Source organism: Anomalospiza imberbis, chromosome 11 (assembly GCF_031753505.1).
Source record: "Anomalospiza imberbis isolate Cuckoo-Finch-1a 21T00152 chromosome 11, ASM3175350v1, whole genome shotgun sequence".
In the NCBI taxonomy this organism is placed as follows: Eukaryota; Metazoa; Chordata; class Aves; order Passeriformes; family Viduidae; genus Anomalospiza; species Anomalospiza imberbis.
In genome coordinates, this window is record NC_089691.1 from 14354073 (window position 1) to 15466584 (window position 1112512).

Genomic DNA, 1112512 nt, shown 5'->3' on the forward strand with positions numbered 1-1112512 from the left:
GTGAGTGAGGAGCTGCTCTCCTCCCTCCATGTGTCAATACTGGGTGCATTGACCCTCAGGGAGTGGTGGGAAGCATTGGGACACCGGTGCCAAGAAAGTGGCTGCAGGACTGTCCCTCCCAGGATATGAAAGTTCAGCACTGGGAGGAGGTTTCAGCCAAAGATCCCTTGTTGGGCTCTGCAGTGCCCAGGAAACGCTGCTGTGCTCACTGGGATAAACTGATGACAAATTCTCTAAGGAAAGGTTTGGCTACTGATAAGCACGGTGGGTGCATGGTTTCAGATTGCTCCTGCCGAACCACTGCAGATGTTAAGTGTAGCTCCTGTGAAAGGAAACGAGCTGTACCTTCTGTGTTTGCCTTGTGTTGAACACCACCTGCGCTTCCCGCATGCCACATGCGAGGGTGAACGAGGGCGAGGTCTGTCCCGGCAGCCCACACCTCCCACCTGTGCTGCTGCCGGGGGTTATTCACCCTCCACTGAACAATCCCGCTCCTGTACTCACCTCTCCTCTCGCACTTTAGCCGGGGCCAGCAATCAGCACTGCCCCACTGGCCAAAGAGTGACCCACGCCAGCAAAGCGGTGACACATCCCGGAGGTTTCACGGGTGACGGAGCATCCGGCACAGCTGCCTCGTGCCGGATGGGGGGAATCGCGTGAGGACAGAGTTTTGATATGACGGTGTCGGGCAGAGAGGCGAGGCAGCAGTTCCGCGGGAGGCGGCGGCGCTCCTTGCCGGGAGGCTCCTGGGGGTGCTGTTGTGCAGCGCATCCCGCGGCCCGCGCCCGCCGGCTCTGCGGCTGCCGGGAGGAGGAAACGAGCGAGGGCACAGCCGCTGGCGCTGTTAAACGAGAAATTAGCTCGTGCCGTGCTAAGCCCCTGGTCTGCGGGCCCAGCACAGCCAATCTGCTTTTATTGTTTTGCAGGACTCCTCTGCAACCGAACGATGACAAATACCAGGAATTAGCGCAGTGTAATTACTCCATATTAGCTGAATTCACAGTATAGACACAGATCATAAACAGCCATTGATTATTCCTAATTTCACATTTTTACCATTCTGAATTGCAGCAATTATGCCTGTCTGAGGGAATTAGCTTCTCTTTCAACCCTGCAGGTTTCCAGTCACTGCCCTTCCTTTCAGAGACTTTTTTACTGCTGAAAAAAAGGACATTCAACACAAATCCCTCCCTACTTCTAAAATAAAATGTCCTCCCCTTCCTCCCTCTCCTCAGTCCCTAAATCCCTCTGACTTTGCAGCCCAAAGGTTGCTTCTTTTGCTGCCAGCTACCTCAAGATTCAGGTGGACGCTTGGTGTGTTCTGTGGCAGCTGGGCCACAGCTCATTTCACCCCGGGCTGCTGCAGGGACATCAGCAGCCTCGGCTCTTGGTGCAGGTGTTGCAAAGATGCCTGTGGGAAGGGGCCTGGGCACCCCGAGGCTCAACATCCATCTCCTGCTGCTGGTTGGTTCATGCAAGCAGTGCTCCTGTTTAAGCATTGTCTCCTTTTGGAAACAGGCCAGGACATGACTTCCAAAAGCGAATTTGAACCCCTGGTGAAATCGTGTTGGGGGCCTCCATCTCCAGCTGGGTAACACCTGCACCTTTCCCCGACAAGATCTGTGAGAGAGGCTGGTAGACCTCTGCACTTCCTTGCTACAGACTGCAAGCAGTATAAAAAAAAAAAAAAAAGAATGTAGATATAAATTATTAATATTTGCATGGGAAATTTCTAACCCTATTAGTATCATATTGTTGAATTTGTTTCTTGCGCACAGGCAGTGATTTCATTACAAAGGGTAGCAGAGCGTAATGCCAGCTCTGCTGTGCTGCCTTGGTCAATTAATGATGAGAGGGGGAAGAATCTGTTGTTTGTCGATGCCACAAGGCCTTTGGGACTTTTCCTTTTGCTTTGCCCCAGTATATACTGAGGGGTGGTGGGTGACTGCCACTGGGCACGTGCTGCACTCGCAGATGTGCTGGGGTGCTAAGCTGGAACTGGGGGGCTCAGCCCACAGGAAAGGAGACTCAGGGAGGTCCTCACTGCTCCCTACAACTCCCTGAAAGGAGGTTGTTGCCAGGTGGGGGTTGGTCTCTTCTCCCAAGTAATGAGTGACAGGACCAGAGGAAGTGAACTCAAGCTGCACCAGGGGAGTTCTAGATTGGATATTAGGAACAATTTCTTCACCAAAAGGGTTGTCAAGCATTGGAAGAGGCTGCCCAGGGAGGTGGATGAGTCACTGGAGGGATTTAAAAGATGTGTAGATGTGGGTCATGGGTCATGGTTTAGTGGTGAACTGGGCAGTGCTGGTGGAACAGTTCAACTCGATGATCTTAAGAGGTTTTTTTTGACCTAAACAACCTCATGATTATAAAGTTCTATAAAGGGATGCGGGTCTGAAAAGCCTCTGGTCCAAAGCCCTTCCCACTGCTGGCTTCAGACAGGGAGTTATTTATTCCAGGCAGTGGCTGTGGCCATTGAGCAGCAGCAGCAGTTTTTTATTGCATCCATTCTAGGACACTGAAGAAAGATTATGCATGCTTGCACCATGCCAGCTTTTTATTAGATTGCAGGCAGGGGTTAAACTGATCCTTGTCAGCACAAATATAATGCCCAGGGTGATGGGAGCAGCATAAATTGAGGACAAGAGGTGGCCGCTTTTACCACGGCTCTCAAGAATGCTCTGCTGTTTTACTGCATCGTTTGCTCTTTAATTGGGACATTTCCCTCTGGCCAGGGGATGTCTTTCCTTTTTTTTTCCCAATGAGGTGCAATAAATAAATGGGCTGAGACACAGACTCTGAGGGGAGGTGAAGTACAGAGGGTAGATGAGTGACTGTACCAGAGCCCTTTGAATGTCCCCAGTTTGCCACAGTGGCACCTGATCTGGTACATCTTTCCCAAGCTGGGCACTTGGGCAGGGGCTGTCTTGTGGTGGCAGGGGATCTGCAGTGGTGCAAATCACACAGGTGCTTCATCCATTTGTCACCTCCATTTTTTTCAGAGTACTGATGTCATCAGGTGATGGATCTCAGTGCTGGGTCAGTGAGGTGTTTGTTTGTAGTTCTGGTATGTCTGTGCCATTGAAAAGCAAATATTCAAAGGAGTGCATGACAGTCCTGCACATGGGGCCAGCCAGACCTGCTGGTTGGTTACAGCAGAGCGGGATATGGGGGTCTGGCACATGGCCACCCCAGCGTGGGGCTGCAGGGCATCTGGGGGGTAAATAAGGTCCTCATTCAGTTGTCCTGTTATTATTTATCTGCAGTAGTAAATTAATTCAACATCTTCCACCCCCCCTCCCCACCCTCCCTGTGCTGCCAGCAGAGGAAATCCTGCTTTTGTGCTGCTAATGGACCTCACAGATCCAATAAAACATTACAGTGCAGACAAAATGTCTCTTTAAAAGCGTAATAGAAATTCAAACTCTCCACTGAGAACAAAGCCAGTGGGGCTTTTTGCATCTCCTGTTTTTATAGTATTCTGTAACATTTGTAAAGTAGATCACTTTCATCGAGGGAGTCTATCTTCTCTCCCAAGCTGTAATTCCTAGACTTCTTAAAGAAGATTTCTGCTCACAAAGGAAATAAAAGATAGAAATATGATGCTCTCTGACATTTGAACACACTACTGAGAATCTGAATTAAAACGAACAAACTCAGAAAGTATCATTTATACAGCAATCAACTTTAAAAAGTCACCATCTGCTAAGAGTTACCACCCAGTGTAGCTGTGTCTTTACTGCCAGACAGAGAATAGGAAATAACTCAGGGAACTCTCCTGCACCTGCTGGGCTTTTCCTGGCGCCGTGCACACTCTGAGCTGCAGTGGCTGGGGAGCTGCAGGGTGCCTATTGCAACTCTCCTTCTACTCCAGCTCACTACAGAATATAATTCTGAATACAGCTGCCATTAGCAGGGATGATTTGGGGTTGTTCAAGTTACAGTTTAGTATCAGCTTTTCAAAAAGTCTAAAGGGCAAGAGAAATGACCACAGCTGGAACAAGGGACCGGGATGTAGTTTATATTTAGAAATCTGATGTTTTTTCCTTGCTTGCTGCTCACCTCCTTGCTGTCCCCCACCCCAGTGACATTTTCTGGTTTCTCAAAGCCATTTCTAGTTTTGTGTTCCTATTTCATCATAATTGATGATAAAATTACCAAATTCTTTGCCCTATGCAACCTGTCTAGTGCTCACCTTACAGTATTTTGCCTCATTTTGGATTTCCACTGCTCATCATCTCCTAGAAAGGTTGTGAACTTTTTGATATAAAAATTTCCTGTACAATTTTATGCCTTCCACCAAGACTACTCTGTGTTCAGGTGATTCTTAGCAAAATTTAATCCTCTGTGCTGCCACTGCTCAGTGTCATTCCCTCTTTCTTGGAAATCGTGATGGTTTCCCTCTGACCTCTCCATGCACAAGACTCAACTATGGCAACACAATTGCATGCACCACTTCAAGTCTTTGATTTTTTTGGGAGGAACTGGGAACTGAGCTGCATTCATAAGGTGTATTAGCTGAAAAAGTGTAGAAAGGCTTGTGCAAGTTATTTCTGCATTGTCTGCCTTGAGTTTCATACAACAGCACCAAGTGCTGGGAAGCTGTCATGGCTTTCCCCCACTGTTTCCCATCACAGTGTGACATTTATCACAGACTGCTTGGCTCAGATGCAAGGAAACGAGGCACAAGAAATGAATTAAGAAAAAAAAAAAAGTGTCCCAGCAAGTTTCCCTTGTGTCTGTGCCATCACTGAACCCCATCACTGCCAGGGCTGCTGAGGGGCATCATCATCATTTGAGCTGATGCAACAACACCTATCACGGCAGGCAATTGCATTCCTCTCCCCTTTTAGGACTGAAGCCTCTCACCCCATCCCTCAGGAGGCCACTGTGTCCTGTCTCCTTTCCAAGGTCTTGTCTTGTTGCACAGGATGAGTAAGGGATTATAGAGAGTCCTGTTACTTTGTGCCTGGGGAAAGATGCTTTTGTCCTCACCCTCAGTTATCCATTCCTCTGTGTGTTTGTAGCTTTGTGCTGGCTTTGGGAATGAGAGTGCCTGCAGTCCTTGTTGACTTGCTTTAAGGGTTTTAATTGCATTTAATCACAAAGGTCTAATTAAAGTTTGGAGGCTTTATTTGAGGGCAGTTAATAGATAAATTAGTTAAATTAATTGTGCTTTGTTGTATACAGAGATACCCTTGGTTTGGCAGAAGGGCAGCCAACACATCCTCTGCTGACAAATATTTCCAGCCTGACCTGTGGGTCTGGAGTGCCCAAACCGCTGGAGATTGATGGTTGGTGTTACAGGATTTGAGGCTGTGTCTTCTGCTGCTTTCTATCATCATCTTCATCATCACTCATATGACCTCATTTATTGCAAAATTAAATAACTCTTTAAAATCTGGATAGGAATCTTCTGTGAAGCACGTAAACACCCTGCACAGGGGCAATTGCCAAGTGCCAAAGTGGTCTGTTCAAGTTTAAATTTTACATTTTAAGCTTATTTTAGGTGGAGGATAAACCTCAGGAAGGTTCAGAAAGCAGGATGACACTGCCTTGAAGGACACCAAATAACACCTCTATTTTCCCCTGCAAATCAGTTGCCTTGGGAGCCCACACTCACATTTCATTGGTGACCTGCTTTGGATTTATCACCAGGAAAAATCAACATGTGCTGAATTGTCTATAATCCTTCCTCAGATGGAGGGGGTTGAAGGAACTGGGATTTTGTTGCTTTGTTGAGATGAAATGTAATTACCTTATGGGGCTTTGCATGGTGTGTTAAATTCTGCCAGTATTAAAGCATGATACAAGCTATAGAACCATACTGCTTGCTGAAGATTTATGGAATAAAAGGTATAATTTCACACTTCACTGCATTTTATTTTGAAGTTGGATGTTGATGTGCTTTTCAGTTGTTTAGATGTGTTTATTTAGCCTTTACTCTTGGTTGAGACAGGCAGGCCAAGGGATTTGATGAGTGGGAGGCTTGGAGGTGCCTTCCTCACTTTCCAAAGGAGATGCCTGAGAACCTGAAACCCCTGGAGCTGGAGCCCTGACCCAGTGTCCCTTACGGTGATAATGCACCAACAGCTCAAGCATTGTGGTTTTAGAGGGTGAAAAGTCTTTCTTCTGTCTGCTGTATTTCAATAGCTTATGTTTGCCTTTTCTGTACTCCAGAGGATGTTCAGCCACAATGCAGTTCACAGCCAGTTTGGCCCCAGAGCAAATGGCCGATGCTACCAAAGGAAATGGTAAAATTTGTGCAAAATTTGAAATGCTAAAAATTAATTTGAAATGGTAAAAAAGCGCAAATTCCTCCAGAGCTTTTCAAGCCAGAGTGGCCAAACATGAGGGGCATTTGTGTAACACATGTCACAGAGATTCCCTCATGACTGAGGGAGCGCATAATGCTGTTCTCACGTCAATGAATGGCACTTCCAGAGCATCCAAAACCTCACCATTGGTGAGAATTCTTATAGCTGGACTCCTGTGTTTGACTCAAGAGAACTGATAACAGAACTGATGATCCCCTTTAATGAACACACACACACACACACACACACACACACACACAGTGTGGCTGAGCCAAGCTGGGAGAAAACTCCTCTCACTTCTGTCTGTATTTCCTTGAAAACTTATGGCATTAATATCCATCAGCTTCTGTGTAGGGCAGCATGGCGACCAGTTCATTTTTAGGAATGATTCCACGTGCCATTTTGTACCACTGGCCAATTGCCTGAAAAACACTATAGAGCTCCATAAGAAGAATCCATCTATCCCCCCCTTTTGTTCCCAACTCCCACAGTCACTGAGAATCCATCCAGGAGCTGCATGGAGAGTGGTGCAGGTCCTGAGGTGAAGAGTCAGGGTGAAGGCAAGAGTCAAGGCCTTTGGGCTGCCCAGGGTCCTTCACCACAGCTCTGCCATCCTTGGAAGGGGAAATTGTAAATCCAGACTAAAGACACTCCTATTCAGCCTATGAAACCCCAAACCCTCACGCTGCCTGTGCTGAGCTGAGCTGCTGTTCTGAGTACCTTAGCAATTCCTTCCCAAATAGCCTAATTCTGCAGACTCTCCATCTGGTCAGTCAGTGGCTCTCCAGTCAATGGCTGCTGCCCTGGCACACCAGTGATGGGTGCTGGGGGGAGCTGCTGCTTGCCCCGACGCTGCCGGACACACGGCACGTGCAGCTCCAGCTTCACACCAAGCCCAGGGCTCTTTGTCCTTCCCGTGACTCTCCACATCTCACTCGTCCAGGAGGAACACCTCTTTCAGGAAAGACTTCCCTTTTGGTGAGGACTGACTAAAAATAGTCCAGATCCAAGCAGTTGTTGGTGAGCTTCCAGCGTGCCTCAGCTGTAAAGCTCCAACGGGAAGGAACCGTTCCTGGAAGAGCCGTCTCATAACGCGGCGCTGGAGGAGAGTTACAGGAAAGGGCCACCCTGCTCCTGGCTCTGTGTCCACAGCAGGTTTAGGTGACAGTTAAGCAGCTCCCTGGCCCTGCAAAAGCCTTTGCAGGGCATCTGGGGCTGTCAGCTGCCACCCGGCCACCAACACCTCCCTGGTGCTGCACATGTGGCCAAGCAGCTCCCAGGGCACTGCGCTCTCCCACCTGCACCCACACACCCCCAGCTGAAGAGACACATCTGGAGAGACTCTCCTGGTAGTGACTACTGGATCTGCTTCACAGGAGAAGGCTCTGAGTAAATCCAGCACTGAACTGAAGCTGCTTTGGAGTCAGGGGCTTCTTTGGAACAGGCACCGCAGCCATGGTGAGCCCTGTGCCTCTGTACTCCCTCATTAGGGTGTTTGCTGTCTTGCTACAGCTAATAAATGACTATTATTAATATAAATTTCATTTTTTCCCTAATAATTCCCCGAACTCATCAGCCTTTTCTGGTACTAAAACACCTCCCTTGTGCCCTGTTTTACCTGCTTTAATATTACTTCATGGGAGTTGTTATCTCCTAGAAACATTGCAGTTCACTGGAAAACTGTGGGATAGAGCTCTGTGGGGTATGTACAACACACAGCTCACACCCCCCTCCCAGCCAACCCTCGCACAATGTGCTGATGCTGTGCTTCACAGCAGCATCTTGATTTTAACTATTTAATAAAGGCTCAAAACTGCTTTCTTAGAGAGCCTGCATGTATAATTATTTTCTTCATGAAGTAATTTTGGTTTCACAGGTAAGCACCAATCTCAGCAATTTCCACTTTTAATACACAATTTGATTTAGGACTAAACATCCTCTGCCTGCTAAACAGGTATTTATTACAACCAAGCTGGCCTGACACCCTTCCTCACCACCCAGGTTTTCCCCTCTCCCCTACACAATAATTATGGTTCTAGGGGGAAAAATATGTTACAACACATGCCTGAGGGGGGCCTGAGCAGTTTAGCAAGGTTTAATTACAACATTAGAGTGGGTGAGGCATACAAGCAAACAAGCAATAAATCAGCTCATAAAAGGAGCCAAATAAGCCCCTTCCACCCACACAGACTGCAGATTGCACAGAACAAGTGGTGTCCTGGGTGTTTGGGATACACAGGAGGTTTGCAGATTTGGGTGCCATCGAGCTGGTTACAGCCACAAGTGTCCCCAAGCGCTGGGTGTCACCTCTTGTTCCCCCAGGACTGAGCCTTGTGGGGATGAGGTGCTCCTGCTCCCTTGTCCCACACAAGATTGGAACTTTTCCCAGGAGCTCCTTTCCCCAGGATCAGGGGCTCCTGCCTGCCTGGCTGTGGGCTATTCCACTCACCAGCCCACTGCAATGGTGTCATCTCTCCAGCTTGGTTTCCCTATGGAAGCAGGGGTGATCTGCAACATCTGGGCTGGTTTTTCAAGAGGAACTTCGGGAATTGCTGTGGGGATGTGGTAGCAGGTGTCACCCTGCCCTGCTCATCCAGAACCACTGTGGTCAATAAACCGTGAGTTAAGAAGGATTTACACGACACTGTGAGAGAACTCTTAAGAGCTGTTAGAGTGTGCTCAGTGATCCAGCTACACAAATGTGCCAATGTGCTTGATAAAAGATTTTAACTGCTTTAAAATATAGTTACAGGCTATTGCATAAAGGAGAAGAAGTGTCTTAACTATTCACAGGCATCGAATCTGCTTTACTTTATCATGTATTATGGCTATTTATGCAAGATATAAAAAACAATTGTTAAAAATGTGAAAGAAAAATTCAAAGCCAAAAGCACAGCCATTCGTTTTGATAAAATCTGGTAATGTGTTAATGCAGGGGGAGAGAAACGTCAGTGCTCCAAATGGAAAGGGACCATTCAGCAAACTAAACTCTTCACTGGGAAAAAATTTCCACAGAATAATAATTATCTGTTAGCTTTAAAATAAACTACAAGTTAATAGGTGTTTTCCTACCATATAACATGTTTTTCCAGGGAAAACAAATCTATCACTAAATGAATTTGTATTTCTAATGCTCTTTATTTTCATGATTGGGTCAAAACAATACCTTGTTGAAGACAGAAAGAAAAGGTGTCCTAGAAGAATGAAGGGTTATAATTCAGTCAAGGTTTCCTAATGGCACTGCATACCCACTGCAGTGGAAAGAGAGCCTTGAGACTGAATTAGTGCCTGAACACTTTGTGCAAAACCCTTCATTGTTACGGGGCCTTGCCAGTTCATATTTATGTGGTTTATAAGGTGCCACGTAGTTGTACATTTTAATCTCCTGGCACTGAGTTTATTGCTGAGAGGGCTGCAGAGCTGGAGCTGTTAGAGGACCAGGAAGGGAAAGCAAATTCATGAATTAGCACCCTTATCCTTATTTCACTGGGTTCTTTATGCAGAACCTTATAAATATGTGTCACCAAGATTTTCTGGGCTCAGGGTTCACATGGATGGGGTCTGAGCCAGCAGATCCCAAGGAGGAGAAAGGCATGTCCCAGGGAGTGAGGCTGGGGCAGCAGCTCCCCTGGGCCAGCAGCCACACCAGGGCTGGGTGCAGTTCCCTGCCACAGGCAATGGCAGCAGCACCGAGGTTCAGCACCAGGACTCTGCCTGGCACTCAGTGCTACAAGCCCAGCTGTAAATTTGACTACACATAGCTCATTCCCATTTAAACATCATTTACCTGCAACAGTGGCCAAGTGTTCCCACGATGACCTTCAAGGTGATGAGTGCACAAAATGATATCAAGCCCCCTGTTTCACTTGGAGGAAGGTGTAAATACCTTAAATACCTTCTATCTGTGTGTAGCTCTTAGGTGGCTCTGGAGGGGAAGTGGCAGCAGGAGATGGGATGATGGATCCATGTGAGCTGACACTCTTCTCCTGGGTGTCTCAGAACCTGCCATGTGTTGGTTTGCTTATGAGCTGGAAGTTAGCAAGAGATCTCAGTAAAAGATGAGTCCTTGGAGCACCTTACAGAGTGACCAGACACTTCCTTCTGTTGGCACGTGAGGCTTTACAGATCACATGAATGAGGTGCAATGCACAGCAAGGGCACTGAGACGTATCCCTGGCACGATGAGCTGCCAGGCCCTCAGCACCCCCAGCTCCACTGCCATGGCAGACACCCATGGCAGGATGAAGCTGTTTGAGACACTGGTGGAGGATTCTTCATGCTTTGCACTGGGCTGAATGTAGAGTCCCAGCCTGGCTCTAAGTGTGCAGAGGGGAAGGGTCTCTTTATGAAACACATCCCTCATAATAACATCTCTTGTTTGCTGCTCAGGACATGATGCCCTGGGCTCCTGTCGGGGGGTCTCACAGCAAGTGTTTAGCTCTGGCCTCTTTGGTATCACCCCAGAGAAGGCAGCACTGGCACTGGGCACCCTGGGACCCTTGGTGCACTGCGGGAGCTGTGTGGCACTGCAGAGGAGCAGCAGTTTGTTGAGGATGGCAGGAGCCCTTCATGGTGTCCAGACTCTCACACACAACCCCCGTCCATCCTTGTTTTCCTCTGCTCAATCCCTGCAGTGTGATGGGCAGCCCCATGCAAGGATGTGCCTGCACACAGTTGGAATGACTCGGTTTTACCCTACTAACATTTCAGAGCATTGACACAATGGTATTCCTCCTCAGAGTCTCCTCTCAAGCCCCGATGAGAAAACAGCAGCCTAATGTGCAGGAAGCTCTTGCATGGGATGTTTGCTGAGCTTTATGTATTCATTAGAAAATTCCTCAGTGCCGTAATAAATGCATCCAGAGCTTTGATATTTTGCACATCAGGTGGTAAAACAGTAGCTGTGAATAGATTGCCTGTATGAAGGTTTCTGCCTTGAGTGCTGCAGCAGCAGATGGTCTAATAAATATGCAGTGCTCTAAAACAACGTCAGTAATTTCTGTGACCTCGGGTTTTTCGGTCTCCCATGCAGATAAAATGCACAATCATCCAATAATAAACTTTTTCATCAAAAACCCCCCTAAGCAGTCTAATGTAAACATCTTTTGAAGTATACTAGGAGTTTGTACTGGGAGCCTCGCTGGGTTTCTTTATGAAAAGTATTTTACTGTTTCTTTATGGGTCAGAGAGCCCACTATTGGCATAGCCTGAACCTCTTGTCTGGCAGTGGCTGGGGATGAGAACTGGGATGAGGACACAGTGTTAGTCCCCAGGAGCACTCCAGTCACAATGCAAAAGTAAAATTGCATTTTATTTAATGGCTCTTGATAGCATTTTTCTTCTGCTGTTTTGTAACCTGTTTCTGTAATCTTTCAAACCTGTCTGTTCTTCAAAACTCCTGGTGAAAGAACATGATAACAAATTAAAACCCTGAGATCTGCTGAAGATGGCACAGCTGCAGGGATGGATCACCGAATGCTCTGGTTTAGCAGGATGTCCTGCCCCCTGCAGCCCACGCTGGACCATTGTGCCTGATGGCCAGGAGCCAAAAGCAGCTGTTCAGGTGTTGACATCTCCTTTCTCTTCCAGTGCTGAGGGGATTTCTGTGCAGAGTTCTTGAAGGACACCAGTGCAGGGGCTGTGTAAGCAGAGGGACCCATCTGGGCCACATTTTGACAGAACTAGAAAAACAGCCTTTGTTACAAGCATAATTCTGGTGCCCTTAGAACACAAGAAATGTGAAACTGCTGGGGAGCCGTGCTCAGCTGGGACACTTGGTGTTTGCATTGGCCTTGTACTCACCTCCAAAAATGTGTCTCAGCTCCTCAGCATCCCCAGCCCAAGCCCACTCTCATCTGCCATGCAGACTGGATGGCACATACTTGGAAAGGGATTAAGAGCATCACAAGGCTGTTGATTCACCACTGATTTACCACAGGAACTTTCATAATCACTCTTACCATGCAGTTTAATGCTCACAGATTATTTGTGTGCTTGAAAACTGTCAAACTTAGAAACAGAACTGCTTTAGAGTGGTGTGATAGGAGCAAAATCCTGCTCAGGTCTTTGCATCCTGGGCTGCTACATGTGAGCCCCTGGGAGCTCACAGCTGTTCCTGGGTTTCATCCAGGACTTCTGCATTTGTGCTGGTGACAATGCCTGCAGCAGGATCCCTGAACATCACAGTCAGAAATGCCTCTACAGCTGCTAATGAGCAAGTTAAACACCAAATAAGAAGAAATGACAAATATTGTTGTTACACTTACATATTCCCATGGGTATCATGAAGCCAAGCTTTCAGTTTATCAGGAAAATGAATTTAAATCGTTTTTTCAAGATGCCAAAAAAGGTGGCAGATAAGGATGCCAAGTTTCTATAGTAACCATGAGAAAAGCAGTGATTATCAGCAATATCACATAGGGAAGACTGGATTATCTTTCCATTTTACATGTAGCCCATTGCTTAAAAAAATTAAACCCTTTTTTGAAAAAAAAATAAATACACCATGGAAAAAAATGAATATGAAATGCATTATGCGAAATTATTTTCTAGGATTTTCCGGCCTGTGTATCCTTGGCACTTGACTCGGTGTTTAGAGGATGAGTCTCTGAACAGAATGCTTTATGGCAGAAGAATATGTGAATAATAAAGCAGGACTTTTAATATTTTCTCACCTAGTAACCCAGGCAGCAGAGGAGAAAAATCAATATTGATTTCTTACTGTAAGCTCCTTAGGACAGAGTGTGTTCTTTGTTTGGCATAATGAGGCTCAGGTACAGACAGCACTTGGGTACAGCACTGCAAGATTATGAAGTCTGAGAGCTGCTGGGAGGAGTCCTCGCGGTACCAGAAGGTACCAGGCTGTCAGTGATCTGCACCTCAGTGCTGCTGCTCTCCACAGACACCTGAAGCCCGAAACCTGATAATTTGGCTGGACTTTGGAGAAAACCATGGTAGATGGACATAAGACAAAAATAATGAGAGATGAGGAGAATCATTCCAGCAATATAGAAACACAGTGCTGCTCTGGGCTGCGTTTTAAAGCAATAAAATGTATTTTAAAGATTTCCACTTACTTCTGAACTATCTGAAAGCTGGTTGACTGTTTCTTAGCAAACAGAAAGAAAGCAAAGATATCAGTTACATCTGACATGTGTAAGGAACATAGAAAGGCCTGAGAGACCAGTTGGTTGACTTGTGATCTGCTGACTCCAGCAGCTCCACCAAGCTAACTTCCTCTATTTTTAATGCAGGCCCAAGGAACATTAATGAAGCCTTACTAAAATTTACTGCTTTTCAAAATTTCGGTTCCCAAAAATCATAACTGATGCCAGGTTTGTAGAAATAAATCCCTGCAGTTTCATTTATGAAACTTTATGCCCAGACACAGGTATTTTTACCTGTTGGAAAGCATGCTCTAGTGAAAACTGTGTGATTCTCATGGCCTCCAACACTGCACATGACTGCTAAGAGCAAATCTCTGTGTTCCTCATCACTTGCCATAACTGCTGGCTTTGACAAATTGGCTCAACAAAGCACCTGCTGTGTGTCACCAGTGCTTTAGTTTGAGGTTCACAGGACGATGATTAAGAAAAAGATTGTGAGCAGAACTCAGAGCCCTTGTGAGCCTCTCGTGCTGCTCAGGCCAGAGGTGTTGTTCACAGCATCATGACAATCAATCCCCATGGATGCTGCAGGCATAAAGCTGCTAACTAGAACACAAAGGGCAAGGATCCCAAACTGCTGATTTGAAAAGCAGGTTACAGCTGCTTACTTATAAAATACTACTGTGCTAATGACAAGAAAACAGGTTCTATTTGTACTTGACTGTGAGCTGGGAACTACAGACTCACCCTGAACCTACTGTCACTACTCACCTGACTCCTTAGCTCATTAACAATGGGGATGAGAGTGTGGATCTCCAAGGACTCCCTTTTGCCCAAGCTTTGGATGCCTACTGGTGCACTTGTGTGTGACAGGTCAGTGACTGCCTGCTGTGAAGCCAGGACAAGCACATCCTCCCAGACAGGCGCTGGCAGACAATCCCTCTGACACCAGTTTGCAGGCAGTATTTAGTTGGGCTCTTTTCTCCCAAGAGAGTGGCTGCCTCAGGTGCATCAGGGACCCAGTCTGGATTCACAGTGGTGCCCTGGAGCACCCAACCTCTCCTGTGAGACGTGGCTATGAAAGAAAATTAATAACGTATTTTAAATACCCTTGCCACACACAGAGGGAGCGTGGTCCTGATCACTAAATGATGCTAAAATGGCCATATATGCACAAGTATGTACATGCCAGCATCTGATTTTTGAAAGTCAAAATTATGATTTCATTGAACTTTTAAACTGATTATGGCATTAGCAAGAACGGGTACAAATCTTTCTGGCTAAGGCAGGGTAAGTAAATTATCTCAGTGCAGTATCTGTCTTCCTGTGGATTTCAGTGCTACTCTTCCTTGAATCAATTTGTGATGATATGTTTGTACCTGCCACAGAGCCAAATACACAATCTGATCTTATGCCAAGCCACTATTAACAACTGCATTTTCAATTGATTCTAGGATATTCATTAACTGGGATCTACAATTACATATAATTTACAGGCATATAATTTTAAATCACTTGCAGTGAGCTTACTAAGCTTGCTTTATGACATTCAAATACATTATTCTTAAAAATTCACTGAGTAGTCAGCTTGAAAATAATTACAGTGGGATAGCACTGGATATAATCAAGTAGAGACTTAGGACAAGAATCACCAGAAATGCCTATAGATCACTTTTGCCATGTGACTTTCACATTCCCTTCAGCTGTCTCCAGGAAAGTGTTATGTACTGAACTGCTGGACTCCAGAGCTCTTCCACTGACTCAACTCCATTAAAACAAAACTCCTTGGACTTCTTGTGTCACGGACAACTCCTAAGCAACACCTTTTCTCCTACACCTGGCAGCTGGTGTTTCAATGATTTATTTACCCTTTAGACAAGTGTCCTGTTGGTTGGGGGATGCTCTTGGCAAGCAGCACTGCACTTGCTCTGGGGCTGGGAATGTTAGGCACAGCTCGGGGCTGAGCAGCAGCCAGAAACATCAGGGTCAGGTTAACTGGATTTTAGATCAAAGAACACTACACAGTATCCATGCACAGTAATAAATCTATAAATAAATAAAACAAATAAAATTCATGCACAGTATTTGATTAAGTTTATATAGTGATTTCATTTTCAAATGCTTCATATGTTCTGCTCTTTATCTGTATTCTTTCTCTATGATCAGAAGAGTTATTTTACATACCATAAAAGCAAAATGCAGTGATGCAGGCAATTTAAAACTCCAAGCTGGAACTCAGGGCCCTGACTGAAAACTGCACTGAAACCCATTATTTTATTGCAAGGTGTAGTGGAGAACCTCATACAAACATGTTGGACCTGCCCTCCAAGCACAGCTTCCCACACGAACCACATACACACCTCCCTGCCTTACCTGAAACAAAACTCCAGTTTTGGAGTCTTGGCCAACCCCTCAGCAATCTTCAGCCCTGTGTTGTTACAGGAGGAAAGCTGACAGCAGCTGATACCCTCGACATCTCACAAAATACACAGTAAACAAGGAATTTTTTTTATTTGAGGAAAGCCATGATTTACACATAAACACCACCAACCTTCTTGATTCAGCTTCATTTGTTTTCATATGGAAGCTGTGAATATTGGAAATAAATTAGACTAGCAAATAACTGTCTTAGACACAAGGAACTTTTATGCTATGTGATCTTCCACTGCATCACAATTTAATACAAAGTTATAAAAATAAGACATGGTTTGCCAAATATATTAATTTGGTTGCAAAACTATTGTTTAATTTAAGTTATGTAATAAATTATGTGGCTCAGTCAGATTTTGCAAGAAGTCAGAAGATACTATGAATAGAAAACAATATCCTCTGATGTTGTGACTATGCCAATTCGTAGTATTTCCCAGAATTTGGGTCAAAGTAACAGTTCAGAAATGGATCATACTAGAGTCAAAACTTCCTCATCTTCTTCAGCACTGGGGTGATCTTCACCTGTGTGAAGTGGAGAAAGTAAGAATAAATCACTCTTCCCTCAAACAATAACATTGAAATATCTTTCTGTCAGATGTGAGATTTTTTCTTTCAAATGTATAATCTTCTGACTTCTGAATTGTTGCCTTCAAGATAACAGCAATTCATATTTTTATTTTATTTCTGAAGACTTGTACTTAACTGAGGTGAAATAAGGTCAGTTGGAGTTTGCTCAACAACTGGACTTTTCAAAGTTCAATGGAGCAGTTCACCAAAAGTACCTTTACTAATAGTGGATAAAAGTATTCTTCAGTGGTATTTTCCTCAATAACCTTCTTAATAATTTTTTAGCTTGAAGAAAGACAGCCAGTGCATACTTAAGGCCTGAAGGAATGAAAGAATTTGGATGTCTGGTATCCAATATGTCACCTAAATATCCAGGATAGGTAAATATGTGCAAAAGATCTTTCAATATCAGAGAGGTAAAAAGATTCTTCCAGACAATAAAAATTTTAAATTTAGCTTGTCTAAAGTTATATAAAATGGAAGAAAATTTTCAGGTAGCCGAAATTAATCTTTAGTCTAAAATACACAGCCCGACAGGCTTTTCCTACAGATGCTTTATATATTTTAGCTTCTTTTCTGAACCTATGTGTCTTTCATCTAAGCTAAATTTAAGGCATATGATCTACAGCTTTTTGATAGGAGATAATTCACAGCTGAATGCAATCTGTATCTTGAATTTCATCATAAATGTTCATCCCATCCTCAGCCTGCTAATATTGAGTGCTTTGCACACCCTAAAGCTCCATGACAAGTAATGGCCTGTTATGCAAACAGCAATGGTTGCACAACTCCCAGAGCCAATTTACAGCCAGGATCACACAGCAATATATAGGCTACATTATCTGGAGACCAGGAAGGAACTTGGTGCATTTGATGCATACAAAAGTGTGCACTTCATCTTTAGAAGAGATTTCAGTTTTGTTTCCTCAGTAGCATGTAACAAATACCATCAGAAAGAAGCTGTCCTTCACTCTAACCAAAGACAAGAAGGTAAAGCCAAATTGTTTCCCTCCCTGCTGTGGGTGCTTCATCAGGCCTAGGAAACTAAGTGAGGTCAACTGGGATATTTTCTTTGGACAGCTCTTGGGAAAAGTGATGCAGTGCAGAAAGAAGGGGAAGAACTGAATGTCTTTTTCTCCATTTCAGATCACAGTACACAAGCAAATGGTGTTCATGCCTCGCTCCCTCACAGCCTTACAATTTCACCTGAAACCATGCTGTTATTTCCACTGCATTCTTCCTTTTATTATTTTGCTTTCCAGTGCCTATGCTTCACTTTAAAATTATTCTCTTTTCTCCCCTAAGCTCAAATGTCCCTCCCTCTTTACCTTGGAACTGGCCACTCAATATACTCCCTGATTTGAGTTAGAAAAAGAAATTCTTCAGCCCCATCAGAGGTATACCTCTTTCCCTGTGTGCCTTGAATTCATACCAAATCAAAATCGTATTGCATCCAGGACTAGTTGGATTTATACCTTTATATCAATAATTCCCTGCATGTATTTTCATGTGACCAAAAGGAGAACTTTATTTTCTAGACCTATCTTGTTTTTAAAGTCAGGCTTCTTTCTTTTAGCAGCTCACAAGACCCCCAAATGCATTATAAGGCATTTCTAGGTGTTGCAACAAATTTCCAATGGCAGGATGGAGTATTCAGTTCTGAGCAGACATATGAAAATCTCATTGCTGTTTTTCCTAAATAGAAGTGCTACTTAAATTAAAGTATATTCTTCTAAAAGACTCCAATAGTATGTAATGACTGTGTTAGAAGGTTAGAAGGTCTTTCTTGTTTCAAGTGGTACATTCTGGGCAACCTGACCATATATAGGAAAGAAGTGCTTGTGGCCAAATTAACTGGTCAACAGGTCACTTTCAAAGAAAATTTCCATCGTTCATCTTGCCACCACCCACACTTTTGGGGTTGAAGCTGCTCAGAATTGCATGAAAAAACCTCTTTGGAGTTTAATTTGCATCTCATGGTGAAAGCAAAATCAAAGCTTTTGTTCTTAAATCACTAAAAATTAAATGGTATTTTAAGTGAGAAAATAATTTGATTTTAAATGAAAACTGAGGTCTGTGATATACGTTACAGAGGGATGAGTGGTTTTTGTTGAGCTGAAAGAAGACTGAAGGTAGCTAGTACCTGTAAATACCTGTTATATTAAATGAAATGCTGTCCCACTGAAATCAGGGGAGCTATTGTTTTTCTGCAAAAAGACTTGATCAAGATGTCTAAGTCCTGATGACAAAGAACAGGCAGGCATGTGGCAGCTTTTTCTGAACTCAGAAATGAATGTACAAATAACTGTGTTGTTATTTGCATTATGTCAACAGTGTTTACATAGCCACCACAGTCTGGAGAACTAAAATAAATAGTTTCCCTTTTCACAGAAGTATATTTTTATCATATTCTAGGTTTTAATATTACAAAACACTTTGTAGCAAATCTCACTTTAAGATACATGGATCATATTCTAACTCTGATGCAAGTCAAACACACTGGATCAGCTGTCAGCAGATGGTGTGGTGGAAAGAACACTGCTGATATTTTCTCCAAGGTGATCCTTGAACCACAGTGCTCAAATCTATCCTCTAATTATGTACTGCAGGGTTACCATATGAATAGTGTCAGCAGCTGTGGCCCAAAAAAGAAGTCTGTGTGGTTCCTAGAGTTTTTTATAACCTTATCCCTTGGTCTTAAGATCGAGATACCATAAAGTAAGTTCCAGAACATTTATAGCTGTGTCACGGTCACTTAATGTGGAGATTTTCTTGCTATGTCAAGATAAACAAAACTGTATATACCTCAGTGCCCAATAATGGAAAAATCTATGGAAATTTATCATATTTATGAGTCTAAATTTTCCTCTTATTGTATTGGGAAACCTGTTGGATAGAAGACTACTTCTCATTGCATCTTACCATTTAACTAATGGATGGAGCAAATGTTAAGAAAGGAACTACAGAGTGAAATCCTTTCTTAGAAAGGAATCACTTTTCCTCCCAAAGTTAAGCCTCAAATGAAAGATTTTTTTTAAATATAAGAATTGACCAATCTTTATTAACTTACTAATGCTATACTATTTTTCTTTAAGGATACTTTTAGATAAAATTCCTATCTGGAATACATTATGATTCATTGCAAATTTTCAGGGCTGATTATATGATTTTGTTATCTTGTGATACTTGGAACACTGGAAAACTGCGCAGACAGAGTAAATAATCTTGGGACACTTCCCAGCATGAGAATTAAGTAATTTTCTAATGTGATATTGAAAAATCAAAAAAAGGTGAGACTAAGCAGGGCAGCAGAATTTTCTGGAATGGATTTGAGCATTCAGTTTGTTGTTCAGGTCTGGTATATAACTGTCAGTGATAAACCAGCTCTTTTGCCACACAAATAACTGACCTTGAGTGAAGTGAATAAGGAAAAAAAAAATTCCCAAAGTCCTTGAGATATATCACAGGACACAATTTATTTAGCACCTCTTTCAGAAATGATACTCCAAACCATCTTGTTACCATGGTCCATCAGGATTTTTTTAACCAAGGTATCTAGGAAAATACCCAGATTCTAATGTTGGATGGGGATGATCTAATCTGACAGGCCTTTATCACACAGCACCGCAGCTTCTCTGCTACTTTCATAGACAGAGGTGTCCAGTAGTTCAGAAAAAATCCAAACTGTCCTGTTTGGGGAGGGAAGGTCATGGAATGGCTTTGTTGCTCTCTCTTATTTCTTGGAGAAATGATCGCTTCATTACAGCGGTTTTTTTTTGAGTATCTGGAGACAGAAAAGTTTCTGTATGAAGTTATCAAAATTACAAACATCCTACATATGCATGAGTCAGAATTTGACCGAATGAAGGTACAAAAATAAAAAGCTAAAATAAAAAGCTATGGTATATAGACAATTTCTCTTCTCCAAACGTGCAATCACAGGCAAGTGATGTAAAATATTTCAGCTTAAAGGAAAATGTGTTTAGGAACAATTCAGAAAGCAGTTTGGAAATTCTAGTGTGCATAACAGGAGAAATACAAATATACTTATTTCTAAAAGCTTTTTAAAGATAGTAACACAATTTAAAAAATTACAGAAATTATAGGTTTACTGCAACAAGCCTTAGATTTCATAATACTAATGAAAAATGTTCTCTGGGACCTTTCATGAATTTTTATCCAATGTGCCTATAGCTCAAGGATGACTGTTCAATTCTGTTTGGCTTATTTAGGACCCTTAACACATCCTATTACTAGATTCTTCAAAGCAAGGTCTTTTCCTGACAGAAAAATTGTATTTTGCTGTCACAAACAATTACAAGTCTACGTCTATGAAAATGTTCCAAATTTGAGTGGCATAATTTATTTTAGACAGTAAATCACTGAGACATCTTTACCCCTTGGACAGCCAGAATAGAGGGGTCAGATTTATGAGAGCTCCCAGTGAATTCCTGAGACCTGAAGAAAAATGCACATTGTCTATCCTGGAAGTGTCCAAGGCCAGGCTGGACGTGGCCTTGAGCAGCCTGCCTGAGGGGAAGGTGTCCCTGTCCATGGCAGGGGCGGCTGGATCTGGACTCCAAGGTCCCTTTCAGCCCAAACCATTTTATGATACTCTATGATGATGATCCTTCTACCCTGTTTCCTAAGATAACTGATAAGAAAAAGGGCATTTGAGGAAAACAAGGTATTTTCTTTATTCTGTTGTTGACTTTCCAGTTTCAGTTAAGGTCTTTACCATTCTCTAAGCAAGCACCATTAATAAGCAAAAGCCTGTAACTCTGGTGACAACTGTCCTCAGGAAATCACACTAAGATTTCATTTAAAGCTAAATCTGCAATTTTTCTTCATAAGAGAAGTATCTCTTATGCAAGTATAATCATGCCTCTGAATAAGAATGTTTAGTCTTTGTGTTCTTTCTTATGTAGGTTTGCCATCTCCATTAGCATAAATTCCTTATTTTTAACAAATAAGATGCATTTTTTATGAGTCTGTATAGAGCCAGAACACCAGGAAACAGCAACTGCATGTTATTCTTCTAGCAAAGGCAAATAATACTACATGGAAAACTCTGCTTCCTTGAGCTGAGATTCATAAACAAGGAAACTTGAAACCAAAAAGTAGTAGGATAGAAAATTATGAGAAGGCAGTACCAGCACTACAGAAAGAACATTTAGAAGTGTCTTTCTACCCAGGCTCTTTTCATTGTCTTCATAAATCCCTACCTGGAGTTCTCTGTTTTGATGAAGATTTAGTGTTCTCTTCTAGTTGTTGGCTTCCAGGAATGATAGGGGGACTGAACACATTTAAGCAGTCCCTGAAAAATATAAATCAAAATATCATTTATAAAAACCCAGTTTGTGTTCCTGTTTTTTTCTAATTCTTTTGATTATTAAAAAAAATGCCAAAAGAAATTGCAGGTTGCCAAGTGTTCTGAAACAAAATCAAGCTGGATTTTATTATTAGAAAAATAAACTTTACAGTTGATATAATTACTAAATGTTGAGGCTTTCTCCATTCAGACCTTTTCACCTCTTCTGTTCATATTAAAATCTCTGGTTTAAATCAGGTTTGCTTTTCAGATTTCAGCTGGTGTGGTTCTCTCAGCAGAGGGTGTACAAATAACACACACAGTTATCCTTTGAAAGCCTACAGGACCCATCAGAGTCTTTTTCTGAGGAATAAAGGCTTGGAATGAACAACCTGTGGGAGTCAATTTGATTAAAAATCCTTATCCCCTCTAAAGAAAGAGGCTCAAAGACAATCACAAGATGGGTTTGATTTGGTTACCACTGACTTGGCAGTGCTTGGTGCCCCTGCAGTGGGGTGACAGGCACAGAACATTCCCTGTCTGGATGGGTGGTGAGTTAGAGCTGAGCTTAGACAGAAATGGATGCTACTAACAGTTTTCTGAAGAGGAAACATTGGATTGAGTCTGAATGTTGTTGTTGATATGAGGGGAAAAAACATTCTCAGGCAAATACATTCTAAATAATTATTTCTATCCATTTCCTATTGCTATAAAATCTTGTACGTAATAGATAAAAATTTGCTATTGAACATAACATGATTCTACCTACTGGCAAGACAATATAGAGGACTTTTATCACAGGTGTCCTGTATCTATTTTACTTCTATAAAGAAAAAGATTTTGATGGGATCTTCATCACAGAGGAGAAAGTACTTTCTTCTATTCGTGGACAAATTATGTCTCTCCTGGACACTGGTGTCATGACTTCTAAAAGTTATTTCCATGCTATCATACATTCATGCAGAGGTCAATGTTGCTTTCACATACCCCACTTTATGAAACGCTGTCTTTGATTGTTGCAGCTCAGAGAAAGGAAAACAGAACAGCTGTTTTTATTGTTATTGTTGTCACATTTTTTTATTGCAAACTGCAGTGCAGTGACAAAGTCACTCTCATTATACTATCTATAAGAAAGATAGCCCTGGAAGGACACATCCATGTCACAAAGACATTCTTTGTTCAGGTGACCACATCTTGTAATTCTTTTCACATATGAAATTAATCTCTGCATACTGTGCATAGCTGATGGTTCCTTAAGATCCAATCTCTCTCCAGCAATAAAGAACTGTAACACATTAAAGCTTCCATATTATCATTAACTAGACTGAACAACTGCAAGTCAGCACTTGAGTACAGAATTTGAGGGACCTCAATGAATCACCTCATTTTGATAGAATCAGATCCAACATTTTTGACCTGTTTCACTGCAAGGCAAGAGGTATGGAAGGGGATAAATTCCCATATGTTTGCTTCATGCTGATGGGAGCAGTGCAGCTCTAAAGAGTAAATTAAACTTGGTTTGGGATTGATTTATCTTATGCCTGGCTGTTCCAACAGCTGGCACAGAAGCATTATGCATGTGAACTTGTGCTACAGGCTGGAGAGATTAGCCAGAGCTGTAGAGGTAACTTCAACATCCATGGCTTTTCCTAAAAGGGATAAATGTTTCTAAAGCTTGGCAGATTTCTTTATGTTCCAGACTGTAAATGTCTCAACTTGATTGTCCAACACCAAGGAAATAAGTAATACCCTTCTATTTTCTGAAAAGCCTTCATGATCTCATGTACAAGTTGCTTCTGTCAGAGAAATCTGGCAAGGCTCAGTCATCTGGTACAACTGCTAAAATATGCTGACTGCTTTGTTTTTTTTTTTAGTTTTTCTGCTACTTCTGGACTTGTTATTGATTCTACATCATCTCATGTTGGCATGTGTGCATAATCTGGGTTGAATCTGGGGACAATCACCTATCTGTTTGCAGTCAAAATGGAAAAAAACTAATTTTCCGCCTCAGGAAACAGAACTGTTGGTGTAGAAATCCAGCAAGTAGCGTGGCAGATTTAAAGGAAGAGAGATCGAATTTTCAATCATGTCTAAATCTAAAAAACATACTTTAAAATTTCCTTATAGCATCATATTATTGTCACATATATGGCCAGCTTCACAGCCAATCCTCCTCTTCTGCTGTTCAGCGGAGGCCACTGGGAGTTGGTACAAGCAACGCACACAGCCATGCGCTTGCCTAGACTTCTCCTTATTAGCTGTCTGCCATTGTCACCTGATCTGCATTCCTGAATGCAGCCAAAGGCTCTTTGTCTACACCAAAGCTTGAGAAGTTTTTAGGAATAACAGTTAAATGCAGGCTGATACCCTGTAGCATGGTAGAATGTATTTTCCATTGCTGTCTCTTGCATGTGTGGTTTGATCTGCCTGAAAATCAGCCCCAACATCACGAGACTCTGACCATCCTCACAGGACTGGGCTGACAGCACAAAGCAGCAGCACAAACTTGATTCTCTACAACTGCACTGAAACAAAGCCAGCAAAGGCAAAGGTGATCTCTCAGAGAAACTGCATCAAATTTGGGGAAGGTAAGGAGGTACTGTGAGTGCTAGATAACACCTCTGCTTCCCAAGCTACCTTTCCTTCCACAGTAACTACAGCTTTTGGAACAGGCAGAGATGTTTGAGATCCAGAGAAGAACTAGAATATTTCTGCTGGGGCAGCTGCTGATACAGAAGTGAAAGGAGACAGAAACACAGTGCTCACTTCTGAAGAGAATTATCTTAGTCAGACCAGCAAACAGAGTTACAAAATATAAAAGCTTTAGAGTACATATGCAGTTCTACCAGTCTGGCATAAACCAGAAGCATTTAAAGATTTGTGTTTTTTTCATATAAAACACGTATCAGGGAATTCCTAAAGAAAATAGGACCTGTAAAGCAGAGAGGATGTTAGCAAGAAGGAACGATAGTAAGGTGATTACCTCCAATGGAAAAGAAAAAGGCATTTAATTTAGAAAACAATGAGGGAACAAGGTAATAATATGCTGTTAAAATTAAATAAGATGTTGTTAATATTCAGTAACATGTTGTTAAAAACAGTATTTGTGCTATATTAATAGGTTTTATTACTCAGGAAATAGAAGAATTTTAGTTTGAAGTTTCATATCTGGAAGATCTGCAAGAAATATTAAGTCTGAGAAATCAGAGATGGAATGATTTTTTGAGTAGCCAGGTGATTTCATCTTTGATTTTGTCCTTCATTTATTGGACTCAAATATTATATTAAGGTGTTAAATTTAATATTCATATCTATTTTAATTTATCTGACTCAGTAGATGAATAACTACTTTTTCTAGGAGGTACAAGTATAAGATCTAATGCTTTTGATGGTTCTAGAAGGAGGCAAAGAAGTTTTTATCAATGACAGAAGCAACAGAGATGTTGGAAAGTTTATTTCCTATTAAGACAGTCTTGATTCAGTTCATGTTTTTTCTCTCAATGTCCAAGAAAAACAAATAGTTTTGCTATTCAACCGCTTCCCACCAAGACATGTAATCAAAACATGACAGTATTAGGGTTTCATTGTTGACTTAGTTTTACTTTGAAGGATAAAACATTTTACACAATACATATTAATAACTGGTTTACTACTTCTAGTAGGTAGGTTACTTACTAACTAACTAACTTTGTAAGTTAGCAAAGTCTAAATTAACCTCCTAAAAACTTGAAGACAAATTTAAAAAGAAAATCTCATGAGTGCTGAAATCTTCCTGGTTAAATTACGCTGAAGATTAAGTGCTGGCAGTTGATGGATAAACTTCTGAGGAGTGGCTTTACAGCAGGAATTCTGACAGATGCTGCAGCTGAGCAGTCACACCAAATTTTTTTTGCAGTAAAATCTGCAGCTGCTTTTAGGAAGCAACTAAACTGTGTGTGTGTGTGTGGGACAGAGGGTTTCAGTGAATTTTAAAAAAGCACCCTGGAAAATGTGTTAGACCTTGAGAAAAGTCAAGGACTAGCATGGAGGCAACTGGCAATATTCTGAGAAACACAGACTGTGCTCTGTGTTCCTGGTTATTGTGATTTTCTTCTGAGTGAATAGAGAATATATATTTTTTCTTAAAGAAGCTGGTTTATCTCATTAAAACAGAAAAGCTAATCACACATTCTGACTAATTAAACCCACTCTATTTATGCTATCAATGCCTCCAGCTGTAATCAATTCAATCAATGTGCAATAAACCATCTAGAGCTTCCTGATAACAGTGTGGAATGCCAAATATTGTCTTTTGACATTGTGAGCTGCATTGTAGGAAGACATAGAATAGGTTCCACACACACTCAACAGTATCATGTACCTTTAGAGCTTGCACTAAAATTCTCCATTATTCTGAAAGCTATTCTCCATACTAAAATACAATGCAAATGGTATATGATCTTGTTACATTTTTCTTAAAAAACTATTACTTAAAAATTCTTTAAAAATACTTTCAGATAATAGTGGTCATGTCAGTGAAATGGCACGTGACAGCTGAACTGTGATGGAAAGCAAAATAATCTTTTGGACTTATGAACAACATTTTCAGTTTTATGACAGTATGGTAAGTTTTGCAGAAAAAAGGCTTCCATCAGCAAAGTCTGTTGAGAAAATTAGTGATGCTTTATTAAGCAGCACTTAGCAATGACAATGTATTAAAATTACTACCATCAACAGAAATCCTTAGAATCAGAAGTTTTTCACTGAAATCTTAATGAATAGTTTTGATACTTTGATTTTTTCACAGATATTTTTGCAGATTGGGAGACTGAGAAAATGTCACATCACTTAATATAAAGATTTTTAATATTGCACTGTCTTGAGTTAGCATACTTTATTGCATTTCTTTTGGATCACGTTTAATTTGTATTACTTAAATCAATGGGATCATTTAATCCACTTTATTAAAAAAAAATGAAATGCTTCAAATTTTTAGTATGGTTTTGTCCAACAATCTATACCAAAATTAAAAGGAATATTTGTTCAGCCTTGTAGTATACTGCAAAAGTGCCATTATATCAAATCAGGGAACGAAAAACCAGCCTTAGATTTGTATCATTATGAACACATCAGATTGACAGTCTATTCAGCACCTGAAGGGTACAATCACTAAAACCACAAAAGAGCGTATTTAACTGCACCTACTTAGTGAATTTTTATGAACTTGAGAGGAGAATGGACTTGTGCCTGGGTGAAGTAAGAGGAGCACATTTGCTGAACTGTGTTTTTACAGTGGATTATTTGACTAACTGTGGAGGGCCAGAAAATGTCAATGCATGAATCAACTGTAAAAACATTTTAACAAAAAAAAAAAAAAAAAAAGGACCAATTCCTGACATCTTGTGTAGCTATCAACTTAAATCTCAGTGCATACTTCTGCTGTATTAGCAGTATTTAATATCATGTGGAGCAAATCCTGCTGCAAATGCTGAAAGTGCATAAGTGATACCTTACCATGATGCACTGAATGCAGAGTGCCAGCTCCTATCTAAAGTATGTTCCAGCTTTGCTAAGATAGAGACCTAATTTCCTCCTGTTTTCAATTTCAATTATATCTATTTGAGAAAATTTAGTAGAGATTACCTCAGTTCTTAGATAAATTAATAAAAAGTCACCTGGCTTTGTAATGCTCCTTGTAAGACCCCTCTTCTATTCCCTGATCCAACTTTTTTGGAGCATGACTTGCTGGTTAGGCTCCTCTTGATTAAAAGATGTGAATTTTCAATTATTTCCATATCTCATCAGCTTCAGGCACATGTGTAACTTTATTAACTTAAGGCAAATTACCTACACACATTGTTTTGTTTCTGCTTTGTCACATGTAAGTTCTGAATGCATAATGGGAGGTTTGGGTTTATTTTTTAAACAGGAGTACTTCCATAGAAATAAATTCTTCAATAATAGCTTCAGTAGTGAAGCAATTACTTTTGTAGGCTATTAATGATGAGATTTGTTTGATGTATGTACAAAATATAATTATTATTTGAAAATATGTTGAAACTAATTTCAGGTCCTGCCACTACATGTGACTGTAATAATTATGAAATCACCTGAGTTTTAAGTTGTCCATTATTGTATCTAAAATGCTTTAAACAATTCAAGTTCTTGAAAATTTGTAAGTTTTTTCCATAAAAATTCCATAAACAAATACAAATTCAGTATTAATTTCTACATCAATAAATGTTCAGTGCTACTCAATTCCAGGTGGGGAAACCAGTGTTTTTTTAAATGAAAAACTGAGTGAGTTCACAGAAGCAGAAGATATACAGAGAATACAGAGTATACTTATACATAAAAATCAAGGATTTTTGAATGCATATTTTAACAAAAATCTTGAAAAATAACATAAATATATATCTTCCTATGACTTTGCATGAATTGAAAGTCCTATTTTCAAAAGTATTTAAGGGCAATCTTGCAATACATTGATGATTAAAAAAAAAAAAAAAGCAAGCCATGAGTAAAATTGTGTTATTTTCCTGGAGTGCTACTGTAGTTTCAAGATATCATTAAATCAGCACAAAGCAACACTTATCATTTCCTGCACATTTTTCACAGTGAGCTGCATTCTGACTATGAGTAATCTGTTAATCTGTTCTCTGCCTCACAATCCGTCAAAGTGACAGATTCATTCCATCCCTAATACATAATATCTTCATTTACTGTATGCCTTACTGGAACTTTCTGTTTTTCCAAGCACTAAGATTGAGAAAATCACAAGCATATTTAGAAAATGCCTTTTTCCTTCCTCCAAACCACTTCAGCAAGTCCTTTTTGCCAAACACTGCACTTCTAATGGAGGCAAGGACTTCCTTAAAAGCCAAATAATTTAATTGTCCATGAGATCATAAAAAGTACAAGTGCAACTGTGCAGGGAACACTTGAATCTGCTCTTAAAGTCTTAAATCTAAATGAACTATCTTAGAGGTGCTAGATTGGATTCAAGGATAACAAAGGAGATGTGAATTTTACTTACTAAACAAGATATTTAGATAAAGTAAGGTGCTACTAAAGGTATCTACACTATAATCATGCTGACTGGTATTGGCTGAAAATCTCACCTGTTAATGTTTTCCAGTTTGTCTTTCATTATCAAAGTTGAAATAATAACTTTGTGCAGGTTATTAAAACCATACACAGTCATCTACCTCTAGAAATACAAATGACCTGAATCTGGAGGTTTAACGTCTTGGTTATTAATATATTTTGCTATTTGGTCTACGTATTATAGTTAAATACATGAAATTGCTATCATAGTTTCTGTTAAATGGAAGGAACATTTAATTTTACTTAAAGACTGAACCTTTAGATCATCACTATGTTAGCTTGCTGGCTAGATTATAGTCTGGATATTCACTAGCAATATAAATGACACTAGTAGAGAAAACCAGTGTTTTAACACCTGATATAAGTAAAGTACTAGCTCTTTCTGCCTTGCTATTTGTGATTCATTTATCAGAAGATCAGGTGTATAAATTTGAAGTAATGAATTTGCAAAGGTGTGTCAAAATTCCTTTGTGTTAATCTAACCGAAGCAAGTAAATTCTAGTAACTACATTAGATACTCATTGATCAGTGAATGCAATGGATTTGCACATTTAATGAAGTGTCTGTTAGGTAGGATGTACTTATTTTTTTGGCATACTTTTAACAATTAAATAAAATTTTTAAAAGAAATTATGTTTTACTCTTCTACCAGTTCAGGAAGCACCTGAATCTAGTGACTAAGAAGTCTTGTTGCAATCAAGGTAATTTCTTTTTCCATAACCAGCCACCAACAGCATCTGACTGTTCTGTGTAGTTCCCAGGGCTCAGAGTTTTCAGAAGATGGGCTATGACCTAAGGTGCTGACTTGTGGCTGGACCAAAGCAACCTGTCATCCATAAACATGGAGATGCATAACATCCATAAACATCCATAAACATGGAGATGCCCTGGGAAAAGCCACATGGGTAAAGGGCCACAGCAAGAGCTCAGCTGAGTGTGGAGAGACTCTGCCAGTCTGGGAGCAGGGAGCTTGTCCTTTCAATCTGACATGTCTGGAGGTAAAATCTTGTACTGCCTATTCTCCATCTTTACATATAAGCATGGCCTTTGTTTGAACGGCCCAAGAATACCCAGAAAAATGTGCAACCAATAAAATTATTCTTGGTATGTCCTGAAGCTAAAAAAATAAAATTAAAAAAAAAAAGAAGAAGAAGAAGAAGAAATAGACTATCTTACATTGACATGGATGTAACAGCATGTTAAAAAACATTTGCCATGTTTTACATTGAAATCCTCAGTGCATATGCTGTCATCTTTCCATGTTCTTAGATTCCTATACAAGGGAAAGCCATTTTTGGATTATTTTAACAAGCTTTAACATGTTAGCTACTTGGTTCTCCATAACCTTTCTGCAGCTAAGCTTTTTAGCATCATGATTAAAAAAATGTAACCTGTTCAATTAGATGGTTCCTGTGCCATTTACTTTTTTTGTCATGTTCTTTTTCATGCACATTATTGCCTGACAAATGCAGCAGAACTTTGCTAATTCAGATTAACGACTGGGAGATCTACTGCAAATTACTCTATTTTGTGGGTAAGTAACTGAACAAGTAAAATAAAAACCAAAGTACATTTTGTGATACATTGTTCTTGTTCACTTATTTTGACAACTGTTGTGTAATTTTATATTACTTCATAATGTAATATTGTCTGTTTTGCAGAAGTAATGGTGTTGTATGATCTTATAATGAATCATAAGAATAAATATGCTTCTTTGTTTGAAAAAATCAGTCTTTAAATGTGTTACTTAACTAAGTTATTCTGCTATTCAAACCTTTGCATGGAAATAAAAAGGGCTCTTGTACCTGAATTTCACACCCTGCATGAGGGAGAGGTTCTGGTGTAGTGCAAATAAATGTTATAGCTGCAATCCCTCTTTTACTGCACCATTTCATGGGTGAGTTTAATTTTACAGAATCTCTCAACGGTATAATAACACATGCACCAGCTATTGGAATGTTTAGTTTTCATCTGGGATGGATGAGAGTACTAGAATGGTAGTCTCAAAGCTGAAGATATTTTTAATATTTGAAAGTTTACAGCTGATGTGTTTTTTATGCTGGAATCACTGATATTATGCAAATTATGCAAATGTCAGCTACCATGATAATGGCAATATATATGGTAACCACAGGTTCTGAAAAGACTTCTCTAGAAGAAAATTTCAAAGAAAGAGAAAGAAATAATTTGTTCTCTAGAACCAATAGTGTTCAGAATGCACAGAAAGAGGTTTATTATATTTACAGATAATTTATATTTATAACTAACATACCTAAATTTTACCAGTCATCAAGTTTAAATATCATTAAAAGATACTTTTAGTTAAAGGTACATGTTTATGCATCTCATGATTCATTACCTGAAATGCTGTGCATGCATATCACTACAAAAATAAGAAAATTGCATTGTTGGATAAAGCAGCAACAGAGGATTTGGGTTCTTTTTTTTCTTAAGGTAAAACCAGCAACTTTTTTTTTTATAAGTTATTGTCCTTCTCAAACACACCACTGTCCATATCAGTGAAACATTTTGTGGTGACAAATCTCAAATCTATAACATTTACCATAAAAGGAATGAAAATGTTATTTACTTTTCTTTGGGTCGATTGCATTGTTTAGGTTTTTTGGTTTTTTTTGATTGTAGAGGGAAGAATAATGATGACATCCCAATCAGTCTAACTTAACAAATGTAGGTTACAATGACAAGACAACCTGCTTTAGTCAGCTCATACCAAGCTCACATGAAGGTAGGTCAATGGCTCTTAATCATTTGTCAGAGGCTGCAGAACTTATCAGCTAATTTTAGACAGAAGAAACTGAAATAGAAACATCTGGATAAAACCTAATTGAAAATTTAGCCATGCACATTTGGCACAAAATTATTTAAGTAAAATATACTTCTTGTGAAAGGATACTCAATTAAATGTTGAAATATTTGTGCCCTACTTTAGTGCAGTTTCTGTGGAACAACTGTTTGAACAAGAGGAATACATTTTATTTGTAGTTTGGAAGAATTGAGTGGGATGCCAAGACAAGATCTAGTGAGGCAAATGTTACTTATTTTCTAATAAGTTGAAACCTTTCTCTAAGGAAGAAAAATCATCTTTTATCAGAAATAAATTTTCTGGAGAGCATCTGTAGAAGTGTATAAAAGTCTAATAAATTAGGTTCAAGTCATTTTTTTCAGAGAGCAGCTCTGGAGATCACAGTTCAGTATGGCAGAAATTCTAGAACACTTACGATCTTCCAGGATTTCCTTTAGTGAAACTTCCAAACCTTCTATAACACACAAATAGTTTGGAGGAGAAAACCTTAGTAAGTAGATGCTGGTTATATAGCAAAATGTAGTCCTTGCACTGGAGGAAGAAGCAACACAGACGTTACAGCTCCCTGTTTGCAGAGAAGAAAGCAATTCCCGAGTTGTGCCAGCAGCACATGAGTTGTGGGAATTGCAGGGCCAGGGCCAAACACCCACGTCACCTCACTCTCCTGGCCCTGCAGCCTCTGCCCCCAGCTGTCTCCTTTCATTAACTGGTTCTCTGCCTTGCAGAGCAGCACCAGGTGGGCTGATTTCTATGGCAGGAGCAATATTCTTGGCAGACTTATGACCTTTACCCAGCGGAACCAATGGACAATGAGTCGAGCTGAGTCTTTTTATTGACTGAATTTCCATTACCTTCACAGGCTTTCTTTCCTGGCTTGTCCTTTTATCTTATTATGGACAGAACCTACATTTACTGGACAATAGCTTCCACATTGGTGTCTTTTCATTTCCCAGAAGATATCACTACTACACTTTTAAAAATTATTCTCAAGACCTGTTCTTTACCCCTCATTACAAAAAACTATTTGTTAATTCAGTAAATGCACCGTGTAACTGTCTTTATACCATAGCATTTACACCTACACACCTAAAGGGGCTCTATTTCAAATATTCCATGTGTTCCCTACAAAGCTACAGTAGGCTTACATAGTTTTAGACATTTTCTAGTTGTTTATACAGGATTTGTTAAAATTGCCTTTAGAAACAGTTTAGGAACTAAGTTGTAGAATTACCGTTAATTTTATTTCCTCCTTTTGTAGGTACACATCCTCTGTGAAAAACATTACAGTTTTCAATTATAAATGAACGGTAACGATGTGAATAATGGTATTCAAGTCACATCTCCAGTTTTTATATCATGATGCAAACTGATCTCATAATTTTGTCATCTTTTGTATTTACAGCCCAATAATGCTTTTTTGGCAGTTCACAAGGGTTGCTGAATTTATGAGGCACTTGCAAGTCAGGTATTTTATGAATACCACCTGCATTTCTTGAAAATGATTTCTAGGGAAATTGAAGTCTACTGTGTGTACTGGATTAAAATAGCATAAGAACAAAGAAATAAATTATACTATTTTGTTTTAAATTTTATTATATGGACATACAAGTTTTCATTGTTGAACATATTAACTTGATATGATGAAACACTTTATTTTTACAGATTATGGTGTTTATTTGTTTTTCCAGTATATAAAATGTACCAAGTACCAAATTGCTTTAGCACATGCATAAAAATAACTTAATAAAACATGACTTAACCAACGTATGGGCAAAAAGAAGACAAAAAAATGCAGCTTGCACTAAAATATAGGCAATTATAATGTCATCAGAACTATAAAATCAATTTTGGAATAAAGAGTCCACAGTTCTGTCTCAAGGTACCTCCTGTTGTACTCTGTGGACTGTAGTCAATTATCTCTGTCCACTTCATCCATTCAACAACTCATAAGGAGGTGGTTCCTTAGACAGCCATCACCCAAGGCAGAGAGGTCTTCTAGACAAACATAAGTACCTTGATTTACATGTGAAAGGGAACAGGAATCCAGGATTATTCTTTTAACTCCAGAAATATATTGGAAATATATGGCTGTGTCTTGCAATAACTGATGCATCTGGGTGAACTTGCACAGAAAGTTTCAGATTGTTCACTTCATAAAATCTAATCAGAAGATTCTGAATCCATAAAAATATGGATAGCAAGGGAGACAAGTGGCTGAAAACATCTGTGTGAGGAAAAACACATTATCCTGCACAACTGACTGACAGTGAGCTCTCAAAAAACATTTCAGACAGTTAGTAAAATATAAAAAAGTTGTAACTGAAATGTCCTCTCCTCCTATCCCTGCCCCCCAACACACATACATCATCCAGTTAAAACTTGGACAAGCAAAATCCACATTAATGACACCAAGTGAAAGTGAAATAGGACTGCTTTTAAAAATTAGTACACCTCTTGTTCAGGCAGTTAAAAAATTGGCAAAGTGATGTTCAGGTTTCCCAGGTACAAAGCAGGTCTGAAACTGGACAATTAATCTTGATTGTCTCAACAGTCTCAATGTGATTAATTTTCCTTAGCCACCTTCTCCCCTTGTCATCTCACCTTACATTGAATTCATGGGGATTTTGTTCCTGATTCCAAACAAAACAGATCAAGCTAAAAATCTGACACACAAAATATGTTGTAGACAGGATCCTTTTGCTCTGTCCCAGAGTGTTGTAACCCCCTCTCCTAACTGGGCTATCTACTGAAAAAAAAAAAACCCTTTCTTAATAAGTAGCATTAAAATCTTTTGGAACCAATTGATTCCCTGACACCTACAGTCACATACAGAATTCTAACTCTAAGCCTTCAAAGCAGAGAGGGAGAAAGAAATAGATGACAGTATATATATGTGAGATGAGGACGATTTGCTGAATCACACATCAAAGCAGATGTAGGAGCAAGGCCTGTGTCAGATACTTTAAATACACAGTGGTACATCCAAAACATGCAGAATTCAGTTCTGTGTTCCCAGACAGCTCAGACATACTGTAGACAATGACTAAAACGAGCAATAAAGCCCTCTGAGAGGAGGTTGCAATTGAAAAGAGATTGAAGATTAAATCAAAGAGTGTCACATTTAATATTCAGAACACTCTAACTGAATCCTTACTGCCTGGGCTATAAATGGAATCTTACCGTGGGCTGAAATGAGAAAGTGGGCTCATTTCTTTCTGATAGCGATGCTCCTGACTGACGGGCTGTGGAAAACAAAAATAATGGATTGTTTAGAAGTATGTCAGAGATCTGGTATGAGCATATACATTTGCAGCTTCTGATATTAGAATTTTACAGTCTTTTTTTCTTATAGGTGAAATTAAAAATGGATATTCTGATCTTAACTGTACAAAAGTACAACTTTAAAGATGATTTTTGTCTGGGTGGAAGTACATATGAATTAAGGAGGAGATCACACAGTTATTTCTCTGCTACCTGTGAGAGTGTTGGGACAGTCAGGAAATTTCAGAGATGGAGGGTGGTAAAGTCTTGTACGACAGAAGAGTCTGGATTGAACACATGTACAAAGCGAAGGAAGAGGAAGAAAATCTTGGTAGGATCTGTGCAGAACGAACCATTTTTAAGATTATAAAACACCAAGGGAGAGGTAAGAGGGCTAGAAGCAGCAATAACACTGATTTTAGTCCTAAATGAAGATTACTGAAGCACATATGATTCTCCATGGCACTGCAGCTTTGAAGCCTGGTTTAAGCTGTTCATGAATAGCTAACAGAGCTGTATGAATATTCATACAAAACATGATAATTTCCCAGTCAAATCTTACCTACCCATTGTAAGTACATGCCCCAAAAATTTCAAACTACATTTGGCTTATGGCATTAAAAAGAGGTATTTGCAAGAACAATCAATAAAGTGATTTAAAAAATTCAAGAATTCTAAAATCCACAAATACATTTTCTCCCAGAATATATTTGGTTATACCAGAAGAGACTCTCCCTGCCATTATTACACACCTCAAAAGCAGTTCTAAACAAATCACTGAAATAAATGCAAAAGTGAAAATGTAAGCATACATTAACAATACTTGCACAATTTAGTACATTAAATACTAAAATAATAAAAAGTGTTAAGAAATGAATTTTTAAAAACAAAATTAATATAAAAATGAGTATGTCCTCATGGTTTCAGAAAATGGAAAGGGATGTTGTAAAATATATGTTTGGGATGAATGACATCCTAATTACTACCAAATATGACTCACTGCCTGGTGGTGGATAGTGCAATTCCCAGATGATAGCTAGTGGAAGATGAGGACAAGACAGAGAATGAATTAATCAGTCTATGAACCAGAATATCTGTCTAAATAATTTTTAGTCTCATTTCATAGTAAAGAATACTCTTCCTCAGTTTTGCAATTTGACTTGATGTGAACAGATCCCTCCAGGGGTTGTCAAACTGAGCTCACAGTTGGCATAATTCTGGGTTTAAATAACACTCCTCTAGTCTGGCAGACTTCAGTTCTGCCAGACCATTTCTGTGTTAAGTGGCTTTCTTTTCTGAAGACTCACAAAGGAGGCCCAAAGACCTTCCACAAATTAGGTATGGCCTGGAAGAAATATTTCAAATATTTTTCAGATCAAGACTTATGTGACTGAATTGATATTTAGGAAGTTGCTTGTGGAACAAGTAATCTTTCTTCTCTGTGAGCACTCCTTACTTGAAAGACATGTCTTAGTGGTGGGCATAATTTGGATTCTGTTAACACAACATTATATCACTATTATACCACTACAAGCTTCCAGGATATATCAGTGAGCAATTAGGAGAATCATCTTTCTCCTCTGCATTTCTGATGAGAAACAGGGACCATATGTAAGTAAGGTATCCTGAATTCTCATATAGATCTTTTCCAGAATGTTTGTGTTGTGTCTGAATTGGTGTCTGAAGTGTGGTAACAGCTATCCAAGAAGCTGAATGGGCCAATTCTCTGACAGGGCAAGAAAGTCTTACAAGATCTCTAGAATAAAACAAGGCATTTAAACAGAAATGTTTTGTAAGCTTTGCAGATTTTCTTGGATAGTGTATATATGTGTGAGTATAAACTTCACATTACATTCTGCAGTATAGAGAACTGTGTCTTTCATAGTGTTGCAAATCTAGCATGGATTTTCACAGGTCTTAAGATTTAAGAAAACATTCAGGTAAGACATGGTCAAATAAAATATTTAAAAATATTTAGCTCTACATACACATATTATTGAATTGAAACTGTGCCCCACACACATTTTACAAGGGTTTACAATTCTCCTTCAAAGTAAACCCATTTTAAAGTAGAAGTTTTTAATATTTATAACTGAGGCTATACTAGCTAATGTATAATATTCAAAGTGATTTTATTCCTTTTTGGCTGTCATAGTTTACAGCAGCAGCTAAACCACTTACATATCAACATTTTCTCCTGACAGCATATATTCAGTTCTTGGTAGCCTATCATAGAATATAAATCCACAATTTCAGTATATCTGTTTTGTAGTTGTTAAGGACATCTGTTCTAACTGCAGCTCAATAATGTGATTGATCAATGTGCCTTTACATTCACAAGGGTTTCTCAGATTCATTAAAGTCAGTAACTTGACACTTTTCAATGATTCTGGAAATCAGGCTAAAAATGGTTAAGTGATGAAAAAAATTAAACTCACTTAGAATGTGGTTTATATATAGAATATTACTTTGATACATAAATTCACTATCTAACATGATTATACCCTGCCCTGCCTTGCAAAACATCAACATCAAAGATATTTCAAAATTAAAGATACACAAAAAGCTGCCTTCTGGTGGTGCTGTTGCCATATATTCCACCTAAATGACACAAAAGTATAAAATGAAGAAAAATTTGTAAAAAAATACTCCTTATTTATCTTTGAAAAACATAAGAGAAAGAAATTGATACTACTGATTTGAAGAATCAGAAAGATACGACCTGGAAACACATGTAAGCATGAAAGTTTAATCATGACAAGAATTTCAAGCTGTACTTAATTTCTCAAATTCCAATATAAGGATTATTTCTATTTCTTTTCTATATATTGCACTGCTAAAATAATTTACCTATGCAACTGGAAGATGGCTACAGATCTATATCTATATCTATATATATATCTATAAAGTTTTCTGCAGTTTGTACTTCTGATTGTGGAAGGATTGAGCATTTGAAAATTCTCTTAACTCAAATGATGAAAAGAGAAATAAAGATCAGAGACATAAAAACTTCTACACATATATTTTTTGCATAAGAAATATATATATAAGGAATAAATATATACATAAGAAACACTTCTTTATAAAAACTGGAAGCTGAGAAAATTAGGAGTTTACTAGTACTGGGGGATGAAGGGATTGAGAGCAGCTCTGTGGAGAAGGATTTGGGAGTATTGGGGGATGAAGAGCTAGACATGACCTGTCAGACCAGAATGCCAATTGTATCCTGGGCTGCATCCAAAGGAAGCACCGACAGCAGGTTCAGGGAGGGAATTCTGCCCCTCTGCTCTGCCTCTGTGAGACCCTACCTGGGGTACTGTGTCCAGCTCTGGGGTCCTCAGCACAGGAAAGACATGGACCTGCTGGAGTGAGTCCAGAGAGGGCTGCAAAAATTATCAGAGGACTGAAAGATGTCTCCTATGGAGACAGGCTGAGAGAGTTGGGGTTTTCAGCATGGAGAAAAGAAGGCTCTGGGAAGGCCTTACTGCAGCCATTCAGAACCTAAAGGAGGCTTTACAAGAAAGATGGGGACAGAGTTTTTAGTAGGGCCTGTTGTGGCAGGACAAAGGGCAAGGGTTTTAAACTAAAAGAGTGTAGCTTTAGTCCAGATGTTAGGAAGAATTTTTTTACAATGCAGGTGATGAGGCATTGGAAAGATTGCCCAGAGAAGCTGTGACTGCCCAGCCCTACAAATGTTCAAGGCCTGGTTGGATGGGGAACTGAGCAACTGGGTTTAGTGGAAACAGTCCTTGCCCAGTGGTAGGAGGGATGGACCTTTAAAGGTCCCTTCCAAACGAAAGTATTCTATAATTCCATTATTTTAGGTCTTACAGAAAGAGAATGTGTGACTAAAGTCTTTCATTTCAGCTAACCATTTGAATACTGGCACAGCATTGCTACTCCCAAGTCTTCTGAAATGTAGTAAGTATACACAATATACTGACATTTAACATCAGCATACCAACAATTCCCCCAACTACTCTTTTAAAAGCTTCTGTGTTAAAAGAATGTGGGGTGATTAAATAATCACCTCCATTAACAAATGTTGTTAACAGCCTTCTTAGATACCAAAGGTCTACAAAGTGATTTATCACCCTCACATAGATACTCTGCATTTTTGCAAATGCTGGAACAGAATTACATCGAGTAGTGTTAAACACACAAATCCATACTCAAAAAACTTCCATCATATCCATGAATAGCTGGTGCTCTGGCTGATATCTCAGCAAGAAAAATATGAAATGAAGCAGGAGATCCTGGGGATTGCTTAACCCTGTACTGGTACAGTGCCGCTCTCCATAAAGGCTGAGGAAAATGGGTATGGAAGACCTCAAAATCTGAATTTCTTTGTTTTCGTGAGGGACTAAGTGGTTAGTCTTTATCTGAGAAAGATTAGGTTTCTTTCCTAAGTTATCCCTCCTTGGAAATGAAGTTCTTGCCATTGTATCTTGAACCCTCAATGTCCACCTTGCAAAATGCAAGGAGAAACCTGACAAAGCTGGATGCGTAAGGCACACCAAACTCTTCAGTCAGCTGAATGAAATGTGAAGAACTCTCTCAAAGACAAAATCTTGTTTTTTATTCTTTAATTATGTTGAGAAAGATGGCCAAAAAGGGCTGTTATGAAAAACTACATTAAATTGCAAATTATATTACTAACCTCTTATATCTAAACACTATTTTAGATTGAAGCTACAGAAGTTGATCAAGGCAGTAAGATCAAAGTATATCAAAGTCTTTGCAATCACATTGTGCTTTACTGAATACCGCAGCAATACATTTTACTTTAAAAGTTCATTTTGTTTTAGTCATGTAATTTGTATTATCCAAACCTGACGTGTCTAAATATTCTTATCAATTTCATTATAATTAAACTGCTGAAAAAATAATGAGACTTCTATTCTCTATATTTAATTGAGTTCCATTTGTCTGGTCTTTCAGATTTGTACCATGTTTGAGCCGATTTAATGAGTACAGAAAAACACATTGGAAATATTAAATTAACAAAATGTGTAAATGGAGATGTATATCAAATAGTTAATATCAACTAATGTTTCTCTGATGTCCTGCAAAATATTCCTCTGTAAATCAAGTTCTTCTTTGTACAATTTCCCACTTACCAACACATTTCTTCTCATTTGAAACCTTAATTTAACAGGGTACTCCAAAATTCCAGCACTATGTTGATCATTCACTATGGAAAGTTGCTGCTACAGGCCTCTATTTGGACCCTGTAGAACCTTGAAGGTAATTTGAACCTTCCATTTTAGAACATTTACTCTGCAATAGTTTATATTGGACCAACACAACTGTGTTTAGTTTTCTAACACTGGATTTGCCTCAGAGCTGTGCTGTGTCCTTTATTTAAGCCACATTCATTGTTTATTATTGCCTCAACTGTAATAAAATAACAGCTATATTGCTGATATATATATGGAGTATGAGGTTATCTAGTTTTACAGCAGCTCCTGCTAGTACCTTTATATAGTTCCTGAAATGCTACTCTGTGCTTTCATACATTCAATACTTTTTGGTGGAATGCAACAAATACTCTGCTTCTTATAGCAGTACTGTCACATAGTGCAGCTGTGTGTGATTCTGTACCACTTTGTAGCAGGACAATAATGATCCAAGGTGTAAAATACATAATGATCACCAAGTGCCCAGAAGTACTGTAGCTTTATGCTGCTTTCTCCTGCTTCAGTTCTTTAAACATTTAGCTTTTCAGTAACGAGACTTTATCATTGTAAGAAGCAATTACTTTCCATTACTCACACTGTAATGTAGCTTCTGACTGGTATATCTGGGTTTCATTCATTTTGGAACTATTTTTAAGTACTATATCACACACCTGCAGGTTGTCAGCCACTATTGTGATGAACTGTACAGCCTACATGATTATTCAGGAATCTAGGAAGGAATATATATAATGGATTTGCTTTTTATCCATGGTGGTACTAGAGAACATGCTGGAAGCGCATGTGCCGTGGTTAAATGTTTTACTTGATAAGTTCTAAGAGCCTTTGGTAATGATACCTTAAATTTCAACTCTACTCAAAGAAAATTTAGTATTCAAGACCCCTGAGAAAATACTGTGGGTTTAGACTTACTGGTGGGAAACAAGAGTTCCAGGTTGCTGTATCATCATCATCACCCATATTTAGGTCGACATTACAGCAATCGATCTGTGCGGCGCTCAGCCCATGGGAGATCCCAGCATCCCATAATTCTTCATTTTGTTGTCTCTTCATGCTGGCCAGCATCTGTAGTTCAGATGAACTCAGTCTATTTGACTGGTACTTTTTCCTGTCATACTCCTGTGAAATAAAATGGAAAAGTCAACAATACAGACAGGATCACCGAAAAGAATAGATGAATGAAACCCAGAGAGACCTTGGAGAATCTTCCAGAGAATCTTCAAAAAGCTTCAATACTGAAGGAGAAACAAAATGTTTAATAGAAAAAATTAGTTAACAAATTTCTGTTCATCTATGAAGATCAAGCATATTTATAAACAATTACAGGAAGGAAGAACACCACAAGCACTGTAATGAACTGCAGTTTTGATCCAGGGTGTTTGGTCAAGTTGCTGTTCCACTGCAATTAAAAATAGAAGATAAAAACAGGCCTTAAGAAGTTCAGAAATCCGTCAGCTGTTAAATGCAAATCTTGAATTAAAGCCAATCCTGCAGTTATCACAGTATCATCAACACCATCAATGTAACATTTAGTTATTGGTCAAGCACAGCATAAAATTTCTCTGGAAAGCCATGCCAACACTAAATCTCAAAGGTTATTCTGGCAGTTTGCTAGTGTATGAATTTTCAAGTAAACTTCAATGTCTTTTCACTTTTCTTCAAATCCATTGGTGGAATTGTTAATATAACCCTTATTGTTATACCTAACTCGATCCACAGGCCAAAAGCTGCAAACACATACTAACCATTTTGCAGTTGGTACTTAGGCCTTGCTCAAAACCTTAAGATAAGTTAAAGGTATCCAGTCTGCTGTTGGCACTATCTTTGTTTAAAGAACACCTCCTTTAAGAAAAGCTTTCCCCTTTTTAAAGGGTCCACATAGATGACTCTTTCACAAAGGAACAAGTATAGTACTTGAGACATGTAGTTTTGGTTCTAAATGTAAGTACAAAGCATAGCTGCTTGAAAAGTGAATCCAGGCAGTGACCAGGACTTGAATGGATTTAGATCACTGGAATATTGGCCAGTGGGCTGTGACACACTATATAACAGTATTCCAGAGAGGTACAGAGCTTTCTAGCAAAGAGACTGGAGCTTTTAGAGCAGGAATGTATCATATTCCTGGCAGAAGGGAGGATCTCTCAGTCTCTTTTTCTGTGAGAAGGTGCTGGATAACTGAAGACCTCAAGAACACACACAGGTCAGCAGTAAAAGTGACATTAACACTGACAACTTTTCCTCCTATGAAATGTGGTGTGTAATGTTTTAGTGTATCTTTGAAGGGTACAGAAGTCACCTTACACCAGAATTTATAGTGAAATTATAACTCCTTTGCTTTCTTCCTATGTATATAAGACACAAAGTACAAGAATATGACGGAAGATACAGTTTGCAGTTACCATTCCATTTTTACAAACCTTGCTAATGAGGTCCAAGCTTAAATCCTGAATATTGTGATGACTACCAACATTTTAAATCCTAAGATAATATAAGATGTTTTCTCTAGACCCTTTCTGAATGCCTGTTACTAGCTCACTGACTATTAGTAATTTGTTCACCTCACCAAAAGCTCTTTGTTGTGCTTGGGGAGCCTGCTTTGCTCTAATGGATCAATATTCTACCAGATCCGCAGCTGCTGTAATTTTATTGATCTTATTGAACACGCTGATTTCCTGTTAATTTTCTATATGTAAACCTTCTGCAGTGATTTGATTATTATAAGAGAAGCTTTGGCTTATCTTTTTTCCTTCATATAATTGGTATGCAGTCATTAAACTGACAGAATGAAGTGGTGCTCTGCAGAATAAAAGCACTAACTATTGAAAGAACTTTTTTTCTCATTCTCTTTTTAATAAAAACACAAAAAATTGCCCAAACTTGCTCGTCTTTTCATTTACATCTACGAAGAAAGATGCATAGATTTTTGGAATTATTACAGCATAATTCTAAACATCTGCTGTTCCCCCTCCCCAGCTTATGTCAAACTGTCATTCTGTTTTCTTTTCCTGTAATGGTCTCACTCTGAAAATACCACAGTCAGGAAGGAGAAGAGATGCTATGACCATTTTCTGTATTAAACATCCCCCTAAAATAAACTAATGAAGGAGTAATAGTTTGGAATATTTATTCTTCATGTTTAGATGACTACTACCAAAAAGTCTCTTCAAAAATTTTATATTGTCTTTGTTGGTTTTCAAAGAGAGAATTTGAAAACTGAATTTGAAATTAAGTTAACTTCGTAATTTAGGAGAATCTTTTGATGTAAGAAGTAATTTTGCAATACTCATAAATTTGTCTAAAATTAATATTTCATTTAGTAATTAAAAGCTTATCTTGTATATTTGAATATCTTTCCCTTACAATAAAGTATTTTTATTAAGCACTTAAAACTTTTGCTATATTGATAAAACCTGTTGTTTAAAGGATTTTTTTTCATATATAATGACATCTGCGTTCTTCTAAGTTCAAATAATTTATTCAGAATTGTTTGAATGTAGTTATACGTGTGGAAAACTTTAATTACCAGCTATCTACATGCTTGCAATATTTCCCAGAGGGCTATACTTCTTTCTTAATTAAAAATATTTGAACTTAATAATAGAGAACTCTATTAAAACATGAATAAAACATTGCAAGAAACCAAGTCCTTAAAGCATATTAAGCAGCAGGCAAATCAATTGCAGAAGACTTGGTTAAGCACTTTTTTTCCTTTACTAGTCCCCTGTATGAGCACAACAAGAAGTGTAAAAGAACTCCAAGGAAGGGCTTCTGTAAAATTTTAAGACTTGATTAAGTGTAAGACCTAGATCTGCCAGATACTTTAATCTTATGTTTTGTAGCAGTAAAACAAAATCTGTAGCTAATGAGTTTCTATACATTAATAATAGGATTGATTTGTTCTTGAAAAAAAATACAAGCAGCAAATCACATGTGCAACATATTTACAGCTACAAGTGCAGTATGGTAATAACCTTATTGTCTAAATTAGTAATCAACTGTTGCAATCCACCCAGAGAGTCTACATTTAGCTGTGTTCTACAGGACAAAGTTGATGACTGCATTAAACACAGATAATATCTTTAAGGAAAGTAATACATGTATAATTTCATTTATTATGGCCAAATAGGTTACAGTTATGTTAAGTAATAAACATAATTGAACTGTAATTGGAACAATTTTCTAAAACTTGAAAGTATCAAGAAACAAGGAATACATTTAATTGCAAAAGTGTAAGTAGCTACTGGAAAAAAAGAAAAATTAAACTCCTATAAACTATAATAGGAGGGTAAGGGAATGAAAAATAAAAACAAATTTTATCATACACATTCACTGCATATAACCATCTCTAAGAAAAAGAGAATCAGATTATTGGTATCAACTGGGGCTTTTCCTATCACTGAAAATTACAGAAACATTATCTTCTTTCCAAATAGAAATGAACCCATGCATTGCTTTCTTCCACATTTTCTACATCACTGGTGGCAATTCTACTGTCTTTTCCAGATCATAAATGCATAGAACATATGCTGCTATTGAAAGGATTTTCTTTGCTTTTTAGTTTTTTTTTTCATGCTTTTTATAGTCTTTAAAATCACCAGCCACTGATACTTCTCATGATAATAAAATCTCAGCACTGTTTCTGATTTTCACTTGCACTGCTGTGTTTCATTCCCCTTGCTTCCCCCTAATCTACTTCCTTCCCAAAGGAAACCAGTCTTCACAGCCTTCATGGAAAAGATGTTCTGTTTTTATCAGGAAAAGTGCAGGGTCTTCACCAATCCAATAAACTACTTGCAGGATACAGGAAGAGATTTCCAGAATCCCCAGTATAAGACACAACCTCACAGCACTGAGAGACACATGAACCCCAGCCCCAGCACCAGTACTAAAAGAGACTCATTTCACAAAAATGAATCTGTGGCAGGGCAGTATGAGCATTTCCCCATCAAGGACGCACAGAAAAGCTGAACACGCTTCCCTAGACACTATTCTTTGATCTGGTGCCCAATTCAGCTTGCAGCTCCGTGCCTGGATTTCCATACCCACCCACGGCAGGGCTGTCCATCCTCAGCAGCCACAGCAGCCCCAGGCAGGAGGCAGAACCTTTCAGTGGGGTGGCTCTGCCCCAGCAGCAGCAGCAGCAGCCACGTCCCATGGAAGTCATCACTCCTGTTTCCCTCTCCACAGAGGCTGTCAAATCAGGTAACTAAAATTGCTGTATCAACAGGTCACAGAAATGCTACAGAGCAAAATCCCCCCAGCAGAATCACAGCACACTCCCTTTCCTACAGCAGATGAGACAAACCATAAGGACACAAAAATTATATATGTCCATTTCCTCCATGTAAATGAGATACAGGTCATATTCTAAGACAGGAAAGTAGAAACATTTTTCAAACAATGCATAACTACTTCATAGAGCCCCCCAAAAAGAGAAAAGTCTATTCTTTTGCTCGCCAGAGGTGTGCAATACCTGGGGACCAATGATAGTATAAGAAACTCAAGATATATCCAAGATATTAGAAAACAAACCCCATGCTTACAATAATGATCATGCAGTAGTTCAATTCAACATCCCTGGGTAAAAATATCAAAAAACAAATTCACAAAACAGCAATCCTGGGACTAAGTGCCATAAAACCTGTAAAAGAGACACCTGCTAGGGAATATGATACACAGCCATGAAGTAGGAAGTGGCACAGGTAAGAATATTAATTTGAAAAAATTAATTGTTTTTTTATTACAGAAGAATAAGAAAGCACCTGGAATGAGACAATGCATTAAAAAAAATGAAAATACATATTTTTCCCACAAATAGCAGTTAAAGTTTGAAATTCACTGTCACAAGGCAAAGGCCATATTGATGCAAAAAGCAAACACAAATCTGTGGAAAGAAACCTCCACCACCAGTTATTCACCACAGACACCATCTTTCCTGAAGAAATGGCTAAGCTAAGGACTGCTGGAAGGAAGCATGTAGGGCCCTGCTGCTGAGGTACCCCCAGATGCTTTCCCTGTCCTTGCCCTGTTGTTCTCTCCAGACATCTAGGGCTGACTGCTGGGCAGAAGCTGCCTGGCTGCTGGCTCTCAGTCACATAATTTATCACTGCTCAGGGCTGACATAGAGAGATCATGAAGTACCCAAATTAACACTTTTTCTGTGGTCATTCGTTAACACAGCAATTTAAAATCTGCCAATTTTCCTCTGTAACCTTTCAGCCCCAAACTATTTTCTAACTAATTTATTTCCAAAATGTGAGTTGCTCAATGACACATCTTTTTGTCTACAAACCATTTTGATTTCTGTTTTATTTGGAATATTATTTTGTGTGCCACAAACCCCTACAAAATCAACTTTCAACAGACTGGGCACAGTAAATGCAGTTATGATGAAGCCAGAATATATTTGAATGAAAGATGTACTATTAATCACTTCATGCAAATGGGTATATCTAATATAGCTCCTCTATACAATCTAGTAATTCAATTTCAAAGTAAAAATCACTTACACAAGTCTGTGCTGTCAGACATGAATTTCCATTTGAAACTTTCTTGAGAGATGTTTTACTGACAGATCTTTCAAATTGATCTGAAACTCCTTCATATCTTTCAGTTTCTTCAGATACATTTCTAATTACTCTAAAGGATTTGGATTTACTTTGAATTGGAGAAAGAGAAAGGATAGGCTTTAAAGTTCTCTGAAAGCTAATAGATTCTGTTTTTCTCGTGGTGGAACTCAGTAGATTTGATAAGACGGTTTCTTCAAAGTTATATTTGCTGTGTTCCTTATTCTTCGAGTATTCATTTCTCTGTGGCATCTTATTAAATAGGATCTCTTTAAAAACTGCTGAATCAGATGTTCCTTGTCTACTGTGGTTGTTCTCAATGTTCTCAGTACTCTGGAGGAGTTCACTATTGTCATCCTAAATTTAGGAAACAAAGCAAGAGTGGTTGGTTCCCTCTCATCATTGCACAATTCAGTTTTACATAACCTTAACACTTCAAAATCTCTCTTTAATCTCTGCTTCCTGTTTCTAAATTTACAAGGATTCTGAAAAACAGCTTCTTTTCCGGGCAAATACACTGACTATACCATAAACATATTCTACATCTGAAGCTGATTGCACATTTCAAAATGTCAGGTCAGATTTTGCATGCTGGTAACCTCGTAAACCTGTGTCTTACCTAACAATCATAATTTCAATAGCATTTATTACAGCTGTAAACCAAAGCTAAGCAATGTGTCCATGATGATGTCTTTACATTGAATTATTAATATTCCATATTTTCACATTGCATCTTCAACTTAAATGTAGAAGCAGTAACTCCTGCTGAGATCACTTTGCTCTGCTCTGGTAATCATATGGTACTGGATGTCATATTCATTACCATTTGAATACAATTTAAGAATTTTAGAGATTAGTTTATTAACCTTATAGCCATGCTTCTAACAAAGTCTCTGCAAAATATCCCATGAATCAAGCGTATGATGTTCACTCATACCCCATCTCAAAAGCAATCAGCAGGGCTGAACAGATGGAAAGAGAAATAATGCAGGAGTGCTTCTAGTGTTTGCTTCAGTGTTCTTATTCCCAAGAAAGAAAGGATGAGAGCAGCCTCATCCTCATCTCGTGATGCTGCTCCTCTGCCATATGTTCCCACAGAGGATGTAAGGCAGTATCACCTGCAGTGCCTCTCACAGCTGAGGTGCAATCCTGCTGCACATGAAAGTGATCCAAGATTGTTACTGACTTCAGTGAGTCCAGGATTACACAGCATGAAATGTATGTTCAAGAAGATAATCCCTCAGTTTTATTAATGGTACACATTTTGGAAAGTTATCGTTTGATTCCCTCAGTTATTTTGTAAAACAGTTAAATTCAGTCCATCTTGCTATTATGCAACTCAGTTACATTTTACTTCTCTACTGTGAGCTACAGATTCAAATGCTAAGAAACGGATTTTATAGTTAAAAGCGAAATATACTAGAATGTTCATAACAATAGGAACTTTAGCAGTTACTGTAATGACATAATGAAATTATTGCATACATTGACAATTCAGCAAATTTCTATATAGTATCAAATAATACTAGATAGATATACTAAAAAATTGTTCTCTTTCATTAATTTCATTGCTGGAAGATTTCCACATTGCAAAAGAATTAAAGTTGGTGATGCTCAGACAGGATATGCAGCAGAAATACCAATAATCAAGTGGCATTCAAAAGCTGGAATTTTGTAGTTCACCTTCAACAATGTCAATAAGCAAAACCAGTCACCATTTGCAGTTTTGAAAGACACAATGAAGTCTTATTTACTGAAGTCTTGAGCAACCATAAAGGACTTGGATCTCACTCAAATCTATGATGCAGGCATTCCTAAAATCTTTTTTGTAGTAATGATGCACAGTTCTGGCATCTCTCTGTCAGCATAGGGGCTGACAGAGTTAGGTTTCTTTTGTCAACTTGTTACACAGAGTACACCTGCACTGAGTCCTGTACCTGGTCAGACACAGCAACCTGGCAGAGACAAATCTACCTGTTGGTGTATGGGGAAAAGATGATTTATCCTCCCTGTCTGGCTTGAAGACAGAATCTCATCCTAGGAGTTTGAGGATGAGGACTGCTTTATCAAGAGATACATGTACAACGTGGCCTACCTCCTCACTGCTGTCAGTTCCTTCAAAGCTGTCTTCAGTTCTGGTTTGCTCATGTTCTCTGTTACTGTCTAGCTCCAATTCCAGTGGGAAAGCGTAACTTTCTGGTGATATATTCGGGGACTTTCCGTAAGGAGCTGATCGAGGTTTTGATGAAAATGTGAAAACCTCTTTCTTACTCCTTTGATGATCAGCTGTTTCCCTGCTGTGATGTTCAACAGAGGCATTGTGGGCTGAGGGTAAATTACAGCAGGCTGAACTTCCAGTAGCTCCCAAGTGCTCCTTCCTATCCAGCTGAATACTCTCAGTGAATCTCTCTGGAAACACCCATTTATCTGAAACATACAATTTCAATGCCAAATATGTAAATTGTGAGCTACTCTGATCATTCTCATTTTCTCAGAAAGTTGGGCAGCAAAGTAAGTTTTTCTAATACAGAAATATTTTGCCTATCAAAGAAGAATAAGAGTGATGAGGATGCAATGAAAAAGATCAGGTTGCTTTCAAAGTGCAGCAAGGTAATAAAAAAAATTCTAAACAGAGCTCAAAAAGTATACAGGCTTTGGTACGGGACATGCAAACCTGCCATTCGCAAACCTGAAACTGTTTAGCCATCAATATTTGAAACCCACAACTGAATTTTATTCTAGGAAAGCATGATTTTATTTATATGGCAATTTATCTTTTTCTATAGGCATTTTTTGCATCTGACATTTAAAAAATAATCACACATTGGTGAATAGTTCATAATATTGTGATCTGCTCCTTCTTTACTGCTGAAATTCCACACTTTTACATTCAGAACTTATAGTTTAAATCTCAAAATACTGTTCTCATAAAAAAGTGAGACATGAAAAATGTATAAAGATATCTGTTTCACCAGGTTTTCCTGAATATAGCCACAACTAATCTGACAATTTTAAAACAAACAATAAACTACAGAAATGGATTTAAAGATTAAGTGCACCAGATACACATGGAAAGACCATTTTTATGTTCTTATGGTTAATTTATATTTTACTGTTTTCGAATGATGGTATAGAAAAAAATGTCAATTTGATTGATTACAACCAATCTCAAATAACATCTAAGAAAAGGAGAATTGCTCAAGTATGCAATACTCCCTTATCTTCATTAAGGGTAGTGTGGTGTGGATTATTCACTAGATATTGAAACTTTCCAGCTCCATAAAACAAAGTTACCATCAACCATATTAACAAAACTCAATGAAAAAAATGTACTAAAAATGTAATAATAAAGTACCATTGCAATAATAAAATGCTTGCCACCACAGAAGATAGTAAGTTTAGTGTGGTATTTTGGGCTTTACTGTGAAATTTTACTTTTAGTTTTGTTAGAATTTCCACTTCAGGCACATTCAGCAGCTTGGGGGGAGTGGGAGGGTGGGAGGAAGTCTCAATCACCATAAATGAAGGCAAAAGAAAGAAGAATGAGATGCCAGGAGAAACAGCTGTCTTCTTACTGGGTTGCTGTGACTTTTTCCAGTTTACTGAAGAGAGCTAGTAAGGCTACCAAACTCCAGTTAATATTCAGGAACCAGTGGAAAGCCAAGACTTGATGTATCTTGTATGACCACAGCTTGCATCTTGTTCCAGAAAAGGCCATTTTTCAATCTCTTCATGAAGAACATCTTTAGTAAGAACCCCCAAGGCTTTTAAAAGAAACTCTTACTATATCAGAAAATCATTCTCATTTAAAACAATGTAGAAGATTGTACTTTTAATTATTATAAGCCTTGAAAGCTCAACATGCAAATGATTCCTTTATTTTATAAATATTTTGGACTAGTTCTTCCAAGATCATCAAGAAATGAGTGAGACCACTCAAAACTTTTAGGAAACACCCTTCAATGAGTAAACCAAATGAATTTTAGTTCTGATCTATAATTACAGGTTCTTCAAAGGAGGGTATTGGGGCAGAATTCTCCAGTCTACTATCATTCAAGATTGTGTCAGATTCCTCTGATAACATATTTTCCAAAGGCAATTGGAATTACGTGTGAAGGGCGGTACACAAATAAAACAACTGAAAGCATAAGTGAAAACACAGACATGAATATTTCTCAGATTTTATGCTTTTGGTATACTTTATATCTATATAAGCTACCTTTATTAAGCAGCCATTTCCCCTATAAAAATGAAATGAGAAGAGGGATATTTTAACAAGCTTTTCTAGTGAGGCTGAACACAGTATTTGGATGTTCAAGAACAAAGACTCAAGAACTGTTTTTTCCCCAACTGATTCTGTGATCTAACATGATTGAAAAACTCTGTCACACTTAATCAGTGAATAATAATAATAATTTTTAATTATTCAGTTATTTATCCTGTAGGAATCTGGCTCATCAAGACTGAGATTGTTTTGAAAGTCTTAGGACGTAGAGGTGCCTTGTTCACAATTCACTACACAGAAATGACACAAAAATATTACTTATCCCCAAACTTCAACTAGACAACTCTTCTGGATATGAAGAAACTTTTTCCCAGCTATTTTGGTTGCTAAGTCAAAAATTATGTTTACCCTTTTTCCTAAGGCAAAAATATTAAAATTTTTACTTGCTGCATTTTTCAAAACAAACAAACAAACAAAATCTTTATAAGTTACCTAGCTGAGAAACTTTTTGTATTTTTTCTTATCTCAGCACTTTGCAGTCTTCTTTCCAGTCTGGCACCCACCCTTCCAGTTTAATCTAGACACATTTTATTAGGTTTCCCTGTCAGTGTCGAGACTAACACAAAAATACGTAAGATACACTCTTTCAGTATTCAGGAGGTCTTTTCCCCATGATAAAATTAGATTTGACATGTCTCATGCTGCCTTTGTGGTTTACAAATATGCACTAATAGCTCAGACCACTGTGAAGAGCCCTCTGGGGTATGGTTATATACTTAGTGTACAACCTACTTCAGGAGAATTCACTAATTCTTCTGCACATAGAACTGGGAAAGAGTAGAGAGGAGTAGCTTAATTTTTTTGTCTACTGACTTAGTAACAACCCACATCCCACACAGCAATCTCACCCGTTCTATTCTCATTCCAGAATAACTTCCAATGCAGCTGCTGCTGTTTAATTTGTAAAGGGCATTACAGAAAAAATGGTGTAATGAATTCTGAAGGAAACAATGTGATGAATCACTTGCTTTTTAAGATTTTAAGTCAATTTTGAATGAAGTATCAAAACTTCATTCAAAAGTTTGGAAAAGAAATCCTAGAGCAACAGTTTTTATCAAGTGTTTAGAGAACATGTGGCAATTAGAACCTTAAACTCCTGACTTCTAATCCTGACTCTGCCTCAGACATGCAAAATGTTCTTACACTTCAGTCACCATTATAATGTCTTGCCCAGACCAAAAGGAATTCAGAAATATAAAGAATTACTTTAAAATTATTACTATCTATATAACATTAGCCTGAATATTCTACATTCATTTCTAGAGTTGTTGAATAGACTTGAGTTAGGAATAAGTCAAACCCAAACATTCATTTGCACAGAACAGTACTTATTCTTAATGAAATATCCAGGGGAAGACAAAAAAGTTTGTATTATTTGAATATGACATTTTATGCTGGTTGCAGAGTTCAGCAACTTCTGTAACCTGTAGTCTTTCAATAGTCCACAAGAGAAAGATACAGAGAGTTTTGGACTAAACAAAATCCCATTACTTCTCCAACAAAAACTCTACTAGAATTTCTTTTTAACTCATAATTTCCATGTCAGTTGTAATGAATAATTTGGAGTACATTCTGAGTAAAATATGCAAATTACTATGTAATCACAACATTGCAGAAAACAACATAAATGCAAGAATGATCACCTTAAAATCTAATTAGCTCTTCTACACAGTCAGACTTATGCTAAAGCTTTTAATCACAGCCTAACATTATAATGAAGGCTTCAGCATTGAGTAAATAAGATTGGCATAAACAGTGTTCACTCCTTTTATTTCTTCTCTCAGGTCAAGTTTATCCCCCTGTGGAAGAAATCCAGAACAAAGCCTAGAAGGGGACTTTCCTGATGAAGAAGTGTCTTATAGGAAGTTCTCCAGAAAAAATAAATCCAGTACTAATGGATAAAGAAATCATAAACTTAGATCACTTCAGAAACTGAAAAGAAACAGAAATCTGCAGACTGCGAGTGACAACAGTGACAAGCAATGAAAATACAGGAAAAAAAAATTGTAGAACTGTACCTTACAAACTCACATAATGCATTTATCTGCCTGTTCACACAACTAAGATTATAAAGAAACAGTTTTCATTCTTTCAAATTCAAACAGCAAAAGAACAGAGTTTACACATATCCTTCTTTCTCAGTTCTCTGCCTCTGAATTTATGAGAGGGCATTTAGACAGGCCAGCCTACTGCCCTAAAACTGTCTTTTCATATCACCCATATTTTCATAAAATAACAAGTGTTGATTAATTTTTTTTTTTTTTAATTCTGGCACTAGACAGAGGATTTGGTGTTCTAGATGAAAAAAAAAGTTAGGACAGTGATTCCTGCCCCAAAGTTCTCAAAATTCAGATAAATAGGAAGGAATTAAAAGATTCTCCAGAAGAATTCTCTATTTTCCTGAACATCTTGGATCTCTTTCATTCAAATTATGGAACCCGTAATAGCAATTGTGAATTACTGAAACTGCCAGAGTATATAATCACTTCTAAACATCCCCCAAGAATAAACACAATGGAAATCACTCACAATATGAAGGAAAATCTCATTGGTCAATTTTGAGCACATTTGAATAGTCCAACCACTTCTCAAATTGGTGACTATGCCTTCTAATAAAAAGTAACACTACTTTTTCATAGAGACAAGGGATACTTTTGCCACAATAACGCAATTCCCAGACTCTTGCAAAGGAAGTAGATAGACAATGTATGACAAAAAAAAATTTACACTTTTTGGCAGAGAGGCGAGAAGGGGAAAAAACCCAAAACGTAAGCTGAGGTGTCTTTCTGTGGATAACAAAAGAAATAAATCCCCACTGAACTCTATAAACAAAACAACCCTTTCTCCCTCCTTTCCCCTCTCCCCTTGTGATATATTACATAGGTACTCTAGTTAATATTCTAAACTCTTATCTAGGATAAGTAAAATTTCTTGTACATTTCATATTTGGAGTCTTCAGTGTTAAATGTATTAGGGATTTAAAGAATAAATTATTTTTAGTTCTTTTCCTTTAATCATGAGAGCATGGAATTTTTCTTTTGATATTCATTCACTGCTCTGGTACTCTGCTTAATCCTGCAAATCTTTATCAATGCTCTAAAGCAATTCTGTTGCAGGATGCTTGATTTCCATAATCCCCCACAACACATGGGGGATGTTTATTTTTTATATGAACTGCTTTTGGGTTCTTTGAAATTTACAACAGTCCCTCAGACCACATAGAACTGAAATGTAAAATAACATAAAATGAATACTATACCATCGGTTATCTCCCATGTGGGTTTGGCTGCATTTTTTAGAGATAATCTTATATAACTCTCCTTGTCTGGTGATGGTATTTGTGGTGAGGTGAGCTGAAATTCTGCTTCTCCACTTACAGATGTTTTCTGAGTCTGAATTTCAGGGTCTGAAAAGCAATGCAGAAATGAAATGCCTGTGAAGACTCATATTGTGTACATATGGGGCACTGTACTGGCAAACATCTTCTAACCAGCATGGGAATCTTGCAGGGCAGCAGGAACAGGGCAGCCACAAGGAAGGAAAAAATTAACACAAGGTATGGAAGAAGGGCAAACCATAGTAATTATAAAAAACAGGCTTGCAAAAGTCTGCAAAACAATCAAGAACCACTGCAGCAGCTCAGTTATTTTCACAGCATGAGGAAACAGAAGCATGTGTATAAATTGTAGCTACTCCCAGCAGGTGATGATCCCTGGCTCAATCACTCACAATACAAATAGCTGCAGAGAGAATGAGAATTTATTCACCCTCATACAGGAGAATAAATCATGATTTAATGAATGTCTTCAGTAATTAATTAAGTCGATAAAGGATTAGAAAAACAAAGAATTAAGCCCTAGATTCAAAGGCACAATCATGCAAAAATTTGGCAGTTTTTACATATTCTTTGCTTTATGCTCTTACCATTTTGATATTCATTTGCAGTTGTTTGGAGAGTACTTCTTTTGCCTCCTTGATCTAAAGTATCATTGCATGGCCAGAGTGGTAGCACCAATCTCTCAATTTCTGGTATAGTATCAGCTGGCATTCCTGAATTTTGAAGTTGGCATGATGTCGTGCTACCTAAGGTCTTTGTTACCTTGAAAGACATTATTTCTTGATGAAAGACAAAAATATAACAGCTTTCAAAATACTCAAAGGTAAAACACAGACCATGATTTACACTTTTTTTCAAATATATATTTCCAAATCTTTTTTTTAAAGACTATCTTTTCACAAAGCCTCCTGGTAGGCTCTATTCAGTGTGGTATCTTCAATCTTTACAGTCAAGTAGCAAGCAGAGATTTTTTTTCACTGAATGAATGGAACAACGTGAAGAAAAGGGAAAAAATTAGAATTCACTATCAGAAAACAAAGTCTAAAACTTGTAGTTATTCAGACCTCAAGAGTATTTTCTTCTTTGAAGAAAGGAATATCATTTTACATCCTGACTTTCAAGTGACTTCCTACACAAGAGTTGGCTGGATCCCTTATTCTCGGTGTTAAACTGAAAACTGTAGTCCTGATCAAATTCCAAAACCTGCATATTTGTTGCTGGCAGACTGGGGTCAGGTGTTTTCCCTGGCATTATAATTGACAGCATGACATGAACTACCGTAAGGCTGACTATCAGAGCATCCTGAAATGTAATTTCTGCTCTGCATTAGAGCTCTCATCTTAAGGAAAAATATTTACACACACAGAGAGAAATTTCAGCAGTCTAGAACAAAAAATTCAGAAAAGAATGATAAGAAATCACAGAGTAATTTTGGTAGAAAGAGGCATCTTAATGTTTAACGCTGAATCAGCCTGTTTCATTTAAGTTTTGATGTCTTCAGAAGTTTTGAAATTCTCCAATCTCTTGTGACTCAGTTGCAGTACTGAACCACTTGGTTGTATTTAGTCAGAGCTTCCCTGCAATTAGGGCCCGATGCCCTTGGCCTTTCAGGGCACCTTTCAGAAGAGGCCTGGCTTGTCTACAGCCCTGCATTCATTGAAAATAGCAACTAGATTTCCCCTTAGCCTTCTGTCCTTTGGGCTCAACAAACCTATGCCCTGTGCTGGAGGCACCCATGCATTTCCCTTGCCCTCCTCTGGATGTTACAGGATCTCTGGCACTGGAGGTCCATGACCTATCACAGTTCTCTGGAGGCAGTCTCTGGAATAAACCTTTAGTATAACTCCTCTGCTTATCAGTATCTTCCTTTGCAAAATGGCCAGTGGTGTTGTTGGAATTTAGCCCTTCTTACCTTTCCTGGTACCTTTGCATTGGTTCTTCTGTTTGAAGATGGAGGTGGCCCAAGGATTTTTGACCCAAATGCAATATGTGATACATCCTGAGTTTTACTGTTGCATATGTTGCCTCTATTACCAAAGATACCTAAGTTAAGAAAATCAAGAGTTAAAAAAAAATTACAGCACTTACAAACAATAAAAAGTAGCATTTTTTAGAATCAACTAAAAGAAAAGAATTATGTATACTAAACATATAAAAAGTTATGTTCCTTTAAAGTGCACTGCCTAGAAATATAGGAATAGCAAATGCACATTTTATAAAAGTGTGTCAACATATCAGCAAGAAACTTTTGGTCTATTATAGAGACCTAATTCTAATCTTCTTGCTTTAAAGATTTATTTAAAAGTGGGTTATTTATAAACAAAAAAAAAGGTTTGCAGGATTTCCTTAGAACTTCAATGAAAACCTAACTTCTGACAAGAAGAAAAAAGAACTCTAATTAATAAATAACAGAATAAATAAATAACTACAAAAAAAAAAACGAAGGCAAGACTATCAAGGTATCAGCCACAGCTCAGAGAACTATTTATATGTAACCTGCTTTTTGAAATTACTGAATCTACTGTATTACCAGGGCTGAGCCCTAATATTGCATATGCACTCTACTGCTGCTAAAATATTCTACGCTTTTCACTATTTATTTTTTTTACTGCATAAACTGTAGATTTATTTTTTATAAGTCTTTTAAAGCATGGAAATTGCCAACCAGTCTTCAAGACAAAAAGTAAATATGGAATGCAGGTGAATGTTCTCCAAAAAAATCTATAAAGGAAGGACAGTAAAATGGTTGCACATTAATTTTACCATCGAGGTTGTAGAGCTGCATGTACTATCTATTTTCCCTTTATAATTCTCCAATATTGTCAGTGAATTCTCCTTCCCAGAGCTGATAAAAATGGTATCTTCATGTTAATTTATATTTAATATTTACAATGTCCAAAGATATTTTCTTGCTACAAGTTGTATTAAATTGCTATCTCAGTTTAGAGATTTGACACCTTCATAAAGCAATAAAGTAGATACAAAATATTCTGCCTATTCCCCTGAACATTTTTCATAACCTTATTTCAAGATCAGCTTTATTTACAGTGGCATCAAGGTAATGAAAAACAGATCATACATTAGCCACCAATATCATCATTTACTGTACTAATAAGCACAGAAGCAGCTGCTTACTGCCATTACCTGACTCTTTTCCTGATGTGACATTTGATTGCTGTTAACAGCTGCCATTTCACAAGATCAGATGACCTGCCTTGGTTTAATATCAATTTCTTTTTTTCTGGCTACCTTGGGATGTTGTTAGCTCCAATTAGAAAAGCTGATTTGCATTAAAATCTCTCTTAATGACCATATTAATTGACTGCAATTAATTACCTACAGCTATACATAACAGTGTGTTGATGACATAATGAACTAATATGTAAAATGAAAAGTGGATGATACTAAAAATAATTTAGGCTTTTGATTATCAAATGAGCAAAAAGTTTAGTGGATTAAAAGAAGATTTTCCAATTAAAATGTACCTAAACATACCAAAGCTTCCAATTTCAAGCAGGCCAAATTCTGAAATTTAAAAAACATGTCTGGAAGGACACATGCTATGTTTATAATGTGGGATTAAAGACCACTACTGCTTATGAATAATTTTACAACTCCAGATTTCCAATAATGAACATAAATAATCTGTTTCTCTATACTGCTGTTTTTAAATGATGATCTATCTCTTTACAAAATTGTTTTAAAGAGATAATCAGTACTTTGAATGAAGACAATAGGACTGTAAATATATTTGCCTTGGTGAAATTCTGCTGTTGACTTTACTGCAGGTAGGAAGCAATACACAGTTTTAAAGCAAAATAGCACTTTACTAAAAAGCTCTCAATTGTCTGACCCAAGTCTATTTAAGCAATTTCACATCTTGGCATTTTATCTACAATTCAGTTTCTACTGATTCTTGGCTTACAGATCTTACTCAAGCAGACATGCCAACTTAAACATAAAAACACAGGAAATGCCAGTCTAGAACAGGCCAATAACCTCTCTAACATTCAGTTTCCAAAGGCCAAACTCAGTGCTTCAGAAATAGCACAAGATAATTCAGTATGGATTTTTGAAATCATCTGCATTCAACACAGCTCTTAGTGTAAGGTTGGAAAAACTTGGAAGTACAAAATTGAATTTTCACATTTTTACTGCTGCTAAATACATTACTGTTACTCATATAAATTGCCAACTGATTTTGGAATCATACCAGTTTCTTTACCAGCCTCTTTTAGCAGTAGATTCCACATTTTAATCATATTCTGTGTAACATGGCATTTTCTTTTATGAGTTTTTAATTTTCAACTGCATCACCACATCAAATGATGTCTTGTTGTTGTGCCATGAGATAAGAAAAACAGCTTTTATTGAACATCCTTTGTATCACTGGTTACTTTATACATGCCCTTATGTAAATTTTTAATGTTTTCAGCATATCTTATGTGAGAGATTATCATTCATGCTTCTTCTCCCTGAATCACTTCTTGGTCTGTAAGATATTTTCTGAGATGGTTTAACTGATAATGTACAAAGTATTTCAGATAATAATGCAAAAATGATTTAAAGGTTTGATACCTTTTTCATTTCCTATGAATTTGAATTTCCTGCTACTTAGTTTTTTAAAATCTGAAAGTTCTACTGAGCTGTATCTATGGTGATGATAACCGGCCTGCCTTGATTCATTTAATTTTGATCCTTTAAAGCTTAACTGTAGTTATCATTCCTCCCCAATGTAGAGCCCTGTGCATTTAGCAAAGCTAGATTTTATGTGATGTCATGTTCCACATTGACCCTGTACAATGGTCCCTAGACCATAATTTTTCAACACAGTGGCCACAAGACATAAAACCAGCAAACTGAAAACCTTGCTTTGAAATCTGTGGTATTTCCTGCATGTTAGCTGTTTTGTTTTTCAGGAAAAAGTAAATATGGGATTGCCCATCTCACAAGGTTAAAACTTTCTGAAGTCCCACTCTTTGTTTAAACCAGTATCTGTATCATAACAAAATTTTGCTCCCCTGTTATTTGCTTCTCTGTTGAGATTATTCATAACTATGATAAACAATACAGAGACTACAACAAAAACCTTTTAAGTCTCCTGTTGTTAGCCTTCAGCTGTAACAATAATTTTAAATTTAATCCTTTCTTTGCTTTCTCTTAGCTTTTATCCAAGTCAATAGCTTGTATAGTAGCACATGACTGCCCAGCTTCTTTAATAAATCTCTTCAATGCAAGGCTGCCAAACTCTAAATTATATGGTTTATTATTTTGTAGCATAAAGAAACATTCAAGTAAGACAAGACACCAATAAGATAAGATTTCCCTTTTCAGACTATAAGCTGAGGACACTACATGCTCATATTGCCAGCAAAGTTTCATTGATGTGAACATACTTTAAAAAGAAGTATAAAAACAATTCACTGCAAAATGCTTCAGTGTACATTCATATCACACCTCAAATATTGTTATAAATCTCATGCTTGCATTAGAACTGTTCTGGCTCCACACAGATCTCAAACTATAGAACAGACATGTGTCTATGTGCTTGTGGCACTACAGGTGTGCAGGAGTTGTCATGTTTCATTTTAAGACATTGGAACTCTTAACATGGACATTTATAAAATAATCAATTGTTTGTACACATACTCTATGGATTGTATTCACAGTATTTTAACACAACAGAATACCTGTTTCTTGCAGTGCATTTTCCCTACATTTTATTTTTGGCTTGTGAATTTCATTTAGATCCAGCACTTGTGTAACTTGTGGGACATCAGAATTGAGCTGGCAGGTTGGAGGAATATCATCTGAGGCCTCATATGGCCCAGGTGTAACAATGCATGTACCTAGAATTGAAAAACATGGGCTTTACTTCATGACACTATGGAATTCAATTTGACTTATATTATTTGGTAGATTACATATACTTTAGTTCATAAGGCTGTAAAAACAAAATAGATTATGGTAATTTGAAAAATTTGCTGCAATTGGTCACTTTTTATTGCAAATTTTAAAATTATATTGTGTATACCTTTAGGACAAAAAATTTGAATAGAGTTATAGAAATATACACTAATGGCTGGAATAGATATGGAAATTAAACTTCTTTGAAATGTCAAGGGAGCAAAAAAAACAATAATGAAATACATTTTGTTAATTTTTATTACAGCTCAGCTTTAATTGTAACACTGATACAGTGATTTTCAGATAAAATGAACAGCTAAATATGGTATTCATATCTATGAGACTGAAGTAGCAAAGAAGTCCCATATATGCAAATAAAGAATGTAACGAGCTTTCATTCCAAACTTTGGACTTCATTAGGCTTTCATGATAAACTAAAAAGCTGTCAACCTATATATTCTTGTGACACCAGGCACTAGCAGAATGTGAGCTGATTATCTCTGCTTTCCCTTTGACTTTCCCTTTGATAACCAATATAGACTGAGTTTATGAAAGCTGCTCTCTGCAACGAAAGGAATCCATGTCAGAACCATTCTTGATGTTACAACACAAATTCATTCCAAATTTTAGAAGACTTGAATATAATAAGCAAATGAATTAGCCTATTTTCCAAGGAAAAGAAGAGGAAAACACAACCTGAAACCCAAACATGAATAAGGGATCAAGTATTGAAATTCAAATAAAAAAATCAAGTGTCCCATGTTGTATTTCAGTACAGGATTTTTTTTTTTTTTTTTTTTTTTGCCAAGCCAGTACATTATTTATCATTGTTGGGCAATACTTAGTGATAAAAACCCACTCATAAATTCTGCATCGCTATGGAAACAAGAAACTAGGTATAGTTTATAGTTTATGCTTGTATGCTTCAGTGTCATGAGGCAGAAAAGATGAAATATTTCCCCTTCTATCTCAATGATCTCATACAGAAATAATTTCTTCATATATGTGGTTTCCCCTTTGCATTTACTATAATTTTAAAAATTCAAAACATACTGTATACTTGCTACTTGAAAAGAGTAACACACTCATTGCACCTTGAAATCAGTACTTCCACCACACCAAGGGGTCTGAAGCAAAGAACTCAACCCTTGTCCTGGTTTCTGCTGGGAAAGCTTTAATTTTCTTCCCAGTAGCTGGTAGAGGGCTGTGTTTTGGATCTGGCATGTGTCCAGTGCTGATGACATATTGGTGTGTCAGTTGTTGGTCAGCTCCCCAAGCTGCCCTGTCAGGGAGCAGATGGCAGGGGGGACACAGCCAGGACAGTTGACCCCAGCTGACCCCAGGGATATTCCAGACCACATGGCAGTGTGCTCACCATATCCACTAGAGGGAAAGCTGACTGGGGGGAGCTGCTGCTGGTAAACAAATTATGCAAATAAAAAACAATTGTTCTTCTTGGGTTTTATTTATATTTTTTTCCTTGGCATTACAGTTTAGCATTATTAATGTGTTATTATCTCAACACATACATTTTCCTACTTTTACCCTTCTGTTTCTTTCCCCCAACCCACTGAGGGGAGTGGCTGTGTGCTGCTCAGTTGCTGGCCACAACAACTCTCAATACAAGTTGCAATGTCACTGCATTCAGTGGAGCTCAACTAACTGGTCCAGTCATTCTGAGAGGGAAAAAGCTTTATTAAAGAACTATCATAACAAAAATTCTTACTATTGTTTTTCTTTAATTGGGTATGGAAGTATAGAATCATTTTAATTCAGCTAAACCTTCAGATGTAATGAAAATCTAAGAGGGGTCTAGAGAACAAGTTTAGAGGAGTAGCTGAGGGAACAGGGGTTGCTCAGCCTGGAGAAAAGGAGGCTGAAGTGAGACTTTGCAGAGAGGTAGGTGTTGCTGTCTTTTCTCAGGTAACAAGCAGCAGCACAAGAGGAAATAGCCCCAAGTTGTGCCAGAGGATGTTTAGATTGGATTCTAAGAACACTTTCTTCATCAAAAGGGTTGTCAAGCCCTGGAAGAGGCTGCCCAGGGTGGTGGTGGAGTCACCATTCCTGCTGGTATTTAAAAGCCATGTGGGTGGGGTTCTTAGGGACATGGGTTAGTGGTTGCCTTGGCAGTGCTGGCTTAACAGTTGGGTTTGGAAGATCTTGAAGGTCTTTTCCAACTTAAACAATTCTATGATTCTGATTCTATTTGCCTAGATAAGGAAATTCAAAAGCATACAGAAAGTACTAATGCCCACCAGCTGTGTAACAATCATAGCATTGATAATGAAGTAATTAAACGTGTAATATTTTATTACGCATACAGTTTATTAAAGCTGTTGACTCATTATGTTAGCTGCATTTTAGAATTTTGGAACTCATTTAGAATATTTAAGCACATTTCAGAAGCTGTTTAGAATGGAAGGGAAAAAACAGTGCACCAATGGAATTAAATTAAATGAATGCCAGTGAGAGCTTGAACTGCAGTTTCCTGCTGAGAATTTACCATATTCTCTCTGTAGACATTTTTTAATTAATATTTTTTCTAATCTTACCAACAGAAAATCAGAGGAGTAGTCACAAGGTTTGCCTACTCTCCCCTATTGGTTTAGTGTTTCCAAATGGAAGATACATTTTGCTACACTTACAATACTGTTAACTACCTCTCCATCCGAAAACAGAAGCGTTTTAAGGTATGTTCCTTAAAAGCCACAAAATGAAAATTTGAATGTAATAGAAGCTGAGTTATTCCTAGGGGTGCCTTTAAAATAGGAAAGTGCCAGCTGTGCATTTGGAATTTCTCCTATATTACTGCAAATGCCAGTGAGGGATGAAGTTCTCTCCTTGGAAAATGATGATTCAGGATTACGATGCAAGTCTGGAGACTGCTAAACTTGACCAGTATCCTGATCTATTATAAAAAAACCTGTCATTTTTCAGCTCACCCCCATTATTTTCCCAATAAACAAGGCCACATTAGGATAACTGGACATGATCTGAGGTATTTATTATAGTTTCATAGCTCTGTTTCACATAATGTTTTGTTACAATTTCGTCTGCATTATTTCAAAAAGAAATATTTCATCAGCTGCTAACATCCAAAATTAAGAAAGCAAACTGCAAATGCTGCCATATTCAGTACTTCTCTTTCCTCACAGATACTCTGTTCCTGGCCAAAATATGATTTCTATCAGCATAAGATACCCTTATTATAACAAGCTCTCTACTTGATAAATATTGCCAGAATTTTTTCAATAAAATACTTCTAAGGAATTCAGTGTTTAAAACAACAGGAGTACACACATATTTAATTAGTTGCCCTAAGTCCAACACTAGCAGACTTAATATGCTGTACTACCACTTGAATTTTTATGAAATCATGTAATCCTTCAAATTGCCAATCTGATGAATAAGAATCTTTTGATTTTATAACATGAACAGTTATGATTAAGGCTAGATAGTAATTGAAACACACCATCTTCCTCAGCCGTATCTTGAGGCTTGAATTTTAAAGTGAAGACCTTTCTTAGCTTACAGTTGGCTGAAATAATAATTCCATCCAAGGACCGGAAGAGAGCTCCTCTGAATATTTCATAGGTAAACGTTACCAAGTCAATACACATATTGCACCACTAGAAAAGAGAAACAATACTCTTTAGTAAAACCCATGAGCCCAGGCTAACACACCATCTATACAAATAAACAAGATGGCCTTGAGGAGAAATGCAGCAATTTTCATTTAATTCGCAGAACTGTAATATATTTTATATGATTACTCATGCATAAAATTTAGCTGATCAATGGTTGAAATTTTAAGGGAAAAGTAAGAACATAATGATTGTCCATGCCTAATTTCCTTATAAAGTCAAGGTAGAAATACTAGCTTCTAATTGACAAATAGCAAATATTTTTGAGAAAATATTTAGGTGCATACATTACTGTTCAGGTCTTAAATCTGAAATTTTGGAAGGATAATACTTGTTCTGAACACAAGCAATGGACTGAAAAAATCAGTATTTAATTATAACTGATACTTCTAGTCATGAGGTTGAAAAATAGAATAATTTGTAGGACTACAATACAGAAAGCTAGCATGTGAAAATGTAAACTATATTGTGCTGATGGAACGAACAATTTATTATATATCCTGATTCACAACCCCTCATGGTGATAATAACAATCAGCTTGTGTATGCAGTAAGCTGAACAATCAGAGCCATGTAAAAGATCTATTTAATCACTGAAAGCAGCATGCTCCCTCCTTTAAGAAAAAGCAATGATAAAAAGGCAGATAACCATTTAAGGGAGACAGATATTCAGATACACTAAGGAATACAGATCTACTCTTTAAGGTTGGTCAAGCATTAAGGTTATTAAAATATTTTGTCATTATAAATGAGCAGAGCATCTAGACATATCTGATTCAGTCTTTATTATCTAAATTAAAATTCATAACTGAAGTTCATCTTCTGCTTGAATTTAACTTGGTGTACGTTAATGAACACGTTAATCCTGAAATACCTGTACTAGACTGACACCAACTAACTGAAATTACACTGAAGAAAAAGAATTTAATTTCATTGCATTTTGAATTAACAGCAACTTCAGGGGTATGATGTGATAAGTATTCATTAAAAAAAATCCAAATACTTCTTCCCACAAAGCAGAAAACCTCTCAATTTTAAGTTACCACAGTTGCTATTACTTAACCTTTCTCAAAAAAGTTATAAATGCACAGGTGTTTTGTAAAATATTCTCTCTCATGTCTAGCATTTAATTTGCAACTGCTTAGTATACTGTTATCTAGCTCTCTTCATGCAGATATATATTTTAAAATATTTGAAATCTAACTATTCTCATATCAAGTTTATTTCCTAAAGCAGTATTTGAGACTCCAATCCTTATATGGTTATACAGTAACCATCAGGCTTTGTACCTGTCACTGTTGCCATATGTTGTGGCTGGGCATGGGAGAGGGGAACGACCAGAAGAAAATGGTTTTTGTTTTGTTCTCATCAGTTTGACACAGAGATTGTTCTATATATGCCAGAATTTGGAAGAACCTGAAGAATGTGAAAGCAGCCATCAGCTAGAGTCTACCCCCAGTGGATGTCATCAGAGGTCACTACAGGAGAAGGGACATGTGAGCAGGAGCACTGTCATGAAGAAGTATCAGGGACACAGAGAATTTTATAGAGGCTGGATCAACAGGAGAGGTGAAGAAACATCACAAACAGCAGTAATTTTGTAAAATGAGACTGAATTCCTAATATAAGAAGAAGGATAGAAGAGGGGCAGCACTAAGTGGATTTCTGCCATCTGGTAAAGGGGACATACACAAGTATCTTCAATCAGTAGGAGCTGAGTTCAAAACAATCAATAATTTCAAAAAGTTCATAATATACACAAAGTATTTCAGATTTTCATCCTCAGTCCAGGTAATACTCCCGAGGTACCTACTATTTTGCGCTTGATCATAAACAGAGGAATTTTTGCATGCAGAGGGGTAACAGACAACTCCTTGTAGACTGTTGACAAATACAATCTTCTTTTAATATTGTCAAAATCAGTTATCCTATAAAAGAAAAGTCAGGAGAGAATGGAACAGATCTTTGTCAATTCAATAATCTGGTATCTTTGGGAAATCACAAAAAACCTGTTCATGTGCAGAACCTTTATGTCAGTGACAGCAAATATGGAATTTAAAAATTCTTTTACAAGATGAGTAATGAGATTTCTTTCTCCAATTCAAACTCCATGGTTATATCCCTGTATATACAAAATCACTTTACATGCTAATTTCATTTCAACAGTCTACACTCTTTGCTAGATTTCCACAGCCCTTCAGAGTATGAAAGAATTCAATTTGTATGAACTAAGAACCCAGTAGCCTTTAATAATCACAAGTATTTTGGCCCCTTAAGCTTGTCTTATCTTGGGGCCTGATAACTAGAAAAACATTATTTGCTTTCTTTTCCTAAAAATGCCTCTGTCACTGCATATAGATTTTTTTCAGCTTTAAGGTAAACACAATACATTGTCTATGTGTTTTACTTCATGAGGACTTATCTTCAAAGGTGAATTATAATGCAGCAGCTTATTGCTCACTATTCAGGTCATCTCACAATGATACCAAGGACACTGAATTTCAACATTTCTAATAAATTCAGACTGCAGTCATAGTAAAAAAAAAAAGTTTCCTTTAAACTGATAAAGAGGGTCGTTTTTATGTTCTGTTTCCTTCTTGTTAGCAGCTGTACTGGTTTTGGCTGGGATCCAGTTAAATTTCTTCAGAGTAGCTTGGAGAGTGCTATGCTTTGGGTTTGTGCTGGAAGCAGTGTTGGTAACTCAGGGATGTTTTCATTGCTGCTGGGCACTGCTTACACAGAGCCAAGGCCTTTTCTGCTCCTCACCTCATCTCACCAGCCAGGAGGCTGGGAGGGGACACAGTCAGGACAGCTGATGCCTGCTGACCCAAGGGCTGTTTCAGACAACACAGTGCCATGCTCAGCAGAAAGAACTGTGGGGAAGGAGAAGGAATGGGGAAAGCTCAGAGCTACGTTGTTTTCCCATGCAGTCATTACACAGCATGAAGCCCCAAGCTCCTGGAGATGGCTGAACATCTGTAGGCCCATGGGAAGGAGTAATGCCTTGTTTAGATTCTGGTTCCATGTGCAGCTTTTTCTCCCCCTATTAAACTGTCTTTATCTCAATGCACAAGGTTTTCCAGTCTTACCCTTGTGTATTCTCTTCCCCAGGAGAGAGAGGGGCCACTGTGGCTCAGCTGCTTCCTGGGGTTAAACCACAACAGCAGCACAACCTTGACATTCCCCAACAGTCCTCCCTTAACACTCCAGAGCACAGGTATTACTTTAAACGCTGCAATCTGGGAGAATATGCTTAATGTATGGGGAAACAATGATTAATTTACCTACTATTTTGAACAAGCCTATTTCTAACAGATGGGTATTCCTCTGTAATTAGCAGCCCCTCTGAGAAGATGACAAGTACTTATAAAAAACAACTTTTTGTCACTACTTAGTGTTGCTAAAAGTAATTACTCATAATAATTCAAATGCTGGGTTTTACTTTAAAATGTGAGACTGCCCTGTAGACTTTTTTTTTTTAACTTATTACTAAAAACAATTTTTCATTAGCTAAGGACTACCTGCAGCTTAAATAATGAAATGTCATCACCCAAAATTTGCAGAATAACACCCTAAAACATTCATAGGTTTCCTTAGGGCAACTTAGGAGGGCATTAACTCTGGGGTAAATTACATACTTTAGTTATTTTTGCCAATTTGAGAGTTTAAGCAGGAACAGTACAAAATATACTGCATGTATGTAAATATAAGAAAATTCTACCAGTACAGGCAATAAAAATTCACAAGCACCTTCTCGTTCCCCCATAGTCATTAAGACTATCATCCAAAGCAAACTGTTCACCAGCTTACCAGAACTTGCTGATTCTTTCCTCTCCCTTGCACATAACCTGACCTTTAATCCATTCATCCTCATAACATTGGTGGGCAAATGAAACCAAAGTGGAAGACTCTGCTATCTGTTTCATTTTTAAAGACTGGCAGTTCCTTTTATAAATCACATGCACTTGAAAAGCAGAAATTCCAGTACCGTGCCAAGAAAAAAAGATTTAATCTCACTATTGCTATTGTTTATGAGAGATTCCAGAATCAGCTGTACATATTTTTATGAACGGACACATTATACCAAGTCCTTGAAAAGTGATTTCATCAGAACACCTCCAAGTGTCTTACAATGCTGATACCTTCATTTGATCTTACTTTTGAAGAAGTTTAAGCAAGATGTGAAATAATTCCATGAAGATCACCAACAAATGGGCCACACAGCTAAGCCTTTGATTAAGGCATAGTTCCACCCATCACTGTACTTCCCATATAGCCTTTGGTGAAAAATCTATTAATCTCATATCCAGAAGCTCTTCACTCTAAATCTTGGGTGTTCAGAAGTGCTAAAAAATTGGTGCACCAAAGAAGTCCAAAGCAATGCAGCAATGGTTGTATAAAGCTCCCTGGATTTCCTGGTTATGTGTAGAGCTGAGCAATTGTGCTGAGAAAGCAGGCAGTTGCAATAACCTGAGTACTGAGAAACAAAAATATTATCCCTGCTGAATATCAAACTGCATAATTCTCAATAGAGAATGTTGCTTTAAATGAGGCTATAACAGAGCACTAGGAGCCTAGAATTAAGTCATGCATACCTCCAAACAACTGTCAATAAAACCTAAGTTCACTCTATACTCTCAGTTCAATATGTTTAAATTTTACTACTTATTTCTTATATGAATAGGTTTATCTCTCTCCCTCGTGAAAAAAAATAAGAGCCTTGGTTATAGAAAGGCCACTGAAAGGTAAATGCACAAGTCAGTTACATTCCAAAATGTAACACTGAACACATTTGTTTAGATCAAAAGGCACATTTATATCAGACTCTGTCATATAAGTCAAAAATAAGACTTTTTATGATGATAGATGTGCCACAAAGAAGGGGCAAACCTGAGATGCATAGATATTATCACTCCTAAAGAAGTGTAATTTATTTCTGTAAATACATTTAAAATAATAAAAATACTTATATTCCACAGGCAAAAGTAGGTGAAACTGAAATTCAAACAGGCAAATTAAAAAAAAAGAAGATGGCCTTAAAATTACATGAAATAATTTATTTCCCAGGAGAAGGAAGATAATTATTTAAGGGTTAGTGTAACTTACACACTTTTCAATTACATTGCTTATTGGAAAATAAAAAAAAAGCAAAGGTCTGGGGAAACTCTTTTATGTAATAATTCTAACAATGGGAGCTAGAACATCAAATCTCTCAGTTGCAAAATGACTCCAGAGTACTTTTGGTGACACACAACTTTTTTTTCCTGCTATACAAAACCAGAACTTATGTTAAACCTACAATGGCAAGAAACATCTGCAGCACACACCTTGATTTTCAAAGATGAATTAAAAAAATCTATATGGGAGATAATGTATTTTTATTATGTCTGTACTTGAGTATTTATATCTAAGGGTCAGACATGATAGAAAAGTAATGAGACCATGTTGAGAAAAATGAGGTGGTCAACAAGAAAATCAACCTCATTTATAATAATATTCCTGTGATCAGCAGGTGCATAACTCTTCCAGCTATGGCCATTAACTGCATTCATTTCACACTTAACATCTACATTTGCAACCCATTTGAAAGTAAAATTACTTTCCAATTCAATTTTCAATTTTATTTTACATCTTCAAATTTGATTGACTATTTTCCTCACAATAGTAACTACAGTGAGATTGCAAGTGAATGGGAGCAACTACCCAAGAGCACAGATAGACTCATCTGCTCAGATTGCCTATTCACTTTGCTTCTGTATAGATAATTTATAACCATTTGTTAATGTTCAATTCAAGGCCAAAAATGAACTTAGGAAAAAACAATACTGAACTGTTGAAGGGATGCTTCATTTGTCAGGATCACGTGGTCTTCAAATGAAAGTGTTTTTCTCTTTACAAATGATGTAACCTGGAAGTTTACCAAACATGAAAGCAGGCATTTTATTGATGCTGCTAAGCTAAGAGCAACTCCCATGCAATTTAATACTAACAAAAATCTCTTTGTATCCTAGTCAAAATCCAGAGAGAATTCTCTGCTAATGATTCAGTATTGGTACATTAGTATATTAGTACTTAACAATTGCAGTGTCATTTTCTCCATAAAAGGCATGTGCTTCCTAAACATTAGACAGTAGCATCATTATCATCATCATCACCTCCATTTTAAAGACAGAAAACAATGGAATGCCAATTGTCAGCTGATTTGCCATGACTTCAGATTCTTAAATTTCCTTATTCAGGAGCACTCTGTACTTCACATACATTTTGTTTTATATGCTACTTGCTACTTACTATATGTAAACTGGTCTTGTAGGAGATACTACATTACTGAAGTAGCTGCTTGATGATCTGCAATCCAGAGCGATGTATCCTGCCCTCATAAAAACAGATGTAGTTACATTGAAAATAAATCAAATCTCTACAAAATAACAGATCTGGAAGGCTGATATGTCACCCAGACCTAGAGAACAAGTTGTATCATGTACTGGAATTTCGTACTGGAATTTCCTGTTCATAGTGTTTTTCTGGAGAGCGTTAAGGAAAAAATCCCACAAAGTACCCTTAACCAGGATCCATAAAGAGGGAGCAACACAAGTGGCAGGGACAAAACAAGAATCATCAAATCTGACTGTTAGAATGAAAATCTTTCAAAATATGAGAAGTTATGAAGAAATAGTGAATCCTGACCTCTGCCTACAAGACACTGACATATTTGCCATCAATTCTCCAAATTAAAAAAAAATGACCTGGTATTTTTCCTGATCAAGCATAACTTAGTGGGAAATGTTACAATTCCACATGTTTCACAAATCATTCTGGAAGTGCTCACTAATATTCATAACATATATTTTAGAAGCTTCTATCAATATTTTAATATCCTTGGTTTTGAAATAGCCTCATCTTTCTCTTATTTTCAAGTATTTAGTAAATTCCATTTCATGGCACAATGCTGTGCTCCTCTGAAGCATGGCTAACTTTGCCAAATCATTTATAAAACTATAATTCTAGAAAATAGTTTTTAATTTTTCAGTACAAAGTACTCTAATGAGTATCAATATGCGGAAAGTTTAGTGCTAACTTATTTTCCAAAATCTAAACAAAGTACCTCTATAATGCAGTTATTTATGCCTGCAGCAAATTATGTTGGCTTTTTAAGTTCATTGGCTGTAATTTTTTCTGCTTTGTTATTATTTCCATGAATTTTCTGTTCTAAAGAGACAATCCATCCTTTCATCCATCCTTTTGACACAAAGGGAAGGATGCTTGCACCTGCTAATGTAACAGTTCTCTAAAATACAGCCATATTTCTCATATTTAAACCATTTATACTAAGAATTCTAATTACTATGAAGTCTTCCCTGTAAAAAGACAAAATTAACTTTCTTGCTAACAGAATTTACTTCATTTGGCATATGAAAATCCTAACTAACAAACCCTACCAACCAAATATAAACAGGATTCAGTTTACCTCATGTTACTTACATTGATCAACTAATCAAAATATAAATAATTAGTACTTTAGTACTTATTTGTGCTTCCATCTGAAGTTCTAGAATATGTGATGACTGGGGGAGTTATTAAAAATGTTTCCTCTGTAAATTATGAAATTTAACACACCCTAATACTTCCAAGAATATTTCTGCATTTCACTCTGCTTCACCAAAAAATCAACAAACATGTCTCAGGCTACTAAATACCAGAATTTCAAATAATCTCTTAGCTAAATCTATTCAATAAAGTTTTACCTTCATTCTCTATCTAAAATCTTCCAATATTTTCAGATGTACATGATAGAATTAGCATCTATGTCCTGCTTTGAATTTTAAGAGGTTGGTCTAAGTTTTGCAAGACTAACCAAGATTCATATTGTTCTGTATCTGAAAACATGCTGGATGTTTTGGTTAACATGAATAATTTATGATATCTCATGTCAGCAAAGCTAAAATGATGACTGATTATGATAGCATCTAATTCACATAAATTCAAACTGTTACGGTATCTATGAATAAATTAGCTATGCCTGTAAAACCTATTATGTTGTGGTTATTAAAAATCTCAAAGTAATAAGCTTATATTTATAGAAACAACTGTTTGAAAACAGGAAATATGGTACCAAAATATATATTCCACTGTACCGTTCACAGGCCTTGCAATAAGATTTTTTATCAGCATGCACAACTACTTCAGGAATAAAGAGATGTTGACCCCTTTTTCCCCTACAGATTCCTTCACACATAACTAGCTTCAACAGAAAACTTATCAGGTATGTTACAGAGTTTGAGACACTCAGAGTTTGCATTAATTCAGAATATAAGAAGAGCTGATGCCTTCTGGAGCTGGCTAAGGCTAGTGGCAAGCAAAGCTAATTTGACTATGAAGAGTGGGACAGTCACTGAGCAAATCTGTTGATAAGCACTTTGCCAGCTGAGCAAAGGTTGAAAGGCTGAGGCTGGAACATCAAGAAGAATTAAGAAATTAAGAGACATAGGTAGCATTAGAGTGAATGAGCAATCATGTGAATCCTCAGCACATTTTGGCTGGAAAGATGGTCCATAAGGTACTGAGTGGTTCTAGGAAGTAGCAGCACAGCAGAGCCCCATGGCACATTAATACCAGCACCAAGTCTGGGCTTGGGGGCAGCAGCAGTTTTCACTGACAGTGGGCAGGCTTGCTCTGCAGGTTTTCATGTCAGAGGTGCAGAGATGACAGGATCTCATAAGAGAACTCAGACCTCCCCAGCTACAAGTTGTGCCACATGTGATTTACAGCTGTTTACCATGCTAAGATTTAAACAAGTTTGAAGCAGCATGAATTTACCATCACTGAGAGAGGCAGCATGACTCCAGAGCTGCAGCATTGGATGAATGAGTACCATGCCTGAACTGGGAAAAAAAACGTTGAGCAATACAAAGGGACTCACACAAGACCACAAAATGTTTCAGTACATAACCAGGAGTTGAGCATCTCATTCTTGTTCTTACACCAGATCAGTCTACTCTTTTTATTTTGTTTTTGTTTCCTTTTTCTTTTTTATGCTATGGTACAATTTCAAGGTCTGTTTCCTTACATCAACTGCTCTACTCATTTGCTGTAAAATTTTCCATTACAAGAAGTGCTAATTTCATATGATACCAAACATTGAGAAAAACTGTATCAGAAACAAAGTATGACCATGACCAGTATTACAGTTCTTTAAGAATAAATGTTTGAGTGCTTGTCAAAATGCCAAGCAGAAGTACTAACACCCACATGTCCATCTATTGAGAATTAAAGCAAATATGACAAAACAAGCCAGATGCTGTTTTCTTTTACATCCAAATATTTTCTCAAACACTGAGTTACCTTTGCTTTTTCAGAAAAGTAGCAAAATCCATAACACTGAAGATTTAACAACTGCCTACTGCATTTGCAGCAGACAGTTATATTCAGCATTACTAATAACTTTGCTATTATTTGCTCCAAAGAAGCTGCATAAATTACATGCTCTCTACCTTAGTTGTGATTTTATTATGCTTCATCAAATTTTTCATCCACAATCTGTTTTACACATTTTTATAGAGATCAATACATTGATTGTTAATGTGGTGGTATTCATCTAATCATGCCACATAAAAAAGTATTTAAAATTCTATTTAGATTTCCTCTGAAGAAAAGATAAAGCAGCTAATATATGGTTTGCACATTTCAGTATTTATGGCAGGAATCTCAAACGACTGTTTGACAGCAGCAAGTTAGAAAGTTTAGCTCTGCTGATGCCAGCAGTGATGGATGGTCTTAAAGAAATTCTTGTTTGCTGACCAAATCAATCACTGAACAGAATGCAAAAGAAGATGAATCTCAAACTAAATTCCTATTTCCATCTCTCTGCAGAATGGGAGAGTAAGAAATGTAACATAAAGCTTCATGCCCAGCTACTACAAAAATTGTCAGTGATTTTACATCAAGTAAATTTTGTAGCTTGGCATGCTATCAATTTTCCCTTGAAGCTGCTCAAAGATTCAGCACTAAGTAGTCAGGATGTGTAAGAAACCATCTTTGAACATTAAACTTCAGGAAGCAACAACACCATCAACATTTTGTCCGCAAACAAGCAAGATTTCTTTCAAAATATATGAAAAGAAGGGAACTGAACAGCAGTCACATGGCAAGAAGGACTTGTCTTTATTATTTAGTGGATTATCTTAAGTCTGCTAGGATAAAATAATACATTGTCTATTCTGCAACTCTTGAAGGACTTTATTGGTACAAGTAAGTTATTGTTGATTTCAAATACAAAACCCAGTATTAAAACTATTTGAAAAGAGTTTTTATTAACTTTTTCATACAGTTGCACTAAGTGGGGAACAACTGATATTGTACTTTTAAGACATAAACACCTTCATTCCAAGTAACTGGAGTTACAGAGAAAATATAGTTAATACAGTTTACATTATATGCATTAAATAGCAATATAGTATATGTTGCATATAATATATATATAGCAAATACAAAATACATGTATTTAAATCTATACAAGTACCTAAGAATACAGTAAGAACTTATATTTGCTTTTTTTAGAGAGACATAGTAAAGATGGGAACAGGAAGTAGAAAGAAAAGATGAAGAAATTGTAAAGTCTAAATGTGAGCTGGAGGACACAAGGCAAATAAGGGTGGGACAGATGATAGAAAATGTTTTTATGAGAAAAATATAAGAAAAATAAAATTAGTAGAAGTAGAAAAGAGTTTCTTGTTAAGAAGGTAGCTAATACCCAAAAGAATCAAACTGAAGATGACACTACAAAAAAAATCTGAATTCCTGCACCTATCATTAAATCTCTGCTCCTGCCTACAGAATGTCCATGAGAAGTAAGTCCTGGTTTTGAGTTGCTACTTGGTGTTTGGTCTATGTGTGCTGCATCACATATCCTGTTTGTTTTGTCCCTTTGTCCCTTTGAATGCAAACTTACGGAAGTCAAACAAAAATAAAATTCTTCTTTCACTTTACACAATTTAATTGCTAATTTCATTGATATCATTCAACCCATCTTTTCTTGCAGGGCTTCTAATGGCCCAATGTTTCTTTTGTAAATCCAATCTCAGATATTCTATGGGCTACAAAGCTGAGTGAGTTGTGCTGTTTATATAGAATATAAACAGATGGTGTCACTAGGGGAGAAATATTGTCCAAAGCCTGACAACTGCCAAAGTTTAAAACTCTATTAAAACATTTCACACCTAACTAATAAAATGTCTGTTTCTGCTGTATCTCTCTTTCTTCACAATGTGGAAATATACTAATCAAGCACTCCATTTGTTTTTCTAGCGTTTAGCTTTTGTTTGGTTGTGTTTTTCCCCTCCAGTTATTAGAATATGTATTTCTTTTTGCCCTGGACCAAAGGGCCCTCTCTTATGACTTATGAATAATTCTCTTATGAATTTTCAGGCAGTCCTCATGCATCGGTATTTTCATATGTTTGACAAATTTGTGCTCCATTTCTTTGGATTTTACATCATCTTCATTCAGGATTTTTTGGAGTTTGTTCTGTCTTCAAAGGAATGTCAGTATTTAAAACATCTAAGAAATAATGATCTCATTAGCTTAATTACTTTTTATTGACTTGACAAGTCACCATACTTTAATGCAAAATATGCCACCACAATTAATGACCGCAATCAAGAATTCACTTTAAGTAGTCAAAGAAATTTTATGCATCTTACAGTAACTCAGTGGAGAAGTCTTTTCCCAATGGCACAAAAATCTGAAGTGTCAGAAATTGCTGCACCAGTCCCACTAGAAACAGGAAAAAAAAAAAGTGCTGTGTGCATGCAGATGCACGTTTCACTATCCAGCATTTCGATTTTGTACCATATGCTATGCTCCTACAACACTATTTCCCAAGGTTCACACAACACATGAACACGAGAAAAACCTGAAGAAATCCAATTCAAACTGCAATAAAAGTATTGTTTTAAAAGTCCCATCTGTGGCTTTGGTGGAATTCTCATGAAAGCAAAAGGAACTTTTTTTTTTAGCTTACAATTTTTGCGCTCCAAGAGCATGAAGACAATAAATATCCCATAAGAATTATAAAATGAAGTAATACTGTCCTATCAAGATTATCTTATAGTCATGTTACATTTGCACTCATGTTAGTGACAATGTACATCTTGCTAAGCAACTTCAACAAAACTCTTGGGTAAGAATGCAATTCAGATCATGACAATGCTGCTCAGTGGAAGCTTCTGATTTTTAGAATAATAGCAAAAGAGTTTGACTGAGGGATGGAGCAAAAAAAATTCAGGTAGCTCCCTATCAAAGGAAAACAGTACAAAGCTGTCTGAATTGAACCATATGTTGTTTTCTTAGATATTCCATCAGGGACAATACAGGCTGCTTTTCATTGACTTCACAAGCCTGAACAGCAACATTGGCTTCTCCTTTAAAGAATGACAAATCAGAACTTTCTTCTTTTGAGGGCCAAATGACACCTTAAAACTTCAAATTAGATTTGCATATATAGTATTTTTTATTTTGCAAGAGTATGCGAAGTTCCAGTGCAACTGGGAGACGATATACTTGATTGATTAAATATTTGAGGTACACATACCTCAAGAGAAGAGACCAAGACAGAAGGAAACATAATGGTAACAGATGGAAATTTGACTGCAGTATTGCTGCACTAGGCAAAGTAAATGTAAAACCAAACTATTTTTAGCAGTGCTTGCCCACATGATAAATTCTTAATCCTCATTTTAATATTTAGCAACAGTTAGCAACTGTTTTTCTTTTAATTGTTTACTGTTTGCTATATTAGTTTATTATACCATTGAAAATAGATTAGTTTGGTTTCTCAAAAAAATACATTGCATTAATATTTATTTTAATGAAGATAACAGCCAATTTCTTTTATGAAAATCAGATTAAACTTCAAGGCCTTACATAGTCACTAGTCCAAATAATTTATTCTTTTTTTTTTTTTAGTGTTTATTGGAAAAAACTTATGTCTTACTATATACTCTGCATTAGAAGTACACTAGAAGATTCCCATTCCATTTGTTTAAAATCACTATCTCAATTTTTCTTCAAAAGCAAGCAGTTAATTCTAAGCCAGCCCAATTCACTCATACAAGCCTTATGAGGTACAGCACCCTGTAATGGAATTTAAAGAATATGATGACTGCTGTATTGCAGAGTGCTTGGATTCTGGATTATTGTGGTGCAACAGATATCCTGGGAAAACACTCCATAGTACCCTTAAATACTGATTACATAAACACAGCAAAATTTTGGGTATAAATTTCTTGTACTGCTAGCGCTTATTTGATACAAAAGTAAAAATTATTTAAAAACCCTAAGAAAGGGGACAGGAACCTAGTTCACATTCATTAATGCCAGTAGAATTACTGACTTCAGTAAGTGCTGAATGGAGTCAGAGGTTATTTATCAGACACTGGTCTGCAGCAGGATCAGGTACAGAAGTGAACTTGGCAGCACCAGACATGTTAGATCTTCCCTACAGCACTTACTCTAATATGGCATTTCTGTAAGTTTTACTTCTTTGTAACAGACCTGCTAAAAAGTTAATTAAAACATTTTCTATGCTGAATTATGCCTGAACTAAGGGAGAATAATGTTTAGCATTCCAATATAAGATTGATGTAATAATCAGAACAGCATCACAGACATTTAATTCTTTGATACTCACAAGTTTGTTTAGTTTCCCTTGGTAGCTTCATTTTGTTGATTAGACTGTTTCCTTCAAGTACAAAAACAAAGCCTTTTAGTTCTTTGTCATATTCCTACAGAAAGGAACAACAAACATAAGCATCTGGATAGAATTCTCCTCCTGAAAACCAACCATGCTACTAACATATCAGAAATGCGGATGGCACTGCAAGAATGACTGGTTCACATTTGATGGCAAAAATATAATCCACACAAACATATCCTTTACTTGCATGTTTTATGAACAAATATTGCTGACAAACAGGATTCACAATTCAGTGAGCAAAGCTCAATTCATTGATTACCAGAGTACCAAAATTACATTCTAAATATTTAAACTGTAAAATTACACTGTGATCAACTCAGTCTGCAAGCAGGCATATAGAAGTAATTTAAGTAGTCATTTAGTCTGCCATAATGACAGAACTACAAGTGACAACTCCACTGTCAGGTCAAAGCCCTCATTGCCTTCTAATTTTAAGCTTCATTCACATTTTTCTGGTTTATACTCTAGGTTTTATAGATTTCTTTAAAAACTTACTTTTGATATAGCTGATGGGTTGCCAAAAATCTTCCATTTTGCTCCTGGGTTCTTGCCTTGAGCACTGAATATTTCAACAAACTGGCCCCCCTATGATAAAATGGTTTAAGGATACATCATCCAGTCAAATGTTCAGCACTAAATCAAGAATCAAGATGAGAACCTAAGAATCCCTCTGTATCACACTGTTACCACAGTCAGTATTACTGATCAGTCAGACAGCAGAATATCAATAACAGCTTCTAGACTACTATAACATATCAACTCATGTAGTCAATATTTGGCTTTACTAGAGGATCAAAATTGAAGGAATACCATGAAGTATTTTAAATTATTTTATCTATTATGTCATTCTCTCAAAAGCAAAATTATTGTAGGTATTCAAAAAACCATGCAAGAGATGACTAATTTATATTTGGATAAGATTTATTTCTACAATTTGCCAAATGAAGTGAGTTTTAAAACATGCTGCTAAAAAATAAAAGGTGTTGCATATTGGATGTTTTGTCTGATTTTCAAAGGAAATGGAATTTACACCATTTGTCTACACATGTGAATGTTTCTGCCTACATATTTTTCAGTAACTTTACACTAGTTACCAAATTTCAACCTGATTTGACCAAACAAAAATTTACTAACTTTTCTGGGCCAACCTAAGCAGCCTGGGAGTAGATCTGTTCCAGTCAATATCACATTGAAAAGGGTAATGGCTACAAGCCTTCATGAGGAAACAGAGAATTAGTACTGGAAAAATATTATTATGGATGTCCCCGTCAGGTGAAAACTCCTAACACAGAGTATGTGCCCTACTGGACATCAAGGAATCCAAACACAGGCTCTTGGGAAGGTTGACTTCATCATTGCTGCTTAGGGAATTACTTGCTTCTAGATTTTCGCCATTTGATGTTGCATTTTTTGTGACATCTGATGCACTCAGCCTACAGTTTGGTAAGCATTTTTCAGCAGCATGGTTGACCTAATCAATCATTACAACTCTGCCATTCCCTTCTCATTTCTAGTTGCCTGCACTCTCCAATTCTCTTTATGCTCAGCTGCCCAAGCAATTGCCTGCAAGTCAGAATGAGCAAGAGGGGCAAGCAAAAAAAATGCTCCTCATATGAGTTTTTCAGAGAACATCAACTCTGCACTGTATATGAATTAGATATTTTCCTCTGCCCACACACACCTGGCAGCTCCAGCCATATGGCTGATCTAGTGACTGGACTTAGTAAGTTCTAAGGAAATTCAAAATGGCACTCCATAAACTGCATTCAAAATATTTTTTAAACTTTTACAGTGGATTAATTTTTTAATATGGTATACTATCAATTTCCAAGTTACCTGATTTATTTAAGGATTACAGCATCAAGCTTTCAAAAAGTTAAAAAATATTTTTAACTGCCAAGATGTATGTGCTTGCAGCAAATCTTGAACAAGTGGCTTTTTCTTCCATCTTTACAAATACATTTTGTTAATAGCACAGCCCTTGAGCCAGCCCTGATTTGAGGTTAAACTGAACAGGACACAAAAAAATGCCAGACATGACATGAGAAAATGTCAAACAAACAGTGATGCAACTTTTACTGACAAAAGTTACTTGGTGCTGTGGAGAATGGTTGGGTCTTACGAGGGGCCCCAGTGAAGTTGGGCAAGAAACTGGCAAACTCCCCTTTCAACTGGAGGGGAGTATGGGGCATCTATGGGGAGCACAATCCTGCAAAGCCAGTGGCAGCTAGGTATCAGAAATTCCATGAAAAGCTGAGACAGCCTAGGGAACAGCATCAGAAATATAAATTTTGGGTACAGAAGTAGCATGTCTGGGATCAGCAGGGAAAATGTATTTGGGGTGGGCTGTTCTCTTGGGATGGGAGTGGTGCAGAGAAAGGGAGGGCAAAGTGTGGTGCAAAGAGAGGCCAGGAAAGAGTAAAAGGGATAATGAATCTCCAAATAATGTGACTGCAGTTGTCACAAGTTTGTGCTAGACCAAGGGAATAAACCAACCCTCTTTTCTGACTACACCTTAGGAGCTGGAACTCCTTCCATGACTGCATGGAAGCAGATGTGCCTTCCCTGGTCCACAAGGGTAAAGAACAAAAGCCATGATGTGCAAATGGCAAACTCATGATGTGCCCATTATTCTAGACCTGACAGCATCAGCAGCTACCCACTATTTCAGAACACTTCTATAAAAATACTGACTTATGAAACACTCCAAAACACTCCTATAGCTGGACTTTTTGCATCTCAGGATAAGCTATTTTAATTGAGCTCTCTAAGAGATGAAATGAAAATGGCTAAAAATTAGAATTATTTCTGTTTTACCTGATAGTGGTTTCTGAACATTTTCCCAGATTTCACAGGCAGAAAATAATTTTAGCTTCTCAATCAGTAAAGACACTTGCAAGCTATGCTGAAAAACAAACAAACAACTTTATATAGGATTTGACATGAAAAAAATCCTATGACACTCGAGCCATATTTTAAAATATGTGAATACTATTATGAAGTACTTTTCTGAACAGAAATGTGTATCAACTGCATCAGAGTGCTACTGCAAAAGAATTAACACCAGAATAATATCAGTATTGACACTGTCTTGGAAAAAATTCTCTTTTTGCATCAAGTACCCAGGACTGCCTTTTCTTATACTCCAAGCAGAACTAGTAATTTTATGTCAGTCCTTATTTTTAATCAACAAAGACTTTCTCATTCTTTAAAAACACTTAAAAATCATATTTAACACATATTTTTTATTGTTCTTTGTTCTCAAGTGCCCACTGGAAAACATTAGAATCCATTAAAGAGGAGCTAAACATTCAATATAGAAAAAGAGAAACATGGAACAGCTGCCACAGAAATCTCTCCATCTAGAGGTATTTGGCAGAGACTTCTGAGACAAGTTATCTTCTTTCACATTCAGCACTCTTCTTTGAGGATGATTACTGTAAGACTCAAACCAAGCACTTCAGTTATCTGAGGGCTGCTCAAGTCACTGTGAATTAAGAGATATCTGCAGTTATAGAATTGGAACAGTGGAAGGGAAAGGGACTGGCACTGGCAGCTCCTCTTTGATCACAGTGAGTGTCTGGGGGTTCACCTGGCACCCACAGAAAGTGAAGAGACCCTGAACATAAAAGGAAGTTGTCACTCCAAAGACAGGGAGAAATCAGCCACAAGAGACAACAAGCACCTTCACTGAGAGCTGAAAGTGCTCCTCAACTCACAGAAGAAACCTTTCACAAGACTCTGCCTCACTTTTATTAACTGAACTTTGTTCTGTTCATGTTCAGTTTGGCTACAAACAACTTAAGAATGAAATTATTTTTAACTACTGGATATTTTTTCAGACTGCAACCAGTTTTTTAACAAATAGAAACAATATGCTGACCAGGTGATCATAAATACAGCTTCTCATAATGAACAGTTCAGCTCTCAAAACCAAAAAGTAACAAAGTTAAAAAAAATTATTAAAACATATATGACTACAAATGAACTAGAAATGCAGTGGCAAAATGCATGAGTTCATGAAGAATGAATCCATCTAAAGGATTAGGGCAGCGTTCTATTTGAAAAAGTAAATAATCATTCCTTTATGAAAACGTGATGCAATCTATTGATATTTATCCACATTTATTTTAATCAACAACAATTAAATCTTATAGTTGTCTGTAAATAAAATAAAACTGGAAAAACAATAAGACATTGTTAATTTATCCCACGCTGTTGCCAGAAATATTAGTTAATTTAATTTTTTTTTATTATAAGGAAAAGGAAATTTAAAAACCACAGCATTTGTAACAGGCCTATCAAAACTTGTAATTAGTATTTTGATCAAATTTAACTAATATGGTCACTGCACTTCTGAAACACCAGTCGCATTATCCTATGTTTTAGACCATTTTCTATACAGATTTTCCACTTGCTGGCATTTTTTAAAATTACTACTTTAATAGTTATATTGAGCTACTTAATTATGAATGAGACATTTTAGAAATACCTTTTGAAGAATGCACTTCTAAAGCAAGTGTATTAGACTTTTCCTTCTCTCTAAATATTCGCTTAACATAAAGATCACTTATTTCTGAAATCACTGTTCATATTTCTGTCTGCAGCCCTATCTTTGTTACTATCTACAGCCTTTAAACAAGCCAGAACTACTCAAAATTGTATGATTCATGTCTTAGAGGGAAGTAGTGGCACCATGAAACTCATTTCAGTGACCTACTGTTTTGATTCCCTTTGCCAGAGCAGAATGGGAAGGACCTGTAGTGAATGAGAGACAGGAGCCAAGCCCTCCTGATGAATGTATCCCTGTAACTCACACTCTGAGGCTTTTGTCATTCTAGGACTGAGGATTTTACCATCGCCCAGTTTTTATTTATTATTGATTTTAAGTGAAGGAGATGCAAAAGAATACACTGCTTTTTCTCGGGTCAAAACACTTTAACAAACTTTTGCTTTGAAGATCAGTTTCAGACTCACCAAGCATCATGCACCTAGCACAGCCCTCACATATTCTGCAGTTCTGTTATGTTTTATTACATCTCAGGAAAAATATTAGGACTAAATAAATGTGAGGAATTCTGATCTAAATAAATGTGAAGATTCTTATCTCACTGTATAGAAAGCTTTAAGTTCTGAGACTGAAAAAATAACTCCTCTCTTTCAGGAGCTACTACCAGTATTCTGGCTTAAAATTTGTCATCAGTGCAGTTGTGTTTTAAACTGATACTCATATGGACAAGGTAGCTAATCTCCTAATCTGCAGAACATATTCTGTGCAGACTCAGAAAACTGATGACTGTTATAGGTACCAAATTCATAACAAGATGACTCTTCCTAACTTCAGTGGAAGGTAAACTGACCCAAAGTTTACAGGCATTTGTGTTTGGACAAGTCATTCAACTACAAAGCTGATCATTGTAAATACCTCTGTGAAATCAGCGAAATGTCAGTTTGTTTTTCATTAAGGCAGGAAAAATACTGCAGGTGACATTGCAATACATCTTTGCTCCTATATTGCTTAATTATAACTTACCAAATTTCATTACTACAAATGAAGACTAGAAATTACCTTTGCTATTAAGATTGGTAGCCACTAAAACCATTAAGTGAATGACATATTTGTCACGTAATTACTGAGGTAACGTTAAAAAGTGCTTTCATTATGCATCAAGCATTATTGTCTTTAATTATAGTAAGCTATTCTTAAAGGAGAGAACAGTCTGGAAAATTGATAGTTGTGGTATTTATCCTCTTTTCACCTTTCCTCTTCCCAGTCCCTCCAGAAAGTCTAAAATCCAAGAGTACTTAAAATCCACAGGGACTATTTAAAAAAAAAAATCAACTGCAATCTGAAATGTAAGTCCTCAATTTTTTGCATAGTTATCAAATAAATAGGACTTTTATGACATCTTCGTAGAATGCCATATATTAGTAGCTTTCTCATTTTCAGTCACAGATCAAAATTATTTTTTATTGCCCTGAACCATGTACCATGAGCTATGTATATCTGTCCAACCGGAAACACAGGCCTAACGTATCAGTCAATGACAAATAATCAAGAATGTAATTTATAAAGTTAAGCAACAATGAAAGATATTTATCTTTTAATAGATTCCTATCTGAATTTACCTTGTGAAGTCTTGGTTTGTGCAGTGACTTTGACTACTAGTTTCACCATGCTTCTTACATCAACAATAAAGTAGCAGTATCCAAAGGGCCCCTTATTCCTTCCATTCACCCAAGCCACTCAGGACTCTGCAGAAATATCTCCATTCTATGACAGCTTCTTATGTGTATTTCAAAATATTTGGGGTTTATGTAGCCCCAGATTCCAACAATTGTTCCTTAGAAAGTAACAAGCAAAAAGAGTATTTCACAAACAGCAAATGCAAACAGACATTTATGCATTTTTAATCTAGTTAGTGCTAAGCACTGTTCTAAATCCAGGAGAGACAGGGATGGACAAACTCACACAGACCTAAACCCCTTCACAGTCATGGCTAGTCCCTTATCTTAAAAGGCACTATTTACATAAATATAAAAATACAAGCTTCTGATCAATATCCCAGTGTTGGAAAAGCTATGTTTAGATATTTTTATTCCAAACTCATATCTGTGAAGCAAAATAACGTGAATTTGCACATACGACTAATTTGCATTGAAAAATGACACGAATGCACTATTTTTGGCAGGGCACACAGGCTTAGCCCCAGGACTGTTCATACATATAACTCAGCATCATGGGCCCAAAGCCAGAGCTGATTTATGGTGGCTGGGACACGCCAGGGAAAGCACTTCATCACCGATGAAGGGTTTTAGTATCTCCCAGACAAATGAATTCCACACATTAAATATTTAAAGCTGAGTTTGTAACACCACTATATATTTTCTCAAAATACAAGTTACCATAATAAATGAGCAGAAAGACCATTAATAAGCTATTGCAAGACTACTGGTGCTCCAACGGGCGAAGCTTTTATGCACAACGTACAGAATTAAGGGGAAAAATAACTTAAAATCGAGGCTTTCGCTTTATAAAAACTGCACCGCAAAACGCTTTGACACAAAACCCGCGACCACCTGCGGCTCCCCCTTCCCTGCGCAGCCACGGCGGCCCCGCCCCGCGGCGGGAGCCGGGGCCGGGGTCGGGCCGGGGATCGCGGCCGGGCTCGGGGTACGGGCCGGGGATCGCGGCCGGGCTCGGGGTGCGGGCCGGGGCCGCCGCGCCCGGGGCGGTCCGTCCCCGCCGGGTCTCACCTGTGTGAGGGCGGCGGGGCCGTTGAAGATGGCGGCGCGGGCGGCGCGGCCCCTGAGGGTCGGTGCCAGCGCGGGGGAAGCGGCGGCGGCTCCTCGGGGCTGCGGGGTGCTGGTGGCCCGTGGGGGCTGCACTGCCCCGGCCCCGGCCCGAGCCACTCTCAAATGGCCGAGGCTGTCGCAGAGCCTGTGCTGGTCCCTCACAGGTGCCCCCAAGCGTGCGGGAAATGACGCCGTGTCACCCAGGGCCCGTGCAGGTGCCTCAAGTGCAAATGTCGTTGACATGTCTACTCATGAAACATATTTACCCTTTCCCCTTTAAGACTGAATTCTCAAAAATGTGAGGGTTTTTTTTTTTTTTGTTTGAATTTGTTTGTTTGTTTGTTTGTTTTTGTTTAGAGAGGGATGATGGGTGGGCTACAGCAGCCACATCACACTCCTTGGTTTGCTAGGAATTACAGTGGCCTCGGAGGTCTGGCATTTTTCCCTATGAGAGGGAAGTGAGGACAGCCCCATGCGTTTAACATCACTGGCAAGTACAAGCAAACACCTCCTCATGGCTTCAAAAACCTCTGGGAACAAGGTTATGAGGAAACAGTTTGCTCTGTGGTTTTATAATGAGATATTAGTCAAAGAAGATTGTCCCTTGAAGTGACTGCTTTTTTGATCACAGCATTTCTTAGTGAAACTTTGTAGCCTTTTCACAGAAAAGTACTGGAATACCGTTTTCTTCCTCAAAGCCTGTCTTAATGTTTCTTTGAAAAGCAATTATGAAGAACCTTGTAACCCATCACGGCATAATGAAACACATGAACTGGAAGGGCTGAGCCACCGAAGGGACCTGCTGTACTCAGCTCACCATTGCTCTGCTCACCTTCCTCGCTTTTTGTTCTGAAGGTACCATCCTGATTTTGCCAATGAAGGGAATGAGTTAAATCAGTTTTAGGATGTATTTAGCTTTCTCATTTTACCTTAGGATTTTCAAAGAAATCCAATGTTGTTTTATCATACACTGGATTACACTGATTAGAGTTCTTAGGTATTGGAGATAAGGAAAACAATAATACAAAAGCAGAGCTACAGGTTATTAAATAAAAACAGTTAATACAACAAGGACAGAAGAGAGGTGATGATAGGAAAAGAAAGGTTAAAAAACCATTGTGGAGTTCTGTAGCCAACGGAAACTACAGAGTTCATTACATACGGTTTAACCTGGAGTCATTCTGAAATTAATTACACATAGTACTGTATCTAAAAACCATGCACCCTTTCTAACAGGAGTTATGCTAAGGCCTGAGTAGTTTAGAAATTCCAGTTAAAAACTGAAATTTGGACTGAAGAACCGAAAGTCAAAATGGTATATGAAGCATCCATCTGTGAGTGTAAGGTGTAAAGAGCTACCTGCCTGCTGGGGGCAAAACTGGGCTGCCCACTTACCCTATGCCAGCTACCACTGGAAACTGGTTTTAGGCTTACTGTGAGGGGAATTTCTTTTCCCTGTCTTTTTCCAGTTTTACAGAAAAAAACCTCATATCTTGTGACCCAAAAATTGCAGGAAATGTAAGACTGGCAAGGAATCTTGTGTCATTAAATTTGGTCCATCCATAGCCTGAGCACATCATACTTCTGTGGTTTGTTTTGGAATTATGGTGATGTGGGAAACGCTGTTGAATTCCTTGAGATTGCACGTGTAGGTTGGCTGCAGTTGGTACCTGAGCTGCTGGGTTATGCACTTTTCTTTGGTTAAATATTTGAAGCCTCTTTGCAGTGTACATCTACTAAAGCCCTGGAAAGGCAGAGTGTTCAGCAAGTGCTTGGGTAATAATTTGGGGAAAACTGTGAGAACTCGTATACATTTGTCTTCACCCCTTACATGTTAGAACATATTTCAGTGAAGAGATTTCTATTGTGTCTTGGACTAGGAAAATTGAACACAGGAACATCCCTTTTTCTCATAAATAACCCAAGCATAAGGTGTGGTTAGGTCTCCTGTCTTAAATTAAAGTACTGAGAAGTTAGGAACATCATGCTGGGAAATGAATTGATTTAATTTAGGAGAGTATTCGATGTGCATTAGATATCTGATGTGTGATATTAAACCCAGCCATTTTTAAAGGACCCCCACTGACATAGCTTGGGTTTATATTCATAGGAATAGTTCTGTATTTTCCTTCATCCTTTCCTGACTTAGCCTTATTACATGTCATTGCTCCCACTTGGAGCAGCCTCCCCTCTGTGTAAAGCTCTATGTCAGCTCTAATGACCATTTGCCAGTCTGTTCAGTACAGTATTTTTCTGAATTGGTTTGGTTTGTGCTTTTTAAGACTGTCAGTACATGTAGTCTGGAGGTCTCTTGTCTTTCTAGTTCATACTGTATTTTTTAAAATGCTATGTTTTGTCTTGAGATCTATATATATAATAAATGCTATTTAAGCTAAAAAAAGAAGACACCCAGGCATGCTATGAAATTTTCTGTAGTTCCTTCTTGCCATTCTTGATGTGCAGGGAAGGGAGACATGATGTGAGCTGCTGCCTGCTTTGCCTTCACTTGGTAACAGCTACCATGGAGCGTGCTTGCCCCAGTGCCAGGCCACTCTGCATTTCCTCTGAACATTCCTGCTCAGCCAGTCACCTTCCTAGGAGCATGTTTGCCAAGATTACATCATGCAGGATAATTTAACTGCCTAGTCACCATTGTATCCACTACTATTTGTGGCTCTCTGAACAATTTCCAGCAGAATGCTTCTTCCTTCTTCAGCCATGTACATAACCTCTGAATTTTTTCTCATTTTTATTGTACCTTTGCCTTTTGATAGAAATACTGTTCAAATAAATAAAGAAGTGAAATTCATTAATTAGCATAACTGTCTGTTTGATCTTCTAGAACAAAATAAATTCTGTGAGAGATGCATATAATCTCTCCATCATCTTAAGGCTTTGCTTTGAGAAGGATGGAGTAACGCCTTTGATTCAGAAAATAGCAGTTTGCAGAAGACTCTTGGGTAAATATATTAAAATTGAAAATCAGTTCACAACCTATTTTCCAAAGCCACACATATATTTAATCATGGATATTCTGTAAGAATCCTTATTTGGGCATTGTGGATAGATATGACAAAACACAGTTGGGCCAATTTCTGTGGTGTGTACTTCCAAGAATAGACTTTCACAAAGTTTCCTCTTGCTGATGTGTAATCCTGATGTTCAAACATGGAAGGGGACTCTAGAAGGGTCATGGTCACAGGGACTGACAAGGGGGTAGACACAGCTGCAGCAGGGATGGAAAAGTTGTGGAGACATTCCCTCTGCATCTCTCTGTTCTTTACACCACACTGGACAGTGGTGAGTTGAGAGCAAAGACAACTCTCCATCACCAGAGTAATTCTGTTGACAAAGCATGGAAAAATCGTAGTCTTTCTGTAAAATAAATGGGTTGTGCCACTCCAGAAAGCATTGAGTCCTCACACAGTAATACTTGAAACTGGCTGCTTATGTATTGTCAGGCTTTATAGGAATCCACCCATGTGACCAGTTGGCCATATTTCAGTTCAGAGCAGGCAATTAAAACCTTAAATCACGAAGATATATTTAATGAGGATGCCTAACTAGTTAGCCAGCATTCATGGATGTAGAAAGACAATTAGCACAGGGTTAAAAAGATTATTAAAATATTCCTCCTTTATGTTTTGTTTGGTTTATTTTGAGACAACTGATATCTGTTTACAGATTAAAAAAATGTGGTATCATCTGAAGAAAGGCGGTGAATTTCTGTAACTGAAAGATCCATCAGCTTTATGCAGTGTATGTGCTAATCCCCTTCTTTCCTTCAGGATTGTTCATTAAAGCTATATGATAAGAAGGAAAGCATACAGGAAAAGTGAAAACCTGCCATGGTTTGCCTTAGTATTGAAGCAACCTGTGCTTAAGTTTGACAAGTTAGAGTGAAAAACATGCAGGTTCTCTTTGCACCTGCTACTGTGCTTTACAACAGTTACAGTCTTCACACACCCCAAACTATACCAGTCATTGGTTGTTTCATTTCAGCTTTGCAGTGCAGATGGATATTTTGTGTAATGCCTTTTGTAGTTTGGTCATGCTTCTTTGATTCAGAGAAGTTTTGAATAGGATTAAAGGAAAACAACCTCTGGATGACTGCTGGGAACTTCAAATAGCATAGCCACTCTTTTCTGTCCAGTAAATCCATTAAATGATAAACTATTGATTTTTATAACACAATTAAGGTGCCAATGATTTCTTAAGAAATCATTGTACATTTTCCGTATTATGCACTCAGCACATTATCTGTTGTAAATCGGAGGACAGCGTTCTCAGTCTGGAATGAAATGATCTTCAAGCTGTTCTCAGAATGAAACCATCTCCACACCAGTCCAGTGCTGCACAGAGTTTTGCCTCTGAAATGGACCAATGGTCTTTATGCCATTGACTGTAGTGTGTATATACAAAAAAAAAAAATGTAACCACTGTAATTTACTATTATTGGGACTTCTTAAGGCAGATAGTTTTTACTACCTAAAAAGTTTTAGTAACTTGCCCAGACAAGAATAAAAATTGGAATTTCAGGAGCAGTGTCATGATCCAGTGTTAAAATGGATGGCTGTGTGGACTCACAGAGGAATTTCTTCATCTCTCCATCACATAGTTTGTACAAAGAATGAGAATGCCATGGAGTATTTCCTTTGAAGCAGCATAAAATATTAGAAAGAAAGATATTGGTTGCAATGGGTCAAAATGGAATCTTCCATTCTGACATTTCCTGTGTTCTTTTGTGCTGAGATGGGATAAACACAGCCTTTATTTGTTCTGATAACTGTGGGGCTTATTTTCCTTTCTCTCCACCTTTGATTTTATTTTTACTGACAAGATAAAAAAAGAAGTCAATATATAGTTTGATGTTGCTCATCCAACTTGTCAGATTTTTGTTTAGTGTTTTGATACAGCTTTTTCATTCAATTATTGTTCACATTGTTACAGTTTAAGGTTTCTCATAGTAGGCACTTCATATAAATGCCTCTGTTGTGTTATCTTTTAAATTAATTTTTTAAATTAATTTTTCAGAAATACAAGCACTTTCAAATAAAATTCTTTACACATTTGGAATATAAATAAACATACAAACACAAATACAAATTTTGAGAAGTAAAGAGCATCTGCATTCTTCATTGAATTCCTTTGGACTGAGTCACTGGATTCCATGCAGCATTCTTCATTTTGGCTCTAACAAAATTGTTCTCTGAAAAAAAGTCTTCACAGAGACATATCATGCAGATTTGTGCCTGGAGTTCTCCTGTCTAACAACCTCAACTTCCTCTGTCTCTTGTAACTCCTTTAAGACAACAATCCCTCTTGTTTTTCCTCTTCTATAATATTTTCACTTTTCTACATTCCTAGTAATTTATCTTGTATCTTGACTAGTTTCCACTTTCCTAAAACTCTTCCTGCTGTGCAGAGTTCCCAGATGTCCAAACTCCTTTCTGTGTTTTTTTTTTTTTCTGCTCAGCAGCCAGAAAAAAAAGTCTGTGCTGTGGTGTGTCCAACAGGAGCTGTGCTGAGTGGACAGCCAGGGAGTGCATGTCAGCCTGGCTGCTGCCAAAGCAAATGAGTAGTGACTTCATTTCTTCCCACCTTTCACTAATGGCAGCATCAATAACATCTGTTCTGCATCCTGCTGTTGATTCTCATAAACCTTTCAGGAGCTTAATGTCTTAGGATATTCCATATGAAGTAAGACTAAAAAATGTCACCAATTTCGAGAGGAGGATTTGTAGTACTTGACCTAATGTCTTACATTTCTATGTAATACAGTGTATTCTGAAAGTTGATTGTCTTTGGTCTTTTGTTCATATCTTTGATCTGAAATGTAAATCAATATTTACAGTGTTTTGACTGAGTAGCTGGTTGTGAAAACCTCCAAAACTAGGGACAGTTAAAGCTGTGTTCCTCTTTCAGATACAGCCAGCTTTTATTTTCTGTTGTAAGCAGACTGAAAAGGAGGGGAATCATGCCTTAGATAATATTGTGGTAGGTTCATTTTAAACAACTTAAAACAAATGTTTCTGTATATTTCTTAGAGGGAGCTGACAAATTCTTCTGTCATGAGGGGAGCATGAACAACTTTAAACGTACCAAAATGAATGTGATATTCCTTTTATACATTTATATTCTTGCTTGCAAAGACTTGGTAGTAGGCAATGTGACATAAATACATTGCTCCCTTCCAAAGCATGAATTCTGTATGACTTTAACTGATTCCTCTTAAAGGATAAAATTTGAATTAATCTGACCTTCATTTTAAATTAATGAACCCAGGAGGTTGCCTGTGGAGCAGCAGCCACCCTCACAGAGGATAGTTTGTGGAGTGGTACATTTATTTACTTCTTACCAGGATGTATTGCTAAGGTGAAAGCACACGGTGCTTTTGTGTGCACTGATGATCCGACCTTTCACAGAACTCTGCTAATATTGTTTGAATGCTTTCATCATTAGATCTTATGAATAAAGCCAGATGCAAAGTAAGTGTGGACTAATAGGCTTTAAGGAATTGCTAAAATAGAAAAAGTTTTTCAATCTCTTCAATTTTTGTTATGTTACCCTCTGCTTCTGGAGAAGTTTGGGATGCAAATCAAACTGGCATAATTCAGGAGTCCCACACAGCAGTGCCATCATGATGATGTGAAACTGTGTTTATTGGCTCAGTTTTTCATGAATGTCATGAATCTGGGAGAAGAGATCACATTTTTGTCTTGTCCTTTCCCTGACCAAACTTTCTATTCTTTTTGGAGCTTACTGCTAGAGGTGTAACTTTCTACCACAGGCTACTGTAGACTATACTGCACCTTGATACAACATGAATCTAAAGACAGGGAAGGCTGGGGAGGTTCTGTGCCCTGGGATGGCTGCTGAGATGAATAGGGATACTCAGGTCCCAGGCATGATGGAATTTGGTTCAGCTTGCAGGGGCAAACATTGGCACTGGTGTCACATTAGCCACTAATAGAGGTTTGGGTTATGAGAAATGAAGGTGAACTATGCTGGATAAAATATACAGCACCTGGCACTTTCGCAAAAAATCTTTCAGTAACTTGTCCTTTTGGCCACTGCTCAGCACTGATTTGATGGAATACATTGAAGATAAATCTATAGGGACCTCGTTGATAAGATAACTCATTTTCTATGTAGGAAAATGCAATTGGACTTCTCTAGCTGGACTGTAGTTGTGTATGTGATCTGGCATTTCCTAGGGAAATTAGGGACAATGCTCATCAGAAAGAAAGTTGCAAAGCAAGTAAAGAATCATGTGAGGGTTTGGGAGCTACAGGAGACACTAGAAAATTTTAATTGAAGGACTAGGTTACAGTGCAATTTTTAAGCACTGGTCTTCTGACTAATTGGTATTTTCGTTCATATCATTTTCCCGAAAAGGAGATGTGCACATGTGAAATATACAGATGAAAGAACTCTCAATAGAAGAAGTCTGTCAACTAGGAAGAAGTGGATAAACTTAAGGCTTGGAGTAGTGAAAATCAGATGAAATTCACTGCTGTGTGGTACAAGGTCATGCATTTGGAGACTAATAAGTTGCAAGGTTGTGTATGGGAAATGACTGAGGAAGCAAAAGTGCTGAAGCTAAAGAGCAGTGTTGGCAAAAGGACAAATGAGCATAAAGCAATCATAAATACAATTAAATTTGGAAACTAGAAAGACATTTTTAGTTGTTGATGAAGTAAAATTCTGGAACAGTTTTTCCATGAGAGTTGTAGGGACAAAGAAAAATTAAAGAGAGGAGATTTAGATAATATGTTAGGAAGAAGTTCTTTGCTAAGAAGGTGGTGAGAAACTGGATCAGGTTACCCAGAGAAATTGTGGATACCCCATCCCTGGAAGTGTTCAAGACCAGGTTGGATGGAGATTTGAGCAACCTGATCTGGTAGAAGATGCCCCTGTGTCCCTGCCCCCATGGCAGGGGAGTTGGAACAAGAAAATTTTTAAGGTCCCTTCCAATCCAAACCATTCTATGATTCTGTGATACCAAGTTCTGCTTATTCCTCAAACCTTACACGTAGCTTCTCCTGATAATTCTTTATTTAATATAAGTAAAACAAACTACAGAACTTTTTTCACAAAGGCACCCTGAGACATGCAGTGACAAGTTTGTGGGACATCTGTTTGGACTGAGGAGGAGTTGGATATTTGAGAGTAATTGATTAATGGATTCACTGTGCTTCTTGTAGTTGTGCCACCACTGCAAAATGAGAGTGAAGGAGCAAAAAATGCTTTGCATCTGTCAAGGCCAGCGTGCCAATGTGTGGAGATCACAGCAGGGAGAACAGGACTAGCCAGTACAAAATGTTTCTTTGCTCTTGTATCCTTTTAAAAGATTCTTTTCATGTTTTAGTCCCATGCAAAGAGCCAGACCCTCATTTGTGGCTCCATATGAAGGTGACTTAATGTCCATCTTTTATGCCACAAGTACCCTGAAGCCTTCCAGCCTCTGCTGCACTTCTGGTGAAAGCTCTCCTCCTCTTATTTCTCTGCCAGTGTCTGTAGAGGCTGTGCTGACAGCTTGGGGCTGCAGCACATTCGGGGTGCTTTGGAAATGTTCTGTATCTTACTAGTGTGTGGCTAATGGGCTTTAGGGCTGCTTGAAGCCATTTAGAACAATGGATGGCAGCTGGCGAGCAAAGTGGGATCAGGCTCAGTGGGGAGAGGGAGCTTTTTATATAGCCTGGGGTGACTGAGAGGAGAATGAGGCCTCTGTCTCCTGTGGCTTCTGTGCGAGGTCCTGCAAATCCTGTCAGCATTTTCCCATAAGGATGAGTAGGAATGCTTTGGGGGAATACTCGGAGGTTCAGGCAACAAAGTCAACTGTCTTTCAGGCCATATTTTGGTTGTGTGGGGGGCATTGGCACTGACTTGAAATGTGAAAGAGGTCCCTGTAAAGAGCGACAGAAATGAGGCATTTTGCACTGGGTTTCCTGCTGTGATCCCTATACTCTGGCACTGCAGCCATGGCAGATGCATGGCACTGTTGTTCCCTCATTTTCACTCTGTGGCTGTGATATCCACTACATCAGACACTGAGTACCTATTATGCACACTCTCAAATCCAGTCAGTTCTTTCTCTCAGTAAGTATGTTGTACAGATTCTGGCTTCTTTGGGATATTTTTTTGTTGCTTGGTATATAAATTTATATTCAGGATATCTACCTTTTCATTGTTTAAATTACTGACAAGCTAATCCACAACTTGACACGTTTCTTTTATTCACTTCTGTGGTACATGTTATATGTTCCATGGTGTCCCCTGCAATCTGCTCATGGTGACTTTATCAGAGATCTGTGACCTTCTGGATGTGCTGGGGAGGATTCTTCACATTCTGGTCCACAACAGAGAAGGACTCAAAGTAAATGGGAGTTTGTGAAGGTCTGCCTACATCCTCTGTTACTAGCTCCTGATTTGCTCACCGTGCTTCCCAAATCCTGTGCTCTCAGCAACACTTACAAGCTACATCATTTTTTCAATATAGGCCCCTACTATTCTCCTAGAGCTCATGCCATAATATATTCATTGTGTATTGGTGTTTGTCTTCTAGAGTCTAAAACAACTAATTCTCTTCCTACTTATACATAATGATTTTAAATAAGCACACAAACACACACACAATAACAACAAAAAAAACCCCACCTTATCTTTTCTAAGCATAATTTACATTTTTGAATCTTAACTTGCAAAGGTAACAGGCATTGAAAATTTGGTGCTTAAACCACCCCCCCCCCCCCGCCCAGTCCACTATAAGAGGATTATTGCTAACACTTGTTTTGCAGATGTATGCTGATGATTTGCAGAAGCCTCTGTTTTCATGGCTGCTACATCTGACTGGCTATCAGTACATGAATTACACATTTTAGGTAGTAGCTATGTATTAATTTCACACTAGAATCTGTAAAGATATTATATTTACAGATAAAACATAATTTCTCACACTTCCAGAAATGAATATTAATTCTTTTCACTTCAAAAAGAATTTGAAAGGACTTGTTGCATTTCATAAGAAGAAATATAAATCTGGCTCCTATATTGAAGACCTAGTCCATTAACATACCAATATAGTTTTACAATTTTTTTCATGATTCTATATTAATATAGAGCTCTGCAATGTGATTTTTTTTCTCTACAGAAATATAGGATGTATTTACTTAAAGGAATTCCTGTCCCAGAGCTCTCTGCTGCTTCACATCATCCTATTAGATTGGGTTCTCCCAGGTGATAATAATTGCGTAAATGTAAAATATTCTGATATTTTATCATTTGTCTCAAGTTGGGGATGAACTGTAATTCATCTTGTTTGATGAGAAGCTTTATGAGAAGGATGCATTTACATAAATATACCATTGCCATTTTACTACATCCCACTAGGTTTTTCCTTTTCTTAGACAATGAGTTGGAGTGACAAAAGTGATACACATATTGAATTGCATTCTGTGATAGCACATGACACATTTCTGACACTTGAATCCTCTCTTATAAGCCACTCATCATATAATCTGAGTGTATGACTGAGTGCTGGTCAAATGGCTTCCCCAGTGCTCTGCATCTTTAAAGCTTTGAGATTTTGATTTCTGCTTTCAGGCAGCTCTTCTCTCCAGTGTAATAAGTAGTACTCATTGCCCTGTTTAGCTGGTATGGCTAATCAACTATTAACAAGAGTGATTTTAAGTTATTTTGGTAGAGTAGAAGCTTTAAATTTGATTTATATTAATTTTTTGGGGCATACAATTCCCAATGTGTGCTCTCTGCACAGCTCCCCGAAGTGTCTGAATCTTCACCTTATATCATGAATCTAAAAATATTAATTTAAGTACAAATTGAAAGCATCCAAATGTTCAGAATAGACCTGATGATTTGCTCTTTATCACTTTCTAACTTAAACAATCTGTTTAGGGATCAGAAGAGCAGTGATACCTTATGATTTAAGTGAGCAGTGACCCTCAGTGGATATCCACTAAAGGATTCCTGGAGTGGGAAAATTGCAATGATCTTGACAAAAGATAGATTTTTTTTTTTTTTTTGTTAAACTGGTAAGTATGGTAATGGGGGTTGGTTTGTCAAAGAAAACACTTTGTTCTCTTGGCCAAATTTATTTGTAAAAATATCTCCCTTGCAAACAGATAAATTAATCTCTGTCCTGGCTGGTTGTGGTACTCCATGGCAGAAAGCATCCATCATATCTTTGCTACAGCCAGCAGTGTGTGCTTCATTGAATGGTAGACTAAGCCCATTAGACCTTTATACTTTTCCTTTGGCTAATTTACCCAGCAAATTTCATTATCAAATATACATTGCAGTAGTACCTCCTGGAAACTATTACCTCCTTGTCGCTTGTTGACACATTTATAAGTGCATAAAGACCTTTCAGTAAGTCAGAATCTTTTCAGGGAAATGGAATTTATTTAATGTGATGGTTATACGAGCATGGAGATAGAGAGCTCCATGTATTAATCAGTTCATTGCTGCTGTTGCTTCAAAAATAATTAATCTGTCAGATGAATGTTTTCTACTTATGAAATCAAATGCTCCTTTTTTTTGTTTTTTTTTTTTTTTCCCTGAGGTGTCTGTCCCTAGTATAAACATAGATATCATTTTCTACAATACTTGACAAGGCAACCTTCATTCTTTTCATGCACCTCTGGTTTATCACTTATTAGGTATTTGCACTTGCTTTTTGGTTCAACGAAATCATACTCCTTAAACTTCATTTCTCTCAGCAAAAGCTTTAAGATAAAGCTCTATTCTATGCACATCTCTTACAAAGATGTCACACTTTGTGCAGAAAGCTGTTTCAAATGGAGAAACATTTTCTTGGTCCTGCTGAGTTCAATGTAATAGTGTGTGTCTTTCCACACCAGAAAAGATGACCATATGGGTTTCCAGAAGCTCTGGTGGTGATTCTATAGTTAGGGTCTGCACTTGGTTTAAATGAACACTTCAGCATGTATGTTACACAGAAAATGCAGTAAATCTTCTAGTGGGATAATTTATCTGCATACCCATTAAAATAAATCCATCATTATTTTTTGTTATTAATATGAAATGAAAATGGATTTTTAATAACATTTAGTGTCTTGTTTCAGACTTTTTTTTGCCAGGCAGAGTACTCTGAACTTCTCAAGCTACATAAAGTTAATGATTTTATACTTCTTGAATTTTTGTTTAGAATAAATGATGATTTTCCGCTTCTGGAAAAATGATTTGCACTTGTGCTTGTTGAAATGTAATGCTGAGGATATTGTTCTGTAATACCCTCTTCTCTAAGGAAGGTCCATCTTTCCTCATTGCTGGTGATCTACTGCTCTTGTTGGTATTAAAGTAAGAGGTGGCTCTATGCTGGTGTTCTGGAGAAGGAAGGGTCTACATGAAGAGTGATGATTGGAGGACAGGTGAGAAGGCATGGTTGTCCCTTAAATATAAGGGGAAAAAATCCAGATAAAAATAGTTTGTCTTTTGTAGACATGAGGTTTGGAGACCCTGGAAAAGTTGAGTGAAACTTCTCCAAACATGGTTCATTGAGTAGGTATGAAATACAGGACAAAGCAGAACTTTCTTCTCTTACTTTCATGTTTCTAATGACACAGAGTGTTCTGCTGGAGGTATCTCGCAGTAGGAACATACACTAGTCCCCATCAGAACAGGTAGTGCCTGAGTGAAGATATGCAGGTGCAGAAGTATGTTAAGGAAATGAAACTTATGTCTGCTGCTAAGGATTTTCATTTTCACTGGAGGGAATTAACATTGGGATATTGTGTAAAACATTCTCTATGTATGTGTTTAACTTGTGTAGATAAAAAAATCACTTATATGAAATGAAACAAAAAGAACTACATTTTTTTATGTCAAGAAATTTTCTCTGATCATGTACTTTAAAAACACCTATGACCTACAGCATATTTAATATTCAATACTGTCCTCATACTCACTGGCATTAATAATTCTATCACTACTCTGTGTAAAATAATGTTAGGGTTCTCATTTCATTTATATTAATAACACTAATTGTACTAGTATAAATGTATATATTAAAATGATTCATGAGTCTATGTTGAGATGAGTAGGTTTTTGTTGGATTAAGTTAAAAAGGGCTATAGAATTAATTTCATTGGAGTAAGGTCATGGCACTGTCGTTATAAAACTGCTTAAGAAAACTAATTGCTGGGTGATAACCTGGGTGAAGTTATGAACAGTTTTGAGGAAAATAGTGTCCTGGAAATCTCACTGAAGGTCCACAGTATTTACAGAACATAAGGCCTGTGAAAGAACAATGCCTCTGATAGTGGGCAAAGCTTTCTTCATATTTTAGACTGCTAAATTACACCTGCATTAATCAGCCCCCCAGCTCAGGAATGCTGTTGCACACAGTGTCCATGCAAGTTCTCTGTGGGCCCTTCTTTCTTCCCTGCACAAAGCTCTGTCCCTCTGAGGGAGTCTTGCCTCAACACATCTTGACTTTGACTCATAACAGCTGTTTTATGTAGCTAAAAATCCGGTTCCAGATATCGTTTATTCAGCTGCCTTGGCTTACTGGCCTGTTTTCCCTTCTTAAGTATTAAAAAGGTTTTATAGCTTTTGAGGGGAAGAGGAGGGAGCCTGACATAGCTGACAGCTTTGCTGGCTATGTGTGATAGGAATGGCAGTTGTCTGTGTCTGTGCCAGTCCTCCCTGGCATTGGCTCTTTGGTCATCACATTCTCATGGCTCTTTGTGGGCACTTAGTCAAACAGAACTTTGAGCAATTACTAAAATGAAGAATGCAAATGTTCTCTATAATTCAGGATCCAGTCTTGCTTCCATAGCTATCAGTAGGAAATTTCCTACTGAAATAAATATAGCTGATTGTGAAACATTTTCTGTACTCCAGAAATGCTAAGCTTTAATAAGAATTATTTTTTTTTAATCCTGGCCACATTTTTTCTATTGATTTCCAAGTTAAATAGATAGAAAATAGATATTTTTGCCCTACATAGTCCAAAGAGTATGAGTGTGTGGAGAATTATTCAAAAACACACTTTCCACCACTTTCATTTATCACTACCAGGGCTTTGTAATGGGATGTAATTTTACATTTGTATTCAAAGTATTTTTAATCTATATTTTTAAAATCTCGAAGTGAATACATAAATTAATCAGCTCCTGTAATCCATTCATGTGTAACTGCTATGTTCAGTGAAGGTCTCTGGCAAAATTGAATCACTTTATTCAACATTCAATCCTACATTAGATATTTGTAATTCCAGAATGTGTTACTCCCTTAAATTGTCCTCTTAGCAGGGTATGTTTGTCATTCTCATTCTTTTTGTGGTGTCACCAAAGCATGCACATCTACAATCCTATATTTGAAAATAATAGATGACATTAAATGTGTAAAGGATTGTTTCTGTCAGTCATTATTTCTGCAGATTGGGTTGCCTGTAATGGTTTGCAGAAGAACTTCATGATTCCACTGTATAATCTCCCTTTTATTACATGTGATCATTTGCAGATTGCTTTATCAGCAATCTTCCTGCCTGCTCCATTGCCTTCAGTTCATCCTCAAGCTGTTCCAGGCCTTTCTCTCTGAAAGGTGGAAAGCTGAAGTGAGTACAAGTGGGTCTGGCAGGAAGTCATGTCACATCTTGCTGGGGCAGGGCAAGTCTCATAAGAAAAAAATTGCATTTGGATGTTGGCTAATTGGCATATGCTACAGCTGCAGAGTGGTGGGGTCTACCTGGCTGTCAGGGAAAAGAAAAGAGCAGCTGACACCTCTAGAGCTTTATTCAAGCTGTCCACATATGCTGACAAGCAACAGTGACATATGCTTTTTTGCTGTCAAAAATCAGGCTTAGCTCTACAATTATAATGATAAAAAATCTCTATTATACACTCAGGTTCTGGATGCCAATTCTATGATTCAGTGTGACGAATGTGGGGTGAAGATCAATAAGAGTTTGACTTTTGTTTATTGTAATTTCTATAGGAGAAAATGATTTATTTAAATGTCAGAAGTTCAAATTTACACATGTCTTTAGAGATGAAAAATGGAACCAAACTACATGTCCTCTTTGCTCTACTGGAAATTAATGAAATAAAATTGCAAAATAGCCTTCATCACCAGCAGAGAAATTATTAATAACTGGTTAGGCCAAGAGCAGAGATGTGATTGGATGGCAAGGAGTTCAAATTTTGTTCTCGAGAGTTAATTCATTATGGTTGCATATTTTTACTGAAATTTGGGAGTTCTTACACTGCTAATGATTTAAATAGTTTTTTACTCATTACCACTGTAATTTTAATATACTTTCATTAACTGAATTGCTAAATGCAATGGTACTAATTCCTCATGACACCTGTTCTGCAGAAACTGAAATTAAAGTTAACATCAGAAAAGTGTGAGTAGGTTTAATTCTTACTAAAGTACCAGCCATAGAAACAGGGATGGATGGGGCTGAAAGAAGTGGGTGTAGATCTGGAACTAAAGGACAGTAACACAAGATGTCATTCTTAGTTCCTGTGGGGAGGCAAATGGTTCTGGCTGAAGACCTTCAAAAAGGGCATAAAGATATTCCTGCCACCCAGACCTCAGTGCTTACTTCACCAGACAACTGCTCTCAAGCAGCTGAGAAAATCTTACTGCACTGAAACTTTTCCTGTCTTTCTCTAGTAACAAGATCCGTGGTTACAATGCAGAGACAAAAAGTCTCGGTGCATTTCATCCAATTTAGTAACTGGGGTGGCCTTCTAGAGAACTTTACATGCCTCGTGGTAGCTGTAATCAGGAGGCATTGCAGCAGGACAGGCTGTTGTAGTACGTCTGTTTTCATAATAATAATTTTTGTGATTGTTAATGACAATGAATTCATAGTAATGCAACTAGGTTTGTGAGCCTGCAAAAGCAAATGCTGAATTGCTGTATGATGGCTATTCATCCTGCTTTGTTGTCCCCTACAGGGACAGTCAACAATCTGCTTGCAATCCAGCACATGACCTGTGTGGTCTACCATACCTTTGGAGAGGAGTTCTGGAGAAGAGAGAGCAGTAATTGGCTATTCACAGTTTTTGACATTTGACTTTCCCATTTTGTTTTTCCACACTAACCTGGATAGCTGCTTTGCTGCTTTGCTACAGCATCCAGGAGGCTCTTTGTGGAGTACTTTTGTACTGTGTGGTGTTGAGGAATACATTCCATGCAGGTAGCTCAGTGTGCAGCTGCAGGTTGAGCTCTGAGTGACAGGAACCCCAGGCAAGAGGCTGAGAAGTGCAATTGGACACTCAGAGACACGACAGGAGCTGATGGCCCCAGACTTTTGTGTGCTTAGACTTGTAAGAGTATAAAATCTATGGCTTCCTTTGTTCATGATATCTCCTTGGAGGCACCCAGCTTGAGCTTGAGGTGTTATTTTGTTGTTGCAGCATGATTAAATTATTTTAAAGATTGAGATATCTGAGGCTCTGCTATGGGAAAACTTGGGTTGAGCAGGAAAGGAAAACTTGTCTGACTATGTGACTGTAGGGTTTGTGGCTCTTAGGGGGCCTCAGTCCCAGCTCAGGTGGTGTGAGTGTGGCTGCCAGAGTGGCTCCAGGACTGACAGACAGGGAAGTTTTCTTCACGGTGGTTGAGCACCTGTCAGTCAGAAGCATATATTGATTCAAATCCTTCCAGTGCTCAGTGATCTACCTGCTGGTCTCTCATAGACAAAGTTGTAGATGCATGCAAGAAAACTTCAACTTTGTTACTGAGACATGGCTCTGATGATTTTTAATTTCATGCCTGATACACAAAGCAAAAAGAAAACTGTTTTGGCTGAAAATCACTTCTTCTGTGTCTGCTCTTCGTGCAAGGTCAGAGTGTTGTTCCATCTCATGAGTGCATTTACATCTCACAGATTAAGAATGTCAGAATTGGGGAATATGTAGGAAAAGTTGGTTGACATTGGGTCAGATGGTGATACAATTCCAGCCCTTTGATTTGCCTCACCAGAAAAAAAGGACTTGAAATAACAGAGACAAGATAAAGGAATGTGTGTAAGATACATAATGCAAGAAATAATTCTTTGGTGGTGAAATGTAAGTGCTGTGTTGACTACAATTAAACTAGCACCTACACAGATGCATACTGTATATAGCTATGTTTGCATATGTGTGTATCTATATACAGTAATAGAAGGAGAAAAATAATGTGGAACTTGCAAATGAGTAAATCTATGGGTGCGTGGATTTCAGCTTTTGGGTTTTAGGAAAGTACATAGAACACCTACTAGCAGAGAACTGGGAAAATCTAGGAGAGATTCTAGAGGATATAGGCAAGATTCTGTTGCTTTAATACAAATCTCCATCTGGCCAGTATTACTGTTTGCCTGAATACTTAATACTACCTATAAAAATTGTGAGTTCAGTTATTTTCTGGCTAGTTCTCTGTTCTCTTCCCTCTTTGGAATTTGGCAGAAGGTCCATATACATTAAACAGTCATTTGTGCCCCTGAAGACTGTGCATTTCTGTCAAAACTGCATATTCTGCGAAGCCAGCCTTGGCAATACCATGTTCCTTGGCCAAGCCCTTTGCCTTTGTTGGGTTAACCCTACACTGAGATCACACAGCTGTTTTCCTCAGCCAGCTGAGTTTCATTCACTGGTGCTACAGGGAACAGTGCTCTGGTCCTGGCACTTCTCTGCTTTGGGCAGCTGGTGTTCTTGTAGTGGTATTTGGATATTTGTGAGTAGCAACAAATATTGGAGAGGAGTTAAAAGTAGCAATAGTGCTCAACTCAGAAACCTTCTTTTGCTGTCATTAAGATGTAACTGTAACTTTTTGCTACAGTGCCTCCATCTGAGTGATAAAGATGGACAAATTTTGGGCACCAAAATTTCATTCCATTTTAGAGATGATTTGCAGAGTCCAATGCAGAAGCACTGAGTCATTAAAAATATCATTGAGAGGGTGTTCTAGTTTTGCATCAGCAGTGGGCTTCCGGGCTGTAACATTCAAGCTTGTCACTCTAGCTTCTAGAACCATTACTGATTGATCCCTGTATTGTTTTTCCCTGGAGTTTCTAATTCACTTTTTAGTTACAGAGGAGATTTTATTAAAGGCTGTTTTTCTTGCTGAGGAGTTTTTATTAAAGGTTGTTTTTCTTGCTCCCTCTAAAGGAAAGTCCTTCCAAAGACAGGATTGTTGGCACGTATGAATTGTCTAATGCTGAACTGATAGATGAGCTGTCATCAGAGTACAAACCTGCGACTGTTAGAACAAAGGTTGGCAAATTCAAATGGAAACTAAAGTATTTTTTTAAAAGCAAGGGAAATTAATAATTGAAACAACTCACCTATGGATCCAGTCAGGAACAGATGTCTTCCTAAAAGCTGTGCCCCAGTTCAACAAGATGTTATTGAGCTCCATGCAGTAATCCACTGGTGAAATTCTCTGGGCTACATTTGGCAAAGGTCAAGAGCAGAGGATTCAATGGTATCTGCTGAATCAATAAAGCAAGACCAAACTGCCTCCGAAGGAGCAGCAAACAGCTTTTCTCTGTAGATCAGGTGTTAAAGCAGAGAAATGTAGCATTTGACAAGTGTTCTGTATATAGTAATTAAATTGCTTCTATGCTTATTTACAACTTTCTACTTCCTCTTCTCAACTGCATTTTTTATCCCATGTTTTCTCCCTTAATTTTCTCTCCTCTTTTATCGCTTTCTATTCCAGAGCTTTCAAATTGGAGCTGAACTTTTGAACCATACATGGAGTTTATTTATCTTTAATCACCAACACACACTGTAGTGCTCCATCACATGACAATTTTAGAGCAGATGTCCCAAAATTACAATATAAGGAGGGAATGGACAACCTTTATGATTGAAACTGTTTAAAATATCATGGAAAAAGAAATTATGGCAACAAATTGTAAGGATTTAACTAATTTAGTAGCGGCAGTCAAGGGCATGTGTTAGCAATTACAGCATTTGTATCAAAGGAAGGTGGGCTGAGTTTGAACTACTGGCAGCAGTTCAAATGAATTTCACTTTGTGAGTGAGGTCCTCTCTTCCTGCAGGGAATGGGAAGGCTCCACCTTCTGCTGGAGCCTTTGTTTCTACTGACCAAAACACAATTCAGCCTGCACGAGTGTAGACTATTGCAGGTGCTCAAGCAGTAGGACCTCATTTACATGCTGCTATTTTCTGGTGTGAACTTAGTAACAAACTTGGGGGGTCTCTGCAGGGCATTCTGCTATGAGATTTATCCATTACCAGTGTGTGTTTTCTCCTGCTTGTTTGTATCCATTCTTCTGCTTTCTCATATGATAAACCAGTCTGTAAGCTGCTCACAGTAGGTACTGTCTTTTTGTTCTGTCTTTTTAATATACAGGACTTGTAATGCCTGACTGTGAGTCCTAAGTGTTATGATGGTAATTTCAATAACACTTCAGTTACTTTGGCAGTGATTAACTGTGCCAGGCTATTGATACTAAGTCAACCACATTCGCATCCTGAATCTTTCAAACAGCAAGTTGCAGCATAATGGCCTGAAATTTCCCTATCTAAAAATAATTTATCAGTATGAAATGTATTTTTTTAATTAAATGTGATAATTTCTTTCAGTCATTCAAAAGACTTCCAATTGCCCAGTTATTAACCTCGCTGCTCTATTTTTATGTATATCATAATTATTTATGAGATATTATTTGTAATAGGCTTATTTACTTTTTATGGCAGTCAGAGCACCATGGATCCCATCTTATTATACAGACCTTATTCCACTGGCATGGGAATGTGCATAGTTTTCAGTTGGAAACAGCCATTGCTGTCATCTAATCTGAGGCAATTACAAGTGACTTCTGTCTTTGAGTCTATCTCCAAATCCCTCCCATACTGTCCCACTTACTACACCTGCCTTCCCACATCAACACACCAGTAACACATTCCTTGGTCATCCCAAGAGGAATTACCAGCTTCTTTTTTTGCAGCATTCATATTCTTGTAGGATATACCTCTGGTCATCTGGCCCATTGCTAAGCACTATTTTGCCTGCCTACATTGAAGTCTCTCCAATGTTAAACATTGTTTCAGGGATAAATTCTTTTTCCACAATACCTAAGAGTACCTGGAAATATTAGAAGTCTCTGTCTGGCTCCTAATGCCCTGATACCATCATCTATCCCACCTGCATGTTCCCAACACTCACAATGGAAATGTCAGAACTTACCTGCAGCTCCACAAGAGCTGCTGCAAAGTCCGTGCTGGTTGCAATTCAGCAAAATCATGTAGGTACCCAACTCTGACATTAGCCTGGAGAGTCATTAGCCTCGAGATGCAGTTGGTGGGTGTAAGTGCTTTCTAAATGAAGTGTTCTTGGTATGGATGAGCAGGAGTCTCATAATCTGGCCGATGGCCAGGACCCAGAGACCAGGGAGCCAGAAGAGTTTGCCTCCAACATCTGTTTCCAGTGCATCTGCCTAACTCTCGATTTATCAACCCTTCACACTGTCAAATTAAAAAAATGCATAAAATAATTGGATTACATATTAAGACTCTTGAGAGAGATGCTTATTGACCTTCTTCTACTCCAGTGAATTTAGCTGTGAAAAATTGGGTAAAAAGCAAGGCTTTGCTGAAAGTGCGTTATTACATCTGAGCAGTGCATTCTTGGATAAGCAGAAATTACTGTGTAACTAACAAAATGTGAAGAAATAAGATCCAAATTTAAGTGTGGAAATTGTGGAGTGTAGAAGTGATTGCTTTTATAAATACTTTAAAATGCATATTTGCACTCTGAGTTTCACTATAAATTGTAATGAAGTGCCTTTAAATTCAGATGTGAATAAGGCCAAATGTTATTTGGGGGAAAAAACCAAACCCAAACCCTTTGAAAAAACAATCTTCCAAATAACTGTGTTTTACCTCCCTAAACATAGCAGGTTTGGTTCTGAATATCACAGAATAACACAGCTGTCTGATTCTTCTGCTAAGCATTTGCTTTAACCTTTTGGACCTTCCTTGTCATTCATGCTTGATATAAACTAAAGCTACACAAAAAATAGTGGATTTTAAAAATCTCATACATTCTGTCTGTAATTATCCTGGTGGCATGGTGTGACCTGCTGATTCAATTGTTATTGAGATGAATATGAGCTGTTAGTAGACCAAGGTTCAGTGAATACATTAAATCTTGAGGCCTCAATCAATTACCTGCTTCCTCATGGCAGTGTCTAGGATGCCTGGAAAATGAGAAGTATGAGAGATGATTAGAAAATACCTCCTTGGACGTAAAATGTCTCTCAAAAGTTGAATAGAATTACTTGTACTGGTGATTTATTAAGTTTAACTTGTTTTTCTCTATTACAAGAGACAGCAGAATGTTGCCCTCTTTTCCATGGTCAGTGTGCTAAGGAGGGACTGGCTAAGCTGTGACACTGATACAACCTGCTTTATTTGCTGTACTGGGTTACCAGCACACAGCAGCCTTGTCCAAATAGGAGCAGAACACCTCTTTTTTTCCCTGCCAGAATCCACTTTGTAAGTGGGGCCCAGGATGAGGTGAGGAAGCTGTCACTTCTCAGCAAGCAGCTTCAGAATAGAGAGCCAGAAAAGGAAGAGCAGTCACTTTGGTCTAAATTTAAAAGGCAATGCTTTAACCTTGCACAGAATTGGTCACCTCTTGTGCTATTTCCTCTCTCAGGAGTCTGACCCGATGGTAGAAAGGGATTTTTAAGTATGTAAATATGTTCCCACCATCTACATAGCAATCACCATCATAACTGATCCTTTTAGGGAGCAGAGGGGCACACTGCAGCCTATGGAGAGGTTATGCTTGTATTCTCCTTTTCTTGTTTCAGTCATTTGACTAATTTCTTTTCACATTAGCATCTTCCTGTGCACTTTTCTGTATATGTATAGTACATAAAGTCTTTCTCACTCACACCCACTTTTTCTTCTTTCCTGGTGGGAGCTGTTCTGCTAATGATACTATCAGGGAATACTGTGGAGGGACAAAGGGTGAAATTTGCATCATCTGCTGAGCCTGTTAAACTCTAAATGTTCCATTTCATTAATTCTGTATGGCTGTGCTGGAAGAGCAAAGGACTATTCCCATACCCAGGGACCTACTCACCTCCTAGTAAGGTCTTCATTTGGCATATAGTGGAAAATTTCTAGTTCTAATGTGGATGTCAGCCTACAAATGCACATGGAAGTAGACCAATTGGACTGAGAGTTGTGGGTTTTGTTTGTGAGAGTGTGTGTTTTGCTAACTGGAGTGTGTAATTATATCTAATTATTTGGGCAATTCACTAATTCTTTCACATTAGAACAAGTGCCAGGGTTCCTTTTATTTTTTGATCTCATTAGACTTCACAGGTTTTTATGTCTTGTAGACCTTAAAAGAAAGAAGTCACAGAAGTTTATTGCTATATTGTGAAGACCATTGTATTGTAACAGGACAAGTGTCTTGTCTGGGATCACTTGGCAGAACTGGGAACAGAATTTGCCTTCTGCCTTTCAGCAAAATCCTCCATCCATCACTGCCTCTGAAAGAACAGTCAACTGGATAGATGAGACCTGAATTCCTGCTTCTCAGGCCTATACCTCAGTGCACCTTCTCCTAATCTAATGGGAATTTGATGGTCAAATAATTATCTGCCTTTATAAGAAAAAAAAACCCAATGCAATAAGATAGGGGAAGCTACTCTTATATGCAATGATTTCATTAGAAATATTGACATTTTGGAAGTGGCTTCTTGTTCAGTTTTCAGTGTATAATTTACAAAGATGCAACTAGACTGCCATTCCTCTGGAAATCAGTTTATCGGGCTGTTCTACACTAATATGATCAGTCATATTCTACACATCTCTTTTCTTCCTGCATATAAATTATTCAGAACTATTATAGCTAAAGCTGTGAACAGATGATTTTATTTCTGTCTTCTGAAATGCTAGAAAGGATTTGATTTAAAAAGAAAGGGATGACATCCTTATGAGGTACTGGGAAAGCAGGAATCAATTGTGGCTGGCAGGCTTACTCCTGGAGAAATGGAAAAATTGGTTAAAAATATCTCTTTTAGTTAAAATATTAGCAGACTTCATAGAAAATATTTAAGCTTTTAGAAGTTCATATGAAATATAACAATGAGTACATCAAAGTTTATTAATGTTTTCCTAGGATAACTCTATCCCAACTCCCTTAACTGAATGCTGTTAATGTGGCTTTGTAAAAGAAATTTAACCTCTTGCACTGACCCAAAGATTTAGGTCTTTTCACCTGAAAACACTTGATTTAGTCTTCTATAATCAAGGGGTTACTGATTTCTCTTGCATACAAACACACGATTCTGTGAAATCACAGTCTGTAATTCCTTCAGATGCACAGGTTTAGTCATTGAACTGCCTTGAATTGCACTTCCCAGGAGCACTTGGGCTGTGGAGCAGATACCAACTGAATGCTTCCAGGTGTTTTGGGACTTGGGAGGAGGTGGGCTCTTTGTGCCTCGGGATGAAATTTGAAGCTCTCAGTGTTGGGATGCTTTGTGCAAGCTTTCCCTTTTGTTCCAGTGCAACACAAGGTTAAGGTAGGTTTAGCCTCTTATTTGTGTTTTCTTCTGAACCATCTATAGCAGGCTTTACCATCTTTAACATGGAAAAGCCAGTCGTTTTCTTAGTTTGTGCACCTTTAGCTCCTCTACAACACTTGCTTTCTGGGGCTCTTTGCCCACTGGATGAATACAGCTCTAGTTATGGCCCATTTTATCTTGATTCAGCCGCATGGCCTGGACTGCAAAATATGTAATTTTTTTTGTTTTAGTGATTCTGAGGAAGTAGAGTAACTGTAGAATGCTTCTGTGATTTCTGTTTTGAACCTCAGGCATAAGCTTTGTCCTCCATGGGGGGGTTATATGCTCTTAATGCAATCCATGCTGGTGTGGCCACCCAAATCCTACTCTAAATACCATATACCTAATGTTTTCTAAATAAATGATCTCTAAGATCCCTTTCAATCCAAACCATTCAATAGGTCTATGACAAGGTTTTGTGCTTTATGCCAAGTGGTTTTTAGGAAATGGTGGTGATACCGTCAGAAAGAAATGAGATGGGGACATTGTTTTGTAGTGATGATTTGAATGTCTCTGAGTGGGTATTTGGCAAGCCAGCAAGGAGCAGCCTATGAACTTTAGGAAGAGTGTTCAATAAAATCTAGTGGCTCAGGTTGATGGTCTGTGATACTGTAGGATGCCATCCTAACTAATGATGGTCCTGGTCATAAAGTTTTTGTTTGGATTCAGTACAGCCTGAACTTCAGAGATGCTTCATTTTCATGTGAATCCAAATATTTTTGACAACATGGGGCACTTGCAGAATCATGTATAGGTGTAGTTTTCAATTTCTTTTCTGTTCTTTTTCTTAAAAGTCTTAATCCAAATGTTTTTCTCTTTGCCTCATTTTTGTATGCACTTATGCTGAAAACAGAAGTGCTGCTTCTGGCAAAAATCACAAGTTTTTACAAAGTTGTATCTGTAAGAAGTTTCTTCCTGTTATTTTGTTTAGTGCAAAGAAAGAAATTAATTCCGTGGTGACATATAATTTGTCCTCATTAGCAGGAAACAGAATTTATATGACTCAAAAGCTATTTGTTAGTCTAACATACCAGCCTAAAATTTTAGCCACCACTGATTGTGCATTGTTGACTTGACAGCAGAAGTAACCATAAGTTAGACTTAATGAATGCTTTCATGCAGTATGCACAGTCCTCCAAGAGTCCTTATTTCATACTATTTAATGCTGTGCTGAACAGTTGAGTTTGATAAAGGCTGAAACAGTCAGAATTATGCTTCTATTTGAATTTTAATTTTTAAAGGGGGAAGGCAGATGGTATTGTTTTACAGAGAGAATAGCCCAGCGTGTTCTGCCATATTAAAAGTCTCTTTGAGCCCATCTGATACTGGTCTCTGAGTTTTTTCTCTGCTGGTTTCCTCAGCTTATGCATTGTCTTCAAATTGCATATATTAGTTTCCTATCAGAATAACTTGCAGGCATGGAAATTGGCCATGTCCTGTGAAGGTCACTGAAAAATTCATTCCCAAACAGGCAGCTTTTGTATGGCATTGATGTTCTTTTTGGTGCCAAAGCCTTAACTTTACAAATGGACATGAGTTCAAAGGCAAATGCTAATTCAAAGCAGCAGCATGTCTTTGGAAGTACAGTCTCCTTGTCTAGTATCCAGGAATAAATTATATTTAAATCATTCCTGCTCAAGGGATAACTTGTCTGACCAAAAGTTAAAGCATGTTTCCTAAGGCTATTGTCCAAATGCTCCTTAAACACTGACAGGCTTGGGGCATCAACCATCTCTCTTGGACACCTGTCCCAGTGTTTGACCACCATCTTGACAAAGAAAGAAGCATGCTCACAAGTAGAATAGAAAGATCTGATAATTTCCTTTCTTTTTTTACATCTTCCCCATTTTTTTCCCTATGTCATCTGCCAGTAAGGCTGCTTGCTTCAGAGTTTGTAATGGATACTAGTCTGCCTCTTATAGATCTTCTCTCCAGAGTCCTTTAGTCTTTCTAAGAAGATGCCATCTGACTCTTCCCACCTGTGGTTTCCTGGCTCAAACATCTGTTTTAAAAGCTGTTGTAATCTCAGTATAGATTTGCCTCAAAAGAGACTGAACTCCTCTCTCATAAATCTTTCCTGATGCTTCCACATCCTTGCTTTTTCCCAAAAGCTCAGGCAGCAATATCTGTTATTTGCTCAGCTCAACCTCCTAGATAAAAGTTCAAAGCTTTTGATGTTGGCACAAATCGGTTTAAACTATATGATTTAAAAAAAAACCCCAACAAACAAAAAACCCTCAAAAAATCACCAAGAAAAAAGCACTTGTTTCATGTTTGGTGAATTCCATGCAAGTAGAACACAACACTAGATCTGATTCAAAAGTGTTGGCTACCATCATTGGCTGTGCAGGAAAAGGCAGCAATTAAAAATCTCATTCCTTGCAATACTACCAAAGGTGATAAAGAATCAATTCTTTGAAACTGAAGTCCTATTTCAAAAACTTATTGTGAAGAGTTAATGGAAGTCAGAGGTAGACCCTGCTGTGTTGTGAGAAGTGGAGAGGGAGCAGGCCAGTAACTAATTCTGTCATGAGAGACAGTGGAAGTGGGTGAGTGAGGGACATCTAGGAAAACAAGTCTGGAGCCTAGAGAAAAGCTTTCTGCCATCAAGACAAATTCATAACTGCAGTGCACATGGCTGGGAGGTGCTTGGTGATTTTAAGGAGTAGACTAGAGAGTGATGGATGTGCCAAAACAGTAGCAAATTTGCCTAGCTGCTAGAAGGCTTCTGTATGTTTAACTGTTCCTTGGTGTGGAACTACAAGTAAGTGCCTCTCATCTGGGAGCTTCTAGTGGTGGGAATAGTTATGATAGAGGGCACCAAGCCAAGGACCTGGGCTGCAGTTAACCCAGAAAAAAAAAAGGCAGGAAAAGAGAGTGAAGTTGAAGTATTCTACCCAGATTTCTTCCTCTGGTAACCACAGTAGACCTGCTGGTGCTCACTTAGAGGGGAGGACCAATTTCAGTACAATAAAGTAACATTCAGTGTAAGAAAAAGTATTAGGTACTATTTTTTTTAATAACTGCCACTAAATATTGTGAGCATTTTCAATGTGAAGATTTTGCACCTCAGGAATTTTTCTGAATTGACTCCCTGTTGAAAGCACAGTAGTGTGGATGATGACTCTCTTCAAAGTGATGTGAAATTTATTTAAATGTTCAGCTGGTTCCTGAAAGAAAAATGGTCTCAAAGTTAAATGCATCATGCCTCCCAGCATTTCCAATGTACACCTTGACTTCTGTTTCAACGGCTGACTCCTGTGAGAGAGAGCCTCCTGCACTTTAGAAGACCTGTCCTTTTTTTTCCCCTGCTCCCCAGAAAGGAACTTCTCTGGAAAACCTAACAAAGACATAATCCATCTCCACCTCAAAAAGTATGTCTAGCCTGTAAAAGTGTTAAATTATGTGTAACAGTGCCACCTGCTGAATCCCAGCCTTACACCTTTCTTCTCAAAGGGAATGTGAGACTTAATGAAATGGTGTTGGTTTTGATTAAGGCACAGGCACATACCTGCCTGTTTCTTATGTAGAACACAGGGTACAACATGGTTTAAAAAATAAAATTAAATATTCATCTTCAGAGTGTAAGATTTGTTTCACTAAGTGTGTCATAAGGCAAAGCCCTTGGAAATTATCCCTCAAATGGGTTTGTCTGTTGTTAAATTGGCCTGATGCATTTTTCACAATTATTAGTACTGAAATATAAAAAAGAAATAAAATTTGAATTGCAGTGCTAGTAGTAACTTGTCTAGAAGATGCCAGTGTTCTCAAATTTCAGACAAAGAGAGATTCCCTGTTGAATTTCTCAATTTAGAAATATTTGATTCTACCAAGAACACTGTCAAATGAGTCTAAACTGACTGAGACAGGCAGTCATTTTTTGGAAGTAAGTGAATGCCTTCACTGCATTCAGCAGTTTGATAGAACGGTCCCCATGCTGCCTAGAACTACTCAACTTTTCTGAAGCCATTACAGGCTGAATTCAACCCACCTTGTTAATAATTAATATGTCTTTAAATGCTCCTGGTCCTTTTAATGGGAGGCTGATGCAGCAGGACAGTGCTGTTGAGTGTCTGTGTAGCTGAAATGAGCTTCTCCTCCTAAGGAGCATCCTGGGTTATGTCAGGTACTGCTGGGTTTGAGTAACCTCAATGACACCACCTGGTATATGCAGTCCAGCACCCCTAGTATGTTACCAGGCTCTTCTATTCATCATATCATGTTTGGAAAGACCTTTCTGGTGTGTTTAAATCCTACACATGCCCTTCCCTTACCCCTTTTTTACCTGGTGCAGTGTTAGCCTGGAGGGGCTGGTTTGTTTGATAACCATCCTCTGCTACGAGCACAGCTTTACAAATGCCAAGACCAGTGTCCACTCTTGTCACAAGTAAAGCTCTGACACCTTTGGGAACTAAATCCAACATGTAAAACTGTAACATACTGTGTACTTCTGGCAGTAGCTGGCAGAAAATGTTATGCCAAAGAGCTTGCTGTGAAGCTGTCGTAATTGGGAAAGTAGAAGAGAACATAATGTAGTGGACAGGACTCATGTATAAGCATCTAGCAGTAAAATGCAGGATGCATGCCTCCCCTTTTCCACATCCTTACAACAGTCCGAAGAACAAGCGAAAAAAAAAAAGCTCTCAGCACACAGCAAATATAGCTTTGTTTAGTTAGAAAACTAAACATGCATATTTTGAGCATCAAATTCAGGAATTTGAGACTTTACCTGGCTGTCATAGGTAAGATGTACAGTTATTTTTCTTCTTGCTGCCTCTGGCTGTTACATACAGCAGTGAGTGTATAAATAGAGAGATGCATTCTTGTATTTCCATTTCCAGTGTGAGCTCTGTGTTATTGGCCTGAGTGTTTCTAAGCAAGGAAAAAGGGATGTTAACAGCCATGTAAATGAAACTGGACATATGCTTAACAAAATGAGACAGCAAAGTAAAGCCACAGACTTTGTTCCATCAAAAGATACAAATTTCCCATACTCCAGCAGAACATTTAAAGTGCCAGCATTCTCAGAGCTGTTTTCACTCTGTGATGTGCTCTAACAGTCAATTTGTTTAAAGGGGAAGAAGGATGACATTGCAAATGCAGCAAATAAAATGTAGCAATGTTGCAGCATGAAATTCTAGCAGATATCCTACTGCTGCAGTTAGACTCCCAAAAAACCAGCCATTCATACTGGCTCTGGATGGCAGCAGTGGCACAGAACAGAGAACCTGTTTTCTTCCATCGTGGAGTGCAGATGGAGGTGGAAGCACTCTTGTATTTTGTCACCTGTGCTCAATACCTGTGTGCTGAAGTATCTGATAAAGGCTTCAGAGGCATCTTGAGAACTGTGTACCATGAAATGGATGCTGTTGGCTTCGGCTTGGGCTCAGCTCAAAATCCTAGATGAACACAAAGGATTTTTATATATTTGTTATAATAAAGATGGTCTCTAACAGCTCTGCATTCACAGCTGCAAGGAAGCCATAAGCTTCTGTGCATTTAATAGTGACACTGGAGTGTTAAAGTACTTTCTTAAACCCAGGCTGATTCTTGTGACTTTCTCAATCAAACCTTTTGCCTAAATGTCTCCCAAAAGGAGCTCTGGAGTCTGTACTGAGCAGTAGCTGTGTTAATCAAACTGCTGAAAGCAATACAAGAATCGTTGCTTATCTAAAGGACAGGGCAACACAGTTTCTGATCCCTTTTTTAGCCGGAGAGGGAATTGGAGAGTAGGACTAAGTAGCAGATTAGCACAGCACACTCCAGACTTAATTTTAAGGAGAAGAATTTTCTAGGGTTGCTCTGAGGTTATTCATGCTTGGGAGCATCTGCCTGTTTGCTGTGAGTGAGGATGAGGAATCACAGAATGGTTTGAGTTGAGAGATGCCTTAAAGATCTTTTAGTTCCAAGCCCCTGCCATGGGCAGGGCAGATCTTCCACTAGACAAGCTTGCTCAAAGCCCCATCCAACCTGGCCTTGAACACTGCCAGGGCTGGGATATCCACAGATTCTCTGGGCAGCCTGTGCCAGTGCCTTGGAGGGAGTGGTTCCCTTGACAGGAGAAATGAGTGGTGAGAAGGTCTTGGATAAAGCCTGAGAAATAACAAGACAAAGACCCAAGTGGTCTTGTTTGAAATATCAGTAAAACCACACTTTGGGACAAAGGTTAGCGCAAACATTTGTTAAGACATCCATGATCTGAGGTAGTAGACCTAAAGAAACTATTTACAGTGGCAAAACCAGTCCTCAACCTATGAGCAAAAGCATTGGATATGTTGCTTGGTGATTTCCATTGGAAGCAGGAAGAGCAGACCACTCCTGTTTGATGGATTTGAAATGTGTGTGGTGAAGAATGAGTGATGGAATTCATTGTAATCTTTCTGTAGTGCTGTCAGGAATCCAAATGCACAGGGCTCAGTGGGAGAATAAAACCCCTTAAAACTATTTAAAATCTCTTTTCTAGGCATACTTTTGTTGGGAACACTTAGGGAAGAAGGAAATGGTATGCTTTTCAAGTAAAAAGTTGAAATTCTTCCCTTCTTGCTGCCGAACATTTCCTTCTTCCATCTCTGCTCAGTCATTAGGTGTTGGGTCTTAAATTTATCCTGTCTCTTGAGAGGAAAAAATATCCATGTTCTGTAGAGAGAAGAACTTAGTTCTTTAAAAAGGGATAAGGGAGAGACTTGCAACAGATTTGAAGTGTTAAAAATAGCCATGGACAGTATGTAGGTGGTGTCAGTTATGTAGCTTTTCTTAATGCAAGTACAGAGCTGAGAGGGATAAGATAGCACAGGAGCAAGGTGCTGTGGAGGTGATCATGCAGCTGAGAGTGTGTTTTTTAGCCTCACCATTTGTTGAGCTGTTTGACATCTGGGTTGACCTTGAGTACTTTGCCTGCAAAGCTGATATCAGGTTTGGAATTGGACAATATTTTATGGACTTGGTAGGTGTACTTGGTAAAAAAGGAACTAATGGTGACAAAGACTTTGGAATTTGAAAATCCATCAGTGTTTATTGAAAGGATTCTTTTTTTTTTAGTGGGGAAAATAAAATGAAATTTTGTGTGGTTGTGAATATTTCTCTTACAATTAGTAAAATCTAATCTTTAATAAAATTGCCAAGAAAATTGGTGGGAAATTACTATTACCACAATGCAGAGTAAAATCCTCTCTTATGTCAAAAGCAATCACTGCTTGTTTTGATTTTGTTTCGATTCATTGCACAAGAATATGGAACACAGGTCCCATTTTAGCCCATGGCTCCTGGGATGGAGTGTTGGGGATGTGTGTGCTGGAAGACTGTTTCTTCCCAGGGGAACTCCTGATGATGCCAGCGTGGGTCTTTCAGCTGTGCAGACCTGGACAGAAGGGGCAGAGTTGTGGAACAGGCAAATACTTCAGAGGAACAGCTAGGCACGTTCCTGCCTTGGGACAGAGAATGGTTTTGATGAACCTGGAGCCTTTTCCTGCCTTTTCTTGTGTGATTTTTAGGCTGGGGCTTTCAGGGCTTCTGTAACACTGTCTGTAGATGGGGCTGAGATTTTCTGTTGGTTTGTTGGTCTCACGTTGTTTAGCGGTTCCTGGGATTTTCATAATTGGGAGGGAAGCTTTCTAAGGGCACCAGCAGTGCTGCCTGTGAGTTATTCTTGGCATTTTGCACACAGACTGATTTGTATTTGTTCTTTTTACAACCTATGGGAGTAACCCAGAGCAGCCACAGGGATGTGCTGGTCATTCACCTTTTTGATCTTTTGTCAAAATACATTTAGTGAGAACAGTGGGGTGTGAGGAGAACCTTAGGAGTCTTCCAGCAGGTCAGTGTCAAAGGGGAGAGAGACCATTTTTTGGCTCTATCATAGTCAGTGGAAAAGGGAGAAAGAACAGCCTACCAAGAAACTGTTGTGTTGGACCTCAAGAGATGAGCTCTGGGACTGCAAAATTCTCTAACTGAATTGATGAAATAGTAAATGAAAGGGGAAGCAAAATTTTATTGAAATTAACATGAAGTCCCTTTAATCATCAAGCTTAATCCTCAGTAGAAAAAGACTCCAAAATTGATTTAAAATCTCAGTACAACCATCCTCTCTAATGTGAAACAGAGATTCAAGTAAATGAATGATTTGCTTAAAAAATTCTGACTAATGTTGAGAACATTAAAATTAATATAAATGTGTGATCTCAAGTTCTATCCATTTTTGGATCCCATTTCAGTAAGTGCGTATAATTTGGAATGGGACCTAAGCCATTTTGTGTGTAAGTGTACAGGGAATGCACTCCAGTACCTTTAATCAGAATGTCAAAGAGAGATCACGTTTGCTGTTTCACATAAGGTAAGGAAATATCACCTGAGATGAGCTGGAATAGAAAGAAAGGATAATATAGAGTGGAAACACTGCAGTTTCCTTCAGGGTATGAGGTGATTTAAGCAGCTATTTCCATGGGGCAAACAACACATGTGAGGTTGTGAGAGCTCCTGGCTGTACGTGTTCATGTTGTAACACTTAACACACACTGCAAATGTGTCTGAAGCTCTATCAAGGACCACGCTGTGGATGCCAGGATCCACTGGGATAAGAGAGACCATCTCCCTATATCCTTGGCTTTGTGGAGGAATGTTTTCTGCCTTCCTCCCTCCAATGATTGGCTCTTTGGACAATTCATTGCTTCTGCTGAGGAATTTTGAGAAAGGCAATCTGATCCATAATCTTAGGTGCTATATATCATTCAAAGTTTAATTTATTTTATATTCTGTAAGAAAAAGTGTATTAATTACTCAGTTTAGGATGATGTGGTATTTCCTGCTGAACATCAAGAGGAATCAGCTATGTGTACTTAAGATACTATCATCATAGGGTTAAAGGTGACGTGAGGACACACTATCAGTTTAAATATTAAGTAAATTTTGTATAACAGAGATAATTACCTCTCACAGATGGCTCCACTGTTAACCCAGTGCTTTTAGTCAGACTGAAGTATTTAGCCTTTGGAAAAAGCAGATGTGTCACAGGCAGAAAAGTAGGGATATGCCTCCCCCCTGTGCCTGCAGCACCCAGGAACAAGTGGGTGCTCTGATGCTTTAGAACTCGAGGTGGAGAAACCTAAAGAACTCAAGTCCATCTGCTCAACTGGGAGGAAAACAAATTCTTTGTTAGCTCTGGGAGATTATCAGCCTCTGAAACGAAAGAGCTGATTACAATAATTTTTCAAAAGTTGAGCTGAATACTGAGGAAAATCAAGGGCTGCTGTTGCTTGCTGTGTCTTGTGCTAGAGGGCCTGCCCAGGGGCGTTCCTGGATTTGCTCCTGCTCTTCCCTTCTGTTTCCAGGCTGAGTAGAGGGTTCAAACCCTGTTCTTTAGTTAGACTTCTGGTGTTTTATGATGCCAGCAATGGTGACTTTATTGCTTCTCTGGATGCTGAAATTGTACCGGTCCTGCTGTGGCTTCTCCCCTCTGCCTTCATCCTGCCAGACTTCTGAGACCAGAACTTCCCTGTTTCCTACAAACTCATGTCACACCATGCAGACTTCCTGTAGCTGAGATTCTCCTGTGTATTTCTGTGCTTTGTAAGGTACATCAGAAGCACAGCAAATAAAGCAGGAAGCACTTCTTTTCACAGAATTAACTATTTATCTTTGCATTTGTACCTTTTCGAAAACAGCATACGTATTAAAATAAACTGCTGTCAGCTGAAGTGAAATCACTTACTGCAGCTTGTAAGGGATTTTACACATCCTTCTGCAAGCCCAAGAATTAGACATCTGCTAGAATGAGGGCTAGACAAAGTGATACTAAGTACTAAATTGCAGAATCTGGGGAAAGACTGAAAGATGATGTTGGGGACTTCTGAGTTCTGATGTTGCTCTTCTGAGGAGCACAGAGGGTATTTAAAATTGTTGTCTCTTTATCTGTCCAGGCTGCCAGATGTGGACAGATCTCACTGAAGAAGAAAATTGAGTGCTTCTCACAGACTTTTCGGTGGACACGGACTTTCAGTAGGCTGTGGAGAGTGTATATGTCATACTTGGAGAAGGTGCTAGGCCAACAGTCTGGGGGAATGGAATGTCCTTTCTTTGTTGCAGGGACACAGCAGGGCTGTTGCAATGCCAGCTTCCCTATAATACCCAGTGACCAATTATATTGCTGCTAAACCAAGCTACAGTAAAATCTGTGTCACGCTTAAATTGCTGTAACAAAAATGTGCGGTCAACTGTATCAGAACCCTTTGCTAGATCAATAAATAAGGCTCCATAAATGTGGACAATATCCAGAGAAATCATAGTATCATTCCCAATGCATACAGCTATACTGCAGTAGCTAGTCTGAGCATGGTCCTGCATCCAGAATGAACAGCAGTTGCTTAACTGGTGTATAAATCTCCTGCGAACACATGGCTGTGTGGGTGACACTTAAATGAAGAATGGCCAGGGTAGATGTGACCTTTTGTGTAATTTTGTGAACCTGGAGGATAACTGCTTGTCATGTAGCTTCTTTCTGATTCAGTCTGAGGGCAGAATTTGTGCTTTCATGACTGATCAGTTGCGGAGTGTGACTGCTGCATATGAAGGGTTCATCAGCAGCAGGTTCCTGTTTGTCAGAACCAACTCACCCATGCCAGAACAGCAAGATTTTTCCAGTATTGTTTCTTTCCTGAATTTTTACTTTCTGCCCCATAAATTACTTTCTCTAATACTTCAGATGGTTTTGACTCACTTTTATTGTAGAGATTGAAGTTAAATAATATTTTGCTGGTGTTGGCTGGGGTAGTGTTATTTTTCTTCCCAGTGACTGTGGGGTTGTTTTGGATTTGTGCTGAACACAGTGATGGGATAAGAGGTGCTTTTGTTGCTGCTGAGCAGGGCTTACATAGAGCTGAGGCCTTTTCTCCTTTCCATACTGCCATGCTGGCAAGGATGTTGGGGTGTATGAGAGGTTAAGAGGAGACACAGCCAGGACAGGTGACCTCAACTGACCAAAGGGATATTCCAGACTACATATATAGATATATAGCAGGATATTCCTGTCAATGTATAGAGTGGGGGGAAGAAGGAGGAAGAGGAGATGTGAGTTTGGAGTAATGGTGCTTGTCTTCCCAAGTCACTGATACACGTGATGGAGCCCTTCTCTCCTGGAGATGGATGAACTCCTGCCCGCCCACGGAAAGCAGTGAATTCATTCCTTTTGCTTTGCTTTGCTTTGCGCATGGTTTTTGCTCTCCCTTTTAAACTGTCTTTATCGCAACCCATGAATTTTCTGGCTTTTACCCTTCAAGTTCTCTCTCAATCCTACTGTTAGTGGAGTGAGTGGCTGTGTGGTGTTTGGCTGCTGGTTGGGGTTTTAAACCATGACAAAATGGCTAGAAGTCAGGCTGCACTGTTTATCAGACACATTTATAATCCTGTTTTCATGATGCTTTTTCATTACTGGGTAACTTTTGAGGGAGGGAGAGTTTAGTGATTAACCATTATTACGAAGAAATTAGAAGTAATGTGCAGCAGTTTTAATTCTGCCTTTGTAAAATCAGCTATGAGTGCCAGACTAAGATGGAATACTGCTGTAGGTAATGGCAGTTGCATATCCCCCACTGATTTTGTGAAGTTTGGGCTCTGCTGAAGGGATCTCATCTGGTATTTTCTGTGTTTGGGAACTTGCAGCAGTGTATTCCCTCCTTTTCCTCATCCCTGTGCCTGATTCACGCTGTACAGGCTTTGGTCACAACTGCAGTTAAAATGTGAATCCTCTCCATCAAAGTCTATGGATCTGTGTACCCTGATCTAATACTTTTGTTGGCCTGAATGGCATGCTGTTTATTGAGCTGGGCATTCTGGAATTCCCCATTCTGACTGTTGTATCCTCCTCAGGGTGTGTAAGTTCCTGGTCATTGCACACCTGGTATAAACTGCAGCTCTCTGGGCATTGTGAAATAACTAGGGTTATCGGTAAATTCCACAAAATACAAATGTCACATTATGTGAATTTTACACCGTCTGCCTTCTTAATGCTGAAACTTTCTACCTAATAATAGTTTGGATTTCTTTTTGCCTAATAATAATTTGGATTTGGGAGAAACAACATCTCACCTAGTGTGTTCCAACTCTAGAATTTGGAGCAAAGGCCAGACAGAGTCAAGATCAACAGCTGGAGCTGAGATTGTGCATGTGATATTTAACCTTCAAATGAGTGGCAAGGACTGGGGTATATGGTGACAGAAAATGGGTGAATGGTAAATCCAGTAAATGGATTTAGTATATACGTGGAAAATGTTTGTATGGGTGATTTAACGCTGCAGTTACCCAAATTTGTCCTGGCCAGGGGCTTGCCACTGAAGCAATTAATTGAATGAGATGGGCATGGTAACATGAGTTCTTACTGTTCTTAGCTAGGGCTGTGTATGTACATGTGACAAATAAATTGCTGGTGACTGGCAGGGATTGTAGTAAAAGGTGGCATGCCCCTTAGCCAGAGGCAGGCTTTGGAGGCAATTAATCAAATGAGTTGGGCAAAGATATGTGACACCTGTCCCAGATAGCACTGCAAATACACATGCAATTAATGATCTTGATGAAAGAGAGAAGAGATAATTTAAAGTAAAGTGTTCTCTAAAAAGCTAGAAACTCTTACTAGAAAATTTCTGCCTTAGCTACAAAGGAATCCCAGCACTTTCAAAGCATCTGGCTTCCAGGTAATTCAGTGTATGCACATATGAATAGGAAACACAAAGAATTTTCAGTGTCCTAAAATTCCCTCAGCTTGAAAGCTGCTTGCACAAACAATGTACATTGTGTTCAAGTACTGTAGCTCAACTCCCAAATTTAACATAAAGATAGCAGAAATTCCCAAACATTGTAGAGAGCTCTTATAAACATCTTTGCATCAGGTACTAGGTAATGTAACCTGAGAGTTTGCAAATGTACTTTGCTTTATTGACAGCAGGTATTTTAGAGCTTTTTAGGTCATGACACCTTTTTACAAGCTAAAGGAATATTGATCTAACCATAGTCTTCACCAAATTTATGCTGCATTGCACCTTTGCATGGCAAGCTTTAATTTCTAATGGTGATCTTGAGATTTAAAGAAAAAATTAAAAATGGTAGTAATATTTTTTTTTCCATGGAGATTTAGCTCATCAGCTGTTTTTAGCTCTTGTTTCTTCTTGTCCCCTGCCCTTTTCCTGCAGAAAATCACACTTATTCCACCCTGAAACTACTTCTCCATTATAAGAATATCCTTGAGTCACTACTGACTTAACCAAAAGTCTCCCAATGCAAACAGTTAACTATGAAGGCTGATTATGTGTTGAGTTTTGCCTGCAAATCCTAACACAAGGTCAGATCTCTGTCTTTTTAGGAGTTTCACCTACAAATGATGACCCTCATGCAGAACATTGACAGTCTTCACTTGTTACCAAAGTTTGTCTGCTTCTTCTTTGTACTGGAAAACTAGTCTGTTCCTCTTGTATATGCAGTGGATGTATAATTTGGGTTTTGATCCTACCTATAAAAATGAGTTATTTGGGAATGTTATACTTAGGTTTATCTGCTACTGCTGTTGCATCCCAGGCATTGCTCCCCAATGAGACTATGCCTGATGCAAACTTCTGGAGACTTCCTTAGCTCTTCTTTTGTAGCTAGATTTTGTGTGAAGTCTGCAGAGCTCTTTTCTGAAATATTCCTACCTTGCTGAAATGGACAGGAATTGATACTTGGCCTTTATTAACCCAAGCTTAACATGTCATCAATTATCTGAAGAAGTGTTTAAGATTTTTTTCCAGACTTGTCATGGCAACTCATGGACTTTCAAGATAAAGCAAAGAGATAGTGTTAGCTTAAATGATGGGCAAATTGGTTGACAAGCACAATGGGAGATGATCTTTAGTATGTACATTAACAGCTTGCTATTTCAGAGAACTCCTTTTAGCTGAATTGAGTGGCACTTTTGTTCTCTTTGCATTTTCATTCCCACAGCAGGGAGAATACAAGGAAAGGAAGAGCAGGACCCTACAGATGGCAGTCTGATCAGTTAATTTCAACAGCAACTGAAAAGGAATCTTTTCATCTCCTCATAAGCCTCTGTCCATTGCTTGCAGGGTCCTAAAGAAAGAAAGAGAGCACGAGAGCAGGGTACCCTGAGTGCCCCACCACTCCTACAAGGTCAAACTCATTACCTGCTCCATTGCCACTTCTAAACTGTACCTGTCAAGAAAAGATTAACAGAGTTCTTTAAATTTTCTTCTCCCTACCCTAAATGAAACATAAAAGCAGCAGTAGAAAAGTCTTAAGGAGAACCAAGATGATGATACAGAGATTCTTTAGCAGAGAAGAGAAACAATCTGTATTTAATGTGTTTAAAGACATAGAAATTATTTGCAGGCTGGTTATCAATCCTTCCAGTAGTCTGCTGGAACCTGGAGATATGAGGTAGCTGCTAGAGTTGTCAGTGTTTTCAGTTAAAGGAGAATGAATGCATTGCTGTCAAATGATCCTTCTCTATTTTTCTTTTTTTAACCCTGCTTTCTTATTAATGTGCAAGCAAAAGAAGAGGACAACTGGATGGGAATGAGAAATTAACTTAAAAAAAAAAATCTGGCTGAAACATAGAGGCTTACTCAATAGAGCTGGGTTGTCTTTTTCTGGAGAGCAGTTTGAAGAGAAGATTCAGGTTGGGATCACATTTCACATTTCTTGTTGGTTTCTCACCAAGCCTGTTCTGTATGTCTTTCAATATGCAGGTGTTAATGAAATCAGTTTAATTCCATTCATTCCATCTCTATTGGAATTGGTCCAATGTACTCTAATAACACTCAGCCTGCTAATTGTTTCCCAGTGAAAATAGAGATGGGTCAGTCTGAACCTATAGGACTTTATTATTGATTACCTGGAAGCTTGATTGATGGTCTTTGCTTAGTTCTTAATGAATTAATCTGCATTAGTGATGAGGAAAAGTAGAAATAGTTTTGATTTTAGTTCTACTGAAGCTGGGGACATGTCTTAAATTTCACAAACCAGCAATGGATAAATGAGAAGTCTCCAGCTCAGTAGAGTTAACCACAGGCTTCAGAATACTAATTTTGTTCTTTGTTTTGCTTTTTCTTAGAATGAAGCCTGAGTCTACAAGCAATTTTTCTTTCATCTCTAACCTTAAAATTGCTCAATATCGTTTTTGCAGCAAAGGACAAGTCAAAGCCGGAATTTGGGCTTCCCCCTTGTAAGCCATATTGAAGTTTGCTGTAAATCCGCTTGACTACTTGGTTAGCAATGAGGTAGGATTTTTGTGCCAACTTAATGTGCCCTGACAGAAAATAACATAAATAAAATAGAGTTCTCAGAGGAGTACCTTTAAGGCCAAAAAAATTCTCCCTAAAATTTAGAAATCCCCCTAATTCATCAATGTTGGGATTTTTTTCCTTTAAACAGGAACAATTCTTCTCAGCTTGTGCAATTCTGTACCAGTAATTATAGTACTAATCTTAAAAGAAATATAATGGAGTGGACATATATGTGCGCATGCACACACATGTATTTCTCTATGCAGCTAGATTTTGAATTTTGCTTCTATAGATCTATTGAAGTGACATGTGGTGTCACCTCCTGCTTTATAGGAGCCCTTAGTTAAAAAGATATGAGGGTAGTGATTGTAAAACCATCATGTTACAAACATTAGTTAATGCTTCTGTCAGTCAGTTCTCTCTGGTGTGCAGTAGTCTCACATCAGAAGGCATTAATCTTACACTGGCTGATAGACAGAAATGCAGCATTGCTCTTCTGTTAAATCAAAATGTGCCCAGTCCTTTGCAGAAATGTGTTCCACTCCTGCCAGTAAGAGGCCCTGCTCTTTTGGCACCATGCTGTGTTCTTGCCTTGTCATAAAAGATTCTGACTTTTCACTAATGTACATAAATCTTTGGCTTTCAACACTGGAAAATAGTGCAGGTCACTCTAGACCTAAAAGGACCCTAAATCTCCTATATTAGTTCCCCAAACCAAAAGGACTTGAGGGAATGCAGCTGTACTGAATAGTAAAAAGAAACAGTAAAAGCCACAATTTGGTACTGAAAGTCCAGTTCTATTCTTCTATTCCCTTTGCAGTCCTCAACTACAACCTCTGTGAGCTCACACCTCTGCTTCAGTTCCAGGAAGGTCTCATCCCTTTGTCTGTTTGTATATGTCAATATAGATATGTGTATGCATACCTGTATCTTCTTGTATGTTCTAGCTCTTGTCTTTAGGTCTCTTTTTTTGCAAGACCTTCTGAGAATGTTTCTTTGGGTTGCTCATTGTCAGTCTTGGTTGATTCCGTGGCTTCTCACTGCCAGACCCTTGTTTGGTTTCCAATTTTTGTCTGTCTTTGGACTGCTTTCCTTGTGGATTCTTTAGCATGTTTGCCATTAGGTTTTTATCTTCTTGAAATGTCAAATGCACTGCATCATATACTGTCTATTTTTTGATGCCTTTGAAGTGGAGGGTGATATTTATTTTGTTTACATGGTACCTTGTACAAGGTTACCAGCTTGATAGGCCTCTAAGCAGCATTATGTTCTCTGTTATATTTAATGTTAAAATATTATGTGTAAGTCATTGGCTTGCAAATTATCTTTTTGTCTTTAAAATATTGAAATTTTTTTCTGTTGTTTTTCCAGGATTGGTAAAGGTTTTGTCCAGCTATGAATCTATAGGTAAGAAGTAAGGTCAGTTGCTTCCTCCACAGTGCTGTTATCTATTTATTAATTGGGTCCTGTACAAAACCAGATTGCAACACAATTCACTTCTCCCTCTTTCCAAGTTGAACCCATCTATTGCTAATCACTGAACTTAGGTGCAGCACTGAGCTTGTTTCTTGTCTATGAATTGTGCCATCGTTGCTATACTTATTAATCTTTATATACTAGTGTTATACAGTATGGTCTAAAAAGCATTCCTGGACCTTTTATTTCCAGCAACTTGTATTTCTAGCTTGAGTCCCAACAGCTTTTCATTGCTGTACTCACAAAAGTTTTGCTGAACATAAAATCCCCTTTAAAAGTCTTCTTGGACCAGGCTATGCAGCCTGCCTGAATAGTCTTCTGTTCTTTGCCTTATCACCGAGTTTTGGATCTTTGCCTGTGCTACAGCTCTGTAGTTTTCTAGTTTGGCCCTGAAATCTGTTTTAAGTGTGGATGTGATGTAAGCTTTCCTCAAATGCTTAACCCTATTGAAAAATTGCAGTTTTCTAGGGCAGTGTACAATCCAGTGCTGTTAAGAATAGTGATGTTACAAAGGCTTTGAGCTGTAGAATGCTATGGGGTTTTTTTTTTCAGAGTTCTTTTCACTGAGGGTCCCACCCCAAGCTGAGCTTTCTGCAGTTCAGTGTGAGAGAAGAGCTCAGAGCTCTGTGATATTCAGAGGGATTTGAGCTACTGCTGGTTTTAAAAGAGAATGTACCAAAAAAGGGTGCAGTAGAAACTCTAAAGCATATAAAACCTCTTCCACAGTGTTTGTTGTCTTTTTTTTTTTTTTTTTTTCTCATCACTCCTTGCTTTACAGTTCAGGATACAGAATATCCTTTGTGACTTCTCTTGGACTGAATTCTTTTTTTGCCTGCTCTGATACTGTCCTCAGTTGCAAAAATAAGATATGTTGCCCCACTAGTAGAAGCATATTTTGTTCCTGTGCAGTTTTCTTTTCCTCCCTGCTGTTCATGAGGATAAAGGGATAAGTTTTTAACTCTTGCAGTACTAATAATGTCTCCTGATCAGTCTTCTTAAAACCTACAACCTTTCTCAAGGACAGTCCTGCCTCTGGGCAGACTCATACTGATGCTTCTGTGTTTGGACTGTTTTAAATCCTTGCACTCTTCAGACTTATCTGAGCCATCTCTTGGTATCTTGGGGAAGAAAAAAATCCCCCCACAAACTGTTTGTATTGCCCTTGCACATTTGGCATATGCCTTGTTGCTTTAGGTCTCCAGGATATGAAGTGTTCCAGTAGCTGAAAATGATGGACTTTAGGCCTTCTGTGGAAAGCTGATGTAGGAATGTGGAGCAGGGGAAATATTTTATTAAATTCTAACCAAATGTTAACTATCCCTCGTATTGATTTGATGCTGTTGGTGCTCTCTTTCCCTGCCGTGTTCTCTTGCTTCTTGTCCTCTGAGAGGTGGAATTTATCACCTTGCAGGCAGATGGGGCATTTGGCAGAAGCAGGATCCAGATGTAAAGCTTTGGAAAGTTCCCAATAGCAGCATCTGGGCTTGGCTCTGGCTTACTGCCTGAATTCTTTGTGAACTCGGAACAGCTGGCCATGAAACTGCCTCTGAGGTTATCTCGGGGGTGGTTGCTGCAGATCTGGCTGTGAAATCAGATTCTCCTGACGTACCTCTCCACTCGGAGGAAATGTACATATGCGTTTACATGCAGAAATCTTTTTGTAGCTCAAACTTCAAATGTACTGTATAAAATATGAGCATGTATCTTTTTGTACCCACAAGATGAGTGATCTGGAAACTGCATGAGGAATAAGCTTGTGTGTGTATGGATTCATGTCAATGCATTTCTGTGTGAGAATATGGATAATTGTTAGCAGATTCTGTACTACTATGACTGCTTTGACTCCAAGTGCATGGACATATGCCAGCAGATTATTTGGCTAAATATCTTTTCATTTCATGTAGCAGCAGAACACTGTAGGTTTTGGGCATGTTGCCTTCTGTCTATTTTATTTAAAACACAGCCTTGCGCAGTTGAATCATGTTGCCTTCATTATGTGAAACTTAGTTCTGTGCACAGGTCTGATAAAGACTAATTTTTCAGACTTAAATGGCTCCTAATTCAGTGTCAGACTCTCTTTGCAGTGGGGATATTCACTACTAGATAGATTTCAGTGCAGTCAAAACAGAACAAATGTGCATTGACTCAGTATTTCAAAATTTTCACCTCAGCTGTCTGCACCATGAATGGAGAACAGTCTGTCTTCTATTTATGATAAATCATTGATTAGAATACACTTGAAATATTGTGTTGAAAATACATATATGTTGTCTATGTAGATATATTTCAAATATTTATCCCTCTGTGTGTAGCGTGGAATATATTTATAATTAAATTATCAAACTTGTGGATTTTCGTGCTTCAGTATACAAAAAGAAATATATATTTTTGGTATTTTAAAAATAAAATTGTCAAACATTTATTTGGAATGATTTCCATTGGATTGACTACTTATTAATATGTAAGAAAGGGCTAATATTGAATTTGACTACTTCAATGTGTACCTTTGGGTGCATCCATGCTGTTTTATACATACTTTCATGGAAAAGTAGAAGAATAGGATAAGTTTAGGGTGAAAAGTGTTTGAAAATGGTAGCATTTTTACCACTGATTTCTACTAAGTCCTTGGCAGATGTTTTTCATTGCTATCTCTACTGAAAGTTTACTTAACTCAAGACTGGTTGAATCTTACAAGGTGAACTGGTTCATCTGACTCGCTGTGCCCTCATAACCCACTGAGAATTTAGTCACTGCTTTTCTTTATGATAAATTGAAATATACAAATGATAAAGGTAACAAAAGAAATTTTGGGTTCTGGCAAGATTTTCTTATTTCCTTGGATCAAATTTTTCAATACAAGAGCAATTTAATTTCTTGAGGTCATCTCTGCTAAAGCACCTCTTATGGTGTTTTAGTGCTGCAGGTGCTGGACAAGTGCTGTCCACGGAGACATTCTGTCTCTGACATCATAGGGGAAGTCTGTACGGTTGCTTGTAGTGCAGATTCCCTGCCATCATCTTCTTTCCACAGCTCAGCTGTTAGCAGAGACTTTTTGTAATTGGGGGAACACATCTGTTCTTCTCTCTCCTTTTAACATTGAAGATGCTGCTCTCACCAACTCTCACTGTTCTGGGGGAGTTTGGTGGGTAAAATCAGAGGCATCAGACAGTGCAGGAGTTGTACCTTGTGCATGACCTCTGCCAGTCAGGTCAGGTTAGCAATTGCTGCATCAGACACAGCAAGCACTGATTCCCCTGTTGTGACTTCCTCTCTTTGTAATTACTGAGATCCATCTCTTTCCATTAGCTAATATTGAAAGTGCAGTATGCATGGAAAGGTATTTCTATCATGTGGAACAGAGATAATGGGGAAATCATAAAGGAGAACAGTATTTTCTCTATTTCAGACTACTTTTCTGTGATTCTTATATTCCTTTAGATATAAAAAAAGTAATAGTATTTACTTTTTAAATTTCAGAACTGTAGCAGGTGGTGGGAGAAGACAGGATGATATAAAGCATTTCACTTCTCATGATGCAGTTTGGGGCCATGCTATGTTCACTGCTCTTAAGTTTTACATGATTTACTCCCACAGAACTACTGTCCCTGAAAAGGTGGTTGCTGCACTGATATACCTAAAGCTACAACTGCTTATTGTAGTTTAGGACAGGTCCTGAGTAGTAAGTCCTGCTGTTGTGCTAATCACCAATAACTTCCTAAAATGAGTTGGGAATATATGTTAACATTTTAAAAGCAGTAGTCTTACATGCATGTCTAAGTAGTCTTGGCTCATCACATACAAGGTCTAAGAAATACAGAGCAGAAATTGGTTAAATACATTTGAAAGCTAAAGTACTATCTGGACCAGTTTGGTTTCTCATTCTTTGTTTTCAGAAAAGTGGGTTTTCTGGCACCCTCTTGTGACATGTTCTGGAGAAAATGGTAGAAGCTATAGCAAAACCCTTTGCCTTTTTAGCTCAAGCAGTGAATCTGTTAGCAAGCATGATGTGTGAATTGCTGTGACTACAATGGAACTTAAGCTAAAAAGAATAATTTTCATATTATAATGACATTTAGTCTGTCACTTGCAATCTGCATTTTAAGACCAGTTCTAGGTCACTGACTTGTTCTTAACTTTCAATTTCAGAATTACCATGGGATTTTACCCAAAACCCTATTGAATAAGGCAAAAACTGCCTGTTCAGTTTCCTGAGTGCAGCAGGAACATATGATTACTAAAAAGATATTAAGAAAATGATAGAAAAAAAATCTTTCTCTCAGAGAATGTTGTAGTGCTTTTAAAAGGAACTTTTTCCTTTAACAGTCATTTGGTTTTGGTGTACTCTGAATAATAGAAATTCATTTTTCCAGTGTCCCAAATGACAGGGAAAACTGTTTAATCAACATTATATCTTCAGAACTGCATTTAGCAAATAAAAGTGTGGTGGACTTTAAATACAAATAAGACCCATCCCTTGCATCGTCTTTTAACTGCAAACCTTCAAAGATATTATATTTTTACTCCCAGCAAATTACCTAGGAGAAAAAAAAATGACAAGAGTAATCTATTTTTTCACAGCTGGTCGGTTGGCCAGAGTTTCTCATCAAGGAGTCCATGCTGTTTGCTCCCCAGATGGACAGGCTGTATGAGGAACAAATCCACAGAGCCTGGGACACAAGGTAGAAATTACACTGCCTGTGCTTTTAATCTTGCATAGCTCTGCTCACTGGTAATTTGCAGGTGGCCCATATCCAAATGAGACTCCATTGGGACCATATCCTATTTCTTGTCAAAATGAGTCCCATTAAAACCTCAACTGGAATTAGGCCAAAATACTGAAATAATTATGGGAGACTTATTTTTAAAAAGTTGAAGCCCCATAATGATGAAAATTAGACACTTAAGCACCATCCACTGTAACTGCAAGTTTTGTTTCTTCTACTTGGTTCGTTCTGTCTGTCTGGCTCTGTGCTACAGTGGGAGGTACTGAGCAAAAATACATGAGAATGCGACTGCGAACACTTGTTCTGGGGTGTCTGTAGTGCTGGAGCAGCAGTGCTTGAACAGTGCCTCGTGAATTCCCTGAGGCTAGGACAAGAAAGGCTGCCTGTACACTGGCACACAGATATTTGGGTCACATCTTGCTCATCTTGCTTTCCCTTTAATTTAAAGCATGTTTTCTGCTGTCCTTGTTCTGCCCAGGGGTACTCCTACTTTATCAGTCAAAAGGTATGGAGATTTCAGACCCTTTTTTGTGAGTCTTATTAGAAAGTCTGAATTACAAAGTGATTCCATACATAAGCCCTGAACTGTTTCCTTGGGGACACCAACCTCCCCCTCTCCTCATAAAGTCTAGATGTTTAAGACCTGCATTTTCTTCCTGTGCTTTTGAGATGCCATACCAGAGCTGAAACATCTCAAAGGTATACTAAAATGCTACTGGGCATGTTTGAAAGTGATATGTCTAATTTCTAAAGAAAGCCTCGAGGCAAAATGCTTTTCTCTTACTCTGATTTAATCCTGCTGACTCCTAAATCATTATGCTTTTAAATTAGGCATATAAACAGCAGAATCCAGACTCATTAGTGTAAAACTTGGAGGGCTGCTGTCTGGGATGTCATGGTAACTGGAGCTCTCTGCTTTCCCCACCATGTCATGAGTGCTGTGGGGCTGGAGAAGAGGCCAGTCCATTCTGGGGCTGATCTCCTGGGACAGCACTGTGAGAGTTCTGGGCTTTCAGCTTGGCTCAGTGTGTCTATTGAAAGCAGACGTGCTCTCTTGGTCCCTTGTTATAAAATCTCACATCTGCAAATCATGCTGGTGTGTAAACTTGGTGCTGACTGCATGGATTAGAAGTGAGATACTTCTGGGTGTTGTAGGTGACACCTCCTCAGACCTCTTTGTGTCTGCTCTCCCTTTCTGGCTGGTCTGGCCCTGATGTATATGTGGGGAAGATGTGTAGATATGGGTAGGAAAAGGTTAGATCTGGAAAAAATGTAATCAAATTAATTTATTTGAAGTCTTCTACTGAATGGAGGTATTGCAACGTGTCCCTGTTTTATCTGGTGTCTGGAAATCTGGTGTGGATTCCTGCTGGGCTCATGTAGTATCCTCAAGATACAGCTAGGACCAGAAGGAATCTCTCTGCACAGCCCTTTATTTTCCCTTGTAATGACCAAAGTTGAGTTCCTGCTGTGACATTACTTCAGGATCCCATGTCCACTCCTGCCCTCTTTGCTATCCTACAGAATTAAGCAAGCTAAGGTGGCTACAGCCCTTTTCCCCTGTGAATAACAGGCCATTGGCAGCATTCCTTGGTGGTATTTGGTAGAGCAGCTACACAGTACGTGAGTCCTGGGCTGTCAGACTGCAATCTGTCTCCGAACAGTTTTGCTGATATTTCCACAGCAGATGCGTGTGTGGGCTGATTTCTTGTAAGCCCCGTAGACTAGTTTATCTTCAGCAACCTCCTCAAACCTCAAGGTAATTTAGATAAAGCATTTGTGCCCTTGCTCAGCTTCATGATCAATATTTAACTGCTTTGCTATTATAAAGATACCTTGCTAACAAGCACACGGCATGCACCGTCTGCCGGAGTGCACATTTGTTGGTAATTTTTCTCCTCCCTAAGAAAGTAACATAAGCCTGTATGCAAACAGCAGCATCAATAAGCAGCATGTTTATATCAATGTGGGCAGAAAGGATAAATCTGAACAAGCTACAGATAAATATACAGTGTAGTTCTTGTGTAGCTGAAAAACTAGTGAAAGGTGGTTTGATTTTTTTTTTTGGTGCTGTTGTTTTTCTTTTTTTCCTTCCCCCCACCCCCTTTGGTGGGAGACAAGAAAAATCTTCCTAAACAAGTCATATTGCCTGAAATACTACACCTCTGCACCACAGGTGTTACACCTGTATGATTGAACTTTTAATCTGGAAAATAGTAGTTGAAGATTAACAACTTTTTGTTTGGTTTATGTCTGCTCTGTCCTGGTTTTGGCAGCAGCAAGTGTAAACGTTGTTAGTCCTCTAGAGTCTAGAATGGCAAGGCCACATGGAGTTCTGGAATGCCAGGTGATTCTTGTACTTCTGGTTTATCAAAAGGAAATGGAGAGCTTAGAATTTGGACAGTAACAATTCACGCTCCTTTATGCTGTAAGAAGGAGATGAGAAGAAGCCAAATAAAGTTTGCTGAAGGGACAGGTTTGTTACCGACCTCAGTGAGTGCAGAGTAAAGTATGTTCCAAAATAGGTAAACTGCTATTTTTGCTGTCATTCTTCTCAGTAGAGAAAAAAGCTCAGCTGAAGCCTGGAGAACTGTTTGTTGAACAGCAGCTCAATGCTCCCCATGGCTGTGCATGAATGGCTTTAGGAGTCTGTTTTTCTGTCTGCCAGAAAAACAACAAAAAAAAAAAGTATTTGGCCATTCTCTTCTTTCAGGCCAGTTTTGAAGTTTTGAGCAGTGGTTTTCCATGGTTGCTCCAGCAGCCCTGCATGCAGATCCACTCTCAGCATTAACCAGCCATCAGCTCCAAAGAAACTGTAAACTTTTCACAATAAACAGGTTTCAGAGCCTTCAACAGGATGTGACTCATGGGTTTGTGGCACCCACTCCACAGACTTCCTGATGAGCCTACAGCATGTCAACATTTCCCCATTGCTCAGAAATACATGCCAGCAAGTGCCCTGAGAGATTTCTTCTTCCACTGGGTCATTGCTTTTGTCATCCTGGGCTGCAGTAATCGGGTCAGACCAGGCTGAACTTTATGCATTTGCGTGAGAGAGAGAGAGGAACCTTTACTGCATCGTTTCAGTATTATTTCAGAGTTGATTTAATTAGCCCTTTTCATTTTTAGCTCATGCAGGAAGCATTCTTTTTTCTTACCCACTTAGCCAGAAACATCATGGGCAGCTTTATGGGCTTGCTACAAAAAATATCTGAGCAGCAGCTTTGAACATTCTATGGAAGCAGTGTCGGTGGCACTTCCGTGTGGTTACATCTGCCAAGGCAGCCCTCTGTGTCCCAGGAGAATTAGGGTCAACCATTGCCCCCTCTCATGATGAGCAAATAGGGGTTTTAATGTGAGCATATTTGGGCTGAGATATAAAACAAGGTAGCAAGCTGTTCATGTATTGGTTGTAGTGTATTCCAAAGGTGCGAGAAAAATAATTGCAGCTTAATTCATTGGGATGTTGATACACCTGGTGGGGATAGCAAACAGCAGAGAATTGTTGCTGGTGTGTAATCAGCCACACTAGAAGTCAAATGCTGGTAAAGGCTCAAGCAAAATGTGATGGAATCTAGAATTGCATCTTGGATCCCATGGTAAAGCCATGGACTGATCCAGAATTCAATGCCAAACTTCTTCTGGCTTCAAGAAAGTTGGACTCACAAGGCTGTAAATTAACAGAATATTTCATAAGGCTGGCCTTCAGTTTTCCATGAAAAATGCAGCATGAGGGAATTAGGAAGCTGATGAAAAGATGAATTGTGAAGAGCAAAACTTTGGTAGTACCTTGGCCATGGCAAAAATGTTTAAATCTGTGCATGAAATACACATGGAAATACACACTGAACTCATCTCCAAGACAGGAGTGCAATAGTAATTGCAACTTATTTATGTAAATGCTCTTACTCATAGGACAGTGGTGCATTTTATCATAAGTAAATCTTTCCTCTTCTAAGCCAGTTTTAGCAAAAGACAGCTTCAGCTGTCAAAAAGCTATAGGAAGAACATTTTCAGGACATGTCGGATTCCTTAGCACAATGCTTTTCTTTGCAGCTCAGTTTCTCCTGAGCTTAAGCTTGTATTTTCCTTTCAAGAGCCTCAGCTTCCTTGAAGGCTTGTTCCACCTGAGGAGAGATGTCCCTGTCTTGGTGTCAGCTTTGATTCAGAAGGTAATACCGCGTTGGTCCAGGAATCCGTGGCCTTTCCCACCAGCTGGCCATCTATCATTTCATTACAGTAAAGTTACCAAATTGATGTGTCCTGGCTAATTCTTCCAAAGCAGCTGTAGACCTGTCCAGTATCTCACCAGGCAATGGTGCACGCTGTCTCAGTTGATAATACTCTGTGATAGCATTAGCAGATGGCAGAACCTGGCCTACCCGTGAAATCTGACCCACAGGGATCTTCTAACAGTGCCTGTTTTCTCAGGGAATTTCTTGAGACATCCTCTTATCTTTCTGGTACAGCATGCAACTGTGTTTAATTTTTCATAGAAATAAAGGAAGGTAACCCACTGCTGGAATCTGGCCTTGTAACTGCTAGTGACTAGCTAAGGAATGAAGATTTGCTGTTACTATTAATTCCTAGCATTTCTTCAAATGAGGCTATAATGAAATTTGATATATAATTGTTTTAAGTACCGGCACAGGAGGTATTTTAGATTTAACAACTGCAGTATCTTTGCTTCTTATATTTTTCATTAATCTTGATGTGCTTAATTAGTTGCCATTCCTCGGTGGAAATGTTTGAGTAGAGTAGAATGAGACTAATGAAATCTCTTGGGTTGCTATTGCTGAAAGGACTAAGTGCTAGAAGGACACCAAGCCTGGCTAAATATAGTGTTTGTTCCTAGGTTAGCACTATGTGGCAATGTTTGCAGATATAAAAAAATAAAATAAAAATACTTGAAGATAAAAGCTCAGAGTAACATGCTTTCATACTTTTCTGGTGTCCCATTCCACAGGAAATGTTTTTTTAATTGTGACCCCTAGTTTGTAGGGCAGGTATAGGGAACCTATGTGCAGACTGGAAATCTGTGCATAAAAAGAGCTAATGGGACAAGTTAATCTCTGTTTTGAAAGCCCAGCACAGAGCTTTGCAAATACCAGTATACCAAGGCCAAAATGCATAAATCCCAACTCTAGGATAGGCAAAATAGGCTACAGTTTTGAAATTGGAAACAAAAAATATAGAATTATGTTTGAGATATAATTTCATAACTGGGTAAAGTCTGAACTCTGAGGAAAAAACCTTCTGTTCCTAGCAATGAGATCACCCATATTTGCAGAGAGATTTGAACTAGGTCCTGTGTTTCCTGACTTTTCCCTGAGAACAGTATTTAACATTTTTAATTTGCCTGTTCAAAAGTCTGCATCCATGGCTTTCTTCATTTTTAGCCAGAGTATGGCAGCTATCAGGGTACTGTATAAGGGCTTACACTGAATATTGGCTTATTTGAGACCTGATTCAATCTCTCTGTTCATTGTTTGGAAGCAAGAAATAGCATTTATCTTCTTCCCAGCATTCAGCATTAGTGGTCACTATTGCAGAACTCCCTCCATGCTGTGATCACAGTATAACAGATAGTATCATCTCTGTCTTCAGAAGAATAGGAAATAATGAGCCAGATTCGCTTCTGTTCCGGTTCCATTGAAGTTGGAGAAATTATATCAGCAGGAAGTTTGGCCTCCTGCATGTTAATTGAGCTCTTTTCAGTTCAGTTCTTTGTCTTAGTTTAATTTTTAAATTATAGCCATAAATTGTGCCTAACAATGCTATATCAAGACCTGCACTACTGCCAAGTGCAGCTTTTCAGATTTAGTCATTGCTGCAGCAGTGAGGTCGTGAGGCACTCTTGGACTGGTTTCTAAATAAAACATACCATTCTCAACCAGCAGTTACCTGCTGCCTGTGTGTGCCACCTTTCAGTGCCTGCTGAGACCTGTACCTCTGAAATTAAGAGTAATGTGGCAGAAGAACGGGGAGCATATGTCTGCCTAAGGAGGCCCAGGACTTGCCACAGAGTGAAGACTACGTGTCTTCAGGCAGGTGTCTTCAAGGGAGATTCATTGCCACAAGGGACCTGGTAAACAGATGCAAAGAGGTTTGGTTTGGATGGGTTTCTCCAGAGATGGCTGCCAACCTGGGCTGATCTGTCTATCTTAGTCTGTTTTCCTTTCCTCACGTGCAGGAAGAACAGCTGGGAAGGAAAAAGGGAGATGGCATTGCTAGAGGCTCCCAGGTACAGAGCAGCTGCTGTGAGATGTTGACAGTAATGGGGGAAAGTGGCTCACAGAATTAGATGTGAACTTTGGTGCCTGGCGTTCAACCCAATGCTCATGAAATATTCTGCAAATCCTGGACGAATAAGCCTCATTTCTTTTGTGTGTGTGTGTTTGAGAAAGTGTCTGTTTATCTAATTTATCTGGTTTTAATTATAGCTAACTTTATTTAATCAATCTTATATTACTGTATTTTCTTTCTGTAAATGATCTCTCTTTTACTAGATTGCTCATTCTTTTTTACTGCATGTACAGCCTGAAAGCTGAAATAGACAATACCACAGAAATAGTTTTTTAAATTTGTGAGAATTCATGAGCATTGCCCAGAAAGCAGATTTTGGATCGCCTTCAGGAGTGAACACATTAAAGCCAGGTACTTGTAAACTCTTTTACAACATATTAGCATAATAGCATCCTGTAAAATAAGCATCTTCTAATCTAAGAACATCTTAGGATGTTGATCCATTAACTGCCTTCCTCCTTGGCTCAAGCTGCCAGTGGTCTCCATATCCAGCCATCGTTTAGTGTCATAGTCAAGGAATTGCCTGCTGTTTTATAGAAGTGACCAAGTTTAAATAATGTGCTAGGGGTTTAGATTCTTTTCCTTTAAGAATACATTATGCCCCATGTCAATTGGAAATCACCTCGAGAAATGTTTCCTTATGCAAAAACCTAATAGAATTACATCTTGAAACCCTTAATTTTGTCATTAGCCATTGCTATTTCCTTTTACACCAAGTAATTAGTAGTACATGAGAAAAATACAATTCTTCCTTCATTTATTTATGGAAGTATCAAGGGTTACATTTGGAAATGGTATTATGGTACACATCTGTGTCTATTCAAATTAGGTAGGTTTTAATGATACCTCAAGAATTAGTAAAGCAATTGCTTAACTAAACTGAGGGAATTCCTACAAATGAGGGCTTTATGTTTATACAAGGTTTGTTTAATTGGTGAATTGTTGCATAATTAGTTACATTATGCAGAAAAAATTAGATATCCTTATTTCCAACTTTTTGTTGGTATGCTGTCATCAAGCTACAAAGAGCACTGACTTTCTAACTGCTTTTCATTGAATATCATAATTACTGTTTTGTAGGTAATGTCCTCCTCTGGCAATGTGTGAAATTACTGTCCTGAGATATTCTGAAAGCTTAAAAGTGCACATGTTAAAAAGTCCAGACCAAGTGTTCATTTAAAATACAGAGTTTTTGAGACTTCACTTTCCTACCCTATAGTTTTAATTACTGATACCGGAACCATTTTATGTATAATGTGGAGGGAGCAATCTGACAGTTCCTAACTGCTTTTTTTTTTTTTTTTTTTTTTTTTTTGTGTCTTGGTACAAACTTACCTTGTTGGCTTTACTATATGGAAATACAATCATTACCTTATGAAGACATGTTAGTTTCCCATATGGCTCATTTCCCTATACCTGGCAATTGGTGTTACATTCTAAGGCTATCATTACATTTGTTAAGAAGGGTGAAGGTTTCAGAAGGACTTCCTGTCTGCTTCAGTGGTGGTTCTTCCCTACATTAGCCAGCAATGCTAAAAGAGAAGACCACCACAGTTCATCCAACCTTCTTTGTTCTGGCATCTGCATACCAGAACTATGGTTCAGAAGAAGCTACGGCAAAAATTCATGTTTCCAAAGCTGTAAGTTGTGGGAAGTTAGAACATCAACCATCAAAATAAACTTATCCAGAACCATTGAAAAATCAACATTTCCACGCAGTATGAGGGTGAGCCCATGGGAGTTTCCTGGGTTTTAGATCTGCTGCTACGATTGGGTGCTAGTCCAGGATTTTGACAATGAAATAAAAGTGGTATACACATGTGGATCCATATTTTGGATTTTTAAACTGTCTTCCATCTCAAAGACAGCGGGGAGATGTTAGGAATGTTTTGGTTTTTTTGACACCTGTGTGCACCTTTTGGAAAAATGTTCGATCTCTAAAGTGCACAAAACTGTCCTGAGAATTTGTGATGAGGGAGTCCAGGAAATGTGATTGCTGGGCAGAGAGCTGATCTGCTGAGATGGCTGCTCACAAGAGACTGGTGCTTTTCAAGTATGTTGACATCAGTGAATGTCTGGGTTCTTGGCAATGTAGACTCTTCGCCTTTAAGTAAATGCATTTGAGAATAGATTAGTTTGCAAGCACTTGAATTGATTTAATATGTGTTTACTCTTCAGATATTCACTGTGGCTGTTTACCTCTGCAAGATAAATATTTAAAATTGCATTTGAACCTCACATTAACATTTATGTTAGTGTCATTATAGCTTCCTTTTGTGAATGAGATTTACCTATCAGTCTTAAAGCTGTAATAAGAATGAGTCTATTTTTGTAATTTTCAGTTTCTAACGATAATCTGCCATAGGGTTGAATTAATTTTGTGGTATGTTTACTGCTCATTCATCATCAGAGTCAAAGCAATGAAGCAGTCATCAGGGGGAGAAGTATTGTTATTTTGTGAGCAGTGCAGGATGACAAGCCTTGCAGTGGAAATCCACCTGCAGCACAGTGCAGCCACCTATTCCTAGGCAGTGAACATATATCAGGGGACTAAACGAAGTGTCTCCAGGGCCAAAGTCATGACAGCTGAACAAGAAACTGGTTACAGGCATTTATTTCATTCTGGAGCTTGTCACTAGAAGGGAAAGGATTCAGGTTATGGCCATAGTTTTCAGTCTCCAGTAACTCATTTGCCACGAGCAGAGTCAGAATTTCTCTGTTTCACCCATGGCTGCCCAAGGAGTGGCTTTGTCATGGCTCTTATGTGTACCAGGTTTGTGTCAGTGACTGAGGAGTGAAGGGGGGTTCTTTTGCCGTCTCTGTGTTTGCTTATGTCTGAAAATAGAGCCACTACCTAAATGGCTTCTCCCCAAGAAAGGATTATCCTCCAATTGCTGTTTTTTCAACTTTGCATTTTGTTCAGAAGTCCATCTGACAGGAGTTGGGGCACTGCAGAATTTAGTTTTTCCAGGTTCTCACTTACTGAAGAAATCTGATATTCCCTTGTGTCCAAACTCGATTTTTCTTTTTCCATTCTCTAAGGACTGATAGGAATTCATATTTGGTTGGACTTAGGAGCTTATGGTAAAATGATGAAGTATAATTTTGAATTTCTGTACTTTGTGCAGAGTTTTTGCAAGTGTTTCAGAACTTTTCCACTGCATAGGCAGTTAATAACATCATTATGAAAATTTTAGATTTCACAGTTCATCTAGTGCTAAATTCTATCAAGGGAGTAGCATCGTTGTGTAATGGCATATGTTTCATTAGTGGGAAGTCTGTGGTTACAGAAATATTGTACTGAAAGTCAAATACCAAGGTATGCAGTCAAGGCCCTTCTGGTTTTGTAAAGGATAAAGACTTTCTTCCTAATTTCCCATTTAATAATGGAAAATTATTTAATGGATAACTGCAAATACATTTTCCCCTTCCCCTAAGAATTAAGAATGTAATTATGTAGCTGAAAAAGTCTGAGCATATAAAGAAGCAGATTCCAGCTAGAGCACATTCCATGGCAGGCAGTGTCCTGGTGTGGCTGGAAATCTGTGCAGGATGTGGTCAGCTTCCAAATATTCCTCATTTGGGTTTGTGCACTTTGATACACAAACTAAATAATATTTTGTTTTCTGCAGCACAGAGTACTTCTCTGGTATCTTGTAAAGGATAGCAAGCAGTGATGGCAGAGATGTCTGTGCAAAACACTTTTGGTGTTGAGCTTTCTATTGCCTGTGTGATACAATCTAAATGTGCTGTTCTGCCTCTGCAACATGGATCAAACACTGTGTCTTGAGTCAGGACGGATAATTGGTGCTCCTTCTTGGGAGACAGAAGGTGGTTTAAGACTGGACTTTTGGCAACAGAGAGATTACTTATGTAACCAAGTTTTTTTTTTTTTGTGTTTTTTTTTTTTTTTTAATCACCTTTTTTCTGAAAGGCTATGGAAACGATACACCTTAATCAAAAAGCTAATTGCCCACAGGTCTTTTAGGTAGGAGATTAGCACTGATTTTGCTGAATGTTTCTTACTTCACAAAAGACATAAGGTATTCAGAACAGTACAGAAAGATGAATTTACAAGAAGAGATACTGTTTGGACCAAGTAATATGATCTTGTTTGTTCTTTATTTTGGAGTGTGAGATGAAACTCTTGCATGTGGATGGCTATTGCAGTACTGAGTGCAGGACAGAGCTGTCATAATTCCCCTTGCTGCTGCTTCTGGGGGAAGGGGCTGCTTGTATGAGGAGGAATTTGTCCATTTAGGTGGAGTTGGTAGGATCAGGCTGTGTGGCTGTCAGAAGTCTGGGTATTGTCCTGCCCATAATGTGCAGATGTCTCAGGTGACCCTCAGCTGACATTGCTAAGAAAGGGGTCTGGAGTTGGTCCATTAAATCTGTGCAAATGAATCTTAACAACTGGCATGATGACATTGCTCTGGAAAGCATCTGCACCCGAGTGACAAGTAAGTCCAGGATGAGAGCAGCGATAGGATCCAAGTTAAGCATGTGCTTCTGATATTACTGTGAGCAAAGCCAGAGCTGAACACTGCTGCACTGCTCTCCTGGGTTTGAACTAGAGGAAATAAACAGCAGGTGAAGTGTCAGCCACACTCCACTTCTGGATTTTTAGTGGGTCATTAAATCCTGCTTGCCCATGTTGTCCTGCTTTATGCATGCAATTGTACTGGTAGGATGGTAAGGAAAGGGAAAACAGAGATGTGAAGAGAGTTGTTACCTCCTGTAACTGGTTTACCTACTAGCTCAGGATGATGCTTCAGGGTAGATTGTGTGATATTTTGGTGATATTTGGAGAATGATGGGTAAAGTTTTGTAACCATAGAACTGGCCAGGAGCACTCTTGTCCTCCACAGATAAGAAATAATGCTGGACAGATCAAAATCAATTGCAGTAGATAAAAGCGTGGCAAAGATTACTATATCCATAACACTTGCACTAATGGGTATTGTGACTCACAAATTCTGAATTATTTTTAGTCCTCAGTTTCTTGAAAAACTAAAGAAAAGTTGGTAAGAAATTGCAATGTCTTGCAATAAATAAGCGCTGGAATTTAATTCTCTACTGAGAGTATTCATTAAAGGTTTCTGTAAGCCAAGTATTTTGTAAAACAATTTTTTTTTTCATTTTATTGATTTACTCCCTAGATAGATAACATTTTGACTGTCTCCAAAACTTGTTCAGAAGAAGTTACTGTGTCTGGATTTAACTGTCTTTATAGTCTTTGCTCATCTGTCTTGCAGCAAAATGCACATAAAATTAAATATTACAATAATACTATAATATTCACGGGGTTGCTGTAGGAACTTTGAATAATACAAACTATGCACACTATTCTGTTGCAGAATTGAAATATGGAAACTTCATGCAGAATATAAAAGTAACTTTGAATATTGATTTTAGCTACAAAGACCTGTAATGTGATAATATGGTAGGCTGTTGTGAAAATGAATATAAAATCTAGCCCAATTATTCAGATATACAGCACTGAAGAATCTGGCTAAAGGGCCAAAAGAACAAATGGTACCAATTGGAGTGTGCCAATATAAGGTTAAAGAAGATATCTGTGTCAAATGGAGATATGCACTGACAAAATATTTTCACGGTGCTGTGTATTGGAAAAGAATGCCAAATTCGATTGTGTTCTGACTCTACTGGTAATATATTTTATACTTTCTAGGCCTTTGATTCCCAGCTGAAATACCATGTTTAGTGAGATGCTTTTTGCACTGACCTTTCAACAAATACAATTCCACTCAAATTCACATTTTATGCAACAAAAGCATGAGTTTATTGGTAGTAATTCTTTAAAAAGTGTATAGAGATTGTGAAAAAAATCACTCTGGGTGGAATGAGAGAAATCATACAGACAAGGCTGGAGTGGTTGTTACTTTATGTCACAAGATTTATTGCACTGTTCTCAACAGTGTATGTTAAACAAAATTAGTATTAGTGAATCAGTGGTGGCAGGCAAATGTGGCATAATTATGAACTGCAAATGGTAGCACAGTCCTTTGTTACTTACGCAGTTAAGTCATTAATAATAAAAGTCATACACCGAGATGTGGGCGCTGAAAGTACTTCAGGAAATTATAGAACATAATTACATCTTCTCTGCTTTTGGCTACTTTTTTCCTGCCTGATATGAATGTTCTCTTAGTTTTAGCTCTACAGACCCTAAATATTTGTAGTGTTTTGATCCATAGCCAGCTCTTGTAAACTACAGTGGTCTAGATCCTCCATTCTTGACAACTAGAGCAACTTCAAGGATTTTTAGCATCTTTCCTATCCTACAGGACGGTAGGATAGGACTGTGTTGCTTTGTATGTGCTGAGTAACTGCCAGAAGGCTTGCCATTGAGCTGGAAAAAACACTGAACTTTGTGGGTTTTGTCATTTCTGTGGAGTCTGTGGTAGAAGTGACTGTATGGGAAACGTTAATGCTCTGGGGAAGACCCTGCAGGACAAGGGTTTGTCATTTTGCATTTTCATTCCTGAGCTGGAGATGGCAGAAGGTGACTCAGAGGGCTGCCTGGGGGAAGGTGTCCCTTGATGTAAGTCAACATGACAGGCTGGGGTTACTCAGGCATACTCTGCTTCCTGCCCTGGGATTTTTTGTTGGATTGTGTCCTTGCAGGGCAGGTAACAGCCTCCCATGGCACAGGCTCCCCTGCATTTCTTAGCCAGGTGACCATCCAACACGAGAGGAGTTTTGCACTGTAGAGTGGGGAAGGGACTCTCAGCTGTGTGTGAGAGGAAAGTGTGGTGCAGAGAGGAGACTGAGGGAATGGTGGATGTGCAAACATGGTGGCTGCCAGCTGTGGGAGCAGTGCTGCTGTGCCCTCTGTGCATTACTGGGGAAGCACAACTGATAAACAAACCTCCTGATACTGTCTGTGGCAGCTGAACCTAGAGGTAGAAAGGGAGTGAGGAGATGAATATAACCCCCACGATGAATATAGTAGATGAATATAACCCCCACGTTATGCTAAACGGTAACAAAACATATTACAAGGGCCAAAAGTTCTTGGATGAGATGGAGATTACATAAAGTAAGGACACCCAATAGATGTGTTTGTTGCTGAGTTGACGTGTGTCTCTGTGGGGAAGTTACCAAAGGGATGAACGTGAACAGTGTATGAGGAGGGGGAAGTTGCTGATCTGCTTGAACAAATGCTCTCTTGGGGCTGACTGCAGGGTCAGAATGACTTCTGACTGAAGGGCAATCTCCTCGCCTTAGTGAAGCCAGTGGCAAAACTCCAATTTTTTCCAGATGTCTCTCTAGATACCTAAACAACCAGAAAAAACAAACTTCAAGCTTCAGTTCTCTACTGCAGCCACAAGGTATTTTGTGAAGATCATCTGGCAGTGATGTTTTCTTCCTCTACCTGACATGCCCTCAGAGTCTATAAGCCTGCTAGAGAGAAGCTGCTTCAGGTGCTGGGCAAAGTTCAGCCAGTTTCAGGCTGGTGATGTGGAGCATAAGGACACAAGATGCCTTGATTTTTGGCTGAGTATTCCTGGCACATCTCTTTCATCCTCCTCATGCACAGTTGCACAACTGAAATGTGGCCTTAAGAGGAATGCAGTGAGGGACAGTTGCCATGTGAGAAAAACAGTAACACTAAGACCCACATGCTTTGTATTTTATTTTAATATATTTAAATTTTCGATGAAGAATTGTTAACAGCAATAACTTGAGACTCAATTCCATATAGCTCTTCTCCTTGGCTCCGTGAGCTTTTCAGTCTGAACAGCTTTGTCCAGTCTGCAAAGCAATTGTCTTTTCTTCTGAGTTCTACTTTAAGTAAAGTTTATTTTGTACTAATTAAACCCTTCCTTACTGATTAGTTGACACAATTTTATTCACTTACATTGAATAGGTTTTAAATGCAAATTGAATGGTTTAGCAAAATTACCAAACAATCAAATTATATCAGAATTAGGCTAGATAAATGAGGACAGTAAATGGATGCGAAAATCATTGCCTGCGAAATAATAAATTAACAGAGCGTCAAAACTCACTTTGATTGTTGTGTAACAATTAGATAATGGCAGCTTATCATTCAGGTAAAACCATTAGCTCATTCCAAAGTGCTTCTATATCTTCTCCAATATAGGATGTGAATTGCTAACACAGAGAGCTGAGGACAGCACATGAATCTGTCAGGATACAAACATGTGATAAAAAGTTAATTTGTGCACACAGAGATTCTTTACTCTTACCTGCTGTTGGTTTTGAAATGGGTTAATTTTCCAGGAGCTCTCAATTAGAACAGTGCCAAGAGTCTTTAAATCTTTAAACTGACCTTGGGAACTAGCACAAAATCCACTTGTCTAGGCCTTGATCCTGCTTTCATGTCTCTTTTTATTTGGATCACTCTCCAAGTATAGAGGTCACTTGAAACTACAGGTTCCTTGTGACTGTGAGGATTGGAACTAATATATCCCATCACAGGGCATAATTAGACATGAAAGGCTAATTTAACTATGTGGAGGTTAGTCTAGGTTAACAAATGTGGCTTAGGGAATGCTCAGTATAATGGGTGGATGCTAATGTCAAATAACATTTTTCAGATAACCTTAACACTGAAAAGTAATAAAAAAGTTTAACTGGTAGGTAGCTTTAAGGAAGACCACTGTAGTAGTGAGAAATATATACTGTGTGGTGTTGTCCCTCTGTGCAGAGAGATAAAACAACACAGGTATAGACTAGAGCCTGCACACAAATGGAAGTAGTGGTGCAACAATTTTCATTTGAAAATAATGTATTGGATATATACAAAAAGACCTCAACCTGCACTGAAGAAAGGTCTCTTACCTTCTAATGAAAGATAATAGAATAGAATGCTTTGAAGTACCAATAAAGTGAATAACTAAAAAACAAATCCTAAAGCCCCAGCATAGCTAGAAGTTATTTCTACTGATTGGGATGCCCACTGGATGGACTGCACAGGTTGAGGATTTAGCACAGTTATGTCCTGTTACAGTGATGGTACATACAGTGTATGTATGTGTAAGTATGTATAGATATAATATATATATTTATAAATATATGTATATGCAGATTTTTTCCATATTATGCTAGAAGGACAGATCTTTAGAACTCTGGAACTACTCTGGAAAGCTGAAGTGACCAAGACTTTTGAAAGCATTTGATCTGAGAACTTGTTGATGCTTAACACCTGAATCACCAGACTGGAAAAGAGAGTCCTCTCAGTAAGCTTTGGAGTTCAGAAAACTGGGGCAGTACTGATCTATTTGCAGACATAACAGGAGATACAGCAAGGACCGCTGTAAGGAAGCATAATGATGAGCTTAATATTTTGCCACACTTTACTTCATTTTAAAATACAGTATAATAAATGCTGCTCCCTGTGAAAGAAGAATGCAAATGAGATTGGAGTGCATTAGCACACTGCTTTGCATACTAGGGGTCTATAATATATATATGGATTGAATTTACCCCAAGATTTTTTTGAGTGTACATAGGAATTGAACTACAGCACAGCCCAATTAAATTGAGACCTAGGAGGGCAGTACCCCTGTTGGAAGATTACATTACTCTTCACTAAACCTCAAAGACCAAAACAAAGAAACCCTTCCAAAGATATGCTGGTCATAGGGATAAAGTGCTTAAGCAAGGCATCCAATGTGCAAGCTTGAGATTAGCAGGTCTTTATCTTTGTCTGAAATTATTTCATAAAGGGAATCCCAGCCCAGAGCGAGAGCTGGAAGTGCTGTGTGCCAGCCCTGGGGCAGGATTGTCATTAGCTGTGGTCCTTATCTGTGCTCTGCTGGTGGTGGCCAAGTACAGAGGTCAGCCTTTCCCTTGGAATTTAAAGATTCCACTTTAATTAGGTTTAATCTTTTGCTACTGTAGATCCAGCTATATAAATTATTTAAAAGGCAGAAGGTTTTTTTCTCAGTAATTAATGACAGGTTTGTTAGCTACCGTAACAGCCTGAGGCTTCACTTTCCTTGCGTAGTTCTGTAACTGTCTCATGATTACCTAATATAACAACCAGCCTCTATGGCATTATAAAATTATAACCGGTGGTTTGTACCAGCAGCACTTGAAGGGGTGATACAGCAGTAGTGCTGGATGTATTTGCTGTCACAGAGAAAACAGCCTGGGGAGGAGAAAGCAGCTGCCTGTTGAGATTTCACTGCTCAGGAAGTGGTGAGAGTTACGAAGATCATCAAGGCTAACCAATTTCATGTCCAGTATTAGTCAGTGTTTCACCACACCTGAGAGATCACAGAGATTGTTCGAGCAGACAGAACACCCAGGTAGTAGTGGTCATAATAGAGTCCTACACAAAAGCTTTCACCTTCTTTCTTCCTTTGTCTGCTTGGTAAGGGAATAGTGTTCCATTAAGTGTCCTCTGGATGTTCCTGTGGAGGACTTGCTGTCCTCCTAAATCATCATAATACCAGAGGTCACATCCTTAACTGAAGCCTCCCGCTCCATCAGGTGTTAGAGAGTCTCTCTTGCAGGGTCTAATCGAAGGATCTCGGGTTTCTGAAATGTTAGAGAAATGCAGTTCATCTGTCAAAGCTCAGCAGTGAAAGTTACACTGCTGCAGCCCAAGTGTCCTGGTACAATACATTGTACCAAGTATTTGATGTCTTTACACCTTGGTCTAAATTAGCTTTTTCAGTACAGCTAAACTGGAGCCTGCTTCCCTAGAGCTTGAAGCCTCTTCCTTCCACACTTGCTGGCAATACTAAAATGATGCCCAGACTTCTAGGAGTCTGTAATTAACAGCTTTTTGCCCATTTCAAAATAAATGATAATGAATTCTTGCCTTTTAATATCTTACTTTGAGTAGCAGAAAAATCAAAGTTCTTTTGTGCTTGTGTCCAAGCATACCATGATAGAAGCATCAGAAGGGCAATTTATGGCTATGTACTCTTGAGGTTTTCTGTAACCTCTTGCACTGAAGGATTTAGAGATTAAGATTATCTCAGTGCTTTCTGGGAATCCTAAGGCAGGGTAGGAGCTGACATCTATGGAGATCAAAGATGGAATATCAAGAAAGGAAGGGAAATAGGGCTGTCATCTCTCAAAGTTAATATAAAAAGCTCAGCCTGATTTGACATCAATAAATTTTGTGTGGGGTTTTTTGTAGTGTTTCTCCTCATTCCATGTTGCACAGGAAGCATTGGGAGGAAGCTGGGTAGGGCTTTGCCAAGACACTGCATTGTGTGGTGATGGAATCACACTTTCTGCTGGTCTTGTGAAGCCCTTGGCGATGACTTTACATTTGAAAGGAAAAAAGAAGAAAAATAATCTGCCAAGATATCTTCTATAAATAGATCCTTTAGGCCTGTTTTTTTTTTATCTTCTCACTGGCAGAATCTGATTTTATGTATGTTTGTAGAGGTTTCATAAATGTGAAAAGCAAGAAAAAGTTAAAAGTGAAACCCAGTGTTAATACTGTGACTCTGCAGCATGCCATGAGCATGTCTGAAGTGCCTTTGCCTGCACAGTTGTGAAATTTGGGTTTAGGGGTCTGGTTGTGGAGACTACCAAAACTGTCATGTAGTTTTCTGCTCTGTGTGGAGATCTGATGTATCAGCTCTATGTTGCAATGACATTGGAGAGTTAAAAAGGTATGGAATCCATAAAATATCGTGATCTGTTGGTTACAATGGCAGAAATTACTCTTTTGGCAGCCTGCTCTGTGACCCTGAGGCACCGAGGAATTGGTGTAGCTGCACATTGCATCATATCATTAAGGGAATTAGAGAGAAGATTTGAAAAGGTGAAAATCCTGAGCCTTGGGAGGCTTTGCCATCTGCATTTTCCTCCTGCCTCTGCTGAGAGCTGGGATGCAGGTACATGGGCACAGCCAGTGGCCTGACCTTCCTTTGCTCACGGGCGCTGGAAATGAATGCGAATGACTCAGTGTCTGTCTGAGAGAACAAATCCCACTCCCACGGTTTCAGCTGGAAGTTATGCTTTTAAAAACTTGATGGCCCTTAAAGAGCAACTCCTTTCACATTTAAATTTTGCCACCCCATGCATCTTACTTTCAGGATGATTCAGGCTGCTTTAGGAGTAAATGAGGGGTGCGTGAGAACAAGCCATAAGAATTATGTTATCCTGATCTTTTGCTCCTGACAACCTTGCTGATGTGCAGTGAAATATAAAGGCTTTAGAGCATAATTCACTGTTAGACGTTAAAGAGAAAAAGTTCAGCTATTCATAAATTAATATTAAATCTGTTTTCTGCAGCCAGTATAAGGCTGGTGATGACTCACTTGCCTGTACTTAGTAAAGAGCAATGCTCTCTAAAGAATCCCATCCCATCGTTTCTGCTGACAGCTATTAAGAAAAATATTTAAAATACCTCTTAAAATTGTATATGTAATTCTTGGTGAAGTGACATTACATTCTTTTTGTTCAGTCATCACCCTGTGCTAGGACTGGAGTTTGTGACACACTAATTAGCTCTGATTTAGCACAACCATTATTTTTGGAGTTAATGGTTAGCAAACGTTGTCTAATATTATTATATAACCATTAATATGACTAAGGTAAAAAATGAGTTAAGTAAAAATGGGAGGAAAGTTAACATGGCAGCTTGGAAATACAAATAGGATTTTGAGTTTCCCAGCACTAAGTCAAATAAAACAGCTGCATCATCCATCTTTAGAAAATAAAACATGAAGATGGACAATTTCTGATGTATTAAAAGGTTCAGTTCAGAGTGAAATTCATTCACCTGCAGATGGACAGCTCCAACTCTGTGCATGATGCCTGTTTCATATTGCCCTGGTCCTGAGTACTCTATAGGATGTAGGAGGGAGTTTTTTCCAAAGAGTTTGAAACCTGAAAGTCAATGCCTTCATGGAAGGGAGGATCTGCTCTGCCTCCTCTGAGGGGTCTGTTGTGCATTTTTCTATGTTAGGACAATTTAAACACTACTGCCTATCAACTGACCAGTATCTCCAGCCTCCACATTGGTGTGGAGAAGGGCTGCTGAGTCCTGCCAGGGCTCCTGGGTGAAACAAAGACCTGTTTGAAGTCATGACTTTGATTTTCTTTCTTTTTTCCTTTTGCTGCTCTGTGTTCCTGAGAGCTTCTGTGACAATGTTGTGGCTTATGCCCTTTTCCTTCCTGCCTGCCCCGCTCCTGGGACTGGAGCAAGGAGAGGCAGAGTAGATATTCTATGGACCCTGGATGACTATGGGCAGAACTGCCTATGGAGGCCAGAAGAAAAGGTTTGGACAGGGAGGTGCTAGGCAGGGAGGGAGTAGGGAAAATGCTAGCTCCAAAATTGGTACAAAAAATTGAGTCCAGATCCCCCAAAATAGTTTTGTCATTTTTCTTCATATGCAGAGAATTGTCTGAGACCTGAAGCCAGGACATGGAAAATTTCTCTTTCCTATGTCCTTCACCTATACTGCAACTTAAAGAGCAGAAAAAACAGGTAGCCTGAGTCAAATACCCCCTGTCCCTTTCAGATCACCACAGCAAAATAGAACAGCATGGCATAAAGGGGGCATTCCCAACAGAAAGATCCAATAATGCTTCGGGGGAAAAAAGGATTTAAAATGTTCTTTTAATAGTAAGTTTTGGTGAATGCTTTGTTGTCTATTTATGAAGGATATTTTGCCTGCAGGGAAGCTCTTTGCTTGTCTGAGTTTATCTAAGAAGATTAAACTCCAAAAGTTCATGACTAAAAAGCTCATCTGTGTTCATCTGTACTCCTCACCTTGAATATGTAATCTGATGAGTGGTTTTGATATAAATATAGAGATGGGCTTGACTTGGCTGAACTAAGCTCAAGACTTATCTCCAGCTAGCAGGAGGTGGAAACACTGCTGGGATGGTGTGTGTGTGTCAGCAGGAGCTGTAAACTGTTTGTGTGCCAGCACAGTGACCTTCTGTAGAGTTTGTCTCCCCAGACCATGCAGAGGAGGAGAACGATGCTCGTGTGGCAGGATCCACTCAGGAAACCTTTGGAGGGTACACTGGCAGTTCAGTTCAAGAGGAAGATGATGGCAAAGGGATTTCTGAGAGTCGCTGCCTCACATGCCTGATGTCAGTTCCCTGCCCCGCCACCGTTTTTGTGCTCTCTGGGCATGGAACAAGAGTTATTTGCAAGGAGACAGCTGCACTTGCTGGACTGGCAGTGCTCGTTGGGATGTGCCTCGGGCAGAGGCTGCAGGATTGTCCTTGTGGGTTGTCGGTCCAGCGCCAGTGCATCGCTCCTGGTGCAGGGGGTTAATCCAGGCTGGCACCTACCCCTGCCTGCTCAAGCTGCTTTCTTTTCCCTGTGGAATCCCTTGCTCCTGGTTTCTGAGTGCTCAGCTGTTACCTTTCCCTGTACCTGCCTTTTTGAGGACTCACAGAAATGAGCAAAGGGAAGAAGAGAGGAAGTACCTTACTTCTAAAATCTTACTTTACCACCATGCAGGTTCTTCACTGTGCAGTGGTACAGACCTGAAAACCTGTGAGGCACAATTAACTACGTTTAAAATGTTACCCAGCACCAGTTCCTAGGGGCTCTATGATCTAAAAGGAATATGTGCGTTTGGGGTTCCAGCAGTGATCTGATTTTCTGTGTAAATATTCAAACAGGTTTATTACAAAACATTTATCTCTAAAAATACTGGTAAAATTTTGATTCCTATGAAGCTTTACAAGGGATTTTGAGTTAACCACCCAAACTAATTAAGTGAAATTTTCCTAATTTGTTTATTATGTTAATGATCTGAATTAATTTATAGTAATTTAGCATGTATTACTAAAGATTTATTATGTTTCCCACCAAATGACTTAAGAGCTATAAATCCCATGGTTAACTGTAATTACTAGAGACATATTTATCGAAAGGGATAATTACATCTGATAAAAGTTCTTCAGTTAGGCTTAATTAAAACAGATTATTCCCCCATAAATGAAAAGTAAATATGGTAATTACTGGATAGATATTCATTGCAAAAATGAATATCTCAGCTTTTAATTTTCTAAAGGGGTGGGTAACTCAACTAAATAACTGATTGTTTCTCAATAAAGTGTAATTAACAAGCCCTAGGAAATGGATAAATGGATATTTTTATAGGAGTAAACATTTTGCTAGCTAATGACTAAAGAGTAGACATTACTCAGAAAAATCAACAAAAAATTAATTTTTTTTTTGAGTGGACTGTTGCTGATTTGAACTAATGAAGAGCATGCTAGGCAAATTGCATTTTCTTACAGTAAGACTGCTCCCAGTTTATCTAAGTAGCAGGACCGAGGAAAAACCACAACTTTTGCTGTTAATAATATGGATTATAGTTTCTTAGGCATACACCGAATTTACTGTGGTTTCTGATGTTAACAATTTATTTAATACACATCACTGCACATGAGGAGATTAGATTGTAAATCTGTTTTTTCATAATTTATTAGTACACTGTGTTAAAAGCACTTTCTTCAGAGCTGTCACTTGTAAATCAGATTCAAAAGAAGGGTGAGAGCTGAGAGTAGAAAAAATGTAAACATGCAAAACCAGATCCTTTTCTTGGCTGAAATTACTTCTTAAAAACACTTGGAGACATGGGGGAATAAGTGGGCTCTAACTCTTTGATTCACAGTTGCCCAGGTGTAAATGAGTGGAAACAGAGACATTTAAACTCAGATCATTGTCACAGAATGTGGCTTTCTACTGAAGAATTAAGACAGTGTTTTGGCTGGAGGAAGTGTTGGTTTTCCCCATAGTACTTAAATTATCCAACATTATTAATATGCAATGTGAATTGGCTGCAATTTGGTGTGTCAGTGAGAGCTGCTGCTGTGCCTCCAGGGATTTGTAATTGGGGTGGTGCACAGTGAAGGATATAAAATGTTGGGACTGTGTATATGAAGTATTTCCACTTGTAGCTCGTGAAAGGTTTTGTGGATGGAAATAGGTGGGTAAGCTCAGGCAGCTGAGGGCTGTGGTTGCCCAAATCCTCTGGGAGCACACCCCTAGCTTAGCAGGGAAGTGTCCCAGGAAAATGCTGATGGGCAGAGTGGCTGGGGAGGAGTGGGGTTCACTAGGGTGCAAAACTATGGAGTGAAAGCTTGTTGCAGGTGTAACTTGTCATGTGTCCAGAAGGTTTGGAAGGAGCTGATGCTATTTTGGTGAGGAGTGTGTATGCTGAGAAATGAAGATTTTGATGGTGTGATGCATGCCATTTACGAATTTAGATGGAGTTCTCTCAGTAACTCAAAATAAAACAGGAACAGAAACTTAGAATATGTCAAAGCTCTCTTTCACAGGTGGCTGAGATCCTCTCTCCTCCTGCAGGCACTGCCAAGCCCACAATGGGGACTCAGACCTGTCATGTGGCCCGAGCCTCACCCCACTGCAGCATCCTCAGGCACTCTTCCCCACAGTAATCAAATGAAACATCTCATTTCGGCATGGCACAGCCACACTGCATCAAGAAAAACTTTTCAACCCGTTGTTACAAAGAAGCATTTCTCATGAAAGAGTGTAACCTGAATTTCAAGGTTAAAAAAATTATAAATTAAATAATCCATCTAGTGAAGCTAGGATTATTTTCTTTTGTTCAAATGAAATGCTCTGGATCAATCCAAAATGAATTTTGCAGAAATCCCCCAACAAGTATTTCAGGTTGAGCAAGACAAGTCCCTTCCATCTCCTTAACATGTTTTTCATTGATCACTTCCAAACAGACAGCACAGGGTGAAAGTCAAGACTGGGGTCAAGAGGTGTACCTTGAAGTAAAGGAAGGAAGGAAACAAACAGGTTAAGATCCTTCATGGAAAGAAACTGATTTCTGCAGCTGCTATTTAAGAACAGATTTTGCTTTTTGCAAAAACAATCCCTGTACACAGGAGGAGGGTAGAAGTATTTGAAATCTCAGAGCAATAAAAGGTTGTTTTTTTTTTTTTCCCATTTTGAAATTAATTTAACTGAGGCAAAATATTAAATGAGACTAATATGCTGAATTCTTGGGAAATATAAATGCCCAGACCTTATGCTTATCTGGTTTTTTAGACAATTCATGATGTACATACCTGTAACAATTTGACACAAAGCTCACAGTCAGTGATAAACATAATTAATGGTAAAAAATGAAGAGATGCTTAATCCAAACCAAGTTAAAACTCCAGCATACATTCACTATTACTTGCCACTCGAATTAGGAGCATTTCAGCAAGTCTGTGTGATATAGCACAACTTGAACAGCTTGAAAACCCTGAAAGTGCAAATGGAAAGTTTTGTGCTTCTGCTTTTGCATCTAGAAAAGAGTAAAAGGAAGGGGTTTGCCTGGACTGTTCCTCATCTTTCCTAACTAGTGGGAAATTATTTAAGAGGATATTTTTCAGGTAATATATCTTGATTTTGCTATGGATTGCAGACCATTGCAAGGAACTCAGGACCTTTTGAAATGCTGATTTTGAAGTTCCCTTCAGCGGATTGAGCTAGGGCACTCACAACAGTACTTAAATTCCAGTGCTGTTGGAAAGGCTGTGATATGACTCTCAAGACTGAATTATGCTTGTGTACTCTAGGTTTGCTATGCAATTCGACCATTGTATTAGAGATCATAAAGATTAGCAGCTTTTCCAGCAGGGATGCCCTGTACCCCTGCTTCTCCACATCACTCCTGGTTCTTAGGAGCTCAGTAGACTTTTTTCTATGGTATTTGACTCCCTGCTCATGTAAGAGGGAATTACTCTGGAAGTGACTTGTACAAAGTAAAGGAAAAATCACAAGCTGAACACACCAAACGTGACTGTGTCTCTCAAACAAGCCTAGTGATGCATTACAAAACAGAGCCTGGGTTGAGACTGAAAAAGGCTGTACCATGGAGGTTGTGATTTTTCCAGAGCAAAGAGAGAGCTGGTGCTTGCTGCATGTAGCAGCTGAAGAACCTGATAATCACAGTTCAGTGTTGGTGGTTTCTTGGAGTTTAATTTTGACTAAACCATAGTAGGATCTGCTTCACTTTGACTTCTAAGGAAGAGTTTGTATCTTCATTTTGTCAGGCTGTTTTCCATGTTTTCTCTGCTGTGTGACCTGGATGATGAACACACACAAATTAATTTTATTTTCAAAATGGGAAGAATTTTGTGTATCATTCTTTTGTTTTTCCCGTACTGAATGGCAAAGACATTTCAGAATGGTGAGCTGGAGACAATCAATATGTGTATATAGATATGCTTGTGTTTTCTCTGAAAGACTTTCCCGTCTTGACATTAAGTTTCATCTGCCATTTTCTCACCCCACTGTTTTATGTGTGACATACTCAGAACCTAAATTGTCTGTGAGGTATCTGGAGCAGTTTTGTATGTTCATTAATATTGGTTGCTCAAGGATTCCCATCAGTTTTCCTGTCACTGTGATGCAGTGAGCAGATCCCACGGGACAGATGGCTCCTTCCTATGCTGAGTTTGCTGCCTCTGGCCCTGTTAGTGGGCTCAGAACATCACCACCTCTCATCACAGGACACCTGGAGCTCTTGAAGAGCTTTTCATGAGGAATATGACCCATATTCGGGTCAGCTTTTCTGAAGTGGAGGTAAAATCACCTAGGTCATTCCTCCAGTTTATTTGTGAGCCAAGATGTCTTTTAATAGCCACGTTGTTACATTCTCACAGCATTGTATTTATTTAAGTGCCTGCTAATTCTTTCCTTTGTTGCAGTTTTAGCCAACAAGTCAGATTTAATGGACCTAGCTCTTTCAGTCTTCTGAAAAGCCTGTTAAAAATTGCTGTCATTTTTTTTCATTTCTTCCTGTCTTTAATACTGAAGTGAACGTAAACGATAGGGTATGTGCCACAAGTAAGTGCTTTGGCAATTTCATATCCAGCTCTATGTTGGTGCTGCTAACTTGTTACTAGTAATTTTATTCATTTATTCTGAAATGTCTCTTACTGACATTTCAGTTTGACACAATTTCTCAGACATATTTCCTGTGCAGAAGAGGGAAAAAAAAGCCCTGACAAAACCCCACAAAAACCCACTCTGATATCAGAACATCCTTAATCTCTTCCATCAAGAAAGCTGATGCAAAAAATGCAATTATGGCTGGATTTTTCTCCCTCCTTAAAAAAAAAAATAGTTTTGCAATGGTTTTATCTTCTTTCAATCTTTCTTTACAGCTCAGTTTCTTATCAGCCCTGCAAATTCTTTGGTAGGATTCCTTTTTGCGTTGTGGATTGAAAAATTTTTTGCTATTTACTTTTTGTGTCTTTGGCATGTTGATTTGTCTTTGTTCATTTGATGCATTTTTGCCTACCTTTTAAAACTTCCTATCTAATGTTCCTGAGTTGAACTTTTAAACAAGGACCTCTTATTAGCCTGCTTTCTTTATTTTTTATCCTGTTTGACCACATCAGCAATTTATTTGATATTTTGAAAGAATAAGTAGTATTTCTTCTGAGCAGCTCCTATGGTTTACTAAATAGTTCCCATGGCTCCTGTAATGCCTTGCCTTTTTGTCTGCAATTTCTTATTTTCCTAATAGTAATAATTTCTAGGCAGCTCGTGTTTTTAGAGTTAAGCACTACTGCAGCTCTAATCTTCCTGATGGCATCACTCAGTTACTTTGTAAAGAATATTGCTGCTGATCCTGCTTCACATGTTCACCATTTCAGCTCAGAGGAATTTTCTAGAATAAATACTTTCAAGTATTTTTCTCAACTACATTGTTGGCTGTCTGCTCTCTCTTGTCTTGCATCTGGGATAAGCAGCTTTTCTGGGTCTCCAGTAGCCTCTTTGTAGGTTTAGTTTTGCCTTCTGGACTTCCCTCTTGTCCCTCTTGGTCTTGCTGACACCCCAGCTTGTCATCACTACCAACTCTTCTTCAAGAGCTGTGTGATGTTCCCACACCCAGCTGCAGGACATATTTATTACTATTTATTCATTTAGTATAGTGTGCTTATATCATTCACATTTTACCAAAGAGCTGGGAATGTTTGAAACATGTCTTGGAGAGGAGAGCCAAAGGTGTACTGGCTCTTCTTGTGTGGAGAAATCTGGGAGGTGTTTTATTTAGAATTCTATTTAAAAGCACACAAAGCTTGGGCTTTTATCTAAGAAAAGGAAAGAAGCTCCTCTTTTCCTGAGCAACTCTACTTGTAAGTGAAAAGAGCTTACCCTAATCCCTGCAGCAAGCAGTGATGAAAACCAAGAAATCCAACAAGAAAAGGCCTTTTTCTGCAGCAGCACAAGAATCTTTGGGCCATGCAAATATTCCTTTCTTCAGCAGCTTAAATTACAAAATCTCTTGAATATTCTTGACCTATAGTCAAGAGTAGGCACCTACTCATCCTCAGTATTACATTTCCTTATGGAATGCCCCATCCTCTGACAACAAAAGGGTCATTGTAAGAGAATTATGAGTGCCTGAGGGTTTAATAACCTCCAAGGGGAAAAACAGCTCGAAGACAATGATTGCTAAAAGCCAGAACATTTTCTTTGATATATTACAACAGGCAAGACTGGACTATGACTGTTACTGAGTTCCTACTATATAGGAAGTAGCAATGAATTGATCTTGTGAGTTTATCTTTCAGAAAATGTTTTAATTTCAGTATGTGTATTCCTTCCTGTTTGGTACAAAGAAAAGCTTTCTGAAACTTTCTTGGAAGTGTGAGCTAAAATACCATTTTAGACATTGAGGGGATGTTGGAACTTTTTATTTCTTTTGTGATGTGTCAGTAATAAATCATAATATGGCATACATAGTACTGTCTTACAAAATATGCTACTCTTTTTATTTGGGACTGTTTAATTCTTTAATTTCTCTGTGAGATATCAGAACTGATTTAATTTTGGGACATGCCTGATCAATGTGAATAATTCTCTCCTTTCAAGGCAATGCCTTCTGTTTGTGAGGTTGTTCTTTGCACACTTCATAAACTCTGCGAGCATGAAGTTTGAATAATGACTTTTGAACAGAGTGTTTTGGGTTGTAATGCCAACACTCAGAGCAACAATTTTTTTTTAATTTTTTTTTTCTTTTTTGGCATGTGATTGTGGAAGCCATGGGATTGCCTCACATTGTGTGTGCAACTTCATAAGTCACTTCTGGCAACCTTGCTCTTACTCAAGTTACACTAATCTGGCTTCAGGACAGAAATCAATCTAAATGCAAATCTGATTTCTTTAAGCAGTGTTTCCCTCATTAATTCCTTCTTTCCCTTGCTTTTTGCACACACACCTGCTCCTTTGCACACATGCAGGTGACAGTCTAGTACATGCAGCTAAAGAATAAGCCAATCAATCTCTGTGCCTGGAGGAAAATAGCGAGATTGTTTATTTCCATATATAATTGCTCCTTTAATAAGGAGCAACAGAACTTTTGACAGGACAAATTATTTTTTTGCGTAAATAATAAGAGAAAGTGACAGGCACACACAGGGAATGAGTGGGAACACAGCACAAACTCTTTAGTGAAGAGGATAGGTAGTTTTTGTGGGGATTTTTGTTTGTTTTTTTTTTTTTTTTCTACAGAGATATAGATGATACTGCCCATGTTCAAAGGATAGAAAAGGGATATAGCATAACCCCCTATAAGCAAGAAAACTCTTCCATGTCATGGTGATAATACCACGGGGAAATCCTGCATACCAAAATGAACAGAACAATCAGTTAATACCCACTCCAGGCTGGTATAGCCTGGAAAGCAGAAGGACATTCAAGCCTGTGGTTGATAGCACTGAGATGCTCCAAGCTGGACAGGATCAAAGACAAAGTGTATGTATTCACAGGAGTAGAAAGTCCTACTGTGAATAGGTAATGCTCTCCCTGGAAGGACAGGAGCTGAAATACTGAGTGGCTGAATACAGGGAAATTCGTTCACTGCTCAGCAGCTGTGAGCAGAGGGAGGAGGCTCTGTGTCTTTACCAAAAAACTGACCAACAGAACCAGGAGCTGAGCAAAGCATTCTTGTGTGTTCAGGTCATGCTCACTGAGCCATTCTCCACCTCTAACCCAGAGATCCAGTGGTGACATCCTGTTTTCTATGTAAGAAAATGACTAACCCAACTCTGCAGAAATTGCAGCTAGATGAATGAGGACTTGAAACAATGAACCACTTTCCCCTTCATTTTTCTAAGAACCAAGATGAGTGAAAATGTCAGTTCTGCTAAGGTGATTTAGGAGAAATCTTGAATTCTTTGTCTGACAAATAAGAAGCAAACTGAGATAAAGTCAGAGAGCGGGCAGGGAATGCGTAACAGAACGCATTACAGAAATGCAGGAACAAACAATGATTTACAGAGGGCTGTTACAACAAAGTGACTTACCAATTCATAAATTCAGTAAGCTTGCTTTTGTATTATCTCTGCTATCACCAGTCCTTAGGACTGATAAAGCACAGCACAAGCAATCTCCAGTCCTTTCAGTCTTTGTCACCTGAGTCACAGAGTTCCCTTCTTTATGCTCGCGCTTCACTTTTCCCCTTCTGCAGATGTTTGTTGCCTTTCTGTCCATCCTTGCAGCACTGAACTGAGCACAGGAGAAACAGGAAAGGCCTGAAGCTGCTCCAGTGTAGCTCCCAGCCCTTCTTTCCTCACCTGATGGCTCTGGCTGAGGGCAGCACCATGCACACAGCTGGGGACAGGCACATTTGCTCTCCAGATCATGCTGAAAGAGAAGTGCTGCTAAGACAACATCTTCCCTCTGATTTTACCTCTTAGGCCTTGCAAGCACTTCTGAGCCAAAAAGTGCAGTGTGAACTTCCTTTGCTGTTTCACACAACATCAATTTTTTAAAGCAGACCAATTACAGGAATGTTTACAGCGTTTCTCCACTGCAGCTAACATTAAACATTTAGGAACTCTCCTCATGAGCCAGACTGGAATCCAGTCCTATACATGCTGGGAGGGGTCACTGACACATGGCAAAGTGGTCCTTCAGGAATCGGTGTAGAGCAAGCAGTGGGAATGCAACTGGCTGGGAGCCCTGCCAGGAGCTACAGCCTGCTGAGCAAGGGAGCCTTGGCATGCCATGCCCAGGACTCCCTGAGGATGCAAAAGAGAGTGCAACAATTCATTAAGAACCCAAGCCATGTTCTGGCTTCCTCCATACTCTGCCTGGAATGACCTGTGGAGAGAGGCATGGGCAATTGCTCAGCACAATAGAATAGCAAGCAGCCTGCCACTGTGTGAACTGTCTTGTGGGGCTGGGAATGAATGTGTGATGTGCTGAGGACTTCTGTATCTTTTTTTATGTGTTGGTCATGACAGAGAGCGGCTGTAATATGAGGCTTAAAAGCAAAGTGTACTTGCTATATTATCTTGTGGGAAGGGGAGCAGTGCTGCTCAGTGTCCCTGTGACTGACTGGAATTGGATAGGAGCTGTACCCATCCAGCACCTATGACACCTTAGACCTTTCCTGGGTAAAGTTTAGCACCTGAAATGCTGAGTCACCAGAGAAGGAAGGAGTTAGGGCCAAAGGAATGAAAGTCACATCTGCTTTGCTGTCCCTGGTGTCACCATGAATCTGCAGGCTAATTTATCTTCAAGTTTGTTAACCCACTTGGAGAATACTCCCAGTGCAGCTGTACTGACCCAGGGCCAAGGAGAAGAGAGGCTGGGTAGGTGCTGTGTGCTTGTAGCCCCTGCTCAGCTCTGGGCTGCTGAGACAAGGATCAGAGTCAGAGCTCAGATCAAGGTATTTCGCTGATTCCCCTTGGACATCAGGAGTGAGGCTACATCTGGGGAGAATCATTACTGAGGCACAGTCTGGCTTTTTCTTGGTGGCAGACCTAAATCTGAGGAATGAGCACAGGACAGTGTTCAGCTCCTACCTATGTTAAGTGTTAAGCTGCTGTTGTTTCACAGACACTGAAATAGTTGCTGAAATTATAAATCAACCCTTTTATAGCACTAAGCTGATTATTTACACCATGCCAAGACAAGTCTTTCTCTTAAATTCTCATGCTGCTTTTGAATAAGATGAATCTTTCCTGCTGTTTGCATGAGATGGCAAAAGCAAAGACATCATCACCTTTAATTCAGAGCAGACAGGTTAAGTCATAGCTGAATTTTACACCAGTGCAATTTTATAAATTTCCATCCAATTACTGAAGATTTTTACTTACTGAAATGGAAAAATGCCTGCTTGGTGTGTAGATTAAGGCTTGGGAGCAGGGAGCACAGAAATGTGAAGCAGAAGCTGTTCCATGGGAAAGGAATAGAAATGAGAAAGAAGAAGAATTTTCCTGCTTTAACCTAATGTTGTTAATCTGTATTGCCCATTATAATCTCGAGTGTCCTGCTTAGTGAAGTATGCAATCTGTAGTGCTGGTTCCTGCACAAGCACTGTATCTAATATAAAGGACTGGCTCAACATCCATCATAATAATTACTGTGTCATAATTTTCTGCCCTTCCTACCTCTGTTGCAAAGAGATAGAAGAGGCCTTTCAAGTGTTTGAGAATTTTTTCTAAAAATTCCTCTTTTTTTTTTTTTAATATGGAAATCTGTATTTCTGCCCTATTTATTCTGCAGGTTTTACCTGAAATAATGAAATATACTTCACTGGGGGATGTAAAAACTTAATTTGAATATCTGAAACCGTGTCTATTTAATTTAGTATCTGAATTTGCTCTGCTGCACTGAATGGGAGCACTAGGCATATTAGAGGTTTATTTGAAAAGTGCTTCCCCCAAAAATTCCTTAATTCAATGATCCACAGGTTCAGAGACTGCTTGACTCTAAAATTATATATGAAGAGGTTACACATGATCATTGCAGTTCAGAGTAGTTAAAATTTGATCTCTCTTTAAATGTTTTGTATCAGAGGAGATGAAGCAATGAGCACTACCCCATCTGTGAGACAGACCTCTCAGAGCTGGTGTTTTGGGCCCAAACACGTGCCTGTGTGCTGGCACCACCTTCTTGGCTTCATATTTTAGTTGACATGGTTAATTCTCGTAGCTGTGAGGTAGAGCTTGGACGTGTGGTGTTCATGAAACCAGCCTGATCAACATGCCCAAGACCACAGCTGCCGGAGGGGCTGAGCAGCAGCTCCTGCCCAGCGCATGCCCCTGGTACAGGGCACCGGGCAAGGCGGGCAGCACCATGGCTGGGCAGGGCTGTCCCTGCTTCTGCAGGAGCAACTGATGCCCAGGGCTCTCTGCACTGACCCTCGGTGCATTGGTGCTTTGCTGTTTGTGTGTGTTTTTCTACAGCAGCCCCCAGGAGCAGTTTTAATGTCACTGATAAGTGACGTTAGTGACAAGTGATATTTGCTCTGGTTTCTTTGTTTAGGGGCATCATTGCAATCAACGAGTGTTGTTACAGGAAAGACGCTGCAGCCTGCAAAACAGTGACTTGTGTCTCTCTTTGGGGTGCCTTGGTGAAGCCCAAAATCAGCTGGTGGGACCTGAGCCAGGACACAGGACAATACATCAAAGGCTGTAAACTGTAGCAAAATTGGGTGATACCTGTTGGAGATTAAAAAGGCTTGCACTTTTACTTTAGTGCTTCAGTAAGGGAAGTCCACATAAAGGCTTTTATTACAGAAAAATATAATTCCATCACTGAAAAGCAATAAAGATTTCTTTGTAAATGTACTTTAGTAAGTGTTACTGAAGGAAATACGAAGTCTCAGTTCCACAAAGGGATCCACTTGACAGAAAATGTAATTGAGATCACGACCTGAAGTGACCTGTTCTGTACTTTAGTTGTGTGGTTGGCTTTGTTTATACATTTTGGTTTTATTTTTAATTATAGAAACATTTTCTGCCTCTAGGTGTTTTTAAAATTGCAGTTTTTTGATGTGTGGGTGCAGAAGAAACAAAGAATAGCTTTGGACTGTGCTTAGGAAACACAGCTAACACACTTAGCTGTTAAAAGAAAAAAAAATAGTTGAGAGTGGTGCAAGCACCAAATCTTTCCATTAAGTCTGTGCAGTTTACTGACAATTTCTTTGGTTTTAAGAATTGTCTTTTTTTTCCTCCATGTGCTGTTGTATGCAAGAGCTCTGGAAATGATGCCTGTGTACCCACCTTTGCACATGTGAGTTGTCTTACCAAGAGCTGAGTAGTCTCATTTTTCTCTTAACTCTTTAAATATTGGGTGGTTGTGCAGGGACTGTGTGCCTGCCCAGGCAGAATTCTGTCACTGCATAAAGTGTGGTTTCTGCAAAACACATAAAAATAGTATTATCTTTCATTTCTCTCAGCTACACTAACCTTAACAAGTAAAAATAAAAAAATCAAACAGGAATGTGATGTTTAAATTGATGACATCTCTCTTAAAGATATAAAAACTGGTAAGCCTGGATATGAGCCCTGAAGATCCCACTGTGGGGTGAGCTGCCATCCCCAATACCCTGGGAGAGGTTTTTCAATCACAGAGGAAAATTCAGCAACCTCTGTATCAAATGTTGAGCTCAGCTGCAGCTGTCATTAAGACTAAATTTTTGCACATCTGAATATTGAAAACCTTTTAAACTCACCTAATATTATTCTATTACTGGAACACATCTAACAGTAAATTGGAAAAAAAAATTGGTACCTTCTAAAAAATATGCCTTCCCCATCCATTTTCAGCTTCAGCATTATGTAAAGATGACAGTTATCAGCTATGTAGAAGAGCAGCTATATTAAATGTTAAATAACCTTTAACAGCACCAAATATTTAATCATAAAAATTAAATTGACAGTGGTGTGGTTCACCTAGTATCCCCTCAAAAGCCTGACAGCATCATTTCTCATATATATTGATAAGTACAAGACATCCATAAAATCGTAGGCTCAGTAGCTGCCTATTTATGAGAGGCTATCTAAAACTCATTCATTGCAGGTAATATCAGTAAGTCAATTCAGCTTAGTCTGATAGCTCATAACTTTTCAGACTGTTGTATTTACTGAGCCATGGACTATCCTTTCTTCAAGTGTACTTGAAAAAATGACTTGTACTATAAGACTGTTTCTTCTCAAAGTATAATTAAGTGCTTTAAAATGAACTCCAAAACTGCAAATTCAAAACAGTATTAGACTTAGGTAATAATATAAAAAATATTGCTTTAATAATGCTTTGAAAATTGCACTGAGTATTCTTCTATCTGTAGTAACCCACCCAGAAAATCATCAGTGGGAGCTTGGTGCCAGGCAGGTTTCACAGGGTGGCAGGAGTCCCTGTAACAGAGCTAATAAAGCTCCAGGTTTAAGTGGAAGATATTCCTCATAAGGTGATGTGCATGACTGTGGGTGGAGAATCAGCTTTACAGGGAGCAGCAGCAGGGACACACCACTCCATTTGGTCCATGTGAAAATGCCTGGCCAAATTCAGGCCCCCCAAGCAGTGAAAGCACATCTGTTGATGGTGTTGTCTGCCTGTCCCAGCTGCTGATTTTTGGTGTTTGTTGTAGAGTTTGGTCCTGGTCCTGTCAAAGTAGAAGGAATATGTTGTGGTTCTAGAGCAATCCCTTACTATGTCTGTGTTCTGTAAGCACAGCAGAGATGTACACAATAGAAGTTCTCAAGTAAAAATTTCCTGTAAATGTTCTGGTGGTGCTTTGTTGAAATTGGCTTGGATGGATTTTTTTTTATTTGCAATTAGGGAATAGAATTAAAAGCCCATAGGAAAACTCCCATTGACTTTAATAATCTTTTCACTTAGGCTAAGAGCTATATATAGAATTTACCAACAAATAAACAGAATTGACAGGAGACTTGTAAATATTAGCAATTATTAAAGTGAGTCAAAATCACAAATGCCCAGAAGTGAAGATTGAAATCAAGGCAGAATTTGGGCAATGAAGTTCCTAGCTGGGGGATCTTCCCTTTGCTCTCCTGTGTTGCTTTTTCCCCTTGTTCACCTGATTTTTCTGGTGGTGTCAGGGGCTGAAGGTAAAACTAGAGAGAGGCTTTATTTCCCTTTCTGGTAGCAGTGGTCAGATTCGCTCAGCAATCACTTCTGTCCCTAATTCAAGCGGTGAATTGCTGTTTTGGAGGACTTCAGGGTGGAGAATTGCGTTACCAAGCTGTTCCATTATTTTTAAATTTCTGTTTCACTGCTTTCTGCCTTCTGATGTTTAGACAGAATTACGTTTTAGTCGTGAAAACATTTCCCCTGGAGCCTGAGCTGCAAAGGAGAAGCTGCTTGCCCCTGCTTCATGTGCAGGGGGACGGGAAGCCTCCAGCTGTGGGGGCCAGACTCTATTTTGGGCTCTGTGAGTGAGAGGCAGAACCACTGGTGTCCCTGACACCTGAAGGGCTGCTGAATTCCCTGCTCCCAAGGGACTGAGACCTGGGGCTGGGGACAAAAGCTCTTTGCAAACATGGGCAAAGTAGCAGGAGGTAGGTTGAGGGAATAGAGAGAGAGAGATGGTGAAGATTATCAGAGAGAATAGTTGTCATTCTGCCCAGAGCAGGAAGGGTGTGCAGTCTGGAAGAGATGTGCAGTCTGGAAGAGGGGTACTAATTTGCCCGGGAAATTTTAAGTAATTCAGATGTGAGAGCAGCAATCAGAAGACAGTGCTTTTAGCCAGGAAACTACAGCCCAGGAGTCTCTTTCAGAGACCTGTTGGACTGCACAGCAATGACTCACTTCTCTTGCAAGAAGGAGAGGATTTGGAGTGTGGATGGCTTTTCAGGGTTTGGGTTTTTTTTTTTTTTTGGTGTTTTTTTTTTTTTTTTTTTTTTTTTTTTTTTTTTTTTTTTTTTTTGTCCCTGGCGTAGAGGTACTGGTGGCAGCAAAGTTATTCACAGAATTTCACAGATATGATCTGAGAGCAAAGGTATTTACAGGAGAACGTCAGTCTCGGCTGGCTCGGCGTGTCTGGGGCCACAGCCTTGCCCTGTCAGAACCAGCACCTGACAGAGAAGAACCAGCAGTGGCTGAGTGGCTGACCTGCCAGAGATTAGTGCTGGTGCTCAGCTGTAAGGCTCTGTCAGCCTGACAAGTACCAGGAATTAATGGTGTCATCATCATCCACGTGCCATAAAATTCTAGCAGGAGCAATTGCCACCCCAACAAGCAGGGGGAAAAAAAAATCCTGGACTTGAAGGTCAGAGGAAGGCAGACAAATTCATGAAGTTTGGATGCCCAGATATGTACAGGGGCTGTGGCAGCCTGGACCAGAGCAGATGAAAGGTATTTTGTACACTGGTTCCTCACTGGAAGTGGTCAAAGGGGAATATGAGGTTTTCTGCTGGGAAAGTTCAATGTGAATTGGCTTCAAGTCAGGCAAATTTGACAAAGATATTTGATATTATTCTGTCCATCACACCATGGGCTGTTACAGGCTCCCTCAGCTGGAGCCCCCATAGGTGTCCCTTTGCCCAGATAGGTTGTTTTTCCTGGAGGGAGCCAGAGGGACTTGCTGCTGTGTGGTTCAGGAATCCACAGGCAGAACCTGGGCAGTGGAGCCCAAGAGGGGAAAGGGATTCCCACATCTCATATATTGTTTTGTCTTGATTGAGTACAAAATTTGTGATTTCTGAAATTTTTCACAGCACCACTGCCTTCATTTGGAGTTAGAGTTGTGGCATAATAAAACTGCCACTGTGCAATAAACTTGAGTTCTCATATCATGCTCATCATTATCCCAAAAATGCTTTGCTGAAGAGGAAGGCTACTGATTCTATCCCCATTTTCTAGATGTAGAAATGATGACAAAGAGAGATGAATCGATTTAACCTGCAGATTTAGTGAGACTGAGTGAAAAATGGTCACAGTCCCATCATCTCTGCAAACTTGAAAGCACAATACACGGGAGGAGCAAGAGCCAGCTCTTCACCTAACACGTCCACCCAACACTTGATGTTTGTCTTTCTCTGGGGCAGGGATGTCACTTGCTGACACTGCTGGCAGCACACACAGGTGCCTCTGTGCTGAGCCCGTGGCAGCTTGTCCTGGGTATTGCTGAACAACAGCATCCCCTCCTCAGAGTCTGATGGCTCCTGTGCTTTGAATGCAGATTTTATCTTTCAGAGCAAGCTGCCTTTGCAGGTGCCCTGTGTAGAGTGTGGTGAGTGGTCAGCTCTCTGACAGCAGTGTGGAACTCGGCCAGGGCATGCTGCCTTTGCAGGCTGCCTGAGTGCAAAGTGCTTAGGGATCTCTCCTGGCCCCGGGGTTGAAATCTTGTTTATGCCCTCTGAAAGGGAGTAGCTGTGGCAGCACCAACATGCTTGGACAGGGTGAGCTCAGGCAGACCTATGTCATCCAAATTATCGCACTGAGACCTGTCTTCATCTCCACACAGAGAACAACTTTTTCTGTTAACAGGTCAGTGGAAGTGAGCAACACTTGGATTCAAAATGACTGAGTTTAGGAAAAAATACTGCTGTTGACAGCTGTAGATGTGTTAGAATGATAATGGGTAGCAGGAATGTGCTCAGTTCAGGGAGGGCTTCTCCAGGGAGAGGATGCTGGAGCTCCTGCTTGTAGCTGATTGTCTGGCAGGTGACTGTAACCCAAATATGTCACATTTTGTGTAAATATCCAAACTTTGGGAAGTCAAAATATCGGCAACAGTGCTGCACATGAGGTGAAGTATTTCCACACCCTGGAACTAATCTTTTTTATTTGAGTCCTTCTACATAGTTAACCTTGGTGCTGTTACTGGTTCTGCAGCATGCATGTTCCAAACAGTAATAGAATTAATTTTTTTCTAAGATGGTAGCACATCTCTTAACATATGCAGGAGGCAGCCAATAAATAACTAAAAGAAGCCTATGGAGCAGTGGCTTCTGCTGAGGATTTTACTGAGCACATAGAGAAATTGATTCCGTTAAACTTTGCTTGCTGAAATGGAAAGTTAAAGAAGGGAGAAAAAATGCTAAGAAATAGAGTAGTGCACAAGACTGTCATCTTCATTTTAGGATTCTCTCTATGAAATATGAACATCAGAGGCTTGGAAAGGCTTCCTAAGGAAAAGGAGTTTTGGTACAATGTCTCGGGGGCAGAGGGAACCACAGCACTTGACATGCTGTTTAAGAGGCTGAGGGAAATGCTTTTTAAAACATTGCTGCCTGTTCCAGGTTCTGGTTTAGGGTCCATGTGCAGTCTTTTCTCAGTTAACACTTCTGATGAAATCAGCAGGTTGCCAAATGGAAAATGAAATGTCTGTAGGCTGTGAAATTTGGCCCTTGCTAGATTGAGGCACTGATCTGGAGGCTGGCAGCGCTTGGGCAGATGGTTGTCCCCACAGACATCTCATCATCTCCAGCAGAGCTCTGGCAGTCTCTGGGAAAATCCCCTGACTTTTCACACAGGAGAATGAGTGAGAGGACCAAAATGGTCCTTAATGGCTTGCAAATCAATTAATCAAAGAACTAATCATTCAGTTGCTTATTTCCAAGGATGCTCCCTTCTCCTTTTCTAATCAGAGCTGTTATAAACAGGTTTGTATCCAATATGTAGTTCATGCTCTTCATGCACCTCTTGACTCTCCAAAGGGGAATCCTCCACAAGGCACAAGCTTTGATGTGTGGAATGTGTGCCAGAATCATGGCTGGGCATTTGCTGGTGTATTTTAAGGATTTTTACCAAATTAATCTCAACCTGAGCCATCCTAAATAGAGAGAAATATGTTGATGTTTATTTTTTTTCCTAGCGTGTTTTTAAAGTGGGCAATAATAGCAGTCATTCACAGCTATGATATGTTCCTGGAGCTGCCAGAAGGGCTTTTCTGCTAAAATGAAAAGCAGTGAATTGGAAGATCCCCTGCTGCAAACGTGTGCATAATTTGCTGTGCTCCAATGGCTGATCCCCTCGATTTCCTGGGCCCTGTTCCCAGCTGTGGGATGGAAGGAGCACCCTCTAAAGGTTCTCTCTTCCTCCTCTTATCTGAGGTACTGCCTTGTACTTAGTGTGCTTCATTTGTAGCTTATCAGATGAAGGATAGGAACAGTCACAGAACCACAGAATATGCTGAGTTGGAAGGGACCCATCAGGATCATCAAGTCCAACTCCTGGCCCTGCCCGGGTCTACCCCCAAAGATCCCCCCCGTGCCTGAGAGCATTGTCCAAATGCTCCTTGAACTCTGTCAAACTTGGAGCTGTGACCACCTCCCTGAGGAGCCTGCTCCAGTGCCCAGCCACCCTCTGGGTGAAGAACCTTTTTCTATTATCTAACCTAAACCTCCCCTGACACAAATTCAGGCAATTCCCTCAAGTCCTGATGATCTTGTGAATTAGCTACTCAGGCTTCAGTCTAGTTCACCCCTCCACTGCTAATGGCTGGGTGCCCTTGATCAGGGCACATCCCTAATCAGGATCCATGTTCTTGCAAACGTGTCCCCAGGGCTGGCTGCAGACAGACCTGTGCCCTCAGTCTGTCCCTGTCCCTGCAGATGTGTCCCCAGGGCTGGCTGCAGATAGACCTGTGCCCTCAGTCTGTCCCTGTCCCTGCAGATGTGTCCCCAGGGCTGGCTGCAGACAGACCTGTGCCCTCAGTCTGTCCCTGTCCCTGCAGATGTGTCCCCAGGGCTGGCTGCAGACAGACCTGTGCCCTCAGTCTGTCCCTGTCCCTGCAGATGTGTCCCCAGGGCTGGCTGCAGACAGACCTCTGCCCTCTGCTCCCTGGCTGGCTGCTCGAGAGGCAGCTCCTCCTGCCTGGGAGCCACTGGCACGATGCTGTGCCAGGGAAAAGGGCTCTGCTGGGCAGCTAAGCATGGCACAGCAGCCTGCTTGTGGCTTCCAGGCCCAAACAGATCCACATCCAGCCAGCACAGGCAGGGGAGCACGTGTCTGCCTGCACCTATCCATGTAGGTGAGACCCTTAATCTCCCCCTGTCTCAGTTCTGTCAAAGGGGTCTAATAGCCCACTGCATCATGGAGGTAGTATGGGATAAAAAGCTATTAATCACTGCACAGTGCTGAGACAGATGGGTTTCATTCCCAGAAGAAGTACATATATAGACCTTGATCACATCAAGCTAACATTAACACATTGGTATCTGGGATTTGCATAAACTGGTCCCTGAAACCACGGTTGGATGGTGGTTTCTGGGCTATTAAGTGTTTAATTTGGCAGATACAATTCAGTCATGAAATGATCTGCTCTCCTGAAGAGGCAAAATTGGAGGGTTTGCATTGCTTGGTGTGTAGTACAGGAACAGGAAGGGTTACTGCTAAAAATAAATGGGGTATCTGAGTGGAGAGGTGTATGGAAGGTCTCCTAAATGCGGAAAGCTTTGGCTGCTTTAATCTAAGACCTGGCTAATTTCTAGGAAAATCCTCCTCTTACTACAGAAGATACTGGAAAATTGTGTCTCACATTGTAAAGGAAGAGATTTATCTTGGAAAGGTATTAAAAGCTTCTGTTCCCCAGTTGTCATCTGGGAAGATACAGTATTGATTGACCCTGGAGTTGGGTTTGATAGGTTGCATTGGTGATTACAGTATTGATTTGTTTCACATGCTGTGTTTGCTGTGTGCACAGCTCTCTTGCAGCAAGAATTAGTCTGACTTGCCACTTGCTGCATGTTTTTCTGGAGGGGAATCAGGAAGGATTCATTTTTCACCAGGCAGTCTCACAGAGTAATTAACTGAAAGGAGGCTGGTGAGAATTCCTGAATTACCCAGGGAACACAGCAGTCAGAGTTTTTTTTTCAGGCATGTGTAAATAAAGAAATTTGTATTCTCCAAATATTTAAATCAAATACTGTATTTAAAGGGAAATGTGTAATTTTAAAAAGCACAGAAATATAATAACAGCTGCGAGCAGTTTCAAAGACTGTCTGCCACAGCTAAGGCAGAAGGGAAATCTGCAGAGTAGCTGCTGAGCTGCCCCTTGGAGCACAGTGAGGGAGGAAGAGGAGGTTGACTGTAACTTCCCATGTCAATTCACAGCCTGGCTTGAGAGTTGCGGGTGGCTTGTCTTGCCTTGTCTTGATCTGCCTTTAACAGTACTATTGCCTGGGGCATGAAGAACTGATGTTTGCTGCAGGGATGTGCAAAGGAGCTGGTCTGAGCCCAGAAGTCGTTTTTTTCAAGTTGTGCAATGAATTCAAGTTGCACACGAATGCAGAATCCAAGAGAAAGCTCCACTGCTGAGGACCATGAAAATGATCACAGGGCTGGAGCACCACTCCTGTGGAGACAGTTTGAGAGGGTTGGGAGTGTTCAGCATGGAGAAGAGAAGGCTTCAGGGAGACCTTATAGCACCTTCCAGTACCTAAAAGGGCTACAAGAGAGCCAGAGAGGAACTTTAAAAAACAATACGGAGTAATAGGACAAGGGGTAATGGCTTTAGTGGTTTAAATTAGATATTAGGAAGGAATAATTGTGAGGGTGATAGGGCTGGAAGAGTTGTGGGGTTGCCCAGGAAGGTTGTGGGTGCCCCATTCCTGGAACTGTTCAAGGCCAGGTTGGATGGAAGATCCTTGAGCAACCTGGTCTGTTGAATGGCATTCAACAGGGGGTTGGAACGGGATGATCTTCAGAAATCCTTTCTAACCCAAAGCATTCTATGACTTTATGATGATTCTGTGAAGGTTCTGAACATTGCAGAGTTGTTTCTGCAGTGACCATTTTTGTCCTGGAAGGATGACTGCTGTCCCATGAGTGGGGCGGGGCCTGTGTCACTAAATGACATCACAGGCTTCTGCAGAAGAGAAGTTTTGCACATGAATTTTAAACTCGGGCTCTTAGTCATCCCATCTGGTACGATGCTAATTAAAAAAGTGAGACATTTCTAGGCCTACATGTGTAATTTGGGAAGAAATAAACGTATGCAGAATGTGAGGCAGTGTCGCATGGTGTTGCTGTTGCACTGAACCAAATTTTCATTGGTAGAGGATACCACAATTAATTGCTATGCTAATTGTTACACTCCAGAGCACGTCTAGAGTCCTTGGGTTTTCTCCCGCTGTAGAACTAAAGGTGAAAATGACTTATCCTCACTTGCTTGACTTTTTCCTGCCTGGAAATAATTAAGAAGAAGAAATGAGACCCCCAGAGGTGAAAGTCTCACTTTGAACAATGCAATGTAGAAAGAGGTGAAGAGGGTAGTAAAAGCAAGCGCTGCTTTTCAAGGCTTAAAAATTGTATGGGGTGTGCATGTCTATGTAGGCATAATCTGGGGAGCTGGAAGACATTAAAAATGCCTAAAGTTTAGCAAAATGAAGGGAAAAAACCCTTCAGTTTTAAAGAACTTTCTCCCCTTTGACAGCTGACAAGATGAATAGCGCAGGGTAAAAATTCTGTTAACTTTCATCACAAATATTTTCTATCCCTAAATTAAAACAATTGTGCCTTTTGTGCTGGGATTAGTCTTAAATTTAACAAATAATTTATAATTATCTGTCCATTGCAATGTAAATTTTTTACTTCAGTGTTCAAAGTGTAATGCTTTCTGTGAATTTTTAAAGGAGTCATACTGTAAATCCATAATGAAGATTGTTAACATTAATAGACGGCTGCTTTCCTCTCTGTTTTGCTAATTCCAGTTAGAAGCAGAGTGGGATTAAGCAGTCCCCTAATGCTGAAGGTGTTGCTGGAGAGTCATGAGCTATTTGCTTCTGTACTAGATGGATCTGTACATGCTGGGAAATAGAACTCATTAGTGGTATCTAGTTTTTCCTATGGAAATATCTATTTTTTAAAATAAGAGATATTCTATACTTTGCTGAAACAGTAAAACTACAAATAGACAGCTGAAATCTGGAGGTGTTTATTTGTCTGCAAAGATTGAGTGTTCTCAGATCAGCTGGGGGAAAAAAATCCAAACCAAAAAAAACAGAGTTGTGATTGGATATCTGAAAAAAATAAAGACAAATTCATTTAAGAGGGAGGAACTATCACTGAGAATTTCAGTGTCAAAACCTTCCCTCTGAAAGAGATCTTGCTGAATGTCCTGAAATTCAGCATGTATGCTGAGACAGCAGCATTGTCTCATTGCAGGGAGCTCAGTACCTGGGTGAGGGCTGTCCTGGTGTCCAGTAGGGATGTGGATGTAGGTCATGCTCACTTTTCCAGAGGGATTCTGTACTTCCCAGTGTCATAAAAGAATCCTGCTCCCAAGATACAGATGCTCCCAGTGCAGGAGGTGTCTGTCTGCCTATACAGACCTATACAGATTGTTTTCCTGTAGAAAACTTGTATAGAAGAGGGGAAATGCCTCACAGTTTTTACATAAACCTATCTGCTACAGCATGGCCTTTAGGTACCTCAGTGCACCTCTGCTCTCAATATATTGACCATGAGCACAGTTAGGTGTTCAGTCACCCAGCTGCCAGGACAAATGCCCAATTTGTGGACAGACACAGGTATTGCACCTCGCTATCCATGACAACAGGCTTCATAGGAGAAAGCTTTTATTGTTCTGACAAAGGAACTGGATTTTAATGAAGGTCACCCCTATGCAAGGTGGAACTGCTGTGCAGCATCACTCCAACCTAGAAATCAATTCATACTGCTGCTTTCCAGGGCAGCGGCAACTTTGGCTTGAAATTCATTCTCCAAATCCTTCAGACTTTCCTGATCATTCTAATACATGGATATCTGCTGTGTCATGGCTGTGTGATCATTAAACTGGGGGAAAAACTGCTACTGCACATATGTTGACAAGCAATTTATTCATTGCAGAATAGTGAATTCTGTGTCAGTTGGAGGGTACTGTGCTATATTTGTTGCCATCATCATTATAAAGGTTACAAATGATCCACCTGGAGCTCAGCATATATCTTCTAGGAGGAAGTGTCAACACAAAGATAATGGGAGTGAATTTAGAGTACAGCTTTAGGTATGCTTGAGCTTTTCTCTGTAAGTCAATAAGTGTTGGTTGGAAACTGCATAAAAAGAAAGTAGTGGAAGCAAAGTCTGTGTCAGTAATCTCTCTTTGAGAATTTTTTTTTTGGAGGCTGATAGTTTGCCCTGCCCGATGCTGACAGCAGCTAAGTGCAGTAAAAGTGATTTTTTTTAATCCAATAATTTTTTTGGTCCAAATCATCTTTTTTGTTGTTGTCATGAAGAAGCACATGGAAGGAATAATCAGGAGACCAGATGGCATTTTCAATAGTAGGCCTATTCAGACATTTTCAAATCTCTAATTGGTCATTGGTTTTAAATGTTAATATGCTTCACTAGTAAATAATTTATATTCTCTTTTTTTATGTCTGCAAAGAATTCTGAAAGAATTAGATATATTACAAAGAACGGTATTAAAAAATCAGCATTTAAGCAATGATTCTGAGTAGTGACTGTAAGCTCCAGCAAATCTTAATAGAGTGATTGTCATTCCAACTGATTAAATAGTGACAGGCTGAAAAGAAATGCAGGGATGTATTTTGTGTTATAAACTGGCAAAACTATGGGTGAAACTATGCTGATTAGAACCAGCAGAGAATGCAGTTTGATATCTGTCATCAGATCCTTGCTTCGTATGGCATTGCTTGCTTGGAGCAGAACCCATCTGGAGTATACCCTGCAGCACAGCACAAGGGAACGTGGACAAAAGAGTTTGGGTCAAAATGAATACACCCGAACTTTCAAAAGACATGTGTGGTATTAGAAGGTAGATGAAATGCTGTGATTTTTTACTCACTGAACACGCTGAGCTCAGTAGGAAGGCGCAGTGAGAAGGCCAGTCAGGATATACTCCTAAGAGGTGCTCCCTCAGTGTGTTACCTGATTGTGTGGTGACAGCCATCTGGTTCATCCTCATCTAAAATGTTATAGGTGCTGGAGGAGGAGGTGGTGCCACAGAGCAAGGCACTGGCCTTGCTCAGATACATTTCTGCTAGAGAGAAAGTGGCAGACATGAAGCTGTGCTCCACTGGAAAGACAAAAGTGAGGAAGAAAAATAAGCCAGCCAAAGGATGACAAGGGAAATCAATCTGACGTCACTGAGGAAAATAGCTCAAAGTTGATGTTTCTTTCCAGGAATTTATTGGGGAACTTTTCGGTTAAATGCTGTCTCAGTACCATGCTGAAGATTTCTGTAAAGAAACATTCAGTAATGTTTCTGTCTATAGACATTACAAAACACAAAAGGAGGAATGAAAGAAACTGAGAGAAAAAAGGCCTTGTAGAAGGAACAAGGACAGATGCTACACCAAGGTGCAGAGTGCAGTAGGGTCTGCACGTAGCACTTTGTGCTATGGATTGGTTGCATGATAGTATTTGATCAAAGGTTGGAATTAATGATCGTGGAGCTCTTTTCCAGCCTTAATGATTCTATGATTCTGAGTCAAGTAAAATACCAAATGTCAAATTGGTGACTGAATGTTTAAAGTAGACACCCTCATCCACATTTGAATGTGGTGAGAAATCCCTGCAGTACCTCTGAGAAGGATGGTGGGTGCTGACATCGCCCTGGACAGAGCAGGTTAATGGAAATGGCATTAACACAGCTCTGAGGAGATGCAGCAGATCCAGGCTTAAGTTACAGTTTGCAGCTGAGGAAAAGTGAAGGTGGGGAAGACCAGATAGGAGTTTGTCAAACTTACCTTGCCTGGGCTCTGTCTTTGAGTCTGATACGTGTGTCCATCACTGAGGCCTCTGACTGCTGGCTATTGCAGATGTGTTTGGAAAGCAAGGCCCTCAGTGGACTTTAGAAAAGCTTTGGCACTTGGTAGGTGTACAAGGGGGCAGTGCCTGGGCTGGACTTTATTGGAGGGGTGTAAGTGGTGCATATGTAGTAAAGGGGAGATGGACAGCGAGGAGGTGCTACCTGCACAGCAAGGAAAATAAATCTTTGTGGGTACTTGCATTTTTCAGCTTCTTTTCTTCATCAAGAAATCCTTGTCTTGTGCTGGCCACAGCAACCTCCAGTCAGTCACTGCAAGGAGCACTTTGGTGTCCAGGTTGAACATTTCTACACATTTAAATGTTACTGAGTATGTGAGTCAACAATATAGTTGACTAAAGAAGCAGAAATATGTTGTATGCTCTTGTTAAAGCAGCTTGTTCAGAGACATTTGGATCCACAGGGGTTCTTTGCACTTTTCATGATGCGGTTGACAAAATAAGATCAAGCTATACTAAGAAACAGCACCAACTCTGAAAAAAACATCACCACTATATGTGAAGCACAGATGGTGCTTTTGGTACTTGGTATTATAGCTGTTTTTAAGTTTATTGGAGAAAAATATGGATTTTTAAATCTTACACCTGCATGCTGAGAGGAAGCATATGTAGAGACTCACTGAATCCCTTGGTGTATTCTGAGTGGATCGTTACATATTTGGAGATGAGTTTTCTGTTCTCCCTCACCATGAGCAGTATTTAATTCTGCAATGGTTCTGCTGAAGTCACGCACAGTGGAGGAAGAAAAGGGCATTTGGTTTCTGTCCTGTGTTAGTGGTCTGGTTGCAAAGATAAAAGGCATGTACAGGTTTTTTCTTTCACATGCTCTATGCATATCCTTGTGCATGCATACACGTACCTGCACCCAAGTGTGCATGGCTGTATTTGATGCATTTTCTGTACAGAGGTGTCAGCACAGTAAACAGAGCAGCTTACAGGGATTAGATCAGAAGGACTCCTAAGAACAGCTTCTTTGCAAGAGTAGCAGATCAAAGCTCGCTGGATGTTTAAATACAACTTCATGCAAATATCAGGGAGTTACTGTCCCATCACTGCCTCTGTGCCTGCTGTCAGTATTTTCTGTGCTGCTGAGCCAGACTGGTATCTCACCTCATTTTCTGCAGTCATGTATGTTTTCCTTTGATATATATTTCTAGGGAAGCTGTGCCCCTAGTTTGTTGCTGGTGTTCTCAGGCACTTTGGGACTGATAATGTTGCTTTTTTTCCTATACATTTTGTTGTATTTCTTTGCCTGTTTCTATGTTTCTTTCCAAACCTTGATGTGTTCTGGAATGCCCTTATGTTTCACAGAAGGGAAGCTCAGAGCTGTACTCTGTACCCCAAAAGTTTGATCTTCTTAGGCAGGGCCTCACTTTTTGCATGCAGAGAGGAGTGTGCTTTTGCACTGTAATTTAGGTGTGAAATTACCCCTTGGTCCCAGAGGCTGGATGGGTGTGTACACATAACTTTATCAGGGTTCTCTCTTCTCTCTCTCTACTCTTACCAGACTTCCTCTAGGATGCTTGGATAGCTAAGCTAACTCAGAGCTGGGGGCAGCTCTCTGATCCACCAAAATCTTCTTGGGACTCTCTCTGTCTTTGCTCGCAGCTGGAGAATAAGTCACTTCTCTAACTCCTTGGAGTGCTGCAAGAATAAACTCACTGAATCTCATGCCCCTCTGCTGGGGAGAGCCCTGTGAGTACAGCCATACAGGCAGGTTGCTCCCTGGAGTCCTGTCTGCATGGAAACTTCTTTCCTGGTCCTTGGAAACTTCTTTCCTGTTCCTTGCTGCAATCATGTCAGAGCCTGTGAAGAAAACCTGTGATTCTCTCTCACAGCTGGTCCTCCTCAGCCTTGCCTGCAATGTGAAAGCTGCATTTTGGAAATTGATTTTATTTTTCCTACATTAGGGAAAAAAATATTAATTCACAACAAATACTCTGGCTTCACCCACCACCAAGGTAATGTAAGAGAATGGAAGATTCTCCTTTCACCATCAGGTACCTGCTCCTTGTGAGATGTGTAGTTTTCAGTTTCCCTTTTCAAGAATATAGTGGGGGGACAGAGCAGATTTTTAGTTTCAGTTTTTTGCCTGTTTTGTGAGCTTAGATGTCTTTTTGACACCATGAACTAAAGGGCAGAAATATCAAATAGTAGCTCTTCTCCCTTGCTAGAATGTCACATTCTTTCCTCCTTGGGCTGTGAGATCTGCAGTCAGGGTGTTTGCCTAGCAAGTGCCATGTCAAGTCAAGGTTAAAACAGGATTATTTATTCCTTTTTCCAACGCAGGATCAAAGTACAGTGCACATTGTATGGAAATCACATTTGAAACAGCTGAGTTCAATTACCTTCTCAAATTGTCAGAAACATGCAGCTGCTTTTGAGGTGGAGGGTATTACAGTAAAACCTGACCTTGGATATACTCCCATGGCCCTCTGATTTCAATGCATGGCTCTTCAGACAGAATGTAAATCCTGCTGAGGGTCAAATCCAAGCTGCTGAGTAGCAGCATCAGTCAGTCACGGGCCAGATATTGCCAGTGAATCAGACAACATGCGCGGGGATCTCAGAAAAAAGGGCTTGTGCCAAGCATGCCTGAGTGAAGGTTGCTGCTGTATTTTGGCTTGTATGTGCTGGCCAGGATATATCCTGGGTATGGCAGTCCAGCTTTGCTGATTCCCAAGCCCAAACTCCTTGTGAGGGCAGTGAATATTTTCAAGCTTTGGGTGGTTCTGGCTGACATGGAGGGGAGCAGGCCTGTGGGAGCCCTGCTAGCACTGCTGGAGAGGCATTGCTGGTGCCTCTGGGTTTATATCTCAGTTCCAGAATTGCACTTCTCTATTTGTTCCTGCCAATGACAACTTTTAAACTTCCCTGATGCTAGTTCCAAGTGGGTGGAGAGGTGGCAAAAGAACCTGCTTTGATTTAAGTGAGTGAGGGGGCAGTGCTACACTGTCTGCCTGATTATTTATCTCCCTAGTTACACACAGCACTTGCTTTCTCTGGAGTGATTCAAGCATATCATAACCTCTTGCTTTAGCTCTTTTATCATGCTGGTTTGCTGCTACAGTGTAGTCAGAAATCTGTCTGGGCCTCTGCAGAGCAGAGGATGTCATCTCATTTTATTGCACTTTGATGTGCCTCCCCCATGTTTTTTTAAGTTTCCTGTTTATCAAGCAGAAGGTTCTAAGAACTGCTCTGGATGCTTTTGGGCTGGGCAGAACAGGCTCTGTCAGTAGGAAAAGCCTCCCACCAATGTCATGTGGAGACAAATGGGTATGAGGACAGGTGCTCAGCAGGGCTTGCTGTGTCCTGGAAAGTGCTGTCTCTGTGAAGGCAAAGAGCATCTCACTGTGCTCAGGGATCCTCAGAGAGGTTCTAACCAAAATACCCATGGATTTCAGCATGAAGAGTAGCACACTCCTGCTTTTTCTTCAGTCTCCTGCTAGGCAATGGATGCATTCACACATACAAATGCTAGAAGTGATGCATGTGAGATTTGAGCTCAGATTCTGGGCCAGTGGGAGTCCTGGAGTCAGTTGCAATGTGAATTTTACATTGTTAACAATGAAACTCATTTACTTCTCTCCTTCTCAGGCACAATTATATTTCCATACCTGGTATCTTATTACTCTCCAACACAATTTGACATGTGTAGGAGATTGCCTCACTACCTCCTCTGAGTACATTTGGAATTGCTTGAAGGAATGGGGAATTGTATCTCCTGGAAGGTGCTTTTTGGAGATGATGCCTAATGGGAGTGTATGGTGTACAAAGTAAAAGAAAGAACATGTGGATTAGGCTGTGGTTGAATTTTTGGGAATAAGCCAAGAACATAAAGAGGGGAGAGTGTCCGGTTAACAGGAATCGAGGCAGCATTTATGAGTGTGTGGAGAGGAGCAGCGAGCAGAAGTAGTAAGTGCTCACATGGTGTGGCAATTCCACCCAGGGACAATGTACCCAGAGCTGGACTTTCACTATAGCTCCTGAGCTGAGGGTTGAGAAGAGTTGTTTTCTCTTTTTTTGTGCATCTCAAACTTTGAGGAGAAGAATTGATTTGATTTCATCTCATCTGATCCTGATTAATGAAAAGTCATTTCTGCTAGTTGTGGGCAGAAAAAAATAATCTTTGACTATTTTGTAACTTTGCAGATATATGTAGGTGTGTGGCTGGAAATTCTATAATTCTAGAAATTATGACAAGGCATCCATAAAGATGAGGCTGAAACCCTATGAAGCAGCATTGTAGCTTAAAGGAGTGTTATTTAATACCTATTAATGGAACTGCTGAAGCATAAATACTTTCAGCTCAAACAGATTTTTTTAACTCCTTTGTGCTGGCAGCTTTGGAGTGGGATGGCAGGTGATTCACCAGTGTCTGGCAGGGTGGTTTTCCCTCCATTCAGTACCAGAATTGGTGTCCCAGGGGTGAGATCCAGACTGCCAGGAGGAGGAGGAATCGCAGGAGTGCATGGGCAGGCAGGAACCTTTTACAGGCTAAGTCCCGGTGTCCCTGGGGCTGCAGAGAAACTGCACTTGCAGCTGTGATTGCAACACAGATCTTCCCAGAACAGGCTTGGTTCATCATATTTTAGGGAAGGACTTCAGACTTCTAGTGAGCTGGGGCTGTGGGCACTGCAGTTCCTCCTTTGGCAGAGGGAGCAAAGCAGGATCACTCCTGTGCATGCACAGAGGCTGAATTTGTTCTGCTTAATGGCCAGCCTTTCACAGGGCACCCCTGGGCTTTTCAAGGACACTCTGGAGAGAGAGGTACCACCAAGGGGTGTTCCAGCATGGACGAGATCACAACCATCTTCTTGGGGTTCCTGAACCTTCTCAGGTGTTTTGAAGATTGTAGAGCTAACAGCTCGATCATCTGTCTCAGTTATGTTTCTCTGAAGTATTTTTATTCTACTTTCATTCTGTTTACTCACGGGTTCAAAGATCTGGAGTACAGTTCCTGCACAGCAGGGCCGGCATATAAATAACTGCTATTTAAAAGGAAGAACAATGCATACTGGATAATTTACATGCAAATTTTTAAGTAGTTTTGGGACACAAGGTTATCTTTTCAAGTCACCCTTTGAAACACAGGATTAGAAGAAATACGGAAGTTGAATTTCCTAGACAATAACACGACTCCAGAAGTTAAGACTTGGAGAACAATTGTTAACATGAAATTGATAATAAATGAGAGTGAGAAATTTCATAATCCATTTGCTTCTGGGTTATGCCTACACAAGGAAAGTAGTCAAATTTTTCTGGAGAATGATTTAATTAAAATTGGTACAAAATCCCTGGGTGGACTCTAAGATGGGTTAAGTTTGCATTTTGCTGTGAAATGTGATTCTTTGGTATGTATAGACAGGGCATAGATTGCTAATTATAATAAGTGATGAAGCTGCAGCAGATGAGATTTCTGCCATGCAGTGTTGATGCCCAAGCTCATAAGGCATGCACCAAAATCTGTGCTCTGTCCTCTGCTTCCAAACCAGCCACTTGAATGTAGGAGTCACACTTCAATGATCTTTAAGAATCACTGAAATAAAAACAGTGACAAAGAGCAGCTAAAATATGTTCATCATGGAATTAGGGCTTGCTGTAGGACCAGACCTTCAGCTTTGTCAGTGGCAGCTCAGCAGAGTTTTCACAGCACACTGCAGCCAAATAGGAACTTTGTTGATCTCTCACATCTGTTCATTCACACTTTTAATTAGTTACCAGCTCTCCTCACGGGGAGGAGCTGGTGCCTGATGTTACTGAGGTTCTTATTAGAGCATTCATGTTTAGGCACATGTGTTCTTTTTATATTGAATTTCAAGCAGTCACAAGTCATAGTAAGGAATTAAATGTCAGGTAAAGAAGAAATGTGACCCATTGATCAAGAGGTGCTGTCCCACCAGGCTAACCTGGCTCTGGGTCTGGGTCACAGACAGGTGAGGATGTACCCTGTTGTACTGAAAAATGAGTATTTAGCAAAGCCTCAATAAACAGAAGCACTCAGCAACTTCCTACCTGCTCCCTCACTGCAGCAGTGCTGCAGCTGGATCTGCCATCCTCCACACCCATGGCAGAGGACAGGGCAGGACCAAAGAATGACAAACAAATTTAAAATTCATCTTGATATAATCAAGGAATGTATTTTATCTGAAGACTCGAGACAAAGATAAGGAACAAGCAAGTCACAATTGATTTCCCCCTTTAAACTTGTCCAACACAAGGGAGCAGATCTTCCCATGATGTAAATCTGCACAGCTCCACTGACTGGAAAGAACAGTTGTAATTTATCCTGCCTGAAGGTCTGCACAGAAAAGGCTTGAAGTTTCTTACAATTCATTGGAAACTCGTGACATTGAGAGCAGGTGTTTGACTCCACTGTCCTCTGAAGCAAGTGGCAGCACAGGCGACTTTTAATTACAAATACTTGATAAATCTCCTTCAGAGAAACTGAGGAGCTTGTAAGATGTTTGAGTCAGTGGTGGCTGATTTCACTTCTTGTGAGAAAGCTGTATTGCTGCAATGTCAATCTCAGCACAAAGGCACCATGCAGCAACACTGTGGAAGAGGTTCCAGGGGTGCAGCCATGCATTCAAGGATCATCTCTACCTTGTGGAGATCAGTGGGTTCCTTTCCAGAGAGCACAAAAGCCTGAGAGAAACAAAAGGAACCTATTTCAAGCTTTTCTTGTGAAAACAGTATCTCTCCACAACACCTGACACCTCATGCAGCTGGTAAATACCATTCCCTATAAGCTACCTAATCTTTTTTTTATGGGTATTTGGCCACCTACACTTGACCACCAAACTTCCACTCTGTTTGCCTCTGCTGACATTTATATAACAAAGGGCTTCTAACTGTTCATTTGTCAGCACAAGAAAGTTGAGCACAGGAGGAGACAAATATGATGGGCACCACCGAGCAGCACTCAGAGCACTGCTGCTACCTGTATATCCAGAATCTGTAATAGTTATGTTGAGCCCTTGCTCAGAAAGAAATGCTGCCAGGTGCTTGGAATGATTTAACTCTCTTGTTCCTGGACAGAAGTGGATGCTGTTATGTACTAACTCCTTTGTCTGCTGGATGTCTCATTATTGTTAAAGATTTCATAGTTCTGTGATATAAAGGAAACACAGAGCTTTGGGCATGGTCTTTTTATGCAGCATATCTAGGGATCACTTGCATTCTCCTGGAATTAGCAACCAGGAATGGAGCTGACAGCCTCTTCTTTCTCATCTTTCTACCTCCAGTCCATGGGTAGGGATTTCTGAGCAGGAGAAATGAAGAGGAGAAGGTCCTGCCTGCAAAGCTCAGCATGTGAGTAGAGCTTTCTGGACTTTTCCCTGTTCATCTTTCTGCTCTGCAGAGTCTGAGTTTCCCAGGCAGCAGCTGTGCACATCCTGCTGGTTGCTGTGCTCCACTGGGAACGGTGTTTGATTGTGGTCTTCAGCTGTTCTGCTGACAGGTCTGGGTGAAGCCTTGCATTAACACTCACACAGACCTGGTCCTCCTGAGTGCCTGAGAGTCACTGAGGAAAAATGCTGTGCTAATTTCTCTCTTGATGACTCCTAGCACTGGAATGTGGCTTTTGGTTGGAGTTCCTGCCAGCTTCATGTAGCTAAAGAATTTAAAGTATTTGAACAAAGACTGCTGTCCCTTGGGAACAGAGCTGCCTGAAAGGCAGCTGACACTGGCTCTGACACTGAAGGATTCAATCTTGATTTCAATATCTGCAGAATGATGGTTCTTTCTGAGTTTCTAAATCTGGAAAGTGGTCAACAGGATCACCTTACCTTTTTCACTCGTGCTGGAGAGCAAGGTTTTATAATGATATGTCCATGCCTAGTTAGAGCTGATGTTTCTTAAAGATTAATATAATTTGGCTAAGAGGATTTTAGTGCAAAATGCATAAGAAAAAAATTACTGCAAACAATAACAAGGTCCCTGAACTGTCTTGAACTTGTACAATTGAGATTTTCAAGTACTGTCAAATCATCTCTGCATAAAGCTGAACAGATGACATTTGTTTAATTATAATGTATTTAGAAAATGGAGCAATATTCCTAATTGCTTGTGAGTGTTTGCATTACATCTTTTGTACAATATCTTTACCAATTTGAAGACATTTTCATTGAAACGGTGAGAAAATTATTTATTTTGCAACAACTGGACACAGAGATTGCATTGTGATTATGCCTTACATAGGATTTTGGAGTATTTGCTGCTCACCTTTATGTAGTAAAAAATGTTGCTGAGAAGAAGCTATTTTTCTGGTAAGAGAAGACCTGCAGAAACACACTGAAATTGTGGTTGAGCTAAGAAAATGCATTTCAGTAACCTCAAGGCTTCCCTCACTGTAGCAAATCAACTTATCCAGGCACTGATGTTTGAAGGTTGTGTTTGGATTTCCTGTATTGTTTTCAGGGTGTTTTTCTGGTTATCCATGATTAAAAATTTAGCAGACTTGTGCACAGACTTGCCTAGCTGTGGGTTAGTGAAGTATGAACTTCTTATACAGCTTTTTTAGAAGCTGAGGAGTACTAAAAAAAAAAATCTGTCTGGTTTCCCCGTGCTCCTGAAGCAGGAGCATGCAACAGAGGAAAGCCAGTCTTGTTTCAGAGTTTTTGGAGAATTCCAGTTTCCTAAGGGTGTGGCACAGTTTCTCATGTATGACAGGCAAAGTGAGACAGGTGTAAGTAAAGTGATTTCAGCACTGATCACTCTGCAAACCCTCAGGAAAGGTGAGGAACGGGGTGTGGAGTGTGCTGGTGAGTGAGTGGCAGAGTGTGGCTGTGCCTCTGTAGGAAACAAAGATCAGAACAAGCAGTGAAAGCTAATCCATAAGATGATTCATGCGATAAGAACTTACCAGGATGATGAAGTATGTGAGGTCTGTGTGGTCTGTTGCAATTAAGGCTCTCTGAATCAGCACAGCAGGTCACACATGTTGGTATTCACACCGTGCTCTGTGGCACACGTGCATCAGAACTACTGTCAGCCTGGAGATTTCAGCAATAATCAATAACTTCCAATTGGTTGCCCCTAAGCATTTGCACTTGGTGAGCCAGAATGCCTTCTGAATAATGAAAAGGATCTGAAAACAGGCATCCTAGAACCACAAGGTTTGTTCTTCAGGATCACGACGTTGTTACATGTCTGGATAGTTTATCAGGTTGTGGACACTGGATTTTACAAACTTGTACCCCCCTTCACATTCCCTACTGGGAAGTCTTGCACATTTTAAGACATTTGCCATCAGACTGGAGGGAACAAACCCAAGGCCATTTCAGGTAGACCTCTGAGATACTATAATTTGAAATTGCAGCCCAGACCTGGGAAAGAGCAAAGAGTTTTGCAGTAAAATATTGATTCTGCAGAGAATTCTAAAAGCAGGGTTTGGAAACTGCAGCAGCTAAAAGGTTTTTTTTTTTTTTCCCAAACAGCAATAAAGTACTTGGAGTATCTGTGTAACTTTTGTGAGGAAAATCTGTCCCTGGAAGCTGCTGCAGTTGTCTTTGAATGAGTTATTGTCTCTTAGCAAGCTTTAGGGTGTTGTTGAGATCCTTCCTTGCAAGGCTCGAGGGATGGAGACAACAGTTTTAAAGATTGCACTGCAATCATCCTTACAAGACCTGGCACTGGGGAACAGGAGGGCAGTGACAGCCAGTGTTTTTTTGGGTCCAGAACTGTTGTCCCTGTTTCCTATAATTTCAAACATAATGAGCATCTTAGAGTCAGGTAAGTTTTAAAAAGAGATGCACTATTAAAAACAAATAGTCACTGCCAGCAGGGATGCAAGCTGGGACTACTAAAAGATGATCTGATGAGGATAGTTAACTGCAAATGGGATGTGGATTTCACTCTAATAGTTTATCAACAGGAGCTTTCTGAAAAGCTCTTAAGTGTGCTGCCAAATCCAGCTTCCAAGGCAAGGAAAGTAATATAAGTCCAATGTTGTTAATGTCAGTGGTTTCTAATTAATTGTATGTTACATGCAAAAAATCACTAGAAAGTATAAAGCATTATTTAAGCCTTGCTTTGTGTCTGTCTATTCAGATGTTGCTTTGTTATAAATATATGTTCCTCCTCAAAGCCCTCAAGCTCTTGTAACAGACTATATGGGTTGCACTATTCTCTTCATACATCTAGGAGATACTTCTGCTGTTAAAAGAAAAATACAATTCCAAAAATGTGTACATGTGCCCGGGTTTGTACATCCTGAAAGAAGAGAAAAACCTATAAGGAAAACAATAATCTCTTATGGTGCTCAAGCAATTATTTTGTCTGCCTTCTATTTTATTTTGAACTCCTTTTTAAGCAGCCCTATAAGTTTTCTAGCACTGATGTCTACTCTTTGGTCATAATGTTTCCCTGCTGCCTAGTTAAAGTAAGGTGAAAAGAAGCCTCATGTTCCATATGTTTATTGAGGGAATTTTTTGTGTGTGCAGTTCACATAAAATTGCATCCATTTGGCTCAGGATCCATAGTGTAATTCCATTAACAAAGCAGCTCTCTACCTTTTGTGTATGCTGTTATCCTTAAAGCCCATTCCTGTCATTGTGTCTCCCATAAAAAGAGAAGTTTCGCAGGTGATTTAGTTCAGTTCATTTCCACTCTGTTCCATTTTCTTTCTTTGTAGACCAAATAACTTTTCAGAAAACATTTGATAGAATCATTTTCATTTTTCCATTCAAGATAAAACTTGTACTGAGTAAAGTAAAATGCATTTATTTGGTCAAAATTTTCCCTTATATAAAGCGTGAAGTTGGTTTTTTCTGCTTTATTTCGCTGTGTTCCTCCCTCCACCTCTGAGGGCTGAGATAACTTTTTCTGTAAAATGTGAAGAGCACATGTGGCATTGTATGCCATACAGCACTGAGGGCTCCCTGTGCATCTGAGGTACACAAAGCTCTTGATTCAGCCTGAAATTGTTTATTCTTCCAAAAGAGGAACAAAATATGACCTAGCTCAAAACTTCTCAGACAGGAGCACAGTTTTCCTCAGTGCCTCAGAATGAGCAGTTCTTCCAAAGCCAGCGGCTGCTGCTCCTGCCTGAGCTTGAGTTTAATGTAGTCACAATGTGTTGTTGCTTCACAAGGACATCCCTTAGGAACCCCTCCAAAATCTGGGATATCTAGAAATTACATGTTCAAAGTAAGTCATTCCTCCTTAGCAGAAGTACCCCAGCAAGACTCTTACAAGGGCACTTTACAGGACTGCTGAGGTTTAAAAAATAGGACTGAGTTCTCCAATTCAATGCCTTGACCAGAGACCCCAGAGTAAGGCAAGCTTGTTTGCCCTCTGGTTTACAAAAAGACAGTCAGGAGCAAGGCTGTTTATTGCCTGATGTACTGGTAAAAGTAGTTTTGTGGCTTCCACATATTCTCCAGCATTCTGCCCATAGTCCTCTGGCATCTCTCTGATGCCATTGTTTCTTCTTGTACTTTCTACAGCACCTCACACAGTGAGGTCTCAGGCCATGGAAAAGCAAGAGTATAAACAATAGCAGTAAGTGACCTCACTGAGCCTGCCTGCTTGTGCCTTCCATCATAAAGCTTGTGGTATTTTAGAGGCAGGGAAAAAAACTGGAGGGAAACAAAGGGAGATTAAAAAAAAAATAATTTACTACCCTGAAGTGTGGGCTGAGAATCTGCCTGAAATATGAAAATATATGCACATGTAGACATCTAAATGAGACTCTTTAGTGTGATGAAAACAGCTCATCAGCCCTCATGAATTGCACACACAATTGTTTTTTCGAGCGAAACTGGAAATGAGTGACTGCTTTTCCCCCTCCAAGTTAAACAGACTGCTGGGCTTGTGCTTCACTGCTGGCCCGGGAAGGTCATGGGAGACTTTCTTTGTTCACCCTTCCCATGTGCTGCTGTATTACTCACTCTGGCATGGTGGAGAGAGTGCCCCTTTTTAGAAACTGCATCACTGGACATTTGCTAAGGCATATTGCCAGATTTAATAATTGATGGGCAGAAGATCCTGTGTCCCTGTCTTCTGACCTCACGGAACATTGAAATATGGCAAATAACAATGCACACATGACCCCATGGAGGTGACCGGTGCCATATTCCATTTTCTCCCTCTCTCTTCCCCTTCTCCTCTTTCCCTAACCTTTCCATACCCATTTTTTCTGTTCAGGATGTTTGTGCATCTCTTCACCTGGCTTTTAGAGTATAATCTCAGTTTTAGCATATATTCATATTTCCAGGTACAAAATTAAGATACTGCTAAGTATCATCAAAGATAATGATATAATAGTGGATCCCTTTGTCTGAAATGTGCTTTTAGGTATTACCTTGGTCAGTAATTTAATTGAATTGGATAGTGACAACACACTGACATTGTTAAGGTTAATGACCCAATGATTTACAAGACAAGGCACATTTACCGGCAAATGGATTTTAGTAATTGTTCTACTGAACAATGAGTATAACAATTTGTACATTGATCCACAAAGTCCTACAGCAAAGCCTCTGTTCTTACTTTGCCAGTGCCCCTGTCCATAAATTCAGTGTTGCTCAGAGAATGTTTTCTTGGCCCTGCTGTATTTTAACTGCATTGATCTGGATATCAAATTATTTCCTTTAGTGTGATCCCCAGCTTTTGTTGTCTGTGTGGGGCAGTGCTGGGTGTGGAGGTGGTAAGAATGGGAGAATGTGACCTGCCCAGGCAGGGCAGGGTTTGTCTTGGCTGGGTTGGCCCAAAAGTTTCTCCAGTCAGTGGTTCCATCTCTTTGACATATGCTTAATGTCTCTTTCAGTAAATTTAGCCTGTTCTGTTTTCTCTTCCAAAATGCTGTGGAAGGCCATGCCAAATGTGGTAGGAGAAATCTAGTTTACTCAGAGTTATGATCTGTATTAAGTAACCCTGTAATCTTATGCAAAACAAAGCAAAAGTGTTTGTTCCTCTTGAACTTCTGCTTAGCGCTTGCTCAAAATAATTTCTATTAATTCTTTGTTATCTAAATTGCAGGGTTTTTTAATGTTTGTTTGGGGTTTTTTGTATAATTTGGTTTCTTGTGTTGAAACCAACAACCAATTCATTAATTTTGCTTAAATATTTTAAATACTATGACAAGAGTAACTTTGCTGGAGCCTGGAATTTTATGAATGTTTAAGACCAATTGAAAAAGTCATAAGAAGTCTTCAGCCAGAGGCTTTAAGCTCCTTGATTTTAATTGTCTGTACTGCTAATTAAAGATTATGATTGTAAGAGACAGCGTTTAGCATCTTTATTAATTGATTATTGCTTTATTGCTGGAAAATGCAGTATTTAATCATCATTGATCTGCTGTACAGCTCCATCACTGGCATTAGCTGAAACACAGAACTGAACACAGAACACAGAAATGTTTATTGAACATGGTTCTCTCTTACAGTATTATTGACAATGTTATCATTTCCATAGAGGTAATGGACCAGTAGCTGTTGGTTAGATACTCTTTGTTACAACGCAGTTTATAAACTTCATTTTATTGTCCTTAGTTTTATTGACCATTGATTTCTTCAGTTGTCCTTTTTCTTCCCTTATTAATTTTGTGTCATTGCTGGCTTCTAGTGCATTGCTGCCAAGTTTCTCTCTTTTGCACTTGACATTTATTGGCATTTCCTCCATTTTTAACTACTTTCACTCCCCCTTCATGTCACAATGAGATGGTTTGTTCAAGGTATTATTGCAATTATCAGCCATGCGTTCTTCAATGCACTGCATGTGGTACACCCCAAAAAGATTGTAAGGCTTCTGACCTTCAGCACAATATCCAGCAGTGCTTAGGTCGCAGGTGTCTCTCTGTTTGGTCTTAACAATGTTTTCAAATAAGTAAATACCTCTGGTTCTAGCGTCAATAGTAAAAAGAGAAAATGAAGAAGAAAATGTCACTTTTTCCCATGATAGCGTGAACTAAATGGAAGTAACTGGATTCTTTCTGTTTAAGGAACAATGTGCCTCTTACAGTTATCCAGCACAGTGACAGTGGTGCTATGGTGGTGAGTTTTTTGACAGGTCCATAGTTTATTTATTTCTCTCAGTAGGCCCACAGCCTGCAGTTCAGGAGATGGGAGGGTTGTAAAGGTTGGATGGGTATTATTTCCTTGTTTGCTAAACTGCTCTCTGTAATTTCAAACAGATCATAGAGACCTTTAGAGATACCCAAAGCAGTGGGAAGAATGCCACAGTGGAAAATACATTCTGTCCCTTGTCAAACTGATACTTTTGGGTATAGTCTCTAGTAAAAGAAAGAAACCAATAGTATGAAAGAACCACCTGTAGATATTAAGAGAGCAACAGAGTGATGAATAAGGACTTTGGCCTTTTAAAGAACCATAGAATGTCATAGAGAGGTCAATGAAGACTTTGAAAAAAAATTAAGATATTGAAACTGTGTTTACAAACTAGAAAAGGAAATGACACAAAAATGAGCTTAAGAAAAGAATAAACAGTGAAAAGAGAAGCTGGAAGGATATATTAACGTGTGTCAAGTGTTTGTCTTACTTTGCAATAAGAAGCTGCAGTGTATGAAAACTCCTACAGATTTCCTCATTCTCTGTGGCACAGGCAGGTGAAATATTCAATGAAGCCATCTATAACTTTTCTGATTGCATTTTAAACATTTATGTTTCTAGCCTCTATATCTAATAAACCTGAGACTTTAAATGGAGCATGGGTTATTAAATCATATCTTTTCCATCAGTCTCATCAGTGGAGGGTACTGATAATATTAACACTGAATGAGACCCAACCTGCTTTGCATTCCCTTTTGTGCTGAACTCTAGTCCTTCAGCCTTGATGGATGGTTATTTGGGATCTCCTGTTTCCAGTTGTTTTCATACAGAAATTATATGGTCATTAGTTTCCACTCCTGTTTTTCCAACAGTCTTACTGAAAACTGTGGGTTAAAGGCCTTACCCAGAGGTGCAAACAATAAGCTGTACATATGGTTATTGCTACAATTACCTGCCCAAACTATAATGAAAAGATCTGAACCTTAGATTGAACGGTATAGTGAGTGTTTTACAAAGCCTCGTTGCCAATCTAAAATAAAACAATTGGGAAAAAAAATTTAAATGCTATAAACTAAAGGAAAGAATGAAAGGTATATAATTTCATATAAATTTTCATAATTGATGGGCATTGAAGGAACACAGGTATAAGTACACAGAATCTTTTCAATTCAAAGTCTTCATACTAATTATCAGATCACTATAAGCAAATATTTGTCTTCACAGAATCACAGGGAAATGAAAACTGGGCTAAGTGTTATGGCAACAATGTAAAAGAGGAACTTAATCAATGACATTATTTACTTGCAGCTGCTTTGTTTACATTTCTGGCTTTCAAGCTATTTTAATGTAAAATTAGGCATAGCATAGAAGGTAAAGCAAGTTCAACTTGGTCCTAGGTCTGGATTGTGAGCAATCCTGCTCGTTTGCAGTGGCCCACCCTGGAGAGTCAAAGAAACTCAGCCCTTTTCTTCCTCTGAAACGCTGCATAAAATTTTTAGCCAATATGGACTGTCTCGTGAAGATTTGATACAAAACTACACATGGTATCATGTTTATGCTCAAACTGTATTCACATTCCTTTCTGGTTCAGTGACAGTGTGTTGCTTTTCTCCTCCCTGAAGCACTGGTGTCAGAGAGCACCACACAAGCCCAGGGATTGTTTTTAGCAGGTGGGATATGGCAGGTATGAGGCACTTGGATCTACATTTCTTTAAGCACTTTTTACCAAGTGTCAGGAAGGATGAAGTGACAAGGTCTCAACACAGCCTGGCCAGGATGTAGCAGGGGCTAATGGCTAAATAGAAAAGTAGAATATCTGTGCAGAAGGCAAATGCAAGCAAATAGCATCAGAGAAGCAGAATGCTTCAGGAAGCTGCAGATGGAGAACAAATCCCCAGGTTTGGTCAGCAGAGATTTCAGAGAGGGTGATTTCAGGGGAGTTTGTGTTTGGTTTGGACAAGGAGAGGAGGAAGATAAGGTCAAATCTGAGAGAGAGCACTGAGGCAGTCCCTGAAGGAGAAAGCAGAAAGGTTAGAAAGCAGCAGCACCATTGGCTCTGCTTAGCAGGAAATGATGTGCCCATGGGATAAACGAGGCAGAGGCACTGTGGGAAGGGTGAAAAGTGAGGGAAGAAATGGTTTTGACATTTTTTGCTTTATAGAAATTGGTCAGCAAGAACAGGTGACTGCATGCAGTGCATGGGCTGGAGCTTTGCTGCTGGTGGTCTGTTGAGCAAAATGATGCTCTTAATACAGCTGTGTGTGCTGGTGGGAAACAGGCTGGAGAAGGATGCAGAGCAGTTACAGCAGCTTTTGTGGACACAACCCTGCACTCAGGAGAGTGGAGCAGTCCTGGGTTTTGTGCAAGCCTTACAATACCTGAGTGCAATGGTGGGGGGCTGTTCTTGGAGTCTGCTGAGTTCTTCCTTCACAGACACAAACCAGGTTCATTCTTTCTGCTTGATAATATTCTCTCTTTGCCCCAGTGATCAGTTCACTGTTTCCATTGCTGCTTTCCTGATCTTGTCCGCAAGCAGTGCAAATCAAGGTCTGCACTAGGTCGATTTTGAATTAATGAGTTTGACAAATGTTTTCATTTGAGAAGACATGCTGCCTCATTGGGCTTGACTTATCAGGAAAACATTAGAGTGACAATGCTGGATTTAACTTTAGTTATCAACACTTTCAGCCTACATTGGTCTAAGTAATTGTCCTGTTCATACGCTGACAGGTTAAAATAATGTATTCTGGAATGAGACTGCTTCCACAGAAGATGAAAAGCAGCCTAAGAGGGTTATCAGCTGTTACTATCTGTGACAAGCAGGGTGAGCTAGATGTATGGATAAATTACTATTGCTCCAGAGGTAATTCCTATTATCAAGAGACATATAAGAACCTCTAACAAGGCATTAATACAGTACAGCTACTAAAAAAGCTCATCTGTCCTACTGAAGCTCTGAACTAATGGCACATTCTAGGGTTTTCTTGATGCTGCAGTGACAAGTGGTGATAGACCTTTAAATAAAATAAAAACCCTGCTAGGCTTTTGGAAAGTCAGGCAACTGTGAGGATTTAAAAGCTAATCTTTAGGAAAATAAATAAATAAACATCTTTATCTGAGATCTAAGCACCATTAGGAATGATGCTTCTGGAATCCTCTTTATTAAGAATCAAATAATGTCGTGCAGATGGGATCTTGGCAAAGTAAGCAACTGCTGATAAAATTTTCAGTCCAGAGAAAAGATGCTTGCTTTTTATTTTTTTCAGTAAGTATTCTTGGAATCAAATAGAGCAATTATTTAAATATGAATTGTTAAGTTTCTTTTCCATTTGGAAGGTGGTACTGAATTACTGAGAAATGGAACTCAATGGAACTTGAATTGAGCAGCTGCTGTGGGCTTGGTGCAAGGGGGCTTCCATAGGAAGATAGGAAGCCTCTTCCTCTTTGGACTCTTCATGCCATTCATTGGGTTACTTAACTTGTGTCAATGCAGTTTGCTAGGAAATTTTTAGGAGGGGTTGGCTCACTCATAGATTTGTTCATCTATAAAAGAGATGGAGTAGAAATGTCTTTTACAGCAGAAACTCCATGCCTCTCTGGAGTCATGCAGAGGAATTGTAATTTTATGTGTAATGTGCAGAAAAGATGGGAATTTTTTCTGTTATTTTCTAGGAGAAGTTATATAGGACTTTATTTACCTCATTGTGCTTGTTCCCCAACATCATAGGCATCGTTTTCAGCAGTGCTCAGTGGGAGCAAGCAAACAAGGGATGGGAGTGTGCATGCTCCATACCAGCTGCAATGGTGGAAGTTAAATATTGATGGGCTAATTTCAAATGGGAGTTGTGTGTGATAATAAGAGGGTTAAAGCTGAAGGAAGGATTGCTGCAGGCTGCTCAGTTGTTCCAGAGGGAACTGAGATTGAGAACTGAAAAGCTCTGCCAGGTAAAAGAGGGCAGCACTGTGTTAACAGCAGAAACACGAGCTGGGAACTTCATGAAGGCTCATAACAGGCACAGGAGGTTTGAGAAGGAAAGGGGAAAGAGGAGATTGTATAAATATGACAACAACTACCGCTCAAACAAAAGGGAAAACAGTCCTAGAATGGGGAATAATGCTGAATAGCCATATGAGTACAAAGTATGGAACTGCACCTTTTGAGAGCAGTGCTGTAGCTTTATCCAGTTGCTGAATCAGTCCCTTAATGTAAGGAAAAATCTCCACATCAGTTCATATACTGAAAAGAAAACCTATTTGGTTTGATTAATGCTGGAGTCCTACTTTGCAGCAATTAGAATACAAAGCTCTTTCCCTGCTGTAAACTGTCTGCCTTTCTGGCACCCTTTACAACAAAGGAACCTTATACTTGTGATTGTGTGATTATTTTGACATCTTTGCAAATGGCCTTGCTGTAGGTGAAGTCCTAGGGAAGAGAGGGGCTTTGGACACAAGCAGAGCTGATGCACCTCTTTCCCAGTGCATGAGGTAGTCCTAAACTGCACAAGAATAAAAATGGTAAATGGTGAAAATAACGTCAGTAGATATCATAATTTTGCTTTCTTCCTTTGTGCCTTCTTTTGAACTTGAAATAAAAATGTAGACGAGAGTGAGATTGTTGCTCTGCGGAGGAAGGGTTACTGCTGGCCAGGGCTGCTCAGCAGCTTTGCCTCATCTGGGAAGCTGAGCGGTGAAAAAAGAGCTGGAAAGCTGAGAGTGCTGGAGGTTTGAACCTATGTTCACCAAGACAGTGATGTGCTCAGGCAATGGTGGTTAGAGAGGTGCCTTCTCCTTCAAATTAGAGCCTCTACAGTGAAGAAATCAACCTGCAAAGACTGGGAGGAAAGAAGGATGCCACACCAATACTTGCTCACACTCTGAACTGGGAGCTGGCAGAGGTGGGATGCATTTACCAAGGCTTACAGACAACATGTTTGTTTTATTTGTGTATTTTTAATATGTGGCTTGGATTGTAACATTTTGCAATGCAAGGCTTGACCTTGTTTGTTACATACTGCCAAGATGGGTCTACTCAAGTATATTTTCTGGCAAACACAAAAAAATCTGGGTCAGGTGTCAGGATTGGTGTTGATTTTAAATGGCTGTCATGGGGAACCAGGCATTGGAGAGGGGAAGGAGTGTGAATAGGTAGCTACACCCTGCATTCTTCTTGGAAGCTGCTTGTTGTTAGCCTAGTGTTTATTCATGAGGAGACCAGCATTTCTAGGAGGCACAGGTTATAAATATTTAGCACTGTCAGTGGAGAAGGAAAATATTGTTGAAACAATGTCTTCATTTGTCAGAGGAGAAACAGGAACTAATTTTTTTGAGAGAGATCATAGTTAACTGCTCTCTGTGAACTGTTTCTCTAAAGATTTTGGACAGATGGATGTTCATGCAGCCAGAGGACTGAATGCAAATTGAGAGGAACATGCTTCCATTTATAAAGGCAGGGAAATCATTCTGTCAGGCAGGATATAGGTACACAAATTAGGCAGGTATCAAAATTATATCTTGTCTTCAATGGCAACTGACTCTCAAAAAGAGACTATGGACAGGAATAGCTGAAGATCTTACAGGCTGTAATTTAACTCTGACAGGAAGCTACAGTAGTAGTCACCTGCTAATAATAACGGCAGGCAGATTTGCCCTACTGCCCTTCAAATTCCCTTCTGTGCTGTCATTGAAAAATTCCAGCCTGCAATTCCTCTGCACAGAAACCTCCCACAGAATCCTTGAACTACCAGTGAGAAGACAGGGAAATGGCTGCAGGGCTCTGCCATGTGGAAGAGACTTCTTGGCCCACAAAAAAAAATTGCCTTATTTCAAAGTAAGTGCCAGGATGAACTCTTTGAAGTGAAGTCTGCAATTGCCAAAATAAATTTTTGTGCAGAGAAGAGCATATAACATAAATACTGCAGACAGATGAAGGCGGGGGATGGGAGGCAGTGGTGAACATGTGGTCATACTTGCTTTGGAGCAAATCCAGGAGGATGCTGCTCTTTGTCCCCAGCCTGATGCCTGCCTTGGTGCTCACCCAAGGGTGTCAGCCCTGAGCTACTGAGCCTCCTGCTTTGCTCTGAAGATTCCTACACCCTCTATAATCAAAAACATTGTGTTATTTCCAAAGGAAATGGGATTGGACTTAAAAGCATAATAAATGAAAAAAATCCTCAAAATATTTTGAAGTCAAAAGTTTGATATTGAGTAGTATCAAAAATTGTGACTGTAAGCATTTGCTTTCTTTCAAAATTCTTAGTTTCACAGTGGAAGATGAAAAGTCTGCTCAAAAACCATTTTGTACTTACTATTTATTCCTGGCCCTGGTTTTTAGCTTTTGACATTTGGAAGTAAAGTTGAAAGTCACTGATGAAAATTTAAGTTATTGCCCTCTAACTTTTGACAGCATTTTCCAAAGTCCCTGCTAAGCCCAAAGTATTTTCTACACAGCCTGTTCTTTGAAATTCAGTCACTTTTCTTTTTCCTCATAAACATGTATGAGTCTATGCCTGGCCTTTGGTAAAATAAGAGTAAGACATATTCCCAGCTTAAATCTTCCTAACATCCAAATTTCTTACTAAGCTTCTACTGCTGCTGAATTTAATCTACTGTGAATTATCAGAGTTCAGCTTCTAGTATAAAGTAGGTTTGACCTCTGGCTGTGCAGTTTTCTTTATTATCATTTTCATTTGTTTGTTCATGGATATTTTATTGTCCAAAAATTCTTGATGGCTGGATCAGGATCTCTCACCTTATAAGCAATGTTTGCTGGCAATTGAAAGACCTGAACAGCATATTACTTTTCAATTAAATAAGTTTCCTTTTAATCCTCAGTATTTTCTTTATGAAATTTTCATCTTTCTGGAAAATACTGGAGATGTAGGGAGCTTTCGAAATGGGTTGGAAGTTTGTGTTCTTGCATTGTCCTTTCTCTAACCTCTGCTGAACTGCTGTTTTGTAACTTTTAACAAGTACAGTAAATGACAAATGATATCCCTCGAGGTTTATTCATTCCTATTCTCATATACCACCATTTAACTTGGTGTCATTTCAGCACAGTCTGTAGCTCCTGGAAATGCTCCCCACCTGATTCCTCAAGGGGAAAAGCCACCCTGCAGGACTGCCACAGTTCACAAGACAGGCCCCATCAGCAGGGCTTCAGGCACGGCTTACGCAGGCAGTTGCCCAAGGTGGGGACCTGCCTGGGAAATAAAATGGGGATCAAATGGTGGCTGTGGATGGGCATCTTTATGCTCAGCTGGGTTTCTGTGTCTGTCCCTGCCTTCTCCCTGCTTGGTGAGTGCAGATCCCCCCTCTTGCAGCCCCTTTCTCAGATGCCTTCTTACTCTTTCCCCTCTGTAGCAGAACCATCCCTTTGAGGACGATTTCTTGTGGTGCAACTGTGGCAACACAGAGAATAGGAAATAATGGAGCTGGAGTTGGGTTTTCCATGGGAAAGGTGTAGAGTGGCACTATTCATGTGGCAGTTTTCCATCCTGACCAGGTCTCATCAGGTTCCCACACCCATGATACCCACTGCACTCCTGCAGGAAGTCCTCCCTTCTTGCATTTCCCCAGTTCCTGATAAGCAGCACAGGTCCCACTGCACCCCTGGAACTGCCTCTGGTTTATGACCATAGTGGTAAAATTGCCTGCAGGATGCACACAAAAAGATTGAGTTTGAAAGGAGTCCTTTTGTAGCTGCAGTGTCCTGGACCATAATAGGAGAATGTTTTATGGACATTGCTGATGTGGGTTATATGGCTGCAGGATGGGAATGGTGCTTTTTTAAGAGGGGTGAGCCTTGGATTTCCATCTTTTTATAGACTGCCATGCTGCTTTGAAGAAAGCCCTTGCATCTTCAGTAAGATACACAAAGTAAATGTGAATTTTTTATCTTAGAGTTATATTGTTCAGTAGACCCTCTGTGGTTTCTTGTTCTGTCACTCTTCAACCCCAGTGTTTGCAGTATTTCTGCAGTCAACCTGAGCATGCTCAGGGTTGATTTGAAGGGAACTGCTGCAGGGGTAATGTTTGCCTTGGAAGAAATGTGTGTTTTCCAAATAAGTTTCTCTCCCTGGTTTTAAGACTTCTAAATAATTATTTTCTTTCACACCTACCCACCCACACACCCTCCACTCCCTGTAGCATTCCTGCTTGAATTTATTTTCTGTGAAAGAGACTTTCCAGGTCCAAGAATATTGCCTTGGAAATTGGTACGTTTGCAGTTAGGACTAAAGAGATTGTTGTGGCTTTTCAATGCCTCATTCTCAGGAAAATTCTGTCCTTTGCAGAGATGGAGCTGCTATGGCTCATTGTGCCACTATTTCCCTCTGTAGGGAAGCCTTCAGCTTCTGGAACCCATCCAGCCTAACTGTTGAAGCTTGGATTTGAAGTGAAGGTCCCAGCATGAGGCTGATGCCTGTCTCCAGACAGATTTCAGCCCCTACTGTCTTTGCAGTAATCTGAGTTTCCCTGGTGTACTGTGGGTGTGATGCAGGAAATCTTCCAGCAGCAATGCCACAACCATCTCTCTGTTCCCTGCCTTTCTAAACATAAGTTGTTCTCTTTTCACACTAAGAGGGAAAGAATTTAAGAAGAGAGAGAGGAAACCAGAGGACAGATTCCTAGCAGGTGCCTCATCAGATAAATAAGCTGCAGTGAGGTCCCTTTTATGAAAGCTGGAAAACACATTGAAAATACTTTATCATCCAACTATTACCTCTGAACGCAGGGGTTGACATGGTGGAAGTTTGCCAAGAAGTGACTTTTCTTCACCATGTCTCACCCTGTATTCCTGAGAGGCAGCAGGCTACTGGATAATCCAAGTACTTGAAAGATTGTTGGGATGTTCCAAAGGCTTTGAAAAGCTGTGAAATGAGCAATGCCCTTCCATGCCCTCCTAAGAACATGAGAGATAAAATCTCATAATGTATTAAACTGTATTGAATTAGTGGAAACTGTGATCATTGCTTCAATGTTTGTTCTTTAAAAGATGTTCAGAGAGCAATTTAAAAAAAAGAATTTGTGCCTTACAAAAATTCACTTACCCGGTTAGTAAACTGAATCTTATTTCACAGCAGGGAATAGAAAAAGGTGTCAAAGTTTGCATTGGAAATAAGATTCATTTTTTTTAACTATGAGTGTAATTATTAATTGAAACACCTTGGAGGAAGACATGGCAGAGTTTCCTCCAGTGGGTTGTTCAAATCAATAGGAGATGTCTCCTAAAGACTCACAAAGTGAAATTCCAGTCCTTCTTCTGTTAGAAAGAAAATCAGAGAAAAAAAATTAAGTATCTCTTTTGTCCTTGATCCTCTATAAGGTCTGTAAACATCTGCTTCCTCAATCTGCATAAATTTGCAGAATAGTGTAAACTTCTACAAAACAAAATATTGTAAAATATTATAGTTCTGTGTTAACCCAAAGATTCCAGACTTTCAAAAGCATTTTCTTCAGTTTTCTGCATCTTCTCTACTTATGTATTTTTTCCCCTTACACAAAATTCTTTTTATAACTAAATCTTTTATATGTTCTTTTGTGCCCTTTCTACACTGTAATCATTTCTTCATCATCATTCTTTCGTTGCTATGTGATGTTCCATTTCCCATGTGTTTTTCTTTGCTGTAGCTGTTAGCATCATTTTAACTCTTCACTTTCTGCACTTGCCAGTACTTTTTCAGTAGATACATATCAGCGAAAATAGACTGGACTTTCTGAAATAACAAGAAGGATTCATTGGTAAATACTAAATGAATTGCAATTGCACTTAGAGCTGCAAAGAACAACTGAGGTCACAGGAACAATTTAATTTGGTTTAACTTAGCCATTCCCTCCTGAAACAGCTGCTTTCCTCTCAAATGGCTGCAATGCTCTGCTCCATCAGAATTAGAGAGGGAATTACTTGGGTCAGCTTAGACAAGGCTGGTGATGGCACACTGGCAGTAGGGCTTTGACTTTGCATTTCAAAATTCACTCTGTGAAATGCATTCAGCAAAATATGATGATATCAGAAGCTTATTACTTGGAAAAGCCAATGAAGTGGTACATTTTCAGCTGCATGGCTTGATCTGTGAGCTGCAACTGGGTTAAACCCCCTACTCCTGAGAAAGTTTTGGAGAAACTTAATTTGAATTTTCTAATCACTGAAAGATTTGCAGGGGAAGCAGCTCTCCTAGCAGGCTCTGGGTGGCTGCAGCTGTGGGGTGCTCACAGCCAGGACCTTTCACTGTACAGTCCTCAGCACATCTGGGATCACTGTTTCCCTGCAGGGGGTCAGGGACTTCCATCACATCCCTTGCCAGTCCCACTGCAGCTATCCAACCAAAGCTGATTGAACAGCCACAATGTACATTAGGTAGCTGGCACATATTCCTTCTCTATTTATCTCCTTGGAATAGCCTCATTGATTTCTACACCAGCTGGGAGCATGGAGCAGGCCACACTTGCTTGGAGCTCTGTGCTTGTCCCCTTCCTTGTTTGGAAAAGGATGCCACTCTGGTGCCTCACAGTTCTACCTCCTTCTCTACACTCCTGAGTACTCTCAAGTGTGTTCAATTTGCACAGGCCAGGTAGAGCTCTAGTATAAAATCAAACCTGCAGTCAAAGAAGCCTGCAAAGAAATATAATTCAAAATGTGGGGGCTACTTAAGATATAGTTGAATTCCTAAAGGAAAAATCAAAAGCCAGCATCAGCCTATGCATCTCTGAAAGCCTGCTCACCACGTGTCTTTTTGCAGTAGATTTCCCAGCTCAGAAAACTCTCTTGAGTTGCAATTGTGACAGACAAACTGCCTGTCTTTAAGAGCATCCTCCAAACTTCCACTGTATCAGCTTCACACTAATTGCTTTACTGATGTCCACTTAGGCTGATGAATGCTAAACACTGCAAAGCAGTGGGAAGATTGGTTTGAAAAACTGTGCCTTGGAAATCCACCTGCCTTGCCTGCAGGAACAGAGCACTGGCTGTGCTCAGGAGGTATCTGAGGCTTCTTGTGTCCTGCCAAGACACTGGAGGCACTGGAGAATTTTAGAAACCCTAAAACACTGGTGTCATCGCAATTCATTTGAGACAGCCTAGAAAAGGCAGTGCTGAGGACACGAAGAAAGTGGAGCACCTGGGACAATCCCAAAGGGACCTGCACTGACCAGCAATTCTGTGACCAGTTTGACAGCAAGGAAACATATGGTCTGTGATGCTGAGAGGCTTTTTATTATCTAATTATCAGCTGCTTATTTATCAGCTGTGTTTGGGGAAGGGCAGATCACACCCCATTCACCTATGGGAAACATTTAATTGTTATAAACAGCCCTGTCTTCAGCTCTTGCTGGGTCAGGAGGGGTCCTATTCAGAGTATTATCAGTTTCATTTAGTTGTTTAAAAGGGGACCTAAGCTCTTCTAACAGCATGGGTCATCCCTATTCAAACAGCACCTCTTTGACTTGCTACTCCTTTTTTAACTCTCTCCCTGCAGGGCTTCCTTTTTCTTGGAGTCTTTTCTCCTAGTTTGCTTTTTCCAGGGCTTGCTTTTTATATGTGGGAGAGCAGCCTAGCAGATGTTGTTTTATAACTGGCTGTGGTCTGTCTCTTCAGCTGGTGAGTACTGCTGAGCTTCATTCTTACTGTGACAGGGAGCAAATGCAAGCTTTGAGCAGTTGCTTTTGCTTGGAAAATAGAGAATACCGTGTTACTTTTACAAGCATAAGAGCACTTCAGTGTTCCTCTATAATCCCCTCATCTTGCAGCCTGTCTTCTGTGTACAAAGACTGCATGTTCCTTACCAGAGTGGGTGACCTCAGACCTGTGTGTCTGCTTCTGATAATGTACCTTCACTTTGCTTGCTTAGTGTGAATTACCAGGGAATAATTGCCCTGGTGATTGCTTGGCGGTGAAAGTGCCTGTTGTTGCAGGACTCCTTTAGCAAACTCTGACAGCACCAGAGCTGCAGTGCAGATCATTCCACAGCCACTGAATTTCTCCCTGCACGTGCAATGCGTGAACGCTCTGTGTTCTGCATTGCTCTGGTCTGTTAAAACAGCTGCAGATGCGTGCTCTGCCTTTGTGCATCTCTCCAAGTCCATTCTTTCCATGCATTCATTCACAGAGAGGCTTCTCAAAGTGCTGGATGTTAGACTCACAGGTCAGGCCATATGTCCCAGACAGCTGCTTCATGCTCACCTTACAAAGGTCACAGTAGTTCTGAGCACTTCTGAACAACTTAATCAGTGTACACATGAGCCTGTGTGGGAAGCATTTTGCATTTAATTGATGAGCAGGTTCTGCAAGTCACACGTGGCTCTTACTGTTATTTCTTTGTAAGTTAATTTTCTTTGTTTAAAAAATGATTTTAAATTTCAGGTTCCTGGAAATGTTTGTTTGCAGTAATTTCCCTCAAATACATATTGTCCTAGCCCCAGTTGTATTTCTTTTGTTCAGAAACATTGCTCAAAGTGAGGACGTGAACACGGAGATGGAGCAGGGCCGCACAGAGAGATGGCTGAGGCTAACAGAGGGTCCCAGTATATGGTCACAGGTAATGCACCAGAACAGGTCAAATTAGGCCTCCTTCTCTGTGTTTAAACACAACTTGCAATATTTCCCCAATATTTTAAGGCATTATTAGCACTTGCTGTAGAAAGTATTAAACAAGCGCTCTCCATTTATCCACATTAATGATTCAGTGCAAACTCCTGCCTTCCCATTAATATCCACTAACCTCATTCAGTGATAAAACTTGATTTAATCTCTAAATTACCTCAGCACAAAATTTCTTGGAGCAGCAATGCCTAATAGTTGAGGGCTACGTGAGCTGTTGTGATAGCCAAATAACAACAGTGGCAGCATCTTTTTTGAGACTCGGCGGAAAAAAGAATCAATCCAGAACATAAAGAGAGACACAAATAAATTGCTAAATGGTATAATCCAATGATACCATACATCTCAGAAATGAGTGCCTCAAAAATCAATAAAAACTGAAAAGGGAAGAATTGTGGTTGTCTAGATGCAGGTACATCAAAGAAGTTGCAGCTGAAGGTGCCAGCAAGGCAAGTGCCAGGCTCTGGGAATGGTGAGGGAGATTGGCTCTGGAAAAAAGGGGACACACTGCCAGGGCATAGTACAGCAAGGAAAAGGTGATACTATCTGCACTGGAGGGGGTTGTGGGTAGAACAGGAGAGGGAATTAAGTTCTCTGGGATTTGAGGGGCACCACTGGAGCACTGCTTTTGTATTTTGATGGCTTTCCTCCACTTGGACGCAGAGGAGGCCTGGGCTCTTGTCGGGGCTTTGCTTGGATGGGAGGGTTAGGTTGGGTTTGAGGCATCTCTAAGTACAAAAATTCATGTTGCTGTGCCTTGGCTCCATTCTGTGGATCCTTTGCCTCCAGAGATACTCCCTGGACACTGCTTCCACATGCCTGTGCTGGAGCTGGCGTGGGGCTGGCACTTGGTGTGAGCTTTAGATGACGTAGATGATGCTGGAGGTCGCTGCTTTATGGGCTTGTTGTGAAGAGCCTGACTTTCCTGCCTTGCACAATGCACTGACCCAGCTCCCCAAGGACAAGGTAATAGAATGTGCATTTTGTTTTTCTCCCTTGACTGCTCTTCCCTGGACTTGTGGGCTGGTGGGTGAAGGTTCTGGTGCTGTGACTGCTGAGTGGTGGGCGCCAGCGATCCATCAGACTTTAAATTTGTTCTGGTTGTGCATTTTTTGAAAAGCACCTTTAAATTCCCAGTCATTCTACAGAGCAGGAGCAGATCCAAGCTGCTCTGCTTGCTAGCTCAGATCTGCTTTCTACCCTGCATGCTCCTCTTATTGCTCCCTTTGGAGTCTGCTGGCTGCAGATCAAGCATGGCCTGTCCTCTTGGTCTGCAGCAGCCTGCTGTCTCCAAAGGTTTGTGAGAACAGTCGGGCCCTTGCCTCACTCTGGTAGCCATTGCTCTGTGTGTCCTGTTAGAGCTGCATGTATTTTAAAAGAATCATTTAAAAAAAAAAAAAAAAAAAAAAAAAAAAAAAAAAAAAAAAAAGACGAAAACAAAGAAAAAGGCAGAAATAAGCAGAAAAAGAGAGGCAAGGTAGACACACGACAGTCATTGGCAAGGGAAGGAAGAACCAAATAATCCAGGGAGTGACTTCAACAGTCTGAGCCCAGTGATCCTGCTGAATTGAGTCTGCTGTCTCCCAAATGGCATAATTTAAAATCATTTGCTGCAGTTTTAGGCAAGAATTATTAAATGAATATTAATCAGTCATTAAATTCTGTGAAACTGCTTCTTCATTCTGGGCTGAATGAGGCCATTTAGCTGAGGAGTATTCAGCATGTTAATGTCTCTGAGCAGGTTCCTTCCCCCAGAGCCAGTGCCGCTCTCAGCCCCGCTAACGGGGGCAGTTTCTTGCACCAGGTGGGTGCCTCTGGGGCTGGGCACTGGCTGTTTTCTCAATTCCTACAAGCAATGAATGACTGAATGAAACATCAGCCTTGTCTGAACTCCAAGTCTGTTCCTACCTGTACTGAAGCCAGTACATTCCCTTCTAATTAGGAAGGTTTGATTGAAATATTTTCCTTCTTCCCTTTCTGTATACCCCAATCCAGTGTATAACTCACCTTCCTCCTGGTGCATTCAGGTCCCAGTCCTGATTCCTGTGTCAGGAGAAAAATCTTTCCCAGCTACTGAGGGGAAAACTGCAGATATCTTAGTGGTGGCTGTATTTTTGCTGCCAAGACCCCAAAGCCATTGATCAAGAAGGAGCTGATGTTAACGGTGGTTTGGAAAATAAACCCTTTAGAAGAAGAACATTTCTCTGGCTTGACCTATGCCCCCTGCATTTGATCCACCCAGCACCATGTCTGCTCTCTCCTTTTGTAGAAGGCAGGAGGTCACATGTGAGTGGCACAGGGTGGGTAGTGCTGGCTGTGACCCCACATCAACTGAATGCCCACCTGAAGACCTGTGACTTTTCCCTTTGCAACTTCTGTTGTTTTCTTGGCTCTGGAGAAACACGAGAGGCCTGAGCTATTTAGAGGACAGCGCTGACTGAATGGTGACAACCAAATTCATCACCTTTCCAGAGTTGCTGAAATCCTCTAATTCTTATTTTTATATGCATAGCATCTCCTTTTCCCATATATGACACCAAAGTTGGGCAAAAAGGGAAACCTTGGATGAATTCTTCCAACCTTCATTCTCTCTCCTTGCTCTGGCAATTGTGGGTAAACAGTAAATACTAGTTAAAATGCAGCGAGGTGTGCAGATGTAGAACAAGCTGTGGAAGAGCCTGATTGGACAGATCATTACAGAACTCACCCAGTGCTCACTGGTTATCTTAGAAGCTGTCTGTTGGTGGTATTGGCTTGTTTTTTTTCTTGCTCTTTTATAATAAGCAGGAGAAGGAACAAGGCTCAGAACCTTCTAGCATATGTGTGCATGTGAATTTTATGGAAGTGTAGAGTGGTGAGTTTTCACTAGCCTAATATTCCTGGCTCTCCAGGAATCTCCAAGTGTTTTGCATGGAGAACTGTTGCCCTTGTAATTGTCTGCAGGTTATAAAAAGTAGACTGTTTATAGTATTTTTTTAAACTAAAGAAGTGTCTTTTTGGTATGTGTCACTGAGGGTTTTTTTTTCTTACCAGCCCTTGTTTTTAATGATACATAAGTGAATAAACCAGAAGGAAATCACTGAGCCCATGCAGGCAAAAATATTAACACATTCTCTTGCTCTCATATCTAAAAAATAATGAATAATTAAATCTTGAAGTCACATTGACATTACCAATTGGGTTTGGAATCAGCTTGGACCTAAGAAGCTATAGAAAGCCTGCCAAGTGACAAACGACTACTGATGGTGGTGTAAGAAATTGGAAACATCTATTAAACAGGTGCGGATTTCTATTTCCTAAAAGTTATTGGTTGGAGCAGTGCTTCCACTGCCTGGCACCTACTTCAGGGGCAATGGCTACAGGCAAAACCTACTTGACGGGAAACATCACAATCAAAGAAGCACCATGGTTTTTTGCTCCCCTTTTTTTGACCTTTATTTGGTTGCAGCAGCAGAAGGAATCGGCACAGCATCAATTCATCTTCTGGGTGGGGAAAGGGATACAGGTACCAGCTTTGAATGTGTGCTGAAGTTTGTGACAATGCTCAGCTTACTTCAGCTTGCACCAAGTGCTGCACAGGGCACTTACCAACCCTGTGGTCAGTACCTGGGCAAAGCAGACATTGTTTTTGTATTGTGATTTCCAGCCAAGAACAAGGAAGGGCTTATTTCCAATTTAGTCCTTGTTCTTGCCAAATTGCTGAGTACTAACATCTCTTAGGGGCTTTACTGAAGCTCAGCCTCTGATACAGGGGTGCCTCATTCATTGGAAGGGGTGCTCCAAGCCAAGGGAGGACTGTCATGTCTGTGTCTCTCATGCAGATGAGGTGGAGTTTTTACATGGCTTGAGTGTGCCTGTACTCTGGTGTGGTTTTTGCCTGGTGCTTGGTGCTGTTCAGTGCCATTGTGTGCTCTTCCCTGGGGCCCTTCAGCTGCGGGAGTGTCCCATGAGCAGGTTCAAGGACAGGTGGCCTCAGTGCCTGCCAGGCAGTTATCTCTGCATGGCTGTTGTGCTCCGTGGTGTAGTTTTAGGAAAATCAGCTGGAATCCTTCTGCTGGGTGAAGTGTTTGCATGAGATTCTGTGCATCACTTAAATCAGCAAAGTAGAACCACACTGGGGCTGGATCTGATGGAGGGTGACTTCATTGATGTGCTTGCCATGCTGCATCCCCTGGGATGGCCTGCCCACGTGTTAGCTCCTCCAGTGGGCTCATGAAATGTGCTGCTCTGCTGGCTGCAGCTATTATGGCCTCCTCATGGCAGCCAACAGCTCTTCATGTGAGATAGTCTAGCCTGACCTTCTCTTTTTGGAAGCTGATTGCCAGGTTAGTTGCCCTTTTCTGCCCATTTGAGAGGGTGATGTGAGAAATGAGAACTGACAGTGCATTTTAAGTGCAAGCCCTGACAGAAATTGGGTATTCACACATCTTTGTGGAACAGTTCCAGCTCAGAGCAGAAAGAGGAGCTCTGCTGTAATACTGACCTGGCTGTTGGGCTCTGCTTCTCAGAGGGAAATATACTGCACCAGAAAGTTAAGTCAGCAAAGCTTCTTATGACCCAAATTCTAAAGGGAAAACCTGAGGCAAATGATTGCTGGGAAAAGAGGTTCATCAAAGGCAGAGAAATACAATATTCTCTATAAGAAAGTCTATGTAAAATATAAAAGAGGAAACATTTTGCTGATTCTGATCCCTGGGCAGTGGAGCATTAGCTGCCAGGCTCCAGCTCATGAGCTCCTGCTGTGCTAGAAGAATGTTCCCTTGAGTAAAGCAATAAATGATCCCTTTTCAGAGGAGAGTGCTGTCTGGCCATATTCTGCTGGATCCTGGAACCCAGGTGCTGAAGCATGCTGAAAGGCATTAAAAATACATTAAATATGCTCCTTTACTCTTTTTCTCCATATAACTCCAATGGCTGTTGCAGAGATGCTATGTGATACTAAATGCACTAAGAAATAGGGGAGGGTACCTGTGTGTAACTTCTTTTTTTCTTCTGGAATTTCAAATTGACTCCAGTTTCAAAATGGATTGACTTGGAAAATATATGAGCAATACCCTCATAACTTATGAGCACAGGGTATAATATGTGCTCATAAGGTTTTAGGAAACATCTCTTGCTGTAAGGTCTTTGCTGAAGGCTGCTAGAACTCTTTTTTCACTGATCTAGATATGATTTCATTTGTTTTCTCCCCTGACCTCTCCTGGCTGGCAATCCAATAATTGATGACTGTTTTCCTTTCATTTTCACTGAGCTGGTTTGGCCTGGAGTGGAATGAATTTTCTTCACAGTAGCTAGTATGGGTTTGTGCTTTGGATCAGTGCTGGGAACTCAGGGATGGTTTTGTCACTGCTGGGCAGACCCTACACTGAGCTGAGGCCTTTTCTGCCCCTCACCCACCTGTGAGGAGGCTGAGGAGGGAGTGGCTGGGGTTAAACCTGACAAGCCCCAAGGCAGCATCAGACATGATAAGGTCCTGCTGGTTGGTTGCATCCTATTTAAGCTGTTTAAGTGCCATGTGTTTTTGTGCTCGTCCCAATGGCATTTTTCCCATCTGGTCCAACCTGTGACTTCAGATTTTTCTTCTTGCCCTTTTGCTGTGCTTGAGGACAGAAACAGGTGAATTATGGACTATGAGCTGTAGATACACTCAGTTGTGGGGAAATTTGAAGACATTAACATTCTTTTCATGAACATCCCCCCCCCCCCTTTAAATGAAAGCCAGTTTTTTTTCCCTAAAATATTTTTCTTTTTGGTGAAGCAATGTTGCTCAGAGAAATTGGACTTTTCTTATGTAAAACTTCTTGGTTAATGCCACCCATTGTGTTTGTGCAGTATTTGTGACTGACCACTGTGTTTTCTGAGGACATTCTCTTGAACTCCTTTATCACCTTTGCTTATGCTGCACTAAGACACACAGGAGGGTGAAGGGCAGAAGCATTTATCAGGTTTTTCTTTATAACTTTGCAAGATTTATTGATTTAATACAAAAATAGGTTCTGATCATTATCTTTCTAAAGAAATTGAATTTGTTTTATTCCAGCTTGGGAATATGGTTTAAATTTACTTGTCTTTCTCATATCATACACTGTGTGTCTTCTGGTGCATGCTTTCAAGTTTTAAATTTTGATTTATTGTAATTTATTACCTAGAAGGTGTTCTTAAATTACTGCTTCAATAATATAATCTACTAAAAACTCTGTGGTTTTATCACATCATACCTGTATTTGACAGCAAATTGATCTGACAGTATTATTACATGTTTTTGACAGGCTTATTTGAGATCCTTAAATCCCAGTTCCCTCTTTGTTTCATTGCCGTAACATCACTGGCATAGCCTTGTGATCAATTATCCACTTAGGAAGACCCAAACGTCTGCCAGTTTGGTTTCTAGAGAGGTATTCACTTAAACATCTGTTAAATATGTTCATTTTTTCACAGTTTAAAGGAAGATTTCCTGCCCTGTTCTTGCTGGTGAGTGTCACAGCAATGGTCTGACAAGCTTTTCCTGGGACTCACTCTGGGCAGGTCTGATGGCAGTGGGAACCCTGCAAGGGACACAGAGATCTCTCCTCATGGCAGAATATTACTTTTTTAAAATGGAAACTGCAGAAATGGCCACTACTCTGGCTTCTGGAGAAAGCAGCACAGGTTTGCTTGCATTTAGTTCTGATTATACTCAGTCTGGGAGAAGGACGTGGTCATCCTTGCAAACTGGGCACCATGGTGTGGCCAATGTCCCTGGAGGTGATGCCTGGAGAGGCTACCTAGAGCAGAGGCTAGACAGAGTCAGAGAATAAAGTGGGTATTATTAAAGGCCTTCAACAGATACACCTTGGGCAGTGCAAAGCCTTGCAGAGGCTGCACCCAAGATGGACAATGGTCATGAGTTTTTCAGACAGATATAAGTTTGGGCTATTTGCATATCAGGGGTTAATTCTCCAATTACAGCTTCAGGTAATGAAGTCATTCTCCCGGTTTGCTCCCTCCCAATTCACTTTTTTTAATACTGTTCAGGGCCTGAGGCAGAGGGTGTCCTTGGTTCTCAGGGCCAGAAGGATGGTTTTGTCTGGCCAAAATGTGAAGAGAGCCTACTAACACTGTATGGAGTTCAGAGTTATACACTAGTGCAGTACAGGAGCTGAAAAATATAGAAATTAAATATTTAAGGCATCAGAGGAAGGGGGTGCATTTTGTGGCAGTGAGATCTGTGTCTTAGGAATGAGGAGCCCCTGCAGCCACCTGCCGGGGTGCCCATGCCATGTTACCTGCCTGGCCAGGCTGGGGCTTGGTCTCTCCCTGCCTCTTGAGCTGCTGCCTGTCTACCTTCTGCCCAGCACTCACTGGGGCAGGAGCTTGGATTAAAACTGAAACATCTGGGATGCCTGTTCTGGTGAAGCACAGGTGTGGCTTCAGAGCCAAGCTCTGCCCTCTTGCAGTCAGTGTTACACCAGGCTGCAGCTCCTTGTGGTGTTGTCTCTCCACATGGATTACACAGGCAGGACTTTGTTGGCAAGGATGTGCTCATTGTTATTAATAATTCATTTTTAGGGCATGAAAAATGTAAATTTTTCACAAATAGCTATCCTACAAAAGGGATAATAAGCTATTTTATCACTGCTAGGTAGTCTCAGGGGCTATATAGCTATTTTGATAGTTGAACTTTTCTCCTGGTGTTTTTGCCTATGTCATTAATTTGCACAGATAGCTTGTGTAGAGGGTTATGCTCTTGTTCATGATGCTCACATTGCTGGATCATTATTATACACTTTTAATGTAATAAGGAAAAATCTTTCAGCCATAAAAGAAGAAAATCTTATGAAGTGAGTTGCCTTCCAGTGAGAAACATGCTGTTGGCAACATATTTAATGTAGCACCTAGAGAGTTTGATAATCGCTATGTGTCTGTGATATTAGCATTCACATTGCTTATGGCATTTGGATCAACAACTAAACTAAACTAAAAGTTTAAAAACTTAGAGTTTTACTTTAAACAATCAAATTGGGACCCTCTTGTTATGTTGCAGCATTCTCTGAGGTTTTTGAGCTCCATGTTGCCCTTTCAGCTCCTGAAGCAGCTTGTGTGACATGTATTTGGATTCATACCCCACAGATAAGCCTGGCAAATGGCCAGGTGGATTAACAAATGGAGGAGCAAAGCCTCCAGAGGAGGAGTGCAACCAGTGTATTCTGTAAAGAGGGGAGTGTTGTTTTTACAAACATGGGTGCTTCTCTACTGATGCAATGTTAGCACAGCCCATGGCTGTGAAGCCATCTAGAGATCAACTATATCCAGGGTAAGCTGCTTTAAATAAAATGAGGATTTGACCCAAGAAACATGGCATGTTTTTTACCAGCACTACTGTGCTGAATTAGGTTGGATTAGTCAGTATTCCTCCTAGGAGCTAGTATGGAGTTAGGTTTTAGATTTGTGCTAGAAAGAGTGTTGGTAATTTGGGGGTGTTTGCTGGGCAGTGCTTATACAGAGTCAAGACCTTTGCTGTTCCTCATTCCCTGGGGATGGATGAACACCTGCCTGACCACAGGAAGTGGGTAATGAATGCCTGGTTTTGCTTTGCTCTTGTGAAGCTTTTGTTTGACCCATTAAACTGTCTTTATTTCAACACAAGAATTTTCTTTCACCCTTCTGATTCTCTCCCTGTCCCACTAAGGAGGAGAGAGTGAGCAGCTGTGTGGGGCTGAGCTCCTGCCTGGTGTTAAACCATGATACCTGTTAAAGTGGAAGATGAAACATGTTTTCTTTTAGTTTGAAGCTACAGTCCAGCTTCAGATCCTTAAGGGTCCTTCCATCAGATTGCATTTGCCTGCAGAGCCTGACTTGAAGGTTCATGTGAAGAGAGTGGTGAGCCCCACACACCCAACAACTTGGTATAATGACATGCGACTTCAGCTTGTGCTTCTCTTTAGGGGATGACTAATGAGTCTTTGTCTCATAGAAGACATTAAAATACAATTACATTATGTTAGATCAGCTCTCACAACTGCTAAATTACAGAGTGGTAGGCAGTGGGTTTTCTGCAGTGCATTCCAGTCAAACTCCTCCTGACACAAATGTATGTGATAATTCACTGTGTGGACAGAAATGTATTCACTATTGTATTTTACAAGGAAGATTTTTCTTATGTTTTTACAGGTTTTTCTAGCTCTGGTAAGGTCTCTAATGAAATTCCAGTCTGGTAGTTGACTCATTAAACTTTCTCTCAATCCATCACTGTAAAACTGATTATCAAGATGTTGTCTTTTGGTGTTATCAATCTTGAGTGACTTTTTTGGAGATTGATGCATATCCGTTCTTATGACTGGCTCAGATGATATCTGCTATTTATCTTGATCTCCTTTTATTTAGTGTTTTAACTTAGAAGGTTATACTGCCTTTTTTGATTGAATTTTAATGATGAGGTCTTGACTACAAGACAGACCTTCCACAGCTTTCAGGCACATTTTACAAAATAGTGTCCTCAGGCTTTCCTTGCTGACACGTTTCCAGATTGTCTTTTTCATGCAATCCCAAATGGGGTTTGCTCCACTCTGTGTGTGCTTCTGCTCAGGTGGATGTGCTGTAGTAGTACAGGCAGCTTTAAAGAAAATTTGGGATATGGGGAATTGCTCCACAGTAAAAAACAATTATTTGCCAGCTTCCCTGTGGCTGTTAATGGGTCTGCAAGGGGCAAATTCAAGTTAAAAGGAAAGTATGGTTCTGTCAGCAATATAATTGTAAATAGACCAGCATGTCAGTGAAATGCCAGGTCAGCTGTGGCCAGTAAAGTCATGCTCTGGTTAAGCATAGACAAAACCAAGCAAAGAAAAATGAGGAGAAAGAGAATAAGGGAGGAAAAAAAGGCTTTGGAATGGTATAGGCAGCAGCATCAGACTCCAGTGATGGGATAGTTTAGGGCACAGCTGAAGCCAGACCAGCTGGGGAATGCTTTTTAGGATGGTCTCTGAAAACCTGTTGAGGGGCAAGACAGAAAACTTGGCATTAAGGGATGGAAGTGGCTCATCCCTTGGTGTGTTCTTGACCATATGTATCTGACCTGTTACACATCCCTTTCAAGTCCATTCATTTTTAGGACTGATACCTGTTGTATTTGAAAGGACTGTAATATAGCCTCTGTGTTACAGGACTTATGGACAGTTTTGTAATTAGAATAATTAAAACTTTAAATTGCACCTTGGGTAGCTTTTGTTAAGGATGGTGGTGTGGATTCCTGTCCTGGAATAAGTCTGCCAGTCTCTTTCGGGAGAAACCTACTGATGCAATCCTGGTGGCTGCCTGGTTCCTGCTAGTATGGGGTCAGACAGCTGCCTTCAGTGCAGGGGAGCTGTGTCTAGGATACAGCAATCGTGGGAGGTGATATTTTTGTGTGCATCATTTATTCTCTTGCTAGGGTTTCTTTTTCATCCCTAGGGAGTCAAACTGTTTCATGGAGGGCTTGGGAAGTGGTCACTTCTTGTTTGTGCTATAGGGCACCATAAGGGTTGTATCTTCATAAATGGACTCTTCCACATTCATTCAGGCTCATTGCAGAGCTCTTACAATGAGCAGAAAGTGAGGTGTGTTTAGGTCAGTAATCGACAAGCACTTGAAGCATGTGCCCATATTTGCCCTCCACTGGAGACAGTTACTCGTGCAGTCATTTGCTGTTTGCTTTCTTGGTGCTGTATTCAGAGCTTCTGCCTGTTCCCAGCTGTACTTCATACCCAACGGGGACTGTAAATCAGATGGTACATGTTAATGCAGTATAATAGATTTCTGGTGAAGAAAGAGCTTTCTTCTCTGTGCCTCCTTGGTGGAATTATTTGCATTTTTTTCACTGTGTCTGCATGTGCGCCAGTAGTTCTGGAGATTAACCTTAATCTCTGATTGAAAGCAAAGCAAAGTGACATTACCTTGTAAAATGGATTCTGTGAGAGATACATTTAATGATTTTCTTTTTTTTTCCTTCAGTAGTCAAAGGTAAACTGCTGCTAGCAATGTTATTGGACCTGGATTTCCTTCTTTTTTTCTTTTTTTTTTCCTCTTCCCTCTTAAAGGCTTTACCATTCAAAGACATGATGTTTTAGAGAGCTTTTGGCTCTAATTCACAGATGATGTGTAGTTCCCAAGTGCATCCTTTATGATAAGGAATCAGTTGTTTGAAAGTATTTTCTCAATAAGCAGGTTCAATTGATTCTCTGTGGCTGCTGCCTGAGCTGAGAAACTACTTTTTGGAGATGAGGATGAAGAAAACATGTAACAGAGAAGCTGGGTACTTAGTGACATCTGTTTGTTCAGAGATAGTAAGTTTCTTGGAAAGCCTCATATGTTGCCAGGTCACACAATTGTGTAGCTCTTTTGGGTGATCCATATGTTCTAAATGTGTCTTTAGCTCTCAAATAAAGAATCATATGATTTCTCCTACTTTTTTCTTCTTTCAATTGCTATGTGGGTAGATGTACAGCATCTTGCCCCCTGTTAGCCTCCCTCCTTGTGGATGACTCCATCAGACCTCTGGGACAAACTCCAATTGTGCTATATTGTTTCTTTCCAGAACATTAAAACCAGCCTCTGTATCACACAAACTGTGCTCTGTTCTCATGATGGTCATCCCTGCAGGGCAGCTGGAGCACCAGATCTCAGCTCCTGGTTTTGCAGTGCCATGAGAGGAGATCTAATGGGTCAAAGGGATCCCTTGCCAGATGCAAATGTACTCCAAAGCAGACCCTCAGGCAGTCACTCTGCAAGCTACTACTAAATGTTAATTCCAGTGGAAGTTAGTTTTTCATAACTCTGCTGAAGAAATAAAGCTGAAGGCAATGTTTAATCTGTCAAATACTTACTGGAGGACTGTTAGTTCATGTTTCTGTTATACTCTGGCAGTGCCCAGCTGCTGGCAAAAGGCATCTACTGGAGCCGAGGCAGGGAGGGGATGTTGTCACCAGGGCCTGTCCACTTTGGCTGTGTGTTACCAGACCACTAAAGGGGAGTGTTTGCAGGCTTTAGTGAAGAGGAAAGGCCCTACCAAATTGTCTTGGCAACAGGATTATCACTGACCAGCACGAAAATCCTTCTCCTTGGAGGTTATTGGCAATGGCTTGTCCCAAGATGCAGCTCAGCCATAAAGCTACTGAAACAATTTGAGGATAGCTGGTTTTAATTGCCTGATGATACTGACCCCATCACTGGGTAAATGCTTTAGGTGGCTGGAGTTGGTAGGACTGTGCTGTGTTTTTGTTCCCAGTGCTGGTCTTTCTGGGATGGTCCAGTTCTATTGACGTCTGCAGCTCAGACTGCAGTAAACACTGCTCCACTGGAGCTGTCCTCTTACACTCTGCTTTCCACAGCTTGCTTTTCCAGCTGTTTTTCAGAGGGCAACTGTTTCCTCCCTGGCTTGCAACAATGTTCAGAACATGCAGAAATTCCACCTTTGCATTTTGCAGACAGTCTGGTAGCTGTATTTTATAATTTCCTCTTTTTATTGTTGTCTACTTCTAAATGTCATTGGAAGCAGCCTTTAGTGCTTCTTTCCATAGCCTGTCCTTATAAAGATCTCCCATTAAATTTTGTGTCAGTTCAAGAGGAGGAAAGAACGTGGCCTTACCTTAGCCATGTGCAATAAACATTTGTTATGTGCCTGCTGCAGTTCACCTCCTTGGCCAGCCTGTGCTTTCCTTGGCTTTCTAGTTACTTAAATGAGTGTGGTTTGGGGACCTTGTGCTGCCCCATGCCTGTTACTGCCATGGTGAATTACACTGGCTGCTGGTACCCGCCCAGCCTCTGACAGCCATTGCAGGTACCATTTGTCAGAGGCTGTGCTGATGTGTCTCAGGAAAGGGCCTGGCACTTGACAGAGCAGTTGCTTCTCTCTCTTCCCCCAGCACAAATATGTGGGAGCCCCAGAGCTGCCTGTGCAGACTGTGGCAGTGCCAGCTCCTGCCAGGTTTTTGGGGATGTCTTCACTGCTGGAGTAAACATTTATTCATAGCATTCCTCGTAAGGATCTTCAACTTTTTAGGGCAAAGTCCTATTTTCTAAAGTTTTTTGAATGGTGAATTCACTGCTTTGGTTGTGTTACCCCACTGTTGCCTTCCATCCTGCCTTCCATCCTTCCTTTTAAAATTCTTTTTTCTCCTTCCTACCTGACCCCCCCCCCCCACCTCCCATTTAACTTAATTCTATCTAAATAAGTTCAGTGAAAATTTTGTATCAGCTGTTTAATATTGCTTACAAGCTGACAGCATTAGAAAGCTCCTTCTCCCCTGCTCACTCCAATACTTTCAGAAGCCCCTGCACCCATGGTGCAGTGTTGCCTCTGTGCTGCAGAGGAGGTGATTCAACCCTCACGAGCACAATCTTAGCTTCTTTCTGCTCAGCGTCTGGGTGCAGCAAGTACTGTGGTTTATTAGACACCATTATGTACAGAGAAACTTCAAGTGCTCCAACTTTCCCTAAACTCACAGTTTTGAGAGCATTCTTGAAACTTCCCATGTGGGTCAGTTTGATCTTGAAGGAGAGAGACGAATGCTGTTTGTCTGGGTTTGCTTCCCCTAACGAATGGTTCATTGATCCATGCTGGAAACTGTCAGCCTGGTTGACTGCAGGGAGCACAGCACAGATGGGAGCTGTGTTTCCCTTTCTCTGTAAGCCAAATGCCATTGATTGCCTTAGAACCAGAACATTTTCATTAGGCTCATTTTATTTCTCAGATTTTTGTCATTCACAATGTTTATGAAAGGAAGAAATTAATGGCCCTTGCTAAATAGTGCAGAGAATAACTGGGAAAGCTTCCCAGGGTTTTGGTCTGATCCTTACTTTCTTGCATTACGTCCTTGGGCTTTTGCATGGGTTGTTCTGGTAGCAAAGGCTGTGGACTGGTGTCACTCACAGAGCCTGGCTGCGGGGCTCCTGTGCTCCCCCTGTGTCACCTCCTCTGCTCCTGTGTGTGCTGGAGGTGGGGAAGGTCTTCAGGGGACAGAAATAATGAATTTTCCCCTTATAGGCACAGCCCATTCAGGGATATTTGGGCTGTTGACATGAGTGGTCCCAGAGGGGATCCCAAGGCAGTGCTGCCCTTCCCTGCTCTGATGCTGCTCTCTGCAATGCCTGAAGCTGCAAGGCTGAGATCAGAGGGTGCCTCTTCTCCCAGCAAGAGTGGAGAGGCTGCCTGGGTCCTGTCCTGTCCTGCATGGAGCTCTGTACTGTCTGAAGGGGCAGAAAACCCCCAAGTTGCAGAGAAAGCAGGGGCTGGCCAGCATCTGTCCATGGGATGTTTAATATCAAAGCCTGCTGGTGTTCCGGGATACCAGTGGTTGCACATATCCAAGTTCTGTCTGAGACCCCAACCCTGGTCAGGGACTTGTGAGGACTGAAAGCTGAGGAAAACAGAACAGACCCCAAGAAGGTAAAGCCTGTTGTCCATGGGCTGGGAACAGGAGGCCTGCCTGGCTGCTGCATGCTGTGTTCACGTGTGGCTGCTGCAGGGCCCTTGGTCCTACACCATGGGAATCCCTGCTTGCCTCAGTTTCTTTCCTATAGCATTTCACTCATCATCTGTCAGCAGCAGCTTTCCTCAGCAGCTCTTCTCCCTCCCACCTCTTGCACCCATCAGCCCCAGAGGGAAGCCAGCCCCTTGTATGGCACCTAGGGCATGGGGCTTGCTACCATGGGTGTGATGTCAGTGACCACTGCTTAGATCCATCCCCTCTGCCCTCGGGCTTTGCAGCCAAGCAGAGGCTTAAAGCAGAAAACAAAACAAACCTGTCAGAAACCCTGATATTTGTGTTGTTTCCCTGAAGGCAGAGTGCCATAGCAGGCAGCTGGGTAGCAGCAGTCACTTTGGAGAGCTGGATAGGGGCTGTTCCTCTTGTAGGGCTCAGGATTTTATCACGTGCTTCTTATTCTGCAGGTTTCCTAGTCTAGATGTATTTACTACATGGTCTCTTGGCTAATTATTTCTAGCATGGCACTGATTGAGCTGTTAATAAAGTGTGAAGGTGCCTCGCAGGCACTTTTTGAGTCTTAAAGAAATGATCTACATCTAAATTGCAAATAGTAAAATTTCCTTACCCACCAATATTAAGGTGATAGCACCTCCACTATTGTAAAATTAATCAAACTTCTCCTGGTGACAGAAATGTTAATTTAAATTTTTCGTCACAATTACAGAGAGAGTTATTGCAGCCTCTGACTTGTAATTAATTTCTCTTTCTTTTCATCACTGTGTTACAGCCCTTTGTAATAGTGATAAATGGAGTATCTACCTGACCTTTTTTTCTTATATAATATAAATTGGTTTTTGGTTTAAATAAAAACACTTCTGGTTAATTAGTGCTTTTCCATAAATAGGAGGATAGGAGAGAATAACTAGGGCTTGTTTCAAATAAGCAGTTAGTATGATATGCAGCCAGAAATGAGATTGGGAGTAGCAGGGACCAAATACAATGTTAGACACTGCCCCCATGTTATGTGTTGTCCCAGTGGAACCACATGTGCAGAAAACAGACAATGAGGAGAGGTTTGCTGCTGCTGAGGAAGGATTGAAAATAGGATTGGCAGAGGATAGGGGTGCATCAAACCACTGGCATGGGCAAGAACTGGGAGAGGATAAAGGGATTATTGTCACAAGAAGAAAATTAATGGGTCAATCAGTCAAATGTCATAAGTATGTCAGCACCAGGAATACAAAGGAGGAACTTCAGGTCTTGTGTGTAATCACTGTTATAATTTAAAAGCTGCAGCAGAGGCTTGGCAGAAAATGCCTATGGAGGGAGTCCTGACAGAAGAGTTACAACTCATTCAGAGAGGACTTGGCCATGGGGGAGCAGCTGAGACTCAGACTGAAGCTGTGGTGTGTCTGCTGCAAGGCTCCAGGTGTGGGAACAGGAATTCTGTCAGGGACAGTCAGCTGTGGACCACCAGAGAGGTGGGGCAAATGACACTGCTGCTGAGCATCTGGCAGATCAGTTCCCTGGTGGGCTGTGTGAGAGAAAGGAAGAGAGAAATAAGTGAACTATTGCCAAGTCCTGGTGTGGCTTGGAAAAGGGAGGTTGACTATTCAACTGGATTTGTTTGAGGCTCATCCAGGGATAGAGTACACTGTTTTAGTAAAATCACCTGGGTATCATATGTCACAAGTGGCTGTGAGTCCAGAAGTTGATAGCATTAATCCCTAATTACAGGCTATCTCATCTTAATTACTCTATGACATTCAGTGATCTGTGTTACGGGAGAGAAGAGAATAAATGATGCAAATACTGCCTCAGGCTGTACAACCTCATAGATCAGTAAATATCAAATTTTGTATATCTTTGATAAGCATCCACTTTTTTTAATGCTGGTTTGAAACATGTTTCTTTTATGGTTAACTTTCCCACCTGTAAAATTTGTGTGCCTGTGCTGCGGTCTCTGGGTTTCACCCAGGCAAGTCTTCTGTTAGAGGCATTTGGCCACCAACCAATTTGCCAGGCAAACTACATTTTTCACTCAAATGTAGTTAATGACCCAAACGAAATGAAATGCTTGTTACGGGTTGATTTAAACAATGTGGTCTAATGACAATGTTCTCTCCTTTCTGCCCACTCTCAATTACAATTCCACTTTATTTCAACTAGGCTAAAAGAAAACGAGCTTTTTAAACAAGGCTCAGGAACGTGTCTGTTGGCTGGAGGGAAGTGAGAAGGGGGGAACCATTTAGCTGGAGATTTTTACTTTCAAATTTCCTGACAAAAATTAATTAGAAGAATAATGTAATTACAATAAATGTATCTCATTGGTCCCTAGTGGCTTGTTTCTAAACACTGAAGGATTATTTAGGCATTTGTGACAGCAACAAAAAGTAACAAATAATTGTAATGGGTTCTTTTTATATACAATAAAAATGACATAGAGTAGCTGCATGTTTTACTAATTTTTGCTACAGGATCTTAAAGAGGTGGGATGTTGTGCAGTTGGTTTAATTTTTGCTGTGGGTGCAGAGGTTGGATTTGGGATGGGATGCTGACTGGTATTCCTACTGGTGTCCCACAAGTGGCTTGGGAAGATGGGTACCCCAGCACCCAGAAATGTGGATATCTCCACTTGCTGTGGTGCCCAAATTGCATGTTCCTCCCATGAGATGGAAGGAGTAAATATTCCCTGCAACTGAAGCTGAGATCAGTGGCTGTTGTGGCTTGATTTTCATCATGCCTGTGATGAACCCTCTGTTACTGGTGAAGATGGGCAAACCCTTCCTGGGGCACTTTTATCCCAAAGCTCAGCAAGGCAGGAGTAGTGCACCTGTGGAGTTGGAGAACACTGGGATAAATCCACCTCCACTGCTTTTCTCTGCTTGTTACAGGACTTGCGTCTGCAGAAACCTGAGAATTGTGATGTGATTTAGCCTTATAGATCCCTTGTGTTTGGGTCTTTTCAGTTATTCTTGTTTCACTGTGTTTCCAGGGTAAGTGAAACTTGAAGGAAAAATATCACTGTCATGCAAGTTGGATTTAACCAGTTATAAACATATAGATAAGGTGGACATATATCATCTTAATTCACCTCCTCTCCTTCTAAATTATTTTGCTTGCAGTGCAGAGGTCTCTCTAGTATGTCCTATCCTATCCTGCTGAACATCTACAGCTTTGTGAGGTAAGTATGTGCTTTATCCTGGCTTGGATTCATCAAGGAGATGGTAGAGTTATGTGGAAAGACCCGTGATCTGGACATGCCTGTTCTTTTTTCATTTTCTATAGAAAAACAGTCCTTACAGCAAAGCTGGCCTAGCTTTGGGATGTTGGTTAGGTGAGATGAATCCCAGCCTCTAACAGGGTTTGGATCTTAAAGGTTGTACATAAGAGCCATTGGTGGAGACATATGAACACTGTAAATCTTTTTACTGCATGTACCAACCATAAAGAGAAGTGATCTTCAAATGACATCATCAACACAAAGGGCACTAGGAGAAGTTCCAATTTATGACACAGTAAATCATCAAGCAGTCTAGTAATGAACATTGAGCCTGGACAGTTTTGCAAAGTGAGTTCCCATATAGAATGGTATTGTGCACTGAAATGTGGGCTCCAAACCTGCTTAGCTAGTACCACTTAAGCTGCTTTAGTGAGACCATTTTAGATTTCCACAGTCGACCAATCTTCCCAAATTGCTCAGTGTCTAATGTAATCCCAGATGTATTTACCATACTTCATTGTATTTATAGAGGTGACTAGGCCATGAAGACATGGCTTATTTCCAGGGACAAGAAGTCCAGGTTCTTCAGTGTATTTCCCTCTAAAAGCAATGCTGTGGCGCTCTTGGAGTGTGTGGTGAACACATTTGTCTTTGCTCAGTGACGATGGTTGATCATTAGCAAAATGTATTTGAGTATTTATGGTTACAGGCATATTGACCTTAATGCTCCACACAGCAGTGATGGGATCACTGCCAGCCACCATGGGGGAGGTGCCACGTTCCTGTGCACAGCTCTCCCTGAGCAGAGAAAATGCCTCCAAGCCATGGCAGCCGGGAAGGGCAGTATATGAGAGGAGCAAGTCCTTGGTTCAAGGGTGATAAACTGGCTGCTACAGCCCTGCTCTTTTCCTCTCCACTGGTTCTAGCCCTCACTGAGCACACAGGCTGTTAAAGCACATGCTCCTCTGGGGCTCTTCTGCAGAGCTGCCCTGCAGTAAAGGGATTACACTAATCGGTACCAGTGTGAGGATGTGGCCCGTGGACATGTCTGCTGGTGATGCTGCCAGAATTCGTGCTTGAGGGGTGTTCTGCTCCAGCAGAACAGTAGCTTTGTCATGTCACTACCAGTGGATGCACATCTGCATATTCCTTTATTCTTGGAAGTGCCTAAAGTCAAGTTATGTTTGCAAAATAAATATATAATGTCCTGAAGGATAATTTATATTTTGCTATAGGCTTAGGGTGATTCCTGGCTTGGCAAAAACCAGGCTTTTCTGTTGAGCAACATGACAGTCTTGTGACATAATGAATTACACACAGCTGTTTTTTCTCTGGCTTAGGAATTTTGTTTCATTATTACTGTATCAGTACGATTTTTCAGTATTATTGAATCTGGACTCTGCTTACAGGCATATCGAATTATTCATATGCTAGAGTGAAATATGATATGGAGAGGAGCATAGAATGTGCTTTATTTCTGTGTAACTGCATATGTAATGGTGTATAAAGACTCAGGAGCAGCTACTTAGATGCAATGTCTCTTCTGCTTTCTCATTCACCACAATCATTTGTAAGTTTCCTCTCCTAGCACTGATTCTCTTCTTCACCTCACTTTCCTGGAGTTCTTTCTAATCTAACAGCCTTTTAGACAGTTGACAGAAGTAATTAAATAAAATAGACTTCAAGGGGATGGCTGACATGCCTTGTGTTCAGCTGCAGTGTTAACAAGGCTGAGCCTTTGGGATTGGATCTACAACCTCCACAGGAGTTTGTGGGACATACTGAACTTCCACTGACTTTATAAGAAATTGAGAAGGTATTTAGTATAGGAAAGGGCTTTGGGGAGTGCTTTTCCAGGCCTGCTCTGGGATGAAAAGGAAGCTCTTGGAATGGAAATCTCAGATGACAGAATACCAGTATTTACTCCTCAAGCCAGCCAAGGACACAGGAGTTAGAGGCATACAGGGGGCAGATTTAAGAACTCACTCTATGCCTCAAATGTCACTGGTTTACTCCTAAGTAGGATGTTAGTCTTATGGAAAAAAGGCTGAGCTGAAAGTCTCACCTATGGCGAAGTAGGGATGGATGATATGAAATACCTTGTCAGAAAGTGCAAGTTGGTCAGTCACATTCCCTAACTGTATGTCCAATTGTATGAAATGTCAGTTTCCAATTGCCAATGCCCTTGAATTTTCCAAGTGTTATTTTGATGGTGCAAATACATTTTGCTTTACATTAATATTTTATTGCATCTTCAGCAGCAGGGATTAAAAACTCCCTTTTGTGTTTTGTTAGTGCTTCTGTCCATCTTCAGTGAAATGTGTCTTAATAAAATACTGCACAGTTTACTACCAAATCCAGTGTGCCTACAGGTTTCCATTTAGGTAACAGGGAATGCCCAGCTTGGCTGTGTACAGGTGGTACAAGGCCACTTGACTCTCTCTGTTACAGGCTCAGTCTGTGTCAGGTTTCTCTGGAGAGCAGTGTTGTGATTTAATAACTGGTCTGCAGGTCCATGAATTACATCTAGGGATGATAACACAAACGGGTTACTTGGGTTAACTCAAGCCACTCTCTTGAGCACACTGGATCAATTTCCTAATGGATCAAAGTGGGTGTGTTTTGGAAAACTGCTGGCACGTGTGTATGTACAGTCCCACACTGCATCACATAGACAAAACCAATTCTAAATTTTGTTCTATTTTAGTCTGTTCACATTTCATCTGTATTTGAGACTTTTGAAGTTGAATGAAGCACTGGAGATTGTGCTAAATGGAGTGACTTGGGACTGGTGAGTGAGTGGTCTAAATGTTCATTTCCTATCTCTTCAGTGTTGTGAAGTTTAAATAGTGGGGACAGGGAATATTGGTGAAACAGAGTCCATAGCTTGAATTGCAACATTTGCTGCCCTCTAGCCTGGTGATAATACCAAGCAAAGGAAATACCTGCAGTTAGATGTCTGGGTATTTATCCTAAGCCTTTCTTCTTTAGGATCCTTTTCGTCCACTTGATTTATCAAGCTGGAGAAAAGCCATAGCATAAATCCATAGTTTGCTATCAAATTAAGCTAAAGCAAAACCTCTCCTTACTGCATAAAATTTGGCAATTTTTTTCATGTCTTTACTAATGGGATTCATTCAATCCCTTTACTAAGTGCGTCTTGCTTGTGTAAGCTCAAACATGCAGCTGAGACCTGTGGACACCCTGCCATGTAGAAATGAAGCAGAGACAAAACCTGTGGAATGGCATTGGTTTTACATGTTTGTCCATTTAGGTACACAAGAATCTGGTTGGTGTTTTGTGCTCCAAAGAGATGTAAAATGTTGATATTATGGCACCTCGGTTAAAATTCTTTATGTTTGTGGCCAAAACTTACAGTTTTGTGTGTAAAGTGGTTTCTGAGAATGAGTGTGGGTCTTAGCCAACTATGCTGCTCCTCTGTCCAGATTTGGGTTGTTGTGCAGACCCCTCAGTCACTACTTGACATCAAAGAGAGGAGAAGCCTGGCTATTTTGGGAAGATAGCTCTCCAAGTCTGTTCCTCTCAAAAGCCAGGTATCAAAGGAAGTTGATAAAGTTGCTGGTGAACGCTTTCTAGTCTTTTAGTGTAATCACTGAAATGGGGGATACAAAGGAGGTGGCATATCAGGGGCACTTATGTTTCAAATGAAGTCTGGAGATGGAAGAGTGTCTTGGGTTGATTTCTGTGCAGCTTCAGTAGTGCTGAGTGAAACTGGCTTACACATTTGATATGGCATGCTACTCTTTTTTTCCTTATTATTTTTTTGCATAACTAGTTTCGTTGACAGTGGACTGGTTTTGCTCCTTTGATCTCTGCTCGGTTTGACTGTATTTTCAATAACTACTTAGTATAAAAATAAAATGTGCAGGCTGCATCAAATAAACTAATTAAAGATTAGAATGAAAAAGTGTCAAAATCCCTCGCCCTCGCTGAGGCAGATTAGTCACTGCATATGAGACACAATCAAATAACTAATGGGTTGCTGTAGTAACGGGGGAATCGATACCCCTTGGCCGGTCAGGGAGTTGACAGTAATTTCTGCTGGGTCATAGATTCTGGAAAATGAAGTGCCACCGACTACAGCACAAGTAATCTCTGTGGACTTTTTGACAACAGAGCATCCTACAAAGTTTATATCAAAGAAAATGTTAATCCCTCAAGTCTGCTTGTTTACCTCTGCAGGGCTTGTCTGATATTGCTACAGCCACAGACAATTAAGTTTAGCCTCTGGTGTGGGCTCTTGATGGGTTAGCTCTGCAAACAAGCTTTTGGTTTTGCTTCCTAAGTGATGGGTTCGTAGGACATGGCAGTACCAGGATGCTGGACTGTGGGAAGGGGAATGTGGAACAGTCCAGTCTGCTGCGCCAAATCAGCTCCTCTTACTTGAGGAAATCTCCTACTGAAGTCAAGAGAAGTTCAGCTTGAGTGCCGAGGAGGAATTGCACTTGGGTACTTATAGGGTGGTTTGTAACCCAACTGTAAAGTCAGGTTTGCTGTAAGCTGTGTGTATTTGTCCCTTGCAACCCAGAATTTCCAAGATATTCCCTTGTTTTCTCTGAATTGACTGCAAACCCTCTGGGCTGGGATCACTCATGTGTCTGGGCAGCACCTAGAGCCGTGTCAGCTGTGTATCCTGGCTGCTGATGGGTGGGAAATGGGACTCAGTGGTGGGACAGGCAGCACAGCTCTCCATCCAGGAGTGGGAGCTGCAACCTCCCAGTACAAGGACTTGAGAAGGAAACCAGCAAGTAGAGAGGACTCCAGCAGGATTTCCCAGCTGCAGACAGGGAGAGAGAGAGTCCTGTGAAGCACAAGGAGTTAATGCTAGCCAGTGAGCTACAGGGGGATAATAAGTCCTTCCAAACGTTTGGGGGGGCTGGTAGTGCTGGAGGGAAAGTAGGCCACTCCCTAATGAGGGGAGTGGTGGTGTTAATTACGTCTGGAAATGGCCTGAGCTCCTGAAATTCATCTTCAGCAAAAAACGATCATGAAAATAGGATCAGGCAATTAGGAAAGGGGGTAGGGGGGCGGAACAGTGTAAAAATAGCCGGGATAATTAAGAGCCCAGAAGGGACCATCTAAAGCACCGGCAAACGGTGCAAAGAGGGTCCTGCCTTTGCTGCGCTCCCCGGTCTCCGGCTGCGGGGCCGGAGCAGGCGCTGGCACGGAGGATGAGCAGGAGGCTCCCAGCTCCAGCGCTGCCCGTGCCGATGGCTCAGCTGTGCCACGGCTGCTGGGTGGCCGGGACGCTTGCCATGCCTCGAGCCTCGCTCATGACAGTGCCGCTGCCACCCCTGTGCTCCAGAATCCCTGGGAAATCGGCTGGGCTGGGGGTGCAAGAGGGGCACTGGATGGAGCGCTTACAGCCGCACGGGGAGGGGGCAGCAAGGGCAGCCCTGAGGCTTGCCGCTGGGCTGAGCTGTGGAAAGCAGAGCTGCTTTCGCTCCCTGCAGCCTCCTGCTGTGCTCTCAGGGTGCCTGTGTCCTGCTGGCACTGGGGAGCGCTCCCCCTTCACCCGTTCCCCAGCTGATGGGGCCAATGTGTAGTGGGGAAATGCCCAGCCTTACTTTGATGCTCAGCCACAGCTCTGCAGCTGCTGCTGGCGTCCGTGCTGGTTAGTACATAATGTTGGTGAATAATAATACCTGACCCAGTAGAACAAGAAGTCTTTTATCAAACACATTTAAAGAAAAATGACAGTCCGTGTAGCATGTAATAGAATGGATGATAAATCACAAAATGGGGAAAAACAATTGTTACTCTTGCTGGTACGAGTTCCCGTTCAGAAGGGCCATAAGTTATGTTTTTGATGACATAAATTTAATGAAGTTCTCTGGAAATGCTGACCAGAAGTCAATATACAACTCAGCCCTAAGAAGTTTCCTAATAATACCTCTGTTTGTTTTAGGTAATAGATCTGTTCACGTGTACCTCTCCTTTTAAGTGCTGTGATATGATACCATGATGAAGTTACAATATGGAGCTGGACTAAAACAGCATTATCAGAAATGTTACCCCCAAACAAATTAGCAGTTGTGATGTCTGCCCTCTGGTTACAAAACCTTGTTCCTTTTGTCTTTTGCTATAACTTGTAATAACAAAGCCTGTGATGTAAATGTCTTCAGGGTATGTTTCCAGTAGCAAAGTGTGAAACTTGTTTCAGTGGGGATATGGGGGGGAGCAGACTTCTTTAAAATTCAAGACAAAGGATTTTTTGCCTTGGGCATTCCAGTTGCAGCTGCTGTTGATACCCACATGTCTGGTTATGTAATCCACAATCTTTAAAATTGACAAACAAAACAAAAAAATACCCCCAGAAATGTAGTTACTAATTTCTCCGGAGATTGATTTATGGTAGAGAGGTTGCAGATTTCAAATGAGTGAGGCGTTTTTTGTATTTACAGCTGTAGAGCCTTGGATGAAGCAATAAAATGGAATGAGGGTTTGGATTTTTTTTTTAAACTGAAAATAGAAATTCACAGGTCTTACGCCAAAGTCAGCGCAAAGACCTCCATTGGGTCCTATGTTTTTTCTTCAACAGGGCATAGGAATAATTGCAAATTTTAAAAGAAATATAGAAAAAAAACCCCCAAAACCCAGGCCTCAAAGCTGTGGCTGATCTCAGCTCTGCTTGTGTTGTAACAGGTCAAGGGGGAGCTCCTGTCTCTGGCTCACCAAGGGAGGCAGATTCCTGAGACGCTGTCCCCAAACCTCTGCCAGTGACAGCAGGGCAGGCATCCTGTCACTCTAAACTCCACCTGGCTCCAGCCCTTTTTGGACTGCTCTGTGCAGGTGGGAGAAGATCCTGATGGGAAGTTCTCCTCCCTGTCCTTTGCCATTGGCAGCGTTCCCAAAGGAGTCAGTAAAGGGTCATGAGCCAGCCTGGGTGTGCAGGGTTTTGGGCAGGGACCTGTCTGCTGGGAGGTGCAGTGCAGGCAGGACACCAGAGGACATGAACCCTGGGCATCAGGAGTAGATGGGAAAAAGAGATGGTGGTTTGGGTGAGCGTGATGAGCCGTGATCAGCACATGCATGAGTTTGTGTGCATAGCTGTGCAAGCCAACTGTGTAGAAGGGTTTGGGTCTGGGCTTCTCTGCCATGGGGGTTTGTTTTCCCAAGCCAGCATGCTCATGGTTATTTATCGTTGCCATCACCCTTCCTGGGAATCAAAGAATGAGCTAACTTGTGCTCCTCAGGAGCAGTACCTGCCTTCATTTCAACAAAGGAAACAGAGACAGTATTTGGTTAGATATAGCTAAGTGTTGCTTTTTATTTTTAAGATGCCACAGAGAAAACTTAGAGTGTAGAAGCTTAATCCATAATGGTGACACTTCACTTATCCAGGCAACTGGGAAGTGCTTAAATAGTGGAGCCTGTGGCTTAATTATTTACCTGTGGCTTAATTGGGTGTAATTCTACTGAAGAGTCTGTTTATTTTCCTATGGAGAGGCTCTAAGATGCTTCTAAATGAAAATGTTACTGGTCTCTACCTGTGTACCCCTTGACTTCAGTAGCACAGAGCTCATTTAAACATGCAGAAACCTATAAAAAACATGTTTTCTCTGGTGCAATCAGCCTATGTTTTCCTCTGGTTCTGCAGCTGGGAATGCATATTAGGAGGTGAGAAAACCCCTCCCATATTTCTGTACACATTGCTCTGCTCAAACCTGGCACAAGAACTATTGCTTGCCAAGAGAGACTCCCTAGAGAGGAGAGAACATTGGGAACCCCCTGGAACTGTCTCTAGAGTGATCCTACACTGGCACCTTCATCTGACCCCAAAGGTCTTGTGAGCAAGAGTCTAGGTGGGCTTAGGGAGGCTCATGCTCTTCTCTTGTTGGTACTCCACATGCTTTTCATCCTCTGCAAATTCCATGTTGGTAATTTTTTCTGTCCTAGAGCTGGGAAGGATCCTTTTTGCAGGATCAGATACTCAAAAGTTTTTCTCCTATTAGTGTGTCTGTGGGTATTTGCTGTTTATATTCCAGGCACAGCTCCCTGGTGAATAGAGGCAGTCCAGGGGCTCTACCCTGGCCACTCATCCTTGTTTGGATGACCCTTTTGACTTCAGTGCGTTACTTCTGCATGCCTAAGAATAGTTTTACTTTGTGAGAGGTTAGAGGATTGAATACCAGGGCTTACCATTTGCATATCCTGGTTAGAGTCTAAACCTTTGCTTGCATCCAAGTGTGTGGAAAATCTCCCTCCTGTTCTGCCAATATAAAGTCCTAGGAAAAGATTTTTATCTTGAATATCCATTTAATTCAAACTAAATGCGCTCATATACATTCTAGCTGGGTTTTCAATTCAGAAGGCTGATTTTTCTTCTCCCCATTCCCCCTCCTTTACACAGAGGCTCATACCAGGATCTTCTTTTTGAATATCTGTAGGCAATTTCCTTGTAGTACTTGGACCTCCAAGCTTCCTTGGACTTCTACAACAACAGAAGCTTTATATCATTGGTTTTTCACCCCAAAATGCTTAGTTTCTATTAACAGCCTTACAAAAGGGCAGTGTATTACTACGTGGTGATCCCAATGATAAATGAAGCACATTATATGTGAAGTAAAGGCTCTATTTATCCTTGTGGTTTTTTTTCCAAAGTCCCAGCAGGTTTAATGTGAGTAGCTTTTGATGACCTTTGTAACAAATCAAGAGTAAACCTCAGTGCATTCTCACAAAGGTAGACAGCATTGCAGGCATTTTTTAAATTGAAATAGCAATAACAGCAACGAGCTCTATTAGTAGTATTTGATAATGCAAAAAAAGTTAATGTTCACTGAAAGCCAGGTGCCAGCACTGTTTGATTGTTTACCAACACAGTCATAAAGAAACAGAGTTATTAGAGGATCTGAAATCACTCAGTAATTCAGCTGCTGACGTTGATGGATGGAACTTGGCTGTTCCTCTTTGCTAAAGCTGCTGACTGGATAAATGTTTTATTCATGGAGCCCAGGGCAGGAAGGGATGCCAAAGGTTTAAGAATATTTTAAGAAACTCTTTGAGATGTCAAGCAAGTTAGCAGGTGTTGTTAAGCAAAGGAGCTGAAGTACTACATTTAAACATAACTGAGCTCTCAACATATACAACAACAATACATCAAAAGCCAGGATGCAATTCTTGTCTTGAGCAGTATATGGAATGATGAGTTGGGAATACAAGTCCTTTTATTTCCTGCACTTTTGTACCTTCAGTCATCTCACAGCCTTGTCTCTTTGAGCATTGTTATACCAAAGGGAATTTTCACACACCACACTGTGATTTTAGGCTTGGAAACAAATAAATATTTAGATACTAAACCCTACAAGGTCACATATTTATATCAAAGACAAAATAAATTATATTGTGACAATGTTCATGAAAATTGCAGCCAGGAACAAACAATTTGGGTCAGAATAATGGACTCTGCCTGACTGCTCAGTGGGAGAAGTTGTTCAAAATGGTGGTTATCAACAGGCTATTGTCAAAATACAGTATAATGAGGAATTTCCCTTTATCCTCTTCACCCTGCATGTGCCTTCTTTTTGTCCCAGTCTGCCAGCAGCAAGTCTAGAACTTCTCACCTTCTTGGGGGGGCTTTGCAGCAGTGAAGGACTGGCTTGTGATTTAAGTGATTCTTTTAAATGCCTTGATTTTGTTTTACAAGAATTCAGATCTGGATCCATTGTTGAATTTTAATGAAGACATCCTTACCCCCACAATCTCCTGCATGGGCAAGTGTTTGAATATTTCATAATCAATATTAATAACTTCTTTTAAGTTGCTGCAGTCTCATAAGAGCAGAACAGATGAGCTCTTGATGGAAGTGAACTGTCAGTCCGAACACTGTGACATTAGGAAATCGCTCCATTTCCAAGTCGAGCTGTGTGAAATGTCCTTTCTTGCCAAGGGAGCAGCAAAGTATAGTTTAAATGTGCCTTATTATGACATCTCATGAGTATAAAAATTGGGAAGGGTATTAAAAATGAGTAATTAAAACTGGAGACTGATAGATAATGGCAAATAAAAAGCAGGTAACTACTGCACTCCCACTGCCCTTTTGATTTGCAGAGATTCAGTGCTAAAGACCAAAAGCATATTTCTCATGGGCCCTAACTAAAATTCAAACCCAATAGACTGACAGTTAAAAATACTGTCCAAAAAAAAAGCTGTCAAGTTGTATCAAAATAAGTCATAATATTACCTCCCTTTATCTGTCAAAGGCATTGATTATTTTCAATAGAGGAGCCCTCTGACAGTCGTTGAAACTGAAAAATCCTGTGTTGGAACGTTTTGGTTGACACATGTCACTATTTCTTAAACAGATAAGTCAAATATGTTATTTTTGACTCTCTGTAGGAGCAAGTGTGTTTATGTAGTATTTTATGAAAGATAAATAATACAGAAGGAAAGGAATATGCATTAGCACTGCATTTTCTCAGCTATTTTTATCAGTGGATTTTTTGTTGCATCTTTCAAAAATGTTCTTTGCATAAAATAATGTATTCCTTTGGTGGCTGTGATACATTGCAGGGATTTTCTAAGGTACCCTGAAGTAATTCAGATAATCAGTGAACCATATTGACGCTATTCTTAGTTGCAGCTGTCAGTTCACTGTTGACTAGGCTGAACTTCTGTTTCCCACCAGCCACACGTCCGTAGCAGTGATTCAGACATTAATGCCCTGCCAAATGCCCGCTTGCATTGTGCATGGACAAACTGAGAAGGGCAAAATAAGGACTGCATCTGGGACTTGCTGCCAGTTTTTGGAGTGAAACTGGGGTTGAGTCTCTTCCCAAACTCTTTCTGTGCCTGTCAGTTTTCAAGTGGTGGATTTGGACAGCCCTGGTTTACAGGTGTTGGCTTTGCAGTCCTGCAGGGTGTGTTTAGCAGAAAAGAAAGTGTGTTTTCCAGCTCAATTCTTATGTTTGGAAATAGGGACAACTTTCCAGCTGAAACCTTAGCAAATGGAGAATGTTTCCAGTATGTCCCGTGAGAGAGAGCTGTTGAGTGGCAGAGCCATTGTGATTGCTAGCACCATCAAGACGGTGAGAACTGGCTGAGACAGCAGCCAGAGACAGGCTAATACCCTTGTAGACAGTCATTATTATTCATTAGCACATATTGTACTTCCTCCTAAATATAATTCAGGCTACACTTGCATCACATTAAAGTAACACTAAATCTTTCTGTAATTTGAAGGAAATACTACTCCCAGCTGTTGTTGCAGAAGTGAACTAAACAAAATCCGAAGAGGTGCTAAAGGAACAACCATAAAACTCCAACTGCATTTGGCACACATCTCCTTTGGTGCTGTTTATCACAGAAGTGGTTGGAAGCGAAACTCTACGCCTTTGAACACGATGATTTTGTGCTCCTGGCATCTCACACCTTGGGAATTACTCTGCCAAAATGAAGCAAGCTCTCAGACTCCTCAGGTACTTGAGCACTTTGCTGCTTGTGAGGGAGTGGGGTGACTGATGAACTGAGCAATTCAGTTCCTGGAGCAGGTTGTCGTGAGGGACACAACAGTCCAATAATTTGACTGCTGGTGGAAATGAGGTGCACAGGGGCTGAACTTCAAAGACATCTGGGTGCCTAATTCTGTCTCAGTGTAACAGAAGTGGGGCCCTAAGCTCCAGGGATGAGCTGGCCTGTGCAGCGTGGCTCTGCCTGCACCAGCTCAACCTGAATGAAGGCCAGCGTTTAAACAGCTTCTCTGTTGCAAGCTTGTCCTAAGAGCTGTAAGCTCTTGTCATTTCGGTTTGCATTTTTACAGCATTTAGTGGGATAAGGTCCTTACCCATGTGGCTGCTCAGGAGCTGTCAAGATGAATTACTATTAATGGTAACAATAATAGAAATAAACAAGTGTAAACAGGGATAGCGACAGGCTTAGAGTTCTGACAGACCTGGAAAGCTTTGATCTTGTTTTGGTAGAGATCAGGATGTGCTGCCTCCCCAGATGACAGGCTTGGGATGGAGGAAAGAAAAAAGAGCTGTAAATATTGCCTGTAAATTGTGCCTCCATCGTCCTCCTCAGACTCCCTTCCCCATTAGCTCTGATGATTTACTGAGAATGCGTGTTTAAGTACCAGCAAAAAAACAACTCTGAAATTAACCCCAGCAAACTTACAGTGGCACACCTGACCCCAGAAATGTGCAGTGCTGATCATCCAAGTGGTAATAGATGGCTCAGTGTAAAGCAGAAGAGAAGGAAGCAGGGACTGAGGAAGGGACTGAGCAGGAAGTGCCATTAAAAAGGAAGCAGGGACTGAGCTGCTGAGTGGTGACAGCCGTGGAAAGACACAAACCAGCATGGGGTTCTGGCAGTGTGTTGTGTTCAGAAGATAGAGAGGCAAAGAGAGGAAAAAGGGGTGTGTGTGCATATGGCCAAAAAGGAATTTTAGCATAAGCCAGAAATTCCAGTGTGTGGATGGGCTGCCTGTTGGGATGGAAGCACCAGCCTTTGGGGGCTGGCATTGGCCAAAAGGCTCCTGGAGAAAGGGAAAGTGCTGCAGGAATCTGACCGGCAGCAGGTGTACCCATTGTCCATGGAAATGAACTGAGGACAGGGAAGGAGCCTAATTTACAGGGAAGTGGCAGACTGTAATTTTTGTCTATGTGCAGATTTGGTTCTTTCAGACAGATTTAGCAGATCAAGCAGATTTATGCTTCTTTCAGACACTTTTGCTAATAAGCCAATGACTCAGAGCCTGCAGCAGATGGGATTCTTTAGCTGAGGTAGAAACAATTGCTTTTGTCCTAAAAAGAAAGTTGCTATTTTTCCTTTCTAGAAAACTGATCTCTGGAAAATGTGATTTTTCCTTCCCATCAGAAACACAGCTTCTTTAAATAACACCCAGCTATGCTTGTGGACTCTTATCTAATATGCAGAAATTCTCATTAGAAGAAAGTTACTTGTGACAACTTAGTATGTCATATGCTAGGGAAAATATTTTTAAAAATAAATTCCTGTAATTAATAATATCCCAGAAGCCACTGCCAACAGCCACAGCACTAACTGGTGATTTGTGGTGAGCTCTCCAGGTGTCTGAACAGCAAGATGCCTTCCTGCAGGAGGCTGCTGCCAAGAACGTGGGGCTATTCTGTGGTAAGAAGAGAACCGTATGTCTGCTTCCATGCCTTTGGTCACTGACTTGATACCCAAGTGGAGACCAGTGAGGGGTGGAATTCCTCGTAGGTTGGTGTTGAGAGCTCTTCTGTGCAATATTCCTGTTGGCTGTACCTCTCCTACAAAGGCAGTCTGAGAGAGCTGGAGTTGTTCAGCCTGGAGGAGAAAAGGCTTTGGGTACACAAAGGGTCTATGAGGGGGTGGAGGGGGGCTTGTTACAAGGATGTGTAGTGATGGGACAAGAGGAAATGCATTTAAACTGAGAGTAGGTTTATATTAGACATGAGGAAGAAGTTCTTACCGTGAGGGTGCTGAGGCATTGCATGAGTTGCTCAGAGAAACTCTGGATGCTCCATCCCTGGAAGTGTTCAAGACCAGACTGGATAGGTGAAAGGTGTCCCTGCACATGGCAGGGGGTCTGGAAGTAGGTGATCTTTAGGCTACCTTCCAACCCAAACCATTCTATGATGAAATCCTTGGACAGGGACATCCATCTAGATGAGAAACTGCTGAAGATTCCCTTCACTTCTCTTCTTCCCCCTGTAGATGTTCAAAAACTTGATTCCCTCTAAAGTAATTCAGCTTCTTTTTTTTTTTTTTTTCAGAAAAGCATTCACTCTATAGGAAGTTTGTGATGGATGGCAGCAAGCATGAATATATCATTATAAAAAGACATTCTGAATTCAAAAACCTTATGTAGTCTGAATTTCACTGAGGGGTATTTCTTTTCACAGACTATAGAAGTGTGTGGTACATGGGGTGGTGAAACCTTTCCTGACATTGTTTTGTTTAAATCCCTTTGAAGACTGTCATGTTCACTTTTCTTGAAAATTGTGTTACAGCAGCCAGAGGAGGAGGGTTTGTTTGGCTTGGTGATGTGCATATGAATGCACCCTGGGAAGTGACAGAGGCTTTACTACTTCCCTCTTTGTAGACTTGTGGTGCAGGTACAGAAAGTTGAGGTTTGAGATTTGAAAATGCTTTAAAAATAAATTAGTTTTGTATTTATGGTACGATACATGCATTCTTTGAAAATCATGTCTCTGTGGAGAGCTTCAGTAATTACATATACAGACATTTGTATGGCAGGCACCCCTTGAGCCTGTACTCAGTATTTTATGATCATCTGAAAAAGTAAGTAGCAAATTGCTGAAATTTGATGCTCCAAAATTTAATCAAATCTAAGTGTGACTAAGAATTTCCTTTGAATTTACCAAAGCTGTATTAATCAAAATACTGATAACAAAATGCAATGTGAGTAAAAGGAAGTTACTCTTAATTGTATGGAACAGTTGAATGTCTAATGGGGTGAGCTTCAAAACAAAAAAAAAAAATCTCAAAGAGCTCAATGGAAAACATCTGCTGAGGTCTGAGCAGTGATCAGGAAAGCATAAATATAAAATGGCATGACATTAATTTGTTGAATAGAGGACAGCACTGAAAATATGACAGTGTTGTTCTAGAGATGGTGATGTGGCCTCACCTTGGGAAGCATGCTTGGTTTGGTTACCCTAATTAAAAAATGATAGAGCAGGAAATAGAAGAGGTTCAGTGAAGGGCAGCAAACCTAATCAGAAGCATAAAAAATACTTTAGAGGGAAGATTTGCATGCAGCAGAGACTGCAAAGGTTAAGTCTGTTTATTTTAGGCAGAACAATACATAGGAAGTGCCACTGAGAGACAGGCTGTGATGGATATAAATAAAACACCAATACCATGGCTTTTTCCTCTCTTGGATAAGAAAGAGAGACATAAAATTAAATTTGAAGTCAATGCATGGAACAGCTTAGATAGGAAGCACTCTTAACCTAAGTTTTAATTAGCCTGTGGGGCTCATTGCCACAAGGTAGGATATTGAGACTGACAGATTGGCATTGTTTGTGTGATTAGCAGTATCACCTCCAGTGGGGTGGCATGCAGCTCCATCCCATGCACTTTGGGCTGTATGCTGCACACAGCTTATCCCCCAGGCATGCTGGTCTACGATTCTCCTTTATGGGATTTTACAGGGCCTTTTGAAGCAGCTGGCACATGTTGGTCTCTAGGCCATTGCTTGACTCCAGGACTATGAATTCTGTGTTAGTGACAAGGAGTGGGTAATAATTCCTGGATAAAAAAAAACAACTGCAGAAATTAGGATTGTTGTGGTTTCCCCTCATCCCACCTTTTGGACTTCCCTGTGAGTTGACTGAGTACATCAGCTTTGAGGAGAGATTTTGGCTTCCCATGGAAGGTATCCATTTGCCCATTCTGGATCGATTTATTTTGCTTTCTTTGTCCTCTTAATAGCTTGCATCCCTTACAGTCTTTAATTATTGCACATTTTGGACTTTTTCACTCCAAACCAGCTGCTATCAATAAACTGGTCCAGTAATTATTTCTCTGGCTTCAGAAAATGGCTGCCGTGAAGTCAGAGGCAGTAGGAACAGGTGGGCTGCACAATGCCTGTTTGATTTGGTAAACAGCATTAGAAAATTGGCACTGTGACTTCCTCCCTGTAACAGACCAGTTCTACAGCTTTTGTTGATCACATGCTGCATGCTTTCCAATGTCACAGCATACGTTCTTTGCCATTGCAAGACATTAATTGCTTTTTTTGTTTTCTTTTGAAAATGTAGACATTTAAAACGTATGAAATATCCATGGGATGGAAATCCTTCAAATGTGAATTGGTGTTTGGTTGGGGAGAGCCCTTTGGGAAAAGGGGAGGGTACAGATGGATTGACAAAGAGCAGGCTGAGCCTGGGGTGCAGCGCCGGCACAGATGCTCTGCTCTGTACCGTTCCAACTCTGTGCCCAAAAATTGTGCTCTGAGGCACTCTGTGCTTGTAGGACAATTTAGCCTAATGTAGAGCTGGTAACTTGGCACGCAGGAGTCCTGCAGTCTGTTCTTGGCTCTGCTCAGGCCCCCTGGGTGAGCTTAGGGAAGTCACTGCAGAAACCTCAGTTCTCTCCAGAATGGGGATTGGGAACCTCCAGTCCCACAAAAGGGCTCTGTGAGTTGCTGGGGAACAGTCAGACTAAATTTGGGGTGAGCTGGTGCCTGCTCCTTCTGAGGATGGGGCTGTGCATGGGGCCATGTCGGGGTGCAGTCACCCCCAGCAGCCCCCAGTGCTGTGAGCTGCCAGCTTTCCTGCCCCTCACAGCATCACAGTGCAGCTTCAGTAGCAAATAACACATCTGGGCTTCTCTGTTCATCTCTTCTTCCTGTCTCAGATTTTATCCCATGTAACCCTCAACAGTCACATTTGGAAGTGCTGTTTTCTGCCAAGGCTCTCTGTAACGAGGTCCTGCAGGAAGGGCTTTGTGAGACAGCTGATACTGAGGGGCTCAGAGGAGGCCATGGCTAATGAGAGAAACAGTCCTGTCCCTAAAAAAGATCTAGGGGACTTCAGTTCCCTTGCTATCCTCTCCACATTGCTTGGAGAGCAAACTTCATCCCTTTGGGAGAGGAGGCAGCAACTGCTCCTCCTGAGAGCACTGAGCAAAATTCATTCTCCACTGCAGGTCACAAAGGAGCCAGTAAATAGATTCCTCTATTATTCTCCCCCAGGAGTGGCTGAAAAATGGTGACAGTGGATTTCTTCCTCCTGCCACTGCTTAGCATTAGGGCACATATGTGGGAATCCTGTGCCATAAAGGATAAGGAAGGGGGAGACAAACTCTCGGGGGGCTCCCCCTGCCCCACAGATGAGAGATTTGCTTCTTCCTAGCACAGCAATACAGTGATTCTTCATCTTAAGGGCAAGCTGGATGACAAAAGTGGGCCAATATCAGATTTGTATGAAACCTGGTGGATTTTAAACAGAAGAGAGCTGTGTCCCTGCTCACATGGACATCTAAAAATCCTGGTTTTCTGCTTCCCATGCTAGCAGTGCAGCTGTTAAAGCTCTGGAACATTTTTGGACAAAAAGTACAATGTTCCTGTGAGACTTTAAAAATGAATTAATAGAACATTGATTTAACTTACTGGCTTTTTGCAATGCCTTTGTTTCCAGGCAGTAAAAGTCTACTTGCCAATTGTCCAGCCAGAAGCCAGTATCTATAAAAACCTGCCCCAGGCAGTTTGTGGAGGGCCTTAGTTAATTAAGATATGCATTATCATCTCTGCTTTGGGCTGCTTGTGAGAGAATGTAAAAAGCACAACTAGACAACTGTCTTTTCCTCCTGTTTTGAGACTCATTCTAGATCCCACTGTGATTGCCAGCAGCAGACAAGGAACAGAGCCAGAAGAGTGAAAATTAATAGTGGTGGCATCTGAAATCTCCATCCATGAGCTTAAAAGCACTCCTGCTTTAGATTGGGCCTTTATTTGCAGGGGCAACAGCTCATTCCCCTAGTATGAGTGCTGGAAAATTTAAAAATAGAGTGTGAAGACCCCTGCTGCCATTCTGCACAAGGCTTCAGACAGCACATGGAGTTCTTTGTGGCCAAAAGGGATATGTGCTGTTGTCTATGTTACTGTGTCTGTTCAGGCATATGCATTCTACAGAGTGGCTCTGTTCTTAATAGTCAAGGGTAAAATGGTATCCTGAGGAGTTTCTTCTCAAGTATTATAGGTGTTTGGTTCTTGAACACACAGTTTTAGTGAATGAGAAAGCAGCAGTGCTTTGTTCTCAGGCTCCATCTTCCCCTTTGCCACCTTTCTTCTCTCACAGGGACTCTGCTTCCCTCTCTCTGGCTGCCTTGCACTAGGGCATAAGCCATCCTTGTCCTTCCCATGGGGACTATCCCTGCCTGCACACCTTTTCTGCTGCCTGCCCAAAACCTCAGAGTTTTGGAGCCCCTGGAGTTTTTTCCAGCCCAGAAAAGCCCTGGTGTGCATGTTTCACATTCTTCATGGTGCAAAAGTGGTTGGGAGCCAGCTGGCCTGGGAATGCAGCAAGCTCCAAGCTTCAGCATATCAGGTGTACTCTTTGCTTTGGAGATGAATGTATCAGGAAAGGTCTGCTTGGGTATGGGCACGTGGTTCCAGTGAGATGCTCACTACCTCTTTCCTAGACCATCAAAACTTGTCTGGTTTCTTCAGCCTGCTATGGTTGAGTTGTTTGACCTAGAAAGGGGTTAGGGAGGGCTCTGAAGCCAGTCAGCAGCTTCCTGAGCCAACTATTCCCCAGGGAGGAAGGAAAGCTCCTAAGCCCTAGATAAAACACTCATCACTTAGACAAATGTGCAGAGATCCTCAAATCCTCCCTAGAAATAGGGGATTGCAATATTAAACATAATTATGAAATGTCTATAGAGCTGCAGCTACAGATGGAGCTTTATGAGTGGTTTGAAGTAATGCTGCACCAGCATCAATTATCCCCGGCAACTGCACAAAGATATTTTTAGGGTGATATTTTCATTTTAAAGCAGCAGTCGGTCACTTGCAGCCACCAGCCAGGTGCCACCTCACCATTTACACCCCAAGCATGCAGTGATCTCAGCAAAGCCTGGCCTGTCCTGTTCTCTTGTCTCAATAATCAACAGCTCAGATGAACATTTTCCATGATCTTGGCACCTCTGCTGTCAAAATTGCTGTGAATGAGGCAGCTTGCCTCTCTTTTCCTGCAGCTGTGAATATTAGCTACAGAGTAGCACTAAATTTTGTTTAAGCTACAGTAATTCCACCCAGTGATGAATGTCACTACCTGAATAATTTGGGTAATTTCCTGCAGCTCTAGTGTACTAGCAGAGAAATGAATGTTAATTTACTGCTAATTTAGTATACTAACCCTTAATTAGCAATGAGCAAGCCCTGAAATATTTGATTCTGAAAGCTCATCAAACTTTTACCAGAAAAAAAAAAATTCTCCCCTCCCAGCTGAACTCTTCACTCTATTTGAGGTTATTAGCAAAATGCTATGGGTGTGCCGTTCATTACCTCTCACGAGGATATATGTAGCTGGGAACACCCCCATTTTCCACTCTTGCCGCAGAAATCCATTTAGAAGATTCCTGCTCTTATGCAATATACTCAGCTGTTGTAGGGTATTGCTGTGTGCAGAGCTGCTGTAGCTTTACTGACAGGCAAGATTAATCATGGAATCATTTAGGCTGGAAAAGACCTTTAAGATCATTGAGTCCAACCGTAAGCCTTACACTAATTGCACAGATTATCAATGACTGGTGTCTAAAGAGGTGAGAGAAGGGCTGAGTGTATCTAATGGGCTGGGCTGGTGCTGCAGGAGGCAGCACATGGCTCTGTGGAAAATCTGGATGTGTCATGACAAGATCATTTCCCACTTTTTTCTCTAGGCTCTTTTGCTCTTTTTCAGACAGGTCTGGTGTATCCTACTCAGTAGTTCTATAGATTTTAATTTTATTTTTTTGTGTGATAATTTGCAGAATAAGGCAGAGCGCAGGCTGAACAGGCACCTGTGTGAGCAGAGTAGGGCATCACAAGCAGCCCTGCCTGTGAATGGAGTGTGTGCATGAAGGTGGTGGGTCAGGAGGAGAAGGGACTTGGGAAAGGAAATGAAAGAAAGATATGCATGTCAGCTGAACTGCTGAAGCCAAGCCAAGCACTAAGCTGGGCAATGGGCCAGCACATGACTTATCTCTGCCTCTGTGCTGGTACTGGAGGATTTTTGCAGAGGAAAGACCAAACTGTAAGGTGAATTTTGCTATTGCTGGAGATGAAGTCAAGCAAAGCCCCATAATGCTGGGGTGCTCTGCTAATTGTCCAGCAGAAGTTTCCCCTGCTGTGCAGGGTTATTGGTATGTCATCCAGCCCAAAAGCTCAGTGAAGAGTGGAAGAAATTTCAGTGGTGAAGAAAGACACTGTGTGCCTTTCCTGTCCCCAGCAAAGGTGGAACAGCCACAGAGGGGAGAGAGGGTGGGAACTGCTCATGGTGTGGTTTTATACCCTGACTGGGAGCAAGTTACCCAGCACCCATCACTGCAAGTTGATTTCCTATGCAAAAAATGAACTTTCCTGCTTCAATCTTTGCAGATTTACCCTTCCCAAGTGCACTCTTGGTGTGGGTTGCTTTAGTGTTTCTGCCTGGGACCCCAGTATTTACCTGACATTTGTCAGTCCCCCTTGTTCTACTTTCCCTCCTGCCTCTTAGGGTCCTTTCCTGGCCCCCCATTGGTCACCTGGTTGAGTGACAAGGACTGAATTTCTAGTGCTAGGGATTATCAAAAATATTCTCCATAATACAGGGTTCACTGAACAGCTTCAGTCAAATCTTTCACAAAGTTAATGGGAAGGTCTTCTCCTAGAAATGACCAGTGCTGGATATTCAGAGAAGTGGCCATGGCAGATAAGCTCCAGTTTATCTGCTGTGAGGTTGGGTGTGTGCAAATTGAAGCCTGTCCAGCTGGGCCAGGGCTGCTGCAGCTCTAGGTGGGCCAAAACCACCAAACTGCAGAGTTCCACAGCCTTGCCCAGTGCCTGGGCAGCCCCTGGCAGCACACAGCTCCCTGCCCTGCATCCATAATGCCGTGATCCAGATCTTCCCCACTGCCATGAGACTGGCTCCAGCTTAGGTTCCTCGAGAGGAATTCACAGTCAGACAGGTGCAAAAGAGCTGTGCTGAGAAAGGAGCTCTTTCTAAGGCGAGGGAAGCTGTTGGATGACAAACGGATTTAAAATGTTGGCCAACCCTCTACCGGCCATGTCCCTCTTCCCTTCTCTCCCTCTGTTTCCCAATGTGTCTGTTGCCCCTTCTCAGGTCTCACCAAATTTCTCTGCAGCTGATGAACAACACAACAGAAAATCCAACACTTTTCTTCCTTATGTAAATGCCCCCATTCAGTGCCAGAGGATACATTTCACCCCAAAGCTGACACTAGCACATGGCTGACTCTCTTACTCTCAGTCCTTCATAGAAGTGCATGTTCAGGGGCTGAGACATACACAGATTTATGCAAATTCTGCATCTTCCTCGCAGCAGATCTCACCACTTTCTTTGCAGCTCGTGTAGCTGTCTGGCAGGATAAACACCCAAAAGCCTGGTGTAATCCATCAGCATGGCAGGCACACCTCTTCCATGTCATTTTTCTGAGATGTTCTCTGTCTTTAGGAGATCAGCATTGCTCCATTAGTTGCTCCTCTGCTCCTGCCAGGAGGAGTGGGGAACTGTTTTATTTGCATATTAGGAAAAACAGCTGAAAAATGGCTGTGTGTGCCTTCCATTCAGCTTTCTCTGTTGAGCCTTTCCTTCACAGACTATAGTTTTCTCAAGGAAAATTTTGTCATTGCTAAATGAGCCATTCCACAAAATAGAGAAGAGAAATGTTGCTAGACTGATCTTCTCCTGCACCTCTAGGCAGGAAATGACTGTGATGTTCTTACACAGGTGAGAGGGATACATTCTCCACCCCACTTGGAGCTGCTGACCTTGTTGGAGAACCAAACAACCGTTTCTGTGTGCCTCTTCTTGGGAGGGGCAGATTCTACCCAGCTATTCTTTATAAGGTCTGAGCTGGGAGAACTCCTTACTTACTCTTGTCTAGTTAGAGGCGTATAAGAGCAGAATCTGACAACAAGATTAGCACTTAAAATACATAATTTAAAGAATTATGCAGTTCCATATTTAGGTAATGGGTGTTTTACTGCTGGAACACTAATAAGGGCACACATATTTTGCTTTTCTTATCTGCACTGTTTTATTTAGACTCAAAGGCTGAGAGTCACCTAACCTGATGTAGTTGTGTTTATCTTAGTTTGGACGTGTAGTTTCTACTACAGTCAGTGAGAGGAAGCTGGTACTTTAGAGATGTCATTTATCACCCAAAAATAGATGTGGAAGAGCAGAGAGATGAATCCTAAAAGCACCTTTTCCACTCTGTTGATCACAAAGGACATTTTGGGTTCTGGGCCTCGATGGGTCAAATCTGCAGTAAGGTGAATACTACCCCACACCAGACTCTTCTGCAGAACTCCAGGAAAGAAAGGGCCCTGGTGAAGTCAGGAAGAGAAAACTTGAGTCTAACATGTGTAAACTCTTGTGTGTGTGTGTGCTTTCTTAGTTGCTGTTTCATATAACAGATAGCTTTAGGATCTGTTTTACCACAGCCCAAGAGGGACCAGTAGTCAAGTTTATAGAGTGAGAATTGCTAACCCTGGAAACAGTGATTAAAACAAAATTTAGAGCACAAGTTAGATAAGCTGTGGGATGGGAGAAAGTCTAATGCAATGTTGTGGTCAGAAGTTACAGAGCAGATAATTGTGTATGTTAACAGGACTCTCAGTTAATTGGTGCTGCCCTAATATTGGTCACTGGGTGCAACTACGTCCTGAGCTTGAAAAGCATGATGAGATGGAATAGCCTCAGAGGACCATGAGGGAGCTCATGGCCTGTTTTCATTCCCATTTAATTGAGAAAGTCTGGAAGATCACAGCCCTAGTAATGAAAACTCACTCACCATCTGTAAGTTCTTGTACAGGGAGCAAGGGCTTGCCAAATTGCCCTTGATCCAGCAGAAGGGAAGGCCAGCAGTGGCTGGAGCATGGAACTGAACAAATCAGTGGTGGAAAAGAGCAGGGCTCTCAGTGGGAGTCCCTGGTGCAGCATACCCTGATGACGCTGGCTTCTGATTCTCTGCCAGTTTTGTAATCAGGATGGGGTGTTTTTCCAAAAGAGCTGCTGTAGTTCAAAGAGGAATTAATTCAGGAAAGTTTGTGCTGTGCAGCAGGTCAATATAGCTGATCACAACAGACTCTATGGGAAAAAGGACTTTGTCTCCATAAATCATGGCTGTGGTTTTGTCCAAATGGTTTGGAAGCAGGCTCTTGTTTACTAAGCTTTAAAATCTTTAGGCAGAAATTTAAATTTTCTTTCTGGAAGCTCTTTAAAATTGATTCCCACAGTAAACCCAGCTTCAGGAAATCCAGGACAATGCCAGTTAATTAATTAAGGCGATTAACAAGTAAACTGGTGCTTCCTTTGACTGTGGGTACGCAGTTGGTATTTTAGCAAACTTTTCCTCATAATAATAGTAATACTTGGGGCTGTCCCACTGTCCTCCCCCACCTCCACCCTTTCCCAATTATGATTCTCTTCTTTTGATCATGGAAATGTTTTTTTTTTTTAATTTTTTTTTTAAATCTAAAATATGCTGCTTGGAGATGACATTTTGTGAAATGTTCATTTTAATTATACAGGGATGGTTATCACTGCAGGGATGTTGGCACTGGCTTTCGATGCAAAATCCTTCTTTTCTGCTGATTATATTGAGAAAGCTCTGCGAGCCTTAGGCACCTGAAAATGGTAATGCATCATTGTTCACTCCTGAGAGCAGTAGGGAACAGAAATTAAAACTGAAGTGGGAGGGCAAAGTGGTGGCATTTAAATCAGAAGTCCATGAGGATGCTGGGGAAGCTGGCATGCAGGTGTGCTGCTCCTGGCCCCAGCAGGGGCCTGGGACTGTTCCATGTGCACACACCAAGGCACCAGGGTGATGGTAGTGCCCACCTGTAGAGGCCAGAGCCACGTGTCCCTCCTGCTCTGTTGGCTGCTAAAAGTGAGGGAGGAGTGGAGCCATGAAGGGTTTCCAGCTGGAGGAGCATGAACACTACCCAGTGCAATAACTGCCAGAGCTCATGGCTGTCCGTGGTTGTTTTGGCAGGGGTGTGGCCAAGCCTTGGGGTGTAGCACCGGTCCCCACACAGCTGCATAGCACACCCCTGTGCCCCAGATGTGTGTGAGGAGGGCAGGCCTCCATCCTCTGCTTGGTGCTGCCATCAGCCCCTCTGACACGCCCCAGCAGAGATTTGCCTTGCCAGCAGCAGGCTGGCACAGAGCTGATGCTGGGTAAGGAGTTGCCCTCTCAGGTGCAGCAATAGAGGTTTCCTCTTCAAAAGACACTCTTGTGGCCATGGTGTTTACTCTGGGCCAGCTTGCTCCTTCCTGCATATCCAATACTTCTTGAGGGACTAATATATCCAATACTCTGTGGGACTGCCTGAACAGCAAAGTGCTCCTTGACACAGGTAGGGGTGGTGTGTTCTAAGCACACAGCAGCAACTCCCCTCAGCTTACTGCTTTCATGAGGGGATATGAAAACAAATGAGTCTGGAGCAGTTTTTCATGTAGCATGCCCAGGGCAGACATGTGAGACCTGTCCTGGGACCCAGGCAGGCAGCTGTGGGTGTCACCCATCCCGCTGCATCCGAAACATGAACTGTGCTCATCCTAGGCATGACTTTAAAACAACATTACTGCAGCTCCGAGAGACCCCCCTGTCTTCAGGTAAACTTCCTTGGTGTCATTGCCTGGGTTTAAGTTTGGCCCAGGGTACCCACGTTAGCATTCCTGCTGTAGTGCACAGCCCAAGGGATCCCAGGGCCATAAGGAGTTCTCCTTACACACTGCAGTATAGGCTCACAGGGAACTGAGACCTGAACTTGATGCTGAACAAACATGTGCCTAATGGCAGGCCCTTCCCTAAGGACTTTATATTAAATAGATTCCTCTTCAGATTATGAAAACTTCTGGTTTGCTGCTCTAGGTGAAGATAGAGCTGAGTAAATCATGGACATTTTGGAACTGTAGTAAAAATGAAAAATTGGCGAGGTGGAATAAGCAGCCATAGTTGAATGGCCAGGAGAAAATACTCTGTACTCTGAAAAACTACTTAGTTTAGTTTTAGTGCTTTAATTTTTAAAACTGTCCTGTCTTTTAAAACCTAGCTCTATATTTAATTTTAAAATGGTATTTTAAAAATTAATGGTGCTGACAGTTTGTTTCCTTTTTGGGGCAAGACAAAAGGAAAAAGAGTGACAGAAACAACTCATTACAAGTCTTTTTTGTCCTTTCATTTCTGCTCTTCAACAAATTTCATATTCAGAAAAATTAATAGATCTCCACTGGAATAATAACATAAAATGAGGCCTGTCTGTCTAATGCCACCCCACTGTTTTACCACCATGGAAAAGAAATAATTAATTTCATTCATAAATGTAAAAAGTGACTGTAAGTATAAGCCATTGCTGTTGCATCAGGCAACACAGGCAAACTCACCTATTAACTGAGATAAAGCTGCACTAAAGGAAGGGATCATTAGAAGATCAGCTGAAACATCTTCATTATTAATGAAAACTACTTCTAAGTGTTAAAAGACTCCAAACATCTTTTAAAGAATGAAGCATATATCACTCGGAGAAGGAAGCTCAGAAGTGAAAAGGTAACTCTAAACCCTTTTTGTGTTAACACAAAACCCTCTCGATGTCTTGTGCAATAGGATGTTTTGCCTGACGGATAGATTAGAGCAGGAGAGGGGTGGGCAGCGAGGGAGCTGCCATCACGCTGCAGTTCCAGCTGGGCTTGCAGAAGAAACAGGTTTGCAGAAAGGCCCAGGATGGCAGAGTGCAGCTCCACAGGCTTGAGTGTGAAGGACAGTGGGAGGATGCTGCTGCCCTGAGCAGGGGATTACAGGGTCCTTTAGACTCTAGGGGAGCATAAGGGGCTGGTGGAGGAAGAAGAGCTGGTGCACTTCAGGGCCTCATCTCAAAGCCCGTGGTGTCAGTGGGAGCTGCAGAAGAAGGGCAGAGCTGCCTGACAGCCCTTTCCTCCTGCAGTGCCCTTTCCTGCAGCTCCACAGCTCCTACGACTCGGGTTTGTTATCAAATGGAAAAGAGCTATTAGCTAACTACCTGGAAAACTAATTAACCTACTGTAGCACAAATCCTGGCTTTAATGTTAATCTCATTCAAGGATTCCTTCTGTCCTGTTTGGCCTGGAGCTTAACACCGGGAGCAGCATGAGCTGGAAGTGTTCAGCACCTTTGAGAAAGAGACCACATGCAGGTAGCCTGCATTAAGGGATGCTGGAAAATAATCCCCTGGCACATTAGCTCATGGCTGTGTGTGTTGGCAGAGATCAAGCCAGCAGTTCATGCTGAGCGTCTGAATTCACAACAAAACCCAAATTCTGTAAAATAATGCTGGCTTTTTTTAATCCATATTTATTTCCTGCTTTCAGGCGCTTACGTAGCTATTGATCTGATCAATGCAAGTACCCTTTTGGACAAACAGGCTTCTTAAAATGCCTTAAAAGCTTCATTATTAGGATAATGGAACCAAAGTTAAAAACAAATCAAACAATGCACGTGTAAAAGGTTTCCCCCAGACAGCTTGAAAATAAATTGAAAACAAATTCAATTAAAATAACAATCAACCTTTTTGTTCCTTCAGTGGCATGATTTCTCTGAGGCAGGTATACAATGATAAGAGATTTCTTTGAAATGCTGAAGATAGCAAACCCATAGGCAAGCTATGACAGATCAAAGCAGTATTTGTGCTAAAGAACAGCCTGCTACTATTAAGTTTCAGGGCTGAAATGTTTCTCTTTTTATTCCTTCTAATTTTTTTTCCTTTTCAGTCCCAGATGCTTTTGCTTCTGTTACTGTTCTTTCCTCATGGCTTTTACTTCACTAAGCCAGGCCCTAGATCTTGACCCAAAGGAAATGTCTTATCAAAATTTCTTTTTACATGTAGCATTGTACTTTCTGTGTTCTATATGACCGGAAGTTTCCTTTTTCTCTGCTTACTTTGATACCCTTGACCTGGGATTTCTTTGTGCCATTAATCATTTACACCCCAGCTGTACTGGAAATGGGGCTGTGCTTGGAGCAGTGTTGGGAAGCAGTGTGGCCAGAGGCTGGGCTGAACAGCAGGGACTGGTCCTGCCTGGCCCAGGAGTGGTGTGCCAGCAGTGCCAGCAGCACTGGGGCACTGAAAACAGGCTGCCAGCTCCTGTCGTGGTCCCCTTGAGGAGGTTTTGCTGTTGCACATAGAATTACAAGTGGGCCGAGGTTTTTGCTTCTCTGTAATTTGGCATTGTGCATGTGACCCCACATTTGCAGCATTGTGTGCAAAGGTGAAAGTAATGAAGGCAGCTACTGATGAGCTGGTTTTTTTTTTTTTTTTTTGATTGTGCTGTATTGCTCAGAGCTGTAAGGACATCCAGTTATTTACTGTTTTGTATGTGCCACAAAGCACCTTGGCCTTGCAGCCATTCTGGAAAAAACACATTTTCTGTTTTAACCAAGACCTGGCGCTGCAAGAACCATCCTTGTATTATCCATTGATTAGGTGCCCCTTGGGGTTGCCAGTGTAGTGTGTTCCTGTGAAATAGGAGCCTCTCAGCCAGGCTAGTGATGCTTTGAGTAAATTACAGTGCTATCTACAGAGAGCACGTGATGCTGTTTGCAGGAGAAACTTGCTGGTTTTGTTCAAGCTTTTTGTTGCAAATTTGCTTGATGGCTACTCTTCTCTGCAAAGTACTTTTTAGTCTTGAAGAAGCTGATGGGCTTTCTGTTTTGAAGATCCACTAAAATGAGGTATGAAATACTCCTCTATTATCTAGTGTGTGTTGGGACATCGTGTTCCCAGTGCTGTAACCAGAATGGGTTTGGATTGGTACTCTGCATGAGGTGAGTGTTCAGTTCCCTGTATTGTCAGTGCACCGGTAGGCAGGTAAGGACCTATTGCACTCTTTTAGCAGAAGCAGAGGATTAGAGGGTTGAGAGCCATCTCTTCATCTCCTTGTTACTGCAGAAATATAGCCTGCTCCAAGAGCACCATGTTAGACACTGCAGGAAAGTACTAATTGGGACAGTCTTGGATATTAAAGGCAGAGCTCTGTAGTTTCTTGAAAGCCAGGCAAGGGGTTGGTTTTGCAGCACTGATTTCAGCAAGCATTTTTAATTCTTCAGGAAAGCTGTTTTGCCTGCTAGTTCTGTGCAGTGGCTGGGTTCAGCTTGAATGATGGCGTCACAGAAGCGTGGTTGGCCTCAAAGGAAGAGCCTGTCTTGTTCTGAATGCAAAGTATATTCCTTGTAATTGCAGGCACAGTCACTTCCATAATCACAGATTGTCTTTGGAGTCTTCAGAATTGATTTTTATGCCCACTAATTACTGCCATGTCTGTTCCTTGGAAACCATGGGCAGTGAAGGCACAGTTCATGGGCGTCGAACAAAGTACAGTTTATATTGAGATGAGTTAATATCTGGAAGAATATTTGATTTTAAATAGCTGAAAAGGTCTTGCAAGGTTGCTTGCTACTTTGAAAAATACTATGGCTGCAGTTACCGTTCTGCAACTTTGCTGTTTCTTTCTTCACTACATGATCCAATCAAACTGCAAATCAGCTGGCACCAAGTGCATATTACTCCAGCTCTGTGTTTTACTAGTTTTACTGGGGAATCCAAATAAAATGGGATTTTAAAGATAATTTTGGATGATGTTTCCTTTCTGTTGATTCTTATCAGCAGGCCCGCCAGAATAAAGATATTCATTTGGCCTGGTGATGGATTTAGAGCTGTACTTGGATATATCAAAGAAGAGCCAGAATATGGCACTAGTAGGGGTGAAAAAGGTCACTGTGCTGCATTCTTCTGTAAAAGTAGCCAAATCTGCAGGATATTCTAGAGTATCAGAATAAGTTCTGGTAATAGGAAGATCTTGGTAATTAAACTGGTTGTACTGGGTGAGAATCCAATGGGGGTATTATATGGATAAGATACATGGTGGAGATATCTGGTGGTGATATCTGTTTTATGGCTGCAAGACAAAGGGAAGAAAAACAGGTTATTAATTTTATTCTGCTTTCAAACAAATTTCATTTTTCCTAAGACTCTGTTTCCCCACCTTCTGGAACATTATGCTCCTTTCAGTGAATATCAAGCCTTTCTTTTTGAACATGCAGAACACAGATTTATACGAAATTGATGGGAGCACTTGTGATTAAGAGATAAACCCAGGCAAACCAGCTCTTACAGAGTCTTCTCTTTGGTTAACTCAAATCTTTGGACAAGTTTGAAATCTGAATCTGAATCTAAATTTCACTAATAACCTTTACTTTTCAAGTGGCTGAGCCAATGTTCCAGGTCCTGCAAGCACTGGCTCTGAATATCAAAGCTTGACGCCATCTACAATATGAAGAAGAATCAGTTTTTCCTTCTCTAGAGTGTAGCCATTCCTGGATGGAATGGCAGAAGGCTCTTTTTAACAGCATAAAGCACAATTTTATGTGGAGAGTAAATGATTTCACAGCCTACTCTGAAAGTAATTAACAGAAACAGGGTGTAAACACCGGCTTCTGTGCTCTCTGAAGTAAACAAAATAAGAATTTATGCTATTGACCTTGTTAAGTAACTAACATTTTTCCTCCTCTGCAGTAGTTTTTGCTTTCTCCCACAGTTCAACCCCCCCCCCCCCCCGAGCCTGAGGCCACTTGCTACACCAAAATGTTCAATCCCACATTTGAATAAACTGAATAAATCCAGCCATACTGCTAAACATATGGTAAGTAATAGCATCATTAACAATAGCATAGTGCACAGTTGACAACTGAGGGGATTTGGCTGCTTTGTGCCAGAGGAGTGACAGCAGAGGAGCAGTCCTGGCTGCTCCTGCCATCCTGTCCTGTCCCTCCCTCTGCCCCTACCTTGACCTGCTTGAAAATTTGAAAGGCTGCCCATCTTCTCACCAGTGCCTTGGGCTCTTATCTTACACTGTCAGCTGTGAGGCTCCATTTCTCCTTAAGTGTTGCTGTTTATTCTGCACAGGTGGAGATGAGAGTGTGGAGAGGAACAAATAAATGCTCCAAGCATCTGGTCAGGGCGATTGCTCCAGGGGATGCCTTGGCCCTGGCTGTCCATCCATGGCTGAGCACTTCTTGTGGCATTCAGACAGACTGACACACCAGGGAAGCCAGGAAGTACTGCAGCATGGCACATGGTGTGTTCTCACCTCTGAACTAAGGTACTGGCAGCCTGGGCCCTGTGGGGGGGATTGTTGGAGAGTTGTGTGTTAATTTTGAACCTGTTCAGGAAAAAGCACATCACTTCCTCCATACCCTCCCTGGTCTCTTCTGGAGGCACAGGGGCTCTTGTGACAGTGCAGCCCCAGAGGATTTGCACAATATCCTGCCTCTCCCCTGCCAGCAGTGCTCCTGGTGGCTCCTTGCTCACAGGTTTGTGGAGTGCTTTGGCCCCCATAACCTCAGGTGTCAGTGTGGGCTGGCAGCCACTCTTTGTTGGCTTGTTCCTGTTCTTGCTGCAGTCACTGGTAGCACCTCATAACCCCTGGCCCCTGCCTTCCCTGCTGCCCTTTCCTGCCCTGATCCATCTTTGCTTCTCCTCCAAGATGCCCTTGACTTGCTGTCTCTCATTTCTCCTTCTCTCCTTATCAGATTTGAAGTCCATAAATGCATCAATCCCAATCCCTGCCCATCTCAGAGCTGTAGACCCTAGGAATTACCTCAGTTTTTGTAGAAAGACCAGACTGCTGCCTTCTGCTCCTCCAAGGGCAGCTGACATTGGCAACTGTCACTGCCCATCACGCTGGGGCTTCAGCAGCAGGGTGCCTTGTGCATTTGTTTCAGAAGTGGTTTTATTTTGTACCTCCATGTTGTTGCTAGTCTCATGAAAATACCTCATGAAAATACCCGCAGCCATATAAAACTTCTCCTTTTTTGATAGCCAGCTTTGCTAATTCTTTTAGACTCCTACCACTGGAAACAGCAGATGGCTTCTGACCAAAAAGTCACTCCATCAATATAATGCTTAATGCTAGAGGATAAGACTGCTGCTTTACTCTGCTTTCTGGATGCATAAACCCAGTTCACTTCATCATCTCTGAGCTCCCTTCACTTGCCACCTGTTATCCTGCTCCTGTGGATCAGTGTGCTCCCAGAGAGTCTCTGTTTCCCAGTGGTGTGGTGGGCAGTGCTCACTGCTCACCTGCAGCCTGAACTGGCTGAAGGGGTGCAGCAGATTCTGCAAATGCTTCCTGCTGCAAGAGGTTCTTCCTAAAACTTTGTCTGGCAATATTCATATGCCAAACTTCTGAATTTAAAACCATCCCTGAGTGTTACAGATCGGTCACCAGGTCACTCAGTCCCTCTGTTTTGGTACTGTTCTCAAACTCTGCTGGCTGCTGAGGTAATAAAAACACCTCCAGAAATTACATTATTTTTTTATTTTCAGCAGAACATTTTTTTCTATAAATCAGCAGCATGTTACAGCATTTGCAATCCAGATGTTGGTGCTTTTTGTTAATGAAAAAGGACCCTGAAGTTAATTGACTGTAAGGTGATGATATGTTAAAAAGTAAAAACAAAACCAAGAAGTCAGTTCCTGTATTTTGCACTGACTGAGCTCTTAGAAATGCAGGAAGAGAATAAAGCAAAATAAAAAGAGAAGTTAAATGCAAATGTCTAATTTTTTTTTACTTGAATCACTGAATATGCTCTGAATAATAATCAAGACCAGGACATTTTTTTTTTTTAATAAGAGGTTTTAAACAGATTGTTTCAATGCAAAGCCATGCTATGTTGCAGGGGAAAGACACCATTTTATTCATCTAACTCACACTTATTTCTGAAGGAGTATGAGTGTGTAGGGGCAGAGTAAGATACTACCCACCTGCATTTGGGAGACCAAGCTCTGGAAGGTCTGTTTGGATGTGCCTCAGGTCTGTTTTGTCTGTGCAATTTACTGAGAGTATTTATAACAAACCAGAACAGAGAGCAGGTAGTGGAAAAGACTCCCTAGTAATAGTTGAGAACTATCGATGCTGTGGGCTGAAAATAAAAGCAAGATTTAAGTGCCACCAAGAAACAATCCTTTACCAAAGGGAGGTTGCTGCAGAGGGGTTGTGATTCGCAGCAAGGAATCTGGAATCTGTGGGAACCTGGAATGCACCTCGGGACCATCAGCAAAGGTGCGTGTGCTTACACGGGAGATCGTGTAGGGGCGGCTGGGGAGGATGAAGAGAGCCAGGAGGGTTTGTGCGCAGCCCCTTCTGCCGGAGCAGCCGTGCCGCGCGTCCCAGCGCTGCCCGAGGGACCGCGCCCCGCGCTCGCTGCGCTTTGCTTTGGCCGCCTCGAGGAATCGAGCGCCCTAACGCCGGTGTCATACGCCTCGGATTTGTCGCTGGCACTGGGTGTTCCTTCAGCCCTCCCCTGCCCTCGTCCTGGTGCGGGAGCCCAGCAGATGGAGCAGTGCTGCTGCTCTCAGGGATGCTGGGGGTGGATGTGCCTCCCTGCGGGGGAGCGGGGCCGCATCCGGAGCGGCGCCATGAAAAGCAATGGCTTGAGCCGATCGGCCCCTGCACATCTATAAAATACAGAATGAAGGCTTCAGTGTAAAAAAAATACATGTTAAATTCCCGTTTTCGGTGAGGGGAGTGCTCTGTGATATATATATATATATATATATGATTAACATAAGAGTTTGTATAGAAATACATTATTAATTTCCAAACTTCATATACTTTACTGTAGATTGTTTTCTACCTGAGCTCTAACTTACAGTTGAAACTTAGACAAGGGCATAACAGAATAATCCTTTTGATCACATTGGTATTTTATGATAACGATATACTTTATTATTTTAAATAAAACACTAGTAGCTGCTGTTAGCAGTATTCCCACAGCAGCAGCCATGAGTGCTGGCACAAACAAGAACACAGAACCCTTCTCCATCTCTTTTTTTCCTTAATAAATAATTGAAGGAGAAAACAAGAAAAATATAGTGTAGGATCCAAACAATAAACAAAAACCAGGGTCAGAAAGCAGGGCACATGCTTTCTTCTCCTTTAAACCTAACTACCCATATTTTTTTTCTTACTGTGACAGAGAAATGTACTCAGCTTTTTTTGTAGTGAATTGTATCTTCAAAAAATATTTTTATATATGGCAGTGCTGAGCGACATAACAGGTCTAATGGCATATTTTCATCTGTATTACCAAGACAGCTCACCTGCCACCCAAAGCACAGCCCTGCTCCAATTATGTACTCATGGCTGTGCCCGCCCTGAACTACCTGCTGCTCATCAGAATGGTTGTTGAACCCAGGTAAGTTTGGAATAAAAGAGGTCAGCATTCGGCCCCTGCAAGCTAATGGGAATCTGGCCCTTTGTAGATTTTCTCATCTCTCCCTCAATGTCACTGATGGGGCAATAACACCATTTTCCAGCTGCCTCTGGACACTATGCCTTGCTGTGTCTGTACACCTCCTTACTTCCCAGGCTTCCTTGTTCCAGTACATGTCCTTTGGACATTTCCTAATTTTCCTCTCTGAGATTGCACTGTTGAGATCTCCCTCTATAGTGCCTTGCTGTCAGTTTGTCTCTGGGTACAAGATACCCAGGGTTCAGTGTTAATTCTGCTGCATTTCAAAAGCATTAGAAGTTTTTATTTGCAAAGCAGACCTAACAGGAATGTAAATAGTTTCCTCTGAACATAAGTATTTTACATTAGCAAGGCATGTCTGTTTGGCAGGCTTCCCTCCATTTCAGGAGGGCTAAATTTGGCTTATTTTCAGCCATCCCACCTGGTTACACAAGGTAAGCAGTAGAACTTGAGCTTTGGATTGTTGTGTTAACCGTCCTGTATGCATTTGATTTGCCTGGTGTCTGTATTTCTATTTTGTGCCTGTAGCAGGAAAAAAAAAAACCCAAAAAAACCAGCAGTGGTCCCTATCACATAATTTCAACTCCCTTTAAAAACTAATGGGAACTGCTATAAATCTTAGCTAACAAATACATTTAAACTTCAGTTTGACCTCCTTAGCCAAGAAAAACAAAAGCTGAGAAGGGATTAGTTTTCTGTGAGCACATCAAAGGGCAAAAGCCCAAGCGGGTGGGGAAGAGCAGCTTCAGCTGAGGATAACACTAGCTGGAGAACAGAGGGCTAGATTTGTCCTGAATTAATTTAGGTTGCCAGAAGCTCCTTCAGGTCTGGTCAGGGCAATTCTAGGACAATGTCACAGTAGGAACATCAGGCAAAACCCAAAGCTGGCTTTTTAAAGGAGAATCCTCAGGGTGTGAAAGGGATTATGGGGGTGAGTCCTGCAGAAGCCCAGACTCACTGCCCAAGGAGTCCTTCACAGTCCACTCGTGTTTATTCCTGTGTTAAAACCATTTAATGCTCCATTTGGAATTACTCTGAGGTATAGAAAAAAGCATTTCTTGTGGCTGAATTGCTTGGGAAGATCTACTGCTGAGCTAGGACGAGTTACCAGCAACTCCCAGGCTCCCTGCCTACTGCTGTTTCAAGGCTCTTGGCAGATAGGTTGAGCTCATCTAGGTTTCAAATAGGTTTCTGCTGCATCTGGTTCAACCCACTGCCTGCTCTGAACTCTTTCTTGCCTTTCCATCAGGCCAATGCTTCTGACTTTGAAAACCACTCTGTACTCTGTCCTTGACTCCCTCTCTGGAAATCCTACCCTGTATCTTTCTACTACTCCAGCCCCTCAAACTCATGCACACCCCCAGCTGCCTGTGATCTTCCCAGGAGCCATGGTCTGTATCTGCCACATTCAGGGGTCTCATTTGGACCCGCAGCTCCATTCTTTAACAGCTGCTCCTCCTCTGAGTCTCCCCCAGTGCAAGCAAATGCTGCACACCTGGAATGCCTCGATTTTCTTCTTCCCCCTGTGCTCTGAGCCTGTCTCTGCATCTCCTGTCCCTGTGCTAGAATGTCTGATACCTGCTCTCAACAGGGTTTTGTGGACATTAGAGGCAAATTTCTGAATGAGCGTGGTGAACTGGAACATTTTGACATGGTGTATGCTTGGGTCAGTGTTGATGGCTTTGCTGAATGCAGCCCTAGCACTCAGTTTTGTTATTGAGTGCTCTGTTTGAAGTTGGGTACAGGGAAGGAACTTCAATTAATGGAGTTCTGGGTGTGATGGATGTATTTTCTGTGAGAGAAAGTCCAATTAGAGTATCAGATGTTTCTCTGAGTATGTCTTCGATATTTTATCAACCTTGCCAGCAGTTGGAAGCCATAAGAGCAGATGAGGCTTGGTTTAGAGCAGTTCTCTGTAGTCTGATATGGGCTTCTGTGAAAGTGATGCTTCTCCCTGGATTCGCAGGATTCTGCCAGTGTAGCTGTTGTGCCTGAATCTGCCTGTGAGAGTCTGTAGGTCAGCAGTAGCCTGGGACAGACCCATGGATCACCAGCCCATGGAGCAGTGGTGCCATTCTGCAGGGTGAAGGGGGACTGTTGTGCAGTCAGGCTCTGCAGCAATTCTGCATGCATGGCAGCAATGTATTCCAGCTTTGTACTGCTGAAATGGGGGGCCAATCTATCTGATCCATCTGCTGTCAAATTAATGTCCAAAGCTGCCTTTTGAATTCAAGTCTTTCACAAGGAGCAGCCTGAGTGACAGCTACGGGAAAGAATACAGAGACGTAAATTTCCTGCACTATAACTCTTGAAGACTAAAATAGTTGGTATTCATAGTTCAGCTTAGCTTTGGCAAGATGCTCTGAAATCATAAGTTACACAAAGGAGAAACCATGTGTGCTCACATACACTAGATCTTTTTTTATTGTTATTGTACTAACTCTTCATTTCTAAGTAGCTGCATGCCAGGTGCATGCCATTTCCCATCCCACTTTACAACAGAATTTTAAATTATGAAAACATTTTTCGTTTGAACTTTGGCTAAAGGACATCTAAAGCTCCATGAGTATTGCTGGTCTCCTAGAGAGAGTGTCAATAAACTTCTGGCACTTTACAAGTACCCCAAGGTAATATTTTACTTCATTATGAAGTTTGTGCACCTTGCATTAATAGTACTAATACCTCAGAGAAACAAAAGAACATTTTTAGCATTTCATTTGCATAAGGGCTGAGTTTTTTACCTGTTGAGTTGGTACCCTGGGGGTCCTTTGATTTGCTGTGGAACTCTGTATGGCATGGAAATAGCACAGGAATCAGTAGCATCAGTGGAGTTTGGGCACTTTCTGGCTTGTCAGTCTTGCCACTCAAACCCCATTAACTTGTCCCCTGCAGCTTAAGTGGCTTTGTGGTTTTTTTGTAGTGTTGCTGATTAGCCAAGCATTAAGTGCAGAGAGAAACCCCTGATTTCAAGGCAGGTTTCAAAGAAGGCTGTGGACAACAGCGCACTTGGGAGCAGGGTGCTGTGAGCCCTGGTGCCCTGGTGTGAGCCACAGACTGGATAGGCATTCAGCAGGTGAAAAAAGGTGTTTTGTGGGCCTGTCTTAGAGCAAATGAAGACCAGGGAGGGAGTTTCTCCATCATGCAAGGCAGCACAGTGAGCCCTGGAGCCAGGAGCCATTTAGCAGAGCAGCTCCCAGTGCAAGATCCCAGCCAGGATGATGATGATGATGATGGCCTGGACAAGTTCCTCAGCTCTCATGGGGCTGTCCAGTCTGACAGGGAGAGCTTTTGTTTGAGATATGAAGCTCAGAACACTATACTATTGCTCAGTGCATTAAGCTAATCACAAGCCCATCCTCACCCTACCATTTGCATTAACAGCTATTCCAGCATGGAAACAGTGGGCCCAATTTGTTCACCCACATGCAAAAAAAAGTTCCTATAAATTTATTCAAGATTCTTTGCTACATAAAGGAATGCAATATCTGAATAATTAATTTTTAGTATTACATGTATAGTTTGACACTTGCAAACCTAAAAGAAGAGGAATGTGATGTGGTGACATAAAGGGAAAGTAATGAAAATTAAGTAGATACATACATTTAAAGAGAGTTAGTTAAACTGCATTTAGCCTGAGTGTGAACAATCATTCAGAATTACCAAACTCTTCATTTGTTATAATTTACTTTGAAAGTGGTGAAGGTAAATTGAATTAAGGCCTCTTTAATTTTAAATAGATGCATCTACATCGTGATGCTATTAAACAAATGTGTTCTGAGGGTTGATTTGAATAGTAGATCCAGACCAATGAAAAGGGCTATGGGGCACTTTGAAGAATTCTATTAAGATGGGCATTGGAAAGTATTCCTGCAGACATGCAGGAAAATGTCCTTGGAACACGTTCACCCTGTTCTGAGCCACGTAAGGACTCTTGGACATCATCTGCAAAACCTTTCCAGGCAACTCGTGCCCCTCAAGCTGTGGATCCTCTGAGCTGTCTGAGCTGTTTGGCTCTGGGCTCCTTTCCTCAGTGAGGAGAATACAGCAGTGTCTGGTCACAGGGCTGTAACTTCAGAAGCAAATAGAAACTCAGGGAAGGTGGTTGGGAAGAGTTATTTCAAACTTTCACCAAATTTTGAATGGTTGAATATGTAGTGTTTGTTGTTATCCTTCTCTGGTTCCAGAGCAGAGAGTAAATGTTTGCTTCTTTTAGCCAAACTTTTCTCTGTATTGCAGAGAAGGAGCACACAGGTGCAGTGTCTATACTGCTCTAGACTGATAGATTATTTTTTTTCCCCCCCCAAAGACTACACTTGTCTTAATTTCCTCTCAATTACACTCAGGCATTAACTAATGCTGACTAACTATGGCCCAAAATAATTATTGCTATCTGTTCTCTTTGTAAATATAACTCCAGTGTTGAGCTAGAAGAATAATGGCATATTTACAGAAGGCAGCTAATTAAATTGAGTTTCAATTGCTTTCAGTTTGCCAGAAGGAGCCATTTTCACAGCAAAAAATGTGTGCAAGCCTGCATGCTTACCAGGAACAACTTGGTATAACATAATTCAGAGTTCCCAAGACAAAAATTCAGTTCAAGACAAATTTACACTGGCAATAAAAATCTCATTAAGGAAGATATGAAGATCTCTCTACTACACCACGACAGTTAAAAGAGGTTATCATTTTTTCAGTTTATTTAAGGAACAGTATATATTTCATTGTTCCAGAGCAGCTGTAATTGCAAGTGTCTTTCAAACACTGCTTCCAGTGATCCATTTGTCTTACGACTGTAACTTCAGAACCTGCCTGTTGATGCATCTTCATTAGGACAGGAGAAAGTGCTGAAGTTTCCAGATTCTCCAATGCTCTGGTTCAATTTTTCCCTATTTTCCAACCCTGAGTCCTGAAATATCTCTCTCCCTACTATTATTCAGACACCTGCAAAAACTTCCAGTGGTCACAACTTGTCTCCAAGTGTTTGCACTCTTTTTTGTTCCTTTGAGATGTTTAGTGAAAACCATTCATGATAATTACAAAGCAGCAGTCCTTTTGCAAATCAGAGTTTGAAAGAACCATTCTTGCTGAAGCCTGTTGTTACCAGTCTCCAGGGCCTTTTCTGTTCTGCAAAAACAAGGGGATTGTTTCAGAGTGGTTTTTTCCTCTTCAACAAAGAATGTGTTCCTCTTGTCTCAGTGTTCAGATGCAGAAGTCTGGCCCACTGATTGTTATTTACAGTTTTCCTTGCTATAGTTCACTGCATTGCTGGATGGAAAGCTAATTTTCTTCTTCTGTCTGCATATCATTCCTCAATTTGTTTTTATCTGTTGGAAATAACAATTTGGCAGACATCAGCACTTTTCCCATGTTTAATTAATTCATTTAATTTTGTGGCAAATGAGAATAATGGGGCTTAATTTTGCTATTTATGTATTGGTTGATAAGTATGGAGATCACAGGAGATTTGGCTTTACAAACCAAAATTAAGTGACCTCTCCATGAGGACAATTTGGCACATGTCCTTCACTCAGTGCATGGAAGTGGAGATGGCATAGAAGCAAATGTGGCTGTGTTCAGGTTACAGGAAGATGAAATGTGAAAATTTGTAATGTAAAACTTTATCATATGAATGGAAATTAGTACCAAGTGGGAAACACAAGTTGCTGGCCAAAGACTGCTGTGACCAGCTCCCCTTCTGATACAGCAGTGCTTTTCTTTAGTTAACATGAGATGGGCACTGATGTGCCTCAGAGAGCCAGGGAGCACTGGGAATCCAGAGAAATGGATTGTAGGGAGTGTCTGAGCTGAGAATAACTGGTTTTATGTTCTGTTTCTGTTTTTGAACCACAGAAGACTTCCGTGCAATGTAGCAAGTTCCGTGGGTTTTTTTTTTCCTGTTTGTAGTGTTGCATTCCTAATATTTTTGATCTACCTTGCCTAGTTTGAGTGTCAATTCTTTGTGAAAGGATTTGTCACTGAAAGGATGTAACAGAGGCAGTCCTGGCTTCCTTTGGAACTTTTGAAACAGAGCTGGAAAATAACACCATAAGACTTGCAGCAGCATTTGGTGGCTGGAGTTTGTCCCTGGTGATCCAGGACCTGGTGGGATGGAGATGTGGTAAGTGAGCCCTCACCATCCTGCCTCTGCTGGCGAGTTGGCTGGGAAGCAATGTGGAGTTTTGTTTGCACATTGAGCAAACACGGCTGAACTGCACCTTCCTCTCAGGGTGGCTGTGCTGGTGAGTTTGCAGTGCTGGTTTGATCTCCCTGGCTGCCGCTGCCGCTGGCCCCACACAGAGGGTCAGTTGGGCCAAGGCTCTGGGATGAGACACCGTGGGCTCAGAACCCAGCAACAGAGAAGAGCTTGTGTTACCCCCTGCCAGAAGCACTGCATGTATTGAGGGATTGGGAAAAGCTACACGAGTTTCTTTGAATTTAACCTCAAAATCTAATTTCAAAGGTAACCGCTTTCAAATTTCCAACTGTCTTTAAGTCTTAGTATTGAAAGCCCCTTGCATTCCCCCAGTGGCAATGCTCAGCAGCCCTTGAAATTATTTCCAGCATGTATTTTAAGTTTCCAAAGAAGAAAGCACAGGGTAAAAATAAAAAATCTAGATTCTCCTCAGTGATGTTGCATCAATACTTGGCTGATGTGTGTAATGCGAAGCACAGCAGAGCTGAGCTACCAGTGGCTCGCTAACGAGAGGATTAGATTTGCCTGCAGATGGGCTGCCATAACTTATGCAAGAGAGAAAACGTGGAGTGAAGTCAAACTTGGGCTCTGGGTGAAGGTGATACAGCTTTTTCTCCAAAGACCATCTGCTGCAAAAACAGCAGGCAGGAGAGCAAAGCAAAAGCAGTTGTTTGGCCAGGGCTTAAAGAGCATTCTGCACTAAATAAGTGCAGCTTTGCTTTATTTTTTTTTACTGCTGCTAATTGTATTTATGTTCCTGACCAGCCCAAGTACTCTGAGGTTTAGATGTGATAGTTAAATCCAATCAAAATATACTCAGTCTCTCAAGTAGGATCAGTTTAACAAAGAAGATCCTCTGAGGTGGGCTGGGGAACAGGGAAACCAAACTGACAGCAAAGAGGTTTTCAAAGCCAAGAGATAACATAGCAGTGCCTTTTCTCATTGGTCTGGGGAAGGGTAGGGATGAGACTCCAGCCTCTGGATGTAGAGGGAGTAAGTGCTATGGTCACCCTGCTGCTCAGTATGGAGGTGGTTCTGAATTTCTTGGAGTTTCTTTGAGGCTTCCTCATTGAATGCAGATGATTCAAAAAATAGGGCTGCTCCAGGGGGATCTTTGTCAATTATTTTGATAATCCGCAGAGCAAATTATTCAATCTCATACTTAAATGTTTATATTTAATATCTATTTAAAATATGTTACTGTTGAAATAGAAATTGTTGCCATGTCTGTGTAAAAGATGAACAAATTTTCCACCATTTTAAATACAGAACAGAAATGTTTGCAATTTATTTCTGTATTTCCTGCATCATGTCTGACAGTTTTTCCATCCTCATCTATTATGAAATTTGCAACCTGACTAGGGTTTAATATCACGCTATTATATTAAATTTCCATATTTTTATTATTCTACAAGTTTTAGAATTTACATTGATACCTTTAGGTTCCTTTTTCTTATTGTCTGCTCTTCCTTGCTGCTCATCTACGGCCCTTGAGATCATAGCCATGATTTCTCCATTTATAATTGCACTTGAAAGTATTTTTACAGGTTTCATTTTAATTGGGATTTTGCCTTTTTAAATAAACCTTCTTTCATGGTTGAAAGGGTTGTTTGTTTGTTTGTTTCTCTTGTCTCCTGCTTGTTATTCATTCAGTTTATTTGCCTGAAAAGCATTTTCAGTTTCTATTTTGCCTTGCTGGTTTTCTAGAGTACCAGCAGCCAGCATTAATGGTCAAGCATGTATCTGCAGAGCAGAATGAAATGTGGCCATGATTACCAGCAGTGAATCCATGATGAATACTGAGGTTGGTGATTCATTCTCTTCATCTGTTTTTTTTATCCAGGGAGATTCACTGCTGAACCACCTCAGTGCAATCACTGCATTTTTTTTTTCTGTTAGAAAGTTATCAGTTTCCTAAGTGTTTCCTGAAGCTGAGCCCCTGTGGTAATGTAACTTTTTCCTCATATCATGGTAGATGTATTTCATGTAGGTCTGGAGGGGTCTCAGAGGGACAGCTCTTAATGCACCATGGTAGCATCCTATACTAACTGGATCTTAAATTTAAAGAAATGCCTCTAATTCTGTTTTCTTTATGTTTAGGAAGGAAATACAGCTGTTTGAGTCTGGACAGAGTAGGAATTACAGCCATGGGTGATAAAGAGGTAAAAAGTGCAAATTCAGTAAAGGACCAATAATAGCTGTTGACTCAGGAAAGGCCAGTGGCTGAAATTAGCTGGATTACCCAGCTAAATAAATTATCTGGAAAATCCATCTGAATTAGCTCAAGTTGAGTCACTGTCTGATAAGTGGGCAAATCACCCTCACGGGCTGGCAGGTAGAAGATGGACATTTGAGAGACCATCAGCCCTCCTGGAGGAAGGAGCAGAGGCTGAAGCTTCAGGCACCCAAGGTCTCGTGCTGACACTGAGGACGGGGCTGTTGTGGGGTCAGGGTTTGGCTGTGGGGAGCAGAGCTGGCAGCTCAGTGCTGCTGCCTCCCTGCTCTGGGGACACTGAGGCTGTGACCCAAGGAGCTGCTCCATGGAGCTCTGCGGGCTGGGCCGAGCAGGGGAGGGCTCAGTCAGCTGTGAGAGCTGGTGGAGGTAGAAATGAGAGAGGAAATCATAATTGCAAATAGCAGGTGAAAGCAGCTGAAATTAATTAGCACTGCAGTGTGAGGTGTAGTTGCAGAAAGCTGTGTGCTGTGTGTAACTACCTGCTGATTACCACAATCTCTTTGTTTGTCCACAATCCCTCAAAGCAAATAGTAGCCCCTTCACTTGAGGAGTTGGAGGAACAACTGTATTTTGGTCTCAGAGAGAAATTCTTGTTGACTGGAGCAAGTAAAACATCCATGCTGCTTATTCTATGCTTTTCATGCGCTTTCTGGCTGTTAATCTGGCATTTTACAAGTGAAACTATGAAGAGATGACATTATTTTTTGTTTTCACCATTTTTTCTACACATTTATTCTTCATGTCTCTGCAGAAACCAAGTTTCCTCCCTATTGTTCTTGTTATTGACATTATACATAGATAAAGCAATTTCAGAAAGTATTTCTCCTAGTTAGGCAGAGCAGAGTTCCAATATACCACAGGCACATCTGTCAACATGATGCCCCTGCCTGTCTTTATTTTCTCAGTTTGCTTGTGGTCCATTTAAAATTAGATTACGACTGATTGGCTTCTGCATTCAAACTGCTTTGAACAACACTCCATCCATGGGCATATAAAGCAAAACTGAGGCGACTGGAAAGCCTGAGGGATCAATTCCAAATATCACTCTGTAATAAAAACTGTATTTCCTTAATTTTTTTATTGATTCAGCACTCATTCTCCTGTAATGTTGCCGTGGTAATATTAAAACTCAGTGACTGACATTGACATCCCATAGAAGTAATTTAAATAGCAGTACTAGGGAAGAAAGCAGGCTTTGCTTTTGCAACGATTTTGCACAAACTGGCACAAAAGAACTCCTTTGGATGGAGGGAATAGACTGGACAACTTTTTCCTTTGAAATATGTCTTCTGTATTTCTTGCAGCCCTGTACTGTGCCTGTGATGCTAACAGGATTCCTGCTGTTGGCACAGCTTGGTGCAGCCTTTGAAAGCAGGTATGAATTTTTGGGTTGTAGGTGGGAACAGGTTATTTGTGTAGGGCACAGAGCTGCTATCTGCTCAAACAAGCCCAAGCCTGTTCTTCACATAATTCATGATACAAAGCAAATGAAAAGAGCATTCTGTGAAACTGAAGACATTTGGCTAATTAATAGTCACAAAAGATGTTCATCTTACAGGTGGGAATTTCAAAGGACCTCATGAGGTTTGGATTCACAGAGCCAGTCAGTGAAGTGGGAGCTGGACATGAGTCCTTCAAAATGCCTGGAAGACCTTGCTTGCCCATGGAAAATAGGATGGAGATTTTGTTACATGCTGTGAACCTCCAAGTTCTGCAGCACTGCACTGGTGAGAGGTGTTTCTCAGTCTCTGTTGTCCACAAGGTGCTTGCTGGGGAAGGCAAGGTATTCCCAGCACTCCAGCTTGGGTTTCTGCTTCCTGTGGACACACACAGGTAAAGGACACTGCTAAAAATGAAATAAAACTTGAAAGTAGATATATGAGAGCTCCAGAGGGTGCTGGATGGTTTCTCTGTCAAGACAGGTTAGTTACCAATATGCTTTTGTAAGTGTCCCAGAACCATAAAAATGACATGTCTGGAGTCTGCTTCTGGACTGGGAAAATTTGAATGGAAATAGTCTCCTGTAGGAAGTCCCCAAGGTTTGGCAGAGACAATATTTCATGTTGGGTTAGGCATAAATCTCCAAGAGGCTTGTAGTCCACAACTTGGAAACAAAAAACAGGGAAAAGTTTGATCAAAACTGTCCAGTTGAGGTGTACTAATCAGAATGATTCACAGAAGCCAGACTGATTAATGGGTATGTTTGAAATAACCCAAACCCATTTGGTGGCAATTCATGAACAGGACTGTGACAAAGTGTTTGCTGGACTGGGTGCTAGGAGCAAAACCAAAGGCCTTTTCCCTTGGCTCAGCCTGATTAAAAAGCAAATCCTACCCACCCACCCCTGAGCAAACAAGGAGCTGAGGTCTGGTCCAAAATCAGAATCTCTGCCCACAAGAGGGGAACTAATGCTTGCTTTGACACTAAGTGGCTGTTCCATTGCTCTGCAAACTGTGCTTGTTGTTGATATCAGATGCCAATTAAGAGTGGAAAAAACACGGCTCAGACCTTGACTGAATGGCGTGAACATCCCCTTGAGCAGTGCAGGAACCTGGGCATCTTTGCCTTGGTGCAGGACAGGTGGCAGTGAGCAGTGCCACACGCTCAGCTGACGGAGGGGGACACATCCCAGTTCACCTTCTACCACACCAGGGAAGTCTCCCACCCTGGGCCCAGCGAGGGGGGAGTGCCCTGCCCCATCCCTGCTTCCCAAAGTGGAGGGCTGTTTCCTCTGGACTTGTTTGCTGTTGACTGAAGTCAGGTAGTGGTTTTGTTCTGGTGCAATGCTGAACGAATATTGAGTGTGCCTCTAAGATAAAGTCATTATTTAGGAACTCATTAAAGTACTGGCCTTGAAAAAATTTCCCACTGCTAATATCCTCTTCCATCACTGTGTCAGGGATTGGAGCTGTTTAGAGAAAGTGCTCTGTGCTCTGTGGCTGTCTCCTACCTCTTACCTGGGGGCCACCAGGACCAGGGCTGGGATAAAACTTTTTTAAGCCTAGAGCTAAGAAAAGTGTTAACATGAGCAGTAAATTGCTAAGTAACCCTGGCAAAACCCCTCAGCACCTTAATTTCCAGAAAAGATCCTGAGGCTGTTTTCTCTCTACTCCTCTCTTTAACGAGCTGGGGCACTGCTCTGTGCCGTGAAAGCACACTCCTCCCTCTTGCTTTTCTCCCCTACTCCCACTTTTCCTCCTCATGCTTCTGAAATTCACCTCTTGCCGTACCTGCAGGTTTTGCAATAGGAAGGCAGAAATCAGCCCTGCCATTCCCACACATTCCTGTCCTGTGTGCTGGCAGAGAGCTGGAGCCCCAGGGGACACCTCTGCCTGTGGGGCCACATCTGAGCCTGCATCTTGGGAAGCAGCCTGGGGCTGCCTCTGTCCAGAGCTTGAAGGTAACTTCAGAGAGGTCAAAAATGAGGTGCTGAACTTCACTGCCAAGAAATCCTCCCTTGTAGCCCCGGTGTGGTTTCCTAGGTGGACACTGGCAGCGTTATTGCTGTGTTGGCAGATCCCAACTCACTGCAGTGGGATTCAGGAGAACATCAAGTGTCCATGCTGGACAGCCTGTCCACAGCCCACCTTTCCTCCAGGCAGTGTGCAAAGGCCCACTGGAGCTTAAATAAATACTAATTTGCAGTAATGATATTTAATCTTTTTAAAACCATAATTTACAGTATCAGATTATTATCATAATATCTTATCTGCAGTTCCTAATGCTTTATTGTTATCCCATTACAGCGAGTTCTGCTGCCAGTGCATATTGTCTATTTCTCTTACAAATGTTCTACAGAAACCTTATTAATTATTAGTCTCATAAAACACCTGTTAATGTTACCATTTTAATAAATCTCCTCCTTAATTAAATTAGGTTGTTCTGATATAATCCTCTAATGTCCACTGCCTTTCTGTTCTCATCACAGTCTGATTGTAGAGTGGGAAGCAGCATTCAATTATAATTGATGCAGGTCATAATTCAGAACCAAATTATAACATATAAAGCCATATGATCATTGAGGAATATAATAGATCTCTATACTAAAGTGTCATTTGGATTGATTAGTGCTCTTTCTAGAGCCTTGTTAGAGGTGAGAAAAGGCTTAATTCAAAAGGATCTCTTTTTTTTTTTTTGCTTTTCTTTTTCTCTCTTTTTGTCTTGAATTTGTGTACTCTATTTCCTCCCTTGATAGACAGCATCTACTGCAGCTGCTCTGGGACAGTGCTCATGACTACTTTTCCACTCTTTCCCACTGGTGTTTCAGTTCTAAAGCTGAGCTTTTTTTATTATTTTGTAAAGGCAGACCACGTGACAATCTCATTTAATAATTTAATAAAACCTTTTCTCCTGAGATTAGATGCAAGAAATCTTGATGCTGATCTATTACTGCTGCTGCCCAAGCATGAAAGTACAGTTATATATGATGCAGCAATGCTAAAGATACAAGAAAATACTTAAAAGTATACCAGAATGAAGACCTTACCCTAGCTGTAAAGCTGGCACCAGGAAGGTTCCCCACACTGGCTCCAGCACAGTCCCTCTCTGCCAGGGAATGTCTCAGGGGAAACCTGTCCTGTTTGCATGGGAGGTCTGGGCACCTCTCAGCCAGGACTGCTTCTTTCCAGTTTTCTGAGCAGAGCTGTGGCATGTTCTGTGGGATTAGTGGTGATCTCTTATCTTGCAGGAAACCCTGGGACAAACAAGCAGAACTTTCACAGTCAGAACCTGACTCTCAGCTCTCCAGATCTTTCCTGCTCCTGGGGAAAAAAAACCCTTGTTTCAATTGCTTCACTGTCTGTTTCTCCTCCCATCATCCTCTTTTACCTTCCTCATGACAGCTACAGTCATTTATTGCCCAAGAAAGAAATGTAGCAAAATGTTATCTGTGGTTTTAATTGATTTTTATATAATTTAGAAGCTCAGGTCCTTTTTAGGGTTTTCCCCTTGCCCTGTGCACATCTGTTCCCTCCCTACCAGTCTGCCTGCCCTCCTGTGGGCTTCAGAATCCAGTCCCTGTGGATTTCACTGACTGCTGTGCTCAGTAGGATATTGGCTTCTTCTGGCCTCATTTCATGAGGTGGATCCCATCTCTCCCCAGTTATCCTCATTTTTCAAAGGGGATACCCATGGCTGCAATTTCTAAATCATTTTTGAATTAACCAAAAGATGTTGTAGCTACTTTGTATGTGATCTGATACTTAAAAAAACTCCCTTGCATTCTTCTGTTTAAAACTGAATTACACACCAAAAAGATTTTGGAGAGAAAAAGCTACAAAAGCTTCATTTGGATGATGCTGAAATGAAATATTTTTACTTTTTAAAATGAAACATGTGGGTGTGTTTGGATTATTTGCCTTGTGTTTTCCAACAATGGAAGTATTTTATGAATTTTTATTCCTCCTTTGCTTGTAGCTTGCTGTAATTGTGTTATTTTGATGCTTTCTGCAGTATTGGCTTTGGTTTCTCATTTGCTCTGCTCCAGATCAATCAGTTTTGAGGTTTCCATTCCTGCCCCATGTGTTATCCACAGTATTTAAGATATGGATGCAGAAGATGAGTACTGCAATCCCAAGTTATTGAAAACAAAAAATAAGTGGAAATCCATGGAAAGGAGCTGTGGAATTTGAACGATTAAGGCATAGGTGTAACACAAGTAACTTGCAAGTGATTGAAAAGCCCCAGGAGCAAACGAAAGTGTTGGTTTGGTACCTCTGACCAAATTACAACCATCCTCTGGCATTTTTCTGCAGCCTCAACTGCAGCCATTGCCTGCTGTAGGCCTGCAGGAATTTTTAAGAAGCAGATTCTGCAGCAGAGGCTTGCAGTGAGGCATTGGCTCCTGGAATCCATGGTGGATCTTCCTGCGGGAAAGAGATGGGGCCTCTTGCTCTGTCCCCTCCGGACACCGGGCGGAAGGGGCCTCATTCGCTCGTGCACAATGTGATAATTGAGAGGGAGTTTCCTGGAGCTGAATGCTGCCTGCCCGGGGTCAGCAGCTGCTCTTCCATCTTGCCTTCCTTTGACATCCCTTATGAACCCCCAGCATGGAGTTGGAAGGAGTCCTCCGGGCTGATGAGCCTCTTTGTTGCTAAGAGACAGCTTCTGGAAGAGCAACAGTCGTCAGCTGGTTGGGAGCGGATAACGAACTGAGGGTTAAGGTAGTTTGAAAATACTTCTACGCATTTTCGACAAACAGAGGGAAATTATCCTGAAATATGGGGTGTTCTGGTTGCTCTTGACCCATGGAGGTGTTTAAGCCATGCAGAGTGTGGCAGAGCCCAGCATCTGCTGGCTCCTGTCTCTGCTCCTCACCCGTCACAGAGACCATTAACAGGTCAATGTGGTGCTGCTCAGAAGCTGTGTGGGGCCCAGCCTCACTGAACTTTGGTAGATGAAGCGTGTCTGCTGAGTTACAGTCCTACGAGAGAGAGATTCATCGCTCCTGCTAGGAGATAATGCATTTCAGGGTATTTTTTGGAATGTCACACCTCTCTGCTGGGAGAGTGGAGGCAGGGCATGGAGTCACTCATCCCAAGCACACTGCACTTTGTGCCTCACCCTCCTCAATAATTCTTTGGTCAATTTAACATCAAAAAAGTCATGTCTGTGAACCCTTTGCAAGAAACAGCACCAGATTTGTGCCTTGTGAGGCCTCATCCTGCCCAGGAACACCTTCCTGGCTGGTAGGAAGCCCCTTTGCTCAGTGCAGCTTCTCTCTCCTTCACCCCCGTGGTGTTTTGGCAACTTGGGAGGGGAGGGACTGTCTCCAAATGACCAGTGGGGCAGCACTGGCATCCCTTCTGCTCTGACCCAGGGCAGCACAGAGCACAGCACTGGGAACAGCACAGGGCACAGGACAGAGCACAGGGCACAGGACAGAGCACAGGGCACAGAACACAGGGCACAGCAGAGGGCACGGCACTGGGAACAGCACAGGGCACAGGACAGAGCACAGGGCACAGGACAGAGCACAGGGCACAGAACACGGCACAGCAGAGGGCACGGCACTGGGAACAGCACAGGGCACAGGACAGAGCACAGGGCACAGAGCACAGGGCACAGCAGAGGGCACGGCACTGGGAACAGCAGGGCATGGAGCACAGGGCACAGCAGAGGGCACAGCACTGGGCACAGAGCACAGAGCACAGCAGAGGGCACGGCACTGGGAACAGAGCACAGGGCATGGCACAGAGCACAGCACACGGCACAGCACTGGGAACAGATCACAGGGCACAGCACAGGGCACAGCACAGGGCACAGATGTGCTTTGCAGTGAAGTGCCTCTCCCGTGTCCTGCACACTCACTTGCTGCACATTAGTGGGACGTGATGGAAAATTTATGTACGATTTCTCTGCCTTCAGATGGAACAGAAATACCATTCTGCCAGAGAAGTGGGCTTCCACAGAGCTGAATGGCTCAAAGAATGGTTCCTATCAAGGCTGATAATCTTCCCTGGCGATAACACAGTGGATTATACAACGATTGGATGTTGAGAGTAGCTGACCTTAATCTCCCTTAACTTTGGTTTTCTTTCCCATCTGATAATAATGGAGAAAGTACAACAAGTGCCACAGAAGATTACACACATCCTGCCATACTTTGCAGATGGCTGATACAAAAATCAGAGACAATGCTAAAATAATTAAAAAGCTCACAAAAAATGAAACAGTGCACTCAGCTCCTTTTGTGAGGCTGTGGCTAAGGAAACAGCCAGCCAGCCTGAAATGGACAATATAAATGTAAGTAGATCTTATTAAGATTCTGTGTGGCTGTTAAATCATCCTCAGCCGTTGCTTCCAGCTTAGCGCCACTGCTAATGGTGAAGAGAGGAAGAGATTAGTTTAGGCCACTTTGAGGCATCACAGATATACGTGGGAGGCATCCTCTGTTTCTTGAACTTGCATTTCACTGGCCTGCTATGTGACGAGTAGAGTGCCAAAAATACAGAAGGGCTGGCACATAAAATCCACGTCTGCTCTATCTGCTCTGTCAAGGCCAAAAAATAAAAAAGTCCTGAATGAGCCTTGGAGAGTCAACAAATCACTAAAATAGCAGCTAAAAGAGGAAGTTCAACATGAGTTCAAGTCATTAAAATTCCCTCTAATGTATGCTCTCGCAGACCAGTGGGCTGAGCTTGATCCCAGGGAGTGGAAGGATGTGTGTGAGCTTGTGTGCAAGGGGAAAATGGACAAGGCTGATGTTGCTGACCTTCAGTGTGTAAGCCTGATCACTTCTGTCGTTTGAGATGGTTATGTGGGAAGAAAAGGTCAGTGGGGCAGCTCTGAACTGAAATGGGGAGAAATGATCTTTTGCATGGCTTTCTTGAGCAAATCCCCACCTGTGTGCAGAGTGTGGCACATTTATGTCTTGGACTTTTGCTGGTACTTGCACGAGGTCTCAAGGGGAAGGCTTGGTAAGGGAATGGCTGTGGTGGAGTGTAAACATAGATTCTTCATTTAGGAAACACTCTTCCCTAATGGTAATATTTGGCTTAGGAGCAGACAAGGCCTATTAACTGTGAATGTGTTCTTTTTATGTTCTTCCACACAGGCAATGTGGGGAAAAAATGGAGACTTACACCTGGATTGTCCACTTTAGCCACATTTCTCATTGCCTCCAGAGGGACTTCTGTTCAGGAAATGCAAGGCGGGCCTGGTAAATATATTTCAATTTATTCCGTAGTTCTGAGATTAAAAACAATGGAGACGGGGCAAAAGAAATATCAGGGGTATCTCATACCCAAGTGTTGCTTCATTAAACATCTGAAAACGGCAATGAAAAAGCAGAGATTGCAGAATGAGATTACCAGGGAGCAGGATGATAGCATGAAAGCCTCTGTCCTCTGCTTGTACAATACACGGTGGTCAGAAAAATAAAGGCAGCAAACTATCTTACTATATAATAGACATGGATTTTCATAGCTGTTTTTGGGATGCATGGAAAGTGTAAAATGGCTTTACACCAGAGAGTCACTTGTTAGCTTTGGATATGTGATATGTGAGTGTATAACTGAGATAAAAAAATTATCTGGTTTCATCCTTCTTGTCAGGCAATATTTGCATTCAGAAGCTCCAGATGTAACATTGAGTAGCTAAGGAATATATGACAGAATATTGTAAAGCTAACTGACATTGTGCACAAGAAAATTAGTTTCCTTTTATTGGTAAAAGATTTGATCAGTCTTGGCCCTCTCAACAGGCAAAAAAAAGGTGACTGTACCACAAATGCTTGTGAAGCTGCCTCAAGTCATGACAGCTGCTGGAGGAAGGGTCCCTGAAGGTGTCTCTGCCACAGGAGAGCAATGTGTGACAGCAGCATCTTGGGACCACGCTCTAAGAACTGGGGTTTAAACCAGTTGCCCATCATCCTTGCCAGTCCAGTGCTGGCATCATCCCTGGAGCAGAAATCCCCTACCTGTGGCTCGCTCTTCCCCGCCCCTCGCTGCAAACTCCCGTGAACTCTGGAAGCTGCATCACCTCGAGAGCAGAGGCGGGAGCAAGAGTTGGACCTGCTGGGGAGACTGGGGTGAAGGGACCTGCCCAAGCCCTGCCTGTGTGTGGGTGACTTGTCCTTCAGCTCAGCTCAACCTCCCAGACCCAGCACTGCCCTGATGGTTCCTAAACCAGCTCTGCTGTGGTGGAGATTCTCCAAAAGCCTTTTCCAGCAAGGGAAAACTTGTAATGTAAATTCCTACTTGAGCACCAATTTTGGGTTTTTTTTTTTAGATTTGTTTTTCTGTAGGAACAAAGGGATATATGCTTTAGCTTGTACTTGTCTGTGTTAGGTCCTGAGGCAGCTGTAATGAAAGCTGTAATTCCAGCTGTGTGATCTGCTGCCATCCATCCACCTCACATCCCTGGCACCAAACCTCCTGAGACAAAGCGCCTCCTTAACCAAATTCAAACCCAGCTTTCCTCTGGGAAAGAGCTGCCCCTGACTTCCTGCCATCCTTTTGTGTCCCCTTGAGGGGCTGAGCTGCCAAACCAAAGGGGGCAGACAGGGCTGGAGGAGTCCAGCCAGCACTGGTAGGTCAGGTGTTTGGTCACCCAAGCGTCACCTGCTGCCCAGGTGGGCTGCTGCCAATGCTGGGGCTTGTCTGCATTAGCTCCCATGTGCTTTTCACTACATGTCATCAAGGGCTTTGCTTTGCCTTTTCATTTTGACTGTTTAAAGGGCCTTTTAAAATTGGGTTATTGATGCATTTGTGTCTGTACAGCATTTCACAAGTTATAGTGGTTTCCCTTTGGTTTTGTTGTATTTTTGTAATTACAGTGATGAGAGGGGTTCTCCAGGAGCTGCCAGCTTTGCCAGGTCTCCTTGCTGGTGGCATCAGACTGCGGGCTCTGGGCACATGGTGACACAGGGGATGAGAGCAGGAAGGTGAAGATGAATATCTCGATTCTTGCACTACAATCCAACCTAAAGGCAGGCTGGGAAGTAGCACATATCCCAGTGGCAGTGAAGCTGCAGCCTCTGGAGTCCAGATGCATTAGAGCCTGAAGTGAGCTGAGCTCCCTAATGGATGCACGCTGTGTTTTTGAGCATCCTGCATCTTCTGCTGATTGTCTGCTGTCGAGTCCTCGCTTCCAGCAGTGCTGGGCTTTCCACTGCACGCCAGCAGCAGTGCTTCCAAACTTCCTTGATTGTGTCTGTGCCTGTTGCTCGGCGCTTGAGTGATGAAATGGAAGGCAGCAAGAGTGACAAAGATTAAATGAGCAGCGAGAGGAACCTGAGCTGAATTTTGGGAGAGTAATTAGTGGTGCCAGTGGCTCCAAGCAGAATAAGGGGGTTTACTTTCTGCTGTTATCTGTGTGGCACTGGAGAAACACCAGGCAACTCCCTCCTGATTCTTCTCTAATTAAAAGGTTTTTATGTGGAAGGTCTGTAATATATGAGGAAGTGATAAATTAAACGTCATGAGTTCCCCACACCGTGCTCGTGCTGCAGCAGGAAATGGATTCTGCATCTCACAGCGAGGCCAGTGAAGAGACTGCTCCTTTCCCACTGCAAACAGGAGCTTGTGGCACTTCCAGCCTTGAGGCAACCTGCCAGGTTTGCTGTGCCTGGGGACAGTGGCCAGTGTGAGCCAACTGGCCATGAGGTATAGGAGCCACCTCTGGGGTAAAGGCAAAATAAATGCTCGGAGTGTGGTAGAGCTCTGCTGGCATGAGTCCAGGAGGGCAAAGCAAAGGAATCGCCTTCTTCCAGCAGAGAGAAAGCAACAGGAGAGTTGCTTCAAGCAGTTGCTGCAGCCCCTGGGCTGCACTGGCCTCTTTCCTAGGACACAGGGTGGAAAATGCAGCTTTTCTGCCCAACTGCAGCAGCTCTGGCTTCTTCCTGATGGCTTCTCCCACATGTCCCTTGTGGTGGGCTGGGGAGCTGGGACGAGACCAGCAGCCCAGAGGGATGGAGCAGGAAGAAATTGCATCCATCTGCCCCACAGGTATGACATCCCTGCTGGGACAGCTCCAGGAGACCATCCAGGGGCTATAGCCAGGAGACATCACCCTCTGCTCCCAGGTGTCCTCCTGAGCACTGGGAAAATAACCAGCGCAATGTCCTGGGGTGACTCCCAAATTTGTCTCAAGCCAGGTCATGGACTAAAGCAAAATGCACACAGAAAAAAGGGAAATGCTTCAAGATGATCCTAGAGGATTTTTTGGAAGTTTTCTCTGACACGTCAATGCTTTTTAAAATCTTTTGAAGGCTTGGTTAGATTGAAAGGGAAAAGGGAGGTTGTTTTCCTGTGGCTTGGAGTCAGTGTTTAAAAAATATAGCTGCAGGTGAATAATAATTGCAAAATAAAATTAAAATCTGCTACTCAATGCCAAAATGTAACTTTTTGGGTTTTAAGACCAGGTTTTAAGCCTGACCAAAACAACTCAAGAATTCAGTATCATGTTGAAATACTTGAGTGTATCCAAATCTGTGTGTTCTAGAGAAAAAAGCTTTCTTTCAAAAAAGTTCATTAAGCTCTCCATAAGCATCACCTCCTGGCTGGTTCTTGCAGTAGAAGGAATAGTTTGTTACTATGCTTTTGAAGGATTTTAAAAAAAATTTAATAGGTAAAACTCATGTACAGTGTAAACACACCAAAAGGCACACACCCTATTGAATTTTCAGAGACAGATATTTTAAATCTAGTATTTTTCAAAACTGCAGGCATGCATTTATTTACACCGGAGAATAATAATGTAACAAAGCTGTATTAGATTAAAATTGTTCCATAAAATATTATGATTATCATTTTTTGTAGCTTGACTTAAGGTGAACAATTTATACAAAAATATGAATTATTTTCTGTTACAAAAAAATTATTCAGTGTGGGCTCTGTGCATTACAGTTATTAATCTTTCTATTTAAATGCAAATTTTTCCTTTCAACTGAGAGCTAAAGATACTTTTTAGACAACTAATGAAACACAGCTCTGATCTTCTGATCCCTCATAAGGGAGATGGCTTTTCTGCTGTGTTTGGGATGTCTCTGCTGGAACATGGTGTTCCTTTACAGCAAGGATGCTCTCTTCATAAATACATTGGGAGTTCCCTGCTCAAAATGGAATTCTCATTTGTACAGCGAGGTGTGACTTGGACAATCCTCAGTTGTGTGGTTTTTGTAAAAAGAGAGAAGAGCTAAGAAGAGCAGTGACCTTTTGTGGCCATGTGCAGTGCCTGCAATCTGGGAGGGTCATTTATCCTTGGAAAATCTTGGTTTGCATGCGAGTGGGTTTGCTGCTATGAGAAACCTGAAACTGAGGTTTCTTTGAGAGGCTGGAGCCAGCTCAGGTGGGAGCTGGTCTGGTGACTCTGGCAGGGGAGTCAGGGGGGCTGGTCAGAAGTGTTTCATTCCCCTGTGGAGCAGTTGTTGGAGATCTGCCAGGCTTTACAATCACCTGTGCTTGTTTGTGCTGTTCAGAAACCCCAGAAAGCCTCATTTCACCCCCAGAATGCCAGATACCCTCAATACACCCCAAACTCCAGGGGCATGGGCACCATTTGCTCTGCATAAGTGTCAGAGATTCTGTCTGAACGGTTCCCATTTGCAGAAGGGAGTGGAAGTTGTCCTGCTGAACCAGGAGAAGACTTCCAGTGTCTGATCCCTGGGAGCTGCAATCAGCTGGGGTTTCTGCTTGCCACACGTGCCTGAATGTGACAAAGAGAGAGGTAACTCCTATCTGGCAGCTTGTGTCCTGAAGCAGAAATCAAAGTTGTTTATGTGATTTCATTTTCGGTAAGAATTTCAGGCTAATTTCTGCCAATTTTTCATCTGACAAAGTGCTTCTATTACCCTGAGCAAGTCCAAGGACAGTTTTCTTGATAATGTTAATATTGTTCAAATTTAGTTACCAGTATTAGCAAAGGAAGTCGAAAACAACTCTGCATCTCCATTTTTCATCCTTGCACGATCACAAACCTCCCTTTCCACCTCCCAAGAAATGCTGTTTCCTGCCAGTGGAAAGCTTTCTGATGGTTTTCCAGGTTCTGCATGGTCTGGCAGAGTGTGTTGTCCCCTGACCACCCCTTGGTCTCCCTTGTTAGTGGTGCTCTGACTCACCCTGGATGGGAGCTTGGCTGCTCCAGCTGCTGGAAACGCGGGTAATTGAAAAGGCTGAAGTAGTGAGTGCTGTTATAATTAACTGTCTGTATTAGGCATTTTACAGTTCTGACACCTCACAAGAGTGGAAGTTTAATGAGAATGGAGAGAGGCTCAAAAGCAATCCATTTTCCCAGTAAAGATTGTAATGAAGGTGTGAAATGATGCACAGCTAACTAAACCTGTCTGTAATAGCCTCTCTGTTATAATGTAGTGATCTGACACTTTGGAAAAACAATACAGTGCATATGTATAAATATATATTACATCTATATCTGTATCTTTATCTATATCTACATCTATATCTCTATCTTTCCTTGCAGTGTTAGTGTAATGTATCACTCAGCTTGACTGGGTGTGCCATGTGTAGGTCAGGTGCCAAAATCTGTAAAGAACCGATTGTTGACAAAAGCGCTCATTTGCTGTGTAAAGATGAATGCAGCCCAAGGAAAGTCCCAGCAAATGTCCCAGAGAGGACATTCAAATGGAGGACAAGGGGCTGTGAATGCCTGTGCCAGGGCCAGCTGGGACACAGCACAAAGGACTTCTGTGACCCATCTGCACCAGCACAGCCTCCTCACTACGCTCCTGTCATGAATTCCTTGGGATCTGCCCTGGAGGGGCAGGAAGAGCAAAGGTATTTGCTCACCATTGCTTCAGAAGAGGCTCGGTCTCTGACTATCAGTTAAAATTCCAGCTGCAGCAGCAGTAAACAGAGTGCACTTTCCACAGCAAACCCTGTAGTCTTCACTGTCATTGCATCTCTCTGTCTGCGTTTGCAAGGAATGCATCAGATTCGGGTGGGTGCTGCGGGAATGAGGATGGCACACACCACGTGGCTTCTGGTGGCACTTGGGAGTCAGTGGCCCTCTCAGGTTATTTTTGGAAATGGGTGCTTTCCTCTGGGAACTTGTGTCTCCAGATTTCATCTTCATAGGCTTTTATGTCCCACCCCTGCAGGGTTTCACTCTCAGCTGGCGAGGAGCTGAGCACCTGCTGAGCCCTGTGCCCTGCTGAAGCAGGTGCTCCTCTGCACACCCAGACAGTGGGGCATGGTCAGGAGGTCATTTCTGCCCACAAAGTGGCCCAAAGCTGTCCCCAGCATGGAGCACCGAGGGCTGCTGCAGATGTATTGCACTCACAGGCAGGTTTCCTTTGGAGTGGGTAAGTTTGTTTGTTTACCTGGGAGCCATTTGTCACCATTGTCACCTTTGCTCTCAGGCACCTCAGCATCCTCACCTGGTGGGAACACGGGTCTGCTGCCACCTCTGTATTTCCAGCCAGGCTGAGGGGGCTGAGGGCCAGATCTCTGGGAGCTCACAGGTCTGATATTTGCTATGCTGGACCCTAAATGCAGACAGGCATGAAGGGCTGCTTCCATTCTGTGCAGCTCTTGATCCACTTTGATCCTGAAAAGCTTTTCCTGGCTGACCTGAATTACCTTCTCCTTTTTAAAATATGTAATTTCTATGACTGATATAAATGTCAAGCACATAGATGAAGAACAAAAATAGAGATAAACACCTTGTTAATTGTAATCATTATGTAAATACCTGAGCCCATAAATTTCAATAATTAGTTTTACTTTCTTTTTTTTTTTTTTTTTCTCTCCTTGCATGAATATGGCTGAGCTTTCTCAAAGCTGCTTGTAGGATAGAGCCTTGATTGCTACACTACATGAGTTTTGTGTGTGGCATATGGTGAGGTCTCATGAAACATAATTGTGGAGCACTAATGTTCAGCTCTCCTGTGGGGAGTATCACATCCTGAAGGGTGACTCCTTTCAGTAACACCAAGATCCTATAGGAAAAGAGCTTCTTTTAAAGATCTCAGCCATATGATTTATGGTAAATAACACTTGTATTCACATATTATGTGTTTCTGCTCTTGAGGTTTGCCCTTGTTGGTGCTCAAATTTGTTTTTGTTTAGCATGTCACAGGACTTGGAGCAATACAGTTTTGCCAAAATGCGTGGGAAGGCTATGTAAACACCATCCAAGCTTTCTATATACTCTCTGCATCCTCTCCAGTATGTTTAAATGTTCCAGCTATGCAGCTAAAGTACACCCACTAATACAAGTTAATACAAAGACATGGTTATATAACGGAAGCACTTTAACTAGATTTTTATAAAGAGAACAAGAGGATCCCCTGAGATATTGTTGTACAAATAACAAAAGACAGAAGCTCAATTAGCGAAAGCATGGAAGTGAAAAGTGAGACAAAAATAATGTAGAGTAAAATTCAGTAGGTATATTAGTTTGCAAAGTATACTTTCTTATACATTAAAGGGCTGCATCGAGGAATGAATTACCTGCTTTCCCTGTGACAGGTTTCTAAACTGAGGTTGTCAGAATTTTTTTGCAGTGTTCTGACTCAAGATAGGAAAAGTCAATTCCTTAATTCTACTAGATGGAGGTGTCACTTTGATACTTCCATTTACTTTTTTCATTACAGGAGAGCAGAAGTTGTCCAGAATTTTTTTTTTTTTGCCAATTTGTGTTCCCCTGAGACTCCAACAATAACCAGTGATAGTTTTTTTGTCCATATTATTTTAGATTAATATTTTCTAAACAGCAATATATAGAAGCACGAGCCTAAACAGTTGGCCAGTAAGTAAAGCAAGAAAGGATTTGGTTTACAGAAATAAATCCAATCTTTATTATTTTTCCTTAGAAGCCAACAGTGTGTTTCCAGCAAGGTGAGACTACATAACAAAATGTTGCACTCTGGCCCCATGCCTCCAGAGTTCTTTGGTAATGGGACTTCTGAAGCCCTTTATGCCTTTCCTAGAACAAAGCTGTGGTTTCCTGTCTGATCTCCTAAGAGAGCCCAGGAGCCAGCAGGGCTGCCTGCAGCATGTGCAATATGCAGTTTGCACTGAGTTCAGACACTCCACAGCCTGATTTCATGCAGCTTCACATGCTTTAATGCTGCTCTCATGGTAGTTCTCTCTCTGGGACTGCCAAGTGTCCATACCAGCCACTGGTCTCATGGGGAAAGTCCATTTGTGCAGAATCTTGGGAATAACCCTTGTAAAATACAGCTGCTAAGAAAAAATGAAATTATCAGTCAAAAGTGTTTCCCAATTAGTTGGTTCAAAATGATTGGTTTTGGCAACCTTCTTCTGTCAATCACTGGTCCCGTGTATTTACATAGGGCTTAGTGATGAAACTACTTGGAAACGTGTGAAATTATGTATTTTGCGACTTAAATCACCCTTCAGCAGCTAAAAAGGAAATCCAAGGAGAATACTGACAGTGGGAGAAGCAGGGTTTGTAAAGGAACTTTTCTGGGGTGAAGCTGGAGCTGTCAGCACCAGCTCCTGGTCTGGGGAATGTGCAGGGCAATGAGATTCAATCCAGTTTTGTGGCATTTGGCTGCAGCCTCCACCTCTGTGTGCTGCTACCCTGGAAAGAGAAAAGACCTTTTCTCAGAGCAAAGGTTGTCTGTGTAAAGAACCTTGGAAGAATGTATGAATGTGTCTTTTTCTGAAATGGCAGTTTATTTCTATATTGCTTTTTTTTTTCTTTTTGTGTAGAATTAGAAATTATGCAATTCATTTGACTCCTTAAGTCCTTGTGTTATTAAATGTTTCAGAACTTGAGTTGCTACTTTGCCTGTCACCAAAAGTTGGCAGCTCATTGTCCCCACTACAAAGATGCTGTGAGCCAGGGCTTGGTATGGGCTAGTTTTGATTAGGGTCGATATCAAATTCTAGGGGTTTTATTTTGCCAATGGATTTGCCTGCATGAAAACACAGTCCTGTTCTGTTTCTGAGCAATGACAATGCTGGTTCCCTGTGCAAGAGACCCAGAAAACAGTCTTGAAATTTTCTTCCCAAAGGTGATGCACTGCCTGGCCGATGGCAGAAGTGAAGCAATATGAGCAGCATTGCTTGATTTAGGAGCATGAGATCCTCACAGTGTGTTTCAGTTTATAATATTCTGGGGATAAGAATCTTTAAATACTGAAGGAGCATACAGTGTACAAGCATTGTATTGACATTTTTCTATGCTATCATAACCACAGATTCATCTGCTTGTCCTTATGTTAGCAATTTAATTTTAATCCAGGGCAATAATGAGAAAGTGCATTACTGGGGAAAAACACACTCTTCATAGCCTGTGTTCCTGATATTTTTAAGGAATTGAATTTCATTTTCAGTTGACAATACTAGGCTATCTTTAGGCCTTCTGTGAACATCCATGAACAACAAAAATGTGTCTGCTAATGTATTGTCAGCCAGAGGAAAATAGACTATTTGTAGCTCTTGTATTGGGGGGCGGATCGGGAGCCCCATCTGTGCCCTGTGGCACTTTTACTCTGCAATTTCCTGTGAGGAACTGGAGCAGCTTCGGGGGTGGAGGGAGGCACTTCTGCATGTGCTGAGGCTGAGCTGGGAGCCTGCCCTGCTCTCGGGCTGTCCCTGCCAGCTCTGGATGGTGATGGAGCAGGGCTGGCCTGAGCTGCCCCAGGCTCGCAAGGACATGAGGGTCAGGGTTGAAGTGCTCAGGCAGGGGTGGCTGTTTCTGCTCAAAATTTGAGCAGAAAATCTGGGTTAAAATTCCCCACATCTCTGGGGAGTGATTTTAACTTACAACAGCAAGAGCCCATTCTGATGCTGAAATTTTTTTTTTTTTTTTTTTTTTTTTGGTGGTACAGGTCTGTGACAAACACTGGCTGTTTAGGCACAGGTTTTCCTTGCCACAACATAACCCTAGCCACAGATTTGTTAAAAACTGGGAGGAATCAATGCTCAAGAATGTTGTGTAATAAGAATAATTTGGATTCCATTTTTAAAATAATTTAATATATTTTTATATAGAGAAATAGAGGACTCAAAAATCCTACAAGAAGGAGCACAATATGAGATTTATTTCCCAAAGCTGTTTTTTTCTAAACTCTTGCCAAGAATCTTCTACTACAATTTTGAGCTTTATTAAAAAAATCCTAGGAGAAATGTGTACTATTCTTTATCAAACTACTTAGGACATATTCCTAAGAGTCACTCACACTCCCACACACACCTTTCCACAAGTGAGATAAATTGAGAATGTCACTATCTTTAATGTTAGAAGTATTTCCATCTTCCACTGCAAATATGCAGTGATGCATCCAGAATAGCACTGTCAGGGGAAGAAATCTTCACATGAACAGAATTTAGCTATTTGTGTTCTCTTTCTAGATGCACTTAGTGTTTCTTCTTCAGTGGGATCATACTGGCTGCAGGGAAATGGAGAAAGAAAACTATTTCTTTAGATGTGAGCCTGCTCTGAGTCCTGCCCCTCAGCCAGTCTCTGACAGCCTGCACCCAGTCCCGAGCCTTGCAAAGATGTGGGAGATGCTGACTGCAGGGCATTGCACTTGCTGACAGCAAGGTGGGTGCAGGGAAATTGGTTTGACACGTGCTGGTGGGGCTGAGCGTGGCCTTCACCTCCTGGGTCTGCACAAAACTGCTGGCTCCAGTGGGGAAGCAGATGGGCATGAAGACTTGAGAACTAATCTCCTGTCTGTGCTTCTGCCTCTGTGACTAATTGCTCTGAAATTTGCACATGTAATAGCTTTCGCTTTTCCTAATACCTCTTACCAGGTTAGCATTTTAAAAAGATGTATTTTCTTGTCATTAACAGCACTAGTTGCAAATGGGGAAGCAGAGCGAGATACATTGCTTATTAATTAAAATAGGAGCACAAATCCCGGGCAGTGCAGTCAGGCTCCAAGGAGTACCTGATGCCGTGTCCAAGGCAGGGTATGCAGCAAGAAATGCACCCCCTGCACCACTCCTCTGTGGGGACACACAAATTAGAAATTTCAAGGGCTGTTGAACACTGTGAATTTTCACTGGGGATCAGCACAAAGTCATTTGGCATGGGAGGTTCTGTAACTGTGATACATTGGGAAAGTTCACACTGTGCAATGGCCCTAAAACTCACCCATCCTCCTCTAGTATGCAGAGACCCAGTGCTCAGATGTGTTTAATATAAAGCAGGTAGGATATGAGCTGACTGGAGCAGTTTTTCTGTCTCTTGTTGCCTTTATATTATTCATCTTAGGATCATCTCCTGTGCTATTTATATTCCGCATAAATAATAATTAAACCAGGGGACAGAGGTATGGTGTGAATGTGAAGAAAAACTCCATGTCCCTGATATTGCAAAGTTGGAAAGTTAGCCAGGACTGGGGGAGGCCTTAGTCTGAGGAGAGGTGGTTTGTTGGAAATGCTTGCTTCCTACAGGAAAGCATTAACATGCAAACATTACTCTTAAGTGGCCAGAATGTAGTGATTAAAGTGCTCTTGCTGTGTGATCTTGGGCTTCTTGACCTTTCTGTTCCTTAATTAATTTCCTCTATCATTTATGTATTAATAAAAACAAATTACCTGCTTCATGGGAGGTGAGAGGTTTTATTCATTTATGTTTGCAAATAGTGTTGAGATCCAAGGAAGGAAGAAAGGAAGGAAGAGGCTGCAGAAATGAGACTGCTGTATTTAGTGCATGAATGATATATGACAAGGTTTTATTCCTTGGCAGTCTGATAATTTGACATAGCAGTCAGTCTTTTTCCTTTCTACTGTTTAACTTTCTTTTTCTGACATTGCTTGACTTTCTTTTTCTGACATTGTTCTGTAAGGCACTACTTTTGCCTCTAGTGTGATATGTACATGAGTGGATGTACGGACACTTTGCTTTTGGGTTGATCACTACCTTTGTTCCAACCTTCTTTCGTTCATGATCATTTATGGAGAAGGGCACTGCCCAGTGACTGTGGAGTCAGCTGCCAGCAGGTCATGTATTTGCAAACAATGTTGGGATTAAAAATTGTTTCCATGTCCCACTTTCACGGAATAAACATGGATTTATCTCCTGGAACAATGCTTTGTTTTTTGCTATTACTAATAGGGTAGCAGCTCTGGGGGTTCTCCTGCATGGGACAGAGGTGCACAGACAGGACAGTTCCAGCTAGATATGGAGAGCTGGTTCTTGTCTACTGACACAAATTGCTCTGCAACTCAGATTTTTAATTTCTTCCTCTGAAAATGAACTGGATCAAGCTCTTACAGTCTATATGCAACACGCACTAGCTCTGGCCAGATGCTGCCTGTGACAGTTTTTCTGCTGGAGTTCAGCAGAGGCTGATGCATGTCCATGAAAGAGAGAACTGTGCTATCAATGGGTGTTCCTGATACCTTCACTCCTGGTGAGTAATGCAAAAAAACACGTTTCTTCCTACCTGTGCAAACCAGTCTCAGGATGGAAGCAATATGAAAAGCCAGCATCTCTTCTCTTGTAATGCCTAATAGCAACATCTAATTCTGGATTTTCAAAGCTCTTGCCTTAAGGTGCTGCTGTGATATGGAGCGTGTTTGTGCCCAGGCAGTGCCGTGAGAGCAGCTCAGTGCAATTCCGTATGCAGAGAGCCCTGGGCTGGGCTCCCCTTGGAGCTCCTCAGCAGGCACTAAGGATGTGTCATCCTTTGAGTTATCTCTTACTTTTAACTCAGATTTCCTCCATGAAAGCTGTTTTGGTCTTGATTCCAAAGCACTACACAGAATACTGCATTTCACAGTGTGCTTTGCCACAGAGTTTTGCCAGGGCAGCAGTGAGGAGGGCGAGGAGATGAGAGCTGCCTTTGGGGCTGTGCCTGCCTTCCCCCCTCAAGTGTGTCGTGCCTTTTTCATCAGCAGTTTTCGTTGTGCCCCTCCCAAGTTTGCTTCTCTCGAAGATTTTAAGAAATGGCCACTGCCCTCTTGGACTGAGCTGTGTGGGAGAGGAAACTCAAGTTGCTCTTGGGTGTTTGCAGTTTGCCCCTTAAACCTCTCCTTGGAGGATGCTGCTTGCACCATCTCCCATCTTGCATTGACCTGAAGTGTCCTGTTACCTTTCCCCTCCTGCATGTGCAGGCTTTATGTTTCTTTTGTGCTTGTGACTAAGGTTCACCCTGGGGCAGAAACCTTTGTGGGGCAGGGAGAAATGGAACTCTATGTTTTGCAGTGTGAGACTGCCCCCAGCCCTCCCACAGCAGCCTCCCCTCATTTTTGGGGAAGATTTCCCAAAAATCAGGGTGGTCTCTCAGCCGCTGGCATTGAAACCCTCCTGGAGGCTCTGGCTGAGGTGCAGCCCAGCTCCCCAGAGGCAGCAGGAGTCCTGCACTCCTCTGCCAAGCTCTCAGGGCCAGGACCCTGGGCAGCCTGAAGTGGTGGGTTCCTGTCCCCCAGCCCTTCAGAGCTGAGTCCTGCTAATGATGTGTGTAAAGACCTCATGCTGCTGAGGCCATGGTGCTGCTCCAGAAATGCTGAGCTAATTGCATGAAAGGTGAAGCTCCAGTGCAGCAATGACTGATTCAGCCTCGGGCCCTACAGCAGAGAGCAGCTCATGGAAAGCAAAGACCAGGCATGTGATTGCAGACCCTTAATCCAGCTAAAATACCGTGATGCCTGACCTCATTAGAAAGAAGTCACAAAACACATCTCCCTGGATTGTTCCTTGCTGTGTCCAGTGAAACAGTGGGAGCTCAGCCAACCAGACAGGTATTCCTCCCTCTCCTGCAGAGTACTGTGTATTCCTCTCTGCCTGGGAAACTCTGGGAGATCCAGACTGAACTCCTAAAAGCTCATGGGTAGGAAAACTTATAACTCACTAATTAATACAAAGAAGTAAAGTGTTTGTGGCCACAATGCTAAAGCTAACACTGAATGTGTAGGGTGAGGGAGAGTAAGGCAAACAAGAATGTCACATACAGTGCCTTATCAGGGGCCAGGAGAATTTTTAAGGGTTAGGATTAGATTCTAATATAGTAGGGAAGTTAATGCACTGCCAGTGCACAGTGCAGGCTTCCAGCTCATAGTCTGGGATAGCCCCTGGCACAATTCTGCCTCCCCTAACAAACCTGGTGCACTTCAGAGCATAAGTTTGGGTTGCACTTAGAGTGGGATGGACTTTGCAGGTGGCAACGCTGTGCCTTTGCTTTCAGTGCCTATCAGCTCCACCAGCCCAGACAAGTCCCTGCTGCTAACAGCAGACAGCTCTTACTCCAGCCTGACTGTTTGGATGCTGAGGTCTCCTTGGATGCTGAGGTATTTGAAATTCATGCACGGGAAAGGGGGAGGAATACTGGCATTTCCATGCATGTAGCTTAGTTCTTTACACTGGTTTTCTGCAAGCCATGAATCATGGATGAAGTATTCCTACAAGGCAGCTTGGTCTCTACAGAGGTACCTCTGCAGTGGAGCAGGGTGCTGAGCACCAGCACTGAGGTTTTTTCTCTCTCAGTTCAGCACAGGGAGGAGGTCCTGGCAGTGCAGGGTAATCTTCCCTCTCACAGCTGCACTGCAGGCAGGGGATCGAGGGGCGAGGGATTTGGCTAGCATTTGTGGGCTAAGGATGACTAATGCTGCCCTGTCACTAGCACATCAGCGCTTGCATCAAGCAGGACCCTGGAGCAGCTCGGTGCAACCGGCCGAGCGTGGCGGGGATTTGTCGTGGTCATTAGCGCGGCGCGAGGCCACAGGCTCCTGCTGGGGTGTGGCACTGTGGGGTGCTGCCTGTAGGACCTGCTGACCCCTCAGGGACACCCCAGGCAGCAGCTCCCATCTGCAGTGCCCGCTGAATGTCAGCATGAGCCTGTTAGAGAGGCTGGGGGGAGCACGGACGGCGGCACAGCAGGCAGTGACGGATCATACACTGGAGAATGATTGATTTACTTATGTAGGGCTCAGTTCTGCAAAGATTTGGATCCGTGGGGCTTTGGGCTTAATAAGAGTTGGGGAGATGAGGCTATTACAGCAGCAGAAGAAGCCATCAGTGCTTCAGGCTTTTCACAGCATGGCAGTGAGGCATTTATTTAACCTGCTGCACAGCAGCGGGGCCAGCCCTGCTGCCAGCAGGAGCCCTTTGTCCTGCCACCAGGTTCAGCCACGGCCAGAGTTTCAGGTGCTGCATGGAGAGAAGTCTGGGAAGTTCAGGTTTGGAGGCTCTGGTCTCAACCCAAGCCTTACAGCAGCACTGCTGGGCAGATACAGACCCTCACTGCAGCAGCTTCTCACTTATGCTTCAACTTCTGCTTTCCTGCAATGCACTGAAGGAAGAAGAGTTGTGTCACGGGCTTCGTGAAAGAGGAGGACCATCCTGGGAGTAGTGTGGCCCTGGGGCCACCTTGTCAGTCACTCTAACCAACTGAGTAATTTGGAGACCTTGTGAAATGCCTGTTAGCATGCCCCAACACCAACTTGGACAGAGAGACTCAAGCTCAGTCACCCTGCAAACCTCTGGTGGGATTTGGGCCAAACTCCATGTCTAGACTCCAGGGGTCTTGTCTGTCCTGGTTCAATTTGGTAGGAATTGCCAAGCCTAATCAAACCTGTGACTCGGGCTCTGAGAGAGGGAGATGCCCTGCTGAGGGAGCTGTGGAAGGGCCCAGGCAAACAGCCAAATGAAATCCCTGGGGAGCTCTCACTTCCTGGCAGCAGTGTTTGCCTGGAGCATCAGCTTTGTCTCAAGCAAAAATACTGTAAAGCACAGTCATAAAGCACAGAAATTGTTATAAGGTCTTGAAAAATCTCCCCGTTTAAAGCACTACCTAAGGAGAGCAGCTGCTTTTCCTTTCAGCTGACTTTCCTGCAAGAAAGTTGGAGCCATCTCCCTCCTCCTCCAAACATGTCTTTGCCTGACAGCAGTGGCTTTGATGGGACTGCCTGGCTCTCCTGCATGTCTCTAGTCTGCCAGGACATCCTTTAGTTTAATTTTCTCCTCTGTGCCCATTTACCACCAAATTTTCTGAGACTATTTCTTGGCTGCAGCTGCCAATCTGAATATTCACCTGGAAAACCAAACCAAACCAAACCAAACCAAACCAAACCAAACCAAACCAAACCAAACCAAATCTCTATTAGAAGGAACCAAGTTGTTAATACAGACAGATGGGGTGGGGAGTGCATCACCTGAGGGCTCAGTAGGAGGAAGAACTTTGCTACTTAAGAGAGATATATAGAACTGTGGGGGTGAGCTGGAAGGCAGCTGCGGAAAAGAGACCTTCATCTGTAGGATGATCTATCTACCTGTGAAAGGTGTCTGCAGCTCTGCCTAGTCTGCTAATATCCCACTCATTGGGTGGGTAGGAGAATAGAAAAATGAGTGGGAATAAATCAGAAAAGCTGGAAATGTAGTGTGTTATCTGCAAAGTGCAGGTGGAAGAAATGTGTTCTCTCTTAAAGACTTCCCACAGATTTAATTCCCTTGTGTCTTTTCTTTTAATGTCAGTGCTTAAAAATAGGACTGAAGAAGGAATATAACATTTTTGCTAGTGTTAAGCTGGCAGCTAGTTAGTGCTGGCTACTTATTGTATAGGCCAAATTGCTCAGATGAGACCTGCTTTATGGAGGTGCAAAATGGCTGCTGTTCTCAGGAAGCAGGAAAATTGGGAATCTTTTATATCTTTTACTTCTTAGGAGGCACAGTGACCTGCAATGCCTTAGCTTAGAGTAATGAGTCTCTTGTATCTGTGCTTAGCCACCAGATAACAGCAGGTCAGTTGGGCTCCTGGTAGAGTTGGGGAGGCTTAAATAAGGACAAGCAATTCCTCTAATGATCTCTGCTGCCCTCCTGGGGGAGGCTCACCTAGCATAATGCCATCCCCTGCTGAGTGACCACTATCATCCTTTATTTCTAAATCTGCTTCTTGCACTCCTGTGGTTAAGAAGGATTTAAGACCATTAGCAGAAGACAGTGTGCTGTCTGGGAGAGGTTTGGCCCTGTGATGTGCTTCCTTCTTGGTGCTGGTCAGAGCTCTGTGCTCCTGAAATACCTAAACACATGTTTAGAACCTCTGTGGGGAAGGACTCTGCCTTTGGCAGCTGCTTGGTTTAGCTGCCTGCTGGAGCAGAGGCTGCTCATCACTTCTGAGGTGCTGGGCTGCGCTGGCTGGAGCCTGAACATGCTGTTTTTGCTGTGCATCTGATATTAAGCTCAAAAGTTACTGGTTTGGGGGAGTGGTGTGACTGACTGGGTGGTTTTGTGATGGACAAAGGGAGCAGGAGAGCAGCTGGGGTCCAGCAGTGGGTGTGCAGCAAGGCCAACCTGGGCTCAGACTCGCTGGCTGAGCTGAGTGACTTAAAGGCAGGGAAACTGGTGACATGATGGCAGGTGGGGAAAATGGGGACACTGTGTCTCTCAGGGGTTCCCACCCCTTCCTCCACCAGTGGGTGTATTGGGTAAAGTGGTTTACCCAATAAACTAAACTACCTTAACTAAACTGATTCTTCCAACCTGGAACCTTCTTTTGTGTGATGAGAACCCTGGACTGAACTGCTCCCCTGTGCAGGTGTGTTCTCTGCAGTGACTGGAGCTTGGTGACCCAAGGAGAGAGGTAACAGAGGAATAAATCCTCTATGGGTGGGCAGTGCCTCCCTGCAGGAACATACAGCTCCCTCCTGTCAAAACCTTTGGAGAATTGGTTTGATTTGAATTTAAAATGCACTCAGTGTGGCAAGATGGGATTCCTCTTTTCAGCTACCTGCAAACCAGCTCTTCTGTCACATCCTGCTCCTTTCCCATAGCCAGCATGTCAACACAGATATGCTGCAGAGCACAAATTCCAGAGGCAGACAGAGCTTGTCTACACAGCCCCTGCTCTCTGCACAGTCTCCTCAGGCCAGTTCTGGGCCAGCCAAGCAGCTCTTTTCACTGGTAGCATCAGGGTATGCCTTTGCCTCCTGCAGGCCAGGCACTGGCAACACCCCATTGGCACCAGCAGTTGCTGGCACTGCCAGTTCAGGGGTGCATAAAGTACATTTGTGGTGCCTCAAGAAAATCTCTCTCTCTTTCTGAAAACTATATGAGATGGAGCAGCACCTTCTGTTTATGCTGCCTCCTGCCAAGCTTTTTAGCATTATTTATTAGCAGCTGGAGAAGAGCTCATGAGCCAGCAGCACCTTCCCTTCGAGCCCTGGTCCATGCTGTCCCTCACCGTGGCAGGCTGCCCACTTGCCGAGTGTGTTTGTTTTGCTGTTCAGCTGTTTTAAGGCCCCGCTCACCAGCTAGGATTTGGAGAGATTAATAATGTCTCTTTTCTTTACAACATCCTTGACAAGCCAGAAATTCACCCATTTGCTGTTTTGAGCAATTAAAATGATGACATGGACATCCACCCCCATGCAACCAGTTGGCGAAAGCGCCCTGTGATGAAACTGCAGAGCTTGGTGAGTGAATCTGTGTGTAGCTTGGCACAGAGCAGCCCTGCTGACTTCCCTGACCCACACTGCTTTGTTACTCAAACACAAACATCTAAACCAGCACTGGCACTGCCAAGGCCAGCTGCTGCTGTTGGGTAATAAACCAGCACGTCGGGGTTTGCTGCTCTCAGGGTTTGGGCAGCTGGGAGCCCCTATGGATGGCAGGGCTTCTTTATTGATTGCCCTTCAGATCAGAAACTAGATGGGACCTCAGGGAGCTGGTAAGGGAGGAAAACCATTCTAAATGCACTGTAAGTGCCCCTTTGCAGGATTGGTGAGCAGGAAATGGTAATGTGTGTTTACAGGATGCACAGAAAAGCGAAAGCTGGTAAACTTGCTTGGGTTCCCCTTCCACAGAAGAAATTCTGCTTCAGCAGAGATGCGGAAATACGTGCTCTAATAAATGTTCCTTTATTGCTGGGGTCTTATAGCAGAAGAGAGTCTATATTCTTACACAGAAGTTTTGGGAAAATTGGCAAGTGTTTGAAAATATGAGGGGAAACAATAAACAAAAAAGGAAGTTGGGGAGTTGGAGTTGGCAGAAGTGGAGACCTTTCCTGTTGGCTACTTCTTCCCTCAGGGCTAGTTTGCAAAAGACATGAAATGAATGCTCTGCTCTTATTTCCTGCAGAGCTGGGAGGGATTCACAAAGCCAAATGGTGAAAGTGTCCAGCAGGGACAGGTTCCCCTCTCTGCAGCAGCCACAGCACCATGAAGCATCCCCCTGAGTCACCTCTCACTGTGCCACACGTTCCCATCCTCAGCAGCTGGTCTGGTTGGTGTGAGAGAGCAGGGTAGGTTGTGATCCCATTTATCACTTTGTCGAGTGCTTGGAACTTCACTCCAAGGTTTTGTGTGGCTCTGGTGTACTTTTGAAATGCCTGGGAGAGTGGCTGAGACACCGATGCACAGATGTGCAGTGAAAGTATAAAAGCCTGTGGTGTCGTTTTAGAAACGTGTGCTGTTCCCTTGGTTTGCCAAACTCTTACAATAATCATAACACCTGCAGCCTTCCTGCAATCCAGTCCTGGATGCTTTTTTCCTGCTTGCTCAGCTCGTTTCTAGCTGCCTGTCACCTGGGAGATGCCCTCTCCAGCACTGCGGTTATCGTTCCTGGAGCGGCTCCTGGGAGCACGGTGGGCAGCAGGGGGGGAGCTGGGATTATTCCCTGCTTCTCTGGTGCATTTCATGATCCTGGATGAAGGACAAAAGTGGCAGGCACAGCCAGGGATTAGTAGGTAGAAATCTTGAATTTTAGGAAAGCATAATATGTTTGTGACCCAACTCCTCATAAAATTGTGAGTGAAATATTAGGAATGTTAAGGAAACAAGAAAGATGCTGGAATTTTGCAGTGTAAGGAGCTAGTGTTGGAAGGGCAATAAACTCATCTGCAAAGCCTGTTTTGTTTTATGTGGTATCACCATCTGCTTGCTTCCCCTTTGCATTTGTCCACCTGACACATTGTCAGAAATAGCAGCAGCTTGGACAGGGGATGTTTTCCTTTGTGTTTGCAAAGCCTGGAGATCTTGGGCTTTGACATCCAGAAGAGCCTGGGTGGTCTGGTGGAGATAGAGCTGACCCTGAACTGAAAGATTATCCCTGAGCTTAGACCTCAGCAGCCTCAGACCTTTGCCATGCTGTGACTTTTAAGACAGGGTTGAAATCTCCCAGCATTTTCTGGGAGACCTCTTGGCCCACCCACACCTGGGTGTCTCCTGGGCCATCCACCTGGAGGCAGCTGCCCCAAATCCATCCTGTGCTCCGAGATGTGCTTTCAGGACATCTTGGCAGGCTTGAATACAAAGGGCTGGGCTGTCTCCACAGGGCTGGAATGCTCTGGTGAGGACATGACCACTTCAATGTGAGAGCCACCAGTTCAGCACTGCTCGAGGAACTGGCCTTGAGAGATCTCCACTCAGGCTTGGACCACCAACCACTTTTGCAAATGAGAGGGCTCAGTTTTTGTTGTCCAGTCCTTCTTTGTGGAACGTCAGTGATTTCTTATGCAGAGGTTTGTGATGCAAGTCTGCATTATCCACCCTACTTTGTTACAAATGAATCATAAAATAAACTTAATGTAACACAGCACACAAAAGTAGGGGGATATTTGGATTGGCTTGGCTTGATGTTTTCTTTCCTTTTTTCTTTCTTTCTTTTATATTTTCAGTTTGGCAAGTACTCTAAGGTTTTTATCCAGCTTTGTTCCCTTCATGTTATCCCTTTAGTTTTACATGGATCCCTCCAAAGTACAGAAGAATCATGTAAAACAAGAGAGAAACAGACAACACTGAGGTGAAAACAGACCAAGTATATCAGGGTGTGTTCTTCCAGCCAATGTCTTTTGGACTAATTTGGGGTTCTTCTTGACAAAGAAGTTTAATTTCTACAGTTGTGGGTTATTTTCAGGGGTTTCCCCTCTGCATAATGCTTTGTTTTGACTGAAGAAAATTGCCATGCAACACTTGTGTCTCCAGCTATGGAAGGCCCTGGCATGTGGGACCCTCCTAGGGCACCATCCAGAGCCTCTGATGCCTTCTGGTGGACCCAGATTTATATTTTTCTTGTTGAGAAGCCTCTCAAGGGGCCGAAAGAGGGGACTGTCTCACTGGGTGAAGAGAAACACAAATAAAAGCCACAAGAAAAAGGAATGGAGAATTGTTTTCAGGCCAAGTCTGCACTAGACAAAATATTTGTGTTCCCTTAAAAATCAAAACCACACTGGAATCAGTCCTCTGACAGGAGAGAGCCTGCTTTGGTGAGGCTTTCTTTCTGGTTACCCCAGCAGAACAAATATACTCAGGGTGTATCTCACTCCATGGACCAGGGTAACAAGCCAATGAAACCATTCAGCCCATTTCCAGGTGACTTTTGATGCTCTTAGCAGCAACCTGCCTGCCAGGAGCATCGCTGCTGCCCTGCTGAGAGCTGAAGTGCTGACTGCCTGGTGCAGGCACAGCTCAGCAGTGCTGTGGGGTGTCTGTCCTCTGGGCAGTGCAAAGGCTTGCAATCATGTAGTGATTCAGTTTGGCAGGGGTGCTGAGGGCTCTCAGCCTGCTTGAGCCCTCCGGAGGTCTTAGTCCCAATCCTAAGCACTTGGAAACCTGTGTGCTGCAGCTCACTGCCCTCGAAATGGGTGCCAAAGCCAGCACTGATTTCAGAAGACAAGTGTGGTTATGTTTGCTGCTGGCTTGGTTCCACCTGGGATCAGGTGATAAAGCCTGGCTCCAGCGCGTCCTAGGTGGCTACTTTGCAGGCAGAGCATTAGTCTGGTGAAACTAAACCTTGAGGGTCAAACCCTCAGCAGACAGGAGCAGATGCAGTTGTTAGTGCTTCTGGAAAAGCTGGGCCATTAATTATGAAAGGAGCATGTGTACTTCCTACTTCCAGGGGACACGGAGCATAAGGGCCTCTGCCTTTGTACAAGATGTGTACAGGCCCACAGTGAAATACAGCCACAGCTAAATGTTAATGCTCAGGATCTGATTTTTGGCTGTCTTCCTGCATTTCTGCTTGCAGATGTGAGGTTTTTTTTTTTTTTTTTTTTTTTTTTTTTTTGGTGTGTGTTTTTTTTTTTTTTAATTAGAAAAGAATTCCCAAAGAACAAAGAGCCTGAGAGCCCTCTGTGTAAGATCTGAAAGCTCTCCTAAGCAGAAAGGAGGGGGGAATCATTTAGAAGCCAGCCAAATAAAACTCAGGTGCCTATTACAAAGCAAACAACCTTCCAGTGACATTCAGAGTGGTCTCTTGCTTGCTGCAGAGACAGCAGCATCTGTGTGAACCTTCCAACACAGACATTTGAGAGTCACTTTTGTCAACATTGACCTAATGAGTATGCCATTGGATTTGTTATAATTATAATGGGACTTTGATTAGTCCTTCTCTGTGCATCATAGTGAAGTCATGAGACTTCTGGACAGCCTACAATGATTCTTGGCTGCAAAACTGTGATTATTGGATGGCTAATTGCACCCAAATACTACCCATTTAGAGTTGCTTAAAGAAAATTAAAGCCTGGGTAATCAGTGAAATAAGCCTTTTATGTACTCAGAGCAACGTAATGTTTGTTTTTCATTATTACCTAACAAGAAATACACCAAAACACATGGAAAATGTAAATTGTTCTTTTGCCCAGGCAGTTGTTGGACAATTTATGAAGCAGCACTGAGGTCACACAGTTCTGTTGTCTGCAGATGAGCAGTGGCAGAGAGCAAGAGCATATTCAACAGGTGCCTGTGGCCACAGGAGAGGGAGGCAGGGAAAAGCCCAGCTGGTGGAGAGGCTGCTGGAGCCCACCCAGGCTGAGTGTGACTGTGCTGCCCTGCAGAATCCCAGCCCAGAGCAGGGCTCCAGTGGGATCCAGTGGGATTTCGGTGCACGCTGTGAGTGGACAGTCATGGGGCTTTGGGATTTTCCAGCTGCTTTTGTGGAGATGGGAATCTGCCAGGCAGCCTCATTAACTGGGGATTAAGTAGGAAGTTACTTTTCCAGAGCTTGGTGTTCGTGGTTCTTTCGCCCCTTGTTTGGATGAGTCTGTGTGTGATGGATCTCTGAGGCAAAGGGGGATGTTGTGCTTGTCCAGCCAGGTTTTAATCCTCCCTGTCTGTGTGTATGTGATTTGCTCCTTTCTCTTTTGTTTGTTTGGGTTTTTAAATTGTTTTACTTAGTATTACTGAATTGATATATTTGTATAATTTTATAATCAGAAGTGTCTAATTACTAGAAAACCACATGAGAAAATTGGGGTTTTGTCCCAACATTCTTACGCTAATGTAGCAAAAATAATCATATTTAAACATCACTAACTCTAAAACACATTTAAATTAGGACCATTGAAATTCACCTTCTATTTGTGTCAAGGGCTCCAAAACATGTCTCTTCTAAAATACAAGAAGGAACATAAAAGCCTAAGGGTTCTAAAAAGTCATATCTTGAAAAATAATCTGGATTTCAGCTGGAGGTTGCTAGAGATGCAGTGAACCTTTCAGCAATGAGCTAAGCAGCCCTGAAAATTAGGTTTATAGTACTTGTATCAACAGATTTGCTATAGAAGTTCAACTTCATTATCATGGCAACATTTTACAAATAAGTGGTGGAGCTGTACAGGGAAGCTGTGGTTGTGCAGTCCCACAGATGAGCTGGAAGTCGCTGGTGAGCAGCCAGGATGTGAAACCCCAGCCCAGCATGACAGGCTGTGGTTTGGGCAGCTCACAGCCCCCAGTGGGAATGGCAGCATGGGGACACAGAGGGGCCATGCTCAGCCCCATCCATGGGCAGATGCTCTTCTGCTGCCCTGCTCCTTCCGAGCAGCAAAGGGGCAGAGAGCAGGACACAGCCCTGCACTGCAGGGCTCTGGGGACATCTGATGAGATGCAGGAGCCCCCAAGAGCCCACACTAACAATTTTTCCTGCAAGACTTCCCCTTGCCCCTCCAGTCTTCAAAATCCAGATGCTCAGGTGGAGTTCAGATGTTCCACAGAGGTCCAATCTAAAGAGCTGAAGTGACAGAGAATCTGTCTCATCCTCAGGTAAATTGTTCCACTGATTAATTAATTACCTTAGTTGTTCTGCACCAAGAACAATTTTATTTCTCTGTAGAAATGCCTTTGGTTTCCAGCCACTGGAGCTTGAGATGCCTTTGTCTGCCAGATTAAAGAGCCTCTTATTACTCCTCTCTCTGTGAAGGCATTTGCTGACCACTCTTGAACCACCTCTTAGCCTTCCCAGGGACTGACTAAATGGATTGAACATCTGTAGTTCCCCACCATAAGGAAGGTTTATCAGCCTCCTGTTCTTTTTGCTTTTGCCTGCAGAAACCCCTCCAATTTGTTCTTGTCCCCTTTTCCAGCTGGGTGCAGCAGGGGCTCGTGCAGCCATTCATGTCTTCTACCACAGCTGGAGAGCTTCTGGCCATCCACTGAGCCTTGCCCTGCTCTGTGCATGACAGGGTTGAGCTTGTCCTCAGCTGCTGCTGTGTCCAGAGGGAAGCTGAGCCCTTAATCCCTCTCTGGTGTCTGCAAGAAAAGGAGAGGGGCAGCATGGAGAGGCCAGTCCTCAGCTGGGTTTAAGTCTGTCATGGCCACAGGGTTTTCCTGCCTCTAACTTGGCATCTGCCCTGGCTCTGCAAGAAGGGAAGGGAAGTCCTGAGACAGGCAGCTGTGCTGGGCTGGGGAGGGGGGACAGGGGAGCTGGGGAGCTTGGCTGTGTTTAGAGTCTGCTCACACAGAAGTTCACCAGCTCCAAGTGAGTGTAATTGCAGAGACAAAGTAGGAGCAGCCTGAAAATCACAGGGATGGCAAAACATCCTGCCGAGGAGAAAAGGGCCTTTCCAAGGTCCTGATCCAGTGTCTGTGTGTGCTGTGCTGCCGTGTGATGTGTGAGCAGTCAGCCACTCTGCTGCCAGTTAGAAATGAGAAATTTCAAGGGCTATTGAGCACTCTGTGAATTTTCACAGTGGCTCAGCGCAAAGTTATTTAGCACAGGTGTTTTGGTAATTGTGATGCATTGGGAAAATTCACAGTGCTCAATGGCCCTCAAACTTCCACCTGCTTGGTGTGGTGGTTAAGTATTAGTGCAGTGGATTATAGGATAAAATATGCAGGAGATACTTGCTGGCTGCAGGACTTTCTCTAGTACTGGTTGTACTTATTCTACGGTGGGTTTGTTTATCTGATGTGTTTTAGAGGACAGAAAGTTGGCTTCAGTGGCTCTAAAAGTTGAATGTTTTACACCTGATGGATCTACATCTCCTCGTAGCCCAGGTGAGAGCTCTGGGCAGAGGAAACTGGCCTCTGTACCTCATCCCTGGGTGTGCTCAGCAGCACCTCTGGAGATCCATTCTGGGGCTGCATCACTTCTGAAAACACACAACCATGAGACCTGGGAAAGGGGAGAGGGAAGAAGAGGAGCCTCTGCCCACACTTTTCTGTGTGTGCAACTGTACAGGGGCTGCAAGTCACGGGTAAATTCTCTTTTAATTGTCACTTTCCAGGTCACCTCTGTGCTAGGAGGGGCCCTTTGGGAAGGATGCTCTATCTGTCCTTTCATGCACAAATGAATAGATGAGGGATTTTTGCAAGGATATGATATGGCCAAGTACAAAGCATCAGATGAAAACCTTAATTTTACTTCAGCCCTGAAACACTCAGACAAACACAAATGCTGAAATGAGGACACGGACCATTATTAAAAAGCATTTGAATACAGAAAATATTGTTTTCTGCTGTCTCCTAAGCTGAATTATTGGACTGATCCTGCAAGCTTTGCTGGTTTTTCTGTGCCATGGATAGGCAGCTAAACCAAAATGACCTGTAGCAATGTGGAATGGCTGAGACTGTTGGCTGCTGCCATTTGCACTGCAAACTTACTTTTCATCTTTTTTAGTTTTTGAATGGATATTAGCAATTTGATTTCCCTCCTCCCCCAGCTCTCCTCTCATACAAAAACACGGAGCTGACTGGCTTTGCTCCTCCCAATGCTCTCCATATATTCACCCCAAGCCCAGTTATCATGGGACTGTTCCTGCATACAACCATTCAGTTGAAGCTTTCAAAACCTTGTCACCTGCAAGATTTTCCAGAAAATGAAAAGCTGGTGTGCAACTGGAGACTCCAGACATAAAATACAAGTAGGCTTAATGGATGGATTTTATTTTGAGCTCATTGAAATATTTTAAAATTCCTATTTCTGACAAGGTTTCAAATGGAAGTCACTTTCCCACCTTCTCCTCAGTCTCCTCTCCAACGCCATGGTTTTTAGTGTTATTAACATGTAAATTAAGCTCATTTATATAAAGTAACATCTTGACAGGTTGACAAGTGTTCTATGTGGCATGAGTTTGGACTGAGAGGCGTTTCTGTTTCCACAATCTCTATTATTCCCTGGAATGGAAACACAGCTATGTGCAGTGCTGCCTTTTTCCCAGCCTGGAAATGGAACTCGAGTCAATTTTGGTCCACAAAAGCACCGCTCACCCCTTCCAGGGATGAGTACATCTTTATAGGTTTTAGGAAATTAGTATAATTATAAAAAGCACCAATTAGGAGGACAGTGGTTATGCAATTCCCCCTGAGGTCAAGCCTCTTCTCTGGAGCCTCCTCTCAGGACTGGCTGTACTTTGTCCATGAGATGTATCTCGAGGAGTTGTTCTCAGCCGTGGTTCCCAGGAAGAACCAAGACAGGATAGGGACCTTGTACCCCCCTGGGCTTGGAGCTCTGGAATTTGTTTTGTCTTTCTGCCTGGGGAAAGGCCATGGAAAAGCACTGGGAAAACCAGCCACTAGTACAATAGACTCCAGAGCTACAAATATATGTGGGAAGAATCCAGAGAACATAGGAAAGAAAAAAGGCGAAAACCAAATGCAGCAGCAGCAGTGGTTGGGTTGCTTATGCTGCCTTTTAGCCCCTGTTCCCTTGGCACTGAGCAGCTGGGACACTGTGCTGGGTGCAGCCAGCAGTGGCTGTGCAGGGTCACCCCAGGTGCTATAAAAGCCACCAGAGGATCTGCTCTGTTGCTGCTGCTGGAATCATGTTTGGACCTGTGTGTTGCATAGCAACCCTAAATTATGAGAAGAACCCTCAATAGGCTATTAATGCTACTTATGCATAAATACACTCTGTTTTGCTCATTTATTAATTGTTTTTACGCTGTTTCTCAACAAAGTGAAGGCTTTCATCTTCCTGAACAGTGAAACTCAATCTGTTTCCAGAAGGCTGGTGGCTCCTGCCCAGTGGCACAGCAGCTGTACCTGATCTTTTCTAGGGCAAATTCCTTGTGTTTCATTATCAGCAGGACTTTCACTTGTTGCATTCTCACTGCTGACCAGCCTTAACTCCCACTTGTGAAATGGGTTTCCTGGTAAGCATTAGGAGAGGCTGTGTTTCAGGTGTGGGAGTTTCCTGTGTGAATCCTCATTCCCAGAAAGAAAGCACTTACAGCTTGTCTGTCTTCACTTCTTCCAGGAAAAATCATCCCTGAAAGCAAGAGATGTATTTTGCCTTTTTCTCCTACACTTTGAAAACTGTCAGTACTAATTTAATTAGTTGATGCATAATCACAGGTTATAATTTCCAAGTCTAATGTATTATAATATTGTTTGTACTGATTTGATGATTAAAGGCCTTGTCAGAGACTTTGTTTCTTTTCAAAAAGAAAAGGTATTTATCAACCTTAAAAAAAAAAAACAAAACAAAGTCTTTGTTGTTATGCAAATGAGACATACCAGATTAGGGAGGTTTATTTTACCTGAACAGGTACTTATGATTATTTTCTGTATTCTTGCTGTCATTGTCTGCAGAGCCCTTGACTTGCTCTGCAAGATGAATTCTTGCCAGCCCAGCTCTGTCATGCAGCCTGTGGTTCTGCCCCGCCTTGCCCGTGCCCATGTCCACTCCCACCCTCTTCTGCTTTACCTGGAGCCCCATCCATCCCCAGGAGGGCTCTCCCTGGCTCAGTGGGGTCTCTCAGAGCTTCTGCAGCATGACCCCCTTTAGCACAGAGTGTTTCTGAGGGGTGCTCCCCATGCACTGGTCCAGCTGGGGGGTCCCAGTGTGCTCAGTGCAGGCACAGGGGACTGTGGGACACACCGCCCGTGGGTCAGCGTGTGCCTGGATGTAAATCAGTGTGTCCAGGGACAAAAGGCCAGTTTGGAGGCAGAGGGAGCCCCTTGATGATGCAGGAAGTGTTGGTGGGTGTGCCTGGCAGAGAGGTCCTGTCATGCCTGAGCTGATGGGCCCTCCCCAGCTGCCTTTCTCAGGGACCACAGCACCACCAGCCCCATTTTACCAAAGCCCACTGTATTTCTCCAATCTCCTAACAAGAAGGAACATCTTCACTTTGCATCATAGCTGGACTGAAGATCCAGCCATATGGAATGGGAGTAAGCAGCACAGAATAGGAGGCCTCTCTGCTCTAAGCAGGATACTGTGTAAACCCTTCTGTTTTGGGGGGATCTGTTTTATTTTACATATGGTGTTCTTCTCCAAGAGATGTCCATGGCTGCAGGCTGTGTGCCTGTTCCCTGAAAAAGCAATATTTTTCTCCACCTTCCTGCTGGAGCCTTCATTGTCAGTTTTCTGCCACTGGGTGAATGACCGTGTGTGTCTGTCACCAATTCCATAGTCTGTTATTTAAATTACAAAGCTCATTCTTTGCATCAGCTTATGCACAGCAAGTTAGCAATCTATGCATAAAGTCCCAGCAGGCAGTGATTTTCTCCTAAGGAAGGCAGAAGGAAAGGCAGCCCACTGGATTGACAGAAATATCACTGAACTCAGATTTGCTCCTGCAACAATTTGGTTTTCTTTCGAAGAAAGTTGGCATTAACACGGTTGCAACTGAGCATAGGTGAGCACGGTGTTGGAAATTAGGCTGCCAACACAATTACAATGTGGTGTAAAAAACCCCCAGTGTTGTCAGCTTGTTTATGACCTCAGTAAAGAGAAACTCCAGACCTGAAAAACTATGCTAATTCTGCTTTGATTTACAGCAATGATAACCAGCAATGTGCTGCCAGAGCTGCCTGATGCGTGTGCCCAAGGAACCTGCATGGGTCTCATGGGGCTTTCTGCAATGTTTTTCCTTAATGGTTCATTAAGATTTGGGTTCTAGTTATCATAACTCCCACTTTGGGTATCTCCCCCAGCCGTGGGTAGTGTGAGCTCACTGACTCATCAGTACTAGTGAATGTGGGTGTGATCCAGGGTAAGTTGGCAAAAAATTATTATTTTCTTTAACTGCAAGCCATAGCAGGGCTGTTCTCACCTTAGCTTGGGCAGTGGCCAGGCAGGGAGGCAGAGGAGATTGTTGTAGCCCATTTCTCCTCTGTGGTGTGGTTTCTGCAGGACACTGCCAGCAGACAAGTTTAGGCTGTGCTGGCCTTTCCTCAAAGCCTCGAGCTGCTCTGAGACCTGCCCCACCAACACGCCTGGGAGTGTGGTGGAGACACCAAGAGCACCTCCACTCCTCCAGAGGGGCTGAGCCTCCTGGATCTTGGAGCTTTCTGTGGATAGAAAGGCTCTTTCCAGAGCAATTGCTATTTACACTTTCAATTGTTAAAAAGGAGTTACAATTCAAAACTGACTGAGTCCTCCCAGACCTTTTCTAGGTGTCCTCCCAAGAGAGAGTTTTGAGGTGTGGCTGGTTAAGCTGTCTGGGACTGAGACATGTCTTTTATGTCTGTACATAAGCACACGAGTGCTGCATGGGCAGAGAGGTGCCCTGGAGGCCCTGAGCTGTCCCCGGGAGCTCCAGGGAAGGCAGCCCAGGGCTCCTGCACGGACTGGGCTGGGGTCCAGCGAGTCAGGCACCCCAGCAGTGTCACCTCCTCAGGGCACCCTGGCAAGCCTCCCCTGCATTCTTGCCCTGTGCTGAATTTGCAGTGCTGCCCTAACCACAGCTCATGGTCACTTGCCTCTCCAGGGTTCAGCTATGTTTGCTCTTGCTCAAATAAATCGGAGGAAGCAGCTCCTGGCCTGGAGATCCCCCAGTGCCCCCAGATGGGGAGCACTGTGCCCTGGCCAGGCTGGTGCAGCGGGGCCCACTCACCCCCTCCACACCCGGGGAGTTCTGAGCACGTGGACAAGACCCCCATAATATGTTGTGAGTAATTTCAACCCCTGGAACAGTTTCTGGACCCCTGGTAATGGTCTGTCTCCTTGCAGCAGAATGATTTGGGAAAGGCTGCCCTTCACTCTCAGGCTTTCAAATGACCTTTTTTTTCCTTCTGACAGAAGGATAAAATAACAGAAATTAGTGTGATAACTTTTGTTGTTTGGGGGTTTATGATGCAATATATATTGGCTGGTGTGAAATTTCCCCTTGCTGGGTGTAGCTCCTGTGTGCTTTGCCAAGCAGCCTCTGAGCCATGGTGTTACAAAGGCACATCTTAATCTAACGAGTTTAAGCACAAACAGTTATTATTTCTAAAGGAATACATGCTATTAAGTGCTATTAAACTTCTATAGATATTATTATAACATTGGATGAAAAGCACTGGAAAAGGCTGAACTCTCACCTGCAAAGAGGCACATAATGCAAATCAACAGAGCTGCATTTCTTTACCACTTCACTGGCTCACAAACATGCAGCTTGTAGGAGTCCTTCAGGATAGCCCCCCCTTGACAACCCTGTTTTATTTCCAAACACCACTAAAGGAACAGTTTTTTCCCTCAAGGTAACTGCATAACTTCCTTCTGTTTCACACTAAAAAGCACCATTCACATCAGTGGACTACAGAGCATGTTTAGATATCTCTTACCCTTCACTAATGATGTTCAGTAGATCAATCAGGGGGAGAGTAATTTATTTTTTTTCTTCCTTATAGAGGATCTTGATCTTTCTCTGAGGGGAATGACCTTGACTTGATAATGCAGCTAAACTGGGAAAGCTGTTTTGCTATTCAAACTGAATTTAGACTAGCTAAATAAATAGCAGGCAAAAGAACAAATCTTTTCCCTTAAATAAATGTAAGATATTAAGACCTGGCTTTGCAATGATTATAGTCTAATACACAGCTTGCTGAGAGGCGGTATTTTGCCCGTGTCTCTAACCCTGAATTTTCGATTCATCTCTGTGGAAATGCTTCCTTTTTACTATACATTTTGTGCATACAAAGAAGAATTTAAAACTTATATGGTGTGGTCAATCAGAGATACCTAACTGGCACTTTGGAAAACATGAATTGTGCTTTTTTTTTTTTGTTGTTAATACAAACACAAAACAAGTCAGTGGCACCACATTAATCATTCAAGCCGATTGGAAATTCTCCAAGCACCAGCTGAGTTAAAAAAAAAAACCCAACAACTAAACAAAAACCCCACACACTTTGATAAGAGCCAACTGGGAATGAGAATCTTTTTTCCCTCTAAGTTTCAAAAAGAACAACAACAAAAAAACAATTCGAAGAATTGGCAAGCAAACAAATTGAACTATCATGGCCGGTTGTAAGGGCCATGCTTTGGCTCTGGAGAAACAATTCATAAATATTCATTAGCCTGGGGAAACATGAAAAACAGGATTAGACTTGTTCGTGGGAGTTCATCTTTAGGGTCAATGCTAGGGTGAAAGAGCCAAGACAGGCAAATTGCAGTTTTATAACGTATTTCCCGGGACAGACAAGATCTGTAGTCTTCTCTCTTAAAAACAAAAGAAAAAAACAACCTCAAAAGACAGCAAAAAAGCCTTTCCACTTCCTTACACAGCAGAGCTGCTGGCTCAGCTCAGGCACACCCGGAGTGCTCCCCAAGCGCCGTGGGACAGCGCTGGCTCTGGCTCTGTGGCCCCGGGGGCTCTGTGTGGGCTGTCCCCACGTGCTGGCCTGTCCCCACCGGCCATGGCACTGCTGCCACGCTCTCTTTGACACTTGTGAGGTTGCCTTATCCCATATTCGTTGCTGGCATGAGAGATGCTCCCAGGGCTCAGTGCCTGCGGTGTGCTGTAGCTCTGTACAGAATTCAGGGTTTCACTGAAGGAAAATATCCCACGGTTCCGAAGCTGCCAGGGTCGCCCCTGAAGTCCTTCCACACGAAGTCAGTGCACAGCAGAGAGCTGACGAGCTCAAAAGGCAGATAGGATGGGAAGAGCCCACAGTGCTTCCAGGAGCCACCCCCAGCCTGCTGGGGGAATAGAAAGCTGTGACCTCTGGCAAGAGGGCCAGGAGCACGAAGATGTCCATATGCCACCTGTGCCAGCCAGAGGCTGAGATGAAGAGAAGCGAGTCTCAGGGAAATGCAGCCAGGTCCAGATGACCACCCCGTACTGCAGCACTTGGAGCCTCTGCCTTCCTCTGCTTCCAGGGAAAAGGCTGTTCTTCTGTTTGCTCCTGCATGCCTTGGTTGCCTGTTTGGAAGGTGACATTGGTATTGCCTGTTGCCAAATGTGTGTGTAATTCCTTAGCAATTGCTCTCCACTGCCAGGATGGATGGCTGTGTGCTGCCATGAGGCACACACTGGAATTAGTGGCACCCCTGTGGAATCTGAGTGAGCCCTTGTGCTCACAGGAAAGGAAAAATAAAGCATGACAAGAAACAATGAAAAATCAGCCCCTCCACTTTTCCCTCCATTGCAGCATGGAAAGTTAATTGTGTTTTAATGCCTCTAAAGTGAATGGGTACGGGATTTTAGAGACTTTATCCCTCATCTGTTCAGCAGAGAGACACAATTTGTGATTTCTACACTTAGAATCTTGCAATCCTGCAATCGTATCAGGTCTGCATGTCAGGGTTTTGGTAGCAGGGGGTACAAGGCTGGCTTCTGTGAGAAACAGCCAGAAGCTTCCCCAGTGTCTGATAGAGCCAAGTCAGATCTGCCACTGGCCAAGGCTGAGCCCATCAGTGGTGGTGAAGGGTGGCAGTGCCTCTGGGATAACAAGTTTAAAAAGGGCAGAAAACCCCAAACCCCTGCACTATTGCAGCTGGAGTGAGAGGGGAGCATCTGTGGGAGAAAGCTCTGCAGGCAGCAAGGCTGGGGAAGAAGGAGGGGGAGGAGATGCTCCAGGCACCAGAGCAGCGATTCCCAAGCTCCAGATACCCAGCCTAACAGCCACCAAGCACAACCCGAGGAAATTTCATCTTGTCCTGTTGGTTTTTACTTGAGAGAAGAAATGAACCCCTACCTGGTTACAGCCTTCTTTCAGAGAGGGATAAAATCTCCCCTAAGCCTCTTCTCATGGCTAAAAACCCCCAGTTCCCTCAGTTGCTCCTCATCAGACTTGTGCTCCAGACCCTTATATTGCACAGGAATATGATCCTTAAAACTGGTAGATGGGACAAGATGTTGGAGCAGTAGTTGGAATTGCAAAACACCTCACAAAGTGTGGCTGAGGAAGTACAGTCTAAGAGTCTTGCCAGAAATTGCACCAGTTGACAAATAGGGCAATAGGATGAAGCTGAATTTAGGAAAACAGTAGCTATTAATATTTTCTGCTTTGCTATAAGTAAAAAAACCATGGAAGTAAATTGCTTAGTCTGCAGGATCCAGCTGTTAAATAGCAGCTTTCCCAGTTCCAGTGGGAAATGCTTTGCCGTGTGGTACTTGGGATACTGTAATATTGCCTTGAATTTTTGTTCTCTTCTATATCTGCAGAGTCATTTCCTCCATCTTGCAGTTACTTCTGTCATCTCTTGTGCCTTTTAATATTCCACAGTAACTCTCAGCAGAAGCACCAGAGGCTGAGGGGAAATTGGGCATTCTCCACCAGAGCCTCTTTGTGCAGGGTTTTCTGTTTGCTGATTACTATCTTGAACAAGCAGAATCCTGACAAATAAAGGGGGGAAGGGGCTGCTCCCGTTGAGCTTTTGTACCTTTTCCAGGTTGTTTTCCTCTGCTTGCTGGGTTACAGAGATACAATCACAAAGCTTTAATACTCTTGCTTTGGGGTGAGGGATTTCTAGCTCTGCAAGGTGGATTTCACTGAGCTTGATGATGTGGGAAGGCAGAGGCTGCAGGACAGGCTGTGCAGGGCTGCAGCTCTTCCCCATTATGATTAGAGCTCATCACCTGCTGAGTGAGGATAACGCTGTAAGGAGTGACCAGCCACAGAATGGCAATGCAAAACAACCCACTGCACTTTTACTAGAGAGGATTTAAAAAGCTCCTCTGCAGTGGGTCATCCTGAGTCTGGGTTTTATCCCAGTCCAGGTGTCTCACAGGTGTTTGGGTACAGAAGTCAGGGAAACAGCATCCCAACCCAGCCTGATGGGAGCTGCTGGTTTTGAAGGGCGTACAGCTGCTGTTTTCCCTTCATGCATGGTCAGGCATTCCCAGTTACAAACAGGGAGTCTGAGCCTCATCCCTCCCTGCTCTGTGCTTGCTTTAGTCTCTTGCTGTTTTCTTTTTCTTGCCCTGCATTGATACTTCCTTCACACTTCTGCTGGTCCTCCATCACCAGCAGCCAGGGCATTGCAACTGTCTATATTTTAACTTAAAGTGAGTGGCATCTTTTCTCCTGGCAACAAGCTGCTTTGCTTTCTTTCCCTCTCCCTCAATAAAAAGTGACAAGTGCTCCTTCACAGAGCATTGCAATCAAAGGAGCTGTTCACAGAGAGCTGTCAGTAAGTTGTGCACTCTCTGCAAACTGTTTCACTGTGGGACTGCTCAAATGGAGTTCACATCCTTCCCATTTCTCTCCCTCGTGTGACAGTGCCTTGCACCCTTTCTGATGATATCAGAGCTTATCTCATCTTGGCTTATCTGAATAATCAGCTCTGGGTTTTTGAAAGCATCTCAGAGGGATTTTTTGTGGCTCTGCAAAGCTCTCCAATGTGGTAGATGCAGCTGAGAGCTGCACAGAGGGCTCTGCTCCCTCTTCTGACACCAGCAGCCTGCTAATTGCTGGGTCAATGTATAAGGACGTTTCAGATGCACTGATGTGCATCTTCAACAGTGGTTCAGGCAATCACAGACACTCTTTGGATGGAGGGTCTCATCTTGCTGAGTGCCAGCACTGCCTAGCAGCAAGGGAGCCTCTCACCAACGCTGCAAATCAATAATGTCTCTAGTTCTCCTCCAAATTCCCTGGAGCCTGGGAGTTTACCTCTCCCATCTTCATCTCCAGCAGTGTTCCTCACCACTGATGGGCATCTGTTACCCACTGTCTCAGTGCCAAGCTCTTGCCAGTGTGCATGGAAGGCATCTTGGTTGAAAATGCTGCTGTTCCTGGCCACAAGCTGCTGAGGATCTGTGTCACCCAGGGCAGCCCCAGTCTCAAAGGGAGAGTTTGTCAGGCTAATTTTGGGCTTTGCAGCGTAGCAGTGGATTCGGCAGAGACCATTGCTGGTGGATATGGCTGTGCCCCTTTGCTCACCACAGTGGATATGGGCAGGGCACAGGTGGGGCATAAGCTTGACATTAAATGCATGAGTGAATCCACTCAGGGTAAGCTGCCTTTTGAAACCTGGCCTTCAGTCAGGAAGGGGAAGGACTGCCACAACTGTGTGTGCTGGCACAAACCAATTCCTGGTGTGGAGATGTTGGCAGGGGAGTTTGGCACTACTGCTGATGGAGCAATGCAAGGACAGTTCAGGGAGAGTTCAGGGATGGCTTTTTGACTCATGCTTAAATCTGAGTCCAGCTAATTCCCACTAAATTTAATTTTAATTTGTTTGGACCAAGTGCATTTTAAGATGAGATTTAGAGTTCAAAGCTAGTCACAAAGACTCCCACCTTTATATGAGCAGCCATTTCATTTTGGTCTGTGTTCCTAGAGATGATCCAATACTTGCACTGGAATCCAGCATTCCTAGGAAGGCATTGCTCTCAATATTTCTTTGTTTTGTTTTGTTTTCTTATTGAAATAGTTTAATCCCAGTTGGCAACTAAGAACCACACAATCTCTAGTTCACTCCCTGCCCTCCCAAGTGCAATGGGGAGGAGACCTGGAAAAAAGGTGAAACTCATGTGTTGAGATAAGAACAGTTTAATAATGTAAATAACTTTAACGGCAATATCAACAATATTAACAAGAACAACATGATGATGTTGTTGTTGTTATGAAAATAGAGTGGAATAAAAACCAGGATGATTTTATTCCAAGTGATTCAAAGGACAATCTCTCACCACCCACAGATGGATGCTCAGCCTGTTCCCAAGCAGCAATCAGTGGCTCTCCCCAGTTAATACAGTGAGCATAGGGAACATCCCCTTGGCCAGGTCAGGACAGCTGTCCCAGGCATGCCCCTCCCAGCTCCTCAGGCAGCTGCTCAGTGCCAGGGCATGGGACACTGAAAAGTCCCTGACTCACAGTAAGCACTGCTTGGCCACAGTTAAACATTAGTGTGTTATTGGTGTTACTCTCCTCCAAAATCCAAACCACAGCCCCGTTCCAGCTACTGAGAAGAAAATTGACTTTATACCAGCTGAAACCAGGACAAATATGTTTCAGTGAGTTATTACCTTAATTGTTAGATTTTTAAAATATGCTAATTTAAATGAATATTGCTTTATCGAGCATAGATGTACATTGGTATGAGCAGTAGGAAGCTCAGAAAACTACTTTGCAAGGATTCTCCTTCTGCTGCTGTGCTAATGAAACTGAAACACTCTTCCTTGCAGTGGTCTGTGCAAGATAGCTGGACTTTTTACATTTTGTAATTAGTTTCTAGATGATTATCTATTAATATTTCATGCTTGATTCCATGCCAATGTCTGCTTTTGGCCAAGGTCTCTTTTGACCATCTTATTTTGCATATTAGTACTAAGCTTCTGAAGAAAACACTGCCCTTGCTGAAATCTGGGAGACTGCACTTGCTGAGCAGACTGGGGTAGCAATTTGGGAACTTCAATAATTACTCCTTCGTTCCCAAAAGTCTGCTTATACAGCACATAAATGTGAACTAACCTTTAGGAATCCTCTGCAGCTCTGACACCTAATATCAAACTTACACTTTGCAACAGGACAGAGAATGTATAATTTATGAGCTAGTGAAGTATCTTTAATTAAAACAGTATTTTCTAAATTTTGACTGAATTTAATTCTAATCTAACAGAAAGAAGCAATCCGAGTCCAGCTGAGGTTTCCCTTAAATACCACCCTTGTTATCTGGGAGACTTTGAATCAAGTAAGATAGATGGTTTTAATTTCCATGTTCTCAGTGTAACACTTGGGGTCAATGTTTGCATACTTATCATAGGCAGTTTACTACTGACAACCACTGTAATTGTTCAACTTTTCCTTGGTGAAGACCTGATTGACTATTATGCACTGTATTTATTTTGTCTCACACTAAAATATAGATGATTGATTATTCCATTATTCTATTGACCAAGGCTGTAACAAGGTGTGACAAATATGTGCCATTACAGTCCATAACCAGCTGTGGAAGGTGGTGCAGTCAGGTAGGAGAATTTTAATGCACACGAATCTCTGGAAAGCCTTAGAAAACTTTCAGGACACTGTATTTAAGAGATGTTACCTGAATTAATGGTCTTCATTTCTGCTAGGTACTTGCTAAGGATGAAAAAAGAAAATAAAAGGTCCTGATGTGAAAAGCTTAAAATATGATTCAGAGTCCATGGGAGTCAAGGGAAATTCTTCCAATGAGTTGCTGGGCTTTGGCAGGGTCCTGAGGGTAATCCTTCTGTTTACTTCACTGAGAGTTGTGTCAGCCCTGAAAAAAATCTCCATTTGTTAACGGCATTAAAATGTGCAGAGGAAGAAATGTCTTCTGTCACTGATGTAGCACATTAACGTGAATTATATGCACATATCAAGGGGAAAGAGAAAAATCCTGTATTTTAAAGCTCTTTATCTGCAATTTGGTATTTGAAATGCATAATTTAATTATCTTTGGACTTCTTTGTTCCCTCTTAAAATAAATAGTATTTAATTTTCCTTTTAAATATCATGCATTGATGGACACAGAACTGGGGATTGTGGCAACAAAATGGTGTTGAACCAGCCACTGGAAATTAGTACTAATAAACAATGCATTTGCTACCAGTCTGTCATATTAATTAGTCTTCAGAATGTGTCGGTGCTTTTAATTTGTATTTAACATTGCCTGAGCTTACTGCCAATTAAATACTATGTTGTTATCAACTCAACTCACACGTGATTACATTGGATTAATGTGGTTCTTTTCTTTGATCCACTATAATTAAAAATCAGAGTTGTGATTTTAAACAAGTGTAAAAATACAATTAGTTTGTATATGCAGCTGTCTTTTTATTCTAATATACTTTAACAGCATTCACCTCCAATTAACAGCTGTGGAAACCCTGGGCCTTGTTTAGCACTCAGAGGAGACTGTAGCCTTTTGGAAGTGCTGGAAGAAGCCCCACGAGTGTCCCTATCCTCACCCTCTGTCCAGATGTTTTGGATGATATTTTGGAGTGAGACCTGTGACTCTTCAGCCCCCCAAATCCTCCATGAGAACTTGTCAGATGCAAGCTGAAAGAAAATACTGTCTTAAAATTGCATACTGTTTCCCTTGAAGGCTGATGGCTGCTCCATGCCTAAACCCTGGGGAGGCTCTCATGGCTGGGAGCACCGCAGGGGGATGTGCTGTGCATCCTCCTTGTCCTGTCCCCCAGCAGCTACAGAGCCCAGGGGCTCTGTAGACATAGGCTGGTGTAAAATGGGCCACTGTGACTGTTGAGAGCATGTGAACACCTGTGTGACAGCCCCAGAATAACCAGTCGACCCAGTCTTGACTTTGGAGGCTCCGGTGTTTCACTGAGCTCGATTTTGGGACCTGCCACCCAGCAGGGGTAAGGAACAGACAAAATGCCACCACTCAAAGCAGAAGGATGCTGTTTCCCATCACTTCCCACTTCTCTGCTGCTGACAGACAGGGCTCACCCAGCGGAAAGGCTGGAGGAGGCTGCTCTTCTGCTGGAGCAGATAGAAGTAATTAGTCAAATCACTGCGGCGCAGAGAGGGAAGCTGGCCCATCTCGTCTGCGCCACAAATGGCTCATTGCATAACAACTTCAGCAGAGGGGTATTATTTTCCCTCTTCTACTTCAAGCAGGGAAACAGAGAGATGAGCTTTCCAAAAGGCCATCAAGGCTTTTGTTTGAGAGATTTGCCTTCCAGGTCTCCTAGGACCACTGAGAAAGTCATGACCTGAATAAATGTCATCAGCAATCTCTCTGGGAGGCACAGAGACCAAGAGCATTTCTGCCCTCTGAAGGAGCGTAGCCATGACCTGGTGAGCAGCTGGCAGATAGCTGGTGACTTGTTATCCACCAGACTGATAGACCCATTTATACCACTACACCCCAGTGGTGCTGGATCCTGTGGGAATAAGGCAGCCACCCCCTTGTCCATACCACCAGTGTGGGGAGTGCACAGCAAGGGCATGCAGCCCTGCAAAAGCACTGCTGGCTGGAAGAACATTTTCCCAGCAAGCAGAGACAAAGAGAGACTTGCTCTCTTGCTTTTTGCCTCACTTCCCAGGCAGTGGAGAGCAGTCAGTGCTGTGCCTGCTGAAACTTGCTCAGTTCAGCTGTCTTGCCCCATGCTGTGGTCCATCAGCTGCCACTGCAAAGGGCAGAGTCCTGCAAGAGTTTGCCTGTCCTGCCATTCTCAAAGCTCCCCCCGTGCCCTCCCTCACCTATTCTCAAAGCAGAGGAGCAGTAACTAAGCCAAGAATAAAGGCTGAGTAAGTGGAAGGTAGTGAAACATGAGCCACGCCTTGCTGGCCCCTCGGTAAGTAACGCAGTGTTATGCTGAGGTAGTGCTCTTTGTGCACATATTGTGTAGTGTTCCAGTGAGATGAAACCTCAAGCTCCTGATTCAGCTGATATTTCTGGCAAATTGTTGACCTATTGCAGTTTATTCAGGATTTTTCTTGTCCTGGTAGAGTGGCTCTAACAGTGACGGATTTGTCATTCTGTTTCTAACAAATATGCAGCTTTTATGACTCTGAAATTTGTACCTTGAAGCATCCTGGATTATAATTGCTTCTGTGCTCCACAGTAACACTCTGTGTTTATAGGCAAGGAAAATAATTAATTTAACATTAATTAATAAGATTTAATATACCCAGTGCTAGCGTGTGTCATAGAATAACTCATAGGGACAATTTTAATTTCACCTGACGTTGATATTGATGGTTTCTCTCCTGGGCTGGAACCAGAGGATGGTGTGGCTGCACTCTGGGCAGTGAGAAGGGCAGCTCTGCTAACAAGAAGTGGCTGTGGGGAAAGGATTCAGGAGAGCCACTTGTCACCTGGAAAATTTTAAAGAAAGCAGCAAAATGGCCCTTCTTTCAGTTCACCTTGGGAAGGAACAACTGCAGAAGCAGTCTCCTTGCCTGGGTGTGATGCAGTGGGCTTGATGGATTAAATGCTGCTCTTTTGGAATTTTTCCTGCTTTATTGTAGCATAAGCAAAAGGACATTTCTTATGTCACTTCAAAGAGAAGATGTGTCAAATCATAGAGCACCAGGCTGGAAGTGACCTCAAGTATCACCTGGTCCAACATTTCTCGGCATCAGTAGTGTCAGACAAGATGGTCCACCACTCTGTCCTGCTGAATCTTAGAAGTGTCCAATGTCAAGGAATCCACCACTTCCCTGGGGAGATTATTCCACTTGCTGATTGCTCCTACTGTGAAAATTTTTCTTGTGTCTAGTTGGAATCTTCCCAGAAGTAATTTGTAGCCATTATCCCTCCCTTTTCCCTGTGACTCCTGTGAAAAGGGAGTCTCTGTCTTCTTTGTAGCCACCCTCTAAATAGTGGAGCATGGCTATAACGGCCTTCCCTAAGGCTTGTTTGCTCAAGGCTGAGCAGACCCAGCTCTCTCAGCCTCTCCTCACATGGCAGCCCTTCCCAGTCCTTGGCTCACCTTTGCAGCCTTTCTCTGGTCTCTCTGTGCCTGTTCACATCCTTTTTATGTCACAGGCCCAGAATTGAGCACGGTATTCCAGGTGTGGGCCAGCTAGTGCTGGGTAAAGTGGGGCAATGACTGCTTTATCTCTGCTGCTGATGGCCTTGGTGATGCCACCCAGCACACTGCAGTGTCCCTTTGCTGCAGCCATGCACTGTTCACTCACACTGAGCTCGTAATGCAGTGACAAACCAAATGCTGCCTTGCGCTTTGCCACCTGTTAAACCCAGCAAGAGGCTCTGCTCAAACCCCTTCTCTGAGAGCTGCTAAAAGGCTTTTATTAGCAGTGAGATGCAGCCTGCGGGGACCTGTCACAGTGATGTTTCCCTGACAGAGGTCAGAGATCAAACAAACTTCCTCAGTGATCTACATCCAAGTTGTCTTTCATATCCTTTCAATATCCTTTGGCCCCACATTTCATATCACATTAAGGTTTTTCCAAAATACTCTTTAAGATGAAACTCAGGCTGGAGCTTGTACCAGCCTAGAGGTGTGCCCTGGCAGGTGCACACTATTTTGGGGTGTTTTCCCAGAAGTCAGGCAGCGCATCCTTGGCTGCCATGGGCTGGATCTCCAGTGCAGCTCAGCCTGCATGAGTGAGGATGCTGCAGACAGCTGAGGTCTTGGGAACTGCTGATGAAACCAACTGCTCTGCCAGCAAACTATCCTGGGTCCCCCACTGGCTGTGTAATTAAAATGGGGACTGTATGGGTGTGAAGTTAATGCTGTATACATAATGTATCTGTCCCAAGGTAAATCTTCACATCTGTTCTCTGTAAAAGTGTAAGTGCAGGATATAATTGAGTGAGTGAGAAATAGTTTGAGTGGAAAGCAGTGCTGTCCACCAGCAGTTCAACCAGACCTCTCTGCAGAAAGCAGTGAGTCTAATCAGCCAGAGCTAGAGCTGGCATTAAACCAGGCTGGAGGCACTCCTGGTTAAAAACATTCATGGCTTAGTTTTTAAATTTCTTCCACTTTATTTTGTCATTGAGGACAAAGAGAAACTTCAGCCTGTAAATGCCACTGGTTCCTCATTTCACACTGATGTTCCCAGGGACAGCAGAACTGCCTGTAAAGTGTCTGTCACCAAATGAAAACTGGGAAAAAAAATCTTCCAGGTTTCTGCACGCCCCTGTCACTCCTAAATAAATTGTTACTTAACCCTTGCCTGCCCACCTCCCTCTGCTGCTGGAGCTGAAGATGGTGACAAACTTTCCTCAACAACCGCTGCTCTTCTGGGTGTGGGAGAGCTGCTGCAGCTCAGGGAGAGCTGCTAAAGACAGTGAAAAGAGGGGGAAATACCTGTCCTGGCATTTTAAGGCTGGAAGTGTCTGCAAGTGCATTTGTGGAGTCAGGAAGACTCACCCAAAAGATTTTCAGCTGTAGACAAAATCTGAACTACCGACCCAGGCTTTTCTTCACACTTCACCTACCTTTTTTTTTTTTTTTCCTAAATGTCAGTTTGCTTGTCAGCCTCTAGCTGGGGTTTTCATGTTATTCCATCACTTATTTCAGTAGGATCCCTTTGCTAGAGGAGAGAAATGTCACGGCATGACAGCTCCTCTGTCCCAGCTGCACGTGGGAGTGGACGCCTCTGGCAGTGGCCAGCACACGGCACCTGGACAGACAGACAGACAGCACAGCTCCTGATGGGGGCAGCAGGAACAGAGACGTGTAAGGGCACCTGTCACACCCAAAGGCAGCAGCCCGTGGATTTAAAAGTAAGATGTGCAAATTTGGTGGCTGCACCTGGGTGGTTTCTCCTGGCACAAAGTGGGAGGACACCAGATGCATCCTGGCCTCTTTTTCTCCCCCTCCATCACACCCCAGCACTGACTCCTCAATACTTTGAGATGCGTGGAAATATTAGGTAATTTAATGGTTTATAGTATATGTATATCTAATCATATTTATTGCTTATAATAATTTAATGTAGTATATTTATATATGCATATAAATATATATATCCACATATAGCCCTCTAAAAGACCTTTGTATGCTTATGTTTATATGAAACACTTAATACATATATAAATAATATAATATAATATAATATAATATAATATAATATAATATAATATAATAAATATATATGTGTATACATATATTTAGAAAGATGTTATACATGCATATGCATGTGTATATCTATAAAGACCTTTTAAAATGTCTTTTTATGTATATATACAACCACTATATATATATGCACATAAATATACATTTATGTACACATTTTAAACATTAAAAAAATGGAGTTTAGAAATGTAAATATCTTTGTATATAAATGCCTGAAAACATTTTATATCTATATATCATCTATATCTAGTGAATATAAGCATTTTGCAGAGGCTGTGGCTCTGGTACTTGGCTCAGCTGAGCTCAGCAGTGCCCATCTCACCTGCCCAGAAGGTCTGGGGGAAGTTCCCATCTCTGTGAGCTGCTGCTGCTGCTGCCCACCCTGTTCAGGGAACTGTCACTAAGTGTCCAAAAGAGCCTTGGCTGAGCTTGTGCCTGAGCATTTGTATTTGTTTCTCTGTCCCTCGATGCCACTCTATAAACAATGAGATTTCAACTCCCCCTCAGAGCATTTCCTGGCATCTGTCTGTGTTTAGACCTGACAAACAGGGAGTATGCTGCAGTCTGTCCTGTGGGAGGTGCACAGGTGTGCACACACCCAGGGCTTGCTGTCTTGCCACTGTTAATTTTCCCTCTTGTTTTCCTGACAGTCAGTGTCCCAGCCTTGTCCAAAAGTGACTCTGGAGAGTGGCTGAGGACAGGGCAGGGCCAGCAGAGGTGGCTGGGCCTTTGGGGAGGAGACCCAGAGGTAAAAAGGGATGTTTTTCTTCTCAGCTGCTGGATTTGACTAGAAATCTTGTGTTTAGTGTCTGTAGCACAGATACTGATGGTTTGTTTATCATCTGCAGCCTGGTTTACCTCAGGAGAGGCTTGGATTCAGTGTTCCCTTCTGGTTACAAGACCCGGGGGCTTGCAAGTGCTGCAGGAGTAGACTGAGGATGGGGCAGTACCTGGAAAACACAGCTGGGGCACACACACCTGGGCAGCTCAAGGCAGTGCAACATTCTTGCCTACATGCAGCCAGCCAAAGCTGTTGATTTTATGCTCCCTGGAAAGACTTTTATTTTGGCCATTTTTTTGTTTATCTCTGGCTCAAAACTTATAAAGTGCTTGGCCACCCAAGGAGCTTTGCAACTCCATCTGCATTGTCACACAGCAGGCAGGTCCAGATCAGTTTAAAAGGAAAAATCTTCTAGGAAGGAACTGGAATCAGAATTGGATGAAAAATATGTTATTAAAAAGAACAAGAATTAGCAGAATCTAAGTGGAATAATGAAAGAAGCTTTGGCAATAAAGCAAGCTGTGTGAATAGGTCAGGAAGGGAATGATGAAGGGACGCTCGCTGAGATTTAGGCCTTGGAAAGACTAATTCAATTCAAAGACTATTCAAATGCACAACTTCTACAAACACAGGGCATGAGAAAGACCAGGGAGAGCAGACTGGAGGGAGAGCAGCTGGCTCAAAGCACAGGGCAGGAGTATATGAGCAGGCTATGCGGCCTCTTCCTCAAAGCGGGAAAAATACCTGGCTTTTGGGTGAGGAGGAAGATTTGGAGCACGGGCTAAAGGCAGCATGGGAAAGGGACTGAATGGAAAATTGGAGGTTAAGAAAGATGTGCAGAAATGAGATCCCAGACACATGAGCCCAACCTGAGCTAGGTTTTATAGATTCTGATCAACCAGCAGGAACTTGCAACAGGACATTTTTGGGGTACTTTATGTAAATAAAATATTTGCTAGGTTTATTGGGCACTTAAGGTGCAGGCTTGGGTTCCCAACAGCAGAGAGTGGGCAGTCTTTCTCCTGCAGTTTTCAAGGTGGGTGCTTGACGATCTTATAAGCTCAGGGGTGGGATTGTGTACAAGGAGCGTGTCCAATGTTGTGCAGGTATTTAAGAAGGGCTTGCCGAATGATCAGGGTCCAGTACTCAGAGCTTGGTCACATTTTTCTGAGAGAAAGACCATTTACAGAGACATGAAGGCAAATGGGATAAAATGAACATGATTTATCAAGCAAGATTAACCTGAAATCCCTAACTGATCTTGTAGATAAAGGAAATCCAACAGTTCCCCTCCTTCAGGATTTCAGTGAATCCCCTGCTTTTGTGCTCTGAATATCTAACAGTGTAAGTTGTGCTGGAGAAGATGGGGATTAATTAAATAACTCAGAAATAGGTGAGGAATTGGCTAATAGGGCCCAGTAGTGGTTAGAGAGCTTTTTCAAGGACTGGGCTGCAGCTGACATTGATCATTCTCTATCTGCATTAGAGGCCTCAGCAGAGGAACAGGGGCATTTGCTGAGGGAATCTGGTGGAGCCGATGGCAAACACTCAAGGAGCTTTGGGATATTTCAGTGAAAGGACCTGGAAGACCATGAACACACTGGAGGTCAAAACCAACTGGTACAACATGGTAAGAGGCACTCTACTGTCCCCCAAAGCCCCATGGCAAGAGGGAGCACGCTCAGTTTATCTCACGTGGTGCACCAAGGCTCTGAATTTCCTTGTGCCCTGCTCCATACCTGTGCCTGGAGTCTTTTGCAACTGTGTGTTGGATGCTGTCAGATGCAGAAAGTTGTGACATAATCAAGCAATGCTGGTGGTATCACTCCTGGTTCAGCACCCCCTTGTTCACAGCTACCAGGGAAACCTGTCACAACCACGCTCTGGTTTTCTTGCTGTACTTCTCCCTGCTGTCACCCATCTCTCTGCATGCCTGATTTCTGACTGATGTAAATACACACCCCCTTCTTTGGCATAATTGAATACTAATTCCTTAATATCTGTTATTTTCCACTGTATCTCCGTTTACCTGCTATCTGTCTTAAGAGTGCCAACAATTGCTATCCCTGTTTGACTGCTGTGTGTATATAATTAGAACAGTTGGCTCAGGTAATTTCTTTTTTCTTCCTTCAGTTCCATCTCTGTTTTCCTCTAGTCTGCCTTTTGGGGTTTTTCTTCATTTCTGGCTTTTTGGAGGAAGTTTTCAAAGCAGGGTGTGTGGCTTTTAACTCTTCCACCCATTGGATTAGAGGCCACCAGCTGCTAAACCCTCTAAAACCTCTGAGTTTGTTAAACTCTCCTGAGCAGCCAACTCCTCTCCTTCTCCATTTTTTGTCCCCAAGGCTCTAAGTGGAACTTTGTAAATGATGTTTCTGCAAGTGAATTGCCTGGTTGAAGAAATTGCCTGGCTGGTTTTATTCCCCCACAGTTGTCAAGCATCTGCTGGTGTCCTGCTCACCCCCAGTGTGCCCAGGGAAAGGACATGCCAGGACCTGAATCTGGCCAGCCCATCACCTCCAAGCCATGCTTGCATCAACAACAGGGAAAGGAAAACACTCAGTGGCTGAGAGATTCATGTGGAGACACAAAGCAAACCCACACTGGAGAAATTCCCATTCTCTTCTCTCCCCATGTCAGAATTTGTCTTGAAAGATTTTCTTTCACAGGGAAGTACCTGTTTAATTACAGCTATTGCAAAGACAGTTAATAGCTGATGAACACAGCAGTATATTTTAATTGAATATATTGAGCACGCTGAACAAAAAGCACAGCTCTTGACCTTTCTCATGAGTGAAATGTTAGAACAAGCTTCTCTACATTCTGAGCCCATGGAGAGCATGGAGGGGACCACCCACTGCTGTTAATGGAGCCACCCATGTAAATCCCTTTATGACAGCTCAACAATGGGCTGCTGAACGTGCAATTAGTTTCATTTGATACAGTTATTGTTCATGCTGGAGGGTAAAAAAGAGGGAGGGATGCTCTGGTTAAAGCAGAATGACCCAGGTTGCTGGCTCTGGCCACTCCAGCCTCAGCCATCCCATAATAACACTTTTGTTAATGTCTGGAAGACTTTGGGTGATTTAATGCTGGTGGCTACAGTTTGTCATTGCAACGGGACAGATCTGTGAACTAACCACCCTCTCCTGCCCTCCAGGATCAGGACAAGTCAAAGCCAGATTTATTAAGGATGCCAGGATGCCAGGAGCTGTTGCCCCAGCGCCCAGCTGGGTGCAGGAGCTGCAGAGATATGGGACCCACACCCCTCCCTGTCCCCTCACCCCAGCCAGCTTCCGTTTTTATTGATTTCTAAGCTTGTGATTAAAGTGTGCTCGTGCTGTACTTTCCTGAATTGGCACTTGGGTCCTTACTCCAGCAAAAACTGGCATTGATCCGTGCTGGAGCACAGGCTGAGTAAGCCCTCAGGGACAAGCTGTATATTTGCAGCGTGGTGCTCTTCAGACACATGACAATTTCAGAACAATTTAGTAACATTAAAACAGCATTACCAGTGTGTCTTTAACTTGACATAAATAGAAACCTTGACTTGTCTACAGTGGTTTGATATTCCAAGCTAGACAAGAAAATTTAGTCCTGGCTTGCAAGCCATTTTATCACCAAAAAGAAATTTTGTAGGTTAGGTAAGTCAAGAGCTTATTCTTGCAAAACTTCAGCCTGTGTCTGTGAGCTGCAGTGAAACTGCATCTAATATTCAAGTGCAGGAAAAAAAGGAAAGGCTCTTTTTAAGGCTCATTAGTGATGGCAAAAAGATACAAAAAGACCAACGCCATTTTACACTTGTAAAAATACCCCTTAGTGGATTCATATTTTTTAATCTTCAGTACAAAAGCTCCATAACTAAGGCATAAGTTTGCAATGACTAGCTAACCTTTTTTTTTTCTATAGCCTCTGGCATTAAAACTCTCAGTAAAAAGACACTTTACAGCTAGTTCGGGCAGTTCATTTTCTGTCAGTCAATTCTTAGGCTGGAAGTATAAAGGCAGCAATATGACAAGATTTCTATTTTAATATCTTTACTCTTGATAAGATAATCCTAGAGGAATGGTGGTGATCAAATATTTACAGGCAGTGCTCACTGACACAGTCTATTGTAAAATTAAATACATAAAATTATGTGGGGATAATGTTAATGTTGTGATAGAAGGACAAAAGGCAGCGTGCTCAAAATGAAGGTTGACTCTTCTTAATATATCCTCTGAGGCAGGACCGGTGCTGCTGGCACAGGGAACAGAAGAGCTGCTTTCATTTCACATTTTGTGACCTTTCTCCGCTTTTCAGGAGCTTGTTTGCTATTTAAACACATTTGCTTACTTAATGATCTTGATTTTTAAGTATGTATTTGTGTGTGTGTGCTAGGTGTCTCTCTGAGATGCACTGCATGGTTAATGAGGCCTGGCAGAGAGCAGATTTTGCACTGAGCCACCCCCTTGGGAGCCCAGGTTTGGTCCCAGCCCAGGTTTGGGCTGTTCTGCAAGGGGCTGTGCAGAGCAGAGGGCACAGACTGGGGGCACAGTGGGGTCTTTGCCCACTCACTACATCAGTCAGGGCGAGCAGGTACCTCTGGGGAGCTCTTCCTATTGCCCTGCAGACAGGCACCTGCCCCAGGACAGGTGGAAGTGCCCAAATTCCTGCTTTTATTGACCATGAGACTGAGCAAATGCACTCAGGGAGAAACCTTTGCAAATACATTTTTTTTAATCTTCCCCTTCTCTCTCTGCATTCTTGGTGGGACATGAGGTGACCTGAAGACCCCGTCCCTGACTCAGCTGTCCCTGAGGAACACTGGCAGCACAACACACCAAGGCCCTCTGCCACCACTCCTTAATGATGCTCTAGTGATGCTCAGCCAGAGCACAGGGAAAATGAAGTGCTGATTTAGGCTGAAAAGCCAGTGCTAGCTAATATGGGAAATTACTCCAGCAATCATCACTCTTTTCCTGTCACTATGGTGACAAAAGTAATGACAAAAGCCTGAGCAGAAAGATATGGTGACACAAGTAGAGAGGGACGGAGCAAATGCTTGGCAGCTGCAGCCAGGTCAAGGCAGATCCAGGAGGGCACAGGCAGTACAGGAAACCTGTGCTGGAGCCATTGCTCACTGATGGATGCAGGTGTGTCCCACAAGGGGTTTGCAGTGTGACACAAGTACTAAACCCATGTTGCACCTAGTCACAGTCAATGCAGCTACCACAGACCTAAAAGATATAATAATCTCAGTCATACAAGGCTTTCATGCCACAGCTTTAATCCCAATGCACTAACCATTGATTTTTGCACCACCCTCCTCTGCAGGACTTGTTTGCCACCTGCCCTAAGGGGGTCCGTAGCCTCCTCCCCACAGTGTCAGCAGCTGAGCATCATCAGGGGACAAAGAGGAACTCTGCTCTTCCCAGCCAAAACAATGTTCACCTGGGACTTGGAAACAGGTGTCTAAGGTGAATGGGAAAGCACAGGGGGGCATGCCTGGAGGCAGCCCAGGCTGTGAGGAGAGCTGGAGGGATTCTGGCTGCTCAGCCCCTGGTCTCTGCAGCACTGCTGGTCAGGTTTCCCTGAGGCCCTTCCAGCATTCCCCATCTCACCATGCACAGAGACAAGGTACCAGCTCCCAGATGCCCAAGCAGCAGGCTGCTATGCTGCTCAAGGAGAGAAGTCTATCTCAAGAATATCTTCTCAAGAAACTCCAAAGAAGAAACTGGGCAGTTGCAGCAAATTTGCAGGTCTAAGGATGACTTGCTCAGAATCTCTGGTGGAGAAGGTGCCAGTGCATTGGTGCCCATCCTGCAGTGACAGTCCAAGCCCTGGGGGCCAGGAGGAGTCACCAGCAGATCAGACAGCATCCAATATCTGTGCCATGTTAAGCTGAATTTTTATTTTCTTGGAGTCAAAGGAGGAAAAATGGTCAGGTAAAATGGGGGAGAAGAGGGTTCTGGAGAGAGAAGTGGGGAAAATCTTCATCCTGAAACACACCCTCTGCCCCACCTCATCTTTTTTCTTTCTTTTTTTTTCAGGAGGGAAGACTGTATTTTCCAGCCAGCTCTACTCATGAGTGATTGTGCAGAGCTGTGCTAATGGGCTCTGCCAAGCTGTGGTCACCCTATGGAGCTATTGGCAGGAGAGGTGGCAAGTTGGAAAGGACTACAAGGGAACTCTGCATGATATTTTTTGATGAGCTGATTATTCAGAAATTTCACAAGAGCTGAAATATATCACTCTGTTCTGAAACTCACAGCCCTGCCAACACACAGGACAGCTTACATGAGCAGCAGCATTTTCTCCTTCACAGAGTTGCTGGCCTGCACGTCAGGATGCGGGAATTGGACAAGGCTTTTCAGCAGCCATCGACCACAGTGACAGTGAGAGGTGGGGAGTGGATAGGAGGACACAGGAAGCTGGCGTAGAAATTATTTTGGTACTTTCATGGCAGTCACTATGTGTGTATTTAGGCTTGAGAGTTTTTCATTAGCTCTGTTGGTACTGGGGCATTAAGATTTTTATTGCTTTATGACTGGGTATGAGATCACCCTGGATTCCACATGGGTTCAGGTATTTTTATTTCAGGAGTGCTTAGTCCCTGGCCACATTTCAGGGCACTGTCACATGCCAGGAGCTGACCATGACTTCCCCCATTGCAGCCAGGACCTGCTGTCTTGGCATCAGCCTGAGTCTGCAGCCCAGTCAGGCTCCCACAGGGACCAGCAGAACATTTTCCCTTCTCTCCAACATTAACTAAAACCAAAACACTGGCTTATTTGAGCACAGAATGAAAAGAGAGCCTGATACCTGTGGGGTGGGTGAATGTGTGCTGGGGGAGGTTAGAAGCAGCATAGACTTCTGAATTAACACACAAAGTCTTCAGGGAGCTGACATGGCCCATCCCCAGCCCATTGATCTGTCAGCACATAACCATTTTGAGCTGCCTGGGGTGGCATCAGCTGTCCCATGGAGAACCTGGAGCTGGTACATCTGCATCTGAAGCAAGAACAATGCTGAACTGCTGAAAGACAAATAACAAACGTCCCCATGCTGCACTCAGAGCCTTTGCTGAAAGCACTTGAGCTGCCTGGCATGGCAGTGGATGCATGGGCTGATGTGTCCCCATCAGACTGAGCTCCCAATAACCTGTCTGCTCTCCTGTGCGTGTCCTGAGTCACCTCTGCAAGTTCCAGGGCAGTCAGGGGACACATGGAGCTCCCAGGCTGCTCCTACAAGTCTGAGGAGAACTGTGGCTGAACCATACCTGGTTTACTCATGGAAAAAGGGGCACACAGGCACAGCCCTTGCAGCCCTACAGAGGAACTGCTGCTTCAGGAAAAACCCTTAGGAATTGAAAAAATCTAGGTAATTTTCTTCTGTGTAAGGACAGGGAATAACGGTCTGAGCTCTGTTCTGTTATGAAAACACCCCATTGGGACCACTCCTCTTGTGCCACGTCCATCTGAGCCCCTGCACAGGTGATTTTTCCCATGTCTCCTGCTTTGGGTGAGGGAGCTCAGCACTGTGGCATTCCCCAGCCCATAGGCAAACCCCCAGGCACGACCCCCATGAGGGCGAGAGATGAAGGCTGAAAAGGACAAAGATGGTTACAAAGTTCATCAGTGTCTTCAGCATGGCATCACTTCCAGCAATGGCACCCCTGCATACAGCTCCTTGCCCTTGGAAAATTAAGTCTGTAAGAAGCATATAAATGATCCACACAGCATCTTCAAGGTCCATATCTTAAAAAAACCACGAGGGGTTACTCCACATACTGCTGCAGGATGTCATGTACTTCATGATCTACCTTTTCTAATCTCTCCTTATCTCTCACTCCAATCCTTTCTCATGTCCCTCATCTATTGCAAATTCCCTTTTTAAGCTGGAGCGAAGCACATAAATATTTTCATGCTGCATAAATAGGTTGTTTTGTGCATAATGTCACAGGAGGCCTTTTTTAAAACCAGGACCTTTAGTGCTGTGATAACGGCCTCCTCATTTACACAAATGAAATCTTCCATGGAGCTCAGCACTCATCTGCTCTGCAGCCCCCATGCAAAATGGTTGGCACAGCGCCTGCTCATCACAGGCTGTGGAATTAATACAGAATATTCCATCATAAATAGGAAGCCATTGAGCAGCAGGTTTGAAAATGCCTTGCAAATGTAACTGATGCTGAGGTTTTTCTTTCTGTTCCCCAGCAGCACAACCATTGTCTTCCTTCTATGTGAAATCACAGCAACTTGAAATGCTAAAGTGCAAAAGGACAACCATTTATGTTGGCCCATTTGCCAGCATCTTTGACCATTCTGTCTGCTCACCTTACCTTCTCTGTCGCTTCTTGCTCCCTGACCTTCATTTCCTGTTTATTCAGCCCTTGCTCAGGGTCTAAAAAGTGCAGACACCATCAAAATGGACTTCATTTACTCTGCACAGAAAAAGAAATAGTGTTACAATCTGTACGTTTTTTAAAAGGGCTAATGGAAGATACTGGGGGCCACACTGGGTCATGGTAAGTCTTTGAATCAAAGTGGTTTTCAGGAGCAATATTTAAATAGCATGACAGTAAAAACTGGAATCAAACATCTGTGATTTTGCTCTAGTATTTCTATTTCTATTTGACATGCATAAAGACTTAAAGGCTCTGCAGTACAGAGCAGAGAGAGACTTGGTGAACATTATGAGAGCTCATCCATTGTGCATTTTCATACTTCTCAGGTCAGGCTGTAACCCTCCAGGACAGGCTATCCCGGAGCAGTTGAATTTGTTCTGAACATGCTCACACTGTGCTGCCAGGCAGGCAAAGCTCTGCCAGGCTCTGGTTTGGAACTGGTCCTGACCTCCTCAAGCCCTCAGGTAGCCTCTGCACCCTATGGCCTCCCTCAGCATGACTCTTATTGAAAGACTTGGGGGCATTTTGCTTTTCATCCTGAGTTTGGGGGACACAGAACGCTTTGATTGTTTGCTTTCCTGCAGTTCCAGAGGAGGATTATGGGTCCTTTTTCCATGCAAATCTTACAGACTCATTTCTTCTCTCTTCCATCTGTTTTTTGACTTCTTTTCCTGCATTATGTGTTAGCAATCAACAACTAACCCATGGTGGGTTTCTTCCTGTGCAGGGTTCTGAACACAGCATTTCTTGCCCAGAGATTATTCCATGTGGGAGGCTCTCACTCGTTGTTTGCGGCTGGGAGCAGCCATTCTTGCCAGCCTAACCCTAACGTGATTATTATCCCATGAGCAACTTCCCATATTATTTGTTTTACAGAATTGTTTTGTATCACTTAAAACTGCAGAAGCCTTTTCATAATGCATTAAAAGAAGAGAGAAAAGAAAGATCTCAGGAAGCTTAATATTTCTTTCTATAGAATGCACCTGAATAAAAAGTTTATCTTGGCTGGTCTGTAACAAAGTCTTGGTTTGTATGAATTGTCACACTGCTAAAAGATCTGATTTTTCTATGATAAAATAGCCTACATACAATAACTGAATCAAAGAGCACAACAAGGAGTAAACACTTTATAATGTACCTAAACACAGTAGTTACCTGATTTTCCTGGCACTTTATTTCTATTTAGACCAAGGGACAATTTAAAAAGATTCATTCCCAAGTACACAATTCAGAAAAATATGAGTTACAATTCACAGCAATATTTTCAACCAGTGCTGTTTAGTTGTCTTAGCTGGAATTCAACCTTGATGATATCCAAAGGTCCAATAAAATTTTTCATGGAATAATCCCATACTTGTAGAACATAATAAAATTGTCGAGCTGCAGCTGCAGGGCCACTGAGAACTGGAGAATGAGGTCATTCTTTCTGGGGACTTTCTGGTGTCATGGGATGTGTTCCAACACTTTGTTACCTGAGAAGTATCAAACACAACAGATCATTACATATAATAGCAGCTTTGATCTTTGTTAGTAAGACAAAATGTGAGGCTGTTTATTACTAATGACTTAGGTGCTCATTAGTGTGTTCTGACAGGAGTCACTGACAGCAATAGGCAAAAAGAAATGTTCAGTGTTAAACCCCCACACAGCACATTGCAGTTCCTATTACAGCCCATGCAACAGAGAAGGAGAAAAGCCTTGCGCACAACTATTTTAAAATTTACCAGAGCAAGAAAGAGATTTGTCCAATTTATTATCTGCTTTTTCAATAAACTGCACTTACAAATAATACTAATGCCTGCCTTTCACATCATGCTTTTCATTCCTAACTCACAAAGCACCCTTGGACAGAGGTCAGGATCATTTTACAAAAACCAAACATGAAGTGAGGCCACCCCTCTGATGTCCCTGAGTAAGGCAGCACAGTCCCCAGCTCTGTTGACCGCTCCTCATAGGAACAAAGGATTAGAAAGGGCATCTTGTGTCATCAAATCCAGCTTCTTACTCTTCAAATCTATTTTTCTATAATAACCTCATGCAAGACTCTTTGGGGCTCATGATCTCTTATATAAGCTCCTACAAATAATCTTTCAAGACTATAATCTCTTGTTTATCCTCATCCATCCTGACCATGTGGTGGGACTCTGCCTAATGCCAAGGAATTACACACCAGTGATTTGGGACCATCACCCAGAAAATGCCCTCAGCTTCACATGCTGGAGAATAAATGGGGCATTTCTTGCCATGTCTGCTCCAATTTTATGCATCTCTTGGTGGTCCATCCTAGTAAAAGACCTGTAATAGATGCCATGACAGATGTGGAAGGTGTTCTTAAAGCAGAGAAATAGAAATGCTGAGAGCCTGAAGCTGTGGAAGCTGTCTGTGAAATCCCTGCACAAACTCACAGCACAGTTGCTACTGCAGTGGTAGCTGGAGGCTTGCAGCAACCCCAGGTGCTGACACAAGTGGGGCATTTGAGTTTATCCCTGCAATACCTCTGCTTTTGTGTAGAGACTTACATCCTGGCAAACAACAGAGCCTCAAGCACGTTCAGTCCAGCATCCATCACCCCCTTCCTTTCTCAAATAACTACTTACTGGAGGAGTTATTAATGCCTTTCCACCTACACAGCCTAGACAGCGACACTCACACAAAGGCAGTGTTGAAGCTTTGAGGTCAGGTTCGAGTTGCTGGTTCCAATGTCTCTCTGGGCAGGTCTATTATGCAGCAGCTACAGCAACAGGATACCACGATACAAACCTTTGCTAATAATTGAGCATGAAATAGGCTTTTGGCTTGGTATCTTCAGTTTTGTACCTTCACTTCAGAACATGTTTAGAGCTGGGAAAATTATCTCAGTTTATTAAACACAAAGCTGTTACCCAAGTGTTAGATGAGGGCACGGCCCCCGAACTCGCTCCCCGGGGCTGCGCGCGAGGCTTGGATCTTGCTGCTGCTGTGGCTGCAATTCCCCAGCCACCCACTTCTTTGTTTGATTGTCTCTCTCACTGAAACATATGTTTCCCATTCCCACGGCATTTTGAGCAACAGTTTCCATTGTAAGCCCCTCCTGACTGACAGTTCGATGGCAGCCTGTGAATCACTTGGCACAGATTTTGTGAATCTGCTTCAAGGAGGGTCTGGCTGCTCGTGAAGAGCATCCTCTGGCAGCTTTGGGGGCAAGAGATTAGCACCATTTTAGCACAGGTTTGGGTGTAAAAATACCTAGTCACAGTTGATATCATCCTTATATGAAGCTCATCATTGTCCTGCACCTCAGCTCTTTTACCCCAGGTCCTGAGATAAATGTCCACCACTTATGCTCAGCTTTCCCCATTTTCCTCCCATACAATGTGACACACAAAGCACACGATGAATCAAGAACTGATCCCACTGACAATATTTGATTTTGACAGGAAGCCCAGGTAGGCATTCAGCCTGCTGGATGTGCAGGTTAAGAGAACATTTGGCTGTCATCTTTCTTCACCAACAGTAGCGCATTTGCTGCTTTGCATTTATGCTGTACAATCATGTCTGTGTCTCTGGCCCTGACGTTTCTACTGTGGCCATAATTACATGATCCAAGCACTGCTGCATGGAATTCATGTATTGGACAGCTGAGTTTAATGGCCACCTATAGGGAAATGAAATTACTTTGTATAATCATGTATAACTTTCAGGACAGTACTACTTCCAGCCTCAAAACAGAGACCTGGAATGGGTGTGAGAAGGACATCATTGCTTCCCACAAGAGGATGACATTTCATTTATAATTCTAGCTAGCTCTCCTGTAGCTCTGTTTTCATAAGAAATAATCACATGCTTCAACCAGAAAAATAATCAACCTCAACACTGAGGCTGCTGTGCATTAGCACACCACATTTATTTGGGGAAGCCTTTTGCCCTGAGCTCTCTGAGTGTCACTGCTGTACAGTCACTGCACCACTTCTGGCTGTTTACACTTGAAGAGGTAATGTAATTCCTGTGTATATACCTTCTCCCTGCTGCAGAGTTGGAGTCTGGATATTTTACACTTTAAAAAATACCAGCAAGGGCCAGATTATGTTCATTGGATTTGTGTTGATAATTAACTTTCCTTGCATCCCATTGAAATGACAAAAACATTACTTTATATGTACTTACTGCAGAAAAAAAGAGAATTTTGGGTGGAAAAGCACAGACCCCGTGATCTGATCCATCTTCTCTTTGCTATTTCCAACTACTTAAAGCAAAATGTCACACTGAAATGCACACTTGGAGTGCTGCATTCTCTTCTGACAGATTTTTATGATATTTTTCAAGGTGACCTTCATAAAATGTGTTTCTTTTGAAGCTTATACTTCATTCTCAGGTCATAATAGTTTCACACAGGCAAACAAACTGCCAGCTCCTGCTTTTTAATTAATACTTCTTGGATGCTTCTGAGTGGGGGATATAATTAATAGCACTTAAGTCTGGAATGCAGAGAAATCTATAGGAGATTACTAGGATGTGTGTTTACTGCAGGATTACACACAAACAGCTCCTAGACCATGCTCTCTGGGAATTGCCCAGGCCCTGGCACCACCTGACTCTAAGTCCAGTGTAAGCACTCTAAAGGTTGCCCTGCTTTATCAAGTGAGGCTCTGAAACTATTGAGGGTCTCAGCTTGCTGCAGCCCTTGTCCCTGCTCCCATTTCCCATAACACAGCATGCTGTGCTTTTCAGAACTGCCTGGTCACTCTGCTTTGCCAACAGGCAGCACCAAATGCAGAAAATACCTGCACTGTGCCTGTGGTGTCCACCCAGGGGACAGCCTGCTCTGTGGCCCACAGTGCATCTTCTGGGGCAGACTGTGTCCTCACTGCATCCCAGATCCACCCTGTGGATCACAGACATAGCCATTGCTTTGTGGGTTTATGCAGTTTAAAGTACCAGAAATGACAGGAGTGTTTTTCTTACAGTAAAACAAACAAACATGGGTGTTGCAAGTCATTTTGTCATACTTGCCTAAATTTAAGGAAAGTGATGGGATAGCTTTGGTGCTCACTTTCATGCATGCAGCATGGATTGTCACACTCCAGAGGTGCTGGAGCAAAATCAGATGCAAGTCAAATTGCCAGTTTAAATTCCCCCTAGCCTGCTGCTGCTATCAGTGGTAATTTCCCTGCTGAAGTCAATAGAACAGCATTTTTTCACACATGCCGAGATCTTGGTGCAGAACAGGCAGCTGCGAGGCAGGATGAGTGCTCTCAAAGAATGAGTGGGGGAAAAAAAAGAGTAGAATTTATACTCTCTGGAAAAGCTGGAAAGACTATCCAGAAACATTGCCAGACTGGGGACAAGGGGGAGAACTGACATCAGAAATCCTGCAAGACTGTGCAGGACACATTATTTGAAGGGATTTCTACAAGAATTTGTCATGTTGCAGGACACAAAATATTCAGGTGGTAAAGCAATTAAAAGCTGTTGAATGTTTGTAACTCCAAGCATTTGGCAACAGAATATCACTGTCAACTTCTTTATGCAAAGGGACATTTTGACATTATACTTAAGACTGACTACTTTTCTAATGGCATGAAAGTATTACTTCAGTTATGCACAAAATAGGAAAACTACTGAAACTTGTGCAGCCTGGTTCTTTCTTCAGAAATAACAACACAGAGTGAAGCTACCTTTGAAGAGAAACATTTTTCACATACTATCTGAAGGTTAAAGTCTTTTAATCTTTAGCCTTTTTGCTGGCATGTGCAATTTAAAATGCTCAAAACAGACTATCAAAACACCCAGCTATACATAGCTATAAAATTCAAATGGCGCATCTGAAAATAGGCTTGGAAATTAGGGTGCTGCATCAAATCCTGCTCTTTGAGTAAGGACCTTTTCCCTGTGGATCCACCTCAAAAAGCATCCAAGTTACCAAACACGCCTGACCAGAGGACAACCAACACAGAATGAGAAACAGCTTCCAAAGAGGCTCTAAAGAGGTCAAATCTTGGTGCTACTAACAAGAGAGTGACTAACTGGGGAAATTCTGTATTAAATATCCACCCCACAGAATGATTTTCTTTCCTTTTCTTTCTCACTTCTAGAGTCAAATGAAGTTTTCCTGAGCTTCAGCTCTGCAGACACAGTTCTGTGAGCAGAAGGAACAAGTCCTTCTAATGAGGTGGGATACTGTGCCTTGGGGACACCCAGGGGAAGACCAGAAACACATGCAAAGCACAAATTCACTCACTGATATTGCACACACAGATAAAATATTTAAAGATATGCATTTTCTCAAGGGTGGAAACTTAGCAAGGCTAAATGTGTTCATTTCCTGAAGCAAGTGGGTGGATATTTTGGGTCATCTGGGGACTGATGTAGAAGCACTTAACTTTAGTTAGTCAGCCAAGAGGAATCAGCACCAGCAAATTAAGTAGAGAGAGAACTTAGAGCTTCTTGCTTAACTCAAGTATTTATTAGGCAAAAGTTGCTTGCAAGTCCTTCTTGATTAGATAGTCTCTAAATACAGGTAAAAGATGCTACTGGACCTTGTCTAGTCATACAGGAGTTGTGGCAGGTGGTGAAGGACTTGTGATAAACGTAAGGGTAGCTGGAAAAGCCCTAAAACACAGCTCGGTCTGCCCAGGCTAAGCTAGCTAAGCTGGGCTTCTTTAAACAAAACAACAAAGTACAAAAATAATGCATGAGGCCTTAAAAACACTATTTATTGGCTGCACAACACCCACATTCAGCTCTTTCTGACTTTCCCTATGCTGCATGAAAAAACCTCAAGTCAAGTGTCATTCAGGTAAATCCACAAATGGCAAAATAAATCCTTTGTAGGTGAAATACAAAAATAGCCTCAAAGAAGGATGCATATAACCTTGTTAATTTGCCAAAAGTTTTCAGTCTTCATCACTTTAGAAGCAAGGTTAAGAGAGAAGACAAAGGCTGAGAAATGCAGAAGGTGCATAGATATACCTTTATCTCAGGTTCAGAGCCTTAAACCTCAATATTAGGGAGAAGAAATTGACAGTGATGCCTAATGTTGGGAATCAAGGGTTGGAAGGACTGCCTGCATTAGGCACTCTCATGATAATGATGCCAGGAAGATTTAATTTACCAGTTTGTTCTAGGAAAGGTAATGACCTTAGTATCACGGGAAACGTATCAAGAGGTCATCCATGCAGACACACGCTGACTCATTTTCATAATAAATGGAAATATATGTCCAGCCACACAAATTTGCTTGCAGGAAAGGATTTATACCATCTATCCAGCTTTGTGTTTAGTATCAGAAAAGATAAATAACATTTTATTGATATGTGGAGATTTAATTCCAACCCCTTTGAAAATCTCTAGGAAAAAATGCATTTCCAATTCATTTCTGAAGAGAACAAAAAAAATCCCCCCCAAAACCTACCAAATCAATAAAGGGAAAAGATATCACACTAGAATAGGGATGGGCCATTCCCCCTAAGTACTATTCATTGGTTGCTGGGCCATAGATGAAGCACCACATAAAGCCTCTGTTAGAGAAGAGTGCTTACACATGCATTACCAAGGATATGCTCTTCCTGGCTGAGTAATTCACTTTTGAGCAGCATATTTCTGAGAAGGTGAAAAGTGGGTGTCTAAATACAACTCCAGCAGCCACTGCTGAAATGTGACTGTGCAGCCCAAACCCTGGAGGTCCCAGCTGCTGGGGAGAAGTTTCCTTCACAGATGGGAATTACATGTGTTACATGGCTTTTTCTGTGCCCATCCACAGAAGGGTTGGCACAGCTACTTTGGCTGGAGAAGACAAGAGCATGGTCACGATGTGAGAAAAAAAAAGGAAGGGGAAGTCTGATGAACTCCAAATGGAGTCATCCAAAATGCCATCCAAATGGCAGAATGGCACAGGAGATGAGAGCTGCCACGTAAGTGTGCCACCCATACAATGCACAGTTTAGCTCACGATTTCTTAAGCTGGGCTGCAAGCAGTGAGTCACACAGAGAGAGGAGGGTTATTTCTGGGATTTTGGTTCTTCAGAGGAAAAACATGAAACAGTCAGAAATGACAGAGAAGTGAGAGTGCTGGATGATGGCAAACAGCATATGGGGAGCAAGGGAGAGGGAGATTTGGCATCCTTGCTGCGGTATTACATCCCAGCCTAATTCACATTGATCTCCAGGGGCCAGTTCATTTCTGCTGGAAGAATCTGGCTTTTGGGACTCCAGGTACAAAATGAAAAACTCAATTTCTAGAGCACCAATGTTAGTGTTTGCCAAGTGTTTTCTCTTTTCTTTTCCTCCCTGCAAATCTTTCTTTTTCTCTTAAGGTCAGTGGAAAAGTTAGCAGAACAGGCAGTTTTCCAGCAGGCTTAGTTTTGGAAGCTGAACTGATCAAATCATTTAATACTTAATAAAGTATAGCTGAGGTTAGTATTTGCTTATGCACTCTATAGTCTGAATTCTCATGCAATTTTGTATGTATAGGTGCATATGCATATGTGGCTGTACACAGACACACCAGTTTTAGCTCTGTGTAGAGGTACCAGGGCTATTCTCTATCCTAAAACCAGAGTGAGGATATGTTAGGTTGAAGACTCCTCTTAAGTAAATGCTGATGATTCTCATTTCTAGATACACCATTATTTTTGCTGTCTGGAAACAAAATGCTCCAGGATGGTGCTGATTTGTTCAAGAAGGAGCATGTTATTTCAGCCACTGATGGAGTGCTGTGATTTTTTGGAAACAACACAAAACTAAGAGCTTTGTTTTCTTTTCTTTCATTCTAGGTATTTGCCCTGTTGTCCTCAAGAAGACTCTGGAGGCTTGAGCAAAGGTTTGGGTGCTGCAGGAGTAAGTCAAAGTTCAGATCATTACCTCTAACTTTCCTGGAAATACTTCTTCAGAATTTCTGCTTCAGCTGCCATTTCTTCTTCTGTCCTCCACTTGTCAGGGGAATCATCTTTGTCGTGTCGCTGCAACTTTTTGAGGGAGAAAAGAAAAAAAAGTCAGTTCATTATTTTTTTCAGTTTTAATGTCAAATTTAGGGCAATCAATCTGACTATTCCATGTGTCTTCAGGATGCATGGACCTGGTGATGAAGAGAGGAAGGGTGAAGGTTGCTGGCTTAGAGTGGTGACAGTGGCTACGTTTACAAGGACAGCACCAGGTGCCAGGGTGAGTGACAGGCAGGGACAGGCTCAGCTTTGTGGGCTGATGGTCAGACACCTTGTGAGTCATTGATGCAAAGCTGGCAGGTAAAACAACAGGAAAACACTTAGGTCCTTTGAAGCACCCACCACACCAGTGGAGTGAGCTGGACGCCTTGTCACTATCTACTGTAAATTTTTCTCTCTGTCTTTTCCTCTGCCCATGGGATCACCTTTCCAATCAAAGACCTATTGTGATAACAAGGCCCTGTTGCAGCTGTTTTCCACCAGCAGTTTATATTAATATTTTTTTCATTCCTTCTCTGCACGCAAGTTATTCATCCTTCCCTGCCATTGCTGAAAGCAAGACACATCCCTGGTCTAGAAACAAAGCCTGTTATTTTAAGCATAATTATATTTCATTGATTTCTTGGGAAAAAAAAGTATAAGAAACATATAATTTTTGTGTCCAACTTGCACACTATGCACACAAAAATTTGATCTATCCTATATGCAGTAACTGTTACATGACATTGTCTCAGACACGATAATTTCTTCCTTTGCCACTCAAGAAGAAGGGAGAAGCTGACAGCTTTGCTGCTTTCCTGAAGAGGGGAGCTCCACATTAGGGTAAATACTGGCACTTGAGGGACTATTTGTGCACATGTCCATTCAAAGAACGCCTGACACTTGTCAAATGAAGGCAGCATTTACACCAGGCAGCAGAAACATTTACTTAACAGATCAAGTATTGAGATTCCAGTGGTTATCTAGGTTTAGAGCACAGCACAGACTGCATTAACACCACCAGTGCTTCTAAGGAACTTCATAATACCAACTTCCTGTTAATGTCACAAATAAATTTTGAAAACTAATGAATTTACACCTCTAATTCCAGGAAAAAAATGATAGTATAGAAGATGAAGCAGCGAAAAGATGAAGCCATCATGAGCCTCCAAGCAAAGTGCATTACTGTATATGGGATGTTTAGCAATAAACTAAGATTGTTAGCATACCTCCAACTCACAAATACTTTTATTTGTGCTATGTTTCTCCTACTCTGAATTTTGCTGCCAGCTAGAGTCCCATGTAGTTTTACATTCTGTAGCACAGATTTCCCCCTGCTCAGCAGATGAAGCTGCATTAGAAAGCCATTTCCTTTCATACCAATACAATGCAGTAGCTGTAGGCAAATTAAAGTGTATTACTCTTAGACTCAAAGAAGACTAATCTTCATTGTTACATTAGTACTAAGTATGTTATAAATCCATCTTGTAATAATGCCACAGAATTAGAGAGAAAGATTTAAAAGGCAGGGACTGGTACAGTGTACACACTATCAGCACATGCCTGGGTCCAAGTGTCTGCTGTCACCCTCTGCACATACCCATGAAGTGTGTAGGTACCTCAGCTGACCTGGCAATGAGTTATTGGAAAGAGTATCCATCATCCTGTACTTTCTATGGACTGGGAATGCTCACACCTCACAAGGGAATGCACCAGGACAAGGCAAGTGGTGGTAAATCTGACTGAGGTGTGAGATGTTTTCTGAAAAAAAACAGTGTTTTGGTCATTCAGTATGGTAATGCTGGTAGGAGGTACAGCAGGCAAAAGCTGGAAGGCAAGAGAGAGCTGCCCCTGTTCCTCAAGGTCTCCTTGTTTAACCCAGAAGAATTGCTTTTGTGACATGATTTGGCTGCTGCTCTCCCTTGCTGTCTTGCTTCTGCACAATCCAGGTGAGAGCTGGCTCCATGCGCAGACTGAAGTGGGGATGTGACTGGTAGGTGACGATTTTTTTTTCCCTGTTCAAAAAAACTGAAGTGAGTAGTAATAAGGAAGGTTAACCTGCAATGGCTGTTGTTGTTGTCTAAATTAAAACTGTGCAGTTACAGACCACAGTGACTTCTCAAAGCTGGCAAAGGCGAGGGTTTCTTCTGCTACATAACAGCTAACCTTTAAAAATAATCAATCTTTGAGGTTAAAACAGATGTATGGCGAGCAGCAATGAATCCTGAAACTTGCCTGGAAGCCCAGCAGCTCTGGCTGCCAGTGCACAGCCCCCAGGACACAGAGCAGCCCAGCCTGGGTGGGAGCTCAGCGCAGGTGTCTCGAGCCTCTCACTGAAAAGGTGCTTCAACATTTCGTGGCCACACTGAGAATGTCAAACCACAGCCTGAGGTGTTAAACCACTGCCACAGCCAAGGTATTCATTGTTAACTGATTTAGAGATGAGTATTATTTCTGTATAAAGTGGCTGCATCTATCCCCAGACAGGATCCCAGGACCACTCTGTGCTCAGAGGTCTTACTGTGCCAGTCATTTCTGAGGTGCAATCCACAATTATCACCCCAGAGCCACTTAGTTTGTGATATTACCAAACTAACACTGGAGGTATTGGGAAAACCACCTCTGGCGGCTTCTTACCCTCCTCTGACACCACAATCCTGCAGCTCCAGTACAAGCCAAACCATAGAGAGAGCCACTTTGATGCAAAATAGTTAAATTATGGATAACGTTGCTAGAGGAGGAGTCTGGAGGAGGCCAAGAAGTTGATAAGAGGACAGGACCACCTTCTCTATGAACACAGGCTGAGAAAATTGGGGCTGTTCAGCCTGAAGAAGAGCAGATTGCATGGAGACCTCACAGCACCTTTCAGTATTTGAACGGGGCCCACAGGGAAGGGAGAGGGACTCTCCATTGGGAATTGTAGTGATAGAACAAGGAGTAATGGGTACAAATTGAAATAGAGGAAATTTGGGTTGGATATTAGGAAGATCATTTTACTGTGAGGGTGGTGAGATGCTGGCACACGTTGCCCAGGGAAATTGTGGATGCCCCAACCTTGGCAGTGCTCAAAGCCACACTAGATAATGCCTTGATCAGCCTGATAAGGTCCAGTGGGAGGTGTCCCTGTCCATGACAGAAACAGTCTGGGACTAGGTGATCTTTGCAGTCTGTTCCAACCCCACAACATTCCATGGTGCTCTGGATGATAAACACTTGGCAGGTTCAAGATCAAAAGTACCAACAAACAACAAAATAAAGGTTGTTGATCAAGCTCTAGCTCAGGGATTGCACATACTACAAATCCATGGAAACTGAAAAGCACAGTGCAAGTACACCTGTGCACCTTCCTGGTTCTTCAAATCTCCAGGATCTGCTAGGGATCCCTAATGGTGACAAGGGAATATGATCATGGATGGGTTTGGTCTCACCTGGTTATTTAATGTGTTCTTAAGTAAAGTATATTTCAGCTGGGTTCAGTTCTCCCCATGAGGGCCTCTGTAAGCTAAAGCTACTTTTAACTTTTTTTTTACTTTATGTAAAATTTTACTTTATGTAAAATGTTTTTGTTTTTTTTAATTAAGAGAGATTAAGACAGTGTCTGTAGTATTTTGGCTACGTTGTAAAGCTACTTTCAGGAGAGCATAGATACTTCAGGTTATAAATTGTACTGATTTAGAATTCAGGTGGGGAACAAATATAACAGTTGATACTTGTTTCTTAGGGACTTCTGTGCCTTGGAGTGTGTTCATATTCACACACACATCCAAGTCCCAGCTGTGAATCTTTGTAAACATCTGACTTGTATTGAAAGTTTGGATTAAACTGAGGAAGCAACACTCTCTTGCACCTCAAGAACACTCCCGAGGTTCTGCTCAAGCTAAAGGGCAAAAAAGTGCCTCTATTTGCCAGATATCCATTAATAAAAAATAGTGATTTATCCATCTTTCCTACCCCTGTCAGACTGTAAAAGCTGGGTAAGTTGAGCTGACATCTTTATTCAGATATATCCAAACACAGACTAGCTTGAAGATTGTGATACTTTCTGTACAACAATTCTACTTCTGCAAACTCAGTGCACACCAAGGCAAAGTGAGTCTATAAAACCTTTTCTGTAAGGCTCCAAATTAGTTACCATTTCAAAGCAGCTGGTACTTGGCGTGTTTTCATAAGAGGAAGGTGATGCAAAAGCATTGCACCAGGTGGACAAAATGTTTTACTGAAAAACCCTGGAAGCCCCAAATTCTCTGAAACCAAACCTGTTTGTAGACACTCACTACAGGACTGTCTTGAGCATCAACGGGAAGGTGAGCAGCGCCCTCAGCATAGCTTGGATAACTCCAAAAGGAGGGAACAGGATGAGAGAGCATGAGCAGCTCTTTTAGACAATCTCTATTATGCTAAATTTTTCTTTTAATATTCTGAACAAGCACCGGGACACACATTAGTCAGTTCTCTAATCGCAGTTGCCCAGCAAATTGCACACTGTATCTGCTCAACATTCTTCAAGCACCAAGATTCGTGTTTATAACTCCAAACAGCTTCTTGCCTTGCAGTACAAATAAATGCACCATTTCTAAGATATGCCCTTCTTCAAGCAGATCATTACTGATGTCTGACTTCTTGGGCTTCCTGATAAATTATCCTCTTCTTTCACCTCAAGCAGAAAATGCTCCTCCACCGATAATCTATGACAGTCAGTCTTGATTACATGTAAACAGTGGAGCTCTTTGAATATTTCTGCTTGTGAAAAGTGTTCATTTTCTCACTCATGTCTCCCAGTGTGAGATGCTGGCAGACCTGACAGCTGTGCTTTATGCTATTTTATTAAAGTTGCTAGTGCTACAGAATGGTCTATGTTTTTATCACTGCAATTCTTAAGGGAAACACAATATTGTTTTATAGCACATTCACATCGGGGGACCTCTCCTGCTTGCCCTCCGTGGAGGAGCCCAGAATTCTCAGCACAGCAGACTATAGGGGACCTGGGTCTATGACTGGCTGTTGCTTGAAGTGATATGTATATTGTTGGTTTGTATTTTTTTTTCCACTTATGCCATACACCATCAGAAAAGCAACCTGTGTAAATACAGAGCACTAGCCAAAATTATTGGGAAAAAGCTTTTATGGTAGTTAGAACTATTCTCACTCCCCATGAATATTTATAGTTGATAGTTAAGAGTTTATAACCTCCAATGCATTCAACTAAAAGAAAAATTATAGTGATGGAGAGTAATTACACAAAACTGCAGCAACATAACAAAACTCAGCTGCTTCAGCAATTATAAAATATAGTATTATCAAAACCAGCAGCTACCAAAAAAATAAAAAGAATGAATTTTTGCCAGTGGCTTGAATCAGAGATTAGGCATTACCCAGCTGCTGGTGTTCATTATTACTAACACACCTTGGGGTATCCAGGCATCTTTTCTATAGTTAAATCCTACACTGTGGTGAAATATTCAGAGTGATATCTCAACATCAGATTAACACATGAACCATGAGGAGGCTGAAAATCTAATTTCTTCTCACCAGTAGCAACCCTTTTCCAGGGGCTGGAGATAAACTTTATCCCAGGGCTGCTGCTACACCTTGCTTCCCCCAACTCCCTTATGGCAGCAGAGTCGTGTGACCAATACACTTCAGAGCACACTCCTGCTCCTCTTCTTGCACTGCACCTGCGGGGGAGCATCCACCTCATGGGAGAAAAATTCCTGGGCTGAGCTGGCTGTGGCTCCTCAGCCCTCTGGTGATAGTGGGAGCCTCCTGGTCCTGGTGATGGCTTCCAGCCATCTAAGCCTCCTCTGCTACTGCTTTTACAACTTAACTCCTGAATTGTTTCCTTTCCCCTGTTCCCCCTGGTCTTGACCTCCTTGCTCTTTTCCCCCAGTGCTTTCTTTCCTTTCACTTCTCTTTGTATTTCACTTATAACCTCAGAGTAAGACTTCATTTCCACCCCACCGCACAATGTGATTAAATGCAGCATTTACTGCTATTATCTGTACCTCCTGCTATGCTCCAGCCTTTCCTCTCTGCTGTCTTGCTGAAAGAAGAGTGATCTTTTTTGGTAGGTGCCCTCCTCTGCCAGTCTGAGCCTCCTGCCTCCATCCCATTTGCCTTCAGCTGTGCCTCAAGTCTCGACTTGACTTGCAATGCAAAATGAAAGAATAATGGATGAAACACAGCAGTTTCACAAAGCAGCTTCTCAGGGATGCTGGAATCACATGGCCTGGAATCACACATCCTGTTCTACCTACCTGGGAAAAACCTTTGTGGGGGAATCACTGCAGCAGCTCCCAGCCCTGGGCTTGTCTCCCAGCTGAGCATCGCCCCTGCTCTGCTCAGGGCCCAGGAAAGGCAAGAACAAGGCAGAGAACAAGCCCAGCAGGCTCCGCCTTGACCACACAGAAAACCCACCAGACTCTGTGTTAATACAGTGCTCGAGGCCTCTTTGCCCCCACCAGCTGCTGTGGGATCAGGACCCCTTTCCAAGCCCCTTTCCCAGTGCTCCCCCTCCCAGCCTGAGCAGCTCAGGCAGTTCAGTGCTTTCCGCATCTCTGGGCCCGTTTCCATATTTAATTACAGCTACAAAACTGCTGTAATTTAATTGCTCTAATTTACAGTGAACACGGCAGAAAATATCCACATCCTATAATTTTCTCATCTGCTGACTTTGCTTATGATTCTATGTCATACAGATATCTGCGTTTGCATGAATCAGAAATCCCTGATTTTGGGGTAGGTTTTACATGCTGCATTAAATCTGAATTATTTAAGGAGATGGGAAAAAAGCCTAAATTATCTGCATTTTATATGAGACAATTTTAAAAGTATCTACTGGAAAATCCTTCTCCAATTGTTTTACTGCTTCTGCATGAAATATGCTGCAACCTCACAGCTGCTGATACTGCTGCAAAGCATGTATTCCATTGGAAAACTCAGTTTATCAAAAGTGTGTTTTAGAGAGTGGTGGTTCTTTACCCTCCTGTCGACTCTTTGTCATAGTGACTGCAAATATTTTTTCAGTTTTATTGTTGTGCTTTGAGGAAAGACTTGAACCCCACACTTCACATATGAATAACTGCACCCTATTTAGCACTTAGATGAAGAGAATTTTGTGAAAACACATAAAGGTTAAGTAAAACCCTTAAGCTTACATGTTTAAGTGCTTTGCTAAAATAAACTCTGCAAACCATTGCTTCTAACAATTTTTATAAGGAAAAAAGACTAAATATAAAAGGAATCTTAAGAAATTTGCTTTTGAACATATAAAAGACAAGTAAGCCCACAAGCAGAATGACAGTTGCATAGAAAACATGTTTGCCATTCGGTGAAATATGTAGATTGCACTCTGAAGAGCTCAGATCTTGACAGAATTCCAGTTTGGCTCCAAATGAGATAAAATTCTTGGAAAGTGAGCACATTATAAAGAAGACACTTGAAGGAATATCCACTGGGGTAAGAAGTCTTGCCAAAGACTTGGGGAACTGCTATTTACAACCTGGTTTGAATCCAGGCAAGAATCTATAAAAGTGTTTAGATACATTTTCACCATGCCCATTATCCTCCTAGTTAGCAGATAATGTTAGAAACACTCTGTAGTCTTCCTCGCCTGGAAAGAGAAGGTGGATTTTTGTGGGGAGCTTCCTAATGGCCTTGGCTACAGAGGGCTGTCTACACATGAGAAATTGTCACACAGACACCTGGCTAAGAAATGGCAATGTCATCAGTGTGATAATGTTGGAGGAAACCTTATCCTGCGTGCACAGCCTGCCATGCAACATTACTCATTTGGAAAAAGGCTATTTTTAATCAAGGAAAAGCACTTTAATCAAGGATAGAGTCAGTGATTCAAAAATTTCATGCAGGTGCATGCATTACTTGACTGAAAGCCTCTTCCCAAGAGGTCAGAGCTGCAGAGAGATGTGCATGTCCCACTCCAAGAGCAGAGATAACCTAGAGGTGCCTAAATCAGGGTGATGTATTCTGGTTCCTGCTGCAGTGAGTTTCAAAGTCAAAACTTCCCTCAGTAATCTTCTTAACTTTAGACAAATATTTGCCATACTCTCAATAAGATTCATGACATGCCAAGGAAAACACATGTGTGTTAAGGAGGTTGATTTGGTTTATTTGCTTTCTTTGTCTTTTTCTGACAGCACAAAGGGTATCAGCTGCAGGTCCTGTGGCATTGGCACAGAGCCAGTTCACCACGAAGGCGAATAGGAGCATGCCCTCATCTCCGGGGGGGAGTTCCACTTCTCTCACCACATCTCTGGGATGTGCAGGAAGAGCCCATAGTGGTCAGAGTGTATTTCTTCTTCTCTGGGGAATTAGCTAATTCTTACTAAAAAAAAATCCTCACTCTTAGCAACACTTTGTGAAATGAAGATGAAAACATTCCACCAATGTGTTCTGGAGTAACTCATACTCTGAGTCACTCCCTCTACTGCCTGTAGGAGGATTTCAAGGAGACTTCAGTGTCTGAAATGACACATACCACATATCTGAGGTGAGCCTCGGGGGCTTCACAGCCTGATTTTGTGTGTGCTTCTCAGGGCACTCCTCACCCACCAACAGACCTTCCTAGGATGATCCTGCCTGCTCTGCTTTCCCCACAGTGCTCAGGATCACAGCATTCCTGGATAAAGCTACATCCCTGGGACAGCCTTTTCCCCCAGGCACCCCTCAAGTACTTCTTTGGCTTTCAGCCTTGCATGTGCAAGGCTACTTCACCACCTAGATTGCATCCCTGGGATTTAGGCAGCCAATACCCTCTAGTAAGTAGGTAGTAAAATAGGCTGAGGAGTAAATTGCTCTCATTTAACATTCATTCAAAAAAATATGGCTGGATTTATTATGCAGCATATTGTTTTATATACTGTTTTGTTATAATAAGTCATGTTTAAAATGTCATGACATTTAAATCAACAGCAGTAAGAGGGAAATGCTGAAAAAGAGCAAGATGATCAAAAAGCATCTGAAAAATCCTAGTGAGTCATTATGGGCCAAACACTCTCATTACAGTAAAAACAGTCACAAAAGAGCTTAAAACTCACCTGTGAGAAACCCACTGTAGAGAAACCCTCCCTGCCCAGGTCTCTGTGTCCTTGTGGTGTCCCCAGGTCTGTGACAGCTGAGTGGTGGCAGCTGGCTGTGGCCAAGGGACTTGGGCACCTGTTGCCAAGTCCTCCTGGTGCTCTGCATCCCCTTGCAGGTTCATCCTTTCTCTGTGCTGCCCTTTGCCACCGAGCCACTGCAGCACTCTGGAGAGCTCTGCTGCACACACACCCTCGGAACTTGTTAATGCCATTTGGCTCAGCGAGGAGCTGGGCTTCAATGTCTGTGCTGTCATATAAATGAACTTTGCAAAAAGACTACTTTATTGTGGCTTCATAGCCTTTGAGGAGGCACAGAGCCTACCACATCTACAACTGATGAGCCACATGCATAATGGCAGATTTTCACCAGAAGGACTTTTAATGTTAAAAAAGAAGAGTGTGGATAAAAGGAGCTACTCTGCTCTTGCAGATTCACTGCTCCTCTCTTCCATCAGGTCTGGATTCATATGCCATCATCCCTCACTGCTGCCTCCATGCTCCCTCACCCCCCTCCAAGAGAAAAAACAACAACAACAACTGCAACAACAAAACAGATGGCAATGCAATGAAACATTAAACCCGAGCCCAATACCTGAGCTGTCCCATGAATATTTCACTGAGGCTGGGGTAGAAAAGACAACAAAATGACCTTTTATACCACCTAAAGGGATATCTAACCTTGTAATTGCTACAGACACATTGAGGAAACAAGAGAGAGACAAAGACTATTTGAAAGAAGTTGTGTATATTTTTAAAAACTACTGTCTAGACTATTTGAAAGAAGTTGTGTATATTTTTAAAAACTACTGTCTCAATGTTCCCATTACAACCTGCCAATATGAATGACATTTACTTTTGCTCTGAGAAATGGAAGAGACTCTTAAAGACAGACTGCATTAAGAATCTATTGATATTCCACTGACCTAGTGGGACAAGAATCAAACAAATTTTATCAAGAGCAAATGCCCCAGAGTTTGTAAATTCATTTCTTAAAGTAGCAGCAGTAAAAGGGAAAAAAAATCTTCAATATCTAGAACAGTTTTTAGACCCAGTGGAGGCTCACACATCTCAATGATCCAGTGGTAGTGGATAGTACCAGACCCATATGGGAACAGAAGTGGAGATTTCAGATGGTCAATCCCCTCTTCCAGTTTATCCAGCCCATTAATATTGCTGTAAAACTTATACAGGAAGTTGTCTTATTAAGGCACATCGCAGGAGGTTTTGCCCATGTAATTTTTCCCTATTGTACAAATGTCACAAAGATGTATTTGTGTTGCAGTGTTGGCCTTCTGTTGAAATTCTTCTTCTGGGGAGTAAATTGTACCCACATAATGCCCATGCAGAAAAATAAGGCTGGCAAAATAGCCATGAAATAGAATATTCAGAAATTAATTTGAGTGAAGGAACTGTGAATTTGGGAAGAATTATTTTAGCTGGATAGACTGGCAGTTAATTAAAGCTGATAGCTTCTACTTGTATAAAGGTGCTTTTGATGAAAATATATTGAATATATTATTAAACTGCCTAGGAAAAAACATTTGCTATTGCCCATGCTAAAACCTCCCAGACATCCCATGTTTCTATGTAGAAACCATAAACTGATAGCATTTGCATAACAATTATTATTTAATATGTAGACTTCAGTATCATTGCTTTTGGACAGAATGAATATTAAAACCTTTGAGCATTTTAAAAATACTCATCTGAAAAGTCACAGGAACTTTTTTAGTTTGCAATATTTTAGCAAGTTCTGTTCTGGTGATGATACCCTGGCAGCAGATCACCACCTTCTCTTTGCATAATCCACAGGACATGCTCCAGAGCTACAGAAAATCCCACACTGCTTGGAGCAGGGGGGGAGCACATGACCATGCAGGATGGAAGGTAGGAAAGGTACAAAGACCACCTAAAGCAACCCAAACACTCCCAATTTTCAGAGACAAAAAGTAATTTTGTATGCTTTCAGCTCAATCAGTTTGTTCATGCCTTAGGAAACAATGAGATCAACAGAAATGAAAGCAATTTCCAGCAGATATGAATAAAACACATGGCTCTGCTGAGAAGAACTCGTACGTTATTCCAGAAGCGCAATCAAAAACTTGTGGATTAAATGCTTGGAGAATGGATCACGCATGGACTTGCTTCGTCTGAATTTACCAGACATGGGGTTTGCAGGTTTCTCACTCCTCCTTCAGGAGGGAGTTGATTGGGGAATCAGTTGTACAGTCACACACTTCGTGGAGAACTTGCAAAATAATTTTATTTATTTAGACACATTTTGAAGTTGCAATCAGAACTTCTTTCACAGGTCTGTTGCTACATTTCATTCCTTTCTTTAGGTCTTTTTTCTTTAAATTATCTTCTTCAAACAAAACTTTCTTCAAGCAAAAGTTAAAAAAACCCCAAATACGTTCTCAGCATGTTTCAGGGTTTTCCTGTGCATATACTCTGTGGTACAAAGGCACACAAGCTCTTCCCATTCATCCTGACCCATAATCATTATTAAACTTAATTGCAGAAGACACTGTCTTCACAGCTTTATTTCTCATATGACATCCTGTGAATTGCTTTTAAGAAAAGCCATTTACACAACTTCTATATATATGTAAACTAGTACTCTAATGTCACATTCTTGTTTGCACATTCCCTTGTATTCGTGTCAGCTAGCCCTAATGCAAAAGCAAGTGGCCCTTCATGTATTTCAGTTAGGAAACAGTAGCATGGATTTTCATAAAACAAAAGTTTGACTGATACTATGCAAAATCTGTTCCACTGAAAAATTGGCATCTTGCCCATCATCTTCCACAAAGTTCAGTATCTTTGTCGGCGCTCATCTACTTGACTTCTTAATTGTCTGTGTTCACTGGCTGTATCAAATGGAGTTTTCTTTTTGCTTTTGCTCACTGCATATTACATCTTTTAATCGGGGTATATAATTACTTACCACAATCTGCCATGCCAGATTTTCTAAGCATTAGTCTAATTAACTTAAGCTTGATAATTATGTTTCAGATATCATAACAGCACGCACAGAACTTGCAGATTATGCTGTTGGTTTAGCTGTTTCTGATAACACTTTTCTCCTATTCTTACTTTTTCCTTTTGTTTTTTCTCTTTCTGTACAGGGTGGGAGCACAAGCAGAAAGAGGGACTGTTTTTCTCTTTAAATGACTCCAAGGTTCTCCAAAAGCAAAAGCTGTCTGTTTTAAATAGGAAGCCATCAAAAGTAAGTCAGCACAAATGAGAATAGATCCATAATGCAAGGATTTCCTCTTTTTATAAGAATAAAAGATAAACATGTCATAGAAGAAAGAGCCTAGCGGAAATTGTAGAGGATTCTAGCAAAAACCTACAGCATTTATGGGCTAATTATGAAAGTACTCAGACTTTCCACAGGTCTCCAGCCTGAGCCATTCTAATTATCCGCCTGTTGGCGACAGCCTGTCGCCAGGGAGGCAATAAATAAGAGATAACATGCATGGGACCTGGCACAGGCACCTCTCCAGCACAGAGAGATCATCCTTCACAGAGTGATGCAGCCCATCTGGGCAAATGAAATATGCAAGCCTGGGACCCCAGGTAAGAGTAAATAGATGCAGAGGACACTTATGTCACAGTCATAAATAAAGGAAAGAAAAAAGAAAATCTGTGACAGGCTATGGGTTTGGATTTGGCCTTCTGGTATAAATCAGCATTTCTCTGCATTCCTGACAGCTCACCTTGGTGTTCTGTGGAGAATATATCCTGCATTATTTGATTTGTCTTACTCCTGGCTGAGGGCATGGACACTGTGTCCCACCACACTGTATGGCCTCTGCCAGTGGGACAGAGCCAGGAAGACCAGACCTCCTCTCCCTGCTTCCAGACACCGTGGATCTGTCCTGCTGACGGGAGTGCAACAAGTCCTGTTAGATCCCAAAGGCACCCAGACCACACTTGGGTACTCAGGCTGCAAACCCACTCATGTCTATGCCAAGAGACTATTTGTTGGAATTTTGGCTGCAATGGTGCATAAAAGGTGCCAAGCCCACACAGAGAACCACACCAAAGGCATTGCATTGGCTCTGGAGGTATTGGTGAGGATTTAATCAGCTGTGAAACACTGAAAGACTGCTCAGCTGCTCCGGTGTTTTGAAAGACTTCATGGATAGGGACAGGACAGGCAGATCTTGCTGAAACTTCCCTCATTCAAGCCCTTATTTTCAGATGATTGAAGGGCTGTCACCCTTGACAGAAAATATTATCAGCAGTCAAGGAAGTAATAGGGGTGGTAAGTACATAAATAAGCATAGCATAAATCTGAATATTGGTAATTAGCATTTCATTCAATCAGATTAAAAGTGTTAGACCGCTGTAGCAGCAATTCCTTATAGAAAACTATTTAACATTCCAATTATCTCTAATGAATTAACCTCAAAGTATGGCTGAGGTGCAACACCCTAAGAATCCCTTTGCTCATCTACAGTCCACTTGCAACTAATTTCCCTTCACAAGCCTACCTCAATTAACATTTTTCTGTATTTCACACATCAGTAACTGCAGTACTGAAATACGCACTCCTTTCCCAAATTTAATAGCTCAGATACTTTCATTTTTTTTGATTCTACAAATGAAGGAAAATCATTTCCTGCTACTATCTCAAACCAATTAAAATTCTTTTAATATTGGCTTTGCATCTCTTCAATACACATATGAACCAAAAAGCCCTACATTTTTCACATAATAATTACTTGGAATTGATCTGCTATGCAGCAATCCAAAGACAAAGGGATTTACAATTAGCAAATTTTAAAGTTTAGTTTGCATTTTTCATCTCTAGAGCTTTTAAAGAATGCTTTTTGGTTGAAGGTTTTATATTAGGAAAGAAAGCTCAATTGGGATAACTAAATTATTTTAATTTTAATTTTAAAAGAAAAAATGGAAAAATACAGATTTATTGATACGTCTGAAAGGAGAACACGCTGCCTTTTAGGCCAGTGTGGCACTACAATTACACAAAAAGCTATTGCAAAATAAATAAAACTTTTGTATAGTACACCCTGTTCATGGTGTGGCACTGGTAGAAGGACAGGTCTCTAACAGAGATCTCACAGTTATCAAATGCCGCTGAGCCAGGGCAGCTGCTGACCAGTGTCAACAGAAGGGCAGCTGCTGGTCCTCATGGCTCTTCCCTTCTACTTTCTTGGTTTTTCCTGGTGAATTTTATAAAAAGAAAATGTCATTTAATATCATTCCCACTTTAATGGGGAAGCATGGTGAGGAAACTCTTGCTCTGCATCACGGTCGTGGTAAAAGGAGCAGCATTTGTGAACAGATTATAAATCTGACGTTATTTTCCTTTTCACTCCATGTTTGCAGCATTATTTTAGAATTAAGAAAAATGAACACACATGTAAGATAACAGCATCCACGCAGCAATATGGCAGAGCTGTTATTCCTCTTACAGTCATCCAATTTAAATTTATCATCAAATACCACACAGCACCAATTCCTATGTTCTATTCTGTACTGATTTTAACCTCAGTGTAGAGCTAAACATTTTGTGCTGTGCATATCATCTAGAGCTCCCTGTGAAGAGAAGCACTACCAGCAGAGAGACATGTGGGGGATACAGTACAGGGCTCCTTCTCATATCGGGAATGTTGAATTTTCCTTCCCAGCTGAAGTACCCACATGATGCCACAGAGCTTCACTGCCATTCCTTCTCTGAGCTGCTGAGCACTGCTATAATTAAGTTATGCAGATAGGACACAGGCATAATATAGCTTGCCCATATAGATACATAGAGTTTGGTTTGTATATTAATTTTTATAATAAATAGGGGCATGCATGGCCTATTTGGTTACATGAGCAAATCCGTGCCCTGAAAGATGATGCTCTCATTAAGAGAAGCTGCAAGCCCAAATCTTATCTGAAGTGCTGTTTACTTTGCTGCCAGAACAGCCAGCACGCTGCAGTCTATATCTTTCACTATGCCACTCAAAGTGAGAGCATTCCATAAGAAATTCTGAAAGCTTAAAAAAAAAAAAAAAGCCAGTAAGAGGAGAACATACATTAAAAATAATAACTGCTTAATTTAGCTAACGTTATAAACTAATCTTTTTAGATGGAGTATTTTTTTTCTTACCACATTACCACAATCCCATTCTTTGGTATTTTATCTACTCTCAGAGAATACTGAATATTTTAACATTCTGCCCTTACCTGAATTTTTACCAGCCCTTGGTTTTTATCACATACAACACTTTGGAAAGTCTAAATAGTAGTTAAAAATAAACTCTCTGCTAACATTCTATTTCCACTTCATCCATTTATAACCAACACCACACTGCATTTATGCATGAATCTGTTCTTATGTCAAAACCTGTTCCAAGCCTGATTTTACTCATACTCTTTGTCAAGTGTTTCTGGGCTCCTGGAGTGGCTCTGACCCCCTCAGCCAAAGGGGATCTTTCTCCCTCTGGGAAGAAATTCTTTACATGAAATGGGCACTTTTATCCCTGAGCAAGTGTTCAGGACCAAACCTCTGTGTGGTGCTCCACCTGAGCAAATGCACCCCCCAGACTCCTTCCCACAATTTCTCCTGGCTTTGGTGCCCAGCCAGGGCCATCCTGCCTCCAGAAAAGCACAGGCAGGACTCTCAGCTGCCTTAGAGCCAGAGAGAGCCCACAGGGTAGCAATTCAGTGCCTCCTATCACAGCTTACTGGCACCATCTGAGCTGGTAATTTCATATTTATTTCCTTAAGATTTTGCTGCAGATGACAGTGCCCAGAATATGGAGAGATTTCAGGAGGTAGCTTTGAGAACATTAGGAAAGCTGTAAATTCTCTCCCAGGGATTATTTCACTGGCACAGGTCAAGTCAAGAGTTTTGAACCTTTCAACTAATTTCTGGGGTTTTGGAACATCCATAACAATTTTGATAAATCTGCTACTGGAAAAAAAAAATCCCAGTTCACATCTAAAGAGCCTCCTGAAAATTAACATTGAGAAGCATCTGATATTCATTCTGCAATAAAGGGAGTGGGAAAGGCTGACAATAAGCTAAAGAAAGCAAAATAGTGTGCATCAATTTACAGTTTGTAAGGTGAAGACAGAGCTTGTGCTGATTTTGGCACCAGTAGGAAAAGGAAAATCTCCAACTCCTGTAATAAGATCCTAGGTAGGAAGGACATTGTCTCTAGACAAATTTGCCAGTAAATCTGAAGCTGATTCATGTCCCCATTCAGCAGGACATTTAAGTTTTCTTTCAATGCTTAAGAGCTGTTTGAACTCACTTAAGCTGATCACTTGCTTAAATGCTAAAATGACATTGCACTGAATGCCAGTAGACACATCTATAATTAAAAAAAAAAACCCTTCTGAGCCTAACAAGCATAGCTGGCTGTGTTACTCATTGTCCACATATGAGAGTAAGGACTCCTGCTTTAATTAAAGTGATCAAGTGAAGACATCTGAATGCTCACAGAGAAAGAAATTAAGTCATCATGTGAGTCAGAAAATTGCATGTAGGGCTGGATTAACACTAGGGAAAAAATATGTGACATTAGATGAAATTCTTAATGAAAATATTATTTGCTAGTTCAAACCCAAACATTGTGACAAATTTTAGGAAAACAACATTTCCTTCATTGTTAATGTTTCTTCTCTTGCATCTTCAGAAGTTTCTCTCATTATCACACTTCACCACTGTCATATTTTAGTTGTTGCTAATGCACATTTGATCTTTTTTATAAAAATATAGGAAATATGCATGGTGCTTAAGAGGTAAAAAGAACCCCAGCAAGGAATGATCACATCCTGCAGTGTTTACTCATAAGCATTTCAATAGCATGCCCTTTGACCTGTAGTGATAATTGGGGTCTGCAGGTCTTCCATAATTGTTTCCCTCAGCACTGGGAAATGCAAGGTTTAACACAACAATCTGTAAAACTGTACCAATCACTGCTAATAAAAACAGCACAGAAAGGGAAGAGCCTCCATTCATCCAAACAAGACAGTTTTGTATATAAACTCAATATTGTGATTAATACAGGATAAATTAGTGGATCATAATTGGCACAATTTACATTAATTACACAATTTCATACATTTTGTGAAAATTAAGGTGAATAATACGGACTAGTATTTCCATCTCACTTTGGAGCCTCAGAAAGGCAGCATGAGAACAAAAGGGGTGAAGCAGGCTCCAGAGGAAATGAGGAGAGTGCTCCTTTCTGCTCCAGATATTCAGTGTCAGCCACAATTACACTGAGGCCAGCATATTGTCAGACTATAACTGCAGTTCTTGAGGGAGATCCACCACCATCCTGGCCATCCTTCCCTTCCTTTGTCTATTTTCCCATCCTCCATGATGATTTTCTCTCACTTTCAGTTTCATCTGAAAGCAGATGCTGTGCAGCACCCAGCACAAGGTTCCAGCAATGAGGAGAGGAGAACTGTGAGGGGGTATAGGATTTTCAATGCAGGAAGCAAGAACTGAGAACCACCAATTCCCAATCAAGTTATGGTGTCCATAGCATTGTTTCTTCTTCTTTCAGAAAGCATGTTCAAGTTAAACCCCATACTTCATTTACCACTGATGTCAGAATGACATGTGGAGCTAATTCTATGTATCTGTCTGGGAGAAAAGGTGTATTGCTTCCATTTCTATCTGCCACTGTAAAGCTGCCCTGCAAACTGAGGTGAAAAATTCCTGCTGCTTCTGCATGCCTACAAAGCCCAGTCTCCACAGCTCTTTTCTTAAAGGACACATTTTTAGCACGGGTGGAATGAAAGAAATGACACGTTTGTGTATTTCCCCCAGCAAGCATTAGATCAGCCTTTGGCTGCCTTGGCAAGGAGTGAAATCATAATGGGGCTGAGAGAAAGCAAGCACAGCCCATCCTGCCAGGCAGCTCCCCCTGCTCACGTCGGAGCCGCCGCCAACACGAGGCCAGGGCATGTCTTGCTGTTGGTTATTCTGCATTATCCAGGATAAGCCCTGGAGCCAGCATGGGAACTCTGGATTTGCAGAGCTGTAATGGGGCTCTGACCTAATGTCACAGAAGAGCCAGGCCCCATCGGCAGCAGAATTTGACCCAAGCAGGGTCTGCTGCCTTCTGCAGCATCCATTGGCTTCACTGGAAGCTCGTTCAGGGCTTCAGCACCAGCAGGGAAACAAAGCTCAAAAGGTCATGCAGAGAAAACATAAAGAGGAAATTGTTTCAAGGCACAAGGAGCTGCTTCAATTTTTTTTTGTTCAAGCTGGTCTATCAGTTTGATTTTCAGCACAGTTCTGTGCTTTACCACACAGGCTCCCCTAACTAACCAGGCAGAAGTAGGATTGGTTTTAAAGAAAATCATGGGTTTGTCTGCAGACAACTCAATATTTCACTGCATCAGGCCCTGTTCTCATACTATTTCTTATTGATCAGAATACCTCAGGCTATTACCTTTATTAATTAAATGATTTTTTTTTTTTCCTAGTGAGTATACAAGGAGATAAATGTCTTACAAATAAACTCAGAGCTTGCAGGCTGAGCCATGTGGTGATTTAGAAGTCATTTATCTTTTTCTCTCCCCCTCAGCAAAAAGTAATCATTGTCACAATACTCTGCAAGGCTAATGTGGCTGTGAAATGTGCAACATAAAGAGATATTTTTCATTTGCAGCACAATTATACCAAGCTTTTATGCTGTACTAATTTGTAATTGCAATGCTAACAAGAGGATATGGATGGCTGCTAATCCATTTAAGCACAAACTACCACCCTGGTGAAGCAGGGATGGATTTGACCCCATTGGCTGAAGCCAACCTCTGTGGAGGCTGAATTTAGATTCAAGTGTCTCTGTTCTTCAAAAAAACCCCTGTTTGTATATGCCTGCATTTTCACTGCTATCTTGAGAAAGGCCTGAGGTTGTCACTATGCTCTAAAGATGAGACACAGCAGCTCCCTGAAGAGCCTTCCCCCAGTGTTTTTCCCTGGCTGATTCACTGCAGAGCCCTTTGATGGGAAACAAGTACCTTTTACCCCACCAGCTGCCCCAGAGCAAGCGGAAAAGTTGATCAGGTGCCTGCTAAGCATGAAGTTATCATATTTCTTGGATCAAAGCCCTAAGCAAACTGTGGCTGTCCACTGACACCAAATACAAGGGTCAAGTAAGAGCAGAAACTCGGAAAGCAATGAAAATCAATGATTTTTGCACTTTTTGTTCCAAAAATTGAAGCTTTCTGTCTATGCTAGAATATGTTAGGATATTCTTAGAAAGTGATATGTATTGCACAACACAGAAAGGGACACAGCAGAACAAAAGAAATGGGGAAAAAAATGTAAACTCTTAAGTAAAAGTCAGACTCTAGACTGGATCTTTTTTCCCCAGGCCTTTTTTCTCTTATATGGTTTTGCCCAAGTAAAGACAAACTAAAAAGTCTTCAAGATTTGGCCCATACATTTGAAAACAAAATACTGAAGATTAGTTTATTTTCCTTAGGATTTACTAATCTCTTCAAATCACAGCTTTACTTCCCGTTGATGGTACCCATGGTTTTGGGCAAGCAGAACTAGTTTGGTCTAAGATAGTTTTGAATGAGACATTGCAAATCAGCCTAACACCAGAAGAGCCACATTCTCCCATGTTTGCAGTGTTGCTCTACCAGTTTGAAAGGGTGCTTTGCAGAAAGAGACAACGGCAATGATAACAGAAACATACTTTAAAATAAATGGCACATCAGTAACAGGGAAAGCCTCTGATTTTTCATCCTGCAAGCAAGCAGCTGCCCAAGCACCAGCCCACAGGTGGTTAAGGTACATCTGCAGCTCCTTGGGGAGGAAAGTGGCTGTTCTTCCAATAACAGTAAGCCCCAGAGACCCTACTGACATTTTCCAGCTGGAAAGCAGGGCACGGTGCTGGCAGCATGCACATGTGCACCACATACAAGTCCTTTGGCCTGGAGCACAGAGACCACATTCTCCACAAATCTGTCACACAGCTCAGGCTGCTCCGTGCACTCTGAACCAGGCTGCTTCCATGGAAGCACCTCAGGGGAACTCCTGCAACATCCCATCCCGCTCTCCAGAGCTGTTTACTTACTGTTCCAAGTGAACATCTGATACAGATTAAAAGAATCATAAAGCATTTAAAGAAATCAAGATCATGCATGTCCTGTGACAGCTTCACTGAGAAGCAGTGATGCTGCACTGAGTGCTAGTTTGTCAACCTTTGCTACTACACAATTCACAGCCAATTTAATTAAAAATATAACAGATCTGAAAGCTGCTAAGATGCTTGCAATTACTATCAGTCATTTGATAATGGTATGAAAGAGCCATTAGAAGTGAACTGTAAGCAAACTTTTTCAAGATTGAATAACAAGGGCATTACAGTTCCAGCCATTAATGTCACGCTTTAAAAAAATTAGCTGTCCATCTTGCCCTAAAAACGAAGCATTTTTATCTCCCACACATTTACAATCAAAATATGCTTATAAAAGGTACAGTAAATTTCATCGTTATGAGCTGCACATTTTGCATTCTGAACACTGAAACAGGCTCCACTGACTCACTTCATCATTTAGTTGATTTAATACAAAAGCTGTTTCCTCCCCTTTTCTGCTTGTTGCTAAGATGAATACTCGGTGTTCATTAGTAATCAAATACAATGGCAAATGTAATATTGTTCCACAGATGAACTCTTTTTATTACCAACACTCTCATGTTTAAATTATTTTCTTTAAATAGTTGTCTCTTGTTATTCTAGTTCAGCTTATGAAGTTCAGACAAACAGCAGTTTGGACAAAGGATGCAAAATTAATTAAGTGAAGAAAAAACTTCAGAATCAACATATATTGGTTACATCATTAAAACAGTAATGTTTAGTCATAGCCACAAGCCTTTGGGATTTCAGGATAGTACTGACATGATCAGGAACAGGATTCTCTGAGCACAAACCATGCTCATCTGCTTTTGTCCCCTGACCACTTAAATACTGATTGCCTTTACACTGGGGCATGGATTAGTCCCAGCAATCTTGCTCAGCCCTGCAGGGCCTTCTGCCAGTAGAGGGGACTCACTAAATCAAAGTCCAGCATCCACAAGCTGTGCAATCCTGAGGGTGTTGGAAAACCCCAGAGCTTTCAGAGGTTTGCAGGGGTGGAGACTTTCATCCCCAGGAATGCACTACTGGGAGGACAGAACAGCATTAGTGCTGTTATTTGACTGATGAGATTTCTGAAAATCAAATTTTGAACTTAATTCTCACTTGGACAAACAAAGCCACAGGAATTTGTTTTATGAGGTACATTTCTCAAATCTGTCTTCTAACATGAGGAATTCAGATTACCTGCAAAGAGAGGCAAGCAGGTTCAGAGTAGCTCAGGTGTTGTGCCAACAGCAAACTCTAGCACAGAAGTGCAGATCTAAAAGGCAGCCTGCACTCCTGGGAGCCAGGACAGTCAGATGCAGAGCTCCCCTGGTGAAAGCTTCAATTTCCAAAATTGTCAAAAAGATGAACCAAAGGAAAAGAGAAGAAAGCAATGGCTTCCTTTCATCCCAGAGCTCCAAGAACAGAGATTTTTAACAATACTGCATTATATAAAAATTATACATGTACACACTAACACATGTACAAATATACATTGAAATATATTATATATAAATACATGTTAGAACATATATATATATGAAAAACAGAAGTTAACAAACCTTGTTTGTTGTTGACCCCTATTCTTAAAGGTCTCAAGTTCTGTTTAGAAAGTCATTGTATACATCTTATCACTTAATAATTTTTCTGCTTAAAACTAGCCCAAATTATTTGCTTTGCTGAAGTATTGCAAAGTTAGAGTAATTATATGTATAGCAGCAGATGCTGCTGTCTCTCTCACAATATAATACAACTTTACAACTTATACTGCCTTTCATACCAACTGCATTCCCAGATGGACAGCATTAAATGCAAGGAAGAAGTGAATTCAGGCGATGCACAGTAGATGTGTGTATTGTGATACAGTGATGTAAAGTGCTGTCAAGACACTGTTTGATGAATAAATTAAGGCACTGAGCATCAAGGCCAATAAAAGAGTGAGGAAAAAAAATGAAAACACAGGCATACACAGATGAGAAAATCTACTTAAGATAAAAAGATAAAAGTTGAAAAGATGAGGAGTTGATGAGGCAGAAAGATACACAGAGGCTGCTCCAGATGGTAGAAACAACAGCAAAGGCTCCTAAGCTGGAGTGGCAAGACTATGTACAAAGGAGCATGGCGTGGTTACAGAGCCTGCAAAAAGACAAGCAAAGGCTGCACGCATTGCTGAGATGAATCACTGCTTTTGGAAATGAGGGGCACTGAAAACACTGCAGCTTTTGTTCTCAGCATGGTCAGATTGCTTAAAGGCTCCTGATACTGCGGCTGTAAAAGGGTCCTTGAGCTCTGGGGCCTGAGGAGCCTCTATTTCCCTGTTCAGGGAAGGGAACATGCAATTACACAGTCTGCCAACCACTGATTAACAGCTGGCACACACAGAAATCTCCATGAACCACTCAAGGGGTACACATGCACACAAGGAATCACTTATCTACCACACAAGCTCTGCATCAAAAGTTTGCCCAAATGCAGAGCTGACCTGACCTCTCAGCAGTACACGCTAATATGTATGTCAGGTTTGCCTTATGGGCTCCCTGTATTTTACATACAGTGTAGAGAAGTCAATCCCTAAAAATACCTTCCTACCTGAGGAGTTTTTAGAATAGACTGAAATGATGCATGAGTATCACCATATTGTTTTATATTTTGAAAAGTCAAACATAACTGCGCTATGCTACACTGTTTAAAAAATATTAATAAACAAACACTAAACAATCTCAAATTTAGCTCTTAGGCCTGAAGCTATGATACATGAATGGCAAAGTAGCATAGATGTGTTGGCCAGAAATTACCCAGTTCTAACTAAGTGGCAAGAGTGCTACTTGAAATCACCAAGCATACGCATCCATGGATCCCTTTCACTCTCAAGTTGTCAGTGTGAGAACAGTGCTGAAAATAAACATCCCTCCCTTGACCTCCACGAACAAGTCTCCACAACCTTTAGGCTTTCAGACTAGCAAGGTCTAGTGCTCACACATAGCTTCCACAGTGGCATTTTCAAGCAGAGAACGACAGCAGTGACACATTTAAGCCTTGTTCTTTTCCATATTCAGCTTTGTTTCCTCGCCCATCATCTGTAGTCTGTGCCAGCCCACTTCCAAGAAGATCCCGGTGTATCAAAACAGGATTTAGCTACAGTGCTTGTACATGTAGTCTTGCTCACCTCAGAACACACAAATGTAAAAATGCTGTGCTTAACATTCATCAGACAGATCCAAAAAAGCTGTAAATGAAAAGAAATTGAAGCCACTTTGTGCCCAGGAATAAAGCTAAATTAAGTAGCAAATGTTTAAGAGATCAAGACCTAAACCACAAGCTCCTGCAACATGGAATCAGTCACTGTGGCACATCTGGGCATTCAGTGGCCAGAAATGAGCTTGGTTCTTATGCAGAAACCCAGTAAATAACCTACAGGTAATTTAAAAGCCCTCAAGAGGACACTCAGGAAAAGCCCAAGTCACTTACTGAATTACTGGTGGGACTCTGCACGGTGGCTAAGCATCCATCTCTCTGGTGTCAGCTGTGGAAGGCAGGAATGTAATCTGTCCAGTGTACCCAAACAAAACTGCATGCAAAGAATTGGTAGCAATATAGATTCACTTTTCTAGTAACTCTTGTTTTATGCTCAGATTTGAGGATGATGGGTCATTACAAAGGACTTGCATTACACAAATAATCTATGATGTGCTACTGGCTCATACTCATATGAACATGACAGTTCAGAATATGAAATTCAATGTAGATGGATTCACTGAAAAACAGCAAATCAAGCGTAAATCATCAGGCTTCATGTTGAAGATAAGACAGTGTTATTTTATAAGAAATAGCCCTTGGAAAAAAGTTACATTGTTCATGTATAACCTACCTAACACAGACTTTAAATAAGCTTCAGTGAACTATTAAGTCAGACATCATTAATCTGTTTTGCTTTTACATTTCAAGTAAAATTCTCATTAGTGGACCACTGGATTGACTAATTAACGGCACAGTGCTTTAAAAAGCATGCAAATGTCATGTGTGTCCAATGCCTGTGCCAGAGAAATACAGAACGTCCCCAGGACCAGAAGAATTGTATGTTTTCATAATGAATTTAGGATACTGTCAGTCATGATCCTTTGCTTGGAATACCATGCTGAGATGCCAGCTGAGATCCCCAGACTGAGCAGGGGCTTGGGCTGTCAGAGCAGACCAGATCTGAACTCTTGGAAAAGGATTAGGTCCTCCTCAGAGTCATGGGCAGGAACTCAGTGCAACCCCTGCAGAAACCAGAGCAGTCTCTGTCCAAGACTACAGAAAAAAACCAATTCTGTCAAAAATAGAAGCAAGATGCAAACAACCATGGCTAAAGTTCATGCACAATTTGGAATAAAGAAATCAGCCACCACTGTAAGTAACCTAGGTGCATTTATTCAGTCTGATTGAGCAGAAAGAACATTATTAAAATAATTAACACATCCCGTCCTGAGATTTATTTGTATGGAACCAGCTTGTGGGTGAGATCATGTAAGAATTGATTTTTCTGCCTGACTTAAAAAATAAGGTTATGGAGAGATGAAAAATCATTACCTGAGGTGTCCAGAAAATCTTAAGAAAAACTAAATCATACCTAAAATTCCTCCAGTGCATGTATATGTGTTATCAAGGGGTGGTAAAAGTTGCTGTAATGGATAAATTATTAAATATTTTTTTAACTTTATTTTTTAAAGTATATCACATATTTTGAAGACACTGGGACTAAAATTAATGCATTTATTAACTACGTCAATAAAAATTGCTGTAGCCAAGAGCTCTATTAAAAGTCCATAATGTTATCTTAATGGAGGAAAACTAATAGAGTTCTTTGGAAGTTTTCCATAAAATTAATATTGTAGAATTTCAGTGGATGTCTTAAATAGTTTAAATAGGCATTTTTATTAACAGACTTAATAACAGAATTAAAACAAATTAAAATCATGACTTTCTCTAAGAGGAAGTATTTACATTTCAAGCATCTTAATGAAATTTATTCTTGAAAGAATGTAGAAACAATGCTCATTATTCAACATTGTGAAGTGGGAATTGGCTATTTGGCATCCACACATACAAGATCTGCCAATTTGCAACTACTGTAGCACTTAGTGGGAGCCTCTCTGTCTAAACAACTTTGCATGGCAGCAATCCAGGATCTCGACCTGCAATACATTCCACCTCCTTTTCAGGAGCCTTTCTTGTTGGAAAGTGTTAAACTCACCTGGCAACCAAGCAACAAAAAAATAGTAATTAAAAAAAAAAACCAAAACTGAACAACCTGAAACCTGAGTAATACACAAGGCAAATAACTGAGAAAGTTATTGTATCAATTCTCTGGTCATACCCTATTTCTCTGGGCTTTTCACCACTTACAATTATCCCTTTGGTTTATCTCAGGTTATCCCGTGTTCCTTATTTCTGTGGCTACCTGCTTATAGAAGGTCTGTGCACATTTTCAGCTGAACGAAATCTTCCTCTTTCAATTGCACTTTCTACATGCTAATAGGGTTAAAACACCCACCAGGCAATGCAGATGAGCTGTGTGAGCCTTGAAGGGCTGTTGAGGTTGAAGGGCAGCATCCACAGTGCTGGAAATGACACATCCCACAAAAGCAAGCACAGCACTGGAGGCAAGTTTTTGGTAAAGGGAGGATGCAGGAAGTGCTGTGCAGCTGGAGGAAGCCCAGAGTCAGGGGCAAATTTGATCTTGTCACCATTCTTAACTCCTGGTGGTGAGCAGAAAGCATTTATTATGATATAGCTAACATGGCTAAAAGCAGCCATGCAGCCTATGCCTGGAGCTCAAACCCACAGAACCACAGAAAAATTTTGCTTTGAACTCATGCAGCTATTTCTCAGGGAGTTCATGGAGAAAAGGGAAGCCGTGACCTGACAGAAGGGTACTGAAGCAAGTTTACCTTCCTACTGAACTCATTAGATTTCCAGTTCTGTTCCTAAATGAACAAACTCATGAATTTCTGATGAAATCACTGCATTTAATATCCAAGTACTGCAGAAAGGCAATCAATACTAATGCATTTGGAGTTCCAGTCACCTATGAACATTGTCACTGGTCGTGGGTTAGAAGAGTCCATTTTCCTGACATGCCAGATTTGATTATAAAAGGTATCATCAGCACCAGTTTTGGACAGCGGGTTAGCACATACACACACCTTCCAAAGTGATCAAACATTCATGTCCCACCCATGCCTTCCTCACCTTCCCATCAGTCAGGGGCGAGGGGGAGGTGACCATGAGAGCACAGAAAGCACAGCCTGCACGAGAACCAGCACAGCCCCCAGGCTGGGCACCTTCAGTGGGAATTTTTAACAAGAGCACGTATCCTTTGTGCAAGTTGTGTCATCTGAGTGCTGACTTACTGTCATGAAAACAGGGCATTGTGCAGAAGTTATTTGTCACTGTGTAATCAGTAGAGATAACCAGACTTTGCTTCTTGTTATGGATGTTAGTCTGGAACAGATATGGGTAGGAGGTGTAATATTGCATTGTAATTGCTCCTAACACTGGAACATTCTCCCCCCACCCCGAAATGACTTGCCAGAGAGTTAAAACCCTTCCACAGAAATTGGCAGCATTGTGACATTCAGAGAACAGGCCAGAACACTGAAGCTATTTCAACCATTACCTTACCAGACACATTAAAGGACCAGATCCAAAGGCCATAAAAGTTCCAGGAAACTTTTTGTAGTCTATAATGAGGTTTGTATCAGGCTCCAGGTCCCAATCAGCCTTCCCTAGTTTTGGTATTCATGTTTGCTAAAATTACAAAATGTCCTTTCATTCCAGAGAATCTTATCAGAAAATTGATCTCTTTATATATAAAGTCTTCAGCCAAGGTAAAGTCCTTTCAGGAGTTTTATGGTTTCCTATCATTCTTTTCAAAACCCTCTGGAAACTGGAAAATATGCTGATACTGTTTCCATGTTTAAAAAAATGGTTAAATAAAATAGAAATGTAGTTCTCAAGTGTTTGCAAATATCCGGTGTTTTGTAATCTCATTGGCAAAAATGGCAAAGGTTAACAGAAAACAGGTTAAAAAAAATTTTAGAATTAATTCAGAATGACACAATTATTTACAGAAGTACCTATCTGAAGATTATCTCATTATCTTACTTATAAGACCTACAACTGTGCTCTATGTATTTAAATTAAATTATCTAATGCAAATGTTATATATGAAGAGCTCAGCAAGACACTGTATTGTATCAACACACCGTATTCTGCGTTAAAGCAGATTGCCAGTTCTGGGACTGTAAACATGTCAGATAATCATTTTATTGCTTTGCAGGTAGCAGAACCCCCTGTGTTCTTGTTCCCAAATGGTGACTGAGTGATAGCTTTTAATATTGTCTAATGATCACAAACATGTGGAGTCTTGTGTTAACATCTGGTTTATGGGAAAAGTCGCACACAAAACTACTCACAAAATGAATAACCCCCTGCCCTCCGAAAGGTAGAATTAATAGAACAAGAACATGTTCTTTTATTGCTGAAGAAGAAGTAGCAGGGCATGCTGCAAACATTTATAGGTATGGTTTATGTAGTGCAACTAACTGAACAAATCACTTTGTTCAAAAAATTCTTAGAAGTCACAAGCTCTAAGGAGGGGAAAACAGTTTGTCAGGAACATTGGAGAAAGAAATAACCACAGAACCAAATCTCATAATTCTGAGCATGGCAAAGCTTTCACTGAAGACAAGGAGAGCTTTGCCTAAGGGCAGCCTTAGCCAGTAACATGTGATGTCCAGGCGCGCTCAAGAACTTCTGAAGGTAAAAATAAAAGCCCCATGTCAGTTGTTCCATCCTTATGGCCCATTTTTTTATCAGTGAGCATCACATAACAAATAAAGCCTCAAGGACTATTAGAAATCACCCTACTTGGTCACAGCTACAACAATTTTAGTTACAGATCTTCTACAAAAGTGTATTAAACAGGCTCCACCGTGGACTTCCCAGTCTTATCACATGTATTTCAATATCTCAGATATTGAAACCACCACTACCATACATTTTTCCCTTTAATGGTTTACTTTGTTCTAGCCCAATTCTTTTGTCTGGGTGGACTTTTTCCTAGGTACCTTGATCTTTCCAGATGTTAGTTCACAGCCCAGAGCCCCATCGTGGTATGGCTCCCATAGAAGTCACTTTGCCTCCAAGGCCGCTGCTCAGGGCTAGGAGTGCATGTGAACAAGCCTCTCACACCTCCTTTCACAAACCTTAGGCCAACTTGCACCTCTTGCTGGGCTCTCTTGGAGGGGACAGGAAAGAGCCCTGGAGGAGCAGAAACTGCTGCACTGCAGAGATGCAGAGGACGTAGAGGAATTTGCTGTGATTGTTTAAGGACTTTGTGGCCATTTTGCAAACATTTATATGGAACCATCTTGTGTTCAGAAGGCTTGGGAAATCCAGCCTGCAAATCTACTCTCTTAGTATTGAGATGCAGAGAATTAAATCCCCTGAGCAGAGAGTGTACACAAGGGCTGTTCACTGCACACCCTCCCTTGCACCAGAGGTCTCGCCTCAGTAACACTCTCACACTTGGGCCACAGGTGCATTGCAAGGATCCAGCAAAGCCAGTTTGAGCACCAGTGCAGACTTGGCTACACACTGCAGGAAGGTACAGGTTCTCCCAGTCCTCAAAACACCTCTTTCAGACAAGTTTCAGAAGGAAAGAAAAAAAAAAAAAAGGCATGAAGAATGCTCTGGGTAACACAGAGAACCATCTTCAGCATCAGTGAGTCACCACCCAGCCTGTTACCTGGAACAGCAGGGCACAAGTGCTCTGCCACCCCAGCAGCAAACAGCCCTTACTGTGCACTGTGCTCTATGGAGGGTGACTTTTTCAAAATCCAAAAATTCCATAGCTGAGATTTGGATGAGACTCAGAATCTCTGTCCCCTAGACCCTAACATATGCATACATTCCCTTTCACGCTCTCACCCCTACAATTAATTGAAGAGTCATATATTTTAACAAACCGGTTAATTGAACATAGCTAAGTTGCAAAATTTAAGAAATTTGCCACATTTACATACATAGTAATGAGATCAATTACTTTCAGCTCATGTAGACATATTGAGAACTAATGAGGTACTTAAAACGTGTATGGAGAAAGTCTACTTTCTATTTCCATGCTGTAACTTAGAGCTTGTTAGGGATTTAGCTCTTTATCAGTTTGAGCTATGGCACTTACACTGATAGAAGGCCTGTTAGCTGTGGCTCCCGACTGCATTAAAAAATCCTTTAATGCAGTTTTGTAGTGGCATACATCTCATTACAGTGCAAAAATGGGCAAACACTGAAGACCACATTGTTGGAAAATACTTTGTCTGAGAACACAGCAAGCAGAAAGCTTATCCTTTGAAGGATAACATCCACCTCACTCATAATTTAGATAAGTAATTCAGAGACCTTTATAATAAGAAATCCTTTATCATCATTTAAATCTATTGAAAAAGACCCAAGAAGGTAAAGTGCCAAATTCTGGAACTGTTATCTTTATGGGTCACTTATAACAACAAAACACTCTTTCTCCCAACACAAAACACAGTGGTAATTTATTTCTTCAAAGAAATTGCACTGAGAGAACATCTACAACACAGTACACTTCATACACTGAGCTCTGGGTTATTACACAGGAAGCCAATTTTCAGGCAGTGGTTTCAACATCTGAGCACAGCCCTGGACACGGCTCCAGGCACATCTGAGGTTTCTCATTAAGTTAGACATGCAATGAAAATGTTGGAAGTTGTTTAAGGGTGAGGAGAAAATGGACACCAATATTATAAAAGTACAAGAAAAACAGAAACAAGCAGAGAAACCTTTGACTCTGGCATGGAGAGTTACAGGTGAAGTCAGCCCAGGAGAGTCTCAGCAGGTCCCTGTGGCTGCCTCCTGCGCAAGTGTGCTGGCCAGCCTACTGCAAAGCTTTAACTCTTGCCACCTAGCAGATAGAACCAGCTGCTTTTTAACCATAGTTCTGACCATTTCTTCTGCCTATCAAACCCTCTAGACATTTTATTTCCCTGGCCCAGATATTAAATGACACCCTATGTGTGCAATTGCCCTCAGCCATTAGGCTGAGGTCAGTCCAGGCCTTTCCTCAGTGGACAGGGGCTCCTTACCCACAGGGGGAATACCACTGTACACATATCTCAGCCTGGCTCCCTGGGGTCACTCAGGTTATTAGGGACACCTCTGCAGCGTGACTGTGAGCTTCAGCTTTCCAAGAGATGCACAGAACAGCTTTTTACAGCTTTATCAATCTGAAGTCTCCCTTTGCCTCTTTCGGTTAAAATGTCTCAACAACTTAATTTTCCGCCTGCATTTGTTCTCATTGGAAATGCCCATTTACAATGTGACGACTTCCACCTGGACAGTACCCCTTCAAATGCCAACTGAATCCTGGGTGTGAGGCTGAGGGCAGGAGCAACAGGGATCACCTGCACTTGGAGCAATTTTCAGATCCAGCCTTCAGCTGCTGAGGGAGGGCGAGAAACCACTTACCCTGCCATGGCCGAGTGAGACAACCCCTCTACAGAAGGAGAGCAGCAGCAGAACCGAAAGCTGCCAAAGGAGTCAATCAGCTGTCTCAGCATGCAGCTGTGATCCCATGGGGGTCACCTGCCTCCAGCACAAAGTCCATCACCCAGCCTGAGTGGAAACGTGACCCTCCGGCAGCAGGTCTGCTGTCGTGAGGCAGAAAGCAGCTTATCCCCTGATTCACTCCAGCTCTGGATGTGTCCAGGGCTGGTGCTCCCCAGCTGTGCCACAACTGCCCCTGGCTTGCAGCACTCACCTCTGCCCCTACCAGGCCAAATCAGCTCTGTGGGATTTTGTGGGCTGAGAGCTGGGCATCAGGCCTGGCTCCCAGTTCACAGTGAGAACTGGGAGCAGGTGCAGGGCTCTATCAACTCCTGCTCCCCACGGGAGATGAGAACCTGCAGAATGGAGGAGGACACAGCCGCGGGCTACCCCTGGTTTGCATTTCTTACACTCAGAATGCACGTGCTCATGAGCATTATGTTCAGCCTGAATATACTGCTTTCTGTGCCACTGATCATACATTTGCTTGTCATTACAGTGCCTATAAGTAAATACAGAGAAATAAATAAGAATACTTAGCACTTTAAGCCCATTAAAGCATTGGCAAAGTTTCACATGAGATGGTCTTTAAAGTTTGATGTATGACAATAAAATTAGTTCAGAAAGAGACAGCTGCATAAAAACAATGTATGCCTCCACATAAAACTGTGAAAAATATTTTGACTGGCACAGATTTTAAGGTAGGTTTATTTATTGGAGCTGTGCTTCAGTAATTTAGAAAATACAGAATGGGAACAAAAGGAGCATGGGATGCTCACAGAGGGACAGTTCCAATGACAGTTCCAATGCACTCATTGCAGCTGATGAGTCTGAAATCACACCAGGCTGATATCGAAGATTTGTACCCAGTGTTGGGCAATGATCACACTTTACAGAAAACTAAGAGCTAATGAAGTAAAATTAAAAATAAGTGGAGTGGTGGGTTGAAAATATTATCTAAAAATGTAATATGAAAGGAATATCTGAAAACTAAAGAGTAATTATGTTTTAAAAAAATCTGGGAGCATCAGGTTTGAATTAAAACTAATACATTTTTTTTTAAAATTGTGCTTCTGGGCTACATGTGTCAGAAAAAGCCCCATCAAATCAGTGCCTTTGATCCAGTTACCAGTAATAAAAAAACATTTTCCCAGAGAGATACAAAAGAAAAACAGATTCATGAGAGCCTGTACTTCTTATTTATAGCTTTATGCAATTTTTATCGCATATCCTTCTTCCTGTCCTTTAATTGAAAAGCAAAATTTATACCTAAGAGCAACAGTGCAATGAGAGATGGTGCCTGCAGATTGGATTTGAGTCTCTAAAGTGAACTGAGTCACATGAATGATGCAGTGTTCTAGTTTTGGTGTGCTCTTTGCTATCTGTTAATGATATCGTGAGACAAAGACACAGGACCAGCAGGAGGCTTAGGTAGCTCTTTCTTAGCCTGTTTTAAAGTGAGGACTGTGGTGGACTTAATTCACACAGGCCAAGGAAAAATAGGACATTTGGAAAATGTAAAATGAGACAGAAAATTCCTATTTTTAAACAAATATTAAAGGTTTATTTCTTTTGACAAGAACTTGGGCTTAGGAAAATAGATTGCTTTGCCTTTTCATATCAGATAAAAAGTTTCAAATAGTCAATGACAATTTGTTCTGGTTCTCCACTTATGCCTGGACTACCACCGAGCCTGTCTCGCATGAGCAAGGTCCTATTCATGTATTCTCTTAGTTGTCATACAATGAATTCTCATTACCAGTTGAAGCCTGTGCAGCCACATTAAAGTCCATTTATGTTCTGATATGTACATAGGCATTAATTCAGATTATATCCCTCTAATTGCACAAATTAATTGCTCTCTGATGAATTTTACAACACCTCATTTCTAAGGGTTTCTCCTGAAAGTAGAGTGAAAAGGTCAACAACACGATCAAACACTACCCTGTTCAACACGCTTTGAAGATTATAATTATATCCAATTAGAAGTTTCTGCAATTATCAAATATTGTAAGTTTTACATTCTAAGAAATAAGATCCTTTTGTATTTATTTACCCTGCCAAATATGTGTGCACACACCACCCAAGTACAATTTTTGATGGGTTGTTTCAGCTCAGTGGGGACAATGGCATGTCACAGTTATTTGCTATTTTTCTCAAAGATCTTCTGCCTGGAAGGTTACCCCCAGTGCCTGCAGCCTGACCAGGACTCTTGGGACAGAAGAAGAATACAAATGAGCTGATATTTAATGTCACAAGTATTAGTAGTACTTTATGCCTGTGTGCAATTTTTTCAGGGAAACATGCTAATGTAAGGAGAAACTCCCCAGGTATTGGGTTCTCCTCAGTGACCACTGTACACAGCCTCCAAGCAAAGGAGAGGCACCAAACCAATGCATTTCCCAGTCTGCCAGAAGGCACATTTTTGTCATTCAGAAGGGTACAGATAACAGATTAGTATTCCAGGTACTAGCTGATTTTCAGCTCTTCTCGGAAAGCTACATATGCACTTGTACCCCAGAGAGCAATATAAGAGCAAGACTGTCAAACTTTATCTTTGCTGCAGACTAATTACAAAACCTAGGAGCCTAGTTTGCAAAACTGGGTTTCCTTTGCTGCCTCTCTGTGCTATTTTATGTAACTTAACAGTATGGGGTTGTTTTATTATGGTAACAGATATGCTCAGTTTCGGGGTCTCTTCAAAACAGCAAAACAGGCCAGTGCCAGCAGCACCATCAGGAGGAAAAGATGGCATGTGCTAAGCTTTCCTCAAATTAATTACCTGCTGAAATCACAGCAACAATTAGTTTGGTAATTTGAATTTTACCCACAATACAAACACAGAAAGAAAAAAAGATTAAAAAAGCAAAAAGCAGTAATGGTGAAATGGAGGTTTGGTTGTCATCTCCTGAGACAGGATCTCCCGCTAACGCTCCAACACAAACACACATGGCTGTGATTGAAACCCCATTGCTCTCAGGAAGATTTGATTACTTTCCAAACACAAGAAGGAAGCATCATTCCTCAAAAACCTGTCTTCTACAGTATACCTGGGGCTTTCACATCACCATTAATTTAGGGTAGCAACTCTCAACACTGCCTGTCCCATGGCAGCTTCATATCCAACTTCATTTAGAGAATGGCTTGTCTCTGCTGGCTGAGGCTGTCCCAAACCTCCCAGAGAGCTAATAACTAATTTAATGAACAGATTTTAATATTCCTGAGCTGCCACCACATCAACCTTTTTGCTGGACTGGATTAATACATTTCCTACAGAGCCATTTCTATATCTACTTGTACACACTCAGGCACGTTCTGTGCCAATTTGCTCACTGTCTTGGTTGTAATATCTCTTTGGAGCACAAAGACCTCATTATACATATCAATAACAATAAAAAGCCTTTTATCTCTCAAGGCAAATTTTTTTTGAACCTACATACAATTAGCATGTGTGTGGGTTCCATATTTCAGCTTGAAGAATTACAAATGTATTTACTGAGTGTTGGCAAAACTCTTCACATTGGTTTATATTCTTAACATGCACATCCAAAATAATGAAATCTCCTTTTGTGGAATCTATCTTCCTCACCAGCAAGGGAATGATGAGTCACGTCTCTCATCAGAATTGTTTCATTAAATCCTTCCTTTTTCTCCCAGAAAATTCAGGAAAAATGAAATTTCATCCATTGCTCTGCTTCAACTAACTGTGACAGAGCTTCTAATTGACCTTGATATTTGAGAACTTCACAAGTTGGCAAATTAGTAAAAGAACCTATAAGTCAGGCAGGTTAAGAGAAGTCGAATAGTGAATAGCAAGAAGAGCAACAGATCCAACAGTATGTAAATTAGGAATTGTATTTAAGCCAACATATTGCATTATGCATGAAAAGGTGAGTAATAGCAAATAGTTTAAGACATCTGTCTACAATTAATGAATCCTAAATAGCTTTATAAATGTAGGTCAAATCCCTTCTTCTTGTGGGAATTTGACATTTACTAATATGCCTCTCTGAATTATTCAAAGATATATTTCATAAATATATAAAATTGTATTGAGTATGCTCTTCACAAAAGCTGCAATATATTTGTATTAAAAAATCTATTGGGACTACTTAATTTCTAATCCAGTAATCATTAAATAAATAATATTTAAATCACACTCTAATATATCTAAATCCAAATATTATACAGAAGTCTGCAAAATATTGTTTTATTTGTAGCCCATAGCAGAATGTCATCACCCATCACATAGCAGGTATTCAAATTGTGATTTTTGTTCTTGTAAAACATAAACCTAGTATCAATTCCCATTGTGAAGAAAAACTGTGATTAGTAATTAAATTACAGTGCACTAAATTTACTTAACTTAAGTTCACCAGCTGGGAAAATTCTATGCCTCTGGGTTTAACAATAACTCCTAATCTCGCTGTTGCCTGTATTTTTAACTTGTATTATAATTTTCTTTATTGGAATTTCATTAAAAATGGTAATATCATTACTCCTGTTAATGCTCAAAACCAACACCATAATCCTGAATTTTAATTAGTAATTATAATTAATCATTATTCATTAATGAAATGTTTAGTTGCTAATTGTCTTTGAGCACCCCAGTCCCTAGGCTTATATGCATTTTACAACACATTTAATTTCTCACAGCTTCTGTTTAAGTGGAAGCATCAACCTGACTCCTCTTTAACACTTTCGTGGGGTGCAGTACTTCAGATCTTTTATCCCCTGCTCACAGGGTACAAATGGATGGCTCAGAGTCCTGATTGGTGTTCCATTAGGGAGAAGGCTCTGACCACAGATCCCTCCAGCCCAGACCCTGTCTCCATGAGAGAGAGGTATTGGATCCCAAGAAAAGCATAAAAGAGCAGGCTGAGCATATGTTGGTACTTCCCCAAACTCTTCTCCTACCCAGAATTTCCTGCATCAGGCTGCTATTCTAAGTTACTCACAAAAACCTAGAAATGGTTAATAGTTGTTGCATGTAGAGACATGAATATAATGCATTAGACATGGTCCTAAATACAACAAAAGAAAGCCTTAGAGATGATGGTGATAATTATTTTTTGAAGCGGTGGGGCTGTATAACAACTGGCTCCCTGATGAACAGATATATCAATGCTAACACTAATATATTAACCTTTAATTTATAAATGGAACTCCGTATGGAGTGCAGCCAGTTTGATCTGGAAAAGGGGCTGTGAATCTTACAGGGAATGACTGATGTTCTGTGTCACCATTTCCTGAGTTAAGGTTCACAGATTACTGACAGCCTGTGCAGCCCTTGCTGGAAACCTGATCTGGCCCACAGAGACATAACACCCTTTGGGTATTTTAAATTTAGTGCTCCTTGATGAGTCTGCATGCTATCCCTAAGAAATTATGGGCACTGACAAATGGATGCTGGCCCAAAAGGCTGGAAAGCCAGAGTTGTGGGTTTATGCTGGCATTGAAGAGTATGCTCAGCCAACATTCAACTCCTTGGAAAATCAAAATCAGAATTAATCTGAAGTTTTGGTGAAAATCTGATACTTTTATTTCTGCACAGATCTTATTCCAGGAGAAGTTCAACAACAGAAATAAATACTTAACATTTTTAAACCCATGTATTTTACAACAATAAAATAGCATTCCCTTAACTGAAACAAGTTAAATATCTGCTTGTCTTGTGAATCCACACAGACACACACAGAGCATTCTTGATGGGAGCATATTTCTGTAATTTATTTTTTGCTTATTTTACCCTAACTTCTTAATCATTTGCAGCCCGTTACAATGAAGTACAAATGACATATTTTCTCCTTTTCAGAACATGATTTTAGATGTTTGATGGCTACTCATGAGAGGGTCAGCAAAAGTGTCTAGAAATATGGAGGGATTTACATATAAAGAGGTGCTGGATTTTGAAAGAGACACATTGTGCTCAGGGAGGCACCTCGCTCAGCTGGTCTTCAATACCACTGGCACAAGTTGGAGTTGGAGCATTTGTCTTAGGGATGAAGGTTTAGAACCGAAATCTCAGCCCCTTTTCACTCAGGGACAAGAACTTTATGAAGTACAGTAACAAAAACTAGACTTCCTACTGGTTCACCATCTGGATATTATCTAATTATTAATTAGGAGGAAGAGGACACGAAGGAAACTCACTGTCTGCAAGCTGTGGTCTCCCCCCATGAATATCTGACAATACTTCCAAACCCATGATGATAGCAGACAAGGGCATCTACTTGAGATTTACACCATATTTTCTTGGCTACACAGAAAATAAACCTGCAGAAAGCCAAGAGCGTGTTTCTGCGCTCTGGTGGCTGAAGGATGACAGAAGAACATCTCTACTTGCTGCACCTCTAACAGCAACTGGGAAGCTGTGCCCTGTATAATGTTATGTTACTAATGTAGTACTTGATTCAGTGAGAGAAATTCTTAAAAGATAATTGTGAGGCAGATGGGGGATCAATAGTTTCCTGTACAGTCTGTACTCTCTATAGACCAAATAGTATTCATACATCTGAAGTTTAGCAGATGGTGTTTTTGCATTAATTTTCCAAACTACCAACTGTAGGATACTCTGTTTTCAGAAAACCAGTTGCCTTAAGGCTTGAATTTTTTAAAGTATTTCAAATGTTTTCATGTGTTGTAGGCACACCTCTTTCTCAGGTTCTTTCTCCCAAAGGTGCCGTTCTGATTTTGGATTTCAAACAACCGAATTGGCAACAGGCTCAGCAGGTTCACACCATGTTTGTAACAAACCATGGAATATGACAGCAGCATCTCACTGCAGGCCATTTGCTCCTCTCTGTCTGGACACAAAGCCATCCCCTCTGCCATCGCAGCACTTTGCTACCTACAAGGAAGGAAACCACACTGGTGGGTGGAAAGTACAATAAAACCATTCAACATTCTCACTAGATGCCAAGGACCATTTGCTTCTGTTTCAAATCAGTCCCCAGTGCCCACTCCACACTTGGAGCACCTGTTTTCATCTATCTGCATTTCTTTCCTGATTTAAATTATTTATGTAAACAAAGAAACAAAAAAATTGAGGAATTATGAGAAGGCGTAGTGCCTTTGAATATTTTAAGGAGATTGAATTCTTTTTTTGGCCAGCTGTTGCAAGCAACACTGTTGAAAATTTGACTAGAGATGTACATATATCAGGGCAGAAAAAGTTGCTTAGAAGTCACCATGTCATGGATTTTGAGTTCCCAAAGAACCCCCCAAAACTGAGATGCCTTTGATCCACTCCAAAGGAGGAGTGAAAGAAAACTTCAAAGAAGAATGAAAATCCTGCTACTTTGCACCTGCTTTAGCTGCAGCCAGTGTGTATTATTTATTATCCTCACCTCACTTACTGCATTGCTCTAAGCATGCTGAAGTCATTCAATTTAACTTTCCAGTTTGGCCAACCTGCCAGGAAGGAGTAATCTTGCCTTCACCTTCCCCCAGCCCTCTTCTGAACGCAAATATAGTGTGACTGCTAATTTGTTGATTTATACAAGGTTTAATCCACTAGAGTCATAAAATATTAAAGGAATCTTTCTTCAGTAAATTTACAGCTAAATAAAACTGTAGCTTTCAAGTCTTGCTAGAAACAAGAGTGGCATTTTATTTGCTTGAAATCCATTTTCTGATTCACTGAGGTGGACTGACATGGGCAGCCTGCTTATTTAAACCACAGCATGTTGCAGGATGCTTGGGTGGAGTCTTTCTGAGAAAGGAAATGTGTTTTCTCTATTTCACAAAATAATGCAGCTAATGCATTCATCTAATCTTTTATTGTTACTACTAAATAAGTGTAATGAAAGACCAGCTACTTTCTGCTACAATTGATGCAAAATAATTAAGGGAAAACCCTGCATTAGTGCAAGATGGAAGCTTGCCTGACATTGGTTGAAAATACATCCCCGATCAGTCTGGAAAAGCTTGAAATAAGATCTCTCCCTTCTCCTCCCAATTAAGAACTAATGTAGTCAGTATCCATCTTAACTCCAAAGTGAAAACAATGATGGAAATACCCAAAAGACCAGATAAAGGTGATGAAGTTTCCTAGAGTGCATCTTCAAACACTATTTCTATCAGTGTATAATTTTGCAACCAGAAGCAATCTGGGCAGCACATCATGAAGCCAAAAAACCCAAAAATTTACCCCCAGGATATTTCAGATTGAAGGGATGTCAGAAAAGGCATATGAAAAATAATTTTATTTTACAACCATCAATTTAATCTCAAGTGTTACCCTGCCCATTTTTATTTCCATGTTTTTAGGCTATTCCATTTTGCTTTCCTGAGTATGTTACAGGAGGTCAGAGAATTTTCATCCGCTAGCACCTAACACTGGAATTCCATTACACAGGGTTATACACAGCCCTGTTTAAAGGGAAAGAAAATCAATATGAGGTTACATTTTCTTTTTTGACTAACAGAGAATGAGGAAATGCCCTCTGGATTTTAACTTCCCAATAAGGAGTTGGACCATGGGATGTCACTTGTGAACTTCAGAAAGTCCCCTATATAGGTGCTCTGCGTATTTTTTACAATTTTTCTCCTGGAAATCTGCTTAGGCACTTGTTATGAGTTCTTTAAGGCAAAAAAATTTCAGGGTAATAGGCATTTGTGGAGATACAGTCTCTTACTTAAATGCCTAAAAATAAGATTAAAGAACAAGTCAAGTACCAATATTAGATTTGTTACAACAGATTACTCAAGAGTATCAGAAAAATATTAGAGAATGAACATTTAAATATGCAGTTTATCAATGGGAAAATGAACAGCTTCCATTTGAAAATATATTTATTCAACAATCAAAGTGTAAAAATTATTATTTTTAATAAAATATAATATTCATATTAGAATAAAGTATTTTTGCAGCAATTATGTTTTAGTTCAAAATCAGAATTGATGCTTAGCATGCTTTGGAGGCCCTTATATCAAAGTTACAAAATAATTAAACATTTAAATCTCTATGTGTGATCATGTGGCTTTGCTGATTTTCAGCCTACAAGGCAGAATACCTGGAACACTCAATTAACAAGCACTCCCCAAATTTTCTATGCAATTTTCAGAATCTGTCAGCTTCTGAATCCCCAAACTTTGCAGCAGTATTGGGGCAGATCTATTCGAAGTAAATCCTTTTTTGCTCAAGATAATCTCTTTGATATAACAATACCAGAGCAGAAAACAAACAAAAAAAAAAAAAAGGTCTGCTTTCTCTGAAGTTTTTTTGGAAAGGGGATTAAAAAATTACCATCTTTAGCTGCTCTTCTAATAGCAAGCCTGCATCAGAAGGAATAATCTCCCTTGCCTCTCCATCACAGAAACAAGAGTGTCTCCTTAAGGATACAGTGCTGTGGGTATAATCTGATTTACAGAGGAGATCACTCCAAACTTTACTCTAAGCTTTCAGAACTTGCTGCAGGTGCAGGTAAAGTGCATTTCCACATTTCTGGCACGGGAAGCCCCAGCCCTGTCCCTGTAGAGCTCAGCTGCAGCATTCCTGGGGTGTCCCCAAGCCCTGCTGAGCACACGCTTGGCCGCACACGGATCCTGCCCAGAGCGTCGGGCACTAGGAAATATTTCAGCACTCTCTCATCTCTGAGGCAAACTTGGCATGGTCTAATGAAAATCCACCCCATTTCACACCCGATATTTATCTTTTCAAATTTTTATTTCATCTTATTATTGACCTTGGAGATCATCCAGTCCACCTTCTGCCATGGGCAGAGACACCTTGCACTAGCCCAGGCTGCTCAGAGCCCCATCCTACCTGGCCTGGAACACTTCCAGGGGTGGGACATCCACAGCTTCTCTGGGAAACCCATTCCAATGTCTCATCACCCTCAGACCAAATAATTTCTCCTTATTATCTAACTGGATTCCTCTTGTAGTTTAAGGCTGATTCCCCTTGTCCTATCACTCCAAGCCCTTATAAGAAGTCCATCTGCAGCTGTCTTGTGGCCCCTTTAGGTACTGAGAGGCTGCTTGAAGATCTCCTCAGAGCCTTCTCCAGGTGTACCAGATATCTGGGGTTTATACAAATGTTTACATACAGTATTTAAAACTCCTTGTTTCCTTCCATCTTGAGATTTTTCTGTTCTCTCCCTGTATTATGATGCTCCTGTAGACATTGCATGAGGAGAAGTGCATCAGCTGGTATGTCAGCTGCAGCAGGTCCTAAAACTGAGTTTCTCACTGCATTTTCTTCTGGTTTATCTTTAAAAATCTCACCATTTTAGTGGTCATCCTCCTGCAGGTCTACATGCAGGCAGCTCCACTGCCCTTCTTACCGGGTTCAGTTTCACCATTAAATTCCCTCTCAGACCTTGCCTCTTTCCAGACAAATGTACCCATAATCTCTATTGTTTCATTCTCCTAAACCTGCACAGGAACTTGCCATAGCTTCTGCAAACCTCAGCATGACATTAGGCGTAGCTTTGAATTCAGCTGATGTCTAAACTCTGCCTTTTAGAGCCAAAAGCCCTGGGCCCGTGCCCCTCTGCCCTGGCACTGATGAATCATTGCAGCCAGCTGCAGCTCCAAGTAACCCCAATCCACCCCTACAGGATCCCATTCTCCTCCCAAATTTAAGTCTTTCACTACCCCTAAACTCATCTTCAGTGACCATAATGCTGGCTCCCCCCTGAGAGACTCCGGCCCCAGCTCTGCATGCAGGGGATGATGTCTTGTTCCATCAGACACTGCAGCTCTCCCCACAGGTCTGCCACGTAGCAAAGAATTGCCAGTAAATATTTTCAGCACTGCTTAGCTGCTAAGGATCCTGAAACTCCTTAAAAATTTCAAGAATTCATTTGTCAATTGACATGTCCTCTAAGCACTGCTTCTGCTATCAGTGTTTTCATTGTGCTTTTCATTCAAACTGGGATTTATTTTTTCTCTCGGAGCCTTCCTCTGTTACTACTGGAGTCACAGCTTGGTCTGACACCATTTCCATCATGCTGCCCATCACCTATTCACAAACAATAGTGCAGCAAAGACTGTTGGAACATCCAGCATTTGGGTGTTCTTGCAACAGAATTTTTCCACCAAGAGAAAAACTTGATTTATATGTTGCAGACTTTACACCTTCCATTCTGTTTTGGCATTGGCTTCATACATTTAATATTAATTCCCTTCATTCTTATCCTGGCAGCTGTAGAGTTTATAAATCCTAATCTGTCTCTCTGAGATGGTGAGGTTATATTCCACCTTGTGTGATTCTCTGTCTCTCTCAAGATTTGTACCTTTTCTTAACTATTTGCAAAACCATGAGATTGGAGAAAAGCTTTAGTGCAAGGCCACAGATTAATCATGGTTATCAAAGCTCATTTTTAAAATGGATAGCAACACAGCATATACACAGGGACTGCACTTAAAATTGAAACTGCATCACAAAATTCCTTTTTCCATTTATATATAAATTATGCATCTAAACATAAGTGTTAATAATTTATTAAGTTGCTCAGCTAAATTCAGATCTTAATTAGTCTTTAGAATATCTGCAAAGTAAAAATATGTTGATTAGAACATCTAAATTTATTATTTGCCTTTTCAGCTCTTAGCATCAAGTGAAAATTTGGGGTGGTTTTTTGGGGGGAATTCAGGTACCCCATTCACCATGCATACTTGATATTTTGTTGCTATTTTCACTTACAGGCAGCAAACAGGAAAGAACAAAAATATTTGAATAAATTCAGAATTTTATGGGTTTTGGACATGCTTGGGACTTCCACTGTAAAACATACTCTGAGTGAATAAAGATTTACTGCTATGGAACTGGCTGCAAGGAAATAGTCTGGGGTAAAACAATACAGCTGTATGAGAAGGACCCCAGGTTCAACAACACTGGGGAAATAATGATGTTGGAAAAAAAGGCACTGAGCTAAAAACTGGAAAAGTATTTTGAAAGTTACTTCCTTTGCCTTCACAAACACAGTTAACCCAACAGTCCCATGCTCCTTTGCTTTCTGACCAAGAGATGCCCTGGTTGCAGTGAACTTTCTTTTATTTACATATCCCATTTTTCTTACAGGTCCTTTTTCAGCTTTGAGTTTTATTTGAGGGTGGGGAGGGCAAATTTAAATCCAAATGCACAGATGTTATGCTTTGAAAGAACCCAGGCATGGCTCAATAAGGAAAGTTGAGAGCAAGCCTGCTCTTAGGATTAAAAAGTTGAGCACGGGGCTAATAACCAAGCACAGAGGCACTGACCGTGTGCCACTGCAATGCCACATCCTGGGAGCTCCAGCCACACTCTGCAGGATGGTGATGTGGCATCCAAAGAGACCAGCAGGTCTGGGGACACCTGAGGATGGTGGAGCACCCCAGCAGCGCTGTGGATGGGCACACCTGGCCCTGCCACCCTTGGGAAGGTCAGCAGCTGCTGGCAATGAATGCCTAAGCTGTGACAATGGTGACACTGTCCCTAATATTAATGGCTCAGCCAGGAGAGGCACTGGAGCCTGCTCCTGCATCCCAGCAGGCACAGTCTAGTCCTGGATTCAATTTGCATTTTCATTTCATCTCAGCTGGACCAGGCTCTTTGTGCTCCCCCTCCAAGTGGGATTGTGGCTCTGGAGCCTCAAGTCCATTTTCTGTTTTCCTCTTTGCAGTCAGTGCTGCAAGTCTTCCCCCCTTGGAAGCAGCTTCTCCCACAGCATCCAGAAATACATGAGGGGTTTTGTTTTGTTTTTTTAACTTTGTACATCTAAGACATTCTGTGGACTTGTGAGCCGTGTTCTTCAGTACAAAGAAAGTCCTTCTTGGTGAACTGTAAGAGCTTTTGTCTCCCAGCCCTGCTTCACCCACTACTGGTACTGCTGCACTTTCAGAGATTAATTTTTCATCCTCTGCTGCCAGTAGTTTTTTCCCCACAAGTTTCGAAAAGACATAACTATGGAAAGTTTCTGGATACTGCTCTGCCAGTTTAAAGGCATATTTAATCTCTTTAGTGCCTTTCTTCCCAAAATGTAAAAATTATAGAAACACCCCCCACATCCCTCAATAACCAACTGCGTCTACACACAGGAATACATCTGGAGGTGAGGAATGAGCTGTACTCATAGTGTGTGAGGATGGAGTTTTTGAAACTAAATTCTCTTTGACAGAAGTTGTCATGCTTCAGAGAAAAAAATGTAACAGTAACTGTTAACACAAAGCTGTCAGGATTTTCATGCAGATTATGAAAGAGGAAGAGCAACCATTAGCATCCAAATGAGAGAAAACTGCCACTCCATCACCTAGAGACAAACTTCTAAATTTGAAGATTTTGCTAGGAAGTTTCCAAACAACAAGTACATCCCTTTGCCATCTACCTTTTTTCATAATGTCTAGCTTCATGAATAAACATTCTGAAGCCATGAGATACCAATCATCCAGTGAGCAGAGTCCTGTGACTTTGCTGAGCTCCCACATTACAGTGAAATTCAGATGCAGTCTAACACTAGAGGACCTCAGCCCTCAGCAAGAGAAAAAAGGTATGTATCTTCTCCTAGATTACAGGAAAGATAGGATATCTGCCTCATCAAACAGCACAGAGATCCTAGAGGCTGAGTTATTGCAGTTAATGAGGCAGTCTCAGAGCAAGTACCCTAACCTAAGAGGTCAGAAATTGAAAATGTGCCTGTAATTTGCAAAGTTTTTAATTTAATGTTTCAATTAAAACCCTCCCTTGCCAGTCAGGGCACTTTGATCCCCTCAGAGGACAAACACGTGGCACCTCATGCTGTACATGAGGTCCCTCGTGTGGCACTGGCTGTGCCAGCCTGGCAGGGGAAAGCTGGACCTGGGAGAAACTCCACTGCAGACACACTCCTGCAAAACCCAGGGACTGTCCTTGCCAGGGGTGACAAATGTGTGACTGAAAAGTTCCCTCGGGAGGCTGCTTTGCTTCTTCTCCCAGCCTTAAGGGAGGTTATTAACAAAAAAGTGCTTTTTCTGTGGATTTTGTCCCCAGATTTAACCCTTTGCTTCCCTGACAGCCCTCATTATCCAAGGGTCAGGGACTTCCCCCAAGTCCAGTCACAAAGTCTGTGCCACAGAACAATCCTAAACAGCATTTTGGGAATCAGTCTGTAGTCTGGGGGGCTCGTTTTCTCGCTCTCTGACGCTGAAGGAGAGTGAGGCCCCAGCATGGCCATCCCCAGCACTCTGCCAAAGCTGCTCAGCTCCTCAGGGTGACAAGTGTGAGCCCTCACCACCATGGGAGTCACAGCCATGCACCTGCCACTTGCAGAGCCAGGAGATCCAGCACATCTCCAAAACTGCTCCTGCCCTTCCACAGCTCAAGAATGCATCACCTAATTGTAGAACTTTTATAAATATACTGCTTCAGAATTCCACCACATGTCCCGTTCTTCTGTCCTTTCTTCAGAGGAATAGTGGATAACCCTCTCCTACTCACCCTCTCCATGCTGTCCTGTGATTTTTAGAGATATGTTTATTTCTTTTGCTCTTTTCCAGCCAGAGGACCTTAACCTGTTCAGTCTGCCTTCCCAGGGAAGTCCTGCAGATTCTCCTGAAGCTGTCTGGTTTAACGGATTTCACTGAAATTTCCCTAAATTAAAAAAAATTCAGTGCTGTACTGAGCCCAAATATAATAAATACCATATGCCCAAGAGGAAATTCTGTTCACAGAAAACTGTGAGTTCTGGGAAGAAAAGGGAAAGAAGATTACAATGGATGCTGAATTTCAGTATATCAAAAATGTCTCTGGTTTATTCTGCAACTTCCCATCTTTGTTGTGCGTCCCAACCACAGCACAGTAATTCCAGTTTTTCTACAGTTCAAATTAATTTCCTGACCAGCCTTTTTAATTAATAAGAATATTTTTTTCAAAAACTATTACATTGTACAAGGTTACAGTGAACTTTGCACTTGTGCAACTATCATCTCACCAAAATAAATGCTCTGGTCACAAATTATGCTTTAGCTAAAGACAGAATCTCATTTGTAATCCTGGTTTGGGACACAGCAGTTATATTTTAAAACACTTCTGAATAAAAATTCTTTCTAGATTTAGATTATGAAAAAAATAATACATTTTTAAAATTAATTTGGAGGGATGGAACAGCTAAGATTAAAATTCAGGGTTAGGCACATACCTATGACTGATTATAATTTACATCTCCAAATCGTTTTAATAAATATGTAATGCTAAAAGAGGGATACTGTTGCTGGTCATTTATTTTTTATATATATTGAATAAGTTATTTAAATTATTTACTAATTTTTTTAGCAGCTCAGCTATATCTTGTTCACACATTCTTTCAAATCCTAATCTTTTATAAGGAAAACTGGCTCTAAAGATTCTGGAGGTATCCACAGGAAATTTAGGAACAGGAGGAGGTTTGAGGACAGCAAGTCTGATTTTAGGCATCTAATTCAAGTGACACATCCCAGCACCCCTTCCCCTGCCATCAGGACAAGCTGAGGTCTCTGTAACAAATATAACACATCACTGAGCCCCATGAAACACTCAGAGACAAATGAGAAACAAGTCTAAGGATGAAACTGAGCCCCTTGCTTATTTGGTCCCTCATTTTGTTAATTAATCTTTTGCTTTGGCAGCCGTGCCAACTCTTCCTTCCCACAGGAAGCTTGGAGTGAGCACATCCCATCCAGGAGTGAGCCAACCTTGGAGCCAGCTCCTCCAGGCAGTACCCTTGGCCACTGCCACAGGAGTTGCTGGACCTTCAAAATTATTTCAGAAGTGCATTAAGAGAGCTAATTTCACCTTGGAGCACTATTAGAAGGTTACAATGCCGTTGGCTTCGTTTGCTGGGGAGAGTGGATTAATTGCCTTTGTTACCACTACTGGGGAATAAAAATTACTCACTGGACGTATTTCCCCCAGGCACCACCAAGTTATCTTACAATCTCTTAATTTATTCATTTACTGATAGAAACATCATCATTTTCCCTAATTTATATACACCCATAGATACTTTATATACTTTTTTATATATATATATATATTCCAGACCTGTGACAAGTATCTTGTCCAACATCTTGCAGCCCATCAGGGTTAGTAACAGGAGCTTTAAGCCACGGAAAACTACAAATCTCATTTTCACAGTAAAATATGGCTTTATTTCTAGCCTTGAAAGGCCATGAAATGATAGGCTATAAATTGCACGTTTTAATATCTATTTATAGGCACTTCTGTGGCACACATCTATGTATAAAAAAACTTTCTGATTTCTAAAGTTCTAAAATATATTACTGTCCTCTACTTTCAAGGTCTTTTTTGAGGAAGTCTCAGATTAAAGAAGCCATGGTTTGCAAATGGCAGGGATCCATACACCATGGATAAATTAATGCCAAAGTACCAAACTGCTGCCCCTGGACACTACATTCTGTTACAGACATTATCCACACCAGCATCATTTTCAGAGTAATTATCCCATGAATATCCAAGGAAGCATTTCCTGGCAGGCCGTGTCTCTGCATCTCCAGCAAACACTGTTTGCTCCAGCTTTGTACACACAGCAGAGACCCGTGCTAAGGAGAGCTCTAGATAGCAACCAAAACACTGAGCGAATTTTCTTCCTGAAATAAATATTTGTGCTATGTCTTAGGAGTTTCTCTTGGACTGGGAATCATGCAAGGCAGAGTGGAGCTGGAGAAGCAGAAATTGTGTGGGCGTTGTCAGGGTTGTGAGGAGCAGGCAGCTCCTTCAAGCTCCTTGCAATCCTGGTGTCCTGCTGCCCATGAAGAGCTTTCCCTGACTCCCAAGGCTGGAGCACCTGCGATAAGCAATGTGGAACCCTCCAGAGATGGAGCATCAGGCCAGCTGGGCTGCATGTTCCCACCTCCGTTCCCTGGGGCAGCACCACCAGAAGCAACAGAAACCAGAGAGAATTCCCAGAGAGCATTCCCCAGCTTCAGGGGCCACGTCAGCCTTTGCAGGAAGCACAAAGCCATCAGAAATGAGGCTGGCTCTAATGCCAGCTAATGAGAGCTGGGGACTGGGCTCATCCCTCTTTGCCTCTCCAGGGAAATTGCTCCAGACCTGTGGCTGTGACCAAAGCAAGGGGCAGTGGCTGTGCCGAGCAGGATTAGGCACACAAGACAATAGATACAGAGTAGATAGCAGAACTTCAGATGACATCTTTTCCCCCATTTTTTTTTATGTTGACACAGGCCTGAGGAGAATGCTAATGCTGGAACACACAGCTACCAGAGCAGAAGATTTATGATTATTTTCATAACATAGGCCTTGTCAGGGTTTTTTGATTTGATTTTAGTTGGATTATCTATTGCAATGCCAATAACGTTTCACAGTTTTTTAGGATGCAATGCAGTCAAGGCTGGTGGAAAGCAGGGACAGACCCACTTAAATGCAATTTGTTAGCATGCTCGATTCTAGGAGCTGCTCCCCAGGGGCAGCAAAGTTTGAAATGCTCTACAAAGGAATTTCTTCATATTTTTTTTCATAGACAACTACTTCCATTAGTTATTTGAATAAGATTTAAGTGAGATGAAAGGCTGTGCTCTGCCTTTGATGTGAACACATAACTATCATTAACATTTCATTATTAATGGGAGCTGGGCACACACAGTGGGAAGAATAGATCCCCTCTTATTTTAAGCTAAAGCTTTGCCTCTTTTCTCCACTGATTCTTTCACCTCTAATAACTAACCCAAGGTTGGAACAGCTGGACAGATGTCTGTGGTGACAGCCACATCACACCCTTGCAGTGGTGGGAAGCATTTGCCAGCCCCTAGCACAGAGGTGGCAGAGTGACTCCAATGAAGTTTCAGCTCTTGAGCAGCATTCCCATGTTGTGGGGATCTCATTTTGTCCTGCTGACCCCTGCCACACTGTATACCCCTTGCTGGAAAGTTTAGGTATTCATTTGGCTGTTATTTTTGCATTTTAGAATAAAACAAACAAACAAACAAACAAACAAAACAAAACAAAACAAAACAAACCCAGGCTTTTTCCCCTGGAGATCTCTTTGTTAAAGTCATCTGAACGTTAGGAAGCATTTATCCCCTGTGAAAACCTTACCCACAGGAGGATATTGGACTATGAACATGACAGGGAAATTTTCTGCAGGAGAAAGCAACTTCAGGAAAAATGTTTAGTCTAGAAAAAGATACATTGCAGTGGTATAACTATGGCAATGCAAGTATTTTACTACACTACTGCTGACAGACCTAGAGGTGTGGACAGGCTTTGGATCTGAGACATCAGAAGGTTTTAGGGAAAAATTAAAGGGTATAAGCACTGGAAAAATGATACTAACTGCATAAGTAGGGCTGTCAACTCAGGAGTTTGGTCAAGCCTTAAGCAAGATCCAGCTTCCTCCTAACAAAAATACATTTTCTCATTCCATATCTATTCTTCTGCTTTAGATAAGGAGATTGTGCTTCTTTCACTGAAATATCATGTGAGCAAATTAATGAAGCTCCCAGAAAGTTAACTTTTTCATTTCCAGACTATATCATTTTAACTGTCCTGATTTTATGGTGCATTAATGTTGTTGTTGGCATTTATATGGCACATTAATTACATTCATTCAGTTATTTTCTGTGCTAAGCTTAAAAGGTCATATCCTTTGTGTATACTTTTCCATATGGAAATTTGATTTCTTTAGCACACCAAATAGAAACTAAATCAAGGAAATAATGTATTTTCTATGAAACGAGTAAATAGTATTCTGTGAAAGGACAGTTAATCTACAGGCTTGTTGTGAATGTGTGAGCAATGGAATAAATGTTTTATTCTATTTCCTGTAGGAGAGGAGCTGTGCAGCTCCTGTACACCACACACATTCTGCCAGTGCCAAGAATGCTTATTCCTGAAAGAGAAAAAAAAAATGAGGGCGTTTATACAGCCTTCTATGTGCATAGTTTAATGCACAGAATAGAAATACTTTCCCCAAGAAGATGGCAGCATAGAAGACATCTGATATACTACAGGCTATTAAGTTGTCACTACATCTACCCCGTATATCTTCCCTCGAGTACAATTCTTGGATGTTTACCTTAAAAAAAAAAAAAAAGGTTGTATTTTACCCCCAAAAAATTTCCTGCAAAAATGAAGATCAATGGGGTGAATGGAGAAGTGTAAATATCATCTAGTGGAAAAAGCAGTCAATGCATAAAAGTTTTTGACAACAGCTTGGGCAATACAATGATTTTGCTCAGAGATGAGGCCATTTCATCATGAAAAGTTTTTATACCAGGAAAATATTCATTCTGCTAGGAACCTGCTATCTAGTATTCCTCACACATTTCCTTTGTCCCACAAGCTGACATGTAGGGCACTACTATGAATTGCAATGATAATATGCTTTTTGATTCTTAAATTTCAGAAGATGCATGATCAACAGTGCTCTGCTCCTGTGCTTGGGTTTATGTAGGCAGCTCTGCAGAGCAGAGGCCCTGGGGTCTGGGTACTAGGTCCTGGGAGGAATGACCCCCTGAAATCCACAGAAATGGTGTCTGAGGGAAGCAGGATGCTGGCAGCTCCTACGGGGTGTCAGAGCTGTGAGCACAGGCACTCTGCCCAGCTCAGGGGACGTGTGTGTGCCCCCCTTCCTCCAGCTACAGAAACTGCTCTCGTCTACACAGGGAGGCATTGCATCTCAGCCACCAAATGTTCAAGAACATGAGAGAAATGCACAGGAGAGCAGCAGCACGGCCAGGGGACAGCGTGCAGAGCCGTGATGGGACAGTGCCAGCACCTCCTGCAGAGCCAGGCTGCCCCAGCCTCCCTGCCCTTCATACAGGGCTGACATTCTCAGCCCCTCCAGGACCCGGGAGCTGCTCTACCACAAACAAACAATTCTGCACCATAAACTGGTTACATCACAGTGCAATAACAGTGCTGATGCTCTAGTGGAAGCTGAGCCTAAGAGTTAAGTAAGTTACTCAGAGACCTGATTCACCAACTGCAACAAGACTTTGCACTATTCAGTTGTCTGACTTGTGACAACATCTGAAACACATTTCTTCTGTCTTTTCAGTGGCTGAATTTCTACCAGCCATTAAATATGACACTAGTGCCTGGTGCTCTGCCAAAGGCACTATGCAGCTGCCACTTACAGCTATTCCTGCTACTGCAGTGGGGCACTGCTCAGTGCAGCTGCTGGGTCTCACTGGGACATGCTCAATACAAAAGCCATGGAGAGGGGCCCCAGAGCTGTTTGTTGGGTGGCCTTCCCCACCACACACTATTTTTCAGGCAGTTTCAGTGCTCAGCACTGTCACATTATCAGGGGTAGGTACTCATGGAGGGGTGTCTAAGGCTGGTGAATTTAGGTCTTTAAGTTTTCCCTTTTTTTTAGCACTCATCCTGCAAGGAAGCAAATAGCATCTTTGCACCCCAAAGATGGGGAAGTCAGGAGGGAAAGATTAATACCACAAACTTAGGTTTCCTTGCATCTGGCTTCCTTCTTATGACAGGCTGAGTGATTTTTTTTTTCTATTTCTGCTAAAATAAAGAGACATTTAAGGCTGCAATTAAACCCCAATTATAAATTAGAAAAGGAAACCGAAAATAATAACATATATACCAAATATATATGATATTTACTAAAACTTTGGCAAGCACACTGAACTACAGCATTCCTTCAGCACCTTGGCTTTTTAAATATATATCCTTCAGAGGGGGTGGTTCCATACTATCACAACAAATATTTTGAAGGGCAGGGAACTGCCAGCAGTGGCAATAGCAATATATGAAATTGCTTCTCAATTCTTCATATCTCCAGTATGCCAGCAACTGTAAATCTAGCAATGTAAGAGCAGCCTGAACCTGCTGGGCTCTAGTTGTGTTTATTGTAGTGTGGAATGGCCAGAAACCAGAAGTGAATATATAACCTAGTGACCATGCTTGTGGCAGGCTCTTCCACTTAAGTAACTGGGGCTCGCAGAAAAATTTGGGCAAAACATGATTGCCTGTAATGGATCCGTTTGCTCCTTTTCATTCATTCTGCACTAGGGATTTAAGTTTTGTTATGAGGCCAGCTGTTCCTCCATGATGCAGGGATAGGGAAGGAGAGGTCTAAAGCCTTCTGTTGCTTGAACTAGTGTGTGTGAAGGGAATTTTCAGGAGGCAGGACTCCCTCTGGGAAAATGCACCTCGTGCTGCTGGGTTGACCCTGCTTTTACCCCATGTTTTGGCCATGGGGCAGCAACATGAGGACTGTCACATCCACTGGCTGTGTGGAAGCAGCCACCAGAAGCATCTCCCATTCTTTTCCAATTCATCCAGTCCTCATGCATTCTCCAAGGATGCTCCAGAGGATTAATACATTATTCCTTCCAGCTGAGGAAGGGGAGAAGCAGATGGCAGAAGATGACAGGAAGAGAACAGCTTTCTCCTGGCTGCTAAAACAGGGCTGTGATGAAGATGGAAGGGGAGATGGAAGACAGGAAGGGGGTGAGCTCTCCCAGCCCACAGTGCTCTGTCCCTCCCCTGGGTGCAGCCCATGCTTCAGGGGCTGTGATCTCCACTGGGGATGTGCACCCTGTCCTGCCTGCAGCAGGTGCAGCTGAGCTCTAAATGCACAGGCACCAGGTCAGCAAGGCACATGCTCGTGCTCACACACATTAGCAACAGGCTGGAGCCCTGTTGGATGCAATGAGACTTAAGCACAAGAGCTCAAATCTGCATCAGCAAAGAACAGCAGGCTCCGGGTCTTGCCCAGGCACTCACTCTGTCCCCAGGCAGCTCTGTCCAGAGCCATCACACACACCAGTCCCTGCCCTGAACACAGCCAGCCAGCCCCACATTGCAGCCTTCCAGGATTTCAACTTCCTCAAAGAAATAAAGAAGAGATTATGAAATTAGAAAGGGCATTTCTCGTCACACTTCTGGTGGCTTATCATCATTAGAAACTTAAAACAAATTAATAACACTAGATTTGTATTACAATGGAAAAAAATTAATTCAATCTTCATTAAAAAAAAAAAATCCTTTTATGCTGTTGGTGTCACTGTGATATGAACAGTGCTGAAGCATAAATCCTACCCTCCATGAAGCCAGCATAATTGCATGCTGTGTGCTAGCTATTCTATCCACATTAGAAATGCATCCTTAAAACATTTCAGCTTAAGCCTTGTCAGTACTAATCCTAATGCCTGATGCTGAGATGTGTATTTTATTACTGTGTATAAATGAAAATGGAAAACCTTCATGGAGGATTACAGGGAGTAATAATGACCTCCACAGCATTACTACATTTAGATGTTCCCAGACACCAAATGGGATTCTGGGATAAAAGTGACATGTGTCTATATAACCTTGGCACAACTCCTACTACACATGTACCTACCAGCTGTGGGACTGTGAACATATGTCCTCTCTAGTGAACTGAATTTTCATTGATAAGGAGGCTAAAAGCAAGGAGCGAGCACGGGATGTGGATTTTGGCTGAGGCAGCTAATGGGCTCCAGCTTCCCCCCAGTGAGGGAAAAGACTGCTGCTGTTCCATGCTGTCATGAGAGTGTGGAATGAGGCATGGCAGAGAATGCAAGAAGAAATGGCAGGAGAATGAAAAAAGCAGAAGAGAATAAAGCTGGAGTGGTAGGGGAGAGGAGGGGCAAAGAAAGTAAAGGAGGATGAATGAGGAGGAGACGAAGCAGGAAAACACTGGGAATGGGGGATGCACCTCCCTGCTTTCATGTCCCACCTTTCCAAGGGGACAGTCCCTCCTGTGCATTTTAAGGATGCCTTGGAGAGGAGCTGTGGCTGATCCAGCCTGTTCTGGGTCACTCCAGTGCAGTGACTGCTGTGCCTGGGATTGCTCCAAAAGAAGAGGAGGAAGCACATGTGGGGAAATGGAGACGGAAGCATGGAAAGAGGCAAGGCTTCTGGCATCTGTGCTTCCTAAAAACAGCCTTTACTGCCTTTTCCAACTGCAGTGAAATGGAAGTGAGATGCTTTGAAACCTCATTTTATTTGGCCCAGTTTTACTCTAATCTACCCTGGGGCCAGAAACACAGCTTTTCAATCTGCCAGAAAGTTGTTCTGCTGACCCTGAAATGTCAAACTGTTATAGGGGGCTGAATCCAAAATTGATTACTTCAGAGATCAGACAATAGCCAATTTTAGAGTGATTTTTTTTTTAAGTCTTTCCTATGAACTTAAAAAAAAAAAAAAAAAGACACTTTTGAAATAAGAGCAAGTAGCCACCAGCTTTGTGAGACCCCAGCAGAGGAGGGTTCTTTGCAGAGGAGGGGAGGAAGCACAGACCAACCCAACATCTGCTGCCACGGGGCAGGAACAGGATCCCAGGGATACAGCACACAGGGCAGGTGTTTAACCCAGCCCTGGTACACAGACCCTGCTCAGGGGTGGATGGATGCCTTGGTTGACCTGCCAGCCTGTTTCCATCATGAGCTCAGCCCTTGCAGACTTGCTGAGAGACGTGTGCCTTTTCCCTCCAGCCCACAGCAATTCCCAGCACTTCGGGACCCGTCCTGTGAGATCCACTGCTGCAGCAGCCACTGCTGAGCTGCTGGGGAGAGCCCCATCCCTCTGCCAGTGCCCCTTATTCCAGCTCCCCTTGAGCAAGGAGAAATGCCCTGAGGAAGCATTTTGATTCCTGTCTCCAGCTATTAGCCCATCACAAACACCGTAATCTCTGTGTTTATACTGTAGTAAACAAGTGCTCTTGCTAAATCTCAGCAATTATAAGTGCTTCATCCTTTTCTTTAGCCAGACAGCAATAGAAATACATTTAATTAGTTAACACCCCCTGCCAATTACAACATCTGAGGAAAGTATTGCTGAGATCGTTGGTCCTAATTATTTTAATATTCAGGAGAACCACTTTAACATAACAAGATAATTACTCATGGATAAGAGTTTATGAGAGCTGCAATCCTTTTCTTTATTTTCTACAATGCATGTCTGGGCCTAGTTAAATTTCTTGACACATTTTCAGTTTAAGATTAAAAATTGCAATTTGTGAGAAATCATCAAAGCGCCTCATGCTGGAAGAAAAATAACTATATGCAATCTCAATAATATTAACACTATAGTAAAATAGATACACCGTGTATTACATGCAATTAATAGTGGAATCTGAGGGAATTGGTTTGTTTCTGTTTAAAAAGATCTTTTCACATGTGCTGAATTGATCAGCCACACAGTTAGGAGAAAACCCCTGACTGTTCCTCATTTTAGACAAAATGTGAGTTGCCCTTTACTAATCCAGCCTGCATCCTTTTGTAGCCATATGAATCCTCCTGCCTGCTCACAGTCAGTGGGAAAGCTGAGCTCTACTGCACATCTGAGAAACCCTTGGCTCACATTTCTGTTGTTTGCAGTGTCGCCATCAATGGAGGAATTTTTCAGTTGAGAAAACGTTGGACTTGGTACCTGTTATATTTTAACACTATATCATGTCCAAAGAGATATCCCACAAGGGTTTTTCACGTGCCAAATCCCAGAAATATATGCATGTATTCATCAAAAAAGAGTTTGGCAGGGGCTGTTGAACAATAAACTGTGTGCTGTTCCTTTCATGAACATTCAGAAAAAAGCCTTTCTTCCACGTCCCTAAAGACAGCTCCAATATATAGGCAGTGAAAGATTTCAGCGTTTCTGGTTCTGTGTTTGTACTCATGGAAGTACAGCCTGTTCACAGTGGAAGCCCATTTTCAAAGGAAATTTTCCTTTAAGAAAGTAATTTGCCCACAATTCCCATATTATGTATTTGCTTGGTCCCTTTACAATGCACTGGTGGGGAAAATGGGAAGATAAGAGATGAGCACCACCATTAAATATCTCCATTTGCTCTGTGCATAAAGAAAGCACCTGATGGCACAGCTCTTGCTTATGAGGACAGGCTGCACTGGCTTTTAGGTTATGCCTACCCAACCATTTAAAAATACACTCAAGAGATTAATAGCCAGGCACCAACTAAAAATACAAGCTAATCATGAGTTCTGCTCCTTTCACTAACGCCACCACCAAACTTTAGAGCTAACCTTAGGTGAAAGAAGTTGGCTGCTAATTAGGTGTTTAAATCTTAAGAAATATTTTAGAATTTGACAAAAAGAAAAATAAATGCCAGCACTACCCATTAATTTTATTCTATAATCAAAGTAATTTGAATTTATTTACTAGAATATTTTCTAATTTTACAGCCAACTACGAGAGCACACACAGAAAAAAACCCTGTCCAAATAAATATGTAGTAACAGAGAGGGAAAAGAAATCCACCTGATTTACTGAAGCAAACTTTGCCTTTAGCCCAACAAGTGTGCTTTAATTCAGTTGTAAGGATTATAAAAACAATGCATATCTAAACAGAGGTGATAAATTAGTGGAATTAATCCAAATAATAGGCAAATGTTAGGAGCAACATATGTAGAATGACTGCAAAGTTAGATTAATTTAAAATAAAACCCTGGAGTTATGTAAGCAATTACAAGAATTGCATTTAGCAGTAAAAGAGCAATTAAAACAAGCAAAAAGAATGCCCTAACCCCAGACATTATGTGCTGGGGACAGGACGGGGCTCATAGAGAACTTTGAGATGAGCTGGAAAAGCAATTGAACAGAAAGTTTGTCTGATTTTACTCTGTTATGGAATCAATGTGCTTGGATATGGCCTCATAATACACAGATGAAAGGCTCATTTGTCCCCAGATGGGGCTCAGTAATCAGATATAGAAACAGCTATTTTTAATGAAGACCTGCAAAATCATAAAGGCTTAGATGTTGCTGGCTGGAGCAAAGCAATGGGAGGCAGACAAGGCAATTCACTAATCTGCCTGGTGGCACAAAACCAAGCCTGATCAACACATTTTTCATAGCAAATCACATTCCTTCAGTAAGGCTGGCCCAGAAAGGCAGCCATGCCAAGCCAGAGGGGAGCCTGGTGCCAACTGGCACACACGTCCCTCAGGTGGGAGAGCCCAACTGCATCACACAGCCTTGTACATTAAACGACAGAAAATACCTGCTGTATTTTTCAGTCCATCATCCTGACAAAACGCTCCCATCGGTTCAACTCTTTTCTGCTTTTCCCATGAATCCAGCCCAGTCTATTTAAAATCTTTCCAAGTGGGGGTATTCATTGGGTATGCAGGCAGCCATCCCAGTAATTGCAGCAAAAGTGAGCATCTCTGACTTAACCCCTTATTTTCCATGTACACACTTCATATCCTTTGAATGCAACATGCTCTGATATGCAAAGCCCTCGATGCTTTTTCAAATTGAGTACTATCTCCTAGTGGTAAATATTTTGAAAAACGGTGGCAAAGAAGATTGACTTCTCTTTGCAGCACACTAGAATGCCAACCAAGGGCCACCACACCAAAGAAATAAGCACCGAATTCCTAATAAAAATCTTAATGGAGTAAACACAGTCTCAAAAAAAAATCAAATAAATAATTTCAAATGTGAAAAATTTGTGTATTTCCACATTAAGCAAGCCCTGATTAAGTTAGTCAAACCAAGGTTGAAGTTTTGCATGATCTACAGGACCTGCAGGTTCTCTGTGGCACCGACAGACACAATTTATGCACTGGGCACCTGAGATGCACCAGTGTTCCCCACCTGCTGTTAAAACACTTTGATAACAACACTGCAATATAGAAGTGCTGTCAGATTTCTGGCAAAACAAAGTCAGGCTGGCCCTGCCAGGATAGAAATGAAAACAGGAGATCCTGGCAAGGCAAAGATAAAAGTAGAACTCCTATTCTGTGGAAAAAAAACAAAAACAAAAACACCAACAAACCAAAATCCAGAAAAAACCCTGAAAAAAGTACCCCCCAAAATTAAAGACAAACAAACAAAAACCCAAAGCCTGAAGCAAAAGGAATTATTGACATAATTCTTGGCAATGAAAGTATATTCTGGGGGTTTGATTTCCTGACAAGACAATCTGGGCATTTGCAGACAAATAATACCACACAGACAAGGGCAGCCACTCAGCTCATGCGACTGAGTTGCCAGCCCATCACAAAGGAAAAAAGCAAACATAAACCCCACAGTAGCTCCACAAAGCCCTTTGTAGTTCTTTGTGAATCCTACCTAAGTAGGGTTGTTGTGGGCCTCTCATGTGGGCCTCTAAGTCCATCTCTCCCAATGGAAGGTTTGCTCGGCACTGGAAAATTGGAGGTGGAGGCAGGAATCCATTACATCCTCATTTCAGCAGGGCCATGAGTGTAATATTCCCGTAATAAAAAAATTAAGAAACACAACTAAGTTTCATAGAAATGTTAAGCACTATTAGCAAGAAGTCAGTGGATGGGCTTCTCAGCCGAAGTGACCTCAGATCCATTAAAAACTAAACTCATGGCTGTGAGGGACACAGGACATTACAGCACGTCCATTAGCAAGGGCCAGTGAACTGTGCTAAGTGGGCTGTCGAGCTTGCAATGAGCAAAACTCAATAGCTGTCTATAACCTCATTTGAGTTCAGAGTTCTCCTGAACCCCTTGGGTAAAAGTTTGGCTTTTGGAGACCCTGTTCAGGCTTTTTGTGCTTCAGATTAAAACCCGCCTACTGATACTGGATGCCAGAAATAAAATTTTAAAAACCTGCATACAAAAACATTGTTTTGATGATGGCCTATCTTACTGTTGGCAAGATGTACTGTTTTAACATCTGCTGCTGCTTCCTTGTCAGGTATCTATGAATAAGGCTGAGGATGTGTGAAGGAGGAGAAATCACAGAAATCCTGCTTCTTACAGCTTTGTACTGAAATGATATTTACCTTTCAACTCCTGGTAAAACAAATAAAATAAAAACGAGGTCATTCTAGTCCTAGAATACTGATGATTAAATGAAACTGTGAAATTTATTTCACAGCCTTTACTGTGAAGTAAATGTTGGAATAGCAGAAGCAGGGAGGGAGTGCTGTCAGCCAGGGACCCCAGCAAACTGAGCTGAAGTCAAAGAACTGTGTTGTGGCTGATCTCACTTTGCTGCTTGGAAATGCCAGCAGGGCTTCCCTGCCAGACCCCCAGCTCCATTTCCCTTTTATCTTGTACACACCCTCAAGGTGCAAGGGTGAGGAGAAACCCCAGCACAGCAGACATGGAATTAAACTGAGAAACTGAGAGGCACCCAACTGGATTTATCATGACAGCAGTGTTTAATCTAAAGAAAACTCCCCGCAAATGCCAGCAGGGAGGAGCCTCCTTCCTGGTTGTCTTCAGGTTCTGAGATTTTGATCTCTGTTTCCCAGGTTGGGCTGTGGTTCAGCTTTATGCATATCAAGACTGCCAGGCATTGCAACTGCAATTTTGGGTCATCACAGGATGGAGCCCTCACTCTAAGTCTGTAGCCAGGTTTTCCAGGCACCAAAAAGCAGTCATCCAAAGCCATCAAAAGCCACAGATGTTTACTAAACAACACCTTCTTTCTTGCTGCATCAGTGGTGCTGGTTTACTTTGGTTTGGGTTTTGTTTGCATGGTAGTGAAATGAAATGCAAGAGTAATGAAATTTGCCTTAATGCAAATTAGAGGACAAACATGTTTGTTCTTTGTAAACCCAAACAAGTTGGGCTGACTGAAAAATTCTATTTTAAAACCAGGTAAAACCTAAATGACTCAACAAAACTCCTAAGAGAGTCACAAGTTGCAATTTGCCAGCTCATGAAACACAGTCTGAGAAAACACTCTTCTGCCAAGATCCAGCAGACCCCCATGACCTGATAAAATACAATCCTCAGGCCCAGGAAATTCTTCTGTGTCACTGACAGCAAAAGAGAAATGCCAACAGCCTGAGAGTAGGAGTCCTGCCACTTAGGTGAAGAGGAAAGAGAGGGTTCTGCTGTGTTATATGTATTCAATGGAGAATTTTTAATTCAAAAGCCCAGCCTAATGCTAAGCAAGCTTAATAGATCTTCACACTGGTTTAAATAGGAATGGGATTGGATTCCAAGTAGCCTGTGGGAGCACATGTGCTCACAACCACAGAGCAGGAGCTGGTGGTCTGCATTCCCACTATCAGGCACTGAACACTCCCATATGCTATCCCCACCAAGAGTGCTAAGCACCTTCAGAGTTCAACATTAACTCCTGATACAGCTATAAATGAGTTCCCAGCAATAATCTGCTCTTCTTATTTTTTTTTTAATCTTGCTCTAATTATTAAGGAGCAAAACACTGATTAACAACACTGATTGCATATTCTAAAAAAAAAAAAAAAGTACCACCCTCCAGCTGCTCTGCTGGTGAATCCCTTTCTTGCTGCTTGTTGGGATTTACTTTCAGCCCTTTGCATCTGAAGCTAATTGTTGCAACACCATCCTCAACATTAATTCCCTTCTCCTCTCTGGAATCGGAAGCAATATGGTACATTCAAAGATATTTTTTCATTTCTCTTCCTAAAGGAAGGATCTCAGCTGTTCAATGAAGATAATGGTAAATGAGTCACCAATTTCAGAAGGTGAAACTTTCTGACATCCTTTTATCAGAAACCATTGTCTGAAATTTCAGCTGGTGATTTAGGAAACTTTTTTATATGAATGTCACCAAGACCTAGTGAAATCTGTCAGCTTTCTGTGTGATCCTAAAGACAAATTGCAGCAATATCTTGTCAACCAGCTCTGTTAAACTTACTTTGCTGTGTATTCTCCTTGCTCCTGTTTCACTGTTAGCTTTTCTCTCAGAAAATGTTTTGCCCAAGTTTCCTCAGAAATACTTGCAGGAATTTTCATATTTTTCTTAATTTTTAATGCCAGCCCTTTGTTTTCAGTGAGAAGAAGCACTTACTAAGTGACCAGAGTTTTCAAGAAGTTGCAATTAAGTGCTGGAGTGTTAAATAGAAAGATTGTGCCATCAGGTCCAATGTGTCTGTGAGATGCCCTGTCAGAGTTGGTTTCAAGAAGTAAAGCCAACCCTTACCCCTCTCCAGAGCTTACTCCTGTCTCCTATCACCTCATCATCTCCATTCCTCTGTTTGGTCTCTGCAGTTTGGTGCAGATGCACCTTTGATGCACCTCAATGTCTCCCTGCTAAAAGTTGCAACTCAAAATTCAGCCAACAGCTGCTGCCCACCTGCTCCCCTGGGCCAGGCACCTGAGGAGTGGCTTTGTTAGAGGCACAGTCCAAGAGATACTGCAACAGAAAATGTGTACTTGTACATTTTCTGCTCTTCAGTGAGATGTTGAAAATAAAAGGAAATGAAAAATCTGTAACTCATTCAATTCAACAAGCCAATGCAACTTTGACCTTCCACATAGACTTCCCTATGCTAAATATTAATCGTAACAATTAGACTTTCTAGAAGATGACATTGTGCTTTCTCAAACTGAAGCAGAACACTAAGACTCGTTCCTCGAGTTCTCTGATGCCTGAACTATTCATTGCTATGCATAACATCAGAAGAATTAAACAATTCCAACCGACACTGTTATGACCAAAATGACACAGCTGAAGCAGTGCTCAGCTTCTGTGTGTGCTCTCTGAATACAATCTGAGCCTTTGTTCACAGCATTACAACCTGACAATACACTATAAAGAAAGTTAGAAAAGCAGCAACAAGATAAAACCAAACCCAGCTGAGGATCAGACCTCCCAAGTCATTTAGTGAAGATGAGAATGAAAAGCTGTATCATTTCAATTAAACTCTCATCTAAGTACTCTCAAGATCTACCTAGTCTGTATTTTTTAATCTATCCGAAATGAAGAACCATTTGACCCCTGGTTTTTTTTCATTATGTTGACAGAGAGCTTACATTTGGCACTGGCCATTTGAAATAATGCAGCCAAGTTTTCACTGGATAAAAGTGAAAAAAACAATGGAATGAAATAAACTTTCATGCAAGTCATGAAATAAGGGCTATTTATGTAGGGTTTATTCTGGTTTGGTCCTGAACTGAAGCTTGAGTCAAACACACATCCTCTGTCCAGGCTTATTTAGATTGGATATTAAGAAAAATTTCTCCACTGAAAGCATTGTCAAACACTGAGCAGGCTGCCCAGGGAAGTGGTTGAGTCACCATCCCTGGAGGTTTGTAAAAGACGTGTAGAGGTGGCACTCAGGGACATGGTTTAGTGGTGGCTTGCGAATGCTGGATTCATGGTTGGATTTGATGATCTTAGAAATATTTTCCAACCTAAATGATTCTTTGATTCTATGACTTTGTTTCAGTGCTGACACGTTCATTCCCTTGCATGGATAAGCCCTTATTAACGCCATGCACAGAGATAGCAAACAACTCTAAATCTCCAAAGGCAACATCCCACTCTTCTTCTTGTCCTCTTCTCCATGTTTGTGGGCTTTCAGGTGAGCCAGTGGCTCTTTGAGGTGACTCTATTTCATTAGGGGCTGTATTTCCCGGTGTAGCTCACTTGTGTTGTGAGCACAGTTTTCATGCTCACGCTTTGGAATAGGAGAACTGCAGAGCCGACAGCCCAGCTGAGAAAAAGCTTTGTGAGTGAGGATTAGAAGAAATTTGCAACATTGTGTTTGTAGTATTTTGTACTCCATTGTTCCCAGAGATACTGCCTTCCCTTTTACTTGCAAGATCTTTGTGTTCCTCACTATAATCAAGGAGAGGAAATCTGACTGTAAACCTCTTTGTTCTATAGTATCATTTCATGTTGGTTTGGTGTGTTAATCAATGTGTCAGTAATGCCTGAAAAGAGAACTCATTCAATCCTCAAATGAAGAGAAATCTGAGCTTTCTAACACTGGCACATTTTCTAGTGGATAAGCTTTTTCACAGAGTAATTATTTCATTTTCCAGAAAGATTACTGATTACATCACATTGGAAAAAACTAAGAGAGGGGCCCTTTATCTTCCCCATGTTTTTGCAATTCTTGTACAAACTTATACTTGTTACCAGGAAAAATGACAAATTTGCCATCTGATCAAAATGTTAACAAGGTAAGTGTCAGTGAGATGGATCACTGACTGTCACTGCAAGCCAGAACATGAGGATACATTGATATTTCTCAATATATTCACTGCTTCCCCGATGTTCGCTAACAACATTTCTACTGCGAGTGTAATAAATCACACAGAAATAACAAGCTGCACAGGATCTCTAGGATATGATAGATTTGTCGTAATAGCAGCATTTGCAAGGTAGAAAACAATTGGTAATGATCTATAGAAAGACCTAATCAACTGTCATTTGCTATAATGTGGCAGACGAAGCAAAGATATGAAATCCATAACACTTCTTTAGCCACTGCCCTCCCCATACACATACACATGTGTCAATTGGGGAATAGTAAAAAGAATTAATGAGCTTTGAGGTCGCAGAAGTAGAAAAGAAAGTTAATAGCATGCCCTGGATGCAATCATTAAATTATACACTGCCGAACAAGGCAAGGGATAATCACAGAAGCTGCACAGTCCTGTGACAGCAGTAAAGGCTTTTAGCAAGCCTGCGCCTCCTCTTTTGCTTTATTTCTTTTACATCTATTTCATTATTTTAAAAAGTACTTTATGTCAAAGTGGGGCTGGATAAGCAAAGGAAAAGCACTGTCTAAGTTCACAGAGGACTGAAGTCTGTATGTGCCAAGGCTCCTGCAGCACAGGAGACCAAAATCAAATGTCTGTTTTGCACTGGGCTGTGCCAGGTCCCAGAGTGGTTGCTGAGGCTTTAGTGTTCCTTTGCCTGCTTCCATGGGGGAGGGAAACACCCACCTTCCAGTACACACATGCAAGATGTGCAGCTTCAGTTTTCTGAAACGAAATTCTAACAGAACTGCCTTCCTGGGAGCTTAAGTGCTGCCTAGGGTTAAAGCCTAAAGTCATGAATTTTAGATACTGAAATATCCTCTCTGCATCACATCCTCCATTGCCACCTGCCTACAATAACTTTCAGGTGAAGAACCAACACTCACCTAGAAACCCAGAAGCTTCCAAGGTTACACAAACTGTTCTGTGAAGACTTTTCTTGCTAGCCCCACCAGAAAAGGCTCTCTGGAAAACAAGGCAGTATAAAGTATGCAAGGGGAATCTTGGATCTGAAATTTCAAAAGTGAAATTCACTCAATTTTTATAAGGTTATAATCAATATTTTCCTTTTATTTTATTTTTTTTTAGTCTTGTTCTGTTGTGTTGGTTTTTTACGTATTTTATTCCCCATAAAGATTGATAGAAGAATAATGGCTGCTTTGTGCTACTTTGCTTACAAACCACATTTTGCTAAGTGAATGCATTTCTGAGAACACAGGAATTGCCGTGCTGCCTCAGCACAGCAGTGCTCTGCCCCAGCATCCTGCCTGGCAGCTGCTGCAGGAGAATGTGCAGAAAACCTCCTAGTGGGCAATTATGGGAAAACCTGTTCAGATCCAAAATTTTCTTCCAGCCCCTCTATCAGTCAAAAAAATTGGCATATCTTGAAACATGGAGGTTTTTCTCTTTGCAAGCATTTGTTTCAAGTCCTTCCCAATATTTGGAACTTAGTGTTTTTCCACATCAGAGAGCTTGCTAAAATCTACATTTTCAAAAGTCCTTATCTTTCAGCCTGGCATCAAACAAAGCTGGACAGATTTTGGAAAGGACTCAGCTCCTTGGTGAAATGGAACTGCTGAGCTCTTTTGCAAATCTGTCCTTAAAGGGTCACAACAGGAGCTGCTCTGTGTACAGCAGTTTGAAAATATTTCCTCACTGGGAGGTACAAAGACTTCAGAAAGCTGGTGCTCAACACTTTTGATAATCTGGCCCCAAGTTAAGTATCAGGGGCCAAATTAAGTGATTTAGAGGCAGAAATACCCTACTGACTGCAGTGGAAATTTCCACTTGCCAATGAATGGCTCAATAGGATTCTGGAATAATAGAGCCATGAAAAGTGGATAATACAACAAACAAACATCAAAGGGTAAGACTTTCCTTTTCAATCATGTCTGCCTGTGCTCTGCATAAAAGGACTGAAATATTCTGACATGAAAGAGGGAGAAGGAATAGTTAACTGTACAGCCATGAATTTCCTTCTGAGATGAACACACAGAATTTCTTAGGAACAGTGATTTCTTAATATTCACATGACATAGTTGGTAACAATGATACCTGCCTTACATGATATATAAGACACTAGTAGTACATGAACAAATCTCCTGGACTAGTTTCCTCTTCCTGTCATAAAATCATAGAATGGTTTGAGTTGGAAAGGACCTTAAAAATCATCTAGTCCAACTCCTCTGTCATGGGCAAGAGCATCTTCCACTAGATGAGTTTGTTCCAGGCCTCATCTAATGTGGCTCTCAACAATTCCAGGATGGCGACATGCACCAAAGAGAAAACAGCCTTACATTTCTCCAGTTCTTTTCCACTCTGGGAGTGAAACTCTGCCAGTCATGCTACCTTGCTTAGGAACAAATTACTTCCCTCTCTGTCCTTTAGATATTTTCAACATTCAGCCACTTCCATGGTTTCATCCATGATTTTGATAAAAATTGAAGTTTGCACACAACTATTTTATAAGTGCTTGTGGCATTTTTGACAAAGAATTTTAGGGAAACTTACTGGTATCTTAAATGAACTTGGCCACCACCAGGCTTGAACCTCAGGCAATTTCCCCACATTCCCATGGCAATTTTGGCCATCCTTACTAGCATGATTAAGACTTTTGTCCTTCAGCTCTGATGGAATACCCCATTAATGAAGGTTTCCTGTATATTCAGAGGAGAGGGCTTGAGCATGAAGCTAAGGAGGGTAATTATGTTGTGGGCTGGATGGAAGTTCATAATGTTTCCTTCATGGCTTCAGGTCTCTTCCAAAACCCTGGACAGAACCCTGGACAGAATACTAGTATTTACAGCTGCCTCTAACACACCTGCAGGGCACACAGGATTTTTGGGGCCATAGGAACAGCTTGTTCAGAGAAGCTGAAGACCTCACGTTAGGAGGACATCAGGAAGGTATCAGGGTAGCTCATCAAGGAAGAAAATTGGGCACCAGACTGATTATAAGAACAAGGTTATTTAGCAACTGTTAATGTCAGCTTTCTGTTGCAGAAATTATTTGTCTTGGTGAAGCCATGTGGTAACAAAGAAGAGACTGAGACATGAAAGATACTGAACACTCCTTCCCCCAAGGGAGAGAGCAAGGCAGAGGATGAACATTTCATTTCACCAGAGGAAATTTGACTATCAAGATGTAATCTGTTAATAAATGCTGTTCCATGTAATTAAAAGGGAAAAAAAAAACCAAAAAAAGTGCCACAAAATGACTGTGGACCAGCAGGAAACAAGAAACTCTCCACGGAAAGTGGCAATTCAGAGAATACCCACCATGTGGCCCACCTTCCCTATTCCCCCTCTAGAAACAGACCCATTTTACACATGGTGATTAAGGCACTAAAGCAAAAAGTATTAACATGATTCACATGTAGAAAACAAGGTTATTAGAAGTAGGGATCATTTCAGCATATTGTTCTCCCTAATAAGCATAGCAATGAGTAATTGAGTTTCAGGCAATCTCCAAGGTGGTGCTTTGTAGAGAAAACGGAACTTGGCATGATGTCTGCTTTTCCTTTAATTACATTGCCCTAATGAGCAACTTTCTTTACTCTCAGCAAATTTATTTCTTGAGAAGAAGCAACAGTAATAAACATGTTAAAAGGATCACCAGGTAGCACCTGAGAAGAAACATCAGCAGCTTAAAATGACAAGAGGTTGCTAAAAGTGGTGGAAAAACACCAGATTGTTCTCAGCTTCATTATGCTTATCACTCTTAAAAACAAAGTAAAGGATGTCAGTGGAGCACCTTATCTAACCTGGGAAGTGTCCTTGTTCTACTGTTATTTCCCTTCTGCACATGTTCCCGAGAACAACCCAGAAACACGAAGTGCTGATACATCAATCCACAACTCCTCTGCTCACACAGCAACAGAGGGCAATTCTGCCTCATGCCCTTGTGCAAGATGAAAAGAGAAAATCACATGCCAATAACATCCTACTGAGTGTCAATATTGCCATTGCAACCTGATATAGAGGATAAAGGGCTGGCTTTTCCAAAGTCTTTAAGGCATTTAGACATCTGACTCTTGTTGAAAGTCAGTGGCTGTTTTTCTTATCTGTTTTTAGAAAACCACCTGATAATCCACTTATGGCAAAGGACTCCCTGAATCTGCCTTTCTGGAGACAAAAACATTTCATATATATGTTCGTTCTTCTAATTTTTTCCCTAAGCTTTTCCCTCCTGGTGTCCCAGGAGACACCATACCAGTGAAGATAGACGCCCTTTTCTACAGTTGAGTGAACATGTCACCTCTTGTTAAAATACCTGAGGTGTTCACCTTCTGAGAGCAGCAATTGCTGCTGCTCGAAAGGCCTTGGTTGAATGAAGCCAGGGCACTACCAGATGACAATCTGAATTTTTAAATGCCAGTAGTATTATTCTTCAGGGGAAAAAACCCCAACAAAATCAAAAACAAAACAAAACAAAAAATAAACCCAAAAATGGAAGCAAAGTTCTTCAGAGTCATTCCAGTTTTCAATGTTGCTCAATGCTGGGGAGCACATCCTGGAATCCTGGAATATCTACCAGCTGTCTTCGCACCACACATTCCTACAGGGAAGTAAGGGCTTCATATGTTGTATTACTCCATGTAACTGTAAGATGGGTGATCAATCCACCTTTTGCTTGTTCAGGGATTCATGGATGTATCTGCACTCACCAGTTTTGCCCTGACTCACTCCAGAACTTCACAAGGTCCCTTCACCTCTCTGCATCAAACCTGCAAGTACTGTTACTTAATGTACTCAAAGAGGCAGGAGAAAACTTCATTTATATACATTTAAAAATATATTCTGAGGTCTTCAAAAACAGGCTCTTCAGATGTGAAAGTGTGAAATGAAATTATCTTAAAATAGAAAATCTGAAAGTTCCAATAGCAGCAGACACTGAAGACCTTGTGTTTATGCAGCTTTATGTATTGTTATTTCTTCAGTAAGCCTGCCACGGAAATGGCAGGGGTATGGGAAGAACGTATGTTAGCACTTATAGTCTACTCATAAATGCATTAAATGCAATTATTTTACTGAGAAAAAAGCCAGGAAGAGAGCAGAGGCCCCTCTCCTAGGGAGCTAATCTCAATTACTGCTCCCAATCATGCTTCAGCTGAAGAGAACCCTGCATAGAGCCCATGCTGTACATGGCCTTGCAGTTGTGTGCATTTGCCCCTTCAAAGACACTCAAGTAATGAATAGGAATAGATTTTTCCTTTCAAAATAAGAAAGAAAAAGGTCATTGTTCAAAGAAAAGAGAAATTCTAAAACAGGCCTTCCATTAAAACTCTATTTATTGCAATACCTTCCCACTTCCACAGAGATTACAATCCCTAGAAGCAAGATACCAGTACACTGAAGTAATTTACATGGCAAAAGGGAGTTTAGCTGGATAAATGTTTAGCTGGATTTGCTTGTGTGTTTACCACAAACCTATGATCAATTTCTGCAATTAAATGCAGGAGGGGATTCTTTGGCAACCTCATACACAATGCTCCAGCTATCTGGGCAAAGTGAGACAAAGGCTACCTTACTTCCCTGTTTCTCTGTTTTTTTGGAATACCTGTGCTTGGATAGCTATAATTGGATTGTAACTCAGCCAAGCAGGATTTTGAAGCTTTCTTTTCCTTGGAGTAGTAAATGCCACTGCTTGATGTGGGCACAGTTGTCACATTCTCCAATTTGCAGGGCACAAATGCTGAAATGGGAAAAATGCTGCACTGTGGTACTTGAAACCCTTCCAGGGGCTCCTTGCAGCACAGGGAGGCACAGGCAGCCAGAAGAAGTTGTAAGCTCACTTTGCTAACTGCAACTCTTAGTTGTCAAGAAGATAAAAGTTTCCTGCACATGCAAAATAGCAGCATGAGCTGTTTTTGAAAACAGATCATACGTCTCTGGTAATTAATTGAATTTTGGAGATGTTTCATTTCTGGCCCCCAAGGAAATGCTGTTAGCTCCTCTCTCCTGAGCATCCTGTGTGTTTTAAAACACACACTTAATTCCACAGAGAATATTCCATCGGGGATATCAGTATGTTAAAACTCTCTGAGGAGACATCACCCAGTGTGCAGTCACAGTTCTTTACTCCCCCAGCCCCCACAGGTACCTGTGCTTCAAAGCTGGGCATTTGGTCACTGTGGTCTGCTCATGGCACTGCTGGTCCCCACCTGCCCCTACGGCACCACAGAAACACTGAGCAGGGCTACAAACAATATCTAATAAATTTGAGGGCTGGAGAACAGTAGGAGAGAGGGGAGCAGATTCTCACATCATCAGGAGGGAAATAGGCTTTTAAAAAGCTAGTTGTGTCTGTGCACAACAATGAAGCTTTATGTCTATATAAACTGACAAGTCAGATTGTCCTCCTGGGCCCAATTCTCAACATCAGTGCCATTTGAGGCGATCGCTGCCTCCTGCCTCTGCAGCCAAATGGCTCTGTCTGCCAGCAAGGGCAGGCAAGATGATTAAAATAAGCATTAACAGAATGGTTGCTGATTAGCTTCTCCCGCTCTCTTTTTTTTCTCTTTGCTTTCCCTTTTTTTTTTTTTTTGCATATAGTTTGGGCCCACCAAAGATTGCTAAAGCCTGTTCTTCATTAGCAGCGTACTTAACAAGTGTAAATTTAAAGTATTAATTTTCTTAAGGCTAAGGATTAAAGCAATTAAGGAAAACTGCTGCAACCTAGCACCAAAGTCAATCCTTAACATGGAAAAGAAACAATGGTGCTTAATGTATTTAAATAAAACCAAATTGTGCACAATTATGCTAACACTCTGTTAAACTAAATTCTCACTCTGCTGCAATGTATTATTAAAATTTCCTTTCTGAAACTGAAATAACACTTTCTTTGCCCCCAGGATGGCAACAGGTCTGTGGTTGCTTTGCATTGCTTTCCTGGCAAAAACACTGCAACAAAAGATAATATCCATTCTCATTCTATCCTCATTTTATCATCAGCTTCTCTTCTCTTCTCTTCTCTTCTGGCCTTAATCCCTTGCCAGGTCTGCACTGGATTTCGGTGTGATTTGGTTTGTGCTTACCAACTACCTGCTTCAATATCCTGAGCCTTAAAGGGAACAGGGGAGGATTTCATTTGAAGTTTAAGGCAGCACTTTTATTTGGCAAAGAAAAATCTCTCTAGAAAATCACAGCTTCCCTGATAGGTTTGTTTGCTTTCCATATCATCAACTCCAAAAAGGTGAATACCTAGGATACCAATGGGGCATGTTCTCCCCACCAGAATGAGTTCAACCTACACTGCCTCAAAGGATAAGCAGAGATCTGAAGACAATTTTACCTCAGGGCTGGGAATACACAGAAGCCCCTGAGCAAGTCTAAGCACTGACAGCATGAACAGGCCTCAGAGACCATGTTCACTTTAATCTTCTTACCAGCAAGTTGTCCTTGGTTGGAGGTTTTTTGTCACAAAGTCGCTTGCCAATGAAATACCATCAAGGACACAGAAGAGCAGATACTCCATGAGCTAAACCCAATAAACATCCTACACAAGGAGCCAAGAGATCCTTTGCAATGGTCACAAAAATTTGCATCTGCTATATTATAGATGAAATGTAAGTGGTTCCTGGCAGCCAATATCTTTTAACCTGGGAGGACAATAATTGTAAAATCCCTGAGGCAGGAAAGGGCAAGAAGCATCAAGAGCAGTGATGGAATGCAGAGAGACAGCCAGAGTAGAGGGCAATGAGGCTGATCCATGCTATGTAAAATGCCAAATGTACATTTCCTTCCAGACAAAGCCTAGGTGTAAAGGGCACGTGTGTGATCATGAGGGATGGCTGCCTTAGTGGCAAACCTTCAACCACTTCTAATTCCTTTCTTTGCTGAGCAAAGAAACAGCTGAGCTGTTTCCATTTCTCTAGAGCCTATGGAAGATATCACAATGGATGAAATGGCTCTTAATCAGATCAGATTATGATATACTGCTATCTTAAAGTAAGTGCAGCAACACAGACAGCATAGAGGAAGGTCTCAGAGATGTCAGGTGTCAAATTAAGAAATACCTGACAGGGTTGGAAAGAGCACAAAATACCAAAAACAGTGGGGTTTTCACCTAGGAAGATAAATGTGACCATAGGATGTCTCCCAGTATTGATACTGGGCCCTACTGACAAATTTGTCAATTTTGCCTCATGTAGGTTGAGGACATGGAATAGATTTGCAGGGCATGCCAACATTATCCAAGGGATTTCCAATCCTAATCAGGCAAAATATTATGGTCCAGAAAATAAATTATCCTGCTTAAAACAAAAAGGAAATTCATTTGATGGCAAAAAACATAGTTTCAGGTTAACAAAAAATGATTTTTTTGTCCATCCAGCTACAAGATCAAAACCATAATTATTGGCACAGTTCTAGGTTCTATTGCAATACTCCCAGCTGGAAATATTCACACACAGTTCATCTGCCCTGCCCTGCTGGAGTATTAAAATAACACAAGACTCAGGAATCAACTGGGAAAGGCTCATGCTCCTTGGCTAGGAGAACCTCCTCTGATACTTGCAGTCAGAAAAAGCAGCATTGGCAAGACCAGGGTAAAATCTGAAGCCTACTAGAAATAATTTATTTGCTGCTACATCAGGACATTAGGAAATAAACTTGTACCTGGGAAAACCAGAGCTTTAAAAGATCACCCCACAAAACTACTTAGGTTCTGCGCTGCTTCTGTCCTTTTCCATGGGTTTAACCATGCAGGGTTCAGAGAGAGCAGGGTCTGGCCCCAAGGGAGTTCAGACACAGCAGACTGATCTCCCAGCAGGCTACAATATGTTCCCAGAAGGTACAATATCATTCCGAGGCCAAGGAACAGCCTATTAGCTCTGCATGCCATTAATTTTCATGAATAGTTCAATCTGATGCTCACAGGAGCTGTTGGGCATCTTTCCATTTTGTCTCGCAGGACCTGGATGAGGGCTTATTTAGCTTTTTGCTTCATACCTTACCTTCAAGCCCTTAAAGCAGCTCAGTGCAGCTGTGCAGGTTTCCACACCTGTGCCAGGCTCAGTGCCCAGCAGCAGGCAGGATGCTGTCTGCAGCTCAGAGTGATGGCATGTCACAGTCAAAGCCATTCAGGAAGAATTAAACTTCAGGCTTGTTTGACTAAACTTCTGAATTCACCACAGTTCCCCTGTTTTGCCAGCCTGAAGAAACAGCCCAGCAGGTTCTTGACTCATATGCCAAAATGCCTCTTTCATCCTTCCTAGAACTGGAAATGATTACTAATAGGTATTCTTGCTGAAATGATTTAGCATAACGTGCTGAATGAGATCACTAAGTCAAAGTATCTTTTCCTAAGTGAGTCTCTCACTGCCTGCCTGAATGCCAGAGGGGAAGGAGGATAGCATGAAGCAGATTCTTTTGCTGGCTTTTTACAAAATTTCATAAATTACTGAAGAACTCACAGTAGGAAGTTTCACTCAGGTTCACTAGAAGAGATCCATGATGCAGATCTGGCAGGCAGAGGAGGACGGAGACACAGGAGTTTGGGTTAACCTCCCTCTTTCACACTTTCCCCCTTTCCAGTGCTCTCCAGTCTAGGCTGGGAGCTGCAGACAGGCAGTGAGACGAGGAGGGCACGAGAGCAAGGCTGGAGAGGGGCTGGGCACTCTGTGCCCTGTGTGCGCAGCCCTGGATGTGCATTGCTGTGGCAGCTGCACCTGTTACAGGAGGCTGCAGGCATCAAGTGAAACACAGAATCTGGGGAGGAACAGGGCTGTGCATCACAAAACTCACTGCAGCATGCCAGGGATGGTCAGGGTTTCACTGAGAGGCCAGGATGCCCTTGCCCATCCGAGTCTGTCAGCCTCAAAATTAACTTATTGAGGTCAGCACTCATAACAGGAGTGCAGAGTTTTGATTGAGTCTTCCTTTCTGAGAGATGCCCATTGTTTCTGGCCCAGTACAGCTATTACCTGCCAGCCTAAAGGATGATGAATGTTATTTATATTGCAGTAATGGCTAACCACTCAGTGGAGACCAGGGACAGGCTGTGCTATGGACTTTTCAAACACCCACTGAATGAGGTCTGCCCACAAATGCCTGAAGTGCCAAGACTTTTCAGGATAATGTTCTTGAACGTCTTGGACACGATGACCTCCAACAACTGCAGTACTTGTGTTGACTGTAACATGGGGCTGTTCTACAGTAAAGATGTTCTTTCATACCAAATTCTTATCAGTCACTGTGACATGCCCTTATAATAGCAAAGAACTCTTCTACTTCGAAGCAAGCAACTACTTCATAAGAGGCTTTTAAGTTCCTTGATTAATTAATGTGAAATATAATCTCTTTCAAACCAAACAGAAAATACAGAGGTATAAAGAGTTGTTCTAATGGAAGGTTTTCCTAATATTTAGCTGCTATTGTTCTGCTGTCCAAGAAAAAAAGAATCAATGAATAAGAACTACTCAAGATGAAGATGAGAAAAGTAATCTAGCAATAGTAAAAGATGAAGGGCCTGATCCTATAAAAAATCCAAGACCAATTTAACTTTGGCAGGCGTACACTTGCAGGATTAGGCTTCAAATAATTGCAGAGAAATGTAATAACCGATAAACTATAGCTTTAGCTTTCCACTACAGTGAGCCCAGAGAGTGGATAACTAACACTTCCCAGGAAATACCCTTCCAAGAAATAGCCCTGCAAAGATGCAAAGGAAATACACATAAAATATTAAATGCAGATGGTTTTTTACTATTAGTGATTCTCTTTGTATCTTGGAAAAATCACACAGTGACTTCTTTCATATGCACTGAGGTAAAAAAATCCTAAAATATTAAGTGACACATTCTACCAAGGAATACCTTAGAGAAGGTGCTGTGAAATAAGTGTCAGACCCTGTTTTAGTCCTTCTACAATTAATTTTCCACTAACACAGTTCTAAAAATATATCAAGATATCAGCAGACCTTCAGATAGCTGATTAAAATACAAGTGCTAAGAAACACCTTACCTTTAATTATACTCTTTACACTTAAGAACTGCTTTAGACAGGGCTGTGTCAGAGCTTCAGAGCCAAAAGCCTGAAGATCTCAGAGCCCAGTAAACAGACTAAGCAGGGAACAACCTGATATGCTTTCTTCTGCCTTTTCCATCAGATGAGTGGTCACTCCAAAACTGAATGGGAAAAATTAAGCACACAGTGAGAGACTGCAAGCACTTTCTAGTTGTCTCAATTCTAGAAGTCTCCTAAGAGGAGTGATGTCTCAGCATCTGGGCATTCCTTTCACTGTCAGACACTAAGAGCAGTGGGATTTATCAGCAATCTGCTGAGCATATACAGATGACAACTGCAGAGCTTGGAGAGCTCAGAGGCACTTACAGATAGGAAGGGGTTTGCAAAAGACATGTTGAGCCAGAGCTGAGACCTGGAGCCTGTGGAAACTGCTCCCAGTTGCAGTTAAACCTTTAGCTGTGGTAGCTAAACCAGGCACTGCAATATGCACAATTTCTCCTCGGTGTGCTTTACAATTGCACAGACTGTTTGAGGGAGGCTGATCAGCCTCCATGTCACATTTTACAAGGAAAAGGCTGTTGGGATGATTTTGGAAGGTGGTCTTTGCTGCCTAAACTACAACTCCATCTATCACTCAAATACATGGAAATGAAGTGTCTTTTACGAACAGGTTTTGGATTTTTAAAGTACAAATTTCATGAAAAATAGATTTAAAGCTCTTTCCAGCACCCACATCTCACCTAATGGTACTTTATCCCTTGTTGATTTCCAGCCTGTTGCCCCACCATGATCTACATATCTTCCTAAATCTTTTAAAGCATCATATTGTCAAAAGGAGATGACTTGCTGACATCACACAGAGATGCATCATATCAAAATGTTTTTGCTGTACTGACATAAGCTCCAAATTATTTCCAAAGTCAGCTGTATTTTCAATAATTTGTCCCTTTTTCATTTTTCAAAATAGCTTTATTCACCTGTGATAGCAAATTTCTTAACTCCCTCCATCCTCAATCCAGACAGTGATAGAATTCGGCACCAAACTTTTTATAGCAGCAAATGTGTTTTTATTTCCCTGGCATCCAAAAAAAAAAAAAAAATCTTTCTTCAGCTACAGTCTGTACAAAAGCATGTTAGCTCTGTGGTGCTCAAGAACAGCTAGTTAGACTCTGAGGCTGTACATTATTCTGCTAAAAGATACATTATCACATCTATGTCTAAATATTTATGCTTCCTGTTTGCTAAAAGCAACACCTACAATTGCTGTAATTGGAAATGACAAAATAAAAAAGAAATTCTCCAATTTGCTACCCTTTTGCATCTGACAACACTAAATATACAGCCTAGTTCATTAGAGTTTTAGCCTGTTTCTGTTTAGCTATAGCAAGGGAGAAATAATCGTGCTAAAGAAGAAGTAAATGGCATTGTAAATATGACAGAAACGGAAAGAGATTTGATGGGTTGATGCAGCATCTGAAACCCCTTAAGACGTGTGAAAAGGAAAAGATCATAGAACCATACAATCATTTAGGTGGAAAACACCTGTAAGATCACTGAATCCAACCATCAACCCAGCACTGCCAAGCCCACCAGTAGCACACACCCCTGAGAGCCCCATCTACACATCTTTTAAATACCTCCAGGGATGGTGACTCCACCACTGCCCTGAACAGCCTCTTCCAGTGCCTGACAACCCTTTTGGTGTTAACTTTTGTCTTATTCAGTTGCTTTTAACCACCACACCAGCAAAGATTGCCATCATTTACTTCCATTGGATCTCTTTGCTCAGCAGTCTCATTAAGGTTTTATCCTTACTAGTGGAGCTTTCAGGCACTACACTTCATATAACTTGTCAGTAATATGCTTTCTTCCCCATTTTTGCATATTTAAGTAATTGAAAAACTTTAAAACACTCCACCATTTTTTTTTTGTGAGTGGGGACTTGTCATCATGTAGATATCACAAAGGAAAAAATACAAAAGCAGAAAATGTCACGATGTCTCTTTCAAGCAGATGGTGTTGCAGTAGCAATGAACAAGTTTATATTAATTACTTTCAGAAAGAGAAGGAGATGTCATATTTCAGATAGAGGATCCTACCAAACCCACAAAGAACAAGATGTAAAATTAACAATAGTGAGATTTTTTCATAGAATCATTATGACAGCTGTCAAACTGGGGAAAAACTTTTTGTTAATGCCAGTACAATTGTTCATTTAAACAAAAGCCAGTGATTCAGTCACACTGGAACAGCTCATGAGCTGAGCTCTGCTGCACAATCTGTACACATGCAGATATTCCATCTATATGCAGAGTTGCTCTTTAATTTCCAACTTTGGGGCTACAATGTGATTTGTCCAGAGCTGAGCAGAGCCCTACAAAAATGAGGCCAGAAGGCAATTTGTGATTGAGCTGTAACAAGCTGCCTGTGTTTTCTCTGGTTGGAAGGGGGAGGTTTGGCACCCCAGGCGAGCAGCCGGCACAGGACACCCTCCCTGCATGCCAGGCTGACCATGCGGTCACCTTTTTGCCTGTGCCCTCAAAATAAGAGAACACAATTATTTGTAGAGATGCACCCTGTGTGCAGTGACAGACTGAAGTACCAACATTTCAACTGTGTCCTCTCTCAGAGAGGGAGCTCACAAGGAAATCCCAGTATAGATCTTGGTGCTGTCACAGGATCTTTGCAAGAAATAAAAATGCAGAGATCCCATCCCTCCACCCATGGGAGGGCTGGAACCATTAAAGCAATTTACTAAAAGTAAAACCAGCTCTGAAGAAGAAACGGAGTGCAACTCTTACCTCCTCATAGACATCATCATTCCTGCTGAAGTCTCCAGCCCTCCTTGGCAGCACATGGACATGAACATGCTGAAAACGTGAAACAAAATAATGGTGATTATCAAGTTCATGACTCTCTTTTCTGAACTGTCAGCATTATTCTCAACACACACAAGTAACTGTGCACAGGCTCCCACAGCATTATATTCAGAGGAAAATACATTAACCTGCTCCATAACTGTATCTCAACTCTTTGGAGAATATAAAAGATGAAAAACATGAGAGAGCAGCCCTGGTGTATTATATGAGCTTCAGAGTGAAATGCCTGGAAGTTTAGGGGCTCTGTGGAATTATTCATAGTTGTCAGTCAGAGACATATTTAGCCACAGCTTTGAAATAACAATGTCCCTTGGAGCTGAGTGTTGTGGCTTTGGAATAGATGGGAATAAGAAGGTGCTGGAGATGGGATGCAGTGGAGAGCTCGTGTGGGCAGCCTGGGTTCAGGGCTCCCTGTCTGGGGACAGAGGAGCTGCTGCCACACCACGGACAGCATGTGGGCAGAAGGGCTGGCAGAAGAGGACAATGCCTCTCACGAGGTTAAAAAGGCTTTAATGCTTCCTTTCCTCCCTGGAGGCTGTAGCCCAAATACAACAAATTGAAGCCTGTGGGGTACAAGAATCATGCTGGGGACACACCTGCAGGCACAGAGTGCCAGGTGGCCCAAAACCTGTGAGGCACAAGGATTATGAGCCCAGTTTGGCAGGGCCTGAAGTGTGTCCCTCTCCTGGCACAGGGCCATTGCCCACGGGATAGCAGAGCTGAGGACTGAGCTGCACAGGCAGATTTAGGTTACCCAGTCTGGGAAGGAGGTGAATAGTGATGTGTTTTTGTCAAAAGTGCTGATGAGATCTGGGGAAAACAAACAATAGAACACAAATATATGACTTGGCACCTTAGTGTTCTGTTATTACTATTACCTTTTTTTTTTTTTCTTTTTTTCTGACACTCTGTTCATACCATAAAGGAAGGATAATGCAAGGTGCTCAAGACCCAGACTCTACTGGGAAAAATACTTTTCTGCAGTAAGTTCAGCTACTAACAACATTGCAATGAATTCTTTTCTCTTTTTCCTTTTGTCTTTCACTCTTGAGTAAAGAAAAACAACAAGTGAGAATAATTCTTCAGGGAAAAGAAAACCCAAAACCTAAGTGGGGAGAGGCAGCAAATAATCTCAGTGATAGATCACATTTATGCATCTTCAGATCTTTTTAGATGGTGCCTAAATATTTTTTAAAATACTGACTGCATCAGAAACAGCACCAAATGGTTTGCATAGAATTTAGATAGCTTGCACCTGATTCAATTTGATGAGGTAGAAATCAGCTGAAACTCCTGCACCTCATGGAACATTCTCAAAATATGGCTTAAGTCTATAATGAAATATGAAATCAAAAAATGTTTGCTTAGGCTATTTGTAAGAAAATTCAAACACGCCTATATTGTGTTAGTTTCTATTCATAATAACATTTGCTCAGTGAATAAAAACACAAGGATGTTTCAGTTAATGAAATATTCCAAATACCACACTATTTTTTTTCCGCAGCTTTACCCTAGAGAAACCAAATATGTGATTTCTTATTCTTATCATTATCCACAGCTTTCAGTGTATTCAGACTAGAGATGAGGGTGAATCTGGAGGGTCAGAAACTGTGTTTTTGAGTAATATATCAGTGATAGTGTTCTGATAGTGTATTATACTAATATATCATAAGAGCGAAAGTGCTCCTGTGATGTATTAGTGCAATGTATCATCTGAACATCACTGCTTGTATGATGTATTGCTCAAAATCACAAAGCAACTTTATAGATGGTCTTCAGTAGCCCTAGGCCTGAAATTTCGCTTTTGGACAGACATTCAAGAAAAATAAAAGCGTAGATTAAAGTTTGCAGGGATACTGTAAAATTTCACTACTGTCTCACCCCTGTTGTTCTCATTAGATTTTAAATTTATTCATAAGAAGAGAGTCAGTTCATCTGCCAGTAAGTTTCCTTCTTTTCTGCTACAAGAAATGATAGTTTTACTACAAGTATCAATTTGCAGGACTTTCTCTTGACGATATAAATATAAAACGTAACATCAGCTATCAACAACCATATTCCCCAGAAGTTTAGCCACCTTTAAGCATAATTTTTATCTCTGGTGCAGAATGCTCCAGGACACACACAGTAGAAGATCTGTGTATACCCGTGACAGACGATTTGGAATATCAGAAAACACACAGGGATGAGCCCAAAGCTCAGTGCAGAGATGCTGCACTGCAGACGCACAGACCAGCACAGCAGGTAATGAATGAGCCTAATGTGATCTTCTACCCAAAATGGGCTCTTATGATCAGCATGAAAAAAAAAAAAAAAGAATAAAGAGTGTTTATGACAGCATATGGGCCACTTGGCATTGGTGGGGATGTTGTCAGGGGTTAGTCACCTTCTCTACATGCATTATGTTCTCAGACACTGCCAGGCTGCATAGCAGAATCCATCAACTGTATCACGAAACCAATGAATATTCCCAAGGTTTGAGGTAAAAACAATTTAAAGGAGAGTAATTTTTTCCAGTCATCCATTTTTGGTTTGTTTGTTTGGTTTCTTTAAATTCTGTGTATGGAAAATAAATAAATATCTGGATTCTCCCCACTGTTTGTATAACAGAAACAAACAGGATCAGCAGCAGTGTCTCACGTATTTCCCTTCTCTTCAGTTTTACCAAGAAATACAAGCAGAGCAGAGCTGTGGCTACCACACAGTCAGAAACACTGAGCAGGGAGATTTCACACCTTCTCTAGTCTGCCTTTCAGCTTCTGCCCTTCTCAACTCAGAGTGGCTGATATTTTGATTCATTAGAAAATCTTTAATTGATGATTTTTTCTCCTTAGTACTATTTGTAACTGCTAAAGCCTCAATCCACCGAGGCACTTAAGCACCAGCTTCATTTCCAGCCTGTGAATTGGTTCAGTGGGAATATTCACATCCCAGATGTTTTGTTTATGTCTCGGTGTTTTGCATCCACTGCTGGCTACAGAGCGGTCTCCCTAAATGGCAGTAGCAGAAATAACTTCAAGGTGCCCACAAATTAAAGTTGTTTCCTTTTGTTTGTTTTCTAAGCAAAACAAAAACTCGCACATCCAAAAAAACCATTTGCAATTGACTGAAATATGTCAGATGCAAACAAAACACTGGGATGCTTTTTTTCTTTTAACCAAACAAATAGATTTAAGCAAATCTTCCATCAAGACACTGCTTCAACAGAAAACATCTAAACGTTGACCAAAATTGTCAAAATAAAGCATTATAATTTTTTTTCCCCTGTTATTGTAGGAATCCTCATGCCTGGTGGGTGGTAGACTGTCCCATCACATTCCAGCAGGCTGTAATCAGCCACTGTTGATGGTATTTCATTTTTTTCCTAAAAATTGCTTTCCCCTCCTTTTGCATGATTTTGATTAACAAGCAAGGAAAGCAACACACAACAGCCAAGACATTTACATTAATGGACCAATCAATATCACCCACATCAGGGCAGAAAAATGCAGGCACATGCTTGCATTGCTTAGGTCCATCCCCAACTCATCCACCCAAGGCACTAATGGAGGAAGCAGGACACTGCCTCCCTTGGTGTGACAATGGTGACAATGTGAGGATGCAGCAGAAATCCCCAGCCAGGGGGCACTGTGTGAGTTAAAGATGCCTGAGCCTCGCTGGTTGCTTCTGAAACTGGGGGCAAAATTTCCAGTCAGGGATGTTTAGAACAGCAGTAGCTGGAAGGAGGCTGTGGGAGATGGATTTTATAGGAGCTTCAAAATTAAAATTATTAGACTGACAGTTTTCTAGGGTAGGGACTGCAGCTTCCCCTGCTTTGCAATGTAAATAAAATCTCAGTTTGAGAAACTTCTAATGGTGAGAATTATCAGGTGATGCAAAATCACTCATAAGAGAAGGTTTTTTCAAGACCTTTATACGCAGAATAACAAGGGCATTAGAAAATTTACTGCAAGGAACAAGTCTGTAATGCCAGAGGGAACTAAGGAGCGAGAGCCAGGGTGTGATGCCTCTGGCCTCCCACTGCAGCAAGAGGATGTTCTGGTGAGCTCCATGGCATTCCAATCAGGACTGTGGGAGCACAGGGCTGCTCGTGGGCACGCTGGAGCACGCTCATCCCACCACTGCCAAAATCTGGCCGCATCATAGGCATTTGTGGGATTACAGAACTAAAGCTGCTCTCCAGTGAACCAGGGCTCCAAAATGCCCAGAAAGTCTCAGCCAAAAGACCTGGAGCTTGTGTTGTTGGAGAAACAAGCATTCAGGTCAGGTGAATTTTACTTCAGCACTCAAGGCCGTGCAGAAAGCAACGTTCCTGCTTACAGCTGGTTTTATATACTGAATTATGGTCAAATAACCAATGTGTCACCACTGCACTGGATTTAAAGTGAAAATACCAGACAAAAACAGACACTGAAAGAGATTTCCCAGGTAGAACAGACTAGTGAAGAGCAGATGACCCTGCCACACACCACTGGGGAGGACATGGGCGTTGCCTGCAATAATTCATGGACATTATGTTGTGTTCACTCAGCTGCTGTGCTGGTTTGCAGAGCAACAAAGCTCAGCTTCCAGTTGAAAGGGAGATAATAGTCTGTACATGAGCTGCTCAGCACCCAGGGTCTATTAGCAATAAAAGTTCTTACAGCATTAATACAAAAAAGCTGGCAAAAGGTCATGCAACCCTGAGGACAGGGGGGCTGCCACAGCATTGGCAGAGGAAGGGCTGTTCCTCCCACATCTGCAAAAGCAGAACACGCCTGACCTGTGCCTTCATGCAGCAAAACCAGAGGACTTTCAGCAGCTTAATCCTTCCCCTTGCTACTTTTCATTTTTTCTACAGCAAAGCTTGGCAGTTGTGGGTTTCCATGGTCTCATGGTGCAGCAGGACAGGAAAAGCTGTGACCTGCTCTGGTTGTGGCCAGGCCGGAGGAAGGGCAGGAAGGGAATCAGCAGCTCCAGGCAGCAAGACCAGCTGGCCAGGAGACACTCACCAGCCAGTTCACTGGGAAAAGGGATGGTGGTTCTCAGAGAAGTCCTCACTTGCTGCAAAGTACCCTGTCCATTACAGAGACAGGGGCTTCCTATGGGAGGTTGTGATAATGCTTCTTCTAAACTACCAGATTAACTGTAGAAATTCCAAACTAATAACCATTCTCCAAGTAAGACTGTTAGTGGGCGATAAAGAAAATCAACCATAATACAGAGATAGCCACATGAAAAATAGGGCAATTTTGTCCTCTCTGTAAACTGGGCTTCCATGGAGCCCTTGTTTGCTATTCTTGATTAACTGCTCAATTGTCCCTGTTGCAAAGTTATTCCATGGAAAGCCCTGCCTGTATATCCAGAGCTCATTAGCAGGAAGCTCTCCCTCTGCTGCCCCTGAAATTTCAGCATGTCACCAGCCACAGGCATACCTGGTACAACTGCTCTTTCTAGGCACTGAAAGCCCACTTCCAGGGCCCTTGACCTGCAAGTCCTGGCAGAGACACCTTTGTGGGAAAACAGTTTCTATTCAGTGAGTATTTATGTATTCTTCATGTTTTTCCAAGTCCTAAATTGATTTGAGATGGAGAAACAAATTTAATTTTTCTTAAAGTCCAATCCATCATTAGGAAAAGAGTTTTGGACAATTAAAACACTCAGTTTTCACAGCCTTCAAAATTATTGCCTGCATTAGTCATGTTTTTTTTTCCTCATTTCAGGAGTTCTAAACTAGTCAAAGACAGACCACTTTAAAGGAGCTAATTTTTATAAAATAAAACATGACAGGAAACTGCTTGAAACCATTCCTTTCCTACAAAACTGTCCCATTTCTAGGAACCAATGCTTTCTTTTCCAGCTTTACTAAAGCCTTGTGCACGAGGCTGCACAGATGCAGGCCCTGGGCATCTCCTCCCCAGCTGGCAGCTCTGCCGTGCTGGGGGTGAGGATTTCTCCAGATCCAGAGAGGCTGCATGGCCTGACACACCCCTGTAGCACCTCTGGCTCTATCTTATTTAAACCCAAAACTGAGGTTTGCTTTTCTGCTGTTGTGAGGAGCATAAGGACATGGTACAGATGGAAAGAGTGGCACAGACTGCCAGGCTCGAGAGCAGGATGTGCAGGGGAACAGATTGATGCTTGGGAAGGGAAGGACAGGGAAATCCATTCCTGTCTCAGAAAGCCCAAGGCAGCAGCAGGGGAAACAGCAGAGACAGATGTGAGGATGGACTAGAAGAGCCACTGGAAAACAGGGAGGGTTGAAACTGTTGATAGAACAAAGGCGGTGCTCAAAATTTTGTGAATCAAAAATGTTGCGCAGAAAGAGACTGCAAAGAAAGAAAACAAGAAACTGGAACAAGTCTTGGGAGAGAAGGTCACACAGGCTGTCCACATGCTACCAAGCTGGAGTGTGAGCGCCCTTTGACACTTGTGTAAATCTACATCACACTGTGAACACTGTACATGCACCCTTAGGAGGAAAATAAAGCTTTTCAATGATCCCTACCAACACTTATGCCATGGATTTGCCTCTGGAAGAGTAATTATCAAGATACTTGCTCAACACAGAAAACAGTTACTTTGGAAAGCAGCAAAATTAAGAGAATTTGCAAATGTATCAGAAGTCAAACCAAGTGGGGGACTTGCAGCAGAGTACATCTTTAAAGTTGTAGGTTGAGAAATGTGCAGATTCAGCATTCTCAATAAATAATGCATATGTCAACTGCTATGAAGTTTAAAGAAATGAGCTGTGGGTGAGCTAGAAAAGGGATGTAGACCTCATGAAAACAAGCACAGAACGATTTTTTTTAATCCACTTGATATCTGTAGTTATAAATTCCACGGCTGTAGGCAAATTTAGCATTTGCAAGAGAAGTGCCAAGCCCTCCCCTTCAGCCCCAAACCCAAGACAACTGGCACAATAATGAGGGTAATAAACCTGTTGGAATTGGTGATCCAAATGTACATCTCTTTGAATGTCTCTTAAGAGATCCTCTGAAAGACAGCAAATTAATAAACTAATTGGAAAAAAAAGGTTGATTGATTCTTTGAACTTGCATTTCCTGACCTCCAAGCTGATCTGCAAGTCTAGGAATGAGGGTCCATGCATGGTGGCAGGAAGGTCAGGCCAAGGACTATCACCTGCCATTATCCATTGTCCATCCCCTCGACAGCACTCACAGGGAAGGATGGGCAGACCTGCAGGAGCAGCAACCACTACTCTGCAGAAATAACACAAAACCCTGCCAGTCCCCAGCCTTTTTTAGAGATGGGAATGGCAGTGAAGGTGCCTCTGAAGTTACTTTGGAAGGTGGCACATGCTCAGGGATAGCTGGAGAGCACCTGCCTTGAGGCCCTGTGCCTTTGCCTTCCCTCAGGGGCACTTTGCACAGGTATTTTTGTGCAAATTTGGTGTTTCTGAGATGAAAATGAAAGCACAACTGCATTTCCCCTCACCTCTGATCTTTAGTTAAGTTTTGATAAATGCATATTGTTTGAATACTTGTGATATGTATAATTAGGGTTCTTTAATTTATGTTTCAATAAAATGTTCTATAATAAACATTTACTGCTCTGTGAATAAACATTTAAATGAAGCTCCTAATGGGGGTTACATGTTTCGAAGCAGTTCATGGCTTTGCTGAAGTCTCTGCCTATATTTAATGAGAGTCATTTCCATAATCTGTGCATTATTGCTTAAGCCTCCCTTTAGGAATATTTTACAAAGTAAAATTGTGTGAAATATTATCAGCCAAAAGAGAAAATGCTAAGAGGATTATCAAATTGTCCTGTTAAAGGGACAGCACAAACTTTCATTTCCCCCCTGAGATGCCAACACTGTAATTATATAAAATGTGCTTACTAATCACCACACCGGTGTGTTTTTACTGTGTTTTTCCCTCAGAGACCCAGGCTAAATTAAAAGGATAGGAGACCCCTGAAAGGTCTGATATGGAGGGTTACATAAAGCTAATTTACTTTCTGATATTAATAAGAGGAAGGACCAAATTCCCCAGGCAAATCTTGTCAAGGAACATAGGGCTGGGTCAGACTGGGCTGAGTTCTGTACAAAGCTGGGCACAGCTGCTCCCACCATGGGGCCCTGCAGCCCCACAATCAACACCCAGGGTCTCATCCCCACTTTGCTGAGACTTCCACCCATTTTCTCTCTGACTCCAGTAATGGCAGGACTCGGTCTCCCACATGAGATATAAAGCACACTAGGTCAAGGGGAAGATTATTGTTGGAATACAGAGGGTTTTCAATTCTCTGGAGTCTCTGCAAGAATACAAACACCTGTAAGATATTTCTTCCATATGTCTGAGTACATTTGAAGAGAGCATAAAACTGAAATATATCTTCTCTGCTCGAGCAGGGAATAAGAGCATTATAGCAGCAATGGCCAACTCCCCCTTTATGCAGGGAGTAGGGGAGAGGGAGAGATGATAAATCAGGAATGTATGTGATGGGGGAAGACAAACCTTACATACCAGTTATTCTGAGAGGGAAATCATTATTTCTAATTTTTGTGGCTATTTTGTGGTCCTTTTAGACAACTGCTGCAATTTCTTCTAGGATGATTACAAGGTTCCTGCAGAATGAAAATACTGCCTTTGTCTCCTCTTTCATTATTTAAAGATGTGTATTGGGTTTTTGTGGCCAGGTTTTGGTAGCAGGGGGCCACAGGGGTGGCTTCTGCGAGAAGCTGCCGGAAACTTCCCCCACGTCCAGTGGAGTCAATGCCAGTGGCTCCAGGATGGATCCTCCACTGGCCAAAGCTGAGCCCATCAACAGCAGGGGTGGGACCTCCGGGAAAACAGATTTAAGAGAGGGGAGAAAAGCCCTGTGCAAAAGCAACTACAGCCAGAGAGAGAAGTGAGATGTGAGAGAAACAGCCCTGCCGACACCAAGGTCAGAGCAGGAGGGGCAGAGGCTGATTTTACCACAGCTCCCATTCCCCATCCTCCTGTGCCACTGGAAGGGAGAAGGGAGGGAACACAGGAGTGCAGTCAAGCCTGAGAAGGGAGGGGTAGAGGGAAGGTGGGTTTAAGATTTGGTTTTATTTTTCATTACGCTACCCTGATTTGATTGGTAATAAATTAAATTAATTTCCTCAAGTCAGGTCTGTTTTGCTGGTGACAGTAATTGGTGATTGAGCTCTCCCTATCCTTATCTCTACCTACAAGCCTTTTGATGTATTTTCTCCCCCCTGTCCAGTTGAGGAAGGGGATTGATAGAGTGACTTTGGTGGGTACCTGGTGTCCAGCCAAGGTCAGCCCACCACAAGATGGAAGAGAGCTGCTACTGCACTGAGAAAGAAATGGTTTCTGATGATGGCAATGCGACCAAGTTCATAAGTTTCTGTGGAGGATGAAGTGCATTCAAGCCGAGCTGCTTCTCAAAACAGAATCCATCAGTGCTAAAGGAGATTTCCAAGGCTCTGTGTCAGTACTATATACCTTTAAGAATACATTCCCCAGGAACTAGCAAATATCTCAGTGCATACCTGTAGCACTCACTAGACTGTATTTAGTTCTTTATAATATTAAAATTATATATAGCAGCTACGGGTTCCAAAACGTGGGCTATTTCCCTGTTTTATTGCCAAATGTGCACATTCATCACTAAGGTTTAGCTGCTTCAGTTAAACCTTTTAAATGTAAATTATTTTCTGTTATAAAAAGCTGATTGTGGGAGTTTTAGTATTTCAAAGATGGTAATTTATGTGACTGGAACAAAATAAAACATTCAACAGAAACAGAATTTTACTTGATCAGAAACACTTTTATGTTTCAGTATAGTTTTCTTTTCATATTTTTTCTCCTGCAGCAGTGGCCCCTGTCTTTCAATTAGCTTGAAATATAAGATCTTACATAAAACCATAATTTAATGCTATTTGCATATGTGTAGTTTCACAACTTCTTTGCCTCTCATTTTAAGTATTTTTAAGATGTCACGAACCATTGCCTGAAATCCCTTGTGCAACCACCCAGGTGTTCACCCCTCAACAGTCCACAGAAGCCTCTGGGACAATGGGGAATGGAGCAGTTCCCAAAAACCCCTCAGCATTAAGTCTCCTCCCTTGTCACCTCAAACCATTTCAATGACATATCAGTGAGGGAGCTGAAAATGAAGAAAGCAGATTTTCAGCCTGTAGCATATGACTGCAGGTCAATCCCACTTTTCTTTGACTTACTTCCCCCACTCAGTGTTGAATTTGGGATACAAAAATGCCTCCTTGAAAATCAGACTTCTTAGGGCACCTACAACATCACTCAAAGGGGACTGAAATCCCTGCAACAACTCCTTGGTTCCAGCAGCTGTTGGATCAGGCTTTGCAGAACACTCTGGTAGCAGCACTGACACCTTTGAAGATTCTGACAACAGCCTTTACAGAGCAACATCTTCCCCCAGGCTAGCAGTGCAAAATACTGTCATTCTTGACTTCCCAAATAACTAGGATTTTTCTCACCATCGTTCATAATATCCAGCCCTGCTTCAGTTCTCTTTGTGCTCAAGCCAGTGGCAACACACTTATTAACTCCAGCTGAAGTCCTTCCTGGTTTGACTACATCTGGCAAACAGATGGGCTAGTAATGGCAAAGGATGTATAATAGTATGTCCACAGACTTAACCAAACTTCACCAACAGAATGCAAAGAAAATGCACTCCATTGCCTTCATTCACTGTGTGATATTTTCAAGTTAGCTTAGAAATTGTACCAATATCCCTCTCTCAAACATTTTATTAACTTCCTAGAGTACTTTTGCAAGCCCTTGTGTGGCAGGCAACATTTGCACAGCTCCCACCTAAGTGTGGTGAATGGCTGCAAGGCCAACACTGATAAACACACAGAAATGCATCTTCCATTGACCGCCTGCTAAAACAAGAACTCAATCATTTTAACTTACCACTTTAATTAGAGAAATGTATTATTGATTCAATCTTTCTTCATATTCATGAGCTGGCTAGAGAGAAGAGTGAACTGTTCTGCTTTAGTATACTTTCACCTTGATAAACATGAATTACCTTAATTGGGAAAGAAGTTATTTCAAAATTGTTTAAATCCACAGATTCCTTTCAACAGGGAACTTTGGTGGATTTGTAACACACACTGGCATTTGCCAGGAAGCCAGCTGAAACCACCAGACTTGCTGTCCTGGAGACCTTTCAACAGACACTTTGTCCAAATGGACTTTGACTGTGATGAGCAGGGCCATATGGGCAGGGGGGAGCAGAGGTGAACAGTCTGTGATTACGTCCCTAAGTCATTTAACCTTCAGAATTACGATTCCACACACTCTGCCACCCAACAGGAGGCTGTACAAGCAGGTAAAAAGATAGATGTCTATTCTTAATGACTGTTTAGGAGACTGCTGAGCTCTGGTCTGTGCCCATGTTGGTTCAGTTCATTAATGTAATTAACCAACAATCAATCTTTTTAAATTAGTTACACAAAAACAGCTACAGCCAGATCAGCTGGCATGAAAGTTAGGTCACGGTCCATTTCTGCACAATTTAGCATCCACACTGGAACAGAAGACACGGCATGGAAGCATCAGAAACTGGAGCCAAATTCCTCTGAAGCCCCACAACTTAATTAAAGTGTGTAAAACTTGTGCATCTGCCTTGGTCTTGTTTGCATGGCATTCTGTGCTTGCAGCTCAACACCTTGATGATATAGAAAGTGCTCAGGAAACAAAAGGGAGAGGAGGGAAGGAAGGAGGGAGGGAAGGAAGGAAGGAGGGAAGGAAGGAGGGAAGGAGGGAAGGAGGGAAGGAGGGAAGGAGGGAAGGAAGGAAGGAAGGAAGGAAGGAAGGAAGGAAGGAAGGAAGGAAGGAAGGAAGGAAGGAAGGAAGGAAGGAAGGAAGGAAGGAAGGAAATATTTAGTAATGAAGGAATTTAAATAAATTTAAACAGCGTAACTTTGTGCAGAACTTGAAACTACTTTGACAGCAGTCTTATGATTGTTCACTGTTCTGTGAACAGTGGCTGTTCACAGAATAAAACGAAAACAGAAGGAACTGCAGTCATTATTATCTGTTCCCTTTCCATGGACTAGGAAAAGACTAGCAGAGCAACCTGGATTTTCACTGAACACAAAGGTCACCCGTGAGGGGTTACAGCACAGTTCCACCACCAGCCTTCAATGCTGATCTGCTGCCCTGGGATCAGAGCTGCGAGCAGCCTGTAACGGGCTCACAACCTGACCCCCTTCCCTTTTCTCTGGGGGCTGGGAAGGTATTTGGATGGCCTAAAGCTGGTGCAATTCCCCAGAAGCGATGGCCGGAGGTTGCCGAGGTGACCGAGTCCTGCCCCTGCCGCGCTCCCAGCCCGGCGCTGGCGGGCTGAGGCGCAAGCAGCAGCACTGCAGAGTTTGCCTCGTCCTGCAGAGACCTGACACTGCACACACCTGCCCTGCCTGCTCTGTCTGAGGGCTGGGCTCGGGAGATGCTGCCCAGGACCCCCGGGTTGTGGCTGCCAGGCCGAGGAGCTGCGGGGCAGCGCCGGCCCCAGTCCCCGGCCGGGTAACGGAGGCTCTGCCGGGCGGCTCCGGAGCATCTGCGAGCTCGGTGTGGGTGCGCTGTCAGCCTGCTTTGACACTAATAGACAATTTCTTTCCCAACTCTTTAAGCTGAACCTGAACTAAACTGCTTTCAATTTCCCCAAAAGGCCAAGTTTGCAACTTCGCCGTATGTCTGTCCATTAAGAGAGCATCTGGCTTCTTTTAATCCCTTGCACTAACGGAGTTGATCCGATTGCCGCCTCCGGAGACACGGCAGCACAGGCACTGCTGCTGAGTGACTGCCATGAAACCGCGATCTTCCTCCTAAATCCACCGTGAAACGGGTGGGCAAGAGGCTCCCTGCGATGCTGGAGTGCACAGCACCGCCTGGGCTGGGAGCCTGCAAATGGCTGAGCACATTGCTCAGCTCCTTCCCCGGGCTTTGCCAGAACAGCTATGGAAGGTGGCAGGATCAGACCCACAGCCTCCCCTCGGGTGAAGTGTGAAACACTCACCCGGTTTCCACTTCTGTGAAATCAGGCAACTCGGCTGGTGCAGCAGAAAAGGACTGGGAATTGGGGCAGATGGGGAAGGATGCCTGCTCAAGTTTCATTAGGAAAGCTGTGCGTAAATTAGCGTGACTGGAGGGGAAAGAAAAGGCAATTCTAGGAGACCAAGGAGGAATATGCAACCTGTCACTTAAAACTCCCCACCCTCTGCTGTGTTTCTGCCAGCAAACCACCAGAGCAGGTGCCTCCGGAAATGAAACTGAAGGAGACATAAGTGAATTTAAAACTAATAACGGCAAGAAACTTTAATGAAACTCTCTCTGACTAGCTAGAGCTGCTTTTCTCATATAAGATTTTCTGGAGCTTTCATAACTCTGCACTCAAAAACCATTCTCAAAAGTTGCAGGCAGCATATTATCACTTTGTGCCTCTGTGAACACAGATGCACCTTTTCTGCAGCACATGTGTAACAGCAAAATGTCAGGATCCCATCGTGGCAAACTCTTGATTCATTACCAGAGTGATCTCTATTTTCTTGGATATATGCAGTTCTCTGTCATTGCTCTAAGATATAAATGCTGCTAATTTTAATTGGGCTGCTTCTGTAGCTGGAGGAGGAGTTTGCAGGAGCTGGGGGAGTGGAGATCTTGCCCCAGTAAAGCTCCCAGTTTGGTCTGGGTCTGCCTCATCCCACATGCTGAGCAGGCAGCCTGAGCTGTCCATGGTTTTTAGTATCCAACATTGCTGCCAGAGTCAAAAGCAAGCTGCAATGCACAAGGAATACAAAACAGGGACCTAGAGGGCAGGCAAAACTTTCATAAATTCAGTTCATCTACCAACATCGAAAGAATTAGTAATCAGAGAAAGAAAGCTACAGAAGTGTTAACATTAATTCTACTCTGCTACAAGCCACGTGGTTAACACCATGACAACTTACCATTTACTGAGGGAGAGCTATTTATTTATGTAACCTATAGCTCACATTTAAATAATTAGTCTGCCTGATAAATTTTAGAACTTGCAATCTGTATGCCACGTTTGCATACGCACAGCATATTTAATGCAGGTACAATTGTTTAACACCTCCAGCATCACATTAAAGAGTTTCATATAATTAGCAGAGTTGGGCACTCCAACTTTCAGGCCGGTTACACACTGAAAAAAAAAAAGGTGCTAGTTGTACAGTGTGAAGCTGTTGCTCCAGAAATGAAGTCTGCACTCCTAACAAGGGATGTTCAGAGAGCAATATGTGCTGCCTGGGAATAAGCAAATCAGGTCAGCTAAGACTGGACTCGATCCAAAGCTCCCCTCAAACCTTCTGTTATCTCTGAGAGTCTGAAGCTCCCCAGATCAGTCTGCAGTCTTTGGTTTTCTTTCAGCTCACCAGGAGCAAAGGCCTGAATTTTAGAGGTGCCAACTACTTGTTCCCCCCTCCAGCATCAGCAGCTCAATGCTTCCCTACAGCCAGGTGCCAGAACAGCACCTGCAGACAAGCATTTTTACATGAGGGCACATTTCTAGAAGGTGAAGGGTAATGCTCCTGGAGTGCTGTTCTTGATGCAGCAGTTCTGACTCGCTAATAAGCAACAGCAGCTACAGAGGGATACTCCTAAGGAGCTCTATGTACACTTCCAGGAGGTGCATCAGGGATGGGCTTGGTCTTTATTGCTATTATTTTGGTATAGTCAAAGTAAGCAAAACCCCAGTTGTGTGAATCATATCATGGCAGTCTCTTGGCATCTCAGCAGATTAAGAATGCAATAAATGCAAAACCTCGTAGTTCAGGTTGTAAACAAAAATAAAACTGAATTTTAGCTTCAAAATTAAACAGTGGAGGAAGCTGAAGTGAAAGCCGTGCTCACAGAGAGTGGATGCCATTGGCATTCCTGCTACATAGGAATCTGCTAAACAACATGAACAGAGCTAGCCTCTGTGGTAGAAGTCAGAGCGTGCAAAGTGACAACTAGCAAGCAAAGTGATATTCTGAAACTCAAATCACAAATCAAGAAATTAGAAATGCTCATTTAAGAGCTTTCCTTTGGGCATCTGACCTGAAAACAAAGCAAAAATAAGTCGGTTTATTTGCTTCTTAGGTAGCCATTGCTCTTAAGCCAGATCATCAAACATCCAGATTTAAAGCCAAATTTCTAAACTCACTCAGCAATGAGCAGCAACTGACATCAACATGTCTTGTCAGATTTTCAAAGCACTTCAACATTCAGCACACTTCAAAGAAATTAGCCACCTGCATTATTGCCAATCAGTTCTGGATACCCTGTTTCATCTGTGTTAAGCTCTCATGAAAACTTCTACCTATATGCTTTTTTCCAAATGGTGTTTAGGCACTTCAGAAGCTATTCTTTGAATATTTTAGAGACACGTCAAGGCCCTTTTCACAGGGAATTATTTTCTACTTCAATCTATCCAAAATTGTAAAGAAACTGGGATCAATCCCACTGTGTCTATTTATCTGAAATCTTCTATCATCACAGGACCTTCATCTCAGATAAGTAAAATCAAGAAAAGCTTCAAGTTAAAAATAGCACTACACAGACTCCTCTGCTGGTAACTCAGCTGCTGGGAGCATTTACCTCTATGTTGCTCCAAATTGAGTTGAGCAAATAAACCTCCTCTTGCTACTGCTGGAGAGAGGGAGTAGGACCAGTATATATTAAGAGAATCTTGATAACTCTGGGAAAAGAAGTTCTTCCTGGGTGATAAGAATATATTTTCCAAGGAGAACGGCCACAAGCAACTCTTAACAGGAGGTATGGGAAAGCAGCACATGGTATATTCAGGGACAGAAAATACTCTTATATTGGCAGAAGGAGAGCATAAGATGAAGAGAGGATGAAGTATTCCATATTCTTAGGCATGAGAAAGGAAAAAGTCCATATTTGCAAGTCCAAGAAAAGAAGGTGCCTTTGGGGAAGCACCACACAAAATATGGCTGGGGAAAAAAAAAGATCCTCCTCCACAAAGAAAATAAAAACTGCAATGAATTAAGTTATACCAAAATCCTCATCTAGCAAGAATTTTAAGGGAATGTTTTTTTCCCCATATTTTAATGGGAAAAAACAGTTTAACAACTTGAAAATAACTGAAAGAAATTCCCTCCCCCATTTCTGTGAGGAAACAAACTCTCAATTTTGTACTTCTCCAAGCATGGAACCAGATCCTTGCCCCCTCCACAAGAGGGAAAAGCTGGGAAGATACAGGACAGACAGGAGAGACAAATCTCTTCTTTGCCTCTTTCGAGAGGTTTTTCACCCAGAGAAGCAGGGACTGCCCTGCCAAGGAAGGAGGACATGGAGCAAGGGACTGGTGCTGGGATGGCAGCAGGATGATGAGCAAGGCTGAGACCATCCAAGCAGGGCCAGTGAAACTGTGTGAGGTCCAGCAAGGAGGAGCACCTCAATGCCACGAATCCTTCTCATGTTGAATCAAAGCAAGAATAAATATAATGGAGTAGGCTGGGAAATCATCCTTTGTAATCTGCAGCTTACAAAAACCACCATCCAAGGGGGCATTCCAAAGCAGCTCCTGAAGCTGTTTGACAAAACTTCTCCATTTCTGAAATGCTAATCAGGGCAGAATTAGCTGATCAGGGAACTGCCACAATGGGTGAGGACAGGAGGCCAGCAGCAGATTACAGGTTTAAATAGACTTGTTAACATCTGCTTAGGGTAAACTATAATTAAGAAATCTCCTTTCCTTGTTTGGGGGTTTGAGAGTTTTGTTTGTTTGGGCTTTTGTCTCTGCTAGTTTTTTGCCTTTCCAGTTCTGACAATGAATTTCCTATCAGGGCCCTGGGGAAGCAGAACAGACTTTCAGCATTCACAATCAGCAGAAGTAGAAGATCATGGCAATGGAAAGGCATTTTAGTCCCAGAGTTATTACATTCTTTCATAAGATTTTCACCTTATGAATACAAATCCCTAAAAAACTCTCTTTACTTCTTCGGGCAGTTGCATCACTACACACCTAAATTTCCACAAGCAAACTGTTGCCCAGGTGTCCATACTCCTTCTGCCACTTCACTCAGTTAAAAAAATCAGTTAAAGAAATCAATTTCTTCCATGTGTATAGTTAGAAGCAGGTGTCCAAACTACACAACCCTCATTGATCACTTTTTCCTTTCAAAAGTATGGAGTAAATCAAAACTTATGAGTAGGATACAAGTTTTCATAGTGCCCAAATACAATTCAAAGGGAAGATTTAGAAAGACAGATTTTTTTTTTTTTTGGACCATCCTGACCAGAGGGCATGCATTATTGATAGCCAGAAAGCACATCTTGGAGGGATAGTGGCTGATGACAGCAAAATAGGCCACAAGTTCACCCAGACAATGTGAACTAATATTTGGTTTTGGTAGGTTAATGCAGACCTTTCTAAGCAAATTTTGGGGCCTGCTTTGGCTTTAGACTGTTGAACCCAATAGGTGTTTTTAGCACAAGGAGTGGGATGGAGCTTTTCACAGGGAGCTGCTTGCTGGGATAGTCAGGAAGACATTATAACATGAATATCTAAACATAAATTCCAGCCTTTTCCCGCCACGGAAAGGAAAACAGAACTCTAAAGGGTAGAGGAAAAACATATGATCCAGAGTAATACTATAGAACTCAGTGATTAAACTGGGCTGGCCAAAGCAAGGTATCTGCATCTAAATTTAGCTCCCTAAATGCTCTGGTTTGATTTTCCAAGGTGATGAATGCCTCCGGCTCCCGTGGACTTCAGGTGCCCACATTTGAAATGTTTGGCCTTTAGTCTTCAACTCGAACTAATTGAAGGATTTAACATTTCAAAGCTAAGGGGTTTTATCCAATCCAAAGTGCCATAAAGCTGCAGTTCCCAGGCATGAGAGATATGACACATGAACAACTCAAAGGCAAAGCAGGAGAGGAAAGATGATTATTCCCCAAAGTGCATACACTTGAAAGACAGGCTAATGAGTTCTTAAATGACATCATTTAATCCCAATGCTTCTCAAATACAATGCTGGAGTTTTCCCAACCTCAGTCATTACAGGCTGCAGAAGGAAATTTTGACTGTGCTTCCCCTGCCTGTTGAAGTACTGCAAAAATGTGTTGCTCAGTTAAGTTCCCCCTGAGCTGCATAAGAGATCAAATTAGCCGAAACCAGCCCTGCATCACAGCTAGGCAGGAAAGCAAGCCAAAAGGATCCTGTCCTCCCAAAGAGCAGAGACACATTTTCACAGAGATGCAGGGCCCACCAACGCTGGAACAAAAACCTGTGCAAGAGCATTTCCAGGGGTCACAACATGTTTAGAGACACCTCCAGAGAGGGGAAACTGGTACAGGTGAGCCTACAGAGTATTAGGTCCTCAAGGTGCTCACACCAGGGATGAGCAGAATTGCAAGAAAGCCTTGTGAGCCATTTAGCATCCAGTTCAACAGCTGCAGTGCAGAGGTTTTCATAACAGGGCTGTTCCAAGGAGACTCTGTCTACCAGGATCCACACTGGCTTTGAACAAGCTTCACATTGGAAATTAAATTTTCATCAGTCTATATGATGATAAGCAATATATTTCAGATGCTTAATTATCGGTTAAAACAATTCATCAAAAGCAAGAACAATGAAAATACTGTTTAAAGAAAGGTGTGGGTATCAGGCAAAGTTCAAGAGAGAGTTCCAAGAGCAGACTGAGGCTTCCTGTGATATGGTCCTCGCTCTATCTGGTAGAGACATTTCAGAAAGTACAGCAAATTGTGTATAAGGCTGCTTTATTTAAGGACAAATCCATGGATAAGGCAATCAGACAGCACATTATAGAAGTGAGCCTAACCTTTTCTCTGCCACAATTTTGCACCACTTGGAAAGTCACCTCAGCCAGAACATCTCACAGTTGGTCACCTTCTGGGCATCCACATGAAGCACACTGGACTGGTCTGCAGAAATCCTGAGCAATGACAAGTTTAACTGTAGTCTCGGAGCCATGAGCTGAATCTGTCATTTAGGTTGCTAAGTATCCAAAAGAAATCAAGCTCTAAAGCTAAGTTGTCACCCAAAGAGAATGAGCATTACTTAAAGTATAAAATATGTGTATTAATGCTTCAGAGACATTCAGATACTCTGCTGAGAGGCTCTGTGTGAAAGCTCAGAGGACATTAATAACCTTGTATTCAGGGCAGAGTTTGGATGGCATCTGGAACTTCACACTGAACGATGCAGATAAAAATAAACACTTGATCTTGTCCACCCTGCGCACAGAATAAAGTAGCAGCTTGTGGTCGAGTCTTTAAGAGTGTATCACATTCATCTTCCAAATTAAAGCTACACAGACAGCCTTAATTCTGCCTTTTCCTAATCCTTCAGAGTTTAATTTTACAGTTCTAACTTTCTTTAAACATAGTAGTTTTTGCACATCAGTAATTCACCCATCTCTGGCAAGAATGATTTACATCCAGTATACTAGCACAGCAAATCCTAATGGAATGATCCCATGAATCATAACATAGCATTACATTTAATTGCTATATTCATTAAATAGAACATTGGATCTTTTTAAAATTAGAAATTTTGAGGTGCTATCAAGTAAGATTAAACTAACGAGATAAGATTTAATAGAATATGTAAGTTGTGTAAATAAGATTTTATGCTGTGCTCGATTCTAGCTCAATTTTAATTTGATTTAGGACACCAACATCAAACTTTCAGCCTTCAGATTTGTTTCAGTTAATCTCATGCTAGCTTTAAGAAGTTTAGTCTAATAACGATTGCATTGATATTATATTGATTTCTTTTCCCGTTACACATTTTCTGAGCAACACTACTACTCCAAAGGAAACAGAAATGGTGAGCAGGATTTGTTTAGTTGCTTATGATGAAGGGCTTATATGTAGAGCACAGGATTAACTTTGCAGAGATGTTTCTGAGGCATGTAATTGCAATTCTCACCTGTGTGCAAAGCTGCTCTAGATGGAGGCTCCTCTGGTGACAGCAAGAGTAGAGATAAGGTGGCTGCTGGTGCACATTTGTACAGAACAACCTCTATGTTTCTTACCTCTCTAAAACAGTGCTAATAAACTTGTGCAATTAGTGAGGGGAACTCCAACAAGCAGCATTTCAACAGCTCTGACAAGCTCTTGCCTCTCTTTTCTGAAAGTTCAACAGCTGTCCACCCTTTGTGAAAAACTGTTTAAAGAAAATGACCAGAAATGAGAACACAGAAGCAGGGTGTTTCCATTATTTAGGGAGTTCTAAAAGGCATCTGCAGGCTGTTGAAATTAGAGTTGAGTTACATGGACAAACAGTGTAACAGGACCAACTGAGCAGCATGAAATCAAGCACTGTAAGCTGAGCAACCCATTTGGGCAAGATACAGAAAAACAGAGGGTCCCTGGAAAAGGGACTTGGAATAAGCCAAGTGGGAGCAATCTTTGACTGAATTCCTTCTGTGGTTGCAGGCAGAGACATTTGACACAGAACATCAGAGGCATTAAACAAATGTTATCTCCAAGTCTGATGCACCAAGAATGCATCAAACAGCAGCAAGAATCACAACTGAAAACGCTCTCAATATCCTCACCAGCACAATGGGAGCAGAGCAGTGCCATAAAGAGAAATAAACAGACAGTTTTGTAACTGAAATCAAAGCTGTATAGTTTGTTTTATGCTGATTTAGATTTTTGTAATTCATGTCAGAGAAAGGATGTGGCTTTTAGTAATGCTGAGCAATTGAAAGCAAGCTCAAGGACATATTCCTACTAAACCTCACTTGTTTATACACTCCTTGAAGGCACAGACTGAACAGCAGCATCCATCGTCGGGCCTACTATCTTTGTAATGCAAAATTTACTATAGCACTTCCTGAGCTTTTTCACAGTGTTGAAATTGCACACTCAGATACAGACATTTGTAATTTCAGTAGATCCATCTGCACTTCTTAAAGACTATTACCCAGTGCTCTCCACTTTTGATCTAACTATGCCATCTGTAAAGAGAAACAATCAAACAAACCAACAAAACCCTAATAATTTTCAAATTTCTGGCCTATTTATGTATCTTCAAAACATGAATGTGAAATCTGGACAAATCCAAGGATTCTAATACTGTTTCTTCCCCTGCATTCCTGGAACAGTACTGACAGGGAGGTAGAGGGTATTGGAGGAAATCCGAATGCTGATTAAGGTTTCCTCTCTTGCCTAATATATGTAGAACCATAGCACCTCGTTAACATACACCTTGTTACCATAGCTTATCAACCCACTTTCAGAAAATCAGCCTTAGACAGTGCTTCTAGATTAGAAAGGGGAAAATACCTCCTGTGAATCAGGACAAATCATAGTCTCATTCACTAGAAAACCCCTCATGCTCCAGCTTTGGGTCTGTTTACAGCCTTTGGAAGACAAACAGGAGCTCACTGTTTGTCTGTCCAGACAGTGGGATGCAGGCCAGGGTGGATCCAAGCACCAGGACCACAATTCAGAGAGAACCTGGCCCAGGTTTCCAGGTTCACTAACTGGTGTGCACCACAGGGCTAACACAGCCTCAGGCCTTCTGGACAAGTGCTGCCTTGCATCCCCCTGAGCTGCATCTCAGGCAGAGTCCCAGGTATTTTTTTTTTTCATTGGAAGAAGCTCCTAATAAAATGGAAACTCTTATTGCACTTACACATAACTCACCTATTATGTGAAGCTCCTCTAGATAACAGCATGTGGAGAACACAGACAAGATTGTTTGGCAGCCTCTCTGCCATACAGAGTTATCTTGTCATGGAAGAGATGCACATGCTTCTGATAAGAGTACCCAGAAGGTCATATTGATATTGAAGGTTTGGTAACTCCCACACTGCAGAGGTGCCACTTGGTAGCACCATAAAACAGACCCATTTTTGTCTGCCAAACAAAAATTTACTTCTGTGAGACATTTCAATAGAGCTCATGGCCACAGGATTCCCTTACTGTTGGTGACACTGATTACTGCATGAGAAGAAGCTATTAACTGATGAGAAGATCTTCCTTTCATCTTTGGGGAAAAAAAAATGATCACATTCCAAGTACTTCAGCATTGCTCAGTTCATTATTTCTGGTTGAAGCTGTCGTGTGTTTTGCTGAGATTTCTAAGAAAGCCCAGGATAAACACTTTAGTTGTATAAGAAATGAACCATTAAACAAAACTAAAAAAGTTTATCTTAATTTTTTCATGGACTTAACATTTATCCTTCTTGTCTGCATTCCAGATAAGAATATTATCTTGTTTGCTCTCTATTGTCATTATTGTGTTTGTGCAGATCTTCAAGGGCTGTATTTGCATAACATACACTGAAGTAGCAGGAATACTTGATCTGTTTTGTGCAATATGAAAACATTTACATTTACAAATTTTCCATGTATTTTTTTTTAATACTGCTGGGTATTTCACACTTTTTCATAGAAATCTCTGTGGTAGTAAGTTCTACCTCACCAACATTCAGTTTAGTCTACTCTCCCAGCTTATGAATAGGATTAATTTAAACAGAAATTTTTACTTAAAGGAGCCCAAACTGCTGTTCATCCAGGCCACTCTAAAACTGAATACTACCTAACTCTAAAACAGGACAATTTGTGGAATAAAGCAGCACTCACTGGAACTGTGGTAGGGTGAAATCCAGACCTTTATACTGCAGGTTTAAAATGTGACTATTTATGATCAATCCAAGCAAAATGAAAATATAAGTGCTTCATTTTCTGCAAAGTAAAACCACCTTCACCAAAATCACTACTCAAATAATTTGCCACTTGGTACTTTCCATTCAGGTGTAGGTAAAAAGAACAAAATTACTCAGTCAAAGGGGGCAAAATTCAGTGCAGATTAATAACTGTAAAAGTAAAGGAGGAAGATAATTACAATCTTTCCAGCACAGAACTATTCTGTGTACAGAACAGCTTTACCTACTTTCAATCCACATATATTTTCATTTAAATACAGTCCTTTGCTAATTCTACCACTCTCTAAAGTTTACTGCAGGGAGCATGAAAAAGATGGTCTTTATGAACAGATGGTCTTTTCAAGGAAATGTAGTTACACTTAAATACAGACAAATGCACTGCAGACTAATGGTCCTGTTAGAATACAAGTTCTGGAAAGGGAAAATATGGGACCACATGATATGCTAGCCCTTAATTACGGTTGTTTCTTTCCCCTTCTGAAGACAAACTAATCACTAATGAAGCTTAATTAGCAGTAAACAGGTACCAGTGTACAGTCATTCATGTACCAACAGATGTCTATTGATTGTATTCGACTGAATACAAATGTGAGTAGCTGTTGTTTAGGTATTATTAGTATAGGATGGGAAATTGTAACACAACAGCTCCCTCCTCTATGACAAGTGGACAAATTCAGTCTGTCAAGCACAGCTGCATTCCTACCTGAAAGGATCAGTTTATACCTCAACACCTGGCAGCAACCTCTTGTGTCCAGCATGCTTTCCACTGAGCCTGGTTATACCTGACAGCAGAACTGGAGAGATTTTACCAAGCCACAGCCCAAATGAGCAATATGGGTTTTTTTATACTCTTCTGAGACATCTCCTAATATTTGTTGTTTTCTGCATTTTGGCAGAGATCCTGCAATTTTGTGAATGCTGCCTGGCCCAGCTGTAATGCTGAGTGCAGCACAGGAACAACTGGGACAGAAAAGTCTTTTGGTTTTTTGGTTTTGTTTGTTTGGGATTTTTTTTTTTTTTTTTGTTAAGAAGCTTCTCTTCTCTCTTTCATATTTAACAGGGTTTATTTACCAAGTTCATCAGACCTAAATCTATGCAAGGCCCCTCAACTTCAGGGGGCTGCATGACTTTAGGAGTAGAGTATTTGGGGAATAAACACTGTTAGCTGGGAAACACAATAATATCAGGGCAAAGATACAAAGAAACCTTGAAATTGAGAAGAAATCCTAACCTTTAAACTTTATTGCTCTTTGTGTATGAATGGGTTTGTTTTTTTGGAAGGCTCATTGAGCTCCCTGTCTGAAGTTTAGGGCAATGCCTTTCAATTTTCAACAGCCAGAATTCACTTCCAAGTCTACAAATACAGTAAGATAAAATTATGGAAGATAAGGGCACGCTGAATTCTTATTTCTACTGACAATTTCCTGTTAAGTATAACTTTTTCTGAAAACCATTTGAGCCAAAATAGCACACTTTTCCTTTTTTCACTCTAATGAGAATGGTGAACCTTTCACCTTCAAGAGAAAAACCCTAAGGCCTTCCCTATGGGTCTGTGGAAAAGAGCAATGCGAATATTAATGCCATCTTTCCCTCCCTCTCTGCACTGGGAGCAGTGGCACAAATGAAATTCCACACTTGGTGGTGCTGCCTTGTGCAGGACTCCAGTTCACCCAGAGGAAAAGTGGGCACAGCTTGGAGCTGCAGCCCTGCCCAGGGAGCCAGAGCTTTGTTTGCAATGGCACAGACACAGCAGGGGCTGACTGAGGGCAGTGAGATCTCTCTGGTGTGAAAGAACAGGGACAGGTACCTGGAGCTGCCCCCAGCCCTGCAGTTGTCCCTCAGCCAGGAGGCTCTGGCAGGCACCTGGAGACACCTGAAGAGCTGCACAAGCCCTCGGGATAGGACTTGGCAACACATGTTGGGTTTTTGCAAGTGCAAGAGGCATTGATACAGGAAAGGATGACAAGATGTGCATAGTGCTGGACCAGGCCTTGGGGATATCAATTTATTTCAAGTCCTATCTCAGAATCACAGAATAATGGTGTTGGAAGAGACCTCTAAGATCATCAAGTCCAACCTGTGCCTAACACCTCAGCTAGACTACAGCACCAAGTGCCATGTCCAGTCTTTTTTTAAACCTATCCAGAGATGGTGATTCCACCACCTCCCTGGGAAGACAATTCCAGTACTTTATTATTCTTTTGGTGGAATTTTTTTTCCTAATATCCAAGCTGTACCTTCCCTGACATAGCTTGAGACTGTGTCCTCTTGTTCTGTCAGTGCTGCCCGGTGGAAGGGACCGACCCCACCTGTCTACAGCCTCCCTTCAGGAAGCTGTAGAGAGCAATAAAGTCACCTCTAAGCCTCCTCTTCTCAGGCTCCTTCTTTAAATTTCAGCATGTCCCTTCTCTCCCACTGTCCCTCCATAAAGCAACAAAGCAGTGCCTCCTTTGTCTAAGCTCAGTTATACCAAAATTGCCTATTTCATCAAAGTGCTTCCTGACACAGGAGTGGAGCTTTCAAGAGAACTGAGGCTGTGTCTGTATAGCACATACAGTGATTTCAAATTTTTCTGCAATATTAATATAAAAATATCATTAATTTAATGACAAAGCAAATAGTATTTGAAGATGCTAACAAAAAATTTAATACTGATCAGGTTTCCACTTATTATTTTTATCATAATGGAAAGTGAAGTATTAAAGTTACTTGGTGTTGATGATTGAAAAAAATTGGTGATTAATATATTGATTAAAGAAATAAAGAGCATAAGGAATATAGTGACAGATAATGTCACAGATGAGAGGAAGCAGCTCCCAAAAGTAAATATTCTATAATATCACAATATCTTATTTCTCTTTGAAGTATAGAGACTCAGCTGAAGAACAGCAATTCTGCATTCTCTTCAAAATTAGATGGTGAATATGCTCAAAACTGTCTTTCTCTTCCCTTGGGCAACAAGATGACATGGCTAACCTTAAACTGGGATTTGGCAAAATAAAACGTGAAAGCTGTAACTAGAGGAATGCCAAATCCATTAAAATGAAAACAAAGGAACTGTAATGTGTATTATACAATAGGGAGGCTTATTTGATTCCAGCTGAAACACTCATTCTACCTTTTTTGCTATGGTCAGTATTTCAGTTGAAATCCAAAGTGACTGACCCAGAATTTGATCTTGCCTCTTGGGTACTGAAAATCCAGAATAATTCCACAAAGGAACAGAATTACCCAGGCCTTACTCTGGTGTTTTTCAGCATACACTGGCACCAGTTGTTCCTTTCTCTTTTAGTTTCAGCATTTAGTTTTAAACATGACAGAAAGGGCTTCTCACAGTAGAGCTCTATGCTCACACCACAGATGCTCCGAATGCCTCACAATCTTATTTCTCTCCCTCAAAAAAGCAACTTGCATCAGACAAGTTGGACCAAAACCATGCAGATACCACATCAGAGTTCCTGTCTTGAGATGAAGTGGTGAACCAGTGTCTCATCCACAGCCATTTGGGACTCTGGTATTAATTTCACACCGCTCCACTCAGCTTCTCCCAAGCCTGAGTCAGGTGTGTTTGGCAGACATGGGTGTATCCAGCCTCCATTTCTGATCCCCACCCTCATTTATTTAATGTGCCTGATACATCAAAATGCTTATAGAAAAGTTAAATATACATATATATCTATAGAAAATAATGTCTATCCATTTGATGGCTTTGATTACATACTTGTGAAAGTAGAAAGAAGCCTCTTTAAAATGGTGAACTGCATGCCTGTCTACCACCCAGAATGGTTTCTGTCTATGCTTCAAGGAACATCCCCAAACAAATAACATTACTGCTTTGCTGAGCATGCCCTTCATGTCCCTCTGCCTTGTTTCAACTATAACATGAAAGGTCCTTCTTGCAATAATGATATTTTTCTTTGTATCACAAATATGCTCAGTAACAACAAAATGAATTTTCCGAGGAAAGAATTAATCTGGAAAGTCTGTTTCAACTACTTCATCCTGCTGTAGTGCTAAGTAACCCCCATGCTTCTATAACTATGAAAAGTTTTCTGAAAATATTTATTTTTCCTGGCTTTATTTGTGTAAATACAATACCCTGAGCACATAATCCTTCACGTTTTACTTCTGTGGCTGATCAGGTATGAAATTTCCACTTGGCTCATTAGCATTAGTGTAGGATGAAAATAGTAAAATACTGACTTATTTGAAGTCATCAAATGGGTCTCTGGCAGTTATTTCTGTGGAGAAAAGAATTAACTCTATGGCAGCTTTTAAGGAAATCAGCATTGGATTAATTCAGCCTGTGCTGTAAATGCTGGAAGTTTAATTGCAGAAGTCAGACAAGGGGAGATAGGATGATGATAAACACTCAAAAAAAATATCATTTTACAAAAAAGATACAATAACATCACTTTGACCACTGCCATAAGAGGAACTTAGTTTTCTCTCCTACTTTAGCAAGTAAACACTTAGTTGACAATGTCTTTAGAATTTTCTTATTTCTAGCTAAAGAAACAGAACAGGACAAACTGATAGAGATTATTTAAGAATCTCTAGTAACTTTCCATACGTTTCCCCTCGGATTTGACTTTGATTCACAAATACCATCATTTGCACTGTTCCTGAAATAAGTGACACGTAGTAGTCCTGCACAATTTGAGGTTTACAGATTCGAGACACATTTGTAACTGGTCCTGTAGCAGAGCCTCAGATCAAAGTGATGATTAAAATCTAAGTTCTGGTGGGAGTTCAATCACTTCAAAGCCTATAGATAGCAACATTAGCATCCAGCCATGCATAGTTTTAGTGTGTGGCTGGGATCAGAAGTCCCAGAGGGAAATGAGGCAGCCTTTCTGTGGAAGCAGATAACACTCACAATACCCAAAGGTTTAAATCTCAGCTACTGTCAAACCCTCCTTGATGGTGAGGAGTCCTTTTGTGTTTATCTCAAGAAGACCAGCATCTTAAATTTTTTTCCACTCCTGAAATAGTAACAACAGAATTTCCATATATGAGATTAAAAGCACTGCTGTTACCACAGAAGTACAGTGCAATCTTTGCATCAGTTGCAAGCAGACATCTGTTCTGTAAGTTCCACCCCCACCCTTATTTAAAGATCATAATTTTCTACTGCAATACTTAGGAATGTTACCACTGTATTCTTCTGTTGTCTCATTCAATAATACCTCTGCACATAAATGGTACTAACACAAGCAGTTTACCTCTGCTATTATTTATTATTCATGCTGTGGGAGCACATAGAAACCCCAGCCATGGGGCCTTGATCTTATTTGTACTTGCTGAACAAACACTTCCTAAGAGACAAGTTACTGTCCTGAAGAAACATTTTCTTTTCAGCCTAAACAGAGAAGACAGTCAAAGGGTGGGAGAGGAAATAATGAGGTGGAATGGCTTGCCCACAGTCACACCACTGACTTATTGAGGACAAGCAGCAAGCCACTGTGGAGTCCAGGAAAAGAGCCCTGGTCCATGGGAATGCTGCAGAGAGTGGCACTGCCCTGCCTGCAGCCAGAGCTTTGATTCCATCACCCTTTCACAGACAGAGCCCTTACCTGGCACTCACACAACCCCTCACACCTCAAAGGCTTTTGCACTGGAGCCTTGCAGAGAAGTTCAGGATTCAGGAGCTCCATGGAGCCTGTGCTGGCACAGCTGTGGATCAGCAGCACAAGCTCACCCTGAGAGATGCTCAGTTCCTCCAGCTGTCCTGCATGTCACACAATAACCACATGGGATCCCCTCTTGGGATCCCCCACAGAGTTACTGCTGCAAGTTTGCCTGAACAGTGCCAAAAATCCATTTATTCATGCCTATCTCGGTGGCATAAGGAGCAATTACTGCTTATGGGGATTGAATGAGGAAGCCTGCAGTGATTAAAAAACAGAGCATGGAGAACAGCTCGATCACCTTCACCACTCCTGAAACACTCAGGCTCATTAGGCTCATCTGTTCATGCAGAACAATGTTAATTCACCCAAAAAAGGATTGCAGGGAAGGTGAAAGGTTGCTACATGTCCCCAGAGCTTACATATGGCACTGATAAGCTACAAGAGACAAAACCCCCCAAACTGGAAATGAGTGGAAAAGGGCTTTGGATTGCAGTGTAGCTGGAGGTAAAACATCTGTCATATCCAGCTTTCTACAGAAGCAGAAAGCTCATTTATTAACCAACTCTCCACCCAGAGATTTCCATGAGCAAAAATATCAACTAGGTGAATGATGTGAAACTGAATAGTTGCAGGAAAAAAGGCAGAGAGGCAAACCCTCACCAAAACTACAAGGCTGAAATGCTGTCTCCTGCTCTTCCCAGATTAGATCCCAGCCCTCTGTTCTATATGAACACACAGGTTGGCAGCAACATCCTGGGCACATTACAAGTGAAGGAGAAATTTACACCCCACTCTCCCACCTTTTAACCAGCCATCAGATTTTTCTTATGACCTTTCTATGTGCTGCTTTTAAATGATAGCAGTGTATTTTTCCAAAGATGTGGCTCTGTTTTCTGACAGATGGAATAATTTTAATATACCATTTTACCTGCCTCACCAGGGAGCTCTGCAGCGTAATTAAAACACGGGACAGATGAAAAGGTTTATAGCACAGCTACATCACTGCAACATAATGTTCACTTGAGCATCACTTACACCCTGCTGCTTCCCAGGGATGCAGCAGAGAATGCAGCGCTTGCTGGATGCCAGGCTCCTTGGGCTGGGACTGACTGGAGGGCAGAACAAATGCAGTAATTCTGCCCTGGAGCTGCTTGGCACCAGCTCAGCACCTAAACCTCTGTTGGACACTGCTAACCCAAAATAACACCCACATCAGATAGAGCAGTTCTAGAAAAGCAGATAAATCAGGTGACAGGACCTCACAGTGGAGACTTTGCCTCATCCCCACAGCACTGACAAAGCAGCTTCACAACATGGGAAAGACAAGCATAGCATGGCAATTTTTTTTTTTTTTTTTGGCTGAACAAAGAAAACAATAGAAAATTTGTAGCATCCTAATTTTTTGACATTATTTTAGAACAGAAATTCAGTAAAAAAGCTTTGGTGAAGTCAGCAAATCACCAGAAACCAGATATGTGGATAAAGCACGTGTGAAATGAGTGATTCAAATGGGCATTAAGTAGATGATATTAACTTAAAAATCCTTAAAGTAAAAAAATAATGGAACACACAAAGGCTTTACAGAGGGATGCTGTTACTGAGGACAAAACCCACTTTGCCCATGTAGATAACTCATCAGGACCATAGATATCTGTTCAAGAGTGTGAACTAACTGCAGGATCAGCAAAAGTAGAAAAAGTTATTGATTATTATTAAAAATCAGTGGACGTGAAGTCCTCTGAGAACAAACAGCACTTAGGACCAGAGATATACTCAAGGCTGATCCTTTTAGTGGCAAGATGAAACAATAAATTCACTATTCAGACAAATCTCTCTTCTCATATTTGCCTTGGAAATATCAATATTCTGTAAGACTATAAAGGAATATCTTTTGTTGGAGAACATTCAGAATATAATTTATTCTGTTCAAATTTTAAATTTCAGCATTGTCATTATAAAAATAAAAATGTCTGCAAAGTTCTGACATAGTATTATAACAAAGGGGCAATGTCAAAAATAAATAAATAAATAAATAAATAAATAACCTTTTTGTAAGGCAATATCCAGAGGAAGCAGAGTGAAAGTCTGGATTATTTCTGTATGTTAGCAAATGAAGTTAACTACATTGTCAAATAAGTTTTCTACTATGGTTTTATTTTTAAATAATTCATGCTCTTTTTTACTTCCTTCTTTTGCTAAAAGGTTTATGGTTTCTGGTTTTATGTTTAGCAAAAACAAAAAGTGTATTTTCTCCTGTAAAACTAAAAACATTCTGGTGTGGTTGGTTTTCTGACATGTATCATGACAGTTCCTCTACAAAAAGCCTTTGAGACACTAGGGGAAAAATGCAACATTCAGGGACAGATTTCTGTTCAGCTGTCTGCAAATATCAGATCTCAGCAAACCTACATAGCAACAGGGTTTCTAATAAGCCCTTTTGGCCATAAACATAGTTTATTGTAACATAAATATGATAATGTGAGGAGTTCTTGGCTGTTGTATTTCCAGCTGTCTTTTCTTAATGAACTCTCCTCTAAATCCTGCCCTTCTCTTGCCAGTAAAAGTCAGTCTTCTCTTGGGTCACTTTCTACTTTTCGATTTTCTCTCAGTATATCTTTAGAAAATCCTTCATTTTCCTTGTCATTCCTTCTCCACGGCTCTGCTGGCACCTTGGCTCCCTCCCTTTCCCGGGGAATCCCCCCATGCAGACCCTGTCCCCATGCAGACCCTGTCCCACTGTCCCCAGGACAGACTGCAGGCAGCCACATCCCTGCCCAGCCCACTGCCACTGCCTGCCCCACCGGGCAGGGCATTGCCTGAGATCACAGCAAATTTCACCTCCACGTACACCTACCCCCAAAATCCTGTAAATATCTTCCCTTTGCCTTTTATTTTTAACATCCCGCCTCTCTCTTTTCATCCCTGTCTCCTCTTGATTACACCAAATACTAAAGTTTTTTCTCTTGTGAGAGACATCTCTATCACTTCCCTACTGCATTCTCTTCTGCTGTCAAATATTTTATTTTAAGATAAAGACAACATTTGTATAATTGCAAGCATGATTATAAGACTTCTGCTATGACAGAGGCAATGCCTGGCAATAATTTTGTTTTGCTTTTTAAGTAAAGGAAATGGATGTACTTATGCTTTTTAGTAAAGAATTAATTTCTGCCAACATTTTCAAACAGACAAAATTACATGAGCCAGGCACATAGAGAGTTCTGATAGGCAGAAGCTGAAATATCATCCATCTTCATCCACTGAATTTGTCTTATGGAATATACTTATTCTGTGCTTAGAGGGTAACTCTGCATTATTTCCTTTACATGTGACAGATGTTCATTCCTCATTCTTGTTTTAGAGTAGAAATTACTGAAAAATACCACACATTTCACTGAACGGCAGAATTTAACCCCAGATTTTGCCCTCGAAAAGGACAGTGTGGCTTTTATCCTCATTTGTTCTAAAAATACAGTAATCCACTGCTCTCTAGCAGTTGAGCAGTGTGGGAACAGGCAATCTGTTGCAGCCAGTTCTGTGTCAGACTTGCTGGGTGGTAACAGAGCTGTCACCTGGGAGCAGCTGCAACATGAGCAAAACCACTCATCTCTTTACACTCAGCTGCTGTGTAGGGGAAAAAAATGGCAACACTGCTCTGGTACTGCCTGATGCTGACCAGATATTATTTTGGCATTTATCACTAAATTTGTTGGTGCAAAACCTGATGCTCTCCTGTCAAGCTCTCTCCCTACCACACTGCAGAGGAGATTGCAGAGTAGTCAACTCAGCAGCTGGAACTGTGCAGTTGCATGAAAAACCTGAATGCCTGAAAGTGTGGTGGAGTGATGCTGGCTGGATGGCAGGTGCCCACCAAAGTCACTTATCACTAACTTTTCACAGCTGGAAAGGCTTGTGGGTCAAGATAAGGATGGGGGGAAATCAATCACCAATTATTGTTACAGGCAAAACAGACCTGACTTGGAGAAACTGATTTAATTTATTGCCAGTGAAATCAGAATAGAGTAACGTGTCTCTCAGAGACAATACCCCTGGTGCTGATGGCCTCAGCTTTGGAGGGTCCCTCTTGGAAATGCTGGCATTGGCTCCATCAGACACAGGGAAAGTTTCTGGAAGCTTCTGTTGGGAGCCAGCCCCATAGCACCCCCACCCTGCCACCAAAATCTCACCACCAAATCCAGCCCTATTAACCAAGCCCCTGTGTGATTTGTGAGAGATACAAGACAAACAGAACCAGCAGCGTGTCATGATAAGGATTCTGCCTTTGATCAAACAGCTTCCCCTTTTTATCTGAGATACAGCAAAAAGGCAGCTCTGACTCCTCTCACCTTGAACACTTCTGGGCCTACAGGAGAAAGCTGAGGAGCATCAGTTAAACACTGCAAGCCACACCACGCCCCAGCTAAATCATTTTTATGGAGATGAGCACGTGCAAATTCAGCAGAGGCTTTGCCTTGCAGGGTGAGTTGGGCTCTGGACTGTAGACAGCCCTAATTGAATTTTGCTGGGAGTTTGTGCGAGCTCTCTCTGCGTACCCCTCGCTTGGGGTGCTGAACGTCAGCATCATTAAATTGACATAAATGCAATAGACTTCAAATAGGAAGATAAGCATTAGGCCTAGGAAAAAATTCTGAAGCTATCTTGTCTGGACCCCTGCCCCTGCAGGACTGCTTCCTGTGGTATGCACTGAAATGCTGTTTTATCTGCTCCTGGGGTACCTTTTTTCACTCCTGTATAACATCACCTTGTTAGCATTCAAACAAAACAATATCCAAGGCCAATACTGAGTGCATTAGCAGCACCCTGTCCCAAGACACCACCCTGTTTGGAGACATCTGTAAACCTAAACTTTGGTATTCCATTTTTAATTAACAAAGAAAGCTTAAAATGCAATTTTTTTTCATCCATCTGGCACTAAAGTTGCTGAGTTGCTTTGTTGCATTTTCAGGAAGAGTTTGGGACTATTAGAAGAAAATTACAATATATTTCTCTCTCTGTGGTTCACCTGTCTGTTTCAAATGCAAAGTATGTTTGGAATTGAGAAAATAAGTGCTAGAGAAGATATTACCTATACAGATATTTCTATGCATTCTTTCTACTAGTAGCATAAAGGCCTTTTTTTCCTTTCCATATGTTTTCTCTGTTCTGTATCAGGTCTTTGCATTTCCCCCAATCAGATCTTAACAAAGAAGAGGACAAAAACCAAACAACAGCTATTAATGCCTTGTCCATAGTTTGACACAGGCCCAACTCCTCTGCTCCAATTTAAAAACCCTCTTGTGGTGAGATAACTTAAAAGTAGAATATTTTTATGTTGCAATCTAGCACTTGTTCTCCTCAGTGATTCCTTTATCCTTTTGGGGGTATCTTCAGGGTTTGTGCATTGAGTTTTTAAATTAAACTATCTGAGTTTTTTCCTTCTGTTACTTTTAAACTTGCTGCTGAAGGAAATGTTTTTGAGCTTTGCAGAGACTTCTATAGTACTTCTTGCTTGTTAAAGCTACATCAAGTACCACATTAAAAAGAAATTCAAAGAAACTAGAAACAACTTTGTTTCTAACTGAAAGCAGAGATGGAAGAACATATAAGGAGCATGTTAGGAACTGCTCTTTTTCTGACTTAGTTTCATTAGATATCCTGGTGGAAATATAATATGGAACATATGTTCGTAAATAAAGTGAACATCTGATTAATTCTGTTTCTATGCTTTTAATTGATCCATTTCTCAATACATAATGCACAAATTACCATATCTATGTTGCACAAATGAAGGAAAGCCCACATGAAACCCTAGAATATGCAGTGGAAGAGACTTCTGGATTTTCTGGCACAAGGTAAGTTTTAACTAAGTTCAGACCCCTTCTTGCTCCCTTCTGAAAGGCCTCCAGCAGATCCCATTTTAACACCAGCCCCCTGAAAGGCTGGTGACACCCTGTGACACCCTTCACACCAAAAGTGCCACCACCCACCCCAGCCAGCCAAGCAATCCATCAGGGCCAATCTCTTGCTGTGGGACTGGCAATTGCCAGATGCTGCAGCAGAAGCCCAATATCTCTTAACAGCACATCTAATTATCTATATTATCCAGGGGAGGAAAGAAGAGCTCTTTATATCTCCACATGGCAATCAATAGCTGCAGAACTTGGAGATATAATCCTTGACTTAACTATAATTTGTAACCTGTGCTTCAAACAGAAGCTGCCCAACATTAGATCCACATTTCTGAGTTCATTACTGCAGCCACTGACAATAGCAGCAGGGTTTTCCTTCCCTGGTGATAAAGGGTGTGTCTACACAGCTATCAGAGGCTGAGTGCTAATTGTCTTCCCTCCACAGCCATTACTGCAGGACCAGATAGCTCCTTCTCTAAAAGAAATCAGAGAAAGAAGGAAAAGAGGATTTCAGCTCAAGGAGGTTTTGGTTTTCTAGATACATGTTCTTTCATGAAAATTGCTGTGCAAAAGAGCAAACCCACAAAACTATGGACTCCAAAGCTGTCAATAAAACTCCAAGATTTCTAGGATGCCTTGGAGTGTCAGGGAAATTTCCCCAAAAAACAATTTCTAATTTCTCTTAGGTGAATTTTCTTGTTTATGTTGGCACCCGACACACCATGATTATTTAAGTAACCCAGGATTAATTATTTCAGTCATTTACAAACCAGATCAGTAAGCTGTGAAAGAATGTGAAAGCAAGAATCTTTGTCTTTTAGCCTAAAAAAGCTAAAAGAGAAAAGGCTGCATATCTAGGCCCACTCCAGAGTTTGCTGTGACCTAATAAAAAAGGACACAAACTGATACAGCTTATTCCCCTGGAAACAGGAATTTAAATTTACATTCATTTAATTTGAACACTTCAAAAGGAACATCTTAGAGCAGAATGATATTCTCCAGTTCATATGGCAATTACTACAGGGTCATATTGTCCATTACTGTGGCTCTTCTCCTGCACTGTGTTTTCATTGCTTACTAATTACAGGAATGCAGAATCAATTAAGAGAAAATAATGAAAGGGAATATATAATTTCCATAAATAAAAAGAGCCACTTTCTTTAGAAACATTACATAAGCAAATGAAGGAAATCAGCTTTAATTTAACAGATGGCAATCCATTTGAGGACACTGCTCACCACTAACACACACTTCCTAATTAAAGAATTCTGTCACTGTGAACCTTTATGTATGGCTGTGTTATGATCTCTCCTGCCTAATCTGCTTTGAAGGGCTAATTAATACTAACCCACACTAGCCAATACAGATAGACTAAAGTGAAAAGAGAATTAGATATACATTATCTGGAAATAATGCTCACTCTCTGAAAAACAGCTAAAGAACTTTATTGACCTAACTTATTTAACAAATCACACTTAAGTAATTCACTGACAAGGCAGAACAATGGCAGAACTAAAAGCCTATTAAATAATTTTTTCTAACAGACATCACACTGCATTGGCTGTAAATTTCTGGTGTAATTAATTAATTAAGACTTAAATATTTCAGTGATTAATTTCTATTAAAAATTCATAAAACATAATGACACTTAGGGAAAGAGATTATGGTTACCAGCATTTATTGACTGAGCTATAAAAAAAACCCAATCTATTTAGAAAAAGAACTCTCCCAGTTCAGCCTCAGAACACCAAAAGCATTTATTGCAAACACTGTGAAAACAAAGTGCTGATATTGCTCATACCTTTGGTGCATTTTCATTTTTCATTTGAGGATCGCTTTTAGCAGATGTTATTTAGGGACACTAATACAACTCAAGAGATGCACACAGAATTTCCAAGTGGTCTGATCCCAAACCTACAAGGATTTGGCTTAAAGTGGTGGTGCACCTTGCCCAAATATCTCAGTGTTTCCTGCTGAGCTCATGCCACATCCAACCCAACCTGCAGACAAGATCTTGCCACCCTTTCCCACCTAATCTCAGCTCTGTGCCCCTCTGCATTGCTCTTGAGCATCCTCCCTTCCCATCCCAGCCTCGTACACTTCAGGTACTCCTGCCAGTACAAACTAAATTCTGTCTGCAACAAATGGTAGAGCCCCTTTTTTTAATTTTTAATTTTTTTTTTGTGTGTGTGTGGGTTTTGCTTGTTTTTGTGTTTGTTTTTTTTGTTTTTTTTGTTTTTTTTTTTTTTTTTTTGGTTTTTTTTTTTTGTTTTGTTTTGTTTTGTTTTGTTTTGTTTTACCACCTTGGAGCAAACTACTCAGCTCAGCCTTCCCATAAAAACAAAGATGATTTGTTTTTATCCCTTTTCCTCACTAAAGCCCCAGTCACACCCAGAGGGACCTGGATACCAGTGCACAGAAGCAGCAAAGCCACACAAGGCACACAGTGCCTACACAGACAACATTTCCCTCCCATCTGCAGGAGATACTCACAGTTTTTAAAACCAGCAGGGGACACCAGATTACCCACACTGACCTCTGTTTTACAGCACATTAGATTCCTCCCAATTACCATTCCACTGAGATCTGCAGGTTTAGACCAACCAGCTGACTTGGCAAGAACAGGGCTAACCTGTTCCATCCCACAGGAAGTTATAACAAGAAAAAGAAACTTGAGGAGAATCGAAAGAAAATAATTTCCTGCATTCCAGCCTTAGCTGTTATCAATGCATATTGCATTTCACTTTGTCTTCTACATAACTCCTAGCATATTCAGCACCTCTGATGGAAATCAGCATGGTAGAATGACAACAAACATACCCAGGACTCTTCAACCCTCTTGGCTGTATCATTTCTATTTATCTGTTGTCTGCGTAAATCCCTTTATTATAAACTCTTTCTTGAGGCTAAACATTAATGGGAGATATTGCAAACTCAAAGCTCAAGTTTTCTGCAAGCTCAATAGAATTTATAATAATTGCAAATGCTTTTTTATATAAAAAGCTAATATTTTTAATCTTTTTTTTTCTTTTTTGAATTAAAAGCCTCTTTCATATTTGATGTATTAACTGTATTAGCATTTGTTCTCTATGAATATCAAATATTGGTGATAATTATTTGCATGTTAATGCTTATTAGTACATCCAACTGGATGTGAACAATAAATAGAAAAAAGTTTAAAGCGCAAAGCACTTCACATTCTATATTTCTGGAAAGGATGGGAAGCTGTAATTACCAATGATTGCAGCCAAGCCTGTAATAATCAGAGTTAAATCTAAGGTGAAACTAATATGAGAACTGCAAAGCAGATAACATAAGGTAGAGGGTTAAATTAGTTTATTAAAATTGTCTAGAAAACAGAATAAATTTTGTTTCTTTACATTTTCTCAGGTACAGCATTTTGAGTAATGTAAGCAGTTAAATAACCTTGTCCCTATAGCCCTCCTTAATTCTTTCAATAAAATTCTCCTGGTTTTATGTTTGGATGGCTTTGCTTGTTTGTTTTAAAAGGAAAAAGATTGTTTGGGGTCGAATTAGAGACCTGGTAAATACAGGAGAATCTTGCTTGGCTGGTTTTTATGGGGTCACTGTCCCCCCCTGTCCTTTCCTGAGTTTTGCTCTGCAGGGATGTTCTCTCTCTGCTCTCACAGGTCACTGCAGGGTTTCTCCTCCTCCTTCAAGCCCAGGACCTTGTGCCCATTGCCTGGCAGGCTGCTGGCCCAAGGAGGGAGAGATGCCAAAGGGCCTCCCAGCAGCAGGAGGGGTAGGATCCAGCAGAGCTCTCACCACCATGTCCCCTCCCACTTACAGGGGAATTACCAGTCCTTTGGGACGAAACCTGTGCCTTGGTGCCCAGGCTCAGACAAGGAGCCTGGCTCTGGATCCCACAGAGCTTTGGGGAGCAGCTGTGCAGGGGACAGATCGCCCCACAGAGACATCCCAGCTGCAGGTGTTTGTTCTCCCTGGGAAAGGGGAATCTCTGCTGAGGAAAAAGGGCATTTATCCCCTGCTGGTTGCTTAAACAAAAGCTGCTATGAGACAGGGAACACTTGGGCTGTGCCCAGTGGGATTTGGGCTCCAGTTCTTGAGGGCATTTAAGAGTCTCTGAGCAGAGTCCCAGCCAAACCCAGCTCCTCAGTCTGAGGCAGGACCTGACCCTACAGTGGCCTTGGCCCCAAGGCAGGGGTGACGGCCAAGCAGGGACACCAACACCTACACTGTGACAAGATAACCTCTTCTTTCTGTGTGAAAGCCGAGTCTAATTGCAGTTTCATTCAAGATAATGACCTACATAATTTTCAATAATTGGATACAATTTATCTTTTCTTAATTAAAAAAATGGAAATTAGCAAAGGGAAGGGATACTGGAAAATGCTTCATTTGAAAACTCTTCATTAATTATCACGATGTCTAAACACCATTTTGAGAACTGCACTAACAGAACCAGAATGCAACTAATAATTTTTCCATTAACCTGTTGCGTTTACTGTAATTCTCCAATTTAAAAATAGCACCTATTTCTAGGAGATATCTGTTTTATTTGGGTACTGTTGGCTTCACTGCTAAAATGAGTGATAAATCCACATATACATTCTTGAACAGGTAGCACAACCACCAGTATAAATGTCAATATACACTCTGAACTCATTAAATGAAGATGCTTAGAACTTACTGACAGTCTTATAAATTGCTTGGATCTTCCCAGAATTTTTAGTGGCTTTGTATCAACCACAGAATTCTTGAAATCTTTATTTTAAAATTAATTACTATAATTCACATCATGTTTTTTATCTGGCATCAGCATCTGATGGATGAAACAAAGCGAGCCAGACTTGCAGACGTTGGGTATCCCTGTTATGTGGTTGCATATGACAAGGGTTTATAAACTCAGTGTAACACACTATATTTACCAAGTCTCATTTTACATTTGTGGAGTTACTAAATTACTTTGACATATCCCCAGTTTATGTTCTATTACTGAAGAATAACTACACAACAGATGGCAGTGTGTTTGCATAACAATTTTTTTGGGCAGGTCAATCTACAAGGTAGTTATAGGGATTGATATATATTGGTGAACATGGGGATTATTTTTTTGCACTATCAATCAGACAGTCAGTCAACAGAGTAATTTCTATATTGCAAAGGAGAGGTTTAGCAAATATATATCATTATGGACAAGTCTTTAAAGAGCAAAAACATAGTACCAAGAGTAGAGCCAGTAGATGGAAAATGATGCTTCTAGATAGAATCCTTTTCCTGAGGGACTTCCAACCTCTGAATAATAAAAATAATATTAACAAAGAATGACTATGAAATCATACTGGGATTCATTTGGTGTATGAATAAATATCTATAGCTGTATCTACTGCACTCCTTGGCATTCAACAACAGAATTATGGACTATGTCATGTCAACTGAACACAGTATCTTGCAAATAAAGTAATAATTATAAAGGAAAGTTATGCTGCTCTGAGAGCCGTGTTATCTATTAAAAACCAAAAAAGCAAATCCTAACTAAAACTCAAAATCCTTGATTCCTGTAATACAGCCAAAGATATTTGAATCAAAGGTTGCATTTTCTCCTTACTTAGTTGAAGGGGAATGAATTTGGTTGTCTTATGTCAGCCACCACCCTGCAATGCTACATAACCTGATGGCACTGATTAATTCATTGGGACTCCTAGATCCTGTGTTAAGATGGAATGATGGGAGAGAGGAGGTAGAAGATTAGTCAACCTGCACCTCAGGATGTCTGGTTTCAATTTCCAGTCCTATCCTGGTGCTGTTGTCAGGATTCAACTATTTTCATGTCAACAATTAGGACAGTGATTCATTCTCTCTAAGAATATAAAGCCTTATATCAAAGTGAGGAACGGTTGTCACTTATAGTTGATACACATTTTAAGTGGATATACATTGTAAGTGCTTCTTTCTATTTTGTCTGCCTGTAAGAACTGAGTGACATTCCAACTAATGTTCATCCAAGGAGACAGCTAATATTGATGACTTTGTGTCAAAGCAGTGAAACAAAATAACGAAAGAGTTAACGAAGCACTGCTAGTGTGTGTTCTTTCAGGGAACAACACCTAGTTCTTATTAATTAGTGCATATTTTAAAAAAGAACATTTCTTTTGGAATCCTACTGCAATGTCTGACTGCCACTGGGGAGGGCAGGGAACAGCTGTTTTCCATGAGAAATCCTAGCTCGTCTCTGTGGGTGAGTATTCCTATTTGTATGTACCCTGCTTAGTGCCAGACCACTAACTTTTAGTAATGCGTGCTCTGTCTTTGAGGCACAAAAAGGGTGAGGTGGTGTAATAATTTGGAGGCTGAAAATTCACTGCTTGATGCCTCCTGTAGTAAATTTGACCCTGGAATATTAAGGGGTGTTAAATAAATTGGACAAAGAGGTGTTTGGGGAGTAAAAGTGCCAGACACACTGCCATGAATGAGCAATTAGATGTTGAGGAACCAGCTTATCGCAAATTACATGCCTACAATATCTATTACTGTAATGACCTTGAGAGTTGCCTCATATTCTCCCTTAACCTAATGAGCATGCTGTGTATAATCAATTACGTCTGCAATTAAAATTATAATTTGTCTAACAAACTCTTCTTCACTTTCTGACAATTTTTAACTAAGTCTGTTACATACTGGTAAAAGATAAATATTAATTTTATGTTGTGCTCTATTTTTTTTTCCTGTGGCTAATTTATTAAATCATATTACCTCTCTCCATTATTTTTTAAGTTTTCAGCAGAATTTATTTAAGTTTCAGTCCTGAATGTCATGGGATAATTACAACATTTAACAGCAATTTATCATTTCCCAATACGGTTTGCAACCTGTCTTTGCTTACTGAAATTTGTTTGCATGTTTCACTCAACAGTTACTCCAAATATTCTGCCTTTCACTTCTGCACAGATATTCCCTATTTTAATGGAGTGACCAGAAGATATTCAACTGAACAGAGCTGACATCTGTTTGCCAGCCCAGACCTCCTGAGGTCAAGTCAACCCAACAAAAGCAAAACACAGCCCTGGCCATTAAGGAACAGGATATCTATCATTCATTGCAATCTGCTGCTAATTATAGAGTCACCCAGGCAGGCTACTACAGAACAACTTTTTTTTGCTTGTGCATCCAGGTGTTCAACAAATAGAAAGATTCATATAGAAATTGAATATGCTAATCATAAGAAAATGGAAAGACAAGGAAGAGGGGTTTTAAAAACGGGTCCCTGCATTTTATGTACTGAAGAAGCAAAGCAAACCCTTCCAGCTCTCAAGGAAGGACAACATTGGCTTTTCCCAAACCCAGCTTGTTCAAAGGGCCCCGAATCCCCCTGCTGAGCCCCGAGAGTTCGGAGGGAATCGCTGTGTCCCGAAGCCATCCCTCCTCTCTCCGGGCCCATCACCACGGGCAGAGCCAGGGTCCTGCCCCTGCAGCACAGGCCAGCATGGGACACAGCCAGCCAAAGTCTCCAGGGCATGACACAAATAAAGGCCAGCTGGAACAGCTCTGCCCAAACCTTTGGGCTCTCCTAAGCCCTTCCCCGAGCCCAGCTTTGGGAGCCAGCCCGGGACAGCACAGCGGTGATGAAAGCACCCGGGGCCGCACGGGTGTGCGGAGTCCTAGAGCAGAACAAGATCTTGTCTGCCCACCCCCGTCTGCTGCCGGGCAAGCCCGGCAAAGCCGAGCGAAAGGCGGCTCTAGAGGCGATGGATGAGCTGCGGGGTCTGCCCTGGACTGCGCTGTGAATTACGGAGCCGGGCGGGCGGGCAGCCCCGAGCGCCGGGGCACAGCGGGGCACAGCGGGGCCCAGGAGCCGCGGCCCAGGAGCCGCGGCCCAGGAGCCGCGGCCCAGGAGCCGCGGCCCAGGAGCCGCGGCCCAGGAGCCGCGGCCCAGGAGCCGCGGCCCAGGAGCCGCGGCCGGACAGCTCTGCTCTGGCGCCCAGCATCCTTTATGCAGAAAGGAATTAGCTGAAAGGCTCATTTCCTGCTCCCACGATCGGCTCTTAAAGCGCCAAATTAAGTGAAAGTATGTCAAACTGAAGAGCTTTGTTCGGTTACTTTCCTGCTCTAGTGCAGCGTTTCCCTGGACTCACACGTGGTTAGTGCTGTGAAATACTGCTATCCATCCAGAAGTGAGAAGCGATGACGCTGTTAGTTGTACAAAGTGAATTAAGGTTCCCAGAGAAATGAGTTTTGTATCCTCTTGATTTTGTGCCTTTGGAATGTGCTGTACCTGGATGGGCTCTGAAGGATGAGTGACTGGACAGCTAAAAGCAGAGGAAATGGGGGGATAAAACCCTTAAGGTACAGAAATACCCATGAGCCACTTCTCTCACTATGCAACAGATAATGAACAAACTACCCTGTATTTTGTATTTATTTTTGTCAACAAAATCTAATCAAAGTTAATTTTTTTTAGAAACTCAATAGTTACATTAAATTAGATTACATAGAAAATTAAATCATAAATCCATGTAACTAGACCCTGCCTCTGTCTTGGTTGCTCCAAAACACAACTTTGCTCTCTTGAGCACCTCATTTAATTCTGTGAGGCTGAGCTTCCAAACTAGTTATGGATTTGATCATTTAATAACATGAAACAAGTAATTGTGTGGGGGAAAATTTATTATTTAATTAGGCCTTACTGGTAATCAATAGCAATGTATTAATTCATTCATTTGCATATCCCTTGTTTTTATGTGTGGCCACAAATTCTGTTAGCGCTTTTTTTTTTTAATTTATGAGCTTTTTACCTTCACTATGCTAAAGGAGGTGCTCAAATTGTTTGTATTAAGCAAACAACTGAGCAGTGGGAATGCCTGTCTGCCCTGTGGAACTGACTGCAGGACAAGATTTAGTACTGAAAACAAAGAAGAGAAATAAAACAACAGGGCCTAGTCTCCCCAGGATCCATGCATAAGTCTCATTAATGCTAATGAGAGATACTAAATGGATATGCACTGAGGGAAGTTTATTAGAACTTAATAAATACTGGTATTTTCCTTTTTTTTTTTTTTTACTTTATAGTTATTAAAACTGAACTTCTCCAGGTGAAGTGCTTTATAGTTATTAAAACTGAACTTCTCCAGGTGAAGTGAAACATATTTAAAGAAAAAATAAAAAATGTTATATTGAATTATGCCTCATAGCTTATTTTCTCAAAATGCTATTTTTTCATTCAGAATTATTAGATTTAGACACATCACTAATAACTGTAGGCTTAAATGATACACTATATGAAAACAAAATATTACAATTGTAGGATCAAAAATGTTTGTAAAGAAATGGAAAAAGCCCCATTGATTTATTTCACATGTTTTCACAAGTGAGATGAACCATTTATACCAGAGAAAAATCTTGCCCCAGACACCAAGGCTGTGCTACTTACTTCAGGCTCAGACAATTGAAGACAGGTTATAAATTCATATTCTGTTGGATCATAATTCTGAATTTAACTCAGTGTGGCCTCACCAAAAGGCACAATTGAAAGAATGGCTTTTGCTGAGCTCAGACATGACTTATTTGCAGGAAAAAAATGATTGATTAAATGCAGTGTGAGCTGATCCACTCCTCAATCTGGGCAGACAGACCACTCCCTAAAGATAAATCCCCTCCACCTGAGGTGCTAGAAGGCCAGGTGAGGAAATATCACAGTGATTACCTCTTCTATACCTTCTCAGTGGAGAATTAATAAAGCTCATTCACAGATTCATTAAAAAATGTTACCTCTGGGCATTATCTTTACTTCAAATACTAAAAATTATAATTGAAATTGGAGAAATTCAACATTCATGAAATCAGATAGAGAAATTATTCATCATTAGAGATTTAACATCTTTACAAATAAGATCAAGACAATCATTCACATGAGCACTTTCCATCTGGTCTAGTTTATTTTCTTTCTAGTTTATTTTCTTTCAGCCTCTCACAGAGAGAATTCTGATCACTGATGCCAGGCAGATGATGTGAAATGAAGATTTTATGGTAGCAATGAAGGTGGTAACTCACAAAAAGTATAAGTCTCCTCACATTTTCTGTAATCTCAGTTAAGGAGACAGTGTAATTGTTGACAGATTAGTTTTGGTTTTCCCCAATTTATGTCAATTGTGGCATCATTACTAAAATACCCAGAGATGCTTTTAATTTACAGAACTCTCTATGCAGAAGTTTCAATGATAATTTTTCTTTCCTTCAAAAGCAAGGGACTGATCAGTGGTTATGTATTGAAAGAAAATCCTGAGCAGCAGCAGCACCTGACTCAGACACAGAATAATGTATTTTAAAAATCCTAATCCTGAACTGACAAGTTATCTACCAGGAATTTCTCTCCAGAAAAAGCCAGGCAGCTGTGCTGAACTGCAGCCATAGAGGTTGTTTTCTTTTATGTGATCCAAAGCTGAGAAGAGGCCAAACATCTCAACCTGATTTTAGCAGGTAGCTGCCTACATTTACAGAAGAATCTGGCTATGTTTTGTAACTGCTCTCTCTTTTTAAAGGCACATTCCTAACATTTGGTACGTGCATGTGTGCACAATCCACCCGGACACAGATTTCTGCAAAAGAGAAGGTTTGGGTGTTTCTCCCTGCAGGGAGTGCTGCACCTCCCTTGCCTGGAAAAGCAGCACAGCACAAGCAACACAGGATTTCTCAGCAGCTGTCACTGAAACTGCAAACCAGGCAGGCAGAGGGGAGTCCAGAGCTCCAAAACCCACCCTGGCTGAGACTCTGCCCTGGGGAGTCCCCAGCTGAGCTGCACTGCACAAGTGCAGGGTTTTACCCCATCCCTGCACGCAAGGGAAAGGTCAGTGTAAAATGTGAGCACATGAGCTGAGGATAAAGCTCCCTGAGACTGGATTTTAAGGGCATATTTCAAATTCTTTCAAAGGACAGATTGGCTTTAGGGAGTGAGCAGAAACCTAGCATACGAGGGCCTTGCCAGAGGGCACCAAGGCAGCTTTCAGGAGAGATGGGGCAAATGAGGCTTGAGAGAAGGGTTTTGCTGTTTTGCAGGAAGCTCTTGGCTTGTCCAGTGTGAGCATGGACTGAAACACGCTGCAGTATCCTGAATTATTGGCTTTTTTATTTTTTAAACAGTAAAAATATTACCTACTTTTCACCCTGTCATCCTGTCTGTAGCTTGCTGAGCAAGTTTTATTCTATTATTTTAACCTTAGTTTTCCATTTCTAAATCACTTCAAGAAGAGACTTTTCATTCTAAGAAAGTCCTGCAAGGGCTAAGATGGTGCTGCCAGAACAGACTAAAATGGACTAGGTCAGATATCCCTGTGTTTCAGATGTGCTTTCCACAGATTGCAGGGCAGTGTAACCACTGGCTCTTTCATGTGGCACAGGAACACAGGGCTAGGAAAGGCCTTTATTCCCTTGATATGATATGTAAAAATGTTACATACACTCTTTCTTAGTTGACATTTTTAAGAAGCAAACTCGTCCAAGATGTGCAGGCTCTTTGGGGATCTGCAGGGGCCGCTTTAAGTACACACTTCTTTCCTTTTCAGAAGAGGAGGTGACTTTCAAGGGAAAAAACATGGAGCCAACTTTTTCTTTCTTGTTGCACTGATAAGGCTTCCAGGGCTCTAGTGGGTGGGCTGCCTTTATCTGGCCAAAACTGGGTCACCACCACGGGCAAAGAACCGGGACCCTGCCCCGTCACAGCATCCAGCCAGACAGCTGGGGCACCAAAGTTTAACATAGAGCAGCCAACTGAAAATGCCCTTGGGCAAGAACACCCCAAAAACCCAACCACCAAACAGTTTCAGTGTGGGTTAATGCCTGCTTAGCATTGGCATGAAGCAGAGAAGCCTGTTTTGCACAGGACCTTTAAACAAGCATTTGAACTCCTAATCTGTGGTCAGCACAGGAATAATTTTCTGTGGACCTTGGGAAAAACAGTACCTGGTAGGTAAGAATATAAAGACAAATGTGCAAAAACATGTGAGATCAGAGCACGGACACATCATGTTTCATTTTAAAGCATTATATTAATTTTAACAAAGAGTTTGTCAGTAACCCATTTAACTGAAATCTAGCTTTGCAACACTTGCTTAATAACAATTTTCACCTACTACAAAACACAGAAAAACATCAAGTTACACATCTGAATTAAACAGGAATAATTTTGCACATTTCTTGGTGAGTTACATTTTAGTTGAAAACAATGTTTTTTAACAAAATTGAAAAAAAAAAGAAACAAAACAAGCCCAAGCATTCTCTCTTAGATGAAGAGTTTTATAAGATACGAGACTGACAAAGAGAAGTATTATAGATGAGATGGAGCTTGAAAAGAAATTCATACACTAACCACACAAAAATTAATCAGACAGTCTTGACTGTGCTATTAATGATTTTAGACCTGATGCATGGGATTTCAAAAGGTTTTACATTTCAAGTACAATACAGTATTTGTAGGACCTGTACTCAAGAGTGGCATTTGATTGATTGTACATACTCTGAGACAGGGAATGCTTTAAATGCAAAACATATTGCTGTAACATGGGAACAAAGAAGTGAAAGATACTTTCTAATTAAAACAGAGAATTTTTGATACTAATCTCAGTGATTGAGGGGTAAATAAAGAGCAGCATGTCATGGATTTCTCAATACCCCTCCCTCTATTGTTTTTTTTTGGTCAAATCATGTCAATTCAATAAAACAACATTTCCAAAGGAAGTTTTGTTTTCACAAAGAAAAAGTTTTTGTTGTCAAATACTCAGTTATAACATTTTCAGAGGAAAAATTTTCTACCCTTTCTCTAGAAACACTTTTTTATTGTGAAATGTAACCCTCTTTATTGAAGAAAAAAAAAAAAAGACTGATTTGTTCAAGATTCTTCTGTCACGAAATTTGCAAATATATGAACATATACCAGGAAAAAAAAAATAAAAAAGGATATTTAAAAATCTTCTGTCAAAGCAGGAGCAGGCTGTCCTGAGCTGCAGAGGGGCAGAATGTGGAGAGCCCTGGCAATGTCTAACCCTTCCCTGTGGGAATTAGGCAGGTCACAAGGGATGACTGCTGGGTTCCACTTGGGCCAGCTGCTGGCACAGCCACCAACTCCCTGGGCTCTGGTGAGCCACAAAGGGGATGCTGGGACTGGGACAGGCACATCACCCTCCCAGGGACACTCCTGGCACTCCTCACTCCCTTCCTGTCTCACAGAGCCACAGATTCCATGATCCAGCTCCCACCCACCAGACTTTGGGAGAGGAAAACCCCAGTGGCAGCTCCGGGGCTCAACGGGACATGCCCAGCCAGGAGGGAGCTGGATGTGGCCAGCAGAGCTGTAGGACTTTTAATATCTGCATGCCAAAGCAATTTCAACAAGCATTTGAACCCACTTACTTGCTTATTATGGTTTAATTTAGACAGTGTCAATATCTGTGACTAGCTCTGGGGATATTTTTGGAATTAAACTACCTAAAGAGAACATTCATCTAAGAAATCCATATGGCAGGAAAGAAGGGTAGAACTGCTAGCATGGAATAGTAAAATGTTCATTTTCAGCACCATTATTCAACTTAAATCTCTGGAAATTTCATTTACTATCCTCATTTATACTGGCCTATTTTTAACAATGTTTTGTTTGGGGTTTTTTTTTGGTGTTTTGGTTTTTTTAGTTAGGTTTTTTATATTTATAGTCTATACAGACTATTCTGTGTTTGTACAGAGACAGAGGATTATATTGCTTTACAAGTCAGAGGTACAGCATGCTGTGACATTCACTACTGGAAATTCAAAATAATCTAGATTCAGAACAATCATAATTCACTGCTAAAGAGAATATTTCAAAAATTTCAGTCCCCATCCCTTCAGGGAACTTCATAACCCAGTATTTCTAGATCAGACTTCATTATCCAGGTCATCATTTCAATTTATCAGTGCCTTGGGGCCTTTGGCATTCACAGCTCGGATGGTGTTATGTCCATCAATCACTAGGCTGTTTCCACAGTCCCACTTTTTCATCTTCTTCGGCCTTCAAAACAATCTCTAAAACTTTCCATGGGTATATACTGGACACAGACAACTCTTACTCTGTCAGCTGTTACATGTTTGAAGTACAGAAACTGATCTGTACAAATTATGGGGGCCAAAAGAACTGTTTTCATTCTGGACCCTGTATATTATTGTTTGTTTTAGGGAAGGGTTTACAGATTTTCCAGTGCCTCTTAAATCTATAAGCCTGGCAAACAAAACAGCAATATGTTTTTTGTCTGGAAAGCTTATTGTTCAGTCAAAAACTAAATGTTACATGTTAGGAACTGAAGTAAGGACCTGACAAAGCAAAGACTTATTAAGACTTATTTTGCATCATAGAAAACACAGGTCTGGCCAAAGGACTGAAAGGAGATTTAGACCAACACAAGGCAGATTTAGAAAAAATCCCTGAAGGAAAGAATACAAATTATTATTTAGAGTGAATAGAAACCATAAAACTAGCAAAAGACTTCAAGGAAAGTGGGGAGAAACTATCTGGATGCTCCTGCTGCTTCTCTGTCTCTGTAAGGGGCAGTATAATCCTAGCTTTGAAAATATACATCACTCACCCCAAACTACCCCAAACTAAATATAGTGCTGAAATAGAAAGAAAATACTGAGCTCAAAACAGACATAGCAGCCCTGAGATTACTGAATTTGCCGTACCAATTACCTGTCCACAATATTACATAGTCTCCAACCAAATACTATTAGTGTGGTTCTCAGAGCAATTCAAAGACACTGCTGCACATCCTCAAATCATTTTTGGACATCTCACAAGCTTCCAAGAGAATTATCATTTTTAAGGGTAAAGCACAGGAGATTATTTGTTCATGTTTCAGTACAATCTGGTTTTCAAAAATTTGTTGCTTCCTTGTCTTTTTGTATCTGAATTTTTAGATTTGTTTAAAGGTAAGAAAAATCTTCGGATTTCTCAAACACCAGCTTTTTTTGTTCTTCCAAGAGAGGAAAAGAGGATTTCTAGTACTTCACTAAACCAGGACTCATGTCTGTTGGTCTGCAGGGAAAGAAGGCTGAGGCATCAAAAGCATTGCAGTAAGTGAATTTAATCCATCCGATGCCATTATTCTGCAATATGATCTGATTAAATTTAAAGATTCAAACCTCAAGTCCAGTACTTCAGGTCAAGACATAAATAGACAAAGAGGATGAAAGAGAAGGCTGCTGTGGGCTTAAATGAGCCCTGGGATCCACAGCCCAGATTTCTGAGGAATGCAAGCCAGGTGGATTGATTTAACACAGCATTAAAAAACATCTGGAAAAGAAAAATATGTACATCAAAAAATAATCATGAGACAATCTTCTCAGTGTAAAATAACTAGTGCAATGTGTGACATATAAAATAAGTTTCTGCACACATACCCACACTGCCACCATCAGCTTTGCTTTCTCATTTATTTAGGGGAACCTGTAATTGGCAAACGGGCCCTTCCTTTCTCATGGATAACAGAGGAGGTGCTGAGCTGCTGGAGACTTCAACACTGCTGCAAAATAGAGGATGTGTTCATACGTGTTTGTGCAATGGACACTTGCTGTGCAATATTATCTTGTCTCTACAGATAAATTAGTTGCTTCATGCTCCTGCCAGCTTGATTTGTTTAGCCTTTACAGAGTACAGAATCCACGGAGTTTCTTGTGATTGAATCTCACGTAAAAGGTAAACCTGAGAGCTTATTCTACACTAAGCTATACATCCACCCAGGCAGCCAGAGCATTTGCTGACTTGATGATGAAAAGAAGGCTATAAAACATACCAGGGAAATCTTGAAACGTCGCTCACTTGACATAGCAATAAGAGCCCTGCATTAAGATGCAGAGCTGATTTCCCTGATCCATGAAATTGCCTGGATATTTAAGGCATTCTCAAACAGAACCAGCATGAAACTCACCCTCCATTCCTGGCACAAGGACACCGTGGGTTTTGTGTTCTCCGATAAAAAAAGAGCTCAAAATTGCAGAGATTAATAGTCCTTAAGGGAGGACCTAAACACAATTTCCTCCCTTTCTCAAATAATAAGAAATAAGTATTCGAAATCTCTTGAATGCTAAAAGATGGCTTTGCTTGATGACACACTGTTCAGGTGCCAGAGATGCTCAATTTCTCTGTTGTGAGTGGTTCAAGAACCTCTCACAATAAAACAGTGTGCAATTCTGTGACCATCTTTGGAGAAGGACAAGTGTTTCTCTCATAAACAGGTGACTAGGCTGGAATAGGTACAATAGGTGGAAAGCAATGAAAAATATTATGAAGCAATACATGGCATTATTTTACAGTCTGAGACTTGGGACAGGGTTCAGAATTCTTTACCATGTGTATATTTCCAGCTGCTAAAGGGTGGGGAAAGACCCATCTATACTTACAAATATTGGTGAACTGAGGGTCAGGTATAATTACTTCCAAGGACCCATCCAGTGAAAACCCAGAGTAAAGAGGGAATTTGCAAGGGCCATAAGCTGCCCTAGAACATCGACCTGCAGGCTCTGCTACCTTAGATGCAAAGGAGGAACACAGTACAGCAGTAATGAAACTACAATTAGATCATGAACAGCTTCCCATCAGGTACCTAGAAAGGCTTTAACACAAAATGCACACACCAGCAGCTTTCACACCACCAAAAGGGATATGTAACACTGGCAGACAATCTTATCACTGATTTCTAGCCAAAGTCACACACAAAAGGTCATCTTCCAACCTGTTGCATACATTGCACATATAATTTTCAGCATCTCCATCGCAAAGAAAGACCTGAGACCTGTATTCAGGTTCAAGATTTTTCTTGTACATGGATTACCATTTCTTCTTGTGGACAAAGAAGAAGACTTCCTTAATCTTTTTCAGACTAAATTTCTCAGTTTTTATCTTCAGCTAGGCTGATAGCTCTTCCCATTTTGTAGTAAAATTTTGTACTGAGCAATTGAAAAGTCAATACTCTTCTCCTCCTTCCTGAATTTCTCCTTCTCCATGGCACATACAATAGCCTATATTTACACAGGCATACAGAATTATACAAAATACAACTGGAAAAGACTCTTGAAACAATCTGGTAGGTAACCCCCTTCAAAGCAAAATCAGCTACACCTAATTAGCTCCTGAGATACGCTTGCCTACCCTACTTAAACAGTCTCCACAAACTCCCTTGGATATTTATTGTGATGTTTTGCTTTTTTTACTTTTAGAATGTGTTTCTAATGTTTGGTCTGTTCCAGAAATTTTAATTAAAAGCTCCCTCAGAGGAGACTGGATTATTGTGGATTCTCATACATGAAAAAACCCAAATAAATCCACATCCAGAAACAAGACACATTGAATTTAAGGTTCATAAATTATTTGTAGGTCACACAGGTGTTTTTTCAAGCTTTGTGATTCAGAAAAGTTTAAATGAAACCAGCTATTTATGTATCCACCCTATTGTTCACTTAAAAGAACAATAATCACAGTAATTTCTTTCCTGATTGAAGTTTTGAAAGCTCTAAATTCTCTGAAGAAAATAGTTGTTGGCATTTTTGGATGATAAACATCCCAAAGTGATGATGATAAATTGCAGTGTTGCCCAATGATGCAGAAAAGTAGAGAAATGTAAACTGATAACCTCTGATTTATGAATACACACTCATTATTGCAAAGTCTAGGGGTTCACAGTTGTAAGAACAGGTCATTTTCATCTCTATTAAAAGTGTGAGAAGGAGGCATGAAGGGTGGCTGCCATTTTGCAATAAACAGTTAATGCTCTTTGTTTCCAGAACAAACCCAAAGCAATACAGAACTTCCTGCTTTTTTAAGGCCTACATAAGCATTTGTTACCATTCACAATCACAGAAGATGGGAATTGTTACCTCTTCCTTTGCTCGCTCATATAAATTATTCTTCTCACATATAACCATTCCTAAACACCTTTTCTTACCAGAGAGAAAAACACTTGTCCAATTTATTAAAATAAATCCTCAGATTTTCTTTGTAAATCATAATGGTGATAATAACAAAATTTACTTCTAAAGTATTTTAACTTATTATTTCTCCTATCAACAGACACTGCCAGTGAAACCCACCCAATGCACTCGAAGTCATGACTCAAGGAATCTGTTTTGTCATAGTACAGAAATAAATCATGTTACATTCCTTCATCACATCCCAGGTTTGATGATATTCTAATTTCTTCTTCTCTGTCCCTATTACCTCTCTGTTAAATATTCAAAGCAGGCAGCAAAAGGCAGAAGGAAAAATAAGGTCAATTCAGCAAATTAAAAAAAAAAGTAAAATGTTCCTATCCACCAGCATTTGGTTGTCACAGCTATCTTAATCAACTCAAACAGGTTCTCTGAGACATCTAATTTGATTTTACAAAGTGCTAACCCATAGCCATATTTGACTTTCCTCTGATTCCAAATGTAAAAGTAGTCTTTATCTCTTGTTGAGACATATCATCTAACTACACATGCAATTGCATTTGCATTATGAGGCGGTGAAACATGGCTGGAGAGATCTTGGATGTTATCTGTGTTATTACTCAAGTGGAGAATATAATCATAAATCCTTCTCTTCCCTTCCACCCTCCCACCTTTTATTTTTGGAAGTACACTTAAAATCTGGTTTTTAGCTTCACTGGGCCCATTACATTTGAACTTCAGTAACAAGAATGTGATATGAATACACTGAGAGAAAGCATAGACAAAAGGTATATTTTCATAATGTGGTTCAGTTTAACTGTTCCTACAATTAGCTACAACTCATTAGGCAATAAACAGAAAAACAAAGAGATCATGAATGGAAGGGCAATATTTTCTCCATAAAACAAACAAAAAACTAAACCAGATGCCTGTTTCATGAGGCTTTCCTTGCATAAATACACACAGCAGCTTAGAAAAGATATTTTCTTGATTGAAAATTTTTGTCCAGGAAGAAAACGTGTAAACATTATCTTATGCAATTTCAATAAAAAGTATTTACTGCTATTGTACACCTGGGACTTCTTGATCTCAAGGATAAAGTAACAATACAGCAATGCACTGCAGATGACAAGCTTTGATCTTTTATTAGTTCTTATAATTGTGTCTTAATTTGGATTCTGAATAATAAGCACTCACCTTCACTGTTTGTCCAGCTTCAGGGCCATCCTGTAAGCAAAGGGAAAAGTCTCAGGTTAGAGGATCTAACAAGGATCATACAGGAATTCAGAAATCTTAATAATCATTTACATCAATTACACTGTCTGTTAAATTACCATATTTTTCCTGAGGACCATTCAACACTAAATTTTTGGACAAAGCTCCTTTCCATATCAGACCCCAGCAAAGAGGGAAACTATCTCACATCACAAAAACAACAGTTTATATTTTTCATTTTTTCAAATTATATTTTTCAATAGCTAGCAATAGATTTCTGATCCTTGTGAACATAAAGTCACATGTGGAAGTAGGAATTTAATCAAACTATGCTTAAATTCTGATTCTAATGAATGGGCTTAGTCTCCTGGTTTGCTTTAAACAGAGCTCATTTTTGGTATAAAAACACCCAGCACAAACAACTGAAAGGTCAGAATTTATAATGTATTTACATGGCTACAGCTCTCTGCCTGCATATAAATAGCTGTGAGGAGGGATCACTTATCTCAAGTATATGCAGTGGGTTAACCGTGGAACAGGGGCTGTGGCTGCCTTCTCGAGAGGTCAACCCTGCAAACACTTTGAAGGAAGAATATTTCCTGAAATACTCACAAACAAGCACAGCATTTGAGAGTGTTGGCTGGTTTTATCCAAGGTTTTGCACTTATTAATTAACCACGCTTTCCCACTGGTTTCCTCTTTAGATTTCTCAATGGCAAATCTAGAAGACTGCAATGCAGTTATTTGGCTTCTTGTTTGTTATTATGTTATTTTGCATTTATTGCCCCTTGAAGTTCCAATGTCCTTTTGTGATTGGACAAGGGGAAAAGGGTGAAAGACTGATAAAACAAACCATTAAACCTTTCTTAGCTGACTGGTTTACAAACCTGGATGGAAAAGGTGAGCGAGGTGCCACAGAAATGTTTCTCCACCACATTCCCGACCCTTTGCGCCGTACGAAACAAATCAGCCACTTCCTCGGGACACAGGTCACGGAAACGCTCCACCGGCCGCAGGGGACAAACAAGGACATCTGAAGGTGGCAGTGTCAAGGCACAAACACAAATCTGAGTGCTCCAGAACATTCTCAATCCCCAGCCTGTGCCCTGGTTCTGATTGCCCTTGAATCGCCTGAGCTCTTCCTCTCTGGTGAAACAGCAAGAGCACCAAAAACATAGGGCTAATTACAGGGAATCAGATGATGGTTTGTTCAGAATTCTTTTCCTCAAACCCCTCAGATATGGGCAAAATTACTAAGGCTCTTGTGCTATACTGAGACATTTAAGGGAAAGAAAATTTTTCACAGACTCAAATTTACTGTCCCAATGGACAGATGCTGGTATTTATCTCCAGGGAAAGTCAGAGACATTTTCTTTTGTGATTAACAATGGGGGAAGGCCAGAGAAATTTAAGAGGGCTTTGGATGTGTTGTCTGAGACAGCAGTTTACAATGCTTTTCCCCATATGTGATATATATTTTTGAAAATCTTCATCTTACACCTCTAATTTTAGGCACTTAAATAGGACAAGCTGGCACTATGCTGATCATAGCATATCACTTATTTCTATACATTATTTACAATCCACAAGGAATGCTCACCTGCTGTAACTATAATGTGTTTTTAAAAATACCTTAAGATAATTAAGACTATTTCCTTTTAAGCACAGTGTTCACAACCCTGTAAATATACTTAGATTTAATTCTGCCTTGGTGACTGCGATTTGAGAGTCAGTGAAATGAATCTGTAAAGTAAATAATGGAAGTACACAGATGCTGCTTACAGTGATCTGCTGTGTTCTCAGTAATTAATAATTGCTATGATTCCTCACTTGAAAGTCAATTATGCAACATTATTAATATGGTCCAGAATTCTTAGCAGAGCCTCAGTTGTGTAGATCCAACAAGCAAGTACTTGATTCTCATTTCAATTCCCTGCAGACAGGATTCTTTGCCGACTTACAGAATAGAATTTGCAGAATGAAGACCTTAAAGTAACCTTTAACACCACTTGAACTTTCATGACCAAAGGCTACGAAAATTATTTTTTCCAGTATTAAAATAAGTGTTCTAAGGACTATTTGAAGAAAATTAAGTTCCATGCCATTGTATTACAGTCATCTTTCTTTTTACTGCATCTTGAAGCCTGCAGGTGTTCAGGAATATTCTCTATAATCCAGGAAAGGTAACTAGGAGCTGCTCTGCAGTTAACAGGTTCACAAAAAGGTTACATCAACCTGATTGTCAAGAAGCATGTGAGACATTTGAAATAAGGAGAGATTAATACATGTGAAAGATCAACTATTTCCATAAGCACAGAGACAACATGTTTACATAAACCAAGATTATATTATAGGAATCACACTTATCATTCTGATAGGACAGAAAACCAGACATTTTCTCAAAGTAAGGATGTAGTGGCAGGTTTTGATCATTTGTCTAAATCCAGATGAGAACAGACAAGTCTGTAATGGATATTTGCTATAGTGGGAGCAGAATTGAGCAAGCTCTACCTGTAGCAGCTCCCAAGAGAACAGGAGAAGACTGGTCCCAGCTGTGGGTGCTAATCTGCTTTGAAAATCTGTCTCTCAGGGGTTTTTTGTACAGAATCAGTTATGCCACCACTATTCTCCTTTTTGCTTGTTGCAGCTTATGTTATTAACATTTAAGAAAGGAGAAAAATATATTTAGAAACAGGTGCTTGGAAAAAAAACAATCCTGGATGGAGACAAAACCCCTAGTTTTGTGGGGGTTCAGTTCTGCAATACTGTGTCCCTTGGTAAATTACTGGGCATAGTAAACCCCTTGTAATTAATTTGTGCCTTCCTAGTGCACTGTACAGAGCACATCCATAAATGATGCTATTGGCTAAACTTGGAGCCCAAGGGAAGAGCTGCAAAGTTGATTGGCAGACCTGACTTCCACACCAGGAATAAAGGAATAGAAAAACTAATTAATTTTACTCATAAAAAGGAAATCCACGTCAACACTAAAACAGGAAAAAGGACATTTGTTTAATCTGAGTTCATTTTTCCAAAGGAGAGAAGGGAAGCTTGTACCCTTAGGGCATCTGATACTTAAGTAGATAATTATCCTTCTTCTGCAGCACTGCTTTATTATCATGGCTCAATGAACCATTTATAAATGAAGAATTTCCCCTCACTTACCTCTAGCAAAACTGCTGCTTACATTAAGACAAGTTTCCTTTTCTCCTTTTGAATTTTCCCCAGCAGCATCTCACCCTCTCAGACTTGCACATGTCCCACCAGCAATTGTTTGTTCTCCACCTAGCTCAGAGCCACAGCTACAATTTTTGCATTAATGATGGCTTCTACAATCTGAAGTTAGCACTGTACTGTTTGTCACTGCAATGAGTTGTGGAAATGTGAGTAAAACAGCTCTTGGGAAAGCTTTTGTTTCCAGGGCAGATTGCAGAGGGAGTGAGGGCTGGTTCTGACCAAGACAGGACAGGTTTTCTCTTCATTTCGTCACTAACCTGCACTGTCATTTTGCAACTTCTCTGTATCTCTCTTTGTCTCTCCTCTTCCACACATCATCTGTCTTATCTGCTTAGACACCATTTGCCAGCTGGTGCAGCGGAGGTTTCTTATTAACCATGGACCTCCCTGCTCATGTGGGGCCACCAGTGCTCCTGCAGTACCTGATGCTGCACCCGTGGCATTCTGCAAAAAGAACTTGCACTTCCTCCTTACAAAACTCATTTACAACTCAAACTAGATTTTAGCTATATTTCTGTCTTTGAATTTGATAAATAATTCAAAGGCACAATCACAGAATGGAGCATCTTTTCTGAACTTTCCATCATTTCAAAATAATTCTACAAAGAATAATGATAGAAATTCTGAATCAGAGCTAAATTAACATGAGAATGTAATTAGGACAACATTCAAGTTATATTTAACTATGAATATATTAAAAGGAAAATGCTAGAGTGAATTCATGAATTTGAGGTCATTAGGAAAACAACCATCCACTGCAACTTTAAATAATAGTTTTTAACTAAAATTTTTGATGCTAGGGTAGTTTTTAATTGTATATCTGGTTGGATTTTAAGCTTTACACCTGCTCTATTCACCTCAGAATTCTTACTAAGTTTAAAATTAGATAAACCGTTCATTACTTTCTACAACAACCTACTGCAAACCCTGCTATGAAACCACTTCAGGTGATTATGTATTAAAAATGTGAGTGAAAGTGAGTTTGTACTTATGTTTATGTGCAAGCACTCCTTAGACTGAAGCATCCATTACCATCTGAGATGCCTCAGGGCATCCAGCTGCCACTCCAGAAGGGCAGGAGTGTCCCATATGCCCTACACCATAACTGCCAGTCAGGTGGGAAGCCTGCATCAACTTGGGGTATCTGAAATGGCCGTAGGTGCCTGTGTTTGGACAAGAGCCCCACTTTAACAGAGTGGCTCAGCAGGACAAGGGGCTGCTACCCAGCACAGACGTGCTGCAGCACTGCTGACAGCATTCTGCCTTCAGAAAGTTTGAACTTTATCTTTCCTATCCCCAAACACTATAATTAATAATTTTTTTTTGATTTCTTCATTCATTCTGAGCTGCTACTGACTGATGAAATTTCTATTTTTAAGCTTTGAAGTGCACAGCTGTTATTTCCTTCAAATTCTCTTGAGTCAGTCCACATCACTAGAGCACATGCAATTTAATATGTCAGCTTCTCCATTTTAGGGAGTGAAGAACCTTTACACCTTATTATAATCTGTAACAACACGTTTCTCTCTCTAAATCTTGCAGACGTCTCTCAACAGCTTTACTTCTCTCTCTAACACCTAAATATGCATACACAAATCAGTCTGTGCTGGAAAAATCCCCCTTGGATTTGTGGATTGAAGGATGTGCTCACCCTGGGGATTTTGGGGCATGGCTGAAAAGTGGGCACCTGCTAGCTGCACACTGGCTTTGAGCTGATCAGAGAGAGAAGAACCAGATTCTACAAGAAAATCAAAACTCCTGGCCAACATCTGCATGGTGACCACTTCAAATGTAATTTTCCTTCTACTAACACATACAGAGTGAAGGCTGAAATTCAAAGGCTCAGCAGTAATTTTTATTTGCTTTATATGGATTTTGACTTAGAAGCCTAAATTATTGTAATTGTGTATTTAAGGCCTAGGCCAAGCTCTCTGTTCACTTCAATGGAACTCCACTCAACCCCACAAAGTGCCTATTATAAATTTTCACACATAACTATCAAGGTACACACATTCTGTAGTTCTGAAATGTTGGAAAAATGGCCTTTGGGGGGGGGGTCAAAAAAAAGAAAGAAAACCAAAAAAAAGAAACCCCAAAAAGGTTAAAATTCCTTTTATGTGACAAGCTTTAGAGCTGAACACAGCTTTTTCCTGGTTAAGTCCATTAATTTGCTATATAGAAACATACTTTCAGTTTTGACTCTTGTTTTATTCCTGAATTTGAACTTCAAACAGAACAATTCAAAGCTTTAAAAAGGAAAAAATTAAAGGCTCTCCAGGTACTGACACTCTAACAATAGGAATAAAGTTCTTTTATTTCTCTTTGCCTTTCTGAGGAGCCACTTAAAAACATTGACAGGTTTTCTTAATATGTGAGACTTTAAAAGCACAAAATACAAGGGGAAAAAGGCAAAATATCTAAAAGTGAAAGGGTAATTGCTACTGTATGAAGCTCCTGGGTTCCACCAATATTTTTAGCTTTCTATACAATTTGTTATAAAATTTTTTAACTTAGGAAAATTATTTATTTTCACACAGTCAGGAATTCATAGCTCAAATTAGAATAGAAACATTTCCTGTTTCTTTAAACAGTCTTCCCTCTCACAAGAGGGAGTGCAAGAGTCAACATCTAAAAAAGCAACAACAAATCCAAAACCCCCCACAAAAAAAACCAAAGACATACTTTAATGACGAAGAGTAGCAGTTAATAAAATCTCCAAAAGTTTAAAAAGTTTTAAATATCTATTTTTAGCATTCTAGTTTTTTTACATAAAAAGTACTTTAGTTAATAGCAAAAATTTTCCTTAATGATTTAATTTTGGGAAACACCTCAAAAACTGCTTTTTCATTAATATTTTGGTTTCAGCTAATTGGTTTTCATTAAAACACTGTCCCAAACTATAGAGACAGTACAGAGATTTAATATTCCTGCATGCATTTCATAAGCTTAGGTAAGTAATTTAAAGGACAACAGCCTCACAGAGCAGCCCCCAACAGGGACTCCTGCCTTGGAAACGGGGGCTGTGCTCATTTTAGGATTAATGCAGATTAGATACTGCCACCATCTCCTGGTACCAGCGGGAAGGACTTGATGGACATGGGAGATGTCCATCAGGAGGCTGCTCAGGAGCCAGCCCAGCCCTCACTGAGCAGGGAGGACAGTGCCTTGGGGTGGGTGCTGGGAGCTCAGGGGCCAGAAGAACCAGCTGCAGAAAACTGTAATAAATGATTATTTCCAACTATTTCATGTGTCTGTATGAAAGAACCCTTCTGCACAGCCATAAACTGATGGGAATGCAGAAATAATGTGCCGTGGGGGGCAGCAGGAGGGATTATTCTTTTCTTACACTGTTTTACATGAATTTGCATCAAGTGCCCCAAGCAGAGAGAATCACACAGACAAAGCTTCAGGTATTAAAACTCACCACAATGTCCCCAGATTCAGCTGAGGAGTGTGGGCAGGGGTATTAAATTCATCATTGCATCTAAGCAGAAGTTTTCTTTGTTCAAAAGCTCTAATTGCTAAGAGAAAGAAGTCCCAGAGCTCTGAAAAAACACAGGAGAATGCATGACTAATAAAATTAATATAACTGAAAAACAACTGCCAGTCATTTATCTTTTTTCTGCCCTTGAACAATTCTTCAAATTTTGAAGGCTATGGGAGCAATTTCTCTATGTGAGGAAAACAATAATGGTTTTGCAGATGCTGTCTGTAGGAGTTAAGAAGGAAGAGAACACTGAAACAGCACACACATGTACACACAGAGGGCATCAAAAAAGCCTTTAAAAATTAATCAAATGCATATTTTGCTTCATTACAACAATATGTCAAGGCACCAGTAAATCCAAAGAATTAGGACATCCATAAACCTGTAGCAATGCAAAACCTGACATTTCCCCCAGCCCAGAACAAGCTTTATTCAGTCAGATGGAGTGACTGACTTTAGGGAGGAAATCTGTAGAGGTGTTTGGATTAAGAGTAAGTATCTCATAATAGGAAAAGGTGAAGGAGGACTCTTTAATGGATTTTACATGTAGAACTGTATTTAAATATATGTTAGAGGAGTGCCTTGGTACAATATGGGAAATAGTAGTAGATCACAGTGTTTGCTAGTTTGGAAAAAAACATAGCTCTGAACAATAACAATGATTAAGAACTGATGCAAATGCAATAAAGTTACAATAAAAACTTAAAAATTGCTTCAGACTATTAAACCCACATGTTTTAATATATTGCTCTGCCACATATTAGCATTAATAAAAAAAAGCCATTAAGATAAGACAAATTATCTAAATAATTTGATCCTGATAAGGCAGCTCAGTACATGTTTACACTAATGCAGAAGATCAGATTTATGCAATACATCAGAAAACTAGTGGTTCCACTAGAACAAAGAGCAATCACTGCAAATCTTTGACATGGATCTCTCCACACTATGATAAGTACACTCTTTGAAGACCACATTGCAGCTTTTATACAGAGGGGTTTTTATTCTACTTGATCTTCTCACCCCACTGAAATGACTTAAAATAACTTTGCATGTCAGTGAAACATGCAATAGTTCCAAGAAATGAACAATAAACATTATTTTACTTTTAAAAGTCAATAAATCTAATTTAAATATGGATATGGCTTATAGTCTGAATCTTGCTAGATAGCATAGCAAAGTACAAAGTCCTGCTACACAAAGTAGAGTGACTCCACAAGACACAGGGCCACAGCGGGGAAATGCGAGATTCAGAACTGTTCACTTTTCATTTAAACAAGTCTTTCATATGTTTGATATTCCCTTTAAATGCCTTTAGGGTATGTCAAGTAGGTCAACTAAAAGCTCAGTTCCTCATAGCAAGTGGTATTTTACTGCAGGATTTGTCCGTTTCTGCTGGCTCCTGGCCTCGGGGACAGCCTCGGGCAGTGGCAGGTACCTAAGTGGAACCACAGCGAGAGCAGCTGTGGGAGAGTTTGTGGCTCAGAAACCACCTCTGATCCAAGTCCCATTTGGTGGAAATTTACTCAAGATCTAAACTTACATTTGTAACAGGAATCATGACCACATTCCCAGAGTCACACCAAGCTTCGGATCTTAGAAGGCCGAAAAGCAATAAATAACCAGTGACCAACACAGAAATGCAGAAGTCCCAATATAGAAGGATGTCATCTGTAGCTGCTCTGATACTCTGAGATCCTGTAAAGAAATCCTGCTGTACAGCAACCCATTCCAGCTAAGAACTATATCTTTATTGCTCCAGTTGATATATCCTTTTTCCAAATGGATGACAAAACTGGTCACAATCACATGAAGCTATCAATACCCCTATAGCAATTATAAATGTACAAGATAACTGAAATAAACAGCCACACCCAAAGTTGGCAGCAGAGACCAAACAAAATTTGGGGTGCAACAGTCAAAAAGCAGGTTTTGGCCTAAATATTGGAGCAATGGCTTTTGTCATAGCAACTGGTATGTTCATGCAAAGCTGCTCAACAGCTACAAGTCTTGTCCAAATGACCTGCACCACCAGAAAAATTCAATTTACCAAAATAACCCTGCTGGAATTGCAACATGCCATTGTAAAATGGCATTGCAAAGCCTCATTTTAAACAGAGAAAGCCACATTTTAAACCTGAGAATAATGTGAGAAAATGCCTCAGCATTTGGTCTTAATTAAGGCTGCAGCACCATCATATTCAAAAACTAATGTGATCATTATGAAGCTATATTCTAGCTCATGATTCAGGACCTATAATGAGAGAATAAGTAATTACTAAGTATTAGTTATGAAAAATTTACTTTCTTGAAATTTATTAGATGCCATATACCAGACAATAAGTTTTCCTGGAAATAAGATTTTACCTGGTAGAAAGATAGCACAGAATGTGGGAATTAAGGTTATGTACAAACCAGAGGCATTATTGACATTTTTATCTATGGCACAATCTTTTTTCTGTTTTGGGCATCTATTGTGGATGACAGTAGTAAATTAATCAGATTAATAAATGGTGAACATGCATGGGATTTCTTTTCACCTAATTTTGACGGCAAATTTGTTTTACCAGAGTAAATCAGTGGATCTGGAACTGTGAAAAGCCAGATCTTTATTGGCAGTGTTGAAGTCCTTTGCTGCTTAGGAAGTTTCATTTCATCCTCTTCTGTTTTCTCCAGAGTTAAGTCAAGGAAGGTCCTGTCAGACCTGCTGCTGGAGCAGTTGGTAACAGCTCTACTTTCTCCAAATACCTATCAATGCAGATGATTAAGAGCTTTCCATGTAGAGCTACTCTTTGTAGCTCTGCACCAACTTTATGCTGAGCAGAACAGAGAAAGACAAACCTGTAGTAGCACGTGGCAGATCAACTGTGCCTTCATTCCGTAACCAGAGAAGCATCAGCTGGAGCAATGCAGTGCAAGATCAATTACCAGAGTGTCACAGGAGACAACAAATATGTCTGGATAACCAAGGTTTCAGGTAATTAAGGTAATTTTGAATGTAATTTATAGATAATGAGAAACATGAATAACAGGGAGTTTTGGAAAACTGAATTTGGATAATTCAGGCTATCTTACACTAAGTGTATTCCTCAAAGAATATTGTGATGTACATTGGGATTTTCAAAGTTTTTAAATAGACTAAACCACCTGATTCCCAGTAATTTCTACGATTGGTTTTCTGCCTGGTTCTGTTAGGGCAATCAGAAAACTGCTCCAATGAAAGTCAATGCAGAGCTGTGTTTGCCTGAAACTGGAAGTGCTCATGGCATATTTTGCACAATTAGTTACTGAAATTGCATCTAAAGCAACAGGATAGGCTATGCTGTTCCAGGGAACTATTCCATGAGAGTAGGAGGAGCCTAAATTACTACACCACTTGAAGGTATGGCTTAGCCCTCTGTTGGTGATGCCCATCAGCATCTTTAGGGACAGTCCAAAAGGTGAGAGAATCTTCTGTCTCCCTTGTGAAAGGGCCCCTCACCACACATGCATGACAGAGAGGCAAACTATAATATCTCCGCCCTGTAATATCACATCTTTGATGTGATAAATGTCCCAGTGTATTTTCATCAGTTCCTTTGAATGCTTAAAATTGCAAAGTCCATGATAATGGATGTGTATCTCTACTGCACTGGCCAATGCACTGTTGAAGTGGATGTAGAAGAGAAATGGCTTTCCAAGTAAGAGACTTGGTTACTGGTTTTGTAAATGTAAATTTTTGCTGTTTAGCAGGACTACTGAAACAGCCCTGTTAACACCCAAAGGAGCTCCGCAGCACTCACCAGAGAAGCCCAGGTGCACACACCCCTCTGTGTGTCAGGAGACCCTTACAAACATCAATAGCTGGATGACAAGGACACTGAAAGGTTAAACCAGGGAAAGGCAAGTGGGGGCTGACAGAGGTACTTCAGAAGGAAAAGGGATAGAGCAATAGTCTCTTCTGTAGTTTATGTCTCTGGGGATTAAAACCATGAGTGCAGCTAAGCAGGGAATCAGCCCTTACTCAGCTGCAGCAGAGATAAAGGTGGAGTGGAAATATCAAAGACCCTGTGTAGCATTTAAGCAGAGACTAAGAGGTAGCTCAACATGAAAAGAAATTATTTTAAGCCATTATTCTTTAGCTCCTTAATTCTGACAACTTATTTCATACCTTCTTTAACATAAAAAGCTTGGTGTTGATGAGAAGATTCACAGAGAGGGTGTGTGTCAGGACAAAATGCTCCCAAAGGTGCATTTTTCTTCACCTGCCAGGGGAGTCAGTTTTGAGAAAGTCATACGTAAGAGCTGAGAAAATGTAAAACAGATGTGGAGTACACCTTCAACATGAAACTATCCGTAAAAAGCACTCCTTTTAATACAAAATAAAACTCAAGCAGAGATGGTAAAACACAGCTTACAAAGCACCCGAGACAATGAAAGCTATAAAGGAGGAGGGAATCAGAAAGTAGGTCTCCCTGTTTTTCACTTGCATAATAAGCTCTCTTGGATAAGGACAACAGGGCCCTGTGTCATGATTGCCTCTGTAGATGCTCTTCTAATGCTATTATTGTCATTAATGCGCATTGTTCCCAGCTCGGCTGCATCGTTCCGCGATGCGCGGTACATCAATTCATACTCATCCAGAACTCCTGCAGTATTCAAGAACACGGGAATGAAGAAGACAAACTAGCAGCTTAACTGAATAACCTTATTTTGTGTGAGTGTCATCTGAAACCATTACTTTAATGTGATTATCTGTTTCTATTATTTCCTTTCTGAGGACTTGGAATAAAGACACAACTGAGACTCTCTTAGACACGGTCATTGGCATCATTACAGTCTTTCTACTGTCAGCAGCAGAGATCTGATCTGTAAATCAAGTCAGACTGTAAGGGCTACCGAAAAGCAAGCACTCTTTATCATCCTATTACATACCCAAGCTACTGCTTCCTCTGGCTCACTGAGAAAAACAGACTGTTTTAGTTCCTTTACATAACCAGAGGAGCTCTTAATGCACAGATTATTGATTTAGTAGAGTTTTATCATGTCCCAGTGTACCAGGGGATTTTTAATCCAGGACTTCTTTACATGATCTATTTTCATGGCTCTTTTTATTGTCACAGTCTGTCATTATAATGATTTGCAAATCCAGAACAGTGTATGTTTAGCTCTTTAACAGGTGCTTATGGAAGAGATGGGGGGGAGGGCATCTCACCCCTCTCCTCTGCCCTCTGTAAGGGCCAAACCCCATCACATGCAGCAAAAAATCCCTTCGGGGCTGTGTGCAGCAGGAGCTGGCGTGGCTTTCTGCTCACAGAGCATTTCCACTCCCAGCACTTCCATTAGACTGTCACCTCCACTGGGTGCAGATCCTCCTGTTCCAGTCTCAGCAGCAGCCAGCCTTTGTGGAGAGGCACAGAAATGCATACATTCTTGAGGAGCTAAGTCTAAAACTGGTCTCCTGCATGACATCAGTTTCTTGTAAAAGCCACTGATGTTTTCTTCCTTTGTTGATACTATTGAAAGTAGCCAAGGATGTTCATGCCTAGTACAGGGCCACTTCTGAAGAAAAACAAAGGCACCAACACACAAGTAGCAAGGGGAGACCCTGAATGTCTTGTAGGTGCGAGATCAACACAAAAATCAACCATACAAGGGATATGAAAGGATGTTTGCAGAGGTGAAATATTCTGTGTTTATGACTGCGGTTTCTGCTCTGCAGAGACTCAAAGCTGCTATCCTCCCTTCCACTCCCTTCTCCACTTTATTGCAAAATTCCAGATGGAAACACCCATATGAACCTCAATACCTGCATGTATTATAGGGTAGTTCCCTGTAAGTGCTGTATAGTGTGAGGTTTTCAGATACTTTAGGCTGATGTCCATTAAGGGAAGCATCTGATTTTATGGTCCTTCAACCCTCTACATTCTACCTCACCCTCAATAGTAGATATTTCCCTTTCCACTGCTGGACCCAGTGCAAGATCCCTGTGCACTCCAAATTAATCCCAGACCTAAAAGTCTCACTGGAGCAAGATCTGAGTAGCTGTTAGACTCCACAGCATGTCTACATATCCCCAAAGATTTGGGCTGTGATCTTTGGTTTGGAACTCTCTGTGTTACCATAAAATGAGCTGATAACAACAATATGTCACTGCACTTATTTCCAGTAGACAGTTCCCCAGAGGGAAGAAAAAAAATGGTTTAAATCTGACATGCTATCAGTGTTAAAAGAGAAAGTAAATATATGCCAAAAATAAACAATCAAAAAAAAAAAATCCAACAAAGAAAGATGACAGTATTCCAACTGCATCCTGGATGGGAGGGAGAAAATTGATGTGTAATTTGGTATCTGCAAATGAATTTACAGATCTCTGTGTTTCTTCCTAAAATTACAAGCACACATCATATCTTGGGGGTTTATGATAACCATCAAAGCCATCTTGCTGAGAAATGTGAATTTCTTTCTCTTTCTGAAGGTCACAAAGTAGATATCCCATATCTAGGGGCTGAAAGAGCAGGACCATTTGGTATTCCTCCAAATGAAAGCATCTCCACTGTCATTGTTCAGCTTCCCCTTGCTAAGCTGCTGGATGTGAATCACTCAGCGAGCTCCCAACATGTCAGTGATGGCTGTGAGCCGTTGGAGAGCTCAGTCTTGCAAAAGTGATGTGCAGACTTGCTGCTCTGGAAATTAAACATGTTCTCTGCAGAGTCCCCTTGAATGTGGTGTCTGCATTTCACATGCAGCCCCATGCTGATCCTTACCACTGGTGTGAAAAACACTTGAGAATCATTTTTCCCTGGGCTTTACATTACTATCTTAGGATTCTTATCAGGCCACTCAAAAACTGGTGGCACAGTCACTCCTGGCTGCATGTCACTGATAGAGAATGAAGACACTAGAGATGCCTAAGCATAAGCAAGCAAACTGCAGTATAACTAAAAAAGGCAGAAAACACTGCTTTTTTTTTTGGTTATTTATAGGAACTTCAAAGTTCTCCTCAGTTATAAATCATTCTGAGCTACCAGTCTGCCTAAGGATGGCTGTGCTTTTGAAGGTGAAAGCTGGAAGATCAGACCTTGTGTGATAAAAAGAATGTTGGTTCCACTACAGACAAATTCGATTGCAGAGGAGATAAAATGGTGCCCAAGAATACGATAGATTAGGCTGAGATGTTTTTACCATGTAACCAGTCATCAAGTGATAAAAGAGCTTCTACAGGGTAGATTTTCAGTAGGAGAGAATTAAACTCTCTTAAACCATATTTCCCATCAGAAAGAGTAAATAAAATTTCCATTTGACTGCCACTTTCTTAGGACAGTTGATTAGAATGGAAAGTTAATGAATAAAACCCCAGCCTTTTAAACCAAACTTGAAAAAAATGTTAAACCAATAGAGAAAAATTTTAAAAACCCCTTGCAGCCATGAGGCCAGATCCAATTATATTTCTACTACTAACTTATATGTGCAAGATAAGCAAAGTTATGAATGGAGATGAGAAGCCAAAGAATTGTAAGAGGCAAGGGAAATTTTTCTATAGCAAAACATGCTTAGGCTATCCTCAAAAGAGGAACCAACAAGCAATTTAATGTTGTTTCAGTGTCTTCTGTTCCAGAAGCAGCTCATCAGGCTGTGTATGAAAGAAAAAAAAGGACTGTCTCATAAAACTTTCAGACAAACTATGTATAGAAAGCATTAAAAAAACAACAGCAGCAACAAAAAAAATCAGCATTTTTCTGGAAGAAAAGGATTTGTATGCAAATTCACCCCAACATTTGTCACCAAAATGAAAGGATTTTGAAGCGAGAGAAGGATTTTTTTGAATATAGTTTATCACTACTTTGATGAAATGAGATGCCAGCTGCAAGGTTGCTGCTGTCTCCTTAAATAGCAATTAGGAGGCTGGGAGATGGAGCTGTAGCTTGTGCTCACAGGCAGAGCTGACACCACATATGTAGCACAATTCTGACACCTAAACCTCCAGTGGCAGCAGCCAAGACATCAAGAGCCCCACACTTGGGAGTAAAACATTGCACTTACTGGCAACCTCTATGACCTGAGGTACTACAAAATGCACAAAACACTCAGTATCACTTATAATAATTTAAGGTTTTCCAGTGGGAGGAGGAATGGGGAACCAATGTTTGAATAAAGCTAAAAGCAAACTCTGCTGCTGAGAAAGAATGGTCGGACTCGTTTTGCTTTACACGCTTTCATTTTCTTTCAGTTTGCTCAGAAGAGTGTGTTTGCCCTTGGGCATCTTGGGCAGTTTCACCTAGGCCTTCCAAGCAGCAAGGACTGAGCCAGAAAGAAGCACCAGGAATTACACTTGGTAGCCATGCCTCCCTCCTCAAGGCCCAGGGAAGGGATGAGCCCTCCAGCACACTTTAAAGGTCAACAGGAGCAGACAGAGATCAAAGCCATGGGGGCCACTTAGAGAATGCCTTGAGAGCAACTCTGTCTTACAGATTTTAGATTTGGAAACATTTGGTGACCAATTACACCTCTGCATTTTCATCTGCACTTACAGAAATCCTAAAATAATGAAATTCTGCAATTACTCAAGCTTCCTCCTTGAGTAATTTTACCCTCAAAAAGTACTGGAACATTCAAAAGCCTTGCTCAGACTTAGAAAATTATCCCCACTTCCAGATGCTATCGCCATTGCTCTGCAATAGTCAATTGCTAATTGATTTCCTTTAAACTTGTGTAAGCTATAGATATATAGATGTGTACGTGCATTGAAACTCATAGCGTGTTTCCTTGTTCAGAACTCCAATATCAAAACATCTCCAATCTCCCCAAGTGTGCTCTAGGACAACATACAGGACAAAAAGAAATCAGTTTTAACAAAGCAGGAGAGATTCCTAGGGTAATGAACATCTTAAAATACAATTTTAAAATTACTTTCTTGCCTTAACTCACATAGGCACACAATTGTGTTTTGGAGGATGACATTTCTGACACTGCCACTGATCTATCACAAAACTTCCAAAACCTACCAACAAATAAAACTCTCTCTTGGAGGTTTAGCTTATGTGCCTGCACGTTCACACCTGCTTCCTCTGTTTGCATGCTATAAACATTTTCCAGAAATAAAAATCCTAATAGGTGAAAGCTAAAGTCATTAAACATAATTTTGAATACATCAGAGCACAAAATGTTCCCACTCTGGCAAGTGCTATGCAATAGAATAGATCTGCACATAATGGCAAGCAAAACATTGTGGAAGCAGATGTCAGGAAAATTATTTACCTTGATTCAGATTCTTCAAGGAGAAAGACTTAAAAATATTTTACTGAAACATGGCTTGGCACTTATGGAGAAGAGGCTGGGCTGAACAGCCAGGGCATTTGCAGCCCTATTCTCCCATTACACCTGTGTGGGTGGGAGTGCATTGGGACCTCTTTCCCTGCCCTGGGCACAGCAAGGGAAACCCCAGGCTGGGCTGGATGTGCTGCTGGCACACAGGAGACCAAGCCCAGGGAGCAGAGCCAAGGGCAGGAGGGTGCAGCACGGTGGGACACAGCCCTCACCTCAGGTGTCTCACCTTGGGCATCCTCCTGGTGCTCAGGAGCTCACAGCACAAATCCAGCCTGCAGAAAAACCCACCTGAAATAGCTAGCATTCTACATTACGTGGCTTTCACCACAAAAATAGCTGCATGCACAGCACAAGCACCTCCAGAGCTGTCAAACAAGATTTGAAACCAAGTTCCTCTGGCATGGGATGCACAAATCTTCTGCAACAGCTATAGGAGATCTTGACTGACAGCAGGAGCAGCAAGCTGATATTGTTTGTTGTGCACTCAAAACCACACAAAGCAGAAACAGTTTGGGGACTTCAGCTTTACAAAACAGTTTTACTGTTCAGTAATGCTAACCCTTGAGATACTAAAAAAAAAAAAAGAAAAAAAAAAAAACCAAAAGCAAAAAAGTTTTCCAAGGTAACAACTTTTTTGGCAACAATAATGCTTTAAAGCTCCCAAAAAAGTAAAGAAAGGAGCCTGGGATTCATACATCCTGCTGCACATAATCCCCAAACAGACTATGTGCAATAAGAAAAATATTATTACTTAATATTTTTGCTGTACATAATTCAGTACAGCACTGGATGTTGCTAAACCTTTTAACCCCTCATTTTTTTCCCACTATCAATTTCCACAAAAACTGGCGACTTTTCTCTAAGGAAGTAAGATATACAAGTTAATAAGTTGAGTTGCATTTCATCCTCACATGATAAAAATTCATTAAAAATTATTAAAACCACGCCCTCGGATGAATTCCAAACAGAAGAAAATCAGTAGTGCTAGAGCTTCCATAGAGGGCAACAGAGATAGCCTCACTTGGAACACAGCCCTTCACTCAAAAGAAAAATCAAGGGTATCTATTGCATCTTGTACAAATGCACCTTGGAAGCCACAAAAAAAAGTAATTGTAACACTATGTCAGGCAATGTAAATATGCAGGTAGGTGTCCAATTACTTCAGCTTTAAAGATCAGTATAGTCTTTCTCTTTATAAGCGAGAGGGTGCACACAGGTTTTGATACACACTCTTGATGTATTACCTTTGAAATCTGGCACTGCTGGGGACTGTTGTTGTTCAACCAAAGTGTATGTATGCAAAAGCTGGATCATTTTCATCATGCTGTGTGGTGTATAGCTGTGCTTTTCAGAGTAAATATCTATACTGCTGAAGAAAATGCCCTTTTTCTTTTGAAGTAGCAGAGTACAAACCTCAAAGGTTCATTTCTTTGCAAAGACTAAGGCCCTAATGATCATAAGCAACACACGATTACAGCAGCTCCAGAGTAACAGAGAATATATCCCTGGCAGGTCCTTGTCAATACAGCTCACAGCACATTGCAGAGAATAAAGTTGGTATAAACTATTCATTCATATGTTACTTCATATTGAAAGATATATTGGTGACCTTCTCCAGCTTGACTGTTATAATAGTAATAAAACTGAATCCTGGAAGATTGCACTTGTGGTCAAAGTAGTAAAATATGACCTTATGCTATTCAACATTGACATTTATTATATCAATTCAAACACAAAAACTGCATTAAAATGATGTTAAGTGTCTGGCTTTCAAGCACAACAGCTAAGAAATTTGATCTGCCAGTAAGATTTCTTCACCAGCTTACCTATTCACTTTTCACCATTTCAACACCTGGGACACATAATTTACCAAATCTGGTAGTTTAGGCTCTTTAAATAAAAATCTGCTTGTATCTCAGCCACAGGAATCATGGCAGAGGTGACACCATGTAGTGAATCTGCAGTGTTCATACAAGGCAGCCTCAATATAAAAACAAAAGTAAAATAAATCCCTGGAATCAGGAGTTCATCCTTGCTCTTCAAGTGGAAACACAAAGGGCTGAATGCAAAACGCTGACCACCTGGTTGCAGCAAGAATGAAATTTTTCACAGTCATTTTTAATATCACAGCAGCACATCCATTTCAAACACAGAAAGAAAACCTAGTCTAAGGTCAGCAAGGATTCTGCAGTCCCATATACTCTGAGCTCCTACTGGTTTCCCTAAAAATACAGGACAGAGAGCAGCATATTGGAGCAGAGACGTGCACTGCAGATCTCAGAGCAGAATGAGGTCTAGAGCTATTTTGGGATACAGTAAAAGTTGAAGAATAGAGCTATCTGGCATTCTTTTTTATTTTTCTGATGCAGTTAGTGTTGGTTCACAAGCAAATGCTTTTCAGGGTTACAAAACAATTACTAGTTAAAAATAAAAGAAAAATTAAAACATTCCTAAGACTCTAAGTGATCTCAGATCAGTCAAAAATATGGGCATTTGAGCATTTATTTGGAGCCTGGTAATTCTGCACAGAGACCTGTCTCCTGCTATGAGTATCCTGACTGTTCTGTGCTGCGTTACACACTCATGGTGATTTTTAATGAGAAATTCAACAGCCATTTCAGCAACAACAGACAGAAGCACATCAACCATTTTTTCTCAGAACAGAGCTCTTACTTTTAGCCAGCCTAAATTTGAAAATATGCTTAATTCTCAGAATTAAATGAGAACACTAATGCCTCCCACCATGCTGGCAAGTTGCAAATTTTCAGACAGAAAGAGAAAAACATTGGATTTTTATAATCCAAGTTGCATAATATGTCAAGAACAATGATTTGCGTCTGGCAAATGCTGATATGCATTTTTAGTAGAGCTAAGCAACATCAGCTCAGAGAGGAGAGCAAAATCCCCCTGCCTTTGGGCCAGGCACTGCAAAATGAAGCTTAAAAAAAGGAGAAAATAAAGGAGAAGTGGGCTTGTCATCAGGGTGGCAGACAATGACAGCTATTTCATTTCAGCTCCCTGGAATACAAACATTCTGTGTTCAGGCTGTGGCTGACAGAGCTGCAGCTCCCCTGTAGTAAGGGTGACATCTCATTTCAACAGCAGCTTCACCCCAAGACATCCTCTAGGGTAGGCACACGAGGCATACTCTCTTCCCAGAACCTCCAGCTTTGCTGGAGCATCTCAACGGCACATTTGTGCAGGAGGTCTCCTGCTCTGCCTTGGCAGAAGCTGCTCCTGTGGTGCTCAGCATCTACACAGATCCTTTTATTTGGTTCCCTTCCTCTCTAAGGGGTGCAACTGGGTCAGGCTCCTTCTTTTTTAAAAACTCCTTTTGGACACATTTCAGCAGGTTTCTCCTCATCCACCCATAGTCCTGCCTCCTCTTCACACAGCGTGCTCTTTTAGCACAGTGTGATGCACAGCAGGCCCTCACACCTGGATATAAAAGCCTTCTTTCTTTGCTCTGTACCTCTTCTCCTACATTATTTGCATCCAACTACGATTCATTTCCTCTTATTTAAGAGGACAGAAATGTGACTAGTAAGGCATGTTATGAAGTAGAGTATTTCACAAAAAAATCTGCCAGGCCCTCCACGGCCAAACTAATTATAACTGTACTCTCTGAGGCTTGATGCAGCTAAATGGAGATCTACAAACTGCTTCAGTAAATAAAAAAACATGCAAGTGAAAAACATTCATTTGGAGAAATATGCATCCAGCATTGAGGCTTCAGGAGCAGCAGTTTATAGACCCAGTTACCACTACATGCATTTTAAAATTGAATGCCTCCTCAGTATTCATGAAGTGTACCACAGTTCAATAGTTGTTTTCATGAGTTGTGCCTTCATTAGGTGAACAACATTAAACACCTGGGATACTGTTCAAACTAGTCCTAAGGGGCAAATTTTCATGACAAATGAGCTGAGATAAATTTTACAACTGAAAAAAAAAATCTCATTTTTGCAATGGTAAATTTACTTCTTGTTTCAAAGAAATAAAATAAAGCAACAAAGACACAAAGTTAATATTAATATTACTTCTACAAAATCCCACAGAAAATATTTCAGGTTGCTCTGCACATAAGAACACTTTCAAATACCAGAAGGAGAGTAAACATTTATTGACACATGCTTTTGTTTCCCCTTTCAAGTTAATGGGGTTAATTCCCCACTATCTTTGCAACCTTCTGTATGTTCATTATCAGGATGACTTCTTATGCCTTTATGGCATAAGTATCTTACAGATTTTGTTCAAGTCTGTTCCTTTCTTTCCTAAGGCCTGTAGCATACTTGTTTCAATCCTTACTTGGACAATGTACTGTTGGGGAAGATGAAATAGGAAAACCTTATAAATATGATTGCCTGGCAAAAGATTTGGAAAATACAGACATTGAGATGAGAACTAGATTTGAAATAACAAACCTTGACTACTGAATAACTAGAAAACAATAGTATAGCCAGGCTGAAAGCAATCCCCCCTTCTGATTAAACAATGCCCTTTACCTGCAGATAGGTCCAAAGGTCAAATGGAATGCTCTGTCTCACCCCCAATGTATGGTTCATCCCACACCTGTGACCCTCCCTTGAAGTATCAGGTATCTGTGACCCCATTGGCCCAAGTCCTGCTCCAGCCCACCTTGAAGCCCCCTGATAAGGTGTGCCCGAGGGACCGGACGCTCTCTTGGACCTTCCCCTGGGACCCTCACCTGGAACTCTCGCTCTCTCTCTCTCTCTCTCTCTCTCCCTCTCTCCCTGGGCCTGCCACGAGTTGTGCCTGGCAACTCCAAGCAGGGCCTTTCCCCCTTTTAATAAACCACATTTTCTAAGACCTGACTTCAGAGATCTCTCATCCGTCCAAACCGTCCTGGAGTCCTGCGCTCTCTACAATGTACCACTGGAGATGTTAAATTTGCATTTCTGTGTTCCCTCTCCCTCGCTTGTTCAGAACCGAGCAAGCAGTGCCTCAGTGCACACACACAGCAGTCTGGCTCTCCCACCCAGAAGATCTGGGGATGCTCAAGTAGAGCTAATTGCAAGGAAGTCCTCTTGCCCTGCAGGCCTGCCATGACTTCCCACAGTCCTGGCCATCCCCACCGCACATGTGGGAATGCTGGATTCCCCTCTGGCACTGCTCTCAGGAGTGAGGAACAGTTTGTGTTTGGGGTTTGCTTCTCTCTACTCATAGCTGTGCCTGTCCCTTGACAGCTTACTGGACTGGAAAAGACTTGAAACGACTCAGACTGGGGTCTGACACCTCAGCGCTTGGTATCAGTCTGATATCAGTGCCGTGGAGTCCGGCTGGGTCAGAGCATGGCCAGCTGTGCTGGGTGCCTGCAGGCCAGCCTGCTTCAGGCAGCAGGGCACCCTCAGTCCCATGCCCTGCAGAGAAACACTGACATTGTCACCTACGTCCCCAGCTGGCACTTAGGCCAGAGGCAATAAGGACACGGAGATGCATTTACAGCTACATTTTGTTCAGACACCAGGGTCAGAGAGAAGACATGGAAAGGAAGAAAGGACAGGGAGAACCATCCTTCCACTCCTACAGCAGCTGGAATCCTGCACAGGAAGATTCACCCTGTGGTCCTTGCATTTTGTGTCTTCTTGCAAGCACTACAATAGCTGCAAATAGGGAAAACCAGCTGCATTTTCAGATAATTCTAACAACAGTTATTATTTCCATAATCCTTTATTCTAGCTTCTTAAGTCACAATTTCCTCCCACATCAATGACACCATCACAGGAAGGTAATATGGTCCAGCTGAGTAATTTGTATAGATACACAAACACCCCTAGCACAATAGAAGCTCTCGGAACATTCTCTTCTCTGCCTCTTTTTACTGTCTTTCTGGTTTATTTTACCCTAAAAAATCCCTCTCTCAGGAGACCTTCCAGCTATCTTACAAGCAGGCACTGAGCCTTTCATACTTTAATACAACATAAAAATTAAAGCAATGAATATTAGAAATATCCATCTTACTCAATTAGATGCTCCATAGTGGACTGTAAACCTTTGAATGTGGTTGGCTAATCCCATTAGCTGGTCAAGCAATTTTCTCTACTGCTTCCAGGAGCACAGAGCTCACTAGAAAATACATTTAGAACATGCCCACCCTTTAGATTGGATTAAACTGCCTATAGAAGTCCAAAGTGTTTCCCTAAGGTTTAAGACCTATATATTAATCCCTGTATTTTTCACAATTCACTGGGTATGCACTGCTCCTAAAAATTACTACAGGCTTGGTTTCACTTTATGTTGACTTTCCTCCAAAGTACTAGATATTGTGGAATTACAGGCCAAGGGAACAAGGACTTTCTTTAAAGATTGCTAAAATTATATTTTTCCTCATAGTGACAAAGAATTCCTCCAAATTTGCTTTTTTAACAAATTCAAGGAGGGCTTAAAAAGGAGCAGTCTGGCTTTGGATTGCATTTCAAAGACTCCTGGCCCTTGCTGTGCAGGAGGTTGCAAACTGACCCAAGTCTCCTCTCTGCTGGTTCCCATTTATAAGGGCCTGTGCTTTATTGCTGTCAGTTCACACTTCCAGCCCTTCCTGAGAGATCAAGGGAGATGAGAAAGGATACTCAGAGCAAGGTACCTCCTACATCCAAACATCTCACATGGTCACCAGGGAACCTCTGAACATATTCCCCTTCCTTTCCCTTTTCCCTTCCCTTCTCCCTTCCCACCACTGAAGACCACTTCCCTCTCAAAGCTGGTCAATGGGCTCAAAGTTCCAGGGAATGCTTGGATCTGAATCCATTTTTTCTCTTGGTTTGAAGGCAGACAAGGCAGATGGCTCATTATCTACATCAGTTTGTTGGGTTTTTTTTTTTTAATCTGCACTATAAAATCCCTTCAGGCCCCAAAAGCTAAACCCAAGGCAAGGTGTGAAGTCCTGCACAGATGAAGTAAGAAATAGTCCCTGCTCAGAAACCATGCAGGAGAGACGGGGGACAGGAACACAGAAGGAGAAGAAATAAAGCACATGTTCAAAACAGAGATCTGCAGCACAAGAATATCAATGCCATTCCCTAAGGGAAACTGTGCTAAACATCTTCCATAATCTACCTCAGCAGAACAGTGCTGCAGGTCACTAAAGAACCTGGCAGTGTTTGCAATGTGAACCCTTCTATTCATGTGGACTCATTTTAAGACAGCATAAAAGCAAATCAGTACCAAAGTTTAGTTACCTCCATCAGATAAAAATGCCAAAAACATACTATGTCACTTTGTATTTTATGTCAAACAAAGTAGGCTAGACAAGCAGAAGGAAGATATTTGAAATCAATAACTAGAAAGGCAAATTATTTTAATTTTAAAATGGTGGCATCTTGAAGAGTGTTTGAATGAAGGTTCATAAATTGGCTGGAATTAAAGTGGAGTTTAGCTCAGAATATTCTTCATAGTTGAATTATTCAAACAACATGCGGCTACTGAGAAAACATGTCTGAGCTAAACCCTAATTATAACAGTGCAAAACAAACCACTTTAACTAATAGAGCACATCTTTCAGTGATGTCTGTTCTGAAAAATGCTACTTTTGGTAACATGTCTGAACTCTAAATTTTTCAGGAAGCAGTAGACTAATAGTAAATATTTGGTTGGCACAGCTTCAGCACACAGATCACATACCTGAGATTTGAGAGCTCTCAGAGAAGAAAATGCTTCAGTGAATACTTAAGTTTGAATAGTTACATATCAGCTGCCTTTGGCCACAGTTACTCCCCACAAGCCCCCTGCATGACAGCACAACCCAACAGACTCTGCTCCAGCTAAATTAAAAGCAGAGAGTGATGGAAATCATGAATACTGGCAATTTCTGCCCTAAACAAGGATTTAAAGGCCCTTATTTTCATAAATGAAACATTCTCATGACTGATACACAAGTGAGGATTCGTGCAGAAAAAGGATGGACTGCAGAAAATATGCCACAACATATGAAAATCAACTGCACCATTTGCCCGAGAAAGGAAACAATCATGGATAAATTTTAATAATCCCCATGTGGTTTTTTAGCAGGAAATGCACTTAGAAACATGTTGGTCTCCTTTGAATAAGGCCCACGTTCTTATGAAGTCAGGCACAGCAAGCAGAGCGCACAGACAGGGTCACAGCACTCACAGTGCCACGGCTGCTGTGACAGCCGCAGCCCCAGCCCAGCCTGGGCAGTGCCAGGGAAGCCAGAGCTGCCAAGGCAGGGGGTTCTGTCTCCAAAGGCAGCTGCTGAGCATGGGCCTTGTCCTGCCATCCCCACAACCAGACAGCACCACAGCCTGGAGCCATGCTCCCTAAAACATGGGTCACTTCTGGCCCTCAAAGAGTCCAGCTGAGCTCTGGCACCACTGAGGGTCCAGATCATGATAGATCCTGGCTGGAATGAAATGGATGGATGGAGCTGGCATGAGAAATGCTGGACATGGAGAGAACAGAGTCCATAAGCCAGGCAGAACATGGCAGCCACACCTTTTATCTGCTTAGCAGAGTTTGACATGTTAAGGGAGCCAGCACACGTAGAAGAGAGAATGCATTTCAGTCGGTGACATTTTCACTACAATACTCTGAGTTAAAAATGCATTAGCAGTAACTTTCCATCTATCAAAACCATGAGGCAGGAAGCAACACTTGCCTGGCAAAGCCTAAGAAAGCTATTAAATGTTCTGGAGGCCAGACTCTGTCCTTTTTTATGATCCATTTGCATAAGTAGGGCATTTTCACATAAGTCTATGTGGCTTTAGGGCAGCATAACTTAGCACCTCTCTACCTGACTGCTACTTGCCTGACTACCAAGCATCAAGAGCTGACTAAACGTGGTTTTTACAAAACGTTTATATCCTGACCCATACAGTGTTTGCTCATTACCCGAGTTTTTATAATATCTAAACAACAAATAATTGCAAAACTGCCAGGGACACAAAGCTACCACACATCAGCTGAATCACAGTAGCCATACAAGCACATTCTGGCAGCCCTCCATTAATAGAAAGGACTTAGCTTGTACTCAAGGAAAGAATATTCCTTTGTAGCTATGCGGTCCAGAAAGCCCTTACATGCTGCTGTGTGTCCACCTCACCACAGTCTTGTCTTTGTTTTGCAAACCCATGAAGAGCCCCGTCCCCCCTGCTCTTTTCCTGTTACACAAAGTGCAGATCACTTGCTTTACCACAAGAGCAGCTCACACTCGCAGCTCCCCACCGGAGCAAGCAATGCTCACGTGAGACCAGCAGAGAGCTGTGGATGAAGGGATATAAAATACCACTCCATGTGCCATCTTGTATGGACTCTGCCCTGTGCAGAGAGGCTGTGAAGATTGCCACAAAATGCCAACAGTCAAAAGTACCCCAAAGTTACACCATCAAACATGGCCCAGTGCTGCCCATAAGAGTGGCTGGGGCTTTTCTGGTTTGGCTGCCAGTGCTCCACATAAATTAGCTGCTACTTTCCAGGGGCTTCTGTGTTTATGGAATAAACACCAAAGTCCAGTATGCTGTGGTACGCAGTGCACTCAGTTAACTTCCATCTGCATATTTAGCTCTCTACAGAAGACTTGTGCAAGAGACTTTCAAAGAAACTTCTTTGAAGAGGTGTAAGGTAGCAGCCAGCCACAGGCACGTTTGCTCCTGCTCTCTGTGGGAGGAAAGGAGGAGGACAGGCAAATACCCTCAGTGTCACTTTCTCTCTGCTGTTCTAATGAACGCTCCTCACAGCCACCTTTCTGACAGAAAGCCTGCAGTTTCTTTATATAATGACTACAGAATAAATTGCATGGGGATCAGAACAGAGGGAAAATTATAACTTGCAAGTACAGTTCCCCATCAAAGGCTTCTTAGTTACTCCCTTATTTGCATCATTCTCACCATGCTCCTGATGATACACAAACGTGTGCAGTGCCTTTACCACACCTGGGGGTTACTCTGGAGTAAAGCCACGTTTGTGTGGGCAGCATTTCAAGTAGCCAGGTGCCTAACTGTGAATAGAATAAAAACAGGTGTCCCTGCCATTTCCTCAGGGTCCCAAGAGTTAATCCTAAAGCCTGTTCCTTGACACTGAATTTTAGACACTCCTTGAAAGCAACTCTCAACTTCAGGAGTAGGTAAACTAGCTTTTATTTCTTCTTTAGGCGTCCCTGTTGAGTGATAATCTCTAGGAATTGTTATGGGCTCCTAAGGATCTGGGCAAAGTAGGTTCTTCCCAGAAAATGTTGTTCTTGCAGTCAGTGAGACAGTCAAGAGCTGCTGCAAGTGTTGCCCAGTAGCACTTGGAATGGCAAAGATATTTCTGTTACTGAGGGAAGGGGAAGGGCCTGAGAACAGCAGTTTAGAAACATTTCTAGCCCAGGCAGCTTCCTGCTGGTTCTCAAGATGCTAAGAAAGAAAAATTTCTGTTCTTGAATCCAATAGATGCTGCGGGGTGAACCGAGGGAAAATTCTCATTGGGTCCTAAATACAAAAATATGAAAGTCTTAAACTTGCCCACTCATTTCATGCTACGCCTTTTGCTCATTTCACCTAACTTTAGCCATCTAAATATTAGGATAGTTTAAATCTGTGTAAATCTAGTTTATAGCCATCCCTCAGGGGGAAAAGCAAGATTTCTCTAGAATGCAATTTTCCTGTCCTATGGCAGCTATCTCAGGCAACCAGGATAAATTGACTGCTGGAATCATCTGATTCTTTTCAGCCTAGATAGCTGCCAGAGACCAGTGCTGACCCGTGTGAAGGGAAGGGCTGGGTACTATAGGGTGTGAGTGTGTGAGGGGATATTGTGCCCAGCAAACAAATGGAGATTTCAGCTTGCCCCAGGAGGAGCAAAGTTATGAGGGGACTCTGGCTCATGGCTTTATCCTAGGACTGCTTTTTGATCAAGGAAGAAAAGGCTGCCCCTGGCTCCTAAAGATCAATAGTCCCAGACCTGACAGACTCCAGGCAAATGAGAAAGTCATCAATTCCTGTCTTCCACAAACTGTAGCAGGGCAAGCACTGACAAAAGAAAGCAGAAATGGTGGTAGTGTCATGAACTTGTGCTGAATTACAGCCAAGTGTATCAGGACAGCAGCCAGGCAGGCAATGTGTGCTACAAAGGCACCAAAAAATCTGGGAGTAGGTCCTGATTTCTAACACTTAAAACTGTGTCCAGGTGTGTTCAGTGTTAGCAAGTCATTCTCTTTGTTATTTGTCTCACCCTGGTTTGTGTACTCTGCAAAACTGAATAGTGAGAGTCCAGTGCCCTCATGCCTGCTACTGACAGAAATACTAGAAGTGACAAGTGAAGCCAAGTTGAAGGATACATGGAAATCTTACAGCAGTACCATCAGCTTTATCAGCCTGAAATCAAATTTAAGTCTGCCCAGCCAGTCCCATAAGAACCATTTGCTCCAAATGTACAGTGATAAGCATCATCTTTTCATTTCATCGGCATTATTAATTAAAACTTACATCAATCTCTCTGTTATTTTGTTATAAAAGTGAAGCTTACAACTTTCAAATAGTACCACAACATTAGATTTGCTCTACTCTTCTGGAAATCAAAGCCTTCTGAGCCTTAATAACCGTCAGCATTAATGGTCAACTCTTAAAAAGCTTAAGAATGTAAGCTACATATTAAATGTAACAACTGAAAACAAAGAAAGAAAATTATGCCAGACTTTTCCCCGACTACCAAATTATTTGCAATATTTCAAGTTCCTAAGTGGTAATTCCTGTTCAATCAGTACCATGTAGAAGTGGACGAATAATACTACCAGGAAAACCTTATCCTTCCCACATCACATTTCTACCAGTCTGAGCCCTGATTTACAACAAAATATTGAGAATTTAAAGTCCCCTGAAACTTTGAAACAGTTCTGATTTTTCCTATTTAATTTGTCACATATTGTAAATTAAAGTTTAGAAAATAATTAAATTTAAAGCTTCCCCCCATATTAAAGTTACAAAATTGCCATAGACACCTAGCTATGTTTTTAATCACTGGGATATAAAGCTTCAGGGAGAGAGAGCAGAAGCAAGGAAGCAGAATGGCAGATATATTTGCAGGAACCACATCCATGTCTAAACTGATAAATCTATCTGCCTGCATAGGCATTTATCTAACAAAAAGAAATGGAGATAAGAGGTGCAAAGAGAAACAGTAATTGTAAATAACAGTCTCTCTTGCTCTCATTTCTTCCTAAAATTAGTCAATTTGATTTCTGAGGTCTTGATCTACATTTTCTATTGTGGGCAATTTATTCCAAGCACAAGAAGTCAAAGTATCTACAAAACTTCAGTCTATTAACCTTGGGACTGGCAGCTTATTAAAAGTCATAGGTTGAGTATTCCAATTATCAGCCAAGGAGATAGAAAGAAACAAATTAAACATTGTGGCAAACAACAAGGGTCTTGTGGCCCACTGCAAGCAGTAAGATCTTGTTTTTTCTAGTGCCTATTGTTTTGGAACACAGTTCTCAAAGGGCTGGAGATTGAGAATATTGTGCTCTTATTCAGAGATTCTTGTATGTTTGTCTCTGTTATGTAAATCCCAGCACACACCAGGGATGAAAGCTACTAATAGAGATCACAATGACTGAGAAAATAGCATATTTCTCTTCCTTTACTACTTTAGACTTTGATTTTCTAACCCTAATGCACATTAAAAAAAAAAAAAAACCAACCACAAACTTGCAATACCTTAAACATGCAGGTGTCTGTGCCAAGATGTAGGCTGTATTTCCTACCTTACAAAGTTAGGAAGGAAAACAAAGTTGGTTTTTTTTCATTTCTAACTTCAGACCTCTATACCATAGCATGGAAATTCTTGCTCTGGAAACCTGTCAGTTCCACAGGCCACGTGTCAGACCACACCCTATTTCATCAGCTGGATAAATTGCAAATATTAGCTATTTAATGCCACATAAAGATCACAGTTGTTAGATTATATGATGTCTGTTGTGGGGAAAAAAAATAAGTGTGCTCGAATATGTAAGAGAAAACTTCCAGGAGTTCTGTATTTTACAGCATCCTGAGTGCCTTTTTTATTACTTCCTATTCAAATCATCTATGCAATTTTGTACCCACAATCATGCATTTATGCATGATTTGCTTTCCTGTATCCAAACAGCTTACTGGTGGGACCACAAATGAAGCTTCTTCTGCTGAAAAACCAAGTGGCATGAAGAAACTGGAGCTCTTGCTTCCTCTTGTGCCAGCCTTTGGCCCTTCACAGTGAATTTGTTAAGCTGATGCACTGTGGAAAGGGTGGCATTTTCCTTTCCATGGAAGGAAATAATATCTCAGACTAAATATTTTTTTATTCACCAGAGCTACTCAGAATTGCAGTGTGGTTTTTTTTTTCCTACCCAGCATTAAATAGCAAGTTTGTTGGAAATGGCACTACTACAAATAAGGATAAGATGCACTACAGAGAAAAATCTGAGGTGTGTTTATCTCCCTTAAGATCTGAACAAAAAATCTAAATCAGTCACCCACCTATTAGCTACATTTTGTACTGATTTACAGTGTGCTATATTTCAGAAGCATTTATCCAAATTTCTGCTCAGGTATATGGTGGGTAACCACAGTGCCAGATTGAGAAGAAATAAATAGCCTTCAAATGAAACGGAAAATAGAATTTTCTGCAGGAAAACAACTACTTTTACTTATTGGAAGTCAGAAATTACATCATACCAGTGTAGAGAGGCAGTTTTTGTTTCCCACTTGGAATAGAAACCCCACCAAGTTAGGGAAAATTGTTACACTGCATACAAATGAGCTGTGGAAAACATTTGTATTCCTCATGAAGTGTCACAATTAAAATGTAGGAGGGTATAAAAACATATGAAGATTGTTATAAATGCATAGTTCATCCGCACTTTCAAGAATTTTTTTTCTTTATATATCTCTTAGTACCATTCCTGATCTTCAATTCTGGTATTAACTTCTTATAGCCAATCATATTGCTTAGTGACTCTGGGAGAAATCATGCATAGTTCTTAAAATAGTCAAAAATCCAAGAAAGCACAAATTTTCTTGCCTTACCACACCCTAAAAATATGAAAAAAGCTGAAAAAGGATTGTTCTGCAAAACAAATGGAGAAGAAGCCCCCTAATGTGGAACAGACACAGAGCACAACAGTAACAAAAGGAGTAATAAGATCTGAATGTCATCTCATAATATGATTCTCTACAGAAACAAAATACTTTATGAATAATAGAACATTCCCATTCAGAATTACAGTCTCATTCTTTTGTATTTTTAACCTCTCTTCTTATGTGATAAGGAAGGTACCCTTGACTGCTTTGTACTTCTATCCTCTTGAAGCTGAAATGCACTGGCACATCCTCTGTGAGGCACAGAAGAGACTTCATTAGCAATTCCAGATCCAGGATGCTATGAACTGACATCTCTAGTGTGCATCTCCTTGTCACTTTACCCTGCCTTAGCACAAAAAGAAAAAAATTCCTGTCAAACACTCTTCTAGACACATGAGTCTCTAGATGGAAGAGAGTCTTTTAAAACAGAATCCTCTACCCAGAAAAGGCGATGAGAAATGTGGTGAGTGATGCACAGTTCCAATACTCCACATTGATTATGAATCTTCAAGCCCAGTGGCATTACTGTGAAGGTTTCCCCTCTTCCATACAAATACTTAAAGTAGCTGCTTAAGTATAAAGAAATCTATCTACAGAGTAAAAAGGGTATTTATGAACAAATAAAACTTTGTGCAAAGACTCAAGAGCAGAATTACACATCGGAGATGTCCATAACACCCAGGAAATCCATCACAATGGCCATTGAATAAGCTTCCAGTTCCCTAATTCTTTGTGTACAAAAATAAGCAGTTATTTGTTTATTGAATATCCTTCACTCTCGTACAAAGACAACTTACGTTGCCCAATCAATTCTTTTGGCTTTAAAATATATAATGGCCAGAACATTAACAAGAACCTGCTTCCTGCACCAGCTGGGCTTCTTTCCACGATGAGCAATGTTGAGAGTGGCCCACCTTGCCTCTTGGAAAACAATCCCCATGGACCTGCTCTGCCTACATGAACAGACAAACGTCAGTCACAGGAAGACAGGACAGTGCTGGCATTAAAATTATTTAAATATTTTAAAGAATTGGAAAATTAAATTCTCTTTTAAGGGAAAATTCTGGGAGTTCACCATTTGTTTTCACTTTCAATAGACAAAAAATGAAAGCTTCCCCCAAAAAGCATTGAGATTTTTACACTGAATGGGATAAGTTTTGCATTTTAAAATAAATATACAAACTTGATGGAAAGCCTGAAACACATAATCAAGCCAGATGTTACATGATTGGAACCCCATTTTTAAACATAAATTATTTGCAGTATGACATGGGAGAAAGATCTGTGCTTTTTAAATACCTTGGTCTTAAGACAAATCTATATATAGTCAAGTTTTTTGAATTAAAATGTTTAGATAAGGTCTAATACTAAACTTGTAACAGAATCTTTGCTATTCAGGTTTATATATTGCTTCTAACAGTTTCATCTAGAAGATAGATGGCACTTTGCATTCACAAAATACCATGCAAAGCATTAATCACATAATCTTCACTGTCTGCTCTGTAATAGATATCAGAAAAAAACATTTCACAAAGAGAGAAACTGAGCAGCCAGACAGCTCGACCACAAGAAAAGCTGCCATTTATGCTTAAGACTTTCTAATTCCACTCTTGACCCAGCTTGATGCCCCTCCTGCACTGCCTGTACTGTGCACAGCCTTCTCAGTAACACATCTCCAACTTCTCAGTACTTACAGGCTCATTTCCAGGTAGTTTTGCTTATTCCAGAATAAAATACTTGAGAGCAGAAACTCAGCTAAGCAAAGCTGCCAGAAGGGTGCTCTGCCCAGCCCAGGAGCAGCATAGCACTCACCTGAACAGTAGCTAAACTACCCAGGGATTTATTTCTGAAAAATTACAGCCTATGGCCAGGTTTCAAATACTTGTAGCCCAAGGACTAGTTTGGAGCAGCATTGCTGGGTGACCTTCCTCAAACTTTACTGAGAAAATTGTTGCTTCAACTGGAATAGAGAATGTGACCTAAAGCCATGCAAAATAAGGACAAAAAGATCAAAGTGCAATTGTTGACTTGATGATAATTAGCCACGCAAACAGAAGTATTGAAAATATATAAAACTATAAGAAATAAGAATGAAAAAAGCAAAAGAATGACCTCAGCAAGACTGAGGACCAGCCTCTTTGAAGAGAAAACAGAGGTCAACACTTCCCTCCTGCCCAGCCCCAGAAACTCTGTTATCTCCTTGGTGGTGATGAGCATACCGTTATAGTGTTAGCATAATGCTAAATACATGATGTCCACATAAATACCTGTGTAACTTCATGAGGTGTTGAAAGACTTTTGGCTTGAGGTGAGAGAGCAAAGCAAGATATTTCAGTAATGGATTTGAGCAGGTACAAAGAATTTACAAAGAATTCTACTTGGTAAGGCATTGAGACTGCCATAGCAATAGAAGTCTGCAGCACAATACCTAAAGCCAGAGGGATCTCAATCTCTTCAAATCCAGCTGTGATTTTAAATGAAATTTATTTCATTACTGTTCTCCTTGGCATAGTAGTGCGTACCTTTTGTGCCAAGACTCTGGATCCAGAATTAAACAGGATGGTCTTCCAGTCAAGAACAAGTGACACATTTTATTTTACACTTAGATGTGGGTTTCTCAAGACAACACACCAATTATCTAAACATTTTTAAATTCTCTTTTCAAAAGCCAGAATGCAAACTTATAACACATGACACAGATTTGAACTCAAATCCTAAAATTATGAATTTCTAGGACCAATCTCAGTGACATTTAATTTCACTCCACATTTTGGGACTCTCAGCTATTTAAGCTATTAATCCATAGATTACTACACTTCCCTGGTAGCAATATTGGGTCCCAAGGCTGACTTCAAAGAGCTAGGGAATGACTACACAAAAATGGGAAGAAGGCCAAAAAGCAATTAATTTTTGTTCTACCATTTCATTATATTTACACATACATGGAAATACACAGCCAAATATCATTCCAAGGTTCCTTTAATCAGGCTAAACAAGCAATGCTCAGCAGATGTCTAGTGGGCAGCAGTCAATGAAAAGTCATGTTTTGGACTGAGGCTTTCCTGACTGCCCCAGATAATTTGATTTCTTTTGCCACACTAGTATTCCCAAAGTGGAATCCCTGCACACCTACATAAGTCCAGGTGTCTTAACAACTGCTGGATTCTGATAGCCCAGACTGAGCTTTCTATTTAGAGCCTGACTACAGGTTTGGGTTTGGTTTGCTGGGGTTTGGGTTGTTTGTTTTGGTTTTTTTTTTTTCAAATTAGGGTACTTTCCACCATTTTTACAATTTTTTGAGAGTTCTCCAAAGTCACTGGAAAGGTTTTCAGTGAATTGCCTGAGGTTCAGGCCAGGTCCTATAGAGCTTTTTTGACTAAACTATAGCACAGCTCCAAGCAACAGATGAAGAACAGGCAGTGATAGATCTTCTCTAGGGAATTGTACCTAGTGATTTTAGGGGCAGGGGAGAGAATATATTAAATAGTTCCTGAAATTGTGTTACTTTATATGATCAAGCAGATATTGTGTCACAAAATGGGAGTATAAATAATATGCATATAACAAACAACAACTCAGCTGTTCATAATATCTCCCTGAAGCAAGACAGTGAAATCTGAATAACAAAGTTGTGCATATCATGTAAAATATAAATGAGACAAACTATTTTTAAAAATTACACTTCATATTTCAAAGGTTTATCTAAGTAACCTATTTCCTAGTATGTACCTAATACTTCACTAACTGTAATAGCAGCAACATAAACTAGACAGGTTACACTTACAGGAGAGATGTTTCCAAGAAAAATTCCATCCAGTTTGGGTGCCAGCAGCTGACTATTTCAATTGACTAAATAAGAAAAATTCCAACTTTTTTTTTTAAATATTACAGAAGTCAAATTTTAAAGAGATTCAAACTATATTTCTGAAAGTAGGAACTATGAAATACAGGTTTTTGTGGGGTTTTTTTGTTTTTTTTTTTTGTTTTTTTTTTTTTGTATATGTGTTTTAGGTTTTTTTTTTTTTTTTGATTGCCACTTCTAAGGACCAAAAAAGAATAAATAATTAATTCAGCTGTACTCACTATTAACTTATGGTATTTGGCAACTCACTTTTAGGAATTAAAACAATTGGCTTCAGCAAACTTGACTATAGAAGCATTGTGAGGCAAAATTACACCATGAAAGCTATTTTAAAAAACACTTATGTAACTTATGTGGCTCATTTCAAGACATGTCAGACTTCCACATTTTGTAAAGTGCTCTGCCTAAGTTTTCTGGAAGTCAGTGTCTAACCTTTCTTCTTCCAGGTTTCCCCAAATTTAATCAGTTGTGGTTTAATCTGAGACAGTATTTTTTTCCATTATAAAACTCACTTTGATTATTCCACCTCTTGGGGTCCTACACTTTTGTGGCTTTAAAGTGATTCATTCTTACTTAATTGCTTTCAGGCAGACTTTAGAAAGAACTCAGAACAATCTCTCACTGATGGAAAACCTCTGCTCTGTTAAAAGGCCACCAAAAATGCACCTTTTTCCTTTTGCACCCAACTAATCAGCACATAGAAACTCTGTTTAAGGAATTCACATTCTTAGGAACATCCTTTTTGATGTTAGCTTCCCACTGGCATCTCCTGAGTGATAATTCATAGCTCAAGATATACTTCACAATACTGTCCTAAATAGTGTTAAATTGGTATTCTCTGCTCCACTGGGCAATCTATCCAGATGTGTAAAGAAGAATCAAGACAGTCACAATTATTTATGGTTGACAGACACTGACAACATGAAATTGCACAATAACCCTTGGAAAGCTCTATACCTTGTTTGAACAATAAAAAGATGAAGTTTCACAGCAAATTGGTTATTATGATTAGAAGGAAATAATAACCACCCCAAGCCAAACAAGTATCTCAGCAGTCAAGTGTCACTTAAATTGCTTGAATCATTTGACATATCTTTAATGTGTAATACATATTAATAAAACAAATGAGGAATACCACTGAGATTTCAGAGGACAGCACTACAGTACAGCTGGAGAAAAATCAACTTAAAATGAATTTAGATCATGGAATCAATATCTAAGGATTTACTAAGGATCACTGAATCCTTCATTATTGATCCATGAAAATACCATCCTTATATTATGCAGGACACAATTACCAGCTATTTTCACAAATTCACACAATACAAATCAACAAACTGTGTACTGATTAAAATTCAGTGCTGAATATATTACATAGGGAATTAAAGTCATCTCAAAAATGAGAGCTTGTTACAAAATTCATAGGCTTCATGCTCTTAACTGGAGATATAAAATGCATGCTTGCTTCCTTGTCATTTCAGTCTTTCCGTGAGCTTGATGCTAATTGGACCTCTACATCTTTTCCTAACATAAAAGGAGAATTTAAAATGAAAATTACTCAAACTCTCCCAAAAAAAATCACTATATTTTTCTACTTTATAAAGACAACTGGCTTGTCTGTTTTCTGCTAAAACCTCATAAACAGACTACACTGTATTTGTGTAGTTCAATCTCTTATTTTATCAGTGACTCACTGCACTACATACAAAGAACACTGCCACTCAAATTGCATTGCTAATACATTATATCATGCTAGAATATTTTTTATTATATCATGCTAGAATATGTCTTTTCTCTCAATTTTGTACCTCATTCTCAGAAAATATTAAAGGGGGTACAAGAGGGACATGAGAAGATTTTTTTTTTTTTTTACAATAGCATTAAACAAATGTTGTCCCCCATCAATAATCTTTATCTCCACAGAGCAACTTTCCAGTGCCAAAAAACAAGTTCTGGTCTTGCTTTCAGGTCTCCAATGCCCTGGCTGAAAAAACCAGGGCATAGTTGAGATAAATCCACCTAAAACCTTTCAAATCATGGAGGCTGCAAAAATTAGCCACACTTTCAGAAAAATAGAATAAAAGACATTAATCTAAAAATCTACAACACATACAGAAATAACAAGTGCCTTATAAGGACATAACCAACAGGTTTTAAACAGGAATCTCTCAGAATATCTAAACTATTTGTTATCTGTCTCTGAAATAATAATTATTGGCATTTTCTTCATATCAGAATCCCACAGGGATGTTTTAGTTGCCCATTTTTTGTAACAGTGAGACCAGTGCACTGTGCTACAAGTTATAGTTAGCACAATAGAACCAGAACCAGAAATAGAGCACACTTTTAATGTCTATTTTATATTTGTCTGTTTTCAAAAAGACTAAAAGAAATCTGTTGATATGTAGCAAATTTCAGACAAAATTGCATTGAGACCCATTACCGTGAAGTTTGTACAAACAAAAATATTAGCACCAGAAGTCCCCAGTGAAAAGAAAACCCAAACAACACAGGAATGTTTACCCCATAATATTCTTAGCACAGTCATATATATGGGGTTTTGGTTTATAAATAGATGCAATTCGAGAGCATGCAGTCAAACAACAGAATGTGCCAGAAGAAATGAGAAAAAAGGGAAACCTAAAAAAACAATCAAACAACAACAACAAAACTTAAAAAAGAGAGAGAGAGGGAGAAAACAAAGTCCAAGAAGTCAGAACAAGTTTTGGATAGTGAAATGTTCTCACACACTATTTGTTAGAGTAAAAAGAATTAGGAACATTTCAAGTGTGCAGAATAATGTCATCCCACAACATGGAAATCACATAAAATGAAAGTGCTTTATAGCTAATTATAAAAAATGGTAAATTAAATTAGGCAGTTAGAAGAGGCAAATACTCCCACTATTCTGCTAAATTATCATGCAGAAATCAGCCTTATATGCAGAAATCAGCCTCCAGTGCTTCTCAAATCTCACCTTGAAAGGCTCAGTTCCCAAAGGATGCCTCTAAATACAGCCCTGCTTTACAGCTTTTTACTCAAATAAAAGAGCTGTTGCATTGCAAGTAAATTAAATTTCTAAAATTTCATTCCCTAGCACAATCCCTCTCTCTTTTAAACTTTGAAAGAAAGACAAAGAAAAAATAAATCATTTTGCGGAGGCAGTAAAACAATATAGTTTATAATTTTCCTTTTCCTGACCTTTGAATGTGTGCAGTTCTCTCTGAACTTACTCCAGCGAGCTGTGCAGTGGTTGGCATTTTTCAATTTGAAGCAGTAATGAAGGAGAGTAACTATGACTAATGTGCTGCACTTGCTTTGCTCTGTTCTGTCATTTCCTTCCATCCTGAACAGGGAGATCTCCCCTGCACCTGAGCAGAGCACACGGAGGCCTTTCCGCACGCCCTGTTCCTCCGTGCCACCCATTGCAGCCCGCTGTAAACAGCCTGCCCCGACGTTCACCCAGGGAAATGGGCTGTGCTGCACTGAGAGAGGAGAGGAGCAAACACAGGCACACCACAGGGACAGGCCACAAGAGTTAACTTCACCTATTTTTCTTCAGTATTGCTTTTCCATTTTTTATCCATAATGCATCTTTAATGTTTCACAAAAGGTGAACATTTTCCAATCAATTTTCTGGGGAGGCGAAGGGCTGAATCCTTAACCGAGTGAAAATGCAGAAACTTGGAAACCTGTGCCAGTGTATTCCAACAGAAGGTCCTCTTCAATATCTGAATTATCGCTGTAATCTATACTTCTTTACTACAGAAGGCGAATGTAGCAAATCACAGCACATAAGTTATTTCTGTTGGGTTCCTTCTGGAGATTTCTCCATATTGGTGCCAGCAGGGTATAGTGGGAAAAATTGATAAATTTAATCATACATTATCATGCCAAATGAGACCTCTTCATAAAGGGTGGGCTAAAGGAAGTGAAATTACAGCAATATTTGAGTTTCTTTTACCAGAGAAGAGCCTCTTAACTAAGAACAATTTTCCCCCACACAGTTGGAAAGCAATCCCTAGTTTAGGACTACTTTGTATGTTAGCTCCATATTCTCACTGAAATCAACTGAGAATGTATCTTACTAAATAAATATTTCTTAAATTTCAGGTTATTAAATACACTGTCTTTCAAGGCAGACCAAAAGCACTTTCATAACGATCTTGCCATTGAAATGTTTGCTTTCCAAACACCGACCTTAAATCCTGTTAAACTCCAAAACAACAAAAGCCAAGATTTTTCTCTATATGATTACAAAGATGAATTCCCTTTAAATTATTAATGAAGAAATATGATTAAATTGTTAATGCTCTTAAAATACCGTGGAAATGTTTTAAGGAAGAATTGAATTCCAAAGGAAAAATCCTCACTGTCTCCTCCACCTTGGGTAGTGTGACATTTACCACTTCCAACAAAATAAACTGGGAAAACTCTAACAGATGTCTAGAAATCATGCATTGCTTACTAATAAGTGAAACATTTTTTTTTCCTGAGAAGTTTTGAGGAAGAGTTGAACACTGCCTGTTAGTATTAAAAGGCTCTCAAGAGAAATATGAATGAAATCTTGCATCTCATTAGAATTGCATCCTTTTCCCAAAGTATTTGGTCCATTTCTTTTGCCTGATAGTAAAGAAAAAGAACAAGGTCCTTCCCTCAGACTTCAAGTCTTATCTGAATTTTCTATGTGATCTAACTGCTAAGTGTGTGCTTTGGAGGAGCTGTAGTCTCCTGATCTCCTCAGAGGAAGAAGCCCAGGCAATAAACCTGCTCTCTGTCCCTTGAAGAGGGCACCAGCCTCTCTTCCCCACATTTCCCATCCCCAAATGTCTTGACCTTCAGCAGTGGGGTCGGATACACCTCAGCAAGGAACACTCTCAACATAAAAATTCACAGATATTTCACAGCAATTGGCAGGAGGAGAAGGGAGTGTTGGAGATAACATCACAGTGAGAGAGAGGCTGGGGACAGCAGCAGCCACAGCCTCTGAGAGCTGCTGGGGCTGCTTGGCACATTTGGAATGTCAGAGATGTAGGACAGGATGTGTGCTCCATGTATTATTCCATTTATGATCAGACCACTGCTCTGAGAAGTTTGCAGTTTAGGTTTCAGACTGCAAACAGGTGTAGGGGGAGATATAAAATGTGGATCAGAAAAGGACCTTTCTAAACTCCCCCATCACACAAGTTCTGGTTTTGGGAGAAGCCAATAAAAGTGCCTTGAGGGCTATAACTAACCTGGAGAGTCTGAAGATCTACAAAGAAATACTCAACACTCCTGGAGAATGGGAACATTCAGACTTTCTGAGAAAACAGGTGTGTGAGTAGGCAAAGTGCTGCAATAGTCCTCTTCTGAGAAAGGGATACATCTTCCCCCAAGCACTCAAAGCAACAGTAGCTCCCTAATTAGGACCATTAGAAAAGGAACAGACCACTCTCATTCCCTCTATGATTTCCCTTGAAATGTCACATAACTGAAAGAAATTTCTGAAACTGAAACCATCACCCCCATTAGGCAGGGCATGCAGGGTAAAGCAAACTGCTGCCTGTTTGCTGCTTGTTTCGATGGTGCTTTACAAAGGTGACAATATTTGCATGGCTCTTGAAACCTCGTTTTATCACAACTGGATTTCACACAGCACTACATCTCCTACCCTCCTGCACACTGCTAAAAGAGAGCAGCCTGCATTTTGCAGCAATATTGAATAAATATGTCTGAGCAGGGCAGACATTCTCTGGCCTCTGTGGTCAGAGCAGCTCACCCAGCCACATCAGCTCTTCAACCCACAACAGCTGGGAACAGGAAAACTGTTTTATTTCAGCAGGGAGGATATTACAGTCTCTAATACTATTACCCAAAAGAGGTTTACTAGTGGGAATCAACATCTTGTCGTATTTGCAGAGGCTTTTCTCATTCCCTATCTCATTTCTCTCTGGGGTCCCATTAAATTAATATATTAACTCAACGTTGTGTCAGTGGTACTGGAAATAACCTGTGAGCCCAACCTATTAATGCTACGGTGAATTGCAGGGAACCTTGCTGAGAGTGATGGCCATAACAGCTGCCCTTCATTTGGGATAGTTGTTGGGGATCACTGAGCTCACTTACAGACTCACGAGGAAAAAAACTGCAGCAGGTTCCAGCCCTGGGACACAGCTATGCCTCCACACAAGCAAAAATAAGTTTTCTGAATATAATTTGACTTACGTATGTGGTCACACATTTGAAAGACAGAAAGGTCAGAAACAGATTAAATAAAAAGCACAACCCAACACAGCTTCAGTGATCCTGAGACAAAAACTTAGGGGTAATGGTGCCAGGAGCAGTACATTTTTTTAGCCGATTACTTCAGTGCTGGATTGGATTTTTTTTTTTTCCTCTGAATAATCTGCAATGGATCAATGGACCCAGTGGATCAAGCACCAAACTTAGCTTCTAACTGAGATAACCCCTGGAGATCCTAAATTTAGAAAAAAAAAGTTTGTCTTAAGTTTACAAAACTGCTTTGCTTATACGCTCCATTTATATAGCAACTCCAGAGCACTGCATTTATTAGTAGAATTTTCATATTGGCAGAAGTAACTGGCAAAAAAAAACCTTTAAATTTTGCTTTGGATGATGCAGATTGTGGAAGTTCCAGAGTCTCCAATAATATTTTTAATTGCTTTTACTCCATAGAAAGTCAAGATGCTTCCAGGCTATTACCTTCTTTTTATATATATAGCTTGTTAATAATTGTCCAACCTTAGTGAAAGAGCAGCATGGGACAGGCAGAGGGAAAAGAGAAGGTGTCTTGGTTCAAGTGCTGAGCAGAGGCACTGGAGAGCACATCACACCATCTCCTCATCCTTCAGCCTCCCTTGGGCTCTATGGGCAATTGCCAGCTCCATAGGGATGGTGCAACAGGACCTTCAATAATAACTGGGAACTGCAGAGGTCCTGCACTAGTTTAGACAAAGTTTCCTCTCCATTTCAGCCAGGGCTTTATATCAAACCTAAGGGTCCACACAGCATCTTACTTATCAATACTTTTATGATACATCTCCTCTGAGTGTCTGCCTAACAGGCAGAAGGATATAGTTTACCACACTTTCTGAGCAGCAAAGCATGCTGTTTGTTCTCAGACTAAAATCCTTTATTATAATTTTTCCAACATTCTGAGTAGCCTTCCAGGAGATATTTAAAAGAATAATAAATCTTACTGGTGCCAGGGATGTGGGAGAAGGGCTCAGGACTAATGTAAAGATCTGTTTTATGAGTGTCATCTGTTCCTGTTCTGCCAAAGGAAGAATGGCATATTGAAATTACTCTGCTGTAGGCAAAACCAGCAAGGACAGCACATTATCCTCTGCTGGTACCCAGGGAGAAAAAAAAAAAAAAGAGAGAAAAAGAAAAGCATGAAAAACACATTGATGCCATTGATGCCAGTACTGGGAAATATAGCAGATAATGAGGTGCAAGTTAAAATATTAAGATACTCAGTCACTAAAGCAGCAAAAATTCCAGGGAGTTGCATACTGTCAGGAGTGTCCATACTGAGCCTGCTGTTCCTGCCTTTTTTATTTTTCTTCTTGTGGTAGGAAATATTTTCAGTAGCATTACAGCAAGTAAGCACGATATTATGTAAGCAGGAGAGTGGCAGGCACACGCTAATAAAACCAAAATGCCTCTCAACTCGATGTCTGCTAATGCAGGCACAGGATCCTGGCACTGCTGAAGCAACCAACACATATCAGCTGTCCACAGGAGGACATAATGAGCTTGGAGAGAATTATTGCAAAACTAAAGAGATCTTGTACATCTTGGCAAAGAAATCACGATGAGGGCAGCTATTTCTTTCATGCTATATGTAAGAACATCTAGAAGATGTGAGCGTTTAAACCTGTAATGGGAAGAACAGAATCAAGTTGAGAACAGAGGAATTTTACTACTTCTGTTTATCAGGTTTTGGTCAGCATGTACAACACCTCTATTAGCGATGTTCATTTACAACAAGCAGTCACACATCAGTGACCACTGAACTCTTGAAAATTTCCTCTGCCTAAAGGGAGGATGCTGAAGGCTTTAGATAAAAATCTTAAATGACATCACTGGTAATGGGCTAGAGGAACCTAAGGAAGGAAATATGTGAACATAACAGTCTTGAGGTATATATAGATCTCTTGCAAAGAGGAAACACTGTTCTTGGTGTGTCTGGCCAGAAAAAATAATGAACTTAAACTGTAGCACAAAGGGACCAGTAGAGAAAAGAAAATGTTTCTTTTGAAGGCTACCAAGTAAGGCTCAAGGACAGATGTTTCCAAAGAGACTGAGGGATCTTGCACTGGTGATAAAAGCATAGGTGACAAGTCCTGGGAAAGAGAACAGATTAAACAATACCTGAAGTGTCTTTGGAAAGTTTTTTATATAATTCTGGCAGATATGGCATTCATCATGATGGGGAAGCTGTAAGATTTGAAAGAGCCCTAGCAAATGTGTCCCATGCCAAGGTGAGGAATGCTTGAGTTCTAGATAACAGCAGATGGTACAGAGCAGAACTTGAAAGATGTTCCATTTTCCATTGAACAATTAAAACAATTTAGAGTCACTGGCTACAAAACAGACGTTTGATACAACGAGGTAAAATTGGTCTCATCACTGGGCACATTGTGCATGCAATGCTGCCAAGACAGCCAATAAAGTTATGCCAAGTACAGAGGATAAACTAGAGACTGGCACTCCTGAGACTTCCCCATGATTTTATCTAGGATTTCAGTCTTCTATTTTTTTTCCCCACAGAGACCCAGAAAGGCTGAAAGGAACAGACTGTTTTCTTCCAACTGCAAGATTTAGTACACATATTGACATGTTTTCCCAACTTCAAAAAGGCATCATTTCAGTCTGTAGGACAGGGTTGGCTGGTTCTTAGGACAACCACATCAAGTGACCCATTAAAAGCAGAAACTCCTTTTCAAAGACATAGCTTTCAGCATGGCTTTCATCTTCCAAGGAGGAGAAGAAAGAGTTGTCTTTATTTAAAGATCTTAAACACAGTGCCAATTACTTCTAAGATTCATCCAGAAAGAATCTCTTCCAGCAGAAGCATGGACACACAACAAGTAATATTTCAAGTGAAAATGTATCCTGTTTTTCTCAAGAAACCCTGAAAATTGGACAGCTCCATATGTTAATATATTCCAGAGTGTGAAACCCCCCAGATTCACAGGCCACTTTTCCCTGCTCCAATGCTCCATGCTCACCACCATCCAGCTGCTTTTTTGTGAACCACAGAAACAGCACTGCAAATGCTCCTCATACAAGCTCATTCAGAAAACAAAACAAAACAAAAAAAGCTTGAAATACCAAGGCTTACCTGTAATAAAATAAGAAAAGGAAACAGCAAAGCATAGACAGGTGTCAGAAAGTTGCAGTCTTAAAACAAAAAAACTCTATTTTTTAGCATGACAAGTAAGTGATGCTTTCACAGTTCGAAATGGGATCAAATCCTCAGGCAATGCACTGTAGAAAACAGGCACCCTCACTGAAGCATTCTCATTAAAACACCCTCCCTCTGCCAATGTAACATTAGAGGTTTTTTAAAAAGGAAAAGAAAAATCAGCTTTCATTTTCAAGTGACCTTTTTAAAAAATCCTTCCTAAAAAATATTAAAAGCATTGGTGAATACAACAACTCCAATTTCTGTGCTGATAGAACCACGGGTTGATTATAAACCTTTGTGTTTCTTCCTGTATTAAGGCAGCATTGTACAATCATTGCTAACCTGGGATGAAAAGAAACAAAACAAAAACATACAGGCATAAACTCACAGCTATCATTATCCATGCAGGCTCACCAGGCAGAGGCTTGGATATTAGCTGGAATTGTGGAAGGATGAGAGAGGAAGGGACTGTGATAGATAAGGAGATAATATCACACAATGTCACCCAGCAAATGGTGAGCACTCTGCAGCCCAGCAGCCACGCTGATCTCCAGCAGCAACATAATTATATTTCAAATTAGTTTTTTGCAATGCAAAATGGGAAATAAGAAAGATCATCTGATGTGATCATGATACAGAAAGAGACCTGAGTAATATATTAGGGTTTCTGACCCATTATTATACACAGAAAATGAGGCTGTACAATCCCAGTTCATTTCTGAAGGTTCAAGGTCATCTTATTAGGAACAACATATTTACTGTGAGCCTGAAGAACCAATATTGATTTGGATATAAGTGCCTATGCTTGGTTTTAGGATCCCTCTTTTCCTGTGTTGTCCTAAAGAGCCATGAAAGGAACCTCAGCTAAATCAGAAATGCCCAACCATGGCTGGAATAGACCTTCTACCTGTGCTATTCTTTTGACACCAGTAACATGGACCGATCAAATTTCCAGCTCAATGGTTTTCAGGAAGTATTGGAAACCAGCAAGAGGATATAGGAACACCAGGATTGATATGCTGTAGGGAAAAGCTTAACAGGAGGCACAATCCAGACCTGCCATATCCATGTAATTAGAGGACCATCCAGTTTTTGTGCTTTGTCTCATCTTCTTCTGCATTGTCCAAAGATGTATAAAAGGTGGCAGCATAAGTTTTGCCAAACCTGGAGTTTGGGGCTAGTTCAAAGACGCATCGGGGAAAAGGAGGGTATAAAAGAGCAATATCTGCACCAACACAGACATGAATCCCAAACCCCATGCTAAGATGACAAAGGGAGGCTTCTCAGTGGCAGAAATAATGTCCAACCAACCAGTGTATCTCCACAATGGTTCTGTTTTCCGGAATTCATTACAAAAGAAGAACAATTTAGAGGATTCTTTTTAGGTAACACACTTTGAAATAGTAATTTTTACATTCCTTTTTATTCGAATGGATTTCCTGCTTCTTTGATGTTTTGGTAAGAAGAAAATTGTCACTATTGAGTAAGAAAGGACACAGACTCACCAGAAGGCTGGTTTGCACAGCATCTCGCTTTACTTCAAAATTCTCTCTTTTATAGACTGTTCTGACACACACAGACCAGATTGGTCAATTAATCAATACATTTCACCTGATTGGCTAATTAACAAAATGCCTTTCTTATAAACAATCTTTGAGAAAAACAGGAAAACAGAGAGTAGGAAAACAACACCTGCAGGTTGTTCATAATAATGTGCTATAATTGTTTATCTTCTACTCCCTAAAGTCTCACAAGCCGATTCTGGGAAAACTTATCTGGTTTTCTCACTCTCTGACCAGGCTGTCACATCCACAGAAAATGCCTGCCCTACAAAAGAAACTTAGAAACTGAGTGAACAAGTGTCTTGGGTTATAACGTAAGATGTAACCAAATCTATTCTATTACCATCTTCATAAACTGTGGGGCAGTATTCTTTATCTCTTTCACGATACATCCCTGATAACTCCCTCTGGGGATATCTCCATTAATGAGCCACCAAGTCCCACTGCATGACTCATAAAATTACATCATCCCGTTGTGAGATGCTCTTCCCAGGGGGAGGAACCAAGCATTCCTACCTGGATATAATCTGAAATTTGGAACAGCATGAGCAGGACTACTTACTGGATTCCCAGAGGACAAGAGCTACATAACCACCACTGGACCTGCAGAGGAAGACCAGACCCTTCTCCAGGATCAGCACTTCAACAGAAACACATCTATCCCTTCAACAGGACTGCAGCCTCCATTTAATCAGACTGCTACCACCACCCTGACCAACAGGGTGTCAGGTTGTATCCTGACTCTGTCAGTTCAAGTCAGTGCTTTCTGCCTTTATTTTAATTTTCCTATTAAATTGTAGTTCTCACTTGGAATCTCTCACTGGTTTTCTTTCAAACTAGTACAACAGGCCACTATTACAGTCTTAAGCTCTGCCAGGGGAAGTGTAAGTTATGCATCAGGAAAAAAAGTCTTCACTGAAAGAGTGGCTGGGTAATGGAATCATGTGCCCAGGGAGGTGGTGGAGTCACCATCCCTGGAGGTGTTCAAAAAAAGACTGGATGTGGCACTCAGTGCGATGCTTTAGTTGATGAGGAGGTGTTAGCTCATAGGTTGGACTTGATGATTTCGACCAAGACTTCCAACCTAGTTGATTCTGTGATTATGGGTGAGATCCCAAGCAAAGGCATTCAGTAGCTCCATTTCATTTGGACTAAATGTAGGAAGCAGTTATAAAGTAGAACAGCTGAAGCAGTACTGATTCATCCACCCAAACAGAAACCTTGGGGAAAGCTAGGAATCAGCCTATATGGACAGGAATGTTTTGCTAGATAATAATGTATGCATGTAGAAAGCAGAAAGAACAGAAACACCTTAAAGCTTTTAAGTGCTAACATCCCATTAGCTATGCACTAAGAACAGAACAGGTAATTTGCCCTGTGAGACCAGAAACAGAGTCTTTGACTAAAGTCCTAACCAAAAAAGGCTTGGCTTCACAGAGAAGCAGTCTTGTTATCTGCTGTGGAATGTGTCTGGAGAAATGGGTCACAGGGTGCTTTTTTTGTGAATAAACTTGATGGCTGCAAAGAAATCCAGTCTGGCTCATTAGCTTCCCCTCCTTGAGGAAATAGTCTGCTAGACTCCAGGTGCTGGCTACCTTCTCAGAACTTCTACTGATTTATGCCTCTAGCTAATTTTAAGCCCAGGCATTGTGCTTAAGTACCTCATTAATGACAACTGCATGAGATAAAGGAGAAAAGATATTTTTACAAGTAATTTCCTTGTGTTTTTGTAGCAAGTTGTTATGGATGCTAGTGCAGAAATGTGCACAAATGCAAGCTACAAGGTGATGGTGTCTTTTAAAATGTAGGGGTTTTATCTACCAGGACCAGGCAAGCACTGGCAAACCACTGAGCTCACTGGCAAATCTGCTGCTTCCTGTATGCCCTGGTCAGACCTGTGCTCATGAATCCCATCACACAAACAAGCTTTGCAAAATAACAACACAAGGCTGGCAGCTCAGGGGCACCATGAGGCCAATGGGGGCAGAAGGCTTTATTTCATTTCATTTCTGAAGACAGCATCCTGTCTCCTTCTTTCTGCTTCCATTTTTTTCTATTTGCCCAGAGCCTTTCTGTCCATTTATTCTGCATTCCTCCCCATCTATTTCTCTGCTGTCATCTGTCAATATTTTCTTGTCCCACCCTCTCATTTTTCTGTCTTTTCTTTTAAAGAAGCAGTAATTCAAGGGTAAAAAAGACAATAAAGAAAAAAGGAAAAGTCATGGCAAAAAGCTGAAGATTGCTCCCACTGCAGTTTACAACTAATTTCTATGGCTCTCCCTGAACCCTGCAACATTTTCTAGCCACCAAGGAGTCACATTAAAATACAACCCCTGATTATGGTGTGAGAAAAGCAAGTGGCACACAAAACTTTGTAATTCTCATCTAAGGGCTGCAACTACCTATTGGCAGCAGGACTGCAGTGACAGAGTCTGTGATTTAGGGTCCTTACCAGAATCTACACTGATTTTAAACCAACTAATAAAGAGTTGCAACAGAGATGTGCTAATTATATTTTTCCACTTGAGTGTGTACTGAACATTGTAAATTATCATTTAGTGTCATAATTTTAATGATATATTATATTGATAATACAATCTGGGTTAATTCCCAAAAGCGAAATCCAGGAGAAAAAACTTCTCTGATATTTTTAAAATGCAATTTATCTTTAACCTTAAACAAGAAACTACTATAGACCCAGCTCCAGGGAAAGCATTAATTTTCCATAAGGGTAGCAACTATAATTATTATGGAAATGGTTGTCACAAACTAACTGTCATCCCTCTTATTTTAGTAGGGGAAAAAACCCCAAAAGATAAAATCAGAATTTTATATAGTAAGGCCCATAATTAAATGCCTTCTATTAACGGATGTCCCATCTTTTGCTGAGAGAGAGCAAACAGTCAGCAGTGTATTCAGCACTGGACAGAAGGAGAAAATAGACGTATGCCTGTCCCAAAGGTATGAGGTTATCAAAGTGTAACAAAGTGAAAACAAAACACATAATTCTAATCATTCATGCTCCCCATCATTTTAAGCAGTATAAATCACTCCATTCTTTAAACAGCATTTTTCACCCCTGGCCTATTAGCCTGCAATTAGCAATAATCATTATCTCTGAAATTCCACCTGAATCAAGAGGCAGGTCTTTTCTTACATATTTAGGCAATGATTCCAACCCAACTCTGGGTGTGAAGGACAGCTCACACAGGTATTTGTTTACTATTTTATACCTCATTGTCAGGTATCCCTGGATGACTGCAGAAGCAAGGAGCCATTGGTGGCCTCCCTGACCATCAAGTATTTCATCAATTGTCCAAGGACAAGATGAAGTGTTTCTTAGCCTGACTATCAGAAACACATTTTCTTCAGACAAGTCCTTGGTCTTAGGTATTTCTGGTTAATATCCTCATATCTCTCTAAAAGAAGTTTAAAGATTGTATGTAAGATATAAGCTTTTAACATGCTTGAAAGTCACTACAAAAAACCAACCAAACAAATAAACCTGTTAAAAGTAAATGTGTTTGGATGGTCCTCTAGACCTATATATAATGCCAAGAGCCTGACATTTTATTCCCTAACACTCATCACATCAGAAAAGACCACCCTGAGTAACAGAGGGATCTGCTAGTACAGAAATGAATGAAGTCTGAGATCTTTGGCATCTTCCTCTGCTTCCTGCAGAGGCAGCTGTGGGAGCACTGATCTGCTGCAGACTGGCAGAATAATCTCTCTGCTGAACCCCACACACCTTTTGTGCCAACTACTTGTTCACAGAGCCCAAACAGATTCATTCAGTGTTTATCAAACCACGGAAAAACAATGGTTTTCCCAAGAGAGAGGCAGAAGATTTCAAAAGGATCACAAAGCACTGACATTAACCATGGCTGGCAGAGCTCTCAGGGACAGAGAATGAGCCTTTGCTGCTGAAGCCACTAATCAATGGGTGCAGGTTCTTGTCCCCAGCCCTGGAGGAACAGCTGCTCCCAGCAGTCACAGACAGCCAAAACAGTTTGAAAAACGATGGATTTTAGAAATTCAATACATTGGAGAGTGATTAAGGCACTTTGCCATTGCATCAAAGGCGGGGTTTGATTCTCACTTTGGACTGTCATGAGCTGACCCTTTGGTCAAAAATAGAACCTCATCAAGGAGAGAGGCAATCCAAATCCCTTTGATTTATCCTCTGCTGTCCTATTTTTACCCAAAATCTACCCTAGCAAGGGAAGATGTGAGAACTTGCAGGTTACACAACCCTGTGTTTTCACAGTGCTGTTGGGTGCTGTGATGGCTGTAATTGTGATACACAGAGAATGTTTGCAGCCTCCTGCAGATCTCACCCTCACACTTCTGCCCAACTGGTGTGATGTGCCTGTGTTATAACAGTCCAACATGTTGTAACCAAAAGCTGTCGAGAATGCTGGTTCAAATGATTTCTCTCCAAACACTGTCCTTTGTTTAGGTCTTTACATCTAGCAGTGAGTAGGGGATGGACACTTTGTGCTATTCACAGCCTGATTCCCTGTTGTGACACTGGGAAAACCATCTCATCTGTGTCTCAGCATCCTTGGTTGTCAGTCTGATACACAATGCCCTGCTCACAAGGGCGAGTGATCATAAGGCTTTGGAAGTGAAGGACCACCTTCATTAGAAAGGGTATCACCTTTCTACAGATAAATTAACTCTGTAAATCAGGTGGAGATTTATGACAGATTAGGTATTCCAGGAAACCTAACAGTCTTGGTGATCCTGGTCATAGTGCAGAGCACTCAGCTGTATTTTCCATCAATTACTAATGCAAGAATAAAAAGAAAATGTTTCCCAGCAGCTGCACTCAGACAGAACAGCAAACATTTCTAGTAGTTTGGACACTACATCCTGACTGTAGTGTCCAAACCATGCTGAGTCTGGAGAGGAACTAACAACAAATGAAATCTCTCAAAGTGAGCCATTCGTTTTCCAGCTCAAAACACTGTGGGACTCACATGTGTTGCCTGGGGGATGAAGCAGGGGGATTTGTTTGAAATTCTCTTGATTTGTCTGAATTTTTTCTCCCCTCAGACTCTTTTACCTCTTGGGAACTTCTGCTCTGTCAGTTATGTAATCAAGTCCAAGGGGAAATCAAATGGGCTCGCTTATACAGTCATTAGTGGTCCCTAAAAAGCTCAAGGGGCTCATGCTTTCTGACACTTGTAAGATGAATTGGGAAAGGGTTATAAAATAAAGGAAAGAGAGACTGAAGAGATGTTGGAAGACTTGATTGGAAAGGCCTACTGAAGGCACCCCACTTTTCGCAGCAAACCTAGCAGTCTGCTGAGATTTGTTGTAAGACAAGAGCCATGGAATGTGAATCATTAGTCCTTTGCAAAGTTTTTCCAATCTGCACCACATGTATCACCTCAATGTTCCAGCTGCAGACAAGTCAGTGTCATTTTCTCACAAAACAGTTTCCCTGCAAAGCGCCAGAACAGGCATAACCTATTAGAAAGGGCTGAAAATAAATCCCTTATCTTTATTAAGATTCAAATCTTGCTCCACCCCACACTTATCAAATCTATTGATTCCAAAGTAAACAAAACCCTCTGTATAGATTGGCTGTACGTGAATCTTGAATTTGATCTAAGTGTGTAGGTACCATGATTTAAGCAAGAGAAAATTGAACCATCATAACAGGCTAAGAAATCACATAGAAGAATTTGCATTCAATCAAAATGTATGCTATGTATGTTATTTGCTATATTGTGTCCTTATACTTTTAACCCCTCATGAATCACACAACTAAAGAACTGTGATACATTTGCACATGAAAATCTACAAAAAATAATAATGATGAGTTGATTCATGATTTGTTTTGGGAAAAAATTGTTATCCACTTGAGGCCATCATTGGAGAAATTGCTTTTCAAATCTATTACATCTCAGGCATACTAAGTATACGCTAATGAGTTCAAAAATTTGTAATGACACTGCTAATTCAATGGTTAGCTTCAAATCAAGACTTTTTCTTTTCTTCAAAGGAAAATAGGATTATTAAGTGCACTAGGAGAATTTCCTTAACATGATTGATAGGAAGAAAGAGTAATCACCTTTGAAGTGCCACTACGTATAATACCTCTCTAGTGTTCTCTTTCTCCTCCTGACATCCGTGAGTAATTGAAAGTAAAGAAGCTGCTTAGTGTGATCAATGAAGCCCAGATGACAGCCTGTTCTACAGCACCTACCAGCACTGCAGGGTGACAACAGCGTCATCTTTGATACTTTAGGGTTGACACAGGGCAGCACATTTTTGAAGTGCCAGACTCCAGTTTGGCAGGAATTGCAGTGCCACAATCACTAATGACTTGTATTAGGGGCTCCTCTGTCAGCACCGAGGGCCCCTCACTCTGCAGGAAATGATGCTGGAAGTCAGGCTGGAAACTGGGGCTGGACTCAGTCGCATAAAAACAGGATTCTGCTGCAGAGAAGCCTCAGGAGCCCAGGTTTGTGGTTGCCAGTGCCCCTGCCTGCAGCACATCAGGGACATCACCTGCTCCACACAGGGGAGCAGCTCTGGCAGTGCCACAGGGCAGGGCAGACCAGCAGGGAGTACTGCCACAGCCCCCAGCATGTCACAAACAGACCAAGAGGCATTTTTCTGTTAGTCACAAATTCCGGGAATTGGAGAATTACACAAAATTGCTGCACCCAAGTCGACTGCGGTTGACTCACCGCAGGTTTCTGAGGGAATAAATTATCTAAAATATACCTGTATGGATTGTTTCACATTTATCCATGTAACACTCTTTTGGTGTTAACAGCTTAGATATTTATAATGAATCCATTTACAATTATATAAGGAAGTAGCAAGCAATTGTCTCTATTTTACTGAGTTCTTTGCAAAACATCAGGCTGGTCTGAGCTGACTTCTCTGAGAAAAATTCCCATAAAAGATAACTTAAAAATCACCAAAATGCATACAAATTTGGTTTCTATCCTGAGCACCAGGATAAAAAAAAATCTGCAACATACAGAGCATCTTTAAAAATATTAAATGCAATTTTATTGATGTTTCAACAGCTCAGATGAGTTCTATTGTTTCACAGTCCTAGGCATTGAAATTGGTGGTGGTACACCAAGGTTAAATCACAGTAGTGACAGTTTCTTCTGTCAGACACCTGTCAAATTGTAATAAGAAATCTGTGAAAAGAAATAAGATGCCAAAAGCACATCACAACAGGGTTTTTCATTTTCATACTTCATGATTCATAAGTCACAGAAACTGCATACCTATGAAAAGAAGGTGGCAGCTATACACCAACACTTCTGTTTGGCAGAAAATTAGACTGGGTCAAACTGCAAAGACAGGTCCTGCCCAGCCATGCTTAAGAAAGGCTGTGTAATCCCCCCCGGAATAATTTACACAATTAAGTGTAAATGGGAGTGGGAAGGGGACAATTTGTGCTTCACCTGGTATGCCTGGCAGAGGAGCAGAGATGGCTGGAGTGTGGCCAAATCAACACCCCAATTCAGCACCCCATACCTGCAGTGCCTGCAGATTCTCCATGGGGTCTCCCTCACACCTATTTTCCATGGGCACACACCAGAAACCTAAGCTTCCTTTTCTTTACAAAAAACCCAGTGAGTGTCAGACACACTGACACCAAACAATGAAATCACTTCAGAAAAATCAAAGCCATCAAAACTGAGCCACACCAACATGCTCAAAAAATATCTTTAGTTAATGCATTTTATAGGAGACCTATCACAGGGACTGAGGAAAATGGAGCAATCACAAAGATGGACAGTTTCAAATCTGCACATGGGCCCATGACCACAGGAAGGAAATAGGTGCACAGGTGTAGCACTGGCTCCTTTTTGCAAAAAGGGGTTTTTAAATACCTATTCTTGGAAATTAAAGGGAAGACTTTCACACAGATGGGCTGTCTCAGTGTTATTTGTGTTGTCAAATGATGCAGTCACAGAATAACTTAGGAGAATAACTTAGGTACCATGTACACCTCTGAGCTTGCAAGCCTGCTTAATCGAGTTCTAGCTGTACAGTAATAAGCAGTAAATTTCAGTAAATCCCCTCTTCCCTCCTACATTGCCTTTACTTACTTGAGAAAACTAATGGAAACAATGACCAAAACTATGCATACATTAAGGAGAGGCAATATTCACCTCCATGTAAAGATGTCTACTTGCAGAGTCTGGGCAGCTTCTTCTGGTTGGTTTTTTAAATAGCCCTACTCTGCAAAATAAGCCAGTGCTGCATTTGCTTGAAAGCTGATTTCTTTAAAACTGTGAATGATAGAGTCTGTTCTGAACTACCTATGCAGAGCTTTGACAGTAACACTCCTACTGGCAGGAAGGGGAGTTCAGAGCTGCAGCTTTGCAAGAAACAAATAACATTTTCCTGTGACTATTGATTGCCATCTATTTTTATGACACATCTCGACTTTCAGTGACTTACACAAGTGTTCTGCATTAATAATATATCTGCTCCAGATACTTATATATTTACTTGATAAATTAAAAAAATACATACTAATAAAACAAGTGTAAGGTTCTCCAGAGAGGAAAATATTAAATGACTGCTTTTATATGAAAGGCCACAGAGCAATACCCACCGAGAGACCAATTTATTTTTTGTATGCACATACGCGGGCATGTCACATATATCAGTGTATATACATATCCCCTGCCTTTTCCTCCCTCCCCTTTAGGTGGTTCAGTCACCTGCACCCCCTCCCTTGCCAGAAGGGCCAGCAGCTGGGCTCAGCCCCACCTGTCCCTTCAGGGGCCCCAGAAGATGAGATTCTGGGCCCTAGGCCTGACCTTTACCACAAGCAATGTGAAAGGGACAAAGTTAGCAACAGTGGTCATTTCCCTGAAGCTCTTCATGCCTGTGATATTAGCAGGACTAGACAGACCTGCCACAGAATAAATATTGCTATTTACTTTCTATTTTCCTGGCAATTTCTAACCATCTCAAAAAAATATTAAAAAAAAAATCACTCAGCTGCATGTGCACACACAAAGTCTATGACTCTCCAAAGCTGTGCCGTGCTGCTTCTCTAATGGCAGCTGCAACAGACAGAAATATCCTTTAATCAGAGTTATCTTAAAATCATCTTCCCATGCTCTGCACTTTGTAATTATACATACTAGCCAGAAGGAAATGTTAGATTAACTAGTGCCCACAACATCTTTGAGCTGAGATTTATAGAGAAAAAGTAATTTTAACCTCAAAGATATTCCAATCCATTCTCAAGAGTCCTGCAGAACATGAGTGGAAGTGTAAAGAGAATAGCCAGAGCTAGTCATACAGACTGCTAATGTTAAAGTTGATGAAAATACAAAGTTGTGTATTCCAGTTTTAGAGGAAGAAAGATTCTGCCTCAGCCTGACAGCTAACCCTGGGAAAAAAATCCTCTATCTGCACCTCCCATTGCAGAGAGATTCCTTATCCCCCCGTATCTGCTCACGTGGATTCCTTTTTTAAAAAAGTACTTTAAAATCTCCTGGCTGTTTTGAGCCTGTCTTTGTGAGGCTGGGGATCCACAGAAAGGGTTGTAATCTGCCAGGAAAGTCCCTTGATCCAGGTCACCATGCTGTGCCACCACAGCACAATGGGTGGCATGCAGTGCAGAGCAGGAACCAGGGCAACATCAAGGACAGAAACCATTAAGCTGTGACTAAATGTGAAACCACAGCCCAGTTGAAATAAATGGGGCATATTTCCTGTAAAACCATGAAGCAAAGGAGTTCAGCAGCCCAGCTGCCAAGAGGAAAGAGCAGGAGTCAAAGGCACTGTAGCATTATATGTGTATCTGAGTTGGTTTATATGCCTGTAAAACTGCCCACTTCTTTTCACCTCTAAAATCAGTCTCTTAACAGAAGCCTCCTCATACTGGGTGACCTCAATAGTCTATTGGGAAATGCTTTCATCCTGTGGAAAGGCCCTTGTGTACCCACTGGCCATGGAAAAAGCACTCTGGACTGAGGTGCTTTAACTCCATGCCTGCTGTCAAACCAGATGAACCCTGAGCCTAAACATCCCCTTCCATATTCAGAGAGGTGTTTCTGGTGATGCTATGGAAACCAGTGCTTTCCTCTACAGTGACTCAAAGCTGCATTAAATATGTTCTTTTACCAACTTTCCTCCTTTCAGTGTTCAGACCATCAGAAAATGGATGCTGGCAGACTTTGCTCTTGACCTCAGTTCAAGCTCCCTGTGTTTTTCTATTAATCCCAAACAAAGAGGTAAATTCTAAGGGTGTCTTACAAAACACAAAGGTCTGGGAAAAGGGTGAGGAAAAATGCTTATATTATCACACTGCACTCCAGTTAATAGATGCTACACTTAGCATGTTATAAATCTGGAAGTTTCAGTTTTAAATTCCAAGGCAAATGCTGTTCATCCAACCCTTCCCTTACCAGCCTTTAACAACTGCACCTCATCCTTAGTCCTTGAAAACATGCAGCTATGCAAAACCAGCAGCTGCTGAAACTCAGTCATTGAGTCCTGTCTCAAAAAACAGGTATTTAATTCAGGACACTTCAAAGATGTACAACAGCAAAAGGAGCAGGTGTCAGTACTCCTTAGGTCCTTCAGTTTTAGCTTCTGGTTTTGAAATACATCTGCCTTTCTAATTGGATAAGGGCCTGCTGTTATTTTCTTAATTGTTTTGCATTTATCTATTCACTCCAAACAGAGTAAGATGAGAAAATGGATCACACACCTACAACTTCTGAAGAGACAGTACCTACCCGAATATTATTTGCATGCATGCCATGCTGCACTGAAACCAAATGCATGTTCCATGGCATGTAAACTAAATCACTACAACAGAAGAAAAAAAGGAGCTAATTAAAACACAAAGGTGAAAGACAAAATAAACAGAACAAGCAATGAGCCAGATGACAGCATTCCTTAGGTCATTACAAGGAGGCAGCTCCTCCGTAGTGCTTGGTAGAAGCAAGAATCTCTCTCAAACAGAGAGATTTCTGTTGTTCTCTGTAAAGGCTTTTGCTTTTATTGGCATTAATGTCACTTTTCAAATGGACAATACATGGGGCAAATCCATTTTGGACCACTCATATAGCTTGTCTCAGTGAATGTTACAGGCAGAATAGTCTCACGCTTCATCTTCCACGAGCGCTGCTCACTGTTGCAACAGTTGGATTTTCTCTTTTGTTGCTGGGATAAATTGCTTTTGAATATTCCTGCTTTTACTGAAAACACAAATCTTATTTTTTAATCTTCCAGATTGATAAGAAAAGCCTGAATATGTATCTCATTGTGCCTAAAATATTCAGAAACTGAAACACAAACAATACTAAGACCAAGGTTAGTCTTTCTCTTTCCTCTGAATCTCCTTATTAAGACAATTTTAGAATTTTCAAAGGCAAACCCATGCTTCCTACAACCTGAAGGTTGTCATTCCCACTATTAAGCCCATTTCATAATGGTTTAAGGGAAGGTCCCATTTTGCAAAGGGATTTTCATGTTTAAGCTAAGGATGTTCTGTGACCAAGACAAGACATTTCCCTACTTAACTTAGGCCCCAGACAACTTCAATATACTCCATGTTCTTTCTTATCTCTAGGGTTCTGCTCAGGAATTACAAGCTGACTGCACAGGTAGGTGCCTCCAGAGCCTGGTACCTGTTTTCTCTTTTCCACAGGGTCACTGCAGCAGCCCCGTCCCAGCCCACAGCTGTCTGGCTCTGAGCACATGGAGCCAAAACCCCAGCTGGGGTCTGTAGGGTGGGCACTGAGCTCAGCCAGCCCCCAGCCCACTCCCTTCCACACCAGCTGGGGGAAGCTCAGGCTTTTTGCCTGTGCAGATGACTCACAGCCATCACTGCACGACAAAACCTCAGAGTTAAAAACATGGAGTTCATCTTCCCTTGTGTTACCCATACGCCTGCAGCCAAACAGAGAGACTAAAGATAGTTTGTCTCTCAGCTCTTAAATATTTGATCCACACCTTCTACATTATATTCTATCTTCTAGATACAATCCTGTAAATCACTGAACATCTGTAAGAAGTTATACTGTTCTAGATTTCTTATATTTCCTTCTGTGGCACATCCACACACGATCTGAGGGCTGATTAAGTTGTGCCTTTACATACTCTGACAAAGTCTTCCAACAGTGCTTAAGAATATTTTAGACAAGAGAAAAAGAAGTACTGAAACACAGAAATCTGCCAATTCTCACCCTTGCAGATAATCTACCTCAAGTCCATCCTAAATGCTAAATCCTTCAGAAGAAAAGATGCAGGACGTACAAGAGAGGTATAGATAAGAAAGAAAAAAAAAGGGGTTTTTTATCCCTGCCAAAAATTTTTGCTTCTCTACAAATACATAATTGAAATTAAGTGTCTTTTCAAAAGAAATGCCCATTATACTAATAAATTAAGTAAAATGCTAAAGGACCTTACCCCAGGAAACCTGAGTCATCGCTGGTGATGTCTTCTACCAGGACATTGCTGTGTCATTTTGTAAAAAACATTTTTTGTCACTGCATTTCACCACAGCTGAATAATAAGGGATTTATGAATTGTGGGCAGGATTTTAAGTAGGATTTGTCAGCAGGATTGCAGGTGTCAGCAGAATTGTCAGCAGGATTTTAAGTAACACAGGTGCAATTTGCATCCACACACCCTGAGAATGAAGGACAAATGTCCATTTTTCCTTTGATGTAATTAAGGTGGAATCTGGTTCTTTGATAAAGCAAAAATAAGACTGTGTCCTGAACAGTGCTTTGGCCTATAAAAGATGTGAAGAGACAGGATGATGCTCTGCTTGAGAATAAGGTGTGGCTGAGTGCTTGACTGCTCAGAAACTTACAGTCATTTGAAGGGAGTTACCTACCATTTTCTATTGTGAAACAAATAGATGCGTTTTCACTGTTGTTCACTAGAATGAAGTCCCCTTGTTCCTCAGAATGAAAGACTAGGCACGTGTAGAATTTTAATTTTTGTTTTTTCTCTTTTGTCTTTCTGTTTAATAGTAAATGCCCCAATTGCTAAATGAAACTAGAACCAGATGATCTTTAAGGTTTCTTCCAGCCCAAGATTTTCTATGATTCTATGAATATGTAACTAAATTCCATAAGCAGGGTTGAAGAAACTTTTGCTAATGTTAGTAGTCAGGGGTTTTTCCCACATTTATAACATCCTGTAATAGGTTTTCAGGATAAGTTTGTTTATTAATTGAATCTGTCATACCAGGAACACAAAGAGCATTCAGATTAGGCCAGGCTGGATGGAGCTCTGAGCAACCTGGTCTAGTGGAAAGTGTGCCTGCCCATGGCAGAGAATTGTAACAAGGTCTTTAAGATCCCTTCCAACACAAACCATTCTATGATTCCGTGATTCTATTTTACAAAAGGACAGAAAAGCCAATGTCACCTGCTGGCTATGGAAGGGAGAACAGAGCAATCCCCATTTCCACATTCTCTGTATCCATTAGACCACTCCAGGTCACACAAGTTTGCTGTCACACGTTAAAGGAACTGCTCGGAAGTATTAAGGTACTAGAGAGCCAGTGAGTAACAGGATGTGTCCTAAGATAGGATTAAAAATTCCAGGTATAGGTTACTTTCACTTATTTCAGTTCTAGAGGGGATCTACTGTCTCCAAGTCCTAAAATTAAAAAGTCAGCAAAAGGATGTGCTGAATCCCAGATGTTAATTGCACAGACTCACTGGATCAGAACTGCAGATAATTAATTGCCAAATTTTAATACAAGCTGAACTAAATGGACAATAAGATTTCCAGTAGGTAGTTCTGAGGTCCAAAAAGGGAGGATTATTTCTTAAAATGTGAGAACCCTAGAGGCCCAAGTCATCTAAAATGTCTGATTTCAGGAAGTTACAGAAGCTTGGGAGACTAGCAGAAGGGCAAAGTGAGGAGCTGTGAGTGCAGCAGCTCAAGAGAGCTTACGTGTTGCTGAATTCCTTTTGGTGAGAAGAAAGCAACTTTTCAGCATTTAGAAACTGTGAGTAATTGTTAGCTAGGTTTCCTACGAGGTCAGTTATACACAAAATGCTCTGTTAGATTTTTACACTAAAAAAGAAAACCAAAATCAAAAGCGTGGCATTTGCTGTTATGATACTGTAACCTCATCATCCTAGTTTTTAGGAATTCAGTTTATCAGTTAAAACTTAGAGTAAAATGACAGTAGAATTAGGGTATAAACCTTTTAAAGGGAAATATACCTACCTTTATGAGGACATTTTTATCTGGAAAGTACATGAGGTTAAAATAACAAGACCAACACAGAGAGGAATTATTTTATCACTTGTGCAATAGAATACATGAGAGACTTCAGCTCTGATAAAAGCTGCACTGTACTTAATGTTGCCTTCTCATTAAAATCCAAATTGAAAAGGAACAGCAAATGTAAACTGTGGCACAGGCTTTAAGACACACGTAGATCAGGGAACTGATCCTCAGCCTCATGTCCCCTTCTTGGTTTATTAACCAGATTTATTTATAACCTGGTTTATTAACCTCGCCACTCCTTTTTAACTCCATGCACTAGAGCGCTGCCCCATCCCAAGTGTCCTTCCTGGTGTCTTCACTGACATAGACAGATTAAGACCTTTTAATTTTTTTTCCTTTCCAGAAATGTGCTATGGAGACTCTCAGGCTGAAATTCACGGGTGTCTGGCATGTGTTCCTAGGGTTTTATTAGGAACTATGACTCAGAGGTATAATTCAAAACTATTATACTGCTAAGGCCAGGTTTATTTTCCTGCAACAGGTGACCCAAAGAAAGTAATTTCCTGTTTGAGGAGACACCTAAATGACATTTAGCTGTGGGTATCAGAATAACATGCCCTACAATTAGATTTTTAAAATGTTGAGCTTATTTTGGCTGGGGCCTGATACCTTTTGAATTTCACTTCATCCTTTGCAGTTCCTTTTCAAGGAAGTTTCAGAGTGTCTGGTTTGAAGGTTCCTGACCTGGAGGTCGTCTTTGATATCAGCCCAGCTTTTGATTATCAGTTTAGCTACATAACAAAAACTTCCACATCTGCAGAGAATAGTAAGTATAGCCACAACCAAGGCTGTCTCAGGAGGGTGCTAGGCTGTCATTCATGCTTTCATTACATCTCAGCTGGATTATCGAAACACATTGTTCACATGCCTTCCAGACCAGGCACTTCACAAACTGCAACACAGCAAAAATATTGAAGCTGGAGGGATTAAGTAGCTGTCAGTGAGCACAACTCACTGCACCCATGCTGAGAGCTAAACAAGAACCTCAGGCAAGGCAGCAAACTGCACTTCTTGTCTCCCAACCCCACCTCTAATAATAGTTCTCCACACCTGCACCAGCAACGAGCACAAGAAATAGATTTGACCCCTCTGGGTGTTATTTGGTTATTAATGACATGGCAGAGAGAGGTTCAGGACTTGTTGAGCACTGTGTGGTGCTCTACACATCAGAACATTCATTTCCCATACCCCAGGAAAAAGCAGATTTGCCTTCACACCCTCCCAGAGCCCAGGGATTCTCCTGTCAAATTCAGCCAACAGACCCACTCTTTATCTGCTCAAACTTATTTATTTTACTAAGAGGAAAATATTCAAGACTGGCCAGGCTTTCTCAATTCTCCTAGACATCACCCAATTCACCAATGTAAATTCCAACTTCCTAGTTTTGAATGAGAATCATTAAAAAAATATTTCAAATTTCACCACTTTGATATTGAATGGAACGTTTTTTTTTTTAATGTGAGAAACTTTACTAAGAAGATTCTTAACACATTACTCAGTTGTGGGTTTAAAGTACAGAGCAGCTCATTTCTTGTAAAAGCAGAGGGCCGCAGTGATTCCTCCCTCCAGACAGCCTAGAAATAAAACTAAGTGATACCAAAGACTCTTGGATAACAAAACTTAAGATGGGCCAACTATGACTACCACCAGGACTGGTGTGTTAACAGAGTCTTGAGAGTTAATCATGCAGAATGTATCTTTAACAGAGAGTTTACTCTGAAGAGAGTTGAGTCATAACTCACTGAGCATAACACTACAACCTTGGGATACTTTTAAAATGGAATAAATATATTATTCATCTGCATGTATTTACAATGGCATCTCAACATCTCTTCCACTTAAGTACTACCTCAGCTTTCATTGTATAGTTTGTTAATTCTGTGATTCTCCTACATGTGAAGGGCATTCAGAAGTTTCCTGTATTTTGTAATGTATTGGTATAATTACAAAATCTCATTAAGAAGGACTTTATTATTGATTTACTGGTTTTTCTATTCATTAAATTTCACTGTAAAAAGGATTATTACTTTTAAAGTCAGCATGCTTAAACACAAATGGAATTATCGTAAGAGAAACAACATAAAATGGGGCTATTAATATTAAAACAGCTATACTTTGAAGATTATTCATTTAATAAATCTTTGTGATATTAGCAAGATTGATGAGCAGTAGTACAAATGAGGGAAACATGGGAGAGATGATCATTTATTATCATTACAGAGATATAAAGTATGATTCAGTGTTTCATAATGGATGTTAAATTTGATTTAACATATGGCTGACTCATTCTCTGAAAACTATTCTTAAAGACATAAACTCATTGAGAAGTCAAATCCATTGTCCTAATAATACACATGAATTATCTTTTGATAAGAAAATAAGTACCATGTCCTCAGTCAAATCAGGCAGGCTGTGGCAGAGCTCTATGCCAGCAGTACAGAAAACACACCTGGAGACACAAACAACACCTTGAGTGTGCCCAGGCAGGTGAGAACTGACAATGAGCAAAAAATATCTCCTCCTTTTGCCCACCCACAGACTATTTGTGCTCTGCATGCTGCCCAATACTACTTTTACCTGTGCAACAGACCAAGGCAACAGCACATCTGTTTGTGAACAGGAGCAAGGCCTCCAAGTGATGTCACAGGAGATTCCCTGAAAATATATTTAAACCCCATTCAGGAGTTATCTTGAAGTACTTGGTGTATACAGAGCAGGGCCTCTGAGATAGGGCTTTTTATTTCTAAGTTAGAAAATTTAGCACAATTCAGCTGTTACAAACCCCATGCCAGTGCTGAGCAACTGGCAGAATTTTGTTACCCTGTTGACACTATTTATTCATGTAAAATTGAATAAACTGGACAATTAATTGCCTGATCATGTAAGAAATACTACTGTTTCAAATACCCTATCAAATTGAAATACATATTTGAGAAAGAAGACAGCTTAAATGAAGGACTGGTATTTCTGCTAAATCAACCCCTGATACCTCTTCAGAAAATATCTATCTGAAAGAACCACTAACCAAATTAAATATGGAGTCACAGAAAGTTCTGTGTCATGGTGATCTTTCTGCTTAGCAATCCTGGCCACAAAAACTTCTGAAAATTCCTTCTGTAGATCCATCATTATTTTTTCAGTGAATGAAGAGCAATCTAAATATCTTCTCCTCTACAGTATCCCCATATGCACAGGGCACAGATGAGACTGAATGAACACCACGTCCTTGGTACATTTAACAAATCTATTGTGTGCATTTTCCACAGAGGGCATTTCTGCTACCTCTTTCTGTGCCTTTAGTTACCTGCAATATTGTTTAATTAGGAAAATAATTGAATCAATACCTCACCACCTCACTGTTCCTCTCTCCTGAGATGCAGCACTAACAGGATATATTCATATATTTATTCATTCATCATCCTATTGTGATAGTCTAATCCTTGCTGCAATAGCAGCAGCACAAGTCCCAGCAGTATGGATTAGTGGGATGTTTAGTGTTCTGGACTACCAGGCTCCTGCTTAGAAATCATCCTTATAAACAGGCTCCAGTCTGATGCTTTAATTTCCCACCTTCTCAGATTTTTACTTGTTTCTGCACTCTGTCAGGTGCTACAACTAATCCAGTCCTGTGCTTTATGGAAAAGGATTGCTGAGCTGCAATCCACTACCCCTTCACATAAAACACTTTACATGTCCAAAGGAAAGGCTTTGCCCTGTTCTAACAAACCACAGCCCCACCGTGGAGCCTGCTGCAGGATCTGGCCTTTAACAACTGACATATTTCCTATGCATAAATCTGCCCAAGTACCATCTCATCTAAGTGAAATGGGACAGACCTAAATGTACAGGAGAGTAGCAGAGTCATGGAGTCTTTATTCTTTGAATAGTGTAATAATGCAATCATCTGCTAAAATGCCCTATTCACTATCTCTCCTCAGCCATTTGTTTATTTAGGTAGGAATTGACTTTGCCTATCAACTTTGCATACATCTCAGACCTGTCATACTTTGCCTGCCTCACCTTTTCTCCATCTCTCGTGAGAATTTACTTTCACTTATGTAGCACTGCCCAGGCAAATTGGGTAGTTGCTAAATGCACTAAAGAAGTATGAGAAGAATATTGTGACAGGATGAAAAGGTCTCAGAACAGTTGGCAATGGATGGATATGCAGATAGTCTACTGAGGCAGAGATGATTTGTAACAGGAAAATTCTAGTCTCTACATAGGTTTTAACTCACTGTTCTTTCTAATTTTACAGACAGACAAAGGAGTCAAAAGCTCCCAGGAGAAAGTGAGCATGCCGAAATGTAGGAGGTCTAGTAGAAAAATGAGTAATGGTCGTTAAGTGAAATCTTTTGACTACATATTCTCTTTTCTGTTTGCTGCAGTGACTTTCTCTGCTGCTGGTAATTGACTTCTGTTTGTTTACAATTAAAGGATAACACTCATGTTAGAAAATACAAGTGAAAAAGTGCTTTCTGCAGGTGATTAAATGTCACAGAAAGATAAGGATATACATTATCTGTGGAAGCTGTTAATTGCAAATATACACCAGCATTAGCAGTGCTGTCCCTCTTTCACTGTCCTCAGCAAATAACAGCTGAGAAAGGATATTTGCATGCCCTTCTCAGGTGGATATGCCTGTTGCATATCCACATGGAGGCAGGGAGATGCTTTGCTAATTCTTTGCTGGACTACCCATTGATTCTCACTCAGCACATTTTCTCACAAGTGAATAAGTTATGCAGAGGTAAATCCCTGAATATTCAGTGAAGTGCTGAGGAGACAGAATTAAGAAAAAAATCTATAATTGCTTTTTCTTAGTTTGGAATTAATAAAAATTATGTCTCTTCTCATAATAGCTTAGTAGGCCTTTGGAAAAATATTATATTTTAATCAGACACATATCCATGTTGGGTAAATTAACCAGTGGTGAAATGGCAGATCAGCCAGATCTAAATAGCAGTATTTTCCCAAGCGTACAAAAGTAGTAAACATAACCACAAGATTTGCACTAAATGGCAAGTTGTTACTTATATAAAGATCAAAAAGATAGTAATTATGCAAACTGTGCTTCAAGCACCCTTTGTCCCAGCATCATTCCTTCCAGTACTGGACCAACCCCAGGTCATTATATCTACACCAGCATCTCTTTGTTAAAGTAAACATGTTCTGCAAGGCTCGCAGTGTTTCTCTGTTCATATCCACCCTGTCAGATACAGGTTCACCTTCTGCTTATTTGATTCATTTTCTTCAGTTTTATTTAGTATCGTTTATTTCCTTCCTCCCTATGAAGAAAATATCTAATTCCAGAATTTTATCCTTTCAACTTCAGTCTTATTCCATCTCTTTGAGCATCTCTATATGGAACAGATGTCATGTGAATATTTGAAGTGAAAAAGACTGGTTCATTATTGTGTTTGGAAATTCAAATAATGTTAATTTATCTTTGATGCTCATCTTCTTTGGCCAAGTCATCACAGATTTCTTAATTAGCATTCTGTTCTTTTACATCCGCTGGAACTTTTTTCTACTTCTTGTTGTGTCATATATCTTTCTCTATAGCTACTTAATATATATTTAGATCCAGACAGATATTTATATGAATTTCAAGACAACAACATTCATCATTTACTTTAAATCATCTGATTGTTTTTACAAGTTTTTGAGAAAGAAAACAACGCAAACCACATAGTAGGTGGAACACATCAAATACAAGGATACCAAGTCTATGATTTTGACAACTGCTTTCCCATATTGTCTCTCCAGTGGGACTACCATAACCTCCTGGCACACCCAGCCCTCAGCAGACTCAAGCACCCTTGATTTGTAGGACCCATTGTTTCTAAGGATACTCAGAGCTGTCATTTTAGGTGAAGAGTTGAGCATATTTGCACCACTGCAAAGTACTACCAGGCTATGAAAATTATCCCAGCCCCAAGAACATGAAGTACTGAGGTGTGAAAACACTAGACATACATATTGTTCATTGTGTCTTTTCCTGCTCATAGCCCTAGCTTCTGAAAAGTCTCTCCAAATAGGAGGTGAGGATGTAAATGAGAGAAAGCCTTTTTCGTGCAGCACCATGTTTTATCTGCATCTTTTCATTCTCTCCCAGCCAAGCTTAAATGCCATGTAGATGACTTTCACAATATATGGCTTGTCTGTCCTTTTTTCTTCTTGGGCTCTGAACACCGATGCTATTGTTGAGCACTCAAAGGCTCTTTGTAGCCCAAAATAGCTGTACCAAAGCCTTTGCCGTATTCAGTCCTTTTACCCAGAACCTGATTCTTATTCTGTGGAGTAGTGATGGGTCTTTTAAACTCTGCATGCTTTTGCAGGCATTTAAGGTTCAAAAGTCCCTCATGTCTTGCTAATCAATACTTTAGGAAGATCTTGTGTAATGCTCATTAAAGTCTAATGCACAGTATTTCTTCAGCTCCTCTGTGCTCCATGCTCAGAACACCCTGCAGCCTCTCTCCAGCTAAATGGCCTTTGAGTTTCTCACTCAGCTTGTTGAGGTGTTTTCATGCCCATTTTTCAGTGATATAGCTTAATATCTCAGATAAATCTTTTGTCCTGAATCCTCCCTCTCCTATAAGTAATCCTTCAAGGAGCGGTGGGGAGAACCAACTTCTCAAGTGTTAATTCCTGGAGCTGCTGCTGTACTTTTTGCTCTACAGTGAAAAACCTGTAGGCTGCTGAGCACACAGCAGGACATCCTCACACATTCCAGTCCACACAGATAAATGGTTGGATGTCTTTGAATGAGTTATTTTCCCCATCTTGCTCTTTGAACTCTCCAGTGAGCAATGCTGATGGTGGCTACATTGCCTTTTCTTCTGTCTGCTGCCTCCAACACCAAGGATTCCAGGTGACGGTAGCCTAAAGGATACTAAGTGCCATTTAATCTCTAATCAAGCCTTATCTCTTTGGGAGGCCTAGAATAAAGTTATACCTTGCTTATTTACTATTCCTAGCCTATTTAATGTGTTGAAGTTGTCCACACATAACTGGCTGATGCCAGCCATACATGCTAGATACCTACTCAGGACCACAGTTCAGCCCAGACTAACTCCTCCTACCCTGAACCAGGAGCCTGAGCTGCCCACAACTGGACCAAGGCTGTTTAGCAAACTCTTCCTTCAGCAGTAATGAACCAGACAGACCTAAGAGCAACAGCCACGCTGGGGAGGAGGAGGAAGCTGTCACAAAGAAGCACTACAGCACATAGGTACTGCTTGGGCATCATTTGGCAGCTCACTGGCTCCTGACTGGAGTTACCCAGCAACCCTTCACATTACCTGAGAGAAATATGAAATAGTACAGCAAAGAAACTCCCTCCTGGCTGTAAAGTCAACCAATCTTTCATTTCACCATGTTGGGATGACATTCAAATGAACATGCTGTCTACATTTTTGCCTTCCTTCCCTTCTCCATAGCTACATTTCTATTGATCAAATGAGATCATCTAAGTGAAAGTAAACAACACCAGAGAGAAAACAAAGACTTTTTGAAAACAAATTTATATCCTGCTAATTGAGAAGAAAGGCTTATATAAAGACTAAAGCAGTGGCTAATAGTTATTTAGACAAGTTAAGCCAGGATCTCCTAGTTTTATGCACCAATATGGGTGGCTCTCTCCAAGCTAAAAAGCCAGGGCAGTGTTTAACCTCAGCCTATGTGCTAGTTTTATAATAAGCTGGGATGTACCAACTAACCTAAACTACAAGCTACTGTTACTCTCATTTGTTGCTATGATGTTTAAAATAGCAGTTCAGAAGATAAATATATCTTTTACCACCATATCTGGAAAGCACTGTAAAATGACCACCTGCCAATCTCAAATTAGAGCTCATGACAAGTGAAAATCCTGTCTGTATTACTGGCATAGTTTTACATTCAACTGATTTTTTCAAAGTAGATTTTACAGAAATCAAACTGGAATATAATCAGGCAGGTAAGAGCCTCACAGTGTAAGCCTGGATGCTTCTTGGTGTGTAAAGACACTTAATTAAAAGACTAGATGAAAACTACAGTTCAGAACCAAATGGGTCTATTTTCAGATAGAGAGTTCACATGCCACACCACATGCCTGGCAGAACCTCCATCCGACAAGGCAGTCTTGGATTTGGGAACGTGAATGTGAACTCCATAATTGCAATCCATACTCCCACACACATCCAAAGAATTTCCCCAAAGAAAGCAAAATTACCTCCATTCCACGTAATATGTTTTTGCATTCTCTTCTTCTGAAAGATATTAATAAACTGATGTGGTAAATTGTCAGAGGGGAGAGACAGAAAACAAAATTTGTTTAGCTAAAGATGCCTTACTACTCTGAAATGCTCTGATTAAGCAAGGCCCAAACCAATGCTGAAAGGAAGCACCCCCACAAAAATGTCAATTAGAATCACACAGCAACACGGCTGGCCTTGGCACAGGACACAGTTTTCTAATGGCAACACTACTGCAAGGAGACACTGCCTTTAGACACTGCCAGACCCAGGCTAGTCAGAACTGGCCATTTCACCACATTAAAACAGTTCTGCTCTGCTCTTGGTGCCTGGAGAGGCTACCTAGAACAGAGGCTAGACAGAGTTAAAAGACAAAAGCAGGTATTTATTGAAAGGCCTTCAAAGGATACACCTTGGGCAGTGCAGGAGTCTTGCAGAGGCTACACCCAAGATGGACAATGGTCACAGGTTTTTTTTGACAGATAAAAGTTTGGTCTATTTGTGTAGCAGATATCCAATTATAGCTTCAGGTAATGGAGTCACATTCCCCCAGTTTGCCCCCTAGTTCACTGCTGTTTACATTTTTCAGGGCCTGAGAAAGTGAGCTGTCCTTGAGTTTCAGGCCTAGAGAGAAATAGTTTTGTCTGAATAAAATGAGAGAACAGTAGCTGGCAGGCTATGGAGTTTTGGAGTTATACACTAAAGCAGTACTGATCTGAAAAATATAAAAGTCAAAACTTAAGGCATCAGTCTGACTGGCATTTCCAGAGCAAATTAGCTCATCTTTCTGCAAACTCAACCTCAGGCCTGTGAAAGTCAAGTTGTGCTCTGTCTGGCTCCCAGCAGCTGCAAGATTGTCCAGACCAAATCCTGCCCTCAGCCACACCTGGGCAATCCTGGCTCTGGGAGTTGAGCTGGAAAGCAAAGCAAGTACAAATGTGAGAAAAGCAGCACAGGTGGCCCAGCATGTACACAAGACTGGTTTGTTGGCAAAAGACATTCTTAGGTGATTTTTCTGACCTATCCTTACTTTAAAGCAATTCAGTAACCAGCTATTTGTGTTAAGCAGAGGAAAAACTGCTGCAATTTGAAAAGAGAGTCTAAGTAGAGACTTTTAGATTAAGTCCATTCCAAGCTCCCAGCAACTCTTCTGGGAACATATTTGAACCCTTCTACTCATGCCTGTGAACACTGATAAAAGGGTCCATCAGTTTTTGCAGTGCCCAGCACAGGGGAGCTGTGCACAGCACTGATTTCCCTCTTTGGTGACACAGGAACAAATGAGGTGCTTTAATTCCTCTTCAGGCTTTTTTTTCCATTTCAGAACATCTTAGTCATAAGACTCCTAGTGTTCATGGGAAGCAACAGATGCCAATTGTTCAATTTATTTCCTCCTAAATTAGGTCTTTCCATCCTAATGCAACCCAGTGTCAGCTGGAATGGATACACCAAATCTGTGACGTATATAGCAAGTTCCCAACCATTTTTGGTTTCAGACTGGGAGAATAATGATGATTTCCTAAGCTAATGCTTAGGAAAGAAAGGCTTAGACATTATTTTGTTTTTTTTTTTTTTTTCCTAGGGAATGAAACACAATAAAACCTACTAATTTCTGAGTGCTTTGGAAATAATTGCTCTTTTATTTAGATGATACTTCTTGCTCTCAGTCTCAGGGAGGTAAATCCAAAGCAACTGCTTGAAATCAGTGGAATAGCCTCTTCAATTTGACCCTCATTTTCATAAGCTTATATAAAAAATACTTGACTAGTAAAAGCTACAAATTATAAATAACAATAAACTACAATTTTAGTTTTACTGAGTGGAAAAAGTTACTCGAAATTAACCTTAAAGAAGAAAAAATTAACCTTTTCGAAATAATGCTAAAAGTTAACAGAACTGTGCAGCAACAATTGCAGTAGGAGCAGCAAAACAAGCATGGCCTCAGTCCTGGGCACAGACATGAGCCTTTCAGAAAAGCAGACTCACCAGCGTCCCACACAGCTCTGCAGGATGCACACTGCCCCCAGATAACAGAGAGCTTCCTAACACCTTACAGAGCAAAAACTTCTACTTTCTGTCACAGAAGGAGTATCCTGTTATCAACCATGTGAACTAATCCCAGGCTCTCCTTTCAGTAGGGTCCTACCCGTATCCATTTGTTTATTACAATGTTGAGCTTTTCCCTCACCTATTTCCATGACCTTCGCATTTCCATGAGATAAGACTAAGCACTATCATCCTATCCAATTTCAGTTTTATTACTCTGATATTTTGTTGCTCAAAGCTGTCAAATTCAGTGTGATTCCACTCTCACTGAAAGTAGTAAGAATGTGATTATCACGGGGAGAAAAGTTTTGAACCATCTGCAAAAAATAGCAATAATAATGAAACAAGCTTTCCCAAAGATGCCATATATCACCTTTGTTTAATATTTTTGTCAGTTCCACTTAAAAAAAATTAATGCCTTGGGAAAAAATAATTGAAAGTGTCTTCCTGGAGCACTGTAAGCACACCCTTGGGGTGTTTATTATTCTAACAATTTCCCATTTTAAAACACACAGGTACTAACAACCAACAAATTATTACATTTCCTTTAAATGAACTGAAACAACAAAGATAATTAACTAAGAACATAAGCCTGCTTTCCATATGGTAATACACATCCCAAGGGCAAAGCACTTCTCTTTTAAGAGATTCCCCACAGAATTCTTATCCACCTTGTAAGGGTAATTAACAACCTCAAAACTCAACTGAACTTGCTTAATGTCACAAGATTCTGCAAGGCATTACTGTTTCATGATCTGTAAAAAAGAGCACAGGACCTTGGAACAATAGGGCATAATTTTCTGTCATGGACAATGCTGATGTAACTGACAGTATGATTTAAACCCTGAAAAGGTGGTTAGAGTATCATTTACATTGAACAACAATTTTGTGGGGAAAAAAGAAAGGAACATACTGGTTAAGAGGTATCTAATGTGTTAAAAATCAGGTTAGATAGGGCAAACTATACTTTTATTATAATTTTATTAGTGGAAGCAAGCAGAACACAGCATACTAATGCTTTCTTAGCATGCACAGTGCATATTAAAACTCAAAAGTGTCTTGTCTACACTACAATTTTAAGCTTGTACTAGGCAACAAGCTTATTGTTACTAGGAACAATACAAGGAAGAACGGGGTACGGGGAATGAAATTAAAACTCAAAACCTAAAACCAGAATAAGCACAGGGGAGCAGGAAAGGTAAAGAGATGTCTTTGGATTGTCCAGATCTGGGGTCCCCAGCACAAGAATGACATGGACCTGTTGGAATGAATCCAGAGAAGAACTAAGCTGCTCACAGGGCTGAAGAACTTCTGCTATGGAGGGAGGCTGAGGGAGTTGGGGCTGTTCATCCTGGAGAAGAGAAGGCTTTGGGGAAACCTTGAGGTCCCTTCTAGTACCTAAAAGGGCTCCAGAAGACCTGGAGAGGGACTTGCCACAAAGACATGTAGTGGTAGGACAAGGGGATATTGCTTTAAACTGAAGGAAGGTAGATTTAGCTTAGATATTAGGGAGAAATCCTTTCCTGTGAGGACGCTGAGGCACTGGCACAGGCTGCAGGCAGACCATGCAGTGATGAGTAACCTAACTCTGGTTAGTGGTCAGGTTTTCATATTTTATTATATGGCTTCAGTGAGGGATTTGACACCTTATAGTTGCTGCAATGTGTGTGCAAACCTGTTTAAATACAAGAACGTTTTACATGGGAGAAATCACTGAGCTGGAAGAAAATGAATGATTGGCACGGGGCAGAAGCACTTTTTGCTTCAAGGCTCTGGCCTGTCGTTTGCTGGAAAATCTGTTTTATTAAATGCCATTCACACTTCCCAGATAAGTCACTGAGGGATATGCCAGATTCTTTCCCAAATACTACTTGATACTCAGTGGTGATCACTGATGCGAACACAACATCTCTTTTGATGTTTCTAAACACTGACGTGTGTACATCTCCCAACACACCAAATGTTTATAAGGCTAAAAGAGAGAAAGATATCAACCCTTTGGACAGAGAAAGGGCAGAGGAAGCTGTGTTTATTTAAATACACATACCAGATACTTAAAGCTCAGGAAAACCCAAACTAGGTTCCACTTGCCCTGTGATTGTTTTTGCTGTTATAGCAAGTATAACTTAAGTGTAATTTTGGTCAATCAAATAAATATTACCAGGAGACAGGATGCAAGAGGGTAATAAGGAGTGCTGTGTACCAATGATATCCCAAGAGCCCTCACTGTGGCTCTACTCCTGTAAAATACCCCTCTCTAACCTGCCATGCAGAGCAGGGTGCAGGGTCATGACCAAAGTTTGCAGGTGACTTTGGAGGCCAAAGGAGCAAACAGAAGCTGACTTGGACACACATTTGGTTACAGATCCACTCAGAATCATTTAGCTGAACTAAAGGCCCTCGTTTGACTCAGCTGTTGTTTGTCAGATGTGACAGCCAAACACTGATATTGTCCACATCAGAGACTACTTTTCACTTCTGCTGTACATGTCAAAGAAAATAAACATATTCCAGTGACACCCAGCAATCAGGCAGATTATCAGCATGAAAATTCTACTCTATTCAGGGACTACAAAGAATGTTTTTCTGCTTAGTCCATTTCAATCATACAAAACATATTAAATAATTTCTCCAAAAAGCTCATGGGCTCAGATCACCCTTAAAGAATACCAAAGTGTTCTTACATCGAAGTCCCTTAACTGATCACTTAACATACATAATACCTACAGCAATAAATAAAGTAGATTTACTATTAAAGCTGTGAAAATCAAGGCTGTTACTACTGCAAGTCTATCCATCACAAGCACTTATTGCAAACAGCTTTTTCTGCAGCTTAGGCTTGTATAAAAATTTCTCCAATCAGGCACCACACAGATTCCAGAATTATATGCAGTAGCACAGCTCTAACACCTATCACGCTTTACAGTCTGTTTTTAAAAAAATAATGTGAAAATACCACCAATTAAGCCTTTTTTAGTATTTTTGTCTGTATCATTTGCATTACTGTTTTAGTCTCCTTTTCCCTTTGTAGCAAAACCAATGACAAACTGCATGCCCACAAACACATTATTGAGAAGATTCACTACTAACCCTAATGCATTATAATAATCATTTTCTACAAAGGACTACACTATACTTGATAATAACCAGCAGCAGCTCATTATAAATTATATTTTCAAACAGTAGAGGCAAGAAATAAACATTGACAACACAAGCAAAGATGAAGCACAGCTCAGATGGTGAGGTGAAAGACCACCAATGTTTTCAGGCTCAGTAAATGCAGTACATACCACGTTACAGACGTGGTCACACAAAATGCTAACTACCAGTTAACATCCAAGTGAAAATAACCTAACACCTGTGCTCAGCTGAAGGTTCTCATTCCTGACAGCTGCTCCATGGGATTTGCCACAGCTCACAGAGCACCATCTCCAGGTGAGCCCCAGCCCCCTCTCGCAAGGTCCCCTCAGAGCCCCCCTGCATGAGTGGGATGTGTGGCAGATGCATCTCCTGGCCTGGAATTTCCCATCCTGCACAATGGTATCGCCTGTTTGGGGTACCAACATGTGCTACAACCCCCTCAAAATCTCCATAAGAGCACAGGCCACAGGCAGAGACGTTAAGCTATTAGAGGGTGTCCAAAGGAGAGCCACGAGGATGGCTGCTGTTCTTAGTGCCTTTCAGTGTTCCTCCTCCTGCACCCACCAGAGCCAGCACCTCCCACAGGCACTTCTTTCCCCCTGAGGCTGCTCCAGCTCCACCATACACCTGGACTCTCTGGGGAAGCTGAGCCCCCAGGTACAGCTACAGTGAGACAGTCAGGGCCAACGAGCCCAGCCAGAGCAGCCCTACAACACCAAGATCTTACAGCCCCTCCAGACAAGGCTTTGTATCCACCTCAAACAGGTGATTAAAGGTAAAAGAACTTCGTCTTGAGGCAAGCTTTACTACAAGAACTCACAAATTCCAGCAGGTTCAAAATTTTAACTGAAGCCTCACCTGCTTGTCTCTATTGCTCTTTCACAAACCCAGACTTTATAAATGTGTTAGCAGTGTGATACCTCAGTACACCATAAAATATGTAAGAGAGTGGAGGATAGCAAAGCAAATGGCTCCAGAAGTAGTGAGACCTTTGGTATTTCCTGACTTTGGGGTACTTTTTATTCCTACTGTTGCATTAGTGTTATTTTCCAAGTGTTTGATGCAGTATTAACTAGCATCATGTTCTGAGGAATCGAGTTGTACAACACTGCCCAAAGGAAAGGGAAAATATCTTGAAATGAAGTGTGTGATCATTTACAATGCCGAAAGCTTTTTAGCTAGGGGCATTATTTCACAGCCAAGGTAAGCACGCTCTCCTAGGGGTACAACTACACAGCTGCTGTTTAGAAAGGAAACTGGGCTTCTCTTTCCAGTCTACCCTTCTTATATTCACATGAATGAGAACTGATCTTCTAGCCCTGGAGGTAACAGGGCTGCCCCTGAACCAGGCCAGGAGCAGCCACAGAAGGGTTTTCCTCCAGGCAGCCCCTCCAGCCTCCTTCAGCACATTCCCTGCACACAGAAGTGAGCAGAGCTGTAGGGAAACCCACGGAGCTGATGGACACACCTGATCCAGGAGGCAGAGTGGGATATGAAATTCAGAGCTGCCATGATGCTGCTTTAAGGCAGCGAGGTGCCACAGGCAAGTCACTGGAGTGGGGCCACTGAAAGTGGGGGAGAGAAGAAAGATGCTTCCTCCAGAGTCCTTCAACCATGCCAGTAACAGCAAACCAGAGACCAGAACCCACCCAGGGCTGCAGAGAGGCACAAGCATAGCACAGCTCGGGGCTAAGTTTAAACCTCAGGGCAGAAAGCTAATGCTTTCTTAGCATGCACAGTGCATATTAAAATTTAAAAGTGTTTTGTCTACACTACAAGAGGGTGTGGGAGGAGGTCCTGGGACAATTCATCACAATCAGAGCCCTGGAGATGGGCTGTACACCCCTGCAGGAGCCTTGGGAGCCGTGTCTGTCTTAACTCAGAGGGAAGGAGGAGGTGGCAATCTTGACATCCCTCTATTCAAATATGTTGTGAATTGCAGAGCTCAAACAAAAGTTTACAGGAAACTCTTCCTTTGGGCTCTCCAAACCCACCCCCATTTGTAGAAGACACAGCATAAGTGAGTACATGCAACCTCCTCCACTAGCTGGAGCACACAGTGAAAAAATGAGTGAACATTTGAATTAAAGTAATTAAATGCATGTAGCATTCTCAGACTGAAAGTTTATTTAATTCCCCATGTTCCTTACCCCTAGAAAAGAAATTAAGTTTCATCTCATGAAGACTTGAAAGCTGGACAATTTCTGGAAAAAATCCGCCTTTCAAGAACACTAGAAATTGGAAAAATATATTCTCTGCAGCATTAATAAACCTTAGCCAACAAAGAGGCTGCCTTCAGCTACACATATATGAATGTGCAAGCATATAACTGATGCATACATTTATTAATGCAAGCTCAGAAGCTTTACACCTTGTAGTCTAGTTGACATATGATCTTTTTATTTTATTTTCCAATAGAAGAAAAAAGTAGTGCAGAACTGATAAAACTCTTAGAGATTAAATTGGATTTTCCACTACAGAAACCTGTTTGGAGACAAGTATTCCAACAGCCAGAGACAGTACAAAAAAGTCTCTCAGAGCCTTAATGAGAGTGACAAGGGGAAAAAAGTGTCTCTGCTCTTCTAGAATGTTACTCCAAATGCTGTTTTTGTCATAAAATACTTCTGCTTCTTTGCAGAAACAATTTTCTTGTTGTTATTACTTTGCAGTATTTAGCTGAAAAGTTAGAACAAGAAAGCTGAATTGTGTCAAAATGTCTTATGTGCTATTCAGTAAAATGTGACACCAGCTTTGGGTGCAACACATAATAAACTCATTATGCACTGATTCAAAGATCTACATTCACTGTAATGAATATGAAATATTATGGTTCCCCTCACAGTACTGAGAGGTTGGCATTTTTAGCGAAGTTACCATAAGAAATATGGGATAGCAGTGGGTCTGGCTCCATAGAATGAGTTCTCTGCAGAAGTCCAGAACTTCCATCCCTTGTTTCCATCTCTTGTTCCACACTGATCTCCTGGCTGGTCAGGTCCTCCTTCCCCACACCATCGGGCTGCCTTCAGCCCACAAACCCTTCTCCATGACTGGGGAACAGCTTGTCCCTCCTTCTCTCCTTCCTAGACAGAGACAGCTCACCATGTCCCAAACACTCTCACATCCCTTCTGCCTTTTCATCTGTACTCCTCTTCTCCTTCATACCTTCCTCTTCACCTTCATATTTCTCTCTGCCACCAGGAAGGGTTTCTTACTCTCTCCCCAAAGACAATGCTAATTCCTCAATGCACACCACTTTCCAGCCCATCCCAGGATCCCTCAGCCCTTCACTCCACCACATCTCTGCATACACACGCATTTCCTTCCTCTTCAGGATGCTTGTTATCTCCTGTTCCTCTGTGGTGTCACACATCTTTTACTCCATTTATCTTTCATGCTCACAGTTCTTGGATAAAGACAAAAGAAAAACCACAAATCCCCAAACCGTGTCACAAACTGCAGGACAAATGAAAAACTTCCTTTCCTTCTGTTCCCAGATCTCTGTAGTCTAGTAAGAGATTGAAGTTTAGACAAATTGAAGATCCTATTGAAGTTGTGAAGTCCCTTACAACCTGAATTGTTCTCTGTGAATTTGATCAGCACTGGAGCTGGCAAAAAGGTTGTTGTGGCTCACAGGCAGCTGTGGTTGAAAAAGTGATATTAACATTTTTTTTCAGCCAGATCAGACAGTTCCAGTATTACTGCATATGCAGAAAAGTTCACTGAACCAGGGAGGTTCAGCTGAAACACACTCAGCTGAATGAAACATATTTTCTGGTAAACTTTGACATTTCACAACATAACTCTAAAGTCACATAGATCAAGGAAAACTTCAGGTCAAAAAATTGTGTGCAGTTTATGAGACTTTCCTGAAGTGCAGAAGGATAGCAGGTTGTCGGTGGTACTGCTAATGGAGCAGATAAAGGGAATCTGTCTTTCCAGGGAAAAGCATTTGTGGGCTGAGCTATCAGTTAAATCCAAATACTTCAAACCTAATATGAGGACTGAGAGAGTAAATACAGACTGGCTGTGCAAGCTGCTAGAGAAGGGATTTGTTGTGTAGCTCACCAAAGACCCACACGAGCAAGTTCTGATACACTCAAAGTTGCAAACCCAGAATATATACATGTATATATACATATACCTATACACACCATTTTAATGTAACGATTAGTCCCATAACAGACCAGTTTCTCCCAGCACCACATTAAGCAGCAAGATTAAAACTGCTGTTTGTTCCCTGATGCTCTTTCCAGTCGACTCTTCCTGGAGTTTTGTGGCTCAATCCATTACAAACTCTGCAAGAGGGACCTGTTTGTGTGGGACATCCCTTCACAAGCAACATCCCACTATGATGGGCCATGCAAGGGTTGCATCCAAATGGAATTAAAACCAGCCACCCCACACTGTCCATTGGTTATACTTTGTGAGTGGATCCAAGTGACAAAAGAAGCTTTTCCCAGTCAATTGCACAGGCAATCTTAATTTCAGAATTTTCTAACTCCACTTCGGTATGTGTTTCTAAAATTATTTTGTGCACTACATCAATTATATAATGTTTAAAAAAATGAGTTCAGGTTTTTGATGTTTGATAAAGTTGAATAGTTCAACAATTCAGCTATATTCAGGCACAGGTGGTTACCAACAACCAATGCAATGCATGCAGATCATCATTTATAGAAATCTGTCACTTTTTTGAGATATTTAAGTTATTTACCCAAATTACCTCAACCACTTTTTAAAAAGGAATTATCATGAAAACTCAGAGAAGCAACTTCAATAACTTTTGACTTCTGAGAGAAAGATCGACTTTCTGAAAACAAAAGAAACAGCTGACAATAATTTATGGCAAATTTCCCCTTGACTTCTTGTCAGCTTACATTCAATAACCACTTTGAACAGAACTAACACATTATTCAGACTTGTTTTAGGCTTGCTAATCTTCCTTATTTCCTGACTTCTGAGTTGTTGTTATTATTACCAAAAGATGGATGGTAGTAATAAACAACTCTTTTGGAGGATGTACTTTGGGGATTTCATTTCCCACTTTCAAATACCATTTATTTGTAGACTTAAAGAAAAACACTAATATTGAAATTAAAACCCGTCTTTAAACTCAATCAAATTATTCTATAGTATATAGATACTGATCAGGAATTGATCTGATACAAGCTGAAGTCAGTGGAAGGCTGGTTATTGGCCTTTAGGTCATGTTCTCCAGAGAGTGAAAGGGATCTTAACAAAATTATAGTTAATTAACTACAGTGAGTCAGCCTCTCTGTGTAGGTCTATAGCACACATTTTGCATATTTTAAGTGTGTGAAGCCTTTGTTGGGGGAAACATAAAAGAGTTCCTTGAAGCATTTTTCTGCCCAAACAGAAAGACTGTCCATTATCTGGGCAGAAAGGAAGGAGCACCAGCTGGAAGCAGTGAGGTACCACAGACACCATAGCATCATCTAAAAGGTTTTGGGCAAGTTGTACTTCAGGGTAAGAACAAGAAGCACTTGGAGACTGACTCAAAACTCAGAGATTGTCCCAACACTCCAAATTAATTAAAGCAACAGAGGAAAACAGTCATGAATGTGACTCCAAGAGAAACTATGATTTCTGTGCACCTAAAATCTGATAGAACAACCTACTCAGAAAAGTCAGCTCCAAAATCACGGAACAAGTAAACCTCCTCTATTTGCAGGAATGTCTTTCTGGGTAAAGAAGAAAAGTAGGCAAGGAATGAACAATTTGTGATCACTGAGCAGAAAATATGGGTCAGCATTCGGGGCTATTATTTGGGTCAAAGAAGCAAGAGAAGAGCAACTGAGCCATGATGGTTTGGACACAAGTGGAATAAACTGCACCTAGTAAGGAAGAGAAATACTGAGAAGAAATTTGTCAGGTAAATGTGAAAATAAGGGGCTTAAGACCCTTTCTAGAGGACCATCCTTTGATAAACTCAGAACACAGTCACACACTGCCAGCAGACGTTGAAGTTTCACCTGCTCTGCCACACTCTCTAACAACTAAAACAGCTTACTTTGCTCAGGAATTTTCTACATAATGAAAATGCATAAGATAGTAATCTATAAACAAAGAATAGAACAAAAACCTTTTTACCTTTCATTTGTCTAAGTGGGTGAAACTCCAAACACACTAAATCAATTTGAATTTTGCCTGTGCTGTTATTAAATCAACCATTTATCATTTACCTTTATAGGTCTGGCTGGTCAATGAGATGCCTTCAGAAGGTGGAACAGATATAATTTTTCAGGGAATTAGAGTGTAAGATACAGTTCATAGTAAGTGTTCAGAACCTGATATTTGGGATTAGTTTATTTTAATTTGCCACTAAATGGAGGCCACCTGAAAATTTCCTTTCTTTAACTGAAATGTGTACCTATTGTAATCCAGCACAAAGCATGAATGGTCACTGTTAGGAATATAAATTTCCCTCTCCATAAGTATTGTGCCTTTTCTGGTAAATACTTGCTTTTCCTACTGTCAGTCTGCCTAGCGCATACATTTTTTCAAATAATCACAGAGAGAGTAAACATGCACACAGGTATTTCACTTGGCTACAGATGGAAGAAAACAGCAGCAAAAATTTTGGAGCACAATATAACAGCTACAAGGGCAGTACTGTTAGATCTACAATATTATCACAAAAATGATAAATTGGAAAAAAAATTACAGCATTCACATCAAATTCTGGTAATTTTACTGTTTTATGTCAGTAACAATTAGTAACAAAGTTTAACAAATTTCTACTCTCAGGGATTGGTACGGATGTAGATTATTTTTTTAAGGTCAGTTTCAGAATATGAACTAAATGTTCCTTGATCATGAGACAGTTGTATCTCCTGCTGTCATCACACATACAAAAAGAACCCAATAATTTCTTTTTTATAGTAATCACGTGCAAGCTTAATATATTCTATGCAATAAACAGAATTTACAAGCTGTAGAAATAGCATTTCTAATTGTTGCCTAGTAACAGTTACAGTTTTGTAACTGACCTTCAGCTAAAAATAAAGAAAATATTAAAAAGAATAAAAGACAAGAAGACAGTATTACACTATTAAAATATAAAATTATTTTTAAATTATTTTGCTACCATTTCTAAAGGTTCATTTTAACTTCTTCCTATAAAATGCCTGGAAGAGTTAAATAATTCCCCTGTTAAGCCATTTCCCACTTCACCATCCAAGCTCAGATTTTATGAAGTGTTGCTAAAATACGACACAGAGGATGAGTCTGTCACCTTGACAGCAAAAGTGTCCTGGTTTCTGCTGGGATAAAGTTAATTTTTTTCCTAGTAGCTGGTGCAGTGCTGTGATTTGGATTTAAGATGAGAATAATGTTGGTAACTCAGGGATGTTGTGGTTATTGCTGGGCAGTGCCTACACAGAGTCGAGGCCTTTGCTGCTCCTCATCCCATCCCAGCAGTGAGGAAGCTGGGCAGGTCAGGAAGGTGGGAGGGGACCCAGCTGGGACAGCTGATCCCAACTGATCCAAGGGATATCCCAGGCCCCACAGCTCAGCATACAGAGCTGGGGAAAGCTGGCTGGGGGCTGCTGCTTGGGAACTGGCCAGGCATCAGTCAGTGAGTGGTGAGCAATTGAACCGTGCATCCCTTGTTTTGTATAGTCTAATTATTTTATCATCATCATTAATTATTATTATCATTATTATCATAATCATCATCACCATTTCCCTTTCCTGTTCTATTAAGCTCTCTTTATCTCAGCCCATAGATTTTACCTTTTTTCTTTACCATCTCACTGTCAGGGATAGGGTGAGGGGGTGCCTGTGTGGCGGTGAGCTGCCTGCCAGGTTAAACCCCAGAAAAAAGCCAAATTGAACTTTTGATGCCTGAGAAACTCCAAAGAATAACATAAAGAATTATCTGTGTGTGCTGTGTTTGCTAAATGCATATTAAGTTTTGTTTTCACTGTAAATCAAATATGTATAAAATTTGCACTCACCAAAAGAAAGGATCAGGTTCTGGGGAAGATCTGCTTGTCACAATCATCTCTGACATGGAACTCTGGCTGGAAATCCTCTTTTGTGTGACCAAACAAAATGCAGTCACATTTTATAAGCATAAACAATTTTACATATGGCGCAGTCTGACAAACACAAACCCCTGGACTACAGCTCCTCTTCATTCCTCGACTATGCAGTCGTAAATATTCTATGATGTTAAAACATATAGCTCTATATACACAGCTAAAAATTCTTTCCATGACTGCTGAGTATTTCAGCACTGAAACAGATCCTTCAGCATTCAGAGGTAGCAAATCTGGGGACCATTTGCAGCAGTCATACATACTGAAGAACATATTTCTCCAAAAAAGGTATTTCCTAGGTTTAGAGGTTAACCAGATATACGCCTAAAGGGCATTCCTTAAAGGGTTGTCTGTTTTCAGGTCAGTTCCCTTGTTTAGAAGGTTCAGCTCTAATTGAAGCAGTAAGTTAGCTGATTTTACACATTTGGATGGAAGAGGAAAATGGCTTTTGTGATGAGCATCTGCTGTTTTGTTAAAAATGTGGTTAAAGACATTAACAAAAGTGACATTACCAGCTGTTCGAATGTCAAACAGCTTAGTAAAACTGTTTTTTGTCAAATGACAACATATGACACCAAAATCAATTCCAAACCAATAACACTCTCTTAGTTTCAAAACAGGCTGCAATCTAGAAAAAAAAATGTTAATTAAAGTACAAATTATATTTTTTTTTCCTCTGGAAGAACAGAACACCAGATTTGATGACAAAACTCAACCTCTTTTCTAAATTCATAAAAGGCAGAATATAATTTACAATAAGTCCTCTGATGTATAAATAACACCTTATTCCCATAATACACCCGTAATAGCAATAGAACATGACAGGCTGTGCCTTGCGGGGTAATTAAACATGCCCCCGGTGTTTCAAGTACGGCCTTTGGACTTGTAGCTTACAAATCCCCCTCCCTTTTGTGCTGCAATCATGAGGCCAGCACTGCCTGGTGTGTGCTGCTGCTCCACCACCCAACGCTCCCGTTTGCATCATTTATAATTATCAGATTATTAGAAGGTGACACATTAGCAGCCTTGTCAGCCAGCATTCCTCCAAGGGAAAGATTATAGTCTTTGTATGTTTGGGCCAATGGCTTTAATCTTCTCTAAAATAGGACTTGGGAGGAAAGTAGCCATAAAATAAATTACTAAAATACAAATTTATACCTGAAGTCAGCTTCAAGCAAAAGTGGACAAATTTGCCTTCAATGTCTTAAGCAAACTGTTAAAATCAGATAAAATCCTAAATGCTGGTTGGTATACCCTGGATTTTTTAATTAGGAGAAAGATGTTTGGGAAGTGTTTGGGAAAACACCTTCCCAAAACATACGGAGAATTACATGAGTAGAGAGACTCAAGGTAAGCTCAGTCCTCTGAGACAGCTTTGCTGCAAAAGGGATTGGTGGGAGAAGGAGGGAAACAGCTGTGCCTTCTTGTTAACTAAATAAAGGACAAATGCTTTAAATTGTGATCAATGTTTGCAGACTCACAGCCCTTGTAAAACATGGAAGCTGGAATAGATGGAATTGCCAGGAGTGCTTTAGTGACCAAGGTACAGAAGTCTGGTGACATCCATTGGACTCCATGCTTTTGAGCAGAAACTGAGCTTGTTCAGAACACATCATGGCAGTTTTCATTTCTATATTAAACACAGCCCACTAAAACACTGATTTCTATTTTTAAAAATTTAAAATAATGTTATTTTCCATTTTGAACACCCAAACACATTTAAATACGCATTTTTAGCTAGCTACAGCAAAGAAGCAGGATATGTAACGTGTTTGTTGCTGTCCCCTCACACCACAGCATATGGTAGGTGAGTTACAGGCACTTGTGTTGCTGCTGCAGCTCTTGAAAACTAAATTGTTACATTAGAACCTTAGGCATATGCTATTTTCAAGCTACAAAATACCTGCTTCCTTAAACACACAGATGCCAATAATCCCCATATGTCTTGAGAAGATTTTGAGGCACTTTTAATAATTGATTAATTCTGTGAAATGCAAATTTGAAAATGTAATGAGAAGAAGAGGAAAGAAATTTCTCACGTTTGTCAAAATTAACTGAAGTGTTGAATCCAGCCCCCTTTTCAGGCTGAATTCATGTCCTGCATGCTGGACCAGGTCCTTTCAACCTTTGTCATATACTCAGAGTTGCACTTCCCCTGACAGAGGTACCATTGATCTTTTCTATGGCTGATTAAGTCCTAATTTGGAAATTATGCATGTTGTAGAGGATGGGGTGGGCCCAGTCCTCTCTCCTTGGTGCCCAGGAGAGGAGACACTGTCAGGCAAGTTGATCCTGCTTGAGGAAACAAAGAGGAAGCCCCTAAGTGGCAAGAGGGGGGGGGAAACAAGCCAGGGAATAACAAAGATTATACTTGAGGAAAGAAGGAGACAGACTAAAACAAGAAATAAATATCCAGTGGCAGTGGGTCCTGATGGGGGAAGGAATGCAACTCTTGGAGACAGACTAAAACAAGAAATAAATATCCAGTGGCAGTGGATCCTGATGGGGGAAGGAATGCAACTCTTGCAGCAGCACAGGCAGCCCAGAAGACAGCTGCCTTGGGTTCCCCTCCAAACAGCCCCTGCTGGTCTGCTGGAAGTTTCAGTAAAGGGGGGAACTGCCTGGTAGAAACCACAATTATCTGAATGCACTGTCTCTGCAGACCTGTTTGCAAGGCCTCACTTACTTATAAGCAAATCATTATGTACAGTAAATATAAGGGACTGAACTCACACAGTGCAGCCTTTAATCTAATGCTCCCACTGCATCCACCTTAGTAATAAGATGCTTTTATTTCCAGCCATCTGCAGAGCTATGGAGTCTCCTGCCCTAACTTCTTGCTTTAGTTTGCTCTAAAACATCACACACACACAGACAAATCAAGACATACATATTCCACAGCAATTCATTAGGATTTCCTAGCTGCTATTATTATTGATTACTAATTGTTTGTCCCTGCTGCAAACAGAATTTATATTCCGCATGTTAAAATGAGGCACTGCCCAGGAAACTAAGAAAAATGATGCAAAAGGCTGACAATACAGATCAAACACTCAGAACCAAACGCACAGGGACAGCAGCAGACCGATTTCTAAAGTATAGGATTAATCTGCAAACTTAAAGCTTAACCACTTTGTATGGTTTTATCAGGACACAATCTAATAATAAAATACAACAGCAGGCTACAATGCTCCCGAGTCTGCCATTTCTCCCCAGCTGTGCAGCAGCATGTTACACTGGTGAAAATTAGAAAGCAATGTAACCTCAGCTGACAGGTTTATTAAGACACAGAAGACATTACACAAGCCCCTTTGACATTATAATCACTAACTCAGTCAGGAGCAGAAACCTACTTGCTACCATTATTGGAAGTAATTGGTGAAAAGAAAAAAGTAGAAAAAAAGAGGAAAAGAGTAAGCAAACAGCCTTGTAAATGTCATGTTAATTATTTAGGATACAGGTGCTTTCAGGCACATGGATTGCATCCCATCTGTAGTTGGGTGGTTTTCAGTGATCAAAAGGAAAGACCCAGTGAAGGAGTCTACTCTGACCTTGCTCCCTTTTCAACTGCTCTAAGCTATGTTAGAAAACCAATTTGTGCTCAAGGCTGTACCATTGCTACCAGTGCAAGTCCCAGTTTGCAAGGATTTATATTTAAATTCCAAAATTGCTCTAAGCTGAGACTTGGTCCACGCAGCCCCCACATGAGATCTTTTTCTTTTTTCTCAACCAAGTGGATTTTAATTAAGTTGTCTAATATTGTTGTTTGTGTTAGGGAAGGAGAGAGATTTCATGGTTTTATGGCTTTCTGGACTTATCTATACAGATTTCAACCCTTGGATTGATGTTAGAAAATACCAATCCAAGAGAGTCGAAATTTCTGGAAAACAATTAAGTAGTTGTCAGTCCTTCACCTGTGGGGCACCATCTAGTGCAGGCAAGTAAAACCTTTGGTATACCACATTTAAATCCCTCCTCATTGCCATTCTTCCCATGCCACCCCACTGCTGAAACCACCACGGCAGGCACCAGATGACAGAAAAGCCCAACTCCTGCTTTTAGTCAACATACAAAGATCTGAAAAAAATCCAGGTCAAAGGCAAGTGCAAACTAAACTAAAGAAACTGAACTAAATTAAAATTGAGATATGAACTGTCTGCTGAGAGAAAATCTTACAATTTTTTATTGGTTGTGCAGCCATCTTAGAGATTGGGTTGACTGAAGGGTGGGGTGGAAGACTGTCTAGCTTTTAGCCTTTTCTTTGTCTTCTCCATTGTTTAAGAGATTCAAACATTCATCCAACTATTCCCACAGCCCTTGAAAACACTTCAAAACAAGACTAAGAGCTACATTTTCAGGAGTCCTCAGACAGTGCTTTTCTCACTGTGATCTGTGTGTGAGCACACATGGAAATGCTGCCCAGAATACCCTTTTCTGAGGAGAACCAGACAGTAATTTAAACAATTTCAGTCTCAACACATATTTGAGCTTCTTTTGCTAATTTTTGTTCTGTTCCTCTGGGCAGGACCTCTCTTTCTCCCTGTGTCCTCAGAGAGCCTGGAGCCTCAGGCATGTCCTGTGTCGAACTTTTGAAAGTGCCTCTGGCTCAAATGAGAGTTTCCTTCTGCCCTCAGGCACAACACAGGTATCTGGCAGGAACTGCAAAGGACAAAAGCTTTGTTGTTAGGGGCACAAAGTGAAGGTGCTCATAGTTGCAGACTCATCCATGGATTTCTCTAGGACCCAAACTGAGTTCACTTACAACCCTGATCCAGTCCCATAGGCCAGAGAAATCAGACATCAGTAAGCGCAAATAACGGCTTGTGAGCTCATGAGCCCAGAGCTCCTCTGTTAACTTCAAAATAGGGGCCACCTTCAGTGTGTTACTACAGGTACTTGCATGGCTGGAAGGAGATTGGAAAGTTCAGAGCAATGCACTCGTTTTGTCTACAAACTTTTTTGAATAGCAATAAATGCAAAGCTAAAAAGTATTTACTGCACTGGATTTCCCCGTTTCCACTAGACTGTGCCACAAGGGTCTCCTTCAATACAAAGGAATTTCAGAAAGACTTGAATGTACAGCCTTTTGATACTAAGGAGCCTCTGTAAGCACTAAATGTTCTATATACCTACAAATATCTCTCAAAGATGATACAAACACATATGATGACATGACTCAGCCAGATTTACTTTAAGAAGAAACCATATTAAAGCCTTAGACATCTGATAGACATGATAATGTACACCAACCCTTGTGCCCTGGGGGGACTTAGTGGATGATTTAATAGGTATAGAAATGCTTGTCTTAGGAGAGTCCTTTAATATATTTATTTTGCCTTTAGAGCTTTCTTCTGAAGAATTCTCTGTGAAGACCTCAGGAAAGGTCATACTGCTAGGAATTTTACACCTTGAACAGAGAGTCCTCCAGAGAGCTACCTGTGCCAGCAGTGAATAAACATTCCTTAGTGCTGTTTGCTCCCACCTTCCCTCAGCAGCCTGGGAGGCAAGAGCAGAGCTCTGCTGTCCCTTGCAGGATACATGCCTTTCATTTTAATGACTGTGAGCTGAGACAAGATCTGCTTTTGTTTCCTCTCATTTCCAGCTGCCTTTTTCTTTTGTCAGAACTGACAACTTAGAGGAGACTCAAAACACTGTAAGAAACCCTTTTTGACCTTACTGCCAGGAGTCTCACAAAATTAATGTTTACAGCTATTTATATGCATTGGGAAATCACTGTTTCCCCTTTGAGTTTACACGTTTCAAAATGTCTTTTTCTGGCTCTCTGGACATCACCACACTTTGAGAACTTTTCACAAGCCATGATCTTTACTTTAAAAAACATACCAGGACTGATGAGAAATTGATGTTTCTCAAATACCCAGCGAGAGACTCTCCAGTCACCATTCAATGGGTTGATTCATTCTACACAATTCTAAGCATAAAATGTTTTCCAAGCACACAGCTTCCAAACCCACCTGTATTGAACTGTATTTTCTGCTCCAAATCTGTACCAATGCCAGTGATTAATCCAGCAATAGTTTCTATCCAAAACACAGAGACATCCTCTTGTCTCTTCTTAGGAGTTACAGCACCACTGTGTTAACCCTATCACTTGGAATATTTTGCAGGCCCAGCTTATTTTCCCAATAAAAGATTCTTTTTTAGTAGTTGTTGTACCTACTGACTATTCAGTTTTTTTAAAAATCAAGAATAAAATAGAATAAAAAAGAATAAAGCAAAATGATTGCACACATTATTCTGTTGCCAATTAAAGAAGTATTTGTGTTCAACTTCTGTTCATTTGTACTCTTTAGCTTATCAATAGAGTTGGACTCAAAGTCATTTGAAATTTAAAAGTCAGAGGGTGCTTTTTAACAACTGCTACTTGTCTCTAAGAAAACACTTGAGTTTGAACAGTTATGTTCTTTCATTCCTTTAAAAAATAAAAACTGAAATATGTTTTAAAGCTCCTAAGGAAGAGGACCACAAGCTCTGAAGAAATCAAATTAGGAAGACCAGCTTGATGTGCTGGGAATAATCAAACAAAATTTCTCAGACGTCCAGCCCTTGGGTACCGCTTGAAACTGTGCCAAGACATTCTGTAACACCAGGTAAAAGCATGCATGTGACCTAAACAGAGAAAAACAGCTTAATCCATTGACCAGGCCAATGCTAGACATCACCTTTCGACAGAAAGGGAGAAGGAATGCACAAATTTAATAAGGAACAGATGTCATTTTCTCTCTAGTAGGAGACTGGCATCAGGGAAACATTTGAAAAATTGTTAAATCAACTCTTGTGGCAGCTGAACATCCTTGAGTTTAGCCAATGTGATCTAAGCCGTCACAATGTGATTTGAAAATCCAACAAAGCAACCTGGACTGGAAATTGCACTGAAGGTAAAAACATAGCTTCTAGGTCTTTAAGTACCAGGTAGAGATTGTTCTCTATGGTTGCTTCCTGCAGAGAAGGAATTGGAAATGTGGGGATTGTGAAAGGAAGACCTGTCAATCAAATTTTACAATTATTTTTTCAGTGGTTTATTTTCACCCCAAAGCAATGCAATTCACCTCAGCAGGAAAAGTGCCTGAAAACCTTCAGAAATGTCAAAGACCACTTGGGTACAAGAAAGGTAGGTAAGATGTCATGTGTGTGCCATTAGGCTGGTAGTCAGTGCAGCATCAATACAAGGTGAATGATGGTACAGATGTTGCTTTTTTATCCTTTTTTTTTTCTTTTTTTCACCAGTAGTAGAGCCCCAAAAGAGCCATTAGTGAGAAACACAGGTGGAGTAAAGACAGCCAGAATGATACACTATCAATGGATTGAAAAATAAAACTGTATTGATTTTATAGACATGCTTAGATTTCTAAGTAGCAAATTGCATCTTTATAATGCCTTTAATTTCAAGTGCTCTTCTGACTGTACACGGAAGAATCAGGATACCCTCAGGTAAAGTGCAGCCAGTTCACTGACAGCAACTCTTACAGAGCTTCCAAACCTCACTGAGCAGGGCTGCAGATCTTCAGCACAAGGACCAAAAAACCCACTGTGTATAATCTTCACTGGATATATTCTTGTGTGGGAAGCTAAGAAAAATATGGTAATTATAGTGCAGGAGGAGGAATATAGATAAAATAGAATGTAATCCTGAAACTTACAATTTACCCAAGATATCACATTTTATACATTATGTTCAGTAAGCTTAGGAAGAAGAGCAATGCAATTGTCAGGAATTAGTGGAACCCAGGACATCCTCATTTACTCTACAAGACTGAAAGTCCTGGTCAAGCTTTGATTCCTCAGCATTCTGCAACAGCTGTCACATGTGAAAGGCAATTTCTGAGAAAACAAATTGTGAAGAAACCTAGGGATGTATAGAGCTGAAGGTGAAACCCGAGGGACATTTATTCCCTTTCCATCTTGCTGCTCTAATGATACCTATGCATCCCTCCCAGACACTGGGCTCCACTAGGTTGCTGCTGAAAAGGATTTACAGCATTCATTTGAACAGCAATATCACAGGATAATTGTTCCATTGGATTTTGGTTAAATATTTACCTGTACTTTGAAACCACAGCCTGAGCAGGAGCTATCACAGACACATGAGTTCTCAGCAATTCTTTCAACTAGCAAGAACAGTGTGTGACACAAAGATTAAGATTTCTCTTTCCAATCTCCCCTAATGGTTGGGAAAAATCATCCTGGTTGTCTCCTCAGCTTTTCTGCTGCACTCTCTCCAAGCAGCATTTACACTTGTCAGAAAGCTGTGCTATTACTGTGCTCTCAAATTTTATCTTGCATAGCCAAAATGCTATGTTAGGCCTATCTGCAAATTTCAGCCCAGTGCACTGCAGCATGTTCATAAAACAGAAGTTCATACACACAAAGCCAACATTAATATGCAGCAGTTGAAAATGGGTAATCTCAGTACACTGAATGCCAATGCTGTAAAACTGTGAGATACACTAAACTTGGATATACTGTCCTATTAAATACAAAACTAATGTTACTTCAGTGGTGAAACGGAGCATCGGAATTACCAGAGCTGTGTTCCCAGTGTTACAGTGGGAATAATTACAGGGTATTGAATACATTATATAGGGAATTTGACAACGTGAAGCAATGATGTAACAAGAGAAGTGTTTCCATACAGATTCTGCTCTTAATTCCTTTGGGTAACAGTGACAGAAAAAATAAAGAGGGTAAGAGACAGAGAAAGAACACTAAACTCTTTCTAATCACCTTAAGTGTACATTAGAGAATCTGACTGCAACATTAGTGAAATTACACAGCATAGCTCAGATCAGAGGGACTGGATTTAATATACAGAAACCCTTTCACAGGCTGCACTGAGAGTAATATGGTAAGGAACATTGGGCTGGAAATTTGCAGGTTGAAAAAACACACACTGTACAGTTTCATTAAAAGTTTGAGAGCAGCTGATATTCTCAGTAACAAATCTTTCAAGAAGCAGCAGCAGCAAGACACAAACTACCACAGCCTTAAGCTGGTGGCAATTACACAACAGTTTAAATACAATACATGACTGGCCAGGAGAGGGATTACCATTTTCATAGACACTCTGAGCAGCCTGTCTTGGAGACACCAGGACTAGTTTGGGATATAAATTATTGGAAAACTCAAAGATGACCTTTGACAAAATCACCCTAGAAAGAATGAAGCACTAGAAATTGCTCAAAGCAGACTAACTGAACATGAAACTGGGCTGACTTACACTGTAGTCCCAAGACCCAGACAGACACTTGAAAACCAGCAGTTGCATGCCAAAAAAGAAGAAACATCTGGGAAGGCAGATGCCATACAGGAAAATGTGTGTTTGTGAGTAAGAAGTGGGGACTATGCAGTGGGGGAAGAGTGCGTGGATGTGTAACACAGACAAATGCTGTAACTTGCATCCACACAAAGGTGTTGGCCAGGCAGAAATTCTGCTAGCCAAAACAGTGCACCATGACAGAGCTTAAACTAAGGAAAACAGAAGCTGCACTATAGAAACTGGAATTAACTAGGTCAATGCCAAAGCTATCAGCCCAGGGAACGTCCATGTCACCAGCAAGAGGCCAACAGATCAAGTCTGGCAAGGAGGATCTCCAAATTTATCATCACATCTCTCCGTAAGTTTCACCTCTTTCCACAATTATAGATAGGAAGAGAAGCAATGGATTTTCCACTGCACAGATGAGAGAAGATACACACAAAAGTGTACAGCACAAAGATAAATATGTGGAGAGAGGTGCAGAATGATGGGCAACAGATAGGAGCAGAACATCAGTAGAAGGAGAATTTTGTAGGGAAAAGGAGGAATTACAAAGACAAGTGTTGAAAGGAGCTGGAGGCTGTCACACAAGTATAAAAAGTAGAAACACACAAAGAGCTGAAGAGGCAGCACTCATCTGGAATAAAAGCAGGCAATGAGGCATATAGCAGAGGCACAAAGAGAAAAGAGGGGCTGCAAGAGGAGGATGTGTTTGCACACTTTTTCTGGAGGGTGAAGAGGGTTCATGAGCATACATGAAGGTCTGCAGCAAATGACAGACTACTGAAACAAACATCTCCCTCCCATCCTTTGGTCCACATCAATTGGCTCCTAAGACATGCTATAAGGCTGTGCTGCAGTTTTGGGTAAAGGCTGTGAAATGAGGAGAGCTGTTCATTAAGATGGAGCAGTATTTTATACCCTGTGGGAGTGTGTTGGTCTGCTGTGATGCACTCTATGGTGTTTGCATTTGCAGGAGTGCCAACAGCATAGACAGATGCTTTGTTAAACAAACTGGTGGACATCTTAAAAGTCAAAGGTACATGAATGTGCCAACACAAGGCAAATAGTACTGGTGTTTTTTCTAAGAGCAGAAAAAGCCCATTCACACTGATCAAATGTGGTTAAGGAAAATAAAGCTAAACTAGGCCAAGACTAAGATTGATACACTGCCTAAGCACTTACAGAATAAATGCTGAACTTCATTCTTAAAGGGTAGTGCTCACACTCTGAGCACTCATCAGAACTGGAATCCTGGATTTTATCCCCAGTAGAAGAAGCCATTGACACAATCCATTTCTGTAGCTCTCAGCTGCTTGCCTGTGTCTCACCCTTGGCTGAGACCACGGCCCATCCAGCACCCAGGCAGTGAAGCTGATGTCTTTTTTTCTGTCAATAAAACCAGTGTTCAGCTTCACTCTGCCAGGGCACTCAGAGCTAATACTCATCCTCAGTCCTCCAAAGCAGGTTGTGGGTAACTGGCATGACCAGAGGTAAAGCTGCCCAGAGAACAGCTCCTGAATAGTTAGGAACATAAATGAATCTTTAGGAACATAAAGACATACAGGCTGATTATTTGAAAAAGGGCTGTCAAGAAACCCTTCTCAGAAAGGGTTAAAGATCCAGGAAAACCCTAGAGGGACATGCACATCCATCAGTCCTTGTGACCACAGAGGGGTCTCTGCTGAGAGGATGAGGACTGCAGCCAGAGCTCTGTGTCTTTCCTAACCTCTCAGAACAGTTCATACATAATAAAGGCTCTCAAATAGGTGGAACTTCTACTCAAGAAAGGAAATTACTTCTGCCTACCATCCTCCAGAATCCCTTCCTACACAGCCTGGGGAAGGGTCATGGGCCTGCACAGTCATCCACTATCTTCCCCAGAACAAAAATGCCCTGAGCAGCTGAGGGCTGGTGAGAGCACAGACAGGCAGGGAAAATCACAGAGTGTGATCTCAAAAAGTAACAGCCAGGAAAGATAAAACATCAACTTAACCAGATGTTGTCAGATCTAATCAGAAACACTGCTGCTACCCAGCTGTGAGTTAATGTAGGTCAAGACACTCCATTCCTCTCTTCTATGTGCTCTCCCACACTTGCTATGTAGATAAATGCAAAACAAACAGCACTCTAAAAACAGTATGAAAAGCAAAAAATATTACTCACATTATGCCACGAGTAGGTAAACCAACAGGAAAGCAACATCTCTCAGATTTGGGAGATGAGGTATATTCATATTGTTTAAGATTATTTGTTCTGTTTTCAGGGTACAATTTAATTGCTCTTAGTTGACAGGTTAGAGAGAAATGCCACAGTGTGTAATGTACTCACAATAAATATAGATATATATGACCAATGCAAAGCTTTTCAGTGGAATTTACAGAGGTGATAAAAAGGGTCATACCAGAAATGCAGTGACCAAGCCAAATCACAAGGCCTCTCTTGATAGACCATGCACTTAGGCACATATAAATTAACTCACTCTGTGACAAACCTTTTCTAAAAGGAGCACAAGCCAAAAGCAGCAGGAGAAGCTTAGCTGCAGTTGTGTTACACTGTTATCAGTTAAAAGGTCTAATTAAAAATATATTAATTCTAATTTTACCTAAAGATAGAAAATATTGTGACACCAGTTCAGGCCCAGTGAAGGAAAATGGTGCATAAAAATAAAATGCATGGGGAGCTGTTTCTAATAAGGAAAATAAATTTTAAAAATACAATCCCCTGCCTCTCACCAGCAGTGGACTCATCATGAAGTGACATAGAAGCTTTTGGTTTGCCCAAGTTAAGGACACATTTGCTCCTTTCTCATTTCCTTACCATTGTGTGACTTGAGAAAATGTAGAAGGAAGAACTACAAGTGCTACAGGTTAGAGCAGAAAGTGACCAGGGCTATAAGAACTTCTGTTACTTTGTAAATCATCATTGCAGGCATCAGGCTATTCTGCTTAAAACCACCTTAATATGAGAACTTTTAAAATACTGGTATTTGGTAAGCCACATCTTCAGCACTTCAGTGATGCTGAACCTGTTTCCTCTACAGGCTTCTCTTTCCCCTGAGACACTGCAGCAGCCTCTCTCTTGGGGCAATAACCTTGTTCAGGCAGAGTTTGAGAAGCTGCAGCCCAACCTCAGGCTATGTCCCTTCAGCTGAGACAGTGACCAGGCACGTGAGGCAACCAGTTCTAACTCAGGGCAAAAGGAAAACACTTCTACTTAAATCATCAATTATTTAAGGCCACCTTGCTGTGATTTGCACTGGAAGAGCCCAGGCAGGCTCATGACTCCCTTTATGAGGAGAGCAGCAGTTCCCAGCTGTGGCTGTGATCTGCCCCAATGTGTATTTTCACATGGTTTCACTTTTTCAGAAAAGGATGTGAACCCCTCCTCAGCTGTAACACAGAAAGATTGAGACAACTGGCTTCTCTTCAGGCAAGCTCAAGGGCAGTGTCTCAGCTGAAATTATTCCACCTGGACCCTGCTGTGATACCATTTGTTGTACGAGACTAGGATCAGTGTGGCTAATGATGAAGTGCAGGGAGGTTCTAGCATCACTAAATGTACCAAAATCTGTCTGTTTTTATTCCTGGCCAGTCACTTCGCCAATCTCTCATGAGGTGCAGTGGGAAACAAACAGGTTTTCCTGACAAATTAATTGATGAAAGGGAAAACAGCCCAGTTGAGCTTAAAATTGTCAGACTGGAAGCAGAAGCATTTCAATGGTGAAGAAGACAAGGGAAGTATTCTACCACTATATGTGTAAAGAAACTGTAAAAAGCCTTGAAGAGAAAAATAAGGAGCCTCACAGCTGTCTTTTGCAAAATAAAAAATATTAGTGTTCGCTTACAAAGCATGAAACAGAATTTAAATGATGCACACAGCATAAAAAGAAAAAAAAAGAAGTTCAGAAATCAGAGTCAGGCAGGGGGTTTGAAGTACTCTGTAAACAGCAGGAATAACCGAAAGCGATTTAACTGAGCTATTACCACAAAAAACAACAACTTGCATCTTAGCATATTATTTTCCGGTTATACCAATTACACACAAATCCATTTTTGATGGCTAACAGGAGATGGTAAAAATATTCTATAATGGGATGCACAAGCTACATTCTGAAGTTAAAAAACCCCCCAACATGACATAATTTTGTAATTTATTTTCAAGTAAATATCCCATGAATTTGAAATGCATAGCCTGGGCTGGAAGTTGACAGGTACCATCAAATGATGAGGTACTAAAATTTTTAATTTTGAATTTTAATCAAATTTTCTACCCTAAACATCAAACAGATTTTATGTCTAAAATACCATGTAAAAATGACACTCTTCCCTGGGAGATTTATGACTTCAGAGCACAAACACAAAATCTGATCCTGCAAATGCTCCCACATGAGTACCTCTGATACAGGTTGGGTCCCAAATTACTTACTGGCAAGAATCCAACAACCAGTGAGTCAAAGGTGGTGAACACTGGCACTACCACAACTCACACCACTGTGGGCTGGAGTGTTTATCTCAATTTCTGCAGAATTAGAGCCACAAGCATGGGTCCATAACAGCCATTATTCACTGCTGAACAGTGACAGTGTTGAATTCCCTGTTCACAGGACAGCAGCAGACAGCCCTCAGTCAGAACCAGAGCCCTGCTGAAAAGCCTTTCCCACATGCAAAGCCTTTAATCCCATATATGAGTGTAGCAACTTTTTTGTATAAAGTGTAGAGAAGGGAAGTAACTCCCCCAGTACAATATGATGGATGTGACTAGGGGAGATATATGAAACTACCCTGCAGCAGGAAATAAGAGGGAAGGACAAATCTTGCCCAATAGATTCATATTCTTTCAGTAAGCATGGTTTCAGATAGGCTCACCAAAACAACTCATCAGAAAACAGATTTAAACTGGAAACAAAATATCAGAATGAGCAAAAGTTGAATAACACTTTCAAACAGCATCATGAGAACAGGTTTACTGGGGATATGGAGTGGGAGGCAGAGGACAAAACCAGCCCTGGTTCTACTGATACAGCAATTCATCCCAAAATGAAAATCTGGAATGTACACCTCCTCACCACACTGGCCACTGACAGCCATGAGCAATGGCAATACTGGAAGGGGCTGGTTCACTCTATCTCCACTCCTATATCTACAAACTTTTCAATATCTCAAGGTATGTCACCACCACAAGTGCTTCAGTTAGAAGAAATGAAGGCTGTTTGAATAGAGGGAATTCTTTAAAGTGCAAGGGCAAGGTGCCTTGAACTCCTGATTCCTGCTGTGCATTACCCTGCTCAGGACACAGGGTTCTGCTCACCGGACTTTCCATGGCCACTGTTTTCTCCTCTTGTATGTAGGAAACAATTCTATAACAGCTGTGCTCACAAAACCTCCAAAGGTGCTTCAGCTGTAAAACAGGCGCTTGTTAAGATTTGTTTCTTGGAGTTCAGCAACAGGTCCACCCGAGGAACCTCAGCAGGAAGAGACTCACAGCCTTTGCCTTTGCCTTGCTGCCCGTGGCACTGCAGAGGAGCAGCTTTTAGGACAATGTGTTTCTTTGAACCCATTCTCAGCACCAGCACGCCCAGGCAGGATGCTGAGGAGTTGTAAAGCAACACTGGACAGTAATGTTGCAGATGACAATCCAATTCCAATTTCAAGCCTCACAGGGTGCTTTTACAAACAGCAGGGAAAAATTACAGGAGGTACTTTGGCACTTCCAACTTTTAATAGTCATTTTAATTAGATGATCTTGACATCATTTTCCTGCCTGTTTGGTAGTCTTATTTGGAAAACGGAATGAACACAAGATCATTTTGCAACATACAATAACATTTATTTTTTTCCACTACGTTTTTCGGAGCTTCCTTCCAGGGGAATCTTACCATAAATCAGTATACTCTGAATTGCTGGAATTGACTGTGCTGGCAGCTGGTGCTGATAGCTACAAATGTGAGTCGCAGAACTGTAAATTAAAATATAGAGCATCAATGGATTTCTTTAGGCAGAGACTTTTTAATAGCATTAAAGGAGTGACTGCATTTATGGCTCAAGTGGTATCTTGAGCTCTTTTCCAGCTTAACTTGTAAAGTCAGTTTAGTGGCAATGAGACTTCAGCAACTTTTTCCCCTAAAATTTATGTTTACAAAAACAAGAGAATGAAAATAGCAAAAAGAAAAAGCAGTCATTTCTTACTGGTGCCTCTTTTTGGGGAAGTGAAAAAACCAGAATAATCAAACCAAAGCCCTCTTAAAAACCCCGATCAGGGGTATGGCCATACAGGCTAGGATTTTTATGAAGATTAACATAACATCTTTGAGTCTGTGTCCCTTAGCACTTCAGCATAAAGATGATGAAACTATAAATAAAACTTCAGTGTACAGCTTTACCAATAAAAATACTTAGAACAAGTAACAGAGCTTTAGATGAAGTTGCAGTGCAAAATCCCAAGGATGATTTGACATCCCACACATTTGTCTCTCTGCCTTCTGGAGATAGTGATGGGCCAAATGGTATGTTTTATATTTACCAATATTTTTGCTATGACAGCAGGACCTCAGAACCAGGTTTCCATGGGGTATGTGTTTTTGAAAGCCTTAATGAAATTTTATTCTAGATACAAAGCTAATGAGAAAAACTTAATTAGAATTAATATCCTTTCCATGTATACTAAAATAAACTCTCACACTTTAGAAGTCGGAGGGAAAAATCAAGCCAGATATTTAGATCAAGCAAAATTGGAAGGAAAAAACCCACAAAAAAACCCACAAAACCAAAAAATAACCCCAAGAAACAACCAAACCAAACCAAAAAAACCCAATTATTAAAACTGGCAGATCAGAAATAATGGAAAAAAGGTTTATCTGTAACAAAATTTAAATGTTACATTTCAGTCTAAAACAAAAAAAAAAAAAAAAAAAAAAAAAAAAAAAAAAAAAAAAAATCAAGTAAAGTGCTAACTTTTAAGCAGATGGTTTGAAGGAAACCTTATTCTGAAAATGGAAAATATTTTATTTTAGAAACTGACAAAAGTAAATGTTTAAAATTATTTTGTTTTACATGCCAAAATGGAAATATTCACTAATTGCTGTTTGTGCCAAATGAAGCTCTTCTCCACTACATCTGTTTCAGGTAACTCAATTGTTTCTATATGCACATCAATCAAAATGTGTGCTAAGAGTCTGCATTACAGCAGAACTGCCTGCTATGAATGCACAGAGAATTAGCTGGGATGTGTCATTATACAGCACAGTAATTCCAACTAATCCTCCCCAGAAACCTTAAAAAAAACCAGCAAGAAAAAAGAGTCAATTTTACTTTCTCACTGAAAAAAGTCCCATCATTACATTCACTGACATTAATCATGTTTTTAAAAAATTGGATATTTTGAAGCTCAAAACACAGCTGGAATACAACAGTAGAGTAACTTATTCTAATAGAGATAAGGATTCCTCTACTCCTATACTGATAAAAGTCTGAGTCAAGATTTGCTGTATTTATCCTCAATGTCCATTCAGTGTAACTCAGGTACAGCCCTGGCACTTTGGCCTTCCCAGGCTATCCTATTCCTTTGGAATTCCTTTCTGGAAGTGCCTCATGGGAAAACACACGTGCAACTCTGGGTCCAATCTGCCAACCAGGGCAGCTGGAGCTCAAGTCAAGCAGATCAATATTTGTTAGATGCCTTTGCTGTGTGATTAGACTTGTTCATATTAGACCTCTGAATTCCAGAAAAAATGTGTAAATTCTGAATGCAGGAACCAGTAAAATTGTTTTCACAGATCAGAATGTAGCAGTACATGTATCCATGTTGTTTTTCAAGGCATTGCTTCATCTGGATGAAGGATAGCAAACTTAGTGGTGAGAATTTTTTTATAAATTCATATTTGGGAATTTGCAGATAACAAAGATTAGAAATTCTATCTTATATTAAGAACACTAAAATTTAAGGAAAACAAATGTATCAGATATCAATAAGATGTTTTTAATTATGTTAGCAGGTTTTTTTAGCTTAAAGTCTGCCTGAGACTTAATGATTCAGAAGTGATATTTAAATGGTGATTTCATCTCATTTCACAATTTCTGTAAGTAAAGCTTTTCCCTTTATTCCCTGGCAAATATTTATCCCTCTACAGAACATTTTGGTCCATCTGCCCCACAGCTCTTGGCTCCTTTACATTGTTACTATTACTATTATTATTACTATTATTGTTGTTATTATTAATAATGATTATTAAATAAATAAATAAATAAATGTGAAAGTGATCATAATTAGAGTCTGCAGAAAGCAAGTAAATCCAAGACAAGGTCAAATAAATGTTTTGCTGTCCCAGGGGCACCACAAGAAATGAAATGGTAGGAATTCTGAATCACTTCCCTGTTCTCTCAATGTCTGTTTACAGATGATAAAATAAAGTTTTCTCAGTCACCCACATACAGAAATCACAGCAGCAAATCCATAAGGGACAGTGTCCTTAATTCTGACACACCAGACTCACGTTATTGCACATTTAACCCCTGTTTCTTCTGATTTATAAAGGAAAGAAAGAAAGAAAGATGGGTCAAATTATAGATATAATGCAAAAAGATAATCAAAAGATGCTGAAGTTGTGCTAAAAGGCTGTCCTTTGAGAACTGAAGTGTGTAACTTTGTAATTAGACTTTGGATGAGAGGACTATCATGTCTTAGTCTACTGTTGTTCTTATCAGTGGTCTCTGGAGACTGTGGACAACATCCAGTAATGATTGCAGAATTTGATCATGTTTCTAAATTAATTGTGCTGTGGCCTGTTGGGAGTATGCAGTCATATCCAGTGGAAAGGAAGGCAATAATATTGTATCATGCCAAATAACCCCAAATAGTCATTGTACTCAGCCTAGGGCTGTGATCTAAATCAACTCAATTTGCATAACCAAGCTGAACATTTTCATTTACATAATCAGGTCTAAGTACAGAAAAGGTATGGAACTGCAGCACTAACGTACATTTCTCATTCAGGATTTGCAGTCTATTAGTGGTATTCAAATGACCTGAAGTTTTTAAAATTTCTATACAGTGTTAGCAAGACAAAGAAAGGGATTTACTTAGCTGAATAAGGTGGGGTTGGGAGAAAGATTAAAGAAAAGCAAACATTACAATTTTTTTTTTTTTTAAATTCCCACATGCCTGACCTGTCAGCACCTAATAAACAGGCATCTCAACATCTGTGACAACTCAAAGCTGGATTCTTACAAGGAACCAAGCTGCTGTGGAAAACCCAAACTTAAAGCCCACAAGCATATGCAGTACTTTAAGCAAAAAAATAGGAAAGGACTTTAGAGATGTTGCACTATGGAGCCATCCAAATGCTTATACCCATCAAAGCTTCACAGATTTCTAACTAAATAACCAACTGTTACTTCCAGAAAGTGAGGAAAAAATGTCATAGATTGGCATTTAGCAGAATGTGTCCTTTAGCACTGTTCAAGATAATGTAACCTCAGCATCTAAAAAGCCACCCAAAAATCACAGCAATATCCAGGCCACTACAGCTGTGTGCCCCTGGCTGCAGGTGGTGGCAGAGGGACAAGAGTGGCTCAGATTCAAGGGCTGCTCTGCCTGAGGAGATGAATGAGGTGAGCACAAACCTGGGCTCCCTATCAGCCCCCATGAATCTCTGACACAGCTGACATCAACCTGCTGGGTTTGGACATTGCCCCCAACACTGATCTGTGCCTTTCACTTGCAATTCCTATAAATCTTGGGTTGGGACACTTCTCCCTGTGCTCACTGCCTCACCCTGGGACAAAGGCCAGCACAGAAATGCCACAGTTCCCCCCATCCTGTGCAGAGACTGCAGTTCTTAACCCATTTTTGTGCTCCAAAAGCTTTACCTGAGCTTCCTAGCTCTCATCAAGGACTGACAGTGCTCAACAGATAAACTAATTTATTCCAAGTAGTACTTCAGAGAAGCTCTAAAATTCTTTTTTGGCAGCCGTGCCTCTCTTGCTGAGCATGAACCCAGGTGCAGCAGCTGCTTGGGCATTTGTGCATCAGCTGGCTGGGCCACATGTCCAGCCCAGGGCATCTGAGCCTTCCCAGTCAGCTCTTTGTCACTGCATTTCTGGGCTCCTTCTCATCTTAGCTGCAGGGCACCCCAGGAGATGGTAAAAATTGATTACACTTCAAGTAATTTCTGGAAAATACATGGCTGTTTAAAATGTGCTCCCATTCTGCAGTTTTTTCATTAGAGATAAAAACAAAACAAAACAAACCAACCAACCAAAAAAAAAAGCCCCCAAAAACAACCCCCAAATCCAAAAACAAACAAAAAACCCCCAAACCAAAAAACAACAACAAAACCCAGCCCCCTCTCTCCCCCTCAAGAAACCCAAAACAAAACAAAACACCCAGAAGCAAAGTAAAAAAGAAATTTGCAGCCCCACAAATAAAATCTGATTCACTTACAGTTTCTAACATTTCCATTCTGGCACTGCCTTTGAAAGCCAGTTTGAAACAACCCCTGCCTACCAAATTGCAGAGGAATTATTCTCAATTACAGCCCTCCATCTGTTAAAAAGTATAGTCACTGATCACTGTTGACCTCTCCTGTGACAGGTCAAACAGATGAAAAATTCTGACAGCCACTCAGTTTTGAAGTTCCAGGGGGAAGCAGACAGAGAAAGAAGGAGAGAAATAAGGTTCCTTTGCTCAATTTTATTCAAGTTTTTTTTTTTTTTGAAAGTAAAACCACATTTGTTTTCTCTCTAGTGAATAAATTGCACATGGCAATGTAATTTTCTTTAAAGTCATTAGCTTAATGTTTTAATTTTGGTATCATTTGCAGAAATCTTCACCCAATCAATCACTTCAGCTTTTGTTTCCTAGTTCTGGACAGTTCTGCTGAGCAGCACAACTTTGCTCCCCTCTCTGTTCCATCACCTATATAGGTAGGTTGCATATAAATCTGATAGGATTCAGCCAAGTCACACTGCTGGGAGAGACCTATTGCTGGGCACACCTTGCCAAGCCGCAGAGAAATCTCTGAAAACACTCTTTCAAAGCAGATTTGGGTTAATTAAACTTGAATGCATGAAGAGAGTCTCCTTTAAAAACTGTGTGACATTTATCTGTGACTGCTCCCTCCAAGAAAAGGGTTTCTGTGATGGAAGAGACACTGACCTAATGAAAGGTAAACACAAATCAGTCTCATTGAAGAGTGACTTAGCAAAGTCTATATACGACCACATCCGCAAGGTAGGGCTGTTAATTAGGACTGGGAACTACTTATAGAGCTGGGCTGCCACTTCTAAGGATTTTAAAAAGATTAAAAGGACTGAAGAAAGAAGTGTCCCCTCAGGAGCACTTCCAGCCCACATTTAGGTCAGCTCATGACTGATCCTTCAGCTATACCAGATGTGTTTTATTAGAGAATGCTGTCTTCTGCTCCCAGAAGAAATGCAGTTATTGAAGCTCACTGGAAAGAGCAAAACCCGGCTGGTGCAGCCTGGACAGGCCAAAGAAAACAGGAAGGCAACATTTTCAATTACTGTGAAAGTCTTACAGAAAATGCTGATATTCACATTTGTCTGCTACTCTGCTAACCTCTTGTACAACTAAAAAAGAAAAAAACCAGGAAAAGGAGGTCTAGAGCTATAGAGCTATTAAATAATTTCTTCTTGAGATCATTGTCTAAACAGGAGAAAAAATAAAAACAAGCAGAGAACCTATCGCTTCACAATGTCAAAGTATATAAAATGTGGGAATTTTTGCAATTAAAACAAAAGCAAAAAAACCAGTCAAACCATCTGATAAGACATCACATTTTTATTCCAGGTTAACCAGAGATGTCCCTTCAAGTCCTACTAAATGATTTCCAGGTTCGGATGCATGTGTGATGATGGAACTTGCTTAATTAGTTAAACAGACTCATCTCAGAAGAAAATGCTATTCTGAAAAAAAATTCAAATGATTTATTTGTAACATGTCAAATCTAAGGAATATTTTCCTACAGCTGTGCATGCTAACATAGAAACATATTTTTCATTGGCCATTTTAAGCAGCAGATAACTTCTTTGTGTAAAAAAAAACCCAAATCCAGTAGAAGCCTCTGTATCTTTGCTTAAAGTGGCATGAAACTATTTGGTTGTTGTTTCTGTCTCTTAACTAATTGTGGGACAAACTTTGGCTTTTGTTACTCACAGCTTAAGACATGGGCAACCCCACCTGAAGCTGGTCCTTGAGGGCTCTTTCTGCCTTATTCTTTTATACACATTACTCTCTTACACTTGCAGGTATTTTCTTCATTTCTTGATTCACTGTTATTGTTCTTTCCTGCAGTCTCACTGTTTTTCAGTTTCCTGTGAGCACCAGAGCTGAGCATGGCATCCTAGCACTGGCCCCCTGATGTGATGAGTGAGAAAGTGAAAGGCTTTGGAGATCATTTCAGCAGCTCCACTGAGAGCAAAGACTGCTTCAATTTCATCAAAACAAAAGGTGCTGTGGTCATACAAACTGCAGTTTGTCACCTGAAGTTAACAGGTTAATATTTTCAAACTGAATTCTAGATACCAATTCCCCAGAAAACTGATTAAAAATAATAAGCCCATTTTACTTGAAGTGAAATGCACGTGTAGGAACAGGAGAGATCCCACGGCAGGTCTCTAATGCAGCAGTACCACCTGAAGCCCAGGGAAGCTCTGGTGATTGAGTAGGTGATTGTTCTTGCATCTCCCTGAAATATTACAGAGGCAGGGTCTCACTGCAAGGACAGGTGGGGGCTGAGGAGTAAATCTGAGGACCAAGATCTGGCACCAAAAAATTGGACATGAGGCCTTGGTGTTCTTTATTCCTATGGTGATTTGTTTGTATAGTCTCAAGAATGGGCATCTTGCCACTGTAGGTGATTTTCAGCTACATTTTGACCACAACTCCTTACAGACTTTATTGCTGAATCCTGAAAGATGGATTTTTTTCCAGGTCTTACATATTGCTTGGCACTGCTGAAAGATTTCCACATCTTTCCCTAGAAAGGATGAGCAAAGCAACTACAGCACAACCTCTGGCATGCTTCACAGCCCATCTTCAGCTGTTGAGATGCTATCCTGACCAAGGCTAGCAGAATATGACCTGCATTTCACCCAGTCCTTGACAATAAAAGACAATAATTATCTTGATTGTAATTGCAATTCTAATAATCTGACAAGAGACATAGCTCAGAATATACTCAGGAGAGCTTTATCAATTAAAGTTACCTCCTCAGTTACTATTGCAACCCATACAAGGTCTGCAACACTTTTCAGCTTTGCTATCTTGGGTGGTGATAAATACACTTTTATGACTTTCCAGATGTTAGTGTACAAAGTCTCTTTCATTATTCATGCTCCATAAACCCATACGAAGAGCTGGGCACAGATCAAGCACATGGGAAACCTAATTCCTACTATCTCACCATATTTTAGATGTAATTTAGCAACAGCATGCTCAGTGCCCTTATTTATGAAGGTTATCTGCCTCAGAAATATATAAAGCCTCTACTTGTCCTTTTACAGAAGTTTTTCACTACTGAAGATTGAAACATATCATAGCTTAAGTCACACAAACAGCAAGGGACACAACAAAGCCTGATTTAACTGACAATCTCTGCTTTGAAGGTAAAACTTCCCAAGCAGCTTAGATCCAGAAGTTGACCCGAAGGCTCATCTAACAACATTTTATGTTGTTAAACATGAAGGAGTCAAACACTTAAAGAGCACAGGAAGGATCATGCAACCACGGTTGCAGTTCTCTTTTTTAAAAAGGATTTTTAGATGTTTATTTTGCATTTTAGGAGACTGAGGATCTTAGTTTAAACCAGTTCTTAGCCACGTTTGACCACATTACACCGTAAGCCTTCAAATTGAAAAACCAGGCTTTTGCTAGTCAACTAAGAAATGCTACCAAAACAGCTATTTTATACTGATGTTGGCAAAGATGAAAATACTTCACAAGCTAAAAATTTCTGTTCACATTTTCCATATTAGCAGCGTGGTCTCCTTTCTGCAGATGACTTCCAGCCTCTGGGATCAGGAATCCCCAAGCCAGTAGTGAGCCACAAGCAGAACAGCAGAGGAAACTTCAGATTCAGATGTCTCCCTCCCTTGAAAAGGTGTCAGTGGAAACATCCCAAATTCCCCTGATTCCTCCCTCACAAGGGGCACACGTGAAAGCAGAGGGACATAAAATCCCAGCCCCAAGTGACACAGGGCATGCAAACTGTCCATGAGGAAAGGGATGTTCTGAGACAGTCAGAGAGCCGTGAAGACAGGGACTGCACCGAACCTGCCAAGACCCACAGGTGAGTTTTGCCTGTTTTCTCACTCTGCAAGATGCTGCAAAGCAAACCAAAGGACACAAGACTTTGGGGAGACTCAGAGAGCAGAGCTCTAGTGGCAGAATAGTCTTTCTTGCTTGATGAAGGGTGGAGGCAATAGGAACTTCTCCATCTTAATTCATAGTGTCCCTTTCCCTCCATGCAGAAATAAAGAATGCAGGGAGTGGTCTGCCATAAGCAGTACAAAATGAACCAAAATCCTAAACTGCACGTATTTGTATGTAGGTGGCTGCTACCTTTTTTAATCATAATGTTTCTTTGCCAAGAGATCATTTACAACATATGTATCAAATCAACACTTTCACAGAGCCAACTGTGAAGGAAAAAAAAAAAAAAAAAAGTTTTTTTTCTTATTCCTGTAAGGGACACAACCAGAATAAAATAATTGCAACCCTTTTTCAGCACTAAGCACCCTTCAAACCTCTCCTCATCCACAGGTTGGGCAGTCCAGCTCAAAGGAGAGTGTCCCACTCAACTTTCTGGACCCAAAAATTCAGAGAAACAAATCCCCAGTGACAGCCAGTGTGATACCTGGCTCTCCATCCTCAGCTTGATGAGTGTGTAGAGGTGAATTCATGGTGCTGTCCTCCCTCTATTGCTGACAAAGCCCCTATCCCAAGCAAGGGAAATTGGGATCAGGGCTCCCTGGGACACACCATTGTGCTCTGCACACTCTGGAAAAGCGTAACAAGGTCATTCACACCCCACAGGGAGGGCTGGATTTGCACCAACAAAACAAAAAATCTGGTGTTACATGAAAGAGCTCGCATTGCCTTTTAAACTAAACCAAGGTAAATGGGCTTTAATTTACCCCAGACATCCCTCCAGCACTCACCTTCCCTTCCAATACTCAGTTGCAGTAACACTGAATTATCTTCTGACCACCTCACTTCAAACAACAATTCCTCGGAAGTGATAAGCTTAGAGCTAAAAGTGATGAAAAGTTTAGATTATTTCAAGGGTTGTTATTCTGAAAAGCTCCAAGCTTATGACAAACAGGAATTTCACAAGTGATTCACTGAAATTAGGACCAAAACAAAGGTGTAAGAAACTTTTGAAGAAAGCATGAAGTGACTGTACATCCACATTTGTCATTCTATAATATCAGTTCTGTTTCTAGGAAATCCTGCCTGCCTTTCCTGATGATGGGTATAACAAGTGTATAATTTGCCTCAGAGACAAAGCAGAAATTAAAAATGCATTAATTCATGCAAAATGAGATCTGGGATTGATATCTGTTTTGTTTTGTTCTATTATTAAAATAAGAAAGTTTAAACAAGAGGGAAATTTGGTATGAAACATAATCCTTAAAGTCCTAGGGTCCACTACAATGCTTGGACAAAATTCAAATACATTTTATCCAAAATATGGCACCAGCTTCCATCAAAAAATTATATGTTCAGTCACAAATGGTTATTGTAAAATCTTTATTAACCTAAGTGCATATAAAAATTGTGAATTCCTAATACAAAGCAGTATTTGACTTTTAAATTTCATTTTAAGCTTACCCTGTTCACTTGGAATGTGATTACAGAGTAAATTAAAAAGTAATCACATGTGAATTACATTTCCTCATGAATGTAATGACTTCAGGAGACTGATTAATGTTAAGCAGTGCCTGTCCTACCTCATGCATACCTTCCCAGGTGAGATGTGCAAGATAGCTGTCGTGAGTTGATTTAATTTCCTTTCTCTGGTAGTCCAGTGAGAAATGTTGAACAGAAACCAATTCAGCACGTTCATTAGATCTGTATATGTTCACTTCTTTTGTCCACCCAAGCACCATCTGCAAAATGCTCTCAGTGTCAGCTTATGATTGTGAGCAAGACCCCAGAGACTTTGCTCATCCTGTACTCTGCATCCGAGCCAGGAAAACTCTTTACATTTAGATAGAACAACTCAGCTGCTGCGTGGAGCAGCAGATACATATGTGTCAGCAAATTAAAGCCTGATGAAAAAGAATGCCTTGTCAATAAACTAGGAAATAGGCCTGTCTAGGAAAATACACACAGCAATATATATATATACACCCCTCTAAAAAGCTGCACATAATTCAAAACAAGTCTAAAACATTTTCTTTAAGAATTATTTTAAAATGAATGTAGGTATTACATTAAAAATCATTAAATTTACAGGAATGATTTATTATCTATGACAAAAACAAATGACACAAAATTCTGTCTCGACATTTGAATGAGCAATAGTTCATTTCAAAATTTGTTTCCCAATAATTATTTTTAATTTAAATGAGAAACAGAAAGGATATTAGCCTTATTCTCAGTTTGTTTGGATCAGTTCATCTTATATTTCATCTTTTTCAGGGAAAGACTCATATGCCTCTTGTATTCTTGACTTTTATAATAAATAGGAATCTGCTTAATATCACAGCTCAAGTTAGTCACAAGAAATAAAACCAACTTTTTGCACAAGTTTGTATGTTTCTATCAATGGTTTCTATTCAGAGAATCATATTTCTGGACCCTTTTGTAAGAAAACATTCCACAAGTCACAGAGAACCACAGGATGTTTAATGCACATGAAAAGAGGTAAATGCAGAACGTTTCTGAAACCAGGAAAGGAAAATGCATCCAAAGGAACCAACCCTGCATGACTCAGCACTGGTCTCAAAGGGTGATACTGATGTTTTTCCAGTCTTAAATGCCCTGATGGGCAATAATGAAAGTAAGAATCTAGGGACACCAGCATTTACAAAATAAATCTCTCACTTTGTTTTCACCCAGACAGAAGAAAAATTAAATTTAAAAAGTATAGACCCAGCAATTATTTTAGCTGTATTAATTTTGCAGCTTAATTCAGCCTTGTAAATACTAAAGACAAAAGCATAGTCTAATTGTTCCAGAGCCAGTTCATCTCTGATGGCAAGAGGACTGTTCTGAATTCTAAGTGTGCTTTTTCGTGGCAGCTTGAGAATAAATTCCAATATATTAACAAGGCTTTTTGCAATTATACATTCATATGTACATATATTCATTTTCATCACCTTATGTTGTCACTTTCCATTATTTCTGTATCCTCAGCAGTAAGACTTTGTTTCTCACTGATTTTCCTCCCCATCCCAAGACTGCTCCATCCTTAGCAGTGCTCCCAACACAACACATCCCAAAGCTTCTCCTGCCTTTGCCATCCTGGTTTGAGCCCAGGTGGAGCCACACTCTCACAGCCTCATTTTTTGGCTGGTCTGGCTATAATTCTCTTCCACCATCCACCCATGTCCAAACAGATCACATTTTAGACTTATTAGATAAAAATTTCACTATTTAAAACTCCATCTCTATTCTGATGCAGCAACAAAAAAAGCTCTGCAAACTGTACTATCTCCTGGTAGGAATAAAAATCCCTGCAAGTAATAACTTTTTTTTTAATCTATATGTGAAACTTCAAAATATCAGAATATCTTCCTAAAAAGAAAAGGTCACCTGTGGTAAGGGACAACATCACTATGTGACTATTAATAGAACTCTGTTTTCAAAGGGGAGCCTTTGCATGTTGTGCAGTGTCATGCTCCTTTTTCAGCCTGTGGGATTATTGCTTTATACTTTCCTCTTGACACCCAGCACTCCAGTTTCCCTTCATGAGAAGGGCATTTAATCACCAAACACCATTTTTCACAAAACATATGATGGTGCTCTCCTCCTATCTGCTTCTTTTTATTTTATTGGATGTTAGGATCTCAAGAGACTATTCAAAAAGACAGCAAGAGACACTACTGCCCCAACTATCATTCTGTTTCTTGAACAATAACTGGAAATTAATTGGCATTAATTCACTGGCTCAGAGTTGTACAGAAGATGTTGCTTGCAAACAGCAGCCATGGTTGACTGATTACGGATAGGCAATTAATTTGGAAAAAGGGTATTGTAAAATAAGAATCCAGTATCATCTCAGTAGGTGTCACTGCAGTCAGAAGAACATGTCAGAAAAGGAATGCCAAATATTTAGATGGCACTGGCATCACCTGTCCTGCTCAAAGGAAATATTTATACTATTTACCTGGCCTCTTCCAGTTTTAAGTGTATCTTTAATCACAAATATTCAGTTCAGAGCTTAAGGTAGTTGTTTGCTGCAATAAAGATTCAGAGGCCAAGCACAATATTTCTCTGCCCAGAATGAGCCTCTTGCAGCACACACTGTTTGTAATGACTATAACCACTGAGACATTTTTCTGCAAAATGTGTTTCCTGAATTATAAATGAAAATAAAATGAAACATTTAGCTTGACACAGGTTACTTCAGTAGGCACCTACTGCCATTTTTCAGGGCAGGATGTTTTCACAAGCAATGCAGTGAAGGGGACAGAATGTTAGTGTGGATGTCAGGATGCCTGAGTCTATTTGAGCTCTGCCATTCATTCACCATCTTCTCCAAACAACATCTTACCTCTGCCCTGTTCTCCTGCCATACTTGCTTCTTATACTTACTTAGCCTTCAGTCTTTTTAAAATCACTTTTGTGTTTGTGCAGCCTGTAACTTGGTGGGGTTCCAGCTTTGATTTAGGTCAGAGATCATGGTTGCAGCTCTGATGGAGGGGTGATGTCCTGTGCCACTTTGTCCCATGCTGGCTCTGCCCCTCAGCACCAGCAAACTGGACACTGCCCACTTCAGACAACATGGCTTGGGCCAGTCCTGTTTCTTACTGACCTATTGTTTTTCCTTCTTCACAGACTGTACAATGTCCATAAAGCAAAAAAAAACCCCAAAAAACCCTTGGTAAGCTCAGCATTTCTCTACTACCAGCACCTAACCCGCAAAATATAAAACTACCACGATTTTAATATCAAATGATGTTGCATGGCTGCGATGGATATGGCAGCTAAGGGCAGTGCCCATATGCATTTTTACAGCCATATAATAAATTTTTTTCTGTTACAAGTTATGTACTGCATAACAGTAGCACAATCAACCACTGAAATGTGCCACTTAAGAAATCATAAGGCAGCCTAAGGAAAGATTTTAGAATAGCAAACCTAAAATTTTATCAAGTGTTCTGCTATTTCCCAGTCAATTTTGAAAGGGACCAAAGCAGAGAAAGAATTTTAGAACACGTATTTACAAAGGGACACATTTCTCCTCTCAAATAAGGCAGTAGAACAAAGAAAGGGGGAAAAAAACCCCAGCTCACATCAGGGTGTCATCACCTTTCTGAGTTACCAGAAAGCATTTCTGAGTTACCACAAGCATTTCTAATACACAAATATTCTCCAGCTTACTTGATATTAATGGCTTCCAACTGAAGAGCTGCCCGGCTTCCAGCACCATTCACTGCAGAAGGTTCCTCATGCCCCACAAAAGCACAGATCAGATACAGAGTGAGCATGAGACCTGAGAGACAATTTTTGCGTCCTGACAACTTCCAAAAAAATCTCATCCCTGGGGCTCTTTTCCTTAAAGCTTAGTACTCCAGCTGATTCCATGGATTTGCAGCTCGGACATGCCAGAAGACAAATTATCCCAGAGAAGCTTTGTGAGGAAGGTGGATGAGCTAAAGGGAGCCAGTACCTCCCCACCACAGCCACTCTTGCTATGGAGCTGCACGTGTGGCTCTAACATGGCACGTGGCAATTAAAGCCTTCTAAACAAAGTCAGCTTGGAAAGACCTGAAAGGATGGGTAAAACTGTTCATCTGAACTCACTTCACTTTGAAAAACTTGTCTGACTGTTACCAAGGGACAACAGGAAACCACCACAATTTTAATGGTCTGTACCCCGTGTGTAGAACAAATGTATTCAGCAGTCAACATATTGAAATGAAGGAAAATTAAAAATAAAAAAAATACCAGAACACTCATTTAGGATGCAGAAAACCTAACTGCAAATCCCTTTGCTGTTTCTCTCAGTAGCTTGAACCTTGTTCCTGCCAAAGGAATGCCCGAAGCACTTAGTAACTTTGGAGTGGAGCAGATTACTTGCACTTGTATTTTGTAAAATCTCTCAATAGATCTTTTCATTCCAGTGAAAATGAAGCTGATTTCACAGTATCATGTTTTTCTGCACCTTGGAACTGGAGACTTCCTGCCAGTTATATTAACATTCTACATGCCTGCATTCAAGAATAAATGAAATTACCTCAATCTTCTCAAAAAACTTGAAGATAATTCAGGATTAATTTTCTCAATAGCCTTGATCTGAAATGCTCAAATATGGTTTGATTCATTAAAGTGTTAAGTAAATATTTCTTTAATAACTGAATTTATCTCAGCATTCTGCCTTTATCATCTATTGCAAGAAGTTGAGGTACTACAGAAAATCAATTATTTTCAACAAAGAAGTAAAGACATCAGTTAAATCTCCAGTAGTTACAACAGAATAGTCAATTTAATGGATTGGTATTTTTTTCTGACTTTTGCAGTTAGGCTTCTGGCTTCATTCATGCTAAAGGGCAGCAATGAGAGACATAACAGTAATTGCTCCAAGTGGCACCACAACCTTTAGGCATCATTAAGAAATACAGCCAGCATTTTGGAAGAGAGAAATTATACCCTTATACTCCGTAATTTTTAAGACAATTGGCTGAAATACCAATTCACATCTTCTGTCCTTTGTCTTACCAATAAAATAAATAAATTATACTCTACTACTAAGGGTAATAAGAGGTACATTTTCCTTTTGACAGAGATATAAAACTGTCATTAATATGTTATAAGGGAAGATTATAGTCCTAAATGTAGCTATCCTTTCAACTTCTGACATGTCAAATTAATCTTTGCTTACACCATTACGTGAACTAGACCAAGGATGAAAATTCATGCCTCAGTAAAATGACTCTGCAAGACCCCTGCAATACTGAATTTCCATTGTTAAGTGAGAACATGTGCCCCATTGCTGCCTTGAATGGTATGTGTAAGAGTCAGATATTTCTATGATAATTGACAATATAGCCTCCTAAAACTGTTAGCAAGGACACAGCAGTACAAGTGCTATCTTCATTGGCTGAATTTTATCTACGAAGTACAAATTACACATATAGTGTATATTATGTATATTTATGTTCAGAGTTACTAATTCATGATTCAGATGGTTAACGATGACAGAACTTGGACTGTATTAAAAGCCACACAGCAGATTACAAATCTGTTTGACTGCTCAAACATAGACCTAATCTTCACTTCTCGATAGGAATGGATTCAAAGCTGGACTGCCTAATTTTAAGATTAAAAATGAAATAAAGACTAAGTTTAATAACATTCACAGTGTTTAAACAGAGATTGCCAGTTGACACCTCCTAGGGAAAAAGCTCAAATTAGTTCTGTCAGCTTCCTTTTGAACAGTTATGTGTTACAGTGATAAGAGGGGCGGCAGATTTCTTTTAAAAGTCAACTGCAGCCATGTTCAGAGGACCCAAGCAGAACATTGTATTATAGGGTAAAAAATGAAAACAAATGCAGAGATTGCTCAGCAGAAATAATTTTCAGAACTTCCAACCATGGCCATGTAACCCCAATTCTTCCGTAAACACATTGCACATTACAGGGATTCAGGAAGCTAGTAAAGAAAGATGAAAGGATGGTGCTTCCTCACAAAAAGCTTCAAACAACTGCATTGCTCCACTAGGCCTTGCTTACTATCAGAAACTTGGACTGTTCAGACTGTGGGTTCATTGGTAGCCCAAGGAAAGTAAATAAAACTCCACTGTATCTCTACAGTTTGTGTTTTTAAAATATCACATTTTCCATATAAGGAGGAGATACAGAGTTATCAAACAACACCTCCAAGGTTTTAAGCCAGTGTGACTTGCACCTCTTGGTCAAAAAGTGCACTGAGCACCCATAAATGCATTGCTTCAAAAATCTGGGAGAGGTTTTTTAGTATTGAAGTTCTTGCTGCCACCACATGGTCCTTTGACAGCCTTCAATAGCATTTGTGAAGCGGGCCCCAGAGAGGCCAGTCCTGGGGAGCCCCATGCAGCATCCAGGGGTCTTCACAGAGGCACCACCAGCTGGAAAGCCCTCAGGGACAAAGGGTTTGCACAATCTCCCACCTCCACAGCTGGCTGGACAGCTTGGCAGAAGCTCCTGAAATGAGTAACTCACAACAGCTATTCATCAAATTGCTTTACTTTGGTATTCTTCACCTTAGAGCAGTGCAGCTGATAAATCTCTTCCTCTGATTTTGGTATGGTTGATCTGATGTTCAGCCAGAGCTGTTGTGGGCCCTTCCTCTAGAAATAGGAGCCTCTGTGAATAAAGCTCTTGGTGACTATTTCCATCTCACATGCCTGGTTGTGAGGAAATGACACACAGTAATCTCTTTACATGGAAATGACACAATTTCATTTTCTCCACACCTGTCAGGCCCAGAAAGACTGTTAGAAATTTCTGCTCAAGTGATGAAAAACTCAAGGTAAGATTTGGTGTGTTGGAAAACACTGTACCTTAAATTGGTCCCTGACCTGGGTTTCAGTACTACATTTGAGCAGTGAAATCCCTCACTTGGCTGGGAATGATGAAATCTCTGTGGCACGCTGATATTTTTAAGAGAAACCTGACGCAGTCTGCTACCAGACAGAAAGCTGGAGAGTATCCAGTGAGACAGGATATATACAGAATCTACCGTGTGTGGATCAGGAGGGCATACAGAAAAGCAGAGGTGTGTGCTGTCTATAAATACCTGTACATATATCAACACACACGTGCAGAGGCTGCTAAATTATAACTGCTAAAATTACACATTTAAAGAGTATAGATTCCATCTGATCAATCATTCAGGACAGATTTACCTTTAATCTGTATAAAGGACATGATGAGAAAGCCAAATATGTCACTGTGAAGATATGCTAAATCAAAGAAATTCAGAGTGCTTTGGGCAAAACCCCATTATTATTACTTTAATCACATTCTTATAGGGAAAGTGATATAAATGTGTGCCATTGCTGGAAACCTGACCAATTTCTTTGATGTCTTGCCCAGTGTGAAGTGAGCCAAGGATGCCCTGGAATCACAAAACTTTATTTGTAAATTCACTTTTAAAAATTTGATATGAGCCTAGAGTAAAATTCAAAATCTGAAAGGGCATCACAAAAGCCTGTTAATACCTAAACCTATTGAAAAAAAGAAGTTATCTAAAGCAGTAGGGACACAGAAACTACAATCTTCACTTCTTTTAGCTTGAACTTCTAGGGACCTTTCTCAGTTGGTCCTTTTCAGAGATTTCAAAATGCATTGAAAACTGAAATAGGGCCTTAATGTTCTCTGGTTTAAAAAAAAATAAATAAAAGGCTTCGTTAGACATAGCAAAATCCGGCCATAAAACAACTTCCTGCACGCCTACCCAGCGTGTTACATTAGAACTGGGGAAGGGCCAATGTTACAAAAACCTGTAACACAGCACGGGAAGCTGCTACCTACCACTTTTTTTAACTCCCCTTCCTCTCCCACACATCTGGCTCAGTTAGTGAGGCTCTTCCATCACCAGATTTGCAGGGTCAGGATGTTAAAATGAAGCCAGCACACCCTCCATGTGGCTGGGCTGACCAAGACAGCCTCTACACAGCATCACACCAATTTCCATCCATCCCGATTTCTTGCAATGGGCAGGTTGGGCAGCTAATGGAAACCAAAACTAGAGGGGGGGGTGTGGGTGTGTGTGCAAAAGAGATAGACAATGTACAATATAGACAATACACACTAGAAATTAATATTATCATGCCATGGATTACAAATATTAAAATAAGAAAGCAAAAAAGTGCAATGACTTTCACTCAGCAGAACTCAGCACCGGTGCCCACAGTAAAATGTGACTAAATAAGGCCTCTTTGCCAAGTTTTGCAGAATTTTTTGAATGGACACCGATTTCCAATTCCTGATGGACAATGAATCTGTGTAATTTGGTTTTCACATTTCTCTTTGTCTGAAAAAGCCCTGTTCTGATTACAAATACTGGCTTTAGGCCACTGAGTGCTTTTAGTTATGGACCGTGTAGAGTTCAGTGGCCTTACAGCAATACCTAAAAATGTTAATGCAATGTGTTCCATGTTACATCCCCACAGAAAAGAGAGAACCCCATTATTAAGATATTTGACAGAAAGTGAAGCAATCTTACTTCAGCTTCTTTCTTCTGTCCTAAACTTAGCAATGCAGCATCAGCAAACAACTTTGGTCCTCTGTGCCTTCATTAACCTTTCCTGTTAATGGTGTTTCACACTGCTGGGGCTATACATAGCCTCAGAACCCTTATTAAACATGAATACCCATTTCATTCATGAGGTTATGCATACTTCTCCTGAAATCAGTGCAGGAAATCAGATATGATAAAATAGAAAAATGATAAAATAGCAAATAGAAAAAAAAAATCTGAAGGTAAATAGATGCAAAATGTACTGCACAGAGGATAATATTTTCTATAATCTAATAGCAGTCCTTTGGCTAGCAAGAGGAGAGTTTTCTCTATCAGTTTCTAATTGTTATACAAATACATGCCAGGTGAATACTGGCACCAATTTGTTTTGATTGTGAGGGTAAAAAAATAGATATAAATGTTCTATTAAAATGTGAAACTACAGTTAGCAAATTTCACTAAAAAGATAGCAGTTGTCTTTTTTCCTTTTTTAAACCAACTGTAACTTTTTAAAAGATCTCACAATCCTCATGGAGTGAAGTCAGCCCTCATACTTGACAACTAAATACAGCTCACTACTACACAACAAGGAGACATGAAAATACATTAAAAATACTGAATTTATAGAAGATTAAAAAATGTTTGTCGAGAGTTTTCGGTAAAGCTTGTGCAACATGGCAGCAAAGCAGTCTACTAGCAGATGGCAATCTCTCTAGGAAAAATATGATTTCATCCACATGACTGTGTAAATTACCCGAAGACTATAGGTAATTTCATAGCATTACCTCTAAGAAAATAAGAGTAATCTTCGCATATTGCTCCAGGGAGGGGTCCTGATATTAAGGGGATGATGATGACCTTGAAATATAAATGGGAAAGAAGAGATGAAAGGAAAATTACCTATAATTTTTGTTCCCAACCACTGGTAAATCTAAAGAATCCCTGGGAGAACTCCATGTCTTGTGTTTCTGGCAGAGGCAAAGCACACTGAGTTACTAAAATAACTCACTGGTGATGGATACCTGCTCATCCCATCACCACGTCCTTTATAGGAAATTTCAACAAATAAGTTTGTCTGTTCTGCTCACCAGTATGCAAAAAGCTTGTTAGAGCAAAGGCACATTTCAATTGAGTTTCTCTGAGAAACTTAACCTTTTTATTTTCCTTGGGCAGTACAGTTACTGTTTTAAGAAAATAGCTTTTGCCAAGAGCTCTCAAACACTAAGTCATTGTAATTATTCCTTCCTTGAAATAAAAAGGACTTAAAGTACTGATCATTTTTAAACAGAAAGAACAGTGCATTTTCTCTTTCTATCTGCTTCAATTCAGATATTAGAAAGACTCACATGGAAATACTCAATTTGAGCTTTCTTTGATCAGTGTTGTGCTTGCTTTCCTTCTGGTATTGTTATTATGCAATTTTTTGCCTTTTTTGCTCAAAATGGTGCTATCCTTAAAGATATTTGAAGGTGAAAGATGGACCCCAGCCAGTAGAAGGCATGGCACTCCTAGACCAACAGACAGGGCATTTTACCTTCTTTTTATAGCCCCCAAGAGACTTAGTCCTGCTGTGCAGAGAGCAGTGAAAAAATTAAATTCCAGTGCCAGCCCACTGCACTCACTGCCACAGAAGAAATCAGAAAGCAGAGACAGATGTAGAACCTGTTGAGGAGGTTAAGTAGCACAGGTGAGTTCCTGTTACTCCATCATTATTTGAGCTAAAACAGAAAGTTCATTACCAAGCAAAGGCCACAGCAAGGGATGGACACAAACAGCCTATTTGCTTTGAAGGTACGGGCATCACTTCCCTGCAGATTTGGTAACACGTCGTGGAATCACAGAATGGTTTGGGCTGGAAGGGACCTTAAAGATCATCTCATTCCGGTTCCTGCCACCTTCCATTATCCCAGATTGCTCCAAGCCCCATCCAAGCTGGCCTTGGAAACTTCCAGGGATGGAGCAGATACCATTGTGCCCCAGTGTAACAGGTACAGACACAGCAGAACCTTCCTGAAATATGCCACGAGATGCAGAGGGTTCAGTGTAACATTCAGGCAATGTATACAGAGCAGGCCAGAGGGTACAGGGAAGAATGTTGCATCTAAATAGCCAAATTACATACACCGTATTCCAGTAAAATTAATAACAAACTGAACGCAGAGGCACCTCATCTAAATTTGAAATGGAGATTTGCATCTGCCATGTTTATTTCATTATTATTTCATGAGGAGTCTATGCTTGTTTATGAATTCTTAAAGTATATTTAAGCAATCAAGCATAATAGTGGTGTAATTATCTCAAACCTATTGCAGTTCCAGGACTTTATGAGGAATCTAAGTGCATTTCATGTAGCTAGCTCCAAAGGTGTCTCACTCATGAGCTCACTCCCTGCTATGTCTCACTGAAAAGAAGAGGCACTGACAAGACGAAAAAACCCATACCCTGTTACCAGCAAGGGGAAGGCAATATATCAGTCCTGTGAACTGACACCACTGCCATAAACCGTGTCCACATCTGTCCCTGCAGCAGCCTGGAGCCTGCGGCAGAGCTCTTACAAGGCAGTGTTTTTATTGGGTTCAAAGCTACCTCAGTGAGGCATTTCTGAACCGGGCACCTGGACCTGGCAGCCGGCCTGCAATAGAGTTGCCACCTTTAGGGGAAAAGAATCCAGCTGGGGAGCTGGTATATAATGAAAATGATTGAAAAGTGGTTTTGCACTTAATAACACTGCTGCCATGGTGATCTCTTCCATTCTGCTGCTCTCTGGGTAGAAGACACTTGCTTGTTCGCCTTCACATATGATATTAGCTCTTTTTTAAAAAGAGACAGAGGTGGTAATGCTTGGCAGCTTGCAGATCAGCAGGGCTGCAGAAAGCAGAAAAAATCTGTTGGGCCAAAAGAGACAAGCACTGCCACAGACCAGCAAAACCCTTTCCCTTCCCTCCAAACTGAAGCATCACAGCTTGAAAATTAGCTTGTACAAACTAGAAAATTCTTGTCCAGGCTTGCTATTACCAGGACATGTTTCCAGCAGCTGTGGATCACTTTTTCTGTGAAATCAAATATGGACATAGGGTTTAGTTTTGGAGTAGGACTGAAATTGTCACCTTGGACTGGCTGCAGCACAAATTATCTTTTGTCTCCTTAAAATTGATTCAGCCAGCTGAACTCTTCCCATTCAGTAAAAGCAAATGGGATCAAATACAGCAAAGATCATCTGCTGCACAAATTATTCTTAAGTTAAGGCTTTCCCAGACAACATCTCTAATTATTAATGATTTAAAGGGTGTGGAAAGTGAGTTCCAGGACATGTTTGTAAATCTTGCCAGGAGGTCTACCTTAAACTCGGCTCCAACAATTGCCACTGCTCTAAATTCTGATACACACCTTGAACTTCTAGTCATGCAGTGGTACATTCAAGACAAATGGGAGGTGACAGCTAAGTAGCAACAGTTCTTTAGTATAAAACGAAATTCATTAGATTAAATTTCAAAAGGTCTATACAGTGTCTCATACTGAAAAGGCAGCTTTTCTACAGCCTGTTTCAAGACATCCAAGAATATCTTGCTCCAAGACAAGTCTGGTTGCAGGGAAATTTGTCAAAAAATTCTGAACTGATGCAACAGCTGGATACACAGTCATTGACAAGGATTTAGGAGGTTTTCTTTATGGTACTACTATAAAAGGATTAGTTCTATGGTTTTACAGTATAAATCCCTAAAGGCAGATTTTTATTTTATTTTTTTATTATATGAACTACAAAAATACCATAGTATTTCTTTGTGAGATATGAATTTACTGCAATTTTTAAAACACTCATCTTTATTGCTGTATTCCAGTAGACAAACAACACTTCCCATGCTATCCTTACTTTTAGCTCCCCCTCTATTTTATTAACTCGATTCTTTTCAGTCCTAGTTCAGGTGATATTTGATTAATTTGTGATCACTGCTTCTAGGCATCATGTTCTTAAAGATACAGTATTGTCCAGAGAATTATACATGGGAAATAACATCCTTTGTGTTTACCTTTATTATCCTTTCTCCTTGTTCAGTGCCCATTTTTCCTTCTGTGCCACAAATACTGTATCTTACTGTATCACTGTATTTTCCTAGCCACAAAGCTTTGTTTTGTGGTAATTGAAAAATTCTTTATCCATGGCTATCACATTTGCTGAGGTCATAAACCATGAACATCTCACATGTTTGAAGTGCATTAGATTACATGGGCAAGTAAGTACAGAGTTGTTTAAAAGAATCATGCACAGCTTCTTTTTAATCAGCAAAGACCCTTTAAAGTAGTTATCAGCACTGTTCTATCAGGAACTGCTATTTAAATGCTCCTACTGAAAGCACAAAGATTATTCAATCTTCTTTAACCTAACATAAACTCGGGTTACATGACACCAAAACATGATGTACACACATCATTTACCATATACTAGAAGTAGCTGGGCTCATAATTTCTATTAACATTGTAGAAATGAAATCATACAGCTTGTCCCTTTGAGACAGGGAAATCATAGAGATACTCTTGGATCCAATACTGCTGTATGTTAAAGGACTTATTAGAATTTAAATTACTATTGTGTATTGTTTTAATATGTCTTCACAGCATGCACCACAACAGCTCCTCTGCAGCTATTACACTGTACATTGGCTACATCAATTAACAGAAATGCACATTATATATTATCGACCTATTTAATACCTAATACATTTTTCCACAGTCTATTTTTTCTTCCTAATGTGCACCCAGTACACACACTATGAGTTAGTTTTGCTAAGAAAGTCATGTATCTATGCACTTACTCCAAGAACACCATGCTTATAGACATATATCTGAATCTAGTGACTCCTTTTTAAAATCGAATTTTACTGTTTTCTTTCCTTTTGCAATGTCCAAATCCCAATTTTTAAAAATAGAATATTCATGCCAAGTTAGGGATAAACCTTCATTAATTGGTACTAAGCAGCACAGAGTAAAAAACTTTTGCAAGTTCAAATAACTTTATACGTGTGAAAAATATCAGATCTAAAGTCAACATGACAAGTGAAGCATATCTGATGTGTAATATTATTCAATAAACAGACTGAAAAATATCCAAATGCAGTTCACTAAATCAAGACAAAGTGCTGAAATTGGCGTTCTTATAGATGACTGTTTCTAAAATCAATATTCTATCATTAAACTTTATATTTGTGACTGCCTCAGAAAGTAAAAAATAAAATCTTCAAAGCAGTGCTGAGAATTTAAATATTTAACTTTGACAGTCTGAAAAAATATTCAACCATTTTAAAGAATTTCAATTATGTAAATGAGAAGAGAGTTTATACATAACTGACAAAATGAACTGTTTCTTTGGTGGCCTATTAGTATTGAAATGGCTAAACCAACATCTCTGCTACATTGATCATAGTGACTTATAACCATACAATGACTTAATGGTAAAATATCTTATCTATATATAATGCTACTGAATGCAAAAGCCTTTTTGTATTTCCAGGTCTGAAATGAAGCATACATATGCAAAGGAAAAAAGGGGATAAAAAGAAAGCTTTTCTAAACTTTATGCAAAGGGCTAAGCAGCTCTGGTTGCTCACAATAAAATAAAATAGTTCCTATTTCAAGGCTTCAGATTTAAATTCGGTCTGTGTTGGAAATGACCAGAAGCTGCTTAAATGTGACATGGTCTGTGTGGAAAAAATGAGTGGCTTTGCAGGAGAGGATAAGGTCTCCACCTTGGAAAGTTTCCTCACCAGGCAGGATGTCAGGGCCAGCTCCCAGGAGAGGCTCAGCTCTTTTCTCCAGGCTGCAAACCCTCCCAGGCACAGTTGGGGTGCCTGACACTCATGTTTTAGTGAACAAGTGTTTTACAGAAGTGCTTGGGCTCCAAACCCACTGCTCACCGTGGCTCTGAACTCATAAACCCAGCCAGGTGAGGGTGAAAGCCCGCTCAAAGGTTCAGTACCAAGGCAAACTTTTGAGAGGTCTCGAGCAGTGATTTGAGTGCAGATGAGCTACACACAGTCCCCTTTTGCCCTGTCCAGAGGTCATCCTAGAGCCTGGATTTAACGTGGGTCGAGGAGAGTACAAAGAAAAAAGGATTGGGTTCATAATGCCTTCACAAATCCTTCTTTTTTTCCTTTCTCCTTCCCTTCCTTTAATGTCTCCTTTCATGTTTCTTTTCTTCTTTCTCTCTTCATGCCCAAGCAGCGGTGCTGAATGCTAACAAGACCTGACCCAGCCAGTTAGTCACTTTGGATAATTTCTTAGGGCATGAGCCATGTGATTTGCTCTTTGTATACCCACCTAGGTACCACAAGGTTGGATTCTTCACTAAAAGTAATGTTCTGGTATCCAGTTTTCACAACCTGCCTACCTGAGGGCAACCTCCTGATTCCATGTCTATTATGGCTTTGGTTTTCTTTAATGGAGCCTTTTTCATTTTCTCCATAAATGTGCTTCAATCTATCTTACATTTTAATTGAATCAAATTTAATTTAAACCAAATCAAAGGTCCTTTCAATACATCTACATAAGAAAGCACTTAATCTTAATAAACTACCATTTAAGATGGAGAGGGAATCTACAGTAGTAGTGAAATATATAGCAAATCAAAATTCTCTCTGTTCATATAAAGGAATGAAGCCAAAATAAGCTCACTCTACTGTTTAAACTGTGCTGCATGTAATGTGTAAGGAAGAGAAATGTGCTGCTAAAGTAATACACTGTGACTGTGAACTATTCGCTGAAATCTGAAAAGAATCCCATTTCCCAAAGCAGCTTAGAAAATGACATTTGCTGGGACCCTGTATTAATGAGATGAAGATCCTTACCCCCTTCAGATTTTATTACATTTCAGAAGACATTTCAAAAAGTCAAATAATTTACTTTGCTTAGGTGAGGAGGAGTTAACCCTCTGGGATTCACTGTCTCTTCAGCTCTACAGTTGTCTAGCATATGAATTTTACTAGAGCTGTTAACTTTTATTTCCTGCAATGCATGGATATGAAATACTAACTGCTCCTCCTCCCTCCTCTCTGCCTTTGCACTGCCAAGTGTGTACAATTCTTCAAAACCAAACAGTATATAGTCCTACATTAGCTGGCCCATGCATACATATATTATTTACTACAATTTACATAAGAACTAGCTCACACCAAAGTAAGATTTGTGATCTTTCAACAGGAGTGAATAAGAGACATTAGTTCATGGGAGACAACTCAATTATCTTTCAAAGTTCTGCAATAAGATCATTAGATTTCTCCTTCACAAAAGCATTTCTACAGGTGCTTAGAGAAAAAGAAAGCAGTGTTAGGTAGAAATCCTTAAGTTAATGCACTTTCAAAACCTTAAAACAGAACATTAGTTCTGGAAAAATCTCTAAGTTTGTGTAGAGGCAGCTCCAGCGACACCTCAGCTGGTTTTGAGCAGGGATCAGAGAGAAATCAGGCTCTTCCACAGCCTCTGCATTGGGTCACTTTATGATAATACCCCACAATTAAAATGGTGCCGTGTTGCTCTGGGTGAAACCTTGGGCACAGCAATAACAGCATTTTTAATATCAGTGGTAAAAACACGAGACTGAGAAGCCACAGAAGAGTCCAGATCAGTAAAAGCATGAATGCAACACCTGCACTGCAGCCTCTTAAGAGACCCTGCTCAGCACTTCTGCTTCCATGCTCTCAGGGAATAGTAGGGAGAAATTTGGGGATTCTAGTGCACAGATGAGAGGACAGCGCAAATCAGGCCACAATGAATTAGTTTCCTCTACCCTCCACTTGTGGGGCACTGTTGTTAGCACAGAATGTCAAGGAAGAGCACTGATGGTTACTGTGGTTTTAGCTGCTAGAAAAAATGCCAGGGTGCCAATAGTTCTTCACTTCCCAGTGACAGTGGGAAGATTAAGGCACTTATCTTTGTGGAGCAACACCCTCACATGAAAGAATTTCTTCCTAATTTCTAATCTAAAGCCCCTCTCAGTTTTAAACCATTCCCTCTTGCCTATGTAAATAGTCTCTCTCTGTTTTTCCCACAAGTTTCCTTCAGGTACTGAAAGACACAGTCAGGTCTCCCTGAAGCCTTTTCCAGACTGAACAATCCCAATTCCCTCAGCCTTTCCTCATGGCAGAGGTGCTCCATCCCTTTGATCATTTTTGGTGGCCTCCTCTGGACTTTCTCCAAGAGGTGCAGGTCGTTCCTGTTCTGGGAGCCCAGAGCTGGAAGCAGCTCTGCAGCTGGGGTCCCACCAGAGCAGGGCAGAGGGGCAGGATCCCCTCCCTAACCTGCTGTTCTGCATGCAGCCCAGGATATGGGGCACGTGTGCCTTTTGTGGCCTAACTGGTTTTAAATTTGAGCAGGTACAATATATTACACATTACTCATACATCAACCATCCTCTCTCTGTTCCCTGCCCTTTTTATTGTTGTATTAAAGATTAGTCTTTTCCTGGGAAGCTATCAGTATGTTTGTTGAAGATATTTTTATGTGGCAGCTAGAGAGGAATTACTGTCTGGCATCCCCTGATAAGGTTACAGGTGAATACAAAAGTATAACTTTCCCTCTCTGTTACATGTTCTAATGGAGTAGTGTTTTGTTTTGCTTTCTTTCAATTCTTTCCATATCTCACTTATTTGAGGACTTGTGTGTTACGAGGAACATCAAAGACTGAATCAAGCATTTTAATAGTAAGTGTTTCCTGATAGGTATGGTATTTCTGAGATTATAAATTTTATGGAAACTTCCCACACATGTGACCCTCCACACATAATCTTGAATGCACTGGTGGGTAAAAAATAGCCTTTCCTAATTCCCCTACAGCAATTTTTCATTTGAAGCACGTTCTAGCTGAAGAGAGAAGGAGAACATGCATCAGTAGAGTCATTGCTGTTCCTAAACTCCCCATTCCTAAAGGTGCTGCTGACACTGCATTCCATTAACTTCTCAATAGCTTTGATGCTTGGGCACACAAAAAGTAAATTGGGCACACATTCTCCCAGGAACAAACTTCGCATTTATGTGTGGCTCAAACACCCAGCTAACATGTTCAGTAAAAAAAAGGAAGCTTCCTACCTAGAAATATCTCTTCCCCAACACACGCAGTATAAGGGTAAAACATCTGTGGCACAACAACCACTCATGTTTCTCCATGGACCTGTCTCCCCCTCAACAAGCAGGAGGCTCAGCACAGGATTATGAATGGAGCCTATTCAGAATGACATCAAAACAATTGCTTACTGCACCATTCCCTGAAACAACTGGACCTAACGCTCTTTGTTCTGAGAGTTCTGCAAAAAAAAAAAAAAAAAAAAAAAAAAAAAAAAAAAAAAAAAAGAGTAGGCTATCTAAAGCATTGAGGGTTGGCTCAAAAAAAAGCAAGGCAGAGCAAGTTCTGAAAAATAAGTTTGAAAATCATAAGGACAATATCTGATTGTACCTGTTCCTCTTTGCATTTCCAGCTGGAATTCAACTGAAACAATAAGGTAGCACGTAAATCTCTCTTTTTTTAAAAGTGATCATGTTTAGGGTCAAATGAGATTTTATACAATGCATTTCTACTGTCCTAGGGAAAGCACATAAAATATTACAAAGGAGATACAACAAAACATTGCTTATGTTTGTCTAATAGCTGGCCCCCTTCTAACTGGAAATTACCTTTATTTAAGCAGTTTGAAATGATGAACTGAGGCTTAAAAATGCCTAGAGATGCTAAGAGAAAGATGAGTCTTCCTTTTATTCCTTCCTTTCAGATGATTTTTCCTACACTCGGCATTAGTTCCTAGCTGTACCCAGTATTTTTTATTGTAGTATTAACTACCTACCTTATTCACAAGAACAAAAGTTCCAATATCTCCCTGAAAGATAGTAAGTTTAAGGCTCCTTTTGTGACTTCTGATCAAAGTATGTATGGCAAAATTCTTCATTATGTGGCAGTTACCAAATAAGAAGAAATACTTTAGAGATAAATAACATCCTATAAACTAGGTCAGTTTTTCCTCCTTAAGCTGAAAGGCTCCACAGTACCTGTGAACTACCACATAAAAAATATATCCTTATTCTGCCTGACCAAGATGTGGATAAAGATTAAAATAAGCCAGAGAAGATTTGAGCCAGAGAAGGAGCCGGTATATTTAAAAGCTTTCATTTGCAGACAGCTCTAATGGCTATGTCTGGCTTCACTTTAATCAGAAAGATGAAGAAGAATTCATAGGCTCCCTTTAGCAGTGTGAGGACATTATGTGGCAGCTGTTTGTTCATACGGTAAATGTATAACACCATGTCTTGATTATTAAATATGTATTTGCAGGTTTACAGGAATATTCCTCTGTCAGACTTCAGCACACTTTATATTCAGGTGCAACAGCCGTATCTTGTGCTAAGCAACCTCAGCATATTAAGCACACTTTGATTTTCCTTCAGTTATTCCATGATGCTTAAAAAATTGATTTTTAAGATTCTTATCAATAAATTTTCCAGTTCTTTTGAGGGTGATTCTCTGCTACCATGAGGATTCATGATGGACTTTCATGCCTTGTTGTTGTCCACCACTCCCCTGCAGTGTTCATTTTTTTAATATACATTATCTTTTGAGAAATACTTAATTCTTTGTACGAGATTAATTGCAAGTACAATTAGCTCTTTTTGAGACTACTCTTTCTGTGCATCTTCCTGAACTATGGTTTCCCCTTCTTACATGTTAAAACTAATGACCAGGGGCTTGCTGTACCTGATGACATTGCATGATAATGAATTTCCTCCTTTAGTGTAACTTTATGTTACTGTTCCAATTACATAGGCCTAGGGTATAGATTTCTGCTTGCATGCACAATTTCTTTCACCAAAGTTTAAATACAAATTGCCCAAAGCCTTCTTTAAAGAGATGTTGGTATCGTGCTCCAGCCTAGCAAACAAGCTCAGACCGAGCAATTTCTGTCTGAAGGGGCTACCATGGGTATTGAGCTGGAGTCAATGATCCTTGTGGGTCATTTCCAGCTTAGGATATTCTGTGATCCATCCACTGCCTGTGTTACTCGAAAGAACAGCCCATCTTATCTTCAAGGTCCTTTCTAGTCTGAAAAAGCCAACAATCAACTACGATTGCAGCATAGCCCTCTCCATTGTCACCATTATAAAAGGATGCTTGGCTGAGACACAAGAGCCTGGAGGTTCTTGACATAGCTGGTCAAAAAACATTCCAGCAAATTATCCTGACCTGTGGATGCAACAGAATACTCACTGGAGTAGAATAATTTTCACAGTCCTATGTATACCCTGGGAAAATAATGGGTATCAATTTCATTTTCCTTATGGTCAACATATATCCATTTCTCTAAAAATTAGATGTGACTGCATACAAATTAAATATGTAAGCAAAACCAGACTCACCCTTTTCCCACATGGTAACCCCAAATGTAACAGCATTCTCTGTCTATTTGTCGTCTCAGCCACAAGTGAGCTGAATCCGGCATCTGAACTCCTTTTTCAGTCAAGCAAACACCTATATAGGTCAAAGGAAAATTGCTTCTGTAAAGACTGTGAAAATTGAGCAAGGAACAGAGGAGCTGGTATGCAAGGAGCAGGAGGCAGGATGCCACTGGGAGATTACACTGTTTAGCTCTCCATCTCCACCGTGCTCAGATCCCTCTTAGCAAAGGACACGGCTGCAGGAGCATAAAACACAAACTGCACACACTGCACTGCTGAAATACAGCAGAAAGTGTCAAAAGCAACTGAGGGAAAAGCATGTCTCATACTGACACAAATGGAAACACCGTGTCTCCCATCAAGGCAATGGAGCCAAATTAAAAGTACAGTCTGTGACTTTGGTCTGGCATCTCCTCCTGTGAACACCTTTTTCTCAGAGCTGTAGGTGTAGTGCATGGTCCTTACTGTTTGCTCCTTCAACAGCATTAATAACTCAGTCACCATCCTGAAAAAAAACCCATGTTGGAAACTGGGAATTACTTCAGGGGACGTGTCTATTTACCTGCCTGGTTCTGCTGTTCCCTTTTGGAGCCTGTGATTGCTGCACCAGGGTTATCTGTGCTCCTTCAGGCAGAAGAGAGCCTAAAATGAACTTCTCTGGGTCCCACTGCCAAAATAAGGGAGTATAACCCTAATGTAATAATATTGCAGTTGAAATGTCTGTGCAGCTTGAACTTCATATGAATTTTAAACTTTTTTATTAAATATATGTATGGGGCTGTAATTACATCTTGAAAGTAATTGTAACAAGGACTTTCACTTCTAAGATGTGGTAATAAAAGAGTGAGGAAAAAAAAAAATGAAGACCTTTTTAGATTTATTTTTCCCAAACATTAAAAACACTGTAAGGGAAACACTTCAGTATGACTCATTTGTAACCTCACAATTGAAAAAATTATTTAAAAATCCCCCAAACTTGACAGCCTACAATCAAATAAATCAAATAGGAACAGAACCCAGCCAGGAGCTTCTACGACATATTGACATCTAGAAAATGTGACTCTGGGAAGCCATCACTCTCCAGCTACAATGACCTGAAATTATTTGGTAAACAACATGACTGCAATGTAAAGGTACAATAAATAAAGCAATATTAAAAATTCAGGAATGACTGCAGGGACTGTGGAAATTATTACTCTATGTTTTTTGTTTTATTCAAGTGCCAACAATATTTAGTCATCTTTCTTTCTTATTTTTATTTCTTGCATTCCTTTCAGAATACACTTGTGGTAATGCATTAGGTTAACCCTAACTAAACAACCACTGAACATTTAACTTGAACATCAGCAGTCTTACAGCCCTGAGGAGCCTCAGCACACAGGTTTTAAAGAAAAATACATAAATAATAATTCATAGAATGTGCACTGATTGTACTCTATGGGGATTTTTATCCAAAAGTACAGACACAAACACTCACGCTGCTTTTTGGTATCAAGGGAAAACACTACATTGATAGAAACTACCTTCCTAAAGGCTAAATAACCTGCTCAGCCAAAATACACACCAAGCTCATACACAGACCCCACAGTCTGAAGGTCACTGCTGCCCCAAACACCCTTTTTATTGTACAAGAACAGATTCCCAAGCTGGATTCCAAGGAGGGGAATTGAGGTACATATTCTCAGGCAAAGACTGAATAAACAAACCTCAAATGGTCGCTTGACCAAGTGCTTTCCCCGGTGGAACTGCCAAGCTAAAGGACAAGAGAGGCAGCTGGTCCAGCTCCAGCAGCCCCACAGCCTCTCCAACACCAGTGAACCCACACTGCAGTGAAAATCAGCCCAGTTCAGTCACGGACTGCAGTCAACAGGACCTGATCATACCCATCTGGAAAGGCTGGAGACCAAAACACTGCCACACTTTCCAATCTACTGTTAACACAGCTTCAGGCTTATTCTGCCTTCCACAACGACCATGGCACATTCACATTTTTGCTGTGGGAATGCTCAAGTTTGGCAATCAAAATCCACAAGGATTAGGCTACAGTACAGGACAAATCCTCATCAAGGACACAAGCACCTCAGTGCAGCATGTCCCTTAAAAACCAGGGTGAAATAGCAGCCTGTGACCTCCTGAGGACTTAAACCACCAGTTTATGCCTGCAAAGGGCATTTCATAGAAGTGCACATACATAGTGTTAGGTTCAACTAGAAGAAATGCAGGAAATCATGCAAGGACAAGATGACAGAAATAATTTTGCTTGGTCACAGTGGATGCATCTGTTCTGTGCAACCTCTGTATCAGAGGGTCAGAGGACAATGCACTTTCAAGAAGACACAGAGAGTCTGGTTGAATTTCTAGTTATCCTTACCAATGCAACTTCTATCATTTTTTTCAATTCTCTGTATTGTTATCCTTCAATAATGACCTTTCTAGTTTCAGAGGAAGACATGTGTTTCAAGTGGAAAGCCAATTCCTTCCCTTGAGGTCTATGGCAAGTGGAAACCCTTTTGGTAGATAAAAAAGGAGAGAGTGACTATCCTGCTCCCTGAATTCTGTTGTGTTAATTTTTCAACATGAGAAAAAATCCAAGCATTGAACTTCACCTTTCTGTAATAAGCCACCCACATGTTGAGGTTCTTGAGCTTGGAAGTCAGAAACTTCCAGGTGTGCAGAGTCACCCCAAAGGGCAACGTGAATTGATACATCTGAACTGAGACTCTGGATCCTGGGGTTCATTTGTCTGTAGTTACGAGTAGGATCAGCCAGGAAATTCTATCAATTGCTCAACTCCCAAACTCCAAGTTTTCTCATCCCAACAACAATGTAATCTTAATTTTAAATTATTATAACTTTCATATAAATATTCAGATTTTAATGAGTTTTATTATTCTTAACATAAATTATTTTGAAACAGTTTAAATTAATTTTTTTCTAATGTTGATTTAATAAAGCTCTGCATTTCCTTTCTGACTGATCAACAAACTAACATGGAAAAACATTTGGACCATTTGTGACTATCAATATAATCAAATATCAAATAAGAGGTTTTCTCCTAACAAAATTACTTTGTAGACAAAATACTTCACATTGTTTCCAAATCTGGCCATATCAGTATTTATATATCAGGCCACTTCAGCACTGAGTTTTCAGGGTTTTCCTCTAACTCATATGCACCCTTCATGCACCTGGAATTTGTTTGGCTTTAATGGTCTTTATTATATTTTGTTAATCGTATTTTCACATGGTTCACTATATTTTCCTCTTATTGATCAAAGGGATTCACACCTGCCCTTCACATCACTGCTACCTAGAAGTTTGACATTGTTGCCTTAAGTGAGTTTTTCTACAATTGCTCCAAAAACCTTTTTAGGATATAGAGGGTTCATGGATACTCTGAATTATTTAGCCGTTTTTATTCCAAGAAAGTAAAAAGTAAGCAATGGCTTAGATATAAAAGTTAATTTAACCATGTATGAGGGATTACTTCAGCTGTACAAATGATTGTTGATAACAGTTACTTGACTGATTTGCTCTGTGCATGTCATAGAAAAGTAGTCTGGCATTCACAGCAGCTATTGGTACAAACAAAACTACCAAAGGTATATTTGCTTTGACACACTCCTTGCATTACAATGTTTTGATGTGAGCATGATGCTCATCAATCTAGCACAACAAGCACCTTTCAACCCTTGCTGCAGTGTTTACACTTGGTTATAATGAGACAGACATTGTAAATTAGACAACGCACCAGGGCAATAGAATAGTTTTGAAAACAACAAAGACACCACAAACATCTCATCAAAAGTCACAAGGAAAATTTAGGTGACATAGCCTTTTCTTAGATAGCTTTATATTTTAATTTAATTGAAATACTTTCATGCACTGGGAAAACACTGTAGCCTTCTAGAAAGGATGTTATTAGTGACTGTTGATTGATCTGACTAAAGCCTTAATCATAAAAAATGTATAGCTTCATATAATTAAAAAATCCAAGCACTGTAAGTTGACTAAAATTCTGTGGACTTTTAAATAATTCAAATTTGTGTTTAGTTACAGCAGCTGTTTAATTAAAAGGTAGAAACTGCAACTAATCCACTATGGTTGAATGAAATATAATCTATAACAGAGTTTAATCCCCCTAAGACAGAGAACACTGATATGGATTCTAGAAGTCAGGGGCTCCATTTAATGAATCTCACAAAAGGGATCATAATACATCTGAGCCAGCTCATCTTTGTTTCTCTGATTATCCAAGTAATGAATCATTTCCCAGCTTGGTGCTGAAATTATAATTCTTGTTTTTTAATATTAAGAAGAAAGGTCTTTCACATGCATTATGTAAACTCCTCTGCTGGAATTTGTATTCAAAGCTTTACCAGAGTGATAAAATAGATGCACAAGGATAGAAGAAATGCAATTTTTGACTCTTAGACAACTACTTAATTGTTCATAATTAAAACATTTTGTAACAAAATTCTTGCATAAATGGCCTGGAAGAATTTTTTGCAATGCAACAGTCAGCTAAGGAAACTGCTGCACACAGGAGGTCTGCAGTTGCCTGCTCTCTCTCACTGCAATGATTCAGGCACGATTTCAACTTTTTATCAATTCCCAGAAGGATACTTCAAGGCAGGCGCAGAACAAAACGTTTTTTCTTCACTTCTATATTTTTAATTACAAAACAGAATGAACAAAGAAAAAAGTCACTATTTTTTCCTTCTCAGATCCAGAGAGCATTCATTAGTTTGAGATGCCTGTAATCATTCTGAATTTTGTGTACGCCAAGGCAGAGGGGATATCAAAGCAGGCAATGGTAGTCCTTAATTAGAGAGGCCAGGTGGCACACAGAGTCGCAGCACAAGTTCCCCTCCACGTCCCTGCCAATGATTGAAAACTTGACCTCAGCAGCCATTCTTCAGGGGTGAAAAATAATACAGTCACCAGGTGGCCATCTCTTCAACATCGACAGCCATCTGCACCAAAATGTGCTAAATTATGTTTAGTTCTTTTTAATGTGAGCCATCATCCATTAGAGTCACAGCAGGAAACCACGAGGTCCTGTTAATTGAAACTTCAACTGTGACTTAAACCTCTGTCCCAGACAGGAGACAGACACTTCACCTGCTGAGTCCTTCAGCCTAACATGGGCAACATTTTTCCTAAGTGTCTGATCAGATATAGAACAGTAAATGCCTGCTCTGCAAAACAGGCCAGGATTTGCAGAAGAAATCATTCTGTGGAAGTGCTTTTTATAGGCTTCTCAGTGCTGTCTGTCAGAGGAAAAACCAGTTTGATTTTGCACACCACTGTTTATTTTACTAATGAGCTGACACACAGTTGTACTTGAGATTTGTCAACAAGCAGCTTTTTAACCCCTGAGAAAATGAAATGCAATGCGAGCTGCCAGTGCCAAGACCTGTACAGAAAGAGGGCTCTGTCTCTGCCAGGAGAACCCAAAACTTGTCCTACTCTCTCTCCTATTAGCAGGCACAGATCTTGCTTCCTCATCTGCTCCTCAAGTATGGGGAGACTGAAAATGTACACCCAAACACAAACAGAGGGTGAACATATGGGGGGAAAAAAATCCAGAAGCATTGGAAAAACAAGAGAGAAATTTTCACTCATCATGAAAATACTCCCTTCAATGCTCAATTTTACCCCAGGACCTTGAGTGCTGTATCCAGGAGAAGCTCAATGTGAGCCAAGGTCCATCTCTACCAAGAGCAGGGCTCTTGGCTGGCATGCCCTGACACTCAGCAATACTTCCCCTTTGTTATTTTCACTGCACCTGAAAGAGATCCAGCAGTGCCAGAAATCACTGTGAGGAACAGCCATCAAAGACCACTTCAAGAACCTGGCAGAAGGCAAGGAAATACCTGATGGAGCTGGAGCTTGGGACACAATTGATCCAACCCACTCTGTTTCTGGAGGAGTGGGGACTGTGTGAATAAAAGGCACTGTAACTTCTGAAAAGACTCAATTAAAAGTTCATGGCCCCCTCACTGCTTTGGGAAGTGGTGGCATTGCTGAGGCTCTCGTGGTTTGTGCCCTCTGGGAGCCGAGCCCTGTGCTCAGTGAAGTGTCTGCACTGTCACATCCCCGAGTGCCCAGGCAGTCCCTGGGGCTGGGCAGGCAGAGGGGGTCACAGCCAAGCACACACCTTCACTATGAGATGTTTTTATTCAATCAAATATAATAGTAAAGACACAAAGTGCGATGACTCTGAGCCCGCACGTTAACAGAATCATGGTTCATCAATTTTTAAGTCCACATTTAGAGCTTCCTCCTGAAAGCCAAAAAGTGGCTACAATAGATAGTCTTGCAAAACACAGCATCTGTTCTCTTTCATTCCATGGTTATGGATAACCTTCATAAGCTGATTTGCTCATGACAATAAATTTATTTTCAGAAATTATACTCCTGATCTAATATGAAAAAATAAATAATTCAGAAGTTTCACATTATTACAGGGAATTATATTTAGGAGATCAACTAGGGATCTCTGTAATGAGAAACATTCACCTTGCTAGAGGAATGCTACTCTGCATTTAATCTTATAATATTCCCTTCAGGGTGTACAAGACAGCTTGCTGGAAAATATAATGACTCCTTAACTGTTTTCTGAAGGAAAAAAAAAAAAAAGTAAAGAAAACAGTGATATGGAAATGAGATCTACATTTCATTTGAAATTCCATATGCACTATTTTAAAGCCACCTTGTTTCAATATGGAGAAAAATAAAAAGACTTTGATGGGTCTGTTATTTGGAAAAAGATATTAAAACCACAGAGAAACAAAAGGCTGTGGCATGTGTGGCCATGGTAATATAAAGTCACTTGTATTTCCCAGAAAGAAAAAAGCTGCTTCAGTGGTTTCTACTTCCTTATTTGTTATCAGAAAGAGAAAAGTTGGTTCACAAAGTTCCCATTGGCCAAGAAGTGAAACCACCTGCAGAAGCCACGAGTGAGTTGCCAGGCACGTGCAGAGCAGCGGTGCTGCAGCAGTGCAGCTCCACTGTCCCCAGCACACCTTGGGCAGCAGCACCAACTCCTGCTGAGAGCTGTGGGAGCAGAGCAGTGCATGCCAGAGTGCTGCCACATCTGAGCACAGCTCAAAGTAACCACACTGCAACCAAGCATTGCTCTCTCCCGGCTGTCCCCTCCAACTGCTGTAATTTACGTTGGTCAGAAAAGGAAACGATCCACTTTTTCCAACTAAAACTAATGTTGGGTGTCTGCTGCATTCAGGGTAATGAATATTGATGTTTGTAGCCATCTTCCAAATGAGGTAACTAAACAATACATACATAGTTTCCACCCGTCTGGAGTCTCCAAGAAAAAATCATTAAATTGTCAGTATGGATGATCAGCTCTGAAGGAAAAATAAGTATTATTGATGATGACAGCATGCTATTGTATCTCTGCATCATTATGCCAGAGGTGTACCTTTTCAGAGCATCCCATGAGAAGTAGACAGACAACACCAATAATTGCCTGTGGGATTGCTATTTAGATGCAACAGCTTGAAAAAACATGTCTAACTCTTCTAAAGTCTTCTTATTTTTTTAAGCATGGTACATTCTGCCTCGAGTATTTAAAATTATATCATTCAGTGTAATTAGAAATCTTCTCCCAATTAACTTTGTGCAGAATGGAAATCTTGAAGACTAAAAAGAGATAATTTGAAAGATAATTTGGATACCTCAGAAAGTACAGTGACACATAGTCTACAATGGCAAAGAGTTCCAGGAACAGGGATCTCAAAAATTTCCATTTCAGTTTCCAACTCTGTTATTATTACACATCAAATGTCCTTAGACAACTGCCATCACAAAAATTATTGAGCTAAAAATTTCTACTGAGGCACTAATTTCAGGGTTTCACTGTGAAACAAGGATTCTGACATAAATTAAGTCTTATTGCACTTTTTCCCTCTAATAAGTCTCAAAAATCCGTTATGGAATGCAAACAAGGTATAGGTATGCAATAACATATAGGTTTGTTTGACATAGAATCAGGGTTCCAGTCCCTGTATCACCAGATTTCACAACAGCAATGCAGAGACACTGATGCCTGCCAACTGTTTTATTTTTATTTTTGTTCCGTTTTGAGAGTTTTCCATCAGAACTGTCTTTATCAAAAACATTCACAAATTATCTTCTGCTTCCGTTTATTTGTTTGGAGAGAGGGTTTAGTACATGGGTATAATACATCGTAAGCAGCCCAGCAAGACATGCTGGGCACTCCATGTGAGAAGGGACTGGAATATCCTGATGCAGTTCCATCCATAGGTAGTCACATGAATAAAACTTCTATGCACTGCAAATCCTGAGGCAAAGTGGAAAGTGTTCTTTGCCCTTACCAAGAAAGCCTCATTTCTCTTCCCTCGGGAAATGAAGCTAAACTATTTGTTACAAGTGTTGGTGAACAGCATTCACTAGAAATAGGTTAAAATGGCATATATTACAATTAATTAGATTTCCAGAGGAGTAATGTGGTATTTGGATTTGACGTTAAATCAATTCAAGCTTTACAGATACTCTTGACAACCCCACCCATAAAATCAATAGTAAAACCTTGTATCCCTCAGAAAGGACAGCGATATCCATATGAACATACAAATTTAAATAAAATTGAAATTGTCTGTAGCAGGTAACTTTGGGATTATTCCAGCACTTGTACAGTATTTAACATGCCTTCTGAGATAATCATATTCCCAAGCACAATACAGAGGGCCTTTAAGCTGTAATTGTGAATATTTTTTGTACGTTATCATGTACGTGGCACCTTTTTTTTCTTTTTCCCATGGTCAAAGGAAAGTTAAGAATTTTTGGGATTAGTTTAAGGTAAAATACTTATCTTCTCTTTGAATCTACTCTAACAAAGTAATTTCACAAATCACACACTGATGGTGAGATTCTAAATTATCCTTGTGATAATTCACTTTAGGACCACAGGGAGGAGGAGGCAGTATCCTTTGCATGGAACAAAACTTCTTCTAAGATGGTTTTTATTGTTGTCACAACTCATCTTCCAGTTTCTCATTATGTTAAATAGCAATATCAAAGAAAAACTGGGTTTTTTTCCAAAAAGATACCATAATCATCAGTCTAAGAACCAAGACCTGACAGTGACAGAAGGAAATGGCAAGGCACTTTCACAATCACTGAAAATACTCAGGCTTGAAATGGGAAACAAAATGAAAGAGTCCTGAAGGATGCCGCTACTGCAAAACAATTCTGAATCTCCCAGAGTGGAAGAATATAAATATTCATTGTGTTCAGTGGAGAATAGCACATTGCAAGCTCACTGCAAAATAGAGACACTTTAGTATATGTTGAGGCCTCATAACAATGGGATTTGCCAATTAAATCTGAGGGGTGTGATCATTTCTGTTGTGATATGGTGAATAACATGCTGAGAGAGGCTCAGATGAAAGGGGCTTGAATCATTGCAATATTCTCTTTCAGCCTTCTTTTATTTTTTTCCATCCACTGTGAATATGAGAATGAAACGTGGTAGACAAGCCTGGGGAGACTTAAAGGAAGGTTATTTTGAGGTTGTTTTTCTTTACTTATGACAACTCAATGTTAAACCCCAGCTACATTTACTTCTCTTTTAAAGCCTGTAAATTGCATCTAATTAATAGACATCTAATCACTGATGAAGTAAGATACCTGTATTCCTTCAGATTTGGATCTAAGGGAATTTTTCAGTTATGTGTCATGATTAAATCCTGGGACTGTGTTGTGCATATCTAAACAAATTCCCTTGGTTTCTTCCACCAAGTAAGTGGGAAGGACCAATGATGGCCACCCTGTCAGTGCTGTAATTTTTAATCTTTTCACTGCAAGCAGAAAAACCTCCTCACTGTGACGCTCTGAGGCTGAGCAAGGTCCTAATGCAACCTGGCAGCATTTGCAGAGAGCAGCACAGCAGAGCTCAGCACATCCTTTGCAAAGGCTGGGGCAGGTGAGGCCCTGAAGGGATGCACCCAAGATTGTCACCACCCTCATAATTTACATTAACATAGAACATGGGAAATAAGTCACAAGCCCCAGAAGTGAGAGCAGCTCAGGGAGGATAAAAAGCCCTCTTCCTTGAAAACCTCATAATCCAGCAGAACACAGGGAACCCTACTAGAAACACACAAGAAAAACCTGCTGTCCAGCACCCCCACAGCAGTCTCTAGCTCCTAAACAACCTCTGCCAATAACTAGTACGTTTGTGTGCATATACTATTGAAAATAAGGTATTTAAGGAGTGTTTTGAAGGAGAATCAAACATCATTTTATGGGAGTACATTGGGAGCTCTTCTGCCTGAGGGCACAGAACAAGGTGCTGGAAGCAGTGCTGAAAATGAGGTCCATGAGCACTGCATTCACTTTGGACCTGAACAGATCTGAGGGTCACATGTTCCCAGTATGGTCCTTGCTACTGTTTTATTATTATTTATAGTATTACTGTTTAGCTGGCAGGCATAGATATTTAAAGAAATCTAAAGGGAAAATTCCTTCATGTATATCTATATTTAAATCATGTTTCACATATCTTGTATCAACCCTATCCCTATTAACAACAAGCAGAGTACTTCAACCCTCAATAGTTTCTGTAAGACACTGTCTGTCATTTTAATATGACATACACTTCTTTATTTAGAAAATAAAGCCATCAAAACCTAAAACCCTACCAAAAGCTTTCCAAAAGGTTGTGGTATTAAATGGGTAACTCTGTCTGGAGGATCATTTAGCAGAACTGAAACAAATATTTCCAGATAATAATAATAATAATAATAATAATAGTAATAAAACTTTTTGCCTGCTATCATGGCACCTTCTAAGGTGACAACTAGAAGAGAGTTTTCACTGAGCATGATGTATCTTATTTCAGGTCATATCCTGCAGTACATATTTTGATTGCTGCTCACCCTTATCACTATTTGGCAGATATCATGTAATCTTCATGCAGCAACATAAATTCTATCTATGTTCTTTTTTCTTGGTAATCTTATTTACTGTTTCCCAGTAGCCATCAGCTTCCAGTGTATGTACAGCTACATGCTAAACCTCATTTTGGTCTCTAAAAATTATTGTCACAATTTCCTTTGATTTCAGCAAGACTTGGATTTGGCCTAGGGAATTTATCCCATTTATTTGCAAAGCTTTTGCTAAATTTGTAAATCCCTGGAGAAATGTTCATATCGCAGGGAAAGAAATTTCTTAAATGTGACAGAGTTGATAAATTTCTCAAGCACAGAAAAGTTTGGAGGATGCAATTTCTATAGTCTGAGCAGTCATCTGGCACACTGGGTGACAGGAAAATGGTTAATCCAAAGGTCTTCAGAAGAATTTTTTTAAACAATTTCTCCTCCATCCTTTTAAATGTCCATACAACAACTGTCAGCTTCTATATTAATAGGCATTATAGGGGCAAAGATGTGAATAAGTTAAGCAATAGGCTCCTTCCAGGCTCTTGCTGCTGATCCATAAGCCTTATGATGTGTACCATCACCATTTTGGAGGTCACACACTGAAGAGATTTCATTTTGCTTAGTTATCATAAGAACTTCATTGCTGCAAAATAATCCATCTCAGCTAGAAAAAATAAGTTCAGCAACCAGCTGAAACTTAGCTCTGGACTCTTCTTGTCAAGAGTAATCCAGAAAGAAGTAGAAGAATAAAAACAAGTAAAGGGTAATGACAATTTTCATAAGCAAACTATGAACAGCTGCTCCAAGGTCAGTAACTGGAAAAATGATGTTAATGATCCTGCATTAGCTGGGTAACATGTTACTGTTAAAACAAATCAGGCCAGATTTGAACCATTGTGTGGCTTGACATCAGTACCAATTAAGGTGGCAGATGATGTATAAAGAGCCTGGACAAAGGATATTATTATGTTACGAGCTATATTGATTTTTACAAGGCTTGTTTGATTGACTGACTGATACTATCAAGTAATTAGCTTTAATCTAGGGTTACAATGACCAAAAGAAATCCTGAATCAGGTTATATTAGATCTCTGATAGTATTTTACTGATATAGAAAAGTGTTTAAACAAGGCAGAACCCCGGTTTCCTTTGTAAAGTCAGTGTTACACAAATGATCTGTGCAGAACTTGGCCCACTCAGGCTGCACATAAATTCAGATCACATAGGCAGAGGTCAGAGAAGAATGAACAACCTGATAAGAGATCCTGATAAGCACAGGAGTTGTCTGTAATTAGTTTAACATTTTGGCATATCTGATTTTTTAAAAGTGTAGATGTAAAGTAGTATGCAATTTTAATGTGCTTTTTTGTTTGTTTGTCAATGCTTCTAAATGACAGCCACAGGGGATGGAGAGGGGGAAGATGCCAAGGTCACTTGTCCGTTGTGGTCGCTTCTCCCACTGACAAAGCCAGGGCACTTCCAAGAGCAGTTACAAATTGCAAGGTTACCACCCATAGTAAAACCAGACTAACTTCGTGTAAGGAACCTGGCCCTAAAAGCGAGCTCCTCCAGTGGGTGCCTGATCCCAAATACCAAGACAACAGTTTGTTACCTGGAAGGAAATTCTCTGTGGGCAGGAGAACAGGTTACAGATATTTGGAATACTTCTGCTAGGACAACTAACAGCAAAATGTCTTAGCTTGGTATTTGTCAGTTCCAGCTCTTTTCCTCCATTTTACATATATGCCTAATTTTAGACAGTCTATAAGAAACACTGCATGTTTTGATCTCAGAGCTCCCCAACAGACCTGTTCATTTCCACACACATACTTGCCTTCCTTCTATTGCACTTCCATACTTGGATTTGCTCAGTGTGATGGGTCACTCTGCTTCCTCAAATATCACCTCCCTCCCTTCACACATTTCCTCTCACCCTCCCATCCTCCTAAGCCCAAATAATTCAGCTCCATACTCAGGAAGGTCTCTACTTTCTCCCACTCATGCCTATCTTTTATACACACACAGATATCCCCAGTTTTTCCATATCTTCCTGAGCAGAGCTCCTCTACTTAAAGGCATCTAGTAGGCTCCTTTCCTGTCCTGACTAATAAACCCAACAATTTGGGACTAAGACCAACAGGCAAATATTGCCACTGAATTTGTTTGCCCTGGCTTCACCATGCCTTTTGTGTGAAAGCTACATGTGCCTGCAATCCTCCCAACATACTTGCTTGTGAAGCAGCTTGTTTGCCAAGCCTTCAACTGCATGCAAGTTGTAAATAATACCATTAAAATACCATGGGAGGTCCTGACATCAGGTGTGCCATGATTTCCACAACAGGCAGTGCCGCTGAAGGAAAGCTCAGCATAGTGCTGAAGGGACCTATCTGTAAGAGAAACACATTTCTGCCACTGTGCTCGCCTTGCAGTAAGTACATCCAGGCTCATATAGAATTATCTTTCATCAGGATAATTTTATAGTCATGGTATTTAAACAGTTTGAAAAACAGCAGTAGTGTGAGCAAATCACAGGACAACTTATCTCTGCAGAGCTTTTAACGTAAAGTCCTGCTCTTAGTCACTGGGTGGGGCAGGTGGTGGTATTGTTGAAACACAGTATGTTTTCTTATTAAATCTCTCTTTCCCCCTTTTTATTGATTTGCAGATCTTTGTTCCCAGAGTGAATTCTCAGTTCCTTTCCTGGTGACACATTTTGTGCATTGATATTTATTGTGGGTTTGGCTATATATATGTGTATGCCCCAGGGCTTCAGCTCTTAACAAGATAGAGATTCAGTGTCTCAAAGCTGCAAGTCCTGTTTTTTCTGGTTCAACACATCCTTGCTCTAGAAGTTTCTGGGTTTGCTTGTCTCCTGGGAATTTACAAACTAAGACAAAGTTCCGGAGCAAAGAGAAATGTCTGTCTATGTGACAGCAAAAGAAAAAAGAAAAATCACAGCTGTTCTGATCAAACACACTGCCAGCTCATTTGAAAACTGTACTAATTCAGACTGAACCAGCATAAGCTGATGCGTGCAGGCAGATGTTTACAGCCCCCCTGGAGTCCAGAACAAAGCTCCCACCCCAAGGATCTGGGGGCAGCCAGGTGGCCTTTGGAGCCAGGGACAAACCTTGGCTGAGCCTTACACAGTCCAGCCTGTGCCCTTGGGAGATTGAATGGGAGTGTGCCATTCTTTTCAAAAAGAACATATTTGAGTTAAAAGTTGGCTGGCCACCACTGGCTGCAAGTCTAAGGGGACTAATGACACATTTCCTGTAAAAGTAGCTTCTGTGAGTGCAAATTACACACAAAACCCTCAGTAATCAGGTTTGGGAAACTTGACCCCAGAGGAGATGAACTTATTTCTTCTTTTTTAAAGAATTTGCATAACCTGTCATTGTTTTTAGGATGATGGGGCATATTAAAAAGTACATTTAAGAAAACAGTAATGTAGGCTGTTCCTTACATGAATTTGGAAATGTCAAACTAGTGCTGGCTGGGATAATGTCACTGCTGTTGGAGATCAGGGAATGGGGAATATAAGACAGAAGGCATCAGGCACACAAATAAGCACATGCAACAAAGATTTTTACATCTCTCATGAAATCATCTATTTTCACTTTAAAAATTGTCCAGGTGGTGACACAATTATGCCTTTTAATTTTATTTTTTTAAGAAGGTAGATGTGTCCTCTGGGAGTGAGTTAAAAAGGATTGGATCAAAGTTTCTGTCCTTGGGGACAGTGCACAGTCAGAAATGGCTCCTATGCATTCTCAGGAATTTCTCCCCCTTTCTCGCTCAATACTTGTTCTTTGCTAAAGAGAGATAAAACGTCCACATAGCTTCCTACAATAACTGCCCTTTTCTTTCTGATGGGATAACAGTTGAGCTAATGGGATAACCCTAGGAAGCAAGAATTCCACAAGAATAAGACAGCACGTCTTTACCAAGCAGATTGCTCTGAAACAGAAATAATGCCTCATATTTCCCAGAACACCAGAAGCCTACATCCAAAGTACCAAAAAAACTAACCAAGTCCTTGTTCCCTGAAAGACTTTCAGCCTGAAAACAGAGATTGCAGAGAATCCATGAAATCTGAGAACATGCTGCCTTAGACTTTCTGTGGAAAATGTTCAGATAATTAATATAACACACAGCAATATAAACCTCAAGACAAGGTTATATTTATTGAAAATGAACATATTTTATCCTCAGCAGCAGGAGAATATCACATGTTCCTCCCATTTGGAGAACGATAGCCAAATAATTCTTTCCTGGAGTGGAATCCTAGCCCCACTGAAATCAATAGCTGCATTATCAGAGCTTCACTATCACCTCAGTCTTTATGACTGCTAGTTCCTTCACCATTGAAACAAGATTTCAAAGAAAGAATGCTATTTCAAAGCATCTTTATTCACTCTAATATACAGGCATATACCAAGTAAGTTTTTTACTATAATGACAGACCATACATTCATTTTTTGGTCATATAAAAACATCCTTATTAGGCAAAAGGGGAAAGACAAGGGAGGATAATGATAGCATAACAATGCTGAGTAGGAGGGGGAAATGTATTCCAGTGGGTTTGGGGAGTATTCTTTTATCTGCTTTGCTGCAAAGAACTCTATCTTTGTGAAAGCCAATATTCAATAACTGTGGTTGTTCTTTTTCATTCTAAAACAACTAAGACAAACTATAGATAAAAAAGAAGATATTAGATTTGCTTTGAAATTCCGGTTGTTGGGCTGGCTGTGATTTTAGACACAGCTGTAATTCAACACCACTGCAGGAGTTCCCCACTCCCTCTGACTGCCCCCTAAATGATTTATATGCAGGAACAGAGACGAGGATGAGAAACAGCAGATGCCTGATAAAACCACACAAGCCACATGCTCAGTAGCTGTGAAAGTACAAATGTAAAGGGAGATGCTGTGAATCACCAGCAGGAATTGCAGTTTGTTCAGCCCTGCCTGGGCTGGGTGCTGCAGTGCCCTGATGCCCAGTGGGGGCTGCCCACCAGTGCTCCTGGGATTTATGGCACTCTTTTCCCAGCCATGTCAACCACAGGTCTCTTTAAACAGTCTAAAGCCGACATAGGTCTGATGCAAGCTACAGAAGTGACTACAATATAGATGTTCCCAGAGAAACTGTGTTTCTTTAAGGACAGAAATCCATGAATTACTTCATTGTTTTTCTTTTTTCGGCTGCCATTGTCTCATTCCAGCAGTAAAGATTCACTTACAAAGTGCTTCTTTGAAGCCAAATGTTATTCCACAACATCTATTTTAAGAGCAGATACCAAAAAGTCGGCAGCATTTCATAGCATCTTACAATGTCTTGAAAAAGCATAAATCCCTCTGAACATAAGAGAAAACCAAAAGTAATTCAAAATATTACAGCCTGAGCAAGGACCAAAGGGCTTTCCCACATACCATGTGTGTAAATGAACACAGCTACATTTGTTTCCAACTTCAGCTGGATCTGGTATGGATATACTTATAGAAAATATACCAGTAGAGTAATAATCTTATTATTTTCTTTATAAAGAAGGCTTAAAATTAAAAAGTCCTTTAGCAAATTAGAACTGAAGTGCCTTTGTTTAAGCAACAAAACCCGTTTTCCAATGTTTCAAATAACACTATGAATCCAGTCAACATTAATAATAATGACAGCATCCATTCAAGGCAGCAATTAAATATTATCTCCTGGGTTTTAAGAGCCACTTACTTAACAGAAAGGGACTTTATATATGCACTGACACACAGATGGCACTTTAGTTCTAGCAAAAGAAACAAATTCAAATACTTACAGAAACACTCAGAGCCCAAATGATAATTTTAGTATATTCCCAAGAGAATTGTCTGTGTCTGAAGATCAATTATTAACTTACGTGACTTATCAGAACATGATAACATTTACAGTAATAAAATAACACTGGTGCCTTAACATGTTCTCTGGAGGCCAAAGGAGGGTTTCAGGTGGCAGCACTGTGTCCTGTGGCCCTACACCTCCACTGGGACATGCTGAGCTGCTGCCATGAGCACAGAGGGGGTGATGACCCTCTGGGCATGCCTCAAGTCCAGTCTCATTTACTTTTGCTCCTCAGAAGCGCAGGGTGCCTCAGAAACATGCAAAGAGGAGGTGAGACATGGCTCCACAGGCCACACAGCAGGGAGGCAAGGGGAGATTGCCTCTGGATCAACCAAGGAAGAAGACTGAGAAATAATGGGGAACATGAGAGTTGTCAGCAGAACAGTCCAAGAACTGATGCAGCAGATTGGTTCACATTTAATTTTGTAAATTAAAGCCTTAGATTTGAAGTCTTTTGCTATTCTCACCAACACCAGAATGGAGAGAGATGATGTAAAATTAACTTCAGGGACTTTAACAGCAACCCATTATATTTTAATACTAAATATTCATTGTCAATTACAAATACTCATTGTCAGACTTTAACAGCAGCCCATTACATTTTAATACTAAATACTCATTGTCAATTATAAAAGGTGACCTATCCTCAACATGAAACCTGAATGGAGTATTTACATTTACTGTATAAACCTGTGCATTGGCAGAAATCAAACTCTTGTAATACAAATGCTTCCATTCCCACCATTGGTTCAAATTCAGGAGTGACTGAAGGTTGTGACCATCCGAGGGCATTCACATGACCCCTGTTAAATTAACTCCCTGCTCCACTCCATGTTTTTATGGACAGCTGTCATAGCACAGTTGCAATCTCTTGCCAGTTTGGCAGTTCCATGGCTAAGCAAGATGCACGGAAACTGGTTCTGGAATGAGAATAACGTGGGCTTGTAATGACTTGTGCAGGTTGGTTGGGGCTGCCCTGAGCTCCTCCTCTGGAACTGCTCATTCACACCTCTAAAAGTGCTAAATCCACACCTGCACAGGCACAGCACAGACAGATACAGAGGCAGTGGGGAAAAAGCATTCTGCGTGGCACAAAGAGCAGGTTATGCCCTTTGAGAACTTGAAATAACGCTTTTCTAAGGAAAAAATTCAGCTCGTTCACTGCTGGCAGATGTAGTGAGCTTTCAGACAGAATAAAATAATTTTGTGAATAAATACTTATTTACTCTGAGCTCAGAGTTTCTCTGCCAGGGCATCTGCAGAGCCACAATTAACTCAGCAGATGTAACTCTGCCTCCTCCACTGCCCAGCCTCACCACAGTGTCCGATTTGAGTTACCTGGGAGACATCAGAGAAATTTCAGGAAGAAAGCCAAGCAATTGGAAACACCAAGTCTTTAATGAATCAGCACAGATGCATTCATTAGGTTTAATTTCCAGTTTAAGTTAGTAATTCTCAGTTCCAGAAAAGAAGAGAATAAAACTATAGTGAGAAGTCAGTGCTCACTGGAACTTTTAATATTTCTGCACATCCTCTGCCAATTTACTGCTCAACACGAGCTGCAAGGTATTAGGAAAGAAACATGCAGATTTTCAACTAAATAATGGAAATGTGATTGAGCCACGGTAAACCAAATGAGAGGAAGAGAGCATCTGGGAATATGCATATGAAATAAGGAATATTAAAAAGTTTCTTGGGCCCTGCAGTATGACAATGCACTCTGATGATCATCTTTATTAGATAGCACTAGATAAAGAGCCAATTCATTAAAAATTAATGACACTGTACTGCCATCCATACATTATACATAGCCATAAATTGGATGTGGACAGCTAAATGCTAAATCTGTTGGAAATAGCTGCAAAGTGAAGTAGGAAAGTGTGTCATAAAATAGTAGGAGCCATGTAATAAGAAGGCCATACAATAAAATGGGGAGAAAAGAAAGACAATCTCACTCTATAAGACTGTAAAATCAAATGAGATTAGAAAAACTACAGTAAACCAAACCTCTATTCTGAAACAGAAAAAATATTCTCAGAAAATGTACAAGAGCAAATACAAGAAGCTTATTAAAGAGTGAAACTGGAGGGTGGTAAATACAATGACAAATGGCAGAGAGATGTTTGATTGCAAAACAGCAGAGCTATTCACAAAAAGAAAACCATTTTATTGCATCTTTTGATGAAAGCTCAACAATGTGGGGCATTAATATCATTGAGGCAGAATCAGTAAAAGGCATGAAAACAGGCAGATAAACCTTTTTCATTCTTTCACAAAATGAAAATCCAATTTACACCATGCTCTCTAATTAAATAAGTTTCATTTTAGAGCAATTTAAAAATCTGTTTAATTTTCCTAAAAATTCTTAAAGTTTTGATTACAAAATGAATGCCTGTGACAAATTCCATGGTTTTGGATCAAAAGAGCTATTCAGAATACCCATGTGTGCTAGAATGATATTTCTAAAGTTTGTAGATAGCTTTAGTGTGGACTTAAACTATCTCAAATAAGCCACCATTTGGTATGCTTTGCCCTAAAAATATATGCCTTTAAGAACATTACCATTCCACATATTTACATAGCAAGATACTTTCTGAAATGATTTTGCTAAATAATGATTCCTTCATAGTGCATTGAGAAATAGTGTTTTCTCACAGTGATGATGAAGAGGAACAAGGGGAACTTCAAAGAAAACTGTTTAGCTCAGATACAGATGAATTTTCACAAACACTGTCTTAAATCCTAATATTCCCAAGACTTGTTCACAAGGCACAAAATCAGGAATACTCTAACAATTCTATCTTTTGAAATCAAATTTCAAAAGGAAAATTAAATAGAGATCCTACCTGCTTGCCCCTGAAACTAACAGCCAGGTTTGAGAATGCAACACACACACACCAGTGCAATTTCAGAGCCTGCACAAAAGCTGAAGGAACTACAATAGTTAGCATGAGGCCACTTTTAAAACTTGACCTGGCTGGTGGATGGGAAGAGTGTAATTCATATTCAGACTGCCATTAAATACAGCTAAACCAGGCAAAGCTCTACTCATTTCTATTAAACTGAAATGAAATTCTGACCCTGCAGCTCTAGGAGCTCCTAGGCTGACAGTGACAGCAGGAACAACACGCCGTGTCATCCAGGGATGACAGGCACTGGCATTTCTGAGCCTCTGTGAATGTCTGTGCCTCGTGTTTCCAGCACGTTCTTTGCTTTTAATTGTCTTGTTGCTCTGCAGTGCAATTCTCTCTAAAAATGCATTGGTGCAGCTTAGAGGAGCTGGACTCCCTGGACTGAGCCTAAGCCATGATCCCACCCCTCTGCTGTTCACACCTTTCCCTAATACAGCTGCATGTTGCACAGCTGGTTTTACAAAGTATTTATCATCACGGTTAGTCTCTCTTACTTTGATATCTCAAACGTAATTCTGCAGACTACTAACAACTCCTGATTTTAGCAGCTTCTAATGACAGCCCTTTAGAAGAAGCCAGACACAAAGACTAATACAAAGAGAGCTTGAAAGCAAGTTTTCAGTTTGGGGTAGGAAAGACCCCTCACACTTATGGATCTGGAAAGCATCTATTCCATGCCTCAAAGATCCTTGTGGATTATAAATGTGAAAACTAAGAACAGAAAAGGAATTATTCACCACATCATTAAACATGACAAAAAGCTTCTGAATTGAAGCTTAAAACAGGCTATTTAAGATTCCAGCAATCCCTGGGACTTTGGCAACAAAAATGTTCAAAAGCCTTTTATAGTTGCTGTCAGATTTATGTAAAGCATTTGAGATTCCTGTGAACTTATTTATATAGCAACCTAAAACTTGAAGCCAACTTGAAAGTCTTCCTATTCTAATTATTCAGTATTGGAGGTGCTGTACAAAAGATACTCAATGTTCTTTGTTAAACACGTCCTAAAATGGTGGCCAGGAAAACACAGACTTAAGGTGAACATTTTATGGGACAGCTGTTATTGTGGATGAGCTCCACATCATTTGATTAAAAAGTTACTTGGTGATTTGTTTTCCTGTTTTCTGTTCAGAGACATGGGGGAGATGTCACTGTGTTCTACATTCCACCCACATTCTGCCCCAATAATCTCACATCATTATTTTTAGGAAAATGCTACAGTATGTAAAATAAAATAAAATAAAATAAAATAAAATAAAATAAAATAAAATAAAATAAAATAAAATAAAATAAAATAAAATAAAATATAAAAGTTACCATCTCTTTTCAGAAATGTACCACTAGAATACTTCCCAGAGTCAGGCTCAGGATGGACACAGGACATTAGTGGGAACTGAGGCCCAGATGACCTGTCAGCAAGGCACTGACATTCCCAACCATTTGTTTTCTATCCCACATGAACATTCTGCCATCACTCTGGGTCACACCTTCAGCTCCAAAACGGAGAGGGACATCAGCTATAAATGCACCCAGCATCTCTCCAACAGTACCCACACTGCAGGCAGGGGACACCTTGGGAACAGGAGTGGGACATGGCCCCACTGGGTCTGCAAGATGCAGTAAAAGCTGCTCTACAGTAAAACAGCTCCCACCCCAAGAAGCCTGTCAAGATTTATCTTTCAAGATCATTTGAATGTGAATTTTCTGTTTCATCACCCTCTGCCCAAAAGCTCTCAATACCTTTTCCCTTCTTCCCAGCTCCCAGTTTTCCTGTTTCACCATTTCACTATCTCAATGAGGTCACTCATTCTCTGCTATTTCAGCTACTCCCCCTTCCCCCTTCATGTCAGCACTTCCCAACCACCCAGGCTGTGCATACTTTGAACACAGACTTGCTTGTCAAGCAGAGCTCTAATTACCTCACATGTCTTTATATTGATACTGCACCAGGTGTCTGCAGCTTCACAAAACCAGGGGTCTAAGAGGAAATAAATACAAATCTCAGAATATTAACATTCCATAGAGACATTATTGTGCATTACAGACACAACAAAAGGGCATTTGCCTGTATTACATGGGATGTGAATTATCTTTCACAAGCATTGTGAAATTGGTCAGATTGTTTTATCCCTACATGTCTCTAACCAATCAATGCCCAAATTAGGGAACCTACATAGAAATCAAGAATTTCTTCACTGAAAATATACAGTTCCTCATCATCCTTGTTTCTTTCATCACTATGCAACAGTAAATACTAGCTTGTATTAATTATTCAAAGCAGGAGAAAAACTATAACCCAAATGTGACAAAAAGCAAAGCACACAAGATAATAATTTCTTTCATTTATCATAATTTTGCCACGTCAGTCAAGAGCCAGAAATGTAGCTGCAGCACACCTAAAGAGAAACTCACACATGAACTAAGTACCACAAGCACTAAGGATGCCAACCTGTCTGGCTGAGGATTTTGTTTGTTTGGTTTTGAGGTGCTGTATTTGTTTCATTGTGCTGGTGAGCACAGTTTAACACCCATGGATTGTTATAAGTCAATGTGAATTCACTCTCTTCCTGTGTTTCTTTCTTACAGGATTATTCCATAGACATTCAGGCTGTGGGATTTTTATGGATTAAGACAGAAGCCAGCAGCATTCTTTATTCACTGCTTTTTGGCATAAAAACACCACTTTGATTGCTTTTCGTTTTTCCTACTTAATCATGTTTTAGGCAGACAGCATCCAGGTTTAACTCATCCCAGCTCTGTTTTCTCTTTTTCCCTTTAGCCATAAGAGTTACAGACAGAGGTTAGAAAGAGCAAGAAAAAGGTGATTTAATATTTAGTTCAATGACGCCTATGGAAGAATCTTGTGGACCTGTGCTGAGATCTCAATGAATCACCAGTGACTTACAATGCAAAACCAGTGACATAAAGGGCTAAAATGTCCATAAAGTCATCAGGACTCCATTAGCTATTAGAAATAAAATATTAATATCTCTATTATGAGCATCCTTAAGTCATGAACAGTGAATTGCAGGCCCTGGGTCAATCTTACCCAGTTTATGCTAGTACAGATCACATAAAGGTGGGAAACCCATCCACACAGGCAATACAACAAAAATGAGCACCCCTAATTTCCCTTGTGCTGCCTGGATCACTGGCATTAAGCAAAGCGAAGCCTCCACAACTTGTGTTGTGTTTCTTTTATGGGCAGGTGTAAGAACGGTGCCAGCTGAAAACTCTTTGGAGACAAAGCAAAACCCAGTGCCTTTTAGTTCTTCCAGTAGCTCCCATTGCCCCGGGGTCACTGCACGTTCAAAGTGAACTGGAACTTCTCTCACTGCCATACAACTTTCCTATAAAAACAAAAGCCCTGAGAAAACATCTGAAGAGAAACCAAAAAGGCAGGGAACAAACATCTCACTCTTCCTTGCAGAAGACAACTTATTCCCTCTGACAGAGCAAATACCCAGCTGTACTCACTCCCAGAGAGGCAGGCACGACCTCCCTAAGCACACTGATCCACGCAATAAGTTTGCACTTGCTTCTAAGCAGGGCCGCTTTCCTGCTTTTTGATGCGGACTTATTTACTTTGGGGGATTGCATGATACTAAGATGTCTAATGGGAAACAGAGCCTTCCACCGGCAGGTCAGCGTGCTCAATTTCAGCGCAGCTTATGGAGTCTGAGCGCCGCAGGGACCGCGGCGGCTCCCGCAGCACCGGGGGATGCCCCGAGCTCCGGGGGTACGGGAGCGCTCAGCCCCCGGGAGCAGCCAGCTCCTGCTGCACTGAGACCAGGTGGAACACAGTGCTCCTGTCAGCTTTGTTCCTCCTACATCAGTAAAAGAAAGCACGGGGCTGCCCCGCTGGTTGCACGGTACTGCGGTGACGGATGCACTTCCACCAGGCGTGCACAGGGCCTTCATCGCCGCAGGGATCCGCTCCCAGCACATGGCCCATGGCACATCCAGCCGAAAGGATGCTGTGAACAGCCACAGAAGATACAGTGGTTCTCCAAAACGCAATTCTGGGCTTTCTACAAACATTAAGCTTCTTTTTTTTTTTTTTTTTTTTTTTTTTCCTATAGAAGGATAACAATGTGTTTTGAATAAACTGATGGCATCCAGCAGTTAGGGAAGGGTTACTTGCATACATGCAATACTTGGACCAATCTTTTCCCAGGAAATAATGAGCTGAATTCTAACAATTCCAGCCTCAGGTAGAGTGGTGGAAGTCCCCTCATCTGCATTAAAGTGCATAACACGTTTCTAAGTGTCTCCGTCACTAATTTGGAAATATGCTGCAAGTGCCCAGGATCAACATTAACAAAGTTATGTAACACAGCTGAACTGTTCAGCAACACAGAATGCCTCTTGGACTAGAAATCATTAGAATTATCTAGAAAAACACTTCTTTTCCCTAGAAGAAACTTTAGTGTTTCTGCGGGAAGACAATTAAGTAGGATTTGTTAATGGGAAATATTTAACTCATCTAAAAAGCAAATGTAGTTACCTTTGACTGAGATCAAAGTCACATGATACTGTAATTCAAAATTGAAATTCTGACTACAGAAAAGGATCGTATTTGTCTTTTAATCTCAAAAACTGACATTAGACTACCTTTGCAAGTCAAAACAAAGATTAAAATATAAAATCATAGAAACATGGAATGGTTTGGGTTGGAAAGGAACTTAAAGATCATCTATCTCCAAACCCCCTGCTATGGGGAGGGACACCTTCACTAGAATGTTCTCTTCTATTTATTATTGCAAGGAGCCTTTTGACCAAATAAATATTTTCTATTAAACAGAAAATTTGTTTTGACAGTATCATATTTTTGCTTCGAAAATCTCCCTTACAACTAATTCAGCCTGCTTTAAAGCTTGGGAGGGGGTTGCATCTGCCTGTTTCTTCTGGGAAGAGGTGGCTGCTCTTCATGGCTTTCAGTTTTGATGCCCTCTTCTCTGTCACAGAATCCCTCTGTTGGAGATGCCAGCACTGAACCTCAAAGGGCAGATGGCATTCACCAGCCCAATATTCCTGTATAACAAAGACATATGGATGTGCATGTTGAAGTTTTGGCAGGATTTTACAGAAAAAAAGGCTCTCAACAACCAGAAATAAAAGTTGTAAAGAAAATGATTCATAATTGCATCTTTAAGTGGAGATATGTACAAGAAATTATTATGTAACTACAGCCATCAGAAAATACAAAAATCCATTTACAACCCCTACCAGTTTATCAATTCGAGACCAGTGACTGCAATATTTAAGAGTTTTCTGCTCACTGATATATATTCTGCCAGCTGTCACATTGTATTTCTAAATTGTTTAAAAAAAGCCCTTACCTATCAGCCCCAAAGGCATTCATTTTTCCCTGGACTTTATAAAAACTAGAATATGTTTCCGTGATATTTCTTTTACAATAGAAGGCCTGTTAAAAACAGCATCATGAATATTCTAGTTATGACAGATATGAAAGGACATAATATCCAGGAAACAGTTCTTTCTTAACATATTCATGAAGAGGTCGTTGTCAATCACAGCCAGTGAATTGAATAAAAAAATAATACTCGGAGTCCTAGGAGGATACAGCTGAGTTTTACATGCTGGAGATATAAAGACTGGGTTCCACTAACAAGATTCCTGGCCTGAAGTGCCTTTGTGAAATTATTCAGAAACCTGCCAATAACAATATTTCAGGCTGCAGAAATCTCCATGTGGGTCCGTGTGCTGCTGCCACAACTTAATGGAGTCTCCCAGCTGGTGATTTAAAGGAACGATGTCTGCAATCCTCCATTCATCTTGGAGTTTCAAAACAATTTGCTTTATGGCCCTGCTTCTTTTGAACATTAAAAAGCTTACATCTTGAAATATTCAGGACATAAGAAATAAACTGCCAAATGCCTTAAGCAGGAGAACAACTTACAAGGCTACTTGGCTACTTATATATATATATTAAAGTATAAAAGCAATATTATTTCCTGTTTATGCTGTGTTGCTGACTTGTTCAGCATAGATAATTAAACAAAATTTTATAATAAAATAGATTTTTTGCTGCCTTTGCTACTTTTAAAGCAGGTACAAAGCAAAATATTGAAAACATACCACTCAAAAATATACAATATAGAGCCAAACCTTACTTGATTTTTTACATAAATCAAAAACTAATTCCAAATATTTTAATGCACACAACACACAGTGGCAATCTGAAAAAAGTGCTAGTTTACTGACATTTGCAAACCACATGTCACCTTCCCAAGGGACACCCCTTCCTGCAATAACATTACAAGCCAATTTAAAAGGCTGTGTCCATTTTACTTCAAACACAATTACATGTCATCTAAATTTGTTTTGCATCAAGAGAGTAAAAAAACCAAACCTAAGTACCACAGGTGTCTATATGAATTAAAATCAGAGAAATAAACCCAAAACCATAATTACACCCCACCCAGGGTTTCACTGCTGACCACAATGTCCACAGCTGGCAAACACTATTAGCAGAACTCCTGCAGCATTCCTTTATGCCAGACTGCTTCCAGGACACTTAAAATAGCACAATGATTTGCCCAGGAAATACACACAGTTTCCTGCTTGAAGATACAAATCACCTCAATGCAAAACACTGGGGTAAATTTACAACAGCTTTCAAATCCATAAATTGCATGTTTGAGATTAATCCATATATATGGCATTCCACAGCCTTGCTCCTCCATGGAGATGGAAAGAACTGTGCACTGCTGGACACCCCAGCCCAGGAGGAAATATACAGTGCTGACAGCTTCATAGATTCATTGTTTGCATCCCTTTCACAGTGCATCTGATGCCAATTCAGCAGGATTTATTTCCAAAAGATAGGTATCCATGCCTAGATTCCAGGGGAGGGTGCTGAGATTTGCCAGCTCTTACTGCAAAAACATCTTAAGGCTCACAAAATCACTGCATTTTTTTTTCTTTTTTCTTTTTTAAACAGGAAACAAAAATAATGTAGAACAACATCACAGAACACATTGTAATGAAATCTGAAATATGGGATACTGAAACCTTGAGGCATGATACCAAATTGCCAGGAGTCTGTTTCTTAAATGGAAATGTCTCAGGCTTTTGTTTTCACCTACCTGGGGCAGAGTACCCAGAATTGCAAACAGAACTATCCCAGCACATTTTGGGCTCTGTGTGCAAGTACCAGTGATATGCCAGATCTGAAAAAAGTCCCCAAACCAATAAATCTGTCTGGCTGTCAAATATTAGGACTACCTACTACAGGTAATGTCTGGTACAACACCACATTTATTATGTGACTCACTCTTCTGAAAACAATGACTACCTGAATAATAATAAAAACATTGCTGAATCAAACTGAGCACTGGCTTCAGAGCCTTCTCATATTTTCATTAAAATAAATACAGAGGTTTTCTGAGCTATAGAGGTGAGATTTAATCACGTTGGAAGTTTAAACCTGTGCAAGTTCAGCATCAGCATGAACCAACATGAACACTGCAAGGACAAGGAGGAGCCGCTGTCGAAAAACCACCAGAACAGATCTGAAATGCTAAAGGATGAATTTTCTGCACACAGAAGCTCAGTGTTTCATTTTTCCCATAACTTCACCTTTGGTAAACTTGATTCATTAGTGTATTAGTGTATTAATTGACAGTTGCTTCCTGTTGTAAGTGATTGCTTTCTAGTTCTATTACATACTGTCAAAGAGCAGCACATAATTAATTACAAATAAACCAAGAACTTGGCTAACAATGGGCTGTTACAAAACCTCCCACCTTCACAAAAAGAATTCTGCTGCTCACATGGCCGGGACGCTTTCCAGAGCTCCATCTGCAGTGTTTCACACACATTCAGCTGCACTGGCTTCTCATGAGATTTTAGCTGACATTCCAGGTTGATATAAATGGGTTACTTTTTATTTTGTGCCTTACAGACTGACCCCTTAAATGCACAAAGTCATATCCCAGTGTTGGTCAGTACACAAAACATTTATCAAATGAGAAATTAGATTTTATGGAGGATAGCAAAAGGCTGCATATGAGACACTTTGCAGACCTCTGGCACGAAGACCAGGTCCAAAAGACAGCTATCCAAGCCCGGCAGCCTCACAAAGAATCTTCTGATCGATTGTGGGAAATTAAGATACTTCATTTTGCTGTCAATATAATTAATATGAACTCAACTTAAGTGATTATCTATGGTCTCCTAGCTCACCAGAAAGAAGTGGAAGTTTAAAGTGTTGTAATACCACAGCTACAAAGGAGTATGGCTGGATGGAGCCATCAGACAGGCTATTTATCACCCACCTCAGCACTAATGGCACGGGTTCATAATGATTAAGAAGATCCATCCTGGCTGAGGTTGAAGCTGAGGTTTAACTCTCCCTTTCAAATCTGTTTGCAACGAAATTCCAGAGCTTTTATATTAACAGGTCCTTAATTTGCAGACCAAGAAGAGGTCCCTTAATCAAAACCTGAACTGAAATTTCTTCTTAAAAGTTCAAACCAGCTGGCTGCCTAGTTCCTGCTACTGGGATGAACTACAAACTCTTTTAATCAGTCACAAAGTTTCCCTCTGTCTATATTTCTTTTGGATTTATCTGAAAATTAATTTCAGTAACTGACATTCCTGAAATTACAACTCCACAAGGTGAACCCTGTTGCTCTCTTTTGGAGCCTGTCAAAAAATTGATATCACCTATACTGGAGCTTGATATTTCTACCACACAAATTTAAAATATTTTATTTCCAGAGGAATAGTTAGTGTTACTTGGAAAAGCAAAGTTCCACAAGTAAAATATTTCAATAATATTAACAGAAAATAATTATTACCTTGATGAAAACAATTATTGTACTCATATCATGTGGCCAAGATCAACAACACTTCCAGAGTAGCCAGAAACTGCAGAAATGGAGACCACAAAGTATTTCTTTTAGACCATGGAACACAGAGGAATAACACTTATTCCTCTGACAGCTGTGGTGAATAGTTCTGGTATGTTCATGGTTCACATTTTTGGACAGGTTTTATATGGTCTCAAGAACCAACTCTTAGGAACTAATGGAATTTTAAGTAGATTTCCTCTGCCCACAAAAAAAAAAAAAACAAAACAAAACAAAAAAAAAAAAAAAAAAAAAAAAAACCAAAAAAAAACCAAAAAAAAACCCACAAAGGTAGACTGTACATATAAAAAAAAGATGATTTACCTTGGCCCATCATAAAATTGAAAACAGATGCAGTTAAGTGGACCCTTCAACTGAAGATGTTAAAATACAAACATCAATCATCATCATTTGGGGGCAGTCAGGAAAACAAGAGTAATGAAAATTGGTGCTTTGATCTTTTCACTTAATTTTCTTTGTAAAAGAAAACAACCACATGCACAGGTAAAAACCTGAAAGTCAAAAGAAGTCATTTACCAAGATCCTCAGATTCTGAAATTGTAAGTGGCCATGATTTACGTGACCTCTTTTAGTTTCTGGACGTATTTTTTGTTTGTTTTAAGAAGTTTTATTTAAAAGAAGCCTACTTTGCATCTGCCAAAGACTGCAGAAACAGAAGGGCCTAAATCTTCATAACTCACAAAAAATTATTTATTTCAGCTACTATTTAGATGGAATGATGGAGTATTTTTCATTTTTAAATATAATTAAATATTAATTACCAAACTAGTAAGAAAAAATGATGGATACTAAATGGCATCTGCATAATCCTGTATTAATCTCTGTAAATCTCACTCAAGTATTTACCAAAATGACAATGCCAGACAACAACATCCCTGGGAGGAACTTCATAACTACCCACGTTGAAGTTAAAAAAGTGAATGAATCACTTGTAAAAGCTTTCCTTCTATCACAATATCCCTCTTTTTTTCTGACAGGATTTTCTCAACTAAGTAATGATTTATTGCCACAAAGTACTAAATACTCATCCAGAAAAACCATGTTCAGTTTTAAGGATATTGTCTGTTTTACCAGAAACAATAATCTAAAAAGTTTTATGATTAATATTCTGGAAAACACTCTACTTACACCCCTTGTTAATCCATTCCTCCATGTGCTTTTTCTAATTCACAGATTATCCTGCTTTTGGAATAATTCTCTCCAATCTCATCACACCGTCACACAGTACTTCACTGCTGACCTACTTTGAGTCAGATACTAAGTCCAATATAGGTGTTAATCAAACACCTTTCTTCTACATAAAGTACAGTTTTTCTAGCATCTTTCCTTCTCTGAGAAGGAAAATTAGTTACATTTCCTCATTGCTGCCTTGCTTCCATGCCTTCATGCTCAGCCTCCCTCTGGAAAATCTCCAAAACCAAGAGAAGATAGAGGGTGAGAGATTTTCTGCTGAGCAAAAGAAGTGAGGCTTGTGGGTTAAAACTAATTGAATTCCATTTGTCTTTGCAACATATTCCAAAAGTAACAGAAGAAGGTAGACTGTGACATTAAATTTCAGAAGGAACTTACTCAGCATAAGAAACCCCAGCTGAGGAGCCTGAACACCTGACAATGATTCAGATAGTTCTCACTGGCTACAAGTCATGGAAAACTACTGCTTCCAAAAGTTACTTCAAGAGAAGTACAATAAAATTCCATTTTTAAAAAATCAGCATTCAAACAAGGAAATGGCCAGATACATATTTAGTTTGGCTGAAATCTTTCATGCCTAATGCTTAGGCACACAATGGAAGGCTCTGTAATCCTTTCACATTATTTCATTTTATACTTACTTCATATTTTGTGTATAAGCAATTTAAAAATAACTTGCAAGTAGAATTTGAAGAAATCTCATATTTTTTTTTCAAAAATAACATAAAGAAATGAAGTAGCAGATATGGCAAAAGATCAAATCACCATATTATATACCTGACAGAATTTTTCATAATTCTATTTCCCAAATCAGCTAGAAAACCTCACTTTATGCTTTCTCAAGAACCATCGAGGACCAGAGAGTGAAAACATAAAGGACAAAGTATTGAATAAATGGAATGGAACAAGGCAGTGCATTGTGTGTGATGCAGAATCACCCCATACCTTTACAGCTGACATTCAGTGCTGGCAGGGAGGGGGCACCTTCCACAGAAATGAGCCAAACAAAACACTGCTGCATTCCTCTGAGCTTTAAATCCAGCTTTGGATAAAAACCCATTGGGTCAAGGCCCCTCCTGGGACATTCTGTGAAGGACTTGCAAAGGTTGAGCTGGGAGCCCATGGAGCACACAGAGCCAGAGTTAAACCTCGTGCACAGAGTTAAACCACCTACGCCTTTCCAAGGGCACTTAGACTGACTTTCATGCAAATTAATACACATAACACACAGAGAATGCATGAAATGGCTGCACAATTCATAATGTAGAGAATGCATGAAATGGTTGCACAATTCACAGTGTCATTTTGATGCTGTTACACCCCTATTTTTTCTTTAGAACTAAGCAAAGCAAAGATAAAAGCCCAAACAGTCCCATCCCTTTGGAATAATGCATAGAAAAATGACATTTGCCACAAAGGATTTCATTTTACCAAGACTCTAAAAAACACAACAAGCAACATGACAGGAGAAAGACCAAGAAAATGCCAGAATGTTAGAAGAATATAGGCAGCGCTGTTTAAGTGCTCCACTTGTAGCATAAGAACTTCCTTCCATCAGTACAACACATACATCTGGAAATTCTTTAATTTACAAATGTCAACACCTGAATATAGAAATTTACAGGTGTATTAGAACCTGCGAATAATTGCACAGTCAAAAAATTGTTCGGACAAACTACAGTGCACTTGACCCCACTGCTCATGTGACTCCTTGGGGAGTCTACTCAGTCTACAAAATCAGCAGAAAAGCAGTCGAGCCAAAGAGCCTCAAGTCTGAACTATTTCATTTCAGGATAGTTGCATTTGGCTGCAGTAGCACGAAGCTCAGCACAGGGAACAAAGTGAAACTTGTTTACTTAAACCACGGAGAGCAGGATCAGCAGTAAAACCAGTGTTTTCTGAGATCCCATGTTTAAAGCTATATGAAGTCTTAGAAGAACAAAACTAATTCTCATCACACGAAAAATATATCATAAGATCTAACCCACTCTAATGCCATAATGTAATTTTCCTCTATTTCCATTTCAGCCAATCATGAGTACTTAGATATTTACCAGAGCACCTCATATTCCTCCATTAGAGCATTCCCTTGCCTCTCTAAGGCAAGGACTCTGCTACTTAATGGTGTGATAAGTACCATGAGCAGTTAGAGCACTGCATAAATAATAGGATATATTCAGGGATGTGTAAGGGACACTGGGCCCCAAACAGCCAGGTATCTTCCCCAAAAATCTATTGCCATTGTCAAAATCTGCGCAGTCAAGTTTCATAGGGCAGAGAATTTAAGGAGCAGATCTGTCTCTAGCATAACCTACATTTTTCCTGAGATGGGGGATAGTCAGCAGTGCTCAGAGACACATCAGCTATCACCAGACTGGGGTCCAGGAGATAGGCACAGGAAGGACATGCCCTGGAAGCACCTCCTTTGTGGCTGCTCCTCACTGAGAGGATGGGCTGAGGGGAGTCTGTGCTATTTTCTGAGCAAATATTCTATGCTATTTTCTGTGAGATTCCTTCATTTCAAGCTTCTGCCATGTTCTCCCTCCCAAGGAGCCCTCCCTGCCTCTTGGGCATTGTAATGCAACAAGGTGACTCCTTTACTGCTCTGTTACCTGATGGGTTACAGAGGTTTTGGGATTGGAGTCATTTGGGATCTTGCAGGCAGTACAGGAGATGCCTCCCAGTAGTGGCCTGTGCTCATGTGTGCTCAGCTATTAGGAACAATTCCCAGAAAAACCCAGTATCCTGTGCCCTCCAGATTGTTGTGGGAGCTTTCACACTTAGAGAGGCACCCACTGTGACTATATCTGCAAGAGACCATTAATCACATGAGCAGGCCACTTTTCCTATTATTCCATCCAAAGCAGAACTCCCATCCGTTAGATGTATTATAGAACAAAAGGTTCTTTTAAGTTGATTTCCATACTAAATACTAAAGTAAAGCTCAGCTTCATGTTGTCCTGCAAATTTGTGCTTTTGCTGTTGTACTGCACCATTTTCTTGGGATACACAAGGACTACAAAATAGGCTTACGGAAATTTGATAGAACAGTTTTTTCTTTTTTTAACTAGGCTTATTAAAAAAACCTAAACACCTGCCTTTCCCACCCTCCCACCCACCACAACCCCCCTCCCCAATAAAAAAAAAAAAAAAAAAAACTCCTAAAACCCTACCACAACCAGAAAAACCCAAACCCAACCCCTTGAGAAAACTCACAAAACCCCCAAACAGTTTGCTTCTGGAAATTTGACAGGGCTGGGTTAGATACCTGGGAAAAAACCCTCCCCCCAACATGTCCCCAAATTAATAGCATAATACTGGAATGGATTTTCCTGGAGATATTGTGGAGCTTCCATCACCAAAAATCTGAGGGGAAAAAGGATTAAACAAACATTTGAGAGGCAGAGCATAGCATAAACCAACACAGGCTGGTACTGCCATGGGATAGCAGAGTGCACTGACTGCCTCTTGGGAGACTTCCAAGCCTATTTTCCTATGATTCTAAATTGTGTTTGTGTGTGTTTTTCCCCACAAAATGCAAACCTACATAGCCCAAGAGAAAGACTGTGTTTAGTTTGAAGTTATACAAGAAAGCGCATCTCTAGGGGGGTAGAAGTGGGAAAGGTTAAGAACTTCAAACACAGCCAAAAGGATAATAATATTTTCAACATTCGCTTGAATATGTTTCACATTGCTAGAAAACTCTCAGATATAGAAATGATTTATGAAAAAGCAGCTTGCTTATGGTTCTTCCAGTACAAAATTCCTGTATGCTAGAGGATGATTTTGACTTCCAAGTTGTGTCTGTCAAAAAGAGGTGGCTGAGCAAATAAACGTGGGTTTATTAAAAGTGGTGGCATTTCTACTTCTCAGCAGACCAGCACTTCCAGTTATGAGCAATCCATGTGCACCCAGAGGTTTTCACCTCATATTGTCCAGGAGAGCCTCCCTGTGATGGCAGCTGATGGACCCTGCACTGCCCATGGTCTCTCCTCACCAGCTATTAATATGGATGGAATAAAGTCTGCTGGAATAGTTGCAAAAGTTTCTCTGGGTGAAGAAGCAAGGAGGGAGGTATGACAGGAATTCTCTAAGAGGCAAGAGGGTATACAGGAGGTCTTTGCATCTCTGCCTTCAAGGTGTCTGTCAAACCTTCCTACAGACCAGAGGGGACTTTTCTCCCTGCACTGCAGTTAGTGAAGCACACAGAGAGGTGACCCCAGCCTCCACAGACCAGTGTTTGTTCTGGGATAGCCATTCCTGTGTTGAAGTCTTTCAGGCTAGTAACAGTTTGAGTATTAGATATTTTTCCTGTGTGACTTCCAGAGCCAGAGACTTGTATAAATTAGACATGTCATGAAAACTCTGAATTATGTGTCGCATGGTGCAGCAGAGGGTAATATACAGACCTTTATTATGTAATAAAACAATTGTGTGCTGGGGTGATATTTATAGTATAATCCTGTATGTCCTCATAGCACTCTTTAGAAACATATAATTTAATACACACTGTATATTTTGTCTCTGTGTGTTTACATTTAAAGTAATGCAAACTTTATTCTCTAAAATCCCAGTAATATATCTGGAAAGGTTATTGCATGGCATACTGGTAAACACAACCATAAGCCATTCTCTCTTGAAAAAGACCACTTACTCCCTGTGACTCATTCTGCATATTTCTTTAATATTTTCCTTTTTAAATCTGAGCAAGCTTCTAAAATGCTTAATGAGTAGGCTCTAAGGCTTTAATTTTCAGCCAATCCTAACTTTATTACAAAAGTTTATCAAGCTATAAACACACTACTTCACTACGCTGTCATGTTTTTATAAAGTAGTTTATAAAAAGTGACATCTGGCAAAGAGGCAGATCTATAAAAATCATGCTGGTGGATGTAGTGTCATTTTTTCTGCCATCCTCCCAGAAAGAGTAATATTATTTTGACACACACATTCATCCCCACTGTCAAGCTTCTATTTTTATAGTTAGCTTACTGCACATATCCTTAAGCTATACAAAACCTTTGGGCTAATGTAAAGAATGACATTTCTGCATATTTATTATAACACTTATTTTAGGGGTTGACTTTGCCTGATAGGATTTTTCCAAGTACAATGTCATTTTCGTGACAATATACTTCGTTTGGAAACAATAAATAAAGATGCACGAGAAGTCATGAAAGGCCAAATATGCACGGACAAGTGTACAGCACCTCAGCTTGGCAAGCCCTACATTTGTCCTTCTTTAATATTTTATCAGATGTGTGAACTGTATTTTGGAGTTCAGCACAAACTTCAGTGTACGTAGTGTAATGAAATCTCTCCAGGACATTATATGTTTCAGCAGGATATAATTTTAATACTGTGGAGGTTTTAGCTCTGACATGTTGGGATATAATTTCTTTCAAAGATTTCATTTTTTTACGTGTTTGTGATGGCTCAAGCACAGCCAGGATATAAGCAAGTGGAAGAGCACTGAAATCAGGAAGCTGATGAAGCACTTTTGTGATTTAATTACAGCAAATAACTGATTAATCTCTGCTATGTCGTAGCTGATCTGCTAAAGTAGATGATATGAATCCCAACACACCACAGAAAGATTGTTTCATTTGATTGTGCATAATGACTTGCTCTTTCTCAGACTTCCTCCAATACAATGGATACCTTACTTTTTAAATGTGACGTCTATCATTATTCACCTCTGTTGAATGCTAGACCTCTAAAATATTTAGCTTTAAACCACATGTACTATTCATGAAATTACTTTTTAGTGCATTCTTCCAGTATTTAAAAAAGGAATAGAAGTGTGCATTCACACAGCAACAAGCCCAAAAATTAGAATTCTTTAACTGCCTTTGAACATGGCACTGATGTAGACAAAACCAGAAATAGGAGTGTTCACAGCATCATTATTCTGCCATCAAAAGGGTTCAATACTGGAAATTCCTGAGCCGAGATCATTATTGGCAGTTCACTAAATGATAATTTGGGTTAGAAGCAGCATTCTGCTCCTTAAACAGTGCACTGTCTCTGACATTGATGAGAAACATTTTACAGTGTATTTTTTAATGCTGAATTCAAACTACATAATACCACAGATCTGTTAAGAAACTAACATCACCCTCTGGATTGTTCACTGTAATTGTGGTACAGATCAAGACTTGTTTAACTTGATTGTTCCAATTCTAATGTCTAGTTCCAATATCCCAATTCCACAGCTGCACATGAATAGTCAGATCTTTGCGTCTGTATCATGCCCTTAAAAGCTTCAATTACAGAATCAGGGACTATTTTTCTCTCTAAATAATATAATTTCAGTATGAGCCATAGGAGAGAAAGTCCTCAAGTGCACTAAGCCTGAGGATTTCTGACCCTAGGGGAGAAGTAAAGAAATAGGAAACCACTATAGGAGCGAAATTAACAAAACCTTCCCATGAATCCATCCTCATATCTGATGCTTTAATATATTTTAATCTTTATATACAATCAGTGGTCAAAAACAGGTCCCCAAAACACCAGAATATATGCCTAATTGTGCTAAAATATATATATTGACATACTCCTGTGCCTTCTAATTTGCCAGGCTACCTTCACAAGGTGCAGTCAGGGCTAGTCATGTCTACAAACTCCCTCTGAGCATTGTTTTATATTTAGTACAGAAATCACAACTTTAAAATGCTATTTTCTGTCTATATTGCACATGTACTTACTGGGCACCTGGAACAATGCACCAGTTCCTTTGGAATTTTTCTGGCATGACTGAGGGAATCATCCCCTTTAGGCAAAAATCTAAAGCAGTGTCTCTATCTTCCAATACCATCAAATATAAACCAGCACTTCACATTTGGATGGTGATAAGGAAAAAGGGGCAGCCACACATCAGTGTGAAAATGGCACAGAGGGCATTCTGGAAAGCCTAGACTGAAAAATACCCTGCTGAAGAGTCATGTAAACATAATGCACTGGGGATGCTCTTTACAGATCTGAGCTGGTTTTGATTAGTTTTGTGGAACTTTGCAAGGCAGTACATTGGACTGTCATGGTAATCAAGCTGGAAGTATTATTACCTGGAGTCAGCAATAATGAGAACGGAACCTCTAATTTCAAACTATAAGATAACACATTGATTAATAACCATGGGATGATTAGTCAATCCAAGACCTTAATGCACAATGGAGAAATTTATCCATTATCTGTTCAATGTAATTCTTCTTTCCTCTTGGTGACTTTAAAAACAACCAAGGAAAATTACTGTCCCTCAGTAAAGGCTTTTGAATTTCATATGCATTTAATTAGATAACTGCCAGCCCAAGGACAGGAACCATGACAAATAGTTGTTTTAAAATTAGAAGAATAGACTGTTCAATGAACAATATTGATGTTCTCTTGTACTGAGTTATACAGGAGTCTGCTACTACTTCCTTTAATTTATCTAACCATTTTTAAGATTTAATGAGTTTTTTAACAAGGTTTTAGTTACATATGCTAGTTGGTCATTTTAAAAAATGTTGCTAACAGCAGCAGTACCTGCATAGATAAAAATACATACCCCACCACAATCTTCTTGGAATTAGGAATGAAAGTACAATTTACTTAGAAAAAAGGGCATTTGGGATTAAGAGGCCATCTTTATGTTAGTAGAAAAACAACAGTTAATTCTGTTTAATCTGTTTAATTGCTTCAATAGCCATAATAATAAAGATTAGCTGGCTGTGAAACACTTAACTGTAAAGCAAAGGAGGATTTTTTTTTCCATTTCTGGTACCGGGTGTTTTTTTCTGCTTTGTCAGGATGAGAGTAAAATGGAGGAAGGGTTCTTTTTGTGATCATGTTGTTTGAGTTTTGGTTTTGATTTCTGTGAAGCTTTTTTTCTTCTAAAATTTTGGCAGCAACAGTCAACTATCTCCTTCCCTACTACACATACACACAGTCTAAAGGCTGTCCAGCAGATGAAGCACAGTTTATTTATTACTAGGAGCACCCCTTTCCTGTTCCACAGAGGGTTACGACTTGACCATCCTGAGTTTGGTACGAGAGCACTTGAGATTTAAAAGGCCAATGACACCAATAAGAGAAAAAGACCTGCAACACCCTCCTGAACTGCCCTTTCCCAACACTCCCCACTGCAGAGACAGGATTCCAGCTCCACTCTTGCTGTGGACTTACAAAACCTTCATGACCAGAAGAAGCACAGAAGCCATGTCTGTGCTAACTGCTGCCTTCCCCATCAGCCTGGCTTTCACTTAGAGCTGCTCTACTCGCCAGACTTTGTGACCAGCCTGGGCCCACCTGGGCTCCCATGGAGGGGCACTGACCATCCCTGCAATTGGATTTGGCCCCAGGCTTCCCCAGAGCTCCAGGCACAGACTTTCTGCCTCAAGGAGTTTAATTTTATTCAGTAATCACCTATCAGACACATTTGCCTCAAAGGAAACCCTTCATACATTAAATGTCAGACCTGAAATAATTTATTCCTGAAAGGGTTAAGCTCACAGTACATTTTACTTGGCAAGTAAAACAGCGTGCTCTCTAAATAATGACACCCAGATACCCAGTGACAAAATATTTCCCTATCTTTTATACCATTTTGATAATTCACTGTGTGTATTACACACAATCAAGACATACAGGTTTCAGAGGGATTCTGAGCACATCGCTCAGACTGACAGAGCAAGTATTCCAGACAATTGGCTCCCTGAGGGTCAAGACAGTGATGCTCAATCAGGATTCAAACGGGTCATAAACCCTTCATGGATCTCGCTCAAGTGGGTGGTGATGTCTCCCTGGGGCAGCTCATCCTTTTCTGCTACAGTAAAGCACTTGTCATTACAGACAAACTGCCCGTCAGTCTCAGGCACTCATTTAATCGAGACTTAGTGAGAACAGCAAATATTATCAGTGCCACAAAAGCCCTAAAGAGACAAATATATTAATCATAACTGCCATGATGGTAATTTAAGACACTCTCAAAACTCTGTTGGTGGTCCTTATACTAAGACTGCTTTTTAATGTAGATTCAGATTTCCAAAACTGGGTGCTGAAATCGGGCACTGCCATTTGGATTTAAGCTCTTCAAGACAAATGCACTGAGAAAGGGTGCCAGAGTACCCCTGAGCACAGAAACTGGGAGTGTGGCAGAGCGCTCCTGAATGTTAGAAATCTTTCATTCAAAACCCAGGTCAGGGCTCCATGCCCAAATTAAGCACACAAAAAGGAAACTGCTCTTCAAGAAACTCAAAGTGCTCAGAATAGCCCAAAACATTTGCTTTTGCAACAGTTCAGATAACCTGGCATATAACCAAGGCAGCTACAATAAACTACAAGCGTGAAATGAAAACCCAACACAATCCTGGCAGCTTGGGACACAATGCTTTGATTGTACTGTTTTCATATCTAATTATGTTCCTATGGGAAAAAAAAAAAAAAAAAAAGGAAAAAATGAGAGAGAGAGAAAGAGAAAAAAAATCCCACTGTTTTACACTAGAAAGGTGTTGTGATAATCTAATGCTAGGCTTGGCTGGCTCAATAAAATCTTCCACAAAAGGTTTGCTCCCTTTCTCTACACCATCCTACCAACACACAATTCCACACTTATACAGTCCCAAAGTTAATCTAGCTCAGATTCTCTTCACTGCTATAAACAGCTAAAGCCTTTATGTTCAGCTCATGTTTTGGAGAAAGGCTGAACACACAATAATTAATTTCTTGGGTTGCTGTAACATGCAGAATGAACTCCTCGCTCATTCAGCAGCACATATGCAGGTGTACATTTGAGACTGGATCTTTTTATATCCTCAGCAAAGGAGTCAGCCAATGTAACAGTGATGTCATGTTCCCAGGAGGACAAAAAAAACCTAGTGATATACATCAAGTGTTCTTCTGCTACAACATAAAAAACTCACTGAAAAAGTAAAAAAAAGCAAATCAGTTTCCAACTTTGCCTTTCCAGCTGGGTCTGATCCCTACACAATCCTTGTCTCTGCTCTGCCTTGCAACTGCACTTCCCTCATTATCTGAGAGTTTTCTCTTGGCTTCCTGGGGAATTCCAGTGCAGATATACTCAGGTACACACCGGTGCAAGCCAATAAACCAGGCAGCTCTGCTTCTGCACCTCTGGGATGCCCAGCTCACCTGCACAGCCCCAGACCTTCCGCAGTGCCTGGCTCTGGCGGCTCCATGGCGCACCTCTGGCTCCAGCTGTGTTTCCCACAGGAAACCAGCATTCCTGCCTGGCCCTCCTGAGGGATGGCTGACAGTCCCATGAGCCCAAAACTGCTTTCACATCAGAGAGCTGTGTTTAGCACCCACCAGTCCCTTTCAAACACACACGCATCCCTTAGAGGTTTCGTCTTCTATGTTTGGAAACAGGCAAGTTATTCCTATCACATCACTTCCAAACCAAATTTCTCTCACAATGCATATTTATCAAGCAATTCAGGAATACATGAAACACATTTCTACATAGCAAGTGGATAAAATATATTTTCTTAATGTAAAACTCTTTTAAGTTGAACATCTTCTGACTATATTTCAAAATATTAAAGCAGAAATCATAGTATTTAGCAAGATAAACCAAAGCAGAAGCTGTATTTCAGTAATGGGGGTTTACAAGATCCTTGTACTGTTTTTAGCACTAATACAGCAGCAGGATAAGGCTCCCATGGCCATGGCTGTTATTATATAAAGTTCTCTATCCAAAACTTCTTGACACTTTTCTTCTAAAACTTAGAACCTGATCAATAGCCATAACTAAATAGGCCTGGAAATCAATCTGCGTTTTCAATCCCCCATACTTTATGAAAAATAAATAAACTATTGCATGTGAAACAAGAAACACATAACCCCAAAGCAATCTGAAACTTTTTTACAATACTCAGGACAGATTAGTCTGAACAGATCCAGTGACCTTATTTGATAATCGATAATAATGTTATATACATAGTGACACCAGAAAGCTTTGAAAATAATATACAGTCAATCATAAACAACTAAACATTTTATAAGCATTGAAAAAAAATTACAATAAAAATTAAAGTCTTGTCCAGCAAAGTATACAAACTTTGGATTGACTTACATCATATTTGAGTAACCCCACTTACTGAAAAACAACTACTTATTAGAGTAAATCTGAGCACATAATTCTCTTTGATTCTAATCTGGAGCTTCAATTCCTAAACCAGTACAGGGAGGAGTAGAAAGATGATCCTTATAAAAATATCTCCACCAAATGCAGAAGAAATTAAAAGCAATCAAACAAAAAACCACTCATATTTGTAAAGAACTGTAGTTGTCCAGTGATAAGACTCCTAGAAATATTGCAAAAGTTTAAGTTGGCCAAGAATCAATACGGTATAATTTGGGCTCCCTTTTGGCAGAGGGATAAACTGGATAAACTCTCAAGGTCTCTTTGCAGCCTACAAATTTTGTGAAGTGATTTGGGATCTATAAAGACAAAATCCATCATATAAACATAAAAGGGCAAAATTCTGCTCTTTCTTTAGTGTTTGCAAGGCCCCAAACACAGAGGGAGAGAAGAGCTTTCACTTCAAAAGCATTAAAGGCTTTAGTGCAAAGCCCAGTGTCAGGATCAAAGGGAGGCCTGAGGTCCTGGATGGGATGGGGAGAGGGAAGCCCATCCCTGCTGCTGCCAAGCAGGCAACAAGGGGACATCCTTACTCCTGCTTCGTGTCACGGGAAGTGTACTCCCCAATGTCCTTGCATATCAGAGCAAAAGCAACTTTCCGGCTGGATCCATGCTGGCTGAACACATCTGTGAACAACTAAGAAGGTGGGAAGCATGGGCTCATCCTTAATACTCCTGGAAAATTCTAGAAGAATTCTGTACGTGAAACCACAGCCAGAACACACAGTAGCAGGGTTCACCTCATTTAAAAATGACAAAGTCTTTTTCTACCCTGAGTTTTTCCCATTGTTTATGATATGAAACAACAAACTGGCTCTTTATTTTCCATGTATTTAAATTCTCACATCCTGAAAATAAAGGAATGGAATATGCTTGAATGAGATTTTACTGGAAAACTAAGAATGACCATGCACTTCATTGTGCCACCAGAATAGTATTCAGTAAATTTCTAACTGCAAAGAAAAAACAGCACATTAGATTTACAGCATCTTTTCAGAAACAAGTCAAACTTCTCTTGACTAATTACAATATTTTGGATTGATCCACACATAGTAGGATATCACTGTGTTGCACAAACACAAGAAATAAGAATGCTTTAAAACACAAGAACTAAAATTAATACAGCAATGAGGCAGCTGTTCAAAACTATCCATTTATTTAAACATGAGGTCTGTTACCTTGGTGTCTCTACTGTAACTCAACACTTTAACACACATTTGCTTGGGATGATCTCCTTCAGGCTCGTTTTTGGAGTTCACAGCAATAGTCCTGTGCTACAGGAGGGCCTGGCACAGTGCAGCCCATTTAAGTGGTAGCCAATTCATCCCCCTCACCAACAAGTAGAGATGACAATTAGTGACAAACACAACCACGGTGTTTCCCTTGTTGGACCAGAGCAGCTCCTTCTGTCAGAGCAGTTGCACAGGCTCACTGGGACTTGGTGAATTCAATTAAGACTCCGACAAAAATGGGTGTGAAGGGCACTGAAAAAATGCTGTGAAAAGGCAAATTAATTAATGAAAACAGCACAATAGGGGTGAACACTGCTAATAAGTGCTGTTTAAACATCAGAATTCATTCTGATGAACTTTCCTTCTCTTTCAACTTATTTCCTTTTGTGTCCTTTGTGTTTCTGAGGGTGAACTAGACATGCTGAAAAAAACCACGGATGCAATATCAGCAATTAGCTCAAGAGTCAGATTCACTTTGGAAATTGCCAAGTATTGCAGCAAGGGCAGAGGGAGAGGAAACAGTTACATTTGCAAACAAACAGCCTTTTACTACCCATCTCAAAGCCACCATGGCAACTGAACCTCACTTTTTCAGTAGTGCAGAACACTTTTTATCTTTACAAAGAAACACTCAATCACTAAAATAAAAGAGCCATCTCTGTGAACTGAACTTCTTGAATGCAGCATTTGAGTAAGTGCATTTGTCTTCAGTATTAAGGACATATTCAAGATTTCTTTCATTTTGGATCATAAACACTTTTTCTTTTCTGCCTGCACTGTGGGGAACTGAGGATTGCTGATGCTCTTGTGACTTGCAGGTTATATTTTCTGCTATTATCCTTATAATTGCTACCTCTATGAAAAGTAAAAGTGGGCAGTCATTGCTACTTCATCAAATGAACCCTGGCTATGAGTGCCTGGAAAGTTCTACTAATGTCAGGAAAGGTGAATTTTCTATAGGATTCTTCCTGAAGCAGCTAACTAGAACAATAACATATGCTGGAGCACGTCCATGTAAATCCTGAATTTTTCTATTTGAATTGAGCTTACTGTATTCTTCTATGGAATGAAATATTCATGGCAAAAAAGAGAAACCTCTTTAGTGTGGGGTTAAGCTTTTAAATACTATGAAGAGTTTTAAAATGTCATGGCAATGTAAAAGCAAGCAATATAAATATTATGAGTTTTCCTAAGTCAAATCTTTGGATTTTCTGATAGCAACAAATTACATTCAATATCATTTACACATTAAGGTTTATGCTTCAGGTAAATTCTACAGGTCTTTCTGAGTACAGAATTAGTGTGCTACTTCCATTACAGAACCTCTTCCTCCACCAGATCTTCAGTTTCCTGTAGGAACTGCACATGTGGAATAGCCAAGGAAAAGGAACCATACCCAGCACATGGAATTTAACTCACCAGCTTTCCTTCCTGGCACAGAATCACCTGTAAGAGTGAGGAGTTTCAATTCAGCATGGGGCCACTCACATTCCATTCACAATTTAAAAGGAGATAATTCAAATTCAGAACTAGAAACATTTCCTTCTGGAGCTCACACAATCCCTTTATTTGGGAGATTAAACCTCTGCCATTTGACAAAGTGACATGAGGAGGAGCTCCCTATAATTTGTGTCATTTTGCATTCACACTCTACCCCCTCCTTATCGTTCCTCCTGCTGCTAGAGTCCACACAGGACAGAATTATGTGTTAGTGGGTTGTCCATTAACATATAAAAAAGAGAGAAGACTGGGTAAATAAGCTCCTTTTTCCCAGGCTGACCCCTGCCTCTGGCAGCAAGAAGATAAAAAGTTCAGCTGTCCAGTTACCAAAGATAGAAATAATGGACATCCAGCAAGTCCCCAGATCCTCACAAGTGACATCATGTGCTCATTTAAAGCCTGAATTGATCTGCCTCTCCTCGCTTGCTGAAAAGCCCTGATAAGGTACAGAGGAGCAAAGAGAAATCCAGATTTTGTAATCAAGCTGTTTTGTACTTCAAATTAATATTTTCATATTTGCTGTAATTTAACAATGTTCAAATCAGTACATATTACCAAGCTGAACTGGTTATGCATAATTTTAATTCTTGCAATTTGTCACTTGCTTTCCAGACAGTAATGTTATGTTGTTTCTAAACACGGATCATAGTGACTTTCTCACTTTATGGGTCCTGCAAATTGCTTTGTTTCACACAGCCATACTCTGTTATGTTTCAATTACAGTCACATTTTATAACTGACATTCTTAAAAGTATTATATGTTAATATATTAATTTAAGGAATGTCAGATGGAGTGTGTAGACTTAGCACAGAACATATTCTGACAGACCTGACAAAAAACATGAAAAATGTGTGCTTTCTATCATAATGATTATTTTTCAGATAACACCAGCTGTGCAACTATTAAACCAAGTGACTGCTTTTCCACATAACACCAAGTACCAGCATTCAATCATGAAAGAAATATAAATCTCCATGGGCTTTTTCCACATGCTTTAAATCAGCAGCAATCTGTGCATTTGTATCTGTACTAAAAACATGGTAAAAACCAGCAATGGCTTCCAGCTGAAAACTCTTTGGTGTTTTATTGATAGAGACTATGATTGGGATATGTAGTGTTATGTTTATAGGGCTGTAGTTCAGTTTTAATATAAGTTCCAAGTTAAATATGACACAAAATTTCACTAACCAAATAACTTGAGGAACTACAGGAATGATTAAATATTTTATTTCATCCTCCCCATTATTTTATTACGGAAGCCTTGAATTCTTCATCAATATCAGCTTAAAATTGCTCAAATCAAATGCATGATGAAAGGTATCATTCCCATTATGAAACTCCAAGCTTTTAGAAGAGTCTTTCCTTCTCCCCCTCTACTCAGCTCCCATAAGGTCCCACCTGGAGCACTGCATCCAGCTCTGGGGCCCCCAACATAAGGACATGGACCTGTTGCAGTGGGTCCAGAGGAGGCTGGAGCACCTGCGCTCTAGAGTCAGACTGGGAGAGCTGGGGCTGTTCAGCCTGGAGGAAAGAGGGCTCTGGGGAGACCTTACAGCACCTTACAGTACCTGAAGGGGCCACAAGAGAGGTAGAGAGACAGAGGGACTTTTTACTTGGGCATGGAGTCATAGGGCAAGGGCTAATGGCTCTAAACTGAAAGAGGGTGGATTTACGTCAGATAGGAAGAAGAAATTCTCTCCTTGAGAGAGAATCTGGGGAGGCCCTAGCACAGATTGCCCTCACAAGCTGTAGATGCCCCATCTCTGGAAGTGTTCAAGGGCAGGTTGGACAGGGCTTGGAGCTACCTTGTCCAGTGGAAGGTGCTCCTGGCCATGGTAGGGGGTTGGAATTGGATGATCTTTCAAAGTCCCTTCCAGGCCAAACCAGGCTGATTCTGTGATTCAGCTATTCTTGGGTATTACACAATTCTGTCTACAAGCTGCATGTTCAAGGATAGCCTTTCTTGACAGCTTGGCAATTGGACAATGCCATCCTACATCACAGGTTGCAAGACAAAAACAGTCTTCTGCCTAATTTCTGCCCTGCTCTATGGAGTTCAGATGGGTCTATTAAACACCTCTAATTGTGTTAAACACCTCTTAGCACCTCTTAAACGCCTCTTTTGTGTTCATTTCAGTCTCAGAATCACACATCATCACTGTATCTCAGATCCTGAAGAAACGAAAAGGAAACAGAGTCATTTTTCTGGGTACACTATTTTAGATGTGGTGAGCTATGAAGGCTGCAGGGCAGCAGCCTTTGGAAATTAGGATGCTTTGAACTGGTCTGTGACCCCATAATGTGATAAATGGAATAGCTTAAAAATGTAATAATTACAATGAAATATCTGATTCAGACTATGACACCAATTCTGGGGTTAAAACATACATGAAATGCTCTACGTAGAAAGGTTATAAAGTAGGAAAGAAAGAAAGGAAGCCTAGGTTCAGCTTGGTACTGCATGCACATGTAAGGCCAATAACTCTGGCTTGTGAGGAATATGGTTCATAAAAGACAGGATCACACTGACTGATAAGCAGTTGCTTAGGGCCAGGAAGAAGAGTAAGTAATCCACTTACATATCTGACACCTCACTAGAAAATCAGAAAATCTAAGTCAGCACAAACTTTGCAAAAATGTTAAAGCAAATGCAGTTCTGAATCATCATATTTAGACAGAAAATTGAATCAAGATGTGTCTAAAGCCAGTGGGTTCCAATATCCCTATCCTTTAGCTGAAGAGAACACAATACTTGTAACCTCTCTATTAGGCACTCAAAACCCCAGATTTCAAGCCCTACTAGGTCTGCCGCTCTGTCTGCATTCTCTAACCTCCCAAACTCCACACCATTTCTCCCAGAGTCTTATAATGCTCTGTTCTGTCTTTAGGGCTCACAATAAGACAAAAAATCCTATCAGAATATATTCTTTTTTAAACCAAACCAAAACAACAAACAAAACCAACACAATAAAAAACACATAACTGAACCCAACCCAGCATTGGATGATTCTTTGTTTCTTAAGAGCAGTAAATCACATGAATAGCTGAAATTATCTGCTTTGTGTTGCCTGACAGATATGCCCAGAAAGGCCTTGAGATCTTTGCTTTCATCCACCTGGTAAATTACCTCAGGTTGGGGGGGATGTTCTATATTCTCATCTCTTTGTTATTCGTTATTATTCTTAACGTTATCAAATTGCTACTCTGGCATGTCTAAGAACAGGGATTTCCCTGTGGTTAATAGACTTTCTCCTAATTAAAAAAAAAAAAAAAAAAGGCAGAGCAGTACACTGTCAATCAGTCACAGCAAGCGTGATCTAAACAGCTGGATTATGCTCCTTGGGGTGACTCGATATGCAAATATTTTAATTTCAGTTAAAGCGTGGCTAATATTTCAAAATCTTTTGGTTTTGACTTACTGGACTTAGAAACATCCCTCTTAAGCAGCTGTGGCTCTACAAACACAACATAATGCTGAATTATTTACTTGTTCATCAGTAAATCTATTAAATAACATGTTAGTATATAAAATTACAAAACTGAGTGAGTCTCCTTGGAAGTGTCAGAGGGAGAAATGCTGGGAATCTTTAGCCATCTGTGTTTGGCCAAGAAAAAAAATGGAGAGCAGCCCCTAGCAGGCTAAGCTGACCTGCTGTTATCTTCCCAGCCTGTTGATCCTCCCTACCTGTCAGGTCTTGTCAAAGGACAGCTCCAGGGAATTGTTTGTGGTGAATGTGCTGAGCAATTCTGTTCAAGCCCTTGCCACACATTTTGCACATACAGAGAAAACACATCTAATACCAGTATCACCTGCACGCAGGAGGTGCTAAAGGCTAAAATCACAAAGCTGCCAAAGGAAACTCATGGTTGTTGTCAGCAGTCAGTGGTGTCCTGGCAGAGGGGAGCCCTGACGACTGCCCTGAAGGCTCTTCACTCTGTGGAAGCAGCTGAAAATTCAATGGAAACAACAACTGGGAACCAAGCATATCTTAGCCAAATTAGTCAAGTTCAACCAAATATCCTTCTAATTCTATTGATTTGCATGCAAATCAAAGAAATTCACTATTATTGGGAGAATAATTTTCACTTAAGCCATGAAGGTCTTGAGGCTGATCTTTAACCTTGACCAAATCTGTTGACCCTTTAGATCTTAGGTCTTTTGCTCTCACAGTCATTCATGGACTTTGCCCTTTCTGATGGGATGATTTTCAGAGCAGGAGATAATCTCTTTCCAGATACTTAAATGTGATGAAATTCAAATACTTGGTTTGGACCATTACATTTCATCATGAGATAAATAACAATACACATTTCCATGGCTAGTTTTTTTAACATCCCTTTTTAAAGAGGGATGCAGAGAAACTAAGTGCAAATTGGGAAAAAAATTAAAAAGCAGTGTATTATGCAGTTTCTAAGTCCATGGTGTAGAATGATAAACATCTACAATGTGAGTGTGCACACACAGGCTTTTCTGGTTTGTATACACACATTTCCATTTCTCTTTAACAGTAATAATAGCCTTTTTAAGGTATAGAATTGCCTTGGACATATTAGAGAAAGAGACAGCAAAGCCTTTAGCAGCAGGTGGCATGCTAAAGGAGAGCAAAGTGCTTCTTGTTGCCAAATAAACACAGCAGCCATTATGCACTCAGCAGCCTCACCTACAGCCGTGAAAGTCAGTGCTGCTGGTTTATCAGAGTATTAAGTGATAGACAGGCTGTTAGCCAGAACTTCTTTATCTGCTCTTATTCTGAATCCTGTCATGCTATCTTTCAAATTTATCTAAACTACCATGACAAACAAGTAGACAAGCTCTCAGTTTTCACTGGCACCTCAAGGAGCTTAATCCAGAGCTTTGCACTGGTTGTGCCTGACACAAGATAAGGAATGTGGCTGGGTCATTGTCCCCCAGGCAGGTCAGAAGCACTGAAGTGCAATCTCACATTCATCACATTTGTTATGACACCTGTTGTTACACACTCCCTATTTTGAGCACACCACAAGCACCAGGAATCAGGTTAACCAATAACTCTGGCTTGTGAGGAATATGGCTCATAAAAGCCATAGGCTTTTCCATTTCCAAGGCTCTTCCATTGGCCTTGGCACTTCTCTGCATCCCTGTGTTGAGCTGTTGTCTCCTGCATTGTGCAATTCCTGATCAGCCAGTGGTGGCAGGAAACACCTGTGACAATATCACACCTGGCACCATGTATGGCACATTTAAAAAAATCCCAGCTAGTACAGCCAGCACTGGGATACTGAACTGATTTTCTATATCTACCATAAGACCTCCACCAGGACATTGTGCCTGAAGTACATTATTCCATTTAGTACTTTTTCTGGATATGGGTTTCACCCTTCAATTCATATCCAGGGTAGTAGAAAGTCTGGCCAGAACAGTTCTAGATAATGCACATCAATAAATTTTTCTCATCTTATGAATGCTTAAGGGACAGTGAAGCAGGATGTATTTTTAATTTTTTTCCCCTCATGAATTCCTTTGTCCAGGTTTGACACAGGGAATGACTTTTCCAGTCACAGAATCAGCAGCCTAAAAAGGGCAATATTATGGATTTCTCTTGCCAGCACGTTTAACAGATTGGTTCAATGGACTGGTAACAGAAATGCTCCGTTTTTCTAATGGGTGGAGTTCTCCTTCACAATCTTCTGCTTACATGCAAGAACAAAGCCTACCTTTTCTTCACCTTTTTGATAGCAATTCAATCATTTCTGTAGATCAGTAAATCAGTAAAGCCACCTGCAAAATCTCTGGGGCTTCAAATTGTGTTATACTTAACTTTCCTGCACAGAAATGATTTTATTAAGTGATTCAGTGCTCTGCACACACCTCCAGAAAACTGGAGCTGTTGACTGCAATAGATTTTTCAACAGAACAGTCAAACAACACAAGTGATTTGCAACATTGCAGGACCCAGTAATTCCCACTATTCATCTTTTCAGGAGAGCTATGAATCCAATGAAGATTTATAAGCAGAAAGTCACTTCATTCTCAAATAATGTACAACTGGCAGCAGAAGGCACACACGTTTAGCAGGCTCTGTTCATAACACACTGCATCACTTTGTGCTGTGGCACGCTGTAAACTCTGACCTAATTTGACACGACAGCTAAAATTTAAAGGACAACATTTCCCACTCCACTTCCAAATGGGAAACCTGCAGTGTTCCAACAAAAGCCAGCCAGCAGAAGGAGGGCAAACAGGAAAGTGTCCATGGTCTGCCAACTCCAAATTACTGTAAAATAGTTCAGCATTTCTCTGGGGAAAAAAACCCAAAAAAAACCTTAAAAGAGTAATTAATCGTCATTTAGGAAAGCTCCTCAATGAAGTGTGTTTTTTGTCTTTTAACCATACATTCCAGCTTATCAGCAAACACCAAATTTTTCTGCACACATCCCTATACTGATGGCAATTCTAAGTTAGTAGCTTTGAACTGAATCAGAAAAATATGGTCATTCTAAAACTCAAAGCAAAAAGTCCTCAGAAGTATCTTAGGATTTCCCAATAGTTTCAGGGCTTTTTTTCCTTCCTGAGATGTTTGAATCTGATGTCTGGAGAGTAGGACACATCTCTATTATTAATGCATCTCCTGGGATAGTATCTTTGAAACTGTAGGATGTATTGTATTTAGACATAAATAAATAAAAATCTGAGTTTCATGGATTGCAAGAAAACAACTTAGGAATTCAGAGGTTCAGAAGAGTCAATTCAGAGAGCAAGCATCTCCTAACCAACCCAAAACTTCTGCATTGTGTGCTTAATCTCTATCTCTGTATCATAGATAAGATCCTGAATGATTTCTTCTTTCAGGATATGCCCAGGACCTAACATCTCCATGCAGTATCCAAGACAATTATCAACTCTGTTTTAACTTCACCTTAATTTCTATCTTCACCAAAATGCAGAAGTTTTAGGATAACATTTCAATCTAATTTGCATCAACCTGAAATGCCACCTGAATTTGTATTTGCCTTTATTAAGTGCATTGTAGAAGGATGTTTGAAAAAAAAAATAAAATTCCACTAGTCAAAAACTTTAACCCAGAATTTGCAGCCTGCCCTATATTTCAATTCCCAGTCAGGAAGACACCAGAGTTCAAAACAGTCAAAACCTAAGAAAAATGCCATTCCATCAAAGCAAACCCTAATCTTCTGTGCAATTCATGATGGTAGGACATTTAGAAAATGGGATAATTTTCCCAAATCATCCTAATGTGTGGAATACATGAAAATTGCCATTTTCCATCACTCCTATGCTTTCCCTGAATGAATGCCTGAGGCAATCATGTTAAAATACTATTCAAAAAAATAAAAAGAAAAGAGAAGAAGGAGGGACAGTAGACGCATTCTTGCTGACAATGCTTGCCCTACACCTGCTCCAAAATTAGTAGTGATTGTAGAAGACCTCATAAAATAAAATTCAATTTTCATCTTTAGAGGCAGGTACCTTCAAAATTCCAGGGGAAGTGAATACTTGCTTGTGCGACCTGGCTTAAATCTTACTAAATCACTGGAAGTAGTGCAAAGGCACTATTTTCTCCGAGAGAGATAAAATAATAATTTTTATAGTAACTCTCATTTCTTCAGTAAATTAACAACATTTCGAAGAGGACTTCTGACCCATCCTTTCAATCTAAATTTTCCAGTTATAATTACCTGGTAAAATATTATGTCATTTCCATATGCGTGGTTAAACCTTGCCTTCTCATGACTAAGTCTGATTACATTCCAGAGCTGTAATTTACAGATTTTTGATATCCTTAGAGAATTAAAATATATTAAAAAATAAATCAAGCAATGTGAATCTCATTAGGGAATCATCTCTAGTAGTTCAAGCAAAGGTCTCATTTATAACTTATAAGCAGCTTGATTTTTTTATGCTGTTGGCACATCCCTAGAAGTTTTACAGTGACATTTGTTATTGATCTCTCAAGAACTCAAAGGAAACACCTCTTTTCAGTTAGAAAATTCCTCATTTAGGATGGCAGGGGCAATGACTTTATTCTAAACATTAACCTCTGCTATCAACCTTGAGTTATCACTGTAAGTGCTCATGTTAGAACTATTAAAAATAAGAGATAGCTTGTCATAATGCTAACCCTTGCTGGTTAAAGAAATGATGTTATTTATAGCCATTTATATAATGTGTAGTCACCAAAGTCTAGGTAGACACATCCACAGCCTTTCCCTTTCCCACTCAGCAGTGGGTCAAGCAGTTCTTGACTTTCCTAAACCCACCCTAGCTGGGTCTGATCCTTAGCTGTCCTGCACATGCCACTTGATGGCACTCAAGATGATCTGCTCCATGACTTCTTCAACTCCCTGGATCCTCCTTCCAGCCCTTCTCATAGATGTGTGTGACATTTGCCAGCTTCCAGTTGATTGGGAGCTCCCCAGTTAGCCCGGACTGCTGGTAAACGATGGAAAGTGGCTCAGTGAGCACTTCCAGCAGGTCCCTCAGTGCCTCTGGGTGGATCCCATCCAGCCCCACAGAGCTGTGTGTGTCCAAGTGGTGCATGGAGCAGGTCACTGACCTTGGGTTAGGGGGGCTTCATTCTACTCCCTGTTCCAGCCTTCCAGCTCTGGGGGCTGGGTATCCACAGAACAATTGCTGTCACTCTTAAAGACTGCAGCAAAGAAAGCACTAACTATCTCAGCCTTTTCCTCACACTTTGTCAAGATGTTTTTCCTCCCTTCCCACAAAGGATGGAGATTCTCCCAGAGCCTCCTTTAGTTGCTAACATATTCATAGAAATATTTTTATTGCCTTTTAAGGTAACCTAATTAAGTTCTAGTTGGGCTTTGACCCTTTAAATTTTTTCCCTGTATAAACTCATGACACCCTTGTATACCTCCTGCATTGTTTGTTCCTTTTTCCAACATTCATAAACTCTTCTTTTTTTTTTTCTCCTGAGTTCCAGCCAAAGCTCTCAGTTCAGCCAGGCTGGTCTCATTCCCTGCCGGCTCCTCTTCCAGCACATGGAAACAGCCTGATCCTGTGCATCCAAGATTCCCTTCTTGAACAATGTCTAACCTTCCTGGACCTCTCTGGCCTTCAGGATCACCTCCCAAGGGACATTGCAACCAGATTCAAAATTATAAACTCTAGTGTATATAAATCATAGTTCAGGAAGTTCTCTGAAGCTCTTTGACTGAACCTAAACACAAAGATTCGCAAGCTGCCTAGAGCCTGACATATTCTGGTCATGAAACATTACCTCCCCAGCATGTGGTATGCCTATCAGCACAGAAGTGGTAAAAAAGAGCCGACTAACTTTATTTATTACATTTGTATTGCTTACAAAACCATTTACTTAATGGATGGGTATCATTAGCAGTCCAACCACAAAAAAAAGAATACAATGATGTGTTACATAGGTTCATTAAAATAATATTTCAAAGCAATCATTAGAACTAGAAGCTAAAGATCCAAGAGACAGTAAGTTATCTGCAAATAAATGAGGCAGAACAAACATGTTTTGAAGTAAGTTAAGAAACATGTTTACAAATATAGTGCACCATAAAGAAAGGAGGGCATGAAGCTTAGAGACTGCTGTTCATGCAACTTATTACACAAAGTAAAAGTGACAACTAGTTTTGAATCAAGGGCTCTCAAACCTTTGGTCAGTATGATGTGCTAAGGAGAATGTGCCTGAACACAGGGAATACAGGAGTTCAGTATATAACACACAGTAAAGGTAAGGTTATGAGTAACAGCTCCTTAGACTAAAGGCAGAAAACTACAATCATTGCCACCTCCTACTGTGTATTAAAAAAAAAAATAAACCAAACAACAACAGCAACAAAAAAACCCACAATCAAAAAAGACTCCCCATACTATTGCAGAATCAAAGAACATCCTTATCCTCACAGGCTTCCATGGTGAAATAAAAGCATTTCCAGTATATCAGGCAAAGGTTCTAAGGACTATGCTGCTGTGACAGTTAGGGAATCATAAGTTTGCCTTTCAGTAAATTCAGTCAAAGAAACATGAGTGAAGGTTCTTAAGCATGATACTCATTTACTGAAATAGCTATTAGCAGAAAAGCAGGAAACAGAAACGGGGGAAAATAGGCTTGTTGAAGCATAAAGGTAAAAAAGGCCAATACTGAAATCATGCTGGATAAATGCAACCAAGGCAGATTTATATGAGAAAATTTTTGGAGAAGGACAAAGCACAAAAGTATAAAACCCACTCCATTTTAATATATTCCTCTTCTTACTAAAAAGGGACAGTTATGGTGATGATTTTTGAACAAAATTTAGCCTAACTAGAGGGAAAATAAATCCAGAATATTAGCATAAAAGCTGCCCTCATCTCATTACATATTAAATGCTCCACCTAATTTTCACTGTTTTTCTGAATGTTTAAGTTTTAAAAAAATGTGAACAATTATTGCTGTTAGGAAACTACAAGGACTAATAACCAGCTGCTTAGAATTGTCAGCACATTTAATTTTCTGGACCACCTTCTATCTAATGAAATTAAGAAAGATGTCTTCCAGATATCAAAGCACCAAGCAGCTGATGGCCTGAGAGGAGCTCCTGTTCTCCCCAAACCACCTGTGCCACAAACACAGGTTTTGTTATGGGCCAGCAGCTACACAACTGTGCCTGCGTCAAACAGGCAGCAGGAGAGGATGATTTAATAAAGAGTAAACTGAAGGAGGGAGAAAAGAACATGGAAAGGAAGTAACAGCTCCCGAGTTGAAGTTGCAATCAATTCCTATTACAAAACTCTCTTTTAGCAGATCTATAATCAGACCTAGATTGGAAAAGGTGCTCAGCTCAAAAATGGTCAGATTTATGTAAAAGCAGAAGGGAGAGCTTAAACAGACTTTCGTTCTAGCCTGTTAAAATATTGTCAGATTTCAAAGACATCTATCATATTCCTTAGCCCCATTCTGTCTTAATAAAAAATAAAATAAACCAAAACCTTTCTCCAGCACCCCTGAATCTTGCAGCCTTATAGTACTTAGCACTCATTGGGCAGGTGAGCACTCACTGCACACCATAATAAGCAACAGCAGTTAACAGGATGTCTATGTATTCTTGCTATGGATAGTTTGGATCATATCTGAGATATCTGGGAGCCTTACCATTTACTTTCTTCTGAGAGACAAAAAAAAAATTCTAAGAACTCAACCAAAACCCAGGGAAAACCAAAGTAGGTGGAGCTCAAGTTATCTTCTACGACCAGCTTTTAAACTAGTGTAGAATTCTAAAAGACTTCCACAGCCTGGAAAGTTGTGTATCCATTTTTACCTTAGCCAAAGTGTCTGCTTAATCAAATAAAAATGTTATATCTATTTTTTTAGGGAAGCAGCAAGGGAAGAGGTTATAGCATTTTACATTGTACTTAAGTACATCTAAGTGACTTGCCCAGATATATACAAGATAATATTAACTGGGCTAGAGAAAAGCAATGCTCATTTTTTAATTTATTGCCATATCCTTAAGTGTTTATTCAATATATCTCATTATTGGAAAACTCAGACTTGTTCAGTGTACCAGAGTAAGAGCTGACAAAGAAATCTCAGTTATTGTAATTTCTCTGCCATAAGGGATTGAGATGGGATAGGAAATGACAAAAGGAGGCAAGAACCTTTAAGTCAAAGGACAATAGAGGAAAAAAAAGGTAAGTGTAAGGTAAGAGAATAAATTAGTAAGTAGCTGTTTGTTTTTTGAGTATTACAAAAAAAGGAAAAAAAAAACTAGCCAAGAACTGAACATGTCTTAGTCAAGAACAGAATGATACAAATGCCACCTGGTGATACAAGTGCTGGCCAGGAGATGCTGTGGGTGAGGGCAGCTCCTGCCTGGGGCAAGGAAAGCCCTGCTCAGCACACCCAGCTTTGCATGCAGCTGCGCGAGGCTTCAGAGCTGATGTTCCTCATCTCAGAACAAGTGGGGCATCCTGGGTGCAAGTGGGGCCTCAGCCTGTGCAGGAACACCCAAGGGTTTCTGCATAAATAAACCATGGAGGAGATGAAACAAGTGAGTGACCCAGTGTGATCGTGTCATTATCACCGAGTCTGCCCTCAGGCTAGTGCAGATTAATCTTTTTCTCTGATAAACAACATCATTAAAGAAAATAAATAAAGTTCTCAAGAATGTGTGGAATGTCAGCACCTGCATATTTGCACAAATGTCATTTGCTGGAGAAAGCAAATCCAGGCCAGTGTGCAACACATGGCACAGTGACCTCTGTGCTCATCTCTGCCTGAACACATTTGACAAAGGAACTCTCAGACTGCAAAACACCATGAAAACCACACGAGGCAAGTCATAAATTTTTTAATTAGTTACAGGCTTATTGCAGGTGAAAAAATTAATATTTTTTACATTTATTTCCCTGTCACCCAAATGATAAGCTAAAATTTAATAAGCTTCATATTGCAAATATACTGCAGACTGTGAATTAGTAAAAGGCACCTGTAACCTTTACTTGTGATGACAAATGCTGGAGGATTACTCATCACACATGAATCAGCCAACTTTTGCTCTTAACTTTCAAGACCTACCTTACCCAAAGTATCTAAAATCCTGATACCCAGTCAGGTGTGAGGAGAAGCTGGTGACAATCACACATCACACAAAGCATTAGAAAAGTCTGAGAATGCCTTGAGATTACAGGATTAGTGCTGTCTGCAAGTGCCACCAAACACTACATCTATGTTTGTGCAATGAATACCTACGGAAGTATTTTACCAAGTATTATTATAAACAAAAGTCCTGGGAGCCACCAGTATTATATAAATTATTCTATGGATCATGTGAATTCAGAAATCAGATGAGGCTATCAAGAAAAGTGTATATCACTTTGATAGGATGCAGATTCTCACAAAATCAAATGCACTATTTTTTTTACTGCAGTTGTCATGCTGAAAAACTCATTAAACAAGCAAATATCCATTAAATACTAGATGTATCAACCCTATAAATATTATGAAACAAATTTCAAAATCTTTCCTATCACAACCATTACTGAAACTCAGGCATGACTGAAAACACCCAACTTTCCTTGGGCAACCAAAATGAGGACATAGAGGTAGTAAGGTGACTATGATAACTCACATCCTAAATGAACAGTGGTTCCAGCAGGTTTACAGCTTCTCAAATTCTTCTACTTCCCTACAGAACAGCCACTGCTATCATCCTGCCCTCTTTGACCAACACCCTAAACAATTCAGCTTGTCTCAGGAAAAGGGGAAACAAGAAAGGGAGAAAATCCACCTTAGTTGCTCAGAATCTTTTTCCATAAAATCACCTCCAGTGAATCCCCTGCAAAGCCAACGCTGAAGAACTAAACTAAACAGCTCCTAATTTATTGCTTCATTCATCCAGTGAGTGCTTAGAAAATCCAATACTGAATTCATTAATAATATTAAAGCACTAAATTCTCTGCTAAAGTTTACAGTTTCAATCAACCACAATTCAACAATATTAAATTAGTGCAGCACAGCAGGTGAGAATTAAAAATTTTGGTTACTAAACAAGTAGAAAAAAAAAACCAAAATGCAAAAAAGGCTGTTATTGTTGTGACACATCTCTAATATGCTCCATAGCTGATTATTGGTACTGAAAAGATTAAAAATTTACTTAGTTATTTAAGTATATGTTAATCTGATATATATATATATATCTAATGCCTACTTAAGGAAAAGATTATATTTTCAAAATTACTGATCAACAAGAAGTCTTACACTGAGGTCCACAAAACCTTGGAGGCACCCAATATTATATAAAAAACCAAATGTGGATAAGCACAGCTGCATGGGACTAAATACAATTTCAACTTTTTTTAAAAAATTCTATCTTCAATATTTATTTTGATTCTTATTTCTTGGGATGAGGACAGCATTAATTTGAGGAAGAAGGTTGAGAGTAAATGATTAAAGGGAATGCACATGAGAGCCTCTGTGATTTCCTGGCAAAAAAATTGTTCTTTCCTTTGAAGGTGTGGAAAGTAAAAGCACAGAAATATTAAGTTTCAAAGGCTTAATTTTGTATCAAGTTTATATAACATCTACAGGAAACCTCAACGCTCTCAGATAAAAAAATCACCGTCTTAAGAAAAGAAAATCACTGTAATTGAGAAAACCCCACAGCAAACAACAACAGCAAACCCTTCTACCCTAAGGGTAAGCATTGCTCCAGGCAGCCTGATTTGACCAATTTGGGCAGCTCCTGAAACCCAGTAACTTCTGCTGGAGAGATGTTGGAAGGCAGAAGAATGGCCTGATTGTGAAGTAGTGAATTTCAGGACAACAAAATCTTTCTACACAAACTGGCACCAACATAATTCTGCCAGCATAGAAGAATGGGGACTCTTCTCTCGCTGAAAAAAAAAAAAAAAAAACCAACAAAATTTTTAAGGAATTCCAAAATTAAATAACAGATTCAGCATATGCCTGGAAGGATACAAAGTCCACTGCTAGCTATCAATGTGCAAAACTAGTCAAATTAATTCATCTTGGAAAAAAAACCGAACAAATTCATTGAAAGTTGACGTGACAAATTCTGGAAAAACGTCCTGAACAGTTGAGCCCTGTATTCAATAGAAGCAAAGATTTTTGGTTTTAGGGTGAAATAATATTGCTTATGTTCTTTTGCCACTGAGTTTTGGAGAGATGTTTGGGCAGCAGAGAAAAGGGAAATGCCAAAATGCTGGAAGTGATCACTGTACACTGTATGCAGCTGGATGTTGAGTTATGGAAAACTAACACAGCAATAACAACCACAATCACACAAAACTGTTGGAATTTAAAATGGAGGAAATCAGATATATCTTCAAAGGACAGAATATCAGAGGAACTTGTTAAACTTCTTTACCTCAGACAAAAACCAGTGATATGACATTCCCACATGTCACAATCCATGCTATAAATGGATTTTATCCTAGGTTGTATACAATACCATAACATGGATAAAGGCAACCAACTTCACCACCCTGCCGGGGGAAGTAACTGGAATTCAGCTGTGCTTATCTGAACAACAGAGGTTGTCTTAGATGCTATTAAAAATCAGAGCATCACCAACACTGAAGGTGTCAGCAAGACATGAGGACTGTGCCACTTCAGCAAACCAGAAGTGAAACACTACATTTCCACTTCCAGGCTGTTCTGCTTGGCTGTGCATTGAACAGCAAACACGAAGAGCATAAAGCAGCAGATTGTTGTCCTTGAGAGCTCTGACCCCCAAATGAAGCCAAGTTTGCTTTCTCCATCTTCTGGGGCAAGAACTGTTTGACTGGAGATAGTTTTCTTTAATTAAATTTATGTAATAGAAACATGGCTATTGCTTATTCAATTCAGACAGACTTCTGAACTGAAATTAGAGCTCTATTGTTTGGCAGCAAAACAGGTTTTGAGAAACACCAAGAAACTTTATTTCAGAAGAGCAGACCCAGCAGCAAGAATGGACTGGGTGAAGTGTTTTTATAGCCAACCCTTACATACACAGGTAATGAACACTCCAAGTACTCAGTATTTGTTGCAAGTTTCATCTCTGCTTTACAGTTGAGAATGAAGAAGAAAAAGAACTTTACAGGCTTAAAGCATTCAACATGGACCTACTGTGCCTCTCCTTTGCCAGGAATGTAAAACCTCCCTCACAGGAGAGAAAGCTGAAGCATCTGGCCAAGCTTCCTTTTCCACATGCCTTGTGATGGCTTTAGGCTCTGCTTGAAAAGTGGGGGTGATCTGGCCCCCTGCTTAGTGACACCACCCAGCTGTGCCCCAGTCAGGAAAGGCTCCTGGCCACAGCTCTGCCTGTGCACAATACGCATGATTAATAAAACGTGTAAATATAAAAATTAAAGCTCCCTGGCACAGCCCTTCAGGGTTCTCAGAGCTCTCCCAACACTGAGAGAGTCCCATAGACCCACTGAGGTGCTGGGAAGGAGGAAAGCTCCCATATTGCTGACTCCCAGTGACCCAACTCGAGGCATACAAAAATTAATTACTCCATGAGGTACACCGCTACAGCATCACTTGAAAGTACGTGACATTTTTGGATAGTTCCCAGGCATTTGTGGCCAACAGGTGCCTGGTAGTTGCACAATTTTCTAATTAGTTCATGTGCTGTACTTCAAAACTAATTACTGAAATGGCTGGATTATAATGTAGCAGGGAGTCATTCGTGTGCCACCTACCATTAAGGGGAGGGAAATTTTGTGAAGGTTAATTAGCATTTTTAAAGTACTTTGGAGATTAAAAGCTTTAACTATATGCCTAATAAAAGAAGTAAAGGTAATACCTTCTACTCAGTGGATTCCTTTTTGCATTGAAAGTGAATTACAAGGGTTGCCTTAAGTCCAAGAACATAAATTTTCATGTACAAGGAATTAAATCAACTCCCAACAGGATCAATCTGTTAGAGGGTGGAGACCTCCAGCAAGACACAAATCATCAGAGGTGACCACAGCATCCTGGTGTGAGAGAGGCAGCTGCTGGTTCCCAGGCAGAGGTTGTGAGCAACTAGAAGTAGACATTTCCCTATAAAATGCCCTTGAACAGGTCAAAAAAATCAAACCATTATGAACAGGTACTTTTCTAATTAAAATAACTCACAGATATTCTCCTCTTGGGACACCTGCTGGCTGTTCTCTGTTCGGAAAACACCCACTGGCCTCTTCAAGAGGGGATCTATGTGCATCTGAATCTTTACTGAAGTTGCACCCTCAGCATTTTCCACTCTTCTTGCCTACTGCCAAGATTTTCAGAGTGACAGAGGACATCAGAAACTTTTTCCATAAACACAAACTTATTTTCTTCAGACTTAGAGTTATATATAATATATTTCATGAACTTTTAATTGCTTTACGTGAGCTTGGGAGAAAAATATACAAATCATTATTAAGCATGTATGTGCATTTTGTATTAATTCTGCTTCTTCACAACAGTAATGGGGGGAAAATGAGTTCATTAATTACAAAAAATACATTCCAATTATTTGGTTCACATGATTACTATTTATGCTGTAAATCCAAAATTGTCATTGACTTAGAAAGTTATTACTGTCTTCAATAGAAAGATTATTTTAGTGCTACAGATGGTTGTCTTTTATAGGCCATTTTAATGACTTGTTCTTATATAATCTGTCACGCATTATTTTGTTGTTGTTATAAACTTTTTAAGTTTCATATCAATCCATTTTGATGTGTACTAAACAGATGGTGTTACAAAAAAAAGAAAAGGGAAAAGCATAATAATGACATTTAGTTCTCAAAAATACTCCAAAAGCTACACATTTATTTTGTCCAATATGAAATCCATGTAATTTGTTAAAAAAAAAATTTGCACAGAAACAAAATTATGCACACGTTCTAAACTTAAAAAACTTAAAAAGCAGAGCATGAAATCAACTGAAAGAAGGTTTTTCTGAAAGGTTACTGAACTTCAAAAATGTTTGTCAATTAAGATATATAAAGAACCTATTTACTGTAGTTCTCAGCATTCCTTTTCCTTATCCAAAGCACTACTGTCAAATAACTGCAGTAATTGCTAAGTCATGTAGATCATTATTTAATATACAGGTGTGACTCAGGTCTGCTGCTTGAAATCTACTTGTAAGTTGTGGTCATTATGTAAGCACCTCAATGTACAGAAAGTTTTGCTTTGTCTTTGTAATCTTCACGATTCTTCTGCTTAATCAGTGCCCTGTCATCAAATAGACACAAAGACTTGAGGAGCTGAGCACTACAGCAAAAAAAAATACACCTAATTGAACTTGGAGTACTGTAAATTCTACATTGAAACAATAAAACTCTTCAATCCCAATTCACCAGTATGAGCTGAAAAAACTTTCCCTTCCCACCCACAACTTCTAAGATTGTGCAGAAATCCACCTCAAATTGTGAATATCATAAAGTGAAGCATTCTTAGATGAGGAAATTCCAGAGTTCAGGATTCCTTAGCTCTACACATTCCATTCCTGCACTGCAATACAGACTTCAGCTACAGAATAACCTTTCTCCCAGATAATTTCTCCTAATTTCAAACTGTAAATAACAGCTGCCCTGTGGAGTTCGTCTGATTAATCTTCAGTTTCTAGCAAATATTAATGCAACTAAAAGGGAATATATTCAGGTGATAATAACCAGTGGAATTGGAGCAATAACATCATAAAAAACAATTGCAGCTGATGAATCTAACCATGTTTTTAAATAGCCAAGGAAGTATCTTCTCCCTGCATTTTAAAACAGGAAAAGGAGGAAGACAAATCAGAAAAAATAAATGGTTTTTGTTCCAGGGATGCTCCTGTAGTAAGCTTTCCACAAGTTTAGGCAGTTTTATGTTTATGATAAAATATCATGAGTAAAATACAACTAATTAGCCTATGTTAATTGTGTTACCTCCTTACTGCATGCTGCAGTAGAATAGGTATTATTTCATATCTGCTTTCTTATCAAGCCAACAGATGTGTCCCAGCAGGAAGTTCCTTTGACAATATGTACTTAGCATGGTGATAATTCCTGCAAAATCTGGGTGCCTCTTGACATAGGCAAAACACTGAAAAGGAGGTAAAAAAAGCCATGATACAGATGGACTACTCTTGCTGAGGGAAGTTATTAAAATGTGCAGATTTGTGCAATTGTTTCTAAGAGGCAAAGACAGAGTTACTAAATTCCTACTGCCCTAAGAAGAACAAGCATCTGTTAGTGCAGTAAGTGGCTCATTGGGCATGACACAGGCCTCAATGTTTATATTGCTGGTATCTAAACTGGGCAAAATTTATCTCTGGTGAAGCTCCGTTTAAGCCCTTGGAATTCCACCAAGTCTGCATTTGATTCGATGGTGATCATTAGCAATAAGCTAAAGGAAGGGCTATTATCAAGGCTGATGTCATTGCCTTTCATCAGTCTTCTACAGGGGAAAATTAGAGTTGACTTGAACTCAGGATGACTTCTGGGTTTTTTTTAAATATATTTGGACTAGTACAATATCAATTTCTCATTAAACTGAACTCATTCAAGCAGTGATTGCAGAGAATAAAAGTAAGTGTAAAACTTTCTACCTTCCTTAACAATGTGTATATTTTTAAAGCACTGAAGACTCTCATTCATTAAAGAAGCACAACTCCAACCATCTCTGAGTACAGTGATAAAAGTGACTGTATCTGTGGCTACAGGGGTATATTTATTGAACAACATTTAGTGTTCTGAACAAACAAAACAAAAAAAAAAAAAAAAATAAATCAGTCACTAACTGGTAGGGCTTCCTTCCATCCATCCCCTTCCCCACTTATGATTTCAAATGCAAAGATCCCACTTCTCATTTTTCTCTGCAAAAGGAATTCCTGCTCATTTGTAGTACTAGGGGTATGCCAGTAGGGCTTGTGTAATTAAAATAGAGAGAGAAAACTTACTGCAGTTTTTTTAAACAGGTTGGTCATTTGTTTTAAAAGTAGTATTTGTCTACAGGAAACTTCACCATGAACTTTTAGAACTATATTAAAAAAAAAAAAAAAAAAAAAAAAAACACAAGTTCTGCAGAGGAGTTGCTGATGCAATTCATTACAATTTCACAGAAAGGTTAAGCAAATTCTACTGGTCACCTGATTTAATTCTGTACCAAATATGGGACCACCTTGCTGTCTGTAATTTTCCATTATTATTTAGCAAATTCTCTGGCAAGTCTGTCTATAAATATTCCAGTTTTCCATAATTCTGTGACTTTCACAGACAAATCCATTAACCAGTTTGGGATTTTTTCCTAAAGGCTGTACATAGAAGCATCACTTGGGTTCTGAAAGTTATCTTATTAGGAGACGTTGAGAGCACACAGAAATTGCAGAAAAATCCAATAGATAAAGCAAGGCCTGGATAAAAGCTAAACCAGTTTTATGAAAAAAAGCTTATAGTTTTTTGCCACTGTAGCACTTCCATCAGTGAGAAATGCTCTCCTCATGCATAAGTCCAAAAGCATGATTTGAGTTTTCAACTCCTCTTGCCCTTAATTTCAGTGTTCTCTCTTTCTCTCCCTGTTTTGGAGTGTGAATGCTTGAAGTACAGACTGCTCTGCAACACGCTGTCCCTTAGCAAATGCTGACACAGCTCAGGATCAGAATTCCATGAAACCTAGAAAACTTTTTCAACGGGAACATCACAAGAACATTATCAAAAACAACATTTTCCTTAATTTTCTTTTTTTGAAATAGATTAATAACTTCACCTAAACTTTGCAATATTATCAACAAAAAAGTGCAAACACGATGAAACCATTCAGCCTAAGATCTAAAATGTGTTTATATCAGAGCTTAGCCCTGGAAATAATAACTGGAAGATTTAAAAGCAAATGAAAACAAGACATTTGAATGGGATATCATGGGTTTGGATATCTCTACATCAGTACCATGTATAAAAATGGCAATTTGTAATTTTAGAACAGTTTTGAATGCTATTTGCAGAGCTAGGAGCCATCATGTGAAGCTGGCCGCAAATTTCTGTTTAATAAATATTGAGTTCCTACTCCATGTGGATTTTGCTACCTCAAAGCAATTTTAAAACACATCAATCAAATCCCTGTGAATCAGCAAAAGCAGATGCTGCTAACTGTTACAGGCAATATCACCTGAAGTTTCATTTTCTGCAGTGCTCAGTTAATGCAAAATGCATAGGAAGACCTTGGAGCAGAAACTGGATCCTGGGATTTCTGACTATAACTAATTTCCCCTAAGTTCCCAATCTCTAGGTCATTGCATCAGTCACCTCCTTTTCTCTCCCTGGTTGACTGAAGCTTGAAAATATTCATAAATATATAAGCACATTCTCACTTCTTTTTTCCTTTGCAAAAGGCATGGACTACCCTGAGAAGATGAAACATCCCTCTGCAGTGCCACAGAGTCTGTCCTGACCCACGAGAGCTGAGGATGGACCACCCTGAACAAGGGAGCCCTTCCTCATCTGCTGTGTGGAGGAGGCACCATCACTATCCCCTTTCCAGTCTGCTTTCTAAGAAAAGGACATTCCTGGTTCAGCTTCTGATGATACAGGTGCCCACTTTCCAGAGGTTCTGGTCTCTGCCAGAAGCACTTTACCCCACACCTGAGATAATGTGGAAGGTCCTTCCCGGGGCAGGATTTAAACATCGCTTACTCTTCCAAGTTCAGTGTGAATAAGCTCAGGTCACAGAGACAGTGGCTGTCACATCCCACTCCCCACAAGTTTCACTGTAGGAGCCTGAACATTAACTCAGCATCAGCTCCAAAGGCCAATTCTGCCCTGGGACAACTCAGCATCCAAAGTCCAAGTCACTCTGCAGATTTGGTCAATAGGGCACTGTAACAGCAGCAAATCTCCTTTCCTGCATGTTTTGAAGAACTATTGTGGGAAAGAATACGGTGGCCCCAAGTAAAATGAATATGTAAATGAAATCTTTTGTGGCAGAAGTGTATTGTGCCTTTAAGGCACAATAACTATGGGCCACAAACCATCATTGGCTCACACACAGATCTCCCACTGCTGTCAGTGGGAATCTCAAGCACAGACCAAGATCCGAATATGCCCACAAGAGTCTTTATTGAAATAAGAAATTTAAATGACTGGTGAAGCTATAGGAAAAAAGCATCAAAACCAAATCCAACTGCTTTCAAAAATGCTAAATGAAAATCATGGTTCATACCAATTTTATCTCAAATTTCCTTTTGATGTCATGAAAACATAGGCTTAATGCTTCCAGCTTTTCTTACTCTGTCTCAGAAGCCACACTCCAAATGTTGAAATGAAGAATTCCTTTGAGAAAAGCAAAATTTTACTTTGGGCCAAGTGTCTGATTTTGCCTGCAGTCAAATTTTACTTTTCTAACACTAAGAAAAATGGTCAATGACAGATTTGGCTCTTTTTCATTTCAAATCAAGCTTATTAAATTTTATCGATTCTTAGCATTGTCATGAAGAATTTACCCTCCAGTGGGGGAAACCCAAAATAACCAACACAAAAAAAACCCTATGTAAACCAAAAGAAAAGGAATCACAGAACAAAAGGAATCACAGATAGATGAATCTCCTATTAAAGCCTGTTTTGCATGTCACAGAATAATTTTACTTTCATCAAGGACAGTTTTGCCCGTCATGCAATGGGAGTTAAGCAATTTGCCAGCTATTCTAATAGGATAAAACCTTCTCCAATGTAGACTTGGGGACTACAAGCCAATCAATTAGACCTTAGAGGGGAATTACTGAGCTAGTAATGAGCATTTGCTTTCTGCAAGGATGTCTTTATAAGCAGATGTGATCCAGAAAATGTAAGCTAAGAGCGAACAAATGACTTCATGTGTGTGTGTGTGTGTCTAAGTGAAACAAGGATAAACTTAAAGCTAATGGGTATTTAAGGAACTCCAACTCTGTGTTGCCAAGACAAATCCACCCTATTCTTCAATAGCAGGTCAAGGAGTAGTTGTGGGAATTCAAAATCTCTGAACTAAATTACGGGAATCAATAGGAGTGAATGCTGAAAGAGGGTAAGTACTGACCACAGCGGGCTCACTCCCAGCTACGAATGAGCTCTACTAAATATTACCTTGAAATTACACAAAGTGGTAGAAAATTCACTGTGAGTTTAATCAATGTGATCTATACCAGCAACAGACTTCTCAAAAATTCTGTCATAATAAGGTCAAGGTTATTGTTCCTTTATCTATAGCAGTAGAGTGAGATTTGTATATACTAAATCTGACACTTTGAGGTAGAAAATATAAAATTCTTTCAAAAGAGCAATAGTTTAGTAAGAAAAGTGTTTTGCAAAATCACAGAACAAAATACAAAAGCTTAACCTGTTCCATTAACTGTTAAAATTATCTCCAGACTAGGAATTATATATATGCTGATTTTTGTTAATCCTAAAAATGCATATACAGAAAAAATGGTCTCACGTCAGAAATATTAGTAAGGCCAAATAATCTCACATTAGTGGAAAAGCTGATATCCAAGCTTATATCAAAGATTTACAAAATTCATAATCCATATTCTAAAACTAAAAATGTGACATATTTCCCGCAGTTTTGGTTTGCCCCATCCTTATCCTGTATTTTGTGCATCTCACAGAAGAGACCACAGGTGACAGCACCCTTCCTCCCAATTTTTTACAGTCAGCCTTGCAGACCTGGAAACTATGAGTGTTATCTTTTACCCTGGGATCAATTTTTCCTTTCAATTTAGAAGTCAGAGGCTTCTTCAGATGGCCAGACTTTGAAGGAAAAGTCTGTTTTTCTCTGCAACAAGTGAACAGTACAGCAGGAAATCAGCAATCAATTGCCTGAACAGAAGAAGTCAGAATTTAACATTTGTATTTATGAAAGTCATGATATGGAGGCAATTGTATCTGTTTATCAAGTTATTCTCATGGCAGCAAAAAACTTGTGTAAATGTACTGCTAACCTGCTATGAAGCTGCAACATGAATTCCAGCATGAAGGAATATGGTTTGAAAAAAATTATTTGAAAATATTTTTTTCCTCAAAGTTCCATGCAAGAGACTATTTAGGAAAATAAGTACATAGGGATGAGAAGTAAAGTATGATCTTTAGTCAAAATTTATATAAAAGAGTATAGACATTCAGATACCACTAATTAAGACAGAAGTAAGAGGTCATAAAATGTAGCAAAGATAAGTCTAATTCATTCTCCCTGTTAAAGGACAATAATTAGAAGAGAACTTTCCTCAATTCCTCTCCCCTCATCCATAGCATAAGAGGGACAGTGTCAGAATTTTGGTACAGCAACTTGGTGGAAGCAAAAAGCAGATAAGGTGTTTCTGAAGCTCACAGCATAGGAATTTTTATTCCCAACCTCTCCCAAGTACCACGTCAATCCATAATGCTTTAGTAAGTGAATTGTTTCATTTTCCTTGCAGCATTTGATTTTCAGCACTGTTACAGAAACAAGATAATGGACACGACAGACCAGTAGCATGATGCTGTAAAGCAAGTTTTGCATTCCCGAGACACATTAAAAGGATCTGTTAGTTCTTCACTGAAGCAGTGAAAGCACAATTTGTTTATCAGACTTCACACTGCCATGACTGATTAACAATTAATACATACAAGAAAAATGAGACAACACTACACACTGAGCAGGGGAGATGTTTCTGATACCAGTTTGGCAACTCAGTATCTTTCATTCCTAAGAGGCAGTGCAAAATAAGATACTAATCATTTGGAATGGAGGACATTTTAACACCATGTCCTCTTTTTAATAATGCTTACATTTAAATGCTGTAAAAAAGAGATTTTACTGAGATTATTTCCCCAACAGGAATGATTTTTTTTTTTGTCAGGATGTATCACCAACATGATACAACTCCTGGTCACACAGGCACATCTGTCAAACTAAGTCAGTAGGTTGCAATGTAATATCAACCACATCACATCTTTGCAGAGTCCCCAAAATTCTAAACACATGATCATCATACCATTATTGTCCTGTATTGTGCTGCACTTTTGTCTTGGTTTGAAAGACAGGTGTCTGCTAAGGAAGGCAGGAGCCTCCCTTGGAATGGAAAATATGACCTCCTTCCCTCCAAAATATTATAATTTTGAAACTAGGGGCTTTCATATGAAAAAAAGAACAACAGTTCTTTACGAGTGTGCCGATGTGTAGCAAGGCAAGCACACACACGGAGCCCCGGCAGCCCCAGGCAGAGCCCAGCCCAGCCCAGCCTCGCCCGGCCGCAGGCGCTTTCCCCTTCCGTGCAGTTCCGGGCACGGCCAGCAGGGGCGCTGCTGGCTCCCGGCCGGGCACGGCGTGCGGTGGCTCCCCCGCGCCTGCAGGGGGCGCTGTGGCGCGGGCTCGGGGAGCATGCGGTAATGGCGGCGGGGGCCAGACGGGAAGGGAGGGAAGGAATGGACGGAAGGAAGGGATTGCTTTACAAATCCCATGGGATGGAGGTCCTGGTGCCTGACAAGGCCCTCACACAGCAAGCTGGAACTGCAGGGCCTCCCGGCAGGCAGAGGGTGAAAAGCTACAGTGTAAAAGGCTCTTTGGCATTTCTCACTGGTGCTGGCTGATCCCTGGGTCCAGGCTGTGCAGAGGGTGGGGGCAGCTCCCAGTGGGAAAACAAGGATGCTCCCGAGTCCTGGCAGGGCTCGCGCTAGCTCTGGGCTTCCTGACAGCAGAGCAGCAAAAGAAGCCAAGCTGGCACGCTCAGTCACAGTGCCGAAGGGGGAAAAAACCAACAACAAAACTAAAAGAAGCAGGCAAACCCCACAGAAACAGCAGGATCCCTGGTCAGAGGTACCGGCCGCATGTGTCCAGTGGATCAGACTGTGCTCAAAGGAAGAGCTGCCTCTCACCCCACACCCAACTCCCTCCAGAAACCCCAGCTCGGCTCCCATTCATTGCAACAGCCCCAGAGCCAGGCAGGATGGGGGCTGGGGCTGGGACAGCAGCACCCTGGGCACAAACAAAACAAAACAGATCAAAAACCCCAAAAATGGTATGGGATGATAAACCATCCCCAAGACAACTCTGTAATGTACATTATCATTATTTTACTGTGTTGTATTATACAGAGTGCATTTCAAATGCAGTAACAAAAATCCTTTGGGGATTCTCAATACACTTCAATTTTTTCACATCACTAAACTTTTGTAATCAAAAAGAGTTGAACTCCAGCAGAAGATTATGACAGAGGGTGGCAAGTGGGAAAGGAAAAGAGGAGAAATGAAGTGGCCATCTGTCTTGTTGTAAGCACTAACAATGAGAGGAAAAAAATTACATCCAAAAAGTGAATGTAAAAATAGTTCAAAAATCTTCTGAGGTTACTCACAAATATAAATCTTCATTGCATCCCTAGACAAGGCTTTGAAAATGTTAAAGGCTGACAGCCACCTCAGCAGCATCTGTTGTTTGAACTCTAAAAATAATTAACCATACTTGGGACTCTTAGAACATTGTAAATGTTACCTGTCCAGTGATTCCAAGAGCCTTGAACAAACCTCAGAGTACTAAGACTTCCTGGAAACTCCCATCTTAGAGCATCTCTAAAATATATCAACTGCTTTTCTTGGATTATTTTTGCATCTCTCAAATGCTCTCCTGCAACTGTAATAGTTTAATTACAGTTCTTAGTTCCACTCTGCCAAAGTAAACCTGGGAGATGCAAGATGCAAAATAGACTGCAACAACTATTTCAGCAACAGGAAAACTTGTTATGCAGAACACATTGTTTGAAAGTCCACATACTTTTCAAGACTTGACCATGTCTTCACTCAGAATCCATAAAGATACTTTCATTTAAAAGCAGAAATAAAACCATCATGCTGAACCTTGAAGTATACGAGAGATCAAAGTACAATACCATCTCCATTACCATCAAATGTAAACAAGGTGAGACAGAACCACGAGTGACCTATCACTCACCTACCAGAACAAATTAATTACCCCTTGGCATAAGGATAATTTTTACGTACAGAGTCTGGCTCATAATGAGGTCTTTACTATGCAACTGTATTTCAAATAATTGTCATCTTAAGTAAACATGTTTTAATTACTGTCAGTTTTTTTCATTATTCATTCTCAAGCCTACAATACCTGTCAGGGCTTAATGGATTGTCATCTCCTGCTATTTTCCTGTGGTAACATATGTCCCCATTTATTTCACCAACACACTAATTAAAATACACAGAGTATGCAATGAATTTAAGGTAATTCTGATGGCGATGGTATTGCAATTGTCCATCCTAACAATCCTTCAGAGCTTTTATTTGCTTCTCTGAGTACTTTCATGGTGCTTTGTAGCTGGAAACTGTGTGACTGTTGATAAAGTGACATTTGTCACAAGCACCATCACTTTGAAGAATATCCAAGGAGCAAAAAAGAAATCAATGCAATTTCCAGATAAAAAATTTAAATTTTCATTCAATTACATGATACAGAATAGCATATTGAGAATACATTCATCTAGTGGAGAGAGAAAAGGGTGCATTCCAGAAATAAATACTGCCCTTTTTCATATGTAAGCCTTAATACCCTTACAAGTAAACAATTTCATCTAATTATATAGAAGCTGCTTACTTGTATGTTGAGATGTGTTATTTATATTATCGCCATTGAGAGTGGTCCATCGAGAACTTGAAGGCCAGTTAATTCTGCCACTTGAGCATGCTCATAAAATGTTTACTACTTGTACTACAAATGAGGTATCTCAAATGTCCAAGTAGATGCCATATTCACACCAAACAATTGTTGAATCGACAGGTCCAGCAGTCCTTCTGCAATTCCTAACAGAGCTTTCCTGGAGCCCAGAAGGGAAAGCAAAAACTCTGCTGTTCAGTCCTGTGCCAAACCTTTAATCTTTATACAAATAAAGCAATAATTTGACAAAAGCACTTTCATAACACACCTAAAATGGAAGTTAAAAATAAAATGTAAAAGGGAGAATAGAAGGAGAAAGCAAAGGAAAAGAGAGAAAAAGATATAGGGGGCCTGGCTTTTGTCTACTTTAACTGCACTGACTACAGGGCTTGTACATCAGAGATGATACCAGATACATCCTGCTCTTGGAGCAATTAGTGCTGTTCAAAGGTAGTCATTGTATGGCCAGTGAATCACATTTGATTCATTTCCAACATCTCTGTTCTGAAAGAAGACAGTAAAACTGCAGTGTCTGCAGAAAATAAATGCACATGCCTTATTGGTAAAAAATTACAATCAGCACTATGAAAAGAAAGATTAATTTAATATTTTTAATCACAAAAAATCTCAGTCACTTGTTTCTGTAAGTCACTTATACTTCTCATTTCCTTAACCGGACATACAGAGAATTGTCTGCTTGAAAGTCGAGTTTTGAAATTAGCATCTGTCTGTTTTTGCCTATCAAACACAATCTCACTGGGCATGGCTGAAACTTTTATTGCTCTCCTGACAGACACCTGGAGCCAGTGCTGTCAGTGCTCCTCTTTGTTAGCAGTGAGGAAGTAAATGAGACAGACAGTTCTTCAGCAAAATGTTGAACAAAAAGCAGACTGAAGCCTTTTACAAGGACATCACCTTTAGCAATACAGAAAGATAGATTCTCTTTCTTTGACTTTCTAGCACTGTCATATTTAGCAGCTCACCTTCCCTCTTCTCAGGCAGTTTTTCCCTATGATGAACCTACATTGTGAAGGAGACTAAGCTAATCACCAAAACGCAGACAGAGGAATTCAGGTCGGGTGTGAAGGTGAGGGAAGGGGGAGACTGTGCCTGAGCAGGCATTGACAGGTCCTGGAGCAGCATGGGCAGGAGCTGAAACCCTGCTGTACTTCTGAGGAGCACACACGAGATTCTTCTTCAGTTCCAGGGTCACTGGCGCAGTGGTCAGTGCTCCCTCTTCACCTCCTGCTCTTTTTGGGACAACCAAGAATTACTCTGAGCAAGTTCTTTGTTAGCACAGGAAGCTAATAAAACATTCTTCTTTGTCCACCTGACACTGCAGAAACAGGACTGTGTTCATTCTGGATAAAAGTGCCCTGACAGCACCTCCAGGCTGGCAGGCAGCTTTATGAGCTGGGGAGCTCAGAGGAATTCTGGTCCTGTTTGGATGCCCTTACTTTGTGTCAAATCCACTGTAGTAGCTTCTGTGATGATATTGCAAACATTCTGTAGCACCCCAGTAATTTTTAAATGGGTTCAGCCAAGTTCACGTGCTGGAGAGCTACTGCCAGCAATGTCCCAGCACAGTGAGGATCACACCACCTTGCTGCAGTATCATCACACCACAGAATTACACAGCAAAATGGCCAACAATATTTTGAAGCTGTGCAGAGAAAGATTAATTGATTCCTGACTATAGACTATTTCTAATCATTGCTGCCTCTCCAAGTGATAAGAAATATTTGCTTTTCTTCATCAGGAAGGAACAGTGGCTGCTGGAGCCATGGTGAATTATTTCTTTCATATCCTTGGAAACATATTATACAGCCTTAATTAAAAGAGATTTCTGAAAGAATAGCAAAACACTCCTAATGGAAAAAGGACATTGTGGCTTTCAATAGCAAGGAAAATAGAGTGCAATTGTTTACTTCCCTTGATATTTTATAAGCCAGGAAAAGTTTTCTCTCCATATCTCACCTCCCAATGCTTTGATTTGGTCTATTCTGCAGTATTTCACTTGCAGCAGCAATCAGGGGCAGTAACAGGCCAGGTTTCTCTTACAACACTTTCATTTCGACTCTGTACCTACATTTAATACAAGACATTATTTAGAGAAGAGAACAAAAAGAAATATCAGGAAAATGGGTTCTCCAAGGCCTCAGGATCCAGAAGGTGGACATCAAACTTCCTTTAATAAAGAAAAGACCAGAACAGACCAGTGACTGTAATCATACACTGATTTCACTAAACCAGAAAATTCTAATAAGACCCTTGGGAAGCCTTTTAGAAGGGGAGGCAGAAACAAGGTACAGAGTGGCGCAAGTTACACATCCCTAACTCACAATGCTGTCAGATGATCCACATTCATATCTGGATTAGAAGGAAAGTAACAGAGTAAAACTACAGTGCAAATAAACAAAGACAAGTGGAATAGAAGGAGTTTCCAATTAGCAGTAATTACTCAAAAAATACTCCTTGACCAGCCTTGCATTAAGAGCAAGGAGAATATTTCTTCTTACATTAAGTACAAAATTCATGCCGACTTTTATTTGGAAACTGCATTCAGCTGAGCACAGGTTGAGATGCAGTGTCTAATATGGTTCAAAACCTGTTATTTCTAAACCAGCAAAGAATGCTATTACACAGAAATTAAAAAAAACCCAAACCTATTTTAAATAGATTTTAATACAATAGGTAAATAGGGTAGTAAGAAATACTAGTAGCAAACTTAAGACAATTTTCTTGTACTATTCCTATGACACAGCTCAGGAGAAGAGCATGATTACATTCCTATCCCTGTCTAAATGTTATCTGGGCATTCCATAAACAAAGATGAAACATCTCTTCATTTAATACACAGACAAAAAACACCAATGAGAAAAGCCACATTCAGTGTGCATTTTCTTCTCCTAGGAAAGCAAGTCCACAAATTCTTGTATCATACTTTTCCAACCTGTTTGGAGATTTAGCACGCACTAACTGTTCTTCACCAAAGCAAATCCACACAGACATCTCTTCCAGAAACTTATCAAAGATGCATAAAATCTCCTAAGCAAATTTTAGCTTCATTTTTCTGGCTACAGCTGACTCTGTTTCCACTGAAAATTGAATAAGGGAAAAATAAAATGAGCCAACTTGGGAAGGAACTCACACTTCAGGAGAAATAGAACTGATTCTCTTAGAGCCAAGATCCAATTCCAAGAATTTTTAACAAACAAGAAAAAGTAACCCACTTGACACTGGGAATATGGTTTCCAGAAATCCATTCCAATTGCTGCAATTAAATGTGGCACATAAGCCAAGAACATGGAATTAGTTGATTATATATGACACACATGAACAAGTTTAACCTTAAAAAACATTAATAATAAATTATCCCTTTGTAAAGTCAAGATTGGTGAGGTTAGATAATTTCTTCTGTTACTGTCCTTTCTTTAAAAATTGGGCACAGGTGGAATTCCTTGCATTTTCTTTCTGTTTTAAATGCTTTGAAGGATGCTGCCATCAAGAGAAGCACACAAGTCATGCTGGTGAAATTTCTCAGCATGGAAAATACATGTCTTGAATTTTCTCACCAGAGTATATGCAGAGTTTGAACTGACCACTAACCAGTGCTGATGGCAAAGAAAAATCTGTGGTTCCAGCAAAGTGTTACATGAACTGAAAAGCATACACAGCATGGGAGCATCTTGACTTCTGGCCTTTTCTGCTCTAATGAAATATTTGAGGCTATCTCCAAGAAAGATGGGTGCAGTATTCCAAGTTCTCAAGAATGTAAAGTCCACTAAGTAAATAGTTCATGCTTAAAATATTTACTCTGTGTGAGCAAAACATCACAGCTCTTACATAACATGTTTGGGACAAAGTTCTCCAAGCCACAGACTCCAGAATGGCTCACTGCATTCTGCTATATTGCCCCAGCAGCTGCAAAAGAAAGGTACAACTACAGGATGTTAATCTGCATGTGCTGCAGAAAAACACCACCACTGCTTGTGCTTACTACAAATATGCCAAAACAACTGCAAACAGAGGTTTTTTAATCCTAGATCAGAAATGCCCTCTCTCCTTGTGAGGCTGTTCTCAGGAGCCAAGTGTTACTGTAGCAAAGACAAAGCTTATTTCATTTTTCTCCCCAGACAATTGCCATCAAACAGGGATTTCTGAAACATATTACAGCTTGTCTCACAGACATCTGGAGCCAGGGCTGGCACAGACTCTGCTATTCAAAAGAAAAGTGAAAAAGACAGACAGCACTTCAAAATAAATCAATTGTATTTATTAGCTCCTTTTGCTGATGTTTTGGGGAAGGAAGGAAGGCAGAAAGAAAAGAGAGGAAGAGGTTTTCAGCATTAAAGGTCTTATTTTCTTTGCTATTTAAAACTCCTATTAGTTCTAGTCAGATCAATGGCATTATGCATTTTCCAATAATTTGTCTGAGATAAAACTAGAGCTATAAAAGCTTCAGGATTTACTAAGGACATCTATTTCCATTTCAAGAGCTAAATAAAACCAGGAAGAAAAATAGATCCATTTGAGCCCAACATACTTGGGTTTATAGTTGAATTTCCACACACTGAAATGAGTATGGCTCTCCAATTTGCCTTGAAGAAGTCCAGAAGTCAGAACATTTGCCTGCACAGATTTAGAAGTATAATTTGAAAGAGTTCACACAGTTCTCCTTCGGAGCACAACTGATATTCATGGTTTAGAAAATGTACTGCAGTAGCTGCAACATGCTGGAAAGTGAGCCTTTTCAACCCAATACCAAAATCTAAAGGTTTTATAACATCTATACAGAACGGAGCATCTGATAGAACAAATACAAAATCTTTTAACAAAATTTACAAAATCTTTTTAGATCGGAAGAATGTGTCAGCATGCTCAAAGCTTCATATGGAAGGCTGGAGTATCACACACTGTTTGTCAAACCCAAATTAAGTCTTCTAATCACTCTATTGTACAAAATAAATGTGATAAGCTGCCAGAATACTGGGGCTTTCTCAGCTATCTGCAATAGCATTGTCTCATTTCTCTAAAAATAATACTTGTCGGCACAATTAAACACAGAAATAGAACAGCCAATTCCTTAGATTCAGTTTTCCTTTACAGTAACATAAATTGGGAGAGATGAAGTGAAATACACTGAGTTAATTCCCAATTTGTACTGATGACAATCAGAATCTGGCTTAAATATGATCATCTGCTAAAATACATGAACTATGAATTTCAAAACAAAACAAAGTCTCTTCCTACAGAAGGCAACTGTGAAAACAGATGTCTCTGCTGTAAGAATGTTCAGTTTGATGCTATTATAAGAATTATAAAAACCAAGATCCACGGAAGCTTCCTTCCTGTTGGAAAATATAATATGGTTCACTTCACTAAAACAAACAAAGTCTGGCGTGTAAAAAAAACCAAACAAACCTACACTACTGTTGCAGTCATTAACAGTAGTTCCTACATTCCAAATTTCACTTGCTCTTCTCATAACCTGAACAAGGTCTCAAAATACTAAAATATTGTTTTTAAATATTTATGATTCTGCTTGGCTTCAAAAACAAATCACTTACAAGTGATTTGGTGGATGTGTGGGAGTGGAATGGGAAGGCAAGTAAGAATACTATAAACTCATTTTTTGAGTACAAATAAGGAGATTGTGGTGCAGGGTCAGTGTTGCTGTGGGCATTGTAGTAACCACTGCAAAAGGCTGCACTCAGATACAGCCGTGTCGGAAAGAGCTTCTGAGGCTGCTGACACTGAGCTTGAGACAGTCCCAAAAACCATTCTGAAACAAATCACTGCCAAAGACCATGAGTGACATAAGCACACTGAGAAGCAAATAGTAAAAGAGTGGAGGCAGCTTCTTGATTCCAGCAACAGCAGTCAGCATCCTGTGCCTCTCTGCCAAATATAGTGGCTTTGAAATAGGCTCAGTAACAGAGCCACCTCCAACTTCCCCCTGTCAGGCTCTATGAATTCTCATCTGGCTGAAGCACCACAACTATTTTTCCTATCCAATATTTATTTCAAGAATTGCTCTTGCAAAAGACTTTCCAAAATACGTCTTTTATGTCTTTGTCTTGGCTTTGAAGCTGACGCCTGTCAGATGCACACCAACATACAGACAGAAAATAAGAAGCTTTTTCTCAGTCCTGGTTTAATCAAAGAGAATTCCTTTCCAGACTCTCAGAAGCAGCATCCTAACAAAAATACAGCCATTGCACTGTTCTCCTCTACACCAAATGCCAGAACACTTGCTGGTAACTAAGCCTGGGGTGTTCACTGCTTCCAGTTGTCTGTCAGATATCAATATAATCAAGGCAGTGCAGAAGTTTTAGATTGGGCCATAAAAATCAGCACACGCTCCCACCATAACTGATGGAGTGACTGGGTCCCAATTTGCACAGAAACTGTTACCTTTGGAAAAAATTTTGAATCTTCAAACAGACCAAGTTTAGAAACTAAAATTTATTATTTTTAGCAACAGATCCTGGTAGGAAAGAAGAAAGTGATTTTTGGACAGTTGATCTCTGCACCCATATATATATATATAGATGGAGAGATCAATTTATACAGACAAGCTTCATGGTTATACAGTGTTGCAACTGTTGAATGAAACAACTGTAAATTTATACTTTTATATAAATAAACTTGTACTTTTAATTTATCCTAATACTAGTTTATATTTTGTTGCTCCTTTGATTCATTAATAATACTGGGCAGCTCTGCACCTCCAAAACAGAGTGGAAATAGTGGAAGACTCCTAAGATTATTCAAATAATCTTGAAGAGTTTATATGGAAGCACTTTTGACATGGAGTTTCTTGTGATTGTTCTGATTCCCTGGTATAACTGGTATAATCAAAAATGTATGTTGCAGAAATCCAGGGGAAACACAAAAGAACTTCAGTTTCAATTCCGGGCACTGACAGACCAAGACATTATCTTTATGTACACTGCAGTGTGCATTTTAGGATCAGAGAATGACAGCCTACTGCCACACATCCACATAATTTCTACTGTGTCCATTACATACTTCTCAGAAGGATCTCAAAGTCAAATTAATAAAGTCAAAGTCCTTCTGGAGAAACTTGCAAAAGTCTGCAAAGCTCTGTCTTTGCCACTAAAAAGAATTTGAAGATGATACACCACAGCTATAGCTGCCTTCTGCAGCTATATTTAATGCTACAGTATTAAATATTCTATCTGCAAGTTAATCAGCAGCAAGGACTGGACAACAAAAACTACTTTCTGGAGCCTACATGACTTCTAGTGATGTGACACACAGGACCATCTAACTTCAAAGAGACCATTTGTTTTCATGTATGAAATGAGATGAACAGAACACTGACTACTTACAAAAGCAATTTCACTATGCACTCACAAAAAGACAAAAATCACATAGTACTGCCTGTTATTAAAGCACTCTAAAACAAACAAAAAAAAAGTGAAGTGCAAAAAACCTAAAAAGGGAAAGAAAATATCACTTAAAAGTCATTTAAAACTTGCTAAAGAGTCACAGAACTATGAAGTACTAAAGTACTAATACTTTACTTAACAAAAGCATTTGTAGAAAAGACATTGCTGAGGGGGGGAAACCATTCAAACAGTTTTCAGACATTTCCAGGAAGTGATTTATCTTTTGGAGCAAAGGTTAAAGGCTCAGAGGAGCAGACAGGTTTATTTTGAATTCAGGAAAGGAGTCTAGAGAGCCAGTACTATATATATTGGCAAAACTAACATCAAGGGAGAAATCCCAAGTTTTGACACCTATTCTTTCTTTTATCCAGAGGAGAGACAAAGAGCTAAAATTTAATTTTTCTCTTTCTGAAAGTTAAAGGTGTCTTACTACCACAATGAAAGGAAGGCATCATTATCCAGATGGCTTAAGATGGCAAACAGTTAAGCAGAATCATAATCCTCCCTAAGGTTACACAGGCCATGCAGAAGAGATGAACAAGGTCTCAAAATGAATAACAGAAAGGGAAAACCACATCCAGAAGCTCTAAAAAATTGTTACTTGCAATAATGGCACAGGTTAATATCACTCGCCATGAGACTCCATGCAATTTCCCAGAGGGTCTTGAGGATCACAGCACTACAAACCAGAATTTTTAAATAAAATTGGATAAGTCCTTAATAGGGTCTAATCACTTTTCATACTTTTGAGAATAGGGGAAATGAAATATCAAATATCCATGTATGAAATATGGCTACTTTGGATTATGGCTACTTTGCACATATATTAAGAGCTTTCCCAAGGAATTTTACCATACTTTTTAATGCACATAATAGACAGGAATGGCTCCCATTAGGGAAAATTACATATCCTAAACAAAAAAAAAAAAAAAAAAAACATATAGAAAGGGTATAGCTAATTAAACAGCCAAGCACAACTCCATACTGACAACCTTTCAGAAGAAAAATTACATGAGACCCTAAACGTATCTGTTCCTGAACAGGGAACAGCAAGGCACAGGTTCTCTGGCCTCCTGGCTCTGACTCTGCTCCTCCATTACTACACTGGGGATGCTTTCTCTCCATCCCCAGGTTACCAACTGGTCCATATTCCTCTCCTGATCTTCTCCAGACTCTGCTCACGTAAAATTCACAGTCTGTGTGATCCTCCTTCTCTTCCTAGCACAATTTCTGATTATATTCAATTTTTCTCCTGCTCTCTCTGTAGCTGTGTGATATCTTCATCTCCCTCATTCTGAATGGGAAGTCAGAATGTAGTTATGTCGTTATCCTGGGCTTGTTTCTTGCCTCACTTTTGGCTTTATATTATATCAATTCCACTGAGCTTTTCTTGACTTCCTGGGCGATAACCTAAATCTCCTGAGCTCAGTGGGAACTGCCTGACAAGCCCACTGGATCAGAATTTTACTTTTCATGTAAGGAAATATTGCAGAGGATTTTCTAATTCCTGTGATCATTTCAGGAATCTATAATCAAAATCTCAGACTTTAAGTCCTGTATAAATGAGAGCACCATAATCTCTCACACCAATGAAAAGACACATGTCAAGCACTGCCAATAGTAGAAATATTGATGTTTCTTCTGCCAGGAATGTTAGTTACAACTTTGAATTATCCACTTGCTATAAACACACTTATTCTATGCATTATGCTAATTATTGGATACACAAGTCCATGCTGTGCTGAAAAAGTGAATAGCTGGAAACATTTTTCTGAATTTGATCACAGAGATACAAAATGACCAGCATAAGTAAAGTAGATTATGAAAGAGCTCTGGAGCAAAATAGCCACGGACACAACATTACACTGCTTTTGCCATTTAATGGCAAAACAGATCTAAAAGTCTCAGACTTGGTTAGAATCACAGAATTGCAATATTCACAACATGACTCAGGCTTCATTTCTGCTTGAAGCATCTCTGATTAATCTAGTAAGAAAAAGAAAATTAAAGTTTGAGTTACTTTTTGCTTTTGGGCAAAAGTTGGAAAGCGATGTAAAGGGTACAGCAAATAAATTGAGGCTAGGTGATATTAAAAAAAAATGAAAACATAGAAAATTACTCTGTATTCTGACACAACACACAGAGAACATACTCAGCAGCACTGGATGCCCCTTCCCTGAACAATTTGATTGACCCAAAGTGAGCCCCAAGGGTGCTCCTAACAATCAATCCTGTCAGCCAGCTGCAAATGCAGCCTCACAGTCCAAGCTGGCGCTGCCCACTTTGTGGACAGAATGCTGGGAAAAACAGGCAACTTAATGGTCAAGGCAGGAGCTTTTAGAAAGGTCAAAGTGTTGTGGCTGCTACTCAGTGACAATGGATTGCAAAGCCTGGATCTCTTAAATATACAAAATCACTTATTATATAATAGGAAGTTGCAAACTTCTTATTGCAAAGAGGTCTTGGAAATGACATGCTGAAACTATAATTTCCTACCACTTTGACAACAGTGCTCTATATGATCCTAGTTAAGCAGCAGTCTAAAATGGATTTCATTACATTTTGGAAGGCAGACAGATATAAACATGGAGAAAAGTTCAACTGCTCATTCAACTTAAGCAAAGAAATGCTTTCAAAGTAAAGAAAAGGAACCTATTCATTAATAGCTTCCACTTTGGGAACTTTGGAATTATTCCTTATGTATTCCTGTTGCAAAGTCGCCATTCTTTGATGTCACAGCACTGATGGAAGCATCAGGAAAATGCAATGCTGGATGTCACTACAAACATTCTGGGCTCCAACTGGCATTAGGTTCCCTAACCAGATTAGAGTGAGAGGTGGGTCACAACAGATGCCCTGTCTCGGTTCATTACTCAACACCTGTTAAACTTGATTAACAGCCCCAGTTAATTAACTGTTAAGAGTAACTCATGCTGTAACAGATCCCAGTGGTCTGAAAGTTGACTTCATTTACATGCTTGTCTCCCCTCGCAAGGTCTTAGTTAAGCATCACCAGAAAATATCTTCCAGAAGACAAGGGTCTAAATCTTTTGTCCAAAATACCAGTGCCACCTGTATATGACCTGCTTTCTAGTGTCAGATGTGTGCAGGGAAAGCCTTACAACAGGACATAAAATGCTCAAAATACACACCTGTCCTGCAATTTAAAACTGTTTCCAGAGAATGTGCAATAAACTAGAGCCATGTGCACTGAAGCAGCTGAAACAGATGTCATGGCAGTCAAACAAAAAATGTTCTCATTTCAAATTCAAAATTCTGTGCTTTGGCAAGCATGATTTCCCTAACATAAACCAAAAGAAGTGATATTTCCCAGGGCTGAGTGCAGTAGAGATACATAATATAAATTCTGCTGTTAGCAAGGTAAACTTGACACTCTCACTATTTAGACTAACAGCTTTCACACCAGTTTTAGTACTGTTCAAGATCTAAAAATAATCTTATGCCACACTTTGCTACCAATAAACCCCACAGTCCATGAACTAAGAGATTCTGGTGGTTACTACATTTTCTGGAACACCAATTCCTAACAAACAAACCAATTCCAAACAATGATTTCTGTTAAGTAGTCTGAAGTTCTGATCACAAGAGATGCCCCACACATTGCTTTCCATCTTATAAGCACCCGAGGTGATGGGCCATGAGATGAGGCGTTCCCCATCTTTTGTCTGGTATTGGTGCCTCAGGGCACAGGTTCAGGAGTATCAGCAGCACCCACTGCTCCTCCCCAGTTGTCTCCATGCCAGGGCACCTCCACCGCCCTGCAGGGGCAGTTGGACATTAGGATCCACGGATTATTTGCTAAAGACTCATATTAAAAACTTTCTCATACTGTACAATGCAAATGTTTAATGGGAGCATCACAAGTGCATCTCACCCACATCACAAGTGCATGCAGCTCCTTGCATCCTGCACAAACGCCTGCACCTGCATTCCTTCAAACTGCAAAGGCATTTCCTACAGACCCAAAATGCAAAAGTGTGTGGGTACCATATGCTTTATTTCACATGCAAGTCTACCATACTTGTATTTTTTACCAACAGTGGGACACTGCACACTAAAATCACTGAAGCCACAGCCTAAATAAGACTAAAGGTGAAATGTTTCAGCAGCTTTTTATACAAGTGTACCTCATATGGAGAGGAGAGATTTAGAATTCCATTATTGCTATCATTTAGGGTTAGTGGGCCACAGAACTTCTAAAGACAAAACTTCTTGTCTCACTCTAATGATAGAAGAAATTTCTGCATTTGACAAGAAATTTCTCAAACCATTCATGTGAACTTTAAGACATCACATGCAAAATTGATTAAAAATAAATAAATAAATATCTACCAAATCAGGTATTGTGCAGCCAATTCACCTTGTAATGAGATATTTATTCCAACCAGCCATCATAGTTCCTAAGCCTGAAACTGAAGACAAGTTCAGAACAAAACTGAAAGTTGAGTGATACTGTGCAAAAAATAAGGAAGAAGGGCATGCAGAGTCTGTCAGGACACAGTGAGAGTAAGTGGACCACAACTAAAGAGCTGAAAACATGCTTCTGTCTCAAAATATGTTTCTCTTTTCCCAGCAATATAAGTTGATCTAATGAAAGGCTTCACTTCTTGCAACCATTACATTGCTTATCATTATTCCAGTATTTCTTTAGTCCCCTAAATGTCATATCCAATCATTTTTATCTCTTCTTACTCCTTTTATGTATTCCATCCCCTTGATACCACTGGAATCTACCCAGCCACAATCAGGACTGTCTGTTCTTCCTTTCTTCATGCTTTTTTCAGGCTATGAAATAACTGGTCAAAATAGACTATAAGGGGGATAAAAGACTAAAGCTGCTACAGTCATAGTTAATTTTGCTGTATTAAAGAAAAATATTTTCTATTTTTCTGAAACTATACATTTTTTTAAACCAGCTAAACTGAAAACAGTTAAACAAAATTAATTTATTCTATAAATTCAAAATCATTGCTTGTATTCATTGTATTCAATCTTTTTTTTCCACTTTGTTTTTTTTTTCCTTTAAGAACTGCATATGCAAGGATATAACACAGGAAACAAAATAAATCACACTATTATAAAGCCATATGTATTTGTATTGCTTCTAGACTTCCCAACAGCAGCCAATATTAAGTCATCAAAATATTTTTCTTTTCTTCAGACTGTCATTTTCAGCTTAATATTTACATTTCCCCCCTTTCCATAGTATATTATATATCCACATATTTACTCACAACTCTGCAATCACTTCTGTCCCTCAGCTATATCAACACTATACTTGTTATCATTCTTGTCCCTTATAGGCAACATCTTTACTCCAGCATATTTCTAATTTTCCCTCTCTTGTATCACATCAAGATATAGAACTGCAATTAAAAGTTACATTATTATTATATTATTATTATAATATTAGCAACCTCAATTACAGAAAATTTGCTGCTACTTTCAAAACCTGAACCATTTTTTCCATGCTTACAGCTCACAGTAAAGAGAAAAAATATTTTATAGTTTGTCTGTAAACACAGAGATTGCACAGATTCATTTCACACCTACAGCAAGATCTTTGTGACAGTGCAGGGTGTTCCTTTCAGAAATAATGGATCATAGAAACATAAAAAAGATGCAATTTCAAGCTTTAGTGGAAGAAGTGAAATTATCATGTCGTCAATCTGAATGTAATCTTTATTTCATGTCCCACTCCCAGATTCCCATGCAGGAGCCAGCCTGACCAAGGGATCAGCAGTCCTTGTCTTCTTCATTTGCTACTTCAAAAAAAGTTGCCAAGCATCCAGTCATTATTCCTGATTCAGAATAATGGCAAACTCTTCTTTCTAGTCTCATGTTTAGGAAAATAATAATTGTTGCACTGCAGGTATGTCTCTATAAATACACAGATGTGAAACAGTCCATAGTGGTAATACAGAAATAGAGAAAGCTCTTTTTCATCATCTGTAAGAGAAACACAAGGCAGCAATTTTATGGGCAATATTCAACTTGAATTCATGTCAGAAACAAGCAAGAATTGGTTGTGCCAGAAACGTTGTCTTTTAATCCTGAATTTCATTTTTCCACATTAGTCGAAATAGACATATTTTGAATTTTTTAAAAAGAGAGAAAAAGAAATTTATATATTCCACTAAATGAAAAGGTTTTAAATTTTGCTTTTGATTAGGGAGCATGACAAGTTTATGCACTTGTAGATGTGACACAACAAAGGGAAAATGGCAAAAAGTAGAATATAGATGTTGCTTTCAAAGAAAATAAAGACTAATAAGGACCATGCTCATTTAGTTGGAGGACAGAACTAGTAGAAAGAAAGCACAGTTCATTAGTAAATACATCTAATTATAAAGCAAGGAAAAAATTACAAGGATGGTCTGAAATATGGCTTCATGTTGTCAAGTTTTTAATTTTCAGAAAAAGAACCCTCATTGCCTTTCACAGTTTTGAAAGTCATCATTCATGGAGTATCAGAGCGACCTGACTCATTTTGGCAGCCAGGGGAACACTGGAAGCTTTTCACAGCTCATCTCACACAGCATTGCAATGCAAAGGGAACTCTGAAGCTCTACTGGAACCTGCTGGACAGGCTGGTTCAGCCTTACAGGACACAGAACAAAGAAAAAGAGGTAGAAAAGTAGAACAAAATGGACTGCAAATATTGCTAAGGAAGGGAAAAAAAGGAACAAATATGAGAAGTGAAGATGACCAGCTGCTCCCTGGCCTCAGACTCAGTCTTTGAAAAGACCCAGATGCCACTGGCACTGTGTATCCTTCATGTCATTTCTTCAAAGCTTGGGTTTCAGAGGGGCCAAGAGGAGAGGAATTGCAAGCTAAAGAAAATCAAGTATGTTTATTTTACCTGAGTGAAAATCATGTGCATACCAAGCACCGAAAATACACAAGGTATTAACCTGGCTATGAACAGGAAGTGTCAAACAGAGGAGCTATTAAAATATAACCAAAAAACAACCAAACCCCTGTCTCAACACTGAAAACAGGTAATGAAATAGAGCTGTTCCATGAGGCAGAAGCAGCAGTTCCCTACTGCAGAGCAGGCACAACCGGCCTCTAACATCACTGGAACACCTAAATGTTACAAGACAAGATAAATAAACACACCATCTTTTATATGCACCTATGGTACAGAAAACAAAGGGTATTTCTTCTTTCTGTAGAAGACAGTTAAGTTCTAAATGGGATCAAAATCTGTCAAGAAAAATACGGATTTTACTGAATGGATCATAGAGTTAGAAAAGTCATAGACTGAGAGCAAAGTTGACAAAACTGGGAAGACAATAAAAAGGAAAACTAGTTACAAAGGCATGAAAAAAACCCCAGGAGAATATGGTTACCCCATTGCAGCTATCCACAAAAGACAACCAAAATTTTCAACTAATTCATAGAACCCAGCCTGCTCACTTTAAACTTCCAGCACTTTTTCAGAGATGTACCTGCTCATCTTAACAGCATCCTCATTTTGCAGTTGCAATTCATATTCCCAAAGCAGCAAAAGAGCAATCAAACTCAAAAATAGAAAATATTCTCTTTAGCCCACAGGCATCCCCAGGACATGAAAACAAGGAATGTACTCGATACCTATCACAGCCTGTGCTTGGTTACAACCAGTGGAACTGCTGCAAAAACACACTGAGGAGAAATGTCACCACTCATCAGTTGCCTTCTGCATGAAGAAGCTGCTTGTGCAGACAGAGGCACTTTTTGGTTTATTTTGATTGTTTATCACTTCTGTTGAGGCTCAGGATGCATCAGCTTGCATGTGGCTTCTTGCCAGGCCCACGAGAGACTGACATGCAAACCACAAACACCTTCTGCTGCTCAGCGCCAAACTTAACATACAGAATATGAGGAAAGAGTTTTCAATTCTTGTAAACACATTTCTTTACTGTGATGGATTTTAGGGTAAACTGGTAGGTTAAACAATTCCAGTCTGCAGCCACACATCAGATGCTGCACAGCTCTGGAGATTATCTCCAACACATCCAGCTCTGCATTGGAAAACATTCTACTTGTGACCAGCTCTCCTCTTCCACAGCCATTTTAACAGATGACAAAAATATCTCAAGGTAAATGGAAGCACAATTATTTGTACCTGCTGGGACTCTGGATACTGATTTTACTTAAAATATAGTCTTAAACTGTACAAATTATTTGAAAGCTATAATGCATCATTTCCTACTGCCGAACTCTAGTGCACAGAACAAACTATTATTCTCTATTTAGTGTTCCATGTCCAATATTTGATTTTTTTCCTTTGGCCTCAATCTTCTTATATAAAACTTTCAATTTTGCTTATTTTATTTTTAGTTTAAAAAAACTGCATCCATATTTTGCCATGTAGACTTTTATGAAGAGTAAGTAATGCACATGTTAATTTATCAAAAATATCAAAATAAAACATTTTAGTTTAAACGGATAAGGATGTATGAAGACAAATGCCTTTCACAACATGATAAAGGTAAATTCACTCTTTTGGAAGTGCATTCTAATGATGATAAATGAAGATACAGAAAACGTTTTTGAAATACACTAAGTGACTGCACATCCTCATACACTGAAGTAATTATTTTTTCCTTTCTTTTTCTTGATAGCAACAGATTTTGTTTTGGTCAATACACAAAATACACAAGTTTCACCCTTTTTTATTTTTTTAATGGCTTCAATACTATCTGGTACACAGCACTGAAAAAAATAATTTGGCACCGCTTCTGAAACCATCTTGGATTTCAGTATTGCAGTGGATTCTTTTCAAGTGAGCTGGGTCACAAATCAGTTCATGACTCCATAAGAGGAATACTGTCAATAGTGGTTTTCTGGCTGAAAGCTGAAACTATAAATTAGTTTCAACTAATTGTTTCCAAACACCAAGCACACAACACACTAAAGAACCCTAAACTGCTTTTATTAAGTTATTTCATTATTTATCTTGTTTTTCCCCAACAGACTGCAATGAAGTGGCACAGCATTTTCTCAGTTCGGCACAACATGGTTAATTCAATCTGACATCAAATATTTATTGTGGGTGCCTATAAGAAAGGCAAAAAAAAAACAAGAACCTGCTTCAAAAAAGTTGCAGGTAGACCCAGTTCCCTTTTAAAGGTACAGCTCCAACTTAAAATGCCCTTCCCTTAGCCCAGAAATCCACGTTCACTTGCCTCTCTTTACTCCCTTGAGATGTATCACAGACCCCTTGGCTGGTGGAGTCCTGTCAGTCTCACCGTTCATGCTGCTCTGCTGCATTCTCTGGAGCCAGACTGCTCCTCCAGGAGCCCTCCACAGAGTAAGAACTTACTCCTTCCCACTTCTTAAATGATTACTCAGTGTGTTCAGCCACACAGAACAGCTCTGGAACAAAACAAAGGTGCTAAAATAGTTGCAGCCTTTATCCAAGCAGGATTTCAGCTTAATCATGATTGTACTTAGCCCAAGGAAGGGACTTGGGTTCCTCCTGCAGAGGTCGTGTAGACCTATTCCCTGAAATGCTCTGCAGTGCTTGCAGATACTCAAAGTCCAAACTTATCCTGTAGGGATTTTCAATAAGAGTGTACACAATCCTATTAAAGCAAAAGAAATAAAATATTGCTTTATATAGATTTACTTACTAGCAATGTTTTTTTCTGCCTTTATTGAAAAATTTGAGAAACTGCAAGAATATATATTTATGAAATATATTTATAAATATATATATATATATACGCATTTATAGATATATTCATACACTGAAAAACAAGTAATAAGAAAAACATACATATTTACTTACATGGAGAAGCTCTAAATCAGAAAACACACAGAAAAAAATATTACTCCACATATCTTCTGAAGATAAATCAAGTTCTAGAAGTAGGAAACTAATTTCTGTCTTGCATCTATTCATTCGTTCAAATGAAGGCAAATTTAAAAACTGTCTATTTTTAAAAGTAAAGCTTTTATGTGTGGTAGTTCAGCTTTTTGGGCACTTAAAACATGAGGACTTAAAAATGCCTCTGATATGTTTTTGCTAATACAATTAAGACTGTCTCAAAATTCCTCATGACAAAGTAATTTATTTAATTTTCCCTGCTGAAACCTCAGAAAGATCTGTTTCTTTGTACAATACAGTTCAAAAAGTTTTTTCACATTATTGTGTTTTTATAGAAAGAAAATCTGAAGTTGTTTATATGCAAAACTAGAGCAGCAGATAAAATTTGTGACTAGCAATTTGGAAGAAATAAATGCATATGCTCTTCCCAAAGACAATCGCAACTGCAGAGAGTAAAAACAATCCTACCTCATTTAAGATAAAAAAAACCCACACAGAGTCACTTAGAACAGTGATTAGAACAGGGCTAGAAGACACAATATGAGAATTCAGCTAATTTATCATCTAAATTTCCTCCCAAACCCAGTTATTCCTTCAGTATTCCCACTATGGAGACCAGTCAATTGCAAAAAATATTTGATTAATGCTCCATTTCTCTTACCAAAGAAATACAACACAGACAGCAATCTCCTGGTTACAATCTAACAAAATGGTTCCTAAAAGAGCCTTCTGGCAACACTGAGGAAAGGACAGAGGGAAGTGCAGAACTTTGGGTTTGACTGTCAATTACCTTCCATCATTCCCAAAGCAATGAACTTTACATCTCCTCTCCACAGCATCATCCTGTAATGTCACCAGGTATTTTCGTGACACTCATAATCAGCAATTTCACTTTAAATTTATTTTAAATAGTGTCTTACTTTTTTATGTCCAGTATGGTTTGTTTCCTGCAATTATGGAATCAGAAAATAAAATCAAAGTTTTAGATTTTTCCATCTAAAAAATTCTATCAATTCTATCATGTTGAGTTAAATAACTAATATGCAAAGCAACAAGAGTATTAGAACTAATCTTCAATTAGAAATGGAAAAAAAACAAGCATCAAAGCCCTAACTGATATAATCTAAGGTCTTGGAAGTGCACTTTAGAAACCAAGCACCATACTGATATTTTTCCAGAAACTTTTCCCTTAATAAAATATTGCTGCCAATTTTCTGTACGATGTTTTGAAAATTTACCATGGACATACACACACACTCTCACAAATTCTTTTTGCTCCTTTCCACAGACACATGAGCTCAATGCTTGCAGTGAAGCTCACAAAGGGCTACAGAGAAAGTTGGCAGAAGCCCTGCCAGGTGACTCTGGCTGCCTGCTCTGCCCATCCGGGTGTAAAATATCACAGTGACTGCAGGAATTTGCCAAGGAATAAAAATCCTAAGCAGATCTTTACTGAAGATTGATTTACTGTCCAATATGCACTGACAAACTAGAATGTGCCTTCTGCAACAAAGAGGTTAAATCCAAGCTTTGTTGTTGTATAGAGTGTTTTGCAAAATGGACTATTTGTATACATTCACTAATCAAATTATTTTATTCTACAGGTAAATATGATTCACATTCCAATTCTAGAGAAGCATGTACAATTACAGTACTACACAACACATCTAGCAGAACAGTGCTTACAAAGATCTATCACTTTTTAACAAATTAATGGTTATGACATTAAGCCTATATTAAAATGCTCGACTCAGTCATGTTCCTCAAACTACCAATTTCTAGATTTTACACTGTAATAAAATATTTAACTTTACAGTCCTGATACTTCACTGGAAATGCAGGCATTCTTTATTATTCAGTAGTCCCTGAATTAATGGATCCAGACCTTTCCGGTCTCAAACCCAAAGGAACTGGCATTGCCCACCAACTGCATTGCAAAAAAAAAAAAAAAAAAAAAAAAAAAAAAAAAAAAAAAAAAAAAAAAAAATTAAAAGCATTGGGACATTTGCTTTTCAGAAAAGATCTATCAAAAATGTGCTGCACTTCTGCATGTGGCTCATTATCCAGCTAAATCCTCTTTGAACGCCTAACATCACTGTTTCCAAGCAGATGGCATTTAACCAACCTTTGGGGTTATTTTGGTCAGTGGGGTCTATGGTGGATAACTTTCTTTTACCTATTATAAAGGTTTGGTGACCTTTTCCTTGATTACCCTCCTGCACTTTAGGCATGAACAGTGGGAAGAAGGAGCTCACTGGGCATCTGCCAAAAATCCCTCTCCATTTGGATGTGCAATAAAGCTGGAGATTGCCATTCCAACACCCTCAGTCAAATAAATACATCACCACACAGCCTCCCTCTGTTGAGGTTTGGTGCTTTCACAGCTCCTAGTGCTAAATTATAGGAGCAGCTCTGCTCTTAAAAATCATCCCCAGGTTTCTTTTGCTCATACATTTCTCATGAGATGCAACTGATTGTACCCCCACCACACCTCTCATGGAGGAACTTCTTGGTTCTGCTGCCACTAAAAACTGTCCCAAACCGGGAGGGAGAATTCAACTAAGTGGTCAGAGTACACCTTGCAGCACAAAAATATAAGCAGTTAAGCTTTTTCATCATGTTAAGAGCTCAGAGACCAAGAGAAAAAGAGGTGAAGAAAGGAAAATGAAGAAGTGTGAAGACTTAGAAAAGGATTGAGTGAGGTAAATTCTGGTCAGATAGCCAAGTGACATGAGAGAAAAGGACAGAGACCATCTAAAGTGAATGGCATAGGAGGATTGTGCCCTATCTAGAAAAGGGCTACAAAAATAAACCCTACATGTTGTGGTACAATTACTGAATTGTCATAATATTGAATTGTCATAAATATTGAATTATTGAATTGTGTGGTTCAGATTTCTCATAGCTGCAAATAAAAGAAGATAGGAACTTAGCATGAAACAGAGCTTTGAAAAATAATGACTCAGAATGAGTTTCCCAAATTAGCTGATGTTTACACTCACTGTTTCTCTATGAAGACAAATGAGCATAAAACCCATCACGTGGTTTCTCAGCAGAGTGTGAGCAGAGGTTCACTACTTCTGTGAAGTACCTACGATTTGATAAGTGTCACAGGAAAGTCTATAAAGCAAATGATACTGCAGGTAGTCCTAGCACAGTGTATAAAAAACAGGGCTATATACTCAATTATGCAAGGAAGCAAAATTCACAACAGCTGCTTCTGAAGCTTCCACCACTGTCTCTGCCTACTGAAAGATGCAGAGATCTGAAAGCAAGAAATAGTTTGATGATGTAATTATAGTTTGTGTGTATACACAGGAACAAAAAAACCTGTAAAAATTATTTTAATTCTGATATTTCCTGACTCCTGACTGACTTTGCAATAATTGGTCTTGTTCTAGGTTTTCTGTATTTATAGAGAGACAAACAAGGTTGAGTTACCTTGGAAGGATGGCATTCCTCTTCCTTGCAGTCTTCATTAGTTGTGTTTGGACTTCACACAGCATGACAAGCTGTGTCCAGTAAATAAGAGGTGTTATTTTTCTGGTAATAATAATGGCTTTACTTATGGAAGATGGAAAGGCCCCTGTTATTAAAGTGATTTACAGAATAACAGATATTCTTCCATTGTTTGCATTGGAACAAGTTTCCTGCTGCTAAGATTACAATTAAAGCTTTCGAGATTGACCTGGGAGAAAGGACTCTGTAGAGTTGTCATTTTGGGAAAACAATTATAAGATTGTCGTATTTAAATAAAACACTCTTAAATACAGGAATCATTTCTGAGAATGGCCCATGTCTTTATTAAAGTATTACCTGCAAGGATATCATGTGAAATAGAAATAACCATGACAAGAATGGAAAATAAGTTGAAAACAAGCTCAGATATGTAAAAGTGGCTTGCAGCTGACCCTGAGGGAAGGCAGTTTGGTGATGTGGCATGTGCTTTTCCAATATGTGCTGTCTGTGGCTGCAGAACTAACAAAGCCAGGGAATGCTGGTCCCTGACAGCAAGCTTGTTGCTCCTGACGTGCTTTTTAGAGGAGAAGGTAGGGGGAGAGAAAAATATACCACTGGAACAATTCTATTTTAGACCTTTTGTTAAAAATGTTGTCATTGGTGTTACTTCAAAGAACAGAAACAGAAGGACAAGGGGGAGGGTGGAAGGAACAGGGAATGCATAGTGTGGATTTTTTAATGCTCTGAAATGCTGTGTGAGGAGAAATTCCAGGAACACCATATGCAGCATTTAGGTCAAAGTCTAGAGGAAAGGCTGTGGATATGGATATTCAGCATGAAGTGAAGAGAGGAAAATATGTACTTTTCACTTTTTTTCAAACCTGCCATGCCTCTTAGGAAGTTTGTAAACCATCATGTTCTCTTCAGCCTCCTCCCATCCATCATGAGCTATCTCATTCTTTTAAACCATCACTGCTAGGCAGCTCCTGTATTGATTGTTTCAGCCACCCCCCTGTATATTGCAAACTGATATTTGTATTTTAAGAACTGATATAATAAAAATCCAGAAAAAGCCTATGGAACACTATTAGAGCAGCATGTTAGCATTTATTACGTGTAAGACACAGCTGAAACCACATGATTATAACTCTTCTCACCTTCCCCACAGCCATACAAGAAGGTATCGACAATATGAAGAGCCATGTCAATCTTACTCTGAGGTCAAAGGCCAAATATATTTGGAATAATCACACCAGCAGCTCTCTTTGGAAGCAGGAGAGAAGGACAAAGATGCTTTCATGTTGAATTTGTTCTTCAAGTCAATAATGAACTTGAAAGCACTAAGAGTACTTATTTCATTAGGTACAGTTTGAAACAGTGTAAGTTTACTTTCAGCTTCCCCAAAAGCTCACCAAGACCTCACTCTATGCCAGGTAACACTGCTGAAAAGAAGATCTTCTCTCAGAGAGCATTTTAAGATTTTTACAAAGTACACTCTTGAAGTAGCTGTATGGTGTTTGTCTAACCCCAAAATTCTCTCCTTCTTCCCCTAATACACACAATATCAGCATCCTGAATAATTTTTCTGCTCAAATTCATAATTCCTGATGAGTAGCACTTCTGCACACAAATTTATCTTTGATTCTTTTGCCAATGAGATATGGCTTCTGTTTGTTCAGAACAGAACACCCCATACTGCCTGGATACAAGCTGCTGCTTAAGATAAGCTGACTGTAATTTCAGTATACAGTGGTATATTTCTTGCCCTAAAATAATCTGACTTTATAGCAGCTGGATGTATGCCAGTTTCTAATTGTTTGTCTTTAGACTGCTGGCTTTCTTCTAATTATTCTCTTCCTGGGATACTTGGCTTATCTACTCCTCATTTTGTTCTAAATATTCCTTATAAAGTCTTCGGAAGCTTTCTTGCCTTCTTATATGTCTAATGTGTCTACTATGAAATAAATTCTTTGATTATTCCAAGCCTGGCAGTCAAAACCTTTCCAAGATTTAAAAGCCCATGCTATCTCATTTTTCTTCCTGTAGCCAATAGGCATTTCAGTGATTCCTTGGCATTTGAAAGCTGCCATCCTCTCTCATCTAACAAGTTGCTAGGACATTTTACAGTGTTTACAAGGAATCTGGGAAGACTTGTTTGTCCAGCAGTGTCTCTTGTCCCCTTTGATGCTGAGTGCTAGTAAATGAATACTTCTTCCTGGCACTTAAACAATTAATCGTCTTTCCATAAGCACTGGTTTGTCCCTACCTTTCAAATCTGGTAGGGGAAAGTAATTTTCTTTCAGTTCTTGTCTCTATATGTGCAAAGCTCCATAAATAGAAAGGGCAGGGACAAATGGTATTTACTGTTGATACACACCACTACTAAAGGAACTATGTGCAATTTGTGTATATTCTGCACTTTCATCCTTTTGGGGCAAGAACATGTTTTGGTCTGTGTTGTAATTAGTTTAATAGCACTCCTGATTTCCAGGTTGTGTCCCTAGGAGCCAACACATAACAAACAGACACTATTATTAAGCCTGGGAAAAGCATCAAGATTTTTTTAAACGTGATTACTCTGTTGGCTTGTGCTAGTTAATAATTGGGCATCATGCTCACCCTGTCCACTACACAAAAAACAAAGCAGACATCCCAAGAGGCCAATTATACACAGACCTCTGGAGAGCTACCAGTGTTCTTGAAGGAATCAAACTACCTGATATTAGACAACTTTTCTTCTCTATGCAAACTACTTCTGATATTTTATGCACTTTTAAAAACAAAACCTTTGTATAAAAATTTCAAAATATCTCTCTGGCTTCCAGAGTAACCATGTGTCTGCTTTAGAAATTAACTAATTTTATTCATTTTTTAAACTCAAAATATTTTTTGATTTATCTATTAATTTATACTAAAAATAGCTCCTTATAATGCTTCATGCATAATAAGGGAAAGTCTGTCTCAAAAAGGTTACATTTTAATGAGTGCATTTTTAAAAACATGGGCGGGAGGTGGAACAATTATTCTGCTCTCGTACACGGAGAAACAGAGACACAGGGACTTAGATTCTGCCTAATTAGCCCTCCTGCTGCTTTAGGCACACTCTATCATCCATGGAGAAACTGCCACTTCTTCCACAACGTCATTTCAGAAAGTACTCTGAGTTCTTGGAGCTTTCAGTGACTGTGATTATAGTGTCACTACTGCTGAAACAGAGAAAATGAGGGAGGAAGAGGCAAAAATCGTTTCAGCACCAAAGCTGGTCACTAAAAGACCAGAGAATTGACCTCACATCCAGTAAGATTCAGTGCAGCTCTTTATCCTATTTTACATCTTGATTCAAAGCCTACTGAATTCAATGGCCAGACTCTTAGGAGCAACCAAGATTAAATCTTTTATTAAAAAACATGCAGTTACTCATTTCATATGATGAATCCAACTATAAGAAAGAGTGTCTTTAAATATCTTGAGATTTAATGGCAGAGCAGTAGTAATTAATCACAAACCTTCTGAATTACTATTCTAGGAATATAATTACTTTCAAAATATTTCTGCAAAGTGAAAAATCTTAATTGAGGGGGGAAACCCCACATTTATATTTATAGCTCTCAAGAAATTTTTTTGAAACACACCCTTCTCATTTTTTTTAAACAGAACAAATGAGAGCGCAGCATAAACAATAAAATCCAAACTATATTATTTTGTAGATTTCAATAAAGAGTCCAGTGGCAATTCCTATACTGTACTTCACTGCAAAAAGTCATACTAACACATAAAAGTTCTGCAAAGTGATTAAAAACTAAAACAATGAAAGTATGTATTCGTGTTAAAATGAAATCACTTCAACCCATATTCAGGCTCCTAAAAGTACTGAGAAAATCTGGGAGAACTGGGTTACTCTAAATGTTGCCTGTTAGAATCAAAGAGACAGATCTGAAGGTATGGCAACTAGTGATTGCATGATCAAACCAGTTCAGAAAAGCAGCTGTAGCTTACATAATTCCCACAAACTTCAAGGGGTTTTCTAAGTTTTGTTGTTTGAAAATAAACTCAAAGCAATTCCTCTAGGAAACGTTAGAATGGAATTAAACATCATTAGAGAGATTTGGACACTTTGCCCTCCAATGATCCAAATTACAGAAACAGGACTGTGTACATAATGATGTAATTACATGCGGTCATGGACAGTTTAATTACCACATGCCTGGGCAAACCTTTTTTAAAAAAATTAGGGCACTGTTGGAATTTTCTTACTTCTATACCTGACTGATTTTAAGTACATCAATGCTGTACTCCTCGATTACAAAACCACCATATAGAAATTAATTCCCTTCTGGGGCAGCACAACACAAACAAAAACCTCATATGCTCCATGGACTAAAAAGTCACCAATTGGCATTAAATTATACTTTGTGTTTGTTTCTCTTCTTAGAAATATTGGCTGTGGCCAGACAGAACTACAAAAGGTTTTCATTAAAAATTAATATTCACCGAAGAAATTTTGAAATTGTTGGATAGTCAGCTGTGTCTTTAGTGCCTAAGCACTACGTAAAGCTTATCCTTAGCTCTTATATTGCTAACAGAAAGTGTCACACATCTGATGCACAAAGTGTGTGCCCCTGAGAACAACACAGTACTGCAAAAAAAGCTGCCAAGCCCCATTTTGGGACCTGCTGATGCAATGCTGCTCATTGAATAACTACACTGGAAAGCCATTTGCATTAAAGAAAAACGAGCCTGAATCAATGGAGGGCTCCACACAGGGGAGGTTCTACTGGCAAGGCAGGGGTTGTTTCAATTGTCCATTTATAAAATACTCTAATTTGGATCACATTGTTAGAGGCAGGTAATAACAGCTTTCCCTAGAGATTTCCTGCATTTCAGTGGTCACATTTGATCTATAAATAAACTTCTCAACTTGTAGAGGGTTTTTTTAACCTTCTCATTAATAATTCTCCTGGATTACCCAAGCCCAGTGAGAAATACATTTCATAAAATTGCCTAAGGTATATGGCAAGGGATGACAAGGGATGACCCACACGACATTGTGAAGCTGGGAGGAAGCACTAAACTGCCTGTCCTCCATTATGATGAAATTCCTGTGGGGTTTGTGGTTGTCAATGGGAAACCAAAAGGAGGTCTTCAATTTTCCATTAAAAAGAAAGCATACACATAAATTCCTTAATACATCTGTACTCTTATACTCCTCACTAAAAAGATAACATGAAAAGCTATGTTTCTCCTAAATATTTGGAAGCACTGGAAGCTACACTTAAATCTTCAGTATTTATTGCTCACCAATTAATTAGAATTCAGAGTCATGAATGTAAGTCCTTGCTCATCAAAATATCTGAAAATCTCACACAAACATCTTAAGAAGCTGTACTTGGGATTCTGCATTTCCAGCTACAAGTGATTTTAAATTCTACTCCTTTTATATGAACATTTGCATCTCCATACAACCCTCCTCTGCCCCATGACCTCCACAGGCTGGACAGTGACTTTCCGCAGTCCTACATCTGCCAGCAAGAGGGCAGCTAAAGGAGCTGAGTTAGAGCTGGGATGGAGAGTGGGTAGAGGGCAATTTCAACTCTAACCCAATAAGGATCTTTTTTGTTTTATTCTAAGCTTGGCTTTGCCTCAAGCCAATTCTCATTATTAAATGAAATCGATTCATCATTCCATAAGTGGGAATATACATTGCCAAAAGGGAAAGCACCCAACTTTGCTGACCAGTAAATTGCTCAGACTTTTACAGAGAAACAATTTTTCTTGGAAAAAACATTCATTTTCTGTTTTTGATTAAAACAAAAAGACACCTTATACAACAATTGCTAAAACCATGCTTCTATTAATACCAAAAGCAAAATATCTTTGAGATTGAAAGGAAGGCAACTCTGCTGCCCTGAGAAGCACCGTATAAAATTAAAATTCAGACACCTTCCTCAATCTGGAATCACTTTAGATCTGCACAGTTGAGAGTCTGTTCAAGAAGTCCTTTTCATCCATATCATCAGCTTTTTACATTCCACTAATAATTTAATCACTGCCCTGTATAGTAATTACCCTTAAATGTAATTAAAAAGTACAGTAGCACCTTGAAAATTCATCCTTGGGGGGAACGCATCTCAAAATGGAGACTATAATTTTAAGAGGACGAGGATGGCAGCAGCCAGGCAGATGATGAAATAAGCGTTACCACCCCCATGTGCACTCCTGCCACTTGTTATTGCTCAGCATTTCACTTGGCAGTTGCAGGCAATTCACTGGAGTTACTGCAGGACATGTTGGAATAACCGGTGGTACATCACATGGAAATGCAGATGATAACTCATGTCAGCTCTACTGGGGCCTGCTTTTAAAACATACTTTAAGACAACACTAATTGCAAAGAAAACCCTATTTGCTTTAGATTTTATTTCCAAGGGTTCAGCTGTTTATCCCCCTGCAGATCCAAACATTTACTGTACTCTGAGAGTTCACCGTACTCCAGCAATTAAATTAATGGCTGCAGCAACAGCAAGAAATCCTTTAAACCCCTGTGGGCTTGTTCCTTTGATTAGACTAGATCAGTGAAGCTACAGCTATTTGCAGGCAGATTAGATAGGCTTGGGTTTTATTGCCATTTGCACTAGAGATTGAAAGGTCATGTTTGTTGACATCTTACCAAAACCCATCTGTGAAAGTTTACTTTAAAAGTTATTCTTCAGGAAGATTTTTAATTTTTAAAGAGTACCATATGGATCTAAGAAGGAATGACCTAACCAGGGCAATACAAAGCAGAGCACTCCACTTTTGCAGCAAGCAGCAGAACCTATCTGGCACCCACACATAATTTTCACTTCTCTAAAAGCAAAGTTTGAACAAATTATGAAATATCGGGTACTATTAATATTAGGCTTTGGGGATGAATCACAAGGTAGTTAAAAATCTGCATCTCTCTGATCTTGTTTTGGCTGAAGGAAAGAGTGTCCTGGCTGCCGTGCTATTTTTAAATGCATCATGTTTTTTCCCAGTATTTAAGAATGTTGATGATGATGATGATGTCATAGATAGCAATGAGCATGTCAGAGCATCTTACATTTACATTCCTATTCTATTTGCAGTGTCAAATGCCAGACATCTTGGGATCACAAAATATCTGCTCATCCTTTTGGGAACAGCACTGCCATTCCTGAGCTTCTGAGACAATGATAAAAGAATAGGAAAGTTACTGGCAGAGCTGGGAAGTGAATCCAGCTTTCTGCAGACCTTACTGCTGGCCTTAACAACGAGCTGATCACTTGGTCCCAGGATTTTCCCCTTTGCAGTAACACAAGAGTTGTGCTTGAATGTAATGATGCTTTGAGGACTTCCCCACCAACAGCAAGAAGACCTCAGCAGTTTCAAAGAGAAACCTGTAAAAAGTGAGTTCATCACATATTTGTACTGCTGGGAAACAGCAGTAAACTAATGGAGTTTTGATGAAAAATGTGTGGTTTTTCAGAGAATCAACCAAAACAACACTTTCCCTGAACCTACTCATTCCAGATGCAGCACAACTCAGAGCTCAAAGTACCAAACAGTTTGCTTGCTTTAAATTCAACACTAATGTCAGTAATACTACTCAAAAAAAGAAAAAGAAAAAAAAAACAGTCTAAAAATAAAGTGTGGAGTAATTTGCTATCATATTATTTACATCTTTTTTTTTTATTTTCTTTCTTTCAGATTTCCATTAATATCTAGACATTTAATCAAAATAAGTATTGTGATAGATGGGATTTCCTTTCCCCAAATGAGATTTCTGTAATTTGGTTTTAAGAAAGATGGCAGATTTTGAGATATTCTGAGTTTCTAATACTTTACAACTTTTATAGTGAAATTTGTTTTAACAACTCCAGAGAAAAACACCAAAAACTAAACACTTTTAAAATGTATAAGATTTTGTCCCTTTTACCATGCAAGTTTCACACCAACTTATTCTACTCCTACAGTACTGCCAGGACTAGGATTGCCTCAAGAAAACAAAACCTTTAATTAAACTCTTATGAGAGGATAAAAAGAAATTATACTTTACTTTTTTTCTTAGCCATATTAAAATAAGTCTCTTAGGTCATTACATTATAAGTCTGTAATCCCACTCACTGCCTGTGCTGCTGGTGTGGAGCAGATGTCTTCAACCCTGCTCACAAAGGAAGAGCTTTCCGTATGGATTTATGGCTCCTAAGGAGATGAAAGGCTTCTACGTTTAATTTTGAAGGATGTGACTTCACCTGAAATGTTCAGATTTAAGACTTCTTGCAAACAGTAGAAGGATTCATTCCTCCATCCCTGTTGCAGCCCTGGAAATTCCAGTAAATCTTCCCCCTTTTAATTGATAGTACATGGAATTATGCTAGAACCATAATTAAAAAAAAAAAAAAAAAGAACTAACTCAAAAAGGATATCTGTGACTATTTCCCAGCAGTTTATAAAATTATCTTTATTGGGATATATCCTATTTTCTTAAAACACCATATAGAAATGTCTTCAATTAAAAAAGCTCTTCTTTGGTCAGTCAGCTCTTGAAAATCCTATTTTTGCTGTGTGTTTCATTGTTTAAAATTTTTGAGGGGTGTAGAGGGTTAGAGAAGACAGGAGACCAATGCCACACATCTTTCTAAATGACACAAGATCAAAAAACTCCCTTGAAGCATCTTTCAAAACATCCAAAGGCAGAATTTCCAGACTGTTCCTTATGTGTTTCTCATTATCTTGGCTCCCCAAAAGAATGCCATGAACAGCCAGTGCTGAGTTGTTTTCAACTTCTAGAAAATACACATTGCAAAATCAAGCACCAGTAGTTCTTCATTTCCATTTGATATTTTTCAAATATTTATATGACACTACAGAAATATGTTCTAAAGTGAATCACAGAAGGTAATAAAACTGATTTTAAATGTCTCCCTATTTCAAAACCCATGAAGTATTTTATGGCTTCTATACCTGCAGATTTTCAGTTCGATACCTGCGCAGGAATTCACTGAGAACAAGCATGTAAGGAAACCACAAGGTAGCAAGAAATCTGGGCTGTGACTTACCTCCTGATTTCATCACTCCTTCATTTCTTCACACCCTGCAGCACAACCTTTACTTGATCACAACTTTGCTAAGGAGTCTAAGGTAAGGTGTCATTATTTCATATATAAGGCAGTAACAACAAAAATAACTCCTAGACTTATTTTTTGTACATCTTTGCATGCTAAAGGGGGAGTGAAAGCAAGAAGCCTACTGGGTAAAGTTTCTGTGTTAGTTTTCTAAAGAACAGCTGCCTTCTACCAGATAATAAAAATTGTTTGCATTCAAGTGAAACACACTAACTCTTCCCAAAAATCTCCACTACAGCTTCCAAGTTAAAATTACTTGATTCTCTAAACAATAAAGTTCACAAAAGAGAAATGAGGAAATGTATCAACTCTATGGCATCTTTGATTTTTTATTTGTATACTCTCTTTACACCATGCACTGGTAACAAAACAGGGAAGTTAATCATTCAGTCAACTGATATAATTCAATAAGCCACTGAACTTGAATGCTCATCTTAGGTAATAGCAATTTACCAGTTGCATGATTGGCACAGTTCTTTGGAGAGAATTCAATTATAAAAACAGCAGTCTGCCTTTCTTTCTAGGTTCCAACCTCTCATTTTGGGTTCTACAGTAAAAATTAATGTAAACCAGAGAATCATATGTTTATTTGGTTTTTCTCATGCTTCATTGTCTTTAAATATCAGCCACATGTAACCCTCTTAACTCAGAGTGACCAAGGAAACATGGACCAGTAACTTGAGTTTATAAAATGTAAATATATGTCCACTGAATTCTTGCATGTGCTCCAGAAAAAATGGCATTACATACCAGCCAAAACCCTTGGAAGCATTCTGTCAGAAATGAACCCATTCCTTCCTCTTTTTTTTTTTTTTTAACCTTACCAGCTGTTCTTTCTTTCCTCAGTTTTGAATATAAGGCTTTATCTTAAGCTGGAAAGGAAGTTATTACACCTAGGAAAGCCCATTTGCCATTGTTTTGTAGTGACACAGCTTCCTAGAAAATTTATCAAAAGTATGACACCTGCCAGATGTTGCTTCTCAGCAGGAAGCCTTTCCAATTGCCTTACAGATATGTTTTACGTTTCTCTTCCTCCCAGGGTTTTTTCCAAGGATTTCCCTTTTTTCCCCCCCAGTCTTATGGCACTAAAAATGCTTCAGATATCTGCAAAATTTGAGAACTTGCACATTAAAATATTTAGGTACTCAGTCCTCTGAACCCTTTGGGTCCTATGCTGTCATTACAGTGGGAGGCAAATTTTTGTGACGTCTTTTGTCCCAGTTTAGCCCTGGCTAATTTTTCTAATGCTCTTCAGTCTAGAGCACCTTTTCAGGTTTTACCACCAATTCAGAGAAAACATGAACAGCATTTGGGTTCTGTAGCCTTCCTGCTTAAGGACACCACAAAATTACAATCAATTTTCACATGATTGACATTTTGATATGCTGGCAAATGGGCGGATGGGGATGAGGTCCTCTCGTTAGCCATCCAGGCACAGGGAGGTGCAATTAACAGAAGGTTCTGGGGAGCGTGGTGAACAGGACGGGGCAAACAGGGGAGTGGCATGGCTCTGAGGGCGCGGCACGGCAGTTCGTGCAGGAAGGGTTGCACTCATCCTCCTGCTAGTGGGGTTTTTATTTTGTGTTGGGGTTCGGTTGGTTGGTTGGTTTTGGGTTTTTTCCTGCAGTGGTTGCCAAACAATCAAAAGTTATAGCCAGTAAAGTGTTCCAACCCAAACGGAACCTGCCAAAAAGGACACGTCTGTCCAGACCACTTCCTGTAAGGAGTGTTTGAGCCTCTAAGTAGTACCAGGGGCCGGTGCAAAAGGCATCTGTGTGCAGTGGTGAATTATCTGTGATTCTGAGTAATACTGCAGAAAATTTGTAGTTAACTGCAGTCAACCTAAATTAAATTTAGGTTGCTAATTTGTCATATTTGAACTTACACAGTTTGTGCACTCCTGCAGTATCACCCAGAGAAACATCCCTCTCTAGAAGGACTTGGATGCACATGCTTTCACTCTTGTAAGATTTCAGTTCATTGTTTATATCCATAAGCTGGTTGTGCTGAGTGAGGTCCATTTTTGACAATAACAGGTACATAATCTAGGATAAGAGCCTATGGACCCAGTCATTAGCAAAAGCACTTCCCAGAGAAAAGATTATCAACTCTATTAAATGCCCTATGGTTTCACCACAGGGATTTTTGTTACCAAAAAAGAAACTGTCTAAAAATAGATACAAAAGCCTGCAGATATTAAAGCCCTATCATGCAGCTATGTTCATGATAAAATACAGTATTTATGGTCCCCAGCAGCCTGGAGCGGGGACTCCAGTCCCAACTACCTCACCTTGACAAATCTATCACTGGCTTTTACAAAGCCTTTGGAAGGTGCCAGGAAGTGGCCCAATATGGATCAAATTTGCAACCTGAAGAGTCTGTTTGCCCTGTGCCAACAGCAAACAGATCACACAGTGAACCACCATGGAAGAGAAGACTGGATCAACCACAGCAAAACAGCAGTTTTCCAAGAAGGATGCATGAGCTGACCTGAAGCACAAGCCACAGCTTGACAAAACTTCAGAACCATCTTGAGGAGAAAGGATTTTTCACAGCTATTGCCACCAAATCAGACAGTGCAAGTGTGACCAGCCTGCCCTCATCCTGTCACCCAATGTGGCCCCACTGGGCACAGCCTCACTCAGGAACAGACTGAAGGCACTGCTCCAGTGTGACACACACAAACGAAGAGACATTTTATAACACAGACTCTTGAAAGTACAAGGACTGAAGTACAGCGCTTCTGCCGACTGCAGAAGCATTTATTTCTAGTCCATGGATGCCATTTGGGGAATATTCTTTTCATATCATCTTTTATTTTCAATTTAAATGAAGCAGCATTACCAGCATGTTAAAGAGTTCATTCATTAGAATTAGAAACTTTCTTATAATATTCTAATACTCTATTCTCGATAATAGCTTTTTAAATTCTCTAACTGCATATTTGTATACATGTACATACATTCCCTCCATTTCCAATCCATTATGTTGAAGCACAGCACATAGATTTCTTTATTCCAATATTGGCAATTCATGGATTTCTAGTGTGTTTAATTCACCCCTACTGATAAAACTTTCCATGATATTCATTTCACACAGAGAAAGATCATATTTCATGCACTCCTTGAAACTCATTGCTAAAATCTGGGATTTTTTTTTTAAGCCTTTGTACATTTTGGATTAATAGAAAGTCCCAAACCCCTAAAGACATTAGTGTTCAAATGAATAGAAATGGCTTTTTGATCTTAAAATTGCAGCAATTATCATATCCCATAAATTACAGGAAAATCAAGTGGCTTGAATAAACATTACTTCCTTCCTCCCAAAAACTGGCATCTACCATTTGCCTCACTGAATGCTAAAGCATACAAGAGAAAAGTCTGCTTTTATTCTTCATGTTAAATTAAGTAGATCAAGTTTCATTAGTAATATATGCATATTATTAAAAAACTCAGTTAAGTCTTGATTTTTCAGGAAAAGTAGATAAATCAGGATTATGTCTAATTTGTTACCATCAATAAGACAAGTAAAAAATACTGCATACTTTTTAGATTTGCAAAGCTCAGCGATGAAGTCCCTCAGGCCTTAATTTCCCACATGTCAAAGACTCTTAGGAATTTAAATAATGGTTATTAATCATCTCATAGTACCTCTCCACAAGCACAGAACCCTTGTCCTATAATGTGGTGTTGGTTTTAACCCCTAAATTTTAAAAATACAATGCATAACAGACTAAAAATATATTAGTTATACGTCTTACTCTCAGGAACTTTCTGATAGTCAAGGCTTCTTGCTGCGGCTTTTTCTCCCTCCCTATTGTGTCTTATTAATCTCCAGCACATTACTTTTCATGACTTGATAAAAGTTTCTTTTCTATTTGAACATTCCATAGCAATCCATCATTGTCTAAGGCAGAATGGGTGTAAGTTATATCCTCTCCACAAAGAATAACCTCCGTGCCTCCTTTGATAGCAACATTCACGTTGATATCATCGTGACACTATTTATGACAGCAGTGTCAGGGACAGAACAATGTTCACCTCCATCATAATTGCTGAGGAGGAAGAAGTTACACAACAGAGATTAAGTTGAGTCAAAGTGTCAGGTATTCTCAAATCAGCAACAAATACAGACTGGTTTTGGCTTGATATCACTGCATTTTGTGGTCCAAGCCCATAATTAGTCGATCAAATCACATGACAAGTTTGTTTATTCACCATCTGTCAGCACCTCTAGGTAGTCACCTTCCAGAAGAGTATCTCTGCCTGCATTCTTGCTTTCCCAGATGTTGTGGTGATTTTTCCTACCTGTATCCAATCCATCAAAGCCATGTAACAACCTGCTGGAAGCATACACAGCAATGTTGGACAAATTTTCCACAAAGCCTTTTATGATCTGCCGGGAGGCAACAACAGATTTAGCACAATTCAACTTAATGTCACTAAAACAAGCTCTTCCAGCTGAAATGCTCAAAGACACACTCTGAGCATTATGAATTGTTTGGGAAGGCCAAAAACAACTTGGAGATTCTCATTCTTCTGGCTTCTGCTCTTCTGGAGACTCACTGTCCTTCCAATGTCTAGAAAATGCATCTGTCTTTCATTAAGGGCTTGAAGAAAGAGAAGGGAAAATAGGGATACTGCATGGGAGAGCAAATCTCTTCCTTTCCTCCCACTGCACAAGGAGTGACGTGTTTTTTCTCCCCTTCCCCACCAGTATTTACAGAGCACATGGGACAATGTTCCTACAGCCTGACAAGAAGAGGTGCAACAGCAATAAGATAGTTGTTTACAGACTTGAATGCTAAAAAGGAAGAGCACAAGGACATAGGAATAGAAATTCAATGCAGATGGCTAACTGGAGAAGTCTGTCAGGAAAGGAAGGAGATGAACACTTGCCCTTGAAGACAAAAAAGTTCAACAAAAATTTGGTTTAAGCATCCCTTAAAAAGATATACTAAAATAATGTTTATTAACATAATGTTTCTTATTTTTCAGAAAGAAATGTTTTAATAATTGTCAGCTCTTAAATTGAAATTATATTTCTGTTAATACTTCAAATATTCTTTTATGTTCAAGAATAGAACAAACCCTTTTGATTGAATCAAAACAAAAATATTTAGAAAGTTTTCATTCTGTCCTCAGAAAAAAAAAAGAAAATAAGAAGGAAAATATTGTTTCTACTCAATTGGCTTAAGCAGCACACATGGTTATGGTTGTTAAGTTCACCACCCAACATTACTTTCTAAGGTTTGACCAGGATTTTTGCTAGCTTTGTCTTAGTTCCTGATTTTTTCAGTCACCAACTTTTTCTGCCTGGATATTTTACTAGGTCTCTTTTAGTGTCCAACATCTTACGGCTTTTCAGCCTTAGCTTTGCCAGCAGGGATACAGGGCATCAAAGGAACAGCTGAAGCACCAAAAATAAGCAAGCAAGAGAAAGCAGCACCCTACATGAGAGGCTCCCCAGCATTTTTATGCTTATGTTTCCACAATTTCAATTCAACATATTGAACAAAAAAAGATCAAGCAACTACAAACTTTTACTTTCTGACACCAATATGGTTTGTTGACAAGAAAGAATTTTTCAAAGACAAGCATAAATTTGACTGGCAAAAATGTGATTTTTGCTCATCTAGTTAAGTGTGGTTTTTTAAGATAATATAAAGAGTTAGTTTAAATTAAAATTCAGTGTTTTACATTCTGAAGCTCAACATAAGTGAAAGGATTAGACATAAGACTTTCTAATATTAGTTCAGTGTATCAAGATAATGTGTATGGCAGGAAGCATTCTGGCACATCAAAGAGAAATAAGTCACAGACGTCTTTTGTAATATTTATCAGCTTCTCAATCTAACATACTTCATACACACGTATCTCTTACACTATTTGGAAATCTTCATAATCCGTCCTTTCCCTGATTAATATTCAGCACTGCAAAAGGAAAGTTCATGGGATTCAGCCTCCCAGTCACACGAGCTTGGTTTGTCCCTCTGTGCTGCTCCTGCGCAGCTCCAGGACACCCTCCAGTGCTGCTGTGCTTGGTTCTCCCAGCATCCAAGGCAGGAAGCAAACCCAAACAGCTCAGAGAGCTGCAGGGTTGACCAGTTCCAAAGCAGCACAATCTAAACCTTTCCAGTGGAGCTGCTACACAACAAGCATCCACAACAACACAAGGAAATATATATATATACCACAGGCAGTGTAATATATTAAACTCAGTATATAACTCCCAAGCCTGGACTAACCCCGCTGGGCTCAGTGGGACTGGTTTGTTATTGTCTGTCAAGTGTGGGAATGTTTCATCCAGGGAAAAAGAAGCAAAAGGAAATATAACCAAGTAAGAATACAGCTGAGGGGAAAAGCCTGTAACACCAAATCAGTTTTTTAGGCCAAGGCAGCTTTTTCTACATTCAGTTACACTCCAAACCTTTTTATTAGTTACTTTTTTTTTTTTTAATGTAGCACTGACTACATAGATTCTCTAGTTGTTTTAGAGAATCAAAAAAGCAATAAATATTCCTAGGCTAATCTTTTTAAGTCCCTTCCTGTAGAACCCTGTATCCAACACCCCTATCCCCTTACACAAGACTGAAAATACTGATGTTCCAACACCTGTGTGTTCAAACCTCATTCACTCTCCTACCAGGACTATGTGCAGTAATGCACATATAATCAACAATAAAATTTTAAAATAAATAAATAGCAAGGTGAGGCAGTATCTATCAGAGACATGAAAAATATATGGAAGCATCTTTGGGTAGGGTACGTTCCCTATCAGTTGTGATCCTTTTATGAATTACCATGAGAGTGTTTGGGATTTGTTTCATAAACTTTTAAATTCAAGAACTCTTAACTGAATTTCGACTAAATTTTTGCTTGTTGGAATATGAACCAAAAATGCTCTCTGTTAGTTTCTCATTAATTTCTCTCAGTTTATCTCATTAAACAACTACACTTTAATGCACTTAAAATAAGAAGTTAGGTAAACAATTCAGAGTCCAGCAGATTCTTACAGAGGTCACTATGTGTCATACAAATACCTGCCAAACATATGCTTTGAGAGAAACTTTTAAATCTCAGTTTATTTATTGGTAATAGTACTGTGAAAGAGCTGGATAGAAAAGCAACATAAAGTCTGTTGAGAAGTGACTTCAGGGTTGCCATGGAAATTTGTCTGTGAGCATTCCTCTGAGTGTATTTGAGTGTCAAAAAATTCTGCATTGGGCAAATTTAGCAGATAAGGAGTCTGCTTTAGGCTGAAGAAGCTTGGAGAAAAAGCCTGCATCCCACAGCCAAATCATGCGAGGAAGCTGATGCTAGGAATGTCTTTAAATTTTTGTGAGCTTCTTACACCTGTGAACAACTGAGGCATAAAGCCAAAAGCACTGTGTCACCTTTACCCAGCCAAAGCACCTTGTCATCCTCACTCAGCCAAAGCACTGTGTCACCCTCACTCAGCCAAAAGCACTGTGTCACCATCACCCACCCAAAGCACTGTGTCACCCTCACTCAGCCAAAAGCACTGTGTCACCCTCACTCAGCCAAAGCACTGTGTCACCCTCACCCACCCAAAGCACTGTGTCACCCTCACCCACCCAAAGCACCGTGTCACCCTCCCCAGCCAGAGCAGCCTGTGGCTGGTGCTGTCTCCCACCCTGGCTGGGCTCTGCGTGCTCAGCGCCCAGCAGAGCTCCGAGCGCTCGTATCGCTGATCAGAAGCGCAGCCTTGGCCACAGGGCTAATAAAAGTGTAAAATGGGAAAACCAAAACCACTGCCTTTCAAAGAGCTGACGTGTAGAAAACTTCTTCATGCAGAATTCTCCTACCATGCTTTTTGTTCCAGCCCTCTAAAACAGCCCTGCTCTATGTTGTAGTTCTGATTGAAGTATGAATTTAACTTTTATCTGTGGGTTGAGATAAATAAGCACTGCCTTGCACATTAAAAGTTGTTCCTTTAACAAGTCTTTGCTTCTAAACAAGTCAGAATATTTCTTACAGAAGAAATTGTAAGCAGAAAATTTTCACACAGGGACACTGTGAGAAAGGCATTTTGCAAAGAACTGGAGTTTCCTCACCACTTTTCTGGCAATCTGCTATTTCTAAGCAAATCTTAACAACCTGATTTTGTTTAGAAACTTGTTTTCTGTAGAAAAAAGACCTCATATTTAAATGGAAACATATTGCAAGAAGAGGTTGCTTAAAGTAACATTTCCTACAGGTGAATTTTTTTAATGAATTCCCACCTTATGATAAGCTTAAAACATTTCAACTTTATCCTTCTGGTTAATTTTACTTTAATGCTTCTAAAAACTAAAACATATTCCAGTTGAGAAAAACTCATACTTTGTATGAAAGATGAAATTCATCAGCAGGAGATATTTTCATATTAGAGAAATTATATTTTCAAACCACAGAAATTACATTTTCCTTATGATCCACACATTGCATTTCCCTGAATGCATTTGAAATCAAGCTAAGTTTATGTTGTGGAAATATCAGATTCAAACTTTTCCTTCTGATTTATTTCCAACTACTTTTTAATTTTTTAATAAATAGAAATTTCATAGGTTATTTTTGCTATGTCCTACCAAGTTCTCTCCCTGAACTGTATTAAAAAGCATTCTACAATGATTATCACATGCTAAAGATATACCTTATTTTATAATTTGGGATATTTGCTCTTAATTCATGTATAAGAAATGTCACTGAAGGCCTGGCTGCACTGGGCAGGTATTACAAATATAAAGGCTGTGTTCATTTGTGTGTGTGTGAGCACATTTTCCGCAAGTACGGAATTGTGGCCGGGTGACCCTGGATGGATACAAGGTGTCACCATAGCTGCTCTTCAGAGCAGGTTAAAAACATTGTACCCATAACTGACAGGTCTAAGAATGTTTTCACATTAAGCTACAGGCACTGACCAAAAGGAGTTTGTGACAGAAATGCTAACAAAACATTATGGCCATTCTGAACACAACACTACAATCACAGCTGGTTGAAAGAATTGCCACCCAGAACAAAACTCTTGACTTCTAGCTGGAAACAGTCAATCAGAATTCCCAGATTACAGAAAACTCCTACAAGACACTATTATCTATACAGCCACAGCCAGAAAGTGTCAGGGAATCAATTCATATAATATGCCAGCTTAATAAAATCTGCATGCAAAATTTATGAATACAGTAATATTCCCTTATATTGTAAGTTATTAATGGTCAATTTAATGACTATCTACAGCTGAAGTGCTTTGGTTCTGTATGATATTTTAATAATCTTTAGGCATTTATTTAAATGCATTTCATTTTATAGCCATCAGCTCCTCACAGATAAGACAGCCATTACATTCATATGGAGACATGCAAGGTAGCTACTAATTCTGTCTTTAAGCTGTTATTGATCCCTTAAAATTTACTACATCAGGAAGAGAACTACATGTACCATTACAACAGTACTTGTTCTAGTGCGTAAACTAGACTAAAAAGATATTTATGAGAAGTACTCTATGTGTAATCATTCTAATATCTCTTTATGTTTACAGTGCACAGCCCTACATTGCTGGAAAATCAACATTCCCTGATGATGAAGAAAAAACATGGAATTCAAATACCAGTATCCTTAAGATGAAGCAGTGTTCTCCTTACTCCATATTTACATCAAATCAACAGACTTGTTAAAAGCTTTTTTTAATTTTAATGAAGGTATTACTAAAAAGTTCCTTTTGTTGCTTCTATATAGAAATAGCCCTGAATATATATAGCCTTGTAATAAGTATGTGAAACTTCTGCTTGGATCCATGGTCGGACAGGATGGAAAACTAAACAAAGCAAGTCCTAGGAGACTGGAGAATTTCTTTATTATAAAGGAAAACAGTATATTTTAGATCAAATCTGATTATTGATGCATTAAACTCGCTATAAGAGACCTGAGAATCCCTCCAAGCCAGCAGAAAATACTGAGACTCCAAGATGGACCATAGTAGCTGTTTACAATTGAAGTGTAAAGTATGTGCTGAACACAGTCCCTGACTCCAATAACAGCCATAAAAAAATTTGATGAGATGCAATTTTCACCCTACTATTTTTCGAGGCAACTAGTAATCATTAAATTAGGGCTTTTCTATTTGTTTGCTGTTTGTTTGGCCTGTATAGTCAAAGGAAAAGGAGCTGAGAGACTCTACACAAAGAGATCAAGGACACCACTTATGCATAATTAGCCCTCTTTCAAGTAAAATCTATAGCAAATGTATCCTCCTATGGAAAACCTCAGTCACCTGCACTGGAAATGATAAAAGCCTAAATCTCCTGTTTATTTTCCATATGATAACTCAGTTTCTCTTTTCATCAGTTTGAGATAAATATAACCGTTACAGAATTTAGATCTCCTCCTGTAACTGTAATGGCTCACAAATCTATTTCTACTTCAATATATCTTATGAATACAGATAATTATAATTCATTAAAAAGCATTTTAATCCATTTCAATTTTTCCTATGTCATCAAGCAAGATAACATATGCACAAGCTTTGGACTAAAGTAACAAACTAACCTGAGAATGGAATCAGCTAAATTATATTGTACTAGTGCTGCAGCTTCTTGAAAATAAAACACATGCCTGATCAACAATCAGGAGTATCTGGATATACAAATTACATTCTCAGATGTATTTTAAGCTATAATGTGATTACAATGTCATATGCTTAGTAAAATATTCCAAAGGCTTCAAGAGAAATGTGATTCTTAAATAGGAAGACATTCTTCATTTCTATTTTACTAATGATACAATAAACAAAGGGTTTTAAAAACAGTGAAAACAATTTAAGAACCCACCCAAACTCAAACTGTTTTCGTATGGATCTATGCCTCAGGGAATCGGTTTAGTGTAATTTCTCTGCTGTCTAATAAAAGGCAAAACCCTGTAAAATCTTCATTTTGGGTCACCATTAGTATCTCTCCTCCACTCTGCTGCCTACTTACTTTTGACACACAATCTGCCCCTCTGCCAAATCTGGCAGGGAATTAACTTTTCCAGCCTAAAGATAAAGTACAAAATGTAAATGTTATCATGCTACACACATGATAAATGTTCATACCCAAAATCCTTTATACTTATTTCCTTGTGAATTTAGCCTAAACTGGCAAGGTCAGTTAGGAAAGACAATTGAATCTATGAAAAAAGAATGTATTGACTCCACATATATATCATTCCTTTTATTTGGAATAAATTATAAATGAGTAACCAAAGACAGTAATATGCAATAATATTTTCTTTTTTATTATGATTTCATAAAGCTTTAAAATTGTGGTTTTGCTCTATGAATACAGCATCTGCTCCTAGAAAGTTCTACTCAAAGCTAGTTTTATTTAATGGTCTCATTTGAATAAGTAGAAAGACCTTAAATTAATAAGGACTATTCACACAGATACACCTAGGTCAAATCAGTACCACTTTGACTGGTCTTCTGTTTGTTTTATTCTGTTCTGTAAGCTAAGTGCAATAAAATAACAGAATATGATGATGAAAATCACAAAGGAATTTGTTTATGTTGTACACATGACTCGGTCAGCACCCTTGGCTCTGGCCTGCAGCTTGCTGGCACAGGGATTTTTCTTGTGGAACTGCTTTGCAAACCAGGATATTCTGTATTCAGAGGAGAAACACACTCTGTATATGCACAACGTTCAACTTGGAAGCATCTGATAAACACTGTCCCCATTCTGCTCCCAAGCCATGGGACTGCTGCAGCTGCAGCCCCCTGGCATGTAAGGCACTGCCCACCCAGCTGCTGGGGGATGAACAGCTGGCAAACCCCAACAAAGTTTTGTAATTGTATTCCAGTGCTTTAAAAAGAAACAAATATGACAGCAATAACTTCTCTCTCATTGCCAGACTTTCCTAATCAGTACAGGGTTATATCTCACCATCTTTTGCATATCCAAGGATAGGCCACTTTTCAACTCCCTGATAATAACACACACCTCAAATCATACACACTGTGTTCAAGGTTCCCATTTCCTGCTTGAGCAGTCCTTTGACAACTTGTGAAGTGGGAGTTCTGGTGAGATTGAAAACCTGTTGACTGAGGTAGAAGCCCAGAGCAGTAAGGAGCAAAAGAATATTCAGAAGATTTTAACACCCTAAAATAGGTACTGGAAATCACCTGGCCTTCTGTCAGCCCATTCAAGCACATTTACATTGTACAGGCACTTAAGAGAAAATATCCTTCCACATAAATTCCCAAGCTACGAACTTCAGATGGGTTTTATGACTTGCACATCATGAACAAAAAGTAAATTAGAGCATTAGGATTGTGATTTAGGTTTAATATACAAATCAAGAAGCACTCCAAATTACTATCAGTGTATCTACAGAGGGGGAAAAGGAGGGTAAAAAGAAGGGATGCTTCCTCTGAGGCTGTATAGAACTTAACAGGAATTGCAAAATTCAACAAGGAAGTAAAATAAAAGCCAATTGTACTAAATTCCATGCTAAATTCTATTGTTTGTGGTTAATCTATAGGAGTACCTCACAAAGGCAGTAGTTTTAATATCTTTGGACAGCATGTGTTTACCTAGGCAGCTACAGAAATCAGGAGAGTGGTTAGTCTTAGCCATCCACAATGGTCAATCACATATTTTTAAAGCTTCAGAGCACAGAAGTGCTTGTGCTAGGAAGTGAGTAGGGACACCCAGCCCTAACTAAGCTACCAACACCCAACATCTAACCCCAAGGCAAGGCTCAACACTAAATGACAGTCTCAGCACTAATGGCATTAATGTGTGTGTTTCTACAGCACATCATGCAACCAGCACCACACAGCTTCGCTGATCACTCAGTGTTTGCTCCGCCCTTGCCCATACCATGACCTATCCCTGGATCACCTCTTAGTAATGAAAGTCAAGTTGTAAATGAAATACTCATTGTAGGCACCACCACCACCCAAACTCTACAGAAATTCCAGGAGTCCTGAGAAAAATGCCTGCTCTGTGCAGTCAGTTCAATAATTTGCAACTTCATCCTGTTTTCACTGCAAACAGCAGCTGCTCCTTCAGCTCCTTCTTGAGCCACTTCCCACTGGAGAGAACAGCGTGGCTGGCAACTACAGGTCAGGGCCAAAACATAACCTTTGGCATGACTCACATTCAGCAGAAAGCACATCATAAAACATTGTTACAGTCTTTGTCCCAACAGGCAAAACACACTTTCAAAGCACACTCATGTCTCAGGTGTAAAATCTTAATTATCCAAAATCAAAAGAGGTTACTCAGCATTTATTTCTATAGGCCATAATTCAACAAACTGCAGAAGTGTGTGTTCATCTTTAGGCACTTGAGTGTTCCAAGTTCGTGGTACTTCCTGACCCAGGCCATCAACTTCCTGAGCATGTAAGTGACAGAAAAACACCTTGTTGGGATTTCAGCTAAAATTCTCTCAGAACAAAGGTCTGCGCTTCAAATGTAGGTCTCTGAGAATAGAGGGTGAAATTGCAGTTCTACTGTAACTACTATATGGCATTTTTCCTTTCAGCTGATCAAAAATTTCAGCCAGAAAATAGTGGTTATTGATATAGTTTTATGCTGCAAACACCTGTAATCTAAAGATGGCTTTAATTTTTAGCAGAAGTAAAAGCAGAAGTTAAAACATTACCTCTAGTAGTTACTCTTAGGCACTTAATACATGACGTGATCTACGGAAAGTACTTTTCTGATACTGACATTTGTTTAACCTATTACATTAATTCTTTGTAGCTCAATAAATCTGAGTATCTTCCCCCTGTATCATCAAAAGACTGATACTGACAAAGAAAGTCAATCTGCGACCCCCACAAAAATAATAGCTTTCTATTGCATTTGCCATTTCACCTGAATAATTCCTGATAATCATGAATAATGATGTTATTTGACATTCTAATGATATCATGCTGTGCAACTTCAATCCATCAGTCACTGTCAGGAAGGTCAAATATTTGTATTCCATTATATTATGCAGAGTTCATTAAACAGTTAAATGACATTATACACCTTAATTATACTTCCAAATGAAACTAGCACATATCATTTAGATTTTTGATCTGTGTGATGCATCTCCATTTAAAAGAAGGATCATGATTTTGAATATTCGCTCATGACAAAGAAATATATTGAAACTTCAAACAGTAGTTCTTCAGCTCTAGCAAATCCTGATGAGTTCACTTGATACACCTAAAAACACCACATTCTTCACACACAAACTAAGTTTATCTTATTATCTGCTGGTCCTACGGGTTACTTAGTGATCCTAACAAAGGCTCAAACACTGAGACATAACTGCCCTAGGAAACTGCTGAGTAAGGGTGCCGGGATCCAAAATAAAATGTAGCATTTATGCAAGGAAATTTGTTATCAGTAGTATTTTCCTCTTCTTGAAAGCAACGATTTAAAGTTTACCTGAACACAACTCAATCTGCTGCAGTGGACCAAAACCAACATCAGAAAAATGTAAGAACCATATTCAGTTGTGGAGTTAAAAGAGTTCTATTTTATTGATACCTAACATTACAAAACACTACACTCAGCCCAGCTTATCAGTGTAAACACTTACTATCAAACTACTACAGGAAGTAATCTAAAAGACTTGTTTTTCATGAATACAACTTTTTTTTTTCTCCCATCAAAACAATTGTCAAGAAAAACAGTGAGAGGTTCTTAGACAGCCATTAAGCAGCTATCAGTAGCTTTTTATTTAAGTGGACTCTTTAAGAAATCATAGTCCTTGTGACTTTATTAAGAATACCCTTTCCACCACAATTTTCTAAATGAGACACATACACAATAGACAAAGAAATGGGAAGATTAATACCAGGAAAAATATGTTTTAAATCTGAAAAAAGTACAAGTAAGGACAAAACCTTTTTTTGATTACTGTATTTTACCAGATTACAAAAGCCTTATTAAAATCCAGCTTTCCTCTTAGCTACAAATTGGCTACTTTTGAAATGAGTCTCTGAGTCTAATATTAAAAGACTAAACCAGCCTTTTTGTCAGATTGTCTTTAATTTATTACAGTATTTTATATATGGGAAAAGAAAAAAATTCATTAGATTACAGCAGTTATGTTCTTCAGTTCTTCATCTTGCTTGAACCACTGATAAGCAATGTGCTTTTAACTAATCAAAATCAACTCAGTCAGGTATGAAACTGGAGAAGTTCAGCAAAATTCAAGAATCCTGTTGAACACAACCTGAGTAAATTATAGGGTTTCCCTCTCCATATTAGTCCAGCCTTGTTCACAGAGCACTGTGTGTCTGTTGGCATCCCTAACTTACAGCTGAAACAACTAAACCAGTACAGCTTTGGACAATAAATGGAGACATTTTAATTGAGTAAAGAGCTGCCATCATATACAACTAGCTGATCTAAACAGTTTATTTAAGTTTAATTATCTTTCTTTTCTTTCTGAAGAACTGGGAAAAAATATTATTTTCCTTCACATTACCTATTCTTCACTGTTCTAAATCTCTGATAGCTGTCAAAAGGTATTGGAGGGAACTGGGAATAAAGAGTCTACCACTTTCTGAGTTATTCCCTACTGTTTCTCCAGCTTCATTAAAATTATTTTCCAGTAAAGAAGACATTTTCCCACTTATTGGAAACTATTTCCAAATGTCTTTCATTTGTGGTATTTTTGTAGTCTGAAGTGATCTGAGCTACACTGTCATCTGCACAGTCAAACCTAATTAATTATTCTCTACTTCCTTTTGTTAGTGCCAAATGCATCATCACATCCTTATTACCAAATACTGCAGAGTGGTGAAGGCCAGGCCCTGGGATTCAGTGTCTAACAGAGCAGATTTGAAGCCCTAAAGAAAACAGCAGCCTGTGTCACATCCTCAGCATTCAGTGTGCCCAGAACTCCATGGAGAAGGACAGAAAGATGATGACTGCCTTTTTTTCTTTCATATGGAATGGATATTTTAAACTTAATTTTCAACTGAATTTGCATAGAAACTTTTAGAGTTAATTTAAGCCTCAACAATATAAAATAAAAAAACATTTTAGGGCTAATATTTTTACATCAAAAGACACAAAACAACTAATATTATGAGATGAATCATGAAACTGAAATCAATCTTAAACCTTGCTGCTAACTGGGCAAATTGAATTGCTTTAAGTAAAAAGTAGCACACTTGTGCTTCCCTTTCCTTAACAAACAGACAATCCAGCAGTCACTACAGGTAATGATATTTAATTACTCAATGGGAATGGCACTTTCATGAGGTTTATCACTGTGTTGCATATAATATGTGTTTATATTAAAACTAATTTTGGAAGATTTCAGTCTCATTATTTTACTGAACAAAACAAGGCTGTCATGGAATATAATTAGGATATCACAAAGGACCTTCTTAAACAGATATTCAGAATTCTGGGGCTCTGACAGCAGAGGTTTTGCAGAGTGCAGCAGCTCAACTGACAACCAACAAAAATTAGATTCAAGATTTGGAATAACATTAGTTTTAGATGAGTCTGCTGGCTTTCACTGCACTCCAATACAAGGAATAAGGACAATGGGACAAGGAACTCAGAGGGAACCTCCTCAGCCCTGCAACAGTGGGACAGTCAAAGGTCCACTGTCTCTCACAAGAAACACAGAACCTCCACACTGTTTCTCTTCCTTTTCTGTTCAGTATTTTTAGTGGTATTTTTAGGTTTTAAATAAAATACTTGCAAATACATATTTTTAATGGTCATATGTTCCCAATTATGTGAATTCCAGATGGGAAATATTCTCAAATTCCTTATGTTTCAGGGTATCTTACTCTTAAAGCTACCTTCTACCCCTTGTAGGTGGAAATGAACAATTTTGGTCAGTCTGTGACTACTGACAAACTGGTACAGTGTTAAGAATAAGAAGTATGCACATCTTGCTAAGAAGGACAAATAGTGATCTTTTTAGAGTTAATGAAATTGCCCTGCCTACGAGTGGAAACAATTATCAAAGGAGACCCACAACATCATCTCAGCAAAATCAAAGCCACCAAATACATATGACAGAAAAAGCCTTAAACACCATTTTAAACCAAAATACAAATTATAAACAGAATCAGATTAGATAAATCATGATTTTTCTCTCTTCAAAGCTGCAGGGATAAAGAGCATGGATTTGCTAAATTACTGTTTTTTCTCTTCAAACCTGAATGGATAAGGAACACGGGAGGTGTCTGACAGGTGAGAACACTGTCATCTCCTCACAAAATCACCAACTCGGGAAATGGGCTTTAGAAGTAAGAACCTATCCTTATGTCATGCAGTAAATGGGCACAACAAATACTGGAGAGCTACAACAGTTGACAATTTTTCTTGCAAAGATTAAAAAGTTTAAAAAGGGAAGGAGAAGTAATAAGGTGGTAGATAGTTATTGCTGCTGGATCCTCTGACAGATCAGATGACAATCTTGATTCAACTTTCATTATTTAAAAAGACAAATAGAGCATCTCTCTGTGCCTTTTCAATCGTGACAAAACACAGGTATCAAATCACATTATTTCCTTTACTCTGATATCTTGTAGGCAATAAAAATGATCCCCTATGGACAACACTTTAGCTGAGGTACAAAGTTAAATTCATTCAGGTACCATCAATGTGATGGTTAAAGATCAAGAGGGATCTGAGAAAGGACTCAAAGCTGGATTGCATACCACTGCCTTTCCCCTGCTCCCTCACCATGCCCCCACGTGGAATAAACAGAACAATATCTCAAAAGCAGTAGATTTTTGGAATACATGGGTGCAACAGCCATCTAACCATTGCACAGAAGAGGACCTTGCATTTTTACAGCTTAGTTAAACTAGTATATCTTTTACCCTTTCATTTAGTAGTGCCAGATTCTTTGTATCTGTTTCATAGCAAAATACTCATTATTATGTGTGCTGGTATTTGAATTAGGAAGATCAAACCCCATTATATTTCCAAATAAATCCCACATCATTCTCTCAATTCTTACCTATGGTGGGTACATAAAATCATCTGTTTAATTTGCACACAAAAATAGCCCTGGTTTTAGCAGCCAGTTTTGCAGACTGTCTGCTACACTGCAAGCACTGGACAGATATAAATGAGCAGATAAATCCATGGGCTTCTAAAACACCACAGAATGTTAAAAATCAGTCCTCAACAAGAATAAATAATCCACATCACACATCAGGGTTCCAGTAAAAGAAGCAATGCTGCTATGAATGCCAGATAAATGGACCAGATTTTTCTTGTTTAAGGATGAATAAATCCTGACCTGGACTCTTGCTGGAGGTTTGGATTAAGATTATCATTCACATACACAGAACAAAAATCCTCCTCTTGACATTTTGAGTCCCTCCAGTTTAAAAATGGGTCAAACAAGCTTAAGATTTGCATATAAAGATGTCATCATTGTTATAAAACCATTGTGTCCTTTCTTTTAACACCAAACTTTCATGTAAGAAGGATCCTTCTCCACATTAAAAAATATATTCAATACCACAGGTATTTATAAATAAGTCATAATTTATACTAGATGCATTTAATTTTATTTTGTTAAGGAACATGACCAAAAAGGCATTGTTTTCTAAGCTAAACTAGCCTCAGCAAAATATTATGTTAAGTCAGCAGCACTCCATTAACATTGCTGATAAAAATAGAAATTCACAACTCCACAATATTTTTGTGATGAACTTTCTCCAGGTCAAATTCAGATTTTTTTTTGAAAGACAAGCAAGTAGAACTTATTTTATTAATATTGATAGGGTCATAGTAAGCAAACATTAATTGAGCAGAAATGTCATTAGTATCCTTCCACATGACTGGATATTAATTAAGTGGCTTTCTTTTTTTTATCCTGAAAATCTTCTCATTACCTAAGAAGGGTGGAAATTCCACGTTTTGCATTCACTCAAAATGACTGCAGAAAAAAAAAAAAAACACAGCCAAAAAAAAAACTTTCTTGCAACACTCTGCTAGTTCCTCTGCTTCTCAGTGTAAGCAGCCATGTCTCAAGTACGACACTTAATTTTTTTAAGGAGAATAATTTGAAAAATACATTTAACCCATTTCAAAGTGTTTACAGAGTTTTCATTCCCAACATAATTTCTTTCCACCATAACAGAGCTATGCAAATTGAATTTAAAAGTTTGCCTTCTTTTCTTTAATTTGCACTACCTGGAGCTAAAGTAATTGGCAGGGGAAGAACACGCAATTTCATTTTGCAAATATGCCAAAGTTTTCTACAGAACACTGAGACAGGAGGCAATTGGCTCTAACCAGGAGGCATTGGATTGTTTGCAGCACTGCTAGTGGTGCTTGCACCAAACACTCAACAGGCAGGTAAAGCTTGGCAGAGGTGCCCTGCTATGTTCTCATGATCAGGCAGTTAAAAACCCAAAACATCAGACCTTTTGCAGCTGCAGTTCAAATTAATTGAATTTTGCCCTACAATGAATGCAATTCACAGAAGTTAAGTGTTAAAATGTATAGAAATACAATCACTAATATATGAGTTATGCAGAATTTTAACAAATTCTAAATTAGCCATTAACAGATATTTAGAAATAGAGTAACTTTACATTCCCTTTCAAGCTCCTGGCAGGAATATGAGGTTAAGAGGTCATTAAAGCTTCTTTATTTGTAATTCTCCATTCCTATTTTCAAAATTAAATGATACCCCTTCAGCAATAAGATGCACCTCTCTTTTGAAAGCTTATCCAATTATCTTGATTTCATTTCCTAACATTCCTTTTTCCCTTCTTTTTTATATCAATCTTTTTTTTAAGATGAATTCCATTTTGAAGGCTCGAGAATGGCAAAAAATGTCACAGCTCATTGTTGTCTCACTAACAGTCCACATCAGTCAGTGAGTGAGAGAAAAAGAGAGAAATTATTCTGAATTCCTCCATGTCAACCCAGATTCCATCATCATTCCTCCATACAGATATTAGATTCTTATTAATCTTAAAGAGAAGTTCAATCTTGAATTAAAAGTACCAGATAATAACAAATGTTCCTCATCTCCAGCAATTTGTTTCAGTCACAAAATTTACTCTAAATATTACAACAAAAAAAAAAAATCACTGGTCCTAGTTCAGGAATCAGATTCAGATTTACAGCTATAACTCTTATTAATGCCATTGTTAATCTAAGACTTTTATTACTGAAAAATTTGTTCCCATATATATAAACCTGTTTCCCCTTCCCCTACTTCTCCCTTCTTCCTCTCGCTCCCCAAATCACACATAATTTTGAACTCAATAGTGTCACCAAAAATGTATTGTTTCCACAGTTGGGCTCTAGGATTCTTCTCAGCCAGGAATGCAGTTTATTTACTGAGCCATGTGCTCACTATATTTTTTCCTCACCTTTATCTTTGGTGTATGAAGGTAGTAAAAGTGAATTAAATCCCAAATTTGTTAGGCTTTACCCAACTAAAACACCACAAACAAAACTGAGCCTAAGAAAGCATTCCTGCAATATGTGCTCACAGTGCCTGAATTCTGGCAATGTTCATTTCTGTAGCATAATTTAAATATATAGTCTGTATCATATATTTTCTGTACAACCAGGCAAATTCTACATGGGAGTGACAGAAAAAGAAATACTGAATGAAACAATGACACATTTTTAAAATATGTTCATAAATAGTTCCATTTTTGCATACACATTGGAGCAAAATCTTGTATTCTGGTACACAAAGTTCATCAGACCAACAAAAAGCAGAATTCCCAAATTTACCTGCTTCAAGTCATACTCATTGCACACAATTTCTAATTCTATGAAGCAAATAGCAACAAGCCACGTCAATACATTCCCAGTTACTAACAGGAAAAGATCATTGAATCCTGAACTAAAAGCAACAGCTCTTAGGCAGCCTCTTCGAGAGATCACTCATCTGAATGCAGTACAATGTTACACTGGAGCATCAGAAGGAGAATATTCAACTTTTATTGTACAATATGAGCATTTTCTCAAGAGAGATCACTGGGAGATGCTGAGGGTTCCATGTTTTGATTAGAAGCAGTGGAAGTCGGCAGGTTACAAGGAGCAGCACAAGTAAAATACATTAGCAAATGAATAGCAGACTAAGCACACTTGTGTAGCCTTAGAAACCCAGATATGGTATGAGTGATAAAGTGAAATACATCTGTATCCATGAATTATGCACTCCAGTTCCTACTGTAGCCTCATTTTACAACAAAGCCTCCATTGTCTGCTATGTTGGTATCTAACTTAACTCAAGACAACTTACTAAAACATAATTTACCCAATTACCTGCTCACAGAAGGTGCTTGACCCTCCGCTGAAGCTCTGCAAAGCAATTATGGTGCCTTTTGGAATCACTGTACTTGATAGTCTCAATTATCACTTCAATCCACAGAGGAAAACATTCCCTGAACAAAAGAAGGAGCACAGGTGAGCACCTTTGGACACACAGGAGGTGGGAGACCCTGTATGCGCTCCCCTCTGGAGCAGCCAGTGGGGGAAAGCGCAGCACTGAGTTACCTGTGCTGTGCAGTGGTGAGGAGGAAACCAGGGAGGGAAGGACTTCACCCTACCTAAAAACAATAGAAGCCAGAAGAGCTGAAGCCCAACAGACTTGAGGCATTGCATCTCAGAACTCAAAGCTATTTTACACAGGTATGTGAAAGTCTAGTACTGTGTCAGAGCAAAGCAGTTGTGCTCAAGATTTCCCTTTTTCCTTAAGTTGCATCTGAAGAAATCTGTATTGGAGCCTGGATTCCCTCCAGATCTCTGCACCTACACTCATTGAGGGAACACAGTAAATTGGCTTTACCTTCAAAAGACTAACCCCTACACCAGGCAGTCTCAAGAGATAGAGATCACTCTATGCCCTGGAGAAGGCACTAGGATGGCAATCACAGTGGCCTGTTCCTTCATTCCTGTATGTCTAGGGAGCATTCCTGCTTATTTCTCATGTACATGGCACGTCCTATACTTCCCTCTTGGCTGCTGAAGGTTGTACTGCTTTGGGCTGGGGTGGAGTTAATCCCCACAGGAGCTGCTATGAGGCAGTTTGGGATTTGTGCTGGAAACAGCATTGACAACTCAGGGATGTTTTCACTGTTGCTTTGCTGCTCCTCACCCCACCTTGTAGGGGTGGCACAAGGAGCTGGGAGGGAACACAGCTGCAGCTGATCACAACTGACCCAAGGGATATCCCAGGCCATGAGGTGTCATGGTCAGCATATAGAGCTAAGGGAAGGAGAAGGAAATCGAAGAAGGTGTGGGAGGAAGAAGAAAGCAAAGGGGTGTTCAAACTGTTCCATGTGATGGGGCCCTGCTTTCCTGGGGATGGCCACGGGAAGCAGAGAGTTAATTTCTTGGCTTGTTTTGCTCATGTGAGCAGCTTGTGCTTTACCTGTTAAACTGTCTTTATACCTAACACTGTTTTCTTATTTTTATCCTTCTAATTCTCTCTCTCTTCCTGCTGCAGGGGAACAAGAAGGTGACTATGTGGTGATAAGTTGTTGACCAGGGTTAAACCATGATACAGGTCCTCAAAATATAAGGAGTAAAAAAAAAAAAAATCTTCTTTAGATTATAATTATGATACATTAAGGAATATTACTGTATGTTTCAACAGAAAAATCCCATATATTAGGCTCTTCACAGCAAGGACAAGTGATGACATTAACATTGGATCACTGGATCTCCTCTTAGGAGTTGCAATAGGAAGCTCATGCCAGATACCTCTCAAAAATGTGTTCCTGAAGAAAACACATAGCTGTATTACACTGAATAGCACAAAATAGCCCAATATGCTGGAAACAATAAGCAATAAATGAAATTTCCAATTGACTTTCCAGCAAATCTATTCTCATTACAAATGGAGATTTTGCATGTATTGCATTACTTATGGTAATTTTGTGACATCTATTATGAATAACCATGTATTCCAATCATCTCTTTTAATTATATTCTGCTGTAAGAGCAAGTCATGCAATAGCTTGCCCAGACTTGGTTAACTGTGTGTGTGCTGCATATCACTTTCTAATGGCTATATTGAGGACAGAAGGTGCACAAACTGTAACAGGAGTACTTGTAACTGTCATCTCCTTCATTAGTCAGAAACTACTTAAACAAGTAAAAAAAACCTGAACTTAAATCCAGTTATATACTGAGGAAAAAAAACTTTTTTGTACTCCTTTCTTTTCTGAAGTTCATAGGAATTGGAATTTGAATGCAAAGCTTGTGGTTATCTGCTACTTATGCAAGTACATAAATTTTCTATAGTGTCAAAAGTGCAACAGCAGCAAACACCTCCTTCATATTTATCTATCATCCATTTGTTTATTTGGGTTTTACTGATATGATAAAAAGGATAAAATTACATGTTTATTCAATAAGCACACTAATTACAAATTTGCTCTCTACTAGACTAGCAAGTAACTGCTGGACTAAAAGCATTCATTATTTATAGGATCATAGAATGGGTTAGGTTGGGAAAGCCCTTGAAGTCCAACCCTTTAGTCAACACTGCCAAGGCCACCACTAACCCATGTACCCAAGTGCCACATCCACACGTCATTTAAATCCCTCCAGGGATGGCAACCCCTCCACTGCACTGGGCAGCTGTGCCAGGGCTGGGCAACCCTTTTGACAAACACTTTTTTACCTAATGTCCAATCTAACCCCCCTCAGAACAACTTCAGGCCACTACTCTGTCCTATTTCTTGCTCCTTGGGAGAAGACACTGATCTCCACCTCCCTACAACCTCCTTTCAGGTAGTCGTAGAGAGTGATAAGATACACAGGACTTCACAGTTTTTTAAACAAGAATGCCCATTACTGTGTTAAACCTCAAAGGAAACACTCATTTAACGTTTCCCGAGTCCTTCTTTAGTATCCCTGCCACTTTTCATACAAAAGTTTGCTACCACTTAATTTCATATCCTTCCACATTGCTTTGCTCTTCTTTTCAAGCCTGACTTCTTCCAGCTCTTTAGACTGAGGCTTTTCTCACTAAACAGTTGGCCAGGTTCTTGCTATGCTAAAATAAAGTTTTTTACCAGGTATTTCTGTCACCCCAATGACAGAAACCTCAAAGGAGATTCACTTCAGTTACTTTGAAGCTACAGTTGTAGCATGCTTTGAATATTTATAATGAGGGTAAACATGACAAAATGGGAGCCCTTCTGCATGTCCCTGGAGCTCATAAGGACACACAGTTCCACTTTTAGAAGACACACATTACTAATACACCTTCAGAACTGGAAAGTGAGTGCCCCCCAAACACACAAAGCAGAGAGGTTCATGGATAATATGGTTTAAGCCATTTATAAATTCCAATCAATGACGATGAAAAACAGGTGAATAAAAGCCATTAGACAAAAGTGGAATTGGGATTTTTTAGCTGAATTTTAGTATTTGTTAGCAATCTAGTCAAGAAATTTAATTGTACAAATCCAACCTATTATGACACTGCTTCCAAGCCCAGAGATCTCATTAGTCTCCACACAGTCAGGGTTGAAGGTTGGTTCAACATGTTACTAATAGGAGACTCCTCGATGCCACAGGCTCCAACCTAGGAGCTTCTGTCTCTCCCTTATGTGGCCTTACACAGCTTTTCTAACATCTCTTCCAATGTAGGTTGTGCTACAGCCTGAGAAATTCTTACCACTAATCTGCTGAATATATGTAAATAAGTGATTTAACTGGTAATTTACTCAATTTGCAAATAGGCAAGAAATACTTCTGATCACATTACTTTCATTTTTTTCCTTTCTATTTACAATACTGGCACAAAGGATTTAGAATGGGATTTTCATCAGTACCAGTATATTAATGCAACTATAACAATGCAAACAGAATTGTATATCCTTATGGTGAAGGACATCCTCTTTCAACAGTCAGCACCTTCCAAGCAAGACAAGATTTGAAGGGAGAGAAAGCATTTTTATCAGACCAAATGAGACAGTTGAACTCCATCCCCACAAATAAGTCATACAGACAAGCCTTTGTGCACAGAGCTCTGAATCTCTTATCTTCAGAAGCAGCATTTCTTAATGCGAGTCAAACACCATCCTTTTGTTTGTAGACTGCAAACAAAATGACTCCAGCCCTGAGATAATTAACTGGCCTCTATCACCAGCAAGTTCAAGTGGCTTGCATACACAGAGCGGATCAGCCGTTCTTTGGGCTGTTGGAGGAGTGCCCTTTTCCCAGAAGGGACCAGGAGAATACAGCAAAGCTGCTCTGTTGGCTTGGTGCTTCCAAGGGCACAGTCCCACTTCCTTGTCCTCTTTACAACACAGCTGAATTTTGCTGAAGGTTATTGAGCATAGGAACTGTTTTTCTTACACTCATTTGTGCAAGTAAATATTATAAGGCATTAATAAATCCTACTTGAAGGATCAGTAAGGAAGAGGCAGGGAACAGCTTTATTTGGGATCTGAGGTAAAAAAATTCAGGAGTTTTCACCAATATACAACAGCTTCAGATACTTACAATACATAAAGTCTGAATTTCCTCTGCATTCCTGATGAAGAGATATATTCTATACTTCCTCCTAATTTTCAAATAAGATGCATCATTTGTGTCACTTCTTCCCATTCATGAGGTCTGCTGCACCAGCAAAGGAACTGCATCTGCTTCCTAATGCCCTCCTCTTCTAGACTGATTACACATTTTGAAAATTTCATCTAAGTAGTCCAGGCCTGATTGTACCAAACAACATTTTGTTGTCTCCATTGTGATTCCCTTGCATCTCCAGTCTCCTATTTAAATTACAAAGTCTTTACCAAACCCCTTTATTTTTAGCTATTTGCTAAAGAGCTAAATGGAACATGACTGCTCCTTAGCATTGTGCTAAACAAACTAATAATAGTAGTAATATATAGGAAGCTTCTGTAATGAGCACTAAAGAAAATAGTACTTTCCTACAAGATTAGATATCTCAAGCAAGTTGTTGCAAACTTGCAGTGTACATTATTGGAATATGTAGATATAAACATATATTCTGCAATATAACTGAATTTTATTTTCTTAATCTTAGTTTTATGGTAAATATTAACACTTATTTAGGCTGAAACCCATAAAATTCATACTTTCAGAGCATAGATATAGATATGATATATGTGTAATGTACAAGTAAAATCATAACAGCAATTCTGTAAGTTTATGAAGAATTAAAATTTCATGTACAAAATAAATACCATGGTTTTCAACCAAACTTGTGAGAGAAGACTACTCTTCTTTCTAGTGTGCTACCTTCAGTGAAAATTCTGTCAGGTCCGTAACTAAATGAAAATTACTTTGAAAATATATTAAGTGACAATAATAATTCTAAAAGACCATTTCTATTTAACTGCAATACTTTTAAGGAAAGCATTAGGAAAATATTTGTGGCACTACAGAAAACATCAGTCTGAAGCAATAGAGCCGTTGTGACAGCAGATGACAGGGAGCTCCCAGCCAGACAAACTGTGCAGCAGAGCAGATGCTGCTCTCACATTGCCTGACCCTGGATCCCGTCCCACCCCTGCAGCAGACCAATTACACTGCAGCTCGGGGTGTTAGCAGGCTTTGAAGGGAGCATCTGGTTCAACGAATGTTTTCTCTGCTCATTAATAACAGGAACAAGCAGCAGCAACTCACAGAACAGCACACGGCTTCGGCAACAAATAATGACCATTACCTCCATGTAGGGATGAAGGTGCCAGAAAACATTATATGCTTTGGGGTTTTATACATGGTCTATTCCCCACAAGCAGAATAGTTTCTGGTGGGAAAACTTAGATATCTATAAAAAGAGCAGTACAAAATAGTCCAGCAAAATTCGGTATATAACAGTTAAACAGTCTTCCTTCTTTGTTTCCGTTTTGTTGGTTTTTTTAGATGGAAAAACGTTTTCATAATCAATCCCATATGAAAAGTTGTTGCAAAGTGTTTATTCTAATTTATTATACACATACATGTGCCCTTAGTAAGGGAGCCAAAGTGTCCAGAAATTTCTATAAAATTACTTGGTCCGAATAACCCTCAGTTTGCTGTTCCCAGCTGGAAAGACTGTTCCTTTTAATAACCAATTCAATAAACTGCTGAAAAATGCTTTGTATAATATAGTATTGCCATAGATCTGCTGTTTGTCTCTGTCATTACATATTGCATTCAATCAATTTACAAATGTTGCTGTGTTCCTTTTGTGCTAGCTCTTATGGCATCCTGAACACAAATCCAAAGATCAATACCTTGTCTACTGAAAAAAAATGGACATAACTAATGAATAATTTTAGTTATAATAAAAAGTCCTAGTCCCCAAATGGATTTTGCTAATGTTGAAATTCATTTTTCATATTTAACACAAGATGAAAATAAGTACCCTGCACAACACCATGAGAAAGGCAGTGATAAAAACCAGTTCATATTTATTGAAGATGTGAGCAAAATCACATAAGGCTCTGGTGAGGGGCTAAGAAAACATCAATAAAATGGTAGGTCATTCACAAGGTATTTGTTACCGTATTAAAGCACAAAAAGTCCATGTCAAAGAGCAGACAGAATTTATTTCAAACAGCACCACAGTTCTGCTCTATGGAGCTGTGGAAGCAGCAAGGTTCTGAATGAAGTAATTCAAGCAAGAAGCCAAGGAGAAGCTGAGCTCATGCTGTTTGCATGAGCTGATTCAGTTCATCTTGTGCCTTTTGTGTGACAGAAACAATGCATTTGCTGACTATAGACACAGCCCTGCACTGCTCCAGCTATTGAATAGCTGCCTCCTCCAAAACAACCACAGAGCTGTTCAAGGGAGCCACAAGTGACTGCTTTTCACAATTACCCTCTGCAAGGCAGCAAGGTGACAGATCAGAGAGGAAACAAGGACCCTTGTAAAAAAGGGAATGGGTACCTGTATAAGGGTATCCCAGCAAGCTTCCAGAATACCCAGCTACCTCCTCCCCACTCCCAAATTTACAGCCTAGTTGTGCACTGAATACAGTATCTGTGTTCCCACTCAGACTCTTGGCTCTGCAACAATGCCAGAAAGTCATCATAAAAGCACACTCCAAAAACCAGTATCTCATTAGTCAACACTGCCCCCAATGCCACGTGCCTTCTGCTCTGATATCAGACGAGGAGAAGGTGAGAGCAGAGTAAATACAGACCCCTTATTATTACAGGTGTTCAGAGACAATGTCTCCAGACAGCCTGTAGTCCGACACCTCTGAGTCTTTGCCTGCTAGGCGACAGCAAAGGGACTGGATGTCCTGAGAGGAACAGGCACTAATCCTGCACCCCGACCACCCGCAGCTCTCCTCTGTCTCCTTGTGCCAGAAGAGGTTAATGTTTCCCACTGGCCCACAAATGTGCACATTGTGGCTTGCACACTGAAAATTCCAGTTCAATGTTGGCTGTCTCTTACTCAATAATAAGTACCCAGCACCTTCCTATCCAAGAATCTGCAGTAATCACTCGAAGGGATCCCAATACAAACAGGTTCCTGAGTCTGTGAACTCGGTGCACCCATTGGGCAGAAGCCTAAGGCAGGGAAAAATGAGGCACCTCTGTCCAGGAACAGGAGAACCATTTCCTTGTCATAAATATTGTATTCTTACTCTACCTAATTTTGGACTGTTAGCACAATTTGCCTTTCAAATGCCAAGCTAAATTCACAGGATTGGCAGCTTAAAATAAACAAAACAAAACTTTGCAATGTGTTAAGTGAACAAGCCTGTTCAAGTCACACTGAACTCTACAAGGCCATTGTGACAGACTTTTTCCTGAAGAATAGTTTTATTTTAAAACTATTACTGCAAATTCATAATTCCAACCCTATGTTCTGTGTCAAGATAGAATTTCAACCTTACTAGTTAATTAAAGCCACCACCTGGAGTGATCTGGCTTTCAAACTGATTTCCTTTGTCTCTCTAATTCACATACATTAATATTTTATTTTCTACTGAGAAAAAAAATGTCACACATGTGCCAAAGACAAGGCAGATAAAATTATTGCAATAAAACAAAGAAAATACACTTCTTACTGCCAGGTCTCAAGATGAATGCTGCATTATACAGACACTTTAAAAGGCTTACAACTGCAAATTGCTCTATTTTACATACTGTATTCTAGCCTTTACATCAAGATCTCTCCTAATTTCTTCTTATTGTAATGAGAAAGGAAGAGGGTTGGGTTTTTATTACCTGAACATTTATTCAATGGAGAAACAAAGACTACATTATATATTACAACACAAGCTATTAAAACAATGTGACACTATAAAATACACTGCAATACTCATTATGGGATAACAAAACTAAACCCTGAGCAAATAAATGTATCTGCCAAAAGTCAGCAATAATTATACAACAAGAGTTTATAATCTTTAATTATTTAAGAAGAAAAGAAGCTTGTAATAATTAAGTTTTATAGGCTTCTCAACTTGGCATTACTAGGTGATCACAAAAGAATGCTTATCTGAAATACTCTATTTTTAACAGATGCAATTGTTCACTTAACTGATTAATTAAAAAAAAATAGTCAAATATTGTTTTTAAAACCTGCCCTCACAGAACAGATAACAGTTTATTTACTCTCTGATCCACACAATGCATACAGCAACTGCTCAGGCACTTAGAGGCCCTGCATCACACCGTGACTGATGTAACACTGTCTTTATATAGCTTTGAAAATGGTTTTTGTTCTGACAAATCTGTAAATCACCCTGGATTTACATCAGGAATTTCAGAAACTTGAAGATCAGAAAACCTGTTAATTTAATTCATTAAAATATATTGGTGAGACAATAACACCTCTAAAGCTTGTATAAAGTCTGTGCATCTTTGCGTGATCAGACTTCTGGTACACACAAACACCATTCAAAATAGGTGGAGAGAAAAATTCAATATTGAACAATTATAATCTACAGAAGTGATAGGAGGAAAGGAAGGTTCCATATTTCAGAGGGAATACATTTTTGGGTTTAGAAAAAATCTATTAAAATTAACTTGATTTCAAGTTATGAAAGAAACAACCTAAAACTACAAAACTAAGAAGAAAATTTTCAATAAACTCCAGACAACTTCCTTTTTTTCCCAAACACAGTCATTCTTTGCCTGAGCTCTTACTAAAATTTTATCATGAACCTCTGTAGAAGTGATCAGTCTTGATTATTTCTGAAAAACTGCACTTTCAGCCACTAAAATCAGCACAAGTTACAGTGCAGCAGAATTTTGACTGGAAAATAACACGCTACACTACAAATAGGTGCGTTGAGTATCTTGTATAATCAATTTATAATACAGTTGCAAACTCAAGAATTTTACTTACACTGTGAGGCTTCATATTTTCATCGTGAAATGTGCGCACTATACAGATGGTTTATTTAATCCATTCCCACCTAAATTAATCAAAGCAATCTGTCCCCCCCAAAAAAAAGTCTTCAAAGACTTCATACAGAATTCTACTGGCATTTGACAAATGGTGTACGTATAGCCAGGAAAAGTTGAAAATGCTCCATAAAGAAGTTACCAGATCTAAAAATAAGTGACATTATTAAAAGGGAAGCGGGATGTGTTATTTAGCATAATATGGAATTTAAACAGCACCACCTCCAATAGACTTTTTAAATGCTTTTAGTAGCACCTGGTTGTTTATATATCTTCTGTGGTGAAAAGGTCAATAGAAATTCACCTCGAAGGTCACAGTTGCTAAGCAACTGTTTTCAGCAGTTCTGCAACACTGATCAAGCATCTTCTGATCAAGCATCACTGCCTGGATTTGGAATAAACCCGTGTCGCGTCCTACCTGGCCTTCCAAGCAGGACCTGAGCGTGTCCTGCTTTTCCCAGGAGCACAGCACCACGGAAAGGATACGTCCTGGCACCACTGGCCTGCGGTTCACCAGGGCAAAGCACAGCTCCGTCCTCAGGAACACCACTGAGGGCTTGATGAGGTGCTGCCCAAATCTCAGCATGGCCAGGGTTGATCTTCAGGGTCTGAAAGAGACAATAGTTAAGATAATTAAGGGACTGACTCTGCCTTTCCAAGCAACAGGAATAAAACAATCAAACTGCCCATGCAGCTTCTAGCAGAAAGTGCCTCCTGGGCTCATCAAAGCATTGGGTGTCTTGGAACGGTTCTTACATCTTCCTTAAAATGATCATGTCTTTGAAGGAGTGGTGGAAAAGGCTTCTTTCCAAAGCAAAAAGTTTACATATAATTTCTTAAACTCTTCTTTCATCATCTTCATGGGGCTTCAAAATTCTAAGGAATACAATTTCTCCCTCCCGTTTTTATTTATCCTGCATTGTAAATATTTGGGTCATATGTTCTTCGAAAAGCACAAATAGGATTTCACATTTTTTCTGCCACAGTGCAAATCGGTGCACACAGGACTTTTGAAATAAAACCACATTTTCTTAATCTCTTCATTAAATACCTCAACTGAAGAAATACTGGCAAATTGAAGAAAGTTTATTTAGCCATTTTCCATCCATGCTTTCTAGCTTGAACAACTGGAATGTGAAAACAATCACTGCCACATTTTCTCATATAGAAAGTCAAAGAATTCCACTTTCATTCACTAAAATTTTTTCTCTTCGTGACAAGAATGAAAATCCCTCTTAAATAGCTACGGCACAGTTCCAACTGTGTCTATTTTAGGTCTTTAAGCCCTAGAGTATTTAAAGTATTTAATTCAATCAGAAATATCCAAGGTACCGCAGGGTGAAAAATGAAGAAATGACAAATTTCATGTGACAATACTTCAGACACATCGGAAGCATTATACTCACATTACCCAGCCTGAACCAAATGACTAATCAGGAAATTCAGTTTCATATGTTGTCTGAGACAGGGAAATCTACTGATACAGTCATGGAGGGTCTTCTGTTGCAGTTCTTTTCTTGCAAGATTACTGTGTACAGTAAGGCCTAAACTTTGTTCTTAATATAAGAGATTTATCCTGATTTATCATCCCACTTGTGTTGCAGCATATATCACAGTTGAGACAGCCACAACACACAGAGTATCACCACACTATTTCAAAAGGCTTTAAGCATTCCCCCAGAGTAACACCACACCACTTCAGAAGGCTGCAAGCATCTGCCCTCCTTGTTTTTCAGCCCAACCTTTTATCCCCTCATGTTCATGCCCTGCACTGTGTGCCCTCTGTTCCCTTTGGTGCTTGCTCAGTGCCCCTGGGCACTCCATGGCTCATTGCTGCCAGTGCTGCTCACCTGCTTCTCACGGCTGGACCCACTGGGGATGAGGCTGGGCTGCAGCCCCACTCCCAGTCACCACAAACTGTGCCTACACGCTTGTACCTGCTCCCATAAAAAAAGTACATATAACAACCCCCTCTAAGTGCACACACTTTGAAAATGTCTTTGAGAAATACTTGTTCTTCTAAAGGAACTTCTGCCTTTGTAGCAGTCTGATTCCACAGAAGAACTTAAATTAAGGGCAGCAGATGCATCTAATCAGGGTTTGCACCAGAAAAACATTTATAAGTCTTTAGATTTAGATAAGATACAGTAACAAATAAGATTACTACATTTCCATGTAATAAACATTTTCTAAGCAGGCACCATGTCTTGTTTTATTTTTGAAAATCACAGATGAAAGGAAATGCTTGAGCAGACCACAGAAAAGTGGAGATTTTAACTACGCCTGTTTCAAAGACTTCAAAACGTTCTAAATTCCTTTCCACACAAAGACAACAGAAGATTAAGTGTCTGAGATGTGTCCCTTAGCATATATTAAGCTTGAAAGTTGACAGCATACAAAAATCAAGTCTCTTTAGCTAATAGAAGAACTGCTTAGCAGAGAAAACACCTGCTATATCTTGTACTGATGCTTGAAAAAATAACTATGAGGACCTTCAATCAATCTGCCTCATTTCTCTTAAGCAGTCCATCAGCAACCTCCTGTGGGGGGGTTTCATTCTGATTAAAACATGCAAGAATGTTTTTACATAATTCAGTAAAGACACATGGTTGTCTTTGTAATGAAGAAATGCTACTGACAAAGGAGAGAAACACATTCCATAACCAGGACTACCCTCCGGTGAGGAAATGGTAAGCTGGTGTCTCCAGAAGATGAAAAATCAAATGTGCCACCTGCCCTTGCACCTGGAAATGCCATGGACAAAAATCAAACTACTTCTGATGACTCCTTGTTGTGTCTTCCAGGACACTGATAAATAAAGGTACTGTCCAGAGGCACAGGACAGACTTAAGCACAGAAACAGGCTTCAAAATCACAAATGCTAAATGTAAAATATGATGATTTGAAATTTGACTTAAGGAGGGAGAGAACCTGAGATCTGGCAATCAACTGGACAAGTCCTCTGGCTGATTGCTGCCATAAGCAAAAACCAGCAAAGAGTAGCGAAATAAGATTGGTGACATTTTGTTGCCTGTACTGTGTTTTCATCATGAACCTACCACATGATATTTACTTACTTTACTACCTGTTTTGTTTTTAAAATACCTGGAAAAATCAGTAAAGTAAAAGCACTAATATCGTACCTCTCCTTGCAATAGTTTGAAGAGTCACATTACAGCCCAAGTGGGTTGATGCAGAATTACCAGAACATTAAAAAATCTAATGCATAGAAGTAAAGCATGTATTAAAACTCTTTCTATTTGTTTACTATGCAAAAATGTATCCGAATAATGTATTTCTATCTCTTGATTCAGACTAAATAAATGTGTTTCAAACTAATGCATCAGTTGTACTGGTTGTGCTGTGTAATACTGCAGACTAACCATTGCTACTCTCTCCACTTCTGCAAAGCGATTATGAGAGACTTTTACTTAAACAATTATTGACAATCTATTATATATTACTTAGCTGCCTTCTGCCCTAGTGATCTGCTGTGTTTTTCTGCACAGTACAATCATCTGTGCTCAGAACCAACACAAATGCTAAAAAATGCATTAGGGAAATAAGTAATGGGTACAAGTGAAATATCCATGACTGTGCAGCAACACACTACAGCAAGGCTGGAAAATTCCAGAGTGTTGCCAGGCAGGAAACTGCTAATGGCAGAGCAAGTCTTTAGTCATCTGAACTCTACCACTTATTGCTTGCATGGTTGGTAAAGCAGCAGGAATCAAAAGAGCACAGGTGTGTGCACAAGGCTTCCCAATTCCCAGACTGGAATGACCACGCTAAGTCTGTTTCTCCAGGGATTTCCATTTTTCACATAAAGAGGAGGTCAGCGCCAGACAAACTAGAAACCATACATAATTGGTTAAAGATGTTTCCTCTTTAATGATGGTAGCCTTTCTAATCCCCAGTAATAAGGAGGACAATTACACAGTAATGTTAGAAAATGAAAGAAATCCATTTCTGATTAAATTTCAGCCCAGTTTAACACAGTTTCTATTCTGACTATTCAGATGAAAAGTGTATTTACTCTTCTTCATATTGCAGATATACATTACATTGCCTATTTCATCTGCCTCATTTTCCTAATTAAATTCCCTTCAAGCTGTGTTACTGCAGTTGTAGATGGAAATACAGTATTAAAGGCTAACACAGCAAGTAGAGTAATTTTACAGCCACAACAGACCTCAAATCTGTATAATCCATACTAGGAAAAGATTTAAAAAAAAAAAAAAAAAAAAAAAGACACTGGAAATCTACATTACACCCTGAAGAAAAAAGTGTGAAAATTTAAAAAAAAATCTTGAGATACACTGATGTGTTTTCAAATATTTTTATAGTTTTGTAAAATGATTTTTTGCCTTTTCTCTTGAATACCTTTTATGTATTCCCAGTGTCTTTAGCATATATATTTGTAATTCCTTAAGTCTGATAACTTAGCATAGTCCTGGTATTCTGTTAGGCCAAGAGACCAAACATCCTAAAGGCCTCACAACTGGGGGCCAGAAAGCCTTATGCTATCTTGAGAAACCAAGGTCCCCTCTAGAATATATCCTGTGAAGTAAAATTAAGCCCATCTAAAAGGGAATACTTTGGGATATGAAAATATCATGCTATTCATTCAAGCCTCTCATTGGGGCATCTTTGTTGAATATGCAAATTTTCAAGGTCTATAAAATTGTAAGCATGATCTACCCTGAATGTGCATTTCAGTGCATTCCACCTTGGCCAAATGTTGCACCATAAGGATCCTTATTAAATGCCAAAATAAAAGCCTTTTATCCCTTAACCGTGCCTGGCTCTCAATTTTAGATCCAAGAAAAAGGCATCATAGGCACATGGCATTTCCCCAGTCTGTATAAGTACTACTCATATATTAAATGTATTTTTGAGAGGAAATCTATACACGACTCAGTTTTCCAGATTTATTCAGTTTCGGGGTTAGGGGCTTTGGTTTGTGCTTGAGTTTTTAAACAGCATAAGCTGTAGAATCATTTGTGTCAAGTACACAGCAAGAACTCTGAACAGAAAATAAGTTTTCTTCTGGGCAGAAGGTAAGTTCACCTAAAAACAGGTCCATAGGACATCAAGACGGGTGCCTGCTTGTTACATGTCATCACTAAAATCAGAGACCTGGAAAAGTGCTGGAAGTTTGCTGACTACAAGGAATGATGGCAGCAATTCTTTAATGTTCTCTTCCTGCTGCCACAGACCTCCCCATTGGATGCTTAATTGAGATGGTGTTGGTACTCCAAAATGCCTCTTTTTTTTTTTTTAATACAATTACTCCTCCTTAGAACAAGGTGTTGAGATCAGCACCTGCTGGGAACCAAGCTCAAGGCTTTTGCTGAGAATCCCCTGAGCACTGTTTTAGGAAAGCTGCACATCTGGTTGTAAAGGGAAAAGAGCAGAATGCAAAATGGGCTGCTAACTTCAAATGTGTGTAATAAAGGAAACCAATTACAATACCATTATCTCTCTGTGCTAATAGAAAGGACTGGTTTAGAAACAATCCCAGGAGTATTTTTAAATTTTAAAGTTTATTTTACCATATTAACATCACTTCTTCATGAATGTTGACAGTCCTGATTCCAATACTCAATTTCACTGTAAAAACAGTGCAAATTTATGTGGCAAAACAAAAACTTCCTACTTTCTGATTTTCTTTAAGGTTTTACAATTTTTTTTTTTTTTAATTCACCAAGATAAGAAAACTTGTGTTACACACTGTAGTTAAGGGAACAAAGTACCTATATCCTTAAATTCATATTTGGCATTGCCCCCTCTCAAAGGTTTGGTTATGGGGAAAGTGATACTCCTACTTAGACATCTGAATTCTGCACCATATTCAAAAAGTAATGTGCAATGAAGACCCGCACTGCAGGCTACCTTTCCTCTTTTCATGTGTTGGAATTTTTTACTTATTCTCTCCTCTCACTGCCACTTTGTAAGGAGGAAATTCACACAAGTCAGAATATTACTTATTTAACTCAAGGACCTAGCAATAAATGTGCTTGTTGCTAGCAGCCAGGATTTGACATTTTCATCAAGAAATACCTAAAAACACTAATAGAAAGAAATTATTTTATTCTAAAATCACTTCGTTTTTCTACTGGCTCCATGTCCCTAGAACAGCTTTATCTCTCAGCACCCTTCACTCCCACTCTTGCACAAAATTTAACTACATATTTTGTGCTCTTCCAGTTCCAGAATATGGCCTCTAATTAAAAATTCCTCTCCCTCTCCGTGAGCCAAAACATCACATGCTATGCCTTTTCTGTTCTGAAAAAGCCAAGAAGAATTACAAAACTAGAAAAGGTGCTCCTGTATCTTTGACAGCCATAGCCTAGATTCTCTCCATGGGGATGGTATTTAATGCTCTACACGACGTTGAAGGGAAAAGCTTGTGTGGATTATTTTTCATTTTCACCACCCACAGAAGCTACTGAACAGCAAGCCCATTAAATGTGATGCATGTAACCAATCCTGTGGTGCTGACAAGGACCGATTCCTCTCATCATAGACAGATTATGATGGACTCCAATCCACTACACATGGCTTCCCCTGCTTAATCTAGCAGGGAAGAAAACATCAAAATTATTACTGTTTAAATAGATAGCCATTTTCTTAGCATGGTCAATCAAGCTAAGTTATCTACACTCAGAATGAAAATAGACTGTGGCCTGCTGCATAGCACCTCAGCACCTTCCCGTGTGTCATGCCACACACATCCATCTGCAATCCCACAGCCTTTGCCTTGCAGCTCTGTTCCCTTTCCCCTGAGCTGCACCAGCATTCCCCAACCTCTCTGGGACAGGATTTTCCTTTCTGCTCTCAGTCTCACCCCTGAAAAACCCAATGTTGTTGTTATAGTGGGTTTTCCTAGGGCACGACTGTGACCATCATGAGAACTGTCCTTTCCCCTGCCTGGCTGTGGCTTTTGGGTTGCACCAGTGGGCCCAAGGAGGAGACTGCACAAAGCTCCCTGAGGGAGCAGCACCAGCCCTGAGCACAGCACCAGGACATGGACAGCGTGAGGGACCTGAGGGAGCTCTGAGGTCCTAAGAAAAACCAGATAGTTCCCAGTAGTACTGGGTCTGACTGGGATGGGCTTTTGTTCACAGGAGCCAGTACAGTCCTGCAGTTTGGTTTTGTAACCAAATCAGTACTGATATGACACCAATATTTTGGCTAGTGCTGTACAAGGCTTTCTCTTTTTCTCCATTCTGCCCATCACCAGTGAGCTGATGTACATCTTCACCTTTGGCTCCTGATAGGAAAGCTGCATTGCCCCCAAACCTGTCTCAAAATACTTCGTGCAACCAGTCCAGCTGTCCCATCAACTCACCTAAAGCAGAATACACACAAAATTCAAACAAAGCACTGTAGCCTATTTAAAAGCTATAGGTCAAATACAAGCGTTCTCATTGTTTGTGTACTAGCATACACATTTACTTCTCAAAATTATCCCTCTTTTGGCATTACACATCTTGGTACTAGCATACACATTTACTTCTCAAAATTATCCCTCTTCTGGCATTACACATCTTGTCTACTGCACCTGGTCAGGCAATGTGTGGGTACACACAGGCAACATGTACATAAGTCTGTCCTCAGTATCCTCTTTACCAATTTTCTGGTCCATCATCAAGACAAATGTTTTAAAGACCTCTCCCCTGCTCCCAAAATCCTCACAACCACCTCAAAAAACAACTCAAACTTCAGATACCCAGAGCCATGTTAATCAAGAACAATGCAGAAACCTAAATGCAAGTGAGCAACCTTGTAGCAACACTGTAAAGCAATTGCAACTTTGACAAGTTAATCAGCAAATGCAGAATCAAGCTAGACATCAAAGGCAATATAACATCCATAATACATGGAGAGGGCATTAATATTTTTAAATGATGTAGACGTAGGTGGCAAATTCATTTCTACAGCAGGCGTTTTGGATTACAAATTAGGCCAACTTGGTTTTTTCTTATAATTCAGGTAAAGAGTGCAAAGTTATAAACAATAAATGAAAAGGTTTGTAGAGGCAAAAGAGTTGTATAATACATTAAACTTGTAGAAAAATGAGGGTTTAGAAGAGTGGTGAAAGCACTAAATAGGCTTGACATTCTTCAAGTGTCCATGTGTACACTGTGTGCCTCAGAAGATGACTCATACAGCATTTAACCATGCTGAGAAAATCAGTCTGGCAGTGGAAGCCCTTGTTTGCCTCTGTGCTGAGGTAACAGCCAACTTCAAATATGAGGATTTATTTCCAAACATCACTTTGTTGTTGTTGTTTTGACATCCTAGCTAGACCTGCAACTTTACTTTCTTAAAAAACCTTTCACAATTACATGAAATAAGATTGGTGTCTTGCATTATCCTGCAGTAGGTTTATGTCCATTTTATGCCAGAATGCAAGAACTCAATGCACCACAATGTTACAGAAGTTATCTTTCAAACAGAATTCCAGTCCCAAACTTGATCTAGAACTTCTCACAACCTCTCTGCTCAAAAACTGTGCCCATTTTTACTGATATTAGCAGAGGTAATCTAAGATTACACCTCCTATCGTTATCAAAAAAAAATTCAGCAGGAATTCAAAGACAAGTCTGATAATTATGAACAACTCAAAACCCATGGACTATATCTGTGATTTTAAGGAGGATGTTTTGTGAAACAGAATAAAATCAATCAAAATCAACCATTCACTCTCAACAACTTCTACCAAAAGAACAAAATACATACAAAACCACACATATGCAATAAAATAAATGATATTCACAAATCCTTCTTTAGTGTTAATCTTCTAGAGAGGGAGGATGGAAAAAGAAAAAAAAAAAAAGCAAAACAAAACAAATACCATAGCTATTATCCTGATGTATGGAGAACTCAGGGGTCTGATTTTGCCTCTGCAAGTCATTCTGATGAACGAGACCTTTAGTGTTGTAATAACTGCTATGAGTAATGGAACAACCAATGGTTTTTATTAAGAAGGAACACTGAATAATGTATTACCAACACTAAGATCAAGGGAAAATACATTTTTATTAGGGAAAAATATTAATATCAATCATGCCATTTTTTAAAGCAGAGAGGTGAAAGGCAGAAAAGGAAAAAATTAAGAAAATGCTTTACAGTATGCATTAAATGGCAGAAATTATACCATGAAAATCCTTTTTCCTAGTGTGGCTACCTAGGGCTACATTACATGGTAGAGGAGCAATAAGAAATTGTGACATCTCTTGAGACATACAAATGTAAGGAAAAGTCTACCCCAGCAAAAAGAGAGATGGGGGAGGAAGCACATTCCTTTTGAAGTTACAGACTAAGAGAGCTGACATAATGGAACAACTAGGAATGTTCTTTTGCTGAACCTTCAGTGGGAAAAAAAGGTGGCTTTAGAAATGGGGAGCGAAGAAAAAGTTGTTGTTTTAGCTTTTTTTATTATTACTTATATTGCAATACATAAAATCACTTTACAGGCTTTAGAAATGCATACCAAGATTAAGCCTTCCCCTGAAGTTGCTTCCTATTTCCTCTGAGTGAACAAAATTTGGACATCTATAGTGTTGAACAACAGAGATGGGGCAAAGAGAGCTGCAGAAGACAAGCTGCAAGGAGTTAAGTGAAAAGATTCAAGGAATAATCCTTGGGAGAAAAGAGTAATGGTTCTTCTCAAACCTTTATGGTGGTATAAACCAAAGCACACTCAGAGAGAGAGAGAGAGAGCACAGGGTGTGCTATGGCAAAAGGCTGGCCCACACAACTCAGGGCCAGCACAAGTCCAGACAAAAAGAAGTGTGGCATGAGCCAGAAATACTGGATGATGATTTTCCAGTTACAGTCCAGAATTTTATAATTTCTTCACTAAGAAACCAGCCACATCACTTCCAAAAGCTCTCCTGAATCAGTAAACACTTTTAAAGATTTATTTCCTGTATTTTGTTCTTTTGTCCTTTTGCCCAGAATTTCATTCTGAATGCAAACTTATTATTATTAGACCATGGCTATTTGGTAATATTATGAATTTGAATTTATTATATTTAGAGCAATTCCTGCGAGACCTGAGTATCTCTGCAAGCATTTCAGCGTGCTGAATTAATAAATGTATCACAAACATTCAGAAGAAAATGCAGACACCAGACTTAGTCTAACAATTCCTCAGGTATATGAATGAAAATAGACATTTAATGAAAATTTATTGTCAGATTTACATTTATATATAGCTAATAATACTAGATAGTGGCTCCTTTACATTTATGTACAGCACATTTATGTTTATTTCTAGATGTTGGAATCTTTAAGACAAATCCCATTAGTTCTCATTTCATCACTTCATATATGTGCTTGCTCTCCAAAATAAAACTACTTAAACCAGATTGCTCCATGAACATTGGAATTAATGAAGCATCATTTCAAAGGATTTATGTCCACAAGTTTCCTCCACAGAACAAGAGCCCTCTACCACAGCCCTGAGTGTATCCCAGGCAGGTGATTCCAGCAGAGTTCCCAGGGTTACCCATGTGGGAGCTGCCAGCCCAGGGCTGCACCCTGGGGAGCAGCAGGGAGGGAAAAGAGGCTCCCACCATGCAAAGCAGGTCAGGGCCACTGGCCAAAAAGTGGGCTGTTACAACTGTACAGTCTAATTACAGAACTACCATGGTACACATACATATCTAATTATGTATTAACACAAAGTAGGAGTGCTGCTCTGTTTGACAGATATTTTTGAAAAAGTTTATACTGTACTCACTGGAAAAATGCAATCTGGTGTGAGATGGTCTTACTATTTCTGGTTCATCTAAACCAGTCAAATTGTGGACTGCACGCAAAGAACACTTTTCTAGGTTTAACTTTCCCCCTCTGCACAGGTTTTCCCTCTGATTTTCCCCAAATGCTTTCTCTTTACTTGACCATATATTTGGGAAATGGCAAATACCATTCCTGCCTTCTGGTCACTTCCCTATTGTTCTCAAAGAAACCTGTGGCAGAAATCAGAGCCTTCTGCATTTTTGTACAGAGCACTGTGAGGGTCCTTGCTGAACAAGGTAATGTTGAATGATAACTGGGTTGCCAATAAACTGAAAGAATAAGCAAATTTTGAAAAAGGAACACACTGTCAACACAGCATTAAAGCATGACAGGAACCTACTTACAAATTTTTGGTTAGATTAATTCTAAACACTATGACTTCAAAAGATTTAGGCAAATACAAGCAGTATGATTTTTTTTTTTTTTGCGAGAAGTTTCATATCTGGTAGCAGAAAACAGTTATATTAAAATACAACTATTTACTGAATATGACTTCTTTTCATAAGATATTTTCTGCTGAGAGAAAGCTGCTTGCAGTGCCTGTTATGTAATACATACAGGCATTAGATTTATGCCAATAGGATACTATGCCTGAGAAGTTTGGGGTTACATTTTCATCTCAAGTTGCTCTTCAGGAATCCTTTCCCACTAGACAGGTGCTCTTAGCAAATTAATCACTAAAATCTATTAAACAGTCTTTTGGCTTCACTAGGTTACTTTCAGAATCAGGCCTTAAGACAAGTCCATCAACTCCTTTGACTGATTTACACAAGTAAGAGAAGTTAAAGATGATCTTGTCAATATTCGTAAAGTCAAATTTCAAAATCACTGATGTAATAAAGCATTTTCTCCACTATAATACTAGAAGCAGAATTACAGAGAAAACAAAACCAAATGTGATAAAGAGCCTAAACCACCATTTTCAATACGCTAGCCTGCATTGTCTTTGGTAAAAGATTAAGAAATCCTTAAGAAAAATTATATAAACATAGGAAATTGTTTAAGTGCTCATTATTTTTACAAATGTGTTATTTTCATTTTCTTATTCATCTAATTACTGTATCTGCATCATTCTCCTGGTTCCTTTTTGCTTCATGATTGCCAAATAGCCTGAAAAATATGCCTTTTCATCTATCTATAACTACCATAAGGTTCTTCATGTTTTTTTCCTTTTAGAAAACAATCTATATGATTAGTTTTTAACCTAGAATCACCATAGAGAACTGCATGAGTCACATCATCGAGCCATAAACCAAGCAAATAGTTTTGTATGGTTTTGCTGTATTTCTGGCTTGCTTTCTAATGCTGTATCACTTCAGGCATCAACAAAAAATGTTTTAGTGTTCCTGCCTTTAACTTTTCAAGATTAAAAACCATTTATGGTCACATGGTGGATTGGAATAGCTGACAGTATTATGTTCTCATTTTTCTGTGAACTTGCTAACATTTTAAGCAAGAATTGGGTGCCAGATGACTGTTCTGCAACTAATTGGGGAACAAATTTTTGTATGATTTACTGAAAGGTCTTTGGAGCTCCTTGCCAGCCAGGGTTTCTAATAAGATGCTCATGAGTAATTAGAAATCTATAGACATGATTAAATCTTAATCTGCAATCTGCAGGATAAATGTTTAGGCTGAAGTATGGCAAACTGGCAGAGACCTCAACCAGGGACTCCTCTGTAGCTCCAAGAATTTGGCTGGCATTTGTCAAAGCTGAAACTCTGATTTATTTCTGAATTCCTCCGACTCCCCTGGACAGGTAACTCATAAATTTGGCTGCCAGCTCAGTGCCACAGCCCTGCACCCACAGCCCTGACTGCCCCAGTACTAGCATATTTTATAGAAGGTAGGCATAAATGGTTTATTTCCAATGAAAACTTTGGACTACCATTGCACTTCTTAAATAATGGATGCGATTTATTATTTAAAAGGTGATTTGCACAATACACATGTACTACCCAAGCTGCCCAGTAGGAAATCATACTTAGTCAAGTAAAGTTCTCACTAACTTTCATTTTTTCCTCAGTAGCAAGCAGTTGTTCTGTAAGTAATGCCACAGCAATACCATAAAGCTCTGGGAATAGCTGGCTCTCAGCAGTCTGGAAATGAATACAACTGTAAACAAACGAGACTTTGAAACTACTGAAAAATTCATTTTCTTGTGTTGTTATAAGAGACGTTTTGGCTTCCTGAGTGCACTTCATAGCTAGGAGAAAACTCTCCAACTCCATACACGCAGGGTAGCTTCCCAGTTCCACAAAAGATATGAACTTGGCATGAGTAACGTAGTCTAATAAAAATCATTGTAGGTTAACATTAAAAAGGTGTTTAAAGAAAGGGGTTCTCTAACTATCTACATAATTGTATCACACCAGCCACTATCCTGGTACCTTTCTTGTTGAATCTAAGAAACATTTCACTTCTCTAATCATTGTCAGCTAAAGATTTCAAAGAGCTTTGGGGAAATACAAAGAAATATGTATCTAACAGATAAGAAAACAAAGCAGAGATACACTTTGAGGAGCACAAAATGATACAGTGAAATCTTTTTTCCCTGCTCAAATTAACACAACCAAGATTCTCAAAAATTAACAGAAACACTCACAAATCACTATGTTTAGCCTTTGTGCAAATCTATGCTGCTACTTTTAAAGAACTATGAGGAACTAAGGGCTTACCTTGAATTCTCTGTGCTACTCTATAAGCAATCAGCAGGTGTAAAACAAAAACTAGCATAGAATAAACTGCCAGTGGAGAAAATGAACGCAAGGAAAATCATGTAAATGTACTCAGTATACAAAATGTGGACACAACACATAAAAAAAACACCCATTAAAGTTCTCCCAAATAGAGAAACAGTATTTTGCTAGACTTGCTCACAAATCTTCCGGTATGTAGAACATCTTCACAGAGGTAAGAAATCTGAATATACAATGAAAATAAATGAAAGTTCATTTGGAAAGATCCTCTTCATGTTTATCAGAGAGAAGACAGTACTATCTTTGAGGCAATATGGTTTCTCAAGTAATATTCATTCCCCAAATTAACTGGATCACAAATTCCAATATTCCAAATTAATCTTTCTCCATTGCAAAAATCAAAGAGCCAAATTGACAAGGATGAGAATTCAGATGGCTTGTGTAAAGCCAATTTACATGCAAGCATTAAGGAACAGTCTTTAATAATGAAGTCATATTAGAGTTTTCAGCAAGCCCCAGTGCCTCATTTTTGCAGGTGATTCACTGAAGATTTCAGAGAAAGCTCCGAGTTCCTGTGTGATACTGCCCCAGATATCAAGTACAAAGTTTTCTTCAGTGATAAGTAGTGCCATGTAAATGTTCAGTTTGCAGCCTTGAGCTGCTGGGGAAATTATCCAGCCACAAGAAGAACACACCTGATGCTGAAGTAGCAAGTGGTGTTTTCTGAGCACAGAACATCCTCTGTGATCTGAAGGGTGCTAAAATCCAATCTTATGTTCTAAAATGTACATCCAAATTTGGTGAATTTTTCTGACCTTAATCTCTGTCAGTTCCCCATCTGTAAAACAGAGATAATACCACATCTCTCACTGGGGCTTTGTGGAGATAAATTTAATTTAAAACCTGTGTAGCACTTGGATACAGTAGTGATGAGCAGCACAGAAAAGCCTATGAGGAAATTAATAATTCTGACGTCTGAGCAGGGTCTGAACAACGTGCTGCAAATAAGGCTTCGGGCCACATATCAAACACTCAGGATACAACAACACCTCGAAGTGCAGCTCATTAATTGAGCACTGTCCATCTCGTGCAATGAGCAAGGAAGAAGTTTTCTGGAAAATATTATATGTTTCAGGTAATTCTGATTACTTCATCAGAATGTATATGTGTAAGAGAAGTTGAATTTCTGTTGCAATGCCAGTCTTAACACTCTCTTCTTGTGCCTGCTTGCCTTTGCATTCTTAATAAAGTACTCTTCATGAAGTTTATGCACGTAACATTTATATAAAAAAGAATTATCATCTCATTGTGAATCTCTGATTTCCATGCACAAGTGGTAATGAAAGAAATCTTGGTTTAAAAAATTTTCATTAGAAAAATAAAATACCACACTTGCCTAGGCTTGGTAAATTCAGCAGGGCTTCCACTGAATTTCCTCTTCAGTTGCTTGGAATAGTCCAAGTATAACTTCTGTTCACACTTACTGTGCATTGCCATAAGAAACTTGGGAAGGGAAAACATATCAAGGCATTGTCCTTTCAATTTAATCCAAGGCATTAAGTTTTAATCCTCAACAGCAACAGCAGCTGACATGTTCCCCTTGCTAGTTCCTGTGGAAGTAAATCAGGCAGAAATTAAGCTAGAACTGCACTTGGGAATCACAGAGTAATAGCATCTCCCCAGCATGCTCTCCAGTGCCTTCTTCCTCATGGAAAAAATCCCCTCTGCACTTGCAGAAGTAGGTGATGGTGCTTTTCTGCTGACAACCTCCTGCTCCAGACTGCACATACTCAAGGCAAGGGATGCCACTGTGACTGCCCTGGGAGAGCACAGCGCTCCCAGAAAGAGCCCTACACAAACAGCTCTGCCACCTGACCAAGCCAGCAGACTCCAGGAACATGGACAATTCCCTGACTTCATCCTGCTGACATCTAAGTTGTTCCTTAAAATCCAGAAGAGTTACATCCAGAAATGGAAAACCAGATGCAGACCCTGCAGCTCAAAAAGTTTTATAGAACTCAAGTACTAAAATAGCATAATGTATTCAAACTAGAACTAATTTTGTTAATACAAAACAATATGAAAAAATAAAGTAGATTTCCCAGAGACTACTTGCAGAAACCTTTAAGAAAATGATACTCCCATCTCATTAATTTCATTCACGTATGATCAGTGCTCTTAAGCATCCCCAAGAGAAGTAAAACCTGTTATATTCCAGCTAAAGTATCTCTCTTCAGAGAGTAATTAGCAGACATTTTTTGTTCAAATCAACACCAAATTCATTCTACTTTGTGAACAAATCTTTCATAATATAATAAATATACAGGAATAAGAAGCCAGGTTTTCTACCTAGAATATGCCATCTTCTCAAAAAAGCAACAGAAAGCCAACATCTTTTAAGTACTTAATTCATCTTTTAAGCACTTAAGTACTCAAATCAAATTTACATAGTGATATGCCACATTCTCAGATAGTGATGAAGACAAACATCTGTGTGTTATCAGTATTTGCAAGGGTAGCGATTTTTGTTTCACTTTGCTTACAGAAGGTCTCCAGAGATTTTCACACTGTTGTGTATCATTTCAGATTTTTTTAGCTTTTTATTTAACTAGTTCATTGTTGATATAAGTTGGGACATTACAGTTTCAACAGCAAAATATTAGGTACTTGATCAAAGTTTGAGATATGCCCTAAAATAATTAAATTTGTCTTTAGCAAATACTATATTTGTGTTTTGAACAAAACTGCTGACTGAGGCTGATGAAAATTACTCCAGCTTGACATGAATTTACAGACATGATACCTAGCAAGGGACTTCCCTGGAAATTTTCTAATTTTCTTTCACTAATGTAGAAAAGGTTTATTTAAAATCTGCTAGAATGTACTGAAGTACAGATTCATATAATATCCTGTCATACAAAATAAAGGGAAAATACAGCTGAGAAATCTAAGCTCTGGCTTCTTGAAATGGTGACAAGTTATCCAGAAACTAGTAATCTTTTAAATGATCTAACATTTCCTAGCAAAAGGAAAAAAAGAAAAAGCCACAACAATCTATAATTTAATCACACAACTAATAAAATGGACATACATTCCTCACTTCATGAGCTTTTGGAAAAAAAAAAAAAGGGAAAAATAATTCCAAAGAAAGCTTTCTCGCTTTTTCTTTCTATTGAAGAATTTAATTGCCAAGAAACCAAATTTCACTAAACAGCAACAAATGCACAAACAATGCTACAAAAGCACTATGGAAATCTCCATGCATTTCAAGGGTATGACTTGTAAAAACTTGAAAATATCAAACACAGATGTCATTGCCTGCTAGCAAATTTGCCTTTTCCAATGACAAAGTGATATGAAATAAAAAACTTTCATCATTAATCATAAAAAAAAAAATTAAAAGATAAATTGGCCAAAATAAAGTAATAAACAAAACCCCTTACCTTCAAACTTGACTTAGCTAACTATTTTCTCTTTCTGACAGCAATGTAACCAGCTAAACTGGGCATTTTCCTCTTCCCCCAGCATCAGAAGATCAGAAAATTGAAGGTGAAGAGAGAAGGAGTAGCTCATTCTATTGGAACTCCTATGCTGTCTAGAAAATATTGGCTGGAAGGGAGATCCACAAGTGTCAACTCTGACCTTGGGACAACAGTGGACAGTGGCAAACACGTGATCATTTCAACCATGGCTTTGGCCTGCTGAATCTCCAGGGATGGACATTCCACAACAATATTCTTCCAGAAACAATATTCTTCAATATGGAGGGAGGGAAATGTAGTTTATGAATGAACACTAAAGAAAAAAATCCTTAGGTTTCCACCAAAAACATCGCAAGCCTTATGGGGCTGCAGGTTCTTATGTTAGATATGTATTATCCCCTTTAACTTGTTAGCTGGAAAGAGAAATGCAACAGTTACACAGCAACTCCTCCAGTTCCACATGCAGCACAGTCAGAAGCTGTGACTCACCTGGGTTAACCTTAAAGAATGAAATGCTGGGCTTTGCTCTTTTAAGATGTAGGACTAATACTCTGTAATTCATTGTTTAACTGAAGAATGTGTACAGGTTGCCATGGCAATGGCTAATCCATATACCTACAGCTGAATATTTTACTCAAAATTATTACTTTTACAAAGGACTCTGATTTCCATCTCTTCAGAATGTACAGCACAGGATACTGCAGCTCTAAATTTGCTCAGGTGCAGCCTCTCAGCTTGTGCCTGTGCCCTGGACATTTGCACTTTTAAAGTAGGCAAGGGGGCTTTGGGGGCTCACTGCATCCCTGACGACAGCTACTCTGTGGAATTAGCAATCTGGGATGAAGAATCTCAGATGAAGAAGTCACACGATCTCACAAGCAGTCCCTGAAGCAATTGCATCTCTTGAAATGTGATTTCAAACCCAAAGTAATGTGGGGAGCAGCCACATTCCCCCTGGTGAACACCTGTAGTTCTGTGCATGGGGTAAACAGTGCAGTGATCGCATTCTGTAGGAGATTCACATTCTGGAAGGAGGGATCCTGCTTGTGCCTATCCTATGCCTACTCAGGTAGTAACCAAGTGACTTTGTTTACTGGGCTGGGTAATTTTTTTTAACTTGCAACTTCTACATGTCCATAGAGAACACCTCGCTAAATTGGAAACAATGTATTTATAGAGAGAAGAAATATGTGTGACGTATTCTTCAGAGCATCATACTCCTTGGGAGAATTCTGAAGACAAGTCAGAGCATATCAGTAGTGTGCATTTATTTTATGCACATTTGCTGCACACTTACGTATATGCCTACACCCACTCAACAGCAAAGGAAAACGAGGCAGTTCCACTACATGGTTTGTCATTATTTCTGAGTTGGAGAGGAACCTCACTAACATTCCAGATGTTTGAAAGGCCCTCTGTCCTTCCCACACACTGGTATTGCCCATCCCTACTGAACACACACACACACACTCAAACATTACTGGCTGCAGAGGAAACAAGCCATGGCAGCAGGAGGCAGAGCTTTTACTTTCTCAAGTTCAGAATGCAGAATTTACCCATCCCAGCACAGGGAGTTACGGAAGAGACAGAAGAGAGCAGGATGACAGAGGGATCAGGACTAAGCAATACTTTATTCCACAAATAGATCTTGCTAATGCATATGAACAATCAACTTTTCCCCAGAGGCCATCCTGTCCCCCAACAGACCAAGGTATGGAATCTAACAGGACAAATATTGATTTCCCCAGAGGAATTAATTTTTCCAAACACAAGTGAAGTATTACCTCAAATCAGCAATCAAACTGCAGCAGCAGCTTGCATTTAAAGACACTTAAAAATATTTTACTGCAGTGCATAAAATATGTAAACATTCAGAACAGCCTAAGTGCAATATGTATTCACTTACAGTCCTTGGGTGTACTAGATGTAAGGGTTGCCATATTTAAGTATTTCTGAATCAACAGAGTTTTAAATTAACTTCTCATTTTATTGTGGTTTAATTACTAAAGGCACAATCCAAAGCCTTTTCACAGGAAGGGAAAATTACCATAACACTTCAATTGACTTGAAATATCTTCTCAGAAATGGTACTTATCACACCAATATTGTAGGTTCAGTCTTCCCTGCAGTTGTTTAGTGCCCCTTCACTTAGAGAAAGTTAATGTAGGTAAATTTTCCATAATTTATTTTACTCTTTGAAAGAATTTATAGCCTATATGCCCATTTCATCAGTCAGTGGTATAGATCTCCCAGATGTGAGACTCATATTTGACCCATATTAAACTGATTTTAATAACATCAAGTTACCCAAACTTGAAGAGGAATAAAAAGTGGATTATAAATGGGTATGCCTAATGCACTCAAGAACACTCAAGATTCATCCTCTTATTTCATATCAAAACATTAATATGAAATAATATGGAAACTGGAAAATTTATCTCTTAAATGGTGTATATACAGTATTCTGACATTTCTCTGATGAATAAAGTACATCTACCACTAATCTCCTTCTAATTTATTCCATTAACTCATTGTCTATTTGCACAATTTATTTGAACCACCTACTCAGGGCAAAGAGTGATTTCTGCAATCAAAGGTAACCCTAAGATGATACAAGTTAATTTTCTGTGTCATCTGATTAACTTCCAGCAGTTCATATACTTTTTCACTATTACAGTGAGCACAATTTATGTTGCTTTATAGGAGACAAATGTTCATATACAAGAGCAAAACGAAACCAAAGCACAATTTTTTGCTTTCATAAGTATCAGTTGGAGAAAAATATTCAAAAAATGTTCTAAATCCAAAAACTTGCTATACTCAAATGTCCTTTTGTATCAAGATGATACAGGAACTGTTTTTTCCTCAGGCAAATATTCAAGTGAGGAGGCAGAATAATAATAGAATGATTGTGTTTACCAAGCTTAAACTCACAATCTGTGGATGGTATTATTTCAGTATTCAATCTATCAACTTCTACCTCAAAATCTCTATTCCAGATGAGAGCACTTGAACACTTCATCTAACAGATGTGTCTTCTTACAAACAAATTTGTAGACTTCCAGATTGATCTACCAAACCTAGACTAAAAAAAACTGTGAATGTTCTTGGAAGAACATTTGGAACGCATCACCCTCTTGCCTTTGCTTCCCCCTCCTTCAAAACTGTAAGATCAAGGTGTACAAAATAAAACTCCCCATGATGCAAAAGAACCATCAAAATGAAGTGACAGCAAACTAAGCCAACCTTCAATGAACTTTGCAATTATGGAAATCTGAATTAAAAAAAACTTGTGAATTGTTCACTATAGAAGTCAACAGAGAAAAAGTGATTTGGGTTGTATAAAGTTGGGCACTGTCTAAGAAGAAGTTCCAAGCTCATGGATAGTTCTAACTCAAACAGAAATTAGGTAATATTGGTTAAAAAAAAATCAAAACAACCAACACGATGTAGATGAGTAGTGAAAGGCACATAATGAAGAAAGAATGTAAAGCCATTCCCATAAATGCAAATGAGTCAGGACTAAGAAATTGCATAACTGATCAAGGAAAAAAATAATTAAAGAAATGGGCAGCAGAGTACACTAAGAGATTTCATTAAGAACACAGGATTTATAACTGTGCTGTATATATGCATGGTTTGTGACAGAAGTATTAATAGAAGTAATAATACAGAAAAAAGACAAAAGCATTCACTAAGTATTGGTCTTCAGGAAAAAATGAGGTGATGCCATTGCAGGGTGAGTGCTTTCTACAACAATTATTAGAGAAAGTTAATTAACAGTTGCTGAAATTAAATAGATCTGGGTAATTTGCATCCCAAAATTTTGAGACAGCTAGCCAAGCAGCAACAAGAGTGTCAAAAAGAGATTACATTGCTAAGCTTTAAAAAACAAACAAGCAAAACCAATATCCATAATTTGGGCAAGTCAGGCGAAACACTGGAATGGTTGATGTATGACTTTACTAATAAGCAAGTAAAAAAAGGCAAAATTAATGCCATATGAGATGGATTTATGGGAAATAAAGTTAGCTACCTGGATTTCACTTTTTTTTTTTCTCTAAATACATTAGAAAGCTTGACTGATTAAAAAGGGTGCATCTTCAAAATTATGGTACCCTTCAAAAGGGCACATTTTCAAAAAACATCATCACAGGACATTTTCATTAAGAACTAGATCAATTCAACATAACATACACCAGATACATTTTTTTTAAATCACTAATAGACACTAAAAAATAACTGTAAATTAGAATAATCTGGGTTTAGATGAACACTGCAGAATTTGGCATTTAATTCCATATTAACATTGTTACTGGTATTTAAAAGGAAATTCAAATCATTGCAGATAAGCCTTTTGCATAACAGACTGAAGAATGCTGTGATATAGAGCAGAACACAAATGCCCAGCAAGAAAATAATTTGACTGAGAAAGCTGAGCAAAGAGAAGCAGAGGCTGTGCTAAACATCAAGTTATCAAGTGCCATATTTGCATATCAAGAACACACACTGAGAATCAGGAGTTTAGAAGTGCTGTGGAGTCTCTGGGATCAATATCAGAGACTTTGCAGCAAAGGTTCAGCCTCATCACTGGACATGCACACAGGGAAGTCCCAAGCACACAAATGGATGTTAAATTACTTTCTGCACTTGGCAACAGTGCAGCCAGAGCTGGAATAAGGCCTCATGCAAGGACTTATAAATTTTTTAATCAGGCAGATACATTGGAGAATATTCAAGCAACACAAAACAACAAATCAATTAGAAAACATACTTTGCCAAAGGGCACTGAACTCCATCTATCTCTCTTGTTGAAGGGAAGCTTGAGGAGTATCTTGAGTGCAAAAGTAGCTACAAGCCACACAGAGCAATTTAGAAACAAAAAGGTATAAAAGCTTCTATTGAGGGAAAATGACAACTATTGAAAGAAATGAGTTCAGAAATAAAGCGCATTTTTGTTTGGTGCATTTCACTTAAGGATAATTTATTATATGAACAAATTACCCAGGTCAGAATCTTTCATCAAGAGAAATTTTCAACACATAAAGATAGGATGATCTGAAATAGCTAATTCCAACATTAATTTATTTGGGAAAGTCACATGGCTTTGTTCATTAACAGTGGAAGGCACTCTAAGGTGACTACACTAATGCCAGCCCCTCGGAACTAGAAATAAATTCCTTTAAGGAATCTTACTGCTGCACATTGCAGGCTCACTGCAATTTTGTGATGATTTTTGTGTCATGATAATGATCGTTGAGCAGTGTGGTAGGGGACTGAGTAATTAGGTAAATTTGGTAATCCATAATTAAAATTAAATGTAAGTTTAATTTCTATTACACCTTTGATTCTGTTATGAATTCTGGTCCAGTAATTACACAATAATCCACATTAATCAACATTATCTTTGAACCTTTTTTAAAACTTGGTATGCAGCCTCTTTTCTAAGTGCCAAAAAAGACTGCCATCACAATCAGAAAAAGAGTGATTTACATTTACTTTCAAAATAGAACTTAAAGAGTTTAGGATGATGGTTGGAAGGCTGGTTGTCACTAATCACACATATGTTTCTATTTTCAATCAGGTAGAAAATAAATTTGCAGTGAACTAAGCAGAGTATTTTCATTTGCAAAAAGTAAACAAACATTTGGCTTTTTCTCTCTGCAGTCCCTTATTCCAAAATTATTTCGCTTGAACGGGGCAAAGCTAAATCAAGAGAAAACAAACAAGGCAGATGGTTAAATGTCTGTATGGTCTAGAATTCCATCAACTTCCAGCTACCAGATTACCACAAGATACAATGGCTCACAACCAGTAGCAGAAAAAGTAAGTAATCATTGGGAAGTTCTATGAACCAGCACATGGAAAAGTGGTCTTCTGTGTCCAGTGGTCTTTTTCAAGATGAGATTCCTGCTGAAATTCATACAACATGGCCCTAAATTTTCAGAGCAATTCAGCTGTCACTGCTACCACAATAAGTCTGTATGTCTAATTTATTCAGAAATACACATATGCACAGGGTTTTTTTCTTTTTTAAAGAAGGGGTGGGGGAGACTATTCCTATTCCAGACAACACTCAAAAAGGGTGTCGAAATTTCTGATGTATTTTGATGGCATCTGAAATACAAGCACTACTCTAAACAGAAAACCTTTGAAAATTTTAGGGAAGGACAACTCAAAACAAACAGTGAAATGCAGCATTTTTTAATTCTTAATGTAGATCAAAGCTGCATGATTTAGGGGTGGAGGGGGGAAGGGGGGAGGAAAACCAATAAAAGTGTACTTCCTCCAGTATCTGAACTGCATATCCACATCCTACAGGGCTGGTGCAAGGCCAAAAGTCTACTAAAGGTCTCCCAGAATCCCAAGAGAAAGTTTCTCTGGAATTGGAGCCGACTGCAACGTTCTGCTAGCACATTCTAACCCCATCCTGCCACTAGTTTGGATGAAAGGTGGATGCAATTCTTACAGACCTGTATAAGCCAATGCACTCCAAGGTAAGTCTAACAACTATAAAAGGAAAATCAAGTTTTACAAAAGAAAATTAGTCTGCATACCAATTCCAGATAATTTCACCCAAGAGGAACTCTTACAACAAGAAAGACAGTTTTAATCAGAGGCCATTTGCTCCATATAACCAAACCCTTTTTGACAAACTGTAAAATTCAATTTAGAGGTTACTTATATGGGAGTAATTTCTCTGATTCCAGAAACATAGCCATCTTTGTATAAGATATGGCAGTTACACCACCAGTCCAGAACTGCCAGTAGTTCTGGACTTATCTTCAGCTAGCAGGGATGAGCAGTAACAGACAGGCTTCTGGGCTCCAAACCCCTTCCAGGGGTTGCAGAAGTACCACTACTAAATCTCTGGCACAAAACCATCACTTAGCAGACTGCAGATTTTTTTTTATTATCTACATGTCTCTATTTTCACCTACCCACTGCTTTCAGCCTTAGATTTTTTGAGGGAAAAGTAAACATTTCACTAGTGCAAAGAGGCATCTCCATCAGAATGCTGTGTGGATCATTTTTCTTTATGCTCCTGTCATTGGGATGTGGAGACAGGGAAGTCATTTCTCAGCACTACAGCAAAACTAAGATCCTAAAATCAGTAATGCTAGGTAGCAGCACCAGCATAAAGAAAGAAAAAGGATTTGCCATGTAATTTTAAAAGCAGAAGAGATGGATTCATAAACAGAGGCCCAAGAACGCCAAATACCACTTCAGAGATAAGAGAGGGCCAGGTCTCTCAGAGCCAGGAAAAAACTTTGCCCACATTCAGCAGGTGAAACAGCAAAGAGTCCTAACACAAACACACACACGACCACAAAGACCCCGCTCCTTCAGAATTTACAACTGTACTTTATTAGCCTCCCACTCTAATGATTCCAGAGTCAGGATAAGAAAGGACCTTATTTACTGTGTCTCACCTTACCTGAAGAGAACCATTTTAATGGTTACAGTGTTGTACAAATACCTCTGCTCAGAGCACCTCTTCATTTGTTTAAAAACAGAAGTCTTGTTAAAATGCAGCACACTTTTTACTACAGGAAAGAACATAAAAATAACTGTCTTAGCAGGAGGCCCTGTAGTCTTTAGGGATTGAAAAGCAAAGAAAAGAACAACCCAGAAACCTGAGAGTCAGTATTGTGGCCTCTTAGAAAGAAGTTTAAAAGATCAAGAACAAATAGATTAGCAGCCCTTTTGGCAAGGCTGGAACCTTGATCTTATCTGTAAAAAGGCAAGAATAAAAACCAGTAAGAAAGACTACAGTGAGTTCTGTTTAATTTACATTTCTCCATTATTAAAAATTAGAAAGGTACAACGTTCTTTAAGGCAGAGGATAAAATTGTAATTATTCAATTTTTAAAATTTCAATATATTGGACCTAAGCCTTGGATCCAGAAATGGAATTTAGGATTTTTCAGTGAGAAACAGGGGAAATCATCAATCTTAATATTCATCCCAGTACGAGGGGAACACAGACCAACTACAGCAGCACTGAAAAGAAATGGTTCTTTAATTTTAATGCAATTGTGTGAGTAGGGGGGTCATGTGCACTGAGATGCGCACACTCCTGGATTTTCTTACATCTAATAAACTCACAGGTCACAGCAAATTCTCTAGAGACTGGCAACAGCTGATACTTAAAGACTTGGAGCTAATGTTTTTCACAATTACCAGCTCAGTGATGCTAAAACACAACCACTGTGCAAAGCATTTCATTGCACCTAAAGGGTGAAGGGGGTTTGCTTCCACGATGTAAAGGAGATTGACACAAGACTGTTACTGGTTTACTTTTCCCCCTGAAATTATGAAATAATGTGATAATGAATGCTGAGCAAGAAGGTACTAACACACCCGTGACACAAACAGAAAAACCTAGGGGAATTCACCCTGACACAAACTGGTTAAGAGTAAAGAGACAAACTGTGCTGGGGGGGCTATGCGCATGATTTATTCTTTAGTACCTTCTGCTGCAGTATTTTTGGGGCACATCAAAGAACAGTATAGGATGATGTTGACAATCTCTTACACATATAAAAATTTCATTATAGAGTGTTCAAGGCATCTCTCTGTATGAGAAACAGGAATTCATAGAAGCTGACTTTTTTTCTGTCATGAGGAAACACCTCACCCTCATGGTGACTGTGTTGGGTTTGTGTGGCCAGGTTTTGGTAGAAGGGGTCCACAGGGGTGGCTTCTGTGAGAAGCTGCCAGAAACATCCCCCACATCCAGTGGAGCCAATTCCTGTGGCTCCAGGATGGATCCACCACCGGCCAAGGCTGAGCCCATCAACAGCAGGGGTGGGGCCTCTGGGAAAACAGATTTGAGGAGGGGTGGGAAAGCCTGACACTGAATACTCTTGCCAGAATTTGTTCTGAAGGCTGCAGATGTAAAATATGATAAAAATCTGATAAATGGGAAAAGAAGGAAGAAAAAAGTTAAAAGGTCAACACACCACTATGTCACACCTACAACTATTTTACATTCTAATACGTTTTTAAATGGTTCTTGTAAACACTTTTTTATTTCCTTCTGCATAGTTTTCAGCACTACCTTTTACAGAAATGCCTTTACTCAATGTCTTCTCTTATAGAGTCACAGTGAAACAAGTTTTATTTTTCATCAGCAAGAAGTGCAGAGTTCCTTTCCCTCCTGTAGTTATAGCAGCTGGATAGCCTGAGCTGACTGAGGTGCACCCTCATAATTTCCATCTAAATTCAGTGTAAAACTCATGCTTGTTTCCAGAGCTAAACTGGTGCACACTGTTCTGTCTTAATTATGTGGTTGCCAAAATCTGGCTCAGGAATGACTGCACCCTGGAAACCCAGCAGAACTACTGATGCACTTAGCACACAACATGGACTTTGGAGTCTTCAGAAAGGATGGCACTGCATTTCTGGGCCTCATGAAAAATCAAGCACTGTCAGATATTCTTAATACACGTGGATGAAATTGCAAAATCAGAATAGGTAATAAAACCAAGAGACAAAATTATCCTCTCAGTCCTTCCACCAGCAAAATGAATTAGAGCTGTATTTGATTTACAGAAGTAAATTTACTTAGAATTTGACCCAAAATTCATATGGAAGATAACCAGTACATGAGAGCTAGCCAGGAAAAGCTGCCAACAGTGCATCAAGAGTTTTAAACAGAGGCCACTACCTACTGCTGCTTTCTTTTCCAACCTAGAAAAAGAAACTGCTTACCAGATGCTGAAATCTTCAGCAGCAAAGAATCTATCATTCTCTTCTCATTACTGCACTGCACATGAAAAGTACCTTCCTTTGACTTCAGTGTAGTCAGATGACTACAGACTAGAAAGAGGAGAAACGGTCCCTATGTTTTATTAAACAGTTTAAAAATTGATACAAAGAGTGCTCCAGTAACCAGAGCTGACAGCTTTGATTAACATAGCTACATTTCCTTCCAATTGCTGCATCACAGCCATTGTAATTTAAAAAATAAATAAAACCTTCTTCATAAAATGCAGGAAACTTCTAAAACCAGCTATTTGTAAAGTCAAAGCAAAGAGGAAATAAACTAAAACCTTACTCCCCAGAAGTCATGCTACATGAAGTGGAAGGGTCTATACCGAGGAAGAAGCTCCTGCCAGTACTGTGCAATTAACTATCATTACAATAAGTTCTCAAACAAGTACCCAGACCCACACTAAATGGCATCCAGACCGAAAAAGCAACGTGATTTCTGCCTCAGACCATCCCCAGTGTGAAAACCTGCAACAGATAGACTGGGGGATACATAGAGAGAAGTGGAAGGGAACACAAAACTTTAGGCAACACCACAGTTTGTTTTCCTTCAAAACCTACAGAGCATCCCCAATACTCCCATGTGACACCAAACAAGGTTTCTCATGTGGTAACAGAATCATCTTGCCCTAACACCATTCAGGCCTATTTAAGTCACATTTTCTGCTGTTATTTTTCTTTTTTTTATTAAAGTAGGCAAGAGCAAACAGCTTTATAATCACATTACCGAGTCTCAGCCAACTGTTTGCCAATGTAACAATATAGTATAGTGGTGTATACTAAAGTTCAAAAGTTGGACTCCAAAGCAAAACCTATTGAGGAGAATTATTTATAACCTTTAAATCAAGCTGCAGGAAGAGAAATGATAAGGGATTCTGGTAGACTGTTGGGGCAGTAGGGACAAAGTGAGACAGCATAATTTAAATCCTTCAGATTTATATATTGACTTTTAAAACATCTGTGTTTGACACTAATAAAATAACCACCCTCATGTATATACAAATTTTGGCTGTGACAGCACTACTTGTGGAGTCTGAGTGCCAGGGCATGTGTATGCCCCATGCCCCCAGCACTGGAAATGTTCTACTTTTGAGGACAGAAATTTCCTCTTTTACTTAGTGGCAACTATTAGAAGTCAAATTCATTTTAGTAGGATTACTTCCAGGCCCACCAACATACTGACTGTGGGCACCTAGAGAATTGTCTACTGTCTACAGCATCCTGGCAGTACCAGAGCACAACCAAGATTTGATTTTCCTGGGCTCTTCTGGAAGCAATTTGGTAGAGAATTATTAACAACAAAAAATACCACAGAAAATACAATGAAAGCTAATGCAAAAATGGAAAAGACTAAGGGAGACCCTACAAACTGCAGGGTATTTTAGATTTTATGCTCAAACTGACTTGGAGTTATGGAATTCTTTTAATTTATGCTTCTGCCTTTGATGTAGCTGTTAACTGAACGTGTCACTGACCTTGGCTGGATGACAGAGGTAATCATTTCCCAAGGATGAATTGCTCTTGAACAGTTCTTCATTATCAGGCAGGCCTATGATTTCTTTTAAAGCCTAGACACGCTTCTATTCTTCTGCTTTGTTTATTTTGATAAAGCAAGTGTATCTCATTACTAAGGAACGTGCTAAAAATCTATTTTATTTCCTGCTTGTTGCATTCCAGAGTACAGATCATCTTCATGTGTTTTTTTGAAAGAGACCTGTATAAACATTAATGAGAATTATTGGGTACTGAACACTTCAGAAAAGTGCATTCAACTCACAGGAACAGTAGGAGGTTTAGTCATAGAATTTTTTTATTTTTTTTTAAGACTGGCCCAAAAGTGAAAGTATTAAGCAATCAAACCCAGCTTATTCCATGCTTAGAAAACTGTGGTAGACCTTATCAACCCTGTGATCTTTCATCACGAGGTAAAATTTATTTTTGATACCAATTAGCCTAAGGATGCTTCAAAATGGGAAGAATGTCTCTGTGGAAATTGTGTCTTGTGCTCACAAAGGACAAGAGGACTTCCCAGTACTACCACAGCACATTTGTCATTTTATGATACTCCTGGCACAACTGATCTTTGACTAAAAAAACACAGTCCAAGAAAACCTACTTTTTCTCATCTCTCCTTCTTAGAATGGAATCTGCTTTTACCCATCTCCATGATTTTACTCTTTCTTGCCTTTCCTTTAGCAATTACAAGGAAGGAATACCTTACATTAGTTTTCCAAATTTTAGTATGTGGGTTGCTCAATATTATATGCAAATACTTCATAATATATTTATATACTTCCCCTTAAAGTTTGCCAGTCTCAAAGGGGCTGAGACAAAAGGTTCTTAGAAAACAATAACTGATGCCAAGAATTTCCAGTCCTTAGTATTCAAACTAGAACACTGTGAGGGAGAAAGATTTTTCCTAATGATCATTTTACTTAATGATCTTTACCCAAAGAGCTCTCCATGGACTCATCTCCTATTTCAAAGTAGAACTCCCTGCATTCAAAGCACTCCCCATTCCCAGTCTTTTAATGCTGGATCCACACATTCCAGCACTCCAGCCAGGAGACTGCCCCACTACCAACCTCTACCAACCAGAACAAGCTCCTGAAATTCTGAACACACTTCCAGTTCTCCCAGTTTGCTCCCCTTGCTGTGTCTTCATGTATCAGTAATTAGAGCACATCAAATCCAAATTCTTTAGTCATTGTCAACTGCTTTAAAGTCTGTACCTGCTCAGACATTCAAATCAAACTTCCTGAGCTGAAAAAGTTACTGCTTTTCAAACTCAAAGATTCTTATTTTATGAGCTTGTGGAGTCATGGGCACTTGATGACTACCATAGAATACTACCTGAAAGTATGTACTTTATAAACAGCACCTGAGACACAAATTGCTTAATGCTGCCTAGTGCAAGCAACAATTATCAAAACCACAAATAGCCAATTTATTTTAAATTTGCCACTACTTACACAGTAAACACAGCTCACTCTTGTATATAAACATTTTCAAGTGAAACTACTGGACAGTATTTTTAGGAAGCTCGCCAGTATAATTTGCTTGTCCTTTAATGAAATTTAACTGCTGGGAATAAGGAGCTACAAGCTGACCCCAGGTTGTCACAAAGCACGAGCCCTCACTCCTCTGACTGTGGACTGAAGTCAGATCTGATCCGTTGTTTTCACTGGGGGAGCCAAATGTGGCTCCCAGGAGAAGGCCTGGAGTGACTCCTTAGCAACGATTCATACTCACACTTGAGAGTCTTTAAAGGATTCAGAATTTACAAACATGATGAAGACTTTCTGTGATAAACTCCGGACCCAAGAAGCTCTCTACCTTGATTATTGTTTGAGAAAAAAAAACTAGAAATACCAGCACTTTGTGAAAATACCACCAGGTGAAAGGAAGACAAAGGATACACACTGTTGGTTCAAAACTCACCACTAACAAGTACCAAATAAATGCACAGCAGGAAGCCCTTCCTATACTTTCAACATATTCAGATTAAAATTTATTTTTCCAAGCAAATAAAATCATGGAAGCTAAGGATCCTTATACTAGTATTTTGCAAATTGGGCTACATATGTTGCCAAATAAACTGGATTTCTTTAATTTCTCTCATTTTTCTGAGATAATGAGTTAAGAACACAAATGTTAAAGTACATTGTGAATTAAATTTTGTAAGCCTTCTATTTAACACAGAAAAGAGACACTCAGATTTCAAAATGCTTTTGCTTCTAAAGTAGTTCAGAGTTATGATTCTGCTCAGCCCCCAGCTGAACTGGATCACCTACTGCATCATCCAATTCCTTGTCTTCAGAAATATAAAAGTGCTACCAATGTTAGCAGGCTTTGGCAACACAAAAGCTTGGTCACTGTACTCATAGTGAAGTGCAAAAGTTGCATTAATGCAAAGAAATTATGGACTCAGCATAAGGAATGAGGGCACAAACATCAACAATATCAGAAAATAGGAATATTAGACCAAGAATATTAACTTGTCTGTGTTTCACAAATTCTTCATATGTTTGAGATTTATTTTTTAAAAACACAGTAGAATACTTTATAGCATTTTCAGAGAACTTTATGGATGCTACATTTTAACCTGTATGGTAAAATACTTTGGAAAACAAAGTACAAGTTAAAAGATTTTAAAGAATTCCAGAACCTATACTTTCAGTAGTTACTATTATCCACATTATAATGTCAAAACCATTATCAGAATTGAAGTTAAATCTCACACATCTACTGAGCAGCCCAAGAAGAAATATCAGACTATTTAAATATTGGAATACATCAGTTAATAAATGTTTAATCTTGATAATTTCTGGTATGTCCATTTCATATTTCTAATTGAAAGACTCATTTTTTCAGGATGGCCTTATGCAGGACTGCTTTGATGAAATTCAAAAAGCTCTTACTTTCTAAGTGGTCATCTCTATTTCCAGGACAAATCCTCAAAAATAAATTAGCAAAATTTCCTTTGATGTCTGCTGAAGGGAAAGCAAGTTTTGTATGAGTAATTAGCACAGGACCAACAACAGAGGCCCTGAAAGGGGTAGGTCCTCTGAAAAAGCCCTTTCTAAGCCCTCCAGAAGGCAGAACTGCCAGACTAGATGTCTTTCAACATTAAGCTTCATATTCCCTGGGAAACCAAGTGCAAAACAACCTTACAATGTTAATGAAATGCTGAGATAGAATTACAAGTAGTCAGATGCAGCTAATACTAATCTTTCTCCTGTGCTTCCACTGCTCTGATACAGCTCTTCCCAATTCCTTTTTCTTAAATACAAACACTGATATCTTTTTTTGCAAAGTTAAAAATCAATATTGTACAAGGATCCTGGGCCTAAGCAGTTAATACTTCAGCTAAAAAAGAACAAACCTCCTGTCACACAGTGACACAGACCCTCTTCACGCAGTGCGGATGTGTAGATGTTGTATCATTCATTCATCAAAGTGCCAGTGAAAATTTTGCCCTCCACTACAATCTGTTTGGAAAATGATGCAACATTAAGAAACCTGCTCTTCTGGAAGCAAAAATACCAACAACAAAACAACAAGAGAAAACTTATTAAGAGACAAGTTGCTTTGGGAAAGATCTGATTTTACCAATTTGACTACAGAACCTTGACATGTGGAAAAAATAGTTTACACTGAGAATGCCACTACGGAGCAGGGGATTGACCTGTCACATGAGAACAGCCACCGAGGAGGATGAAGACATGTTGTGCTTTTGCACATGGACTGTTTAGCTTGGGAAAACCAGACAGCTTGATGTTCCCAAACAGAAGAAGTAGTCTCAGAAAAAGTGATCTAGGAAAAAATAAAGGCAAGATCCTGGCTGGAGAAATTTTTCTGGAAGAGCCTTGATCAGACAGAGGCACGGATATGAATGCCAGGAAATTCCTAGGGACATGGACCAGGAATGCCCAAGAGCACTAACTGCAGGCAGTGATGCTACACAAACTGGCTCAACTTTCACCCAACCTTCCCAGGGCAGCAGCAATGTCCCAGCTGGAAAGGGAAGCCAAGGACAGTGAACACAGCAGGAAACAAGACTGATAAACCAGGAAGAAGGTCAAATCTCATGTTTTGTTTTAAATTCCTAAACTAACTACAGACCATTTGCCCTGGTTAATGCATGTACTCTGTAAGTCTGCAGCCACAGCAGATAAAAAGAAATTGCAGTTCTGTTTCCAGAGAAGAAAACATGAAGCCTAATAAGTCTATATGTGACACTGAATTGAATAAACTTGCTGTTGACCAGTCAGTACGCTTTCAGTGATTCCCCTTAATATCTGACTTTTCAAATCTTAGCAAAAAGATTTGCAGGTTCATGTGGCTTAACAGAAGGCGCACATGTTTCAACAGCAACAATCCTAATTCTGCTTATTAGAGTACAAAAAGCAGGGTGTAAAACCAAAGAATTTTCAGTTAAGTGAACAAAATCCTGAATCAATTGAAGTACAACTTCAGCACAATTACATGATAGAGTCTGTAAGAATCAAGAGAAAAGCAGGGGCAGAGGTTCAGCATCTTATTCACCTCCCCCTCAAACATATACTTCTCATGTGAAGAAACTGAAATCCCCAGGCTACTGCAACTCCTCTCTAAGATGAAAAACAAAGAGTGATCAAGGAGCAAGCAATACAGACAAAGAATTAAAATATCTGACATTATGCCTTGCTGACTCCATTGAGAGAAGGCCAGTGTCAGAAGCAAACTGATGAGTAATGCTGAAGACAGAACCATTAGGACCATGGGCTCATACCAGTGCTGCTGCATATTCCTCTTGATGGAAGATGTGAGGCATCCTGGGCATGGGCAGGGCACATATTATTATTACTCTAAACAAAACATTAATAGAGCAGCTAGCTAATAGCTTACAGCAGTTTAAAGTATAACATTTCAGGTAACTGCTGGATTATTTTTGAAATCACCAACCAAAAACAGCACTTGGTAGAAAACAAAGGAAAGGAATAGCCTTAGACCAGAAAAGAAGTGATGGCATTTTCAAATAGTTGAAGAACAGGAAACAGTACCCAAGGCAAGTTGGGCTTGTCCCTTGAGTTGAAGCTGACAAACACTGAATTGTTCTCTTAGTTCCACTAGCAGGTTATGTTGTTTTTTCTATACCTTTTTCTCTAGCTATCAAAAGAGACTTGCAGAGATAAATACCTCAAACAACTGTGGTAAATACTAAAATTCCTCTATCCCTAGAAGTAGCCACAGCACAGGAAAAAATTACATCTATTGAAGGTTAGGAGAGGTGGAGACTGAAAGTTCAATAGGATGCCACTGTTCAGTCCAGAGACAACAGGAGAGGAAGAAATGCAGGTAGCCCAGATATGCACCATCTACCTTCAGGTATCAATGAAGAGACAGACGTGCAAGCAGCTGGATAATTTAGGTGCTCAGCTCCTTTGAGCAAACAGTTATTTAGATTAGAAGCTTATTGTCAACACAATGTAGTTTTAAAAAATTAAGATACTGAACCTCTTGAGGCTAAAAGATGAAAAGGAAACGTGCTTGTTGCTCTTTCAGCCTTACTGGAGTTTACTGAAGATGATGATCAACACAGAATGCCAGCTAGTTTAATAAAAGCAGGACAACAATAGGAATTTTGAGATTACAGTGAAAGGAATGCCTGCTCAAAGGCAGACAAAAACACATTCAATCACTTATTTTCAAATGACAGTCAACATAACTGAACTTCAGCCTTAAAAACTTAATAATTTTTCCCCACAATTAGCAATAAGTCTTACCTTGTCCACAAAGGAGATTTAATCAGTGCTACTTTCCCCTAACAAGATAACATCTGGCAATAACAATTATATTGATTATCTGATTCCAGAAACCTTTGCAGAACAAAGCCTTGGCCATGAATGCATAATTCTCACCTCTCTATCATGGTTTATTATATAATAAGATATTGATTGAACTGGAGGAGGGAGCTTCCTGGGGCCAGTCTTTCAGGTGTATTTAACTACCCCCTAGTTTATTTTCCTAAAAACCTAACAGTGACTGGGTAATTACACCTCATGCTATGTTTGCTGACTGACTGGGTTTTTGGGGCCTACTTACATTTTGCTCCTCCTGCAAAAGCAGCCATAAAACACCGCCCATGTGAGTAAACTGCTGAACTGCTGCAGTCAGAAACACCATGACCTTCTGACAGCAAAATTCTTTGCAAAAAAAAGGACAAATGATCTTTGATAAATCACATTTGCAGACCTAATCTGTTTTATGACTAGAAGGTAGATGAAACCATGCCTGTGGTGTGTGAGAAAATGCAGCCTCCCATCACGTCTCTTCCACTTCTGTTTGCCCATTACCAAAACCACTCAAACCCCTAGAATACCTTCACTATCAGCTAAGTGCAGGAACCTAAAGGGAGATGTCTGGGCCAAAATTTAGACAGCTTGGCATAAACCTCCTGGCACATCCCACTATGAGAAATTCTCCATAAAATAATTACAACCAATGTCAAAAAATACATCCAGCAGCAACAGAGGGTAATATGCAAATGATGTTTGTAATTAACCACTTGTTCTGAAAATCCTAATATAATTTCATTTTGTAGATTCATTAATAGCAAATTAAACCAATTATTTATATTGCTGTACCACAGTTTGTACTCTGTGCATTATGCAACTAAATAGCATTGATAAAACCACTACACTGTTATGCAGAATGTAATTAGAATTCCATTTTGCATATGCAATTGCTGCAGTACTATAATAAAGAATTAACTGATAAACAAGATTCAGGATACAACCATTTGTCCTCTTTCCAATCATTATATTTTGTAATGAAATGGCATTGCTCAATTTAGCTCCTAAATATCTTAACAGAGAATAATGAACTTGAGATGTTCTGGAAAGCAGGCTAGGGAATGCTATGTCGATAACAGCATTGTGCTCCCATGACAAGAATAAACTGGGAAAGTATATGACATAAAAAAGTGCATTTTGTGATAAGGAAAACATTGTGCTTATGCTGTATTGAGTTTGTTCATTTTCCTTTTTGTGCATATGTCTTATTTCTAATGCATCATAGCTAAGTATTTGTGCTTTATTTCATCATTCTACAAAGTCATAACGTGGGGAAAACAAGACTGAACTGTACTGCAAAATGGCTCATTCCTGAATTCCTGCTTTCTGTTCTTTTACCTGAGTCCAATATGGTTTTTCTGCGGGCACTAAATACAAGTACAAAAAACCCAAAAACAACAACAACAAAAACAACACCAAAAAATTTCTTAAAAACCCACAAAAACACAAAAAACCCCAGAACAGTCACTAATTCACTGCGATATAGTAAGAGATCACCCTCTGCTTTTGTGGTACCAGCAGGTTTTAGATAAGGTTCTCATTAAAACACCCAAAGCACCCTCATTCCCAAATCTTACATGCAGGGGACAGACTTGAGAATGTTCTCTCCCAAAGGATCAAAGTGGTTTTTAGAACTGAAGTTCACCAGTAACACACTGAGAAAAGCAATGCTGCCACACTGCAAGTTCTTCTCATCCTGAAAACACTTTACAATATTAAGCTAGCATCATTATCCCTTTTTTATTGAACAAGGCACAAAAGGATAAGTAACATGGCAAATGTCTTAACAGTGAAAAAGCTGGAGACAGAATTTAGATATGACATCCTGTTCCTTATCCTCCTTGCAAGGCTACAGAGCTTCACATTTATCCTATAATTTACATGAAAATACAAAGCCTACTAGCATTAGAGTATCTTTGTGCCAAAGGAAAGTTAAAATGTATTAAAATACCATGACAGCAGCCTGCAAAACCTTCTCTAAACTCGCTTCTAGTATACACCAGTGAGAACATCTCAAGCTGACCTGTAAAATTAATTCCTTGTTCTTTACAGATGAATTTAGCTAGAACTAGAATTAGTCAATACATTTTAACACAATTGCAATGTCCTATTTTATACTTCATTTGACAACAAATACAAGCAGCACATAAACTCAAATATAGACTAGCTCCCAGCATAGGAGTGTGCAACATCCAAAATCTACGTGTTTCTAAAATATTTTGGAAGGAAAACATGGAAGTGGAATAGCAGCTCTTTTCCTAGCCCTTTCATTTTGCATCGTCAGATTAATCCCTAGAGTAATTTCACTCATTAGAAAGGGTTTGGCTGATTATGTTTGACCTAATCTCTACTGCTACCACATTAGTGCTTGTTGATTTGTTAATTAAAACTGCAAGTCCATCAAGCTAGTGACAAAATGGAAAACCTCTTCAGAAATAGTAGTCTCTATAGCTGCTAATTTCGCCATGCCTAAAGCCAGTTTAGTACACAGGAGAGCAAACTATAAAGGATATTTTTTGTTTTTTATGCAAGAGCAATGAGCAATGAGTAATAAAAGGTATCAATTATTCACATTGCTTCCCAGCAGTTTAGAATCTCAAGAAGCACAAAAGAAGTTATACTGCTTTTGAGCAAAGAGCAAAAACTATTCGATGAAATGCAGATATCTCTGTACAGAGAATTTGAATAAATACATTAGGAACCAAGAAAAACAAACCCATCTTGATTCCTTTCTCTCAATTTTTTAATAATATGGGTCCTTTGCTGAAGTATAAGTTCCAGAACTGAAAACTAAGATGAGAGAAGCCCCTGAATAGTTCATACTTGGCATTACCAAACCAAAAAATACTGCCTTGCAAGAGTTCATGCTTCTGGAAATGTTGAGAAACCACACTTTGCCTTTGCCTCCTTGACTTGAATCAGCTGTACTTAGGCACTAAGAGCTGAATACTTCAAGGAGAATTTCTTCCACAGTTGCAGAGCTTGTTGATGTTGGAAACATGGTGTATATATATTGTATATATTGGACAAAGTTAGCCTCCTGTGGGTCTTGAGATTTTTATTGGTTTGGGGGTTTTGGGGAGTGCGCTTTTTTGCAGGGGGAGGTTTTTGGGTTTTTTTGGTTGTTGTTTGTTTTTACTTTGTTACCTTTAAGGGAAGAGGTAAGAAAAAGTAATGAAAGGAACATGAAAATATGAAATGTCAAAAATGCTTCAAAATGTTTCTTTATACTCAATGATTAAACCTTTGCAAGGGAATGCAGATTACACATTTTAGAATTAGGGTTTGTGTTCAAAGAGTTAATGAAATAAGCAGAAAATAAAACCAGTGGTTTGTATTCAAGCTCCTGCCTTACACATGGTCACTGTATCCCAGTTTGCAACAGCTGAGCAGAAAAGGCATATTGGCTTTCTAAGCTTTATAAAAGTAACCACTCCACCCATCAGGCATTTGATGAATTTGTTCATTACAGCTCTTCTTAACAGAGAAGACTCAACAAAAAACTGAGGTTTGTTTTTTACTTTTTCCAAAGTCCTTAAATTATTACATTACACTGGTTTAGAATATTGATATCACCATGCATTCTCTAAATAATTAAATACAAAGAATAGAAAGAGCTAGCTTTCCTTTATGATATTTTCTTAATGAACTCAAGAGGCAAAAAAGGATAGCAAGAGTTTATGAAGTGTTTAAACATAAAACCAAGGAATTATAGATAAAGTTCCAAGCCATTAATCCATTATATACCGAGAATTGGACAAGCCCAGTGAGATATCCTTTCCAAAAATGAATTGAGCAAAGCCATCAGCAAATAGTTAACACTCTGAACCTCTGAAACACTCCTTGATTCAATTCAAGCTGCAAACCTGTATGTTTAGAAGCTAATTTACACTGAAATCTGGAATTTAATCATCTCTTCTCATGCATTTGAAAAAGGATGACTTTACTTCACATAGTCTAAATTAACTTTGAAATTTTGCTACATATAGTAATAAAATATCTAGTCAGATATGTGGATCTTACCTTGAAAAAAATTAATTGCTTGATTTGTCCTCTTAATATTATCTTGATGTAGATAAAATTTCCCTAGGCAGCATTATGAGTGGCTCCGGTCTTTGCTTAAATAGGATGGAATATATATATATATATATATATATATATAGACATACATATAAAATCACATAAAAATCATCAGGCGTTTGTGGAAACAAACAGGTTTGTTAGACAGGAGGTGAGAAGAGATGAAGGGGAAATAATTTTCTGTTTGATCCAAAGTTCACTGATTTCCAAATAAATAAATCAAAGGCCTTTGAAATAATTTTGTTTAAAATTTGTATTTGCAAAGTGAGGACATTGTTGAATTTTCTTCTTGCTGCTGTTCTTTTGAAGTCAGTAAAACCTGGACCATTATGTACATCACACTTACTGCAAGAAGACTACCAAAGTGATTAGCTATTTATTTCCAAAAGTGCTCTGAAGGATCCTCTGGAAGGGAAAATTCTGAGAAGTCTAGTTGTTCAGGCAGTAAATAACGTGGGAAGTTTATGATTTTCTTTTCCTCAAGAAACAAATTCTGCAATCAGTAACAAGAGAGAAAAAACCTATCATCAATATGAAGAGAGCCTTCCTATGCTTCAGACTGTATGAAGGCAGATGTGGATAAGAGTCCTCTAGCTCAGGAAGAAAAATGTCAAGTATTTGCATGATCTAGTGGGTTTATTCTTGTTCACCATTTGAAGAGAACAACAAGTTCTGTGATCCTTCTAAACCAAGGTCCTGACCTTCACAGAATCACAATACGATCAGGCTGGCTCTTCCGAAAGTCACTCAGTGTGATATTAGAATATGTGATTATTGCTTAACACACTAAAGAATTAAGCTGGTTTATTATCACCATGCTGGGCTCTACCAGTTCACACGAGTTCATACCAACAGATTTTCCACAGAACAGGATCTGAGAACAGCCATTTTTATGAAGACTAAGAAATTTTCCAAAGGGAAACCCTACAGAAAGATATTTCACATAAAGTGCCCTTTTTTTATTTACAGTCTATACTATTTTTTATTTTTCAGAACCGTTATTTACAACATAATACAAAATGTTATCTGTATCAAGTGTGATACAGATGTGTTAATATATCTGTGATATATTAACATACCCAACATGCAAAACAGTAACAGTATCTGTTGATAGATAAAAATATCTAGTGTTGTAATCTTTCCCTATTTTTGGCCCTGAACATAGGCTGTTGCATCCCAGGTTTGGGTTCACATGGGTTTTTCCTTTGTTAGTTTTCCAGTTCTCTGTACCCTCGTGCATCTCCCGGGTTTTCCCCTACTCCTGCGATTTCCGTGCCTGTGTTCCCGTTCTCGTGGTGCCACTCACCCCAAAGTCTCGTGTCCGCCCCTGCCGTGTTCCCATTGGTCGCTGTAGTACACGTCATCACCACGATGTCTGTACCCATTGGGCGGGAGGACTCCCCGTCCGCCCTGTCCCTTCCCTATTTGATCCCACTCCTCGGCATGCTCGAGGCCATTTGCGTCCGTGCGAAGCTGGGATCGGCTGCAACCTTTCCATCGCAGCTCTCACAGCCAATAAAGCATCCAGCTGCCACGCGGACGGATTTGGACGAATTCCCTGCCTCTTTGCTTCTTCCCTCGCGCCGACGGCAAAGCGCGGCCATCAGCCCACGCCGGAGCGCGACAGCAAAAGCGCCCGGAAACTGCGGCGAGCCCCGGCCCCGACGAAAAGCTGAGAAGCCCAAGCCGGGCATTCGGGAGCTGATCAGGGCAGACAAAGTAAAGAGCAGCCGCGAGTGGCGCCCAACGTGGGGCCACGGCCAGCGCAAAGCCGCGGAGCAGGCAGAGAGTCACCACAGAGCACCCGGGAGCCACGCAGAGGCTTGGGGAAGCCTCAGTGGCTCTGCAGCCAGTCCCTGTTCACATCCACTCCGAGCTCCAGCACAGACACAAACAGCCAGGGACAATCCCTGACAGGAGTAACGATCCAAGGTGATGACCAAACCTGCTGGAACTTTGGTCCTTGCTCAAAACATCTGGTTTATCAGCAAAAGTCAGGTCCTGTGGACATTGCAGTGCCTTCTCTGAGCCCCCAGCACTCAGCCAGGAACTGAAGGAACTGAACAGTTCCTCAGGTGAAGCTGGAGCAGCAGCAGGCAGGAGGAATGTGCTGCATTTGGTGCCAGCCAACCATGAAGGCATGTGAGACCAACTGCACCTTTCATTAGAACAGGAAAGCTGGCTTTAATTACCTTTAATGCTAATAAAAACATGAGAATCTATAACTTTCATGACATTGGCAAACTGACCTCTGTGGCTTTGTTGTAACTATCAATAATAAAGCAATGATAGTAAATTATGGGTGTTCATGCATAAAAGTAATTTTTCTGATTAAGTAATTCTAACTTAATTTGGAAACAAATCTATTTCTGTCTTCAGGAAAAGAAAACTGAGAAATAATTCAAGTAAAGAGATATTTGCTTTACTATTTAAGGTGGGGGAAAAAGGTTTTAAATTAATTTTTCAGGAATTATGTGTAATCAGAAAAGGAGGTTTCTTTTTTTGTCATATCAAGAGGGAGGAGAAAATATTAAAGTAGTGGAGAAATTAGACATTTATTATTAAAACAAACTGATACTGAAACATGTGATTAACACAAAAAAAAAAAAAAAAAAAAAAAAAAAAAAAAAAAACCAAACAAAAAAAACCCGCAACAAAAAAACCAGCAGAACACAAAAATCAGAATAGAAATCCACTCCCTGGCCTTAAGAGCCAGACTTCTGTTCACCCTAAAAGAAAAAGGGGCTAGAACAAAGGTGTTTGTCTCAATCCCAAATAGGTTTATTCACTCTGTGATAGCAACAGTTACATTGCCTTTAATCCAAATCCATGACTGAGGAATCCAAACCATTCCTCAGCCAGAGCACATCTTTAACATTTGTAACACACTCCAGATCTCCTAACAAGATGTAATGCTGAATGTACAGCCTGGTAACATTAAACACCTTTGGGCTGAGATTGAAATAGGTTCAAGTTATTTGTATTAGATAAGGTTTTTTTTTCCAGCAAAACCAGCACACTTCTTACAAGTATGACAAAGAGATGCTGCAGCACAAAGTAAAGCTATTGAAATAATCAGCTGGAGGTATAAACAAGTAAATATTCCATTTTGTTTCATTTCCAGAAATGAAACAAAACATCAGACACAGTATGCCTCGTGGATAAGGCTCTATACATATAGAGAATTAGCCCAAAAACTAGCTACTATATCAAAACTATAAAATAGTCTGCAGATAGGAAGAACAAGTGACCCTTAACCCTTAATTTAACTTCATATTACACAAGACAAATTGGACAAGGAAAACAATTTGCTTTTCAGAATTCACACAAGAAAATGCTATTTGCAGAAGGCTAAAAATGTTCTCCCAGTATTGCATGGTATTTGGATTATCTATATCAAGAGGCAAAAAATTAAACATCTTGAAAATCAAATCCACTTTTCATGGAAAGATAGTTTGTGAGGAACAATAAAAGAGGCTCCAAATTGAACTTCATCAAAAAAATACCCAATGCAATTGGTCTAGTATCAAAATTCAAATGGGAAAAGAAATGCAAAATATAAAGGTTCTCAGACTATTTCTTGTAAATTAGAAATATAACCTTCCATGGGTTCTTTGCTGAATATTTGCATGCAGCAAGGACCAGAAATACCAGGACATCAATCAGCATCTAACAAAGGGTCTGCAAAGGATTGCTGGAAGTCCTACCTGTAATCTGTGATTCCTTTTAAACAGAAAGAGAAAGGTGTTAAAGAAATTAAGAACTGGATTAAGCAAAGTCAGTATAGAAGACTCTGGAAGCTGTTACACCACAGGAAGGAAAAAAATCCCAGCAGGGATATTTTCAACTTAAATACTCTAAAAGGAAACGAAAGTGGGACAGGTCAAAGCATGAAACATTTCTCTCAACAAAATTTCATAGTCAATGCTTGTTGACTATGTGTTGTTTGATTATCGCACCCCAGAAATATATATTTTTTTTGCATAGGACTCAAGAAGCTGTGGGTCAGCTCCATTCCACATTTCCATCTGCCTGATATGCAAACAAAACTGATACTGAAGATGCAAATGTCACAGAATCATAGAATGGTTTGGGTTAGAAAGATTTGGAAGAGCATCACTATCTCAGGAGACTTGTCCTCTGCAAGAGGAGATCTCTTCAGGCAATACTGATAGGGTATCATTCGTTTACTTGTATTGAAACTGGTTTAGAAAATAGTGGAGGTTCAGTCCTTAGAAGGCATAACAGCCATTCTTTGAAAATTCCATGGAAAAATCTAAGCTTCTCTCCATATCAATCAGAATATCCTAAAAATATAATTAAAAAGGAGAGAAATTCCAGTGCAATAGAAGCTTAGAGGCAAATCTCACTTTGCATGGATTTTCTGATGGGTACATCCTGAGCACCACTTCAGAGTATCCTCTGTGAAAGGTAAGACTATTTCAAACACACTTGTCCTTCTACTCCTTACCCCCACATTGGTGTGTTCCTCCTCCCTGACACAGTTCAGGCTCAGTTATCCCATGGCACTGTTCAGTTCCCCTCCCTGGATTCAGCTAAACCTTACGCTGTTGCTCCTCTGAGGCACAGCATCAGACAGAATGGTTCACAGAGGCCTGAGCCCTTTATTTCACAAGTTCACAGGGAGCACAGAGCAATACCCTGTTTACTAGAGGACCAAAGAGAGCAGTGAGCCCATCCCTGAGCAGCTGACATTTATGCTGAGACACCAGGCCACTGAACACCCACGGGATGCGGAAGATGGGATTGCCCCTTTCCTCCAACAGGAAAATTAATTTCCTGTTTTATTAACATCTCATCACTGTAGCACAGTGCAACTCCAGGCATGGAAATCACAGTAGGGAATAATGGGCATCTTCTCTCTTTACAGAAAGGGCCCCCATTCTCCTTGTAACACGTGTAACTCTCATAAAAACACAAGCACACTAACACAGCACATTAAACCCAGTGAACTGGAACATCCTTTATGAAGGCCAGTCCTGTTCTCCCTTTGTTGGGCAGTAAATCAGTCCATCCTGCATGCACCCACTCACTCACAGACAGGGCTGTCTCTGTGGCACTCAGAGGTTAATGCAGCCCTTCCTCAACTCCTGACATCGAGGGAACCATTGCACATGCCCCTTTATCCTTTTTTATGTTTGCATCCAGTTGAAGAATACTTCAGAACTAAGAGAGCCATCAAAGCCTCTCCTCACATGTGAATTCACAGGTTTTCCAAGGTGTGATCACTGAATCCTGTCAAAACTTACACATGGAATGCCAGTTGCATCACTTTTTGGTAATCACTTTGGTCCTTTAGCCCAAGGCCAGTATTTCTTTTGATCAATATAAATCTTTTCTGTCACCTTATTTTCCCTGTCACTCTGTGAGGTATTATGTTGCTGAGTCAAGATCTTCATTTATCCTTGGTACTGCAGTCCTGTTCTTCCTGACAGCTACCCTGTGAATATATCATTATCAATCTCCCAGATCCTCCCAGGTTTGTACATAAATTCAACTCTCAGGAATTGACTTCCATAAAGTCATAAGTCCCACCCCATTAAACGCTACTTGCTGCAACAGAGGCTTTACTTGAAAGCAGCACTACTGAGAGACACATTTGTTGTATTCTGTGGTGAAGAAAACAATTTAGTAACAACAGGTGTAAAAACGTGGATCCTGGAAGCTCCAGTTAATTTTTCACACCCACACAAAGTGCCATTCAACCTAATACTATGTGCAGCATCACCTCCCCCATCGCACTAGAGCACCCCTTTATACTTTCAAAAAAATACTGATTAAACACTTACAGAAAAAAATAGTTCCTAATTTTATACTCTTAGCACACAGTTAGTATAAGACAAGTATTTGTATGCTCAACAGTGAGACCCTTGAATGCATACGTCATGAAGCAGAACCCTTACCATTTAAAACGGATTAAAATTGAAGCATATTTCCTCTGCACTGCTACCCAGTATCAAAATCCAGCATTTCTCATATCTGTTCACCAGAACCCCAGTCCCAAGTCAGGAGGAGGATAATGCACAACTTTCAGAAACACTGTCATTACTGGCACATATGCACTGCTGTAATAAACTATAGTAATGCTATAAGAGTATTATCACTCTTCATAGTGCAACACATTTTTGACCAGTTCAGAAAACACTTGAAAGTTGGGGTCTTTCTGTGCTTTGTTTCCTCCATCCTGCTTGTGTACACTCCAGAACATACCACATCAACTATAGTTATCAGCCAGGGGAAACAGATAATGAGAATATTTAAATACAAGTACTAATTAAACCTTCTTTCCCTCTCATTCCTATTCCCTTGTTAACACGACAACCTTTGCATTTTGTTCTCTGGGTAATAAGCCCATGTCCACAAACAAATACACATAGGCATTTCTGTCTGTATTTACACCAGTGTAAGACAAACTGAATTTGTTTTCCTCTCAACCATCCAGAAGTTGACAAAGTCTGTAACAGGAAACAATGTCCTACTCTTCTCCTGCTCTTTATCATATCACCTCATGATAACAGGAAAACCAATTGGCCCTTATATGGAAACTGCCTGCTGGGTTTGCTAATTATGTATTTCCATTTCAAGCTATTCATGTGCATCTTCAAACCCAGAAAAACTTTCAGAATTACCAATCTCATGTTAGACATCTTAGTTCTTGGTCTTAGCTCAGCCAAAGCTTGGTCTTAGCTCAGCCAAAAACACCATTACAGTTGTTGGCATGAGTAGCTAATTTTCAGTACCCTTTCTGACATCTATTCCTTCAATTTCCTAATTATATCTAATTTTCAAGCAGACAACTGTATTACCATAGCAAATAACAAGGATAATCAATCACATGCATAAACAGACCAGAGAAGGATACTGATATCTATCCCTGTCCCTTGTGTGTGATTTTCACAGCTGCAGCCATTTAGGCCATCAGTAAAAAAGATCACAAGGATGCCCTCCCACAATCAACAAGGGCCTGGGGGAGGTGTTTTGGTGAAGTTTTTTAAGAAAGAAAGATTTTCAACAAGTATTTGTTCAATTCACTAAACTTTCCTAGTCTCATCAAAATGCCAATTTCTTTTGTCACCAAAATGTATTCTGCCAGTGTTCCTGCATAAAATCCCTTTTGATCCTTATATGCCAAGACAACACTATTTAACATGGTAGCTACACTTGATCAGTATTTCAGAAGAGAAAAGAAATACTATAACCAATATCTATGGACAGCTTATTAATTGTAGGAAATCTCAACAAGCCACATTATGACATAATTAACAACTTATGGCTAAAACAACAGGTAAGCAGATAGCTTCATTATTAAAAACATCTGTTAGGAAATGTTCTTGTTTACAGCAGCTACTTGTTTTTCAGGGGTTTATAATTCTTCTTCTTCTTAAAACAATTTATCTTATTCTGCAAACAATGCCATATGAATTTGGGGAATTTTTTTTGTGCGTGTATTTTAAAGAAAACAATAAAACACTACTTCTGTCACCTTGTTCTCATTCTTCTGCAAAAAAATCTGCTTAATCGGAGAGTAGACAGGCCTGTTCCCCCACAAAGACCATTTATATTTATTTATCCTGATAAAACAGAGAAGTGTGTGGTAATTCTAGACAGAGACCAATTTGGATCTCATTATCTCCACACTTTTTTCAGTTACTGCATTTTTCCAAGACTGTATGTACCTTGGCAAGGGATTATTCCTTTATTATAACTAGTAACATATTTTATGTCTTCTCATATGAAGCATGCGACCCAAATAATCTTCACTTATTGTATAACAATAATATAGGCATGCACTGTCTGGTACACTTCTTTGCCCAAATGGATTTGAAAAGGTAGATTTTGGGTTTCCTTAGTCCAAAAAAAAATCTTCATTTCTGAACTAAAATGCATTTTCAGAACATCAAATCATTTCTTGTTTTATTGATGACTATGCAAGTAGGCCATGATCTTTAATGTTAGTTCTTTGTACCATCTATCTTCTGAAGCATTAAATGATTGAAAAAATGAATTTTATTTTCAAAAAGAAACCAGAAGAAAATACAGCATTTATTTTCTTCAACATTATGTATTATTAATAAAAACCCGTAGTAATTCAGCAGAATTATTATGGAGCTCCCCAGTAAAAACCTGTCACAGGGAGAAAATAATAAATTATAGACTGTCCATCAAGCCAGGTGAGCCTTCACTGTGCAGTGAAATGTACTCTGCAGCAGGTGTGGATCAAAAGTCACTTTCTGGAGCACAAATGGATGAAAACATATATTTATAAATCCTAATACTTTATCATTCCAATTTTGTATACTCTCCTCTGCAATGGGAAGGGCTTAGAAGTCAGCTTTAGCATATTTCTTCTAGCAGCTCGTGGTGAATGAAATTTTGACAAATAATAAATATTAAATGTTCTTTGAAATTTACAGTCTTTGGAGATCATCATTAAAAGTTAGATTATACTACTATTTATTATTTAAGGGGCATAACCAATGAATGCCTTAACTATGTTTAACATCTAAAATATGCAAGAATGCCAACAGAAAATAATCATTGGTTTAAGTAGGACTTATTTTAACTATGACTAACCAAGACATTTACAGTGTTAATAATTCAATGTTGCTTGAAAACCACTTTCTTATGATTGCTTTATACAGACTGAAGTAGGCAATGTTTTATGCTACAGGTGGATGTGAGGTCGTAAGAAACCACTTTACAGTCTTCCCAGAAGAACAGTGTCAAAAAGGTCACCTGTGGTAAAGGATCTTTTGGATTAGTCTTTCAAATCAATGCATGAATTAAAGGCAATTTACATATAAATGGGCTAATACTCTGGCTTTGAAATTAGATGAATTTTTAAGAGATTTAAGAAACGGCAGAAAAGGTCAGTTAGGCATTAAGTATACATAATGCAATTTTTAAAAACTCTTTGTCTTGGAACTGTATGTTTCTGGTTTATTAATATTTTGTATTCATAGCCTCTTTTTCTCAGAAAGGTGCTGCCAGCTATTTGTGACCAACTGCAAAAACAATCCGTGCCAGAGGGAGCAGATTTCAGGTAAGTATGGTTTCAGACATAGAGAGTGAAATTTTTTTTTATATTAAAATATTCTGAAAGAATTTTTCTTTTGATAAGGAAAGACTAAGAAGCTGTAATCAAAATTAGTTAAGTTTGTTATACCCTGGAAAATAAACTAAATTTTAGGGATACTTCCCATATGAAAGGCAGGAGTGAGGATTGAGCACTGGAAGGGGGGAAGAGGGAGGAAGTTGGGTTTCACATTCGGTTTTATTTCTCTTTACCTTGTTCTAACTTGATTGGTAATAAATTAAACTAATTTTCCCAAGTCAGGTCTCTTTTGCTGGCAACGGTAATTTGTGAGTGATCTCTTGACACACGAGCCCTTCGTTCTATTGTCTCTCCCCTGTCCAGCTGAGCAGGGAGGATGATGGAGAGCCTTTGGTGTGCACCTGACATCCAGCCAGGGTCAACCTGCCACAATCCTGCAGTATTTAATAATCCTGAGTCATTAATAATAATACTGACAAACCAGCATGTGTTACAGATATCACCAATGCTGATCTATGAAAAGATACAAAATCATTTATAAAAAAGTTCATAATCCTTCCATGCAGCTAATTTTAAATCTTACAGAATTCTAAAGAAAATATTATCTAATCAACCTTGCTGACAGTTTCCTTACAAAGCCTGTTTTCTGTCATACTGCACAGTGCAAAACTGAATTTTATGTGGTAATTACTAAATTGGTCCCTTCCCTTACAGGAAGGCAAAAGAAATCAACAGATGCTTGCAATGAGCCGTGCAGCAAAACAGAATCAAAATCAAGAAAATTTTAAATTTTGCATCAATTTCAGAAGACAAACAATGAAGCTACAAATAGCATTCTGGGGCACATAAAAGGAATCGTTTGAAGACTCTTTTTAGCCTTTTTTTATTCTTTTTTCAATTCCCTTTTGAATGGTGAATTTATTCCTACAGAACCCAAAATAGCTTAAACCAATTACAGATTTACCTTGATAAATTTCCATTCTATGCAGATACTTCCAAAGCAGGGGTATGATTTTGTACAGCAATTCAGTTGATAAAAAGCTAGATTGCTTTCGGTTGGTAATGGACTTTTGCTAGTGCAGATTATGCCCATAAATGGGGTTACTTCTTTAGTTGTCTATTACACAGAACAATTTTTTGAGTAAAAGCTATCCTGAAAAAAAGAAAAAGAACATTTAATCCTATACTATTGTGGGTTAAAATGCAATGATTACTTATACAATTTTGAATGGTTTCACATATGAAGATGCTGTTAGGCAGAGGAACATTATCTGTTGCACATGTACAAGACTGAAAGCACATGTTGAAAAACACCTACATTTTCAATCACTGTTTTAGGGCAAGAATGCAAAAAATAAAGATATAAAGACATCACTGAATCATGTAGGTGCTGGAAGATTTGTGATTGTAAAAACATCCTCAGCTGAATGAGATCTAACCCTTAGAAAAATAAACTAACAGCAGATTTTGCAAAGTTGCACAAAAATTTTGTAAAAGAACAAAAGATATAGTTTATAAGGCTATAGAAAATTGTGCCAAATATAACAACAAAGGGCATGAACCTAAGCTAAGGAAGGGTCATCTTCAAAGGGAGTGCTGGAAGAAAGGTTTTACACAGCGAGCGGTTGCGATGGAAAATAAACCACTATGACAACCTTTGCAACAAGTGATATAAACTTTAAAGGGTGACAAGCATGGGAGAGACAGTTATTGTGCAAATATAGAAAGAGGGAGAGAGAGCTGTCTGGCCTTTTCAAAAATAGACTTTGCATCCATCCGTCTTTAAATCACCAACATTTCAGCCCTATCTGCTGCCTCAGAAGTTCACTAAAAGAGAAAATTGACACCAAACTGAACTGAAGGATCTAACAAGAAGATCCTGACAGTTGAAATGGGTCTTAGAGATTTCATCTACAAATGTTATTGCCTGAACTTACTCATTTCAGTGAAGGAATAAATCTTGTCCTAACTATTTCAGAGCCTTCATTTCTCTTGTAATGAGTCTTCATTTTAACAAGTTTTGAGTCAATCATTTGTGTTTTATAAACCAAATGTATAATCTTAAGTGACTTCCATTAAAATACACTCAAGTCACATATTAAAAAACCTTGAAAACTTATCTTCTGTCATCTGGATATCACACTGAATCCCACATCTTTAAATGTCAGAAAAATCCCTTTTTTTAAACCATGCTATGAAATATCAAGTTGAATACTACTTTTGACTACTATAGTTGAATATTACTTCTTAAGTTCAGCTGCAGAATAGACAAGGAAAACTTTAATAAAGCAGACAAGCCTCTGGGGAAATCCAGGCTGCATTTGGAACTGTATTCTCAGGAAGGTTCAAAGAGGAACTTGACATCACCTTCATTACCCATTCAAGGGCACACAAAGTTTCAAAACTAAAAAATAATTGATCATAAAAAATCTCACCAAAATAAATATAATCAAATCAAGATGGCTCCAGATGCTCAGTTCTTCAGTGAAAGTATCAATAAAACAACTAAAAATTACAAGATTCCTTTAAAAATTAACTCCACCATATGCAAAACAGAAAAGAAGCTCCACTAACCACAGCCACCTGCTTGCTGAAGAGAGAAACTACCTCTGGAATTAATATTTTTTGTTATCTGTATTAACAGATTCTACTGTGAGATTGATCTTGGCTTACCATCATTTGGTAATGTTGCTAATAAGAACAATTTTTACCATAATTACTGTATTTTAGAAAGCATAAAGAAGTTGAATCGCTCTTTAATGATTTTTGGTGACTTTCACCATAAACTAAATATATTACTTTACCAGATGCCAGATCATGCAATGAATCATTAACAAGAAGGTGTTTTCTGAATATTTCTTAAATAAATAGCAGCTGGTTTTCTCTCAGGGAGCAGACAGTCACAAACATCTTTTATCTGAGATACTAAACCAAAGTCAAACACAACATGTACTAAAATCTCTAATGTTCATTTATAGCTTTTTTTGTCTCAAAAGCAGTATACTATGTACATGATTCTGCAAAAATCCAAAATGATACAATCATTATTTTCAGATTTAAAAAAATATTAGAAGTTTAATATCAATTTTTAAATTTATTTAAATGGAAGAAAAATATATACTACTCCAGGTGTACCCTGGGGATCTGCTTATGAGGATCAGGACATTTCTTATCTGTCAGGAGATCTTTGAAGATCAAGATGGTTGAAGAGAATAATTTGAATGGACTACAAACTAGGCCACTGCATTTGAACAATCATCTCCACACACCCAAACCAGAGACTAAAACCAACATACTTGGCTATCTGGAATTTTCTGTATATTTTAGGCAAGCCAATCCTGATGCTCCCTGACTACCTGCGGCTGCTCATCTCACAGAGAAGCCCTGACCTTGCTCACCTCCAGTGTAAGGACAGTGCTCACAGCCATCAGTGTGACCTTGCTGCATCCTGGGAAAACACGTTTAGTTCTGCTTGCATCACCTTCCAGCCCCTGTCCACGAGACAAGTGGAATGGGGGCAAAAAACACTCACAACAAAACAAACTGGAGGGGAGAAAAACCTCCACTGTTCTCAGCACTGCACTGTCTCTTTTTTTTTTCCTTTGAAGAACAAGCTGTCTCTAACAGACTCTGTCTGTTTTTTTTCTGCCTCCTTCTGATTCTAAGTGCAAAGCTGGGATAGGGGAAGACACATCTATTTGTTCCTTTCTGTCACTAGAATGAAAATGTCTCCTGCTATTTTGTCAGTTTTGAGTAACCTCCTGCTGGATAAGACCTCATGTTGCTGGAGAAAAGCAGAGGTCATGGCAGGAAAGCAAGAAAAATATTTCTGTTAAAAGTCTAAAACTTTATATTTTATTTCCCTATTGCAAGTGACATGTTTACAAGAGAAAAAAAAATCTGATATAGATAAGGAAGTAGAAATTCCTCAAATAAAGCAAAAAATTAAAGAGCAAATCATTTTCCCTATAATCAAAAAGCAATAGTTACTTCCATAGAGTTAATAATGACCATCCACAGCTTATTCAAGAGAGGAGGGATGAATATCACATATGTGATAGCTGCTGGTTAACAGTGAATAATATCAAATGAATTTACTAGGTATGTATCTGCCAATACATCAATTGCCAGAGTTGTTTGTTCCAGAGCTAAACTGTTGCATAAGTAGCAATTTCAAAATATTTTTATACAGAATGCAAATTAACAATTAATGTAGCCAGTGCTTTTCAAGTAACAGTTTTTTTCACATTACATATTTAATGAGTTTTTTTCTTAAAATGACTGATGATAATTCTTTGTCTTCATAAAAATACAAATGCACTTTCCTGCAGCATGTACATTTTCTGCCACTTAGTGAGTGAAAGTGCAAGCAAGCAACCCTGCATACAATCTAATTCATATTTTCACTTTTGGCAGGATAAACCCAGGTCAGGTCTGTATTTGCCATTTTACTCTGCAAAGGTGATCAAAGAACCCAGGAGCTGCAAGGGTAGCCTGACACAATTTTTTTCCTAACCTATTCATATTGAGATGATTATTGGGTTTTTGATCCATTTGCATGCTCAGCCAGCCTTGTATTTCTTATCTAACCTCAAAGTTAGTTCAAATTTCAGTTCTGTTTCAGCTGTTTTGTTTATGCCTAAGGAACTATAGTATTTCCCTTCTTTGCAATGATCACTTGTATGCTAAAAAACCTCAGTTCTTGGGAACTTGGAGGCTGAGAAGTACTGAAGAAATGACAAACCAAGTGATACTCCTCTTCAATCAGATCACCCCTATGTTAGCCAAGAACTTTATTTACAAGACTGGGAATAGATCACACTTCCCTCCGCCTCCAAGAGCTGAGACCACAGATGATTAATTTATAGTAAACCCCAGGCTTTGATACTTCAATACACTTTGTGCCACCCACATACTCTGTCTCATGTTTTCTTGGATCATTTCCATGGCACTCCACTGCAATACACCAAAACAAACCCACAACCCTGTCAAAGAGGGGCACCATAACAAGACAATGAAGCCTAAATGTACGAACCTTCAGCATACTAATGTACAAACCTCCACTTTCCAAATCAGAAGTATCATGGTAGCTCCTTATAATAAGTGGAGATTTACAGTAAGATTTTTCTTTTAGCTTTAAATCCAGTGAGGTTTCCTCCCTGCAAAACTAACAGTTCAGTATTGAAAGGTTTTGATTCCGTTACATAATTTCTCCAGGGAATTACGGTTACAGTTACCGGCTCACTTGCGTGATCACTTGGGGTTCCATTATTGCCACATGCATTTGAATGGGAAAGACTGAAGGCTTCAATGTCTGGAGATATCCTGGCTTGATGAAACTTTAATTTCAGAATTCTCATAGGCACATCAGCTGCACAATTCAGCTCCTCATTAAATAATACCAGCTTAGTGAAGAATTAGAAGATGCAGACGGCTACAAGGAGGAAAGCAGAAGAGAGCAGGAGAACAACATATTTCAGCAGAAAGTCAATCCCTCTCCAGGGGTTAGGGTGTACAGCTGGGCACTCTGTTTACCAATGCCAAGCCTCTTGGCTTCATAAAATCGGCTCTTGTGATCGGATTAAAAAATTTTTGCAAGAGCTATAGAGGAATAAGCTCAATCAGAGATCATGAAATAACCATCATCCCAGCTCTGCCTACTGGGGGCTGGACTGTCCAGCCTCATTTCACATTCAAAAGAACATTATATGCAGTTTCTGTCAAGAGTACCTAAAGCTGTTTTGCATTACTGAATTTATAATAATCCTTATTTTCTTTCCAAAACATTCTGATGAACAGTATTGTGTTCCCAGTTCAAAGACAAGGCATGTAGATTAAGAGACTCACAGAGGTCAGTGTTACATGATTTAACTGATTTGGGGTGGGGTTTTTTTCCCCAAAGATGTTTGCAATCACTGTTTAAATAAGGACTCAATGAATATGTGTCACATGGATTTTAGTATCCATTTCTTTGTTGATTGCTGCACAACCTCTTAGAGAAATCACAGATGGGTCTTATTCATGTTTCAGCAACCAGAGCAGAATGCTCATATGAGAGATGCACACATCAGGAGGTTGCAGGAGGCCTCTTCTATGTATTATTCAATCACCTGAAAGAAACACAACTTGGAGAGCTTTATGAGAGAAGGTCACAAAATTATTCAGTGAGAAATTGAAGCATAAATGTTTGTTGTGTGGGAAGAGATGTACTTTCAATGGGAGCCTTACTGAATTCCTCAGAACAGAACAGTTCAGTCTGGGAGAACTCAAATGGTATTTGACTTTCTTGCCACAAAACCATCAATCCAAAATTTATTCAATAATGACTAATATTTAGAGTATCAATCATCTGCTATCTGTTGAAGAACCAGTCACCAAATTGACAGTTGAGTAAAAATTATCATGATTGGAAAACATTACCACCGATATAATGTATTTAAGGATAAGCACCGAATATGAATTCTGTCATAAAGCAAAATCTTGAAAAACCTAATGTTTCTTTGGTAAAAACTTCAACATTACCTCTTTTCATTCAGGTTTTCCTTTAAGCCTCACTCCAAATATTATGAATTCCAGGTTTTCATTAGATCTGCTTTAGAACAAGTCCCAGCTCTATCCTTACAGATCACACAGCTACAGCTAATTACAGTTCTGACTGGATTACATTGCCATTAACTTCCCAAACCTATACAGTAAAGCAATGCATGGTCTGAAGAGAAGGAAAAGCAAAGATATTTCTCATTCTTGCACACTGCTAGGAGCTCCTTGTTAGGACCTATTTTAGCCACCCAGGTATCTTAGCCCCAAGCCTGGGAAAAAAAAATCCATACCATATAGCTCAGTGCAGAGCATGATTAAAGTGATTTTGCAGTGTGTAAGGAAGGGACAATATTCCCCTATGCATTTCACCATCAATTACACTGGTGTGCTATAGGAGAATGGAGATTAACATTCCTGTCATGCACAAGATCTATGCAGCTGCCTCTTAATATTTGGTGAAGGTCATGAGTAAGGCCAAACCTATGACTGCATTCTAGCTAAGTAATTCAGCATTCCCGTCTCCAAAAGTGATTTGATAATGAGATATTAGGAAATATGAACTGGGGTAAGAAATATGCCAGTGTTTAGGAGACAAGATTCTGCAACAATCCACAGTTATTGCAAATTAGTGACATGAAGATTTCTCTCATTGTAAATAAAAAGCCACCATGAGTAGAACTAATCTAATGTGCCATTTTGTCAGTCTACAGAGAGTTTAAAAACACTGGAAAGTGCTCCAAGTAGTAGTTCCATTAGATTAAGGCTATTTAATGATTCTATTAAATCCCTCTATCCAGGTGCCCACTTTGTGCTTGCCAGTAATTTATCTATTGTTTAGTTGCCAACCATACAATTATTGTCATCCAATAAAACCATTTTGGTTTCACAAAAGTAGCATAAACCTTTATAGAGAGGAAATATTTTGTTCCAGAAATATAATTCTGTAAATTGGGATCAATTATTGAATCAGAAAAATGGAGGAATTCATATTTTGTATTCTATTCTTCCAAAGCATCATTCTCAATGGTAAACAAAAAGTTAGCAACAAAAAGCACAGCATTAGGTATTACAAGAAGTTATCATGGGAAAGAAAGGCTTGAAGGAAGGGAAAATTCTGATTGGTAGGGACATGGGATTTAAAAATATCTACCTTAAGGACTCCTAAAAGGTAAACTTGTCTGTTAGAGAGCACACTAGGATGGTCACTCTAGGACTGGTGCTAAAACCTTCTACTCTTTAGCCTGCAAAAGACCCTACCCCTATTTTTGAGCCAAGCAATTTGACAGCACTAAGGTAACTCTAGAGGCCAATTTAGATACATTTATTTATACATATTTGAGTATAAGCATGAGTTTTCAAGCCAACACTTTGAAGAGACTGACAGATGCAAGGTTAACAAAAAGCTCAGACATCTACTAATTAGGAAGCTTTATTCTTGAACATATTTCAGGTATTTTCTAGAACTATACCAATATTTCAGTAATTTGACCTTCCTTGACATCACACACATTCACTCCTCAGCGTCTCTCTTAGAATCATTATTTAAGACTAAAGCAGACAGACAGATAAAAGATACTTTTAAATAACTGTCAAAGGTTACACGCAGGATTTCAACTCATTACATTAAAACTCCATCAGTTCTCAGTTCCAGGAAGGTTTATACTGTGGTTTGACTATAACTTCCACCATTTTGATTCTTTGGGATAGAGCACACAGAATCTAAATCTCAGAACTATAGGCTCAGGTTTACAGGGCAGGACATAGGATAGCCTTTCAAACAAGGAGCGGCAAGAAACTTGATTGTTTTGGAGGGCTTTTCATTGTAACCTAAAGCAGTAAATTAGTAATTATGATAAATTACTGCATAGCTTTGAGGATGCAGCAAACACAAAGAGAAATACAGGAAAGTCGGAGGAGAAAGTATAAATTTTTATATCTCTAGCAGGAAGTTTTTATAGGGATTTGGCATTTGCCATGTTGAAGAGAGGAGGCATTCCTTTATCAGGATGTATGCAGGGAAGTTCCTGAATTTGTCCTCTCAACAAGTCCCACGCTCACATCTATTTGCCCATACTGGCTGTTTCCAGGCTTCCACTTACAGGCCTTTAGCTCCCTGGATCAGAGAACTTCCTCCCTGTAGGTCTGTAAGGCAGCTCTCAAAGGGGCTCCTGATTTGTAGCTTGATCACTCCTTGCTAAAGTAATTCAATTTATAGGAATGTGGCTTGTCAAACCTATAAAATATGAAAAATGAAAATAGCTTGAGAAATTCAAATACTTGTAAAATTCTACCATTTCATGGGAGTACGAGGAGCTTGGACCAATTTGAAAACACAGAACAGTCATTTGAAAACACAGAGAAGTTTGAAAATTGAAATCCCTAATTTTCTGAAACCCATATGCACAAGCTTTCAAGTGGCAGTTGCTAAAAAAAAAACAGTCATTTAAGAGCAGCTTCCACTAGAACAGACTTTAGGATGGATACTTTTTTTAACATCTACTCCTAGAGTTTGGTGACATTAAAAAAACCATAACACAAAATCAAATGAGAAAATCAAAGACCTAAAGTAGCAAGTAAATTTTGCAACATTAAGAGTTTCTAGTGACCTGCTTGAGATTTTTTAACTGGTGTCTCATGCAGTTAAACTCCAGCCTCCTGGTAAATGGGACTCACTGGAGTTACACTGTGCTGAGCCTAGAAGAGAAAAATGTCAAGAGGATTTATAGGCACATCGACTGTAATTTACATTCTGCAGAATTTAGTGTCTGCCACATCTACTATACTGCTTGAAATCTTATGTTTATCAGACATCTGGGGAAAATTTTGGAATACTAGGAGATATAAAAATTTCAAAAACATTTGGAAGGACCTCATAATAATTTATTGCAATGCTTTAAGATAAGGCTTTTTATAACACAATGACTATATTTGGTCACTATGAAACCATCCTAAAATTCTGATTCTTGAAGACAATACAACAACTTCAGGAACTGAAATTTTAGGGAATGCCATGAAGAGAGGAATACCAAAACACTTAAGTTTGGGAACCAGTTTGTATCCAGAATGTAGAGATCTGCAGGAGAAAAGCAAAAAAATGTTTTCAGCCTTAATCTTTTTTCCAGTCATAGAATCATGGAATGTTTTGGGTTGGAAGAGGCCTTTAAAGAGCATCTAATTCCCCCCCCTCCCATGGGCAGGGACACTTTCCCCTATCCCAGGTTGCTCCAAGCCCTGTCCAACCTGGCCTTGAACACTTCCAGGGATGGGGCAGCCACAGCTTCTCTGGGCACCTTGTGCCAGGGCTTCCTCACCTTCACAGGGAAGGATTTCTTCCTTACACCAAATCTAAAGCTACTCTCAGTTTGAAGCCATTCCCCCTACTCCTGTTACTACATGCCCTTGTAAGTAGTCTCTTTCTATCTCTCTTGTAGACTCTTCTTCTTTAAAAGTTTTTTTTTTTAAATTCTTTTATGAGAAGATAAATATCTCTTAAAGTCATGAAAGAAAAGCTTGGGTTTTTGTTGCAATACTAAACAGTGCATTGTTTAAGGTGCTCAGCTTGGGCTGAACTCTGCACAAATACTGAAGAATTAAACAAATTTACAAAAACTGTCGTAACAAATTAGAGAGACAGTGAACTGGTCTGATCCTTGCCTTGACCATGGCACAGTTATTTTACATTTTTATCTAAAATTCTTGCATTTCAGAAGTTTATCTAAAGAAAAGTCAACACAAAACAGCCTACTGAATTTACCCCCCTATTCACAGCACTGATGTGTGAGGACGACAAAGTTTGGCCTGTGAAAACAACCAGCTTTCCTCTTTTTTAGAGCAAGGCAGGACTTAGCTTGTACTTCCCAGGTTATTATTTTCCAAACAGGTAGGATATCAAACTGCAGCATTTTACAAGGAGACTGTACTTGAAGAACATTTTCTCCCAAAAGTAGACAGATAACTAAAGGAGATAGTCATACTCATTATCCTCAGATTTGCTGCAAGGCCAACTGTCAGGAAACAGAGTAAACCCAAAGAAAAGAATAAACACGAAATACTTATCAACTTCAGACATATCCATGCCCCATTTTCTCATGCTCCCTCAATTTTGGGGGAATGCCTTGCTTCTCATTTGAAAGGCCTGGAACTCCATTTATTCTCTTTAAAATAGTTCCTCTAACTACTTTGTCACCATTTTTATACATATTTTCAGAAAAAGAAAAAAAGCACCACCACAAAAACAAACAAACTCACACAATACATCCCTGAGCATACACAGAGGACAAAGTTTCTCAACCACAACTTTGTAGGCTGGACTTTGAACCTGTAGCTCCCAGGAGTCCTTCTGAGTCTACCTCAGTAAGATAAATACCTCAGCTAGCAGAGAGAAATGGGAATTTTTCTAAAAAGATGAATGCTCAGAATTCTGGCCAAATAAGGCAAAAACTTCAATGAGTCACTTTCTCCTGTACTTAGGGTGACTTTCAGTAGTAAGTCCAGAGTCATGCTTTAACAACGCCTGAAAGTCTAATAGTTTGTAAATCACCAGAAGAGAAACAAAGACTAGAATCAGCCAAAAGGAACCAGGCCAAGAAAACCTTTAGATTTCAATAAATATTTGCCCAAAGGCTACAACTGAAGTATCAAGTCAATATTTGATTTGATAACCTCACAGATACATAGTTTATATGAGTATGTCATGCCACACCCACCACTGTAACCCTAATCTGCCTAATGGATTTTGACTTTCGTGCTTCTTTTTATTTTCTCTAAGAGCATATCCATGTCAGAGATTTCAGATGGTGTTTTGCTACACTTGATAAAGCAGCAAGCATACTTTTTCCCAATGTGAAATCTAAGGCTATACAGAATTCCCAAGCTCACAAATAGTCTGATCAGCTAGGCACCTGCCAGGGCAGCCAGCTGCTGTCCTGGTGGTTTTCAATTTCACTTGGGAATAAGCCATTAAATGTTCAGGAAAGAAGCACCCAGAAAGATCCACTGTATTTTCATGCTTATCTGGGGAGGTTTCTTCCCTGCTTAGAATAATTTCAAGCAAAGGTTGGTTATGCACGAGCTTTCTAAGAACATGTAAAGGATTTACAACAGATTGTTGGCAATGCCCTGATCACCTTCCTGCATTCTACAAAAATCTTCAGATTGAGAGATGCCTTAAGTAATTTTTAACCTTTTCCTTATTGCCTTATAATAAAAATATTTTTTTAAAGTTTACAAAAATCCAAACAAAAAAAAAAAAAGACCAAAAAATGGGCAAAAAACAGTGTTCTGCAATCCAAATTCATTAGCTAAATGGGAATACATAGCTGGGAACTGCAGATCTAGAATCAGTGAACTTCCAGTAACTTCAAAGCAGCCCAGATTTCTCCAAAAGGAATGCACCAGAAGAAAGACATCTGAGGCTCTCAAGGTTAGACAGAAAATACGAGCACAGTGGAAAGTTCTTTTACCCAGCAGCTCTCTCCAACTTTCCTTCCAAAGTGTAGCTGCAACTTCAGTTCATCCCCCTGGCAGCCTGAGGCAGTGACCTGCTGTCAGCCAGCCACGGAATTCTCTTCAATCCTGGAAGCAACTTCACCCAAACTCAACAAGTCAATACCAGTTATTGACAGGTGGACACACAGCCCAGATGCCATTTTCAAGCTGGTGAATTTTCAGTATTTCAGAACCAATATTAATATAGGTTATCAGAGTCCTAACATTTGCTACTGGAAAAACACTAAATTTTTTCAAGGGATAAATTAATCTGGTTTATAAACATTCACAGCAACAAAAGATTATTAAAATACTGACAAACTGAATAACCACAGGTATCTTCCAGGCATTGTATTCACCACATATATATTTTTTAATGCCTTACATGGGTAATTATGCTACAAATTATAATGGTGCTACACAGACAAGTAGGTACAAATCCCAAATAAAGTCATGATTCAAAACTGCATCAAAACAATAATTGCTCCAGCAGAGACCACAGTAACATGTACAAAAGAGAAGAATAGGCAGATTAAATCTGTGCATTAAAAGTCTGTAACATTAGATAAGCTTTTATAAGTTTAGATTTGAGCGTGGATTAACAGTAAAGCAAACTCCATGCAACAAAATGTTACAAAAGAAAGCAGTCACTGTAAAATTTACAGTTTTGTCTTTTTGCCAGATGATAAAAATGATTCCCTGCATGGAAATTAGATTCTTCAAAGTTACCATACTGAATCATTTAATTTGTCTGAGTACTTCTAATGCCATTACACACTACTCTAAGAATTTGAATTTTAGATTGAACTAATGAAGGGCAAGGTATTTCTTTACATACACAGTTAGAAGTCGCCTTAATAACCAGATGCAGCACAGCATATAAAAACAAACAGCAACACACTGAAATTTCATTTATCCAGGAGAAGGATGGATGTATCTTTCCAAATATTGTCTGTACTTAAGTATTTCAAGTACATCCCTTTACATGACATCTGTGTGTAACAGTGCCTCAAAAGCTATAAGTCTGTTTATTTAAATTTGGTTTTTTCATTATGCAGGGTGGGCCTTCCAACTGTAATGCCTAAAGTTTGAATGCAAAATGTTTATATGGAATTTGAATGATCTTAAAAGCTCTTACTGGTCTTAATTGATCTTATTATTCTTAAATTATTTATTGCATATTTAGCAACCCTAAGCAGCTCAGGCATGGCTCAAATCATTCTACCTGGGCCTTGTGTTCCACTTAAGAAAATTACCAATAATAGATGTGCAGAGGAAAGTCTAAGGAAATACTTCTATGTCATATAATGAAGAATTTATTAATAGTTTAGTTCTTGTTACCCTTTGTTACCAACTATAATAGCCCATTAATGACATGAATTATAGATCATGCAAGCACTCCTCACAAAACATAATGCCATAATGCCACCTTCAGTATTTCTTCTAATTAAGAGTTAATGCAAGGACTAATTTAGTGAAAACTACTCCATCTCTTTCTGGAGAGAGATCATCTGTTAGATTTAAGTGGTCAGACATTTTGTCAGCAGAAGGAAATCTGGTGATTAAAAGGGGTATTCAGAGGTTGCTTTGAGTAAAATATACTTAAAACCCATGTGGTATCTTCTTTCCCCTATCACATTCCCACTATCAATTGCTCTGTTTCATTGGTTTTAAAGGACATTGGTCATTCATGTTGCAAGGATCATCTTATTAATTTTAAGCAAAGAACTCAGTCCCTGGTTAATTACCCACAGCCTGGCAGGTCTGTAAGCACCTTGTGAGCCTTGCAATGCCATCCCAACCATCAGGGAGAGGCGAGGCCATCAACTGTTTTCCACAGGCATCAGAAGCCTGCATGATGTCATTACAACTCTACAGCCCTGCAGAGCAGCCTAGAGCTGCCCTCACACATGAAAAGGACAAAAACTAGCTATACAGATGTTGAACATCTGCACACTATCCAAGTGCATTTTGTCCCAGGCACTGTGACACACTATGGGAATGACTCAGTGGACAGGCTGGGCCAGCAGTAAATATTTCAGTACCAAACCCTTCAGAAGTGTTCTGACCATCTGAAGGACTCTCTCTTGTCCTCCTGCACTATTTAAGAACTGCTCTGGGTAAGTTAGCAAGACACCTCATTTTCCCAGCAACAAACACAGAACACTTTACTGGCACTACCTGGTGGGAAAAGATGCTTAAGAACCTGCAAAGCACCTGAAGACCCCATATCCTCTAATACAGGGTTTCAAATCTGCTACCATTAAGGAGATTGTCTTCAGTCAGAGAAAACTGAAGTTATATTTGCTCGTACTATAAAAGAAGGTGTCACTTTGTCAAACAAGTTCTCAGCAAAGATGACTGCAAGCATAAATCATTAACATAATTTATTAGAACAATTAGAATGCATCCTTGTTGTCTTCTAGTTCAGTTATTCCTTTTACTGGTAGTTTCAAAAGACAAGAAAAGAATTATAATTTCAGACCTCTAAAATCATCTGGAGTGTACATGACAATGATCAATAATGCTAATCTACTGGAACCTAAATGCCCAGAAAGAGATATTTTATCATAAGTGATTCTTTAAATCATCAGTGTTGTTTCTCAAAGTCTCTCATTCATAGTTTTAAAAGCACAAATACAAGAGCACTGACACTGAAATAAACATATAAAATGCTGAATTGTAACTGTACTTTGAGAGCTTCTAGGTGAAGTGCACATCACCTTCTTCTCTCAGTGACCACAAACCCAAAAGTGAGAGATGTCATTAGATCTCTATACAAAGAGAAGAGGGAACTTGAAGAACCCCTCTCTTCCTCCATACTTCTAACACCAGAGATGCTTGTAAACACCTGATTACTTGTAATATCTAAAAAGAGTTATCAGGGTATCTTTATTTTCTCAGTGGGAATGCCACCAATCAAGAACAGAAAAGGGTTGACCCACAGTATTTTCTTTATTATTGCCTGAACTTTGTTAGCACTTTACATTGATATTGCCAATCAAAGTTATCCTGAACTTTAACAATCTTTAAGTATTTTACAGCTAGGAATGACCAGTGTAAAAGAAAGCAGAGGAAGATTAAAAAAAAAAAATGAAAACCAGGGGAAAAAATCAGAGCAAACAGCTAAATGGACCAACAGCAGAGCACAAAAAATATACCAAAAATATACATCTCATGGAGCAAAAAGGCAAATTTATTATATCCCTGATCCTTTCTCTTTCTACCAACATAAAACAAGTACCCAAATTTTAATGTCAGTGTTGGTTGGTTACTTTAAGATTACAAACTGCCAACAGGTTAAGCACATCACTGCTAGGATTCTATTTGAGAAACAAATAACACAAGAAATGTTACATCTGCCACATCCCATCCTACAAGCCACCCTATTCACTCCAAAAGATTCAGGTTAGGGGAATACTCCAAGTCTTTCACAGCTTTGTCCTATAAAAAATCCTGCCTTTTCCTGGAACTCTGTAAAATCCTTGGGAACACTGCTGTTGTGTACAGACCCACTTCCAGACTTCATCCACTTCACTATTCTCTTTGGATCAGAGCACAGGAAAGGCAAAATGGTTTGGAGCACTTCTACCTCAAAGCAGTCCCTGGACATTACTAAAATCTAGAGCCTTTAAAAAGCCATCAGCCAAGTAAATAATATAACAGCCAGGGAGAAATCACTCATGAGAAGAATGTTATCAATGCCTTTTATAACTAGGAATGAAAAATAACATATGCAAGCAATAAGTCATAGAATCATGGAAACAGGTCAGAAAAGTCCTTTAGGATCATCAAGTCCAACTGTCAAGTGCACAGTGCAGCACAAAACTCTCAAGCTTTCCTTTCTCACTATACAACACCAAATCTGGATATTGAGCCCTCCAGAAGGAAGGAGGAACAACATCTGACTGTTGTGGTTTAACCCCAGCCAGAACCCAGCCCCACACAGGCACTTGCTCACTCCTTCCCTGGTGGGATGGGGGAGGGAATTAGAGGAGTAGAAGTGTGAAAACTCATGTGTTGAGGTAAAGTCAGTTTAATGCGTAAAGGTCTTGATGGCACAGCAATGACTAAAACATCCCTGATGTTATCAACACTGTTATCAATAGTGTTTCCAGCACAAATCCAAACCAGCTCCCAAGCAGCTACTGTGATGAAAATTACCTGAACCCCAGCCCAAACCAGCACAGTAAGACCTAGGCCTGCCTGAGCACACACCTATACAAACATTGCATTCCGCACAGGGGGGCTAACCACAAGATCCACCGAACTTGTACACCAAGAGTTTGAGATGCTCCCTTCCCTGCAGGGCCACAGGGAATATAGGCCCTGATTATGAACCATAAAAGTAGAAAGGCAAGATGTAAGCTACCTTTAGTCTCAAAAGCTGAAAATACTATTATTTTTGTAGCAGAGTAACTAACGAAGTCTCAGATCTGAAAGTGGTCTCTAAACCAGAGGGTTACTTTAAAAGTAAAATAAAAATTTTATATTATCAAAAATAAATGCTGTCAGCAGCGTTCATTACAATTTCACCAAAGAAGAGCTGGATGAAAATATGCAGTGGTTTTTTTCAGTGGTTACTCTGGAACAACTGCCACTGTTAAATTCAAGTAGAAAATTCAGGCTTTTAAGGATACCTCAGACAAGCAAAAACCTGACTTATCTATTGATAGCTCAGCCAGCTTCCTTAAATGGACTGCAAATAATTTACTGAAAGCTTTGTAAAACTCTAGATATTTTTCAGTGCAGTAAAAAGATAACAATCTTGAATTTCTTTTCCATGAGACGTTTCCACATCAGTGGAACTGTGCAGTAGTAGGCAAATAGGAGATGATACAGTGCAGGCGGTTGCACATAACTTCAGAAAAGATACTGAGAATAAGTTTTTCTAAAAGTCATCCCAAAACCCAAGGTCCTTTTACCTTCTTGGGAGTTTGGAGTTTGTTTGGGGATTTTTCATGAGTTTTTTTGGAAGGGCCTAGGGGGCCAGGGCTGGAAAGGAGAAAGGGGAATTATATGCTTTTCATAGTGCAACAGCAACAACAACAATCACAGCTAATTGCATCCTCTGCATTTAACAGATATGGAATCAAAGATACAAATAAGGCACCAAAGGTTACTTACATTTCAGAAAATAGACCTAAATCTAGTCCTAAAGAGACTCTTCCCAGCCTACTAACAGGAAGGAAACCCACAGTGATCCAACATGGTTAACTGCTGATGAAGTGGTCAAGTTTTATGAATCCAATGGATTTGTAACTGAAGCAGAAACTATTATCACACCCAAGAATTTGCATCTGAAAAAAAGGATTTCCGATGGTTCAGTCCACTGCAGGAAAGACCTAAGCCTTACACAAGGCAATTTGCTGTGAAAGAACAAATCCATAAAGAACATCAATGGACTGAAAGTGTAGAAATACACAAATAGGTGACACAATAAAAAACATAAACATGTACAAAGAGTGGAAAGAAATATATTAAGTCAAACAAAAACTAATCCAGTAGCCCACATACAAAGACAGCAATGCAGCCATAGGTACCATAATGATTATTTTGAGGTCATATGCTGTTCTTGTCTTCAGCATCTTACCAAAAAGTACAGGAATTGCCAGTTAATTACAAGTTGAAATAAAACTATATTCACTTGATAAATAATTATTTTTTTATTTACCCAATGAATTTGGAGATTCTTGCCAAATCACCTATTTGCCATTATTTTCATGCAAAGCTTCCCATTGAAAAGTCACTCCTAGGAGTATAGAGGTGTCATCTGGGGACAAAAGCATAAAAGAAATTTGTTGCACGTATTGACATTAAAGACTGACTTTAGTATTGCAAGTTCAAAATGTTGGTATATTCCTGTAACTCCGTTTGCTAATGAAGCAGATATGGATATGCTTCCATTTGGTTTATTCATACATTACTTAACAGCTTCCAAACTCTTACAATAAAAGCCCCAACCAATAACCTCAATGAAGCAGCTGTCATCAGCAGACAGCAGGAAGTCTGAGAAAACAGGCAGTAACATCAAATCTTTTAAAACTCTTTTACCACCTTCCACAATTATCTTAAATAAAAATGATAGTAGCAGTCATAAAAATGACTGCTCTAGGGTAGGCTTTATTTTTTTCCTTTTCGCCTTTCTTCTTCTTCTAATTCACTTATTTAATGCCAAAAATAATTCAAATATAGAATTTTTCCAAAAACAGAGGGAACAAAACCACCAAACACTTCCTGTTTTTATTTAAAGCATCCCTGGGGAGGCTTGCTTCCTGAACCATCCCTTTCCCTGAAGTAAGTTCAATTTAGACTGCAGATAACCCTGAGGTTTGAAGTTGTTTAAATTAAGTAGAAATTTATTTTAATTTACACTTCACATAAAATTCCTTTCCAAATTTTATTCAGCAAGCAAATTTATGTAATGTCGTTGGCAGATTGAGACTTGTGATACCCAAGTTCAGTATTTTGCTCTGTCACTTCAACTTCTGTGGCCCTAATGAGGGCCAGTTCATTGATGCCTATGGAGCATTCAGATATCAATATGAGGAATGAAGGAAAAAAGATAAAACCAGGGATGTCCTCAGTTCACTAAATGCCTGTGAACATTACCAGAACTTGAAAACTCAGAACATTATTGCAGTCCAAGTCAGCAATAGCTATTTTTCATAAAACATACAGAATACAAAGTTGTATTAATATCTGCAAGCATAGAGGTTTTCAAAAATAAGGTTTGAATGCCCACTTGAGAACTTCCAGGGCTTTGCACAAGAAAAAGCCTAAAATAACCTCCTCCCTCCACAAATGCCAATGCAAAAGTAAACCAGCTAAATATGTATCTGTACTATTAATTTTAATATCAAAGTTTAGCAAAAAACCCATACATTCAAATAATTTATTATCCACTGAATTGGCATCAGTTTGATTCAAATGCATCAAAAGCTGAATTTTTGTACTTCATTACAATAAGCTAAAATAAGTTTCATAGATGAAAAAGAAAGCAATTCCTCAATTGCACAGATTATCCAAAAATATTTGCAGGTGTTGTGTAGGTCATGGATAAAATGGAAACACAAATTTAAACTGAATCCAACTTCGGAATGCATGTTTAAGATGGTCATTGCTGTGAATCAGTATAATTGTAAGCTCCCTGTATTTGTAATGTACATTAAATTAATACTCTCAGATTACAGACATTACACCATGCACTTTTTCAAAGGGAGTATCCATTGCAAGTACAAGGTGTTAAGAACTCGTTATAACTAGTGTTATATACTTTGTAACAATAATAGCTGTTACATCCAGCAAAATGACCCATGAGCAAAACACAGCATTATCACTTACTGAGCAAGACAACATCTGCACATAGAAAAGGTGTCCTACTCCTCTGCTTTAACCACATCAGCACCACCTACTCGTGTCACTTATTTTGGAAACAGATTCAGAATTGGCCAGTGGGAAGATACCATCAAATTGGCATTTTGAGCACCTGGAGCAGAAGTTAATACCTGGTTATATTTTTGCCATTTGAAAACATGCTGATAAAGAGAAGAGCGGGTCCATTTACTGTGTTGTACAAGATAAGCTTGAGAACAAGCTTTCCTCTTGAGAAATACCTCACACAGACAGACTTGCCACTACTAATAAAAAGTCCCAAACAAAAACCCCAACAACAAGCATCCAAACAAAAGCACATTAAAGAAGCAGAGATTTTCCAGATCTACCTTAAGGGTCAAGGCAACAGGTCTGATCTTGACAGTCTTTATAGATATCAATGATGTACTTGGACAGCCACTGAAAACAAGATTTATCTTTTAGGATCCTTCACAAATATATTCTCCTCCTCACCTCAGAAATACCATAGTTTCCCACTGGTTACCACATCCATTCTGTTCATAGATCAGAGGTTCCTGGCTGGTTTCTCAACACATTGAAGAGGCTGTACACACACCTTTCCCTCCACATCAGCTAAAGCCAACACTCTTCCTCATAACAGTCTGCAGCAGTGGCACTCACCCTTGCAAGCTACCTGTGGGTAACAAGGCAGTATGATCAGGTATTACACAATTTCAAACTATTTGGTGAACCTTTTTATTGATGTTATTTGTAGTTTGAAAAATAATTTACAAAGAAAGAAGTACATGAAAGTATTCAAAATTTAAGTTTGAAAGAAGGAAACATGCTATTACTAAGATGGGATAGAAAGGTCTTACCCACTTAGCAGGGAGATATTTGGTCCCCCAAAACAATGACAGGTGCTCAGTGCAATGTTAAACCATCTCTGCCATGTCCTGCACTCTGAAGTCAAGACCCCCAGCCACCCTCATCACCTCCCCTGATGGTTCTGCCACTGCACTGAAATCTCACCTGACCAGCTCATCATACCCTGTTCTGCAGCATGGCCAGGCACTGCAAGGCCAACACTGCTGCCTTTATTTTCTGTTTACCTGCTTTTAGCATCTCTCTCAGTCCAAATGTTTCCAAGATAATTATCAGATCACACTTTTCAAGCATATATTTAAGTACCTAAAGAAATAGGATTTGCACAAATGATTTTACAGGTTATGGCTGGGATGCTCCAGCCACCCCAACAGTCACAGCTAAATTGTCCTTGGAGATTATAACAGTGCTCTCCTTTTCATTGGAACATAATAGAAAAGGGTTTTAGGAATCCTCCAGCTCTTGAAGACTCTGCCAAGGACAAGATCTTGATCTCCAGAAACCTGAAGAAAATGCAAAAATATCCTAAGATATTTTCATAAGTTCCCATAAATACCAATGCCTTTTCACATAACCCACAATCTACATTGGGCATGTGTGTATTAGTACAGGAAAGATTCATACAGGTTTGGCACAGCCAAGCTGAGTAAGAATGAAATAGCAGGTATTTCACACTAGTGAGAATAATTTCAAAAATCTTTCAGAAATCTTTTTCCACCTTTTCAGAAAACACTGGGAGAAAGCTTTTACATATAATCTCAAAATTAGCATATTAGACCAATGTTGAGTATTTATATTTATTAACCTTTATGTCCAAAGTATTTTCTCTCAACTACCCTCTTTTATCTTAAATAATACTTTCTAAGCATTACTAGGCTTAGAAGTCTAGCTTAAAAAACAACACAGATAATTGATGTGTAAAAGCTTGGTTTTGACCAGAATTCAAAATCATATAATCTGTATATACATAAGAAAAGGTCTGCACTGGACCAGCTACATCAGTCATGATAAATAAGGTGCAATTTCTGATTAAACTTTTCAGCAGAAACAATTTTTATGGGGAAATTTCTCTTTTCACTAACAACACACACTACGTGTGATAGATAAATGTTAACAGCAGTACAGTGCTTGGTTGCATTTATCCTAAGGATGATACTACAGAAAACTTTCTGTTATGCAGACCCACCAATAGAAGAATTTAGAGTTTTCTAAGATGAAATACCTTAACTAGTGTCGTAGTATTCACTTGATCCACTAATAAAAGCCATAGAACAGATATGTTTTACTGATACAAATCAGAGTTACAGGATAGTAATTGCTAAGGAAGAATAATTACGCCAATGTGAGAACTTTCAGTGGTGCATTTGCATTCAGAAGAATCAAAGAAAGCTTTTTCCTAATATAAATATGCTGTCATAAGAAAAGCAGAAGTAGTAAAAATGTGCATTTCAATCCAGTGGAAGTAATGTCTCCATTTAACAAGATGCTTCAAGTTTCTCAAGGGAGTTGTTTATTTGTAACACAAAGCATTACACTTCATGTTTCTATTATGTCACGTGTCATTTGTCTTTCTCTAAGAAATCTGTGTTGCCAATATCTATTTCATTGTTCAGTAAATTTTCATTACACATGCCATGATGTCTACATTCTTTTATCTGCCTGTTATACATCAGTGCCCCACATCTCCTCTTTAGTCCAGGGAAATCTGGTTTCGAAAGCAAGAGCAGCAGTGGTCTGGACCCATCTCTTGCACATGGGAATGACATCTGAACCATCATACATGAGAGCTTCACAGAAACATTAACCTGAAAAGCATTCTCCATGTTTCTTTTCGGACAATAAAGAGAACCATCTAAAGGGGAAAAAAAAAAAAAAAAAAAAAAAAAAAAAAAAAAAAAAAAAAAAAAAGCAAGTTTCTAATTCTGTTTACTCAACTGCTCTCTGTATGACAGACCAATATGGGACATCTGCCACTGCTCTATCTAAAACAAAACAGCACAAAAATCATCTTTAGATGAACATATTTTTCAATACTATTCACAAGGAACCTGCCTCACAAAAGCTGAAGAGAACTATGCTAAAATGGTTTGTTAGCATAAAATTCTAAGCTAATTACTACTGTTTAGTGTCTTTTGAATCACCCCTTCACCATTTATTTGCAAACTTCACCACCCCAAAGGATAAAATTAATGAAATCTTTACTGATAGTCTCTTGAAGGGAGTCTGTTTTTAAAACAAATATATATGGTGTATATATATAAAACTTTAAAACACTGTAGGTCCATCACTTCTGCCAGTGACATTCCTGATTTCCATGTTATTATGTCAAAGTGAAGAGCATTCTACTCAGAGATATTCTGATGAAAACACAGGCATTACAAAAGACAGGAATAAATAATTTCTACATTTTGAAGAATGTTTCAGATCAGTACACATTTATGAGTGATCAAATTTCAGGATATCATTTATATTCATATAAATATGGCTTTTGCCTTGCTTGATAAATAATTACTGTCTATAAACCAGATGCCTCTAAGAGCTGTATTTGCTTACATTCTCTCATCCTGCCTACAAGCCTGCTCCTCTACAGTACTTAAAAAACCACATATTTTGTTCCTGTTGAAAAAAGTAATAGCATTAACCTTCCCCATCTTTGTACTTCTATACAAAACAAGCCATGCAAAGCCATAGAGAGGAAAGGAACTGTTCCTCCAGGAAGTGCTTTAATGAAGTAGAAAAAGGCATAAACATCTCTGTATGCCTTGTGTGGAACATGGAGAGTCACACAAGGAAAAAATACAAGGAACTTGTTATATGTCCTGTCAGAAAATGGCTGCTACATAAAAGCAAAACTTATTGCCCTAAGGGAATCCTGCCTTTTCTTTGCTGTTAGTTTTTTCCATCTTGCTTTCCTGCTAGAGTTACACTTCCCAGCAAGGCAGAGTGTCAAGAAGCTTCAATGTACAGAGGAAGATCATCTGACAACAAAAAAACATATCCAGACTGTCAGATGGAGTGTTTACATTGGAGAGAATTAACTGTGAGAAAGTGTCTATTCACAGATTGTAAAATTCTACTTGGAGGCAAATAAATCCTTCTCTCCAATTTGAAACATTTATTCCATTCTAACTACTCCTTGGTCTTCAGGTGCCTGCTTCAGATGAAGAAAGACACTTAAGAATCACAGAAACACACTCTCACTTAAATAGAAGACAGATGTGTGTTTGTTTTAAATTATTCACAAGCACTTGCTGTGAAACAGTGCTGCCTCTCCTGCCAGTTATCACTGGAAATTTTTTTAGCAGATTTTTCAAGTTAGCCAATATAAGGAATGTAATGTTAGTAATGGGATAACAAGAACCACAGGTGAGGCAGCTGCACTGCTATCAGGGCAACAGCAAAGGACATTAAAGCTTTTATCACACAGTGCAAGATTAGGAAGGTCTAAAGTACTTTGGTGTGGTCACAAGAGAGACACAGCAGAGTTACTATCAGTTCATCTTCTCCTGAATAGTGCAACAGCACTAACTCTAGCTGAAAGAAAAAGAAGTCAATGAAAGGAATATGCTTGAAACTATTTGACTATAATGATCAAAGTATGATAGAAACAAGAGAGTGGCAGTTCTGTATAGGAAAAAAAAAATATCTGTATTTGCTATAGTTCAGGCTTCCTTTTTTGTCAGCACTTTAAACAACATAGCAAAGGTTGAGACAATTCTGTTAACATTACTGGGAAAGCTACTAAATTGTATGAGGTTTTAAATATAGCTTATGTTTAATAGCCTGAACTGCAAACCTAAAAGCAAGAAGCTTTGCACTGTATCCCAATTTTCAGTGTATTTGGCCAAGCTAGAAATGAAGCAAACTAATGGAAAAGTCATTCTTCATGCGAGAGAAGAAAAAACACACCAGCAATTCTCAATCTTGGCAAGTATCTAACTCCAAATTCACAATATTCCTCATTTACTATCAATGCAATTAAAGTGCAGCTATTAAGACCTCAGGAACTTTATTCTTTTCATAAATACTGAAGTTGTTTGATATGTTACCAAAATTGTTACAAATGCAGATAGCTGCTGAAAATACTCTTCAAGACAAAATTATTGTTCAAGTGTTCACAGAACAGTCATGAAAACAATTATTTATTCTCATAAATAACAGAGAAAATAGAAATAGTAACTAGAGCACCCAGCAGACCAAAATTACTGAATTGTGTTATCAGATATGTGCAATTAACTCTTGCAGCCTTCTGGACAGACCATCTTTTCTACTTAACTTTGTTTGTTCTCACTGTAGTGGAAATTACAGCTCCTCCTCCTGCCGAACTATGGAAGTGGTCCAGGTAGCACGAGTACAGTTTCCTAAGGCTGGATCCCAGCTCAAAGCAAGAGAAACTCTTGGCACGAGAAGTGAAACACATGTGCTCAGTACAACATTTCTGTACAAAACCAGAGCACCTGTCCCTGGGTGCCAGCCCCAGCAATGCCAGCCTTTTCCTTGGGATCTACCAGGACCTTCCCCACACTTTGCATTCATTGTACATTTTCTCCAGCACAGTGAGCAGTGTAGGACTTTAGTCTGTTCTTCTTTCTTCTGAATATTTAATCTGACATTTTATGCTTTCTGTTGCTATAATAGAGAGCCTACATACAAGAAACACTTGCATTTCTGTTCAGTATAATTAATCAAAATTTATTGCAGGGATATAAAAAATAAATAAAAAAGCAGTGTTAGAAAACACAGTAAAGGTACTGCACCTAAAAACCCTGACTAAGAATTGGGTAAAACTGACACAACAATCAAATGGAGATACTCTCCTCGAACCAGAAGACAGATATGTTAAATTTCAAAATGCTAAGATATCATAGAATCTCAATAAAATGTAGGCAGCTAAAACATCATAAAATAAACCCCAACTGTCTTTCAATACTAAAAAAGGAAGACAGAATAACAGTTAAACCCCCATGACAGATGAACCTTTAATCAATAAATAAAGCACATTTTTAGTGGCTTTTCCTCTTTGAGGAAATTCCTGAGCAATACCTGCTCAAAGTAAAAACTGGAAGGTAAGAAAATCCCCCCTAGCAGCCACATGAATGGGATGCTGCAGCCACCAAAACATTTTCTCTTAACCACAAACATATTATAATTTACAGTGGAAGAGATTAAAGACCATTTCATTACTTCTCACTGCCATTCTGTCCTTACAGTGCTGTAATTATGACTGGTCAAGTAGATCTTTAATTTGCACACTTCAAATACTGATTATCTGTATTCTGCAGACATCTACAAATACATACATCAAAGCTGCTGGCTTCCACAGAATGTTAACCAGGGCCCATTGTTCTTACATTCTTTTTAGAGTTGAATCCCGGTGCATTAGGTCTGTAAACAGGTCCACTTAGTCATTTTCTTATAAGCTATTCATGTAGAAACTGTAATGTTCTGTTCTCCCCAGAAGCTTATAATACATCACATGGATAATTGCATTTGAAAAGATTAAGCATGAAACACAAGAAACACCAATAAAATTCAAAGTACACCTGAGTCATCACAGGAGAAATACCATTATTTCTTAAAGAGCAAGTAGCATAGGGGGGTTGGGGGGAACCAGAAAAAAACCCAAAGCAATACCAAAAAAATTCAAGTTTCAAAGAGCAGATTCCTGTAAGCACTGAGCAAGCATATTAGCCTTCAAATTATGCACACTGACCTGAGACACAGAGCATGCCATGAGGTATTAAACACAAACTACAGTAGAATTAGCCTCATATACACCCAGCAGGGCATAAATCTTCACTAAAGTCTCCTAGAACACACAAAACACTCACACAAATAATGTATTAAGAGAAGACTTTCTCCAGCCTCTGCTCTCCTGAAGCTAGAAAGTCTTCCCTAAAAGTTAGAATAAGTCCAAGTCTGTATCTCTAAATAGTGACAAACACTAAATCTGTTCAAAGGCAGTGCAACAGGAGACAGCTTTCCAAAATTGTTACTGAGTTTTGTGTATGCAATTGTTTCATATGAGCCACTGAATTTTGAAGAAATTACCTCTTTTCCAATCATGTTAAGCATTATCTCTTCTGACACCCATTTAACTGGCAAGGATTCAACCACTCACTGAGTAATTCCATTTGCTATATATTAATAGTTTCAACAGCTTTTGCTTTCTCCTATCTGAGCACCTTCGGGATAACTTCCACTGTTTTTCCCATTTACATTTGATTTAGAAAAAGTCATAACACAACACAATGTCACTTTTGAAACTAATAACAAAGTGTAATTTGAAATGGTTCATTAAACTCGCAAAACATGCATTGCATCCTCCCTATTGAGCCAGTATCTATATTAAAGGCAGTAAATCCAATTTAAAACAAGTTTTAATCAAACTCAAGTGTTAAAGTTCTTAATATGGTAACTGACAGTGTACAGAGGGCAAGGTGTACATTTGATTGTCAGACTACTTCAAATAATTAATGAGATTTAAAATTAATTTTGATATAGCAGCATGCAATTTTCCCAACTATTATACTAATGCAAACATTTCCCAAGCCCAGTTCAGCAGTCATTGTTATCAGCAGAGACACTCTGACTCAATCTTGGCTTCTTTGGAAGTATCCAGAAATCCAGCTTGTCTGTGTTGTTAACAACCAGTAGGTGCCAGCCCCTACAGAAGGCAGAAACAACCTGATTGATATATGAGAGACCAGGATTCCACCTGTTTGGAAGGACACAAGAAGCCATTTGTTTCAAGTATATTCAACTTCCCCAAACCAGAGAGGTTTGCATCCTGTCTGACCTGTGCTTGGTGATTTCCCCAAGCTCCTGGGCAGACACAGCTCTGTCTTAACCCCCTGTGTCCTACCAGTAGCGAGTTACTAATACCTTCCTGTCACCAGAGGACACAAGGAAAAACAACGCACCACAGCTTTGGTCACGATGAAGAGACTAATTTATTTCTTCTGACTCCAATCATTTATAGTTCTCAAAAGGTGCCAGTGGATTGGAGGGTGAATGTGCCACCTCTCCAACAACACTGGACAAACTACCAGTACATCAAATTTCTCCGCCTCTATGAAAGAATGCAAAACAATAATTGTTTACAGAAAGTTGCGTGAGAAAGTTCTTTACAAGAATGTAAACTCAGAAGGCTTTAGAAAATCCTAAGAAATCAGGGCGACACCTTCCTTCAGAAGACAGATACTGATAAATGGGACTGTGGTGACTGGCTGTACCCCAGCACTGCCCTCTGTCTTTTTCAGGTTCACACACTGCAATAAGCTCCAGCTTCTCACTTTCAGCAAAGCTGAGGGCCAGGACCTGAGGATGAGGAGAAGACACTGCCAACTCAGGTCATGGGGCTCATCAAGGGTCACTGCTCTGCTGCCTATTTAAGCCTTCCTTGTAAGGCTTATCTCCCAGGAAACCCAAATGCATGAGCATTCTACATTGGAACAGTAAAAGTGCAACAGTCCTCTGTTCATTGTATTCATTTCCCTGTTATTCACCACATAAAGACATTTTTCAGTAAGAATGCAGAGACTAAACTAAGCAATGAATGAATAGATAATGTTAAGAACTTCAGACACTTTCAAAACACTCAAAAAATTATGTTTATTTTTGAGATACATTAATTAGTGTTCCAAAGGAAAAAAAAAAGCTCATTCCTCAGCACACAGCACAGTTCGATTCTTTTCAGCTCGGCCACAGTTATTCCTGTTTGGTTTTGCTATTCTCCAAATTATTACAAAAACATCACTTCAGGATCTAGCTATTGGCACTAGAGTATTTCAGCTTCCACTCTTGTTTTGTAGCTGACCGTGTTCCATAGTTAATTCAACAGTAGTAGTCAAGCAACTAATGCAAAAATGCAACTTCGGTTTTTCCTGTTCAAGACATGAACCCCTACTTCTGCAACATTTACAGAATCTGCACCAGTCATTCTTATCCTTTTTATGGAGCTTTTAAACATTGACTGCATTAACTAATTAATTTGCCATTAACTAATTTATCTACTGACCAAAGAGAGAGAAACTGACACTGGGAAATGATTCGCTTGGAGGTTAAATTAATTAAAAACAGTACAGTAGTGACAGAATTTAATCTCATGCTTCTCATGAGAGCATGGAATCACCCACAACTGCAACACTTTGTGATAAATCCAGGGAGAGATTCTATGATGGGAGTGGAATTAATTTGTGTCACCCCTAAGAGTATATGGCTCACTCAACAGTACTTGTACTAAACAATAATAAAACACACAAATTGAGCAAACCAAATGAACTTGTTGTTTGAGTTAACACATGAAAAATGCCCTTCAATATCAAGATATGATAATTTGCATCAATAAAATTCAGAGGATCACAGGAGTGGTCAGAATGACCAGAACATTCTTTGCAGTCTGCCCTCATCTGTGTGAATGGACATGAGTAAAGAACCCAGCAATGCACAATGTAGTGAAGAACCACTGAAAATACACCACCAAGCACAGCCCCCACTCAAATCCAATCACTACATCACTCTGGAAACTACCACCAACTCACAAGTGCAGCAGTAGAGGGACCTCTGGACCTGAATGAAGAGAGCAGTGATGAGAGTCCCAAATCCTGTGGCAAAGAAACAACAGAGAGAAGCATGAGAAGATGGAAGGATGAGCTGCTCCAACCGCAGGGACTCAGGCTTCTGCAGCAACTTGATTTCTTCACTCAACTCTTTTCTGGACCTTAATACAAAACACCCTGAATACATGAGCCCCCCACCAAAGCAAGGCTCTAACTATCCAAGAAACTGTTTTGGGCTGTTTTGAATGGAGGATTAAATAAACACAGCTTGGATGACTCATTATTAGCTCTTAATAACAGAGTACTGATGACAGCCCGTTGAGGTGCATGGTACACAACAGCTTAAAGCAAGTTTATACACAGAGAATTTTTTTGCAGTTTATACACAGAGAATCCAACTGGCCTCAATTTGAATCCCAAAAGAACCAGTGACAATGTAGTTGTGGCAGCAAAGTTTCCAGCATGCATTGTACAATTCTGCCCAGAGGCCAAGGTAAGTACTCACATTAAGCACACCATCTGTAAAACGGAGATAATATTTTGTCCTGCTTTTGGTATTATTGGAAAGGTATCTTCTGTGTGTGAGCAGGAAGTTGCACTGCAGCTTATGACAAGAACGACATTCGCTAGGTGGTAGTGTCAAACAAATAATAGTCCTGCTAATAACTAGAAGGAACTATCGAGACAAATCAATATAAAAAGAAATTACAATGCTTATGTAAAACATTATTGTCTATTCACTGAAAAATTATAAACCACAGAATACAACTGATCCAGCAATACGGCCAAATTGTTATTGATTTGCATTAAGAATTTTTCCCTACTTGACATTTCTAGAATTTTTGTATAATTGTATATTAAGGCTCATAGTGAAGATGAGATCTATTATAAATTCCACACATCTGCTGAGAAACACCATTCTGAAATTAACTGTCTTGAAACTTATATTTAGAGCAGATTAAAGTAATTAAATTTCACAATATTAACTCTTACATCAATACCAGAATTTAAGACAGGTTGCATTTTTGTTCATGTTGTAGAACAAAACCAAGAGTCTCTTTTCTGTGGGGCCACAAGAAACAAGTATTTTTTGCAAATTTTTTCAGAGAAACAGATTCAGCTGAGAAGGCTAACACTCAGTAACGACTGAATAACTGGGACTTACAGTCTAAATAAATGTAGGATGCCATGAAAACTTTTGAAGTTCAAGTCATGAAAATCTAAGTTTTTACTGCTATTAATGTGATTCTCTTTTTTTAATATAAGCAATTTAAGGCTGCTTTAATAAGTATTTTGGCATACATTAAGGACTTCTAATATTCAAAATAGACTATTGATCTCAGGGATAGCAACTCAGCCCCACAGGTACAGCAATGACCAATTCAAGATGCAGGCCAGCATCTCTGAAAATTATACCTCTTTGTACAGACTCTGCATATGCAAACATGTAAATTAGCCTGGAGAGAAATTTACAGTAATGGGGGGATTCTGGAGAGTGTTACACACCATTATGATGGAGGTACCAAAAACTAAGAGGCTTGTTTCAAACAAAATTAATTACCATTATTAAAAAAAATTACAGTTATTTTCTCCCATGCTTCTATAATTTCCTTTTGAAATTAAAATTCCTGCGTGATACCAAATGATATCTGAGTATTTGACAGAATTTCAGAGATACATTACACATGCTATTTGCCTCTTTCAGCTTCACGTGAGCCATCCTCAAAACTCAACAGTGATCTAGTGATACTGAAATGAGCACCACAACTATTTTTTTTGTGAGGGAATTTAACATTTGAGCTTCACAAACCAGCAAACTACTTCCTGATTACTCTAAGTCCTTATCACTAAATGAATTTATCATGTCTTTTGTCCTCCATTGTTAATCTCATACTTCCACACAAGAAATTAATCAGAGAGCAACAAGCCAGTACCTCTGATATCATTAATGACATTGCTTTATTAACAAGAAAAGAGACTATTTATCAAAGCTGCAGCTTCAGGTTTTACAAGCAGCTGACAGAACAATTGTGGGTCCAGCTTCAGAAACAGAACCACACTGAAAGGGCTCAGAAAAACATTTCTTTTGGTCATTACCTGATAATCTTCATGCTCATCTGGGCAATTTTAGACTGCACTACCATCTAGCTTGGCCATCTATTTGCCCTGTAATGTTTCACCTGCTGTAGAATGTTCAGGTTGTTGAAGCTGAAGCCCCCTGAGCATGAAAACACGACCGTGAGAAGAGGACCAGGCCTGGTGCAGACAGGCCACAGCTTGGCAAGGGAGAAAAAATTAAATTATCATCACAGAACAGAACAGACAACAAACTGGGTCAAAGCAAACAATGAGGTATTCCAGGGATGGCAAAGCACAGAATTTTCTAAAGGAAAAATTGCAGTGGGCTTTGCTGAGAATGTTGGGGCTTGTTTTATTAAAATCAGTATCTTTGGTTAGACAGGCCTTTTCTCCAAACTGCTTTTAACATAAAAAGTAAATCATAAAAGACCACAGAATGATTATTTCTTATAGTCCCCTCTGCAAACTACCTGAAGTTTAAACACAGAAATAATTAAATATCATATGCTGTAAAATTATTTTTATTTTTCTCTGATACTTCACTTGATACTCAAGGAGAAAATTGTGCTACTTCGAAGATGCTCCTTAACTAAATTTCCTTGTTCAAATTAGAAACTTTGACATTTAAAATGAATTTTAATAGGGTAATAAACTCAGGATATTTCATAACTCCATCCAAGATAAGAGGCATCTCTGACCCACTGACAGCTTAGACTGAATGAAAGTCATCATTAAACACTCATGAGGCAGCATACCAACAGACACTTTGGAGTGAGTTATCTGAATGGTAATGACAAATATGAGGAAAAAAAAAAAAGGCAGTTCAGCCTCTATTAGAACTATATTGTAATATTGTAATTCCTAAACTCAGTACAGTTATATGTGTTATAAATTGACCCAGAGCAATCAGTAATTCTGATTTCTGTGTGCAAACTGGTGATTAGGAACATTTACAAAATCTTCCTAGAAATCAGGCCAATGTATAAAAGAGAAATAGACTTCTTATAAATCACACAGAAAAAGAGAAAATACAAGTTCTTATTACAAGAAATTTAAAAGTTCCTCTTCTAAAAATTATGGAACTGCCATAAATCAAGTATGAGGGAGGTGTCCATGCACACTATACACTAGGGCAGCCTGTTTTATTAGCACTGCTATAAAAAAAGTCTTATAATCAATTTTTACATAGGCAACAGTCAGCCCTGTTGCTTAGCATAGGAAAGTCTTCATCCCCATTCCAACATAAATTAAGTTGCTTCAGTTTCACTGATCTATACCAGTAACGGAGGAATGTTCCTGAAACTACAAAATCTCACAAGTTCTCACTGATAAAATGAGACAGGTTGGTAGAGATTTACTTGGTTTAGAAACTGAATTAATTTTTTTGCTTTATCAAAAGTGGATTTAAGGAAGCAGTTACAATAATTTTAATGGAACACTATAGCTTCATAACAAATTCAGAATTTATTGTGCAATTTATGGTGCAACAGTACCAAAAAAAAAAAAAGAAAAATAAAAAGAAAAAATACAAGAAAAGGGAAAAAAACACAGAGAAAATGAGGATTACGAGAGTGAAAATATTCCAAGAGAAAAGACCTTCATTAGTACCACAAGTCTCCATTGCAAACAGACTCAAAGCAACTGTACACCAAGTAAATCAATCAGATCTGTACCTAGCCCAGAATATCCATCAGTTTGCCATTCCTATTACCATGCTTGGAGGGGAGACACACACTCAGTGCACAAAACACATCACATTTGATCAGAAATTTTAAAGGTCAGGATTTTATTTAAGAAAGTGATTCAGTGCTAGCTACTGCATTACTGGTCAAATGTAGAACTGATTCACTCCTGTATGCCATAATGCCCATGATGAAAGCAAAGATGGGAACTGCTTGCACCTGACTTTCTGTGGAAGGGATATAACATACAGTGAATTAACTACAGTCAGAAAATTCTGGGATAACACAAAAAATAGAATTCGTATTTCTGCAGGTATCAATAATGCAGTTATCACAAAAAAATGTGTCACAAAATTAGCTCTTAAAAACTGAGATCCAAAACATAACTTGATATAGGATTAAGCAAATCAATTGTCTGCAAAGCATTTCTAAATGTTTGCTCTGTGGGTGACCGTGAAAGGGAATATGTTCCCTAAATGCAGGCTTTTCACTGAAGTTCAAGCTGTGCATGTTTTCCAGCAAATCTCATTTCATAGAGATTTAAGATAAAATCAGACTCTTAAATAACTAAATTCCAGACTAAGTATCAAGAGAGGAACTTAAAGTCCCTACTGAGGCTTGAGAACCAGGCGACCCCCGTGGGCCATGGCATGACTTGTGCTTTGACTGCCTGGTAGCAGGAACTTCGCTCACTTCCACCTCAGAGGATGGGACAAGATTGGAACAGTGAAACCTACAAACGAGCAGATAAAACCACCATCAGGAAATGAATCCCCTGGCCAGCTGCAGATAAATAGTGACCCTACAGTTCCTACCCTCAACACACAAATAACAATGCATCCTCCAGGTGTCGAGGCAGGAATCATTTGGTCAGAAGTTGTACCTAAAATACCTGAATTAGCACCAATCATGCACCAGAATGCTTTTTTCTCTCCAGTAATATTCCTTCCAACTCCTCTAATTAAATCTGCTTATTCCTTTTACAACAGACCAACAGATTCTGATGAAGCAGCAGCAGTCAGGATTCTTGAATAAAGAATTTTTTGGTACATATTGATAATTGCATGTTCCCAAATTACTTTTCAAGATAGAAGACAGAGAGTCAGGTACATAGGGAAATACTCACAAGTATAAAAATACAAACATGTGCACAGAGCCTGTGTTTGAGCAAGACAGAAGCCACGCCAGTAACAGTGAGGAATTCAGACTGCATGACACGAAAAATTTGACAGCCCTGAATGTAAAAGTAAAGTATCTAAATATTTTTTAATTACTAAAATAGGCATATTACAATCTATATAAGTAAAAACATCACAAAGAATTAGCTAAAAAAATCAGAATAACATTTTTCAGTTTGAATCAAATACTTGCATAAGCTTAGTTTGTAATTAAACACCTTCTGGCAAACCAGAAAATATCCAGCAGAGAACTCTAAGGAGACATGATACTCCTTTTGAAGGCAGTATCAGAAAGAAATCTGGAACACAGCACAGATGCTGGTGCATTAACATGAATGCTAGTTCAGAGATCCAAAACCTTTATCAAACTTCATATCAGCTAAGTAAAATGAGTTTTTAATGAAAACCTTTTTCTCAATTTTGCATATTTTAATTGAGTATAAGCACTCCTAAGGTATCAATAGTGATAACACTGCAGTGTAGCTGTTTCCTCATCATTTGACCAAGAAGTAGAATATTAAAAGCAACACATATTGAAATGAAGCATATCTAAAAATAGCATTAAGAAGTTTTTCAACAGATGCCCTCACTGCTTGTGCACCATGAAAGTTAATTTTTAAGCAAATGACATGAATTTTAAGAGCCAAGAAGCAGCAGCAATGCTGCCCCATTCCCATTGCCCTGAACATCAAAAATGACACAAGGGCCAGAACATCGGAACTTCACTTGGGGAAAGTGTTTTAAAATAAACAGAACTATTTGATTTACAAATTAGGACTATAATGTGCTTAGAAAAGCAAAACAAATGGGGATGTATTCTTGAAATGAAGAAAGAGGGAAAGCTTTAAAAAAAACCTGTATATTTTGTTAAGAAAACAAAATTTGTATTCATAGATGTTAAATTGGGAAAACAACCATTAAAGACATGACCCCCGACAATTGTACCTGCCCAGTTTAAGTACCTTTTTAAATGGGTATTTAATTGAAAAGTGAACCATGAACAAGACAAAAAAAATTACATACACACGCAGCATAATTCTACAACATCTGTCTCTCGTTTGGCTTATCTAACCAGATCAGTGATTTCAAGCTTTGTATTCCAATTTTTTATTGTCAAAAAATATTTGAATTTGCAGAACTAAGAAATAAGCTAAACTAAATGCTGTTTTATAAACCACGCCTACGGATAAAATATAATTTCCAGATTTTCATAATTCACAACTTTTTTTTTTTTAGTACTGCTTTTTCTCTTTCTTGAAAAGGCTCTATTAAAAGTTCTATCAATTTAGGAAATTGTCATTTTAGCTAAAACCTGCCTTTGTTGTGCTTTATTGTTATTATTAATTAGCAGTTCTAAAGCTTTTATAAATGCTACAATTACTTGAATTTTTTTCAGTAAGCAGTAAATATTAAAAATTTCACCTTTGCTCAGCTAAGCTGAATTACCTCTTTACTCCTCACGAGGGCAAAATAATTTCATCCAGTATTAGGCAAACTTTATTGAAAAAGCCAACAAAAGAATAAACATCTAGAGAACTTTTATAGTCTCAAATCATTAATTTGACACACACAAGGTTGAAAAAGTTGGTTAGAAAATGACACAGATAGTTTTATAAATTAGGAAAAGAAGTTTGTGTTAAATTGTTATTGAAGGAATTAGACTTTAACGGCCAACCTATGCAATACTCTGTAAATCAGCAGCAGACCCTGGCAACAAGAACATAATGGCAGGGGAGTTCACTGCCTCATCCTGCTAATTGAAAGGACCCGACCTCACCAGGGTCACTGCAAATTATCACTGCTTTGCAGCTGCCACTCCCTGCTACCTGTGAAGGCAGTGTAACTGAGCATGCCACATCCTAGTGATTAAAAATTAATTTTTTCCCAGTCTACATGGATTGTAGAAGCTTTACAAACAGAAAAACTTAATGTAAGTGGGTTTTTTGCCTACATTTCAAAGTTATTTAGAAAATTAATACACTGTTCCATGTATTGTGGCTATTGATATTCAGCTTAGACCTGGAGCTTTCTGGGAGGTGACAAATGAGACGTGTGCAAGCAGGGATGTATTTACACAGTATTGACTCAATGTTTCAAACTTTCTTGTGCAATTTGCCTTTACTTATAGAAGAAAGAGTAACAGTGCAGTCAATAAAACAACTTCAGCTAAAAACCTGACCCATACAACAATGGGTAAGAAAAGAATCCTATTACATATGTACTTCAACATGTACTTTTAGAACACTCAACCCCCAGGACTTCCTCCCCATTCTTGAAAAAAACAGCATTCCCAATATATATAAGCAATATATGTGACTGCTGGGAGTAAGCTTTCAGTTGCCTGTAGGCACTTTTCCACTGATAAAGATATGTATATACTGAAAATTCTACATTGCTGTTCTTGGCATGTAATTAGGGGCAAAGGAAAATGTGCAGGACTAGAATCTTAAGTGTTGGTTTAATAACCTTTATACAGCTCATTTCTGAATGATTTTCTTCCTCTCTGGAGAGGCTTCTAATGTCAAACACTGGTATTAAGGTGAGTCATGGTTACGGAAGAGGCACAGAGAGGGCACATGACAAAATTATTAATTATGGGGAGGGAAGGAGGCAGAGAATTCCTTTTACTCCATAAATGTCATTGTAAAACAGAACATTTAATACTGAAGTCAAATACAGTTTCAGTAGTCAATAGCCACTAAAGTCTCACTGCTGTTGATAACAGTTGGGCACTTAAGAATGCCATTTAAAAACTGTTGCAAATGTGATTTTCAGAAGGCATTGGAGATTTTTGAGAAGGCAAAAAGATTTACCATTTTTCAACTACAGTAACAGAAATTGGGCAATTATTCAAAATCTAAGATATCTAAGCTATCTATCACTATCCAAGTTAGTGAGCTAAACAGCTTTAATAGAGTAATTTAAAATATATTCTTTCATACTGCTGGCAGTTATTGTTCATTTTTCAGATTCCTTCCTTTCACATCAAATGGTAAAAATTGTACCAAGGCCAACAGGATAGGTGGTCAGCACTATTTTCTGCTAAACTGAAATCTAACACTTCATATTCTAACACCAAAAGGTTTACCTATTAATAATACCTGAAAGCAACAGGACAGGTAAAGTTTGGGGTTGCTTGTTTGGGTTTGGGGTTTTCTGAGGGAAAGGGAAAAAGAAAGAGAATTGTGGTTTTACTCTAATTCAGTTTATCTTTAGTAAATTACCAGAGTTACAGAAACTTAATTTTTCCAACAATTTTCCAACAATTCCAACACAATTTTCTAACAATTATGTAAGTAGGCTTCATTAGGAATTGTATCTTTGAAATAACATTCTAATCATAATTTAAGCACGAATGTAAGAAAAAGCACAAAATTTTAACAGATCAAATATAATTTAAGATTTTAAAGAAAAATATTTCCATTAAAACTTTAAAACAATCTGATATTTTTTTGTCTAGGAAACACATTTTTTGCATTATTAAACGTCTATAGTATGCTGCATTCAGCTACTTAAAGTTTTTTCCTGACACAATCCTACTTCTTACAAACATCAGAATAGTTCACTCTGCCAAAGAATTGCATTTATGAAAAATGCATGTTGTGAATGCCAAAGGCCATGTTTTTAGAATGAAAAAAAATAAAAAATCCAATACATCCTTTAAAAGATGACAAATAGTCTTTATGAAAGCCATTCCTGCTCTTTCCATTATGGAAAAAGAAATCACAGTGGGAATACTAAGCTCAGCATATATTTGGCAGCTCATTGACCAGACAGGCTAATAACTATATAAAGGGCTATTTCTGAACATTTTTTTTTCCTTAAATAAAGTTTTGATTTTTCAGTGATTGAAATGCAGTGATGAATGTAAGTGCAAGCTGCTTACTAGAAACAGTATCTCATCATCCCTGCACTCCATATTTTACCATATCTCCTATATCAAATGCATTTCTTCTGCAGATTCCAATACATCCCTTTAGTCTAGAACTTCCCTCACATTCCTTAACATCTCTTGTTCCCAGGTATTCCTCTTTTATTTTCTACAGCTTCCCATCACCTGGCTATCTACTCTGCCACCATGTCTATGTTTAAAAACCTTTTCCTAGATCCTGAAGCTTCAGCAAGTCTCCTTCACTGGCTTTGTAGAGGCTAATCTGTCCTTTCATTAAGCCAGCTCTTCTTGTGTCTCACTGCAGAAGTAGTCAAGCTCCTCCTGTGTGTGACAGCAATCACCTCTGACTTTACCACCAGGAGAGAGTTTGTTGTGGTTTCTTTCAATATAAATATTAAATACAGGAGTGAGAAAAGGTGTTTTTTTAAATAATGGAGCAAAAAAAGGGTTTGGTATTTATGATGAACCCTCTGCTACCAGGTGATAGCCAGCAGCACTCAGATGGACTGGGCTTAAGGTGTTTCATTAATTATGCATATTAGAGGGATGTGTCCTATCAATAAATGAAATTTGAGAATGAAACAAAACACCTCAAATTTAATATTCTGATAGTATTTCCTAATACTGAGTCATGTTTGATAACACTGGAAAAGGCTTACTGAACTGGAGATATGAACAGAAATTCAAAGTGACGGAACAAAGTACTGCGCATGATCACTTATAAAAGTTTAACATCTAAAAAAAGTCAGCCCAGTTTGCCCAAGAGCACAGAATCACAAGGTTGGAAGAGACCTTCAAGATTATCGAGTCCAACCTGTTCCCTGACACCTCAACGAAACCATGGCACCCAGTGCCACATCCAGTCTTTTTTAAACACATCCGGGACGGTGGCTCCACCACCTCCCAGGGCAGACAATTCCAGTACTTTATCACCCTTTGCGTGAAAAACTTTTTTATAATACCTAACCTATATTTTCCTTGATGCAGCTTGAGACTGTGACCTCTCGCTCTGTCACTTGCTGCCTGGAGAAAGGGAGCAAACCCCACCTGACCACAACCACCCTTCAGGAAGTTGTACAGAGTGATATGGTCACCTCTGAGTCTCCTTTTCTCCAGGCTGAACAGCCCCAGCTCCGTCAGCCGTTCCTCACAGGACTTGTGTTCCCAGCCGCTCTCCAGCCTCGTTGCCTCCTCTGGACACGCTCAAGCATCTCAACGTCCTTCCCAAACTGAGGGGCCAGAACTGGACACAGCACTCAAGGTGCGACCTCACCCGTGCCGAGTACAGCACACAACATCACCAATGTAAAAAACTCAGTTAAGATATGAATTTTTAGGATTTTGTTGTTATTTAGCTTTCAGTAGTTTTGTTTTGAAGGAGTGGAGAAGATGGCGAGTTTTTCTGTATTTCACTGGATAAAATTTCATATACAAATTTCTTTTTCTTGCACTATCTCTTCCTGTTTTCTGCATCGGTATTCAGGCAGCCAAGGGACCCAATGAGCATTTTCACTGAAAACAGAAGGAACTGAAAAAATACTACATTCTTTATATTCTTTTCAGCCATCTGTCTCTCCCCAGATGCAACAGAGCAAAAGCTTAAATTGACTCTACTCTGATAAATACTGTTACAACAAAACAATATACAGGTACATTATTTTAATCTCTTACAAGAAAATAAAATTCAATTCTTTCAAATTTCATTTTTGTTTCCCTCCCATGACACCATAAACCAATACTGAATGAAGGTTTTAAAAGCAGCTGTTTTAAAATAAAAAAGAAAAATAGTGTAAAAATTTGTATCCTAAAGCATTTTTTTTGCTGATCATGTAAATAATTCATTTTCTATAGTAGAGCAGACAAATTAAGAATGCAATATTTTCATTTGCTTTAAAGGTAACCTAAATCATTCAGAAAGAACAGGGTGTGTGGAGCTAAGTCAGAAAGACTTCGGATTTGTGCAGATTTTACAAAAAGCTAGTGAACATATTATTATCAACATTGTAAATTCAGGGCAAATTTTTTTCTGCTCTGAGCAATCATTTGAAACAGGAGTTCTACTTTCTGGTTTTGAGTGAGGATACCCCTGACTCCTCAAGGAGATACTGACACAGTAACGGGACAAGCACCTCTTGTCTAAGAGTTACCCCAAAACAGCCACATCACTGAGCTCCTTCAGAGGATGTGGCCTTGTCTCCAAATGCCTGATGCAGCAGACAGCTCTGCACAGCCCTGCATTCCAGGCTTCAGGAGAGCCAGGGATTAGGCAGCGCACACGCACACATGACGCCCCTCAAGGCTTCCTTCTGTTGTAAGAACCTAAAGCAGTGCAGCTCAACTGCCTGCACCCTGCTAACCTCTAATTGAGATTTCCTAGCAGAGCTATAATTTAGATAAATGAGATCAAAGATTTGCAATTTATTTCCAATGTCAAGGGAACTCAAAAGGTTTTACTAACTCATGTATATAGTGACCCATTATTTTTAAAGGATAAAAACTTTTCCTTTCTAAAAAAGTAATTATACAACTAAGTATTGCAATTATTAGATAAGCAGTCCCTCAGCATAAATGCAATGCATAAACAGTCCTACGGAAACAATCACCTTTCATAAATGCAACCTTTTGTATTGGATACCAGTAGAGAGCAGCCTCCTTTGGTTGGCTTGATTTCCAGAGGTAAAAACGATGCAACCAGATGCTCCCTTCAACAAAGTATTTCCAGTAAGATTACGCTCCATATCAATTCTCTTCAGAAGTGAATCTTTTAATTACTAATGAAAGTTAATTGGAGCCTCAAACACCACCCACAAGAAAAAGAAAGAAGGTTAATTCAAAGTTTCTTCCATCTCAAATTTCCCTAATATTGGGTTTTAGACATGAAACACATGACAACATCCATATTAAGTCTTCAAGATATTAGAAGAAAATGTTTTTCCCCATGACTTCCTTTTCAGGGATCAGCTGTCACACTATGTGACTCTTCATATGAAATGATACTACACAAGTGATAATGTATTTGAATTATAACAAAGCCAATGGAAGGTTGTTATTCTATATTTTATTGCTTTCAATATTTCTTTAGCAATCATCATTACAGTCTGTCTAAACAATTCTCTGTGCACTGACATTCACAAAAATGTGTTTTCATCAGGAAGTTAGACACTGTCATTAGGTTTCATGAAAAGCTATACTTTTCAGTTCCTAGCCAATTTTTTACACCTCATTGCATCACTGGGATGTGAATGCAACAGTTTTTACATCTGTCAGGTTTAGTTTTATTTACTTGAATACAAGCATTAATAACAGATTACTGGCAAACTTTGGAGAGATGATGAATTAGTTACGTTCTTATTATCCAACGCTGGAATGACACCAAGAGAGGAGGGCTCACCACATTCTGTGCTAAGAAAAAACCTACTGATCAGCCACAACAATCATCTACAAAGCCTGGGAAAGGCAATGATTCAGATCATTGTTTCAGAGCTGATATTTTACATACCAGTTCTTGCAATACCTTTTGATTTCCTAGAACAGTTTGGTAAGAAGCTTGTTTGCTTGTCAACAGCTACAATAACTTGAGATACAAGTAGAAGACATACTTAGCCTGCTCTAAAGGCTACTGCATTTCATATTCTTCTACTAATTTCCAGAAGTTCCAAATACAATTTTTCATGCCCTTTTATATTCTTGTAGAAGTAGCTGTCTATGCTGGAACCTTACAAACAAAGGAAAGTCTTGAGGAATTTTTATTGTACACCTTAAATCCTTAGTCATGTTTACTAAACCTATTGCTATCAGTGCAACTGAAAACACCCCTGATTTTTTCAGCATAGCAGTGATATATGGTATCTAACAAGCTGAATTAGTCCTGCAACAATAGCTAAGAATTATTTTTCTTAGCAGTTCACTAGAGTGGCTTAAGAAATACTTTTCCACGTGCTCACATTTCCTCATCAGCCTTACACACAAATCACCTGACATGGAAGTATTCATTACTGCAGTTCACAGACTAAATACTATTGCATCTTCTTAAACAAACAGATCAAACACAACACATTTTTCTTGCAAGTATTTTCACATATCCACCGACACTTAACAACAGGCATTCCCCTTGAGGCAAGCACAGAAATGGGAAACTACAGCTTGAAGCATCTTTTAGAAACTCAAGACAATTAGAAAACACTATACACAATGTCTTCACGACTTCATGACATTCATGTTTTTCTGAATGCAAAGAGAGCATATAACTGGGTTTGCTTCCTAATCTAAAGCAAAGCAGCATGGTTTTGAATCAGTGGAGTCTGGTTCTTTTAAAGGCATTCTAAATGCATTCTTTTAAATGCATTCTACAGACAACAATTCAATCAATTCTACAGACTCCCAATTCAGAATTGGGAGTGCATAATCAGAGGCTCAACTGTTGCTACACTAAATCAAGTTTCTGTTATGTCACATTGTTTTCACAGATCCAGTATGCCTTATGTCTGTACAATACCTCAGGAACAACTTCAGTTTTAAAGCTAGGAATAAGACTAATTCCCCTTGCTATGCTCAAGCATATTTTTCCCTGGCAGGTAGATAAGAATCTTCAGGGACACGATGCCAAGAAGGTGAGAATCTCAAAGGCTACATTAATCAAAGAAAATCTATGCTTTCAGCACTTCACAACTTTTGCACTGAAAAAAACTCAAGAGAATGAAAAAACCCACTCTTCCCAGGAATCTTGAAGCCTGTTAAAACATCTTTGTAGGAACAAAAAACCTACAAGGAACAATATTCACAGATAAACCATTCTCCTTACGTCACATTCACTCCAAAAGAAAATAGTCTCTGGAAAAGTAACAACTGTCAAAATGAAGTGTAATTTAGCACTAACAATAGGCAAGGATCATTAGTCTAAGTGCTCAATAACAACCATGAAGACCACCTTGAATGAAATGCTTTTAGCATAAGTTGTATTTAATAACATGCTAGATCTTCCTCTCCACAAAGAAAAACTACTATAGAATATCTTATTATAAAGTTCAAAATATATAAGTAATGAAAACTGCCATTTGGATTTTCATCTGAAAATTACCATTTTCTTCTATTTTTTCATATATCTTCATAAAAGGTACTGGTGGTTTTCACAAAACTAGACCAATTGTCCAAACGTCCACTTCTCTGCAAACAGCAGCTGCTTTGTTTCAATTGGGCAGATATTTAGCACACAAAGTTACTAACTCGACTCTGAAAGTAGTTTGTGAAATTTGCAATCATTATTTTTATTTCAATATCCTAAATCCTTTCTTATATAAGCACGTAAACTTTATAACATTCACGGAACTGAATTATATAAGCACGTAAACTTTTATAACATTCACGGAACTGAAACAGCAGAAGCCGTTTACCAAGTCACTGGATCTCTCCTAAAGGCCTCTGTTAGAAGCTCCTTTTGGGAAATAATCAACCTTGAAGTAGTAGAAATGTTTTTGCAAAGCCTGGGGCATTCCACTGATTTAACCCCCACGACCTCACCCCAGCTTGGCAGAGGTGCCAGAAGGAAAAAACTTTAAAAGGCCAAGAAGCAATTATGAGTTTAATCCTGAGAAAGCAGAAAACAAGAGTGACTTAGAGAGCCAGGGCTGGAAGGAGTGAGCAAGGTTTCCTTAGCAAAGCTATTTACACTCAGAGCTGGAGAAGGAAGCGTGAGTATTTTCCTGGAACCATGGAACCTGTGCCTTATATCAGGATTTTCTCCTGTCAGAACACAGAGGGCAGCCCATGGCCAACCCGAGTCAGGAGATTCAGCGATTGAGAGAGACAGACCATGCTGCATGCAAGCAAAGCCAGTTTATTACACTAATCACCAGAATTTAGAGTTCTCTATCTTCCACACAAAACTTTCCACTCAGACCCCCTTGCCCCTGTTCCCTTAGCAACATAATCTTTTCAGTTATCAAGTCCTTGTTAACATCCTCTTGCACCAGAGTAATCATGTGTGATGTCTTCATTTCTTGCCTTGAGTTTCTCTCTCCCACAGCTTCCACTTTACCAGGGCCAGGAGGTCTGCAGTGCTACCCAACTCAGCTTCTGTAGCTGTGTGATCTCCTACATTTCCCCCTTTCTGTTCTACAATCATTATTTGTTTATTGATTTATTAATCAATCTCTGAATGCATTGAATCAAGCAAGGCAGGTATATCACTATAACTAATAGCATCCCTAATACAAACATTCCCATCTTAATTTAATTTTCAACCCATCCCGTGATCCCCCAGTCTCCAAAAAGGTTGTTAAACCAATCAGCTCCATGTACTATTTTTAATTTGGCTACATTATCTTGCAAAGCTTTAATACCCACATGAATCTATTGTGAGTGATCAGAAAGGTTCATATAACACATTCCATCAAAATTTTCACATCCATGTCCATGAGCTAAAAGCAAAAAATCAGTAGCAGCTCGATTCTGCAATGTAACATGTCCATCAAATCAATATTGTTTAACAATTCTGGTAAAGTGAGTGAAGCAGCATTAGTTTGTTGACCTAACCAGCAACCTAGATTGTTTAACAATGCCAGTGTCTTTCCAGCTGCTATTTCTGGAGCAGAAAGGAGACAGCCCAACACTGTTGTAGTTATCAAAAGTCCAGATTATCATCGCAATCAGGGGTAAACACATGAATACTGTGCTTGCCTCTCCGTGGAAATTTATGTTGTAAAATCATGGATGTGTTGGGTGTCAACAACGAGAGTTGCCCTAAACTGCAGGGGCCTTCCTCCATATGTGATGGAATAGCAGCCCAAGCTCTGTCTTCACAAATAAAAAACACTCCTGCTGGTAATGATAATGGAGCATTAGTAGAGAGATGTTGGTGGAAGCGTAATTACACCAGGCACTTTCATTCTTGAATATGGGTTGGCTTGGAGAAACATCCCATGTTTTAGACTGGCTGGCCCCAGAATAATTAAATTTAACACTAAGGTCCATTTTTACAGATTCTAAAAGTTCTAATTCCTGGGCCTCAAGGGCTGCACAAGGGAGGTATGGGATCCATTGGTTCTATTCATCAGCATTATTCTCAAAATGAAGAACATGAGGGGAAGGGGGATGTGGCCATGTATCTAAAGGTAAACCAATGAGACAAGTAGTAAATGGCTTTTCAGGATAGGCCATCGCCAAACATGAAATATCTTGTCTTTTTAAATTGGCTAAAGTTATCCATACATTTGTTTTTGGCTGCTAAACAGGCCAAGTAAAAGTACCAGGAGGAAGTACTAATACTAAAATAGCCATTGCTAGTGTAAGCCAAATACTACCTTGAGGCAACGGTGACAGAGGACTCCCCATTGCTGCTGTGGGAGGAGTTAGAACTAACACTACAAAACTTACTAACAACAGCAAGCCATTGCTCACTTGATAACTCCTGATGTTCGGGCAAACCATATTGATGCCCACACACCAGCTGTTTAATTTGTATATTATTCCGACTGCTCCTTAAAGGGTCACAGTGCCGACAGTCAGCTCTTCTTTTATGAGATGCACAATACCAAAGGCATCCACACCTTTGACACTCACACAGAGTCCATGCTTGATGATGCCCTGTGTGACAGGCTAAGCAGGGAAAGGAAATTAACAGACCTGCAGAAAGCTCACGTTCAAAAGATGTTACAAACTGGCTGGGGTCTGGGTGTTGCCAGTCTAGAGCAAGAAAAATGTCATCAAAAGGAAAGGGAGCACAGTACCGACCACCTCTGGACATGTGATCGACTGGTTCCCCAAGGACAGAAGATTTATCTTTTATGACTTTGACGTCTCTAGGAAACGCAAACCACCTCTTCAAGGGCATTAATCCTTTTCTGTATTTTGATCAGCTGGTTGTTCGATGAAGGGCCTGATGTTCTTGACTGGATCTCAGTGAGGACCGGTATCTGCGGAAACAAGCCACACATGAGGGAAAATGGGCCTATGATTTTTCCACTTTCTGGGTCTTTTACAAGGACTCGTGCTTTTTGCCCTATGTCTAATAACATTTCTTTAGAAGTAGAAAAGTGCTTTATTATATGGGGAACTTTGCTGTCGGCATAGCAATTTAAAAAATTGAAAACACACAATGCTTTATGTAACTGTTCCATTGGCTTACATCCCTGCATTCCCCCTTTCTGTTGAGCTAAAAGACACAAGTGTTGAATGAGCATGTTCAATAATTCCTTGTCATGTGGGGGAGGTGGGGGAGTGAGGAATGCCAGTGATATGAGAGATTCCCCATAGGGCAAGAAAGGAGGGTTGTTGAGAAGCATAAACAGGACCATTACCAGTTTTAATCCATTAAGGAATCCCTAAAATTGCAAAAGCAGCCAAAAAATGACAACAAACATCTTTGGCAATTTCAGCTGTGTGGCATGATGCAAATAATGAGCCTGAAAAGGTGTCAGTGGATGAGTGAACATATTTGTCTGATCTCCTACAAGGAGACAATGCTCCAGCTCAGAGCACGCCAACTCCTGGCTGAGCTCAGGACTTCTGAAAGCCAAACAGAAACATCACAGAGATAAAACATTTGATATTTACCTTATTCTGGTTCTTGTGGCTCAACCAGCCCAATAATTAGCTGCTAACAAAAGACTGTGGTGAGCAACAGTAACCAAATCTGGAAAAAATGAACTCCACAGAGAGTCTACTAGAACTTCAGATTTAAGGGAATAGTAAGACACGCATAAGAGCTTGTCCAACATGTTTCTTTTCAAACTGGATAGGAAGACTAAACTCTTTTGAAAAAGCTTCAGCTCTCACACCTGCTTTTTGCAATGTTTCCAGATAAATGAAATTCCACCTTACTGAAATATTTAAGCAACTCTAAAAGCATTCATTTGGAAACACAGAACATGAGCTAATGTGACTCTGCTCTACAATGCAACATGCGAACAAGAGGAATAATTGTACTGGAATAGTTCTGTTTCGCTGAAACTTTAGCGAGGAGAGAGGGGGAATTTAGAGAAAGGAAAGGAAATTGGTAGGAAAAAGAGGAGCTGACTGGACATGGCTAGGTTGTTCCCCTGCAAATACTGACACCATTGCACTGAGCAAATGAACCTTCATACCTTTACTACTTTTGTTATGAAGATTTGAAGATAACAGTTGTAGGATACTGCAGTACTTTCCACCTATGACTAAACATTTCACAAGACATTTGATGTTAGGGACTATGTTTACTCTTCTACTGCAATAAAGCAGAAACATTCTAAAGTTAAAATAAAGCTTCTGTAATACAGTAGTGTTAACTCTACAAAACAAAAACAAAACCACACATACTATAGCCAAGGAGACAGTTTAAACATATTCTTCAAAATCAGATAAAAAATAAATATAACATAAAGGAATTTTGTCTGTCTAATAAACCTATCCTGAAAGAGGTAATGAATAGTTCTTAAAATTAAGATCAAAATATAACTTGTAGTTTCAATAATGCAACTTTTAAATTATTCCTCAAACCACTTTTCCTTGTTTCCTTTTTAAAAATTTTATTCTAATTAAAATCGTTAGCAGTAATGACACTAAACTGCAATGAACATTTTGTTCCTGACACAACATTTAAATTTTGCATACAAAACATCACATAAAAGAACATAACTAGAGTTTTTGTTCCTAATAAATTAAAACTAGGAAACAATTTCTTTTCCTGCCACTGCATGTTGATTATTTGATGGACCTAGCTAACTTACTTGAGTTTTTCCTCAACCTTGGAAAATCCTCAGTTGCCACAGCAGTAAGCTTAATAAGACCTTAAAATAATGTCTTTTGCACAAATTACACACCAAATACTATTGTTCAAACAACATTTTCCTTAGTTTAGTAATCAATTAATATCCGCACTTTCCTGAGAAAAAGTCCAATCAAATCTTGTAGCAGTGTAAATTATACCAAAGCCATTGTTCACCACTCAGTTGCTCCTGCTCCCTGCTGTCATTTTCAGCATTCAGCCCCAAAACACAGCACTATGGTGTTGCACTACTTCTGTCAAAAGGAGACAGACACATCAGCTTTAAGTTAGGAGCCTCCTTCCCTCCACCCCACCATACATAACTTGTACTTTATCATGCTTCTGTGCAAACTCCCAAAATGAATTTAAACCCTTGTTCACAGATTCAAGATTAATGCCATTTTATGGTAAACATTTCAAGAACCAGACAAACTATTGATTTATGGTAATTAACCATTGACTACTTCTATAATATCATCTGCAGAAAAGAACTTATTAAATGATTCAATGGATGAAATCAACAAATGCAAGAGGCAACATTTTTAAACAGAAATTTGGCTTCACTAATTGTGTTCAAGCATAACTTAAGGTAGTATTTACCAATGTCATATATCATCCATATGAATGATCACAAACTTTGTGTGATTTCTTTTTTCATATAAATACCTACTTTCAGTGCCCCATCTTAAAAAATTTATATTTGAAAATCATAAAAGCAGAGTTTTAGTAGGAAGGGACCTTTGAATATTATCCACTCCAACTGGCCTGCAGTGAGTAGAAATATCATCAACTAAATCAGGTTGCTCAGAGCCCCATCCAACCTGACCCGGAACGTTTCCAGGGGTGGAACATCTCCACCCCTGGGAAATCTGTGCCAGTGTTTTACCACCCTCATCATAAAAAATGTCTTCCTTAAATCCAGTTGGAACCCACCTTCCCTTAGTCCAAAACCATTACCCCTTGTCCTATCACAACAGGTTCTGTGAAACAGTTCATCCTTGTTCTCTCTTATAAGCCCCTCTTAAGTAGTGAAAGGCCACAAAAACATCTCCCTGGAGCCTTTTCATCTCCAGGCTGAACCACCCCAGTCCTCAGCCTTTTGTCACAGGACAGATATTCCACCCCCCTGATAATTTTTGTGGCCCCCTTTTGGACCCACTCCAGCAGTGTGTTTTAACACTGGTAGACAATTTTCTTGGAAATCTTATGCATAATGGCAAGATAGCAAACTGGGAGAAGACTTCTTGGTTGTTTTAAATTACACAGGACTCACTATTCCATTATTATTACAATATTGCCCCCCAGAACATACACCCTAGGAGACAGCCATATGTGTTCCCAGCTTTGGCAATTGATGCAACATCTTTCAATTCACAGTTATCTTAAAATCACACTTATACACACATATTGCACATAAACACCCAGATAAGACAGATAAGATCCAACCCAAACCACTCAAATTCCAACATTCAAATTGCTTGCTGTCCTAAACAAACTTTTGGAATTTTTGTTTTTGCAGCAGAGAAGAAAACCTAATAACTGGGATATCATTTTGCTTGAGAAGTTCCCATAATGCCAAAGTCAATGCTGCTCTGAAAAGCTGCAATGACTATGAGGAGTGTCATTCTGCAGAGGTGTGTAGCTCCAGACTTGATATCTTTTACTTCTGGGCCTTGGGGTCACTTCCATTCAGGTGGAATAGCAGTCACTTCTATTCTAGGTGGATTTCAAGAAGATTAAACCCTATTGACAACCATCCTGCCTTTCATTTGAATTTGCACTATAATCCTCATACTTCATAGGAAGAAAAAAAAATCAGTTATTCTCTATACACTGAGGAACAGGCACACATCATGAATAGTCCCTGAAATTAGATAATGTTCTATTCCCTGCTCCTTTAAATATTACTACATACTTGAAAAGTTAAATAGAGGTAGAAACCAGATTAACAAATGTGAGTTCACCTGGAGAGAGTCTGTATTAATGAAGACTTAATACAATAAATCTGGTACACATGGAAGTGTGAACAAAATGTCAACCTCAAGAGAATAACTTCTCCTTCCTACAGGTGGATTGCACAGGTGCAGACACGCACAGCAGCTTTCTAAAATCCATGGCATTTTCAAAAACCTTTATGCAGTAAACTACTCTGCTCCTTGGGCAAGTTTTACAAGACAAACTGAAGTATCAGAGCTACAAAAACACACATTTCTCTACAAGTTCAAAGAAAACACTTTTACTGCACTTTCTCACAAACCAAAAATGCTACATTACAAATCATTGTGTAAGCAAAAACAGCTCCCCCGGCCTTAAATAATATCAAAATCTATTAATGCAAGAGTCTTGATATTATTCCATGCACAAAAAATTGTTTTTATTTAGGGGCAAAATAAACAGCTGAGGCCATTATGAGCAGAAAAGCAGAGTCTTCTCTAAAGCAAGTTCATTTTGTCTGGGTTTTGATAACACCAGATGTTTTCTAATACTGTAAAACCAGAAATTTGTGAAATTTATTGCTGTGAAAATCAGATACCTTTCTAGAATACTTATTAATATGCAAAGACAAGATTAAACCTGTGTCTAAACATGAAATTAGAGTCAAAACTTCTATTGGAAAATTGAAATATGTCAATTAGATTGAATTCTAGCATTAAATTGGAGCTGAACACAGAAAAAAAATACTGCTACTCTAACACATTTTATTAAGAAACAAAAAAGAGGCAGAGTAAAAATCTGTATTTTACAGTAAATGCCTAGATTTACTCTTGGAATTTAATACTGAGGAAAAGTAACTCAGAGTTTTACTGATTAAGACTTTCTTATAAAACTGACTTAAGACCTGTGACTTCCAGGAAGCACAAAGAAAATCCAGAGCTGGACAGGAGATGATCTGTCCCAGTGAAAGGCTTATCAGGCATGCAATTGTTTTCTTACAACCTTAAGTATGAGAGGTGGGCAAAAGAGTGAAGCCTTGTCCTCCTTGTCTAAGCAATAACTCAATCCCTCGGGAAAGCTTCTGCAGCTATCAATTCCCAGGACTTCCAAAAGATACCTGCTTGGAAAAACACAACTACAGCCACCTACAACTACCATCCCCCTCCAAAAAAAGTACTTGGGGGGAAAAAAAAAGCCCTCTTACAAGTCATAATTTCACCATTTCTTTGGAGATAATAGGTATCACATTATATCTTCAAAGGTATCAGAGTGTGTCTATGTGTATAGATATAACAAAGTTATTCCTCTCTAAATCAGAGGCCCAAACACTCAACAATTCAGAGTATAAAATGTTTTCTGCACTGTGCTGAAGCAGCTGCTATTTGGGGTAGCGTGCACATAATTGGTAAGGACATGGCTGAGATACATTTTTAGCCAGCCCCCTAAAAGGGATCAACTCTGATGAGAAAATTCAAATTGTGTCAAATCAGTTAAATAAACACTCAAAGGCGAGGTCACAATTATCATGTCCTTTCTACCATGGGAAGTCCCAATGTAAGCCTGGGGAATCAGAGCCAGCAAAGTTTGTGTCAATGTACTGAAATACAAAAGGGTCACCTTTAGTGAATTAAATAAAATGCACGATGAATCAGGCAGCAAAGCTGCACAGCCACTACAGCTTGTTTAACTGTCCATTGTATATAACAGTTAAAGGGGAAGGGAATCTACACACTCAGTAGTTCAGCAGAGTCTTGTTCTATCTACCCTCCAAATGAAAACCTTTGTAACCTTCAATTTCTTGTGAGATCTATGGTATTTTAAACTTTTGAACTAGATTAATTGAATGTGCATTTTCTAATAATTCTACCAATACACAGTTCCTGGAAGTCCTAGAGTAATTCTATTACCTGACACCATTAGAGAGGTTCCCATGTTGAAATCCTCACAAAGGTTTTCAAACTTATTCCCAAAAGGCTTGAGGATTATCCAGCAGCATTTCTAATTTTTGCACAAATGACCTAGACAGAGCTACAGCTCTAAACTACAGCTTTCCTAAGAAACAGCCAATACAGGACAAAACAAAACTCTTCTGCATCACCATAAATAAGGCTCCTACTTATTCTGTTGCTAAAAGCCTTCATGCTTTAAATCTCTTCATCAACTATTAAAAACTTTATATCTCTTCTCTATATTTAATAACTTCTACATTGAAAAAGAAATGATTCCATAGGTGTCAACAAGCAAAGTACATCTTTATTTTGTTCTAAAAAGAAAAGTGGCTGGGATGGCATCTTTTGAAACAGAGCAGCACAGGTTGGTGGGCAAAGACATGACTGAAATTGTACCCTTCCAGTCAGCACAAACAACTGCCTATTTCAGTCCCTAGTTTTTTATCCATCATACAGGTTAATTTTGATTGGAACCTATTTGTCTTCTGACAACACTGAATACATTCCCACACAACTGTAGGAGTCACGCTGTCTCAGGGAAACACAGTACTTCCTGGAACTCTTGACATGCCAAGAAATCAGAGTTACTCCTATTGCTCCTTGCTGACAGCTCTTATTATCAGTTCTGCCATTAACTTGGACTGAAATCCAATTCTGGCCAGCCCCTTGACAAGGCATTTAAGACAACCAAATACTTACAAAAACTCTTCTCATACTTTTTCTATCAGGGAAGTTGAATTCTTATTGCTGCTTTGTATTTTGTTGTTTTAATTTTCCTACTGGAGAGCTAAACCAAAATATTCCTCCTTGGAATTTTAATGCAGAGACTGCAGTAGCATGGACATTTTGCATAAAGAATCCATGTCCACCTAAACTGTATTACACTGCTTTTTTTAGAGGTATGCTGAACATCAGCCTAGCTAGGAAATCTGCTGACACAATAGAAACTTTTACTATATTTCTGTACAAATGCACTAAGAAAAGTGCCTTTCACTTGCAGTTTTCAAGACCTTGAAGACTCTTCAACACAGCATATTGCATTTCCATGAATGAATCTCCTACAGCCATCTATGAGTTCTGGAACTCTTAGAACGTCCCTGTCCTACTGGGATGGTGGCTGTTCATGTAGAGGAGACCAATTCCTCTGTTCAGTGAAGATAATATAAGCTTAGATAAAGGAACAGAGTTATCATCAGATCCAGATGCGTAATCCTGTCATCTCTCAGATGGAAGCAAAGAATCGCTACTGTGATATTTACAGCTCCAGGACTAATTTAAAGACTAGAAATAATCTTCATTTTCAAACAGGTGTCTGTCACATTCAATTAGAGAAATGTATTCCAAAATCCAGGTTAGACTTAACCAAAGAAGAAAATTCCCTGCATTTGATTTAAAACATTTCAGGAAAAAAATTATCAGAATTATAATGGGGGGAAGGGAATTAACCACGGCCCCAAAAGCCTTCCATTAACACTACTGCTAATAGGCAAGACAACCTTTTTTTTCTTCTAACAAACCATGTATATATATGATGTGTGCATGTATATATATATATATTATATAAGAAAACTTTCTCCTCCCTAAGTATTTGCAAATAATGGAATGAAAGGAGAATCGAAACAGAAAAGTCTGAACTGCAATGAAAGAAAACTGAGGGACTGGGGAATAAGCACTTCTTTAATTTTGGGGGCTTGGGGCACAGTGACGTGAAAATAAGCAACCAGCAAAAAACACAACTGAAACTTCCTCCAGGGAGGAGAGCTGCATAAATCTGTCCAAAAGACTGAGGGACTGCTTGACTGCAGAGAGAAAATGGTACACAGGAGGATTCAGAGGTAAAGTGACACACAGAATGCTTCCACCTGGAAGAGATATTGACTTATATCCACAATATAACTACACAATCTAACAGGCAGAAAAAAGAAATACAGCAACTAGTAACAGACAAGCAGTTTCAAAATGCTTTAAGTATGAAAGACAGAATTTGGCAAGACAAAGACTAGGATTGATCAAGTCCACAGTTCCTAAAATTGCTCAGGGAGATTGTCACAATATGGCAAAGCACTGTACAGTCTGAATTTGTATAATGGAGTCAGAACTCTCAACAAATGCTACTTGAAAGAAACAATTAGGCACTGGCGTATGGCCCAAATCAATAAATGCAGGTAACTCTAAAACAGAGTATAACGGTCACATAAGAGAATCTAAAATGCCAATAATTGAGTCTTGAACATGGCTGGTTTAGATGGGATACAGTTTAGAAATTCTCCACACCAAATGCCCTAGCACACATTTTAATCTATTATCACTTCTTCAATAAACTTCACACACAAGGATGCTCTCTACCTTTGAGGAAAAAATCCAATCTGCTTCATCTTGGTATAGACTGAGCTGCCAATAGTTGCTGAGGGACAGACTGGGCATCAGCAGGTGCTCAACAATTGTACTGAGCATCACTTGTTTCTCTTCAGTTTTAATCCTCACTGTCTCCTTTTCATCACAGTTATTATTACTATTATTATTATTGTCGCTGTTATTATCATCATCACTATTATTATATTTTTTTTGTTTCCATTATTAGACCATTCTTAACCCAGAAGTTTTATATTTTGTCTCCAATTGATTCTCCTCTCCACTGGGAGAAGGAAGGGGGGGGGAATGAGCAAGGGGCATTGTGACACTGGGTGAGGTTTCTAACACTGAAAAGTTATCAAGTAACACCAAATAAGTAATTAATTTATTTATTTTTCTTCCACCAGTGCTTTTAAGTTGGCCACAGGCTACTTGGAGGTTTAATGACTATTTTTTTAATTTAAACCACTTGAGCACCAATGGTTGCTCAGGTAGCACTGATTTATCAATATGCCACCTCAATATATTCACATGCCTCTAAGCACACAAAATTGAGCAAAAAGAGTTGCAAGTTGCCTTGAAGAGAGTTGGAAGCAATCAGACAAGAAGAAGCAATCAAGACCAGAGTGATAACTACAAAATGGAGCTAAAAAGCTTGTTCCCTCAAACTGGTCACCCTGCCCAAATGGGAAGGGCTGCAAGACTTCCCACTGTGAAGCTACAAAAGAGGGCACATCAGGATGGTTCAGTCGGCACTGTCAGCAGCAGCACATTTCTATTGCAAATAAGGAAATAAAAAGGTTTCAGCAAAATGGAAATATTCAAATATTTATGTGAATATTTCATCTTATAAAGCACTTTCAATCCCTGCACTTCACTTTAGCTGTACTTAATAAAAAAAGAAAAACCTCTGTACTTTTCATTTAATTCATACTTCTGTAAATTACTGTTCTAAAACATCTATTACCACATATTAAAAGACACTGAAACAACTGAATTTGGCCTCCATATCAAGGTTACAAGGAACATGAACCACAACCAGGAACTGAATTCCATTTTCAACGGCCCAGTTTTGATTCCTATGTTTTTTTAATCAAATTGCCTTTAAGGAGTCAATTACATTTCACAGAATTAAACAAAAGCAGTGGTAAGGTCAGGATGACAGAACAACTACCAGGAACCATCTCTGTCTACTCATCCTGTTTGAAGAGATTGTGAACGTGAGATCACATCCCATTTTCAATAATCAAAATACTGTGTACTCTAAAGCAAGCCTAAATGATTTTTTTCCCCAAAAAGGAGGAGCATTTCAAGCCATTTCAGATTGTATCCCTTCCCGAAATTATATGTGGCACAAAGGTTTTTTTCTTGTTCCTTATATACCTTGGAAAAGAAAAAAAGGATCTAGACAGACTCTATTTCTTTGTGTCACATTTGCTGTGCTTCCAATGTAACTTTAATAAGCAATTTAAAGAAGGGAGACTTAAACAGAAATTTCAAGGACACAAGGTAGAAATTCTGACAATTTATGAACACCATTAGCAACTTGCTCTTCATAATTTCTTTAAGCAGGGTTAAAGGACTTAAATTGATTGTGTAAATATAAAGCAAAGCAAAACAGCAGCTTATTTTTGATTTGACACAGGATATTTATAACAAATGAGAAACATTTACTATCAATGGATCATTAAACCCACAAAAATAATTTACATTAACTAAATTTTACACTCCAAGGAATATTTTTAACATCTGCTAGTATAATTTCTTAAACCACAATCTATATAATCCATTTGATTTTCATTTTTTTCTGCTCATTAAGAATTTTGCATCTGGTACCTCGGGTATGCCAGAGAGGTCAAGATCTCTGGCAAAATGAAACACATTACAGTATATACTTCAATGTTTTTTTTTTTCTTTCCAAATAAATTAGTTAATAATAGGTTTGAGTTGGATTTATTTCACTTTGGTTTTGGAGGGTGGAGTCGATGGTTGGGGGCGTGTGGAGTTATTTTTCAGAAAGCAGCTCCAGAACATCCAACATACTTTCTAGTAATTGCATTCAAATGACAGCACTGATTAATTTTAGAAGGCAGGGCACATTAGGTAAACTAAAGTTTCAGGAAAATATGTAGTCTTAGGAGTTCTCTAAAGCCAAAATACCTATTATAATTGTAAATCAGAATACTAGATATATTTTATATATATATATTATTATATAAACAAATGTAACAGATAAAAGGCCTCTATATTCACAGACTTAGGTCATTTACAGTGACCTCAAATATTTAATTATTTCCATAGTTGTTTGGGATTTTTTCTGATGTTGGATTAGAATGACTTCATAAGGCTTTGTTTGAGGGGTTGTTTCTGTTGGGCTTGGTTGCCACTGGTTTTTAAAGTGATCCCTGTAGCTAATTGTTAAAGAAGAAAGTCATAAAATAGCAAACTCAATTCAAGGTCTGTCAACAAAAAGCTCAGTGCAGATCAGCCTCAGGCCTCTCGAAACCCCCCAGAATGAGATTCTAAGCAGAAACCAGCAAATGTTTTGGTGAGCTCTGATTACATCCATCAGATTATCTCACAAACACATTTCAGAGGAGAAGAGAGACAAGTACACTAAACAATTACAAAAAAAAAAAAAAAAACTGAAAACCACAATATAGTTTATATCCACATAAACACTCGAAACTTCAAACCCTGCTTTTGATAAGACATTAATCTGTTACTGAAGATCCACTCCAGACCATTAACAAATATGGTACAAATCCAGCGTCCTGAAGGGCATTAGCAGGATCCAAAAGCTGCTATGAAGCAATTTATTTGCACCAAGTTTGGCTTTTTAAGCCACTCAGATACTTTTCTTGAAACAAAAAACAAAACTAAAAAAGACCAGAACAAAGACTCCAACCAAATACTATAGCAGAGTAAAAGTACAACCAAATATTTCTACTTTGATACAACTATTTCTGTACAATCAGATCAGAAAAAGAATTACAAGTGTAGAAAATGAACTTTACATGTTACATGCTAAATACAAATTTCCGAGTACACTGAGATTTTATTTTAGCAACAGCAAAATCTAAAATGACTGTAGGAAGCATAGATTTATTTTGAGCAAATTTATCACAATATTTGAAGCGCCACATAAGATATTCTATTTGCACTCAGCTGCCAATTCTGCAAGCGCTTTCATACTTGCTTTGGATAGCAAGCAGTTCCCCTGGAATAAGTCCATAAATGCTATCCCAGCAGCATCTCAGAAGGGCCCTTTCCACCCTTATCCCTTTGCCTGTCACCACAGATTACTCTGCTCTCTCCACTGGCCTCACTGCAAGATTCACTTTGAAGTCTGTTTGAACATCTATTTTAAAATATAAAGGAGAGGACAGAAAACATCTCCCTTATGTTACATATATATACATATATATATGTAAGATGGAACGAAGAAATAGAAATAATATCACATTTAAAGAAATAGTAAAAAAAAATTTCAGAATCAGTAATGCCATGCTGTGCTTTGAAAAGACAAATTATCCCAGGGCCAAAATAGATTTCAATATGACTGTGCACTAATGAGCTCATTTACATATGTCTTCGAAAATTGCATGTATCACAACTTCAAGTAAAATTTAGTCCCAATAAAATTTAACAAAAAAAATTAATTTTCTTTTCTCAAAATAAATAATTAGTATATACTATCACCAGTCATTCATTCCTTGCAGAAAGAAACAGTAACATTTAGAGTAGCATTTTGAGTCTTATGTTTTTCAATCAAGTTATCAAAGTATTTCCTACCAATCAAAATAAAGGCTATTAACATCAGTTATTTGATTCAAAGTTTGGAGAATTTTCATCTTTACTGAGACCAAGAACTTCACCAGTCACTGAAAAGACACACTTTGCTATTTACTGCTGTTCTCCAGAGGCAAAAGAAAAACCAAGCCAGAAAAAAACCCACAATCCACCACATTCAGAACAAGTATGAATATCACATTCTCTGAACTGCCAGAACTCAAGTCACAAGTTCTGACCTTCTCAGGTATGCAAAATCTCATATCACGCTTATTATGTGAATACATTAAGTTGGGACATGCTGCAAATCTGGGCAGAAGTGACCTCAAACCTTACAGCTGATGAGCAGTTTCTCTAACTAGAACAAAAATATTTTATAAAACAAGTGTTGAACCGTTATAAAATCTTATGAGCCTGCTCTTAAAAATCTCATTTGCCTTGCTTTACAACAAAAATGAAGTCTGGGACATTAAAGTATGACAGCAACCGGTGTGTCTTTAGTCATGCACAGCTCCCTTTATCGTCCCTGGAGGCAGCAGAGCCTGGCGAGCTGTGCTGGAGGTGCTCAAAGTCACACTCTGCAGCAGCTTCTTCCCCTCCTGAATGTGAAGGGAGCCAAGGACAATTAGTAAACTCTCCCAGGCTAAGCCCTGTGCCTAGAAAGAGGCAGAAGTCTTAAGAGTCTTGATCAAAAGACATGACATGATAGATGAGAGTACCAAAACAGCCATATAGCAAAGTAAGAACAATGATAAGATAAAAGTAATTACAGTCTTTTACCAAGACCCTCTAAGCATACAAGTTTTTTTGCCTTTCTCCTTTGAGCCAGGGGTACAGGGAGGGAGAAGCAGCAAGGAATAGGAGATCCTCATTAAACAAAACATTCTCTAACTACAGGATGTGCGAAGATACACACAGTTCTGTCACAAAAAGAACCACAGCAAAAAAAAAAAAATCTACTTCATTGCTAGCAAAAAGCTAAATTTATTTTATCCCTTTCCTTCAAAAAAACTTAGAAAATGTCATTGTTTAGACAGCTTATCATAAAACTCACACAATTTCTCCTGCCATAATTAAATCATAGATTGGTTTACAAAAGCATAAGTGTAGAACCATAAAAAGTTTGTCATTTTGCATTTAATGAAATACTCCAGCTCCAGTCTTGCTAAGATTTATGCATATACTCAACTTGATCCAGGTGAGGCATTCCACTGTGAAGGCTGTTATGTTAAAGCAGCAACAGCAGGTATAAACCAACATTAATTTGAAGCACATAGTTGTTATAAAGCTAGAAAAGGTTTTCATTTGTGTTTAACATCACTTTTAGGCATGAAACACAATCTTATTAGCACAAAGTAACTCCCACGTTAAGCTGCATCTGCTGCCAAAGCACAGGAATAACACCTTTTTTGTTCATTTTTACTTTCAAGTTTCTGTTGCTGATACATGGTTCTTGTACTCCAACTATAAACATAAATAGGAGTCAGATGTTTCCCATCCCTGATTTTCATTATTTAGTTCTAAAGCCACACTTTTTTTGTCTTCAGCTTTCAGAGACCCGCACGGAAGTATTTAATGGAAAAGTGTAATAGAAAAGTGGAAAGCAGGGCTATGGTGAAAAAAAGGTAGAACACAGGCACACACAAAGAGAAACCAACCTTTTGCTACAACTTCATTTTTCTCTTAAGTCAGCTAATAACATGCTCTGTTTCTGATATTACAGATTTCTGTACATTATGCTCAAAGCAAGTCAGTGGAAAGTCTTCTAAGCATTTTGGCTGTTCATAAATTACTATCTTCAACAGTCATTTGATCAGGCACACATTCAGCACTAAAGTTGAATGAGGCTATTTTCCTTGTTATTCTTATAAAGACAAAAGGAAGTCAGTTTTCCTCCAAAATTTTCACTTGTCAAGATGTCCTTTTAGTAGATTTTTTTTATGCTTTTTAAATGCTTCATAAAATAATTTCAGAGTCACTAGACAACTACAACAAATTTGAGTATTAATAAAACAAATCCATTTATTTTATGCAAGACTTTTGAAGGGAAGAATTCTTATGCTCTTGACATGCCACAGGCATGTGTTAGAAATAAGATGAAATGAGAAAAGAAAAACTTTCAGAGTCAGCATTGATCCACAGTCTCTTTTGATGCTCACTCCCTTGGCAGCAGGTATTAGCTTTCCCAAGCCCAAGTGTGCAGAGGAACTACATTACTACTCTTACCAAGTCTTATTTACCAACCAAAAGGCTTTAACACGAGGGGAAATATGGAAAGCCTCAAATACCTGTGAAAACCCTGAGGACTGTAGCAAACATGGGGGAAAAGGAAACTCCCACATCCCTGCCTGGAACTGTCAGTCCATAAATCCCAGCAAACTGTGACTGAAGGTATTTAACCAGCAAATACAAAGAAAGATGAAATAAGTTACCAAGATCTATCAATAATAATAATGAACCCTTTCATTTCCAACTTTGACGAGACATTCAAACATATCTACACACAGCTGAAGTAAATTCTCAACAGCATCTAACTGACCTGGGACACAATGCCATATTTCTGGGGCATAGACAACATCAATTCAATGTTCAAAATATTTGAAGGCAATATTAAGAGAAAATATTGTCTATAACAAACCTGACCCTGTTATTGGGCAATATACAACCAATAAATATTGTCCTTCCCACAGAAGTACAGGGTTACCTGAATATCTATTCCAATGGCACCTTTTTTTTTTTTTTTTTTTTTTTTTGAGAATATCACATGAAATTTATTTTTGTTCAGGAATAAATCAACAGAAGAGACTGAACTTCCATTCACAGAAAAACTGGGTACTACTGTCAGCAAAGTCTGTTCTCATCATGGCCAGGTACTTCACAACAATTTTCTACCTAACTGGACAATGTTTCTTTTACAATGAAGAGCATTAGCTGGATGCAAGTGCAAATCATTAAGTCCCTTTGCTAGAGTATCCATATGTACAAAAAGTGACAAATTTATGCTTTCAACAATGGAGTTTAAGATCAAGACTACAAATACTATGAAGTCAAACACTCTGGTGAAACATATAACTTTATTCTTTTTAGTACAGTACAAATATAATTAGACAAATCTTGACATATGCCTTTGGCTGGAACTCTCCTTTGCAACACATTCTTGAAGTTTAGGAATAGTTTAGCTAGGAATTTAGTTTTTATTTATGTACAGCCACTTTTCAGTGAGCCTCTTTGCCTCGAGGGTGCAATCACTTTGTGTTCAAGGAGTAGTCTGACAAACACAGAAAGCTTTTACCCGCTATAAATTTAACATCCCTGTAACTGAACAATTCGGTCTGCTGCCCCAGACATCTGAGTGGCAACAAGACTAAACATTTCCTGGTCAATCCAATCCTGACTGGTCATTTTCTGCACAACATTAAGAGAAGAGAACTTGAAGGAAACATGAAAAAGTAACCAATGAGATGCATTATTGAGAAATCTCAACTTTAACACCAGCCATATTACAGCTGTGCCTACTTTGAGTCCCCAAGTAATTATATGTAATGAAGGACTAATGTGTTGGAGGAACATTAATTAAATCAAACTCTTTTTCCTAGTTGGCATGTTGCATTATTTATATTATATTGCACTTACAGGCCACAGTGTCCTGATGGAAATTAGATACAAGTGAAGAGACAGATTTTTACTGTCAGCACTAAGTAGACCACTACATTCAGAACAGTCTCAGAAACTTTCTCATTGCTTGGACAAAAAAGTAAAGAAAGAAACTGAGGGAAACTTCAGTTGGTGAGCTACAAAATCAAGGGATGTGAAAGTAGGGATAATGAGGAGGAAGGACCAAAAGGCTCATTGAACATCTTATTTCTAAAAAAAAAAAAAAATCTCAACGTATTACTTTGATGTCAAAAATATAATGCATTAGAAGATGCAAAAAATTAGTTTAAATTTTGCAGTCACATGTGTATTACTGCAGTACCTTAGATGCAGCAATGCTCACAGAAAAGATCCACAATTACATGCCCTACATAGGTGTTGCATTGCAGGTAATCAGCAATTACAGAGAGACATTTATGTGGCATTTTAAAAAAAACTTTATGTCCTAAAATACTTAAAAAAAAAAAAACTTGAAAGAAATAACAATTCTAAAATCAGGCATTCCTGTGCATAAAGTCAAGTGCTGTTAATTAGCTGATGAATTCCAGTCTTTTTCATTAAACAGAATTGCATTTAGCTGGGATTTACTAGATTAATTCTAGAGTCAAAGATAATTCCATTTTGAAAAGCTTCCTACACTTTTGTAATAAAATTAATATTTTCCCAATCAAAACAGATTTCAAATTTTCAAAGCATTTCACAAGCATTATGCCAATTTTGTAAATCCAGAAACTATATTACAACCAGTTGAAATAAGCTGTCAGAGGATACATAAAGGAATCAACAGTGGGACTGTGAAGAAGTTGCAGGTTTCTTAAGACCTAAGTATCATCACTTTTACAACCAGATTTGCATACTTGGGAAAAGGAGCAGGGAAAATGGAGCTATAAATCAAGAAAAATAAAGCCCTCTCTCCTAAATTACTTTCTTTTCTACCAAGCCAACAAACTACAGAGAAGGATTCTTCCAGATATAACATTTTATATTTTAAAACTAATAAGTTTCTCCAGCTGAATTTGTATGTTTCATTAATGAAAGTGAAAACACTTAACAGGAAACTATTTTTTATATTTTTTTTTAATTAGAAGTGGTGATTATACAACTTAAATAATTGAAATGAACAGGTCACATGCCTGATAGACTTCTAAAACTATTTGAAAAATGTCTTTTCCCCTCACTTTTCAAATTATGCTATTTCTGTTAAACCAGATTAAGTAAAATTATAATGTTTCTATTAAAAACTCAGACCAATATGGAACAGTAGTTTTACTTGATCCTTTGACATACACTAGCACAAATTTGTGTATTAAATAGCCTTAATGCCAGGTCTATGTCTCTATTCACCTGGTTTAAACTTCTTTTAGATTAAATCCAGCTCAAACCCAACTCCATTCAGTTGGAATGTAAGAAGGTAGAGTTAAAACCGATTTGGTCACTTCAACTCAATTTTGTGCATAGACAAAGCTCATTGTAACTTGATAATAAACCATTATTTTCAACCACAAATATAATTTTGGAAACACAGCCTCATGGTTGAAGCATGAGATGGCAAATCCATTTTTAAATAGAAACCAATTTTCATCACAGACCACTGAGTGACTCTGGGCAAGTTAATTAACCTCCCTGCAATCTGTGAAATTGGGATAATACCTGGCTTGCAGTGAGGCTTATTTCATTAATGCTTACGAAATGCTGAGAGATCCTTAGATGGATATACTGTAGAAATAGAAACAAGCTCAGTATTTCAAACAGTACTTTGAAACTAATTCCTATTTGAAAACACACCTCACTGTCAAGTAAAATGTCACTTCATAAGTAGTACTCAAGTGACTTTAGGTGCACTGAAACTATATTCCACAGCATATTAAAAATCACAAGAAAAATAAGAAAAAAAGGCCATATATTACGTTTCTTCTTTCAGGTACATACAGCATTATCACTATGTATTTACAGAACTGACTCTCATCACCAGCAGTCACAAACATTACAATCAACTTTGAAGAGTTCCTCAGAGTCTGCCAGTGCACCAGAATCCTCAACACAGAATCTACTTCTGATTGCAATGCTGTAAGCTTCATTTCCAATGTAGTTGCAGTGCAAATATTTAAATATTTCACTGTACTTTTTATTATTTTGTTCCCTGATTCTTATCTGCCTTCAAGAAAAGATTGCAACAGGAAAGAATTCATTGCAAAATCTACAAGGTGAGAGATGATGGATGAGGTAACTGGCCACTCAAAGGTTACCAAGGTTATTCAGAATGAAGGGGGAATTTGAGAAGATGCAGAGTTTGAGAGTTCTGAGCACCAACATTCTTTCCTCCAGCTAGCATGGTTGGCAAATTCTTAGCTGAGCACGCTGCTCTCTCAAAGGGAAACAGGCTTTATGTCACAAAAAGTTCTTCAAAATATAGCATTTAAAAGCAGGCCCAGGCTTCCCTGGAACCTGAAGGTCTGTACCTCCTTGCTTTCAGAAAAGTTTGCTCCTTTAAATTAAAACACACTCTTTTACTTCTGAAGTCACCAATGCCTTCATTTGTTCATGGTTTGGTTCATTCCTTTCATATTCCCAGTAAAAACAATTATTTTTCTCTCCTTTATTGTGTGATTTATCTATTTCAACAACTCTAGTGTTTGATGAAGCCACAAATTCCAACATATTTAGGTCTGGAAAAAAAGTCTCTAAATCATGAGGTATGCTAGTTCCCCACACACCCCTCAAACACTTGCTAACAGAGGTATTGCATGTGGATTATTCAGTGCATTTTTAAGGCTTCATTTCACATCTTTACATAAGCCAATTTAATGGAAGAGGCTTTCACATAAAGAAGAGTGCATTTAGAATGATTCATTATTGTAATTTAAATTATTTAACTTAAAATAATTTTGTTCAAGTTTTTCTTTTCAAAGGAGACTCCAGGGGAACTTGGTAGTTTGGCCTCTGTTAAAAGTTTTAATCTTCTGATTACAATTCCATCTATCAAAGGTTTCAGCAACAGCAACCAACAAAAAAAAACCGCTCAGGGCAATCCTTTGTCACTTGTCTATAAACACATCCATTAGTTAAATAGTACAATACCACCTTACAGCTACTGCAAGAGGCTTTAAATAATGCCCCTAAATTTATCCAATCCTACAGAAAACAGGTAACAAAACAACTCAAACTAGATACAACACCTCTAAATGAAATGGAATGTCTGCATTGACAACTATGTTAAAATAACATTGTAACACCACCTCAAGGCTTTAGCTAGTGTGTTGCATACAGTCACTCTTTACCCTACAGTGGGGACTCTTTTTTCCTTAATGCTTTTCAGTACAACAGAAAGCCTGAGAAGAATTAACTGAGACCACAAAACCATTAGAATATTATTTTAAGAGGTCACTAATGCTCAGCTGAAGAACTTTTATCCAGAAATGACAGATATACAAATAATTGTTTGACTGTGTGCCAACATCTTCAAGCCCAATTATTAAGATCACCATAGAAAATTAATAAATAATATATCCAAAAAGGAGCTATTACATTACTCCAAAGTTAAGGAATATATTTTCAAAAAAGACATAAACAGCAGCTCAGCTTCATAGACAGGCTTTGTAGATTTTTTCCCTACTATTTAGTACAGAAAAAGCTCATCTTAACTATATTTTTCTATTTTAAATGCACTTTAACAGGGCTGTTATAGGAAACTGCAGACAAAACTGCAGACAAATGGAATGGCTGCAAAAATGCTGGTACTTACATTTTAATTTCTCACTTTAGCAGTACATACTTGGATTATTATTGGAATAGAAAAACAATGCTTTTCAATAAATCTGGAAAAGTTTATATGAAGTATCATTATAACACGAAATACAGGTAATCATACACTGCACTGTTCTGCAGTCCTTCAAAATCTCACAAGCATTCATGACTGAACATATCTTCATAATGCCTGAGAGGTTACAATATTCAGCTTCAAGTAGCAGCCTATGAAGTACAGCCTATTTTGTTTGTGAAATTCTTGTACATGCTGTTCTTCCTAAAGAATATTTTGCTTTAGAGCTAATATTTCTATAGTAAGTATTTACATAACACATATTGACTGCACTGATGACCACGTTTTTCCCCAAGCCCGGAAGCCAACAAAGAATTCCTATAACTTATATACTCCACAGAAATTATCTTTGCTGTTTGCATTCCAGAAGTACCAATTCACAGCCCTTCAGACTTCCCACACGCTGAAAACAACAACACCATGGTGCTGTGGCACAAGCAAAGTAATTGCCACTCTCTAGGGCTTGATGACTCCTTTCTTGGTGTACTGAAACGGTTTACAGAAAACTAATTTTCTTAGTGATTAAGGAACATTAATAAGGAACGTATTCTTTCATAAGTCAAGAGTTACTAAATACCTAAATACAGCAGAGATTTATTATAAATGCATAATCATGATTTCTAAGCCAAAGACAATTGAACTGCAAAAATACATCATTAAGACTTGGGATTTTCTACCTCAACTCCCTTCTGCTGGAAAACTGTTTCAAGCAAATTAAATACTTGACCTCCTCTTTTTCTTTTCGTCAGTATTAAAAAACAACAAACTTAAACTCTTTGTTCAAAAGCCAAGAATTTTGGGGATTTTGACTCATAAAAAGTAAAGTTTTTCAACTCAAAGGTGTTACCATTTAGTTGAAGCAGATAACATGAGTAACAGTGATAAGCAATAGGTAACAGATAAGCAAATTCTGCAAACCACAGGCAGAGAGGAATTGTATACAATAAACTGAAGGGAATAAGGAATGCCTTGACAAGATTTAAAGGTAAAAATAATTTTCTGAAAACAGCACTGTTAAAGGAAACTGTAACCTTAGCTTGTTTCTTTGTGTATTTGAATTCCAGCTTTAGAAAGTAATTTCAAGTTTTATCGAGTGTGCGGTGCTGAACTGTGCCCCATTTTACACTTCTTTCTCAGCTCTATGTTACAGCCCCAGCTGTCTCAAATCCAGAAAAAAGGCAAAATCTTTTGGGTTCAAACACATTTTTCCCATGGCATTTTACACAAGTTAAGATTACAATTAAATAAGATATTAGGAGGAACTAGCTACTTATTTTGATAACAATTAATGGACCTCTGGTATAAGTTAGGACAATTGTGTTATCATAAAGCCAACTCATGGGTATCATAGCAACTCTTAAATGAGCCTAAAAGTAATCTCATTTTCCTTAAAACATAAGCATATTAAAAACTTTAGATTCATAAATGTAATAACCTCTTTCACTTTCACTGTACTCTACAATTTTCTTGTACACTAGACCATCATGTAAACACCTCTCAATATAAAAATTAAGATTTAAAACTCCAAAACCTGTTAATACTATTAAATGAAGCATATGTTTAGCTACACAAACTATTCCTCTGCTAGAATTACCTTGCTGAAATAAGTGAAGACATAACAAAAAAAGGGAATTTTAACATTTCATATTTTGTTGAATGCCGTTACTGTACAGGCAATCACTGTCTCTTACATATAAATTAGCATCCTACCATCTGTCAAGTGTTCAGATAATCACAGGGTTTAATGCACAATATGGTTATTAGAATGTGACCTGACAAAAAGAAAAAGAACACAACCTAATTTGGACTACAAAATCTACGCTTTCACTGGCAAATGACAGTCTGACAAGCTATTATTCTGCATTTTGGCTTCTCCAGTAAAAGCAATTTTACGCATACGTAATTCTATTAGTCATACAGTCAACTGCCTGTGGAAGATTAGTTCAAACTATAAAATTTGCTTGGTCATTCTGGATTTTGAACCTATGTAAATGTTTGCACCATGAATAGAAATTTAATGATCTCTATATACACATCCTAAGAAGAAAATAGGAGTCACTATGCAAAATAATACTGTGATGCTATCATTAACTGTAACCACAGACTTTCTTCAAGAAATCATGCAAATAGTCATTAAGCCCATTAAATACACATTTATCAACTGGCACTGGCTGTTCCAGAAGTAGAGTGTACAGGACAGCTCTTTATGCAATCTGTTTCACATGCATATGTGTCATCTGCTAATAAGCACCATCATTATTATCATATATTACCTACATACTCTCTTTATGGCTTATTCTACTCCCAATGCCTTGTTTTTGCCAAGGTAAACGTTACTGACAGTTGTCTCTACTAAAGACCACTAAAAAAATCCTATTACTAACACAAAACTACCAGGCAAGACTCATGTGCCCATGGCTCCCACATTTTTCAGTGACTCAACTGCATTACTAATGCTCCAATAAAATATACTGCCAAAGGAAATACTCTAATGATAACTTCAAAGGGTAAAATGCATGCTCGGGAAAGGTGAAATTATGCATTCAGAAAAAACAAATAAACCAACCACTTTAAGAAAATGACACAACAAAGCACACACAACAATAATAGAAGTTCAACACAGTTTTACTACCTGCAGAAATGAAGTTTCCATTTGATAAATTTTGTTAAGGTCTAGCTACACTACTCAAGGACCTGCCTCAATAATAAAGCATTGTGATCTTGCTTTCTTGCCAGCGGGCAAGAAAAATCAGCTCTTGGTTTATGCTAGGCCTGTCAGCATTTCAAAGTGCACCACTACTTAGAGCTACACAAAACAGGTCTTATCAGCCAGAGGTCTGCTACTTTGATTACCAGTTTCTTACAAAAGGAAAATAAGGAAAAAAAGGAGAAATCACAAGGAAGGAACGTTTAGTTTACTTTGTTCAGGTTTAGTTTTACACATAGTAAAATATTTTCCCTATTAAATGTCAGAAAATATCAGTTGTATAAGATAAACATCAAAAAGTACCATTTTTCAAAGTACCTAAGCCAATTATGTGAGCTTGGTCCTTCTTTTGCGAGATCACACAATCTAATTACCACAGGTCACCAAGCTCTCACTGTCTAATAATGCATATAGTGAAATTTATAAGACATGCTCAGCTGCATCATCCAAATCTGTAACTGCTTTGTGAAACCTGTTCCTCTGTACTGACAAGGCTTTAAGACTGTATTTCTGGGGAAGTTACCAAGATAGACAAAAGGGAGGAGAACAACCATGCACAATCTACTGATTCCCTGGATGTCTGTAAGTGTAAGCTGAGGAAGTGCAGAGAAAAGCATCTTGGATTAGTTGTGCTCTACAAATATTTACTCAGGGAATAACTACAGAGTAACCACCGAGCACTAAAGTCAGTATCTCTTACTGCTCATTGAATTCATGAGATAAAAAAGTGTCCACCTTATTCAAAGGCAAGTCACTCCCCAGACTGGAACATAAACACTTAAGTCAGTTGGGGATATCTTTTTTCACCCACAAATTTAAGCACTTGGGGCATTATTCCTTCACAACAATATCTGATAATTCTAAGCAACTTCAGGCTTAAACTGGAAAGCAATGCAACTCAAACCCCAGATTATAAAAATTTAAGAATTAGATAGAGTTGTACTTGCCCAGTTAAAGTTCTAAGTGCTGGACTCTTCAGGGCAGACTTGTATTGAGACAAGCACTAAAGCCAGTCTGCTCTGCTGGCTACTATTTGTTGGCTGTTTATGTGACTGAAAGCAGATTTACATGACCACAGCTGCTACATCACACCTGAAATCACACCTTTAATTCTGCACCTGACACTTCCAACTGAATGTTGTTGATCAGCCTCAAACAACCACACTGATGATAAATCAATGGAAAGGTTTAGTTTTAAAGATTCAGTGCATCACCTTTAATATTATTTTTTTTAATAGAAAAGAATATTTTCATACGAGGTTGATCAAGCTTTTGTGGATTTAGGTCAATTTGCAAGTTCTTTGGCCTATACTATTCACCAGGGCATTTATATTATAATGATTCACTCATTTCAACTGTCATATATTTTCTTATGAGAATTAAATTGAATACAATAATATCAGAATAATTAAATAATATGAAACACAATGCAAGTTTTCTTACTGAAACAGTTAAAGTAATTTCTTACTAGGCCAAGGTCAGGATAAGATGAAAATTAAAGTCCAATTAGCCCAATCAACCAAAATATAGCAGCTGACTTAAAGTAGTATATTACAACTACCAAAACAAGTGGCAATGAGAACATGCTTTTGTATACTGTGTAAGGAAAATACTGTAGGTAAGGGGAAAACATAAAAATATTTTAAAAATACCTTTGATAATCAAAGGAGCTTCATACTTCTCTATCTCACAGAATATTCAGCGAATTACGTTTGCTTCTCTATAATAATTTCATCCCTAACAAGATCAGAGAAAATGATTTATTCCACCCCCAGTCTTCCTACATTTGTACGTCATCCTAGGGGACACTGACTTTCTGAACACTGAATTGCTTTTGGCCATCTGATATTACATTACTGCAGTCTTCTGCAGAAGGAGCCAGAAAAGAAAAAAAAAGAGGGGAAAAATAATTACATTAATGCTGAGAATCAAAGTTTATTGACTTTCCCTTGAGCTATAATACCAAAAAGCTGATTACAGAAGTTGTCAACTTATTTAATGATGCTACCAACTTCTCTCTGAACTCATCAAAATATCTTCTGAAAAATTTCTCAGAAGTTTTTCAAGTAGAGGAATACATTATTAACTCTACTTAATCTTACTGAAGATAACTGTATTTTGCCACTGATCCTTCCACCTCTTTGTGTCTACCAAAACACTAAAAACATCATTGTAATAAAAAAACTCCAGGATGCTCTGAATTGTTGCATTCTCAAGCAAAACAACATCTCATTTTCACATCTCAAGTACATCCTACTTATTCTAGAAAACCTAGGGAAAGCCTTGACTAGAATACAGCTCTAATAAAAGTGAACATCGCATCCCTACCCATGGCAACTTGTTCTGAGAACTCAAGCTCAAAACATGGTACTCTGCAGTATGGACACTCCATTGTACAGAGAATCCATAGACCATTATGGGGTTTTAAATTTTCATTCACACTGTCCCCTCCCAAGAAAGAAGGCTGCCATACCTGTATTTGTTCCAAAAGTTCTCTTGGAAACTGTTAATGCTTCTTTCTCCTTTGGAGAGCATATTTCTGTACCAACATTTTTGTGTGTTGGTGTCAACAGGAATGTCTTCCTTCCCTCACTTTTACAAAATTACTTTATTGTACAATGTGTATAGGGAAATACTTAATTAGGCAGCTGATAATGAGAAAAAATGACCAGAACTGACTTTTTTATCTTTTTCATCAGGGTCAGCAGTGCAACAGAAAGCACCGCTCTAGCAAAAAAATTCTCCTTGTATCATTTACAATACAGCTTTTTCAAAACATACAGGGGAAAATACAATACAACTGTTGTCAAGTTTTCTGAACACTAAGAAAGCCAGGAAATACTTAATTAGTTCAACAGAGCGGTAGCTTATCACATTCTCTTTCAATACAACTGTGAGCACGCTATGCAGTGTTTACAGTAAACCTCTTCTGAACAACATGCAATTATAAGACCTATATAATATAGTGAAGAAAGTATAGTTTAAAGGAAAGATGGAACTTCTTTAGAAGCAAATGCTCCTTCAGCAAGATCTCCCTTAGTCAATCTGTTTCTTTAATTCACACGAAGGAGACAAATCAAGTTTGTTGGTTTCATTACCTGGTGATTGAACAGAGATATTTATGCTCGAACTCTCCTGCCAACACACGATACACCTGCACGTCTGTAACAACTTAACATGGTTTAGTCACAGCAGGTAAAAGCCTTTCATGTTGCCGTGAATAGGCCCTTTGATACTCATCCAGAGTCAAACACTGCATATGAGATCACTCTGCAATGGAAAACTGCTGTGAAAGTTTGGCTTGAACACAGGACTGTTCAAGAACACTGTTCAAACAGCATATCATGACACGACAGATCAGAAGAAACAGCTTTCAATAAAAGGCAGACAGGGCATGCTGCTTACCTTGTGCAAGGTGATTTGTTCAGTAGCATTAGAAGGGACAACATCAGACAGAGTCAACAACCCACGCAACTGAATTTGTGTCAGTGCCTCCTATGACAAGAACATTCTCTTACATTTAGGCATCTGTCAGTCCTGTGAGGGGAAGTTGAGACGTACCCAGGGAGCAATACTCGATAAATAGGACCAAACTTCTGTACCTTTTGGATGTGCAATCTGGTTGGCTTAAATCAGCTTTTGTCAGGTAGGAAAAAAAAATGGAAAAAAAATTCAGTTTCTAAGTTAGAAGAGGAAAAAAATGCATTCTACTACTCTCCAATTAAATTAGAATTCTGTATTCATCACTAAATTTTTATTCTTATAAAGAGTCTTTAAACACATAAGAAATAGGCAAGTCCTTTTTAGGACCTTTCAGCATTGTCCAGGCTTGGAAGTCAGCAAAGATTTTCCTGGAAGAAATCCAGTTTGCAAAATTATTTAAACAGTGACAGCAGCAGTGATTAGTATTACTATAGCATTAACTAGAGGAATCTACTGAAAAAAATATTTATAAAGCATTGACTCAAATAGCATAAAACATAATAGGTTCAGATTACTGCTGTCTTATTCAACATCTCATTTTCATGATAACAAGAATAAAGAGGTTTACCTACCTGCAGGTTAACAGGTTTGCCTATTATTTTAAACTGTTCTTGTGAATTATAGTAAGGATTTATGCTCCCCACACAGAATACAGAATGGTGATATTGGAAAAAATAATCTTTTGGCTACTGCAGCTTCTGCGTTCTAACCATTAGTACCAACACTTTAAAGGCCAAAAAGACTACAACATTTCATAACAAGAATGTGGCCAAAAGTCATCCTCACTTAGTAGCACTGAACCCAAGTTTGAGTTTCTGCACAGTGAAGCCACTCCTGACCACTCACTGCAAGCACTCAGCTCAGCTCACCTGGGACTAAGACATCCTCCAGACAGGGTATTCCAGGAGAGCAGCTGGAACAAACAAGCTATTTTCCACCCTCCTTGCTCACATCATTTTTTTTTTAGAAGATTGGCAGAGATTACAATAAATTCTTTGTATAATTTGAAAATGGAGACTAGATTGAGATACAAAAATGGGGTGTGGGGTTAAAGATGCATTTCAGTAGCTTTTCTTCAGAAGTATTATCAATAAAACAATAAATACATGCCAGTTTTGGATCTGCTTTTGCTCACAAGACAACTGAATAGCTTCAAACTTTAGTTTTGTATTTACCTCAGGTAAATGAACTGGAGGGGCTCGAATGTGTCAAGTTTTCCTGTTAAGTATTCAAAGCTCTTCATTAAATCTTCTTGGTGACTTCAGTTCTCTGCAATTGCCTTTGAGTACCTTTAAATGAGCAATTCCCTAAGACCATATTCCAGTCCTACTGCTCTCACACAGAAGTGTGGGTTCCCTTTGTAATAGTTAAAAGTGTACTGTGCAGCCTTGGACATGTAGGTTTCATTCATGGACAATTTAAAGCATATTAAAAAACTAAAGTCCTTCCACTTTCTTCAAGTACCTCATTAAATGCAAACCCTTCCAGTGCAATATATATGCAGTATGCTATACCAAGACAATGCTGTTTCCAGTGTCAAATAACACACTCCTACACAGACCAAGTTTTTTCATTACTGATATTCTTTTTTAAAAAATTACACCAAAAGCTTTAATTGAATGATTAAAGTTTAATCTCTTACCAGCTATGATTGAGTCCTTATAATTGTAGTCTGAGCACCTTTTTGCCATTATTGCCCAGCAGCTACAGCTTCAAGAGCCACAGCATAGAAAGAATTCTGTTGCACATTACACTCTAACCAAGAGCATCAAGCAGAACATCAAGCATAATGCATTTTCCATGTTTAGCTCAGTGAACAAGCCTTTTTCCCAAGACTGACGAGTTAGCCTTTAACAACAGCAACCAAAGGCAAAAGGATTATAAGAAATTTACCAGCATTTCCAACAGGCTTTAAAGCAATCTAATTAGGTAGCCACATGCTATGTTTTGTGAGAAAACCAGCAAACTAATAACTGGATTGTCATCAGAAACAAAATGCTAACAGTGAAATACTACATTTTTCTCCGCCATCTGCATCCTATAAAATCCTGTCAATATCTCATTGGGCTGACAGACTGTCTACCAAATAGCTTAAGAAATATCTGCCCTATTTTAGGCTTAGAACTACAATGAGAGGCATTCAGGTTTAAGCACTACCTTCCAAAAGAAAAGGATTCAACACCTGTTAGATGCAGAATTTCAACTTTACAATGAAGTAAAATTTTGCAAAACATTTATGATGAAATAAAGTAAGATTCATGGATACGATACAAGATGTTAGTCATCTTCACTTAAAACTTGAGGAACATATTATCACAAAATTTGTGTTTGTAGCTTTACTAAGTCAATTACAGGTAGTAGTTTACAATACCACTAAACCAGTTTCAGGAAAGTGAACTTAACACATTACCCACAATTACACCCTATGAATGTTAATTACTTTGTTTTGAACCTTACCAACTACTACTTCCCTTTCACTTCCTTTCTCAACCATTCATCTTACTGACATCCACAAAGCAAAAACACTGAAAATAGACAAATGTTCCATTAATGTAATGATTTAACTTACTGTACTGTGCTACAGTATTTTTTCCTTCTCCCAGCTTTCAAAGAACACTGTTTACAGTGTGAAAACCTACTTTACCCTCAAGCACTCTATTTTAGGAGTGTTTTGTTATTCTCTAAGTTATTTAAAACTACGTACTTGTTATCAATTCAGAGCAAAGCTCCCATCGATGCCCTTTCTAATACTGCTAACCCAAATGCAGCACTGCTTTGTTTCATCTGCTAAACGATGTGCCAGTGTTTGAACAATTTATCCTTAAACCAAGAGCTTCAGAGAAACAGCTGCTTAACAGTAAAAAAAATAAGTCAAATAAGGTAAAAAATAAAAACTATTTAAATACAGTATATTACTATAATTCAATACAGAAAAAAGTTCCTTTACTGTCTCATTTCTGAGAAAATATATCAGAGACAACAGAAAACACAGGATTAACATCAATTTAAAATATGAAAGACAATCCTTGATTATCAGCATCACATCACATTCAGTCCTTACTTTATTCCCAGGTCTTAGTAAAAGACTAAAAAGATTTTTCAACCCTTCCCAGGAAATAGATTAGGTAGGCATGACATTTCCCCACTTCACCGTCGTATGTGGTAATAAGCTTTCCTTTTGTAGCATTTATGAATTCAAACAGTGCTGGGGTTAAGCCGGAGCAAAGCAATTTGGCATGCTTGCATCTGCTTTTATCAGGGAAAGGAAAAGCAATCCATGAGGTCTGGACTGACCTTAAAGCACAAGTATTTATTTGGAGATTCTAAGGGCTTACCAATTGTGTTTGGTAAGAGGGAACTTAAATTTGATCACACTCACGCCCAATGTCACCTTAATTCAGGCAATCACCTTTCAGTTCTTCTGCAGGGCCAATAACGTAATTGGTATTCTGGTACTACAAATATTCTCTCTTTAAAAAGGACACATTAACTACACACTCCTGTTCTACCATGCTTCCTTCTACAGGACATAGCAAGTTTCCAAAGTTAGCTGCTTCCAAATTCAGATTTACTTTAAAAAATTAAATCTATGCTGGTCAATTTTAAATTTTTAAATTTACTTTAACAAATTAAATCTAGGCTGGTCAATGCAATTACATTTTCAAAGTCTTTTGATTATATTTTCAAAATTATCTATATAATTCTCTGATGTTTCTGATATACAATGGTCCCAGAAAAATATTAAAGTCAATCATCTTATGAGTAAATAAATACTAGAGAAAATTGCCTTAAAAACCTTGGACATATGAAAGAGCTGGTTTGGAAAAAATGCATTCAGGGAATACACTTCTTCCTCTAGGAACTTGCCACTCCTGTTTTGTTTCAAGACAAGACTTCTCCAGCTCTTTCATGAAATGTGAGCAACTTTCAGTGTTTCCAACTCTTATGTCCACAATAAATTAAAAGAAATGCATTAGAAACAATTAGTGGGGATACATTTATTGCCTCTCAATGACAAAGATACTTGATCAAATTTAGATCCACTGCAGTGCAAGCAGTAAAAAATGTGAATACATTGTGTGCTGCTTTGCAAATGGAACTTTTCCATCTTTATACCTAATAAATAGTACTGTTATTGCCAGATAGTGATGTGCTAGTGATTAAGGTTTTATTATTCTTTTTTTTTTTTACTTTATTCACTGTTCCTCCATCTGGAAAATCTGAGACTATTTTAAAACTGACAGTACATAAAATTAATTCTCAATGACACGATAAGCAAGTCCTATATTTCATACATTCTAGGTACACCAGCATCCTATATTCAAATACAGAATGTGCAGATTAGGAACTTAGGGATACGGTTTAGTGACAGTGCTTGGCTAATGGTGGGACTCAATAATCTTAAAGGTCTTTCCAACCTAAACAATTCTAAATATACATTCCACATTATAAAAATTACCAACAAGAGAGAGAGAACCGTTGTAATTCTTAACTCCTCTGCTGATTACTTGAACTGAGCATAGAATTACAGAAGGAAAGACTCTTCATTCCTTTCTTCTCTAAGTTCCCTTCAGAGCTCTTGTTTTCTCTGTCTGGAGCCAGACTAATATCAGCTCAAACACAAACATGCCCAGAGAATCAGGAATTCAAGCCACACATTCTCACAAAAAGATAAATTGATTCAGTTCACCAGGGCTGCTCAGGGCTCAAAAGCAAAGCAATCAGGCTCTCAACGAGACACAGAGATCACCACGTGCAATTCCGTTACAGCCAAGGACAAGGTTCTGCAGTCCAGACGCTTCACTGCCATTTTCTGCTCACCCAGCCTGTGTGCTTAACATCCCACTAACACACTAAGGACAGCCCTAAACTGCCTCTTCAATCCAAAGAAAAGCTGCACGATTCTCTTAATTTGACATCAAACCCAGATCAGTAGCTAATGCTAAGGGGCAAATCATAGCAGCTTCAGTTGAACTCAGAGCTAAAGGGGTGAGACAGCAGCTTCAGGACAGAGCTGGCTTGTATTCACCACTCACTACAAAGGTGCGGTGAGTTTCAATCTACATGACTAGAGCATCTAAGAAATGTGCTCATATTAGGGCAGAATTAACCACCTCCTCTCCAGAGAATTTTCCTCCTGCCAGGATCTCTCCAAGGAAAAGCAAGTCTGACAATTAATGTAGGGAACAGCACCTGACAGCAGCTGTGCAGATGTGCCACCCTAAAGGACGCAGGTATTGCGAGGGATCGAACGGATATTTTCAGCCTGTTCCCAAATAAAGAACAGGAGAAAGAACTGGGTGTATGCATGTATGAGTATGAAATGGAAGCCAAATCTACCTAAATTAAAGATAATTATAAGGAGGTTATTTGGTTCAAGGTCACCTATGGCAGGCAACACCACAGTTAACACAATAACTTTAGATAAAAAGATTAGACAGGTACAAACAGCTGTAAACCTACAGAGTGCTGCTGCCACATACAGACCTCCACTTTCTAGCTTCTCTTAAATGTTTTCCTTTGAAAATACTTTTATTTATTAGAAATATTTGTTTTCTCCAATCTCTTTTTTCTTCTATGTTTTTTAACCTATTAACAGCTCAACTGCCTATATATATTAAAAATTTATGTACCATGCCATAAAAGGCAAACATGATCAGAAAAAAAAAAGCAAACTCCCACCACAGCATAGCATACATTTGCATCTTCTGGGCTGTACAAATCTGGTGTTTAAGCAGTATTTAAGCAGTTCATCACAGTAATTTACAATTTATAACAACACAAATTCATATAAATTTAAATTTCACTGCATAATGTGACTATCTTAAATTTCTACATCTTTCATTTATGTTGCAGGCTGCTTTAATTATCCCAGATCAACTTTCTGAATGTGACAACAGAAAAAGGTGAAGATGAAGTGAAAAATGAAAAAATGAAGTTGCTGAAACAAATACAAGCTTATGAGATACCTGAATCTCAGCAAAATAGCTTATTGATGAAAATGGGTCTTTGTCAGGTTGCCTGATGTAATATCCAGTCTCTTTTTAGCAAAAAGACCACCCTATTTCTACTTTAGCTATTAATCAAAGAACAATTCTGTTACATGTTTATGAGCAAGTACAGAATGCTGAACTACCTTAAAAGACTAAACTTATCGTGATATTATACACACAGACAACTATTATGCTCTGCTACCTAAATTTTAGGTATTTACCCACTCAATACACAGTGAAAATCCACAGTTATGCAGCCTTATCTATCTTAATTTCCTGCTTTCCATCGAAATCCTTGATGCACACTACTACATAAGCAAGACTTATGCAAATTCAGAAGAACCATTAAAAAGTCACTTTCAATTTGCTTGTGTTTCCCACCTGGCATTATTAATCTAGGGAGCAGACACAGGACCAGTGCATTTATTTTTAAATACACTGGCATTAATCTTTGCAAACATAATTACACCAGCACAACTTAACCACTGTGAACAGAGTAGAAGTCAGCAGTTATTCTCTAAGATTTGGAGACCCTCAGCATATCAACTTTCTCTACATTTTCCCTCTATCACTCAGCCCTTTTGTCTGATAGGTAAGCCAGGTAGCTAAAGAAGTTGTCTTGTCAGCTTTATTTTTAATCTCTGCATGCAGATCTGTCTGTGTAACACAAAGGGTGTAAGGCAATGCTTGTCACTGCAATGTAAGAAATACACTTACCTTTAGAGTATCCTCTATACATTAATAGTCATGTTTACTTTGTACAGCTACTACTTTATGGAAAAAGCAAGGAGATGTTGCTTCCCTCTACTGCTTTAATGACACCATTGTTTGGTCACTAACACTGAACTTATCCATCAGTTCTGTACATGGAGAGGGGAGCCAAGGCTGAAGCAATTTTGGCCAGTGCCAATTTGCCACAGAAGTTAAAAGGGACTGCCCTGCACGTGAGCAAGACAACTCAACACAGACAAAAGATCAATTTGTACAACCCCAAGTTTAATCTGGAAGATGATTAACTACCAAAGGAAGTGGTCACTTAATCCCTCTCAGTCTCTTCAAATGAAGACAAGCTTTCCAGCAGATCCACTTCAGCCAAGCACAGTACCAGCCTCCATTGAGGGAAATGAGAGAGATTTACATTCCCCACGCAGGAGTTCAAAGGAAAAACTTCAGTGATCTCTTCAGATCTCTACCTTGTAACCCTAGGTACAATTTTTATCTAAGTTTAGCACAACAAGAAACACACATTTCTGCAAAACCAAAATTGTTCAAGTCTTTCCTTCAGTTTTCCTGGAAAACTTGATGGAGAATTACTTCTTCTCTGTACCTCATTACTGCTCCCAAAAAACTCCCACTTCTACCCTCTTCCCTCTTTTAATTTCAGAATTGCACCTAAATTAGAATGATTCTTCAAATTATTTAGAGTAGCAAGAGCTGGCTACATAAAGAGTAAGATACCCATTCCAACAAAAATAGGTCAAGTCAAGGAATAAAGCTGCATATCTTTTAGCTAGAACTTCAGAGTTAGGAAATAGCACCACAGATTTCAGGTGCTTTTGTCTTTATCACTGCTGGAAATATTTAGAGAGATTAAGTGTGCCTATGTACATTATATATGCATGTTTTTATCAGCATGCATTTGGGTTATTCCCTCAGAAATCTCTCACTCTTGTCCACAGAAAATCTGATTCAGGTTTTAGAGTTCTTACTGGGAGAAGAAAAACAATATACAAAATATATTTTAGCCTTTATATGTTACAGGTTTTGTGACAGAAGCAGCAGCTTTCTACTGTTTAAAATGTTCCTGTTCACTTACATTTTACTTCTGAGTTTGCTTTGGATATTATTCATCTGTGACATTGCCAATGATTTATTCTGGTCAGAAATCATAGGATTTCTTTCTGTGGAGCAAACCAGTGAGCTTTCTGAATGAATTATCATCAACTCCTTTCTTTTATTTTTTTTTTAACTTTTTTTTTAAGGAGGCCAAGAACTGGTTTTCCCAACTAACTGCACTCTGGAAAGTTCATTACACACTGATTCTGGTTCTGTGTCATGCTCTCAATGATTATACAATGTGTACATGCTGTCTACAATGATCAGGTGAACAGAATTCAGCTAAACATCTTTATCTAATTTTGCAAACCTAGAACAATATGTCACATTTCATTTTCATGAGACTTATTTCAAACTTTTTCCAAGCAGGTCTTGGGTACCAACCTGATCTTTTTCTTTTTCTTTCCATAGCTCTCTAAGTCACCCCCAGAGCTCATCAGATAGAATGGCATCAGTCGTTGTTGAGCTTCACAACAGTCATATTGATTGGTATCTTCCAAAGGCACATTGTCATCATTTTACCACTAATGGGGTTACGGGCAGACACACACTTTGACATCCCCCTTAGATGTGATAAATGCAATCCTCATTTTCTCAGATCTTGTGCAATTCACCACAAACCCATCGATCACAGAATGACCCCTTCTATTCCACTGAAGCTGTGAAACCCAAAGATACAAATATGTTCCTAATTCATATATACACCATACATTCCACAGTCCTATTTTGCATTAGATTGGGGTGATTCAGCTCATCATTTCCATGATGAAAATACCAACTGGTGTATTGCTTTTGAATATTGCTGTACAGCATCACTTTGAATAAAACATTATTAACAGGTTTCTCCCCAACTATAATCTATCTCATTCTTGAAAACCAGAAGCCATTTCTGACATGTGTCACATATGAATCATTTTGCTTGTGGACTGCCACAATCATTATTATTATAACAAATAGAAACCAGTTGGTGGTTGTTACCAGCTGAAGTTTTATTTGGAAATTTTACTCTAGTAAAAACATATTTAAAACTAGACATAACAGACTAGAAAAATTTCTTTCTATGCTTAACATAGGAAAAACCACTAATCAGCATTTACTAAGAATTATGGTTTGTGCACCTTTTGCCAATATTCTCAAAAAGAAAAAATTGCAACACTAAAGCAGTCAAGTCAGTCACACATGAACTTAAAAGAGTAATCAGTACAAACTCAGTGCCCTAACATTGCTCCTATCACAGAACTACAAAGAGTGCAGAGATTATGGCGAGATTTGGCCTAAGGTACAAAATTCTAGATGCACTATTTTGGGAAAATATTATAAAATCTTGATATAGGCTTGAACACTTCAATGCTAAGTAAGTGCTCATGATGAAAAAAGAGATGCCTGTCACTGCCCTACTGAATTATGAAACTGTTCCTAGTTTTAGTTCTTAAATATATAAATAAAAGCTTTCCGTATCTCTTTTCAGATAAGGAAATTGCAATTCTTCTTTGGAAATTAACTTTCCATCTAGTTCCTGGACATGTTTTTTTAAATTATTATTTTTGAACCACATGTCATTTAATTATTAAATGTGGCTTACATTTGCATCTCTGGAAATAGTTTTTTTAATTCTCTCTTCTTCTACCATTTCAATTCATGTGAATGGGGTGTGAGCAGGTTGCTGACTGTGCTGATAGGCAGGGAGCAGGGAGAAGTCCTGGCTCCACATTTCATTCAGATAACAGAAACCTGCAAGCTGCTCAGTATGACAGATGAGCTCTGTGAGCTAAAGCAACTCGTTCCGCCTGTCAGGCTGCAAGAGCCTACAGCAGCAAGATACAATTGTGATGACACCACCATCACCAAACTGGGTCAAACATACGGTCACTTTAAAACAGAATGTCACCCGTTCTTTCTACTTGAGGAATTTGATTCAGTGACACTAAAAGCTGTTAGATCCCATTAGCTTTATATCCAAGTTCAAAATGAAACTGTTTCTCTGACAGTATTTGAAGGATCCTCTTTGCCATTAAAGTTCGTAAGAATCACAAACTGTCAAATAATGTCACTATTGCCCAGAGCGAGCGGGTGCTTTATGAGCACAACACTCTCCATGCTATACCAGGGGAGTGGGGCCTTTGGAGTTATAGCACCATTATGGCCTTTGTGGGTTAAATGCACTAAAATCATCACAGACTTCTAAAGAAAATTATACAGATATAAAATGTGTTCTTTAATTGCAGGAATAAAAATAAAAGATATCAGAACTCATGCCTATACCTATTATTTTGTTTAGATTACCATCTCATATAAGAATTAACTTTTTATTTTTAGTGAAATAAAAGAATTATTCAATGAACAATAGTAAAAATATAAAGATAAATGAAAAGTAATATTTAATAAATGGTTCCAGTTATTTCCCTCAGTCATGGAAGATTTACTCATGTCATACTGGGATGCTGAAATACCCCACGCTATAGTGCAAGCATGTACTGTTCAAAGATTAAATAACTGTTGTATACAGGTCACACCACATGCTGGTTCTAGATAAGATTTGGAAAAGCAGATAATGAGATGAAGATAGTTCTGGTCATACTCTCATATTTGATGATCAAAATCTTGAATGTATTAAATGATGTGTAAACCCGTCTTTTTTAACAGAATTGCACTATGTACGTGTTTCAGCACGGATACATTTAGTCCAAAAGTACTAGAAATGTAGAAGGAAACAGCAAAGGTCTCAGACATCCAAAAGTAATTTCCTTCTCAATATTTACCAATTTGTGTTGACAGTCTGAGTCAAGCTCAAATCATGGACTCAGGCCAAATAAAAATTCCCAGCCTGTTAGACTCCACAGTTTAATTTAGGTACTTCAATATAGCATAATGAAGACATTTTATATATTTCAGGTTTTGATGTATCTATTCCTGGGTTATGTTACATACTTGCCTTTCTAGTTCAACACAAAAATTTTCAGAAAAAATATTTTCAAGAAAAACTTCTCATGGAGCCATTCTGTTAGGATGATTTGTATTTTTGTGCAGTTAAAAACTTATATAATTCTTAAAGATAATTGTTGTTTACTTGCTTTGATTTCTAAATGTCTTTGATCTCATTCATTAATATTCATTAGACCTCTGATGTTGGACTAATGAGAATCTTACACATTTATGGGAAGTTATTTAAACAATGCTTTCAATTTTTTTTCTGACTTATGTTTTTCATCAACACCGACAATACCTAATTCTATGTATTCTCCAGTTTTTTCTTCAAACTTCCTGAAGACATGGTACACATTCTCCAAAACAAAAGGGAATTCAACAAATGCATAACTAATTCAGCCGATTTTGAGCATGGAACCCTAAGCAGATAACAAGAGAAACACATGATATATGTGTACAGAATGAATAATGCTCAAAGGAAGAATCCAGCCACAACTTTTCAGCCTCAGGAGTTTACAGGCACAAAAGCAGCAGTGCTGTCACCAGAAGACAAGAGCAGCCACTGATATTTGCCATCCCAGGTGCACACACAACTGCAGGAACAGCGAGGCACTAGTGTGCTTTGTATTTCAGAAAACATCGGCTGTGCTCAGATTGAGTTTCTATTGTTTGCAGTCCATATCCACAGGAATCTGAAAGGAAGAGTCCCAGAATGCTGCCCAGAATCACCTGCATGGCACACACAGCATAAATAAGAAGCACCCAAGGGAACTGAAGCAATCCACCACAACATGGCAGCAAACAGATTCAATACAATATATCAAAATTAATACATGCGGGGTTTTTTTTTTTAGATAAAGCTACACCAGTTTGAAACCATCCATTACAGAATTTTATCTAGGAAGTTACTCCTACACTGCAAGAGAAATAGCCATTACAAGCTTCCTAATGACAATAAAATAAACGTGCAAATGCAGCAAAGTACATGACTATGCAGTGCCCACAATAGCACAGTCACACCATACACCAAATTTCCATACACAGAGAGCCACTGCTCTGATCTCAGTATCAAATAATAACAAAAAAGTTCAAAGACTAAGTATTTCTAATTCTAGGATTTCAAATTTATCTCACAGGATGGTTAATACCTAATACCTCAGAATCTACTACCAACCCCAAACTTTTCAAAAGAGTTGCTTTGTATATCAAAGGTTTCCACTGGTACAAATGCTTTATTACATGTAAGTATATGAATATGAATGTGGTTCTATATCACAGTTAGATGCTGCTGCTATAACACAGTTCTGGAAGAAAATAATAAAGTAATTTTAGAAGCTCCAAGTAGTATCCAAAGTATTTATATAAGCCAGAATCCTGATTATGTGCCCATACATATCACTCCCAAAGTGAAGTGTTATTTATCTTCCTCTAAAGAACAATATTTCCACCATTTCTTCCTTTCTGTTCTTCTCTATTCCCCTGCATTCAGATCCTTATTCTCGGTCTGTAACTCTTACCCTCAAGCTCTCCTCTCACAGATGTGCCATCACAGCATCCATCACACTGGGCTTTTATCCCATCTAAGCAAGTCTTCCCAAAACCAGCCACACATCAGAACTAACATGACATGGAAAGCCTTAATATCACAATACTAGAAGCCAATTTTTTTCCCTGGCACCTGGGAAAGTGAAAAACAGGATAACATATTATTTACCAGAAATTTTTCCAAGAAAGTCAAGTATACACAATGCTTGGGGTTTTGGGGTTTCTTGCTATAAAATATATTCTAATTCAAATATCCTACAATTCCCAATTTTAATATTTTTTAATTTTTCTTAAATCATACTGTCAAGGCCTAACAACTACAGCTTCAGTTGCAGCACTGGGAAGGCTACATCTCACAACAGGTATAAAACACTGAAGTTAATTAATGGACTAGGATTCAAACAGCAAAAGAGGAAAAGCTGACACAGAAATCTTTCTCATTGAAAACACTTAGGTAAATAGGAATGACAGTGCCTGCTACCAAATATAATGAATCAGTGGAGGGAAGATTGCAAATTATACTAATTAGTAAGAAGCAGGGAAGAAAAAGAAGTGCCTCAAAGCAGGAGCAGCATCTTGGCAAAACCCCCAGAAGCAAAGGCACCCAGTTGAGGCCCCACCATCTTCTGTGTCCTTCAAAGGAGGCACCCAGCAGTCCAATGTCTGCCCTATGCAATTAGAGCCAACCAGCCTGGGCAAACACCTGACTTACTAAAGCAATTTTTTAAATTTTTTTTTTCCATAAACTAAAAAGAAACTAGTGTGTTGCTACTAATGGCCAGACTTGGTTACATCCACACAGACTGAAGCAGCTGCAGTTTAAATACAAACTGAACCAATCTTTGGAAAGGTAGATGAGTGCTCTGCTTACAACGACATCTATTATTTACTTCTGAAAGCACCACAACTGCCCACATGAGATTTTACATTCTCCTACACATAAAAAGACTCAGAACAATTTTCTTAACCTCTCATATAACTGCAAAATTTGTCCATCCTTCCAGCAAAATGTGCATGGAAACACCGAGTTTTGTTAAGTTTTAGTACTACATTCATTCAATCAGCATGTTCTGCCTCATTCAGATTTCACCTCCTTAAGTCAGAAAATAATATGTCAGAATGCTCTTGGCAGGAGAATCTCATTTGGTTAAATAGCTCAAGACTTCTCAAATGAATGTAAACTTTGAAACATGTACTCATGTACTCATTTTTTAATGAAAATCATTATTATTGCTTTGAAAATTTCTTCATTCCTACAAGTATCATTAAAAATTTTTGTGTCAAACAACCCCAAATGTTTCAACCATTCTAGAGACAGAACTGGAATGCAAGGGGACTTATATAACAGCCTTTTTTAGGACAAAAATTAGGCTCTTACAACACAGTTCCTTTTGTATTTAATAGAAGCCCACTTCCTTACTAATTGTCACTGTTTCTGTGACCAAAAACTGCAATTAGTTATGCTTCACAACACACACACGAATCCTTTTGTGGTTATATTATTCAACCTTAACATGAATAGCAGGACTCTTATAAATTCTAGAGGAATTGCATCACCACGCCTGTTTTATTAAACCATTTGTGGCAAGAGACAGTTAAATGCTGTGTATCTTTTAAATATATTATTCTAGTTGAGAAAACAGTTCGTCTATCAGATGAATTAAAGAAGCCAAGAAACCAAAAACCAAGACTACTATTTAATTTGTACAAACAGTACTTAATATTTAAGATCACATAAAATATTTTTTTAAATGCATTACTAATACTGCCTTATTTTCAAATAGACTTCATAGTTGCAAACAAGTTTCACTAGAAAAATAGAACTGACAGCAAAACAAAACCAACAAAGGGAAACAATTTTCATTAGTTCAAATGAAACTAACCAGGGCTACCAGCAGTAAGAACCCAACTTATTTTAAATTCCAAAATGAATCTCCTCTCCTGACCTTTATAGAGCTCAAAATGCATATGTACACAGAATAAACAAAATAATTTGAAAGCAAATTCACTGAGTGTGCCTGACCTTTGAAACAGCACAGATAATTTTAATCAGATTTGCACAATGTTAGTCTGTCTCAGGTTCCTTGTAGTAACACAAAGATGACAAAACTACTTAAGGAAAGAAAAAGACAACATTTTACCAAAATAAAACCATCTTTAAATATTATTTTAAATATCCCCAAGAGTCTCAGATTCAGAAAAGATTCCTCTGAAATTCTACTCCCTCAGTATCAGGCTAAGGTGCATAACTCAGCTCTAGACAAAAAAGTCCCTTCTGCCAGTTATGCACATTTCTCTCTCAGTTAAGATGAAGACTTCACATCAAAAGGAAAGAAAAAAAACGTAATTTACACAAATATTTTAAAAATTGGGTTTTGTAGGCATGGCCTGTAGTTGCCTCCTTGATCACCTAGCATGCAGTGGTTGCTTAAAGCTTCTCAATTACATTGACTACCTTAGTTTTTTCAGAGTTAATGACTAAAAAATATCAAGAGCTGCAGCAGAAATAACCTGACTAGTAAAAAATCTCTAGTTACAAAGAGCAGAAGTTCTCAGAAATAAAAACAAATGAGCCTTAGCTGAACTAGCTGGCTAGCACCTTCCTTTGTGGAAGGACAGATGTTACACCAGGAGTTAAACAGCATTTAGAGCTACCAAAGCTGACCATTGCTTGTAATGATTGGAAAAAACAAGGAAAGAAACCTTATACTTTATACAACCTTACACTTTATACAAGCCCCAAAGCAAGTGGTTCTATTACTTGTGCCTGATGAAATGAGAATTATTAGCATGGGGAGCTGAAAGCCCTGTTTAGGTTCACAATGTTTAACCTCCATCAAATTAGAACTTCCATGCCAACAGCAACAAGAGGATTCTGCCCAAGTTGAAAGACATAGCATAAACAAAGACACTTTAAAAGCTGAAGTTTGGCTATGGTACTTTTGAGAAAAAGCAACAGTGAGCAGGACAGAGAGCCTCATTAATTATTTGCCCAGTTGAGGGATGTGATAGAACAACATAGCTTTGTCAAATAATTCACTTTATCTAACTGCACCAGTCCAAATTACTCCTGGCCTAGTTGCTTTTAAAGCTTCACTTCTTAGCATTTACAAAGAGATGTCCAGTTTAATAAACCACTTAGAACAGATGGAAAGGAAACATAAAGTAAATACTATTAAATACATGAATTTATAAGTATTCATGGCTCATAAATGAATTTTCTATATTGGCTGTTTCCTTGTAGAAACTGCACTACCCTTGTAATTCTTATGAGCAGTAAGGTGAGTCAAAAGTGTTTTAAAGAATTTGATCTCCTTATCCAGACTCAGATCATTGTGAGCACACCTGGTACTATTTGACGTGGCCTCTGAGACAATAAGCAAGAGAACAGCATTCTGAAAACCAGCTCTGCTGAGAGCTAACACATGTTGGAGGTGGGCTCATGAACCACACAGCTTTCCAGAACAGCATTCCTCCATTTGCGTGTCACTGATTCATTCTCTGAAACTGCTGCAGGCCAGCCAATCCTTTCAGATTGTGGCAACAACCACATTTCTCTTCTGCCACACTATTCTGGTCTTCTTCTCTCTCCTTTGCTCACAGAGAATTTTACAGCTTGTCTGCAACAGCTATCTGATATCCTCATCTATTCCTATTAAGGAGTTTAATTTATTCAGCTTATCAGGAAGACTGAGAAGGGAGCTGATCACTGTGCACAGACACTTGTACAATCAGTCAGTGTGAAGCATTCTGACCTTGCAAACAGAGTTACAGAGACCCTGGCACCTGGAAATAAATCCCACTGAGTGCAGTGGGTGGTTCCTTACAATATTGGCAAATATTATTGATAACTACACCACCCAGTCTCAACACACAACAGAACCTGTTACAATGTGTTATAATAGCTATAAAACATTTAAGAAATAATGTAGAATGATTTTATCATTTCTAATGCTGCCTTCATATTCCTGTTTTCAATATACAATGAATGTTCACATACATGATCAAAAACTAACATTACACTAGAAAAATAAAGGAAAAACAGATGCCAAATGGAATAGAACTTTTAGGTTCATATTTTCCTTTCAAATTTTTAAGCAATATTCGACATCTTTAGGCATTAAAACAAACACCTTTAAAAAAACTTGTTTTCCTGAGAAAGTAATTTTCATTTATTTGATTACTCCTATCAAAATACCTATGCTCAACTGCACTGTTTTGTCTAACCTTCGAGTACCTCAAATTGTATCTTGCATAAGATTCTTTGCACTGTTTAGCATCAGTATCCAATCACCTCTTTCCTGATTCAAATCCTCTCATAAAACTTCAAACAGTAATCCTGATTTTTGTTACAAAGTTGCAGACAAGCAGGTATTCCCACCCCACATCTATTTACAGTTGCATTGCTACAGGGGGACTGCCAAGAATACTCTCTGTATTCTCCCTTTTCCAATTCAGTCCTTAGTAGGACAACTCATGATAGTTACACTTATTAAAACTTCTTACATTTATAATATAACTATTTCGCTACCAATATTTCACTATCAGTTTTAAGAGGCAAATAACCAGTCTTACACCAGTCTATAATGATAACTGAACACATTAATTGATAATAGTTTGCAAAGCAATGGAAACTGAAGTCCAAGGTCCTAAAATTTTCTAGAAAAATATTAGGTAGACCATTAGGTCTTCATTCAAACTCTGTTTGTCTGCATTTTGGTTTTTCAATAAATATGTGAATCTAACCATATTTTTAAAGAAGCTTACATATTTTCTTCAGTAAAACATCTGCCTAATCAAAAATAAGACTTAAGAGACTCATAAACCTCAGATTTAGGCAAGCTCTCTTCTGTCCTTTCCCCCCCTTTTTCTAATATTGAATGTTTTTAAAAACAAGTATCACCTGAAAATTTCTCTGCAATGAACCAAATTCTGCTCTTCTGAAATAGGATTCATCACAACCACATAATTCTTAAATATTTACTAACACAACATGCACTAAAAAAAGACTGAAAGCCTGAAATCATAAGATGTCCCATCACAAGAAATAAAAAGGAGGCATACATTTCTCTGCAAGTGTAATTTCAAAGTCCTTTCACAGAGGGATCTAAAGACTGTCAGCTAGGTTGCTCTGCTGCTGTATATTAAATAAGCAAGTAATGAAGATATTGGTTTTGATTCATAAAAATGACAAAAAGATCATGGATAAAGTATACAAAGTTAATGATTTTTCCTTTCTTTCCTTTTTTTCTTTTTGAAAGGGAAGTATCAGGAAGGTAGCAAAAGTCAGGTAAAGCATCAAAAGTAGTGACAACAAAGACAACAGAAAACAAAATCAAGCACCTTTTCATTTTAGTGACCATCTAGAAAAACACTACTGCACTAATACTATTTAAAAGCTATTTCAAAATCCAAAGTCTCTATGAAACACTTTACTTCCTACCAGATTAAGGAATCATTATTTTGTTTTCACTAACAGAACACTGATGTTCTTTCCTAATGCCAACTAAATGCAAATTTAAGCCTTATGTGTTACCTACTGCTTTCTAACAGGCCTTCATTATCTCTTAGTTCTCAGTTAAGACTCATGCACAAATCCAGCAAAACAGTTTAGAAGGTACTTAATTTTCAGTATTTGCATAATAACACTGAACAGGATAAATAATATGCTTACTTAGTGCCAAACATCAACACTATGCCAATTTAAAGCCTTATTCTTTAACATTTCAGAAATAACTTTGAAAGCAAATTAAATGACATATATAAAGTATTCCAACAATTCAGTATGCAATGACTTCTGAACAACAAAATACCTGCCAAGGCCAATACCTATGAGACACATCAGATTTTCAGTGACTTAAGACCTTGCTAAATCTCTGCAAACATTAATGCTAAAAAACCTTTACATTCAGAAGAATTGATACAAATATTTTTGGCTCCTCATGCAGTAAGACAGAGCATTATTTTGATAAAGTAACAGACATCACTGCAGTGCCAATACAGAAATTCTGTACTTTGGAGTAGCTACAAATGTGAAGCAGAAAAATGCAGCTGTTGTTATGTATTACAATGCAAATCTGATGAGCTACACTGGGAATATTCAGCATTGCAGTGCAGATTGATGAGAAGAGAAGCACATAGTCTGAATAAAATAAAAAGGCTTATTTAAATCTCACAATAAGGATATTTTCTTTAGTACTGTCCAAAAGATTAAAACCAGCTTTTTTTCCCCAAGATTTCTTGACAATTTTTCAAGTTTGCTACTAGAATAGCCATGCCACTTCCAAGAGGAGCAGGGCTTCAGAAGCGCTCTCTAAATTTGAAAAATTCTACCCTGTTACTGTAACAATCTGCAGGGACTTATGCGCACACCTGCTCCCCTCTGCAGGTACCCTCAGCCCTCCCACCCTGGCATATCCCCCTCAGGGATTACAGTCTCAGGAACCTCCACTCTGGGGCCTTTTACAGCTTGGGATTCCCCCTCACAGTCCAAGCACTGGGGGAGGAGAGCTCTTTCAGCACTTTTCCAGTCTGTTCCATGTAGGATACAGTTAGCAGACTGTCTTGGAATTGAAGGGAAGGAAGGAGGAACTAGTCTTAATTAAGGGCTTCTGCAGAAACCCCTTCAGCAGCTGAGTCACTGAGAGCACAAGTGAAATCTAATTGCGCAGTCTCCAGTGACACTGCAGGGACACCGAGGGCGCTGGCTTAGGCACAACCAGAGCCAGATCCAGCCCTTTCCAACAGGAATCACATTGAACTAATGCAAGTTTCCTTTTTACCAGTAAAGCTTTCTAAATGCTGATTATGAAGCTGCTTTTGCCACACAAGCTAATTTTATCCATAGTTTGTGTGCACATTATTATGTGCAGAGGTAACTCCTTCACGACAAAAACTTACATGCAAAAGTGAAAGGCTCCAAATTCTGACATTGACTGTTTACCATGGATACGCAGAATTATCCTGTCACTTTAGGGACAATCTTATTTCCCTCCCTGGTACCCAAAGGAACCCAACAGGCATTTTATCAGCAAACAAAACAAACTGAGATTTGGTTAGGCCTTAAATAAATAAATAAATAAAAACCAAACAAGCAAACAAAAAAAAAAAAAAATCACAATTACATACGCATTTGAACACTGCACTCGGAAAACATGAGTTATAAACTGCAAGGATGCACAAGGAACACGTTGCACCAAACATGTCTGAGAGTTTTAGTTGATAAATTACTGGTGGAGTAGAGAAAGACAAGAAGAATGAATGTAATTTATTAAGACGTTCTTTAAAGCGTCCATCTCCCCCTAGAGCTTATGGAAATAACAAAGCAACAAAATCATGTAGCCCTGTAAGAATAACTAAAATCTAAGTGAGAAAAAATCTACAGGAAGGCAAAAAAGACACTTGAGATATTATTTTAATAAGGAGAAAATATGGATGATACTGGTCAACTTAGATTGATGCACAAAATTAAACAATGCCTACACAGCACCAAAGTATCTGAAAGTAATCAATTTGCAGTTTGTAATCATTCTCCTGTTAGGATCTGAGTTTAGAGAAATCAACAACATTTTTCTTGGAGACTTAATATATCAACATTTGGTCCTCTGTAGAAAGCATGGCCAATTTGTCTGAAGCTGTTTATTTACACACTAAAGACATTCTATACACAGATCAGCTGACAAAGTTGCAAAGTGACAATATTTTTAACCTTTGCAGAAACAGGCAGAATTATAATATAAATAAATGTAATTGACATAATTGAAGCTGCAGATACTAGAGAAGAAAGAATGACTGACATGTATAAAACTGAGTAATTCAATTTTCTGCAAATTCACAAAAGGATTCATGTGACAGATGACAAAACGAATGAGAGGATTATACATTGTAACTATAAAAAGGCAAATCCTATAAAGTACATACACAGTTGTAATATGCAAGAGAAGTGGATAATCCCATGTGCAATGTTAAGTTATATGAGCTGACCCATTGTTTCCAATAGCATCTCTACATCCTCCAATTTTCCCAGCATGTAAAAGTATTAACTTGGTCACTAGCAAAGTCAATGGAAACTGCAAACACACAGTTCAAGCTAAAATGTCAAAACTAAATACTTTTAAATACTGTCAAACTAAAATACTTTACTATGACTACAGGCTTTGTGTAACACATTCTTCTCATTGCACTCTTAAGACTGAGACATAAACCATAACAAAGAAAACAAAATTATAAGCTGAATAAAAGCATCTGAAAAAAAGATTAAATGTTTAATAAATAAGTGAATGAAAACAAGCACGCTCCACAGCTTTCACATATTGCTGCCTTAATTCTTCTAAGTTTTCTCAATACTACAATACCAATTAAATTAGCATTATTATAATAGCATATTTTGAAGAGATTGAATTAGAACTTGTATTAGAAGTGCAATACTTGGAAAAGTAACAGCTCCCATTGAATGAAACTAGCAGCACCTCTGATGAAATGTCTCACAAGGGAAAAAAAAATAAAAACAAGCTGCAAGAAATAAACTCAAGGTTTCATAGTAAGTGGTGAAATTGACAAGCAAACTAAACTCAGCTTTTGCCAGCACTCTGCCTAACACAGGATAAAAGCAGTGCGTGTGTGTGTTTAGAATTTTTCAGCAGACAGAATGTAACTTTTAAAGACAGGAAAAGTACTTTCCTGTCATTCAAAGATTTAAAACTATTCAGAATGTCTAAAAGTGCATTTGAAAAGAAATGTGAATGCAGGTTATGAAATCAGGGGACCTGCTATTTATTGGAGATAAGCCTGAGGAAAAAGACAAAATATTTAATGCCATTTTTCCATTAGACATTTCAGTGATTCAATTTAAAATTAAGATCTTAGCACATGTTCTGTAATGCCTTATCTGAATCACCAACATCCAACATTCAAAAATGAATACTTTAAAAACTGCTTACGGGTGAACATATTGCGCAATTGCTCTTTGGACTGAACTTTGTACTTTCCTCTTTTTAAGACCATGAAATCATGTAAGATTTTTAATTGCACTACACCCCCCAAAAATAATTTAAACCTAAAATATTTTTTGTCTCAAAACTTTTAGCTGAAAATCTCTGTGCTCACATTTTAGGTTCCATCCTACAGCCAAGAACAAGAGGACTATTTTAGGGAGGGGGTAGGGAGCAGGGCTTTTTCTTGTCTTTCATCTTGATTTTATGAATTTCTGAAATGAGTTACTAGGAATCTGCAATATACATCTATTTACTGGACACATGGCATCCTCGGAAAAACATAGCGACCTTTATCTAGTGTACGGTATTGTCACGCAGCCTACCCATGTTCAGCTATAATCATGTAGGAACTGGTATAAAAGCACTTGATGGATCACTTCGACAAAGCACGTAAGGTTTCTGAAATGGTTTTAAGCCTTACTGCCTTACACAGAAATTTAAACTTCAGCAACAGCTCAGCCTCAGTGATGCAAGCATGGGTTGGCTGCTGCAACGACTGCCTAGCGTCTTGCGGGAGCATGGGAATTAATGGATCTGCCATAACACACCGTATGTCCGCCGCTCACCGGGGGACCACAGCAGCGCCCACGAGGGGCAAATAAAACAATTTTAATTCGCGCGAAACGTCCCCACGAGGGTATTTCCAAATGCGGCGGGGAGGGACAGGAGGATGGCGAGGCCGTGACGGGGCGGCGGGCGCGGAGGGCACGGCAGCGGCACCGCCTCAGGGAGCGGGGCAGCGCTGCCCGCGGGCTCCGCGCCCGCTGCTCCCGCTGGAACCACGGGCAGCGGGGACAGGGACAAGGGGCCAAATGAACACAAAATGGAGACTTACAGTCCCGCTGTGACACGCGTGCGCGGCCCCGCCTGTGGCGGCGCACGGCCGGGAGGCGGGGTCGCCGCGCTATCCGGCCCGGCCGGGACGGTGGCTGAGCGGCAGCGGCCGGTTTTGCTGCCTATCGCCTATTTTCGTCCCTGTCGCCGATCTCCCCCCTTGTGGCGGGCACAGCAGGATCGTGAAGCGAGCGGCTGCTTGCCGCGGTGGCCGGCCCGCAGGCGCCAGCCCTGCCGGGGGTGAGGGACACCTGGGCAGTGCGGGAGCGCCGTGCCCAGGGCCGGCCGTGCCCAGGGCTCGCCGTGCCCAGGGCTCGCCGTGCCCAGGGCTCGCCGTGCCCAGGGCCGGCCGTGCTCAGGGCTCGCCGTGCTCAGGGCCGGCCGTGCCCAGGGCTCGCCGTGCCCAGGGCTCGCCGTGCCCAGGGCAGGCCGTGCCCAGGGCTAGTCGTGCTCAGGGCCGGCCGTGCTCAGGGCCGGCCGTGCCCAGGGCTCGCCGTGCCCAGGGCCGGCCGTGCCCAGGGCCGGCCGTTCCCAGGGCCGGCAGTGCCCAGGGCTCGCCGTGCCCAGGGCCGGCCGTGCTCAGGGCCGGCCGTGCCCAGGGCTCGCCGTGCCCAGGGCCGGCCGTGCCCAGGGCTCGCCGTGCCCAGGGCCGGCCGTGGCCGGCCGTGCCCAGGGCTGGCCGTGCCCAGGGCCGGCCGTTCCCAGGGCCAGCCGTGCCCAGGGCCGGCCGTGCCCAGGGCTCGCCGTGCCCAGGGCCGGCCGTGCCCAGGGCTCGCCGTGCCCAGGGCCGGCCGTGCTCAGTGCTCGCCGTGCCCAGGGCTAGTCGTGCCCAGGGCCGGCCGTGCTCAGGGCTCGCCGTGCCCAGGGCCGGCCGTGCCCAGGGCTCGCCGTGCCCAGGGCCGGCCGTTCCCAGGGCCAGCCGTGCCCAGGGCCGGCCGTGCCCAGGGCTCGCCGTGCCCAGGGCCAGCCGTGCCCGAGGTGAGCCCGCAGGCGAAGCCTCACTAATCGTGTGGACGCCTCCCTTGGCAATACGAGTGGCTCATGTTACAAGTGGAGAAAGTGATGCTACAGTGTGTGCTGCTCTTGTGCTGCTGCCCCGCGTATCTGGTTTAGACCCTACTGGAGACAAGAGTTGAGATGCTCCCTTCCATTTTGTTCTCATCTTTGCCTTTAGTTCTATGTAGGAACAGTGAGACTATCAGTCTGTGCTTCCGTGCAGGCAGTGATGTCCCTGCTGAATTCCCTGGCACAGACATGGATGTTGGAGCTCCTTCAGTTCAGTATTGGAGTAACACAGGGCTCTCTGTAGCAGCAGCTCCTTCCAGGGCAACACATCCAGCGCCATCATCAGCTTCTGTCATTAAGTAATTCTTCCATCCTTTTCCTAAAGGAAAAAAGCATGCTTAGTGCCTTGCTTTCGTTCACTTGAACTGAGCTTTTTTTGGTGAAGACAAGCTCTTACAGCAGAAAGCCAGGTTTCCAGTGGGTATTTGGGTTGTAGACAGTTTTTTTTTGGTACCCAAGAAATCTCTCTTACACAGCTACTTTTGTGTATATCCACTGTAGGGCAATGAAGTTGCTGAACATTACTGTTACTCCAGCACTTCGAGCAATCAGAGATGCTGGGCTCAAGCCCAAACCTTGAACTTTATTTTATATGCTAAAGAACATTAGTATGAAAGACATGTTTGATGTATTTGCTGGAGCCAGTACCACTAAGAAGACACTCCTACTGACAAGACAGTCCTACTGCTGTATTAATGAACACTGCCACAAATAATGACCAATACTCCAGTTGTCTTAGTTTATCCTGTAAACTCACACTGAAGACATTGTTATCACCAACCCATGAACGTGGTATCAAGTGTCATTACTACTGAATGCCAATAGAACACCAAGACTGCCTTCTGATGCCAGTGCTGTGCATTATGTCTCAGTGTCTGTACTTCCCATACAGCGAAGTGCCTTGTCTAATCCCAAAAATCACTCTGTGCTGAAGTGACAGCATCAATTCCCCCTGCTGTTACACATTTTGTCACCCTTTGTGACACTGCACAGCAACAGGTCCCTTGAGACATTTGTCTGCAAAGCGACCCTAGATATGTCCCTTTTACAGTGTGTACACCTGTCTTCTAGAATTAAGCAATTGAGACTCTAGCAGTGGCTGCTTCTCCTATATGCACTTGATCCTGAGAAACATCCTGACCACTCATTTTGTTTATAAAAGCAAACATAGTGGGAGCAATTCCCTTACCTAGTACAAGTGAAGTGTTTTGCCATCACAGGGTCACTTTCTTTATTAATGATCACGCTTTTCCCTTCCTGACATGATTTACTGTCATTAATTGTTAAGGAGACCATATCATTAGTAAAAGCAAAGACCACCAGACTTGTAAATGGACAATTTCACTGCCATTTGCAAATAGAAATCCATCCAAATTAAGGGATGCTGTGTGAGTTGATGTGCCCATCACACCCTCATGAAAAGACACTCCTTTAATGTGTGTTGTCTCTTGTTGACTCATATTTTTAAACAGGATTGAAAAACATTTCCTCTTTTAAGGTCAGCAAGAAAAGATAAAAATTGAAGACAGTTTTGTTGTGCCAAGCACATGCTCATGATACTGTGAAAACACTGTACTGAAATATATGCTGAGAAAGCAGACACTTCAGTAAAGCAGCACATCAGAAAATCTGCTTAAATATGTCACAAAGTTTTAAAACCAACAAAAAAACACCACCAACAAACAATCCTGAATGTTATTCAACACTGGTGAAAACAAACTGCAAATTCTAATCTCTTTGAATAGCTCCAGCCATAATTCTCCACTTCTACCTCTGCAACCCCTGTCTGTAACCGGAGATTATGTATTAAGTAAGTACTTGCAACTGCTAAAATATGTGAGAGACACACAAAGAGGTGGGCTACTGCTACATCAGAAGCCGTGGCTTACCAAGAAAACAGCTTTAATATTCTATTATTAACAGGGAAATACAATGCATAAGCAGAAGTGAAGTATATTTGTAGATAATCTGCTTCTAACATTCAGCTGAGCATGAAATCTCTTGAAGAAAAGCCTGATAGAGATGCCAGGAAAACATTCCTTTGACTCACTGCTGCTTCTTTGTTGAATGGGGCAGTTCACTTTGTTCTTTACACTAAGCTACTTTATACTTACACAGAAAGTATTTTTCCTCCCTGTAATCCTAATAGGAGCACAAGCCCTTAATATCTTGACTTTGGCAATTTCAAAGTTTCAGTAAGACAAGTCCTTATGAAAGATGTTTTACCTGCAAAGTGATACATGAGAATCTCTCTTCCTCTGTGATGCATGGTAATTGTATTTATTTTTCAGTGAATTTTGGGGTTTGCAATATGGAACTGTCTATATTAAAGTACAAGCCTTAGATCTGTGATGTTACATAGCATGTCTTTTCAAACACACTTTCCATTGTTTTTTGCCTCAATATTTGTTGTGTATCCAAGAGTTAGGAACATAGTCGTTCTGAAGAAGTAAAAATGGTATAAGTAAATTAAAATCCTGCAGTTTTGTCACATAACAAGGTGATTCTTCTCATGGTCTCTTTCTGCTGGCTTGTGCAATTTAAAGTGTGTGTTTACTTCTTTTGTGTGAAATTATGTAATTCACAATCCAAAAGCTTCTGTGAGATCTTAGTGTGTAGCCATCAGAAAATCAGCAAACTGTCACAGAACTTTTTAAAGAAGCTTTGACTCCTTTCTTTAGTATTCAGTTCTAAAGCTGTCTTTTGTTGGTTTTATTTAGCTGGCATACAGAGATTGTAATGTGCTGGATTAGCACTGCTCTAAGGAGGCTGGGCCTTGGGCGTTCATGCACAGTTTCACTTTCATGGCAACTTCTTTATTACTGATGCAGGCTTGCTCTCATTAAGTATTTTCTTCAAGCCACAATGTATTTTCCACTGGTCAACACATCAGCTACTTAAGACGAACTGGCTGTTCCTTTTGACTTGCTTTTAGTCATATTTCCTCAAAACCAGCAACAATAGTCATGCATCTGGTAGAGTAAAAATGATACTGCATCTAACCAAAACAGCTCCTTCTGTGAAGCCAGTCATTAATTCCTCTCTGGTAGCTTGTCACCACCAGATGTCTGCTGAGTTTACACCCTGTGCATTTCCCATAACTGCACCCACAAGGCATCCACAAGTGACTGAATTTTCAATAATAGCACTACATCCTTTTTTGAATTCTCCTCTTCCCTACCTCAGCAGCTGCAGCTCACCACAGAACTGCAGCCTCTCTTTGTGTTAGGTGTTGTACCTCTCTCTGGAGTGAAGGACTCTACAAACAGCACAAGAGTGTAAGATTGCTTTTACTTTAGAATAAGTTTCATCACTCAGGGTTTTGGGAAGTGAGTTTTGCACAGAAAGCAATGAGAAATAGTCTACATTCAAAACAGAACAACATTTCCAGGTTTGTATCAACAAGTAAAGTACAGAATGTTCTGCTTTTCCACAAGAAGCAGTGGCAGTGAAGCCTACTCCTGCCAATAATGAAGCACATCTAAAGGAGGACTCAAAGCTGTATCTAAGCATGAGGAGTGGAAGCACATTTCCCTCCAGAAATGGGCACTCACTGAACCTGCTCACCAGCTATAGGTGCAATTAGCTGTGTCCAATTTACATTTGGAGCACAAGGGACCAGCTTTCACAGCACGCTTAAAACAGCAAACACAACAAGCTGGGGTTTGTCAACACAATGCACAATTTTGTCAGTTCAATGGGAAACTTTACAAAATGTATGTGCAAGGTATAATTACGGCATGCCTCAAATAAAATTTCAAAAGAATAATTGAAACAACACTCATATCTTGGAAAAATAAGCTGGTTAATTTTTGTAGGTTCACAGGCATGTCACAGCACACAATACAATTAATAAATTATAAACACCAATTTTCAAATCAACACAGCTTGATAGTTTGAATTCAAATTTTAAGAACAGGAAAAAAAAACCTAAAAAACACCACAAGTCTTTAATCTCTTTCCTTTTTCATGCTCTCTGTGGCCATTGAGACTAGTAGGAAACCAGCCCATTTCATCAGAAAACTTTGCAGCATAGTGGGGAGTTTCATTTTTCATCACATGCACTAGCAGCTGTCTCCATCAAGAATGAAGTTAATCAGTACAGACTAAATAAATTAGGTAATTCCTTAGTTTGTTAACATTGTACTTTTGAATGAAGACCAATCTTTGTCTTCTGATGCTGGAAAACTTCTCTGTCAAGTAAATCAGTTTTGTGATTTGGAACTAAGGAGCAGTGAAATTCCTTAATGTATTGTTTAACCAAATATTTTTGGTAACTGAGGATATTCTGTTTACACAAGGGACACAAAGTGTTAAAATTTTAAAGTCAGAAAAGCAAACAGGTTTATACACAAATACTTCAGTATTTATTTTACTCTTATGATCACTGTTTCTAAAAACAACAGTAAAGCTTTTCCCTTTGTTTCAGGTTTTATTTTCATTGTTTCTGCAATGCTTGGAAAAAAAGGATGGTAAATGGTTTCTATTTAACTAAAGGAACAACAAAAACCTTAAGATTATTTTAATATAAAAAGAACTAGAACTTTATCACAAAAAAAAATCCCAAAACTTTCATGTACAGCAGAAAACTTATTTAACCTTCGAAATCTGCTGGGCAGATTTTCGAGGAACCAGAGCAACTAAAACACATATTACAATAATTAAAAGAAAAGGTTGAGCATCACATAGGTTACCTACAGACGTTGTTAAAAATAGATGGGAATATTAATGCAAAGAATATTCATATTGTGATACTATCAAAGACGTACATCAAAGTGGAGTACATTTTTGCAAAGTCAAGGAAAAATTGCTTTTGTTTTGGCACTTGGTTTGACATGTCATGTCCAAAGAAATGATAAAGTGTTTTCAAGATACACTGAGTATATTACTTATATAGTATTGTGCTTTACTAGGAAGGAAGAAGCAAAAGGCAGGAAAGTTGGAGGACACACACAGCCCTTAAAGTAGCATAGGTTAGCATGGTTACAGTCTTTGGTCTTTGACAAACTAGGCCTAGTCTTACAGACAAGCTCAGGATGAGATATATGGTTCATATGGATTTACAGAACTTGCAGAAAATTCCAAATTTTTTACATGAAGGGGTTTCATTTTGAGAAGCTTGAAAATTGTCTTTTCCTTTTGAGGATTTGATAAGTTGATTTAGAGCTCTGTTTTACAGAGAAAAAGAGACCAAATTTCTCTGTAAGCATCTCACTGGAAGTAACAAAACCAATCACAGATATGCTAAAATGTATTTTAAATTGGTTGGTGGGCTAAGGTTGAAGGCCTCAGTATAGCTATGGAGCAATGTTTCTAAAATTTCCATATGTCATTTACACAATGTCATTTAAGGAGCTTTTTTTTCTAAATCCCATAAAACTGATTTAAATCAGTTACTGTTTTAAATCAAATTCTGCTGGCCTATCTTAGAGCTTGTCCTTTGAATCCATAGATTACCCAAAGGAAATTTACCTTGAGAACACTATGATAAAGTATTGACAAAAATGTAACTTATCTTTTGACAATTCCTGTACTTGTGAAAAACATTCAGTGGTTGAAACAGTTGTGCCAGCAGCTACTTAATCTTGACTAGGCCACAGAAAACTCAGCTGAAGAATTTCCACACTCCTGATAGCTTAAATATTTTGTGGTTTTGTGCTCTATTTTGAGTAGGTAAGGGATATTCTGATGGTTTTGGATTTATTTGGTTTGGTTTCTCTGGAAAATGCTTTTTTCAGGGGGATAAAGGGGTTTGAAAGTGACTGTAGGTTTCATAAACTGTGTCTGCACCTACCTCTGTGAGCACCTATACAGTCAGCAAAGGAGAAGAGCTAGAAAACCCAGGAACAAGTTTTAAACTGTTCTAAAATACTCTCTCATAGTAATTTTTATTGCAGCATATTCTGACCTTTTAAGTCATAAGGAACTGATATTATTACAGTACTTTTGGTAAATGGGAGTCATCAAACCACTGTTCCTCAAGATCACTGGCAACAGTTGCAAGGACAGTTGATCTCTGGAGCAGCTGTGGGGAAGGAGTGCACAGTCTCTCCTGGTCCCGTGCCATGCTGCCCATGTCAGATAAGGCACTGGGAACAACTGACAGCAGTGGTCCTCCCCTTCTGACCTGCCAAGCTGTCTCTATAAATCTCCTGTCACTGCTAAGAGGGCAGAGTGAGCCTCCTCAATGGAAATGCCAAATACCCGGTGCAAATTCAAACTTTGTGTAAGTGACTTCTGCAGGAGGAAGCTTCACATCAGATATCACAATTATGATTCGAACATTAAGAAACTTGAGTTTGGTGCCATTTCTTAACCAATATAAATCACAAATATGGCCTGGAAAATTCTTTATTTGTCAGCTGTAGCCAAACAGTTTTCTTGACCCTGTTCAGAATGTGTCAAAACTATTACTTTAAGCATTAACTGGATGTCAGTATGCTTTTTGTTTGCTGACATTGGTTTAGGATCACTAGTAGTTTGGGTAATATGTCTTCTTGTTCATATTTGGGAGTTTTAATAAAGCACATATGATCGTGTCTTACATTTCTTTCAATAAGAAACCCGTGGAGTTTTGAATATGTGTTCATTGACTAACAGAAGACCATGACCAGTTTTCTCTGGCATTAATCTGGGAATATAGTCTGCAAGTAGGAAGGCAGCACTAGAAGCAGGAATGGCCCTGTGCAAAGACTGAGAAAAATTCACAGCTTCAATCTCACTGTCTCACAGTCTCAGCAGTCTTGTCACTTTATTCTTAGCTGTACCACTCCTTTGGGGAAAGGAAGGTATTCCAAACTGGGGTATCAGTAAAGTGCCACTACTGCTGGTTGGAGAGAGGGAGAATCTAAAGGGGTCTCGGTTTATGGATGATTCACGGTAACTGAAGGCTGCTACACTGCTTTCTTCTTCATCAGTACTCCGTGGCTCTGGCTGCTGTGGGCTCCCTAGCAAGTGTTTAGAAGTGAGCCAAACCAGCTGAGACTAACCTTATAAAAATACAAGCTGCATGAATGAATCAAAAGCTATATTGCTAATTCCAGGGGATGACCAAGATAGTTGAGGTTTCAAATTAGTCCTTTATATGCCTCCCAACTGGATTCATTATGAAACCGCTTGTCTTCTAGAACATAATAATTCAATAGAGAAACACAAAGATCTGTAAATTGTTATTTTGCTTTCATCCTTTTTTTTTTTAAATATTGGACTACAAAGCAAAACTGCGTTCCTATCACAAGAAACTTCTAAGCAAAGCAAAATTAGCATGAGAGGCAAATAGAGCAATACAGAGAAAAATGGTGCTACTCAAGAAACAGATAGTGCTGTTAAGATCCCTTAGTTGGCAAGACAGCAAGCCTGGACTGATTGCCAACAGAATGGTAACAAAAACATTCAGATAAATTCAGTCTCAGTCTCAGTCTCGCAGACATGAGGCCACACAGGAACATTTAAATGCAATGTAGTATGCTTCCCTAAATAAGTGGTGGAAAAAAATCCCTTTATTTTGGTAGAGGAGAGTTTTATATTTGGTAGAGGAGAATGACTATAAGCTATAGGCAGAATCTTAACCTAAATTGGCATTCCACTCACACAGTGAGTAGGCAAAAAGGCTTGACTTAGCCGATGTATTTTATAATTCCTGTAAGATGGGGAAGGATTCTCTAGTCCTCACTCAGTCTCAAAAATGCACTCTCTGCTTAAAAGCAAAGCAGGATGCAGTTGGATCTGGTAACACCATAGCACAGTACAATGGATAGACTGGGAAGAGGAAATAAATAATAGGATATCTAGAAACTCAGTAAAAGACCATTCAGTCTTGCAGCTGCGGTGTTCCAAGGAGTGCAACCTTGGGCACTGAGGTGAAATTGCAACCATCTTATTGTGCTGAAAAAGAAGGTTGCCATGTTTTTTCCTAATATCTACATTCTCAGTTCTACCCTGTGTTATGATGTGTCTCCACAGGGAGCTGAATCTGGCTCTGGCTGCTCTAAAATTTTTATGTGATATTTAATAAGTGGCTCCTGGTTTCAGTCACTTTTCCATAAGACATCATTTGAATTTTAATATATTTAGCATAAAATGTAAAGCCTATCCCCCTGTGCAGGTATTTTCCCTATTACAAAACTGCAGACATTCCACTTGAATGCTATGGGGATTATACCTGAATAATACTAAGATATGTCAATATTTGTACACTGACATCAACGTAAGCAGTGCAGAACAAATTTTACTAAATCAAATAGAATCTGATGATAATTTTCAAGATTTAGAGTAAGTTCATATATTTGTACCTGTCTTCAGTAAAACAAGCCAGTGAAAAGGAGATTATTGGAGTCTGAGGGATAAATTTGACCTGAGTTTTCATGATAAATTCACTTTTAGCTTTTTTGGACTTGTACTTTGAATATGAGGAAGACTCTTAAAGCATGCATTGCAACTTGCTTTAGAAAAATCACCTTTCTCTGAGATATCCAACATGGTCCCCCATGACTTAGAAAAACCAGAAGAATTTCATGCAGGAAGGAGATTTTCACAATTTTGTGGAAAACTGTGTTCAGTATCTCACATAAACAGGTGTGTGTAACACTTGAAGTGCAATGAGGGTTTTAACTTTGAAATACATGCTCTATTTCTGTAATCAAACATGAATAGTATTAAATATCAGAGAATGGTTATCGTGGTGAAATTTTCCACTTCCAAATAAACATACAATAAATATGGTGCCTAGTGCAATTTTACTGCATAACATAAGTTGTATCTGCTTTGTATTTAGTATTCATTAAGGTACAATATGAGTCTGCAAGAGAAGGTTTGTAAGAATTCACCCGCATCAGTTTCTTTCCTCTTTTCTTAGCAATGAGACATCTCACTTTCCAGAGGGAAATGGATGGATGTGAGGTGAAGAAATTATGGTCCAGAACCAGAGCACAGTGTTTGATTTGAGGTTTTAAACATTATACTTTGAAAAAGAGCCCCTGACAGAGGAGCACCCAGTAGTGCAGGCACCATTCTGTTACCACTCCTTCCCCTTATGGGAGCAGAGAACCTCTGGCAGCTGCCAGGCTTGAAATTCAACATTCATGCATTGCCACACTGGAGACAAACATAGAGTTAAAGCTGCACAACAGCGGAAAAGTAGTGGGGATTGTGTTCATTTTTCATACATGTTTATTTGTTAATGGTGGGGGCCATATTGGTTGATTTACTTGAATAATGCTGCCATTTTGCAACAAGCCTTTAGTAAATATTTAGGAATATTCATTTTCTATTTAGTTGGACCCAGTAATGTCTGTTTATTTCTTTAATTATTCTTGGTATGAAATGGCTTTTTTATACTTAAGAAAGAAGACAAACAAATTGGAAAGTGTCCTGCTGGTACGCCAGCATTTGGGAAAGGATAAAGGCAATACATCCTTAGACATTTATATTTATTTCCAAACTACAAACCAGCTAAGATATTTTATTCTGTGCAAACACTGGCAAGAGATCAATATAAACAAAATGATCCCGGATGAGCAGCTCCAGCTCATTGTTATGGCCATTTCTCCTGCAACTGCCTGTTTTAGCTATTGAACAATTGCTGGTATTTCTGACTTGAAAGTATCAGTTACTTTCCTGTGAAGAATCTCGGAAGCGTGGAGTAAGTGATGATGGAAAATTATATACTATGATGATATAAATAATACAAAAAATCATGGGGTTGAGGATAAATATTTTATTCATAACTATAATTTTCATGCTATTGCATCTCTATTTATCCGCCTTCATTGCATGTCAGTTTTTTCACATTATCTTTTGGCACTACAGCTCTGAGCAGCTCTAGCCAGTAAGACAAATACTCAAGATCTCTATCTAAACTTTCATTTTCTAGAGCATAAGTTAAAACCAGATGGAATCTGAATTACAAAAATACAGTAATCTCAATCCATATTAATAACCTGTAAAACCAGGCTTTTTTGAAATGTAGTCTGCATATTGTCCTTTTAGGTAGTGTCTGAAGAGCTTGTTTTATCTGTCATTATTGATTCTGAATGAAATAATTAAGATAACTTTTACAATAAAAAATCTGCAGCTAGAGCCCTGATATTTACAACAAACTGTGGCTTCGGTGCAGTTAAAATAGTGTCTTTTTTTCCATGCAAGCCTTAATTTTAAAGAAATTCAAAATTTCCATATCTCTTGAGTTGGCAATAAGAAACTGCACAAAGAACTTGAAAGAGTGAGTACTTTCCTGTTGTTGCTATAGAGTGACTTCTAACTGCACAACATAAGAAAGCAAATTCCTTAAAAACTCATGATGCAGCTCAAAGAACTGATCACACCCAATAAAAAATGTCAGGTGAGAAAAAGGTTCCTGTATTTCTAGACCAGCCTTAAGTGCCAAGCCGGCAGCCAGGTACTGTGCCATAATCCCACCACAGCTTTCAGCTGCACTCACAAACATGCATCAACATCAGCTGCATGTCCTGCAGAATTCCCTACTATTAGAAAACCTCCCTAAGCCCTAATTTTTTTATGATACGCCAAATATCTACATGATCCAGATTTTGATTCTGTGGAGTAATCATTGTTTTTTTAAAACACTTCTGTACATACACACCCATACTGTGGGAGTAGTCATAGCCTAGCAGTAGTATTTTTAGGCATTTTTGTTAGACATTATCCCAAACTTCAAACATAGCAATCTGTATCAAGTCATGTCAACAATAAAATCTGAAGTCCTTTCTGTTTTGAATTAGGATTGCATGAGGTCACAATTTAAGGGGTTTTTATTACGTAATGATAGTTAATGAAATATTGTTTGAATCGTTCTTTGAAAAGTATTGTGGATGGAACACTGTGGGAAAACACTTATGCAAATGGGACTGCGACTGTATGAGATATTTTTAAATAACACATTGTCCATAAATATTTTGATATTCTTTTTTGAGGAAATGTAGATGAAGGATTCACTCAAGTTGTTCGTTATCTCTAAAATAGAAACATCTTCCTTTTACATAGATTTGTTTTTTGCATGAAAACATTTCTTACCTGAAAAATATTGCCCAGTTCAGCAAGCTCTTAAGCAGAGGAATAATGTTACTGTGTTGCAACTTCTGCTAAAGGCATCAGTCTAGTTCTAGTCTTGAAATTAAAGCTATGTACAAATGCAGAATCAAAGTAAAATCCTAACCCAGCTGAAGCCAATGGCAATATTCCCATAGGCTACAATGATGCCAGTATTTAATCACACAGTTTTCATATTCAAACACCTGCATCCAACAGCCTTCCTTAAATTGCTACTTCTAATACCACTATTTCAAATTAGCAAAAATGAAAAGGCATTATTCTTCTGTAGCTGCATATATGACAAATACATAAAGCACATATTTTAATATTTGTATGAAGCAGCCTGCAAGTTCTACACAGAAAAATCCCTTAGTCGTAAATGTGGCAACACTGTCCATTTACAAACTGACAGCAGGCAAAGAACACAATAAATGAGAGCTAAAAATACAAGCAGCTACATTTGTAATACAGAAATATAGAAATAATAAGGATGGAAGAGGACAAAATAGAATTCAAGTTAATGGAGTAACCTGGGAGAAGACATGAAGAAAATAAATACACTATGGATAAAAGAAAACAAATATCTCCTAAATCAAAAGGAAGGTCAACTGATACTGGCCAGAGACAAAAAGGATTGCTCAACATTTGCATTTTTTCGCTATATTTAATAGAAAAGAAAAGAAGTGCATGGAGCTCAGTGAGATAAATATTAATGAGGTTTGGGAATATCTAGCAGCAGAATTAATAAAAAGCAAGTAAAAGAATATTTAGATAATTTAAATATTTATTATTCAGAAGATCTAAATCATATTCAACCAAAGGATCTTAAGGAACTGACTGAGATGGATCTGACAGACATCTTTGAGACCTCACTGAAAAAAAGGTTAGGTACCAAAGGATTGAAGAGGGATAAATCCTAGGAAACAGAAAAAGGTAAAAACCAGAGAATTTCAAGCAAGCCCACTTTTTGCTGCCATACAGGACGTGACAGTACCTAATGTAACTAATAGTGTATCATTTATTGCACAGCAACATCAGAATACTCTCTTGAGGCTCTAAATTCTGTCTCTGTCCATCTCTGTCTACTTTGTTAGTGTCATTCAGTCTTAGTCATTGCTGAACAAAATCAAAAGTTAATGGGTGTCAAAAAACTGAAACCAGATTAAGATTTGGAAGTAAACAGATTATTTGCACTATAAAACAGAATATTTAGCTACAAATTTATAGAAGCTGAAAAGTTAAAGAACAAAGATTATAAAAAGAAACAATCAAGAGGGGTACAAATAAAATTACTTAGAATTACACGTTTGTTTTAAAGCACAGAATTCCTGGTATGCAAAAGTTCAGCCCCAGTATAACTCGGTAAGATGGAAAGCAATACCAGTTCTCATGCAAAGTGATACAAGATGTGACACGAGTCTCTCTGAATCACATGACCATGTGCCAGGATTGTGGACCAGTCACTCAGAGGTTAGTTAGTAAAATTACTATTCAAAATTTATTATTGCCCAGGATCACATCTGGAATGGAAATGGATTCCCATCTTGGGAGCTGCCACCACTATCTCCTGTTCATCCCACTGACAAACTGTTCACACCCTGTATTAGAGACCACTGGGTGTTTAGCACTTATTCCTATTGGAAGTTGTTCCAGTATGTCATTCCTGCAATGGCCAAAATCTCCTAATTTTCAGCTACAACAAATGCATTGCCAATGTGAAACTTCCCATTATTGCCAATACTTTTAATTTAAATAGTTACCCTCTATGTCAAGTGTTTACCTCTCTTTGTTTTTGGCAGACATTAAACAGAACCTTTCCCATTCTTTGGTTTTTTCACTAGGCAAATGAAATTCTATACATCTCTTTAATCACATTACTAATCCTGTTCTTTCAGCCTGTGATTCTCAATCATATTCAAAATCAGGTCTTACATCACTGTCTAAATGCAATACTGTTTCCCATACCTTCCTGATGCATCCCAAGATGAAGTTCTCTCTCTTCTATTTTGCATTAGTTATTACAGTTGTCTTACAGTGTCCTTTTGTAGACCTTTACCAATTAAAAGTAAAAATCCTCTTTTTCATCTCTGAACTCATGACTTTGCAGTATGCAATGTAAAATGCCCTTCTATTTGCATTTCTGAGATCATCAAGTCATCTAAGTTGACCCACATGTTATTCTAGTCCTCTTCTGCAGATTATCTCTTCTAGTTTTCTGTTTTGGGGAAATTTCATTACCACATTTACCTTTCTGTGTCATGCTCATTAATGAAAATATTAGATGAGTCTTTGAAGAACTCCATTAGCATGCTCTTTTCATTGCAATGCTTTCCCTTTAAATTGTTATCTCTCCTTTAGATACTTCCTTGCCTACTTTAGATTTCCTCTACTATTCCCCAACTTCTCTTGCTTAACTGGTAATTTCCCAAATGGTATTATATCAAAACCCTTTATGAAGTCCAGATGAATGAGACCTGCTTCATTTCCTCTGTCAAAAAATCAGTTACTTTATCTGAGAAAAAATATCAGATGCCGCTAAAGTTACATTTTGCTTGGTGGTTTGTTCTGCATTCTGATGAAACTTACAGTGCTGTGTTCTCAATTTTTACAAAGAACTATATGCTTCACTTATCCACTATCTGCATGTTTCTTAAATTTTCATGAGAATTTCTAGTATGCAGAGGCAATACTCCTGCTCATCAGCCACATTAACACAATGGCTCTTTTGGAGCTATTACAGTTGATTGTGCCAATGGTCCATGGATTATATACTTTTCTAAGGTCTGGTGCACTTGCAAACAAAAGGCTTTTTTCTTTTTGTCTCTGTTTCTTAAGAGACACTTTTTCTTCCTCCCCAAATCATCCTTTAATATTCACCCAAAGCAGCCAAATAAAGGAAACCAAGCCACAAAAATTCTAGCTAAGATGATGTGATGAATACACTTAATCCTGAAGCAGAAAAGTAATTTCTGTCTCTGATGTAGATTTTTTGTGGCTGCTTTTCTGTTGTGTAGTACAGAAAGACCCTGACCCACTCAGGGGATCATAAGCACACATGCAAATTCGGTCCCATTTTTAACCATACATCCAAGAGAGAAACTGTTCCCTGAGAAGTGCAGTCATGGATTTTTCCCTTTCATATCAAATGTTGCCAGTTATCTCTGACTCTCCCTTTTCCCCAATTAAACTATTCTGAAGCAGATCCACGTTTGCTTCTGACCCTGTTAGCATTGGCCTCTGGACCAGAGAAATACCTGGAGACTCAGATTATGTCTAACAATGCAAATTGTTGAAGATGTTTGGGAATTTGTCCTGCCTAAAGGTCGTTTTCAGGCCATGTTCTAAAGTTGGGACAAACCAGGAGGGGAATACAAGAGGATTTATGCCATTAGACAGCTTTTCATGGTTGTTCTTTCCGAATATTTCTGGTGACATCTGTGAGTATGTTGGGGAAAAGGCCATTCTAGAACCAATTGAAAGTAATCCTGTGCTGAGGCCAGGGATTCCATTAACATTAGCTGCACTGCTGTGTTGATTCATCTCAGTCAAAGCCTCCTCATTGTCCCCACCATTTTCACACTCATTTCTTACCTGACCCCATCCTGGAGAAAACCAATTCATTTGCTGGACAGGGAGACCCTAATATAGATTAAAGGGCAGTGTTACACTGTGTAGACTCAGTGTAGGCTGGGGTAAGTTTTACTCCTTCCACACATTACAGAGCTCAGTGGGAACTCAGTCCACACTCACAGCTCATCCCAGATTTAGTGCAGGCACAGCCAGTCTGCACCTGCAGCATTTACTCTGCTCACTGTGTGCACAAGCCAGTTACCTGCTGCACATGGGGAACAGAGAACAATAATCTGATATTAATGTAAATAAGGACACTGGCCAGCAACAGGGAGACAAGGAAGTTTAATAAAAACAAAACAAAGAACATGGAGGAATTCAGGTAGGGTTCATCATTCACAAACCCAAAAAATCCCAAACTGAATTCCAGCTTGATAAAAATACAGGTACTGAATCTGCAATGATGAGTCTGCAGATGATTAATTAAATCATAGAAGATTCCCATAAAAAGCCCTGCTGTAAGTTGCTTAAAAGAGAAATTGTGGTTTAACAAAAGAGCTTTAACATTCTTGCAACTCACAGTTCATAGACTCCTCACCGAAGAGTGAAGGCTTTGTTTGGAACACACCTGTGCCGAAGACCTCCTGTGTGACCACAGGAGTGTATCTTACTTTCCCTGTACCTTTGTTACTTATCTATAAAATGGATAATATATTATTCCTTTCTCCATCCTTTATCTCATCTGTTTAGATGTTAGTTTCTTTAAAGAAAAGTGTTGCCTCTCACAGCAAGAAAGAAAGAGTGTGGGCTCAGTAATAATAACTCTGAGACCTAGACATTGTCTGACAAAGTAAAATGATTTCCTCTTTGTCTCCTTGCTCATCAGCCAGGAGGTATAAGGATGTGCAACTCTTATGAGTCCATGGGTATATAATGGAAGGCTGCATAGCTGGAAAGCCACAGGGCATTCACGGTCTTTTACTAAGGGATATGAACTGTATTTGAATTAGGAGAAACTGACATTCAGGGTCTCCAACAATACAGGTAATTTGGACTTGTAGAAGGAAGTAGGAAGTACCTATTAAAAAGAGAATTTGTGCAGAATACTGACCAGAAAAAGAATAGATAAGGGCTATTTTCAATAACTACCTGAAGTCATCATCCCAGTAAATTGGGAAAAACACACACATGCTGAAATGCATCCATAGGAAGAGGGAAATGCCAACACAGACAATACTAATGAAAAGACATAATGTATAAAATCTAGTTCCACCTGCAGTATTGCAGTCAGCTTTGATTACCTTATCAGATATGGGATGCTATCACTCCTGGAAGGGTGCAGTGCAGGAAGTCAGGGCAGTTCCTGCTTATGAGAGATGCTTTGATGCAGAGCAATTATGAGGAATTAGGCTTGTTTTCCCTGATAGGTTTCAAGGACACTGTAATAGAATAGAATTCAAGGTGAAGCAGAGGTATTAAAGTTACCTTTGTACTCAGCTAGAGACAACAAGACTCCTCTGATAAGCACATAGCTAATGATCACAGTCTAAAAGAGGGGCTGAAGCGGGGAGCAGGAGAGCAACTTCCTCATTTCCACAGGAGCTGGCCCTCTCTTTTGGGAACCCAGGTTACCATTTGGTCTCCCTTGGGCTGTGCAGCTCCACTGGCCACTCTACTGATGAAGGGAGCTCTAAGGGACCATTAAAGTCACTCAAAGCAATTCCCATTATAGAAACAGTACACTGTCAATATATAAGTTCTATACTTTTATATCTTTTTTTTGATTGCTATACAGGAGCAAGGCCAGGTGACAGAACTATCACGGAGGCATTTAAAAAACAGGTTCTATGAGGAACAAATAAGAATTATTTTCCTTTGCTAAGCAGATAAATTCTTCCTGTGCCTAATAAATAGGTTATAATAGGGGAGTCTGCTAGTCTGAATGTTAAAATCTCACCAGTGGCCTCTTTTTGTCTAACAGCCCTCAGTCCAACAGGTTTTTTGTGCCATAATTTCATATGCTAACAATTTTTTTATTTAATATTCTAATCCTCCTTAGCCGTATGTATGTCCTCTCAAATATGTAACCATTACAATTTCATGTGTTTGGTGATTGACATGAAGTTGGTAACAGCAAGAAAATATGTATTGCATCTTTGTAGACTTGTCAAGACTCTGGAATGAACATATGCTGTTAGGACTGATTTGTTTGGCCGTCCAAAAACACTGATTGTTATGGCAGGCTCAGATTCAGCACTGAGTTTCTTCACCATCCTTGCTCTATCAAACCAGCAGAATTAGTAACTGAAGCTTCTTTGAAGGGGAAATACATTTCCATGTTCATTTTTTAAATTACTGTGAAAGGACTATGGATACTTAAGTTTTATGGAATGAGAAAAGGTAGCACACTGGAGGACTGGATTTGCTGATCAGTACCTTAGAATCTCATTTGCACAAATAATTTAACTTTCACAGCTATAAAAGTCAGTATTGTTTTGTATAGTTTTAACAGACTTCAGACCTGCATTGCTCATTAAAATTACTGCATTTTTAGTCATTGTTCTAATTATAATATATTAAAAAGTTCAATAATTTATAATTTCCATTCTATAGAATTGAATTGAAGGTATCCCTCTTTTGTCAGCTGGTACAAGTGGAATTATTGGATTTACTCATATATGGTTTATGAAAAGCCTAGAATTACACTTTTTTACAGACCTAATTTTTCACATGAGAGCAATTCAGTAAGAACAAGGTCTTCTAAAGTGCTTACACTGGTGTTAGACACGTCTTGAGAGGTGACTAAGAGAGAGTTTAGGCTCACACCACATTTAATCCTCAGATTCACTCTTCATTTACCACTTGGAGTCTATAACTGTAAAACTTGTCCAGCAGTAATTGATCATGATCATAAACAGCCAAGAAATAATTGATCATGATCAGAAATTCCTTTTGCCAGTGCTGAAGAGTTCAGAGTTTGTCTCAATTTCGCTGAAATATTTGAATGCACAAATTGGAGATGTGACAGATCCATATTGAGTGACTCGACCCTGCAAATTCCATCATGGTTTCCTCAAAACCCAATTATTCATTATTCTAAGAGAGAAAACTCATCTCTTGAACTCACAGCACACTGCACGGAAAAAAAATATTATTAATTGAAATTTCAATATATTTGTATTTAGAGAGAGATTTAAAAAGTCACTGCAAATAAAATCTCTCTTTTCACTAATAAGGAGTCTTGGACTCTTTCTCCACTGACTTTATATTTCTGAAATAAGTTTATTAATTAAATAGAAATTATAGCAGTCAAAACTGAAATCAACTCATCAACTCTTAAAATCAACCAGGCTTCAGGAAAACAGAAGAATGAAGATCTGTCTTAAAATCTGTTGAAGCTAAAATGAGATTTGAGTCTGTATTTTTCATATCCTTCCTGCTCTAACCCTTGATCACCAGATAGAAAGTAGTAGCAACACCACTGCTGCTTCTCACTCCATTTTGTGCAAAGGGATTTGAAGCAGAGAGCCAGCCCCTGACATCTGCAATCTGCAATGTTCTGAAGGGGGGGAAGTGTCAGAAGAGAATAGAGATTAAGAAATATTTTTTTCTCTCCTTGACATTTACCATCAGTTACATTTGGCAGTGTCTTATTCAATAATATAGCTTTGGAAGATACCTCGTTATTCCCTGGCACTGGCATAGGGACACTGGTTATTTCCTCTGGTAGGGAACAAGAAATTCCCATGCTAAGCCAAAAAAAATACATATTGCATGCTGAGCCTAGGTCACCTTTGTGGAAGACATTAATTATTTAGTGTTCAGGGGGATTCTACCAGCTTCAGTTGTTCAGATGAATTTTTAATAAGTCACTATTAACATAAATGGAAAGTATAAATTGCTTGCATTTTCCTCTATGCAGTGGTAGCAATGAGAGGCTTCTGCACTAAGGTCCAAGATGTGCTGTTTACCTAACAGGAACTGACATCCGAATGATTCCATTCTCCTGGGAATGGCTTGAAAAATAAAACCAGAATCTTTTCACCATAGAGGAGCTCCATTTTACATTAGCCAAAAGCACCTGAAGCATTTATCTGAAGAACTGAAAAGAAAAAGCAATATCTTAGTGATGTGCTCAGAAACTTAGCTGGCGATGGAACTGTATTCTAAGAGAAAATTTATTTGAGCCAAAGCCCAACTTCTGGCAAAATACCAAATTTCCGTAAGGAGAGTGTGTCTTTTCCTGAAGCATATTACTTACTGTATATATTTTTCTAAATACAATTTGTTGTACTTGGAAGAAAGGTTTAAAGACCCAAATTGTAATTCAAGGATTCATTATCATTGAGAATTTCCAGTACTTTCTGTTTTCCCAAGAAATCAGAAAATGTTTAATAGGTGTTTGCATTAAATTAGGTTGTCTTAATGCTTTTTATATTTTGACTGTTGTGAGGACAGTGAGTCAACCAAGCACTACACTTGATGTGCCTAGACCTTCAACCTAGTTCAGACAGAATGGTTTAAATTCAGAAAAGCCAACATTTTCTTGAAGAAAAACTGGAAATGAAACTTTTTTTATTAAATACTGTTTAAGACAGGTCAGGGAGACAGAACTGCATGACAGTGTTTTGTATGTATCTGTCCCATGTCCCTCTGTCCTTGCAGGTGGTTGGTCCCAGTTAACTCCATTACTTCCTAAGTCACTGAGCCAATTCTCTTCCTTGGAAGAGAACATCTATTGTGAGATTTGCCTGGTTTCACCCTCCTCATCTCTGCAGTGTCTTTGCATGAGCTTCAAGCCATCACCTTCATTCTGTATCTCTTCTGCTGGCCCCGTGAAGCCTGGAATTGTTTCTGTCTCAACACACTCAACAGCTTCCCTGAGGAAGGAGCCTGTACAACCTCCCTGCAAGACTCCACCCAGACAGGCTTCTTGAAAGAACATAAACACAGTTGTGAAGACATAAATAAAACAAATACCATCTGTCATGCTAGCATTGCCCCATATGTGTAACCACCTTTTCTTAGTCTTTTCAACTGATTTTCCGACATACCCAAATATACATTTGGCTTATTAGAGAATTTTAGCACCTTATGGATGCTATTCCCAAACATTCTCAGTGTAGTCCATGCAAGTACCAAAATAATTCTGGATTTTTCTTGTCCAACTACAGTAATTTCTACTTCCTAGTCAACTGTATGGTTAAGCCCCTTTCATCTGAATTATCTGGGATTGTTTTAGTCCTTTCTGACTTTCTCAATTTTGAGTATCCTTTACCCCTCACATGAGAGACAATCAAATGGCTCAAATTTACTTGGCACAATTTTCCTGAAATCAGCAGTGTTTCAGCATACATAACTTTTCTGAAGTTTTTTTGCTTTGTGCCTACCAAATACATTTTCAAAACTACTCTTAGTCCTTAACTTTATCAGTCTTCGTATCTTTAAAAGTCCTGTTATAGATTAGGATTTTGGTTGGTTTTTTTTTTTTTTTTTTTGGTGTTTTTTGGGGTTTTTTTGGGTTTTTTGGTTTTTTTTTTTTGCTACAAAGGATCATTGACTCCTGTTGAGTAGTATCAGAATCACAAATGCCAGAAGAAAAAAGGCAGAATCCCATTTGCACCAATAGGTTGCAGAGCCAGGGAGAATGCATGAAGGGTAAATTGGTGTCCCATCATTGTGCTGCAGTCCATGTGGGCAGAATTGTGAGGAAGATGGATCAGAAAATGAAACTGCTCAGTATTTCCCAGGTGTGGTAACTACTGTAAAAGGCATCAAACTTCCTCAGAGTTGAGTAGTCGTGACCTTATTTCGAGGCAAAAGATCTTGGTATGAAATACAGATCAAAAGGCAACTTGAAAACCTGTTGGTTGTGTAGCACAGAGATTTACAAATTACTATGAAATACAGAAAACTGTCACTGCCACAGACTACGTGTGCAGCCTTGGACAGTTCATTTAATCTCATGGAGACCCAGAAGGCCTGACTAGAATGAAGATTCTGCTTTTTCCTCTCTTTTGTCTGTTCTGCTATTTACATTGCAAGTGTCTCTGCTGAGGAGTACAGTAGAGTCTCTCAGCAGTGCTGTAAAGCAAGTCCATGAATGAAGACAAAGGCTGTACTGTCCAACAGTGTGGATCCTAAGACATTAGAATTTGTCATGCATAGATAGCATTCTTCTTACCATAATCTTATTAATGTGATAACCTCCTGATTCTCATGATGGAAGTGCAAGTGCAAATGGTAACATGGCCTTTCTCTGTGTTTTGGCCCTCTGGGACCATAATTGACATTTAATCAGCTTGAGGCTGATTGACAGCTGTAACTGCAAGATGAGCAGCAACAACAAATTAAATGTCCTGCTCTAGAAGGACGAGAAGCCTCCTACTTAATTTGCAACAGGCAGAAAAAAGGTAGAGACTGTGAGGTAAAGAAGATCAACTGGATGATATTTAGGTAGAGGAGGCATAACTTTGCCCTTGATTTTACCAATGTCAGTTGATCTTAATGCCACAGTGGTGCTGTATTAGTGTTAAACGAGCCAAGTGATGGAAAAGTGAAGTTCAGACTCGTTGCCATAGGCAGGCACATGATCAGCAGAAGTGCCCACCTTATTCCCAATTACCACTGAGCAGACACGAGATACTTCCCTTTCTGCCATCACTCATGTGGTTTTTCCTGTTGTATACTCATATTTTGTACTACTGGCACACATTTTCTCATTCATTATGGCAGTATTAGAACACATTATAACATCAGATCATAACATGAGAGAATGCTTGTGTCTCTCTTAAGCACAGCCTTAGTGCTCTGTAGGGCAGGGGGGAGGCAGAATGACAGTAAATAATAAGTAAGGGAAATAAAAACATGTTTGAAAGCATGTAAAATTTCGGTAAGGAAATTTTTTTATAGCCATGGCTTTGGGGAAAATTACTTTTATGGCCAGCTTTTCAGCAGGCCTGCACAAATATTCCTATAGTGTTTGCAGGTGCAAACCATATGTATGCAAGTCATGACTGTCTAAAGAAAAAGCTTTCAGCAAGCTGAGAGAGTTTATTTTTTATTCTTACTTGCTTTTAAAACACAGGTCTTCGAAATAACAACCTCCAGCTGAGCTCCTCAAGCTGTGTGGTTGGAAGAGTGAGAAAAGCTCAGCATCTTGGGTCTTAAACTTCCCCGAGAAACCAGTACTGAATTCTTATGAATGTCACATTGGATGAAACTGGATGCAGAAGACTGAAGAATCTGGCCTGAGCATCTCGATCATTCCATGTAACTTAGCTTTGGTTCCTCTTTCCTGCTCCTCACTCCCTTATTTACTTGCTCACACATTCATGTGTGTATCCACACATGTGGAAGTTTATACTGGGACATGGATATGCACAGGCACACCTACAGAGAGACACAGAGACTGTGTACTTCCAAAAATGCAAATCTTTCCTATTTAATCATAACCTGCCTGCAAGCGATGTGTTTAATCATGCTAGAAAAGATACAAGTTGATAATTGTATTCAAATGAAGGAATTGAACAGAATTTAGAGGTTAGAAATCCTGAAGGCTGATTGCTAGTGTTGAGAGCATATATTTATAAGCAATTAATGGCATGCTTGGGGTTTTTTCTCCTACACATTTTTTGCCAATGATAAAGTACGCCCTGTATGGTATCAACCAGCTCTATTATCAAATAGAAAGAAATAGATGAAAAAAAATCACAAAATCCTGTAATACACTTATTCTCTGCCCACACACAACTACTCTCTCCTCCTTTTCTCAGTGGGCTGTAATTTCTCCTTACCCTTTAAAAGAAAGCAGAATTATAAGGAGAATGGTAAACATGTTAAAGGATTGGTCACAAAATGCTAATATATTGCTGCCCTGTTGTGTCACCACTGGTATGTGGTGAATAACTACATATATGCAATAGCACTAATTATCAGGGACTGACCAAACATGGAGGAAAGCACTCTAATAATTCAGGACTAGACATGTGCACCTACAAGAAAGGACAGATAAGCAGGACAGGATATTTTTTTTACAGGGGGAAGGGGGGTTGGGGGTGGTTTAAAATGTTACACTGAAATTAAATCCACAGTTTTTCCTCTTTTCTTTTTTGCCACACAGAAAACCATAAACCTTCTCCCCATCTGTTGATTGGAAAAAATTTGGAAACAAGACTGCTTCTTGGAAAAGCAGGGTTTTCAAAAGCAAAAGTTTTCACAATAATGTACCACTTTTTTGCCAAGCAAAAAAAAGTTTTATGTTCAGAAATTTATGGGAAAGGGCAGAGGAGTGAAAAGAGACTGGGGTCAATCTTAGAATATCCTGAAGGTAGAGTGCTTGCGGAAATATGGGAGACCATTCCAAGACTTCATTTGAAGGAACAGTTGATTACTTCTAGATTATTCTACTGTGAGAGACCCTTCTCCTTAGAGTCTGGTGTAGAGCCCTGTCTTGTGGCATGGGAATATTGACCTGCTCCTAGATCTGCCTTCTTAGGGGGTGCAGAATTAATATAACTAAATATTGTATTAATTCAAACTCAAGGACTACAAGGACTTAAGGAAGAAAGCTGGGATTGAAGAGGATCTCAATAGATCATGTATTCCATCTCCCTGCACTGAGCACAGGAAGTGGACTGGATTATAGACATTTGAAGCAGAGACCTGTTTGTGTGGTAGCCCTCTTCTTTCTCTTTTTGGAAGAATAGTGTAACTTAGAGTAGACAAAAAGAGCATAAAGGAAGATTGTTGTTTGTGTCAACTCTCCAGAATTAATGGTCATGAAATTGAACTCATAGGGTTTTTTCCTTTGTTATCTTTAATTTCTCTTCAGAACATCTGACAAAAGTATTTTACCAGAAATCCTGAGTGTGTCAAGAAGTGTACATGAAATAATGACAGAATTATTGGTGTTTTCCATCCCAAAGCAACCATCAGTAGCAGTGTTCTCTAGTCTTCCAGTATGTAAAGGAATACTCTATTCATTAAGTTCCCAGATCAGCACTGAGAAAACACTTGTGAAACTAAAACATCAGAAGACATCTGATCTCAAAAGGATCCTAATTTCTTCTTGTACCAAACACCTCCCTTAGACATTTGGATTTAGTAGCCAGGTCCGTGTTTTGGCATTGAGGGTTGCTGGCCTCCATGTTCTCCTACTTTCTACTTTACCTGTACAAACACCAGGAAACCATCCAGCTGCAGAGCATTCCAGGGCTGGTGAGCCTTTTGTCCTGCTCAGCAGCACAGACATCATGCAAGTTCCTTCTCATCATTCATGTTGGATGGAGAAGTCCAAAGACACAGAAATTCCATGTCATCTCTTGCCTCCATGGGGCTAGTCCCAAAATTCCTGAAACCTGTGTCCCCAGGAATTCTTAACCCATAGCAAAATACAGGTTCCTTCCTAGATGTGTGTTGCTGTGCTGTCATCTAGTGGCAAGGATGAATTGGATGTCATTCAGTGACAGTGGATGACAAGGTGTCTCTTTGCTGGAACGAAATGCTCAGTGTTGGAGTTCACAACTTTGTGGGTGCAGCCCCAAGGCAAAGGTCCCGTCCTTGTTTTGTGCTCTGCAGGAAATCGTTGCAGAGAGCCTGTGGAATGGGCTGAGCAATGGACATCTGGATGCAGACAACAGGCTGTATAACACCATAGCATCTCCTGCCATGTCCTTCCTCTCCATCTCCTGTCATCCATCTTGGCTGTTAACTGTTTGCAAATACTTGAAGCTGAATTTCCAGCAGTGATTGATAGTTTCTTAACAAAAGCCATTCGGAGCAGTGTCAGCTAATGAAATGAGTCATTAAATCTATAATCATCTAAGCTCAAGAAGATACTTCTCTCAGCAAAAAAGTCCTTCCTCCTGCATTCATTTTTTAATTGACTGTTGGGGAAAAATTAAAAGTGCCACAATGCATTTTTCCAGGAGAAACCAGACAAAACCAGTTTTCAGAATGACCCACATTTGGTTTGGTGTTTGGCAAACTTGCTGATGTCAGCAGACAGATTACTGACATCGATTTCTGAGGGCTTTCATTCAGATTGGGAATTTCATATGCCAGGTGATGTTGCTTGTGCTTAGTTTGGGTTGGCAACATTATTATTAACACATGTAAACATTTACAGTCCTGAGTTTATTTTTAAACTTCGACTGCAATGCTTGATTTAATGTCTTGCATTACTGTCTGTAAAGTGATTATAAAATTATGTAGAAAGTAATAACCCTTAACAATATAACTGGTCACAACATCTGTAACACCTCTTTGGCATCACCTGCTGAACACTGCTGGGCTTGGCTGGATTAGGTAAAACAGTTGTAGTTTATCCTTTGCTCCTTGAAATGCTGATCCCAAAACCATTTTGATAGCTGACAGCTGCTTTTCAGAGCTTACCACCACAAAGGTGGGGTCTTCATAGCTATCAGACTCTGGAAAGAAAAGCTTAAGAAGCAATCTGCACTGCAAAGCACCATTGTCAAAGCAGTATTCTTCTATAAAATCTTCTTTCATCCCTGCTACATGAAGTCAACAAATAATCCTAAAATTCCTCTTTATGAGGAAGTTGGAATTTGTGTTTATATTTCCATCTTACTGTACAAATTTGCTCTATCTCTGAATTTAGAATGATTCCTCAATTCAACCAAGTACAATAAAAAGATACCTAAATCTCCAAGCAAAGAGAATGATGTGCTGGTGTTCTTTAGTGACAAGGGACATTTAAGCACATTCTTAAATAACTTGCCTCTCTGAAGACTTCAGTAGATTCTCAAAGGGGTGAAAGAATGATGCTCTAATTGTGACCTTTCTTGTTTTGTCCAAGTCCCAGACCTCTATCCCTATGGTAAAGAAAAATTAATGAAGGTAAGAAACATTCTGTTTTTCAAATTATTATAATTAGTCAGAAGCAATCAATGACCTTTCGCATTGGAGTATGATAAGACATTTCTTTGTAAGTTCCAGAAGAGGTTTGGTTTATTTTTGGCTCAGAATTTCATTTTCCTTGGGTGCCCTATAGAAACAAAATTGCATCTTTTAATTAAGAAACTGAATGACAAGCTGTAACAAGATCAATCAGGTTGAAATAGCTGCATGAATGTAACTGCTTCTTCTTTTGACTTGTAATATCTTGATATAGTAAATTTTATACATGAATAAAATTTTTAAAAAATAGAAGGTTTAGGTCAAATACAATGAGTGAAAGTGTATGTGCTTGTATAAAAAAAGGAGGGCTAGGCCTTCATACAGAAATAGAAAAAATACCAACTCTTTGTTAGCAACAGTTTACAATTGTTTAACACATATACATCAAAAAATAAAAGTGGAAAAGATGTCTCAAGCATTCCAGTGTCACCTTGAAAGAGTTGGTCAGGGCATTTTTGACAATGACACTTGAAATAAGATTGGGTTAAAAGCAGTATGTGGAGAAAGATGAGAGCTGTGCCATTCACTGCCAGGGTAACTACGATGCTATTTCACCACTGAATGTTGCTTTTCATTAATAACCATTTGCACATATGTTTTACCCTTCTAGCAGCCATTCTTTATATGTTCCCATTTCTTTGAGAGGAAGCCCTTTGTGTCTGTTCACAAATCTAAACCATGCTCAAGGTCTGTGTTCGGCTTGTTCACAATCCCTACATAAACAGGCAGAGATTGGCAGTTCTGACACTGGATGGAGGAATATCTTGTGAACCCTTATTTTTCTTCACTTGTAAATTTGTAATTTCCTCTTTGGAGTGACAAAGGGCAAAATGATGCAAGGATATCTTGAGTTTGACTCGATTGTTTCTCCATTTGATTACCCGTGGAAATAAAAGCATAATAATTCCATGTAATGTCATAATCCTCTCTTAGCCTCCTACTTGCACATTTATTTCTATTTGTCTAAGTATGGGAAAAGGCCCATAAAATTCTATTCTTGCTGATGATACTTTTGTATTGATAATCCTTGTTTTGACTTAGTTCTTTCTGAAGATGCTCTTAAAATGCAGATCACAGAGAGTGTTACTTGCTCTATGAGGCAGCTTTCAAGTTTTCTTTCCACTTTGCCTCTTTCTGAGCTTACAGGAGATTTTTTCCAATTCTTTCTTTTCAGTTCCAGAGCAGACATTAAAACTCCTTTTCTTTATAAACATATTTAGCTTGGCCTTTGCAAACTTTCAGTCTTTGCCCTACAAGAACATCATCACAAATCTTTTCATGTAATCTGTGCATTTTTGGTACTATTGAGCTTATATAATGGGTTTCTTAAAATGTATTCATGATGAGGACGGATTATTTTTAGTACTTGGAAGAAAAAAAATTGTATATATATATATATGTGTGTGTGTGTGTGTGTGTGTGTGTGTGTGTGTGTGTGTGAAAATACTGTCTACTTCACATAGATGAATTTGGTTAAATTCCAAGAAAATTGAATTTTCATATATATAGTTTCTTTTATTAGATGAGTGTGCATTCCTACACCCACAGAGAATCTGTACAAATTCGTGTTATGTTCCTTGGGTGTGCAAACAATACCAAAAAATAGTCAAAGTTAGCATATTCTATATAAAACACATTTGCATCTGCTACGCACAACTTCCTACGCTCTTCATTTTTAATTTAGCAATGGCTGGATGATGAAGTCATCGAGCCTTAGGAATGTGCTCAGGTCGGGGTCTGAAGCTTTATACTTCATCCAAATACCATTTGGTTTGGCCCCTTTTACTGAGATGCAATCTATCGTGCTACAAAAGATTTAAGTGAGCACCCTCAATAAATCAGGCTGAAATGAATTTTCCACTATGAATTATGTTGCAGACAGCTGAAAAAGCTACATGACTGGCTTTTTTTTTTTTTTTTGTAATTTTGAGGCCAAATCATGAGATTAAGGATTGAGCTAAGGTTTGTGGCTGTAGAAAGGAATCCAAAGAGATTTTGCATGCATTAATATCTCTGATGAGAACTGAATCTACACAAATACTTTGTTTCATTGCCTTTGACAATAGCTACAGGAAAGACTCTTCTGTCTGAGCCTATGATTTGTGCATACTTAATGCAAGTCTGTCTTTGTAAGTAACAAGGCTTTTTACTTCAGCAATCGATCTGGGCTGGTTCCATAGCCAGAGTTAATTCTGGTCCATGCCACCATGAAGGCTGTGCTGTGGGTGACTAAGATTCTATTGCTCTGAAAGGCTGATGAAAATATGGAGCAAATTTTTTACTCAGAGTAATTAAGTGTAGCAGTATTGACTTTTTGAAAGTTATTGTAAGCTACCACAGCCAAGGAAATGGCTCCAACTTTCCATCACATTGTTTTTATTTTGCAGTGGCCTCCATGACTTTCAGCAGCCTCTTTTCAGTCACTGGAGGAAGATGTGATCCTTGTACCCAGCATTTCTTATGGAAGCATTTCAAGTTAGACAGTGACAATATCTCCCAGTGTATCAAAGGGCCCAGCTTAAACAAATGACCAATTTATCCTGGAGAGTTATGAGAAAAGGACAGAGCTTCTGGGTGAAATTCTTTTAGAAGGGAAATTCCTTCTGGAGTTTTCTCAATCTTTCCTGGCAAATCAGGAAGCTGCAAGTAGGGATTTCTATTGCTAAAGCAAGAAAAAATAAAGAAGGATTCCACCTTTTGGTATCAAAGTAACCGAGCACAGGTGGTGTGCTCACTGCCAAATACTCAGAGCTCTACACCATCAACTGAAGGAACAAATCATTCATGTAGGAACCTTGTAACATGCCAGCATACTCAAGGCTATAAACAGGACAATCAGTTGTGCCACCTTTAAATTTGCAACACAAAATCCCAAGTCAGGAAACTACTTAAGTTTGAAACTTACAGGCGTGTGCTGAAGATAAAGAGGGCATAGCATTAGACACGTAAATAATGTGAACATTCCCCCCTCAGACATGAAAACGTATCAATTCTCACAGTGATTACGTCTGGGGTTTTTTTCCAGGCACATATTGAAGTACAGGTCACTGTATCTGGTACCCTGGTTGTGAACACAGCAATTGGATAAGGAGAAAGAAACCCACAAACGGCTGAGAAGTGGATCAGCTATTGTTTGTCTATTGCAATGAAGTCGTGTACTTCAACATCAGTCAAAATTTGCATTTTTCTGCATTGTAACCGACAACCATTTAGTAAGTATTTGCCAGCAACTGTGACTTGCTAATGCAAGATTCCTGTATTAATTTAATGGGAATGTAATTGTGTTGTAAAATACATAATCTCGAGTAACCTACTATGACATTTACACTTGATTACCATATCAATGCATGCAGATACCTTTGCATTACAGATATCTTTGGAGGTGTTCCTTGAAAAGTGCACAGACAATGCAGTGTGCTGTATTTCAAGCAAAGTCTCCACTAGGAAGGAGTTAGGGTGGTAAATGGCTCTCCAGTGATTCAGCACCTTAACTGGGATGTTTCACTGCTTTTTTCCTTTCTTAAACAAAGAGCACGGATAATGCTTCTCAAATAATTGTAGTTGCTTCCTGCTGCTAATGTCACAGACATCAGAGAGGAGTGCTGGAGCAGGTAGCCAGGTTGTTCTGTGTTCCACCTGCTTGTAAGTACATTTTGACCTTGTAGCATGTATATATTTTTCAATATTCTTATGCTTCATGTCATGAGCTTCATAGTAAGAAAAAACACAGCAGGCAATGTGCAGATGCCTAGGGAATGCTTTTCATTAACCTAAAATACCAGAAATAAAGGTAAATTAGCCTGAAATATTTCCTGAAGCTCCTTGTAATCATTATTTTGGGGAAAAATTTCATTAAGAGACATTTCACATCAAATACTTTTAGACAATCATCAGAGAAGATATCATTTTCAATGTTTCCTATAAACTATACATTTTCTCCTTCACCTTAGTATTGCCCAGAGGTACCTCCAGACATCTTCAAATTAGTCAATTCACTGTAATTAAATAAATTATTTTTCCTCAGCGGAACAATTCTCTGAATATAGTGATATTTCCTGTTCTCTTTTTCCAAATTAATAGTTCTTCTGCAAGCAGAAGTGCAACATGCAATGCTGGGATGGAACTTGTGCAAAGTCTCTGGATATATATTTGCATGACATAGCCTTTTCAAGAATGTTTTAACTCTGTAGCTTTTACTTCATTGTCATATTTCATGATACTTTGAGTTCTGGACAACTGCATTTAGGAAACAAACTTTCTTTAATATTATGTGTCTGCTAATGGCAATAACAGAGTGTGAATGCCATCTTTAATTGGCAGATCTGCCAAAGGAGAACAGCCACCAAGGTGAGCAGCTTCAGGTGATTCTCCATCAGAAGTGTCTTCCCCTGGGTACAGGGCCTGGTCTTTCCCTGCCTGAGGGTTTCAGTGTGGGTTTGGGTTATTTGCTGAAATAAGAACAATTTCCCTTTTCATGACAAACTTCTAGAGACCCAAACCAGAACAAAAGGTTGGGATTGGCCCAGATTTGCTGTTGAATGGATTCTAAATAATGCAGAAGACCTAACAACTGCTGTAAACTTTTTTTTTTTTTTTTTGGTGGCAGATTTCTTCCTGTGCAGGCTGACTCACATGAATTGAAGCAAAATAAATGAGAATATAATATTATGAAAGATATGAACCCCTACGGTCAGCTCAAACTCTGACTTATCTAATATGCCACCTTCTTCAGAGCAGTCTCTTTCTCTTATGAAACACAGATGACACTGCTGAATGAATGAATCCCATTAGCAAAAAAGTGCCCAGCTTGAGCTTTCTGTGCTTTCCAAATGCTTCCTGGAGGCACACAGTCCACACACACTTGTCAGGTGCCTCACAATGGCTCGGATGATTCCAAGTACTTAATCTAATTGAACTCAACCATGGCTCCACACAGCATAACCCAAAAGCATCTTTAAAATGTCTTGTGTCTGCAGGATTTGTCCCAAACAGCCAAGCAGCTTCATGAGATCTGCCTTTCTCTCTTTCTTTTTGTTCTCTCAAAGCCATATTATTAAAAAATATCATAGCTCCACATCTACCCAAGATCACTGGGTATTTTCCAATCTTCAAGGAACTGGACTCTTATTTTACACTAGGAATTTATTCACAGGGACTTGTAGTTAAATTGTGCTTTCAATAATATTTTTAGAAATCTGAAATTTGAATAAATTCATATCATATATTTAGTGTCTACTTTATGTGGGTTTCACAAGAAAAAAGGTTCACCTGACCAAACTAGGATCTCAGATATACAAAATCTTTTTAATGAGTTTTCTAAATAGATGATCTTGGTATTTAAAATTTATCTGAGACAATGAAGGTTTTTCTTCCTCATAGGGAACTGAAATTAGTTCCCAGACCAACTGGTATTTTTTGCTGTACATTTAACCTCTGGGGTTCTGACTTGCATCTTTTCCTATAACCAAATGATCATTAAGATACAAGGTCAGTGGCATAGATTTTGCTGTAAATGCATATTAATAGAGAAGAAGGAAATCAATTTTGCAGAGTGTGACATCAGGGCTGTCAGGAGAACCAGTGCACTACATGGTTAATTACTGCAGTGCTGAAACACTTTGACCAGCTACAATTACCCAGTTCTAAAACTGGAGCAATTAAATCTCTTTAGACTTCTTGCTGCAGAAGCTCAGGAGCTGTCTGATTGTGTTCTGTGCTTTGGGAGGACAGTCAGGGGGTGTTTCTGGCGCTTGGTGCCACCACGGTCCCCACCATGGTGTGCTTTGACCACCAGCATGATCTTGTCTCATCCAACTCAAGGGATACAAGCTTTGCCCAGCATCACATCCCTGGGATGGGATGTCCTTCGGTTTGTGCTGCCCTCAGAGGGGCTGTATGTCCTATGCAGGGCCCCTTTCCCTCTCCATAGTCCATTAATGCTGAGCTTTGCCGTTAATGCAGAACATTACTGTATATCTATAGCTACTTTAATCCAGGCATAGAAAAGTGCTTATAAATGGTAATGTGTTAAAGCTAATAACACCCCTAGGAGGGAGATGCAAATTTCAGCATACACTTTATTGGTGCAGAAACATATAAAGAACAGCTTCAGATGGTGGTAAAAGGCTGAGATGATGAACAGAGCGCCTTTAGGAGTGAGTCTGCATCGGAAGCCCTGTGACTTGCCTGTTTCCTACACTAAGCCAGTGATGTGAGCTTTTTATTCTTTTCTTAGAGTATCCAGACATTCCAAGTGAAAATCAGGACCCCACAGTTTCATGGTACATGGTAAAGCCTCAACTCTAAAGAACTTAAAGCCTAAGTAAATGAGATATAGAAAGCTTAAAAGAGAATACAGTAGAAGGAAGTGCACAAAGTTGAGCTAGGAACACAGTCCCTGAGTCCCAGTCCAGGGACCTTGCCTCCAGACATAATTCCTTTCCTTTGTATTAGTCAGATGATAACTTGCCCCCCTCTTGAAATTAAACCCTTCCATTACTGAGGCAGACAACTCTCCTGATATCTTGTAACATTAGGAAAAGGTTACTTTTAATGTTTTCTGAACTGGAACATGACAAGGAGCAACTTGAAAGAATGAAAGGCAAAGTTGAAACCAATAGTTGAAAGGCAAGAATTACATAAAATCATTTAAACCTAATTCCAAAAATTCAGGAATGTTTCTTGCTTATTAGAATATTTCTGAAAATTATCATCTTTGAGATAAAAAGCAGGGCTGTCAGGGACCTGTAATCTTATGATGCCTGAGCAAGGGTATTTTCCAGTGTGCACCCAAGAACTCCTGTGTCCACAAGGAGAGACAAATGCCCTCTCTCTTTTGCACCAGGGCAGCTCCCAGCAGGGCAGGAAGCCAGGCTGCAGCCCAGCTCTCACTTAGTGCAGCCCCTCCACATCAAATGTCCTCACACAGTTCCAGATGTGTGAAACAGCGGCCTGGGGAACAGAAGAGGAAGACCCCACCACGGATGTGGTTTGGGGTTTAGATGCAGCCTTGGAGGAAACCCTCTGCTGCCCTTTTATCTTTTAGGTGTTGGCTTTTTGGTTATAAATTTGACCATGGAGGGGAACCCTGGGCTGCCTGTACCTGTCTGAGTGCTGCTGAGCCATTCCCCAGCTTCAGTCCATGTACGGGGTAAGGAGACAGCTCTTGAGCCTAGTGGTGTTGTTTCTTTGAGGATTGAGAAGTCCTGTGCTAAGGAAATTTATAACCAGCTAATAAAAATGTGGCTGTTGCAGTTAAACAGAATAAAAATTACTCTTTATGCACCAAAGGAAAGGCATATACACACACAGAACCATGTTCATGTCAGCATTGTTTAATGTATGAGTTTTGTGCATATGTGGCTACATTTACTGATAAAATGTAAACGCATTAATCACAGTTTGTACAATATTACACTAAGTAATGATGCACTAATCTGTTATCAAAGTTGGGCTTTTACGATATTCAAAATCAAACTATAGGACAGCTGTTGAGTTATACCAATGTCATGGATCTTTGCCAGCCCTCACCTGTCCTGCTCACTCAGGCTTGCAAGCCTCAAAGAATCCATTAGCTCCATGAAAAATGAACCTAAACTAAACTACAAATAATGAGATGCAGTGTCTTGGTCAACATTAAAGTCTTCAGACAGATGATACCAAAGCAAAAGGATGTGCTGTGACATGAGTTTCTGTTATTTCACTGTTTTTGTGCTGAAACAACTAAACTTCAGTAATCTAAAATATACAGACTAACAGAAATCTCTTGGGAGAGCCTCTAGCAGCACTTTATTGGAAACAAGAGACAGATCTTAACTTTCCATTTTACCCACAGGACCTTCATCTTCTTCACCTGAATCTATTTCTTAGGAAATGGCAGCCTTTTGTCATCTCATCTATGACTTCACCGGCTTCTTAGCACATTAGCATCTTTTCAGATTTAGTACGATTTTCACTTGGAGTTATCTGATTTTTTTTCCCACTAGTCAGAAAAGGGGGACTTGCTTGCATGCTCACAGTAACATCACAGAGAAAAGTATTTGGCAGTACAATCAGCAGTTATTAACCTTTGGGCATAACTCTGAAAACCAAAAATTCCTTTCTGATTTGTGTTCTGTTAAGTTACAAATATAACACTTGCAGCAGATGATTTTCTGTCAGAGAAGCAATAGATTGAACAGTGGGAATGCTATGGTGCTGGAGGTCAGTATTTTTCCTTTTTTTTGTTCTTCCTTCTCTCAGGGAATTTTGTCCTATTTGTTGCCTAAGAGATGATAACAACTGGTACTTAAGAGAGACAAAAGAAATAGCCAAGGTGGGGGAAAGGGGTGCAGTTGGCTGCAGCCTCTTAGCAGGAGCTTTTCTCTTGGGAAGGGCAGAGGTGTCTTCCTTGGCAGACACCTGTCCTTTAAACTAGGACATATAGTTAGCTTTTAGCTTAAATTAAAATGGAAAAGAAGTTAGAAAATCAGTACAGCATAAGAAAAACTTGGCATTGTCTTTTAATGGTAATGGTAAAATAATCTGTGGAAGTGATGTTTAGAGTACAGACAATGTGAATTTCAATGTAGTTGAAATACACAACTTTGTGATAGCACTTTTTGAAGAACCACCTCATCTTGCAGTTTTCTGTTTCAGGAAAGGAAATCTGAGATATAGAAAACTAATATTTTAATCTGATTACTCTCAGAAAGCAGATGATTCAAATCATGACAAAGCCTAAGCAATGGGAACAGAAGGTGGCAGGGGGAATATTAAACAAAGTGTGGAGCACACAATGCTTCAATCTTATCAAAAAAAGCTCCTTGTTTCTCAGAAGCACTGACAAATTTAGTTCTTGGTCTTCTGAAGGAAATTACTGAGGAGCAAGAGGAGATTTGCAGACAGTAAGGCAGCACCTTCTGCTTTCATGGGAGGAGCAGGAGGATGGTGCTGCTGCCTCGCCCCACATCCTGCCTGCCCTGTCCTCTGCTGTGGCACCAGAAGGAGCTGTCAGTGTGGCTCTGGGGTCAGCAAAATCGAGACGTCCCACAGCCAAGGCCTGGCAATTTTGACAGCAATGATGGTCTGCCAATCAAGATGCTTGCGGGGTTTTTTGCCCAAGCCCAATCTGGATGGTGCTGTGAGCACCACTGGATACCAGAATAAAGCAGACTGAACCTGGAAACTAGATCTGTGGGCCAAAATAGTAGTCAAAGATCAAAGAAATGAAAGCAAATTTAGACCTTTGAGAGGGGAAGCAGTAATCTCTGAACAGGAGTTTATCAATTCAGACACAATTGGAAAGCAGCGAAAGAGATGCACAGACAAAAACAGACACCAGAACACAGATCCAATGTGAGATAACTCTGCATCAGATCAAGGTGTAAGAACATTGACAAATGCAGAATAATGTATTCAGCAGAGGTGTTTGGGGGAGAATTATAGAAATCATCAAGGGATGCTGAGACTTGTCTAAGGATTAAAATGATGAAGCAAACTTATGAGAGCATTCGTAGAGCTGCAGTTCCAGCACTGACTTCCAGTAGGCAAACTTTGATCAACCACGTAAGATTTAAGAATCATGTAAGAATTAAAAGTGAAAATTAAAAAAGGGAAGGTTCAAGGTTACAAATATGTCAGAGTAGCAGGGGAGAAACAGGAGGAAAATGTGAGTTGCCTACATCTCTCATAAGCAAAAGGCAGTTCTCACTGATATCAAGAGAAGTAGCTTGCACATAACTGAAGGCAGAATGTGCCCAGGAGTCATCCTCTGAGACTGTCAGCTAAGCACCTTTCAGAAGCATTAAATACACATGCTAAGATATATCCCTAGCTGCATGAAGCCACTTAGCAAGAACCAAATGACAGACCCTGGGAATGCTTTGCAAGATCAAAACCTAGACTGCTATGTCTACATTTTTTCCCATTTGGAGATTAGCCTAACGGTGAAAATCACTTCCAAAACACTTAAATTGGAAGAACTGAATTCTCAGATCTGTATTAATAACGAGGATCTCCCCGAGCAAACCAAACTAATGTTGCCTGGTTTTCCGTGGAGTATGCTCAGATTGCCTCTGTGTAGTTCCCAATATCTAATAAGGCATGAGATGTAATAGAAGTTTTTTCCTCCTAAACAGAAACATTAGGATCACCTCTTTTACTCACTGCCTACAAACTGTGTAGAAAAGTCTTAAAGACCTCCATCCCTGTGCCGATTCCCACAGCTGCATGATTCCAGGAAAGCAGTCTGAAAGATTTCTTCACCATGTTTTAGACATCACAGTCCTGTGTGCTGGTCAATGGTTTTCCAGTGGACATCTTGCAGTGGTCCCACATTAAGTCACCACATGTCCAGAGCTGCTGTTATTTTAAGAGTTTAAGCACTAAATGTTTAAAAATTAAATTTTCACTGTGATGACCTAGGAATCGTTCCAGGATACAAAGAAAAATATATTAATTCAGAGAACTCTTCAACATTACCACAGAATTTACAGGGCTGTTTCTCATTTTTGGTTTTTTATATGTTCATGTCTTTCTCTGTTTTAGTTTTCTAAGTGTTTTCATTGATTTCTTTTTCATTTTCAGCACAAACTGAACACAGTTAATCAGTAGATACAAAATACATCCTGCAACATTGCCAGTAGCCTAACATAAGTGGATTCAATTGCTGAATTGTCGTAAGCTTAGACCTAAGCCACAGTATAAGCTTCATTGATCCAAGCACAGCAAGATGTCCATTCAATATGTGTTTTAGCAAGGTTTTCCACTTGTAAAAACTTCCTGCAATTTAGTGTTCATCCAATATGCGCTGTAAACACGGTGGATCAAATCTTGTATCAGTTTAAAGGACATCCCACTCCTTAGGAGGGAAGCAGGGTAGCTGGGTGCGTTGTGTAAGCAGAGACACACAGGGAGTGAAGTTCACTGTCAGAAGAGGCTCATCTGTGGAAAATGGACACTGGGCTTCCTGACAAGCTCTGGGAGGACAGGGGATGAAAGCAGGAATGAAGTGCTGGTGCTGATAAAGCCGTGGGCTCAGTAAAGCTGTTGTTGTTACCAGCTGAGCAGTTCTTACATGGAAGGGGAGAGCTCACCCAGAGCTGCCTGGCTCTGGTCACTGTGCAGTCCCACCCCTGTGGTACCTGAGAATCCCTCAGTGCTGTGTGTCCCCTCACACTGCCCTGCAGTGGCACACTGCTGCTGCCATGCTGTGCCCACGGGAGCTCTGGGAAAGGACTTTTCCTGCCCTCACAGCCTTCCTTGTGGCTCTGGCTGTCTCTCCTCACAGCCTTGGTTCCTCACCTCTTGACAAGAACATGAGATTTCGGTGGGAAACAGGGTCTAATGCCACAAGAGATAAATAATGTGGGATTCCAAATTGCTCTGGGATGAGGAAAGCATGGCTATGGGACACCAAACAGTGTTGCCAATATCGCTGACACTTACCTGTGCTTATTAAGGGCCCACATAGCCTTCAGCGTGGACACTGATTCCCTTTGGGCTGGAGCAGAGACAGGTGACAATACATGATTAATTCAGTACAGACTCCCCATGACATTAGAAGCTGTTGGGTGCCTCCACACAGGGATCTCTCTGTCAGCAAGACAGACAAAAACCCCAAATGGCAGAGGTGATCTAAATGCATCCAAGGGCTTGCCTTGCTGCTTACAATGTCCATCACCTGGCACAAGTCATGAAATGATGTGGTTGTGATTAGACCACAAATGAAGTGGGGATGCTGACGCCAAAGGAAGACTCAGAATTGCAGATAGAGTTTCAAAATCAAATATCTCTATCAGGAAGGTAGTGATTTAATAGCACCTAAGGCTGCTTTTTCATTAGAAGGTTTTCTTTCTTTGGATTTTTCTCAAAGCCCAACTCTTATTTGGTTCCAAATGCCTAAATGTGGAAATTGTTTTTCAATTCTTCATCTTAAACCCTTTAATGCACAGCATGCAGACTTTGGTGTCAGAAAGGACTGACAGCATAATGATGTGAGACTTAAAATTACAACCAGTATAGTCTTATTCACTGGATGTTGCCCTTGAGAATAAACTTGGGTACTGGTAAACACATTCCTGAATAAAGTCTCAGCAGCACAAATACCTTGTCATCTTTCCATGCAGATTAAGAAAGCCCTTTATTATATAAATGTCCCCATTTTTATTTTCCAATTGGAAACTTACAGCATATATATATGTTATTCTTGGTGTTGCTTGAGGAATGAGTCATCCTTATTTCCACTGAGAATTGCCCCCAACTACTTTAGTTCCATGTAGGGAGCTGTATTATTTTGCTTAATTACATAAAGATTTCAGATCACTAAGATTTTATGTTATTAACACAAACATCAAATGATTTAAGTGAGTTCCTAGAATACCTAAGTGAAAATATCAAAACAAGTGCCTTAGAGGAACTGCTTCTTAAGTTTTGAAAGAGTAGGCAAATTTAAAAAAATTAGTTAGTCAAGTATTCTTCTTACAGGAAAACTAATAAAGAGAAAGGCAGGGATATCTTCCTTTCCAGGTGAAGCCTCCTGTGGCTATCTTTCACATTTTTATTTAGCCTAAAACCCCACCCTGCAAAAACATAAACAGATCTTTAAATTTATGATCTTGAGAAGTCTACCCACATGAGCTTTTGCAGGATCAAGACCTGAGAGAATGATTTCTGTTCATAAAGCACTTTTAAAGTTTTATGTGCCAAATTTTGAGAACAATCTATTTTCACCCACCCACTCTGACCTTATTTGCTCAGCAGGCACTATTTCTAGAACTGCCAGAAACCTCAACATGGCCGTACATTTTGCTGTCGACTCTCGAGGAGATAAGGCCAGTGTTTTCAAATGCTTTATGCACTTAGGCAGCTGCTTGAATGGCTCCTCACAGACCTGCTGGGTACAGGGTTTTTCAGTGAATGCAGATGCAGGGAAGCCCTGCATAGGTCTATTAATTCCATGATTACAGTCCTGGGACAGATTTCCTTTGAATGCAAAGTATGGCTTGCCAAGAATCAAAGTGGGGAAAATGGCCTTAGATAAACTTTAGTAGAGCAGAAACACATGAAGAGCTCATCTGAGGGTGTCTGGTTCCCCCTCCCTGTCCTCTCTCCAGGAGAACCAGGTGGCTTTTGTCACAGCAAAAATCAATCACACTGCTCCCACCTAGTCACTGTGTGTGAAATAAACCCTATTTCTAGGGTTTAAGTAGGATAATAGGGGAAAATGTAGTTTGCTTCAGCCTATGGATGATACACAAGGTAATAATCTAGAGCAAGATCTAGATTTAAGGAAAAGGTCCTAAATATATGCTTGTCCAAAACTTTCTACTTTTTCTAGGAGTTCCACGTGTGCGATGCAAGACATTGGCCTCACACCTCCCTAAAGTCTGCTGTAATATTTGAAAGGTATCAGTTAATCATAGACTCATAGAATATCCTGAGTTGGAAGGGACCCACAAGGATCATCCAAGTCCCTCTCCTGGCCCTGCACAGGACACCCCAAGAATCCCACCATGGGCCTGAGAGCATTGTCCAAGTGTTCCATGAACTCTGGAAGGATTTGTGCTGTGACCACTGTCCTGGGGAACCTGTTCCAGTGCCTGACAACTCCCTGGGTGCAAAACCTTTTCCTGATATCTAACCTAAACCTTCCTTGACACAGCTTCATGCACACAGCTTTGTCTTCAGTACTTTGTGCTTTACTATTCAGTATCTTGAGCTTCACACGAGAAAAGTTTCTTAAATATAATTTTGCGTTTTATGGTCAAAGAGTGAGAGGTGAGTAACTCTGTAACTGGTAATGGAGTTTACAGAAATGTTCCTTCATCCATGATTGCTCCTTTCTCTTTTTCTCCTGAAAGGTGCATTCACTGCACAAACTGGTAGATGAATAAAACTGACACTATTTGATTTGAAATTCATACTAGTATCTAGTTATGAAAGATAACAGCTTGTCTGAGCTTCTTAATGTAAGAAGACCTTCCTGAAAACCAACTCTGATAAACATAATAATTTCCCTTGCCTTTTAAATTCAGGGGCTCAACATTGTCTTCAATGGTAATTCACTTCAAACAGGACACTAGCAAAGCCTCTGGTTAAATGAAGCATCACACTAGTAACATTCAGCTCTTGAAGTTTCCTTTATATGTATCACAAATGCCAAATTATAAACTAAATTTTGAGCATGTAGTCTGTAGGATTATTCCTACAAGTAGTCACTATAGAACTTAGCACATTTCTGGGATATACTGGCAATTACCATGACATATCTATGACATAATATTTTGAAAATATCTTTTGTAAACCCTGATAGGGTCACTGCATACAGTGTGGAAAAGGATATCTTGGGACAATTCACTGAGCCTTTTTGTTGCTGAAACACAGGTTAGGAAATCCAGGGCGTGCTGCACAGGGCACAGCACACAGCATGAGTACAGGATAGATCAAAACAGGCTCACATTTTACAGATCAGTCCCAGTTGTACTGTAAAATTTTACAAGGCTCAGGCAGACCCTCTGTGTTGCCCATCCATCCAAATTCATACTTTGGCAATGTGGATACTCAATCTGGTTTCGGTGAGCTGAAATAGCTGCAAGAAAACACAGAATGTGGATAACTGAGTCAAACCATTCCTACATTTCAAGTAAAATTTTCTCCCATTGGTTTATCCCGTAGAAAGTGGGAGTGTTTGGGCTACAGCTAAAAGCTGAAAAGAGAAACACAGAGGATTAAACAAGCTCAGTTTCAAATTCCTGGCTATCTAATTCACCAGCCCAAATTAATTTAAATATTTTAAAACCTGATTTTAAAATAATATCAAATATTTATAGATTGTAATTACAATTGACAGAGTTGGTTAGTTCAGACAAAAGTATCAACAGACTGAAGTGGGGAGCAAACACCTCCTCTGGGGGTGTAAAGCTTGATAAAATATTGATATTGAAAACCCAGAAGCCTTTCCTTTGCAACTTCTGGGAACAGATTATTTCCCAGGTGTATCCCACTGCAGGGATAGGGCATTCCTTTAATGTGTAAGTAGCTCAGCAGAAGGTGCTGTGCTAGAAATCTGAAATCCCTCTGCAGGCACGACAGAATGAGCTGCTCTGGGAGGACTCGCAGCTATCGCCTCCTGCCAGCCCAGTCCCTGAGAGAGCCTGTGGTTCCCATGTGGAGCCAGCAGCACGGAGCTGCTGAGGGCTGAGAGGGGATGGAAGGAGTGGTGAATCCCCATGAATCAGGGGATGGCCTGAATGGTGGTGAATCCACATGGATCAGTGAATCGGGGCTGGCCTGATGTCACAGTGCACTTCTCTGAGCCTCAGCATGGGTAGGATTGGGAGGGATCTTTCCTAGTAAAGGCATTTACACCAGGAAGAAAAAGAGGACAGTATTGGTCTCTTCATCCCTCAGCTGTGAAATACAGATATTTTCAAACAGGGACTTAATCTGTAGGAACCACTGCTTGCAACTTGTCCAAAGAAAATCTACACCTCTCTTGGTGTAATTGAGCAAGAAATATATGGTGTGGGCTCTGACTTTGATGTCTTGCTGGATGAAACTTAAAAGCTATGATGGCTTAGAAGCAAACATCAACACCATGAGTTTTCAAAATGAAAAGGCATCATTCAGAATAGCAGAGATCAAGCTCCAAACATCTTTAGATACCTCTGATAACTCACTTGTGAAATGGACATCTGCTGCTACTGGGACTCTGCTGGATGCCCAACAATTCAAAACTCTGCTGAAAGCTTGTGCCATAAAGGTGGGAGCAGGGGCCAAAGTCTCATCAGCAACAACAAAATAGTTGCCCAAACATTACATGATAGGCAGCATTATAAGAACATGGAAAAGAGGAATGGCTTTAGTGGAGGTATAAATAATGCAGACTGGCACGAAGACATAGGCTGTGTGAGCTGAGAGAGGCTGCCTTTCTGAACAAAACAGAAGTTATTTGCAAAAGGGCAGAGGACTATGGATTATAAAATAAGTGTTGAAAAGCTGGTACTCCATAAATATGGTAAGAGTAGTTTATCTGCAACAGGATTCAAAGACCAAAGAGAATTTCACATGCTTAGATGAATGTATTCCTGAAATTCTGCTACTCAGCTGTGGCTTCCCTCAGTGCAAAAATTGAAAGCAGAGACTTGATTTATTTATAAATAAATCCACAGTCTAATTGAACATACTGAAAAAAAAATAGTGCCTTAGGATAGTTAAAGAAATATTAAACTACCCCCCAGTGTTTGCTGAATCTGCCACTTTTGTCCCAGCAAATTTCTGTGTTGGGACACCCATGTGTGGGGAATGAGCTTCCTCAGTGTGGGGGAGGAATCTGCATGAACCACTTTCTTGCTTTCCTCTGTTGCTGCCTCTCCACATCCCCTGGGCTCCATTCTGGGGATCACTGTCTCAGTCCACAGGCTGTGTGGGACTAGACAAGAACATGGAAATGCTGGCCACGACGTTCAGAGTGACCCCTCGGTGTGCTCCTTTCAGCTCCAATTGAGTTCTTGGTCATGCAACTCTGCCTGGACTCTGCAAAAGCAGAGAGAAGAAAAAAAGAAAACCACAGCTTCCCCTCTCTTCCAGGAGATACAATACAGTCTTAAAGGATGGGTAGCAGAATAGTTATTGCTATTTCCCAATTCTGCCTTCTCCACCTTCAGCATCCTCCTTCTTTGTTTAAGTCCTGTACTTCTGTTAAAACTCAGCTGGATTTGGAATAATCAGAATCAGCAAAAAGATACTGGCTTGTTTTTACTCACCTCTGATCTTTGCAATGCCAAGAACCACCTTCTCAAGTTCCTTTTTGCATTGATTGATTGCATGTTTGTTTTTTATTAAAATTTGTGTGTGAGTGCAACAAAAGTGCAACTACAGCATTTCAGGAGCTGAGGAAGGTAGGGCTGACAAGGAGCTTAGAGGATGTTTGGTGTAGCCCACCTCTGCTGAGGAATGTGGATCAAATATATCCAACAAGGCTGACAGCTCTTTTATCTGATCTGGTTTTTAAGACTCCAAGTAATAGAGATTCTACAGACACTCTAGCAGCCGTTTCCAGTGTTTACCTAGGTTTATAGTTAGAAAGATAACCCAAATCTCCTTTCTTGGAAATTAAAGCAATATTTCTTGCCCTAACCTCAGAGGACAATGGATTTGTACCTCCTTTTAGTGGCTTTTTATATGCTGCAAGTCTGTTATCAAACCCTCCTCAATTGTGTACGGGAAACAAACTCAGTTTCTCCAACCTTTTCTCATAGTTTATAAGTTTCTATTTATTCCTGTCGCTGTCCAGTGGAACTGAACCTTTTATTTAAAAATATGGTACTTAAACCACATTCTGGGTAAACTGGTAAATCTCCAATACTTCTGGGCACAGCAGAGTAATGATGTTTGTCATGTTACAAGCAGTGCTACTGGTAGTACATTTTACAAGATTTGCTTTCTTATGAGTACATCTCACTTCTCATTTACTGTGGATGTTATCACATTCAGATCTTCCAGGCTTCTCCTTCTTTTTTGGTGTGCAGAGATTTGGCTTCTCCTGCCTATATATAGCTCTTTTCATTTCACTTGAGTGAATGTGACCTTGTTAAATTGGAATAATTTCCCTGGTTTACCAAGAGCACTAGTTCTAATTGTGGTGCTCTAGTATTTCCAGTTCCTTCCAAAATGCTGTCATTTACTAATGTTACAATATCTAATTTATTATTTCCAGTTTTAACCTGCTTAAAGTTAGGCTGAGAAATACATGGTTTCTTGAGAGTTCCTTTTTCCATTTTCTTGAAAGCAGGTACTATATCTGTCCTCCTCTGGTTTTCTGGGACTTGTCCTACCCTCCACAGGTTCTGAGAGATGATAACTAATAATTATGCAATTGCACTGGTTAACTCCTTAACCACTTCAGGGAACAGGTCTTGCTCTCTACAATACATGTAACTTAACTAAATCTTCTGTAATTCTTTCTCTATTCTAGTTCACACTCCTTTGCCCTGTTAAAACAAAATGATCAAGTTACAATTAACATTTTTTGAGGAAAGACCCAAAGATATCATTTCAGGAGTGAGCAAAATTGCCACCACATCCTCTTGGCCACCTTCCTCTTCAAAGAAAATCCCACAAAGCTTTTGAGAGGGAGAATTAGCAAAAAGTAAAGCAAGGAAATAGCAAAAGCTGTTATGGCAACTTGAACTCTTCCCTGTTTATCTCTTTGTGTTGTTTGCTAGACTTCCCTCTTTGTTCTAATTAATTGACAAACTCCTGCTAGAGTCATTCATTTCTCAAAACTTATTTATTTTGCCTCACAACATTTATTTGCACAGCACTACTGTTGTGTACAAAGATTACTTTTTAATGGAGTTCAGAACACCCTTGCACAGCATGCAATTCTGTTCAGTCCAAAGAATACAATACACCATATACTGAGTCTGTAACTTCAATTAATCTTTTTTGGTTTTACTCTGCTTGATTACTCTTTATGTGCTTTCTTAAAGTCATGTGATCTTTACTTTTTATTTTGATTATTTTAATTACTTGCTTCCACACAATATTTATAGGGATATTCCGCAGCTCTTTTCAAAGCAGTTTGCATTAACTAACTGGAATAGATTTGCTTTTGCAATAACAAAATTAAAAGAATACAATCTTTTTAGATCTCAAGTATGTATTTAAATAAAAATGAGTCAAAACCGGTAACTCCCTACTTTAAAATTTGAGACATCAGATAAAATGTTGGCATTGTTTCAGCATGTCTGGATGTGAACATACCCCATGTGAAGTCTGTTTTAGAGGCTATCTGGGCTGCAGCCACACAAAGCACAGCAGGAAGATACATCTGTATGTTCCTGGAGAACAAATACAGATGACTATTGGCAGTGCTGATCTGAACCTCCACCCAGGTTTGATCTTCAGAGCTGGCTTACAGACAATAACAGGAAATAAACCTACAGGACTTCAAGGGGAGTAAGCATCACCTGCAGTAGGACTGAGATCTGTAGCCTTGGCAGAGGCAGAGGACATCAGTACCATTGATGGTGCAGCCGGTCTTGGGCACTGTTGGAGCAGCACCTAGCCAAATCTGTCTGGGGCAGGGGGAAATAACAATGGAGTTGGCCTCCTTGCAGAGCCTCCAGCAGATGCTGGCATTCAGTCAAGCACTCAAGTCAGCTGCTGTCAGTGCCCCAAGCAGCCGGGATAAGCTGTGTGTGCTCCCAGGGCAGGCCGAGGCTCAGGCACAGCTCCAGAGCCCAGCTCAGCACAGGCTGGGGATCCGTGCCAGGTGCTGCCCTGGAGCTGCCCCAGCCCTTCGGCAGGGCCTTCGACCTCCAGCTGACACAGAGCCAACACCAAGGGCTCTGGAGGGAGTGCAGCTGCTGGGGATGCCATACAGACTCTTGCTGGCCAAAGGAATGCACCTCCTGTACTCTGACTGTGCTGGTTATTTCCCTGAGGACAGCGAGAGTCTGCAGAGTCACAAGGGGAAAAGAGATGAAGCTGTGGTTTGGATCTTATCGTTGTTTTTGAAGTGACTGGTTAAGCCCCAGTCTGTCAGTGATAGATAGAAATAACACCTGCCTGATCTGAAAACGGGAGCCTCAGTGACTTTGCCATACACTGCAGATAAGCAATATCTTGCCTGGTCACAGATGCCCGTGTTAACACTGCTATTGCTGCCAGTGTCTAAGAGGGCAGCTGCCTCCATCTGCACATCCAGCAGATGCACAGATGCCACTGGTACCTCTGCTTGCTAGATAAAGCCAGCCAGTAATATCAGCAGACCCCAAGCCAGCTTTATTTAAGCAGCATGGGCACTGGTGACATGTGAGGGCACGCAGAGCTGCCCTCACACATACTGACAGTGACACTGTCAAGTGCTAAGTTAAGGGTGGAGATGGCTGCTGCCAAATATTTCACATGCAGAAAGAAAGCCAAGTTATTTATCTCATTTTATTTACAGTAATAGGCGACTGTTGAACAGCATGTAAGTGCCCTACAATAAAATCAATAGAGAATATTAAAAGCAGAAGTAAAGAACAGCCAATATAAGGCAGCTACTAACTTGAATGAAAGGATCTAAGAGGAGGAAACACTGAACAGCTCAGGAAAACCAACCCACCAAAACAAAAGAGAATGATTCCCAGGTTTGATTAGATAAATCCTCAGCCTTTCACTAAAACAAAATACTCTTGACATGATGTTTTCTCTGAAGCCTCCAAAGAGAATTTTTCTCAGCCTACTTGAAAAATGTTCATAATCAAAGACCTGAAAATCCATAATCTCTACTTGATCTGATCTCAGGTGACTAATTCCAGAAACTGGTTTACCTGCACTGACACTGCAGGACTGGAACCAGAAGAGAGCATTTAACAATTCAGAAGTCAGTCTGTCCATTCTAAGGTCAACATGAGTTTTGCCATTGGTCTTAAAATAGTGGCAGAAATTCTTACCCCATGTAGAGGGATGCTGGATTACTTTCCTTTCAGATACAAGTAATAGATGGCTGGTACTCTAAGCATGACTAAAAGGTTTCTCTTTGGTAAATATACTCAGATTTTGAGACGAAGTTTAATGGGCAAAGCTCAAGTCTGACTGGAAAAGCTGTTTTCTGGATCACTGACCCAAGTAAGTCCAGTTTGTGAATGATCTATGTGATAATGTACCAAAAAATTGTTTTAAAAAAATCAAAGTTGTGTTTGCCGTCAAGACGACTTTTGCTGCTTTAACTGGACTTTGAATGAGCTGTCAAAGACAGCAGCCCATTAGTGGAGGTTACAGCAAAAGCCACCAGTGTGCTTTGCTGAAAGCCCCAGCAGCCATTGCCTGAGCCCCTCAGGCTGTTTGTAAGGGCTGCATTAAAGCAGCTCCCTCAGCCCTTCCTGCTGTCACTGCAGCACCGCATTAGAGACAGCACCTGGCTTCTTTCTAACCAAAGACTACGGAAAATCGGGAGAACAATATAAAGAAAATGAGTAAGCAAGTTGAAATCTTTTACCTGAAAGTGTATTTGATCCACACCAATCCTTTTGTTTGAAGCTATGGTCCCCTTGAAAGTTTCTGAGCTTTTCTCAAAGGTAGAAATTTTGAACTATGATTGTTCGGTAGTGCCTGGTTTTTAATTGTTCTTTTCTTCATTCTTTTCTGCCACAGAATGTCTTAAAATGAATGATTTGGTGGTTCCATTCTTTACTTTTCAATTTTTCTATTTCATTATTATTAATTTGTCTAGTTCTGCTGCTTTTCAATTTTCCCCCCTCTCTGGTAAAGTTAAAGGACAGAATGAAATATGAAAAATAACTATTTCAATCACTTGGCTGGTAACCAAAGGGTTACAAATATTTTCAGTTGCACATTCCAGCTCCACAGATCCCAAATTATTGTCCAGGTAATTGTATTGAAAGTGGTTCACATTCATATTCATAACTGCTAGGCCCCAAAAAACCCAGAGAATAATGAAAAATACTGTGGTCATTTCTCATACTGAGAGTGGCCTCTGCAGTAGAGAATGAGAGGTAGGAGGGGGTCCAATGAGGAAATAATACAAATCAGCTTCAGAAAGTTTTTATTAACGCTGTAAATAAATATTTGCACGGAAGAGAGAAAGTTTTAAAATATGAACACACAAACACACTTGTGCATTTAACAGAATGCTTTGATTCCATATTGTAGTTCAACTAAAAATTCTATGCCACAGAAAGCAGTAATTATTTCAGCTTTGCATATTGTAAACCTGGTCACTGTCATTCTTTCTTTGCCTCCACATGCCTCAATGCCATTTTCTACAATCGTGGGGAGATTGCCTTGGCTCTCACTCAGCTGGCTCAGCTAATGCAATTCACAGGCCTTCAAATGGAAGCTTGTAAACTATTTAGTTCTTTTTCTCTCTAACAGCTTGTCTGTTAACAGCTCATTGAATGGAGGAGGGAGAAGAAGCTAGTGAGACCTCTCTTGGTATTGTTCAGCAGTGACCCTGGCTCTCTCGGATTGGTGGCCAGCGCTCACTGAACAGCGTTTGTCAGGACGTGTTGTTTTGCTGGATAATGGTGCATTGTGTGAGCAGCCCTCTGGATTAGTAGCAGGTAACAATAAGCTGGGAAAGTGAAGTCTCCTGTGTGATATGGTAAGGTCATAAGAACGATGTATAAAAATCCAAGGGAATGTTTGTTAGGATGGCCTGAGTACTGCAAGAAAACCACGTTGAGAGATCTCTGCACTTCCCTCTGTGCATTGCTTAGGACCCTCATCAGCGCTGTGTCCTCCAGCTTGGCATGGACTTGGGGAACGAGGGTGGTTCGCTGCTGCAGGATTTTCAGGCTGTATGTCCAGTGCTCATGGCCTGTGCTTACTGCAGGTGGGTTTTGTCAGGATACCAAGATCATTAAATCCTGGGACAGGAGCATCAGAGCCTGCCCACACCGCGGCCTGTGCCCACTGCTCCTGCAGCTACGTGGCGGAAGGCTGTGCAGGGGTTGCAGTGAGAAATGCGATGACACAGGCCTGGCTCCTGCTCCAGCACTGCCGCTCCACTGCCGCGGGGAGATTCCGTGTGAGCCCTGAGCCTGCCACACCCTCTGCTTTCCCAATGGATTACACAAAATCGCGAGTATTTTACTACTGATGGCTGAGATTTCTTTAACTTTTCTGAGCGTTCTACATGGCATCACCAGGCAAGCTGGTGGCTCAGCATTCAGACAAGAGAATCACTCTTGGCACAGATTTCTCCCCCTGCAAAAACCCCGACCCGCCGTGCTTACGGGCCGTTCTGTTACAGAAACACAGAGTTTCCAGCTTTGTTTTGTGCTGTGCTAAGTGCTGCAGATCTCGTGTTATCTCCCAGACAGACTGACAAGGCGGCAGCACGGAGAAATCAGGTTTCCAAGGAGTGATTTATGAGACGCGAACTTGGCCGTGCGCGCATTGCGACTCCCCCGTGTGGCTCGAAGCCGCCTCGGGCTCAGCCCCGGGCTGGGACTGCCCGGGCTCACCCCCGGCAGCTCCGGCAACAAACGCGGCCCGGGGAACACTCCCGTGCCCATCGGTTTGCAATTAATAGTGACCCCGAGAGAAATAAAAAAAGAAAAAAAAAAAAAAAAAAGTGTAATATTTTACTAACTGTGATGTTTAACAATTTCATTCTCAGTTTCCTTGTTTCCCATCAATGTGTCTTAAGATGATACCCTTAATAGATGCTAAAATCTATTTGGACATGGCATTATAAATTTGTGTGGACTAACACAACAGTTCAAGGTTCTGAACACATGTTAGTTGCACTCCTCTTCAGGTCACTTATGATAAACATTCCCCCTTTTAGCTTAGCTATGAAAGCTTAGTTTTCAGAACTGAATATTTTTACCCAGAACCACAAAAAAAAAAAAAAAAAAAAAAAAAATTTAAAAAATTACAGTTTCTTCTACTATCTTTTGTATGTCTTATGTGTATTTTCTTGGGCATGAGCCAGAGGAGAGGAAGCAATTGTCTTCTTCCAAATTAAAGGGTTTGACTCTGTCCCATGTTACACTGTCTCAAATTACCTGGCAGCTGCATGAAGAGAGGTTAGACTGACACCAGCATAGACAAAAGTAGAATTGGGCCCAGTGTTTGTTGTGCTTATTAAAGTGTTTATTGCTTTCAGGAACTTGCCATCCTCTTCTTCCATTCGTCTGAAATCAACAAAAAGAGATGCTGAAATTCTCAAATGTTTTAAACCCTCCAACACTGTGGCTGTGAGCAGGACGCATTGTGACTACCAGACCTTGATGGCACAAAGATATGCATCATGAACGTGAAATCTGGGCAGAAAAGATAAGGGCACAGCCTTGCCACACTCCCACAGCAGTAAAACACTGTAGAAAGTAACTGTATTTTTGTGGTATTTAGTCACATCCCTCCTTGCACGGGCAAAACTTTGACTTGGACCCAAGTAGTTGCAGTTCCAGGAAAGTGAATGCCCAGTGGAGTTGTGCCCAGCTGTAGTGGATCTGTATTTGATGACAATTGAAAAGATGAATGAAAATCATTTTGGTTGAATTAGGGATGTAAGCTGTCAGAGATTTGGATTACTGCTTATTCAACTTTCTGGATGGCATCTTTACGCTTCCAAGAAATCCTTTTTAGTCCAGGCGTCAAGAGGAGACAGGATGAACTCCAAGCAAGAAACTGGAGTTTGCAGACAAGTAGCTCATGCTCCTGACACTGGAGAATAAGGGAATGGAAAGCAAAAGTAGAGAAAACAAAGGAGACACTGTGGGTGTGCTGTACTGCCAAACCTCAGTGGCCTGGATACATTGTTGTTGTTTATCTATCTCCATCGGTGCTTATGGGTATGTATTGATCTGAATAACTCATGTCTGAGGGGTCACTGGGGCATCTGATTTTATCCCTTTCTTTGGGAGGTTTATTAATATTGACACTTCTTCATTTAATCGGGGCATTGGCTATGGAAGCCTTTTTTAATGGAATCATATTAGCTAATGTACTGCCTGTCCACACTCAAATCCAGAGTGCATTACACAAGCCTATATTTGAGTAACTGCTTAATGTTTTAAGAAAAAAATACTCAAACACCAAAAACACAGATATCTGAAGCCAGAGAGGAATAGCAAAGACAGAACTACGCTGTAATCTGCAATCTGAATTTCTCTGTTGCAACACAGGGACCCAAAATAAAGTAACAGTTACTTTTCCTGTACCTCACAAGTGTTATTTCTTTCCTTGTTCTCTCAAGGCCGTTCCTTCCCCCACCCTCACACCAGAGGCTGCATTAGTTTCTGGAATGTAATTATTCACATCTGTACTACTCTTGTAAGACATTACCAACTAAAAAAGATAGCCAGAACATACAAGTTTGCACATCATCTTATTCCTGCAGCCAAAGAGCCGCGTATCTCTGAGTGAACATGGGTATGGCAAATGATGCTCTTTAACTTTCTATTCTTTCCTTAAACAGATTGGGAGTCTCCTACTTTTATAGAACAGATTTTTGTTTCTTGAAAGTGCTCTCCTGGGACTGACTAGGAAAGTGGTTTTTTGCAGTCTGCTTGATTGGTCTTCATTGTGGAGCAATTTCAGGGGCCTGGCTTTGGGCACCATTTGCAGTGGGTTTACAGCAGAAGGTCATGCGTTGTTACAGAGTCATTACTGCCTCTCCCCTTGGGACCACAGCACACCTGTGTCTTTACCCTTCACCAGTAGCTTCTGACACATCTTTCTGACATCTGTGCAGGAGGGCAGGGACATATCACACTGACTTCTTTGGCAGAAATTAGCAGTGGACTGAAAGAGGGGAAAGGAAGAGCAGAAATTCCACCTTCAATGAATTTATTCATTCTCACCAAATTTGTCAGTGGTTTAGTGATGTTTTGCTTGTAATGCATGAGGTCTTTAAAAGAGTAGGTATCTCATTGTGATACTGGCTTTGTGGAGTGCAGGAAGACAAGGGGGCTGGAATGTGGACATGAAGATTGCTCATGGTAACTGTGTCTGTAACATGTCTAGATCCAGCACACCACACCCCTGCTGCTCCTTACAGCAGCTTATATTCAGCCTGAGTTCACACTGCCTGCAAACCCTGCCTGTCCTTGAGTCAGCTTCACTGTAGAAAAACCTAACAGTTGCAGTTATCTCCCTGGCAAGCTGCACGATAGTGGAAAAACATCGAGCATGGATAGAGCCTTCTCACTCAAAGCATTTCTGCTTTTCTGCAACTGAGGATCCCAAGACTTTCACTGAACCCAAATAATATTGAAAACTACAAATGCACCAATAATGGAAGACCCTAAGTCTGTTGTCTCATTAATTTCATTAATTCTGCCAAGGCAGTAATTCCCAGTGAGTCACAGACAAGCAGGACAGAAAACTGGGTCTTTTATCTCATCCCTCAGCTCTAGTCATGAACATGCTTGCTCTGCTCGCTGCCACACTGATGATAGATTTTTATATTCTTCTCTTAACAGGAGAGGATTTGTGAATTAAACATGCACTCAGGGCCCTAGCAAGGTCGTAGCACAGGAACTACAGCTGCTTTTGGAAGAGAAACTCGCTGCTGATCAGTCCAACCCTCCACACACACTTTTACAAACACAGCCATTTTGAGGCCGTTTCAGGAGACAAAAAACTGTTTGACTTCAAGGTTAATTCCAAGTTTTCAAGTAGGCATCTCAGCATGTGACCAGTGTCTGTTCTGAGTGATTCAGCCTACAGCTACCCTAAGGTGGTGGCTCCTTTTTTAGAACACAAGAAAATGAATGTATTGGTCTTCCAAAAAAGCCTTGTGCAAACCCTGTGGGACACTTCCCAGCCAGGACATCTTGGAGTATCTCTCAAGTCAGTGTTCATTCCTGTCCTGCTGGTTGAGCTGTAGATGTGCAGCCTGTAACACTTGCAGCAGTCTCTGACCTACAGCCTATGTCTTAGCCAGAGTTTGCATCACCCATTAACATTTTTCATACCTTTCGCTTTACCTGCATCTCTGAGTTCATTTATTTTTATATCTTCATAAATCAAACAACACAGCTTATTGCTATGATTATATTGAAGTAAAGCCCTCTCTTTTATCACAGCACTTTGCTTGCCCTCCACCTCTGGTTCTCAGCAGGTTCTCAGATGCCTTGTTAAGACCTTCAAAGCCTCACAGCATACTCCGAGAAGAATGCATCTGTCCTGAGGCTATGAGAAACTAATTCTGCAGTAGTATAATTTATGAAACTCAGCGTCCTTTTTTTTCCTTTCCATGCAAAGCTGAACAGGAACTAGGGCTGCTGAATTAATCTGAAAGTTTATACGTCACATTACTTTTAATCTGAATTGTAGCTGCTTCTTCGTACTTCATGTTGAATTATCCTTTCAGGGCTAGATACTCACCTGGTCTTTTCCCCACAGGTTAACCATTCCAGTGAGGCTGGCTGTAAATAAAGGAAAATTCATCCCTTTCTTTCTAGTCACAAAAAGAAGTGTAACTTTGTCTATCTGAATTTTTTCTTTGATTTTTATTTCTCCAATCTTTTACATAGTCATTATAGATGTTAAGAAGCCTGTTTTGGAAATGATTAATGCTATTAATAATTTTCTAATTCAATAAAACCTCTCATCTTTGAACTCCTTGCAATATTTTTCTGCTTTCTTCAGCTTTTCACTAATTCAAACACATGACAAATACAACACTTCGTTTCAGTTTTCTATTATTTCTCATGTCTGATCAAATAAATTAACAGACTTTCATTTCTTTCCCAGGAGTCATGCCTGTATGTTGATGAAGGTAGCATAAAAATATTACTTGTTCAAACAGGAGGGGGGAAAAGAAGGATAAAAGTTATCTTTTAGTCACTGTTCCACACAAAACAGGGCTGCTCGTCCCATTCCTCTCACCTTGACATCACCTGTTTTGCTAACCATCAATATTGCAAGATTTGCAGAGCACCCATTGGTCTGGTTTAGCTGCACTGGGGTACAATGTCCCCTTTCAATCCCTTCAATACAGTAGCAGTTATTTTAATCACGCCAGCCACAGTACTTCAGCCGCTGGGAAGAATCAGCTGTCCTATCTGATGTGGCTGCTCCACAGCCAGGCGGCCCCAGCCCAGCAGAGCAGCATCCTGCTAATGCAGTTTGCTGTGTTTGGGTAGTTAAAGATCCGTCTGCAGGCCAATTTGTACCTGTGTATTGTTGATAGACAGCGTGCCTCGGGCACAGAGATACTGCATGCAGGAAATGGATTCTCATTTAACCGTGTTTAATTTTGTTCTCTGCATCTCCATCATCCATCTTTCCATTTCTCTGCCCACCCAAATTGCTAATGCGAAACAAAGCTACTTCTGCCACCACAGCTCCTAAAGTGATGTGTGACGATGCAATGATTGATTTCCCACTCCAGGAAAAGTGGGTCATTGTACATGTTGTACCACAGCAGGCTGAACCAAGCTGGTCGTGCTGACATTGGGCTTTTACAGATTTGTTTTAAGAAGTTCAGACCTGAGGCAACTACTGTGAATATCCAGCCTGAACACCTCTGGTTTTTGATGGGAGCTCTGCCATTCTAAAATCTTCCTTAGCAGCTTAGAGAGATCTGAAGTCATCTGTGCTCCTCAGGAGACACTACTCTGATTATGCATTTTATATCTTACTTTCATGTTTGTGCCAAGAATGGAAAATGCAAAATTCCTCCAACTCCAAGATATGGGTCCAGTTTCAGGTTTGTCATTTTTCAAGAGAGAAAACCCTAAACGAATTTAAAAATATGTTTAAATATAAAATGGTGCAATTAACAGCTTTTCCAAAGGATTTTGAATTAGTGAGAAAAATACTAATTCAAACTGCTCTTTGAAAAGAAATCCACTGCTTTTACTCTTCTTTTGTGATATTGCAATAGTGTGTAATAACTTTTCTCATGTAATGAGACCTTTTGAAGCCCACTTTTAGATTGAAACACCTTAAGATTGCCTCTTATGATACCAGGGAGACATAATTTGAAGAGGCAGGTCTCAGTATTGGTGTAGAACGTGCCTCCCTATCTGCTGAAATAGAACAGCAAAGTTGCAAGCAGTTGCTGAAAGGGGAATATTTTGCAGGTTTTTCTGAACAGCCCAATAAGTAACTGAGCCCAGATGTCACAGCAGAATCCAAAAGGTCAGGGCAGGAGGGGATTTGATTTTGATTTTCATAAGAAAAAAAAAAAAAAATCAGGAAATTTAGCTCTTAAAATTGTATCTTTATTTTTATAAGAGTTGAAACCATATTCTGGGAAATGATTTAATGGACAAGTTGGATGAGACCTTTCTCCAAGGCCTATAAATTTTTGCTCTGCTTTAGACAAATCCATACACAAGTACCTTCTCTAATTTTTGCACACCCCAATGGGTAGTGTCCTCAAGGGCAGAGAATATCTAATCAGGTCCATAAATCTTTACACTTGAAAAATCCCTACTGGGATGAGCAGTTTTGGCCAATAAGGACTGCGCTTTTAACTTCCAACAGTGATTTTTGGCAGTCTTGACCTGGTATGTGGGGAGAAAGTAAAAGGAAAGGCTACAAATGTCTCCTGATGAGGGGCCCTTTGGATGCAGCATAATCCACTGCATTGGCATCTTGTGCTGAGTGGGGTAAACCTGGATGGACACAAAACCACTTGTAGACAGTGCTAATTACCTGAGGGCACTGCTCTGGTGACCCCTAAGCTGAGGAAGGGGGAGAGAAAATCACTGCCATTTCACAAATGACTTCCGAATTTTCCTACTCCGTTCCTCCTCCTGCCGACCATCTCCTCTCCTCTGGAAACACCACAAATGTGGAAGGTTTGCAGGTAAGTGAAGAGGAGCATAGCAAATGACAGAGCCAGAGCTGAGCACACTGCTCGCTGATAAACCTAGCCAAACCCTTTCCTTTCTGAAACTGAATCCCTGGAATGGATGTAATTAACGAACAGACAAAAACTACCACTGAATGAAATTTAAGCATCAGCAGACCACAGCACAGCCAGGAAATACCAAGTACAAACAACCATCCCTTCATCCTGGATTCACACCATTTTCTGCTTCTGTTTCCTGTGCAAAATTATCACCCATTCAGAAACTGCCGACGAGGCATGGAGGGGTTGTGGATGCAGAGTGGCTTGGGACAGCCTTCATCTGACTTTACAGAGACATCAAATAATTATCTTATTTTGAGGTGGCTCTCTGGAAATACGTAGTATAATGCACAATACTGGGAAAAAAATAGCAATTTTGTGGGATGCTTCCAGCAACATCCAGAATGATGAGTATTACTGGGGGAGGAAAAATCTATGTGATTCTGGGATAGTGAGGGTGGAGGTGTCTCTTGCAGTACCCAAAAAGATATCTGTCACTGGAGGAGAACAAAATCTGTATGATTTCCATGAGGATTTCTGGAAATACCCGGGCACAGCACCGAGCTGTGCGATTCTGTGGGGGACGGATTCGAAGGGGATGTGAAACTGCGTGGTTTTGGGGCGGGGAGGGGGGTCGGACCCCTCTGACAGCACCCCGAGTGATGCACACAAGTAGGGGGGGACCACGAAGGACAGGGCCCCCTCGCAGCACGCACCGGGGGGCGGCATAACGAGACAAGTAACTTCCAACAGACACCGCCGGGGCGACAGCGCGGAACCCGAAATTGCAAACGGCGAATTTCCGCGGCTCGGCGACACACCGGCCCCAAGCCCTCCGCTGCCGGCGGCGTCCTCCACAAATACACGCACACGGTCGGCGGGGCGGGAGCGTGCACGGGAGCGGGAGCGTGTACACGAGCGCGCCCCCGCCCCGCCGCCGCGGCCGCTTTAAGGGCGGCGGGGGCGCGCCGCCGGGGCGCCCGGCGCGCCGCCGCCTCTCCTCTCCTCGCCTCGCCGCCGCGCCGCGCTGCGCTCTCTCTCCCTCTCTCTCCCTCGCCCCGCTTTAAAGTCTCCGCCAGGATCCGGGCTCGCCCGCCACTTCCTGTACGGCAGGATGGAGCGCGCCGGGGCCCCGGCTGACCGCCGCCCGCCCGCCCGTGCGCGGAGGCGGCTGTGAGCGCCCCGTCCGCGGCATGCGCGCCCCGCCGCTGCTGCCCGCCTGAGCCGCGCCGCCCCGCGCCCGCCGAGCCGCGCGGGGGGGTCCCCGCGCCCCGCCGGCGCTCGTCTCTGTGCTCCCCCTGCCCCGCGCTTGGGGGGATTTTTTCCCCCGTAGAGGAGGCGAGCAGGAGCCCCCCGCTTTCTCCCGCAGGAACAGGGGTGCGGGGAGAAACTTATTTTCAACAAGTTTTTTTTTTTTTTTTTTTTGCCCCCTCCCCCCTTTTTTTTTTTTTTTTTTTTTTTTTTTTTTCTTCTCCCCCTGTGTGTTAATTATTTTAGCCCCTTTCCCCTTTCGATGTGCGGCTTTGGACATGCGGAGGCTACTGCAACCGTGTTGGTGGATCTTTTTCTTGAAAATCACCAGCTCCGTGCTCCATGATGTGGTGTGCTTCCCCGGTGAGTGAGCGCGGCGGCTGGGGGGGCTCCCGGTGCCTCGTCCACACGTGTCCGCGACCCCCGTGGGGAGCCGGCGGGGCACCCCGCGAGCGCGGAGGATGCGCCAGGGATCGCGGGGGCCCCTTTGCCGGGGCGGCCCCAGCGTTGGGTCTCCTCCCGCTCCACAGCACTCTCCCGGCTGCGGGCTGCGCTGCCCGCGAGTGGGGCCGTGAGCGGAGCACGGGCTCGGCTCCCCGCTCCCGGCGCGGTGTCCCCGGTCTCCGGTGCATTGCAGCGCCCGGCGGCGTGGGGCGGGCGCGGGTGGGGGGGTCCTTGCGCGCTGCTCTTCTTTCGTGGGGCTGCCTGGAGCTCCCTTTGTGCTGCGGGACCGCCGCTCGCCGCCCCGAAAGGCAGCATGACTCCGCGCTCCGACCCCGCGTCGCAGCCCCCCGGTTCCCCCTCCAGAAACTTCGCGGTGCGCGGGTCCCTGCCCTCCAGACCCCACTCGTGTCCGCGGTGGGGGTCTCGCCATGCCGCGTGCTGACCTTGGCAGGGCGAGGGGGAGTCCCGCGGGGCTGCGCGCCCGCATCGCACCGGGGCTGGAGCTGTGCGGCCGCCACCGCGCACCCGCGGGAGAGGGGCTCCGCGGGCGGGGGGCACTCGGCGACCACCGTACAGTTCTCCCCCCCCCCCCTCCCCACTTCGAACCCCACGGCCGGTGCCTGTGTATCGCTCCTCGCCCCGAGTCGAACCGCAGGGCTCGCGTGTGACGGGGCCGGGTGGGCGCTCGCCCGCCCCGCGCCCCGCGCCCCGCGCTGGGACGCGCGGCCCCGCCGCTCCCCCGGCCCGGGGGAACTCGCGGGGCTCGGGCTCCCGCCGCCGCCGCAGCGCCCGGGCCGCCCGCCAGGGGCGCTGTGGCGCCGCCGGCGCCCCCGCGGGGCGCGCTCCCCTCCGCCGGCGCGCAGCGCGGGCCCCGCCCGGCGCGCTCCCGCCGGGATCCGCGGCCGCTCCGGGCGGCCCGGGAGGGGCCGGGAGCCCCGAGGCATCCCGGGGTTGATTCTGCCCTGCGCGCCCTCCAGCCCGGCGGGGATGGGGCGGGAGGTGCGCGCGGCGTGAGGCGCCGGGGGCAGCGCGAGCCCCGCCGCCAGGGAACTGCCCCCACCGCGGCTTCTCCCGTCCTTGCCCTGGGCTCCTGAGCCTGCCCTGGTTCTTCGCCGCGGCCAGGTGTGCGAGAGTCGAACGAAATAACTGAATTCTGGAGGTTCTATAGGAACTTTCACTTATGTGTTCTTTTTTTTTCCATTAAAAAAAAAATTCTCCCTGGAATACCCTTTTTTTTTCTGACACCAAATGCAGAGCTAAGCAGATAGACCCATCCCATTCCTTCCAGCAGCTTCTCACATAGTAAAATGATTTGAAGCAGAAAGAAACTAAGTTGGGGAGAGGGTTAATACCTCTGCAGCTTTTGACGAAACATTTATCTTCTTTGTATTGATTTCTTCTCGATTTCAGCCCTTGGAGTGTGATGCCTTTCTCTCTGGTTCTGATATATATTGTATAGTAATTACATCTAGAAGGCAGGCTCCAGGAATGCTGCAGGAAAATAAGCCCTGATGTTGGTTTAATATGACAGTATTGTATGACTTGCTGATTTAGATCAGCGATGTTTGAACCAGATAATATTTGCATTATGGTTGGAATAAGATGGATGCAAGCAGAGGGTAGTAGGACGCTTGCAGAGTGTTGGTAAACTCTTTAATGCCAGAAGCCATAAAACAGCTGTGTAATACTCGGGAATGTTTCAGGGCTGTTCGTTGCTAAAGGTTTGCCTGGAAAGCAAACTATTTTCCAGAAAGGCTTTTATGCCTTTAGTTTTTGTTCAGAGCTACCATGTTAGAGCCTCTGAAGAGCAGCAGTACCTGGTGTGCGTGCAGCCGAGGGGTGTGAGTGGAACATCCTGATAAACGGGGACGCCTCGCTCTGATCCCGCACATCAGAGATGCCCGAGGCAGGAAAGCTGCAGGGAGGATCTCTGTGGGCTATAACAGGACATTGGTGCTGACAACATCCAATGGCAAATCATCGGAATTTGAGTTGGCAGGGAATCCCGGCCAGATATTAACCATTTACTATCTACCACAAATGCTTCTGTACCTTTTCATAGCATTTTCTAGAGAGGATTAAAGAAGTAAGGTATTTGTCAGCTTGGTTTTAATTTGTAAGCATCCTTCTTCCTTCTGCTTCATATCTAGCTCCCTTTAAATGGAAGAGAGGTCACTACTTGTTTTCTCCCCTGCAAATCACTTTACTTTGTGAGGAAACATAAAGGCTATTCTTTTTTTTTTTTTGTTCAGTAACAGTAAATGAACCATGTAGAAAATAAGTCTTTGCAGTATTTCTTTGTTAGTAGTGTTGTAATAGGGTTTCACTGTTCAAGTAGGTATTTTTGTTGTTGTTCCTTTGGTTGCAGTAAGAGAAAGGAGTCACTCTGGCAAAAAAAAAATGTGGGTAAGGGTTTCCTCTTTCTGAACAGTTTAGTGCATTTCTCTGTGAGCTTGTCACTGGTAATTGCATTGGTTAATAAATCAAACCAAGACAAGGTAAGGGAGGTTGTTTCCATGGGGTCTGTTTGCTCATTAATCTAAATTCACAGTACCAAAAATCAGTAAGACATAAATATTAACATTAAGGTGATATCCTTACTATCTGATTTCTTGGTGCTTTGCCAAGAGAGAGTAAATATTTTTTTGTAAAGGCAGAAGTACACATTTGTGCAATTCTTAGCTCTTCTTTGACATTCCTGTCATCTAAGGAATGACAATTGCTACCATTTTCTTAGGTTGGATGCATAAATAAAAGTGATTTTCTTGAGTCTAGATTAGCTCTTTGGTAATGAATCAAATTGTTGCTAACCTGGCAACTGCCTAAATGGTTTTGGATTTTGAGTCTTCAAAGATCTGAGCTGAGAGTTAATTTTGTATCTAACTGTCTTCTGCTTGGAGGAAAAATTACACTGGGAGCTATGCCTTATGAACTAAGTAAATACTTCTTCAGATATATTTAAAGGTACAGAGAAAACTGGCTTTGTCTAGTAAAGATTTTGCAGAGGAAGGTGCATTGTGCACGTAGAGAAATACGGAATGTACAGGAGAGGGCCCTCCAAGACTTTATTTAGTCCTGTGGCTTTTATGAAGATGACACTTTGTACATTTTAATTATCCCTTATTTTCAGTGCTGTTTCAAAATATGTTACAGGAAGTTGCTAATGGAGTCCTTGCAGATAAAGACAGTCAAGTGAGCCTTCCCAGGCTGCAAGAGCTGAGCTTGTGATTTGCTTCTTGGGGGGGAACTCCAGGGAGAGCTTTGCTGTCCCTTAGCAGGCTTGTGGTTAACGGGGCCTGGACCCAGCTTGCAAAAGTCTTCAAGTAGTCACAGGAGCTGTCTGTGCTAGCAGCCAGAGGAAGGGCTTCCTAAAGTTGGAAGGGAGGAAGAGGCATCACAGAAGGAAAGGATTTTAATACATTAAAAAAAAAAAAAAAAAAAAAAAAAAAAAAAAACCACCATAATTTGAGGGTAACTGGAATTTCCTTACCAATATTGCAATATCTACAAAGCCTGTATCCAGGCTGGGGATGTTGCTCTGCTTGGAAGGACAAGGAGGATATTTTGCCTGTGTGTATGAGTTAGGATTTCTTTTATTGCTCTCTTATGCCCTGTACCCTCTCTTTCTTGTCTAGGAAAGGAGGATGTAAGGGTTTCTGATCCTGTTCAGAAAAGGGGTGTCTTAGAGCAGTGATGACCTTCTGTGAGTCAAGCAGAGTTGTCATGTCCTTCACCTGTCCCACCTGCATCCACACTGGAAATCTTTGTGGAACAAATAGATCCTGCTTGGTACCATTAAAAAAATCACTGGAAATCACCTATTTATTCAGTAGGGTGATGGTTTCACTCCCAGTTTCTGGGTCTTTGCAAGGACAAGTGTTGGCATCAAGTTCTGTTAAGTTTAATAGTTGGAATTTGTTTCCAGTTACAGAAAAGACAGCTAACAGCTCTATCCATCTTATAATCAGTGCTCAAGGACTAACATACTTACAGTTTTCTGAAATAAATGTTATTAAAGTTGACTCTAATTTAAATGTTCAAGTTTCATGGTTAAATTAAGGAATGACTTCAAACTATTAATCTCAACTGTCCTTGGAAAAAAGTGCTAATCATTTGGTTGCTGCTTTTTCGCAGCCAAATGAACATGTGGCATGATGTGCTCTGAAGCCTAAGGGTCTAGTAATAACACTGTACTTTAGCTAATATATAACTTTAATTGGAGAAATTATGAAAAAATGAGCCTAATTTCTGTTTGCCCAAGTTATTGTGCTTCCATTTTTATTGAGCTGCTCCTGTGTGTTGATGAAATTGTAATTGTTTATGTTTATATGCTATGCTACTTTAAGTTTCATTCTAAACAACAATTCTTAAGTATTTTAGGAAGTGAAGCTTATCAGATGAATGTTTTTTAAAAATATGGAGTCATCTGAGGATTTAGCTATACACCATATGGGTTAATTTATCATTTATATATTCCTTCTGGGGACTGTTTGCTGCTTTAGTGTCTAAGTATCTCAAGTTTTCCCTTTTTCATGAGGTAAACCCATGTCAGTGTTTCCTCCAAGTGAAAACTGTGGATCTGCATCTTCTTGCACAGGTTGATGGGAACAGAACTTCACAGATTGCCAGGTACAGCCCAGTTGCACCATAAGTGACAGTTTTGTGAACGCGTGTATGGATCGGAAGCAAAGCAGAGAAGGAAGATGTGCATTAATGCACCCTTTCATCCTAAGCAGAAGAACCTGGGCTGTGGCCAACTGGTGGTGCCCAACTAGAGAATAACTTTTGATGGAAGCAACTAGTTTCCACATTTGTGTGTCCATAAACCTTTACAGAAAAAAAAAACCCAAAAAACCCACACACACAAAAATGATCCCTGAGTGCTGTTCATTTTTCCATTGCTCAGTATCTTGCCCTGGTGATCATGTTATCTGTATTGCAGGGTACAGATTACTTGCCCCAGGGCAAGTCAAATTGGTTTCTTCCTTTCAGTGGTTCTGACAGGTCCTCCAGTGCTCCAAGGTGGTCTCAGCCCACTTCACTGAGGACAAGCGTGCTCTTGAAGGAATCTGGGCTGCACTGGTTGTGTCTCCAAATGCTTGCATTTCAGTGTGCACTCATCTTCTTGAGGCACAGCTGCCAGGACACAGCAGATTCCAGCTTTATGCCTTGAGCTGTCACATATTTGTGGCCTAAGCAGAATCTCTTCCCACCCTGAAAGTGAACAGATGAATTAGGGAGCAGAATGCAAGCACAGCAATGATGTTGCTGAGATACTCCATGGATATTGCTGTTCTTGTCTTATTTTTCCTTTCCTCTGATATTACTGCTGGGAAGCTGGAGGAAGCAGTGGTGAGAATAAACTCCCTCCTTTGGAGGAGGAGGAGGAGTGAAGGCACAGGGCAGTAAAGGAGCTCAGAAGTTCATGCAGTCACTGTGTTTTGCTACACTGAATGGCTCACTTGACAGCAATTTGAATTAGTATTCAAGTGAACTATGGTTAAAGTAAATCAGTTACTGTATGGCCTTTTTTTCCATGTGGTTTTATTATGCATCTCCAAGTTTGCTTGGGAGTTGAAGTACTAGTGCTCTTAATTATGAAGTCATTTGAATAATGATGAACAATTTTCTAGAACTTAAAACATGTCTGCATCATGCACCTGCCAGCAGTACTGGCACATAAAATCTCAATTAATGTGGGTGTTGCAGTTTTTCTATGCACAAATGCGGCAGTGATGCCTGATGATGTTTATCCTGTCCAGTGCCTGCTTTGAGGGGCTTTGCATTCATAGTGTGGGGGCCTTTCTAAAGAAAATCTAGGTATTTTGAGACTTGGATGCTTAGCTTAGGAAATCTGCTTTGAAAAATCCTTTTCTCTGCTTGCAGAAATGTAATGAATGAAACCTTGAGCCCTGAAGAGCTGCAGTGGTATTTAGGAGCAAAATGCAGGATGTGATTTGGTCTTGTGGCAGCTGCTTTGTTCTTTTTTTGAAATAAAATGTGCCTGTCTCTCTGACAGAGTGCTGTTAAAAGTTCTGTTGGGAGTCAGTTTATTCAGCTGACAGGAAAGGAAAGCTATCTGGTAACTTCTCCCAGGCAAAGTGCAGAGTTGTTCAGTTTTCCCACACCTCACTCTTTCCATCTTCTGTCCTTGCAGGAGGCTTGCAAGAGACATAGGAAATGCTACAATACTTGCTTTAACAAAAGCAGTCCTTGCCCTTTTCTCGCTCCTATAAAAGTATCTACTTGGATTGTTTTTTGACAGTCTGAAGTCTTAGACCTGGAGTTCCTTGGAGAGGTTGTCAGGCTGGTTGATGACCAGTGTTGGTTGTCCCAGAGTGGAAGAGGACTTCAGTGTAAGAAGTGAACACTGAATAAGCAGGATATGATGGTAATGTTGTGCCAATGCACTGTAAAATTAATTTTTCTACTGCAGAGGTAAATAGAAACAGTTCTGGCCCATGTTGATGGTCCTCAACTGAAAGGAAATTACTTTCTTTTACTCTACATTTCTTTGAAACAAGAATGTCCCTGAAGTAACTCCCATCCCTGAGAACCACTCTCTACCTTTGTGTCAGTTTGATGTGCTTAGAAATGCTTCCCTGAATAATCTTCTTTCCCTTTCCCCACCTCCCCTCTCCCCTTCTGGATTTTACAAGAATTTGGTTTGTATCTTAGAAGGTAGTGAAGTTTGTGATGCATATCTCAAAATAAATAAGTTTTGACAAAGAGCTTTTTAGGGCACGTTTAATGAATTTATTTTTTGTCGACAAATGTTTCTGTTAAACCTCTGTGTAGTGGCCTCAACGTGAGGCTTGTGTCCAGCCATCCCTCCCCATTCCCAACCCCCTGGAAACAATAAAGATACCTAATAACTTTCAAATAATTAGGTGCAGATCTACATTGCTATCAAAATTGAGTTTAAGGATTAAATTTTTATAGACTTCCATTGGCATTTAGATTACTAGGGTGCTTTTAGACTTCTGGAGATTATGGTATAGATTTACTGCAGTCAAAGTAGAAATGAGGGATTGTGCAGCATGTCTGTCTCTTAGACATTGCATCCATTCACTGGATAGGCAGAGAGAAGCAGTTGAAAGTCTCTTCTTGTAGGTAGTTGACTTATTGTTGTTACAGTGCAGTAGCCTGTGTATTTTGTATTTAAATCCATGCTTAAAATGCAACTAAAATTTGCCTGTTGACAGCAGTTGCATCATATTTTAATTGGTGAGAAGTGCTAATGGAGTGTTCAGGTTCTAAAATTAGTTGTTTATTTTTCCTTCTTTGCCCAAGGGTTTTGCATCAGATTATATGGTTTCTGTATAACTGTTTGTGTTCTGAAGTGACACCTTTTTACAGTTTTAGCTATTTAAGTAAGTGTTAAAATTTGTGCTCAGTGACAGCAGCTTCAGAAACTGTGACTTTTAAAATTGTTTCTTACTACATTGTTTATGCATTGCAAAGCGCTTCCCTCCTGTTTACTGTGAATTAATTCATTGTTATATTTGCAAACTGGGGGTGCAAAATGTGCAAGTTCTGTTATTTCTTCTCTTGGTGCCATGGCAGATCCTCAGCTGCTGCACACCATCATGGCACGACTGCTGCTGCCGTTGCTGTGACAGCTTTCACCAGGTGAAGATTTGTCCCATAACCCTCATCATGACATCGTTCTGAAATACAGCTGTGCTTGCTATTGTCAATATTCCCTTTGGGTGGCCTTGTGTCAAAGGGGTGCTGTTTTAATACTGTCTTTATACTTCTCTGAAAGTTTTTCTTTTACCATGTGGTGAAATGTAAAACCACCTCCTAGTATGAGTCTGCCTGTGGTGAAGCAGAGATGTCCAGTCTGTCCATTAAAATTCTGGCTTTCTGGAGGATGCTTTATCATATGTATCAATCCTTGGAATGCTTTATCATATGTATCAGTCAGTTGTCTCTTTTAAATCAATTATTTGTGTGCTGCCCATTTTGAAATTATCCCAAGCTTCTTTCTATGAGCAAAGTACTTACCAAAATAAATAAGCCACCAAAAAAAGTGGTGCTTGAATTACTGAATATCAAACTATATATATACAACTACTTTAACAACTGTCTCTTATCTGTTTCACTTTTCCCTACTAGTTTAACCAGCCCTCTGATATTTTGTTACCATGGGAGTGTCCTGATTAACCCTTTGACCTGAACCTCAGAAACCGTTTGCCATGAGATTTTATCCAGTCCTTGAATAATCTTTTGTCAGAGTATGTTTTTTGTCCTTTTCTCTGGGTTTTTTTCTTTTTTTTTTCTTTTCTTTTTTTTTTTTTTTTAGAAAGGTGTGCACCAGAACTGACCACTGGTCTTGTTCATATTATGTATGTGCAATGCTCTTGCCCTTTCTGTTTGTCCAGGGATTTTCAGTGGCCTATTTTTCTGGTGCAGCAAGGAAGCTCATGTTGATTGTTTGCCTAGTATGACTTCTAGATCATTACTGGAGTCAGTGCTGAACAAAATATTCTGCTGTTCAGTGGATGTGGCCTGGATCACTGATTCTTAGGGCTTCTAACTTTATTTCCATAAGCTCTTCAAATTCATCTTCTTTCCCCTTTTAATTTTTTTTTTAATGTGCCTTGAATACTGCTATAAAGGGAATTTTAGAAATAGAAAGAAAGGCTTAATTCCTCTGCAGTCTTAGTGTCTCTAAGATAATTTCTTCTGGTTTTGTTTATTTCCTTTTTAAGCCAAACAGTTTTTAAGGGAGCAGCAATCCATGCATCCTTTTAACAGTCCAGGTGATGTGGAGTTCTCTAAAGAGCGTAACTCAGGCTTTGACTTCTGTCAGACACGGCACACTGAAGGTTTCACACAGCTCCAGAACCTGCCTGTGACCTTCTGGCTACACTTCTCACCCTGGTGTGATGACCCAAGATGAGCTCCATCACACCTGGAGTGGGTATTGCAATGTGGGTGCAATCCCAAGGAGGCAGTGGTTTCCCTGGGATGTGGGGAGGGTTTGCCCTGTCCATACCCTCACCCTGTTAGTGTTAATTGTGCTGCTGGTCTTGGTAGAAAGTGATTCTTTTCCTCCTCTGCTGGAAGTGGGTGGGGAGACTGGATATTGAGATGGATACTGTTTGCAAGAATTTAGATCTGCTCTGTTACTGTGACCCTGTTCCATTAGGGTGGCTGTAGGCACACAGTTTTTGGGAATTGGGAGTGGGGCTGGCCCAGCCTCATCCCCAGTGGGTCCAGCTGTGAGAAGCAGGTGAGCAGCACTGGCAGCAATGAGCCATGGAGTGCCCAGGGTCCAGTGTGGCTGTAGGCACACAGTTTTTGGGAATTGGGAGTGGGGCTGGCCCAGCCTCATCCCCAGTGGGTCCAGCTGTGAGAAGCAGGTGAGCAGCACTGGCAGCAATGAGCCATGGAGTGCCCAGGGGCACTGAGCAACCACCAAGGGGAACAGAGGGCACACAGTGCAGGGCATGAACATGAGGGGATAAAAGGTTGGGCTGAAGAACAAGGAGGGCAGATGCTTGCAGCCTTCTGAAGTGGCGTGGTGTTACTCTGTATGGGCAGACACCTGAAGCTTTCTGATGAGGTATGGTGTTACTGTGTTGGGGGAATACTTAAAGCCTTCTGAAATTGTGTAGTGATGCTCTGTGTATCGTGGCCATCTCAACTGTGACAGGTGGCCTCCCTTGGATGCTTTTAGCTTTTTACCTTGATTGCGTCTGATTTGCTTCATGTATCAAATGGTGAAAAAACAGCCCCTTCTCCCTCAGCTGATATTATCTGTGAAGAGCCTGGGGTATGCAAAGGTATGTGAGAAAGTGGAGAGATATTTATAACTAAAGGAGAGAGGGAGACCTGCCTTCCAAATATAGGAGCTTTCACAAATAACAGAAGACCTGATCTGTACCTACCAAGTAATGTTGGCTCAAGTTCTGTTGTGCTGAAAGGATCATAAATCATGCTTGATTGATCCTGATGCTCTGGTGTGCTTCAGGCAGGCCCTGGCAGTGCATGCTGTCTGGAGAGCAGAGCAGAGTGACCAGGCAGTTTGCCAGGAAGGTTTTAATTAGCCTTTAACAGGATGGGCTGGATGGCCATCACCAAAAGTCCCTTCTAGTGTTCTGTGCTGCACACACTCTTGCTGTGCACCCCGAGCCCTGCTCTGTGTCCCTGCTGGCTCTGGAGGCTGGAGTGCAGAGGATCAGAGCTGCTGCAGCCTGGCAGACTGGAGCTGCAGGCTCCTGTGCAGGGATGGGCAGCGTGGTGCTGATTCTGGGACTTGCTAGAGCGTGAAGCCTGTGAGTAATGGTAATGGGAACGTATTTCAATTTGTAACACATTCTCCTGTATCAAGATTGGACTGCTTCTATTCTGTTCCACATGTGCATCACTTGGGGAAACATGCTGATAGTACTAAACATTTAATTGCTTCTCTTGATTTTATTTGTAAATTAGAATCTAGAGGATCTGTGAGGAAAAAAAAACCCAGAGCTTAATTGGACAACATTTTAGAGTTGCTAAAGAAAAGAGAACGTAGCTCTACAGCTTTTGGAGCTGAGACAAATGCAAACTTATTTATTGATCCATACATATGATATCATATTTTAACTACTGTCTAAACTGGAGGTCATCTCTGTACTAGATTGCTTAAGAATCTGTCTATCTTATCACATCTTGTACTCATTTATAGTTGTTTCCATTTCTGGCTTTGTTGGAGAGACAGCTAGTGTTTCAACCTAAATTAAAATCAATAAGAAGCAATTTCGTTTGTTTTTTAACTACTAGAGCAGACTTTTTTTTTTTTTAAGTGAGTCTCTGTGTGTTCAACTAAGTCACTTGGTTTTTTCCATCAAGATAATTGCCAGGCCTCATTAATTCCTAATTTTTGCATATGTAGGAATTGGTTTATTTTCCAATGTACCTAACAAAATGTCAAATATGATTTAAAAATAAGCACTTACTCTAAGTCATCACCGAGAAATAAATGCAGTAAAAATTACTTGGCAGTTAGAAGTAGTTTAAAAATATCTTGGGGGCTGTAGTGAATGTTGAGACCCTGGAGTCCTGCACTGGCAAGGTAGCTCAGGCTTTCCCTGGCACATTTGGGCAGTGATCTGTGGGGATGACTTCCAGTGGAAAAAGCAGAGTCTGGGTCTCTGTGCTTTCAGTCTTTGGCTAGGATATTTCTGCATTATGCCAATTCATGTAAGAAGCTGTTGTGTTGTCAGCTGGCTTTTACCCCACAGCCAGCAGATTGCCAGCAATAACAATTACCCTGAGTCAAATTCAGCATGGAATTCACACTGCAGCAGTGCTGGGGCTTCCCAGGTAAGGCAATGGTGAGCCATCATGTGCTCTTAGAGAAAACACCTGGAGACAGTGCTCTGATGAAATGTCCAAAAGAGGAAGTGTTGCTGCTCTTGTGAGTTGATCACAGGGTGATCAGGGTGACAAGGAAATCTTCCTTGGTGGTTTGCTGGAAAAGTAAATGCCTGTATTTTTATCGGGTGGTTCTTTGGGTTGCTGTGATCTTGCTCAATGCTTCATGTAATTTAAGAAACGTTGAAGAATTCCTGGAATGCTTAATTCTGAATGCAAGACCCTTTACTTGGTCTAAACCTCATTTCCTGTTTGACCTTCCTTTGAAGTGCCTAAGTGTTATGAGATACCTGTTACTTGAATTTCTTGGCTTCATTTTTCTCTCACCTTTTCTTTTCCTTCTGCTTGCTTTGATTCAGATATGTTCATGAGTTAAGGAAGAGGGCAAACCAAGGGCAAAAAAAGGCTGATCTAGCTACTTGGTAATCAAAGCAAGAGACTGCTCTCAAGTTAACAGTGAAAGTAGTGTTTTGTAGGAACAAAACATAATCAGTAACTAGATGATATGATGAAGAGCACATTTCCTTCACCCTTGGAGGCAGCATAGGAGTTGTGTATGAATTTCCTGAATTTGGTGACAGAACAGCAAATTAGTTAGCTAATAACTTAAAACCACACAGCAATTCATGTTTATGTGCCAAGAAACCAGCTGTGTTTAAAAATACATAAGCACACCTGGGATCCAGAGATCTAAGGTAAAAGTGACTTGTCCACATACTAGTGACACCTATCCTAAGAATCCCAAGCCATGGTTCAGTGTAAGGAGTAATACATCACAGCACAAACAGATGCTCTGCCAAAAAGGTAATTAATACTTCATGTCAAGCACTATCTGCATGTACTGTTTTCCTTATTTCATGCTATTAAGCAGTGTGACCTTTTCTCTTTCAACAATTAGTTTCCAAGGTGAAAACCAACTTAGGAAGAAAATTAACTTTTTTTCATTGGTTCTGAGGAGTCTTATAATTTCACAGTAGTCTTGATTACACTTTCACACTGTACAGTTTTGACTTCTGTCTTGATCAATAACTCTTCATTCCTGTAGTTTGAGATTGCATTCCCCCCTTCACTCCTGTATTTGGGAGACATGATCAGGCATTTTGGGTGCAGAGATGGAGGAGGTTTCCAAGATGCTCACTGTCAATGAGTAGCAACTCCACCTTGTCTCATTTGCACTCTCTTAGTAACACGTTCACTTGCTAAAAAGCTGAAGATCAGGACAGAATTACTGATGTGCCTGACAGTTGTGCTTTTAGTTGAACTGAGGCTATGAGCACTTCATTTATATAATGAAGCAGCTCTCTTTCTTTGCAAAACCAGGTGTTTCTAAACTATGTATGCTATGAGACATAGACCTTACAATTTGGTTTTTACAGTCTCTTTGCTTCTGATTTGCCTTTTTGCTTCTATTTGTGTAGTAAAGGCCATCCTGGAGTTTGCTACTTTCAGTTGGATTCATTGGACATTATGTTGAAGCATATGGGCCTCACTCAAAGTGTTCTTTCTTGGTGAGGTGGACATGAAATACATGGCTTTGGTGAACACTTTTCTACTGGCTGGCTGGGGCATGCAATACTGAGTGAAATAAAGGATCAAAGCCAGGGGTAGTGTCCTGTCTGCTCTGGAAAGCTGATGAACTATCCAGTGTTTCCCCTGGTGCCTTTCACTGACCTTGTTGTGATTGATACAGGCAGCATCAGCAAATCTGGACCTTTCTGCCTGCCCTTGCTGTCTGTAGACATGTGCTCTCTGAGAGGCCTGCTCAGTGTTTGTGTTTTATGATGTGACTCTGCTGTCCTGCCTTCCAGGATGACATTGCAGTGGTGCCAAGGTGGCTGTGAAGGAGCTAATGCTGTGGGTTTGGATATATAACAAAAAAGAGCTCCAGAGACCTTTCAGCTGGACTTTTAAGGATAATGCAGTGTTAATGTCTTTAGTATTTGCAGCATCTCATAGAAATACCTTAGACTGAAGAATTGTATATTACTCAGAACTATCAATGACTTCAGAGAACTGCTTTGCTATTCCTTTGTCCTTTCATTCTTGTCTGTCTTTGACTCATGGCTTGTTCTGATGGTCACTGCTCTGTGGTTCTTCTGATTGTGTTTGCCATGTGTGCTCTTGAGTTGTTCTCCTTGGCTGCAAAACCAAAACCCAGCAGGAGGTGCAGTGCTGACTTCCTGAGCACTGTGCTGTCCTTGCTTGTAGGTATTTGCCTCTCATCTGCAGGAATCCTCCCACTGGGACTGGGGGCTCCTTTCTTTGCCCTGTCCCTCTCTGGTGTAGCTGGGCCTTTACACTCAGGCAGGGTTACACTCAGGCCCTTAGGTGGGCTGCAGGAGGAGTTTGGGTTCCTGGATGCATGGCTGTGGGTAGCTGTGTCATCCATCCCCCTGGAGCTGAGCAGCTGGAGCTCTTTTCCAGACACCTGGACCTGATTTCTCAGATATTTATCGTCTCTGGTAAGGAGGATGCTCTGGTGCTATTGGATCACTGTCTGATACCAGAATAGGTTTCTTCCATTAGTAAAGCAGTAGGTAGAATATGGAATAGAACAAATATTCAGCAGATACTGTAGAGTAGAACTGACTTTTCACTGGGGATTCATCACACCATTGCATAAGTAGTTTGGCTTTTTTCTTTTTAAGTATCGTCCTGTCCAACCAAGTAACGAGGCTGTTTTACAGGCCAGGAAACCTCTTTGGTGTGTGATACTGAAGGTAGATGGCCTTGTGATTCCTTTGACTGAAGTGCCTTTTGCTATTACTTTTCTGTTGACTTTGAAGCCAGAATTGCAAGTGTCCAAATAAAAACCTGTTGATTTTGCACCAGGGTTGAAGTGGTGGAGAAAGGCTACACTATGTGGAAACAGGTCGCTGGTTACATAGGCTTATTGGTTTTGGTCTTGAAAAAAGTCCCCCTTCAGGCAGTGGAGATTTCTACCTTGAGTGTGATGGTGCAACATCAGATGAAATCTGACTGATTTACTGCAATGTTGACAAGAAAAAACTTATCTACCACAGGCTATGTTGATAGAGGACAATGATATTTCATTGCGGTTTCTTCCCTGAAAAGCTACAGTGGCAGTGATGTTTTATAGTTTACATGTTGCTTCATCAGTTTGGGCAGCTCGTGTCATGGAAGGGAAATGTGTGGAGATTGCTTGTTTTCAAACACTGATGCCTATGGACACATTTTTTGCAATGAGGGAAAACAGTGAAGAAACCAGCTATTTGGACAATCATGTTCACAGCCAGATTTCTCCCTTTTTCTGTTTAGGCTCTATTTTGCCAACTATATATTTTCTTCAGTGTTGCAAGAAAAAGTAGTAGAAACAGTGGTAACAGAGTCTGTGTAAAATACACACTGGTGTTTTAAAATCAGTTTAACATGTATTTTAATCTAAACTTCAGCTGTATTTTTCTTTGCCACTCCTTTCCTAGTTTCTCTCTGTTTGGTGCCATCCCAGGAGTGTTTGTGAGGCCCAGAATTCTCACTGTGGAATATGGGAGAATTCTGCAAGTGACAATTATAAGGAAATTGCATGGCATAATATACCAGATAATAGGTGATTTGCTCAAGCATAAACAAGTTGAAAGGACCTGATGATCATTTTGAGGAAAAAAGACTGAACCCTACCATGACTATGGGAGACTTTGTATTAGAGGATGTTAAACAGGATGGTTTCTGGTGTCCTGGTTTGAACCTTACTGTGAAGAAATGCAGACCTTGAAGAGTGGTGGACTGTGTTGCCCCTGAAGATCTCGGTGTCTCCTGATGTTCCCATATCCCTGAAAAGGGCACCGATGGACTGGGCTGTAGCCGTTTTTTGAGATGATGAAGCTCAACAAACATGCTAAAAATACCTTCTTAAGTTGGCTTGTGTGCAACCAGCACTTCTCAGAGGACAGTCTGCATTTCCATCAGTTCCAGGATGTTGAACCTGGTTGAACTGCTCTAGCTTTTATTTCTGGGGTTGGATCTGACAGCTACAGAGCAGCTGAATGTGATGCCCCATCCTTGCAGAGAAGACCAGTGTGAACACATCACACATGTGACTGGCAAACTGGACTCCTCTCTATTGAACAAAGTCAATCCTATTTAGAAGCAATTGAATTCAATTAAACTTGAACTGTTTGGACCATGTTCTTCACAGTATACCCATAAAACAGGGTCTGTTCTGGCTGTTTATGGTCCTGTGTCTTGTGTGTTTGGATGAGAAGCTCTGAGTAGGTGGCTGTGCTTTCTCCCTCCCAGACTCTGGCTCAGCAGGCTGCTGGCAGTGTCTTTGGTGGTGCTCTCCAGACTTGCTGCACAAGGATGAGCAGGTGTATGCCCAGGTAAATGCAGCCCAGGCTGACTGACCCAGGATGGCTTCTCACTGTTGTGCCAAGGGACGAGGTCAGTTTCTGTGCTGCAGCTTGTGCTTAGCTCAGCTGAGGGATCAAATAGGCAGACCTCCTCCTGCTTTGATCTGTGTAAAGGCAGTGTAGAGAGCAGCCAGGCCTTCTTGCCCTGGCAGTTTACGTGCAGGTGTCAGCCTTCCTCATTTCTCTGCTTGGGAAGCAAGACAAGGAGAAGTTTGTGCTGCACAGCAACAGATTGAACTGAGTAAATCCAAGGTAGCTTGGGAGGACTCTGCATCTTTGTGGGCAATGTTTATTGTGCCAGCAGATGTCCTTAGGGGTCCCAGTGTCTTGCACTGCTGAATTTGAGTACATTGACAATGGAGGAGAGAAGATGTGTATTCTCCAGGCAATCTTTTTTTTTTTTTTTTTTCTTTAATGGCTTGAATTCTTCTTGGACACACCTGTCTTATCAGACCATGCTACACTTCAGAATAAAGGAGCCTTTCCTCAGTGTTATCTGAGGTTCTCTGACCAAGGGGGTGCTACAGCTACACCCTCACCCTTTTAGTTTCTCTAAGGTTGGCTGCAGGATAAATCTGGTTTGCTCTGGAGGTTCATAATCATGAAATCAGCATTGATACTGAGCTGGTGGAATTTTTCAAAGAGGACAAATAGCAGTAGTCTTTCCATTTCTCTTTAATCAGATAACCTCTTCTGAGAGAGGCTGTGAGCTGGTAAACTGATATGCAGTGCCTGAGACAGATCAAAAATGATACAGCTGTGTATTACTGATTAGTTTCTGAAAAAGCAGTTCTTTGTGGTGTGTAAAATAAATTGTCTCTGTGTGATGGTATTGGGATGCTGTTGATCATGCAATAACCATCTTCACAAGGCTGAGTTTTCATTTTAAAAGGCATCATTGTCTGTTAAATATTTGGGCATTCATATTCTCCCTGAGTTGATCAACTATTTGAAATGCATTATCTCACAGTGCTGCCACAATTAAAGAATGGCATGCTCAGGTGAAAGGGTTTGTCTGTTTCAAAGATTGGAGAGATATGCTCACTGAAAATGAACATCCTCCCAAGGTTAAATTAGCTATTTAAAGCTCCTCCAATTACAATCTTGGATAGAAGGAATTTTTTTTACATGGATGAGAGTTAGCAGAGGACAAATGACATAATTGGAGGGGGAGACAGAGACTTCATACGTGCTTTCTTCTAAAAGAGTGAGAGGGAATAGACAGTGCTGGGGAACTGCCTCAGATCTGTGTCCTTTCTGGTTGCTTTTCTCTCAAGCAGTCTTTGCAGGTTGGGAAAGAAAGAAAAAAGACTAAGTGCTCGTGTAAAAATGTCCTGTGACTTCTCCCAGGTGTGCTATGCGGGGCTTGATGCTATCTGGTCTTTTTTGTAAAAAAGTGACTCTGATATTGGACTATATAAGTAGTCTACTTTTGCTCACATACAGCACTGGAGAATGTATTAGCTGGTGAGCTGAACTGACACATTCCTTTGTGCATAAGTTATAATAACTTAAATGAAAATCACACTCACAGAATGCACTCAGTTTAAATTAGATAAGGAGATTATGACAGAAAAAGATCACTGAATAAAGGGGGTTTTAAACTAGCCACTGAAATAATTGCACGACTTCAAACTTTGTCCTGCCAGAAATTACTAATAAAACACAATGAGGCTTTTGGAATACAATGAAGACCTCTTCCTTTGAAGGTTACAGTGTAATTTGTGTAATTGTGTTTGTATAATTTGACTTCAAGATCTGTCCTTGTAATTTGGTAAACTGCAGATCTTGCTGCAATCTGCTGCATTTTTCTTGTGCCTCGCATTGACACATCTAATTGCCTCATAAGTATATACTCTGTTTAAAGCCATTGCACTGCCCTCTGGACCTTGAAAAATTCATCTTCTGGTGTGTAATGATAATCTGCATGTGGATCTTATCTGTGCAGCATCTGGCCACCTTTGCTTGCTCCCTTGCTGAGCACACACAGCTAATTGCCATCCTGAATAACCTCGGTTTACGACCACACAGCTGAAGAGAGCTTACTGTATGATGCCTTAATTTCTCCCAGCTGCAGAATGCCTTCTCTTGGCAGGGGAGCCAGAACACGGAGTCACAGGCATCTTCTTGGAGCTGGCTGGTCCTTGCTGAGAAATCTCCCTTCACTGGGTGTGTGTGACATGGTTTCAGCTGGTCTGTGCTCCGTGCGTTTCCTGCGGGAACGGGGTGTGAGTAGCTTTGGGCAAGGTAGTGATTGGTGTTGGTAGGATGTGCGTGTAATTCTGGGTATATTATTCTAATGATGCTCTTATTAAATGGTTTTAAACTCTTGGGTTTTCTCAAGGTGTAGACTTTTCTCGAAGTTACCATTTTGGTGCTACTTTGCTGAATTCCTTTGAAATCAACAGACACTGTAGGCAAACAATTCATGTTCTAAGGCATTAACGCTTTGCGTTTGTTCACTTGGAGAGTCTGAGCTTGCTCTTGGCTGATGAAGCAGGGAGAAATTTTAAATCTGGGGTAAAAGTTCAAAACACTGCTGAGGGAGATAAAACCAAATTGGATAAGAGATGCCTATGGGAGAGTTGAGGGCAGAGAGTCGTGTTGAGGAGTTGAGTCACTGAGCTCTGAGTGCAGGCAAAGCTAATTCAGAGATGGGGTTTTGTTGTGTTACAGTAATTTCTCCGATGGCTTTACACAGCAGGGCCTGAAGAAATGGCTGTTGTCAAAACCATTGGAAACTTAAGATGTCTTTGAATCTTAAAATTACTGTGTTTTTTTCTAATTATTTAGGAAAGACACCTCTTCACATATGTATTGATTCTTAAATGAATGGCATGACACTTGAAAAGAAATTGTGTAATTTACAACTTATTTCTGTGTCCTTGGATTGAAATATATGTAGAGTTCAGAGCAGAAGATGTTGAGTGAAGTTATACAAGCTTAATAAAAATAAACCTATACATGACTTTGCATAAATGGAGGAAAAAATCAAAGGACTAACGAATTTGCATAGATAACATTTGAATTGTTAATTCATATTGCACTTCATTGCAAGGATGTAATTTTTAATTAAGAATAAAATGTGGTAGATATTTTAAATGGGAAATGATTATAATTGCAGATGGAAATTGAGGTAATGAGAACTGGTTTAATTAATTGTTAACATTTTTCTACTTAAATTTTTTTAAGGCTTGTGGTCTGTGGACATGACATTTGTTTTGTAGATATGTGTATTTAAACATACAATGATTAAGACATGAAAAGTTGGCAGCAAATGCAGTTTTAAGTTGTATGTGTTGCTTGAAAGGCTCTGGGTGAATGGACACTGGGGAATCTTGTTAGACTGATCGTGATGTTTGTAGGATTGGTAAGAAACTGAGGTATAAAAACTATTTTCAGAGTGTCCTTTTTAAGCCATAATTATCTTTCACTGTGGGTTTCACAGATGATACAAATACTTCACTGGATACATTGAGGTCGTGTTTGTCCCCAGTAACCTTTGCCTTTAAAGTTCCCCATTGATGAATATGACAGCATTGACCTGAACTGAACTCCCCAAGACTTTGTGGCTCTGCTGTGCTCAATCTGTGATTTCCTGACATGGCCCTTCAGGAAGCTGTGGGCAGCTCTTGGTAGAGCTGAGCAGATCCCTGCCTGCCGGGGAGGGAAGGAGAACCTGAGTGAGCAGCTCCTGACATCAAAAATCCTACGTGTGTGGGCGAGGGTTCCTACAGCTCTGCAGAGCAATGTGTGCAGGCAGGGAAGGGAAGAAGATGGTGCTGCTGGAGGCAGAGAAACTCCAGGTGTGTGCTGGAGCAGCCCTGCTCTTGGGGTGTGCCCAAGGGTATTTCACACACAGCCTGCTCTGGGCAGCACTGGATGCTCCCACTGCCGGAGAAAGTCCCTGGGCCCCGTGTGCAGCACCAGGCTATGGCACTTCATCATTTCTTCTTGTCAAGGTCTCTGAAGATTTACAGCCTTGTATGGGAAATGCAGTGTGAAAACCTACAGAACAACCATTTCCTATTCAGATAGCTGTGACACTGAGGTAAAGAAAAATACTTGAGTAGATTCCTTAGAAGAGAGGTACTTCTGCCATTTGAAAACTTGGTAAACTTATTTATCAAGCTTAGAGCTCTGCGTTCAAGGATTTTGAAGTGAACAAAATTAGTGTTGCCACTTATGTGAAGAAGCACATATGAAGACTCTGTCATCTTTGGTTGCAGAGGGACTGGGAGAAAACTACAATTAGCATTAATTGGCGTTGTGTCTGAATCTTCTGTCTGTTGGTGTGAGAATGGACCCTTGAAATGATTGGCAGGAACTACCTGTGTGCTCTAATTCCCTCAAGAGCTGTTCTGTTGCATTGCAGCACATCACAAATGAAATGAGTGTTTACCAGAAGCAGCCAACTAACACGTGCCTGAATTATCCATGCAGCACAGATGCTGAAATTCAGTGCCAGTTACTTAATGTGCTGGGTACTGGTACCTGTAATAATGATGGAGTATATATTTTTTTTTTTTCTGACAAGTCTAGAGTTTTGACTCCTGCAGACATCATTGCTCTGTGATGCTCCACAGAATGGGTGGAAGGGGTTTGGCACACCAAGCAGTTGTCTAACCTTTTCAGTATGTAGGGGTATTTTTTAAAATTTTGGATTTTTTGCCTTGTCACTTGGAAAGCAGCATTGCACCTGAAGTCTAGCTTGTTATGCATGTTGGTAGTGGGAAGAAATTTGCCAAATGAGATAAAAACTACATATGTAGAAAGATACATTCCTGCTTGGTTTTGGGAAAATATAATAGAAACCTAAATAGTAAACTAATTCAGTAAAATGATAGAATTTACTTGAATGGCAGTGTAGTGGGTTTTTTCCCCCATCTGAAGTGTGCAACCAGAGATATGAAGTATGTTAATGTCACTAGGGTAATGCACAGCTGATAGTGGTGCAGTCATTTGCATTTCTTCCCCTTACCTTGTGTTTCTTTTTTTTTCCCTTGAAGCATATGTGTTGGGAATTGAAAATGCAGTTTGCCTATTTCACACTGGTGGTAATCTTTCAATTTTTTTTAATGTAAAAAATGAGTCCACAAACATGAGCAGCCACTGATGTATGGGGCTATTGATGGAAATTGAATTTGCGAAGGGAAAATGGGATTTGGTTGTAGTCTGAAATGATAATGATGTAGCCCAAATGGATTTGTAATGGTCATTCATTCATTTTTTTCTGCAATTTTGTGGTTTGACAAAACATTTATGCAGGTGACTATGAAAGCAGTCCAGGTTCACTCTGTGTGGGAGGAACGAGCTAATGGCAAATGAAAGTATGCAAAGTCTGAGCTTGAGCCGGTGCCCACAGACTTCAATAGTGGAAGGACGGGATGCTGTGATTTATTTTACTGAGAGGGGAAAAGTGGTTGGGATAGTGCTTCTTTGAGATGTAAGAAATAATGGAAGCAAAACGTACCTTGACATAATTCTTAAAAATGTATGGATTTGTAGGATCAACCTAGTGAGTGCTTTATGTAGCACAACAAATGTATGAGAGGCTTTGCACCGTGTCTGGATAAGCACAGACCTGGCCCTGAAGAATTTCCAGTCGAGCTATGCTTAAACTGCTGTGCATTACATTGAGCTGCTGGGTTAGCTGCTGTGTTCCTGTAAGCTGTACCTGTGTGACAATCCCCACCCTATAGCCTGAATTTGGGGCTGCCGGTGGACTGCAGAATGGTTTTTTATATCCTGGGTGCAGTTTTATGTGCCTAATGATAACATCTGTATTGTTCTGATTTCAGTGGAGCTCTCTTCCCTCCTGTGAAAGCAAAAGAATGACATGCCAGTGTTCATACGGTCAGAATAAACTGGTGGTGACAGGAAAATGATAATTTAATGGTGTGGATGGATTTTTGGCTTTGTTTTCTTCTTGTTTCTATTTTTTCCTTCTTTTTATAGACCAGTGAGCGTCACACTTGTAAACTGCCTTCCATTTTAACCAGAGTATAGTCCTTGTTAAATGTTGTATAATTTAAAAGTATGAATAGAAGTAATTATGGAGTATGGGCAAAAATGCTTCTGGCTTTATAAATATATCCCTTTTTATAAATTCTTTCCATTTAAAATCATTGCAGCCAGTGGTTGAGATGCAGAGGCTCATGTGTACATGCCCATGTAATGGACTCTGATGGACTCTCTGGTTCCTTCCAGTGCAGAACACTCTGTGAACCTGCTCTCCAGCTGCAGGAGACAAAAAGGGAGCACGTGGGGAAAACAGGGCAGTGATTTACCTGTAGTTAACATTGCCCCTATTTCATTGTGCCTCTGAATAAATCTGGAGCTCTCTAACCAAGAGCTTGGCTTTAATGCTCTGGAGCCCTGGTGGGGCTGTGCTGGGGGGAGCAGGGCTGGCTGGAGCTGCAGGAAACTGCTCATTGTGAGCAGGATCCCTCAAGTATTTCCTGCAATGTAACTTCAGCTCCTTTGGCTACCGGCCTTACTGCCTTTGTACTTTCAAATATTTTTTTTTTTTTGTAACCACTCCATGAATGGTCCCGATGCAGAAAAGGCTGTGAGCATCATAAATCTGTTTATTTTAATTGGCTTTGCTATCCTGAGAAGCTCAGGGCAGAAAGGGCCAGGTGGCTCAGAGGGCTGTGGGTGGGGTTTGGTTTGTTTAAATTTCAGTTTTTGGAAGCTGCTGGTTTGTTTTAGGACCAAGCAGGCTGGGTTGGTTGGGCATCCTATTTGGATGAACAGTCTGGGGCAGAGACTGCTCCCCTGTCAGCATCTGCAGACCTTTGCAGAGCCTGGAGTACTGCAGCACTATAAATAGCATTAAGGGACAGCACTTCTCCCCGTCTCCTTCCTTTGTGAATGACAGCAACGTTTTTTTGTTGTTGTTTTTCATAATTTAGGATTGGCTGCTAAACAGGCTGATTTCTTCCCATGATTCAGTGATTCATGTTTCTGAAGCAGGGGTGTGAGACTACCCGGACTGTGATATCACAGAATGGGTGAGGTTGAAAGATTTGCACCCTTGACAAAATTAATCTCAGAGGGAGGTGACCCCCTAAAAAGTCATTTTGCAGTTTCACCCTGGTGCAGTGAGTGCTGTGAAAGGCCAGGTGCCAGCAGCTGTGGAGTGTAGCTGACACAGGGTTTGTGGGGTCCCTTCAGCAGCAGCAGAGTTGCAGGCATTGACTGATGCCATGAGAACATGCAGGTAAAACCAGCCTGTGGGCAGCCTGTGTGGCATTTTGACTTTGTGCTCAAGACAAATAAACGTGGGTAGAACCATTGTGTTGTTGACTAAGTTTCATACTCTGTGCCCAGCTGGGTGTATGAGGTTGCAGCCATCAGTACTTTTGGTTTAATGCTGTGCTCTTTTTATATTGACTCAACAGCCCATTTTTACTTCTTGGCTTTAACTCAGGAACATGCTTAAACATGAACTTAACTCTTGAATTCTTCAAATGTGTTATTGGATTGGAGCCAAAATGGTGAAAGTGAGAAGTTTTTCACTAAACAAATAAAATACTGGGGGTTTTGTTTGTTTTTCAAAAACTATTAGTAAATTTTTTCTAAAGCCAAGTAGGTGATTTATTGCTTGGTGTTTCCCTTTTAATTTGCAAAATGCTTATTTGTTGCTCTTATAATTTGCTGCATGTACAGCTCAAATGTCCTTTCCTGCTAAGGCAAGGAAATTGATGCATTAGTGCATCTGAATTTCCTTGGGTCCAGGTCCTGTGAAGTCTCTGATTTGTTCTGAGTGAGGTTGCTTTCTCTCTTGTCTCCTGCAATTCTGTAAAGGTCCATGCTGCTGCAGCTCTATTATGAAATGCTTTGCTGATACTGTATTAATAAGAAGGCATTGTCAAATGTAGCCCAGTAATGTTTTGGTTGCTCAATGGGAGTATTTTTTATAGTGTATCTATGTATGTGGAGATGTTCGATTTGAATGCTCTCATGCAATGACCCCGGGTTTCAGTTGTTTTACTGGAAGTACCAAGAATTTTTTGTCTTCTCCTTACTTAGCACCCACATAAAACATTATGTTCATGAAACATTTATGGTAGCAATCCATTAAAGAGGAAGATGAAGGTTTTCCTCTAAAGAGAATCTGCAAAATGTCTTGCTGAAATGAACCTTGTTTGCCAGCTGGTTTGTATGCATTATTGCTGCCTCCTACTGCAGGTTTAAAAGGTCCCTGTGATGTAATGCAATGATAGCTTTGTGTGCAAAGCTGCTTGGAAGCACTCTGAGTCAACAGGAAAGCAGTATCTTCTTGAAGCTTGTGACATATTAGTTTTGTGATCTCAGGTATGAGGGAGATAGAAAGGGCAAGGGTTTACTGTAGATTCTCTTAAAGGCATGTAGAGTTCTTGAAGTAGTAATAAATGGCAGATTGAAATTGATCTCAGTGAGACTTCCAGTGTTAACCAGTGTTACAGAAGTAAATGACTTCAGGTTTTTGGCCTCTTCATCAAATGGATCATGTTGTATCATGGTGTCAAGAAACAGCTTTGCCTGAAAATTTCAGCTATTTCTGGGCCTTTCTGGAGTGCCTCTAGAACAGTCAGCTAAACTGTAATGAATGATTGAATGACTATTTGTGCATATACACGCACACGCATCATCCTAATAGAAGAGATAATGTTCTTGAAGACAGAATTAAGGATTCAGAGGAGCATTAAAAGCAGAAATATTTTTTTCTAAGTGAAAGGGAGATGAGTATTTATTATTAAAATGTTAAAATAATAATTAATACTGCTAGGAAGTGGTAGAAGAAAAACTGTCTGGTTCAGCTGGTACAGATGAGCAGCTTTAAAACCACAATGTGCCATGAATCACTTCCTTCAAGTGACAGAATTGCCTGGTGTGTTGCTGCCAGTGATGATCCTGCTGGCTTGGGTACCTTTCAGAGAACAAAGGGACAGATGTATTTATTATATGCTCTTCTACAGTGGAGGGCAACTGACTTTGTGGCTGCTAGATGGACATGGTGATAGGCTGAGATAAGCAGCTCTTTGAATACAGAGCCTTGGTCAGATTTGCCATCAGCCTCAACAGGCACGTTTCTGCTGAGGTCAGGGTTGTTGTGCCTGGTTTCACTGCTTCAGTCACTGGCAGTGGTTTGCTTTGGGTGTGCAGGTATTAGCTGTCCTGAGTGGGGACATTGCTGTTCTTCTCTGATGCTGAAATACCACTGAATTGCACCGTGGGCTTCTGTGAAACCATACACCCTGAAATAGTTACATGGAGAAGGGAAATGTGTAAGAATTAAACATGGGGTATTTTTATAAATGGTGTTTTCAGTTTGGTTTTAATTTCTTACTGATGTACAGTCCATAGGAGAAAATCTAGTAGTCATGCCCAGCACTATTATTACCCCAAAATCTCTTTCCCGCACTTCTGTTTTTCACAGGAAGGCTCAGAGGTTTAATCTACGTGTCCTAGCAATCTCTCAGAGAACTCTAATGAAAGGTTTTTTTAAAAAGTATGATGTGCTAAGTAGGTTATGTGTTTTGCTAGGCTCTATAATTTCCAGAGGAAAGAATTTCCATTTTGTGAGTTCCCAAGTGCTTAAAATGTCCAACATCTGATAGGGAAGTGCTTGGTTTTCTGGGGAAGGATAGAACTTAGTGTATTATCGTCCATGGTTGAATAAAGCTATTCTATTTTTGTTCTGCCGCACTGGTGTTAAATTCATGAAATGCAAATCTGAAGTGTACGTACTGTGCATATTTGCCTTAACCCTGGAAAAGAATAGCAGTTTATTACTAAGCACAGGACAATTTTTCAAGGTGTCGGTTTACATTCCTTTTGCTTACTAATGAACTATGGAAATTGGTTACTAATGAGCTATAGAAATGGAGATTCTGCCTTCTCCCAAGACTGAAAGTGTTCTCCACACAGTAGGTAAAATGACTTGTTACAGGTTGTGGAGAATACAAGCTGTTCAATATATTGCTTTTATGTTCTAGAAGGTCAAAACGCCACCAGCTCCCAACTTTGCTGTCACTGCCTGCAGTTTTCTTCTAATAACTCTAAAAAGTTTCTTTGTCATCAATGCATATAAATCCTCAGCATTTTAGTAAGCAGATTCTTGCAAATAGAAATAATTAGCCAAAAGATACTGCATCAAAATGGAACCTGTGCCATTTAGATTTTCTTGGGAATGCTGCATGTCTAAACTCTGAGTGCTGTGCATGAATCCTTTTGTGCTGTGTGACATCTGAGAACACAGGTACTGCAGTGTCTGGTTCCTTTCTTTTAGTGCTTGAGTACAAAAACTAGGGAGACAAGATCTATGAAGTCTGTAGGAGGAGGTAAAATGTAGATTTTTTTCCAGCCACTTGAAAATCTGCTGGAGATGAAACTCTCAAGTTTGAGAAGAGATTAGGCAAGAGCACCTCTACCTGTGTAAATGAATTTCAGGTCTTCTGAGCTTGAAGCCAGTAAGTTTATATACAAATAAAATGTTAACCCACCTTAGAGATATTGATTGTATGTTTGTATACACACATGCATACAGTAATACTCGAAGGCTTTGGAAGGATTGTTATTTCTATACTCAGAGAGCCATGATGTATTTGGTGATTGGGAAGAAACTAAATGCAACCAGAAATAGATGGAAACCATTTCAAATGCCTTGTTGTACACCCTTCAAAACCAAACATTCTTTCCAGAGGAACATGAATGCATGTTTTTTCAAAAGAAAATTCGTGGTTACAGGGACAAGAAAGCATAAATAAACAAGGGAAACTTACAAGAAAAAAATACAAACAAGGCAGTAGTAAAACTACTCATAAGGGAAGGTAATTGTCAGTTACAAAGTACTGGACAACTGATTTATGTTTAATAAGAAGAAATATTTTGAGTTCATTGAGACAAACCAAATGTGAGTGAGAATGGTAAATTTGTCAATATTCAGTCATCTATATGGTCTTAAATGAATGTCTCTTTTGTAGTAAGAGGAGAACCAGCTGCTGTGTTTCCATATTGCAAAAATAATGACATTTCTTTTCTCCAGTACATTTTAAGACACTGAAAAACAGGAGGTGATTAGAGAACAATCCTTGCTGGATTGTTATGGATGATAGTGATGGCCTGAGATCCATTCCAGGCAAAATAAGGAAAAGTGGATGTGGTAAGCAATAAATAGTGTGAATAGAAGGCAGTAATGCAATTCCTGCAGGCCATTGCTGTTCTATGGGAGCCAGTCAGGCTTCCTGCTATGGAGCTGCGTGTTTGACTGAAACACAGTGATGGGATACTCGCTGATTTCAGTAAGACATTTGTTTTATTTCCATGTAACAATTTGGAAAAGAGGGTGGGGTAGGACGGGAGCAATAGCTAAAATGGGGCAAATTGAGTTTGAAATAAAGCAAGAACACTTAGTCCTTGTATCCCCGCTGGGTTGTAACATTTGGATGCTGGCCCAGCAGCCCTCTTGTGGTGCTCCTGGGGCAGCAGGATCAGACTCTTTCCCTAGAAATGGGAATTAACAGGTGCCTTTTGCCCTGTCCACGAGTAGAAGGAGTCATGCAAGAGGAAGCTAGGGCCAGTGCGAGCACCATGGGTTTGTTTGTTTTGCCAGCATAATACTGTCAAAGCTTTATTGAATGAGCTGACTTCAAGCTGTTGATATAGTTCAGACCTTGGCAGCTCTCTAATCTCCTTGAAGCTTTGGTATTTGATTGCATTCGTTTGCCCTGCAAATAGTCAACTGTGTAAGTTATCTCAAAGTGAGAATATATTTTGAGCCTGTATTTGTAATGGACAAGGTTCACAGGAGTGCAGAGACCTTGTAAAGCACACGAGCTTGTTTTTGAATATGCAGTGAAATATCGAGTCCTGCTTCCTGAAACCTATCGAACAATGTGGTTACAAGAATCCTTTGGACACTTATCTTTAATTATTTAATGGTTTGTGAAATTACTGTCTGCCTCTTGTTGTCAGGTCACTGCTTTGTTTGATGTTGGTATTACATGGTGGTACTCTATCGGCTTTACGTAAAACAACGTTTTTGTCATTATTAGAGGAGAGATGAGATGAGATACAGGAAGTGTGTGGGGGTCTGTTTTTTTTTTTTTTAATTAACTGGTTGAATTTTGTTGCATTCTTTCTCAGGCAGGGTAATGACTTCAAGGAAACAAATGCATGTAGTCTGTTCCTCATTGATAAAATACTTGCTTTCAACTGCATGAGGTACAATGTGACTTCTGCAGTTCAGGCTCTGTAAATAGCTTAATTTTGAATGTCCCCTCCTAGGGCATTATATCTTCTTTTGGGTACCAATTTGACAATTCTGTGCTTAGTGTAGAATAAAATTTCTGACAATCTGGGTAAAAATGTATTTGCTGCTTTTTGACACTATAAAAAAAAGCTTATATTTTAAGAAACACAACTGTTTTTTTTCCCAGATGTTTCTGTTCCAGTCTGGTGTGGGGCACAGTTGTTCAAACTGCTGTGCTTAAAAGAGTGGGGGGATTAACTAATGGAAAGGTGTGGGAGGATATCGACTTCCAAAAGTCTAAATGTAAGGTGCAGTTAAATTTCTGTGGTTGTTTCTCACTCTGCTGTAATAGGTCATAAAAGCTGCTGATCAATAGTACAAGCAGGTGATTAGCAGTCTTAGCTCTCTACACTTCATTTAATTTGGTTGATGCCATGTGCTGAAAATAGAAGGATGCACGACAAGGGTAGTGGTGGAATGAATGAGGGAAGGGAAAAGCAAGATTTGGAGTATTTTTGTGAACTGAAAGTAACACCAAAGGCATGTAAATTGTCAGATTGGAACTTTTTGCATTTTTATAACAAAAAAATCACCCGGTTACTGAGGATCATTGGATTTGCCAAGATCAGTTGATGTACCATTAAAAGAAATATTCACTGCTTGAAGAAAGTGATTCATTGCACCAGATTGTATAAAGGAATCATTATCCCATTGATGACATTTTCATCAAACACCAAGGATTTAAGTTCCTGCTTCATGCCTCCTGATAGTGCCATTAGAAATTTCTTCTTTTCAAGCACTGTGTATGTATGTCAAAATTCAACTGAAAAGGTCATAAAAATTAATTGAAAAGAAGCAGTAACGTGAGATCTGTCAAGAACGAGCTTTCTAAATTGCAGAACAACTTGAAATTGGATTTCCCTGCTAGAGTATTTTTCTACAGGTGTAAAACTCAAAGATAGTTTAGGTTGTGGTGGTGCATTCTTCAGTGCTCCTGTTCCACTTTTGCACTAATTTTGGCGTAAATCTTTTAAATATATACGTAGAATTCATCTGAAGACTATGATGCCATGCAAATACAGCAGGCTAAAAATCCCCTTTTGTCCAGATTGCTTTAATGTTGCCTCTTGAACGTTTCAGTTTGCAGCCTTAAAATAGCTTTCAAATATAGCTTTTTGAATGGAATACACAAATAAATGCACTCTTCCTTTCCCAGAGAGGCAGGAAGGGTGTGTGTGAGTTTAACTGTTTCATAATTCTTTCTCAGATGAGTTACTGACACAAAACAGCACTTCCCCCCTGCCCTATACAGGAGTTGAAAGAAACACTTCTTGGTGGAACTCCTGGTTGTATCCTGAAGTGATTAAAGACCAAGTTCAAAACTCCTGCTTTCCCCCCGAGGAAGTAGAAGTTCAAATTCACACTGAAAGTTTGGCAACTACAGAAATGCAGTAAGGCCTCAGGAGAGTTCTTATAGATTATTAACCTGTTTCGGAATTGCAGTCCTGTCCTTACCCCTGAGACCATTCCTTCGGCAGCCTGGGAGGCAAATGTGCCGACCCTCCTGCTGAATGGCTTTTCTCTCATTGCCTTTTCAATACTGAAATCCCTGGAAGTTAAATGGTTTTCAGAATGTGTGAATTTCTGCTGCATAAAAATAAACTAAGCAAACATAAAACGCTTATTTCAGTTTTGCAACCCCGATTTATCTGGTAACTTTCTCCTTTTTACCTTTCTCTCTTCCTTCTGAATGTTCCAGTTTGTTATTACAGACAATTTAAATTCCTTTCCCTCCTAATAATCTCTCGCTTGCACATACAAGATAACAGCCAATATATGGTTTTGCTGGATTGCTAAATTGACAAAGCACCAGAATAAACAGCAATCTGTTGCGAGAAGAATTAGCTGGTGTTTAACCTTCTTTTTAATTTATTCAGGTTCTTTTGCTCTGCCTGGCTCTAGTGAAAGCAGCCCAGTTGCTGCAGATCCTTTGGTGGCATGCAAACCGATTACACAGCCCAGCAAGATGAATGCTGGGTGTAACCCAGAGAGCCTGGAGCCAGAACACTTGCAGGATTTTTTCGGCAGCCATCCAGGAGGAACCTGTTCAGTAATCTGTAAATGTGTAATCCTTTTAATGCGTCAACTTTGTTAGAACACATTAGTGTCAAATGTTAAGTGTAATATCTTAGTCTGTGAAGCATATTGCTGAAACAAAATTAAACTGGAAATACAATGTGATGATGGTGGGAGGAAAAAAACCTTGTGAGATCATTTGGAGGTGAATCTGGATTAGTTCTGTTAGCAGTTCTCCATCACCCTCCAAGTGGAAGTGGCATTATATTTCCATGAGTGTGTTTGACCTTTGACCTGTTGGTGGCTGCAGGAGATCTTGTCTGGTGTGAGCTAACTTTGCATTGCCATAAGTTACTGTATTGGGTTTTCTTCTTCATCTGTGAATTCATATTTGCAGTGTATTCTGATCTATTGCCAACAGAAATCTCACTACTTTATGGTGGTGCTTCCTTGTTCAAGGCTTCACTTAAGGGGAATGTCCTTTTCCAGCGGGGTGCAAGGAAGCTTGAGGCACTGTGTGCTTTCAGCTTTGTGTGGTTTTTGGAAGTGGAAAAGAAATGTTCTTCTCGGTCTGCAGACCTTTCCTTCCTCTGTAATTTTAAACCCATTTCCTCCCCTTTTCTCCATGAACAATCCAAAGCGCAGAACTCTTTTTTAGTTTGGTTTTTTCCCCACCCTTGGCTGCAGGGTGGGGTGGGAAAGCGGGTGATAAGCATCTGCACAAGAGGAGCACCAGGGGCCAGAGCCACCTGCGTCACCAGAGTCCTGTGCTGCCCTTGGACTCGGTTCCTTCTGCCCCTTCCTTCGTTTGCTTGAGGCGCCCGAGCTGGGCTGAGTTACTGACAGCTCTTACACAGGTTGAGGGTAGCTGTCCCCACCATGGCATCCTCCAAGCTGCTTGTGTCTCCCCAGTGAACTAGCCAGGCAGTGAACTGAGGAGGTGTTAGATGGACACAGAATCTTTAAAATCAGAGGGTATTCAGATAGATCAGAGCTTGCTTGGATTTAAGTAGCATGTTGGATTGAGCCTTTTAATGCTGCATAACTCAGCTCTGGGCAGACACTGTAAATCTCCAACCTGCTTCAACTACCTTATGCAGCTCCTGAAACATCCCAACATTTTCTCTTAAACTTATCAGTGCTTTGACATTAAATATTTCAAGTGGGTTTTGTTGAACAGAGTGTAGCTTTTTTTGCGTGTTCTTCTTAAAGGTTACTTCTTGTTGGAATGAAATCGAAGGTTGGGAGTTCTTGGCAGATGTTATGATTAAATCTGACTGGTTGTAGGCTCCTTCCTCCCTCAGCTCCCAAATGTAACATTTGGGATGATGAATAGCAGAATTTATAAGTGATTTTGGTAGCTCTAATTGTTCAGGTTGTGTGTGTGTGCACAAATAAACTTGTTTCCTGTGAGCAAAAGCTGCAAAACTGATGGTTTTCTCTGGCTTGTAACTGTGTTTAGCATGTCCATAAGTGCCCTTCATGTGGGATGTCCCAGTAATTGTGAATGAATAGTTTAATACACGACTTAAGTAGGCTCTGCTGGAGAGAAATCACATAAAGGACTGGATGTGTGTTAAGTCTTGTCTTTTATGTAAATCTGGTGGATGAGTTTTATGCACTTACACCTTTCAGCTAGACTTTGTTCCTTTTAAGTGCAGGCACTAGATATTACTAGATCTCACCTTTTAAACAGTTCTTATTTATTCTCACAGTGAAATGGCCTGCTATCAGGCTAATGTTGACTTAGATGTCTAATATGTGCCTGTTTTGCCTCTGGCTCTTCAGCCTCCAGTCTGTACAAACATTGTGAAATAGAGCTCTATTGAAACCCTGAGTTGTCCACCAACTGCTAATACATTTGATCATCTTTCATGTAGTTGTATACATCTAAAGCTTGCAGGATATTGTGGAGAAATGTATTTTTCTTCTCTAGTCTTAATTTAATTTTAGGTTTTAGTAGCAGTGCTGTGTAATGAAAATTAAATCAATGCCCCTGTGTCTGAGCCCTAGAAATAAATTTTATTAATGTACTTAAAAACAAGACTTAATGAAGTTTTGCATGTGTGCATAAGGCGTATACATTCAGATAAGTGAAAACTGGGTTCTTCTTCCAAGGAAAGTCCAGGATTTTCAAATTATCAACATTGAGTCACAGTCTGTGCATTAATAACATTTAAGCCTACATAGACTTAAAGGCCTCAAATATATTGTGGTTTATTTTGCTTTTTCATTCTTGGGCTTTTAAGACACATTTTCAAAGATAATTGCACTTCTTTCATGTGATACAAAATCCAACCAGTGTCACTTGTGAGAGTGTAGTGTGTTGAGTGGTCCAAGGTGATCACAGAAAATAGCAATGTGTTTTTTCCTTTGTGAAGTCCCTGACCTCCTCCTCCTGCCACACAAGCCAGGGAGGTGAGCAGGTACCTCATCATGTTTTTCATTGCTTTGGTCTCATGTAGAACCAGCAAAGCTGTTTGCAGCCACTGCAGGCAGTTCCTAATGCCAGCAGAGATTTCTTGGGTGAGCTCTGTGGAGAAGAAACTTTTAACTATGTTCTATTAACAATACTATACTCTTGCAGTAAAAGGAATTATTTGGGCAGAAGTCCATTATTTCTGGACCAGTTTCATTTAAAGTTACTTGTTCACCTTTGAATTGCTGTTCATTGCCCAGTGGCTTTACAAAGGAGCAGCTAAGGCTTACTGCAACTTAAAAATCAATTAAAAAAAAATCCTGCATCTCCATTTGTGACCTCAAAGTGGAGGAGGCAGGCAGATGCCAGATTGAGTCAATTTTCTTCTTGGATAAATATTGATACTGAAATATGTTTTACAAAAATCTGCTGGAATTCCTAGAAATAATGTCTACCTACAATAGTGCCCTGACCTAGCAGAAGATAAAGTATTATTAACATATTATTTACATAGGAAAAATTAGCTGAATGGGTAGAGCAGATTCCAGTGCTGTCTCTTTGCCTGGAGCACTGCAAAGGCTGCTAATGGGACTTAAATACTGCTGCTGCCACAGTCCTGGGTCTGACAGTCCGAGCTGAGCAGGATGTTTGCAGTTGTCAGAATGACAGTAGACTCAACATTGCTTTGTCTTTTTTTATACAGCTACAATCTATATTTAGTGATCTTGAGTCCTAGTTAGCAAGCAATATTGTTTTAACAAAAAAGAAGGAAAAGCTCTGTTCAAACAGCTAGGATAGGTCCTGGCCTCTTAGTGCTTTCCTGAGCTCTAGAGTGAGGCAGGTACAGCTGAGCAGGGTCAGAGCTGATAATCCTTGTTTCAGCATTTGAAATAGCAAACAAAAGCCCCTGAGTGATGAAGCAGGATTCCCAGCTGGGGTTGATCATACTGTCACTTTTCCTTCTCACTCAAGTATTTGTTTAACTTCTAATTTCCATGGTTCTAGGAAAGCAGTATATTATTTTTAGTCATTAAGTGTGAGGTAGAAAACGTAACGTGAAAAGGAGATTTTGTTATTGCCTTCAGTTGCTTTGTTTCTCGGTGCTGTGTTAAAGTCTGTAAAGAAGAGAATAGTCTCTGCTGATGGACATGAATCTCCCCTGTGTTGCTGCACATGAAGTCTCCAAGGAAGCTGCTGTTTTATTGAGCCAAACCCATCTGATTCTTGTTAGAAGTATGGCCAGAGCTTTCCTATGTTAATGCAGATTGAAATGACTCTGTTCTTCAGGATGCAAAGGATGTGCTTCTGGGAACATCTGGCTGACTGTTTAGAAGATGCCAGTGATCCAAGAGCTTGAATGAGATGTCCTTTTGGGTAAATCTGTGCTCATTATTACTTTAATATTAATAGAATGAGACAATGCATGAAATCCTGGCTCCAGCATCCTGGATGGCAGAATGCCCACTGCTTTCTGTATGCCTGGGCTTTTTTCCTTCCATGTCTTGGTTGCCATGACTTCTTTTTATTCTGTCGATGCCGCAATGAGCTGTTCAAGGAAAGGAGAAAGCAAGCAAACTCCACATGATTTAGGCTGTCATCCTGCGTGGCAGCTGGGGGAGTGTGACACTTGAGTGTTCATGTACCTTGATGGTGAGCTGGGGCCCAGAGACCTCTCCAAGAGTGTGCTCATGCCCAGAATTCTGTCATTCTCGCTTCCCTCCTGCCTCTGCCACTGCAAATTAGAAATTACTCTGCTGAAGTTAAAGTAAGTAAATCAGTGTTAAGTGAGAAGAGATTTAAAATTGTGCCTCTTGATTTTAAACTAATAAAAATAACAGAACCAAAGTGTGCTTTGGGGTTTTTTTTTTAACACAGTTCTTTGAAAAAATAACAGTTCTGGCATTTGCAACTGAGAACAGAAGTTTTCCTGTTAAACCTAACAACAGGCTTAACTTCACCTCCCTCAGATATCAAGTATTGTCAAAACTGAAGGTCAGAGATCAGTGACATTTACAGTAGAGAGTACATAGAGCCTGTATTAATGACAAAATATGCTCCATCCTTTTTTGTTGTTGCGGGCACATGTGAGAAGTATTTGGACTCAATGAGAATTGCTGCAGTGCAAAGCTAAATAGTTTGAAGTCTTTGCTTTCATCTGTTATACCATTCAGTTAACACACTTTTGTCTAGGCTTGCTGGGCTTTCTTCTATTGTGTGACTCTTTTGAAAGTACTTATTGCTGCAAGTAAATGTAAGCTGTCTCAAAACAAAAATGTATAACCTTTTATTAACTTCTAACCAGTGAAAATAATGCAAGATGCCAAGGTAATTCGACCTCTGACTTCCCTTGGAGCATAAATTTTGGAACCTGCACCTCTTGCTGCTTTGCTCTTTATTATTTCCTCTTTGCTTTTTATTTGTGTGGCAGGTTTGCACATCTAAGCTCTACTCTTTGCTGTAAACTATATTGAAATATCAGACCCAGCATTTTAAAAGTTCACAGGGATTCAGCAGCTGAAAGTTTGTGTGTGGAGCATGGTGGCAGTCACTCAATAGTAACATTTACTCTAATGGTGCAGATAAATTGTGCTTGCTCTTCTCTCTGTATATACATTTATATTTCTTCCCTGCTGTGCACAATTTTAAAGCCTGATTTATCAGCCTCAATTACAGTGGTAGAGCTTGATCTCTTTTCCGACATCACTTCTGTATGCAGCCAGATGGGTGCATTGGCTGCCATGTTTTTTAAAAACCAAAAACACTCAGCAGCCCATCTGGAATCTCGGTTGGTGTTGGCCAAAGCCAGCACCGAGCAGAGATTCCAGATAAGTGCCAGCAGCAACACATTTCTCACTTAAAAAAAAAAAAAAAAAAGGCGTAATTTTCTTTCAGTTCTTGAGCTGCTGCTTAAGCTGGAATGAAAAACTGTGTTAGGTCCAAAAGTACAAAAGCATTGCAATGTTAATAGGGATGCTTTCTGAAAAATTCAGGGATTGCTCTACAAATGTGCTGTGGATCCTGCAGCTCTTTGAAGAGGCTGCAGTTTTGCTGCACTGAAATCTGGATTCCAGAATGTGCAGGAATTAGCACTGAGCTCTGGTGGAGCAAGTGCTTGTTCACTGACAATGAACTTGGGTAGTGTGGGGCTTCCATGTGGAACAAGTTAGCACAGCTGGGAATCTGCTTACAGCTTTGTGTGGCTTCCCCAAAGTGAAAATGATTAAAAGTGAGGGGGAGTATGCTTGAGAAGTCTGATCATTTAGCTAAAGAAGCAGTTGTTCAGTATGGAGCTGGAAATATCTTTCTGCTTCCCAAGTTACTGCCAGCATAGGCACAGATTTTTAAGGTGATATAATAAGCAGTGCCTGAATGGGAAGTAAGAATGTAGGGAGAAACCAAACAAAAAAATCTTCCCCCCTCCAATTCTTGCACATGGGTAAATATCAGGTTTATCTTGGACTCTGCCTGGGTGCTAGGAAAAGCAAAAAGCATGCCTTGACTTCTTAATTTTTTTTTTTTTAATAAATACTCTTTGATTGTAGTTAAATTCTGCAAAAAGACATGTAGCAAGAGTGGGAGATGCTCCAGGACCTAGTTTTCAATTTGTTTCAGCATGTTTTGCTCTTACTTTTAATGTGAAGTGAAATGACAAGGTTCATTTTGTAGATCAGTGGAGAAAAACTGACCCACCTGAGAAGGAACTCTGTCTTGCAAGAGAGGGAAAGCAAGGAAATTCCTCCCATTCAAAGTGCAATTACTGTAGTTGTGCTTTGGTATCCCAACAGATTACTTCAACATGATTTTGGAGGGAAGGAGGTGATGGAGAAATTTAGATCAGTAAATAGCTGTATTAAGAATTCAGATTCCTGAGTGTAGTTCTATCTTTAAACAAAAAAGCTGAACCCAAAAGCCAGTAAGAGTGAGGATTTTGTTTCCTTCTTAAAACTTGAGCCTTAATTCTAAGTTGTTCCAGCTTTGTATCCAGTTTTTCAACAAGGAGTGTAAATTTTTGAATATGGATTCTTTGGGTACATTGCAAAACCTTATTATCATGAGCATAGGATTTTTAAGTTGTTTCCATTTTCATCCATGATGAAGTATTCAGAGACTGGGTGCTAACACAAGAGCCATAATAAAGTTAGATTTATTTACATGCAAGTGCCAGGGTGTAAGATTCAAGTTAATTCATACTGTTTTGCTGCATAAACTTCTTTCTATCTATCCTCTTTATGAAGCAAGAGTATTTTTGTTTCTTTAGACTGGAAATTTACTTCTGTGTTTCAGATGTGGAGAATAGATGGAATTAGAGACAAGCACTGTGCAGATGGAGCATGCTGAAACAGTGCTGTACACCTCTCTGGTTATGATAATGATTTTGATTTTAGGAGCAATGGCTTCTGCTATATCCACTCTGAATTTTCCCTTGGCTGTCCTCTTACACACTTCTCACTGGAAATGCTTGCATCTAAATGAAATACAATGGTAGACACTTAACAAATACTGTGTAACCTGGTTGTGTAGGTTACACTGCTGAATTTAGTGGAGTGGCTGGTGGGGATGAGCTGGGGAAGCCCTGCTCTGCCATGGCACTCCTTGCCCTCATTCTGGTCAGCAGTGCGTGTCCATGGCAGGTCAAGGAACAGGCCTCCCCTGGGTGCTTTCTTGCCTTTCATTTTCCCTCCCATATCCCCGTGTGAAGAGGGCACAGCACTGATCAGAGTGATGCCTCCCACTTAAGGGAGGCACTGGTTAAAGGTGGAGTGCTGGATTTTTGTGTGGAAAGGAGGCTTTGGTGCTTGGGAAATTTAGATGCTGTGGAAAGAGCTGGCTCTTGCTGTCCTCAGTCACTGCTTTAGGAAGTGCTGTACTTCAGCAGGCTGATGTGAGATGTGACCACCCGAAAGTTCTGGTGTCTGTGATCTGTGAAATAGGCTGGGCTCCTGGGTCAATTTGTAGTACAAGTGGTTGCTGCCTGGTTATTGCGAACTAAGTTAAGCTTGGAAGATTTTGGGCTGAACTTTTGAAATCTGTCTGGCTTCCTACCAAAGGATGCCGCTGACATTCCATGGTTCCTTAGCCACAAAATGTTTTATTGTTCTTGTCAATGATGTAGTTTAAAACAGTACTACAAAATGCTGTTATATTTATGTATAGCAGTCCAATATTTATTTACAGTAAGTTGAGGTACTCTTTTTTAATTTAATGTTCTTTACAGTTTGTCCATTTAGAGTGGTATTGGTAGACTACCATACATTTGTAGAATGTATGTGTAGAAACATTTTTGCTGTCTGTTATGGCATGGCAGCTTGATGAAGTTCTATTTGGGCTTGGGCCCTTCTAATTTTCTCCCTGCATAACCTCCTGATATCCTTGCATACATCCTGAGTTGCCTGCCCCGACTTCCAAAGGTCATAAGCTTTCCTTTTTACCCTGGAATCCAGCCAGAGCTCTGTTCAGCCAGATCGGTGGTCATCCCTGCTGACTTCTCTTTTGGCATTTGAGAACTGGCTGAGGCTGCAGGAGCACAAATAGGACCAGAATCTTCCAACTTGTGTTTTGAATTTTCCAGATTGTGTTTCTTTAGAACTTGAATTAATGTGAGCAGTGAGAAAATGCAAAAGCTTTAGCATAATGATGTGTGGGTGTGGTGCCAGGAACTGTTATTTCCCTTGAGAATATTTGTCATTCTTTGAATAGGATCAGAAATAGATTTGAGTGCTTACTACTATAAGTGTTTCTTCTTGGTATTTATCTTATTCTTTTGCTGGTGCTGTTCAGCTTAATGTTTCCTCCTCCTCCCAATGCCTCTTACCCCTTTGGTATGTTTAGTCTCCAGCTTGTCCTGTCTTTCTTGTGGGTCATGACTTGTCTTGGCCAGGAACCAGTGAATTCCTGGAAGGGAAGTGGTGTCTCTTGCTGTTCCTCCTGCACCTTGCAGGGCCCTGCTCTTGGGAGTGCACTTGGAGGCATTGCTCTAATGCAATGGTAAAGATTCTTGACCCCTCTTCTCATGTGTTTCTCATCTTCTCAAGATGGTTCTAACTTGAAAACAAAACAAAAAAGCCCTCAGAGGCAGCTCCATACACTAAGAATGGAATATAGCCCCTGCCCCCCATGTCCTTGCTGTGCACAATGCCATAGTTAACTCTGGCTTCAGCATCTCAGGAGCTCCCAGTCTCAGCTGGGAGCCTTTGTTGTAACCTCTGAAACCTTTTCATCACCTGGGCTTCCTTAGGTGCTGTTACCAGAAGGGGAATTTGACTCCCAATTTATTTTGGTTGGAAGGAAAAAGGAGAGTGGCTGCTCTTAAGTGTATTTTAATCTGCTCTAGAAATTTAAACTAAACCCATGTGTACATGGTTTAAGAAGTATTCTGGGCAGAATTCTGCTGCATAAGCACAGATATGCAGGTGGTGGCTCTTCAAATCTTGTAGGGTATTTGAGACAACCCCTCAGAGTCAGCAAACCTGACACAGGACCTGTGGCTTACCCAGGTCCTTCGGCTGCAAAAGTACCACCTAAAGCCCTGGTGGGTTACCCTGGAGCATCTGTATGTGGTGGTGTTCTATGCAGGAGAAACTACATAGTTCCATGTGGTTTTTGCCCACATTGGACATGCCATTTCTGGATTGTGTGCTGATGGAGACAGGGAATATCTTCATCTGTACATCTGAACCTGGCAAAGCCTGGGTACCACATAAGCAAAATTGAATCTCATCATCCATAGCTCATTTTTATTAACTTTGGTACTGATAGCACTATATCATAAATGAGAACAGCATCTCGTATCAAGCCAGCTTTCCTTTCTGCTGCTCAGTTGATGGGATCTGGGTGGCAGCAGGCCTCTAACTCAAGGCATAATTTTCTCTAATTCAGGAAGTACTGTCAATATCATGTTTTTACTGGCCTTTTCTGTTTACATGGGCACTTGTTTCTTGCCTGTGGCAGGCTGCACTAAGAATTTTCAAGCATTATCTGTCATTCCAGTGTTTCTTTCAAGTTTTTTGTTTGCTTTTTTTTTTTTTTTTAATTACGAGAAAGGAATACTCTTTGTACTTTATTTCTGGCAGGATTGTTAAAATGTGAGCTTAATTTTTTGCTGGAAGGGAGTTTACTGCTCTCTGCCATGGTAGAGTTCCTTGTTCTTGTATATATCTCGTTGGTTTTATTTCAGTGTCCCAAAGGAATTTAGACTGTGCAGTAGCTAATCATGTCCTATTTTTCTGTGCAATTATAATTTTTCAGCTTGTCAAACTTTTTTGTGCGTGTAGATCCTCGATCCACTTTTTTGTTGGTATTTTGAGAGAGGGAGGGTGTGTGTGTGTATTGCCATTTGGCTGTAGGAATTTATGAGACCTCTAAGAGGCTGGTTTGCATATCTGGAATTGGAATGATTCCCTCCATCAGTACAACTCGTTATCTGTAGAAAACCTGGAGTGGTGGTGACAACTGGCATCCTGTGTGGGCAGGATAATGTGACTTTGTTCAGCATGGTTCTCTGTCCCTGCCCAGTAATTAGTAGATGGAAGAAGACTTCTACACCATGTTTATTTAAATGTAAAAGCTTGCAAGGATCGATAGACAGACTTCAGCACAGAGGTCGTATCTGCAGTACCCAGCAGATGTAGCCGTCTGCTGTAGCATGAGGATGCCAGTAAATAAGCACAAATCCCTGAGAAAATGATGCTGTGTTTGAGGGGATGTGTGTTATCTCCTTTTGTCAGTCTCTGAGCTGCTGTTGTTGTGCTCTCTACATGGGATTAGTAATAGTGGGATTAGTAATAACATACTATAACTAAGCAGAGGGAGGGGAGATGCCACATTCTGAAGCTGAAGAGTGCCTCCAGGAGGGGCTCTGATTGGGAAGAGCTCAGCTGTTTAGGCTATGTTTGGTGTGGGGGTTTTATTAAGGACAGAAAGGACAGCTGTTGCCATTGACAGTTGTAATAAAAATCATAATAGGCTCATTTTAAATGGTCAAGTGTTTGGTCCTTCACCCTTTTTACCTTCTATGAGATGCTCTATTTTCAATTTCTGCTTTCCCCAATGATTTGGGGAGGGAAGAGGTTATTTCTTAAGGCTTTGTTCTTGTCCCCTTTGCTCTTCACCTTAACCTTCAGGCAATTTCTTCAATTCACAGCTAAATCAATGGTAGCTGAGGCTATCATCTCTGTGCAGATGATTTGTAAAAGTGTCTCTGTTCACTGCTCCACTTCTGCTGTTCATCTTGCATATTGGCTTGTTTCTGTAAAATGCCTTACAAATGTCTTCTCAGAGCAAGTAGAGTGTTAGAGAAATGTCGGCATCTCATTTGGCTCAGCACCACAGCAGGCAGGTTATTCTGAATTTTCTCCATTTCTCCAGGGTGTTTTCTTGTTCAGGCATTTTTCTGCTAACCTGTTCTGATTAATATATATTAAGTAAATCTGTCTTCTCAGTCCTAGTCATTACTCCTGTTGGTCCAGCCAAAACACTTGTTCTAACCCAGTTGTTCATGCAATTCCTTTCTAGGAATCCCTGTAAACTTCACATCCAGTTATTGTATCTGATGGATACTTTTTGTCAGTTGTGAAAGCTATCCACAGCTGTGACCCTCTCCGTTTAGCATCACTTGCTGGGCTTGCTGAGGTCCCTTGTCACTTCTGCTGTGCTCTTTGCTTGTCAGATATTTCATGATGCATCTTTGTGCTGCCTTCTCTGTGACTCCTTATATGTTAATTTCTGACCTCCCTGCTTTCATCTGCACAGGTCTCTGTCCTGTGTGCTAAGTCCCTCCTGAGGACCTGTGTGTGCTGTGCTGCTCAGTGAACTGAGCTGACAGACATACAAATTGCTGACTGTTCCCTGAATCAAGGTTCAGGAAAATTCTTGCCATCTATATTTGCCGGCAGCACCCACAAAGCAATAATACTTGAAGTGGAAATCAGTCTGACTTCTTGGTACAACCTCTCCACTTGTAACTCCTGGCATGGATGGCTGAATCATCTTTGTCTAAATAGACAGTACTGTGAGCAGATGGTAAATAATTTACGAAAAGTGAAGCTATGAGCAGGCCTAAGATTGAACTTTGTGTCATATCTTTCTTACTGTCATAGATGTAGGCTTGCAGCTCTGAATCACAGCAGACTTTACTCCATTTATAAGATGAATTTTAAATCATTCAGGAGTAAATGAGACAAAGCTGAATTTCTTGATTTAGGCTAATAAAAGGCAATGGTCCCCCAGAACAAAGGACTGTGAAGGGACTGAAAAGCATTGCCAGAAATTCGTCTTCTGCCTCTACCCACAAGCCCTGGTCTAAAGTAATGCCGAAGCCACTTGTCATGTTCACTTCAGCTGTTCCAGTGACATGTTCAAACCCAGCACTAGGCGCTGTGTCATAAAGTTCCTTCATGTTTGAAAAAACAGCACTAACTGTGAATTCGGGAAGATGCTGCAGGAGGAATAAATTCAGAATTTGAGAAGTGAGGGGCCATGTTGGTAACTGTGTGTTACCTCTGTAAACATGAGGTGACTTTGATAATGGCCCCTGCAAATTACAAACCTCTTCCTGGTTGTAATAAGGGACTGACAGTAGTAAATGATGTTATTCCTGAGTTTATTACAGGTAAACTTGTAGTCATGTGGTTTTGGTTGGTGTGTGGTGTGTACAACCCCCCATTCCCCCCAGTTTACATAACACTGATTCTCTCTAAACTGTTTTAGGGGACACATAGTCTTGGGACTCATTTGATATCTACCTCAGTAAGCAGAGCACAAACTATCTTTCAGTCCTCATGTGATTGTTTCGAAAGCAGCACCAAGACAGAAATGAAGGGCTGCCCTGGCAGTCAGCAGTGCGTGTTTGTGGATGCCCCACTGGAAGTTGCATTGTCTCAGTGCCATATTCTCTGTGTGCAGAACTGGTACCAGCTCTTGCTGGGAGGTGTTCTGAGCCAGCATAACAGATCTTGGAGAAAAATAAAGGAAAGCAAAGTGGTACTCCTGTCTTTTTGATCAGTCAAGTCTGTCCAGATGTTTTGTGTCTCCCACAGCAGTTAAGGTACTGGCTGGGAATAGCTGCCCAGTTGCTCCCTGCAGCAGCTGTCTGTCAGAGGATGTGCTGGCTGAGGATGCCTGATCTCCTCTACATAAAAGTGAGTGTATGATTGCTGCAGTCAGTAAGCTGAATATTGACTTTCATGGCTTGAAGTAGTCACTGCTCCCTTGAATATTTCCCTGCTCTAGAAGAAACCATGACAGACCTTTGGAGGATTCTGCCACTGCTTTTCTCCTTATGTAGACCCTTTTCCTAGCAAAGATCTGATTTTTGGCAATGCCTATGGATTTGTTGACAAGAACCATTGCTTAATCAGCGGCTCGTGGCACTGCCTGCCAAGTCTAGCCATGCTTTGTATCAATACCTGCAGCTGCCCTGAGTAATTTGCTGACTTTGGGATATATGTAAAACAGGGGGTGTGTAACCCTTTGAACAAGTGCTTCCTTATTTACACAGCCACAGCACTCTAGAGAAAAAATAGCTGGTAGTGTTTGCTAGGAGTCCAAATGGTATCTGACATACTGTAGTCAGTGTTTAGCTCTGAGATGTCATCACAGAAGGGAGTTTTATGGTGATTGATATGTGAAAAGTCTGAGATTCAGTTGTGGATTATACACTTTTTTTTTTTTAGATTGTTTCATAAATATTCTTTGAACTTGAACTTTTTAATTAAAAAAAAATGTCAGCGGTAAGACTGTTCCAGACTAGTAACAACAGTTCACTAGTTGTGAAGACAGATTTCAGTCAAACTGATGAGGAGAAATTTTGTTTGGAAGTGATAATTTTGTTTATGTAGTGATAATGTAGACATTTTATCATAGAACTGGGTAATTTTATTTTTTTCTCTTTAGTACAACTTGGATGCTTGTTCCTGCACAGAGTGCAAAAGAGTGTAGTTCTGCCAAATAAGTAGTTACATGACTCATTACAAGGATCCTTAATTTTCCTTATTAATTTTTTAGGAGTAATTTGTGAAATCTATTAAGCATGGTAGCCCCCATGAAAACAGTGTGATCTGAAAATCACAAAAATTCTCAGAATTATTTTTGTGATGAGTGCTATCCTCTGCTAAAAATACGTTGTGCTACTGCAATCATTTTGTAGCTGGATTCACTCCATCACACAAGCTCTTTATCTGAAATTGCTATAAGCCATAACATAAAGCTTTTTACTTGCTCACATCTAATTGAGGGAATATTTATTTGGTGCATATTAAATTCAAACTGGCCTACTTCTGAAGGAATATTTATTACTTTAAATCTCAGTGCTTTGAAGACACAAGTTTTAGAACAACTCTTACTCATATGACAAAGTAAATTAGAAGTTTGTATTTCAGTTCCTGTAATATTTGAAAGGGAGTAGTGTAGTGTTTGACAGATAGGTATAGTAAATCATGGTTTGTTGATAAAATTAAACTGTAAATGAAAATTTAAGTTTTATTGTGCACATTTTGAAACCGTTTTCAGGATATGTATGGAAATCCACAGACAAATCTGGTGTGTTGTAGTTCAGAGTTTATAATGCAGAAACATCTATCCTGGCTTTTACAGCTTTTCATGCATTATGGATACACTGGAAAATAGGGACATGTTCCCTTCCCTGCTCTTGGCTTGGGGAAGCAGCGTGGCTAGAAATCCCAGTGTCTTTTTATAAACTCCTGGGGTTTGTGCATATGGAGCAATGTCAAGAACCAAAGTTGTCCCAAATATTTATTAAACACAAGCCAGCCTGTTTACTCTCTCTTTGTCCATAAAGTTCTGCTGGTGGTCCTCGAGCAGATCCTGGAGCACAGGACCTGGCTTCTGCCATGGGGGATTTCCATGGAAGATTCTTCCATGTAAGAGATTTTTACTCTGCAGCAGCAGTACTGTGAGTGCATTTCCAGAGAAAGCCATCTTCCACTCAACTCTGCTCTCTTGCTGATGATCAGGATCAAACTTCCATGCTAAAAATCAGCAGTAATGAACAGCAATTACGGGGCACAGTCAGTTGTAGTTATATGCAGTACATGTTTAAAAATAGGTGGGAGAAGTAGCTTGTTGATGAGTTACATAACGTGGCAAACCTTTGATGTTGCACATCTTACACAGTTTGTTGTGAGCTGCTTGTGCCCTAACAGGGCTGTGCTTAGGACTCGGAGCTCTTTGCTCTCTGATTGCAGCTCCCTTCCCCCCAGGTAGGAGATTTTAGCCCTAAGTGTGCTAAACCCAAACAGTGTTTTTGGGATGCTACTCATTCTTGGTGGAATGGGCTTGGATGGAGGTTTGGTGCAGCTTATGTGAGGAGTTGTCTTTGAGATAGATCACTTGTTAATATTTTCCCTAATTTATTCAGTTGTTTGCTTGTGGTGTTTTTAAAAATGGCTAAAGTCTGAAATAGGTTCTTTGCTACTGCTGAAGTTCTGAAAGAGGAATTTTTTTTCAGTAACCTGGTCAGAGCTCAGGCTTCAGAGTGAAAACTAATTATATTATCTAGGTATGTCATACGTGTGCTGCTTTATGTATTTTTTCATGGAAGTTCGTACTTCTCGTTCCTGTGATGTGCACAGAATGTCTGAGGTGTTGTGAGGTCAAAGTAAGTTACAGACACATGGTACCAGTTACTGTCTTGGAATGGAATGTTGTATCTTTGAGCCTGCCCAGGTGCTGCTGAGAAAACAGCAATACTCTCAGCTCCTTTTGTTCAAAATTAAATGAAAGCTCTTTCAGGGTGTTTAAAAGTACAAAAATCAAAGACAACTCTTGACCCACAGTTCAAGGAAAAGGTGACACTGAGACAGTACCTGCTTAGACCATCCAAAGTCTTGACCTTGTGTCAAAGAGCTCTGGAGTATCTAGTAGAGGCTCACATTATGCTCTGAAGGTCCCCTAAATTATTTAAAGGTCATTAATATGTGTTGGACATATTTGAGGCTGATTTTAAATATAAATGTAACAATTCAAAATGCAGTGGGAAATAGGAAGTGAAACCCAAGTGAAGGTTACAATGCATGAAGGGCAGGTTGGGGGTAGAAGGGGTGCAACAAAAACAACAGGAAAACTGGACACATGTAAGAGTCTAGCAGTTTTTGTGCCAGCCTGTTTAAACATTTTGTTCCTGGGATTTTTTTGTATATTTTTCTTGCTCTGGTTTGGTATTCTTGAATTTCACACTGCAGTGGTTCAGCTTACAGGCTACTAAAGCAGAGCCTCGCATCTTGCAATGAACCATCAAGAAGATTTTTCTAAAATGCTGAAAACCATATGCTTTCAGAAGTAGCCCATCACAAGTAACTGGAAGGTGAAAGCCGTACAATATGTTCTGCATCTTTAACTATGTAATCATAGCAGAAATGGCTCTGCTGGTAAAACAGATATCCCAGCAACAAATTCAGGGAGCCATTGCTTTTTTGCTATTTATTTTAAAGTCGTAGTTGAATTCAGCCTCAGACTATTATGGAAAAGGGAGCAGTAATATGGCTCAGTGATCTCTGCAGGTGGGGAGAATAACTGAAGGTAGCCAGAGAAATCCTAGTGAACCATCCTAAGCTGCTGCATAAGAGAAGGAAGAATAACACTCTGAATGGTTTTAATGGCAGCATCAGTTTTTTGGTACAGGTTTTTATTTAGTTTATCAGAACAGGGGATGGATATCTCTTTTCTGAGTAAACACTGGCCATAACTAAATGGGGAGAAAACATGGGAAGAGTAGACCTACTGTGGGAATACAGAAATAATGTTTGGCTGACGGGCTTAAGTGAAAAAATCCACTGATATTCCTGAGAAAGTTACAGACTTCAGATGCTGATTGCATGGAGTTCACTGACCTTGTGCTTTAACTACTGACTATCTTTAGCCCTATCAGTGGTTACAGCCAGCTGCCCTCCAGGTAGTTATTTTTCAGGTAGGAAGCTGTCCTCAGCTCTTGTTACATCCTCCTTGTTAAGGAACCTTGTTTTCACTTGGTTGGAACATGAGGCTTGTTGTATGTCTGGGTCCTTAGAGTTAACTGTGAAGTCAGAAGTTTCATAAATAAAAATAATAAAAGCTTATCTTGGTTCCAAATAAGCATCAGTCACTCCTAGAGACAGTATGGGACTTAGAAATGTGGGTGTGTTCCTGGAGCAGTGTGAAGCAGAATGTGATTGGGAATTGAAGTCGTGCGAGTGGAAACTCTCGAATATTCTGCCAACAGTAGCTTGGATTTTTTAACATAATGTCACTTGCACAGAAGCTGCTTCTCCAAGTTACAGAAGGTATTTGAGGTGAAGGGAATGAGGGAACGTTAGACTGGATGTTACACCAGTGCTATAGCACACTGATTTTAACTTTAAAAAAAAAATTACTCACTGCTCAGGGCATGGTTCAGACATTCCTTTAGAAAACTGGGAGATTAGAAGGACCCTCAGTACAATGGCTTGCTTCTCATGGAGCAGCACTGTTTTTCAAAGTTGTCTCAGGCAGGGACTGGGGGTGTGCTTGCAGATGGATGTGAACTCGGGCTCTGCTTCCAGCAGCTGTGGCTGTGCTCTGAGCTCTACCAGGTAGCTGTGGCCATGAGTTAACACAGTGGATTATTGGCTGAAGTGAGGAACTCCAGTTTGGCTGCACAGGCTCTGGTCCAGGCAAGCTTGGATCTGCCTGCAGAAGACTGTGAACACCCCGTGGGGAAGAGCAGACTTCCCTGCTGCTTCCTCATCTCCTTTTCTGACAACTGCTGCCTGTGCCGAGACTGCGTGACAAAACTCAGCAACAACACAGCAGGTCCTGCCAGGACAGCACACGTGGCTGCACAGAGAGAAGGAGCTCCGAAAGCTGCATCCTGGCACCTCTTAGGATTCAGAGTCAGGCTGCACTAGGAACAGGCAGGTTGTGAGATCTTGACCCTCCTAGGAGTATATGGAACTCCAGAAATCTTGCTGTCTTCAGTGGGATTGTTTGTGATGTAAGGTAGTGTGTAACACAAGTAAAGGATATCACAATCTGTCGCCCTAAATTAGCAATCTGTTACAAAGATGAAATTAAAATTAAGGTCAAATTTCCTTTCTCCCATGCATGTATTTGGCTGATATGCAAGTCACCAAGAGTTCTGTGTGTGACTCAAGATACAATTTGGCCCTAAATTAATTTCATTACTAAAGCTGAAACTCAAACATGGTGTGAATGAGACATCTGTTAGTCTGCTGATTCATGTCTAAAGAGAAATGTCATAAAGGATTTTTAGAATGCAATGTTTCATATGAGGCAGCTGCACTGACGCTGCAGATCAATCTGTTTCAAATGGAGTCTTAAACAATAAACCCTTCTGTGAACCTTTTTGCTGTGAATGTCTTGGAAAATGCAGAGAAATCCATGTGCAACGGTGAAAATGAGGAATGTAATGAAAAAAAACAAAGATGTTTCCCACTAATGTTGAACCATCAAGTAAATAGTCCCCCGAACTCCCCTTAAATCCTCTTGGTGTTTTCTGCTTTTGCCCCCTTGAAGAGGAGGACTTCAGTTAGGTGTGGCAGCACACAGTCGTAAAAAGTCATGTACTTGGGAAATGCTAGCTTAAAATTAGTCTCTTCATGTTTCGACTGACTAATCACAGAATGATTTGAGGTTGGAGGGGACCTCTGGAGATGATCTAGCCCAAATCCTCTGCCAAAGCAGGTCCATCCAGGGCAGGTTGCAGAGGATCTCATCCAGGATTTTGCATATCCAGAGAAGAAGACTACCCAATGTCTCTGGGCAGCCTGTTCCAGTGCTCTGGTCTGCCTTTTCCATTCAATTTTGTCATATCTATTTTGTATTGGTACTTTTTTCTTGCTGGAATTGTATTTGCTCCTATTGAATACTCACATAATCACAAACCTCCACTAATGGTGACAAAATGTTATTTATTTATGTTTATTTGTTTTTTATTGGCTTTTATAGCATCTGTTTCCTTTGGCATGTGAGCTTCCCTGCTACTAAAACCGGGATTTCAAGAACATGAGCTGAAACTCACAGCGAGGTTGCATTTAAAATTCCCTTTAATTTTTTTTTTTTTTTTATTTTTTTTTTAATGGGAGCCTGGTTGTGCAGGGATGGCAGGGTAGGTAACATGCCTCTTCCAGTGAGAATAAGCAGTAGGAACACAAGAATGTCAGAGCAATAACAACCCTGTTTTCATGCAAATTTCCCAGGAGTAATAGAGGCATATTGTAGATGACACATTAACAGGCTTGTCTTTAAATAGAATTTTTTTTCAAAGTCTTCCTGAGGGCACTGGTGACTGTTCAATGCAACATTAATGGATGCATTCTCCTGGTAGAATAACAAGGATTTGGAGACTGAAAGAGACACTAAACTTGCCTCCTGCCAGATTTTGTGAAAGTCTGTTTTTCCTCTAAATATGTACCTGGATTGAGGCCTTACTATCTCATAGCAAGGGAAAATCCACCCTCATGTCTGCAGTGCCAGTGACCTCTTCCAGCAGGACTTCTCCTGTGTACATTTGGGAGATTGTGAGTAACTGGAGCAGGAAGAGCAGCTGCTCACACTGATTTGAATCAGGAAATGTACATTCCAGCAGCTGAGGATGGGAAGTGTCTCCTGAGCATGGCTCATGGTGGTGGAAAGGTGCTGAAGAGCCTGTATGTCAGAACCCAGAATGTCCCGTGGACACTCTTGGATGTTCCGGGCCCAGGTCAGAAGCATTTGAGACCCTGGAATGCAGCCACAGACCCCTGTGGCTTTGAACCTGATCCATGGAACAATTCACCAACCTTGCAGGAAGAACAAGAAATCACAAAAGTTCAGATATTATAGTAGAAGTAGTCACAAAGTGAAAGGAAGAATTTTTGAGTGCGGTACGGGGAGGTTTTAGGCCTTGTACAGAGGGGTCTGAGTTTTGTACATGGGGGTCAGAAGTTCTAAGATGAAGGGATTTGGGCGTGCCCTGTTCTCCTTCTTTCTCCTTCCTATCCTCCATGTTCTTGGTGATGTTGGCACTCACAGATTGGTTTAGAGTAGAAAGTCACCGTTCAGTATAGGTGATGGGCACTGGGGAAAAACCATAAACATTTAACATGTAATGTATGATATAAAAGAGGGCACCAGCCCCCTGGGTGTGGGAGTGTGCCCTTGCCTGACTGCTGAACAGACCGCAGCAGCTCAGGGAGAAATCTTTTAGATAACATACAATAAACTGCCTTGAGACCGGACCACTGAAGACTACTGAGTCTTTCTTTAGAAGCACAAGTTAGAAGAAAGACCTTTCCATCTTTCAGGGTCACCCCAGTCTGGGGCTGAGCCCTAACACCTGTACAATAATGCAGTTCTAGAACCCACAAGTGCTGTCCACTGGATCAGTTCTGCTCCAGGCTGCAGCAGCCTCAGAGCTCCCAGGAGTTCATGCGGAGAAGATAATGCAACTTCGGCCTTATTTTGAAGAGTGGTGTATGTTTCCTCTCTTCCTTCCCAAAGGAAGTTTCCCTCTTGCCCCATATGATTAGTTAAATAATTTAGCTCTCTTTTCCAAAATATTTCACCATTTATCTTTTTCTCTTTGACCTTGCTTTTGTTTTATACCTTTCAAAATTGGCAAATTCGAAGGGTGTCTCTTCACTTACTGAACCAGCACACTGCAAATCAGTTTGGGCACTAAAACTTTCACTCATCTCTTATTTCCTCTGTGTTGTCATTGCAAAGCCCCATTAAGATGTGTGCTCTCTGATCCAACTGTGGGAAGACTGCATGGAACAGCATTTTAGCATCAGCAGGGTTTCACTGGTTGTGATGATTTGGCACAATTTCCATCTGTGTTATGCATGATTTCCAGGTCTCTTTATGTCAGAGGGACAAGATGTGTTTTGTGTTTTGACAGCTGTCTGTTGTTTGTGTTTTAATTTACTTACTGGGATGAACTCCTGAGCTTGTCTGGATGAAGGTGGCAACAGCATAGCGCAGATTGCAACAGTAGTGTTCCATGGACATGAAGTATTTCAAGCCTATCAAATATGTTTTCTGCCTTGCCAGGTTAGGTCTTTTTTTAGTTCCTTTCCACCAAAGCTCTTGTTGTATCTATTTTGTATTGGTGCTTTTTTCTTGTTGGAATTGTATTTGCTCCTATTGCTCCCCACTTCTACTTAGTTTAAATACTCATTTTAGCAGAACCTGAAATTGAGTTCTTTCCTCTTCCTAGTTTCTGCCCGTGGCAAATTATCCAAGTACCAGACAATTGAGCCTTTTTCTAATCCAATGAATATTTAAATATTTTATGCAAATATTTGCTATATATTATTTGAGAGCAAGTGAGCAAACAAGAATATCTCCATATGCTGATGCCTGGTATAGTTTGCTGGTAGTGGGGGAACAGCAGCTCCGGCACATGCTTTTGCAAGTTGTTTTTAGGCAGAATGAGTAGCTTTGATGTGGGGTTGCCCTTAGAATATCCTGTAGCTCTGTAGTGTAAGGACATTTGGTGTGTAGGAGATCCAGATCTGCCAGAAAGGTTTCAACCTCCTGCTTGTCTGCAGGTGAATGTTATAATTACTTAGCTAAATTTAAGTTCATGCACAATTTTTGTTCCTTAAACCTGTATTTTGGGGGTTAGTTCTTTGTTTGTTTATTTTTTTGGTACTGAAAAGGACCATTTTGGATCTCAGCTTATGCTACAACAGTCACCTACACTTCTGAGGCTGTCCTTACTTCTACAGAAGCCTGGAAGAGCAGGGAAGTGCTAACACAAATCCCCAAAAGATTGAAATGCTTCAATATGCTCCAAGTACTCATTTTTAAGAGCATGAAAATTAGAATGGACAATATATGATAATGTAGATTATATTGCTCATTTCATGAGTTGGCATCCCTGAAATGCTAGAGCAACCTGTAGAGAGTCATATGCCATTTCAGCCATTGATTTTTTTGCCATAAACCCCTTCTCTCTGAAGTAAAAGCAGCAAGAGGAAATAAAAGCAACTAAATGAAAAAGGAGTGGACAATCTTTTTTCTTTTGTTTTACATTCATAGTGGATGTGCAAGTAATAATTAATGTTACTGCTCTGTGTTCCAGTATCTAGGTGTGTTTAAATGTCAGTCTTCTGTCATGCAACCACCTCTGGCTATTACTGAACTGTTAACTTAGAGTGAACAAAAAGGCTTCTGAGGAAAAAGGAACAGAGCAAAGTTCTTGTGTGTGGGGGATTTTGTTTACCTTGTTCTTCACAGAACTTGGAGAAACCTGGTGAGAGAGAGAGGGCATGGCAGAGCACACTGCCAAGGGCTCCGTGTCCTGGAAAATATCTTGGCTGTATAAGAAGGTTGCTTGTCTGTGTTGCCAATCACAGTTATTCTGCATTGAATGATAGAGTAGAGCCTTCTGATATTTTTCACTCTTGTCTTGGACTTGCAGGATCGAAACCTGTTATTTTACTGTCTACTAATTCTTGCTGTTAATAATAGTAAGCAATACAGACTTTTTTCAGCAAATAAGCACATATCTCCATGAACACACAAGTCTGGCAATCACCTTGTTAGCAGAGCTGCAGGAAACAGTAAAACATAGCAGTAGGAATATCACCCGTACTGCATACCATGGAATTCAATTCTGGCTCACCACTCACTGAAGGACGGTGCTGATACAGTTTGTATATGTTCTGTTGTATAAAAAAAAAGACCTGAAGAGAACTTGTTCTCTGAAGACCAGTTATTTATCTTGGCTGAACCTAACAGCAATTCTGATTTGTTCTGCCAAGATGGGGGTGGGAAAAAAAGGACACACCAAAAACTCTTCCCCAAACAAGTATCCAAGTTAGTAGATTTGTTTAAGCTGAATGAGACATCAGAGCTGGCAAGTTTTGAAACACTGTCTTTTCTAGCTAATGAAACATCTTCCTTTAAAGCTAATTATTCCTCATTCCCAAATTAAGCCTCACCTTCAGTCTAAACCAGAATTCTAATAACACGCTTGTATGGAGCTGGAGCAGCTGCCATGGTCAAGGACTGGGGATTTTTTTCCTTTATTTTCTCATCATCCTTCAGAAGGGTAACCCAGAACATTCAAAGACTCTCCAATAAGTAGTCAAGTATGTGTTAATAAACCATGTTAGTTCTTCAGAGGATAATCTGGAGGGCTTCTCTATGGAAATGGGAAGCATTGGATTTCTGTTTTTCAGCTCTTTTTCTGGATCTCTAGTAGAGTTGTTTGACCATAATCAGTTAATTAAAAGGAGAACTTTTAATAATCTGACAGAAGTACTTTTGAGCATCTCTAAAGGTGGAGCAACTTAGACTCAGATGGTAGAGCTGCTTCCTTTAAATTAAAAAGAAAAATTTTTTTTTAATTAACAAAAGTCTGAAGAATTTTTAGGTCAATGCTTTTAGGAAAACTTGTTTTACTAGTAAATTTTAAGAACAGTTCACTGAGACTGCTTTAGAATGCCTTTAGCACTCTTATACAACAGTATTATAGAAACAGTTTTGAGATATATTAATATTCAGCAGTGTATGATATAATCTCAGAAAGTAATTGATAAAATGGCTCTGCAAATAAGAAAGCTTAATTTTCCCATCTCTGCTAAAAGCCTCGAAGCTATTGTTGCCTGAAATCCATGTCAGTGTGGGAACTGGGCTGAGAACAGTCCAGTGACACAGAGCAAGAATGGGGTAAGTCACACTGCAGCTCGGTTTAGTCCTGGCTTTGTGTCACCATTTGATGGTTTGCTGGATCAGAAACACCTTCCTAGAGCAGCAGAGAGTTCTGAAGTTCCCAGGTTTGCTGCTTTGCCTTTTTTCATTCGTGCCTTACTATTCAGAGAGCCCTCCATCCAAGAGAGAAAACACCTGGGTTTGTGCTGCGTCTCAGTGCTTTGGAGGTCGGTGAGGAGGGGAAAGCTGCTTGCTGAGCAGCCTGGGGCACCTTTGGGGTGAAGATTCGGCTGGTGCACCAGGCAAGGTCCTGAGCTGAGCACTGAGGCTCTGCACAGCCGGCTCCGGGGCAAGGCTGCTTCCAGTTCCTAACTCCTTCCTGAGCCAGCAGCTCGAGCAGGTTTGTGCCACTGACTGCAAGAGCTCTGTGCTGCTGGTCGGTTAAATTAGCCCAGGAAACCACGGCACCGAGGGGAGTTTTTGAAGCGCATTTCAACATAAATTTAACATTAAAGATAAATGGATGTTTGAGCAAGCCAAGTGTGTGCTGGAGAGATTACACAGGATGCACTCAGCAGTGTCTCAGTGCAGCCCATGGCTGATCCTCTCCCCAAAGAGGAGGATGAAGCAGCAGTGCCTTGGTGGGAGAGCATAGTTTATTACCCAGTAGGTGCAATTTAAAAAGATCTGAGGGAGAAGATGGCAGATGTATGGAGAACTTATATCTAAGTAGGGTCAGTTCTATTTAGATGCCCTGGTATATTTGTGGTTTGAAATGTCTTTTTGAGAAGTAGCAGTCTTAAAAGGAAGAGCCAAAGCCTTGCCAAACAACATGCTGTTTGATTTTACATCAAACCTTTAAGATGGGATAATATTCACTCCAGGGAGAATGAACAGCTAAATAAACATGTAGAAACTTAAAAGGTACTGAGGATTGGAGTAATCGGTGTGCAGTGTCCAGTAATGTCTACTGAAATTTCCTAAAACAGCTCTGTGAATTCAGTCAGTGGAATTTAAGCTACACTGTAATTACAGGGGTTTGCAGAGACAGTTGCCTCTCATAGGTTTGTATCAAAGTTTGCTGAGCCTGTGGTTTTTTTGTTTTTTGGTTTTTTTTTCAGTGACCCATGACTCTGCCCTTTCTAAGTCATCAGTCTTAACCCCCAGCCAATATTACCAAACATTTTCAGCAAGTCCCTCAAGTCTTTACCTTCTCCACTGCTTTGATGACCTAAACTGAGCACTTACATAACTGCATGATGTGGTCTTCTGTGCCTTCTCCCTCTGGCATCTTCACCTATTACCTTTGCTTCTAAAGTAGAGAAGCAGCTCCTTGAGAGGTCACCAGTGTCTCTGTGGCAGTGCAAGAGTGAGCCTGGTGGATTTCTGGTCAGGGCCTGTGAGCCATGATTTATTCACAGAACGTGCTTTATTCACTAATGAAATAACTAATAGGAAAAAAAATCCTGCTGGAATGAAAACAAGTGGCAAAGAATTAAAAAAATATTACTAGGAGAGCAACAGATGATCCTTCTGTGGTTTTCTTTGCCAATTTAATATTTTCATGGTAGACAGTTTGGGGGTTTTTCCCCATAATGCAAAATTCTTGGCAGCAGTGTTAATTTTTAATGGTGTTTTTATTTTGGGGGGGTTTTTTTAAAATGTTAATGTAGGAATAGCCTGTTTGACTGTTTGTTGTGTGTTGGTGAGTTCTTTTCTAATTCATATGCAACCTAACTTATGCTGTGAGGGTCTCTCAAATATAAAGAGCCTTCCCCTCCTTGCTCATCACTGGTGCATCCTTGTTTACTGCCTTAGGTCTCTGGTTTAGTAAAAGCCAGAGTGGGTTTTGCTTCTCTCCTGTTGTCCATGTGATTAGTGCTGCTCTCTGCCAGTCTGAGGGAAGGCCTGCAGTGCCAGCAGCCAGTTGTGAGCAGCACAGAGCAAAGCTCTCCATCTTCTTTGCTATTAGCCACCAGCAGGGATCCGACACACTTCTCTTCTCCCTGCACCCCCCCACGTACAGCTCATTTGCTGCTGGTTCTGTGCTCAGTTTTATTTGCCACATGGTGCTGCTTCTTCCTAGTCACGGAGACAAGTTTGGGCCACCCTTGGTGCTGGAACTGTTGCGTGTCCTCCTGGGAAGCCCCTGGTGTGGTGTTTATGATTCCAGACCATGCTAATTCCCCTGTGTCAGAGCACAGCAATTCATAGGAGATGACCAGGACACAGAGAAACGTAGGAAGGAGGCTGGTTCAGGGCTTAATGATCCACTGTGGTTTGACTCCTTTGTACTTGTTATTCCAATTTTTGTGACATTTAATCACAAACCTATGGTACTGCTTCCCTGAAAGCCCTGGTTCCTGGAGACACAGGATTATAAAAGAAGCCTGTCTGGGTTTTCTCTATTCATGTGTGAGTTGTTTGCCTGTTAGTGGAGACAGAATCCTTGGTCCTTAGAGAAAAACTTCAAAAATGTCACCCAATAAGGTTCTAAACCCAAAGCAAAGATTAAAAAATGAATGTAGTATTTCTGTGCAAAATACCCAACAAGGAAAAAAAATCCCTCTGCAACTCTTAAGCTGTTTGTGAACAGTCTGGGCTATGGTGCACTCTGGGAGGTGAGTGTGGAGAAGACCTTGCAGGTTTGCATCCTGTGTTGCTTTGCCCCTTTTCTGAAAAGGAACAGGATGAGGGAGAAATAACAAAGAACTCTTTGAGAGGGAATTGTTCTTGAGGAGGGTATTGTGGATATCTTCAAAAGAACAATCCTCTGCAAACAGCTGCTGCTCCTCTTTCAATTTTTAAGTAGTTTTAAAATCAGGAGCTTGATAGTGGGGAGGGCAGCATCTTTGCCTACTTCTAGCTCAGAAACGAATATTTAGTTGTGTAGAAAGGGTTTATGAAAGCAGATTCCCTTTGCAAAGATGATTGTCACAGTAGCTTAAATTGTCTGTCAAGCATCATAATGGAGTTTTACTACTGTAGGAAAACAAAAGCAAAAGATAAGCTTAACTCGGTGAAACAAAAGAGAACAAAGGAGGGAGAACAGCAAAGAGCCTTGCTGATGACAGGAGAGCACAATGATTTCCCTGCAAGTACAACTAAAAAGGGGCTTCTAAAATTAGGTTAATACACTGAACAGCTGCAGAGGCTGTAACAGGGATAAGATGGTGCAGTAACAAGTGTGGGCAAACAGGTTTGTGGGCTCCAGAGCAAAGCTTGTTCTCCAGGGAGGGGCTCTGATGGAGCATCATCTTAAGCCACATGCCCATCCAAAAGTTTTGTTGAGAGGAGAATGAAAGAAATTCCCAAGTGGGAGGAATCATGGAGTGATGAGGATATGGCCCAAGACAATTGCTGACAATTTCTTGCCATCCTTGTTCCTCTGGTGGAACACTTGGATAATCTTGCCCTTCTCCTGCTTTTAGTTGTATTGAAGGCATGACTTAGGTCAAAAGATTATTTGAGAGATGGTGCCTGGGTAAGGCAGTGGGAAATATTTGCCTTTGAGTTAAGCAGTTATGAGTCAGTGGCACTGTCAGAAAGCCAGAGCTCACTATCAGTCTAAAAATGTCATGTATAGTTTCTGCCTAGCCCTTGCAGTCTCTATGGCTTCCTATTTTGCTTGTATTCCTAAAATTGTTTGTAAATATTAATTATTGAATGTGAAATGAAGGAGTGAATATCAACCAGGTGAATAGTTCCTAGCCTGGAAGACATACTGTCTATTGGGATGTGGCAAGCAATCTTGGTTCCCAGAAATTCAGCTCTGATCCTGCATATGCTAAGACATTTAGGCTTCCTGTAGTGAGTATTTGTGTGTCTGAACTTAAACATAGGACATGAATCTGTGTCTTGCACTGTTATGCTGAAAATGGAAAGACTTGCCAGGACTGTACTCCAGTTCTTCATGAAACACCCCTGGAGCTTCACTTTCCCTATGAAAATTGAAAATATATGGTACAAAGCCTTAAAAGCCTATAAACAGCTTGACCACACTACTTCTCCTTTTTAAATGTTGTGTTTGTGGTGGTTTTTTTTTTGGTTGTTGCTTTATTTTTACATTTGCATATTTTTACATATGTATTGAAAGTAACTACTAACAGAATGGCAAGTGTGTGACAGATGTTCACCCCGAGCTCTCCTACCCCATGGTAGTGGGTCAGTGAGTCAGTGGTGATGCTGCAGGTAGGGGGATTGGATGGCTGGCCCTCCTGTTTAGACCTGTATAATGAAATTATCTCTCTCCTTGGAAACGGATCCCAAACGTGCACCCCAGAGCAGTCATGGTCAGCCTGCTGATTCTGCCCTTTGCCATTGCCTGCCTGCAGGACAGAGATAAAAGGGTTGATCAGGTGGCTCCTCAATGCAGAGAGGCAGCAGGAAGAGCTGCAGGGCCTCAGTGGCCCAGGCTGCTTTTGGGAGACTTGTGTGAGCAGCTTTACTTCTGCCATTTGTCATTCATATGCATTTTCAGTGTAAGTTAATAACCAGCTGATACCTGTACTGCAATTACCAAGCCTTGCTAGTAATTTGACAGGTATACATCAAATTTGCTCTACAGTAGGCTAATATCCTTTGGAGGTAAAGGAGAGGCAATTTCTACAGATATTGACATCAGTGTCTTGCCGTGGATCAGTGTCTTGCTTGGGTGTTGGATGCAAACCTGGCTAGATAATGGTCGTGAGAGTGATCAGAGGTTACTTCTCAGTGTTTTTTTTCAGGAATGTATGGGGTAATGTACTGAGCATGGCTCAGAAAAGGTCTGTCCTGGCATCAGTTCAGTTTAATATTTCTGTATTCGTAATGACTTGGATGATGCAGAAGGGAGTGCCCTTATTAAGCTTGCAGATGATGAGAAGCTGGGCTGGGCTGTAAATACGTCACATAAATAATCTTTTAAAAAATGGATGTGATTCATTGAAGAGAAATGTAGAACAATGGCTTGGATTTGTGCAGAAGGCTTTCAGAAAAAGATCTGGAGCTGTGGTGTGTCACAAGCTGAACATGAGTCAGCAATGCCATTGCTGCAAGAGCACTTTCCAGAGAAATCAAAACTCCTTGTTGTGAGGAACAGCCATCACATCACGTTGGCTGTGCTGCCTGCAGGTCACCCGGTGTCATCCTGCTGTTTTGTGCTGTTCCTGAGACCCTCTGTGCCTGGTTTGGGGCACTGAGCTTCAAGGGAAAAGGGGGAGTGACTGAGTGGACTTGACTTGAGGCTGGTTACCCTGAAGAAGTTTGCCAGGAGTTGTGATAATAGGCTTCAAGAGAGAAATCTGTTCTCTCTATTCCTGGTGCAAAAAACTTAATCAAGTGGAAAAGCTGAGCAGTAAGGCTGGAAGGATTTGGGAAGATAGTTTGAGAGGCTGTGGGGTCTGTCTGACAGCCTTTAGCAACAGGCAGGTGGGGTCTGTTAGGTTTAGGGAGAGCTTTGGTGCCCTGTTTGCTATGGATTGCAGTGGCTGTTCCAGCTGTGTGGGGTCCCAGCCTTTCTGTGAAGGAAGGGGGCACCATCAGCAGCTCTGGCTGTGCTGTGAACCCCAGACAAGGGCTCACTTAGCCTGGGAGCTCAAGCAGGATGCTGCAGTTGTGAGGCAAACTGAGATGAGGGGGAACATGCTCTATTTATCTCTGTACTCCTGTACAGCCCCAATACAAATGGTTGTGTGGAAAGGCTTTATAAAATCCCCGTGTCTGTGTGCTCCTGCTGTTGTGCATATCCAGGGATGTCATGGTGACTCTGTACCTGTGTGCTGGGGGCTTTGTTTACATCTGTGGTTTCTGTGAGGGTCAGCTTTTGTCTTGAGAAGTTGTCATGGCTGGGATTGGTGCTACAAAGCTGTAGGGGGCTCTTTTTTGTGCAGGAAATGCAGACAGGACTCAGCCACATACCTGCTCAGAGCGTGGTTTGCAGCCTTTCTGATATGGGGGCAGTGCATGTTCCCTCTGCTGCTGCCTCCTCTTCCCTTGTGCTGGCACCATGTGATGTTTACAGACCCCCACAGTGACCCCAGTCAATGAAATGAGCTCAACTAAACACAACCATTAAAGAAAACTGTTATTTTGCTGAAGGCTTTTTTTGGCTTAAATGTGGTTCCCCACTTGAACCCACAGACAGCTGCACCAGCCCAAGTGGGTTTTTTTAGCAGGGAGAGGAATGAATGGAATGGGAGAGCTTGGAGAATGCCTGAACTTTTACTTGTGCCAGGAAAGCATTGCTAGAGTCCAAAGGCTCCCACACCCAGAGCAAATGGCTCAAATCCAACTGCTTTTGAATCTGTGGACTTCAGGTGTGCCCCCGAGGCTGTGTGCACCATGCAGGTGTAGTGTCTGTCAAGAAGCAAGCATGTAATTTGAATTCTGTCGCCTATGTAAGCATTAAATTACATGCTGTTAGAGTTTTGAAGGAAGGTATTTAAAGCCATCTAAACTTCGATAGAAATAAGATTTCAATTATTCTTGTAATGAGAAGGATGAAAGTTTTCTGGTTTATCTAGAAAAAGCCCTGTTCTTTAATGAACCTCCGTAATTAGAAATGCACTAGTCTATAACTGAATTTCTGGTGAATAATCTATAGATTTAGCAGCTCCTGTCTTTTTTTCCCCTTGCCCTTTATAAAAAGTTCCCAGTAAGCTACATATTTCCCACTGTGCAACTCATAGAGCATGCTACTGTCTTGCCATATGGTTGCTTTCCTCTAGCAATTAATAGGACTGCAAAGGCCCCTGGATCTTTGGGGACTGTATATTTGCTTGTGGTCTTGTCAGAACATGCAGCATTTTGAAAGGCAATTTCTCACATTTATGTCCACTGAATAACAAGTTGCCCAAAAAACAGCGTAGTAGAACTTAAACAGAGCAATTTGGTTTATACAACTAAAAAAAAAGGCAAAAAACCAAACCAGAGTCGCTGTATCATTTCAAGTTTCTCAGGTCACATTCAAGAACTAGTTTTTATGGCTGGATGCATGTTGCATGGATGCATGTAATCAGTTTCTTGGCAAGTGTATTTACAAGGACATTGTTTACAGTCATTTTTTCCTTGCATTATTTAAAAATTAATATGACCCCAAACAAGTGAACTTGAAGAAATCAACTAACATTTGTAGAGATGTAGTAAGGGATGGAGGAGAAAGATTATGGGAACAATAATCAAAGGTCCCTATTTAAAAAAGGGAAGAAGAGATTGCATACCACTGTATTGAAGCTGCACCTTTAACCCAGCTACATGAGCACTGAAGCTTTTTGAAGAATATTTTAGATCCTTTCCACAGAAATTTTTTTCAGAGATGAAAACTATTGGCACCTTTTAAGAACAATCTTTGTCTGAATTATCTCTTCCTTGTGCTTCTGGAGCCTACTTACATGACATTTGCACGTGGCTATGCATGATTTCCCCTCCCTCATCGCTCTCGTGCATCACAGCAGGAGCAGTTCTGCTCCGAGAGCCCCACAGCATCCAGGGCTTGGAGCTGCTCTGTGGTGGAGCATCACCAAGGCTGCAATACCCAGCTTATTGGGATTTTGTTTTGTAGGGATATCCAGGAAGTGTCTGACAGGTGGATCTGACCAAGGCTCAGTGAGAGAAGTCTTGTGTTCTTGTGCAGCATGGGCTGCTCTTGAGGAAGAAGGTATCTCAAGGGTGAAAATATGGCTCAGTTGCTTTAATGGAAATCTGACGACCCGGGCTTGTTCATGGCTTTTGGGCAGATCTGAATAAGCCTCTTGCTTAGAGGGAACTATTTAGATTGTAAACTTGTGGAAGGTGGAGCAGGTCCCCTTCTGCAAATACTACTGTGCCAAGTGGAAAGGAACCTCTTTCTGCATGTCTCTAAGATAATAATAAGGATATCTTTTTGGGTGGAGTTTAGTCCTGCCAGGGGAAGTGGGATGTGGGAAAGATGTATCATGTCTTCTGCACAGAAATCTGTCCAGCACTGGGGACACCATGGGTTAACAAAGCTGACACTTTGAGGAAGTTAGGAGGTGTTTTAGTGCACCAATATGATGGCGACTTGAGGGCTTGCTTACCTGCCCAGCCTTCAGGAGATTGTTCAAACCTCATTTTTTCAGTATATCAGGAAAAGGAGGCAGACAGAGGATGATGGCAACTAATCCTCTTGTGGTGCTGGAGATGCTGACTTTATTAAACCTGTTAGGCTGCAGTGGGTCTGCCTGGAAACTGGCTTAGGACAGGGATTACAGAGCTTGAACAGACTATCAGACGTGGACTTGCAGTGCGGGGCCTCGCCTCAACTCCTGCTTAAGGTCGAGGCAGAACCTCTGCTTTGTGTGCAAACCTTGATTCCAGGATACCTCCTAAGCACCTGGGGAAAAGTTCTCCCCACACCTCCAGCTCATCTCTGAAAGGTCAGCATCTGTGATGTTTCCCTTCTTCTTCCGCTGCCCCTGCACCCTGGAATGGAAATAAGAGTGTGTCACATTCAGCTATTCAGCCCTGTGAACATCAGGTAGTTTTAAGCAGATGCAAAGGATGCCAGGTAAATTTCTCTCTGCAAACCTGTTGAATCTATGCCAGAAAATTTGGCCATGGATTTTATTACAGCAAATATAGCTGTCGCTCTGTTGCTGTTAAAGATGCTTATATGATCTGACAATGTTAATGAGTGGGTAACATCAGCTGAGTCTAAAAAGCTATTGCACAGGAAGAATCTATTAAATTTCATGGTTATGGACACATTTTACCTTCTTAGCTACCCTGATGAGGAAAGAAAGTGATTTATTGTGGAGTAACCCAAATGAATTTGGAGCAGTTGATCAGTTGATCCTTTCCCATTAAATGTCTTCTGGTAATACCTGGGCTGGAAGTAACTGGAATGCTGTGGTGCTTCAAGAAAAGTTGATGTGTTTATAATTATATCTGGTGCAAGAATATCAAACAGCAAATGAGTGAATAGGAGCTGTACTTTTATTTTGGGCTTTTTGGCATGTGAGTGGTGGGGAGGTGTCAGCCCCCTTCTATGGTGGCTAATTACATTTCCCACATGACATTTCTCTCTCCTTGACATATCCCATCATTCGCATCAGTGATGATTGTCACCAGCCCCCCCGGCATCTCCTGTGCTTGCTTGAAATATGAAGCCATTTGTTTAGGGAAAAAAAATCCCAGGGTTTTTTTCCGCTGTCCTAATTTTCTCACCAACTTACTTGAGATATTCTGTGAAGGTTTTTTATTCTCATAAATAAGCTTATTCTCCAGATAGGCTTTTTACAGATGTCCCGGCCCAGTTAAGTACCTTGGTTTCCATGTGTTTGTTACCTGCAAGAGGAGTGTGTTTGACATGGTATTTTTGTAAATAGAAAAACATATTTATATTCCATACTTAATAGAATACAGCTGTTCTTTGTATTGAGTCTGAGCTGGTGAAGCTTTGTTTAAGAAGGCATTCTCTGCATGTCTGAGTGTCCAAACAGAAATATTCTGTGTACATAATGTATTAAAAAATGACACCAGCTTCTTGTCTTCTGGAGGACAAGAAGGTTTTTATCATTTTAAAGGCCACTCAAGGAAATGAAACAATACAGTTGTAGTGATTTATTTATGTTGCTGCTGTTGTACCAGTCTCCCATTTAAATAGTCTTATTCCAGAACACACTGGAGGAAACAGCAGTTATTCCAGGAGCTGTTGTAATGGAAATGAATGCAGTGTAGTTTTTTGGGAAGATGCTGAGCCTTAGGTCTGGCACAGGGTACCCTTCTGCCTAGACTTCTTCAAGTAAAGTCTCATAGGAATGGGATCAATGCTTGGAGGAGAGTGCTGCCTGCTTTTTGTGACTTCAGCATGAACATTGCTAAAAGCTGCTCAGAATCTATGACTTTGTTTTTATTAATGAAAATAATTTCTCTATGATGTTGCCAAACTATGTTGAAAAGTTGTTTCCCCTTTACTTAGGCACTGCTGTGCCGGCAGATGTCCAGTTTCTGCCTCTCTAATTGCCTTTTAAACTCTTCTTCATTAACTAACTCCCACCTTCTTAAATATTCCAGGATATGTGAATCTTCATGGGGATTTTTTACCTCAGAAGTCAGGACTGCAACATGGCCAAGCAACAGAACATTAGATTTAGATCTGGGAAAGGGTTCCCTGTGCTTCTTACAAAAAATGCATTTAATGTTTACGTGTGAGCTGAAAAAGGGGACAGGGAACTTTGCAGAATTATTTAGGCTGAGACTGAGGAGCAGTGGAAGGGGATTCAGGGATACCTGGGAGGGAGGGCAGAAGGGTGGTAGGTGCAGTCTGGGGCACTCAGCACAGGAGGAGTTAGACCCAAGGTTGAACCTCACAGACTCCTGATTATCAGGAGTCTCATGGTGACACAAGACCTGGGACATTAGGTGAGCTGCTCAGTCCAATGTGGCAGTGAGTTCTTGATGACAGTTATTGATTCAGGTCTCAGAAACTGGCATATATATTGGATTTTAGAGGTGATATGTTGGGCTATCAGAGAGGAGCAGTTTTGGCTCTCTGCCTGACAAGTGGATTCAGTCATAAGACCAGCAATTGCAAGACATTAGGCTTGAATGGACCTAACTGGCTGGGGCAATTAGGGTGGTACTCCTCTGGAGGGTGTGTTTGTCTGAGTAGGGAAAAACTCTTTGGAGGCTAGAAAAGCAAAAAAAAAAAAAAAAAAAGAAAAAGCAGAACTTAAAGCCATTCCAGTATTTTTCTCTTGCCAAAGGCACTGCTTGAAAAATACAGGAAAAGGAGATGAGGGAATGCCTCATATATGTGTGTATGCATGCATATATGTATAAAATACATATAAATATTTTTATTTAGGGGACAGCAGAGGGAATTTGAAAGGTTGTTACTCTTGGAAGTACATAACACATCTCATCTCTTGAATTGGTAAATTGATACCAGGTGAGCTCCTATATGTCTCTGAAGGTCTTGCTCCTGAAAAAGTCTGTCAGCCTTCTTCTCTTTTACTGATGTGTAAGATATGTGGCATGCTGCATATCCACCTTAATCTTTTTTATTCCTAGTTAAACAGAAATGTTCCAAACGTGCTCTTAGTCTGACCTTGAGCTCATGTTCCCAAAGGATCTGTGCAGCTAATCAAAACTGGACCTACATGGTGGTAAGTGCCTGATGCTGTATCAGGGCAGTATACTTCAAACACATTCTAAAAGTGAGTTTCAGTTAACCTGGACATTGCAAGCAAGGACCAGGATAGCAAATTTGCCCTGGCTGTGATAAATTGGTGGCCTCAGGGACTGAATATTTAGTTAATGAAAAACTCTGTTGTTGCCTTCTGCTGTTTCCTTGACTGGCATTGAATGCAGAATCCTTCAAGACTTTGAAGAGGAGCCTGGGCAGTCTGGTATGTGGAAAGGCAGAAGGGCTGGAGGTATGGTGGGAGCCCCCAGCTGCACCTGCAGTCTGTGACATTTTACATAAGAAGGCACAGCACTGAAATACCATTCAACTGTAATGCCGTAAACTGTGACTGAGGTATGACAATGGTTTGGGGAATTCTTCTCCTAATGGTCTAAATCTGTCGATTCAGTTGGGGTTATTCTGTTTCAAAATAGAACAAACTGTGGTCTGCTCCTCTGTGTCTTTAGAGCTTTGCATATCGGAGCACTCAGGATAAATCACGTCCTTGTTGAAGTCAGTGGCAAAGCTCATGCTTCTTTTGATGGTGTCAGATTTTATCCATCACAAACTGCTGAGCATTTTAGAATTCAGTCAGATGTAATCAAAACATAAATGCAAATCGGTATCATCTCATAATGTAGCAAATACAGGGGGAGTCTCTTTCTCGTGGTGGTGTGAAAGACACATCTGTGCGTATTTTTAACACACCTATGCTGTGATGAACAGATTTAGATACTATGTCATTATGATCACAGGGGAGAGACATTTCATTGTCAGTGACTGATTGCTTCTGCTCAGTTCTCGTTCCTTCATCATAAGGAGTCTTGGGATTATGATGGACAAGGCAGAAAAAATTATGTAGCTGTTTGCTGTGATTTCAGATGCTGGTGACCTTCTCTCTACCACTGGGATGTCAGATGCACAGTGAATGGTGAGAGGCAGTGGGGTTTCATTCCTTGAGAGAAGGGAGAAAAAGTACCTGTGCATTATCTGGGAGTTAACTGTGATGATAAAATTACTGATTGCTGATTTCAGTCCTGAGTGGATCTCCTTAAATCACTGTTATACTGGATAGGGTTTTGAGATAGTTTCTCAAAATATTTGAAGTAATTTCTTAAAATATAAGGAATATTTTCAGAAGCTTAATCTGATTTTTCACAATGCTTTCCAGAGAAAACTTCTCAGAACATGATGTGCTGATGGTGGGATTTAGGTTCCCTACTTGGTACAATCAGTCAATTCACTAATTAAACTCATCTTGAACCTTTAGGAAAATCATAAGTTAAACAGAACTGCTATTTTAAAACTCAGCCTTTAAAAACATTGAGGGGGAAGACTACCTCTTCCAAGTTATCTGAGTCAGCGTGGGAACCTTTGTTATCCAATGTGATTCATTTTAGGGAATGCAGCTTGTGAATCAGAAATGGGACTAGGGTGTTAAAGGTTGGGGGGGGGGGGGGGGAAGTATCCTATTTTATCTCCCAAGCAAGAATTTTGACTTGTAGGCTAGTTCTTTTCTCTGCCTCCCTGCTAATATAATGGGACATAGCAGTTGAGAAGTATGAAAAAGCTAGTTGGCAGAGTTGTAGGCAAGTTGGACAGTGATGAGATAGTTTTGGAAATGGTTGTGTGAAGTTGCGTAAGAAAATGGGATCAGCCTGTTCCTTCAGCATGGACCAGTGTGCCTGGATAGGTTGTGAGGAGGAGTGCAGGTGGGGTGTGCAGGCACTTTTGGAGCTATATATTTGTGGTCTGTTATTTAGGAAGCTTTGATTAACAGCTCTCTGTGAGGTTTCACAGTCTGCTCAGCATTTCTGTCACCAAGTATTGCGGGAATGAAGAGAATGTTCCTGCTGTTAAGGCAATCATAAAAGAATGTGTAAAGTAAGTATTTCTGGGAAGATGGTGAGTCTCCTCACCTGGGGTGTTGAATTAAGTTTCTCCATGAATGTGTATTCATGGTGGTCAAAGCAGAGACATCTGTAAGACTTTTGAGAAAGAGCTAATACATCGTGCTGACACCTGTTACAGTGTGACATGAAATTCCTTTTATGCTGTATCACCATGATGGGAGGTGTTCCTGTCCTTTGTAGTGGCATTTGGAAGTTAACCAGGAGATAAAAGCTTATGTCTAGTTCCTATTATGTAAATTCCAAGTGCTGCTGGGGGGCTTTTAGTAGTTAACTGCTTCCAGTGCAACTTACTAAGCTGCGGGGTGTCCCTTAGGTAAACACAAATTATCCTAATAATAAATTTTAAAAATATTTCATAAGAGTGTATGTACACCAGCAGGATGGAGAGTGGGGAGGTGGAGAAAAAGGAAGGTAGTGGGGGTTTGGCTGGGCTTCTAATAAAACTTGTATAATTGAATATGTGCTAAATGAGAGCAGCATCTAATGAGACTAGATGAGCAGAATGACAATTGAGGCTATGTACTTCAAGCTTAAATCCAGCAATGAGGGCAGTAAACATACCTGGTATTAGGCAGCCAGATAACAGAAAGTTTAAGACTTAATAAAAATGAGCAATGTTCTTTCTTCAGGAACACAAAAAAGATTTCTGTAGCATTGTGTCATGTCCTTTCTTTGTCCTTAATCAGCTGCAGCAGAGGCCTGTAGTTCAATACATATTGACTTAAAGCATATGCTGAAGTCTGAACTACTTGGGTTTCAAAACTTCGATTGTTGGGAGCAGCATACTAATCTTGGTTAAGTTATCTGTTCTTTTAAAGTTAATTCTGCAGTGTAGTCACACTTCTAATTCTAACATATTAAACTTTGAGGTGTTTAAAAATCTATGCATCCCTACCACTGAGCAGCCTGTTGGAAGAGAAAGCATATAACTTACTACAGAACTCTGCCTTGGGAGCAGCATTGCCCGTGTCCATTAATCTCAGTAACATTATATACACGTAATATATTGATAAAATGTTAATGACCTAACTTAATGCCAATAAAAGCTGGAAATGAGGGTGTAGGAGTTCAAAGTGCAGCACTCTTTAGCCTTCAGTCATTCTGGTTGGTTTATTTGTTTGCTTACTGATTAGTTTTTTAAAATCTCTCCCTCCTCCCCCTGCCCCCGCATTACCACCAGACTGTCCACAAAAGCACAGGTTGTGCCCAGATTCTAAACTAGCTATCCACACATCAGAGGATGAGAAATGTCCTCAGAGTGGCCACTGCACAAACATTTTGATATTCTGCTCTCCTTTGCCAACTAGTGCAGTTCTTTAGGCACCTTCTGTGCGCGATGCTCATTGCACCAGTGCCTCTGCCAAGAGCTGCTGCCTGCCCAGCCCTGGCTGGCACCTGAGACTGAGCTGTCTCCTGACATGCCAATCACTTAGTCCTGACTTAAAAGGCAGCTGGTAGAGTACCAGGCCTGCCACTGCGTGGAGGAGCACCCCAAGTGGACCGCTCCGGTTTGGAGCCTCTCAGAGTATCTGTGCTGTAGAACCAGCAGCAAACGCTTCTCAGTTGCTGCTGAGCCAAGCTTTGCCTCTGCTGCCGCCGCAGCACTGGGAAACCTGGTGGATTTCTGTGGCTGGAACGCCAGGGAAAATGCAGCTTGGGTAAGGTATTAAGGCTTCCAAGTATTTCAATTAAAACTTACATCTGAGCTCTGCAACACATCGAATGGACGGAGGAGAAAGAGAGCAACAAAAATCAATATAAAAAGTAATTCATGCTAATGATATTTAACAGCCTTGCCCTGCAGTGTGTGATTGTCTGGGGAGGCGGCTAGTGCATTGGCTATTGAAGTCTTACATAATGTGTGAAGTGAAGAACGTGTGCGGGAGGGCATCAATATAAATCTCATAACATATTTTGAATTTTCCCCCCTCCTTAACCAAATGAAGCTTATGGTGATCCTCATAGGATATTTCTTGAGAAGAGGGAAAAATAAACTTAGTCTGGTCTGTATGTTGAACGTTAATTCTAATAAATCAGAAAGCAAAGATCTTGTAATAGGAAAGTATTTTCTGCACTCACCCAATTAAATGTTAGAAGCTGGATAATGGAATAATTGTAGTTAGTCAATTGCTACGAACTCGTAATAGCTTCAGTACAACCAATACTCCAAGGCAGTGAAATGCCAATGGTAAAATAATAAAACCATTATTTCAATAATAATCTCAAGTTAATTAGAATAAGGCAGTGCAATGTATTTTTAATATTAGACAAAAACAATTAGCATAGTACTTAGTAACAACAATATCCTTATTATCTGAAAGACAAAATAGGATTAATACAGCAGTAAAGCATTGAAATCATGTGTCAACAAAAGAACACAGAGGGAAAATGACTTTTTAAATAGCCCAAGCCCCAGCACAAGTAATGGAAACTTCCACATCCAAGAAAGGAAAAATTTGATTTTAGCAGATGTATGGATGAGTTTCTTAATACAAGTATGGTGTTTTCCCTGTGCCAAATGTTTATCTGTGTGGCTTCTTCACAAAAAGTCTTGAGTATGTTCTGATTATTCCTCCCTCTTCTTATTCCTGACAAGACTGAGACATGATATATTCCCACATGCCTGCCTGAGTACAAAATAACTAAAAGTTAAGGCTAGAGGGATTATTTAAATTATGATTTGACCTCCTGCAAAGCACAGGCCAGAGAATTCTGCCCTGTTACTCCCATGTTATCAGGCTGACATTTGAAGCAGATGTGTGTTGTAGGTGCCCCAAGTTTGAGGAGTCTCTTACAGCTTGTGTCAGTCAGTACTGTGACCCTGTCACTTTTTAATAGGGTGAAAAACTGCAGTAGACTTTGTTGCAGTTGCCCTGGTGGAGATCTGGAAGGCTGAGAAAACATTAAGCATTCAAACCAAGCCTCATACAACGGCTGTAGCCAGCCTTCCATGGGGACGTGTGAACACAGGCTTTCTACTTGCAGGGAACAGCCGAGAACAAAATGCTGGTTTTTGTTCTTAAAGCCTTTTTAGCTGCTTTCAAGATGATCTACTGAATGTTGTGGCACTTTCACTTTGGTGCTTTTGGGTCGTTGTGACATGTTTTGAGGTGGAGCAGACACTCCTGCTCAGCATTACTTGCACCATTATTCCTGAGGAAAATGAGGTACTCCTTCTTCAAGAGGGAAAAACCAGTTCAAATCCTCTAAGCTTCGCTATCTTGCTGCCTCTGGGCTGCAGAGGGGGGACCTGGGCTGAGTTGGAAATGGTGACCTAATGGGAAAAGTCTTGTGGCGGGAAGAAGAAGGGATGGGGAAGGGACTTAGGGAAAGTGAGAATATGCAGTTCTTGGAGCCTCCTCAGTGTGCAGTAGATCAGGAGTGACGAATGCCAGTGAGCTAGATACAGTTCTTTGGAAAATAAGCTCTTCCTTGAAAGCCTTGATCATTTTGCTCTCTGTGTGTATTTTACTCAGAAATACATATGTTTGCATTCTGGCAGACTCACCATTAGTACTGGTAGAAGAAAGGCTCTTTCTTTGGAGAAATTTGGCTGTTCAGAGAAATACCAAGAACTCCTGCACAGCTACCAATATCTGTATTATAATATCTGCCACGCTGCAATAATATTTTGTAATTTAAGCCCAAGGATATAAATTCAGGAACTGCAGTATAGTCAATAAACTAAAAAAAATTGCTTGGTGTGGATAATTATGGCACTGATCTTGCATTACATTTTAACCTACAAGAGACCCTGCTGACTTGACAATGTTAGTTACTTCCTTTTCTTGTAATGCATGTTATGCTGCTTTGGTTTAGCATGGTGGCCAAAAAGAAGGCCATGGATCTGTCCCTCTGTGTCCAGTCCTATTTTACAGTACAGCTGCTTGATAATCACTCTATTTTACAGTACAGCTATTTGGTAACCACTAACTACTCTGTATTCCTGGAAAAACCCAGGAGATGCACTGAAGGAGGAAATGCTCTCAAAGCATAACTTCAATTTGTTAGAATTGGCTGCTAGCATTTTTTTCCTTTTTGTTACCAGTTACATTTTTGCTTTGAGTTGTGTATTCCCCTTGGGTTTTATCACTGGGAATAATGCCTGACATTTTGTTGGGGAGCACAGGGTGGTGGAGAAGGTTAGGAAAATTCCCTGTTTTCAGTTGTTAATCCAGATAAAATAAGAATCCTAATGAGGTGTGTCCTATGATTAATTTTTAGGATTTTGCCTCCTGTTAATTATAACCTGGTGTCTGGGCAATAGGTAAGAGAGGGCAAAGTCTCACATAGAATCAAGCATTTGAAAGAATCAAAAATATATAAGCTAATTTCCAGCAACCTATCTCAAAGAAAGAGGCATTTCCCAAAGGCCCTTTACACAATGGGAAAGCTCCTATTTTCTGCAACATCCTCATGTCTGTGTGGTGTTTGAGATTTTCATGATGCTGTCAGCTGCTGCAGACATATGGCTCCAATTGATTTGTCCTGACAATAACAGTTACCAGTGCTCATTTCTCCACACCAAGAATGAGGCACATCTGTTATAAATTTGTTGACTGTCAAGGACCAGTAAAGACCTATCTGAAGAACATCCTTTTTTTGTACTTCTCCCAGTGTCCCAACCCCCTCTGAAGCATGGTTGTGGCCTGCTGACATGCCAAGACTGGCTATTTAAAGGTCATTTCCATGGAATGTTGTATATCATGAGCACCAATTTTTATCAAGAATATATTGCTGTGAATAAATAATTTCTAAGCACACTTTCTTACTTTATTCTGGGAATTCTTAGTCGTTCAGAAAGGGCTTTGGAGTCTGGTTTGGTTTCTACTTAGACAGTGATTTTGCCCCTTAGTCCCATTTCAGGCTACAGGTGATTATTTTAGTGTGTACTTTTGTCTTTGAATGCCTAAAAATGTTTGTTTTATTTTGAGTCTGGGCTAGAAGATTGCTGCAACCTACAGTGGGAGCTAATAGAAGTGAAAAAAAAAAAAAAAATAATCTTTTGCAATATGGCAAATATACATAGAAATGCTTTTCCAGGATAATGTTACTCCTCTGCCACCCAAATCCCTTTGTTTTGTGTACATCTTCTGTGGGTCTCTTCTGTGGCTGAACGCCTGGGTGCACCTTCTCACTTGTGCAGTCTGTGAAATTCTTTTATCACCTTGGGTTTAACTTTGAAGGACAAATTGGTGCAACTGCCTGGATGGAATATTCCACTGGCACTCAGGTCTGATCCTGCATTTTAATTCTGGTTTGACTGATGGCTATCAGATGATACCAGGTAATGATTTGTCTTCTCTGCACCTCTGTTTTTCCTGACAGTGCTGTCTCCAAAATGCTGTGGTATCTCACATTGTGCAGGACTGTGTAAGAGCAGTTTTACCCAGCTGTGAGAACTCCGTGATGTGATGGGAGCCAGGGAAGGGGACTTTGCACAGTAGGCTCTAATGTGTTCCTGTTGCTCTCATTCCCCAGAATCAGAAAATACAAATATCTAACAGGTATGGGCAATCTATCTCTGCTGGCACTGCAAGCAAGCTGTTCCTGCCTTGCAGGTGGAAGGGTGAGAAGGATGGACAGGCACTGCAGATATTTTGCTTCTTCTCTGACTGGCACAACTCATTTGAGGATGATTTCTGTTCCTTTGCTCTGCCCTTCACCTGCCCTGGGTGTGGCTGCAATAACACAGAGCAATAGCATCTACTTGTTACCCTCCCCTTCAGCAGGAGGAATGTACACCTTGGCTTAGGACCTTTACCCTTAGACTATGCAAAGATGCAAGTTTTGGCTTTACAGGTATATATGAGGCTTAATGAAGTTTAGTTTTGACTTTTCTTTGTATTTGCATAAAAATGATAAAGTTTCCTTTCCTACTTCTCATTCAATAGCACAAGCTGGGATTCATAACACTGCAAGGGAAATATTAATTTAAAAGAAAAATCCTTTTCCTCCATTTTAAATTAAATTTAAAATGAAGAAAGACATCTCTATTCCTCCCATGGTAATCTTTCTTTTGTTTTTAATACAACGTATTATAACGTCATAAATAGAAATGTAATCTTATTAAAAGGCGTGCAGCAAGTGCTACTTTATTAAAAACTGTTTTAAAATAATCATTTACCAAGTTGAAATATTAATGTAGCTGGCTGGAAATTGCAGATTTTTACTAGGGCATAGTCATCTTTTAAAAGGAAATGAAAGTAGATGTATTTTCAAGAAGTGAAATTTCCGATAGTGACAGGTTTTTATTAGCGCGTTTTGGCACCTATATATATATGTGTATATATATATATATATATATATATATTTCCTTAAAGGGCTAATATTTATTCAAATGTAAAGTTTAAAAAAAATTAAAAATATTTTTCTGCCCCCTCTTCCCCCTGTATTCTGCACTGTCTGTAACTGGAGTGCAAAGAAAATTACCTTAAATCTCAATTTGAGTGTCACTTGGCTTTTGTATAGTACAAATAAACTTACATCAACCAGGGCCCTTGCCTGTGAATGACATAAAGAGTGTGTAGCACCTTCTCACTTACCTAATTCTAAGGGGCAGAAATGCAGAGTCTGCTGAATATCTCAGCTGCCTCAGAGCTCAGTGGCAATTAAGAACTTGCAGCTCTTTCAAGGATTTCTTCTTTCCTGACTTGATATATTCCTTGCTGTGACCTAAGAAGCACCTTTTTCCTTTTTCCTTTCCTTACTTATACTGAAAATAATGAATAGTTATTGATCACATGTTGCTTAATGGGCTCTAATAAATTTACACTTAAAATAAGATTCTCCAGTGGAGTGTTTCCAGCTAAATCAAGGGCTAGTTCCTTTGTATTAACACCACTCTGCTGCAATGGAGTGGCTAAACATTGCAAAAGCAGCCTCCTGCTCCGTGGCTTTTTTTGTTATTGTAGTGTTTAGACTTAAAGAGTGGGTTCCTGGTAAGAAAATGGTCAGTGCCATTGCAAGTCATGCCTGGTCCCTGGCCCCACGGGCACCAGTCCGTGTGGTGTTTCTGTGGCTGCTTGGTTTGCCCTGTGTTTGGGTGCTCTCGTCCTTGCCCTGTCCCCTGGGTGCCCTGGCAGAGCTGCTCTGCAGTCCTGGCTCCTGCCACTGCCCTTGTGCTCCAGCTGCCTGGAGCCAGGGGAGGCTGTTGTGTCCCTGTCCCAAAACATTTTCATTGTGTGAGCAGTGCCGTGGTCCTGCTGACCTGCCAGACCTGCCGCCTGAACGTGGTGTGCAAGCCAGACCTGACTGTGTCTGAGAATTCGGTGTTCCTTCTGTGTGGCATCCCTTAGAAACGGTCCTGCTGCTCCATTCCCCAGCACACAGCTGCCAGGATTCTGCCCACAGCAGGGTCTTTGCTGGTCTTGTATGTTTAGAAAGCTGATGGGATGATTTGTTTCCAAGCCTGTTTCTTTGAGTTTGGGACTGGTTTCCTCTACTGCACCAATCTCCTTCACCTTCCCTGTGGCTCAGCCTTGTCCCTGATTCCTTCTCCCTGAGGCTGGCTCTGGCCCCTTGCTGCTGTTCTGTTTGGAAGCCTCAGCATCTGTGCCTCTTTTCTGTGTATGCTGTATTTTTTGAGGGCGAAAATGAATATTGTTAGCTGATTTTTTTGGTGTTTTTTTTGGTATTCAGTGTTTGTTTTGGGTTTCCAAAATCCTGACAAGCCTAGTATCCATCTTAATAGGATAATGACTTGAGCCATCTCAGTTGGAAGCTAAGCTTCTTGCAGTTTCTTGGTATTTCAGCAGATCTGCTTAAACTAACTTATCTCCTATTTGTATCTTTTGTTTCCCATCAGGGCAGTGCAGTAAACAGAGGGATGCAGTCCACGTGAGCAAAGATGATCTTTGTATATGCTGTGTTAAGATAAATCATATCAGTTGCCAAGTGTGCTCTACATCACTCTTGATATTCCTGCACCTTTAAATCTAACAACATACACTAGATGATATTTTCTAATCATTGTTACCTTTTTTTATAGCTATTTCAAGTCCTGTGTTCCAATCGGATTTGGTTGTCAGTTGGCAAGCAGCTTGGGTGTGTGGATGCCTCTTTGTAATACATCAGTTTGTTCATCAGAGAAAATTACAATGTCAGGAGTCCTCTTCCTCCCCCTCCCTGAAATTTTGATGCATGTTTTGCAGGAGTCATGAAAGGATTTAAATCCAAAGCTGAAAAGCCTGACTGGAACTGATTGCTTTGAGCTTCTTGTTTACAAAATATGAATTGGGGGTTAAGAAAAGAAAGACAACAAGAGGTTTTCTTATGAATAGACATACTTGTGATTTCTCTAGCAGAGACTGTGGTGTGTATGGAGAATGTAGAAAAGAATAGCAATAAAAGCATATTTAATGTTGAGCAGCTTTTTCTGAGGAAAACTCATTTTTTATAGTCTGTGCGGTATTGATAGAAGTTCTTTGTAGATGTAAGATACAGCGTTACTGATCCTTGTCATGGATAGGAGGAGGAATGTTGTCAAAGAGCAAACACTGGTATCTTGTCAATATTTAATGCATTTGTTATTTAAAAAGTAATTTCCTTATTTTAATATATTTTTAAATTGCTTACAGTAAGGGAGGATATCTATTTCATATGAATATCTCCTTTTTGTTGACAAACTAGAACACAGAATATCATGAAGAAATCTTTTAAATTATTGCATAAAAGGGTGAATCTGTTTTTCAACATTGACACCGGCTATCTGGGAGATGGAATATTTTTACAGTTCACACTGAAGGCATAAAAGAAGCATAAAATACAGAAATAACAACTGTGGAACACATGTGCACTCTTTGGAATTAACTCGCCCGGAGGGAGTTATTTTCTAGAGTAATTAAACTTTCTGTGGGTATTGAGGACCATTCTGGGGCTCTCCGAGTCAAATGGGGACTAAGTACAAAGCTGTATTGTAATTAAATGGCCAAACAATCTGCTTGGGAAGTGAGAACCTGCAGCAGTCAACAACCTTGTTTCCTGCAGGTGGGCTGAAGTCTTCATGAGGATTCTCACGATCCTTACAAAAACAATTATATTTGTCAGGCGGTGGGCTGCACACCAGATTTCTCTGGCCTTTCAAGGCCCAGTGCTTTAGTTGTGTTTTTCAGTAATTGAAGTGCTTGTGATGACTGCAGGGTTAGTGGCACTGGAGATGGGAGTGTTGCAGAGTGGTTGGGAAGGGAGCAGCGTTCTGTGCCTGAGCCTCCCTGGGAAGAGATGCTCTGGGGAGGCAAAGCTTGGCCATGGCGTGTGCAGCTCCTGGCTGGTTTCACCCATGCCAGAAGTGAGGTGTTTCCTTCTGGTCTTGGAGACTTTTCAGGAATGCTGTGTGCCTCTCTGCTGCTGATCCGTGTGCTCCGCTCTGCTCTCAGCCACAGCTGGTCTGCAGTGACACTCGAGCAAAGCGTGTTTGTTGTTGTTTCCAGCACTTGTGTGCTCTGAGCTCCTCCTCTCAAACCTGCCTCTTGCTTGCTTTAATCGTGGTGTTCATCTGAGCTCCCCCAGGCCCGGCAGAAGGTGAAAGCATCCCTTTGTATCCCTTTGTTCCTTGCGGAGCTCTTCATCTCCTCCTCGTTCACTCTTGTGCTGTGAGAGCACTTCTTGCCTGAAGATCACCATTTCTGAGTACTCTAAAATCTAGCTCTTTATGAGGCTTGTTATGAAAATTGATGTTTGAAACAAGGAGGTAGAGGGTGGAGTGAGGCATTAGAGACTGGAGAGGGTGACAAGGAGCATACCAGGACATGGCCAGGCAGGGTGGAGCAGCCTGGGTTGAGGCTGCCCCAGCCAGCACAGAATAAGAGGGTACAAGGCTGGTGTTAAAGGTGCTTTGATTCATTTAATGTGTCATGTGTCATCCCCTGTCATCCCTCCCTCCCCTGCCCTAGGTCTTAGATTTTTTGCTAAAAATGAATTCTACTTTTTTTTTGAGTAATAGGCCTCAAACACCATGTGGCACCGCAGTGACAGGCTTGCCAAAAACTGTCTAAAACTGAGTTATTGCTTCCAGTATCTCTGTGCATGTGGCTCAGGATAGCAATTGTCTTTTTCTGCAGTGGTATTGCAGCATGAACTTTCATCTAATTCATTATCCACCCTAATACTCAAGTCTTTCTGCATTACTGCTTTCTAAACAGCACTCTCTCACTTCATTCCTGCACTGATTATTATTTCTCCCCCACTGCATAGCCTTACATTTATCTTCAGTGGAATGTCTCACTTACATCAGCCCATTTCGCTGAGCTTGCCAGGCAGCTGAATATTTTTGAGACATTCTTGCTGGCTTCTCCTCCTCTTGGTTTAGCATCATTTACATTTATGGAGTGTGGGGTTAGCTCTGTCCTCCAGATGGTTCAGTTGGTTGGATAGGAAAGAACAGTGACCCTGTGCCCTTCCAGCCTGTGCTGCCTACCACCACTGTATCATTACAAAGTGAGCACCACTGCTGGTAATTTTGGTCTGTTCACTTCATCTGAGCTCTGTTAGTGCTTTTTTTGTGTGTGGTTGGTTTTGGTTTTGTGGGGGGTTTGTGTGTGTTTGTTTGTTTTTGTTTGTTTTTTTGTTCTTGCTGCCAAAGGCATTAATGCTTTTGCTCCTAGTAGTATGAGGTTCTATGTCAAGATCTTTATTGAATTCTCTGGAGGCAAATGACCAACGAACCAAGTATTAGTTTGGGATTCTAAACAGCACCAAATTTTCCTGCTGGGAAATTTCCAGAAGGAAGTCTTGTCTGGGTGAAAACACTAATGGGAAACTGAAAAGCCAAGATGGAAGTCTGATTCAGTTCACAGATCAGCTCTTGAGTGTTTAGTGTCTTCTCCCTTTGAACAGTGCAACTTTTTTGGAAGGAAAGGAGAGAGTTCTCAGAGTGGTGGGTCATGTTTTTGGGGTATATATCCCAGACTAACAACTTGTTCAGTCAGCACAAAAAAAAAAAAAAAAATTTCTATTTATGTCAGTTTCCACTTTAGCTTTATATTTTGGGAAATAAGTATGGATGAAACCCTTTGCTACAAAATCTGTATGTAATGCAAGCTGTCAGTATAAAAAAAAAAGATGAAAAACCTTGTTTTGTAAGCCAAATTAAGGCAAATTAAATACAGTTTTACACAAATAAAAATGAATGTTTGCTTGCTTGGTTCTACTCAGCTTTTAAGTTTGATCCCAAAATAATTTTTGTGGATCTGGCTGGAATTGCTGTCACATGCTCGAGGCACTAAATCTGGCTACCTGGGCACTACTGATCTGTTTCAGCACACAATGGTACAAATCTCAAGTTATTTCTGCTCAGTCCAGGGGAGCATGCACATTTATGCTCTTCCATCTTTCCTCCAGGAGATTGTGCAGCTGTAGGTGGTGAGACCTGACTGCAAACTGAGAGGAAGACATCTCACAGTGGGGCTAGAGCATTTCTCCTTTCTTAAATAGTTCTTTATTGAGCTTTCCACCTTCAGCGTTAATTTGAGAGCTGGAACCAAATAACCAGGAAGAGATTGATGTGGCCTCACTTTATTTCCCACAGTCGATAAATTGTTAAATGGGCCAAAGGACACAGGTTAAAAAAATCATTTTGTATAAAGAAGGAGGGATTTTTATTAGATGAGAAGCACCTTTCTGTGAAAACTTGATAGTGGGGCATGTTTGATCTGATGTCATGCAGTGGAGCAGCTCTGTTGACTTCATAAAGAGCCTCAGTGTTCTCCATGGGACTGAAATCAGCACTGTGCCCTGCATTTTCTGCTGGATGAATGCTGAGTGTGCTGCTCCTTCAGAGTGGAGGAGGATGGTGAATTTGGAGGGATGCCTTGGAGTGAGGACTCTGTGAGCCCTCGGAGCAGGGAGTGCAGAGGGGAAGCTCTTGCACAACAGTTGTCCTCTGGGGACGCTGCATAAGTTTAGCAAAGACCCTGGTTTGTTTGTAGATGTTTGTCTCTACTGTTGGAATGCAAAGGGGCTTTTAATGGGATGAGAAATGAAATTATAGGTTGCCAACAAGGAGGCAGGAATATATCTGGAAAGATGGCAGTGGGTGGACAGAAGTCATGCACAAAGCAGTTCTGTGTCCCACAGTCCTTACTATGGTTCTTTGGATGAGTCTAATATTTTTTTTACCAAGATATTTCATGTACTTGGAGGAATCCATTTTGAAAATGTAATAAGGCTGTACTGCCACAAATGCTGGCAGTCGATGCAAGCAAATTATTTCTAGAGCAGAGAGGTGGAACTGCTGATTTTGCATAAGTTTGTGTGTTTTTGTGAGTACTGCTGGATTTAGTGAAATGATAATGGTATGATTCTGCATTAAGCAAGACACTGGAAGTACAAAATACTCCATTAAGGTCATGTTTATTTGCTATTCAGAGGGTGCTCTTTTAGCTCCATGCGTGCTGCAGCACCTGATTATGTGAGAATAAGAGTGAGATGGGTGGTTCTGGTCATGGCATTTTCTGTTGCAAAGCCCTTGAAGTTTGGGTACTTGCAATAAGGCAAGAAGTGAAATAAAGCTCCCTTTTGTAACTGTTAATCCATTGTACAAACTCCATTATACGTGTGTGGTTTATACGTTTCCTAGATAAACCATGCAGCCCCTTCTCAGAGTGCCTGGGCTGATGGATTCAAGTCTCTTCTGCACAAATAATACTGGGCTGCCTCTGGATTCCAGCTTGTTCCAAGCTTGGCTTCGAGCTTGTCTTTGTGGAAACAGTGCCGAGGTGTTGGAGCTGGCTGCTTAGTCTCAGAGTATTCTGCAAGTTGTCTGGCAGAAGCTTTGCTGCAGGACACCATCCTCTTGGAATGGGTGATGTTGCAGTTGGTTTATTTTGGGTGGCTTTATCTTGAGGTGGAAGTTGTTGGCACTGTTTGTTATCTGGCTGACTGCTTGTTCTGAGCACAAGTGCTGCAGGTGATGCAGGTTGACATCAGTGTCCAAATTTACCAGCTATGTCACATCTTGCACAGCTGATGCCAGCTAAGTGTAAGCCGTGGAAATGCAAAATCAAGCCCTTTCTAATCATCCAGCAGCATCTGTCTCTTCCTGGCCTCCCAAGCTTCTTTTTCTGTGTCCCCTTAATGGAGCATCATTAATGCAACTTGAAGTTGCCTCACTGTCTTGCTAATGAGCTTTGCTCATCTTGTTTATAAAGCCAGGCAGGCTGAGAGCAGGAGCTGTGGGAACTCGGCTGAAGAGGCTGCTTTGCTTCTCCTTGGGAGGGCACCTGCTCTGGGGGAGAGTGGCTGATGGCACTGGGCACCACAGTATGTGTGTGCTCAGGGTCTGGTTTGGTATCAGAGGCTTTCTTGTTGCCCTTAAACTCCATCCCTTGTAATACAAGGAAAAGTCTGTGCTGCAAATCTCTTTTCCATTGCTTGTCCGCACCAGCTCTGCTGCTCGGGGACTTGCTTTATGTTGATGTGTTGGAGTATTACAAAATTGCACTGCACTTAACTCATGGTGTTGAACACAACAGGTTAGCAAGGGGCACACCTAGTGACTGCTGTATTCATGTGTGGGATAAGGGCATTTAATTCTGCCAGTTAATTTAATTTCCATAGTTTGACAGCGTGTTCCTTGGACTATTTTTCATCTTCAAATTGCATTCTGCTGGTTAGTTTCTGTAGAGGCCTGCTGTGCTCTGCATTTATGTTCTTGTTCTTAGGATTTGTGCTGTTACCACATCATCTATCAGACACGTGAACAACAGAGAATGAATGGTGTGAAAATTCTCCATGTCAGTTTTACGAATAGACCTGTGGATTCCACTCGCACAGGAATTAAGGGGCTGCCTGGGTGACTGTCATCTGGGAAAGGGACATATGTCTCTTGGCAGATGTAGCATCTGGGTATCTGTTATTTCACTTAAGTTGTGAGAAACCCGTCATTTTTAACTCCCATATTTCATTAATGGAAAGCTGTGAAAATTGGCTGTGTGTTCATAGGAGAACAGATTCTGGCTTTTATCTAATGGGAAGAAATCTCTGCAGCATTATCAAGGGATGAAGTCTCAATCAGAATATAATTTGTTGATGCTGTCTGACCACTATATGTTGTTGTGACTTCCATCCCTCTTTGGTAAGATATAAAATAATCTGCAAAATATGGAGATCCACGTCTGAAATGTCTTTTAAAAAGTAATGTACTATCAAAATGGATTAGCTGTGCCTGAAATATTTCTAGATTTATTTGCTGTCAAAGTGTGGTAAAATATTTAAGGCAAATAGCCTAGTTGTGTTTAGGAATTTGACCATGAAAGATCCTAGGGAGATGAATTTAAGTATTATTTATACTAATTGTGCAAAATATTTTAATTGCCTAATATTATAAATTTATTATCTATCAGTTTCCTCTCCCTTCCTTTCTTCTTTCCTTCTGGCTCATTTGGCAACATTTATTCAAAGAAATTGCTTGGAAGCCTGAACTCATTTCAGCAGAGTGTGTGTTACAGTGCATAGCATTGCAATGTCTCCAGCTTACCTGCTTCTCTTTAGCACAGTCCAATTAAAATACAGTGAAGGCACTTAGATAAAGGTGCTGCTTTTTTCTGGTGAGGCTTGCATGAAGCTTCAGGCTTGCAGATGGGTGTCTTGGATCATTTAAGAGATGGTATAAAAGCCCTTCAAGTAATGTCTCTGTGCTTTCATGCCTTTTTAAAAAATGGTTTTCTTAGTTTTGAAAAGTTGCTTTTCTGCAGGCATTGATTTGATACAGAACTAATTGCTAGAATACTTTATGATTTAGTGCTTTTTTGGTTACACACTAACAAGATCTTTTCTTTAACTCCTCTGCTTGAAGTGTTCTTACAGTGTGACACTATTCCAGACTCCAGTAGACAAGGCTCTGTCTCCAAAGGCTGGCTTGTAGCTCCGTGTTGAGCTACTCAGTTAAGTTGATACATATTAGGGACTAGGAATAAAACTCTGATTCAGCTGCTGCTATAGTCCACGGTGGCAAGTCAGAATGATTATGAGGTGGACAATGTGGGTACCTTTGAATTTGTCCCGCTTTAATCTGAAAACAGGTTTGTGTGCAACCCTTGTCTTCAGAGAAAGCTTAGATGAATGTGAGTGTGGCACACAATCTAGTCAATCTACCATTATAACTAATGATTTCACCATTCAGACATAACGTATCGATCTTAAAGGATTTTTCTTTCATAGCTGATGGCTTGATACCTTTTAAACACTAACGCCGAGGGTATAATCTCTCTGAATAGTGTAATAGCTTTATATTTAAGGTAGATTGGGGATAAAATTTTGTGTTTTCATGTGAGCTATGAATACCAGTAAGGTACTCAGGCAGGAATTACCTTATCGTACCTTTGAGGGCACTTATCAAATAATTTTTATTGGAAAGTTAATATGTTGAGACAGAGTGAATGGAGAGCTGCTCAGGATGCTGAGTGTAGCCAGCACTGCATTGCTTTTGCCGTCTGCAGATCTGTGGCCCAGGCTGATTCATTTAGCACATCATCGAAAATCATGTAGCATTCAGTGCTGCATAAAATGATATGAAATGGTGTGTAAGGGATTTCTCCATGTTGGCTTTGAAGGATCCTCTCCTCCTGGCAGAAGCAGGGCCCGGCACAGCTTCACAGGCTGTGGGTTACGCTCGGCACACACCGGCAGCCAGGGGAGCTGCTCAGGATTTAATTTCACACTTGTGTATCTGAGTGTGCAGTCTCTCCCTTTCTCTTTTAATCATGTATCTGCAAGCCTCAGACCATATCTTATGGTGTTCATTTCCCCTCTGCCATCAGCACTGGTTTGATGGATCAAAGGAAACTTGCAAGGCAAGCGCTTCTGCTGTGCCTTCTCTTCATCTCTCTCTCCTGCTCTGTGTCCCTCTATTCCACCCCTCTAATTTGGCTGCTCCATGTTGAGCCTTCCTGGAGCATGTTCCTGCCCCTCCTATTGTCCTGATTTCCACTTCCCCAACTTTTGCAGGGCTCCCAGAAGAGAGGAGCCTCTTCTATTTGCTCCTGGTGAGACCAGCCTAATTGTTGGCTTTTCTGCAGCATCCAGCTCTGCAGGAGTGGAGCAGGAAACCATTTGGCTGCTCCCTGTTCTGGAGCTGTTAACTGTCTCCCAGCTGAAAAAAGACTTTTGGAATCCTGTAGCGATTGGTGTTAATATAACCTAAATATTTTCTTAAAAACTTAAACTTCCATTGGTGTTGTCATGTTGTTTTGGTCAGAAGGTACGTCCCCACCTTCTCCCCAAAATCTGGAAAAAGTGATTCCTCCTGAAACATAAGATTGTTTGGATGTATGAAGCACTTCCTTTTTTGAAAGAACTTGATTTGAATGCTCTGGCTCTTCCAGACTTTTATCTGAAAAGACACTGTATGCTCTGCTCTGTGCCTTGCACCTCTTGAGGATGAGAGTCCACTGACCCCGATTAACACCGAAGAACAGAAGCACCATGAGATTAAGTCTGGTTTTCTGATGAATTTACCAGTATGAGATATGGCCAACAATATCTCTATGTTCACTAGCAGAACAATATTTGTGTTTTCTTGTGTTTCTGTGGCCTCATGAAGAAATGCCTGGTTGTACTGTGAACAGGCTGAGGGAGGAAGGAGGTGTTATGGCATGATTTTTGCAAGAGCCAGACCATTACCTTTCCAGTTCACAGCATGGCCAGAGATCCTGAGCCATCATCCTTTTCCCAGAATTTCTGTCCTCCTTTTCCCAGAGTTTCTGCAGCTACCCAGTAAGTGTATATCTTCTCTAAATTGCTGATGACTACTGAGTTGCTGCATGTTTATAAGGGAGTTATTATTGACATTGATGTTGGGTTATCTAGCAGTGGTGCACAATATTACTTAGAACAGGGTGTGCCAGTTTGTTTCTTTTTCAGTCCTACAGAAGCTGTTTAGCAACGAGCAAGTCTCTTCCCCTAGTTCTCTTGCAAAGTACTTGAGCTCCCTCCTGGTTTGTAACAGCTTTTATGGTGGAAATAAATTTGTGTACAGCATGTCTCTTCTTTTATAAATACAGATAAGTGCACAAATCTATTAAGTGTCTATGCAGAAAACTAAAACTGCATATTTTCATAAGAATATCAGGTTTATAATTGCATGAATAAGATGCTGACGGAAGCAAATGTTCAATTTCACATTAAAGTTAGGCATTCATAAAGGCTTGGATTTGCATAATTTAATTTTCTACATAGAAGACACTGAAAATCAGTGGCATGATTCATGGCCATACCATAGTTACCATGAGACTTTTTGATGGTTCCAGCTAGAAGTACAGAGGTGTTTACAACCTGAGATGTTTTGCACTGACTCAGACCCCTCTGTACCTTCAACAAATATAGATTATTTAGACTCAGTGCCTTTCTCGGGATGTAAAGGCACACAGGAGGGCTTGCTGAGCAGATACCTGCAGGAGCACCTTGTTCTTTGGAGAAGGCAGCGTCCAGTCTTCCTCCTGCCTGAAAGGTTCAGACTTTTTCAGCAAGAAAAATCCCACAGTTTCTTGCCTTCTCTGTCAGGGATGCTCAGGAGAAAGCTGCCGTCTTTCATTTTGTAACAAGGAGAGGCTTTAGGTGTATTTGTCAGCACATGTGATTTTTAAGTGAATAAATGGGCCATCTTTTTCTGATAGCCTTTCTAAGCATCTGCCTAGGCTATTTCATTGTTCTCTTCCTTGGGCTTTTCATGTTCTCTTATCTTTGTTCAGTTTTGTGGTTTTTTGCCAAGAATGTTTGGGTCTCCACATCCCACACCCGTTCTTTCCTGCTGAAATGAGTGCCTGTTAACTCCCAACCACGTAGACATATAAAAGTAAATAAAAAGAAAAAAAAGACTGAAGTAAGATGTTTAACTTAGTATTTTTAGAGAGGAAAACAAAGTATGTGAGGTCGTGTTGCCTACAAATCCTGGTAGCATGATGTGTTCCAGTGCTTCTAGAGTGCAGCCTAGAGTGAAATTAACATTCAGAAAGTTGCCAAGGAATCTGGAAAACTCATTCAAATGGCACAATTAGTACCTTTGCTTGCACAAGAGATGATTTGGCAGGGGCAAACCTGCACTGCCTTTCCTGAAATTGCACAACTTTTCCTACCACTTCAGGGTTCCAAAACGTGCAGAAATCCACATTGCAGAGGGAAGGTTGTCCACAGAGCTGCGTAACACTCACGGATAACCTTGGGCACAGCAGGCTCTCTGCTGCTGTGGTGCAAGAGCCTCCCAGAAGCTTTTCCAAAGGGAAAGAAAGGCAAATTCTGAGTTACTGGTGCATGATGTTCAATAAAGTCCTGTTCCAGGCTTCTCTCCAGCCCAGCTGTAATTGGCCTGGGAATAGAAGGGAATGCAGCACTTGGTGACTGCATATGGGTAGCAGTGCTTCATGGGGTTTTCTGAAGCTTTAATTTGAATTATTCAGCTAGTTTCTTACTGATCAAATAAGCGGTTTAGGAGAAGTTGGGCTTAAATTTCCATAAAGCCATTTGGTGCATACTTGTTCCTCACATTCCATGTCTATGGATCTAAGGTGGTTTTTGTTTGTGTGCATTTATTATGGTGCTCTGAAAAATGTAGTTGAATTTATTACAGACTTTCTACTGACATTTGTGAATTTAAACACCTCCACTTTGGTTCAATCAGATGCATAGAAACAATAAGCCAAATGTGCACATAAAAAGCCCAAATACCCCACATCATCATGAAAGGAATTCATTCCTTTACAAAAGAAAAAATAAAAATTATTTGAGGCATAAAAGAAAAAATCCTGGGATGGAATGTAGGATGTGAGTTTTTCTGGTTTACTTCAATTTAACACCTTGTAGCTTGTGGAGTTTTATAAAGATTTCTCCATTCCTGTTCTCTCCCTTTCATGCTGTAAGCCATTGGTATGGCACACTGGGTGTTTTGACAGACATACTTTGGTAGTCATTGGCAAAGTAAACTTATCTTCTGGGTCTAAACAGAGAAAGTTTGGTCATATGTCAAGGCTCATGTTGTTGGTTTGTGTACATCAGAATTTCCTTATGGAAATTACTGGAGTTGCACAGGCATCCAGACCAGAATAATGGCATCAGTGAGTCCTGGCTTCTCCTTTGGATGCGGGGAGGTTTCAGCCTGTTGAATTCTTTTAAGCAATCCCCGGTTTGTAGTCTCTGCTCAGCAAAGATTGAAGGTTCACTCTGCAAACTCCAGGGAGCCAAAACCACTTTCTTAACGATTCCTGCTTCTTTTCTTGCCAGCTCTGACCGAAGGTTATGTGGGCTCTCTGCATGAGAACAGACATGGGAGTTCTGTGCAGATCCGCAGGAGAAAGGCTTCAGGGGATCCTTACTGGGCGTACTCGGGTGAGTGACTTGTCTTCTTCAGAGCACTAAAACATGAAATGTCTCCAGAATCAAATTGTTTACTTGCTTTTTATTACTACTGTGCTCAGTTTAAATTAGTTTTGCAGTGTATTTTCCTTCTTCTGCCTTCCTTGCAAATTCCCCCTGTACACATGCCTGCCTTTCTTGCATTTCTGCCATTTACCTTATTATTCTTCTTCTTCTTTCAGTCTTGTTTTCATCTTTTGACATACCCTTGGTCAGGCAGCATACTCCCAAACTTTTATTTGCTCTTCTGGTCGAATCAGGACATTCCCAAGCTCACCATTTGCTTACCATTTTTTGCCTTCTAGGAAGACTGTAAGCACACATGTATATATATATTCAGAGAAAAAAAAACAAAAACAAAAAACAATTTTTACAATTATTTGTTTCTGTGCATGTATTTTTGTGGTAGTGTATAATGACAACAATGAGACTTGTCAGTGCATCGAGCCAGGATGTGTATGGTGCTGGAAAGATAAAATACTGGAAGGGTATTTTATTGTTTGTCCCACTGCTTTCATAAAGTCTTATGGAAGAGCTCATGTACCTGCACGATTTTGAAATACCACAAATAAAAATACACTTCAGAATGATGTCTTTGATTTGCTAGTTGCTGTGTTCTAGAAATGGTGTTAATAGCTCTGTTCACTCTGCGGAAGATATCCAATATCTAAAAGGTTTTTATGAAGATTTTAAGCATTATATTGAACTTGTTTGTAATTTTCTGGAAGATCTGAGATACATTTCAGACATCTGTTGCTTGTTCAAGAGGGTTGTTGTACAGGGCTAGTTTTAGCTGAAGGAAAAAAAATTACTTTCTAAGCAGTCTGAATGCTGATATAAATATGCAACTGTTACTTTTTGACTGCCAACACCCCTCTTTTATCCAGAACATTTATTTCATTGGAAATGAATGATTATAGGTAAGTGTAGAGGTTTTTTCCATCAACGTACACAAGTTATCTCTATTAGATCTCAAAATATAATCTATCTCATTTGCAAATGGGGTCAGGCAAGTAAAAAGAATCTAAACATTTCAGTAATGTAGGACAAATGACCACTTTTGATTTTCAGCCAGTTCAGTGTCTCTTATCTAATGCCATTTTGTTCATACTTGCTTACTGAAGGGACCATAGGTAATGAAAAAGCTGAGCTTCTGTGTTTAGGTTGAAAGTGGGAATAAATGGTGGGTGGCAGAGCCCAGATACCAGACAGATGTTTGTTTCTAGCTGAGCACAGTGAAGAGGATGATCATGTTATCTGTTTCTTTCTCCTTGCTTCCTCATTCCCCAGAATATTTCCCAGGAACCCTGAGCAGGGCTTGGCGAAGCTCTTCGTGTACTAACACTTGTCCTGTGGGTAGGGTTTGGACATGCCTAGGAAGTTTACATCAAATGAGCCTACAGAGAGGGGAAACTTCACTCTGCAGTAAGCAATTAGCCTGTGTCAGTGGTTTCCAAGCTCTTTTACAGACATTATCTGGTAGGCTGCTTCCCTTCCCTATCCTCAGATGGTCAGGCTAGCTTCTCTCCAGTTATTTGTACAACAGCTGCTGGCCCAGCCCCAGCAATTATGGGCAGGGAAGGAGGCTCTGCTGGGCTGAGGGCTGGTGAGTCTGGAGTTTCTTCTAAGGGACTTTGCCAACAGGAGTAAACAAGACCAGGATAGCTCCTGACAGCCATCAGTGGGCAGCTTCTGCTGAGCCCCAGCATAGACCATGTGTGTTAGGCTGAGCTGTGGCTTTATATTGATTTCAGTTGAGTGGAGCTGATTTACAGTAGCATAGGCCTCTCTCTTTTTATGGCTGTGCCTGTCTGCTTGCAGAGCTTTTGTATTTTTGGGCTTAAGATTTCTGTAATAAATCCTGAGTTGAGGGTGGAGAGGTCCAAAAGCAGGCAGCCAGTTGTGGTTTTCCTGCTTGGGGGTGGAAAAAGGGCACAGCCATGTTGCAAAGAGCCCTCAGACATCCATCTTCCACAGGATATATCTGTCCTATACTGTGCTTTTAGCGTAATTCCTCAGTCGCCTGTAGGAAACCCTTCTGCTGCTTGGAGCTCTTGTGGAGGGTGAATGGTCTAGGGGCTGGTGTAAGCTCTGGAGATCTGGAATTTTTCTGATATTATAAGTGATCTGTAGCATTACCCTGTGCTGCCTGGTTCAGTTGATTCACAGGAGTTTAGAGAGGAGAAACTTCATTCATTGATCAGGTATTGAACAACCCTCAGACCTGTAACATTTGTATGAGGTACCCACATCCCTAAAGGTACCTGTGAGCTCCAGTGCCGTGTGCACAGAGCTGCACCACACTTCTCCTTCCACTGGAAAGGAAAGGATTTTGAGCCTTGTAAAATAACCCTGTTGTCTACAGACACAAATTCTGCCTATAACATCTATTCTAGTTCAGAAATACAACTTGCAAAAGTAAAGACTAGATAATTAAATGAAGAAGGCCCATTTTGAATGGGTTCTGTCAGAAAGACAGCAGGAAACACAATCAGCCCTTTAGAAGAAACTTCATTAAGTCTCTGCTAGCAGCTCTTTAAACCAAATTCAACAGTGAGCAAACGCTGAAAACATAAGACTAGCTCGTCTTTAAATAGGAACAGCAAAACTGAACAGAGACTGACATCTCCTAGATGTTCTTTTTTGGATTTTTAAGAAGCTCAAATGACAGTTCTAGGGGGAATTCTCTGCACGTGCTTATTCATGTATGTTTTGGCAAAGTATTTATTGTGTTATTTGTAGTATTATTTTCAGTATTGACACAATTGTCTTAGAGTTTGCCAAAGATTTCCTGAACTGGGACTGGCCACATTACTTGCGGTGCAACAGAAATGGGAATATGTACAGCACAGTCACAAGAAGCAAGTGCGGATCCTGAATGTGTTTCACTGCAGTCTTTGCTTTTCCTCATCTTTTCTGTTAGGCTGGTTTGAAATTATATTTAGCACACCTTTATAATTGCCACAGATCTCAATATGTTTCTAGTACCCATCATAGTGACAGTCAGTAGTAATTCAGGTGCTTTTTCATCAGTGTGGACATATTTTTGTAAATATGTAAAGTGGTTTTTAAACAAAAATCCAAAACAATACTTGAAACAAAAACCTATAAAAATATGCAACTGAAACATCTGCTAGATCCAGGGCTTTCTGACTGACCCTCCCTTGTGTAATGTATGCTTCTTCACAGAGCATAATATTCCAGACCTTTAAAGATGCATCTCAGTGTCAAGTGTTGCATCTGTCAGTGCTCAGAACACTTTGCTGGTAATCTGTGCAGACCCTAGTTTGCCTTGCAGTAGCTCAAAAATGAGTTGCTTCAGGGTCAGGGCCTTAGGAGGAGATCACAGTGTGAGATGCTGACGCAGATGGTTGTACCTTAAGTGATGGTAGCTCTGGAGGACCTGTATCTACTCATACCTGTTCTTTTGAAAAGCTGTTGTGTAAAATTAATGTGACAATCATTGCATGAGATTGTGGAAAACCAGAAGTAGTAAGGGGCTTACCCAAATCAGGAAACTCCTTTTTGAGTCTTCAGGTAAAAGATGTGATGTCTAATTATTCCCAGTGTTAGTTTTTGTGATTAATGGTATGGAATGGGTCTGCCCTGTTCTGGGGCAGGATGTTGTAGATGATGGTGTTTTTGTCACTGGAGTTCCCCAGCTGAGGTGCTGGCACTGGCAGGGCTGGTGTGCCCTCCTCCCTTGATGACTGTTCTGCTGATCCGCTTCAGTGTTGTGAGCTGACTCATTCAAGAAATACTCTTCTGAGTAATCAAAACCATTTGGGCTTCTCAGAGAACAAAAAAACAGAGGTTGGCTGAGGATGTAGATGTGTTCTTTTTAGATGTTTATCTAATTATGCCTTTGTAAAAAGAATCCTGTGTAAAAAAACTCATACAGTTGTTTTTTTCCCCCTTAATTTTATGGTGCATTCAAGACATCTCTTTCCTTTTTGTACCTTTAGTCTCTCCTATTCTATGTGAAATTATTCGCACCACTTATGATTCTCCTGTTATTTGTGCATGTCCTTACTGATGTTTTTTCTGTCTAAAATGTTGAATCCTTTCTCTCTAAGATGTTGTGCAGCTGCTGTGAACATTAGGAGAAGTTAATAGAAGAAAAATAGGCTTTACAAGAGTAGAGATGACCCAGTGAGTGGGGAAAGGTGTCCATTAAGAACAGGAACTTTGGCCATGCTGTCAAGCTAGTGGACACTATCAGTGTGTGAATGCTTTGTCCTACAACACTTAGGCACTTATTGCTGTCCTTTAAGATACTATTATTTAAAATATAACAGGTGCTGAATGTAAGAATTGAGTGTTCGTCACAAAAGCAATTGCTGGCATTAAAACAGGAATGATGGGTAATGGTTATTTCCTGAAAGAACAGCAAATGGTGTTAACTGTGATGGAATATAACTTGGCCGATATCCTTTGTAAATGTGTGAATTTCTCTCTTTGCTTAGATTGTTCTCATTAAATAAGCTGCTAATGTGAATTGGACAGGAAATAATCAGCACATAGTAAGGAAAGCATCAAGACTTATTGAACTGAGAGGTAACTAATGGGCTATTTGCCGTGGTCAGTATTTCACTCCTTCAGTCCCTCAGAATAATAAATCTGGGTATTGACCAAAACTCTGGCACACCATGTGTTCAGTTATCATTCCTCTGTAAAAGTACTCATCTCCCTTAAATGCAGGATAGTCAAAATGGGGAGGTTCTGGGTCTCTTGCTTTCTCACTCTTTTGAGCTGATTTTCTAAAGAAGAGCTAAGCTGAGAGAAGTAGGAAAAGCATTCCCATTAATATCTGATCTGATCAGTAAACTGAGCTTCAAATATTTTTATCTGCATTCATCAGAGATGAATAGTAATCTTCAGTGAACCCTGCTGGAACCAGCTGCAAGGCATTCGTTTCCATATGCATCTTGTTAGTGGAACAGTTGTTCCAGAAATCAATGCTACACTCTTTCATAAGGGGAACACAGGAAACCATAGCTGGAGAGTTTGCTGCTACTGTCTGAGCATGAACCCTCATTTTGAATGTGCACAGTTAAAGCAACTGCTGTGTGTTTTCTCAAATATACAGGAATTACCATCTGTATATTTTGATTGTTTGTATTCTGACGTTTCTGGTTCATGAGGCTTCATGTCCACGACACTGTACAGATGTGCACGAGACACATCTGTGTCTGCAGAATCTGCATCTAAATGTGCACGTACCCAGAGGATGTCAAGGAGGGTTCCTTTTATCTTTCCTTAGCTATCCTGCCCCTGTGAAGGAACCAGTACAAAATACTATCTTTTGTTTCTGTTCTGAGAATGAAGAAATGAGTTGTCACAATCCTTTCCCAGAGAACAGGGTACGTCCTCCTAACCACAGCTTGAGTAAGGAACTCACAATCATGCTTGTGTTGAGTATTTACCATTAGCAGTTCCCTGAGGAGAGGCAGCCTTGCCAGGAGCAGCCCAAGTAGTCTGTATCATTTTTACTAAGCCATACTGCTGGGGAGCGCTGCCCTGATTGAGAGTCTTGTCATTTACTTTGTTTGTCTATTGGCAAGTTTCTAAATAATCTGCTGAGGAAACCTCAGATAGTAATTTAGTTTCTACTTAGACACAGACACGATTTCATTATTGAATACCATCAATACTATTTACTCTCTCTCTTGCCACCTTTGCTTGTGTGCCATGCTAACAGTTTATTCCAAGTACTGTCATAGTCAATCCTGGTATGTCCAGTCTGTATTGAAATGCTTGGCTGGATTTTTAAAAGTTGGATGCAGATATGGTGAAATTCCCTTTTTTCTTTTTTTTCTTTTTTTTTTTTTTTTTTCTTTTTTTTTTTTTTTTGGCAAAGTTCTCACTAGAATTTGATTGGTTTTCATGCTTAAGTGCATTAAAGAGAATCTCTGATTTTTGAGTGTTGTGAATTTTTTCTTTACTGTTTCTTACCAGACAGGCCATTGGCAGATGAACAGCTTTGAGAGGCTGAAATAAAAGATGTACAACTTCTCCCTCAAGTTTCACTCTTTCATTAATTTTTTTCCCTAGCACAGCACAGAAGTATAAAACATCAGCAACAGATGCCAGATGAAATCTTCTGAGCTTCAGATACAGTTGTTCCAGTACTGCATCACAAGCATTTTTACTCTGCACTGCTGCAATCCTAACTGTGGTGATCTCCCCTCACATGAGGGAGCACAAAGAGCTGCTTTAGCTGGGGAGGGGAGACCTCTCACTTCTTTAAATGTACTGTGCTTTTTGTTGCATTTTCTTTCAATGTGAACACTGGGACATTTGTGGAAAACCTCTGGAATTACAACAACCAGTGCACTGTTTCAAAGGACTGAGAATGTGCTAAAGTGCAGCAAAAAAGTTGTCAATTTAGTTGATCTCTAGGCACTGAAATAAGCAACAGGGCAAAAATATTTGAAGTTCTTTAGACATAAGAACATGTGAAATGAATATATTTTAAGCATGCAAAAGAAAGATGGATTATTTGGGTAGTAGCCGTGATGCAAGCTCAGCAAATGGACTGGAGAACACTCAGAAAGTTTGAGTCTGCTGTTTTTGAGGTTCTTGAATGATTGCAGTGATATATTGAAGTTCCAATCTTGATTTCATATGTAACTGAACACATATAGGGGAATAACAGTGAGGAAAAGAGTATGTGAACGGCAAGGATACTTCAGTGAGAAACAAAGCAAGCACGGCAGCTCTGAATAGCCTTGTAGTGTGTGGTTAAAAAAAAAAAAAGTAGCTTGGCACAAACATTATTGCAATAGTCCAGGCATGAAATAATCAAGGAATGAATGAGAATTCTAGTTGCAGGATATAAGTAGAGTCTTTGTATGAAATGGCTGAGCCAGGCCAGTACTGCTGTTGATGCAGTAGATGTAGAATTATTTCCATTATTTTTGTTATGTCAGATGGCTTCTTTGTATCTTTCCAGTCACTGCTCAGAAGATAATCTCTTTTTCAGTATCTCTGCCCCAGGAATTGCCCCATCTCTTCCCTTTCCCAAACAGTGTCTCCATCTTGCAGAATGCGGCATTGCAGATGTACAGTTTTTAATCATTATGATCCTTGTAAAGCAGCCCCTGCCTGCACAAGGAGCAGATCTGCCACGCTGGGCTCCCTTGCAGGGGGAGGAGTGAGTGGGGCAGGGCTGGGCATTCCAGCAGCCTGGGCAGGTCTGCCATGGGATAGAGGTGCCAGGTGTTTATCCTGTGTCAAAAGTCACACGTCTGCAGGAGAAAGGAAGAGTCCCGTGTAGATCCTTTGGTACTGCAGAATGAGTGCTTAGCAGCTGCAGGAATTTTAATTCTTCCGTGGCTCTGAGGTGGATGTGTTTGCATGTGGGTTCTGAGGGACAGGGCAGTGTGAGTAACTCTTGCATGCACAGCAGAGTGGGAAATTCAGTGCGAGTCCCAGGGCTGTGTTCTGTCTCTGAGGCCACACATCCCACCTTATCAGATGCTGACTGAAGACACCTTGGTTGTCTTGGAGACTGCCTCCTTTGGGGCAGACCATGTTGGTAGCACAGCTGTTGTGAAGCTCCTGAGCTAACAGAAGGTAATCAGGCTATGGAGCTTAATTCTTCCTTCATCAGCAAACTCGATTGCTCCCTGTGCTGGTGCTTTCTTGAAGCTCTTAGTCTGTTTGATGCCTTCAGTTTTTTCCAGTGGGTTTGAGGAAGGTGACATTTTTTTCCTATTCAATATACAGAACATTTGGCTTTAAGTTACAAAGCTTTTTATGGGTTTTTTTTTTTTTTTTTTTTAAAGACTGCATGTGCCCAAAGAGTTGGATGGGCACACTTTTAACTTGTCAAATTAAATAAATATGAAATCCTGCAATGGAGTGCAGAGCTGTGCATATAAATTACATCCTTAAACAGCACTTGAGTGATTTTCTGGAAATGTTTTCAACTCTCCTCTGAACTTTTAAGGGTCATCTCTGTAGCCTTTCTATCTGAGTGAGGCTATTGGCACTGGAATGATTTATTGAAGAGGTATGTTGCTCTGCAGTGTAAAAATAATGTCAAGCCTTACTGGGAACCTGAGTATCAAGCTTCTGTTTTTGTAAAGCTGGGAAAGCAAGTGGGTTTAATTCAACTGAACCCTGAATGAATGTTTCTTAAGTGTGTGTTCCTACCTATTCCTATCTCTCTACAGTGCCCAGTTGTGAAAGGAGTGGGACTGTGGGATGATAATATTTTCAGGATAATTAGTGAGATGAGTGGTTTCATTTGTGAAGAATTAGGAACCCTTTGTCCCTGTTGCAGAGATACAAAGATTGGCACCTGACCAGCCATAGTAAGGGCTGGGGGTATTGCTTAAACATGGAGCCCTTGTGGTTGGACTCTCAGTAGGGTGAGATACTTTTGAAACATGTAACTCCTTTACAAATAGCTAAGACTTGACCAGCAATAACTCTTCCACCAAAGGAGTCTTTGCTGCCAAGAGTGTTAGACCTTCTGTCTTCCTCCATCTCCATCCTGCCTGTTTTCTTCCAAACAGTACTTGCCAAGTTTAACCTAAGCCAGTCTGTTCTGGCCATGGCTGAAGTAAACCCTCTCTCCTCCACCCCTGGTTGAATGCAGTCTCACTCCATGCGCGTTTTCTCCACGCTTCTGTGGGGTTACAGCCTTGCAGGCAGTCCACAGCTGCACATCTCTCCTTAGCACAGCTGCTGTGAGGGAAGCTCATGCTGTGAGCACAGCTGTGAAGACCAGGAGGGCACAGGGAGGCTGGGTGCCGTGTCTCATCGCCCCAGTGGGCCTGAACTGAGGTCTCTGATGCTGGCCCAAGCTGCTTTTTTTAGCTTGATGTAAATTAAAGCATTCAGGTCAGCATCTAAGTTGTGCTGCTGGAGGAAAGTTGAGGAGGAGCTGTTCCATGTGAGGTTCTTGATTTCTGACTCTCTTGCGAGGTTTTCTGACCCATCTTGGTGTATAAATTTCCTCAGAAATGAACAAAAGAGGAAAAGTCCCTGCAGCTGAATGCCTGAAGGTGATGAGTGTTGGCATGTGACTGCAGTTTCTGTTGCTTTCCTTATGTAGAATAGTGAAACAAATGTTTCCTATGTGTCCCAGCTCTCCATGATACACTTACAGCTAGAACTGAGGTGACAAAAGTCCCTTAAATGTTATAATTTGCTTTAGCTCTGTGCTGGGTTGGACCTCCCAGGGCCCCTCTGCTGTATTTCACATCATCTGGTCCTTGAACACTGGGGCCCATCCCATGTGTCAAGCTCCTGGACGAACAAACCACTAAAATGAATGGGCTCAGAATGAAGCAGTGAATTATGTGATTTGCTTTGTGTTTGTGTGCACGCATTTCCCAAGTACAGAAATAAGATTTACCTGGAGGTAGCGCAGCAGTGAAGTCATGGAGAGTTTAGATCACTTCATGTTCAGTTTTACATGCTGTCTTTTGCTCCTGAGGTGTGGTCGTGTGGCTCAGGCTGCTGAGCTCAGGCTGCTACTGGAGCCTTCTGGCCCCTTGGGGTATGAAAAGCCATTTTACATGCCAGATGCTAGTCTGCTCCTACCCAGAGGTGACGTGAACTTTTCAGACAGATTCCAACTTGGAAGCTTCTGTGGCACTTCAGATCATGTTTTTAATTTCTATTTCTGTTGCTGGAGACATGAAATTGAGACCACTTATCTTCATGGTACACTATTAGCATATGCTGATCTCTGAGGAAGGCGATTTGCTCTGTGAAGGTGTTTGCAGAGAACTGGATGTGACTTTTATACAGAAGGTCTCAGGGCATGTAGTTCAGTTACTGCTTATATTGCACAAGGGCTCCCCAGATGCCTGAGGGACATAATTCCCCTCAGTGCAAACACAGAAAAGTTACTTCTACCTTAAATTTGTGCAAGTCATCTGGGAGGTGGCTTGGTGTTAAATGCATGGATGGCTGAAGCAGAGTGCAATGAGGTGAAGACTACGAGCTGGAGAAGGCACTAAGAGCTTCCTTTTCTCTGTTAAAACACAGAGCTGTGCAGCTCTATGAACAGTTAAGTGCTTCATATTCCTGTGAAAAGTCTCCAGTGCCTAACAAGCTCTGAGCTTATTTCATGGCCTCCAGTTGTGCAAGTTTGAGAGTTGTGGTGGGGAGGCAAGGGGAATTGGTAGCCCAGATACAGTAGAAGGCTCAAATATGTAAGCCTATTTCTTTAGGAAATCAGGCTAATCCATGATGGACCCCTATTCCAAATGGCAAGTGCTCCCAAGGAGCTTTTCAGAACACGTGCCAGTAAAGTTCTGCTTCTGTGAGGAGACCCCTGCGAGTTCGGCAGATGGGTTCTGAAGGCTGAAAAATGTCTGGGTGGTTCAAGTGATCAAAATATTTGTCATAATTCTATCCTGTTGTGCTAAGTGAAGTATAACTGTCCAAAGGAAATAGTCCAAGTTCAGGCTTTCCATTTGATGCCCTGATCATATGTGCCAATGGAGGAGGTCTGCACAGAAGCCCTTGGAAGAGGGATTTGTAGGCAACCATCTGTTTGGCATTAGCAGAAGACCTTAAATGAGGGAAGGTGTTGTGGGGTGGCACCTGAACTCATCATTCAACATTGCACCTTATGATTTCAGTATGAATGTGTAGAGTATGGTAAACATTTTCAGCTTTTTTCCCCCCAAAGTACTATTGGAAACTGTAATAAAAAGTAACTGCTGGAAAAGTAGTTTTGCTGAGTTATGCTATTTCTGAAAATGTATAATGCTCCATAGGCTTTTAAGTGATACTGGGCATATTTAACATTCTCTGATCCTAATTTCCTGGCATATGGACATCTCTACTTATTAAAATAAATAAGTACTTTCAAATTTAATGAAATCATGGAGGAAATGGCCTTTTTTCACATTCACGTCCGCTTCACTGGATAATTTAATGTTTTAAAATGTAAGTTCATATTAAAGTTTAAAATTCAAGTATTGGTTTTTGAAATTCTGTAATAAAAAGGTTTTGCTGTGGGAGAGCTATATGAATTACTGAGCATGATAACACGATTAGCAAAGTCTAGCTGGTGATTTCTTTGGTACAAAATGCGAGCTGTAAATCTTCCCAGTAGGACCTACAGCACTGGTCTGCTGGTGGGAACTTCTGGTACTGATGGCAGTTCAATTCCTGGGGCATCACTCTGCAGCCTGGCAGACTTGCCAGTTGCCTGTATTCCAGAGTGAAGGTACAACTGTGGAAAAGGTTTCCTACATCATTGACCTTTCCTCCCCCTCACACACACATTTTACTCTCTCTTGGAGGAGACACTTTAAGCTTCTTGGGGCAGAGATGAGCACTTGTTAATATTGGCTCCCAAAAAACCTTGCTGTTTTCTTTTATACTAAATGTGTATATTTGCTTCCAAGGTCTTTGCATCTAATGGGAATGATTTTCTTTATAGGTGTAACTGTGTTGTTATTATTAAGTACAGGAAATGCACTTTGTTCCTCTCTTCTGTGCTAAGGGAGAGCAAGAATTCCCTGGAGAATATGTTCAATGTAATTGACTGGATATAAATATTTGAGTCCTAAATATTTAATGGAAATCATTGTGTTTGAATGTAGCAATGTGCAGATGATGGAAGTTTGCTCTGTGTCTTTCATGTCTTAAGAGACTGCTCACGTGCTGTGTTGAAGCCAAGGGTGGTTTTATTTCATTTCAAGGCAGACTAGAAACTGAAGAACTTATTTTCAGGGAGAAAAATGGCAAGAGACACGAATGAAAAACCTACTCAGCTGAAGCAGAGGTGACAAAGTTCACTGTGATTATATTGATTTTAAATTACTGTGTAGAGCTGGGACTAGCCTGTGTCTAGTCCTGCTCATGATGAGAAGAAGAAAAGAGAAAGGCATGAATACCCTTCCCTCTGCTTCCAAATATTTTGCTACCAGTATGAAAATCCAAGAGCAATCTTGTCCTCCTGACATTCCCAACAGGCAAAATAAAGGTGTTCCAGCATCCTCAGTGGAGCTGAAAGGGGATAAGAGGCACAGTGAGATCAAAACCTGTGCCCTGGCTCCTGAAGGGAGGACCACACAGTGCCCTGTTCAGTGTGTAACAGATGCCTCCAGTCTGTGTGTGCCCCCAGCTCTGCCAGAGATGACGTTAATAGGAAACAGAGCATGTCTTGAGTTTGATGCACTTTTGGTGAAAAGTACTGCAACTGCCTGTACCACAAATTAAAACTGAGCTGGAATTAATGGCAATTAACAGCATCTATATTCATCTACTGAAAGTTTTACAGAAGAGTCGTTACTATTTAACTTTATGTAGTTTGCATCTGTTTCACTGTCAATGAGAAAATTATCCAGTCATTTAGAGTCAACCATTTATTTTAGACCAGTCATGTGTTTTAGTATCTAATGTGTCTTTGGGGAATAAGAATTTAGAGCAAATAAAGCTAATTGTGGTGAAAAATGGATATCTTATTATCAGTGGTATATGTATTATTGTAATGAAACTCTCAGTTACCACACGACTGGAAGAGCACAGGGGTCTATCTTGTACCTGCAGTAAATCCAGTGCAATTTTGATGGGAGGTGTTGAACCTCCTTGTTTGTTGTGATGGAGAGAATGCCTGAGGCACTTGGGTAGGGAAGATGACTATTTCTGTTCCTTCCCCATGGTTTTTCAGCAGTCTGACATAGTGTGCATTCCTGGGCCCATGCCAAGCAGAGATGCGGCCTCCAAGTGAGACTTTATTACTTCAGTTGTAGATGATTAATTTTGTACCAAACCGTATGGGCCTGATTAACCCAGAACACTGCAATAATGCTGTTTTAAAGATCTTTAGTGCATCCATTACTTCTGTTTCCAGTCTGCCTTTTCACTAGAAAAAAAACCCCTTGTTTCTTACCATTGAATTTTGAATTAGGGTCTGGTCTATAAAAATCACACTGAGCTGACAGTGGCTTGTTATGTTTAACATTCTCTCCATTGAGGGAATGTCCAAGATGTCCTTATTTGTAGCACTTTGTAAGGCCAGAGGTTATTGCTCCCTCTATAAGGAGAAGAAAAAGCCATTGTCTGTCCTGAGCCATCCAGGAGACTCGGGAAGCAGAGGCTGGGGTCCAAGCCAGGGTTTGTAGATGTGCTTCATCCCTTTCAAGACACAGCCCACTCTGTGTGTGGTAGCACAGCTGTCTGAGCCACGCAGGTGTGTTATTCTCTGACTGGGAAGGCTCCAGCTCTCTGGAGCAGGTTATTCTTGCAGTGCAGGAGGGTGCTGCCTGCCTGTGAGTGTTGGGTCTGTGCAAGTCAAAGACTTGAGGTGGTTCTGCAGGCAAGGAAGGATGCTTTTGCATTCACAACTGTCTCAGCTTTTTTAATAGGATGTTTCAATATCTTTGGGGTGTGCTTGTTGGTTTTATATGTTTTCAGTTTTAAGCTCAAAAATACTTTGTTGCTCCACTGTAGAAGTGCAGGTTAAATAATCTATCCATATTTTGCAAGTCACTGAACTTTAATACCTTTATCTAAAAGAATTTTTGGGGCATTGCTTGGCTCTTAGAAACCTGCTGTCTGTTAAAACACTCTTTAGGTTTTGTATAGTTCAGGCCTTTAGAAAATAAAAATAACAATCTTCTATTGTCCCTGGAAAAGCCTTGTACCCTTATCAACATCCTCTGGCTTGGCTGGGGAAAGCAAATCCATCCCCTCATGCCAATGGCCATGTATGGACACAGCCTCGTATCGTTTCTGTGGGATTGTGACTTCTGTGACATCTTGCTGGTGAGAATTTGCCTGAATAAATCCTATGATAATGTGCTGCTGGCAGAACTTACCCATACTGGGGGAGCAGTGATGGTGTGGAGCAGGGAGCAGCCATTCAGAATCTTGCATTTGGTAAAAGAGGTCTTTTTTGCCAAATCTGGAAGAAGAAAAATAGTGTTTGTGGGAATCACTTGTGTTTCCCAACTGTAGCAGTTCTGCTTTCTGCTTCTCTACAGCCCAGGTCAGTCCAGCTGAAGCTGGAGTTGATTATCTCATTGGTCTCATTATCTCTTCTCATCATCCCTCAATCTTCTTGCCTTCACACATCTTTCTTCCTTGAACATCCATAGCAAGGCAGAAATCTCCAGCCAGTTACACTGTCCAGTTTCTCCCACAAACACTTTTTAAATAATTGTGCCCTGTCTCCACAGGACTTGCTTTCACAAAAAGATCTATTGCTGACTTTTTTAGACTCTAGATTGCATTATCTTGATGCATACATGTTGTCTCCCTAAATGAAAGGGAAATTACTTTTAATCAATGAAAATATAAATGCCATTCCTGTATGGTTTTAAACCCAAAGTGCTGGAAACGATCTGACCGTGTCCTGCCAGCCAGTGCCTCTGAGATGTGTTTCTCAAGCAAGCTGCATGCCCAGGGGCTGACAGGAAAAGCTTGTTTCTTAAAATAAACCAGCTTCTAAAAGTCAGCTTTTGGCTCCCTGGAAGCCTATATTTTTGCAGCCACCTGTCCTGACTGCTTCCTGGTGTGATTTAAACCTGTGCAATCTGCCACTGTATGCTGATAGAGATTGCTGTACAGTAGGCTGGGCTGCAGACCACGTCAAGATGTGCTCTAGGAGTATTTCACTGCCTCCTCTACGTGGAGGTGGGCAAAAACCCAAACCCCTGAGTTGAGACTCCACGTGGTTCGTATGAAGCTGTTAAGGCTGTAGACTTCAATGGCAGAGAGATTGAACTGCCAGAAACTGGGTCCATCTTCTCTGACAAAAAGGAGAGATAAAGGAAAAAGCACTTCCCGCAGGCAACTTCCATAAGTGGAATTTTACACATGCAGACCTCCAGACAAGGATTTTGATTCATGAGCTAACAGTTACCTTTAAAACAGTGAAGGCTGGATTCAGGAGAAGGCTGCTCTTAGATTAATGAGTGTTGGTGGAATTGACCCAGGTATCATGTAGAATTGCTGCAGTGGATGGAAGTCACCAGACAGAGAGACAGTGGAAGCACACTGGGTTACTTGTGTGCTCACATTATCTCTTGGGGTACAGGTATCTCATGAACAAACCTGTGTGAATGTGAAATGAGGTTTTCTGTGTTTAATGCTCTGATTCATAAATAAATACCTATTTTTTATCTGTATCTAGGAAATGCATTATCAATTAATTTAAATGCAGTTCTTCCTTTGATAGTCAGTTTCTCTCCTCATATTCAGTCATTCCTGTTGGTTTGTTTTTTTTTTTTTTACTGAATGTGTATCTTAAAGCAAAGCCAGCTGATGGAAAAGAGGAATATATATTCCACAGCATTAAAATAGATTGAGAATTTTGTCTTCAATGGCTTAAGAAGGCAATTTCAAGACCTTGCAGTATAAATAAATTCTTCAGACTTAAAACTTTTTCTTTGCTTGTTCAGTTCAAAATGATACCAGTATCTCCTACAAAAATTGATAATACAGAGAAAATGGACTTCATTTTCAGGGAGATGAATTAGGATGAAAAAATGCTACTGGAAGGGGGAATTTGGGAGAAATCTTAATAGAAATCTCCAATTAGTTGAATGGCTGGTTATCTCTGACAGGACATAATATTTACTAGGCACTGCAAGCTGCATGTATACTTACAAAGAAAAATGTAAAATAATACTCAAGTTTGTGTACCGTGGGTTGTAAAAAGTGGGTGATCTTTGCAAGGCTTTATGGCTTCAATAAGTTACTGATAAAATATTGGGTGAAACATATTAGTGGATTATAAGATTATGAAAATGACTGTGTTTGGATACCTTGTTAAAATCTTTGTCAAACAAACAGCCATTTTATTACACTTGGCTCTAATTTGATAAACAAGGCCAGCAGAATGGGGATATTTTATTTTTTGTCAGTAAATGCAGTTCTATAAAATAAGGAGGAAGAAAATCTATCCCTTTCAGCACATAAATAAAACATGGAACTAACTGAAGGCTAGACAGTAAATAGTAGGAAGTGTGAACCCCTAAACTCCTTTCATCAAATACTTCAAGTTTAAAAAAAAAAATATATAAATCCCACTGGAATTAATTTTATGAAAATTAGAAATCCTATTCTTAGTCCTGGAGATGGTTTCAGTCTTGCAGTGATTAGTCATAGGTGTGAAGATCAGGTGAAGTGTCACTAGCTTGTTTTTAATTGCAGAGGGATTTTATAACATAGAATGTCTATATGAGACTGCAAATGCAGAAGAGAAAAACAAGATAACCCTTGAAACTGAGTGCTACATGTGAAGTAAGCTGCTTTGTCCATCTCTGAGAGTTTTCCAGGTAATCTGAAAATTCATGTGTTGGTTTTCACTAACATTTCCTCCTGTCCATATTGTAGTGCAATATTAATTTGGGGCTTTGTGTGTTTCTGCACCTTGGGTTTTGTTTTTCAGTAGAGGTGGAGCCCCTTGGTGGCTTCCATTCTACTGTCTTGACGATGATTAATGTTTTCACTGGTGAAAATGGAGGACATCCAGGCCTTTGAACTGATGTGGAGTAAAACTGGGGGATGGAGAGGAACCCAAGCTGCATCTTCTTTTACTGTCTGAGGTTTACTTCTCTGCTGAATTTTGATTGTGCCTATTTCCCACAGCAGCAGGGAGTTGAGTGTCTTGGGAGGTGCTCCTGCAAAGGCCTCAGGTCGCTGCCTAAATCATTGCATCAGCTGTACAAACCCAAAGATGGAGGGGAAAGGGGCAAGAATTATTTTTATGGATTTTTTTTTTCCAGTCAGAGAAGAAAATAAGAGGCCGTTGACATGATGGCCAATGACTAATTATCACCTGTTGCTCCCACAAGAGCTGAACAGGGGATTAGCATTCCCTGTGCTCCCCCTGCTACTCCTGCCCTAAATTGGAATTTTTTTCAAACCGTGTTTCAGATGAAAATGCAACAGTCTGGCATGAATGAACACCGATATAGATCTGTCTAAGCTCCTTTCTCACTTCAAACTCAGTGATAGTTAAGACAGGATTATAAAGAAGCAAGAAAATTCAGCTCAGAAGTCTTGAAATCAAAGCAGCTCAGTAAAACGAAGGTATTCTCAAACCTTTGTGCCAATTAACATTGGGCTGTGACAGCAGAGTCTCTTTTACCTCATAAAAAATTCTAACTTGTGCTTATTTGGGTGGGTGGATTTAAGTAGGGGGAACCTATAAGGCTTACTTTTGATTAGCTTTCCCCAGGCACTGGGTCAGATCAAGCAGTACTTGACAGTTGGATTTTTATCACTTCAAAGAAGAAAATATTTAGCATGATATAGAGATTAGATGCCCATGCTGATGCTGTTAACTGTGCTGAGGACACCTTCTTTTCAGCCAAATATATGTCCCAGAGGAAACATTTCTTGATACCCATCAGAAGCATTTAAATTTGAAAAAAATTCTACAGGTTTTGGTTCAAATCCTACTTACATGGAATAAATTCCAGAGCTCAGTTTTTGCAGTCATGTAAACAATCATGAGCTTTGATTCATATCAGTAATTCTGTAAAGCTATACCTGGTAATTATGAATTATAGTGCATATATGCTCTTAATATAAATGTCAGGACACTGGCATTCAACTCTGCATGAAATAAATAAGTATGTGTTGTAATCTTCTTCAAGCTTGCTTAAATATTATTTATTCAACCCAAGTAGCATCATTACTGATACAGTAAGTTTTTATAGTGGACCTCTTTCATTTTAAAATTCAATTAATCACGGTATGGTGTAATTTTTTTTTTTTATTTTCTTCATTCCAGGGAGAGAAATAATGAGCTGCTTTTGCAAGATGTAGCTGCTTTAAAGAAAAAAAAAATCCAAAATCAAATAAGAACATTTTCCAACTACCTAGGATCCCCTGAGAGTAATTACGTTACAATATACAGAGTTCACTCCATGCACAGCTGAAATGTGGTCAGCCAATTCCACAGTGAAATGAAAGAACCATTTAACAATGCTTAAGAACAGCACAGAACAGATCAGTACATGGAGTGAAGAATATTAAACTTCACTAAAAGTTTTAGGTGTTTAGAATGTCATTACTAAAATTGAAATTGTCAGGCTCCTGGGATTAATACCTCTTCTGTACTTACAAAAATTGCTGTAATGTCAATGACCACAAGTAGTCATGACCTTAGTTCTGTTTGGAGGGCTTTTAAAGGTCTTCCATTGACCTTAAAAACATAATTTCCAACATTTTAGGTAAGCCCATTATTGCAAAGATAGGAACACAGAAGGATCCATGCTGGAGCAACAATTAGGTGCCTGAGTTCATTGTTGCTGTCCAGCTGTGGCCAGTGGTTCGTGCTTGTGAATTTTTTATGAAATAGAAGCAGTTGCTACCTGGCTGCAAATCCCCCGTGTGCTGCTGCTTTGTGCAGTGCTCGGGCTGCCAGTGGAGTTTGCAGAGAGAAGGAGCTGTTGCCATGGGAATTTTGAAAGCTGTCATTGTTTCCCCCTTTGCCAGCAATTGTGGAGAAACAGGACTCACTGGAGCAAATTCTTCCTGGGGTGTAACTGCTCAGCCGTGTCGAGATGCCTGGCAGATGTGGAGGCTGGGACAGCTGCAGATGTGGACAAGAAGGAAGGGGAAGGCTTCCTTTCCCCTGCCCAAACCACTAGCAGAGCTCACAAGTAACAGGGCAGATTTATGAGTACTGGGGTTATTGGGCAATCTTGTTATTTTCCCAGGGCTAGTGCTTCTCCAGCAGTCTCCAGGAGGAGGTTTTCAAAGGAGTTCTCTATTGCTATAGAAATAGGAAAATGTGAAAATGAAAAACTCTTTTATAAAGGTCAGCCTGAGCAGGGTGCTGGGTTGACATTTATGTCTTTCAGAAGTTCCTCTGAGTTGTTGCTTTGTTACACACAATGAAGAAACTTACTTAGAGGGCACTAGGCAATTTTGGTATATTGTTTTGTTTACTTTTTTTTTTTTTTTTTTTTTTTTTTTTTTTGGTTCTAGCACCTGTTCAATACCTCTCTGGGCAATACTGTTATAGGCAGCTGCTCTTGTGGTGCAAACCCAGACTTTTCTGGCAAAATTCTCTTTCAGTCTAACACTTCACAAGCTTTTCCCAAGCCAGAGATGAATGAATACTCTTGGAAAGTCTGCTAAGATTCTTTAGCCTGCTATTTTCTGTGCTAAGAATTTAATCCAATAACCATTTCTAGTGGCTGTGTCAGACTTTTGGATCAGACCCAAAGCCTGCCAAAAAAAAAGGTTTAGATGTGTATGAGAAACATTCTTCTGTGGCAACAGGATATTGGAGCTATGTTTGGATGTATCCTCCTTATTTCTTGTGTTTCTTGCATGTGCTCAGAGAAGTTGGGGTCTATTCCCCTAATTTCTTGTGTGCCCCTTAGCTCAAAAGAGATGGAAAGAGAATGCTACTTTTTTTTCCCTTGCCTGTCACCTTTGGTCTCCTTAGAAAGTAATGGTTTGACTTCTTCCTTTGTGCTCCCTCTTTTCACTTTTTTTCCTTTCACTTTTTTTCCAGTTTGCTCATTGACACTAGACAGATAGTGTAGTGAGGTATGGAAATGACTCCCCAGTATTTAAAGCCTGAAAACTTCTTGCAGGTCTTTATGAACCTTTTTATCAGGCTGCAAATGGATGTCATCACCAAGCTGTTTGCTAGATGGTTGATACATGCCTCTTGTCCCATTTTCTGTGACTTTGTGGCTGGATGGAAGTTTTGGGCTTGCTATCAACACATCCTACATGTGAATTCAGAAACCAAAAAGAAATCTGAACCTGTGTTTCCTTATGCTGCTGCCTTCTTTCTTATCTACGAAGTATTTGTGGCAATGAAATTAAGCAGATGAAGAGCCTTATCTTTCATTAATCCATGAGAAAAGGCAGAGCTCTGCTTATGGAAACTTTTGCTCTGGCCCACACGTGCCTTGTTGAGGAAATCAGTACCTAATCTGCTAACTTTATTCATGTACTTATTTGCCCATTTACTTTCTCCCAAGTGAAAGATGACTTCTTCTTTGAGGGTTGTTTTCCCTCGGTTATCAGAGCACAGAATAAAACAGCTGTTTATATTGATTTCTTTTACACTGTAAGGATCATTTAGGATGCAGGAGACCAAAAACTTCACATGCACCACAAGAAATCATGTGAGTCTAATGATGCCATTTAACCGACAGTGTTTTTCTTGGCATAAATTAAGACCCTTCAGAAAAAGTTTATAAAAATTGAAAGAAGCTCTGTTGTCTGAGGCTGATGAAACTAATGAGTGGATTGAGGAAGGGAGTTTTTTTGGCTTTAAGAGCTGATAAATCTTAGGTGAGTAAGAAATTTATGCTGCCATACACTGAAGTTCAAGAATTGCTGTTTTCTCAGTTGAGATGAAGTTCCTCTGTTTATGCAGAAGCATTAAGTAGAAGAGGATTTTTTAGTCTGAATTCCTGTAGTTCTAGGGCATTGACTTTTGACTCTTGAGAGAAGACATTGCAGAGGAGGCAACGTCTCAATTGAAAAAGCTTTTTCAGAAAGCAGGTAGGGATAATTCATATTTCTAATACAGACACGCAAAATACATGCTAAAGAGGTTGATTAAAGTGGCTGCCCACATAAACCTGACAGCTAGAGCTCTGTTGTGCCTACAGCCTGAATTTTTAAAGGGAAATCCCTTTCTTGAGTTCAAGTTCTCTTTTTTTGTATGTAATTGACTGATGTTTCCATTGGTTTTGGTTCCCCACTTCACTGGGCTGTCTAGGATTTCCAGTGGTTTCCCACTGCTGTCATAGGCAGCAGCTTCTTTACAAGACAATCCTCAAAATCTCTCTTCTTAGGCTGTCATTCAGAGCAAAGTTAGACTGATTGAGTGATTTGTTTTTAACAGTAACATCCCAGAATCCCATCCCTTACCCTTCTGGCATCATTTAGCTCTGTTAACTAGGGGGTGCTGTTATTTTCAGCACATCTTTAAGAACTTGTAAAAAGATAATTGTTAACCTAAAAGCCAATAGACTTTAGCAAAGGCTTGTTTAGAGCTCAAAGGTTTCAGCAGCAATCAATTTGATAAAATATTGGCTTCTGTTCCCATGTGGAGATATTCCAGTTCTTTCAGGCACTGTTTTTTTGAATGGAGGGAAATAGTCATCAGATCTATGGTCAGTAGAAGATGCTGAAAGCAACTGTGGCTTGTTCCCTGCAGTTTGCATCTTTGAATCCTTTTCATTCTGGAAGTGAAACAGAATCAAAAATTTTGTATAAATCTCTCAGTACTGTTCAGCTGCTCATCAAAGCATTCTGTGCCACATGTATCAATTCAATCCGAGAGCATGCAATTTTATTTTTTTACTAAGGTTTCACTGTTTAAACTCTTGACAGATGAAGGTGCTGGCTGTATTCAGCATGTTTTAAAACCTGGCAAAAAGTGTCTCTAATTGACATCTAAATGTTCATGCACACCTCCTGCATAGCCTGTTAGGGATGTCTCCACACTGCCGTGACAGCCTGCTGTTATTATACAATTATCTGCAGTGGCCTGCACAGGTAGGAGGGCTTGGGAAGCCAAGGGGGTGGGTAGCTGTATTTAAGTGCTCTTTTGTCTCATTCCCTGTATTAAGTGGTGATGTTGCTGCTCCTTTCCCCTTTAACCCTCACGTTACAGGCAGTGGAGCTGAAGGCTTCCCTGCTGCTCTCTGGGAGCAGTTGGTATTGCTCCAGGGGGGTCTGATGTTGGTTTGGCTTTTTCATTTTAAATTTATGTGTTGTAGTTTGAAAGATAAAATATCCAGTTCTAGCTAACTGCCAAAAGAGTGTATCACTTGCTGTAAGAAATCGCTTGTCTACCTTTTAGTTTGCCCTAGGTGAGAAGTGAGAATGCTGAGATATGGTACCAGGCTGGGGACTTGCTAGAAGATTTGAGGGAAGCAAACTGAAGGAGAAGGCTTTTTTCAGCTTCCTATTCTTCCTTCAGATTGCCAGTAACATGCTGGGAAATAGCTTCATTTAATCTTTCCCTTTTGCACTTTCCTTAATCGAGTTTGTTCTTTTGCTTGGGACTCGTTCCTGAGAGCAGCAGTATCCACACATTGGGGGTTTTTCAGTGAGGAGGAGTAAAATGGTAATGGAGCCCATATTTCTGTGTTTGGCAGCACAGCTGAGCCTTCTGACCCACAATCAGGGATCAGGAGGAGGAAGGAAGCGCATGAACCGATCACTCACCTGACACTTCTCCCTGCTTGACTACTCAGGGTCAGGCTGTGACCACAGGCTGCAGCGTCCTTCCAGATTTTTAATAGCACAAACACATTTTTGTGAATTCTACTAATACATCATCGTTTGTTTTGACTAAAACATTGTCAGAAAAATTTACCATCATAGTGTCTATTTCTGTGATGTGACAGAGAAGAATTTAATAGTTTGAAAATGAATGAATTTAAAATTGGATAGTTGAAGGTCAGAACTTATAGTGATAACTCAGCTAATGTAATATTCATACCTAGGTCTAAAATAGTGCTGTATATCAATATGTTGTCCCTGTCTGCCATGATTATCTAGGGTAGAAAGACATTTGTTTACTGACAAATATCTAAGGGAGAAAGAGACAGGGTGTTATACTAACAGTGTGCAGGAAGATTCAGAAGTGAGTGAGGCACCTGGAAGAATTCATAGACCACAAACCATCTGTCTCTTCTGACTAAAGCAAACTGTATTGTGTAGGCATTAACCACTGTCAATACTTGCCACAGTAGAATTACCTGGACCATCCTTCAGCTGGGTCTATGCTCCAGATTAATGACTTGTTTTTAAAAAAACCACTAAACTGGGAAGGGGGAAAATATCTGATGTATTTCTAGCAAGCTTACCTCTCAAATCAACAATGTGGCCTAAGAACTGAAAATTATTCCTGCCTCTCCAATACAGGTGGACAAAATCAAACAGGACGCATGAGATATGGATACACTAACACCAAGCACCAGCCTAGCACAGGTCAGCATTCAGTCTCTCCCAGATCTGAGAAACAAAAGTTCATGCAGGGATGTCTTTTTTTAATTTTTGACATTTTCAAATTTTACAAGGTTTGTACTGGCAAGGATTTCTTGGACACTGCTTCAGTGGCTGCTATCTCTCACTCTCATCTCAGATTGCCTGGCTAGGAAATTTTTCAATGTGTTCAAAATCTTGGTTATCCTCGTCATCCTAAAGTAAAAGATGTGATATATTTCATGAAGTGTTACCTATTGCTTGAGTGAGAATGATCTGCCTCCTTGGTTTTAAGGAGCATACCCTGCCCTAAAGAGGCATAAGATGAGACTACAGGACAGGGTCAGTTTGGATCCCATGATTTCCAGACAGAAAATGAGGAGGAACTGCATTATTTGGAGAAGAATATTAAAAAAAGCAGCATTTATCTGCAAACTCCAGTGGACTGCTGACAGAGTAGACTTAGCCCCTGAATTAATTATAAACACTCAGCCTGCAGCTGGCCAAATGAACCTTCTGTGTACATTTATACTGACCTGCTCCAAAAAGAGTACATGGTCCTTTACTTGGAATCACAAGCAGAGGTCTGAACTGCAGAGCTGGAATCTCTTGGGAGAGAAATGTGTTTTGCTGAGTTGGTTATGGTGGAATCAGGATTTGATATCCCTCTCTCGGTGTGCTTCTAAATATTCAGGGCAAAAGTTGAACTTGTGCTAAAAGTTTTCTTTGTTGGGTGTTGGATGTTTGGGTTTCTGTTTGTTTTTAGTGAACTTGGGATGACTTGAGGTTTCTTTAACATTCCTGTCTCTATGCACCATTCTTACAGGTATATTGCCAACCACATTAGTGAGGTCATTGCCAGGCTAGAAACATGACACCTCTGCTATCTACAACAAAGGCTAGTCTGTAAGAGCTAATCCACTGCCTGAATAGGAGATGATTTATTTTTCCTGACTTTCAAAAGAACACTTTTTACATGAACATATGATAGAGGGTCTTCTGCAAAGGAGGAGAGGCAGTTATATGCAAAATGAGAACCGAAAAAAAAAAAAAATCTTCAAACATGTTAGACAAACCAATTTATAAAATACAAGTGTTCTTCCTCTGTTCCTATTACCAGTTTTCTCAAGAGTCAAGAAAATTAATCAAAAGTAAGCCTCCTTAAGAGGATATTTAAATAGATATAGATTTTTTTTTAATGCACTTTGTATTTTGCACAGTTTTGTGGTTTATAAGCCCTTTTAACTCCTGAAATGGGAGAAAACTCATTGTGATACTTGGCAGGTGGTTGCAATAATGATCAGATGCCTATCACCTGTGATTGTGCAGCAGTAAAAGGTGGGAGGGGGTGGGAGTGCTTTCATGCCATAACCAACACTACCATGGATTATTTGTATGAATATTTTGGAAAAACTTCTTTTAATGTGCTGTATTTTAGGTACGACTAGAGTAATATGGTCCTTTCTTTTTGAAAAGGTTACAGTCAGCTACTTTAAAAACAACATTTAAATTTATAATAATCTCTAGGGGTTTATCTTCTGGATTTATAGAAACAGATTTCTCTGTCTTAAAAGCTTGTTTCTTTTGCAACAAAGAGAGAATTTAGATAAAAATAACAGATTTATTAAAGTGTACTTTGCAAATTCTGGTGGCCAACAGTGAAAGAAGAAAACAGACACTTTCCCCCAGGTTCTCTGGTTTATCAGGGTATCCTGTCCACCCTTTTACTCCAAGCCATGGGAAAGCTGTGTATGTGATTTTGGGTGGCTTCATGTTCTGTTTGCCTTGGTTGGAAGCTCAGACTGAAGCTGTTGTCATCTCCCTGTTTGTTCACTTGGTCTTGAATGGCTCCCATATGTCCATCCAGGGCTTGGGACGCTGTACAAATAACTAAAATGTGAGGTTCATCATAGTCAAGGCAAGGAAAGATGGGTGCCATAGAGAGCAGCTGTCTGCCCTGTAACAACAAGAGATGCTAACTCCAGCTCAGCAGGGAAAAGTTCACTGGAAGAAAGAAACCCTTAGAATAAGGACATTTATTTTCCCAGTTTCTGTGAGGAATGAGAGTTCAAGGTCCATCTTCCGGTGGGATCTGTGTGATGCGGCCACGTTGGAAGGAGTTCAGCAGTGTCCTCCCTGTGTGACCAGCCTGGGGGTGCTCTCCCAGAGCCTTTCTGGTGCTCCAGAGGGGATCCCCACAGCACTGGAGACTCGCTGTCCCACTGGTAGAGGACCACGTCCCAGCCACCACGGCACTCCTCACATCCCAAATGCCATCCCCTTCCTGCAGTGCAGGCTGAGTGTCCTGGCCCTGTAAGTGGGCTGGGTACCTGGGGGGCAGCTGGGAGCTCCCCCGGGCTGACACTGTGTGTGACATACTAAAAACATCCTGCATGGCTGGTGCTTTTCCTCTCTGTCACCAACCCAGGTATGCATAAATAAATAAATAACTAAACAAGCAACTCGAAAACAATCTTGTGAATTTATTGTTGGCAGTTGCATTAGAGGGAGTGCAGCAAAGTGGTAGGTAATACTTTTAAGCTCCTAATGGATTTTTAGAAAAGTTCTTTCTGGTTTTTTAACTGCAGGCTGGGAAGTCACTGCTGCAAAATGTATTTGAGAGCCATGAGATAGAACAGATAATTTTCTTTCTCATAAAGCTTTAATGTTTTCTTTTTCCTAAAGTAAATAACACCTTGCTGAGCCGTCTTTAGGTACGCCAATTTCTCTCTGGAAAGGAGATTGCAAAGGTGTTAATTACAGTGAGCAAACTAGTTATTAATGGTATTTTTACATTCTTGTCATCTATTGGTGGCTAAAAGAGGATGGGGGGAAGAGGTGCTACATTTGTAATACAGGTTCCTTTCTACCAGCAGGAAAAGGGTAGTGAGAACAGAGAGGGGTTTAAATTATTCTGTAAGGGTTAAAGGAGTTGACATTTGGGCATGGATGGCTGGTTCACAGAAGTTCTGAAGAGTTTGCCTTTACTGCCTTTCACTTTAGTGATCCATGAACTAAAGTGTCCCCCAGTAGGATGTGACACAACAACCTGTGACTTGCTCATTAAAGGCTCCTATTAAGGCCTGTCTGGGAGCTCTCTAATGCCAGATCACTGAGGCCATGGAGCAGAACAGCACCTCTGGAGCTCCTGCCATCCCTAACAGCAATGCCTCCAGGTCTGCCTCATGGGCAGAATCTGCAGCTCTGCTGTCCTCTGGGGCTGCTAGACACTGCTCTCAGAGCCCCTTTAAGATGAAGATGATTGATACAATGGGCTTAGGTTGGTTAATGATCTTTTTACTAGAAATAATCATCAGATGGCAATAGAGCCATGAGCTGATAGGTGTTATTGTAGCAGAGTAATGCTGCAATTATAATCTCCTGAGAGTGAAGTATGGCCATAATAGGAGCTCTCTGAAGGGCTTACCTGTATGTTTACTTTATATTGCTGCTACATAGAACTTTGGTTTTCCTGAATCTTGAGTGCTCTGTGTGGTTCTAGTATTTGCACCTCAAGAAAGGCATGGCACTTACTAAAAAAACCCACCTGTGAACAAGTGTGAAAGGGAATGCACTGTATAACGTTCCTCACCCACTTTTGTGCACTTCCTAAACAGCTCCTTCAGCTGCTGCTGCAGGAGAGAGAAGAGTAGGCTGACTGGGCATCTCTCTGAGCCACCAGGACAGCCCCTCTGTCCCTACAGCCCATTAAACAGTGTTGTGCTGGAACACGGTCACAGTAAAATTTGACCACAGCCAAATGACACCAAACAGCAGGGAGTAACTCATATTTGAACGTTAGGCTGCTTTGATCATCTGTGTCACCTCAGTATTTCTGAAGATACAGTTGTTTGGTCAGCAAAGGTGACTGGCAGTGTCATTTCATGCTGACAGAGCATAGAATACAGGCTGATTCTACTGAGAGGCTTTTTTGGGGGAAGAGGTGTGACAGAACGTGGGTACAATCAGTTACTCAGCTCAGAACAAATATGTATGGCACTGTCTCTAACAGAAAATGGTTCTGTGGAGAGATGTGCTGTAAGGAATTCTATTATGTTACAGAGAGATTAAATGTGAATATAGATATGTTTGAGGGGGGTTGTTTGGGGTTATTTTGGGTTGTTTTTTGTGTGTGTGGCTATTTTCCTGGATAGCAGCATGGATTGTTGCATTTCTGTCTCAGCAGGAACAAGGAGAATCACTTACATGCAAATGTAAAGCTTCAGTTGCATTATATCTGTGCTGTAGGTGTATGTAAACTGTGCATGTATAAGGAAATCTCTCCAAATTGCTGCATATTCAACAACTCCTCAGGCCACAGTTAGTTGCTGGTAGTGAAGTAACAGCAAAGCTCAAAGCTGTTGTTGCAAGAGGAGTACTGGAAGTGTTGAACCTGCCTTGGGCAGGACTGGGTGAGCCCCTGGAGCAATGGGCTGTGTGGAGCTCAGGCATGAGGCTGGTGCTCTTACTGGCACAAGGTTTGATAGGTGGAAAGTAATTTGGGGACGTAAAATATGTACAAAAAGGGATTTTGAAGACTGTGGTCCTTAGTCTTTATTTCTTGGTTTGAATGAGAAACATAGTGAAGATGTATGTTGTATTTCAGTATTTGAGGAAATTGTGTTGGTTCAGTATTAGGGTTAGCCATTTACTTATTCTGCTGTTTTTTCTTGCCTCCCCTAATCCATCAGAGTTCTGATGTTTTCTCAGTATATTGTATTTTCTTCCCAGCTGCAGTTATCCTGGTTTGGCTCTGTCTGTGTGCCTTAGCATGTGTATTGTTTATTCCTGTGCTGCTGTTATTGAATGGTCATTGGTTTTGATCCCTCTTATTTTCTTAAAAATAGTTATTGCTTTGATAGTTATTGTTTGGTGTTAGTTAGTTAGAGGTTGTTTAGCTTTAGGTCTTCCTCAGAGACTGTGGGTCAAACCCTGAGCTGGGTAAAATCAATGTAATCAATAGAGCACTGCTGATGCACATCAGCACAGATGAGCCTTTGTGTAACATCAGCTCAGCAGAATCCTACTCGAACCTTTCCTTTATTTCCCAGTTCAGCTTTTGGAAGGCGTTTATGGTCACAAACCACTTGTTTTCTTTCTGCAAATCCTGTGGTTTTCAAAGCATAGAGCAAACAGTACTCAATTAAGAATAATAGCTTTCCATTAGGCATGTCAGAAATGTACCCTTTTTCCTGTACAAGTAACTTGAAGCTTGGAATATTTAAGAGGAAGAATTGTAATCTTCTCCCCAATGACTGAACATATTAGTTCACAGTTCCCATATTTCAGGCGTTAGCCATTTGCCATATCATGACACTTTCAAACAACAGCATATCTCTTTATGCAGAGGATAATTAAGAAAATACCTGATGCCTTTTTGCCTTTGCCTTGGCAGTAAATCCCACATACATGTGTGGGAACAAGGGCAGCCAGCGGTACCTAGCCAGCCAATTTCTCAGGACATCAACCAGCAAATGTTCCTTTTGCAATGGGTGTTCCACCACCCAGAATTTAAAACCACAGGTTTAAATACGTGACCCAGCCACCACTAAAGAGGCAGCAGAAGGCTGCCAGTGGAGTCCAGCAGTGGTGACTTTCTGTCTCCTTCTCTAACCTTTATATATGCTGCCTCTGTGTGTCAAGAGACAGTAATACATCTTCCCAAAATAAATGGCTGCAGGATGTGCTGGTAAATTGGTTGATTGACAGCATGAGCAAAATTAAGAAGATACGTGGTTGTGACCAGTGTCCCTCACCCTGTCCTGGAGCATCTTCATGGGCAGTTAATACTCCAGCAATCTTCAGTGAATTTCAGAGATGTAACTTCTTTTTAAAAATGTCCATTGTCTGCAAAGGAAGCTGTTAGGGTAGAAAGGGAGGATCTTTCAAAATATGACAGTAATTATGATTTGTTCTTGATGAAAAGCCACTGCCACCACCACTGCTGGGTGGGTACCCTGCATGGTTCCTATGCATAGCACACCCACTACCTGTCCCCGTTTCAAAATAGGAAAGGCTTAAAACAAAGAAGGGAAGAGCACTGATTGCCAGGAAATTGCAGCACAAAATGAAGGAACAGCAGAAGAAAATTCTGTTACAAACAGGCCTCCCTTCCTGACCTGAGCTGCAGAGAGTTGCAGGTCACAGCACAGAATGCAGTCCTTCATCTGGATGCTGCTGGGGCAGGCTGGAGGGGAGTTTAGCAGGTTTCTTCTGGTGGAGGTCATATGCCAGATGAGGTGAACTTGGCACGAAAGAAGCAAAAAAGCCAAGTTTGAGATGTGAAAGATAGAGACAACATCATATGAAATATTTGTTTTGCCTCAGTAAACTCCGAGTTTCCACCTTTGCAATATCCTCCAAAGTCTTTGAGAGAAGCAGGGCCATTATTTTCCCAAAGCACTTGTGCTTTTGAGCACGTCTTCATAGGCTTTTCACATGCAGATGGAAATCTGGGCAGAAAAGTTGCTTCTCCTTTACATGACCTCGCCTTCTGCCTCAACCTGGCCTGTTGTCAAGTTTCCACAACATTTTTTAGAAATCCTGCATTTTCTCTTGGTTTTTCATGGTCAAGGCTATGTTGTCACCAGTGACAGAGCACCACTACACCGTTTACTTGATAGCCTGAGAAATGAGAATAGGCTCATCATTTAATAGAAAGCAGCTCAATAGTTGTACAGAACTCAAGACAACATTTTCTTGAATGTTTAAGAAAATGTTGTATTTATTGGAGGCAGCTGGTAGCTCCTTCCCAGGCTCTAAAATCGAAGTCCATTTTGTATCTGAACAACTAATATGTAAATAAGAATTAAGTGTTTAAATATGTTAGTGAATGTAACTGTTTTTTTCCTGTTTTGGAACCTTTTCATTTTCCTTGGTTCAACTCTGAGCTTTGGTTTTAAGTGGTGCCACATTAAAGAAATTTTTCAGCTTCAGAGAAACCACATCTTCCAATCTGTAAAACAGTATCCTAGCTTGTATTTCAGATCTATCTTTGAAGGTAGCCTTGATGTAATTCATCAATACCTTTAAGGAAATAGAAAGGAGACTGCTCTCAGTTAATTACAGAAAAAAATATCATTACCTAATCATATACACATAGGAAAATTTCATAGCTTTCACTGTGATTAATCATATAATGTGTAATACTTGGCAATTAGTCTAGACTGACTTTAAGGAGTTCTATGTCACAAATTTCAGGCACAACAAAACACCACTTGGTTGTATTGTAGATGTCTAATACTTTAAAAAATAGATTTGTTTACTTCTTTTAAAATACTCTTTAGAGCTCTTTTGAGTGCCTGAGTGTGTGTTACAGACCTGCCAAGGTTCTTCCTGCAGTTACACATTCACTTGTTAATGACTTTGTCTTAATCAATACTTTCTCAAATGGAGATGCTCAGATATTTCAGGAGTCACCTTAAAAGACCTCTGGCAGATAAATAATTAAACGACCTGCTGGCTGCCTTCCTGCATGCAGAGAACTTCTGGTAGAGACCTAATTGTTTGATTTCAAAAATCAAAACCTGCCAACCCCTTGAAAAAAAGGCAGTTTTAGCTGTTTGAAGAATCTCACTGCTTTTAACAGGTCACTGTAATGATGAGCTGCAGAGTGAAAGAAGAGATACTTTTGTTCATTAAATTTTGTAGCTTGCAGAAGAGAAGTAGAACGAAGGGGGAAGTGTTGAAAACTAGTACATAAAATCTCATCTTGTCAGGCTGCTAACTAAGAGCCTGATCCTGGATTGCTCAAGTGTCTGTACAACTTGCTGGTGTCAGTTGTGTTGAGAGCGTTACGCACGTGCACACGTGTTTGAAAAACGAGACAAAGGAAATCTGAACCCCTTTCCTTTACTGCCCTGGCATTAACTTCATTAAGTTAAGTGGTCATAGGGGAGTCTGAGTGCTGGGGCTGGTTGTCTCTCTCCTTTATGTCCTTCTGACCAGTGGAGCCTCTGTTCTGTCTATTTTGAGCTTGACAGAAATAGCTCTGACATGGTGACAGGAATTGTGTTAAGCTGCACAAATGTGCATATTAATTTGGTAATAAAACAAGTTAGTATTTGTTATTGCTGCTTATTAGATTGATGTATTATCTATCTAGACAGTACCCTGTATCTTTTGGAGGCAATGCTCGAGGATGACAGCTGCCAGCACAGAGAAGGGGTGGAAACTGGGGTCTCAACCTCTTCATCTTCAGGAAAAAACACTTGCCAGAACTACTCTGTTAGTAGCCTTTCTGCATTCAGTACGTCCTGTTTGTAAATCACTGCAGGCTTAGATGCCCCAGAGGGTAGATTGGGAATTTAATTATGTTATGTTAATTATGTTATGCATATTGGATTGAATATTAAAGTGGACTGTCGGATTCTTTGGAAAATGTGGTGACTGGTTCCTTGAGGAAGGAAGATGTACAAATCCAGATTTTTAGTTCTTAGGCAACATCTGATGTACTTGTGACTTGAGGATTATGTGAATAAAGTTTCCTGCTGCGTTGAGAGTGTTCTGAATGCCAAAGGGCTCTGCTGACAAAGTCAGGGACCTGCGAAGACTGGGGACATCTCTGACCTCTGTGTGCTCATGTTGGTGACAGATCTTCAGTGCCATGGCAGAACCCTTCCATGATAAATTTGTGTTAGAGAGCATCCTTTGTCCAGATCAAGTTTTCATTTTGGTTACCTCTTTTTAGCTTCTTCATTCATTTGTGTTTGTATCCCTTCTAATGTGGTACAAATATTGACTTTGCTTTACACTGAAGATCAAAATAAAAGTGTCTCAAGGAATTAAAAGAATAATTCAGCATAATATCTGGAAATAAGGCGTTCAACAATCTGTCAAAAAAAGTAGTATAAAGGATTATATCAAGCTGTGTTTTCAGGGTCCTTGTAGTTCATGAGTAAACTTTTTGTAAGATCATCAAGATCTTAAAATTCGGAAGAATTCAACTCTTTTCGTATTTTTGGATCATGATTCATGTATTATAATATATACAGTGTGTGGTCCTCCTTCCTTTGATCTATCCCCTTTTCTGTCTACCTCAAAAATGGTGTGAGGATGCTTTTTCTGTTCAGCTCCCAACTACTAAGTTTCTCAGATAAACTGTATTTTTATTTAACTGGTCTAGAGCTAGATGTGTTTAGCTCCCTGCAGTTATCAAGGGAGCCTCTTGGTTATAGCAGCTCAATATGTACCTTGTTATTTATAAATTTGAGGAGGTTGAAAAACCTGAAGTCCAGCCATACTCAGCATCTTTAAAGCTTTTTTTTCAAATATTTTTTGCCATTAGTAAGAAAGCAGTTACATCAGACCTTTCCTTCTTCCCTGGTCAAGATAATTCTACTTCAGACAGAGCTGAGTCTTGAGCAGGGGAGAAGCTTTTGCAGTCTCCTGTCCACTTTTCTGCTGCAATTTGATTCTGTGGACAAGCTCCCAGATCCTTCAGTGATGAGCTGCAATAGCAAAGCTCATGACAGGGATAGGGCAATAAATGTTACTTTATTCTGCCCCTTTTGACAGATAGGAATGGCACATAATGTTGAAATCACAAAGGTTCACTTTGTATGAGCTTGATTTTGAGTCCTGTCTTCTGTGTAATGCAGAAATGTAGTTGCTGTTCAGTGAGAACAGTTTTGTATGCACAAGTTGCATTCTATGCACCCTCTAAAGCTTCCCAAAGCATTTTGTTTGCTCAAAATTCAGCAAATAATGCTTACAAGATCACCCCCTGTACATGCCTTAGGGAGCTTCATACTTAAAGCTGATGTCAGGGTTGTTTCACACCCTTTCAATCTGACATTTGATATTCATGACATATTTGTCACTTGACAACTGCTTGTCATTGCTTGTAGGAGGAAATGTTTTCTGTTAGGACATGGCTGAAGCACCAAGCTGTGTCCCATTCTCCTCTGTGATGGGCCTGCAGATGAGTATTTTTCCCTAAACCTTGGAATCATGCCCTCAGAGATGCTCACTTTGAGGCTGCAGTGTCGTCTCCTGGAGGACCAGTCAAAGCAGATGCACAGGGAGCCCTCTCTGTTTCCTAAGTCATCTTCACTGCTGCTTGGGATGAAGTCTCTTGTGTTCTCTTCTAAGATAATTTAGATAGCACTGGAGTCTCCTGCTGTGTCCTCAGCTTGTCTGTTCCCTTAGGTACTCATGGAAATAGAGGGATCTTTGCAGACCTGATAATCCCATAATGAAGGTGAAAAATGCCTGGAAACTTTCCTCCTTCTGGTATCTTGCTCATCTCTCCAGTCAGGCTGGAAGCATTCAGATTCAGGCAGTTCCCTCAGCCCTAATCCTTGAAAAGCCCAATCAGGAGATTGATATTAAAACCCATACTATCGAGAGGAAAGAAGAAAAATAGTCCTTTGCTTTTTTCTTTCGAGCTGTTCTCTAATTCTTTTCGGGTGGCATTTATTTAGCTTTTCTGTGAAACCTGGAAGGATTGATTTTTATCTCCCCTGCCCCATTTTCTGACTGGAAGTTGATAAGATCCTTCCTGTAACCATCCTGGGATGGTTATCCCAGATGCAGGCACATACATGGCAACTGAATTTCCAAAATGTGGGAGGCATTACCTTCTTGAGTTTCATTTGCCTGTCACAAGCTTGAAGAGGAGTTACCAAGAGTGCACATCTCTTCTGAAGCAGTCAGTGCGTGGCTGTGGCTGTCCTGCGTTTGGGCACGCGGTGCCCTCAGACCAAACCTTGTGGGGAAGCTCCACTGCACAATACCTCTTGGTGAACTCTGTGGATGCAGCCCAGGAGGGAGGCGGTCAGTGGTGTGTGAAGTGAGGGCTGGGTTGAGCTGTCAGTCTGCTCCATTTCCACCTCCATGGCTGCAGGGGTCTGGCTGGAGCTCCCATCAGTGCGTGTGCTCTGCAGGTCACGATGTCCAGCGAGGCTCCAGTGAGAGCAGTCAGGTCTAGCAGGCTCTGGCTGTGTGGTTTTCTGTTAGATGCCCCACTCAGGGGTAGACATTCAGATCATTTTGCTTCTTTCTAAGCAGATTTTTGTCTTTCTTTGGAAGCCTTCCAGGAGAAAATGCAAATAGAGTAGTGATGGAGAGCATGTAACACTGATTAGTTTTATTCTGGAAATGCCATACACATGATCTCAGCTAATCATGCTATATATATATTTATAAAAAAATTATACTGTTTTTCAGTAGGGAGAAGGGGTTCTTCCTCTAGAAAATCAATTTTTAATTCTTTATTCTTACTGAAAAGGTGGCATACAGTCACAGATTTAATTAAAGGTATAGCAGGTTTTGTCAATCAAGGGAAGCAGAATTATACTTTGGTTACTTTCCAAAATGGCAGAGGCTTAAAAGCAAAACTAAAAAGCCTTCCCCACAATGTGTTAACACATTTTGACCATTATTACAGCTCACGTTTGTTGTTGTTTTGCTTGTGCTGATAAGAGAATATCATTATACAGAAAATCAGATTGAACAGTTTCCAGTCATTGCTGGCTTGGTGCTTTAGATCTTTCTCTGCCTCTCTGTGTATCTTTCATTAAGCATTAGGTCAATCTTGGAGGGGGCAAAGCCTTTCAGAAAGTAATATGTAGGGAATGGTATAATAGTATTTCTTTCATTTCAGCAGATGTTTCATTTGTTGTCAGGGCAAGAGATGCATAAAGCTAATTGCAAGGCTGCCAGGAAGAACATATCTTCTTGTTATGATAAGGGAACTTTGTTTACCTGACCTTCCAATTAGTCAAATGTGGATTCTTGTTTGTATCCTGACTGCCTGATCTCTCTAGGTTCAGCTGGTTCAGGTACAGATGCACTTCAAAAAAAACCCAGAAGAGCAACCCACTCAAAGTTGATTTCCTTCATCTCCCACCCCAGCTTGTGGAAACAAATAAGATTTCAGTGTGATATTAATGAATAGTAACAGAGTCAGAATAATTGGTACCCTCCTGCTTGTGATTAGGATTCAGGGGAGTTACTTAACAACCACTGTTTCTTAAATATGAATTCTGATTAATAACAGAGATCTTTTTCTCTCATCTACTGTGCCTGTAACTAACAGACTTTGCAGCTGCAGTACTTCAAAATTATGTATTTCTTTTTATGCACTGTCATGTCTTGAATTGTAATAATCTCAGTAGGAAGTTTTGAACAGCGTATGTCTTTGTGACCCTTGGATTTTATTTTTTGTAAAATATTTAATTTGTTTATTTACTTTTACCTTTATGATTGAAGATCATGCTGGTACTGTTTAAATCCGTTGCCTCTTGTAAGAGATAAAAGTTCTTGGTTACCTCTGGCAATAAACATGCTTTGAGAGTGGCTGTTATGTAAACACAAGGATGCTGTAAGTGATTTCATTGTACTCACTGAGTAATTAGACATGAACTGTTAATGTCACAAAAGTATCTTAGGAAATAAACTTTATTGGGGGGAGGGGTGTCGTATTTGTTTGTTTTAGTTTTATGGAGGCATTACAGCTCAGGAAGAGCTTTGGAGCTTTGGCAGCAGCCCTGGCCATGTGTGCTGCATTAATCCCAAGCTGGCTGCCACATCCATTGCTCCCCTTGCTGTCACAGTTTGGTGCATGTCAGTCTTCATTATCTGACTATTTTAGGAATCTCCAGCCATTCCCAGGCTACAGCTCATTAAGAGCGTTCTAGTGCGAGGAGTGCAGGAGGTCAGATGCTATTTTATGAAGTGCAGTTATGTGTCCAGCAACCCTCCAGCTGCTGCTCCAACGTGTTGTGCTGCTCTGGAAATCTGCGTGAAGCGGGGGGAATGAAAGACGCTGTCAGTGTGTTTCATCTGCCCTTTTATTCCTGGGACATCCTGGGGTGTTGGACAGAGCGAGCAGATTTGGCTGTTCATCAGACTTGTCAGTGGTCTGGAGGGCCAGAGCTGTTCCTGTGCCTTGGCTTTTTAGAATTACTCTTGAAAGGGTTTGAGGAAAAAGTGCAGCATGGAAAATGGATGTTTCAGTGTAGTAAAATTTGCTGTAAAAGGAGCAAAGCAGTGGATTTTTCATGCCTTTTGAACTTGCTAACAGGTTTTCATATAAATTAAAAAATTTCCTCACTGATGTCAGCAACAGATATTTCAGAACTTACTAGGTCAGTTACAAGCAAGAAGCACTTACTTAATAATAAAGTATTAATATTTATGGGGATTGCATATTTATTCAGGGATCTCAAATTGTATTACAGATTAAACGAATTACCGCATACACCACAGGTTGAGGTGAGGTTCTTCAGAGAGTGCAATAATTTTTATCCACAGGCTGAGCATTAGCAAGTGCTTTGTAGAATCAGGTTCAGTGAGTCATTGGCAAGGCTGGGAATTGAGTGTTGCAGTCCTGTCTACCCAGCCCCTGCTCTAACCAGTAGATCACACTTCTGCACCTTACTTCATCAAACAGCAAATTCTACTCCAGATTCAACCAGGTTCTGTTAGGTAGTTTTTATTTCTAAAAAGGACTGGAAATGAAAGACTCACTCACCCAAATCATGTAGAGATGACTCAGATAGCAAACTTTTTAAATCCTCAGGCCTCTTTTTAAAAAAAAAGAAAAGAAAAAGGAAAGAAATCTGTGAACAAACTCCAAAGGAGTATCAAGAGACTTGGGCTGAAAGGGAAGTGTGTGAGCCATTCAGAGTACCATTAAAAGCTGGTGTTATGCCAACTTGTGGTCCAGCACTGTTCTTCAGTGTAATTTATTTTACTCCTAAAACAAACCAGCCCCACTAATGGCAAACAAAAAAGCTTCTTTCATCCAGGTTTTGATTGTTGAATGAAAGGATTTTGGAGTAAGCAAACCTAACCCACTTAAATTTCATGGCATGCGCCTTCACCCAGGATTTTTTGTGTGTCTCTGTTAACTTCTCCACTCTGTGCTTGTGTTGCTGTAACTGTGTCCTTCAGATCAGGTAATAGCCCAAAACCTAATCCCAGTGTATTATCTGTGCCTCACCTGGGCATTCTGGCCATGGCTGGTCAAGTGGATAAATTGGCTCACCCTCAATGGTGTGAATAAAAGAGTATTTGTGGAGATTGTAAATCCCATTGAACCAAGGGGGTTGCTAAGTCAAAGCACATATTTGGAAGGATTTCTCTGCATTGGGGTACGAAGGAATCACTCCTCTCAGCTTTGCCTATGTTGAGAACTAAAAACTGAGTTAAATGAATAAATGTAATTCAATTAGGATTCGTGTTTAACAGTTTATTTTAAAGCAGAATGCCACCAAGATGTTCAAGCACTTGAAAATACAGATTTGTAAAAGAAGTGTGAAAGCTCAGAAACTTTGCAAGACTCTGAGGGTGTAGAAATTGGGCATGAAATTAGTATTTTGGAGTCCATAAACATCCTCTGGCTGTGCTGCCCAGCAATATCCTGAAAGATGATTGAAGTTTTCTAGAATACTTTTCTTTTGATCCAGAAAAGCATCAAAATTCGTATGTTTCATCTTCCCTCTTTCAGCAAAGATCTGAAAACCAAGTAAATATACTCATTAAAGAAGGTTTGTGCAGGAGTATGTCTACAGTTACTTTGGGGGGTAAAAAAAGAGGCCTGTTCAGAGGAATTTTAAGCAAGGTACAGGTTAAAGTAATTTCAAATTCTGCATAAGTGTGTCGCCTTCTATGTGTGCTGTTGGCATTGTTTGGTCTTTTGTACCCATGTAATTTACTCCCACACAGAAGCCATTTACGCTGCTCTTTGCCCTTTGGGAGTGGTTTAAAATGATCTTAATGTAAATGAGAGCCCTACCCTGAGGTCCAGGCTGCTCCCTGCATCTTACTGCCTGAGGTTACTGCAGTTACTGCAATCAGTGTGATTGCAGAGTGTGGATCAGGGCTGCAGCTCTGACCCCCACACTGCACCTCTGAGAGCTTTCCAAAAAGAAACTCTCAGAACAGAATCTCATTACTTCTGCAAATCATTTTTTTTAAGCAAGTGAAAGGAAGATCCTTTGTAGCCTCCAAGGAATCTTTCCAGGGTCCAACCAGACAAGAAATATAAATCAGGCTTTTACATGAAAAGAGACAGTTCAGGTGAGAGACCCGGAAAGCTGCTCTGCATTGTCTGAGTGCCATTAGGGCTGGGCCCAGAGATTTGTTTCTCTTAAATAATGAGGAGGAGTTTTTCAAACTTTAAAAGTTTTTTGGTTTTGTTTTGTTTAACTTGTCTGTAGTTTTCAGGTGTCAAGGAGATTTGATGGTCTGTAAAACCTTTTCTGGCTGACTGGTCACATAAAAAATAATTTAGCCCCTGTTCTTGTTGCTTTTCCCCTGATGTTTGTACAGCTTGATTTAAGAAAGGCAGGAGGGGAGAGGCATTTCTAGAACAAGAAATAATTTGTGATCTTACTTGTAGTAATATGTATGCCCTAGCAAATGCCATGTTTTGATTTTTCTTACCAGTGGATGCAGAGCCAGGTTTTTCAGCTAAGGACCTGAACTGGAGCGAGCAACATCCTGCTACTCATACCTGGACTAGGCAGGCAGATCTTGTGGAAAAGCAGAGCTTCCTGAAATTTAGTTCTTGTTGAAGGAATCAGAGTTTCAATTGGAGAATTTTCAATGTATGTCCCTGTCACCTCTCCAGGGCCTGCTATTTTGGGGGGTTTGTTTTGGGGTAGAAAGTAATGAATTTGTCACTGATATATTCAATCTTGTTATCTTTCAAATCAGTGGAGCTACTCCTGGCTTCTGGTCTTTTGCTGGTGTGGTTTGACCCTTGCAAAGGGATGGCTGCACTGGTAACAACAGCTCCTCTTGCAGCTGGACCCACGTTTTCCTTTTGACTTCCAGTTTATCTGACTGGATGTTCTACCGTTCATCCTCATTGCTTCAGAAAAGCAAAGAAATGTGCTGGGGAAAAGGGGTCAGGTGAGAGGTCCCAGCCAAGTGTGGAACTGGGTGGGTTTTGTGGTTTGATTCTGCTGTCAGAATCACAGGCAGGGAGCTGGGAGAGTGTTGACAGCATCTGTGCTGCTGCTTAGCCTGGGAAGCTGCCACAGGAGCTGTTCCCAATGCAGCCATCCCTTTGTGCAGGACAAGTCACACTGGATACAGACTCCCAGACTCCTCAAAGTCTGGTGCTTTAAAGCTGAATCTTGCAATCATTTCCTTCTTGGCACTAAGGTCCAGCTTTCAGGGCTGAAAATGGAGCTGGAAGCCTCCATATTATGGGCAAATATTCCTGTTCCTTTGAATGTACATAGACACACACATGCAGAGATGCTGTAGCAGTATATCTAACATGTATGTTCTGCTCATAAACAGAACATTATATAGCTACCAGAAGGTTTTGCAATTGTTCATTGTTTTCCAAATTTCTGTATCATTTCCACATAAAACTAAAAAATATAAACCCATCAGAAAGTAAGCAGCTCTGGTTTTCTTTGTGTTAGGAATTTTTTTATAGAGCTTGCTTTGCCTTTAGCTGCAGAGCCTGGAATTTAAATTGCTGAAGGCTTCCTTGATTTCCATGGTTGAAATAAATGCTCTGTATCATTTTGCTATTCATGTCATTACTCCCCGTAATCACCACACTCATCCCAGCACACTGTGTAGTGTGCTCAGTTGAATATCTCTGACTTTCAGGAGGCTTCCTGGCTGGCTGTTGTTTGTTTCTGAAGCTGCACAATGACATACTCTATTGAGCTAATTTGATAGTTTGCATTCCCAGTTGCTGTGAGTTACGACTTGTGTTTTCTGTTTGCCATGTAAATGAAGAATTGAAATTTACAGGGAATCATTTGCTTCTGTGGTCTCTTCACCTGAATTTACAGATTGTGACTAATGGTCCAAATTTAGTGAAAGTTCAGAACTTTCACCCTTTTTCCCTCCCTCCCCACCTCTGTAAAAGTTAATTGCTGCTGCTGCTGCATATTCAGCAGGGAGCTGGGATGGAAATGCAGGAGAGTTAATTTCCTGCTGAACATGGGAGCACATCGCTGCTTGGACTCCCTTCCTGTGATCAGATTCATGCACTCGAGCGTTCATGTCCTTGCATTCATGGGGTGACCAGTTAATTTCCCGTGTGTGTGGCTGGAGCTGCTGCTCCTGAGCTGTCCCTGGCAGCGAACAGCAGCGCAGGGCTGGGAGCCAGCAGAGGCTGCAGCATCAGCCTCAGTGCTGCTTCAAGTACCAGCAGTAATGTGAAAATGAACACAGGCAGCTAGGTGTGTTGGTGAGAGAAAACAATTTTATCCCAAACGCTTCGGAACATCAGGTTTTTAGCACGGTTTGAAAAAGTTACTGCCCACCAACCCCTTGACTCCTGCATTGCCAGAAAAGGCTCAGATTGCGGCACAGATAGCAGAAACTGAGCGAGGTGAGGTGTTCAGAGGTCAGTGTAGCTGGTAGATTTGTAAATTAAATTGGTGTAATTACAGGGGAGTGTCCCTCTTTGTGCCCCTGCAGGATAGAGGAGGCAGAAAGCACTGCAGATGCTTCCCTGTGCTTGATGCTGGACAAAGATTGAAAAGTGGAGAATGTATTTTAGTACATTAACTTTCTGTGGATGTGATTTACTTCGCCAACAAGGTCTCAAAAGTCCCTTTATTTTGCTAGGATCACTTGGGAAGTAGAATGTTTCTCAAGGTGATGAGAAATCATAGTCTTCTGTGGCTTTTGCAGCTGTCACATTGTGAGAGTTAGGACAATCTGTCTGTCCCCCATGTCAGAGCGACTCAGCACCTGCTTACCAGGTTTGAACTAACAGTAAAGCCTTTCATACTCAAATTTATTTTATTTCAAAGATCAAACAGCCAGTGAAAACTGTACTGGCATGACCTGCCTGTCTGGAAGGGGTAGGAAGGGAAGGAAACCATATGTGGATGTTGTTTGCTTTTTTGAAATGACTTTTATAGCAATCACTGAGAACTGACATCTTTGGAGTTTCCTGACCAGAGGTTGGCTGACTAATTACTGTTTCTATTACAATCCTGAGATCCACATTGTGAGAGATGGGAGAAGTAAAAATAAAAGCAAATGTGCTTGGATCCTGTCTGTTTTCTAGTAGATGAGACAAATGACTTTGTGCTCTGCTTGCCATAATCAAATGGTTATAAAAATACATGTGTGGGTAGATACACACACACACACACACACACACACACACACATATATATATATCCATACTTGGGTTTCTTGGTTTAATCCAGAGAGGTTAGGGGGGGTCTTTATCACAGAAGCCAATTTTAAATAATTATATTTAAAGAGTAACACAGGGGAAGTCATGCACAGCCACGGAGCAGAAAGGCTCAGTGTGTATTGTAGCTCTGTAATAGCTATTATTTATCACAAATGTGCCGTCTGTTTGTTCACACAGAGTAATGAATGACCTTTCTGTTTCCACAGCCAGACCTGTGTAGACTTCAGCTGATGGGGGTGTAGTGCAGTAGCTATTTATCATGCTTCACTTATACTGATCACTGGTTTAAGCTCTACCACCAGGGTAATGTGTTGGACTTAACTTTATGGTTGAAAAAAGTAGCTTTTATGGGGTTAACAGCTAAGAAAAGCAGCTACTTTGTGTCCCTGTTATAATTCAAAATTGACTTTGCTGAAATTTGAAGCAAATTACTGCCAATATTGTCATAAGCAAATTTATCAACCAAGGACTTGTTTACTGTGTCTTAGAAATGCAGGGCCTGATTTGATTTTTTTGTTGTTGTTGTTTTTGTGTGATTCCTTTTAAAGCTTCAGTTTCTTACATTGATAAATGGGGTAGAATATATGAATGAGAAGAAGGTACTCAGGAGAGGTAATACATGTATATTTTAGCACAGAAAAGGTATATGAGGAAGTTACATTTTTAGCTCCTCGTACTATTCAGAAATTAATAATGTAAAGAACAAAAAAGACTGTATTTGGGAGGGCAGGGGAGGGGTTAAGATGGAGTGGGAGGGTGAGGTGACTGAACATTCTCAGGAACAATCAAGATCTCCTGTTTTGTTCTTGCAGATTACCCCAATTAGTTATATTTTACTGATGCAATCCTTGGATGTCAGAAGTCAGTCTTTTCCCATGTGGCATGTTAAAAAGCAAAATACATTATTAATGCTTGAGGTGGGACCTCTGCAACTGTGGTGTAAAACGTTAAATGACATTAATTTAGACAATAATACTATCATCACACTGCTTTACAAGCCAATAACCCAGCTCTTGTTCCCCCTTGTAGTTTATCTCAAGGAGGGAAGTGGATTATTGCCTTATAAAACAGGCACAATGGTGTAGGTGCCGTTCTGCTGCTATTACTGCAAATGTTTCAGGAATACTGAACAAGAGAGGTGGCTGAACAAAAGTGGAGAGAGATGGAAGACTGCAGCACTCACCCTGTGATGTGAGCTGAAAACTACAGAATACATTCACGTGTGTAAAGCCATGGTTGGGAATATCTTCCTAATATGTTCCAGTGTAGGAACATGTCACTCACGCTTCTTTTAACACAGACCATTGGATGGGAAAGAGAATTTTGAGAGAACTTTGGCCTCAAGGCCAGGCTTGCAGTTGCAGCATCATGTTTGGTCCAGGCTGAATTTGTGCAGGGTTAGAGCAGATATTAACTTTGTGCTACCTGCCTGTTGGCAAATCTCTATCACCCAGCTTGTTACTGATTGGCTTTTGTTATTCTAAATAACATTTACAGCCATGATCCAGCAAATTCCAAACTCTGCAGGGTGTTTCTGAAGGACAATATAAGGCTGAGGCCAGCAAATTCAGCACTTGAGGTGACACATGGAGCCTTGGTTTTGGGGATGAAAAGGAAAGCTGGTGGGCTCTTACCCTTGGAGCTTGTTCTGGGATTTGGAGAGCTGGGTAGGTGCTGCTGTAGCTCCTGCTGCTGAAGGGAGGACGTGCATGGTAAATTCTCCAGAGGGAGAAATTTGCTTTTCAAGGCACAAACCACTTTTCTGTTGTCTGGTAGATGAGCACTATGTGGTTTGGCACAAAATACCTTGTAGCAGTGCTTTTCGTGTGTGAAATTAATGGTCACTCTTCTCATTTGATCTTGAACTCCTTTTCAGTAAAAGCTTTTCGATAAAAACCTTTACAGTATTCAGTAAGATAAGTGGTAAGACAGCAGCATTCGATTATTTAACCTTCCCTGTTATTTGGAACATGGTCGTGTCCCCTGACATTGGTTAATTACTCTGAAAATTACCTCGGTTATCCAAAACCTCAACTCTCCACACACATCCTGTGTCTCTGTGACATTCACATACCCAAGGTTGTTCTGTATTAGCATAAACATCTGACCAGCTCCCAGAAACTAAACAGGGAGGTTTTGGCTCTCCTTACATTTATGTGTATTTCTGCCAATCTCAACATGTCTGCTGTTTTATATTAATCCATTTAAACTGGTGATTTTTTATTATACTTAGAGCTACCCTGTGCTACATATTGCAGAAGATCATAATATTATTATGTCCCCACCTGAATTTCTGTCTCATCTGTGAATCCTCTTTAATTCATTTGTCAAAAAAATCCTCATTATTTTCCAATTACAATATTTAAAGTTAAATTATTACTGCTAATACTGCAGAAATGTCCAGAAAACTTAGATAAGAGTGAGAAATTTAAAATTTGGTTTTTGGAAAGTGTTTTAAATGTCCTTACTTTTTGTTTGAGTAACTGTTATTTAAAAATTATTTTTGCCTTGTTTTTCAGTAAAAGCATTGGATAATGTTACTAGTCTCTATTTTTACGAGTGTTTTCATAACCACTGCAAACAGTTAAATGACATTTTGAACTGATGTCTAGGAAGTGTTTCTCTTATTACGCCATTCCATTTAATTGTGAGTCAAAAGAAATAGGGAATTAAGAAGAAACAGGAATATATTGATATGACTAGGTTTTGTCCCAGAAATGTTGTACATATTACAGTTTATCAAAACATAGCTCAGGGTATGTGAGGTGGTTTACATGAAGCAAAATATTTGACTTGTTTTTTAGATCCCATCAGAAATTACTCAAGAGAAAGTAACATGGAAGATTTGTGGAAGAACATAAAGCATTATATTGGTGGATCTAAGGGTGTGGGAGGATGGAGAGGTAATTTGGAGTGATAAAGATGAAAATTTTATTTTCAAATCGCAGTATGACTGGAATGAGAGTTTTATTTCTTTCCCCATAAGTAATTATAACAGGAAAAATACTTATGTGCCAGGAGGGAGCCATGCTGCTGGTGATTTGGCTTATTGGAATGTTTGGGGTTTAGTGATTCTGTTGCCTATTCACACCCAAGCCACTTAGTGCTAGAGGTGCCTCTTATAGTGAAGGTCACACCCTATGTGTGCAATTATACTTTGAATAATGTGTCTTGATTGTTAAATGCATCTTGATTGTTATTTTTCTCTTACTGGCATAAATAATGAACTGGTAATCTATAATTTGTTGACTTAACAGCAGTTAATAAGTGTTTTATGTGGATGAATTGGGTTGTCCTACAAGTGATGCTTAAATATGGAAGTGGGTTTGGAAGTGGGTTTGTTTCAAATGAATTAAAGAACATGGGGCTGCCACGTTCCTGCTTGGTTTTTTTGTTTTTTTTTTTTTTATTTTTTTTCTTCTTTTTTCTTTTTTTTCTTTGTAATACCTTAGTAAATAAGCTGAATTCTCTGGAAATACATGTGCATTATAAACAGTGCAAGCGCCTCAGTAGATTTAGAACTGTACTTTGACATTCTTGATCATAGTTATTTTAAAAATAGCTTGAAATCAAGGGAGCTTTTAAATAAGGAAATTAACTTATATTCATGTTGTATAAATTAGGGGGCAGGGTGATGTTACCACCCTTGTCAGAATACAGAGAGCATAAATACCACTGGATCTTGTCCTCAGAAAGTTGTCACTGCTCACTGCCTCTCTTTCTCCTGTCTCACAGCCGAGTGGCAGAGCAGAAGTTTTAGAGTGATTGCAGAAGGTGGAAACCACAGCTCTCGCCATTCTGGCTTGTGGACTATTGCCCAGATACCCTCCCTAAAGGTGGAGATGACAGCTGAAGGCATGGCAGCCCCTTCTGCTCTCCTGGAGACTGGCAGTGCTGCCCCAGAGCTGGAGGCAGGGAGCAGGACTGGTCCTTGGCCGCTCCGCAGCGTGCGGGCCCTGGCTGGCAGCATGGTTCATGTTTGTGTGCGCAAGCCAAGTCACGAACCAGAGCTCTGGGCTTCTGGCCCATCTTGCCATTTCCTCCTGCATCAAGCTGAGGGACAGTGCAATAACATCCTAAGCCTTGCAGAAGGACAACAGTCAGAGCACAGCTCTGAACCTGGTACTGTGGTGGTTGGGAGTGAGGATGTTCCAGTCCTCTGCCTGCTGCAGCTCAAAGAACCTCCTCCTCCTCCTCCTCCTCGCTCCTTCCTGAGCTGAGCTCAAGAGTTCAGTTACTTGTTGCTGAACAATAGGACAGTGAACATTACACATGTCTTGTTTTTTGTTATTCCCACTTGGTCTGTATAGTGAAATGTGAGAAGGTGGTGGGGATGGTTAGTTATTTCACACAGAATAGATGAGGAACAAAGTCAATTCCTGCTGTGGTTCTCTGTGGGAAATATCACTTATAAGCAGCTGAGTCTTGGTCCTAAGCAGCATTGAATGGGATCTGTTACCACAGTAGAACCAGAAAGGATTCCGTTACTGAAAGCAGAGGAAAAAAATAAAGGTACCTTTGTTGTATCTGACAGCAATGCGATGAAGTTGCTGTGTAAGAATTCAAATAACAAAACATGATCATTTCTGCCACCTAGTAAAAACACCATGGAAAAAGGTAGTCTCCTAAGATAAGTAATGTATTATGTTTTGGTTTTCTACTTTTCTCTAAATCAACTACAATTTTATAAATTCTTTATCTTTCTGAGTAGGTGGTATCTATTAATATTTTAATTGGAGTGAGGTTTTAAGTCGAATCAACAATATTGTTCCTAGCTAAAAATGCCTGACGGAACACGTAAGGTCCAGGAAGAGAAGTTCTATTCCCTCAGCCTCTGTGCTTTTCTTTACACTGACTTCAGGACGCCCACGCTCAGCTTTCAGATGAGAAGCCATTAGATGGGCTAATGGGGCATCAAGCTAACCTGAGGCAATGTACGTAGGGAACAGCTTCTCTCTTAACATCTTATTAGAACTCCCTCAAGTATAACAGGAGGGTAGGGGTAATTAAGCTAAAAATGCAAATAAACATGATGTGACCATTTTTATGCCAAGTGACCAGCTAAAAATAAATATCTGCTTGGAATAAGTTGTTTCAATGGAGCAGGGTAAACACCAGTTCACTGCTTGTGGCAGGGTCGTGATCTCCTGCTGTGGCCCAGATTGAAAGGTGAAGATTCACAATATTTATCCTTTCAGAAAGTGTCTGGGGTCCTGTTAGAGGGAAGAGAAAAAGATGGACAATTTGGTAGGTTGTTCAAGTCATCTTCCCACATTGGGCCAACTGCAGCAGAAGGGGGACAGCCATTATCAGTGCTGGCCCTGTGAGGACAGTAAAAATGAATTTATGGCTCTACTCCAGTTCTTAATAGAGCAACTTGTTCTATTTGTGCCTCTTTGTAGACTCTACAGAGGAGAAATGTTTGGCAGAACATAGAGGATTAGCTACTATTACGCCACTGAAAATCCCTGACACTGAGGAGAGCATGAGGAGCACGTTCGAGGCAAGACTGTCATGCAAACAGCTTGTGTTCCAAGCTCAGCATCAGCTGAGAGAGAAATCAGTCCATCAGTTTTCACAGGCAATACAGTATTCTCCTTAAACATGGTCCTCCATACAACAGTGGAAGTTTTGCCACTGGAATATCCATGGTTCTGAAGTTAAAGAGCTTTCATTTTAGTCATCACAATGCTGCTGATACTGCTGAATGGAATCACCTCGTGGGCTCGTCACGAAAATGACTTCATACATTTCCCCTGTTTGTAAGATCCTTGTCTTCTCCTTGGGTCTCTAAGGGTTGCAGTGCTGATGGTGAGCTAGTTTCCTACTGCGCTGGTTTTGAACAGGAACAGTCTTCCTTGCAGCTCAGCCCTTTCCTGAGCAATTGAAAGAGCTGTGCAATTTTTCCTGCACTTGTGCTTTCTCTCAAGCATGCCAACTTGTGATTCGGGCAAGTTGTGTTTACATTAAATTTCATTCTCTCAGGAGGTTTTTCATTCAGCAACTGTCTAGCACAAGTTCACAGTAGAAATCTGCTTGATGCTGAGTGCCCTTTCCTCATGTTGGCTTTAAAATGACTTATGGGTACTAAGCTTCTTGCAGGATCATGTGCCATCATTTATTTTACACAACAGTCTGTTTTACATAATAAGATTTACAACATCAAAGACAGCAAGAATGTTCTTTTTAAGAAAGAGAGTGTGAACCCCTTACATGCTTAGGAAAAACATTATTTCCTGTATGTATTTTTCACATACTGGAATGCCTGCCATTTAACAGTGTCTAGGGATTTAAACGAAAGCTGACAACAGAAATATCCTAGACATACCTCTTTTTAAAATACCTTTAACTTCTTTTAGCTGCCTGTCTTCTGGCTTTGTTCTGTCACAACAAAAGCCAAAATCTTAGAACTAGTTTGTTTACAGGATTTCCAGGTTACTCCAAATAATTTCTGTGCGTGGTGGAAACTCAATAAAAATGTACGAGAGCGCTGTCAAATATGCACCAAGGAGAAGAGCTCTGGCATTGTGGGCTTTTCTCTCTCAGTGAAGCAGTTGCACTGCCATTGACTTGAAATCAGACAGAACCTGGCCCTTTCCTTTACAGCCTTTGCCCAAGGAAGGAGCCATGGAGTAGAGACTGTGCTTCACTGAACTTATGGGTCCTGCTGAAAGGGCAGGAGCACCCCAGGGATGTCTTTGGAGGGCAGAGACCTGCCTTGCATCGCCCTTGTGAGCAGAGACCTTGTTCAGGCCATTTGTTCAGCTAAGGCTTTCTTGCAGAGCAGAGGAGGTGGAAACAAATCACGGAGTATGAGTAAGATGCTTGCTGGTGAAGTGATTAAATACACCCGGTGTTAGATCCTTCTCTCATTCCCAAAAAGAAGACAGTGACATACAGAGGATGGAAGAGGTGGACTTGTAACCTGTAATTAATGTCTGTGCACCAGGGGGTCAGGAAGAACCACTACACAATGCAGGGATTTTTATAAGTTGTTTAAAGAGCTGTTTTGGTGAGTAGTAGGAGTGAGGGGTTAAAGTAAAGTGCAGAAGTCAGACCAGTTGATTAAACCAAATAATTATCAATATATTGCTCTCTAAAAATTTTAGACTTCCCATTCACAGGAGTCCTCTAAAGTCCTTTGCTGTTTTAGTGTCCTCTATCTTGCTTCTCATAACCTTGTGAAATGGGCTGGCTCTGCAACCTGAACAGACTTTCTGGCAGCTGCAGTACCCCAGAACTGTGCATTTTGGGATTTCGTAGCAAAAAGAGATCCATGGCAAGAAAGAAGAAAGATCTTTTTTTTTTTTTCTTTCTTTCCTAATTTTTTGACCATTTCAGTGTAATTAACCACTTATTCTTGCTACATCACACATAGTTGTAGGGTTAACTAATTTTGTTAAGATCTAGAATGTGCTTTTAAATATACTCTGGAGAAAAATTTTGCCATGGCAGGCAATGAAGATGATGAACTAATCAGTTGTCTTTTATGATTCATTTTTTATGGTGCTCTGTCCTTATGAAATCATATGAAATGTATGAAATTATCCTTGTTTGCAAGACTCTTTTAAAATGTTTTGGAATTCTTATTTGCAAGCCATGTTTCAGCTATAAATACATTGGCAGATTAGAATTTCATTGCTGCAGTTTTTCCTAACTGCCTCAAGCACAATCTTCATGCAAATGGAATAATCCCTTTGCTTTGCAGTCTCTAGGTCAAAACTGGAAGAATGCTTGCAGGGACCTGACTGCCTTCTTTAGCTGGCTCCTAGAGAAGAGCAGACAGACAGTCACTGGAACAGCTCGTGACATATGTTTGGCAGCAAAAGCCCCCCTGATTCCACGTTCCAGATTATACTTCTCAGCTATGGCTGGCCCTCTTCCTGGGCACTCATTAGCTTTTCTTTTAGTCATTTTACACCCAACAGAGGTTGTCTCCTTCTGCTGAGATTTTCCTGTTATCTTTTTTTTTTTTTTTTTTTAGTGCAGAAGATATGATCTCTCCTGTGTAGTGGTGGGAATGTGTTGGGGTTCCCTTTGGCTGAAAGGGTGGCTGGCAGGAAACAAGTACATTTATTCTTAGCAAAGAGGGACGTGTGAGCTGGGGGGAGCAGCTCAGGAGAAATCTGATGTGTGTCAGGAGTCTTATTTGGCACTACATGCAGCCTCAGCTCTGCCTGCTGCTGTGGAAGTCAGGACTGTGTCACCCCTCTGTCTGAGACACCCATGTAGACAGACCCAGCCTTTTGTGCTTGAGCAGCAGATTTCTCTAGGACCATCTGTGTGCTGGCCCCTTTCCCGACTTGGGGTCATCTTCCATTCCCATCTGCAGCATTCTGTGTTTCTGAAGAGCAGGACCAGGATGATGAAAACCATCCAGGGCATTTAAAACCAGAGAACAAATAGCAACAAGAGAAACCTCAGAATGCAGAGAGGTGACTGGCTGAGGTAATTTAAAATAAAAAATGGCTCTTGTCTAGCAGCTCCTTTATAACACATAGTTACTGTCTAGAATATCTCAGGAAACCATTTTGTATTCTGCTAGTGTAAACCTAGATAGCAGATTTATCTATAAAGATTAGGAGTTATTTGGGAAAGTTTCATTTCATTGTTGCATTAAAACCAGAACATTCCTGTCTTTTTGTCATCTAACTGTTTTATATATTAAACTAATTATTTTAGTGAGGCTAAGTTAAACAATTATTAGTCAGGCTGCATATTTGAGTCTCCTTATGGCATCAAGATAAAAATCCAGTCATCCCACATTATAAGCTCTTCCTTTCTCTTCCCTCAACTCCCCCAAAAAGGTTTAGGTTATTTGGTTGTTTGTATTCTTTGAAGAATATGAAGGTTTTGCACTTCAGACAAGCCATTTCCTTTTTTAATGGGAAAAGCTCCAAGCACTGCTTTTCAAACAGAAGGAAAAAGATTATTTTTGCAGATTTCTGTTGAGCAGTTTTGGACAACACCCTTTAACAGGAAAGCATGGATTGTCCTAAATTTCTTCAAGGTGGAGACAGATAACCTTCCGGTTTTAAATTACTTACCACAATTAATGGTTTGAGATGATGATAGTAATGCATAAGTTATTTTATCCTTTTACCCTTTCTATGTGAATGAGTTTAGTGCACTGTGCCACTTGAAGTTTGCTGTTGAACTTGAAAGTTTTTTTTGTAACAAAGGAGGGCAAAGACACCAACTCCTCATGTGAAAACATTTAAAGGAGTGGGCCCAAGAGCAGACCCAGTGTTAAGTCAGTGTTGAGAAAAATGGATTTAAGCATGGGTTAAAAGAAGGCCAGATCTTCAGTTAGAGATGTTGCCCAGGCCCTTAAGGAAAAAAGTGATGGAATTAAAGGGACAAATATTTAGTTGTACTGCAGAAAAATGTTTTGAACTTTCTCATGAATCTTTTCATTTTGTATCTGCTGATGAGTGTAGGTCATAAAACTATTTCAGGAATGTAAACTAAACATAACCACAACTTTACAAAATACCAAATCATTTTTGCATGTGGAATCATGCAGTGTGGTCTGGGAAAGGATATAACTGCCTACCCAATTTCTAAACCCTTTACTTGGAGGAACAATAACTACTAAGTACATGTAGGGCACACTGATACATGGGGCCATCCACATGGTATTGCAAGGACAGAGGATCTTGTATTTCTTCTTGCTGTTCTGGGTCTTCAGAGCTGTGGATGATTAGACAGGGATAGAGACTAAGACTTCCATCTTTGCCCCAATATGATGATAAATAATTTTGTGACACCTTTTTCATAGTCCTATAGTAGAACAATGTGATTCAGCACTTGACCAAATTCCCTAGCAGTATCTGCTAGTTTGGTAATTTTAGTCACAGTGATGAAGCACGAGATCAAGATTGCAAGACATGCAGAGAATGATTTGAAGATAAAAGTGCTGTTATTGAAATCTTCAGCATTTCAGATTCAGAAGAAATTGTTTTCTTTTATTAAACAGAGACTGTTAGCTATATGGTCCAAGGCATTCAGAAAGTTCTTACTAAGAACCAGTTCTGGGGGAAGTGAGCTTCACCTCCAGCATGTTCTTGGTTCATCGTATTCCGTGGATGATTCATCAAGGAAAGTTCCTGCTTTCGGTTAGTTTAAAAAAGAAAATTAAACCTCCCAGCATCACCACCATTAAAATGTGTTATATGATGTTCAGATATGCATGTTTGCATGTTTTTAAAAAGAGCATATAATTTTTTTTCTGATTTCTGGATTTCCAGAACCTAATGCTAACCTCCTTTGCCTTCCCTTTTCTTTCCTTCTCTTGTTTATTTGAACGATGAGCGTGAAGCAGAAAATAGCTTTCTGGCAGTAAATACTCTCTAGCATTGGAAAGTATTTGATGGTTAAGTTAAGAATGAAAAATATGGGGCTGGAATATGTGGTGGCTGAGCTGCTCTGCTGGCTGGGCACCTTCCCGGATGGCCAGACGTGTCTTGCTGCCGTAGATTTATAATGTGGCATTTCTGCAGAAGGGGGAAGAAAATACTCTTTGTAAATGGGGAAGGGAGAGGCTTTGAAAAAGAGAAGCTGTTTTTGCTTTGGGTTTTAGGTGCTTTCTGAAGTCATCATTCATTTCTTGCCTAAAAGACACCTCCACTGAATAAAGGAGTGATGCCTTGCATGGCATTTCCTTCTGCAGAGTTCACTGCTGTACCACAGCTTTCCTCTTGCGTGTTTGGAGAGAGTCTGGCCCATGGAAGCCCAATGCTAATGGAGCCATATAGGCCACAGTACATTAATAATATTAATGCCAAGCTACCACAGCTGCGTTATGTTTCCTGTGCTGTGGAATTACCCTCTTAGCCAGATAAGTGCCTGCTTTCCACTTTCCATTCCCTGCAAAAGTGAGATTCGTTTCACTGCTCAGTAGCTCAGAGAGAGGCTTTGAACATGAATTTCTCCTGCAATTGCCACAGTGGGACAGCCCCTGCATACCAGTGTAATTTGCATTGCTGTCTGAGGACACTTCTATGCTTTAAGCACTTCAGGAGCCACCAAAGCAATTTATGCACTGGGCAGCCAAGTGTGCTCTTTCCTGTACCCTGCTGTGCAAAGCAGAAACCCTGTGTACTGCCCCACCTTTCTCCTTCAGCCTCCTCCCCAGCTACACTTGACTGTGGAAACAGCCTTCAACCCAGAGCTGTCTGCAGAAGTGCCCTGTGCTCCTGGAGCCACCTCCCTCTCCTTGGGGCAGCTGCTGGGGAGCGTGGGGGTGTGGGGAGCAGGGAGAGTGTTTGGTCCCTCTCTGTCATGATCAGTTTAGTGCACACTGGGAGCTGGTGCTGAAACGTGCTGGTGAAATGCCATTGAAACGGTGCTGGTGATGACCTTGCACTCCCACATAGGCAGCCTGACCTAGAACGTTTCCCTTGGAATAAACTTGTACTTAATTTCAGGTGTCAACATAGAAACCCACCATCTCTTTATTACTAAACACATAGCTAATTCCACTGTAAACCTGTTCTGTGTTTGGGACTGAAGAGCAGCTTATTTTTAACCTGAAACTGACTTTGGTGAAGAACATCCTTCCTACATCAGCCTGTTTGCAGAGCTATGGCTGAGCCAGAGGAAAAAAAATGTGGTGTTTTCCATGAGTAACTGCAGTGCCAGCAGGAGCACTGCTAGGGACCAAGGTACAGTGGGACAAAGGATAGCATGTGATTTGTTTGATAGGAGAAAAGTAGATTTAGCAAAAGGAAAATAAATGTAAAGGTAACATTGGTTTACATGGAAACAGTGTCTTATTGCATGAAATTTCTTATTTTATAGCAATAGATGCCAAGCTAGTGCTTAAAGCATGGATAGCATGATTTATATTCAGGGGCCTAGCAACTGGTACTGTTTTAGGAAGAAAAGGCATATGCTTTTAATATGTTAAAATGTGTCTTTGGCAGCATAATGGTTTTAAAATACTATTGCTCTTCACTCTCTGTGTACTTCTCCCGTATCTTGTTTCCCAAATTCCACAAGATCCAGCCATCTGGCCTTCTCATTATCTGGCCCATTGTATATTGTTAGTCTACTCTTCTCTAAAGAAGAGGAGACAAAGAAATTCTTTATTAAATTTAGTGTAGTTCTTAATTCCCTATTTGGAGTTAAATTTTAGTTTAATTCGTATTTCTTTACGTGTTTCTTGGTCCTGCATGGTTGTACTGTGATAGTGCCTGGGCTAAGTGTGGAGGAAAGTCTGGGGTGTTGGTTTTTGCTTGCTGGCTAAGCTTGGGGGGGTTTAACCCTTTGTGCAGTAGGGACACATGGTTTGTGCTCAGGTTCAGCAGCTGCCAGGCTTGGGGTAGGTCTCTGTGTGCAGCCACCTGTTCATTTTCAGGAGCTGTGAAGGAAGTGCCCAGAAGCTTTCCTTGTGATTCCCCTCTGCAGGGACAAAGCAGTGACAGCAAGTGCTGTGTGACCCTCCTTTAGTGCAGGCAAGGGGGAGCAATGGCTGTGATTTAAACCCTTCAGAGCAGGATGGGTCCTGGACTGAGCCCTCTGGGTTGATCCAGGTGGTGAGGGCTTACCGAGAAATCCAGAAGTCTACTCTGCTTTATTGTATGTGAATGTCTTGAAAATTCAGGTGGTTTAGAATCTGCTTGTGGGCTGGGGCTGAGTGGGCTGGGTTGGATGAAAGCACCAGAGCATGGAGTGGGGGCAGAGCCATTCCAATCTCCAAGCATCTGAGCTCTGTTCCACATCATCTGGAAGGGACCCTGTGTCCTCAAGGAAGCACAGGAGTCAAGGACTGGGAGAAGTTAGCAAAATCCATTGATATTAATCCAAATTAACCTTTGGACACCTCACGTTTTCTGAATGCAGTTTTTTAAATGGCAGCAGACAGCGGTAAATGATCTTGTTTAATATCTCTAGCTTCAGTGAATGTGAAACATTAGTATGAAATCTCTTATTGTTATAATAAATATCTGGTTTAGCCTGATAAGAGGTGAGATGGTTCATAAAATGCTGGATGAGTAAGCCTAAAGAATCTTAATTGAATCTTCTTTCTTACAATGTCAGGGTAGTTGAAAATAGAGGTCTGGGGAATTGTGGTAAAAGGCTGCTTTGGCATTTCCTCATTGGTGAGCTGGGCTGATGATGATCCTGTTTCATGTCCCCATGAAACCAGCTGAAGACAAGGCACTCCTAACTGCAAATGAGGCATTTTCATATAAACCTTTACTGTATGAAAATGTGTGTGTATGAGTTGGGAGGCACATAGCTTAATTTCATAGGTCAAATGAGGATGTGAGATTGAATTGAATTTAACCATACTGTCTGAAGTAGCGGGAAATGTGTTTCTTAATGTCACCATTTTTCCTTTTCTTTTAGGAACTGTTACACTGCATGGGGAACATTTAGCAGTTGTGTCTCTGAATCCCTGTTGTTTACTGATGTGACCTTTTATAGCGTTCAAATGTGGTGGGTGTTTTTTCCCCACATAAAATGAAGCTTAAATTTAAATTTCCTTTACTATTCACATTGGCATGGCTTTGTCTTACACAAGCTGAACAAGTATCCCTGCCTCGAATGAGTAATCTGCTGGAGCTAGTAATATGAGAAAAGGCTCTGAAAAAGGTTAGTACATGCTACATTCAAATATCCATATTGCATATGCAAGACCTTTGGTTTAGGTGACAAAGCAGGAAGACAGAACCACAAAAAAATTATTAGCTATCAGGAATTAATAAACCCTAAGCGCTTCAAAGGATGTTAACAGATAGTTAAGGGGATCATAAATCTTATGCCTAGGTAGTAAATACCCACATTATACTCACCAAATACAAAAAAATGCTTATTTCTTCACGCCAAGGTCTGAGCTCTGACCTATAGATTTCTGAGAGTTCTTGGAAGTTACTTCTTCTTTTATGTCATGATGTTACTATTTCCTGCCATGCTGCAGCTTTCTCATCATCTGGGAAGAATCATGTCAAGTTGTCAAACAGACTAATTGGTTTAATATTTTGCAATTCTTTCACTTGAAAACTGATTCTTAGCTGGTGATAAAATCACTTTTGTTTTAAATGTTAGTGCCTTTGACAGATAGAAGTATTAGATACTTTGATAGGATTTTCAGAATTGCCTGTGGGTTTTGGACATTTAATTCCCATTAATTTCAGAGAGGTTCTTTGCTTCCCTCGGGACACTTTGAAAATCTCAGCCTTTGTAAACCTTCTGGAAATGGCTGGCTTTAAAATCTTTTCATTTTCAACTTAGTGGCAAATCTGTTTCTCACCCAGTTTCTACAGCTATAAATGGAAGGTGGGGCTTTTTCTTGGAGCACGGGGTGAGGGAGGCAGCCAAAACAAGCAGAAATAGGATCATAGTGACAAACCTCAGCGAGATCCGGACGCCTCTTTGGGAGGAGGGAGCTGTGTTTGCTTTTGCAGCCCCTTGGGCAGAGTGCACATCCTCTCCTCAACATGAGCTGCTTCCCAGCGGCACTGGCGGGAGGAGGGAGAGGTTTTAGGGGCACAGAAGTCACCCAGAGAGGGCTGCTGTGGTTCCCGCTGCTGTGCTGCACCTCCCCATCTCCCCGAGCAGGGAGGAATGCAGAAATTCCTGGTGGTCTTGCTGAAATGTGGTGGTGGAAGAACAGGGGTAGATCTCGGTTCCCTTGACTTGTTATGTTTTGTATGTTGGAGCACAAGCCCCTACTAGGAGGACACTCAGCTGGAAGGCTGCAGCTCTCAGGAAAAAAAGCCGGGATTTGCTGCAAAACCCTCCCTGCGTTGTTGTCTGGAACGTAAAGCTTGAGGAGCTGAGTAAATTCTGGGTTAAAACTGGTGAGTGAATTCAGAGGCAGACAACATGGCCTGTGAAATCTGGGCTGATAGCTGTGAGGAAGCAGAATGTGTAAAACAATGGGGCTGGAAGCAGGCTGGGAGCACGGAGCCAGCTGCGCAGCCTTGGGCGAGCCTGGGAGTTGAGATACGCGTGATGAAAGCAGCCTGGTCCAGGAGGGAAATTCTGCCTGAAAACTTCACTTCTGCCCTGAAATCATCAGCCTTCATCTCTATATTGCTGACATTTCTTGGCTTAACGGTTTGACTTGTCAGTAGCAAAAGACAATGTGAGAAAAAACATCTTGCAATTCATGTTGTTCCTTTGCATTCGTTCAAAACGGCTGCTGGGCAAGGGAGAGAAAGTCTTTTTCCAAAGTTTAAGAAAGGGAAGCACAGCAGAGTGGCCCTGGGTCATGCCGTGTAGTCTGGCTGCCTTCAGCCTTAGCAGTGATCCTCCAGGAGTTGCTCTGGAATGCCTGGAGCTCCTGAATGTTTTCCTAAATGGGCCTTTTCTTATCACAAGGAAGGGTGTGGAGACAGAAGTGACCTTTGAAGCGGTGTAGGGGTTGAAAAAAATACATTGCTGTTGGTCAGAGACATTGTTGTAAAAATACAGAGCTTCCAGTGTGCTGTCTTTGTTTTTCTGACTTGCATTTGTTTGCTGGTAATAAAGTCCTGTCCTTTGTCTTCAAAAGCACCAGAGAGATGTGCAGTATGAAAAGAATGATCCTGAGGCCACCAAAGAGTCCCATTTTTTGTTGTTGTTTATACCAAAGTATTATGTTATACTATTGGCAAAGTAATTTTCAGCTCCAAGTGAGACAAGATCAGTCACAGTGGTTTTCACAAGATTGATGTGAAGAGCTAGAGTGGTGCTAATTAATCAGAGATGGGGAGAGCGTGTGCCTGCATACTCAATTAGTGTAACATTTCCTAAATTGGAACGGAGCTCTGCCTTACAGGAATACTACAGCAAAGGCTGAAGGGTGCAGGCATAGAAATCATAATGAACCACCTGAACTCCTTACTCGAACACTTGCACCCCCAGACACCACGGAGTGCTGAGCCCAGAGTGATTTTCTCTGGTAGGTGCTGCAGTGCTGGGAATCGCCAAAAATGCTGGAAAGGCAGCATTTCCTTTGATTTAGATGATGTTACATAACTAGGCTCCTTAATTATATTTTTGCTTAAACAGAAAGAGGACTGGGTGTTTGTTACAGTAAATCATCTTTGACATAAACAATACTTAGTTACGGCTGCTTCTCACTGTTCTTTGAAATCCAGTCTCTTTTAAGAAAAACTGCAGGATGTGAGAGCTCCTACAATGCTATAAATACCAATAAAGTGGTAGTTCCAGATTTGTTTCAATACTGCACATGGAAGCTTAAAAATGAAAACTGATCTCTAATGTAAAAAAAGTGTAGATCGTAAGACAGAATACTTTCTGTGTTTGATATCTAAATTAATTTCACCTTTAACCTCTAGGATTTGTATTTGTTTGTTCTTAAATTACAGCAAAAGTACTTTTTTTTCCCCTATATGTACAAAAACCTGTACGCCATTGTGACCTGAAGTAGCAGAAGATTTTTGTTAAGTCTTTGAAAATAAACTGATTTAGTGGCATAGCAGCTTTAATTTTATCCAGATTTGTAGTTTACATCAGGCACAGCTGTTGAGTAAACCTGCAGAATGAATTAGAAATGGATTAATGAAGCTCTAAGACAAATACATCAGAATATTTTAAACAGCTCTCAAGGAAACAGTTTTATTTAATTTTAGTCATGTAATGGCTTTATACTCTGAGCAAAATAAAGTAAAACAATAGACCCAAATTTTAAATTGACAGCCAATGTATAATTTTTCCACAGGCTTTTCAAGTATGCAAAACCATATAATTATTTTCTGACTAGTGATATTGGTTCATAGCGTTTATGAAGAAAAGGAGCCCTCCCTAACAAGTATGGTATGTGGCAGCTGGCCTGGTTCCTGCTACACCATTCCTCTGTCTGTAAAACCAGAGGTAACAGTCCAATTCCATTTGTAGCTAAGCTGCTATAAATCTGGAGAAAGTTCATTGGTTTGATCCAGCAGTAGAAACCTAAGTTACTTTTCCTGTCCCAGACTCTCTCAGGCCGTGTTCAATGCAGTGTGGTGTGGATGAACTGTGTCTGCTGTCTTTGATCTCTAAAGTCATGAGTAGGTCACTGATGTTTGATCCTTGAAGGGAAAGCACTCAGTTCAGCAGAGGGGGAGAGGAGGGTGATATCTGCTGATAGACTTACTCCACTCAAGAAATCCTTAAGCTGCTCATGTGCCTTCTTGAAATTTCTGCTGAAATAAGTCCTTGAAAACAGGAATTTCTCCCAGGTTTGTTGGTGGAACCTGGGAACTAGTTTCTCTCTTGGTCTGTGGGTTGTTGTTCTGATTATGTGTCACTCCTGTAGCATGGCTGACACAACAGGAGCTGCCAAGCAAATTTAAGAAAATGCCAGCAGGTTTATTGGTCTTAATCATCCTGCTGTAGTTAAACTGCTGCAAATCTCTTATAATTCAGAATATCCTCCTTTTTGCAGCTTGGCTGAAGTGTTACTACTCAAGAATTTAATTTGGCAGGAGGAAGACTGTACCTGTGTGGAAGGAGTGTTGGCCTCCCACTGACAGACAATTTTGCAGTTGCTCTGGAGGATGACTGTTGAAGCTGGCTAGAGATAGAATTATTCTTTGTTCTGCTTATTTGTGGCTCGGTTTTGTATGCTTGCTCTACAGCTGAACCTGTTCCTGTAAGAAGTTGAGAAGGGATCAGGAATGCTTAACAAAAGAGCAGGTACTTGGGAATATGGATAGGAACAGTGTTTGTAAGAAATAATTATTCTTGCCTTACATCAAGGCAGACAAGGTATGTTCTTCACCTTACCAAACATAGGTCAAACTGAGCTTAGCTCACTCTTGAGAGATGAGAAAAGCCTGTGCATGTAGTTAAATTCTAATGTTGTGGAACAAATCCTCTGGTTGATGTTCCAGAGTAGATTGTTATTCTAAAAGTGCTACTGAAATTAGAGGATAGATACAGGAGCTTGTCTTGGCCCACCCTTTCTTCAAAATTTGTTAAATTCTGAATTACTCAGAATTTCATGACCTTTGGCCATTGAGCATGGCTTGTCTGGCTCAGAGGGATCAGCTCAATGCTCTGCAGAATCACCTAGAGCAGCATATACTTTTATTTTCATGTTGCAGTGACTTGGCTGTGTTTAAAGTCATCATGAATAAAGAGAAATAAAATTCAAGTCAATAAAATGCAATACATAGCATCCCTGATACAGGTACAAAGTGATACTGCTGTACCTCAGTCATGCAGTTGTGCAACAGAAAATGCTTCTTAAACAAAATCCTGATTTTTGCCAATTTGGAATATGTTTTTCCCATTTCTGTGTGACTTGAGGGTTTAGTCTAAAAAAGCTCCCATTGTCTCTCTTAGACGATAATTTGTCAGTCTTTGTTGCTACTGCTTTGAGTCCTGTAATCAATCCCAATTATCTCCATGTCTCTGCAACTGATTTCAAAGGATGGTCTCATGCCATACTTAAAACCACTGGGGTTACCAATTAGATAAAATATTGCTGAGTGGGTCAATGTATTAGCAACCTTTGTTCAGAATATTTTTGTGAAGATAATGTGAGTTATTAAATGGATGAACAGGGACACACCTTTTGTTATTTAATGCAGCTGACTGAAAATTGAGATAGGTCTTCTAATTGTATGGACAAACATCCCTGGAAGCTGTTTCTGTTGAAGCCATTGTTCTTTCATCAAAAGGAGTTTGTGGCAGGGATTGTGTTTTTTTATGAGATGGGAAATGTGAGTTGTATGAAATGTGTTACCTTAATGTCATTTGTTATGTATCGATGTTTTCAAACTTTTCAGAATGAAACATGATCCCACAGTAGGCTATAATGATAGGGTTGTTTGGGGTTTTTTTATTTTGTATGGTAGTCACTTATTTCTTGTCTTTTTCTCACTGGTTTAATTTTAGCCCTGGCATTAGCTATGCTGTTCTGATGTTTTCAGTGGCTTGTGTGAAACAGGGTGATCTAGCCCTGTTTCTGAAGGGGCAGGCAATAACTTCTCCTGATCACAGCTCTTCAGGAAGGAAACACCTCAGGCTTTTTGATCCATGAGAGGAGGAAGGCAAACTAACATGCTAAAGTCTCACAAATAAAAAAGACACAAAATCATGGACCATCAGCCTGCGCATTTCACATGTTCCCAAGTTCTGATGTCATCTTTTCAGAAGCAGCTGTGTCAGGGTTCTGGATGCTCCTTTTGCTGATGGATGCACTGAAGGATGGCTGTGTGCCAAGAGAGCCCAGCATGGAGGAACTTGGGAGCAGTTTGCAGAGTTACCTTTCATGCACAACACGAGCTAATTCATGTGCAGCAGAGCTGAGTGTCCCTTCCCTGCCCCTTTCAGGCTTAGGGAGCCAGTTGCTGTGAAGGATCATTTGTGAATCCCCTGAGCTAATGAACCTCCTTGTGATCCAGTGTTATCCAGCCTGGACACATGAGCTGTCTGCCTGGTGGAATGAATGCTCAGGTCCTGAACCAATGGTACTATCTGGAGTTTTCATTCTCTCTTTACCAGCTGGTCAGAAGCTTGACTGAAAGGCACAAATTAAAATCTAAAGAGAGCCTTAAGGGAGGGCCAAGCAGATGGAGATCAGTGTGGAGACTGGTAGAAAGACATAAGACACAACTTGTACTGTTGCCCTCAGGCTGCATCTGTTATTGGAAATAAAACTTGGGGTTATCATTATTGTCACTTGTCGAAATGTATGAGCTGACAAAAAGCAATGCTGGTGTCTCTAAACATTTTCATGGTAATGCATCTGCTGTTTCTGCATTAGGACACATCTCTGTTGCTGTAACTTCAGCTGCAGCACGGAACTGAACTCGTGAGGAGTTGTGTGTAGTCACACCCCTGTTGAACATCATGCATTTGCTGTTGATCACAGGTGGATTGTGTGCCAGGCCAGCTGTACAGTTAAATTTCTGCCCCCTTGTCTGCTTGCAAATAGCATGACTGTGCTTATTAAGTCATATTATGGATATTTTATTGACAGTAGCTTTCTTATAACCTTATACCCATGACTATATTTGAGTGGCTTATCAGGGGCTATGTATCTACAAAAAAAATTAAACACAGATATTTATAACAAAATTATTTTAAAGCAAAGCAGTGAAGTGATTATGGTACTTTTAATAAGCAAAGTATTTTAAAACCACTATGGTTCCCTTTTATTTTGCAAGTGAATTAGTGTAATTATATGTTTTAATTGCTAAAATAAAAAGACAAATTGCAAAGAATGTTTTTATTCTATTAATGAACTCTGCTAAAATGCTGAGTCTTTAAATGCATTCTATTAAGCAGGAAAGGATGAGGTTAAAATTAAGAGAGCAGGCAAGACATGGGATGTGGTTGAAAAGAGGTTGAATTGGAAGCTGAGACACACAACAGTCCTTGGATAGGAATTCTACACGGTAGAGTGTGTGCATGTATACTGACAATCTAATTAGGAGTGCTTTAAAAAATGGCTCTTTATGTAAACTGCTGTTTACAAAATGTTTCTTACATAAATTCGCTTCTGCTTTTGATTAGTGTGTGGATGTAAAAACCTTATTTTATATATCCTTTTTAAATTGTGTATAGAAACAACCAAAACCTAAAAGAATTATGCAGTTTGTATAGTAAAATAGTCCTGATGGTCTTAATTTGATCGGTAATTAAAAACAAAGTTAACTTGGTATTTGATTGAGATGTAAAGATGTTGGTAATTCAGTGTTTCCCTCTCCAGACAGTAAAGATTTGGAGGTTTGGTTTATGTTGGGATTTCACAGTCATTCCAGGATGTTGAATCTTGTGCCTATGGGGGCTTTTTTTTTTTTTTTTCCCTCCTTTGGATAAATGGATTTTGATTTTTGCAGATAAGTGGCACGATCCACATAGATCTGACTGTGTTTACTGTGAGTTATGCAGGAAGCTATGTAACTTTTAAAGCTTTTGGAGGGGGGGTCTTGGCATTCTGGACTAGATGGTTGTGAGTGGTTGTGTAGTGAATTCTACAGAACGGGGTTGTTGCATGAGGGACTGGATGCCAATATCTTCCTGTTTATTTAAATTCCAGAGGTACTGCAAGTGTTGTATAGTCTGAGTCCCTGTGTAGGATAGGCACAGAAATCTCTCCAGTATTTGCAATGCCAAGGAGTCCTTGCTGATGTTTGTCCTTGGCATAAACACAGGCTGACCTGCCAGAAGTTTGGGAAGTGCCCTGGCTGCCAGGTGAGGCTGATTTCTGCCCAGCCACTCTGGGCTGGCATGTGCTGGCTGTGGTCCAGGAGCTCTCAGAGTCTCCTGGTCACCTACTGAGCAAGGAGCCTGCATGGCTGACAAATTGACTTCTGCCCTATTGAGATGAAAAACAAATAAATAATTGCCTCAGGGTGACTGTGTATTGTAATATTAGTAATAAATCCATGGTAAATTACATTTATAAGGAAGCAGGGAGGCGCCATGTATCTTTGGTAATTTATATACACAAACTGCCAAGTTACTGAGCTAATGGTAATTTGGGAGGTTATCAACCTTGGTCTGCAAGATAATTTAGATTAGACTTTGTATGATTCCAGTGCATTCACATGGAGCTGGGGAAACAATAAAAATATTAATAAAGGAATTAAAAATGGAAATGCTTGTGTGAAAGAAAAGGCCCCATACATCCCTGAATAAATCTTGTCCCTTACAGGCTGATTTATTTCTCAGTTCTCATTCTATTCTAGGATAATTTCTATAGTTTTCTAGCCTGTGCTCATCACTAGGGTTTTTGAACACTTTCAGGTAGTCCATTAAGTACTATGTTCATCAGATCATTTTATCCTGTCACTGAGGAGAGGATTAAATAGTGATACTAGATCTATTAATCTGAGAAACTGTACTTCAGTTGCAGCAGACTGGAGAATAAATGGAGATGAGTTTTATTGGCATATGGTGGCCTTGATAGAATATTGGTCCTTTACCTAAATTTGGGGGGTTTTCCCCTAATGTATTTGACTTTAAAAAAAAAATATTAGAGAATCCACATACTTATAAGGAGAATTAGCTTTCTCTTAGTAGGAATTATCAAAATACATGCAATAGTTAAATTAAAAAAGTTAGAACCTGTCTCTCCTGTCAAGGAGAAAAAAGTAAATCATCCTTATTTAAAAAACACTGTGCGAGTAAGCAGTCAGTCTCCAAGGAAGAGGTGAGGAATAGAAAAATTACTGAAATATATTAAGATACGAATACATCTGCTGTAGGGGAAAACAAACCAGAAAATTCCATCTCCTGCTAGTTAAAAAGGAAAAAAACTCCATCTGCCAGCACCTGAGATTGGAGGGAACACAAATGAACATCGACTAAAGTTATGATAAAATATTAAAGAAATATTTTAAGCTATTCCCATGCAGCATTCACACTTCACTGCTAGTATGTGCACAGGGACACGGAAGACTCTGTTGCTGGATTATGTCAGCTTGCTGGAGCAAGATGGAAAAATTCAGAAGTTACATAAGGATTTTCAAATACAGATATTGCATCCTGGCAGGAAAACCAGCTGTTGGGAATGGTGACATGCAAAGAGTTAGATAAATTTTTAATTCACTAAATTCATTACTTTTTTGAAAGCTTTTGACTACATAATTGAAAGTTTTCCAGAGTGGTGCTGTTATGCAATCTTTGCCTTTTTAAAAATATAACAAAGATTTTAGGAAACCAACCTGTTAAGATACTTGTCTTCATCAAATTGCACATTTTTCATTTATATTTATTTTAAAAGCAATCATTTAAACCCTTAGTGGGGAGAAACTAGCAAAACCTGTGTATTCAGCTGAGAGAGATTTGTGGCCAGAGTTTTCCTGGTGGTATTGATAAGACCAGGTTTATAAGAGGACCAAGGAGTCTGAAATGCACGTCCTGGGAGGGCTGCTGGAGCAGGAGGGGCATCTGCAAAGGCTTTGCACCTGCTTGGATGTGGCTGTTCCAGAATTTAAAAGGTACAAGTTTAAAACAGGAGATTGTCCCATAGTGTAATAGGCTGAATGCTGGTTCTGTAGTTCCTGATGCTCGCGTGGCAGAGCCAGCCTGGAAGGGGAGGCAGGAGCACACTCGGGGTTGTGCTGTCCCTGCTCTGTCCCCAGCACCTGGTGTTATCAGAAATGCAGGAGCTGGGCTTTGGCAGGAGGTGATGTGAGAGAAAGCAAAAGTTAACGTGCAGTGTTAGAACAGCACCATGGGGGAACGCAGGGAATGCTGCTGGGTGTGGATGTGTCTCATGATGGGATGGCATTTAGTGGGAGCATTGTGTGTGCCTGCTCTGCAGCAGAAAAGAAATACAGAAAGAATAGAGCAAAGTACAAGCTTAGGAAGTGCATTCCTTCAGTGCATTGCTCTGCTACCTCTTTATTTTATTTGTTTAAAGAAACTTATAATTCACTTATCTTCTGGTTTTACTGCAACAATTAGCTCAGCTCCTCTGTTCTCTCCAAGGGTGCTTGTGATGAGCAGTTAATTAGGAAATCACTTTATCACAGATTCTTAAATGCAGTTTGTTGATTGACCAATGACAACATACAGATGATTACCTGTAACTCTTTTTGATTTACCTTGTTTTATGGTGGGCCACATTTAATAATACCAACCTTGCTTTGCCTCCAGTCCTCTAGAGACTTGCTTCAGTAATCATTACTTGCAGACACAGCTCATTCGTGCCCTGATTCACACCCATCAGCCCCAGAGAGGTCACACCTTTCACATTTTTTTTTCCATTTGAAGCAAAACTATATGTTGATAGAGACTATGAAAATGAAATACTGCAGAGTCTGTGTGTGAAGGCTGCCCATGGGAACAAGGGCTTTGCCTCACACCTTCTGGAGAGTTTTCCTCAAGGGAACACTGCTGCCTCAAGATGATAGAGACAACTTTCCTTCTGCCAGGTGATCCAGTTTGGCTGACAACTTGAAAAGCTGCTTTTGACTAATTTATGACCTGAAGCACAAATCAGGTTGCTTAATTGCTCAGGCTGATGATTCTGTCCACCTGTCTATCCTGACAAAAATCTTTGCACCTGCTGGCATGGCTCCTGAATGTCACGGGATGGGAAAAGCGGGGTTGGGTGTGTCCAATGCATTGCACTTTGACAAATTCCATGAAAACCAAAGGAAGGCTAGAGAAGCACAGCTCTGTTGATGCCTCTCCCTCAAAGGGGTGGTGCTGCAGGGACTCAGCTTGCATCAGACACCAGCAAATCCCCTGGGGAAGCAGCTGCTGCTGACTGTGGAATGGGGGAACCTTAAATCACATCACACACACTGTTAGATGCTGCTGGAGTTAACCACAGGATGCAAAATCCATTGCAAATCCAAGTTTCATCACTTTGCTGCCCAGCTTCCCATCGTGTGCGCAAGAGCGTGCTCCTGTGAGATGTTAAACACATTCTGCTGCAGAAGAGTCTGATCACTTGTCTTTGGTCTCTCCAGGTCCTTATGGGGATTTAGAGGGTTTTAGGTTGCATAATCAAACCTCTTCCAAGTAGACGTTAGTGGAGAGGAAGTGGGAAATCATCCTGTGGTGAGTTTTACTCATGAAATTTCAGAAGTGCTCCTGCCTGCGTGTGCCAAGTGAGGAAAAGTCCCTCTCTTTACATGCCTTGTCTTTGGGCAGCAGTGACAGAGAGAACTGACCACTGCGTTTTCTGGGAAAGAAAAGGGCACTATCAGGGAAGATGCTGGAAAAATAAATTAGAGTACTAAATGAACAAATATTTTACTGTCATTACTTCAGTGTTCCTAGGGAAAGAGATAACATTAATTGCCTATCAGAGAAATGGTGGAGGATTATGACAAATGGATATATGGGAGACAGGATGGACATTCAGATACCAGAGAAATAAGGCAAAACAAATAATAATAATTTGTGAATGTGTGTCAGAAATAGTTGGAAAATGTTTTAAAAATTTAATTAATCTTGTATGTGTGAGCATGCATGTGCATTTTTTTTATTGGATTAACAGGGACATCTCTCAGAATTATGAAATACAAGCTGTATTCTCCAATACTGAGAGCTCTTATAATTGCCAGAAGTACAGTAAATGTCCCTATCATTCTCTGGGTTTAATCTCAGCATAATTAGCTCCTTGCACAATAGAGTGTTTAATTTGAATGGCTGCCAAGGCTCATTAAGTGAGAGAAGTAGTTCCTGAGATCTCTGTTGTTAAAATTGGGATTCTCATATGAGAGAATTTTCACTGGAGGTGTCACAGGGTTCTTTTTGATAGTCCAGTAATAATTTTAGGCAGGAACGAAATATTTAAAGAGATGCTGCTGTATCTTTCTATCAGATGCCACAAGTTGGACTTCACACCCTTCTCAGAAATGGATCTGAGTTCTGGCATATTTTTCAGAGCAAACTGGGACAAAACCAGTGTGTAATCAGCACTGCCATCAGCAGGGAAAGAGAATATTTTTCTAAGGAGGAGAATCCACTTGTGCTTGTGTTAATTGCAAAATAAATATTCTTCTTAGTTTGGAGAATAGGAACCTTTACAGTGAATATGACTGTGATTTATTTAGAAGAATGAAATCCTTTCATTAAATATTTTCAATTGTATTTTCCTTGACTCTGATTATCTCTGTTCTGCTTCCCTGAGTTGTTTTACCACTGCAAAAAAACTATTTCCAATGCCTGCAGTGGGACTCTGGTGCTGACTGAAGGCAGTTGTGTTCTTCCTGTTACCTGGCAATTACCTGTGACTCATTCATATTGTCACCCAAATTACAGCACTGCTAGACTGTATTATTGTGGATCTCATATTTCTGGGTTTTTTCAGATTAGAATACTAACGGTGCTACTTTGTGTCGCCTCTAGACTGTTTGAAACTGTCAAAGGCTGTACCAAAACTTTGTGAAAAATATCAAAAGCCAGCTGGTGTGTTTGTGGAGTTAGAAGTGATTCTGTGCATGGTGGTTTACATGCTGATTTACACCTTTGGGACCTTGCCTGTGTTGCCTGTTGCTTAAGACAGTAGAGTAAGATAGGTATGTAAATACAAGTTGATGTGAAGGAAAAAAGCCTCTCAAACTCAGCTGATATATCTGTGGACCCTATTATTTTTCTCTTGAGTTTGGATATTTTGTTCTTTCAGAAGTCTGATTTTTTTTTTTGAGTAACAGAGCAGGCAGTGTGTTTATCATGTGCTCTGTGATAGACTTGGGACAGTAGAAATTGTATGGTAAAAATAACAGTGAAGAATCAGACCCCTCAAGAAAAGGTTTCTTTAACTGTGTTATTACTGAAAGTGCCAAAGTCTGGGATTTGAGAAAGCTGTACCAGATGTCTTTTATGTACCTATCTTGTTTTTCTTGGTAGTGATTTGTGCTTCCTATCCCTTGAGATTTCACAGCACTAGCCCAAGACTACTGGATATGGTTTCCATTTAAATTACCTGAAAGATACAGTAAGGTTACTCTTGGGGTCCATCATGATTTATGGGTAGGTGAAATAATTAAAATTGTTTCTGTGGATCACGTTTCTTCAGTTGTGGCAAGATATCTTCATGAGATTCTCAAATGCTTTTTCACAGTAGCTAGTTTGCCTATCTGGAAAGATCCACTCTTGCCTGTTTTTGAGACAATGTGGGAGAAGTGCATAGACATTAACTTAAAATATTTAATTCTGTTCTTGAGGCTCTGTTTTGGAGCTGCCTCATTTCTGTTTCTAGTCTTCTGTGATCCCTGTGTTATGTTTTTTTAATAATGCTGGCTCTGTGAGGCAGGAACTTTCTCTTCCTCTGTTTGCAGAGGACACGATGGGACTCTGTGCTCAGCTGGGCTCTAAATTCTAGCAGGGTATCAACATAATCAGTACAAGCTTCAAACTGCAGAGGATGTGGAGGATGAATTATTTGCTTATTTAAGAAAAGCCTAAAGAGCTTAGATGGCAAAATTTGCATGAATTATACATTGCCTCAGAGTGGTTCTTTAAATTTTCTGCTTATTCCTGTGCAGGTGATAGAGCTTTGGATGTCACTATTTTTAATGTGTGGTCCCATTGCACCACAATTAAATGTGTCTCAGCTTCATAGCTTTTCAAAGGAAAATACCAAAATGGCCATAGAGGTCTGTTTAGCCCAATATTTTGTGGGTTTTGTTCGCTCAGTAAGCTGGGCTGCTGATGAGGGCAAAAGGGGAAGGCAAAATATTTGGGACCTGCCCTGCCAGGCAGTGATGCTCTGAGCTGAGGGGCCTCTTCAGCCTGAGCTTGTATCTGAGTAACTGCTTTAAATAGCCCTTGACTGGATTTTCTCCAATGCCTTTTCCTAATTGATTTCTTGCACCATTTAAATATTTTTGGCCTCTGCAATGTCCTGTGGCAACACATGCGTTAGCCAAAGGAAGGAGCATCCACCTGATGCTCTGGAGCTCTCGTGTTGGCACGAAGTGTGAACGCTGGTTCTGTGCTCATCTCCTTCATGCCACTCCTGATTTTTAAAGACTGCTGGTTGAGACACTCCTCTCTGTCTACCCTGAATCATCTCTTTTTCAGGCCTGGATTTTCTGTTTTCTCTTTTTGAAACAGAAGCCAATGCATGCCCATGCTCCTCCTTGGTGCCTTTCCTGATCACTTTTCCATCCTTTGGAGACGAGCAAGCAGAAATGCTGTCAGTATTCAGAAGGCGAGTTCATAAGATGGCTGTGATGGTGTTTCACCCTTCCCTAATTCTTCAATAGTAATTCCTTGGGTTCTGTTTGCCCTCAGACCCTCGTGCGGCATGGAGGTGACACAGAGAGAACTGCCAGCATAAGTGATTACTCCAAAGTCTTCCCTGAATATTAACAGCTAATTTCAAGTCCATCATTGTATATGTAATTAGCTTTGATTCTGCATTGATTGTCATTGAATTTCATCTGCTATTTATTGAGCAGTGCTGTGAGATCCTTGTACACCCCTTTGAAATCATTTTTGGTGCATGACAGGAGTCAAAGAGCTGCTGGCTAACAGATTTTTATTTTTAACTTAATCACAGAAAAATTTTAAATGTTTTTTCCTAGATAAATTAAGATTTGAGTATCTATCTGGAGTGGGAATCCCAGTGTCAATCTCCTTCTATGGAAAACCTGTCCAATTATTACCACTTATTCTTTCCTTTTTTCATCAACTTAACATGCTATGTGAACATGTTTTATTTTGATATGTTAGTGCTGCCCACCTCTTTTATGTAAAAGTAGGTTGTATTGTTGCATATTAAGTAAAATGGGAACATGTTTAAGTTCACCCTTGTTTATAACCTGTCAGGGGGTATGTGCCAGTTTAATGCAAATGGATTAGAATTTAAGCTGGTACTGTAGTATGTGAGAAAACTTTGCAGAAATGAGCTTATGTGGAGCTGACAGTAACATTTAAATTTAAAATGTTCAAAAAAACTCGATAAAATTTGTTTTAAAATAATTTGGGGCCTTAAGGCTGCTGTTTAATCTATAAAATTACCACTCTGAATTTCTATCCTCTGAATTTTTCTGAGTCACTGAATTCAGTTAAATATTTCAACATTTAATAAAGCTCTACCATATATCAGAAGCTGTCATTTAGGGATCTCTTTCTCTTCAGCAAATAATTAAAATCAATGAACTACAGCAGCCAGTTTTAAAGTCAGGCGAATGATAGTGGTTCTATGTTTTTTTTTTTAAAACAGAACCTAATTAAAATAGCCAATGATATAGAGATGCTTAAAATTTTCAGCTCTTCCTGCTTACAGGCTCTAAGAGCTGACTGTAAAGTGAAAGCTGACTGGATCTAAAAATGTTGGGGAGGGAAGTGAAAGGTCCTCAGAGAAGAAAATTGCAAAGTCTGAAGTCTTTGTTAGTTGAGTGTGAAGAAGTTTCATCCTCCCAACTATCATCCTGCAGTCTGTGGAAGTGTAAAACAGTTATTTTTTATATCCTTAATTCAGTCCTGCTCAGTACCTGTGGCAGCCTTTAGAAGTGATGCCCAAGGGTGGGGGGCAAAGAGCGATGCGAGAACTGATTGTCCCATGTCCCCACCTCCAGTGGACACCCTGGCAAGGAAGATTCATTTAGGCAGGGAAGGAAATTCTTTTGTGGTAGCTTGGATTTAGACGTATTTTTAAATGCCACCATAGATTTGTTGGAACACATGAGAAGGTAAAGGTAGCTCCAGGAGGAAATCAAAGAGGCTGAGTTTGCAGGCCTTTTGCGCCACAGCTCCTTGTGGGAAGCACTTCTGGCTGCCTACAGGCAAATGAAAAACGGCAGGATCATGCAATAAATTGTACTTGTGCCATAAATGTTGGTGTATTTTATTGCAGTAGGGCTTATTTTGGGTTATAAGTATTTTATATTTGAGCTTTTTCATGTTTAGTTAGGAGAAGCTGCCTGCAGCATTGCAGAAGTATGAAAACCCCAAGGTGTAGGCAGAGCTGCTCTTGCCAGCACAGTTCTTTTTAGTCATATTGTATGCTCCTTTTACATCTTTGTAGAAAGTAAACAGAGCTTAATGTGACCAGGGTATTCTAGCAGAAAAACAGAAGTGGGACTACTGATAATCTGTGAGGAGAATTTTGTCCTTTGCTAGAAATGTTCAAACCAATGCTGTGACCATTCCTCCATTAACCCAGCGAGACAACACAAAATATAATATTGATTGTACATAAAAGGGAAAGCGTGGCCACAGTCCTGCAGTTCTGGGCAGACAAACCCTGCTGTTCCTAGTGCTAATGGCTAAATTATGACCTCAGCCCTGTCAGCCCAAATGTGGCCCTGCAGGAATTAATAATGCAGTTGGAAGAGAGCTATATTTTGCCTTTCATCTCCATTAGGTCTGGGGCTTGACAGTAGAGTAGGAATTGGCAGTTTGCCTCAGACTACAGAAATGGCCAAAAGTATGAAAATAAGATCTTGTTGTTCACTCAAACAAATGTCAGCCACAGGCTACTGAATCTTATCATACTTGTTTTGCTTGTGAAATATTGTTGAAATTGCAGTGATTACTCATCCACTCCTTTATTTCCATTCATATTTTATCTATATCCTTCCCAAAGGAGGAGGGGAGTTAGTTTATGCTTAATTAAGTGTAAATAAGTGGTTGCCTGTTTCTTTTTTTTTTTAAATGGGCTTTTATTTCTTTATTTACATGTCTGCCTTTGGTCTGTGCTAGAAGATTGATCTAAGGAAGGTCTGGCCTCTTTTAAATAAGTGAAAGCTTGATCAAAGAACTGATCCATCCACACATGCAGTTCCTGGGTGCTAAGTAAACTAATGAAGTGCTGTGTGTGCCCTGCCAATAGAAGGTGAAATATGGTTCGTATTTTCCTAATATTACTCTTGGAGCTTTGCAGCTGGAACTAAACTGCCACTTTTCTTGTAAATTGAGTTGTAAAGTGCTTGTGCCAAAATGACAAGGAGTTGCTTGAGAAGTTGGATGAATGGAAGCCTGCCTTTGGCCAAATTACTGGGTGCCCAAGTTTAAGTGCATTGTGAGGGTGAAGAATGTATCTGTTGTGTTCTCTGCGTAATGTGGACTGTGTTGGCCATGAGCCACTGAACTCCACAGGGGATTGTGTGGGGTTGAGATTTATAGAGGAATTGGAGTCTGAAAAGAGGTTGACAGAGAAGGTACAGCAGAAATTGGAGACCTCTTCACTGCTCTTTTCTGACACTTTTTAATCATTTTGTTTCTGGCAAAGAAATTGTGGATTCTTAAGGGTGCAGTCGTGGAGAAATATGGGAAACAGCCACAGGCTGCTTGGCTATAGATGCATCCTGTAAGAACTAATGTGGTATTAAATACAAAGTCTTTTTATCTTCTTACTGATTATCCCAAATAGTATTAAAATAAGGAAAAAAATCCCATTTAAAAATTCCTTTAACTTATTATCCTCTAACTACTTATGTCCAAATTCTTCACAGTAATTTTTTGTGAGGTTTAGGGTTTTTTGGGTTTTGTTGGTTTTTTGTTTGTTTGTTATGTTCTCTATCTGGAAGTCCAGCACCTGACTCCTGCCCTTTGTCTAGATTTACTGCATAGGTATTTTCATCTCTTTCACCAGAAGCAGTGCACTTATGTGAAGATCTTGATCCCTGTGTTTTGCAGCCTCTCACTTCTGAATAGCCAAGTGACTGTACAGGAACGTAGCTTTCCTTTTTAGCACAAAAGTATTCCTGGCCTTTGACTTGGAAATATAAATGCAGTGTAATTTTAAATTATGTCTTTTGGTAGTCTCACAATAATATTCTTTCTTGTTTTAGCCTTCATGGAAAGTCTGTAGAGTTCTACATGCATTACACTGTTGCTGCATATAGTGGGAGAAATTTAATACTAATGCTCCAACATTTAAAAACGGTAATTTCTTCTTTTGAGGGTTTTTGGAAGTGAAGGCTAACACAAATGGCTTTAATGGGGTTTTTTGTGTTACTAACAAGTACTGTTTTATATATATATGTGTGTGTGTTCCAGATATTTCCTGCTTGTCATGCTGCAGGTTTTCTTGCTGCACAGGTCGTGGCATATCCTTTGGGTTGTTGTGGCCTCCGAGTTCCCTGCAATATCACAATCCTTCCAGAGCAGCTTTTGCACAAGACAATTCCTTTGTGCATTCCCTGGATGGCACATAGTAATGGGGGAATGTGGCAGTTTTTCTCCTGTGAAATCACTGGGGAATTGGGTGCTTGGAGTTAAGTTTGGAAATTGCCATGTACTGGGTTTTGTGTCAAGCAGCAAGGAGCTGCCAGTAGATAGAACTGAGCTGATTAATGCCATTGTCAATGACATAAATTTTCATTTCTGTTCTTCTTGCGTGTCTATGGGCTTAGGTCAGATCAAGGTTAAATCTCTTCCATGCAATGTCTTGGACGTAGCAGAGTTTGAAATTGTTATTACAGAGCCAACTACAGTAAATGCAGCTGACTGCATTTTGGTTGAGTGTTACCATAAAAATAGAAAATTCTGCAAGCACCTTATTTCCTAAGGTATAGATTTGGATGGTTTTTTTAGGTGCTTGTTTCAGTCCCTTGGTTTTGGAAGAAGCCCTGGTAACTGATACAGATGTGCCTTGGGTAAATTGGGTGAGGCTGGAGCCAATTTCCTCTGTGGGAACTGGGGCTGAGGCAGTTTGATCTCAGCTGGCTGTGAGCACCCTCCTTGCCTGGGCAAGACAGGTGGGGATTGCGTCCCAGTGAGCAGTTTTCCACTCAGCAGCATGGGGTAACTGCTGCCTAATTACTACAGCACTAACAAGACTGGGAATAGCTGGCACTTCAGCATGGAAAATACTATATTTATATGAAGTATCTGTTGGTGCAATTTTTTTTTAACAGTATTATCCCTTTATTCTAAACATTCTTGTGCCTCTGTGGAGCAAACAGGTAGTTTTGTGCCCTTTTATGTGTTTGTTTCAAAAAGACTGTTGCATGATGGAAAAGTGTTATGCTGTGCCAGGTTCTGCTTACCACACACAAGCCCAATCCTGAGACAGCAAAACCAAGTCATGAGTCTTTGGAAAATCATATTGTTTGGGACATAAGTGGTTGTGTCCTGTCAGGCAAGTGAAGCAAATAATTTTTCTTGTATTAAGACCTCATGTTGCTGTCCTATACATTTATGTTTTTAAATTTATTTTTAAGGTGTTGCACTTTCCTGACCTTTCTGTGAAACATTACCCTGTGCAAGCAGGTGCTGGAAAGAGAAGTGTTTTGTGTGGTTATCTGTCTGTTATCACTGTAATTATGAACAGAGAACTCAGCCCAATTAAAGAGAGAGGGAATTACATGGGCCATGATTATAGCACACAAGGCTTCTTAATTTGTGTATGTAGTGGTTTAGTCTCCTGCTTGCTGAATATGATTCTAAATGGTTTCATTATTGTAAAAGAAAACTATGACACATTATCCTGTGCTGTTTAAGTTACTGGGCTGTGCTGCTGCTTAACCTCTGTCAGTTAAGGTTTATTACAATATCTGTGTCCAAAGTTCTTAGCTGTTTTGTCTAAGGTAGCACAATTAACTTTTCTCCAACCTATAGACAGAATTCATAACTTGATTCAAAAACTTGAAAAATAGGTGACATTCATTCCATGTTAAAATTTCTCTCTTTTGTGCATAGAGAAACATTAGAGGACTTAGTTTTATAGTTCATGATGTCTTAAATGGATTTATGAGTGAATGCTGGTTAATAGCCGAACAGAAGGTATAAGAGGGTAATTAAAAGTCAAATTTTATGTGTTCAAAAACTATGTTGCCAGTTTCCCAACAAAGGAGTGTAACAGATGTTTTCCCATTCAAATTTTAATTTTGATAGGTGACAAATCATTATCAACAACTGTTGATTAAGAGCATTTAATACTATAGGGACATGATGATGTAGAGGTGAAGAAGTGTTCACTGAACACACTTTCGTGTGTGCTTAAAATTTAAAAGCTGTCATCTGAGTTATTAGGAGTGTTTTCTTCCATTTTCCTCCCCTTCTTTTCTTCCTTTCTCTCCCCCTCTCCCCCCTTTTTTTATATTTCTTCCCAGAAGAAGCATGTGGGTTTATTTGGATGAATTACCAGCACTGGAAAATGTTACATAGTCATCTCATCTCGGCATGTTTGGTAAAATGAAATGTTCCATTCAACTTCCCACATCATCCCCAAGTCTTTCAAATTTGCAAGTTATCACGTGAACATGGAAAATAATGAAAATTTTGTTGTATATTTTGTTCCTTTTTGTAGATGTTAACTATAAAGTATTTTAAATGGCTTTTTCTTGACTTCTGATGCAGAGATGTGACTCATCCCCTATTTTCTTAATTTTGATGCAGTGCAAATAAATAATGATCAGTGACAAATTTGTAAATTGAACCACAGCACACAACCTTGCATTTTCTCAATGAAAGCCTTTGGCCTAGAAAACCTAGACTGTATTTCAGGAGCTGGCTTGGCTTTGGTAGAGCGTTACCATGTTGCCTTGTTGACAGAAAATCACACACAGCTCTTTGCCACAATTTGAGTTTTGGACTCTATGACATTTACAGTTCTTCCTAATGTCAGATCTCTAATGGATGTTGGGATATGCAGCAAAGTAGAGGGAGTAGCTGAGGAGGGCTCTGTGCGAAATGCTCAGGGAATTCATTAGGCTGGTTTTGATCATCTTCAGTTATTGAGGAAAAAAGCGTATTTTATTTTTAAAACTTCTTTTAAAGAGGAGCTTTATAAAATTATTGCAGTTTATGAAGCATTGGCTTGCTATTATGCTGAACTCCTCATGTCTTAGTTATGTGTTTTTGCTTGTATAAGGCGTTCAAGAGAGCAATATATGACTGGGTTGATGCCTATAAATTCAAATAAATCCTCAGCTGAACTATTTAGGGGCAATAGACACAGCCTGTTGGGGGAAGCGGGACTTCATTACATTTCTGAATGCATTTAGATACATTCAAACAATGTTTAAAGTTTTGTTTAAACTGATAGATGCTGGAATATCTCCGAGGCAAAGCAGCAATTAGGGCAAATAGACTGTGTGGAAAGAGATGTGAATCCCTGCAGATTCAGATAAAATCCAATTTTATGACCCCATATACTGGTGTACAACTTTCTGACCTTGTGCAGATGAAAAATGATGCCAGAAGATTAATTCTGCTGCTCTGGCTTTGGTTCCCACACGCACTGGATATGGGACATGGGAAACTTCAGCCTGTGCAAAGCCAGGCAGGTGCTGAGCAGTGCCTGGGGCTGGCAGAGCCCCTGTGAGCCTGGCTGTGCCCCTTGGCTCCCTCAGGCAGGGACTGTTCTTTCACTCAGAGGGGTCTGAATGCTTTTATGCCATGGATCCAAGTTCTTCAGCTGTGTCTTTGCTGGGATAAGTAATGGAAGGTGACAGTGAGCAGAGAGGGAAGTGGAAGGAATGGCCTGAATCACCAATGGCTTTGGTCTCCTTTTGTTTTGATGCTGAAGTCCAAGGTGCCTGACATGCTTTCATGCCTAAGAAATCGGGGGGGGGGGGGGAATATGGGGTGTAATCTCAGTAATAACAGTACTGAATTTTTGGTGGGTATCAATTGAGAAGCTGGCAGGAAATACTTTATTGAAGGACAAGAGCAGATGAGCAATGAGGACAGGAGGAGTCATTCCTTTTATTTCCACTTGTCTAGCACCTACAATTTCTAACCCTTTATAACCTTTGAGGTTGCCTTTCAAAACCCATATAGACATTATGCTGATGAAACAGCACTCTTCTCAGGCTGCAAATTTTCAAGTGAAGCAGTAAAATCCATGTTTCAGTTTTTAAGGGCAAAGTGTACGTGCAGATGTGTAGTACATTCCTGCAGAGTTCATGCAGCTGTCTGAGGCAGCAGAACGTGAATGTGTGTTCTTGGCCTCTCTCACATGTGAGAGTAATTCAGTGTCCAGACTGAAGTGAGCCCTGCAGCCCCAATACACTGTAGCTGCTCTGACTATCTCAACAGAAGGGCACTGTGGATGGCTGTTTCTCATTCATAAAGAGCCAGTGTGCTATTAAAGCAAATATTGAGTTAATATTTGTCTTCTTCTGGTGTCTAGACATTAGCCTGATGTTCACATCCTGCTAGAGTAATACTAACTTCCCAGTTTAGGAGAGTGAATCCTTCCCAGGTCTTCCAAAGAGCAAGGTTTGTGGCTAATTCCCTGTCCATAAACCACTGTGAAATGCAGTGAGGGTTTGCTGGGGAGGCATGCAGATACTGCTGTGGTTGGAGTGAATTGGCTGGAGACTCTGCCCAGGCTGCTCCTTGAAGGGCTGTTGGCCAGCTGTGCCTGCTTATTTGTGCCTTAGTTGCCAAATGTTATTCCACTGAGGTTGACTGTTTGATTGGCATGTCAGATTCACACAGGGAAAAAATAGATCTTTCATCTTGACCTAAGGGGCTGTCAGAGTCCTTAATGAAAGGAAATTGCTTCTGCCTTAGTGGAGAGGAAAGTAAAAGCTTTTGGGTCTAGCATCATCTCACAGCAAGAATTCAGAAATCCTGCTTCAGCATCCCTTAATTGAGCCTTTAGAGCTTCCTCCTGAAGTGCTTACCTGGAAGAGTTAAATTAATCACCAAGTCCTTGTGCTGTAGCTGCTCTCCTGTTGTTTTTCTTGTGCTGGGAGATGATTAGTTGCCTGGACAAGCTTGGCATCTTGAAATCTGAAACTGTCTCTTGGCATTTTTTAATGCCTCAAAATCTTGCTTAACATTTAGTGTGTACTATTAAATATTACTATACCCTGGTGTTCTAAAAATTGATAAACTCGTTAAGAGAAATGCAGGGCAGGTGAGCTTTTGAATAATGGCTTCTCAGAAACATGAAATATAATTTTATATGTAGTGGAGACTGTGTTTTTCACATGGTAAAACTGACTGTGAATGATTTCGTTGACATACCTGTTTTACTGTAACTCTGTTAGTAATACATCTTCATGGGAGATGAAGTTAACATTTTAATTAAGTGGCTTTAACTGGCCCAAAGGGCAAAGCTGCACTCCAAATGTTTGCTTAAAGAATATACATCCTCCTCTCTTTCATAGTTAAGAAATTCCAGAAAGCAACAGTTAGAAATACACTGCCAAAGTTTTCCTTTTGTATACCTATTTGTTATTTTGTTCCTATCCATCACACTAAAACTCACTCCAAGAAGTAGTAAATTAGCTGGTTCTGACAAAGGTTATTTCTTCCTCAAAATATTGAATAAGCTTCTTCTACAGTTAAATTTGATTGTTAAGAACTTGGCTATGAAATATTTGTCCACTGTTATCAGCACTGTACTAACATCTTTGGGGTTTGGGGTTTTTAAAAGTTGTTTTTTATCTTAAACTTGCTTTCTTTTTTTAAGGATGTGAGCTGAATATCCAGTTAGCTTCAGTGATGTTAAGTCAATATTTCATTTCTTAGAGGTGAAATTTTTGGAAAGTTCTTTTTTCAACAGACTGCATTAGTATACATTACAATTATCCTATTTGCTAATAGTTACAAAAGGGATGAATTCTGTGATGGTTTTGAGTAATTGAGGTATCAAGGCAGGTGCCATTGTTATTTTTCCTTCAGTAAAAGCACATAGATTTTGTACATTTCCATATATCTTGTTATGACAGATCAAAGTGAGACTGTGATCCCAGAAATGCAAATAATGTCTCTCAGCTTTGCCTGAATCAGAGTAGTTCAGATCTGCTCCTGTATTGCTCATCTTGTGGCACAGAGTTGATTTCCCAGAATGTAAATATCTGTCAGGAATACCCAAGTGTGGAAGGAAGGACATCACCAGCCCAGCCTGTGTGGATCCCGTCCCATGGTTTGTCCATCTGTGGGATCCTCTGGTGTGGGTCTGTGTAAAGCAGTTCTTTTTTAAAATTCTTTTATTCATAAATTAAATTTGGAGCTTTCCAGTTACTGAGAACACAGCAGGCTGTAGCAAGGGGCACAGCACAGACACAGCTCTCGTCCTTTCCCTTTCCCTCCTTGCATTTTGTGACGTTTTCTAAAGTCCAGAAGGTCATAACTACTTTTAGACCAATCTTCCAAAGAACCAGGGAAAGTGTGAGCTAAAAATGGGAGCTTTTAAAGCTGCATATTATACCAATATTCTTTTTATTTGTGTAGCATAGGAGGTCTAGTTCTTCTAGTGCATGTGCCTGGAAACACAAACTAATAAATACTACAGATTTATAAATTATGGGTTTCTCAAATGTGATTTTTGAGTTAGTCAAGCATCAGATTTAATTTTTGTGTTCTCCATAAGTGCATAGACATATATTTATGCAGACAGTCAGAGCTACATGGGATATCAACCTTGCTGTTTATCCTACAGAGAGATGGCCCTTCTCTGGCTTCTCCTTTACTAACACAGCTCAGCACTGAGTGCTGAGCATCGATCACATAGAGCAAATAGGAATCAATTATGTTTTATGGGGTTAAATGGACCGTAATAAAAAGTCTGTTGATATAGCATATATTTATTATAATTAATCTACCTAAAAATGAATGATACTGATATAAAAATTATTGTAACAATGTCAATGTGACTGGAATACTAAACTCCTTTTGAGGTCATCTCGGGCAGGGATGGAATAGTTGTGTGTGTTCACAAGGCCTGAGAAGGGTTTTTGTATTTGTGGGGTTATTCATTAGGTAACTCAGCAAGAACTGCCCAACATTTTTATAGTGAGGCTTCTGTGATTTCTGCAGCATTTCAATCCTCAAGATGATGTGTAGAGAAAGCTCACAAGGAAATGTGCCAGATAATTTAATTGCTCTGGTAGGTAAGAGTCACTCATTCTGTAAGGGTTCAGATGCTTTGAATACATTTTATTTTTCATCCAACATCTTCAAGTAACTTTATGGTTCCAAGTTTCTTAGGTAGCAGTATCTTAATTTTAAAATACGCTCTGCTATTCTCCTGTTCACTCTTTTCAATAAGATTTATAGGTGATAGGAGCCTCTGGAAGGGAGACACGTGTTTGCCAAATTCCCGGTTCCTCCTGACCTGGGAGTCACACTAATGGCCACAGGAACAGTGCACTTAGCAGAAGAGCAAACTAATTTGATTTTGTGTGCTGTAAAAATGCAAACCAAGCATAATGATAATAATGCAAAGTGTAGCAGAAATATTGTATTACACTAACCCTTTGACCCAGGGACATTTAACTCTCCAATATTTATGTATAAATGTTCTTCGAGAGGTTTCTTTCAGTATTGGAAAGCGATGTGTTCAGGGGATGAATCTGTGGATGTTTTCATCTTAAGTGAGAATAAATGTTTATGGCAGAATTTCATGCTGCTTCTGACTACCTACCAGCTAGTGATTATATTTATTGGTGCTGTTGTACAACTAACAAAATAAATGTTTAATTTTGAGTTTTTGTTTGTTTGGGTTTTTTCAAATTATTTGTCTGTAAAGCAAATTGATACTTTATAGATGTCTTTTTCTTGCTTCCATTTTTAAATTAAAATGTAATTGCCAATTCAGATTTAGGAGTCTGTCATCTTTTAGCATTGGTTTTTCTTTATTAAACTGTAACCACAAATGTCACATAAGAGCAAAACAATTGCCCTGTAATTTCAGATTATGGATTTTTGTCATTATGGTTGACTTGAATATACAATATTTGAATATATATGAGATATGAAGACACTTGGATGTTTGTATTTTCTTTTAAAACAGTGCATAAAACAGTAAAGATAATTTTCATTGTTTTGTTCATACCCTTAACATTAAATCAAGACTAGAAGCTTTAAAGACAAATAAACATTCTTTTTTTCTGCTTAACAAATCATCCTAGATCCGTGAAGTTCTGAATCACTGCAGTAGCTGGTAGAGCATACAGTCAGAATGACTTCTGCAATGCAGAACATAATGGAGGATCTTAAACAAAATGCATAAAGATGTGGGAGTCACACGTTGATCTGATTTTTCTTAGAGTTATGTTTAGCTAAGCTCTCAGTCACTTTATCATTTATTCAATACACATTGTTTATTAGCATTGGTTTTTCAGTTACTCTGTCTCTGTATGCTGTTACAGTTTCTCTTGGTGTTAAATTTATTCTTAGTATGTGCACAGTCATCTTCATAAAAGATACCCTTAGCACATTTGATCCCAGGCAATATTTAACAGAAGGGCTTCTTCAGAGCTCAGGGTGTGAGTGCACAAGGGAATGCCCAGGTGAAGTCATCTATGGCTTTATTTACTGCCCTTAGAGTAACCATGTTTGGGAAGCAGCTAAGGAGAACCCTTCTGCTTCTCACTTGGCCTCTGAAAAGACTGTTAAGACTGGCAGCTGATGTTTTCATCACTGACTCACTTTGTCAGTGTTTTCATAGAATCAAATCATCAAATGGCCTGGATTGGAAGGGACCTTAAAGTTCATCTCATTCCAACCCCCTGCCATGGGCAGGGACACCTTCTGCTTAGACCAGGTTGCTCTAATCCCTGTCCAACCTGGCCATGGACACCTCCAGGGATGGGGCAGCCACAGGTTCTTCATTTTGTGTGTCCCTGCCCAAGATGTACTTTGGGTTAGCTGCTCTCTGACCTGTTGCTGCCTGCTGCAAGCCCTTGGTTGTGCCATAGCTAATTCAGGCACATACTGTAGAATAATTGCTCACTTGAAGATTGCTCCTGCTTTGCTGAATGTTTTTGCTGTTACCAGGGGAATACACTTTCTTTTGGAGTTTTAATAATTGAGTAAACAAATAAACCCCCCTTGCAGCATACAGGGAAGAGGAGTGTGTGGAAGGGCGCAGGGCAGTTTCTACCCAAGAGCTTTGTGTTATTACCTGCTGAATGTACTTTTGGAATGGAATATGTTGCATGCAAAAAATTGACTGTCCTCTAATGGTCTGATAATAAGCAGAGTCCTAGTGGTAGCTTATTCATATAGTGTAACAAGTTAATCTTGTTAGTGTGAGTTTTATCTAGCTTCCTAATCACCGAATTTGATCATTTCCTCTTGAATGCTCTTCTTCCTCCTGTTCTGTGCATGGTCTGCAATACCCTCCCCTGTGCTTAAGCTGAAGGTAGAGGATTCTGAACAGCTGTAGCCCCTTTCTGCACAGTTCAGAGCTGCAAAATTCCGCAGGGGGAATTCAGGATTCCTGAAATGGGCTCTGCCCTGTCACCTCCTAATGACATGCAGGATAAGATTTTTTTTTTTTTTTTCAGCATAGAGGTGTCTAGTCCTTATGGCCAAATTCAAGGTTGTGCCTTGTGCATGTCCTAGGATCCTGTGTGCAGAGAGCAGCTCTAGAGCCTGACACAGCGCAGGGAGCTTGGTGCCTTCCCCTCTGCTCAGGCTGTGGCCACCTTCAAACCCCATTCGTGGACTTTTTTTTAAAGTTTAAGTAAAGAGAAGCAATGAAATGTTATTGAAAATGTTAGCTTTTTTGCATTATCACAGTGGAAAACAGCTACCAAGAAGATCAGACCAGGCAGCCAGGCCATGATTCTTAATTGCAATGCTTGGCTTTTCATCTTCATTCTAAAAAGGTGGTTTGATCCATTAAAATGTGCATTTTAATTTTACCAAGAGTGCTAGTTGCAATTAAAGAGCCACTGAAGGTCAGTGGTGAAAGGCTTGGGAGGCTGGGAGCCGATGCCTGAGAAAGTTGAGATTACAGCTTCCTGCAGTAAAGCTGTGGACATTTAAAAGCAGTGTAAATAAAAATGTATTCTTGGCGCGCCTCTTTCAAGGCGGGATGTTCAACTCCTCCCTGGGGAACTCATTATCTCTTGAGTGTGCTCATCTTTTCCTGGGCTGCTTTTTGACACTGGGATGGATCTCGGGCTGTTACCTCACGGTGCTCAGCCAGCCTGTGAAGGGTTGCACGGACTGTACACAGTTTTGGCAGCATCTTTTCTTACTCCTGCTAATCTTACAGGAACCTGTGGCTGTGACAGTCTTCAGACAGCAGTGAAGAGTGAGCTCCCAGCTGGGAGCTGTAATAACTGTTGTCAGGAGCATCCCAGAAGAGGGAAGAGAGATGGATTCTGTTTGTTTGTATCTTTATTTCTGTGGGGAGGGGTGAAAGCAGTGAAAGCCTTTTTTTAATACCATCATTTCCTCCTTTAATTTTCCCCCAGCATTTAAAACGAGCAAACAGAAATAAGTAAAAGATGGCTGGCTGCTCTCAGGGGTGTTGTGTTAATGTTCCTCTTTGGGCCACTGCAGCTACAGAGGAGTTCTGTTTGGGAAGATAATTAGTATTTTCAGTTGTGGTTACGTCTATAGCAGTGAGGACTTATAATCCCTGTGCTGTCCCATGCAGCTTGCTCCTTGGAGAAGAGGCTTTTGTGTGATAAACAGCAATAATATCAATCTGTAGATAATGTAACTCCCTTTGCTCTGTTCCCCTGAGCAAAAAAAAAAAGCAGCAGTAGCTGCATGTCATCTGCATTTCTTTTAAAAGACAAAACAATGATCTTGAACAAACACAGCGGAAAAGAAAAGGCTGCCTCCCCTTATTTTTCTGTTGCCCTCAGCGTTTCCAAAGAGCAAGAGAATTTCTTCATGATTGGTTTGAGAACCTGGAGAATTGTGCTGAAATCCTGATTAATGCACAAGTTTTTCAAGCCTCTCTAGTGCTTTCCGTGTGAAAGGAAATGGCATTTGCAAGAGAAAGAATCATTGTTTAAATAGCAATGTCAAATTTCATATTTATCTTATTTTCACTGCCATCATGATTCAGGTGAATGCTTGAAGCTTGCAGACCTTGATTTGCAGTGTACTCTGAGCTTTATGTGAAAAATGAGCAGCTGAGGCATTCTTTCCTTTTTATATTTTGGTGAAGGAAGAAGTGGCCTTAATTCTGTAATTCTATGATTGTTTTTAGGTAAAGGAAATTAATTTTGAGCAAGAAAACTGAACCTACCAGGAACACATTAGAAAGTGGATGGGATAACACTGTCACTATTTTAATTTAGCATTCTATACCCTAACATCTGTATCTAAGGGAACAATAGAGGAAATCTTATGCAATGACATTGAACTGCAGCCAATTCTGTTTGCATTTACTGCCCCTAGCTGAATAGCAAAAAATAATTGCAGCCAATTCCTGAATTAATGTTCCTGTGCCTCTCTGGATTAGAAAATATGTGGGAAAATAAAATACAGTAAACTGCTCATCTACTAGAGTTAATTCTAATAAATCCAGAAGCCAAATAGCAAAGTCAAGTTAAGGCAGAAGCTTTTAATAAATACTTCTGTTCAGTAAATCAGATGATGTATTCATATGAGATGTTGGTGATTTAAGTACGTACCATCACACTGACAAGTAGGCATGATATTGGACAGAAGGTATTAAAATCCATCATTTTTATATCAGCGGGGGCAGATAACTTGGATACAAGCATTCTTGCAGAGCTGAGGAGTTGATTTCCACTAAGGATGAATGCTGCTAAACTGTTTTGAAGGAGATGCAGACCCAGCTGAGAGCCAAGATGTAAGGCTCTTATCTTCTGTGCTAAGGCTTTTCTCTCTCAGCTCTTTGGGACTGGAGGTTCAATGTTTCAGGAACAGAGTTTGGTGACACAACTAAGGTGTAAAATTTCTTATCTTGTAAGTGTGTTGTGTTTTGACACTGGCCCAACGCCAGGCACCCATGACAGACATTCACTCACCCTCCCCTGTCACAGCTGGGCAGAGGAGAGAAAAATTTAATGAAGGGCTCATGAGCTGAGATAAGGACCAGGAGAAAACACTCTAAGGGCAAAACAGGCTCAACTTAGAGGTACAAAGTGAATTTATTACTAACAAAGTCACAGGAGGATAATGAGAAGTAAAACAAGACCTTAAAACACCTTTTCTTCACCTAACCCTCCCCTCCTTCCCCCTGACAGCACAGGGAGATGGGCTGGGGGGATTTGGTCAGTTCATCACCGAGGTTTTCTTCTGCTGCTCCTGGAGAGGAGTCCTTCCCCTGCTGTGCCATGAGCCCCTCCCACGGGCACACAGTGCTCCCAAAACTGCTGTGGCGTGGGTCAGTCTTCCACGGGGTGCAATCCTCCAAGGACAGGCTGCTCCAGGATCCCCAGGGATCCCCAGGGACTGTGAGTGGATCTCTGCATCCCTGTGGATCCCCAGGGGCTGGGGCTGGATCTCTGCATCCCTGTGGATCCCCAGGGGCTGGGGCTGGATCTCTGCATCCCTGTGGATCCCCAGGGGCTGTGGCTGGATCTCTGCATCCCTGTGGATCCCCAGGGGCTGTGGGTGGATCTCCATGGGCTGCAGGGGCTCAGCTGCTCCACCAAGCTCTCACCACAGCCTGCAGAGGAATCTTGGCTCTGGCACCTGGAGCACCTCCTCCCCCTCTTTCTCCACTGACCGTGGTGTCTCCATGTAGTTTCCCTCACATGTTCTCACCTCCTCCTCTTCTCTGGCTAGGAAAAAACTGTGTCCCACTTTGTTTTGATTTTCTTCTTAAATCTGTTACCACAGAGGCGTTACCAACCTCTGTAATTGGCCCAGTTTTGGCCAGCAGCTCGTCCATCCTCGGAGCCATCAGGGACTGGCTCTGCTGGACATGGTGGGAGCTTCCAGCAGCTTCTCACAGAAGTCACCCCTGTGGCCCCTCTGCTACCAAAAACCAGGCTGTGCAAAACCAACACAAAGTGCCACAACAGGCATTGCTGTTTGATTCTGGACTTCAGTTGCAAATAACCTCAAGTTGTCTGAAATTCTTTAGTCCCAGGAGAATTCTGGATAGCCTCTTCTGATGGATGTAGGAGAATAATAATGTTATATTATAAGTTATGAACATGAGTCATGGAATACTTTTTCTTTCTTTTCATTTTGCAAATTGTTGGTGTAATCTGAGACTTAAATTCAGAAGAGCTTTACTTTCTCTTCCTTGGCAATACAGTGATATAGTTTGAATACATTTTACGGCGAAATGTATGTAGAAAACCACTTTATACATAATTACTAAAAATAATTGTCTTTTGAACTGTGCAGTGTGTACAGGGCTAAGCGTTAACACAGGAGTCCTTCATTTGCATTTGTAATTCATGCTGCTGTAGTTGCACCAGAATAAAATCTAAAGCTTTAAATGTCTGTCTCTTCCTGTCCCTTAAATCTTTGTGAATAGATGTGACATTCTTACCCTGATGACAAAAGCACAGACTAAAGTTGGTTAAATATTTTAAAGCTTGTGGTTAGATCAATATTTCACAGCGCTGTGCAGTGTACGTAGGATGTCATCCATACTTAGTCTCTTTGAAAGGCAGCAGTTAGAGTGATACGGACTTTAAAGGTGTGTTCAGAAAAATCATCATCTAATCAGGTGTGCTGGCTGGCAGTGGTTGCTTCTAGGTCAGAGCATTAGTTAATGCTCAGTGGGCACACTGCAGCTGTTGAAACAATGTGAATTTGGTTGGTGGAGACATGCCAAGCAAGACTTGTGTCTCCTTATTATGCTTCAGGAGCTGTAGCTTTCAAGAAGCCTTCTGCCCTGCAGTGGCTCAGATCATTGCATTGCTATGTCATGCTGAATAATTTGCAGCATTTAGCACTTAAATTGGCTCATTGCAGACAATCCAATTAGAATAAAGTCTATTATCATTTTGGAACCTTGGGATGAAATAGTGTTTAAGCGATGAGCCGCCTGCGCTTCCCGTAGCTCCTCAGCCTGGCAGGCCTGTGTGCTGTGCTGAGGTGGTGCCTGGCACTGATGGAGGGATGCTCCTGCTCAGCCTCTGCTTGCAAGCTGGGCTTTCATCTGAAGATGTTTTGGAAACCTGCAGTCTCAAAAAGGATTTGAGGTGCTTTACCTTTTTGTCTGTTCATACGTATAACTTTCTAAGCATTTTTCTTCTTGTCAAGGCAGACAAATTGGAATGCTGATGCTGTGATATGAGCCTGATGCTGTATGGCTGATGAAATTTGGTGTGGCTGCTGGCCTGGGCTGTTTCCCATCCCAAGCTCAGGAAGCCACATATTGAGCTGTGAATTTTGCTCTTCACCTTTTGCTCAGACTCTGGAAGTCAGCAGAGGCCAAGTTTGGAAGAGATGCAGTACGGTGTGTATGGAAATTCACAAAAACACCCAAAATTATTTAGGCATTTAAATTCCATGGACTAGTTGGAAACAGCACCTGAGCTTTTGAGGTGCACTTTATGTCCCAACTAGATACTTTTGGGTTGTGTGCTGGGCCTTTAGTGTCTCTCTGCTTTAGGACATGGGGTTTTGGTTGTACTTATTGGTGACAAATTGACTACAAGTGTTTTTACCCCTTCCATCCCTCAGCTTGTACCCAGCCACATGCATTCCTCTTGTGCCAGTTTTTGAGCTATGTAATTAGCTGATCTGGGAGCTGTCCCAGGTTAAAAATAACTCTTTTCTTCATTTAACTTCAGCAGAAGCTGATGTAGCTAACGCATTCAGATGTTTTTGCTCATTTTCAGAATTAAAACTGTAATAAGGTAGATGGAAAACCAAATATGAGCAAGTATCTACGCTGAAGTGTTGTATATAAGCGAAAAGACTGACAAGAGAATAATACATGGATATTGCATTTTAATACTAATATTGGTTCCTAATGCTTAGATAAGTCTCTCAGGACTCAGGATGCTTTAGCAAGGGGAGATAAGGGCCAAATCCATTAGCTCTGGTGAGATTTGGATCTGCTTACCTTTGGATTTCATGAAATCGGGTGCTTACATCCTGAGCAGCCGTTGTGCTGGTTGAATGCAGCTGTGCAGGGCCACGAGCACACGGAGAAGCAGGGCAGGGAAATCAGCACAGAGAACATTTTTCAAGCTGGGAGATCAGATGTGTGTTCTGCGTATCGTTCATCTTGTTGAAAGGTTTTTATTTATGTTCTTTAGATCTGACTGTGTATGTAAACATACATGCATATAACATTTTCTCAGCCCTGGAAGATGTAGGCTGGGGTAGATTTTTGTGGTGCTTTGTATTTAGGCCTTTGCCTTATTCCTCAGTGACATTAATTTGTCCACAGAATAACAGTAAGCACATTAATCTTCTATCCAAGAAGGTATTTCATGCATAGTGTTTGGCATGCAGTAGCTGCATATTACCAAAACCACTTTGATAATAAAATTCTTCTATTAACAAGGAAAAAAAAAAAAAAAAGAAAAGCCAAGTGTAAGTATTTATGCAAGATGCTTATATCCTGTGACATATTGAAAAGGACTGTTTTAATATACTAATTAAAAAGACGCCAACTCAACATGTTAGAGAATCTTGTAATTTAAGCAGCTCGAGATTTGTGGCCAGAGATGGCTGGTTGATATGGACAAACTAATTTTGCTGCAGAAGTTGGACTTGTTTTCTTGCCCAGTCTCATGGTACATGTGGTACCTGAGATGAAATGTGTAAGCTTTTAATCCTTAAATGCCTAAATGTAGCTGAAACATGCCTCCTATCCTCTATTGGTCCATCGGTTGCAAAGGAGCAGTCCATTACATGCGAAAGCTTTTTTGTTCAGTGGGAAGATGTTAAAATATAATTACCTAAGAGTCACAGTTTTGTGGTGCACCTGAGCCAACTCAAGATTGCATTACCCCTGGAAAGCACAGTTCTGTCCTTGGTCACTGCCACATGCTGCTGCCTCTCCTGGGGTCTGCTCATCTGATCCATGTGTAGTCTCTTCAGGAAGAATTCACCCCAGGATGAAAAGGAGTAGCTTCAGGCCCCTGTGGGATCAGCCCAGCAGCCAGAGCAGCTGAGGGGTGGTAGGTGCATGAGGGAGAAGCAGTCCCTGCTTAGGAAGGCTCCACCACAGGGCTGTGTCTCACCTGCAGGCATTACTGCCCCATGTCTGGGTATTTTTTTGTGGCTGATGTTTCACCATTGTGCTGGGAACCCTGTGGAGTTGAAGGTTTGTGTTCACAGTGTGAATATTTGCTTTGTGTTTCAGTCAGAATAATGCTTTGAGAGGAGCAGGCAGGACCAAGGAGCAGCATTTCTGTAGCACGGCCTTTTCTGCTCTCCTGACTGTAGCACAGCTCCAGGAGAGGTGGTGAAAGCTTTGTTGGATAGTATGAACAGTAGCTTAAATTCAGTACCTGCTGCTCTCTGCCCTGCTCACCAGTGTTGGCCAAGCAGAGTGTGGCTGGTCAGTAGTGGTTCCATCCTGGGGCTGCAGGAGGCTTCTGCTGAGGTGGTGCTTTGTGGATGCTTTTAATACACCTACTGATGAGAAAACACTACATGTCTTCTGGGTACACGTGCTGTAAAATGCAGGAAAGAAGTGAAGTTTGAGTTGATTAAAAAGCCTCTTTGTTTATTCAATGGTGATTAGCTTCAGAGCAGTGGTTGGGTTTTGGTTTTAATTTGTACGAGCAGAGTCTCTCGTAGAATAGCCACTTAACGAAAACATACAAAATGAACACTTCTTCTTAACTGTCCTAAAAATATAGGTTTAGATTGGAAATGTTATCTCAACTTTAACTAAACAGTAGTGTAAGCCATAATAATGTGGTAGTAGTTGAAGTTGACACAGCAGGTAGTGAATATTCAATTGGATATGAACTTTATTATCCAATGTATAGCTTCAGCTTGAGTCTGTCTCTTGTTGTCACAAGAGTAGCATTTGCATAATTAAATAAATGATCTTAAAACTGTCTTCCCCTGTGTGGCTGTGAAATACAACGCTTCTTTCTGTCAGTGCTCAAGCTCATACTCATGGATTATTGGAAAATGCATCACAGAAAATTAACATCAAACGTTTGGTCTTTTATGAAAGGACGTCCTGAACCAACAGCCTGGGTTTTGTTTCTCATCTCAGTTAATTGATCTTAGAGCAGCTCTTCATTAAAGAGAAGAATTGAAAGGGGTGTTTTGAGGGCCTATTTGCACTGGCTAAAATTTAAAAAATAACAAGTCATGGTAAGAAAGACTGAAGGCATCAGGTAGTTTTGTAAGGTGGAAAGGTTGATAAGCTTGTGTTCCCTTTTTTAATTTACGTTTAGTTTTTCATGAAGCAGATTATGCTAAGACTCACAGCATTAACATCAAAAGGCATTTCAAGGGTGTAGCTTCCTCTGTCTTCCTGTGTGGGCTTTCTTTTATTATTTATTTTTATCCTGTTGTTGCTAGGGACTACATTTTCCTTTTTTAATTGAAAAGCTCAGTGCAACCCATGTGCTGGTGCGTTCCCATTGCCATGCCCATGGAGATCATCAGCCTGCCATAGCTGTGCTCCAGAAGTGTTGGGGTTTTGGGTCAGGATATAAAGATGTCATTTTAATCCTGCAAGTCACCACTTTTGGTCCCTTGTTTTTTATGAAGCAGTGTGAGAAGTAGAATAGTATCATCCTGCCATTTTCTTAAACCTGGTTTCTTTTTGTTGTAGTGGTGACTGTGATCAGTTGTAATAAGGTGTAACCTCAGGGCTGTCACTTTCAGTGTGTCCTCCTCACCTGGGAGGTCCTTGGCTCTGTCTCCTACAGCTGGCGGAGAGAGCTGTGCTCTGGAGGTTTAATTGCTAATGAGGCTGGCAAAACACAGGCATGGTGACTCAGAGCAGGGGTGAGACCCAGCACATCTTTGGAATATAGTGGAAGATGTTCCCACTTTGGAGTGCTTCTAAGATTGGGAAAGAGACTAGGATTAAATCTGGTACCTAGTGTACAAACAAATCCATGCTATGATTTTTCCTAGTGGCTGGAGACAGCCACTCAGGTCCTGGGACACAGCAAAGGAGCTGGCTGGTGAAGGAATGTCAGTGGCATTTATATTCTCCTTCTGTCTTGTCCAGCACCCACTAAATCCCATGGAAGATGTTCAGCAGGACATGCAGCAGGGGCTTCTGGCACTTGTGAATTGTCACACAGGCACTGGCACTTCTCAGGGAGTTAAAAAAAAAAAAAAAAAAGAGAAAGAAACATTGCCAAAATGGCATAGATATGTTTCCAGGCTTTGTGTTTCTGTAAAGGTGTCAACTGCACCATGGTATTATTCAGACATAATAGAATGTCATAGTTATACCAAAAACTTGATTGCCACTATAATGAAAGCCAGTGTACATCCATGTACACGTTTTAAACTATTTTTGCCTTTATGCTTTTCTTGTTTAACCTGACATTTGCGATTACTTTACCTAGGTGCCTTAATATGTCAAATGTTTAGAGTGCATAAAGAGATTCCCCCCACCCTTTCTTTTAATAGCACTAATTCTGTGTGAGCCTTCAATTTCTTGAAGGTTTTTCTCCATTGTAAGACAATACTCTGTTAAAAAAGGAAAAAAAAAAAAGAAATACTGCTGTGCGGCTTGTGAAATGAGGACAAGTGATTTATAACAGTCCATTCCATTTTTTAATCCATTCATTGAATTCAGCTTGTTCATCCTGAATTTATTTCCCAAGACATAGAGCAAACATTTAGTTGAAAAGTGAGTAGCTTATTCCATTTCCATATGTTTTTAATTGTCCAGTTCCTCTGAGAAAAGGCCATTAACTGAACTAAATTACAGTTTGGATGTGAATTTTTCAGCATGGATCTCTGCCCAAAAGGTGATAAATTAGATGCTAAGCTGTCTTTGATAGTGACCTGAGAGATTAACACAAAACTGTTTTGAAAACAGAAGGAAAGATTTGTTAGCCAGTCAGTGACTGTCAGGTTCAGGCATCATAAATTCCTGCAGTACTTGCTTTTTTTGAAGTGAATGACAATAAATAGGAAAATTTCAAGCAAACTTAACCCTTTGGCAGCCTCATAAATTTTGAAATTAAATGTGAGCAGCAGTGATGTTAGAATTGTAGGCAAACAAAAGCTCTGCAGTGAACTACTGTTTGCTGTTTGGATTTTTGGTACCTTTGACTGGTGCTGGAGCACGAAAAAGGGGTGGTGGGAACCTATAAAGAACGCAAGAGATGTGATCCTGGGGTGGCTTCAAGTTACAAATAAAGCAATAACAGCATACAACCAAACAATTAAATCTCAGGGCCTCTGTGGCTTTAGTTCTTGTGTTTTGATTTTATGCAACAACACAAGTCATAGAGAGGTGTGTTTTTCCTCCACCACTTTTAACAGCCCTCAAGTTAAATGAAAAGTGTTTAGAGTGTTTTGTGCAGCTGTGTTTGGTACATTAAATGCACAGACATGCTGGCTTTATTGACCTGAAAAAGGAGAAGATATGCATTCCTGTAATTTTAGCTGCTTTGTGGCCATTAGGAAAATGTCATCATTTTTATGCTTACAGCTTCTATTTGGATTTGACCTTTGGTGAATGCTCCCAGTCCCCCTCATCCCATTAATTTGTGTTGCTGGCTAAGGCAGGGCTTTACTGGCCCCACCTGGCCCAAGCCCAGCTCATCTGCCTGGTGTTGGTGGAGAGTCTGCATGTGGTCACTGTAGGACTCTGACTCCTACTTCTCTTAACCAGCTGTGCTTTAAGAGATCCTTGCTTAAAGGGTATCTGTAGGTGGATCTTGCTTCCACGATTTAACTGAGAAGAAACTCAGTTCTGAAAGATGCTTGTTCTCTTCTGTTAAACATTTTCCCTCTTAAAATGTCTCCTCCCTCAAGGGATTTAAAGAGAGCCTGGGCATGACATTGGAGTGGATAATCTTTGCAGCTGCATATTTCAGCAAATCTCTGGGGAGAAGGGGGTGAAACAAGAAGCCAGAAGACAGGATATTTCTTCAGACAAGTTGAGAAATAATCAGGGGCTATGGGAGCTTCTCGGGATGAGAATGAAAAGGAGCAGATGGATTCTGGAGATTACCCAGTGGGATTTAGTGACCATGTCAACATGTAGGGTAGGGGGAGGATATTTAGTTTTAAGAAGTTTTCTGATTGCTTTTATTTTAAGGCCCTAAAACTAGTGACAAGGCTGATGCTGTGTGATACTTGGTGCTGCCAATAGCTGACAAGGTTTGGACTTGGTCTCAAAAAAATATGGAAGTAATAAAAAGAGGGGAGCTGCCAGCGAGGAAATAGTACTTCTTACTTTAAAAAAAAACATATTACTTGCTAGGACAGCTGGGATCTCACATTTGTATCTTTTGTTTCCACTGGGAGATGGTTGGCAATCAAGGCTTGCACCTTTCTTCCAAGTCCTTTTTTCTGGACTTACATTGTTAAAATCCCTGGATTTGTACTTCAGTGTCTTGGTCAGGTGTGAGAGCAGCAGGTCTGGGGCAGTGTCCCTCCCAACAGGCATGTTAATTCAAGTCAAATGCCACCTTATCTGCTAAAATGAAAGAAAGAGCTCACACTTTTCTGATACTTGTTCAGGACAGTTCTAATACTTTCCTTTGTGAGGCACTTTATGTGATGGCATGTTCTTTTATTCTTAAAAGAAATAGTTAAATTTGCTTCTGCAACAGAAAGATTATAAAAAGCACCAACTAGCTAGATTATTTCTGGTCTCCCCAGAAGATCTGAAAATGTTGTATTTTAAGACAGATTTTTTTAAAATCAGTTTAAGCTATTATATGGAGACATAACTGTCAAGCATTAAGCAGCACTATTTCTGGGCTGTAAGCACAGACATGAAGTACATGGGGGAACACATTTATCCTCTTCTCTTCCTGATGACCCTATTCAATACAGTTGTGGAATTCCTACATTTTTTTTTCTACTTATTTTTAGACATGGTTATTCTTTTGTTTCTTGTTGCTTGGCAAAGCCACTTGAATGAGGCAAATCTCTGCAGAAAAAATGATTGTAATTACATAGAAGCAAGTGCCTACGGGGTGATGCTAAGAAATGACTTGAAATGCTTGCAAAATAGTTTGAATTGATTGGCTGGATTGGTAAGTTACTCTAAAAGCATAATGAAGAGCAAATGTAAATAAAATAAGAAACACTATTCTCCAAGGGCAGGTAGCACTGATGTCCATTCTGCTCAAAATGGACTGTAAAAGGCTTGTAGCTTTTTGTATAAATCATGCTCCCTTCAGCTCTGTGAAAGCTTTCAGTGGAGCTTTTGAATCTTAAACAGGCAAAGCAGTCGTAGCAAATGTAGCCTTTTTTCTTTCCTTCTCCTTCCACGGGGCACATAACAGTAACCAGATGTAGTAGCAGAGGCTGGGCAGAGAGCTGCAATCCCCACTGCCCCGTCACCACTGCTGACCCATTTTGTTATGTAGCTCATTCTCGTACTTTTCACAGTTTTAATGACCCATCTTCTGTGTTGCTGAATCTAATTTTTAATCTGCAAGAGCTGCCTTTTGGGTTTTCTGTATTTATTTCCATTGAGAACATCATATAATAGATGCAATTCATTGTGAATTACAGCTCCCCACAAGACAACAGCTGGATTCAGTGCTGAACATGTTTATCAGGTTGGCTTTTGTAGCAGTATTCGCCAAAATTTTGTGTAGGAACAATGAATCTAGACTGAGACTTAAATCCCACCTTGGTATTAGACACTTTTACCTTTCAAGTCTGCATTTGTAGCTTGATTTTTTTTTTTTTTTTAATTGAACTGATAGCATCTTCTGTTTAATAACTTATTTGAAACAAATTTGGTCATGTGGCTGACAGCTGTGTGTGCAATTGACTTTTGTGGCACTAGTGGCTTTGAATGAGTGAGTGTTCCCCCTCCGAGCCTCCTTGTATATTTATTAGCAGTTCCTAAACCCATTGCAATTACTGATTAAACACATTTTTCATCTTTACAAACTGCTGGTTTCCTAAGAAGCTTTCAGGCAGTGTAATGAAAGAAAAAAGAATCCTTTATTGCAGTTTGAAGAAGACCAGATTCTTTGCAGCAAGTACTTAATGATAACCCGGAGGACACCAGCATTTTGTCCTGCTCACTATCCCATGCTGGTTTCCTGTTTAAATCAAGATTAATTTTGATTCCATGTCTATTACAGTGTTCTGTTTCCTTCTTTGGACAGTTAATTTTGCATGAACTACTTATCTGTGTCCTTACAGGTACTGTTAGGTTCTGTGTTTTAGATTTGGCTTGATTTTTATGGTGGATTTGGATACAACTATGAATTGCACTGGGAATGCCATCATCATTCTTATTTTACAAATACTGAGGAGAAGAAATGAGCACGGATTGTGGAATCTTTGATTTGGAACAAACTTCTGACCTCAGTTTTGCAGTTTTCTTTTGCTTTTGTAATTGATACATAATTTTGATCTGAAGGGTTGAAATGCCTTCATTCAAAACATTAAAATCAATTGATTCTACTTGTGCAGAGAGAGAGTAGCTTTATTCCTCTCCAGCCTCCCCTTGACTGCTTCCAGTGAAGCCATCTGCCAAATTCATCTCAGATGGTGAACACTTAGCCCCCAGACATGATGTCTGGGCAGATGTGCAGGAGCCAGCTGTTTGCAGCTGTGCAGAGCCGTCCTGCTGGTGGGGTGGAGACCAGCCCTGCTTTCCCTTCATCTCTAGGGACGAGTCATGGTGCTGGTGTTGATATGCAGTGGTCTTTGTATTTTGGGGCCTGGCTGATGAGACTGTTCTGGGGTCCAAGAGCTGCCAGGATGGAGGAGATGAACGTAAGGCCTGTCTTTTCTGTGGTTAGGAGGGGGGTCTGTTTGCTCAGGCATCCTTAGCTTGGAATTACCTTCCCCTGATGCCTTGTCACCTGGTGTCTGCTGGCATTTGGGAGACCATGGTAGGCTTATCTGTCACCTGTGCTGTTGCTCACTGGGCTGATTGCAGAGATTGTGATAAACTTAATCTAGGGTCAAAAGTTTATTTTCCCTGACATTGCTCAATAAACCATATATAATCTTGTATACAGGCCTGCAGACCACATGGGATAATGCATTTACAAATCCCTAAATAGATGGCCTTAAATGTCCCAAGCATTTTTTTATATACAAGGAGAATGTAGCTATGGACCTCTTTCAATGTAGTCAGTTTCTGCTGCTCTTTGTGTAAAACCCACCTCATTCACTTCTCATGTCTGCTCTTGGATGGTACAGTCAGAAGTAATGTAGCCCAAAGATACATTGACTCAAAGTGTGCCTCAGTCCTGCTCTACTGCCTTCCCCTTGGATTCCCAGAGTTGTGTGGGCTGACTTGCTGATCCCTGTGTGGGTGGGTGGTGGTTTCATCAGAGGGATCTCTGCCAGCAGCCGAGGAGCCACCGTGTCATCAGCTGAGGAGTGGGAGGAGCCTCCCCTGTGGTCGCATCTGCTGCCATTGCCCCTCTTGGGATCCAGTCAGGCAGCAGGGCTGGAGGGAGGGTGCATAGGTTTCCCACATCTTGTCTTGTTGGGGAAACCTTGGAGGTGTTGAATTCCTGCCTCTGTAGAAACAAAGGTGGCAGTGGAGGTGATGGTGGCTGTCCCCCAACAGCCCATGGGGACAGACAGTGCTGGGGAAAAGGGATGAGTTACCATGATATATTTCTATACCAAGGAACTGTCTTACGATATCATCTTTGCCATGTTGTGTGACTTTGTTTCAGAAGCTTCTCCTTTTTCTAGTTGCTTTCTAAATGCATAAACCAGGAATGTTTGCAAACCAAGTGCTTGCAGTTTGCGCAGATCCATCTCACACATTAAGCATTCGCCAGGACCGCTGACACATGGCTCTCCAAGCAGCCAGCTGGCCACTGCCATATATAAAAGTTTTGGCAAAATTGTAGAAACAGATTTCGCTTGGGAGAGAAAGATGTGCTGGCTTGAATATGTCTGATGAACAAGGTAGAGTCACCAACACAAACCCCAGCACTCCTGTCCCCATCTCTCCCTCCTTCCTTGCATCTCAAGCCTTTTTGAGGGGTGTTATAGTTGTTTTAGTTACTCCTCCAAGCATACAAATGTTTACATTTGTATGCCTGGGCTGTGTTTGCTTTCCAGCACTAAGGCTATGAGGTTTTCTGGAGATCTAAAGTTTAATACTACGTGATAGTGCACCCTTTGTTCTTGTAGGACAATGAAAGTAAGGCAGAAATTATCTTCAACAAGAAAATAAACCCCTAGCTATTGAAGGGACTGCTAGTGTGAATTTATGGGACTATTTTATGTGGACCCCTGAACCTACAAAAGGCCATCCTGACACATTGGACTGTGTGCTTTTCTTCTGCTATGAACTTGCCGCTTGTGGAGGCAGAAGTGGCTCATACCAGGATGTGCTGGGCTTGTGGGTACGAGCAGTTACTGTTTGGAAAAGTGTAGACTAAAAATAGATGTCACTTGTTTCTCGGTGAGGATTTCTTTCTCTTTTCCTACCAACATGTGCAAGCACGAGCGGTATTGTTTTCAGGTAACCTTTTTTTCTTTGGAACAAAGAGAATTCATCTCAGAAGCTTCTTGGGGAGAATTCCTCATGATATTTATGTTATGAAAAAGGGCCTTATTGCCCATCTTCAAAGTTGTGTGAAGTATTTTGCTACCTCTGTGAGACTGAAAAATATAAACACTAGTACGAGTGAGACAGTCATCACTGAAGAATGAGCAGAAAGATTGGAACACTGAGATGAAAATGGAGCTCCCAATGGAATGACAAAACCTCCTTGGCTCCTTGTCTGGGGCAGATGTGTTTTGGGGGCACAGCAGGGAGGTAAAAGCAGGACTTGAGGATGTGGTGCTTTACCCTGTGTAACTCAAAAGAACAAAGAATCCTCACAGGGTCACAGATTCATTCCTCCTGAACTTCAGCATCTCCCCCATTATTGATGATGGCCCCTCCACCAAAACAGACTCCATCCCCTCAGACCTCTGCTCTGGAATTACCCATCATCTTCTGCATTCCTGTGTCACATTTCCAGGTCTTCCTTCCCAGCTTTGAAAGACTCCATTTCTGCCACAGTCTTCTGGCTCTGTTCCTAGTTACCTACCAGCTGTGCAGCCTGCCCTTGCTGGCCCTGCACCCCAGACATTTTCTTCCTTTTTCCTTTAAGGAGAAGGACATCATTGCTGCCCTGAGAGCAGTACTGCTCCTGCAGCTTCTCCCTGTGTGAGGAATCTTAAATAGGAGTCTTCAGCCAGGCTGGAGACTTTGGCTGATCACTGGCAGGGAGCTTTAGTGGGGCTCTGCTGGCTTGGCTGTGATGGCAGAGTGCCACTTAAATTACCTGGCCTCAAAATGTTACGGAAATTTATTCAGTTTCTATTAATCTGCAAAAATACCTTATGAGCTTATGTGAGAATCAGAATCTGATGTTGTAAAAGGATTTCACATGATAAGACTCTTGATGCAATAAAATGTCAGAAATCCTCCCTGTTACTAAAGAATGTAGATGCCTGTGTGAAATTGGAAGAGCAGGAGATGTAGACAGTGGTTCTGTCATTGATATCCAGGACTGCAAGGAGGGAGAAATGGGGCCACCTTCTTTGTGCCCAGACATCAAACCAACTCATCTGGGTTACTTCACTACCCTCTCAGTATATTTCTGAGAATTCAGAACCAGATTTGGGTGTAATAGAGTTTAGGATTGTTTAAGGAGAGGAAGCTTGACTGGGTGCAGGGTCAGTTTCATCTTGACTCCCCAACAGTGTGTTAATATTTTCCTCTAGATAATATTTATGTAGCCTGGTGATTATTCCTATGTAAATGAGATCAAACTATTGATAATGTTGGTGAGGAACAGAAAGACAGTGTGACAGAGTAATTTCTTTCAGGTTGTTTTTTATTGGAAATCACAATTATATATATTTCACTGTAAAGCATGCAGGGAACTTTGCAGATAGTGATAATTTTTCACTTGTTATTTATTTTAGATCTTGTCATTTGTGTGTTGCTTGGATGCCCTTATTGATAGTGAGTTATCACAGTAGAAAACTGTGCATTTTTGGTGCTGGGACTCATTATTTTGGGATGAGGGGAAAGGCTCTGGCTGTTTTGTAGATGGTTGGAGAAGTCTGTGGTCAGGTCAATGGGAATGAAGAGTGCAGCGTCCTCAGAGTGCAGCATGTGTGGTGCACATGGGATGGAAAACATTGGATGTTTTCCATGGGATTTTTATTTCTTTCTTTTTTTAAACATTAAGGCTGTTTAAAATGAATCCGTTGTAATCCATGTACAAAGCTGTGTAAGTTCCTCATAATGTCTGTTGGGTTGTTTTTTGAATGAAAATCCCTAATCTGTTATCTGTCTCTGTCTTTAGAATAATTTTTTATAGCTGGGATTATCTCCTCCCTGGGTAGTTATGTCATAGTTCATTTCTGAGACAGTGGCCAAGCAGCAAAATAAGGGAAAGGAGGTTGGAGATGGGAAAAGCATTGGATCAGCCCTGGAAGAAGACTAGCATTTATTCATGCTGAAATGTAAACAGGCCAAAATTTTTTCAGCTAAACAAAGCATTTCTTTGAAGCATGTTCTTAATTCTTTTTCAAAATATAACTCCACTGCAAAAATAAGTTTTTCTCCAGAACAGAAAAATAAAATATTTATTTTACAGCTGATCAAAGTGAACATGTGAACTTTTCAAATTTTTTCTTTAGCTGAAAATACTCCCCATATTAGACTAGATTAATTCAGATTCAGACTGGCCTTTTTAAACAAACCCCACGGACTGATTAATTCAGATTCAGACTGGCCTTTTTAAACAAACCCCACGGACTAACTTGTGTGTATCCATGGCAAATCCTACCTTTGTCACCTCATGAAAATAAAGTAACATTTAAAATGGAAGAAAGAAGTTCAAAGTGAATGGTACAGTGTGGGATAGAGGGATTCAGCAATCCCATGTTTCTAATTGCAGATCAGGAGGAGGTGGTTTTGGTAGCAGGGTGGAAATATTACAGTCAAAGGGAGCCATCTGTTCCTCTTTTAGCAGGAGGGTTGCAAGAAATGCCTGAAATAAGGCATCAGTCACTGTCTGCCAGTAGGTGATGGAGGCCGTGGTTGGTGATGAGAACCAGCCCTGGCAGAACAGCTCTGCAGAATTTGTTGGCATTTCCTCCACCTCTGAAGCTGCCTCTTTGCACCGAGGTCAGGGAGTAACAGCACCATGTTTAGGAAAGCCTCATGTACAGGAGGAAATTGTTCTATTAATTGCCATTGAGGTTTTAAAAAACTTGTACCACCTTGATCCAGGGAGCCAGGTGGTATTCAGTAATCTTAGACTGCCCTGGAGAGGTGTCTCAAAGAACAGAAGCCATATAATTAGATATAATTAGATTTCTAGATAACTATTTCCCCCTTTCTTTTTTGGTTATGCTACAAGCACAGTAAAAGTTTTATAGCCTTCATAAAGCTGACTGGCACATACCTTTCCCCCAGCCTGAAAGATCACTTCTATTACAGTGCTGGGCAGTGATCAATAGCACAGTAACAGCACTCACAAAAGGCTTAAGACCCAAAAGATGCACTAATAAGAGAGCACATTTTACGTCTTGAATATGAATTATTCTCCTGCAGCCAGTGCTTGCATCATGTCAGACACAAGAACTGAGGAGTGAGGTAAAACTTGCACTGAAAAACTTCTTTTGAGGAAGTTTTCAGTGTAGTGGGAATTTACTGTAAGTGGGTGAATTTGGGTCAGGCCTTGTTCAGTCCCCAATCTGAGTGTTTCACAAAACTTTTGGAAGCTGACTTTCCAAAAAGCCCTTCACTGTGGATACTTGAAGGTAGGAACCGTCCTCTGTGATCTTTGAGCAGTGTTGTCTAGCTGGGGCTGGATCCAAACTCTGTGTGTACCAATAGTAATAACCCATTTGACAGGACAGGCCCCTCTTCTGAACAACAGCAGGTATGTGTATCTAGACTTAAGGAAGAAGTTTTTCACAGAAAGAGTGGTCAAATACTGGAATCATCTGCCCAGGGAGGTGGTGGAGTCACCATCCCTGGATGTGTTTAAAAAAAGACTGGATGTGGCGCTTGGTGCCATGATCTAGTTGAGGTGTTAGAACATGGGTTGGACTCGATGATCTTAAAGGTCTCTTCCAACCTAGAAAAGTCTGTGAATTCTGTGAATGTGGAATGGCATTGGTTGAATTTTGGGGAATTTCTTCCAAGATGTCAAGTTGTGTGCCAGGGACAATCCAACCACTGGCAGTGGCACAGTAACTGATGGAAAAGTCAAGTTTTGAATGCTGTCTTATGCCGAGATATTTATTTGCAACTTTAAGAGAAGATTCTTACCAGAAGAAAGTTATTTAAAAATGCTATAAAAATGCTTAAGTAATTGTCAAGATGAGAATTTGCTTTGTTGCAAGCAAATGATGTTGTAAAACTTATTTGAAAAGGATTTTGAACACCTTAGCTAGCAGGTTGTTTCAACCTGATTTCATACTGGGAGGGACAGTTTCACAGACATCTCGTGGGTGTTATTTTGTTTTGATTTGTTTGTTTTAATTGAAGTGCTACATACTGCCTCTTCTTTTTTTTTTTCCTTGCCGAAAAATATTAAACTGAATGTTGAGAATAACACACAAGCTGCTCATTTCACAAAACTCTGTGGCTGAAAAAGATTCTCAAAAGTGAGCTTATTTCTATTTGTGGAAAATACCAATTTTCCTTTGGTATTTGAATATCAAATCTGAAGGAAGCTTAAGGCTTGCTTTCAGCATATTGCTGTCTTCTGGGCAGCAAGCTGTTATCAGCATAGGTATTTCCTCTTTAGATCCTGTGGTCTTGCCTGTACTGTGCAGTCCTTGGAGAGCAAAATGTGGGGTTAGCAGAGTTATTTGATGCCTCTGCCATCTGTTCTAATTTTCACTTTTCTGCTTTTGTTTCCCCCTTCTTTTTAATATATATGGGTTTAAAAATGTCAACCAAGAGAAAAAGACATTTTTAATGGGTACTTGCAAATATACTTAGAGATCTCCTTGCTGTTAACTCTAGAGTGTGTTTGGGACAGACTTGCATGTATCACCTCTTTCTGGTTTTGTCCCTCAATGGATTTCTTTATTGAACTGCACATCTTTTTCACTTTGCTGGTGAACTGTTTCTCCTAATTCACTTGGATTAATGGTCCAACCCATCCTGATGTTCACAGGAGATATTTTGCAGGTTTTATGGTGGTTAAAGATAGTTTGTCTGCTAAAGGGTAAATGCAGAGTAAATGGATTTCTGTATATTTTTACCTTTCATTTATTTCCAGCAGCTTTGCAAATATGGACAGCCTGCAGAAATATATATATGGCTATGAACAGGCTTGGTGGATATCTAAAATTTAAGCAATTTTCTAAACATGTGCCAGGGGTGAATGAGAAAACACCGAATTTGCCTGGATCCTTCAGAGAGCTGTTAAGAAAACACTTTGTCTCCAAAACTGGGAATTAATTTGGATTAATTTGGTTTGCAGTCTTCTTAGCCCCATTTGCCTTATGTGATAAATTGATGTATATAGATGTAAAAGAGGCCTATATAATGCATGCATACATGCACAATGGCAACACATGCACAGAAACATTTACAATGTGCATTAAACTTCTGATTGATTTAGGCTTCAGAGAGAAGCCCAGGCTATGGATTTTTCAATGCTTCTCACAGTAGTATTTCTCCTTTTGTGTGGGAGGAAATAGCCACCGTAAAAGCAGGACTCCACTGGAATAATTAAAAGCAATTAGGTCAGTATGTTTATAAGTAGTCTAACAAAGTGTCTACTGAAAAATAATCGGTGAAATTCTGGTAGTTCTGCAGGGGAACCTGTGAGGAGAATGAATACACAGGGGAGCTCCAGTCAGCGAGATGTGCAGTCCTCTAGCACTTAGCAAATCAGCTGACAAAGGGAGCTTTGAAAAGAAAATCAATTTAGGTAAAAGAAGGCATTTATCAGAGCTTGATTAATGATGCAGATATATCACTGGGAAAACAAAGGTTTTCACCCAGCTGTTCCAGAGTGCTGGCTGTGCCCAGGACAGCTGTGTGTGTCAGGGTCTGTCCTGCAGCACGGGACAAGCACAGAGCACAGCCTCAGCCACCTGCCCAGCTTTGGGCTCGTGCACCCTTGGGGATCCAAGGCTTTGCATGAGGAGTCCATGAATGGTATCTAAGAAAAGAAAACCAATAATCTGTCCGTTTAAATCTGCAATTACTGGGCTGTGCACCCACCTTGGGAGGTGTTTGCAGAGTACAGTTCAGACTGCAATGCCCCAGCCTTATGGCCTTTGGAGCAGAAGGAAAATCAGGAGCTGCAGGATGAGGCACACAGCCCATGTAGGAGATCCTGTGTATGTTTATGTCCTTTCTTCAGTTCCTCATTAGTCTTCAAACTGTGGTGGGGTTTTTTTGTTTTGTTTTGTTCTGTTTTTTTTTTTTAAACCTGGTGTCCCCAAGAGTTTGCTATTGTTGCAAGGAAATGATGCTCTCTTTTATTTTTTTATGAGCAGTAAATGTTAAATAAATTGGATTTTAATGTTTACTGTGGTCCCAAAGGAAGGTGAAACCATTACCTAATGACCATAATGATGAACAGATTTTATATAAATTTGGAATAATATTTGATCTTCTCTGCTATTAATGTTGATCCTGTTTAAAAAAAAAAACAACAAAACAACACCTCTATAAATATAAAGGAATAAAGTGTGATTAATGCAAGCAATATGAAGTTGAAAGTGATATAATCTATTTGGACTGCCATTTAGTTCTGTGCAAGTTTAGATGCTGAATCTAGCTATAAAAGCTTCCTAGTTTGTAAAAGCAGAATAGCACATTATCCTACATTTATCTCTTCCTCTGGAATATTCGTCCCTTAAGTTTATCTGGGTGACAGAAAGGGATTAGTAATTATCACATAATGATCTTCCAGGATTTAAAATTCATCGTTTTGTACATCAGAGGTTTGGATTTTTTTTCATTGAAGGGATTTCAAAATCTACATCAAACATATTTTAATGATGTTTAGGGTGTATATATGTATGCCTTTTCATATATCATCACAGAGGAAATCTCCAACATTTCATTTTTCTTGAAAATTGTTTAAAATTGATAAAAATATATGTGAGGTTTATAAAACAGAAAAGCCAACTACTTGTGTGGTGTCAGTTCCCGAAAATTGCTCAGAGAGATCTTGTTCACATGGGTTTCAGAGTTCCAAAAAACATATTTATGTACTTCTGTGTAGGACAGAGCCTGGGGCCATGCCTGTGAGGTCACTGTGGTTACAGATGCTGCAGAAAAACAAGAGTGCTGTAGATCTGGGCTTGGTGCTTTGGTACTTAGAGGACCCTTCCTGATCCCCTGGGCTCAGAATGCCGGAATGGTGCGAATCTCACCTGCTCACACAAAGCGAGGGTTTGCAGCTGACCCTCTCTGCTGAAATCTCATTTAAATCTTTTTGTGCGGTGCTTGGGGCTGGATGCAGCTTTCACTGCTGGTGTAGGCTTCCCTGGTGCTGTTGAGGGAGCGAGAACAAGAAACCTGGGTCGTAGGGGCCTTCCAGGGTCCCTGTTAACATCTGGAATTGCACATGGAAGGAAATTGCAAGCCCACAGAGGCTCTGGAGAACAGCTGCAGCATGTTTCCCATAGTTAAAGGGATATCATTATCTTGAAATACAATCAAATTAAATAAAAACTGGCCTAAAAGTCTTTTATTGTTTCTAACCTTGGCTGACCTGACATTATTTGTTTTACAGCCATGATTTATGAGAGAATGAGGTGATATCACCAAATTAGTTGTACTTCATATGGGTGCTGCAGATCCCAGACAGGTGCTGATGATAAATCTAAAGAAATTTTCCCTTTATCTATTTTAGCATTAGTGAACCCAGGTGCTGTTTGGGACAGGAGTGGTTGGGGCACTCTGTTAAAGCTTTATGTCCTTGTGACATTGGTGAAGGAAGCTCTTGGCTCTGAGATGAGGCTGCAGTGATTACCAACATCCTTGGAAGTCTGCAAGGGAGGACTGACCTGGGCCTGGCTTGTGCCTTGCAGACTCCAAAGCATGAGGCTGTTTACCACTTGAAGATGTGTTGTGCCATGTGAGTCTGGCAAAAAAAGCCCTGTTAGCATGGCACCATGGACCCCTTCATCCTGAACTTTGGCAGAGCTTCTCATGGCAGCATTTTGGGGTGAAGCCTTTCCTAGCTCAGTGCTTTCATTCAGATTTTATTTGTGTATCAATTAAGAAGCTACCTTTTAAGAGACTCTTTAAATATCCCTGTGAAGATTGCTAATTGCTTATGAGGGTTGAGAATGTTGCAGTCTCTGGTAATCCTCTCTAATGTCACCAAAATGTCCTGGAATGCCTACAGGCACTGGGAATCCCTGTGGGGTCTGTGTTGGATGGGCAGCCACAGGAGCAGAGATTTAAATGCATTTTCTGCCTGTAAATGCAGCTTCTCTGTAAATGTTTGTATGTATTAACCTGGCAAAGAAAGCTCAGGACGTTCAGCTGTAAGGACTCGTGTGTTAAAAACTGAATTAATATATTGTCATACAGATTAGAATGGAAAAACCCACAGCCAGATCTCTAATGTCTTTTCTTTACTGTGCACATTGAATAGCAATTATTCTATGAAGATAGTACATGGTAAATATTTATAAACAAAACAGGCAAACAGTGAGACCCCAGTGAATAACTAACTATAATATTGAAGTCCTGTTTCAGAATAATGTACAACTGCATTCCTCACTACAATAAAGTTCCTTTTTACTTTCACAGAGAGTTATACAGTTGTCACTGTTCAGTTCCAGTGGGGTGACACTGGATATGTTCTGGCTAAATTTTTGTTTAATATCAAGGTAGTATTCTTGTTCTGTGCATAAAAGCAAGCAATCTTGAAATATAGATCTTTTTTGGGTATAGTAATTACTGCTTCTTCACCAACTGTAAGAGCAATTAAGCCCCAACTAATGACCAGTTTTCTACACTGTAGTTATTATGCTCTATCTTAATAATACTTATCTCATCAAATGGCTTTCTTCCTTTGGAAAAGAAATGTCTAAATTCATAACACATTTTACAGCTACTGGTCAGAAGAGCTTAATCCTTTTATCTTTTAAGGCAATTTTAGTCTCTTTCTGTTCTCAGGTACATCTGGTTCTATTTAGATTTTTTACCTGATCTAATTTGTCTTCTCTGGCCACTTTAGAACATAAAACTGCTTTACATGCAGGGCTGGTGCTGGGACTTTCATCTGAAATAATGACTTAATGCCAGGCAAGGGAGATGTCCTGCTCTGAGGGCAGATGCCTGTAAAGTGTGAATTTCATTCTTTGCCTTTTAATCAAACAAATTTTGAGAAGTGGCTGTTGGTGGGTTGGGGGTTTTGGCATTCCTTTTTCTAATAATTTAAACTACCATATTTTGAAACATCTAAGCAGTAGCTACCAAAGTAGAAAGAAGTCCTGCACTGTGTGGTTTGGTGGGGAGCAGCTTGGAATAAGAATGGCCCATAGGGGTGAGGCAGCACTGCCAGGTCTGGGAGTTTTATTGTTGTTCTAGCAGCATTTGGTGTTTTTCTTTAAGCCACAGCTGCTGGAGTCTTCTAATGAGAGGCAAATTCATCAGCTTCCGTGTAAAAAGGCAGCAGTGGTTATGGGAGAGAAGCTTGAATGTCTGTTTCAGGTATTGCTAACTGTTGGGGGGGGAAGTCACATAAAAAGACCCTCCAGAACACTTTGGTCATATTTTTGTAATTAAATATCATCTCCCAGAGATGAAAAGCATAGTAAGATTGGGAATGCTGTAAACAGAGAGTTCTCCATCCAAGGTGATCCCTTTTTCTCCCCAATGTGTTGTTGCAGCCCCTGTGCAGGACCATGGCTCTGTGTGACATATGGGCTGAAGGAAAAGCCCCTGCAGGGGTAGTTTTAACACACCATATTTTTATTTTAGGTTGGTGTGTTTCTTTGTTTGTTTTTATTTTAGAAGCAAACACGTCTTCTCATTTGGGTTGAGAAAAATTAATCCTAATGCTTTGTTAAACCATGTTGCCACAATCATAGTCAGGGCTAAATCAAGGTAGAGATATGAGAGAAATTGAAGTAAGTCCTATGGTTACTTAGTTTTCCTATTAAAAATTCTTAACAGTTTAGAATTGAATTTGTAGAAGCATTATTAAATAAACTCTGGCTGTGGCATGTTTGCTTTAGGACCTTATTTAGCAAAGCACTTTAGTAAATACATGATGTGAAGCCCATGAATGATATTATATCTGTGCAATAGATAGAGCACACAAGTGAGTGCTCACTGTCCAAGACATGAGTAGCCCTTGAACTGGAACTGTTCACACAATTAAAGTTAAACATTTGCTGAAAAGACATTGGATTATTCAGCTATTTAAAGTAAAGCATGTGCTTAAGTACTTTGCTGAATCAGAGCCTATAAAAAGAAATGTTCAGAAAAACATGTGAATGCTGAAAATGGAAACTAATGTCTAGTTAGCTGATATTGTGTGGCTGCACAAGTGAGCTAAAGCTGGGTGCGAGACCACTGTTGGCTGGGCTAGCTCTGTGCATCTCCCTCCCAAGCTCTGAGCGGTGAGCTTTACTCAGGAGTGTCTGTGCTGGCTGCCTGGGGTGAGTAAAACTGAAGTCTATGCTAGGGCAATAAATCCACTGCTTAGTTTGCAAGTCATCATACCAGGAGCATTATGCTACATGATATGCGTGCTATAAAATGCAAGGCTTCTCTGAACCACTTAATCGAGGCATAAACTGGAGCTGTGAGGTAAACTCTGGAGGCTGAGTGTGAGTAATGATCAATAAGATATGTCTCAATAACTCTTAAATGAATAAACTTCTACTACTGATTTACTAGCTGCTCTGTGTTAGTGGAGTTATAAGTGGTTACATCCAGAATTTACTTCAGAATAAGCCCTGCTTGCTTTTTTGCTGTGGTGAGAACCTGAAAAGGCCAGTGAGACCAGAAGTAAAAGACAGCTCGTATCAGTCAATGATAGTTAAAAAGAGACATAAAAGCATTGGTGCAAACACTCTCACAAAGTTTAACTATTTGCATGAGATTCTGTCCCTTAGAAAATAATCTCCTCCCAAAGGTGTGCACCAGGTTGTATTTCTGAGAGCAGGGGCTTGTACAGGACATCAGAACAGAGAAAGAAACAGAGTGCTGTATGTGCTCTTAAAGCAGTCATTGAAAAAGGCCCAGAAAAGATACAAATAAACTCTATTTTACCAGAAAAGGGAAAAAAAAAAAACCCACCACCTTTTTTATTGTTAGATAGCATGAAGTTTATGGGTGTCATCTAGAGTGTAGATGTCACCCCCAGTCTGAGATAAATAGCAATCCATGGATTTTCATTTGCTTATAAAGACAGTGGAAGTGGCTGCAAGCCAAGCACTGAAAGATGTTTGGCCCTTGGACACCCAAATGGATCCATGTGTATTAGCCCTGCCCCTGGTGTTGATGGGCTTGGTTTCTTTTGTTATTTCCCCTGGATTGGATTCTTTTTTGTATTAGTCAATAAAGCCAGATACTCTGGAGTACTGCCAGGATCAGGAGCTCACAGATAGTGAGACCAAACAAAACAAATCAGGGGAGATTGATAAGAGATAATAATTGTAAGGTTCTCATTTACCTTCTGGGTCCCGGTTTTTGTGTTGGTTTTTTTTTTCTTTTTTTGTTTGGTTGTTTGTTTTTTTTGTTTGTTTGTTTTTGTGTGTGTGTGTGTGTTTCCAGGTTTCCCTCTGAAACCACAGACCCTGGAAAGTTTCTGGTTTAAAATACTGGACATAATTCATTCTCATGAGACCAAGACTTCAGTCTCTTGCGTCCACCAACTATGACCATAATAAAGTCATTAAATTTCTTAAGACACGCTCTATTATCAGGAAGGTTGTGTTTAATTATATATTTTGCTCCTTGTTCCCAAATACTGCTGCTGTGATTCCCTTAAAGTACTTTGAATACTCCTAACTTTTTCCTATACATTTGTACTGGAAAGAAATTCCAGTCATGAATTGAAATCTCTTTTGTGTTTTACTTTGAGCAAAATAAAACCAGAAAGTCTGTCTGCTCCTCAGAAGGCTCCTCCTGGATTCAGTGTAAGGTCATAGATGCCACAGGAATACAAACAAGTACAACAATGCATTGCTCAGCATAGTAGGAATTGATCTTGTCCCCACAGTGAGCCAGCCAGCATCTGGATTTTTGTAAGTGAAATTAATAAGGGTCAACCTGAAGGAAGAAAAAAAACTTTTTTTGAATATTTGTGTGTGGTATTTAGGTTGGATCTGTTGATCTGCTTTCCCCCCACACCGTTGCTTTTTGGATGCTGAAAGTCCATTGACAAACTCCATCAGAGCTGAAAGAAGGAATCTAGGGTTTTGGAGGATATCTGTGATTTAGGAGAGACAGGATTCCTTTACACATTTCTGATCCAAGAAATATCCTCTAATTAAGGCAGTGGAAGGCTCTGTTTGGGTCTATTCAGTGTTCTCATTGAATCCCCAGCCTGGCTGACTTCTCTGAACAATAGTTCTGGGCAGTGGATGACCTTCCCTCAGGAGAAAAGTTATCCTGCACAACTGCCTTTACTCATGAAGAGCCTCTGCAAGCGTCTGGGTTGAGAAGTCTGCGTCTCCATCAAGGGAAGATGCTGTGTCCTGAAGATCACCTGGAAGGAAAACAAGGACTGGGCTGGGCACCTGGTGTAGTAAGTAAGCTGCAGATTGAAACTTGGAGAGCAATTAAACATGGCAACAACCTTTAGAAAACAAAACAAAAAAGCCCCACACCATGACTACTCAAGATTTGAGTTCTTCAGTACTCAATACCTTTCTGAACAAGGTGAAAACTGTTTTTAAGACTCTGAGAGGTGGCTTTATGAAGTGTAGTGACTCATGCTTGTCATGTCAGTATGTGTTATCCAACTGTTTATTCTGGCATGAAAACCTGTTCACTGATACTGTAAGAGTGGAAAATCAAACAAAACCTGAGATTCCTTTCCCTGGAACAGAGCAAGCTTCAACAGTCTTTTGGAAATATAACAAGGATTTCCCTGATTAAGTGAACTGTTTACAGACCTGGGTAACTGTCAAGGATGACAGAGGTTAAGTGAGATAATTTACTTTTGATGAAAATCCAAAAAAACCAAAATCTGGTTTCTATTCTGTGCATTAACATGCTAGTTAAGCAACTGGAAATACTGTTCAAGGAACATCTAGTTCATAAATGAATAAGGATTTCAGGCCTGGAGTAGAGAATCTGTACAAACTGTGCAGCAAAGGCTGCTCTGTTGGAGTGTGTGGTTTTGCATAACAGGTGAACTGAAAATGATGGGTATGACAGGAGCTATATTTAAATGAGCTGAGTTGAAAGCAGTGCAAGAATAGAGGAAAATGATATACACAAATCACAGTGAATTCTGTCCTCCGCAGATCTATTTCTTTTGTCCCAGGCAAAAATTGCTGTGATGGAACATGAGGAACTAACTTTTGTGACCGAATGAGTCGAGACAACAGTCTGAGATTGGCAAAGGTACATGCCTTGTGGCATGTGAAGAGGAAAGAAACAAATGTCTTCTGGAAAAACCTGAGGAAAAGAACAGTTTCATTTTCCAGGACGTCAGAAGGATTTTTAAGGATTTTTTCCCTTATGTTTCCTAAGGAAACTTCATGATCACAATTTCCAGTGTTTTAGGTCAATACAGTCATTGAATCTCTTACAGGTTGAAGTTGGAATGAAAAATACTGTAAGTGGGTCTTTACAAAACCAAGTTTCTGGGTTTTTGTCAAGTATTTTTGCATACATTTTGGAGTTTTATCTACTATTGACTTAAAGGAAGGACCAGAAGAGTGTAGAGCAAGTGATGTTGTTTTGTACAGCACTGGCTGGACTGCAGCAGTGTGGATCTCATGCTTCCCAGCCTCTGGTACTAGAAAAATATTTTCGTGATTAAAATCATTGTTTAGGGTATGTTCAAATCAGAGGAGAGCCCCACAAGGCTGCAGTATCTTTATATTCTCAAGGGAAAGTCCTGGTATTATCAAACTCAGTGCCAAACTTGTCACATCAGTGACACCAGTCTGCACCGGAGTTAGCCCATCATCCCCACACTGCTTCTGTCTGAAGTCACCACCTCTTTGTGCATTAACCTTAAATACAGCAGTAACTTTACTCCAGTTTTACTTCTTGATATTACTAAAACGACTTAAATATTTCAAGTCATGTTCCTCGGTCGACTCATTAGGTAGGGCATACAATAAATTTAATTTTTTTATTTAGGGAGTTTTCACTGCCATTTCTCTAGGCTTAAAAGCACTCATGCTTTAAATAGGAATTTACCTTTTTTTATTTTGCTGTAAAAGTTGAAATACGCTGTGTTTCCATACTTCCAGACGCTTGTAATCTCAGCTATGCTGCATTGAATTGAATCTCCTATTTGCATTTTTGGTTTTTTCCCCCATTTTCTTTTATACCATGTAGATCCTGTGTCTGTCCTTGTTACGTCGGGCTTCCACAGGAGACAATCAGGTTGATCTCCAAGCTCATCCTTTCACTAGGCATCTACTGTTTACCAGGTTTCCCCCCTAAAGAAATTTCCTATATGTTGAGCAAAAATGGTAAAAATGATACGTTTTTTTGTTACCTCTCAAGAAGCTCCTGCTGGGATGGGCAGTGTGCTGTCTGTTAGCATTGTATCAGAAAGAGCTGCATTTTTCCTTAGGAGAGCTTTGTTATGAAGTTCATTTGACTGAAAATATTTTGCATGCTTTACTACCTGCTCGTGAATTTTTCTATGCCAAGTAATGTGTCAGGAGCTAGCAGAGCATAGTAAGTTAATTACTTGTGTGCATACTGTGAAGGAAAAGCAAACAGCAAGGCACCGGTGATAGGAAGAATGAGACTTCATTTCAGTCACCAGAGATTGTGTTGTTAATGAATCCACTCAGTCAGCAGGGACTTGGTAATGTAGATAAGCCCAGGTATGGCTGTGTACCGATATGAAGATTAGTCCCTCAACCAAAACATTGTTTTTAGTGAGAGTTTGCTAATATTGAATAGTTTTTCAAAAGCATCGGTGAGATAAAGTAACAGCCCGAATAATTATGGCTGTCTCGAAAAGACATGATGATGCTGATGATCTTCTAATGTGCTCTGCAGACACCATATAAATCTGATATCTTACAGATTTCACAGTGAAGTGGTACACTCCAGATTCCATTTTATGGTATGTGTCACCACAGGCTACCCAAACGCTGCTGTGACTACAGAGCACAGGGAATCGTGTTCAGAGCTGGTTGCTGCCTTCCCCACACTGGACAAGGGAGGGCTTTGGGAACACCTGCCTTGCTTCGAAGCATCCTTGGTGGCAGCAAGTGAAGGTGCTCCCATGGGAGGCTGTGGGAGCTGCAGGCAGTGAGGTGGAGGAACAGGTGATGCCCTTACATTGCCCTCGGGAAAACTCATCCTGGGAACAGCCGCATCCCAAAGCCTGCAAGCTGCACTCTGAAGTGACCATCCCTAAATGAACGGTTCATGTGGTGCTGGAGGAATGAACTTTTATCCCAGCTAGGGTATCTTTCAGGTTTTTATTTAACTTGGTGTTTGAATGTGCACCACAGGTACTGTGGGAGTGAATGTCCTGCAGTGCTCACCCTGACTCCATCCATCACAGCAGTTCCTCGCTGCCAGCTCTCTACAGCAGCTGGTTCTCCCCCAGAGCAGCTGCTCAGGTGTCTGTGTGCATTTCCCTGCCAAAGGGTAGTGCTGACAGAAGGGAAGGGGTCTGGGGCAAGAGAGGGGCTGATGCCAGTGTCCTCCTCCAGCACTAACGGGTTACTACCTAAAAACTCAACTGGAGAGAAGGGGTACAAGCAAATAAGATCCACATTAGGAACATTAGATCCCTTTCATGACTTTGATTTGTTGGGTGTTTTGGCTTTGTTTGGTTTTGGGGATTTTTTTTTTTTTTGGTGGGTTTATTAGTTTTTTCCTAACTCTGGACTTTCTTAATGGAAAACTAAAGCTTTTTGGTACAGTTTAAACCATGTAGTGTAACATATTGGAAATGACAGATATAGAACAAAAATGAGAGAACGAGCTGTAAATGTTCTCTGTCAGCCACAGAAGCAGTGCCTTCTGATGGAGTACCTCAGGCTGGACACTAGGGCTGCTTATTGTCTTCCTATTCATTCCTCTTAAATTAATGGTAGAAGCATAGACTGAATGTTAATAGAAGTTGAGGGCAGGGTTCACTGTGTGTCATTAAGTAAAAGCTAGCAATCTCCCAGCAACTCTCCTGGGAGCTATTTTACTGGTGCATATTAGTGAAAGGGACAGCTGGATTGAGAAGGCTGTTGGGACAGAGATGCTATTAAGAACTTAGTTGGGCAATAGTTGATTTTTACCTAAAAAGGCAATATGATGG

The 1112512-nt window shown here is 40.1% G+C and overlaps 3 protein-coding genes and 3 long non-coding RNA genes across 18 annotated transcripts in view; 4 read left to right on the forward strand and 2 right to left on the reverse strand.

Annotated features, from left to right (window-relative positions):
• Positions 1 to 21596: 21596 nt before the first annotated feature.
• Positions 21597 to 84873, reverse strand: CFAP20DC (CFAP20 domain containing). Of its 3 annotated transcripts, XM_068202107.1 has the most exons (15): positions 83724 to 83938; positions 80412 to 80499; positions 78090 to 78179; positions 77529 to 77622; positions 75541 to 75613; positions 65655 to 65769; positions 63671 to 63827; positions 56204 to 56334; positions 54879 to 55053; positions 54214 to 54360; positions 48747 to 49096; positions 46613 to 47026; positions 41016 to 41222; positions 34825 to 34886; positions 21597 to 21740 (listed from the first exon to the last, which is right to left on the reverse strand). In XM_068202107.1, the coding sequence occupies exons 2-15, from the start codon at positions 80430 to 80432 to the stop codon at positions 21635 to 21637; spliced, it is 2142 nt and encodes a 713-aa protein (XP_068058208.1). In that variant the 5' UTR covers positions 80433 to 80499; positions 83724 to 83938; the 3' UTR covers positions 21597 to 21634. The 3 variants fall into 3 exon arrangements, with proteins under 3 accessions (XP_068058208.1, XP_068058207.1, XP_068058206.1); XM_068202106.1 differs by lacking the exons at positions 21597 to 21740; positions 34825 to 34886; positions 41016 to 41222; ... (4 more) ...; positions 56204 to 56334; positions 83724 to 83938 and adding exons at positions 59950 to 60140; positions 84852 to 84873; XM_068202105.1 differs by lacking the exons at positions 21597 to 21740; positions 34825 to 34886; positions 41016 to 41222; ... (3 more) ...; positions 54879 to 55053; positions 56204 to 56334 and adding an exon at positions 59950 to 60140.
• Positions 84874 to 128203: 43330 nt separating this feature from the next.
• Positions 128204 to 277352, forward strand: LOC137480797 (uncharacterized). 11 transcript variants are annotated; one of them, XR_011003084.1, is made up of 6 exons: positions 128204 to 128433; positions 129804 to 129904; positions 241296 to 241483; positions 244194 to 244238; positions 244769 to 244860; positions 248258 to 248270. It is a non-coding gene; the product is annotated as an uncharacterized lncRNA (long non-coding RNA). The 11 variants fall into 11 exon arrangements; XR_011003086.1 differs by lacking the exons at positions 241296 to 241483; positions 244194 to 244238; positions 244769 to 244860; positions 248258 to 248270 and adding exons at positions 268960 to 269064; positions 273455 to 273572; positions 274963 to 277352; XR_011003089.1 differs by lacking the exons at positions 241296 to 241483; positions 244194 to 244238; positions 244769 to 244860; positions 248258 to 248270 and adding exons at positions 218890 to 218952; positions 219053 to 219101; positions 219217 to 220178.
• A 16776-nt stretch (positions 277353 to 294128) lies between these two features.
• On the forward strand, positions 294129 to 318143 carry LOC137480798 (uncharacterized). The gene is made up of 2 exons (XR_011003091.1): positions 294129 to 294855; positions 317726 to 318143. It is a non-coding gene; the product is annotated as an uncharacterized lncRNA (long non-coding RNA).
• Positions 318144 to 318176: 33 nt separating this feature from the next.
• On the forward strand, positions 318177 to 329761 carry LOC137480800 (uncharacterized). The gene is made up of 3 exons (XR_011003092.1): positions 318177 to 318331; positions 318442 to 322252; positions 329618 to 329761. It is a non-coding gene; the product is annotated as an uncharacterized lncRNA (long non-coding RNA).
• FHIT (fragile histidine triad diadenosine triphosphatase) lies at positions 321950 to 856974 on the reverse strand. The gene is made up of 7 exons (XM_068202109.1): positions 856855 to 856974; positions 716881 to 717002; positions 460502 to 460647; positions 459597 to 459626; positions 406195 to 406263; positions 329618 to 329740; positions 321950 to 322252 (listed from the first exon to the last, which is right to left on the reverse strand). The coding sequence occupies exons 2-6, from the start codon at positions 716978 to 716980 to the stop codon at positions 329639 to 329641; spliced, it is 447 nt and encodes a 148-aa protein (XP_068058210.1). The 5' UTR covers positions 716981 to 717002; positions 856855 to 856974; the 3' UTR covers positions 321950 to 322252; positions 329618 to 329638.
• A 56805-nt stretch (positions 856975 to 913779) lies between these two features.
• The window catches only part of PTPRG (protein tyrosine phosphatase receptor type G), a 389287-nt gene continuing 190554 nt past the window's right edge, over positions 913780 to 1112512 (forward strand). Inside the window, exons 1-2 of the mRNA XM_068202110.1 lie at positions 913780 to 914388; positions 999827 to 999931. Coding sequence (XP_068058211.1) covers positions 914304 to 914388; positions 999827 to 999931 — 190 coding nt within the window. The 5' untranslated portion in view covers positions 913780 to 914303. The remainder of the gene's footprint in view (positions 914389 to 999826; positions 999932 to 1112512) is intronic.

What these genes read in the sequence shown, in the direction of transcription:
- CFAP20DC (XM_068202107.1), bottom strand. Translation starts at nt 80,432, where the DNA reads ATGTTCAGAAACCACTATCAG. An exon ending in ATGCAAAGGTACCAGGAAAG is followed by an intron (nt 55,054 to 56,203) that starts GTAAGAAGGGCT and finishes ATGTCTTTCAAG; the next exon opens with GTAACAAAGACCTTAGGTAG. An exon ending in CTTTCTCATTTCAGCCCACG is followed by an intron (nt 21,741 to 34,824) that starts GTAAGATTCCAT and finishes TATATTTTTCAG; the next exon opens with GGACTGCTTAAATGTGTTCA.
- FHIT (XM_068202109.1), bottom strand. Translation starts at nt 716,980, where the DNA reads ATGCTGAGATTTGGGCAGCACCTCATCAAGCCCTCAGTGGTGTTCCTG. An exon ending in CAGGCCAGTGGTGCCAGGAC is followed by an intron (nt 460,648 to 716,880) that starts GTATCCTTTCCG and finishes TGCCACCTTCAG; the next exon opens with ATGTCCTTGTTTGTCCCCTG. An exon ending in CGCTCACCTTTTCCATCCAG is followed by an intron (nt 459,627 to 460,501) that starts GTTTGTAAACCA and finishes CTTTGCTTACAG; the next exon opens with GATGGCCCTGAAGCTGGACA.